Source organism: Vicugna pacos, chromosome 32 (genome assembly GCF_048564905.1).
Source record: "Vicugna pacos chromosome 32, VicPac4, whole genome shotgun sequence".
Taxonomy (NCBI): domain Eukaryota; kingdom Metazoa; phylum Chordata; class Mammalia; order Artiodactyla; family Camelidae; genus Vicugna; species Vicugna pacos.
Genome location: NC_133018.1, coordinates 22660526 through 23610297, shown reverse-complemented (window position 1 = coordinate 23610297; position 949772 = coordinate 22660526). Strand labels below are relative to the sequence as shown.

At 49.8% G+C, this 949772-nt stretch overlaps 5 protein-coding genes, 9 long non-coding RNA genes, 2 other non-coding genes and 1 pseudogene across 47 annotated transcripts; 9 read left to right on the top strand and 8 right to left on the bottom strand.

The window, feature by feature from the left end:
- Positions 1-41824: 41824 nt before the first annotated feature.
- LOC140690866 (uncharacterized) lies at positions 41825-43514 on the top strand. The gene is made up of 2 exons (XR_012066198.1): positions 41825-41999; positions 42540-43514. It is a non-coding gene; the product is annotated as an uncharacterized lncRNA (long non-coding RNA).
- Positions 43515-58349: 14835 nt separating this feature from the next.
- Positions 58350-62505, top strand: LOC140690865 (uncharacterized). Its single transcript, XR_012066197.1, has 5 exons — positions 58350-58417; positions 59575-59673; positions 61013-61345; positions 61821-61929; positions 62080-62505. It is a non-coding gene; the product is annotated as an uncharacterized lncRNA (long non-coding RNA).
- A 30088-nt stretch (positions 62506-92593) lies between these two features.
- Positions 92594-103242, bottom strand: LOC140690933 (uncharacterized). 4 transcript variants are annotated; one of them, XR_012066318.1, is made up of 4 exons: positions 103167-103242; positions 100598-100747; positions 99964-100136; positions 92594-93332 (listed from the first exon to the last, which is right to left on the bottom strand). It is a non-coding gene; the product is annotated as an uncharacterized lncRNA (long non-coding RNA). The 4 variants fall into 4 exon arrangements; XR_012066319.1 differs by lacking the exon at positions 92594-93332 and adding an exon at positions 95268-95499; XR_012066320.1 differs by lacking the exon at positions 92594-93332 and adding an exon at positions 98843-99803.
- Positions 103243-106253: 3011 nt separating this feature from the next.
- On the bottom strand, positions 106254-109643 carry FZD10 (frizzled class receptor 10). The gene has a single exon (XM_072952923.1). The coding sequence runs from the start codon at positions 109083-109085 to the stop codon at positions 107340-107342; it is 1746 nt and encodes a 581-aa protein (XP_072809024.1). The 5' UTR covers positions 109086-109643; the 3' UTR covers positions 106254-107339.
- Positions 109644-139517: 29874 nt separating this feature from the next.
- LOC140690853 (uncharacterized) lies at positions 139518-145031 on the bottom strand. The gene is made up of 3 exons (XR_012066185.1): positions 144890-145031; positions 142250-142454; positions 139518-141951 (listed from the first exon to the last, which is right to left on the bottom strand). It is a non-coding gene; the product is annotated as an uncharacterized lncRNA (long non-coding RNA).
- LOC116276602 (uncharacterized) lies at positions 143550-153458 on the top strand. Of its 16 annotated transcripts, XR_012066180.1 has the most exons (5): positions 144944-145078; positions 145169-145261; positions 146095-146287; positions 146774-147467; positions 151988-153458. XR_012066180.1 is itself a non-coding variant. In XM_072952942.1 (4 exons), exons 1-4 carry the CDS (start codon positions 144342-144344, stop codon positions 149094-149096), a joined length of 792 nt encoding a protein of 263 aa, XP_072809043.1. In that variant the 5' UTR covers positions 143550-144341; the 3' UTR covers positions 149097-150038. The 16 variants fall into 16 exon arrangements, 10 of the variants coding, with proteins under 10 accessions (XP_072809043.1, XP_072809036.1, XP_072809037.1 ...); XM_072952942.1 differs by lacking the exons at positions 144944-145078; positions 145169-145261; positions 151988-153458 and adding exons at positions 143550-144638; positions 148978-150038 and having other exon boundaries at positions 146095-146252; positions 147250-147467; XM_072952935.1 differs by lacking the exons at positions 144944-145078; positions 145169-145261 and adding an exon at positions 143556-144605 and having other exon boundaries at positions 146198-146252; positions 147250-147467.
- A 1998-nt stretch (positions 153459-155456) lies between these two features.
- LOC140690884 (uncharacterized) lies at positions 155457-180845 on the bottom strand. Of its 2 annotated transcripts, none has more exons than XR_012066225.1 (3): positions 178428-180845; positions 163834-163972; positions 155457-155688 (listed from the first exon to the last, which is right to left on the bottom strand). It is a non-coding gene; the product is annotated as an uncharacterized lncRNA (long non-coding RNA). The 2 variants fall into 2 exon arrangements; XR_012066226.1 differs by lacking the exon at positions 155457-155688 and adding an exon at positions 162160-162286.
- A 44266-nt stretch (positions 180846-225111) lies between these two features.
- On the top strand, positions 225112-225212 carry LOC116276628 (U6 spliceosomal RNA; annotated as a pseudogene).
- A 26503-nt stretch (positions 225213-251715) lies between these two features.
- Positions 251716-779063, top strand: TMEM132D (transmembrane protein 132D). 4 transcript variants are annotated; one of them, XM_072953620.1, is made up of 9 exons: positions 251716-252164; positions 410462-411359; positions 499242-499388; positions 629976-630159; positions 719167-719310; positions 768245-768450; positions 770559-770832; positions 772416-772607; positions 775868-779063. In XM_072953620.1, the coding sequence occupies exons 1-9, from the start codon at positions 252086-252088 to the stop codon at positions 777053-777055; spliced, it is 3312 nt and encodes a 1103-aa protein (XP_072809721.1). In that variant the 5' UTR covers positions 251716-252085; the 3' UTR covers positions 777056-779063. The 4 variants fall into 4 exon arrangements, 3 of the variants coding, with proteins under 3 accessions (XP_072809721.1, XP_072809722.1, XP_072809723.1); XM_072953621.1 differs by lacking the exon at positions 251716-252164 and adding an exon at positions 306368-306544; XM_072953622.1 differs by lacking the exon at positions 251716-252164 and adding an exon at positions 381005-381022.
- Positions 731293-731364, bottom strand: TRNAA-GGC (transfer RNA alanine (anticodon GGC)). Its single transcript has one exon. It is a non-coding gene; the product is annotated as a tRNA-Ala (tRNA).
- Positions 777285-885018, bottom strand: GLT1D1 (glycosyltransferase 1 domain containing 1). 7 transcript variants are annotated; one of them, XM_072953629.1, is made up of 14 exons: positions 884906-885018; positions 869523-869671; positions 865760-865865; positions 862245-862296; positions 857603-857645; positions 857380-857384; positions 854802-854838; positions 853261-853317; positions 845012-845107; positions 844202-844251; positions 834757-834800; positions 833107-833227; positions 826973-827071; positions 814450-816331 (listed from the first exon to the last, which is right to left on the bottom strand). In XM_072953629.1, the coding sequence occupies exons 1-14, from the start codon at positions 884971-884973 to the stop codon at positions 816170-816172; spliced, it is 1089 nt and encodes a 362-aa protein (XP_072809730.1). In that variant the 5' UTR covers positions 884974-885018; the 3' UTR covers positions 814450-816169. The 7 variants fall into 7 exon arrangements, with proteins under 7 accessions (XP_072809729.1, XP_072809726.1, XP_072809728.1 ...); XM_072953628.1 differs by lacking the exons at positions 814450-816331; positions 857380-857384; positions 857603-857645 and adding an exon at positions 777285-777305; XM_072953625.1 differs by lacking the exons at positions 814450-816331; positions 857380-857384; positions 857603-857645 and adding an exon at positions 794722-796087.
- On the bottom strand, positions 804780-807846 carry LOC140691014 (uncharacterized). Its single transcript, XR_012066463.1, has 2 exons — positions 805941-807846; positions 804780-804972 (listed from the first exon to the last, which is right to left on the bottom strand). It is a non-coding gene; the product is annotated as an uncharacterized lncRNA (long non-coding RNA).
- LOC140691015 (uncharacterized) lies at positions 869326-872032 on the top strand. The gene is made up of 2 exons (XR_012066464.1): positions 869326-869418; positions 871750-872032. It is a non-coding gene; the product is annotated as an uncharacterized lncRNA (long non-coding RNA).
- Positions 885019-885188: 170 nt separating the features above from the next.
- LOC140691004 (uncharacterized) lies at positions 885189-890525 on the top strand. 3 transcript variants are annotated; one of them, XR_012066446.1, is made up of 4 exons: positions 885190-885307; positions 885565-885675; positions 888073-888948; positions 889708-890525. It is a non-coding gene; the product is annotated as an uncharacterized lncRNA (long non-coding RNA). The 3 variants fall into 3 exon arrangements; XR_012066445.1 differs by having other exon boundaries at positions 885189-885675; XR_012066444.1 differs by lacking the exons at positions 885190-885307; positions 885565-885675 and having other exon boundaries at positions 885684-888948.
- Positions 890526-894239: 3714 nt separating this feature from the next.
- On the bottom strand, positions 894240-895964 carry LOC116276599 (uncharacterized). Its single transcript, XR_004186089.2, has 2 exons — positions 895071-895964; positions 894240-894551 (listed from the first exon to the last, which is right to left on the bottom strand). It is a non-coding gene; the product is annotated as an uncharacterized lncRNA (long non-coding RNA).
- Positions 895965-896014: 50 nt separating this feature from the next.
- SLC15A4 (solute carrier family 15 member 4) lies at positions 896015-916837 on the top strand. 2 transcript variants are annotated; one of them, XM_072953570.1, is made up of 8 exons: positions 896015-896621; positions 902160-902399; positions 906450-906560; positions 906999-907076; positions 907502-907670; positions 912345-912500; positions 913310-913468; positions 915803-916837. In XM_072953570.1, exons 1-8 carry the CDS (start codon positions 896097-896099, stop codon positions 915949-915951), a joined length of 1587 nt encoding a protein of 528 aa, XP_072809671.1. In that variant the 5' UTR covers positions 896015-896096; the 3' UTR covers positions 915952-916837. The 2 variants fall into 2 exon arrangements, with proteins under 2 accessions (XP_072809671.1, XP_072809670.1); XM_072953569.1 differs by having other exon boundaries at positions 902160-902455; positions 906392-906560.
- A 4165-nt stretch (positions 916838-921002) lies between these two features.
- TRNAN-AUU (transfer RNA asparagine (anticodon AUU)) lies at positions 921003-921080 on the top strand. Its single transcript is given in 2 exon segments — positions 921003-921040; positions 921045-921080. It is a non-coding gene; the product is annotated as a tRNA-Asn (tRNA).
- Positions 921081-949772: the final 28692 nt, after the last annotated feature.

Below are 949772 nucleotides of genomic sequence, written 5' to 3'. Positions count from 1 at the left end.
CCCAAAGGTTTTCACTTAAAAGAATTTTTTTTAAAAAAAAGCAGTCCTCTAGCAAGTATTACTATCAAACGCCACTCATTAGGCCAGAGACCCACGTGGTGTTCGTGAGAAACTTGGCCCTCGTGTAGCACACTACCTACACCTGTCTTGAAAGAAATTTTTTTTAAGGCGAAACTTGGAATACAATGTGAACTTTCAATATCCCAAGAAGAGTTTAAGATGTTAGTGAGAAAGATGTTCTGTGAAGTGTTGCCAGCAGATGGGGCAATAGAACCAGAAATACATCTTTACAGCCTCAATGCAGGAGAGAAAAATGTCAAGAATGGACATTAGAGAGTAGAAGTAACACTTTTCCCTCTGTGTTTATGTTCTCCATGTGCCCAATCCTTTTGTAACTGCTGAAGATACAGTGCTTGTTTGAAATGTCACCGAGCATCTCAGTGTGTGTGTGATGTATGAAATTGGTTTCTAAAGAAACCGTGATACATCAAGATGGTGTATGGCAAAACCCCTCATTCTTTTGATGGTGCAAACATCGCATCTCACAAAACTCACCTAAAATTTAAAAAGAAAAGCTACAGAGAGAGAGAGAGACTGGGGAAATGTTGGTTTTTAAAAGTTTCTATATTGACAGTGCAACCAGGACACTAGTGGCATCAGTTTGGGGGAACAACAATGTATGTGCCTGACTTGAAACTGGAAACTGAACAGATGTAGATTCTCCTCCCTGGAGCTTGGTCAAGAGGGCGTGAATCACCACTGAAAGTGAGCAGAGTGCGAAAAATGATCTGAGGGCTTGGAGGGAGGGTGGGTTGGGAGATGCTTCACAGACACGATGCTGCTGGAGTCTTGAGGGATGCATGGGTTTGCAGGGAGTCATGGCAAAGTATGGACGGAGCACTGTGGTCTGAGCAGGTGCGTGTGGCTCTGGGGCGACATGTGGTCCTGCCGGAGTGATGGTACCTGGATGGGACAGCAGGTGATGACATGGGAGGGATAGCCCAGGTTCTAGAAGTTGAATAAGGGTCAAAACTGAACGTCCAGACTGCTGACTGAGGTCCCATATTTGCCAGGTCTAATGTTATTTCATTGTGGTTGCTTGCTTTGTTTCATTGAGGGAAATTCACATAACCTAAAATTAACCATTTCACAGTGAACAATTGAACACATTCACGAGCTTGTGCAATTGCCACCTCTGTCTAGTTCCAGAACATTTTCATCAACCCCAACATAAAACCTTGTTCCTATTAAGCAGTCAGTCCCCCTGCCCCACCCCCCACTGCCCCAGCCCCTGGCCGGCACAAATCTGCTTTCTATCTCTACAGATTTATCTATTCAGTTCATTCCCTGTAAAGGGAGTCATACGTGGTCCTTTGTGTGTGGCCTCTTTCACAGAGCATCCTGTTTTCAAGGTTCTTCTGTGTCGTAGCGTGTCAGTGCCTCGTTCCTTTTGATGGCTGAGTAGTATCCCATCATATAGACAGACTACTGGGTGCCTATCCATCCACCAGAGCATGGGTCTAATGTTTTTAAAGAGAGGCGGGAACCTTGGACATTTGTGGGTGCCTATTCAGGCCACGGCCATTGGGTTCGTGCTCTGAAGAGCGTTCCCGGGGAAGGAAACACAGTGAAGGAAAAAGACAGAAAAATCCCAAGTTAGTTTAGGTGTGACTGGTAACATGGTGTTGGGGGACGGTGGCAGGCAGGACAGGAACCGCTGGCTGGGAAACAAAGTTGGTCGATCATTGTGAGCTCTAATTGCTGGAGGCAGGAATTTAGACCATAGTCTGTAACTCACACTGGACAACCATAGCTCTGAGATTCGGAGATTTTTGAAGCCCAAAACAACATAATCAGAGCACCTTTTGACCTAGTTCCTTTCATTTAAAGATTGCAAAGCCTCTTTAAAATCGTAATCCAGATTTGGTAGGTGAAGGGATAGATGAAGACTTTGAGCGAGGAAAACAAAACAAAACTTGGGCGTGTTACCATGAGTTCCTTAACTGTAATTTTCTGACGCACGTCCCTCCTCCCTTGATATTTTTCTTGTCATTCTGGTTCTGTTGAATTACAGAACTGCACAGCTTCTCACCAGCTCCTGAGATACCTGATCTAACTAGAGAAGCAGAGTGGAAAGGTGGACTGTGCCCCAAGACAGACAGACACACACACACACACACACACACACACACACACACACACACACACACACACACACACACACACACACACACAATACCTGGGAATAGTCATTGAAGGGGAGGGTGATTGGTGAGGTCAGAGTTCACCTGTTTCCTCAGTCCAAAATTGTAATTGCACTCTGAATATCACAGTCTAGCCACAGGTGGGATATTTCGGGGCGGGGGCAGGAGAGCCTGGACTGGGGTCTACGCAATCGACCGATTCTGCTGTGACAGGTGGCCCCGGGCACAGCGCCGAAACTCTCGAGTTTTCTCTGCTCTAGAAAAAGCAGAGGCCGTTGACCTAGACCAGCTCCTCTCATTGTGCCTTCCATGGACTGGTGGCAGCAGCCCCACTGCCAGTTTGTACAAAATGCAGATTCTCAGGCCCCGCACAGCCGAGCGGAACCTGGCTCTCTTGGGGCGGCGCCCAGGGCTCTGTATTAACAAGCCCTCCGTGTGACTCTGGTGACCCCCAAGGTTGAGACGTGCTGGTGCTGGAACAGCCCCCTCAGGGGTCTCATGTTTGCTTCCAGGCTCCCCCATATGGTTCAAAAAAGCCTGACTACCCAGCTTTAAAGCTCACCAAGTTTCTCAGTCAGAATCAGTACCAGTAGCCCCCCACTCGCAGGAAGCCCCCACTCACCTCTGCTATCAACCATGCCCCCCGCCACACTGGCTTTCCTGGGGGCCACGCACGGGCCAAGCTCAGTCCTGCCTGGGGCTCCAACCTGGGCTCCTCCTTCTACTGGGGCATCTGCCTCCGGGAGGGACTGGCTTCCTTTCCCACCCAGCTCTTTGCTTACATGTCCCCTCTTCAGAGGACCCTTCCCTGAGCACCCATCCCTGGGGCTCTGCTTCACACAGTCACTCTCCAGCCCATCCCTTCATCTGCTACCACAGGGCCTTTGCACTTCCTGTTTCTCTGTCTGGAAGCTGCTTCTTCTCGATCATCACTGTTTTCTACACAAATGTCAGCTCCTCCCAGGGCCCTTCCCTAAGTGTCCCTCTGCCCAAGTCCCGGCACCCGTTGCTAACCCTACATGTTAGGTCCTAGGGCTACAAAGCAAATGACCGCAGATTCAGGGGCTTAAAACAGCAGAAATGTGTCGTCTCACAGTTCTGGAGACCATAAGTCTAAAACCAAGGCTTCGGCAGGGCCATGCTCTCTGCAGACCCCAGGGGAGGATCTGTCTTTGTCTCTTCCAGCTTCTGGGGGCATCTCTCCAGTCCCTGCCTCTGTCTTCACTTGACCCCTCTGGGTGTCTCCCTGTGTCCTCTCTGCCTTTTATAAGGACACCAGTCACTGGATTTTAGCCCACCCCAAATCCAGGATGATTTCCTCTTGAGATGCCTCCCTCACTACATCTGTAAAGATCCAATTTCCTAATACGATCACATTCTGAGGTTCCCAGTGGCTGTGGGTTTTTAGAGAACACTTTCCACTCACTACACCCTGCTCTATTGGTCTTCAATGGAATTTCTGTTACCTGACGCCACATCCTTGTTTATTATCGTCTAGCCTGATAGGACCACATCTCCAGGAGGTCGGGGAACGCGTTGCAGCCACGTGGATAGCTGCAGTTTCCGCAGCAGTGCCCAGCGCCCAGCAAGCATTATAAGAATACCTGTTGAATGAATAAATGAATGAGTGAATGAATGCATTCAATCCACAGTCTCTTCCTTTGCTCCAGCTCTAGCCAGACCCTGCAGCATCACTTCTCCCCCTGCTGACCCTAGCCTTCAACATCTCTGCTCTGTGGTCCTCCCGCCAGCAGCACGAATTTCAGCTGGGCGCCAGTCCCTCTCCTGCCCGGCTGGTCCCACCTTTCTAGCCCCTCCAGGGCTATCCTGAACCTTCACCATCTCCACCAGCCCCCTTACCTGGTCCTTATCCCACCGGCCCTTCTACTGCTCCCAGGGAGGTGAGGCCGGGGGTAGAGGTGACGAATGTCCCACCTCCCGCCTGTTGTCACACTGCTGTGACAGGCTGCAGTTACGTGTGGCCTGGTCCGCAGGGGCTCGGGTTACATAATCCAACCTTCTCCGAACCAACCCTCACAAAATGCAAAAGGCAGCTTGAGAAGATTCCTGCAAGGAAACCATGGATGGAGAAAAAAAAAAAACAAGAAACAACGAAAAATGCAAACACAAGCGAACAACAAGACTGTGGTAGAGCGAACGGTTCTGTCACTGGACAAGCTTTTTGCAGCCCTACATGCTGACTTATTCAGACCTGACAGTCACATGGCTCTCCTGAAAAATATTCATGCTTAGTAATAATCATCTCGGTGATAAATGCCTTTTATCAAATACAAATTTCATCTTTAAAATGAAAGATGGTCTTTATTTTAGAATCTATTTTATCCAAATTTTAATTTTTGATCTTTATTTTGGAGTATATTTTATCATGTGCATATAATATAGTGGCATGTTATAAATATATATACTGGTATATTATAAAGAAGTACAAATATATTTGGGTGGGCCTGCTCCAAATTTTGCTGTTATGGGTGCAGAATGAAAACTGATTGGAGGCTCCTGGGCTGCACACTGAGGTCCACGTTCTACGGTGCGAGGCACCTGCCCTCTGCCTGCTTGTCCAGCTCCGCCCTGTCCCTCCTTGCTGCTCTCCTCCAACCCACGTTCCCGCAGCAGTGAACTTCCAAGTTCAGCTCCGAGGCGCCCCTCCAGGTCCTCTTTCCCTCATGTTTCTCCCCGGTGGACTAGCATCCTCCTGTCCGGAACCCTTCCCTGTGATGTACCCCTGATCACGCGCACCACGCCGTGCGGTCCACCAAGTGCGTGGACATCGGTTTCCTGCATTATTTTGAAAGCTCACTGAGGACAGAACCCCCGGCTCACGGGGATCCCGCAGGTCCCGCACGCGTAGGAGCTCAGGAAATGTTTATTGACTGAATGAGCACAGCTGATAGCGTTTGGCTTTCTTTAAAGCCTTTGTGTTGGAAACGCACTTCCGCCCTGGTGTGCCTTTCCGAAGTTGGGCAGGGGGTGTGAGTCTCTTGCTGTCGGCATCCTCAATTCCCTAACACATGTGTTTATTTCTCCTTCAAACAGTGTGTCCTCTCTGAACCATTTTTCTCTTTTGCCGATAGCTGTGGGGGTTTTGTTTTGTTTCGAAGTGGCTGTTACTCCCAAATTAGAGGGAACACTTTCCTGGTACCTGGGACCCCAAGGGCCGTTTCCCACCTCCTTGCTCTCTTAACACGTAAGTGTTTTGGTGCTAGTCGGCCCCCTCCCTCCTGGAACTTAGGGTTAGTTTTAAATGAGTCTAAACTTTTTGTGATGGCCCCCGAAACTTTGCCGGAGAAGGCTTTGAGACGTTTGCATGGGAAACCGTTCTGACCAAAGATGCGTAAGAGACTGTCGGCTGGGGTCGCTAAAATAAAGGGGGAAATAAAAAGAGAGCAGAGCAAATAGATGATCTGTCCTGTCTTCCGACTTTGAAGTAGATGATGTCCATGGTGCTGGCGTAGTTCTGTGACTCGGAACGAGGGAGCTGTTCTCCATGGCTTAAGTTAGTTGAATTAAGGATTTCAGGTTGTCATTTGCAGCGCAAGACCCCTTAAGTCAAGATACAGCGGTTCCCACCCCAGAATGTAGGTCAGAACCTCCTGAGGAACTTACTGGCTCCAAGCTTGAACAAGGGTGCTATAGACCTGAACTTGTTCGTGGATTACGGGGACCTCATGTTTTAGAAGGCTGTCTGGTTCATTCCAATGTCAGTAGACCAGGATCAAACTTTGGCATCCATGCTGTATTTTTGGAGTGAGTTTTGCAGCAGAAGCGAAATTCAGAATTTACTTGCGGACACATCCCATTTTGACAAATATGCCACCTATCTTGGTATACTTCAGGGGTAACTATTTTGAGGTAAACACCCTCAAATACATGTTCTTTTTATATTTATCCATCATTCATTAATCTCTATTCTGAACAAAGCTGAACCGCCATCTCCACCGACATCCAGGTTGTTTTGTATGTTAGTAGAAACTGTCACAAAGTTTCAGCGTCTACAGTATGGGCAGGATGCACACGAGGGAGTCCTTTGAAAAATATCACTCAGAAAAAGGTTCCCATTTTTTGAACGACAAAAATAACATCACCCACACATAATTAAGTTTGTCGGTAGAAATTTCAACTTCTCTCTATGTTAAATAAACACAATCCTTCTGCGTTTCTAATTTGTACGAATACATCTCTTTCGGAAATGGTTGAGCCTGTGAACTGACCAGTGGCAGAGGCAGAAATGATCTGGGTCACGACGGACCAACCTAATCTGTATAAATGATTTACATATTGGTACCCTTGAAACATCACCCATCTTCACTTCAATTCTTTAAACTCAAAGAGCAGAAATCAAACACTTGCAGGCGCGTTTTCTACGAAATCACAAGAAATTCTGTCGAGCGCTGTGACACGATGTGTCACCGCTGTACTGGGAAGAGCTATATGTGGATTTTCTTTCTACATCAGTCAGAAGGGTCATGGAGAATGACACTGAAAAGCTCACTTTGAAGCAACTGGTGAGCAGAGCTTGGAAAATTGAGTGTTACACAGGCCTTGGGTTGAGTATTGGAGATCGGTGGTTCTCCACCTTTGGCGATCTGGAAGCGGTGGGCCCCGTTTTAGAAACACACACATACATGAAGGTGCAATTTTCCATACATTCTCAGGATGTTCTGGAACCGAGGGAATCCCCCGTGCGAGACGCTGGCTGTGGACTAGACTGGCCACACTGGGTATTTTTGCAGCCTGAGCACCTGGTCTACACCAAGGACAAGGTTAGCAGTTCTGTTTAGGAAGGGTGGGGACCGCAGGGAGGGGAAGGGGCCTGGGACACTTGTCTGGAAACTCATTTGCACACTGCTGTGACTAAGCCTTGTTTACCTGGACTAGCTTGCGTCAGGCTGATAGGGGATGGAGGGTGGCTGGAGCCCTCCCACCCACCGCCAGTTACTGCCACCATTAGGGCCTCGCAAAAATAGTGGCTCAGTTGACGTCTGTTGACTAAGTAAATGATGGAATACACGTCTGTGACCCTGGGCAAGTCCCAGCTCTCCAGTACGCAGTGTCTTGTTATTATATTAGAACCCACAATTTTAGCCTCGTAGGATTGTCATGAAAATTAAAGGAGATAATATATGTAAGTTATGTACAGTAGGTACACAATAAATCTTAGTGTCGGGCTGAGAATGGGGGAGGATCTGGAACCCTGAGTTCCAGGTAGATAAAGTTACAGCTACTTTGGTTCTGCTTTAATGAACACAAAACCTTATTCATTTGATAAGTGATGATGCGTGGGGGAAATTTTGCTGTGTTACATTTTGTTAATGAGAACCAGGGATAATGCAATCTTAATTGGGCTGAAGCTTATCTTTGTACTTCAAGGAGGGTGTCAGATGAAAATCAACCATGTGAGCAAGATTCCAGGGACAGAGTTAACCTACTTGCGAGAGAACCCTGTTCTCCAAATGCAGAATGCTTTGCATATAAACTGCTAATCATCCATTATTTTTATCTGTTGAAGGTGAACCTCTGTTTGTAGACTCATCATTAGCAGTTTATCCTTGTTGCTATGTATGTTCAAAATTAGTCAAATTGCTTTTGAAAGAAAACATCCCAAGATTCCATTCCCCCTGCAAATTAAAACAGTTGCTCTTTCATTTAGTCCTGATTTGTAACACTTTACATCTTTTAAAAATAAAATCGTCAAAATCAATAATGAAATTATTGAGTCTAGACACGGATCTTACCCCTGCCACAAATATTAACTCAAAACAGATCACTGACCGAAGTGTAAAACACAAAAATACAACATTCCTAGAAGATAATATAGGAGAAAACCCAGACGACCTTGGTTGTAGTGATGATTTTGTTTTTATTTTAAGATACAATACCAATGGCAACATCTATGAAGGAAAAATTGGATAAGCCAGCCTTCATTAAATTAAAAACTTCTGCTCTGCAAAAGACAACGTCAAGAGAATGAGAAGACAGACCACAGACTGGGAGAAAATATTTGCAAGAAACACATCTGACAAAGGACTGTTATCCAAAATATACAAAGAACTCAACACTCAACAATAAGAAAACAAACAACATGATTTTAAAATAGGCCAAAGACAAAGCTCACCAGAGAAGATGCCCAGATGGTAAATAAGCATTTGAAAAAAAGACCCTCCTTATCACGTCATCAGGGGAGTGCAAATTAAAACAACAGTGTGATACCACCAAACACCTCTTAGAAAGGACAAAACCTGAAACACTTACACCAAATACAGGCGAGCGTGTGGAGCAAAAAGAACCCTCGTGCACTGCTGGTGGGAAGGCAAAATGGTGCAGCCACTCTGGAAAACAGTCCGGCGGTTTCTCACAAAACCAAACATACTTTTACCATATGATCCAGCAATCATGCTTCTTGGTATTTGCTCAAAGAAGCTGAAAACTTACATCCACACAAAAACCTGCACACAGGTGTTTACAGCAGCTGTATTCATAATCACCAAAACTTGGAAGCAGCCAAGATGTCCTCCAGTAGGTGAATGGATAAATAAACTGTGGTCCATGCAGGTAATGGAATATTACTCAGTGCCAAAAAGAAAGTCAGCTCTCAAGCCATGAAAAGACACGGAGGAGTCTTAAATGTATGTCGCCAAGTGAAAGAAGCCAATGTGAAAGGCTGCCGACTGCGTGATTCCAACTCCGTGATATTCTGGAAAAGTGAGATGACAGAGACAGTCGGATGAGTGGTCCGGCGAAAACCCAGGGAGGGGCGGGGGACGGGAGAGTGAACAGGCAGAGCACAGAGGGTTGTGGGCAGCGAAGCTACTCTGTCTGAGACCATGCTGATGGATATGTGTCATTATGTACTTGTCCAGGCGCAACGCATGCACAACACCAGGAGGAAACCCTGATGTAAACTACAGGCTTTGGATGATAACGTTGTGTAATGGAGATTCATCAGATATAATGAATATACTCTTTGGGTGGGAGATGTTGAAGATGGAGGAGGTGGTTCACATGCAGGGGCAGAGAGTAACTTCCTGTTACTCTCCCTGGGAACCTAAAATTGTTCTAAAAAAAATTAAGGCTTTATTAAAAAGAAAAAAGGAGAAGAAGCCCAGCCAGCTTCACTGATGAATTTCACCACACACCTAAGAAGAGTTAGTATAGTTCCTTCACAAACTTGAAAAAAATAATAGGAAGAAACATTTGCCAAGAGTTTTTTTTTTTAAATGAAGCCAGTATTACCCTGATAGCAAAACCAGTCAAAGCTATCACAAGAAAACTACAGGCCAATATTCTTTATGAAAAAGGTACGAAAATCCTCAATACTAGCAAACTGAATCCAGGGCATATAAAAAAAGATTATACACCATGACCAAGTGGGATTTATCCCAGGAATGCAAGGTAGACTTAACATCCACAAATCAATTAATGTAATATACCATGGCCATAGATTAAAGAGCTAAAACCACACAGTCATCTTAATATGTGTAGAAAAAGCACGTGACAGAATTCGACATTCTTTCATGATCGAACACTCAGCAAGCTAGCAATAGACAGGAACCTCTTCAATCTGATAAAGGGAACCTTTATAAAAAAAACCCACAGTTAATATTATATTTAGTGGTGAGAGACAGAATGCTTTCTTGCTCCGATCAGGGAGACGAGATATGGCTCTCATCACTTCTGTTCCACAATGTCGTAGACGTTCTCGTCAGGGTAATTAGCCAAGAAAATGGAACAAAAGCATCCTGGTTGGAAAGAAAGTAGTAACCCTGTCACGGTGTGCAGATGACGTGATCTTGTGTGCAGAAAATCCTAAGGAATCCAGCAAAAACTGCTAGAACTGGGAAATAAGTCTGGCACGGTAGCAGGACACAATATCAGTATAAAAATGTCGGTTGTATTTCTATACACCAGCCATGAAAAAAAACAAAAAATGAAATTAAAAAAAAGTCAATTTATACTAGCATCAAAAGGATAAAATAATTTGGGATAATTTAACAAAAGTACAAAATATATAGTCTGAGAGCTAAAAATATATATATAGTTTTTGAAAGAAGAGCTACAAAAAAATGGAAAGGCATGCAATGTTCATGAATCAGAAGACTTAATATTGTTAAGATGAAAATGCCCCCAAGATCTTGCATAATTTTTTATGGAATGTTCGCTTTGCGTCAGGCATTATGTTAAGTGGCTTAAGAGGATTATTCACCACACCACGTTCCTGCCAGGTAAGCACTGTTGTTATCTGTACAGATGAAGAACCAACTTGTCCAATGACACATACTGAGCAAATGGAGCTTCCCAAGTCCAGGTCTCTCTCAGCCTAAAATGCATGCTCCTAATTGCTCAGTGACTCATCCTTTTAAGCACAAAGAGCCTGCACATGTGTTTGTATTTATCTGCTTAAATAAATACACACACATTTCAGTGCACAGTAAATCAAGGCGTTGCAGCCATATTGACACAGCTCTCAGCGTAAGAGTGGAGGGACTTTAAGTTCTCCGTGAGCCTGTTAATGCAAAGAAATGGTATTTGTGGATTCACATAATTAATGTTGCTCGTGTTCCTTGCCTCCCAAGACAAACAGCTGGATCTGGGGTTCGGTACAGTTTAAAAAAATAAAACGCTTTCGAGTTATATGATACCGTAATGAAGAAGACGGTTGGCAACGTTACTAACACACGCAAATGCACCAGTTTTATAGCTGTAGACCCTCTATTTTCCATAGAAATGTATAGAAATCCTATTAGGGACTTCGAATGGTTCCCGAGTCTGCCCTCATTTATTCTCATCCTTTTCCTTCAGGAAGTGAGTCCTGAACACTAAGCTGATAGCAGCTGAGAACAAGACAGCTGATCATTCTGTTCAAGCCTGACTTTGATTCCTTTGCCCTAAGAGTCACTGTGAGTCAACCTCGAAGTCAGAAAGACCAACGGTTGAAATGCGGGCTGTAGAGAAACGACAGAGATGTCCGTTAGTGGCGAGTGTGCGAATAAATTATGGTATGGATAGCAGGAATTCATAGAGCTTTTATATATATATATATACACACACACACATATACACACACACACACACACACACACACACACACACATATATATATATATAAATTATGTGCTGGCCTATGTTTATTGGCATCAAAAAGTACACAATTCATTGCTACTGGTAGTTCGGTGTGCGATGAGCTCTGTTTAGTCCTCTCCTCCCTCCTTAACCCTCCTGTATCTCTTTCTCTTTGTCTCCACATATTTAGAGCTTTACCCTGTGTGTGTGTGTGCGTGTGTGTGTGTGTGCGCGCGCGCGCACGTGAGTCTATAAATCTGGACAGATAGCTACTCTGGATACTGGCGGTATTCATCATTTTTATTTTTCTACCATAGACATTTTTGTATCATTTGAGTTTTTGTGGACGTACATTCCTTTCAAAATGATAAAACAGCAGCTTATTTCCGTTCAACAAAAATCAGACAGTATATGCAGTTGCCGCTACCCTAGTGGATCAAAAGATTTCCATTGTGGTTTAGCTCTCCTTATAAAGGGCAGGAACCGATCCCACCAAATCCAGATCTCGGTGCCCTTTGAAAGGATGACATTTAACATGTCGGGACTGAGCTCACAAAGAGGTTACGGAACTTTTCAACCCTAATTTTGATTGCTTCAATATCAATACAGATGAATATTTCATCAAAACAGAGCACAGTTATGCAAGGCATGCTCCCTCCTGATTAGCTCTGAGCTTACCCTGGGCTCTTTCCCCCACAGGGGGCAGTTTTATTATATAGTAGCTTGCTGAAGCGGTCCTGCGGGTCAGGGGGTTAAAGCTACAGAAATATGATTTGTGAATCATCTGAGCTCAGCTTTGTCGCAAAGATAAACAGAAAGACTATCAAAGCCTTTTTACAATGTTATTTAAATGCCCTGCCATGGGAGAGGGGAGAGAGGTGCGGGGCTGGGACGTTTAATCAAAACCAAACCTGCAAACACCGGTATCACTTTCATGAAATATTAAGGATTTTAATCACCCCTCCCCACTCCCCAGAGTTCCATTGACAATATGGATTTTTTTTTTAAGTTTGGAATTGTTCAGGGCTGTCTTCTCCTGTCTCTCCCTAGTCTGTGAAACACTACAAATTAAAACAAATGTCTGCAAACATTCTTAAGGACTTCACTTGCCGCAGCGCTGGAGAAAACTATGACCCTCCACATTTTCCACAGGATCAGGGCTGGTCGTGTGTTTGGCTGGTCGTGTGTTTGGGAGCAGTGCGGCTGCCTCCACGCACAGCAAGCAAGCCCTTTTTGCTTCAATTTTCTGCTCATGTGGGGGTGACTTTGGTGAGGACTAACCCCTACCTCCATCATCACACCATTCATCTTTTAGCATCGCTGCTGTCTGCGTGATGTGAACACGGGTCTTCTCGTGGGACGTGGCTGCCTCCAAAGAGACCTGAAGTCAGGGGGATGTGAGGAGGCGGCCAACAGCCTGGTGTTTGGATATACCTGGTGATCGTCAGACACACAGTAGTTTTAAAGCGGACAGTTCCAGAGAGGCTTGTGTCATGCCGTTTGGTATAAAATCCCCTCTGCCTGAAAGAAGCCCACGTCTCACCACGTCCGAGTCTGCACACGGAGCAGCGGCTGTGCTTACTGGGGAAGCCTTGGATTAGAGACTTGCTTCCTCATAGCCTCGGCGTGTGTGTGTGTGTGTGTGTGTGTGTGCGTGCACACGTGTTTTCTTTTGCATAGTTTGGTTCCTTTTCCCATCACCTTCCGTTGTTGAAATAAGCCATTTCCCTTACATGTCATTTCCAAATGGAAACAGAACAAAGAAAATAGGACAAAAGAAATCAGGGAATTTTCCAAAGGCACATTTGATGTACAAGTATAAACAGGAAAAGAGATGCCTGGGGAGACGGGAATTGCGCCGGCAGACAGCTGTTAACGTGTGTAGTCCGGAGCTCTGGGGAGATGCGGCTGTCGGTGGATTTGCAGGGGGAGAACAGATAGGGGAGGCAAGGGTGAGAGGTAAACTCGCTCTTGCAACTTTAAGTGACATCTGTACCAGCAGAATCCAGCGGGTGTCTGGTGTATTTGGCTTTCCCAGGAGGAGCTAGCTCAGATACACAGAAACGGACTTTTGAAAGAGTCTGAACACTTCCTGTGGGTGTCATTTGCAAGGTGTGATGGCTTGGCGCTCACTCAGGCTGAAGGCACCGGAACAGAAGATGTTCCCAAGCTGCTCGGGGTCCGGCGGCTGTTGCTCTGGGATCTTCGCGTGCAGCCGAATCAAGCCGTGCTTTGCCACCGCCTGGTCCTATTTAAGAAAAGCTGGAACATATCACAGGGCCAGGCTGGCACTGGGATGTGAGGCGCTGTGTTTAGGAACTATAATCCTGTTACTCACTTGACTTTTATTGGGAGACTTCAGGGTCTCAGATGTTGTGTTAAATACGTTCTTGAAGATCTTGAGCAAGAAAAGAACACTTCTGGCGAGTGCACACAGGGTCAAGATGGGAAAGGAATACAGCGAGGGAAAGGGAGAGAATCCTCACGACAGCCTTGAATTTGAACTTCCTGCCTCTTTCAGCCGGTACAATGAAACCAAAGTCTGCTTACTCCCTAACCTGGATTTTTGTTGGTTGGTTGGTTGGTTTTGGTTTTGTGTGTGTGTGTCTGTGATATTGATTGATTGGTGTGTGGTTGATTTGCAATGTTGTGTTAATACTACTCAGCCATAAAAAAGAATGAACCAGTGCCATCTGCAGCAACGTGGATGGACCTGGAGACGGTCATACGAAGTGAAGAAAGTCCCTAACATAGATTTTGATGGACAGAAATAGAACAAAGGCATTTCTGTCTTTCTAAGGGGGCCTCACTATGTAAGTCTTCTTCTCTATGGCCCTTCTCAGGTGACTTTTTGCCTCAGGGACAACAGCGTTAGCAGCAGCACACTGAAGCGTGAAGCCAAGTCTACAGGTGTGATGAGCAAAATCTGAGTGCCGGGTGGTGGTGTAAGTCACTTGACCTTTCTCACCCCACTTTGTTCTCCCCGTCATCCTGCAAGGTGGCCACTCCTGGGACGGGTTTGCAGGATGGTGGCATGGGGAGCCCAGAGAGATAGAGCAACTTGCTCAAGGTCACTGGTAACTATTCAGCTATGAGTAGTAATTCAAGTCCTGTGCATGAATCCATGCTTTATGAAGAGCCTGTATTGAATGGTGAAGTATGACTTTAGCAATGCTTGTTGGACTTCCGCCCTTCCATGACAACCTCATCTTAATACAAGACGGCAAAACGAAGCCTATCTAGTTAGGTGCATTATGGAAAGCACTATAGAGATTCTGTAAAAAACTTAAAATAGACTTCTATCTAATCCAGCAGTCCCACTTCTGGGCATATATCTGGAAGAAACTCTAGTTCAAAGAGACACATGTACCCAATGTTCACAGCAGCACTGTTTACAACAGCCAAGACATGGAAGCAACCTAAGTGTCCATCCACAGATGACTGGATAAAGAAATTGTAGCATGTATATACAGCGGAACACTACTTGGTCATGAAAAAGAGTGGAATAATACCATTTGCAGCAATATGATTAGACCTGGAGATGATCATACTAAGTGAAGTTAAGTCCGAGAGAGAAAGACAAATATATGATATCACTTATACATGGAATTTAAAAAGAATGACACAAATAAACTTATTTATAAAACAGAAACAGACTCACAGATGTAGAAAACAAACTTATGGTTACCAAGTAGGGAGAAGGGTGGGGGTGGTGAGGTAAACTAGGAGTTCAGGATTTGCAGACACACACTACTGTATATAAAATAGATAAATAACAAAGTCTTACTGTACAGCACAGGGAGCTGTATTTAATACCTTGTAATAACCTATAATGAAAAAGAATATGAAAAGGAATGTGTGTGTGTGTGTGTATATATATCTGAATCACTATGCTGTACTCCAGAAATTAACACACACACACACACACACACACAAGAAACTTGAAAATAAAAAAGTGCAGAATGCTTAAAAAAAAAAAGAAACAAAAACCTAAGCCTACATAGAGTAAGACCAGTGAATGAAAACATAAACAAAAACAAACAGCTGGCTAAATCTGGAACGCCGCATAGCGAATTAAGACAAAAGTTGATGCAATTTCAAAAAACTAAGTTAGGTGCTCCTGGTATGGAAGGTGTTTTCAAAGTAAATATTTGACAAGAAGGTGATTCAATGCCACTTCTCTCTTCAGTATTTGATTTGACCTGAAGCTCTCTGAAGAGCACAAAGTTGGAGTCATGTCATTAAGTTATGTGCCCGTCAAGTGTCGGATTCTTAAATGCCATGGCTTAACCTTTTTAATGCTGTAGAACTTTGTTTCCAGTCAGCTAAGTTCTTCCTCCTTTTTTTTTCCTTTTTTTTTTTTAGTTCACAGGCAGCTGCTGGCCCGAAGCCCTTCTTATAAAGAGCAGGAAGGACCCGAAGCCACAGGCAGGATTAAAGGGCGGATCGAAACCTTAGATCTCAGCTTTAAAGTTGTAATGTACAGTGAATTTGGTTACATGGAAAAGGAAACAGTAATTGTTGAAGTATGTTTTCTTAAGCTACAGAATAATTTTTGAAATGCTTGCCTTTAATCCGCAGACAGGCTCGTGTTTGAGAAAAATATCATCTTGCTGCTCAGGATGACTCTGAGTCTTTGAACACTGGATCTTGGAGCTACATTTTGTCTTTTTTTTTCCAAAAAATAAAAAGATGACTGGTATCTTGGATAAGGTTTGAAAGGTTGCTTTTTTGAATTACCGTAATGCTAGTGATTTGGCTATGAGCTGTTGGAATGGCTCAATTCCTCTTGCTTCTTCCTTAATATTTTGAGATAGTACCTTTTTTTTTTAAGAGGCTTGTGCATTCACTGTGCCTAGACTAGGAACCTAACTGTGCGTGGGGAAGAAGGCTGGCAATGTCATCAATGCAGACCTTCTCCCTCCTCCACCCCTCCTGCCCCTCCCCTCCAACTCCCACTGAGTTCACCAGTCCCATGGCAGGAATACAGGTCTCAGGACTTGGGAGCACCACATTTGAGTTGTCTTCGCTGCTTCCCATATCTGAGCCCTCATGTGGTTTCCGCAACTTTTCAAGCGTCCATCTGGTGTTGGGAATGCTGGATGCCCAAAATGCTCCTCTATGCGTGGCGTGCGTCACACACGACGTGCACCTGGTGTGAGCGCAGCCCTGCTGGTCTTGGCTTTGTCTCAAGCGTGATCCCAGGGCTCTTGAGTTTCTGGAGAGATGATGTGTCCGGGCTCTTCCAGGCGGTCCTCTCACGCTCTCGGCAGGGAAGGACCATTGTGTGGCAGGGTTTAACTCCAACATGCGGCAGACTGCCACTTTTGTGAAATAGGATAAAAATAAATTCCCAAAAGAGAGAAATGGGAAAAACAAAGATATACATAATATGAGCTCAATTTAAAACATTAGAGTCGACACAAAATATTGTCAAACTGCAGTGGTGCTTACTCGCCATTTCAGATGGTTCATTGGAAGATGTCGTAACAAAGGAACTCCCTACGCAGGGGGGCAAGGTTACGAGAAATGGCAAGAGAGAGGGGGCCACCCAGGGGCAAGGAACAGTAAGGAGCGTTACCACCCCAGGTCTGCAGGGGCAAAGGAGGGGAGGGAGGCAGAGCCCGCTGCAGCCTGGAGCCTTCGAGGTGGGCTCAGTCAGAGGAACTCCGGGTGTCAGGGACACAGCCCCGAGTGTGCCAAGGTGGGAGGGAGTTAAGAAATACCCCACCCTGATCTCCTGCTCCCCCCCGAGTTCTAGCTGGTGCTCAGCCTACAGAATTCAACTCAGAAGCAGCAGCAAGGGGCTCTGAGTGTTGCTGTCTGACAAATCTGGCAGTATCCTCCCCCCAGTTCACATCCATACACAATCCAAGAATGTGGCCTTATTTGGAAATAGAGTCTTAGCAGATGTACTTAGTTAAGGACCTGGAGATGAAATCATCCTGGATTTGGTGGGGACAGACTAAGTCCAATGACTGGTGTCTTAGAAGAAGAGAAGACACAGAGACATACAGAGAAAAAGTCTGGGTGAAGAGAGAGGCAGAGATCGGAGGGATGTAGCCATACACCAAGGAATGCAAGGATGCTGGCAGCCCCCGGGAGGGAGTGTGGCCCTGCTGACACCTTGTTTCAGACTTCTAGCCTCCTGATCCATGAGAGAATACATTTTGAAAGAGAATTGAAAATCTATGTTCACTTAAACACTTGGACCAATTAGCCAAAAAGTGTAAACAGCCCAAGTATTCATCAATGAACAAATGCATAAATAAAATGTGGTACATCTATAAAATGGAATACTATTCAGCCATGAAAAGGAAGGGAATACAGATACTCACTGCAATATGGATGAACCTTGAAAACATCACACGAAGTGAGAGAAGCCAAGCGTAAAGGACCACATCCTATATGATTCCACTTGCCTGAAATTCTTGGATAGATCAATCCATAAAGACAGAAGGTAGGTTAGTGATGCCCACGCCTGGGGAGAAATGGTGTCAAAGTGACTGCTAGCAGTTCTACGAATTCTCTTTGTGCTGATGAAGATGTTCTACATTTAGTGGTGATGGCTGCCCAACCACATGACTATACGAAACCCCACTGCGTCGTAAACTTTAAAAGGGTGCATTTTATTGTGTGTGGGTGATGGCCCAATCAATGTATTTTAAAAATCCCAGTGCCTTGAAAATCATTTATTTTCTTGTGATCTTGCTAAGATCTTTGTAAAAAAAAATCTGTATTTTAATAAAAATCGTTTGCAGGTCTGGGAATTTCCTGTGAGAATTAACCCATATTACCATCACTGTCCCACAATTTATGTTCTTCTAAGTTGGACCACTTGTGTTTATTTTCTGGTGGGGTGTTCTCAGCAGGGGAGGTGGGGGTCTCCCTTCTTGTGTACTTAGGTCAAATTTTTTTTCATGTTAGATTTGTAAAAATGTGACAAATTCTTTTAAAATGAATGATACTGTCACTGTGGTCTTTGTTTTGTTTCTTTTTTTTCCTCTTTGAAATATGTCCTAGTATCTCAACTTTTTTTTTTCAAGTCACGTCTCAGTAATGAAATAAAGTATTTTTGTTTGTAAACATCAAAGGATCTTTTTAAAAAACGTTATGCTTCTCACATACTATGAATCTTCTTAATACCTCTGGTTTGGAATTAATCAATCAGTATAATATGATCTACAACATCGCATCCTATAAAAAGGATTTGATCTCTGAGGCTGTGTTGAAAGGGAAAGAGTATTTGCCACCATAGACAGCTATTTATCAAAGGAATAGAAATTAAAAATAAAAACTCTGCACGCTCCCATGAATTCATGACTCGTTTACGAGCGGAAAGAAATCTCTGTGATAGGATTTTTTTTCTTCAAGGCTAGAGTATTTAAAGCTGCATTTCACAATGGAGTTTCATTTACAAGGGTATTTAAATGTGCAAATATCAGTGGGTGGTTTTAGGCTAGAAAATGTCATATGTTTCTAGAACCTTGACATCGGATTTGACGCGGCAGTCACGTTTTCCGGTTGTGTGAAGAGCCGAGAAGGGCTCATCGGGGGGCCTGACTTTGATGCTGAAAGATGTCTTGGTACTGAAGCAGGCTCTCTCTGGGACCCTCCTGTTGGGGTTTATGCCTCTGACCATTTTGCAGTTCATCTTAATCGTGTAAGTCACCTATTTCAGGTGTGTTTCCAAGCTGGCTGTCCCTGCGCTCATGGCCCACGTCATGGGGTGGGGGAGGGGTGGACATGTCATTTACAGTTCAAATTGGGACCTTTTGAGAATGAAGGGGGCGTGACTCATAATTACACCAGGACAGCAGGTGTAAGCCAGGACGGTTCTGGGCAAACTGGGATGGAGAGTCACACTAGACCTGGGGGAACCTCCCCATCAGAGGAACCGTCTTCACGTAGGGTCATCGCATATGTGCCAGGCATCATGCCAACGCTTAGCATGTGTTGTGCTTCACCTTGCTGCCGTGACAACCTTATGAAGTGAGCACTGTTCCCCTCCGCTAAGATGAGGACGCTTGTGTCACTGGTTTGTACGACCCCGCCCCGCGGGTCACGCCGTCCTTTACCCGCCATACACTCTGACTCCCCTCCTCCTTGGCCGCGCTCTTCCTCTCTCCTCTGCAAGCTCAGCCTTCTCCTCAAGGTCACTCGATGCTGGGCTTCCTCCAGGCTTGGTCCTAACCACCTCACTTCGCTCTTTCCCATCTCATCCACCCGAGTGGCTTACGTAACCCCCACGCATAGGGGACTCACATCTCTGGTCAAGACCTCTCCTCTGATTGCCTGGTCAAGAATTATCTGCCTGCTTCTTTGATCTCTTTTTGGATGATTGGTAGGTGTCTCCGATTCAACAGGTTTGGAACTGAATTTACGGTCTTACCCACCAGGCCCGGGCCTCGCCTGTGGTGCCATCTCAGAGGATGGCTCCCCCCACCCCCACCTGCGTCCCTTACATGCGGGGGACACTTGGAAGCAGGGATGACACCTTTTCCCTCTCGCTCCCCAAACCAGGTCCTATCCACATAATCGTCTGCATATCTTTCAAACCCAGACATGTAGGGTTGGATCTGAAGCACTGGGGTTGGGCTGAGGGAGCAGGGGGAGTGAGGGGACTGCTCTCAGAAGGGAAGGGAGGTCCTTGGGGCTGAGTGGGGACTTTGGCTTTGAGTGACAGCAGGAGCACTGAAGGACCACCGTGTTGAGGACAGAGAGAGCGTGGCGGGGGAGAGTGGGGCAGGGAGGCTCGCTAGGAAGGAGGCCACTGCTGTCACCCAGGTGGGGGTGGGGGACGGCTTGGACCAGCGTCCAATGAGTTCATGAAACCCCCTGTGCTGACTCCACACCGCAGGCAGCGTCTACTCTGAAATCTTACAACACTGCTTTCCGTGCACTCACAGCAGCCGCTGCTCCCGATGGGGCGTTTCACACACAGCAGGTAACGCGGCTCCCAGATGCCAGGACGGTGTTTCTTGTATGTTGTCTCTGCATCAGATGCTCTGGAAATCATCGGACTGAACAGTGTCCCAGGGTCTGCGGCACTAGGGAGGCAGCTCACTCAGCCTGGATGCTGATTCTCTTGGAACCAATGACCTGGGGATTGGCACCTGACCCCTGTTCTCCTCCTTCACCTGCACACACAGCTTCTGCTGGAAAGGGAGACACAGAACTGGCTCGAGATCACCTAGGGGGAAGGGACCACAGTCTCAGTCTGTCGATGCTCCGCCACTAAGGACAGGAAAGTCAGTGAGCCAAGGGGGCGTGGGTAGAAGTCCCTGTAAAGGGACTTAACCTGCAGGGAGGGGGAGGGGGGTCACTTCTGCTAAATCAAGGGAAAAGTAGGCACCCTCTCTGCCTTGGCAGAACCTAGTGTCTAAGTGGGGAAGACGGACATCCATGAAATCATCACACTCACATATAAACACGTACACACGTGCACATACACACAGACATACACACACATCAATGCACAGGTGCATACACACGCAGACACAAGGACGCACACAGATACAGTACACGTGCATTATCCCCCATGTATACATGCATTCACGTGTGACAGACACCATGACACGTGAAGTAAAGGGACATTCTGGAAAGGAATGGGAACCAGTATGGCAGAAGCCAAACCCAGCCTGAGGGACCTGGCAGGTCTTCACTGGGAAGGGTTGCCTGGACTGCGAGACACATCTTCAGCTGCCACTTGTGACTCAGAAGGAGTCAGGAAATTGATTTCATGGGTTGCAACCAACACTTTCAAGAAAAATCAAGCAAAACAGAACAGAACAGATCAGAACATCAGGGCACACGTCCGAGTGATCTGTGTATGTGTAAAATGCTGTAAGATTGTGGTAGAACGTGCTTTTCCGACCACAGCGTGTGGACAGACACGTCTGAAAGGTGCTGACTTCAAGGGTGAACAAGAGTGGCCCGAGGGGAAGGCGGAGCACAGGGCGGGCGTCCGGCCAAGGCGCCCCGCGTGCGGAAGAGGACGTGCCACAGGCCGCAGAGGGGCGGGCGCGCGGCAGGACCACGGCGGGCGAGAGCAGCAGGCAGCCGCTGGGCGTGTGGGGTTCAGGGGAGACGCGCAGAGGAAGGGCCCTCTGTAAAGGGGGGAGGCCAGGAGGCTGCGGGGACAGACCATGGATCCACAGCCAGGGCCCCGGCCTCAGGACGGGTGGCTGAATAAACGGAGCTCCCCGCGCACACGCGAGAGAGAAGGCGTGAACGGGGGGGGGGGGGGGTGAGGGACGCAGCCGGAGGGGCTGAGCTGCGGGGGGCCCTGGCCCTGCCCTCAAGACCGAACCCCCACAGCCTCAGCACCCATGTAGCCTGCCGAGACGTTTGCGGCGCCCGTTTGGTAATTTCAGGGAACAGTGTGCCCACGGTTAGATTATTTAACCGATGCCAATACTCCCCTGCCCAGCTCTGGGGGGGATGACTGTTCCTGAAAACCTAATCTAATGGCTAGATTTTTTAAAAAACCCTCTGTCTTGGTTTCTCCTTTCTCAGTACATTTCAGATTCAGTCGGGCAACCCTCGCACGACTGCCCTTAGCGGTGCTGACGGCAGCGACCCGTCCTGAAGCGCTTGGTCTGTGTGTCATTGATTCTGAGGCACACTTGTCCCCTGTGAAACCTTCACTCCCCGTGCGCCTTAGAACCGCGGGGGGCCGAGCGTCGGTTGCGACACGGTCATTGTTATTCCTGCCGGGGGCTCAGACTTGGCCACAGCTGTTCATCTTTCTACTACTTTGTCGACTTAACGTGCGTTGCCAGCACTCCATGGGTTGAGTTCAGTGGTGGTTAGAGATGTTATTTAAAAAAAGAGAAAAAAAACACACTACACTATGATTTGGTTTTGGAAAGGGGCCTTGATAGGATATCACAAAGACAAATATTTGTCTTAAGAGGAATGAGTCCAGTTCCACATTTTTCTTCCAGAGCAACATCCAAGTGCTTTGGGGGATCCAGGAAGACACCCACACATAGATGAAGAGGAGATAGGAGCCAAAAGACTGGCTACCATGTGCCAAACGGTGCAGCTAATGGCAAAAGGGATTGCCACATCTGCCTGAGAGGATAACAGAAGCTTCACAGCCAAGAGGGGATTATACAACCATTTCATGTGTCACAAAAGACGATCGCTAAGACTGTGCCTTACTATATCTGGCACTTACTTTATTTGCTACCTAACAAACCAGCGTCAAACTTTACGAGGTTCAAACATCAGCGATCATTGGTTTTGTCAGGTAACAAGACAAGAGGTGGGGAAGCCAGGCTGATGCAGGATCTCCACGAATTCACTCGTTCCTGAGCCTCCTTCCATCTTCCTGCTCCATCATCCTTAGAGAGGGGATTTCAGCTCCATGGTTACCTCATGGTTGCAAGATGGCTGCCACTGCTCTGGACTTGCTTCTGTTCCAGGCAGGAAGAAGAAAGAAAAAAATCAAGAAACTGAGCATTGATGGCAGTACCAGTCCCTATGACCTTTTGGAATTGAAGCATGCTTCGCATCTTTAGAAGGGGTATAAAAAGTAGGTAACTAGTAATTGCTTAATGACAGCTTAGAAGGAACTCTTTAGAATGTCAGAGAGCATGAGGACTCAGTTCATTTACTCAGGGAATACAGAAGGAGATCTGGCAGTTTGTGTTTATAGCAGGCACACCTGAGCCATCATAGAGGGTGAGTAAGAAGTAGCCCCTGGTCATGTTAAGAAACGAGCCATGTTTCTTAAGAGGACCAAGTGTACCCTTCTCTCTGGGTCTTGCATGGTCTGAAACACTCTACCCCCAAGCATCAGCATGGCTCGTTCTCTCCCTTCATCTAGATCTCTGCCTGTGCCGAGGACTGAGCTAGCCTCCGTCAGTGCAAACCCTCCTTCCACATTCTGCCTGGTGACGCGGGGGCTGGGACCCTGCCCAGCCTGTTTCTCGTGTGCTGGCTGGTTCAGCCAGTGAAGGGCAGGGGGTCAGTGCCAGAGAGAGGCTGGTGGGAGGAGGAACAGCCTGCTCCTCCCTGCTTGCTGGCTGTCACTGTCACAATCCCCCAGCAATGGCACTTTGTCCTGCCGGGGACTCTCATCCCATCAGCTGCAGTTGCTTCGATCCCAGATTGCTTTAGCATTTCCGGAGGCAGCCCCCAGGTGTTCCAGCAGCAGCAGAGTCCTTCCCGCAGGACCCTGAGACACCCGCATCAACTGGGCAGCACCCCTCTTGGGAGCTTCTGGGAGCCGGTAACCCAAAGTCCAGGCGTGGCAGTGGCAGTGGCACCTGCAGTTACGATCGCTGGGTTCCCTTTGGCTTTTGTCTGCCTCTGACACCTGTTATGTCACCCACGTCCTGTATTGAATCGCACCTGTTGAAGTGCTTGGTGTGATCTCTGCGTCTATGACCGAACCTACATCGATACGGTGCCCAGGTGATACCTCCAGAGAGTGGCCCACTGAAATAACACCCCTCTGTCCTTCTCTTTCCCCGCTCAGTTTACTTTTTATAGCACTAACCTTGACTTGCCATATACATACGCGCATGCTCCCTGAGGAGGACCCTTCTTTGGTTTGTCCACGGCTACACCCCCAGTCCTTAGGGCCATACCTGGCATGATACATGTATATTGAATAGACAAATGATTTCGGCTGATGAGAAAGATGCCTCCTGCTCAGGTGATCAGAAAGGAAAGAAGTCCTTCCGACAGCTACACTCTTCTGGAGACACTCACTGGACATGAGCTAGTCTGCATATTGAGCTGACTCTTGTCCATGGTCACCAACAGTCGTGCCCAAGGTTTCAGCAGACCCACGCGTAGCACACCCTCGATGTCACACATGGCCCCCTTGGCTAGGCTTCTAATTCATTATCAGAAAAAAAAATTATAAAGGTTCTTAGTCAGCTCAAGCTGCCATAACAAAATCCTAGAGGCTAGGGATATAAAAAATAGGCATTTATTTCTCACAGTTCTGGATGCTGGAAGTCCAAGACCAGGGTCCAGGCCTGGTCAGTTTCTGGTGAGAATTCTCTTCCCGGCTTGCAGACAGCTGGCTTCTTGATGAGTTCTTTACACGGTGAGGAGAGAGAGAGAGAGTGAACAAGTTCTCTGGTGTCTCTTCTTCTTCTAAGGGCACTAATACCATCATGGGGCCCCACCCTCATGACCTCCCAAAGACCCCAGCTCTTAATATCACCATGCTGGGGGGTAGGGCTTCAGCAAATGAATTTGGGGGAACATATTTCAATCTAGAGCAAATTCTTTCTGTCTCTCTTTTTAAAGAATTTCTGTTGAACAGCATATTCAGTACCCTTCCCATTTTTTTTTCTTTAGTTGTTGGAGTGACTCTACTGGATGCGTTAACCTCTTTAAAAAAGAATGCATCTCAGATCAAATGACTTGTCCCTGCAGATTCAATTAGTTGTGCAGCCAGTGTGGAATCTGACAGCAGTAGCCAGAGTGAGGCAATACACCAGCTGCTCACACCCACATTCCTGATTATTCTGCCGAAGAGATTTATTTTTGAAGTCCCTTAAAAGCATCAATACATCACAAGGGCATGAATTCTCTATTTCTCATGTATCATCTCTTCAGACAACTGAATCCTTATTAATTGTTCACTTTGCTTTCCTTGATAAAAAAGGATTTTTCTTTTTAATCCTAGAGGCAGCTACGTGTTCAGTATTGAAGTGGATTGTTCAGCCTCCTGTTTGAGCCGCCTCATTTTGAAATGATGGGCTTCTAATCATTTCAACCGTCCAGCTCAACAATTGTCTACCAGGCAGAGAGGAGACAAACAGACGACAGGGATATAACCACTGCCCTCCAGGCACTTACCGTCAATACCAGGCAAGCTCTCCACTCTGAGCACCAGAAGCCACTTGGTGCAGAACAAGGATTTACTAAAAGGATATTGGCAAATCCATAGAGACAGAAAGTAGAAAGGTGGCTGCCAGGGGCTGGAGGAATGGAGAATGGGGAGTCGTTGCTTAACGGATACTGAGTTGCACAAGATGAAAAGAGTTCTGGAGACGGATGGTAGTAATGGTTACACAGCAACACGAATGCGCTTAATGCTACTGAGTGGTTTAAATGGTACATTCTATGTTATGAGTATTTTACTTCGATTTTTAAAAATTGAAGTTACAATGTGTCAATTTCTGGTGTACAGCACAGTGACCCAGTCATGCACAAACACACATATATTTGTTTTCATATTCTTTTTCCTTATAAGATACTGAACATAGTTCCCTGTGCCTGAGAGACCCCTCACCAAAGCAGATGAGGGCTGCTCCGCCAGGTCCAGGTGTGGCTGCTGCCAACTGCCAATGGCTTCCCAACAGGAATAAGATGTAAACTTTTGTTCTTTTATGATGCTGAGTATTGGGGCTTATTTGTTACTGAAGCATAACCCAGATCATGCTGACTGATACAGGAGCCCAAAGGAATCACAAATGAATAGAGTAAGTCTCTGGTTGTACAGACAACCACTAAAAATAAGCTTCTCCTGGTAAAGATATGTCAGTTGAGCAATAAGTTATTTCTACTTATTCCAAATGATTAATTTGGTGTCCAAGTGTTCGTAGTAGCAGTAATAAGAGTAGCATCTCAATGACCTTCCTCCCTGGTTTAGAATGCCGCAGAGTTTGAAACTGTCAAATCGTTTTCAGAAAGGACTTGCTCCGAGTTTATGTAACGCGGCCCGGCTGTCTGAACTGGGCGATGGTGTTGTTGGCTGGTCTGTGGGGAATGGCCTGGCTCTCACAGGTCCGGTCTGATTTGCTCATAGGGGAGCCCTTTTAAAAGTAAACTACAGGCTTAAGATTCATCGTTAGGGCCCCAGGAAGGTTTACAGCATTTCCTCCTTTATCCTCAAGCGGGCTGTGTTTCCTATGCCCCCGAGTCCTTCTCTCAAGAGAGAAGGGCAAAGAGAAACAATGAGAGGACGGCAGGAGGGGTCCTCGGCTGCCTGCCGGCTGCGGTGCGGCGGTGCGAACGTGGGGGTGAGAGGGCAGCCTGCAGCTGGACAGGAAATCTGCCTCTCACTTCCCATTGTCCTGACCCCAGGGCGGAGCAAACTGGGTGAAGGCGCGTTCCCACGGAGCCAGGCGTAGCGCTGTGGTCAGTTCTCCAGGAGGGACTGCGGCGCAGATTATTGTAACAACACTGGGGATACACATGCTCCTCCCATTTTACAGATGGGGAAACTGAGGCACAGAACTTCTGTCTAGAGAGCTGGAGAATGTGTGGGTTCACGTTAAAGCAGAATTTGGACCAGGCTGTCTCCTTCAGCAACCTGCAGAATATAGGGTGTACGTGTGTGTGTTAACAATAAAAAATGACTTATTTGCGACACAGCCCAGTCCCCATCGCTTCAGCACAGCACAGGAATAGGAAAGGGTCACACTGCAAGCATCATTTAGTCCAAGGCAGACTTCCATGCCGCCCAACACCGCAAGCCCAGCTTTCCCAGAGACCTGCGCCCAGAGTGCGTGTGCGTGTGGTGAAATATTTTTGGTTATCTGGATATGGTCTCACCAGCACTGTCACAAGCTCACTTTTGAATTCAAAGGACACGCTGAGGTTCACAGACACTGAGGTGAGAGATTTCGAAGCCTCTAACAGGCCATTTTATCATCAAGTTTTTCTTTGCACTATTGTCACGTTCCGTGACATTCACACTCATGTACTTCTGCGTGAGTGTATCCGCTGCTTGACAAAAGCCAGCACAGAGCGGCGTAATGGAATGCTTGTTACAGTAACGACCTGAAGAGGCAGGTCTTGTTGATGTGTTTGTTTGCTTGGCAGAGGACAAGAGATGTGAAGTGCCAGGTGGTGTGGGGCAGCGGCTAAGACCACGTGGCCTGGAGCCGGCCACCTGGGTTCACATCCCGGCTCTGCCACCCATCAGCCACGTGACCTCGGGCAAGTAACTTTCCCTCTCAGTGCCTCGGTTTCTTTATCCACAGAGTGGCAAAAAATAACAATGTCTGTCACACAGAGTTTTTCTAAGAGTCCGATAAGTTCATTGCAACCCACAGTTCTTTCTCTGCCTGAATCTAAATAGCTCTAGACTGGACAACGAGAACTGAGTCTGTCAATTGTTAAATGAATACCCTGTTATATCGAGTACAGGTTAATGCTGTGCACTGTATGCCACATATAATCTGCATTGTGTGTCTAAACCGTACATATGACCTAAAAATAATTACATATCCACAGGGAGCCTTAATGCAAAAAGACACATGCACTCCAGTATTCACAGCACTATTTACAATAGCCAAGACAAGGAAACAACTGAAATTAGATACAGAAGTTGTGGTATATGTATACAATGGAATACTACTCAGCCATATAAAGGAATAAAATAACGCCATTTGCAGCAACATGGATGGACCTGGAGATGGTCATACTAAATGAAGCAAGCCAGAAAGAAAAAGAAAAATATCACATAATATCACTTAGATGTGGAATCAAGAAAAGAAACAAAAGAAAAACAAACTTATTTATAAAACAGAAACAGACTCACAGACCATAGAGGACAAACTTACGGCTACCGGGGGGTGGGGGGCGCAGTGGGTGGGAAGGGATAAATTGAAAAAAATAAAAATAAAATAATTATAAATGAAAACACAATTTAAATATATTTAAATTATGAAAGATTTAACTGATTAACAAAATGTAAGTGAGTAAAGACCAATTAAATTTAAAATCTACTGGCTATCATGTCTGCTTCTTTGTAAAACTCAAAGCATTTGGTGTTTTCATGCCAAAACCTAATGTAATTTTACTTTTTGGGGGTGGGGAAGTTTACTTATTTATTTGTTATTTTATTTTGGTTTTTCTTAATGGAGGTGCTGGGAATCGAATATGGTCTGGACCTCGTGCCTGCTAAGCAGGTGCTCTACCACTGAGCTTTACCCCACCCCCCAAAACCCTGATTTCAATGCTCTCCATTCCACCAGCCCTATGAACATTTCTTTTAAAGAAGCCATAGTCACATGCATAAAATCCAATTTAACTCATTTCTCTTCCTACCCATCCTAAAAGATTCACACCGAAGTGTCATCCCCAGGGAGAGAGACAGAAGGGAGAAAAAGTCAGGGATGGGGGAAATTTCACTTTTTACCTTAAAAAATGTTTGATTTGATTTCTTTTAACAGAGAGCTGAGGACTGCCTTACAAATTTAACACACACTCACCCACTGAAAAAAGAAATACACCTGCTCTGTGTTGCATTGTAATTTGCCTGCCGGTATGCTTCCACAGATGTGTATGTTTAAGCGGATGCAACATCCTTTTATTAATGAAGACGCTGCCCGTTGGCTTGGGGTGAGATGGGAGTAAGACACATCACATTTTAGGAGACAACGCATGCAGGTAGGGCGTTAGTCCAAACCTTTTGTACTGAACATTTCAAAACTGAGACCCATGGGCGGGGCAGAACTAAAGCAGGCTCTCCTGCGGCGAGAATGTAGGGGGTTCTTGTCTCTCAAGTCTGACCCTATCTTTTACTCTGGATTGTCAGCTGCTTCAGGGGTTGTCTGATCTCTGCCTCCTTTTCTTACTTCTAAGAATTTTTAGCTGGGGATGTGTTTGAAAACACTTCAGAAAAAGAGTGGAAAACACGGTGTCTCCTTTGAAATGTGTTCCTTTGTTAACTCTCCCCCCAAGAGGACAGAGCCCCCCCCCAACCCTCGAGGGCAGCCTTGATGCTGTCGCTCCCACCAGTGACCTCACAGGCTCCCAGCGGCTGCAGAGCAGGGTTCTCGTCCCGACTCAGCTGTTCACGGCACAGTCGTATTGGGGAGAAGACAGTCATTCATTTCCTCCTTAATTGGCATTTTTAGGCAGGAGACGCCAGGCTTTTTTTTTTTCCAGCCAGCTGAATTTAAAAGAATGGTATATATTGCCCCCAAGTAGATATAAAAAGTCTTTTCTTGAGAAATTGCTCAACATTTGAAAAGATTTTCTTCCAGAAATCCATTTGGATACCTTGGTTTAGACTACATCCCCGAATACCCTCATTGCTAATGGTTTTGACCATGGCTAAAAACAATAACGGAGCTTTAAAATGACATTTGCTCCATTATATAACTTCTCAGGGGCTTTAGCCTGGCAGAAACAGAAAGACAAGAGGTCTGTTTTTTTCCCCAAGATTGTATGATGAAATGTTTCAAACACACAGAATAATGGGAAGAACTGCAGAGCAGACACCCCGTGCCCACCCCCCTAAATGCTACAATTAACATCGTCTCCATCTGCAGAATCCTCAGTCTCTCTGTCTAGCATCCCTCTCTTCACCCATCAATTTATCTCCGTTTTTTGAGGCCCAGAGCCCTATGTTGAGCTGTCGGCTGCTCTCTCTCAGGGAGAGGATTTGAAGATACATCTTGGAGCCTGTTTAGAAGCACAAAGGGGCAAGACAGCCCAGGGGCCAGAAGAGTGCATTTGATGTCCCCAGCAGCAGAAGTCCAGCCGCCTCGTGGGTTGAATGCTGCTGCCTGCTTTGACACTTGCTTTTTCATCATGCGGCTCTGCACCCAGCTAACCACAGTGTGGAGTGGCTCTTTTCACCTAGCCAGAAATCAGCCAGGCATTCCCTGGGTCAGACTGGGGGAAGTAGACTCAGATGCTGCACGCTCAAAAGGAGGACCTCTGTGCACCTATGACATACATCACACGCACAGATGTCAAGGGTTCGACTCAACAAATTTTACATCAGTATGCATTCATGTAACCACCACCCAGTTCCAGAGAGCAAACATTTCTGGGACCCAGATGGCTCCCTCGGGCCCCATCCTTGTCAGTACACCACCCACCCTGCAAGGAGAATCACAAATCTGACTTCTAAAACCCGAGATTACTTCTGCCTGTTCTCCAGCGTCACATAAACGGATCCAAACGTGGTCCACTTTCCATGCCCGGTTCCAGTGCTGGTGACCTCATCCATGTTGTTGCACGTAGCTCATTCTTTTAAATCAGGAAAGATTAAACCATAAAACAACCATCAGGAAGCCTTAACAGAATTCTGATTCTCCCCCATGTTGTCTACTTGGGTGCCTTTTTTCTTGTTTCAATGTCAAGTCTTTTCTTTTCAAAAAACCTCTGTGTTGGCCGATGCCCTAGGCGTGTGTTCCGTCTGCCTTCAGAGAGGGGGACCTATCCCCAGAGCACACTGGCCTACAGAATAATTAATTGCAAATATTTACTGAACGTCAGTCCAATGCTGGGTCTGCACAACAGATACCTGCTGACAGTGAGCAAGGTCTTTTGATTCAGTTCATTTTTAAAACAGTATCTAAAGTCAACGTCTGACACCCTATGAAGAGGCTCATCCCCAGAGCGAAAGCCACACGTCACCACCAGTCCTGCCCAAGTACCAGTGATCAGAGCCACTCACCTTGCAGAACTAATAATTTTGGATCTCATTTCTATTTTTGACCCTTTCCACCAAAATATGGATGGAAAGACGCTGACACTGTACAGTAGGAGGGAAACATCAAACACCATAGAATTTCTCTAAATCGGACGATCGTCTCCTGCCTTGCGCGGTTGGCTCGGAGATTTCCGAGCCTACGCTGTGGGTGTGACGGTTGCAGTGGGACCCAGTGCTTCCAGAGCGCACGTATTTGGGCTCCTAAGTGGGTGGACCAGAAGGGACCAAATTCTTCACGTTTCCTCTTATTTATCTTCAGCCTCTCAATGTAGCAGGTTGTAAAACATTTTGGCCATCCAGGAACCCCTTTCTTTAGATGATTTTAAAGATGGTAGGATGTCTTATAAGCTTGTGAGCCTCACTGGACGGGAAGGGAAACCAGGAGTGTCCCTGAGCCTCTCAGCCACAGAGCAGCTGCTCATCAGAGTCAACACCTCTTTCTTAACCCCCTGACTCAGGTCCTGCCCCCCTTGCCGCCCTATGCGGGAATCTCTCACGTAACCACCGCTGAGAGGAAGCAGGCAAGAGAATCGGCAGACGTCCGGAGTGGGAATCTCAGGTCTTTTGACTCAACGCTCTGCTCCATCCGTGGTTATGTCTGAGCCCTAAACCAGCAGTTTAAAAGAGACACGTGGTCAAGAACTCCTGTCGATTATACCCGTTCGAAACAAAAGTGCTGGGGGCGGGAGGTTGGGGTATTAAAAAGCGACCCAGTGTCCCGTCCATTCAAGCAACCCTTCTGGAGGGAGGGAGAGGGTGAGAAACTTCGTCAAAATTATTTGGGGTTGAGGGGGGTGGTGGATAAAGAGGCTTATAAAGGGAAGCTGAACTTGTGCAGCTAATCGGTAAGAAGTGAGAACGGCCCCCCTGCCGGGGAGATGATGAATTATCCTAGAGAGACTGGGCCTGGCTCCCGGCGGGCAGCGGGGGGACCCAGCCCACTGCCATCGAGGCGGGGACTCAGCCATTCTAAACGCAAATGAGGGGGCCCTTTCCACCCAGGCCTAAAGGGGGAGGATTAGAAGAGCGAGTTCAAAGCTCTAAAATGGCTCATTCGCGCTTTCTTTTTCCCTCCGCCCGCCCCGCCTTATTTTGTAAAGGGACCAGAAATATGGTGGGTTATTATCTCAAGTTATTGCTACAAAGAATTTCCAAATTAAAAGATAAGCGTGCTGAGGAAGCTCAGTCATTTTCATAAAAGAGGACTTAAAACAGATGTGCCCTCTTTCACGGAAGCACGCTGGAAAGAAAAATAGAAATGCATTTTTAACATAGCAGGGGGAGATCACGTGGCCTCACATTTGTCTCCGGAGGATCACTTTGTGCGAATCTGGAGAGAGAGTTCTAATGTGCTAACTCCGCTGCAAAAAGCCCTTTCATCTTCCCGGCCCTGGGGTGGATGACCCACGTCTGTACACCAGACCTTGGCTAACTAGATAATTTAATTTTTTTTGAAATTGTTAAATAATCTGCCATTCAGAAGTGTGTTGATGTCATACGAACCGCCGTCCGTATCTGGATGGAGAGCCAAGATGTTGCCAACCCACTTAACCCTTTTTCTCCTCTCATCGTGAGATGGGTTTTTCCGCGTTTGCTCAAGTTGGCTTCTAAAGACTGTTTTTCATTTCAGACCATTGAAACGTGAATCCTTTGGCTTTTGCCCCCATTCATTCATTCACCGCAGCCCCTGCAGCTTCACGTCAGTTCCCATCAAGCCGTGCTTCATACGCGGCTCAGTTCTTACCCGGCCGCTCTCAGCCAGGCCGACAGGACACGGGAGGACTCACCGGTGATTCCGTAAGAACATAAGCCAAACGCGAGCAGCCCCACGGCAGTGCCTCTAACCGGTAGAAGAGGCAACATTGAAACATACTCAGAAATTACAAGCCCGCCGAGCGACGGAGATTCCTGGTCCTCCGCTGTCCTTTTGCAGGCGGAGTTCTGTCCTCAAAGACTCAAATGGTCCCCCAAGCTATGGAGACCGGCGGTGGCCGGCTCTCCTTGCTGTTCCTGTAAGTGTCTCCTTTCTGTTTTCCACCAAAATAGCTTAGTGTTGTATCATTCCCCTTAGGAAGCAAGCAAACACTCAACTCACTGCCTTGGCTTCGTTCATACCCACTGATCTTTGCTGACTGGGTGCTTTCAGAGTTACTCTGTTTCCTCTTTTAATTTAGCGATTGAGCTGTCCAAGTCGGTTTCCACCACGCCTCAGCACGAGCGATCACAGTGTCTTTTAGGCTCATGGAAACGTTCCCCGACTGCTCACTCTGTTTCCCCTTTTCACTGAGCCTTCACCCAAAACAACTGAAATCCTGAACCTTGACCTTTCAGTCAGTGACTCTAAGCAGCGAATGTGTGCAAATTCGAAAGGCACCAAGGATGAGGAAGCTGGGGTTTCACCCCAGACCAGTAACTTCCTGCTTCCGCTGCCTAGAGACTTCCCCACTCTCACCGGCTTCTTCTGGGTTTTTCCAGAGATCCTCTGTGTCCACATGAGAAGATACGTCTGTCTGTCTCTGCGTGTGTGGCCTCGTGAAAAAGCACTCCGATGGGGTCACATTGTAAAGCACATCTTCGTCCTGATACTGCGCTGTGTTTTTAATTACACATAGTCTGAAATCTTAATTTTTGGAAATTGTTTCAAACACTTGAAAAAAGATTACGCAGGTAGTAGAGGAATTCAGGCTTACAGCGGAAAACAGGAGCCAAGTGCACAGTGTCAGAAGTGTCCGTCCGTCCTCGTGTCCCTCCCGCCCCCTCCCACACCCGCGTCGGAGTTCTCTCCCCAAGGCTGGCGGCGGGTGCTGCTCTGCGGTCTGTCTCCACGCTTGCTTCTGTCTATGCACCTACGTATTTGTAAACGCATCCTCCAGAGATGCTGTCTGTGACTTCTGTCTCCTTGTGCAACAGTCGTCCTGTGGCTCTTTCCCTGGGGGCACAGGTGCATGTGGCTCCTTCTTGGAACCCTCTCTGTGTAACAGGAGTTGGCTTATGTGGTCATGGGGGCTCAACGTCCCGCAGTTAGCTGTCTGCCGGCTGCAGACCCAGGAGAGCTGAGTCCAAAGGCCCTGGAACCAGAGGCGCTTCAGGTGTCTCCTCCAGTCGGAGGCTGAAGGCCTGAGAACAGGTCTGGGCGTGGGCCGAGGGACGCTGGTATGAGCCCTGGAGTCCAAAGGCCCAAGAGCCCAGAACTCCAAAGTCCAAGGGCAGAAGGTGGGCATCCCAGCTGACGCAGTGAGGGCAAGGGTTCCTCTCTCCTTCTCCTTTGTGTTTGTCCTCTTCAGGCCCCCACAGGCCAGGCTGATGCCTGCCCGTGCTGGTGAGGGACCTCTTTATGCATTCCACTGGTCTCACAGACACACACGGACATTATGTTTCACCAGCTCTCTGGGCATCCGCCAGCCCAGTCCAACTGACTGGTAGCATTAACCATCCTGTAACAGGGAAGAACCAATCTGACTCCACATTAGATCTGTTCCTCTGGCTCTGACCCTGGGCTCTGTCTCCTGGGCTGAGTCAGGCTGGTTCTGCACCTTCTGTAAAAGAATGTTGCCCAGAGCCTGAAATACACAGGAGAGCCCCTTCTCAAGGCGCTGACCTTTAAGGGTAGGACACGTTCCCATTCATGTAGACATAACAAGTTGCAGAACAGAGAATAACATGTGTGTTGTTGGAGGGTTACAGGGACATCATGACCTGACCTGCCTGGACAGGTGCAAGAGCAAAGGATTCCTACACCAAGAAGTTTGCAGTAACCAGCTACACTCCCACCCCTGTTTAGTATAAACGGAGCCTGAATTCTGACTTGGAGAAGATGGTTCTCCAGGACATGAGTCCACCGTCTTCTCAGTCGGCCAGCTTTCTGAATAGAGTCGTTACTCCTTGCCGCAGCACCACGTCTCCCGACTTACTGGCCTGTCGTGTGGCGAGCAGAATGAGTATGGACTCGGTAACAGTCTCACCATAGAAGATACTTCAAAACCTTTGAACGGTTTCCTCGCGAACACACACCACTAAGGACAAGTTTCATTGTTGGGGGGACCCATTTTTACATTATTACAAAAAAGAAATCAACTAACTAAGCTGTTTTCCCATCATCCCTGCTGCCTCAGAGATGGTAGAGGAATTTATGAGGTGGTCGGTATAGTCATTCTTATGTCCTAAGGGGCTCAATGATACATTCAATTTTGTAGCTTCCATTTCACGCAAATCGGTATGTCTTTAACGTTCTTAAACCAGTGGCATCCTGGCTTGGAGATGATTTCATGTCCAAGCACCATGTTACAGCCTCACCCGCCTCCCAGTGGAGAGGATGGAGACGCTTCGCAGGGGAGGTGGCAGCAGGCTCGGGCCAGGCAGCAACCTTCATAAGACCAGGGCGGGGCGAGGGGCTGAAGAGGTGACACCGACATACAGGTAGGGCTGAACCACTCCACTGCACACCAGGAACTAACACAACGTTGTAGATTACCTGTGCTTCAGTAATGAGTGAACAGACAGATACATGAATAAATAAATGAATGAATGAATAAACTATTTATCACTACAAGAAACAAGAATGGTTTCTGAAGCTCAGAGGGCTAGTATTTTTATGGTCAGCTTCATACCAGGTTACATCATACAGAGGATTAAATGTCTTCCGACGCTGTTTATTTGAATCTTCGGTTGCCTTATGATGATTATTTCTAAGGGACAGGAGACTCCCTGAGTCAAGCTGAGCACACAGCATAACAAACGTCAAAGGAGGAAAGATGTCGGAAAGCCGGCATTTGGCTCTAGCTCTTAGTGGCTGCCCGACCTTCAGCAAGAAAAATGTTTCTATTTTTTTCTATTTTTTAATTTAATTTTTTATTGCAGTATAGTCAGTTTATAGTGTGTCAATTTCTGGTGCACAGCACTGAACCTCAGTTTCCTTGCCTGTCAATAATATTAACGTCCGGCGAATGTCCAAGACTCTGAGGGCGAAACAGCACAGAGCACTCTGTACACGTGAAGTGTGATTATTTTGGGGGGGGTCTTTTTGGTTTTTGTTTATATATGTATTTTTTATTGACGTATAATCAGTCTACAGTGTTGCATCAATTTCTGGCGCACAGCACGATGCCTCAGTCACACATGAACATGCACATATTCACTTTCACATTCTTTTTCACTGTAAGTTACTACATCACTAAGTACTTCGAGGTATCAAACATGGTTCCCTGCGCTATACAGTGTGTGCTTGTTGTTTGTCTATTCTATCTGTATCAGTTAGTGGTACTTGTTTTTATTTATTATTAATTTTTTGGAGGGGAGGTCATTTTATTCACTTATTTATTTTTGGTGGACGTACTGGGGATGGAACCCAGGACCTCACGAGTGCTAAGCATGTGCTCTGCCACTGAGCTACACCCTCCCCCTCTAGTGGTACTTGTTTTTTTTAACGAGAGTCTCTTCGTTTTTCTAAGTATGTAATTATATCATCAGGGAAAAAAAGGTAACTTTTCTCTTGGTTTCCAGCTTGGCAGTCAAATTATGATGGTGATTTTTTTTTCCATTTTCTCTGTTTTTGCATATTTTTCCTTTTCAGTTTTATTAGGTAGAGTTATTACACTTCGACTGCACCTGCACATTATATCACACGTAAATACATGTATACAGTACACTGCACGATCTTTTAGTTTGCATATATGTACTGATCATTGTTTCCAAGAACAGGATGGAGCTTTAGGTTTTTAAACTTACATAGTTATCAAAGGAATAAAGCCAGCTACAAAATCAGGATCAACGGAACGCGGTGATCCAGTCATAACGGACCGTCATGTGTGCTCATGCATATTCAAGGAATCAATCATCTAAGTTATAAATAAGTAGTTCATCTGTGTCCTTTTTTTTTTAGATTCCACATATAAGTGATGCCGTTACGTATTATTATAATTAATGAGGAAACGTCTCTTACGTTGCTTTCCAAACCAAAATCAAATCATTTTCTTGCTGGGCCCCTGTGTGTCTCAGTAACAGTCTGCACTGCCCAGGATCACTGCCTAACCTGGCCCGTCCACACGGACGTCCACGAACAACAAACACCTAGTGTGTCGAGCCCCGAGCTGCCGCATTCTTCACTGGTTCCCGCTTGCTCTGTCCAAATGCAAGCAAGATGAATTCTGCAAAGTGTATACATTTCGCAGTCAAAACATTTTTAACTTCCCTTTGCCAAGAAGAAAATAAACTGCAAGTATCTGGTCTTTAGATTTCACATATGTAATATTTTTAAAGACCGTCTAAGAGTCATATTGATAAAAATAGACATTTGAATGGAGTGTGTACATTTTTGATTCTGAGAGGTGTTGGCCCCCCAGAAAGGTCCATTTACTATTACTGTTTGTAAATCTCTTTCCATTTGTGGGCTCTTCCCAGTGTGGTTAGCTGAGGATGAATGTTTATCTATGTGACTCAGAATCTAAGAAATTTAAGCCGCTTGGTCGATTCAGTCAAAGCTTGTGATTCTGGCACTCAGTCTTGCTTTACAATTTAGAAATTGCTTGAGTGATCAAAGACTGGTTGTTGGACGAGTTGGGTGGTTGGTTGATGAGCTGGTTAGCTGGATTCAGATCAGGTTAGTGGTCATCTACCCAGATTAATTCTGGGTTCTAGCTTTTATGGCTAAAGATACAGCAAGCTTTGCTTGTAGAGTGCTCTGGCCACCCAGAGAGAGGTGCGTGTGTGTGTGTGCGTGTGTCTTGTGAAAATGAGAATTAATGCAATCCACTCCCAGATTCCATTTCAATCAGGATAGGAGTATGTGACCTTGGTGCAACACACACTTGACCCAAAACGGCACCTTTAAAAATTCCCATTATCAACCGTCTGCAGCTGCACAAAAGGAAGAGTGTTGGAAATGTGTTGAAATAGCTTAGCATGATCAATCCACGGCTACGAACGTGCACGAAAATAAAGGCTCGGAAAAAATTTCAAGCGTGACTTTGAAAAGAAAGGAAAAAGTATGTACTAGACATCTCCCAATTCAATTAAACATTTTCTTATGAACGGGAAGGCCCATGCTGGTTGAGTGAGAATGGGCATCGTTTGAGTAGGAACCTTCACAGGCATTTCCAATGTCCAATTTCCCTTTCGGGGTAATGGCAGGCATTAAGATACTGGATCCTTACTGAGCATCACGGCTGAAGAGAAGAACCTGCATCAGGTTACGCCAATAATTGCCAGCCCCCCAGGATTCTAGCTCAGAAATTTTTGTGTGTTCCCAGGAGACAAAAATGAGTGATCATCAAAGACACTGGAGCACAGCAGGACTGTCATAAGCCTGAAGTTACAACTTAGACATGCAATAGAAAATACCATCGCCACCTCTCCAGCGCATCGCCTGTAGTAATTAAAAACTTGATCCCTGCTGTTTTATCATCTCATTAGCAATGGGGGCACAAGACTTTTATCCTTGTTTGTCAGGAATCAAACATACCAGAGGAACTCTGATTATAAATTGATGAAAGTAAAGTTAAACTTTTAAATAAGAGAAGTGACTGTTTCACAATGTTTTTTTTCAAAACTGATTAAAGAGAGCCACGTTTTTTCTCTATAAAAATATTATCTCCGTCCAGCCTCGAATGGTAGAGGTCATCGCCAGGATTGTCACATCCAACGCGTTTTGTAAAAGGGGGTTTGCTTTGGAAGCGGCTCTGATTTAAAATAAATGTCAGTCCCGAAAAACTTCCAAAATCACGGATACAAAGGGTGTCCTCCTTTTCAAGGCTTTTGATGAAGTTGAAACACCTTCTACCCTCTCAGTTATGTGTGTTCTAACATCCTTTCTGGAAGGTGGCTGGCCTCATCGTTTTAAAAGCCAGGCAAGCTTTCTGTTGATTTTAATAACTCGTCTTTGTAAATGGGGACAAGTGAAGGGACCAGGGCTTTGATAGGGCTGCTGCGAAGTTTTCCACCCTTTGTTTCCAAAATGGCACATTTCCTTTGGAACCTGTGACGTTTCCTTTGGGTCCAAAGAATTCTAGAGCTGGACCTCCTCTGTGGCACCTCAGATTCTAATCTCTGCTACAGAACCAGTGGGAATTTCAGGTCTGAAGAAAGAACAGCTGATACTACATTTTATTGACTTATTGATTTTAACGGAGGTACAAGGGTTGGAGCCCAGGACCTCGTGCATGCTAAGCACATGCTCTACCACTGAGCTACCCCCTCCCCCACCGGACATTTTGTTTTATTTTACTTTGTTTTATTTCAAGTCTCCCACCTGTAACTCATTAATCACCGGCGCATTGAAAGCACACTTACTAACGGCCATGATCCCTGCCCGGTGCTGGAGTCCAAAAACAAAATGGGGTCCCTGTCTTCCAGCCACATTAAAACTTCCTTCTCTCCACCCTCCCAGGAAAATGTGGCTAAATTCCTTGAGGAACAGTGGACAAAATAGCTTAAGAAGTAAAAGTAATAATAAATATGAAAGCTGGAGATTCTTAACGTCAGCACTGCCACCAGTGGCGGCCAGCTCATTCTTCGCTGTGGGACCGTGTGTGCATTGGTGGGGGTTGAGTTGCACCCGGGTCCCTTAGCCAGCAGATACCAGTGGCAGCCTGCCTCCAGCTTGGCAACCAGCAGTGTCTCTACCCATTGTCAGATGTCACTGGGAGGCAGACCCACCCCAGGAGAGACCCCCAGAACAACTTATCTATAGGATATTGCATTTCTGTCTCACACACACACACACACACACACACACACACACACACGATCATGAATGCAGGGGCCACCCTGGAAAGAGACACAAATTCTCATCTGCTAAAAAGTAATTTCTCCCCCAGATGAGGGGGGAACGGGGGAGGAAAGGGGTCTGTTTTCCCTGTACACCCATTAATACCTTTCAAATCACATTCCTTGTATGTCCATCTCCTCTTGTAAGCAAACGAATGAATGAATGAATAATTCAAGCCAGGAGCTTTCACAGAGATGAATACGTGAAGAACTAAATTAATCAATAAACAAGTACATGAGTGGGTAATTAAGATATTATGCCGAGGCTCCCGACAAATTCTAGATTTACAAACAGATGAGTCAATTAAGCAACTCTGATGGCGTCAAGATAGACTTAACCAGACTCACTCTGGTGAAGACAAGAGTGTGCTTATTGAAAGTGACTGAGGGAGGTGTTCCCGATTTTCATCTATCAGTCATTACAGGCAACACCAAGGGAGCACGCATACTTTGTGTCCCACCCGGCAGATGAGGGGTAATCTATCTTCCCCCGTATACATGCTAAGACCTTTAAAATCATGTGCCTTGTGCCTGCACAAGCAGAGAGACAAACGAGTGAGTGAATAATTCAAGCCAATGATTCCAAAAAGATGGACTCATTTTACAGGGGGAAGGAATTGAGAAGAGGGAGACTTCTTGGCGCGGCTGAGTCCTTGTTTTATTAGGTTCGAGGTTCTCAGGCCAGCAGTGCTCTGTCTTGGGGCGGCTGTCCCTGGTGGAGGGTGAGGGCCGGGGTCCTGGCTGCCCAGCGAGCTGACGTCTGGAGCTTTTGAAGGCTGTAATCGTTCCTGCTGCCTGTGCCCGTCGGAGAAGCTGCCTAGTGGTGACAGGGAGGTCTGGGTTTGGATAAGCTGTCGTGTTATTACAAGGATATAAAGTTGTGCAACGTGTAACTTGGAGTCAGCCTGGGGTTGGAAGAATAGCCGTGAAACTTGGCTCTGTCACTGCCCGTGAAGCTGGGCGCACTTGGCAAGACGTCTGTTTCCCAGAACCACACTGGCTCATCTCTAGAGCCAAGAGGTAGGGCTAGACGCTTCCCTCCGAGCCGTCCAGAGTCCACGGCCCTGCAGAGCTCAAGGATTTTAATAAGATTTTCAAAAAGAATTTTCTTCTCGAAGCAACATTGGAAAATAGGTAATTCAATGGATAACATTCCTGAAGCTTCATGCTTATCCTGAAAATACCTGCTCCTGCAGGAAACGCCTTTTCAATGTTCTTTTGTCAGACTATCCTCCAGCGTACAACCTCTCCCCTCGATTTACAGATTTCCAGCCTTATATTCACATCCAATTCACGCAAAACGTGAAGACTGGAAATACCAAATACCACGAAGAGCCGAATCAAGATCTAACGTATTTTAAGAGTCTCCAACACTCAGTAGAGAGAATTACAGTCAGTTCCAGTGTCATGTGTCACACGCCTGCCGAGAAATCACGGCGATGTGGAAAATCGCCTCATAAAAATCACACAGCTCATGAGAAAAACGGGGCTGAGACAGAACACTCAAAAACTTGGTCGGTGACACTTAAAACATAAAGACAGGAACAGAGTGAAAAATGCCAGTGTGGTTTTTACACATGTTGAATGGTTCAGAACTACATCCACACTGCAGGATTCTAGCACCTTCCCTGGGAAAAGCCCCGAAGTTTGCTGTGCGGGTGGGTCTGGGAAGCGCTGTCGCTGGTGCGTCACTGTGAAGCGGTGGAGAGGGTTACCTGAAGTCGGAGGAAGGGATGTCAGGGTGTCTCAGAAAACCTCAGTGAGCTGGGGCAGCTGGGGCTGTGTGTGTGTGTGTGTGTGTGTGTGTGTGCGCGCACCGTGCAGTTTGCTGCACTCACCTAGCATTTCCTCGAAGATGAGGTCGCCCTTGGGCAAATACAAGTCCGGCGTCACGTCCGAGTGGTCTCCTGCTATACCAGCTGCGGGGCACAGATTCACATTTTCTGAAACGCCCTCGGGCAGGACCACGGCATCCCCTGCACGTGGGACAGGACATGTCACACGGGCCACAGCAGCAGCTCGTGTCTGGGCCTCCCGGGCGCCCGCGCGCGGCCGGGGACGGCCTCGCGTCGGCGCGTTCCCACCTCACCGCCTCTGCGAGCTGGGCGCGGCCGCAGGGCGCCGCTTTAGGGACCGCGCGACTCGGGCTCGGGAAGGGCGCTCGGCTCACGCGGCTGCTCGGGCGGCGCCAGGACCCGCCAGTCGGGGATCCGGGCGGGCGCGGCACGAGCGCGCAGGCTCGGGGGTGTCCGTCCCCGCGCGCCCGCGCGCGCCGTCGCCACGGCAACGGAAGGCGCGAAGGGCGTCTGCGCGGCGCGCCAAGCCCGCGCCCGTGTGCTCAGGACGGAGCGCCCCGGGCGCCCCGCTCCGAGGGCAGCAGCACGCACAAACCGGCTGCAGGACGTGTGGATAAACCCACGCAGCCAGACGGCGAAGGCACGGAAAGCCGCGTCCGATGAGGAGCTGGGAAGAAGCACGATCTTCAGGAGAGACAGACACGCGGGGTTGACCGGAGTCTCCTGGAAGTATGTCAGAGGTTAGGGCGTGTCAGGGCTATGTGATTTTTAAAGTTAACATTTAAAGCCCACGTTAAACACTTACGTGTGCTCAGTTCCGGACCGTGTGCGTGTATGATCATGTCCAGCCCTCCTGGCAGCCGCCCTCGTGACATGAGCTGGTTCTGCTACTGCCGCCCATTATACAGATGGAGACATCGAGGCAACCGAGATCGGGGGTTTGCCCGAGTCGCATGGCTTGCTATTGGCAGAGCAGGGATTTGAACCTATGAAATTTGACTTCAAAATTTCTACTCATAATTCCCAAGCAGAAGGATGTTACGGGGAGCCTGGTTTGGAGTCCGCGTAATGGAGGACTTTCTGCAAGTCCTAAGTGCTCCCAGATAGACCAGGCTGCTTCTGGGAACTGTGAATATCTAGGCCCCAGAGCTTTTCAGGCTGAGGCTGAGTGACCCCTCGATGGGGACACGTAGAGAGGGTACAAGAGTAGGTTGCAGAAGACTAGCTTCCAAGATTGCTTACGAAACTTGTTTTCTGCGGTTCTAACAGGGAGCAGACGAAGCAGATTTCTAACAAAATGCAGGTAAAACACGAGACAAAAGGAAACGGCAGCCGCAGCTCAAGGGACCAGGGTGAGTGTGAAGCTGGCGTAGGTCCCTGATCTCTGCTCCTGAGTCGTCCTGTGCTCTCCCTCCTCCCCCGCCGTCCTCTCCCCGTTATCACCCGAGGGACTGCCCTCAGTCCCTGCGCTTGCTGGCCGCGCTCCCGTGTCAGAACCATCCCTTCTTTCTAGGTGCCATTCCTAGACTTCGGGTACCTTCCAAGGCTCCTTTGCTGACTCACTTTTCTTCGCCCATCTGCTAAACGTCGCCCATCTTCATGGTTCCACCCCTTTGTCTTGTCTCATTTTACAATCCCCCATCTCAGCATCTTTCCAGCCTTTAAATGATGGGGTGACAAAGGATCCTCTCTGGTTCTCGGGCTAGCAAATCGAGCAAGCTTGTCTCTCATTACATCCGCCACCGTCCCTTTGGTGATGACTTCTGACTCTCAGGTCTCTGAGCTATAGAGCCATGTGTCCCACTGGGAACAGGGTGTCTTCTCTTAGACATCTCCATGCACCTTAACTCAGCGAAACCAAAATGAAACTCATCTCCCTGCCAGCCCTCCTCCCCCGTGTTCCAGACACCTGTGAGTCATTCTCCCTTCTTCCCTCACCCCGCTCTGTCTAACCAAGCACCCAGCTCTATCTCCTCTCCCACCCAGATACCTCTCACACCAGTCCACGTTTCTCCATCCTCATGACCATCCATCTAGCTCAGGACGTGCTCAGTTCTTTATCATCTGTCCCCGGCTTGCTTCTTTAATGTCGTTCCTTGCTACCATATGCTCATGGTCCACACCCCAGCCACCCTGAATATTTTTCAGCCCCTGGAACTTGCTCTTTCTTGTGCCCCAGGTTTTGGACATGTTGTTTCCTCTGCCCAGAGCAATAAAAGTAATTTTTACTTTTAGTTTGGAAAATTTGTATAAATTCTTCTTCAGGAATCCATTTAGATGTCATTCCTTTTGTAAATCTTCCCAACATCTCCATCAAGCTACCCTCTGATGCACTCCCACGATACCCCAGGCTTTCCCCCAAAGAAAAGAATTTGATGCAGGACCCTTGTATCCTGTATGCCTGCTTATTCATTGGATGTCCCATTTGATTGTTAATTTCATGAGAACAGAGACAGGCTTATTGCTAGCACATAGCAGATTCTCAATAAGAATTTGTTGAATGAATATGAAAACATTGAGACTTTACGCCAGGTTTTTACAGCCAGCCAGCTTTCACTGATCATGTTCCTTCCTGTACTGATGTATTTGAGGACTGCAGAAGTCATAATCATCAGAGTTTGGGCAGAAAACTAGTTATTTCTAAGGATAAATTTGCCATCTGTCTTATAAACTTGGTCTTAGATTTGCAAGACTTTTTTTTTTTTTGCTTTGTTAACTTTTACTTTAGACTGGTTTTTATGGAGTAAATAGTGAGACCTTAAGATGGTCTGCTCATGGATAAACTGTCAAAAAGTAATTATAAGGCGGGAGGATGTAGCGCAGTGGTAGAGTGCATGCCTAGCATGCAGGAGGTCCCGGGTTCAATCCCCAGTGCCTCCATGAAACAAATAAATAAACAAACCTAATTACCTCCACCCTCAAAAAAAGTAAAAAAAAAAAGCATCACATTAAAAAAGTAATTACATTGCAGAAAGTTTACTTTCTAAAATCACTAATCAATTAAATTTCTTCAAAGCTTAACAAAGAGGGGGAAAAAGGCGACGTATAATTACAAAGAGCTTGCTTTTCAATTTTAGAGAAAACACTTACTCTGCAGCTTTGTTTCGATTGAAAAAGTATTTTGCAGATATTAAAAAACAGAAAAATATGCAACTAACATGAGACAAGTGGACTATTTCGGTAATGTAGTCAATGAATAGTTTCTTTAAGAAAAAAAGAAAAAGATAACGTGTATTGCCTATTCATCTGTGGGGAATACTGGTGAGATAAACTCTTCAGCAGTGGGATAGCTTTCCAGTTTAGAGCGGTTTTAGTTGAAAAGGAAAATCGAGATATGACTTCCGTGCCACAGACAGTAGCTGCGTTAAAGAGCTCCTTTGTGTATATAATAAAATAGAAGACATTCGGGCACTTACAGAGTTCCACATCTGAGGCAGCGGCCTTGGGAAGACTGGATCTAACTTACCCTCTTGTAATGGAGCAGAAATAGGCGAGACACGATTTTGTTTGAAATATTGGATCATTTTCCTTTGATTCCGTGATTTTCAAGCCCCCGCCGCGCCCCTGCGCTGCTGTAGGGCAAGATCACTTCTGTATGGAAATGCTCTGCCCAGCCAGGGAGGTGTGAGAGCGCGTCTTCACGTGTAAGTCAGCTCTCGGAGGGGACCGTTTCAAAGCAATGCTTTTTTGAGAACAGGGAAGATAATCTTCTAGATTATGATGGCCAGACCAGGAAATAAGATACATAGGATTTTCAATTTTCAGACTGAAAAAATTTGGAAACGGACAAGCATTGCAGTGAATCACGTGGGCTGTGGGGCGAAGGGAAAAACTTACAAATACACTGGTCCCGGCTTTCAGTCCCCTTGTTCTCCGTGCTGAGGGTCTTTCTCATGCAAAACCTGAGGCGAGTCAAGAAAATTAGGAGAGGGAAATCTTGTGCTGAAACTCCTGTGAGGCTGTCTTCCCCCAGATTTCAGTTTATTGCCTCTTTTTATCTTCTGCCGACATAAAGACCACAGTCTCTCGGTTGTTCCGAAAACACGTGTGCTTGGTAAAAACAGCGCTCGGCACACTCGGGGACCATGTCCACTTTCCTACCCGATGACTTCCCCCTTGGTGACCCCCCTTCTTTATCAACCGCCAGCATCAAAAGACTGTCCCCAGCTCGGTATGGCTAGACTTGGTCAGGCTGTAGGTTTAAGTGTGAGAACAAGGACCACAGGGCAGACTGGTTCAAACGAGAGATGAGAACAAAGCTTATTTCTCTCCCCATGCAGTCCAGAGAGGCGGTCCGCGGGCGGCTCTGCCATCCTGGACACACACCTGGACAACCCGGTGGCCCCAGCCTCTGGCATTCTGGAAATTGCCTGTGCCTTCTGCTCACGTTCATTGATCGGAATTTAGCCTTTGGCCACGTGGAGCTGCAGGGAGAGCGACCGCGTGGGTGGTCATGCGCCCACGTAAAACTAGGGGACGACTGGGGACAAAATCGCCCAGCAGTCCGCGCCCAGCCCCTCAGCTGCCTGCATCCCACGCTGCATGCCAGGCCCAGTCGCCTCTCCTTGCAGATTTGTCTCGTGCTACAAGCACTTGCCCTCCGTCGAGGGAATTGTGGCGAACGCCTGCTGCTTCTCAGAAGACTTAGTGGTTGGAATCCTTACTCTTAAAATGAGACCTTCAACCACCACTGAATCTAAATATTCACTCACTCATTCATTCATTCATTCATCAAATGTTTGCTGACTATCCAGTCTCGGTGGGGACACAGCACTCAGGCCGTGGAGGGAGGCCAGGCGGAGGGAACCGGACGTGCAGAGCCGCTGGGTGGACGAGCGCCTGCGGGCTCCGAGGAGGAGTCTGGCCGCGGGGAGTGAGTGCTGGGGAGCAGGCCAGGCGGTGGTGGGGTTAGGAGGTGACGGGAGACCAGAGCATGGAGGGCCTCGAAGGCCACCGTCAACTCACAACCCTTCACTCTGTTTCCACGGGAAGCCTCGGAGGGTTTGAGCAAGAGGAGCTGATCTGACTTACCTTTTAAAGGGGCCATCTCGTGGCTGTGTTGGGAGTCAGACCAAAGATTGCCAGGATGGAGACGGACAGGCTGGGAGGCTACTGCCGTGGTCTGGGGAAGAGATACCGCGGCTCGGAGCGGGGTGGTGGCCACGGAAGGGCAGACCCTGGATATTCTGAGGAGGGAGCTTAAGGGACTGGCTGACCTTTTCGATGTGGGTTTTGCAGGAAAGGGGTGTGTCGAGGACAAGTCTAGGAGTGTTGGTCTGAGCAGCTAACTAGCAGAATAGAATCACCATCAGCTGAACTGGGATCGTTGAGGGAGGAGCCTGTTTGGAGAGAAACCCCGAGGTCTGGGTTTGGGAAAGCTGCCTCTGAGGTATTTAGTAGACGTCCAAGTGGAGGCGTTGTGAGGGCAGTTGGGTATGTGTGTCTGGAGCTCACGGGAGGGGCCCCGCCTAGAGAAATGACTGGATAAGTGTGGGATGACTGCGCTTCCAGAACCCCGGCCGCTGGGCTGGGCCGTGTCTGGGTCTGACCCCTGCGTGCTGCGTAGAAACAGTGTGGGCCGCTTCCTCCTGCGTCACAGAGCCTGACGGGGATTCAGCTGCTCTGCTCGCCTGCACCCCGGCCACGGGCAGGACAAGCTGAGCCCCTAGAGATGCGCGATGGACCTGGGCCCTGAGCAAGGCAGAAACCTTGTTTCTTTCATCACTTTGGTTTTGGAGTTTTTGCTACTGCAGCTAACCTCAGCCCACCCCAACTGACGTGTGCATGTAGACACAGACTCAGTTGCTCATGGTCAAATGGCAGTGTCTGGAATCAGGAGTGGAGAATTAGGTATTCTAGCGAGTATTTTACAGACAGTTTGGGCTGAGAAATACTTTCATTTTCCAAACTGAAACGGAGAGAAGTTACCTGGAAGTTAAGAAAGTTGGTCTTTAAAAGAAAAATGCCTATTTTCCTAGCAGCGTTGGAATGGCTGATTTATAAGATTCTCGAATGCTCAGTGCCTTCTGAGTGCCTTGCTCACCAGCATCCTCCCAGGACTCATATCCACACTCACACCCATATTCACAACCACATCCGTCCGTCTACCTACCTGCCTGCCTGCCTGCCTGGTGTCGCCGTCTCCCCCCACGGAAACTGTCCTGCCGAGCCTGGTGCTGCCCAGGCCCGGAATGCCTGCAAAGGGAAGCTGGGGCTCAGCCCCGTGCAGGAAGCTAGCAGCAGGTCAGAATTCCCTGAGTCAGCGAGGCCCCGCACACCTTCCGATTCTGCCTGGAAAATCCCAAGAGCAAAGCCATACGTGGGAGGGTGTGCTGGTGGGGAACCCCAGAGGGAAGCACTGCACGAAGGAAGCCCCCCACCCGGGACTCCTCGGACTGCTGCCAATCACCCGGGCCTCCAACAAAACCCCGAAGCATGGGCGCTCTGCTGCAGGGGGCCTGAGACGGGTCCGGGCTCCCTCCCCAAAGGTGGAGACGGTGTTAATCGCTAACCTTGGGTGGGCGCACCTGTTCTCTGCTCACGCGTTCACAGGAGCCCTGTGAGAAGGCTGCCCTGCGTCACGTGGGTGCCAGGAGGCCGAGGGCTGAGACCGCCATGCTGGGATCTCCCTTTGCCCCGCCCTTCCTTCCTCCTAACCTGAGGTGCCCTGTTTGGTTCTCAACGCAGAGGTAAGCTGTTATGAAGGTTTATTTTGGCCTCTGCATACAGTATTTTAAAAAAACTAACCATAACCTCCCTCCCTTTTTCTAAAGTAAATATTTTGGGGTGAAGCTAGCATCGCCTGCCCCTTTCCCCCGTGCGTTCAGCAGATGCAGGCGGTGTTTGGGACAATGGCGGAGCCAGCCGGCACCTGCGGAACCCCGTCTCAGGGCTGGGTGTTTTCACACTGTGTCCCACCTGGTCCTCACGGTCACCCTGGGAGATAATTATTATTGCTTTTAGCAGGTGGAGGACAGGGCTGGGGTGTGGGCAGCCTGCTGCACATCTCACAACGGGCAAAGACAGAGCCAGGATCCAACCTGGCTGAATCTGACTCACAGATATACATTGTGTGGGATGATGGGGCTCGAGAAAGCAGAAATCAGGGATCCCAGAGACGTAATTCCATGTATTCTGGGACAGCCCTGGGGACACTGAGACCATTGGGTCTGGGTCTGAAAGTCTCCACACTTACTTGTCGTACACCCAGCATTACACTTAGGGAGTCCAATCTGCAGCATGTTTCTTAAAAAGCAGCAACTTGTTTCCTTCCCCGGCTCCCGGCCTATCGCGTGAAAACAAACCAAAAAACTTCCCATATGACAGGAGCCCTCTGGTGGGCTTCCAGCGATAGCGAACTCAAGCATATCATCAGAGCCTTCCCAACACCCCTTCCTTGCTCTCCCTCTGCCCCAGGGCATTTGCACTTGCCAGGTGGGACAGCCTGCTGTAACCACTCAGCCGCGGCCAACACAGAGCCCTGCCACTCACCACCAATTAGCCTTGTTTCCAGTATAAACAGCGCTACCTGGGAGAAAAAGACAGCTGCCCAAAGCAGCCAGACTGTTCACCCCTCCCCGCAGCCCCCACACAGGTGAGAGGTGCTGGGCTTCTCTGTCCTGCCGGAAGCACAGGTGGGGCTTTTTTTTTTTTTTTTTTGCCTTTCTTCCTTGCAAACTGCATCTCCATCAAGGCCACCAGGAGCCCAGAGGCCGAGTCGGGGGCTAAGCCTGACTCTCCAGAGGTCAAAAGCAGAGAGTGAACGAGGATGGGGATTCTGCTCTCTTTCTGGGCGGCCCTGCGTGTGTGCACACGTGGTGGCTTCCCCGACGGCGCGTGTTGGCAGAGGCCAGCGCGGAAGGCCTCCGACACGACACAAAGGCATCTTTGCCGTTGCGAGCCTCCTCCCACCGGAGAGTGCCCGACGCGGGTGCTTTCTTTGTTGAGAAGGAAAAAAAAATCATACTTAAGCGAAAGTAAACCACAGCCTGATACTGTGCCAACAACATTAACCAACTTCTCGTCAGGGCCTTTGAAGTCAGCGGGGGGCAACACGCTTGTGGGGTAAGGGAAGAATGATACTTTAAGCAGTTCCTTTTCATCCCTTTAACTTAATGAAAGATTAATGGCCTTGTTATTTTTGTTTCTGCTTCTTTTCTGCCCCCCAGCCTTGAATTTCCACCCCGACCCCCAGTCATGTTGAAACTGAAAATCCTGCCTCACAATGGCTTTCTGGATCACTGGGTTTTGTGAATACAGCTCCCGTCCCCTTCTCCGCCATCTGCAAACTGGACCACCTCCTCCAAACCCCAAACATCCAGGTGTCCACGGAGGCGGGGCTCGTGGGGAGCAAGCAGATGGCGGCAACCCGGGAGAACTGGGTTTTGTTCAAACAAACCTCGCCTCCTCTGAAACGGGCTGGAATGCCTTGGCGGGAGCCTGCTCTCTCTCCTTGAAGGTTCTGGGTGGTGCTTCCTGGCATCACCTTGGGAGGCCGGCCACGGGCGGATCAGAAGGTGGTTCCATGTCACCAGCCGAGTGAGTCATGCTGGTCGGGGGCAGAGGAGCATAGACACAAAATCATTCCGGGGCAAGAGGATTCCTCCGCCCTTGTCCACCCCTTCCCCAGCCTGGCTTTTCTCTGTCTTCTGCAAGCTGTTTAACAGCAAGTCTGTAAGTGCCGAAAACGTCAGTGTCCTTCCCACACCAGCCCATCCCCACCCACCCACCCGTGTCCAGCCCATCAGGGAGACCTGTTATTCCAACCTCCAAAACGTATACCAAGGGCGCCTGTTCTATTCCTGTCCGTTTCCACTCAAGTTCAAGCCGGCTCACCTCTTGCCTGGAAGACAGTCCGAGACTCGGGGTCTCTTGTCCTCTGATCCCCTAAACTCTGCCGCCAGTGGGATTGTTCTGAAATTAAGTTCGTGCCCCTGTCTTGCTTAAACCCTCAGGGGCTCTTGAATTCTCTTAAAAGAAAACCCAAACCCGTTACTGGGTGGCCGCAGACCCCGCGTGACCTGGCCCCCACCCGGCCCTCGTGGACCCCGCTCAGCCTTGGAGCTCCCGCGGGCCGCCTTGGCTGCTGTCTCACCCCTCCCCCGCGCCCTCACATGGCTGGCTCCTCTGGCCTTTCTACGGGCTCCTTTTGCAAATCTCCTTGTCCTACCTCCCGGCGTGATGTTCCTCTCCTATCTCTTCATCCCCATTTTTACCTTCTTCAAAGCATTTATCGTTACCTGAGCTAATCTGCTTGCGGATGACCCAGTTCCTGCTGGAAGGCAGCTTGCCGTCGGTCTTGCTCACTCAGTGTTCACTTGCTGAGTTCCCCGTGTGCCCGGCAGGCTTCCAGCGGTGATCAAGACGGAGTCCCTCTAATCGTGGAGAAGGACTGGTCTTTGTCTTTGGTGTGGCCTTTGTTTAAAAAAAAAAAAAAGTACGTTTCAAGAGCAGAGCGCCGTAGAGAAGGTCAGGAATGGTCCCTGTTATTGGCTGACTAAATCAGGGAAGGGTGGAGACTCGGACGCATACCCGAAGGAGATATTTAGAATGTGGTCCAAAGTCCCAAGTTCGTTCAGTTGGATATGATTATGTATTTAGTTTACACCTGACCAGTTTCTGCAAATTTAGAGGTTGATTACAAAATGAGCCCGGTAAACAATCTAGAAATTACAGTATCTGCAACAAGGGTAGCACCCACTTACTCAACGGTTCTGCCAAGGCAGTTAAATACAGTTAGAGCTCATTATTAAAGGTGATAAGCCCTCAGATTTACTTACAATATCCGTTCCAGGTGAATTCCACACAAGCCCTAAGGACAGCTGCGATGCATCTGGTCGGTGAGGCCCAGCAGACCCTTCCGGAGGGGACGGGTCCCTGGTGCCCCTCCGCGCTTCCCCACACCCGCCCCGGACAGCTTGTTTGTCACCAGACAGCTGTCTTTCCGGGCTATTTCAAAACCTCCTTGCGGGCTGAAGGATTCCAGGGTAAGAGCTTGGTCAATACTGTTTAATAACCCAGCGTGAGACCATTGCATCGGCAAGAGGCGAGGTATGGGAGGTAACAGAATGCCTTTTGCTTTCCCTGGGTTCAGATGTGCTTCACGTAATTATCCTTTTATGTCTGTGGTTGGAAGTTTTCTGAAACATCCCACGTTTACCCAAATTCTAACTCCGTGATCCTGACATTTTGGTCAATCGTTTATCATTTAAATAAAATTCTAATTCCAGTGAAAATGAGAATTCTTTGTCTCCTGTGATTCTTTGGTTTGGGGCTTATGGATACATTTTTCATTTTTTATAGCAGATCTTACCCGATGGAAGACCACTGTTACAACCAGAGTCTCGGGATCGGCTCACCTGAACGGGCTGTCCCAAGGACAGGTTTGATGTCTTGCTTCAGTCAAACAATGACCATGTTACATAAACGCTTAACCCCTGCGCTTGGAAGAATTTAGTAAAGGCAGATCCTAACGCCTAACGTTAAATACATCCCCTTCTTTTAATAACTCATGTTGATTTCAGATCAGGAATCACAGGCGTCTGATACTGTGAAAATTAAACAGAAATTTTCTGCCATTACACCAAGCAGCCTGCTTAATAAATCAGTAATGAAAAAGAATAATTTATTATGGCTTGTGAATTCTGACAGCTCTAAAAAGATGTCCTTTCTCTTCCCCCAAAGGGAGAACAGAGTTTTCTTTTTACCTTCAAGACACTGGCATTAAGCATAATTTCTCTGTCTGTAGAACTTTACTACTGAAGAGCAGACGGGATTCGATTTTTACATCACAACCTATTTTAAGCAATTATAATCCGCAAGTAATCTCTCTCGCTCATCCCCTCCTGGGGCGAGGAAGATGTAAGAGACCGTTCTGGGGCCTCAGTTTAGACCAACGTGTGCATTCCTATTAGCTGAATTCGCTGGGATTCTGGTGCGCTGAGCCCGTTTCTCTCCGACTCTGCAAGGAGGCGGCTCACAAAGGAGGCTTTGCCGACTGAGTGATGTTAGGACACACACACGGTGTATTGTGTCCACTCTGTACTCGGGCATGCCTTTCGGTATTTGCCCTTTATTGTGCCGGCCAGTGAAGACGCTTCGTGTGGTTTGGTATGAAGCCACTCGGGGGTTAACTACCTGGCTTTTCTTCAACCCACTTACATGTCTGGTAATTCTCAGCATTAAGCAGGGAGTGATGTGATGGAGATGCTTCATACCGGCTCCTGCGAACTGACGAATCATTACTTTTCAGGAATTTGGGGAGCCCGTTATTAACCATAGCTGTGACTAAATTATGTATTTTACAATTAAATAAATTTTATTAGATGGAATCTAAAAAAAAAAAGACACAAGAGAACTTATTTACAAAACAGAGACAGACTCACAGACGTAGAGAATAAACTCACGGTCACTCAGAGGGGAAGCGGTGGGGCGGGATAAACTGGGAGTGTGGGATGTGCAGATACACACTACTGAACTTAAAAGAGATAAACAACAAGTTTCTATTATATAACACTGGAAACTATATTCAGTCGCTGTGTTTTCTCACTTTAGAATTTCCATAGGCTTCTTTTGCAAATTCTTGCTTTTTTTTTTAAGGCGTCCTATTCATGTGTCATTTTCTGTTTCCTTCTTTCATTTCTTTCATCATTTGAAAGACTTCTGGGGAAAACCCAGCTTTGGCATGATGCGTGATCCTTTTAGTGTGCTGCGGACTCTGTCTGCTAACATTCACCTAGGAAAGTTGTGTTTATTTCACATGCAAGACTGGCCCATCACTCTGGGGGCGTGAGACTTTGTGGTTGTCATATTTCCTACATAATTATACCTTTGATAATCTGGTATTTTCTTCTCTGGACTCTCTCTTGGAATGTGTTTGTCTAATATCAATACTACATTCTTATTATATCCTTTTATTTTCACACTTTGACATATGTGACGTGCTGCTTCGTCGCAGCATGCAGCCAAGTTTCTCTTTTCGTCCAACTGAACAGAACTTTTCTTTTTTCAGAAAAGACGAAAATTGAGTGAATAGTATGTATATCATGATTTTTTCTACCAGCATAGGCTTATTTCTGTTTAGTTTATGTTGTTTCTTTTCCAGGCTTTCTTCCTTTTTTCCAAAAAATTTGAGCCAAACAGGTTCATTTATTCCATTTACTTTTTTTCTTTTTTTTAAGCAACGGCCCTGCTGGGCATACATCCTAGCTATATTTTTCTAGAGGTAATTAAAAATTTTAATCATCACATTCAATTTTATATTGTCTATGATATCAAATATCAATCAATGTCTTCAGGGGGCAGAGTATAGCTCAGGGGTAGAGTGTGTGCCTCCATTAAAAAATAATAATAATAAAATATAAAAGTAAATAAATAAACCTAATTACTCCTCCCACAAAAAAAAGAAAAAGAAATTTAAAAAAATTTTTTAAAAAATCAATGGGTTCACCCACGGGACAAAACAGGCACCCTGGCCCGTGTCCAGTCTCTCTCTGCCTCCAACCTGCTGCCCGTGCCCACAGTGAGGTTCGCCGGGAGGCACCTAACCTCTACCATCCTTCACAGCCAGGGTCTGCTGGTGGCGCCTGGACCTCATGCACTCAGCCTGCTTTCTCATTTTCAAGTTCTTCTGGAATGTTCTGTTCTACTGATGACACCATTCTTGGCTTCCACAATCTTAAGAGTTAAATATATATATATATATATGTATATAAATATATAATATTTTCTGGGAATTTGGAGCAAGGAGAGGCTAGTGTTAACAAACATGATATTTTGATTAAACATCCTTTTTGAAGGCATTTTTCTAGTTTTTAAAGATTTAAATAATTAACTCCTGATTTCTTAGCCGAAGTCTGGAAAAATAGGTGTTGCCACCCCTTTTTGGAAGATGAGTAAAATTAAGGCCAGAGACATGAACCGACTCGTCGCAAGTTGCCGCCCTGGGTCAGGAGAGCGGCTCGGACAGGACAGGGTTTGCAGGACACTGACGCTCTTGTTTCTTCTGCTCAGACCGGAGGGCGGCACTTCTCTTTCTCCTCCTGCTCCTCTTCCTGTGCCTGCTTCTCCCTGTCCCCCACCCCCATCACTTTGATAATTGTTCGTCTCTTCACCCCTGAGTCCCCTGGAGAGCCGGGGCTGGCCCTCGCCCCTGGGCACTCCCCGTGTCCACAGCCCGGCCCGACGCCCACATTTGCCAAGACGCCTGCGTCACCGTCTGTTTCCGCCTCTTGACTTTAAGCTTCCCGTGAGCAGCTTCACCTTGTTTTTCTAAGGTTTCCCGCGGCGTCCGGTGCACGCCTGGGGCAGGGGCGCTCACTGAGTCAAAGTACAGATACATCAGCAATGAGGAGGTGTTTAGAAATGCAGGCTGCAGGGGACCCCAGTATAAACCCAAGGGTGTAGCTTGAAGAGAGGACGCGAGAAAAAACTGGGTTAGACACCAGACTTTCAGAAACATTTAAAATACGGAGACTTAATCCCACCAGAGAAGTACCCCGACAGGATGACTTCGTGCCCTCCAAAATTATCTTTTGGTTTCGCAGGACACAGCTCAAAAGCATCTTGCTCTATTTTTACTGCTCAGTATAATGAAGCTTCTTTTTGTGTGTTTTTATTTTTCTTCAAATTGATTTTTAAAAAAATTTTTTAAAACATTATTTTTTATTGAGGTATAGTCATTTTACAATGCTGTGTTCTTTTAGTGCTTTTTGATATAAAAATCTATTGCTTGGCTTCAACTCCACTACATCATTTGATTATCCTAAGTCGTGGCTGATACCAGTCTGCATTCCCGCCACGACAAGAACTGTTACTAAGAAGCTGAGACTGAGGTTAAAGGAGCACTTGTAATCTTACCAATCGGCGCGTTCAAAAATACTCACCGAGTCTATAGGACACCAAATTCCGTGCGCAGTGTTTTCAAGACACAGAGATAAATAAAACACAGTCCCTGTTATTAATCTCTGCATTTTGCAGGTGGGGAAAATGTGGAATCCGTTATGAGTGTGTACGTCTCGTGCAGGGACAGTTCTTGGCGTCATGGAGAAGTTTGTTTGCATAACTCTTCACAGGAAAAGGATTGGACTTAAACATGACTTCGCTGGATTTTTCCCTCCAGGTTACGACTTGTGCCTGGTGGGAGTCGAGACACAAAACATGTTCATTACGTAGCCTCAGCCTACACGCATTGGCCCCCACCCTTCACACCTACACTTTTAATCTTTTCAACAAGTAATAAAAGTTGGCTTGACCTCAGACATCCTTTCCAGCAGGAGAAATGTAGAGATGATTGATTGTTACTCTCAATTACTTCTGAGTCAAGGATATGTCCTCTGAGGCGGGTAGTAAATGCTGGATGAATGAATAATGGAACGCTACAGTGGGGTTGACCAGATTTCTCTACTGTGAAGCTACCCTTTTTCCTTTGTAAGTAATTAAGTATCATGTGAGGAGGATACTTGATATAAACAATGCTGTTTCTCATCAAAATTTCACCCACTACATTTTAGCATCCATTGGTGATTCTTATCTGAAACTATTATTATTGTAGCATTTGCCAAAGGGTGATTTTGCCAGTTTCTTTTAAATATGACTATGCATTAAAAAATTTTTTTTCTCAGTGTCTCGAGCACTTTTTAGCATATGACCTTGTACATGTTACTGATTCTCCTTGAACTTAATTTCCTTCATCTGTAGGTTGGGAATAATGATAGTAGTTGACTCTCAGGTTTGTTTGAAAATTAAATTAAATAATACACATAAAGCTCTTAGAACAGGGTGTGACAACCAGTAAATATTCCACCCAAGTTAGCTGTGAGTATATCATATTTATCAATATTGCTCAACTCTCACGGGCTCTTAAAACAGAATTTAACGTTGGAGGATTCTGCACGTTAAGAAAGAAGATTTTGTCATACTCTCTTGAAATAAGCGGTCAAATCTTTCACCAGGAGAGGGAGAGCAACCCGTGCCTGAAAGAGGGAAGATATCTCAGAAAAGATTCAGAGTCCATCAGAAATGCCGAAGGGCTCCTGTTTACAAGGTCCCAGCTGTTCGAAGCAAACAGCCGTGGGCCCTGCTTGTTATTTTTCTGCAAAGATGAGAAGAGACAAGCTAGATACCACCCCTGTGGAATTACTCTGTGGAGTTAGGGACTGGACCTTGGACCAAGGGACAGATTTCCTTATGAAAGGAGAACCTCCTGAGAAATGCCGTAATTTGGGAACATCTGATCTGTGTGACTTGGAGCATGTATGGACAGGGTACCTTTTTGTATGATAGCGCATGGCATAGGTGGGTTTACGACGATGGTGCTTATTCATGCGTAAGAGGCAGGTACGGGTTTCTCAGCAACTCCTGCCTCTCTAGTGCTGCAAAAATACCCTAAATAAAATCCCTCTTGGTGCAGGGCGCACTTGTGGACTACAAGACTGCTTGGAGGGCTGCTGTCTTTAGGAGATGCAAACCATGAGTTGTGATACCTTGGTTTCATTCTGTGTGTCAGTTGGGTAGTGGGACCTCGGGGAAGCCCACCCTCCTCCAGCTCCCATCACATGGTGCTTTTGTGAGGACTGATTTGATTTCTTCTTTGATTTTATCATTGACCCATTGGTTTTTTGGTAGCATGTTGTTTAGTCTCTATGCAGTCTTTTTTTCTCGTCCCCCCCCAACTCCCCCGTAGTTAATTCCTACTTTTATGCCATTGTGGTCAGAAAAGATGCTTGAAATAATTTCTATCCTCTTAAATTTGTTGAGGCTTCTTTTGTGTTCAAGTATGTGGTCTATCCCAGAGAACACTCCATATGCACTTTAAAAGAATGTATATTCTGGTTTTTTTGGAAATGGAATGTCCTAGAAATATTAACTAAGTCTGACTGTTCTGCTGTGTCATTTAGTAGCTCTGTTGCCTTATTGACTTTCTGTCTGGAAGATCCGTCCAATGATGTTAGTGGGGTGTTAAGTTCTCCTACTATTGTTGTGTTTCCATCCATTTCTCCCTTGATGCCTGTTACTATTCGTTTCATATATTTAGGTGCTCCTACATTAGGTGCATATATGTTAACAGGTGTAGTATCTTATGAGGATTGATTTGAAAACCATGCACAAAACCACCTTAAATGTGTGACAGTTGATAGCGGTGTTTCTACGGGGCAATGGATGGGAGCATAAGTTTAAAGGCAGAGTCTGGGCCCCCCCACCCCCCCAACAGCTGAGGGGCTTCCAGTCACTTCCTTCCCTTTGGAGTCTCTGATTCCTTTTCCTCTTCCTTCCCGTGTTGTCAGGAGGATGCGATGGGAGACAGTGTGTAAAGAGCCTTGCACAACACAAGCACCTGGTCAGCAACAGCTGCTGCGGGAGTTATTATTTACGACAAGATGTCCTGTTTCCTCCCTGTATTTGTGGAAAGAGCTCGAAGAGGAGGAGAGAAGCAGGGTCACTGCTCCATGACCACATAAATCTGGGCTGCAGAGTGGAAATGTAGGATTCTGCCCAAATTGGCAGTACTCTTCCCCTGCTAAGAGTAGATCTAACATGCACCTCAGTGTCCACAGCAGCACTGTTTACAGTAGCCAAAAACATGGAAGCCACCTAAGTGTCCATCAACAGACGGCTGGATAAAGAAGATGTGGTACATTTATACAATGGACTACTACTCGGCCATAAAAAAGAACGAAATCATGCCGTCTGCAGCAACATGGATGGGCCTGGAGATGATCATACTAAGTGAAGTAAGTCAGACAGAGAGAGACAAATACCACGTGATATCACTTATATGTGGAATCTTAAAAAATGACACAAATGGACTTATTTACAAAACAGAAAGTGATTCACAGACATAGAAAACAAACTTACAGTCACCAAAGGGGAAAGGGCGTGGGGGGAGGGATTCAGAGTTTTGGGATTAGCAGATACACACTGCTATGTAAAGAGCTGATAAACAACCAGGTCCTACTGTAGAGCACAGGGAACTGTATTCAGTGACTTGTAGTGACCTGTAATGAAAAAGAGTATATGTGTGTCTATGTATAACTGAATCACTATGTTGTGTACCAGAAACGAATACATTGTAAAAAAAAGTGTAGATCTGTGTTAAGATGATGGAAACCATCTCCCACCATCAAGACTACAGAGGACTGATTCCAAAGGTAATTTAGCCAATAAGCGGGAGTGAACGGAACAGTGTGTGTGCGAGTGGGTGTGCACATCTGTGCACGTCAGCCCTAGAAGCCCTGAACTTACGTCCGCTCAGAATCCTGCATATGCTGCCATGCTGTTTCCTTCCATATGAACAAATCCCGCTCCTTGGAGGAAGCCATTGAGGTCTGCAGGATACACCTCTGTGAGCGTCCACATAGAGATCTAGGCTTTTAAAACAGAAATTAAGGTGCGAGGTCGGGGGAGCCTTGGCTTTCTAATCAGGTACATCAAACACAGTCAAAATCCCACCTAAGTTCTTCTTGAAAAATCAATGAATGGATCATGATCAAAGTGTTTGGACTTTCCAGCTTCCCCAAATAACAGTCTTCTTGAGGATACAGTAACAGAGGACAGCACATAAGGGATGAGGGCACTTCTTTATTTGGCTTTTCAGCACACCGGGGTGCTAAGCTCACCTAAGTCTATCAAATGCATCATCTTTTCTTTTATCCTAAAAAAAAAGAGATACTTCTAATCTATTATCATGACCATACATTGTCTATAAACCCAATTTATAAATCATAATTTCCATCCATTCATTCAATAAATATTTACCACGCACCTACTGTGTTCCACGCTGAGGATGACACTGAACAACACACACCAAAAAGTGATGTCTTCATGAGCTAACCTTCTAGTGGATGGACACAGGCATTAAGTAAGAGCAATAGTTAATTGACTTGGTGTGTTGATGGTGACCAGGGCATGAAAAGGATAAAGCAATGAAGGAAGGTAAGACACACTGGGGTTATAGGCTGGAAATTTGGTCAGTGATTTCAGGAGAGACGTAGTGCATTTGAGCAGAGTTTAAGGAGGAAAGGGAACAAGCTAGGTAGCTGTCAGAGGAAGGAGCATTCCAGGCTGAGGGAACAGAATATGCAAAGGCCCCGAGGTAAGGGAAGCGTGGTTTGTTGAGGACCTGTGGATACGGGAGCAGGTTACACAGTGGAAAGGAGCAGGGGATGAAGTTGAAGAGGTAAGAGGAGCAGGACCGCAAAGGGCCCCAGAGACCCCCAGGGACTTTGGCTTTTGCTCTGAGTGAGGTGGGAACTTTCTAGAAAGGTCGGAGGAGAGGGCTGACAGGCGATGGCTTTGGTTTTTATAGGGTCACTCTGGCTGCTGTGATTGCTGTGGGCAATAAACTGAGGGTGTCAGTAAGAGCAGAAGCGGTGAAACCAGCTAGGAAGCGGCTGTAATAATTCAGGTGAGAGATAAAGGGAGTCTGGACCAGGGGGTGGCAGTGGAATGAGCAGCACTGGATGCTGTGTCATTTCAGTTGGATGCACAGATGACAGATAGATAGAGAGAGAGATGATAGAGAGATAGATAAATGGATGGATGGATGGATGGATGGATGGATGGGTGGGTGGATGGATGGATGGGTGGGTGGATGGATGGGTGGATGGATGGATGGGTGGATGGGTGGGTGGATGGGTGGGTGGATGGGTGGGTGGATGGGTAGATGGATGGATGGGTGGATGGGTGGATGGATGGGTGGATGGATGGATGGGTGGATGGGTGGGTGGATGGGTGGGTGGATGGATGGATGGGTGGATGGATGGGTGGATGGATGGATGGGTGGATGGGTGGGTGGATGGGTGGGTGGATGGATGGATGGGTGGATGGATGGATGGATGGATGGATGGGTGGATGGATGGGTGGATGGGTGGGTGGATGGATGGGTGGATGGGTAGATGGATGGATGGGTGGATGGGTGGATGGATGGGTGGATGGATGGATGGGTGGATGGGTGGGTGGATGGGTGGGTGGATGGATGGGTGGATGGGTGGGTGGATGGATGGGTGGATGGATGGGTGGATGGGTGGGTGGATGGGTGGGTGGATGGGTGGGTGGATGGATGGATGGGTGGATGGATGGGCGGATGGATGGGTGGATGGGTGGATGGATGGGTGGATGGATGGATGGGTGGATGGATGGGTGGATGGATGGATGGGTGGATGGATGGGTGGATGGGTGGGTGGATGGATGGATGGATGGATGGATGGGTGGATGGATGGATGGGTGGGTGGATGGATGGGTGGATGGATGGATGGGTGGATGGGTGGGTGGATGGGTAGATGGATGGATGGGTGGATGGGTGGATGGATGGGTGGATGGATGGATGGGTGGATGGGTGGGTGGATGGGTGGGTGGATGGATGGGTGGATGGGTGGGTGGATGGATGGGTGGATGGGTGGGTGGATGGGTGGGTGGATGGGTGGGTGGATGGGTGGGTGGATGGATGGATGGGCGGATGGATGGGCGGATGGATGGGCGGATGGATGGGTGGATGGGTGGATGGATGGGTGGATGGATGGGTGGGTGGATGGATGGGTGGATGGATGGGTGGATGGGTGGGTGGATGGGTGGGTGGATGGGTGGATGGGTGGATGGGTGGGTGGATGGGTGGGTGGATGGGTGGATTGGTGGAGAGATAGATAGAGCAATAGAGAGAGAGAGATGGAGAGACAGATAGAGTTAGGGTATGGCTGAGGCCTCTGCAGCTGGTAAAAAATCATCTCTGTATCTCTGTGTATGGCTAGGGCGACATCTACATACACTACTCTTTGCCAGCTGCAGAGGACTCTGTCACGCTCTTCTCTCCTGGCTCGCTGATATCATGAGCATCAGTCTTCCGTTGCTGCTATAACAAATTTCCTCAAGCTTCGGTAATCAAGGAACACAGATCTAGTCTCTTACATTCTAGAGGCCGGAAGCTGGAAGTGGGCTTCCCTGGGCTACGTGCAGCCCCACCGTCCCCGCCAGACACACCGGGACACTCTGGGATGCTACTCTCAAGGTCCCTAAGGACCTCCACTCTCTAATCAATGGCTGAGTCTTCATGCTTCTTGACCTCTCAGTGATACGTGAGCCAGGTCAGAATTTACTTTTCCTTAAACGTGATTTTCCCTCAGCCTCCTGGGAGCCGCACTGCTGTTCCTCCCATCTAACCAGCTGTTCTCTCAGCGGGCTTGGCTGGGCTCCTCTTCCCCTGGACGATAAACAGGGGAGTAAACCCAGAGCCCAGACCCTGCCCGTCTGCGTGGTCCCATCTTTTCTCAGTGGCCCCCGCAGCCATCTCTCTGATCATGACTCCCAAGTGACTCTCATCAGCCTGTGGCTTAACCCCCAGACTTGTGTATCCAACTGGCTGCTTGACATCTCCACAGGGATGTCCAGTAGGCACGAGGGGTGACGGCTTCAAGAGTGACTTAGAGCAGGAAACTGGAGAGAGCCTGTGGGAATGGCAACTTCTAGGAGCTCTGATGAAAGGGAAGAGCAAGCAATAGGGTCATAGCTGGGGGGGAGTAGGGGGTCCATGGAGGTTTATTTTGGTTTGTTTTTCTTAAGATTGGATAAGAGCGCATCTGCAGGCTGATGGGAGAGACTGGGAAGAACCGGAAAGACTCGTGAATCCGGAGAGAGAACTGGGGACCGTCAGGAGGGGCGCCTGAGAGTGGTCAGCATCCAGGGCGTCGGCGGAAACGTTGCCTGTTTCTTGGGGGTGGGCGGAACAAGCTTAGTCATAGAGGAAAAGGCACAATGTACAGCACATATGCAGGCAGCACTTTATGATTTAAACGAATTTACTGTCTTCTTTTTCTTCTAGCCCCAAATCAGCTCTTTGGCACAGAGTTTGACAAGCATACTTCCTCTACCACGTCGGCAGAATGGGAACGTTTGAAAGGATGCAAATTTTCTTAAAACGCAAAAAGCTCCAAACAACGTGAGAGTATTTTCTTATCCTCTGAGTCTTGCAAAAACCGAGAAGACTGGCGCAGTTGATAATGCGGAAAATACACGAGGTGGGTGGGACCGTGACTGAAGGCAAGCTTTTTGTGGGGAGTTTGGTCACAAGCACCAAGGCTTTAGATGTGTGTATCTTTAGATCTAACCCTGGCATTTCCACGTTTAGGAGGTGTTCTTGGATAAGGTTGCCCAAGTCCACAAAGATACAAGTCCAAAAATGTTTGCTTGTAAGTGCAAATATCCACACTCACCCTGGATGTCCCTAGTGTAGGACTGGGAGCTACCTGTGGTACCAAGGCCCTTGCTTTCTGAACATCCGAATCCCCAGAGATGGGCAGCTGGTTTTTAAGTGAACACAGCTCATAAGAGGAAAACGTTCTCTGAGGAACCAGCCACTTACAAAAGTGATTGCTCCTCCAACACCCTGCACGGTGGGATGCTAGAGTCCACCCTTGCTCATGACGCCAAGCCTCTATCTTTGTTTAAAATGTCTAGGATACAATACAAATGCCATGCAAGTTCATTAAAAGTGAAGTCAAAGAGCACGGGAAAGGCACAGGGGTTTCAGGAAGTTGGGGTAAGTGACGTGCGCCATCATTTCATTCCTGGAGCATCTTGGTGAGCTTGGAGCGGGTACCACTGACGAAGAGAGACGGGACCCAGATGACGGCACGATGAGTGATTCTGAAGATACTAACTTCAGCTGCAAAGGGTCCTGAGAGGACCCTGGGGACTGAGATGAGACTCTGAATATTTTTGTGAAAAAAGATCCTTTTAAAGGTCCCGTTGCAATGTCAACACCAAGTGAGGCATCTCACGTCACACTAGGGTGTCATTCTCTCAGAAAATGTCCGTCCACAACAACGGACCCTCGATTCACTTTTGCTCCCTGTAACGCCTCATCCGTAATTGTAATTATAACTGATGCTTTGTCAGAGTAGAGAGTAAACCTCTTTGAACAGACTTTGGGTTCATTTCTCAGATGTTTTTCTCTGTGAGTGATAAAGCCTGGGGCTTCGTTGTCAGGGGGCTCACCTTAAGTGGGCGTTGGTTCCCATCCTAATGGGCGTCCCATTGCAAGCAGCCCCCTTACCCAATGGAAGAACGTTCACAGAAATGAAGCTGATTGCTAGCACTGGCACAAACCATGGCCAAGGTGGATTGTTAAAAACATACGCAGGTGGCAATGAGGTGTGTGTCCATGTGACTCCATTCTGTGTTTTTAAAGAAAGGATTTCTGTATTCTGTATGCGCTTGCATATGCATAGGAAATTTCTGGAAGGATATATAACAATCTGTTCAGAGGAGTTACCACTGCCGAGTAGGGAAAAAGGCCTAAAGCTGAGAACTGGCCAGGCTGGTGACTTTCACTTGATAGTTTAAGTCACCTGATTCTGCCTGATCTCCAGGTTTTTGCGGGAATATGTTAGGGGTAGAAATTCTATACAGACAAGGGAGATTAGTGCAGATGAAATGTTAAATGTGGCCGGATCACAGGCACGGACTGGAAGAGTCCTGAGTGAACGGTCTTCGGGTCCGGGCGGAAGGAGACCGTCCTTTTGCCCCCTCGGGACCGGTTTTATTAACGAGACATCTTAGGAGGTGGGTGTTGCCTGTCTAGTGCTTTTCTGCTTGATGCTCTGAATTGAAAAAGCTCACCTCCTTCACGACTCCGGTTCTGCAACTTCCTCCGCCTGCCCTATTTCGATTCCCCCACAACGTAGTGGGAGTTGGTCTCCAGCCATTAGATCCAACTGCTTTTCCAGCAGGAAAGAGTCAAAACCCAGAGTCGTCACCCGCAAGGCTGCACGATGGTGCTCCTTCCGGCTCCCTTCTCCCCTTCACGGTGAGACCTGTCCATTGCTCATCTTACTCGCTTCTTACCCTCTCTTGAGTCTTTTCTGTGCTTTCCCAGAAGAGCTTAAACACTGAAACCTGTAGGCTGCGTTGAATTTGGCTCAGAATGTGTTCCCCTTTCCTAGACACCGTAGCTGTGAAGATGTATTGAAAAGGGGAAGGCACTGCGAGCAGGACTGGACCGAAAGGCCGCTGGGATCCCTGAAGGGCGGGGAGTGGCGAGGGGAGCAGGGAGAAGGCGTGTGCTCCTCTCATTTTAGAACCTCAGGAACGTTTTATGAGCCACGTTAATGGATGAAGCAAAATGTCTAATGAATAATAAAGCTGGGCCATATGCCTTTTCTAAAGAGACAGAAGAGAGAAAAACGCGTACCCAGAGAGAGGGAGAGAGAGCTGAAGCTCACTCTTTGTTAACCCAACCACAATCCAATTAACGATGAAGGCGCTTCAGCCTTGTTCCCGGGCTCGGGGGGAAGCCGTCTCAGCTCTGTCTCTGTTACCTCTTAAGGGACCCGAAAGGAAATCCCTGCTCCAAAATATTTTCCAAATTAAAGTGTCTAACAACCAGTTCTGTCAACAAATGTGCTTTCTTTTCCCTGAGTTTAGTGCTGGCATATTTTCAGAAGGGGAATTTTCGGTTACGAGTATAAAGCTCCAAACCCCCCGAGGGCAACACGCCCGCGTGGTGCCAGCCCTTTTGCTCTAATCCTGTGTTCTCCAAAGAGGTTTTAAAAGGCATTTCCCCAGATCTGGAGGGGAAACTGGACCCCAGGAACGGTAACGTGCACCCCCATCTCCTGAGAAGGCAGGCACAGGGCTCATCTTGAAGGTGGCTTCATTACGGCACGGCTTCTCTGTGTGTTTCTGGGTGGCTGCTCCCAATTTGTACAAATTCACCGCCCACAAGATCCATGACTGCTGCCTTCCACTTCACAAGGGAAGTACCGACCATCAAGCCAGAGTGCCTCCCTACCTCCCCGCCTCTGGTTATAGAGACGTCTACGGTGGTGCCCGTCTCGGGAGCACCTCTTCCTCCCCTGCATCAGCCCCTCGCTGCTGCCCCTCGTGGTTCCTGCAGCCACGTTCCCCTTCGGGCACCCACCCCGCCTCCACCTGCCCCGAGCCAAGCAAACCCTTCCCTCCTTGCTGCTCCCCGTCAAGCTGGGACCACCCTCCCCCCGGGGAAGCCCGACGCCCATTCTCTCGTCCACCCCTCGGCCCAACCAGCCTTGTCTTCACCCCCAATTGCTCTAGTGAAACGGATGTTTGCAGGCCACTGAGGAGCTTCCGAGGACCACATGCCACGTTTACCTTCAGTTCTCACCCACTGGGGTCCTGGGAGCTTTGACACTGTGACCACCTACCTCCTGAAATTCTTCCCTTTCTGTCCCTCCGGTCCCCGGATTATTTGCCCTGAGTCTCATTCTTGGTCATCCCACTGGTTTGTTTTTTTTTTCTTTTCTGCAGACCATTCCTGAGGTTCACATCCACTCCCGGAGTTTCCAACACACGCTGAACTCCGTAGCCCAAAGCCAGCCTGTCTCCTGAGCTGATGCTCATTGCTCAAGTGTTTCTTAAACATCACGTTCTAAATATTTCGGTACCTCAAATGCAACAACTGTACGATTACATCCAGTATCCCGTGACCCACGTCGGACTCCTCCTGGGGTCATTCTTGACGTCAGTGTCTCCCGACCCCACCTCCTTGGCTGCCAGTCTTGTCTCCTTGCACCCCCTGCGTCCCGGGTCATTCTCTTGCCTGCACTAGTAAACAGCCCTTAAACTATCTCCCAGGTTGTAATTTATTTCCCTCTAGCTCCTCTTTTGTTCCAGGAAAGTCCATCAGCATCGCTTGGGAGATTTTTCAAGGGCTATTTACCAAGCATTGGGAAACGCATCATCTCATTTAATGCTGAAAATGTCCTTTCAAGGCGATTCTTTTGTATATCCCCATTTACAGCTGGGAAGGTGGTGGGGGGGACTTGCTGAAATAACATAGCTAGTCCCGGAAATGCCCTGATTAATATTCACGGCACTTACTCATTCTTACTCAGCTACATTCACAGATTTTGTTTCTATCTCCACTTCTATTCCCCAAGCTGTTTATATATTGATTTAAATAAAGAGTTCTTCTTCCAGTCAATGAAGCCACTTAAATTTTACATTTGTACTCGGTATTCACAGCGCTCGCCCTGTGCATCAGGAAACCAGGCTCATCAAATATACTCGTGTGATAACACTTCCAAAACACCGTAGATAAATAAACTGCCTCGAGGCTAGGAATACGCGCAGCACCGAAGTTAATCGTCCACTTCTCCTGGGGGCTCGCGGCAGAATGTTCCTCACGCACCCTCCTTCGCCTTTCACTGCCGCGCCTCTTCCAGCTCTGTTCACGCTGCATTTCTTAGCTTAGACTTCCTTTCTCATCATCTTCGCCTCCAAAATTCTCTCTTTTTAAACACCTTCCAATAGGTGTTTAGGGAATAGGAAATCACAGGATTTTTTTTTTAAGTGCAGCTTTAGAATTTGTGGAATAAATATGAACATGTTTGTTCTGTGGAATTTTCAAATTTTTAACGTAAACTTGTGACTTTGTATTCTACACCACACTACATTTGGTGTAACTTTGGACTGCAGACTATGCTGTAATGTACAATATGGAACAGGCACAGAAAAGTACAAAGAGAAAACATGGCCCCTAATGAAATGTTAGAGCTGGCACCCCTGCAACCACCACCCAGGACAAGAAAGAGAACTTTGTCGCCCCTCTTCCCCTGGCCCCCGCCCTCCCGGAGGGGCTGTCTGTATGCACTGGCTCCTCCTGGGGCCATAGCCCTCTCCCCCACTCTGGACATCAGCACCACCCTGATCAGGTGAGAATCGCGTCCCAGCTTCCCGTTGTGTTTCATCACTCAAGTGTGCGTCTCTAAACATCGTAGCTTGTTTTTGTCCATTGAAAAACGTCTTTTAAGACTTAAAAAAAAATCTGCAAGTTCCTTTTCTTTTTTTTCCTTTTCAATGTAACTTTTAAGAAACCAGGTTGTTTGACCTGTTTCAGTGTCACGGCCGGAATTTTCCTGAAAGCATCCCTGTGGTGTGATCTAACGTGTTCTTCTGTTCTCTGTATTTCCTGTAAATTAATAGTTGGATATATAGACGTAATCAGATTCACGTTCAATTTTTTTTTCCAGTAAGATTACTTAGTAGGCGGTGCGGTGGTTACCCATCAAGAAACATGAGAATTGATTTTTTTTTTTGATGTTAGCAGACATGAGCCCTCAATGCCTAGATCCGCTGAATGATTAAAAGCAGCACAATGATGACATTATTTTAATTATATGATTTTTTCTTTATTAGCTGGAATCATTTCATAAAAAGGCAATTTCATTCATCTATTATTTGATTATCTAGTGATACAGTTCTTACAGGACATCGCATATCATACTGTTCTTTTTCTTTTGTTACTGATTTTCAAAATAATGAGTTCATTCAACCTTCAAAGGCAACCAGTTCTATTTTTGTAGCTTCATTATGAACTTATGGATTTAAACATGCTTTATGTGTTTTTATTCATTGCATCTGTTTTTCTTAATAATGTTCAAATTCTCCCATCTTTGGTTAATGGGGATTTCTTCAAGTTGGCTTTTTTTTTTTTTAACTTGACTCTAGAAGACTTTCATAACTTCATTGCTGTTAGAATGACAAGTCCTTCCAGGCTCGTCCTTCAGACATGAAAGCAACTGTCAGTCATTTCTAAAAAAAAAAAAAAAAGTCCTATTTTGTTTATTTGTTTTCATTTGTCCATTTCAGTTGGAAATGGTATTTCAAGACCACAATCTGGACACTAGGGGTGCTCATTCTGTGAGTTTGTTCATTCATGCTAGGCCTTTTCAATGGACAAAGTTAGGAAATATGTTTCCATATCTAGATCTGTAAAGAAAAAAAAGTCTCTTGGGGGTTCATATTGGTCCTTCCAGTTCAAATTCCAGACTATAGGGTTTTGACTTAACATTTTCTATTTTACATCATCTCACTTACCTTCCACATCAGTGATCCTGGTTCTCAAGGACAGACAGAATTCCAGATGAAAAGGACCACATAATTATCCATTCACTTTACCCCACATGACACGCAGAATGGTCTCAGAATAACAAAGCAAATACTAGATCCGCTGAAGATAGTGAAAAAAAAATCCTTTTGCATCTGCTCCCCCACCCTCTTCCTAGTTTTGGATGGGTGTGTCAGAGTGTGCAGGGGTTACATATGACACTGAATTAGTCTCACCTACAAGTAAATACATAGTTACAGCTCCCGCCAGTTAGACTGGCCTCTCTCTTGTCATTCTGGTTGTCCAAAGCGCCTAATCTTACAGTCTCAAGAAGGACTCATGGGAGCAATATTCCCTGAGTCCTTACAGAGTGGTAACAATTTAAGGGCCACCTTCATTCTTGAAAGTCATGTGGGTGAGATCCAGAATCCCTGGATTACATTTTCTGTTCTTAAAGAAGGAATGTTGGCATTTAAAAGTTTGGTGACAATTTGGCTTCCTTCCCTTTCTAAGTGACTTTATCCTTTTTAAAAAAAGAATGTAGTACTTTAACTAGTCTACTTCTTATTATTGCTCGTTCTGGGCCAAATTCCTCAAATAATTGATGCGTCCTTTCAATATATCACTTCACTTTTTTTTTAATCTCACAGATACTTTTATTGAATTATAATTTTAGTATTGGTCCTCTTTTGTTGTTTGAATTTTCTTCTTGGGGGATTTTAATTTTATGTTTATTATATCTACTTTATCCTCTAAAATTGTCACTTCCTCAAAACTCTTTTTAAAAATATTCTTTCACTTCTTTCTAACTTTCAAAAATGTCCTCCCTTTCAATTTCCATATCTGTTCAGGCGTTCTGGTGTACTTTTTCACTCTATATTCCTTCTAGCACAGTTTTCGTTACTAAAATAACATCACTTTTGGCTTATAATCCTATCCTAAGCTCCACCATCTCATTTCTGAGTTCTTCTGGGTTATACTGTTCTCCTTTAAAAATCTTGCATCATTTTATTTTAAAAGAGCAACATCCTCTTCTGACTGATGGGCATGACTTTCCGGTGTGCTTTTCTGCCTCTTTTGTTTGATTTGCTATCAATTATGTACAGGATTTAATCTCAATCCCTTTTATTGCTCAGTGTCGTGGGAACAGTTTCCTTAAAATCTGATAAGGAGGTATTTTCTGGGCTCCACATTACAGAGCTCCCGTTCCGGGTTTCACATGTTGTGCTTAAAAACATGGCAGCTTATTTTCCGAGATTCGTTGTGTCCTGTTGCCCAGGGCACTTTTTTCCTGGATGCGGCTTTGTTTTCTCTCTGCTGTCTCGGTGCCCCCAGTGTGGATTCTATCTCCAGAAGTTTCTTCTTGGTGTAAAGCTTCATCCTGGAGGGAAAGCTCTGAGTTTCAAGCGTTTGTGGGGTCCCCGGGTGCTTCTGTCCCTTCAGACCTTCCTTGGCCCCCTTGAACTCACCTGTGCTTGGAGACAAATCCCCCTGGTTTGAGCTCCTTGTCTTAGTTGGTCCTCTAAGCTTTCCGGTTTCCTTGGCAACCCTCATGTTCTTTCTCTGTCTCCTGCATGACCGCTGGCTCTGCACGCACATGGTGGTTCTTGGTGGTCGGCCCCTCCCGTGCATCCCTCCCGAGTGTACTTTGAGTTTTCTCTGTATATTTTTATGAGGAACTTTTGAGGGTTAAAAACCATGTCACGCCCCTCCCAACGTTCCAGAATTCTGACGGAAATTCTTAAGCGAAAAAGAAGCATTCATCCCAACTTCTATAGGTTACTACTTACAAACAGAGCTGACATAGCCACACCCTTCGAAAGTTTTGATCTACACTGTGCTTCTTTCCGGTTTCAAGGGAGCCTCTCCCGGTTTCCCTGTGTTTCCTGTGTGCTCTTTCATTCTTGTACTCAGTCATTCAAAACGTCTCTTTGGAGGCTGCCCTCGGGTGCTTCCTTTCAGGTGACGCGCGGGCGCTTTGAGGTGCGGGACCCCGTTCTGTACGGCAGGAGACTATGCATTTATTGTTGCGACCCGCCTGTTGGATTAACATTTTCCCAAATGATGCGTTTGAGCTTCAGGTACCGTGGAGACTGAGCTCACCAGCCCCTTTGATTCTGCACGGCTCACTCGCCCTGCTCTGGGCTCTGTCTCCAGCGTCCCTCTTTGCCGGGCTGACAGGTAGCATCTTCATATTGTGCTTCACCCAGGAAAGGGTTAGGATGTGAAGCTCAGAAGAGAAATCCCAGTACAGAGAGGTCAACAGCCTTCTCTCTCGGCACAGCCGATATTTCAAAGTGGCTGTTGTTTGAAGGCTCCAACAGCTATAAATTAATCATCAGTGTCATCCCACTTTCAAAAGAAAGAAAGAAAGAAAGAAATGGCTTCATTAGCACTGGGATTTTGTTACCTTTATTTGAAAACAGCGAGGTGAGTAGTCAAACCACGACTCGGTCTTTCATTCAATGTATTTCGAGGAGCGAAGAACAGGCTTCGTGTGTTGGGACGACTGTACTTCTGATGTTCCTATTTCTAAACCCCAGGATTTAGATCTTAATCTTGAAAGCCCTCCAGACTTCAGCCAGGGCGTCTGCCCTCCGTTAAAACACAATGCAGAGTTTCTAAAATAATTGTGTAGCAGCGATGGCCGTTTTTTTCCCCTCCATAAAGCGTTTGCCACGTGAAGGGCATCCTTTGAAGTGAGGAGCCGTGAAGATGGCAGGGGCAAAGGTGAGCCGCCCGCACAGAAGTTTACATTCCTGGCAGAGGGCGGGCTGCTGCGGACTGAAGCTATTGACACTCGGCGCCTTGACCTGCTCGCCGTCTGCGGCGCATCCCCGCCTCCCACCGCAGAGCAGAGACAGACCTTATCAGTTTTCATTTGCTTTGGTGGGGGTATCAGCCGGATGTGGGCCATGTGGTCACCAGTCGCTCCCGGGGTGGGACTGGGGATGCCAAGCGCCTGGGACAGGGGCCCACTGGCGAAGGAATTCCTCCCCAATCCCGGATGCCGCGTGGCAAGCGCGCTTGAGATAATTTGCCTGGAGATGCGCAGCACTATGGGCATTTTTTTTTTTTTACACCCACATGCCCGAAGAGAAAGGAGAAAATTAATAGCATATCCTGAAGCTGGAATGTTAAAGGGACAGAGTAAGGCGACACCCCGCTGTGGCTATTTCTTTATGTTAAAAAAAAATGCCTCTCCTGACTTTGAAAGTAGCAACTGCTTTTTTTTTTTTTGACGGAAAAAAGAAAGAAAGCCCTACCAACCGTTTCTTTCTGACAACGGAGACCACTTTTTCCCTCTGGTACTCAACTCATTTGGAACAGGAGTCTACGGGCCTCAGAGAACGCGGGCGGTGCGCACCATTTCTGCTACAGAACATCTGAGACCCGGGCCAGTGAGTGGACGCGGGGGCGGGGGCGCCATCAACCTGTTTATTGCAGAAGGCGAGTCTTCCTGCCCCGCGGGCCCCAGGCTCACCGTTGCACGGGCTTTGTTCCTTCTCAGGACCTCGACCTCCACTGGAAGCCCCTCCTGATGCACACCTGAGGCCTGCCTCGCGCGGCGAGCCTGGCTGTTAGTCCGCTTCGAAGGGCAGAGAGCAGGACGCAGGACGGACGGCCGGGGCTCCCCGGGCGCCTTCCACCAAGCGGCAGGCGCTCGAAGGGCTCGGCCGGGGGAAGGGATGCTCGCTCATTTTCTCCGGGGCACCCGGGCTTGTCTCCCTCGCCTACAACGGCGAGTATTCAGAGGAAAGACGCTTGGTTCTCCGCGTTACCTGCCTGCCCCTCACCTGTCTGTCTTTATCAGGACAGGGGCCATCGTTCCTTACCCTCGGTGAATTATTAAATATCCGAACATCTTTTTCTGGCGTTTCGTCGTTCATTTGGCGGTGTGGCAGAGGGGGCCGCTTCCCCGTGAACGAAGATGCTGGGCGCGGCGGCCGTTGCCTTGGGCCGGCACAACCCCGGGGGGCGCCCGCCCTGCGCGTGCGTCGGGCCCCCTGCGCGCCCTCTGGGGGCCGCCGGCCGCTGTCCCGCCGCGCGAGGGCGGGGACCCGGGGGCCCTCCGCGCGGCCCCGGAGCAGGCGCGCCGCCGGCCTGCCGCGCCTCCGGGGGCCCATCTGGCCCTTTTCTCCGGTCCCCTCCCTGTGACTTGCATCCCAGTCCCTGCCAACGTGTCCGGCCCGCTGAGCGGGGTTTCTGATCTGCTGGAGAGTGGGACTCCTAGAGGGGACGGACTCATTTCCATGCGCAAGTCATTATCCGGATGAGAAGGGCGGGAGGAATAGACCGCGCTGGCACCAGCGCGGGGGGCCAGCCCGGGGCTCACAGCGCCCGAGGCTGACAGGCCCGCGGCCCAGAGGCCGGCTGTTCGCAGAGGACGGCGGTGGAACTGCCCCGCGATGTGGGGTGGGCCGGAGGGCCTCCTCCCCTCCCTCCTCCGGGCGCGCAGGAGGCCCACACGCACACACACGCACAGACGTGCGCACGCGTGCACGCTCACCTCTGCACACTCTTACTCATGCACACAGACACCCATCACACGTATGCGCACACACACGCACTCACACACTCACCATCTCGTTTGCAGTCACGCACGCACACGTGCCCAGCTGCACACACTCACTCCCAAATTCTCCTGCGTGCACACACTCACCCACTTGCTCATACAAACCCGCTCACACGTGCACGCACAGAGACACACACGACCGCGCCCAGGACGAAGTCTCACGCCCCGGTTTAGGAGTTCTTGCTCCCACCTCCTGCTCTGCTGGGGGTGCAGCCACGTGGGGAGAGATGTAAAGGGATCAAAGGACTTGACAGGCACATGATGTGCCTTCGTGTAGGACTTAACCAGTCCTCTGGTCAAATCGCAGACAAAATGGAAGCGGTCTAGCTGGACAAGGTGACTCCCAGAGCGAACGGCGGGCTGTCTTCCTGGATGAGTTTACACAGTTTTTCTGAAATGCAAAGGAATCAGAGCCAACTTTCCTGAAGAGCAACCTGATCAATTATTAAATAAAGGAGCGTTTTCCAACTAACACAGAATGTCCTCATCAGCCAACCTCCCTGATTTTTTTATTTCAAGATGGGAGAGAAAGAATGGTTTTCGTCTTCTCTCAGGTTACGGTTTTTTTTATTTTTAAACACCATTTGGAACCAATTCGGCTGTTTCCGCGTGGGGAGCTCTGGAGGGGAGGTTAGGACCACCGACCTCCGCCTTGGTTGTCTCTGAGTTGCTGGCCGCTCCCCAGAATCTCTCCTGCATTTTCCTTTTAATTTCTCCTCGTTGAAAGCAGTGATACCCGTGCTCAGCTGGTGTCACCGGCACCCCCAGCTGAGACCGAGTAATTATTCCCACTCGCCGGGGCTTTGATTCGGTTCTGAGGGCTGCCTTTGGCTCAGTCACACAGCCTTTGTTCCGCCGAAGTTATTTTCCTCCTTCGGAAATGAAAAAAGGTGGAAGATGACAACACCATCAAGGGAGTGGGGAAAAACCTCCGCCTTATTAACCTTTAAAAAACCGTTAATCCTGCGGCCGAAGGGCAGAGACATCAGGACGCCGAGGGCTGGATGCAGGCTTTGCGACTGTGTCTCAGGAGCAAAGGAGAACAAGGATGTACACATGCGGGATTAATTCACGCACGCCAACTTAGAGGGAGGGCTTGGATGTCCCGGACGGGCAGAGGACAGTGGGGCCACAGGGAGGCTGCTTTCGGGTGGCTTCTGGCTTCTCCGATGGCTGTTACAATTCTGCATTTCCTCCTGGAAGGTGCGAAGCTGGATTCACAAAGAGGACTTGAGAGTTAGAGACAGAAGGGGCTTTCCCTGCTGATGAGACAAGAAGTTGGGTCTCAGTGGGCGCTCTGCTGAGCAGGTGTTCTGTGCCCTGAATTCACCTGGTGGAGTCTCAGCCCCCAGTACCCTGGAACATAGCTGCATTTGGAGATGGGGGTGGGTCTTTAAGGAGGAGATTAAATTAAAAGGAGGCCGTTAGGCTCAGCCCTAATCCAGTGTGGTTGGCTTCCTATGGGAAGAGGTGAGGTGGGAGGGACGAGCGATCACATGGACCACGTGCGAGGCCCGGCCAGAGGCCTCGGAGGAAACCCTCCCTCCCGACACCTTGATCCTGGACTTCCAGCCTCAGGACCCCTGAGAAAATGCATTTCTATGGTTTGAGCCCCCGTCTGTGGCATTTGGCTGTGGCCACCCGAGCAGACTGATCCTGCAGTGACTGGAAGAATTTAACTTTAAATTCATGTGTGTTTCAAAGCATCTTTCACCCCCAAACCCTTTGGACCTTCACAACTTTAGCTGTAAGATAAACGCTATGTGATCAAAGCAACACCTAAAATTCCAACAAAAGAAATCTGTGGGCAAATAAATGGTTTGAGGGGGGCCAATGGTCAGTAGCTTGAAGCTTCCGTCTTTAGCATCCTACACTCTCTATTTTAGGGAGCTTGTTGAGTATGAGTGAGCAGGGCGTGTGTACGAACCATGGTCAGTTTAAAGGCTCAGTAACGCATAACTCGGTAGCACATTTGGGTTTATGATACGCCAGGTGAACTCAGTACCCTGGGTCAGTCCGTCTGTCTTGCTTTGGAAAATATTTTCAGTGTCATCTGTATTTGTGTTCTTGCTGCATGAAGACCCGCTTGTCCCTTCCGCCTGATTCTGATTCTGCCACGGGCGCTGTTAGAATGGGAGCACTGATAAGACCGGAAAAAAAAAATAACAAAACTGGGCCAGGAATTAAATTAATGCTTTTAGACAAATATCCGTTCCATCTCCAATTCTAATGCTAATTACATTTGCGGATCAAAGACCGTTCGTTAAAGTTTTGCTTTTGAAAAACAGGGCGAGATTTTACTTTCCTGTTTGATATTTTTATGGGACTTGATGGCTCGGTGGGGGGTGACTGTGGGGGAGACCAGAATCTGGGGATGGACCTGGGAGAGGATGAAGGTTCTGGAAATATCCTTCAGGATCAGACTCTGCAGCCCCGAGGTTCGTTCTTCACGTCTTCGTTCTGCTCGCTGGGCTGAGCGGCCCGGTGGCGCCCAAGCCGGGCTGCTGGGCTGCTCCGCTGCTGTAAGGGAGGGCGAGCAGCACGGGCGAGGAAATCAAGAAGGTCGGGTGCGTGGAAAACCGCGGGGTGGGGGACCGTACATGCAAGTCACGAAGTGAGAGAAGCCAATCAGAACAGGCTACTACGCGCTCTCCGTTCCCCCACACAACGTGCTGGAGTACTTGGACTGCGGAGACAGTGAGCAGTCCGCGCCGCCCAGGGCTGGAGGGGAGGGCTGAGCAGGCGGGGCAGAGAGGGGCTTAGGGCGGCGGGACACTCCCGGACGCTGTGACAGCTTCCACAAGTCATTGTCCATTTACCCAAGCCCACCACGTGCGCGACACCAAGAGCGAGCCCGCATGCACGCCATGGGCTCTGGGTGACGGCGATGTAGCTTCACCAGCTGTAACGGATGCGCGGCTCTGGTGGGGGTGTTTGTAATGGAGGATACTGTGCCCAGCAGGCAATCTCTGTATCCTCTCCTAAGTTTTGCTGTAAATCTGAAACTGCCCTGAACAAATTGATATTATTATAACATCAATAATAATAAAGCCTGTTAAAAAGGAAAAAAAAAGTACTGAGAATTTTTTAAACCTAAGCAAAGCCACTTTGGGTCTGAGCCCCACATCGGAGCAGCACAGAGCCCAACTTACCTGGGGAGAAAAGGAGGAAATAAAATGACTGGATAAAGAAGGTGTGGTGTATTTATACAATGGAATACTATTCAGCCATAAAAACTGACAACATAACACCATTTGCAGCAACATGGATGCTCCTGGAGAATGTCATTCTAAGTGAAGCAAGCCAGAAAGAGAAAGAAAAATGCCATATGAGATCGCCCTTACGTGGAATCTTAAAAAACACACACACACACATAAATACAAAACAGAAACAGACTCATAGACATAGAATACAAACTTACGGTTGCCAAGGGAAAGGAGGGTGGGAAGGGACAGACTGGGATTTCAAAATTGTAGAATAGATAACCAAGATTATACTGTGTAGCACAGGGAAAAACAAGCAAGATCTTATGGTAGCTCACAGTGAAAAAAATGTGACAATTAATATATGTATGTTCAAGTATAACTGAAAAATTGTGCTCTACACTGGAATTTGACACAACATTGTAAAATGACTATAACTCAATAAAAAAGTGTTTAAAAAAATAGCCAATGAGACGCGGAGGAGATGGGGAGAGATGATGCAGGCAGGGAGGGGCTTGCCAGCAGGAGGGAGCAACACAGAAAAGGGTGTCAGGCATGGTGGGAATACGCGGGTGGTGGCTATAAACCTCAAAAAGCCAGTTTCTGAAATAAAGATGTCATAGCGTTAAAAGCTAGGAAGACGGTGAAACTCTAAACAGAGGGCCTGCATTTGGAAGAGGAACTGCAAACAGGAAATGCACACACTTAAAAATACCCTCCCCCCGCCGGGACTCCGCCGGTGTTTCTGTCACTACACTTGCGGGCGGGCCTGCGTGTGCGGGGTGCCACTGGCGACACACGGAACTCGTGCTTGAGGGCTCAGGGTTCACTCTGTTCTTTCTTCCCCTCTTCCCTTCTCCTCACTTCAACACCAGCCAAAATATTATTTCTGATTTTTGTTTTCATTCATTCATTCATTGAATGAATATTCAAAGAGCTTACCTCCTAGAGGAATACAGAGACATTAAACAGGGGAACGGACACCCAAATAAAGTCCTTCCCGACAGACAGAAGACAGTGATAACCAACTGCTTTGATAAAAATCAGTCGAGGTGAGGAAGGGATGGGCGGAGACACCCAGGAGGGCTTCACACAGGAGATGGCTTATGAACTGAGACCTGGATGACAAGAATCAGGCTGCTCCTTGGAGATCGGGGGCAAGAGTGTTCTAGACACAGTGGGGAGCAACGGCCGGTGTCCCAGAAACCTGCCGAGAGCCCCAGTGTGTGGGTGCAGGGAGCACAAGGGGAGGGGGTCCCGGCTAGGGTGACTTTCCAGGTTTGGGTACTGAAGACCCCATGGTCCAGGAAACCCCTTGTCCCGGGCAAACCCTGACTGCATGGGCCAGCTCAGGTAGGAATGTGACGACCTCGGTGGAGGTCGTATTTTATTTGAAACAGGGAGTCCTTGGAGGGCAGGCACCGTGTATGACACAGGCCTGGGGTTCCCACCTTGGAAAGCATCCCTCCCAGAGAGGGTCCAACCAGCTGAATGCCTGGAGTCTGGAAGGCACACCCAATGGTGCAGGCTCTGCCTATGGAATCCTCTCCCCGTGTCCCTCTGGCAGCCACAGGCGCCCCCTGTCCAGATGCTCTGTTTACCAGCATGAGACGCTCTACTGAGGACCTTCTCCCTGGGTTCCAGCGGGAGCATCCTGGGCTCTCTCTGCTGCCCACCACTGCGCACGTGCACAGAGCGGAGACAGACGCCTCGCTCAGGACGCCTGCTTCTCTGCCTCTTGAGGTGGTGCTCTCCCCACCGGATCCAACTTGTCCTGATGCTGACAAAGCAGGACCCCACACATGGATTCCAGCCCTGAAGGAGGGCTGCGTCTGAGCACCAGGCTCCAAATAAAACACTGGTCTCTTCTATTTGTGTCGAATGGTTTCGGAGGTCTGAATGTTTGCAGCACATCACGTGCTGCAGAGTTCTGGTAATGATTTTCAGGCAGCTGGACTCTTACGCAGACCTCCCCTTCCAGTCACCCAGTGTCATCCGAGCCGTGCTGCTGGGACCATCTCCACCCTCCCCTTGTACCAGTTCTCCAACCCATCTCATCCTGCCACCACGAAAAAAACCCAGACCGGGGGGAAGGATAGAGCTCAGCGGCAGAGCGCGTGCTTAACATGCATGAGGTCTTGGGTTCAATCCCCAGCGCCTCCATTAAAAACAAATTAGATAAATAAATAAACAAGCCTAATTATCCCCCCAAATTAATTTAAAAAAACCTGCAATTAAAAAAAAAACCTCAAATCGAAAACCAGGAACATGTTTCTCCTCCACCACGACCACTCTTTTCTGGAGAATTTGCTAGAATTCAGGGATTTCCACCAAAAACCTAAGCGGACAAATGGGAGACCCTGCTTAAGCTCCCATATGTTAAACATATTTCTTCTATTAAGCTTAGTATTTTTAGCTGCAAGAATAGAAAATGTGCCTCCCCTTTCCTTGCTTCCTGAGAATCCCATCTGAGGAATTCCGAAGTGGATCTAGAAAGTGCGATGCAGACACCAATGCCGTCTGCGCAGTCTGGGGCTTCTGAGTCCGCGAAGCAAAAGGCCACCCTCTGGTGAAAACCTCGTGGTTTCTTCTGATTGACATGCGATGAAGGGGGTCCCTTTGGATCGTTCATTTGGGAGTTTGGTATCTGGGACGTCAGCAGATACCGCAGACCACCATCGTGTTCATGGACTCTTGTATCCTTACTCGCACTTTAGCTAAAGGAAAAAAAATATATATATATGGTGGTGAGGATAGAAAGTCCATAAATGGGAGAAGAAGGGGGTGATTTGGGGCTGGGCATTACCTGATCTCATCTAACCCTCATTCCGGGACCATGAGGTCCCTGTGATTATCCATTTTGCAAATGTGGAGACTGAGCGGGGGGGGGGGTGCTGGAAGTGGAACGGTAATTCCGCCCTGTTTACGTCCAGATCCCGCGTGGTCTCCCTGTGCTGCCCTCCTGCTGTTGGTTTTGCCTCGGTGGTGTGCCAACGCCTGCTACCAAATTTACCCGCCTCCCAGCACGGGAAAGGAAGACGAGAGAAACAAAAAGAACACCAGGCAGCTCGCGCAGGAAGAGTAATCACTGCCGGCTCCTCTTCCAATTTCGGGAGCTCTGTTGCGACTCCAGGGTTTTACTTAATAGCCAACTCCTTAGCGGATTACAAGCTGATACATGAAACCACAGGAAAGTCTTTGAATCATCTGAACAACATTTCCCCCACCCCCTAACTTAATATATTCTTAAGTTAAAAGAATGCTCTTAAGAGGTTTTGTCCCCAGGGTTCTGTCCTCGGCTCAAGGGGCCTCATTCCAAAGCTCCACCCAGCCGGTTCCCTGCAGCTGCGGATTCACTGCCGGGGTGTCTGCGGCAGCTCTCCACCTGGATGTCCTGCAGGCACTGCAGCTCGACAAGTCTGAATCGGAACCCCTCTTCCTCCTGGATTTTCATCTTGGGGGCTGCCTACCCAAGCACCTGGGCTGCAGACCCTGGAATCTCACCCCCTCCCTCTTCTCCACCCTCCTCCATGCAAATCACCAAACCGCCCATCCCAGGCTGGGTCCCTTGCCCCTCCCTGTGTGCGCGTGAAAATGCATGCGTCGTGAGTGACCGCGTGACCTATGTGTCCTCTTTCAGTAGCAGCACATAAGATCTCCATAAACATTTGTTGGGTTAACACTGTTGAGTGACACGTGGATGCAAAATGCTGCACAACCCTGAGATGCAACAAGGGTGCAGGGCGGAGATGTATGTATAGCTTAGATTGCTCATAAACACAGCTGTGAACGCGCTGCGCCGGGGTCACGTCCCTTCGGGCTCTGAGGGAGAATCTGTCCCTCGCCTCTGTCCCAGCTTCTGGTTTGATGGCAATCTTTGGCATTCCTTGGCTTATAGATACGTCACCCCAATCTCTGCCTTCACACCAGGTGACTCTCTTCACGTGTGTGTCTGTGTCCAAATAGCTTCTCTTCACAAGGATGACCGACATACTGGGGCAAGGCTCCCCCTGCTCCCACAGGACTCCACTGAACTGGTTACATCTGCAAGGTCCCCTGTTTCCAAATAAGGTCGTATCCTGGGGTGCTGGCTGTGAGGGCGTCAACATGTGAATTGGGGGGGAAGATGGGGAGATACTTGAACAATCCAATGTGGAAAAGTGGAGGGTTCTCAAGTGAAAGGAACTCTGGAGGCAGAGGACCCTTCAAAAGGACAGTGGTCATCCCCGTCGGCCAGAGAGGGACTACGTCCAGGAGCTCAGCCAATGACGGCGAGTGATCTGTCAAAGGACTGCGTTGGAGAGCCAGCTCTGAGTCTCCTACAGCATGGCGCCCTCAGTCCCCGGGGAGATGGCAGATCCTAAGGTGGCTGGTGATGTTTGCTCGTTAAAACACAATTCCGCAAAGGGCGGCAATTAATCACCAAATAGTCACTGAGGGGAACCTCTCTCTGCGGAGTTACTCCGCCAAACAGATGCAGAAGGAAGAACAGATGGCGAACATTTTGTCACCTCTATTGACATAATGGGCCGGACACCAGACCCCGTGTCTGCTAACATCACTCAAGGAAGGACAGCCGGACTTGTGTGCCTCCTGGTGGAACCACGCCCGCTGTGCCATTTTCTTGACAAAATTCAAATCGGAGCTGATCAAGCCAGTTGATCCAACTTTTTACAGGAAACACAGAAGACAAAGAAAATTATTAAGTGACCCACGAAGACGTAATTGGTGAAACCCAAACTAGGAAACACCGTGAGACAGAAAAAACTGGTTTTTCTATAAATAATGGGGGGGGGGGGAGGAAGGGGAGTCCAGGGATTCAAAGGGACTTTAAAGAGGTTGCAACCAATATTGATGTACGGGGCTATTTTGGCTCCTGTTTCAAACCAACACAAGTAAAATTAAAAAATAAAACCACAGAGATGTGGCTTGCCTCCACGTGATGTTGAGGAGGCAACCAGAGATCTGAACACTGATGGGATTTCTGACGCCATCAAGGGCTTGCTGTCATATTAAGACAATGGTGCCATACTTACGTCAAAGGAAGAGTCCTGATCTTTCAGAGATGCACTCTGAAGTACTTATGAATAAAATAGTATGATGTCTAGGAGTTGCTTCAAAATCACACAAGGGTGGGGGAGGGGGACGGAGGTGCAGGTGGAGTCGGACAGGTCCCGAGTGCTCACACGGGCTCGCCTGGGCCACACAGACGCCCCCCATCGTAGGTCACGTGCTTTCCACCTCCATCCCACCCGCAGCCGCAGCTCCCCTTTGTCACGTCACCCAGCACCCCCACAGGTGCCGTGGATGGAGACGTGGACCCTTTGGGAGGGGGCCATCATTTCAGTATTCTGCCCACCACCAGTGTATCCAAAACGGGCAATACTAGTGTGCAAAACAAATCGCAGAGCAGTTTAAAATGTCTGCACTCCACGAGCTGCCTTTCCTCGCTGCTAGAATTCATCAGACCCACTCACTGTCTGCAGACCGTAGGTCTGAGAGCTGCTTCCACGGGCGAGGTGAGGAACCACAGCCGTCGTGGGGCAAACACTCTCTGTGAAGAGAGACAGGGACTCAGAAAGGTCCGTCCAGTGCCTCCCTTGCCCATTCCTGTTTTTATTTTTTATTATTTTCAAATTATTTTATTGCAGTACAGTCCGTTCACAGCGCTGCGTTAGTTTCTGTGTACGGCACAGTGATTCAGTTGTGCACATTTATACACATACTCTTTTTCACGTTCTTCTCCATTATAGGCCATTACAAGGTACCAAATGCGGTTCCCCGGGCCCCGCAGCACGGCTGTACTGTTTGTTTTATGTACAGCAGTTAGGGTCTGCAAAGCTCGAACTTCCAATTTATCCCTCCAGCCCCTCCTTGCTTCTTCCAGTATCTCACACTCCTGTTTTCAAACTCAAAGAATTTTAATTATGAAGGGGCGGCCTCCTAAACCAGACTCTTGGGCTCACAGCTGAGGGAGCTGTGTCCTCAGATGAGGTCATCTGTCCCGACTCCCGGGCCAGGGACAGCTGGGAGTTAACTTTCCCCGGGTCTCCATCGCCAATTCCGGACCATTTCTCCTCTGCTCGCGTGTGAAATTTCATACTCCTTTGATGTGTGATGTTCTCGCCCAGGCAGTAAGCATGCCTGGGGCGCGGCCAGGGGATGCTGGGCTGGAGCCTGTATCCGGGCAAGGATGGTCCAGGAATCAAGGGAAGGTCAGAGGCACCAGTCCTAGCGAGTGGACAGAGAGCGAGGGCTGGAGTGGACCCAGAAGGGCGGCAGCAGAGGACCCGCCAGCACCAAGGCCCCGGAGCTCCTTGAGCTTCTCGAGATGATGGGCTGGAGGGAGCAGAGCGCTTTAACTGGATGTTCGGGCCAAGCTGGTGAGTAGCGGGACGTGTGACGTCACCAAGTCCCATGCCCCTTGGTGTCTGGCCCACCCCACCTGCGGTCCTCCTCCTTCCCCTCGCATCCCTGCCATCAACCATCATCCCGTTCAGGCCCTCCCACTCGCTGATGGCTCGGAGAATGGACTTAGTCATCCTCTCTGCCCTGAATTGAATAATGCCCTCTCCATTCATGTCCAGCCAGAACCTTAGAATACGGTCTTATTTTGGAAACACGCTTCTGCAGATATAATTTGTTAAGAATGAGTTCACACTGCACTGGGACGGGACCTAAATCCACCGTGACAGGTGCTCTTGCAAGAAGAAAACAGAGACATAGAGACACAGAAAAGAACAGCATGTGGAGAGGGAGGCAGAGGTCAGAGAGATGTGTTTACAAGCAAGGGTTGCCGGCCACACCCGAAGCCACACCCCCTCCAGCATTTATCATTTGCAGACTTACGAATGATGGCCATTCTGCCCAGTGTGAAGTGACCCCTCACTGTAGTTTTGACGTGCGTCTCTCTAATATTTAGTGATACTGAGCATCAGTTCTGTGCCTGTTGGCCACACGATAGCAGGTTTTGTTCACTCATTTATCCCCAGGGTCCACAACCGTGCATGGCCCAGAGGAGATGCTCTGTAAGGCTCTGAACAAACGTCTATGCAATGCATTTCCTCTTAGCCCGACTTAGTCCCTTCCATCTTCTGCTTCCTCCCTCAGGGATCAACTCCTTTAGGCAGCCTTCCCTGACCCCGCCCAGCCCACGCCCTCACCTGGACTCCCTCTGTGATATTCCCGTGATACCTTGCTCATGTTCCTACCATCCGCACACCTCAGTCTTTTGTAATTATCTGTTTATACGTGTGAAGTAAGTAAACGGCCACCGACGAGCCCGGGGCACGGCGGCCCTCGGGAAGAGGCAGCTGTTAGAATGAGCACCGCCAAGCATCTCGCACTCCGCTCCCGGACGGGGAGCTCCCGGACACCAGTGCCCAGCAGAGAGCTCTGCACACAGAAGGGGCTGCTTTCTTGCACTAGGAGACTGGAGATGTTACGAGTGAGTCTCATGCACCTTGGAGTATTTCCTGCCCTCTTTAAGCCTGTACTTCATAAACAGAACAAAGTATCTGAATCAAGTTAGGCGCCGGGGAGTGTTCGGCGTTCACAGGTACTAGCGTCCGTTCCCCCCAGATCCGTTCAATACCACTGCACTGACAGCCTCGCGGGCACCCTTCCCCACGCGTAAGGCGTAAGCCTGGCGGGAGTCATCCATGCTCCTCGTGGCTCTGAAAACCCTTCAGGGTTATGAATGAGCACTTCAAGAGCGCATCGTCAATTCCGACGTGTCTATCAGGCTTTCAGGTGTCTCTGCGGGAACCTCTTACTCCGGCCACCTGGGCTAAAAGCCTTCCCCACCTTCCCAAAGGGGCCCCTCCCCCAGCGTTTTCCAAGCCTGAAATTAAAAAAGAAACAGGAGGGAAAGCCACCTGCTTGAGCCTCTAAAAGGCCCTTCATTTTTCATGAGGCAGGTGTTTTCTTGCTCCAGTGTATAGGGTCCCACACTCACCGCTCATCTCAGGGCCCGTCCGTCCCAGGTACGCTGGTCTCGCCACGTTGCCCCGAACACAGCCCGATCCCTCAGCCACAGCCTTCTTCGTGCCGCAGAAAAACACGGAAGCAGGTTAGCTGAGGACGTCAAGGAGGAGGGAAATGCGTGTGGAAGCAACTAGTGAGTGAGCGGGAGGAAGGGGTGAGCACGCAGGGGCTTTCCAGGGACCCCGGCGTCCCACGTACTGCAGGACGGCTGCTCGTCGCTTGCACGGGTGCAGGTGACTTGCAGGAGGGGGACTCGGTCCAGAATTCGGGGCGGAGCACTGAAAGGCCGTTTGTGCCTCCCCCGGATCCCGGGCTCTGCGCTGAGTCCCGGGCCTCAGCCGCCAGCCTTTCCCCTTCCATGTCTCACTCTCCAAACCGGACTACCTCACTTCCCTGTGGACTTGCTTATTTTCTGCCGCCCTACTAAACTACAATCCCTGTGATAAAAAGGACCTTTTTTTTTTCTGTCTTGTTGACAGCGGCACCCTCCGCGCCGAGCACAGTGCCTGCCACGTGTGCTTGGGAAACGGTGTCTGGCCCCATGCACACCGGCCCGCTGGCCAGAATGGGCGGCGGTGTCCTCGGATCACACCCGCCTCCTCATCTCCATCCCCAGCCCAGGCCCGGAGCCCCGCCGCCCGCCTCATCCTCAGCAGTGACCTCCCACGGTCTCGCCCTCTCCATCTGTTTGAAAACTGAAGGAGCCTTTCCCCTTTGAGGTCTCTCTGTCCCTGAGGTTTATCCTGACGAGGCCGGGATGGTTCGGGTCTGAGGTGGTAGAAGAGGCAACAGAGCAAGTGTTTCAAGTGTTGGGACCACGCTCCCCGTTTAAGAAAAAAAATTTTTAAAGGCATTTATACCCCATCAGGGCGTCCAACATCAGCCACTTGGATGGGATTTATTTGATCATCTTAAACATATTTATTTAACAACTGGACATTTTATATACTATATATTATATATTTTATGTTATACATCTATTAACATGTATATATGTATATATATATATATATATATATAGTTTTTAATGCCACGTATACTATTTTGCCTGCACATATTTATGTATTTCTAACAGATGAGAATTTTCTTTTCTTTTTCTGATGAGAATTCTCTTTGAAATATCCCACGCAACCATTGTCATAGTCAGCCAAGTTATCAGTAACTCATTAATATAATATAATATCCAGACCGTGTTCAATCTCCTCAGTGGTCGCTGAGGTTCGTTTTTGCTGTTGTCCTTAAATCCTCTTGGTTTTTCCCAACAGTTGCAAATTGTATGGTTGCATCATTAAAATGATACATTAAAAAAAATATAAAAGAAAGTACAGAGAATAAGACACAAAACTCTTTTCCGCTCTCACCGCGCCCCACGCTGAATTACTCTCATCCCCTGTGCCACAAAGTAACCAAGATTAAAATTTCTCCCTGTGTGTTTCCACTGCTTCAAGTCTGAATCACCAGGCAGGTCAATGACCGTACACTTCCTTTTTTTGTGCAAATGCAGTCGTGCTTTACTTCCTTGCCTGTTCCGTGCTTTCTCCCATGAAGCATACATCTTGGAGACTTTTCTGCTCGGGTACGTGTGGCCCCGGCTGCCCTTTTAAATGCCTTTTTAGTGACTCTTCCACAATATGCAATACATTTGTTAACCACGTGTGGACATCTGATTTCTTTTTTCTTTATTTTTTTGCGATTACCAAAAATAATGCAATGAACAACTTTGTCCTTACATCTTTATGCCCCTGTGCAAGCATTTCCGGAGAACATTGTTCCGGGAATTTCTGCCAAGTGGAATGTGGTTCTGAATTAAAATTTCCAGTGTGATGACCAAAGGTGTGGACCACACAGCAGTGCGACAGTCCTTCAGATGGACTCCGGATCAGCCCTGCTAACCGCCTCACTGTGTTAGCGCCTTTGATGAGATAATGCTTACGATAATTTTGAAACCTCCAGTGCTGGCCTGAATTAACCTTTAATTTAAAATTTCTAATAAGTATCATAATATGAGATGTGACTATACTTTTCAGATTTAATAAAGGACTCATTTATCGAGAACATTCGTCTTCCCATTAATGATTATTTTTACAGCAGTGAAAGGTGGAGAAGCGTCCTTTGCTGAGCTAATGTGGCCTGTTGACTAGAAAAGTCCGAGACAGATCTAGCGAGCGGGTCTGGAGACCTAATTAACCACCTTGAGGCTGGTGAGATAACGAATTAGGTGTGATCCCTTGTTACCTTTGAAAACTATCATTGGAACAAGGGAAATATACATTTGGAAGAGCTAAACAACAACATGATCTCAAGAAATGAGCACGTGACCACGCGAAGCTACGGAGTCCTGCCTCTGGAGCGCTTCCTGAAGGCAGCTGTATTTTGAGGATGGACAGAATCCGGTCCAAGGACAGCAGTGTGGGTGGTAGAGCATCTTAAGCCTCCTTTGGTTTTCTGAGGCGCTCTTCTTTCTCTGACCTCCCAAACAATGGATTTTCTAACAGATTACTCATTTTTGTGCTGCACGCATAAGTTTCACGCTCTGAATCCCCGGAGATGGCTTCTGTTTCTAGATAACTAGCATTTTTTGAGCTGCCTTCTCTCTTTCCACGCTCTGCTCTCCTCTTCCCTCTTTCTTAATGCCTTAACTCATTGTCCAAAATTATTTTGCATCTTGCTTCCTAAAACCAGCCTTGTACCGAAGGCGTTCAGCTGGAGATGGGGATGTGAGACAGACAAATGGGATTCAGACATAAAAGGAGAAGCGTGTTTGGTGAAGCCAGCAGGGCTAACGCAACTGGGAAGTACCCGGGGACCGTACGTGGGCGGTGGCCTCCTGTTTCTCACCTTTAGGAAGACTGTCTAATAACCTGAGAGTCACACAGAAGCCAGGCAGGCAGCCTCTCCATCCTGGGCAGCCGGGGGAAGGGGAGGGGGAAGCCCGCTGGGCACGGACAGAGAACACTTTCCGAATGATCTCTTCCGGCTGTGCGCGTACCTGGGAGGGGACGAGGGAAGTGGGTCAGGATGAAGGCACCGCAGCCTCCCGCTGATTCATTGTGACAAAAACAGCTCTAGCGAGCGGTTTCATTGTGTGCGCCCGCCTGCTCATTCAGAGCCTCCGAGGAAGCCCAGGAAAGGGGACATTGGCCAGTCCACACGATAAATCAAAATGTGAGCTGACATGGGGAGCATGCTCGGGGGCTTCCAGATGGGACCGGGCAGGGGTTTTGTCATGCAGTTTTGTTTTGGTTTTGCCCTGTTTTGAGACGGCATGAGGTGTTGGTTCCCAAGAAGGGGACCACGCCAGCATTGAGATTTCGGGTACATTAGGTCAAAGATCTCAGGGACCCGTGACGGAGACCAAATGAGGAAAAAAAAAACTGATCAAAGATTCTTATTTCAGCAGGACAGTCACCTTCCCACGGGACGGTCTTGATCAAGAAAGTCATCAGAAAGTCATCAGAAAGGAAGGAAGGAAGACGCCTTAAGGGGAACGTTGCTAAATACAGTGCCCTGAGTGGTTGTGTCCCTCTCACCCCCGATGAGGTGGGGTTACGAGGCGGGGCCTCTGGAAGGGGTCAGGTCATGGGGGCTCCACCCCCATGACCTGGATTAGCGCCCTGTGAGAAGAACCAGCTCGGTTTTTTTCTGCCGAGTGGGGACACAGCGAGACGATGGCTTTCACCAAGAACCTGCCATTACTGGCCCCCTGGTCTCGGGCTCCCAGCCTCCCCCGGAACCGTGAGAAATAACTGCTTGCTGTCTAGCCTGCCCAGCCCGTGGTAATTCGCCACAGCAGCCCAAACCCATGAAGGCGCTCAGGAAGTGAGTTGCTTCTCTCAAAAACAAATGCCCGTGTTGATCAAAGCTTGCCCACCACCAGGACGGGTTCCTGGGACCGAGGGGGAAAGGTTGAGGGCAGAGCGATTACAACCGCAGAGGGCCCAGATGTGGCAGAGGCTGCCAGGAACTGGTGCTTCCCAGATTCCCTATTCCTTTGTAGAAAGAGACCCTCCTGGGTTTGAGGCGAGTGCTTAATGAGAGCCTGCACACCCAGAAGGCAGGCAGGTGGCGTGGGCTTGGATTGGGCGGCACACGCAGCTCGGGGGACATCCGGTAACGAGGAGTGGCTCTCCTGCGCAGCCTTGATGCCTCTGCCCATGTCCTGCGGCGGAATGCCCTCGGGTTCTCGTGCAATGACTAGACAGATGAGGGCAAGGCTCTGGGGACTGGAAGAGCCACAAGACGGAAGGAACCTGCGTCCCTGGGTGAACTCGTGGGGCAGAGGCACCTGCCCACCCTGGGCCCCACCCCTGCGCTTCTGCAAATAGCAGAAACAAACTTAGACGTGCACCAGTCACTGTACTTCCGCCCCTCAGAGCAGCTTTGCCTGTCTCCTCACCAAACTACAGGAGGAAAGAGCAGCCCCAGACAATCCCGCTCACTCCCCGGAGGGTCGTCAGTGGGTACTCGGCCGCTGGGCGCATAGGAGCTGGGGCCTCCCGCCACGTCTCGCTTTACTTCTGAAGCCGCGGGATGTGTTCGCGACACACACGCGGCTGACGTGACTTAAGACCTCGTTTTCTGCAAAAATCAGTTTGCATGGTTGGGTCTTCCTCTTCCTAGAACTACACCAAACTTACACCAAAAATAATTTTTGTAATTTTTTAAGTGCGAAAAATAAGAGTTTCTCAAAGAGTGATCTGGGGACCCCTGGACGTCCCCAAGTCCATCGGTGGGGGGGGGAAGCTATTCTGTTTCCTTCTGTTGATGCTCTTGTTCAAAATAGCATGTGACCGTCGCCCCCTGTGACTTCTCCAAACCTCCCAGCAAACGGTAGAAGACAGAGGAAAAGGGGAAACACGCGACACTTAAAGCTAAGCTGGACCACAACTCATCATCGTAACGCTTCACCCCCTCCCCCGAAAACAGACCCTGTACTCATCTGCTTGGAGACCAGTGAAAAAAAGGACGATTAGGCACAAGGAAACCTTAATACACTGGAAGAGTGTTGACGCCGGCCATGTTTTGTGACCACAACACGAGAGAAATTACAAAGGTTTAAATAAGAAACTCAATTTTCTAACAAGAAAAATTTACCTCATAAAAATCGTCTCTTGAGGAATAGAGGAAATGGTGTTTCCATTTCAGACATAAGAATAATGATGACAAAAACATAAAATATTAACATGTATTGACTATGTCCAAAGCTGGACTTCTGGGAAGTTCATCATTTTCAATTAGTTCAATCTTTTTTTTTTTATAAAAAAGAAAGAATGCTTAAGAGAAAAAAGAAAAAGAGTGAAAAAGAGACATGCATTTAAATCAAGAACCTAATAAAGATAGCAAATAATATATCGGAATGGTTTATATACACATACACCTTCAAGGAACATGATACTGTAAAATGAGGAATAAATGCAAATATGAAAAATAATTAAAGAAAAAGGTGAAAGAAATTGAAGTGAAAGTAACAGATGATAAAAGAAACCAAAACATTGTATAAATATACTTAACAGATACACGACACTCACACACCACCACGCATGTACTTGTAATTTTGTTCCAGGAATAATGTATCCTGCATAAATAATGTGTAAGGCCAGGAAGACACATAAGTTGTACATCCAGGAATAATGCATAAAGCCGGGGGGAAAACCAAAACATTTTTCTGAGGCTCATACAAAAAAGGACCTGAACAGATTTACATGTTCTTCAGGAAGGATAAAGTAAAACTCTCATATTATCCAAATTCATGAAGAACAAGAACACATTTTAATATAAAATTTCCATGAGATTATCATCAGATTCCTCTCTCACCGGCCCCCCTGCCAAGGCTGTCGGGAGGCTCTGGGGGGGAGTGGACGGCGTGTCTGCACCGGAGGGACGTCATCCTGGTGAGACCCAGTTGTCCGATTTCTCGCCGTGCTCTCCCCCAAGTCGGTGATTCCCAGGGCTCTGCCTCGGCGAGTCTGGAGTGAGGCTTGCCCTATGTTTTCACCCAGTTCCCAGGCGATGCCGATGCTGCCCGCCCCAGGACCACACTCTGAGAGCCAAGGGTCTAAGTCAGCGCATGGTCCCAGCTGCAGGAAAGCTACACATCACTGGGAACTTATGCCAATGAACTTTCCCCAGTGGGAGGCAAAAAGCAAGAGCAACAGCAAAGTAATCTTTTTTTAATTTTTGAGGGAGGTAATTAGGTTTATTTATTTGTTTATTAATTTATTTTGAACGGAGGTCCTGGGGCGTGCACCCAAGACCTCACGCATGCTAAGCACGTGCTCCACCACTGAGCTACACCCTCCCCCCTTAACAACGAAGTCACTTTTAATGTTGCCCCAACGAGGGGAGTACAGAAAAAGTTTGCCATCAGCTTCGAGGGTCCCACTGTGAGGGCTCACTGGCCCTTCTGCTGGTGAGACAGGCTGGATAGGCGTTCAGAGACGTTTACCACAGGAAAGCATTTCAGTCGCCTCCTGCCCCTGGAAATTGTTCAAAACAAAAGCATAAGAGAAGGCCCAGCATTTCCCATTCGGACTTGTCTTTAATGCTCCCTTTGAAATATCTGGCTCTTAAAGATGCACCTCTGGTGGCCCTGCTTTTCCGGCATCCTAGGCACGCTATTAGTCGGCATATTGGGTGTCACGGCGCCGGTCAGAGAGGAGATCTCCGCGGGGACATTTGCAGCCCCAGACAGGAACGCACACTCAGGCCCGAGCATTGTTTGCCCGGCCTGAACTTGGATCGGGTGTCTGGCGTCCGGCTTCCTGCCCTTGGGAAGACGGCGTCAAGGTCAGAGTCCCCGGCTGGGCCTTTTGCTGGGCTGCGGTCTGAGCCGATGACATGGGCAGAGGCCTCCCACCCCTTTCCTGGGGGGCTGGCTTGCCTCTCCCGAGGATGCTTGTGCCCCGAGGAGCATCTCTCCCCAGATGTGGACAACAACCCAGCCTCCCACCCCGAGCTCCAGGCTTGTCCGGCTGCTCGAACGTGGGCTGCCCTCCGCAGAGGCCCCTGAATGTAGACCAGGCGGAGGGGGAGGGGGCGGGGGGAACACCTACAGATGCACGGGCCGCACAGGGCTTCTGGACGGAGCCTGGCATCACCAAGAGGGGAAAATGCCACCCCAGCCCAGGTAGGGCCGGTACCCCCCGCTGACTACCTTCCTGAGTGTGTCCCAGAGCCTGCGGTGTCACGCTGTTGCTGCGTGCCCTCTGGCGGGGGGGTGCTGACCGTCGTCCAGACCTCTCTTCCTAAGACCTGCTTCCCTCTGCAGGAGCCCGAGGAGCTCCCTCTCTTCTCTGGTCTGGCTCAGCCTGGGGATGGCATCCCACGTAGGCTTGGCCAGCGGGGTGGTCTCCCCTGGGACTCTTGGGCAAGTGGCACAAGGAGCCGGGGACAGCTGGAGACGGCTGTTAGCCGTGGCCGTGCAGAGCGTGGGGACAAGACTGTATCTGGTTCCCAAGGCTGGACTCACCCTCCTACTGACTTGCCTTCTCCCTCGACTCCCGTTTTGTCGACGTCAGTTTCTGTTGCTTGCTGTCAGGAAACCTGTGCGCTGCAACCCCAGCGGCTGAGGAAGTGGGTTCGGGGAGGAAACTCCAGGAGACGCGAGGACGGTGAAATTCACATCCTGGGAGTTGCTCGTGGAGGGGGTTTTAAAAGTCATGACAAGTAACTGAAAGTCACTGTCCCCGGTTTCCTGGACGCAGGGTGGTCGGATGTCCACCAGCCTTTGCCTGGTGGCTGGCGTGCCAGGCATTGACCAGGGTGACCCTGGACAAGTGCCGGGGGTGGAGGGGTGGGTGTCAGGCAGCCAAGTTCCAGCAAACAGCTGTTGAAGCTTTTGAAGCCTGCGTTTCGTTCCAAGCCCAGGGGCAGTTGCTTCTGCCTGCTTGCCCCCAAACGCCTGAGCCAGCATGCGGGGCGGGTGGAGGGGGGGTGGGGGGGGTGAGAGCCCGGCTCTGTCTGCTGCACTTCTTCTGGGGTCCAGGATGCATTCCCTTCAAAGACGACGCCACTGGAGTAATGGCTGTGCGTCGCCAGTTCCGGAGTAATTCACCGTCAAGTGTTACATGCCTTCAACCAGCAAGGTTGCTCCCTGTGCTCAGAGAAAAGGGAGGCTGGAGGGGTGGACAGCAGGTGCCATCCCCTCTTTGGCCCATCCCCAACAGACTGCAGACACCCCATGTGGGTCCAGGCTGGCAGGGCCCAGTGCGATCTGTCCAGAAGATGCAGTCACGTGATTAACTAGACAGTCATTCAGGCCACACATGGCGGTCCAGGCCCTGCCCTCAAAGAGCCTAAACCCTGAAGCTCCAGGACCCCGTTGACTGCTGTGTTTGAGATGATGGGACAGACTCCACGCTCAGGTCCCAGAGGACCTGTGGCACCAGGAGCCAGAGAGATGGGGTCCAGGGTGGCGGGCCTCCAAGCACGTCCTCTTTGCCCTGGTACGTCCTGGTTCTGTCCCCCACACCTTGGTCTCAAACTTCTGGCCTCCTGAACAGCAAGAGAACAAACTTGAACACGTCAGGCTAAGTGAAGGAGGCCAGACACAAGGGCCACATGGTGTATGACCCGTGTGCGTGGACCGTCGGGGCGTGGCTGCCCCAGAGGGACAGGACGGAGGTGTGGTCGCCAGGGGCTGGGGGAGGAGGGTGGGTGGCTGCCTACTGGAGCTGGGCCTTCCTTGGTGGGGACGGAGGTGTTTTAGAGCCTGGCAGTGGTGATGGCTGTAGAGCACTGTGAGGGTCCCGAACGCCCCTGACGTGTACACTTCGAAGGCTTCATCTTGTTCTGTGAATTCCACCTTAATAACGATTTAAAGAAAAACCAACCTACAGGTGAGGCGGCAAGGGAGGCAGGCAGGGCCGAATCAGGGCGCCCAGGAGTCCCAGGAGGTGGGCCAACTCCGCCAACAGGTGAGACGGGGAGAAGGGCTCCCAGGCCAGCGGCACAGGCGTTGTTCCGGAACGCCCGGGTGGCGCTCTGCGCTGCAGAGCGGGGGGCCCGGCCTCCGCGCTCACACCCTGGGGCTCTCCGGGGCCGGCGCGGATGGCGGCAGACGCCTCTGGCAGGAGACGCACCAGGAGAAAGGCCGGCGCTCTGCTGGGAGCAGCGTCTTCACCTCCAGGGCGAAAGCCTGGGGACGATCAGGCTGCAAAACGGGAGCAGCCCCCCTGCCGCTGGCTGCCGGGCGATATTTAGGACAAGACCTGGCGGATCCGCTTACGGCCCGAACTTCTCGCTCCATCTCTCTTGACTTCTCGGAAGAGCGCCCAGTCCTCGCCACTCACCGTCCCCTCCTGTGCACTGCTGTCTCGTCCAAAAAGTCTGCTACTGACTGAGCCGATTCAGACCCACGCTGGGTGTTACTGGGGGGCCGGTCACTGCTCTGTTACACGTGTCCTTTCTTTCTCCTTCTTTACTTGAATCCTCATTTTCCCCTCCTGTAAAATGGGAATAACATGGTATTTCTGCGGGAACGGAAGGAGAGCGTGTTTATCGGACACTTTATGAGCTTTAATACACCTGCGGTTGTAAGCCTTGTCTTTTTTCTCCCACGCCGAGCCACCGATAGGTAGTCAGTGAACACTGGAATGAATTAAATCCTTATATGGCAAGGAGAAGGCATGTCTGTCAGGCCTTCTGTGGAAAATGGATGGCACGCAGAGGATGTGACGAGTGGGATGTTTGTGCCCCTCAAGGCACGCATGTTAAAGCCTCAGTCCCCAGTGTGGTGGCATTTGGGGGCAGGCCCTTTGGGAGGGGATCCAGCTGAGGTGAGGGCATGAGGGTGGGGCCCTCACGATGGGGTTAGTGCCCTTATGAGGGGAGGAAACAGACAGGTCTCTGCACACACCGAGGAGAGGCTGTGTAAGGATGCAGCAAGGAGGCGGCTGTCTGCAAACCAGGAAGAGGTCCTCACCAGCAACCGAATCTGCCAGCACCTTGATCTTGGATGTCCAGCCTCCAGCACTGTGAGAAACAGGTGTCTGTTGTTGGAGCCACCAATCTATGACATTTCATTACAGCAGCTCGAGCTGACAGAGCATTTTCCTGGGCAGAGTTTACAGGACAGACTCTTGATTGAGGTGTGGGTGCACTCAGAGGGGCCGAAAGTGGATGGTGGGACCAGGAGAAAACCGCCAAGTGGGGTGTCACGACGCCTCTGGTCGGGTGGGGCAGGGGAGGGGGAACAAGGGAGCCTGTGATGGATGGAGACTTGGAAGAGGAGCCTCAGCTGGACAGGAATGGGGCTATGGGGAGTGGACTCTCCCCACTGGCAGGACCTGGAGGGCTGGAGCCCCAGGGCGGAGGAAGCGCCCTGAACCCTGGGCACACTCCTCTCCCTCCCTCCGATCTCCCCCTCGGGCCTCCCATTGGCCCCAAATGACCAAAACAAGAGGTCAAGGAGCCTTGGAAGACACAGAGAGTAGGGGTCAGCCTCTCAGGGAGCAGAAAGGGAGGAAAGTGGATTCAAAGAGGCAAAGGGATGAGCAGAAGAGAGTGAGGGTCCCTGGAGGGACTTGGATCCTATCGAACACCTCAAATAGAGTCAGCGATGGGTCTAAGTATTGTCTGTGGTTCTGTCCATTCTTATATCTATAGCACTGAGCATAAGCCAAGGCATCCAGCTGGTGCTAAATAATTGCCTGTCATTTCAAGAAACTCAACTGCACTTGTCATTACATCTGTGCCCCCACGTCACCCACGCCAGACGTCCCTTTGAGTAAATGTCCATCAACAGATGACTGGATAAAGATGTGATACACACACACAAGGGAATACTACTCAGCCATAAAGAAGAACGAAATCATGCCATTCGCAGCAACATGGATGGACCTGGAGATTGTCACACTGAATGGAGTAAGTCAGACAAAGACAAAAACCGTGTGATACCACTTATGTGTGGAATCTTTAAAAAATGACAGAAATGAACTTATTTATGATACAGAAACAGACTCACAGACACAGAAAACAAACTGATGGTTACCAGCAGGGAAAGAGTAGGGGTGGAAGGATAAATTATGAATTCAGGATTTGCAGACACACACTACTACATATAAAATAGACAAACAACAAGGACCTACTGCAGAGCACGGGGAACTATATTCAAAACCCTGTAATAGCCTATAATGGAAAAGAATAGGAAAAGGAATATATGTGTGTGTGTGTGTGTAACTGAATCACTGTGCTGTACGCAAGAAACTAACGCAGCATTGTAAACCGACTCTACTTCAATATAAATAAATAAATAAGTACATACATAAATACATAAACAAAAAAAACTATCTCTGAAATATTAAGCCACAAGGCAAAAAAAAAAAAAAAAAGAAAAACTAGCTCTCAGAGCTGTGAGCATCTTGCTGGCTGGCACCTTGGCCGAAGATGGTTTGGAAGGACAAGTCTATGCAGTTTTTCAGGTCCCGGTGACCAGTCTTTCCAGTGTCTGCTGAGCGGAGCTGCAGGCGTGACATAATTAGCAGGCGGAGGTGCTTAGGAAAACATTCCTGCTGCCAATTTTGTTTTTTCAAGACGGGAGGGAGACGAACGCCTCAGTGCGGACCCCTTGGCGTCCTGACGTGGCTCTCAGTCTGCTCGGAGCCCATCACCCTTTTAAAATGACCCAAGAAATTATGTAAGCAGGCTGGAGGGGGACATGCTTCAAACTGCATTTTTAACAGCATGAGAGTATCCATTTTTGGGTGTCAAGGGGCAGGGAAGTAATTTGGTTTATTTATTTTTTTTTTAATGGAGGGAATGGGGATTGAACCCAGGACCTCCTGCATGCTAAGCGCGGGCTCTGCCACTGAGCTGTACCTTGCCCCACCCCCGAAAGTATCCATTTTTAATAACAGTGAGATTTCTAAAGTTTAAGAAAAAAAAATAGCGTGTTCGTGTCTTTGCAGTCCTAAGTCATTAACTATTTCCCAGGAATATTGTCTTCAGCAGAAATCCCCACACCCCTATTTTTACGTTTGGATACCCTCTCAATCTTGTGGCTTTTGCTTCTCTGCTCCTAAGCCAAGCGGGAGGATGTCCACTCGCAAGCAAATGTGAAGGCATAAATCTCCCAACAACAGGTGAAAGCAAGGCCACATAGTCATTCTCTGATACAGCCCTGAGTTTAATGAGCTTTCTACTTCCTGGAGTCTTGATCTAAATAAGAAACACACTGAAAGCTATAAAAGCAACAGTCCTTTCTTTGGAATCTCAATTAAAACCAACACAAATCAAGAACGCTTAGCGTCCCCATCCAGGACCATCTTTCAGGAAGGGGAAAAAAGAAAACAGCAACAAAAAAGACTTGGTGACTAAAATTAGAAACGCCCCCTCTGTCTGCAATTCCTCTGCCATTTTACGTAAAAATAAATAAATCTTACAAACCAGGATGTCCTGAGCTAGGACTCCGGTACCTCCACCATCTCAAAATCAATTTTCAAATGTTTTCAGGTCGGGCAAAATGCCAGAACGTGTTTTGACATGATTCTTCCCCCCTTAATTTATAACCTCTGTGTATCTGCAAGGAAATTCAACCCTTATGTTGCTGATTCCTTTACACTTAACTCATCAAGCACTGCCCTCTAAGAGGCATTTGATGTTCAGGGACTAGAGGCCCTTTTTTATGAAGCCTTTTAAACCTGTTCCCCCTTAGGAACAGGAAGCCAGAGTTTTTTTTTTTTTTTTTTCCAGAAGTAAACAAATTCAGCCCACAAAAAAATGTCCCTCGGCGGCCTGGTGACCAGACCCAGAGTCCTCAGTGGCCCCAGATCTGTCAGCACGCTTGACAGCATCACTCCTTCGCAGCCTCGTTCAAGGACAAAACCTTTGGTTAAAAGCCAGCACCCCACAAAAGATAGGGCCAGCCGAAGGCGGACAGGAAGGAGGGAACCCTTCCGCCTAGAGACGACTTGGGTTGCAATTTAGGACGTGGAAAGAAGACGGGGGAGTCCACGGCAGGAGGCGGGAGGGGGCTGTTTCTTTAAGAATGTGGCTGGTGCCCTGTCTCCCGGGTGCGGTCAAGATGGCCACAGGGTCGCTGCCCTCCTCCCACTGAGAGGCGGAGACTCCGCTCCCGGTCCTGGGACCTGGGAGGTCCCTGCCGCTTCCCCGTCAGGTGGAACACGGTGCGCAGGGTGCCCGGGCAGCCTCTGCGCCCCGTCTCAGAACGCACGCTCTGTCTAACCCACCCATCTACATTGCCTGCCTGCCTGACTGCCTACATACCTACCTACCTACCTAAAAATCTTCTATCTGCATAATACCTGTTTACTGCCAAAAACTGGAATTGAGAAGCTTTGAAGGAGAAGGTAAAGATTATCCACAAACCGTGCCAGGCATGGATAACCACTGCGGACATCTCACGCCTTTCCAGCTATGGACGCGCACTTTACGGGAAGTGAACTGTCCCTGCGCAGAACGTACCCCATAACTTGCTTTGCCAACGGACAACAGGGTTAATATGCAAAATGTTCAACAGCCGATGTGGCGTCGACATGGACCAATCGGAAGGCACGCCAGACGCGCACACCCGGAGGGCTGTCCCGGCCGGCCCCTCCCGGCTGATGGCAGCAGGCTGAGTGACACGGCTGGCCATCCCCATGTTAATAACACGGCTCTACGTAATTCCTTTAACGACTGCATAACATCCTAAGGACCTGCGTAACCGAACAGTCAGCCGGCCAGTGCACATGTAGGTTGTTCTCAACTTTCAACACATTTAGTGGAAGTCGAATTGTTGGGTCAGAGGGGGTATATATTATATAGTAAAGATGTTGGGGACCCACTGCATTTGTGCTTTAGCGAGGACGTCTAGTTACCTCCCCACCGGTGTGATATGGGGAACCCACTGCTCCCCACCCAAGCCAAATCTAGGTATTAACAGCCTCCGGGAGGGGAAAAAAAGTATCGATCTATCAGGCAAAAAAAATCATGTTTTAACACAAGTACCCTTTGATTACCATGAGTGAGGTTACATCCTTTCCACACATTTATGGCTGGTTAGTATTTCTTCTGTGTGACTTGCCCGTGCACAGACCCAGCGGGAAACAACCGTTTTTGCCTTTTAATTTTGCTTATGGAGATTGTGCGTTTTTAAAATGTTTATTAACTTATTTTTTTGCCATGCAGAATTTTTTAATTTTTATGTAGTCAAATCACGATTTTTTAACGCCTTTATTATGGAATGATTCCTGTACAGTAAACTACACGTATTTCAGACGCACACTTTGATGAATTCTGATAGATGTGCACACCCATGAAACCACCCCTACACTCAAGGCAGCGAACATTTCTATCACTCCCCCCAAGAGGTGCACTTGTCAGGTTCCCCATTTACCCCCTTCCCACTCACTTTACCCCCTCATAACCGTGATTTTAAAAAATAGCTTTGTCTTTGACGTCATGCTAAGAAGACTCTCTCTTGGTAAGTTTATGACAAGAATTCACCGACCTTTTCTTTCTGCTGAATGAAGACTTTAGAGAACGTTTTTCCCTGAGTGGTAGTATTACTTTTACATGTAAATCTTTTAACAGTCCAAATGCATTTTGATAAAAGGCGTGAGACAGACACTGTAATAGAAAAGGTTCCCCCAATCTAAACCAAGCCGCAACACCAGCGGTGCAATAATCTGTCCTGTCCTATTTATTTGAGATACAGCTCCAAGTTCATCGTCAGTTCTTCCTGGACATTAGATTTTGTCCCATTAATTTGTCTGTTGTAACATTTATCCCTGTGCTGTTTCGGTTACTGTAGATTCATCGTGCACTTTGCTATCTGATAGATTATGCCTTTCCCCACCCCTCTTACAGGGTTTTTCTCCCCTTGGGTATTTGCTCAAGTACGACGGATTTAATACCATTTTGTAGAGTTCCCCCAAAATACAGATTTAAAAGCTAGAATTGCATTGCATTTAGGAATTAATTTGGGGGACACTGACATATTACCAGGTACATGGTTTAATTTTTTCCAATTATTTATGCTCTTTAGTAACGTAGCAACGTTTTCTTCCAAAGGGCTTGCACATTCTGAACTTTATTTCTAAGCAGTTTACCTATGGTTTTTGAAGGTATTGCAAAGGTGGTTTTTTATTTTCTCTACATTTTTAACTGGTTATTGCTAAGCCATAAGGAAGCTATAGATTTTTGTAGATTTGTTTTGTCCAGGTGCCCTGATCAGTTCTAGTTGGTTCTCATCAATTGCTTTTTCTGGCTAATTCTCCTTTCCATTGCATCAGCTGCAAATAATGACATCTGCTGATACTTTTACCCTCTCTCGCTTCTTTTTGTCTTTCTGCGTCGTGTAGCACGGCCAGGTTAATGCTGAATCAGACTTAACAGCCTTGCTCTGTTCCATCTTTAATAAAAACGCTTCTAGTGTCCCACTATGATGTAGAAGGTTTGCTGTGGGCCTCTAACGTGTCCCACACCGTGACGTCCTTGTTAGACCACTCCTGGAGAATGGTATCCACCTGTGGGCACCTTCCTTAACAAGAATTTAGACCAAGGTAAGCATGCTCTGTGGACAGTCAGCAGAGGGTAACCAACTCAGGCAACAGTTCTCAGAATCAAAATAGGGGCAGTGGGCACGGAATACCCAGCCTCGAAGATGCAAGGTGTTTTCATATGGAAAATGAATCTGATGTGTTACAGGAGGACCAGGTGGTAAAAGCAGAGAGAACGGGAACTGATCATAAGGAAGCAGGGTTTAACTTGATACAAGACATGTCTGAAAATTGAGAGCTAGTCCAGGATAGGACAGCCAAGTGGTGGTACCCAAGATGGGTCCATGTATTAGTCAGGAGTAATAAACTTCAGATGGTAGCCATTCGGAGGTCGTGGTAGGGTCAGGAGAGTCAGCAGCACCTGCCTCACCTGGGAGCTTGTTACGAATGCAGAATTTCAGGTCCCGCCCAGGCCTATTGAATCAAGATCTGCTGTTGAGTGAGAGCTCCAGGTGATTTGTATGCACATGAAGGTTTGAGATGCGCTTGACTAGTTGGTTGTATGAGATATATTTTCCTACAAGTCGTGTAAGACCAAATTGCTGACACCCAGCAAACATAGGCTGTTAATTACCTGGAATAAGAAGAAGCCTGGAGGTGGAGTAGCTCAGTGAAGCCGTCACAAAAGCGGCTCGCTCTTGTTTTGCACCTGCCATCCTGGGAGTGTTGGCTTTACTAGCGAGTTTACTGCCTCGTGGTCACAAGATGGTTGCAACAGCTCCACATACGACTTTCACACTCCACATTCTGTGCGGGGAGACAACATCGACATCTGGCTTTTTATCATGAAGGAAAATCTTCCCTTGAGTCTTCCCTGAACCCCCATCTGCACAGTCCTATTCTCCTGTCTCACAGGAGAACATACCTTACATCTCACTGACTGGCCTGAGTGACAGGCACACCCGTAATCCAGTGGGATTGTTTTACCTAATTTAATAATTTTGGGTCATCCCCTGAGAATTGTGGGGACATCCTGCCTTGGCAAGTATAAACCCTTTAGAAGGGGAGAGGTGGGTTGAAAATAAAAACAATACATCTAACTTTGCTTGCTATCTCTTCCTCTCTCCATTTTTTTCTCTCTAATACCCTCAGTTTACCCAGTGTGACTTGGTACTTTGAACATGGCTGCATAACGAGTTTTATTGGTTAGTAAAAAAAATGGTTGCCTTCGGGACACCCAGCAAAGAATGGCAAATTTTATAACTGACCTTTCTCAATCCTTCACATTGTTTCTTTTTAGTCTGTGTAGACCTGTGTCACCATTACAGCAAATTAGAATCACAACTTCCTCATAATCTCTCTCATGTTCCCTTTGCTCTATGCCATGCGTGGATTTTATTTTCTGAATCCTTGAAGTCCTGTTAAGGAATTAAAAAAACAATATTCCAACCAGCCTAAACTATTTCTGAATTCAGAGCAAATGGAAGCCTCCTGCCCTGAGCCTGCAACCCGGTGAAATCTGCATGATGCTGACTCGGCTTCGGGAACGTGGCTTCAGATGAGCCGCGGGGGCGAAAGCAGCTTGCAGATGAAGACTTCTACTCAAAGCCAACAAAACGCAAGTGTTTTATGAGAGGGGCGGCCCCGGAAGGTACACAGGTGCTACTCTGCCCTGGGGTGAGCGAGGCAGGAGGGCGGCCCCAACCCCAGCGCTTGTCACTGCTGATCAAAGCCGGCACCTCCACCTCGCCACCGCCGTCTCCCACCTTTTAAAGCGGACGCTGATTTATCGTCTGTCCGGGTTGATGACTTTGTAGTTCTGCCTAAAATACTAAAACATTGTTAGGATAAGTCTTTAAGGGTGTTTTCCTTTTTTTTTTTTTTTTAGTGCAAATAGTCCAGAAAATGGGACAAAGTGCTCCCTTTGAGGACATCTGTTGCGAGAGACCCCCCGAGAGCATCCGCTCCCATCCTCACAGCAACCCGCGAAGCCCCTGACTGCAAAAGCTCCTTTGGGTGGGATGGGGGTGGGTGTGTTCCAAGCGGGGATGTTGTGAATCCCTTCCTGTAGACTGAAACCCCCCCGGATGCGAGCCTGGTACCAAAAAAAAAAAAAAAAATGTCATGATAACAAAGCGAAACTCAGTGACTTTGGAAAAGTCTGACTGGGCCGCGGCCATTGTGAAGATCTAACAGCGTCATCCTCGCAGGGGTGGGACTGTTGAAGTCCCCAATGATGGCCGCTCACCTCCGCCACTGAAACTGATTCTTTGCAGATTTCAAAAGCGTCTCCGTCCCTCCTCCCTCCAGCTTGGCCTTCACACTCTTAATAAAACATTAAAAAATACCCCACACTATGTCGCCGGAGCGTGTTCAGACAGCTTCCCTGAAGGCTGGCCCTCTCCGTCCATCTCCATATTACAGCCATCTCTGTGCATTTGCGTACAGAGGTGTCTGCGCATGAGGTCTGGTTCCCTGGGAAGGAGGCTGTGATGTGATTGTGTTCAAAGAGAAAGACAGAGAATATTTTCCACCGCAGTAGAGGCACTGGGCCTGCCTTTTAAACTTGACAGATCAGCGGGTATCCTGTGGAACCTGAACACGGTATTGGAAAAAGTGTTTCTCTAAGGAAAAAAAAAAAAAAACCTCATTCTCTTTAAAGATCATTACTCATTAGCATGCTGGGTTGAACTTTCTGGGGGAGGGGCAAAAACATAATAGTAGCTCGCATCTATTAAGCCTCGCTCAGTGCCCACAGCCTGCAAAGAGCTTTCCACGTATGGTTTCACTTCAGCTCCCGTCCCCTAGGCGGTGGTGAGGAACAGACAGATTAATCCGTACAGCGCTATTAGAACAGTCGGGCACCTAGGGAGTGACAGCCCAGTGAGGGGCGCCACTATCACCCCCGTTCGGCAGATGAAGAGATGGAGGGTGGAATAAATGTGCGGCAGCCTGCCCAAGACAAAGCAACGCCCAGGGGCCTGGGCCAGACCGGCCCCCGAGCAGCGTGGGGACGAGATGGTGCTCAGCCCTGTGCGCGGCATGCCAGCTCCCCGTCCTTCACGTGTAGGGTGCCAGTCTGCGCTCCCATCTGCTCTTCTTTCCCGTATTTCTCGCTCTCCTTTCTAAGAGAAGAATGTGGGATTTGGGATAAAATCTGTTGCCTCGAGAATATGTCTCAATTTTTTTTGTTTTCTGTTTTCAGCCTTGAAGCAGCCTCTCTGTAGGTGAGAGAATTAATGGACGCCCACCTGTGGGGCCCGGGCCCACTTTGCCTGGGTGGCCCAAGGGCTAAGTTAAGGAGACAGAGGTGTGCCCCGGGGAGAGAGAGGGGTCTCTGGCTCCCACCCCCCTGACTCCCCCTTGTCTCGGTCTGGGTCACAGATTTTGGCTCTGGATGAGCCCAGCGACGTGATCTCCTTCAGTCCTTTCACAATAAAACCGAGGCGCCTGAGTGGCTGAGTGAGCACTCAGTCAAGGTGCCCTCTGCGCCTCCTCGGAGGCCCCCACCCAACGGACCGACCAGTTCTCCAGCCGTGACCACTTCCAGACACCCACCTGTGCGCCCGCCCCCCATGGCCCCCGTCAGAGCCTGCAGACTGACCTTGACCACCGGGAGGAATCAGTGACCCCCAAACACAATCTGCCTACACTCCACCAACCCCCTCGGCTCCGCCTCCATCCTCATCTATTTCCTCCTGTCTCGGCGGCCGTCACCCGGGTCCCCCAGCCCGTGTGGTCCTCCCTGACCGTCCAGTCCCTCTCACTCCCTCTCGACATGAAGTCAACCCGCTGCCCCAACCATGGGGGGCCTCTCAGTCACCCCTGCTTTCTCACCCCCGCGGCTCTGTCCTCAGCTCACTCTCCAGGCTGTTGCAGAAGGACGGTGTGTCACACGCTCCCCGCTCCTGCTCGCCCACGCTGGCAAGCGGAGCTTTGTACTTTGCCAACATGCTCTTGTGCCTCTTTTGCTTGGAGCAAAGGCATGGAGTCCTGCTGTGAGGATGAGATGATTTCATCCACGCCGAGTCCTCAGAACCGCCGAGACAGGGAGGGGGACCTGGCGGGCAGACCGACAGGCTCGGAGCCGCATGGCCAGGGTTCACATTCTGGGCTAAGGACCCCTGTGGCCTTCGGCAAGTGGCTTGACTTCTCTGTGCTCTAATGTCCTCATCTATCATCCAAGGGTTGACACTAGTACCACCCAAACCAGTTAGACAATTGAATGAACATGTGGCAAGTGCTTCACATGCTAACTGGTTTAAAACGCTTAGCTCTCATTCACTCACTCACTCATTCACTCACTCATTCATTCAGCGCTTACTTATTGAGTGAGTGGGCCAGAAGCTGTCATCAGACTGCCGGGCTCCTAGCCCACCTCTAATTACCTGCTGTGTGACGCTGGGAGTTTATGTAACCTCTCTGTGCCTCAGGGTCTTATAAAGTGGGGCTGACAGGGGCACCTACCTGAATGGATTGTTGTGATAATTAAATCTGTCCAGCACTCAGCACCCAGGAAGTGCTCTGAAGGGCTCCCCACAAATATGACTGTTATTGTTTTAATTGTTGTCAATGTCATTGCGACTCCAAGGCGGCCTGCTGGACGCCGGGCACGGTCGGGGGTCTTCGTGGAGTTTCCTGTCCCCTGTCTGTAACTCCTGACCCAGCCATCACTACGTCCCTGCAACCTCACCACGCCGCAAAATTACACGTGTTGAATCTTCCGCCTTCTGGGAATTCTGAGCCACCTTCGGGATGCCTCCCTGACTCAGAATAGAAGCGCACAGACGCTGTGTCATGGCCAAGCCCCTGGTACACCTGCGCAGGTCTCCTGTACCAGGCTGCGACCTTCTCGAAGCCAAGGGCTGGGTGCTGCTTCTCCATTTCCCCAGCCCTGGCTTACAGTAGGTAGTGAATAGCTGGCTGCTGGCTGAATAAAGGAAGGAAGGAGGGAAGGAGGGAAGGAAGGAAGGAAGGATGGAGGGAGGGAAGGAAGGAAGGAAGGGCGGGCAATGGACAGCAGCATGACCTTGGCTAATCACCTTCTTTGAGCTTCCTCTGACTACAACCTCACTACTCAGACCTGCCACCCAATACAGGTTCCCGCGCTTCTGGAGCTAAGGCTGTGGCCTCCGCGACGCTGAGAAACCTCCACGCTGAGACAGTCAGCAATGCCTTAGGAATGAATCCGGCCTTGAGCCAGAGCATTCCGGAGCGGGCGGGCAGCTGTGGCCGCCTTCTACCTTGTGGGTCCACAGGCTGCTCCTGCAACTCACCTGTCGTAGGCGACCCGGAGTCAGCTTTGTCCCAGAGAGAGTGCAGTGTACTTAGGAATCTCAGCCGCTACCACTTAGGAGATCGGACGCCCCGGCGGAGCAGGCCCAGCCACAGGACGAATTCCACTGACCTTTGTAAACGAGGCCGCTGTAGTTTTGGGGCTGGAGCCACGCTGAAACCCATCCCCACCCATAGCAAAGGCTCTCACGTGTGCCCTTAAACTTGGGTTTCCTGGGGACCACCGTCTGAAGCCTCCGCACCGAACACAAGCAGACCCAACGCCGCTGATGGGCCCAGTGACTTCGGAACTGAGTGTTTCGGGCTGGCGCCCACCTCAGACACCCACAGCGGTGCCCTGGCAGTTACCTTTCTCGACTTTTCCAAGCTCTGTTTCAAACACATCATTTTTATTTTTTCTAAGAGTTACAAAAAGGGAGCATTACATGCATACATACACACGCACGTTAATACCTCGGTAGTCTTTTCCAGGGGCTGGGCGGGAGCAACCAACAAATAGGTTTTTATTTGGGGGCATTTTTTAAACTTTTCTCCCCCTTTTTAATGCACTGAAGGCTATTCTGGATGCTGCCTCTACTTACTTGGCCTGCCTAGTTGGTGTTTCTGGAACTTGGTGCTAAGCCATCCAAGCTCCCCGCCCGGGGATCCCACCCCTTTCCCCTCAGAAGACCTGCACCAGTGCCCAGTTCTCACGCTGCCGACGTGGGGAGGGTCTGGGTCGTCTGGCTTGGCTCCTCGACACTGTCTCTAGGAAGCAGGCCGCCCTACCTGCAGGCTTCCGCGTACCATTAGTGAGTGCGGAATAAATGCTCAAAATTAAGAGCGCCTTGTTCGGGTTGCAGTTTGGCATCAGTGTGATTCCATCCGATTCCATCCAGCCCGAGCTGGTCCATCCGATTCCCACGGCAGCAGAACCAGACTGTGCCCTTGGATCCCTCTGTGCCTCCGACCCGCTGAACCCGGGCCTACCTCAAGCCTTCACCGCTGTACCACTGCGACGGCAGACACAGGAGAAAAATCAAGTGCGGTGAAGTGCAAAGCTGATTAACTTCTCCTAATGACGCAACACCCCCACCGCCTGCCACCTTCCTCAGCAGACATTTTTATTTCGTCCAGACCTACAGTCTGTTTTGTAAACACGTCCAGGAGTTGCTGCAAGGCCAGCACACTTTGGACCGGTAGTCTGCAGTTCTATCTGGGTACCGTTTGACCTCAGCAGGTCACCTGAACCCTACTCTGATTTAATTCTCCTAATTGGCTGGGTCCACTCTCCAGAGAGATTCCCAGAGGCTTGTCCAGGCACAGGAGTGTATCCAGGCTCAGTAGCCAAGATGCTTCCTGAGGAACTGGGCTACAAGCAGGTCCTCGCATCCTGCGACTGAGAGGCAGAGACAACTTCAAACCTCACCCAATCTTGCAGGTAATTCCTCTGCAACTCGAAATTCGGTTATCCTGCCAACATTGGAATCTCTGCCCCTCTGCCATTGCATACAGATAACCAGTGATCTGTAGAGAGAGACACATAGGCGGGATTTGCTTGAAAAGCAAACAGAGGGAGAAAGTTTTCCCTATTCTGCCCCCCGCCCAGAGAAGGGGACACTCACAACATACAAGGGGCCAGCACCAAACTAAAGAACATATTTTATTTTTAATAAAATACTGGAGCATGAAAAATAGTGTATATTACAAATAGACACCAGCAGGGCGACCCTTTCCTGGCATTTCCTGGGAAGGAGGATAAACTCAGGGTTTGCAGACTGCTTCTAGGGGCCATTCAGGGAAACCATTTGTTTAATAATAGAAAGAGTCAGTAAGCCCTTTGGGCACCTTTGAATGATCCTTCTCCCCTCTCACCCCCCCTTTCCACAAATCGGTCCCAATGTGTATTGGCTTGGTTTCCATTAAAAAGCCACAAACTGTAACACTGAAGAGGTTCCGAGGGCTGGGTCTCTGAGTTCTTTTGTTAGGAGATTTCTTTTGTTGTCTTTATGTGCAGCAAAATACTTGTTTCTCTTTTTATTTTCATGGAAAGGGGGGTGGGAAATGTATTGCACACCGTTTGCGTTCACCAGCATTAGGCCTGGGGGACGTGTCTACCTTGGAGAAGGAGCATTTGTGGAGGCCAGAGGCCGGGGTCTATTCTAAGTGGCTCCGAATCCACTGGACTGTGCTGAGTTGTCACGCTGTCTCTTTCTTCCTGTTTGCACAGAAGTTGCTGTCTGGCAGGCGGCCTTCCTGAGGGCGGGCCCCTGGGACGGCTGGCTCGCTGCAAAGGGACCCATCTGCCTGCCTCTCTCTCTTTGCAGCTGAGCAGAGGCTCTCCAGTTTGCAAAGAACTTATCTCCTCTCTGATTTGTAAATGGATAGCAAAACCAACTCAAACACACAGATGTATATTTATGGAAGGTCCTAAACAAAAGTTTTCTTCACCACAAATTAGTTACACAAGAGGCTACTTAGCTGGAGAGCTCTCCTTCAGGGAAAACAGAACAAAGCAAAAACCTTTAAGTACATTTTTTTTTAACTTTCAGTGTATCACAGCATCCTGGATTTCAGGGTAAAGACTTTTTTTTTTCTTTTACGTTTATTAAAAAAAAAAAAAAACCAAAACAAGCAAGCAAGCAACCAATGAAGAGAAGCACCATGTTTTGGCTCTGGCCGCCACTGTATCCTCTCCGGGAAAGTTTTCCACCCCTACCTTCCCCGCAAGCCCCTTCACACACAGGTGGGAGGCTGGGCGGGGATTTCGTATTTCCCGAGGCGGGTTTTGGGAGGGTGCTGGGCTTTTTTGTAAATCCCGCTGTTGGTGATCACGCTGGCCGGTTTCCGTCGGCTCTTTTTCTTGAACCTGCGGCTGCAGACACTCTGCCAGGACTGCAGAGTCTTGGATGTCCAGATCCACATGCCGCTGGTGATGCCCACCACCAGCAACATGAAGATCTTCACCATGAAGATCTCCACCGCAGGGATGGAGGCGGCCATCAGACAGTCCAGGTTTTTGGTCTGGTTGTTCATTTTGCACTTGTGCTGCGTGGCCAGGACCTTCCAGTACTCCACGTTGAGGCGTTCGTAAAAGTAGCAGGCAATCACACAGGTGGCCGGCACCGTGTAGAGCACGGAGAAGACCCCGATCCTCACCATGAGCTTCTCGAGTTTGTCTGTGTTCTCCCCACCCGTCTTCATCACTCTCCGGATGTGGAAAAGGGCCACAAAGCCCGAGAGAATAAAGGAAGTGCCGATGATGAGGTAACAGGCCAGCGGGATGAGGACGAAGCCGGTGAGGGCGTTGACGTCCATGCTGCCCACGTAGCAGACGCCGGTCAGCTCGTCCCCCGCCACCCTGCGCATCACCAGGATCAGGATGGTCTTCACGGCGGGGATGGCCCAGGCCGCCAGGTGGAAGTAGCTGCTGTTGGCCTCAATGGCCTCGTGGCCCCACTTCTTGCCCGCAGCCAGGAACCAGGTGAGCGTGAGGATCACCCACCACAGGGAGCTGGCCATTCCGAAGTAGTAGAGGACCAGGAAGACCAGGGTGCAGCCCGTGCTCTCCAGGCCCTCCTGGATGACATAGAGCTGTCCGCTGTCCCGGTCGCAGGCGATGCTCTCGGCGCCCGCAAAGAGGCGGATGATGTAGCCCACGGAGTAGACGCAGTAGCACATGGAGAGGAAGATGATGGGGCGCTCGGGGTACCTGAAGCGCGCCGGGTCGATGAGGAAGGTGAGCACGGTGAAGGCGCTGGAGAAGAAGCAGAGCCCGGACCAGACGGCCAGCCAGACCACGGCGAAGCGCTTGTCGTCGCGGCTCCAGTAGACGTCCACGCCCGGCGTGCAGAGCGGCGCGCACGCCGCGCTCTTCTCCACGTGGTGGAACTTGCCCGGGTTGCCGCAGCCGGCGCGCCCCGGCGCGCCGTCCTTCAGCTGGCGCTCCTGCGCGCTGCGCGGACGCTGCGGCCTGAGGGGCGGCGGGGGCGCGCCCGAGCCGCGCGCGGGCGCGTCCGAGCCGTCGCCGGGCGCCTCCATGCACAGGTAGCGGGGGTCGCTCCTGCTGGGGAGCTCGCTGCAGTCCAGGGAGTCGGGCCACTTGAAGTTGAACTGCTCCATGATCGGGGAGCACCCGAGCCGGGCCTGCTCGCACATGACCCGGCAGGCGGGGATGGGCGTGGAGACTTGCTCGGCGCACATGGGCGCGTACAGCGAGCACAGGAAGAAGCGGAGGTGGCCGTGGCAGCCGTACTCCACCAGCGGCGCGAACTCGTGCAGCTGGATGGCGGCCTCGCGCTGGTTCTCGTGGCCCATCAGGTTGGGCATGCGGGTCATGTTGTAGCCGATGTCCTTGCACATCGGGATCTCGATGGGCTGGCACTTGCCGTCGCCCGGACGCTCCATGTCCATGGAGCTGATGGCGGCGCACGAGCCCATCACCTGCAGGACCAGCCACAGGCGGGGGCCCGGGCGCTGCATGCTGGCGTCCGAGGTGCCCTCGCGGGGAGGTCCGCTGCCCTCAGCGCCGCCGCTCCCGGGCTCGGGCTGCTGGCCCCGGCTCCTCGTCCCTGCTCGGGCCCCCGCCCATGCCCGCCCAGCCCGGCTCCAGCGGTGCGCAGAGCTCCTCCCCGGCCCTGCTCTCCGCGCGCGGCCTCCGCCGAGGTGGGGGAGCCGCGGAGGAGAGGAGCAAAGTTTGCGAACAATACCGGGAGGCGAGAGGGGCCCGGAGCTCTCGGCGCGAGGCCCGGCGCCGGCTGCAACTCACTGCCGCGGCAAACTTTGGCCTCTCGTGGGAGCGCGCGGCGGCGCGGCTGGGGAGGGCGGCGCGGCGGGCGGGCGGGCGGGCGCGCGGCGGCCTGCGGCTCGCGGCGGCTCCGCCCTCTCCGCGCCGGCCCCGGCCCGGCCCAGCCCGCAGCTGTTCCGAGGTCTGGTCCCGGGCTGAGCCGGCTCGCGGAAAGGCAAAGGGGGAAAAAGCAGCGCGCTGACAGGCCCCGCCCCCGGGCCGCGCGCCCCGCCCCGCCGCCGCTTTGCATGAGAAAGCCGAGCCCCCGGCGGCCCGCCCCGGCCCCCGGCCCCCGGCCCCCGGCCCCGCGCCGCCGCCCTCCCGCGTCCGTCCCTCCCGCCGGCCTCCAACTTGGCCTCTCGCTGCCTCCCCGCCTGCGCCCCTGTCCCTGGGGTCCCCTGGGATCGTCCCCGGCCCCCCACGGGCGCCGGGGTTACCGGGAGTTCGGAGACTGGCCGAAGGAGGGGGCGGGCTGGTCCGCCGCAGGGGCCGGGGGCGCATCTCCCCTGCTTTTTATGGTGGTCCTGGGCAGAGGGCGCTTTCAAAGCGAGGTGGGATTTGCGTTTTATGGCCTTGGCCATAAAGTGGCCCCTTAGCTTGTAAACCTGCCCGCATCTTCCCGCGGCTGCAGAGTTACCAGGCCTGCGTCGGGGCCCCGGCCCCGGGGAGGGGTGCTCTCTGAAATTTCAAAGGAAAGAGCCGAGGGCGGGTGGGATGGGGCGGGGCTCTGGGAACCCAGGTTTTAGGGCCGCTCCTCCGAGGTCTCCGCCAAGAAGGCGGGGAGGGGCAGGGGCGGGAAGCTTCCTGGGACTCTCAGGTCCCACCCCCACCCCCTCGGGAAGTGGGGACTCGGTTTGTGGGCCAGTGCCCCCCGCCCCCGGTGAAGCCGCGGAGTCGAGGGGCCTCGCGCCAGGAGGGCTGGTGATTTCTTCTAGGCGGCGGAGTTTATTTATTATAGGAAGTCATTCGCTTGTCGGGTATTTATATTATTTGGCGAGTGATTTGCCGGGCCTGCTCCCTCCTTGGCTACAGACCCTGGGATGCTGCGGAATTGGCGGTGGGAGGTGGGAGGGCGCTGAGTCAGCTGGCTCCGAGGGTCCCCAACTCCCGGGGGAGGGGGAGGCGCCCATGCCTCTCGGTTTGCATTAAAAGGGGGGAAGGAGCGTCCTGGCTCAGCGTCCTTGGATCACCCCCCTTGGATGGGGCCAGTTCGTCATAAAGTCACTTGGAACACCACGCCCCCCTCCCCCCGTGGCGGCTGTGCGCGGTGGGCGCCCACACCCACGGCTCACCTCCAAAGAGCTTGCACCGCGCTTCACCTGGCTTCCGGCATTAACCCTTCGATAAACAGTACCCCTAGGAGGTGGCCGGGTCTGTCTCCTCTTAGACGCCTTCCGAGGTCAGGATCCTTTAAAGGTTTGCTGGAACTCCCAGGATCACGCACAGAGGGGGCCCTCGGAGGACGTTCCGGGCGGGAGGAGCGGGCGCGGCGCGCAGAGGCCTCTCTTTCTCAGGCTAACACTGGAGAGGTGTGCGGTGTGCACAGACGTCCCTGGGAATCGGTGCTGGGCCCTCTCAGCCTGGCCGCCTTCCCCGGGCTTCGCAGGCGCCGCAGACGCTGCGGGCTTCCCAGCCATTTCTCGGAAGCGCCCCGGGAGGAAGCTGCTGTCAGACACTCGCCCCTGGGACGCCTTCTGTGAGCGGTGGCGGAGGTGGGGCACTTCCCCTGAGAGAGAACTCACGTACCCACTTCTTCCTCCCACCCATCCACCCACCCACCCACCCACCCAGCGGAGGACGAGAGGAGGCTAGGACGCGCCTGGCCCTGAATCAGGGTCCCTGGATCTGGGTGTGAGGCGGTGGAGGAGGTCGGGGCGAGGAAGAAAGTGGAGGGAAACGTGGTGCAGGGAGATGCCAGCGCAGCCGGAACCGCCTTCAGCTGGAATATTCCCCCAGATGCTTTTAAAAGGCTGCCTTTTTTCTTATGATAGTTCGGGATTTTTTTAGAGGGGGGTAGTTTCTGGTTTTTTGGATTTTTTTAGGTCTAGTGAGCCGTTTTCAAAACCTTTATGTGAAAAAAAAAAAGATTCAGCAGACATCCCTTGGCTTTTCTAGAATTTTCCTTGCCAAGGTCCTTCCTTGGGCATCACTTCCCCTCTTTTCCTTTCTTTCCCCCAGAAACTAGGAAAATGCCAGCGTGAAAGAGTTAGGGAGAGCGCCCAACACCAAGAGCAGGGTGCGCTATTTGAGAGAGCACTTCCTAATTGGTCTTTTATGTGCTGCTTTAATTCAGCCGCGTTCAGACCCATTATTGGAGCTATAACCACTCCAGATTGCCGCCTTCTCTCCGTGTTTTTTTTTTTATAAAAATGTCTGCAGAAGTGCTTCGCTCTGCCCAGCTGAGAGGGAAACCAACAAATAGACATTATGATAGAAAAATGAGGGCTGAGAAATCACCAACTGCAAGATAACTCTGCAACTAATAAATGAAAAGGGCCTTTTGATGGCTCCAGCTGAAAAGATATTTTATTTTATTTTTTTTTCCTGTGTGTGGGATTTGAGATGCGTGATTCTAAGAGCGCTGAGGTCCCCTGCTGCTCAGCCCTGCCTGGCAACTGGACCCCCTCTGGCAAATGTGATGGAGAACTGGGAGGAATTTTATGGCTGTCTCTCCCCTCAGCTCTTTTTTCTTTTGTCTTCTTTGAAGAATGACTTTAGACATTTTATTTACATATTTAACCATGGATGAAAGCGGGAAAAGAAAGCATTTGGGGCTGTCGTGGGAGTAGTGATATGTTTAAATTAATGGAAATCTTATTAGGCCTCTAAAATTTTGAGCAAAGGTTTTTCCTGAAACTTTATCATTAAACATGATTTCAAATAACATGCAGGGACAAGGAATATATATATATATATATATATTTTATTTTTACCCCAACCACCTAAAAAAAGAGAGGAGAGCTACTCTTCAACATTAATTACCTTCAAATTCTTGCAAATGTTTACCCAGAAAAGTATAAGGTTTTTAAACAGGAATATTTAAGAAGACAGTATTTTACCAAGAACTAAATATTTTTGGATGGAAGGGGATTGCGAGAGGCTGCAGAGTTTCAGCTCGTTCTAGTAAAGTCCAAAGCAGAAAAGACTTCCACGCTGATACTGCTAAAAATCAAAGTTGTCTCTCTCCTTGTGATGTTACAGTCAGCAGAAATTATAAGCCCTGGACGGGGTTTCCTGAAATGAGATTAGAGGAAACCCAGAGTAGGCTGTTTAAGGTGAAAAATACTGAATGTTTCAGCAACAGAAGTTAAAGCGTAGACTTAGCACCGTGCAAGCTAATTGTAAGAGCAAACTCTAGGACTATCAGCAACGCTTAGGAAAAGACACAGATGAGTGTTGGTAAAGTTGAAAGTAGAATGTGGCTCAGTTATCTGTGTTTTCCAGGAACTCTCACTTGGAACGTCTCTCTTGGCACATGGAGACTCGGCGATGCTGTGAACTGACTGTTGTGTTTCTCCTTTTATCTTCTAATGTCATCAGTGTTTGTATTTCATCAGCAGTTTTCCAGTTCTCCTTTCAAGTAAGAACGAGAGGAGATGGGATCTATTTGCCAATAATTGCCTGACACGCAGAGGGGTCTCTGATCCCAAAAGGCACTGTTTTCGCTGACCTCATCTGGTGTGACGTTTCTGCAGAAACTTATTTATCAGATTAAAAAAAAAAACCAGGCATGGAAAATTCTATTTTCTAACCAAGTAGTCATGCTTATCCCCCACGCCACCCCCCTGCCACCCCACCGCCCCGCATTTTTCCCCAAGGAAAATACCTTTAGTCATCTGAATTGACACTAACTAGAGAAACTCACAGCGTGTACCACCCGAGAAGCCGTGCAAACTGCAGCAAATTCAACAGGCACACAAGTTTTAATTACACCTAAAAACGCGCGTCGTAAGACGTGGGGGCGGGGAGGGCGGGGGCGGCGAGAAGCAAACAGAAAAGCACCCACATCATAAAACGGATGACTGGAGGGTGCTCTGTTTCTCCAGCACAATTTAGGCGGTGATTTTAAGGCCACTTCCCTTGAAATGTGGTTTGAAAAATTACCAAAGGTTCCACGGGGTGCATTAGTGTGAATTGCAAATCAGAGCATGTCTCTAATCCTCCTTTCAAGACCCGGCTTTGGATCACTGGCGTCTACCGGGCTCCCCACTGTTTCTGGCGCTGGAGGGACCATTCAAGGGGACAGCGTCTCCCTCTATTCCCACACTCCAAAAAAACAACACCGCAGACAGACACCCTCCAACTAAATTAGATTAAACTCCTTCTCCTCCACATCGCATTAGCCTTTTCACTGCCCGAGATTCACTATTCAGCGCCTCCTAATTTAAAGATACAGTATTTCTTTCTCATCTCGACAGACACACAACAAACACACCGAGAAAGGGGACAAAGCTGGCCTTCGATGTAAGTGCTTCCAAATTACAAGGACATTATCTGTTTAAAATATAGGAAGGCTTAGCGCATGCCTGCTCTGAAACACAGACAAATTGACCCTTCACCTCTGACAGAGCTGGCCCCTAGAACAAGGACTTGATGCCGTATGGAACTGCTTTGGGGGGAAGAATGATATGGGGGGAAGGAATCAGGGAATGCCAGGAAGACGGAACAAAAGCGCACTCCTGTGTGTGTGCCTGCGTGCCTGCTCTACTTGGCTCTGCGTCTGTGTTTCAAACCGCTCTAAGTAACAATCTCTGAGAAGCGAGCACAGGATAGGAGCTCAAACTTCCTTTTTGGACATAATTGCTTTGCTTCTTTGCTCCCCTCCCCTGGCGGCTGGGGAGATATTGATTTAATTACCCACCTTCCCATCTGTTTCTTTTCTGCTTTACGCGTCCGCCCTGGGACCCTTTCACTGCCTGTCCCGAGGAGCGAAGGAAGAGGTCAGCCCCTCCCGCAGCCCGCCGCCCCTGCCCAGGTGAGGGAGGGCGATTAGGCAGGGGAACCGTCCCTTCAGGGACACAGTGGAGACCCCCACAGCCTGTTCCTGCCTGGAAAAGAAGGGAGAAAGGACGCCCCCATGTTGTCCTTCTGCCGAGTCTGTAACCACTTGGCCAAAAACCACGTGGTATGACTGGGTAGGATCTGGTCTGAATCCCCCTCCACCACGTTCTAGCCCCATGACCCGGGGAGAGTGCATTCCTGTCTCTGTGCCTCAGTCTTCTCATCTGAAAAATGGGCACCAGTTGGGTTCCCACGTCACAGGGCGCAAGGAAGAGGATACTGTAATTACAGGGGAGCGTTTAGAGCAATGCGGACATGTGGCAAGTGCTGGGCTCGCGGCAGCTGCCACGAGGTTGCGTGCGATGCAGCACCCCTGGAAGGCGGGCACCATCAAGGATGCAGCAGGGCAGGACATTTGCAAACAGGGGTCCGGGGCAGTGACGGCATTAGGACCCAAAATAATAGAAGCCAGTAATTCAGATAAGTGAATCATTAAAGTGACTCATGGGAAACGGCTCAGGGAACCCCAGGAAGCAGGTGGTCGGAAGAGTCCCATTTTTGAGACGAGGAACTGAAGTTTGGGAGTCAAAGTCACCTGCCGAGGAGACATGGCTGAGGAGGGACAGAGTCAGGATTCAAAACCAGGCAGTGGGCTCTGAGCTCCCTCCGCTGCCCTGCCTGCCTGGAAACTGAGTGTGGTCCAGCCTGGAGCCTCAGGAAGGGCCCCTGTTTTGGTATCTTGCCAGCAGCCAGTAGAAGGAGAAAGGCCTGGCTTATGCTTTTTCCTTTCCTGCTGCACTGGGACCCCTCTGCCAACTTCTTATCGTCTTGATGCTCTGCTCGCTTGTGTCGGAAGGGAGGGTTTCTTTAGGGTCACAAATGGCGAGGAAAAGGGGGAGGAGACAGAAAGTGGGAGGTTCGTGTGTTGATTCACCTCTGTCCTCAGCTGCGTGACCTTGGGCAAGTGGCTTAACCTCTCTGAGCTTTGCTGTAAAATGAGGGTAACACCGACACCTCCTTTATAAGGTCTAGGGTAGGATTAAGTGAGACAACTCATGAAGTGCTTCGACCTGTGTCTGGCCCTGGGATTAACCACTGTATAAACTCTCCGTCCAGTCGCCTTTTGCCTTTTCTTTGTTAAATTCATCGTTTGTCATCCCTGGCTGGAAGGCAGGATGGTTTGCCAGCAGCATCACTTACCAGTCTTTTTCTTTCCAGTTGAACTGCTACACTTGTAGCTTCCCTGAATTTAACCAGGAATGAGCAGCTGACAAGTTGGAGGTAAAAACAGGGGTGGGCCGCTGGACCCAGCTGCGGGGTCCCTGATTTCCCGCGGGAACTGCCCTCAGCCCCTGCGGGTCCCTTTCCAGGACGTATGCTGCTGAGTTAACAGCAGATACTGTCCCGGGTCCTCCAGGCAGCCCACCCCTTTTCCTCCAGCCTGGATCTGAAATGTGGTGATGACTTTTCTGCTGGCTTTCAGAGACAGTTCAAGTTTCCGCCTCGTTATCTCACTGCAAGAAAAGAAACTCATTGAAATCGCCCCTCATTGTAAATGACAATTCAAATGCAAAAATCCCATTTTTCTCTAAGGTCCAGAATAGGGTCAGGAAGATACTTTTGCTGTCCCTGCATGCATTTCACCCCCCCTCTTTTTTTCTTTCATAAAATAACACTTGGGAAGAAGGTCTTTGTGACCGTGCTTGTAGCTGAGAACAGTAACGTGAATAAAGATTCTGCCTTCTGACGATGTCCGTCTGCCGGTGGGTCAGTCTCCCCTCCTCTCTCTTCTTCTGTCTAATACATATGTATTATACACATAATCTAATTATATAATCTAGATATAAATCTATAGATGTATATTCAAAATCTAATTTTGAAGCTGAATCTCCAAACTCGACCCTCTCTGCATTCCCAGGACCCCGATGCATGTTTTTACAATAATTCTGAAGCCCTTTTTTCCACACTGGCGTCCTAGACAGAAGGTCACGCCCTCTCGATGGCCGGGAGATGCAAGGTGTGCATTGAGGAGGGACCCAGAAAGCTGGATATATTGGCCCCGAGGTTGCAGCCCAAAGAGGCACCGCATCCTTCTTTCCCCTTAAATATTAGATAATATTATCTTTTCATCCTCACAAGACTAGATGATAATTACAAGTTGGAAGTAAGTTCAAGATGCTGAGGGACCGCCTCCTGTTCCCGCGGGCGTAGACAGCGGGAGGGACGGGTCCGCCCTGGGATGCCCTCTGTGGTGCCAGGCTCCAGGCGGCTGCATCGTGGGGTTGATGGATGGAAGGTGCTGCCTGGACCAGGAGGAAGTGATGGGCCAGAGGAGCATCCTCAGTTCCTCATCACCGTGGCGACTCCCGTTTATTGACCCCTATCCACAGGCCAGGCACTGTTCTCAGCCCTTTAGGAACTTGTCATTTTTTCATCCTGGCTACACCCCCACGTCGTGGGAACTGTCATTGTCTCTCTTTTATGGAGGAGGAAACTGAAGTCCAAAGAGGTTAAGTCACTCAGGCAGACCCTGCAGCCAAGCTCCCCGCTGCTCCCTTCCGCCAATGACAGCAGAAGCCAGAGCTTAGGAGACAAGACAGCAGGACAGATTCTGTAGGTCCCACAGGAAGGTGTAAAAGCCAGAGGGGCTTCCTTTACGCGTGATTAATGCACCATATGTCTAACCTCGCCGGGACAAAGAATGGGACCCAGGCAAGCCTGGGCCACCCCCACAGGTGGGAAGGGGTGATCGGAGACCTTTCCAGCCCAACACCTGTGATGCCGTGGGAAGGGCAGAAATCGCAGGTGGTTGGGACGGTTGGCATGACGTGCCCACTCGGCCGGGCCATCATCCCCAGCTATTCAATCAAACCTGCGCCTGGCTGTTGCTGGGAAGGCATTTTGTAGAGGTGATTAACGGCTACCATCAGCTGACTTTAAGCAGAGGCGATTGTCCTCAATAATGTGGGTGGGCCTCCTCCAAAGGGGTGAAAGTTCGTAAGAGAACTGAGGTTTCCAGAGGAGGAAGAAATTCTGCTTCAGCTCCTGTCTGAGATTTCCAGCCGGCTCTGTGGGTTTCAGATCAGCCAGCCAGCAGCCCTCATGATCATGTAGGTCAATGTCTTGCAATAAATCTCTCTCCGTATTTCGCACCGTCGGTTCTGTTTCTCGGGTTGGCCCCTAACTGATACACTGGTCAGGAGGCTCTGGGGTCAGATGGATGGAGATTCCAGGCTTGGATGCACCATGTCTGAGTGGGGGAATCAGGTGCCCCCTTCAGGTGTGCAGACGTGACTTGAACAAAGGCACTTGGCTCTGGGGACGAGGGGGCTGCCGTTCAGCCTGCACCTCACTCCTGAGCCGTGCATCCTGGCCCGGCCCGTGTCTGCCAGGAAGGATACCTCCTTCTTGAATTGGCTAAAAGATCCTGAGTGCTGGGTCCACCGAATCCAAGCCCCCTGCTGAGAGGGGTCTCCTTTTCCTACCTGACCTCAGCGCTGATGGCTGCCTGTGGGCAGCCTTAGACGGGTTATCGAATCTTCCTGAGCCTCTGCTCCTCGTCTGTAAGATGGGAGCTGCGTCCTTCAAAAGCTATGGAGAGGGTTAAACCAGACGAGTCATGAAACAAGCCTGTCCTGGCATCCAGCAAGGGACACCATAAACGCTGCTGCGGAGACAGGCTGGGTCCTGGGACCCTTTGCTGCCGGGCACGCACTGGGACTGAGCAACAGAACACGAAGAAACTGTAAGGGACTAAAAACAACTGCGTGCACGTGCTGTTGGGGCCAGTCATGAGCAATAAGCAACAAAAAGATCAAAAACCCAGCTGCCACTTCTGCGGACTGCTCAAGATCCCTGCACACAGACAGCCAAGGGGGTGGGCAGGCCCCCTCAGCCAGCCCTCGGGCCTGACCCCTGGACTGCCCCTACCCTCACGCCGGTTAAGGGACCAGCTCGCAGACCACCCCCCGGGAGTGAGCGAGGGAACCTGTTACTTGTTTTCTGTCCCTTGTGCTGCAGGATGGGTCCCGGGAAAGCCTCGCCTGAACTGCTCATCCGGCCTCTTGTCAATTTCTGTTTCCGTTGCATCAGTTAGGGCCCTCAGCAAGCGGCAAAACCCGACTCAAACGGGCTTAGGCCGGAGAGGTTCCCTCTGTCAGGGGTTTTGAAGGGTGAAGGTCTGGCCGAGGCGGGGGGGGGTGAATCAGGGCCCTGCGAGGGGTGCAGGCCACGCGGGGGCAGCCGTGGGGCCCTGCGGAGGAGGCGCCCGGGCCGAGCAGGGGCCCCCCATCAGGGAGGGGGGTGGAAGGCGCCTGACAGGCTTCTGTAGGGTCTGTGTCGGTTCCTCAGAGGCCGGCCCAGGCAGGAGGCTGAGCAGGGCCGCGTTCTGACCGCAGGGGCTGCGTCTTCCTCACGGGGCACAGTGGGACGCCATCCTTTGGGTCGCCACAGGGCTATTTGGTGAGCTGCTGGCTGGAGTCTGTTGGCTTTTGAAAGGACCCAGGATCTGAACTTTCTATGCCTTGTGCCTGTTTTTTCCAGGCACGGCACCGAGCACTTAAAATCCACGTGTCCCTGTGGCCCCGCAGCTTAAGAAGCCACATGGAAAGCACCTGGCGGAGATGGGTTTCCTCTCTGCAACCTAAAGCCGCAAGGGCGCTGCTGTTATGATGGCCATGCAGCCGCTCCCTGGGCCCCGTGCATGACGAAGCTCGTGCCTTCCTCTGTGAGGTCCTCGTGGCCCCACTCCGGGGTTCCCCACCCCGACGTCTCACTCCAACTCCAGCCAATCCTTGTTCAAGTGCGCAGAGAGGTCCCGGCACGGGAAACTCTGGATCATCACTCCTCCGGCTTCAGCCCTACCCTTTCAAAAGGCAGGAGTCGGTGAAAAGATCCATGCCTGCCTTTGTAGGCCTTTGCACATAAAGTTTTATTGAAACACACCATGCCCGCTCCTGGACATTTCTCAGACGGCTACTTGCCCGGGAGCATCAGGGCTGAGTCACCGCGACAGAGACTGTCCAGGCTGAAAGGTGAGCAGTGTTCATCTGGCCCTGCAGAGAAGTCCGTCGCTGGCTCTCTGAGCAGGGAGTTCACCGTGTGACTCCATTCGCCGTGCCTGTGGGCCCGGCCTCCCAGTCTCGCCTCGCGCTCGCTGTCCTGACTCTGTGATGCTCCGGTGCCTCTTCATCCCGCAGGTCCTCCCGCCCAGGCTGAGGGGCAGAGGCCGGGGACTGGGGAAGAGGTGGCGTCTGAGTGGGAGCCCCAGGCTCGCTCACCCACACGTTTATTCAGAGATGCGGCCGGTGTTTCCCTGTGTCTTCCCCGCGCCGGGCGCCGTGTGAGGAACTGCGGACACAGCCCAGACGAGGGGGGAAAGGCGAGGGACAGGTGTTGTAGGAGGGAGACACGTGACAAACAAACCGAGAAGGCAGTGAGTTCAGAGACCGACGTGCGCTGTGTGACGGTGGCAGAGAGGGGAATGGGATGGAGGGGGACGGGGACGGGCTCTTAAGAGGTGACATCTGCCCTGAGAGCAGAAGGCGAGCTCAAGCCAGGCAGGCAGAGGTCCGGAGTGCGCCTTCCTGGGCTTCTTACTCAGGCTGCCAGAATGTTGCGAAGTCACCATCCCTGTCACCATTCAGGAATTCGCAAGTGGCCTAACATAGTGGTTGGACCAGATTTTCTGGTCTGGATGCTGGCCCAGCCGCTTAGGAGATGTGTGACCCTGGGCAAGTTGCTTCACTTCTCTGAGTCCCGGTTTTCTTAACAGCACCACGGGGATAGTGACAGGAAGACTCGGTGAACAATGGTGACGTGTAATGGGGAACTTTGTATCAGCGCCTGATACAGAGAACACCCCATCACTTATGTGGCTTGCGTACCACCCGGCCCTCGGGGTGCAGTTTGCGTAGCCCCCGTACCAGGTACGTGGCGGCACCGTGTTGTGAGTCCTCACATAACCCAGACGAGTACTGAGAGAGAGAGGACGCACGAGAAAGTTCAGCACGGCCCAGCACGCGTTCTGACGGAGGGCCGGAAGGAAGAAGGCAAGGGTGCTCTGTTTCGCTCTGGGGGATAGGAGGGGGGTCCCAGAAAGGGCAACGTTTGAACAGTCTCAGAAGGCGGCTAGGAGCTCCCCAGACTGAGCAAGGGGGAAGGGCACACGAGGCGGGTGGAACAGCACACGCAGAGCCACGATGCCTTGGCGCTTCGTAGCACATTTGGGGAGCGGAGAGGCACGGTAAGGACGCGCGTCTGCGTGCGGGAGGTCGGATGCTGGCTTTCCAGAGGCCTTTCCGGCAGCGAAGTGAAGGAACTGGGGCCGAGGGTGCAGGCGCTGGAGGTGAGGAGGTCTAGGAGCTACCCACCCACACAGTTTAGGTCAAGGAGAGGGGAGAAATACAGAAAACGGATGCATTCATAGGACACGCGAAAACATTCTCTGCCTGGCAGATGAGACAGGGGCTGGGTGCGTGGAGCTTCCGGCCTGAGCGCTGGGAGCAAAGGGTGCTGGGGAGGGAGGTAGAGAACGCTGATCGTGCAGGGTCCGGCAGGCTCCCAAGCCCGGCTGTGCCATAGGGCAGCCCCGGGGCCCCTGTGAGCTGGTCCAAACTGCCCTCGCTTGCAAAGGCGCTGGTCCAAACCGAGATGTGCTCTGAGGGAGAAGTCAGCCAGGATGTCAAACCCTTGACCACCTCATGAGTGATCTCTATCCCGATGGCACACTGCAGGGAGAGTCGTTTGGCCGCTGGGCTAAATAAAAGATGTTACACAATTAATTGTACCTGGAATTTACCTCCATGTTTTTAAATTGTCAGCGAGAGAGCGTAGAATGACGATGGGGCTGCCATCGCATTTCCCTCAGGCTGCGCTGGTCTAGGGAAACGGCCCAGAGTTGTTTCTCAGGGGCTGGATCCACTCCACGCACGTGATGTTTTAAAGAAACTTGCACTGCTCAGTAACTTGAAAACATTGCCGTATTCTCACGTGCAAAATGAGCTTTCAGATTGTTGAGGAGTCGCCAGATCTGGGCACAGAACTGGCAGGAGACAGCAGCCCCTGTCCCCTGGGAGTCGGCGGGACTCCCGCAGTCCAGGTGTCCCCGGGCCCCGCTTTCATTTAGGGCGGGGCCTCTGGGCCCCCGGCGGGCGAAGCTGACCCAGACCCAGGGCTTGGGGACGACATCCCAGCTCATCCGGGATTATGTCCCTGCTGCCGGGCTAGACGGTGAGACCAGCTCACTCGGGCGACGGTCCAATCCCAACACAGACGGTGGCGGTCTTGCCTCAGTCTCCCTGTGTGTGAAGGGCGCATAATTATGTGTACGGACGGGAGCCGGGACGCTTGATTGCTGTTTGTGCAGCTCCACGGGGAGGCTGGCTTAGGGTTTGTGGGAAGGGTTCTCATTGGGATTTCGGCTTTAGTTCTTGCTCGAAGCTAAACCCAGGTGAGTCACCGGGCTCATGGGTGCAGGCGGCTCAGCCAACACAAGCAGGAGGCTGCTTGCCGCGGCCTCGGGGAGGCCTGGCCCCGCTCAGACAGGGCTGAGCCGCTCGTCTGAATCTCCCGAGCCGCCCCCTGTGAGGGCCGTGGGCCCAGGACTGCCGAGGGTCGGGAAAAGGATGGCCCCTAATCCTGCGGCCTCCAGCTCAGGTGCGCTGTGGAGGTGGCCCTCGCAGATGCACGGAGCCACCACGCCAAAAGCAGCGTAACTAGGACTCTGACTCCAAGCGCCCGCTCCTTGGAGGCCCCCACTCGTCAGCCAGGTCTCCCAGCACTGCCCGGGGCCGGACGGGGGTGGCCCTTGTGCCCCAGGGTCATTCAGCATCTTCTAGAAGGGAAGGGGACCCTAACCAGGTTGAAACTCTGGGCGCAAGGAGAGGGCCGCCCCCCAGGTGGGCCGGTCCAGTTCCCTGTCTGGCCCTGGGGTCCTCTCGCATTTGGACGATGAGTGGGAAGGAGTCCAGGCTCTGTGGCGGGCGTGGCCTGTTCCCTGCCACACGAAGCTGGCTGCTGGCAGGCGTGCTGGTGGTCCTGGACCTGTGGGCTGGCGAGGCCTGCGGGAGGCCCGGCGGCGGGAGAGGAAGGGGCTGCCTCGGATGGAGGGAAGGAGGTGGGTGGGCAAGGCGTGGAGGTCTTCCTGCTTCCCCACAGGGCCCAAAGGACCCATGGGCCACGCTCTGCGGGTCCCTGTGTCGAGACTGAAGCCAGAAAGGAGAAGGCAGGTCCCGGGGCCTCGGGGTGGCATTGTCAGAGCAGCGTGTAAAGGAGGTGACGAGCGGGTCCTTATTAAGTCACCGGTGGGGAAGGAGGAACAGTAACAGGGCAATGGGGACTTGTTCACTCCAGGGAAATCCATCCTGGGACAGTGGCTTGTAGAAACTACGGAGACCTCGCTGACACAGCTGAGCGCTTGGTCCTGCCCCGTCGAGACCCAGCCTTGGCTGACGGTCCCCTCCCCCATTTGTCCTCCTATCAGGGTCACACTGCTGAGTGTGCCGGAGCTGTTCTAGTCTCTTTGACTTGGACCTCTGAAGACGTTGCCTCCTTGCAGACGAGACCTCTCTCTCCATCTCTCTCTCTCTCTCTGTTTTTTTCCTCTCTCCTGACCCCATCTCTCTGTGGTGCCCAGGCCAGGGTTTGGATAGATGGACAGATGGACGTGGTGTGCAGAACCTTTGCCAGCCCTTTGGGGAAATCAGCCTCAGTTTCGATAATACCAGCACTTACCTGGCACGTCTCTTGTGTTTTGCATCCTCTGATCCTCCCTACCGCGGCCAGAGGCAGGTCCACAGTGACTGTCCCATTTTACAGCCCAGAAAACTGAGGCCAGAGAGCTTAAGCAGCCTGCTCGAGGTCACTGAGATCCACAGGGGCGGAGCCCGTGCCCCCTGCCTCCAGAGCCCGTGATCTCCATCGCAGGCTCGGCTCTGAGGGGAGAGGAAAAAGCCCCTGAAGAGACCAGTCGGAGTTTGACCTCTGAGCTGTTAGAGGTTAAAAAGGACAAGGACGATTGCGCTGATGTAGCCGTGGGAGCCGATGACCCCTGAGGCCCCGTGGCGTCCTGCGTGGCTCGGTCCACCTCTGGGACCTGAGTTCTCACTGGGGCCACGGGTGCCGGCAAAGACACAAATGCGACCCTCCCTGTCACTCAACCAGTGTGTCCTCAGCCACGCCCACCTGGTGGGCACTGACGGCGTGGGGAAGGGGTGTGGGTGGGCGAGACGCTGGATGGGGTGAGGTGCTTCTCTGTTGCCGGGAATCCAGACCCAGGGTGGCCGTGGCTGCGCCCCTGGGAGGGGGCTGGACGTTGCTGATGGAGCTACCGCCCAGCTGGCCCCGACCACGCAGCCCTCTGAAATTCGGTCCTTCCCAGGGATTTCTTCTCCTAAGCTGCCTTAATGATCATTTCAAAAACCTACTTGGTGTCTGATCACAGAATGAACACGTGTTCATAGGTAAAGTGTCTAAAACATGAAATAAGTGAAGTGATTAAAATGAAAATCACCTGGAATCCACCCCTGCGAGCATCGCCGTGTTACTCTTTACTGCACTGCTTTCCAGTCTTTCTTGGTGGGTGTTTGTTGGGAAATTTCCTACCACAACTATACATGCTTCTGTCAGTGCGAGCTTACCATGCCTCCCTGTTCATAACCTGCTTTCTTTTTCACTTAGTAATAAGATGTCATGAGAATCCTTCCCTGTCATGAAAGATCTTTGGAAAAGATCCCCGTGTTGGGAGGCGACAGTACAGCTCAGTGGTGGAGCACATACTTAGCACACACAGGGTCCTGGGTTCAATCCCCAGTGCTTCCATTAACAAAAAAATAAACAAATACATGTTTAAAAAAAAAAAGGTCGCTGTGTTGGCTGGTCCACACCCCACCGTGTGGTCATGCTTCCATGAACCACCCAGTGTTGGACGCTTAGATAATTTCCCATTGTCTACTTCCCCGTATACTTTTGTATCTTCAGTATCGTATTTCAAACAGTTTAGAAAGTCACTCTAGCTTGGGTTCTGTTCTCCCTAAAACGCAGGGAGCCGGCGGGGGTCTGACTCTTTGGACTTCCGTCGTGTGGCGCACACAAAGCAAGCTTGGTCCTGGTTTCCGTTCCCGGCGCAGAGTGGGGGCTGGCCATTCATTCAGTGTTTGGGTGGCGCTAAGAATGTGGGAGGGGGTGAGCCCCATGCCACCTCAGCCCCCTATCTGGATGGACAGGCTTCCAGGAGTGAGATGGGTGGAACCAGAGTGGTGGAGACACAGACCCAAGGGCACACAGCCAAGCGATGCCCAGAGCCCCGGGGCAGCTGCCACCACCCCGCTGGGGCTTGGCCGCTCGGGCTCCACCCATGATGAGCACCTCCGCCTCCCTTTGACAGCTCTGCGCTGAGTCTGTGTCACACTTTTGCAACCCATGACCTGCCCATCAGTCCTTCTGAAGCCGGCCCTCCCCTCCCTCCCGCTGGGTGTGTCTGGAGGATTCCCAACATTCCGTGGGCAAAACCCCCAGCCCTTCCCTCGGGAGCTGTGCCTACTAACTTGCAAAATATCTCTTTTCCTTTCCATCTTAACCTGTGCTTTTCGCTTTTTAATCTCTAGCTCAGAGGGGAAAGACATCGGTCCGGCAGAGCCACTTCCTGTGTTTCGTTTCCATCAGGAAAACGCGCTAGAAGATTTGGAAGGAGAATTTGTCTCCGAAGACTCCCTCTACCTTCCACAGCGGCTAAGGCATTTTACGGCCCGAGTTTACCATAAACACAACTGGAAACAATGTGACAGCCCACGGGGCCCCTGCGGAGGGGCTGCGGAAAACCCAGGCACAGATGCTTTCCTTCTCGCATCGCTTTTGAGAGCTAAGTGTGTGGCATGCCTGCTTTTCCAGGGGCCCCTCTTGAAAGGATTATGAGATGGCACTTCGCTGGAAACGTCTCTTTCTGTAGCTGTGCATCAGTCTGGGCTGGGTCCGGTGTGGCAGGAGGGCTCAGGACACGAGGTGGGGAGAACTTTCTGGGTGGTCTGCCGAGCTGGGACTGGGCTGGGGTACCACTGGCAGATCCTGGGGGTCACCACCCCACCCCTCCCCTTACATGGAGAAGCTTCTCAGGAGGGAAGATTGAGTTCTCAGCGGCCAGGTGTGCTGGCAGGTGGAGGCTCGGCCTTCTTGTGCGCCACTCAGGGTTGGGGTCACCCTTGCGCCCCTCATCTGGGACTCGGGTCAGCAGAAGTGAAGGTGATTGGCACTTTGCCGGTCTTAAAACACAGGCAGTGGAGACTCAAAGACCCGGCCGAACAGTCCGCCACGCCGGTCCCCAGCTCCGTGACTCCAGGCCAGGCAGGGGGCCTTTGCGCCTCTGATGCCTCATCTGACTGACGCCGAGTGTGAGGGTCGGCTGTACGTGTCAGCCTGGTGACATTGCCCAATCACTTCATCAAACCCTTAACCTAGGTGCTGCTGTGAAGGTGTCCCGTGCTGGTTATCAGCATCCGCAATCAGCTGCCTTTGAGTTAAAGAAATTACCCTTCGTAATGTGGGGTGGCCCTTATGCCGTTAGTTGAAGGCCTGAAGAGCGAACACTGAGGTTTCCTGAAGAACTTCCGCCTCAAGACTGAAACGTAGCAATCCGTAGGAATCTCTAGTCTCCTGTTGGCCTGCCCTGCGGACTTGAGACTTTGCAGATTTCACAACTGCATGAGCCAAGTCCTTCAGATAAATCTCTTTCTCTGTCAATCACATATCAGTCATCTCATCTGCCCATCCCTCCATCCATCTTTCTAGTCTACCGTCTGTGTAAATGCCTCTCTGTGTCTACGCTGGCGTCTGTCTCCTGTTGGTTCTGCTTCTCGGAGAACCCTGGCTGAGGCTCAGAACTTGTAGTTAGAATCCAGTGAGTCACTCCACCAAGATCCAGCGTTGTGTCTGGGCACACAGTAGGCCTTTGGTGAATGCCCGTGAAAGGAGGACCCTGCTAAGCCAAGTGTATTCCCCGGGCAAGTCTGGGACTTGACGTGAGACTCCCCAGAAGCTGACGTCAACACCGACCTCATTCCCCCTCCGCCTGGGGGGGCCCCCTCCGCAGCCCTGCCCCGGCTCCGTGCACCAGCTGGACGCACTGTAACTCGCTAAGCCTTCCCAGTCAAGTCTCTTCAGTTTGGGATGGGGGTGGAGGGAGGCGGGGGAGGCAGCGGGACACACACTTGACAAATGGCCACGCACAGCGTCAGCTTCCAGGGGCGCACAGACATCAGAGGCTCCGGGGGACCTTGGGTAAGGAACCCGTCTAGCTCGGTTCTGGTCTACTTGGATGCGAAAACTGTCGTGGTGACACACCCCAGGTAGAACGGAAAACGCTGTTTTCCCTTCAATGACCTCATTGGGTTCTGAGTTCACGCCCCAGGGGGCAGCGAGGAGATTTCAGAAAGACACCCCGTGTGTAGGGTCTGGGTGCACTTTTCTCGGTCGCCTCCACCACCGACGGGGGAGGATCAGTAATTCAAGCTTCCTGTTTACTTCGCTGCCTTCCCTTCCTGCCTCACTCCCAAGCCAGGCTCGTTTCAAAGCCTCGCTGACTCCCCACTGCCCGGGTTTCGGACCAGCCCCCTGCCACATCCCCATCTGCTTCCAGAACACTCCGCGGCCAGGTCCCCTCTCCCCGCCTGGTGCGTCCCTGCACGCGGGGCCCCCCTGCCCCTGCCCTCCTGCGCTTTCATCCAGGTGACTGCCGGTGGCTGATCCTGAGGACGGGCTTCCTCAGTCTGCATCTCATCCAACTGATTGCACCTGGGGCGTTTGACTCATCCACCGAAAATGCTTTCCTAACTCGATTTTTCTGAAATGCCCCAGGACCGGCAACGGGGCCAGGTTAAGCTGTTTTTCGTAGCGAGTGTGCCAAGAAGCTTTTAGAAGTGGCTCCCTGTGTGCCCAAGGCGGGCCAGGCTGAGGGAGTAAACACACAGCGTTTCTTCGAGGCTTAAACGCACCTTCTGAAATACGGAGGCTGCCCTGTTTAGTTTCATTGTCATCGCTGAGCCATTCGAGCTGCCACGAGGTCAAGACAGTGCTGGTGACCCAGAGGGGTTCCCAGACTGTTTAGCCACAGGAGCGCCGTCACGTGCTCCATGGGGACCTGGCAGGGGCCAGCGCGGGGCGTTTGCTGCAGGTGAGCTGCTTCTAGACTCGTGCCAGCCGGAGATCTAGAGCGCCCAGCGGGGGAAGGGGCCCCGAGGCTTGAACTGAAGTGAAAGAGAGCTCCTGGCTGCAGCTTGGACAGCATTTGTTTTCAGATGTCAATGAGCTGTCTCTTCTGAGCTGGCCATCATTTGGGTTCAAGTGGAGAATATGACGTGATTCTATTTCTTTACCAAATGTGTTCGTTTCGCCGGGGCTGCCAAACTGTCTACCACAAACCCGGGGGCTTAAAACAACAGATTCTTATTCACGCACAGCTCTGGAGGCCAGAGGGCCAAAGTCAAGGTGCTGGCACGGCTGGGCTCCCTCCCATGGTCCTAGGGCGCACCCTTCCTGCCTCTTCCTGGTCTCTGCTGGAGGCTGGCCGTCGGTCCTTGGCTGAGAGCTGCATCACCCCGGTTTTTCTTTCTTTCTTTTTCTAGAATGATGTGTCAGATTTTTAGTATTCCAGAATTCAGGCTTCCGTATTTACTAACCTCTTTAGGAGGAGTTCAGTTTTGTTTTCGTCCCCATCCCCCCTTTTAAATTTAATCCAAAGGAATTCTTCTAGGTATTGACTGACACCGTTTCTTCAATTCAGTGTTCCTGAGCAACGACTTTATTCAACGTTAACTGAATGTGGAGCAGGCATCTTGCTCCATGTCTTTTCTTTCTTTTTTTCAAAAATTGAAATACAGTTGATTGACAACGTTGTGGTGTTAGGTTCTGGTGCACACACAGCAAGATGATCCGTGTGTGTAAGTGTGTGTGCTTTATATACACGTATATGTATTCTTTTTCATGTTCTTTCCCATCACAGTTTATTACAAGATACTGACTATAGTAGAACCTGTTGTTTATCTATTTTGTATATAATAATGTATATCTATAAACCCCAAGCTCCTAATTTGTCCTTCCCCCACCCCCTTTCCCCTTTGGTAACCGTAAGTTTGTTTTCTATGTCTGAGTCTGTGTTTGTTTTATAAATAAGGTCATTTCTGTCATTTTTTAAAGATTGCACACATAAGTGATACCATATGGCATTTGTCTCTCTCTGTCTGACTCACTTCGCTTAGTATGATCATCTCTGGGTCCATCTATGTGGCTGCAAATGGCATTGTTTCATCTTTTTTATGGCTGAGTAGTATTCCATTGTATATATACCACATCTTCCCTATCCAGCCATCTGTCAATGGATATTTAGGTCGCTTCCATGTCTCAGCTGTTGTAAATAGCGCATCTTCCTGGCCCCAGCCCTGAGTGAGGACACCCTCTCGGGGCCAGATTCCTGGACTCTTCCCCTGCCTCCCACCTACATTCTTGTGGGCTGGTGTTGGTGTCATTACTCCTCAAAACCCCACACAATATTCCACAGTGTCTTCCCCCTCTTGAGGAAGACAGGCTGAAAATATTTCTGAGCCTGGTTGGGTTTTCTCACATGTCCCTGCCTCCGAGTGTTCAAGGAGGTGGCAGCAAGGTGATGCAACAGACACTCCCAAGTGCCCCAAGGAGGAGAAAGTCATCCTTGAGATTAGATCAAGGGAGGGCCACATCTCACATCACCTTCACAAGAACTCTTGTTTGCAAATGGCAAACAGCCCGCAAATTCTAACTTACACCCCAAGAGCGGGTGACGGGGGTGGCGGGGGGTGGACTCAGTCTATGAGCAGTGCTTCAGGCATGGTTGGATCCACAGTCTCGCTGGTTGACGTTGAGAATCCATCTTTCCTATCTCTTGGCTCTGGCGTCCTATCTGTTGGCAGCAAGCTTGTTCCTGGCAGCTACACGCTTGCGTGTTACTGGCTTTGAAACACAGTAGGCAAAGAGGGTGCTTTTTCCCCAAGGGTTCCAGCTTTTGCTGGGACCCAGTGCTTCCCGATTCTGACTGCTTAGTTCGGCTCACATGCTCATCCCTCAACCCCACTGTGTCCAGAGGGTCAAGGGCTCAGGCTGCCGTCCTGGGTCCTGTGACCCACCTTCCCACCAGCTGGGGGGGGCAGGAGGCTGGTCCCACCTGAAACACGCACTGAGGATGGGGACGTCAGGGCTGGGCGGTGGAGGCAGTGCCGTGTGGTCCCCAGGCCCCACCGCCCTCCTCTGGGCATGCAGAAAGGGCCCTTCCTGGGTCCCCGTTTAGTTAGATGTGGTCACATGACCCGGCACGGCCAATGGCATTGCACGGAAGTGACGTCACATTTCCAGGGTGGCCCCTGCAGACCGCCCAGTTCTCCTCCCGAGTCCTTACCCCTGAGCCAGACCCGGAGGACCGGGGCTGGGGGGGGGTGTCTCAGAGCGCCTAGAGGATGGCAGAGCCACTGGGTGGGAGGAGAGGTCCCCTCATACACACAGACACACATCACACACTACACGTGCTCACACAACTCAGGCGTGTGTATGCATGTACGTGTACACGCATATATCACACGCACACCTACACATATTTGCACACCTGCACACATCACACGTGTAGACCTGCATGCACGCGCGCAAGCACACACACAGCAGCCAGACCCCCCACCAGCCCTGCAGGGGAGCGGGAAGTGTCTGCGCGCGTTCAGCTGCGGCCGGGGGTGTGGCCGCGGCCCGGCCTGCCCTGACCCGTGTCTGCCGTCACCACGGGGCCGTGCAGGCACAGGCCTCGGCCGTCCACACGGGAGGCCCTGTCTCGCCGAGCGGCTTTCCCCTCAGAAGCAGGACCGCCCGGTGGTGTCTGGCCAGAGGCAGAGGGAGCTGAGCTGGGAGGGCTCTGCCCGGGCCCGCCTTCTCCTTCTCACCATCTTTGACGGCCCAGTCGAGTTCCTGTCTTGTTCATCGAGTTATTTTCTCTATCTCCTCAGGCGCCCTCTTAATGTGCTTTGAAGGGCGACTGTGCGCTTTCCACCTGGATCTAGTCAGGGCCCCCTCCTCGGGGGCGCCGGGCTGGTCCGGGGGGCGACCCGACCTCGGAGGAAGGGGCTGCAGGCGACCCGGGCTGCCGGGACACGGCCACACACCGGGGGCGTAAAGCAACGCAAATGTGTTCTCCCAGCAGTCTGGAGGCTAGACGTCTGAAACCCAGGGGCGGCAGGGGGTCCTTGCAGAGGCTGCGAGGGGATCTGGCCCTGCCTCCCGGCGCCTGGTGTGGCTGCCGTCCTTGGTGACCCTTGGCTTGTGGAACCATCATCCAGTCTCTGCCTTTGTCTTCATGTGAGTCTGTTCTCGCCTCCGCTGTTGAACTGAGGGCCCACCCTCATCTAGGTGATCTCCTTCAGCCCTACCTTGATGACATCCGCAAAGACCCTTATTGCAAATGAGGGCACGTTCTGGGGTGAACACGCGTTTTGGGGACACACCACTCCACCCACGACAAGGAGTGCCTGGGGCTGTGGGGGAGGGGCTCGCCGGTCCGGGGTGCTGGGGTCCAGGACCTGCGGGTCTTGGTTCACACGAATGCCAGGCTTCAGATTCTACCCCTGCCGCACGGGATCCAGCGGGAGCTCCACGGGGCAGGTCCAGCGTCCAGAGGGTTTAACAGGGGCCGGGAGCCACTGCCCGCCCACGCTAGTCGGACAGCGGGAGCAGACGGTGGCACCTGACCCAGGAAATCAGAAGGCTCTGGACCACAGGCTGGGGCTTCCGGGACAGGAGGGGACCCAGGAGGAGGGGCCGTCTAGTGGGGGCTGAGGGTCCAGAGCAGACGGGGGAGAGAAGGGAGGTGCTGCCTCCCCCGCGCCGCCCTCCCGACTGCCGCCTGCCGCGCGAGCCTGCCCTGAGCCAGCCGGCAGAGGGCCCGGGCGTGGAGCTCCCCCGACGGCCAGCGGGGTGGCGGCGGCGCGGACGTGACCTGAGAATAAACACGCTACTCCACTTTCTTTCAGGAGGGTCCCGAAGAGGCTTTAGAACGCCCCGCCCCCACTCTACCCCGCACAGGAAGGACGTGATGTTGACTTTTATGCTTTTTGGTCACCAGGCGTCATGTCCCTTTCTTTTGCTAACTTTATCTAGGCTTCTTCCTTGGGGAACCCGAAGCTCTTTGCATGCATCACATCATTTAATCCTCCAGAGAGCCCCAGGATGTTAGTACTCTTGTGATGCCCAATTCACAGATGAGGAAACTGAGGTCAAGGTCGCCGGCTGGGACTTAAATGCACGTGGTCTAGCTGCGGGGCCCCTGTTGCTGCCTCCCTCGGGTGGCCCTCACCTGCACGTGTGTGGCAGCCATCAGGCGAGGCTGACCCCAGCAGAGCTCCGGAGGCCGAGGTGTGGAGGGGCTGCTGTCAACACCAAGTAACATGGGTTCTGCTGGCTGCACCTGCTCTGGGCTGTCAGTGCACCTAGCACAGGGAGAAGCTCTCATCTGAGCGCATCTCCTGGCAAAAATGCAGGTGCAGGAGTTAAGATCGAGGCTCCTCCAGGGGCAGCAGGAGGCCTGGAATGCCGAGAGCCTGAGGGGCCCCCTCTGATCTGGGCAGCAGGGAGGAGCAGGCCAAGGAGAAGACGCAGCCAAAGGAAGCCGGCGTATGAACCAGCCAGCTGGCTTCCAGCCACGTTCTGCTCCACGTCCAAGCTGTGTGGCCTTAGGAGAATGGCGACCTCTCTGAGCCTCCCCAAACTCGTCTGTCAAGTGGGGGAACATCATAACAGTGCCTCATAAGCCGTTGTAAGCAGTAAATACGAGAATAGAGCCAAAGAGCTTGGCACCTCGTGAGGTCCTCCAGCTCCCAAACGTCCGTGTTCGGTTTTCCACACTCAGACCTTTCAGCACCGGGGAAGGGTCAGCACACGGGCTGCCAGTCAGGCTTATTCTGTGGGGTCCCGTGTGTCCTGACTCTCTGGCCACAGACCAGATCTTTGAAACACTTGCTGTCTTTCTTCACCCTGGCTCTTTTTACTGACGACACAGGCAGCTCCCGCAGCCAACGTCAGCTGGCCAGGAGACAACTTTCCAGCCGATGTCTGGGGCAAACACGTCGCGGTCTTTCCAGAATATTCACCAACCTTCTCTTTCTGATTGTTCGGAATATGTGTGTCGTCTCGGGTGCCCGTGGGTCCAGGGGAAAGGCGTTTTGTCCTATTCTGGGGACTCATGTGTCGTTACTGGCCCCTGGCCCCATCCTATGGGTGGGAAACCAGGCACAGAGAGATTAAGTCTTGGGTCTGCATTTGCCCAGCTGATTAGTGACCGAATCAGGATTCGAATCCTACGAGCCTGGCTTCACATTCTTCTCACTGAAATTTTTGTTGAAATAACTGGAGGATCATAAAAAAATAACACAGAGAGATCCCGTGTATCTTGACCCAGTCTCCTTAAAAATGAAGACATCTTGCAAACTGAGTCACAGTGTCATGACTGAGATGTTGACGTTGATCTGGCTTCTCTTTTAACCCACACCCTAGGACCGCCCAGACTGATATGTTGTTTTCTCCAACTCTGAATGCTTTCCGTACAGTATGACTTTGACCCTAGCTCTCCCACCAGGAGGAGAGTTCTGTGTTCCTTCCTTTGAATCGGAATGGGCTGGTGATTACAGAAGTGATGCTCCTGGACTTCTGTGAATACGACACCAACGGTGATGCCACTTCCTCCTGATTCTTCTGACGATGCTGCCGTGCTGGTAGGAAGCCCAAGCTGCCCCCGTGGAAGGGCCACGTGGAGAGGCCACACGCAGGTGTCGTGTCTGACAACCTGGCCGAGCTCCCAAGCCACAGGAAGCGAACGCCGGGCAAGCAGGCGAAGACACCGCCGGGTGAGTCCAGCATCCAGCTGTTGAATCACCCCCAGCCTTGGGTCTTCACAGCTGAGACCTCAGACGCTGCAGAGCGGAGGCAAGCCGTCCCCGCCGTGCCCTGTCCAAATTCTCAACCCGCAGCACTCGGCATAACAAAGCGGTTGTCTTCCGTCATTGGGTTTCAGGCGGCTCCCATGTAGCAATGGTGACTGGAACACCGGGGGGCAAACATTTCTTGAGCACCTACTGTGTGCCGGGGACGATGTTAGGCGCAGGATGAACGACGATGAGCAAGAGCAGGCAGGAGTCCTGCCCTCGCGGCATCTCCACCCCAGCGAGCCCGGAAGATGAAAGGCAATCTGAGTTCTGCCTCTCTCCGTGCCAGGGTTTGTTTTTGTTTCTGTTTTGTTTTATCTTTAAAAAGAGGAGAAAACTTGGACTCGATCCTCTTTGGCCCTTGATGCTCTTGCCAAATGAATTAGCCCGAAGTATTTTGGTCTGGCCGGGCCAGTTTCGTGCAGCCTGCGCAGAGCTGGCTGTGACTCACTCTCTGCGGCTGACGGGAGGACTCACGTCCTGGGGTGAATGTGTTTTGGCCTTCGGTTCCATAGTGTCTGACCTTGAAGGTGGGGCATCGCAGAGACCTGTGGGAAAGGTGAGGGGCCTCGGGCCCTGGGCTCTGAGTCCCAGCGGGGTCTCCACCTTTGGAGCCATGGCTGAGCATCTGGCAAGGCAGCCGGGTAGTTGGGAGAGGATAAACCCCCACTCACAGGAAAGAAAGATTTAGCTTAGGCAATAGACGTGGAGCCCAAGCACGGCGGGCAGGTGCCAAGGGCTGGCAAGCCGGCCTCGCCGGCTGGGAGCTTCAGCTGGGGTACCAGAAGCCCTGCCCGCAGCGTTCCCAGGGCTTTTCCGGAGGCCAGTTGGGGATGGTGGTGGGCGGATGGAAAAAGCCGATTATTTCCCTGGTTTCGGGCCAAGACTCAAGTTTGCAAACTCTGTGAAAACAAACACAAGAGTGAATGTTCCCAGTCCCAGCATGACAGAAAGCCATCCGGAGGGATTCCAAGAGGGCAGCTGCAGGATGGGAAACGGTTTGGAGAGAACCTGGAAGAGACCCCAGGGCTGCGTGCCTGTGCCCAGGCCTGGAGGTGACTTTCGCATGGGGGTGAGAAGTCCGTGCCAGTGTCCGCTCCTCAGGCTGGAGTGGCCGGGAAGGGTGGGCCTGAGGGTCACTGCAAGAATCGTCTCTGCAGCTGGTACCCCAAAGCCCCCCAGACACTGTGTCATGCAAGGGGGCACGTGGTGGCCCCGCTGACCTTCTAGTAAACAGATGAAGCCCAGTGTTCCTGCAGCATACACTCGTTTTGACACTCAATACCCCTTTCTCCATCTCTCGGTATCAGCATCCGACATTTTTCGAGGAGCTCTCTCTCCTTATTCACATACTCCATCATTTGCTGTCTGCGGGCATGGTCATGGGACCCGGACCTGGCCAATCAGAACACTGCACCTCTCTGGCCACATGACTGGTTGGGGGATAGTCATGTGACCCAGTTCTGGCCAATCACCATCAGGCTGAGAACTTCTGTTCACACAAGTCAGGGTGTGAACATTTTGTCTCCACTGGGTTTGAAGCAGAGAGGATGTCAGCTGGGGAGAGACCCTGCGGAGAAGGAGGACCGATGGCAGAGGGCAGGACTGGAGATGGTTTTGATGATAGTTATTTTAATCTAACCGTGCCCCGGACTCTTCACTTCCCATGTAAGTGAGTCAAGACATTCCTTTTTTGTTTGTTTGTTTCTTAAGCCATTTTGAGTTGGGTCTTAGGGTCTTGCAGATGAAAAAGTCCTGGCTAAAACCTATCCCATCTCCAAAGTAACAGAATGTATCTTCCAGAGGGATGTGCGTCTTGCCGCAGAGCGGAAGGAAGAGGCATGCGTTAGAATTGCTGGATGAGATTCTTTGGCTTCCACAACAAACTACCCCAAATTAGTGGCTTAAAACAACAACCGTTTTTATTTTCTGATAGTTTCAAAGGTCAGAAGTCCACAGCAGGTTTCGCTGCACTAAACTCGTGGTGTCAGTGGAGCTGCGTTCTCTCTGGAAGTTCTGTGGGAGACTCCATTTCCTTCAATTTCCCCAGCTTTGAGAGGCGCCAGCATTCCTGGGTTCATGCCCCCCTCCTCCATCTTCAAAGCCACCAGTGTCCCATCCCTCTGACCCTTCTTCTGCCATTGTGTCTCTTCGGGGCCACGGCTGGGAGAGGTTCTCCAATTTTATGTATTTCTGTGATGAGACTGGACCCACCTGGATAATCTGGGGCAATGTTCCCTCTCAAGTTCCTTGACTTTAATCACGCCTGCAGAATCCCTTTTGCCGTGGAAGGTAACGTAGCCATGGGCTGTTAGAATGTGGACGTCCTGCGGGAGTAGGGGGCAAGGAGGACCTGGCTCTGCCTCTCGCGGTCGCAGTTACGATTCAAGCATTTATTATGCATGGATTCTATACTGTACTCTCTGGGGAGGACGGAAGGGGTTATGAAAAAGTGAAAAAGAAAACAAAATCAAGGAAGCTTGGTGAAACAAGAGGTTCAGAGGGTCCCACAGTTGCAGGTTTGATGTTTTAAGAACTCCAAAACCTAACGGGCTCTCCCTGTACTTGCGGGCTCTTTGCTTACAGCCCAGACAAGAGTCACTTTTTCCTTCTTTGATTTTTTGAAAGACGTGGAGAGAGATTGGTGGGATCATTTCCAGACTGAGCTTGAGATGTTAAAAGATGTTAGGAAGCTTCTCTTGGGTGAAGCTTTTTCGTAACCAGCTTTATTCAGAGCCTTTTCCTCCCTGACTGGCTGGCCACACCCTTGCATGTGGTTTCCTGGTGTGGGTATGAGATGCGTGACCCAAGTGTGGCCAGGAGGGAGTGCCTGGGAGGAGACTGGGTGAAGCTGGCGGGCCTCACCTGTGTCCCAGTTGTGCTAAGGGCAGGCCCATCTTGCCCAAGCAGATCTCCTCTGGTCGTGCCCGGCTGGTGGCCCATCACTCAACTTACCCAGTGACTCCCATCTTGGGGACAAGTCATTGGATCAGTCCCAATGCACTTGGGATAAAGCCCACACCGTTTACCGTGGCCCCCAGCCCCCCCGGGTCTGGCCTCCCCATCTCTTAGCTGCTCCCACTGCTCACCCCTGCTCCCCATGTGCCACCCCTCACTGCCTGTCCTCTGTCCCTTGAGATCCTGAGCTCTGTTCCACCCTCCAGCCTTTGCACGTGCTGTTCCCTTCCCCCAGAATGTACTTCCTGTTCCTCATTCAGATCTGTTGTCACAGATCTCCTCAGAGAGGCCCTCCCTGATCGTCCTTTCCAGCATTTCCATCCTGTATCTATGTCCTTCTTTACAGAGATGATCCTTCCCTGCAAGCGCCTGCTGATGTTCCACCCTCTGTTTCTCTGCCTCTTCCCCACCCCACCTGCCGTTGCAGAGTCACCGCCACGAGGACAGGACCATGTACCTCTTGTTGACAACGCTCCACAGATAGTAGGTATCCAGTAACAGTCACTGGGTGAGTCCAGAATGGGTGGTGAGGGAGGCCATATTCATTCCTGGAGTGGGAGCCAGCCTCCAAGATGGCACCCAGGCCTCACCTCCCAACACTCGTGCCCTCGTGAGTGTCTCTCTCATGCAGATCAGAGTGGGGCCATGTGCTTTCCAAAGCTATCCCAACAAAGCCCTTGCAGCTCTGCTTCAGTGTCCTGGAACACCTGCTTCCAGAGATGGAAGATGTCCTTCTACCTTGAGGCCAACCTGTTGGAGAGGCCACACGTGCCCTGATCGATGCTGCTAGCACAGCCCAGCCTTCCAGCCATCCCTGTTGACTTGTGAATGACATCACTTGGGCGCTCAGGAACAGCCCTTCCGATAGCTGAATACCTCCAAGGAAACTCTGTCCATGCCAAGTGGATGAGCCTTGCTGCCTTCTGGGCCGACAAAATTGCACGATAAAATTAAATGGTTGTTGTAAGCTGGTAAATTTTGTGATTATTTGTTACACAACAGTAGATCATTTGAGCCCTGCTTTCTATGTGCATCAAATCTAGAAGTTGCTTTTTCTTTTTAATTTTTAACTCCAATGGCCACAAAAACACAATTAGTATCTCCCATAAAACAAGAAACATATTAATTCCAAGAACTTAAGCCCTCCCTTCTCACTGAGTTGAAGATGCCATTGATTCTGTTATTTTATGTCTTCTGAGACTAAATATGACACACCCAATTTCAAAGATGATAAAATATGAAAAACATGTGTCTTAGAATTAGTAAAATGCAGTGAGATGGCACACTAGAGTCCAAGAATCACATGATAATTATCCCCAGCAAAAACATGCGCCCTGCAGGAGACAGGGAGAGAACCCCAGCTTGCAGGGGGCTTAATCATTCAGCACTAAAAAGTGGCCAGATGTGGTCACAACACCCAGCTTCCACCAAATCCTGATTCCCACTACTCCCCAGCTGTCTTATCTTGGGCAAGTTGTTAACCTCTCTGAGCCTCAGTTGTCTCACCTATCAGATGGGGTAACTGTAGAACCTATAATGTAAGGCTGCTGGGAGGATTAAATACAATAATGAACATGGAGTACTTTGTGCTGTGTCTGGAACCCAGCAAATGCTCAGAAAATGATGAGGGTGATGATGGTGGTGATGGTGGTCATGATGGTGATGATGGTGATGATGATGGCAGTGATGGTGATGATGGTGGTGATGATGGCGGTGATGGTGATGATGATGGTGGGGATGGTGATGACAATGATGATGAGGATGATGTTGCTAGTGATGGTGCTGACTTTTTTTTTTTTTCACTTTTCCTGATGTATCTTTCTTGTTGATACTCCACTAATGATTCCATCCTGGTTGAGGCTGGCAAGTTCTCTGCCTTGCATCCTTTCTGTCCAGAGGGCATTTCATAACCTCAGCCAGGTCTGCGGGGGGCACAGTTTTATAGCCTTCCTGAGAGCCTTCAAACCCTCCCCTCCGCTGTGTCCTTTCAGGGGTCCCCTCCTGCTCCCTGTCCATAATCACTTCCCACACCCTCCGTTTTCTACTTTCAGTAGACAGTTTTAATTCCAGCTTGGGACAGTAATCTAAAAATGGCCTTCCCAAGACCACACTGGAAATAGACAAGATTTTTTTTTCATTAGAGCACTTTGTGCTATTTGGTTTTGTATTATCTGTTTTGTTTTGTATTATCCTGTGCACAAAGTCCAGCCTCCCGGACAGTTTTGCAAACTTCTTGAGACCGATGACTGCATCTTTACTTTGCCAAATGCAGGTGAAACTCTACAAATATCCTGCATCTTGTGAATGGAAGGATGTTTCTTTTATCAACAGCATGCACTGGACCCAGGGGATACTGTGCTTGATAACAAATGTGAGTTGAATGTTTTGTTTAAAAAAATGGAGCATTTGCCATTGAGCCCTAGTTTAATATTTATGACAGCATCGTGGGGTGAACACTGCCATTTGTCCCGTGGTACAGATGTGGACATGTGGACTCAGAAGGCTTAAGTGGGTTGCCCAACGTCATACCAGCTACTACTTAAGATAACACATATGACTGCCTGGTAAAGGGTATTGTTTTGTTAGTCTTATTATTATTGCTGCTGTCACATTATCCTCTACTTCTCTCCCAGCACCCAGAAAAATTCTGTTGTCTGAAGGCCTTCAGTAGATATGCAACAGGAAAATCTTGCACGAGTCCAGCTGCAGTTGGGAAAGGCAAATCACTCCATTTTTAGTTTTCTTCTTGATTGCTCCCAGTCCACGGATGCCTCACCCCCCGCCTCTCACACCACCACTCTGGGTGACTACACTCTTCCTTCTGTGACTCAAAACCGCTCATCAAGGTCCCACGAGGATTCCACCTTGACCTTGTAGGTTAAGAATCTGGGGCTTCACCTGCCCCCTTCAATGGAAATCGTGAGTTAGAGACTTCTGACCCTTCGCGTGTAACACATAACTAAGCTAACAGCCAAGAAGTCAGATCCAATTTTCCAAGTAAAACCAATGCCCAGCTATTTATGAGGTTTCCATTCAGGGCAGAGTTCCTGACTTCTAAGCATTCAGGCCAAACAATCAAAGGGACTTTCCCGTTGTCAAATGAGTCCTTTAGAATAATGACTAGCTTTTTGAAAGTCAGAGATCACCTTGTTTTTTTAATTGTGGTAAAATGCATGTAACAAAATGAATCATTTTAAAGTGTACAATTCAGTGGCATTTAGTCCATCCGCAACGTTGTGCAAATGCCACCTTTACCTAGTTCCAACCATCATCACCCCAAAAGAAGACCCCCGTGTCCGTACGCCATCATCGTCCCCCTCCAACCCCCCCTCCTCAGAGGCCCTGCGGACCAGCAACCTGCCTTCTGTCTCTGTGGATTTACCTCTCTGGTGCGTTTCCTATGCTGTGTCGTTTCGGTGCCCGGCTTCCTTCACTTAACCTGGCGTTTCCAAGGTCCGTCCACACAGTCCCTCGTTGCTTTTTATGTCTGGACACTATTCCATTGTATGGCCTGAACACAACTGTGTCTGGACCCCTCACCCATTGACGGGTATTTGGGCTGCTTCCACGGGGGTTGCTTTCAAGGAGGCAGCTCAGAAACAGCTCTGGGCTGGGGGCCTTCTTGGTGAAACTGCTCTGTTACCGTCCCCTCTGAAGCCCCAGGCCTTCCCTGGGGAACCTGGCTCACGGGGCTGGTGGGAGAATTGGTTCCCCACCCTCCCTCAGACCTAGGGTCTCAGGGGGGCCTCCAGTGAGGTTTGGGAGAGGCTTCCTCCACGTGGAGCCTGGAGACCTCTCCTACCCTAGGAATAGATTTGGCCTCAGGAGCAGCTGCAGAATGCCGGCCCCACCCTCGGTGACCGGCTTGTCACCGGGCTCCAGGGTTCACTTCGGTGACCCTCCAGCGGCTGTGGCCCTGGAGGTGCTGACTAGTGCAGGGCGGGAGTGGGGGTTCCGAGCAGGCCCTGTTCGCCTGCACCCATCAAGACCCTGGGGAAGGCAGCCGTGGGTGTGCAGAGGAAGCTGCTTCTAAGCTGCCACAAGGGTGCGTCTGCAGTGTGAAGGAGCATCCGCGAGACATGGCTGCAAATAGACTGGGGCCCTAAGTTGGGACTTGACACGTGGGACTGGGAAGGGCATGGGAGGAGCCCCAGGCGGCCCCAGCCAGCTGGAGCTGCACCCAGCTTTCCAGGCCAGGTGTCAGATCTGCAGGGCTGGCTCTGGGAACTTGGTGTCCCAGGGCCCCACGAAGGCTCGGGAAGGAATGGCGTCCCTGGCCCTGCCAGTGGGCAGAATCTGCTGCCTGGGGTCAGGCCACCAGGGAGGCAAGGGCAGAGTCACCTGGCCAGGAGGAGCCCGAACTTCCCTGGGCCAGGCCTCCTGCTGGGAGGAATGCTCAGCCGCCAGCTGGGACGGCCCGCCGCCTCCCCCGGCTGGGCTTGGGCGCAGCTGGAGAGGCCAGACAGCTGGTCCTGGGAAGCTGCGTGTGAGCGAGAGTGCAGACCGTGTGTGAGCGTTAACGAGCGTGAGTGAGTGAGGATGTGGGAGAGGGTGTGGATGCGTGCAGACGAGTGTTCCAGCGTGTGTACGTGGGTTGTGTACGTGTGCCGTGCATGCACACGCGCTGAGTGTGTATACATGTGCAAACAAGTGTTGGCCGTGTGCATGTGTATCTGTGTGAACAAATGTGTGAGTGTGTGGGTGCGTGTGCAAGTGAACAGATGTGTAAATGTCCGAGTGTATGTGAGTGTGGGAGCGTCAGGCGCTGGCTGATTTCAGCGAGCGGAACCAAGCGAGGATGGCGCTCTGACAGTCTAACCGTGTGGCCCACACATCAAAGGAGCGGCCCCCAGCAGCCAGGCAGCATCAAAGAAAGGAACCACTCTTAAGCACCTACTGTGCGCCAGGCTCTCGCCTGGGCCTGCGGGAGCGCTGTAAGAAGGAAGCAGACCTGCTAGTTTTCTTCGTCCTGGAGGGTGTCACGTGCGGCTGGTCCTGATGGGGAGGGCGTGATCGCAACACAGATGCCAGTCTGCCCCGCCGTTTCTGAGCCCATCCTCATACCCTCTGCTGTGTTCCATGCAGAGGCCGCCTTGAACCTGCTCTCAGCCCGCACGTGGGCGGGGTTATGGCCCCCCCACCCCGACATGTGACGATGTGATGGAGTCTGCAAAGAGCTCGGAACCGTCGCAGCTGCCAGCCTCCAGCCCAGAGCGGGCCGGCACGTGGGAGGCGGGAGCCCACAGGGCACGTAGCAGAGCCGGCAAAGATGGGCGGCTCGGGCCCCGCCAGTGCCACCCCAGCCTCCCCTCCGTTGCGAGCCTCCTGCCCCCCACGTTTCTAAACCCCAACCCCAGGCCACCCCAAGCCGCCTGGATGGCAAGTCCCGTCTTGTGACTTTTATGTGAAAATGAGAAATCCAGTTTGTCAACAGGCTGGAACTCCTTTCATCCCAGCCTCTACTCCTTAATTGGACGGGGGAGCTGGTTCCTTTGTGCATCTCTGGGGGTGGGGGGAGGGAATTGCTCAAACTTCCTCCGGCCGAATGAGAAATAAGACTTCAGTTTTTGCCAAAACTTGTTGTGTGAGCCGCCAGGGACGATGCATCCGGAAATCTGTGATGAAGAAACTTTAGGGGGGAAGAAAAGGAAAAAAAAATCAAAGGAAGGTTTGGGGAAAAGAGGCCAGGGGTTTTCCTCTGGTTTCTCCCTGCGAGCCGCACTCCTCCCGCCGGCCCGCCCTGTAATCTTCTTGATTAGTTCTGCTGGAGGGCAGCGTCCAGGAGACCGCCCACTGGAGCGGGGCGGGAGGGGCTGAAAAGTGAGCCAGACGCGGGTTTGCTGGGGGGTCGAGCGTGGCAGAGGCGGGCTTGGACGCCCTCTTGGAGACCGCCTTGTCCCCCGATCGTGATTTCCCGGGGGGCAAACCTGTGTCTGGGGTGGCTTTGGGGGTGGACAGGAGTTCCGGCTTGTGGGTCCAGAGGCTGCATCTGCCCGTTCCTTCCCAGCTGGACCTTTGTGGAGGGAGGACAGGGCCCTGGGAGCTGTCGGTCGCTGAGCAGAGTCACGGTTGGGGCGGAACGGGGCTTTGTCTGCATCACTCTGCTGTCCCGGCTGGACACAAACCTGGAGGCTTAAAACAACACAGCTTTATTCTCCTCTGGAAGAGGCCTGACCCAAGTCATGCCGGGCGGATTGCAAGGTGTCGGGGTGTCGGCAGGGCTGCACACCTCCAGAAGGCTGCCACGGGGAGAGCCAGGCCTTTCCCAGATCTAGAAGCCACGGCCCGCATTGCTAAGCTTTCGATGCCTTCCTGGAATCACTCTGACCTCCAGCAGTTGTCACCTCTGCTTCCTCCTCCGACCTTCCCGCCCATTTCATGAGCCCCCTACTCTGTGTGGCTTAATCCAGGGGACCCCCCCATCCCTAACCTGCCCCGCCAGCACCGTCGCCTTCCCCATGGCCACAGGTTCTGGGATGAGCATGCGAACATCTTTGTGGGGAATCACAGGGTCAAAACCGAGACCCAAGCAGCCCACTAGAAAGGGGACGTTCCCTGCGTCTCCCATCAGCAAGAACTTCCTCCTGACCTGCTCCCTTAGCGCCTACCGTGGCGCGTCCTGGATTTCAGGCCGGCCCTGGGCACCGGGGGCCGAGGGGCGGCGGAGAGGCTGTCTCGCAGAGTCGAGCTGTCAGGGAATAATCCCAAACAAGCTGTCAGGGAATAACCCCAAACAAACACTCTTCATCAAGGATCCCGCAAGGAAAGACTTCGGCCAAACAAGAGATGGGGCCTTAGAAATGGCGTCAGTGTGACTACCAGAGGTAAGGGCCCCCACTTTGACTGGAGCTGCCTGGAAAACAGCAGTTTTCTTGAGGATTTAAAAAAAAAAAAAAAACCTGCACACAGACCCTAGGAGCTGGGAGAGGCAGAGGGGCCGCCGCGGCAGGAGCCCCTAATATGGGAGGTTTGAAGGGCGGCTCCCTACTGGGCCTTATGCTCCGAGGTGAGCGTCCTCCCCTGCTTTTCTAGAACATTCTCCATCGTCGTGGATACCAGGGCTGGCCTGGCCCGGGGGGTTCCCGGAGCCCCCCCCCTCCTCGCCCTCCTCCTCGGCCTGGCCCGAGCTCGCTTCCGGAGCGGACCTCAGGAACACCCACAGCCAAACGGACAAGAGGACAGACAGGCCTCAGGAAGGAAGGAGGGGCACCCCACCAGCCCGCTGCCTCAGCCCGCCGGGATCCAGGGCTTCTAAATAAACCGCGAGGTTATCCTGGGCTGACACCATTGTGCCTGGGATGTGGCACACAATGGGGGTGGATGGCATTGAAGCAAAATTCATCCTTTGCATTAGAAAGAGCAAGTAGCACTTAGTAACCAATGTCAACACCGTATTTTCTTGCAGAAGTTGCCTGGGTTTTTCGGAAGAAACCCTGACATTCTGGATGGGCCCCGTTTCTTTCGGTGGTCACACACTCTGTGATCAGAGAAGTAAAAGTCAGCGTGGTCTCGAGGCTTCCTGCCTTAATAGACTGCGGTGGACTTCAGACAATGCGAGGCTCTGCTCTCCGCTGACCACCAGCCCGGGACAGGCCCCGCCCCCGCCCCCGACCCGGCATCCGGGGCCTGTTTCCAGGGGGAGAAAAGAGCAGCGCCCAGCGGAGGCCCCAGGGCCGCGCGGCCGGGCCTCCCGGGGGCTCTGCTGCGGGGCCGCCTCCCCGCGGGGCCCAGAGGCTCTGTCCGCCCCGGGGACCGGCCCGGCGGGGAGCGCGGAGCCCGCGCGGCTGAACAGGGCAGCTCTTTGAAGCCCGCGAGCCTCTCCTCATGGCGTCGCCCCTGCTGCTCACAAGAAAGGCGCCAGCGGGTCAGCCGGGGCGGAAGGGTGAGCAGCTCACGCCAGGATGGCCGCGTGAGCCCCGATGCGCAGCTCGCCGGGGTGGGAGGCCCGGGAGGGGCCGCTGACGGACAGACTTCAGGGTCAGCTGCACCCATGGGTGGACTTAGAACTGATAACTTCTCATGCTGAGCTCGCTGGCCCACGAAGAGCTGAGCCAGCCCCGAAATGCGTTGGCGATCACCCTCCTGCCACAGCTCCTGGCTTGTCTCCGGGAAGGTCTGCATCAGGAGGCGTGCCAGAGCCAGAGGTCCCTTCGCTGCTCACCCAGTGCTCACTGGGCCCCGCCCACGTGTCCCCCGGGGGTCGTGCGAGGCCCTGGGACCTGGGCCGAGCCCTCAGCTCCAGGACGGTGCCCCGCCTGCCGGCAGGAGTCTGCCTTCCGGGTGGTGAGTTCCAGCCCTGACTCTGCCCCCGACCAGGTGACTTTCTCCGAGCCCTTCATCCTCTACCTTCTAAGACTGGGGTGCAAATTAAGGAGGGAATGCTGGCAAAATGCTCGCTTCATGCCTGGCACAGAGTTGGACACTTACTAGCTATTATTTATTTTTATTATTATCATCATTAATCGCTGGTGTGGTTAAGACAGCATTTAAAGGTCATTTAGAGAGCAGGATGTTAGAATTCAACAGAGCTGTTACAGGAACTCAGAAATCATCTTGGAGAAACTCACCTACCAGCTGCCCCCAAAAGCGGATTTTAGGGGAACGTGATTACCCTCTGACTGGCCATCAAGAAACCAGGGATGACAGGATGGGCGGGCGGGCCTCCCGGGGACACACGTCCCTCCACACCTTTGCTGGTCCCAGGATTGCCTTCTCCTCCCGTTCGCTGGCTGCGCGGCCGGGAGAAGGATGAGCAGGTGAGGATGGGGTGGGAGGGAGGACGGGAGGGGTGAGCCGGACGGAGTGGGCAGGACCTGGGAAACTGAAAGACGTGATTTCTGATCCAGGCTGCTTCCTCCTCTTCTGGACGAAACGCAGAGGCAGGATCTTTCAAACCCTTCCTGCGTCTGAGTTTTTAAAATCTCAGCTGATGCACCGAAGTGAGTCACTGGTTCCAGGTTGGGACGGAAATGCCAATCTGCTCCTCCCCCACCCCCACCGGTGCATTTCCTTCTGGTCATTTGCCCAATTGTTAGACGTCTTAGCACCGAAAGCCGAGCGCTGTGTGCAGGAAACCTTTCCGGGCAGAAACTGCAGACCCATATGGTGATCCCAGTTCATGGGCAAAGGGACAAAAATACCCTCATAATTCTCAATATGATTTACTTAATATGAATCCTTAAAAATTTTCGGCTTAACTTTCTATCTTGGCTTCACTCTAAACAAAAATAACTGTAAAATAACCACGTGGAGGTAAATGCAAATGGTTTTCCTGTTAATGTTGTAAAGGCAGGAGTCCGTATGTAATAATATCTACCTGCATTCCACCTAAGATCTCTGTGTGCCAACAGAGGGACGTACCGGCACTTAGACAACTCTGGAACAGTGGAAACTGCAGTGGCTTCCAGCCGGCGGGCCTGGTGTGGCCCCTGCTAGCTGTGTGACCCTGAGTCGGTGGCTGAACCTCTCTGGGCCTCAGTTTCCTCATTTCTCAAACAGTGTGGTAGTGAGGGTGAAATTGAAGGGGTCATTGCTGGCACCGAGAAGTCCTTCTAAATGGCTTGCTGAAGTCTGACCATGGATGCACGTGGTCCAGGAAGAGGAAAAGGGGAGGAGAGAGTTAGCAATAGCCATCACTGTGAACGTGGTTCTGTGTTCACCCCGGTCCCGCTTGTCTGTTCTCACGACTTGCTTTATACGTGTTCATTATCATATCGATAACCCTCCATGGTTTTCATTTTTATGATTCCCATCGACACCTGGGCAAAAGCAGACTCAGGAAAGAAGCTGCCTTGACCAGGGTGGTACAGCTGGAAGGTGGCAGAGCCGGGTCCCGGAAGAAGCCCTGATCCCAAAGCCTGTGCTCTTCTCCGCAGCTCTGCATCCTCTGTGTGTCAGGGCGGGGCCGGCCCGGAGAGCAGCCCCCTCCAGGTGAAGCGGGAGACGAGCTGTGTGCAGGGGCCCAGGTCTGGAAGACGGGGTCTGGGTGGGGATGGCAGGGATGGGATGCGGAGAGGGAAGAGCGGACACTTCTGGGTCATGGGCTGCACACGCATCACTGAGCTGAGCATTGCCCACGTTTACCGACCACTTCACTTCCGTGCTCCATGTGGGGGCCCGGCCATCACCCCCACTTTGCAGATGAAGAAACAGAGGCCCAGAGAGGTCACGAGACATACTTGCAGTCACACAGTCAGTGAGTGGCAGAGTCGAGCTTTCAGCCCTGCATTCTGCCTTTAAGCCTTTCATTTATATATATAGTGTATGTTCTCTAAATCTATAAACATACATGATACATAAATACGTAAACATGAAATACATAATACATAAATATATAAAATATAAATGTAAAATATATAAATACAAAGTAAATATATACACATAGAGAGAGAATCCATAAACCATCACAGCTTTAAAGGTGAAAAACTTGGTGATTTTCACTCTGTTCTCAGAACTGTCCGGCCATCACCACCGTGTCTCATGTTAGACCAGTGCCATCACCCCAGAAGGGAAGGTCCCACCCGTCAACAGTCCCTCCCCAGCGTGGCCCCAGCAACCACTAACTGATCTCTGTCTCCATGGATTTGCCCGTCCTTAAACCTGAGTCCAGGTTCTCCAAGCTCATCCACGGTGTGGCGGGCGCGTGCGCCACCCCTCCTTAGGGCTGAGCCGGGCTCCGTTGCGTGCACAGGCCACGCCTTGTGCATGGACCGTCGGTGGAGGGACATTTGGGGCTGTTTCCACCGTTGAGCCAGTGGGGACGGGGCTGCCTTGCTGCTCGAGTGCCCATTTCTGGGCGGACGTGTGGTTTCCTGTCTGCGGGGCACACCTAGGAGGGGGACTGCTGGGTCACGTGGGGCCACTCTGTTTAACCTTCGCGGATGCGCCAGGCTGTTTCCGCAGCGAGGGCCCTCCGTCTCCTCACCAGGGGTCTGCATGGATCTGACAGCTACTGCGAAAAAGGCATCAGGGTCGTCCTGAGGGCCTCTGGGCCACCAGACTCCATCCTTTCTGGACTAGAGCCCTTCCTCCCCACACCAGGGATGATAGTTCGCCTCTCAGTGACGGTTCTGCGATCTCCAGGCTACAGAGAGCCCCATCCCGAGGTCACGCTGCTCCACGGGGCCCACGGGCAGCCGCTCACTGGTAAGTGCCAGGGCATGAAGACGTGTCCTGTGCCCCAGTTGGGACAACTCTGCAGGGCCATCCCAGCCTCAGGGCCCCCGAGGGGTAGGGAGGGCTCCCAGTGACCGTGCAGCCACTCAGCCTCCGCCTCTGCCCAGCCTTCTGTCCTCCTCCCCGTACCTGCCGCCCTGCTCACCTGCTGCTGTGTGATGAACTGTCACCAAGTCCAGACTCCTTCTGCTTGCCACACGACAGGCCAGCACATCGGGAGATGAGGTTTTGGGGCAAGGAATGATGACTTTATTCAGAAAGCCAGCAGACCGAGAAGATGGGGGACTAGTGTCCCAAAGGGCCATCTTGCCTGGGTTAGAATTCAGGCTCTTTTTATACTGAAAAGGGGGGGGTGTGTGGCTGGTTGTCGCAGGTCCTTGGTGTCGGAATCCTTTGTTCTTGCATCTGTCCCTGTCGGTCAGGTCACGATGTCTCTGTAAACCTCCAACAAGACACATGTGACTCTCTGTCCTGTGGCTTTTTGTCCCTATATGAATGGGAATGTGCCCTACCCTTAAGGTCAGAGCCTTGAGAACGGGCTCTCCTGTATGTTTCCGGCTCTGGGCAACATTCTTTTATAAAAGGTGCAGAACCAGCCTGCCTCAGCCCAGGAGACAGAGCCCGGGGTTGGAGCTAAAGAAATAGATCTCATAAAGAGTCAGATGTGTTCTTCCTTATTGCAGAATCGCCCCAACATTTAGCAGCTTAAAACGACAATAGTCATTTTATGACATGTCCGGGGGTTCTGGACAGTCAGGCCGGTCCCCCTTCCCGTGCAGTAGGTGGCAGAGAACTTAAGGACCAGTCTAGTTGTACCAAACACCGCTGAGGTCACCTCAGGCCTTGCAGGATTTGGCTCCCCAAACCCAGGCCCTGGTACCTGGCAGGCCCTTGGTAAGTGTGTGTCCACTGAACTGAGTGGTGAAACTTCCTGGCCTCTTCAAACTCAGAAACAGAATCAGCTTGTCCCGCAGATCGCCTGTTTCTACGACATTTATTCTGTAGAAACATTTGCATCCTAATACTCTTCATAATGCACTTTCCACGTGTGTAAAATGGGGGTAATAATAAGAGAGCATCACACAAGTCAGCTCAGACAGCGCAACGCGGTTGTGTCCAGCCAGTGCCTGGGATGGAGCAAATCCACGGTGAATCTTCTGTTCCTCTTTCCAATGCTGCGTCTATCACTAAGAGTTCATTTTTATAAAAATCCCCACATTTTGAAATTTTGGAAAATCCAAGACTTTGTGCACCCAATAGAAAAATGGTCCCTGTTCAGGTTAATTTCAGCTCACTTGGTCGGCCTCATCCCCTAAAGAGAGCTGACTGCTTGTGGTCCACTTTCCATGGAACTGTTGACAGGATGCAATATGATCGCAAGTGCAAAGATCCTGGGGTAGGGCGTGACTCCCAGTAATAGCTGAATAAATCTCAGTCCTCGTATCAATAATTACAGCTCTCCATTTTCCTCCCCCTTCAGCTTCCCCTGGCTTGGCACTGCCGGGATCCACCGGGTATCTCTCATCTCCAAAAGTTCACAACTGCTTGGAAACGGAAAACTTGCAGGGCCTGAAGCCGAGAGAAAACACACGTGGTTAACTGCCCATTAATCTCTGTCAGTCTGTAGCTGCAGACATCAGACACTGGGAGGCAGAAAGAACGAGTCACAGGACTATTTTCCCTTAAGCACATGTTTCATATTAGAGATCTGGTGACTAATAAAAGCGCTCTGCAGAGGGAGAAAAGGAGACAAGTGTGGTACAGTTGGTGGGTTGCCCGTATAATGTGGAACTGCTGAAATGTAACGGGGAAGGAAAAATCTGACTCCGCAGTCGATCTGTTCCTTTGGCTCTGACCCTGGGCGCTGTTTCCTGGGCTGAGTCAGGCTGGTTCTGCACCTTCTGTAAAAGAATGTTGCCCAGAGCCTGGAATAACCATGACAGCCCTTCTCAAGGCTCTGACCTTTGAGGGTAGGACACGTTCCCATTCATATAGGGACAACAAGTTGCAGAACAGAGAGTAACATGTGTCTCGCTGGAGGTTTACGGGGACACCATGACCTGACCTATGTGGACAGCTGCAAGGACAAAGGATTCCGGCACCAGGAAGTCTGCAACCACCAACCACACCCCCTCCCCGTTCAGTGTAAAAGGAGCCTGAATTCTGACTTGGGGAAGATGGCTCTTCAGGACATGAGTCCCCCATCTTCTCGGTCTGCTGGCTTTCTGAATACAGTCACCATTTCCTGCCCCAACACCTCATCTCCCGAATTTTGGCCTGTCCTGCAGGGAGCAGAACCGTTGGACTTGGCGACGTGTGTGTCTAATCTACGTGTATAAATGTGCTCGGTGTCCTTTGTGAGAGTAGTTATATAAGTGCCCACGTCTGTACATCTGTGTCTCTACTTAAATACATGCACACACCTTCTGCTTTCCCTCCTCAGACGGTAGCACTCTGCTCATGCAGTTCAGTGTTTTACTTCATTCACTTAACCATACGTTCTGGAGATCAGTCCTTACCCCTTGAAATGCCTTCACCTTACTGCACTGTGTAGACGGGCCCTCCCTTATGTTATCATGTGACTGGCCACGTAGGCTGCCTCCCGTCTTTGGCTATGATACATATGCCATGTGGATGTCACGTGGGCAAGCCTTCCTAAGTCCGAGTCTTATTTCAGGGTCACATCGTACGTGCGTTTCAAAATCGGATACTAGCTACCCTCCCTGTAGGTTGCCCCCTTCAGGTGCACGTCCATCGGTGACATGTGAGAGCAGGTACGGGTTGTAAGCAGCTGCCCAGGAGATTCTGGTGCGCAGGGACGTGTGAGAGCTGTGATGCTTGGGGCAAGGTGCTGCTATCAGCTTCCGAAAGCCGCGGCCGAGGAAAGGCTGAGGGAGGGCTGCTTTGCAGGTGGATGTTGAAGGAAGAGGGGTCATGGACCAGCCCAGCCGAGCAGGAGGGCCGGCTCTGTGATGGCACGTGTGAGCTGAGAAGAGAGATTCTGCTTGCTGTCCCAGGACCGGGGCTTCGCCGCGGGGGTGAGGTGGGGGTGCCCAGGGACTGGCCCGCCTGTCGGGACATCCCTCCCTTTCAGCTGAGCGTCCCGGACTGTGGTCCCCTTTCCACGCCTGGGTTGTTCCAGCCACCGTCATCACCACTCGAACAATGGCAAGGGTTCAACTCCCCGAGCAGGTTTTTTTAATGTCACGGTTGGTTACGTCCTGGGGAGAAGTGGCTGCAACTCTGTTGTCCTGCTAAAAATTATGTTTCTTATTTTCAAATGAAATGCTGTGCTGTCTGGACTTGGCTTCAAAATAACCCACAGGGTAGATGGAGTGAGCGAGGGTAAAGATAGTACCAGATCGGCCCTGAACTGATGCTCACTGACGCTGTCTGATACGTACACAGGGATTCATTACATTTTTCTTTATATATATATATATATTTCAAATTTCCTATAAGAAAATTTCCAGTAAATGTTCCTGGCCAAGATACAGAGATGGCTAAATGCGCTCTGGTTCCTTCCAGCCTAGTCTATGAAGACATTTGAGTGGCAGCTGCGAATGTAAAGGGCCCAGGTTAAAACAGAGTTGAAAGCCACTTTTCCGTGCCATGGGCCCCCCCCCAATTTCCAGAATCCTCCCCCTCTTTCATCTCCTAAAGACAAAAATTCATCAGAAACTCTCCTGACAGCACCTAGATCTCTTGAATGGGCTAGAAAAATATTTCAAGGTCTCAGAGTAATTTAATGCCCTATGAAAGTAAAATAAATTGTGTACAAATAATTGAATAAGCTCGGGGAAGTAGGGGGCAAAAAAACATTAAGCATGTCACAGATGGCACCTCCAGGCAGTTTATCAAAGCAAGTTTCATAATTTAACAAAATCATCTTGGCATCGCACACAAAAGCCCGCCTGTTTGATCCTTTAATAACACTGCTTAGCACTTTCTGGGGAGCTGGCTTCCAGCGCCCGGGCTGTTTCCAAGCATTAGCTAATCAATCATCAAAAGATACTTTCCACGCAGGCAGGCAGGACTCGGAAGGCTCTCTTGATCCCCACGGATGTGGCAATGGAAGTTAAGAGGCTTTTGCAAGGTCACAGAGGGGGCAGAGGTCACAGCTGGGGTGGCAACTAATGAGTCTCGGGTTCCGTCGGTGCTCCCGACGGCGCCCCTGCTGCCCCGGTCCCCCCGCCCGGGCAGCGCGCAGCCCCGTGCTCAGGCCCCGGGCGCTGGCGGGCAGCCTTCTGCAGCTCGGGGCTGGGGTCTCGGTCCAGAGCCTTCACCTGGGACGCCTCCGTGCTCATCGCAACACACTGGCGGCGTCCCCGAGAGCTCTCCTGCCGGCGTCGGGCAGTGGCCTGTGTGTACTTTCTTTTATGGAGAACAGAAATGCGTGCTTTTGATCAAATATCAAGGAGCCCTAGCCCTGATTTTTGTCCAGCAGTTCACATTTGGGGGACTATATATAGATTTTTTTTTAATTATAGGAGGAATATGTGCACAGATTGAAGGAGCCAATGCCTCAGAAGGGCTCCAACGTAAAAGAGAAATGGCACATACGACGTGGCAGACCGTCGCCCTCCCGGCCCCGCCCCCGGGAGAGGGGCTGCGCTTGGAGGCTCACTTCGGAGGAGAGGGCGGAAGGGACAGGCAGTGCCTCGACGGGGAGGCGCCGCGGGAGTCACGGCTGCCGCCCCCAGGGCCCCACGCGGGTGGGTGTCCGGGGTCCCGAGGTAATGCGAAGGGGAGGGCGCGCCACCTCTGCGGCAAACTCCCCCACACCCAGTCTCACCGTGAGAAAAACCATCGGCAACGCAGATGGTGGGGCGGCACCTCTAACACACCTGACCAGCACGCCTCCCACTGTCGGCAGAGGTCCTGGGAAAGGAGGAAGGACTGGACAAGAAGCGTGCGAGGGGACCCGAGGGCTGCAGGCAGTGCGGGGCGGGGCCGATGGATGCTGGGACCAGAGGGACGTCAGTGGGAACACAGGCGAGATCCAGGGAGACCGCGGAGGGCCGATGATCGCACGGTCCGGGAGCTTTGGGTGAGGAGACAGGACAGCGCTGGGGGCAGCGGAGCGGGGTGAGGGACATGCAGGAACTCTCTGCACTGCCGTTTTTCTTTCCTCCACAAAATGAAGACACTTCAATTTTTAGAGCAATTTTAGGCTCATAGCCTCTGTGTACCGTCTTCACAGATTTCCTGTAAATCAACAATGTTCCAAATAAAAACTTTGTTTACGAAGAAACGAAAGGTTAAAATCTTCTCCCATCGTGTCTTCTGTCTCCATTGACAGAGGTAATCACTGTCAACAATTTCTGGAACATTGGTCCAGAATTCTGTGATCCATATACTTAAAAAAAAAATTTTAACCAAGACTGGGTCCTATCAGTCAGAAACCTGCTTTGGTTTCTTGCCTTCCTCATTTAATTTACGTCTGGGCGATAATTTTGTGGTGCAATAGAGCTGGACTTCATTCTTTTCAAGTAACATACTGTCCTCTTGCCAGTGTGTTCCAGTAATTCACTAAGCCAGATTCCAATGGATAGACCAGCTATTTTTGTTTTTCTTTTTTTGTTTGTTTTTGTTTCTTACTATTGTAACAAGACAGCAGAAAAAGTGTCTCAGAAAAAGTCAATAAACACAAGGGGGTAGAAAAAGGCTTAGCATTATTAACAATTTTAAAAGTATAAACCACAACGGTGCTGACATACTATTTCTAATCTATGGGATGGGCAAAGATGGAAAAGTTTGGCTGTAGCCAGCCCTGGGGAAGGTGTGGGGAAACACGCTCTTGTATTCCCACTGGGAGAGTCGGAACGGGTGGGAGCACTTCGGGAGCGATTTTGACAACACCTGCCCAAAGCTTGTCACCCGTGGGGGATGTAGTTAACCAGGAGGGAGCTGGGGTCTGCAGCCTAGGGGAACTTCCGGGAAGCTGGCAAAATTCTCCTTTCTGAGCGTGGTGTTGGTGACAAAGCTGTGTTCACTTTGAGAAAATTCCTCGAGTAACACATTCATGATTTCGACACTTCCCTGTATGTTACACTTTAATAAAAAGTTAAGATTTCAGCAGATCGCCTGCCCTCCTTTCACAAGAGATGCGTAGGATGAAAAGACGGGGAGGACTTTGTCATCATCCTCTCCCTGGATTACATATCTGGTACCCACAGAAATAGTATAGATAGACAGGTAGGAAGGTAGATGGATAGATAGACAGATGGACAGACAGACGGACAGACAGATAGATGGATGGATGGATGGATGGATGGATAGACGGATAGATAGATGGATAGATGGATAGATAGAGAGAGAGAGAGAATCTTCAAAAAATCTGCTACTAAGTTTAGTGATTTCTTATTAATATGATATTATACTTATTTATTTAAAAAAAACCAGACAGAATCATCCCTTGACCTGAATTTCTGCAAGTGGGCTAATCTGATAATGTAGACAACACACTAATTGAGGTTCTTTTTGTTTCCTAACTGCAAAGATTTAAGAAAAAAAATTCTTAGAGTGTAAATAGCGTAAGCAATTGGAGGTTGGGTTGGGAAAAGGGGGAGTGAGATGGAAGTTGACGTAGTTATTGGGTTACGCTTAATAACTCCACAACTTTCAACAGAGTCAGTTAACTGACCTTTTACTTGGGGAATATCCACAGTGAAATCAGACCCTGCCACATTCGCCAAAACCAGACTCAGGATCTGGAGAAAACAGATAAATGGGCGTCTGGGGGATGCTTGTAGCCAGTGCCTGGTGTGGAGGTGGGCAACGTGCTGCTGTAAGAATAAGAAGCAAAGGCTACCTCTCCCCTCGCAGTACAAGCCCAGGGTCGTGCTTGGGCACCGAGGAAACACACTGAGACGGACGCTCTGCCCCAGAGGGGACGTCAGCAGAGCGGGATTGGAAACCCGTACCCACGAGTGTTCTCATAAGGCCCCCAGGCAGTTCCCAGGACGGCACCTGCGAACCCCGGTCCCAAAGTTACACGAGATACGCATCCTAGTGAGCGAAAGGCACTGCCCTCCTCCTCCGCGCAGACGTCACCCGCCTCCCGCCGCCCCTCCCTCCCTCCAGTCAAGACCAGCCTTTCTTCCGGCTGCTCTTTGATAAAACAAAGTCCCCTCTGATTTCCCCATAGTTTTCTAGCTTCTGTGTGCCACACGAGCCTTTTACATTATTAATAAAAGTTTTGAATTCGGTTACTTTGCTCCGGAGTATGAAAGCTTCTCTTTGGGGGACTTTGAAACTTGCAAGATGCAAACTTTCCATTAAGGCACTTAGAGGCGAGCAGGACGGTCGTCTCCCTTTGAGCATCGGGACCGCCCACGGAACCAGCAATCGTATCTGCACCAAAAGAAAAGCACCAGAGACGACGGCTCAAAGAGCTCTGTTAGTGTGCGGGATAATTAAAAGTTTGCTGCCTTCAGACCGTTGCTGTGGGAACAATGCTGGGGTGCATGAGGCCCTGGGGATCTATCCTGGGGCAAGAATGATTTGGGATGTTTTTAAGGCTGTGTGCATTGAAGAGGGGCAGATTGGTGGTGGGAAGGTGGGGAAGGGATGAGTGCTTCCAGACAGTTCCTTTGGCTCAAATCATGTGCCCAGAAGAAAATTTGCAAAGCTGTTCATAGTGGACGAGCAGACTCCTAGTGCATTGTCGCTTCAAGATGGAACCGTCCTCGTATTAAACGTTTCCTTAAGAGACTGACTTTTCTCCCTTGTCAGCTGCAAACAGCAGCGTCCAGACGCACACCGGTTTGGGATGAGCGATCAGTTTGTCTTCTGCTGGGGAGAGAGATTGCGCTGATAACCCAAAGCAACAGAATCTGGGCTTATGGCAGTTCCTCCGCCTGCAAAAATCTTTCCTGGATGTTCCGGCTCATGAGGTTTCTCTCCTTCACGGGAGACCATGTGACAGCTTGTCCCAGGGTCCACGTACCTGGTTAGAATTCTCGGTCTGGCGCTAACTGGCTGGAAGATCTTATGCAGGTCACTTGGCCTCCCAAGGTGTAAGGTCACTGGCGTTTCAGAGGACCATGATGGGGACTGCACCCGATGGGGCCCCGTCAGTGCTTGACGGCCACCGGGGGCATAGCAGGTGCCCAGGAATTAGGAATTCTCATTTATCCTTTCCTTCTCTTACTGCACTCAGAGGTCATTCCTGGGACCCTCCAGACTCCTGTGTGTTGGGAGGAAATGATCGTTAGCCCAGTGGCCTCGCTGAATTCCCACCACCCGTGGAGGCAAGTGCTACCTTTATACCCATTTCTTCAAATGGGAGACAAAGTCAGCCAGCTTGGGGAGGTCGGAGGGGGCGCTTGACCTGCTGCCTTTTGAGACTAGACCCCACGCCCTCTCCCCACCCCGTAAGCAGTCCACTAGCATGAGCTGGGCCAGTCACTGCCAGGCTCTTCCCTGCTTGTCGGTTCATTTGATTCTCATAAGAGCCTGGTGAGGCGTCATTTCCTCCACTTAACGGGGGGGAGACTCTCTGTCTGGGCTGGTCTGAGCACCACGCCAGGAAGAGGCGGCTGTCAGCTCACGGTGTGCATGCGACCCTTATCCTTTGGAACTTCCTGGACCCGGTGCCTTCAGGCAGGGCAGGGCCCACGCTGGTCGCAAAAAGCGTTTGGATTGCTTTATGGGGTGCGCTTGGGGGGCGGGGTGGGGAGGAATGAGGACCCAAATTTAGTCCAATGTTGGGGCTGCCAAAGTTCTGGACCCATTAGAGCAAACCGTAGATGTTTAGTCAATCCGGCCGTCGGAGATTCTTCCAGGAGTCATCAATTACTTTGTGAGTCACTGACAAGTCCGAGCCATTAAGAGTCCGACGACACAGGTCTGCCACGCTGGCAGCGTCGCGTGCCCTCCTCCCTGATCCCTTCACCCGTTCCCAGCTGCTACAGCCGAACGCCGTGTGTTGTGCCGTTAACACGTGCGATTTTGCTGACTTCGGCGTTTTCCCCAGAACCTACTTTGGCCTTAGAATCGATGCTTTCTCGAGCATTTCCTTCTGGCTCTCACAGCACCCCACGAGGCAGGACAGAGCCTGCGGAGACCAGCACCAGGGGGCGGGGGTTCCAGCTCTGGACACCGAGTCATTTCCTAGACCAGCGGCTGGATCGCAGACTCAGGTTTCATTGTTTACTCACGGCCTTGGCGTGAGCATGGTTCCAGGCTGGCTGGTGGAGTCGCCCCGCGGTGGGTGCTGGTGGGTGAAAAATCGTTCTCCCACAGCGAGGCCGAGCAATGCCCTCACGTGAAGCTGGGGCTCCACTGGGACAAGGTCGTGTTCTCTGGAGCGCCGCTGTCAATTCCACAGGACGCCCACCTCAACTTGTAGATCGAGGGCGGCCAACTCACATGCTCCCAGGTCCAGCCGGCTGACTTCAAGGGCTGTGGCATGGCTGGGGTGGCCAGCAGGTGCGACAGGTGAGGACTGTTGCAAACGGAGGGGACACGCGCTCTGCCCAGACGGGCAGCCAGGGCCTGGCACCACCAAACCGTCTTGACGTGGGAAGGTTGGCCTAGGAGCACATACCAGGCCAGCGGTTCATGAGAACCAGAAATGAAGGGTTGGGCCACATCTCCAGACCTTGGCAGAACCAAGAGCATCTGTTCATTAAATAACTTCCGACGCCCCAAGGAATAACCAGTAACCTTCCGTCTGCCTCAGAACCAGTCAGACCCAGCCGTTCCTCTTGCATTTCTTGTTTCTTGTGGAGCATCTCCTGGGCTCCACGGCACTGCATTAGGCTCTGGGGGAGGGATGGTGGATGAGACAGCTCAGAGGACCATCAGCCCTCGGAGCTTCAGACCCCTCGCGAGGGCAGTGCCGGCCCTTCCGGTCGGGTTCCTGTCCCTCAGCAGCACGCCCTTAGGGCTCATCCAAGCTGCAGCCTGTGTCACAGCCCCTCCCCTGCTGAGGCTGGCGACCCCTCCCTTGTGTGTCACTGCCACGTCTCCTTCATCTGCTGCCCCGCCCATGGACACTTCGCTGGCTTCCACCTCTTGGTTATTGTAAGTAACGCTGCTGTGAACACGGGCGTGCCCGTGTCTCCTCGAGACCCGTTTTCAGCTCTTTTCGGTGTATATTCAGAAGCAGGATGGCTGGATCCGATGGAGATTCTATTTACTCCTTTTAGGACCCTCCGTACTGTTTCCCGCTGTGGCTGCACAATTTTCCTACTGCCCCACTTTTGACGGAGACATGAAACAGAGTATTTGCTCCCGTGAGTGCACCCGTGTGGGAAGCGGCACAATGCCGTGGGTGACTTAAGAGCCCGGACCTGGGAGAGGACCGTCCGGGCTCAGATCCCTGCTTGCCCCCTGCGCCCGAGCTGCTGCTTAACCTCTCTCTGAGTCTGTGTCCTCAACCACGGAGCAGGGGTTTTCACAGTTTCTTGTTATAGGACCGTAAGGAGGGTTAGAAACTCAAGCACGGAAACAGTGCCTAGTGTATGGGAAGGATCTGCAGAGGTCTTTGTTCAATAGAAGATGCCCTGCTCTTGCCAAAAATGTCCATGTATTTTAAGAGAAGCTGGAAATCTGGCTTTTTTAAATGTGACATCCCCTATTTTTAAGATATTGGCAAGTAGTTCAGATTCAACACAATATAATGAGTCAGGGAGATAACTGTGAGGCAGAAACAGCCCCGGGCTGCCCATGTGGCTTTCCAGCAACAAGTGATGGGCTCCAGCTGCTTTGGGAGGAATTCCCGAAGCTTTTGGGAAGCCTTCCCGAAGGCTGCCTGGAGGAGGAGGCGTTTACACTGAGCTACAGCACAGGCAGCGTCATGCTGGGAAGAGACGGGAGTGGTGGGGCTGGTGCCCACAGGGGGCCAGGATGCGGGAGGGTGAACACACAGTCAGTCTTCAGTTCCGGCTTGAGCTGTGAGAGCGTTCAGCCACGTTCTCATTACAGAGCCTCATGGGAAAATCCGGGGAATCTTCAACAGGCTCTCATCTGCGAGGGCACCGGCTGGATGCAGCGGTCGTGGGAGCTGGAATCGGGGTCAGTGGGCCCAGGGTAAGTCAGGACCCGGCTGGGAGGGGGTCCCACCCGGGGGTCCCAGGCCCTCCACAACTCAGCTCGGGGCCTCTGTTGTCTTCCTGGCTGGGACCAGGAGCCGCTGCCCAGACCAAAGGGGCCCAGACGGGTGTGCGGGGCCGACGGGGCAGGCAGCCTTGCTGAAGGAGGAGGTGCCAGAGAAGGCGGCTGGAGGCTTTGTCTCCCTCCGCTTCCCTGTGGCGACTGGCCCCGTCGCGGGTGGAGAAAGTCAAAGCAAGAGCCTTCACGCCGAGGGCCGGGGCCGAGATGCAAACAGCCAGCGCTCTTCAGAAACCCTTACCCTCACCAGAACGAGGGGAAACACACACACACACACACACACACACACACACACACACACGCCTTTCCAGGGCCTCTGGAGCTGATGAACTCAAGACCCTCTGGAATAAGAAAACGTAGTCACTTCTATTACGGAAACCAGAGAATATTTAACTCGATCCCCCCAGGAAACAGGCAGGGGGCCAAAGGCAGCTTCCAAGGCACCGGAGGTCTTCTGAGCAGAGAGCCGAGGGCTGGTTCCACGGCTGTGTGCACCTGGGGAAAGTCTTCAAGCCGTGCAGGTACGATTCACACTGTTGGTTGCAATAAAGCCAAACCCCGCTTGGTACCCGGAGAGGCTCTGGGCTCCACCCGTCTGTCAACGGCGTGGTGTCCCGCCCCAGGTGTGCTGGTTGGTGGGTGTGAACCTAGGCAGACCTGCCCCCCTTAGGGGTTTATCTTCAGCATCCAGACCCGGGCCCCCACACTCCTTGAGCTCAGTGTTACCCCGTGAGGGCAGGAGCTGAAACCCCCCTCGCCACCCCCGCCTCTGCCCCCGGAAAGCCGGGCCAGCCTGCAGCATCCTGATAACCGTGCCTCCGCTCCGAGGGCCGGGACAGATGTTGGAAAGTTTGCTTTGTCAGAAAAAGACAAGCCGGCCTCTCGTGGACCCTTTGATCTCCCCTCGGAAGAAAGTCACAACCCGTCCCCGCGGACCTCCGAGCTCGGACACGAAGCACCAGGCCAGGAGGACGCGAGGAGCCCGGGAAGCACTCTAGGTCAAGCACACCGGTCTTTGAGAGCAAGGGCTCTGGAGGCGTGGCCTGGGGTGGCCCGGGATCTTCCTCGGGGGGCTGCCATGTTTATCTTTTTTTCTCAGACGGAGATGTGCAAAGCGGGGCTTTTGATTGGGGTGGCAGCAAACGGCCGGCGCTTCCTGAGAAGGAAGGGAGTGGAGCCACTTCTCGGCCCTTCGGGGCACGTCATAGGAACCGGACGTTCAGGGCGGGGGGCCCTCCCTGCCTTTCCCTCTCGCCTCTGGAGAGCAGATGCAGGGGAGCGTGCCTGAAGTTTGGCAGCTCCCAGACTCAGAGGCCTGGGCCAGGGTCTGCCAGGCTGCAGAGTTTCCTGGCCTTTCTTTCTGGAACATTCTAGAGGATCCAAGGGGCGGCCCTTGCTCCTGCAGCCTTCGGGTGGCAGGGAAGAATTCTTGTCCGGGGAAGCTGCCTTCGCAGGTGTGCCCCCACTGTCCCACTCTCTAAGCCGCTGACGAACCAGCAACATTTGCAGATGGTCACCTGAGGGCTCTGCTCTGGACCCAGTGGGTCACCGTTCGTCCCCACAGCTGCAAGAGACAGGGGCCACGGCTGCCCCGTCGTCCAGCTGAGAGCACTGAGGGGCTGACGGAAGGCAGAGCCACAAGCTGGGCAGTGAGCTGCCCCCGCTCAGCTGGGCCCGGAGCCCGCAGACGGAGGCGCGTGGCCGCCGGGAAGGTGACCAACAGGCCCTGCGGGTGGGCCGCTGGGCTGGGTGCCCGCCTCTGGAGGGAGAAGCTCTAGAATGTCCACGCCGAGAGTATCAGTACCGCGGACCAGCCAGGGCCCTGCCCGGTGACACCGGCTCCCTCCCTCCGACGGTCCACCGGGCATCTGAGTGCACACTGCCTAGGCTATTTTAAAAGCTGGGGAATGGCCGTCATGACAACAGGGGTCCATCCCTCAGAGCAAGGAAGGGCATGTCTGCGGGCCAGACGCCACTGGGCCAGTGTCTCGTCTCCACCAAGTCTGCAGGCACCACTTCTTGGGCGTTGGAAGCCGCTGCAGGATTGGCAGGGATCTTCCTAACTCAGCTGGCACCGGAGGGGACCCGAAACATACACAGCGCTCAGACGGTCGAAAAGCCCCTATCTCTGAAACACCTGAAACAGCTCTGATGGGCTAGGAGGCGCCCAGAGCAAGAGAGAACTGCGACTTTCCTCAAGCGTGGCCGGGAGCGTCCTCCAGCCGTGATCGTGGAAACGGCAGTTCCAACCTGCGAAGGCACCGTTCCTCCCGCTGAGCAGGGGGTCTGGGCACCTGCGGCCCAGCTGGGTGTCTCCCAGGATGAGGCGCCGACTGCTCTGAGCAACAGGGTTCTCGTTCTTGAAGCCACCCCTCCCCCCACCCCCATCACCTTAAAGAAGTGTTACTTTTTAGGGACAGAAATCAGGGGCGAAATGATGTGATGTCAGGGATTCGCTTTAAAATATTATGTCCCAAATATGGGAGGAAGGAAAGGGGGTGGGGAGAGGGGAGAAACAGGGATGGATGAAATTTTTGCGACAAAATGGTGATAATGGTTGAAGCTGGGGGCTGGGTCCCTGAGTTTTAATATCCTGTTCTCATGTGTGCACGTGTTGGAAGGCTTTATATTTGTAAAAGTCTGGAACAAGGACATTATAGACACATTGTCTGTAATTATCACACGCTAGAATTGTTCCACGTGACCAGAGATGTCCAGGAGAGTCACATGGTGGGTTATCGTGATTAAAAACCAGTCACTTAGCTCCACGTGTTAGTCCACGGACGGCCCTCCAAGACATGCTGCTGAGTCGAAAAGCCAGTCGTGTCGACATGTAGGGCGTCGTGTGAAAGCGGAAGCTCGCTAGGCAGTGTCTTGCCCGCATGTTCACGGAAACCAGTTGGAAAGGGTTTGGAAGCAAACCCGTGAAACGGCGAGGCACGGTGACCCACCGGGACGAGGTGCGCGCCGCGCTGGAGGCAGTGGTCCGGGGGGTACCTCTGAGGCCCTTCCGGTGTTAATATTTACGCCAAGGCTCTGTTCTGAGTGCATCACGGGCAGGAATTTGCTTAGCCTTCATGAGAATTCTGTGAGAGGAATGCATTTGCACAATGAGAAGCTGAAGCAAAGTGGGGGTAAGTTCTCACCAAGGACCCAGGTGGTGGCAGGAGGCGGAGTCCAGGTTTGAGCCCGGCGGGCTGGCCCTGAGCCGGTGCCCGGATGCCCTGTCTCTCTTTAGCCACAGGTTTGCTTTGGTTTTTCAAAGCATATGCAGGTAGTGTCGCTGTAAGTCGTTTAAACAGGATAGGCACACCTAAACTCCGTAATTCTGGGCTCTGCCGGATTCCGTCAGCCTCTTCCGTGTGCCGGGGGTCCTGGCACCCCACGAGCGCCAGGAGGTGCACCTGCCTTGGTGGGAAGGCTTCCCGTTGCCGGGGCCCACATTCCTTCCAGGCGCAAGTCTGACCAGCGAGGAGTATGGCTCCATCAAGGCAGGCTGCTGGGCTGGCCCGGGGCTCCCCAGATGCTCACGGCCCTGCGCCCTCCCCTGCGCGTCCCAGGTCCTTCCCCTGGAAAGAGCAGTGTGCTTCACGGTCCATCATGGGGCCTGCTGTCCTGAGCTCCTCTTTGGTCTTGGGAAAAGAGTTCCCCACCGAGACCACATCTTTCTGTGGGAAGAGACCAAGATTGGGACTGACGGCCACGGTTCCTGGGCTCTGGCCTCTTCCATCACTGAAAATGAGACAAAACCCACCCCTGGCCACAAAGCAGTCTTCCCCTGGGCCCTGCGGCACCATGTCCCGCACCTCCCTCTGGTGCCCGCCGTGGAAGGTGACCTCCCTGGAGTCTGGCTGGATGCCCTCCCGCCCCCCGGGTCCCTGCCCCCACCTCTGCTCCCTGCTTCCCCCCCGGCCCCGTTTCCAGCCACCCACCCCACTGTCTCACTCTCCCGGATGCTCTGGGTTCTCCCTATCTCTCCTTGCCAAGCCGTGCCCCCCAGGCTCTGCTCTGGCCCAGCTCCCCTCTCTCCACGAACTCCTGATCGGTCTCCTCCACCCCCGTGCCCGCAGCCGCCACTCGACTCCCAGGGCCTGGCTGCCCAACCTCCTGCCGCGTTAGCTCCCCTGCGTGTGTCACCAGCCCCGTGGTCTAAGCTGCCTTTGCCTGTGTTGCACTTTGCGACTTTGAACTTCCACCCAAGCGCTCTTTGTTCAGTGAGTAAACAGTCGTCACTAACTACTGTCGTCCTCTTGACTCTGGTGTGAGTGCAAGTATGCACACGCGCACCTGTGCACACGTGCAGGCTTGTACACACGCTAAACATGCCTTTGTACACAATGTACACCATACACACAGACACACGTGTATGCATGTATGCATGACATACACACATGTACCACATGTAAAATACATTTTACAGAGGAGAAAGCTGATTATAGATTGAATACAATGTATAAAATCATGTATACAGTGTATCGTGTTTTCTCCTCTGCAAAACAGAGAGAAAACAGAACGCACCCCTTCCAGCAGCCTCCCAGAGCCGTAACGAGAAACAGACAGAGCAATAGGTACAGGAATTCCCGAGCGCGTAGAAATAGCAACATCACACGAGGGCCGGCTGGGGTTTATTTCTTCTCTACCAGACTTTTCCAGGCCAACCGTAAAAATGTCTGTAAACGCCAAGAAGTCAATGAAGCCCCTGCAGGAAATGCAATTTAAGCTCCGTCTAAACATCCCGGCTCGTAAGAGTAATAGCTGACATTTACAAAGCTCCTACTATGTTCCAGAAACTTTGCAGTCCCTTGACATCAGCGTCTTTATCTCACAGACTGGAAACCCGAGGCACCGGGGCAGCCAGCGCTCCGCCAGGGTGAAGAGCTGGAGGGCGGGGCAGCGATGAACCTGGACCCAGAGACCCTGTTTCCCCAGGGTGGGCGTCTCCCAGGCTCTCACCTGCCTCCAGCTCAACCACGAAACGTGGGGCCAGTTTTTCTTTTGATTTGAGACTGTAAAGATTATTTTAAGTATCAATTTGCTTGCATAACCCCTTGGGAGTTCTTATTTTAAAAAGAAAGAAAGAAGGAGAGAAAACACCAACACCTCTGGATGCTGAAATGACGCTACTGGCAACATGTCACACTGCAACTTACATAACCACCCCCCCATTACCGTTCCAGACGCTCCCTTTGAATTCAGATTACACACAAACACTCACCCTTTGGGTAGCCGAAATACTCTTCCTGGCCCTTCAAATACACGGATTCCTGCTTCTGACAAGGCAGTCAGTGTGGGTCCTGGCTCCCCTCCGCTTATCTGGTCATGCCTTGTGACGGGCAGAGGTGGGAGCAAGTCATCTGAAAAAGAGGAATGGAAACTTCAGAGAACTAGGGCAGGATTTTGGCTCATCTTTGTAATGCGGTTTCCACCCCTCCGCGCCCCCATCCCTGTGGAATTCGGGGGGATTGTGTCTTTGGCAGCGAAGATTAAGTGGACTGCGTGCCCCCCACGGAGGGTTTAATTGGCAACAGAGTCAGAACCCACTGACGTGTGCGAAATTCATCATTGTGTCTGGGCTGGGAATGCTCGCCGGGGCCAGCCGTGTCTCTCTCTGGTTTTCCCACAAGCGTTCAAAATGACCTCGTGTCTCTGTGTCAGAGTGTCAGCCCCCCGGCGGGGCCGGTTTCTGAGTTATGTTTTCTTTGTAACCTCAAGGGCAAGGAAGAAGGTGGGCAAATCCGTCTGCCTCTGCGATCGCTGGATTGGGCAGAAGAGCGTGCCAGAGGGGAGGGAAGTCAGAACGCTGAGCGGTGAGAGCGGCCCTGCTAACCGGGATTGACGAGAATCCACGGTCAGCGGGGGAGCAGCGGAGGGCCCTGGGCCTCTGTATTTGGCTCCTCGGGGGGCCTCTGAGGAGTGTCAGGGGACCCAGTTACCTGGGACCCCGTGCAGATGGCGCTCCAGAGGCTGGGTGCTCTGAGTCCCCAGCCTGGCTGGACTCTTCCGAGAGTGCTGAATAGTAAAAGTGATGGTGCTTTCACAGCGAGAGCGCGAGTTTAGAGGGTTCGAAGTTCCTTCTCTGTGAACGCAGGGGATGCCTGTTGGGTCTTGGCCACCAAGGGACCGCTTGCCCTTAGCTGGGCAGTAGCATTTATTGTTTAAGGTGGGCCAAGCTGCTGTAACAAACAGACACAGAATTCACAGCTCAGCCCCCAAAAGTTTATGTCTCATGCATGCACAAGATCACATTTGCTTCATCCAGTTCATCTGTCGAAGAACATTTAAGATGTTTCCACGTCCTGGCTGTTGTAAATAGTGCTGCTGTAAATAGTGCTGCTGTGAACACTGGGGTGCATGTACCTTTTCGAATTAGAGTTTCCTCCGGATACATGCCCAGGAGTGAGACTGCTGGATCCCAGGGTAAGGCTAGTTTTAGTTTTTTTAAGGACTCTCCACACTGTCCTCCACAGTGGCTGCACCAGTTACATTCCCACCAACAGCATAAAAAGGGTCCCTGCTCTCCACCCTCCTCCAGCGTTTATCGTTTGACAATTCCACCATCTTTAACACATGTGTTAGGAGATCACCTTCAGCGTCCCCCGCACCAGTGGGCTGCACGGTGGAGAGAGTGAGATGTTCCACAGGCCAGAGCGGGTCACCTTTGCTCATGTTCCACGGGCCAGGACTGAGGAACACGACTGTCAAAGAGACTGGGAAATGCAGAATAGCTGGCTGCCAGGAAGGGCGAGGGGAGAACGGGCTTCAGAAGCCAGTCGCTTAAGACATCCTCCCCGCAGTGTGCAGTCTTGGCGGGTCTGTAAATCAGGTTGTCCTGCCTCCTGTAACCAAGGCACAAGCATGTGATCCAAACTTGGCCAACTGGATTTCTTCATCCATGGCTTTTACATTTGAGTGACATTTGCTAGGACAGAAAAAAAAAAGTGTGTGTGTGTGTTTCAATGAATTTGAGATTAATGCCAGTGGCAGCTGATGAGAACTTCAAACTCTTTCTGCAGTGGAGTCCCATTGAGCTACTTCCTTTTGCCAACTCCAGGCCATCAGCTTCCCACCGGTCACGGGAGCTCCCTTCTAGAATTCTGGTAAGTGACCCTTTGCCTTAATTAGACAGAGGTGTTAGTATAAGCAACAAGCAAGGAATGCCCACTGGCACGGGGGCTGGCCGCCAAGGGATCCGGGTGGACCCAGCCTGATAACATGACACACCGCGGTAAACACGCCGGGGAAGTCTAGTCCCATCTGTGTGCCCTTCACGAGTACTCCGGGGCCTGCTCTGGTCCTTTTCATTAGAATGAACCCTAGGAATGGAAGTCTGGCATGGAGTATCTGGCACTGGCTGAGTAGAAGGGGCCTAGAGCCCCGCGTTTGGGGATGACTTGGAAAGACGTTAGTAGGTTCCTCAGTTCTACTCTCAGGCGTGGACAGAATCCTTCGTTTTAGACCCGGGTCTTGCAATTATCAAGAGTCATAAGTGTCACTAAGGTCGCTTATAGTTTATTTGGCAGGAGGATGACCCAGTCTGCCTCCAATTTTGTGAAGACTGAATGTGATGAAAGATACTTAAAGCCTTTGAAAAGCACCACTGTGACACTTACGTAAGATGTGTCTGCTTTGAAGTAAAACCAGTAGGGACCCTATAAGGTCCGTGAGAACTTGAAATAGTAAAACAAAACAGCCAAAAGAAAACAAAAAACTTGAGCCGTGCAGCGGGAAGGCTTTCCAGGGGACGCACATCCTAAATCAGGATGCGTGTTAGGTGGGCGTTTCCTGCTGGCGTCACGAGGAACAAATTGGTCCTCACGTATTTGTTTGACTTGCACAATATTTGAATTATTTAAATTGCCATAATTGAAAACCCAGAAATTTAAAGTCAACGTTTTGATTTCCTCATTTTCTGGAAAAAAAAAAAATCCAAGATTTTGCTACTTTGCAGCTTCCCTGCCTCACGGTGACTCTTGGCCGGGGCTGGTAACAGCGCCCTCTGTAGGCAGGCCTTTCCTTCTCCCTCCAGCCCTGCCTAGTCGCTGGGCCATGTCACCAGGTCACCCGGGGAAGGCATTTAGATCTGCAGCCCCTAGAGTGGTGGGTGCACACTTGGGAATGATGGCTGAGTCCCTGCGTAGCAGGACCCAGTGTGGCCCACGGAGATGCGCCCTGAACACTTCATCACTCTCTGCCTTCTCGTCTCTACTTGATCTCCTCGCACGCATGCCGGAAGATCATAAACCTCCTGTTCAGAATTGCATCATCACTCTGGGCTTCTGCCATCATTCTCTGTCCCACCCCCCAGGGGCATCCTGGACCCCACTCCTAGAGCAGCAGGGTGAGCGCCCAGAGCAGTCTGGATGGATGGGAAGAAAGCCACACAGCTGAGGCATAATTGTTACCTGGAACCAAATTACTTTTAATGACTTTTGGTAGCCTTCCAGCCCCCTTCCGATTCCCACCACCAGTGAAGCTTAACAGCCCCGGGGCAGGTACATCTCCTACCCTGTAAGCACGAAAGCCGCTTGGCTAGTGATGGCGAGGTCTGATGTAACAGGCGTCCCCCACGATAAACATCAAGGGAGGATGCCCATTGTTCATGCCGAGCCACGGAGGCGGTGTTGGAGACAAGGGGATGAAAGGAAGGGAACCTTCAGGCTGATGGTCGAGATAATTTTCCCAAGAGTGAAATCAGTTAAGCCTCTGAAGACTTGCTTCTCGGCAGCAATATTCATCCATCCTGACTCGGACGGACATCTGTGGGAAGCAGGCCTGTGTTCCCAGCAGAGAATGGGGCGGAGGTTCCCGGGGTCTTTGCATCTCACTTCTCTAAATCCTTTAAGTGAATTTTTGAAGCAAAGTGTCTTTCTTTCGTTAGATCTATTGCAACAAATTTGACCAGAATCTGTTCCTGACTCATAAGCTGTTGAGGCCAGAAGCCCCATGGAAAGACCGGCAGGACCCGCAGGCAGGGCCACTACTCTCCTGCCGGCACCATCCGGCTCCCTGGCCCAGAGGCTCGATCTCACTTTTTGCCTCTGAAACGGCTTACTTACCCCTAAGGTTCTACTGGTTCCCTGAGCTCACTTCTGATTGGTTATTTCCTTTGCTCCTGATTTGGCCCATTTCTCTAACTTCTGATTGGTCCATTTGTAGAACTTCATTTGCATAGAGCTCACTCCTAATTGGTTATTTCTCTCACTCCTGATTGGTCCATTTCCCTCACTCCTGATTGGTCCATTTCTACAAAGCTTGTTCCTAATTAGTCAACTTTTGTTATACCTTATTTGCATATGATGTTGCAAAGTCTAGACTGGCAGCCTATAAAAACCTGTGTAAACCTACAGATGGGGTCCAGAGCTTGGCCTGCTAACTTTTCTGGGTCCACTGGTGTAATAAACCTGAGTTCTCCAACCGTCCAAGTGCTGCTTGGTCTCTCACCTGGATCCAGGTTGCTGTCACAACTGAGCTGTAACACATTTTTCTGCAACACTGTAAGAGTATTTGCTGTGTCTGCATTTGTGCTTTCTCGGCTTTTCAAGAGCTGGGAGCTTCAACCAACAGGTTAAAGAAAAGCAGGGCTTCCAGGTTTGAGGTGTCCCACCCTCCCCTCCCAACCTCACACTGTTCTTCCCAACCCCCTAACCATTAGGTCTGGCCTTGGAGACCCACAGTGTGGACTCAGTTGACAAAATGCAGCAGATATTTGTCAAGTCTCAGCTATGCGATGGACCCCCTTCTAATTCACTGGGGAGTAGAGAAGAGAGCGTAAGACTGCTGTTTCCGGGAGCAACCTAAATGTCCATCGACAGATGAGTGGATAAAGAAGATGTGGTGTGTACTACTGGGGAATGCTACTCAGCCATAAAAAGGAATCAAATAATGCCACTTGCAGCAGCATGGATGGACCTGGAGATGACCATACTAAGTGAATTCAGACAGAGAGAGACAATTGCCATATGATGTCACTCATATGTGGAATCTAAAAAATGATGCAAATGAACCTATTCACAGAACAGAAACAAACTCACAGACATAGAAAGCAAGCTTAAGGCTACCCAAGAGGAAAAAGGTGGGAGATGAATTAGAAGTGGGATTTGCAGATACAAACTACCATATACAAAATAGATAAACAACAAGGTCCTGCTGTAGAGCACAGGGAGATGCAGTCACTATCTTGTAGTCATCTATAATGAAAAAGAATATATATATATAAATGTGTAACTGAATCACCATGCTGTACACCAGAAACTAACATAACATGGTAAATCAACTACCCTTTAGTAATTAAAAAAAAAAAAAAGGATTCCTGTTTTCATGGACTGTAACCGTACTGGGATAATCCAGTGGAATAATTTGAGAGGACTGGTCGACCGCATTCTGTTTCCTCTGCTCCCTCAACCAGCAGAAACCCGGTTTGTGCTAAAGAACTCAATTTTCCAGCTTTCCTCTGGGCTAGGGGTGGTCATGTGACCAACCCTGACCAATGAGATGGAAGCAGATGTTAGCGGGTGGGGCTTCCAGGGAAACTCTTGCGAGGGGCGTAGGCTGATCTGCTGCTGCCCGTCGCCCTTAATGCTTCACCTTCTGGAATATGGTTGTGATGCTCGGCCATCTTGCAGCCATAAGGACGGACGTCCCATGGAAACATGGATTTTGGAAACTCCAAAATCCTCGTAACACTAGGATAAATAAACTCCAGTTAAGTCACCTCACTTGTTTTAACACTTAATTCTTTCTAGTGAGCATCAGACTCTGCCTTGCATTTTGCCAGGGTGGTTATTGATGCCGTGCTGATCTGCAAAGCCTGTTCTTGCTCTAAAAGAGTGAGCGGAGCTGGGCTTAGCTGGGACCGTCCATCAGAGTGTCCAATGGGACTTCTCCAGTGTGGGGGTCTCAGGGCAGCTGAGCTTCTGACGAGACGCCTGGAGGCTCCACAGTGGGTGCTCCAGGGAATGAGGGCAGAGGTGCATGGCCCCTGGGACCCAGATTCAGGGGACACTCCCTGGGGCGAAGCAGTGACAAGCCAAGCCCCAATCAGGGGAAATAGCACAGACCCATCTCTCAATGGGAGGCGTGTCAGAGAATCGTGATTCTTTTGGGACCGCTGCATCCTGCAAAGCTTGGTTCACAGCCACCGCCTCCAGGAAGCCTTTCCTCTCCGTCCCACACCCTTGCTGACCTCTCCTCCTGGCAACTTTAGCCATATATTCACTCGGCATTCGCTCATCCTCTGCCCAGTTTGGCTGTGTCACTCTTCCCTTGACCATCAAAACACAATCAGCTTTTGAGCAAAGATGAAATCTCGTGGTTTTATGGTTGTCTTGCCCAAGGGACATCCCCTCCCTGTGTGTCTCTGTTGTCTTCCCTCTATTTTCTTTGTGTTTCTCTACCTCTGTCTTTTTTCTTTATCTATCTCTTTTTCCTTTATCCCTCTGGCGGAGATATTTATCAGTGATTAGATACAACAGTTTTAGCGTCAAAGAGACTAGTGCTCAATTCTTACCAACTGTGTGACCTCAGGCCAACAGCTTAAGTCTGAGTTTCTTCATTTGAAAAATGGCAGTCCTGATAAGCGTTAATTGATTGAATGCGCGTAAACCTCTAAACACGGCAGCCGGCAAATAGTGTGTTTGCCATCATGGCTGTCATCATCACCATCACCATCATCAGTGTGGCTCCGTCTTGCCTCCCACAGATCAGCTCCTCTTTCGATAAAACCCAGAGGAAGGGGGTCCACTGAGAGCGCTGCCTGGATCCATGTAATTAAGAGAAGTGACAGTGGACAAAAAGAGTTCAGAAAACAAACAAATCTGCAGGAAGTCTGGAGACTTTCAAAACAGCCCACAACAAAGCCAAACAAAAGGGCTGAGTGGATGGTGATGTCATCTGTCTACTCGAAGAGGAAAGGAAATTGTCGCCGCTCCTCCTGGTAGCCCGGTGGGGCTGGCAGGGCAGCACTGTCACTGCGGGAGGCTCCGGACCCGTCGGGACCCTCGCATCTCATGTTTACAAGACAACTACTCTCTTCTCTAAGACATGCTTCTCCCTGGACGCGAATTCTACTACGCCCTCTGTTACACACGCACACGCGGGCATTTGGATGTGCTCGGGGTGGGAGGGGACAGACAGGAAGGAAATATATCAAACGCTCACTGGCGGGTGTCCCTCGGGCGAATGGCTCTCACTCTTAGAGCCAGGAGCAAAAGCCACCGAGGGCTTGTGGAGTGGGTTGGCCTCACCAGGGTGTGACATATTCCGAGAGAAAACAGAGCCCAGCCTCAGAAAAGCTGAGTGGGGCCTTTGAATGGGTCTCGCCCTTTACCACAGGGCACTGAGATGAGAAAGGTGGCATTTACACTGCCTTCACGCCACGGAGTGTGGGGAAGGAATGCTGCTTTACCTGTGTTGATTTTAGACAAATTGTGTCACACTTTGTTAACAAGTAGAATGGAAGCATATCTTTTAATTGTTTTTTTAAGCTTGTGTATTGTTCCCTAAGACATCCTGGCTCCACCACCTTGGGCAAGTCACTTAACCTTTCTGAGCCTTAGTTTCTTCATCTGGGAAATGGGCATGATGACAGGGCCGAGCATATAGGGTCACGAGGAGGAGGAGTGAATGAGACACCAAATGGGACAGCTCTTGTCCTATTTCCCGTCACACAACCTAAAAAGCTTAAAACAGCCTCACTTTGCCTTCCAGAAGCTTCCTTCTCTATCCGTGGTTCTGGGCCCCAGTCCCAGAATCTCTGCCTCTGAATCACAGCCCCCAGTCCTACGCCCTCCCTCTTTCCGCCACTGCCCTGCATCTCAGCCCCCATCGCCTCCTCACTGGCCCCCCCACCGTTTCCCCCCACAGGTGAAGTTCCGCCCGGAACTGGTGCAATTCTTCCAAGAGTGACTGCAGGCTTTTCCCTCTCCGCCCCTCCAGGGCTTCCCACCGCTTTTACACCAAGGCCCCGGCTCTGCCCCGGGGTCCTCTCTGCTCCTGCTCCTGCCCTAGCCCTGGATTCCTCAGCCCGAAGCTCTGTGCCCACCACACGTGGGCCTTTGCACAAGCGTCACCCCAGACACCTCCGTCCCATCCAGGGCAGCGCTTCCAGCCACTTCTGTGCTCTGCTCACTCCTGGTCCCTGGCCCTTGCTTCTTATTGCTCATGACACGTTCACAGCGCGTTTCGGGGGTGAGTGAGTGACTCCCCTTGACTCAGAAGCACCCAGGATGCGCTCGGACTTGCTCTCGGCTCCGTTTGCTGGTGTGTATCTGGGATGGAGTCTGGAGGCACCTGCATGTTCCACGTAGGACCACGCTGGTCCCTGCTGTGACCTGGGAAAGCTCCCCTGAGCTCTGCGGTGTGATCTTGTCCATTGTCGCCCGCGAGCCTCTGGGCTGCGTTCTGGGATTGTCCGGGCGTGCGTCAGGTTATGCTCATTTTGGGAAGAAGAGAAATGAGACACAGACGGCTTAAGTGGCTTTTCCAGGCCACTCAGCCAGTGAGTTGCAAATCTGGGTCTGAACTCAGAGAGCCTGATTTTCATGGGGCAACTTTCGTGCTGATCAGGCCAGGAGTTCTGTGGAACTGTCACTACATAAGCCATCCTTTCTGCAAATGTCTGCATTATGTGACTGTGGGATGCTATGGTTCCGGCTGAAAAGTGAACCAACGCAGGAAGCACCGACCATGTCAGTATCAGCCGCATGTTAGGCGTTCAAAGGGTGGCCCCGGACCCAGGCTGCCCGGGTTCAAAGCCTGGCCCTGCCACAACCTTGCTGGATCACCCGGCCAAGTGCCTCCACCCACTTTGCCTCAGTTTATACACCTGCAAAATTTCTCATAACAGCAGCACTGGGGAGAGGCTTCGTTGTGAGGGTTCCATGAGTTCATTCATGTAAACTGCTGGGACAAGACAGACACTGAATTCAGAATAACCTTCATTACTTTGTATTCACCCTTTTGAAAGTAGGAAGACCACTGGCTGTATTTTCCAGTTTTGCACTCGTATCTGGCGTAGGTGGGGACCAGGGACAGTCTGCAGGTTAAAATCTGGCCGTCACATCGCTTGGGTTATGAGCACAGGGCTTGAGAAGCCATCTTCCCCTTGCTGGAAGGTCAAAAACCGTATTATTTTTGTAATATTCACATTTAGCTTCAAAAATAACTTAGCTACACAGTGAAAAGGCAATGAACACAGCTAGCCGTGGTCCAGTTCTCCGTCAGACACCAGCCTTCTGTGCTTTGCATCACCTTTCTAAACTTTAGCTCAGTTAGGCTGCCCTTCGAGCCTGGGCCAGCCAAAGCTGCACGACCTCTGAGAGATCTTCCCCCCCATGCTTGCCTCTCTGTGGCATCTGAAGGGCCTGTTCTCCACGATTACAGCCGAGCGGCCCCCGCACGTTCCTTGTGTATTCAGGAATCAGGGTTTTCACTTCATTTGTTCTTGGCTGATCTGCCAATAAGACTGGCATCGCGGGGAAGTCATCGAATGGCCTGATTCCTCAACTGCCACCGTCCGTGAACCCTCTTGCTTCCGGTTTTTCTTTCTTTTTCTCCCTGCAGTGGGTTCTCACAGATTTAAAGAGAATCAGTCAGGGGTCCACTCTCCTGGGTCCTACTTCCTGGGACTTGGACCAACTATCGTTACTGTTTGAGCAAAGGCATCGTGGTCAAGAACAAGCGAGCACATGGAGAAAGACAGCTAACAGTTCATCGGGGTGGTGACCGGTAGGACGCAGCTGGCAGGTGCGCAGACGTCCTCGGCTGGGAGCCTGCCTTTCTGTCTGCCTCTCGGGATCTGCCCTGCGTGTGATGTCAGGGGAAGCCTTGCGCACGTGATCTTCAGTGGGGAGGCGGAAACTCACCAGGAAAACCCAAACTGCTTTTTAGTTAGGCTGGTATTCTCCCAGTTCATCAAATGTTAATTACTACGTAACCGGCAAGTGCCCTAGAGATGGGCGATGTGGGGGACACGATCCAGCCACGTGAAGTGTCTCAGTGTCCACGCACGGTTGTGGGTTTAAGGCCTGCTCCCCGAGCGCACACGCACCGATCTGCGGACACGTCCAGAAGCTGTGGGACAGGCACACACAGCCCCTGACAACCAAGTTCACAGTTACTCCGCTGTCATAGAAACCCGAGCCTGGGGCGGGGGGCACAGCCGGTCTGTGCGCCTTGCCGCCTGTGTTTGGAGCAGGGTGGGGGCGCACTGTGGATTACTGCATTGCACTTCTTTCTTGCCTTCTCATCCATGGCAACCGTGCTGAGTGAGCTCGGACTGCGCTTGAGATTAGCTCACATTCGTGAGTCTACTGGTCACGGGTGGAGAGACGCCGCGGCTGGGCTCTCAGCTTCCCCGCCTCCCTGCTAGCACAACCCAGATCACATTCTGACATGCAGGGGCCCCTCCCCAGCCCCTCCCCGGTGCATCAGGGTGCGTGGAGTTAGTCAATTGTGGCCATTCAGCTCCCTTTGCGGTGCCCGGTTTGGACACATGACATAATTCTGACCCAAGAGGGGAGGTCTGCTGGGTTGGACACCCTGGGAAGGGCTTTTCTTGCTCTTCAAGGGACCCCACGGATGGACCACGTCCCTTCAGACCTTCGGATGCTGTTGGTTGCGGTGATGATACTTGGCGCTGCCACAGCCTTGGTGCAGTCTTGACGGGGCAAATCTGAGGATAGAAGTCAACATACTAAGAAAGTCAGAGCCGACGGGTGGTGCGAAGAACCTGGTTTCCCAGGTGGTCACTGCTCCACTGAGGTGACCAACCCAGAGTCTGCCTACCCGTGGTCTTTGGAAATGAGAAATAGTAAATATCCAAATTCTTGTGCCTTTTTGAGTTGGGCATTCCTTCTCTTGCAGTCGGACTCCTGTTGCGTGTGGAAGCAAGGGCGTCGCGGCCACGGCGAGCAGCACGGTCTTGGCGCCGGGCGGACGCAGGTCCGGCTTCTTGCTCCTGTGCTCGCGTCCTGCGCGTGGCTCCTCGCTTGCAACGTGCGGATGACAGTGCTGCCTGCCTCTCGGGGTGGTTTTGAGGGTTCAGCGAGCGCTTGTAGGCCCAGCGCTGCGAGCAGTGCCTGACATCTAGTAAGTACCGTGAAGGATGTTATCGATCATGAATGTTCTTTAACGAGACTCTGAGCTCCGTGAGCACCAGCAGCAGTGGCTTTTTCTCTTCGCTGCTGCATCTCCCGTGCCCGCACCGGGGCTGGCACACACGGCCTCGGGATAATGCTTAAAAGGCTTCAGGAGGAAAGAGAGGTGGCCACCCCTTCCCCCTGGGGAGTGACCTGGGGCTTGAAGAGTGTAGACAGAAGGGCTACTAGGGCCTGGCGTGGAAGGCCAAGTACAGCTCCCCGGGGAAGGGGGTGCCTGGCGGCAGCAGTGGGACCAGAGGGCCGAGAGGAGAGAGGGGCATGGCAAGGTGGCACCCGGGCTGGGGGGCACTCGACGCTGAGCCAAGGAGGAGCCCACGCATCAAAATGCAGAGACTGCACTTGACTCTGTGAGAAGCAGGGAGCTATGGAAGACGCTTAGGGAGGGGTAGGGCATCTGGGAGGTTGAGAGCGGCTGGGGCTAATTCAGTTTAAGGAACTTCCTGTATATATTTTTTTAAAAAAGCCAACAAATGCTGAAACCGACAAAGGCTTGATCTCCAGAATATATAAGCAGCTCATACGACTCAATAAGAAAAAAATAAACAACCCAATCCAAAAATGGGCAGAAGACCTAAACAAGCAACTCTCCAAGGAAGACATACAAATGATCAAAAAGCACATGAAAAAATGTTCAATATCACTAATTATCAGAGAAATGCAAATCAAAACTACAATGAGGTATCACCTCACACCAGTCAGAATGGCCGTCATTCAAAAATCCAAAAATGACAAATGCTGGAGAGGCTGTGGAGAAAGGGGAACCCTCCTACACTGCTGGTGGGAATGCAGTTTGGTGCAGCCACTATGGAAAACAGTGTGGAGATTCCTCAAAAGACTAGGAATAGACTTACCATATGACCCAGGAATCCCACTCCTGGGCTTGTACCCAGAAGGAAATCTACTTCTGGATGACACCTGCACCCCAATGTTCATAGCAGCACTATTTACAATAGCCAAAACATGGAAACAACCTAAATGTCCATCAACAGGTGACTGGATAAAGAAGATGTGGTATATTTATACAATGGAATACTACTCAGCCATAAAAACCGACAACATAATGCCATTTGCAGCAACATGGATGATCCTAGAGAATGTCATTCTAAGTGAAGTAAGCCAGAAAGAGAAAGAAAAATACCATATGAGATCGCTCATATGTGGAATCTAAAAAACAAAAACAAACAAAAACAAAGCATAAATACAGGACAGAAATAGACTCATGGACAGAGAATACAGACTTGTGGTTACGGGGGGTGGGGTAGCGGGTGGGAAGGGATAGACTGGGATTTCAAAATTGTAGAATAGATAAACAAGATTACACTGTATAGCACAGGGAAATATACACAAAATGTTATGATAAATCACAGAGAAAAAAATGTGACAATGAGTGTGTATATGTCCATGAATGACTGAAAAATTGTGCTGAACATGCTGAACACTGGAATTTGACACAACACTGTAAAATGATTATGAATCAATAAAAAAATGTAAAAAAAAAAAAAAAGCCAACAAATGCTGAAACAAGGTTGTGTAAACCTGAGGTGTAGGGACACGTTCACCCTGCCTGGGTGTGACCCTCCTACACACCTAGGAGGCTGGCGGGCAGACACGATGGGTGACCCCACAGTGGTGTGAAATCACTCTGGTCCCCACACGAGGGTTTCTTATCTGATCCACAGAACAGAGGAAATAATCTGAGCAGACAATCCGTCCATCCTCTCCAGGGTGGAGCACTGAACACCCTTCTAGGTGCCATGGGGAAGCTGATTTTCTCTGTACGGCCGACGGCCGGGGACAGGGCTGACTTCTCTTAGAACCCTAGTTAAGATGGAAAGATCGGAAGAGAAGAGACGGGAACAGGACAGAATGAACCAGAGCCCATGACACATCAGCAGATTAGATGGTCTTGAGCGGAACAGGACTGGGTGAAATAGACCAGAACAAGATCAACAGCACAGAAGAGAGCAGATCGGCGGGTACCACCGTGTGTAACACGTGGTAAGTGCCTCAGCGGGTGAGACGCCTGCTTCACTCGATGCTCCGTGTGGACCATGATACAGAATGAATTCCCTTCTCTGCTGTGACCGTGACTGGTCTTGACTGCTGAGTCTCCCCTCCCTACAAATACGTGCAGTCCCGTCACTTCTCATTCTTCTACCTCAGACTCCTGGTAAGCGGTGGGGACGGTACCTGTGCGTACCTCAGAAGGTTCTTAGAACAACACAATGAGTTGACGCACGTTAAGCGCTTAGACGAAGCCCAGCAGGCGACAGCAAACTCCAGCCGTGGGCTTGGAGGTCAGTCGCCTCTTTAAATGTTCACGCCTTTTCAAGTTTTCTCTTCCTCAGCAACTGTGAACCCAACCAGAGGAGGGACATAATGGGGTTCTCGAGGCCTTGTCGGGGCTGGAATTAAAACGTGGGGAGCCGGAGGAAGGTCCCGCAAAAGACTGCTGTTGTGGGATTTCCAGGAAGGCTGAACACAGCTCTGCACAGGGCAGACACCATGTTCCTGGAGAAGAGGTGAAGTTGAGACCCGTGTCAGTAAGACTGAGTGGTGGGGGCAGGGAGAGGAGGCTTATCAGTTCAGATTCAGTTGCAGGAACCGGAAACCACTCCAGCTGTCCTGAGCAGGAAGGGATTGAACACAGGACTGGGCTCTTGCAAACTCATTGGAGGGCCTAGTGGGTGGGCTCCCCCAGTGCTGCGGCATTGGTCCAGCAGGAGACTGCCACCTCTCCCACAGTCAGGAGGATGGGTGTCGGAAGTGACCCCTAGTCTGGTCACATAAAGAAGGATCACTTTGTCTACCAGTCAGAGGTCAGGAGTGATTCCCCCACCATCTCACAAAGACTGGCTCTGAATTCAGGGTGTGCGTGCAAACGACAGAGGCCCCAGATTTTCCCACGATTCTACCACTTCCTAGTTGTGTGGTCTCAGGCGACTTTCTTAACCTCTGAACCTGTTTCTTCAATTTAAAAATGGAGATAAAAAAAACAGAATTTAGCTCATGAGTTCAAAGATTTTTTTGTGATGTAGTAATGTTCTCATCCCATAAAGAAATGAAACCACACATTTAGAGATGTTGTGAGAGTGCCTGGCCCTTGGCACGTGCTCAGCAATTATCATCACCACCACTGTCACCAACATCACGACCACCATCATCATCATCACCATCACCACCATCATCATCATCACCACCATCATCACCATCACCACCACCACCAACATCACCATCATCACCATCACCACCACCATCACCGTCATCACCATCATCATCACCATCATCAACTTCATGCAAGTGTGCAACCTGCTCCAGGGGTTGGGTTGAAGACCCACCAGGAGACTGCACTGGTCTGTGGTCAGTGGGGAGTTTGGACTAAACCAAGGAGCTCTGCACAGCTCTCAGGACCTGAAGAGCAGCACCCGGTACAGCAGCAGCGCCAGAGTAATGAGATAATCAAGCAACCTCTGACTTTTCAGTTTTCCCCCAAATCTTGCTCACCCGCTCCCTCTGCAGGACAACAGGGAAGCTACACACTGAGGTCGCTGCAGAGCCCTTTCTGGGTTTGAGGCTCCCAGTGGTTCCCCATCCTGGCTGAACAGTAGAACCACTTAGGGACTTCTAAAAAATACTGATGCCTGAATCTCACCGAAAACCAAGTGAAACAACCTCTGTGCGTGTGGCCTGGGTATGGCGGCGAAGGCAGCTCCACGGAGTTCTTTTCATGGGCAGCCCGGGCTGAGAACCACAGAGGCAGTGGTTTCCGCTGAGGTGTGACTCAGCCTCCACGCTGGCGTGCAGCCAGGCTGTGGGCGAGCCCTGCTGCGTGCCCCTGTGTGCCCGCGCCTGCGTCTCTCATTAGATCCGGAGAGCTGCAACCCTGGGTCAGACAGCAGGACACACTTGGAGTTTCAGTAGGTTTGCCAAGTTGCCCTGAAGTGCCTCTGCTCACTTCCACTCTCACCGATGAGAATGTCTCCCCACACGTCCCCTCACACTTGATAGTATCAAACTTTAATTTGAGGGGGCCCATCTGATGAAGAAAAAAATGGCACCAGTTAAAAAAGAACCATGTAGACTTTACGTACCAGTTTGGCGAGATCGCTGGGATAGATGGTGGAGCAAAAGAAACAAGTTGCAAGATACAGAAACACACGGGGCAGACTGATGGAAAACAAGTTGCAGAAAGACGGGCACCACCTGCGCGCAGAGGGAGGGGTCCTCTGGGGAGGGAGACGGGGCTGAAGTGGGGAGGGGGTGGTCAAGCAGGACGCTACCTGCTCCTGGAAAATTTTCTCTTTTTATAAGGAGGATGAGTTTCATTGTATCATTGAGATCCATTTTTGAAAGCTTAAGGGAAAGTTATATCCATATGGATATTGTGTATATATAGAAAGAGAGAGAGAGAGATAGTAGTAAGATGCTAAGATGTTACCATTTAGGGCATCTGAATAAAGGGTAGCCAGCAATTCTGTGCACTTTTCTCGCAATTTTTCCATAAGCCTGAAAGTACATCAAAATTCGGCATTAACAGCAGACCTTAAAGCAGCCCCAGGAAAGAGAGGCTCTGAGGGCCGGTGGGCAGCCCTGGAGGACGGAGGGCTGGCCGGGCAGATCTGCACCTCCGGCCCGCCCAGGTCTGTCCGCCCAGGTCCGTCTGCCCATCCCGCCCACAGAGGACAGACAGAGACTTCCTACTCAAAGCCCATCCTGCTTAAACCCGAATGCCTCACGGGACAGAAGTTCAAAGCAACGCTGGGGCAGGGCTGTTTGGCGTCAGTGTTTGGCCTGGGGATTTGAGGGGATTACCCAGCCCTGTGTTGCAGGCGGCGGCTGATGGGGCCTCAGGTGCGAGAGGCCTTTGATGGCCATGAGCTCTTTGGAGGCCCAAGCAAATTGAGGACAAACCAGCTGGGCTGCCCAGGAGGGGGCCGGCTGTTGACCCTTTCTTTCCAGTCTTAGGAAAACAAATACTCGATATTCCAAAGGCTGAATAAACTCATTAAAAGGATCGTGAACCTCCTGCTTCTTCACCAAGCCCTTGGAAGCTTCTCGGCCAGTTTCCAGGCAGCAGGAGGAGCAGGGAGGCTGGAGGGAGGCTGGAGTCGTCCAGGAGCCGTGGCTGTCCCTCCCAGCTGGTCCCTGGGCACGCAGACCTCGGCCACAAATCCCTGCCTGGAGACGCGTAGCTGGTGGGTGCCTCTTCCCTCCTGCCCCAAATGCTGCCTCGGTCTGGGGTCCGGGTCATTCCGCCGCTACCCTGAGGGACCCAGGCCCAGAAATCTCGGACTTCTGGCGCTGCCTGCCTCAGGCCACGGCAGGCACAAGGCAGAAAGGCGCGCGCTGGCGCCCTGCGCAGCATCCAACCTCACGCCGCTGACCTCAGGGGACACCCCTGAGCGCGTCTTTTTCTCCCAACGATTCCAGCTCCTTCATCCTCCCTGGCGCTCATCCCTCCTCCCCGCTGCATTCAACAGCCGCCCTCGGGGGCAGGCGCCCCAGCACAGACGTGAGCCCTGTGCGCTCCGGAGGCGGCCGAGGGGCAGGCCAAGATGGGGCAGCATCAGCTGTCGGGATTTGGGGTGCAGAGGTGCCGAGGACGTGAGGTCACGGCTTATGGAGAGAGAGGCGGCGGAGGCTTCCGAACCCGCGTTTCCGCGGCTGTTGGGCAAACCAGCGCCGCGTGCGCGTGTGTGCGGAGGCCTGCGTGTGCGCGCGCGCATCGCTCAGCCCCGGCGCGCCTGCAGCAGAGGGGGCGCACGGTCACGGCGGCACCGCCCCGATTAGGGCCGGGTTCCGGGGGGCTCCCACCTCCCATCTTCTCCCGCAGCTCCAGGTGCACCCTTGGTTTCCTGCAGGTGATTTTCTTAAAGTATAGGATCAGATTATGTTCTGGGTCCCCTCCTGCTGTAACATTCTCTGAGCTTCCAAGGGAAGGACAGGTTCTGAGGCACCTGGGCTCACGTTGGATGCTCCGGTTCCAGGAGAACCAGAACCGCCGTGCGTTTGTGGACTGCACGTCACACGCGAGATGAGGGTTGGGGTGGGGACCAGGGATGCAGCACAAGCCAGCCCCACCCCCAGGGTGGGGGGCCCTGGGGCCAGCTCAGAGCAGTGCTAAGACCTGACCCCTACATTTTCAGGAATTTTGCTCGCCAGTTATTAAACACGGTCCTTATTTTTTTTAATGACATAAATTTACAATTAAATAAATTATATTTATAGCAAAAAAATAAAATCCAAACTAATTAGTTCCAAATTATTTTATTATGTTTTCCTATTATGTGTGCTCTTAAGGTGATTTTCATCCATTGAACCCATGTGGTGAAATTAAAAATTGCGCTGTGCTACACGGTTCAGCGATGTCTCAGGGGTTAGGCTGAGACTGGCGGTGGTGGGAGCGTTGACACCACAGTCCTTGGTAAACACTACAGATCCGGGCTTGTTTATTGCTTTGTTGATGGTCTAGACTTGATTATCTGAGAAAAGTATTGATCATGCAGATTAAATTTACAAATACATTATAGCTGTAGCCAATACACTGTGAATAGCACAAAAAAGCTCAGGAAATGTTCTAGTATTTGAAAACCATGATCTGAATCAGCAAAAGATTTGCTCACCCCATTGACACACTAGAAAATTTCTGACAGCAGAACTTTGTTTCAGCATCTTGTTTGCTTCAGATTTTTCTTCCTCATGAGTGTAAATGAAAACATCAGTCAACGCTCATGGAGTTAAGAGTCATCCATCCATTGCAACTACACATTGGCGAAGGATTCAGGAGTTCAGCAAAACTGGGCTCAATTACACTGTGAAAGCCAGCTTGTGTGGAATCGACAACCAAGAGGACTGTACATTTAATTTTGCTTTGTAAATTGCGTTATTTAATTTGGTATTAATTTATTGTTAAATAAATATAATATAAATATAAATAAATTAGTAAAGTAATTTAATTTTTTATAAATTATATTATTCTTTGAAAATTGTATGCTTTGTAAATTGTGTTAATTTATTATTAAATATGATATAAATGTAAATAAATTAGAAATATAATTTAATTTTTTGTAAATTGTATTATTCTTTGTAAGTAGCAAAATGTATGCAATCTTTATAGCAGTAGAATTTATATGACACTTTTATGTATACATACATTTTCCCCCAGAAGACTGCTTATTATTTGCTGGCAAAGCACTGGACGAGATTCCTGCCCTTATGGAATGTTCATTCCAGTATGAAGTGCAGGGTGAGCAGCAGAGGGCAGATGGAAGGACAGCAGTCCAAAGAGAAGGGACATCTGGGCGGGGCTCTGTAGGCTATCAGCAGGAAGGTAATGTGAGTCCCTTGTGACAGGCAGGTGAGCATCACTTCCAGTGATGCCCCTGCAGGGGTGAAGAGAAACATGGGTGTGTCCCTTTCAGGCTGGGTCTTGGCATCCCAGCGGGTGTCTGGTTGTGCCAACAGGTGGGGTGACCATGAGGGGTCAGGTCCCATCAGACGACGTGGCCTGGAGAGGATGTACCCAGAGGTCCCAGAGAAGACGCAGGATGCAAGTGCTACCTGCTTCCGGGAAGGACTCGGGACAGGAGGCGTTGGAGGGCTCAAGGCGGGAGAAATGGGAGGAGGCGTTCTGAAAGGACTTGGCGCCTGGAGGCAGTCAGTACTCCGGGAATGCCCTCTGCCAGGAATGTGCCACCGTCTACTTTGCCGGGTCCTGGGAGGGGACAGAAGACGGGTAGGCAGGGACTGGCACGTAGTCCCTTTTCTGTAAAATGAAAACAAATGCAAGCAGACCTCGTTTTATTGTGCTTCACAGGTATTTTGCTGTTTGTTTTGTCCCGTTTTTTGCAAATTGAAGGTTTGCGGTGACCCTGCGTCCAGCAAGTCTGTCGGCATCATTTTTCCAACAGCATTTGCTCACTTGTCTCTGCATCACATTTTGGTCATTCTCACGATGAATGTTCATGATGGTGAGCTGTGATCTGCGATCTGCGATCTGTGATCTGTGGTGTTACTCCCACAGCTCTTTGAGGGCTCAGAGGATGGCTGGCATCTTTCAGTAATAAAGTATTTTTTTTAATTAAGGTGTGTGCATTTTGAGAGACCAAATTATTGCACACTTAATAGACTGCAGTGTGGTGTAAACCTAACTTTTATACGCACGGGGAAACCAAAAACTACGTGACTCGCTTTATTGCAATGGTCTGGAGATGAACCTGCGCTATCTCTGAGGTCTGCCTGTAGAAACCAATCTCTCTGATGGAGGGGGAAAAAAAAGATCAGCTGGAGTAGGGATTCATGGAGGGCTTCCTGGAAGAGGTGGAAGCCAAGGGCTACAAATTCAAAAGCCTGCAGGCATCACACAGGTGTTGCTGAGCGACTGATGAAGTCCAGTTGGACAGGGAGCTCTTCCCCTGCCGGAAAGGGAGGTTCCTGCCTTAGGAGAGACAGCCTCTGCTCCGCCCTGCTCCATGGCTGTTCTGTGAAACACGAGGTCATCTCACTCGGTATCTGATTCTCCAAGAGCACAGGAATTTTGCGAGTGTGTGTGAAATCTCTCAGTTTTTAAGTGTGGACAACTCACACGACTTTTTAACACTCGGCGGACCACCCTGAACACATCTGCAGGCCAGTGCGCCCTGCAGAGCCCCCGCTGTGCAGCTGGTCTAAGTAGAATTCACCAGGTGAGGAAGGAGTAAACAGGCGAGGAAACAGCAGGTTCAAAGGCCCTGGGGTGGAGAAGGTGCCCCCACCGCCATCTCCATGTGTAGCTCCTCACTCAGCAAACATTTACTCAGCCCCAGAGGTGCCGGCTGCTCTTTAGCCGGCCTTGCCTGTGTGTGCATTTATGAGTGCATGTGTGTGGTGTGTACACGTGTGTGCACATGCATGTGTGTGTGCATTCCTGTAAAGTGTGTGTATGTGTGCATTCACACGTGCATTGTGTGCAAATGCGTACGTGTGTGTGCACCTGCAAGAGTGTGTGTGCATACATGTATCTGCACGCACATACGTGCGCACCCTTGTGTGTGCGGGTCTGATCTCCATCGCGCCTAAGGACAGCCCTCCCCTTGGCCCCCGGGTCTTGCTTTCCGGCCGTGTTGGGACGTCCGGCAGACCTGCCCTCCAGCATCGGTCACCCTGGACGGCAGTCCCGAGTCGGCCTTTGGAGCTAACTGTTGGGTGAAGAGTTCTCACGGGCTGGAGTGAGCTCAGCAGGAATGTGAGTACGGAGGGGACCTCGGAGGTGGGGACAAATGGATCCACAAAGGACCAGAGGAAGTTGTCACGGGTCCCAGAGTGGGGCACGGAGCACCAGGCTCCGGTGAGCGTCTGCCGACTCCAAGTGCGGGAAACAAAGGCAAAAAGTCAAGTTTCAGCTTTGGGAACTCGCGTTCCCGCGGTGGCTCCCAGCACCGACCTTCGCGTAACTCGTGCGAACGCCGCCACCTGGTGGCACATTGGGGACACTGCCGGAGGTCCCCGCAGTGTCTGATGGGAAAATCCTCTTCCTCCTGCCGCGGGCTTTTCCAGGGGATGGCAGGCCCCTTCTTGGAAAGCTGGTGAGCCACGTTCATCTGCACTTCGGTGGATTTTAGGTTTAGGAGGCAGGTGACGGAGGCCAGAGAAAGTGAGCAGGCCTATGCTTCGGTCGGGCGAGTACTGGGTGCGGGCCTGTGAGCTGGGGGTGTTCACAGGCAGCGGAGCACAGAGAACTGGCTGGTGGGAGCTGTCTGGGGGCTCAGAGGCTAGATCCTCGCCGTAGTAGCTCTGTGCCCTGAAGACAAATTGTCCTCGCCTCTCTCTGCCTCCGTTTCCCCATTCCAAATGGACGGGTGGCCTTGAGGGGTATTGGAAGATTCAAGGGGTCAGGCTCTTAGTAACTACGCATCTGAGTGACCGTTCATCTTCATGACGACTCTGGGTGATTACGCTTATGCTCCCATTTTACAGACAAGGAAACTGAGTCTTAGGTCCAGTAAATTGCCTGAGCCCACACTGTTAGGTCAACTACAGGGTCAGGATGACAACCGAGGGGAAATTAAATGCTTTTTCTGACTTCCTCCATCAGGCTCACATCCAGATATTTTTCTTTAGACTGAAATTTCTTCCATCGTCCCTATGCTGCCACCCTGGTGTTTGGCACCCTCCTGAGAATTCCATGAGGTTAGAGGGTCTTGTCCACTACTCTTGCAACCATCACCACTCTTCATCTCCAGAATTTTTTCTGGAGCCTGTAGCATCCTCGTGGACTGAACGAGATGCCTTTGTCCTGCGTGTCCACATCAGTTACCATCTTGGATACCTCCCACCGAACTTCAGCAAGTCCTGAATCTCTTTCTTAAGCCACGACCCAAGCTCCCGCTTCCCCCCAGCCAGGGACACCCACGACAGCCCTGGTCTGTACAACGTTCCAGGGGGACAGAGAGTAGGCGATGTGGTTACTGACGACACCTACGTCTCCCTCCCCCAAGTCGGTGGGACAGCTCAGTGACGCCTTTCCTGCCGGGCTGTCATTATGATGGGTTACATTAAGCCCGTTCCCAAATGGGGAATCCAAGACTCAGGCTGCTTTGCAATGCCTTCCCATCCCAGCGGCGCTCATTAAATCATTAATACTTCTAAACGCTCCGAGACGCTTGGATGAAAGCAGGAACGTCGGGCAAGCGTGTTGTTATCTAGATTGCTACCTCCCAAGAGAGGACGCTTTCTCGTGCCTCTGCACTGGCGGGGCAGGTACGGTGAGAGGCCCCGGGTGAAGGCTGCCTTGTGTCTCGGGTTCCCAGCGAGAAAGGCTCTCTCTTGTTTGGTGGAAACCATCAAACTCTCTAACAGGACTGAGACCTGCGTGTTTGCTCCAGGTCACTCACCAGATTTCTCCTTATAATCTGCTCTCTTTGGACTCTTTTAGGCTCACCTGCCGGGCTGTTTGCTGGTCTGGTGGCTGCCTTTACGGGGGTAATAATCACACCCTCTCCTGACATAGCTGAGATGGAAATTAGTCAAGGTCCGGGTGAACGGAAATTTACTGACCCGGGAGGCAGACCCAGGAGACGGCGGCAGTGATCAGAGAGATGTGTGTGGTGCTGCCCTAATGCTTATCGTGTGTGGGGAGGAGATGGATGACAAAGGAGAAATAGGTGAATAAATTTTAAAAATTGGTATTGATGAGCCGTGAGGGACCTGGAACAGGGCAGTGTGACCTGGAACTAGGGGAGGGACCATGAGACAGAGAAATCACAGAAGAGCTCTTGGAGAAGGGAGATACTGAGGCTGGGATCAACGTGATGACAAGGGACCAGTCATGGCAATTTTGTTTCCTTCTGGAGATGAATTTATTGGTCCGAGAAAATCTCAGCTCTGGATCTGAACTTCAGCAGCGGGCGGATGCACTTGGGACGCGTACAGGAATTACCTCGAGTCAGTAGTCACACACCCCCTTTTCTGTTTTGTTTTTTTTAACACCTTTATTGCGGCACGATTCCTGCAAACTGCACATATGTCAGATGCACAGTTTGATGAATTTTGATAGATGTGCACACCCACGAAGCCACCCCCCCAGTCAGGACAGTGAACATCTCCATCACTGCCCAAAAGGTGCAGTTTTCAAATTCTCAACCTGTCCCTTCCCACCCCCTTTACCCCCGGTAACCGTAAGGTTGCTCTCTGTGTCTGGGAGTCTGTTTCTGTTTTGTGAGTAAGTTCATTTGTGTCCTCTTTTTTAGACTCCACACATAAGTGGTATCACATGGCATTTTTCTTTGTCTTTTCTGGCAGACGCGTCCTTACCTGCCCTATTCGTAGACAACGACCCACCGGAGGGCAGCTTTGGCTGGGGGGGCACCATGACCCGCCCCGAGTCTTACTCTGTTCAGCCACACTCTCAAAACCCCGGAGTGTGCTGATCAGACTTAGGGGCGACCCAGAAGCAACAGATAGGGGGCTAGTACACTTACAGTCCAGAAGCCCCTGGCAGCCTGGAGCATCAGGTCCGAGCTCGCAAGATAAAGACGTAATTAAAATAACAGGAAGCCTTGACCTCCTGTCCAGAAGAGCAGCTGTGAGGGAGGTCAGGGCAGGAAGGCCGACGCGTGTGTGACCGCGCATCCTCGTAAGCGTGACAGGCCTCCGAGCCAATCCAGGGGCCCTTGCGCGCATCAGCTCATCTATTCTGTTTCCTAAGAGGTCCGGCCGCTTCTCAGGGATCCCAGGTCTGCGACAGGCATTTGGGGGGAAACACTGCCATCTTTTCTATGCATAACTGAAGGCCGTTTTGAAGGGGATGAATAAGGAAACGTTTTCCTAAAGTGACCGTGTTAGATAGTGTAATTGAGCCGGAAATCTTACCCGCTAGTTAATCTGCTAAGCAAGGAAAGACAGTCAAATCCTGTCACGGAGAAGAGATGCATCGATTTCAGCGAATTCTGTCAGGAAGCCAGGTTATCGTGAGACATCACGATGTTAGTAGAATAGTCCAGTGTCTTCTGCGATCAGCTGTGTGCCGCGTGTTGTTCGCTTCTCTTCATTGTGGTTGGGTTAGTCACCAAACTCCTTGTCATGGAAAATCTACCCGGTTTATTGTGCTTCAGAGCGTTCTGTGAGAGCCCCTTGCTAATTTTCCTCGAAAATAACTTCATTTAAAATAAAAATGAAGAGTTCTTTCCGAGGAAGAATGCCTTAGGTATATCCCTAATTGCAACCGCATCAACATCGTTTTAATGTTGGTTGATTTTCATTGTATTAGACCAATGAGGTTAGAACTCAGGTTAATGGTCGCAAAGCTGGTGAGAAAAAAATCAAGTATCTCTGACGAAAAATGTGTCATAACCTCGTACTGTTTCATAATCAAGGACGGTTTTCTGCAAACACCCTAGGCAGTATAGCCTTCTATAATAAACTCTCCCAGATCAGGGTCTGGGGACACACTTGCTCCAGGGACAACATTTTTAATTAATGCAAAACAAAAATCCATGATGGAAAAAGACACCGAAACTGTGAATAAGGACCAGTGCGTGTGGAACCATACGGGACCTGAGGCAGGAGGGAGAATGCCGCCGCGAAGCCATCAGGAAAGCATTCAGGAGTTTCTTGTGCACCTGTCAGCGTCAGTCCAGAGGAGGGGCGCTGGCCAGCTTGAGTTTCTCCTGACCAAGTGATGACCGTCGATAGTTTTTAGTTAAACTAAACTGGAGCAAAAGGACAATGAATTCTGTTTGTATATAAATAAAGTCTTTATACTTAGATCATGTTGTAAATTGTGATATACCTGCTTTTCAGCTTTTCAGCATTTTTTAATGACTTGAATGTTCTGGGAAAAGTAATCATTAAAAAGTCATAAAATAAAAGTGAAGTGAGTCAGACAGAGAAAGACAAATATCATATGATATCACTTATGGGTGGAATCCAAAAAAAAAAAAATACAAACAAATTTATTTACAAAACAGAAACAGATTCACAGGCACAGAAAACAAACCTATGGTTACCAAAGGGGAGCGGTGGGGAGGGATAAATCAGGAGTTTGGGATTAGCAGATACACACTATATATAAAACAGACAAACAACAAGGTCCTGCTGTACAGCACAGGGAACTATATTCAATATCTTGAAATACCCTATAGTGGAAACGAATATATATATTATATACATGTATAACTGAGTCACTTTGCTGGACACCTAAAATGAATGCAGCTTTGTAAATCAACTATGTTTCGATCTAAAAAGCACAAAACAGCACGCATTAAGGGCACTTTTATTTTGCCTCATGGGAAATCACAAATGAATGCATGTTGCAGAGTGTATTCTGTTCGATTCACTAACCAGTGAGGGAACCAGACAGACACTCTCACCAGCTCAAAAGAGAATCCGAAGAACAGACACATTTATAGGGTCAAGAAGAGGGACATGCGAGCTCTCCTCAGGGGACGGGGCCCGCTGGAACCCCACCAGGCACTTCTCCGCTATAGAATTTACACCAATGATGTGATTTGCTTTAAGAGTTATTCTGGCAATGCCTCCAGTGAGAGTCACAACATAATTCAAAGACAAAGAGAAACTCAACCAGATCATCTTAGGGCTCTCATTCCAAACAAATAATAGCCTTCCACTGGAGCACAATTTTTTTTCTACACATGGAGATTAGACAGCAACTATTAAATCAATTAAGCCACGTGAGGTTCTTAGAATAGATCTGAATTCACTGTTCTGTAATAAAATTGCTGAATGCCATGCAGGCACTTGGGAAACGATGAACAAACAAATGAACAAGTGAATGAATAAGTGAATGAATGAACCGTCAGCACCCTTGACCTCCTGCCTGGAAGTTCACATCCACTTCTGGGTGGCCAGTTAGTTGTCCCCAAGACAAATGACTCCATCTTCAAGAGGTCAAGATTTCCACACGTACAAGCAGAGCGTAGGAATTCAGAGGAAGAATAAACTACACGTTTATTGGAAATACTCCAGAGATGGTTGAGACTAAGGAGCGTGGCTGGTGGGTTTCTGAAGCCCCTTCTCCTGGGCTGTCAATGTTTGCTGAACCCTGGTGCTCAGCCAAGTACGGAAATGAGCAACTCTGAAAAAACGTTTCAGGGTAACAGCTTACATGGTGACTTCACTCGCCAGGTTGTGAGTCAAATCCGATTTACTGATTTTTTTTTAATGGGCTTTATTAATGTACAATTTACCTGCAGTAAATTGCACCCATTTAAGATATACTTCCATGAGCTGAAAAAAAATTTATTTGAAGTAGAGTTGATGTAGAATATTATATGTTACAGGTGTACAATACAGTGAGTCACAATTTTTACAAGTTGTATTCCATTTATAGTTACTATCAAATGTTGGCTATATTCCCTGTGCTGTGCAACATACCCTTGTAGCATATTTTGTACACAATAGTTTGTAAATCTTAAGCCCCTACATTGCCCCGTCCCCTCCCCCCTCCCCACTGCTGACCACTAGCCTGTTCTCTGCATCTGCGAGTCCACTTCTTTTTTGTTATATTCACTAACTTGTATTTTTTAGGTTCCACATATAAATGATAACACAGATTGTTCGTCTTTCTCTGTCTGACCTATTTCATTGAGTACAATACCTTCCAAGCCCAACCATGTTGCTGCAAATGGCAGAATTCCATTCTTTTTTATGGCTGAGTAGTACTCCATTGTGTGTGTGCACGTGTGTGTGTGTGTGTGTGTATACACCACATCTTCTTTATCCATTTATCTGTTGATGGACACTTAGGCGGCTTCCATATCCTGGCAATTGTAAATGATGCCACTGTGAACATTGGGTTGCATGTTATTTTTTCAGATGAGTGTTTTTGTATTTTGCAGACATAGACCCAGGGATAGAATTGCTGGGTCAGATGGTAGTTTTAGTCTTACTTCTTGAGGAACCGCTGTACTTTTTTCCACAGTGGCTGCACCAGCTTACCTCCCCACCACCTGTGGGAGGGCTCCCTTCTCTCCACATCCTCGCCAACATTTGCTATTTGTGTTCCTTTTGCTGAGAGCCACCCTGACAGGTGTGAGGTGAGAGCCACCCTGACAGGTGTGAGGTGAGAGCTCACTGTGGTTCCAACTTGCATGTCCCTGATAATCAGCGATGCTCAGCCTCTTCCCTGTGTCAGGAGTTTTGATCAGCATACACACTCAAGGAGCTATGCTGACAACAAAGATATGGAAGAACATTTCCGTAGCCCCAGGAGTTCCCTTCTGTCCCTCCTCCATCCCCCACTCTCAGTCCGTTTCCCTCACTATAGTTTAGATTGCCGTTTTCTAGAATGTTATGTACATGGAGTCATAAAATACCGACTCTTTGGTGGTGTTATTCTGATCTCTTTTGCTCAGAACCACCTTTTGAGCTTAATCAATGTTGGTACGCCTAACTCTTTCTTCCTGTTTCAAATCCAGCCTGAAGCAGCAAACTTTGTCATAACCTGTCTCCTTATCTGTGAGGTCGCCCTGCAGGGGTAACTTAACGGGCTGCATGTTCATTTTCACGGCACCCCCGCTGCGGGCAGCATCCCTCGGCCAAGCTCAGGAACCGGAAATCTCTGGGAGTGCACGTTCTGCATAGAAACGTTCTTGCCTGGGACCTAACGTCCGTGTCCTGGGGCTCTATTATTTAGGAAAGTGTGTTCAAGGAGCCGTGAACCCAGCCGCTACTCTAATTCCGTTGCATTTTATTGCCAGGCTGAACCAACCATAAAATAGATTGACAGATACGGCGAAAACAAAACGCTATATTTTACAGGCTAACAGCATTATTTCATTTCATGTCAGTGTCAAGGGCTGATGAATCGTCCTGGCATTTCTAAAGTTAGACACCCCCCCGGGCCCCAGAGATGAAGCACTGCAGAAATCATGCTGAGTGTCCCCAGCCCTGCTCGTTTCATCTCCTAAATTACTCCCCATTCATTTCCCTCTCTGATGGCTTATTTAACGCCGGCTGTATTTTCAGGTCTCAGGCTGCGAACGGCAGAAACCTAGAGGCCAAACTGCTTGAAATGAGCGATCCAAGGTGTTGAGTTGTGGATTCAAAACCCCGACTTCTCAGGGAGTGAGGTCAGGCTCCAGGCGACCGACTCCTAAATTAACTCAGACCACAAATATTTATCGAGCGCCAGTTATACGCAAGGCACGGAGCTGAAGGCTGAGATCGCAGGGATGAGCTGCCTTTGAAGAGCTGAAAGAGTAGGAGGAGGCCTTCCTTACTTCTGCAGAAGAGACGTGTCCTGGTTCGGATGCGGTGGTTTGCATGTGACAGCAGACAGGAGTCAGCTCCTCAAAACGGCCTGCAGTTCAGTGGAATCCCAACCAAATCCCAGCTGGAGGAAATGGACAAACTTACTTTAAAATTCTCTGGAGGTCCATTTGAAGCTTATGCCCACAGGTAACTAAGAAAGAAGAAACAGAGTAAGGAGAGGGAGTCGGGAAGGGAAGAAACACGGAAGGGAGGAAGGGAGATGCCCAGGAAGGACCATCTGAAAGGATCTCTCAGCAGCGCGAGGCAAACCCCTCCCCCGGCCTCCCTCTAGCCCCCCTTAACTCACAGCTACTTTATTACACTCCTGCACCTGGCTTTGACCCTTTAGGCGGGGACGTGGGTGTGGAAGTGAGGCTCTGGCAATGTGCTACGCCTGGATTTATGGTGGTGCCTCCGAGGCAGCTTTTGATTTTTTTTTTTTTTTACCATTATACATTAAAAACAAACAAACGACAAAACCCAATGTCTTCCTTAACGTTACAAGTTCATCTTCTAAATCAGTTTGTATGCGAACCCAGCACCTTTTAACACTGTTTTCGGTAAAGATTTTGCGCCTTTATTAAGTCAATTTCACTGAACATTTCAACTTCCGTTCTCTGACTACTTAACGTACGTTGCCAAGGACTTAAATGACCCCTAAACGAGGGATGAATCTGCAGTTCTGTGAAGACACCACCGGTGGTGCAGCGCTGTGTCCCCGGCGGTGCGCCCACCCGGGTCTGCCGGGGGCGGGCGCTCGCCAGACGTTCGCGCGCTGCCGTCACCGCCGAAACGATGCCCCCCGCGGCGGGTTAAACTGAGGAACGGAGCCAAAAGCTTTCCCCTCGGGGAAGTCTTTGCGTTATCAGAGCCAGACCCCTCCCCACCAACACAGCGACACTGCCCGGCGCAGAAGCCCCCGGCCCCGCGGCCTCGGAGCCCTGGAACGTGGCTGCTCCCAACAGAGACGCGCTGTGAGCAAAAACGGAAGCTCAGATCTTGATGACCTCCCGCGAAAACAAAGATGGCAAAGACAGCAAGGATTTACTCTAGAGCGCAGGGAACTGTGTTCAGCGTCGCATAAAAATCTGTCCTGGAAAATAATGTGAAAAATATGCGTGTGTGTATGACCGAATCACTTTGCTTTACGTCTGAAAGTCACACCGAGTAGTAAGTCAGCCGTACTTCGGTCAGACAACGGCAGAGCGTCTCCAGCATTTTTATACCGAGCATGTGCTGAAATGCTGATACCCGGGGTACCCTGGCTTAGATGAAATGTCCAGTTGGGATTCATTTCCCGGGTCTCTCTGGACCTTTTTAAAGGCGGTCCCTGGAAATATGTGAACTGCACGTGTGTCTCACGTTACGGTTCTGTCGGACAAGGGCGATCAGAGGACAGGGAGCCGCAGAGAGGTTAACGACACAGCGGCCCGAGCCCCTGGCCTGTCGTCTGCGGCGGCAGCGCAACGCCCGTGGCGGCCGCCCGCGCAGGACCGCCGTGTCGACGGGGCGCTTCTGCGTCTGGGAGTCTGGGGCCGTGTGACTCTGTGCTCAGTGAGAGACAGCTGACGCCCTGGTGCAGGGGACGTCACAGTGCCAGCGTGCGCCGTCTCCTTCTCGCTGCCTGGGTGGTTGTTTAGGGCTCACGTCTTCTGGTCTGAGCTGTGTCTTTGTGCTTAGACGGTCTGGGCGGGTGGGCGGGCGGGTGGGTGGATGAACAAGCCTGATGCCTTCAGGGAACCTCCTAGCTGCAATACCGCCGACGGACACGGGGTGGCGGTGTTGCACCGCCGCTGCCGCCTCTCTGGGTCCCAGGCACCTGGGGACCCGCTCACAGGTGCCTGCTCATCCCTGACAATCCGCCTTCTTTCCCAAGTTTCTTCGCTTTGGCCCCGCCGCCCACTTGGAGTGACCCGACCTTCAAGGCACCACCTCTCCCTTCCCTCCTGCACTTTCTCTCCCAGGTCCTGCCGCCTGCCAGCCCCAGCCCAGAGCCGTCCGTTTCACAAGCACCTTTGCCCCCGTCTAGAAGGTCCGAGGAGTCCTTTCGCTGACGGATGTCCACCCAGTCCTCAGTCCCATGCAAAAGGAGGCAGATGCTTCTGGTGAGGACCCAGGCTGCCACTCATGTCCCAGCCTTGCGTGCTCGCTGGGTCCAGGCTGCAGAGGACACCCCACCACCCTGCTGATCAATTGCCACTGGGTCACACCACACTCCAAGGAGCCCACGACGCTACCAGGCCGGTTGTGATGGTGACTTCCGTGGGGCAACTTCGCTGGGCTCTGCTGCCCAGTCGTTTGGTCGAACACGATCCTCGACATGCAGGCATCTCACAGATGTGGTTGACAGTTACAGCCAGTTAACGTTAAGTCCAGGAGATGACCCTTCACCATCTGGGTGGGCCTCGCCTAGTCAGTTGAAGGCCTGACGAGTGAAAAACTGAGGTTTCCCAGAAAAGAAGAAATTCTGCCTCAAGACTGTAACACAAAAATCCTGCCTGAGCTTCCATCCTGCTCTATAGATTTTGGGTTTTATCTTCATCTCTATCTCTGTATCTTTTGTATTCTGTATATTACATATTATATCCTATATATTTCACATATAATATATACAGTATATATGTATTCTATATGTAACAAATGCACATGTATACATTTTATATTTTTTCTACGTGTAGATCGATTAGATGGATAAATAGTTATTCTATTAGCTCTGTGTCTTAGGAGACCCTTGATTAGCACAGGCATGTTGTCATATTCCCAAGGGGAAGCCCAAGTCTCGAGGACACAGCGTTTTTAAAAAATGTATTTTTCTTTTTTGGGGGGAGGTAATTAGGCTTATTTATTTATTTATTTATTTATTTATTTATTTATTTATTGTTACTGGAGGTACTGGGGATTGACCCCAGGACCTTGTGCGTGCTAAGCACTGAGCTCTGCCACTGAGCTGTACCCTCCCACCTCGAGGACCCTGAGCTTCGAGTCACTTGCCACTTCGCTTGCTTATGACAAACCTGCCCTTGAGGTCCTGAAACCGGAAGTCTCATTTTGAGCACACTTGTATGGAGCCAAGTTTTGCAGAAATTTAGGATCTCTTTTCATATATGCACATGTACTGTTAGAGATGGAGGGGAAAGTCGCTGGTGCTTGGGCCAGGAGTGTGCTGTGTGGGGAAGGGCGGCCCCTCGACTGGTTAAGGCCCCGCTCGCTGCTGCAACAAGCAGCCCCCGCAGCTCCTCCCGGTGGCGGCTGGCCTTGTAACTGCCAGCAACGGAACCGCGAGAGAAGGTGAGGAGGTGACTGGGTGTCTCCGGAGACCCTGGTCTGTGAGCAAGACCACGAGGTCAGAGGTCATCTGGGTGGGGCGGTAGCCGCGGGGCTCACATTGGCAAGGGGTGGAGAGATTTTAACACCGAGCCATTTCTTGCGCCATCTGCCCCAGGGCTTTCCTGCTTGTCTTCTGGAATCAAGTCCCCTTCTCACCTCGACCACAAACGTCCTGCCCAGGAACTCGGCTTTCGTGACTGCGCTTACTGTCCTGGGAGCCAGCTTCCCGCACAGAACAGCAGGGAGACGTCAGGTGGCGGCCTGCATGTGCAGGCGGGACGGGGGTGGCGGGTGTCAGAAGTGAGTGGAACTTCACAGGGTTTCTTTCTGTGCTTCTGCGTTGCTTGAAGTTTTTGCCAGCATTTCTTTAATAATTAAAGGGCACCAATCTGGAATAAGTGGGGGGAGACATCCTTCACGTCCTGGATCAATGCTTTGTTGATCCGTTTTAAATCCTGTAAAATAAATTATCTTAGGGAATGAACAAAAAAATAAAATAAAGCAAGTGGGTGATCTAGTTAAGGAAACGGTGCTGGAGGGGCGTCTTCTATTGTCCTAGGCGCTGACTGACTCTGTGAAGTTGGTAGAGAAGAATCACTTCTTTTCAATGATGTTCAGGCAAAAAAAAGAAAAAGTCTCCATTTTCCTTTTTTCTTGCCACTTGATACTCTGTCTTCACGAGCACCTTTTCTGTTCCACCCGTGACTCGGAGGGTTCAGGTCAACCTCGAACGTCTCTCCTTCTTCCTCCTTGAAAGAAAGCGGTTGGCCGGTGTCCTAAGCCTGTTTTGCGGGGGGAGGGAGGTGGCAGTCGGTTTGCAGCCCATTTCTGCCAGGCCTTATTTATCTCACGCAGATGCAGGAAGTTAAATTCTGATGACGCTCTTAGCTGCGAAGCGGGTGTAGGAGATGAGTTCCTTCCCACAGAAAGGGAGAAAATGAAGCATTATTACCTCAAGAAAGGGATCTGATTGGGCTGACTTTGGAAGTCAGATGCGGCTGCCAAGTTATCTCCAGCCTGGTGCTGGGGGGAGCGGGCAGGGCCGGCGGCGGGGTGAGTGGCTCAGTCCGCAGCTTCTGCTGGCAGGTGTCTGCCAGCCAGGGCAGGGGGTGGGGGCTGCAGGGACACCGAGGCGGGGGGCCACCAACCCAGAGGCTGACCGGTGGTGATGCTTGGAGAGAATGGTCACACGCTCCTGGGGTGCAGTACGTGTCACCGTGGTCCTCTGTGCGGCCATCACTCTACCGATCTCACGTGCAGAAACCCAGTCCAACCGGTGGGGCGGCTCAAATGGCACATGTAACGGAAAAGGTCAGGGGTATGTGGCTTGAGGCAATGTTGCCAAGAGGTTGGACGCCTCTGATTCTCTTGGCTCCACTTTCCTCCTTTGGCCCCCGGTCCAGGGCTGGTCCTCTTTAATCACCACCCTCGTGGCCTGGACGGCAGAAATACTTAGCAGACAGAGATTATTTCTGGAGCCAAAGACTTTACCTCCCAAATCACACTGTTAACTTGGGGCACTGCTTCCTAGAGGGGAACCCGGGGCACTGTATTCTCATACGTAAAATGGGATAATAATTAGGGTGACATACATTGTATCGTCTTTTTGTTTTAAATTAAAGTATAGTCAGTTACAATGTGTCGGTTTCTGGTGCCCAGCAGCACGTCCCAGTCATGCGTATACATACATATACTCATACATTCCTTTTCGTATTCTTTTTCATTAAAGGTTATTACAGGGTATTTATATGTATTTTTTTATTGAAGTATAGTCAGTTTACAATGTTGTGTCAGTTTCTGGTGCACAGCAGAGTGCTTCAGTCATGTAGGAACATACATGTATTTGTTTTCATATTCTTTTTTTTTAAAATATAGCTCCCTGTGCTATACAGAAGAAATTTTTTAAACCTATTTTTATATATAGTAAAGCAGAACACTTCTGAGAGCCAAAGGGAGCTCCCTTAATAACCACACCGAGACGACAGGTGTAAACTGGGACCACCAGGGCGGATGAGCGGGTACAGGCATTCCCGGTGATGCTGTTAACCAAGTCCTAGGGCTGCTGCCAAGATAGAGAAAATGGCCCACAGAGGGGGCTTAGCAAACTTCAGGAGTGAAGGAAGTGCTCAAAAATGCTTTTAAAACAGTCTTAGCAGGAATTCTGAATTTCTGAGCCTGGCAAGGGTGTAGGGGGCGTGGGGAGCAGGGAGGCCTGGTCACGTGTGAAGGTTCCCCTGGAACCGTTTGGGTGGGCTGATGGCTCACTGTCTTGGGTCCTTATACTCCGGAGAGTGTTTTCAGTCCCAGGGCATCTCTAGAAATAACGCCCCAGTGTTGCCACCTGGTCTCCAGCTCCTGACTGTCTCTGAAAACGGTCCCCTGGCCTGGCCGTGGGGCAGGTGCTCCATCTGGGCTTTTCCCAGAAGGTTCAACGTGCTGGGTTTTTGTTTCTCTCCACGCGTTTGACTGTGAGGTGGGCGAGCAGCACCCAGGGCCGGTGCACACGTTTGAGGGCTGCAGTTTGCTGACTCCGGATCTGGAGTGCTGGAGCCTCTCTCCAGGTGTGGCCCCGGACAGCCAACCCCTGCCATCCCCAACGGCAACACCACCCCTGCCCAGCCTGTCCGCGACGCACACCAGACAGTGGGAGCTTCTGCTTTTCGTCTTGCTGCCTGGGATGTGCTGGGACTTTGGGAGGAGTTTCCATCACGACCTGAGCTTAGTTCCCTTAGGATATTTTTCATAAGAACAGAAATGACTAGGTTCATTGTTATCAGATCAGGCGAGTGGAAATAAAATGTGCTTCCTCAGCTCTTTGAAAGGGGAGAGCACGTGGGGCTGTCCACTTTCCGAAACACTGCACTTAAAAGCATTTTGGTATCTCTCCAGAAGCAAGAGGCAGTCTTGAGGCAGTGGACCAGGTGCCACACTATGGGGGGTGGTTCTGTGCAAACTCGGACTCCCTCTGTGCTGCTAGCAACCCCCACCCCTGCCTGATACATCTGCCCCCCTATTTCCATTTTTATCTCCTTCCACTAATGGATGGATACACCAACTGGGATGCATCCATGCTGTGGAATACTACTCAGCTATGAAAAAGAATAAATTTCTGATATCCACAACAACACTGTGAATTTCAACTGCCTTGTGCAGGTGAAAGATGCCAGACTGGAGAAAAAGCTACATGCTGTATAATTCCATTTATGTGACATTCTGGGAAAGGTCAATATATAGCCACATTTTTTTAAAAAATCTGAGTTTGCCAAGAGCTGGAGAGGCATTGGCTTTAAATGGGGAGCCCAAGGGACACTGTGGGGTTGATAGAATGCTCATATTTTGTTTCTGGTGATTGTTACTCAACCGTGTGCATTTGTCAGAGTCTTAGAAATGGACCACAGCAAGCATGATTTCTCCTGTCTCTAAATTTTTTCATGAATACAATGCAAAAATGTATTAAAAATATTTTCCATTGTCTGAATGGAGAACATTTTTACAGAGAGGAGCTGAGAGATGCATGTGCTAAATATATTTTCCCAGAGACGAAGTCAAAGATGTGGAAGTTTGAGCCATGGACTCAAAACTGGGTCAAGACACAAATCACAATTCCTCCGCAGGGTCCACGGAGACCTCTGCCAGCCATCTCAGCGACACGGGTCGAGTGGAAGGCACAAGCTGGTAATGAACATGCTGCTTCTCCGTGATGAAGGAGAGGTGGTTAGTCCATGAAATCTTAGTCTCCTCTCTGCTCCTCATCTCTTATTTTGACATACGTAATCTTCTGGTTACACAGCACGGATAGCCAGCGAATAGATGGCTTTATCGTTTAAGATATTTCTAGAACAGAAGAAATGAAGGAAGCAGTGGGGATGCAGCCGGGCCTCAGAGAAGCTGGAATCTGGGACCTGAATCCCGCAGGGGAGATTTATTTTTGTGGCCGTTGTTTCTCGCTGCCTCTGCTCTGTGAGCTGTGGCTTAGCTTTCTGTTCCATTCTTTCTGCACACCCGACTTCTCTGCGTGGATATCAACTGTTTCTACGACTAATATCTTAAAACTTCAGTCATTCCAGGGCGAGTTAACTGGATTTTCTTCCTTCTAAGTATAAACGTTTGTGGGAGAAGCTTTCTCGGCACAGCTGCTCTGCCCAGGAGCCCACGGCTGTCGGGTCCCGTAAGAACACGTCAGCTCCCACGTGAGCCAAACTCAAGGGCGAGGTGGCAGGGAGGACATTTCCAGTAAGGGGCTTCCTTTCAAAAGGGGGTCACTGTTCTTAGACAGAGGGGACGGTTAAGGAGGCAGAGATGTGTGCCTGTGTAGCTTCCTCTGCAGGCGGGGTGTTCTGCGGAGGGTTGGTGGTAGCGGGTCCGAGTGGTGCGGCTTTCCAGCTTCGGCCTCCTCATGTCCAGACACGGGCACCTTCCTCCTTGGCCTCGCCTGCCTGGTTTTTTTTGTTTTTTTGTTTTTTTTTTTTTTTTTGGTGGGGGGAGGTAATTAGACTTATTTATTTATTCTTGGAGGAGGTGCTGGGGATGGAACCCAGGACCTCGTGCGCGCTAGGCACGCGCTCTACCACTGAGCCCCCCCTTGCCCCTCACCTGCCTAGTTTTCAGAGGAAACCCCTCGGCCTCGTTTTCCTCCGGGAGACCCAAGTCTCTGACGTCCTCGCGCTCCGCTCAAACCCACCCTGGTCGGACGAACAGGAAGAATTCTCGTTGCTCTCGACACCTGTCACCACCGCCGCTCTCTCTGAGAACAGCACTTTTGTCATTTAAAAAAAAAATTCCAAAAAATAGACTTCAAAAGAAGAGAAAGCCTCTAAGAGCGCATCTCTTCAGCTTATTTCTGCTGTGATGACCCCGCCCCGCCCAAGGCAGTGGAGGCCTTGTCCTCACTCTCTGAAAAGGCTCAGGTCGCAGGATAAACTAGGAAAAAATCAAACACTATCCTGCCACACAGACGTTTACCACTGTCCCCTTTCCCTTCATACATCACGGCCCAGCTGGGGGAGGCCTGAAAGCACACGTCCCACCTCCCTAAACGCGCTGAAGTCGGCGGATCAGAACAGGCCTAGCGCGCTGCGCGCACCGGCTCTCCTTGCGGCGGCGCATCCGGGCCGCAGGCCTCGGGGGCCCAAGCGCTTGCTCTCCGGCCCCTCCAGGACAGGCCGCTGACGCCTGTGGCCGAGGGGACTTCGCCCGCCCGAGTCCCGCCGCGGAAGCCCAGCGGACCGGGCGCCGGGGCTGCCGCCGGCCCTGCAGGCACGGGAACCCCTCCATCACCCCGTGCACAGGCGGGCCTGGGCTGCGAGAGCCGGCGCCCCTCGGCGGGCGCGCTCCGGGCTGTCCGTCCTCCCGGAGCGCTCGGATGCCCGCGGGGCTTTTCATCATCATTTGGGCGACCTTCACTGAGGTGCCTGCAGGCCCGCCTGATGCTCTGCTCGGAAGGATGATTAAAGACACTGTGGCTGCAGGAGGACTGCTGCCTCCGACTTTGTCTTTAGTAGGAGGCGGGGGTGGGGAGCAGATGAGGTAGGGGGATGCGAGCGCCGTGTGGTGGAGCCGTCGTAAGTGTTAACCAAAGTCATGTCCTCCCCTGCCATGGCCAGCCATGCCCTGCCCCCCCCCCAGCATGGCCACCCACCCCCTCCATGCCCTTCACCAGTGTGACCACCCACCCCCTCCATGCCCTTCACCAGTGTGACCACCCACCCACTCATGCCCTTCACCAACATGGATGCCCATACCCTCCACTTCACCCATAATGAAACATGGAAGAGAAACAATATGTATTTATCTTAACATCCCTTTTTAAAAATAATAATTTATAAAGTCCATTATAAATGATTAGTGAGAAACGTAACCATAAGCTCAGAAAATGTTTCACTGGGTAGCATGGAGGGAAGGAGGAGGGAGCAAAGAGTTGGGGGGGACACAGGGGGACAAGGGGGACACAGTTATGAGCCCAAACCACCCCTCAGACAGAGCTGGGACAGCATCCTCAGGCAACCTGCTCTCCATCAGGGGTCAACGCCAACGATCCCCCTCGGAGTCCTTCCTCCAATCCATCACTCGCCCACCATTCCACAGTGGTACCTGTCTGTCCCCAAGACTTGGCTCAGTTTATGCTGTGTGGGAACTTCCCCTTCACAGGCCCAGGAAGCCAGATGCACTGGGAGGAGGTGGGGTCCCAGACACTTGGAGGGGAGGTGGCATGGAGGGGAGGAGAGTCCCTGGACCTGTGTGTGGGGGCGGCTGGCTCTGAAAGTGTAAAAATGCCCCTTCTCACCCTCAGGGAGGAGGATGTCACACCGTGCAACCTCCCCTCCAGCCTAGACACTTTTCCTTTAGCTGTGTCCATACTACCCCGCATGGGGGCGACACCATCAACCCATCAGCCGTGACTTAATTCAACATAAGTCCCAAATTAATATCTTCTGGGCTGAATAGGACATGGAGAGATATTTTATTTGGCCTGCACTGGATTTTCACATTTTTAAATTCATGTTTTTGCATTTAGTAATTGTAAGGTCTTACAGAATGCTGATTGCTGGCTTCTGAAAAAAAACCCAAAAAACTGGAAGACTGGACCACGCTTGGCTCCTGTCTCCGAGCGGCAGCCGTGGGCTGGAGCTGGGCACGGTCAGTCTTCACTCATTATTATCTAAACAGTCTGGGTTCCCGCGTGTCTGGTATTTTCCTGGACCCTGAAGGTATTCCAATGTGCAGCTGGGCAGCCATGAGAGGAGGGAGAAAGCTCTGCCTTTCTTCCAGTCACTGGTGTTGAACTAATTGGCTACTTTACTAAATTCCTGCTGCCATCGGTGTAGCTAATTGCCTGTCAGCTTGGTTCCAAATAAACTGATCAGCACCCTGGACAAGACTGAAAGGAGTTCCATGAAAGTCGTCAGTCTTCCCTTCTCTTCCACAATCTTTTGCATTGGTTTGCTTCTCCCCATTCTGAAAGGTCCATCGAAAGTGTTCCTTCTCCTCTCTCAAATTTTTTTCTCCTCCATTTTTTATTTTCATCCTAAATACCGTCCATCTAGATTCAAGGACTGTCAATATTTTAGCACCTTTATTCTCTCTCTCTCTCCCTCTCTCACACACATTTTTTGCTGATAATGAGCCACTTGAAAGTAAACTGAGGACCTCAGGACACAGGCTGCTTCACCTCTTTATCCTTAAGCAGGTGTCTCCTAGAAATAATGATGCATAATCGTAACACACGGTATTACTGTCACCTTTTATCAAAGTAATTTTAACCTGATAATGTCTTCTAATGCTCAGTCCGTGTTCAAATTTCCCCTAATGTGTCAAGAATCTTTTAGAGGGTTAAGAAAGTCTTAAACCTGTCTCCTACCCTGTCCCTCCTCAGTGTTGTCTTCCTGAAGTTATAATCTACCGTCCTGAGAAGTGGGCGTATGTTACAAAGTTCTCCGAAACAGCCCCAGGCCCGCCCCTCCTGGGGTGACTCGATACCCCAGAATTCCAGGTACTAGTTCTGAGTAGCAGATTACTGCAAAGCTTGGCTGCTTCCGGAAAAACTATTTTGCCATGCTCACGGGTTCTGGGGGCCAGAGTGTGGACAAGGTGCCCTGCGGGTTCTTTTTCTCTGCTCCGTGACGCCCGGGGCCTCTGGGAGACTTCAAGGCTGGGAGCCGGGTTGTCTGAAGTCTTGTTCGCTCTTAAGTCTGGTGTCCGGGCTGGAAACACTCGGAGACGTGGACGGCTGCCTGAATGCCCGCGCCTGGCTTCCCCACAGCACGGCAGCCTTACGTCAGCTGCTTTCTTACCCAGAGGCTCAAGGCGCCAAACATGAGCGTTTCAGTGAGTTTCCCCTTGTGAAACCCGGTGTCACTTCCACGGTACAATCAGAAGCCCAGCTGAATCCAAAGGGAAAGAGGCGATTCCACCTCGTATTGGAGCGGCAAGGACGTTGTGGCCGATGACCACGTGGCAGGCAGGTGCAGCCAAGACCACGTCGGGGAGATGAAGTCTGCCGTAACTTGTACAGTGTAGCTAATTACGCCCTGAAGCTTTGCTCATCAAATTGCCACATGTCCTATTTTCCATTCTGTTTCTACCTTTTCAGGAAAGATTATGTTTCTTATTCCTCTGAAGAAATGAAGTCATCTTTCCACAGGTTCCCCTTCCCTCCCATTTCGGCTCCCCCTGAAAGCTCCTTCAAGTTCTGAATAGGCAAGCCTTCAGTGGTTTTTTTCCACCTCCATCCTCTTCCATTTAACTGGTGACGAGTCTCAGGTGTGCATCCAGTCTGTGGCACCCCAGTGTGACTGTACCCCCCTCCCCCGGCCACTGCTAACCCCCAGCTCTGATTCAGCCATGTGCATTCGTATAAACACCCGGTAGACAGTCTCCCCGCAGTGGGTCCACGGACTCCACCTCCTCTTGCCTCCGCTCCCCCTTTCTTGCAAGGCTCTCCCCTTGATAACTGGGAACCGCGGGACTTCCCACCACCATGGGAGTCGATTTGGCGTGAGCCGTCAGACCGTTTTCCTGACCGCTTAATAGGTTTCAAGACTTTGGAAGTAAACACATTAGCGAACTACAACCATCATCTGGGCAAGTGCGTCTCCCACTGGTGATCAGTAAACAACTTCCATACGTTCCTTTTCTAAAGCGTTCGTGTTCTGGAAGAGACAGCAGAGGCGAAATTAAAGGCAGCGGAGTCACAGACACGAGTAACCCGGACAGGAAGCTGCTGCGTTTCCCTTAACTGAGCATGTGGCTGCCGTCTGCGCCCCGTCTGTCTGGCAGGACTTCAGCTCATTGATTTCATGGCGTCCCCTGGTCCTGCCATTGACTTGTATGTGCTGTAGACTTTTAACCAAAAATTCCACTGTGATCACACACTTGGAGGGAGGAGTTTGTGGAGTACCTGGTGTTGCTTTGTCCAAACAAGTGAAATTTCAAAGTAACCCTCCGAAAATGGCCAGGGAAACTAGAAGGGGAGGGTTTCCTGGTCACAACTTTGAAATTGCTCAATGATTGGTAACCAGGGAACACGCGAAAAAGGCGCAGCCTCGATGGGAGACGTGAAATAATTGTTTCAGGAGTTCTCTCAAAACAATGAGAGATTTGGCAAAAACACAATGAGAAGAATAATCTGTCTTCTGTGTCCTGAATGTGACAAAAGAACAAAAGTAGCTGGAGACGCTGCTAATGAAACAAAAGTGGGATTAACCTGAACAGAAACAAGACGCATCAAGGGTGAGAGTGAAATTTATTTGTTCGAAGTTAAACATGTTTTTATTTGTGCGTTGTCTTCAGTGTTTTGGGAGGAAAGGGAACCTCTAGCCAGAGCTGGAATATTCCAGTAACTAGAAGCTGTTCGGTCAGCTAAACTCTGGTGTGTGCTGCCGTCCTGGGGGGGGGGGGGTCTCACGCCTGCCATTTTTATTAGAATATTTACAGGTAAGATTTCCCACATGACTTCCAGCTAAGTTTGGACAGCCACCTGCCTCCCCTCAAAGGAAATACATGTAAATTGAGCTTCTATCTTTAAATTGCCTTTCTCTTCAGAGCGTGGTTTCTTTAAAACTACAAAGGAAGAAGAAATAGAAAAAAGAATGAGACAAGATTTTTTTTCTCTTGGTCTCTGCCACCCTCCTTCTCCAGCCCAGACTCTTTGGAACCCCTCCCAGCCACCCTCAAACTCTTAAACGCAATTCCCAGGAAATTCTTCGTGATTGAAATTCTTCATTCTGCCTTCTGGGAACGCAACTTAGAAACGACCCTGGTTTCCTTTCCTTAATAGTGGAAGATCCAGTTCTGACACCAATTACAACGTGTGGGTTTCTCCCCATTGCCGAGCAGTCCTCTGACATCAGCTGCGTGTCGGCCGATTCAGCCCCGTTCTGACACCGTCTACCAGGAGACAGCGTCAGGCCCCACAGGCCGAGGGCTCAGTCCTGCGAGGCCTCAGAGGACAGCTGCAAGTCCAGGTGTCACCTGTGCTCCTCGCCTGCTGGTTACAGGTTAGAGGTCCCCTCCTCCTCCTCCTTGGGCTGGGCTGAGTTGCTAGAGCAGCTCACAGGACTCAGAGAAACCTTTCTACTTACTAGATTGAAAAGGTGTTGCTCAGGAGCAGCAGATGGGAGAGACGCCCGGGGCCAGGCAGGGGGAGGTGGCCCTCTTCCTGAATCTCCACCAGGTGTCACCAGCCTGGAAGCTCTGCAAAGCCCCCTGGGGATTCTTTTTTGGGATTTCATTACAGATGCATGACAGATTAAATCATTGACCATCGTGACGGATTCAGCCTCCAGCTGCTCTTCCCTTCCTGGAGGCCAGGGGGTGGGACCGAAAGTTCCAACCCTCTAGTCACAGGGGGTTCTACTGGCAACCAGCCCCCAGCCTTCTGAGCTTTCAAAAAGTCACTCCATTAACATAACAAAAGACACCTCTCCTGCTCTCAGCACAGGAATTCCTAGCGTTCCGGAGGTCTGCGCCGGGAACGGGGACGAAGACAAAGAGGGTCTGATGGAATGCGCCGGGCAAATCAGCCACCCCCGGCGAGGGGCTGTCCTTGAATCTAGAGCCAAATGTTTACCTTCCTTGGGGGATCTTGCCCCATCTCACACAAAGCTCGTGGGTCCGCTGGGAGGAGGTTTCTGGGCCTCTCTGCCCTGGCCAAGCACGATTCCTGGACGCCCCCTTTCATTTCTAGCGCGGTTTCGCCTCGTCTGCCCTTGCTGCTTCCCACCCCTTCTGCAGCAGATTCTGGCCAAGAGGGGCTTGAAAGTAAGGTGCTGTTTGGAGTCAAATGGCCGAGAGGAACATCTCACCCACTTCACACGCCCCTAGAAAAACACGGTTCTGCAAATTCCGGGCTATTCACCGAGGGCGGGTGGGGCGGGGCGAGGGGCGGGGGCTGGGTGGGGCGGGGGCGAGGGGCGGGGCGGGGCGGGGCGTGGCGTGGGGCGGGGCGGGGTTGGAGAGGGGCGTGGCGTGGGGCGGGTGGGGCGGGGCGAGGGGCGGGGGCTGGGTGGGGCGGGGGCGAGGGGCGGGACGGGGCGTGGCGTGGGGCGTGGCGGGGCGTGGGGCGTGGCGGGGCGGGGCGAGGGGCGGGGGCTGGGTGGGGCGGGGGCGAGGGGCGTGGCGTGGCGTGGCGTGGGGCGGGGCGGGGTTGGAGAGGGGCGTGGCGTGGGGCGGGGCGGGGCGGGGCGAGGGGCGGGGCGGAGAGGAAAGTGATGCTCCCGTTTGTTCTCTTCTTCCCCCGATGCGTTCCTCCCTCCTCCTGTTTTGATTCCCGGCCATTTCTCTTCTTAAATCGGCTGAGCTGGAAGGAAATTACAGGGACTGCTGTTTTGCACCACAAAAGCAGAACCTCTCCACCGAGCAAAACGACCGGCGCCGAGAGCGAAGGGGCACTGCCGCGGGCGGGGCTGCTGGTGACCGGCAAGCCCCCAGCGGGGAGCGGCCCGCGCCGGGGCAGCTGTGCGCCTTTCTAATTTCCCACCTCGTGTCCAGGCCTGACCTCAATTCCAGCTCACCTGGGAAGATGAATGGGCTCCCTCCCCCTCGGCTGATGGCTCGGCCCCACCTTCGTGGCCGTAATAGATCATTCTAGATCCAGAGGCCCAGGAACACAGGAGGGCCGGCCTGTCGGGCAGCCCCGTTCCTTAATGGCGCAGGGACTAAGCCAGTTCAGCTCGGCGGGTGTCCTCCAAGCCTCGTGACATAAATGTACGTCCAGCCACAAAGCGGTGCTTTTTGCTAATGGAGGGATTCGCTCAAGAGGGGAAAGAAAAAAATGTGAACATTGCAGCCCGGTAGGACGGTGCAGCCTGCCCAGGTGACTTCTCTGGATGTCCGCGGGGTGGGAACCGGTGTGCAATTATTTTCCGGTCCAACCCCTCATGGAGCTGCCGGTGGCTTGGTGGGAAGGACCGCGCCAGCAAGAGCCTTTGTGCCATGGGCTTCAGGGTGGGAGCCTCTTAAAAGAGCTCAAGGTTCATCAAAACAGCAAAAGGAGGGTGATTGCAAACTCAGTAATCCAGCTTGTCCGTCTGGGTCTTCATTCAGGAAATCCTTTTAAGAAATGTCTTCTGAGCTCCAGATACTATTCTAGGAGTCGGGGTTCCGCAGTGGGCGCGGACTGCCTTCTCATGGAGGTTATCCCGACCCCGTTTCCAGAAGACGGGAAATCGGAGCCGGGCAGACAGAAACCAATAGGTGTGCGTTACTGCGACTTTTGTTCCCTCCCTCTGTATCTCTCCGTCTCTTTGTCTCTCTCCATCTCTCTCTGTATCTCTCTGTCTCTCTCCATCTCTCTGTATCTCTGACTTTATCTCCGACACCATCTCTGTCTCCATCTCTCTGATACTCTGATCACGTGATACTTTGAACAGTGGAAGCGGTTACATACTTCATCTGGAAAAACCAATTGGACTTTTAACCATGGACCCTGGAAAACACTCGTCTCAGGCAAAAAGACAGCCCTGTGTTCATGGTGTTCCTTTTTCCTTTCATTGCCTTTTCTTACAGCTACACAAACTATAGAAGCCACTGAATCATATTCAACCCCTGTCCTTCCAACTGGTAAAGCTATTGAACACATCCATGTCTCGCCTACGGTTGACCTGCTGTGGGGCACTCGCCTAATGGTCACTGGTCACACTGGCATGTTTCCTGGGTTGCGTGGACAGCCCGCGTTCGCCCACCAGCATTCTAGTGCTTTTGGTAACAGCTCTCTCCCAAAGGCTGGCCTTGCTACCCCTGGGAGCTGTGGCTGTCCTGGCTCCCCAGCTGGCCTTCTCCGACGCTAGTCCAGCAGGGACACCGGGACACCTGGTTTCGGCCAGGTCAGGCTGGACCTCTAGGCTCCCCACTCAGCCTTTGCTGGCAGTGGGGACGACGAGGCCTTTGCGCTGTGTGGCTGGAGCAGCGTGGTAACCGTCTAAAGGAGCTCTGTCTTGTGAGCTGCCACTTCCTTGTTCCTTTGCTTAAAGAGAGCAGACTTTCTGGGGGTCCTTTGGTTTGCCCCCACTGGTGTTTCTGGCTGCCGACTTCTTTCGTCCCATGCAACCTGGAACACCTGAGACGCGAAGAACACCCAAGGAGCTGACCGTGCTGTTGCTCCCTGGGTCTCGAGGCCCCTGTGAAACCCGCCTTCTCTTGACCGTTCAGAGTCTCCCTGTGTCTGTTATGGGCAGAACGGCCATGGAACTTCGCTGTGCTTAGAAGGGCTGGGAGCAGGCTCACCTCATCCATCTTCTCAGAATCAGGAGTCTAGATTTCCACCCCTCCAATTCTGGCATTTTTTTTTAATTGAAATTATAGTTGATTTACAATGTTGTGTTTGTTTCTGATGAAGGGCATATATGTATATATATGTTCTTTTTCATTATCGGTTATTACAAGATATTGAATACAGTTCCCTGTGCTATAGTGTAGGGTCTTTATATCTATTTTATGTACAGTAGTTAGTATCTGCTAATCCCAGACTCCTAATTTATCCCTCCCACCCACCACCCCCCAGATTTCTAATGGTCAGAAAATACGAGGTGAGATGAACAATAATCTCTCATGTTCCCCCACGTCCTCGACCCCCTGAACTCAAAGCAGCTTATACTATTATTATGTTATTTTTTCTTCCCTGCTGTCTTTTGACTCACCTCGTATAGTTTAGGGAAAACAAAATGCATGATCTATACTTGCCTTATGGACTGTCAACCACTAGGCTCCTTTCCCAGACCTTCAGTCTAAATCTCTCCTCCCAAGTCACCCGCCTATGGGATGCTGCTATCTCCTACTCTCATCTCGTCTAGTGTGCCACTGATGGTGTTGGAATCAGAACACCACAGGTACGAAACGGAGGTCTCTGCCCTCTCCCAGGTCGCAGATGAGCTGCCAGTCCCGCCAGCCGCTCCTGCAGAAGTTGGAAAGTCTGCAAACTTCCAAAACTGCTGCCGTGGTGTTTCCGATGCTTGTAAATACGGCAGAAGGCCTCCAGCTATAGAATTTGTTGGAAGCCTTTTTATTTAGCGAGATTTATTTTAAAAGCCAAACGTGTTTCTTTGTTGTGCACTTCTGTTTGCTTCTTTAAGAAACTTCGGAAACTAGCCGCACCGAGGTGGGGAGGAGGCCTAAACCACGTCTGTGTGGCTGGACCAAACCCTGGGAAAGTGATGGACTGAGGTGCCCTTCTCGTTCCTTTCTGGGTTTAGAAAATGCATGAAATTGATGCATGACAGTTGCATTAACAGGGGTCCTAGAAGGAAACAGAAGGCACGTGAAACAGGTACTGAGGAGGCCCGGATGGATCGGATCAAGAGAAAGCAACAAGTACACGGGATGGTGTGGTGCTCTGGGACCACCGACACTGGGGGGGCTACTGCCGTCCCTACGCCTTCAGGGACAAGGGAAGGAAGCGGTGCCAGAACCCGCACTGTGTGGCTTTAGAGAGGGCCACCTGATAGGAACCGTGCTCTTTGGCAGAGGAAACAGATACACACGGTGACCAGCAGGGAGGGAGCTGTGGGCACAGATCCCTGCATTCAGTCCCCCCTCAACCCTCTGGCCAAAACCAACAGGAAGCCAGAGGCCAAGGGAATCCACTGAAACAATTCGAAAGGGTACAGAGCCAGGCAGAGAAGCGTGGAGGGTGGGCCTGGAGGGGCAAAGAGAAGACGCCCAGCACAGCGTCCGAAGAGGGGCAGCAGCAGCAGCGAATGCCATGAGCCCCTGGACGTCCCTCAGGCTCCTACATGGTGGTGTCCAGCTCCAGGCCTCTGGGCAAGGTGCCCAGCGCTGCGCGCACCCCAGTGTAAACAGAAGGGCCACTCGTCCGCTAGTGTCCATTTTTCCTGATCGTAAAAGTGACCTATGTCCATTGTTTTAAAAGGCACACGATATAAACCCAATATAAAGATGAAAACCCCTCCAGTTCCACTACTTGGGTTCAGGGAGCGCATATTTTTATAGATTTTCTGGCAGTGAGGTGCTCGGTGCTTACTTGTGTCTCTGTTGGGTGATTGCCACATTCAGGATTTTAAGTCCACCTTTCTGTGACTTGGGGTAAATCTCTCTATTTGTTGGTGGGGTTTGGGGGTGGGGAGAGGAATGCTCACCTCTGTCTCTGTCTGCTTCATCTGCCTACAGACGAAAAGATGCCTCCAGCTCAAACCTTTGCGTTTCTCCTTAAATGATGCAAGTGTCTTCCCCTCCTCCCAGCCGTCCCACCTTAGGTGCTTTTAATTTCTCTCCACTGCGCATTGCTTGAAGCGTACCTTCTGGAATCTTCCATGTATTCTGTTGTTACTGGATGTATCCCCGCATCTCTGCCTACAACAGCAAAGAGCAGAGAGAAGACAGCATTGGCCGAGGCTTCACTGGGGGCCAGTTCGTATGAACTTCAACAACTCATCAGTCCCTCGTTCCTCTGACTGTGTCTTTTTTTTTTTTCTGATAAAGGCAATTCCTTTTTATTTTGAACCACACCTGTGACTTCATCATTTTCTCTTACCCCCTCCCTTTCCCATATTCCCATAGAGAGGGCCCCCAGGGGTTCGATCTGATGAAGACAAAGGTCAGTTTCGCTTGTGGATTCCAGGGAGGGCCTCTCTTCATGAAACGTCGACTCTTCGCAAGAGAGTAGAGTGGGAAGCCTCTGTGTCTTTGACCCATGAATCCGGAAGATCAGTCTCCCCTGATCCAGAGCGATCTTTCAGAAACAGAGGGGCCCCGCCAGGAAGTCAGCACTGCATTTACGTCCGTCAGAGACCGCGGCCGGCTCTGTCTTCACACTCGGTCTGAGAATTGCCCTCCCCCCACCTCGCCCACCAGAACCACCGCGCTCCAAGCCGCCTTCGTCTCCCCTCGTGAATTTTTTCACAGCCTCCACGTGGTCTCGCTGTGTTCACTCCTTTCCACAGCAGCCTGTGTGATGCAGTTAAGACGCAACACGGCTCGGGGGGTCCTCCCCCAAAAAGCCTCCCAGTGGCTCCGCATCTGGTGACGCATGACCCCCCAGACCTCGGGTGCGAGGTCCTGCGTCGTCCCACTGACCTTGTCCCCTGGAACCCCTCTCGCTCACTCCGGGCAAACCGCCCTCCTTGCTGTTCCCGGGAAACGTCTCCACCAAGGGCGATTCCGCCGCCCAGGACACTTCGCGGGGTCGGGAGGTGCTCAGGCCCGGCGGGGGGAGACGCTGTTGGGGGGCAGCGGGCAGGAGCGCCGCTCAGCACCCACAGCGCTCAGGACGGGCTTCCCGTAACAGCGCCGAGTCTGAGGAAGCCTGCGTCTAGCTGAAGACCTGCTCCCTCACATGTCCGTGCTTGTCCTCTGCACCAGCTTAAACTTTCTGCCGGAGTGTTGTCTTCTCCGTGAGCCCTCCCCTGGCGCTCTCATCTCAAGTCCCAGTTCTTCACCGTCATCCCGACGCACCGCGCCCCCTTTCCAGTATATTTTTCTATACCGCGTGATCCCCTGCTCACAAACCCTGGCATCTTCTTATTACTACCATTCCTATCCTGTTAGGAGATAAGCTGCACGGGGTGGCAGTTTCATCCATTTTGTGCCCTGCCTCCCCCACCTCCCACCCCGTGCGGACAGCGCCCAGGGAACACAGCAGGCACTCAATACATATTTCTTGGATGGATAAAATAAAATTGCAAATCGAGTGGTTTGGCACCTCTCCCTCCACTTCTGACGTCTAGAATAAAATCTGAGCTCCACTTTTATCTGCCCCCAAAGGCTCATTAAGCAGTACTCTCAAACAAAATCAAGAAGAACGCCTTCCACAGACGAATCCTGCCGCACAGCATGGAGCGAACAGGACAAAACCGTGGGGGCTGCTTTTAGAGGACATTTTCTGTGTGTGTTCTCGTGGTATTTCTTCAGAAAACAGAACAAAATGGCAAAGGCAGAGTGCCCGTTTGTGAAGGCTACTTAACTGGACCTTTCCTGTGTTCCCAGGACCCTGGCTGGCTCTGCAAGTTCTTCTTAAAGAGCTCAGAACAGACCTACCTTTAACATTCTCAGTGGCGGCCCTCGGTTATTTTATAGACAAGAAGGGTTAATATTTTCTGTCACTGAACGCTTGAAGATTGCATCTCCTTGAGGGCACTCAACTCCCACGCTTCTGTTCAATCAGCACAACATCCTAGCCACTCATCTTTAGAGAGTGTGTGATAATCTGTTAGTGATACTGTCTTTTTTCTGTTCTCTTTTCTTCCAATTTCTAGAAAAATGCATGCAAGTTACATCCCAAGGATGCTGGAATTCCATTTATACCTGGCGCATCCATTATGGGCATAATCTATATTTCAAGGAAAGTAATTTATTGTTCCTCTGAAGGAAGTTCAATATTTGAAATCGGTTATCTCACAATGAATAAAATAAAAGTCTGAAGCCCATTTAAACTTTCCATTAGCTGCAGCCCAGCCAAGGCAATTAAGAAGCTTCTTTCAGATTAAGGTTGGACTTGCAGTAATTGAATGGATTTGATTCCGAGCCTCCGCCGCTGTGACGTTGCCCTAACGTTCAGCTTCCCATACCGGGGCTGTGGATCCAGCACGTTTCCCCGTGAGTCAGTGCGGGGCAGGCTGGTGCCCAAGAGAAGCTCCCAATTTGAGCATCTCATTCAGACAAGGAGTAACAGGAAGGGCTCGGCTTCCTTGATATTTGGTAAAAAATCACAGCGGGAATAAAAACTGGTGAACGCTGGCTTTGCCGTCAATGGTGTCGCCACCTTGGCTGTGACGGGAGGGTCCCCACTGGCACTGGTGCTTGGTTCGGGACTGAGCGCGCTTGGACCCACCTGGACACAGGAGACCAGGGAGGGCAATGATGCTGTGTGCTTTGTGTGCCTGAAAGGCTGACCAGCATTACTGAGACTGGGTGGTGATCGCAAAATGGGTTTCTTTCATTGTGTTTAAAAAATGTTGTGACCCCCCCGTTACTCTGGACACCTTGAATCTGCATGCTTAATTGCAGCACAGCAACATGAATTCACTTTTTTGCAATGATCCCTGCACCTCCCATGCTGTCCTGGGGTTGATTCTGCCCACAGGACCCACCCTCTTGGCATCGAATGATCCCAGTGACAGCTCACTTCATCCTCCTTGACGCCACGTGGAGCCATGGTCTCCTTTACTGCCACTGCTGGGATGAAACGGCCAGTGGGCTGCCCTCCGTGCCTGATGAAGGGGACTGGAAGATGTCCTTCGGGGGGAACCCAGCTCTGAGCTGTTTCACCCTTGTTGGCTGAGTTGCATCAAGTCACTCGTGTGCTTGACTGCTTGTGACATGACACAGGTGTACGTGCCCTCTGACCTCTGAGCAAGCTACCTGTGGCAGAAGAAATGGGTCTGACTGACAGTGACATCCTGCCATAAGCACCCAACCCAACTGTCCCCAGTATTGCTTAGAGGGGACCCATGTATCTTTCCACCTGCTGCAAAACCTCTGCCAAGGGCACCCATAACCCACAGGAGTGGATGCCATGCTTAATTTCGAGTTGCCCAGAATCAAAGTGTGAAAGATACTTTGCCTTTTGAAAAAGTTTAGAAAGTTGGTGAAAACGTGGTGGGTGCTTTGCTCTTGTAACATGACCAGTTTCTGGTTGGAGACACAGGGGCCACACTGGCTGTCCCACTACTGAATGTGTGCCCAAGATGCCAGCTGACCTGGCTCAGCCACTTAGTTTTTTTTAATTGAAGTGAAGTGACAATGTTTCAATTTCTCATGTACAGCACAGTGTCCCAGTCATGCACATACGTACATATGTTCGTTTTCATATTCTTTTCCATTAGAATTTATTATAAGGTATTGAACATAGTCCCCTGTGCTATATAGAAGAATTTTTTTAAATCTATTTTTATATATAGTGGCTAACATTTGCAAATCTCAGATTCCCAGATTTATCCCCTCCCAACCACTTCCCCCCATAACCATACGATTGTTTACTATGCCTGCGAGTCTGTTTCTGTTTTGTAGATGAGTTCATTAGTGTCTTCTTATTTTCTTTTTTTTCAGATTCCACATATCAGTGAAATGGCATTTTTCTTTCTGGCTTACTTCACTTAGAAGGACGATCTCCAGGTCCATTGATGTTGCTGCAAATGGCATTATTTTATTCTTTTTTCTGGCTGAGTAGTATTCCATTGTATAACTATACCACAATTTCTTTATCCAGCCATCTGTTGATGGACATTTAGGTTGTTTCCATGGCTTGGCTGTTGTAAATAGTGCTGCTGTGAACATTGGGGTCTGCGTATTTTTTCGCATTAGAGTTCCCTCGGGATGTATACCCAGAAGTGGGGTTGCTGGGTCATACGGTAAGTCTATTTTTAGTTACTTGAGGAATCTCCATACTGTTCTCCACAGTGGCTGCACCAATTTACATTCCCACCAGCAGTGTGGGGGGTTCCCTTTTCTCCACACCCTCTCTGGCATTTAATTCCACTAGCGGATTTACAAGGAGAAGTATTTCCACAGTGTGATATAATCATGTCACATGGACTCAAAGGCACATAGCTCCTGCTTCAGGGCAGGGACGCCCTGCTTTTTCTTTCATGGTACAGTGAGTAAGAAAGCTCTTTGGAAGCCATCTTCCCAAAGGGAAGCCCCTTTGAGGGACCGCCCATAGTCATGAAGGGAAAATGGTCTCAAACAATCGAGGACCCCCATGCTGGATGAATGACACGCTGGGGGAAGGCTGTCCTGCTGTCCCCGCAGAGCTGGCCCGGCGAGCCCAGTCTTCAGAGCTGAGTCTCTGAGTCAACAACTTGGAGCGGGGCGTGGGCCGGGCTGGCATCTCTCACCACGTCGGTGTTTCTGCCGTCCTCTCCGGACGCCCTCCCCCTGCTCTCTGCGCTCTGCCCGCTCCGTGTCCCCTCTGGGCTTTTAGGGGACAGTCACAGTATCACATTATGTCCTCACCTCCCCCTCCTCTGCCAGCAGCCAGCCTGGCGCTGCGGGGCTCCGGGGACCACGCCGAGCTGCTGAGCCTCCCCGCCCACCGCTCCGCGGGCGCCTGGGGCCGGGGGGCCGGGCCACCTGCGCGGGGCACGCTTCTCGCGCAGCAGAGGAGCCAGGGCAGGCCGCTGCCATCCGGCCCCGCTTTCCTCGGGGGAGGGGGACACAGGCCCTGTCCCCCGCAGCCAGCGGGCACGTTCTGCTTGCTGCCCGGGGTCGGTCTGTTTTCTGCCAAGGGAAATAAGGCTGAGCATTTCTTCTAGGTGTTTGTTAAACGTGACATTTTATTCCTCTACTTTGCACCAGCACCTCAGATTTGCAGAAATAACAAATGTTTTTGAGCTATTTTCTTGCAACTTTTGTCTCTAACACTCCTTCTCTTCCCAGCTTCTATTTCCTCCTCCAATTTTTTTTTCCTTTCTCCTCGTGGCAGACAAGGAGCTTGTCCCGTGGCCCCCGCCTCCCACCTCCTGACAGTCACACCTTGTGTGACCTCCTCCCTGGGCGCGTGTGTTGGGGCGGGGGTGGGGAGATGGCAGCTTGCTACTAACCAACAGCAGGGGGCTGAGTGACATGTTTATATGACATGATATTGTGACACTCATCCTGCGAGGATGCTTTTGTGGGCTGGATGAAACAAGTGGCCATGCTGGGACCGCACAAAGCCAAGAACCGCGGGCAGCCAGAGGGCACCTCTGTCGACACCCAGAGGGTGCCTGGAAACAGACCCTTCCCTGCCGGGCACTCAGATGAGACCGCATCCCCCAGCACACACCATGACACCTTGATTCCATTCTCAGAGGACTCAGCCCAGCCTTGCCCACGCTCCTCCCTCCCAGAAACTGGGAGACCATGAGAGCGTGTTGTTTCAAGGTGCTCAGTTCATGGCACCTGGTTACAAAGCGATTGATAAACCCACTTTGCTTCTGGCAACAGGAAAATCGGCAGCCCCGGAGACGCTTTCTTGTGACTTTATATTATGCGTGACATTTCTCTGCTGCCCTGGGCCTGTCACCTCCCTGGGCACTCCCCGTTCCCCATCGAACTGGTGTCTCCCCGTCCTGAAGGGCTGAAATAATGGCCAGATACTGATGTGGTCTCCTCCCGTCAGGGATGAATATACGAGCCTCCTTCCTGCTGACGCTGCGTTCCTCCTGAATAATCGGTTTCAGTTGAAATCGCTCGGTAATTTGTAGGCCACCTTCACTTTAAAGAGTGTTTCAAGCAGCTGCTGTCATCTGTGAAATAAGTTTGGTTTTTATAAATGAACTGTATTATAAATCAATGGGCCCAGCTCTTAAGTACACCGGGGTAATTTATGGATGTTATGTAAGGGAGCACAATCTTCTCTCAAGCTATGATTAAACACGATTCCACCTGTGACTAGAAGGCCCGTCCTTCAGACAGCTCTGTGCACGCGCGATCCCGCCGCACCTGGGGCTCAGTTGCCCCTTTCCACCGCTCAGAGCAGCACCAGTCATAACCACACCGGGATTTTTTCTGCACTTGTATTGCTTCAGCTCGCGGAGGTCACGGGCGTGCAGAGATTGAATTTCTCAAGTCTGTTCCCCGAATGTCTAAGTTATACGAAGTGTGACCAAAACTCCTTCCTGCGGAGAAGACCCTAGTGTCACCGCTTCAGATCAGAGCAGAAGCTTGACATTTGGAGCCAGACATTTCCCTTTTGTCCTCCGGAGTCTCCTCCATGGCTGCATGCCTCAGGAGACTCAATTTCAGAAATGGCATCGGTAGTTTAGTCGTCCGATGGTTGGCGTTGGCAGGAGACAGAGCAGAGTTTGGGGTAAGTGTCCCCTGGCTCTTTCCCGGCAGGGTCATCAGTGGTTCGCTGGATCCTCTCACCTCCTGTAGGGAAGCGTCCCTGTCCCTGCAGGACCTGAGGCAGCCTCGTGCTTTCCTGTTTTGGTTTGGTTTGGTTTTTTGGTGCCTGTAATCTTGCCTCCACCTTTGTCAATGGTCCCTTTACCAACCTCCCCATCCTCCCCTTCGGAGCACCATCTACGCACGGCTGGCCCTCCCCCCCAAGCAGAAAGTCAGCTCTATGTTCAGTGTCTCAGGACATGATGGAGAAGAGATCAGAAATCGCCTAGGACACATGAAAAGATACTCAACATCACTAATTATCAGAGAAATGCAAGTCAAAACTACAATGACGTAGCCAATTACACCGGTCAGAATGGCTGTCATTAAAAAGTCCACAAAAGATAAATGGCGGAGAGAGTGTGGAGAGCAGGGGACCCTCCCACACAGCTGGTGGGAATGTAGTTTGGTGCAGCCACCATGGAGGACAGTATGGAGATTCCTTAAAAAGCTGAAAATAGACTTACCCTATGATCCAGCGATCCCACTCCTGGGCATGTATCCGGAGAAAACTCTAACTCAAAAGAATACATGCACCTCAATGTTCATAGCAGCGCTATTTACAACAGCCAAGACATGGAAACAGCCTAAGTGCCATCAATGGATAAAGATGATATGGGGTGTGTGTGTGTGTGTGTGTGTGTGTATGTGTATGTGTAATACTACTCAGCCATAAAAAGAATGAAATTGTGCCATTTGCAGCAACAGAGATGGACCTAGAGATGATGCTATAAAATGAAGTAAGTCAAACAGGAGAAAGACAAATATCATGTGATATCACTTATATGTGGAATCTAAAAAAAAGGATACAAATGAACTTATTTACAAAACAGAAACAGACTCAGACATAGGAAATGAACTCTGGTTACCAAGGAGGGAAAAGGTTGAAGGGGAGGGATAAACTAGACATTTGGGGTTTCCTAGGTCATTTTTTTAACCTAGGAAACCCCTTGGACATGCTCCAGAATTAATACCTCGGGGTGAAGAGAGAACTGGGGGGTCAGTACGATCCAATTCAGAAGCAGGAGGGTCACAGAGGGGCTTCTCCACAGGCGAAGGGCCATCGGGCTCTCCTGGCCTTCATGTGGAGGTGTCGAGACCCCAGAGAAGGAAGGCACAAGGTGAGGAAGGTGGCGCCTCGGTGGACCACAGGAAGGCTCCTGGACAGCCAGCCACGTGCCAAGGGCAGACTGGGAGGGAAACGCTCGCCAACTCAGCAGTCACCTCAGAGGCAAACTTCACAGGCACAAGAAAGGGACGACCTGCCTGGCCCTGCACCCCACCACGTGCCACCCACAAGGAACCTGGACGCCATGTCGGACGTGGGGGAGACTCCCTCGCGGTGAGGACAGAGAGCGTGTATTAACTGTGTATTGTGCACCGGACATCCAGTGCCTTCCATGTTTAAGTAGCTTGCTCTCCCTAAAGCTACGGGGACTTTACAGATGGGGGAACTGAGGCCCTGAAAGGTCAAGGTCACTTGGCTGGTTAGTGACAGAGCCAGGCTTCAAACCCAGGCAGTCTGGCTTCCAAGTCTTAACTCTATTCTACCAACTCTCATGGAGATGGGAATGAGAGATCCTTACCAGATGGATAAACCCAGCGGAACACCGAGAAAGCTGTTTCTCTTGCACAGTGGTTTTCAGGGCTGCCCACAGTCAGGGCTGCCTAGGGACGCTCCAGGACACCCCCTCCCACCCCCGCTGAGCTGTCCGTGGCATTCAGACCGTGGACTCCGGGGTCCACAGAGGGAAAAGCTGAAGCTAGAGATTGGCTAATATTTTAGAAAGCTGGGGAATCCAAAGCTGAAAGGGACGTTACAAAGTCACTCCCGCCAGCCCCCTGCCTTTCCACAGGGTTGACCAGTCCTCAGCTTCCTTGAAGATGGCCAGGTGGCAGACTCTAGAACCTCGTCCCAGAATTCGATTCCTTTAAATCTTGCTAAACGGGTTTCTCATCACCAGCTGAGCTTGAACGCCCTGCCCTGTCCCTGCATCCCAGTCTCTGTCCATCAGGACGAGCCCCGTGTTTCCTCCTAGCACTCATCGCGCTGAAACTACCTGGTCGGGGCGTCACCCTGCGGGGGGACCGCCTGTCCCTGTCTCGAGCAAGGAAGTTCCGGGAGAGCAGGGGCCGCGTCCGTCTTGTTCTCTGCTCCATTCCCAACACCCAGAGCAGGGCTGGCCGATGGCAGGAAGGCCACCAAAATCTGCTGAATGAGTGAGTCATCCTGATGGTTCAGAGACCCACAGGCTCTTACAGTTGGAAAGAATTTTAAACGTCTCCCAGTCCAATCTTTCACCCAACCCATGGCTCCAAAGTGCCACCTACCACAGAATCACGTCCGTGGATGTTGCTCTGACTTATTTAAGATCCTTGAAGAAACACCGTTCTTTTGTGGACAAAGAAACAGCTGCCGTCCTGTCACGCACGTGGAACGAAGCTTCTTTGTGACACGTGGCTTGGAGTCTCAGTGCGCACCGCTTGCAGACGCAGCTTTACAGTCACGGCTAAGGTGGGCGAGTGGCTAACATCCCGCAGATATTAGGTCATTTGATTCCAAAAGTCGGCTTCTGCTAATAAAATGCTGTGCTTTGCTCAGACCGTCTTCACAGCTTCTAAGTACCCATCGACTGCCTCTAATGGACAAACCCAGTGTTCTCAGATCACATTTCAGTTTCGAAAACTGCCACTTGAGAAAATGGTCATAAAAAGATAAAAGGGTTGTTAGTAGCATGTGTTGGTGAGTATGCCGGAAACAGTTATCTTTTCGTACTACTGGTGGGAGCAGAAATTGGAATTTTAAAAGCATACACCAATTCCACATCTCAGAAGTTTCTGCCGGAGAAACCCTCCCCTCTGCACGCAAGGATGTTCATCTCAGCTTAGGTCAACAGGGGAAAACTGGGAACAAAACGTCTATTAGTAAAAAAGTGTAGTTTGATATTAGGTTGTACGCCAGGAATTGACACACTATAACTGACGGTACTTCAATTTAAAAAAAGAAGAATAAAACAAAACAGACAGGAATTCATGATTATTCCTGGGGAAGAAGGAAAAGGATCTGGGTCTGAGAGGAAAGTCGCTGACAACTTCAGTGTTATCCCTGAATTTCAGCATCAGACAAGGAGCATCTCTGTACATATTCCCGGTGTGGTTAAAATTTAATGTGAAAACTCTGCTGTTATAAATCAGGAAGCCAAATGTAAGTGTGTGGTGGGGGGAGAAACTGGCAACGCCAGCTCAAGACGTCACACTTCTGTTCTGACTTTGTACGTGAGGCTCAGACTTTCCCCCCCAAACACAAGAGATGGCCAAGGGTTTGCTGGAAACTGTTCCGTCAACACAGGCTGCTAATGCCTGTCGTTGCAGACAGTACCCCCTGCACTCTGGGGCTGAATGCACTCGGGTTCCCTGTGAGCGTAGCCTCCGGGCGCGTAGGAGCTGAAAGCTGATGAGGCGCAGAGGTGGCAGGAGGGAGCAGTGGAGAAGGCGGTCACCTGGCCTGTCCCGTGCCCTCGGGGGATGAAGCGATGCTTGGTTTCACTGTCAGCGTCTCTCCCCTAATTCTGGAAACAAGTTCCTTCTGGGACCTGCTGAACCATACGGTTCCCAGCAAAGTGGTCACCTTTTTGCACGGCCTTCCCTGCCAGCCTCCACAGTGGATCAGTCCCTGGAGGCAAGTAAGCCCAGCTGAAGCGCACCAGAGAAGGATGCTTAGAACAGAACTGGGAAACCGAGCTGGATGCCTGATGGTAGTGGAAACGCTCCCCATAAAACCTGGGGGCGCCCAGTAGCCATACTTCTCCCTGGACAAAGAATCCAGGTCCCAGGTGAGACAGAATAAAATTAATTTGCCTAAAGAGGGACGAAGCAGGGAAGAAAGATTGGAAAGACTCTGCCTTTCTTCCTCATGCCCTTCCTGCTCTTCAGTTATCCCCGCCCCCTTCCCTGGATGCCACGAGCCGATCCGCTCCCCGTCTTGTGGAAAGGAGTCCTGACGAGTGGAAGGGCCCCCACAAGCCCCAAGGCAGGAGCGTGGCTGAGGAGCATTCGTGCTGTAACAAGACCACTGCGCGTGACAGCTTCTCCTGCCACTGGAACCCGAGCCGCTGCAAAGCAGTCCCTGGTGCATCTGAGAATTCCAGCGTTTTTGGTGAGAAAGGGCCTAAGAGAAGCCAGCTGACTGCTTTAACACACTCAAGGTTACCGCGCCCGCACCGAACCCACCACCATGACTTCATCTTCATGAAATATGTACTGGATTATGCATCACTCTCAGGGAGAGAGAGGAGTGGCTCTGTGCCTGCCATCCGGTCCCCGAGTGACAGAATGTCCCAGGAGGGCACTGCCCCAGTGACGGCCTCAGCAGTGGCCACAGCCCTGGGGACTCACGGCCCTGCCACCCGCACGGGGCGCCTCCACCACGTTCTGCTTCGCAGCTTTAATCGAAATCAGCTCTTCCAGGGAGGACCTGGCTGTGTGGACACGCGTGATTCCTCACAGCCAGGCTCCAAAGACGTCAGAAAGCTCATTTGTGATGTTCTGGAACCTTCCAGAGACCCACACATGCCTGTGTGCCACTTCTCAGAGCATTTATCAGCAGAGAAGCCAGGCACACACAGACGCAGAGACAGGCGGGACAGTGGATTATCCTCAAGGCCATTTCACCCAAGCTCTGAAAAGATGCCTGAAAAATTTCTCCTGTTTCATTATAAAGAAGGCTTCCCGGTGACCAAATACGTTTACCTCCACAGTTAACACAACTCGCCCCAGAGCAGGACTGAAAAATCCTCCTATTCCTCACTGCCTCGTCTTCTCTTTCTCTGGTGCAGGGTGGTAATGAACTGTGCACACGCTGGATTCAGACAGACCTGGATTTGGTGTCGGCTGACTTTCCTGCTAGCTTATGCCTCAATTTCCTCATATGGAGATAAGACATATTGATTAGAAACACATTAATTGCTAGTAATTTATACAAGTCAGGAGTTGTGTGTTTTTTTCCACGACAGAGAAGTCCTGATGTATCAGTTCGGTGGCTCAGTCATGTCCATGTGCCTCGATGCCCCTAATCTTTACCTCATGGTCATAGCATGGCTGCTGCAGCTCTCACCATCAAACCACTGTTCAAGGCAGGAATAGATGGCAGATGGTGGTTGCTGTGCTGCTCTTTTCCTTTCCCTTCCTCCCCAATGTGTTACTTTTTACAAGAAAACACAAGCTGTACTAGACTTGCCTCCACCCTACCCTACTCTCTAAACTTCCATTCACACGTGTTATGGGTCAGTATCCTGTTATAAGTCCTCCCTTGCTATAGGAAAAAGGATATTTCATTTTCTACCCTTAGTTGAAGGCAGTAGGGGCAGGGGAATTTGGAAATGGATTTGCGAAGATTAAATAAGTAATAAACGTGGAGTACTTAGGTGTGCAAAAGTTATTGACAATCCTTTTTTTGTATTGTCCTAGCAAAGTAATCGGTTTACACTGGATATTACAGAAATGCCGCTAGTCATTTTAACAGAAATTCATAATATTTTATGGTGTGTATATACACACACACACACACACACCCCCAAATATATATATTTTTTTAATAGAATCGTAGCACTTTTTATCTGGCCCAGGTCTCAATATCGTGTTAGCTTAATGCTTCCTTGATGAAATCTCGATGGACTTCTTCATGTCTCAAGTAACTTGTGTCCAAAAATTATTACTTTTGGTGGGAGGAAGGGAGTCTCTTTTTATCCCTTTTTTAAAGTTTGAATAAAGGTTATTGTTTATTTCTCCATTACCGAGTAATATAATGCCAGGAATGTAGTAAGTGCTTAATGAACGTTGTTGCTAACTCTTCACAACCAGCCTGATAAGGTTTTCCCCGTATTTGAAAACAGTTCCTTCACAGAGAACCTGGAAGCACAGAAAACCTCCTGGAGGCGGTGTTGGCCGGCTGCCGCGTCCCCTCGGCCAGCATGCGGGCAGGTGGTCACATCTGCTGCAGGGCAGTCTGGGACACGCCGTCTAGCCGTGTGCCCGCTGTTCCGGAAAAGAGAGGCCGAGCTGGCCGGGGCCGCCGCGAGGAGGAGGCCTGCGGGAGGGTGAGGTTAGTGCTCGCAAGGGCACACCGTGCTGCTCCAATGAGAAGGGCTGAGACGGGGGCAGGTGTCCGCTCTGTGGCGGAGCAGGGCCTGCCCCCCGGCCACCACGGGCAGAGCCACGTCTGCGCAGCAGCTGGGCATACGTGTCCTCTTGCAGCTCATCACCCGCGGCACTGCGGGTGGCGCTGCTCCCTGGGTGGCTGGTGCAGACAGAGGCCCCGTGAGGTACCCGGGATGCTCTTACTAAACTCCTTTTCTGCTTCGGTCAGCCAGACTTCCTTGCTGTTGGTGGGAACTCCAAAGCCTCGTAAACCCCGCTAAGGAAGCTCAGACGTTCCCGGCACGCACAGAATGGGGCGCTTACGTGACACGACGGGCGTGTTGAGTCACTTGACCGTGGCCATCACTTCACAATGTCTTCCCAAACATCACACCATCCCACCTAAACACATACAGTTTTACTTGTCAGTTGTGCCTCAGTTGCCTGCCACAGGTGCTGAGCTGCTCTGCTCGCAGTTGACGCAACCTTTGGTGCTGAGTGGATGGTGAAGGAATCCGTGCGCCCTGAGCATCAGGGACGCAGCCAAGCACCATGTGAATGACACAGAGCTCCGATGACCCAAGCGTGAGCGAGGACCACGCCTGGCACGCAGTGTCCCTTCCTTTGTGAAGCAGGAGCTGGATGCTGGATGCGGTTACAACAGAGCTCAGGGCAGGATGTGGAAGCCGTGTTTTCCCGACGGGCGCTGTTTGCTTTCACCCCCTGCCTTACGTTTATGCGCTGCTCTCTGCCTCCCACGAACAGAGTCCCCGCCCGCCGTCTGGCTTGGGTGTGGTTTTCCCCAAGTTGGTAAATAAAGGAAGCGCGACGTGGAAGTACCACGCACGTGTTTGGCACGTACTTGCACAGACATGTGCGATCGGTCTGGTTGAATCGGCTCCCATCTGGCCTAAATATAGAGACATCGATTTCACTCCAGATGGTGCCGGGGCTTCAGCTGATTGCTCTCTTTTATATAATAAGCCCGGAACGCATGGCGCCTGGGGACGGAGCCCTGGATGTGAACATCTGGGCAGAGCGCAAGGTGCCCTGTGAGTGGACTTGGAAGGTCCCCTTGGAAGGGTTCAGTGAATCTTCACGGCGACAGATGCTCTGGCCGCTGAATGAATGATCGGGCCAGGCCCTGTGCACAGGGCACCGAGGCGGTGATTCAGGGACGCCCCTTCTCGTTCACGGAAGGGGAGCAGTGAGCCTCAGGGGCTAGGCGGTCATGGCTGGGTGGATGTGATGATGTAGGATGCTCAGTTGTCGGGGACTCAGAGACTCCTCGGCGATGCTTGGGAATGCTGGACCACTGTGCTCCGAAAACAGGAAGCACGGGAGGGAAACTGGCCATCAGCCAAGGAAGCCAAGTCAGGACGCTCAGGGGCAGGACACCGGGGACCCTGAGAGGCAGAACGTAACCCATTTTCATGGGGCCAGTTCAGGCAAAAGATGTGGAAGTCCACCTCCTCACTCATTCCTGCTTTCCAGTAGAACGGGATTAATCAGGAAGGATGCGTCAGTGAGTTATAAGTGGATTACGAACAGTTCCAACATCAGTTATTAGAAATTACAGGCCAAGATATGCAATTATGGATGCTTTAATACGCATGGTGGAGTCAGTCAAAACCCAACAGGAAACGAAACAGATAATGAGGAAGCCAAAGAGACGTTAATTTGAGATCACCAAACAAAACATTAAATTAGCGATGGAAAACCACGGCCAAGTTAAGTTCAGGCAGCAGACTTACTGGTAGGAGCACCCTCGCCCCTAGAAGGACAGACACTCTGCATCCTCTTTCACTTACCGTCTGCAAGCACCCTTTATGCACTGAAATATCGGTCCTTTGTTCTATGCGATTACGTCCCCCAGCGGTCATTTGCCTTGTTAAGTGTGTGTGTATTTCAGTGTATGTCTGTGTGTCTTGACATTCAGAAAAAGCTAGCTTTTATTCCATTTGCCGTCTTAGTACTTTTTCTTTGGTGATTTCTGTCTTTGGCATCTTGTTCAGAAAGCCCTTCCCTACCGAATATCTATGTATTAAATCCACCTACATTTTATTGCAACCTCTTATAATATTCATTTCTATTCCTGAAACATAATTGCCTACCGGAGGAAGGGTTGCCAGAAATGTTTTGGGAGATGTCAAACTACACTAAGAGTTTAATGGCTTTTTTATTTATAGAAATTGAGACTGCGAAGTAATGAGGGCTGATATCTAAATGAATGTATCAGAAATAAACGTTGTTGCCAAACAATGGATGTCCCTTTCAGAACAGTCATCTTGGGCCCCTATTTAATTTCAGTGCTCACTTCGGCAGCACATTTGCTAAAATTGGAACAGAGAAGATTAGCCTGGCCCCTGCGGAGGATGACACGCAGATTTGTGAAGTGTTCCCTGTTTTAATGTGTACCTCCGAGTCACTGCGCTGCACACCAGACGTTAATGCAACATTGTAAATCGACTGTACGTCAGTAAAAACATTTAAAGAATTCCAGTGATACTTTCAATGACAAAAATGAAATAAAAATGTAACAACTCTTTTTTTTTTTGAATGATGCTCAAAAACAGTCACTCCGTGAACCCATCACTTGAAAGTTACACCTTAATTCTCCCTTTGAAGGTTACCCCCTAAGCCTCGCCCGACTTGCCTGAGTCATGTTGGATTTAATTAATATCCCAAATCTCTCCTGTCAGTTTTTGAATCGAGCCAATGTTTGTTTGTTTGTTTTAATCTGTGTCAAAATTACTAGTGAAATTCAACCCTATTATGTAAGAGAGACCCTCCCTGCGCACGCTGAATAATGACCCCTGAAGATTACGATGTCCACATGCCAACCCCCAGCACTTGTGGACATTATCTGATGTGGACAAAGGGACTTTGCAAAGATGACTGAATTAGGGATTGTGGGACGAAGAGACTTTGCTGGGTTATCTAAACGCATCTGCAGTGTAACCGCAAGTTCCTTGGCAGGGGGAGGCAGAGGGAGGCTGACTGCAGAGGTAGGAGATGTGATCCTGGAAGCAAGAGACGGGAGTAACTCAGGGAAGGGGCCACCAGGCACAGCGTGCAGGCAACCTCCAGGGACTGGAAGAGGCTGGGAGTGGGTTCTCCCCCAGAACCTTCAGAATGAACCAGCCCTGCTGACGCCCGTTGACACCAGAGAAACAGATTTCAAACGTCTGACCTCCAGAACCATGGGAATGCGTCTGTGGTGTTTTCAGCCACTGTCTTTGTGGCCGTTGGTTACAGCCGTCACAGCAAACTAACACACAAACTTAATAAATTTTGCTGTGATTCCAGTGAGAATCTGCACTGAAAATCCACTCTAAAATCAGCAAATTTTACTTAACTTTTTTTTAGAGGAGGTACTAGGGATTGAATCCAGGATCTTGTGCATGCTGAGCACATGCTCTCCCACTTGAGCTGTACCCTCCCCTTTAAAATTGGCAAATTTTGAAATTGCTGAGTTTGAGAAGTTAAGAGGCCCTCTCAGGGTCCACTTGATGTAAACCTGTAAAATAGAAGCAATGTGCCCTCTTTCTTTCGGGCGAGACAAGGATGTTTTCATATCGCCCCTTTAAGCTTGCTTTCTTTGGCTAGAAGAAAACTTGATCTGACGTAATCTTTCTCACTGAGGTGTTAGGGAAGTAACACGTTCAATAAGTTGTCAGCTCAGAGAATTTTCATTTTAATAAAGGGCTAAAGAAGGAGGCTGCCCTTTACCCGAAGGAGGCCTTTGTGATGGTGGACTCAAACGTCCGCTTGGGAGCTGCGTGTGACGCAGGGGCTGCTCAGGCGTCCTCAAAAGGTGCGAGAGAGGCGAGCAGACCCATTAGAAAGGCCCCTGTCATGGTGAGATGCTGTTCTCAGGTCCTGGAGACGTCTTACAGAGGGTGGCATTTGATCAAAGAGTAGAAGAGGGTGAGAAAGGGTTTCAGAGCGAGGGGACCAAATGCAGGGAGGCCGGTGTGTGCAGGACAGTGAGGAAGGGGGCCAGCAGGAGAGGTGCGACCAAGACGATGGGGTCAGGTTCTGCCGGGCTGTGCGGAACACTGGGGGGGACCTGGACTTCATGCAGCGCAAGATGGAAGCCACTGGGGCCTTTTGAGCAGAGGAGGTACAGAGTCAGGCTTCTCCAGAGAAACAGACCGCTCTCTCTATAAAATACATCGTATATAGAATACATGTGGAACACGTGTGTCACAGGCAGAATGTGTGATTTATGGTATACGTTCTACACACGATGTATTTTCTGCATATGATACATGTATTCTATATGTATGATGTAATCTGCATACGACATGTGCTCCACATGTGGTATATTTTCTACACATGGTGCATATGTTCTCTGTATGACACACATACATTCTACACATGATATATAATCGATATATATTTTCTGCCTATGATAGATACACATTTATATGTATTACATACATACATACATCAGGCGTATTTTTTATCAACACAGATATAACCTGACTGAGCCACAGGATGCCCCAGATACGTAGTTGGGCATTTTTTTCTGGGTATGTTAAAGGTTCAGATGGACACAACAGAGTGTCCCCAGGGGACCCATGCCTCCTGGGAGGCGCTGAACAACGCTCGTGGCTCATCAGAGTGACTGGTCTTGGAAATGAAAGCAGTGTCCCTGTGGTCCTTGTGAGTGAGGGGGTAAACGCAGACCCCTTCCCCAAGTTCAACACGTCCCCGTCCACGAGCACTCTGGAGGGCACGGCTGCCCTGGCTACCTCGTGACTTCTCATCCATGGTGGGGGGTGCTCATTGTATGACATCCCCCCAAACACTCTTATAAAAAAAAACCTGTTACTCTACAGAAGTTTTAACTAATGACTCCATTTTGTCATTAGAAAGATGAACATACACCATTAATAGCCCGCCCACCTGCCTGAACTAGTGGGTGTTTAACACACACTTGTTGAATCCACACAGGGAAAAGAATAAATATCCTCATTCCCGATCAAGCAGTTATTTTCCCGTCGTTGGAATTGGGAAATCTAAAGTTTCCAACTGCCTTTGATCTATTATTTATCATTTAATTACTGAAGGCCGGAGCTGCAAAGAATTTTAATGATTACTTTATATAACCGCCAGTCATATTTGAAGACGTTCTTGTCTTCACCACCCGGAACTTTTCCAATCTTTTTCTCTTTCCCTCCTAAAAAATTTGAGAAAGACATTTCATAACACTGGCCATGATCAGCCAACACCAGAATCTTCCAGATGGAGAGTGAAACATTCATTTATATGAGGGTCTGTCACCCACCTGGATGTTTCGTCAGAAGCCCTCATACGTGTCTTTGCGTAGACTTGAGGTTCACGTGCATTTCATCCGTCTTTCCAACTAAGGCTGACAGGTGGGGGCTTCCAGGGATCCTGTGTTGAGAAGGATTCTGAAGTCTATTCTGGGTTCAGAGCACTGTGATCGACTATTCATGTCTGCCGTGGGGAGAGGCATCACAGACAGCATCCAACTTGCCACAAATTTGACACCTCTGGAAATTGCCTCGGGCAGCTTCAGACGGGGAGGGCCATATTTTTTTTTTTTAACTCAGATGTTTAAACTATAGGCGACAGGAGCCTTTTTCATTTATCAGCTCCAAATGCACCTCCCTTTAAAGATAACAGCCTGAATGTGTCCCCAAACCCACAGGCGAGATCTTATAACTGTACCACAGTTTTGTTTAAGGAGCTCTTGTTACTTATTTTCCTGTAACCTTTGTTGAACTATCTTCTCGTCTCTCTAAGTGGAAACCTTAGTTTCCCCAAAAGAATTTGCACAGCATTTCAATAATTCACAGACAATAGGTCCAAGGAATCAACTCCTCTGTGTTTAAGGCAGAGAAGAAGGGCGTTTGAGCGGCAAGCAGAAACAAACCCGAAACATTTGGAAAACGGTGTGTTAGTCTAAGCCCCCCCCGCCCCACGTCTTTGAGAACTGCAGGCAGGGTTGCTCTCCTCCACCTGTGAGTGTTGAAATTAACGGGGTGGGATGTGGGCATCACTTAGAAAGAACGAGAGCGCGTCCCACACGGGGCGAAAGGTAACTGAACGCAGGACGGGATGGGACAGGAAATTACGAGATGCTTTACACATAATGAAAGCAGCAGGGAAAGTCTCATTTTCTGAACCTTTATCTCAGTTGTGGGGTGTGTGTGCGCGCATCGGTGTGTTTTGGGTAGCAGCAACTCTATTTCCTACTACGGACTGCAGTCCAAAAGCATGTGGAAGGTAACTGGTGTGAATGACATCTACTATCCAGAAAGGACGCGTCCCCTGCGCCCAGCTGCATGCGGAGCCGCGCGCCGTCTGAGCGGGAGGCCGCGCGTCGGGGCTCGTCGGCCTGGCGCTGGATGCACGTGGGGGAGAGACAGCGCTGTTTCCCTTCTGATGGCACGAGAGACCCCCTCTTTGAAACGGAAAGGAAAGGAAGGCTCTGTCCACCCACCCCCGAGGCAGGAGGAAGCGAACAGGGACACACGGCATATTTCCGACAGCCACGGGGAGAACTCGCGAGGGACGATCAGACCCAAAGAGGCACACGCTGCGTTTTTTTTTTTTTGATTCTGCTGAGCCAGATGGAAGACAGTTTCCAGTACCATTCGTTCATAAGACATGGGTCCCAGAAACACTCCCAGAAACACTTCTGTTTCTGCCTGCGCAGCAGGTTTGGGAGTAATACACCTTTTACACACCTTGACGATGTCCTTTTCTTCTTTTTCTTTCTCTTTCTCTTTCTCTTTTCCTTTTCTTTTCTTTCCTTTTCCTTTTCCTTTTCCTTTTCCTTTTCCTTTTCCTTTTCCTTTTCCTTTTCCTTTTCCTTTTCCTTTCCTTTCCTTTCCTTTCCTTTCCTTTCCTTTCCTTTCCTTTCCTTTCCTTTCCTTTTCCTTTTCTCTTCTCTTTCTTGAGGACGTCTATCTCCAGCCACACCTTTCTCTTTCTGACTGGTACCTAACATACACTGAAAGCATGGTGTCCATGGACCACGTGTTTGCACGTGTGTGGCTAAAAGCCTCCCTTTCCAGTGGAGGGCTTCTCACCTGCAGACAACCGTGTTTGCTTCCTTATACGGCTCATAAAGAAAGGCCAGCGCCACTCACTCCCTCACTCACAAGTGTAATTTAAAACCAACTCTCCGGCAAGATGGGATGTTGCAGCCAATATTTAGTTTTTCCCTTTCATTAGCTAAATTGTATTAAATTGGGATCCTGGAGAAAATTGTACCGGCAGTATCGTATTTAAATGTATTTCGAGCTCAAGACTCACTCAGGCAAATTTTTATCATATGCAAATCACCATCATTATGCAAATAAGCACACCCTCATTGCCGTGCAAGTGTGAAATGGATGTTTGTTTTTATGATGATGAATTATCTTTCCCAGTTGCAGTCTGCTGTGTGCAGCTCAGAAATCTGCGTGGGGGCTCCTGTTTGTTTCTCAGACATTTTTGTTTGTTCCGACATAAATCTGTTGCCAACTTGGGCAATGGAGGTTCTTTCTTTTCTCCCAGGTGAACACTGTGCACGGAATATTTAACTTCATGGTTTCTCATTCAATCGTCATGAAGCCCTTTAAGGAAGGTACGGTTACCAGCCCCATATTCCTACATGAGGAAACGGAGCTCAGAGACGTCAAGTGACTCGTTCAGGGTCACACAGCCAGTATGGGGTAGAATCAGGACTCAGACCCAGGTTCCCGCTCCCGTGTCAGATGCTTGCATCTCTAACCAGTGAGTGAGCAAAGCAGGGAGCTTGTCCGGGAGGCTGCAGTTAAAGGGTGACACTTCAGTGTAGTTGGGGACCCATCTTGCCCCCGAGGACAGAGGGAGTCTGCAGGGATGTGCGCAGGCTGCGGCGATGGGGCAATGGGGAGGATGGAGACGGAGGAGGACCAGCCTGCAAACTAGTGTCTCTGAAGGAAGGCAGCTGAAGACTGCGGCAGAGGACACTGTGTCTGACGGTCTCCAAGGAGACGGGGAGTGAGCAGAGCGATGCGTTCAGACTCCCATGGTCGCCCCGTCCTTCGGTGCCCTTTCTTCTCTTCCCCCCAGAGGTCTGTGATCACAGTCTCGGGCATGTGGGATCACAACCTCCACCGTCTCCCTGGGCTCACAATTCCGATTCCTGGAAGAGAATCTGATGCCTTGAGCCTGGGGCCCAGGCCTGCCCAGGCCTTGAGCAGCCGGGGGGTGTGGTTCTGCCGAGGGAAACGGACGCGGTTCCCAGAGCAGATGCCAGACGGACACACACAGCAACCGTCCACTCAGATCCCCCGTGCTCGGCCCGCTCCCTACCGATGGGGACGTATTTCTCCATCTGAATCTGCTCACGTCCCTGGCAGTCTCCCTGGAGGAGAGGGTGGTTCAAATACGCTCACATTTTGAAGGCGAAAGCAACAATAGGCCACTCTAGGGTTTGTAAACATCATGAGGTTTCATTTATGCAGAAAGAGGACTGGTCTCAGCAGCAACGGGGCTGAGTCCCTGTTAGGGGCTGAGCTGTGTGCCTCCCCCCGCCCCCCGCATTCCCGGGCTGAGGTCCTGACCCTCAGCACCGCAGCAGGTGACCGCATTTGGAGATGGCAGGGTCTTTCTAGAGGGGATGAAGGTGCAATGAGGTCATACGGGTGGCCTCACCCAAGAGGACTCGTGTCGCACAAGCAGAGGAACTCTGGACGCAGAACCTGTGCACAAGAAGGACCACGGGGAGACCCGCAGAGAAGACACGGCCGAGGAGGGAGGACTTGCAAGCGATCAGCCCTGCTGCTCCTTGGTCTCGGACCCGGAGCCTGCAGAAATGTGAGAAAGTGCCTTTCTTGTGAGACTTTGGTCTGGTCGCCCTAACAAACTGAGACAGCCCCCCGAACTCCTATCGCGCAGGGCAGGGGGGCTTTCGTCTATTTTCAAGGTTATTTTTATTTGTTTTTCGAAAGTTCTCTTTCTTCACTCCTGCAAGCAGACAGACTTTTGGAAGCTGTCTATAAGACTAATTGTCCAGAAAACTGTGAATTCGCCGCTTCCATCGTTAACAGGTCGGCAGGAAGCGGGAGATACATTTTTTTAAAGGGGGTTCGCTGTGTGGGCGCCATTGGCTTCTCTGGTGTTTCACTGAGCTCGGATTTGAAGCACAAACAGCCCGTCTTCCCGACGGAAGTTCGGGGACCGTGAGCTACCCCGGAAGGGCCAGAACTGAGGACGTAGATGAGACTTCTCGTTTCATTTGTGCCTTTATTTTCGAGGTTGAGAACTTGGCCGAAGCGATAGTGAAGTTTTCCACTTTCATGCTTTTTTTTGAGGTCAAGGAGGTCACTGTGATTTCGCTCTCTAGACCCCTCCCCCCCAGCAGCCTCCCCAAATTTCCCTTCCATCAGTGTCAGTTTGAGTGGCCCAGGGCCAAGCACAGCCCTCTCCCCCCGCTCCCTGCCCCGTGCTGCCGCGCTCCGGCCTGGGCACGTGGGCGACGCGGGTCCAGTCAGAATGTGGCTCAGGGCTCGGAAACGCCCACCGGGAAAAGAAGACGCCTGACCATCTAGCCTGAGTTTGGGAGGATGTGGGCTGACTCCCCTGCAACCACTGTGCCCCCAGGAGGAGGGAACCTGGCCGAGAGTGGAGTCTGCACCCAAGGACAGCAGAGAGAGAGGCAGAGAAATCAGACTCCCGCGACATCATCTGGCCTCAGATTAGGCCACGTGGAGAGCAGATCTGAGCCTTTCCAGTTACACAGTCTAGTAAGTTCTCTCTTTTCCTGAAGCCAATTTGCGTTGGGCTGGAAAAGCTTCATTTCCAAGTGAAACCTCAAAAGGCAAACGATGATGGTTGGCTTGAGTGACTTGCTTGATACAAAGGAGAAAAGCTGGCCCATTTATTTGTTGGTTTTTTTTCCATTGAAGTCTAGTCAGTTTACAAGACTGTGTCAATTTCTGGTGCACAGCATCATGTTTCAGTCATACATGTACATACATGTATTCCTTTCCATAGTCTTTGTCATCATAGGTCACTGCAAGATATTGAATATAGTTCCCTGTGCTGTACAGTGTAATCTTGTTGTTTGCCTATTTTATGTATAGTAGTTAGTATCTGCCAATCTCGAACTCTGAATATATCCCCTCCCACCCCCTCCCCTCTTCCGGTAACCATAAGTTTGTTTTCTGTGTCTGTGAGTCTGTTTCTGTTTTGTAAATAAGTTCATTTATCTTTTTTTTTTTTTTTAGATTCCACATATGAGTGACATCATATAGTATTTTTCTTTCTCTTTCTGGCTTACTTCACTTCGAATGATGATCTCCAGGTCCATCCATGCTGCTGCAAATGACATTATTTCATTCTTTTTTTTATAGCTCAGTGGGCCTTTGTGTTAATTCTTACGAGAGAGCTTCTGCCACCTGCCCTTTGCAGTCTTGCCCTGAGTTCACCACGAGACGGAAGCGAGGACACCACTGTGCTTGAGAGCCTTCACTGCTTTGTACAGAGAGCAAGATTCAATCATCAGGCAACAAGACACAGAGCTTTCGTTTGCTTACACCCTAATAAGTGACAATAAGTTTTGAGTTTTCAAGGCCCCAGGAAGAAGATAGTGGCTTCAGGAAAAAAAAGAAAAAAATATATATATAATCTTTCTCCCCGTGATATGCTCTTATGTTTCTCCCTTGTGTTAATTATCACAATAATAATTACATCATTAGTAGCATCACAAGGAAAATTAATTATCACCGCCTCTCTCCTCTGCTAGAGTGTTAACTGCAGGAAGATACAGTTTATGTGATCTTGGTTACTGTTTCTCTTGTACACTGCAGGGCCTCAGGTTCAACTTGGTACAAGGACGGGGAAGCCAGGCCCAGAGATGCTAGGTAACTTGCTCGAGAGGACACACTCGGTAGAGCTGGGAAGGGAGTCTCCTCCTCACAGCCACTAGGGAGTGAGGATGTGAGGGACACAGGACAGAGCCTCGCAAGACTCCCAGATGGAAGTTGCCCCTGGACCAGTTCTCAGTAAATCTGCTGGATTGTCTTAAAGGTCAAAATTGAAGAGACACCAGGATGGGCAGAGAATGTACTTGGTGTGAGCTTCAGCAGGAGAGGTTTTGAGGGGGCAGCTGGAGCTCAGTGGTGGAGCATGTGCTTAGCATGCACGAGGTCCTGGGTTCCATCCCCAGTACCTCTATTTAAAAATAAATATAAACAAACCTAATTACCTCCCTCCCCCCCCCCCAAAAAAAGAAAAGAAAAAACAGAAGAAGTTTTCTGTGTGAACGCCAGGAGATGGAAGACACACTTTGAGAACCACTGGGTGGAGGTGGGGTTTGGTCTGGGGGCCCCCAGGAGGGGGTGTTTCCAGGGCAGTGCAGGTCTCATGGGAGGAAGAGGGACCATCTTCCGATCACGGGCGTCCGAGGTGTACGAGGTGGGTCTGTGCGGAGGAGGGAGGCGACGGAGAGAGGCGAGTTGGCACCTTGGCCAGCATCTGGCCGGCAGGACAGTCCGCACCAGGCACCCGAAGGGAAGGCATGGTCTGGAGCACTGGGCAGGATCGCTGGCGGGGGTGCGAAGCCCCGCAGAAGACGGGAAGGGAACCGGAAGTCCAGGGGCTGGAAGGGCACGAAGGGAGGTGACAGTCCTGAGGCCGCCTGGTGAGCACGGAGGCCTTGGGGTCACCCTTCCTGCCACCTAGGCCCCTGTGGCCAACCTCGTCAGAAGCCAGGTGGCCAGGGATCCCTGGAAAGGTGAACTCCAGGGGTCGAGTCTCACGGACACAGGAGAGCGCAGGGGAGGAGCCGGGACGGGAGCCTGGAGCCGCAGCCGCCGTCCAGGTCTCGAATTCAATCCTCTGCTTGAAAGTGGGAGGCGGGGGTGGAATGGATGCAATTAAAGAAAAATCACTTTTGCAAATCCCATTAGTGCCCAAATGTTTTGTTATTAGATAATAATTAAACAGAGAAGGGAGATGCCGTGTTTACGGCCATACATTATTAAAATATGAACCATGCCCCATGGAACCTGGGTTTCCTGCTTTCCTGCTTCGCTGAGGGTCCCTATGCATTTGGGATGCAAATGCTGTTTATTCAACACACCCGGCACCGCAATTCAAATTATTTATTAATGGTGCTTATTTAATTTGATATCTTGGGTGTTTTTCGTGCCTGTCTGATGTCATTGGGGAAACAGACCATTGTTTTCCATTTTTCATTCCTGTAAAACAGATCTGAGAGTGAATTATTCATGGAATTGTTTAATTTGGTGGGAGTCTGATCACGCCGAGCCTGTGTGTCATTTTCCCCTCTTTTATTAAGGCTGCCAGAAGTCAATTAGCCGTCCCTAAATGAAATACTCAGACATCTCGTTAGCAGCTGGCTTAATATTGATTTTTTTCTAGATTCCTTTTCATTTATGGTAACAGCTTTCGTTAAGATCAATGATTGTACAACGGATGCTTTGAAATCCATACGTGGCTTTTTTTTTTTTTTTTGGTCAACAGAATTGACTGCAATTGTTTCATACAAAAAAAAAAGTTTCCTAGACTGTAAGCTACTTGAGAGCAGGGACCACATTTTGAACTTTTTAAGAATGCTGGTTAACATTTAACAGGTGTGAGCTATGTGTCAGATGCGATGCTGTGCGGGTTACAAATATGGTCTGATTAAATTCTCACCGTAACGCTGTGACCCAGGGGGAAGAAAGGTCCGAGCCCGCAGCTGGTTCTGGCCATTCCAAATCCTGTTATTTTAACCATTTGTCATCTCCTCCAAATGCAGCAGAGTGACTGACAAATCATAAGGACCAGGTAAGGTTTTATTCAGCAAACCAGCAAAGAGACACAGCAGCAAAAACGTGTTTTGGAGCTACTTCTGCAAAAGTGTGCAGTGACCCCGGGGATTTTGCAATCCATTTTGTTTCTGTGGGCAGGTTTGTTGTTTATTAGTTAAGACTCTGGGTTACCAGTAACGGAAATGTAATTCATACTGACAGAAGCAAAAAAAGGGGATTTGGTTCCAATGACCATGAAGTTACTAGGAAGTGATGGCTTCAGGCACGGCTGGATTCAGGCGCTCAGATGATGGACTGATCCCTTTTCATCACTAAGCTCTCCACCCCGGGCAGCATACCATCCCTTGTGTTGCTGACATGCCCAAGGGAGCAGCTCAAATCCACCTCCAAAACTCTTACTGCCCTTCCGGTGGCTGCGTCAAAGGACTCAGGAGGAGGTTAGGTGCCTGATTAGGTCACGTGCCCCTCCTGCCGCCAGGCGCTGGTGCGGCCGAGTGCGAGGCTTCGATTGGCCACCCCGGGCCGTCGCCCGGCCCAGGACCAGGGCCGAGGTGTGCGCCAGCCACGCTGCTCGGCTTGACGGCGGGAGGCGCGTGGCGCTGAAGGCCCAGAGCCGGGGCAGGCGGACGCGCACAAGCGTCCCCCTGTTGAATTCTGATGAACTTGTTGCTGAGGCTTGTCGCTTCTGATTCTATCCTCCGCTCTCCGTGTTTGAGTCACTCTTCCGGAAGGTTCTGGCAGTCTCCATTGTCTTGGTGGCAGGCTCCGCGGAGGAGGCCTGGGGTGGGTGCAGAGGATCATCTTACTTCTCTGGGGCTTGGTGTGCTCTGTTCGTGATTCATCGCTGCTGCCGTTCTTAAGGTGTTTGGATGGAAGCAATGAGGAAATCCCAGACTGAGACACCTTTGTTTTTTTCTTGTTGTTTCTGCAACCATCACAGAAGGACCTGAGGAGACCTTCTGGGGAGAGCAGGAGCTGCAGGTGCAGGGCCAGGACCCACTTCTTTCCCAGACCCCTTCCTCCCCAGGGGCAGGGCGTTTCCTGGCCAGCGGATCAGAGGACACAGAAATGTCTTGGCCTCTGGTCAGTTAACAGAGAAACAGAACACGTACAGCCTCACATTTCAAGATGCTGACGGTCCTCTGACGGAGATCCCCTCGTCTTGGGTGCTCAGTCTTTTTCCTCGCTCCGTGTCTGTCTGGGTCTGGGAGAAGTTGGCTGCTTGTTCAGTGTCTCCTTTTTCTCCTACTTCCAGCTCAAGGAACCTGCCTTTTTCTGTTGCTTCACCCCTGGATTACCAAGGAAATGTGCCCCTTCTGCCTGAATCTGCCCTCTTGACTTCCAGTTTTGCCTGAATAACACTCCTGTCTTCCTCAGACACTCTCACAGAATCAGTCCATCAACAATTAGTCAATCAACAGACTCCAATTGCCTCACTCAAGCCTGGTGCCAGCGGGTACTGAACCCAAGACACATCCCCAAGGAGCTCACGCTCTGGACATCACAGAAGGTGGGCTCTCACAGGAGGGCCGTTGGCACAGCTCCTCCCGGGGGAGACCTGCAGCCAGAAGCGTCCAGAGCAGGGAGAGACCTGGGCGCCTCAGTCCATGGGGAAAGTAGCATTTGTTCTTCCTTTCTGGCTGCTTTCTTCTTCTTTTTCTATTTTGGAATTGAGATGTAATTTACATAAAATAAAGGGTAGAGCTCAGTGGTGGAGCATGTGCTTAGTATGCACAAGGTCCTGGGTTCAATTCCCCGTGTCTCCAATTAAAAAAATAGATAAATAAACCTAATTATTTCCCACCCCTAAAAAACATAATAAAACTGAACAAAATTGTTTAAAAAATTCATTATGGTAAAGTGTACAATTTGGTGCTTTTCAGTGTATTTAGAGGGTTATAACAATTATCACCACTATGTAATTCTAGCACCCTTTCATCACCCCGAAAAGAAACACCACACCCATTATCAGTCACCCCCTCCCCACCCCCCCACCCCCCAGGTCCTGGCACCCACTAACCTGTCTCCTGTGTCTGTGGATCTACCTGTTCCGGGAATTTCATGTCAGTGGAATCACACGATGTGTGGGCTTTTGTACCTGGCTTCTCTCACTCAGCATCATGTTTTCAAAGTTCATCAACAACATGGCAACAACGTGTCAGGGCCTCCTTCCTTTTTATGGCTGAAGCATCTGCACCATTTAAAAATCTTACTGTGGACATAAGTGGGTTCCAGTTGTGCTACATCCTCGTCTGGCCCCTTTGTCTTTTTCTTTAACAGATTATTTCTTGCTATTTTTAACTTTATTTGTACCTTTTAGACTTCAAATTTTATTTTTTAAATCTGTTAATTAGCTGCATGTCTCTAAGTCTCTTGAGTATAGCTTATCCAGTTCAAACGCACGCATGTGTAAACCCGCATCTGGACCACACAGCAATAAAATCTAAACCAGATACAGACTGGATGGCAATCTCCATCATTCTTTGTTTCCAATAATCCTAATATCACTGCTATAAATAAGCAAGGCAAGTTGGTCATTTTACCAGGGAAAGACTTGTGTGTGGGAATTTTGCGGGTTTGGGTGGAAGAAACAGAAACGTCACGAGAATGTATGCAAGTCTAAAAATGTACCCAGGAGCCTTCCATGCGCACAGCTGCACGGGCCCTTCTCTCCCGTGGGAGCTGGGGACCGGAGCCCACTGTGCCCACTGCGCCCACCACTCTGAGCGCGTGCGTTCCCTTCCCCTCGGTCTGTAAGGTGCCCGCCTCTGCGGCTCAGCTCACGCGGCAGATGGAAGACACCTGCCCACAGATCCTAAAACAGGGAGCCTGCCTCATAATTTGGTTCCTACTCCCAGGGGGCGCTGTCTGCTGGGTCTGACTTGTGACAGTGACCTCCCTATGGTCCAGTCAACAGCGGTCAAGGGAGAAAGTCTCCTGTCTGGCCAACATGGCCACCAGGGGCCCACCGTGCAGAGACAGCTTAAAGGAGTCTTTGGACCCACGCTGATGACTCAGAAGATGATTCCTCCTGAGTGGGAGAGGCCAGGATGAGGGGGGAAGTGGCAGAGAGAGAGGAGGGGGAGAGATGGTGCGAGAGAGGGAATCTGTGGTTCCTGGGGCTGGGAAATCGGAGGAGCGCTGTCCTCAGCGGATGCGGTAACACCGGTCCCGCAGCAGCCTGCCCGAGACAGTGCGAGTGAGAGTGAGAACCTCCCCCAAGCTATTCACAAGGTTCTTTGCACCGAACTGCGAAAGCCCGAAGCTCTCATAAACCACCTCTTTCTCAAGCTCGCTCTCCATACGCATTAAGAGCTCCCAGGGCGAAGGCCACTTTTCTCAGAAGCAAACATCTCCCCCTTCCTATTTGCCAGGGAACAAGGAATAAATAAATGCACTTGGAAACCTAAATGTGCAATAAATAAAAAAAAATGGCAACAAGACACAGTTTACCTTGCAAGTTACCTCCCTGTTGTAATGGACGCGTCTTTATTGCACCATTTAGCAGCCTTGTGTCCGATCAATACAAAACCTTAACAATGTAACGAGATTCCACAGCGCCTTCTGTAAATTCTGGTGGGGGAGGGGAGGATTACTTCTTATTGAACTAAGATTACATATGGGTATTAAAATTCTGCAGTGAGGAATCGAGAGGAAAAAGCTTTATTTCTGCCACTGCACATGGAATGGCTTTGATTAAAACTCTATGAAATACAAAAAGACGCGACTGTTACGTGTTCAAGCTGCACAGTAGCAAACCACGCATCACTTGGAACAAAGCAATGACTTTTGGTGAGTAACCTCGTACATCTGAGGATTGTGGGCTAGAAAAGCAAAACGGGTTGGTGGCTAAACAGTGACTCTTAAACATTCCCGTGAAATGCAATTTCAGATGAAACACACTCAACATGCGTCTATAATTACATTTTTTTCGCGATTAAGACGAGTTAACGCATAAGAAACATAGTGATACATTGTCTCAAAAGTCCTATGAGCTCACAAACGCTGTCTTCAGTCTCTGAAACATACTGCTTGAGCACACGGTTTCCAGTTCAGTTCCGCGTGGGAAGGACCGCTTCACCGCGGGCATTGGGACAATCGGTTATTGACACAGGAGAGGAGGATTACATTCTCATCCTGCACCGTCTACTGCGATGAATTTCAGATAAATTAAAGAATTACATCTAAGGAAATGGAACCAAGAAAACAGAGGTGGTCAGTGAGCCATTCTCAGTGCGGAGTCAGCCCTCCCAAGCCCGAGGACCAAGGAAGAAGCTGCAAAGCTGATGGTTTCAACTACGTAACAATGAAACACTAACTACTACATACAAAAGAGATGAACAACAAGGTCCTGCTGTACAGCACAGGGAACTCTATTCAATATCTTGCAGTAACTTGTGGCGAAAAAGAACATGAAAATGAACGTCTGTACGTGCATGTGTGACCGGGGCACCGTGCTGTGCACCAGAGACTGACACAACCTTGCAACCTGACTAGACCTCAATCAAATATCTATCTACAGAAAACAACCACCACCAAAAAACAAACGTCTCGATGCCCCAGAGACCACAAATAAAATCGGAGAGCTAATGAACCAAAGGGAGAAAATATTTGCTGTGTGCAACAAATCATTAACATCTCATTAAGGTCTCATACGGCCACCTTAAAGGTCTCGCAAGTTATTGCAGAAATGGGGGGGGGGAACAGTGAGTGGGCAAGTGACCAAACAGGGCTGAAAATACGTGAAAAAAAAAAAAACTTCCTACTTATTGGCAGCAAAAGCAAACAAAAAATTAAACTGAAAATGATATAAAACAATGAGAGGTGACTTTTCAACCACCAAATGGCACACCACTTTTAAGAGAGTGACGCCCTGTCATCTTTGGTGAGACGGCATTTCTCAAGCTTGGCGCTGTTAATATTTGGGGATAATTCCTTGGAGGGAAGGGTTATCCAGCACCCAGTCTTCTACTCATTAGATGCCCCCTGCACCCTCTCCCTCTGGTCCCAACAGTGAGAACTGTCTCCAGACAGTGTCAGCATCCCCTGGGGCCGAAACTGCCCACCCGGTGAGAAGACGAGGAACTTCGTGGTCTTATGCATTCCTGGCTCAGAATTTTTGGAAGACAAGTTGGAAACATTTATCAAAAGACTCAGGAATGTATGTCCCATCTTATCTAGCAATGATACTCTAAGTATTTATCCTAAGGAAAATACCAGTGCAATAAGATTTTAATCTATTTTAATATTCCAAGCCTGTTTTCAATTGCCAACGATTATCCATCACCTGATCTCCAATATCAGGCAGCGATGGTTCGGGAAAGGAAGGAAACACACCTGCGACACGGCTGGTAGTGGCTTCCACGGGCTGATGGGGAAACAGACACGTTGCCGTGGGCTGAAGAATGAAAAATCTGTTTCGTATTGGCAGACAGAAGACGTCTTCAACAAGAACCCTAGATTCTCACAAGAATGATAAATGGTTGCTTTTGCCCCCTGACCCATTAATGAACGAGTTTTCTACTCTTCAGAAAGTGTAACATTAGACACACTTACAGGATAATGACAAAATTAACCATCAGAATTAGCATGTGTCGTAGGGGGAATCACAGCTTTCAAAGCCAACAGAATGTCAATATTCCGTGGGAGAAGCTTGTTGCTGACGTGAATGGCAGGTACTTCCACGTGATCAGCACGGCAGAGCTGGCATTTACTGAGCAACTCTTATGAGCCCGAAACTTTACATGTGTTTTCTTCCTTCCATCCTTATAACTCCAGGGTCCCCGTGTCCCTGAGAAGCAGCGAGGCCGTGGACACTGATGCTCAAACGTCACTATTTTAGCTCTCCACTTACTTGTCACTGCTTCTCTTAGGAGCCACCTCTTGGGTAGAGTTAGAGAAGTGACGTTGGCCATCACTTAATGGAAATCCACCTTTCAACAGTGCAAGCAACATGGTGATTCACTGGTTCATGTTATAAAACTGCAGGCACAGATCTGCTGTCCAGAACAACTGGAAACAGGCTCTCAGATTCCCACAGGAATCCCTTTCGCTCACTAAACGTTGCCTTAATTTGCTCAGATCTGCTTTCTACCCAGTGGGGGATCCAGCTGCTGGTGGCCCTAGATCTCACAGCTTTTCATCTTTTCAGCAGGGAGAAATAAGGGGTTCTATCGCCAACATCCAGTTTGAATTTGGGGCTGTGGAGACGGCAGAGAGTAGCTTCAGGGGGTCGCCGGGAGGCGAAGGGCTGCCAGAGAGTGACGCCAACACGGCAAAGTCAAGCTTGGAGGTGGAGAGGCCTGGAGAGCCCATCTGACCACCTGGATCCAGCCACTCCTGAAGGATATACCGTCAAATTCTCAGCTCCCCAGGTCAGTGACCCACAGTCAATGTGACTTGTTTTCCTTCACTCACAAATTAATGGGCCATAAATGATGCAGGACAAAGACCATTTATGATTTGTGTATCCGCAGGGCCTGGCAGAACGTAGGTGTCTAATTGGCATTTATTGAGCTGAGCTGAAATGAACAAAGGACTACTTTGCTGTTAGCACATGTTCCAGTTACCGATACTGCTCCACAAACCACCGAAATAACAGCCCTTGTTTTCTATGGTCACGGATTTCTATGGGACCAGAAAGCACACTGTAGGGGTGGGCTGCCTCCCCTCCACGCTGCCCGGGGCCTCGTTTGGAAGCCTTGAGCAGGGGCCGACCAGCTGGCTGAGGACTGGCGCTATCTGAAGGCTCTTGGACTCAGCTAGAGAGCCTGAAGGTCAGAACAGCTCCCTGACCTCTCTGTGACCCGCCGCCCGCCACACTCCCCCAGGCAGCCAGCCTTCTCCCGGGGTGCCTCAACGCTCCGTGAGCAAGTGGCCCAGCGAGCCGGGCAACTGACCTCCCCGACCCACCTGGGAAGTCCCAGGGCCTCGCTCTTCTGTTGGTGACTTGTGATGCACAAGCCCTTGTAGGCTCAAGAGAAGCGGGCAGAGACCCTCCCTCCTGACGGAGCTGTGTGCGAAGATGTCACCGGGAAGAGCAAGCGGCTGGGGGACATCGTTGGCGATGTCCTTGGAAAATACAGTGCCACAGTCAGTGTGGGAAAGGATGTGTGTTTGGAGGGCGGTGGGGAGGGCCTGGCATTACTGGGTGAAGTGAATGTTCAGAATTAGCAATGAATTCTTTACTGTTTATTAGCATCAGTTCAATGCTTGGTTTCCCCAACCCAGCCTACAGGCAGAGCGTCACAGGCAAGGATGCTGTGGAGGAGAAAGAGGGACACCTTCACTGACCTTGGAAGAAGAGGAACAGTGTCCGTCCCCTCCACCACCGAGCCCTTTGATCATGGGGGCGGGAGGGATGCGGAGCTCCGGGAGGGGCGCCACGCCCCAGCCCAGGGGAGCGGCTCCGCCTTCTGCAGAAGTTACATAAACACCCCAGCAACACCACTTCAAAATGGTAAGTCGGACACGCAACTTGAACTTGGAGGCGCAACTGCTCAAGAGCAAAACCTGAAACTGTTACCCGACGGGAAGGTTTCCAGCCCCGTCAACACCTCCTGCAAACTGCGTACAGCGGGCTGAAAACAGCCGGCAGGGCTCACACCTGCCGGCTCTTCACCACGGAGCGTTTGCAGTCACATAAGGTGTCTTGTTGTTTTGTCGCTGTTGTTGTCTTTTCCAAAACTTGGAATTTTTTGTGCCAAAACCTTTCACACACAGAGAGCAACATTCTTAGTTTAAACTCCAAGATGAGTAAACCTGATTTGTACACATTGTTCCTCTGACTTCTTAACTGTTGATGTTTCATGAGACCTAATGTGTGCAAGGCACCAATAAGATGTTTGTTTAAGAGTTTGATTCCACGGAAACCACTTAACATCATGCTAAGAAAACTGGTTCCTGAAAAAAAAAAAAAAGAAAAAAGGGGAAAAAAAAGAAAACCTCTTCCTGGCCTTGACCCTGCAGACACCCAACAAACTATCCACCTTAATTTATAAATAAATAAATAAACACATACATAAGGAACTAGAAAAAGAAAAACACGTTTTGAAAAGTGCATTTCAAGTCCTGCAGAAAACAGTTACTGACAATAGCTCTCTCTGAAATGCTAACTGTATTCATGAATTCTCTAACAATTAATTGATTAATTCTCTAACAGTCCAACCAGTTAGGTGATCATATATTCTACACCGTTTAAGATGAGGAAACTGAGGCTCAGAGGGGTTAAGTATCGTGGCTAAGGCCACACAGCTGTTAATTCAAATTCAAGCCCAGGCTTCCACCACCCCATGGCAGAATGGCCCCGGGCGGCCAGGAGGGCCGGGAACTAGCCAGCTGTGCTGAGTTTCATATTAGCCCTCCCGTCACCCCCGCTGGAAAAAAAACACAGTCAAATCATGCTGCTTCTCTCGTGTGCTCCCCTGCCTGTGCAATGGGAGGGCTAATTCACTGAGCTCCAAGCTGGAGTTCAATGTTAAATTCAGTAAGCTGACCAGTTGTTCTGATCAAGGACAGCAGGTAAACACCGTCCAAACGCTGGACTCCTCAACTGGACGGAGAGCACAGTTTCCCTGGGACTGGGGCGCGCAGAGGGCAGGGGAGAAGAGGTCATTCATTCATCACTTGATTTTGAAACCGTCACGGAGGGGCTGCGTCATCCTGCAGTGTCCCGGGCAGCGAGGCTGGCGCGCGAGCAGAGCAGGTACTGCTTCCGCGGAGATTCCATTCCAGGTGGGGAGAGACAGTGGACCAGCAGCCCAGTCGGGGCTGGAGACGCGACGCAAGCACAGCGCAGAATCAGACAGAGGACAGAAAGCCACGCGGCTTAGTATTTACTCGGTCCAGGGGAGGCTGAGTGATACGCAGCGGAGACCAGAGGAAGCGCGGGAGCCGACCTGCCGAGAGCTGATGGAAGCGCGTTCCAGGCGGAGGGAACAGTCGGGGCGGAGGCTCTGCGCCGGGGGCGGGGCTTGCGCGTGGCGGAGGCGGCCCCTGGCTGCAGCCGCAGAGGAGGAAGAGGGGCCCCACTGTCCAGCCGTGAGGGCTTTGTGGGGACTTGAGGGAGGGTTCGACTGCAGAGTAACAAGAGCTGACTTGATTTTTCCAACCAGTGGGTCAGGGTAAAGGAGAGATGCGAGATGATCTCCTGGTAGCGAGGCAGCAGCTCCACCTCAACTAGCTTGGGGGAAAAGATGGAGATTATGTGGAAATGAAGGTGTTTCCTGGAACGCAAGAGAGGACCAGAATTAGGGACTAGAAGGGGGCGAGACTTTGTCTCTCGCATCTGTTTTCCTCCAGTTGCTTCCTCCACTTCCCAGGGTCACGCGGTGGTGGCAACGCCACCAGCAGCTTCGCAGGTTTGCATCACATATTCCAGGTATCCAAAAAGAGATGGCTTTTCCCTCTCCCTCAGCTGCAAAGGTCCTGGGGCAGGGCTGTGACGGGTCAGGTTTAGGTGCCACCTCCAGACAGTCATCGTGACCAGAGGCACCGTCTTATAGTGGAAACACAGAGCTTCCAGATACCACAACAAGGTAGATGGTTTGAGAAGCTTCCAGTTATTAAAAAGTATCCACTCGAGATACATGAATGTGTCACCAACCCTAGTTTTTCCAGCACTGAAATTCTAGCCAAACTGTAACTTTCTGAAGGCTAAGTTTGGAAAGATTTTGAACTGTTTGATAAACAGATTTGTTTGAAGCCCAGATTTCTCATAACAGATTTTTCCAGAAGTCATTACCATGGCAGTCCCAGTACAGAATAAGAGAAAAAGGAAAGAAAAAGAAACCCCAATAATTTTTGTTTATCTGAAACATGTAACTGAATAACAGCTGCAAATGGATACTCCCCAGGGGTTACTTCCAGATCCAGCTGAAAACGCTGACGAGCAGAGGCCAATTCTGACTGTCAGAACTGATTTACGCTCAGATTTCTTTCTAAATTATTGTATCCTCGTGGCAGTGTCTTTAAAAGGCAGCAGTAACTAAGTTCATGAATTCCCTCTTTCCAGTTTTCATTTTCTGAAACCCAGCGTGGGAGCGTTGCAGCAGGACATGGCCAGGATGCCCCAGCTCTCAGGTTCCCTGTTGTAAGTGGTCCCCGCCATTGTCAGCGATGCCCACAAACCCACTCGTCTCTAAATCACATGTACGGCTCTCTTCGCCATCTCACGTTCTCATGCAGCTCTTGAGAAAGTGGAGGATGTTGCCAGCAACCTCTTGTTTGGAAACGTTCATTTGCAACACCAACAGGGGTGCATATATACATTTAAAAAGGATCCCTGCAAGGCAGATTTTTAAACAGCCCACGTTCACGTGGTATTAAAACGGTGATGTTTTCATTTTTCGGTCAACCCCACGATGTTGTTATTCACATTTTTAGTAGGGTACAGGGTGCGAGGTGACCCCCGTGGACTCCCATGCCTCTCACTTCACAGGACCAGTGTCAGGATTTCCTTCATGACCATGCAGGGGCTTGGTCATCCTCTTTGTTTGATAAGATGATGTTTTCATTTTTCGGTCAACCCCACGATGTTGTTATTCACATCTTTAGCAGGGTACAGGGCGCGAGGTGACCCCCGTGGACTCCCACGCCTCTCACTTCACAGGACCAGTGTCAGGATTTCCTTCATGACCATGCAGGGGCTTGGTCATCCTCTTTGTTTGATAAGATGATGGAATAAGACACATTTCCAGTTCTTTAAAATGTAATTTGACTAATTAAGACGTGACCACTTGTGGCTGTGGGTTGCAGCGGGCGATGTCAACTCCTTTACTCCCAGGTGGGAAAACGGGTGTCTCGAGCTGCCAGCTCTTCGGCACTAGGGGTCGCTGCAGGTCCACGGATGCTGGGAGTCCCAGCAGCAGTGCACCCAGCCGCCCGGGCGCCCCGGACGCAGGTCTTGCAGGCTGTGCAGATGCTTGAGAGAGCCCCACCTCCGGGCACTGCTTTTCAGCCTTTTTTGACACATTAAAATAACAACAAAAATAACCTTTATCCAGCGTCACATATATTTTACTATTTTGGGGTAACTGTTGAAAACGATCCTTTAAACCATCCCTGCGATGAGACAACTCCTGCCACTGCATTTACTTTTAGGCCCCAAGAGCTCGCCGACGCCATTGGTCATTTTTTTGAGACGGACACCTCTCGTAGGATGAGACAGAAATCAGTGTACAAATCATCGATCATATTGAATCACACTGGGTGACTCTCGTGTTGATCCATTTAAACACCAGAGAGCTCCTGACACAGTGGAAAACTGGCATTTGAGAATTGTCAGAAATGATCTTCTTCAAGACTTTTTTGGTTGTCGGGAGGTGGGGACCCTACGTCCCGGCTGGTACCCACGCACCTGCGGAAGATAACAGGACAGGAATAAGTCACTGGAACCCCAAGCAGAGCAATCTATACGGCTGGGGAGTTAGCCGCTGGGAGGAAACTGGAGTGTGCACCTGATTTCCTCGGTCAACTTAGATTTTTATTACAAGGGAAAAACAGTTTTTTCTTTTTTAAGCCAGAAGTCTTCCCAGCCCTATTATTTCCATTTTGTTAATTCCCCAAAGCACCCTTAAGCACCTCCCAAATTGGGCCGTTGAAAATGTCCTCAGATCCCGGCTTTGAAGCTGTGGCTTGTTCGCCTGTACCAACTTGCCGCGCTGTCTCTCTCTTTGATGTTGGCAACCTCTACAAATTGCCCGATAAAGCGTTTCCCTCAGTGGCCGCTGCCAGGTCCCCAGGGCAGGATCAACACTCTCTGTGTTACTTTCATAAACATTTTTCTTTTTTTTTTGGCCAGGGACGGGGAGCCATGTTCCTCAATAGCACCCCTGGGATGTGTCTCTCTGATTCAAACGTCCACAAACGGGGTTAATTCACTCCCTGACAAAGGTGTCTGTACATGGAGGACCCAGCCTCCCCAGCCCACTGGAGACACTGATTTCAAAGGGGCCAAAGAAACCCTTTGCGGTTGAGCTCAGAAGAGTAGATGGCTCCTTTCCACGTGTCAGACTCAGCCTGGGACCGCCACTCGGGCCATGTGGACGCCAGCGTTCCCCTTTGTCTGTGATCAAGTGCTCTTGAGGGATTCGGCGGGGGCTGGATCCTTCTCTGGGAAGGATGCTCTCTGGATTAAGGCCTTCAGACGGTCACCCCCCATTGTCCTGACTGTGTGCCGACAGTCCACCCCCAACAGAGGAACGTTGTGCAAACCAGACTGAAAAGCAGCAGCCAAAGAACCAGAGGCAGGTGCTCCCAGCGGGGCAGCAGCTGGAATCTGGAGATTCCCAGCTCCGGCCTGGACTTCAGTGCCGCTCCGCCTAGCCGCTCCGTTTTCTCTGCCCCAGGGAAGACCTCAGCCGGCGCAGGACATGCATAGACGCCGCACGACGGGCACGTGTCAGACGAGGAATGAACAGAGGTATTCTCAAGCTAGAACACGGGGACTAGACATCAGACAGGAAACCAGGGACGGACTCAGCGTGCTGGGGACCAGCCCAAACCAGTTCCCCGGGGGACAGAGACCCCATCCCGGCTCGCGGCAAGGGATTCCTAGCTCACCAGCCTCCTTGGCGCCCCGGGGCAACACAGAGGCCGGGAGTTGTGAAGGCAGGAAGGCGGGGGCTCTGGAAGGGGCAGGGAAGCTGGTGTGCATGCTTTGCCCCGCCTCTTCGATGCTACGGGAACATCCGGGCATCTGGAAAGGTGACTTGGCTCCCAGTTCCTTTACACAGATGATACCAACCCCCTGGAGGCTCTGCCCCTGTCATCTCCCCGCCCCCCGCCTTCACCTCCTCCCTCGTGCTCCCTGGCTCACTCAGTGCAGACACTGTCTTCTTTCTGATCCTCCCTGCGTTTCACACCTCAGGCCCTTTGCACTTGCTGTCCCTGACGACTTCTGTGCCCACCACGTCAGAACGCTGTCCCTATTCTTGAAAAAGACAAGTTGTTGGATCTGAATTTGGGGAAGTTGAGAAGAACAGAAGTTTCAGAAAGGCCCTTGCCACGCCCACAGGAGGGACTGCTCCGGCAGCCTATGGGTCACCCCCCTACTTCCCAAACTCCAGGTCCTTCTCACCATCTTCAGGCGCTTCGTCGTGGGGAGGAGGGGAGGTGACGCAAGTCATCTTCTTCAATCAGTAGTGATTTAACGTCCTCCTTGAGATCAACCCATCCTTCGAAAAACGTTAAGTAACTTAATTGAAAAGGCAACTAAAGGGGACCCAAGACGTCCATTAATTAATAATCAGAGTAAAATAAACTGATGTTAATAAATTCTAGCTAGACGTGGTCACTCTGAGCAGAAAGAGATGCCCTCTGTTTTAAAAGTCAAGGCATTGGCAACTGTGAGGATTGTTCCAGAGGCGCTCAGGCCTGAGCCTTTCCGCTTCATGTGATCAGAAGGGTGGAGCAGGACCAATTCGGCGTTAAAGGATGCCCCATCTCTGCGGTACCCAAAAGCTTCCTCCAACCGACGGGACAGTTCCCTTCAACGCTGGAGTTCCACCTTGACCATCTTCCGGACAGAGCTGTTCTCTCCGGAGAGCGCTGTGTTCTATGGGAAGACCACAACCAAAGCTGCCTGGCGCAAAAGCCTAATGCACACGGCGCGAACAATTAGCGCTATTTAATTACTGACAAAATTAGGCTTACAAATTGATTTACGGCCTTGTAGATGAAACACATATTCTTGGAGGAAAGCAGATTTCTCACAATTAATTTGAGAGAGACAAGGCAGACGCTTCGGGTGGGAAGTCGTCCCAGAGGTATGGGACGTAACCGAAGCCCCGGCGAGCCTCAGCCTACTTCTCCCAGGATTAGCTGTGCTAATTACCCGCGGAAGATGAGATGCCCTCGCTAGAAGAGCACACGGGAGAGTGAGGAGCCAGGCTTGCTTCTTACTTCAGTCACTGTTCAGGTATCTGGAGTTGCAAGTTCCCCAAAAGCTCCCCACACCAAGCAGCAGAAGAAACTTTGTCCAGCCAACTGTGCACGGCGGGGAAATAGTTTAACACCTGTCAATTGCTTTTTGTCCTGAGGATGCAGGTAGAGAAAAATCTTCTGCAGGGACATACCCGCCACCCACTTCCCCCCAAAAGATATCTGATGATTGCAATTCTTGGGGGGGAGCCCTCAATTTGATTGAGAATATATAAAATGATTGTTTTTTATACAAGAATAAGGATTATCTGTTCCTAGTCAATACATCTGAAAAACGTTTCTAAAATGGACTCAGTTCACCTGAAAACCGATGCCAGTAGTCTGGAGTCGGCATTTGGTGCAGGCGCTGGCTCTACCATGGAGAGGCCCAGTGAGGGTGAGCCCGGGACTCAATCTCAGGGTCCCTGTCGCTGAGGTGGAGGGCACAGTGGACGAGCCCAGCGGTCCGTGGAAGGGCAGCAGCAGCGTCACGTGGAAATTGTCAGGAATGCAGATTCTTAGGCCCCACGGGCCCCACCTAGACCTGATGCCTGAGGCTCAGAAGGAAGGGGAGAGGGCTCAGGACGCCACATTTTCACAAGCATCCGAGGTGATGTGGGGACGTCGTCAACTTTCAGAAGCACTGAAATACATCATCTCTTACGTGGTTTGAGGCATCAGCTCTTTAGAACTTCATAGAAGAGCGACGCAAAGAGAAAAGGCAGAAATATTTATCTAGAAATAAAAGAAAAAGGGAAAGACGGACACATTCAGAAAAGTAAATCGCATATCTCACAGAGAATGAAACCCAGAGAGACAATCTTTTTGAAACGTTGAAGGCTACAAACTCTGAAAGCTCTGGTATATTTTTGCAACCCCGGGCATAAAGAGTAAAACACCTGTGGCTCCCTTGGCCAAATGATAATGACCCATTTTTACCTACGGAGGCACGTTCACCTCATTTGATTTGGTTGGCTGTGGTTTCCAATATTTTAAAAATATTCAGACCGTTTTCCTTCCCTCGGATTTCTGATCTGATGAATCCAAAGGCTCGCGTGGAGCAAAGGAGCCCGCGGGCAGTAATCACAGGCCGATGCCTTGTGGTCTGAGCTTCTGGGACGTCTTAATCAGGGTTTCCAGGAAGTATACCGGAAGAGCTTGTCTTTTGCCTTCTCAGGGCCAAGTTGGCCCATAAGGGATCCATTCCCAGCTCCAGATGGGCCAGCGGGGAGTCAAGACGGCATTCTTTTAGGACCACTGACTTGGTGGTCATTCCAGGATGGGGGCTGGGGGGGGGAGGGCAGCACGACCCTCGGGAGGGCACGTCTGAGGCCCTCCTACCCTGAGATGGTTGGGGGAAAGAGTGCCGGGTCAGGACCCCTCTACCGTCAGCAGTGTATTCACAGGCCGGCGGACAGAGAGCCTTAGAAACCCCTCGGCTGGAGGACGTGCCCTGAGCTTGAGTTTTGGAGAGGAAGAGGAGGCAAATGGCCTTCCTGACACCTGTTGGGAGAGCAGGCGGCGCCGGCCTCCCGGAGCCGGCGGACTGGCCGGCCCCCCGCCCGCCTCGCACAGCCCCCTCCCACGCGCGCGCGGGGAGGGGGGCCGGGGGGCGGGGGCGGCGCAGACCCGGGGAGGCGGGATCCGCTGTGCGGATTGGGGCTCACAGCTGTCACTCCGAAAGGGTGGGGCTTTTTTAAAAAAGCCAAAAATTTCAGGCAAACCCCAAGCCCGCACGGGGCAGCGTGGCGCTCGCGTCCGTGCTGGATGCGGTCTCGGCGGAGCGGGGCCGGCGCGCGGGCGGCGAGGTGCCCGGGCCGGCGGGTCCTCCTCCGCGCGCGGCTGGCCCGCCTCCCCCGGGCGCCGGGGGCAGCCCTGCGTCCCCGGAGCTGGCCGTGCGCGCCGCGCGCCTAGGGCCCCGCCGGCCGGAGCGGAGGCCGGGCCGGGCCGGGGCCGGGCCGGGCCGGGCCGGGCGGGCGGCGGGGCGCGGGTAGCGGCTGCGCCCCGCCAAACTTTGGGCGCCGGCGCGCTCGCGCGCGCCCCGGGGCGCGGCGGGCGGGATGGGGGCCGGGCGCCCGGGCGCCCCGCGCCGCTCCGGGCGCCGGGCCCCCCGGCCCCGGGCCCCCGCGCCGCCTCCGCCCGCGCCCCGGGCACCGCAGCCCCGCCGCCCCACCGCCCGCCCGCGCTAGCCCAGCCGGAGCCGCCGCCTGCGTCCCCGCGCTCCCGGAGGCGCCCTTTGGGGGCTACCTGGGGGCCAATCCTCGCTGGGTAAACCGAAAGGAACAAATCCGCGTGGAAGAAAATAAAAATATCCTGGTGGGGGTGAAAGGGAGGTGGGGTTTGCCTGCGCGCGCGTTGGACTCGGGAGAGCAACTCCGGAGCGGCGCGCGGTGTCGCCTCCAGGCCGGCCATGGACTGGCGGGAGGAGGGCGCAGGGCGCCGCGGCTGCTCGCGCCCCTAGCCCCGCGCTCCCTCGCCCGCCCGCCCCGCTCCGGCCCTCCGGGGGCTTGGCGCCCGTGTCTTCTTCGCCCAGACGGCGCCGGGGAGCAGAGGATCCGCGCTCCGGGTCTCCAGGATGTGCGCTTCTGAGATGGGGACGCTGTGGCACCACTGGTCCCCCGTGCTCATCAGCCTGGCCGCCCTCTTCTCTAAAGGTGAGGGGACGCCGCCGCCACCTCTGGCCCTGGGACTAACTTTGCTGGGAGTGAGGGTGTGGGAGGGTGTGTGTGGATGGGGGTGGCCAGGAGGAAGGGCGCGCGCGCGCGTGCCTGTGTCTGTGCGCGCGCTTGTGTGTGTGCGCGCGCGCGCGTGTACGGCAGCCAAGGTTCTCCGCGGCCCCTTGGCAGTAGGTGCCTCCTGAGAGGTATTGGGTGGGAGGCCCCAGGCGAGGCTGCTGAGGGAGGAGAGAGAGTCCTGCCCACTCAGCGGCATTTTCCATTCGGGAGGGGGCCGTGAGGAACCTTGGAGAGGGAGGTGGGCACTGGGAGGGCTGAGCAAGATGCCAGAGGAAGCGATTGAAACGACCTCCTGGAAAGCTTCTGGAATTTGGGCTTGACTTTTCCTGCTGGCTCAGACTTCTTAGGCGATAATTCCAGAGCGCGCCTGCGTGAGGGAACGCTGTTGAGTGCATTCCGGGCAGCTGGGCGTGCGGCGTGCGGCGTGCGGCCAGCCCCTGAGAGGTGGCCCCGAGCTTCTCTCAGAGAGGTCTGAGGGGCAGGTTTCTCTCTTCTTGCCGTCCGTGGCCGTCGGTCCGTGGCAGCATCCGTGCAGGTTGGACGCGGAGTTGAAACCACACTTGTGGCCTGAGTCATCGCAGCAGGGCCACTGACTTGCAGCTGTGAGGAGGGCGGGGGTTCCCCTCTGTCTGCCTTCCCTTCTGTCACCATCTCTGTCTGTCGTCGGAACAGCAAGTCTGGAAGCTCAGGACACGGGTTCGTTGAGGGGAAATTACTTGATTCCCAGAGGAGACTGTAGGAAGGACCAGCAATTCTTTCTCCTGACTGATCGGGACTCTGTTTGTGTGCTGTTCCCCCCAGGAGCCTCTTGCCTACTGAGAAATATATTAGCAGAGAAGCAGAGCGTCCTCGCCGTCTCCAGTGTGTGCCCCCAAATCCCTGTAAACAGATTTTTCTGAGAAGATTTCTGAGATGCGATCTCTCTCAGAAACTTCAAAGCCAATTATCATGCACAGAGCCTTTTAATTACAGGAATTTTCTGTTCTCTGAGCTCTTCTGGCATCGCCGAGGTTGTGTTGCTTTAGATCTGACAATAGACAGTTCACACGCTGGGGTTTTGTGCTGGCGTGATGGAGGAGGAGGGGGACAGGTGCCCACCCTGCCTGGCTGTCTCTTCAAGTGCGGTCGTAATGGGCTCACGTCTCCTAATTATGAGCTAGAATCCGTTCCGGGGACTGGAGCCTCGGGGATTTGCGATGTGCACAAGAAAACAGAAGGAAAGGTTGATGGATTCAATGAATCCACCCCAGGCAGACGTGAGGTTAGAAAAGCCCACGTCCGCAGCAGCAGCAGCAGCAGCAGCAGCAGCTGCCCAGCGGCCTTGCGTGTTGCTCCGAGGCGTGCTGTTTATCGACTGTCACTTGGTTTTATCCTAGGACCAGGCTCCGGTGCTTTTATGCCGCAGTAACAAGAAGCTACAGAATAGCTTTGCAAACACGGCCTAACTATTGTGTTTCCTCGGCTATGCACATAGTTCTTGTCCTGATTTCTTTCTTAGGCTGAGCTGTGTGGAAGAGAACTGTTTCCCGTGAGACGACTGAACTTTTCCAAGTGGAAACGCTGTGGAGGTCCTGGAAATGAGGAACTCCGACGTGGCGGTCTTAGCTTGGGAGATGGTGTTGTCAGCCCAGCCGAGGACATACTTTGTGTTAAATTCAGAGCCCTTAACTCAGCCCAGCTGCTCAGAAGCGAAGCGGTGACGGGCTGGGGATTCTGCCCAGCAGTTTGCAGACTCCCGAGCCCACGGTAGGCAAGTCAGTGACACAGTGCGCCAAAGAGCAGGAAAGGGTTCAGCGCCCCTAGAAGCCATCCGGTTGTGTCCAATTTCATGGCGCAGTTATGATTTCTAAACGCAAGGGCCATTCAGTTCTTTCTCAAATTCCTTTCCCCTCATGGACTCTCCAATCATATGAAAGTTCTAAACCAGCTTGAAAAGTCGAATATGGAGTACATTTAAGAGGGTTTTTAATTGTAAGTAAACATATACATAGACACACACAATCCAAAGTGCCTCGTTTGTCCAGGTCGGATGGAAAAATGGCGATTATTGCCAACTATTAAATATGTGCGTTTGCAGATTATTTTTACTGTAGTGGTCTCATGCTTTTCAAACACGAAGCTTCGAATGAACAGATGTGCACACTTTAATGCCAGGCTCATGTCTTGGAACCTTACCCACGTTTCAGTTTTATGAGCAGGAACTGGTGGGTCACAGAGCAAGCTCGTCGAGATCTTTTGCAAAACAAATAGAAATAAAATCTCAGTGCTTGCACTTCCATCCCTTGGGACCTAGGCACCACTGTGAAACAACAAGTGCCACCTGCCCCGTGGTCGGGCGGCCTTTCCTGGAGAGCGGCCTCGTACCGGGTTGTCAGAGAGCTTGCGTCTCATGCTGAGGGTCTGATCTTCCGTCGGGAACGGGAGGCAGGTCACAGCTGGGCACGCTTGCAGGTGTCTGTATGTGTTGCTGTTCACCTCCTGGGAGGGGGCGGGAGTATGGAAAGTGGAGGGCAGAAGACAGATGAGTGGGACTAGAGATGAGCAGAGAGCCAGGTAGATGTGACATACAGAATCGAGACGGGGGCCACATTTGGGATGCTGGTCATGACCCTTACCTGCATCCCCCAGAGCTATTTTCTCTTGCAAATGCCGGTGAGCAGCAGACAGAGGGCCTGGGAGGGGAGCTGCGGGCGCGGGGCTGTCTCCGGGCTGTGCTGCGCGCTTCCTGGGCACTGGCTGTGTTGGGGCACCTTCTTGCAGAGCGTTTCCACCGTCACTGCGTCCCCCTGAGGTCGGAAGTGAAGCACCCGGGTGGCTGAACGTCACGTCTGCTTTGGGAAATGTCCTCCCCCAGCCTTGGACTGGAGGGGCCTTTGGTTCACAGTGACACCTTGCCCAGGCTCTCAGGGGAGGAAGACATATTCAGGAGGGAGCACGTTGCTGTGTGTATTTGAGCGAGAGAGAGAGAGAGAGAGAGAGAGAGAGAGAGAGAGAGAGAGAGCGAGACAGAGGGACAGAAACAGAGTCAGAGACGAGACTTTACGGCTTACGTTTAAACACTGTCAAAGTTAAAAGGTTAGGAAGCAGGGAGACCATAAAGTTTCATTTTCTCTGAATTAAAAAGTTAAGTACTAAATACGATTTTGTAAAAAAAAAATGCTTATGTGCATAGAAAGTTAGAATTTGAAGTATTAGGATCTGTTTGATTTAGTTCAATTCTGAAAGCCAAGAGACAAAGGAAGGCAAAACAAAGGCTCCAGACCCACCTCACTGCAGAAGCCAATGCTGCTCTCTGCCTCTCTGTTTTTTCATTTGAATGTACATGGTTAGTTGGCATATAGATTACAGGATGTCTTTAAGGCCTTAAGGTCCTTTGGGTTTACTGTTCACCCTATATTTTAAATTCATAAATCCATTTATCCATTCACCCATTTATTCAACCAGTTGTCATCCCTCCGTCCCTCCATGTATCCATTCTTCTATCCATCTGTCCTTCCATCCATGCATCCATCCTTCCATCTGTGCATCCATCCACGCATCCATCCATGCATCCATCCATCCATTCATCCATCCATGCATCCATGCATCCATCCATGTATCCATCCATCCTTCCATCCGTGTATCCATCTGTTCATCCATAAAGCCATAAAATGTGTTCATTTAACACATATTGAAGGCCACAGGCTTTCAGTGAGCAGGGGACTCTGCAGGAACCGCGTGCCAGTGTTCTGAGGACACGGGGTTAGGGAGGTGCTAAAGTGTCCTTAGACCCAGGACAGTTTACAGAGTCATCCCTCTAGGTTGTGAAGTGCACAGACTGTCACTCCGTGGTGGTTTTAAGTCGTGAGCTCAAAACCCCACAGTTGCGTGTTCCGTTCCCTCTTTCTTTCCTCTTCTGGTTTCCTCGGTCCCTCCCCCTTCCGTGTTGTGTCACCGTGACTGCCTTCAGAGCACCAGCGGTACACCCCGCACCGTGCTGGCCGTAAGGAGCGCCGTAGAGAGAAAGACCCGCCCAGACCAGGTTACTGCCCTCCCAGAGCTGGCAGTTTATAGAGCAGATAGAGAAAAATGTTGATTATATAAAAATGTAATTATACGTTATGTAAGAATGTTCTATAAAGGAATGTAAACTTGCAACTGTGATGTGTTGGAGGCACAGAGCGAGCGTCTCTGGATGTGGAAACCTGGGCATTTGACTTCGAGCATCTGAGAGATGGGTTGGTGCTCACAGGGCGGGGGTGCGCGCGCGCGGGAGGGAGCAGACACGCGTACACATCCCGGGTCCACAGAGGGCCCGTGGGGCCGGCCCGAGCGGGCAGTGGACCTGCTGGTCCTGCCTGAAGGGGAGGGACAGGCAGTGGTCAGGTCGGCCGTGGCCTGGTTACGCCTGCCGTCCTGCTGCGGTTAGCATAGCCGCCTCTGCCCCTCCCAGAATCCTGCAGGCAGGCGGTGATCCTGCGGCCGCCCCTTCGCAGGCCGCCCTGGGGAGCAGAGGGAGGGCGCGGACGGATCCGCACCAGAGGGCCTGTCCGTCTCCTGTGGCTGCTGTCACGCAGCCCCACCAACGCGGGGACTTAGAACAGCAGAGCTTCACTCTTGAATGGGTCTGGAGGGTCACTGGGCCTAAATCAAGGTGGCAGCAGGTGGCTTTAGGGTGTCTCCGGGCTGTGCCGCGCGCTCCCAGCTTCTGCCCAGAGGCCTTCCCTCCCGGCAGCGTCGCTGCAGCTTCAAGGCTGGTGTCTTCCCACCTCCTCGGTTCTGTCCTCACACCTCCTCTTCTCTGTGTATAAGATCTCCTGCCACCCGCCTCTTAGAAGGGTCCACATGGCTGCGTTTAGGGACCAGCGGGTTTACCCAGACCACCTCCCAGCGTAACTTTAATCACACCTGCAAGATCCGCTCGCTTTTTCCCCAAGTAGAGTGACATTCGCGGGTTGGAGGGGTTTGGACCTGGGTATCTTTCTGGGGGGGCGGGCACTTTTCAGCTTTCCCCGGGGGTGACATTCTAAACCTACTTTCTGTCTCCTCTGCTAAATTGGCAGCACCTGTAGAGGCAGCCTCTGCGTGACTTTCTCTCCCTCTTTGATTTTGGGCATCGCGGGGCTCCGTGAATGTGTAAGGATGCTTGAGGCTGTAGACTGTTGCTGAAAGAAACTTGGTGCCGCCGTGAGATGGTTGGCTGCTGGGATATTTTTCCCCCTGTAATTCAAAGTGCTGCAGGGAATACTTTGGTCCATATTAATGGCAGGGAATTTCAGAGTGATTATGGCGTGCCCTGCGCTGGGCTGAGTGATGGATGGAAATGATTTTTGTGACTTTGCAGACTCACCCCACGGCGTCGGTTTTGTGATTAACCCCATTTGAAAAAGGCAGAAATTGAGACTCGGGGAAGTGAGGTGAACTCGTCCAAGATCTTACAGCTAAGCAGGGAGGGAGTTTGAGTTCTGATGTGGGGCCCACGCTGTCAGCGGTTGCACGTTCTGCTTGTGGTGACTGTATACACTAACCTAAAGCAAATCCACACACCAGGCAGGGACCCGCCGCGGTGCCAGGCTTGTTGAAGCCCGAATGCAGAGAGGTTTCTGGGGAGCTTCAGCTTGGATGCGTGCGGTTGGATGTGGTTTGGTGAACGAATGAATACATGAACATTCTGTTCTTTAATTTTTCCTCAGCCTTCATTTTTCCAGCAGCGATCAGAAGTGACACCTAAAAGAGACTAAGACGTAGACTTCAATTCCAGGACTGCCATCGGGGTGGAGGAGTGGATGTGAGGCTGTGAAAGTGTGTGGCTGTCTCCCAGGCCGACGAGCCGCAGAACCTGCCCTGGAGTCCAACCCACCGATCTGTGTGCCTCTCAGAACCCAACTTTCCCCTTTTAGAAACAGGAAAAATACTTGTCAGCCATTGCTCCACACGCTTCTCCCTCATTCTGTGCAATTTCACCCATCCTTTTAGTTGACGTGGAAGAGGCCACGTCAACCGTCCCCTCCCTCAGGGCCCGTGGGGAGCAGCTAAGCGGATGCATGAGGGGGTCACAGGGACAGATGAGGGGGTCACAGTTCGGCGAGCCCCAGGGCATTTCCAAGCGTGAGTGAATTAGGGAGACGGCACTGGTGGGGGCGGGTGGGGAATACTCCTCAGGCCTTTGCACCAGTGGGAAGAAAAAGCAGTGTTTATCCTGAGAAGCAGTTTGCACTGTAACCTGTGAGCACCGTACATTGTCTGAGTGAGTTTCTACGTGTCTGTCTTTGCTTTAACTCCTAGGAGTCGCCGAGCCAAACTGGCTATTTATAAAGTCTGGGAACTTGAGAGACGTCTTGTGACTCAACTTCATCCTTGGCTTTGTTTTCTTTTCCCCGTTCTGTCTCTCTCGTCGGCTTCCTGGCCTCCTTATTCTGGACCAGCGCGTTGATTTTTTTGTAAGCTACTTCAAAGTGATCCTGACGAGCAGGAGAGGTGCGGGAGAGGTAAAAATAAATCATCTCGCTACCCAGAGACGACTGCCTCCCATTCTGATGCCTTTTCGTTCTAGCTGCTTCTTCTATGAATTTTTAAACCCGTTGTGTTCGCGCTGTCTCTGGGACGCATAATTGGTTTTTGACTTTTTTGGGTTCAGATGTTTATATAAGCATTTCCTCACGATTTAAAAATGCATCACGAATTTATTTTTAATGTCTGTGTCGTAGCTTAGAAGTTTCAGCTCCTGTTGGACAATTACGTAATTTATAGTTTTCCGCCCTTACAAGGACGTAATTATCTTTGTGCGTGGTCTTTGCCTTGAGTTGCTTTCTTGGAGAGAGCCACGGTTGTTTAATTCCTGGGCCAGAGAGTACCGGCGGAGAGTTCATTGCCAAGGCCTTTTCCAAAAGGGCTGCGTCTTGTTGTCCAGGTGTTAGTGTGACTGAGTCCAAACCCGTTCTGCTCGCCACATGACAGGCCAATAAATCGGGAGACGAGCTGTTGGGGCAAGGAATAGTGACTCATTCGGAAAGCCGGCAGACGGAGAGGATGATAGACTAATGTCTTGGAGAACCATCCTGCTCCAGTCAGAGTACAGGCTCCTTTAATACTACCCACCCCGCCCTCCAACAGGGGAGGGGGTGTGGTTGGTTGGTGCAGTCTTCTCGGGGCAGGAATGCTTTGTTCCTGCAGCCGTCCCTGTGGGCCAGCTCCTGGCGCAAAGCCTCCAACAAAACAAATGTTACTCTCTATTCTGCAACTTGTTATCTTAACGTGAGTGCAGAGCCGGCAAGACTAAGCCTAGAGAACAGGGCGCGGTGGTCAAAGCCAAAGGAGCAGGCCCAGTGCGGAGTCAGGTCTCTTCTCCTCTGTTACGTCGGAGTCAGATCTCATCGCTGTTACATCGGCGATGCACGAAGCCTCTGAGCTGCGACGCTCTCGGCGACGGTGGTGCCCGTGTCCGCTGGGTCCCGCAACCTTCGCCCAGTGCCTTGGCGTCCCTGAGAAGTACTGCGAAAGCGCCGTGGAGAGAGTCACATGGAAGGTGTGGCTTCTGAGGCCCTAAAGCTGTTTCCCCCCAGGTGCGGCCCGGTGCCCGGGAGGCCTTGCCGCCCGCGGGCTGAGGGCTGGGAGCGGGCCAGCGAGGCGGAGGCGGGGCGGCTTGCAGCAGGCGGTTTCGGGGATGCTTTGTGAAGAGGACCTCGGTCAGCAGACAACGGGGAGCTAAGCAGACTGCGGCTGGAGGTTTTGAGGGAAAAAGAAAATGCACTTATAAATGGGGCGGGGAGGATGCGATTTAGTCACCTGGCAAGATGGAGTCCCTCCCGGATGAACTGTTTGGGAGTCACGGTTACAGAACAGAAGCAAAACGGCAGCCGGACGGACATTCTAACCTGGAATTTCTTGATCCTGTGTCGTCGATGGAGTTCCAGAGGTCCCCGCTGCCTAACGCAGCATAAAACATCCAAGTTCAGCCCCGCGATCGACCGAGCTCTCCTACTGTGTCTCCAGCAGGGACTGTCGCTCGTTCTGGGTATTGAGGGCTCAGATCTGTTTATCTAACTTATTTTTGAGAACAAGTTGTAAACACAGTGGGATGAGGATGTAGCAATGAAGAAGAAACCAGCTCTGCCGGATTCTAAGTGGGCGACACCGAGACGTGAGGTTCCGCTCGTCTCTGGTTAGCCCCGGAGTACAGAGACGGAAAAGAGTCTTTGATTAAGCGGGGAGAGGAAGGAACGGCAGCCTTGGTTTCCGCTTGGGACGCTTTAGAGATCTTTTCCGTGGACTGTGCTTGTTGTGTGTCGACCGAGGCTCTCAGTTGCTGACAACAGCATCTGCTGTGGCCGAGACAGGATTGCGCGAGGGGTGGGGGCACCCGCCGGGTGCTCCAGGGCCCCAGGCTTGGAGCGGGGACAGCGGTAGCGGTCGGAAACCCCCAGCCACAGTGTCCAGCTGCCACTGTTGCCTTCCGTTCAGCGCCTGTAGGGTTGGACACACCACTTCCTGACAGGACCAAGCACTCTCCTACTCCCTGTGAGTAAGAGGGGCTGTCCTCACCCGAGGCTGTGCCTCCCCTTGCTCATGGCCTCCCGCTGGGCTTCAAAGGGGTGCATCTAGTAGTCAGCAGCGCCTAAGCCGGATCTGAACCCTGAGCATCAGGAGACTCCTGCCAGCCTTGCTTCGAGGACTTCAGCTCAAGAAGGCGCACCAGAAGGGACCTGCCGTGGGTGTGAAATGTGCCAGCCTTCCATATCCAAAGACATTCTCATCTTGTGAAAATTGATTTTGGTGACACTGCAGAAAGTCAGGTTCAGAGACCATCCGTGTAACTTCTCTCTTCCCAAGAGAACCGTGGGAAGGAGGCGGGACCTTCTTGTATGTTTCTGATGTTTCTGGTCCTGATGTTGGTGAACAGGTGCTCTATTAATGGCTGATGTGATTTTGATTTCTTTCTAGACAGTCTCTCCCTTTTCTGGGATTTGTAAGTATTCCATGGGTTTCTTTGATCCGGAGGCTCTCAAGAGGAGCTACCATTTTATCACCCCCAAAGGCCCCTGGATTACTGTCCTCAGTCAGTGTTTAACAGATGCTGTGAAGGAGGAAGTCAAAGCAGGTCCTAAGCTGTGAGCATCCTTTTTTTGGAATAGGAAGCAGAGTGTGTAAGAGAACCCCTAGGAGGCCATGGATGGGATGGGAGAATTCTGCCTGAGTTTTATTTATTTAAGGAAACCCTTTCTAGTGGTGAATAACTACAGATAGATTTTGGTTGCAGGTACAGAGCAAACATGTAAAATTGCCTGAGGAATGCATTAGTGAGGACAGATAGTGTGATGGGTAGACTGTGATGTAGCGATAAGCAAATGGCCCTGTCTCTGTGGCTTCATGTGAGAAAGGCTTGTTTCTTATTCCGTTAGAGTCCAGTCTCTCTCTCTGATCTTCTAGTTATGCCATTCTGAACACGTGACAGTTGGGGCTGAGAGGGCTAGGGGATCAGGTGGAATGTGTTTAAGGTCCAGTTTGGAAATGGCTTCATTGCACCCACATCTCACTGACCAACATTAGAAACACGGCCTCCATCTGACCTCAGGGAGGACTGGGAAATGTAGAAGAGCGTGTATGTATTTGGTAAACGTGAACAGTCTCTGCCAAATGGAGAAAGGAAGTGTGCTCGTTCACACAGCTGAAATTCTAGGGGAGAAAGCCTGCGTCAGGCAAGGCTTGATCTGGGCGCTCACATGGTGCCAAAAGGACCTAACATCTTTTTGCTCCTCCTAAACTGTATTGGTTCTCTTCTAAGACACCCTGCCCTTCATTTAAGCAAGACGCCTCCCCAGCTCAGAAATTACACCTTTTTACTCTAAATTCAGTAAAGAAGCAGAGCATTTCTTGTAAGGGTTCCATCAATGTTCTGGGCCTGCCCCTTAGAAGCCCACATTGCCTCGTGGACCTTCCTGAGTCAGTCACTGAGTGCAGGGTGGGATGGACGCAGGTTGCCTGACTCAAGTTTAGCCAGTGAGCTCCCCCTTTGGAGCCTCGAGTAGGAACCCACCCAAACTGTCTGATATGAAGATCAGGGGCAGGTTATGCAAAAATAATTTGGAACACTATTGCCAAGAAGGGGGCGATGGATGCTGGATGGTCGATGAAATCGCAATATATCACTCATAGGGTCGTTTTCATTTTAAACCTAACAGGAAAATATTCGCATGTTGTCCAATATTTAACCTTAAAGCGAATTTTCTATTCTTGCCTAGACGATCAGTTCCCAGAACAGAACCGTACCCTCCCGGAGAAGTTACTTTATTCTTTGAATGTTTGTTTAAATGTAATGTATGCTTTTGTTTTCAATGATTATAATTTTTCAGAGTCCTTAATTAGATGTAAAAAGTGTGCACAATGGAAATCACTGTTGTGAATAAATATTTGCCTGGTGCACTGTTAGAAAGCAAGCATCGAAACACACAGTTGCTTGTTTTACAAGCATTCAGTGTTGTGAAATGTGGTATCAGCGAAACTACTGAGAATTCTATTGAGTGGGAGAGACAGCAGCTTAAGTAATATTATTTACATTTTCAGGGGAGCAGTGTCAACAATTGAAGGGAAAACAGTGATTTTGATGTACAGAAATGTAAAAAAAACAAAAACAAAACAAAAAGCCAGCTTACTATTGAGTCCTGCTTTATCCCTTTAAGTTCTAAGTATCTGGTTCCTGTAAAGCGAGCGTTCTGCTTGGTTTCCTTAATTAGGGAGTGCACGTTAGGGAGTTCGGCTTTGCCTGGACTCCAGATAAATGTAACCTTAAAACAGTGCAGAAGAACAGCTTCCAGGACATTCTGGTATTAGAGATAACCTAATATTTACACTTCGGGGAGAACAGAAACGTGCAGTGTGCATTTGGGCCAAATGTCACATTTTTACTATCCCAAAGTAATTTTCTCGGGATTGTTTTGGATGAGGTGAAGAGATTTTTGATAGGGAAAGGGCAGTATTACTGTTCTTTTACGATGGAAATTTAAAAGCAGGCCTTGTGAGTCTAAAGGATGTGAAAGAAAGCAATAGAGCGTAATATGCCTTCAGCGGGTGGAGAAGAAAGAAACGCTTTTAAAAACCGTCAGACATCCTCCTGCAGGCGGATGTCAGAGGCGTGGCTTTTGATTGACAGCCAGGGTCAGGTGGTTCCTCGTGGCTCTCAAGCATGTTTTGCGTGGGTTCCCAAGGGAAGGTCCTGTCCATGTTTTGAGTGCCGGAGATTTTCATAAAAATGCGGCTTCCCCTGCTGCTCCTCAGTGGTGAGCTGCCCTGGTATTTCGGCAGGTCAGCAGCGTCTCCGAGCTGGGCAGCTCCTGGCACCCCCAGGCAGGGTGGGTCCTGCCGTCTGCCCCGGTCCATCTTCCTACACTCCTTCTTCTTCATTTTCCCAATTACATCGTCCCTGGGCTTGAACTCCTAGAGAACTGGTGCTCTGGGCTTGCTTGTCTGTCAAAAGTGGGAAATTAACTGTGGACAGGACTCCCTGAGGTTCTTGAAGTTACAGAGCTTTACTCACTTATTTTGTTTTGTTACCGAGTACAACCTCGTTCTGCTCGCTGCACGACAGGCCAATAAATCAGGAGACGAGGTGTTGGGGCAAGGAATAATGGCTTTATTTGGAAAGCCAGCAGACCCGGAAGATGGGGGACTAGTGCCCCAAAGAACCATCTTCCCCAAGTCAGAGTTCAGGCTCCTTTTACACTGACAGGGGAGGGGGTGTGGTTGGTTGCTGCACACTTCCTGGTGCCGGAATCCTTTGCTCTTGCACCTGTCCTGGGAGGTCAGGTCATGGTGTCCCTGTAAACCTCCAACAAGACACATGTTATTCTCTGTTCTGCAACTTTCTGTCCCTATATGAATGAGAAAGTGCCCTACCCTTAAAGGTCAGCGCCTTGAGAAGGGGCTCTCCTGTGTATTTCGGGCTACAGGCGACATTCTTTTACAGAAGGCGCAGAACCAGCCTGACTCAGCCCGGGAAACAGCGCCCAGGGTCAGAGCCAGAGGAACAGGTCTAATGCGGAGTCGCGTTGGTTCTTCCCTGCTGCGTTTCACTGGGCCCCGATGCTGCGTGAATTGGCGTTCCCTGCTGTGTAATATTTATACTCAGTTTCAAGGAGTGGCGTGATTTTGTTTTTGCACTAGGTATTTATTTGGAGCAGTGCTCTCAAAACTAGGACATATGAGTGGAGGGGCGATGCAGAAACCTTCCGAGGGCTATGTGAGTGGAGATCTTTGCAAAGGAGTGAGTCTGCAAATACTGAGCTTCTGTGTGTGTGTTCACTCTGAGGCCGGATCTCTCTAAATTAACTTACCGTTACCCCATTCATCTTCTCTCTGTCCCTCTGTCTCCATCACACATATATACACACTGTCTTTGATTTCACAATAGCAAAGTACCTTGCACCCATCTAGCGCCTCACTACGATGCATTTCTCCCAGGTGTTCAAACTTCCACTGCCCCCCAGGTGCAGTTAGACAGTTCCTTTAATCAAGGCAGACTAACACTCCACCCCCGTCTCATTAAGAGGGACATTTATAAGGAAAGAATAATTTTTTATTTTAAAAAATTATTTATTAAAATGGGTCATATATTTATGTGGCTTTGTGCAGTCATCATAATTGTGACAGTGCCAATGTGAGAACAGTTCTGAATGCTGAGAATCTTACAGTAAGGAGAAATAGAAAAGTTTAAGTGCAATGTATACACACCTTTATCTTTGTCGTAGGAAGAGGTAATACTATGATGGGTAAATTACATTCAGGATTAGACGTGTGTTACGTCAGGATGAAATGCTCTGACGGAATTGGAATGGAAAAAGAGTTTAGGGGAAAAGGAACAATTTAACATTTCTGATTGTTAATGAAGATTTTTTTTTAAAGATTTTATAAATGGATGATGGTGGGTGTCAAGTCATTCTGTTATTTATATTCCAATGGGTGCATTTAAAAGTGATGTAACGGTTTAATTTAAATGTCAAGATTTACAATACACTAGGAACTTTATCCTTAGCAACTGTGGAAACTCTGATGAAAAATATAGATATCAGATTTTAGATATGCGAGTGGGTACACAGTTTTGAAAGTTTTCCCTCAGGACTGAGAGGGGCAATCCTCTTGGAAGACCACTGTCTTTCGGATGGCAGTTCTCAGCGTGGGTTACAGTCACCCGTCAAGCTTTCCAGTGGTCCGTTGCCCGAAGAAATCAGAATAGCCTGCGGTCACACCCAGGCGTGGATGGTTTTGAAAGCTTTCTCTGTTGATTTTGATGCGAAATCAAGGCTAAGAACCATGTAGCAAAGTCATCAAGGAAAAGCACGTGTCCCCATGGGGAAGAGAGAGAGCGGGGATTCTGAGCGCTGGCTGTGCACTGGAACCTCGTCAAAGGCATTTTTTTTTGCGGGGGGGATGTCAGGTTAATTGAAGTGAATTTGCATGGAGCACAGTTCACCGTTTTGTACAGTTCTATAAATTTTGACAAGTGCATAGTCTTGTAACCATTGCCACAGTCAAGGTACAGAACATTTCCATCACCCCCAAAGTTTCCTCCTGTCCCTTCACAGCTGGTCCCTCCCCTTACCCCCTGGCAACCATGGATCTGTTTCCTTTCCCTGAAGTTTTACTTTTTCCAGAATCTTGTATAAATGGTACTATATCATCTGTAACTTTTTGAGATAGACATATTTCACTTAGCACAATGCATTTGCTTATCCTTCTAGGTTGTCAGATACGTTCCTGAGTCCAGGCTGGGGGCAAGGAAGAGCGACTTTATTTGGAAAGCCAGCAGACTGGGAAGATAGCGTCCCAAAGAACCACCTTGCCTGAGTTAGAATTCAGGCTTCTTGTGTTCTAAAGGGGGAGGGGGTGTGGCTGGTTGTTGCAAACTTCTTGGCGCCTGCCGGACGCGGAGGGGATGCGATGATCCTGAGTTCTTACAGCTGTCCGTGTAGGTCTGGTCAAGATGTTCCTGTAAATCTCCTGCAAGACAGTTGTCATTTTCTATTGTGCAGTTTTTAATCTCTGTATGAAACATGTTGTGCCTTTCAAGGTGGAACCTGGGAGGCAGAGCCTTGAGGAAGGGCTGTTACATGTATTTCAGGCTATAGGCAACATTCTTTTACTAACGGACGAGGCAGGGGTGCAGAGCCAGGGTCGCTAAGCCCGGGAGGCAGAGCACAGGAGGTGGAACAGACCTACCAGGGAGCGGGTTTGTCGTTCTCTGTTACGGGTGAGTCAGGAGTTCATTTGGTCTGTCATTGTATGGATGTGCCAGAGTTTGCTGATCTGTTTGCCAGGTGCCAGAGTGGCTAAGAGTTTTACCTGTTACGATCAAAACCACTATGAGCTGTTGTGGACAAATTTTGGTGTGACTCTGTGTTTTCACTTCTCTGTGGGTGTATTACTGAGTCCAGACTCATTCTGCTCACTGCATGGCAGGCCAGTAAATCGGGAGACGAGGTGTTGGGGCAAGGAATAATGAGTTTGTTTGGAAAGCCAGCAGACCCAGAAGATGGGGGACTAGTGTCCCAAAGAACCATCTTCCCCAAGTCAGAATTCAGGCTCCTTTTATACTGAAAAGGGGAGGGGGTGTGGTTGGTAGCTACAGATTTCTTGGTGTCGGAATCCTTTGTTCCTGCATCTGTCCATGTAGGTCAGGTCACGATGTTCTTGTAAACCCTTGACAAGGCAAATGTTATTCTCTGTTCTGCAACTTTTTATCCCTAGTTGATGGAGAAGTGTTCTACCCTTGAAGGTCAGCGCCTTGAGAACGGGCTGTCCTGTGTATTTCGGGCTCTAGGCAACATTCTTTTACAGAAGGTGCCGAACCAGCCTGACCAAGCCCCAGAAACAGAGCCCAGGGTTAGAGCTAAAGTAACAGATCCAACATGGAGTCAGATTGGTTCTTCCTATTACAGGTGAACACCTGGGCATGAGATTGCTGGGTAGTGTGGAACCTGCATGTTTCACATCCTAATACACTGCCAAGCTGTTTTGCGAAATGATCGAACCATTTGGCATCTGTACCAGTGATGTATATACTGTTCCAGCTGTTCCACATCCTTGCCAACACTTGATGTTTTCGCGTTGTGATTTTATCTTAGCCATTCTAATACACGTGTAATGGTATCTCCTAGTGATTTTAATTTCCATTTCCCTAATTACTAATGATGTTGAGCAGCTTTTAGTGGCTTACTTGCCATCTTTATATCTTTTCTGGTAAAGTGTCTGTTCAAATCCTTTGCTGTTTTAAAATGGGCAACTAATTTGAGTTGTCTTTATTTAGTTTTGAGGATTGTTTGTGTATCTTGCATACTAGTCTCTTATATATGTGGCTTGAAAATATTTTTTCCTTAATCTATAGTGTGTCATTTCTTTCTTTTAACAGATATTTGGCAGAGAAGACTTCTTTATTTTGATGAAGCCTAATTTACCTTTTTTTAAGATATAGAATTGCTTTTGTTGTCATATCTTAGAAATCTTTGCCAAAAGAAAGGTCCCAAAGCTTTTCCCTTGTTTGTTTTTCTAATAAGTTTAAGAGTTTTAGATTTGAGGTCTCTGATTCATTTGGGGTTATTTTTTGTTTATGGTGCAATGTATAGGTTCAAGGTTTAGGTTTTTTCACATATGAATGCTCAGTTGTTCCAGCACAATGTATTGTTAAAGACTGCCATTTCTCTCTCTTAAATTGACTTTACATTTTCGTTGAGATCACTGGACTGTGTCTGGTCGGCATATTCCAGAGTCTCTGTCCTGTGCCCCTGACCTGTGTGTCTGTCCTTTCACAAATACCACTCTGTCTTGGTTACCGTCCTTTATGAGGAATCTTGAAATCAGGCAGTGTGAATCATCCAATTTTGTTCTTTTTCAGAAATGTTTTGGCTCTTCTAGTTCCTTTGATTTGCAAAGTAAGTTTTGGAATTGGCTTCTCGATTTCTAAAAAAAGAAGAAAAAGATCCTGCTGGGGTTTTCACTGGGATTGCATTGAACTTGCAGAAAATACACCTTCCTAATGATGACAACTGCCACCTTAATCATAATGAACTTTCGAATCCATGAACATGGTACACCTGACAATTTATTTAGGCTTTCGTTGTTTTTTTTTTAATTAAAAAATCGTAATACAATTTTTAAAGGTTATACTCCACTTAAAGTTAGTGCAAAATGTTGGCTGTATTCCCCATGTTGTAAATACATCCTGTGAAGCTGTGATCTTAGACCTAGTAGTCGGTACCTCTCACTCCCCCACCCCTCTACTGCCCTACGCCCCCCTCCCCACTGGAACCACAAGCTTGTTCTCTGCATCTGTGACTCTGCTTCTGTTTTGTTACAGTCACTGGTTGCTTGTATTTTTTAGATTCCACACATAAGTGATATTATACAGTATTTCTCTTTTCCTGTCTGACTTATTTCACTCAGCGTAATGCCATCCAAGTCCACGCGTGTTGCTGCAAATGGCAAAATTTTGTTCTTTTTTTTTTTATGGCTTTCTTTGATTTTTATCATCACCGTTTCAGTTTTCAGCATACAGGTGCAGCACATAAGTTTTAGATACTTACCAAAGTGTTCCAGGATTTTAGGTGCTATTTGTCAATAGTATTCTTTTTCAAATGTGAATCTATGATGTTTAATTGCAAATATACAGAATAAAGTTGATTTTTGTTCATTGACATGATATCCTAAACTTACTTACTTGTTTCAGAAGCTGTTGTTTTTGGGTAGACTCCCGGGGGCGTTTTACATGGACAGTCATGTCATTTGTGAATGTAGTTTTGTTGCCTACTTTTCAGTCTGTGTGCCTTCCCCCCCCCCACCTTTGCACTGACCAGAACCTTCCGTGTGATGTTGAATAGAAGTGGTGAGAGCTCGCATCCCTGCCCTATTGCCAGTCTTAGGAGAAAGGCATTCAGGCTTACACCATTAACTATGACGTTGTAGACTTCCTGTAGACACATATGCATGTGGTTTATGAAATGTGTATGTTTCATAAAAATACAGAGATGAAGAAGTTCTGCTCTATTCCCAACTTGTTGAGAGTTTTTATCCTAAATGGATGTTGAACCATTTTTTATTGCGTCATTTATCACAAGCATGTGATTTTTCTTAGTCTGTTGCTATTGTAGATTACATTGGTTTTCAAATATTGAGTCACCTTGCATTCCTTGTCTGAACCCAGCTGAGTCACGGTACAATTTTTAAGGCACTGCTGTATGTGATTTGCTAATATTTTGTTTTGGGGTTTTGTGTTTCCTTTTATGTACTGTCTTTGTCTAGTTTTTGCTTTAGGTTAGTGTCAGCTTCAGAAACTAAAATGTGGCGTGTTTCCTCCTGTTCTGTTTTCTGGAGGAGACTATAAATTCAGTGCTAGTACTTTTAAATTTTCTAATGAGACTGTCTCACTCTGGAAGAATTTTTTCAGAAGCTTTTAAATTGCAGACTCAATTTCAAAATGTAGAACAGATCAACAAGATTATAGTGTACAGCACAGGGAAATATATACAAGATCTTGTGGTAGCTCATAGCGGAAAAAAATGTGACAATGAATATATATGTTCCTGTATAACTGAAAAATTGTGCTCTACACTGGAATTTGACACAACATTGTAAAATGACTGTAACTCAATAGAAAATGTAAAAAAATAAAAAAATTGGCTCTACACGGGATTTGACACAACATTGTAGAATTATTATTAATAAAAAATGTTAAAAAAATAAATAAAATAAAAAATTAATAGTGTTAGAACTATTCAAATTATCTACATTGGGTGAGTTTTGGTAGTTTGTGTTTTTTTAGGAATGGGTCTGGTTTATCTAAATTGTTGAAGTTATGGAAATAATGTTCGTAACATTGCTTTATGAGCTCTTTCGTGCCTGTGAGGTCCGCAGTGATGCCATCTGTTTCATTCTGCAGTTAGCTGCAGTCTTCTCTCTTTTTTCTTGGTCGGTCTGGCTAGAGCTTTAAGAGTTTTATCTGTCTTTTCAAAGAAACAACTTTCAATTTTCATTCATTTTCATCTATTGTTTTCTTTTTTCATGTTTACTGATTTCTACTCTAACCTTTATTACTTCCTTTTGTGGCTTCACGTTTAATTTTCTCCTCTTTATCTAATCTCTTCACATGGAAGCTTGGATCATTTTTCCAGACATTTCCTCTTTTCTAATACAAGCATCCAGTGCTCTAAATTTTCCTCTGCACACTGCTTTGGCTCTGTCTCTCAAATGTTTTTATGTTATACTTTTATTTTCATGCAATTTACAATTTTTTTCTTAATTTCACTTGTGACTTCCTGTTTGGTCCGTATGTTATTTAGATGTTTGCTGTGTACTTCAAAAATATTTGAGAATTTTCTGGATGCCTTTCTATTATCGATTTCTCCTTTAATTCCATTTTGGTCAGAGAATATACTTTGTAGGATGCTAATTCATTTATATTTTGAGTATCTTTATGTTCTGGAATAGAGTCTGTCTTGCTAACTCCTCCTTGTGTTCCAGAAAAGAATGTTATATGGCTGTTGTTGAGTGGAATGCCCTGTAAACGTCCATTAGGTTACTTGGTTGACAGTGCTATCCAAATAGTCTATATTCTGTATTTTTACTGATTTTCTGTTTACAGGTTCCTTCCATGACTGAGAGAGGAGTTTACCCCTCCAACTATAATTACAGGTTTTTCTGTCTCTCCTTTAGTTATGTGAGTTTCTGCTTTCTGTATTTTGAAGTCCTGTTGTCAGGCGCATACATATTTAGGATTGTTACGTAGTGTAGGTGAATTAGCCCCTTTATAAACATGTAGTACTTCTTTTTCCTCTCACATTGTTGCTTATTTAGAAGTCTGTTTTTTCATACTAATATAGCTATTCAGTCTTTTTTAAAGTTACTGTTTATATTTTATATTTTCCCCATTTAAAAGATTTTAATCAGTTAACGTCTTTATATTTATAGTGTGTCTTACAGATAGCATATAACTGAGTGTACTTTATATCCACTCCATCAATCTCTTTCAGATGGTGTCTTTAGACAATTTACATGTCAAATAGTTTTATATATGGTTGGGTTAAAGTCTACCATCTGCCTAGTTGTATGATATTCTCTCCGTTTTTTGTGCCCACCCCCTTTGACTTTTTTTAGTTAGTGCAAGATTATTTGTAATTGTATTTTATCTCTACTATTTGGCTATTACTTACACCTTTTTAAAATCACTGCAGTGACTGCCCTAGACTTTTCAATATAGACTTTTAATGTATCGCAGTCTAATTCCTGAACAATATTACACCACTTCACATACAGTGCAAGAACTTCCAAATAATGCATTTCCTTTTCCCCTCTCCCACTTTTAGTTTCATTAATGTCATTTATTTTATTTTTATACATACTGTAAACCCACGGTATTGTTATTATTTTGCTTTATATGGTCAGTCACCTTTTAGAGCAAATGTAAATCAGAAAAAATGGATTTTTTAATCTACCTCCATTTTAGTATTTCCAGAAGTCTTCATTTCTTTGGGTAGATCCAAGTTTCTGCCTGGTTATATAGTCTTTCTGCCTGAAGAGCCTCCTTTCACACATTGTGTGTCAGAGATCTGATGGTAATGCGTTTTTGGCTTTTACTTTCCTGACAATGTCTTTATTTTTATTTCTGACAATATTTATTTAAAGACATTACTTTGCTGTCTCCTGGCCTACATAGCTTCTGACGTGAAGTCCACCGAAGTCCTTCTCTCTGTTCTTCTGTATGTAATGTCTTTTTTTTCTTGGGCGGCCCTCAAAATTTTCTCTTTATCTTTCTTTTCCAGCATGTTGGATATGATGTGTCAGGATGTACTCTTTGGAATTCATTTATCCTGCTTGGGATTCTCTGAGCTTCTTGGTCTGTGTTTTGATAGCTGTCATTGTTTGGGGAAGACAGCACTCACTCTGTTTTCAGATATTTCGCATTCCATCGTTTCTCTCTCTCTCCCTCTTGGGGTTCCACTTACGTGGTCGCTGGACTCTTTCCTGTGGTCCCATGGGTCCAGATGCTCTGATTTCTAACCCTTCTTTTTCTTTTTGTCTTAGTGTTTCAGTTTCACTGACTTCTTTTTCTCTGGTGGGGTTGGGGGGTTAATTTGTTTTTTGTTTGTTTGTTTATGGAGGACCTGGGAATTTGAACCCAGGACCTCGTGCATGCTAAGCCTGCACTCTACCACTCAGCCATACCCCCCCCTTCCTCAGCTTCACTAACTTCTATGACTTGTTTTCTTATCACTGATTCTTCCCTTAGCTGTTTTTAAGTCTATGTGTAAGACCATTGAAAATATTCTTCACCTCTGACTGTGTGGGGTTCTCATCATTATGTTATTTCTAACACTTCCATCTGACATTTTCTTAGTTTCCATCTCTTTGCCAAAATCCCCCATCTGGTCATGAGGTTGTCCACCTCTTCCACCAGAATCCACTTGTATAGCACCTGGGGGGGGGTCTCTTCTGCCCAGGCTCTCCCACAAGTGAGCCAGTGTTTCATCTCTTGTCTTTTTTTTTAAGTTTATTTTTTATGGAAGTGTAGTTGATGTGCAATGTTAGTTTCAAGCGTACAGCAAAGCCATTCAGTCATACATATACATACATACATTTATGTATTTCAGATTCTCTTCCATTATAGGTTATTATAGCAACTGAATGTAATTCCTTGTGCTATACAGTAGGACCTTGTGGGTTATTTATTTTATATATAGTAGTGTGTGTCTGTTAATCCCATACTCCTAATTTATCCATCCCCCCTACCCTCCCAGCTCTCCCCTTTGGTAACTGTAGTTTGTTTTCTATGTCCATGAGTCTATTTCTGGTTTGTAAGTAGAATCTGTATCTTTTTTGTTTTTTTAGGTTCCACATATGAGTGATATCACATGGTATTTTTCTTTCTCTTCCTGGCTTACTTCTTTTAGAATGACGAGCGCTAGATCCATCTATGTTGCTGCAAATGGCGTTATTTTATTCTTTTTTCTGGCATATATATATATATATATATATATATATATATATATATATACCACAGCTTAATTACCCAGTCATCTGTCGATGGACATTTAGGTTGTTTCCATGTCTTGGCTATTTTAAATAGTGCTGCTATGAGCACTGGGGTGCATGTGTCTTTTCAAATTGGAGTTTCCTCTGGGTATGTGCCCAGAAGTGGGATGGCTGGATCATATGGTAAGTCCATTTTTAGTATTTTAAGGCATCTCTTATCTTTCTTGTTTTCCGGTTACATTCATTTGAAATATCTTAGAAAATTTTCTATCATTTAATTAATTAATTAATTAGTTTATTGAAGTCCAGTCAGTTTACAATATTGTGTCAATTTCTGGTGTACAGCATAGTGTTTCAGTCAGACATGTACATACATGTATTCATTTTCACATTCTTTGTCATTATAGGTTACTACAAGATATTGAATGTAGTTCCCTGTGCTGTACAATATAAACTTGTTACCTGTTTTATATATAGTAGTTAGTATCTGAAAATCTTGAACTCCCAATTTATCCCTTTCTACTCCCTTACCCCCTTGGTAACCATAAGTATTTTTTCTGTGTCTGTGAGTCTGTTACTGTTTTGTAAATAAGTTCACTTGTCTTTTTTTTTTTTAAGATTCCACATATGAGTGATATCACATGGTATTTGTCTTTCTCTGTCTGACTTACTTCACTTAGAATGACTGTCTCCAGGTCCATCCATGTTGCTGCAAATGGTGTTGTTTTATTATTTTTTATGGCTGAGTAGTATTCCATAATATCAATCTACCGCATCTTCTTTTCCAGCCATCTGTCAGTGGACACTTAGGCTACTTCCGTGTCTTGGCTACTGTAAAGAGTGCTGCTATGGACACGGGGATGCATGTATCCTTCTGAATTAAAGTTCCCTCTGGGTGTATGCCCAGGAGTGGGTAACAGGAAGCAAAACAAAAAGTCTCTTGTCTTCCTGAAGGAACCTTTCTTTGCTTAGATTTCAGGCTAGCTGGTTTCTCTGCAGCCTCAGCCCTTTGTTCAAGGAACGCTATGAAGTAATCTGTAATTTACCCAGCTTTTTATGTTGCTGTTGGTGTTAGGGTTAGGAGGGGAGGGACGCTGTCTCCAGTTCTCCACGTCTTAGGCAACAACTTTGAAAGAACACAGACCCAGAGCTTCCGGTTTATGTGGCTTGCCGTGGGGCCCAGACGCAGGTCTAGCTCTGAACGCCTCCCGGGTGACTTTGATTCTGAAGCACAGACGCTGTGGGGCCGTGCTGTTGGGATGGGGTGCAAACTCTGGCGTTTGGGATTCATCTCCTGACATTTGTTACCCTGGTGGAATTCTTTCCCGGATCCCTCTTGGTCTAACCGGGGAAACAAAAAGCATGTCATATATTTTCCGCACTTAGAATTTAGTAGAAGAAATCAGCTGCATAAGGGAGGGCGAACCTGCGGAAATTCAGAGATTGGCTGCCGCAGGGACCCCCGTCATCTCTACGGGGAGGAGACAGGTTCCCGCAGTACCGCTTCCAGGACAAGCAGTTGCTGCTGGAGCTGCCAAGAAAAAAGATACAGTTGACTCCTGAGAAGCCACCCCAGGCATTGTGTTAGGGGACGGAAGCCCTGGCCTCCTGCCTCTTGCCAGTGGCTTTCACTGGTCCAGATGTGCCTACAGCCAGCCGACATGGGCGCCTGGGAGGGCAACGTGCAGGGCTCAGTCCACCTACGATGCAGAATACAACATGGACGACAGTCAGGGAAATGCCTGGAGGTGGCAGACATCCGTCACCACAAGACCTCCAGTATAACCCAGTTAAACCGTCTAACGAAGCAGAGCTAATTTTCTTGCCTGCTGCAGTAAGGGGAAGGACCTGCTGAAACACTCAGTAGTCGCCCAGAAAAGGGAGGTCACAGATGGATGTTTAGAATTTTGAGGTCTGAGCCCAGCTGGCTTAAGGTGAGTCTTCCGGGGTTGGTGTCAGGCGGACCTTTGTAAAGTGAGGGGCTTGTGGGGAGGCGGAGGATCCGCAGTGACTTCATCACTGAGCTTTGAGTCCCGGTGAACCATCCGTTGTTCTGAAAGGGGGCCTCTTTGTCCAGGTGAGCCATCAATTGCTCACATACATCAGGTTCCAGAAATTTTCTGAAACCAACAAACAAGTAATATTTATTATTTCACAGCCGTATCTTCCTGGACAGGAGTTTCCTGGAACGGAGCTGAAAGCCACGTTGGTATAGATGGTCTTCATTTTCAGTCTTGAGGGTTAAGCTCTGTGGATGCAGATGCTCCCGGTTCCCGGGGGAAATGGACAGAAATTGACCCTCATCTGGAAGGTAGATTCTAGGCTTCAGTCTTCACTCTGGGGTTGAAGATAAATTCGTGCAGCCTCACGTGTGGATGTCACAGTGAGTGGTCAATGTGAAGACGTTAGAATAACTTACCCTGGCATGCTTGGAGGAGAAGCAGCTATCTCTGTGCCAGTTTGTAGACACCCAGGAGTCAATCGGTTGTTAACAGTGCCTAACGGCTCTGCAGGGCGGTTGCGGGATGAGGCTCTAGGTTATAGCTCTGTGTGCGTGTGTGTGTTTGGTTAACAGGTAGAATTAAGCCTCTGTTCCCCAACAGCTGTGCCTACTGTTTGTAGGTCAGAATGTCTGTTTGCAGGCCGACCGTGGGAGGCAGATGCCTGACGCTCTCTGACCTTGTTTGTCAAAAGTGTTTCAGGGTGTTTCTCCGCTGAACGGATAGGGGTGTATGCCTCCCTCGGCTACCAGGCGCCTGGTAGGGGCAGGCCTGACCGGCTGGATCGCCGGGTTGACGTGCGTGCATTCGGTGGTTGGGATTGAGAAAAGGTCGCGGACCCGTCTCTGTGGTGCGTCTCGGCCGTGTGGAACAGAAGGCCTCCTGGTGCTCGCTCTGCTCCGAGTCCACTCGCTCTTTCCTCATTCGTTCGGCGTTCGGTGAGCGCCTGCAGGTGCAGGGCACCGTGTTGAACAGGACGGGAGTGTCCACCCCCGGGGAGCTCCTGCTCCGGTGGGGAGGCAGACGGTGCAGAGTGACACACACAGTGGTTTCAGAAGCGCTGTGTGCGTGGAAGGAGAGCCTACGGCGTGAGCGGCGGAGGGTGAGGTGGTCAGGGGACCCGTCCCTGTAGGGGTGATACTGAAACAGAGACCTGTGATGTTTGTTCCTCCCCCAGATCCCTGTGTTGGAACCTTCCCCCCGCTGTGATGGTCTTAGGAGGTGGGGCCTCCGGGAGGTGACTGGGATTCGGTGAGGCTGTGGAGGGGGGCCCTCATGGATGGGATGAGCGCCCTTCCTGGGGGGGCAGAGGGCTTGCTTCCGGCCTCTGCCCCCTGCCCCTTGAGGATACAGTGAGAAAACGGTCGTTTGCAGCCCGGAGGAGGGTCTTCACCGGAACCCGACCGTGCTGGTGCCCTGATCCGGGGCTTGAGCCTCCAGAACTGTCAGGAATAAGTTTACACTGTTTCCAGGCCACCCCACGTGGGGTCCTTTGTCACAGCAGCCTGAGCCAGGTAAGACAAGACCTGAGGCACTTGCAAGGGTATGCGGGACCAGAACGTTCTAGGAGCCCAGTGACGGTCCAAAAGTGGGGATCAACTTGATGGTCTGAGCCAGCTTCAGCAACCCAGCCCATGCTTCGAGGCTTCGAGGGCCATACCGTCTCCAGCATAAGCAACTCTGTCCTTGCGATGGGAAAACAGCCAGACATCATATAAGCAAAATGTCCTTGCTTCTGTTCCAATAAAACTTTATTTATAATCAATGAAATATTCGCCTTCAATTGTGTGTGTGTGTGTGTGTGTGTGTGTGTGTTTGGAGCCATTTAAAAACGTAAAGCCCACGTTCACCTTGCGGTGGGATGAAGACAGGTGGCGGTCTGGACTCGGGCCAGGAGCCCTAGTTTTCTGACCCCTGCTGTCAGCAGGCTGCTGGGGGCCGGATGGGGCAGATACAGAGGACAGTAGGTGGTGGGACCCAAGATGCAGGTAGAAAACAGGTCACGGAGGGGAAGTCGACGGGGAGTGCATGGAAGTCTTCAAAAAACAGAGCGGCATGATCCAATTTGCATTCAAAAATTTTACCGTCGTGTGAGCTCTCAGTTCCTCCTGGAATGCTTTCCTCTTGCAAATTATATGAAATTTATCCTCAGAGAGAACCTGCGGGTTTTTTTTTTTTTTGTCATCCCCCCAGATGAAAACAACGGGTGTATTTTGCTTTTGTGAAGTCAGATCTTTGTGAGCCTTATTTTTGGTGGATTTGACTCCATGTAGCTCATCTGCTCGTTTCGTCTCTTTGTAAACGAGGGGATTTGAAACAGGGTAGTAGCTTTTCAAGGAGGCGCAAAGGGTTCACGCTGGTTCAGTGTCTAACTGCTGAAATGGCTCAGCAAAGAGCTGGAGGTTTAAAAACTCGTTGCTGAAACTTCCTGCTGCTTTTGACACATCAGCTTAAACCCTTCTTGTTTGTTTTTATAATAACGCAGGCGACAGCAGGCTGGTTCTCTTTTAATTGTCTTCATGTCTGCCCGTACTGGAGTTGCGGTAAATCAGTGAAATGGTGTGATCGTGACAATCACAACAGCTTTCTTCCCTCGTGGCACGCCGTCTCCCTTCCCATTTTGTTAATCACAATCAGAATAATGCATCTGCTCGGAGGGTCCCTCTTCCATCAGATCTTAGAAGGAGAGACAAAGAGATTTGAAGATCAATAGTCTTTGTTGCATATGTTTGATGCAGTGAATTAAAGGGAAAAAAACCCTTCGGAACTGTTCAGACAGACTAGCGTCTCCCCTGCAACAGCTGCAGCACAAGGATTTTGAAGTGTTTTCCCCACTTTGTTTATGCAGTAGAGCGATCAGAGGCCAGAAGGGGACTTCCAGCAAGAGTCAGATTTGGGTATTCACCGGAGGGTCCATTCCGCAAGAAGGAACCTTTCTTTGCCTCGGTGGGCTATGCCAAAGAGAAAATAAAAATCAGAAGATTTTTTTCACTGAGAGGCACCCAGGTGTGTCTCTGTCTCTGGGTCCTGTGAAGGATGAACTACATACGTGATTTCCAAGTTCATGTTCGGGTCTCCCTGACTTGAGTGTCGCACAAAGCACATCCCATATTCATGGACTTGCTGACGGGGTGGAAATCGGCTCACCCACCCAGGCGTGGACAGTCTGCGTGTTGTTCAGCGTTTCGCTCAGAAACCTGTGTTTGAGGCTACGTCCTGGAGACTCAGAGGTGTCTGCCCCTGGTGCGCTGAAAGCTGTTTTGTTGGGCTTTTTGCCCTGAAAGTGTAGCCGTTTTGACTTTTAGTTGGACACAGAGCACCGAAGACGTGCTTCTAAACAACATTGTGTTTGTTGTCTTCCTCGGCAGGGAGCAGGCTCGACCTTTAAGGCTTTTGGGCTGGGAGGAAGAGACATTATTCTGTGGGTCTGCTGTCAAAGGAAAAGTCTTCTTGAGCAGCTGAGGAGATGACACCACAGTCGGGGGCCCCGAGCGGAGGTTATGTCATCGTGGACCGCGATGTTCAGTGTAGAGATGGAGAAGGCTGCTTGATCAGAAAGTTCATGTTCTCGATGCTGTAAACGTCTTCCACTTTTCCACTTCTGGACAATTTGGACTAGGAATTCTGTGCCTTTGACTCCTCCTGATTTCTTGGGGAGAGTTCCTCCCGGCAGGAGGAAAAGGAGACCTGGGATTCAAACAGGCTCTGCTCTCTCTCTGACAACTCAGTGGAGGGGTCTAGGCCTGTCTGTGCAGCCTGCTGTCAGCACTGAGAAGTCACTGAATTAGGAAGCGGTCTCGTGTCTGTCTTTGATGGAAGTTCCTGGGAGGAGCTTGACAGGGTGAGCCCGGGCAGCTTGGAAGAATCCGAAAACCTTCAGGAGCCCCTGTGTTTGCATCAAGACTGCAGGAAAGTGTGGGAGGGGCCAGCTCAGTGGTAGAGCGTGTGCTTAGCATGCATGAGGTTCTGGGTTCCATCCCCAGTACCTCTTCTCAGAATAAATACGTAAATAAACAAATATACCTAATTACCACCCTACACACACAGAAAGACTGTAGGAAAGGGAGGGAGCTCAACAGTGAATGTAGACTCAACAGAGTGGACGGGATGCTGCATTTTCTACTCAGCCCTCTCCTCTCCAATTCTTGGGACCTGACCCTTGAGGCTGGAAATGGGAGGGGAACACTGGGGCTGGGTTTTTTTTTTTCCACTGGGGGTTCAGAGGCTGGCTTTGAACTGTCCCGTGACCTCTGAAGACAGCTTGTTGGCTCAGCAACTAGAACCAGTAAGTAGTTTGCTGGTAAATGTGCAGCAGCTGGTTCTCACACCTGCCTGGTGAACTTTAAGCTAGTAAGGGTTTAACAGCTGACTTGCAACATTCCTGAAGATTTACCACTTGGCGCCTGAAAACCGGTGTGAGCTGCTTCCAGGATCCACCGACTGGAACCAATACTTAGAGGCATCTCATGTTGCCTCTGTTTGCTGGAAGAATTTTCGTAGGTTTCAACCTGGAGTGTTTTTTCAGGACTCAGTCAGATGTAAGTGACAGGAAACCCAAGTCAAACTGGCTAAAATAGAAAAGGGGGCGTAGTGGCTCTCATAACGAAAAGGCAGGGGGAGGTTCTCTGCATTTTGGGCACAAGACGGGATGTCGAGGGTGCAGAAGATGCCAGCAGGACTCGATGCCTTTCCGCTTTGTGACTGTTTTATTTCTCTTTGGTTTCATCCTTGGGCGCACCTGTCCTCATGGTAGCAGGAAGACTGATAAAATCTCCGGGCTTGCATGCTGTCCACTCAGCAACCTCAGCAGAAGACAAAGGGAGCCCTGCTTTGCCCAGAGATTGACAAGGGGTTTCAGACTTGACTCTCATTGGCTTTGCAGTGGATTGTGGTTCATTCCAGGATGAACTGTCTTTGGCCTAAGGCCCAAGTGGAAACTGCACGTGGATGAACAGTAGACTTCCACTTCTCCTGGGTCACAGGCTGACTCAGAACAGAAGTGGGTGTGTGTCACAGGGCCCCAGTTCTGGGGACGACTGCTTTAGTGGTAGCTGAACAACTTCCGTCTCCTCATATGGATGTTGGTGTGAGTAATGTGTCTGACTCCAGCTCTCCGACACGGGCTGGATGTCCTACAGTTCAGTTCAGCCCTGACGGTAACCCCCCAGAGTCAGTGCAGACCCCTCAGGTCAGGGGCTCAATTCCAACCAGACCGCCTTCATTTCAGACGCCAGCTGCCAGTGGGGTCCCATGTCCAACTTGGCTCCAAATTCGGAGGTTCTCGTGGCCCCCCTTGGTTTCAGAACTTGCCAGAACAACTCACAGTGCTATTTTTATTTTAAAGGCTACAACTCAGGAAGAGACAGATGGAAGGGAGGCACAGGGCAAGGTCTGGGGGCGGACGCAGAGGTTCATGATCTTAATTTGTGGGATCTGGGTGGATCACCCTCTCAGCTTTGGATGGGTTTGTCAACCAGGAAGCCCCCCTGAGAGTCGAGGTCCAGAGATTTTATATGGAGGTCCATTGGCTAGGCGTGGTTGCTTAAATCATTGGCCTACTCGCCAGCACCCCCCATCCCCACCCCCGCCGACATCCCCCAGAGACTGGGGTGTGACTGAAAGTGCCACCCCCCTCATCACCTGCTCAGTGTTTGTGGTGTGGTCAGCCCCTCCATTGACCTTATCTAAGACCCGCCCACCTCATTAGCATAACTGCCTCATTAGTCTAGTATATTGTATCAGCATATATTAGCATAATGTAATTAGCATGATAAAGATGCTACCTCATTAGCATAAACTTGTGAATAACAAAGGCTTTTATACTGAGGAAATTCCAAGCGTTTTTGAAGCTCAGTGGCAGGAACCAGATGGAGACCAGATACAGTCTTTATTGTATCAGATGTGGATGTAAATACACAGATAGAGGTACAGATAAGTATGGGTAGTCAGCTTGTGCTGCAAACCTGTTGGTGGAACAATGAATCATTAAAGCCTTTCTTAGATAAATCCCCCCTTTGGCAATGGGGAACTCAAGCAGCAAGCCATGGTAATCACTCCTAATTCACAGGAAAAAGGATCTTCGTGCCTACTTTGAAAAATAACTACGTTTTCTCGTTTACTGTCTTTAATTTGGTCCATAAAATTCAGCTGAGGAAGACAGGCTCTTCCACCCCTTGGTGCTCATTTTGAGCAGGTATCTGAGCGCCCTTGCTCCTTGGGCTTCAGTAAGAGCCTGCTTGGTCCAAAGGAAAGTTGACCCACACAGATTTTGGGGCACCAGGCGGTGTTTCATTAGGGGAATTGGCTGGGGGTAGGACAAATACAGTGGGGTGCCGTGGGGACTGGAGGCCCTGGTCCTGCCTCCTCAAGACATTTACATTCAAAAATCGGCAAGAAGCAAAGCCAAACAGAAACACTGTGATGGCTGAGAAAATGGTTTGAAAGGCTGGTTATGGGGAGGAAGCAGCCAGTTTGCAACCCACAGAGGTGAAGTGGAGTCCGGGTTCTTGGAAGTCTGCATCTTGGACGTAAAACTGGTGTCTTCTTTTAAAATTGAAGTGTAGTTAGTTTACCATGTCACGTTAATTTCCAGTGTACAGCATAGTGATTCAGTTATATTTATCTATCTATCTGTCTGTCTGTCTGTCTGTCTATCTATCTATCTATCTATCTATCTATCTATCTATCTATCTATCTATCTATCTTCCTTTTCACATCCTTTTCCATTAAAGGCTGTTACAAGATACTGAGTGTAGTTCCCTGCGCTCTGCAGTAGGTCCTTGTTGTTTGGAAGCTTCTGTCTTGCTCCCTGTCTTTTCGTGGCCAGACAGGCACCTCTGAACTCGCTCCTGGGGGACAGCCAGAGGGCTGGGGGCAGGATGTGGGGGACATCTGGTGCATCCTGAGCTGCTGGCGAAATGAACTTCTGGTTGATCACCTTGTTTCAGCCTTAGAAGGCCAGTCCTGCTGTCTGTGGTTTTGAAACATCTGCCCATGTTTGACTGGAATTAGCTGTGCACACAGCTGGCACCTGCCGACAGGTGGGCAGGGCATAGCGGTGGGGTGGGCTGGATCAGCCCGGATGCTCTTGCTGTGTGAAATCCTGCACGGATGGAATTTGCCTGGACCCCAAGGGCTGGCGGAAGCAGGCTTTTCTCATGCATGTATCTTCTGGGGGGTTCTGCTGGATGCCATAAGGTGACTTTTCATTGTGCACACAGGATATACTCATTCAAATCCAAGTAAGAAGTTATTTACTAGAAGTGAATATAGACTTTTGCCCCTTTAAAAAAAAATTGAAGTATAGTCAGTTTACCATGTTGTGTCAGTTTCTGGTGTACAGCATCATGTTTCAGTCATACATATGCATATGTTCATTTTCATATTCTTGTCAGTATAGGTTACTACAAGATACTAAATATAGTTCTCTGTGCTGTACAGTGTAGACATGTTGTTTATCTATTTTACATACAGTACCTAGTATCTGCAAATCTCAAACTCACAATTTATCCCCTCCCACCCCCTTTCCCCCCTGTAATCATAAATTTGTTTTCTGTGTCTGTGAGTCTGTTTCTGTTTTGTAAATAAATTCATTTGTTTCTTTTTTTTTTTTAAGATTCCACACATAAGTGATATCATATGGTACTTTTCTTTCTCTTTCTGGCTTACTTCACTTGGTATGATCATCTGCAGGTCCATCCATGTTGCAGCAAATGGCATTATTTTGTTCTTTTTTACGGCTGAGTAATATTCCATTGTATAAATATATCACGTCTTCTTTATCCAGTCATCTGTCAATGGACATTTAGGTTGATTCCATGTCTTGTCTATTGTAAACCATGCTGCTGTGAATATTGGGGTGCAGGTGTGTTTTCGAATTAGAATTCCCTCCTGCTGTATACCCCAGGGTGGGATTGCTGGATCATGTGGTAAGTCTATTTTTAGTTTTTTAAGGAATCTCCATACTGTTTTCATAGTGGCTGCACCTAACTACATTCCCACCAACAGTGTAGAAGGTAGACTTAACAAATTCTAAATGAATTTTTTGAGATGTCATTTGCATACAGTAAAACACACCCATTTTAAGTGTATCCTTAGTGTTTTTTTTGACAGAAGTATGCACCGTGTTAGCATTGTGACAATCAAGATAGACACATTTCTATCACCCCAGGACGTGCCTCTTCCCACTTGAAGTCAACCCAACCCCATCCCTGGCCTCTGCTACCACTACTTACCATGATAGGTTTGGTTTTTGCCTTGAACATAGAAAATTTTTAACCCCGGGTGTGTTGAATGGAACCACCACAGTGTCCTAGGAAAACCCAACCCAGCCCTTAACAGTGGCCTCTTAGTTGTTGAAGGACACAGTCTGCGACAGCCAGGTAGTAACCCCTGTCCCGTAACACAGCAAGGAAAGTGTCACACTGGGCTGGAACGCTGGGGCCACACAGCCCGGGTCCACATCAACGCGCCTCAACCCGCTAGTCATCTGACCACAGACAACACCGTACCCGCATCCCTTTGTCTGCCAAGTGCAGTCATAAAACACCCCTTCCATGGGATGGTGAGAATTAAGTGAGCTCGGCAAAGAGCTCAGAGCAGTGCTGGCTCAGAGAAAGCCCCAGTAATCCAGCCAGGTGTGATGTGTCGCCCGAGATGGATGGCCACGCCTCCTGACAGTCCATTCCGCACACGGCGGCTGGGTGCTCAGAGAGAACGTCAGTGGGACCATCACACTCACAGTAAACCCACGCTCCTCCTGTGCCCGTTCCTGGCAAGACGCGGTCATTCCTGCCTCTGGGACTCGGCCCCTGGCATCCTCTGCCCTTCTCTCTGCTCGAGCCACACCCAACACATTTTTGTCTTCATGGAATCCCCACGTCAAGTTCATTTCCTTTTTTTCCCTTTTACTGAGTTGTCTGAATTCTTTTTTTTTTTTTTTTCGGAAGTGTCATCAGTTTTCAGTTGTGTCAATTTCTGGTGTACAGCGTCATGTCTCAGTCATCCATGAACCTACATGTATTCGGTTTCGTATTCTTTTTCATCATAGGTCACTACAAGGTACTGAATACTGTTCTCTGTATGCTGAATGCAGGAGAAACTTGTAGTTTATCAAGTTCATTTCCTTCTCACGGCGTTTGCACCTGCTGTGCCCTCTGCGTGGAAAGCTTTCCTGGACTCTGCACCTTTGCATTGGGTTTCAGCCCGATGGTCACAGGGGAAGAGGGCTTTCCCGCCTGCTCTGCGCCCACCGCTCCCCGGTGCCTCACTCTCTCTCGTTCCTCTCGTGTTCATCTATACCTGGAATTATCTGGCATATGTATTTGTGTGTCTGTTTATTTTCTGGATTTCCAGCTCCTCCCACTAGGACGTGGGTTCTGTCCCAGGAGACCCCGTACTGAGCAGGCGTTCTCTGGTAGCAGGCTCCGTGATGGCTCACAGGGAGTTGGGACAGGCCTCATCTCTTTTGGACTGCCTTTCTCTAATCCTTAGTCTAATTGGCTGTGGCCAAGGTAGCATGATTGTTTTTGCTCCAAACATTTAGACCCACCCATTTTCCTCATCTATGTGTACTGTGCCAGAGGCAGCCTGCGTGTGTAGATTCAGGGGTCTGTGAACACGTGATGAGAGGACTCCAACCCAGACTGACTTCAGGTGAAAACAGACAGTGGGTAGATTTATTGGCTTAAACAACTAGAAGTTCCAGGGTGGCTTTCAGGCATAGCTTGATCCAGGGGCTCAGATGACATCCTCATCAGTCAGTGTCTCCCCATCTCTTGTTTCTGTTCTCTGGATTGGTTTTTTCTCGAGCAGTCTGCTCACCGGGTGGTGGCCTCCAGCAGCTCCTGATTTATATCCCCCAAATTTCATATTCAGCAGGAAGAACACTCCTCTTCGTGGTTATAATACAGGGTGTCTCCTTGAGTTTTACTGACCTGCCTGTGGGCGTGAGCTCAGCCCCTGTGTTAGTTATCTGTAGCAAGCAACCTCCAGATGGTGACAGGGATGTCAAGGAAGATAACTGCTTATCATTTCAATTTCTATAGCATAGAAATTCAGGCAGGGCCCAGTGGGTGTTGCTTGACTTTGCCTGGTGATTTCCAGGGCCTCAGCTGGAAGTCTCAAAGGCTGGAGTCCGGAATCATCTGAAGGCCTGGCTAGGCTGGAGCGTCATCCCAAGGTGGCTCTGTCCCCAGGCTAGCAAGTTGGCCGTGGTTCCTTGCCAGGGTGGTTGGTCTCCTTGTAAGATGGCGCGGGCTCCCCCAGCGGGGGCGAGCTTGGAACTGCAGCGTCCCTCACGACCTCCGCTGGAGTCCCCACCGTCATCTCTACCAGGCGCTGCCCTTTAGATACGAAAGTGGCCCCAGCCTGCCCTGGGGCTGCGGGTCTACAGTCAGGCTCACGCTGTAAAGGGCTGAGTCGTGGAAGAATTCGCAGGTATTTCAAAAGCGCCACAGCCGTAGACTCATCACAGCTGCTGGAAGGATGGATGCTTCTGATTGACAAGGAGAGGCCGCACCTGATCTCGGGGGCGCTGTCACCAGGCGAGGGCAGGAAAGGGTCTGTGATGCTGCCCCCTGACCCAGAGCAAAACCCAGATGTCACCACACTACTGTTTGCGTATTAGAACATGCTGGGGCTCCGGGAGACCTTATTCTCTGGGAAAAGCCACTGACTTTACACTGATCCCAAAAAACAAACCAGAACAAAATTCCATCATTGGAAAGTGGAAAAACTAAGCTGCGTGAAATAAGGATTCTTCCTTTTACAAAAGGACTGACCAACAGGTCACTTAAAATAGTAGACTCCCCAGTTTAGCGTGCAATGTCACGTGCGCTGCGCCCCGGGCTCGGCACCGGCAGCCACGCAGGAGGGAAGGCGAGCGCCTTTGAGTCCCTCGGGAGCGGGAGCGGTGCTGTTTTGCATCCGGGCAGCTGCTGGCTCCGCGCCTGGGAGCTGGTGCAGAATCAGCCCCTCCTGGTCTGTGAGGCACGGTGTTCCCTGCCAGCATTCCCGCAGAACCATCATCTCCTTTTAAACCCAGCGTCTAAGATGGGCACAAAGTTCTGTAATTCACGCTCTTGCCCGAGCTAAAAACACAGTCTGTGTTTGTCTGACGGCGAACTTGTTTTCCCGTTCCGAGCCCGGCTCCTCCACGGTTTTCCGATTTTCCGTGCCTCAGGTCTCTGGATGAATGGAGTGGCCTTGAATCCTCGTTTAAATCAGCCCTGGGATTCCTCCATCACTGCAGAGGGCGAGTCTGCATGCTTTTCTCCCATCAAGATGCAAGGTGTGTTACGAGAGGCTTCTGTTCTGTAGCTTGGATGCCCTGGCTTTTTTTTTTTTTTTTTAAGCTCATCTTCCTTCTTCTTAAAGCATCAAGCATTTAGCCTCGGCCGTGTCAACCTTCAGTGGTGTTTTTATTTCATCACAATGGAATGGTTATATGCAGCGTGTGGGTAAAAGGCTTAGCTAAGTGCTTTTGAATCCCAGACCCATTCTCTGATTGTACTTGTGCCCCTCTTGATGGAATTCAAATAAACAGTTCTCTGGCGTGAAAGGCCCTCTATCAGATTCATTTCTGAATTCTTGTAAGGATGTCAGCAGGTGGCCCCCAGGATGTGACGAGGCACCGGCGATCAACCTCGGTGGCCGCGGTGAATTAATCTGAATCTGTTCGAAATGAAAAATTCAGACAGCGCGGATGGGATAGACTGAAGGAGCCGCCCGCAGTGAACAGAAAGGGCAGGCGCGCCCTGCGCTTTTTGGGCAGAGAGATGCCCGCGCACGGAACGTGTCGTACGCGCGCGGCCCTCCGGAGACGTCGCGGCTCCTCGCTCCGTCGGGCCGGTCTGTTTCCTGACGTGTCCAGCAGGGAGATGGCCAGCAAGCCCGCGGCAAGGGAGGGTTTTCCCTGGTTGGCCGCTGAACTTGAACCTCTCCTCCCGCTGCGCGCACACCTGAACTGGGGACTCCGAGGTAGGGACGGGAGCACCTGCATTTTGTGGCTTTCCAGCTCAGTGTGTTAAAAGCAGCTCTGCCAGGCAGAGCATTCAATCCTAGGCTCGTCCCGCTGAAACAGTCAAAGGTTTGTCAGGTATAGCTGGAACTGAGCAGGACCCTGCGGGGTCTTCCCCGGACAGACCCTCCGTGTATCCTCTGCGGCAGCTCCTCTGGGAAGCACCCAGAGCATGGTGTCTCATGAACATTTCCTGAGCCTTTCAGATGCTAAAGCCACCACCAAACGACTTAATGGTCGTGAGCACGTGACCCCCAGACCTTCTGGCGCCAAGGGTTGATAGTGTTAACACCCTGGTCTCTCCACGTCGGCCCATCGGAGGGTTGTGCACAGCTGATCAAGTACCTGTGCCCCCCCACCCCCCACCTGACCTTTAAATAGGCTTTGCTGAAACCCTTCCGGGAGTTTAGGGTTTTCTTGGGTATGAGCCACTGTGTCCCCCTTGCTCGGCCCTGCAGTCAACCTTTCTCTGCTCCAAACGCGACGTTTCAACTTGTTCAGCCTCTCAATGTGTCTGGCACACGAACTTGCATTTGGTAACACAGCATTCTGAAAATGGTGATTTTTTTTCCAAAACGTTAAAACACTTCCAGAAGTTCAAGTTTCTCAAAAGGTTAGCGACATGATGTTGATGCAGGAAGAACGGACGTGGGGAGTGAGGAGGGCTGTGTCCCAGGCTTCGGCGGAGCCCCTGGGACGTGCCCTGCCAGGCGTGGGTCCTTGGCTTCGTGCAGGAGAGAATTCAAGAGCGAGCCGCAGTTGAGTGAAGGTAGATTTATTCAGAGATACATCAAAAGGTGAGAGAAAGGCCACGATGTTTGGGGGTTGGGTGCTCAGATTAGAGTACAAGTAGGTGCACACTCCGTGGACAGAGTGCGGGCTGTCTCCGAAGAGTGAGAGAGGGGGCGGCCGCAAGGCGCCATGTTGCTGGTTTTTATGGGCTTGGTGGCTTCATATGCTAATAAGTGGAAGGACCAGTCTAAGGAGAAGGGGCTGGGATTCCCAGGAAGTTGGCCCTTTCCCACTCTTTGACCTTTTGTGCCAGCCTCGGGGCTGCCATGGTGCCCGTGGGCGTGTTAGTCACCATGTTAGTGTATTACAGTGGGCGTATAATGAAGCTCAAGGTTTGCTAGACGTCACATCTCCCACCATCCTGAGCCTCAAGGCCTCCTGGGGTTGAATCTTCCGCCATCCTGGTGTTAATTGCTGCGTTACTCCTTGAGTGGCTGTGCCCTGCCCCCTTCCTGTCTCAGCGTAACAAAGGAAGCCAATAGCATTTAGTTTTTTAGAGTCAGTGACGTGGTCTAGCTCCACAAACGGTGATTGTGAGAAACTGATACGGGCGTGCACACACACATTCAGTGGACAAAGTGAACGGACGCTGGAAGAGAAGGTGGAGCTTGACTCCCTGTGGGCGGTGAGCCAGTGGCCTCCGAGGTTTTCTCCCCCACGTGGCAGAAATGGTTTGCATTTCTCCTGGACAAAAGCCCTTTGCAGCTTTTCCACCTCCTGCAAGTTCACATCTCTATTGTCGGACTCTGGGTCCTAATCAGTAGTCAGTAGTGCGTTGATGGGGTCCCCTTTCCCTGGGGGAACCCGTGATGCGCCGGCGGGGCTGCTGAATGTCCTCCAGTGACTGAAGGGCGTGCAGTCATCTTGTAGCCAGGTTTCCAAGTTGTGCCTGGCTTGTCCTAACAGGCTGCATTCTTCAGTGTCCACAGCGGCAGGTGGGGCGGTGGGGAGCGGGGAGCAGGCGGAGTGGGGCTGGTGGGTGGGGCTGGGAAGACCCTGACCCGGTCCCCACGTGCAGCGTGAGTGGCGTGTGGCCGGAACTTCAGCTGCCCACAAGGAACGGTCAACCCAGGCTTTCCTGGGAGACCTCCCAATGAAACAGCACGGCAGCTAGTTTACTGGGAAGAAGTGTCATCATGGTTCTGGTTTTGCTGTTGCCTTTGGCACAGCCACTGGACCAGCTGTGGGGCTTCTCCTGAAGGGCTGTCGGGTGTGGTGCGGAGCGCTGGCCACACTCACGGGCCCAGGCACGGCCCGCAGCTCGCGCTGCGGGTGGCGTCCCGCCCCGCCCGTTGCCGGTCCTGTGATCGGAGGCTCCCTCTGGTTCTCCCTTCTGTGAAGTGCGGTGACAGTTGTGCTTACCTCCTAGGCTGTGTTGGGGGGTGCGTGAGGTGATACCCGGATGGTGTCGGGAGCATGAAGAGCCCCACGCACGTGGACTGTGCTGTGTCACTCAGGTCCACTCTGGGAGGCTCCGGGCTCCGTGTCCCTGCGTGCCCTGCACACTCGGGCAAAGTGTGTGATGCGGCGTGGTTATGGGAGGGAAGCTGGTGGGCACTTGAATGGCCCTTAGTTGTGTGCCGCCTCGTTTTACAGATGAGGACACGAGGCCGGTCTCCCCGTGGGGACTTCCCCTCACTTTACATCATTGCTTCCTTTTCTCCTCTTTCATGACGTCACCTCCTGCCCTGCCTGTTTGACCTGATTGAATGCTATCACCTGGAAGCTGTTCTGCACAGTGTTTCTTTCTTTAAAAAAATTTTTTTTAAATTGAAGTATGGTTGATTTACAATGTTGCATCAACTTCAGGTGTGCAGCAGAGCGATTCAGTTATCTATACCTTTATATATATATATGTATTCTTTTTCAGATTCTTTTCCATTATAGTTTATTACAAGGTACTGAATTTAGTTCCCTGTGCTGTATAGTAGGTCCTTGCTGTTTATCTATTTTATATATAGTGATGTTTATCTGCTAATCCCAAACTCCTAATTTTTCCCTCTTTGATAACTATGAGTTTGTTTTCTGTGTCTGTGAAGTCTGTCACAGTTCCGTAAATAAGTTCATTTGTGTCATTTTTTTGGATTCCACACGTAAGTGACATCATATGACATTTGTCTTTCTCTGTCTGACTTCACTTAGTATGATGATCTCCAGGTCCATCCATGTTGCTGCAAATGGCATTAGTTCATTCTTTTTCATGGCTGAGTAGTATTCCATTGTATAAATACACCACAGCTTCTTCATCCAGTCATCTGTCCTTGGACATTTAGGCTGTTTCCATGTCTTGGCTGTTGTGAACAGTGCTGCTGTGAACATTGGGGTGCAGGTGTCTTTTTTCAAAGCGAAGCATAGTTAATTTCCAGCGGTCCGTGTGTTTCTTGACTCCTCATGGGCATTCATATTCTGTTTGGAGCGATGGAGTGGAGTTGCCGGTGTATTGTCCTTACTTTTCTGTGCCAAACTAAAACCATCCCCTCGCCCAGAAGACACCCCCAGCCCCAATGAGATGCAGCTCTCAGGGAGACAGTGACCAGCGACCAAGGGCACGAGCACTCAGCAGGGACTCAGCAGTGAATGCCAGGTGCGCGGGGGTGCACTTCTGTGACTCTGCAGAGGACACAGGGACAGTCTGCACTGGCACCTCGCAAACCTCAACTCCGGGAACATTACCCCAGTACCTACTGTGTGCGAAACGTGGGGCGGATGCTTCCAAGCACGTGCTCTGTGTTAAGACTCACGTTAAGAAAACAGATCTGTTAACGTGACTTCTGGTTCTACGGAAGCTTTGGGTTAAAGCAGAAAGAGGGAAACTTCCGGGCAAGCAGGCTGACTTGGGTGCTGGTCACCTGCCAGTCCCCCCAGGCAGTGACGGCCACAGAGGGACAGAAGGCTGGTTGCAGGGTGTCTGTCTGTGACCTTTCCTTTGTCTAGTTGTGTGGTTCTGGAGGCGTGAGGATTCTGCCCTGGAGTATGTACTGTGCGCTATTGGAAGCTTAAGGGAGTTTCAGAGATGATCTTGAGTGTATATAACATTTACCTTAAGCCCTCGCTTCAGAACCTCTTCTCTCTCCTCCACTTCACATGGTGAACCTTAGGGGCACTAGACGCCTAGGTGTCCTATGAAATAAATGCAGTGTTTCCTCTTTTATCTAGTGGGAAAGCTTTTTAGGAATGTTCAAGTCTCCCTATCGGAAAATCAGAAAACATCCTAAAAAAGACGGAAGTTGCACAGCAGAGGGTCGTCCGGCCGTGTTCCGGGAGCTTTCTCTGTGTCCTGCTCTAGGGCTGTGCACGGTTTGCTTCCTGCTCCTTCCAAGTTTTCTTCTGTTCCACGGACCGCTCCTTTGCTAGAGTTACAGCATGACACTCCACCTGCCCTGGGGAAGTCATCTGGTTTAATGCTGGTTCCTGTGGTGTCTGCAGCCTCGAGAGGGATGTGGGAGACTCAGAAAGAGGACGAGGAGGAGGGAGGGAGAGAGGGCGGGACTTCGCTCTCCATCAGGAGAGGGCTTTGTGTGCAGGTGCACACGCGGAGTTGTAGAGGCACGGAGGTGCATCCCTGCGGACAGAGACACAGACGCGGAGACGCAGGGCTGGAGGGTGACAGCCTGAGAGACTGGTTCATCCAGGATTCCGGAGCCCCCAGCACAGGTGTGGAGAAGTGGGTGTTCATACGGATACACACAGAATAAGGCGCCCGAATTAGAAAGAAGGAGATTTTACAGCCTCTGGAAAGAATCGGGGGTGTGTTTCTATGGAGGAAAATGGATACACTCAGCAGATAAAGTAAAACTTGCAAACTCTTTGTCAGCCCCCTCCCTCCCCGACTCCCGAAGGTTTTAGAGATAACAGTGGTGAGCACTTTGGTGGGACAGTTTTCGACTCTGTCTCTGCCTTTGCCGGAGGTGGCCACGTCCGGCAGTGCGGACTGTGTACCGCACAGCTCCCGCTGGTGACGCTCACATCGGTTGGGGTCGGTAATCCGCGGCTCTTGGGTCAGTGGTCAGTTCCAGCCTGCCTCCTGTTTTCATGTGGCCTGTGAGCTGAAAGCATTTTTCACATTTTAAAATGGTTTTAAAAAAATCAAAAGAAGAATGATATTTCACGCAATGTGAAAATTATTTGAGATTCCAGTTTTGGTGTCCAGATATAAATTTCTGTTAGAACCCAGCCACACGCATTCAGTGATGTTTCTGGCCGCTTTCTGAGTCACCGTGGCTTTGACCCTATGGCTGAAAAAACCTATAATCTTTACTCTCGGGCCTTTTATAGGAAGAGTTGCTGCCCCTGATGTAGACCATGATGTGGGGGTTCCCCTGGACTTGTGCAGTGCGCAGCATGCACAGCTGTAAGGGAGCCGTACTGCATACACAAGCACACGCACGTTTTACAAAATAAAACAGTGCTCTCATTCCGAGGTTTATTTGATCCCTGCTGACGTTTTGCTGGCCTCTGATTTTCCACTATCGCCAGTAACGCTGCAGTAAACATCCTTGTTTCATTCGGGCTCTGGCACATTCCGAGGGTTACAGGGATCCCCAGCTGAGCGTCCGTGCTGGCGCCTCATCCACAGCGTGGCCGCTGGTGCTGAATGAACAATTTTTCAATTTCACCTTCACGATGGCAGCCTGAGCGAGGAAATCTATTCGGTACTGGTTAAGAAAGAGGAAAGTCTGTAATGAGTCGGGAGGTTTTAAAATCCTAGAAGTGAAAAAACAAAGGAAGTCAACTGATCTCCAAATCCCGGGGAAACTGTTCGGCAGGGGAGACCCGGAGCACCTCACGTGCTCGGATTAGCGCCACGTGCGGACGCGGTCCTGACGCACTCCGTGCAAGTCGGTTTCCCGGTGGATCGCAGCCTCTGTCTTCGTCTACATCTGTGCTGGGGGTTTGGACACAAGGATTCCGCACGGAGGCTGTATTTTCCAATCGGAGCTGATATTTGCATGAATGTTGAGATGTTCTTCCCTCCGAAGTAAATTTTGACCCTGGTCTTCCCGTCATTTCTTTGCTGGGAGATCAACCCGCAGCAGTAACTGCTTATGAAACTGGTTTTCCTCGTGATGGAATCTGCTGGAGTCCATCAAAGGGGCAGCTGCTCTTTCTGGACGGCCCTTTTCTTTTAACAGAAACCAACGAAGAAACGTATTTATTGTGTTTCCTGCTGTGGAAACGCCCTCAGGTCATGTGGCCTGGCGTATATATCAGTAACTCGTGGTTGACAGCAATTAAAAGCGTTTGGTACCAATGATACCAAACAGCTCGCTCAGCCTGTTGGCTTGGCTTCCCTGCCTGCTCCAAGGTCTAGAAGCATCTGCAGAAAGTGTTCCCTGATGGAATGACACCAATTTCTGACTTGTCAGGCACCTGACTCATTTCTGGGAAGTGTTTGAAAAGAACATTCTGGTTCCTGCAGAGAGCAGGTTTATAAAATGTTCTGTTCGCACCTAGAGCCCCTACCAACAGACAGAAATCAAAACAACGTTTACCTCAGAATCGTGCCCCCTGCTCCCACCCCACAGAGTGTCCATCTCATTTTTATACGGAACTTGGTGCCACCTTTGTGGCTTATGACTTTCCCCTCACTCATGCCCCCTTTCCGTGTTTCACAATTTGCATGGTGGGTTTTCCCCGTAGGTTTAACAATAAGCAACTGGTACCTGTCCTGGAAAGGGCCGGCCTGGCCCATTTAAAAGGCAAGTTTATTGATGGGTTCAGCGCTGAGTTATCCTCCTCTGCCTAGAACTTCAAAGAGAACCCATCTGGCTTGCTCTCTCCTCTCTCTTTGAATCATGGTCCCCCCCATCCTGGTCCTGCCCAAAATCAGTGTGAGCGCTGGAGAGAGACCCACCCCTGCTTTCAGACTTGCACTGATACGTCTCTCAGTTCTCACGATAAAGAACCTGCAAAGGCTAAGTCAGGGGTCCGAGTTTTCAGGAGTCAGATCTCCGAGCGCGAGGGACGTCCACACGGCAGTGGAAGTGCTCGCCAAGCAGAAGGCCACTGTTGTGCGCGGGACGTTTTTCCTCCTGGCTGTTAGGGACGTTTGCAGATACCCCTCTCAGATAGGCAGGGTGGTGCACTGAAGTGGTCATTCGGCGGCAAGGTAAGATTCTACCTTTGCTGATTAACTTCCCAACCTGAAAATTCTCTGATTCAGGTCTCTGCGTGGTGGGCGTTCTGGTATCATGGTCATAAGGATGTTGCAAGATTCAAATGAGCTAAGCTGTAGGAAATCCTGAGCATGGTGCCTGGCAGGGAGGTGACCTCAGTAAAATCAGTTCCTTCCTGCTGTTTTGTCCCCAGCTTCCCTGGTCAGCAACATTCATAAAGTGACAAATAGACCAACTAGGTTTTCTGAGTGGTAAAGCATGTGTGTGTGTGTATATATATATATATATTTTTTTTTTTCTGGTCAGTATGTTATAATTTAGTAATTGTATATATATATATTCATCTATGAGTAGCTGGATCTACGTAATTCTAGTAAACTCAAACCTAATTACTATATAAATAAAGCACTCAGCTCTTTGTAAAGTCAAAGCAAACTGCAGCCCAAGGTTTTTGGTGTTAGTTTTGGTTTTATTTTGACGAGTGAAATTAAGGGAGGATGTGTCACCCTGCCCATGAAAAGCCCCCGGAAGTCCAGTTTTATGCTTATCTGGGCTTGGTGCTTAGTTCTTTTTAGAAGAGCTCATTTGTTTTCTTAAAGTAACGTTTTTAACATCGATAGGTTTATACAGAGAAATAACAAAACGAAACAGCTTTGGGTTTAGAGAATGAGAACGGACCAGACGTGGCTGTGTCACCGTGGAGGCTCTGACGTGTCCCTTTGTAAAGACGGAAAATGGAAAAGCAGAGAGGCTCACGGTCTGATCTGTTGCATCGTCAGCTCCTGTCTGTGACCGCCCAGAACATGCTTTTCTCTGAAGCATTCCCCTTTTAATTACTGAGTTCACACTCCAGCCTGGGGAGTGAGTGTTTTGCAACCTGAGAACGCTGCTTGGCCGTCAGACAAGAGGCAGAGGCGGGAAGGACGACTGGGGTGGAGACAGAACCCCGACGGGCAGGAAGAGCCTGGGGCGAAGCAGTAAGTTTCCCTGGTCAGCAACGTTCATGAAGTGTCTAATAGACCAGCTAGGTTTCCTGAGTGACAGCGCGGATATATATGCCGGGCACATGGAGCGAAGCAAGGAGGGAGACGTGTGAGGAGGACCCCTTGCTCTTGGGACGCGCGGACCCGTGGTGGGTGATGAAGGGACCGTCAAGGGCTGGTTTCATCTCCAAGTCTTCAAGGAGTCCATTGTGTCTTTGAGATTCAAATGGCCGCTCAAAATTATTTTTAATCTTCATGATTCAGAATGACACACAGGAAAAGTCGAAGTGGCTGCTCAAAGAGACGAACCCAAAACTAAAACCCGAAGGGCGGCGCTGGGCTGGGGGAGCCTGGCGGCCGGGCGTGGGGGTGTTGCGCGGGCGCGGGAGCCAGGCCGGGCACCCCAGTGGTCGCGCTGGCTTGTGTTCTCCGCCTTTAGTACTGATGAGATTAGGAGTTTTGGGGAAAAAAGCCTCCCCCATTAGGATCGTGAACCTCCCTTTGCGGCCTGCTTCATCATTTCTGCTTTATTTTCCAGACGGTTCTGTGTGTCCCAGCCCAACACCCACTGCAGCCCCTGGTGGGGGCTGGTCGGGTGGGCCAGCCTGGAAGGTGCTGAGCGAATCTGTGCAGGACATGCAGTTTTCACAGTCCCCCCCGCCATATTTTTACTATGTGTGTAGTTTTCCTGTTTTATATGGGGGAAGAAAACTTTTTTGACACATAGGATCATTCAGGGAAACTTTATAAAAAATGCACATATTGTCCTGAGCAGATTGAGATGCAGATGAAGTGAATGCAGTTTCCTTCCTTGTGAGCAGTACAGGTCCCACTGAGGGTGCCCCAGGTGTGCCTTAGCCTCACCTGGTGCCGGGAGGGGCCGGCCAGGCTGCGGGGCGCCGACACCAGCTGCTGCCGGGCCTCCGGGAGGGGCTTGCCTGCATTTGCTGTTGAAGGAGGGAGAAAAGCCCATCGAACTCTGGCGGGGACTCGGGCACAGGTGGGGCGGGGGTGGGCCTGAGGGACACCAGCAGCGTCTCAGCTTGTCTGGAGAAAGCCCCCCCTGGGTGTTAGAGAGGGTGCCCACCAGCTCCGATGCTCTGGCCGTGCCCCAGACTCTTCCTGCCCTCCCCACCCGGGGTTCTGTCCACACGTGCCACTGTGTGAATTCCCAGGGCCCACCTGCCTGTAGACAAAAGAAGGCCTGTGTGCTGAGTTGTGGCACTCCTGGCCCCGGCCTCGACTGCCCAGGTGATGGAACACAGGCAGAGCTCAAACGGGTCTGTCCCAGCAGGCCCCGGGCGAGGCCACCAACCTTGTCCTCAATTACCAGACATTTCTATTCCTGGACTGGAGCTGTACTGTATTGGAACTGTTTCTGAAGAAAACAGCAGTAAAGGACAATTTACTGCCCTGCCAGTCAGGAGGGCCTGCCACGTCTGTGTGTCTTGAGAGCCGTGCCGTCCGCCCCGTACCTCTGCTGTCCACCCCTCTGTCGGGGTGGGTGTGCCTCACTGGGGGTGCTCGGGACGCAGCCAAATGTGTGAGCGTTGATGTGGGGCTGGGGCGCCAGACTGGCCTCGCCATCTCCAGGGCCAAATCTGAGCTGAGGTTTAGAGAATTGTTAATTAAAAAAACACCCCCCCGAAAACCCCAAAAGTGCTCAGATTTTCCTAAAAGCAAACCTTTTTGTTTGCAGATGCCTGTCCCAAGCTTTTACCCAATACAGTCGTCTTTGCTAGGAGTCATATGGACTCATCTTAAGACTTTTCTTCATTTTGTCCTCATTGGAAAAAAGTCTTTTTTTTTTTTTTCAGATCTTCTTGCTCCTGGGACCAACTTATCAAAACAAGCCATTTTTATCTCAAGACTAAGCTAAAGTATTTATGTACGGGGTGACAGTTCCTTTTCATATCAAGGAACAACAATTGTCACTTCTGTGTCCCAGTTCCTCCCCGTTTCATTTAAGGGCAGATCCTTAAGGGACTGTTTGCACCTGAAGTCTTTGCAGCATGGCTGTGATCGTTTTCAAAGGAACCATTAGGAAATTATCTTTGAGTATTTTGGGTGTCAGGTACGGAGAAGGCACCTGCCGCTCAGAGGGGAAACCCCACAGGGATGGGTCGTGGGGCTCGCAGTCCATCGAAGGGCAGTCAACTTACACTGACTTACAAGTTAATTGAGTAGATTAATAATCTACTAATGATGCAAAGTCACTTCTAAGCTACAAATTACACATATGGCCTCTGATTTAGAGCTGGCACACCTCTGTTTCAGATAACACTCATTTTTTTCCTTCTTTTAAAAACATGATTATTTGAGTGAGTAAAAGTGAATGACTTGCTCTGGAGAAAATGTCATGTCTGGATTATTACTTACTTAGGAGTAAAATCTAGCAAGATGGTGGTAAACACGGGCACAGATGATTTTCTGCGAAATTCTGCTCTTAGGCTTGAAGTATATCGTGGAGAGAATTGTTTGTCACTTGTAAGACTTAGTTATGTGTTCATTACCTTGGGATGAGAATGCCTTAAATTTGTTGACCATCTTTAGACACTTCTGCATACAGCCCCGTGTACTACGGCGCTGGGCTCCGGCAGTGATCATGATACAAGAAGTGCGGCTTGGTGCAGTCAGGATGAGCTCTGATGTGCTGCAGTAACAAATAGCCCCTGAACTCCTGGTGTTTAAAACAACAGGATTTATGCCTCTTCACTCTATGCATTCATTGAGTTTCAGCTGTGGGTTCTGCCTGGCACTGTTGCCACTTGGGAACCCAGGCTGGTGGAGGGAGTGCTCACCTCCTGGAACATCGCCGTTCACGTGGCAGGGGGAAACAGAGGGTAGCAAAGTGTGCTCTGGCTCTGCAAGCTGAAGGGACATGTGTTACCTCCTCACCTTTCATTGGCTGTGGCCAACCGTGAGGCCGGGGAGGAATGCGCTCTCTGGGTAGGGAAGTGGATTCCTGGCATGTGCCCAAAAGGGAAAGAACCAGACGTTGTGAAGAGCCTTAAAGGCCGGCAGGCAGCCCTTCTGGAAAGGACTCTGCAGGGGGAGGAGGACAGACGTGAGATGCGGTGTTGTGACGAACGCTGCGAAGAACGTTAAAGATGGTGAGAGGATAGGAATTGACCCAGGATGTTGTTCAGCAGAGGATGGCTGGAAAGTGTGTCTCAGATGAGTTAACCGATGAGAGGCCTGCATGAGGGAGGAGACCAGCTCCCAGGCGCTGTCTGTGGTACTTGGATTCAGCCAGAGTTGCTGTTTGCATTTAAGGCTTAGAGAATGACTTTCTTGGTTTTAATGGGCGTGACTGCTATTTCTCGCTGGGTGATAGGCTGTCTCGAATTAGACTAGATCTTTGACCAAGGTCAAGCAGTGACATGGAATATTTTACACACACACACATGCACGCACACACACATCACCCTGGAGAGGCTACAAGGCAAGCAAAACTTGAAGGAAAGATGTGTGGTTACCTATTACAGACATGTCAACCAGTGTTTTAAAACAATAATTTATCGTCATCCTTCATGGTTCTTGGAGTTGATGGGTTCAGCTGGGTCATTCTTGCTTGGAGTCCACTGTAGGCAGATGGTGGTCAAGGCTGGTGTCATCAAAGCCTCCTGCACACTCGTGTCTGGCTCCTTGGCTGGGGGACACCATGGATGGCATCTTCCCATGTGGCTGGCTTGGGCCTCCTCACAGCATGGTGGTTTTAGGGTAGCCAGACTTTTTTTTTTTTTTTAAACATCTTTTTCCTCCAAAGCAATTATCCTAAGAGACAGGAAGTAGGACCTGCCAGTCTCTTAAGGCTTGGGCTTGGAGCATGACAGAACAGCATTTTAGCCATAATCTGTAGGTCCAGGCAGTCTCAGAACCTGCCCGGCTTCGAGGGCAGACCTCACTGTTCGTGGGAGGAGTGTCAGAGAGTGTGTGGGTATCTGTAACCCACCACAGAACAGACATGCATTCACGCGCTGGGTGTTCCTGGTACTCAGAACCACTTTTTGACTCGAGGCGTGTGCTGATTTTGAGCCAGGGCCGTGAGGGGGACAGAGTAGGTCAGAGGTGTTGAAAGTCCACCAGCTCTGGAAAGGTCAGAATTGGAGTTCAGGGTTATGCAGGCAGCAGGGACTGAGATTAAAAACCCAGAGAGGAGGGTAAAGCATGGAAGTGAGGCCAGCATTCTGCGTCACTGTTTCTCCTGTTTTCCTTGAAGTATTTCCCAACTAATCGTAGCAGTCGAAAGACTGAGGAATTGAAGAGATGGTGGCAGCGAAGAGGCTGATGAACCAGCCGACGAGGGCTCTCAGCCGTCTCACTGTGCATTTACTCAGGAGAGACAAAAATGCAGTTTTCAGGACCTGCCAAGGGAGGGACCTGGGCCCATACACACTCAGGGTTTTAGCTGCAGTTCCCAGAGGGTCAGGGGCTAAAAATAAGGGTGACCTAAAAATGGATTAACCCTCACAGAAATTCAAAAATCAGCCTTGAAATATAGTTCAGTGTCAGGCTGGATTAAGATCAGCTCCCCTTACTTCAACTGCCTACATGAAGCAAAATAAATCCTCTCTGGGGGAAGTTAACGTAATCCAGAGTCATCACAACTTTTCATGGCCATTGTCTGGCGTTCAGTCAGAAATCGCTGGACGCACCAGAAGCTGGGACCCCTGGCCAAGGGGGCAGAAATAGACCCAGGGGTGATCCAGACACTGGAATTTCCATAAGGGGTTTTAAAATAATGGTAAGACGTAGAGGCAAGAAACTGGGTGTCATGATGGATGGAAAGATCCCGCTGGGAATTAAAATGTGTACAGAATAACCAAGCGAAAGTCAAGGGCTGAATAACAGAATGACTGTAGTTAGGAATATAACAAATGGGTGGACAAGCAGATTAGGAGAGGTGAGCTGGAATATAGGTCAGTAGAAATGTTCTGATGAGCAAAGACGAGAGAGAGAGACAGAGAGAGAGAGAGAATTTTATAAATCTGGTGAACAGCATGAAGTCACGGACACAGGTTCGAGAAACACTGTGACAGTCCCCCAGCATAAATGCAGAGGACATCACTTCCAAGTGCATCGTCATAAAACTGCTAAAAAGAGAAAAAAAAGACATTCACCTTGAAAGAAGCGACAGTAAGGCTTACCGTTGACTTTCAATAGAAGTAAAATTCGGAAGACAATGAAATCCCATATTTAAAACCACAGAAGGAAAGGTAACTGTTAAAACCTAGAATTCTGTATATATATTAAAAAAAGGACTCAAACAATTAGGACACAATAAGGATGTTTGCTGACGAACAGAAACAATTTGTCACGGCAGACCTTCAGTGAAGGGGGTGCTAAACGGTATTTTTCAGACAGAAGGAACGTGACCGTAAAGGGAAGTAAGTACGCAGATGCAGGGAGCGGTAAAGAGCGATGGCAGGGGAGGGTGTAGCTCAGGGGTAGAGCGCGTGCCCAGCACGCACGCGGTCCTGGGTTCTGTCCCCAGTCCCTCCATCAGCAAGAACAAAAAAAGAGTGATGGTAAATACGTGGGTAACCTGAATGAAAACGGATCACACAAAACAGTCATTAGAAACTTTCAAAGGTGATTTACTGGCTTTCGACTAAAACCTGTCTGTGACATGGTGCGTTTGGTTGCTCTCGAGAGTCGTTTTAATTTGGGATAAATGTCACGTGAACTCGGAACTAACTTTGGAGGCGGTGAGTGGGGCAGCCGATCGGCCTTTGTGGAATAACATTTGACTATAATAGATCTAGAACTTAAATCTAGCAAGGCAGAGGCCAGTTATGGTGATTAGAGGCATGATGGTTCTGGTCTTAAATGAAAAGTTTGGCTTTCCCCAAACAGGTATAAATGCTTTTGCTTCTATTAATCTCTGATTAACGTGGGGCACGCTGGTCTTCATACCTCTGGAACAGTGACACAGGGGGAAAAGCTTCAAGTTTTCTCTGGCTTTTAGCAGCTACTGGTAGACTTGCCTATTCTTCAGCAATTTATTCTGTTTCGAAACACTCTTATAGGAAAGCAGTGTTTTGATTATCAGCCATTCCTGGAACATTAGCCACAAAACAGATTTAATTTGGATGCATGTTTGTGAAAAATACCTATGTCTACAAATACATACATATGTGTTCAGTCTCACGTTTACTTCCCTCTGGAGTTCGGATATATTTTCCTTTCAGATACTGAAAAATAATAACTAAGGCAAGTGGCTGATCTCACCAACTGTCTGTCTACCAGCGGGTGAGTTTCTTGTTTGGAGAACAGAGAGAGAAAAGGACGGCTTTAATTATCTCACCCGTTTCTTCCATGGGGATTCTGGTCGGGAGTTCGCAAGCCTTCTCACTGACCTTCTGTCAGTGGTGAAGGAGGTCAGGGCTAGCGGGCGAGAGAGCGTAACAGTGACCCAGTGTCCCCAGTGTCCCTCCTGTCTCACGGAGAAGGTGACTCCATCCTTTTTAAAGTGGATAAAACTTCATGTGACTTCCGCCTCTTAAAGCTCAAATGCAAAGTGCATTCAGACTTCACGTCCTGTTGTGATTCGTCCGTGAAGGGCTGTGAGTCCGTCCCGTGGCAGCGTGAAGGGTGAATTCTGGGGTGACAGAGAGGGGACGGACGGCATGGCTCTGTCGGGGGTGCAAGCACGATTTCACTGCCGTGGGCTGAAGACGGCTACTTAGGCTGGAGACATCTGTAAAAGTGCAGCGGTGTTTAGGGGTGGGTTAGGGCTCATGTGCCCACCCCGGGGAGTCCAGGAGAAGAAAGGTTTTCCTTCCAGGCTGGGAAGGATCTCTCGCTCTCATTGGGTGAGCCTTGGGTGAAACGCTTGGATCTTTCAATAGTGATAAATAGTACCTGTGAACACTGGGACCACACTTGTCTCAGCAAGGTGCTCGCGTTAGGGGAGGTGGAGGGGACCAGCAGTCTGAAGAAAGGGTAGATACGCGTGTCCCCCATCTTACACGCCCTCCAGGACAGGTGCTCCCGTTGGAGAGTAATTTGCAGGCGGAACCCGTATCCTTGAGATTATTCTGCCCTTCTCTCCCCTCCTCCCTCTCCCTCCCCATCTTTACAAGCACATAAAATTGAATGGGTGTAAGTTACTGTATTTCATTGAAAATAAGATGTCATCTTGTAAGATTTATCCCACTTTCGGAGACGTTAAAATGTGCATCTTAATACTGACAGGACAGAAAAGGATGCCTGTTTCCATGGAACTGGTTAAGTTCTGATCGATTCCGGACACACACTAGCTAGATGTTCTTGCAAGCATCTCTCCATATCTGTTTTATTGCTTTATCAGCAGTAATTTTTTTGTGTGTAATGGGTACGGTGTTTTCTTATTACAAAAGCAATCTATTTAATAGAGCACAGAAAGTCTAAACTACACAGAAATGATCACACGGGCTCCTCCTGTCTGTGGTCTCTGCTGCTCGGGCAATGGTCAGCTCCTCTTCATGGTGTCCGAAAAGTACCCACTCCTACCAGAAACGCAGCCTAGGTGTGAATAAATGTTTCGTGAGGATGGAAGACTGAGAGATTCAAAGCACAAAAACTGCGGCAAACTCCTCAGCTCTCAGCCTCACCTTTTCCCCTCCCAGCTCCTTGCCCGTAGACCCCAGAGCTGCTTCTCTCATTTTGAGTTTCTTCCTTTTCCTTTTTCATTGTGTAAGTTCTTTGTTGATGTCATTCATTGTAGCATCTGATGATTTTTCAGTGGATCGGTTTTTTTTGTATTGTTTTGCATTCCCTGTGTTTGATTTATAGCTTGGTTTTCCAATGAAATTATAATTACTTATGAGCTGGACTCGTGTCATGATTTTAAAATACTCCCTTATGGTAAGAATGTAATAAATGGTTGGAAAATTTGGTATTTGTAGAGTTTAGTATTTTTAATAGAGGTGTTCTTAAAAATCTACTACAGAATCATAGTTCTTTAAAAAATATATATATTTGTTGCTTATTATTACCTGAAGATGGCTTTATTTTACTTGAATTTTGAAGGATATTTTCATTGGATGTAGAATTATATCAATGTTTTTCCTGAAGCACTTTTTTTTTATTGAAGTATAGTAGATTTACAGTGGTGTGCTGGTTTCTGGTGTACAGCATAGTGGTTCAGTCATATATCAAATATATAAATACACACATACTCTTTTTCATTATATGTTGTTACAAGATATTGAATATAGTTCCCTGTGCTTACAGTAGGACCTTGTTGTTTGCCTCTTTTATGTACAGTAGTTTGTATCTATTCATCTCAAACTCCTAATTTATCCCTCCCTCTCTCTCCCCTTTGGTGACCATAAGTTTGTTTTCTACGTCTGTGAATCTGTTTCTGTTTTGTAAGTAAGTTCATTTGTCTCATTTTTTTTTTAGATTCCACATATAAGTGATATCATGTGATATTTGTCTTTCTCTGGGTTATGAGTCATCTTTTTAATTTAAAAAGTGTAATTTTTCATTTAAAAAAAATTCCGAAATGAAAGCCTTATGTAGACTGATTCGGGACACTTTAGATCAGTCTTTGGGATTCTTCTTTAGAAAGTGGGTCCTGCGGTCAAATACATTGCAGAAGTACCGTTAGAGCCAGTCTCTTGAAGACAGTCCTTTTCAGAGACTGTCCACCTGCGCGAGCATTGGCAGAGATTCTCAAACTTGAGTTAATTGTGTCTCATCTTTACAACATTTACCATATCTGGACCCCAAAGTGCTATTATTTGCTTAATGTTCTTTTTTGTTGTTGTTAAGAGACACTTTCTAAATAAAAATTTATTTTATGGTACAAATTTACATTATAACTATAAATGGGAAACCTGAATTATTTATGAAAATAAACACAGTGGCAGGAAGCAAGATGAAAATCCCCTCACTAGAGAGACCTGTTCTCTCTCCATTCAGAGGGGAGATTAGCAAGAGAAGCCTGAGATACGCCAGCGTGAGATGGAATTTCTCCTGATGCACATCAGTAGGGTGGACAAGACAGGGAAAAGAGAGTGACTTCCTCCTGGTGGGACTTAGTCCTGGCTGGTGCCAGTCTGTGAACCACCTGAAATCGCTCAGTGGCCCGTCAAGGCTGTCCGTCGAACTCAGCGGGAAACCTGGGTGTTGTGACTGTCAAGTCAAACGTAGTGATGTTAACGCAGTGAAAACACAGAGCCGCGGTGTCTGGCTCCTCCTGCGCCCTTAATGAATGTTAGGCAGTATTATCATTGTATTACCTAGTTCTCTCGTATCTGACTTTAATTTTTATTAAAGGGACCAGAGACCTTTTTATCCAATAGAATAGTCCCGAGGCTGCTGCTTTGGTGCTTTTGGGGGAATCTGCATTTCAACACAATTAATAGTTAAGTGTTGATGGATTCGTCTTTTGGCCTCTCATTGCTCCCCATTATTCTTTCTCTCTTTGCCATTCCCCGTGAATCATAACTTTACCTATTCAAAAGGAGGGAACTTAGGCCAAAAGTTGAAGAAAGGGCTTAAATGAAAATTCCAAGCGGCGTTAACATTTCCCTGCACTTCATTATTACCATAGAGGAGGGTAGGAAATACCAGAGGTAAAAATTAACACAATCTGGGCTGAAGTTCAGGGCTTTGAGGAAGAAGTTCCCTCGGAGGAGCAGGGGGACTTAAGGTTGATTAAACTGGGATTTTAGCATCTCTCAGCTCTGATGAGGGAGGTGGAAAGTCGCTCAGTCTAATTAGATCATCTTATGGGGGCTTTGGAGCACCCACCTGTAGTGGTTTTCTTCTTCTTTTTTTAATCTTAGAAATGGATTTTCAGAATCTTTTTTTCTTCCAGTTGAGATTTGAGGTTCTCTAGGGAGGAAACACATGATTCTTACCATCCTGAAAAATTTGGTGGCTACATTATTGAGACTTTTAAAACTTACGTACGTATAATATGTATGCATACACACAGAGACACACACATAAATGCATGTATGCATGCAGCTGCGCACAGCACATCTACTGTGCTGACATACATAATGTGTTACATGTGTGTTCTGTGTGTATGTGTGTATGTATTTTACTGTTTACAAATTTGTGCCTCTGCAGTGTGATAAAATGGAATAAACTTAAATTATATTATTTCTAAGGATTCCCACAGTTTTATAATCAAATAGCACCCAAACTAATAATTATTCTAAAGTTTAATGATTATATTAACAGTGACACTTTCGGATGTTTCAGCATTCAGTGCCTGTCCGCCCTGGTACGCAGGTGTCCTCTTACGTAAGTGTCAGACCCGCCCCGCGGCGGGAGGGGGCCCTGTCGCCCGTGAGGACCGGCGAGCGACAGAGGCACAGAGACTGTGGGACATCTGTCTAGGTCCCCGGGGGTGACGGGCAGACCGGGCCCGCTCCTGGCAGCTGCTTCCGAGCCTTCTGCTGCGGCTCCGGGAGGGCCCTTTGCTCAGTGCACGGACGTGCACTTTTTACTTCCAATCTGTGCGTTTTAGACCGTCTGGATTATCCTGTTTCTCCTTTCGTCCAAGTAAAATTTGCTTCCGGGGTTGAACTTGAAGGGTTTTGTTTTTTATTTCCACTTGGCCGCCACTGAGAGCTGAACGTACAGGACGCACCACGAGACATGCATCCACATGGAGGAATGCGTCCCTGGGCGCCGCTGCCCCGCCGGACCCCAGAGGCCGGTGCCGCCTGCACCCCGGAGGACAGGGCCGCCGCCCCGCGGGCAGGGCACGGGGTCACTGCCCGGGGCTGCCTGAGCGTCGCGGCCCTCCCCTCCCACCCCACTGCCTTTCCAGGCCCCAGGCGCGTTGGAGAGGAGGAGCGCGCGAGCCCCTGTGCGCGGGGGTCTCCAGAGAGGGTGGCGGGCCGGGCGGCGCGGGAGGGAAGGCTGGGCTGCCGCGTCTGCCCCATTCGTGTATCATCCTAAACGACGTTTAGAGCAAGTTCTGGGACGACAGTTACAATGAACATAATACAGTGCTTTATGATAGGGACCCTCAGTCAAGGCAAGGCGGGCCGGGGGATGACGAATTCAAACCAGAGACCTGGAGAAGACCTTGAGGCAGCCCCAGAAACCAGAAGTTCCGGGGCCCCGGGTTACACCCGCTTCTCTCTTCCTTCCCACGTGCAAACAAGGGACTGCGTGCTACGAGGGAGCATGCGCACTCGCGAGCTGGAACATTCCATCGTGGGGTGGGGTGGGGTGGGGGAGCTTAAAAAAAGCCGTTGCCGCCCCTGCACGCGCAGCTCCTTCGCGGCCCCCAGCGGTCCTGCCCCCCCGCGCTGTTTCTTTAACTGGTGAAGCCTGGCCGTGTGCTGTGACCCCAGGGTCCCCTGTGAATTCTTTCACCGAGGCCCCTGGTCACTGACTCCTTGCCGGCAACACTTTGTACCCAATTCACACGTAAGGAAAAATGGTAAGTATGTAATAGTGTATGATGTGTGCACATCTCACACAGATACACGTATATACATACATACATAGATAAGTAGTTATCACTTATGTGCGCATTATGTACTGATACACTCCTGCACTATATACGCTATATAAGATATATATTAGATGTACTCGCTTGTTTACTTACACGTGGAGAGAAGTTCCCGTGTGTATGTGGATACACGCATGTGGACACGCGCACGCACGCACATGTATGATGGGCACGCTAAGTAGTGTTTACCGCCCAGGGTGCAATCGATTCTGCAGGGAAAGCTGCAGAGCCCAGTGGGTTGCAGTCTTGCTGGCCGGGTGGGTGAGTCCAGAGCTCGGGGAAGTTCACCGGGCAGCTGGCTGGGGCTGCCCTCACCTTTGTCATTCCTGAAACCAGATGCGCCCGGGGCCGTGAGCGCCCCCTTGAGGCCCCGCTGTGTGTGTGTGTCGGAGGCGCCGGAGCTGGGCGCCCACGCTCTGGGCCCTTCAGGCTTTCCAGGTGACCTCCTGCGGTTTGGCTCCGTGTTCCTCGCGTTCCTGCAGTTGTGCTGTGATAACCCTCCTTGGATCCGTATGTTATAAAATGTGTCCTCTCTTTTTAAAATGCATTTTCCTGAAAGTGGAATTTCTGGGGCCAAGAGTAGGTATTTTAAATGCCTTTACTTAGTATTTTTGGCGGGGAGGTCATTACTTCTATTTATTTATTAGTAGTTTTTGTTTTTCTTTTTTCAGTGGAGGGACTGGGGATTGAACCAGGACCTCGTGCATGCTAAGCATGCGCTCTACCCCTTGAGCTACACCGTCCCCTCTAAGAGCCTTTAACTTTTCAAGTTGAAGAGCCCCTTTCAGCCATTTGCCTCCAAAAAGTTGTGGTCGCTTTGGCCACTTGCAGCCATAGAGTACCAGCCGCCTGCCCCCTTGGCTGCGGTCCGTGGGTGTCATGATCAGAGGGAAAAGGATCTCTCTGCGTTCTTTTAGTTTGCGTGTCTTTGGTTACTATTACGGTAAATCATTTTCCTGTTAGTTTCCACCTTTATTTCTTTGGAGAATCATCTTCGTGTATTCATACCTGTGTTGGCTTTTTAATGTTGGGGTGTTCACCTTTTTTTTTTTAATTTTTAAAAGCTTGTTTTATATTGAGGCCCTTTATCAAATGTGTCACAGATTTTTTTTTTTTTTGACACAGCTTAGCAACAGCTACAGTGCCACCTCTCTGTTAAGCTGGCCCTTTCCCGCTGCCCTCTCTTGGAATTCAGTGTGGAGGGGACTGATTGAAAATTCGAGGGACGGGTGGGGGACCAGACCTAGGAAAGATGGCAAAGCCTGCATCTGCCGTTCCTGCGGGTGGGGTTCTGCGGTGGGGTGGTGTCCCGCTCGGCAGGTGGAGGGGTTGCTCAGTTCACCCACACCGGGTCCGGATAAGATGCGCAGTCTTCCGCTTCCGATTTCTGGGAGGAAGGTTAGAAGGGCTTCCCTGTTGTAGAGGACGCCCCGGAGCAGGTTTATTTACTTATTTGTATCTGGGCTGATGAGTGATTTAGGGAAGACAGCATTGACATGTGTGAGTTAATAGCAGCTCACCCATGGCTTTCAATCCTGATTTATGGGCACGATTTAAGACCAGGAATCCAGCACAGCAATTTCTGTAATGGAGAGAGCCACTGCCCCCCCACCCCCACCCCCAACACACTGAATGATCAAATGTCACTGGTTCGTAAAAGTGTCAAAGGTGAGTATCTTTCTTTGGTAGGACCAACTGTTTAATTGCAAGTCTAGACAATTGCTTTATTTTTGTTCGAAGAGAGGGAAAAAGAGATGTTTTGGATTACATTTTGTGTGTAATTGTATATGACAGAGGTATTAAATTAGCCTTCCCCGGACTGCTGGAGTTCTGCCGCCCGACTGTAAATTTTACTTGACTTTTTCATTTGCAGGTGACACAGAACCGTTCCATGTGTATTTCATGGGCTCTGAAGAGCCCGAAAGGCCCCAGAAGTACCGTGAGGTCGCTGCCCATTCATTCTGAAGCGGACGTGGGCACGTGGTGGGGGAGTAAATTGTCTCCATTTATGTTTTGGGTGAAAAATATTAACAACAAATCAGAAAACACCGGAAGCTTTTTGTTTGGTGGAAAAATCACTATTTGTGAGGTCTGAGCAAGTTTGGAGCAGAAATACGTTTCTTTTCTCTTCCGTAAAAGCATAGACGTTTCTACTTTAGGATGTGCCTCCCTGAGGAAGAGAAAATCAAGGTGCAATTTTTTTTTTTAACCTGATTGTGCTCCAGAAGGCTTTGGAAGGCATTTTGTTCGTAAACCTAGTTAATTTAAGTAAATTCATTTGCATGTGAGAATTTTGTACTGAAATCTTCACTACTGAACTCCCTCCCTTGTAAATAATACCCGGGACTTGAATTTAGCTTGGGCATTTCCAGGTTTACTTCCCATTAAAAAGTTATATTCTTGAGAATAAATCCTTCTGGGGAGATGTCAGATGAGATAATTATCTGTAAAAGGACTTGCCGCAAATGCACATATCCCAAATGAAGCAAGCAGCGCCTGTAAAAACATAAAAATAATTATTAGATGTAGGCAGCACATCTGTTGCTGTATAAATCACACGGGTTCCCCTGGGAGGCACTCCTTTAAGTGGCGATGGCCACACGCATCGAATACCAAAGTCGTCTCCACTCCTAGCAAGTGTCTTTGAGCCAAACTCCTTTTCCCTCGGGGTTAAGAATAGACTTTTACCACCCCCCCCAATCTGCTTTTTCTTCTTCGCCTTGCAAAGTTTGGGATCAATTCGGGGGTTGGATTGGTTAATGGTTGCCTTGATTAGTGTGTTAATAGCTCTGGCCACAAAGTAATCCTTTTTACAAACTGCCCAGATCTTTAGGTTTGTAGGGATGTGGGTACTCTGATCGTCGCCTCAGACTGCTGCATCGTCGCCACGTGTGCGTGAACACCCACAGGCAGCCAGCCAGTGGCTTCACCGCAGCCGTCCATCTCCTCCTACGGTGTGGGGGAGGGGCCCCTCTTTCTGATTTTAATGATTCATGGGAAGTGTTTATGCGCGTAGAAGGAAAACAGGGGCATTATGTTGTTAGGTAAGCACTGCTTCTGCTTGATGAAGAGCTAAGCTGTACGCCTTTACAGTCAGGAAATGCAGAAGGTGCTTCTGCAGTGTTCCCTGCTCTCAGTCAGTGCCCACATGCACACACACGTACACACATGTGCACACACACAGGCACACACATACACACGCACACACGTGTACACACACATATACACATGCACACACATACATATATGCACACACACACACATACGGTCTCCAATCCTGGAGACAAGCAATCCATTCAATTAGAAGACCTCTTTAGTTCACAGAGGACAGTTCTCTGATGTTGTGGAACAATGTATAGACATTGGGAACCTGTGGAGAGGAAACTCCTCCTCTCCTGTCCCCCAGGAACTCCAGGATCACACGATCCAAGCCCGTCGGCTGCCGAGACCAGGGAGGTGACTGGGTGGTGAATTCTGCCGCGTGGAGGACGATACAAGTGGGAGACGTTTCAGGACTTGGCAGCATTCCTACTCTTAGAGGCTCCACCTCGGTTTTCTCAGTGTAGGAAGAGCGCTCGCTCCACAGTGAACACGATTAGTAGGTAAAAATAGAATACCTGGAATGCAGCTGACGCGCTGACACAGTCACAGAGGTTGGGACTCAGGTCATGCTGAGTACAGCGAAGTCTCGGAGCCGGACCCGGTTTTATTCCTCCCTCTCATCTCATGTTCCGTGCAGGACAGCAGTGTCCCTGTGGGCAGGGGGACCAGGCCGATGGGAGCCTGGACATCTGGTAGCTGCGCCCTGAAATGCTGAGCGTGAGCGGGGCAGTGCCTGTGGCCAGGGAAGGCACTTGGCCACAGCTGATCGCAGGATCTAACCGCAGAGGCGCTAGAAAACTCGAGAAAGCAGGTGCAGTCAGCGTCCTGCCACATAATTTGACAACTATAAATTTCAAGTTGTTTCCGCTTTCCAATCAAGTTTTTTTTATATTTTAATCTTTCTTGTGTGTTTTTTTTTAAATGACCTCATGTAAAATGCGTATTACAAAGAAGCCAGCCTGGAGAGGATACACACAGGATGATTCCATCTCTATGACGCTCTGGAAGAGCCAAAACTATGGAGACAGTTAGCAGCTCTGCGGTGGCCAGGGGTCAGGGTGCAGGAATGAATAAATAGGTGGCACAGAGAGGGTTTTTAGGGCAGTGAAAATACGCCGTATGAGTATATGTCATTGCACATTTGTCCAACACTCAGAATGCACAGCCCCGGGAGTGAACCCTGATGTAAACTCTGGACGCTGGGTCATGCGGGATCCTCAGTTAATAACAAATGCACCGTCTGTGGGCGATATTGACGGTGGGGGAGGCTGTCCCCGTGCAGGGGGCGTGTGGAAAATGTCTGTCCCCTCTTCTCCATTTTCCTGTGAACCTAAAACCACTCGAAAAATAGCCTTAATAAAAACCAAATGAAAACCCCAAATACAGAAAATTGAGTTAACCTAGCAGTGTGAGGTCAGGCTGTCATTAAGCCCTCCCGTGACCCCTTCTTGCTTTCTTTGCTGCTTTTCCCTTCTCTCCTCACCCTAGTCCATTTCTCTTTCCCCGGGGGTGCCCTGGCCAATGCGTTTGCTGTTGAGTTTCAAATACTATGTGTCTTTGTGAAAGAAACAGTCATGATTGTAGGGATGTGTTAGTGAATTTCCTGGGTGTTATGTTACAGCCTTGCTTCTGTGTCTTACTGGTTCAGTCCGCAGTAGGTATCTTTTAAGATGTAGCCATGTCCTTGTTCATCTAAGTTTTGCTCAGTTTTCCATCACATTCATCTACCATCCTTATTTGCTCCTGGTAGGACTTGGAAGAGCTCTCAATTCTATCCTTCTGTACCCGTAGAGTTCCAGAGGAATAAAGTGTGGTCCAGTGTGCAGCTTGTGGAGAACTAGAGAATGTAATTTTTTTGAGTCCTCCTCAAATTAATTAATTAAATTGGAGTACAGTCAGTTACAATGTGTCGGTTTCTTGTGTACAACGCAAATGTCCCAGTCAGATTATGCAATTTCCACTCGTAATGGTTGGATTCCAGTTAATTTAAAACCCTGTGCTGGTCCACAGCCCCTCTAGGGAGTGGGTACCATCTGTAGGTCTCCTGTGTGACCCCTCCATCTACTGCCATTAGTGCAGGAAACACTCTCTGACTAGGGCCCCCAAGGCCCACTGGAGCGGGGGCCTCTGGGGCCGACGCCCACGCAGTCATTCTGACGCCAGGCTGGGCCAGCAGAATCTTCTGGAGAGCGTGTTTCCCAGTGAAGAACCCTGGGCACACACCGCCCCCCACCCCTCTATGCAGCAGGCAGGAATTTTCTTTTTTTAAGCCTTCCGTTATTTTTAGGGATGCGGACATCTGGAGACAGCAGCGGAGAGCCACAGACCTAGTTTTTGTATTTGGCTGAGAATTACCTGTTTCTCGAAGACACACACCAAGTGATTTCATGTGTTGCCCGGAGGGAGAGAGCGGGAGTTAGAGCTGTGTTTAAGGAAGGAAGCTATGGGGCGGCCGTGCGGACTTCACATTTATTCTTCATTAAAAAGCACAAATTCGTATGAAAAGGCCTAAATCAGTCAAGCAAGCAGCGTGCTTTCATGGTGAGCCCAGGGAGGTAGGTTTGAGTTTGTGTGTGTGTGTGTGCGCGCGCACGTGTGGATGGTTTTCTTACGGTCTGTTATCAAAAATAATCCAGTTACAAATTTTGTAAATGAACTCTGGGACAGCTTTAATTGGAGGGAGGTCGCCGGGGTCAACGTCCACCTTCACCGAAGGACGACCGAAACCTCACGCACGAGGAATTTCAAGAACAAACCCTGGAAACCTGCGAGAGCCATTTGTAATTTGCAGGTAACATCAGTGTTGCTTGCAAATTGCTTGCAAAGAAGGCCCAGGTGTCAGGGGCAGTTCTCTGACGGTGACCAGCTGGACTCCCCGTGGAAGAGCAACAGCAGGGAGCCTCGGAGGGTTTCCCTCCTCTTTGCCGGATGGGAGCTAGGTGGACGGTTGGAACTGCGCGGAGAAAAGCTCCCTTACAGGTAAAGGCGGGATCCTTAGTGGCTTCACCTGTGACGGACTTCCCCCGACTCGGGAATGAGCCGGCTCCGTCAAGGGAGCCTTCCGCCAGAGCGCAGCAAGGTTTGGGACAGCAGAGACAGACAGACAGGAGCATGTCCTGACAGCGGACCTGGCTGCACCTGAACCTCTGTGATCAGCCCGTCGTCCCGCGGGGGACAAACACAGACAAGGTGGAGGAGAGATGAGCGTTTATCTGCTGATGGGTAGGCCACACTGCACTTCCATGCGCGTCATCTTGCTTGATTCTCCCACTGTGCTGGGAGGGCAGCTGGGCCCATAGAACCCCCGTGTCCGAAGGAGACAGGCTCCCGGTGGTCTGGTGTGGGGGTCGGACAGCTTTTCCTGTAGAGGACTCGGTAGTAAATTTTTTTTTTTTTGCAAGCCACAGATAGCCTCTGTTACATCTCCTCCTCCTCCCCTCCAAGGCCGAGGCAGCAGAGGGGCTGCTCCCAGGTGGTGCTGACTCATGGTCCGAGGCTGGGAGGAAGGAGTGGGGCAAAAATGAGGGAGGGAGGGAGAGGGAGAGAGAGAGAGAATACTGAGGCCATCTGGACACTTGACTCTTTTGCCGCTTGGAGATTTAAGTAGCAGTAAAAATCAGTCCCCTGCTTATGTCCAATTAAGTTGACTTTCCTGTCACCAGTGACCGAAAATGCTGACTTAAGCCCTCGGGTTTCTGATTCTGTGATAACCATTGTAATTACCAGTAGCCCTGGCAGAACACCTCCTGCACTGCACACGCTGATCTGGACGACGTGTGCCCAGCACCCTCCTGCCCGTCCCGTCTCTCTGTCTCTCCCTCCCCTCTCCCCCTTCGGCCCATCCAGTCGCTGAGGGGAGTAAGTACTGTTATTCTCTGGAGTTTACAGCTGGAAGTGGAGGTGCTGGTGGATCAGGTAGCCTGACCTCTGGGCCACTCTGTCCCCGAGAGGCGTGGGCTCAGGGAGGTCCCACTCCGGAGTCTGTAGCACACGTACGAAACAGAACAGAACCAGAAAGGAGGCACCCTTAGAGCCTGGGGTTTGAGCTGGAGTTTCGTTTTGTTTCTTTTCTCATTTTTTTTTTATTAAAGTAGTGTCAGCTTTTACAGTGTTGTGTCAGTTTCTGGGGCACAGCACAACAGTTCAGTCGTACACACGCGTCTACATGCTCCTCTTCATGTTCTTTTCCAGTACAGGCCACACTACAAGGTACTGAGCGTAGCTCCCTGCGCCGTACAGAAGAAACTTGCTGTTTATCTGTTTTGTATATAGTGCGTAGTGTCTGCAAATCTCGAACTCCCAGTTTATCCCTTCCCACCCCATTCCTCCCCAGGTAACCACAAGTTTGTTTTCTACGTCTGTGAGTCTTTTTGTTGTATAAGTAAGTTCGTCTTGTTTTGTTTTGTTGTGTTGGATTCCACTATGAGTGATGTATGGTATTTTTCTTTCTCTGTCTGGCTGACTTCACTGAGAATGATGATCTCCAGGTCCATCCATGTTGTGGCAAATGGTGTTGTTTCATTCTCTTTTTTTTTATGGCTGAGTATGATTCCACTGTAGAAATATACCTCAACTTCTGCACCCAGTCACCTGACAGAAGACGTTTCGGTTGCTCCCGTGTCTTGGCTGTTGTGAACATTGAGACTCTTACCGGCTTCACTGCCACTCTCTCCAACCCCCCAGCGTCCTGTTCTCTGGGGGATGCTTCCCCTGATGGCCGTGACGTTTCAGGAGAGCCACTGCACCCTCCGCTGGTTCCTTTTCTATAACCACAGTCCTGGTTTCTCCAGGGTCCTGTTCCTGCTGTGGCTTGACACCACTGCTGTGTCATAGGGACGACATCACTCAGGTGTGCTGTGGGCTGCAAGCAACAGGAAATGCAGTCAGCAGGGCCTCAAACATCTCTGGGCCCTCGCGTCTCACACGAAAGGAAGTCTGGAGGTCGGGAGATGCCAGCCTCGCTGCTTCAGAAGGCAGTGGTGTCGCAGATTCAGCCTGGACTCTCTGAGTCCCCTGGGCCTCCCCCGTGGTGGTAGACGGCCTCAGGGCCGCGCCCCGCTTTCAAAGCGAGAAGGAGAGCCTCGCGTGGGACCGGGAATCTTTGCTTCATTTTTATCAGGAAGAATTATTTTCCTTGAGGGGCGCTGGCAGATTTCCCTATAAAAGCTCCATGGACGGACACCCACTTTTCAGCCAGGTGGTGGGGGACTGCCTGTCCTGAGATTGAAGTCCCTGTCCCCAGTATCTGAACTGAAGTGGGGTCTTCCTCCCTCCCTCCTCCCTCTCTCCTTCTCTCCCTTCCCCCCTTCCCCCCTTCCGTCCTGCCTTCCTGCCTTCCTGCCTTCCTGCCTTCCTGTGAGCAAAGAGGGAGGGTACAGGTCTTTGGAGAGCTAACCAGCCAGCTCTGCTGCACGCCATCCCATGGGTTCAGTGTGAGCATCCGTATTGTCCCAACACCAGAGATGACGGTTGTGACCCTGGGAAGGGAAGCTGACGGTTGTGGATGCTAATTGATATTTTTGAGATCGATCCGCACTGGTAAATTAGAATTGTTAACATTATTTATACAGACCATTATGTAATTTCTAGATTCACAGAAATAGCGCGGCTTAATGATTTCTAAATGCGCACCATCTAACATTAGGTGGCTTTTATGAATGCTGTTTGTGGAGGGAGAAGCAAAGACGGAGAATCCTGCATCTTAAACGTGCCCAGGGAACGGGCTGGAGAAAAATCCTCGTGCCCTGTGAGATGAGTGTCTGGGCCGTCGCAGGGAGACCAAGACCATTTCACAAAGCCTCTGCTATCGGTTCTGCGCCCCCCCCCCCCACCACCGCTGGGCCATTATTTGGCTACGGTGGGTACCTTTGCGTGTGATTTGCATGTGATTTGCATATACCCATTTTCGCTGCCGTGAAAGAATCTCGTTATTAATATGCTTGCTCCAAACTCGGGTGAGCAGAAGCTTTCATTTACAGAGTCTGTCTTGAGGGCACACTTCATTTCACTTAGAATAAATTATCATACATTTATCATCAGTTAGCAACTTATTAACATTAATATAAACACATATGTGGCACGTTTCTTCGGGAAGATTACGTTTTTAATCACTTAGTGAATGTAGCAGGCGGCTTATACATATTTTATTTCTTAATGGATGTCTTTTTCTCAGTTCCCATAGTCACATTAAAAACATAATTCCAAGCACTCTGCGTCTGTTAGCTCAGAATGCGCTTAATTGAGGGGAGGAGGGTTAAAAGGGAACTTCTGTCTTCCAGCGACAAACAGAACTTCCTCAGACACCTTGTTATGCTTGAGATGCGCGCGCATTCGTCGGTTACGGGTGTCTCCGTCCACCGCAAGGAATGTTTTAAAATTTAATTAAGTGAAATGTCAGAACAGGAAGCAAAAACCGCTGGGTTATACCTTGGAGGCCCCTGGCTCAGAATGTAAGTTCCAACAACGAATAATGAGGAAGGACGGAAGTGACCGTGGACCGTCTTCAACGGACCGGAAAGCTCGAATCTCATCAAGGGGTATCTTGCGAATTTTTCTCGGCGTGTCTGCGAGGGGCAGGACTGGTCCAGCCGCTCCTGCTGTTTGCCCAGCGTTCCGCAGTTCTCAGTGATCCCTGCCCATCTGAGGACGGAAGCATGAATTTGGGGCCGAGAAAGAGCAGACCCGAGTCCTTGTTGACTGGGTGCCACTGGGCAAGGTTTATAACGTCTTCAAACTTGAACTTCTTCACCTCAGAATGGGGATGCTAGTAATAATATTTATTTCGTAGGGTTACAGTAAGGATTCCAGGAGGTCAGGCGTGCAGAGGGCTTGGCACGAGAGCGGAGGGAGGGGAAGGCCCCGTTGTTACGTGCCTGCATTAATCGTTACAGTGTCAGTGCCCGACGGCCCACCAAGTGACGCCCATACCGTGCTCATCACAAGAGTTCTGCACTTTCGTATTTCATCACATCCTCATTTTTAGCATAAAGCTGTTAGCAGAACCCTTTTTTGGTTCTTCTGTTGTTTTGTTTGTTTTTGGTTTTCCATTTCAGTTCCGGCCATAATTCATTTACTCAGCTTCTGAGAAAATCTTCCGTCTGACCTCTGCCCTCCTTGTCACGGCTGGGCCCCCAGGGGTCCCGGGGGTGGGGCGTGCTGGTCGCCGGCTCTGAAGTTGCGGCTGCGTGGGGTGGGCGAGTCTGGGGAAGAAGTGCGCGGCGTGGTGACCGTGGTCATGAGTCCATCCTGAATGCTGGACATTTCCCAAGAGTGTGGATTCCAGCTGCTCCCCGCACCCCCCCCCCCGCGTGGCACCTGGATGAGGAAAGGGCAGGTTCGTGAGCTTGACGGTGGCGGTCATTTCACCGGCACAGGTATGTCAGGTCGTCAGGTTGTACGCCTTAAATATGTACGATTTCTGTCCTTAAAAAAGGACCCCACAGTACCTCCTCTCTCGCGGCCGTGTTCTGGGGGCTGCCGGTCTCAGACTTCTCTAAGCCCCACTGGGCCTTGTTACCAGTCTCCTTCACCCTGTAAGATCAAGTCCAACCCCTGGACTTCGGCTTTTGAAATTCGCCGTGTAACGTGACCATGTGGGACACCTGGCTGGCTTTCCGTGACCCTGCGGGGTTGTCACTTTGTGCAGGGATAGGGATCCCAGCAGTTTGTTCAGCCCGAAGTGGCTACAGCGTTCTCAGAGTTGAGTTCAAAGATCTCTTTACTCCTGATAAAAGACCAGTGTTCTCCGGGGCCAGCGGGCTGAGCTCTCTGGGTCCTTTACCGTCTGGAAATAGAGAGGAGATGTAGGGGTATCCAAGGTCGGCTTCGAGGGGAGCTGGGGGCGTGGAGGGTCACACACCCCTCCCTGTCACCTTCCCACGAGGAAACGGGCTGTGTCACGCAGTATCACCAAAGAGCCACAACACCTTGATGACTTGCCCACAGGAGAGCTATTTCCCACTCATGCGGTAAGCCTAGCTTTGGCCAGCAGGAGGGCCCGCTTCTTTTTGTTTTCCGCTTTAAAAAAATTGATCGACACAACATTGTAAACCTACTATACATCAACAAAAAAACTGAAGTACAGTTGATTTATGATGTTGTGTTAGTTTCAGGTGTACAGCAAAGTGATTCAGTTATACATGTACATGTATATGTTTATGTTCTTTTAGAAATTGTTTTCCATGATGCATTATTAAAAGATATTGAATATAGTTCCCTGTGTTACGCAGTAGGACCGTGTTGTGTATCTGTTTTACATACGGCAGTGTGTGTCTGTTGATCCTGTAGTCCCAGTCTAGCCCTCCCCCCCTTCCCCTTTGGTAACCCTAAGTTTGTTTTCTGTGTCTGTGAGTCTGTTTCTGTTTTGTAAATAAGTTCATCTGTATTACTTCTTTAGATTCCACATATGAGTGACATCATATATTTGCCTTTCTCTGTCTGAGTCACTTAGTGTAATCATATCCAGGTCCATCCATGTTGCTGCAAATGGCATAATTTCATTCTTTTTTATGGCTGAGTAGTATTCCATTGTATATACGCACCACATCTTTATCCAGTCATCTGTGGATGGGCACTTAGGATGCTTCCATGTCTTGGCTGTTGTAAATAGAGGGTCCCCTTCGTACCACGCTCACTCTGGAATTCAGGCCAGCATAGGCCCCTGGCTGGCACCTGTCCCCAGGTTCACTGTGGATCACGTGCTGGCCTTTGACATTTTTATCTGGAAATGATGTGCCGAACTTCTGCTCATTTTATATGTGAAGTAGGTCCCATGGCCACGCCTGACTTTAAAGAGAAGTATTTGTGAATGTCCTGATGAGAATGACAGGGGACATTCCCTGTGCCCTGCCTGCTCCCAGATCACCCTGCCCCCCGGGCACTTGTCTGTGTTCAGAAGGTGGTGAACCCACCAGCCTAGCAGCCTGCACGATGCTCATGGGTGTGGAGAGGGAAGAGAGAGGCCCTGCGAGGCCGAGATGTTTGCATCTCCCCTGGGACGGGCGGGCAGGCGGCCAGCATGGAGGCGGCTGCAGGTGAAGCCTCCCACCAGTTATCCCATGGGTGGGGCGGCCGGTGAGCGACGAGGGTCACCAGCCACGGGAGAGACTGTGGGGCGGATCTGGAGAGACGGATGGAGGAGGGGGGAGGGGCTTGAACCCGGGCTGGAGAACCCTGGCAAGAAGGTTCCTTGGGGCATTCTGTGTTAAAGAAACAAGGCGAATAAAACAGGGCACAGTTGTCACAGATCAGCTGATCAGCCAGGCACCCTCTCTCTTCACCGAAGTACAGTTTGCTGTGCAGTATCCTGTAAGCTACAGGTGTGCAGGGCAGTGGCTCGGCTTCCGGGGGCCACACTCCATCTGTAGTGGGTGTAGCGTGCTGGCTGTGGTCCTCATGTCGGGCAGCACCTCCTTGCAGCTTGGCTTATACCTAATGGTTTGTACCTCTTGTTCCCCTGCCTCTGCATTTCTCCTCCCCTCTCCCTTCTCCCCACCAGGCTCAGCCTCCTTAAAAGGACCTTCCTCTCCCTCCTCTCTGCCCAGCAGTAGAAGAAATACTTGCTGGTAGAGGGGACATTACGAGAGAACAGCTTCCCTCACCCCATCCAGGCCACTAAGGGACTCCTCAGCCCAGAACACCAGGCTGGGGACAGGGCAGGGGGCTGCAGCCACAGACATTTATTTCTCACATAAAGGAGGCTGCAAGTCCAAGATCAAGTTCCGGGTGAGAGCGTCTCCCTGGCGTGCAGACGGCCACCTTCTCTCTGTGTGCTCACGTGGTGGAGAGAGAGGAAACAGTGTTTTCCTGTCTTATAAGGGCACTGACCCCATCCCGGGGTTCCACCCTGGCGACCCCCTCTAAATCTAATCGCCCCAAGGCCCCCCACCCTCACACCATCACACGGGAGGTGAGTGCTTCTGCATGTGAGTTTTGAGGGAGGGAGCACATTCAGTTTATAACACCATCGGACCTTTGCTGGGAGCTGACGGGCTAAAATGTGATTAAAACCTAAAAATGGACAGAACTGAGTATTCATAGCCACAATACACATTTTTTAAAATCCAAAAGTAACTGAAAAATTACGGACTTGGCCTGAGGTGTTGCTGAGGGAGCCTGCTTGCTGCAGAGGAGGGAGGGAACAGAACAGAGTCCACTCGGTTACTGGAAAAAAATTAAACAGTTTCACATCTTACTGTTGTGAATTGAGAGTCTTTAATTAAAATGGCTTCCTTTGTGCTTCTTCAGGTTCCCTGAGTTTGAATTCCCACCCAGCCCTTAATGGTTGTGTGACTTTGGGCAAAGTCCCTCAAATGCTCTGTGCCTCGGTTTTCTCACCTGTAAAATGGGAACATGGTGGACTGTACCTCACAGGGTTGCTGTGAGGACTGAATGAGTTAACGGATGAAAAGCTCTTTTTGTGCCTTAATTCATACCTGGCTCGCTGTTAGGCCTCAATTAATATCAGTTATTTTAATGGGGATGAGGTTAAATTAGCTCTCAGTAATAACAATTATCATGGATTATGTTTTTCTTATACGTAGGCCGTCTGCTTAATGCTTTACATGAAGCCTTGTAAAATGGGTGGTGTACCCATTTTGCAGATTAACACAGTGAGGTTCGGAGAAGTTAAATGTGATGTAGCTGGTGAGTGATGGAGCCTAGGATTTGCTTTCCTGTCCACCCAGGGACCTGACCCCTGCCTCCTCCTCCTCCAGGATTCTTTAGCCTGACTAAGCACCAAGCAAACTGGCCTGCTTTCCTTTGGGACTCAGGCGCTTTCTCTTCCCCAGGGCCTTTGCCCGGAGCGTCTCTGGCTGGAAGGCGCGCACGCAGAAAGTGGTTCCCACGTTGGGAACCACGTGGAAAACGCCTGACTCCGTGCCCCAGAAGAGGATGCTTGTGAAGTTGGCCTCGAGCAGGGGCTGGGAACTTGGATGTTAGGGGCGTTCCCAGCGCACTCTGATCCATGAGACGGGCGCACTGTGCCTCAATGTCTGTTCGGACGCCGTGGTTTGTGCTGACACCTGCTTTCTTTGGAGGGAGGGGTCCGTGCCAGGCAGAGGGTGCCTCCCCGAGCCCCTTCGCTGACATCTCCGGCGCTGAGCCTCCGCTGGGCGTCCCGGCAGAGCGCACTTCGCACGCGCTGCCTGGAGGAGTTAAGTGCGAACCCTCTGCGGCCCCCCTGGGACAGGGCGGCGGCGGCCCCTGCACCTGCTTCCCGGGGCTTCACCCCACGTGCCTTTTCCCTTGGCTGATTTTGCTCTGCGTCCCTCTGCTGTGACGAGCCGTAGCTGTGAGCGCGAGTCCTGGGACCCTCCTGGAGACTCGGGAGCGAACCCTGGACACATCTCTGCACTTCTGCTCGACTGGCTCCTGCTCCCCTCTGGCCACCGCTCAGCGTCCCGACCTCGGAGACGCCCTCCCCTGGCCGGCGTCCTCTCTGGAGCTGACCACCCCGCTGTGCCCTCTGTCCTCGGTCGTGCTGCGTTTTTGAGGCTCTAGCCTGTCTCTGACGTTCTCTCTGATGCTTTGTTTTCCGTCTCCCGCACTGAATTTGCCCCACGTCGTGTCTTTTTCACACGCCACCCTCAGCACCAAGCACAGTGCCTGTTATACGGTGGGGATCGAAACGAGGTCCTCAGCACACAGAACCTGGGCCTTGATCGTTCACCCGGAGTGCCCGCCCTCGCGCTCTTCCACGGTCCGCAGGTCGTGATTTCCTGAATCCTCGCAGCGCAAACTATGGCCCAGAGGCCTGCGCCAGCAGCTCTGGGGCCCCGTGTCCCCCTCCTCCGCCTCCTGGACCGCCGGCTCAGAGCCTGCATTTCAGCAAGATCCAGGCAGCGCAGCGTAGCTGCCTGCACGTTAACCTTTCAGCAGCATTTTCCAGAGTGGCCGATGCGTGTTTTAGTTTCATGGGTTTTTTTTTTCCTTTTTCTTTTCCACCCTTCCATCCTGATACAACACTGCTCCGGTGTGTTAGCATTTCTTCAGACCGTGTGGCTTGTTTAGACCTGCCTGTGCTCCAGGGTCCCCTCTGTCAAGTCCTCATTTCGGGCGGAGAAGGTTGGTGCTCACATCCTGAAGTTAAGGGGCGGCAGACCGGCTTCTGGTGCCTTCCACTGGCCCATTTCTTGATGATGGTGATTCCAGTTTGATCTGTCTTTGTCACCTGTTAAAAATTCAGTTCCTTCAGCCACCCTCTGCCTCGTTTGCTTTTGTGGGTGTGTTCCTGAGAAAACCACCCTCATGAATGTCTCCACGAAATTAAAGTCCCCTGTGGTCACATGCGTTTGAGAAGTGCAAGCTTACGACACGTACCGTTGTGTGTAAGTCACTACGCAGTCCCACAGGGAGGAAACCTGTCTCCACTCCTTGAGCCCGGTGTTTCCCAAATGATTCTGACCCCGTGGTCTGCTTTTACTATGGGATGCATGAAATTGGAAGCAGAATGGGAAAATGCCACCTTAGGGTGTTAATTTCAGGCCATTCTGGAAGAAAGTTTGGGTCGCCTCTAGGTGCGGGTGAGTGGTGGAGAGAGTTAGCTGGTGGCTAAGTCTGACTTCGAGGTGTTTATGACGCGTGGGTGGGTGTTCCGGAGTGGAAACCAGCGCCCGTCGGGCGCGCGGAGCCCTGGGGCCGTGCCCTCGCTCTGCCGCACCGTGTAAGCCCCGCAGGCTCTCCACCCTGGGCTCCTTTACCCACCAAGGGGCATCGCTGATCCCCGTGTACCAGGCAGGGTTGTTGGGAGGTGCCAGCGAAGCAGTGGATGAAAAAGGGCTTTGTAAATACTTACAATGAGATTGAGATGCATTATTTCCAACGAGGGACTCTTCAGTTCCTGGTAGAGGGAGAATGATCTGGGATAAAAAAAGAAAGAAAGAAAGAAAAAAAAAACTCCTGAAAAGAACTCAGATACTTGAGAGAGCTGGATTCTGCTGTGGCCGGGGTCTCAGAGGCTGGAGGGGTGAGGAGGAAGGAGGTGAGAGGAGAGAGGAGCCGTGGGAGGAGGCGACCCTCGGTTCTTCATGGAGGAGTCTTAAGAGGAGCCTTAGGAGGCGTCAGAAAGCTTTGAGGACCTGGGTGCCACGGGGACTTCGTGCTCTCAGTAAGCCCTGGGGTCCTCAGCCTCAGCCTTCAGACGCTGGGGCCACACTCGTGAGTGCTGCGGGTGAGCAGCACTCCCTTTTTGAGTGGATATTTCAGAAAACACACCCAGAATCAGAGGAAGATACAGAATTAAATCATACTGATGATCATGGAATTAAATTGTCGTGCTCACAGTAACAGCGTCACTGATCGCTAACACTCAGCTCTCGGAGTGCGCCAAGCACTGTTCAGAGCAGACGCCACGGACCTTCAATGACATCTGGACAGATTAAAACAGAGATTGCTGGAGGCCACATTCCACAGGTTGCAGAGTCCACGTGGTGAATCAAGGTGCACAAAACTGGGCTTGTGCCTTCATATATGGCGGACTTGGGGCTTGGATGGGTTTTATCCAGATCTCAAGACCTAGGGATTCCCCACCCCGGATCTAAGTTGGCGTGTACGTGGTGTTACGATTTTTTTTAAGCATGTTTTATTGACCCAAGTGTTTTATAATATTAAGATGAAACTAGAGGCCAGCTCTCCTTTCTGGCTCCTGACTTAAACCTTCCGTAAGTCAGCCTCCATGAGCAAAGGGTGGTGTTGGGCGCTCTGGGGGGCGGTGGTTAGAAGAAGGGTGAAGTGCCTTGTCTTTAAGCAGTTTATAGTCCAAGAAAACGCTCCTGAATTTGGTGGTGTGAGCGTGTGTTTTCATTCCATCTGGTGATTTTCTCCAGCAAGACGGGGTGTGTGCGGTTGGCAGGGGGAGAGGATGAGGGTGGGCTGTGACGTGACCTCCAGTGGCTCTTCAGGAATGAAAATGACACGCTCTCGCCTGTGCCCCGGGGGCCCAGCTGCGGTGTGTGCACGAGGGTGAACATTCGTCAGTGACGGTCTTCATGGCCAAGCCAACCCGCCATCTTGGAGAAACACATGAACGCACCTGTCTCCTTAGCTCTACTTTCTGAGCTGACTCCTTCCATTCTTCCTGTTGGCTGAAATTTAGCCTCCTTCACTTCTAGCACGTTGTTTTTGTTCTCAGTGGAAGTCCTGGGGATTGAACCCAGGACCTTACGCGTGCTAGGAGTTGTTCCCACCCCCCAACCTCCTTCACTTCTCAGACTGAGAGCAGAGGGAGACCACAGACAGAGCCTTTAGTGCAGACAGAATGCTTGGTGGTTGAGAACCGGCTTGATTACCCCAGGCTCGTCGGGGTAGAGACTGGATTTGTGAACTTCTCTCTCTCGTTACTTCTGCTTCTGGGTCCCCAGTGGAGGTTGGTTACCAAGAAGCTTGTGGTTTCCGGCTGGCTGTCTCTCCGCTGGTAAAGCACTCAGTTCCTTGTCACCTGCAGAGATGAAACATCTGTGCAGCTCTAGAAAAACCTAACAGTGCCGGACACTTAGTAGGTCTTCAATAAATACACGGTCAATGCATGGATGCGTGAATATATTAAGGTGCGGTGAAGGATTTACTGCCTGGAATTTTCATTGTATTTATAAGAAGAGAAGTTACAATGCCTCCGATTTTGTACAATATTATGCCAGTGTTTGCCATTCTTTTGCAGTCATAAACAATTTCCCATGCAATCCATTTCTGTTCTTATTCATGTCAGCTAGTTATTAAACTGACTTCTGTCTAATTAGCCAAATGCTATGCTTGCACACAATTGGATGACTGTAATAAAAGCTGATTCATTATTTGAATAGGAAAATACGGTTATCTATTTATGTTCCGGTTTGTAATTATTTTCCAGAATTTTTTTCTTCTTTTGCCTGCGATGGAACTGTCTGAGTATTTTAGAAATACTCATTCACGCGCAGGAACGTAGTCTGCATTCGCTCTGGCGAAGGCTGTCATCGTGGCCTCACTCTGGAGACGAGACATGAGCTACTGAATACAGTCTTAGGATGAGCTCACGGTGAGCCTCTCGGGCACGTGTCTTCGAAGGAAACCTTTTCCCCTAGACTTGGGAAGACTGGTGATTACAGAATAGATCCTCTCTCCCATTTCATCTTAATGGTGCTGTTCATCATTTTTATCTTCCTTTTATGGGCTCAGAGATAGACTGTGCTTCTCTTTCATTTTGACTCTTTCTATTTGTGTATGTTTTATTTTAAGCCTGTTTTGCTGTAATTAATGTTCAGTTTCCCACCGATGCAAGCAGGATGGACGGCTGAGGAGGTCTTTTGCAATAAGCTGTCCCCTTGGTGTGGAAGAAGGGAGCACTGCTTATAGCGCACGTGTGTTGTAAGTAACTCAGTTTTTCTGTCTGGAAGATGGAGCTGATTCCTCTCTATGTGGCACTTGCCTCAGTGTGGGTGTGCAGATGACACATCTTCCAACACGTTGCAAAAAAAAAAATGCAGATTAAAGTTTGCAGCAATTTTGGCCCAATGGATGGACCTGGCGATGATCATACTAAGTGAAGAAAGTCAGACAGAGAAAGACAAATACCGTATGCGATCACTCATATGTGGAATCTGAAGAATTGACACAAATGGACTTATTTACAAAACAGAAACAGACTCACAGACATAGAGAACGAACGTATGGTGACCGAAGAGGGAAGGGGGTGGGGAGGGATAAATCAAGAGTTTGGGGTCAGCAGATACGCACGACCCTTTACAAAATAGATAAACAGCATGGACCTACTGTACAGTACAAGGAACTATATTCAGTATCTTCTAATCACCTATGATGGAAAAAATCTGAAAAAGAACATATATATGTATTCTGAATCACTTGGCTGTACACCTGCAACTAACACAACACTGTAAACAAACTATTTCAATTAAAAATACACGTTTTACGGTAAAAAACAAGAAACGCAAATTCTAATTGTAAAATGGTAAAAAGTTTTTTTGTATTTATTGGATCCCAAAGCTTTACCTTCAAAGAGAGAGAGAAATACGGAACCAGGGGGAATTCTCAGGGACTGTGAATTCTCGGGCCACAAAGCAGAGGAGACAATTTCCATAATATTCCAAAAATGGTGAAGTTTTTATCTGTGGTCCCGTGGGAATAGATACTTGCATTCTGGCTGAAGTCTTTTTCTGCACTCTCTAAAAAGAGGGCCAGGGCTCTGGAAAATCTATTTGCAAGTGTCGGGTAAAACTGAGGCTGTTGTTTTGAAGCGTCTGACCCTGGCTGTCTGCGGGGCAGGTGTCCCCGTTTGAGGTCAGTGTTAGACAAGAGCTGATCGCGGGCAGAGCAAGGGTCCTGCACACTCTTCCCTTCCCCGCCGCATCTCCGCAGTACGGGGAGGGAGGAGCGAGAAAACCAAACCGAACCCGTAAATCCAGATGCCTGAAATCGTCTGGTTTGCCGTGGCCATCCGGTGCTCCTGGGTGGTCAGTAGCCTTCCTTAACGTACACTGGAGTCATGCAGCTTCTCAATCATTGCATTTTTCTCTGTTTCCAACGGAAAAGGGCTTTGCTTTCTAATTGGAATGCAAAGGAATCCTAGGCAATTCAGACAGTGCCGACAAGCCGAAAGCAGACGCCAAGTGGTACCTGAAACTCCACCACCATCCCAGAGAAAATACCACTCATGTTTGGGGGACTTTCCATCCGTCACTCCGACGGGCAGACACGCCCAATCACACACACGCACGTGCTTGATAAACAAAAAGTAAGTCCTTGACAGCTGTTGCATGTGCATCTAACTGCACAGAAACGCCTGGAACGACGTGACAGAATATTGGCCAAATGGTCTTCTGGAGATGCACCCGGGGCTCGGGAGGGTGGGGTCAGCACCTGGAACGGACAGACGTTCACCCACCAGCAGAGCTGCCAGCCCGGACTGGCCGTGATTGCCGTGTGCACATGCAGTCCGCCTGGAGAGCTGGCCGGGACTCATTTATTTATTATGTTGCTTAACGAGTCTCCCAGGCAGTGCCTGGAAGCATTGTATCATGTTCGCTATTTTGAAACCTGCCATTTTCACTCCACAATATATTCTGGCTTCTGACATGATCTTACAGAAGCCAGCCCTAAATCACTCCCTAATGGCTGCACGTTCATCCACTGCATATGTGTGCTAAGCTGTATTTAGCAAACGCCCGTGGGTTAATTACTACGCTGCAATTAGCAGCTTTGTGCACATCTCAGACTAGTTTTACAATAAATGCCCATTAGCCATCTTGTGTGTTCTGGGAAAAAATCTCCAATCTCATGGAGCTCTTAGACTGATGGGGGAGTCTGAGAACAAACAAACACGCGTATCGTTACAAAGGGAAGGAAATGAAAATACAGCTGGGTTGAGACTAACAAGTGATGGAGAGGCTTGAGATAAGCATGTCTGGAACAGCTTCGGTGACAGTTAAGTTGAAGCTGAGTGATGGAGGACGCCAAGGTGTCAATGAAATGAATAGCGGGACACAGACGTCGTAGGCTGAGAGCAGAGCCGTGGTCCCGGGTGAAGGAGGAGGGTGAGGAGCGGGGCCAAACACTGGCCAGGGTGGCTAGCGCTTAGCTAGTAAAGGGGGTGATGGCTGGGAAAGGCGCTGACCTCGGAAAAGGCATTGGGGAGCTAAGCTGGAGTTCAGATTTTATTCACAGTAAAACGGGAAGCCGGTGAAGGGTTTTAAACAGGAAGTGAGATGATCTTATTTGTGCCTTTCAGTTCACACTGACAAGTGACCGAGCATCAGTTGGAAGGAAGGGAGGGAGGGAAGACACCAGGGGCACCTCTTTGCCATGGCCCACGAGAGTGGTGAGCAGGACTCGGGGTAGGGCGATGAGTGGGTTTGAGAGAAGTGGACACTCAGGGGACACTTCGCGAGTGGGGTCAGCAGGATGTACTGACGGGTTGAGTTGAGGGGGGCAAGGGGAAAGAAGGACTCAAGAATGACTCAGCTGTTTCTGGTCTGAGCAACTATGGCCAAGATGCTGCCACTGACTGAGATGGGCAAAGTGGAATGAGCAGGATTAGGCAGCGACGCCAAACATTTGGAAAACTTGTCTGACATCTGAGTGGCTCTGTCAGGGAGGCATTGGGTACACACATCTGTGGGGGAGTGGAATTGTTAGGCCTGGGCGTGTGTGTCTGGGAGGAGACAACTTATGGATGGTGCTGAGATTCAGAAGAGGGATGGGCTGTCCTAGGGAGAGAGTGTAGAGAGAAAACAGAAGGGACCAAGTCTTGAGCAATTCCGACAGTTAATGGTTGTCTGGCAAAGGATTATCCAGGGAGAGAGATTGAGAAATGGCCAGGGAGGTAAAAGGAAACAGGGGTGAGTGGTCCCCAAGAGGGGAGGGTGCTTCAGTGCAGGGAGCAGGAGCGACGCTGTCCGATGCTGTCCGATGATGTCGACAGGTCCAGAGGGACAGAGATCCTGTCCCTTTGATTCGGAGATGGATGACCGGTGACCTTGGCTGGAGCGTTTCGGTGGGGTGGCGGCGACGGAAACCAGATTGGAAAATTCTTGTGGACTGATCTGAAGGAAAGAGACCACTCGCCCCTGAAGACAACCCTCAGAGAGGGCTGATGAAGAAGAGGATTGAACAGTGAGCGCGTGTAAGAGGGAAAAGGAGTTTTTTGAAGATGCAGGAGAGCAGAACGTGAGCGTATTAGTCAGGCTCTTTGATGCCAACGAGAGCAGCCAACGAGGCAGCTTTAAGCAGAACGGTTTTTAAAAAGGACCGTATGCAGTTCACAGAGTCTCTGGAAAGCTGAGCCAGGAATGATGCTTGGTGACACCACAGAACCTCCTTTATGGAAACACCACTGAGACAGAGAGAGAAACGGCTCCATCCAGGCAGAAGTGGGGGGCGGCAGGAGAAGGGAGGAGGGTTAGGGTAGGACCTGATGCCGGAAACTCAGGCATTTGGGGTTAAGATGGTGCAGAAGGCACAGCTTCTGCAGAGGACAGAGCTCCGTGTGTGGCTGGGAGGGAATGACAGCGGGGGGAGGGTCCTAAGCGTGTTGGCTCCCAGTCCTCCATGCCATTAGACCAGCTGGGTTTTCCACCCAGGATCTCACAGGGCTGAAAGCCGGGTGTCTGCCGGGCTGGGCTCTCAGCTTAGAGGCTTTGGGGGAGGGCGAATCTGCTTCCAGACTCCTCCAGGCCGTTGGGCAAGTCATTTCTCAGAGGTGTAGGACCGAGGTCCCCGCTGGCTCACCGGGGTCGCCCGCGTGCCTGCCTCCATCTCCAAAGCCAGCCCTGCCACGGCGGGTCCTTCTCGCTCTTCAGCCTGACGTCCGCTCCTGTGATCACGTCCAGTCCACTTGTCCACCTGGGTGACCCAGAAGGACCACCCGACTTTAAGGACAGTCGACTTGCCACCTCAGTCACATCTGCAAAGTCCATTTTGCCAGTAAGGTAGCATGTTCAGAGGTGGTGTCTCAGGATACTCATGGCCCTGGGGTTAGGGCAGGAGTCCTCTGGGGGCCCCTAATTCTAAAGGTGAAGGTGGGGTGAAGGAACTGGGACCCCGAGGTCAGAGGGTCGCCTTTGTGGATGCTGAGGCCACTGAGAACGTCCACGGGGTCTGGGTGACTTCAGGGCTCGTGGTGAAGCAGCGTTGGAGGGGAGGGACCCAGAGTGGAAGCTGGGTACCACCAGCTGGGGCTGTGAGCCTCAGAGTGGGGAGCGCGGATGCCGGGCAAAGCCGCCCCAGGCCCCGCCCCGAGGGGCACTGAGCGTAGGAGCAAGCAGATCTCTCTCCAGAAGGGGGTTCCTATCTGTCATTTTTTCCGAGACATTTTAGGTTTGTTCCCCAGTGTAGCATAAACATTTTCGTACAGCGATCGGACCAGTTTCTTGTTAATCTGCTCACTGACGCTGCAATTTCATTTGAGAACTATGAACGGAGTCTTTCTGTCGTTGCATTTGTAACTGGTTATCGGCTCTTATAAAGAGGCCTTCGATTTTGTGTTTTAATTATATTAGTAGCCTCCTCTTTGACTGCTCTTTGAATTTTCGACAGTTTTCCTTTACTGTTTCTTAATTGAACCATATATAGTTGATTTACAATATTGTATTAGTTTCAGGTGAACAGCAAAGTGATTCAGCTATATATGTGCATATATATATATGCATATAAATATGTTTCTCAGGTTATTTTCCATCATATGTTATTAGAACATATTGAAAAATAAGCAAAAGCCTTTTCCGGTAGTTTTGCCTGGATTTTCTAGGCGTGCTGTGTCGTCAGTGGTAAATGTCAATACTTTTTTTTTCCTGAAGAAAACCTATTTCTTTTATTTTCGTTGGGACTTAGTTTTTAACTTAGGGGTAATTTTGATTTTCCTGACATGGGGCTTTTGGGCAGCGCTCAAGATGGTTCTGTGGTTTTTTTTTTTTCCCCTTCACTCTATTAATGTGCTGAATAATAAATTAGCACACGTTTTAATGTTTCTCTCTGTATTCCTAGGATGATTCCACTTAGACACAGTCCTGCCAAAATGTATTTGATTTAGATTTTAAAAAATTGTATCTAAGTCCTATCTTTGATTCATTTCTACAGCGGTGTTTTTCTAGAACGCTCGTCCTTCTGTGTGCTGGGGAGCGGGTTAAACAGTGCGTGTGTGTGTATATTTTCCTCAAATATGTGAAAACAATTTACATTCGCAGCCGCCAAGGTGGCCTCATTTCCACCCCCCACCGCCTCCTTTTTGCTAAATGTTGAGCAGACACAACACACACACACACACACATACGCATATGCGCACACTTAACACACACATACACACACACACCCAGAAACAATGTAACAATCACTTGACCAACCCAGATGAAGAAATGTTACCATTTTGTAATTTTTTTTTCAGATTTTTTTGAATAAGGAAAAATAGACTCTTTCAGATTTGTGGAGTATCTTAGATTTTTAAAAGCATATGGACATGTTGCCTGAAAAATGATAATATTTTTCTTTTTTTTTTTTGAGTCCGTATGTCTCATTTATTTTCGTTTAACTCGATCTCTAGTGATACGAGTTCATGATAAAGGCCCTCCTTCCTAATGCAGATGCTGGTACTATTTCACCGTTCGGTCGCCTTCTGTTTCTTGTTGTAGGTTTCTGGTGGATTCCAGGTTGGAAAGTCACTTCCTACTACTGGTTAGCGAGGCATTCCTCCTCCTCCTCCTCTTCTAACTACGGATGTCTTTTTCCTTAGGGACGGCTCCTTGGTAACTCTTACAATTTATTGGACCCTTGTTTTTCCGTTTTAGTCTTCTCTCTTTCCCGGAGCCCATTTCTGTCGTTTTGGCTCTACCTGGAAACATCCCTTTGGTCCAGACTTTCAAATGTGTTAACACTGGATTAATTTACAGAGCGTTATAAGCATTTGTGTCTGTCTTACCTTCTCTCAATTTTTAATTTTCACCGTTTATTTTTTTCTGCTCATATTTCCTAGATGGAGTTAACTGAAGGCTTGTCGTTTTTTATTACTGGTCTTTCTACAGGATTCTTAAAAAAAAAAAAAAAAAGAATGCCCGTCAGCTACCATTGTCCCCAGAACCTCTAGTCTACTTTCTAACTGAGCTCCACGGAGGTCGGTAGATTTGTGAAAACAGAGGACGCGGTAATATTGATTATGGGCCATTAGACACGAAGTGCTGGAGAGAAACCCTGACTGCTCCTCAGCGGAGGCTGCCTTCCAGCCGGCGCAGGGCACCCTCCTTCAGTGGCTCACGGGGGCTCCCCGTCGTCTCTGCCGCAGGGTCCCGCACGCTCCCTTCTCATTGGCATGGTGGGCCCGCCAGTCCGCAGCATGCCTTTGACTTCAGCTTGACCCAGGATTTGGGTGAAGAGTTCACCAGTTTCTAAGTAGCTGGCGTGTGGCTCTTACTTTCTTCCTGTTTTAAGACGGCGTAACATCACCAGATTGTAGTCCAGATACGCAGTCTGTCTAATTTCTCCTTTGGGGAGTTACTGACATTTCTTGTGGACATTGTTTTCTAAATGATTTTGAGCATTTGAAAAAGTACAGCGTCTGTGACATTTGGGTTTATGTGTAGAGAACGCTGTTCATGAAACTCTCTTACTTGTGTGTTTCCTGTTCTCTACAGCTGCTTCCTTCCTTCCATCTTATAATTGTTTAAATTGAAGTACAATTGATTTAAAATGTTGTATTAGTTTCTGATGCACAGCGCGGTGATTCAGTTATACATGCATACATTCTTTTTCAGATTCTTTTCCATTACAGGCTATTACAAGATATTGAGTATAGTTTCCTGTGCTGTGTAGTAGGACTTTGTTGTTTATCTACTTTGTGTATAATAGTTTGTATCTGCAAATCCTGGACTCCTAATTTGTCCCTTCTCCGCCCTTTCCCACCCTCCTCATAACCATAAGTTCATTTTCTATGTCTGTGAGTCTGTTTCTGTTTTGTAGATAACTTCAGTTGTATCATATTTTAAATTCCACACATAAGTGATATCATATGATATTTGTCTTTCTCTGTCTGACTTCACTCGGTATGATCATTTCTGGGTCCATCCATGTTGCTGCAAATGGCATTATTTCATTCTTTTTTATGGCTGAGTAGTATTCCATTGTATAAACATACCACATCTTTATCCAGTCATCTGTTGACGGACACTTAGGTTGCTCCCATGTCTTGGCTATTGTAAACAGTGCTGCTATGAACATTGGGGTGCAGGTGTCTTTTCAAACGTCCTTCCATTCTTCATGCACGTGATCTGTCAGAAGTAAAAGCAGCATGTTAAATATGCCTCATTTCTGTTGTGTTCTGCCCAGTTTCTCCTTATTTCTGTCTTTATCCACTTTTGCTTTATGTATCTCAGTGTATAATTCTATTTTTAGTATTTCAGTGCTATGTGGGGAAGCCCTTGAGAGAGCACGATCTTTGTGTCTACATTGTACATCTAACTCCTAATGCTTACGAATTATCTCTGCCCCATTTCGATCTTTTGATCTTGAGTTTACCTGTTTCTCATATTGTTCTTGCAACTCTTGCTTTCTTGATTGACCTGCGCCCAATCTTTACTTTCACTCTGTCCAGTTCTCACTTCGAGGTAGATTTGGTTTTCTGACCCAGTTTGGGAGTCTTTTTCGTTTAGGAGGCGACTCATGGCCATTTGGGTTTCTGTTTTTATTCTTCATCTGTATTCTAGATCTAATAGCGTTGAATCCTGCTATTCCCATGACTTGAATAAGGAATAGAGTTCTTTAGGCAGAAAGGGTAGGAGAGGACGGTGTCGATGTCTGAGATTAAGCTGTGCTGTGCGATGTTTGCATGATTTAAATTTCTTTTATCGTCACCAGTAATATTCAACGTGCACCTACTTCCTTTCAGCTGACACGCTAAACCGTTGTTTCCTAAATAGGGTCCTGTATTCTGTAATGACAGGGTTTTAAATCAGAAGCCAAGACCGACCGGCAGAGTTTCATTAGCCAAAATAATTACATTTTTTAAGGTTTTCTTCTCATGCTAATTCCCAGGAGGTCCTGCTGCTTTGGAGTTCATTGCTGAGTCTAAATCAGCCCCTAAGTAAGCCTCCACGTACGATGCTGAATGCTAAGCCAGAGTGCTATCTCAGATGGCAGAGATTGCTTTAAAAGGAGTGATAATGGAAGGATGCTGTAAGTGAGCGGCTGTCTGCTTGTTGATCAGCTCCAGTCGGACCTCCATCAGATGGAGCTTTTTTCACCTCCATTGGTCCAGTCTAAGCAGAACTGGTTCAGCCCGCCTGCCTTTCACAGGCAGGAGCTGCTTTCAGGTACAAGACAAGGAAAAAACCAGAGACAGATCTGAACTATCAGTATTACAGCCTCTCTCGGCTTTCGCAGGAGTGAGCTCTGAAAGCCAAATGGGGCGGCTGGCGCACGAGGCTCGGGAGAGGGGAGGCGTGGACAGTGTGGCCCGCTGAGAAAGAACGTTCTGTTTTTAGTTTCCCGGGAAGTGGCGTGGACACTCTGGGTGTGGTGGGGTTGCGGATGGAGGGGTCTGTCTGTCCATCTGTCAACTTCAGTGGAAGGGTTACAGGATGAGGGCGTCCTTGGTGAACGCCCCCTTGGGGAGCCGCTGATGGCCGGTCTCCCAGACTCGCCACCCTTCCTGACCAGGCCGGTGGCAGGATGCAGAGCAGGGTTGAGCGAGGTGCTGGGAGCGGGAGGGCCCCCAGCGCTAGGAGCAGGCTGGCGCCCGGCTGCTGGAGGTGGGTAATTGGGGTCACCGTGGATGCGCCTCCAGTTGTGCTGGGATCTTTCAGTCTTGGTTGCCAAGAGAACTGAGAAAATCTGCACTTTCATGGAAAATCTCTCAACTTTTCACTCGGCAATGAGTTTAAATAAAAAGGTGGGGAAAACCCAGTGTTAGCCAGTATCCCAGGTGCTCGGACACGTCTGTAGGCCCCCTGGCCTGTGGATGTGCGCATGGAAGGCCGGGGTGTGTCGCGGCCACGCCGGGTCGCTCAGAGGGCGGTGTGCCCCGTGACTCCTCCCGTGACTCTCCAAGCAGGCTCGCCCCCTTGCAGGCTCCAGGACGCCACCGTTCCCCTGCTTGTACCACAAACAAGGCGGAATTGCTTGTTCCTTAATTAGTGTCGACTGAAAAGATGCACAGCCGAGAAGTTGAGGACTGTGTTGCATCCGGCGGACCTTCTGAGGACCCAGGAGGCGGTCTCTGCGATCGCTCTGACGGGCTGCTCCAGAGAGGCAGGGGAGGAGCCAGGAGATACAGGAGTTTTGCCCAAAGACCGGGTAGTTCCACCAAAAGATGGCTGGTGAAGAAAACCAGACGTCTCAAGTTAAGGAACTGAGCGCTTGCCGGTGTGTGGGAAGATGCAGGGGTCTGGGCTCACGGAAGTCACCCCGGTGACCTGCACCTCAGCTGTCTGGGGCCAGTGTCCTGTGCTCTCCCATCCTGAGTCCCCTCGGGGGCACCGCCGGGGGCGGCGGCAGTGGCGGCTGATGACCTGATGGCCGCAGCGTCCTTTGTTCGCTGATGTGGCGGGCAGCATCTTTCATTCACAGGAGTCAGTATCTCCATGAAGAGAGAGACCCGGGGCTCGGGGGGCCTCGGAGCCAGCTCAGGGCCTGACACCTCGCAGCCTCAACACAGACGTGCTGAAGGAGGAACGTCCTTTCGTTCGCTGCTTTCATTTTCCATTCTCTCCGTCCTTTGCACCCTTCCTGAACCCCCTCCTCCTTAATCCAGGCGTCCAGACTCTGGGTTTCAGTTCTAAACACACCCTCTTCCTTTACGTTCTCCCCACTCCCCCCGCCTTTAAAATCGTGGAAAGGTCAGTCGTGTCGACAAAAGTAGTCAATACACAATCTGTAATAAGAATAGAAAAGAGCTTTATTTGAGCCAAATCGTGGACAGTAGCCCTGAAGATGGCCTCTGAGGGGCTGCTCCCGAGAAGCAGGGTGTTCAGCACAGTTTTGTGTCTTGTCAGAACAGAGAACATCAGGCAAGTCAGGGAAGTGTCCGTTCAGGGTTCAGAAAAACAGACCGGCAGGTGCACAGCGAGTCCAGCGTGGCCTTGGCGCCTGCGGTGGGAGCCTCACCCCAGAGGAGGACCAGCACTGGGGTCCTGGGGCAGGGGCGTTCCGTCTTTACTTTTTAACATGGACGTTCTTTACTTCTGGTCCACGTGCCCTTTTCTTTAATAACGAAAACAGATGTCCGAGGCGTGTGTGCGTGTGGGCCACAAACAGGCTGTTCTAGTCCGCATCGCGTTCCAGTGGACTCGTGCATCAGCCAGGATGACCTCCCTGTATCTCAGTGTGTGAACATCTCTCTCATCACTAGCGGGATGTAGCCCCCGTGAGGCCTGTGTCTTAGCGTTTCCTGGGGATTCCTCTCAAGCTGCACATTTAATTACACGGTCACGGACTTTCTCGCTGGGGAAGTTCAGGCCAGTAGGGGTGTGTTTTGGGGGCCGGGCCCCATGCCACGTGGACAGCTTTCTTAGAGTTTGATGATTGCCTTGGACGGTTTCCATTCCAAATAACCCCACGGCCGGGCGGGTATAGCTTAATGGTAGAGCACGTGCTTGGCATGCGCAAAGTTCTGGGTTCAACCCCTGGTACCTCTGTGAAAAAATTAAGTTGGTTTCTTTAAAAAACAAGAAACAAAAACGAATAAATACATAAGCCCGAGGCCACATGTCCTGTGACCGGGGTATTTTAGGCCAGCATCTTAGGACGAAATGGGTTTTGATAGAAATATGTTGGAGACTCATACGGAAAGCCCCCAGGCTGCAGCGCTGAGCTCAGGGGACCTGCCGGGGGCGAGCGCCCCTCCCCGCGGGGTCAGCCTCACGGAGTCCGGGGGTGAGGGCTCCCTTCCTGACAGCCCCGTGCCCGTCCCCCCGAGACCGCCCAGGTGAAAACACACAAACTCAGAAGGACCAGGCAGCTCTTGAGGATGCGTGACGTGGGCCAGCGCGGGACCCGGTGGGTCACGACCCGGCTGATCACAGAACCGTCCTCAGGGAGGAGTCGGGCCGGGGAGAGGGCGCTGTGTCCCGCCAGGGCCGGAATCCCCCGTCCCCGGCGGTCGCTGACCCAGGGAAGCCGGGCCCCGCACCGCCAGAACTTCCTGCACCCAGAGGAAGCCTGAAGCCTATATTTTTATGTGGAATCTTCCAATTCTTAGAAGCTCACTTAAAAAAATGGAAGCATAGTTGGCTTCCCATGTTGGGTGAGTTTCTGGTGTCCAGCGCAGTGACTCAGTTATACATTTACATATATCTGTATTCTTTTTCATTGCAGGTTCCTACAAGCCATTGACTGTCGTTCCCTGTGCATACAGTAGGACCTTGTTGTTTACCTGTTCTGTACATAGTAGTTTGTATCTGCCAGTCCCAAACTCCCAAGTTAAGCCTCCCTCCCCTTTTCCCTCGCTGGTAACCATGCGTTTGTCTTCTGTGTCTGCATGTCTCTGTTTTGTATGTAAGTACATTTGTGCCATTTTTAAAAGATTCCACATGTAAGTGGTATCATACGGTATTTGTCTTTTCTGACTTCCTTCACTTGATATGATCATCTCTAGGTCCATCCACGTTGCTGCAAAGGGCGTTATTCTGTCTAAAAGCTTATTTTTAAAATGTTGTGCTGACCGAACAAAACCATTTGGTACCTTGGACCTGGCCTGCCAGTCGCCAGGTTGCAACTTCTGCTCCAGCCAGAAGCCAGGATTTCTGGAACAGGCAGCCCTTGGAAACCCAGTCCCCACCTTCCTTCTCGGTCTCTCCCCTGTCTCTTCATCGTCTGTCAGAGATGCTGCCACGGCAGGAGGGCCCTCCGAGTTCACAGGGGAGCCTCCCCCGCCTCCTGCTTCCTCCAGGGCGAGCCCAACTTAGAGAGGGCTGTGGTCGAGAACTGTCCTGCACTGCTTAGTTTTTCTTTTTTTCTTTTTTTGCTTTAATTTGGCTAATTCCATGCAGTTAAATGAATACGAATTAAACGAGTTTAGATGTGTTTCTGCTAATTATCTTAGCTCTTTTCATTTCTTTCCAAAACTTAAAAACACTTAACCTGTTTGGCTCTGCAGAAGGTTTGTATTAGTAAATATAACACACCTGTCTAATTGCATTCATGTCTTTTGCCAGACTGCAAAGATTTTTGGAAAATGTGTTACTCTGTTTTTCTTATACAGGATAAATGAATCCGTTGGTGTCTCTGAAATCGAACATTGTTACCCCCTTTTATTTTTTTTTAACACGAACTGTAAACTGGATATCCTTACCAAGAAGGCATGTGACCCAGAGTTCACAGCGTCTGCAGTCTTGCAGGCTCTCAAGGGCCATGTCCACCGACCCAGCTTTGGTGAGGCCCTGGGGCCCCCTGGGGTCTGCCTGGTGGGGGATGGGACGGGAGAAGGTTGGATTTCCAGAACTCGTTCATAAGGTGCTGCGCGTGTCCACGAGGCATGGGGGTCTGTGAGGCTGAGTGCGTACGCAGTAGCTGCTTTTAGGACCTTCCGAGGCGCTTCTCTTTCCCCATCGCCCCAGCTCAGGAATCCAGCGTTACCATTAGCCTGAGATGGTAACCGGCAATGTAATGAAGCATCCGTGCAGGCAGACAGAGGTTCAGGAAGCCGCGGGAAGGGGTGAGCCCAGATGGCCCATGTGAGCAAGATGCTCTGAGTGCTCTTGAGAAGGGAGTACCTGACAGTCCGTCAGATGTAGGAGAGCAGAGATGTTAACGTTTCTCAGAGAAGTTCTGCGCGGGGTGGGGTTAGGGGGTTAGTCCAGAGGGCACCAGATTCCCCACAGAACATGTAGCTGGAAACACCTGAAGTGGCTCAGCCCTTTGGCTGAAGGTGGGATGGGGCATCCTAGAAGCAAACGGGAGATGGGTGGGTAGTGTGTTTTCAGAGAGGAGCCTCCATCCCTCCGGTGGTGCCTGGGCTGGCAAAATGGTTCGGTGACCTCGCAGGTGGAGAGTAGTGTGGAAGATGCAGGGGACTGTGTGCGGTTTTGAAATAACACACGGAGCAAGTAAACGGTAGAAGGCATCTCATTAACGTTTGAGAACGACTTTATAAAGTAAGAACTGGAAGGTGAGATAAGGGCGCAGAATGAGATGAATTTGGGGGGGACGCAGGAAATAAAAGAGCTCGATTTGACAGGAAAAGTGTTTATGGAAACGAAACAGCAGAAGCAGTAAATGCGATGGTAGTGAAGTTTTTTTTAAGCCAAAAGACAAATTGAAACAAGAATGTAAGAAAAAGGAAAAAACAGGTTTATTAAATCCTTTTCTGCAGGGGGAAAAAGAAAAGGGATTGGACCTAGATGGTTTTCTATGATGTTTTCCAGTGGTTTTTAAAGGAATGTTGGTTTCCATAGGATATAAACAGAAATGAATAGAAAAGAAGTCTAAATAAGACATGGGCAAAAATGAAGCTCTTTCAGTGAGTGGTGTGAGGCCAACAGAATCTGCAGATGAAAATCTAAAAAGATGGTAAAAGAAATTTTAAAGGAAAAATCTCATCTGTAAAAATAATTGCAAAAATTTCCAGTGAGATACTAACATGTCAAATGGGGTAATATGACACATTCTTAAAATAAAAAAATTAAAACCAGCAAGAATGGTAGACTACAGAGAAAAATGTTCTTAAAGGCGAATTCTTGACACATGTCAGTAAGAAATTTGATGAAATCCAATAGGCACGTCTGACTGAAGAAAGAAGAGCAGTGTGATGGGCATGGCGTGATAGGTTATACACGGTCCCCCGTCCAGTGGCCACTTGCCCACAACGGCAACATATTAGTAACAGCAAAAGAAAGGATGCTCATTGTGGACTTAGTGACTTTGGTACAACTTATTTTATTTATTTATTTTGGGGGGAGGTAATTCGGGTTACTGACTTGATTCTTTTTTAGTGGAGGTACAGGGGGTCGAACTCAGGCCCCTGTGTGTCGTGAACGTGGGCTGTGGGCGTGCCTCCCCCTCACCCCCACGTAGTGATTTTGTGATTCTTCTGTAAGTGAGGCCAGTAGCTTTGGTTCCCTGAAATGCCGTTTTGTTAGAATCACTTGTGAGGTTGGTCAAACTTTTTTTTTTTTTATGATGGTGCGTATTTTTATCAATGTCTGTAAGTGATTTACTTCAGGGGATTCAGGAGGATTTGGCTGACTCGGTCCTTCCTACCCGGCGGTGGTCCTGCGCGCTTTCTCAGGGCAGGGGAGTGGCTCACAGCGGGAGAGTCTGCCCTCCACCGGGTGCACAGTGAGTGCTCTGGTGATTCTCTGGGCCTGAGAGCATCCTCTCCCGCTACTGCTGAGCTTACAGACAATCGAGAATCTGGATTGTAGTCAATGCAATGAGTCAGGAGACGACCAGACTAACCACTGGAAAGGGTGAGAAATGGATTATAAATTGTTGTTAATGTTTTTAAAATGGAGAAGTTTAGAACACTATAAAATTCACCTCCCTTAGGTAAGCCTACTTCATGTCAAAGAGCGAGATTACACAGACAGATGTGTGCACACCAGGGCCACACAGGAGACCCAAGCCATGTCCCGTCAGCCTCCCGCTCACGTGAAATAAAGCTGAACACCGTTCTTTAAGTCCCGTCCAGAAAGGCGTTCACTGTACGTGTGTGCATTCTTTCTCAGCTACACGAAAGGAACAGCATTATTGAGAGATGATGTGACTGTCTTTCTAGAGAAGTAAAGAAACTCAGACATCTGTGATTTTTCTCCCCAAACAGCAACAGCTACCTTGCAAATAACATGGAAAGACAGATCCCACTCAGACAACGAAAACGAAACGATCGCGGAAGAACTTAACGAAAATGCACAAAGTTGAAGGAACTGGTTAACAGACCTAAATTCTTTAAAACAGAAATGGAGACAAAGAAAGACCACTTACGTGAAATGATAAAGGGCCAGTGTTGTACAGTATAATTTTCTGGAATTCATCGATACCTTTCCAGTCAAAATAGCGGCATTTTAAGTCAAATAAAGACAAACTGATTCTGAAACCTATTTAGAGAAACAAATGACTGTGTGTAATCGGGCAGATGTTAAAAGGAATAACAATTTCAAAGATACTGCACGGTAAGGTATTAAAACCCTCAGTAAAGTAAACAAAATGCTGCGAATACAGGTTTAGGAATAAGGAATTCAATAGAATAGAACAGAGAGCCTCGTCCTAGCGTGTGCATACGTGCGCGGACATAAAAGAACCGCTTTGTGAATATCAACAACCCTGATTACTTACAGACAGGAATTATGTTTCTGTTAATAAAAAATGAAATTATATTTAAAACCTCATATTCAAAATAAAAAAGTGACCTGCCGACCGTGACAACGTTGTCAGAATACTTCACCGTACGTAGCGTGGTTTTCACAGTAACTGTAGTCCAGCAGTGACAGAAAAATGAGACAGGACGTTAACAGACAGTTCACAAAACAGTTTAATTAAATTTGAAAAATACTGTCGTCCTCACTGAAAGCCAAAGAAGCAGGAAGAGCGAAGGGGGGCGGTTTTCCCTTCCCACCCCGTTTTCGGGATCTGTCGTGTATTAATGTGGAAAGATGCTCCCATGCTCCTGGAGAGAGTGGAGCCCGGAAAATGACACAGAAAACGTGAAAGGCAGTTTAGCAACGTGGCTGGAGCGTTCAAGGGGCCCTGCCCTTTCATCCTGCACCCCAGCTGGAGAATTTCTCCTGTGGGGAAAAAAACCTGGATGCTCTGCAGAGATCCACCTTCAGATGGATTTAGTATCTGTGTTTATGAGCGAACTCTGGAGGGTTTGGGGATAAGTGCTCAAGACAGAACAGGTGAAAAGGATGCTTCTGACGCACGCACATGTTGGCAGGGCTAAGTATTCGTGTGTCGGCGGGTGTATATAGTGTCCCCTGGTTGCCAGACCAAGCGGGGATCCGCGCGCCCGCCCACGGCGAAGCCAGCCTGCCGCCGCCGGGTGCTGGTGAGGGAAGGCGCTGGCGTGCAGGTGCCAGGCAAGGCGTCTGGGTGTCCGGCGCCTAGAAGACCAGCGCTCCCTCGCGTGGCGACTGACGTGCGCGCCGCCCGTCCCTTCAGTTCATCCCGGTGTCCGCGGACCCAAGCCCGGCGGGGCGCCGGTCTCCTGTCTGTCTCCTGGTAGAACGGACCTAGTGTGCCTCTTGGCGGTGGGTGATGAGTGACATTACCTTCCTCCTTTAGACTTCTCTACGTTTTCTGTACTAAGTGAAAATGTAGTAAGTGGTAGGGAAAGGGCTGCGTGTGCACCTCCCCGACTTTCCCCTTTGGTGACACCTCGTCCTCCTGTAGTCTGCACCTTGAAGTCAGTTTCTCAAAGAGCTTCCCCCCCCCAGAAACCCCCAGGCCAAGTGAGACTCCTTTAGTAAGTCTCTTAAGGACCCGTTTCCCCTTCATAGCTCTTGCCTTAGACTTCATTTATATACTCATTGGTGCACTGAGTTTTGCACACCTGTCGCTCTCCACTGGCCCGTGAGTCTCACGTTTCTGGGAACTGTGCTGGTTCATTTCCCATACGTTGTACTTAGCATCACTCCTGGCAGCTGACAGGTCCTCGGTAAATATTTCCTGGATGAAGAATGAATGAGTGAACGCTCATTAAAACGGCTAACATTTACTGAGTGCTTCTTACGTGCTATTCATTTACCGTCTCCCGTCTCATTTGTTTCCTCGACAACCCTGTACACGTCTCCCATTTTACAGGTAAGGAAACTGAGGCTCATTGAGTTGAGAGACCCCGCTGGAGGTGACATAGACGGTGAGGGGATGGTTGGTGTTTGGAGTGAGCTCCAGCACTGGGACTTCTGACTACCCTGCCCTCCCGTATCCGACACAACGAGAGGGAAACGTTTAATGGTGCACGTACCTTAAGCAGGTGGCCGTGGGGTGGGGGTCAACTCTTACACTGAGATGTTTAGTCCATCTAGACGTCAGTAATTCAGACCTTGGCTCTGGAGTCTGGTTGGCAGCCTGAGGGGTCAGTTCAACGACCCTGGTGCTTAGCCTGGTAACAAATGGCAAATATTTTTCCAGCGTCCTGGAAAAATAAAAAAAGGGCACCTCTCCTCTCTGAGGGAGAGTGGAGCAAAGGAGGCCCGTGGCTTCCGTTGGTCTTTGCCCTAATGTGTTGCAAAATAGGGGCGGGTATGGCCCATCCTTTATAAAGAGCCTATCTGGGGATTGTCTTAATTCTGCTGATGGCTGGTAGAATATTTGCTTTTCAAATTGATTTCTTTTCAGCCCAGATTGCAGGCATCCGTGGCTAAAAAAAAAAAACCAACCTCAAAGCTGGGCTGAAACTGAGAGATTCATCTGATAATTAGATTTTGAAAAATCATAACCTTGGATCTTGGAGACGTGCAGGGAAGCAGACTGGTTAGCGTGGAGGTTAATTCGCTCTGTTCCTTCCGCGGAGTCGGGTGCCTGTGACTGGATGGGGAAAAAAATCTAAACTGTAGTACTTTCTTTTGTGTTCTCCAGTGGTCAGAGTTCAAGGCAGTGATAGTTTTAAAAGCCATTTAGAACGTTTTTCACCACCTCTCTTGCTTGACAGTGAGTCCGAATGAATAGCTTTATTTTTCTCCACTACTGAGCTCCAGAAGCAGCATTTTATTTAAAAGAAGGAGGAACAGGTTGTATAATTTTCTGTACTATTCTAGCGCGGCACCTAATTAGATGTTAAGGGGTCCGTTTCTCTTTTGCTGTCAGTCTGCAGGCGAGTGTCCACGAGTTCTCTTCCCGTTTTGGTTTTGATCGGCATGTCTCAGAACTCGTTTCCTGAAGCAACTCAGGAACGTGTGAGCCTCTGTGGTTCCAATGAGAGAGGACCGCTGAGCGCACCCCCGGTCTGCCTGCTGCCTCTGACTAGACACCGCTCATTTGACTGTGCCTTGCCGGGCCGTTTACGGGAGCCGTTGAAGTGAAAGGGACGTGTGCAATTTGCATTAAACTGAGGGCACCTCCGGTGGAGGGTGAAACGGGGCTACGTCACCGGAATATAGAGATCAGCAATGAATCACTGGTCCTTTTGACCTTTTTAGGATTGCCAGTTTTAAACCGTCTTCCCAATGAAGACAGATTCAGAAATCAAGATGATCGGAGTATCTGGGAAGTTATTAAGATGAAGTTCCACCAGCATCTGTTAGGCATTCCTCCCGTTTCAGACACCGTGCTTGCTGTGGGGGATACAGACGTTTGTTTGCAGAGAAAACAGCCTCACGGCGGTGGTACCGCAGCCAGAGCAGAGTCGTCTGTGTGCTCGTTGGTGGAGTTCGGACACTGGCCGTCCTTAAGGACCACCCGTGAGGAAGGACTACTTCTGTTTCTTGGTGGATTTCCAACGGTCATTGAGCCATTTCCATGGATACAGGCTTGTGAGTCTCCTTATTTTGCGATTATAGGGTGAAAGCGTGGGAGACAGCCATGATCCTTCTCGATACGCCCCCAGTCCACTGACCTGCCCCCGTTTCCCTGACTCCACCCGTCTGTCCCCATGCCATCCTGTTCTTGCCGGCTAGTGCCCGAGCCTCCTACGGGGTCTCCTTGCTGCTGCGAACCTGGTCCTCCCCACACCTCTCTGATCAGTCGATGGAAAGATCTGTCAATGCACAAACATCCAAAGATGGCAGATTCTTGGTTAAAACCCTTCCATGGTTTGCAATCACATTTCGAGCCAAATGCAGACTCCTTCCTGTGACTCACTGCGAGAGCTGACGCCTTCATGCCCCAGGCTCTCCTAGCATCTGCTCCGCGACCTGCCAGCGTCACCGGTCCCCAGGGAGGCCGGGCTTCTGTCTGCCTGTTTGCTCTTCTGTCCAACTGGAAAGCTCTCTCCCCTTATGTCAAAGGGGGCTCCTTGTCCCTTATGTCAAATGTCGACTCCGCGGAGGGGATGTTAGCCCCTGAGTTGGTTGGTCACTGGTGAGCTCCCCCCAAACCCAGCATAGCGCCCGGTGCAAAACACGTGCTCCGTAAATGTCCGTCCTACGGGTGGCTGAGCCAATCCGTGCTCTAGGTCATGTTTCTCCCCCTGAGTTTTTAGTCGTATTTTGGTTAAATAATTTGTGTGCTAAAGCCTCCTGGATTACTTGAGACATAAACTCTTCTGCTTGGGGTATGGTGATCTGTATGGATGTGAGTACCTCTCCGTCCTGCAGAAAAATACTGATTTTTTTTTTTCTTTTGAAAAAAAAAAAAAAAGGATGGACAGTAATCTCCCATCCTTGATCCTTGAACCTCCAGTCTTGGACCGTTCTTCCTGCTTTATACAACTACATGCAGGCTGTTAAGCTACGTGCTTTGGAAGACGGAAGTACACGAAAGACAGAATCCCCGCTCTCGCAAAGCTTCCGATCTAGTGTTTGGCACTGATCCCGGGGGCATTCATTAGAACACAGGAAACGGTAGTTTAAATCTAGAATTCTCGAGGGGTTCTGCTCTGAGCTCCCCTTCAAGAAAATCCAATTTCCAATCGTCTATGGGCCTGAAAGAAAAGAAATCCCATTTCCAAGTACATGCTGACCCTTTGTCATGGCCTTGTTTCACCAGCTAGTGACGATTCCGGGGAAGGCCGTTCGAATGCCTTGGTCTCCCCCGTCCTCACATCTGTGTGCATCTCCCTGCATCCTGAGAGCCTGGGTCAGGGAGGACGGTTACTGGGTGCTTGGGGAAGGGAGGCTGACCCAGGGGTCTGGACCAGTGTACACGTTTGAATCATCTCTCCTGTTCCCAGGAGTACAGGCTTGACCCGCCCCCCGCCCCCAGCTCCCCTGGTACCTAATGTTTCTCTGTCTGGGTCTGTCTGGGATGAGCAGGGAGCATCTGCTCTCTCCCCAGCACCGCCCCTCTCTGCAGGCATGCAGGCTGCTGAGTCCTCTGCTCTGGGAGCACAGAGTGCTTCCCCGGGAAGTCACCATCCATCTGATGCTGCCTCTCCTGCATCCTCTTTGTCCTGGTGGCCCTCCCTTCTTCCTTTAATAGGGTTTCGGGAGCCGGGGGCCGGTTTAGGGAGCAGAGGTAAATCCATGGTTTACCCCACGCTTAACCAGAAGCATTTGAGACGGTATTTCCTCTTTGGAGGAAAGTGGCCCATCTTGAAATGGGACTGAGTTTTTAGGGACAGTCAATTAAATGTTATTCCTACGTTCAGGTCCGTTTGGACAAAGGCAGCTTTACCTTTTGCAGCAGGAAGCTCGAGCGACAGAATTTTTTTAGAGCATCTGGTGCGGTGCTTCCATTTACTGGGAGGAAACCAGAGACGAGATATCCCCGAGGTCACGGAACTGGTCCTTGGCTGAGCGGGCGCTAGGATTCAAAGAGCGAATTCTAGCTCCGTCTGTAAAATTAGGAGGGGTCCTCCTGTGGAAAATGTTCTTTTTACCTCCCTCGTTCCTTCCTCCTCTTTTACCTCCTTCCCTGGGCTCTCTCTCCCTCCCTCCCTCCCTTCCTTCCTTCCTTCCTTCCTTCCTTCCATCAAGTCACTAGTAGCCAAATGGTAGTAAGTTTAGGAGCACAGCCTTAAGAAATGAAGCAATTCTGGAATCACATGTTTAACTCTTCTGGGGGAAGAGATCACAGCGAAGAGGGGAAGTGGTCTTTCCTGGGTTGAGTGCCCCCCTGATCTGGGGTAGGCAGAGGTTTTCAAAGCCTCTGCCAGTTTAGTATTCGCCCATCTGCTGTGTCTTACCTGTGCCCTTCCTTCACTGTGTCATCGGGACCCCGTGGGCCCTTGGGTCCTTGGACCGTTGGCCCAGCCAGCGTCTCATCATTCTGCAGTTTGCCCATTTACCAGGCAGTTGCACTTCGCGCTCAGGCCTTTGCTGCTTGTCTCCCGTCTCCTTTATTGTGTGTGACAACATCAAACCGTCCAGTTGGACGCAGGACATTTCATCGCCCCGGAGGGAGGAAGAAACATGGCACCAGGACAGAGAGCCGGTGGAGGTCTGTCTGCTCCGGTCAGGGGGCTGATGAGTTGCAGGTCTCATGCCCGTAGCTTTCTCTCTGGGACGTGAGGGTCCTTTCTGTGCCTTGACAGCTCTGACTGACAAGCGTCAGCAGGGGAACCTAAGACCACACGTTTCTGACCGCATAGGTAAAAGGGGGGCTGAGGCCCGCGTGGAACCAGGTAGCAAACAGAGGCAGTAAAGTCTAAAGACTCGATGCGGTGGGCTGTCAGGACGTTCAGTAACAATTCACTTCATTTCTGATTGCCGGGGGTGTCAGGTACACATCGAAGCGGGTGGAGAGCGGAGCGTGTATTTCTTGCACCCCAGGACTTCGTGCTTTGCTGAGACCGAGTAAAACGGTGTCTTGTAATCTCGGGGCCACTGGACGCCCACACTCCTGCAGTGAGCCGTTCTGGTGAGACAGGAAGATGTGCTGGGGTGGTGGTGGTACGCAAGTCACCTTCAGGCCCCAAATCTGTGTTTCTCGTGCCCCAGTCGTCCCTTAGGAACTGGTGGAAGGGCGTGGCTTCGCGAGTAGATCAGCCCCGTAATCTTGTGTTTTGCTGTTCACCACGGAGCTCCGTAGTTGTCGCCTCTCTCAGGAACTCAGACGCTCCTGGTGTGCCCATGCCTGTGTTTGCTAACATTGTTCTCTCTTCCAAACTTCGCTCAACGTGCTTTAAAACGTAAGCAGCAGTTTTTACCTTTTCATGTAAAATCTTCGTTAAGATTGTGAAGCCCCAATCCTTAATAGAAAAGTGGGTGTGCTCTGGTCCAGGTCGGGGGAGTTCGCGTTCACGCCCTCATCCTGAGGCCGCGGTTCACAAAAGCCATGAAGAACGGGGTCGCCCAGGGGAGGGCGGGCCCTCGGCTCCAGGCTTGAATGTGTGGCATCGTCCGGTGCGTTCTGTCGTGCGTGTGTCCATGCCTGCATTCAGTCGTGCATTCGTGCACCCCTGCGTGCATGTATTCCTGCATTCAGTCATGCACCCCTGTGTTCCTTTATTCTTGCAGTCATTCACAAAGTCATTCATTTATGTATTCATTTATTCCTGCCTTCAGTCATGAATTCTTTCATTCATGAATTCTTTCATTCATTCATTTAGTCCTGCATTCATTCATGCATCCCTGTGTTCATTTGTTCTTACATTCATTCACAAATTCATTCGTTTAATGTGTTCATTTAGTCTTGCATTCATTCATGAATCCATTTGTACAGTTATTTCTGCATTCATTCATGAATGTATTCTTTCCTGCATGTGTGTATTCCTGCATTCATTCATAAATTCATTTATTTGTTCGTTTCATTTACTCCTGCACTCGTTCATTGATGCACTGACTCACCCCATATCCTTTGGTGCCCACTGCACGCCAGGCACGGTTCCAACCCTGGATACCCCCCAGTGAACAACAGAGACACAAAGTCTTTGCCCTCGTGGTCCTTAGACTCCAGCGAAGGGAGACAGAAAAACAAATGAAATACAGAGGCCGTGGGAGGGGGGACAGGCAGTGGGGTGGGTTGTGAGGTGCTTACACTTGTATCTGTGTTAATGTCTGTGGATTAGATCGTGGAAGATGGGGGGTGAGCCGGGAGCCTGGGGCTTCCTGTGGCCAGAAGTGAGTGAAGATAAAGTGCGTTAAAGGGTTAGTTCATGTGCTTTTAGGCACGTGGAGGTGGAGAGGCTGGTGGGGAGGGGGAAGGTCTTGTCAGAAGCGTGTAAGCCTCGAACTTTTCCCTCCTAGCTGACAGCAGTGACGTAGAGGCTGCCGAAGGCCCTGCTGGAGCACGTGCAGCCTGGCCCCCTCCAACCCCTGCCCGGGAGGCTGGCGGCCGGGCGGAGGTCCTTTATAGAGCACCATCCCTTCTGAGCCTCCTCGTGTCCCCTGCTGGCGGGCGTGAAGCCACCTCAAGAGCCGTAGAGTGTGCGTCACTTGTCCAGGTCCATATGTGCCTCCACCTGGGATGTGGGGCTTGATGCCAGAGGTTGCAGATGATGCCCCACAGGGCCCGCCTCCTTCAGCTTGCAAAGCGTGTGCTCACGCAGTAGCTTGAAGAATTACTGAGAGTTCCCAAAACTTATAAATTGAGAGAGTTTAGGTAAAAGTCTGGATTTCTGGTTCTTTTGCAGAGGACCTGGCAACCATGACAGATAGTTCCTTCTGACCGTCACCAGCCAGAACTAAGATGCCGTGAGGCACCCCCCCGGGGGGGGGCGTCCCTTCCTTATTTTGTTTTAGAACAAGTACGCTTCACTTATCCTTGCTGCCTGCCTGGAGGAGGCGGGGTGGCACGAGGCGGGGACGGTGCCCGCCGGGTCAGCGTGGGGCCGGGCGGGCACTGGGGGGCCCAGGCTGCGATTTGAGGAGCCAGAACTTGGGGATCCCAGAGCTCGACTGTATTTTAGGAATTCTGATTTATACAGAGAGGAAGAAGGGCTGGTTAAGATTTTGTTTTAATTGTGCCAATCTTGAATTGCTCTTATTCCAAGTGGTGAGATGATTCTTTCACATGTGATGTTCACAGTGGCATTTATTTTAAAGACGCGACCTGAATGTTGGCAATAGGAAGGAGCTTGGAGCCTCCTTTCGCCAACATTTAGACCCCACAGGAGACACTGTTTGCGTCTGCTCGGGCTGCCGTAACAAAGCCCCGTAGACCGGGCATCTCAAACAACGGGTCACTTCTCTCAGTTCTGGAGGCTGGAAGTCCGAAGCCTGGGTACCAGCCCGGTGGGTTCCGGTGAGGACTCCCTTCCTGGGCTGCAGACGGCCGGCTTCTCAGTGTGCCCTCATGCGGCGGAGAGCGGGCTCTGGCGTCTCTTCCTCTTCCCGTAAGAACGCCGGTCCCAGTGTAGGGCCCCACCCCTGCGACCTCAGCTACACCTCGTTCTCTCCCAGGGGTCCCAGAACAAATGCTACAAGGGGTGGGGGTTGGGGGGAGCTTCGGCTTCATACGCATCCGGGGGACGCGATTCAGCCCCCAGCAGACGTGCAGGGAGAGGGTACATTTTGTTTTATTATTTTATTTTATCATATTTTTAGATTTAATTTTTTTTATTGAAGTATATTCAGTTTGCAGTGCTGTGTTAGTTCCTGGTGCACAGCACAGTGACACAGTTATACACATATATTTCTTTTCAGGTCCTTTTCCGTTATTGGTTGTTACAAGCTGTTGAATATAGTTCTCTGTGCTCTACAGTAGGACCTTGTGTTTACCTATTTTATACCCAGTGGTTTGTATCTGCAGGTCCCAAACTCCCAGTTTATCCCTTCATCCTCCCCTTTCCCCTCTGGTCACCGTACGTTTGTTACCCGTGTCTGTGAGTCTGTTTCTGTTTCGTAAGTGAGTTCAAGAGGTCGCACTGTAAAAGGCTGCCCACAAGCACCGCAGGAGGAGAGCTGTCTGTCTGAAAAGTCTGCGGTTCTCAGCGTCCACTCTGCTTGGTGTGTGCTGTGTTCATCGGCAGATTTAGAAATTGAGCGAGTGGAGAGCGATTGAAGTCGAGAAATACCGTTTATTGAGCACCTTATGTATGCCAGGCAGTCCTGCGTGTTGTTTTAATCCTGACTAAGTCCCCGGAGGTCGATGTTATCATTTCCCTTTTACTTGGGAGAAGGCTCAGTCCTCTTAAAGGTTGTATGCGCCCAGACATCACGCCAGCGAGCGGCAGGGTTGTCGGCAGAACCTAGAGCAGCAGGTGTCAGAGTTGGGCCCGAGCCGAGCAAGGAAGATGGTGTAGGTGATGGGTGAGGCTGCAGTCGCGTGCAGCCGCCTGGCCGGTGCTCCGGGAAGGCCTGGATGCCATCTGCTCAGCTCACCCCTCACCCTGCCCCCCTCCCACCCTGCCGCTGTATTCTCAGCACCTAGGACAGCGCCCGGCCTCAGCAGGTGCCTGATGCATCTTAACTGAAGGAGGCGCGAGGCCACCGATGCAAGGGAATTTGAACTGAACGTGAAAGCTGGTGACTTGGAAAGCTCACAGTATGCTGCTGGCAAGCAAGATACAACTTGCCACCCAGTAGGCTGATGCTACGTTATTGAAGCAGAAGCAGTGGGGAGGGGGGAGAGGGGAGGGCTCATGAAATCACCCTGCCGGGGTTTCACCTTTGTGTCACGTGGTGGCAACCAGAGATGCCTTCAGAGGCTTGGCTGGAAACGGTGGAGCACCTTTCGGAAAGTCGCTTGTGGGCGCACATGGTGTGGCGTTCTGCCTGCGGTGACTCACTGCCCGCCAGTGGTCGCTGGGGTTGAACACGCCGGCCCCCGGCTGTAGATTCTGACGAATATTCTCTGCGGGATAAGCCTCCGTTAGGAGCTGGGTAAAAGAATTAACCCTCCTCACCCAGAGCTTGTTCCCGAACGGGAAGGAATTAAATCATACACTTTTCAACTTCACTGACTTGAAGTTCAAATACGGGCTTCCGGAAGGAAGGAGAGAGGCGAAACAAAGACGAGAGAAGGAGAAAAAGAGGGGGAATTGCGTGGCCACGTGCAGCGCTGGCCGCACAGGGGCTGCATGGGGGCTTCCTTTGCCCCAGAGGACCCACTACCTTTATCTGAGAACAAGTGCTTTTGAAAAACATTAATCATAATTGAAATGGATTTTAAAGAGTTAACTTAAGAATTGAAAAAAGGAAGAGAAAGAGAAAAAATAAAAACCGCCACCGAGGGCAGTTACGCCTGGGGCACATGGATGGGGGACACTTGGCTTTTCTCTAGCTTGATGTTAAGGTCCCACGTAACATTCCTAGAATGAGTTCCTGCTACTCAGAGAGTAATTTAAGGATTTCAAGATGAGGTTTTCCTACAAAATGGGCCATGAACGCCAGCCAGTGACTTTATCTGGGGATGTTCAAAAGACACAGTTTCCTCCCCTGATTTTGGAAGAGGGAAGAGGTGGGTGAGAGTGAGCTCAAGGACTCTGGCTCTGTTGGAATTAGTGAGAGACGCTACGATCATTTATAATGCTGTGCGTTGCCAAGAGATTTCAAAGATAATGTATGACCCTTTCTTGCCTCCCGGGCCGAAGTGATCTTTGCCGATGGTGCTGGCACAGAAGACTAGCAAGCCATTTAACCCACTGTTAAATATTTCGAACATGCCTACTGTTTACCCACTGGCTTTAATGCTATCCATGGACTTCACTTTTCATAAAACTCAAACAGTGAGCTTCTGACTCCACCCAAAATATTCAAAACTGGAGTTATTCCAGCCACTGGGTTCAAATGCAGATGGCTCTCGGAACCTGAATACGGGAGAGCTGCTTTCCCAATTGCATTTGTTGACAACACGCTCCCTGCATATCCAGGTCCTGCGATGACAGTACGGAAGCCTGGACTATAATTCTGGTTTGATCACGCGTAATCCCTGTGACCGGCCATGAGAAAAAGGCGGCTCCAAGCGCTGTAACGTGTCCTGGGCGTGTTCTGAGAATAAAATACGGGTGAAGGGGAGGAAAGCCGTTTATTACCAGCTACCTTCTTGGCAGAATGAGATCGTATTTTTGACCATTTGCATCTCTGAACGTAGGACTTTTTTTCTTTTTAGCGTTTTACTAGCCCTGCTGATCCTCTGAGACAAGACCAAAGCTCACCCGTTTTCACTTCACTGGGAACCCTGAGTTGAATCCAGCCTGTTCCAGGGCTCTCAGGGTTGTCTGTCTGGGGGGCTTTGGAAAGAAAAATCCATGAATCTGACGTGGTGCTTCTTCCCAGAAAGCTCCCTTCAAATCCCAAAGTTTCAAGAAACCGGCGTTGCCATTTCAGAGAAGCTGAAAGATACTTGGTTTCCAAGTTAAGAGCCAAGACTTCACCTACCGACCACAACAACCAAGGTAACAGAAATAAACGAAAAAAGAAAAAAAAGGCACCCAGGTCTGGAAATGGGATTGGCGAGTCTTGTGAACAGGTATTGGGACGCATTGTTGGAATCTTCTGAGAACCAGCTGCGTCAGCACCACGCCACACTTCCCAGCCTCCCTTGCAGCAGGCTGAAACGGACTGGTTTCTGGCCACTAAGGTGTGAGTGGCGTAACGCGTGCCGTGTCGAGGACGCTGATTCATAAGACGCAAGCATGGATTCCCACTGTCTGGGGGACAGGCAGGATGCTGGGACTGAAGCTAGGCACGATGTTATAGCAGGGCAAGCGTTGTGCTATTTAATTCTCACCGTATCCTCCTGAGATAAACCTGCTGTGTTTATCCCATTTTCGCCAGTAAAGAACAAAGGCACAGAGAGGCTGAATCATGTGCCCAAGGTCAAACAGCAAGAAAGGAGGAGGAGCGGAATTCAAATTCACTTTGCAGGGCATTTGGTCCTGTCCAAAGGGTCTTTGAAATTTGGTCCCACCTAAAATGTCCATGGGCGTATTTGGTTCATGCCAAATGGTTTTGGACAGGACCGGATATCAAGGGCTTTTTGGCTTGGACCAAATGCTGTATGGACAGGACCAGATATCCGCTTGCCCTGACGCGGCGTCCAGCTGCAGAACCGCGGTTTGACATGCTGTGCTGCACGTGTCCACGTGCTCTAACCCTGGGGAGCTCATGACGCCTAACCGCTTCCTTAGTGCCCCTCTCGCTTTTGTTCTGAGAGTTATTGTCACATTGCATGTGATGTGTTCAGAAAGGATATGAATGTTTTGAACGTTCTGTGTTTGAAGTTCAGGAAGAGCTCCCTTCTCTAGTGTGGATGTGACTGCTTATAACTTACCAGGAGCCTTTCTCACCTTCTTCCTTTGATAGCCGAACTCCCTGGTTTTAGCTGGGCCCGGGGATATAGCTCACGGATACATTTCCTGACCTTTGTTGCAGTTTGGTGAGCCCGTGGGACTAAACTCTTGCCAGGGAGACGTGAGAAATGATTGATGCAACCCCTGGGCCTTTCCGTCAAAAAGTGCTTCCTGGATCTTTGTTTCCCACTGTCAGGGATGTAGATGTGATGGTGGGCACCGAAGCAGCCACTTTGGGCCCAGAGGTGGAAGCCATATGTTGAGAGTTTTGACCTGCCCTACTAGCTCAGGACTCCCTACATGAAGAAAAATGTAAACTTGTGTCTTGCATTAGTCATTGTATTTTGGGGTCACTTTGTAGGGGACTCGAACTAATAGACTCAGAAATCTGCCTCATATCAGACCTTCCATAGAATTTTCCCAGGCTGCTTTGCAAAGTCTGTCTCATTTCATGCTTGGAACTATTTCTGTGACATACAAGTCAGAAATATTGTGAGGTTTGCTTGGATTAAGACAGATGAACCACCCTTACGTTTATAGATAAAAGGCCAAGGAAGACAAATGTGGTGATTTCTGTGCTGTTAGTGTCTGTAGGGAGCCTCAAGAAACTTAAAACCAAACCCTGATCTTAGGATGTTACAGATTCAAAAGAGCATTTTGCAACAGAGCCTTTGACTAAATAACCCTTTATCATTCATGTGACACCCCAAAAATACGCCTTTGAGCCCACAAAGCTCAGGATGGCTTCCCTTGCCTAGAGAGAACGGCCACAGCAACCCAAAGGGCCCCCTCCTTCATACATTCACAAGCAAGCCAGAGACTCATTTATTAGGAACTTTCCTGATAACAGCTGTTCCAGGAATGCCACCAAGTTCCGTGTTAATCAGCTCTCTCCCCAGAAACGTGGTTATTAACATCCCTTTGCTATAGATCAAGGAGAGATTCCAGCCGCTGTTTCAATTTTCTCTTCAATTTAATGATGATAAAAGTTCCTGGATTAATAGCCCTGAGGTCCTTTTCAGTTATTTATCTGTGTGGCAGGTACTGGGGCTTGGGGAAGCTTGAAATTCAGTTCTTACAGTCCTTTCCTGGAGTTTAGCTCCTTGTATAATTTCCCCCCTCCCCGCAGGTCATAAGCTCCAGGGCCCACAGAGCCAGGCAGGTGGAGTACGTTTAAGTGAAGCAGGCCAGGTGCAGGTGTGGTCTCCACGGAGATGCGTCCTGGCGGAAGGAGGCAGCCGGTTCTCCGTCCTGATGGGAACGTGGGCCCAGGGTTCCCGGATCTTTCTCTTTCTTAACAGAAGACAGACACCCAGAGTTCGATGAGAAGTCTCTGATTTTTAATTTTTAAAATCTCTGATTTTAATAATTAGTTTTCACTGAAGATTTAAAAACATTTTGCCTACCCTGCGAAAAAAAACAAAAACAAAAAACTGTGAGTTGAAAGTTAAAACCCTGGCAGCCTCTTTAAGACCTGTTGGCCTGCGGATGCCCGAGGGGCAGAAGGGTTGGAGCTTACTTAGCACAAGGCCTGGCAGACAGCAGGACTGAATAATTACTTGATGGATGAATCCCATCTTTCAAGTGAGAATGGGTATGGTCCTTCATTATCATAATAACAAACCGTAAGTAGACGAGCCTTGCCAGCCCAGGGGCTGTGACTGCGAAGGGCTGGGGCCCTTACTAAGGCAGAGCCTTCTCATTGTTCTTCCCAGTATCTGTTCTCCTTCCTTAAAAACAGGATGCTGATTTAAAAGCAGCACATGGCCTCCTGGGGTAAAAACTGCATTTTCTTGTGGCTAGGTATAGCTGTTTTGCAAGAAGTGTCAAATGGAAATTTTCAGAAGTGTCCTTAATCTTTAATCTTCTGTCCTTCCTGCTGGCTGGGTTTTGGTTGTGATGGCTGGCACTGATGCAACCACTGTGTTTCATGAGGATGTCAAGGACATCGGTGGAAAAGATGGAAGGAGCCAGGTTCCCTTCTGGTCACTGAAAGCACAATTTCAGCTCTAGAATGCTTAGCACTAAATGGCATTTTATTAGAGGACAGATTAAACTTAATTTGTTGAAACCACTGTTCTTTTTTTTTTTTTTTGTCCATGTGGCCTTTATTATTGTCCTTTAATTCACAAAACCAGAGTCCATTTCCATGTGCAGTGGAATGATGGTGGTTGAAAGGGACATGTTAGAAAGTTCTCCCCCAAGTAAAAAAATGTACCAAAACGTAAGCTCCTCAGTGTTAGGATTATAGCAGCGTTCCTTCACTGGGCATCACGTCCCCAAATCAGTAAAAATAAAACCATTATCTGGCTCAAAGCTCTAGCTAGTTTTTTTGACAGTCACCCGCTCCAAACATTTATCCAGTGTAGAAGTCTCAGGTTGTCGAAAATCTTCCCAGGGCAACAACAACTTGCAAACAATTCTTTGAAGCATCTTTCATGCATTAGGATTGCTGTACCCAGCGGTGCGACTGAGTCATATTAATGTGAACTTGATGGTGCCCAGTGTTCCTGTGAGTCTTCCAGGAATAATAAACAGCTGGAAATAACTGCCAACAAATTCTCCAGGTGCTTTTTACCGGCGTGTTGGCAGCTGTGTTCATTCTCAATCAATGCAGATTATCGAGACTTTCGTAGGATGGAGCCCTGAGTCCAGCCCTGGCTGTTTGAGCACAGAGCCCGGGAGTAGTGCAATCAGATGGCTGGCTCTGCCCAGGAAATTAGGGAAACCTTATTAAAATTTAAAGAGGGCTGTTTATGATAGTCGTTCTTTTTTTTTCTGAATACTAGGAGGGGAGTTTGTTGATTTTATAGATTTGTTTTTATTGGGGGGGTGGTAATTAGGTTGATTGACTGATTGATTAAAATGGAGGACTGAACCCAGGACCTTGTGCATGCTAAGCATGCACTCTTATCACTGAGCTGTACCTTCCCCCTCTTTACAGATTCCTTTTATATCTTAGGTTTTTAAAAAGTATGCATAACTTGTCAAGTGATTTTAACTTGTTCTTAATTGGGTTTTCCAAATTGAATCAAATTTAAATTTCTTCGCATTGGAGATTTTTTTTTTGTTTGATATTTGGGGTGCTCTTGGCAACAGCTGAGGACACTCCTGTATGTCATGAAAGGGCGATAAGGAATTGGGATTTACAAGAAAAGGGGCAAGACCTTTGGATTTGCTTTTGAAAGTCCCCCAAATGGTGCTGTATTCACAGGGTACTAAGGGACACTCTCTGAGGCTCTGATGCTGGAAGGTCGGAGGTGGGAGGAGGTGGGCTCGGCGGCCGTTCTGACCCGGCAGAGAGAAATGTTCACCAGTGGTTGGAAGTGGAGACTTGCAGGCTGAACCGAGCTCACGGATGTATTTCATTTGTCCCACACGGAGTAGTTGCTGATGTTGAAAATTGGGATTAATTGCCATTTAAAAAAATCTGTCAGCGTCACCTATGGGGTAAAAAGGATGTCTGCCGTGTCTGTAATGACCAGCGGCACATCCAGCCTTCCGCTGGGGCCAGGGCGCGAGCCGCCACCCAGCTGCGTGCTCACATACACAGGCCGGGCCTACCCTGAGACCCTGGGAGTCTGGGTTCCCTGCCCCCGCGTAGCTGAAGTGTTACATGAAATAGCATTAACAAACATCACAGGTGGCACTTTGCCGTTGGGAAGGCTTACGGCGCGTGGACCCAAGTCAGCTCCTCCCTGGGGTTTTCTGAAATGACTGACTCAAACATATATATATATATATATATATATATATATATATATATATATATATATATATATAACTACCATATATATATATGGTAGTTAGTTAAAAACACCTCGGTTAATTTAAAAAAAAAAAGAGATCTCCCGTGCCTGACTCTGCTGTTGGAAATGCCGCTGTTCAGAGGCACACATTTTTTTTTCCTTCTCAAGTGTGTCGTCGAAAAACAGCGAAAGAAGCAGTGGACTTGATGATTAAACAGGATGTCTTTTTTTTTCTTCCCTGGGAAGAAGGAATTTTTTTTTTTTGAACCCTGTTATCTAAAAATGTAGCTACAGACCTGACAAGTTGTTCTTGTTATTTTTTTCCCTAGCTGAGAAGCAAGAACTTGCATAAGTGATTAAGGAGCACCGCCTTTCCCTTCTTAAGTATCCAATTTAAATGTGTTTATCACCACGCATCCTGCTGCTTGGGAAAAATGAATTGAGCAATTTTTTTGCAGAACAGCTAACAAAATGGAAGCAGCAAGGTAGGGCTGCCGTTCTTCTGTGATGGATAAGAAATGATGGATGAGTGTCCTCCCTTTCTTAATGAGCAGCTAAAGAGCCAGGCAGTGTTCCCAGCAGGGCGGGACTCACCCCGCTGTCAGTCACTGGTGCCTGAAAAAGAACCGAGAGAGAGAGAGAGAGAGAGAGAGAGAGAGAGAGAGAGAGAGAGAGAGAGAGAGAGAGAGAGAGAGGTGGGGTGGGGGTGCGGGGTCACTGGTGATTGGAAATAATGAAAGAACAAAATTGTTGGAAGGGGCTGAGCTTTTCCATCCCAGCTTCTGAAAGGACTTCCCCGACAGCGGTCCCGGAATCTCCTCAGTTGTAACCCTTTGGACTCCAGCATCCTGGGGTCGGCGTTTGCATCCTCCTCGTGATCTGGCGTCCCGAGCGGGCTTCAGACCATCCCAGCCCAGGAGCGGAATCTCTCCTTCTTTCCCAGGACTGTGCCTTTGTGCAGCAGAGGGTTTAAAGACCTATCCCTTTTTCAACCTTCCTGGAATGATTTTTTTTCCCCCCGAATCACAGCACAAATACGAAGTTCATTACAGCTCAGTTTTAAGCTCATTGGTTGTTAGATCTTGATTTCTCACCGAGACAGAAGAGGATTCTTTTTCCTTATTGTTAAAGCGAGGTAGCACTGGGTACCTAGCATCAAAAATGCACATGTGTGTGTGTGCATGGACACATAGACACGCCTGTATACGTGTGTGCATGCATGTACGTGTGTGCAGTTACCTGTGTGTGCATGTATTTTACCGTAATCATGACTGGCGTGTGCTTTGAAGCACCAGATTTAACGCCTCTAGACGCTGCTGTGAGGCAGGAGTGCAGGGGGGAGGGGGTCCTAGAGGATGAGAATGAAGTCACTTTCAACAAAGGGCCCCTTGACGTCACCTCCGTGGTTTTATTCCTCACTTCCTTGATCTTCTCTTGCGTTTTTACCTTTTGTGTTTATCTACCCTCATCCCTTCTCCCTGCCTTTCCCTTCCTTGTTGTTAATTGGCCTCCGTTGCTGTCACAGAAATGCTAACGGTGGCAGCAATGTGACAGCCCGGAGAGCCCCTCGGCGACACTCCCGGCGGGGAACAGGGGCGCTTTGTCCCCCTCTCCGGCAGCCTGAGAGCGAGCCCTGGGTCCCCCCAGTGGGTTTCAGAAGCGGGCTGCTCGGCTGTGGGGTGCGGCTGCGGTGCGGTCGGACGAGCTGAGCCCAGATGTTGGGTTTGGGGGGCGCTGCCGCTTCCCAGAGCCCCACGTGCGGAGGGGCGGGGGTGCGGGGCGGGCGGCCCGTCTCCAATAGAGGCCGGGCCTCAGTCCGAGTCAGAGCAACGCCTCTCTCTTCAGCAGCCGCGGAGTGCAAGTCTTTCCCTGGTGGGTGACTCCCTTTTACGTGAATTTAAGGTGAGGCGCTTATGGGTTCTTTTTGTTTTTAAAACCAAAAAAAGAAAAAGAACCTGAGGACAGAAAGGGAGCTGCGGTGCGCCCCCGCGGCCCTCGCGGCCTGGGCCGTGACCCAGAGCTTCCTGCGGGAACGGCCGTGCCCCCGGGGACCCGGTCCTCGCAGTTCCACCCCACCCCCCACTCCTGCGGGGGGGAAACCGAGGCACGGGGCCCACTCAGCATGCCCGAGGCCTTCCTGGGGGAAGTGGCCTGGACTGGTTGGAGTCCACACTGGCCGATGCTAGAAGCCGAACCCCCAGCGAACGCGGTGCAGCCCTGTGTCTCCTGCTTTCCGCCCCTTCCCCGCCTCTGCCCCCGGCCCGTGACTGTCGTACTGCGGCTCCAGCCACTGTGTGTGTGAGGTCGCCTTCTGCTTCTGCTCACTTCCTGTTCTATCAGGACCTCTCGTTTTCAGTGTTTCATTGAAATTTCATCGAAATTTCATCATTTCGCTGTGTAACTACAGGGATTGTATGTTCAGTGTCTTCCCAGGGCACAGTTAATGCTCGAATTTTTTTTTTGGGTTATTGATCTCCGGTTATCCTACACCCCATCAAACAATGGTTTCAGTCACAACGCGGCAAATGCAGGGACACCCCACCTGCTTGACTAAGGCAGGCCTCACCCTGGGTGATAGGATCCTTGAAAATTCGTTCCTGGCAAATATAGACTTGGAGCCAAGACCGACGGGCAGTCACTGTTCATGAGTTTGGACCCAAAATGGGTTTTCTTGAGGGCTATCGGGTTGGCCCATGACAGAGACGGACATGAGTCTATAAAAGAAGAAAAGAAGGCAGAAATCTGAGTTCCAAAGATGCAGAGATGAAAGACAGGAAACAGATCCCAAGGACACATCTACTGTGTCCCCGCACGAGCCTGGTAAACTGTCACCTCCTCAGGAAAGCCTTCCCTGATTGGATCGGTGCTCCTCTCGATGCTGTCAGGGCGCCCAGCCGTTCTCAACCACAGGACGGATGCAGTTTCCCACGGATTTGTGCGATTATTTGATTGATAGTCCTCTCCTGCGTTTTGTTCTCTGGGGCATCACCAACCTCCGGCTGGTCATGGTAGCAAGCACTTACTGCGCACTGTGTTCCCAGCACCATGTGCAACCTTTATAAACATTTAATACTCCCAGTAACTCAAGGAACTACATTAGTATCCCCATTTAACTGCTGAGAAAATGGAGGCATTAAGAACTTGCCTCAGTCCCCAGGGACTGTAAGTGGCAGAGCTGTAATTTCCACCCCATCCATCTGACGCTGGAGTCCCAGCTAACACAGAAACATTCTGTCCAGTGACATGCTGTTATTCCTGTAACCATGCTCGCGTTCAGGGACATTTAGGTTGTTTCCATGCTCCCTTGGTCTGGATGATCCTGCTCTGAGCATCTTTGGGGACGTACAGAGATGCTCTCAACTGACACACTCCAACTGCTCAAGCCTTCTTTCTGTTCTTGGGAGAAGACACAATTATGTCCATCCACCCCAGGGCCTTTGCACTTGCCGTCCCCTTGCCTGTAATAGCCTGTGACTTCCATATCTTCACTCAGCCAACTCTTTCCTTGCTAGCCAACCCTCAGGTCAGATTTCACCTCTTCAGTCCAGGCTTTCCTGAATCAATTGTCTTTTTTTTTTTTTTTTTTGGCTTTGGCGGGGAGGTAGTTAGGTTTATTTATTTTTTTATTTTAATGCAGGGACTGAGGATTGAACCCAGAACCCTGTGCATGCTAAGCATGTGCTCTACCAGTGAGCTCTACCCTCCCCACCCTGAGTCAGTCAGAATCACAGCCAGTGCCCTTATCTGCTCCAGCTCATTCATCATCTTACAGTGTCTCATAGCACTTCATCCTCTGCTCGCTGCCGTCTGCTCCTTTTCCACCCCCTCCCTCCCGCAGCACGTCTGTCTGCCCGTCCACTTCTGCAGCCATTGCGGCTGGTACGGACACGGTACACAGTAGGTCTTCCACGCTGAATGCGTGATTAGGGGATTGACTATACCTTTTAAAAATTGTATCCAGTTATTTGTCAGAAGGAAACCCCCAGCAGTGGAATTACTCTGCCTGGAGGACGCTGTGCCCGAGACCCCCAGGCACCCCGTGCGAGCCTGGCTGATGCACAGAAAAGCAGCCTGTGCTCCCCGCCGGCTCCAACAATCCCCTGCCTCTTCCCCCCGAGCCATCCTGCCCCGGAGAGATGAAGAGTTCTTTTTCCTCTTGCTCCCCTTGCTCAGCAGCACAGCAGTGAGTCTTGTGCCCTCTGTCAGCGTCTGTGTCTTCTCTGGGCCTCCGAGCTGCTAAGGAAGATAAATGACGCGGGGGAGGTCCCAGCTCCAGCCCGCTGAAGTGCAGGGCACTTCCGTCCTTGCAGGTCCGGGGATCTGGGCTCACCCCGCCCTTGGGGTTGTCAGCAGCGCGGTCACACGGTCCTGGGCCTCCGCTGGCTTAAATGGTCTCTCTGCGGGCTCTGATAGGACTTTCTGTTCCTTTCAGTAACATCTAGATTCTGTACTGCGGGAAGCGAAAACAGAAGTGGGAGGACATGACAACCCGTGGTTTATCCACACGTGTGCTGCCCTGGAGCTGAGTTTTTGAGGGTCCATTGCAGACAGTGCCGCTGGATTTAGTTCCTGCAGGAAATTGAATGCAGCTGTCATGTTGATGTGACGCCCTTTCTGCCAGCGGTGGGTGGGATTCAGGCATCTGAGCTGTAGACTGGATGGACACGTTGACTTCCTTTGGAATATTCCACTTGTCCCCTTCTTTGATCTTACGACATTTTTCAAATTAAGTGGCTCAGCTGACTCTACGTATATGGAAGTCGTGGAATTCCAAATCCACAGCATTCCAAGTATTCGGAATCCAAATCATTAAGTCGCACGGAATTCCAAATCCGCATCATTCCAAGTATTTAGAATGCAAAGCATTAAAAAAAAAAAACTTTACAGTTTGTGTGCTTATAAAAATTGTACCAGGAGTAAGAGGGTATATAGCTGAATGCCAGCTAATGAGCAGCATTTCAGATGCCACCCCAGGTCTGCTGCTGTTTCGACAATTCAGGAAGCAAGCCAGAAGTCTAGATTCTCACTTGGAATTTCTTATTTACAAGTTGAGTTCTAACACGATTTTCAAAAGTGTATTTATCTGGATCAGCCTTGGGCGTCGGGTTTACATCCTTTGGTTTGGAAACGCTGAGTCACGTGTCTTTTAAATGTAATTGTTAGAACGGGTGCCTTGGAGTTGTGAGTTCGTGGGCTGGCAATTCCATCTGCACAGAATGTATCCTTTTGTACTTTGCAGGCAAGGTGTAGGAAAAACAGCCACAGTGGCGTTCAGTGGATGTGTTTCCACCCACTCCGGTGTGTGTGCATGGGCGGCGCAAAACATACCGGATCGCTTTTTCAGCGACTTGACGGGCTGAGCTGTCAGAACTTCCAATCCGTCTCCCCAAACAGGGATGACCCAGTTGCTTTGCACAATAAATGGCTAAAGACTCCAAAAACGGGCTGCCTGGCTTCGGCGAATTGGGCCGGGCTGTGTGTCAGGAGAAGGGATTGGTGACGGGGTCCCGGGAGCCCGCAGCTCTGTTGTGGTATCTCCAGTCGTCAGCACTGCTGCCTCACCTACGTGCTTCTGAAGGCAGAACGCTAATGCCGCACTTCTAGTGTGTGCACCCGCCTGACTTAGGAGGGTGGGAAGGAGACAGAGTCAAAATATCTGCACAGAACAGGGACGCTGAGCAGCACTGGAATAATTTTCTGCACCCTGATGGAATAGTCACTGTACGACAGCCTGATTCTGAGATTAAAAAACAAACAAACAAAAAAACCTTTTTGGAGAAACTTTGACTAATTAAAAAAAAAAACAACTCAGTCTGCCCGTCTTAAGCAGGCAGAGATTGTCAGCTCATCCTTCAGTGGAAATAGGGCAGTAGATTTGAACTATTTTTGGCAATCATTTCTATCCCTACCCTCAGTGAGGATGTTTTGTTTGCAAATAATAGAGAAGACAAATCAGACTAGCTTAAGCAAGACGAAGAACTCACTGGCACATGTAATTGAAACTTTTAGGGGTAGTCGCCATCAGGTACAGGTTGATCCAGGGGTTTAACCGTAGGCTAGGGGCTTGGCTTCACCTCTCTCTGATCGTCCCAGTTCTGTGCTCATCCAGGTATCAGCTTCACCCTCAGGCTGCAGCTTCACGTGGCAGGAAGAAAGCTCTGCGCTGGCTGCGGTCCTGAGGGGAAGCCCGCACACCGGCCCAGCGTTTGAGTGGTGTATCTCGATGTTCACTCTCTTGGGCTCCACGCTGGCCAGGGGCTCACTGTGCACCTTTCACTGTTGGCAGGAAAGTGCAACAGTCTGATGACTTTGCCTCGGTCTGCAGGTTCACTTCTTGGGAGGGGATGTGGACTCAGCTTCCGGGAACCTGTCGTAGCTGCAAACAGAAGGTGTCGGCAGTTGAAAGGGGGACCTGGAGACAAATGGATGCTGAGTGGTTGTCGGCCCAGCTTCCTTAGAACGGGGACCCTGAAGCTAAGCTTGCACGGTGTCACTTTTGTGTGTGTGTGGTCCTGGGTTGGGGGGTGCAGTCCAACAGGGAGGATGGGAGTGGATCTACCTGCCAGTTGCTTAATAACTCCCAAATACCGCTAGACGAGATGCCCCTGCAATTCCAGCCTGTTGCCAGCGCTTCCGGGCGGCTGCTCGGGAAGCCAGAACCACCCTGGTGCTACACCCGACTTCGGAGGTGGTGAGGGACGCCGTCTCCTCCAGGTCCAGCCCAGGGGCTCAACCTGCGGTCTGAGACCCGAGGGGCAGCCAAGGCATTGAGCCAGGAGTTCCGGCTAGTGGATCCAGTCTGAGGAGGAGGGGAGGCGGGTACAAGAACGTGGCTTCCTGTGGGAAGCCGGCCAGCGCGAGCGTCTGCCCCGGAATGAGGCTCGCTCTTCCCGCTGACATTGCGGCAGCTGTGCACCCCGTGAAAAGCAGCGCTAGAGTTACCGTTGGATCCTCCCGCCCGTGTTTACTGAGTTACACTCTTCCTGTTCATGAGGCATTTATCTCCTGATGGACTCAAAGGGTGGCGACAACACGCAGCACGGGGTAATTAGTGTGTCCTAAGTGTCTCCCGTGTGCCGGGCACCGTCCCAGGTCTACTAAAGACACTCACACAAATGGGCTCGGGTGGGCGTGCTTGCCTCGTTACTTAAATCCCTGCATTTAAACCACGTGCCCCTTCCTCACCGCGGCATCGTAGCCACAAGCATTCCCTTGTCCTAACGCTGCAATGGTCAGGAGGAGCTAGTGCTCAGAGTGTGAACGTGGCGGTTGGATTATGTGTTGTTTATGACTTTAAAATTTATTCTGAAATCAACTCTGCTTTATGGAAGTGAACAGAGGCTAGTAAAGTCTTACAACGTAGGGAAAAATGAAGAAGGAAATAAAATTCACTTAGTATATTCAGATGCAGCAGCTGTTGAGATTTCGTTGGAAACCCTTCCTTCGTTTTCTTTTCTGTGCACATTTATGGTTTTTTTATTTATCTGGATCATACACACTTATTTACTTTCCATTTTATGTGTGCATTGTGGTGTAACCATTAGTCAAGACAGGGTAACTTGGCTGTGGTAGCAAATAGATCCTGAATATTAGCAGTTTTCATGCAGCAAATGTTTATTTCTTCATCCTGAGAAGTCTCCTTTGTAGGAAGTCCCTGGCTGACAGTTCTCTACTGAGGAAGCTCCTCCACACTCTGACCTGGGTACCCTGGCTGCTTGAATCACGCAGCGATCTTTCTGGAACCTGACGGCTTCCAGATCCACGTGAGAAGAGAGGAGCGAGCCGGGCACGATAAAGGGCCAGGCTTGGACCTGGCTTGCTCACCTCTGCCCGTTTCCTGGGCTGACTCTCGGACCTGCGACTGCGTCTGAACCTCAGGGTGGACTCCCTCTGCGTCCCGTGAGAGGAGACGTCGTGGTCCACGGCCACGTTTCAGGGTCTCCTCGGAACCTGGCTTCAGCGGTTCACCTCGTCTCCTCTCACTGGTTTAGGAACCTGACAGGGTGATGTGTCTCTCGTCAGCGGTGTCAGTTACCATGGTGATGACACGTCAATGTTTGCTTATCTGTGGTTTTTTCCCTTTGGATAAATCCCTAGATGGAGGAGTAATAAAAAATAATGGCTAACACTTAATTCTTAGAGGCGCCTGGGCCTGTAATTTTTGGCTACTCTCTCTTTTCATGAGCAAAGCGTAACAATACTGTCCATGTGTCCGGATGGGCGGGCCCGGCCTCTGAGCTCGCCTCCGCCGAGGGGCAGAGCGTCTGCTCCCGCTGCTGTCAGAGGGCCTTCGGACCCCAGAGCCACGTTCCCTTTCAGAAAGATTGTATTAATTTACACTTTTTCAACAGCATATAAAAATGACTGAAGGCTTGATGCCAACAGATTTTTTTTTCTTAAATTTTGCCCAAATTAGTAGTCTCACCGTGGGAACAGGGCGCAGCGGCTCAGAAATTAAAGTTGTGCAGGGCTGAGAATTCCCCATGACTCACGGCCTTTCTAGGGCTTCACTTTTACGTCTGTAAACACATAGATTGCAGCAACAGCTCTGAGGCTAAGGATGCTCAGAGGGTCCAAAAATGCCTTCCCAAAATAATCGTTAGAAACAGAAATTCCCAAGGCATTGAAATCCCAGTATTTCTAACTCCGGACCCCTCCAGAAAATATTCAGCTTGGAAGGATTTTTAGACAAGGACAGAAGCTGCCAAATGAATTAAGTTTCGTTATATGTTATTAGCAGACCTGGCACTGCATCGCTGACACGCGGTACAGTCGTGCATTCGCTCGCTCGCACAGCGCCGTGTCTGTTACGGCCGTCCGCTGCCGGGCAGTTGGATGTTCTGGGGATACAGAGGCGATTTAAGTCAGGGTGACCCCTCACAGGGTGTTGATTCTAGTGTAGGACCATCACATTCACCGTAAACTTCTCCTGTGGCACCATCAGGGTGAAAAGTGCGCTAAGAACTTGCAGCAGCGGGGTCTTCCCCATTCCTGAGGATAAGGAAGCATTTCTTAGAGAAATGGGTCATAAGGAAGGAGTGGGGATGACGCAGTTGAAGAGGAGGGAGGAAGATCATGGGAGGCAGCAGGAGTCACATCCCAGAGACTCTGAGGCTGGAAGGAGGCTGGTGTCATTAACACAACAATAGAGTGAAAAAGACCTGCCTGGTGGAAGGCACACAGGGCAGGGGACCGGGTGACGGGGAGGAAGAGAGGGAGACACAGGAAGGTCCTGGTGGACACATCTTGGACTTTTCCTAAACCGTGGAGTCCTGCTGAAGGCTCTTCCACAAAGCCGAGACGTGGTCCTCTGTGCGTTAAAGAGAAAGCCACCAGCAGCCTGCTCTTGCTGCGCTGGGTCGTTCCAAGAAGGACTGTGGGCTTGAATTTGGAGGTGACGTGGTTTAGGCAGCTGTGGACAGGAGTGGACAGACTCAAGAGGACTTGGCAGATGAACGACTCTGAGGGTGAAAGAAAGCGGAAGTGACAAGGAGGCACCCGAGGCTTCTACCCTCTGCTAAGAGAGCAAAGTTTGGGCCAGGGGCAGGAGGGGGCCGGAGCCACCCTGCTTCCGGCTCTGGGCGTGGAGAGCCTGGGACGCCAGCTAGACATCCAAGCGGAGCTGTTCCGTAGGCGGCCTGACACGGGTCTGGAGCTTGGTGGCAGGATTTTGGCTGAGAATACGAGTTTTTGAGTCACTGGCATATAGATGGTATTTGAAACCACACATAATGTAGTCAGAAGAGACTGAATTGGCAACCTGTAAGCAGTGACCTCTGCAAAAGCCCGAGATTAAAAGAGAAGAAGATGACATACTGGATTATCCTTAATGCCAGGGCTTTGTCAGCCCACAGGGGCTGTTCATGTCTGAAACAGCGGCACGGTCTGCGTGCTGGAAAACTGGGGCTGTAGTTAAAGCTCCTTATCGAGGCGAAAACTTGACGGGGCATCTTATGGAAACGATGAATCGGACAACACAACAGGGCAGCGAGCTCCCTTTTCCCATGACTCTGCCTTCGGTGTGTGTTCGTTGTCATAAGTGTTGCGACAGAACTTGGTGTGTGTGTGTGTGTGTTGAATGCACACATCTGTCACACTAAGTCCTAGTGAGCATTAAGGAGGAGTCATCCGTTGGAAAAGGAGGGGAGAAGGCTGAGAGAGAGAGAGAGAGAAGGCGGGAGAGGTGCCCGGGGAGGGTGGGGGACAGTGGCTCCCACCAGGGAGGGAAATGTCAGAGCCTGACCTTTCAGCCCCCGGAAGGAGGCAGGGGGTGGGGTGCCCACCACCAGGCGTGGAACCCTTGGGGGCTGTGCGCTGGGCAGCCGGGCCAGTGATAAACGAGCCAGATCCTGATTATTCGGGCACTGAATAAAACAATTCCTTGAACACTTGTTCTTTCTTGTTTTCTTCTTAAGATTAGATTTTTAATGGTGATGAGATATGCATAGCATACAATTGGCCATCTTTTTAAGTGCACCGTTCAGGGCTGTTCGGGTGGTAACCATCACCACCACCATCCCTAGGACTCCATCTTGCAGAAGTGGCTCTCTGGACCCAGCAGTCGGCAGCTCCCCGTCCCACCCTCCCCCGGCCCCAGGTGCCCATCACACTACTTTGTTTCCATGAATCAGGCTGTTGTAAGCCCCTCACGTCAGTGGAGCCGTGCAGCACGTGTCTCTCTGTGCCTGGCTTAGTCCGTGCGGCGTGATCTCCTCAAGGACCATCCCTGTTGTAGCCGGCTTCCAGAACTTCTTTCTTTCTTTTTTCTTTTGTGGAGGGGGGAGGAAATAATTAGGTTTGCATTTATTATTACTATTTTTTATTAACGGAGGCACTGGGGATGGAACCCAGGACCTCATGCTAAGCTCGTGCTCCCCTGCTGAGCTCTTCCCTCCCCCCACCCCGAATTTCTTTCCAGGACTGCAGTTCATTGCGTGGGCCTGTCGTATTGTTTTTGTTTTTATTGTGGTAAGGACACTCGGGTGAGATGTACCCACTTCGTATTTTTAAGTGTGCAGTGTGGTGTTGTTAACCTGCAGGCACCGTGTTCACAGCTCATCTCTACAACGTGTTCATCCTGCATCACTGAAACTTCATACCCATTGACGAGCCACCCCCTCCCCCCTCCCTCGGCTCCTGGAAACCATCACTCTCTCTCCGCTCCCGTTGAGTGCGACTGTTTTAGGTCCTTGGTATGCGTGGAGTCACAGTGGCCTTTGTCCCCATGAGGCTAAATGAAACCAGCCTGTTGCAGAGGGACACCTGCTCTTAATCGTATGCAGATGAGTGTATCTCTTGGCACGGGCCAGAACAACGTCCAGGCACTTGTGGACAGTGCCGGCGACATGAGGGAGTCTCCCCCCAGTGTCCCGGAGGAGGTGGCCAAGACTGGGACCTGAGGAACCCAAGCTGTTGGAGGAGGAATGGGCACTGATGAAGGGTGGGCTTGACCTGTGTTTGGGGCAGGAATGATGCAAAGCAGTGTTTTATCATCTTTTCACTTTGAGAAAGAGTACACTGCTCTGCAGTCTACCCCTTGGGGGGAGGGTGGAGCTCGGTGGGAGAGTGCGTGATTGGCATGCACGAGGCCCTGGGTTCCACTCCCAGTGCTTCCATGAAGTGGGGAAAAAAAGCCAAAAAAAAAAAAAGTCTACTCCTTAATTCTCTTCCCTTTCTTCCCAAATTCAGAGTCATAAGCCACCGTAGGTGCTGTAGGAGCAGTCTGCCTCCTTTCTCCCCTGACAGAAGGCAGAGCGGCAGGAACAGATAGCCAGTACCTGGAGGCAGACGTGAAGTTTGGTGACATTCACTTGCTTTGTTTACCCCCCAAATCGCAGTGCGTGACTGAGTGTGACTGCATCACGGGGGCTCGTGTCCCTGGACTGCACAGCGGGCTCTACGTACAAGGGACTGATCTGGAAATTGGCCCCCCTTTGTAGTGTGTAAATTTAAATTTTCCAAAAATGCAGAAACGCATCTCATGAAGATATAAGATGAACACATGTCAACATTAACATGATGACTAATGAGGGAGCCAGGCTGGCCCCCAGGATTTTGGAGGAGCTGGGGGCTCACAGGTTCGCTGCCAGACGGGCTAACGTCCTACAGGGCAAGACGCCGTAGCTCCCAGTGAAGCTGTAGCTCCCCCGTGTACCCACTCCAGTCCAGCAGCCAAGAGCCAAGGCAAACCCAGGTGCGTTTTCCCGGGTAAGTAAGCAGCCGTTGGGCGAGCCGGTGGCAATGGAAGGACGGGGTCACGCTCTTGGCCTTGTTTCCAAGTTTTGGATGCTATTTTGGAACAGAAACGTTATCGCTATAGGAAAATGCTCAGGCGTTGCCCTGGTGAACCATGCAGCAGCCTCTCCTAAGCCCACTCCTGCTGGATTTACTCAGCACATCGCTAGGCGCGTCCAGTCCCCACGTGGGTGGAAGCTGGGACGTTTTTCTATTTTAAGCGCTCCGTCTTTGGATGATAACGCTGCTGCAGGCAGAATTCCCGTCTCCTTAGTCTGTATGATAACCCCCCTCTTAATGGATGTGACTGGCCTTCATGAAGCACTGCAGTGTAGACTGAATCTTTGAAAATCTCCTGGCCACCTCTCTTTTCGCTTGGGAGACGTCTAAGTCCCAGGTCGGGGGCTCCAGCTAGATGCACCTTGTCCTGTCTGGACTTCAGCCTTTCCCACCTCTCTGTCCGTGCTGGCATCTTCCGAGATGCACCCTCTTCCTGTCTGCTCCACGGCTTGGCTGGCCCAGGTCTCATTCGACCACAGGGTCCCTTCATTCAGACCCTCGATTCCTACAGAGCGTGAACCCTTGGAGAACAGTTCCTGCCCTTCTTCTAGGTCACCGGACGCTTATGTTGCTTCAGTTTCTCAAACGTCCTGACTTAGCTGTTCCCATCAGCCCTCTGGTTTTCTTGCTGTGGGTGGTGGAGTGGCAGACCCCGGTGGGTTTGGACGCCCGAGATCCTGCAGGGAGGTTTAGGGCACAGATCGCTTCTGCTCGAGGACCTTCTGCTACATCTGGAGCGGGGGGATTCTGTCTCCCCTCACCCCAGCTCCCTGAGAGGCGGTTCTGAGGACCTGCAGAGTAAATTACCGTTTCCTGCGATCTCTTTCCCACCTCTGTTTTCTTGTCTTTTTTCCTGCATAGCTCTTCTCCTTCCTCAAACCAGAAAACCATTCTCTACGAATCTGAATAAAGCACAATATTCTTCAGAATCTATTGTATGGGGCTTGGTGTTGCAAACTCAAAAGCCGAGAGCTTGCTTGTACTGTTCGCACTCAGGCTGCAGCCTGAAGAGGGATTTGAGGCTCGGGAGGTAATCAGGTCTGGTGGAGGGCTGGTCGGGCAGGGGCGCCCGGAGCGGGAATACAGTGAAAGGTTATGACGAAGACGAGGCGAGGAAGTCAAGTAGAGGAAAACGCTCCCCCGCTACGGACAGCACAGTGCCTCACACCAGCAGAGGCTGTACCCAGTCACTGAGCGGACAGGCGGGCCTTACATAGTGGAAAACACGCAGGGAACGTGCTGCGCCAACTTGCTTTTGTTGAAGTTGACGACCAAAGCACGTGATTTCCAGTATTTGCTGAAGATCATGTGACCGTATGTGAATGTGCTTGTCTTTTTTCAATTAGCTTGTCAGTCTACCCTTATTTTTCAGGAGGAAAAAGCTTTTCAGGTTATGCTAAATTGTTGAAATAAATGTGCTTACTGACTTGTGAACGTCTAGGATTTGGTCTACAGTGGGGTTTTTTTTTTGTTTTTTTACCGGAATCTCTTTGTAATTTGGACAATGTTTGGGAAGGAACGTTCGTATTTCATAAAACAATTCTTTCTTTAATCACTTGGATGAAGTTTAGGGACAAAGATTCTTTCTGATCTCTTTCAGACCTGAATAATGCAAGAGCCATTGGCTTTCGAGGGCTTTATAGATTACACTGTGTTTTGTGAATTTTTCAATGTCACAATCCCGTTGGCACTTTCTGGACAAGAGCTGTGGGAGAGGATGCCCGTGGGATGGTCGGCCTGGGAATGCCAGGCCAGAGCAGAGAGGATTTGGGAGAATTTTATCCTTAAGGTCTGAGGATGGCTGCACTGATAGAAAAGTTTCAAGTAAATCTGGGTTTACAGAGAAGCCTGTGTTTAAACAACCGTCTCCAGCTATTTGATGCCCTCTGGTCCTGAAAGTTACACGTAACGCACGGCGCACAGGCGGGTGCACGTCTCTGTCCAGCATCCAGGGTCCTCTCCTCCAGCAGCCTCCTGCCAGAGCTGCTTTGGGTACCAGCCTTCCCCCGTTGGGTGCGGGCTTGGTGGAAGTACCAGTTAAGACACCTCAGCTTTCCTGGCCAGGACCAGGTGGTCCTGCCGCTCCTGGACCAGCCCGGCGCTATTTCAGCGGAGTGGCTAAAGACCAGAAATGGCAGGAGCTTACTGGTCGCAGCTGGGGCGTCTCGGAGAAGATCTCTCCCGGTGCTCACACCTGAGTCCCCACGGCTGCTCAGGGCTCTGTCCCTTCCAGGTGGAGTTTTGTTTCAGTGCCGACTGTTCTGGGACCGGCCCCAGTGAGTGTGTGTTGGGGGGAGATGTGCCCCCACACCAGCGGGGCGTTCTGCAGTTCAGCTCAGTGCTGTCACTGTCTGCCAGCACAGCATCAGATCCCACAGGTTAAGGGCTCCATCAGATGAGGCTGCCCCCCGGTCCCGACGCCAGTCCCACCGGCCAGTTGTCACCCGCGCTTCTGACCAACCGGCTGTAGATTGTAGGTTCCAATGACCTCCTCCTTGGGCTCCATCAATTTGCTAGAGCAGCTCACAGAACGCAGAGAAACCCTTTACTCACTAGATTATGGGTTTACTGTAAAAAGGATGTAACTCAGGAGCAGCCAGATGGACCAGAAGCACAGGGCGAGGATGGGTAAGGGCAAGCTCTCCAGACGCCCTGCGCTCCCGTCTAGTCCTCTTGGGTTTCCATGGAGGCTTCATTACACAGGCAGGACTGACTGAATCACTGAGCATGGATGCTTGACCCCACCTCCAGCCTCTCCCCCTCCCCAAGGTCCGGGAGGAGGTGGGGATGAGCTGGGGGTGGGGGCGGGACTGAAAGTTCCAACCCTCTTCACCACCAACCAGCCTCCACCCCAGAAGTCACCTCGTTAACATAACAAAAGACACCTTTATAGCTCTCGGAACAGGAAATTCCAAGGGTTTTAGCAGCCCTAAGCCAGAGGCGAGGACAGAGACCAAATCTGTTTCTTGTTATGAACAGCAACATCACAGTGACCAACCCCCGTAGCTTCCAAAGTCTCCCCGAATTGCATTTTGGCAGCACTGCTGTGCGGCTTGCAGCTGAAGTGCCCTGAGCCACGTATTAGCAAAAATATTAGGTGAGAGGATGAGTAATTCCCAACTGGTGTTTATTGACAGTCTTGAAATTCCCAGATAGCTAGAAGGGTAACTTGGTGGAGCCCGTCTGGGCACAGAGAGTTGAAGGCTGGCTCTTCCCGGTGTTCTGATGCGTGAAGATTTGGTTTGCTCTTGGCTCTTCCTTCTGAAATTCCTCCTGTCAGGGCATCGACCCAGTCAGAGCCTTTCCTTAGCGCAGAACAGCGCAGTGTGCACCGAGCGCCGTCTGACCTAAGTCTCACATTCTTGGAGCTTCCTACCTTCGGTATTCTGAGTTACCGTCCCGTGACGGGATACACACACGGGTGTGTGTGTCTGTCTGTGTGTAGGAGTGAAAAATTGTAAACATAAACATTTAAAATATCGCAGGGGGAGGGTATCGCTCAGGGGTAGAGCACATGTTTAGGACTCACAAGGTCTTAGGTTCAATCCCCAGTCCCTCCGTTAAAAAAATACATAAGTAAACCTAATTACCCCTCCTCGAAAGAAATCACAAAAAAATTTTTAAAAAAAGTGAAAAGAGAAAAAAAATTATAGCAAAACTTTAACCCCTTTTTAACATTAAAAAAAATACCTAAGTCGTCTGGTTTTTCTTCCATATCTGAGAAGGTGGGGATATAAACAACTCAAAAATGAAAAGGAAAAAAAAAGAAGAAAGCTTCACGGTAATGTGGAGGGGAGCAGAGTAGTTGCAAGTTGATCTTTCTCTCACGAACATTTTAAAGAATTAGAATTTGGTTGAGCAAGTAATAATTACAGTTTTATTACTGGGTACAAATTCGTGTGCCCAGCGCACAGTGAGGCCAAACACTGAAACGCTGCAGAGAAAGGTTGACTGCAGGGCCGAGCAAGGAGAAGGGGTGCCTTGTGCTCAAAAGACCCTGAACATGGGGTGTTCAGGGCAGAGCTTTTATAGGTAAAGCTGGGCAAGGGCTGCCGGGTGGGGCTTTCTTCCGATTGGCTGGTGGGGAGGTAGCAGGGCAGGGCTCCAGGGATCTTGTGCTCAGCCTGGAGTTACCCTCCCCCAGCCGGGTGGGGGCTTGGTTCCTAAAAAAGAACTCGGAGGTATTGCTCTGCACATCCCCTTCTGGAGGATCCAGGACTCTGCTTTAACAGCTCCACTATTGTTTCGTTTCTTTTTTTTTGGAGGGGGGGGCTATTGTCTTTTGATGGCTCCTCCTTTGTTTCTGCGGTTCAGGACTTTCCTGATTAGCTACTGCTTGCATCTGCTCTTGGGCATTCAGGAAGGTCTAGGAGGCCGAAGCCTTTATCCTGCAAATAAGAAACAGGGGGACGCGGAAAGGCTTTTAGTGCCTAGGAGGGCCCCTCAGGCTCCTGCTAGGTTTCAGTCTGGGGACGCATTATGCAAGATTAATGTTGTATGCATTAGTCTCTGATGAGATTAGTTTTAATTAAGATCACAAGCAAGAGTGAGTCTGGGGAAGAGGTCAGCAAAGTGTAAGAGTGAAATTGTACTAAAACCAGCTTTCCGTCCGAGAAAACTATAAGGAAATGCCTGCAAGCTTTCTTCAGAAAACTCTTCAACAGAACACAAAGCCACCATCCTGTTACTAGAGATGCTGCACATCCTGGTTGGTAAATGCAGACATGAGCTTGCCAGACAATCCACATTAAATGCACCAAAACAACCCCAAGCAGTTCTCTGCAGTTTTTCAGAGTGACAGTGGTGCAGTCTGTAAGCCTTGGCTAAGGTGGTCTGAGAGCAGACGACTTCCCAACTTACCTTCATGTATTAACCAGCATTTTGAAGGCGGGGTCCTGAGTCCACGTCTGTGAGGAAGCTGACGAGTGCAGAGAGGCTGAGAGAGGCAGGAAGTGATGGCACACGTGAAGGCTGGGGATACGCCCTTCAACGCAGGAAAGTGGCAGGTGTTCAGTCCTCCCTGAGTGGGGACGTGGCCCCGACGAGATTTCTTAATGCAAAACTCTTGGGTTTTGGAAGTTCGCCAGGAGACAGACAAATGGCCAACAGGCACCTGAAAAGATGGCCGACGTCACTTATCCCCAGGGAAGTGCGCATCAGAACCACCGTGAGATGCCTCCGACCCCAGCGTCCTTGCACCCTTCGTTCACCTTGACAGGCAGGGGGCGCCGCCGATGCGCCTTGCACATCTCGGCTTCCAAGCCTCTCTTCTGTTGCTTACTTTGTTCTAAACAGGGACCCATTTATTCAACAGGTATTTACTGAGCGTGTGCCACGTGCCCGGCTCTGTTCTGGGTGCTCAGGAAACAAGTTCTTGCCATCTCATGATGGGAACAGACAGTATCCAGATTAATAAATAAGTGTGTATATGTGTACACATAACCGGTTGGCCCTTGAACTACGTGGTGGAGGCGGCTGGTGTGGGGACCCTTCTCGCAGTCGAAAAATGCGTGTGTAGCTTAAACAGCCTGTAGTCGGCCGCCCTTCATGTCTGCTGGTTTGCCTCCGCGATTCAGCCAACCAGGGATCCTGCAGTGTAGCGTTCACCCCTGGGAAAACCCGCGTGTCAGCGGACGCTCACAGTCCACACTGGTGCTGAAACTCATATTTGCTGGACCTCTGTCTACGGGTGATGAGGGCTAGGTAGGAACACAAGGCAGGGAGGCGAGTTAGTGTGTGTGTGTGTGTGTGTGTGTGTGTGACTTGAAAATGTGTAGAAGTGAGAAAGCAGCCGCTGGGCGTCGCCCTGGAGGGAGTGAGGAGGTGAGCCCCATGGGAATTGGAGAATCTCGCCCCAGGCAGAGCAGAGCAGGTGCAAAGGCCCGGCTTGGGAGGGCGGCTGCTGGCCTGGGCTCCTGGGCAGAGGGCAGGGCGGCTGCGGGGCCGGTGAGAAGAGAGGGGTGGGAGCGGGAGGGGAGCGGAGGGGTTTGGGACCAGGAAGTCCGTTGTAGGGACTTTGGCGTCTACTCGGGAGGAACTGGGGGGCCTCTGGGGCTCCCTCAACTGACATACAACTTGGCGGCTCACCCTGGCTGGTAACAGGGAGGAAGGGGCAGGCGCGGGGGGCCAGCCGGGAGACCAGGGGAGAGATGCTGTGGCTCTGGCCGTGGGGAGAGGCGGTGGCGTGTGTGCATCTTTTGAAGGTGGAGCCGAGAGAACTGGGGGAGAAATGGGACCAGGAGCCCGAGACGAAGAGAGATTCCCTGAGGGTCCTGACCAAGGGCAGGGGAGGGTGCTGTCTGCGGAGACAGAGAGGCTGCAGGAGAAGAGGGGTCAGGAGAGGGAAGCCTGGGGTGCCTCCCCGACTCCCCTGCGGCTTCTTTAGGGGGTAAAGCATTTCACGCTCATCGCCAAATGCCGAAGCCTTGGGAGGGCCTCAATAAAGGATTGAATAAATGATGAAATCTCTTTCCTCCCAGCCAGAAACGCTTATGTGTATATATAAAAAATAGAGTCTCTTTGTTGTGAGAGGAAAAAATAGAACATTCTTTGTTCAGCATTACAAAGCATCCCAACCCACTGCCCACCCCCGGGCTTTGTGGTTCTTCTCAAGTCCTGAGACCCTCCTTAATGAGTTCCCATCTCCGGTTCCACTCTGCTGGTCCTCGTTGGTGTCCTCAGTGGTCCACTCAGTTCTCCTGGCTCCTCACAAGCCGTTCCCCTCACAGCAGCAAGAGTCACCTTAAGTGCCGGTGAAGTCAAATCAGCATCTGGTTTAAAATCCCTTGATAACGTGTTGTGGGAAAGGGAGTGTTATTCAGTGCAAACTCGCTCTGCTCGCTGCACAACAGGCCGATAAATTGGGAGACGAGGTGCTGGGACAGGAAGTAACGACTTTATTTGGAAATGCAGCAGACCGAGACGGTGGGGGACTAGCGTCCTGGAGAGAGAACCATCTTCCTCAAGTCAGAATTCAGGCTCCTTTTATGCTGATAAGGGGAGAGGGTGTGGCTGGTGGCCGCAGACTTCTTGGTGCCAGAATCCTGTGTCCTTGCAGCTGTCCACGTAGGTCAGGTTATGGTGTCCCCGTGAGCCTCCAACAAGACACGTGTTGCTCTCTGTTCTGCAACTTTCTATCTCTAGATGAATGGCAAAGTGTTTTGCCCTTGAAGGTCGGAGCCTTGAGAAGGGGCTGTCCTGTGCATTCCAGGCTCTGGGCAACATTCTTTTACAGAAGGCGCAGGCAGAGCCAGCCTGCCTCAGCCCAGGAAACAGAGCCCAGGGTCAGAGCCAAAGGAACAGACCCAACACGGAGTCAGGTGTGCTCTTCCCTATTGCAAATCCAACACTGGGATCTACGTTCAGAGATTGCTCATCTTCCAATAGCTCAAGAGGCATAAGAAATTGAGATTTCCAAGTAGAATATCCCAACTTCTCAGTGTTGGCAAGTAATTAGAAAGTATTAAAAGGCCATTTGGCAGAATGTGGTAGAGGATGGAGACATTTTTGGTTGTCACACCTGCCGGAGATGCTGCCAGCACCTGGGCAGAGGCTGGAGATGCTGTTAAACATCTTGCATCACACAGAGCAGCCGCCACCGTGAAGAACTGTCCAGCCCCAGATGTCGGAAGCACTGGGCGGAGAAGCCATATCCTGGGGTGATTCAGTGCAGGGACCACAAAAACACGTTAATGTTTCTCTAAATATTTATGTCTAAGATTTCCTCTCTCTTTTTAAAAAAATTTAATACATATATACTTTGTATATATATATTTATTGAAGTACAGTCAGTTTACAATGTTGTGTCAATTTCTGGTGCACAGCACAGTGCTCCAGTCACACATGAACATGCATGTATTCATTTTCATATTTTTTTCACCATAAGTTACTACAAGATCCTTTCTCTTTTCAGAAGTACAAAACCACTTTTGTCTGTCTTAGGGCACTTTTTTAATCTTAGGATGTATAGGTGGCAAATTTAAGTTTTTTCCAATATAAAAACTTACCATAGTTTTCCTATACACAGCTCCATCACCCACCACCAAGCTTCCTCCGCACTGACCGGTTATCCGGCCCCTTTCCGTGCTCTTCTCTTTGCTGTCCCTGGAACACCGTATGTTTGTTTCAGAATTATCTGTTATTTTACATAACGTGTAATGAGCTCACGAGGATACTCGGGGAGAGCAGTATTCCGGATGTGAAATACGTTTTTCTCCATCCGAGTCGTATTGTGACAGCCAGTGAAAGGATATTTATTCCTGCTTCTGGGAAACCGACATCAAGTATCATAAAAAAAGAAGGATCACGCTGCTCCTAAGGAGGAGTCTATAAAGAGGGGGACTTCTGTGGGGCGCATACCTCTTTAGAGAAACAGCAGTAAATACCGTTTGTTTTCAAGGTGGTCTGTTACCTAAATGCAGCAGAACAGTGGACGCAAAAGAAAACGTGCTTGTAAGTGGGGAACTCAGAGGAAGCCAGATAACATTGGAAGGAGAGAGGGAGAGAGAGGTGGGGGTCCCAGCTGTTCCTGAGTTTAGGGGACACAGAGAAGATGAGATTGTGAAGCAGGGCAGGGATTCCACATGGGGGCATGGTCGTGTTCTGTTTGCCGCTCCACATTCACTCCCCTGCCTTCTCCATCTGCTTAGCGTCCCAGGAGGAAGACCCTTGTGGGTTGCAGGAAGGAGGAGAAAGGGTTCAGGTGCAGTCCTCTGGGCATCACAGGGGGCTGTCTCCTGGGACGACGGTCGCTCCCTCTAGTGCCGACCTGGAGTACTGCGACGCCCCCGTTGGGTCTTGCTGTGTTAAATGCACAGCAGTAACCCCACTCCTGTGTGCAGCGGCTTCCCCGTTGCCACGGCCCATGGGGTTTTAGCAGCAATCCCCAGTGCTCTCATTAAAATAAAAATTCTTTTTAATATTATGGAAGGATTATGCTAAAAGTAATACTTGATCGCCGTAGAGAGTAGAAAATAAAAGAGGAGCGAAAATAAGATCAGTTAGTCATAAATTCTATACTCGGTGGGGACCCATATTATTATTTTAAAATAGATGTTATTTGTTGAAGTGTTACATCTCTAAACGTTACCATATCCAAGCTCGTACTGCTTGCACGATAGGCCCATAAATTGAGGGACAAGGTGCTGGGGCAAAGAATAGCGACTTTATTTGGAAAGCCTGCAGGCCGAGGAGATGGGGGACCAGTGTCCCGGAGAACCTTCTTCCTTGGGTTTGTACGCTGTTTTCTTGCAAAGAGGGTGAGGTGAGGACGTAAAGTGAAAAGAGGTGGTAAGTTGTTGATAAATATTTCCTGGTTCCAACCAGCCACCAGAGGGAATGCGTTCATTTCTTCTTCCCTGCAGCCGTTCACAGGAGGCCCTGGCCTGGACGTTTCCGGGGTATTTTAGCTTAAGCTCAGGCCTGGGAGGCAGGGTTCCCACACATGGGCCATTATGTATACTTGACGCTTATAGGCAACATCCCTTCAGTGATGAGCTTGCGGCAAAAGCAAGAGATACAAAGGTTAAAGTGAAAGAAACAGCTCCAACGTGGAGTCGGACATGTTCTCTCCTGATCCATTAAGGAAATGGAACACGTGAATGATTATAAATGCCGTGATCAAGAGATCGAAATGTGGTTGCCGGGGGCTGGGGCCGGGGGCGGGGGAGATAAGGAGAGGCTGGTAAGAGCACAGACTTTCAGCTGAAACACGGAACTGTTCTGAGGGTCTAACATACAACGGGAATCCGAGGACCCAGTGCAGTGGTGGATATGGGTGCTGACACTGTATTAGGTAACGGAAGTTTGCTTAGAGAGTGGACCTTAAATGTTCGTATGTACTTGTTTACTTACAGATAAGTAAACACGTTTATTGTTTATCTGTAAAGAAGTGGATGTGTGAAGTGGTGGGTCGGTTAATCAGCTAGATGGAGGAATCCTTTTCCAGTGTGTGTGTCTATCAAATCATCTCCGGGAACGCTTTAAATATTTTAGCATTTTATTTATGGATCATACATCCGTGAAGCTGAAAATGGATGAAAGTTGTAGAACTTCCTCGGCCCCCTAGAACCTCCTGCTGCCCTCTTGCAGCCACTGTCCCCTTTTCCCAAAGGTAGCCGTCACCCCGAGCACACCTCGGTCTCACCTGCTCTTGGATTTTCTGCAGGGACCATTGTGTTCCGTGTTGCCGTCTGTGGCTCCATCACCTCTGCGTGATGGTCATGAGTTTTCTGTGGGTTGTTATGTCCCTTCCAGTCTCTTCCTAACTCATTACTGGGCCTTCCATCTTGTTCCTTTAGCCTTGTTTCTATGCCTAAGGGTTTCCAAAAATGTAGCACCACTGTATACCTCTACATATATGTGTGATGAATATATTCCCAGCCTGTGACATGTCTTCACTCTCATGTGTCATTTAGCAGCTGCTTAATGTGTAGCCACCATTGTGCTTCACTCCACAATGACGTGCTGGGTAAGGGCTTTCTAAGTGCCAGATGCTGCGCTGAATTCTGGGCATAAGTGGTGAGCAGGATAAAGCTCCTGCCCTTCAGAGATAATTAAATAAGCAAGAATGCAGAACGTGGTGAAAACTCAAGATAGGGAACGTTAACACAGTGGCATCGACCAGCTCCTGTTGCCATGTAATTAGGCTGTGGCTAAACGATACTGTGCATTTCGAGTAGTTTTTTTCCCCTGAAGTATATTTTGAATGTTTACCTTTCAGATCCTTCTGCCATGTAACTTGTTGATGCTGTTGTCAGACTGTCAACTGGGAGACTCAGGTTTATTCTCACACGTAACGTCTTAGGGGCCGTGGAAGTGACGTTGGTTCTTGATACTTTTCATCTAAGATGCTTAGAGTCACTGCCCTTTGCACTTTCTCGGTTATTTGATTGTCCCCTGGTTTTGTTACTGAACTCAGGTCCAGGTGCTTGCTGCTCAAAAGCCAGTCACTCGAGAGGCAAGTGTCGGTAGAAAGGAAAAGTGCTTCTATCAGAAAAGCCGGCCATCTGGGGAGAAGGGGGACTCGTGTCCCGAGACCAACTCCAAAGAGTCTGCTCAGCCAGGACAGTTTAAAGGGGAAAAGGGGGGAGACCCTCAGGAAGCATCGGGGCAGGAGCTTGGTCCTGCGCCATCTCCACTGCATGCGGACCGGCTGACTCTCTTCGGATGTTACCTTGTCCCCGTGACCCGCCTGCAGGGATGCTAAGCGGGCAGTGCGGGGTGGAAAGCAAGTCATTCTTAAACTGCTTGACTCTTCATTCTTACTTCTCCTCATCCTCGCCTCAACAGGTGAGGCGAGGCATGGGCGCATTCAGGAGGGCGCAAGCCAGGAGTCCTGCTCAGTCACCTGGTCACCTCCTCCCCGTAATCAGGTTGCTTTAGGTTCGAGGGGGACAGAAATGGGCCAGCGGGAAAGGGGGAAGAGCTGCCTTCAGTCTCTGTACCGAATTATTACTGAAAAAGTAGGATATTTGTTTAGATTCAGAAATTTAAGTTATGATGTCTTCTGTGTGAGGCGACCTTTCTTTCTTTCTTTTTTCTTTTAATTTCTTTCATCGAAGAGGCTACCTTCTGTAAGTAAAGAGAGCAAAGTCTCCAGCACTTTTGAGCTTCATCCCCCTTTTAAGCCCTAAGAACACTGTGGGTGATGGGAATTAAATTGTAAATTAAACAGGATCATATCCCTTTTTTTGTTGTTGTTGTTGTTAAAGTACCGAAGTGTTTTTCTTTTGTCATAATCAGCAAGCCTGAACAATACACGATCTCATTTAGGGCAGACTTCCTTCTGAGTGAGTTTACAGGGTTCCGGATGTGATGAAGTGTTCCGTTGTTCGTAACAACGAATCATCTACACAGCATCCCCGCAGTAGTGGAAGGAGTGTCGCACGGAGCTGCACGGCTAACTGCACCGTGGCCTGAACGCACAGTAACCCTGTGGAAGTTCAGAGAAAAGTCAGATCAAAGCTGGGGGGGGGGTCAGAAAGAAGGCTACCCTGAGGGGGTGGAATTTGACTTCATTCTGAATATTCTGAATAGAATTTTGGCTAGAGGGGCAGAAGCGGCTGGAACACTCTGAACCGTTAGGTGAGGGGGCTTGGGGGGCACCGTTTGTGGCTTTTGTAAATACATTCTGTTTGTCCAGTTCATCGTGTATTTTCATTAGGTCCAAAAGCAAGGGCAGCACGAATGGAGCAAGCAGGATACCTAATTAAGGGTAATGAAGAGTCGTGGCTTTTTCCTTCTTCAGGGGGAGCTGGCACTGGGTCTCCCCTTGCCGCCCAGCATTGTCCTTTTTCAATCATGAACTTTTTCAACATCATGACCGATGTTGCTGGTGCCAGACTGTCGGAGTCATGCTCTCTGACACTGGATTGCCAGCCGCTCCACTTTATCTTCTCACACTTCCGTTGTGCCTGCTGATGGAGGAAGGTAAATGGAGGAATGGAATGGGAGGGAAAAGGGCAGGACTGGCTAAGGACGGGCACCCTGCGTCCCGCACTCCCCGTCCCGTCCATCAGCAGAACCTCGACCTTGAACCGTATCATGTTGTGGCCACTTCTCATCACTGCGCTGCCGCCACCCTGGCCCAGGTCACCATCACCCCTCACCTCTGTTACTGCCACACCCCTGTCTGGTCCTTCCTCTTCATCCTCCCCCCGACACCCCCAGCTCCGCCATCCGCACCTAGTCTCCTTGTAGTAGCCAGAGTGATCACCTGGGCGTTGTGAATGATCCCACACCATAGTGATTAAAAAAAATCAAATGCCCGCCGGGGTAAGTATGTGACGTAAATGAGGCATAAGGGCTGGGTGGGGATTGTGGCCACCTGGTGAGTTATGGCCCCACTTACAGGGCACACAGCTCTGTGACTTGCTGCAATATGGTGATGGAGTCACAGGTTTCTCACATCTTGCGATGTTTTAAAGAAAAACCAAACATCCAGGTTTTTATGTGAAATCTTCTGTTTTCTAAATATTGGCATTAAAAGCTAATTATGAATTTCGGTGGCTTGATGCAGAATCGAGTGAGACAGTCTTTGGAGCCAGATTCAGCCCAGTTTACAACATCTGCTGTGGGCAGGGTGGAGAGCTCTTAAGGAACAAGTAACAGAAAGACGTGTGAAGCTGACATTCTGCCACCGTCTACGTGGGCTCCCTCCTAAGCACGAGTTTGGGGAATGCCAGTTTTTTCTTGGAATATTCCGCCACCAGTGCCCCCGTTTCCCTATTCACAGCTCCAGCTGCCTCTTTGCCAGGTGAAAGCTACACTGGAATTTAACAAGTAGAATGTTTTTGAAAAAAAACAACTTTTCATTGAAGTAGAGTCGATTTATGATGTTGTGTTAGTTTCAGGTGAACCGCAAAGTGATTCAGTTACACATACATACATGTATGTTCTTTTTCAGGTTCTTATATGTATTTATACATATGTATTTTCTTTTTCAAATTCTTTTCCATTATAGGTTTTACAACATATTGAATAAGCTATTGAATATAGTTCCCTGTGTGATTCAGTAGGTCCTTGTTGTTCATCTATTTCATGTATAATAATTTGTATCTGTTCATCCCAAATTCCTAATTTATCCCCCTCTTCTTTTCCCCTTTGGTAACCATAAGGTTTGTTTTCTATGTTTTTGAGTCTATTTCTGGTTTGAAAATAAGTTCATTTGCATCATTTTTGTTTTAGATTCCACATATAAGTGATATCAGATGGTATTTGTCTTTCTCTGTCTGACTTACTTCACTGAGAATGATCATGTCTAGGCCCATCCATGTTACTGCAAATAGGCATTATTTCTTCCTTTTTGATGGCTGAGTAGTATTCCACTGCATATATAAACCACAACTTCTTTACCCAGTCATCTTGTTGATGGACATTCAGGTTGTTTCCATGTCTTGGCTGTTGTAAATAGTGCTCTATGAACATTGGGGCATGTGTACCTTTTTGAATTAGAGTTTTCACCTTTTCTGGTTGTATACCCAGGAATTGGATTGCTGGATCGTATGGTAAGTCTGTTTTTAGTTTTTCAGGAATCTTTATACTGTCCTCCATTCTACATTCCTGCCAGCAGTGTAGGAGGGTTCCCTGTTCTCCACAGCCTCTCCAGCATCTATCGTTTGTGGACTTTTGAATGATGGCCATTCTGGCTGATGTGAGGTGACACCTCATTGTGGTTTGGATTTGCATCTCTCTGGTAATTAGCGACGTGGAGCATCTGTTCATGTGCGTGCTGGCCATCCGCTTGTCTTCTTTGGGAAAATGTCTATTTAGGTCTTCTTCTACTTCTAATCAGTAGAATTTTAAAAACAGGACTTGAAGCTCACTCTTTTCCCTTCCAAGTGACCAGAACTTGGATGCAGGGAAACAGAATTTCCTCCAAAAAGCAAAAGTGCCTTCGCTTCTCAAGCCTCTGACCTGCTAAACGAGGACCACGTCCCGCAGGCCGTGCTGGTTCTGCTCACATTTCTCTGGTCGTCACTGCTCCTTGCTCTGTGGCGTCCTCCATCCGGAGTTCTCACTCCAGGGAAGCAGCTGGTGGCTCAAGGAGAAAGAATTTCCAGGCAAAACTGCGTGGACTGCACATGAATTACAATCACTCCTGTTAAAGAGTAAGACTCTGAGCTCTTCTCGCTCAGAAACAAAACTTGTCGGCCAGTGTGTCCAGAAACAGGAAAAAAAAACCTTATTCGATGTGCGTTTCTTTGATAATGCTTTAAAGAAAACAGAGCTGATTTTATCTCTGTGCTGGTTTGAGAGAAGCTTCTGTACTGATGGGTTTCCCCTGGCTTCTCGTCCTGTTCCAACCTTTGCATGCTGCGTCTGGAGTCGTCTTCGATGAAGGAAGGAAGTGGGGGGCTCTTTGGAGCCCCCTCTTGTGCCCCACCGACAGTACCCTCAATGGGCTGCCATCCTTCTGGTTTCTCTCTTTAAAAAACATTTTTTAAAAAAAACATACTATGCAAGAGAGATTCAGGAATAGAGGCAGCATAATGGACCCAGAAGGGAAATTCTGACCCGCTGGGTGCAGCCTGTGACCAGAAAAGAGTGTAACTTCCCGGCTGGAAGGGAGCGTGGAGGCCGCGTGGGGAACCTGCAGGAGCCCGGGCGGGGCTCCCTGTCTGCCCTGCTGGGAGGTGTCTCCGTGGTTTTTTTTTTTTTCCCATCATTTCAAATAATACGGGCAGCTTTTAGGTGGCATTTTCACGTTTTCTTCCTGTGGTACCTATTTACCCACCCACGCTTCCCAGTCCATGTTTGACTCGTTAATTTGAGTGTTAAGTCACTTTGGAAAAAAAATGGCTCATGCTGAGTAACCAGATCTTCGTGATATGCCTATCGGGGAGCTCACGTGGGGGTAGAGACGTTACCGAGTCCAGGCTCGTTCTGTTCGCTGCACAAGCCAGTAAGTCAGGAGGTGAGGTGCTGGGGCAAGGAGTAGCGACTTCATTAGGAAAGCCAGCAGACCCAGAAGATGGGGGGCTAGTGTCCCAAAGAACCATCTTCCCAAGTCAGAATTCAGGCTCCTTTTACACTGAACGGGGAGTGGGTGTGGTTGGTGGTTGCAGACTTCTTGGTGGCGGAATCCTTTGTCCTTGCAGCTGTCCACGTAGGTCAGGTCATGGTGTCCCCGTAAACCTCCAACAACACACGTGTTACTCTCTGTTCTGCAACTTGTTGTCCCTATATGAATGGGAACGTGTCCTACCCTCAAAGGTCAGAGCCTTGAGAAGGGCTGTCATGGTTATTCCAGGCTCTGGGCAACATTCTTTTACAGAAGGCGCAGAGCCAGCCTGCCTCAGCCCGGGTGACAGCGCCCAGGGTCAGAGCTGAGGGAACAGACCCAACACGGGGTCAGGCTTGCTCTTCCCCGTTGCAGAGAGACCCGCCGTGTTCTCACCAGCCCCCTGTACTCGCTCTCTGGCCTGGACACGTATATGCCCCTTGTTTTGTTTTCAGTCTTGGTCACTAAAATGGGGACAATCGTATTGTCGTAATAAGAGACCTAAAAAGGAATCTCCCAGACCGTCTGGGCGGGAGCTGCTGGTCCTGGCTGTGCTTCCCAACCGCCCTGGAAATTTTAGAAACTCTGTGTTTGGGCCACGTCCACACAAAGAAGTCAGCACGGTTGTGGGGGTGGGTTTTAGTATTTCTTTAAAATCACGTGACGTGCCGGGATGGCTGCTACTCAGGGCCAGCTCTGGGGTTGGAGTCCTGTTCTTTGGGCAAATGTGTTCCACTCGGGAAGGGTCCCAGACCTCCTCCCGGATTCTGCCGAGTTCCCCAGATTCAGTGACTTCCCACCGCCCCCGCCATCCACACCAAACCCCGGGGGCCGCTGTGACCGTGGCCGCCTTACCAGCTGCCTGCCCAGCCAGAGAGCCTTTGGGTCATAAATTCAGTCACTTCATTCTGGCTGCAGATGCTTCAAGAGATTTTCTTTTTTGGGGGGCAGGGGAGGGGAGGGAGGGAGGGGCTAGGTTTGTTTGTTGGTTGGTTTATTCAGTGGAGGTGCTGGGGATGGGACCTAGGAGCTCCTGAATGCTAAGCACGCGCTCTGCGACCCCTGAGCTGTGCCCTCCCCCATCAAGGGCTTTTAACCACTCACAGAATAAAGACCAGCGTCTTCACAATGGCCCGGAAGGCCTTCCCTGGTCTGGCCCGTGGCTGGGTCTGACCTCCTCTTCCCTGCTCTGCGCCTGTCCCTCCAGACACCCTAACTTTTATTGTGCCTTTGGCCAGCTGGGGGGGGGCGCTTCTGCCTCAGGGCCTTTGCTGTGGCTGTCCCACCCTCCCCTCCGCCTCCCCCAGTGGGAAGCATCTCCAGCGGGGTCTGCACGGCCACTTCCTAGCTGCCTCTGGGCCTCTGTTTAAATGTTCCCTGTTTGGGGAGGCTGTGTCAGGGCTGCAGTACACGCAGGTTCAGAAGCAGAGGAGCAGGCGTTTCTGAAATGGCCCATAAGACACGCAGGGCATTACCTTCTGATGGTCTGGTGTTCCGATGGTGAGAGGAGACATGGGAAAGGCTTTTGCAGAAAACAAACCAACCGGAGGAGTTTGCCACTGATGGACGGCTGTCACTGATGGGGCAGGCGGGTGTGGCCCCAGGTGCGGGAGGAGTGACGGCACCTGTCATTTCCGTTTCCAGCCAGTGGTGCTCTCTGTCTGGTCTGGATGGGTTCTGACAGCCAGTCGTGTGTTTTCAGCGGTAGCCCACCCTTCCGGGGCCCCACAGTTTCTCCCTGGAAGGGAGGAGCCAGGAAACGAGTGGCTTACTGATCTGGAAGAGGGAGAAATCTGATCCATCAACATACGTAAAGCAGCCTGGGGCGGAGAGAGATGGTGGCATCTGGGTTCTGGGGGCTCTGTTGCCTGAACACGCCCAGCAGAACTTGGTCGCAACACTGGGAAAACCTGAGGCAGGGAACTACAGGTGCGATTAAGTTGTGTTATCGACAAACTAAAAAGTCGGTTTCCGGGGAGCCCAGCTTTGTGCTGCGTGCTTTACACCTTCTGCATCAGAAGCACGGCGGCGCGGGGGCAGCAGGCAGGAGAGGCTGGGGGAAGGCCCTCACCGCCGCACCTTCTGATGGGAGGCATTTGCCTGATGGGTGTTCGCATCCGTGTCGCCTCCGGGGCTCTGCTCTGAGGGTCTGTATGTGCAGGATGCCCGGCGAGTGACAAGTTCTGCATGTCTCACCCACCCCCAACAATCATCGGTCACCAAGCTGCCCAGCTGGCAGACCGGGACCCAGTTCTCTGCCATCAGCTGGGGAAGGATTAAGGGCAGGTTCATCTCTGAGCATCAGCAGAGCCCCCTTGTCCATGGACCCCCCCTGCCCCCCACTTAGAGTCCAGTGGTTAGGCTCAAGGACCCACTGGAACGACAGGCCCTTCCCTCTCTGGCAGGACTTAATTAGGGCCTTGCTTTTAGAAACAAGAGTGACATGGATTATTTCTGGAGAAACTGACAACATCAGGGCATCCAGCTCTCCTCTTGTTTTTTATCAGATTCCGTGCAAAGCGCTACCTGCATATAACCCTCTCGTGGTTGGAATCTTCAGTGAACAGGGCAGCCCTGGGCGCTCCTATACCTGGGTTACCAGGGCCATTACGGAGTCATGTCAACATTTTATTTTAATTTAGAACATCGTTGGGATTAACCTGACGGCTGGGGAAGACGCCGTTCACGTGTGCAGTGTTTGTTTACGAAAGCCTTGTCTTCATCTGATGGTGTGTCACCCATCTAGCACAGCTGGATTCCACACTGAGGGACTCCGAAGCGCAGTCCAGTGAGAACCGCAGCCCTCAGTGTGGATCCTTCATGGCCCACTTGAGACTTTTTTTTCTGGGTGGGAAAACAGGCCCAGACCCCTGGGTATAAAATGTGATTGGCAAATTCCAGCTGCTAAATAGCTTTGAAGAGTTCACCAAACCAGCAGGTCAGTCCCCAGAGCCCTGTTCAACAGACGCACACACGTTTAGAACCAGGTATTTCCTTGTCAGGGGGAAGGAAGCTTCTCTTCGAGAGTATAACACTAAATCGAAAGTTTAAAATGATGGTGGGCACGGTTTTAGGCAAAAACTCCGTGGAAGAACCCAGGGCTTTCAAATAAGCACTTTCTGGTAGAATAAATAACTTAACAGAAGCGTGCTGAAAGCATCTCAGTGTTTAGCTACCCAACGTTTACAGAGCTCGGCGCTCGAAAAAGGGCTTCCCCTGTGGGAAACGCGGGAAGTTTCTCGAGGCTCCCAGGAATGTGTCCTATATGAAGAAACAGCTGATGGTAAAAATAGACAGTCAAGGTTTTCCCTGCATCTGTCATTCGTATGGATTCAGACCTTTTTAGAGAAAACTAGTGAAAAATAAAATATTTTGTAATCGTGGTGTAAATCATAGTATCGCTCTAGGTTTGTTTTTAGACTGGAGCATTTTTCCTATTCTAGGAAATGCATTTTTCTGTTACGGAACTGAGCTGGATCTAACCATTTTTCACCTCTTTATTTATTTATTTTTTTTTTGGCTACCTCTTGAGTATGGCAGGAGCTTTTGGTAGGTTTTTCATCAGAACGGTCAGTTTTGCCATTTCTGAAAACAGTAATGTCAATCATATACTTAGCTCGCATGTATAAAACGCTTACATGGGGTACCTCGTGGAATTCTGTCAAGAACTGTTCGAGGCGTAGCCTGTTATATTATACCCATTTTATAGATTTAAAAAACGGAGGATAAGAGTGACTCAGTGGTTTCCCAAAGTTACACAACTAGCGAGAGGGAAAGCTAGCAAATGGTTTTACTGGTCGTAAACCCAGGCTGCCTGACCTCGGGCTTTTATTTTTTATTTTTTTTAATTTTTTAATTTTTTCATTGAAGTGTTGTTGATTTGCAACAGTGTCAGGTGCACAGCACCGTGATTCAGTTATACATGTACATACAGGTGTGCACTTCCTTTTCAGATTTTTTTCCATTATATGCTGTTAGAAGAAGTGGAATATAGTTCCCTGTGCGAGACAGCAGGTCCTTGCTGTTTACCCCTTTTATATACAGTAATGTGTGTCTGTTAATCCCAACCCCTAATTTTTCCCTCTCCGCCCTTCCCCTTTGGTAACCATAGTTTGTTTTCTGTGTCTGTGGGTCTGGTTTTGTTTCATAAATAAAATTTGTGTCTCTTTTTGGATTCCACACATAAGTGATACCATGTGACATGTGTCTCTGTCTGACTTGCTTCGCTCAATGGGATAATCAGAGCCTGTTTCCTTAACTTCCCACACCGCTGCCTGGTTTTCATGTTTCCTTTTTCCCTTAAAATGGTGGTAGAAAGTGAGTTAATTATTGGCCGTTCATTCCTCGTTTTATTAAAAGCATATAAACTAAGAGGAGAATAATTCACGAATTTGTGTGTGTCGGGGCGTGGCGGTTCCTCTAACTCATTTACCCTCAGAGACACGTAGGAAGGAAACGCCTTCTCCTCTCTAATACCCTCGTTCGTACTTTTATAAGAAATCAGCTCCCGTGTGGCTGTGAAGCCCGGCGTTCCGGAGGCAGCGAGCACACGTTCGGGAATCGGACAGGCTCCTTCAAGCCCGGGCGGCGGCGCTTCCTGGCTCGGTGCGCTGAGCGTCTTCGGCTTTCTCAGACTTTGTTTTCTTAACTGCTGAACGGGGGCCACTAAACTCCTAGCCCCAGTACCGCGTGGGCACTCAACAGTGTAGTAAGTAAGCCGTGCCTGACGTCACACAGACACACAGTAGGTGTCACACCCCCAGCTCCCTTCCGCCTCTTCCTCGCTTTTCCTATAAAGCATCATTAGAAGTAGATCCACTGCCCAAGAAACCAAAATGCGGAACTGTGACCGTCAGAATAAAATAAGTGTAACAGACCCGTTCAGGTTTTATTTATTTTAACTGGGAATAAAACTTCCACAGCAACGTGATCAATCAGAAACTGCTGGGGTGTTTTTGTTTGTTTGTTTGTTTTTTGCATATAGGTTTTATTTTCCTTATTTATGTATTTATGTATGTCCGTATTTATTTTTAAAATTTTTATTGATGTGTAGTTGATTTACAGTGTTAGTTTCAGGTGTACAGCAAAGTGATTCAGTTATACATAGACACACACACATACTTTTTTTTTCTCTTCAGATTCTTTTCCATTATATGTTATTACAAGAAACGGAATATAGCTGCCTGTGCTCTACAGTAGGTCCCCGTTCTCTGACTGTTTTATATACAGTAACAAGTGTCTGTTAATCCCTAACCCCTAATTCATCCCTCGCCCGCCCTTTCCCCTTTGTTAACCATAGTGTGTTTTCTGTGCCCGTGAATGTGTTTGGTTTGTAAATAGAACTTGTATCATTTTTTTCATAGACTCCACATGTAAGTGATATCATACGATTATCTTTCTCCAGACACTACTGTTTTTATTAGCTCCGTGGCATCCTCTGGGGAACGGCCCGTGCCCCGCCCCAGCCCTCAGTCCAGGGACGTGTGTGGGCTGCATCCATCCCAGTGTCAGGGCGGAAATGTGGCCCAGGCCTGGCCCGTGAGCATATCCCACCGCCCTGGCCACTGTGACTGGCTTCTTCCTGAGCACGTGAGCCACGCTGGGCCAGCGATCATCAGACCCGGGATTCTAAATGGTTTAAGGAGGAGCAGCTGCTGTCTTCTTGGGTTTGATTTGACCCTGGGAGAAGAGAAGCCAGGAGCTGCGAGCGTGAGCAAGCCACCCCAAAAATAGACCCATTAATTTTGGAGGAAGCAGATACGAGAGAGGGTGGTGCTAGTGTACCTGGATCCTGACCTGACACCTCGGGTTCCTTTAGATTTGGGGGTAAAAGAAATTGCTTACAGTTGGATTTTCTGACGGCTTTTACTAACGTACAAGCTAGCAACCAACACTTACAAAGCGCTTGGAAGTATGGTTCCTGTCCCACTATGTGCAGACTTTTAACCTGAAGCATAAACATTCGTGTCCAAAATAGGATGAAGGTGACGAAAGTCTCCATCAGGAAGTGCGAAATGACAGGTTTCAAGCACACGAGAAACTGAGTGCACCCTCTTTTCTAGAGTGCACATGGAGCTTCTTCACGTGCATGGAGAGAAAAGGCCTTTTGTGCTGAAAGTGGGCGTGATCCCTTCTCTGGGCCACCATGTATGGCTGTTCAGGTTGTGCACTGCACAAGTGCTCCTGCGGTAGAGGACTTGGAGGAGCTAAGGCTGGTCCGTGCTGCAGCCTGAGCTGTGCTGGCTGCCATGAGACTGCACTGGCCTGGAAAGAAGGACACTCATTTCTAATTAACACAAAGATGTCTTGTATGTTAGTTTCAGTCCTGACAACACTCCCATCTAAGTGTTTCCCCACTCATTCCTACCTCCGGATGCTGAAGGTCCCTGAAAAATAGATGTTACGGTCATGCAGGTTCGTGCCCCTCTTAATTCATGGTTTGTACTTGTGTTAGTTTTTCGTGGCTTCAAATCACAAACTTAGTGACTTGAAATAACACAGAGTTGCCAGCTTTCAGTTCTGAAGCTCTGGTGTCTGACACAGGTGTCATTGAGCTTAAAAGCAAAGAGTCATCAGGGCTGCATTTCTCTCTGGGAGTTTCAAGGGAGGATCTATTTCCTTGAGTTTTCCAGCTTCTAGAAGACGCCTGCACTCCTTGGCTCCTGGCTCCATGCCTCCGTCTTTAAAGTCAATGACAACGGATTGACTCTCTCCTGTCCTGTCACTCTGACTTCCACTTCTGTCTCCCTGTTCAACTTTTTTTCGATTGAATACAGTTGTTGTGCAATATAGTTGATGTAACAAAAAGTTTCAGGTGTACAATATAGTGATTCACAATTTTTAAAGGTTACATTGCATTTACAGTTATAAAACACTGTCTCTATTCCTTGTGTTGCACAATGTATCATTGTATTCTTTTCTTTTAATACATAATATTCTGTACATCTTAATCCTCTACCTCCCTGTTACCCCTCCCCTCTCCACTGCTCACCACTAGTCTGTTCTCTGTATCTGTGAGTCTGCTGCTTTTTTGTGTTTTGTTCACTCGTTTGTTGTATTTTTAGATTCCACATATAAGTGAGATCATGAAGTATTTGTCTTCCTCTGTCTGATTTAGTTCACTTAACGTAATGCCTTCCGAGTCCATCCAGGTTGTTGCACACAGAAGAATTCCGTCCTTTCTTTACGGCTGAGTGGTGTTCCATTGTATGTCTATGTGTCTTCTTTATCCGTTCCTCTGTGGATGGACACTCAGGTTGCTTCCACACTTTGGCAGTCACCTAAATATATAAGGCAAACATTAGTGGACATAAAAGGAGGAATCGACAGTAACAAGAATAGGAGAGGACTTCCAAACACCTCGCTCCCCTCAATGGACAGATCACCCCTCATGCACTTTTAAGGGACCCCGTGACTGCCCTGGGCCCTCGCGGACATTCCAGGAAGACCTCCCATCTCTGGTCCTTCTATCACATCTGCAGAGCTCCTCTTGCTGTGTCAGGTGCACAGCCACTCACAGGTCCTGGGGTCAGGAGGTGAGCATCTTTGGGGGGATGTGGTTCTACCTACCACACGACTCTTACAAAACCTGGCCAATTATTCTAGGTCTCATTTCAGTATTTTGAATTTCTGGGCTAAATCTGATCAACCGTGTAGTCTGGCACCTTTGTCCAGACGGATGCAGCCTCTCATATCTCTAAGCGTCCAGGGAGAGTCGCCGTTATGCTCATGGGCAGCCCCGCTCGCTCACGTGACCTCTGAAGCCCTTTTCCTGTGCAGCCGGGCAGTGAGAACCTCGTCTGACGTTCCAGGTAACTGAGCTGGGACGTCCGCTGCGGAGAATCTCACTCATCACCCGCTGTCCCTTTCATCCCAGGAATGGCTCTTTTCTGAGCTGCATTGTTTTCAGTCTGTACAAGTTTCATGTTTTCACAGTTGCATCCAAATCACACTTGAGCCTGCAAATCTGAAGCTGGTTGGAACAGAGGAGCGATTCCCGAATCTTTCCGGGACCCCATCTGTCTGGGTCACCCTGCTCTGTCTCCCCTTTGGGAAGGAGGAACTCTTGTCTCTGGGAACGTGGACCTCAAACTGTGAGAAACAGTCATTTTTGGAAATACACTGGTCCAGGTCTTCAGAGGAGGTGTTCACTTCTGTTGGGGATGGTCTTGGGTGGCTTCGTAGACGGGCTGTACCCTGCGATTCTCTTTCTCTGATCCTGTGCTGAGTCTCTGCGGAGCAGCCGACGCGGTACCGGTGTGAGCACCTGGGAGAGGATGCCGGTGTGGCTGGCAGGAGTGAGCAGCGTGGGACTGAAGCTATCATACCCTCACAGGCATGGGACCTGGAAGACGCCCCCCGGCCTCTTTCCTTCTTCCCCGTTAGAAGGTAATTTTCAAGAAGAGGTAAAAATCACGACTCTCATGCAGATGTAAAATGAACATGTGTTAACATTTCTGTTGAAGTCATTAATGAAATGAGGACATCAGGCAGGTGTCACTGCTGACACAAAGAAGAAGGCAAAGAGTCACCCACGTCTGTGGAGGGAAGGGATGTGGGAATGCACGCGCGCAGACACCAAGCCGGCTCTCCCGCAGTGGGGACGGGGCGGCGCCTCCTCCGGGGAGAACTGGTTTGCGCGTCTGTAGACAAGGCTGCTTTTGAATTGCTGTCAGTTATCCTTGTAAAATGGCTCCCGTAGCATCAGAATCGGGAAGCCGAGAATGACGCGCATAGTTCGCACTGAAGCACAGATGTTTTCTCGGCTCCTTTTCCAAGGATAAACTCTCCTCTGAACAGCCTGCGCCATGTTGGCACTTCTGACTTGTGTCTGCTGGTAGGTCTGCCTGTGGGCTCTGGGGAACTCAGAGAGTTGGGGATGGCGGTTAGTGGCCGTATCTCGTTAGCATTATTTTTCTTGCCTTTCTCCTCCTCCTCCCCCCTTTCTCCTCCCCCTCCTCCCCTTTCTCCTCCCTCTCCATCCCTTTCTCCTCCCTCTCCATCCCTTTCTCCTCCCCCTCCTCCCCCTTCTCCTCTTTCTTCCTCCTCCTCCTTTTCCATCTCCTTCTCCTCCATCTCCTCCGTCTCCATCTCTATCTCCTCCATCTCCACCATCTCTATTGCCTTCTCCTCCATCTCCGTCTCCTCCATCTCCTCCATCTCCATCTCCTCCATCTCTATTGCCTTCTCCTCCATCTCCATCTCCTCCATCTCCATCTCCTCCATCTCCACCATCTCTATTGCCTTCTCCTCCATCTCCATCTCCACCATCTCCATCTCCTCCATCTCCATCTCCTCCATCTCCACCATCTCTATTGCCTTCTCCTCCATCTCTATCTCCTCCATCTCCACCATCTCTATTGCCTTCTCCTCCATCTCCATCTCCGCCATCTCCATCTCCTCCATCTCCATCTCCTCCATCTCCTTCTCCTCCATCTCCTCCGTCTCCATCTCTATCTCCTCCGTCTCCACCATCTCTATTGCCTTCTCCTCCATCTCCATCTCCTCCATCTCCATCTCCTCCATCTCCTTCTCCTCCATCTCCTCCGTCTCCATCTCTATCTCCTCCGTCTCCACCATCTCTATTGCCTTCTCCTCCATCTCCATCTCCGCCATCTCCATCTCCTCCATCTCCATCTCCTCCATCTCCTTCTCCTCCATCTCCTCCGTCTCCATCTCTATCTCCTCCGTCTCCACCATCTCTATTGCCTTCTCCTCCATCTCCATCTCCGCCATCTCCATCTCCTCCATCTCCTTCTCCTCCATCTCCATCTCCTCCATCTCCAGCTCCACCCCCCATCTCCCTCTTCCCTCCCCCTCCTCCTTTTTCTTGCCTTTTCTTTCCCTCTCTGTCTCTCACCCTCTTTCAGGGAATTCAGCATATTGATTAAATCATTCGAAGTGCCCTCAGAAAATGGAGAGGGAGAAAAAAAATTGTTTATGAGGCTTTAAAAAAAGCTGTTTAATCCCTGAGCTAATTAAACATTAATGTAAACAATTTTTAAAAATTACGAGATGTGACACTCTACCAGTTTTAATATAAGCAACTTAATGAAGTTCTCTCCCTGCATACTGAGCATGTGCTTCTTGGCTGTTGGGGGTGCTTAGACATCACTGGGTCCAAGATTAAAAATGAAATTGATGCTCTGTATTCACCCTGCGTCTTCCACACTGGATTTTATCTCAGGGCCTTCGCGACCACCGTCTCCAGGGCAGGTCTAGAGGTAATGAGCTGCTGACCTGGAGACAGAGAAATTGGCTTTGAGCTATTTGCCCAGTACCTTTTCATTTATCCATTTGTTTATCCTTTGATTCATCCATTTCCTTAATGTCCTTCTTGTCCTGGTATTGCTCTAGGTCCTGAACCTCTAGCTGTGAATAAGTCAAGTCAGATCTCTGCCTCCACAGACCCAGCAGAGAAGGAGGGGTCTTTGGGTTTAATCAAGAAAGCAAATAGAAAAGACAATTTAAGCTGGGAAGAAACTAAACAGGGCATGAGGGAGTGACCAGGCAGGGCTAATTCAGACCACTTCAAGATGTCTCTTACGCTGAGACCTGGAGGAGGAGAGTGACTTAGCCATGCAAAAGGCCTGGGGAATAGCATTCCAGGCAGAAGGGGCCAGTGCAAAGGCCCTGAGGCAGGAGTTAGCTCAGTGCATTTGAGAAAGGGCATGGGGGACCTGGGTGGGGGGGTGCTCACTTCCTGAGGAAAAGAGATCTAAGGGTGCGCTGGGTGCTGCTGGAGACGCTCTTCAAGGGGGTTTCAAACTCTGAAGCTCAGAAATCTTATGAAGTCCTAGACTTGTCTCATTTTCAACACACTCCCATGACTTTGATCCAGAGGATCATCACAACGTTTAATTATTGTCTTCATATTTTCATTAATTATGTTATATATATACACATTAATAATATATATATATATATATATATATATATGAATTCATACACACACACACACATTCTAATTGCAACAGAAACACAACAGTGAGCAAAAAAAAAATATCGTCCAGTCCCTGCCTTTCTGTAGCTGCCATGGTCCTGGGCCAGTGAGTGTATCTACAGTTCTGTGTCTAGGAATATATGTGCAAGATGTGTTATACTTTATACAGTTTATATATAAATATGTGCTAAATGATAAATACCATTTTAAATAATCCATATGGGACTTGATAAATACCATTTTAAATAATCCGTGTGTCACAGATGTAATTGCAATGAAAATGAGAGTATGTTTTGAACTGAGTAAAGTTATGACGTATAACTTGTAGGCTCCAGCGGAAGTCACGCATATATTTGAAAAGAAACCAGTGGTTTAGCTCCCATTTTAAGAAGTTAGAAAAACAACATGTGATGATCCCAGAAGAAGGTAGGAGACATCTGTCATTGATGATAGTAAAAGGCTGATGGAATACAAAAACAGAGAAATATGAAATGTCCCCAAATCAGTTAAATGGATTTTAAAACTCGTTATGGGAATTTAAAAGGCCAAGAATAAAAATGAGCAAAGCAGGAGTATGTGTCCCGGGGACATAAAGTCTTCAGTAATTGGAGTATGGAATATTGGCGCAAGGGCAGACAAACCCCTGGAGCAGACTCAACAGAACGCTTCTCTGCAGACGCGTTATTAGTGCAATACTGATTTGCTGAAGAGTGAGAAGCAGGTGGAATTTTAAATAAAATGTTCTGGGTCAAATGAATACGTACACGGAAAAAGATGAATTCTGGTATCTACAGCATATTGTGCATGCAGGCTTGGTTATGGGACATAGAAATAAATGTGAAAAAGTAAGTAAATAAATCTTCTAGAAGACTCTGTAAAAGGGCATCTTCAAAACCTTAAAATAAACAAAGATTTCATAAACTGGACCCAAGAATTAACTGTAGAGGAAAAGTTTGACAATTGGATTATAAAGAAAAGAATTCTATATCAAAAGATGGTCTTAGAGAGACAGGCTATTTGTAACCTATGTAATCAACAGAATACTTTGTGTCTCTAGTTTATAATGAAATCCTACCCGTCAGGGAGAAGTGGAAACATCCAACAGAAAAATGCACAGAAGCCTTGAAGGGCACGGCACACAAGAGGATATTCAGTATCCAGTAAGAGCTGAGAAGTTGTTCAGCCTTCTTAGTCATCCAGAAAATGTAAATTATAATCGAAAGGAGATCTCACGTTCCATACACCACAGTGTTAGAAATGAAAAAGACTGGAAATGCTAAGTGTTACGACGAGGAGCTGCTGGAACACTCTGAATCTTCTGAAAGAGGGTAAATTGATAGCAGCATTTTGTAAACTATTTGCTAGTATTGATTATAAAAATTTTTATTAAACAGACACCTGTGACCAAGTAATTCTACTCTTCGTATAGACCCCGAAGGAATGCAGGGACCTATGCACCAAAGGCATTTGAAACAATGTTTGCAGTAGCAATGTTTAAATTAACCCCAGAGCGCAACCAACCCAGACGTCCACCAACTGTAGAATCTAATGGATAAATAAGTTATAGGGTATTCATACTCTGACTTGTCAACAGTTGGGAAAATGAATGAAATGCACCTCAGCACCACCACGTGGATGAACTTTTCAAACACAATGTTGAGCTAAACAAGCCAGCCACAAAAACCACACACGTGATTTGATTTATATAAAGTTCAAAACCAGGCAGAACTATAGTGTTGGATCTCAGGAGTGGTTTGCTCAGGGGGAGTGGGTCTCTGGTGAGACAGAGGATGAATGAGGAGTGGGCTTCTAGAATGACGGTGAATGGGCCTTGTGAGAATTCATGGAGCCGTGTTCTTCCATTTCATGCGCTTTCTGTGTATCTGCTACTGTTTGGTTCAAGGTTTATTAAGAATGCTAAATTACGAACTTTCAACTTTGCCTTGAGTTCTTTGCTAATATTACTGTTTGTCCCAATTTTATATTCCTGTATGCATACTCTTTAAAAAAAAGTAGACTATTATTTTTAACAGTTTTAGGTTTATGGAAGAAATTGAGCAAAAATGTGCAGAGCTCCCATAAGCCTTTGTGTGGGGCCTTTGCTACAATCAGTGAGTAATGTGGATTCATTATTATTAATGAAAGTCCACAGTTCACGTTAGGGCTCACTCTTTGTGGCGTGCATTCTATGGATTTTGACAAATATATAATGACATGTGTCCACGATTATACTAGAGCATTGTAAAGGATTGTTTCACTGCCCTAAAAATCCTCTGTGCTCCAGCTACTCACCCCCCTCCCCCACCCCGATAACCGCTGATTTCTTTACTGTCTCCATGGTTTTGCCTTTTCCAGAAGGTCACACAGTTAGAATTACACAGCACGTAGCGTTTTCAGACTCACTTCTCTCACTTAACAACATGCATCCAAGTTACCTCCACGTCTGATCATGGCTTGGCAGCGCCTCCCTCTTTACCACTGACCAATATTCCCTTGTCTGGAGGCACCACAATTTGTTTACCCATCAATCTGCTGAAGGACATCCTGTTCAGGTCCACGTTTGGCAGTTATGAGGAAAACCCTGGTGAACATTTCTAGGCGGGCTTGTGTGTGACGTACATTTCCCAGTCCTTTGAGTGAGCGTTAAGGAGCGCGATTGCCAGATGGGATGGAAAGAGTGCGTTTTGGGTTTGTAAGAAATGGCCAGACCGTCTTTGAGTGTGGCTGGACCGCTTTGCACTTCCACCAACACTGAATGAGAGTTCCTCTTGCTCCACGTCCTCACCCTCAATCGGCGTCGTCCGTGTTTTGGATTCTGGCCGTTCTAACGGGTGTGCAGTGGTTAGATAACACTTTTTGCTGGATATTAAGTTTGTTGCTAATTTTTAAACTTTAAGCCTGATGCTGCACTGCACATTCTCATAATATAAACTTCCTTTCTATTTTTTCGTGTCTTGGAATAGATTCCAGGGCGTGCAATGAACGGGTCAGAGAGAGAGGGAATTCCAAACTTGTCTTAATGTTGTCAGCTCATCTCCCAGAAATATGACCCGTGCTATTCTTCCTGTATGAGAGTGCAGCCGTGACTGAACTCTGGACAGCACTGTTCATTGTGATGTTAAAACCTTTTTGTCAGGTCTGTAAGGAAAAATACATTGGGTTGGGTGTGACGTGAATTTTATCTCAGTTTTCAGAATCTGGTAATAACAGATCCCGAGCCCCTTGTTCTCATCTTAGTGGGTCTTCGATGCTCACTGTGTCTGAAAGGTCATTGTAGCTGTTTCTTCACAGCTTGGAGTGAAGTGGCCTTTCCGCACACACATCCCTGACTGGCACGCATGCATGTGTACACACGTACGTGGCATTCATACGTACAGTTTCCTAAACTGTAAAACTGCAGTGGTGGTTCTCTCACAGGAGCGGTTTTGCTTCCCAGTTAGAGCAAATGAAAATACAGCCCGTCCAGTTAAATTTGATTTTCAGATAAACAGTGAATGTCCCATGCAGTATTTGGGATGGACTTGCACTAAAAGCGTACCCGTTATTATTCTGAAATTCACATTTAAGCGGGTGCCCTATGTCTGTCTGTCAGCTTTCCCCTGAGGGGCACTTGGTGATGTCTGGAGACACTTATGACTGTCACAACTGGGCAGGGGACGTCGACTGGCATCCAGGTTTGAGGTCCAGGATGCTGGTAACTAGTCAGCGATGCACAAGGGAACCTCATGCAACAAAGAGTTATCCTCCGTGGTGCTGGCGTGGAGAGACCAAGCTTAAGACTGGATTTCTGCTTAATTTCCAGGCTTTGGCATTCAGCGAATGGAATCTACAGGCTGACAGGGACTAAATGTGATTAATGCATATGGGGGTGTGTGCCTCTCCTCCCAGCCGCCCCGTCTCAGGTGGCAGACCTGCCTGACTGGCCACGCTGCAGTCCTCGCACCCTGGCTTATTTTTCTTCATGGCGCTTACTGCTGCTTGAAATTACATTACACGGGTCCGTTTCTTTACTTGTGTTTTAATCTGCACCCCCTCACTAGGAGGGCAGCCCCGTGAGGACAGGGGCCGTGTCTGTCCTGTGTAAGCCTGCCTCTTCAGCACCAAGGACAGCGCCTGGCAGACACCCTCGCGCCCCCAACAGCAGGATGAGTGATTAAAGTCAGAAAGGGGGAGGGTGTAGCTCAGTGGTAGCGTGTCTGCTTACCTGCATTCAGTCCTGGGTTCAGTCCCCACTGCCTCCATTAAAAAGAAAGATGAGTAAACCTGAAAAAATTAAACCTAATTACCCCTCTCTACAAAATAAAGAAATAATTTAAAATTTTAAAAAATTAAAAAAATAAAATAAAGACAGAAAGGTATTTTGCCTTTAAGACAGCTTCACAGCCTCCGAACGCTTCTCCTAGCGCACTGCGCTTTAGGCTGGAGGGCTGCTCACACTGAAATCTGTACGGGCTTGTGTGTGGCGGGGATGCTGTATTTGCCACGGGCTACGTTCTTTAGTTGTCATGCTCCTCGGGGAAGCTGAAGTCAAATGCCAGCTTCCTGAATCATTCAAGGTTTGAAAATGTGCCTGAGAAATGAAGACAAATTTGCTTCTGGAATATTTGAAGCAACAAATCCAATGCTTTAGAAGCAAATTAAGAGCCAAGTGTATAAAGTCAACGTGGTTCGTCTCCACCTCGGGACTTTTCTCCTAAGCTGGTGTCGTGGGCTGAAGGGGGCGCACTTCTTGTCCAGGTCCTCTGAAGGTGCCCTTTTGTGGACACACGTCCCAAAGAACAACCGGCGTCTTTCCCTGGAGGTAGCATTTCCTCACTTAGAGGACACATCACAAGCTCCCCGAGTGTGTCCAGCTCTGTGCTGGGTTCTGGGGCCTCTCGCGTGTCACCTGTGGCTGCAGTAGCGTGTCCGAGAAGCCGTGGACCTGACATTCAAGCAGCTTCTGCAGACCGATCACTGCAAAGTACCGGCCTCCGTGTCAGCCTCGGCAGTACAGTCACGAATCTTGGACTTGATGTATGAGTTACATTTTTCCCCAGTATTCATTAAGAGAGACATGTGGCTCGTTACCATTTTTGAAAATACGTTTCTCTCTGCACCACTGGGAATTAATCCATCAGGGTGCCATTGGTACTCATGCCAAATTCTGGGGAAGGCACGGTTTAACATGGAAAGATGAACACGGCAGGGCTGGGTCCTTGAATCTCTCCTTGAGGGTCACACTGCTTCCTGGTGAAGGAGCCAGACGGCTGGGTTGGAATCCTGTCTCTGCCGCTTGCCTGCTGTGTGACATTAGGCTAGTCCCTTAACCCCTCTGAGTGTCAGTTTCCTCCCTGTGATGCAAGGATGATAAAAAGCACCTAACGTTGGGTTGCTGGGAGTATTACGTTCATTCATCGTTCTAGAACATACAGAACAGCGTTCACAACAAAATAAATGTAATTATTAAGTAAATGATTTGGTGGGGGAAACAAGTTGTAGTGCTAAGCAGAATTGGGCACATACCCAAGGAGAAGAGCAGAATCAAGATATTGCATAGGTGTGGGGACCCCGTCCAACTGCAGTGTATGGGGAGGGGGTCTTGGGTCTGAGGGCCCTCTTATGCAGTGTTCTAGGACAGATGGCAGTTTTCCTGCTGGAGATTTGCCTTGAGGGGGCGTGAGAGCAGCAGAGGAGGGAACCAAGGGGTTGCGTTTGGTGAGCGATCTGCAGTTGAGTCTGGTCGCAGCATAGGTGGGATGCAGCGGGTAACAAGATCCGGGAAGGGAGGACAGCGGTGAACACCTGAAGGTGTTGAGTGCTGAGCGGCAGAATGTGAATTTACAAGGGAGTCGTTGGGGAACCAAGGAAATCTTTTTAACAACAGCAGAAGAAGGGACAGGATCACAGTGGAGTGGGGTGAATTGACACCCAGGCAGCAGACCAGCCTGATGACTGTTTGCTGCCTGAGTCTGGCGGGAGGGAGGGAGGGACACCGGCTTGTCGGGCTTGTCAGTTCCCACAGTGTACGCGCTCCCACCCCGGGCTGCTGGCACCTCCCCACCTGAGGTTACTGGACGTGGGGCTGGAAGGAGGTGCGTAGATTCAGCTCTTGTGAGTCCCCGCCTGCCGGGTCCTGCACGCCACTGACCTCGACGCACCTCCTAGTCGTGTGACCTCAGTCAACCTCTCCATCCCTTTGGCTCCCTGTTTCCTTCTCTACAGAAGGAGGAAAATAATATGAAACAACAGACACAACACTTCCAGTTATTGAAACAGAAACGCACTGAGGTCGGAAGTCTGAAATTGTTCCCCAGATGGCGTTCCTTATAGACGCTCCAGGGGACCCTGTCTTTCCAGCTTCTAGGCTGTGGCCCCTTCCTTCATCCAGAGCTGGCAGGAAGCATCTTCCTCCTCTCTGAGGTCCAGCCATCCTCTTATAAAGACCTTTGTGAGGACCCCAGTCCCACTGGATGAACCAGGACCATCTGCTCATCTCAAGATGTTAAATTTCGTCACACCTGCCAAGTCCCTCTTGCCGTGAAGCTCCCGTATTCACAGGCTCCTGGGGTTCGGTTGTGGGGATCTATTTATCCCACCCCAGTGACCAGAGACAACTCTGTGTGTGTGTGTGCGTGTGTGCGTGTGTGTGCACACATGTATTTAAGAGGTTGTCTATAATCAACAAAATATAAGCCCGTCTACAAGCATATTTACAATAGTGTATGTATACACACAAATGTGTCTGAAAAGGAACAGGGAGGCGAAATGGTAGATAAAAGGAGATTTACAATCAAGGGCTGGTTTTGCTTGCTTTTTGAGTATACTGTGTTTTTAAACTGAGGGGAGCTATCCAGTTGAGCAGGAGAAACAGAAGTTGGGGAAGCTTGAGAGGGAAAAGTTGCTGGATGCTGAGGACTCGATGTTGAAGGAGAAGGAGAGTCATAGTAGGCAAAGGCAGGTAGCAAGTTGTAAGTGGCCGGCCGATCTGCTGGAGGGAGGGGAGAGAGCTCCTGTCTGGTGGCCTGTGTTTTCTCAAGGAAGCGCAAGTCCTCCACTGAGCGCGTGTTAGGGGCCGGGTGAAGGCAGGGGGGTTGGCAGTTGGCTGCCACTCTCTGTGCAGGGCAGCCTCCGGTGCCCCCGCGTAGGAGGGAGCCCGGGAGCTGAGCAGAGCCAGTGGAACTTGGAGCTGGGTCTGTGTCTTGAAGCCCCTTTAACCCAAGTTCCCAGAGGCACACCTCTCGTGCCAGTCTGCGGCTTTCAGGGACGTGGCGAGGCTCACAAAACGTCTAGCGTGTCACAGCGCGCAGTACAGCCGTCTGCTCTCCTGCACCTCGTCTCTGACACTGCGCCTGTGACCAGCGAAGGCCACAGGAAACAGGAAGTGCCTATTAAAAGGGTTTCCCCGTCAATCCCAGCTGTCGTGGGGTCTGCCACCCCTTAGGGCTTGCCATTTTAAGCACATTCGGACCCTCTGGTCCATGAAGACACCTTCGTTCTCTCCCTTGGGGAGAGCTATCCAGTTCATGTGAAGTTGGATACTCTTTGTGAATTTGAGGTTTGGGCTGCATTCTTATTCTTTTTGCATTGGGGTTGGAAAATTTCCTCTCCTTTATGTAAGGTTTTGCTGCTGTTTCCAATGACTTTGAAGGGAGAGGAATGGAGTGGAGTTAATCTTCCTTAATTTGGGTTTATTAAACAAATTCCTGAATATTTTCCTACGGTGATAATGTTATGAGTCTGTTCAAATTTGTTAATTTCCTTCTGGCTTATTAGTCAGTTTGAATGCCTATTTTTTTCCTTGATAGTAAAGAAATTTTATAGGATTTTCTAACCACTAGAAAGAAAAAAAAAAGGAGCACATAAAATCAATCTAGCAAACGAGAAGAAAATGAAAAAAAAAAACCCACAAAATTGTGGCAAATGTAAAGCATACAATAAAACAGCAGGAATAAATCCAAACAAATCATTCAAGAAAGGCTTACAATCAAAATCAATTTAGACATTGACACTAAAGAAAAGTGACACAGAATTAATGAAAACGCAAGGAGGCCAAGAGTTGTCCTGAGAAAATGCTGACAAAAACCAAAGAAAAAGTGGGGAGGGGTGGCTGTATTCATCTCCAGAAAGAAGTACAATTCAAAGCCAAAAACGCAAAGAAGGACAAAAGGAAAGTTTTTATCACCAGCAACGTAATCCGTAAGAAGATACGATGGTTGTGGTTCCTTACGTGCTGCCCAGGATACTGAAGACAAACACTGTCAGGTCTTGTTTGAGATACAAGAACCTAACCGTTTCCAAATTACTGGGAAAACCTTCAACACGTCTCTCTCAGATAGAGACCAATAAGGCAGACGAAAGTAAGATTTTGTAGAAAACTTGAGGGTACCGTTACCAGACGACCACAACAGGGGACCCGTTCAGCCCATCTGTGACGTGTCCTTTAGAATTTCACCGTCTCTCTGGCCCCTTGATCCTGTCTTTATGTTTGCTTTCCAGATTTACACGAGTTTTTTCTTTCTTTCTTTCTTTCTTTCTTTCTTTCTTTCTTTCTTTCTTTCTTTCTTTCTTTCTTTCTTTCTTTCTTTCTTTCTTTCTTTCTTCTTTCTTCCTTTCTTCCTTTCTTTCTTTCTTTCTTTCTTTCTTTCTTTCTTTCTTTCTTTCTTTCTTTCTTTCTTTTCTTTCTTTCTTTCTTTCTTTCTTTCTTTCTTAACTTAGGCTGTTCCATGAGGATTTTTGGGTGGAAGAGTATGTAAGTGCATGGTCTTAATCTGTCATCTGTAACAATCACTTTTACAAGCTTTTTTTTTTTTTTTTTGAAATTTAGCACTGCTTTGGCTTAATTCTCAGTTTTACTGTCTTTTATATCAATATTTCTTACTTTCGTTTTTTATCATTTTTTCCTTAGAATTCTTTTTGTTTTGTTATTTGTTTTGGCTTTCTCTTTTCTTCAGCAGGACGCTTCGTTTGTCAATTTCATTGTCCTGTTTAACACTGATGGTGCTGAAACCATTGAAGACTCCTGCATGGATTTGTGTTTGACTGTGTCTTTGGCTGCCTCACGGATGTTTTGATACATAATTTGTCACTATTGGTATTTTGTAAGTACGGTGTACTTTAAAGTTTTCTTTTTATTTTTTATCCAAGAACTATTTAGTACTTTGTTTTTCCCCAAGCAAGTAACAGTGTTTCTATTTTTCTGTTGTTGGTAATTTATATTTTTATTATATATGCTCATGGAATACAGTGTAAGTTATTTTTTTGTTTGTTTTCCTGTGGCTTTATATGTGATATTTTGGAAAGGTGTACAGAATATGTACAGAATAAATAGTATCCTCTGTAGAGTTTAACAACCTCATAATTTATATTATTTATATCTTCATAGCCTTACTTTTCCATCCTTTATAAGTCAGAAACTGGGAAAGGACATACATAAAATTTTCAAACAAAATTTACTTACTGTCACTTTCTACTTATAACTTTAGGAGATTTGTGATATTAATTTAGGAGATATGTTTTTGCATAAAATATTTATTACTATATATGCACTGTGAGTTGTATCTTTCCATAAAAATTAAGATCCTTTAACCCAGTTAGCTATTTTTTCTCTTGAATTTTACTTTATCCTCTGATATTAAAGTTGTAAACCCAGCTCTTTCCCCCACCTCAGTGGACTATCTATGCTCAGATTTTTTTTAAAAAAGTCTATCAGTCACTTTATTTTAGGGGTTCTCTTGCAGCCAATTTAAAACTTTTTTCCTTATAATTCTTGAGTCATTCTGGCAGTCTTTGTCTTTTAACGGGAGAGTTTAACTCATTTATATTTAGTGTCATAAGTAACAAATTTGTTCTTACTCCTTTGATCATATTTTATACTTTCTATCATTTTTCTTTTGATGGTTTATGTTCTGTATTTTCAATATATCCTGTTTGGGTTTTCTCTTTCTCTCTTTCTCCCTCACCAATATATAAGCCAAACCTGAGCCTGACTTCAAACTTATAAAAAGTATAGTTGAATACATATTTATTTGGTTACCATTGACAAAAATAAACCCATTTCACCTATGAATTTGTAAAATTTGTACACTTTTACTTCTGTTTTCTTTTCATGTTTCTTTTGACATTTTTACCAAGTTATAATTTTTAAATGATATAATGTTTGGATTATGAATCTTATTTTGGTCGATAACTATTTTGACCTTGTTGGTTTTGTCTCCATTTAAAACATTATTTGAACTTACTCTGTGCTTAAATATTTTCCTGTTTATGCCATGACTTTCCTGTTCCTCAGTATTACCGTTTGATCCACCTCCTCTCTGCCTGAATATGATTCATATTAAAAAGTATGATTTTTTAAAGGAAGGATAGATAGAGTGTAACCTTGCGTCTTGCTGTCGTCCTCACATGTTATCAGGAAAACCTCTAGGTTAGAGAATTGTTCGGTTAGAGCATTCCGCATCAGAGTTATGGAAATGTTTATTATGTTTTAATACTTAATTTTGCACCATCGACCCAACTGAGGCCAGTTTCATTTTATTTTTCTTAAAAAATTTTTGTTTTTAAATAAGCACTTAGAGAACTATTTATTTATCCCCGACATTAGGAAATGTCTTCAGGAAATATGAAATATTTATTACCCCAGGACTGTTTTCTTTTCTCTCTTGTCTTTGTCACGGTGCTTCTTCTGCAGATTCTGGTCCTTCCCTCTGAAGCCCCGTTATCTGTGCGTGTACCTAATGCGCCTCCTGTTTGCCGTCTGCCACCCATCATTTTCGCTTCTCGTCTTTTCCACTTAGCTTTAGGGAAAGCTTCCCAAATTCTCCTTCTCAGCATAAATTCAATTTTCTGCTTTCTCGTATCTGTTTTATTGCTTCTGAAACCATTTTAAATCCCTTACTGTTAATGCTACCATATCTTCTTCTGCCTTAGTCTTATTTCGTTAGAAAATAACAAAGGGCCTGCGTTTTCTTGATCATTCGGAGCTTCAAAGTTATTTTGCGTAAAATATACTTTAATGCTCTGTGGTAACCGTTCTTCAAAGCCCTGCTGTTCCTCGGACTCTTGAATGTCCTTTAAAATGACCACTGGTGTTGCAGCTTTTACTCGTGCAACAAGCATTTTATTCTTCTGCTCTTTCGCCTGTGCTCGCCTTCTCTTTGGCTGTCCTTGCACGGGGGCGGCCTCCAGTGCGCTGGGCTTCCCCCCACGGAGCGCGGTGGGCTCCTCTTCCTCCCGTGTGCGGCGTGTGCGTGCTCGCGTTACAGGTGCACACGGGCGGTGCGCCCGGAAGCCCGCCGTCCCTGCGTTCCCGGGTCGGCGAGGCGGGGTGGGGGCGCTCGGGGTGTGCCGCCTCCCCCAGGCCAGTGCTGTAAAGCCCCTTCTCTCAGTTTGCTGCAGCTGCGACCCTGGGGGCCGGGTTCCTGTAAATCATTTTGGCTTGGCCGGGCCTCGGGCCACGGGGAGGCTGCAGGAAGCCCTGACTGGGCGGTTTTCTGTGCCGCGTGGGCAGACTCACTCTTGCGTCCTTCAGCTCAGCTGATGACAGATACTGTCAGCAACTGGCCTCGGGAACATTGCCAAGTGCGGGCATCCCCGGGGGGTGTGGCCTTTGCCCTTAGAAATGCCAGCAGAGTCCTGCCGGCCAGCATCCTCTTCTTACGACGCCCGGCTTCGGGTCGCTGGAGTGAGCCAACAGGGACAGGTACATTTGGATTTCAGATAAACCGCTTTTAATCGTAAGCGCACCCCATCACCATGTCCGTTAATGAGAAACTGAAACCTAGCTGGGTTGCTGTACTTTGTCTGGCAGCCCTAACCATGCTGTGTCTTCTGCACGCGACGTTTGCATCCCCCGTGATTTCTCGGCAATTCTCCAAGTTCACGGCGTGCGTTCTGCACAGGAAGTTCAGCACAGATACGCAGGGTTTACTTATGACCATGTCCCCTTAGTTACTGCTTTGGAGCCCACTCCGGGGAAAACCTAAGGGTCTCGGCTCAAACGGCTCCCTTCCTCACGTTTCTCAAAAGCATTGTTTAGGGGAAATTATCTTTTCAAATGTTAAAATTGATATAAAATCTCTAGGAGGCCAGGGAGTTGCTTAAAGATGGGAAAACATCATCATTTTGTTTCAAATAAGCATCGAAAGCCATGGCACCAAAATCAAGTGTAATTTTTTGTTCTTAATGGGTTATTAACTGAGATTTAGCATGCGCGGCTCCTTTGTTACTTGACGCCTGGCTCGCTTTTATGTGGAACTGGTGTTCTTGACTTCATGGCCCACTCTGTACATCGTTGGAATATTTTTCTCTGAGTTTTGTTTTAGAAAAGGAAAGGCATAAATGGAAGTAACACTAGCTTTAGATCATCTTGGAGCATTTTTAAAGCAATAAACTCTTAGGTCAGATACCAGGCGAAAAGACAAATAGGCTGTTTGCAGAATAAAGCTTAGAAATTACTCCCCTTTGAATGGTACCCACGGTGACCCCCTTATGGCTTTCCCGAATAAAGCCAGAGGGCCCAGAGCCACGGCCCCGGGAACGTGTAATTAGTGGCACAATTAAGTTTGCTGTCCTCAAGTAGTAGGGGCCAGATGTTCAACTGCGAAGATCACACAGCCTCAGAGTCTGGTATTAATGCTCAGCCATCTATACCCTAGTTACTTGGCATTGGCAGCGTCGAAAATGAACGCCAAGCTGGCGTGAAGGCAACGCAAGGTAGCTGCTCTGAGTGGTGCCCAGATGTATTTTTAAGAATCAGGGGACACCGTGTGACTGATGTGGGTCTTTTACGGACCTCCCTGCATGGAGAGGCACCTGCCGTCCCTCGTGCCACGTCGCCAAGATTACATGCTGCCCTTAATGGGATAAAAGGATCTGGGATTCTAATAACAGCATGGCAGCCACAGAAAAGACCGCGTACAAAATCCTGATGTCAAAGTATAAGCTGCTTTCGGTAATGCTGAAAGCACAGTTCATTTGTGGATGCATTCGTTAATCAAGTACTTACTGAGTACCTAGTATCTGCCAGTCCCCCCCTAAGGACTGCGTCTTATTATGGAGGAAGGGCCCTTGTGTGTGTTCTCCGCACACTTGCCTGTAACCCACTGGAGCATTAAGAGAATTACAGGAGCGCAAGGGGTCCCGCGGGAGGGGAGCATGGGACGGACAGAAGGACGTCGGTGGGGCACATGGCACAGAATCGTGCAATCGAGGGGAGCATTCCAGAGGAGGGACCTTTGTGCCGCAGGCTGCGGGGTGATGGGCCGGTCACCAGCGAGGTGGGGGAGGGGAGGTGGGACCCGGGGGACGGATGGAGAAAGCTTCAGTCCGGAACCTTGGCACGAAACTCCCTGCCGTCCTTCGCTTCCAAGAAAACTCACATGTGAAAATGCAGGCTTTTTGAAAATATAAATCCTGAGTGGTTTCCAGAAAGTGAAGCAAAATGCAACCCTGCGAAGGAGGGAGGCGTCTTGTTAGGTGCGCGGTATTTTGATTTTTGAAAAAGAAATTCCTGCTTACAAAGTGGAATCAGATGGAACCACTGCTTGGGTGAATCAAAGCTGCTCAGGGACGGGCGGTTTCTGATGGTTCGGCACCGCAGAAGCCGTAGTTGATGACCTGGGGATCCGCCTGGCCTGAGTGTTGTTCGTACCTGGGCACTGGGGGCGCCCTTCCCTCGGGGCTGTTTGTCAACTCAGGGTGAATGCAGTCAGGCTGGCCTCTTGCCCAGAAGCAGGATGCACCACAGCTCCGTGCCCTGCGCCCTCAGAACCCGGGAGCGACTTCCATCCTCTGGTCAGCATCCTCCTCCGTCAGACCAGCCCAGGAGAGGAAAAGAGTTTCCATGTCTTGTCTGCTCTCTCGTGGGCTCTGTGCAGCAGAGCCGCAGGCAAGACCCCTTTCTCTGAGTTCTTTGCTTTCCCCTCTGTTCACCGACAGCTTCCAAGAGGGGTCCAGACTCATGTAGGCGTCGTGCATTGGAAAATGCGTTCACGTGGGCCTTTGAAACAGGTTGGCCCGATGACTGGCAGGGCTCGAGTTGCTTTTATTGCAAAATAACCAGAGATAATTACACGGCTTCTAATGAGAAGGGCTCCGGATGACTGTGGAGCTTTGCAAAGAAGTCAGTGTTCCCAGAGCCAATAATTTCCATTTCTAAAACCCGTTAAATTGGTTCTTGAATTATGTAATTTCTCTGTCTGTGTTTTTCTTGCAGAATATAAGGCACATTGTAAAAATAACAGTTTAGAATTTTAGTTTCCCCTGAAGGAGGGATATGTTCAGTAAGTGGGAAAAAAAATAACGCTTTCTGTGCACTGGTGTCAACACAGCTTTTGCAGAGGATGCAGGTGACCTGAAAGTGATCAAGGGCTTCCCTTGATTCTTGGGTTCGAAGGACACGCGGACCTGACGTGACACGGTCAGCTCAGCGGCCCCTTCCAGCATTCTCCCTCCAAGGTCTTTTCTCTCCACGTCTCAGCTCCACCCCGAGGAAAGCGTGCGCTGTCCAAGTGGTTTACGGTGGCCCGTCTCAATGTCCTTTATCGTTTCCCACTGGTCAGTGTGTCTGCAAGTGTAGCGTGTGTGTCTGGTGGGACAGAACACAGACACGGCATCAGACCACACTGAGACAGTCCTTCCCGTTTCCAATCCCAGCCCCTCAGGCTGAGTTAATGGGACTGCCCTTGTCTGCGGGATGCCGGCATGTTCTTAAGGCCTTTCTCACGAGGACGTCTCCTTTGAACAGAAAGGGAGTAGGTCTTAGGCATAACCCATCACTTCTTGAAGGCACCGTGACCACTACTTGAAACTGAAAGGCACTACTTTGCCTTTTTATTTGACTTACTTGCACGCTCCACCTTCTATGCGTGGCTAATGAACCTGGCGGTCCACGTAGGCCAGCGGCATCAGGTTTTTGTTTTTTTTAAATAAATATATTTAGTGTAGAATGAGTTGATTTGTAAGACATTTTGGGCAAAGAATACTGCATAGTTAGTACCGGAACGGGGCAAGCAATCATAAAGGGGGTGCAAAGACATCTGAGGTACTGGTCACGCTGCTCTTGACTTTCTAACGCCTGAACCCCGATTCCTCCCGACAGTGGCGGAGAGCCGGGGCATCCTGGAGAGCATCCAGAGGTTTTCCCTGCTGCCCACCTACCTCCCGGTGACCTACCGCATCCACAACGCGGAGGTGTCCTTCTTCCTGAAGGAAGCCAACCAGGACATCATGAGGAACTCCAGCCTGCAGTCGCGCGTGGAGTCCTTTCTGATTTACAAGTCCAGGCGGCTGCCCGTCCTCAACGCCAGCTATGGGCCTTTCACCGTCGAGCAGGTGGTGCCCCAGGACTTGCTGCTGCCCTCCAGCCCCTTTGGGTTCACCAGCAAGTTCTCCCTTAACTGGAAGCTGAAGGCGCACGTCCTGCAGGAGCGCGTCCACCTGAGCCGGCCGCGCGTGCAGGTGCTGCTGCAGCTGGCGGGCAGGGACTGGGACGACCCCGGGCCCGCGCCGCGGCTGCCCTGCCTGCGGGTCTTCGCCTTCCGGGAGACCCGGGAGGTGCGGGCCGGCTGCCGGCTGCAGGGCGACCTGGGGCTGTGCGTGGCGCAGCTGGAGCTCCCGGCCGGCTGGTTCGGGCCCCCGACGGTGGTGGCGGCGGCCGGGAGGCGGAAGGCGGCCGAGGCGCCCGCGGGCGGCCCCGCGGTGGAGCTGTACTACGCCGTGCAGCCGGCGGACGCGCGCGGGGACTGCGCCGGGGAGGATGCCCGGAGAGCCGGCTGGATGCGGACAGGCCACAACGACATCGACGAGTCGGGGCCTCCCTTGCAGAGAATCGGGAGCGTTTTCCTCTACCAGACCCACAGCCGGCCGGCCCTGAGAGAGCTGCGTTTGGATGACAACGTGGCCATCCAGTACGTGCCGAAGACGGTCAGGCAAGGAGAGGTGCTGACTTTCCCTGTTTCCGTCTCCAGAAACTCCACCGAGGACCGCTTCACGCTGAGGTGAGTTCTTTGGGAGTATCTATTTCCCAGTGGTGCCAGCTCCAAGGTCAGGCGATGCTTCTGAGACCCTCACTGTTTGATCCCCCGGGCTCCCCAGGCTAGAAACGTTATTCCAGTTCTTACAAACTCCACTGTCTCTGTCAAATACAGAGACCTGTTGGCTCTCTCCCGGTTGGTGGTGAAGATACTCTTATTAATAGATTTTCCATGCTGTCCCAGTAGAGCTGGGGGACTCAGGTGTTCGGCCTTTGCTTGCGGGGGTTCTCAGCGGATTTTAGGGTAGTCAAATGGCTTGTTGAAAGAAAAAAAAAAACAGTTGAAATGAGTCTGCAAATGGGATGGCAAAGTTGTCAGGATGGATAGCGGATACACTTTTGCCAACACAGAGTCTCTTCCAAACATGTGAATTCTAAGTGTGCTGCGGTACCAACCTCAAAGGTATCATTTTCTTTTTCTCTAGAAATAGAACATAGTGTTCAAAATATAACAGAGCAAAAAGTATGAAGGATTTATAATAGAATTTGTTGAGTGTCTTATCTAAGAATACACCAAAGACGAGGCATTTAAAATGAATGCTGTGGGCTTTAGGGGGAAAAAAATGAGTGAGTTTTCTCCTTGGAATCAAGTATGTGTGAGAAGCTACTTGCCCTGATTTGATTGGGTTTTTGTAATAGTTCTTTGTTTGTTTGGTTTAAATGCAGACAAATCTGATTATAACAGCTGTTTGGTCTAAGTGCTACCGGGTCACTAAGTATGTGTTAACACTGCTGCATAATCTAGAACCTCGATCTGATGTGCCATCTGATCAAATCTGTTATGACCCCTGAACATGGGAGTGTTGCTGAACATGGTACACACTTGTATGCGGGTTTTTAAAGTTCATCTACTGATGATCAGGCTTCTTGTCCTTCTCCATCTGGGCTCCGTATCTGTGTTTCCTCCCTCCCTCCCTCCCTTCCTTCCTTCTGTTTTTGTTAAGGGGCAGGTGAGTTTAAGAAAGGGGTCCTCCTTTTGCTTGTACTTTTGCATGTTTCAGTTTTGTTGATGGTGACCTAGTGCTGGGAATTCCCTTTTAATCTCAAGCCGAGAAGCATAAACCAGTGGGCAACATTAACTTAATGACTGAACTTGGCTGATTGTGGGCGGGTTAAACCTTTGACTGGGGCTGTGAGTACATCTGGAGATTAGCCACAGGGATTTAGGGCATGGGACTGAGCCTTCATTATCTCTCCCTTCTGTCCTTTGCAAACCAGACCTGGATTCGGCTGGTCACAGGCCCCCTGCGTGGTGTGTGAGCTCTGGGCTTGGTTTCCCCAGGTTCAACACTCCTATGGTATTTTTCTCGGAGACGGCTGCCTATACAGAGCACGATTCTGCTGATGAGAACGAAAGGTTTTGAATAAGGGGAAATCACACCATTTCATACTCTGCCATTTTTTCTGCTTGCCAATTACTGCTTGTTGATTTCCTGGACCCAGGGTTAAAACCCAGACTCTCCTGGACCATTAATTCTCCAGGAGATGATATTCACATCCAGCTTTTGGGGAAGCCGTTGTACACATAGAATTAAATTTCACAGAAAGCTATGCTTCCAGTCACAGTCTTCTGCACACGAACATGCTCCTGAGTCCAGAGGGTGGCCCTGTCACTGGAGCTGTGACAACAGCCAAGAGGAATCTGCTTGCTGGGCTGTAAAACAGTGACCCAGATCTTTGCAAATTCAGAAACAAGCACATTTGAAGCATCTACATTTGGTGGCTCCACTTATATGTCAAGAAAGATTGGAAAATTTTGGATGTATAGCCAAAGTGCATTTGTTCAGCATCCATCAATTAGAAGTGTGTTTAAAAAAAAAATCAGTTTTCCAGTGAAGACAATAGTAATGTAAATCAGTACATGTTTCATGAATGTGTGTTTAAGTTGGTACGATGGTACACTTTCTTTCTGTCTCTTTAAAAGCTGGCATGGGTGGACCTGGAGATGATCATACTAAATGCAATAAGCCAGACAGAGAAAGACAAATATCATATGAGATCACGTATATGTGGAATCTAAATAAAATGACATGAACACATTTATTTACAAAACAGAAAGAGACTCACAGACAGAAAACAAACTTATGGTTACTAAAGGGGAAAGGGGGAGGGACAAATTAGGAGTTTAGGATTAGCATGTACACACTTCTGTATATAAAACAGATAAACAACAAGGTCCTACTGTAGAGCACAGGGAAGTACATCAATACCTTGTAATGACCTATAACAAAAAAGGATATATATATATATAATTGAATCACTGTGCTGTGCACTAGAAACTAATGTAACGTTGTAAATCAACTATCCTTCAATTTAAGAAATGGGGAAAAACTATTTAAAAAAAAACAAGAAAGCTGGCATTAATGATGTGTTTGCTGGATACTTAAAATGCTGGAATTGCAAGTGAGTCCCGATCTGTTTGTGAAAACCGCTAGTGGGAAACCTGGATCTGGCAATTTCATTAGCCTTTAGTTCTCATTCTTATAATTAGAAAGTAATGGAACTGTTTATCTTTTTTTAATGAAGTCAGTTTGACGCGAATTTACCATAGCTTCCAAATATCCTGGGTCTACTCTCTCCGGCCGTCTGCTCTAAATAACCCTGAAGGAACCCAGCAAGCATCCTTGGGTGCCTGGCTCCGAAATGGGGCTTGTTTCTAGGCTCTGTGCTGACAGCGCTAACACGGGCCAGACGTGGGCTCGCGGTTTACAGGGCAGGTGCCGGCGGGACATCCGTCACCTCTCAGGGACGGCCAGGGTGTAGAGGGGACCAAATGAACTGCCACCCACAGAAGGGAGCCCGTCCGGATGCAGGACCCCTGCCGCAGCTGTGGTTTGAGTTCTTTGTCCACAGTCATTGACCACCTACTGCCACACTCCCGTCACTTCCTTGCCAGTGATCTCCCAGTGACTCCATGGCTGCACACAGGGGCTTGGCTTCCATTCTGGGAACCAAGTTTTGTCGTGCAAGTTACCCCCAAGGGCAGTTTCAAAACCAGTGGGGAGCGTGCCCAAGTGTGCATGCCCGTGCACGTGTGCGTGTGAACCGTGGCAGAGGAGAAAATCCTGGCGGGGCTGTGTGTTACCTGATCAGTTCTGTTCTCTCCCGTAGCTTGCGTCTTCCAAAGCAGACCACCACAAAGGAAGAAGAGCCAGGCGCTTTCATTCCTGCGACATCTAAGGATTCCTTTTAATTTCAGAAAATGTTTTCCTTGCAGCGCACAACGGAGGCGCCCCACAGCACTTGGGCTCTTTCTTCCCCGTTTGCACCACTCCTCCCCTCTCCTTCCCCTACAGAGAACTGACTTCAGAAGCATCCTAGGTCCCTCACCCCTGATTGTGTGTCTGGAGGAATGAAAGAACTCAAGGGCCCTTCTCTGCGCGTCCTGCCCACCTATTCTTCCGTTGCTTTTTTCCCACAGGAGGTCAATTTCAAAGCTGTTCTGGTTGTCAGATCCGAATGTCAGGCTGGAGCCAAATATTTGCATCACATTAGCTGACACTCCAGGAACCCAGATGGAAATGTCCAGGAGGGAGTCACAACGCTCCGAAGCATGGGTGACTTCCTCCCCAGTCAGCGGTGTTCTCAGATTGGTTGAATGAATGGATGGATGGGTGGGTGGACATATTGTCATGTTCATTATTAACAAATACACATACTTTGATGAAATTTCGACAGTTTCAACTGTGAAATCCTCGAGAATTTGTTAAGAACCATGTGCCCAGCACAGTAGTCTGATCTCAGGCCATCTCTGAATAAATTGTTATTACCAATTAGATATTCTTTCACAGGTGAGAGTTACAAAAGTGAGAGAGAGAATAAAACAATATTTGACAAGGGGAACACTGTGGGCCTGGGGTTGACAAGACTCCAAAGATACTCTTTGGTGGTTTGAGAAGCCGGCTTTGCAGAAGGTTTGAGCTTGTTAGAAATAATATGGAGATTTGAGATTGGTCCAGAGCTTCACTCTCTTGAATGATGCAGCCTTTCACCTGCCTTTAGCTCAGAATAAGAGCTCTTCTTAGGCTGTTCCAGGGAAAATGTGCCTTGGGGTGGCCAGTAATATTCTTAGTTATGGGTGATGAATCCCAGGCTGGCTAACTGAGTAAAAAAATAAATGAAAAGGTTAGTTGGATGAATGTTGTGGGTCTCAAGAATTCATCAGCCACCGGGGGCACTGGGCTTGGGGTGCACTGTACGGGAGGGGAGGATGCCCTGGCTGTAGACATGCCCTCAGCCCCTCTGCCCTGCTCAGCACCGTGAATTCCTCCCTTGGTTCCCCCTGTTCTTACTATGGTCACGAAAGCACAGAGACTCTCGAGGAACTCTCCATGGCTTGTGCACCTACTTGCTGTGTGTGTCCGGGGTGGGCGAGGGGCCCGGGGTGGCTTCCACAGGGAGAGCTGGGCTGTGGAGTTACCGTTGGCCATGCTGTCTTCCAGCCATGAATGTTTATCCTCTGTCACCTTGAGCTGACCTTCAGCTCTGCATCAGGACCTCACCACGTCCCCTGCATTGTCGGTCCATGTGACAGTCTCCTTTTCAACCAGACTGAGAGCAGCTGGAGGGAAAGACGTGCGGGTTCGTCTGCGTATCGCCGGTGCACCCGGTCTGGTGCCAGCACGGCGGCTGGGAATCTGGGTCCGCTGATCTGGGCCCACAGACGTAGATATGGGCTGGGTGAGAAGACTCAGTCTCAGTTGTTTCAGAGTTTCCCTGCCTGCCCCCAGCCCCGGGCACCTGGTGACGTTCTGGGGCGGCGGTGGGGGGAGACAGTGAGGATTCCACAACGCCAGGCGGGGAGGAGCCGGGGCTGGGCCTTGGTCGTTAATGTCACCTGCTCATCTGGTCTCTAGGGAGGTTCCGCTTCCCTGCGGTCTTTGTCAGCGGTCCACGGAATGGGGGCGAATTCTTCATCTCCTCCGCCCAGTAAATCCAGATGTGATTTCTCCTTTTTTCTTTCTTGTTTTTGGGGGGGGGGTGGCGGTGATTAGGTTTATTTATTTATTTCTTCGTGGAGGTGCTGGGGATTGAACCCAGGACCTTGTGCGTGCCAGGCATGTGCTCCACCCCTGGGTGTACTGCCCGGCACTGCCCCCACCCCCCTGGCTGTGATTTCTCTGTGTACCTTCTCTGGGTCACTTGTGTGAACACAGGAAAAATGTGTTGGGTCTGGGAAGTTTGGGGACATTGCTGAAAGTATTAATAATAATTAATAATAATAATAATAATAATAAAATAGCCAGTGGATTATTAAGCATCTGTGTGCGCTGGCACTAAGCGCTTAAACTACTTTTTACGCATTGATTCCTCAGAACAAGCCCACAGACTAGGTACTGTCGTCACCCACATTTTGCAGAAGAAGAAATGAAAACACCCGAGGGGAATGGCTTGTCAGACGTCCCAGGACCCATAACATTCACTTCGCGGCCCTGAGAACTTACCCGCGCTGACATCCGCCCGAGAACGCGTGTTCTGGAAAATTCATCTCATACATGCGAGGCAGGGAGCAGACGCAGATGCCCCTCGATCTCATTTCTCTTTTTTAAGCACTTAGGAGAATGAGTTACCTGGGACGTTTCCCCGATTCAGCTCGGCGCCGGGATGCAACAGCTGAGACAGCACAGGGGCCCAGCCCTGCACGGAGTGGCCGGCGCTGTGAGAGTGAGCGGGGGTCTGTTCTGGGGGGCGAGACGCCGATTCAGACACAGTGCCTTGGAGAGCAGCCCTGGTGAGGCTGTGGCCACCGTCTCCAGACTCTGCAGATGGGGGCTCTGAGGGCTTGAGGCGGGTTACCGTGGGCGCTTCCGGACCCCCCCCCAACACACGCTGGTCGTTATCACGAGGAAAGCCGTTTTCAGGTCCACGGGGCAGCGCTGACCTGGTGGAGGCCACACGGGTTCATGAGGAAGAGCAAGGGCACGGAGCCAGGGGCCTGGGCACCTGTCGTGGCCTCGTCACTGACCGTGTGCCCTCCGGAAGGTCATCGACGGTCACGGAGCCTCGGCCTCTGGGCTCTTTCCCTTCCGGCCGTCACTGCTGTAATCACAGTCAGCCAGCGAGCCTCGGGCAGACTGTGAGGCTCCGGGCCCGGCGTTCGGCAGGTAGCCCCCCACCCAGGAGCGCAGCGGGGCAGCTCCCGGGCCGCGGTAGCATCAGGCCGCTGCAGCCTGAGCAGTGTCAGTTCATCTGGAAGGGAGGTTGCCTCTGACTCCAGCTACGAAGACGGAAGACGAGAAGGAGCGTGTTCAGAGCTGCTTAGGAGGCACTTCCGTTGATAATTTAGGAGAGCAGCTGACTCGGCCGCGCTGGTGCTGGGGGCGGTGGGAGCAGGGCCAGGCGGCAGGGTCCTCCCTGATGTGAAGGTGCTAAAGGAAGCTGATCCACTGGAAAACTGCAAACACAATACCAGCGTCAACACGCAGACGAAGGGCTGGGAAGGCATCGGCTCCGGAGCGAGGCAGCCGCGTGAGCTCGGCGGGAAGCTCAGCTCGGCGCCGCCGTCCTAGCCGCGCAGCTCCTCGCCCGCCAGGGCCCCTGGGAGGAGAGGACGTGCGGTGGGCCGAGCGTGGCTTATATTTTTGGATGCGCTTCCCTCTTCTCTTGAATTTGGCCCTGGGCATCGATTTCCCGGGAGAACGTAGCAGAAGTGGGGGTCTGGAGCTCTGAGGCGCGACACAGACCTTGACCTCCCACCAGAGTCTCCAGGAGCCCTTGCCGTCGGAGCCCTGAGCCGCCCTGTAAAGGTCCAGCTCGCCTCCTGGGAGGGCATATCAGAAGCTCTGAGACCCTGTGGAGAGAGGAGGCTGGTAAGCCCAGCCTTCTGGCTGTTCCTGGTGAGGCCCCTGACACGCGCTGGACGCCGTCCTGGATGCAGGAGGCCTGCCCGCCAACAGCGCAGCCCCGCCGGGGCACCTCAGCCTGTTCCGGGGTGGGGGAGCAGCAGGCATGTCTCACCACTGAGCCCTGCTCCTGCTCCTGGAACGTAAACCCATGATGGATGACAGAAGCGCGGTGTTCTAAGCCTCTTAAGTTGTGAGGTCCTTTCTTAAGCAGCAAGCGAGAGCTGGAGGTGTGAGTGATTAAGAAGCGCGACAGTTTTCCCCGGAAGCGCCCCTTGCAAAGGGCAGAGGCGAGAAGGCGCACCAGGCTGCTTGCTCTGCACCTGGCCCCTCACCCTCCTGCTCCGCCGCGACGGGTGGTAGATCCGCCTCTGCAGCCTGTGTCCCTCAGATGCGCTGCACCACCCAGACCTGGCTCCCATGGGGTTTGGCCGACAGGGCCCGACGGCAGGAACCTGGGGGTCGGGAACATGAGGGAAGTCAGGACAGCTCTCTTTTCTCTTGCCCCATGGTCCTTACTCGGGTCAGAGAGCTTCTCCATCTGTGGTTCCAGCTCCCACCAGGCAGCCCGCGCTGTGGCTGCGGTCCCTCCAGGGAGACCTGGCTGCTGGCCTCCCGTGAGGCCACCTTCCTGCTTTGTCCTGCTGACTCCAGGAGAAGAGACTTCCTGCCGTCACTACCACACGGGCTGCTCCCCTTCGTCTAGTGGCTCCGTCGGCCGTTTCAGCCAGCCCTCGCTCTTAGAGCCTTCCGGCCAGGTGCCAGCTGTGGGCGCTGCTCCCTGATTGACCCTGTGGGTGCAGCAGTTTGAAAAAAGACTGCTTTTTATGACAGCAAGCTGTCTCTTCTGATCAGCTCCACGTTGCGCCCGGAGCAGAGACAATCGCCGGGGTTTGTCACTTGTGGCCGTCCCAGCTGGGAGCCAGGGCAGAAGGGTCGTAAGTGATGCAGAAAAGATTCACCCAAACTGAGCACGTCGTAAATAAGACGGAAGCTTCGGAAAGACCCCGAAGCAGAAGAAAGAGAACACGGAGGGGCAAGACAATAGCGTTCTCTCCAGGCTGGGAACCCCTCATGCAAAGGTGGAATCAGTGTTTGTCGTTCTCTTCCTTCTCTCATTCCAGTTTCAGATCAGTTAGGTATTCACGGGGGAAAAAGAAATCCGTGCAGACGAAAATTCTGGAGAGTAACTTCTTCAGCTCTGGGAGGAAAGGGTTCTTCAACAAGACACCAAACCACCGGCCACAGAGGGAAAATGGATACATTTCACGACATTTTAAAACAAGTACTTTTTTCTGTTAGAAAAAAAACCAGATCATAATTTTGGGGAAGGTATTTGTAATACACCAAGACCAATGAGGAATTAAGATGCAGCATATACAAAGAATGCGTGTAATTCAGTAAGAAAAATGACCAAACAGAAAAACGGGTGGCAAATGAGTGGACTTTTCTCAGAAGAGAAGGCACAGTGTAGCCAATGAGTAAAAGATACTCCATCGCATTAGAAATCAGAGAAAAACAAACTAGAACCACAATGCATTTCAATTTTATGTCTACTAGACTGCAAAAAGTCAGATGGTCTGATAACACCGAGAGCTGTGGGGAACTGTGGAATAAAGGAAACCCTCATCCGCTGCTGGTGGGCAAACCTGATACAGCCTCTTTAGAAAGCAGTTTGGAGTCAGACGGTTAAATCAAAGATGTGCATACACTGTGACCCCAGATTTCCACTTCTGAGGTACAGAACCTAGAGAAACTCTTGGCGTTCGTTCACTAGGAGGCATACATAAATATTCATAGCAGCACTGTTTTAACAGCAAAAAAAAAAAAAAATCCCAAAAGATTGTCAAGAGGATAACGGATACATTAATTTTGACATTTCCCTACAATGGAATCCCACACACCCATGATAATGGTTCAGTTACATCAATAGGGGGTGATCGCTGATCCAGAATATTAAATTTAATGGAAAGTTTCAGAAAAGTACATTTATGTAAAGATTAAAAATTAGACATCAAATTAACAACAAAGTGTGGATGTGGATACACGCATTCATTCAGATAAAACCATAAAAAAAATTAGCAAGGAAATGAACACAAGGTTTAGACCAGTAGGTCTCGGTGGAGAGGAGGACGGCATTGATGGAGAGGAGCGTACAAGGGGCTTCAGAGATAATGAGGATATTCTGCTTCCTAACCTGGGTGCCAGTGCGGGGGGCGTCTGTTACCATCTTAAAGTGCTCTTGTGTGGTGTTTACCCCTTTCTTTAGACCACATAGACCTAATTTCAGTGAATGCTTTAGATATACTGATGTGTGTGTGTGTGTGTGTGAGATGCATGCCAGACTTTAAAACGTTTTGTAAGGAAAAAGTGAGTCACTCATCACTTCCCAGGGGAAGAAATTCAGGCCGTTTTTAGACTTCTCCACGGTGACATCCACACCACTCAATGCAGAAGCGACCAGGGCAGTGTCTGTAGGTCACTGAAGTGCTCATTGCAAGGGTGTTGGTAATTTCACATTCACATAATGATACTATTCCCAGAATATTGCATGGCTTTTCTGATATGAACGTTTCCCCAAAACATTAGCTGAAAAAAGTGAAGGGCAAAAGATGGGGCCAGGATAGACGGATGGAAAGGCAGATGGACGACAGACAGATGATGGGTGGAATGGTAGACAGATACAGATGGTGGATGGATAGATGGAAAGATAGATGGATAGATAGATAGATAAAGATGATGGATAGATAGACAGGTGAAGATGATGGATGGATGGATGGATGGATGGTTGGGTGGATGGTTGAGTGGAAAGGTAGACAGACAAAGAGACAGACAGTGGATGGATGAATGATGGATGGATAGATGATGGATGATGGATGGGTAGGTAGGTAGATACACAGATACAAAGATACATAGATAAGGGGTTACATGGATGGGTGGTTGGGTGGGTGAATGGTGGCTGGCTGGATGGGTACCTAGATAGATACATAGATACTATTGCATCTCAGTTTGGGTCTCTCCCTTTCCGCCACCATCTTGCTTTAATTTTTTCTGTAACAGAGCTCATCCCTGCCTGGGATTCAGCTGTTTGGGCCATTGTGCTTCGACCGTTTTGGTCCCCTCCCTCCTTGAGCTCCAAGTGAGCAGACATCTCTCCTTTCTTGTGCATCCTCAAAACCGCAGTGCAGCGTCTGACACATAGTCGATCTCAGTATATCTCTGCGGATCGAGCACTTTGATTAATTTAAAGCCAAAGCCCACGATGGATTTAAAGGCCCTGAAAGATTCTCTGCCTGTTGATGGAGCCCAGGTTTGCTGGTGGGGACATGGGAGGACGTTTTACCTGCGGCCGTGCTTCTCAGCCTCTCTGGCTCAGTTCTCCCAGCTCTTACCCTAAGGCAGGGTGTCCTAAGGATGGGGCTGGGTAATGCATTGTTGTGTCTGTGTGTGTGGGAGGGACGGAGGGTCTAAGAATTGTGGGATTTTGAGCAGCCTCCTTGACCTCTACCCACTAGTTGCTAGTAGCCCTCCTCCTCCTTCGATTGTGTCCACAGATGTCTCCAGACATCGCCAGGTGTCCCCTCGAGGTCCACACCATCTCTCGCCAAGACCATCATCCTAAGGAAACTTTTCTTTCTTCTTATGGAATGAAGTATTAGTTGATTTCCAGATTCCCTTTCAAACCTACAATAATTTTCAAAGAGGTTTATATCCATTTTCTCACCGATTCTTTGACTCGTGATTTACATTCTGCCGTAATCTCACGGTGTTTTCTCGGCATTTCTCATTCCTTACTGGTAGCTCATTTGGCTCTAAAGACACGTGTGCTGCCACTTTCTAGATGGTGAAGGCAGAAAACAGAAGAGCCGGGAAACTGTTTGTTGAGGGACCAAAACTTCATGCTAAAAACGTCCGTGCTAAAAGCAACCAGAATAGAGGACAGTCGTATTGATTCTAGCCTCATAAAACGCAGCACCACATCCTAGGTGGGAAATTCCCCAGAACGGATCTGGGAGGCCGGATTTAAACAGGAAACAAACGCAGAGTTAGCGGCCGCTCTTGAAGCATCTTTCAAACCAGGAATTACACAAATGAGAGAACCATTTTGCTACTACGGACGTGATTTGCTGAGAAAAGGTGCCTGAGAGGGGGCATGCTTTGGTGAAATGAGATACACGTTCTCGCAAGAAAATAAAGTTTCCAACATTCCTGAAGTAAAATCGAAGAGCACGAAAAGCCACATTTTTCTGAAGGTGAATTTATCCATTTTCTCTGCCAGAAGGGACAACTACGGCCGGACTGCCCGGATTTCCAACGTGCTGCTCAGAAGACGTGCCCTTTCCAAAGCTTACGTCAATTCCTGGATGTCTCCAAAATTAGCGCCCGCTGCCCTTTTCCACTGGTTTGAGGAAGATTTATTTTAATTCTGCTTTTCAAACTCTTGACTCTATTAACGGCACAGAAAACTCAGGGGGGCTTACGTTTCAGACAGGTGCAAATGGAGAGGAGCGGGGAGCCGCAGACGTAAGCCTTCCGCTCTGCTCCGCAGTCGGCCGGCAGGCGTCTTCTCTGTGCTGGGCGATGGGGCGACTTTACTCTTGCCTAAAATTAGGTCTTTTCTCCTTACAGCCCTGTGTCACCTTGGGGCAAAATCCATTTTTTACAGCAGGTTCCTTCATGTTAAGGAAGTTTCATCTTACAGAATGCACTGGCCTACTTCTGCTCTAGTGAGACTTTGAGTCAGAAACGTAAGAGATTCTCAGGTTGGTGAAGAACACAGGTTTGATCCTGGGTTTTGCTGGAGAAATAGGACGTGGCGTCCTGGCTTCATTGGACACTGCAAACAGCCGGAACCCGCAAATACTGACTCACAGACTCAGCTGCTTACTGCCTCCCTCTTGCAAGGACACCAGCAAAATTCCGGCAGCCGTTGCCCTGGACTGAAACAGTCCAGGCTTTCACTCAGTCGGGGTCTTTGGTTTCTTTAGGTTCCTTTTAAGCCGCGGTGCTTATATCTTATTTCAAACTTCAAAAACTTTTTATTATGGAAATTTCCAACCATGCATGAGAGCCAGACAGAATGGAAGACGACTCTCCGTGTACCAGCCGCCCGGGCCCGGCAGGTACCAGCTTTCACTGCTTTCGTGTCATTTTTCCTTCTCGTCGACATTTCTTAAAAACTGACTTTAAAGGAAGTGTGTTGAGTGAAAGAAGCCAGCCACAAAAGGCTCCGTATTGTGCGCTTCCCTTTATGTGATATTCTGGAAGGGGCAAAGTGGATGGGTGGAAAACTGGTCAGTGGTTGCTAAGGACTGAGAGCGGAGATGTTCCGACCACAAAAAGGCAAACACAAGGGAGGCTCTGGGGCGATGAGACCTCTCTGTCTTGATTGTGGTGGTGGGTCCCTGGATCAGCACAGGTCTGAAAACTCACAGAAACGTACAGCAAAACACGTACATAGAGATACATACATCCAGAGACACGCACGTAGCTTGCATGTAAAAGTGTCAAGACAAACAGGTCAAAGGGATGAATTTAATTACATGGAACCGTGTTGATGTTCAACCTCCTAATTTTTTTTAATCTAACGCGGACCTTGCTGCTGTCGGTGGGGACGTAACAGGTCAGCCTCGCCCAGGTGGTCTCTTTTCGTCTCTGCTCAGGTGTACAGGCTCTGGGAAGCCTTGGTTACCAAAAGCATAGTCTTCCTCTTCGTGTTAGTTAGAGCAGGTACCTCCAGATGCTGTAACAAATGGCCTGCTCCCTCTCAGACGCCTCACACAATAAACATGTGCTTCTCGTTCACACCAAGTCCAGTGTTTGTCAGGAAGGTTCCAAGAAGGATGCGGGATCTAGGCTCGCCCGAGGCTTTGCAGCCCCGAGGACCGAGAAACCTGTTGGCAACAACCACTTCCCCAGGGGCTGGAGCACATCTCCTCCACAAAGTGAGTTCCACCAGTGACCTTTTAAGTTCCGCACAGAGTAATACAAGTTCCCAGAGACGGGAAGTGTTTCACTCGTGGCTGTAAATCCCCTCTGGCCGTAAATGTTCACTTTTCTATTTTCTTTGCTAGGAATGTTGTGAAACAATAGTTTTATATGTTTACCTTTTCTCTGTGTCCTCTCTTTTTTGCCAAAAGCAATTTTTAGTACCTCCTCATTCCAGGGAGAAGGCAACCTCAGAGGTAGTTCCAAGGTTTTGAAAGCTTCCACGTTCGTTTTTCCACTTGCTTTGGCACGTGGGGAAGAAATATGTCCAGACTCCCGCCAAACGTAGACATGTGTGTTTCCAGTATTTCCCGAGCTCTTGGCTCCCTCTGGCTCAAACCTCAGTTCACGTTTTTGGTGGCATCATCACGAGGATTTCTGAGCCATTGTTTCAGAAGTGTGCCTAAGAGAGAAATGAATTTTGTTTCTTTAAAGTTGGATCAAGAGACTTAAAATAGAATGTATGTCTTATAAGAAGAGAGAGTGATTGAAGGTCCCCCAAGGTGTCCCACGTTCAACTTGGGTGCTTCTCAAGTACAGAAGAAAGGCATCGAATATTAGTTTTCAACATGTGCAAAAACATATTAGTGCCTTGAAGTTCTTCACTATTAGGCAATAAATCAAAATGTATTTGAATGTCTACTGTATGCCCATCACTGGGTAAAAATACATATGTTATAGGTAGATGTATATAAAAGGTGGTCTAATATACATACACGTATATATATATATGATATATAGGAATATGGCAATATAAATAGTCTTTACCCATAGAGATGCTCATGTCTTATGTTAGAAAGTCTAAAAACCCTCATGAAACTATTTGCACATGACTCAGCAATTGATAAGGTCTTCAGTTATTTTGTGTAGGAAAGAGGTCAGTATTTCAAGTAGGACATTAAAATGCAACACATTTCCCTTTTTCAGTCCCTCTGCTTTCTGCATTTAGTTTTCCATGAGGAGCGCGTCTGGTTGCCTCTCGCCCTATGTCATCTTCATGTGCACTGGTTTCTTGCCTTTCTGTCGTGTTTACCGGGCAGCTCCTGAGCCCTGCTTCCGTCACTCTGAGGACTGCGAATTCCGTTAGTGACACGAGCATCTCCCAGGCTCATAGATCTAAATGTCCCTCTGGGTCTTAGTTTTCTACCTGTGGTAGATTTGGGCCAGCCCTTCTTGGAGCACCCGTCCTGTCATGTATGGGTTTTAACAAATCGCCACACCTAAGACGGCCCTTCAGCCAAGCTGGAGGTGCCACTGCCAGCGTGAAGGAGGGCAGAGTTCAGGATGAGGCTGCTGGAGTCTTTGCAGGTGGCCAGTGCGAACTGTCTTTCTGTGTGTAAAGAAGGTAACATGGCACCACAGTTAAAAGTGCAGGCTGCCTAGGTCCTCTAGGTACCAAGACCAAACTCATTCTGCTCACCGCACAACAGGCCAATAAATCGAGAGACGAGGTGTTGGGGCAAGGAATAGTGACTTCATTCAGAAAGCCAGCAGACCCAGGAGATGGGCAACTAGTGTCCCGAAGAAGCATCTTCCTCAAATCAGAATTCAGGCTCCTTTTATACTGAAAAGGGTTGGTTGGTTGGTGCAAACTTCTTGGTGTCGGAATCCTTTGTTCTTGCACCTGTCCTGGGAGGTCAGGTCATGGTGTTCCTGTAAACCTGCAAGAAGACACATGTCATTCTCTGTTCTGCAACTTTTTATCTGTATATGAATTGAAAGGTGTTCTACCCTTAAGGGTCAGTGCCTTTAGAAGGGGCTCTCCTGTGCATTTCAGGCTCTGGGCAACATTCTTTTACAGAAGGTGCAGAGCCAGCCTGCCTCAGCCCAGGCGACAGAGCCCAGGGTCAGAGCCGAAGGAACAGACCCAACACGGGGTCAGGTCTGTTCCCTATTACACTTTTTTGAGATTTTTTTTTCACATCCTTCTGGTGAAAACCCCCTAACACTGAGAGACAAAGAGCAGGTCAAGGGGTTTAGCTGCTTTGCTGTCACATTGTCTTACTCCCCCACAAACCTAGTTCCAAGCTAGTGCTAGCTGCTGATCATACAGCCCTTGCAGGTGGAATTCTCCCCTTGTCCAAAGGGCTCAGGGACCGCCGCCCTGAGCCGTGGGTGGGGAGGGGCCAGCTGGCCCCTTCCAGGCCCGCTGTGCCCCCCGGATCTTGTGTTGATTTTCTCAGAATTTCTCTAGCGAGCACTCAGTGGCATCTAATCACAGCTTTCTCAGCCCCATTTAAAGTCTGATGGAGAGGGGAGGGTGTCGCTCAGTGGTAGAGCACATGCTTAGCATGCATGAGGTTCTGGGTTCAATCCCCAGTACCGCCATTGAAAAAATAAAATAAACCTAATCCCCCCCCCCACAAATAAAGTCCGATGGCAAGCTTGTCCCTGTTTTTTTTCCCTTTGCTAGAAGCCAGAGACATCAAGCACAAAAAACTCCATGCAAGCGCTGTGTAAATAGGACATTTCCCCTCCTTTCTCTTGCCTGTGTAAGCTGACTTCGCACATACATACAGGCTACCTCACGTGTGCTGTGCGATATAGCCGGCCAGGCTATCGTTCAGATCTGAAGGAGAGATAAAGAGGTTTATAGACACGCAAATGCTGAAAAAAATTCAGCATCTCTGAGCGATTATACAAGAAGTGTTAAGGGGACTTCTCTAAGTGGAAAGGTGAATAGCACGCTAGAGAGATGAAAATTGCTTTAGGAGAAATCTAATTGATAAAGGCAAATACACAGTAAACACACTTATAAAGCTAGTGGGAAGTTTGGAGATCGCAGTAAAGCCGTCTGGATCCACAATGAGTGGTCAGCGAGTGCATAAAACAAAAAGACGTAAGGTACGAAAGCAGGAGCGTTAAACGTGGGGGAAATGGAGTGAAAATGCGGGGTTCCCAGGATGCATTCAAACTTAAGGAATTGTCAACTTAAAATAACCCCGTGTACGCATGTATTGTTACGTATAAACCTCACAGTCACCGCAAACCACAAGTCTGTAATGGATACACGCACAGCCGCGGAATCTCTGAGCCCAGAGTTGAGAAAGTAATTCCTTTCCGTGTGATTTGTGAGCCCTTTCGGGTGTATCAAGAGAAGTTCTCGATGGTTGTCAGAACGCATTCAACATTCCTCTAACTCTTGAAAATTTCCGATTTTCAGCACCGATAGGGGTCAAAGACGTGCCGCCACCCAGCGAAGCCTTTTTCTAGAGTGCTAACGGGGTTCTGCTTACAGTCATGTGATGCGAGGCTCCTTTTCAAAATAAGTGGATACTTTTCCTAAAGTGAGTTGACTTAAAGGGCGCTATTTGGTGCACAACACGATTGGTGGTGTATACATTCTGAGAAAAGGAGTGACGAAGGGCCTTCCCGAATATCTGAGACGTGACAAACACAGTTCACGTCCAGATTCTGCATTTGCTGGCAGATAATGAAAATGAAGCTGAGAGCAAAACCCCGGGGCCAGTTCGAGATGAGTCTGTCTTCAGGAGCGTGTTGGTGACCGAGCTGGGGGCTGGAGGCCGGGCCTGAGTCTGGGGAGAGGTTAGGGAACACGGCGGGAGCGGGACCCAGGGCTCCGGCGGGAGCAGCTGCGAGAGGAGATGGACCGAGGGGCCGGGCGTGTGCGGCGCAGCGATGCCAGGCCCCACGCCGTTTCCCGGCTGACGTCTGTAACAGTATTCCCTGTGCGTGAGGCCCTCTTGGCCTCTCTTGCTTGGGGTCTTGATGGGTTTGTTTTCTGCAGCCACACGAAGTGGAACTTGGGAGCGTTTTCTCTCGGTAAAGAAGGCGAACTAATGCAGTTGCTGCTGTAACTGTTCAAGGGCTGGAATGAAATCTCGCCTGTCTCCGTGTCTCTCTCCGTCACCCTCTGACAGCAGAGACCCCTTCAAGTCAGAGCTGCCCATTGAGCTCTGATCACATAGCACTGACCCTCCCGGCCAGCATCTCCTCCGTCTGCCAGCCACGCTGCCCTGCCCACACCCCAGGACCACTGGATTTTCTGCTTGGTTTGAGATGGAATGGAGCTGTAATAGCGTTCTCTGAGACATCTTCGGCTTGAACTTGGAGAAATTTCATGATGTAACACAGCTCAGTAAGCTCCAAAATGAGCTGCAATGAGACATTTGCACTGTTACAATCTGCAAAGAGGATAATGGGCCCTTAAAACGTGCCGCCGCAGGACTCGGCCCTGTGCAAGGCAGCGCGGCTTCCCAGCTCCTCCAGCACCTCCGAAAGATGAGTGCAGTGAAGTCAGCCCCAGTTTGCCCCACTCCCGTCTCGCCCGTGGTGACAATCGCTCCTCGGGCGGGTGTGGTAGGGTCACCCGGGCCCAGGCGGAGCAGGTGTGCGGAGGAGAGGGCTCTGAGAGTCCACGGCCACGTTGGGCTGGTCTGGTTGACACGAACTTGATCCAGGAAGGACTCAATGCAGCAGAGTCTCCAGTGGGCTTCGGTGGCTTCACTGGAAGTCCTGTGAAATGTGGGAGACCCCCCCCGGAATCGTTTCGAGAGTTGTATAGATGCACCTAAATAGCGTCTTGTGGTCTTCCGTGACGGCAGCCTTCTGCCGCTTGTGGGACTCACCCATTCATGCATTCATTCGTTTGGTGTTTACGGAGAACCTTTTACAGCTGAACATTGCTCCAGGCTGTAGAGGTGAAACAGAAGAAGCGGTTGCCCTCACGGAGCTTTCTCTGAGTTGAGAATGAACGAATGAGTAAGTGAAACAAATGAGTAAATGAAACGATGAGTAAATGAAAGTAAGATTGAGGCAGATTGGGACCAGAGACACTGGGCTGCAGGGCTGGCACCTGGGCAAATTCTCCTTGAGCAACAGAACACAAAGAAACTAGAAGGGACTAAAAATAACCACATGCACGGGCAGCTGGGGCACATTATGAACAACAGGATGCACAAAGACCAGAACGCCAACTGCCCCTCCTGAGGGGCTGGGGGCAGAATCAGGAGACTGAGCATGATCCCTGCACACAGACCCCCGAGGGGGCGGGCAGACCCCCTAAGCCAGCCGCCCCCGCCCTCCCCCCATTTAAGGCACCAGCTCCCCCACCTCAGGGAGCGAGCAAGGGCACCTGTCTCTTGTTCTCAGCCCCTCACTCCCTGTGTGGCCCGAGCCCCAAGGAAGCCTTGCCTGAATTTCTCGTCTGGCCTCTTACCAGTTGATTAAGGAGTCTGAGACCCCAGGTGGGTTTCACGATGAACACAGAAGTCATGAGTGTAGAACTTTATTTTAAAAAGAGTGATGGAGTAAAGCGGGGTTTCCAAGTCTTATCTCACCTTATGTGGGGGAATGTGTGTCACAGCGGGGAAAGGGACTCAGTGGGTCATGACTGATGGGGACAGGCTGGGTGTCTAGCTCTCCAGGTCTCGCCTGGACCCCAAGGGCTGGAGGTAACCTACAAAGTCAGCTTCCCGTAATTCCTTCTGCACAGCTGGCTGCGACGTTCCGGACTGGGGCTCCGGGAGGCGCTTTAGATAACAGTGTTGGGGGGAGGTGACACGTGAGCTGATGTCTGCATATTGATCAGGAGCCCCTCGGAGGGGAAGCGGGGAGACCCGTGGCGCCGGGAAGCGAGAGCAGCCAGAGAGGAGTGTGGGGCGTGTGGGCTGCGGGGGCGGCGCTCGCGTCTGGCCCCCAGACTCACTGACCTTGGCTTTGACAGAAATGAAGGTTGATTGCCGCACGGCCACACCCTGTGAACGAACCGTCCACGCTGCCGTTGCACCCAGCGGCGCAGCTGGACGGTTGCAGTGGGGACGGCGTGTTTCGCCGAGCCTAAATGTCTGCCATCTGGCCCTTTACAGAAAACAAAGGTTGTGGTCCAGGAGGCCAAGTCAAGGAGAAAGTGAAGGAGGAGCTAAGGTTAATTTGAAAGGCTTTGCTGTATATGCAGCCTAACTCTGTGTGTGTGTGTGTGTGTGTGTGTGTGAAGTTTCCACTTCATGCTAAGAGAGATGTGGCAACGTCCTGTGTTAGGTCACGACTGGAGCATTTGACACGCAGCAGTTTTCTGTCTGTTGATGCATGGTGGTTTTTTTATTTGGGGTGCGTTACAAACACAAATTACTCTCATCACTGTCTGATTCACTATTATCCTGAATCTTCATATGGTCTTCAGTTGTCAAAAAAAAAAAAAAAAAAAAAGAAAGGGAAAGACTTCACTCTGAAAAAGGCAGGTTCCAACCAGACTTTTGAGCCCCAGTTCTCCCAGTGCGCGTCACATGGTGATAGAAAATGTGTCAGGGAGCTGGGGTGTCATCAAAAGCAGGGAGAGAAGCCGCCGGAGGGTCTCGAGCAGGGTAGAGATGTGGCTTGATCTACATCATGTAAGATGTTGCCTTGCTGTTAGCCCTGTAGAGAAAGGCCTTTAGGACAGCTGGGGAGCAGATGAAGACCCCAGCTGGCGTGTTCCGCCGGCCGTGGGAGCCAGCCGAGGAAGTGAGCGGGAACTTAGAGGACATTCTGTGGGCTTATGTATGTACTGAAATAATAGAAGTAAGTGTTTCCCGATGGATGGTCCCTCTCCAAATTATTACCTTTCATACAGTATTAGAAACTGATGGACCAAATGGAAGTCCGTTTGTGGTGGGCTGTTTGCTACACAAATTCAATGATTACAATGCAGCCTTTAATGAAACAGAACATGGACACGAGTATTCGTATGTCTGCACGGCTGGGACATTGCGCCGCACGCCAGAAACTGACACACTGAAGCTGACTGTACGTCAGTGTAAAGAAAAACTGTCATAATATTTTTAAATGTGGGAGCAGCCATGTGATAAAAAGTGCCCATGATGAAAAACAAAATACATCAACTCCTGTTTTTTGAGTTTTGGGGTTTTTTTTGCCTCTGGGGTCTCCCGGCGTTCCCGTGGATCCGCACTTGGTCTAACGTGCCTGCACGCTTGCCATTCTCAATGAGGAAGCAGTGTGGACACCTTCAGTGCTAATTACCTCTTAGATACATGATTGCTGGGACCGCTTATCACACTAGGCTTACCCGGGAATGCTGTTCACAAGCATCACACCCGTGGAGTTGATAAATTCTCCTGCCAAAGCCGAGAAGACATATAAAGAGATCCCAACAGGATCCACAAGTGTTAAAGGATTTGATAGTTCCATCTTCCGCTGGCCTTCAGTGATTCAGGAATAATTTTTTGTTGTTGTTGTTAAATTTTTGGCAGCGGAAAAGGAATTGTAATTGTAAAATTCTGGGTGTGGTCTTTTCATCCGCTTTATTAACAGACTCAGTCCAAGTGGCTGGGCTGAGCCCAGAGCAATGCCCCTCCTCCCTCCAGTGCACCCCAGTATTTGTGGGTGAAGGCCGTGGGTCATTTGTCAGCCTTTAGGCGGTAAATCTGGGCTTCCCACACAGCCTGGGGTTTACTCTTATGCCTCTGCTATCATAGGAGAAATCACCCTCAAAGTCAGATGATTCACTTTCTTCTAGAACAAGGTGCAACTTCATGGAATTTATAAACAGGGGTACAGGGTGGTCTGGGGATTTCAGATAACTTTGCAATTTGGTCGAATCTCACTTGGACTGCAATCATTTCATGCAGGGCTCTCCACTGTGCTGAAATCAAGATGATGGCACAGAGATCAAATTAATAAAACAAGTGAGTAAGGACACATGGTTCCAGCTCTCTGCCATCTTCTTTTCGCTGCATTGTGTCACTTTGAAATTTCTATAGATGGATAGAGAATGTCTTCTGGTACCTGCTGGCGGGCTGACCCCTGTGTCATTTCAGATACAGGGAAGTTCTGTGAGAAGTACTGAGTGGTGTCTCACCCAGCCCTTTTCTCAAACTCTACAGAAAGCAACAGAGCTGTTTCTGGGTCTTTTCAATAGAAGCGTGGTGGGTTCATATCACATGTTAATTTTTTTTTTTACCTTGAATTTTGCAAATGAAGACAAGTGGCCATCAGTATTTATAGTGAAGGAGTTTGCTTTAGTGTGAGAATTAAGAGATTTCACCTGTAAAATCCTTCCAGGGAAACATGTCACCTTACTCTGGGGTAAGAACTACACTGTGGAATCTGAATCTCCGCCTGGATTTGAATCCCAGCAGTTACCTTCAGTGGGACCTGGGGCCTGTCAGGGCCCCTTGCCTCTAAAATGGGGAAATTATAATACTTAGATCACAATTTTGTTGTGGAAGGTAATGAACTAAGACAGGCATCAAGGCAGGGACGTTGTACCTGATGCAGTGAGACAAGGAAGCAGACTCTGTTGAAGGCTGTTGCAGCAGAGGAGAGAGGCCGGGGCCGTCTGCTCTCAGCTCCACTGAGGAAAGCTGGAGGGATTTGGAACAGCTGGGCTGGGGCGCCTGAGGCCAGCTGTGCCTGCTGGTCAACTTTACCCGAAGGACAAGTGAATTTTCTCACGTCTTCCTGGCAGGAGGGAGACTGACAGCTCAGAGCAAGGCTCCCACCCACCGGAGGCTCCTCCTTTCCTAGAAGACAGGGAGGCAGGATGCTGTCTTTCTGGACATTACTTCTCACAGGGCTGCCACCAGGTCCTTGAGAAGAACACCCCTGGGCTTCCAAGCTGGCAGAAGGCTTTTAAAAAGATTTACATCTCAAAGGGGCAGAGAAGGGACTGACTGCTGACAAGTTTTCTGAAGTAAATACTCTTAAGAAAAGGGAGGGAGGGGCTCTGCGGACAGGCTGTCTGGACTCAGCAAGGGCTGGAGGCAGGGGGAACCCGGCTAAAGTGTAGTCAAGCTCACGGGGCAGGTAGCCCTGTCGGTCTTGGGTACAGTGTTCAGAACCACGCCTGCCCCCAAATATGCAAACCTGATCCTGGAATTTTTGGATCTGTGTGAAAGTGTTACCCAACTCAGGTTTGGCTGCTTGTAGCTCAAAAGCCAGTCACTCGAGAGGCAAGTGTCGGTAGAAAGGAAAAGTGCTTCTATCAGAAAAGCCGGCCATCTGGGGAGAAGGGGGACTCATGTCCCAAGACCAACTCCAAAGAGTCTGCTCAGCCAGGACAGTTTTAAAGGGGAAAAGGGGGGAGACCCTCAGGAAGCATCGGGGCAGGAGCTTGGTCCTGCGCCATCTCCACTGCATGCGGACCGGCTGACTCTCTTCGGATGTTACCTTGTCCCCGTGACCCGCCTGCAGGGATGCTAAGCGGGCAGTGCGGGGTGGAAAGCAAGTCATTCTTAAACTGCTTGACTCTTCATTCTTACTTCTCCTCATCCAGGAAGAGGATCAACAGGTGAGGCGAGACACGGGGCGCATTCAGGAGAGCGCAAGCCAGGAGTCCTGCTCAGTCACCTGGTGACCTCCTCCCCGTAATCAGGTTGTTTTAGGTTTGAGGGGACAGAAATGGGCCAGCGGGAAAGGGGGAAGAGAGTTGCCTTCAGCGTGATTTACAGAGTGATTATCAGTTTAACCAATAAGTTCTTTATAGAACAAACAAATAAGACCTAGAAAATCTCCTAATAATAATCTTCCCAGTGTATTCAAATAATTCCCTTTATGAAAATACAACAGAAATGCAGATTTACAAACTCATTCTCCTCAGGGTGAATTTTAGGGAAAACGGATGGACTTGAGCACAGTACATCCCACTGAGAAAACTGCCGAGTCACTTGCATGGGGGAGGGAATAAGTATGATCAAAAAAGGCTATTTTAGTTTTAAAAAAACCTTCTTGGGGATAAAAAAAGCTACTGTAGGGTGATGTGGAGATTTTGTCCACAGCAGTGAGCATGGTTGTGACCACCTGAGTCACCTTGGCTTTGGCAGGTTGCTGTGTGTCTCTGTCTCACGCGGGGAAGTGCGTGTGACGGCCTCCCGCGTGTGGCGGTGTCGGCGGGCTGGGTCACAGCTGCTCTGTGTCATTCCTCACGGGGGGCACTCGTAAATGCGAGTTTATATTACAGCAGTCTGATTCCGCCTTCGTCCTCCATCTTGACGTGGTCTCCAAGTGTCAAAAAAGTGGAGGAAGGAAAACTCACTCTGAATGAAAGAAGGGGCAGACCCGACTTTGATTAAAAAGCCAAATTCAACCAAGGAAATTTGAAAAATCTAACTGACTTCACGGAGCGATTCGTGGATCGGGCTGCCCCCTCCTAGCGAGGAGAGGAGGTCCCCAGGGCTGCAGGAAGGGGGAGGATCTTAAAGGCAAGACAAGGGAGTCACAGACCAAAAAGAGGGTTTCAGGCCGCAGTAACCTGTCTCCGAGGGCAGGAGGGGCGTGCGTGACAGACGCCTCATTTTCCTGTGGAGGGCTGGGGACCCGCGTGACAGATGGCGTCCTAGGTGCTGGTCTGACAGGTTCAGACTGCACTGCTGGAGGACGCTGGCGTTCACGTGGGTTTGGTGTGAAGCCCCAGTCTGGTGGCTTCTCATGGTTTCCTTTTTCTTCTCTTTTCTTTTTTTTTTATTGAGTTTCAGTCAGTTTACAATGCTGTGTCCATTTCTGGTGCACAGCACAGGTTTTCAATCCGTACCAGAACGTGCATATGTTCGCTTTCATGTTGTTTTTCACCGTGAGCTGCTATAAGACCTTGTACGTATTTCCCTGTGCTCTGCAGTGTAAACGTGTTCATCTGTCTACTCTATACATACCTGTCAGTGTCTACTCGCATGGGTATTTTCAACATTTCTGACTTTTGAATCCAAGCCATTCCCCACCCCCTGCCCTTCCTCCTCTGTCTCTGTCTCTGACCCTCTCTCTCTCACACACACACACGCTCATCCTGCATCAGTAGAAACTCACGTGCTTGTCCCCTGGGAAGAAGCCAGGGGACAGCCAGATCAGAGATCTGGACAAGCTTGCGCCAACAGACTCCTCTAGATGCTTAATCGTTGTCTCTGCCTAACCTTAGCCAGTTAAAGCACGCTTTGGCCCCGAGAGACGTGCACACCCTTCCTTCAAATGAGGACGAAGCGCTTGTCTTCCGACCGACGGTTTCCATTTCAGCTGCTGCTCGGTGCCAAGATGCCAGAGAAGGGAAGGTGTCTGCCGAGGTGGGGACAGCTGGCTGGGAACCGAGGTCCTGGGGACGGACAGGCGACTCACCTGGTCCCCCCCCTTTCCTCTGAGGTTGCTTGTCCCATTTTCTCTCCGTGGGGGACTCTCTCTTTGCCATTCGTTTTCATTTGTTTGCGTAATTTGAGGATTTCCTGCTATAGAGATACCAGCGGAGATGAAATGACTCGAGACCTGAGCCGAAAACATTTTTAAGGCAAATAACTTTGGTGCCACAGCCAGGGATGCAGTTGCCGGGACCCTGGGGGAAGGTGCGGCTGGCTCTTACACAGAACTTAGCAACACACCTCAGAAACGTGCTCTTCTGCAGCTAAATACACAGTATGTGTATGTGAACACAACAGGACAGCTACGTTACGGGGAAGTGCTTTGTTACAGTAGTAGAGCTGGTTTGGAAACATGAAAGATTTCAATAAAGGAGCCGTTAAAAAGACGCCCAGGAGGTACAAATTCTTACCCAGACTTGGTTTCGCTCCCTGAAGCAGCATAACTATTTTTTTTTAAAAATAAGTCAATTGCAAAGCCGAGATTAGTGGCTTAAAATGATTTACGTTCGTAATCTCTTAGGTGTTAATGAAACTCTCATGCACATTCAAAAAGGAAAAACCTCTTTGCTTTCACTCCAATGTGTGAGCGCGGAAAACGCTAAGAAGGCAGGAATGGTACAGTTTTTTCTATAAAACAAAATACCTTAAATAAATTCTTAAAAATGAAAAGTATTCCAACTCTGACATGGCCCAATTTTGTCTTCCTTGCCTCTGACATTTTCATTTAGAGACAAGATGATGCCTCGCATGAACAATTTAGTGAAGTCCAAGGAAGGGATGCGATAAACGTCAGGTTTGCGCCCAAGATTTCGATAGAATTAAAGTCCTGCAGGTGATGGAATAAACTCAGAACTTTGAAAAGTTGTTTATTGTGGCCAATTTCATAGGCACCTCCCAAGTTCGAGGAGCTGCACTGAGCCCAAGGGGGCACAGCCACGGAGGCTCTCAGCGTCTGGCCAGCCGCAGGGAGGGGACGGGTGGGTGGCTGGAGTGGGGACAGGCAGTCCCGACTGTCCTGAGCGTCTTAGTAGTTCCAGCGCAAGGCCACGGCTCCCTCTGTGAGGCAGAGACAGGAGAGAAGGATTGTTTTTTTTTAAAATGTGGTCCTATTGACTTAGATGGGAACCCAAGACTCAGAAGTCACCGGCTTAAGCGCCGTTGGCCGGGCGTGTCTAAGTTTCCGAGGCGAACCCCTCCAGGCCTGCGGCGTGTACATTCCCCTTGCTCCCGAGCTCGCTCCCCGGGAGGAGCGCGGCAGCGGCTCTTTGGCAATAAGAAAATGAGCTGATTTGAAAGAGGGCTGTCAGCCCGGCGGGAAACGGGTGATAGATGGAGAGAGGGAGGGGCCCTGACGGCGTGTGAGCCGGCTCGCTGGTGGTCTCACTTCCACCGGGAGCGGGCGGTGTCCTGCGGATGCACTGAAATCCCCAGAGAGCTGGTGAAGGGGATGCAGCTGAGGAAGGCTCAGGCCTCTCGTCCCGCCCCCTGGCCTTCCGAGGCACCTGAAGAAATGCAAACCACGGGGTCTGGGGTCACCGAACCCTTCACGGCGGCGCCCTTTCCTGTGGAATTCAGATCCTTTACGCTCCTACTTGTTCTGGGATGACAGATATAAAAAAAAAGATGAAAAGCGTTTTCTTGCAGCGAAGACAGTGTCCAGCAGTTTCTCCCAGGCTGAGTTTCACAGAGCGGGTTCCCCCCGCCCCCAGCTTCCAACATTTACTTAAATCAGACAAACGTCAAGTCACTGGGTTTGTATTGTTTCTTGAATTTAAAAAGATCCAAGCTCTTTGCAAGAACTGGGTGTGATGTGGCTGTTGGAATCTTTGGGTTTGCCTGGTTTCGCAGTCCCCCCCGGACTACCTGCCCCGTCTCTGCGTGTTCGCCTTCAGCGCTTCAAATGCTTCCTTCCGGGAGTGTCCCAGGAGCCCTCGTTTCTGTGTGGCGTGGGACAAGTTCCGGCCCGTTCTGTTTACTCTAAGACAAGCCTCGTACAGAGAATGAGCGGCCTCTGGTTACCCCGTCTGATTCCCACGTGTCTTCTGAGTCTTTGCTGTGGGGTTCTGTCTTTTCTTTCTTCCTCCACGTCTGCTGCCCTGAACTCCAGACATCACCGATTGAGTCGCGCTGTTTCCATGTGTCTGTTTTTCTCCAACACACACGTGCCAACTTCATTTCTTTCCCAGGCCAGAGCACTTTTCATCTGAAAGTTGGCAGCACCCATGATTTCAGGCAAGACAGCAGGGGTAAACCAGAGCTCCCAGGCCAACGCGGACGCCTGGAAAACCTGCACACACGCAGACACGTTGTGTGTCTTTGATGAATACCCAGATCCGCCACTTTTTACAAACCGTGTAAGCAGCCACCCGGTGGAGATGCGCCCACTGCCTGCTCTGTGCAGACCTCTTTTTCAGTTTGCTGTTTAAATCCAAAGATAAGCCAGGAACAAACCTTGTTCTTCAGGGATACATTGCACTTTTTTGTAAGTTAAGAAATAGTTGATTTACAATATTAATATTGGAGGGGGGAGGGTACAGCTCAGCGGCAGAGCACGTGCTTAGCGTGCACGAGGTCCTGGGCTCAGCCCCCAGCCCCCCCATTAAAAAAATAGATAAATAAACCTAATTACCTCCCCTCCCCCTAAAAAAGAAAAAGACAGAAAAAGGAAACAGAATCTTAAAAAATACGTTAGTTTCCAGTGAACATAGTGATGCAGTGTTTTTACAGATTATGCGCCGTTAACAGTTATCACAAGATCGTGGCTGTAGCTCCCTGTGCTGGACGAGGTGGCCTTGCGGCTTCTCTGTTTCATATGTGGTAGTTTGTGCCTCTTAATCCCGTGCCCCTAACTTGCCCCTCCGCCTTGAATATATCCCACTTTTACCAAAGGAACAGTTGGTTAACTTCAGGAATCTAACTGTATGTGCTCATGTTTTTGCACAAAGCGTGACGCAAACAGAAGCCATGTGACATCATCTGGTGCAAAAACCCAACAGTCTGCCCGCTCTCCGTGCTCACATGGAGAGACAGCACGCTGTCACAGGAGTGTGCATGAAGACGTAAATACTGACCTCGTGGGTCATCTGCAGGATTTGCAAGCATGATTTTGATCGTGCAGTTTTTTTCTTTCTCCTGCGTTAACTGGAGGACCTAACGCTTAGGTAAAACACAGCGCCACAAATAAAGTAATAAGAGAAGTGAGACCTGAGCCTCCGTGGCTCTGGGGAAGAATGTGACAGGCAGACATCATGGGAGTGGCAGAGACAAACCAGGAGGGAATGAAGGCCGAGGTCTTCCCGGGGAGGGGAGGGCGTCAGGGAAGACGGGTGAGCTGAGCTTTGAGGGGCTCATGCATCAAAAACCGGTTGAGCATCACTTAACATAGCGCGCTGCTCTAGGTGCTCGGGCTAGAACGGTGAGCAGAAGTGGACGCGATGAGTAGAAATCACCATTATGACTCCAGTGAGTGCCCCCCAGGAGCATGGCCTGACACTCCTGAGAATGGGCGAGGGGGTGTGACGAGAAGACACCCGGGGTCAGAGACGCTCAAGACGGGATCTGAAAGAGAAGGAACCTGTTTAGGGGGAGAGAGGAGGAAAGGAGGTGCCAGGTGGAGGGCGTAGGCGGTGCAAAGGCCCTGTGGTGGGAGAGAGGATTGTAGGTGGACTTGAGTTTGGCTGGAGCAGAAGGAGGGAGGGACAGAGGATGTGTGTGTGTGTGTGTGTGTGAGAGAGAGAGAGAGAGACAGAGACAGAAATTGGTAAGAATAGAAATGAGTCCATGGGGACTGTTGTCCATGGTAAGGGATTCTGGCTTTATTCTAAAGACAACAGGAAGTGAGAGTGAAGAAGTTTACTGGAAGATGAGGGACGGGAGGAGGCAGGGGAGAGGGCGGCCACACCAAACACCTTCACCCTGTGTTTCCGCCAGTGACACAGGCACTTTCTGCAATGGCCTTGTTGGTTTATTCATCTACTTTTCTGTTGTATGTTTCCCCAGTTAGAGAGTAAGTTCCCGAATGTTGGAAACCAGATCCTTCTTGTTTCCTGCTGAATCCCCCAAAGCCGAGCACAGTTCCCGGCACGTAGGAGGTGCTCGATACGTACTTGTCAAATGAAGGGAAAGTGTACTCATGGCTGGCCAAGCCTTTCAACTGACGATCACTTTGTCCGTGATATAACCACCTCCACCCCCCGGTAAGACGTCCAGTGACATCCAGGCTTTCTCTGTCCATCTGCCCTTCCTGCCTGCTGCAAGAATGCACTTTGCCCTCTCTTGTCTCTGTCCTTCAGCAAAATGTTGAGCGTGATGTAACAGCAACCGCTGACTCCTTCCTGATCAAAGTTTCCTGAAACTATTGGCCATGGATGTTCTAAAATCATCTGGGGAGCTACATGTGCAGCCCATAACACAGGCTATCATTAAATAGGTTTGGAGCATCCTGTGTCTGCCTCCCAGAGCATCCTGTGTCTCCCTCCCGGAGCATCCTGTGTCTCCCTCCCGGAGCATCCTGTATCTCCCTCCCAGAGCATCCTGTGTCTCCCTCCCAGAGCATCCTGTGTCTCCCTCCTGGAGCATCCTGTATCTCCCTCCCAGAGCATCCTGTATCTCCTCCCAGAGCATCCTGTGTCTCCCTCCCAGAGCATCCTGTATCTCCCTCCCGGAGCATCCTGTGTCTCCCTTCCGGAGCATCCTGTATCTCCTCCTAGAGCACCCTGTATCTCCCTCCCGGAGCATCCTGTGTCTCCCTCCTGGAGCATCCTGTATCTCCCTCCCAGAGCATCCTGTATCTCCCGCCCAGAGCATCCTGTATCTCCCTCCCAGAGCATCCTGTATCTCCCTCCCGGAGCATCCTGTGTCTCCCTCCCGGAGCATCCTGTATCTCCTCCCAGAGCACCCTGTATCTCCCTCCCAGAGCACCCTGTGTCTCCCTCCCAGAGCATCCTGTGTCTCCCTCCCGGAGCATCCTGTATCTCCTCCCAGAGCACCCTCTATCTCCCTCCCAGAGCATCCTGTGTCTCCCTCCCAGAGCATCCTGTGTCTCCCTCCCAGAGCATCCTGTATCTCCCGCCCAGAGCATCCTATATCTCCCTCCCAGAGCATCCTGTATCTCCCTCCCAGAGCATCCTATATCTCCCTCCCAGAGCATCCTGTATCTCCCTCCCAGAGCATCCTGTATCTCCCGCCCAGAGCATCCTGTATCTCCCTCCCAGAGCATCCTGTATCTCTCTTCCAGAGCATCTCAAAGCCTTGGACCAGTAGAGCCTCTGAGAAGTCATGCAGAGAAGAAATTTGTTTAGTTTTATTTAATCTAGTGTTTCTCAAAATTAATAAGCCGTGAAGCTTTTTTGTTTTCAGCCTAATACTGATTAAAATTCCATCAGAAGCTAGTGTTCCAGGAAGCACAATTGGAAAACAACTGTAAGTTGCTAGGTTTATGATACCCGTGGACCACTTACAGCTACAGTGAATTGTATACTTTTCAACGTGAAGAGCAGTTCTCCACGTTACATTGTTTAAAGTTAGGCAGAGTTATTTATGTAATTTGCGACAACAGCAATCATCTTTAAGCATCCCAAATTGAGGCTTCAAATATCCCCTCTGAGTGGGTGTGATTTAAATGCAGCCTCCCAAGTTGAGGGGGTAAGAGATTCTGGTGGGTGCGCAGTAACTAACTGTGCTGTAGGTAATAAATCCTGTCCTTAAATTATGCAACTGCTCTGCAGGGCTTTCTTTGAAATCGTATCTCATGTTTGACTAGAGTTTCTGAAGTGTTTCAGCTCTCATCCACGGTCTAGCTGTTGGAGACACCGCGATTGCTCTGCAGGTCTGTGGGCTGGAGCAATCTGCAAAAGCTGTAAGGATCTTGTCATTCTGCAGCAGACCTGGTGCTCCTTATTGGGGAGACGAGAGTCATTTGAACGTTTTCATCCTAGGGACAGACCTGGCCTCTCTGCTTCCTCTCCTCGGGGTGTTAACATGACAACAGCAAACCTTTTGGCGTGTAGACGTCTCAGGGTGGATAAGGACAGACATCTTTTTAAAACGTGAAAACCGGTTAAAAGAAGAATGTCACTTGATTAGGGAAAATTAGAGTTTTGCACCTTTCTCTTGAAACTTTGCAGAACGTGGAATACCAGTGTCAGAGCTGGGTGATCTTGAAAAGAGAGGCTAAGCAGCCTCTGGAAAATATAAAGACATCCTCACAGTCAAAGGAGAATACACAGATGGCAAAAAGGAAAACGGGCCAAGGGTGTGAAGGGGCAACCCCAAAGAGGCTATCAGGGCCGCTCATGGGACTGCGAGAGGATGCTCAGCCTTCGGGACGGTCAGGAACACACAGACATGAAGTGCCCAAGGAGGCAGCGTGTCCTTACCTAGCAAGCTGGCCGGCACTGCGATGTTAGCCAGGACCAGCAGAGGGACCGAGTCCTGTGAGACCTGGCAGGTGCTGGTGAGAATGATGAAGTTCTCAGAAGCATCGTGTGGTCCCCCTGCCCCTCCACATCCCTTCTCCTCCCTTCTCTCGGCTCCGTCCCTGGAGAGGATGTCTGGGTGGAGCACGCCAAGGGGCTCACGTGCCCTGTGGTTTCTGGGGAGCCCAGCCGCTGGGCACGTCAGCTGGAGATCTGAGGTCAGAGAGAAGGTGAGCCCAGGTGGGTTCCCCTTGTGTTCCACGATGGGCTCGGAGGCGACAATGGCTGGTTTCCATACTGGAAGCCTGTGTGTTTCCTGTGGGCATTTCCTACTGGCCTGGATGGGTCCTGGTACCTGCCCCTCCCCTTGTCCTTTGGGCTCTGCATAGCTGCTCCCCCCAGCATGACCTGCTGTCCCTTAGTGGTTTCTCTTAGTCTCCTCCACGTCTCTGTTGTTACCTAACTCAGGTGCTCAAAAGCCAATCGTCAAGAGGCAGGTGTCGGTAGAAAGGAAAGGTGCTTTAATCAGAAAAGCGAGCAATCTGGGGAGAAGGGGGACTCATGTCCAGAGACCAGCTCTGATGATTCTGCTCTGCCCTGCCCGTTTTTAAAGGGAAGAAAAGGGGGAAGAATCTGTGTGAGCCATCAGAGCAGAAGGTGGCATCTGCGTCATCGCCACTGCGTGCAGACCGGCTGACTCTCCCGTCCCGCAGAAGGCTAGTCATATCAGGGTTGCAGAGTTGAAAAAGTATTAACAAGCTACGTGTCCGTCCAGAGAGGATGCTTAGATAAATTTCAATACATTTATATAATTGAAAATCATATATTCTTTGCAAGGTAGTTTTCCAAGAGAGCAAGGTGGATAAGCGAAGACAAGGGGACAGGATGAACTCATTCATGTGTTGGATTTTTTGACCAAATATTTAATTTAGTAACGCTCTGTAGACAGAAAGTTGTGCCGTGCACTGGGGGTGGGGTGGGGGGAGACATGCAAAAGTCTATTTTGAGTTTCGTGCCTTTTAAGAAGCCGAGAATTCAGCAAGAGAGACAACACAATCATGTAAAAATGTCACATAAAATTTGCAGTTAGGGTTTGTTGGGTGTTAAATAGGAGAGAAAACTCAAATCCAACCAGTTTGAGCAAAAAGCACGCTCTTGGCTTCAGGCACAGCTGGATCCAGTTAATCAAGTGCCATCATTAGATTTCTGTCTGTGTCTCTGTCCTTCTTACCTTCCTCTCAGCTCTGATTTCCTCTGTGTGTTCCTCTCATCTCCCGCCACCACCGGTGAACTTACATTGCATCACGTGGCCCAGGAAGATGCCTGCTCCGGCCATCACATGTATTCCCTGCTGGCCAAAGCCGGGTTTACCCCACTGGCTGTAACGAAGCGCAGAGGAGGGCTCTCACAGTCCTGGACTGGGTCATTCGTCCATCATCTGGCGGAGCCGCAGGATGACGAGGACAGGTTACTCTGCCTGGCCATCCCATGTCTCACGGCCACTCCCGTAATAGCGAGGCGAGGGATGCTGGGGAGGGGAAGCCGGCCCGGCTCCGCTTTGGAAACAGGGGACAGCCCATGACGTTTACGACCCCATTTCGTGGAGAGGTGCAGAGAAGAGACAGAGAGAGAGACCTATTAGCTGCCAGCGTTAAGGATCCTGTCCTGTCTTCAGGAGGTGGGACATTAGCTGGGTTTTTCTGTATTTTGAAAACCTGGATCTGGGCGATGGCACGGCCTGGCCTCTCTTAAGAGGATGCTCCTGGCTCCTGTGTGCAGAACAGTGGAGGCCGTCACGGTGAATCCCAACCAGAGGAGAACGTGGCTCTCCCTGGCGTGGCAGGTGGCTGGATAGCAGGTTCGCCTCAAGGGCTGAGTCACCAGAGCTTGCCAGTGGGTTGGTTGTGAGCTTGACAAAAATGAGCGTGGTCAAAGATGACCCCGGAGACTTGGCAGACGGCTCCCGTGGGAGGAGCGGTTTTGGGGACAAAAGCAGACGTGGACTTGTGTAGACTGGAGACGCTGCTGGCTTGGATTTTGGGTAACTTTGGGCCATTTTGGAGCCCTGTGCTCAAACACAACTGATTTTGGACGCCTTTGTAGAGAGGAGCTTGGTTTTCACATCCTCGGTGTCTCTCTCCTGTTAGGGCAATGCCCTCAGTTGTCAAATGAAACATTCCTTTAAAAACAAAAACTCTTTCCGGGGTTTAAATTAAGAAGAAAGTGATGACTGAGACTCCGTTTGAGTCTAGGAAAGTTGTTTAACGGTGTCCATTAACACTACTGATCGAGACCTTTAAACCAAATGTCAGATCACCCTCATGCTTAGAACACGGAGAACAGGAATCTGTAATGGGACCATTAAGAGAACTTAGCTCAGCAAATGGGATAACGGTGACACCGTTTTTCCCCCAGAAGTTAATTGGGTTCAATGAAGGCAATTTGGCTGAAGTTAAAAAATCAAATGGTGGCGGAGGAGCCGGGATAACCCAGGAGATATGAATGCTTCAGGAATACGGGCCCTCTGGGGGATCAGCTAAACATAGGCAAATGGGCTCAGTGTTTCCATGTTTAATTGGGTAATAAATCCTCCATTGGCGGGAACTTCCCTGTACCTACAGTGTGTCTCCGGGGGGGTGCGGGCTGGGGGTCCTCTGCTCCGTGTGATGTAGGGGTCACGGTACAGCAAAACACATGGCCCTTACAGGGCGCCTTGTTTGTTAGTGAATTTCAGTGGGGGCATGGGGAGATTATGTTCCTGGTGTGTGTGTGTGTGTGTGTGTGTGTGAATATTTTAAATCCATGTTGCCTTTAATTATCACTGAAGCTACACAAATGTTAAGGAATTTGTAACCCCCTCCTTAGAGGTTCTCCTCCAGTGACTGAGTTTTGCTTGAGTGGAGATGGGTAATTGCAGCAGAAACTGTGGAGGTTTCACAGCCCAAAATCCCGACTGCCCGGCCCTGTGCAGGAAGAGTTCGCCAGCCCGTGAGACAGAACGCTGACCAGTCCGGAAGGCTGCTGCACGGACCCCTCTTACGTGGATAAACGCGTCAAGAACGTGTCACAGGAGCAGAGCTCGAGTTGCCGTCGGTGCCGTCAGCATGTCTAAAACCTCACGATTACTCTCATTATTCTTGTTGTATTTACTTAAAAATATTTTTAGATATTTTTATTTCAAAGGTAATGTCCCTGTTACAGGTCCAGAGACTAGCATGTGAGCACAGCCCTTGAAAACTGAGTGGAAAAAGACCTTTGTGTCCATTTATTTTCCATTTGCAGCCTTTTTTTTTTTTTTTGTCTTATCTAATTAAAAATTTGCCACCTGCAGGCAGTCTCTCGGGCTGGCCCCCCGCGTTGTCTCTGGTCCTCGTAACGACACTGCAAAGCGGGTGCTGTGTCTGCTTTGTCACAGGCTGGGACCCCAGTGCCCAGGGAGGTACAGTGACCTGCCCGAGGCCAGGGAGCGGGGAGGTGTCAGGAAGTCTGGGCTTAGTGTGGAAACGAAGCCAGTCTGCTTCCAAAGCCACCTCCTCATGTCATAGACGGAGCACGGGGGTGCGGGACGGGGAGGGACAGTCTCAGGCCTGGTCAGACTGGGTCGGCTGTGGATAAAAGTCTTTCTGCAGATGAACCCCACCTGCCCGAGTCTGGGGCCTCGAATCTCTTTTCATGGATTCTTTTAATCGTTCCATCTTTGTTTTTTTTTAATTTTTTTTATTGAAGTGTAGTTGATTTAGAATATTAGTTTCATGTGCACAGCAAAGTGATTCAGTTATACATGTATATATATATATATTTTTTTTTTTTCGTTCTTTTCCATTATAGGTTTTTATAAGAAATGGAATATAGTTCCCTGTGCTGTACAGTAGGTCCTTACTGTTTCTCTATTTTATATACGGGAACGTGTGTCTGGATAGACCCCTAATTTATCCGTCATTCATTTTCTGTGTTAGCCTTGAAAGTGGAAGTTTCCAGAATGCACCCGCCCTGGCTTTGCCCCTTGAGTGCTCACCGGCCGGCCCGGCCTCACAAGCCTGGAGCTCAGGGCCCCACCCCTCCTCCGACAAGGTGATCCTGTGGGGTCTTTGTGAGGAGCTCCATCGCTCAGCATCAGCGCTCCCGGCCTGCGCCCTGGTTCCAGCCCTGCGTCCTTACCCTGTTCCCTGTGACGCAGCACCGTCGGCCCCATGGTCCCCTAACGGGACCTCGGTCTTGGGCCTGGGGGGTGGGGCGGGTGGGGATTCATGGCCATCAGCACTCTGAGCCTTGTCTGAATCCCAGTGGCCCCTGCTTGATCAGGTCTCCTCCGTTTGCCTCTCAGCTGTGGTTCAGGAACGCCGAACCATTCCAGGTTTTGGGGCAGAAAGGGAAAAGGAAAATGATTAGAAAGCGCCACCCTTTTAGAATCAGGCTACGTCACACGAAACCCAAACTGTGCCATCGTCTGCCGTCGCAGGAGACGTGGGACGACTTGGGTTTTGTGGCCACGCCTCGATGGCACTGAGAGTTGCCGCCGTGTTCGGTGGGACACGCCCGAGTGGATTCCAGTTTCCCCCGGCTGGTCCCCGCCCCGTCTGTTTCCCTCGCTTGTTCTACTTGGACCCTTTGGGCACTTGAGTTCGTAACCCCTCGGTTAGGCTCAGCTCTCTCCTAGCAGAATCCGGAGCCGTAGTTGACAACGGCCAAGACGTTTTAGATAGACGTGATTGGAACTGCACCTCCAGGAATAGAGTCATTCCAGCCGGGAGGGAGCGGAGCAGAGCCGTCTCATCTGACCCCGCCGGCCGTGCACCGTTCCCCTCTCTTCTTCCTCTGCATCCGAACCCTGGTTGCTCCAGACCACTCATTACGAAGCTTCCACCCGCCTTCCCGGCCCCTTTGCAGCTGGATGACTCGGTCTGGCCTTGACGTCGCCGAGCTATTGAAGCGATCATGGAAAAGGCTTGCATCTGGAAATTCTGTTACGGGAGAAAAATAAAATCCTCTGGTTAAGCCACTCTAGTTACATTTCTGTTATTTGCACCTAAGGACACTGCTAACTAATTGATTGACGTCCAAGGGTGCTGGCCCTGGGGCTGCATTGCCTGGCTATGAACGCTGAGATGACCGTGCCCACCTGCGGCCCCCCTGCTTCCCGACGTCCCAAGTCTCCCTCGTGGTCTGCGGCGGGGCCGCGGGACTGAGTTCTGGCAAACAGGGATGTGGAGAGAGGTTGCACGTCAGCTCAGACGCCAGGCACCCAAGCCCAGGGAGCGTCGGCCTCAGTGCGCCTGCCTCCTCCGTCCCTCTCCCTGCGACGGGACGACCCTGGAAGCAGCACAGGCGGGAGGGAGCCCGGGTCCCTGAAGCACTGGGTGGAGGAGAGCCCCGGTCCACACACACTGGAGCTGGCGTGTAAGTGAGAACGACAGCTGTGTTGTCTTCAGCTTGAAATAAACCTTGGGCCCCCAGGCTTCCAGGGATCAGGATCAGGCTGCGAAAGCTGTGCGACTCTCCAGCACCTCCACATTCATTTCAGATGTACGTGGAGGGTGATGGGCAGGGAAAGCCACCAAATGCAAATCCAGGACCAAGAGTCACTCCCTGTCACTGGACAGGACAGCGCCATCAGGGTGTGCGGTGTCGGGGCAGCGATGTGAATTGCCCTGAAAATACTCCAGCTGCGGGAGCTTGCCTGCGCGGGCGGTCCTACCGCCCAGCCTCAGGCTCCCCGTGAACGAAATCCAGACAGTACGTGATAGCGTCTAACTCAGGGGTGTCGCAAGGATTATCTAAAGTGCGTGTGGAGAGCCGTGGACAGTGTCTGATACGTGGGGAATGTGGTGGGGGAGAGGGATAGAGGGAGAGAGAGATGGGCGATGGGGAGAGAGGGGTCCTCTCATGCTTTGTAAATAGTCCTGCTTTGAATTCTGCCCCAGACTTTCTGACTCCTGGGGTGCCAGCCGGGGTGCAGCTGGGATCCTGAGGGAACATCGCTGCTCTTCCCGGGTCTGGGTGAACGCGAGCTTCTCCCTGGGGAGCAGTTCGGACCAGTGCCTCGTGTCCATCTGTAATTGGAGCACTGGAGCCACGTCAGGCTAATGCACTTCTGTCGGTACTTAACCTAATCACCCTGTAAATCCCTTCGATTATGTGCCGTTTACTCCCTAACTCGTCTGAGGGACACGTCTGTGATTCACTTATGGGTGCGCAGAGCTTCCCTCTCATGGTTCTGCTTTTTTTTTTTTTATTCCTGTTAACGTCACTAATTGCTTGCCTGCCTGTATGCCGAGGAATAGAGCCCCCAAACTCATCCATTTGAAATGTTAGTGATACTGGACACGCACGCGTGGACAAAAGTGATCAGAACTGTTCACTTCCTTCTGTTTAACCGGTTGATAGCTTCTCAGAGCACCTTTAACAGAATCTCCACCCCTCCAGGAAACAGCCAGACTTCTGGAAAAATAAACTCAGGTGTTTCAAGTTGTTTTAATGTTTTGTTGAACTGGGTGAAAAAGAGGAAAGTGAAAGTGAAGGCTTTGACACACAGATGGCCAACAGGCCCATGGAAAGATGCTTGATGTCACCAATTATTAGAGAAATGCAAATCAAAACTACAGTGAGGTATCACCTTATGCCAGTCAGAGTGGTCATTAAAAAATCTACAAGTAATCAATGCTGGAGAGGGTGTGGAGAAAAGAGAACCCTCCCACACTGTTGGTGAGAATGTACATTGGTGCAGCCACTATGAAGAACAGGATGGAGGCCCCTTAAAAAACTAAAAATAGACTTACCATGTGATCCAGCAATCCCACACCTGGGCACATACCTGGAAAAAAACTCTAATTCGAAAAGATGCATGCATTCCAGTGTTCACAACAGCACTGTTTACAACAGCCAAGACATGGAAGCAACCTGAGTGTCCATCCACAGATGACTGGGTAAAGAAGTTATGGTATATTTATACAATGGAATTCTACTCAGCTATAAAAAAGAATGAAATTACGCCATTTGCAGCAGCATGGATGGACCTGGAGATGATGATAGTCAGTGAAGTGAGCCAAAGACAAGACCACATGATAGCACGTGTATGTGGATTCTAAGAAAAAATGATACGAATGAACTTATTTACAAACCAGACATACACTCACAGACATAGAAGACAAACTATGGTTACCAAAGGGGAAAGGGGTTTGGGGGAGAGATAAATTAGGAGTTTGGGATTAACAGATACACACTACTGTGCATAAAATAGATAAAAAAATAAGAACTTGCTGTATAGTTCAGGGAACTAGATTCAATAGCTTGTAATAACCAATAATAGGAAAGAATCTGAAAAAGAGTATATAAATATAAATAAATTATATACGTGTATGTATAACTGAATCACTCTGGTGCACACTCCACTCTAACACAACATTGTACATCAACTCTCCTTCAATCACACACGCAAAAAAAGTGAAGACTTCATATTGGAACGGGAAACGGATCCGTGAATAGGTTAGAGAATGTCATTGCCGAAGCCCTTTTGGGGGACTGGGTTACAAGTTCTAAGACAGAGTAAAGCAGGGCGAGCGTGTCTGTTCGAGAGGGTAATGAGCTGCTTCCCCGCCCCTCTTCCTGCTTGTCCCGTTTCTGGAGGAGAGGTTGGCGCCTCTGCCTTCCTGAGCCGAGACTGGGCTCCTGTCCTGGGCAGGGGCGGAGGGATAGGTCCCCTCTGGAGAGTGTAGCCCTCGCCCTCCTGACGATGCCTCGTTCCGGTTGTGTCTTTGCTCTCAGATCCAGTGCGTAGTATGAATGCTGGTCAGCTCACAGGATGCACAGACCGTGGGCAACCCTCCTGCTCTTTTGGAGAAGTCGGCAAAGAAATCAAATGCTACCTGTTATATTTTGAGCGCTTTCCCATCACGTACGCTTTCTCATTTAATTCAACAAGTGTTTCAATTGTAGATATATATATATATAATATATATATATAACATATATATGATTATATATAATAATACAGATATATAATATGTAAAATTATATATAATATATAAAATTATATATACAATTGTGATTGTATATATAATAGAATGTGATTTTATATATGTATAAAATTGGCCATTTTAACCATTTTTAAATGTTCAGTTCGGTGGCCTTAAGTCCTTTCACATTGTTGGGCAACCATCCCTACTCTCCATTTCCAGAACATTTCCACCATCTGGACGTGAAGCTCCGGCCCCTGGCAGCCACCATTCTGCGTTGTGTTCCTGTGGATCTGACTGTTCTGAGAACCTCACATGAATGGGCCCATGCGATTGGCCCTCTGGTGCCTGGTTTATTTCGCTAGCACACTGTTTTCATGGCCCATCCATTGCTGTAGCCTGTGTGAGAATTTCCCCCCCTTTTCAGGCTGAATAGCACCCCATTGTCTGCGAATCCCCTGTCCTGTTTATCCGTTCATCCCTCCATCCATCGATGGGCACTTGATCAACAGACTCTAAATCCTGTACCGTTATCTCGTCATTCAGACTGGCAGAGGTGACCTACCGTGCTCGAGGGCAGAAACCTGAGGGTTTCTCAGCTCTGACTTGAGGGGTCTGCTTTGGTGTTTCTGTAAAACTCCTTGTGAAAAGCTCTTTTCGTGCGGATGACATTTCAAGGCTGGGTCAACACAGCCTTTCCCTCTTTGGAAAGCAGGGAGTCGGGGCGTGCAGTCCTGACCCTCGGCTCACCCCCTCTTAATTGCTCCTGAGTGAAGAGGACGGGCGCCCTGTGCCGTACCCGCCCGGCGCTCCCCTTTCCTCGGAGCAGCCGCGGTTCCTCCAGCGGAATTACGTTCATCTGTTGACACAGTCCGGGCAGATGCGGTCGAGGGCTGCCCCTTCTCCTGTACAGAGCAGGCCCACGGCCCCAACCAAGCCGACCACGTCTTCCTTCCAAGGACTGTGAATATGAAACAGAGACACTAAGAGAGGATGGCTGGGGCCCCACCCTCCTCTCCGTCTGAGGGGCAACGGTCTACCCAGACCTCTCCTGCCCACAAACCCCCATTATTACTCCTGTTTTTAGCCTCCCACCCGTCCCTGAGCCCTACCTCCTCCGGCTCTCACCAATTCTCCGGACCCCCAGTGTCCTTCAGATGGTTCTCTCTCGTTGAAATTAGCCAGAGTTGGTTTCCGTTGCTCACAACTAAGAAGTTGACCGACTCAGAAGTACAGGGCTTGTATATTCCTATTAAAGAAGTTTTTGTTTTATCAAATTTGGGGCCCATTATGTACTAATAATTCTTCTACACTCACGGGATTTCAAAACAATGTGAGCTAAGACTATGCTCACTAAGTGTGGACCACGTCACCTGGCATCTGGTCAGAAAGGTAACATTTCCGGCCCCACTGCAGACCTACAGAGTCAGAATTTGCACCTTCACCACAACACTGAGACATGCTGAGTGAGCGCACACTCCTTACTGAAAAAACAAAACAAAACAAAAACTGCAGTCTGGAGAGAGGCGTTATCGCAGTAGTAGGCGTACGAACACAAGGACCCGTGAACTTTTTCTGCCGCCTCTTACAGACGCTTTGGGATCCTACTTCCATGTTTTCCCGAAAAAGACCATCTTTTTTTTTTTTTTTCTAGTTGTCTTTAAGACAGCGGCAAATGGGCAAGAGGCACGCACGTATGCCAAACCGTAGGACACTGCTCGCTGGGGGAAAACAGCACAGAAGTAGGAGAGGTGGCGGGTGTGCGGGTCCCTGGAGCCGTGCTGTCTAGAGCAGCATGTGGGGACCCTGCAGGGTTGGAGGAGAGGGGTCCCGGCTCTTGAGCTTGGTGCAGATTGCCCTGGCTCCCCCCCCCCCCGGTGGGGTCTGGGGCCAGGGCATACACGGCAGGATGCAGCAGCAGGACCTGCCAGCCCAGCATTCGGGTCAGGGGAGCACCAGCCCCTCCCTGCTGTGACCGGAGGACCGAGCCGCAGCCTTGTCAGTGACCACGACTGACCCCCTTAAGCGCCGCACCGTGGTCAGTTTTCCGATCAGCTTGTAGGAGGACCTCGTCTTTCTTGGGAGACCGCTCACTGCCAAGGGGAGGAGGGAGAGGTGAATCTTTGACAAGACTCTTAGAGGTCACCTTATCTCCGTGTCCTAACTTACGATGCCTATAATTGTCTTTCTAGTGGTGGAATGATGACTGTCCAACACTGTGCTTCTCAAGGGGTCGTTCCCAAACCAATAGCATCAGTATCACCTGGGAACTTACTAGGAATGAAAATGTGGGGGCCCCAACCCTGACCGATTCAACTGGAAAATGGTGGGGTGGGGTCCAGGTGGTTGGGGTCTACCTGAACTGTGAGAAGCACTCCAATAGGTTTCTGTGTAGCCCAAATGGGAGGAGCGTTGCTTGGAAGCTGTGGGGTGAGAGGGAACGAGGATGATGCGGAGAGACGGAGAAAGGCCAGAACTGTTGGGTCAGTAAATTGACTTTGCGATTTGGGGTTAATTCATTAACAAGAATCCCCCGATTTTCTGTGGGGTACATCGTTCTGTTCTTACCCATAAACTCAGCACTTTTTTTTTTCTCCAGAATTAAAGTGAATTAAAAAGGAGACTCAGGTTTCAAAAAGAGAATCAATGGCTTTTCCATCCAGTGAACAAACGGGTCTCATGAGACTGTATCACTAAGTTGTCACATGTGAGCTTTGCGTGTCTGAGAGCTGTCCTGCCGCACAGCTTTCTTACCTCGTCTAGTGACCTCTGAACCTTCATCCATCATCAGCGTATTTATGCTCCATCTTTGCGGATGAAAAACAGCTCTGCATCTGGATGGAATGAAGATGGGTTTCGGAGGAGAGCTTTCGGTCGCCCCAGCTGGGCAGCACAGCCCGCTCGCTGCAGAAAAGTCGGTATTTTCTCGGCTTTTGCAAACGCCTCTGCTCTGTTGGGTGGAAAGGCAGTGCGTCTCAAGTGAATAAACATCAGAGTTCCTATTTGTGCCGCTTCAGGGTCAAGAAGGCTGAATTAAGACTCCTTAAATCCCATCTTACTGTTCCTTCACTGTGATTTTAGTTTAAAAGCCTGGGCTTTGTGGGTGATTATTCTGTTCTTCTTGCAATGTGTTGTCCACTTTCCCCGTGGTAATCAATATTGCACAGGATCGAGCAGAAGCAGCTTCTCATCTGTCAGCCCCTCCACCACGGTCAGCACGTCCACGGGAGGCTGGGTACCACTGTCGGGCACAGTACACCTAGGGCGGTGGCGATGCCAGCCTCGAAAAGTGTGTTATAAGTTGATTAGTGGAATTAAAAGTTGGATTCACGCCATGGACAACTTAGCAAGCAGCCTCTAACTCTTTGACAGATGTGGGAGAAAGCCTGTATGAAATCTCGAGTGCTCACAAATACAGAAGAAAAGGCATTTAAAACACACGTTTGGTTTATGTTGGAACTGGCCTGCATTCCCTCATTCATTCACCCGCCATTCTGTTTATTCAACAAACGCTGAATGGCGCAGTAAAGGGTTAACCTCGCGAGAAGACAGTGTTGGTCCTTGGCCCCCAGCTCCTGGCGGGTCACCTGTAAGCCCTTGGAATGCTCTGCCTGATAAAAATCCCTGCTTACCTAGGGACTGTGACCATGCCGGACAGTCTGTGCCAACAGGATGAATTGGTGGAGGTCTTGATCCAAAAGGTAATGGCTCCATCCTCGGAGCAGCTGGAGGCAAAGGCCGTCCATGCAGGTGGTCGGCCGTGTCTACAGGACCAGACTTCATAAATCCCTGGACCCCCAGCTTCAGATGAGTTTTGCTGGTCAACAGAATGCTAACCAGTATCACTGATGGGAGAAATGCGCCCTGTCTGCTTGGCTCTGCGGGGGAGGACCTTGGGAGGCTCCACACCTGCTCCCTCCCAGACCTGCCTCTGACACCCCTCTCCCTATCGCTGGTTTTAATCAATGTCCTTTCACTGTAATGAACCAAAACCGTGAGCATAAACCATAACTGTGAGCGTAACAGCTTTACTGACTTCGCTGACTTCTAGTGAGTTACTGTTCCGGCTAAACGTGGGGACACCCCGTACTTCAGTGCCTACTCAGAAAGCCAGGGAGTGTGTTAGCCCTGGAGACACAGAGACGAGATCACAGTCTCTCTCCTCATTTCCAAGAGAGACGGGGAAACTGACAGTGGGGGGAAAGCATAACACACACCCGGTGGAAATACAAGGGGACAATTGCACCTGCTGCCCTTTCTGTGGACAAATGCGCTCTTTGGAACAGGCTACATTCTGAGAGAATTACACTAGGCATTTTTGCAGAGGGTGCTAAAATCAGATGATGCACCTGGGTGTACAAGAAATGCAGTTTAATTCCTCCAAATTTCAGGTGATTTCCTTGCCTCCTACATTTTACCCAAGTGGCAGAAAACTCTTCTCCATCACAGGCAGTTCAGTGCAGGTCTTTTGGTCGATTCTGAGTTCTCTGCGCCTTCTGCTAGAAGTTGCTTCTAAGTTTTAGGCAGTTTGTAGTACGTGTCTTTGGTTGGAGTGATGGAGGGTAGTGGCGTGGTCGTGGGTCCATCTTCTCCAGCCAGGCCCTCAGCTGTCCGTCTGCTCTCATCAAAGCTACGTCCTTGCTCAGTTTCTCTCCAGGCTTCTCTGTGACTGAGCTGGTCCACAGCATCCCATGGATACAGGGGGATTTTAGTTGTTTTCCCCTGTGACTGTGGGGCTGCGGCAAACTCCGAGCCTGTCTTATGGACTCTGTGCCCTGGTGTGACAGACCTGTCTCACCCTTCTGCAGCTTCCTTGCTAATTTCTTCCGTTTCCCTAAGTTTTCCCAAGGAAGTCTGCAGAAGAGTCTACGGCTTGACTCCAACCAAACCCACTCCAACTCCCTTTCCTGCTGTATTGTGCACGGTGAAAACTGAAATGTCTTTTCCCAAAGACCTTCATAGCTAGGGTTCTATCTATAACCCATTCCGCCAAGAAGACACTGCTCACGAGACCGAGGTGGAGAAGTGAGCATCGTACAAGTGCAGATCACCCTGTGCAGAGAAACGCTCACGTGCGGCTGCTGGGGGTCTGGTCCTCCTCCCTGGCCAGCTTGGCCGGTTTGTTGGTCATCCAGTCCCTAGCATGTGCAGTTGCACGAAGGTAGCAGCATGTGCTGTGTTAGTGTTGCTACAATGGTTTTGTGGTGTGGCTGAGCCTTTTTCCTGGCTGCCTTGTTTCTGGCTTCAGAGCAACTCAGCCCGTTTATCTGGCCCTCGCAGATCCAATGTGGCTTCTGTCGACTGCACTCGAGTGCTCTGACCCATAAAATAGGGATGCACTAAAAACCCTATGGCCTGCTTACTAATTTACAATGGGAAACGTGACTACCAAGGGCTTCCAAAGGAGTGTTTGCTGATCAGCACATTTTTCCCCCTAAATACAAATACTATATATGGAGCCCTAATTGCCCATAATAACTGAAAGGCTGTGTAGGAGGCATGAAGTTATTACAAGAGGAGCTGGTGAATATTTTTTAGCCCTGAAACCCAAGTGTCAATCAAGGACATTTCAGGGGACGAGAAGAGGAGACAAGGTCGTCTTTCCCAGGTGTGAGGGAGATGACACAACCTTGCTAGAATGGGGGGCGGATTCAAAATGAGGGCCTCTGTGTTCTTCTCCCGCGGCCTCTTGCTTTGTGTGATGTGCATGCGCTTTTAGAGATGAACGGGTAGGAGAGGAAATGCTCAACGCCATGATAAAAGGTAATGGTCCCGCAAGTGCACATCATTTTTGTAATCACACCCATCATGTTTAAGCCTTCAGTGACACATTGATGTGTGTTTGTGTGCCACACAGCAGAGCACACACTACAGAATATGTGAGGGAAAAAATCTGAAAGCAGACCGAGGATGGGCACCTTTAAGAGGGAGCCCCATCAAGGTCGTCTTAGATTTACATCTCTTGTCTATTTTAAGGGTAAATGATTTGTCTTTATAAATACCTATGCTCCAAAGAGAAAAATTCTAAAATGAATGGGTTGGAAAGATCACTAAAGAGGGGGAAAATATCTTTGTTCTGAAATCGATATCCCACATCTTCATGTGTTCACCATCCCTTCTCCCCCAAGGGCAAGGCTGTTTTAATTAGAACTATTTCCTTAGGAAGGTGTGCGTTTGTACTGTTTAATATTAAGTCTGCTAACAGCATCTTAATTTTGTGCCTTGACTGGGTACCTGGAACCTGGAATTCACTTGCGGCTAGTCAAGCTTCGATGATGATAATAATTAAATCTCATGCTTCAACATCTAAGTATGATAATGCTTCAGGCCTGAGAGAGGGCGTTTTTTCCCCCTATCTGTATCATTTTCCAATTGGTTAGTTGCATCATAGTGATTTGGATGCATCTTTTCTTTCCTGATTCAACTGAAAACAGTTACCAGTGGCTAGACCGTTGGGTCAGGTCTGGAAATGACAACACCTGTGATGTTCTGAATCAAAAGTGGCACGTGCCTGTGTGACGAAAATCAGTAGGAGGCCCCAAAGAAATGCAGTAATGAGGCCGCACAGTTGATGTCGTGGGAGTCGGAGGGGGCTGGTACAAACCTCTGATGTTGCCTTGATTTCCTTCCCCCGCACCATGTTCTTTTTTTCTACTCTTCAATTACTTCTTCTTCTTTTTTTCTCATACTTTTCATTTGATCATTGTCCCTTCCCCACCTTTAAATAAACCAGTGGCATTCCAGGCATTACCGCTCTCTGCTTTTAGAAGCAAAATTTAAAGAGATTGTTGAGAGCCATGGTGACCTGTGCTGGCATCAGTATTCGTTTTTTCGGTACACTCTTTCTGGGAAGATGAGATATTGAGGATATGGGTAGATGCTTGCACGTTCTTAACCTACAGTGCGATTGGTATACTCAGGGGCAGGCTGCCCAGCCTTCACCTTCCGCCTTTCCCCCGGTGCCTTTCAATGTGGTGACCAGTTGGCCCTCAACAGCTTTGCCGGGCTCTGTCCTAGGTCCTGAAGTTAAAGCGTGCATAGACTCCACGTGGGGAGACGAATAATTATAATCCATTCAATGCAAGAGATAACGAAAACATTCACAAGAAACAGGCGGGACATTTAAAACTTGTAAAGAGTACATGAATCCTACTGATTCCTGATGTGAACTTGTTTGCAGCTCTAAGGTTAGGCTTAGCTTTGGAGCCATTATACATTCTAACTGATGGAACAAATGACAGGAGTACTCATGATTTGGTTCTCAGCCCCTTTTTATTTGACTAGAAGGGAATTTTTTTGTGTGTGTGTGAAGGTTATAAAATCACTGGTATTTCAAGCTTCCATAATTCCGAGTCATGTATTTATTACTACTTCTGCCTTAGATTATAAACAAAGGATTACAACCACACGCACCAAAATGTATCAGTTGTGAATGCGTTAATTGCAAAGGACAGGAACCCTACTGCAGCCAGATTAAGCAGAGTGAGGAATTTATTGGTTCGTAAAACTGGGAGTTCCAAGGGTGGCCCTGCTTTCACGCGTGGCCGGTTCGAGGATTTAAGCAGAGCCAATGCCAATAAATGCCCTCTCCACTCTCCACTGTCAGGCTGGCTTCCTTCCCTGATGGAAACATGGCTTCCAGAAACCCGAGCCTGCTTCTGTCCCTCAACATCCCAGGGGAAAAGAGGGAACCCCCCCGGTCCCCCTTAGAAGTCTGGGCATTTTCTGTGGTTGGTTTGATTACCTTAACCATTCATTTGTGGGTCAAATATGAAGCAATGCTATGAAATGGTGTGACTGGCCAGGCTTTGATCATGTGCCCAGCTCAGCCTGGAACAGAATCAGCCCACGGATCCGCATGGACTTTGGATGAGGAGGAGGTGGAAATTTAGCTTGTGGTGTCAGACTAAGAGGGGCCAAATTCTTGAAAAGCAGGGAAACCAATCACCAATATCCGTCACCAACATGATTTACCAACGCAATTTTTCTGCAAACCATGACTTTTCCATGTGTCTTTTTTGGGGTTTTCTTTTTCCTCTCTTGGGGGGGATTCCTTTGGCTTATGTTTACCGTGATTGTACTGTTTCCTGCTGTTTTTTTCTGCCATTATTGCCAATACAGACCCAGAACTGCAGCAGCCATAGCAAATGCAAACACACACGCAACCTACTTTTAATTCTGCAGTGGAGGTAGGAATCCTGCTGCTGAGAGGGAGAGAGTGCTGGTCCTGTTTGGGGTGAGGAAGAACCATAGACAGTCCAGGATCCGAGTACATTGCTCGGACGGCAGCCTCCTTTGATGTGTTTAGATGGCCGGGGGGTTGGCCCGCAGGACGTCTGTCTTCACAGCCCTCTTGGCGCCACCCCTCAGAGTCATTCGAGGATACACGGTGCTTCTCCTTCCCAGAAAGAAAGGAAGAGCACTTCGTAGGATGCATTCTCCTCGTGGAAGCTGAAATGTGTGAAAACACTCCGGCATTTCTTGAGAATCCATCCTAGGAATCTGGCTTACAGTGTGCTAGGGTTCCCCTCCCAAATGATTTAGCTATGGCTGAATCTCATTGTCGGCGTGTTTGCTGTTTTGTTTGTTTGTTTACTTCTTTTTTGCAAAGAATGTCGTGGCTGGGTTTCTCCTCTTGAAATTCTTCTTATATTTCTTACTGCTTTCCGTTGAATTCCGATACGCTTCTGACCTTATTCAAATGGCATTTAAAAAAAACCTCACGTTTGAGTGAACCCTCCCCCATGACAAAGCACATCTAATGTAGGACCCACTTGGAAGTCTGTGGGGAAGGCTAGGGTTGCCTGAGCTCCACAGGTGGTCCGAGCTAGATGAGACATGGCAGGCCCGCCTTCGGGGCGTGTCGTGATCTGCAGCACAGCGGCACGTTCTAAGTGCCACGTCGGGGCTGAGACGCAGGTGAAAATCTGAACCTGATGTTTGGATTTCCCAGCTATCCATTTTAATTTTTAGAAGACTTTCTCCGTATTCCTCGTAAGGGAATGACGCATTCATCCTTGGACGGCCTGAGGGATCCCGTTTATGTGACAGCCTGTGAGGTAATACCGCTTTCTCAGGGGACTCCCCTGCTTGTTCGGCGTGCATGCATTATTGCTTCTGGGGAATTCTGATGGGACGTTTCCCTTTGTAAAATCCTTCCACTTACCAGAGTGCGGCAGCTCTGTTTATGTCAATACTGGGTGTTCGTTACAGAAGACTGGGCTATCTTTTATGTCTCAGTGTACTCTTTTGAACACTTTGGGACCTGAAAAATAGTTGATGACATTCCGGTCACCGATTTCTGCAAATAAATCAGGCAGGATCACATCACTGCTCTTTTTAATATTCCCCGAGTCGGCACCCGCACGCGGGTGGTCCACTGTCTTGATGATATTACCCACCATCATGCAGACAGATACACATATAGATACATATATAATATACACACGTGTATAATGTGTGATGTGTCGCATCTATGGCAAGTCTGATTACGTGTATATGTAAGTATGGTGTATATAGCACATGCATATGTAGCATGTACGTGTGTGTGTGCTCACAGGCTCACACACACGCGCATAACACACGTATAATAAACTTCTTCACGGACATGAAGCGTGTTGTTTCACTACAACTATTGAAATAGCCTCCTTTCACCTGCCAGCTTCTGTTCTCCCCTGCCTGTATCCTGCCCTCTGCAGAGAAACCGGTTATCTATCAACAAAATCAACAGATCCCACCAGTTCCTTGCTTCTCGACTCCCCGGTGTCTTCGCAGTGCAGTCACGACCCGCTCTCCATCACGGCCCACAGGACCACCCTCCGTCTGGCCCCTTCTGCTTGTTTGGAGCCACGTTCTGCCAGCTGCCGCACATTGAATGAGCGGCTCCGTCACACGGGCCTCCTTTCTGTCCCTCAAAGCCGGATCTGTGTTCTCCTTGGAGCGTTTGAGGTTACTGTCCCGTTTGAGGGGGAGCATCTTCCCAAGGGTGCCAGTGAGCTGTGGCTGCACGTAGAGCAGACACCCCCAAAGATGGGCAGCATGAAAGGGTCAGTGTGTCCCTCGGTCCCATGTCACCGGCTGGCTGAGGGTCGGCTGGAGCTGGGTTGACGCAGGCTGGGCTCAGCTCGGGGACGCTGCTGGCCTTGACCGGGCCCCGACACATGTCTGCAACCAGCTGGCGCTTCTGGGGCTGGCTCTTGCACGTGCCTCTCGTCTTGCTCCCGGGATCAGCAGGCAGCCTGGGGATGTTCTCTTGGCAGCGAGCAAAGAGCAGGTGCAGCAGAGGAAGAACTGGCTCCAAGGCACGTCCGTCTTGTTCTGTTGACCAAAGCGTGTCCCATGGGCTGAATTCAGAGTCAAGGGGTGGAGAGGTGCCCCTACCCCGTTCATGGCAGGAGGTGTGAAGTCATGCAGCCAAGGTTGTGAATCTGGGAAAGGTGACGGATAGGGTCCGATAGTTCACACCACCGTCTTGGCTGACTCCTCATTAGCTGACTCAGGGGGCCTCACAAAGGTGACCCCTGTCCGGAAGTAGCCCTCAGCCGGCGGCATTCCTCCCACGTCACTGCACTTTGTTTCCTAAAGTGGTCTTGCTCAGACATGTAATGCCTGTGTCCCCCCCACCTCCCTCAGGATCTGAAACAGACTTAACGTTGTTGACTTAATGACAGGCTTAAATGTCAGCTTCTACTCACAGCCGTGTTTGTATATTACCTGATTTCACTGAGAATTAATTAGGAGCTCAGGTTTCTAGTCTGGGGCCTGCTTCTTAAACACGATCTGTGTCTAGGAGCAAGTTAATTCTCCCCAGCCTTTGTTTCCCCATCTGCCAAAAGAAGCTATTAACTGGCACGGATTCATACGTCGCGTTCAGCCCTCCTGGTCTCTGATTATGGACCCTGAGTCTATTGAATAAGGTAAATTTACATTGCTCTCATTCTTAGAGCCGTGGGAAGCGATATGTCCACAGCCCGAGCCGCAGTTCCAGACATTGAAAGCTTTTCAGCAAGTGTCAGTTATGTTCGCACTGTGTACACAGAGCGTGTTTGAGGTGGAAGACGGGATATGCTAGGGAGGGAGGAGCCCTGTAAGTTCTAAGGAACTTACAAGAACAGCAAATGTGAAACATCAGTATGAAAATGCAGCGTGTACGGCGCAGAGGAATAATTTCCACAGGACTTAGGCAAGCTCTGGAGATGCTGGCGCCAGGCTGAATAGGACGGCCAAACTTGCTCTGGGCTCTACCCATTCTCTGATCTTAGTGGGGAATGACTGTAGCCACTTTTCAATCAGATGTCATTCCTCCAAGTGTCCTCCGTGTTTTGGCTTCATGTATCTGTTATGTGATACGCCCCTTTTTACATTTGTTCCAGCAAAAACTGAAGGCAGCTGACTGGGCACTGCTGAGAACCCCTCTTGATCGTGTCTCCTCCTGACAGCGAGGAGGCAGCGTGTCAGTTTCCCCTGGACTCTGACATTGATGTTCGTTCAGCTGCCGGTCTGCACGATAACTGTCAAGAAAATCTCTTGACGAGCCTTAAATGCACAAATCACACAGAAGCGAATCATTGCCCCAAATGAGGCCGTGTGGCTTATGGGGTTACTAAGCCGAATCAGCTTATGAAAGCTTTTAAAATCATCTCTGAAGACCGAACAGAGGCCCTGGGAATTGCTCTGCGTTTGTGGCATTAAGCCATTTCTGTTTCCTTCACGAAGCCACGGGACACAGCGACACGATCTCATGGACTCGTGGCTTAAATAGGCACCACGGAAGCTTGCTTTTGGTAGGATGTCTTGGAAATCCGTCAAAATGGGGCCGTCACAGGGAGGAACAGATCTGACCCCACACTGGGTCTGTTTCTTTTACTTTAACCTTTGTATCCGATTGCTTGTTAATCACTAAGGAGGTGTTGTCTGTCAGCTCCAATGATACATGATGGCCCCTCTCTGGGAACCCTGCCTCCCAAGTAATGAGCGTTAAGTTAAAACACCTTTGTTTAGCTCGCAGGAAACATTGATCAGGCCCACCTGGGAATGATGACTCCCGGCAAGAAGAAATTAACACACCCCTCTCCAGAGCCTGGCTGGGACCCGGACTTTTCCTCTTCCCCTTTCAGTATGGAAGGAGCCTAAAGTCAGACTCAGGGAGGGTGCTTCTCTAGGACACGAGTCCACCGTCTTCTCGGTCTGCTGGCTTTATGAATAAGGTTGTTATTCCTTGTCCCAGCACCTTGTCTCCTGGTTTATTGTCCTGTCATGCGGTGAGCAGAAAGAGTTTGGACTCCGTAACTGGACCTCAAAGGATTTCGCTTAGTCTGACAGTAACTGGTATGTAATAGAAGATGGCTTAAGATCTCAGGGTGATGTGTGCAGAGTGGGGGAAAGAAAACCATTAGCTGAACTCATGCAAGCCTTAACGACCCTGGAAGCTTTAGGGAACTTAATATTTTAGAAAAAGCAGTACCAAGCGGAGGAGTTCCTGATGGCGTTTTATCACACCTGCACTTACCCGTACCTCCCAGTGATTTAAGGTGTCACGTATCGCCTTTAAATTCAGCATTTTGCTGATTGATTTTAGCATAAAATACTGACTATTGAGCAAGTAAAGGAAAAACATCTTTCACTCAGAAGTTGGTCTTAATTCCTTGGTGACCATTACGGGTCTTCCCCCAAAGCCAAAACCACAATTTGTTCTGTTTGGCGTCCTTTTTTTTTGTTTCTCTTAACTCGCTTTACACCTTCATTGCCTCCTGCTGTTCACTCAGTTTCCAGCACATTTAAAATCAGCCAGCGCCCTTCCTGGCTTTCGAGTGTCTGAGACCTGATTTATTTCATTGATACAGTGAAACACACTTGAATTCAGCCAACGTACGTGATCAGTTTTACGTGCCTTTCTCCCAGGCTGGTAATGGAGTTTTTACAGCGTGATAAAATATCCGGGGTCACGTGGCGTTTTCATCTTCTCTTCCCTGGAGTTGGAGTAGTTCCACCAGCGAGGCGTTAAGGTTGAAAGCTTCCCTCACTGTGACCGTGCTGCCTGGGCCCTGCCGAGCTCCTGAGGTGCAGGTCAGAACGAGAGGCTCTCCGACCACTGAACTTCCCTGACCCCAATACATACCCTTTCCTTGAACCCGTGAACCTTTTTTTCCAGAGTGACTGGTCTTATGGAATGTGTATTCTGACTGTTGGAAGGAAGTTCGGGAGACCAAAACCTCAAAGCGTTCTATATACATTTTTTTTTAATGTCGTTCAGTTGATTTACAACGGTGCGTTAGTCTCAGGCGTGCAGCAAAGGGATTCAGTTATACATATATGTATGTAGTTTTTTCATTGCAGGTTATTACAAGGTGTTGAATGTAGTTCCCTGTGCTGTACAGTAGGTCTTTGTTGTTTATGTGTTTTATACACAGTAGTTTGTATCTGCAAATCCCAGACTCTAATGTACCCCTCCCCGTATATACTTCTTGACAACTGATAGCACATGAATTTGGCGATTTATCTCACTTTCATTCTCCAGCCTGTCTTCCCCTTCCTCCTCCTCCTCCTCCTCATTACTGAGTAGGCACATGGGTGCATGAAAATAAATTACAAAGCACAAAGTGATGTACTATTAAAATAATCCTCTTTCTGATGTTTCCCAGTAACTCAGGTTCTGAGCCATGTCCTTTTCCCCGGACCTCCTTGCAGACCTCTGCTGTCACCTGTATACAATCCCTGGTGTACGTAAGGATTGTAGAGATTATACAGTTGTGTATACAGTTGGCCCTTGATCCACATGGGTTTGAACTGCATGGGTCCACTTAGACATCGGTCTTTTTCCGTCGGAAATCCTTAGAGGTTCCGTTTTGACTGACTTCCAGGGCATGCGACCCCAAACAAGAGGCTTGCGTCTTTCTGGGCCTTTGTGGCTCATGTTTAAGTCACAGGCACGTGAGGTCTGAGGTTGTGGAGAGAAGGTGGACGTGGAAGACCGGCCAAGTGAGCTACAGATTTTTGACTGCATGGAGGGTCAGCACCACAATCTCTGCTTTGTTCGAGGGTCGGCTGTGTTGTGTAATCCGTGTCCTGTCTCCACACAGATTAATAAAACACAGTTCTGCATCTTGCTTTGCGTCCACCAAGGATATCTCTTCCGTGGTATTTCCACGTAAGATCCGTATCAGAACATAAAGGGCTGGCTCATTCTTTTAAACACGTGCGTGGTGTTTTCTTGGGCAGAGGTACCATGATTCATGTACTCAGTCCCCAGCTGCTGGATATTTAGCTTGCTCCCCATCTTTATTCCATGTGATGCTGCAGAATATTCTTGCGGATATATCATTTCAGATGTGTGGAAACACAGCTGCCTGTTACGTACTTAGCAGTCGGGTCAAAGGCAAGGTATTGACAAATTCTATCGGACTGTTGGGTTATCCTGTGAAATAGGAGATTTCAAAGCAAATCTAAGTCCACAGTCCTTGGGAGAGGCGAGAATAGTATGTCAGCAGTCTGTAATTCGGGGATACCGTTCAGGTTTTCTCATGACATCTTTTTCCATCTCAAAAGCTGATCAGTAGAACCAGGGATGGAAGACCACCTAGAACAGGAAAGCAAGACATGTCACCATTTTTGGCCAGTTCCGAGTCTCTCTCTTTTCTTGCTCCCTGAAATCCAGTGGGTCCTACGCTCAGCGGTGCCTTACAGTTTGACTCAGCAGTGCTTTTGTGTTCACGGTCGTACGTGAACGGTGGCATGTCTTGAACACCAGTGGTGTCTTAGCGTCAACGAAATCTGATACTTCTTATAATGGAAAATAGAACAAATCAAGTGATTTAGGAACAATAACAACTGTCTCTTTAAATGGCAACTCTTCACCTCGGTCAGTGCACCGTCTCTGGATTAGTAACTCGATTCCTTTTGCTGGTGGTGCCGGATTCACCGTCAGGGTCGGCCCATCTTGCATTTCTTCTGGAAAGAGGTGATGTTCTTTTTATTTTTTGGTTCATCTTTTCGGTTAACTATTAAACAATCAGAATTATCCATTCAAAACACGTATCACATCATTCGCTCTCAAGCTCAAAACCCTCATGTTCTGTGTTTTCTCATTCCTCTAGGAATGAATTCCTCACAAATTTCTCTGGCAAACAATCCCTTCCCTCATTGGGGGAAATGAAAAGGCTTGAAGGCAGCATTTTTTAAAATCTAGCTCTCTGCCATCCAAGACTGTCTCATAATAGACGCTTGATAAATAGGTGTGAGTGAATGTATTTTTATGACCCCATCGTGGTTCTGAAAACACAGAAACCAAACCCCACATCAGTCCCATTCAAAATGCGGCTCGCGTGGGGGAATTCACCCTGCTCGGTGCGAGGGCAGAACGTCTCCAGCAGAGCGGAGCGGGGGCCGTGCCGCTGCTCTTTCAGCCCCTTCCAGAACATGACGTTCCAGCTGACACTGAAACATCGGTACATTCCATGCCCTGGGGGGGTTTCACCACCCTGGCTGTCCTCAGAAAGAGGAGGCCTGTCGCAGACACGTGCTGTTGCCGCTTGCCGGGGAGTCAGGAGCTTGGAGAAGGCCGCGGGGCGAGGCCCGCCTGCCGCGCCGTCACCGTATCTTCTTCCCCTCCACTTCCTCCCAGGGCCCCCCGCTCTCCAGAGCTCATCTTCCCCTTCCTCTTCTCGCTGATCTGACGGTCCTTCCTTCATCCCTCATGTGGGTTCTTGGGATTCCTGCTTGTCCTTAATATTCTTCTTTTTCCCCTCCTTCCCCCTCATCATAACACAGCCACCACCTCCTCTGGTCACCTGGCCCCCGTGATGAAGACTGGACGTTTAAACTTCCCTTTTCGCTGGGTGACCCCACCTGCCACGTGACTGAAGACCATGGTGCCATTTACGAATGAGGCCACAAAAAGAAGCCAGGCCCTCAAGACCCCCTCCCTCCTCCACGCTGGTTCAAATGGGGCTGCGGACGTCAGCCGTCCCTGGCGGAGCGGCAAGGAGGGAGATGAGAGATGCAAGGAACCCAAGCCCCACCACCCTGAGCCACCAGAGGAGCTTACCCTGAAGTGTGTCAGCCTTCATTTTATCTAAAAAAAGCAACTATTATTTTATTGAAGCCACTGTTGCTTCTGGTCTCTGTGGAAACTTTACCCTGAGTGATGCAATGCTCGTCTCTCATTCACACGGCCAGCTGAGAGGAACGGGGGTCAAATTCCAAATTCTGTCTTCTTCTTTGGACGTGTTGCCAGACCCTCGCAGGAGTTATGAGAGGTGGTGCGAGAAGTGAAACGGCATTTGAAAGAATTTGCAATTTTACGTAAAGTGCGCTTGTGAGAACAGTGGTGTGGAAGATGGGTGGGAACAGGGACCTCACCTGGTAACTGTTTTAGACTCAGAGGTGGCCGTGTGCTGACAAGATCCTTTCCCGTGGTGGCTGTGTCAGGAGAGTGACCATCCTGAGCTGGCGTTTCCTGGTGTCTCGGGAGTCCTGGCAAAGTCCTCTGTGAAAGTTTGCGCGTCTCAGCCTCCCAAATGAGATGCAACCTGGAAAAAGATGCATTTGATTCCAGGCGCCTTAGTATCAGACAGACACCAACTGGAAGGGGCTTGTAGAAGAAAGAAAAAAATAAATAAAAGGAATAGATAGACAGTACAGAGAACTATATGCAGTACCATGTAGTGACCTATGATGAAAAGGAATATGAAGAGGAATACATGCATGTACATGTATGACCGAAACATTACGGTGCGCACCAGCAATTGACACAATGGTGTAAACCGACTAGACTTCAATAAAAGAAAAAACAGCAGCATGTTAACCAAGATGCTGAGGAAATTGATTTATGAGGGAAGATTAAACCAACTAAATATGTATCTTGGGGGTAAGTGGTAACTGAAAGGGGATATAATAGAACATATTTGAAAGGGCAGAATTGAGAGAGACAAAAGGGGACTACTGAATGTAGTCTCAGGAGGAAAATGACTAGAAACAGTGAAATTCAGGAAAGAGAAACATGCTCCAAATGTCTGGGGAACAGGCGAGGTGATGAAATCTGTTTGATCTCACCAGTCTTGCAGCAGAAGATTCACTGCTTAATGGACTTAATCCTATTGGTGAGAGTGGAATAAATGGTTTTATGTTGAGACGTGGTAGTTCTCTGCTCACTGCGAAACTGTGGCAGTGAATTTAATAAACCGGCCGTGAACACCAGCCTGCTCCCCCGGCCTAGAAGATCCACGTGGAAGTCAGAGCCCGTCCTGAAGGCTGCATGTCAGCTCCTTCGACGTTCCTCCCCTGTGGTGGCAGTTAATTGTTGGAATCTGTGTAGGTTCTAGACATGGAGGAGGAAATGGCTAAAAGGACAGCTGGACAGAGATATTTATCTGCAGATTTGGAGCACCTGTTCCTGCATCTGTAGCCAGTCCCAGTTCCTCCCCTGCCCTCCCCAAAGATAAAGACCTTTTGGAGGAAATGTGAATTAAAACAGGCACATGCACCCCGAGGTTCACAGCAGCACTATTTACAACAGCAAGACGTGGAAGCAATGTAAATGTCCAGTGACAGATGACTGGATAAAGAAAATGTGGTATATTTATACAATGGAATACTACTCAGCCATAAAAAAGAATGAAATAATGCCATTGGTAGCAACATGGATGGACATGGAGATCATCATTCTACGTGAAGCAAGCCAGATAAAGACAAGTATCATCGGCTCCTCACAGACATAGAAAACAAATTTATGGTTATCAAAGGGGAAAGTTGGTGGAGGGATAAATTAGGAGTTTGAGATTAGCAGATACACACTATTATACATAAAATACATAAACAACAAGGACCTACTGTATAGCACAGGAGACTGTATTCAATACCTTGTAACAAACTATATGTATATCTGAATCACGTTGCTGTACACCAGAAGCAAACACAACATTGTAAATCAACTCTACTTCAACAAAAAATTAAATTAAAAAAGTAAATTCATCAGAAAAAATAAAGAACTTCTGGCAAGGATTGCCCCCTTCTCTAAAAAAATAAAAAGGATGAGTTTTTTGAAACCAGGTGAACTGCTGCAGGGGAGTTTCCTGTTTTAAACCGCCGATCTTTTTACAGACCACAGCTGAAGAAGGTCGTTCTGGTAATGTCTGCGTGGATACTGATGATAAGTGGTTTTGTGGCTATTTCCTATTTTTGGGTATGATTCTGGAGACATCGTTATTCGTGCATTTTACATTAAATATCATTTGTGTTTATAATATGAGTGTCACTGATCATGAACAATATGAACCTAGCGTAAAGAAGACACAGTTCATCTTTCATTCAACTATTCTGGCAGCTCCGTGGCTGTTGCTCTCAAGTGTATTTTCCTGCATTCCTTTTATTTGTCTTAAAGCATTCACATTTGCACCAGAGGAGATGCCGTAGAACTGCGAACTTCGCACTTACACTGGGGAACATTCATGGATGAGTAGATGTGGTCTCGAGAGCATGAGATTTAAAAAGAAAAAAATAAAAAGATTTCTGGAGTGCAAATGAGTCCTGCTGGTGATTTGTGAGTGAACCCAGCCCGCGGCTCGGCTGAGCCCTTGCAAACGTGGCCACATCCTAGTCTCTGCAACCTGTGAATCGGTCACCTTACCTGGTGAAAAGGACTTTGCAGATGTGGTTAAAGATCTTGGGATGGGAAGTTATCCAGATTAGCAAGTGGAAATTTATGAAGACAAGGGTCCTTGTAAGAGGGAGGCAGTGGGGGGCCAGTGTCAGAGGAAAAGATGTGATGGAAGCAGAGGTCGGGGTGATGTGGGGGCCACCAGACAAGGCGTGCAGGTGCCTCTAGATTCTGGAAGAGACAAGGAGACGGATTCTCCCCCAGGTTCTCCAAAAGAATGCAGCTGCTGACGCCTCGATTTTAACTTACGGAGACTGACTGTGGACTTCTGGCCTCCAGGGCTGTGAGATGCCCGACGCGTGTGGTTTGAAGCCACTGAGCTCGTGGTTAGTTGTTACAGCCACAGCTGGAGACGGACACACCGCTGGCCACTGTCGCCTGGCAGGTGTGCATTTCTCTTTCTAGTTGTTTTTGGTCATAACCCTTCGCAGTGATAAAAGCCATGCTTCTGTGTGGAAGCCGCCCATTGAACAGAGGGAAAATGTGATAGTGCGAGCTGAAGTGGGTCCCGAGGTGGTGTGTGGTCTTGATGGAAATGCGATCCTGGCACAGCTGGGCATCTGTCCAAATGCACATGCTTCCACATTCGCGGGTTTGCAGATGTGATTCCTGAGGTCTCTAGATTGATTCTTTGATTCAACGATAAATTTTACTCTGCTTGATATTACTCCATACATACGATTTAAAATCTGTATTTTTAATCTGATATTTAATTAGCATTTTCCAGCTTATCGCATGGCCTTGAGACCTATCTCTGACTGCCCTGGGAGAGATGACTTCGTGGTTCTTGTGCGAAGCCAACGCGACTGATTTCTGTGTTTGGTCGTTGGTATCCACCTCACAATTTCTCACTCTCAGGGTGAATGGCTAATTACCTGAACACTCTGTTGACTCCTCTGTCCTTTCTTTATTGATTGTAAACACTCTTGGGACCTTTACTGCGTGTTACATGCCTGTATTCGTTAAGAGAGGCGAGGCTGTGGGATTGTCACCCATGAGCCTTGAAGGTCACAGGGGGACCATAATAAGCTTGTGTTGGCCACATGCAGCGCAGTCTGAGCCTGGTCACGGGGACCCTTGTCTGTCCCGAGATTACACCCCCTGGGGGAGCTGGCCTTCATGGAGGAGGCTGCAGGGCAGAGCTGGGCGGGAGGAGGGAAGGCGTGATTTTAAGTGCTAAGCCTAGACGTGCCTTACGTAACATCCACCTCATTCCACAGGCAGCGCTCAGTCGCATGTTCCCAGCCTCACTGCAGGGAGGGGAGGAGAAACTTACTCATCCCGTATTTATAAGGAGAGGAGACGGTACGGGAGCACGGAGCAGGATCCCTGCCTCAGTACCAGCACGTGCGTGGCTCTGCGCCCCGAAGGTCCGTTTTGTTCCGAAGAACTATTTATCTATACTTACTTCAACACAATTCTCTTTTAATTACTATTATTATAATTTTTCAGTACATTTTGACACAAAGTAGGGAGAATCTTTTTCTTTTATGTCTTTTTTTCCTACACATTCTTGGCTTTTCTTATGCAAATTGCATTTATTTAATGAAATTATTAACGTCTTCTCTGCCTGCTCAAACACACTCACATCATTGGCATTTTGGGGCTTTTTTTAAAAAAGTGAAGTCTAGTTGATTTACAGCATTGTGACGTTGGCATTTTGATTGGAAATACATTACGTTTATACTTTCCTGTGGGAAGGGATGTCAGTATGTATATATTTTCATCCTTTCCTCTAGATGCCTCAACTTTGCAAACAAAACAAGACAAAAATATCTAAAATCTTAGTCTGAAGTCTCTTTGAAAGAAGTATGGAGGCGATTATATGTATATATATGCATGGCTGGGACATTGTGCTGTGCACTAGAAACTGACACACTGTAATTAACTGTAGTTCAATTTAAAAAAAAAAGAGAGAGAGAGAAAAGGAAGAGTTCTTGGGACATTTAACCTGTGATAATCATGATGTAATGGGATTGAAAAAAAATCAAACTTGGAAATCCCTGCCAGCATTTGAAGAGTCATTGGAGACAGATGGCGACAGGTCAGCCACCCCTGCAGGTGCGTCCCTCCCTCATGGCAGGTCACAGTCAGGGACACACGAGGTCCACTGTCCGTCCAGCACATGGCAGGGCGCACTGCCTGCTGTGTGTCTGCACCACGTTCAAATGTTCTGAAAGATTGCTCATCTTGTTTGCAGATTTCTGAATTGTGGTCCAAGACAAACTCGTAGACTTGAGCTCATGAGGATGTGCTGGGAAAACCTCATCCCCGCCGTGTGCGAGACACGGCCATGGCAGCGCGCCTACCTTTTTTTTTTTTTTTTTTTTTATTGAAGTACAGTCGGTTACAATGTGTCAGTTTCTGGTGAACAGCACCGTGTCCCAGTGATGCACATACACTTCCATATATTCGCTTCCATATTCTTTCTCATTAAAGGTTGTTACAAGACACTGAATATAGTTCCGTGTGCTTTACAGAAGAAATGTGTCTTTTAATCTATTTTTATATGTAGTGGCTAACATTTTCAAATATCAGACTCTCAAATTTATTGCTTCCCACCTCCTTCCCTCCCTAATAACCGTAACTTTGTTTCCTATGTCTGAGTCTGTTTCTGTTTTGTAAATAAGTTCATTTGTCTTTTTTTTAGATTCCACATGTGAGCAATCTCATATGGTATTTCTCTCTCTTTCTGGCTTACTTCACATAGTTTGAGGACCTCTAGGTCCATCCATGTTGCTGCGAATGGCTAAAGCGTTTCACTCTTATAAAATAACGTAGACGTCTTTTCATGCATCTCGTTCAAATCATTCTTAAACTTCTCTGCCGCGCAGATGATCACACATGCTGCTTTAGTACAGATGAAGTCCTCTTTAATTCCTTAGGAAGCCTCTATCTAATGAGTAATGAATAACAGCGAAGCTGCTGTGTCTTTGGCGTGTGCTACGTGCCAGCGCCATTCAGATTGTTTCGTTGGCATCAATGCAGTTCATCCGCAGATCCATGTATGAAGTAGGTACTGCTATTTCTTTCATTTTCGGGTGTGGAAACTGAGGCACGTGAAGTAGTCCCATCAGGTCTCCCAGACTGCAAAGCCCGGAGCCAGGATCCGGCCCCACGCTCTCCGGCTCTGTTCCCACACCCCTTCCACGCGCGGGATGAGGTTCCCTCGACGCTCTCGCTGGGCAGCTTGCACAGAGACCCAGAGCTACTCTTTCTTCTCACCGTTAGCGGTCTCATTATATAGTTACTGAATGACCCACTTTCCTGGAACGTTCCAACCTTTGGTGAACGCAGAATGTCATTTGAGTCAATGAGCGAACCCCGCCCACTGCTTGGAGCTGAGTGTCTCATGGCGCCTGGCCTAGGCTGGTTCCCTCGTGCTCCTTGGGTGGGGCTTGGAGGCAGGGGGCAAGGGAGTTGTCCTCTGTGATGGCAGAAGTGAAATAGAGGAAGTCCAGTCGTCACCGCCTACTGCAGGCTTGCTGACCTCGCACCTGCCCACATCCCATTGGCCAAAGCAAGTCACGTGACAGACCCCAAAGGCAAGGGATGGGGAGGTGACCTCCATCCACGTGAGGCCAGAGGAACGCACGTAGCCAAGGTCAAAGAGCGATCGGGGCCAAAAATGCTTCTTCCATGGAAGGAGTGGAGGATTATGAAGAATGATCGACCATCTACCCACTGCAGGAACAATGCCAAAACTCCCCCTCGGAGTTTTTAAAATATAGACGTTTCCCTAAGCTTTCCGGGTTTAGGAGTGCTGTAAAACAAAATAAACACGGGCCCAAATGCAAAGCCTGAGCGAGTTTCTGAATCGCCAGGAGCAAAATCCGACAAGGTGCCCGGTTCACTGTAGCGGGCTCACACAGAGAGAGACAAATGCAAAAGTAAGCAGCGGGGAATAAAAGTATCTTTGTCGTTTCTAATAAGGGGCTTCTCCGCCAACTCTCTTTAGGAATTATTTTTCCTGAAATTTTACTTGATGGGAGCCCTTAAAAATCACACCTTTCGAAGTTTCTTCACGCTCCTTTATGATACATTATTCTGGAAACTTCCTTAAAACCATCTCAAAATTACAATATTAAGTTGTTCACGATTCTCTTAAAAAGAGGGGTTCAAACGCTGTGACAGTCTTCCAGGATGCTGCTGTTAAGACACCACTTCCACATCACTCAGCGGCGGGGAGCAGGCTTTTTCAAAACGAGGAGAAAATGTCTTTCTCTGAGAGGAAGGGAAAACGCTAGGAGAATTTTAAAAAAGCAACATAAACCCGTTTCTCCAGGAAACCCTTCCTGTGGGTTTGCAAGGTGACACGTGTGAGAAAGCACGGAAATGATACGTTTTGCTTTCTCCTCTTCGCATGGAGCGAATGGATACAGAACAACGTCTAGATGATGATGTCAGAGTGACCAGGTGAAAACCCAAGTCTGAATATGCCCACTGGAATCCGCTGAAAGTTCACCAGTTTATACAAAGGTCTGTAACCCCACAATAAGAAAAACCTCAGAAAATACCACACGGTGAATTTGTGGCATTGTAATTACCTTTTCCCCAAACATTTGTTGAAAATACTGACAGTGTGTGTGTTTCAATGGTGGAAATTCAAAGACGGTAGATGTCATCTTGTGTCAGTGTGGACAGTTAATTTTCTGATATCGAAGGGAAAACATTATTTTGGAAAACACCCCTTCAAAAAAAAGACCCTTAGTGGCAGGTCAGGGGAGCAAACTTCCTAAATAAATAAATAAATAAATAAATAACCTGGATTTCTGAAAATGTCTTCAGGTTTTGGTGAAAAAGGCAGATTTCTTCATCACAGGTATCTTCTTAATCAAGGCCAATATTCATCTTCGGGAGTTTGGCAGTTCCTGGGATGGGAAGTTCTAGCTGAGGAAGAAAAGGGCCTAAAAGTGGGAACCTTAATTTGAAGACTCTGCACTCAAGAAGAGGTTTCCAGCAAGATTACTGGGATGTTTTCTAGGCACATTTGGGTTTGTCTCAGAACAGACTAATTTCTAACCTCCCGTGTTTGAAAATCTCTAAAAGAAACGGTGAAAAGAAAGGATGGAAGGGGTCGACCCTAGACCTGGCTGGTGGCGAGTTTTATCCCTTGGGCCAACCTTGACTAATTGGCGATGTCTGCCAGGTGACATTTAGACATTGAGTCTGTACGGAATTCCTGCTCAGCTAGAAAAAGTGCTGAGATCAGCTGGAAGCTCCCCCGTGGAGTAACTTATGCTGCAAAGGGCCAGATGGTAATATTTTAGACTTTGAGAGCCGGCGGTCTGCGGGGCAGCTGTTCGGACCCACAACTGTAGCAGCGTGTGGCCGTCTTTCCAATAAAAGCTTGTTTACAGACACTTAACTTCAAGTGACGTGCAAGTCTCATAGGTCACGAAGCATCACTCTTGTTTTGATTTTTTTCAAACGTTAAAAATGTAATAATTAAATGTTTTTAGTGTGTAGGCTGTAAAAAGAAATGGATGATTAGATATGGATTTGACGCGTGGACTCGTCTGGCCCCTGATGTAAAGGTTACAAGCTGGAAGGGGTACAGAATGGACTTGAGTCCGGTGGTAACACCCTGTAACTGTCTGCGTGCCGACGCAGTAACTGTCACGTGGGAACGTGGATGCAAGGGCTCATTTCTTTACCGTATTCAGAACCCAAAAAAATCTCTAAGAAAACCGCTAACAATTCGATGTAAAAATAGCCATAGGACAAGAACAGAAAATTTACCAGGAGGATCTACAAGTGGCTTAAAGCAATGAACAGGTACTCAGCCTCACGCAGAGAAACAGTGTGGTTTCATCCGACCGATTGAGAAGGATCTAAACTCTTGATAAAGAGACGTCTTGGCAGGGACGTGAGGTGGGGGGGGCTTTGTATGTTGCTCGTGGGAGTTTAAAATGGTACATGTTGAAAGGCAATTTGACATCCTTCACTATTTTTAAAAGAAACATCATTGGTCCCCCAGAAATTCCACATAGGGGGACGCGGTCTACAGCCCATGTGTGCAGATTCTACACAAGGACACTCTCTGTGGTGTATCATTTACACTCTCAGAGACGGGGAGCGGCTGAATGCTCACCAGAAAAGAGCCGCTTCAGTAAGTGATGGTCTGTCTACCTGGAAACGGGGATGCAGAAAAGAGCGAGCAACAGCGTACGCATCGACTGATCTGAGCCGATCTCCAAGGTCCATTTTTAAGGGGAGTAAGGAGCAGAGGGAGGAGAGAAAGCTGTCATTTGTGCTAATAACAAAGTAGAAATAGGAGCCACATCCGCAAGTGAGAACTGGGGAGACTGGCAGGAGAGAGAAGAGTTTTATTTTTCTCCTTTGCAACTTTCCGGCAATCTGAACTTCTTGCTAAGAGGCTCCTTCAGTCAAAACTTGAAAAGTTATCAGCCAATTATGTCCCAGTCCTCCCGTCTGGTTCCTACACAGTGTGAGGTTGCAGGGTCTAACCTTGGCGCCGTGCTTAGCCGAAGCTCTAAGAAGAAAGTTAAGCCCTCCGCCTTGAACAAAAGCCATTGCGTCTCAGAAGATGAGATGTTTATTTAGAAAAGAGGAGATATATAAGAACGGTCTGTCGAACTGATAACGAAGAAATGGAAGGGTGACTTAAGACAAAGACAGCTGCCTCTTTTTCCTTTGGGCGACTGAATCAGGAAACATTCAGTGGAAACCCCCAACCTGTTGGTAACCGTGTGCGGAAGCTGCCACGTTCTTCCCCAGCTCTGCACGTGGCTGGTCCCTGAAAGGGAACGGCTGTCTCCCTGCTCTCTCTAAAGCAGACACCTGCCCGCGCTGGTCCTTCTCCACCGTGTTGTCCCATTTTACTTTTATCACCCCGCAGAGTTACTTTGTTTCCTTGTTTACCGCTCTGTCCCCCCCGGAAGGTTAGTTCTTGGAGAGCACGTAGCTCGCCTCTGTGTCCGCAGTGCCTGGAACGGTGACTGCCAACAGCAACAGGATAACATTTTTTTCCAATTTGATTTTGAAAACAGTGCTGCGATATCACTGCACACCTGTCCGAATGGCTGTCATCCGAAGGCCTGCAGATAGCAGATGTTGGTGCGGATGTGGAGAGAAGGGAACCTGTCGTACGCGGTGGGTGGGAGTGTAAATGGGTGTAGCCACTGTGAAAACCAGCGTGGAGGTTTTGTCCATGCCCACGATGCTGCCAGGGGTGGGGGCCGCAGGGGTTGTTGGGGGTGGGGTGAATGCGAAGTCTGTGTTTTTCACCCCAAGCATCGTCTGAGTGCTTGGAGGAATGACCCAAACCGAGAAATCTGGACCAACCAGTTGTGCCCATTGCCTACCTGGTACCAGTTTAGAGGCAGAGGTTTTCACACGGAGCTCCCGCCCGTGGTTTGAAATGCCTGAGATCAGTGATGGACGATGTCCCTTTAAGTTACACGAGCAGGAAAAAGGTCAAGACGCACTGTGAGGTTTTCAAAGATCTTAGTGTTCGTATTTGGAGACTTGTAACGTGATGCTGAGAGGGAAGCGGACTTCGTTACTAAGTGAAGGTTGTCCTGGCTTCCCCCGCACCTCCCCCGGCGTTTTCTGTGGGGGGCGTTCTTTTATAGCACGGGCATTTCTGGGTCGGACACCTTTTGGGCGCTCCTTCCAGTCCTGTGATGTCCAGCTCTCATCGCGGGCACGGACGTGGTGGCCTGTTCCGCCCAGACCTCCGCCGGCTTGGTCCAGGCGTCACCCGACAGCTCCCCAGTTCAGGCGCGAACTGCCTGTGTGTCTCGCCTCCGACCGCGGGGTTTCCCGCATCTTGAAGGAAGCACGTGGCGCTCAGGGGTGTTCTCTGCGCTCGCCCTCTCTGTTGCCTTGCGAGCGGGTGAGATACGCCCCCTTCCAGGCGCAGAGGCTGGTCCAGTCTCAGGGATGGTCCGTGTCAGTAACTGGTTCAGCCACGGGCATGCGCCCTGAGCGGCTTTTGAGGCAGGATTTTCCCATTCATGGCACTAATCCATAACCACCACCAACACCAAGTCTAAGGCATGTGGAAGGGAACGGTCTTCCCCTCTGACGGATGTTTTAGCAGGTGCCGTGGGTGCCCGGACCCTATGTCCTTGTTCTTAGCACTTGCGTCTAGTCTGGTCCAGCTTCAACGGCTTCATCTTCACTTCTTCATCTGAGGACCGTTTTTGGCCACTGATGCTCACTGCGTCCATCCCTCCGGGGGCCAGCACTGCCATGGATGTAGCACCCCCAGGAGCAGCTGCCACCCAGCGTCCAGGGCGGTCGCACATCCTCCGGGCTGTGTGCTTCCCGCCGGCTCTCGGAGCTCCCAGCAGGATCAGCCTGAGGTCACCTGCTCCGTGGTGCGTCCCTAACGCACTGCCTGTTCCTGCAGACAGTCTTGCAGCCTTTTCTGGTGATTCCTGGAGTCGCTTCCCAAGTGGACTGTCTGCACTTGAGTCGTGCCTCAGGGACTATTTCTAGAACTAAACTAAGACAGACGTTGCCGCAGCACCACGAGGAGCTTGGAGGCGCCGTATCGAGGTTGGAACCAGGAGGAGAGGAAGCCCACAGACTCGGAGGGCGGAAGAGACGAGTCTTTACCGGGCTGCAAACACAGCCAGCCCTGGCCTGGGACGGCTCCTCCTCTGGCCCTGCCGGCGTGTGAGATGACAAACCCCTCACTTCCGCAAGCAGCCTGCGGACGGGCTTTCGTTACTTCAAGCCGGAGCGTCCTGACGGATGGAACCGCGTTCGTTTGGTCTTCGGATCCCACCGTCGCCCCTGCTAAGTCGTTTCTGGGGGGCTTTATCCAGCCACCTGGAAAATATTAAAGATTTATTCTGTCATCTGGCTCCCTTCCTAAGAGCCCCTTCCTTTAGAGATGAGGAAACAGCTGGCTTTATTTGCCATCCGGTCGAAGCCACACACCACCGGCTTTCCAGGGAGTTAGAGCCGACCTCAGATACGTCCGTGCTGGGGAAAATGCCCAGTGCACATTTCCATGCACCTGCCCCCGAGACCCACACGTGGAGTAAGAGGCTCCGTCTCCCACTACGGCGGCAGCAACGGGGTGGTGCTCGTCCTGGAGCGTTGCCGCCAGGTCCCAGTCTCCAGCAGGCCGTCGCCTCCCAGGGGAGGTGGGCGCACCGAGGCTGTCACCTGGTTAGGGCTCCTCTACGAGGCCTGCAGGGTCAGCTTTGACGGGTGTCACGTCAGCGGGCATGTGTGTGACCTCGAGCAGTGCTTTTATTTTGCGCTTACATCTTTCACATACGGCGTTTGGAAAAGTCAAATCGACTGGTATTTGAAATTTTGCATACTACAATGTTCTAGTTCTGCCGAGTGACACAGACGAGAAGCGCTTTTGCTACTTTGCACAGCCTGTGGTATCGACCCGTGGGAGGATGTCAGCGAGCACTGGGACCACAGATCAAATCCAGAAGGTGGTGACACTTCGCACAGCGGCCACGGCCGGTGACAAGGGGAGCACACGGTAATGCTGATCTGAAAACCGGGACCCATTTTTTCTGCCTGTGTCATGGAACTGTCCCCCATGTCCAAGCTGACCTTAAGTTCAGTCTCAGCCTCAGGTTTCCCTGGATGCTTTTGCACTTCGGGGGCTGCCGGCATGAGAGTTAAACTGACCAAAGTCACAAGATCTCTGTGGTTTTATAATCAGAAGACTGTCTGTGTGAAATCGCACCATCTGGTTGTCGAACGAGGGTGTCCTTCTCCCATCTCCTCCCTCCAAGCCTTCTTCTCTAGCGTTTCTGGATCTGGCTGGTAGGAGCTTCAGTATCTAACAACTACGCGGGACTTCCAGCTCTTGAGCTGCCCTGGGACAGTGCTTCTCAAAGCGTGGTTCTTGGACCAGCGGCTTCCGATCCCCGGCAGCTGAGACCTGCAAATTCTCCGGCCCTGCCGAGTCACAGGCTGGCAGGGGGACCCAGCACCTGGGGCCTGATGCCCCCAGCGTGACTCTGATGTGTGCTAGGGTTTGAGACCCACAGTTTAAGAAGTGGAGAGTGCATCCCTGATTACACTATATGTAACTTCCTGGGGATTTCCTGTGGAACCAGTTACTACAGAAGTCTGCAGGCAAATGTGCCCTTAGTTTCCATTTCGTTGCATCATCCGAACAATAAAACAAAAGGCATTCAAGGTCTCTTCAGACATACGTAGTGAATTAAAGATGCAAATCAAATGACATAATAATGTTATACTAATATAGCATTAATACTAATAATGTATTAATACAACTAATATAAAATGCAGTAAAGTAACGAAACAAACTTAGGAAGTTTCCATTGCTTAATGCATTGCATGACATGTTTCGAGGATTTTTCTTTTTTAGAAACAAATTTCTTGGGAAATGACCTGGCTCTCTACAGATGTGCACTGGGACTTCTTAGGGAGGAGAACCATTTGATTGGAGATTTTAAAACAAGACACATGCAGTCAAATAGATTGATGTCAATATGATCAAAGGTAACGTCTAAGAAAGAGTCGTAGGGAAAATTATGTCATAAAATAATGATTCTTGAGTACCCTGGGGTTGTGTCTGCTTCCAAAGAAACAAAACTCTCCTCTGATCCTGGCAGAAGGGAGTTTTTGGCATGTCGGTGCCGTGAATTATTGACGGTAGGGTGACAGGCTGTCATCCAGGAAAACTGCATAAGTTACAGCATCTTCTAAGCTTTTGTTCTGTTCAGGTCACCGGTCCATCCCTGAACCTCCCCAGGATGGCCAGACGCTGGGACACACTAATTGGCTGAAAGTTCTCCAACTTTTCAGTCTCTGGCTCTCAAAAATGATTCAGGACTCAGAAAAAAAAAGTGTTTATTTAGGTTGTACCCATCAATATTCACTGCATTAGAAATAAAAACTGAGAAATGGAAGAAAAATGTGTATTTATGAATTTGTTTAAAAAAAAACTCTACACCCATTAACATAATGATATACTTTTATGAAATACAATTCTGTTTTCCAAATTGAAGTAAAATTCATGAGAAAGGCAGAACTGTTTAACATTTTTTTATTTTAATTTTTTTTACTGTCTAGCTTAACAGATGAGAGCTGGGTTCCCACATCCACTTCTGCATTCAGTCTGTGGTGAAAACATTGTTTTTATTGAAGCATGGGCAGCGTTTGGCCTCACATATAGATGTAATTGGGAAGAGGAATATTTTAATAGCCTTTTCAGATCATTGTGCATGTGTGTGTGTATTTTTTTAATACTACAGCAAAAGCTGTCCCATAGCTTCTTCAAGGTTAGCTGCAAGGTGGATACTGAGGCTTGTGAATGGTCCCCTTCTCTATGTGTGACTGTGTAACGCCACGCATTGGGTGTCTGGAACATTCTGCCTCACTGGTCATGCACAATTTTTAAATGCTGACCCAATTCCAGACCTCACATTTTCCTCTTAAATATCAGTACCAGCCTCATCAGCAAAAGCCTGCACCCATTCAGAAGCTTCCAAAATCACAGTGGCAGCCACCAGCCTTCCAAAATCCTACTTTTTGCTTGAAAGCTGTCCTTGGATCATTGCTAACACATGCTGTTAGGCGCTTTTCGTGAAGCGGCAGGCTCGCTCTGTTCATGATTGCTTGTCAAATACCCAGACAGAATGCCCGATGTTCGCTAGTTATTTTTTTTAACTGAAGATGGTGTTCCATAAAAAAAAAAAAGTGGCCAGCTCAGCAGAATAACACGCAACACCATGAGAACTCAGTACATAGTGGTTTTTATGTATTGGTCACACAGAATATTGAAAAGACGTGTATTCAAGGACACATATTTAAGAAAAATAATCATATTTAATGTTCCAGCAAGGATGTCCTTAAGTAAAATCAGCCCTTTTTAACCATTTTTACTGTGTGAGTGTGTTACAGTGCGTCATAGCAGTCCTAGAAATACAGGTTGGTTTCATTGTCTTGATTTGTGCAAAGGTGACAACAGTTTTATCCACTGTTGCTTTGGTACCATCAGTGCAAGTGACAACATAGTAAAAAAAAAACAATGTGGATGGCATCTTGGTTTTATTATGAAAATAGTTTTGACTTTGCAGAATGGCTGGAAGTGCTCTGGGGGTTCCCTTAGGGTTCCCAGGCTGTACTTTGAGAATCACTGATGGAAGCCATCAAGAACCCTCTTGTCACTAAGAGAAGGGTCGTTTCCCCCCAAACCCACAGGGCTGGAGAGTGGGTGATGGAAATGTCCTCTTGGAGAAACCAAAATACACTGTTTTGACACAGGAAGAGCAGCAGGAAGTTGATGACAAACAACAGTGGATGCTCCAGGCGGCTGTCTGAGGGGGTTGTGGGGCAGTTTGCAGAAAAGAGGACCTTGACCCGGAGGAGTCAAGCCTTGTCCTTCCGGAAGGCAGCAGGCTGTTGCTAGGGCCCCCCCGGCTCCGTTAACTCTGTCGGATGCTCTGACAGCGTGGCAGGGTTCTCCCGCCCGCTGGGGAAGAGCCGCGTCAGGTGGCCTGTCAGAAAAACGCCTGCTTTTGTTTCCATAAGTTCAGCCGGCCTTGGAGAGATCGATTCCAAAGCCGGAGCCGCCTCGGAGCCGCCTCGGATCAGCGTTCTCCCTTTGGGTGTGTCACTCAGCCTCCCCTCACTTCTGTCTTCTCGTCTACAAAACAAGGCAGGTTGAGTGGATGGATAATCCCTGAATTGCTGCAGCCCCGGTTCCCTGGGGCGAGTAAGTGCAAACCCTGAGAAACACCTTAGGCTGTTGTGCTACGTTCCTTTTGTTCTGTTAACGGTCAGTCCACCCGAAATAACAGATACGGCCGGTGTGTAAAAGCGGCTGTGGCCATCTTCAAAAACAGAGCATTACTTCCCATCGGCCCAGGCTTTGAGGCTCTTTTGGTATCCTTTGTGTTTGCCCCCCGCACCATCCCAGGTCAGGGGCAGCCCGATGAGAATCCATGGCTACCCTGCCTGGCTTTAGTAATGTGCCAGTGGTCAAAAATAATTTGATGGCTACCCCAGGATACAAGACTCCATCTCAGGTGGGCATTCAGATAGGAGTTTCACATCTCTGTTAACCTTCTCTCCTTCCTCCCCAGCAATCCTACATCTTTTTCCAGTCAGGCTGTTCTTCCCCCACGGTCCTGAATTCATCCTGAAAGGACTTCATTTGATCTTGGATGTTCGGTGCCGGAGGAGGCTCTAGGTCCTTGAGATTTTACAGAAGGAGATCTCTACCAGAAAAATGAACATCTCTCTTGTAACCTTCCTTGGAGGTTAACCTCAGTGTTCTGTTGTGCTGACCAATTCTGTGTCTTTGTTAATGTGTCTTTCTTCTACCCCTCAGGAAGGGTGGAAAGGGGGATGAAAGAAAGAGGGAGGTAAAAATATCCATACGTATCTTCAGCTATGCACAGGTACACCCACACACAGAACAAAGCACTGAGGAGCAAATGCACATAAAAGTATCACCTCAAACCGGTCAGACTGGCCATCGTTCAAAAGTCCACAAATGATAAATGCTGGAGCCGGGGTGGAGAACAGGGAACCCTCCTACACTGCAGGTAGAAATGTAGTTTGGTGCAGCCTTTATGGGAAACAGTATGGAGATTCCTCAAAAGACTAGGAATAGACTTACCATATGACCCAGGAATTCCACTCCTGGGCATATATCCAGAAGGAGCCCTACTTCAAAAAGACACCTGCACCCCAATGTTCACAGCAGCATTATTCACAATAGCCAAGACATGGAAACAATCTAAATGTCCATCGACAGATGACTGGATAAAGAAGCTGCAGTATATCTATACAATGGAATATTACTTGGCCATAAAAATGATAAAACAGTGCCATTTGCAGCAACGTGGATGGCCCTGGAAAATGTCATTCTAAGTGAAGTAATCCAGAGAGAGAAAGAAAAATACCGTATGAGATCACTTATATGTGGAATCTTAAAAAAAAAAAAAGACAAATGAACTTATTTACAAAACAGAAACAGACTCATAGACATAGAAAGCAAACGTATGGTTACTGGGAGTGGGGGGGAGGGGTGGGAAGGGATAAAATGGGAGCTCGAGATTTGTACATACTGACTAATACATATAAAATAGGCAAGCAAGTTTATACTGTAGAGCACAGGGAATTATATTCGATATCTTGTAGTAGCTCACGGTGAAAAAGAATATGAAAATAAATATATGTATATTCATGTGTGACTGAAGAATTGGGCTGTACACCAGAGATTGACACAACACGGTAAACTATGTGTACCTCAATTAAAAAAAAACACATTAAAGAACAAACAAAAGGTGTGTGCATTCTGGAAAAGTGGACATGCTAGGAAGGTGGACATTTATGTCACCATGGTCCTTGAACAAGGTTTTGGAAGTTTTACAGAGTGGACAGAGTAGGAGAGGACAGAGGAGTATTGCGTGTTTAAACGTGACTTGGGGGAGTTGTATCTTGCAGTTACTCTCTGTTGTGTGACATTTGCACCCAGTTTTATATCTGCAGTAAATGAAAGCACTCCCTAAAAATAATTAGTACGCGTGCTCAGTCACCCTGTTCGTTGAGCACGTACGATGCACAAGGCTCTGCTGGAGGCCGGGGTGAGAGGCACACAGATGAAGGAGCTTCCTGTTTAGTGTGATAAATGACACATTGACAGCTTGTCAATTATGGGCAAGGGGGTGGGGGCCGTAACGGTAGGCACAGGGGACTGCTGGAGGACAGGGGACATTTATCTCACTTGGTTGAAGAAGAGTCAGCCGGGGGGGGGGGCTGCACAAGAGGGCTTCCTCTAAGCTGAGTCTCAAAGCAAGCATGAGGCTTACCCAGGTGAGGGGGAGGTTGAAGATCATGTTACACCGAGGAAGAGCTCGGGCACGTTAACACACACAGGGGAGCGTGGGGTGACCTGGGGAACGGCGGGGGATGCCGTGGTGAAGGTCTTGTATGCACACAGGCTTTGCTGAGTCTCAGAGAAAAACCCTGGCGTTGGATGGACATTGATATTACCATTTCTCATAAGAGGAAAGTGAGGTTCAGGGAGATTGCAGGCTCATTGTCCAAGAACAGAAAGCTAGCTAGTGCCAGATGTTAAGCTGGAACCTGCGTCTTCCTTCTGCTAGGATGAGGGTATGTCTCCCACCCCGGGAGGTTCCGGGAGGTATAGAGGACTCGGCCACTCGCTCACAATCTCTCTGTGCTGATCTGTTCCCTGTTGCCTGGTCTGTGAACCATTTCTTAAGTAATTGGATGAAAAGTGGAGTTGTTTGCTAGAAGGGAGGGCTCCTTAAACTGACTTAATTGGTCTGAAGCAGCATTATCTTCCTGAATGAGAGGGGAAGGTGCTCCCAACCCATCCCATTCTACTACGGAAAACTGCTGAATTCAATGCCACCTTTCAGACAGAGGTCTTGGGAATCCAAGAATTACCCAGACTTGGACCATCCAGTTGATAATCAAGCTGTAACAGATCATCCACATTCAGAAGGATGTACCCTTGAGCCAGATGTTTGGGACCTTTCAAGGAAATCCTTGGTTAGTTGAAGCCAAAGCCGTCCACAAATTTTATGAAGTTAGTAATAAATACCTAGAGTATTCTACCAAGGTTTCATTCAATGTTACATGGTAGAACATTTTTCAAGAAATGTGTATATATACATATATATGTGTGTATATATATACACACACATACGAAAGCCACCAAGATAAAGTGGCATTTCTATTTCTGGAGAGAAATCCTCTGGATTTAAATGCTCTGGATCATTATATATAGAAATTTTCACCCACCTTCAGTTCAAGTAGATGGCGTCGGAGAAGTCCAGCTCCAACTCATAGCACAAACCATTCAAAAGCTGAATAACAACTAGTCTTCTGCCCTTTTGATAATTAAATTCAGCTCTGAAGCCTCCTGAGATTTATATTTTTAATATCTCGATTTGAAGGAGGGTTGTCCTAGGATCTGGACAGAAGGCTTTTCTTTCTGAACCGTTCATTGGGCAGAGAACCCAGAGATAAACAAATTGATTTAATTTTAATCCACTTCCATGGTGATGCATAGTGATAGCTGGTTTCTGTCTCACAGGGTTGAAAACCACAGCCCTTAATAAGAGTTTGCGGGTATATTATGCAGCTTTAAATAGCTTATGTTGTGCTAGACTGCTCTCCATAAATCATTCCAACGCCAGCAGTATCTCGGGGACTCCCGGTTCTTGTCTGCTGCGGATTTTTAATCAGTGAAACTGTTAGTGTGGCCTGAAGAAACTCCGAGCCTTCTTCTGTGAAGAACAGCGCCGATTCCACGCCTAGTGTTCCATAAATGAGATTTGTTCCAGAGAAACCAACCTCGCGCTCTGTCGCCAGTGAATAGCAACACAGGGCGGAGAGAAGTCACAGGCTTCCGTGCCCGGGCATGGGGCAGGCTCTTCACATAGTAGGTGTTCAGACGGATTGCACGAGTGCTTCAGAGTGTTCATCCGGAATTAGGGGTGGGTATGGTCTAGTGCGAGTCAGGATGGTACGGCCACGGGCTCTCAAGGTGTGACATTATCCTACCGGCTCCTTGACATCCCACAATCAGTGTCATCCCCTCAGAAAGGCATTCTCCAGGTCCCTCCACCTCGGTTAGTCCCGTATTTACTTTCTCACGGCTCTGTAGACTTTTTCTCATTTACACTCACTGCAATCTGTCATCCTATACCCTTTTGCTTTTTGTCTGTCTCCCTTCACTGGCCATTGCCACCACCCACCAATATCCACTCTAGGAAGAGAAGTGGGGGTGTATGTTCCCCAACACCGGGAAGTTAGGCATGCTATATGATTTGCTCAGACTAAGGACAGATAAGTGAACGTGACTGTCACTCCGAGGTGGATGCAAGTTAAAACTGGCACAGGAAAGTTTCCATCTTTGCTTCTCCAGTGGAGCTCTGGCCACATTCCAGATGGCACAGCCTCTCTCAGCTCTCCCTGAGGGAGGAAGCCATGACCTTGGGTGAGCATGTACCCAAATGAGAAATCGACTTGTGCTGTTTGTTTTGTTGGTGTTATTTGTTACTGCGGCGTAACATACCCTAACCTGACTGATGCATTCCCACGTGGGTGATAAGCTCCAGGAGCGAATGAGCTAGGACTATGTCGTGCTCTGCTATACCCTTAGCAATTAACAAGTGTCAGGCACACGGATGGTGCATATTAAATGTTTATACTTTATAAATCCCTTGGATCTCTCACACCGTGCTCATCAATAAATGATCAGACCCATTCTTGGAAACCTACAGATCGCCCCACTCCATGAGTTTGCCCCCTGAAGCTTCAGTTAGCCCTGAGTGCTATGACACGCTTCATATTGAACCAAAACCCCCCTCCATTTTATGTTTATATTTTCTCTGGCCTCTACAGGTGTTCATTTCCCATCTACACCCCACTCCACTTCAAAGCCTTCATTTTACTTGAAGCCAGCCCTTCAAGTCTTTTCTTATTTTACCAGCAGATTTTCAACATGAAAACTTCCCTTATATCTTTGGATTTAGATTAGATTCACGTGACAGAAAGCCAGGTGATTCTTGTTCTTTCTACATCAAAAAATATATATATATATTACAGAGAAATTGAAGTCTTTTAAAGGTGAACTTCGTATCAAAAGAATCTGTCCAGTTGACTTTTGTTGGGTGTCTGCCCACACAGAGCCCGAGGAAGAAAGACGATTAATAAACACTTCTGATTTAGGGAGAAGAATTCTAGGTTAAATCATGCCCTCTGCATGTTGGGTGAAGAGGGGTGAAATTAAAATAGATTTCCTGTCTATCCTCTCAGGTATCACCTCCTGTAACCTCCCAAGATGTATAAAATATCACACGTGCAGGAAACTCATAATCTTTGTAGCTGCTGGGAAAAAAAAAAAGTAGCTGGAGCATTCAGTTGTGTGTCGGCGGGTTGTGCCGTGATTATTCATCTCCCAGAGCTCTACTTCCCTTTTGGACTTTTGAAGACATTTTCAGACTGTAAAGATCTCCAGACTGAGGCGTGTCTGCCTGCCACGGTGCCAGGCCGTTCAAGGGGTACACAGACATCAGTAGTTTGAAGAGAATCTGTTTTCCGGATCCTCTACTTGCGTGGATTTCTTTGCTAAAGTTGATCTGCCAGGAAAGGACCTGTCGAGGCAGTCAGCTTCACATTTGGTCTACCCCCCCCCCACCTAGGATCTCTCTATGGTCCATTGCCCCGGGCTGTCAAAGCCGACGGGCTGACAACCTGTAGACAATTTAGTGACGCTGGTGTCTCTGAGAAAGCCCGTGACTCTGATGACTAGAGAACACGCCCCTTTGTGAACCACATCATTGATTCTTTGCTTTCAACAAAGAAGAAAGGGGAACCTCGATAAACTGTCAGGTTTCCAAACATCCCTTTTGGTGATGGACCACGAGGTGAGTTTTCTCCTACAAGGAGTGCAAAGAAGTGAGTGATGTTGCTGTAACAAAGTGCCCGGGACCACGTCTGTGACACTGAGATGCAAGATTGGAGGGGACGCTGACGCTGTCTCATTCTTGCAATACGTGAAGTGCGTCCAGCGGTCCACTGCCAGGTCCTAGCTGGGGAGGGGGGGTCCTGAACTGGAGCATCTGTGATCACTTCACCATGATTGTTACCCCTTCTGTGTTCTTTCTGCATCTCACGGCAGGAACCTGCACCTACGCTTCCCAGAATCCCTTTTCCCCTGCGGTTCTGGGTTAGAGTCCACCAAAGAGAGTCCTGAGGATTTGGAAAGCAGAGAAGAATAGGCATCGTTCTCCAGTGGCTTCACGGGGATTGTTGAGATTCTGAGCAGCCGGAGAGCCAGGGCTGGAAGCCATCGCTTTCACGCAGCAGGCAGCGGAGATGGTGGGAGGGGCTCCTCAGCATTTAACTTCTGGCTCGGCAGTGTTCCCCGATTCCTCGTATGAAAAACTTCCCTCTTGGAGCGTCCTAGAGTTGCTTCAGTTTTTCCGTCCAGGGGAGACCCTACAGGCAGACTGCATTTCCCCTGGTCCCAGGAAATAAGCTGTGGTCATGCGACTTGCTTTGGCCAAAAGGATGGCCGTCACTTCTCGGCGGCAGCATGTATGAGACAGGTGGTCATAGTTCACGCTCTTTCTTCCTTCGGTTGCGAAATTCTGAAGCCCCGCGCAGTGATGGTTCCGTCAGTCTGAATTCCTGCCTGTCCACATAGGATGTCCAGTCTGAGCAAAAAGAATCAGGGTTGTTTGTTACTTTAGCATAAGAGAGGCTCTCCTGACTATATCTATAATCCTAATCGTGCTATTAATCAATGCATTTCCGATAATCCTTCACTGTCTTATGTTGAATAATTATCCTTTCAAAGTTATATATACATATTTTTTTCTTAAGTGTATACTTAATGTAATTGTAATGAATCTCAGTCTAGAATTTTAAACATCCCAGAGATTTATGGGCACAGGGAAAAAGAAGTTTGAATTTATATACACATATTGTTGCAGAGAAGTACGACAGAGATCAATAAAAGTCTTTCAGACATAAAAATGGCACGTGATAGAATAAACTTCTGTGAGAGAAATAAAGTGGATACGCAAGCGAAAGGAGAAAAAAATATAAAATTCAAGTCTGGTACAGCAGAGGATGTCTGTGTGCTTTTTTAAACAAACAATGGTGGGTATCAAATCATTACGGTATTGAGATTCCAGTGGATACTTTAAAAAGAATGACAGTTTAATTTTAAAATGTCAATAGTTAGAATACACTGAAAATTTCAACCTTTGCTGCTGAGGAGGGAGAGTTTTAAATGTCAACTTTAAAATGTGCCTGGGGAAGCAGAGGTTCGTAGAAATTATTCTAGAGCATTCCCATCCCATGAGATTTTCTGTGATGAGGGTTCTGCTCTATGCCCACCCGAGCTGTCTATCAGAGCAGCCCCTTATCTGCGCGTGGCTATTATGTTCTTGAACTGTGGCCATGCCGCTGAGGAGCTGAATTTATTTTATATCATCTTGACAATTTTAAATTTAGATGACCCAGGGATGCCTTTTCGGACAGAGCATCTTCCGGGTCTTTGTAAGCAAAGCGACTCGGTTCCTGGGCCATCACGTGTAAAACTGCGAAATGATTTCCAGTCACCGCTTTAAAAGAAGGGCTACCTATTGTAGTAGGGTTTGAGCTGATTTCTTTTATGTGTTGTATTGATTTTTCCCTCCAGAAACACAACATGAGATGCGATTGTGACGTGTGGTTGTAGGTCCGGCCACGGTGCTGTGGGATGTCGGTGGTGGGGGAGGCTGTGTGTGTGTGTGTGGTGGGGTACAAGGGGTTTGTGGGAAATCTCTGTACTTTCTGCCCAATACTGCTGAACCCCTAAAACTGCACTAGAAGTTCGTTATTCTTGAAAGTGATCTTTCAACATTGAAGTTTTAAGCAAAGACGCATTCACTGATTGACTGGATGCCTTCTAGGCAGTTTTTAGTCGGAGAGGACTGTATAGGGCCAATTTTACACATGTTTTCATTGAGGTATAGCCAGTTCACAATGTTGTGTCCATTTCTGGTGCACAGCACGGTGCTCCAGTCACACACGAACATGCGTACGTTCGCTCTCATATTCTCTTTCACCGTACGTTACTACAAGATATTTGTATAAACAATTTTAATTGTCCATCATGTTTGGGTGGAAACTGCATTAATAAAAGCCCGCCCACGATGGCTCTCAGAGAACCCGCTGGAACAACCTTGCTGTGGGCTGAATTCCATCCCCGCAAATCCCTAACTCCCGGTACCTGTGAACGCGACTTTGTTTGGAAATAGACCCTTTGCAGATGTGATGAACACAGTACGGTGTTGTGCACTGAAAAACGTGTTAGAGAAGATCTCATGTTGAGGGTTACCATATTTTTAAAAAGTAAAACTTAAAATGGGGGGTGGGGAGCGTCCAAACTCAAAATGACTGAAACAAAAATAAAAGCGTGGGGTAATGAGGGATTAGACCACTGGTAACGAACGGGGAATCAGCAGGGATCTTGCTTCAGATACAGTCGTGTCAAAGATCTAGAAACAGCAAACTAAAACCACCAGATCAATCAAACCGTCCTTGGGAAGAGCTGATCGTCAGGGTAAGAACGTCCTCAAGCTGGGAGCCTTCACATTCAAAACGGACATGAAGCTCCGAGGCAGGACGTCGCAGGATGGCTTATAAGGTGAGAACGAAGATGGTCTAACCTTCACAGCGGCTGGTTAGTACAGTGGGGGTTTCCAGACGGCAGGGGTCGGCTGCCCTACATCATTTTTAGGAAGATGACTTCAGGCTCTTTGGTGATCATCAGAGGCGTTTGCAAGAAATAACCTTAAGTTAACTTTTGCTTACTGGTGTGAAAGGAGCTGCGTTTGGCATTGCGGGCGTGGCTGAACGGCCCTGTTGGCCTGGGGAGTCTTCACGCCTGGTCTCCGTCCTGTTTTAGCTGTCGGGTTCCGGGCTCCAGGACCGCGGGCCTCCATCTCCCTCCTCCAGGTTGCCGGGCTCACGTCAGGCCCGGTGCTTTCACAGCACAACAGCTCAGGTCTCAAGCCCTCCGGGGCTCTCGCAGGCCAGGGCACGGGGACCTGGAGGGACGTGTCCTTTCCTTGTTCTTCCTGGATAATTCCTGAGCCCATCAGTCTGATTGGACCAGACCACTGTGACCCCTGATTGGCCGAGCGTCGTAGTCCCCCTGACACACGGACCTCAGGCTCTTCTCCAAGCAAGCGGAGTACATCCCTGTAAGTCTGTCATTGTCCTAAAGGACCTTGTGTGCGAAGCAGCCACTTTCAGAGAAGGCTGTTACAGGGGTGCATTTTTTTTCTTTTTTCCTGCAAAATGAAAGGCCACCTTTGAAAACGTGCGGACAGAAATGATTCTTATTGAAACAGGCATCCAAACACACCTGCAAGAAAAGGGGGAGAATGAGAAGGAAGTGGCTCCACCAGATATTAAAACGCCATAAGCGATTGTGTTTAAAACACTTGGGTGCCGGCACATGCGGTGGCAGACAGATTGATAGAAGCAAGCGGAGGGGCCACAAATAAGGCTCCGAAGAGACGGCCTTAGTGCATATTAAATGTGGCGCTTAAATCAGCAGGGACTGGGTGAATCATTTAATAAACAGGGCTGGTGAAACCCACAGGGGGAAAAAAATAAAGTGGGATCTCTCTTTGACTCGCTTCTCATGCTAAAATAAATTCCAGATGGATCAAGGGGTTAATTTCCTTACTCATCAATTTTATGATAAACAGTAAAAATGAGACCAGCAAAGCAATAGAGAAATGGACAGAGGATGTGAACAGATATTTAGTCACAAAGATTATAAGTGTCTGAAAAAACACTCACACAACATTGTGAACTGACTATAACTCAGTAAAATAAAATTAAAATAAAAAAGAAAAATAGGAAGCAGATTAAAAAAAAACTTTAAAAAACCCCCAAAACTCAGCGCCCCTTAGACTTAATGAAACACAATTTTGATTGATCAGATCCGTGGTGATCAAAGAGATACATGAAGGTGTCCTCGGGGAATGTGCAAATTGTGGGATCTCTTTGAACGACAGTTTAGCAAGTTGCCTCAGAACTGAACGCTGGGCGTCTCTTTTGACTTGGCCGTTTCTTTCTCCGGAGTTTATAGCACAGACGTGCTTGTGTGTGTTTACAAAGCTGTGAGTGTACAGAAATTCTCCGAAGCACTGATGGTCGTGGTAAAGGTGGAAAACCCACCAGTGGCCCATCGGGTGGGCCCCTGGCAGTTAGGTTCTGTTCAGATACACCCGCACACTGGAGTGGTACGTGGCTGTAAAGCAAGAATGAGGTGGGTCTACAAAGTCTGTTACAGACCTGCTGCAAGACACAGTGTTAACTATATGCATATGTTTCTCAGATGCATAAAAATGTATACAGTGTGTTACCACTGGTATATTTTTTTAAAGATTTACACTTCTAAACGCGTAGACCTCCCAGAAAACGTGCCTAAACCAGGGAGTAGTGGGGCAGAGACATCTGCAGTGAGACCAACTTTTCGTGTATCCCTATTGGTAATTCAATATTTACAAACATGCCTGTGATTTTTTTTCAATGAAAAAAATGAATGAAAAATTAAAAGTCTCTCAAAGAAGGGTCCCTGAAAATATCAGTGCGTGAATCTTACTTCTGGCTTTGATTCAGAATGTTTTCCTTAATGAAAGAAGTGCATTTAAACCATCCCTCTGAAACACGGGCAGCCTTGAAGGCTGGGGAGAACTGCAATCCAGTTCAATTCTGTGTGGCAGTGAAATTAGAGGGTTGGGGCTCATAGCAGACAATAAAATTAGGCCTTACCCCAAACCCGGCGGTGCCCTGGGAGCAGGGGAGGGAGGGAGTGTCCCCGCGGAGGGCCAGCCAGCCTTGCCTCTCTGCAGACACTCACGCTGCTTGCTCTGCTGAGTGGTTAAATCTGCAACTTGTAAGACCAGTGTGAACTTTCAGTCTATGTCTTCTGTCTCCCACGGGATGGGATTTATTTTGTTTTTGCTTTTTTTTTTTTTAGAAAAATCAGGACTTTGGTTAGTGAGTATTGTATGGTTGAGATGGAAAGAGGGTGAAAATGAGAGATTTAAGATAGTCAGTCATAGACATCGAATACAAACTTGTGGTTGCCAAGGGGGTGGGGGGTGGGAAGGGACAGACGGGATTTCAAAATTGTAGAATAGATAAACAAGATTATACTGTGTAGCACAGGGAAATATACACAAGATCTTATGGTAGCTCACGGAGGAAAAAAATGTGACAATGAATATATATGTGTTCATGTATAACTGAAAAATTGTGCTCTACACTGGAATTTGACACAACATTGTAAAATGATTATAAATCAATAAAAAAAAGATAGTCAGGTGTCCAGGTTTCTATGTAACAAGGGAAATAATAATAATAATAATAATAATAGATAAAAATGATTTTTTTGCCAGGCATGGTGGACGTGGCTCACTGTATTTCGTGGATGTCATTATGTTCGACAAAGAACAGGACTTTTTCCTCGCACGTCTGCTGATTTATCTGATGACCCCACGAGGGGAGATTCAATCACATAAAGGCTGGGGTGTCCCTGTTCTAATCAGGGACATGTGGGCAGTTCAGAGCGTGGTCACTTATCGCTCTGGGGTCAGCGAGGCTCATACTTTGGCCTGTCTTTCCAGAGGTGTGATGAGCTAGTGCAGTCTTCCGCCCTCTCTTGCCACCCCCACCGCCAGCTTAGCCCTCATTTGCTGGGAGGCTGTGTTGAGGGGCCTTGCTTATATCAAGGCTCTAGTTTCCCAGCTGAGCATCGCTGGTTTGCGTGGGGCCACGCTGATCCCCGTGGACCGTAAGCCGCGGCCTGACGTAATGAGCGGTGGAATATTTCAACTACACCCTTGACTGCTGGGTGGAGGTCCGGCTGTTTCCAGTCGGGACGAGGAGAGGAGTGCCCCCCACTCACATGCTAGGCAGAGACCAGCTCAAATCTGGGGGACGTCCGTATATGCACCTCGGGGAGGGGGAGACTTTCCTCCCCCTTCTAGGGTCTTCTGGCTGGTCCAAGAATCAAACTGACATGAGACAGATGAACAGGAGAAAATCACATGGAAGTTTAATCACGTAGGGACACGGGGGAGACCCAGGGACACCAAGTAACTTACGGACACGGCGGAAACCCTCACCTTGAACACCACCTGCAGCTAAAGACACAGGGGATGTTGGGGGTGGGGGTTTAGGGCCTCAGAAGGGAGGACGTCAACCGACATGTTCAGTGCACCAGTGTCTCCTGTGCCAGGCAGAGGCCATGGGGCACAGAGTGGCCCCTGATCGCTCAGAGCCCCCCCACCCCACACCGCATCCACATCCACATCCTTTGCAGGTGTCTCTGGTAACGGCTCTGTTCTGGGCATAGGCCCTCTATGTAAATTTTTTTAAGTAGTTAGGGGTAAGGTCAAAGTTTCTTCCCAAGCCATTTGGGCCTGGGGTTGCTTTCAGCTCGAAATCATCTGCATTCCAGAGGCATTCTGGGGTGGCACGTTGTTTCCCCGAAAGTACACACATTTCCCCTCTGCCTGCCCCCATGGTTTTACCATTTTGCAGGTGTGTGGGTGACGGAGTAAATTAAATCTTTGTGCGATAGCCACCCGCTGGGATCCCTCGGTCACGGCTCCGGAGGTGACATGACGCTTTTCCATCCCCCACTGACCCACTGATTCAGTCGCTCGTTCCGAACAGATTCCACTTACCGCGGTCCAGCTCCCGGAAGTCGCAATGCTTCCAGCCCTCAGATGGCTTCGTTTAGCCAGGATAGCATTCTGAATTTGGGGGAATTTCACATAAAACTGAGAATTGCCGGGCTCCCTCCGATGTGATGAAGGATTGGGAACAGCAGGCCTGCAGGCAGCGGGGACCGGAGGAGAGGGCAGGTGCCCTGCGGACGAAGCCTGTGCTCGCGGTTTGAGTCGTCAAACCCTAGTCCAGTTTGCACTGTGTAATGAATGACACCGTCTCCACTTCCTTTTAATGTTGTTTTTGGTGGAGGGACTGGGGATTGAACCCAGAACCTCGTGCATGCTAAGTGTGCACTCTACCACTGAGCTCTACCTTCCCGGGGGCCTTGTAATGGTCAGTGAATCAACCAGTGACTGAAAAGTGCCTGCCTCCCTCCCACCTGGTCCTGCGTCCTGGAGGCCACGCCTCCCCCTTCCTCCAATCTCGGCCCCTCCTGCTGGGGGTTCTTGGAGACGCCCCTCCCTGTGTGCTCTTTAATCTGCCCCAGATGGTGGTCCTTCGACGGCGGGAAGATGCTACACACATTTCTGTGTCCCTTTAGCCCTTGCAGTGCCCCACGATAGCAAGATATCAAAACTGGCTTGACTTGAAGTGACTGGCTTTCATTCCAGATTTAACTTGACCACGAAAAACGGCAGCGTGAGAACAGATCCCCTCATGCTTGTAAAGACAGGAACAGCCCAGCTGGCAGGAGGACTGTAAGCTCCTTGCTAACATCCCTTTACCTGCACCGTTATAACGTGACCGCTGCCCATTGTGTGTTTCCGTCCAGCACTCGGGAATTAAAGCTTCCAGTGGGTTCGAGCAAGTCCCTTTACCTGGGGTGTGTGCGCCCCGAGGGCTGTGCAAAATGGTTCATTGGGATGATGAAAAACAGGACTTCTCGACATGCTTATTTGTAATCTCATTTTTAATTTATACCTTGTGTCTGTTTTACAGCATTTAATTTATACTTTGTGTCTGTTTTATGTAGAAGCATTATTTTATTTCAATTGTCCAAGTGTAAATTTGATAATTAAATAGACCTATATCAAGGTTGAATGTTAAAAAAGAATAATTTATTGATTCGAGTGCCTGGTTTTAAGGACAGTGTTTGGAGCTTGCTGGATCAGGCTCTCTCTTTCACTAGGGCCGGTTCCCCGAACACTGCTGGCCTTTGGCTGTGTGTACGGGGATGGTCCCTAGGCCACGGCAAAGAGACTTAGCAAAGGACGTTCCAGCAATAGGGAGAGGGGCCCCGCATCACACGGAGGGGAAGGCGGGACACGATTAACCGAGAACTGCTGAGAACGTCGTCAGCAAGCACGCTGAAACGGCTGCTGGCCGGGGCAGGGCCACGATGTAAGGGCGGGGCTGAGAGTGGCTCTTAACATAAACGAGGTCTTGGTGGGACCCGGCACGCTCGTCAGCTGTTCCTGGTCATTTGGAAAGCAGGAGCCACGGGCGGTTGTGAAACGGGCACAGAGCTACTGCGTAGGAGGAAAGAGAGCGTGCTTTCTTCCCGTCTGCGGTTAACGGGAGGAAGCGAGTAAGGAGGCGGAGGGATTCGAAACAGCTCTGCTTGGACCCAAAGGGGTTTTGTTGGACTGTGAACTGATGGGAGGTACAGTTAGTCGGGAAGGGTGCCACTAGCCAAATCCACAGCACTGTGTGCTGCAGCCTCTGTACCCAGAGCGTGAGAGAGGGGATGTGGGGCACAGAAATGGCAGATGGGCGCCGCGGTTCTGGTCCAGGTGGCTGGCTGTCTAGGGGATGTCCCTGGACACTGTGCTTGGAACACACACATGCACATATGTGCATGCTACGTGTGTATATGTGTGTGTGTCTGTGTGTCTCTATGTGTGTGTGTCTGTGTATGTGTGTATGTGTATATGCCTGTATGGGCATATACATGTATGTGTCTATATGCATGTTTATGTGTATGTCTGTGTTTATATATGTGTGCACATACCTGTCCGTGTATATGTCTGTGTAAATACCTGTATGTGTGTATTTGTCTGTGTTTGTGCATGCATATGTGTTTATGAGCACATGCATGTCCTTGTGTGTTTATATCTGTGTCCATATACACGTGTGTGTGCCTGTGCATACAAGTCCACGTGTGTATGTGTGTGTGTGTGTACGTGTGCGTGTGTGGGGGTGTGTACACGATAGCACTGTGAGGTTTTAAAAGCTCAGCGCACCCCCGAGCCAGGCGGTGGTTATCTCTTCGGCCGTGGGGCGTGTGCGCTCTGGGGGAGACACGGCTTTCCCCTGTCACGACGGTAGACGTATTATTAAGTGTAAATACACAGCAAGTGCCTTGGGAAGCAAGCTCTCTGTTTGTGTCTGTGGTGAAGCTGCCGGTGTAACCTGTGTTTATTGCACCACAAGCAGGTCATAAAACTTCCACTAATGAACGTACGTAGCTCAGGTGTCGTAAATAAAGGAAGGAATTAGCATTTGGTTCAGACCCAGTGAAGCCAAATTTCACATGTTCTAAGGGTGATCTTAATGGTTCCAAAACACTGCCGCTTACAGCTCTGAGATTCGTGCTCCAAAATGACTGACCCAGCACAACCCGTGTTCAGCACAAACCGTAGGTGTAGCGCTGAGAAATACCCCCCCGGGTCCTTGCACGTGTTCATACTTGACGCACAGTCTGCTCAGGGATGTCTCTTGAGCAAGGACCCCTTGTCCAGTTCAGAACATCTCCAACACGCCGTGGAGCTGTGTCTTCCCCTATGAAAACATTCCGTGTCTACGAAAGACAATTTCCCAGGGCCCGGTACTACATTTCAGAATTTCCCCTTATAAATCATGCTGTAAATCCTAGCTTCATGTAGCTGCACCAGAATTATTAGCAACAGGCACTCCAGGGGTTAAATAAGAACTGTGTTCTTTCCTAAGAACTTAAGAGCGATTCGCTGGCGAAACGTTACCTGAATTCCAAGTGCCCTCCTTCTGAATAAAATTTAAGAAAAATATGAGCCCGTTGGATAACAGAAAAGGCCTGTGGACCGACATCGCCTATAATGAAAAGATTGCCAGATCCAGGTGAATGACCTATTTATTTAAAGCAAATTTGATTCAATAAAATTCCAGTGCACAGTAATTGGGGCCGCCCTTAGAGTTCATCCTAATGGAAGAGCAGCTGTACGTAGCGAATTGAACTGGTGTTTTCAGCACCCCACCTTGCTTGCCTGCAATCGAAACGAGTTCCTGCAAAGGTGGGAATCGCGCCACGTGGCACCCGCGTGTCCAGGTCAGACGCCCCCGCCCGATGCACGCAGTTCCCGGTCTGTAAGTGGCTACACTCCGAGTGTTGGCTTCTGCAGGGGCTATTTACAACACAGGACATTTGGGTTTTTTCTTTTCTTTTTATCTCTAGAAGCAAAGACACTCACCTTCTAAAAATGGTAGCTTCAGCCCGGAGGGCTACACATAAGTAGCGACTCCTCGTCTCCGTGTGGGGTAGTCAAAGCAGTGTGTGCCTGGGGTCTCCAAGACCACCCCTGGGAGAACTCGCTAGGAAAACTCACAGGACTCAGCATGTTGCATCACCACGGCTGAGCGATATCACAGCAAAAAGACAGAAAGCACATCCAGCAAAGGGAACGGGCACGTAGGGTGACGTCTGGGGGGGCCAGGCACCAGCTCCGCTCCCAGGGAGCCACACAGGATGGATGCCTTGAATTTTTCAGCAACAAGTTGTGATAAGACGTGTGAGCTGTTGGCTGCCGGATCCTTCCCTGAGCCTGGGGGCCTGGAGGTTTTACCGGGGGCAGGTCCCTAGGCACCCTCCGCCTGGCAGGCACCGAAACTCCAGACCCCTGGAGTGAAAGCAGGCATCTGGCATGAACTATATTGTTTGTACAAAAAAAAACTTTAGACTCAGTGAGCCCCACTCTTTTGGGAGTGGGGGAGCCCTCTTGAAACCCAAGTTCCCAGATGCAGGTTGGGGGCCAGCCCCGCCAGGAGGCGTTTCTAGGGACGGCAGTCTCACACCTGCTGGTCAACTCTTGTGCACAGTAGGTTTTCCAGTTCTTTCTGTGGGAAACAGCGTTCCTAGTGCTGGCCGGCAGGTCCTTTCCTCTCTCAGCGCCGGTCCTAAGAGCATCATTATTTCCTCCCGTCTTGCTTCTACTAGCAGGAGGTGGTCTGGCCTGTCTCCTCTGATGTACGAGTGAGGATTTTGGAGATGGAGACTCAGGGCCCAGCGCCTTGCCTCTGTGTGCGCACGGGTACCACCGCCATAAGTCTGGGGAGGCTGCCTCTCTCTGTAGCATCTTCCGCCTGGTCACCCGTCCAACGGGCCCGGAGGTCCCCTGGCATCCTTGCTGCAAAACCCTTTTTATTCTCCTCAAGGGGCTAAGAAAAGAAAACACAACAGGAAACATGACTTTTCCCAACCGTTTGTACATCTAACTGATTCCAATTTATTGTGTCGTCCTGTTACCCTCATAAGAGTCCTTTATCACTTTCCATTCCATATATGTTTTCTCACTCGAAATTGCTTCGAGAAAAAGCACGGGTGTACAAGGAAGCCGCTTCAGCTGCGGGTCCTTCGGCCTCCCTCGTCAGGCTGCTCTGATGTCCTGGAGGAGGACCTCTGAGCACGCCCTCGGCCCTTTCCCCGAATGAAGGAAGGAAGGGATGAGTGAACGGAGGACAGGGATGCTGAGTGAAGTCCGTGGTGGACGCGCACTTGCTTTGGTCAGTCTGCCTTTGTCTGAAGTCTGAGCGGATGTCAGCGCCCCTGACAGGTGCTCACCGCTGCTGGGTCAGCGAGAACATGAGTGGGGTCAGATAAGTGGCTTCAGTACCAGGAAGTTTTACGTGATGCCGAAGACAGCACCGAGCTGGTTCGACCGGCACTGCGGTCAGGAACAGTTTCAAATCCCGGGTCACCTGCTCACAGGCTGCCTGATCCCCGGGGTGCTCTGCTCTTCCATGAAAATTAAAATGGCACTGACCTCCTAGGGCGCGTGTGAGAGTTAATTCAATTGGAAGAGGGCCTGGTTTGTGGGAAGAAGTCGAGAAGTGGCAGTGATGGTGATGAGATGGGGGTCATGGTGGTGGCGTTGACAGTGATGGCCATGATGTAGTGGTAGATGTCAAGTGGACCTGTCACCTGCCTGCATCTCCGTTTCCTCTGAGCCGTCCTATTGCCAGACCTGTCTCAGCCTCCCCGCTTTGAACTTGGCACCTTGCTTGGGAAATTAGATAAAATAATGCTGACGTGGTGCCCTCAGTGCCTGGCAAGGACCAGACATCCCAGGAAAGTGCATCGTTATTATTAATCTAGTTTTGCCATTATAGTGGATTTCCTTTTCCTATTTCGTTTCAACGGTCGAAGGGTATTCAGGTAGTTTTGTTTTTAATGAAAGCCATCCACCAGTGCAGCATTATTGCCGTATGTAACCAGTGCTCGCCGAGGTCAGTATACTGTTGCCAGCTCCTCTGTTAAAGGAAGGAATCCCTGGGGAAAAAATTAGGACAGAGGGGTCGGAAGTTGATTGCAGCTGTGTGGTTAAGCTGTGTTAACCACGAGCTTGCACCTGCCAGGCAACAGTGTGACCTGGAGGCCGCCGTGCTCCCAGGAGCAGCGGGAACCTAGGGGTGCCCAGAGCCGTCTCAGCTGTCCGCTTCCTGTCTCCAACAGGGCCAAGGCCACGAAAGGCATGCGCGTCGCCGGGGTGCGAGCCAGCAGCCCCGCCGCGTGGGAGGTCAAGGAGAGCCCGGCTCACCCCGGCAAGCACGCCCCCACGGCCATCGTGTGTCAGAGGAAGTCGCCCGGCTCGGAGAACAGGTGAGTCCCCGCGGCCTGTGGCCTCGTCGCGTTCCTTGTGGCGGGGACCTCGTGGTTTCCCGAATCCGCCAAGAACCGCTTTCACCGCGCTTTGCATTTGGGGTGCGTCGTCCGTGTCATTCGTGCTTCCAGGTGAGACAAATGGAGCCTTCATTTGGAAAAGGGGGGCTATCGTTCCCAGCGGGCCGCCTTGAAACCCCAGCGTGGCTCGGCTCAGCCACGGGCCGGCTCCACGCGGCCGGAACTCACCTGCAAGCGGTGTGGCACTGCAGCGCGGCCTCTTTCTAACCCACGTGCTCGGGGAAAACGTGGGCAGCTCTGATAACAGGGCCCATTTCGCAAGTGTGGAAAACAAGAGTTCGTCGATGGCGTGGCACGCGAAGGTGCCTTTCCCGTTTGCCGCGTGGGTTTAAATATGATGCGTTGCTTGCGTTTGTGGGCAGGCCTTTTTCTGGTGGTCCTGTGCACGAGCTGCTGTGGAATGACAGGGAGCTGTGACCCAGTCTAGACACAAATGAAAAGTGGCCTCTGTGTGTGGGACCCACCGAACCAGAAACAGCTGCTTCCCGGCTGGGCCGAGACACCTGGGGACTCAGCGCTTCTTGATTTATTCCTGTTTCCCGAAACCTCATTCGTGATGCGAGAGAATTTCTAGCCTGGTCACCAGTTCTTGCCACTTTTAGGCTGGTTGCTTTTTGTTCTTTATGTCACAGGCAATTGAAAAACAACTTGAGAATAGACTTGTTCCAGGTATGTGAGTTATGTTATTTCTGGAGTCAGCTCTGTCTGTTAAGCTTCGCAGCTCAGTGTTTGGAAGAGACGTCTATTTTCCATTGTGTTTTCTGATGCAGAGGTCGTGACTCGTATTAGCTGAGGCTGTTATGCTTTCGGGGGTTTATTTCCAAAGAGCATTTGATGCCTACTTTGTGGGGAGACGTGTCATGGGTCTCCCACCGTGTTCCTCTGGTTCACGATGACGCTTCAGGGTTTGGGTCAACAACTCAGGCTCTGGCTGATGCTTTTCCCTTTGTGACCACTGTTTCAGGATTGTTTGTTTTTTTCTGAGTCGCTTTTAGAGCAAATGAGAGGATATCCTAGTTCTCCCCCAGCCCCAGTTGTTTCTGTCCTAACGGTACACTACACGGAAACCACACAAGTTTCCTGTACAAACTTCCTAAGTCAGCTCACATCCAGAGATGTCTGGGCCGGTGACCTGCTTTGGGAAATAAGATGCCGCCTCAATGAAAAGTTTCCTTTGTGTTGTGAAGTTAGCAAAAATTAGGAAGGGTAGATAAGTAGGCAGATAGGGAGGGAGGGAGATAGTGATGGGTAGGTAGACAGACAGACAGATAGACAGATAATTTTAGTCTTTACCAAAAACAGGAGTGGGGGTTGGGGGAAAAGATCTCAGCCAAGGTTCTTGTTCCTCCTCTTCTCTTCTTGTCCATTCTGTGAATTAGTAGCAATAGTAGTGGTGGTAGTTTTAGATATGAAATGCAAAGAGATTTGAACCATTTTGAAACATTTTATTACATATATGTAAATGTATCTATTATAGATATACATGCAATTCCATTGTGTACATACACCACCTGCTCTTTACCCAGTCATCTGTGGATGGGCACTTAGGTTGCTTCCATGTCTTGGCTGCTGTAAATAGTGCTGCTGTGAACATGGGGGTGTGCGTATCTTTTCAAATTGGAGTTTTCTCCAGATTTATGCCCAGGAGTAGGATTGCTGGATCATATGGTAAGTCTGTTTTTAGTTTTTTAAGGAATCTCCATATTGTTTTCCATAATGGCTGCACCAAACTGCATTCCCACCAGCAGGGTAGGAGGGCTGCCTGTTCCCGACGCCCTCCCCAGCACTTATTATTTGTAGACTTTTTCATGACGGGCATTCTGATCAGTGTGAGATGATACATCATTGTATCTTGATTTGCATTTGTCTAATAGTTAGTGAAGTTGAGCATCTTTTCATGTGCCTGTTGGCCATCTGGATACCTTCTTTGGAGAGATGTCTATTTGGGTCTTCTGCCCATTTTTGGATTGGGTGGTTTGTGTCTTGGTTATTGAGTTGTGTGAGCTGTTTATAGTTTTTTGGAAAGTAAGTCCTTTTGGTCATGTTGTTTGCAAGTATTTTATCCCAGTCTGTGGGTTGTCCTTTCATTTCATTATGGTTTCCTTTGCTGTGCAAAAGCTTACACGTTTGATTAGATCTCACTTGTCTATTTTTGCTTTTATTATTTTTGCCTTGGGAGACCGACCTAAGAAAACATTGCCAGAGTTTATGTGGGAGAAGGTTCTGCCTGTGTTCTCTTCTGGGAGATTTATGGTGTCCTGTCTTATATTTAAGTCTTTAAGCCATTTTGAGTTTATTTTTGTGTATGGTGTGAGGAAGGGTTCTTTTTTTATTAACTTTTTTTTTATTGAGTTATAGTCAATTTAAAATGTTATGTCCAATTTCAGAGTAGAGCACAATTTTTCAGTTATATATGAACACACATACATTCATTGCCACATTTTTTTTTTCGCTCTTGGGAGAGTTCTAACTTCATTGATTTACAAGCTGCTGTCCAGTTTTCCCAACACCACTTGCCGAAGAGGCTGTCTTCTCTCTATTGTATGTTCTTGCCTCCTTTGTCAAAGATTAATTGACCGCACGTCTGTGGGTTTATTTCTGGGAGCTTTATTCTGTTCCATCGACCCATATGTCTGCTTTTGTGCCAATATGGCTCTGTTTTGATGACTGTAGCTCTGTAGTATTGTCTGAAGTTGGGGAGAGTTACGCCTCCAGCTTTGTTCTTTTTCTTCAGGATTGATTTGGCAATTCTGGTGGGTCTTTTATGGTTCCATATAAATTTTAGGATTTTTTTTTTCTAGTTCTGTGAGTAATTGGACAGGGATTGCATTAAATCTGTACATTGCTTTGGGTATTATGGCCATTTTAACTATATTAATTCATTCAGTCCAGGAGAACGGATATCTTTCCATTTCTTTAAATCGTTTACAGCTTGCTTTATCAATGCTTTATCGTTTCAGCATAGAGACCTTTTACTTCCTTGGTCAGGTTCATTCCTAAGTTATTTTTTGATGCACTTTTAAAAGGGATTTTTTTTTTTACTTTTCTTTTTCTGATATTTCATTGTTAGTGTAAAGAAATGCAACATATTTCTTTGCTGAATTCATTTATCAGTTCTAATAGTTTTTCTGGGGAATCTTTAGGGTTTTCTATATGTAATATTCGGTCATCTGCATATAATGACAATTTTACCTCTTCCAGAGAAGGGTAGTTTTTGAGCAGAGGGACTAGCAACTGTGATTTCTCCTGGAGGGAGCTGGGAAGGTGGGGGATAAGGCTGAATGTAAATTACTTTTTACTGCGAACCATGTGGGCTATGATTTTTTTTTTACTATGTGCATGCATTACCATTTAATAAAATGTGTACAGTTAAAATAGACTTTTTCGGAATATGATATATTCATTTATATGCTCAACTTTTATCCTCACTTCAAAAAATTTTTTTTTACTTCTGTCTTTATGGGATGAAATAAAAGAAAAATTGTCCTCCCCTCTTTGAGCTAGCGTGTAGACTGGGAGGAGATCTATTTCTCCTTTCTTTGAAGGATAATAGGAGGATGTATTATGGAGTAGAAGTTTTAATGTTAGGAGGTTTTTCTTCAAAGCAAAAGCGATTTTGCTTGATGCAGTCTTCCCACTCTCTGAATGTTTTTCATTTATTCTTAAAAGTTGGAATCAAATCATCAGAATGCAGAAGAGGCAGTCTTCATTAGCTTGAGAGTCATGGATTTTGTATTGCTAATAATTCACCATGGATCACGAAGAGGCATTAATGATGTTAAGTCACTGTGACAGGTGTAATTTTATGGATTAAAAAGACACTTGTGCTAGTGAGGAACTCAGCAAGAGTGATGAAGATCTCTTATCTAAGTGGAAATACATCCTTCTTTTTTTGAAGAAGTTTGGTTGCTGAAAATCTTATCATCACAGTATTAGCATGTGAATGTTATCCACAGCTATCAGATCTGTTTTGACTAAGCATTGCCAGGAAATATTACAGAACAGAAGCAGAGTAACTAATTATGCTCCGTCCATCAAATTCTATTTGGTGTTTTCTTAATCTTGCTTATTATAGCGCACTGTAAGCTTAGATAAATGTGTAACAAAAGCCATGTACTTTTTATTTCTTTCCTCTTCTCTGCAAAGATGAGTGTTTTCCAGAGTTTGCTATTTAGATGATTTTAGGTGGTACATAGAAGTGGGGTCACATAAACTGGCATGAGAGGAATTTACATGCTTTCCAGTTCTCCAGCAAGACTTCTGATTGAAGAGAAATTCATCTGTTTTAGGGACTAATCCATCTTTTAAAGTCTCTATCCTTTGTTAGTAGATTACAGACAAGCAAGAGGACATAGTTAGACTTAACCCATTTTCGTAGTTATCATCTATTTACTCCATATTTACTGACGTTCCATTTATTATAGATAGTTTTGTTACTATCTAAGCTTGTACTGCTCACTGCAGGACAGATCAGTAAATCCAGAGATGAGTTTCTGGGGCAAGGAATAGTGACTTTATATACCGACATAATGACATATGGAAAGCTACCAGACCAAGAAGATGGAGGACTAGTGTCCCCCCAAAACCATCCTACCTGAGTTAGAATTCAGGCTTCTTTTATACTGAAAGGGGAAGGGGTGTGGTTGGTGTCAGAATCCTTTGCTCTTGCAGCCGTCCACGTAGGTCAGGTCATGGTGTCCCCGTGAACTTCCAACACGATGCATGTTACTCTCTGTTCTGCAACTGTTTATCACTATATGAATGGGGAAGATGTTATGCCTTTAAAGGTCAGAGCCTTGAGAATAGGCTGTCCTGTTCCTTCCGGGCTATCGGCAACATTCTTCACTTGTAGCAAAAGCAACACAACACAAAGGCTAAAGTAACAGAAACAGACCCAACGTGGAGTCAGATCTGTTCTTCCCTGTTACTGTATGTTCCATTTTAAAACAAATATAATTTAAATAATAGCATGAGGTGCCAGAAATAAAAAGTCATATTTCAAAACATACACAGATATGGTTACAATGAATGTATGAATGTACATTTGAAGTTAGAATATACTGGCATTGATAAATGCATCTCATACTATATTTGTTACGATGAGGTTTGATTGTTTAATAAGAGTGAGTTAACAAAATAAAAGTTTATTTCTCTGTCACATACCATAAGCCCTGATGTGGGCAGGCCGTGGCTGGCATGGAACTCCTCAGTGCTGTCAGGGTTCTGGGCACCTGTCTTTCTTCAGCACCATGTTAACGCATGGCTTTCACCCTTGTAGATCAAGGTGGCTGCTGAAGTGCCAGTCATCACATCTGAATTGCAGGCTAAAGAAAATTAACAGAAAAGGGTCTTCTCTACTGGATCAATTCCCTTTAAGCAACTTTCCTAGAAACTCATGCCACACCCCCCATACTCTCTTGCCTCTCATTGGTAAGGACTTAATTGCGTGGCCACACCAGACTTTGAAGGAAAGTGGGAAACTTCACTTCTTACAGGCAGCAGTGTGCTTAGCTCAGAATCAGTTTTCTGCTCCATAGACTGACGAGCCGACTGGACGGGTTGGGCAATGAGTAACCTCTGTCTCAGCAATTTATAAAGAATAAATGTTGTGGGATTTCCAATAAGATGATTCAAAGAGCATGGTACCTAACTGCCTCCTTCATCCAACCAGGTTTCCAGACATTTCCACTGAAATAAAATAGGGGTACGAAGACCCACATTAGCAATGCACTAGAGAAGTCATCACGCTCATGTTAGGAACATAGAGAAGTGTTTGTGAAAGTGCAGGACTGAGTCGAAGGAGGCTGCAAAGGTGTCCAACCTCAGCTGTGCATAAAAAAGGAAAAGGACGAGGAATGTGAGTGGAAAAGACCCAGGCATCAAAAAAAACCAGGACTCTCTTCTGATACCCGCAGCAGGCTGTGGCAGGAGTGGGAACGGATCCATCAACACCAGCAAGATTTCCTCTCTGGACTGGTAACAATAAAAGGCAGGTGCTGGGTGAGGAATGCAGGTACCCAAACCCACAGAAAACCCTCAGACAAATGAAAATATCACCATAAGAAAGAATTTAGGTGGGGGAACGCTTAAAAATCAAGGACAAAGATAGAATTTCCTGCATGAAATACAGATGGTTTTCAACACTGATCAGTGATCTCAGATTCAAACTAAGCGTTGTATCATCAAAGACAGATGAAGCCACAAGAAGCAGCGAACGTGGGAGATGAGAGAGGTGGGGGAAGAGGCGAGACACGCAGTAGCTACTGGAGTTGCTGCTGGAGCAAATAAAGCCAGTGACGCTGAGTGAAACCTTTAGGAGGAAGAGAGGCTTCGAAACAGAGAATGAGGAAGAAGTGGAAGTAAGATGGAGAAACCTCTGGAAACCCATCAAGCAAGAATATGAAGGAAAACATGACCACAGGAACAGGAAGAGATCACATGGTTGCCGTAAGGTCCGGCACTGCTGGTTCTGCACCCAAGAGGACTGAAAGCAAATGCTGGCCCAGAGGCCGTGCGTGCCCGGGCACATCGCAGCGGCGTTAGTCGTAACAGCCAAGAGACGAGCAAGGCAACACGTGTGGCCTGTCCATGCAGTGGAATATTATTCAGCAATGAAAAAGAGAGAGGTGCTGAAACATGCTACAACAGAGATGAACCTTGAGACCATTGTACTACATAAAACAAACCAGACATAAAAAAAAAACACGCACTGTATGGTTCCATTACACCCAGTGTCCAGAAGAGGCCAGTTCTTAGACACGGAACGTGGATGAATGGTGGCCTCTGGAGGGCAGAATGGAGGGTGACCCGTAATGCGAATGGAGTTTCTTTCGAAAGTAATAAAAATAGTCTCAAATTAGACAGTGATGGTGGTTGTTCGGCTCGGCAAATGAACTGAAACCCACTGATGGGTAAAATGGTGACCTTTACAGCGTATGAATTAAGTCTTCATACATCTTATAAAAATCAGTTGACTACAAAAGAGTTTACGAGAGAATACCAATTTTGTTTGTAAATGAATCTAGGACAGGGGAAGCTGAGAAAATACGTGAACAGGATGTTGACCGTGGTCCCTTCCCAGATGTGCCGTGACTCGTGGTTCACAGTGTCCCCTGCATTGTTCAGTGTGTATCTCTGAAAATCCCCACGGTGAGCATGGATCTTTTTTTTTTTTCTTTTGAGTTAGGAAACGATGAAGTTGTGATGCCCCGCCATGGGGGAAATGGTTCAATAGCGCCCTGGACATCTGTCTGCGTAATTGCCGAGTAGAACACTGACTATTTGGGAATGCTTTATTTGTCTGCTGACTTGTGCAAATTTGAAGCCGGAAAGATCTGGCCTCTTTTTGTTTGGGGCAGAAATTACTCATCATGGAGATATTATAGACTGCTTAAAAATGTTCAGTTTTGCTTTAGAAAGCAAGGTTTTAATGATTGCAATTTACTGCTGTTTTGACTGTGTCAAGATGACAGACCAAGTGATGGGGGGAGAAAAAGATACTGGGGTTTTTTTTTATTAATGTAGTAATTTGATTAGAAGTATTTTCCAGCAATCTAACTTTCGAGAGACAATTCAGCTCCACTGACATCCAGAACCTGAGTTTAACAACACCACAACCCGAGACAATGGGACAAAGTTACAAACATGTTGTGTCTGTCCCGTGGCAAGTGGAACACTGTTGACGCCTTCATGCTTTCAGTGTCCTTCCCATCAACTCTTACGAATCATAATCGTTGTCCACATTACCACTGAAATGATAATTCCCTCACAAAGAAGAGAAAGAATGTGGGTGTACGAGTCAGGAAATCTGATATTCATTTCTCATTTTTATGCTGGCCACCTTGCATTCCACCAGAGGGACGATATGACGTACAAGTTCTTACTCTGTATTATCAGCCTAACAAGGTCAGCCTTCCCTCGACTAGCGTGGGAATCTGATGTAACCCTGCGTGGGAGCAGACAGACCTGGAAATTATCAAGCGCACCGTTTAAAGAAAGCCACCTATTAGCTGTCCTTGGGTTGTTACAATGACGGTGCAGCACACACACCACCTGCCGAGACCGTGGAAGATGATGCTTTATTTCCATCGCCCAGATGAAAATGTCCCAGAGTACCGGGCGAGTTGCATTTGTTGTGCGTGGGGCCTGTGTCAAGTGTGAACCACATTCCTCCGTTATGTTTAAATGTCGGATCTGTCAGAAGCATTTCCACTTAAGTTTGTTTTAATAACTTCTGCATTAAGGATCCAGCTGACCAAGATACTGTTTCCAATACTGCGAGATATATGTTTCCTAAACATACTGGCAGAAAAAGAGATGCAGATGATAAAGTGAGTTTTTTTTCCCCCTGAGAACTGAGGAGAACACAGAAGCCTTATACACCATTGGAGGAATTGCAAAATGGTTTGCCCACCTTGGAGAGAGATTTGTGGGTATTTGGCTATTGACTTAAAATGTGCGACCGTATGACCCTGAAATCATGGTCCCGGCACCTCTACTCCAGATAAAAGCTGAGCCATGGATATGACGAGATGTGTACAAGGGCGTTCACAGCTGCATTTAAAAAAATCGCAATTTGTAGATACTGACAGGTATATATAGAATAGATAGATAATATTATACTGTATAGCACAGGGAAATGTATACAAGATCTGGTGGTAGCTCACGGTGAAAAAGAATGCGACAATGAATATACGTATGTTCATGTATAACTGAAAAATTGAGCTCTACACTGGAAATTGGCACAACTTGTAAACCGACTATAACTCAAAAATAAAATAAAATAAAAAATAACTAACTTTTGAAAACCTGAATCTCCGTGGTCATCAGAAGGTGAACTGATTTTTTAAAATGGGACATTCACATAATGGAATCTTAAGCAGCAATGGCAAGGAATTGCCAACCTGTGGTTGTTAATGTTTATCAACATTAGATTGACCTGCAGATGTCACACTGAGGGGAGCGGGGGGTTTGAATAATAACCTGCACAGCGCGACACCGTGCCAGGAGGTCTAGAAAGAGACCCGCGGGGAAAAGCTGAATTAGTAGAGACGGACCTGGGACGAGACACCGCTGCTGCTGAGAAGGCCGGCGGGAAAGGACGCTGGGCGGGCATCGCGGGGAGAGATGTGAGCTTCTCTGACTTGCCCCCTGAGGAGCTCGGAGACTGAGAAAGGCGGCAGCGATCGTTCAGGCCCGCGGCAGTGCGGTCACCGGGAACCGTGAGCCCGGGGCCCTGTGAAAGCACAGCCCGGGCTGAGCCATCTACCAGACACTCACGCAGTCCCGTCCCGAGGTGGCGCGGGGCAGCGTGGGGTTTGCCTTAACTTACCCTTGTGCTCCTTTACGTTTATTACGTCCATATATCTGGTGTTTAGCATTTCCCATTTCCAAGCAGAGCCACAGTTAGAGTTCAGCTATCTACCGCCCCCCTTCGGCGGGAGCCCGCGGGGAGTCGCTGCCCGTCCTTCCGGGGGAGACTGCCTTTGCTTCTGATGGGACCCTCACGGCGCTGTAATCCTCAAATGCCTTCTGTTACTTTGTTTTTCTGCTGGAGCTGGAGAAGTCACAAAGGCAGCACGCATAATAGCCTGATAGCGACAATAATTGCATTAGGCCACTCGCCGGTGCTCACCGAAGTACTTCATGAACACACGCCAGTGTCGGAGATGGTGGCCCGTGTTGGCTGCTGTGTGGGCTTGTGATCCCACAGAGCCCTCCCAAGCCACCGTGTATGGCTTCTTCATTGATCAGAACTGCTAAAAATGCCTGCAGGGGCAGAAACACCTGGTGTGACACGTCACACACCCTCGAGAAGACCGTGGGCTAATATTGGTCTTTATGGAAATTTCTGAGCTTGAACTTTCAATGAATGTGTGTGTGTGTGTGTGTGTGTGCTTTTACAGACATGTACGCAGACCCCTTAGCATAATTTCCAAACCTGGAAAAATCAGTAAAAGTCCCACAAGGAAAAAACACGTCTGTATATAAATCAATGTCCATGTATCTGTGTGTCTTTCTTTCTGCCTGTGTTTACATCTGTACCGTACCTATAACTTAGCTACATCGTGTCTATATTTATGTTTATATAGGCAAGCATAATGCATAAAATATATGCGTAATGCGAAATATAAAATTATTTTTTAAAGGATCATGAGCATTTGCAGGTGTATTTGGTTTGATGGGTGTTCATTGTTTAAAAAGAAAAAGGGTACACAAATGTCTGGATACTGCAGACGTTTTGAGAGTGAGGAGCAAAGAGCTTTGAGAAAGTCGGCTTTCCGACCTGAGCTGTAGAAGCTTCTGCAGTCCCTGATCTGAGCCCGCATCCTCCGTGACGATCCTTCGCTGCACGCATCCCGCCAGCGTCCTGCAATCGCCAGCTTTCCCTGGTGGGCTTAGCTTGATGGAGCAAGTGCTGTGTTTGCATGATCTGTTTCTCGAAGGCCTGGGGAGCAGTTTAGAAAGATAATAGTATTTCATGGAACATTAGAAAAAGAAACAAAAGGAAAATTGTGGGATTCATCCAAAGAAGCTTTATTTACAATCCAACTGTGAAAAGTATCACCTTGAGTCTTATGTTCTAAAAATTCCCCTCAGATTATTGTTCTCTTGGACGGAATGTCTTATTTTATATTTAAGGGTACAGGTTTTGGACTTTGTATCATTTCTAAAAGTGCCTTTCGCTCTCAGCCCTCACCGTCCATGCTGTGTGCCAGTTAGTTCCAGAAGTTTCCTGACTTCTTAGTCCTTTACCCTGGGGATTAATTTTGTCACCAGTTGGCCTGGAGCACCTTCTCCTTTTCTTAGAAATGGTACTTGAACTTAGACATTGCTGGAGAAATTAGCACTAAGGGCATGGCTCTATGTTCCTACTTAGAGCTCTTTTTATTTTTTTATAGGTTTCGAGTTATAAATTATATGCCATAAAATTCACACATTTTAAGTGTGCACTTAAACGAGTTTTGGAAAATTTATTTTGTTGTTCAGACATCGCCACCACCTAGTTTTAGAACACTTCCATCCGTGGAAAAAGTCCCTTTTTGTCCATTTGCAGTGAATCCCCACTTCGTCCCCAATTCCCGGCAACCAAGTTGTCTCTTTTCTGAACCCATAATTGTGCCTTTTCCAGAATAGCCCAAGCTGGAAATAACCCAAATATCTGTCAAATGGCAAGTGGATTAAAGTGCAACATTGTCACGATGGAATACTATGCGGCAATGAAAAAGAGATGCCTACTGATGCCTGAGAAAAGTGGACAGACCTCAGATGTATTATGCCGAGTGGGAGGACTCAGGCACAGGCGCTGACATGTTCTGTCAATCCACTTACAGTAGCTCCTCCGTATCCACAAATTCAACCAACTGCAGATCAAAAATAAATTTTTTAAATTCCAGAAAGTTCCAAAAATGAAAACTTGAATTTGCTTGCACTGTCAACTATTTACATAGCATTTACATTGTATTTACAACTCTTTACATAACATTTACATTGTATCAGGTTTCGTCAGTAATCCATAGATGATTTAACGTGTAACAGAGTGTGTGTGTAGATTATATGCAAAAGAAGGGACTTTCTTGGATTTTGGTTTTTGCAGAGGTCCAGGTGGGAACCAATCCACAGAGCGATGACTGTATATTCAATATTTAGATCTCATTTTAAATTAGTTCACTTTCAATTTCTCACTGAGATCCACTAAGTTATCTGGTACCAGGTTACTTGAATTCTTTGTGAATTTATTTTCCTTTCATTTTTACATAAACTTGCTGTTTTATAAGTTTTTAAAACTTCATCTCAAATCAGCTCTTAACTTCTGTTCAAATGCTCTGTACTCATCAGGAGAAGAAATGACCTTCTGACCAAACATTACAGGCAGCATGAAAAACTTTTTCATCTCACTGGTTTGAAGAGGTTTATTTATTTAAACAAAAGATTCCAGGCACGAAATGTGGGGGACTCTACGTCTTTCATCTTTGTCATAAAGGCAGATCCAGTGTTTACGCCATAGAAGTAAGAGGCTGTGGATGACCTCAACTCACCTTGCAAGGTCAGCCATCCGTTTCCTAGAATCTGAACTCTTAAAATATTCCAGAGCGGGGGAAATGGGTTTTTCAGTTGTGGACAGAATACCTACAGAGGCTGTAATTGTGTTAGGATCAATTTCGAGATGTGCAAAAATCACGTGGGGCTCTCAGAACGTGCAAAGGGATCGTTCCCGTTCCGTCCACATCAGTTTCAGCCGTGGGCGCTCCGTGTGTGTGCAGCCACTCAGCGTCTTCCCTGTGTAGCTCCTGAGGTCTGGGCCACTTGCTAAGTGTGGTTTTGATTACCCACTCCTGGGGCCGAATGGAACATGGGTGAGAGTAGTGTTGTGCGTGGTTTGTAGGTACTTGTTATAACAAACCCTCCTGGGGGAAACTTGTGCGAGGCTCTAGAAAAGAAACGGGACAGTGTGGGTTCCTGAGGGGGCTTCGTGGAGGGGACGACTGGATATTAAATGCCAGTGGTGTGCTGGAGAAATGGAGGTTTGTCAACATGCACGTCTTAATGGTTGTGGGCGTCAATCTTCCTTTTACACGACGTCACTAAAGAAAAAGGAGGCTTGTTCCACAAAATAAAAACCTCAAACAAGTTACCTCTCAGCTTAAACACATTCCTCTTAGGAACCTCAAGAGTCTTAGCAGGAACCCGGTAAATGGCGTGGAATTGCGTGTTGCTTACTACGTGTCAGGACATCATGGAGGGGAGGGCGCAGCTCAGTGGCAGAGCGCATGCTTAGCGTGCACGGAGTCCTGGGTCCAGTCCCAGCACCTCCTCTAAAGATCAGTAAACCCGGTTACCTCCTCTCCCCGCTAAAACAAAATAATCAAACAATAAACAAATAAAATATTTTTAAAAAGAACCTCACAATCTCAAAACGTAGAAATAAAGTTGCATCCCAGTACTTGAGGTTGCTTCCAAGACCATCATTTCAGTAAACTCGGTGTCTCCACTCGGAGTTCTCTTTTCCAACGTGAAGGCAGCAGCTCGCAGCCATCGCGGAGAGACAAGAAGACAACGTTCCGTAAATCCCCAGGTGTCTGCAAAATCCACGTCAGTCGCTGTGCCCAGATTCAAAGGCAGACACACATTCGACGTGCGCCATCTCACCTCCCACCCTGGAGTGTCAGGGTCGGACGTCCCACTTTCAAATCCCAACCCGGTTTATTTTACTGGTTCAAACCTAACTCTTCAGCTTTGCTCCCATCTCTTCCTCTCACACTGGCTGCTGCCTCCTGTCCTCCCATCATCCTTGAGGCACCAGCTCCCGCTGCTCCACAAGCCTTGATTGCCCCCGAGTTTCTTTTAACAATCGCTAAACCTTTATTACCCACCATCCACCTCGCGCTCCGGTGTCCTCTCATCAGGTTCTGGTCACTTATTGTGGTTCATACCAGCCTGTGTTCCATGTGTGTGTGTGTGTGCACATTCCACCAGTTAATTCATGGACCCATCTGCTTTTTTTTTAACCGCCCACAGCGCCTAGCAGAGTATATAGTTCGTAGTGGAAACTCAGTAAATTCCTCACTGCTCTGTAGTGTGTTCAGCTCATGTACCCAAGTTATTTTAAAAAAAAAAAGGAGAAGGAGATTTGATGGAATAAAGTTGGGTGAGGTTGGCTCAGGTTTCCTGAAGCTCTGACGCTGACCTATTTTTCACGTATTTTTACCGTCTCAACGTCTAACCTACAGGATTACCTACTTGCTCCTTGAACTCCTTTCACTCTTAAATGTAAGTAAATATATTCAAAATGGAGTTCATCTTGCTCCAGATGGGAAGCTAGGATTGTTGCTAAGTCTGAACTCATTCTGCTCACCGCAAGACAGGCCAGTAAACTGGGAGGTGAGGTGCTGGGGCAAGAAATAGCGACTGTGTTCAGAAAGCCAGCGGACTGAGAAGATGGGGGACTAGTGTCCCAAAGAGCCATTTTCCCCAAGTCAGGATTCAGGCCCCTTTTATACTCAAAGGGAGACAGTGTGCTTGGCTGTTGCAGACTTCTTGGTGTCAGAATCCTTCGTCCTTGCAACTGTCCTTGTGCAGCTGTCCTTGCCAGGACGGTTCTACAAACCTCCAACAAGACATATGTTATTCTCTGTTCTGCAACTTTCTGTCCCTATATGAATGAGAAAGTGCCCTACCCTTAAAGGTCAGCGCCTTGAGAAGGGGCTCTCCTGTGTATTTCGGGCTACAGGCAACATTCTTTTACAGAAGGCGCAGAACCAGCCTGACTCAGCCCAGGAAACAGCCCAGGGTCAGAGCCAGAGGAACAGATCTAATGTGGAGTCAGATTGGTTCTTCCCTGTTACAGAGTCACTTGGATTCAGCAGTTACCTGTAAAATTCAGATGTGAAAGAAGTCAGTACAGCTGAATTCCAGGCAGACTGCGCCCTGAGCGGGTCCTGAAGCCTGCACCTTCCGTGTTACACCAGATGGTTAGCAAACCTTCCAGGGGCACAGGCAGACCTTGTGTTACTGCACTTCGTAGACACTGCATTTCTTTTCTTTTCTTTAACAAATCGAAGGTTTGTGTCAGATGATCGTTAGCATTTAGCAAGAAAGTTAATTCTTAACAAAGGTATATATAATTTTTTAGACATATGCTAAATATAATTGCACACCTAACAGACTCCAGTTTAGTGTAAACAGAACTTTTATACGCACTGGGAAACCAGAAGCCGCATGGGAGTTGCTTTACGGCGATGCTCACTTTGTTGCGGTGTTCTGGAGCTGAACCCACGGTTCTTGATTCTTGGTGTTCTTGACCTGCAAGGTTAGGGTTCTTAGAACTCTTGATCTCCAAGGTCTGCCTGCGTGAAGGACAGCTGTGCACCACGCTGAGCCCTTCTCCTCACAGCAATCAGAAGGACTAGAGGATGATGGGCTGGCATTCATGCTTCCCTGTGTGTCGTTGAAGTCTCGTCTGGGTAAGCACTGAGGACCGTGTTAGGTGGTGCCTGACAGTCTTTTGTATGGTTACGTGGGGCACGGTGCACACGTTCCTAGAGCCCTTTACAGTTTGCACCGGGCGTGTCGCCCGGGAAACCAGTTTTATCCTGATTGTTCCACTGCCATCTTTCAAGCCGGGGTCTTTTTTTCACTTTTGGTGCCGCTGAGTCTGTTGGCAGCTCTGTGATGCCCAGGAATCTGTTCTCAGAATATTGTTCCAATTTCACAAGATAAAATCCATGGGAATACTGAGGAATGTGATTGTATCAACAGGTGGCTTTCAGAATATTTTTCATGGCCATGTAGTTTACGTGCTTCCTTAATAACCCCTGGACATGAAGCTTAGCAGCTTGTCCCATAAGCACCGTGAGTTTTAAGTAAGGTCAAGGGCAGAATGTATTTTGAAATTTCTATTACAAATGCAATGTGGCGCGAAGGCCACGGTGACTTCCATTCATGAAAAGTCACTGTCACCAGCTCTGGGTGTTGCCTGTGTTCTTGTTGAAGGATGTGCTAAATTCCAGTTCGAGGCTGGAAAATCAATTCATCATAAAAATATAAAAATAAATTGAAAATATTAAGATATTTCCCATCCGAGACCCCTGAATTCCATCTCCGTGGACACTAGGATTAATAGCCCCTTCCTTCAAAGAAGGTCGGGCTTCTTAAAACGGAGCGAGACGTAATTAATGTGCAAATATTTGTAACATGACAGAACCTAAGCTTCTTTGTGCTGCGTTTGAGAAAAGTGTATTTTAGGACAATTTCACATGAATATAATTGTAAACAACAGAAAATCTTCATAGAACTTCCCATACACAAAAGCAATATATTCTGTATGTGCCAAGATTTGTTAAAATGTTTAATAACTCTTTGGTCCTATATTCTTGGAACTTACCCTAAATAATCAGAAATTTTATGCTCAACTATGGTCGTCACACTTTAACAAGTAATAAAAAATTTGGAATTTGCTGAATAGATAAGGATGGGGGGATAATTAAATAACTTGAACATATTTGTGTAGCAGAATGTGACAGGGCCAATAAAACACTATTTTAAAGATTTACTGGTACAAGAAAAAGCTATCAATTTACTGGCATGTATACACACACACAACGTAGTCAAACAGCTAAAACAAAAATATAACAAAGTTTGAATAACAACAAGATTGTGGGTAATATTTATTTTTCTCCTGAATTCAAATCATACACTTTTTTTCTGGAGAACCCAGCATGTGCTACGTTCTGCACTGTACCCAAGGTCAGTGTTAAACGGAGTATCAGTCCTCAGGGGTCTGAAAGTCTGTCTATCTTTCGTTAACAGATTGCCAGTCTTTACAATAAGCACATATTAGTTTTATTAATTACAAAAAAAAAAAGACCCAAGGGTTTTAATTCTTTTATTGTTATTCTAAACTTGCCATGGATATACACACATTTCCTTCAAGACTGAAATCAGGGTTGGGAGCTGTCAAAGGACTTGTGAAATCGTTTACTCTCCTTGGAAAAAGAGCAGTCTTTGAAAAATGATTGCATTCCGATTACCTTAGCAATTCCATACGTTGCACATTTCTGTGTGTTTCCGTGTAGGAACAAACACATAGCTAAATCCGCTTTAGGTGGAAGTAATGAGAATTACTCCAGTGTCTGCAGTGCTTATGAGCTTCGATGTGTAAGATAAATGAGAATGGATCTCTTAGGTAATACTCTCAGGGCATATAACCAAAATCATATAAAAACAGAGGCGACCAACAAGTTCTGGTTCAACTGATGGTATCAGAAGCTGAATTTTCTTTTGAAAGCACAAATATCAAAGAAAAAGAGATTCAAGCATAGTTTCCCCCAATTCCTCATTCACCCACGCCTGCCACGGAGAAAACGGCCCCGAACTAATTTCAGAGCGACCTTGTGATGGGGTCGTGAGCCTAAGAGATTGTAGCAGAAGCCTTAGGCAGGATTTATGAGAAGATGTGAGCTGAATTTTGCCCAGGGAAGGAAAATTTCATTTAGCATTTATTGTCGAGTGCTATTTGAAAAGAGGGCAGGGGAAGGGCTTGACACCCTTGGAGATGGCCGTCAGCGCCGCCTCACGCTGGGTGGGGAATTGTGGTCCCTCCACCCGCTAATGACTCTGCTGTCTTTATCCCCCTCTCTCCTCCATCTTTAGACATTCCAAGAACCTTTTTATTACAGTATAAAGTCTACGTTCGGTCACCTCCTAACACTTATTAGCCTGCGAACATCTCACATTTAATGTATTAAGGGCTAAATATGTTCCAACATCTTCGAAGGGTTTTACCTGTAACTCCTCCACGTTTAGCTCATTTGATTCATTCTCCTAACAGTAAAGGCAAAAAAGATCACCCCCGTTTTATGGGTTGTGAAATGGGGACCCAGTACAATTTAGGTAACCTAAGTGACTCCCTGTGGTAAACTGAATGATGCCTCCCGCACCCCCCAAAAATGTTTATGTCCTAATTCCAGGAACCTGTGAGCATGTGACCTGAAGGCTAGGAAGGAATTTGCAGGCGTGGTGACGTTAGGGACCCTGAGGTGGGGAGAGCGCTCTGAGTCATCCTGGCAGATGCAACGTGATTACAGGGGTCCTCGCCTGAGGAGCAGAGGGACACGACTGCAGAAGTGGAGAGCTGACAGTGGGTTTGACAGATTCGGAAAAGGGGGTGGGAGCCAAGGAGGGCAGGCAGCCACTGAAAGCTGAACAAGCCAGGGTGGTCTCCCCAGAGGTCCCCAGAAAGAAGCAGCCCGGCTGACCCTTGATTGCAGACTCTGACCTCCAGAACTGTGTGTTGTGTAGACCACGAAGTTTGTATAATTTGTTACAGCAGCAACAGGAGTCTGATACACCTCCCCAGTTCACTCCCGCAGTAATGGCAGAACGAGGTCTCGAACCCCCCCGGGGAGGCAGGTCCCACGCTTGGTCTCCCAGCCACAGTGCTGCCCTTAAAGGTCACTGGACTCAAGTCACATCCCCTGGTGTCTTGAAAGCTTCCTGGTTAAGTGAATGATAACGTGGGTTCACAGGGTTTGGGACCCAGTCCCTGCCCTGCCACCTGTCAGCTGTGTGGAGTGGACAGAAGAGTGACCCGCGCCTCCGGAGGCCCTGGGCTGGCGGGACTCGATGCACAGAAGGCACTTGGCATGATTCTTGTCTCACTGTCAATGTCGTGGTCACATTTAGAAACAAAAAGTGCTCCGAGACTTCATAAGGCCAATAAAGCTTTCAGACGTCAAATTTCAGTCCTATTTCTCAGACTCTACATTCATTCATTCCTGTCCATGTATTTGTAACTAGTATGTGTGTGTGTGTGTTGGGGGGGTGGTTGTGTGTACAAAAATCTCTTTAAAAAATTTTTTTTATTGAGTTATAGTCGCTTTACAATGATATGTCAATGTCTGGTTTAGAGCACAATTTTTCAGTCATACATGAATATACATATATTTATTTTTGTATTTTTTTTCACCGTGAGCTACCACAAGTTCTTGTATATATTTCCCTGTGCTACACAGTGTAATCTTGTTTATCTATTCTCTATATGCCTGTCAGTATCTACAAATCTCGAACTCCCAGTCTGTCCCTTCCCACCCCTGCCCCCTGGCAACCACAAGTTTGTATCCTATGTCTGTGAGTCTGTTTCTGTTTTATATTTAAGTTCATTTGTCTTTTTTTTTGAAATGGGTTTAAAGGACTGTGAAAGGCTGAAACCCAGCTCATGGAGACTGACGAGACACAGAGTCCTGACTTCTGGGGAGAGCCGTGTGTGTGGTCGCCTGGCTTCCTACTGGGGAAATGGAGAAGCCTCTAGCTGCAGAGGGAAGCGAGATAAAACGGGTGGCGGTGCTGTGTGCGTGGTGCTTCTGGGGCACATCCTGACTTCCACACATGCTGAACTGGGCTTCTGGGGGAGACGCAAGGGTTAACGTTCTTTGGAAAGAGCCTCTCATGGCACAGAGCAGCAGCTGACGCTGGACGGCTCTGATGAACTGAGTCTCTCCGAATGACTAAAGAGCAATTCCATCACAGGCAGCCCTTGTCTTCCATCACCGGGCGTTCTGGAGCATCACTAATCACAGAGCGTGTTGTCTCACGCTGGACCGTATTTTCCCCTAAGAACAGAGTTGCAGTTGGAGGGTTGTCTTCTTGATGGGCTACAGCTTGAAACAAATCATAGCTATTCAAAGAATGTATCCTAAAAGCAGAACTCTAGCCACCTTAAACACCGACACTCGTTCCGCGCAGTGAGACTCAGTCAGGTCCGTCCTGTTCAGCAGGTGGCACAGGAAGCATTTCATTTACAGCAGACACTCTGCTGGGCGCTGGGGCGCCAAGAGAATGAAAGCCAGCCTGGCCCGGCCACGCCGCTCACGGGCACAGATAAATCACGTCATTTCACTGAGGTCAGCGAGACGAGAGGTGTGTGAGCTTACCATCATTTTTTTTTTAAGAAGCCCTTGAGGTTCTGTACACAACATAAAAGTCTAGCCCTTCAGTGTCAAAAATCAGACCGTAATCTGACAGCTGTGGTGTATCAGAAGGAAACAGTACATGGAGAGTGAGAAGATGTATTTCTGATTTCTGTATCAGGAAGGAGTCTCTCTTTCTACTGAAAGTGACAGAAAACCGAGGTCCAGCCAGTTTACGCAAAAAAAGAAGAAACTAGGAGACTTGGTGGAGATGGTGGTGGTGGTGATGGTGGACTTATTGGCTCATGAAAGAAAAAGTCTTGCAGTGGACCTTCCCGTAGAGCTGTGCGGTGGTTTTAAAATATGCCTAGATTTTCTTTGGCACGCTTCCTTTCAAAAGGCGGAGTTGAATAGCCCTCCTTTGAAGTGTGGGTGAGACTTAGCTACTTGCCTCCGAGGAGTTGAGCATAGCAGAGGGATGACGTGTGGCTTTTGACGCCAGATTGTAAATGACCCGCCACTTCTGCTTTGCTTTTCGTGGAAACATCCGCTCTGGGACTGGGCACCACCAGCTGCCGTGGCGTGTGGACATGCGAGCAGCTGGCACAGGAGCCCCCGTGGGATGAACACAGGCTTTCCCGCCACATCCAGCACCAGCTTACCACCCCTGGAACGTGAGTCCTCCAGCCCCAGCTGAGCCGTCGGATGGCCGCAGCCCTGGCTATGTCTTCACCGCCGCCTCCCGAGAGACCCTGAGCCAACACCACCCAACTGAGCTGCTCCAAGATTCCTGCCCCTCACAGAACGGGAGGAGGACAGGTGCTTACGGTCATTTTGTTACACGGCACAGCTGCATCTGAGGCTCAGAAGACGACGTCCAGACCGAATTTCTCCACCCCTTGGCTCTTCTCCCTGCCGGCTACATTCTCAGAAAGGTCACCTCTCTTCATGGCTAACTGGTTACAACGGATGCAGCATCAAATCATCCCACTTTGCGACCCAGCAGGAAAGACGTAATAAAGTGTCTCTCCAGTTAATCTTTCCAGAACTCCTGGGATTTACCCTGATGGGACCAGCCTTGGTCCTGGGCCTCTGTCTGGACCGGTCGCTGCGGCTGGGACTTAGATCAGCTGATGGGGAGAGAGGAAGAGCTGGTTACCAAAACACAGAGAGAGGCTGTGTGAGAGGCTGTGTTCCCTCCGTCAGACATGGTCTTACTATGAAAGAAAGAGGAATTTAGCCAATAATTATTTCCGTGGCTACTATGCACCAGACACTATCCTCAGCCCTGGAGATACATCAGGGAACAAAAAGAGAAAAAAGAAATTTCTTATTCATATTGCTCACATTTCGGCGAATGAATTCAGACAGGTTAGAAGCCCTGCCGCCCTGACTGGTGGCCTGATCTTTGTCGGTGAGCAGCTGTGTGGCTGAAAGTCACTTTCTTCGTCAGAAACATTAAGGCACAACATGTCTTCCCCCTCCCGGGCAAGCTTTTTCTGAGGATAAAAGAAAGTGACGGATGTGGAAACAATATATAAAATACAGAACGTTGTTTGTAATATTGAAACCAAGTTCACAGGCTGCGGGAAAATACTTGCAAATCCTGTTGCTGACAAAGGGCTGATGACCGGAAGGGAAGACAAATGACCCCATTTTTTAAAATGGACAAAACATTTGAACAGAGCTTTCACAAAAGAAGAAATACAGGTGGTAAATAAGCACATGAAAGGGGGGTCAGCACTGTTCGTTATCGAAGAGACACAGACTGAGGCGACAATGAGGTATCACCACACAGCCACGAAAACGGTGGGGTTTAAGAAGACGGATAGACTCACGCTCACATGTTCACAGCAGGTTGGTTCAGTGTCCGCCATCGGATGACCTGATGAGCGCTTTCCTATATTATCCATAAATAAAATAAGACTCAGAAATTAAAAGGAGTGAAGTCCTGGTTCACACAACATGGAAGAATCTCAAAAAAATGTTTGCTACGCAAAAGAAGCCAGAAACAAAGGACCGTTAGCGGACCGTCCCTTTTATGTGAAGTCCTCTAAATGGAAAATCTGAACAGGAATGGCGGAGAGCATGCTGGGGGTGACCAAGGGCAGTGGAGAGGTTGGAGGCTGACCACGCAGGTTCACAAGGGACTGAATCGCGTGGATGGATATGCTTGCGTTGTGACTGTGGTTCCGTGACTGTATATATTTGTCAAAGTTCCTCCAACTGAATGCTTCAAGGGGGTGCGTTTTATTCGATGCAAGTTGTACATCCATAAATCCACTGGAAAAACGAGTTAACATTTAACTGTGGCCTCATTTGACCTCCCAAAGGTTTAGAACAGCCTTCTGGCGGATGAGTAGAAGCAAGCGAGTCTCTGAAGTGGCCTCAGAGGATCTGAGCTCGCGGCTTTGTGCTTTCCTGAATCCTGCAGCTGCCTTGATTGCTCAAAATGGTAGCTTCCGTAAACAGCGCGTGTCATCCAGGGTTGCAGCACAGCGAACCGCAGGCCGGATCAGGACCACATACGTGTTGTATTTCGCCCATACTGTGCTTTGGAATTGGGGAAGCCTACATTCAAGTGTCGACTTTGGCTTCTGGTGTGAATCTCGTGCGATGCTGGGTCAGTGGGGCTGCCGTCCGGGGGGGGAGAAGCGGGCGCCCCGCATATGGGGGACTCACAGTCCGGTTTGCATCAGTACATGGGGCCCCGGGGCTCGGGACGCTTCGCTCATTTTTATTGCAGGCGGACCTTGCCGTCTTGTGTTCCACTTTCTCGCCCTTGGCAGATGTTGCGTTTTTTGACAAATTGAAGGTTTGGGGCAACCTTGCATCGAGCACATCTGCCGGCACCATTTTTCCAACAGCATTTGCTCACGCCGTGTCTCTGTGACACCTTTTAATAATCCTCGCAGTATCTCCAGCTTTTTCATTATTCTTACATTTGCCATGGTGATCTGTGATCTGTGATGTTACGATTGCAAAAAGATTGCAACTGGCTGAAGGCTCAGATGATGGTTAGCCCTTTTTAGCGATAAAGTATTTTTAAATTAAGGTATGTATGTTATTTTTTAAGACATAATGTCATTGCACACTCAATAGGCTACTGTGAAGCGTAAACGTAGCTTTTATATGCACTGGGAATCCAAGAAATGCGTGAGACTCACTTTGCCGCGATGTCTGCTTCACTGTGGCAGTTTGGATCCTGACCTGCCATATCTCCGAGTGGCACCTGCACCAGATGACTCCCCGAAGGCATTTTTCAAAACCCTTAGCTTATTCGGTGTCTGTGCATGCATTTACAGGGACTTCGACCTACGCGGCGTCTCCTTTAATTCTTAGAACAATTCCTGCAGGATGGATAGTCTTATTCCCTCTTTGCAGTGGAGGAAACATCATGTCAGTACATGGAGTAACCTTCCCGAGGTCGCAGTGCTGAGAATTTCGAGATCTAGAACTCAAAGCGTCCCTTTCTCTTAGGCAATGCTTCCTGTTAGTGGAAAGGAGGAGGAGGATGGAGAAGAGGTAGGCGGCGGGGGGAGGGAGGGAGGAGGAGAGGAATGGTTTTAAAATAAAGGCTTGCTCAGCGTCCATTCACTTTACACTTCCGTGCCTCGACCTGTCTCGTGCTCCAGCCGGCACACAGCCAGTGCCTCGTCGTCCTCACTGCCGTGGAACCGGACTGATTCTCTCCTCAGATATTCCCAGGCTCCTTCTTTTAAAATCAAACTCTTCTCTCCACGCCAGCACCTGAAACGGGTTTTTCTAAAGCATTCCCCTTCACGTATGATACGGCATTTTTTAAACTGCAAGGAAGATTGTGTAATGTAAACAGAGCCCTTGAGCACGCCACTGAGAGCCCTTCACAGGCCAGGCTCTCTCCGTCTGTTCCACGTGCTTTTGTCCACGGATTTTTATCATAACTGCTTGTCGTTCCCAAGTCAAGTGAGAGGTGCCGCGGCTGCCCCTCCTCTCAGAGGACAGGGTAGAAGTGTCCTCGCAGAGCAGATGGGCTGAATTGTCTCCGTAAGAGCACGGGGAAGAGGGACCGTGTGGAGGCCACGGCGCTGAGCTGGCAGGGGACCAAACAGAATATGCGGACGAGCCAGAGAGAAACGGGGCCATAACGGTGAGACGTTACATGTCAGAATCGATGGGCTTTTAGATGAATTTGTAGGGCGCGGGGAGACTTCGGAGCTCCAGGGGAACACGAGGACAGTCAGGCGAGGGCTCAGATTGTGAGGAAGGAAAGAGGGCAGGAGAACAAGGAGGGGGTGGGGAGGGAGGGGAACCCCGACGACCCTGTTTGAAAACAGAAGGAAAAGAAGGCGCACCTGCTAGACTCCACAACTTGGGGGAGAAGACGCGTTCCAGGAACGTGGGTCCGTCTTTTTGCCTGTTTCCCACCTTCCTTCACCCGCATCGCTGCTCCCTCCAGGGTGTGGCTGTGATTGATTAAACAGGTTTTTAAAAAAAGTTGACTTCCCAGATGACGGAGGGTATCACTCAGAGGGTGGAAGTCCTGTGTTGACTGGGTTATGGAGCCGTGAAATACAGTCCATAAAGCAACTGTAGTTTCTAGATGAAAAATCTGTGAATAAAATCTTTAAGATTAAAAAAAAAATTCTCTGCTTTTACAGGTGCTGTGTCCTTTCCCTCCCGTCTCTGCCTCTCCAAATATACACATCCTTTATTACACTGTGTTTCAGTGTCCCCGTTGGGGCGTCTCCAATCCCCAGCCCCCTGAACAAAGATAAAAGCGCCCGTCTCTCCCCTCTGCTCTGTCCCTAGGTTTGGATTCTTATCCCCCTCTCCAGACTTGGAATCTACAGTTCCTCCCTACACTCTGCATGCAACACAGAAATGTTAGGGCAACTGGGAAATACTCAACACTATGAAACGACTCTTGGCGAGTTACAGACGTGTTGACTTAACCAGATACCCCATGCTTGTTATCAAGTTAGAGAATAAGTTTCCTAGGGTACTACGCTTCTGCGGTTTTTAGTTGACCGTCATCCATTCTCCTTCTCATTCATTCCTGAAATCCTTGCTGTGCGCCTGTTAGGTGAGATTCGCTATTATGGGCACTAGGGATGCAGCAGGAAACAAGGCTGACAAGGCTCCTGCCCTCCTGGAGTTTATGTTCTAGGGGGTGAAAGACGAACTAACACATAACGGAACACAGCTGGGACCAGCCCTCCCCAGACCTCAGTTCACCTGTTTGCAGTAGAGCCAACCCATCCTCCGACTCAAGGAGACAGGATGACACGGTCCAAATCTAGCTAATTCCCCTGGACGCACGTATAGTTAACTCTGTAGATGAGTGAGAAATATATACATGGGCCCGGTGAATATCAATCCCAGACTTTTGCAGAAAATAAGCTTTATTTTTACCCTCCTTTCTGCTCTTTCTACCTAGAATGGTAGAGCTGCTGGTAATTAATTTGCCATAATGTGGCATACCTCTGCCTGAGACTACTACACGCAGATAAACACAGCCAGTTGAAGGTGACATCCACGTTCCTCATGGCCATGTTTTACACCTTGATCTAGCCCTACCTGAAGTCCATACTTCCTCTGGGCTTTCACATACGTGAGCCGATAATGTCTATTTGCTAAAACCGGTTGAAACTGGCTTTCTGCCACTTGCAGACCCGTCTTCTACACCAGGTTACAGTTCTGAGTGTATACTGTTAATTAGCATAAACATTTCACGTTTTATTTTTAATACATGTCACAGGATGGCAAAAATGGCCCAAGAGGCTTGAGATGACTAGGCCTCTAAATTTGGGTACTGCTTCTATCAAAAATTGGACGTCTCTGGGAGGCTGCCCTCCGAGTGTCTCTTCATCTGCTCTGTGACTCCAAGTGCAGAATACATTAATGTCTGTTATTCTGCGACTTCACATCCTTTGCCAGCTTGAGAAGCCGTTATCGAATACTCGATACGTCACTTCCCCAGTGGTCCCCAACATCACTTGAATTAAGAAAATCACAGAAATTGTGAGTAGAGATTGCTTGGTCCAAGACGTACATTTCCCAGATGGAGAAGTCGTTCCGAGCCTGGATCGTTAGGGTCTGGGTCTCAGCACATTCAGGAAAGACGGTTGTCGTCCGCAGCTCCCATCTTGGAGCGAGCCTGAGTCGAGTTAGAATCTGCTGAAACCTTTTGACCATTCTTTCCACGTATTGCTTTGAGGATATTCCGGAAGTCTGGAGGTCTAGGATAGTTTTTAAATGAGAAATGAGCAAGTCTCTCTGATATAATCAGATTTTTTTTTCCCCAGAAGAGAAATTGCCAGGTGATTCCCCAAGCTACTTTGCTTAGCAGCCTCAGAAATCATGAGATGGGGGATTGTATTTTAGGACTGTCCAAGTAAACCTCTGTTTCTCCTCTCCTGCCTCGTCTTTCTCATCTGAAGAGATAGATCTTGAGGCTTTCAATCTCTGCGAAACAGTTTTCACTTTGGTTGTCATTTTAACTATGGATTTCCCCTTAATCCTGGAAGCTTTATTTCATTTTGCACCTCTTCCTGTAGGCAGAAATTTAATTTTACTTTGATGCTGCAATTTCTAGGTTCTGTTCTTTATGTACGGTATTGTGCTTTGGGGTAGACGGAAGATGCTCAAGCCGTACCCTCCTTTCCAGGGGAAACTGTGGGGAGAAAACAGGAAAGAACGAAGCACTAGCGTAATTGCAATTATGATGGTTTGAAGCTAAATTCGTTTTTCCAGTTTTCTTGTAATCCATCGGAGTTGCCATAAAACACTTAATCCTGCCCCATGTGATGTTTTATCAGATGCCCACAAGGGACCGGGGTCAGCGGCGCAGGAGATGCACAGATAAGAACACAGATCCAGTTAAGCATCCAGGTCACAGGGGCCACTCAGGAGCTGAGTGTCCAGTTTCCCGTCAGAGAGGAATCCACTCGGGAGCAAGCAGGCTTGTTCCTGGGGACCTGAGATACACCCTCTCTTTGTCCATCCGGAGCAGGGAAAGAGCGGAAATGGGGCGTTGTGGCTGAAGGCAAGCGTCTGTACACACAGCAGCGTATTTTGTTCATCAGAGGTGGCGCCGGGCACCCGACTGTCTCCCTCTGTCCAGGCAGACCCCACCCCGCGTCCTCTGGGCACGTTCAGCTTTTCCAACAGCAGCAAGGATGGAGGGCGAGCAGCTGAGGATGCAGATTTCACAGACTGCTGTGGCTGAGGCAACGCACGACAGCCATCAGGAGCCTGTGGTCTCTTTCCTCCGGGGGGGGGGCTCCTCTAAGTCCTGCTGGAAAGAAGGGGGCCGATGAGGCACGAGGCCATGTGGGTTGTCTCCCTCCTCGGGCCCCCCGTGGGTTGTGACTCAGCGTGGGAGAAAGAGCAAGCTCTACTCAGACTCCTCCCCAAACACACCCTCACGATTCCCCTGCGGTGGAGGTCTCCAAACCGCATTTCCAGTAGCGCGAAGCGCCCAGTTCCCACCCGTTGGCTTCATTTTGCTTTCTTCGTGATGTCACCAGCAGGGAGGGAGCCCATCACTGGAGCATTGGGAATGATTCTTAGAGTGGATGCGTTCTGGCGGGGGTGAGGAGGAGCAACCCTGGCATCCGCTATGTCACCTGCTTCCTCGCCATTAATCTCACGGACCAGGATCAACTGGCAGCTCACTGCGTTTCTACTCCAGAAACACAGACGACGTTCGAAGCATGCTTAACCTCATCTTCACAACTTTTCATCTTGCATCCTGACGTCTGATCCTGTTCTGTTCACGCCTCTAGGACAATGCGTTTCTGTTTTGATTAGTGTCACCGGTGACCTCTCGCCAGGGTTTTTAATTTACATTGCAAAGCCATCTTCCCAAGGTCAACCTTACATATTCTATGATGTGGTTTTCTTAAAAATTGTTTTAGGTGTACAAAATACCTGGGATTTTTAAAAGTAAAGTTCATTTACAATGTTGTGTTGGTCTATGGTGCACAGCATCGTGGTTCAGTTATACTATATCTATTCTTCTTCATGTTACTTTTCACGATAGGCTGTTTCAAGATATTGAATGTAGCTCCCTGTGCTGTACAGTAGGTCCTTGTTTATCTATTTTATATATAGTCGTGTGTATCTGGTAATCCCAAACTCCTAACTGCTCCCCCCGACCCCCCCTTCGGTAACCACAAGTTTGTTTTCTATGTCGGTGAACCTTTTTCTGGTTTGTAAATAAGTTCACTTGTATTATTTTTTAATAGACTGTATTCTTTTAGAGCAGTTTCAGGTTCACAGCAGAACTGAGCAGAAAACAGAGAGACTTTGCACATAGTCCTCCCCACCCACACATTGTATCCTCCCCTACCCTCAGCATCCCTCATCAGCGTGGCATATTTGGTACAATCAATGAACCAACATGGGCACATTATTATCAACCAAAGTCCATAGTTTACATTAGGGTTCACTCTGGATGTTGTACATTCTATGGGTTTTGACAAAGATTCCGCATGTTAGTGAAATCATTTATTTGTCTTTGTCTGATCTACTTCACTTAGTATGATCATCTCTACGTCCATCCATCTTGCCACAAATGGCATGATTTCATTCTTTTTTATGGCCAAGTAATATTCTCTCTCTCTCCCTCTCTCTCTATATATATGTGTGTGTATATATATATATATATATATATATATATATATATATATACACACACACACACACACACACACACCACTCTATGGTGTAGTTTTATTATCTTATGTGCTTATATGATAGTAAGTTAGATAAAATATACAATAATATTGCTTGTCTCTCCCGCTGGAAGACAAGTGTCACAAGTCTCCCTGCAGTGCCTCCAGCTCCTAGAACAGCACGGTGCCCAGGATAAGGAATCTACAAAGACTTTAAAGGAGTGGATGGACACAGGCAAGGTGGGGCTTCACTGAATTCGGCAGGCATAGTCTTCGAAGGCAGCAAAACAGAAGCAGACGGTGGTGAAATAGAAGACTGAAGTGATGCTGGTTGGGGGAAGCAGAGGTGAGGAGAGAGAGCCCTGCCCGTAGGGGGCCCTGACTTCAGTTCCCCTCCAAGCCCCCCTGGATCCCCACCTTTAGATTCCACTGGGTGGTCCTGAATTCTCGCGTGAGGCTTCTTTCTTCTTAAACAACGTTGACTCCAACTTTCCTCCTTGCCGCCCAAGAACCTTAACTGATAAAGGCAGACGAACAGGAGGTGCTCAACAGAGACATGGCTCTAGACTGAGTAGAACATCTCATTTGCCTAAAAGTGGGCTGGGGTTGTTGTGGCCCCCAAAGCTCTGCATTCTGGCCCAAGCCAGCCAGCAGCGTTCTGGAAGGGGAAAGATGTGGGGACCTGAAGTGAGCACTGCTTCTGTTCGTCCAGAGCGTGGTGTGCTGTGTCTCGTACAGAAGCTTAGCGCGCCTCCCTGCAGTTACTCATCCTGAGATACTTCCCGCTGAGCAGCCCTGGAACATTTTATTATTGAGCTCCCTGTGAGGCTTCCTCTCTGGGTTCACGTGGGACGGGGAGCCCCAGGGGAACGGTGTTCGCATGATTTCTTTTTATCTATTTAATTTTCACTGCTCAAAGGGGAAAAACGGCAGGCATGCCTGGGAAATCTGTCAATATCGTGTGGCTAAATAGGAAAAACAGATCCTCAGATAATGGGATTTCTCCAATACTTTCCGAAAGCCAATGGGTAATTGGCTTTCTGTCTGGTAGCCACAGCCACCTGGCACGTCCAGGTCATTCTGGAATTCTCAGTGTGTTCAGATGCCTTATAAAACAATCTGAAGTATTTCGTACGAGTTAGGATTCCAGCAAGAAACTCCAGATGGTTCAAATGAAGGGGCTTTCCTGAAGAGAATACTTACTGACGTGTGGACGGAATCGAGAAATGATGGCAGTGTTGGTGCCCTCAGTGATCTCAAGAGAAAGAAGCCAAGACTATAGCTTGACCTCAGGAGACAAGGGAAGGAAAACAGAGACCCTGGGCTCAGTCAGAGGTGGAGCCTCAGAGGAGGGACCACCTCTCACAAGCTAGAGATCTGAAGGATTGCAGCCGCCGTCTGCAGTCTGGAATAAAGCAGGGAGGCGGGAAAGAGACCCCAGACCTATCCTCCCGTCTTCTGTTCTCCAGCCGGGAAATCCCACTGGCAAACCCAGCTGGAAGCTGAAGGCCGAGGGAGACCTCGGTGTCAGCCCGTGCTGTGGCCCATCTGGGTCAGCCCCGGGTACACGGGAGGCGGGGAGTGAACCCTGGGTGGGAGGGAAGGCGAACAGAAAGCAGTCAGCACACCATGATTTTCGGCAGGCTTACCTTCCAGGTTACGCCCGCGGGAGCGTTCGCCCCGAGAAAGCCATCGAAACCTCTGAGATTTTCTTCTTGCTCTTCTTCTGCTGATGGTTCATGGCTCTCCCCCTCCCCACCCGCCGACCACAAGCTGCAATAGGGACATATAGTAATATTATTACAAGATATTGAACATAGTTCCCTGTGCTGTATGGTATGAGCTTGTTCAATATCTTATAATAACTTACGGTGAAAAAGAATATGAAGATGAATACACGTATGTTCACGTATGACTGAAGCACGTGCTGTACGTCAGAAACTGACACGTCATTGTAAACTGACTACACGTCAATAAAAAATATATGCATTAAGGAAAGGAAAAGAAGAAACAAATACTGTCGCTACCAAGGATCCGCATTTGCGTTTCTTCCCATACGCATGCTCCTTGCTGGTGAGTTGTCTGTTCCCATCTTTGGAGTGTTTCCGAAATTTACCCTCTCCCCGACCACTATTCACGCCAGCCCCGTTTCCCACGTTGACTAGTGTAATTTCCTCCTTTGCGATCTGCTTAAGCCCTTACTCTTTCAACATCAGGGGGTCCGGACTGAGTCGGCCGAACCGTTTTCTTTCTTCGACAAGCCAGCCTGGTCATCGTCTGTGACGTTTCTGCCCATCTCTTGCGAAAACCAGTTCAGAATGTCTCTCCTGATTTTTAAGATTCTCTCCTCAAGGGCTTAAGAATTTTCTCTGAGGGCACGTCCACCCTAAATCTCACCCCTGCTCCCTCTTATGTGTGCTTCTGAACAGAACAGCCCTCCTTCTTAATAGCTTAGAATTTTTAAAAGTTTGCAAGTATTCGCTCAATAAATTCATGCAAGAAAATATTAATTGTGTGGGGATCCTGTACCAAATGTGAGGGGTAAGGTGATGAGTGACACAACTTAATCTCTCCACTAAACAGAGCTTCCAGACAAAGCTCTTGCCCCTGCTCTCCCAGAAAGACGTATGTGTAATGTTTGCTTTGAGTTCATATGGAATTTCCAGGCCCTTACTGTGTTTTGCTATTTATCGTATCCTATTTGTGAAAGTCAAAACATTTGCTGAGAGGCGTCATTTTTGGCCCAAGGCCAAATGAGATTCAAAGAAACCTCCTGAGACGTGGCCCTCACCTCAAGGATGGTAAACTGGTCAGACCACCGCCCTTCTCTTCCCGGGGTGATCAGAGGCAGCGCCTTAATAAAAGGCAGTCTCAGCAGGTCACCTGTCACTCCCATCTAAAGCCCGTGGAAGCTCTCCATCGGTTTTTGGGTGGTGAAGGGAAGGTGGAGCCGGCAGGTCCACAATCCTCTCTCCCAGTGTAGGAGGGAGCGGATGTCTGTGTCTCGCCTTCATTTATATCTTTGAAATTGTTAGTAAGGCTTGATACCGGCTTTGATCTGTTTTGTGTGTGAATCTGATTTGATGGTCGAAATATTCATATTATCTTACAGCTTAATTCCTTTCCCCTTTGTTAAGAGGGTGGGGCTTTTCCAAATACAGCCAAACCCACCTCTGCTCCAGATCAGGCCCGAGGACCCTGCCCCTCGGAGCCTCTCGCCTCCCACTCGCCAGGCTCCCTCCAGCGCTGGGCCTCCGGGCCTGCTCGCTGCCCTGCCTGGAAATGCTTGCCCACTCGTCAGCCCATAGTGACCAAGGCTGTACCATGTGCCAGGCACCGTTCTAGGCACAGGATGCCCACTGCTGAACGCGGGAGGCACGACTGAAGTGTGTGAGGATTAAGAGGCCAGGATGCTTGGAGCTGAGAGAAAAAGAGGGAAGAGGCCAGGGGGCAGACTTCTTTTTTAAAATGGGTCATTAATTGCTAATTTTATTTATTTTTAAAAAATTGAAATAGAGTCACTTTACAATGCTGTGTTAGTTTCTGGTGTACAGCATAGTGATTCAGTTATATATATGTGTGTGTGTGTGTATATATATATATACACATGTATTTGGTATTTTGTTACATGGTATTTTGTTATGGCTGCTTAAGCCGACTAATCTAATCTTTAAACATCTTTGAGTTGTTCTTAGGAAGAGGCGTAAGTTCTCAGAATGGTATTTATATATATATACACACACACACACATATATCCCTTTTCATGTTCTTCATTATGGGTAATTATAAGGGATTGAATATAGTTCCCTGTGCTCTGCAGTGGACTGTGTTGTTTATCTCATTTATATATAAAAGTGTGTATCTGCAAATCCCGAGCTCCCAATTTATCCCTCCCCTCCCCCTTTCCCTCTGGTAACCTTATGGTTGTTTTCTGTGTCTGTGCGTCTGTTTCTGTTTTGTCAATAAGTTCATTTGTGTCATATTTTTTCAGATTCCACATATAAGTGATATTATGTGGTATTTTTCTTGCTCTTTCTGACTTACTTCACTTAGAATGACAATCTCCAGGTCCACCCTTGTTGCCACAAATGCCGTTATTTTATTCTTTTTTATGGCTGAGTAGTATTCCAGTGTGTGTGTGTGTGTGTGTGTGTGTGTGTGTGTGTGTGTACACCACCTCTTCTTTATCCAGTCATCTGTTGATGGACATTTAGGTTGTTTCCATGTCTATTGTAAATAGTGCTGCTGTGAACATTGCAGTGTACATGTCTTTTTAAATTAGAGTTTCCTCTGGATATATGCCCAGGAGTGGGATGGTTAGATCATAGGGTAAGTCTATTTTCAGTTTTTTAAGGAATCTTCATGCTGTTTTCCATGGTGGCAGCACCAAACTGCATTCCCACCAGCAGTGTAGGAGGGCTCCCTGTTCTTCAAACCCTCTCCAGCATTGATCATTTGTGGAACCTTTAATCACGGCCATTCTGACCAGTGTGAGGTGACCCTCACTGAACTTTGGATTTGCATTTCTCAGGATATGTAATTTTGATTTTACTCAGTGATGGAAAGATATCGGAAAGGTTGAAGGAGGGATATGCCATGTTCTGTCCGTTTTTTTTTTTTTTAAAGGCAGGGAGTATTTCTTCTACAATAAAATATTATCAAAGACCAGCAGAGGCACAGGGATAGAATTCGAGGCAATGCCAGGGATTAAAGCTGAACAACTCTATTACATATAAGCCGATTTACATTGCTTTGTACCTTCCTTAATATGCAAGTGTAAACAAATTATTTGCATATTCTGTCGACATGGCAGGCAAATGCTTGCAGAGTTAAGAAAGTCAGACGCATGAATCATGTCAAAAAGGAAAGGTGCGCCTGCGGGGAGGCGGCCCCTGGGTTGCAGAGCAGTGAGCCTCTGGGAAGCAGCACGGGGCAGTGAATGCACACGTCTTGGGCCAGGGATTTTTCCAACCCTGACACTTAGCTGTGTGACCTTAACTCACCCAATAAGGATGAGAAAGAAAACACGAATAGCTTACCCTTCCTGAGTCCATACACAGGCACCAGAGAAGAGCTTCTCGCCTCTTACTTACGAGGTAGGTGACATCCACCTGATTTCCCCCCTAAATTGAAGCTTCTGTTCAATGCCTGAACCACGGGGATTTTGTCTCTTCATTTTACTTCCCTCCCCCAACAGTGTGAAGCGGGAATGTTGGGGGAGCTTGCATCTGTCGATCCCAACTTTCCAACAGGTGGTCCCCCATCAAACTCTAGACTGGCTGGTGGGAGTGGGTCAGAGAGGGAAAGAGTTCATTGCAGTGTTGTTGATTTACAACATTGGTGTGAGTTTCAGGTTACGGCATAGTGATTCAGTTATCCTTATAAATACATAAATATATATATTCTCTATATATGTATATACATTCTTTTTCAAATTTTTTTCCATTATAGGTTATTACAGGATATTGAATATAGTTCCTTGTGCTGCACAGTAGATCCTTTTAGTTTATTTTATGTATAGTAGTGTGTATCTGCTAATCCCAAACTCCTAATTTATCCCTCTCCCCCTTCCCCTTTGGTAACCCTAAGCTTGTTTTCTACATGGAGACAGTTGCTTTTAATTGTGTACCAATTTGTACTGTTGCATTTTTAAACAGTATGTATCTATTACTATGTCAACTATGACACTTAGAGCAATGCCCAGCATACAGCAAGCACCTCATAAATGTTAGCTGATGTCACCCTCAGTGTTGTTGTAGACACTCAGATGGGTTTATTCATTACCCTGTTTGGTGCCTGTCACATAATAGAATCTTTTTTTTCAATTGAAGTCTAGTCCGTGTATGATGCTGTGTCAGTTTCTGGTGCGCAGCACCATGTTTCAGTCATAGATGTACATACGTAAACTCCTTTTCATAGTATTTTGCATTTAGGTTTCTGCAAGATATTGAATATAGTTCCCTGTGTTCTACAGTAGCAACTTCTTGTTTATCTATTTTATGTATCATAGATTCTTAGTAACAGTCACTATAAGAAAATATTTTTCCAGTAAGTGTTGGATTATTTGGACTCTTTGATTGCAAGTTACAGAACTCCAACTCAGAATTAAACAAACAAAAACAAGACGGAGGAGACAGAGAGGGTGAGAGCAAGTGTTTATCGGCTCAGGGACCTGGAAGAACATGGCACGTGCAGCTTCAGTGCAGCCGGACACGTGGACGCATACGGTGTCGCGAGGGCATGGGTTTCCCAGCTGCTGGCTCAGTAGTCCTCACATCAGCTTCATTATTCTTAGGAGGCTCCGGGTAGTGGCTTAGGCCCGCCGGGAAGATATGAGTCTCAGGACAAAGGGGGGCTGCTGGCTCCCAGCAGTCCCAGCGGAAGGTCCAGGTCCACGTGCATCTCTCTGATCTGCCTTGAGCCATGTGTGCTCCGAGCCTTAGGATATGAACAAAAGCCCAACAGTCCAGGCTTGGCTCTTGGAAAACTAACACACCTGAGGGCAGGGCAGCCTCTTATGAACCTGAACGCTGGGAAACGGGTAACTCCCCCAGAAGATTTAGGGTGCCATTGCCCAAAAAATAAGGTGCTGTCATCACACGAAAGGGCACGGTCACCTTTGCACTGTGTGTACACCGCCTTTTCTCTGGACACCTGACAAAAAGACCTTCCAATGAAGCGTGACAAAAAGGAAATTATAAGATGCTTTTTTGTGTTTTGTTTTGTTTTGTGGGAGGAGGTAATTAGGTTTATTTATTATTATTATTATTATTATTATTATTATTATTATTATTATTTATTTAATGGAGGGACTGGGGATCGAACCCATGGCTTCATGCATGCTAATCACGTGCTCTACCACTGAGCTGCACCCTCCCCCCGGAAATTACAACGTGTTAAGTAAAATGAGTGGAATGTACAATGTGATTTAGGAAAAAGGGGTCCCCATCTAGTTGTATTTTGTGCACCCCTGTGATTCTATTACAGTGTGTTTAATGAGATGATATATAATTAGACGTTCTCTGCTGTGTATCTAAGTGCACTTATGTCCCATCACTCTCTGGGCAAATTTCTCCATGATTTCTTTGCTTTGTACTGAAAAGCTCTCTCATGTTTTCTTAAAATAAAAATTAATTGCTTTTCAGCGAATTCCGTGAGCAAGAAGATGTGTCTCTCAGGAAGTATTTCATAATCAGTCAGTTCCCAAGTACTGCGTTTGTAGCCAGAACTTTTCTTAATTGGCTTGAAGCTGACGTTTGCTACAGTTTCTTACTCATTTTATCTAAAAACAGAAGTAAAAAGAAAAAAGAAAGACAGAAAAAGGAAAGATGCTCACAACTAAATCCAGGAAGCTTTTCGACCTGATCACCTTTCAGGTGTTACAAACTATGGACTGAGGAAACGTTCACATGCTGGGGGATCGGGAAGTCACGCCGGCCTCTGCGTGGTCGAACCTGAACTTCAGGCAACCAGACCAGCTTGTTTGTGGCCCGTTAAACACGCACTGTACTTGCGCTTCACCCATTAAAGAAAAGAGTGCATTTAAAACAGTCTAAATGGAGTAACTGTGGTCCAGGTGTTCAGAAACAGAGCTGGGTGGCCACCGTGGATGTGGCTGTAGACCCGCTGCTGGGTTACTGAGAACTTGAGTTTTCTGGCCTGTGTCGGACTCAAGGACCCCAGCAGCCACTCTCAGAACAGTCCCCGCTCCCAGCTGCCGGCTGCACCCTTACGGTGCCAAGGTCTCCCCTTGTAACTCTGTAGCTGTCTCGGGCCCCAACCAACCCTCGTTTAACAAGCACGTGACTCCTTGCCAGCTCCAATTATAATGTAATTATGTAATTCTGAGGGTACTTTGTTTTCCTTTCTAGGCCTCCCCCGTTTTGTGGCCCAACAGGACACAATTCAAGTGCTTCTTGAATCTGTGTCCACCAGGTTATAGTCTCCGTTTGGCTCGAGGAAAATTCTTTTCTGTTCCAGCTCTAGGTTAGTTGATTATTTCCATCGACACTCTTTAAAATTAAGTAACATGCTTTTCTCTCTCTCTTTTTTTTAACACACCGAAGTTGACGATGGCTCACGTACAAGTGAAGTTCGCTTCTACCTCGTGTAAAAGTCAAACAGGTAGTGTTAGTGACAGATAGCTCACCGAGCAAAGACTTACAAACCCAGGCTCCTTCAAGCTTTGGTTCCGCTGTCGTCGTCCATGCGTGGTTTCCGTGGTGACCGAAGTCGTCAAGGTGGAGCGAAGGGAGGGAGAAGCCAGGGAGGATCACGGGAAAGGTGGTCGGGGTGGCCCTGGATGGCGCACATCGCTCCTTTCGCATGCCCTGGACCTCGGTCACGAGACCAGCGTCTCTGCAGCAGGGGAGGCTGGGACAGGCAGTCCAGCTCTGCGGTCTTAGGTGAACAGCCAGCGAGCGTTGGTGACATAAATACTGTGAATCTGGTGTTTTGTTACGCTGTAGGGTGGATCCGGTCTTGCCTTCATCTTTACAGAGCAGTCAGAGTGGTCTTACTGACAGAACAGGCAGACTGTCCCCGTGGGCGGATGATTGCCCGCACGTTTGTATTCAGACGGCTCTCAACATGCCTTATCTCATTTGATAATCAGCTTCCATGCGTGAATGAGGTGACAGAGCCAGAGGGAAGATTCAGCCCCAAGGAGGCTCAGTTGTCCGAAGTCACACATCTGGTAAATTTAGAGTTGGGACCTTATATTTTGGCTCCAGCTCCAAGGTTTGTAAGAAGGCGTAGGTTGGAGCCCTTGAATGACTAAGAAAATCTGTGGCATCCAACAGACGGCCAGACACTGAGTTGCCTGGGGCTGGGGGCAGGCAGGAAACGTACGTGTGAGTGGGGGTAACGCGGGGTGTCGTGCAAACTGAGGCACAGCCGCACGGGCCGCTGAAAGTCAGAGCCTACGGTCTCTTGCCGACAGGGCTGTGGGTCTAGGGTGGTCCGGGTTCTTTCACGAGAAAGAAGAAATTCAGAGGCTCGGGTAGAACTTTCAAACGTTGAAACGATCACCCAGAACAAACAGGATGCACCTGTGGGTCACCAGTGCACAGTTTCTGGCTGGGAGTCTGAGGGACCGATTCTTTGGCGTGTCTGAGACACGCACGTGGGCCCCCAGAGACCTAAACCAGATAGGCTGACAGACTCCGTCAAGTGCACTGAAAGGCATGTGGAAGGTTATTCATTTCTGAGTATTGCATATCGTAGATCCGTGTTAGAAAAACTTAAATACCCAGTCATTTGGGGTTGACCAAATGGGTCATAGCAGGTACGTTAAACTGAATATAATGTGGTCATTCGATGCGACGACATCGACTTGGAAAGATGTCCGTATGTATGGATAAGCCCGAAGCATTTTAAGAAAGAATGATCTTGTCTGCAGTTTCAGGAGGCACACGGATTTAGTCTGAGTCCCCGTGGGCCTCTAGTTGCCTGGAACCTTATGAATGTGTGTCTCTCTCTCTGTCTCTGTCTCTGTCTCTCTCATTCCCTCTCGCCCTCACTGACCAGATGGACAGTGGGAAGGAGGGCTCAGTCCCTGTCCCTGAGCTGATAAGTCACCCAGTCACGTGGACAACTGCTGTATCGTAGACACAAAAGACTTGACAAGAATCTGTGCATTAATGTGATTACCTCTGGATGGCAGGACTACGTAATGGTGATTTTAAAAAATCCACTTGCATATCTGTAATCACGAACTTGTCCGCTATTTGTATATTTGTATATTTTAGAAAATTGTAATAAAAGTTTTACGAGAGATAATTATATTCCACTATGATGATTTCCATTTGCCTCCAATGATCTCACAGGAATAAAACTTGTGACAATGGTGTTCCTGAAAAGGCCAAGGCCGAACAGCGTTTACAGCTGCAGCTGTCGATACCACAGGGCCCAGGGAATGCGTGTCTCACACACACGTACACGTGTTCCTTTCCATTTTATTTTAAATGAAGAAGAAAGTATCTTATACCGTTGTTTTCTTTCAGTGTCCAAACGCTGTTTGAGACCAAGTCAACGTGGATGAGACACGGACGGCGTGTGTCCCCAGGCCCCGACAGACCCTTTGGCTAGGGAGGGCGCCGTCCGCTCTGTCCATGGTTCTAACCGGGCACCGAGTCCGGAGTGAAGACCTTAGCGTTTGTTCAGCTCAAGGGACACTGAGAACAAGGAGCCTTCAAAGAGACATTTTGTCTTATTTTTCGCTTGCTTCCGGAAGAAAACCATGGCTCCTTCAAAAAATTTTTGATTTTCATAGAACAAGAAATCCTTATTTTTATTCAGTCCTCAGAAAGGCAGCAAGAAAGAAGAGGAGAAAGGAAGAGAGAAGGAAGGGTGAGATGGGAAACGGGTCAGCAAGTAGGGAGGAGGTGGGAGCCCAGTTCCGCGGTCCCGGGGTTACGGCGGCGTGGACACGCTAATCGGGCATCCACGGCGTGATTCGCAGTGTGTCTGATCCCCCGCGGTCATCGTCTCCCTGGGCCTTTGCCGCTGCCCAGCCCGTGGGTCAGGTGGACACGCCTTCTCCATCCTCCCCAGCATGCGGATGGATAGCCCGGGCATCAGATGCCGCCTGCACCAGGGTGTGCAGCGAGGAAGGGACGCAGCTGAGGTTACAAGCATCTCTAATTGTTATCTTAGGTCTCAGTTTGGGACCTTGGGCGAATGACTTCCATGCTCAAAGCCTTTTCAGATGGGGATGGCCGTCACCTTCTTCATTTGGCCGAAGGGAGACATCGGGATGAGAGGAGTGGGACAGAGTGGTCCCACCAGGCCCACCCTCCACATCCATGGGCCTGGAGCAAGGCACAGATGGAGGCCCATGCGCCATCTTGGTTTGGGTTCCGCCGGGAGCAGGTGCTGCGGCCAGCATCTGGGTGCAGAGATGTCTTGTGGCTGTGAAGGAAAACAGCAGGAAGGGAGGGGGAGTAAGACAAGGAGAGGCAGGGGGCCAATTAAAGGCATCACCAAGCACGTCACTCCCGTGGACCCCTGCGCCCTGCCCCCGATGGGGACTCCCTGAGAGCCTCCACCCAGGGTGAGGGGGCTGGGGTGCTTCTGTCCCAACGCCCATCGGTCTTTTGTTGAAAGTTGCTCCCAGGAGCTCCGTTGCTCGGCGGGCTCTGCCTGCTGTTCTGACAGCCGAGCAGACTCCAGCAGCAGCCAGAAGCCCTGAGGCGCAGAGACGCAGCTTCCGCAGTTGGAAGCCAGGCTGAGTGCACCTGAGCGGGGGCGGGGCGCCCGCCACATCTGCCGCACACAGCGTATGTCTCAGCGCGCGGGAGCTGTAAATCAGGCTAACAGCCTGATAAATAAAAGATGTTCTTTTCTCCCGCCGTGACAAATATACCTTCACAGCTGTCTGGGGTGCCAGATTAGAATCCAGAATTCTTGCACTCGAGTCCTCGGATTCTGCCTTGAATCTGCCTCCCCCGGGACAACCAGCCTGGGTCAACTGCCCGCCCTCACAGCCTCACCAACCACAGGGGGCACACACGTGCGTTGGGAGCGTCCCCTTAGCTGCCCCCTCACTAGTGTCCAGTTGGGTCGTCCTGGGGCGAGTCTGCAGGGTTTCCCAAGGGGACCCAGCCTGTTGCCCTCAGTGCTTCTCATGCCTGGCATCTTCCTTTCCCTTCTCACGTCCACACTGCTCTGCGGTCATCCTGGGGGTCACCTTCCAAATTAAACACACTCACCTACGTGCCTCATGGTCTTAATGCACCTGGGTCCCCAGACTATGGTCTGGAAGGATGTCACCAGTTCCAGGTGATCCTGCCCCTTGGTCCTGTGGGGAGAAGAGACTGAGCAGGGTCCTTTAAAAACGGGGTCATGGCCCGGGGGCACCCCCACCTGCCACTTAGCAAGAGTCTAGTTGGTGGTACTTGTAATTATTGTCACATTGGAAAAACCCCAGATCCTTTGAATCCTTATTAAGGTATTTTTTCCCACACATGCCAGCTGTTTCTAATAAATGGGAGAAAGCTATGTTTGGGGGTAATTTTAGTTCACAAACGTCCCTGAAGGCTCTGTGGAGAGCACTGGGTAAGTGAGCTGAGAAAGCTAACCAGCTTCTGACTTTCCCAGAAACTGTGGACGGGAGGCGGGGAGAGAGGGGAGTCCATTCTTTCCCCGAGTCCAGGTGCTGCGGGCCGAGTGTCTGCAACCCCCCGGAAGTCACTGCCATAGTCCCCAGAGCAGTGGTATTTGTAGTTGGGAGCCCTCGGGACAGGATCAGGTGCAGAGAGGCCGTGAGGGTGGAGCCCCCGTGAATGGGATCAGTGCCCCTGTAAGCGGAGGCCAGAGACCGCCCTCTGAGTCACGTGAGGACACAGCAAGCAGGTGGACGGCGATAACCTGGAAGGGGGCTCTTACCATCCCCGACCCCACGGGCACCCTGACCTTGGACTCCCCGGCCTCCGGGACTGTGAGAAATAAATGTCTGTTGTCCGTAAGCCACCCAGGCTGTGGTCCATTGTGATGGCGGCCTGGACCGATGAAGACCCAAGGGTCACAAGGAAACATGTTAGACCTTTTGAGAAATGCAACAGGAGGGGATCTGTCACTGCTCCTCGAGTGAGCATCCTTCTCGTCAAATCCCCGGGCAGCGGGTGACTTTTCCTCCGAGACGCCAGAATCTTTGCGACCTTTCTAGCGTGTGGCCGACACTTTATAACAAGCAAGATTCCTGAGCCAAACCGTTAGCCAGGGGAGCAGGCATTTAATCACCCTGTCACGTGCCTAGCCCTGGGAGCACCAACTTTCGGTCCCCTGCGGAAGTTTATAGTCCAGGCGAAGAGTTTAGGGACCTTGGAGGTGATCGGTCAAGTGCTGAAAACATGCTTTTAAAAATAAAAAACTGTGGGGTGGGAAGGGACTGGGATTTCAAAATGAAGAATTGATAAACAAGATTGTACTGTGTAGCACAGGGAAATAAAGACAGAATATTGTGGTGGCTCACAGAGAAGGAGAATGGAACAATGAATGTGTGTATGTTCATGTATAACTGAAACATTGTGCTCTACACTGGAATTTGACACAACTTTGTAAAATGACTATAACTCAATAAAAAATGTTTAAAAAAAAGAAACAGTGATCAGTACATAGATGTAAACTAAAAAAATGTGCAGTACGCAGTATATATTTACATGCAATATAATGTGTACTTGCAGTCAAACTGTAATAACTCTACCTAATAAAACTGAAAAAGGAAAAATAAAAACTGCAGACGGATCAATTCAGAGCAAGGTGGACAATTTTAAATGAAGCTTGTCCACCTATGTTTTGGCAGGTTCAAGTTAAATTAGAGAAAAGTTGTTGAGAAATGCCGGTATTTCCATCTGGGGTGGCCTCATGGAAGGAATTTTGTGAATGAAGCGCTACACACCTTGATGAAGTGTTACAGCAGGGCTGTGGCACGCCGCGTGCTGAGGGCGCCGCGTCCCTGGCGCTGGGTTTTGTGTCGGTGTCACGTGCTGTGTCGGCTACTGACCTGCAGACGTGGGTGCCGGCCTCCGAAAATGTCTTGCGTTCACACAGGGTTCGTGCTCTCTCTAAATGACATTCCTGGTTAGTAGAATTTTAAAATTAAATGCTATTTCTTTTACCGATTTTCAAATGACCCTACTTCCATAAAGTGCATTTCATATTAAAGCTACGGGAAGTATGATTCATTTGCCACTGATTCCAAAGAATTAAGCTAAGAATATTTTAAGTATCCATTGAGAATGGTTATTGCTCATATTCATCATAACAGCAATGGTTCTCAACGCTGGGCGCAGAGGAAAATTGTCTTTGGTTTTTTCTTTTTCCTCCCACCGAATCCTCGTGTCCAGGCTTCATCCAAATTAAATCAGAATCCTTGTGTGGGACCCAGGCATCTGTATTTTTTTTTCAGGGCCCTCTGGGAGATTCCAATGGGAGGCAAAATTGAGAACCACAGTATTAGACCAAAGAAGGAAAAAGTCAAGCATGTTGGCGTGAATTTGTCCATATTCTGTTGTACAAGCCGAAGTTGCCTTCAAAAAAAAGAAAAACAAGAAAAAGAGACACAATGACAGGTCTCTGATAGCAGCATTTTTTGGCCATTTGTTTCATGAGTATGGTATTTGGAAAAAAGGATCTTTTTTAAGCTTTCAGGTCATTTGAATTCCAGGGCAAAAAGAATTTTGAAGGTTTGATCATTTAGCGTACCTTTTCAACACACACACACACAGAGTAAATACGTTCCCAGAGATAAAACCAGAAGTGTGCGCTTTCCAGTGGAACTTGGCAGGAAAAGAGCCAAATAATCATATTAAATGAGTCTTGAAAACCCAGGCGGAAAAAGTCTGCTGAAACTTCGCAGAAGTTATCTGAATCTAAGGCTGGAAAAAAAGTGATGTTGCATTTAAAATTAGTGAGAGCACTTACATGTGGAATCTAAAAAAAAAAAAAGGTACAAATTTTAATTACAAACCAGAAATAGACTCATGGATATGGAAACAAACTACGGTTACTGAAGGGGAAAGGGGTGGAGGGAGAAATGAGGAGTTTGGGATGAACAGACACACAGGACTATCTATAAAACAGACAAACAACAAGGACCTACTGTACAGCACAGAGAACTGCATCCAATTTCTTGCAATAAGCTGTAATGCAAACGAATCCGAAAAAGATACATACATATATATGTATAACTGAATGGCTTTGCTGTACACCTGAAACTTAAATCAACTACACTTCAATAAAAGAATAAAATTAAGGGGGAGGGTGTAGCTCAAGTGGTAGAGCACATGCTCAGCGTGCACGAAGTCCTGGGTTCCATCCCCAGGATCGCCTCTTAAAAACAAAGATAAATAAATAAACCTAATTACCTCCCCCACCCATACCCCCAGTATAAAGAGGATTGTTTAAAAAAATTAAATTAAATAAAAAAAATAAAGTTGAACTTTCTATGGGTAAGAAAAAGTAAAATAAAGTAAAATAAAGTAAAATAAAATAAAATAAAATAAAATAAAATAAAATAAAATAAAATAAAATAAAATAATAAAAAAAATTAGTGAGTGCACACCTTCTTGCAGGCACCCTTAGCTTTACTCTGAGTTTGAGGCGGATTTTTTCAGATGCTGGTCTGGCTTTTTGAAGCGTTCTCCTCCGCCATTTTTCTCATTAGGTTTTTTTAAACTGCCAGAGCAGTGCCTGTGATGAGTGCATGACTTGAAAGCCACATTTAAACAGCCGCTCACCTCCACCTCCGCACGTCCCTCCCCCGGCCTCCGAGTGTCCGCACGCTGTGCAGCGCTCGCTTTTTCCTGCTCCTACGCACGTTCATTTTGCATTTACTTAAGGACTTGAACAAACTTTGACCAAACTGGGACCGTTCCCGAGGCCGCCGTTGGCGTCCTCGCTGGCGACAGCACAGGGTGCGTTCAGACGGCCAGGTGTGAGATTGGTTTCTCGCCGTGGCCCTCGCCCAGGCGTCTGTGGATGCAGCGCCGACCTCCCCATTCGCCCCCGGGGGGCGGACATCCTGGCGGTGGCCAGTTCTCACCCCTCCACTCACTGCAGTAAGGACACAGCCGGGGTGGAGATGGTCCATCTCTGCCCCGCGGCGCCTGCGGCCTCAGCTGGGGCTGCTTGAGTGGCTGGGGCTTGGCTGGGGCAGCTCTGCAGGGGCTGTGCGCCTGCGACCTCGTTCTGGCTGGTCAGCAGGGCCCCTTAGTGGTCCAACAGGCGGTCTCTCCACGTGGCTGGTTTGGAGTCTAACAGCGTGATGGTCTCAGGTTTCCAAGAGGGAGAGATCCAAGTCAGGTTTCAGCCAGAAGGATGCCGTTAAAATCAGATCATGTCACTGCGTTTCTCCAAACCTCTGGTCCCTCCTGCACGCACATGCAGGACAATGGGGGTGCTGGGACAGCCTGCTTATGAGCATCTGATCTTAGTACTTGACGCCAGTTTATATATAATTTTTTATTTTGCCGTTGTATTTATAATTTTAGTATTTTATATAAATGTATATATATTTTATTTTTTATTATAAAATATATATTTTGCATTTTATTATTTTGTTATTTTATTTTTATTTATTATTCAATTTTATTGTTTTTATATTTTTATTTTGCCATTTTCTACATAATTACATATTAAACATAGTGTATTTTGCATAGTTTTAATACACACCAGGCATGAAGGATGCGGTCACTGGGCAAATCAAGATAAGACTGCGTTTAGTTGTGTTCAAAACTTTCTCAAAAGTTGCTCCGCTTTCCAGAGAATTCTGTCACGTCGCTCGGTACTAGGGTCACGATGTCTCTCTGAACAGCGAGAGCCTTTGGCTGCTTCGCTGCGCCTTTCGGGGTAGTCACGTGGTGTGTCTTCACAGTGAGATGCATGTTATTTCATTAGAAACCACTTTCCTTTTGTTGGTTCGTTATGTGGTGGTTAAGTCATTACTCTTCTTTTGAATTATGTATGTGGATAATTCTATTATCTATGCATTTCATTTTAGAGATGAAAGAGCAAAACAAAATATTTACTCTAGAAAGAGGGCACTGAAAACCTTGTCTGGGGCAGATTAAACACAAAGGCTGTTTCTCCAGGAGGTCTGACCCCGTCATTTACCCTCTCGGGCCTCGGTGTGTCCTTTCCCGTCTCCTCTAGATCGAGGAGGCGGACTGTGGAGGAAAGCCTGTTCTTACAGGCCCTTCCTGCTGCAGGAAGGGTCGTGTGCACAGATGCGCGAACACACGGACGGGAGATGCTCCCCTGACTCCAGCATCCCACCTTCCCGTTGTCCAGGGAAGGCCAGCTGCAGTGGCCTGAAACACCCAGCCTTCACCTCTGCTGGATCCTCGCTGATTATCGGGCAGAGTCCAGCTTACTCCTTCTGTCTCAGCTAACGTCCCTTTGTTGGTCCTCTAGCTCTGGGCCCCTCTGGTTTTCTCCATCTCAAGACTCAGTCTGTTCACAGCTTTCACCCAGTTCGTAATTGTGCATGTTGGTCTTGTCTCCCTGTGTTTCCTCTTAACTCCCCCAGCGTACAAGCTTCCTTCGGTCTTTTATTCACCTTTGCACGCTCAGCAGTTACGATGGGCTGTCAGCCCAGAGCAGAGAGGGAGCAGGCAGTGAGTGAATAGATTGTGGCGAAAAACTGGGGGGTGGGGGGGCACGGTAAAACACACCACCTCAAATGTGTCTCTCTGGCTTGAGGACTAATTCATGTTGACTGTTTTTGAAAAACAGAAGACTCGGGGTCTTTTTACCTTTCCCCTTAGCTGCCTCAACAGTGCGGACGGAGGACCCGTTCCAGGAAGGGGGCACCACCAGACCACGGTGGTGTGAACTCGGCGTGTAGGCGGCGGGGGAACCTGCAAAGTCTGCTTGTTAAAACTCCCCTCTGGGTCCTGCTGTCTCTGCCTGGCCCAGCAAACACTTCTTCACCAAACACTTGCTTCCCCCTCTCCGTGTCAGTTGCCTTCCTCCCCTCTAAGGCCCCAAACCCCTACCTCAACGTCCTCCTTTGTCTTGAGCTGAGGACGGTCTTCAAGGCGCAGGTCGCAGCCACTTGGGCGACTTCCTCCGTGTCCCTGGGTCTCTCCTGGGTCTACACGTGGCGCCACTTTTGTTTGATTTTCTCCTTTTCGTCTGTCTCGTGTCAATATAATTTTTAGACCAGCCAGAAAAACCTAGAAAGGCAGAGGAAAAGCTCTTCCTCCCGGACACGGTCTCCATAGGCCGTAAGCTTTCCTTACACCTTCTCCTCTCTTTCTTTCTGTCCCAGATTTTTAGAAACTAGAATCTGGTGTCAACTTCTAGAGGTCAGTGTCACGCACTGCAGGACATCTCTCTCTGCATGATGGTCAGTTGAGTTGGACAAGAGGGGCCGGTGGACGGAGCCAGCAGGGGGCCAGCAGGGCTCTCCTGTGGTGCAGTCTTCACCTGCGAGTGTCCGAGCCCCGGCCTGTGGTTGGTGCTGATTGCCGTGAGCCGTGCCAGCTGGTGGAGTTGTCACCAGTCAGCGTGACTCAGTGGGAAGTGTATCCATCCGTCCTCCCATCACCGGCTCCCTTCTGCTCCGGACAGTGGATCCACAGGGTTCAGTCTGAGCCAAAGGACAGCGAGCCCTGCAGACCTGGGTGCCGTGGGCGTCACTTGAGCGCTGGTTACCCTGCTGTCACCTGTGAGCTTAAGCAAACTATCTCCCCCTGAGCTTCAGCTTCCACAGCCCTGGCAGGGGAGAAACCACGCCTGCTGCACCTGACTGATGGGCTGATGTGAGAATCAAACGTGATAAATTACCTGAAGCATCACTGTACCCAGGCCAGAGCAAGCGCTCAGCAGACTGATATGGAAAGTTCTGGCAGAGAACACATATGTGCACGCAAGAAGTTATTAATAGCATTTCTGCAGCTCTGCGGAGTGCTGTGTCCCAGAGGCTGTGGCTCATACCCCAGGTCGGTGGATATCTGACCACAAGGGGAAGCTCACGAATGCTCGCTCACGTCCTGAAGGATTGATGGGAAAGATCCAGATACCTGCAGATTAGTGTCAGAGGTGTGGCCAGCTCTCACGGGGCCCCCAGATTCTCGGGTAACCACTTCTCATCTCTCTCTGACTCGCTGCGTCTTCACGGTCTGTCTGTCTCTCTGCTACCTCCTTCTCCTTCCTCCGTACCCTGCAGACCTGACTTACAAGCACCCCTGGTTTCCTCCAAACTCACAACAAATGGCAACCACCCTCTGCCTTTCTAGGCACAAAAGACACTGAGACAATGTATGGGCCAGTCTTAGCCCCTTGAAGGACCAACTGGTTTAGTAAATATCCGTTTCTAGAATTGCACACATCATCGCATGTGGGCACGTGACCTGGAACCCTTCGTGTCCAATTTCCACAATGTTAGCATCTGGAGACAAACAGCCCTGTGTCCACTCTTGGCCCGCTAGCTCTGCGCCCTGGGACACATTACATCACTGCTGTGAGCAGTCATCCCCTCACCTGAAAAATAAGGACAGAAGCCCAGGTGCCCTGCGCGTAGAATTCTCAGGAGGATAAATTAACCTCGGAGTCAGAAGCAGGACCCCCATTACATGGCACAAAGTGGGGAGTCCTTAATGAGTGCTAGCTCAGGGCATTAAGCGTCCAGAGCACCTTCTGCAGGAATGACTCTCCCAGATGCGTTGGTAGGCACTTTGATCCCGTGAAATATTTCACGCTCACACGCACATAAAGATACTTGAAAACCGCCTGGTAACTTCACAAAGAAACCTGCTGCAGAGCTTTGCAAAGTTACCCAGAGAAACTGTTTTTGAAGTTAATAACCCAGATGCATTCATCTTATATGACCATTCCACAAAAACAAATTGCTTTTATAGTCAAAACTACAAATTTAGACCCCCCAATCAATACCTCCATTTTATGAGCTGTCTGTGGAGAGAGCTAAAGTCATACATTGCTCGATTGCCAGCGAATCAAGATGAATCAGTCCAGCGTCTTCCCATCTATAGATCCAGGTTGATTCACATACGAGACACGGGCCCGGCAGCCGCGCTCCATCCCTCTCCAAAATTACACACTCGGTGCCTCTTCCGCCCAGCGTCGTCTTACAGGCTGGAGGGGAGCGTGACCTCTGTGCGAAGGAGAACGGGCAATTCATCGAGGTTCACTCTGCCTCCCCCGGGGACTGGGGATTCCAGTTCCAAGTTTCCTAGCATCACCGGCAAAGCGTTTTCTGTGGTTCCCCTTGGAGGTGCTTCTGTGGTTTTGATCTTCAACAGAGACGACAGCGGATGATGAAATCGAAGTGATGTGGAGAGCCAGGCTGAAGTTTGTCCTCTCTGCTTCCCACGGGGAAGATCTTAGCTCCCTTTCCGCAGCCTTGTCCCAGCGGGAGCCCCCAGACATTTGGCTCTTTGGAACCCAGTTTCAGAACCGTGCAAGGGTCGTCCTGTTCGGCTTTGTCAGGAAGCGAGCGCTGTCCTGCCGGAGCAAGAGTGAGGGGTGCTGTTCTCGCTCTCTGCGCCCGGCGGGAGGGTCCGCGTCGTGTGTCTTGGACAGAACAGGTGATCGGTGATTCCCTGCGTGGTGAACGCAATGACCTTTCTCTCCTCTCTGAGACTGTTTCCAGCTTCTCATTCCTCAGTTACCCCGCACGAGTGCTTCTCAGTGTTGACACTTCCCAGCATCACCTGGAGGACCTGTGAAAGCACAGATCGCTCGGCCCGCTCTCAGAATTTCTGCTTCAATAGGTGTGGAGAATTCGCATTTCTAACAAGCTCCCAGGTGGCGCCGGGGACGCACTTTGAGAACTCTCGTCACATTTCATCTCCTTAACTGTTTCAAGCATCTGTAGACTCGAGAGCAAACACGTCTAGGGTGCATAGAAACCAGACAGAAAGGACATTTTTAGCCTCTTGACTTACGGCCGTGAATAAAAATCCACTGCACTCATGGAAGAGAAAAAAGTAGCAATCTTGCTAAGTCTGGGAGGAGAAGTTCTGTTTTGCGGTCGTTTTAACGCGTTAGACGACACGCAGGTCTGGAGCCGGCCGTCTCTCGGGCCTCTTCCAGAGAAGGCCCCATTAAGACAAGCAGCATCAAGAAAGCAGAACATCTGTTTCCATCTGGAAGGAGCCAGACTTCAAAGGCGTGACATTAAAATTGATTTATCCAATCATAAAGATAAAGCAAAATAAAACGCAGCCTGCACCCTCGGCTTGGAGTAATTAGGAATGTACGGCTGTCGGGGGACGAGCGGTCTGCGAAAGCATCTTACATAAAATACTGTTTTACGAAGTGTGGGGAGAGAGCAGAGACGCTGCCAGGGGTGGGGGTGGGTTCCAAAGAAAGCGTAATCCCCACGGTACCACTGGGGAAATATTTCTGGGTCTGCTTGCTTTCTTGATGAGTGCACCGCGACTTGCGCTTTGGAAATACACAGAGTGAAAAATGAAAGCCACAGCCTGTTGACTGAAGGTCTCCCGAAGCGGGGGAGATGCGTGGAGCCTCTCTGAGGCCAGAGGTGGGCACGATTTCGGTCTGTTTCATTTCTTCCCGGTGATGCAGAGACGATGCCTGGGTGACTTGCATCAGGGGCTCCCACACCGCCTTTGCAATAATGGGTGCTAACGTGCGTGCGTGTGTGTCCGGGAGGGTAACCAGGGATGTGGTTTTCCGCCTTCTGTGTCTCCGGTCATCACCGTGCAGGGGAACCAGCCACAAGTGGCCTCGCTCAGGGCCAGAGTGCCCCGGAGAGGCCACGACTCACCTCCCTGGCTCTTCGCCCCGTCTCTCCTCAAAAGAAAGAAAAAGCCACTCCTTGGAGGAGGAAGAAGCTAGAAAAAAAAACAATGCAGCTATGTGTAATGCCTAGCAATGACAGCCCCTGAAAACGTCTTCGCTTTTTCTGGTAACGGCCACCCGCAGGTGCCCGGTGGTTGGAGTGAAGGAGCCGGCCCGGGAGGGAAAACTCCATCCCGGCTGCCCCTGACTCCCACCGTCCGCCGTGCTGTCTCCGTAGAACACCAGGCCCCCGTTATCTGTTACCTGGACGATTGAAACGCTCTCTCTCCGCTCACCCAGGGCATCCACACGCAGCTGCCTGGTTAATCTCTCTAAAGCACGGATCGGGTCGCCCCCCCAAGGGTGAAAAGCTGCCGTGCTCCTCCGCTGCCTTCTGAGCAAAACCCAGCTCCTGCAGTCCAGCGCTTGAGGCCGTTTGGGAGCTGGTTCTATGGAATTTCCGAAGACTTAGCCCATGATAACTGTACAAGATCAAACCCAGACCCGTCACCCCGCCAGGGCCTACCCATAAGGGTCCCGTCTACATGTCTCAGTTCTTCCCAGTTCGACCCCGTTATTTCCAAACCCCTGTGGCGCATCTCTTTCTCTTTCTAAGGTTCGTAAGGCAGAGCGTCCCTTCCTGTTCTTCTGATGACGGCATCCCGAGTGTGTGAGGGGCGCCCGCCCCCTTCCTCGGGTGCAGGCCAGCAACCCCGCCCTGGCCAGTCGGAGCAGCCCATCCCCTGGGCCACTGTGGTTGGCTGGGGGTGGTCCTGTGACTCAAGCGTGGCTAACGGGATTCCATCCCAGGGCATCCCAGCTGGGTCCCAGCTGGCGCCGTCGGGAAAACAGCTCTCTTCCCAGGCAGGGCGTGGATCTGATGTCTCTTCAGCCGGGACCTGTTTCATCTTTGAGAACCTGCTTGGGAATAAAACTGAGGTGGAGAAAAGCAGGGCTAAATGCATGAACCCAGAGCCAGGTCTGGATCAAGACCCAACACTGAATTACCCAAGGGTGTCATCCAATAAATGATTAAACTATTATTCTCTTTTGGTCTAAGCCAGGGTTGTGTTACTGACTTTTCTACTCAGGTAACTTACACAAATAGTAGTACTGCATTTCTTGGTTGGATTATAATCGTGGATGCATATTTTAAATTTCATTCTCAATTGTTCATGTAACATACATTTTTATTAAGTATGAAGCACCCACCAGGTTCCCCATTTGGCCCTGGGGACAGTTCCTGTCTTTGAAGGGCTGTTGACCCAGCTGACGGGGGAGATGTGAATAATTACAGCAATGCCAAGTAGCTCAGTTAGACGCTTCAGAGAATCCTCCTTGTTCGTGCGACCCGGGATGTATCCGAACAGACTTCCTGGAGGTGGTGACGTTTAAGCTGAGTGTTGAAGAGTGAATAGGAGTTTCTTACAAAGGGCACCAGGGGAGAAGCGTTCCGGGCTAAGGAAATAATGTGTGAGAACAAATAAGAGCACGTGTAGTGAATTTGGGGGAAATGCACATCCTTCATCACGGCAGGAAGACTGTCCAGTGTTCCTGACTGATCTCTGAGGTGCCTACAAAACAGCACCTCAGGATTGGATTTCACAAATGTTCATTGACTGAGTTAATGAGTGAACACCTCATCAAATGCTATTATAGGCAGTAGAATGTTCGTAACAGCGCCTGCGAGAAGAAATGATTAATTGAGGCTCAGATGAATTGTTACATGAAAAGTTAAAATTCTCCTTAACCAACCACTGTTACAACCGTCCTCCCTGCCAAGCCAGCTTCCCAGTGACTTTGAATGAGAGAGCAGACGTGACAGGCTGTCATTTAATTGCATTGGGCATGTAGAAAATGATAACAATAAAAATATTCTTAATAACAATGATCTGTCATTTGTTGAGAGCTTCCTCTGTGCTGGGAATTGCACTAAGCAATTTACTGTTGACATGAATCCAGCGACTATGGATACCCCCGTTTTTAAAATGAGGGAAGTGGAGCTAAGGGATGTCATGCAACTTGACCAAGTTCACTCAGCTGTTAAATGGATGTGCTTGTTCAAAGGCTGGTAGGAGGAGAAACCAGAATTTGATCCCAGGAAGGACTGTCTACGTTCAGAACTCTTGTCTGAAATGATCTGACCGACCGTATCTGAGGAACAAGTGGTTTTGGCTGGTCTCAGTGTCCCCTTGTGTGTCCCTTAGATCGGATTTTTTCTTTTTTTTTAGAATTTTGCTTCATTTGGCTAATTATCTGAGGACTTAATCCCAGGAAGACAGCCTCTCAGATAGTTGTAAGTGACTGCTTGAAAGAGGTAAGGGAGGAGCCAGATACACAGGAGTTTTTGCAACAAAGACCGGGTAGTTGGAACACCCAAAGATGACTATGAAATAAAGAAAATCAGGTATGTCACGTTAATGAATTTAGCGCTTTTCTGTGTGTGAGAAGATGCAAAGGTCTGGGCTCACTGGAATCATTCCTTTGATCTGCACCTTAGCTAAGATTTCTTGAGGTAAGAGCTTTAAATGTTTCTCAGCTGGAGATCTTTGGGGTTTGCCATGGGCTCTGATCATTTCTGGCTTGGGTTCCCTGAATCAAAGGTGACGGAGCCTTCCCGTCAATTTTCCAAGACCTCCCTTCTCATAAAAGCAGTGAAGGACACAGGATGGACATGGTGTGGACTATGAGTCTCATTTCATAGAAGGCTTGGATCCTAATGGGTTAATTCTCTGTTGCTTTGACCTCTCTTTCTCCAAGTCCTGTTTATAATCAATTTGAAGCTGTTAATTGGGCAAAAGAATTCTTTATTACCATATCCCAAGGGTAACCAAAATTTAATTGCTGGAGCCTTGTTTGTGCAGGCAATTTCTGTTTAACAAAGAGGAATATTTAGTGCCATTGTAAAATTAATTGGGTGTGTTCTGCTTCGACCCCCGCAATAGTCCGAGGGCTGAGAGAGTGGTAATGTGAATAGTGTTTATTAACCACAGAGATTTCATAATAATTTTCTTTGCAAGGGCAGCTATAAAACCCTGTTCTAAGCACCATTTTCTTTTCATCATAGAAATGTGAAAATTACAACTCAGATTGTAGCACTTTTTTTTTTCCTGGTCTGTGATACCATTTCAATTTTTAAAACTCCTTGTCCATTTCAAGATGAAGACCAAGCCATGCTCCTTTCTTTTCGGTTTCCTCCACGTGTCCCTCTCTCTGTTCCTCTTCCTTGGCCTCCTTCCATTGGTCCCTCTGTGTCCGTGTGTCTCTGTTTCTCTCTCCTCCAATGGAACGCACCTCCTAAGCATGTCTTTAACCAGGACCTGTCACTCATCCCTCTCTTTTTAAACTCTCAGAACAAGATGCCCCTACAGGGATCTCACGCCCAAGACTCACTTCACGTCAGTTTGTGGATTTCTCGTCTCTCCCAGCTCTTCTGCCTGAGGACTTCCCTCAGGAGAAAGGCCCTGAGTTTTGATATCATCCAGATGTGCGTCACATGCCAGCCCACAACCTGTTGGCTCTGAGGCCCGGAGTGAGTTGCTTAACTCTTCCTGCTCAAAGGTTTCATCTGTAACACCAGATAGCAAGGCCTACCTCCTAGAATTTTGGAGACTCAAGTGAGACAATGTCTTGTGGTTTCCTGGAATTCCTATGCCATGATGCTTCCTTGCTCGGTCTCCCTGATCAGAACATTCCCTCTTTGAGAAGAACATGTGTGTGTCTGCCTCTCTGTGTCTGTCAGTTCCCCATCCCTTGGTTCTCCTCTCTTCTTCCCTTGGTCTCTTACACATTTGCTCAGCCCACACTCGCCTTTCCAGTTTGATGTGAAGACCCCAAAAAGACACATGAGTGACTCAGAAGAAAGATGATTCAGGGATTCAGACTGGTCCTTGCTTTCCTGGTTTCTCTTCATTTGTTTGTTTGTTTGTTTGTTTGTATGAGTCCATCTACATCTGTCTACAAACTAAACACACCTCTCACCTCTCAGGGCACTGGGCCAGCAGAGCCTTCGGGTCTGGCTTCTCAGTCCACACCTCTACACTTGCCCTTTGGCTTCTGTTTTAGTGCCTTTCCCTGCATCCACTAAAAATCTCAGGTCGGAGATCACACATTGCTCTGCTTCTGGAGTCCCATTTCTGGTTCTTGGTCTTTCTCCTGGCTTTGGCTTCCTCTTCCTCGGTGGAAACTTCCAGTAGAAGGATCCCGAACTGCAAGCCTCTGTGTTCTTTCTCGTCTTTCCCTCCTCCACCCAGCAGATTTCTCCTAAGCCTCTACTCTTTGTAAGTCCCTGTTGACTGGAGCCCCCTCCCATCACCTTCAACCTTGCTCAGCAGACTCATCTTAAAACCTCCAGCTTTGCCACACCTTGAACTCACACCGGTGAGCATGGCAGCCAGGGAGCCCATAACTTTCTGAATCACCACCTCCATTGGCATCTGCCCAGCCCGCGTTACTGCATCTCATTTATCGCACACCTGACATCTGGTGATGCACGTCACACACTTGGTTCTCAACTTCACTTCAGCTTCTCTGTTCCCTGCAGTCTGGGTTTGCCTTTATTGCCACGGGCATCTGAAAATGGGGGTGCTCACCACTGCACTGGTGGGAAGGAAGATCCTTCTGATCACCTTTGGCCTTTTTCTGTGTGGCTCTCCTGGTGTCTCTCCGCCTGATCAGGCTAGCTGGATTCTGCAGGGACTGATCACACATGTAGGCAAACATGTACATCTTCACAGGTACACCCCTCGTCATCTGTCTGTGGTCTTCAACCATCCCCACTGAAACCTTTTTAACAACAGCCAACATTTATTCAGTGCTAATTACATGCCAAATGCTGTTTTTTGCTGCTTCGTACACTTTAAAGAATTGAATCTCACTGCAGTTCCATGACATAGGTGCTAGTTATTATGCCCTGTTCAGATGAGGAAATGGAGTCCCACAGAAAGTAAGGGTATGCACCCAAAGTCACAGTGAATGGCTTCGCTGCTCCTCAGACCCAGATGGCGTGAGTTAGTGTCTCCATGCAAGAATTTCCTCCCAGCTTGTCTCGAGAAATCTATCTGTTTTCCCAAATCTTGAATCCTGAGAGATATGAGTGGAGAAATCAGGAAAAATTCTGCAATTCTCACAGGAGTATTAAAGCTTAACAAGCCACAAAGAGATGCCCTGCTTAAAAGGAATCCACCAAAGTCAAGGGGAAAACAAGAGAGGGAACCCTAAGATGGGCACTGAGGGACAAAATGGACACTTGGGGACACTGAGGTCACAGCATGTAGGAGTGAAGCCCTTGTGATCTACTGGGTCTTGCTTGTAGCTGTGTCCATTATGATGTTTGCTGGTGGCCCTGTCTTCTGCTAACAGTGAGTCATTATTTTTAATAAAAGAAGTGACAGTATGTTTATACACACAGCATACTTAATATCAACCCTTGGGATGACATATCAAGAAATAACACATCTTGGAAGCAAAATAAGTCCTTAAATTGGCAGTTTCAGCACCTGATTCTGTGACTGCTGTTAACCTTAATATGAAATCTTAATGTAAAATTATTCAGATACTATCCCAAAATGTTTGCCGGTGTTTTCCCGTGTTGGAATATTCCCTATGGACTACCGTTATTTGTAAATGCAACTGAATTTAATACGTATTAGATGCACTTTATTTGTCCGTAATAGTAAAGAATGTGAAGAATGTTGAAAGTGTTTTAAGAATAACCTGTGATTTACAGAATCCTCCGAGAATTCCTGGGAATTTGAGTTTCTCTTTTACAAATCCTAAATATTCATATTGCTCAAGAATTCAGAACACCAGCCCGGATGCAGTCTTGCTTATAACCACTCTTGCTTATAACCAGTATTCTAGAATGCCGCTAGCCATGCGATCCACGTTTTGTAAAATACATATTTCCGTCACAAATGGAGATCACTTTGCGTACAGTCTGTCTTGCCCACCATCTTGGAGGCTTCACGAGACAAAGCTCTTGTGCCTTGTCCACCTGGGTAATGCCGGCACCTAGGACAGCTCCCGCCAGCACCTAGGACAGCTCCCGGCACATGATTGGCACTCAGTAAACATTTGATCAATTGTTGACAGTGTGCAAAAACAAAATACTGCGAATGAGGAAAGAGCGTTCTGATCCTGGTCACTTGATTTCGATTGCAGAAGGGGTCCTTTTACGGACAGCAACAGGACTGCCGATCTGCAGCCTGTCCTCATTTCTGGAAGTGTCGCTGAGCTGCCCCGGGACCTCCACCCAGCAGAGAGTCACCAGGAGCCAAGATGAAGGGAAGGTCACTGGAGCTCTTCAGGGAATATGGAAGGAGGTGTTTCTAGTGTCGTTACAACCCGCTAAGTCCAGAGCCCCATTGTGCTAACTCAAGAAGCTTGTGATGTTCCAAACCTCAGACAGCAGAAGCTAGCCTTAGGCCTCTTCCTTGGTAATTGAGAAAAATGTCTTTTCCTTTTCTGTCGAAGGGGAGGGAGTGGAGACCACAGTTTCTGAGCTGCCTCCCAGGTCCCGCGTCCATGACTCAGCAGGCCTTACCCGCCAGCCCCGAGTGGGATGCCACCCCTCTCACTTCACTGGGTGAAACTGTGTCAGAAGTGGGGAGCTGGTGTACGTGGGTGTTCAGTTCCAGTCTTACGGTGGGTGGCGTCTGCTGGGTGTCGGCACCACCGCGAGCCTCTCCAGGGAATAACTTAGCACCTGCCAGGTGTTCCTTCTGCACTCCACGGTTTAGCCGGTCGCCTCTTCCCTGGGATATCTAACTCCTGGTTGGGAGGCTGTGAGTTCAAATCCCCTTAGGACCAGTTTTCATTAGTTTTCCCAGATTCACTTCTTTTCTCTGTGTGATGCCCAGAGCTCGCTGTGTAATTATCCTTATCAAATGCATCTGATTAAACCACTTCAGAAGGTCTTTTGGTAGAAAAGGCAGAAAACTGTAATGAATTTAGTTGTGTCTCATGGTATCATCATCAGTGGACTCAAACTACACCAAAAAAGGAAAAGAAAAAGAACAGAGGAGAACAGAAACCTCTTTCCACTCAGACAAAAAGGCAAATGCTAGCTTGCGAAATATGACTGTTTCACTTTTAATTTTTTAAAATGTCTTTTGCTGCAGAGAGGGGTGACGTATACCAAAAGATTAGCCAGCGTGGCTGCGTTTTGCCCCATCTATCATTACAGCTGAGGTCTCAGCAGGAAACGGAGATACACAGTGAGGGTGCGGAGGCAGAGTTACGGAGAGATTGTTTACGGAGGTGTGGGCAACGAGAAAGATCCAGTCAGTGATGCTCAGCAGCAGGAAGCTCTTGCCTCCCTGGGTCTGGAGGACAGGGGGAGGAAACAGCATTACCAGAGTGCAGGATGGGCTGGACCCCTGGAGGAAGGACCCATGGGTAAGAGCGCCCACCAGGGAAAAACACAGCATCTGTCCAAAATCGGGCAACAAATCCGGGGAGAATTGAAGATATTTTTCCCCTCTTTTCTTCTGCCCTTTGTCCAAATCCAACCAGAAGCCAGAAAGGAAGCAGTCTTGGAGGTGCAACCCCTAAGGGTCCCAGAGAAGAAGGAAGGGGGATGGATCTGGGGTGGCAGGTGGGTAGGTAGGGGGAAACTCAGCTCTGTTGATCCTTGTTTGATAAAGGGAGCAGATGAAGAGGCCTCGGTTGTCTGCAGCTAAGAAGAGAATGTTTGCTGGTCCTACCACTTAATTTTTCATGCACAAGTGCCAACTCTTTATTTTGTGCACAAAGGGCTGTGTGTGTTATATCTACAGCAGGAGGGCCATCTGGAAGGCCAGCTCCGTTTGCCCCAGGGAGAACCTGGCAAGCACTGGGGAGTCAGTGATTGGGAAGCAGAGATGCTGGGCTTGGCTTCTAAGCCAGCGAACCCCTGAGACAAGCTCACCAGGAGTGGGGAGCACTCAGAACTCTGCTCTCCCCCCAGTGTTTCTCTCCCCCCCAGTGTCGACTCGATCATTGTAACACCAGTAAAACAATCAGCCAATGTTTACTGAACACTTTCCATGTGTCTGGCTCTATGCTAATGACTGTTTAAATGTTCTTTAATCCTCGTGATGGTCCTGAAAAAGAGCCATTAGAATTCTCTCCAGTTGAGAAGATGAGGAAAGGGTGTCAGCAGGCATCATAATACATCCATGCCGAGGGGTTGGGTGGCAGCATCCAGATCTGAGACAGGCGCTCTCTGAGCCTGGAGGTTTCTGCTCTGACGTCTGCCATGTCCTTTCTGCTCATCCGCTCGGTCACGTGGTTCCGTGTGTTTCATCTACTAGCCATCTCTTGAGCGCTCCACCTCCCGCCCTCGTGTCTTGCCCGGATGATTGCAGTGGCCTCTTAAATCATTTCCCTGCTTCCACTGTCCCTTCTCATGGGTCCGTTCTCCACATGAAGAGTAGGGTTGTCCTCCCTGAAAAACTCAGCCACTGTGTCACCCTGAACTGAAAACTTCTGGCTCCCAGAGGACACATTCAATTTCCTCCTCACATCAGGCACGGTCCTTTACAAGATGGCCCAAACCCTCGTTACCAGCAGCTTTTCCCGAGGCACTGCTTGACGCTCTTTACGCTCCAGCCACGTCTCAGAGCCCTTCTAGAACGCACGATGCCTTTGCATGTGCTGTGACCTCCGCCTGCAGCTCCCTTCTTCCTTTCTCCCCGTGGAGAATTCCTAGTAATAATTCAGCACCTGGGGAAGTGCTGCCCCCCTGGGAAGCTGTCCCCAGCCTTCCCCCTGAATTGCTTTGTTTTCCCTTTCACGCCCTTTCTACCGTGTCTAATTGTCGTCGCACACGTATTGGAATTGCACTGCTGAAGGCAAATTTTTGAAAAGCAGCTCAATCATTTTGCACCTATTAGCTCCTTTAGGGCTAAAAAGAAAACCTGTGAGACAAATGCTGTGATTATCCTCGATTAAAGTTGGTGAAACAGAGACTCAGAGAGGTTGAGTGCTCTGCCCAAGGATGCACAGCACTTAAGTGCTGAGTTGGATTTGGACCCAGGATGTCGAGCACCCGTGCTTTGCTCAGTCTTACTGCTCTGTAGCACCACTCGTGCCTCGCCCGTCTGCAGGTCGCATCCCCATGGCTCTGTGTGCTTACCTTTGACAACGCGACACTTGTATGAGTCTAGAACCTGGTAGAACCCAAGTGCATGTTTACTGGATAAATGCAGTTTTCCTCCTGGAATGAGCAGCCGGAGCCCAGACACTTGCCTACATTCCTTGATGAGTTCTGAGCTTTTTGTCGCTCATTCCTCCCTCCGTCTGCGCTAGACAGCTTGCCTGCGGCTCTGCGGGATCGAGCTGGATTAGAAGTGCTCTTTGTCTTCAGACTCTCTAAAGGCCAGCTCTTATTAGCTGGGTTTCCTGCACTCAACGTCGGTTGTCATGCGTCAGAGCTGGAGGTCACTCCCCGTGTCGGCAGCCGCAGAGTCCTTGCAAGGGGACAGACAAGCAGGCTGCTGCCCTAGATTGTCATGACAGGTAGGGACAGTGGCCCGGAACTCAGTGCTGGCGAGCCGGGGAGGGGCGGTGGAGAGACAGGAAGTCGAGCCTCTGGCGGGAGACGCAGCTCCCAGACCAGATCCTCCGCGGCTAATGTAACGACCGAAGACGTGACTCCTGGGGAGAGAGCGCTTACCATTTTCAAGGGCAAACGCAGTGCTTCACGGGTTTGCCTTGTACACCAGCTGGCGGGCCGTTTGGTTGGGCCTGTCGGTAAAGACATTTTGCACTTGCCCGTGAAGTGTCATCGCGTCCGGAGTGCCTTACATCAGCATCTCACAGCGCCTTCTTCCCCCAGCTGGAAGCAAAGCGGGAGATTCTTTAAGTCGGTTACCGCCCCCATGTGACGTCCTCAGAAGGAGAGGCTTCCACAGGGACCCGCCTGAATGCTGCCCAGGTGCTCCTGCTCCTGTTGGCCTTGCTCCCCACGGCCGCCACGGGCACCCCGCCCGCCCCGTCAGTGCTGAGGGCGGCGCCTTTCGCCTGCAGCTCTGCGTCTGAAGGCTAGTCCTTTCCAGATTCCCACAGCGTATTTCCAGTAATAACAGTCATTTCACGTCTCTTACTCAGTAGTTCACGAAGAGCTGGATATTCCTGTTCCAGAGTAAGAGTGATGCCTGTAGCTGCTGAAACGCACGGGAGTCCTGCACTCTGCGTAGCCCCGGCAGGAAGCAAAGCTCAGAGGCACAGGGCGTCACCTCAGGGAACCATGTTCTGGTCTGGAGGGTAATCGAACTACACAGAGATGTCCCACACGAGGCGTAACACGCGTGGTGAGAGACGGTGACCACCGCACGGGCTGCTTAGTATGGTTTTAGAAATAGAAGTCCGGCTACCCCTCCTTCCCTGACAAGCCGTGTGGCTGAGGAGTCACTGGCAGGGCACCGGCTCCAGGGGGAGATACGGGAACAAGGTGAACCCAAGCAGAGTGTCACACACACGGATGCACGGATACACACATGGACGCACAGATACACGTAGACACACGCAGACACACACATGGATACACAGATACACATAGACACATGCATAGATACACACACGGATGCACATGGGCACACACACAGACACACATACACATACAGACACAGATACACATGCACACACAGGCACACACAGACAGACACTTAGGCACACACACAGAGACACACATGGACACAGACACACACAGATACAGACACAGCAGGGACAGTCGTTAGTTGCAGAGTGGGCGTAGGACCCACGCCCAGTCAGCGAGCTGCGTCAGGACCCAATCCTAGGACTGCTGGGTCGCGATCAAAGGAGGGACGGTTCCAACCCCCGGGTGTGAATGGCCCTGAGCACGGAAGCCTGGAGCTGCCGGGGCCTGTCCGGAGGGGTTGGGGTGAAGTCACAGAGAAGACGGCCCGGTCAGGAGCTGGGGGAGTCACCACGTGGTCACACTTGAAATGCACGGCACTTTTATTTGTCAATCACACCCAGCAAAGCCAGAAAACAACCAACCAAAGGAGCCGGGGAAGCACCTACGTCTCAGCCCGGTGTGAACCTCTGGGCCCAGCCCCTGCTGGACTTGTCTGTTGAATTTATGTGAATAAATCCCTCTTTGACCGATGATAGTTGGCCTCAGTTAGTTTTGAGGTTTCTACTACTTGCGGCCAACTGAGATGAAAACGTACTATTCTTGGAAAGGGTCCTGTCCAGTTGGACGAATCAGCTTTAACCCCTTCTTTGAACACAATTTGGGGTTCAGAAAGGATGGGACATCATGCGAGGAAATCCCGGCAAAGGAATGCCGCGCGCCGGCGCCAGCCAAGAGGCAGAAACAGACAGATGTGGACGTAGAAACAGACAGATGTGGACGTTCGTTCAGTTGGCAAAGATGTTTCAGATCCTCTACAACATGCCTGGGTTTGTGCTGAGAGCTTGGATACAAAGATAATCCTAAAATGTTGCAAAAGAATCTGTGTACTGTATCCTGGTTAAACTTTTGCACAAGGAGGAGGGGAGGCAAAAAAATAAACAAGTTTCTTCCCTTCTCCCTCCCTCCTTTCCTTCCTTTCTTCTTAAAAATACTCAGAAGCCATGGAGCAAAAAAAAAAAAAAAAGTTTAGAAAGAAACACGATCTGCTTATGGATTCCCAGGACATTTCTGTTAGGATAATGTTACCGCCAAACTGAGCACCCTTGAATTTCCCTGGACGTGGCAGACTCGGGCCCCTGGGTTGTGATGAAGACAGTAACCTTGACAAGAGTCAGGTCAACATCCACTGGAAGCAAGAAGAAGGAAGGGACCGGCCTCCCCTGGTGCATGTCGACGTGGGAAGCAGCCCCCCTCCCCTTGGAGGCGGCTCCCCTGCATTTTACTGTCAGGCAGGGAAGCTCGTTGGAAGACTTCGGTTCTCCAGCCCACATGCGCTCACGACTCACAGGGAGGTGCCTCTCTCCCCGCCGTCCCCACACGGGTGTCGCCCACCCCACCCCCCTCCGGCAGGTGCTCTTCCTCACTGCCCCATTTTCAGGCAAAATCCAATCATTCTCCTCACTGCTCTGAAAAGTGGGCCAAACGGAATGGAGCCGAGGTCTCATCCATCATGATTCCCGCGTGGTGTCTCGGAGGAAATGAGATGCTGGAAAGGGCGCGCCGGGCTGGGAGGTAGCGCTCCATCTCTGAAAACTGACCTGGAGGAAAGCGCACCCAAGATGAACGATTTGCCCCAGCCGCTGCGTCGCCGGGGCGGGCGGCTGTCTGTCTGCCGAATACCCATCCCGCCTTCCTCCCCGCTGGCAGCGTGAGAGAGCGGTGGTCTGGGCGGAACCACCCTCCTGGACTTCTTGGCCGCCGGCAGTGGGCACGTGGCCCGGTTCTCGTCCGTAAGTTCAGGTGGAATTTTCTAGGTAGAGCTTCTAGGAGAATACACTGAAGTGACTTCCGTCTTGAACCTTGACCCTTTTCCCTCCTGCCTGGGCTCCTTCTGGCATCGGAGAGCTATGCCCAGTCCTGGCTGTCCTTTATCTGAATGTCTTGCTCCCTGAGAAAAACCTCAGTTTGGACACATCACCTGGAGACAGTGGCAAACCTCTATAGCCAGGTGTCCGACTTTTGACATCTTTAACGAATTCGCTTTCCTTCCACTTCATTATTAAAATTCTTTCTTTGGCTTTATATGTTTTTGCATAATCTTTTTGCTTGGCTATCAATATGCTGGCTCTCCTGTGTCTGAACATTTCATTTATTTGCATGATTCATTACCCCCGTGGTTGCCACGCGGGCGCCTGTTTGAGTTCTGTGGGAACTGGGACCGAGGTTCACCCTGCAGGCATCAGAGATGCAGCAAAACGTGGACCCCGGGAAACAGGCTGTGGAAGCGGGTGCAGCCAGGCAGCAACGCGGACCTGAGTTCTAAGGCGGCTTCTGCCGTGATTCATGCCTGCTTGTCGGAGTTCTGGGTTGCCAGCTGGGTAAATTCCAGCAGACTTTTCCGATGTGTATTTATGAAGACCTCTTTCCCAGCATCTGTGTGTTTTATTTCCCTTGACAACACCAAGGAGCGTCGGTCCCTGTGTAGGGACCCCACGAAGTGAGCATCTGTGGAGACCAGAGCGTTTGTGCACCGCAGTATGAATTTCAGTGTGTCGGGAAGCAAAGGTCAGACCCACGCGCCGAGCCCAGGAAGGCTTGATAAGAACTTACGGAAACGTCCTGGTGCTTGGATGCCGGTCTGGAGGGCAAGCGACTTCGTCAATGAGCCCTAACGCCCGCCTGTCACAGAGAAACAGATGGCCTTGCCGGTCCCGCGTTCACTGCTGATGCGTCTACAGGCACATTATCATTAATAATTTTCAAAACGTAGCGCTGCTTGGTTTTTTTTTTTTTCTTTTCCAATAGGAGTGCACGTCACCTCTGCTTAAAATCACCCCTGGAATCTTACTTAAGGATCAGACTGAAATCAAAGCTCTTTGTAAATCATGCAGAACCGGAATCATTTTTTTAGAAACTCTCTCAGCACAAGACCAGTAAACCCACTGCCAACCGATCAGACCGCCCGTTTGTCCCCCAGCACTGAGCAGACTTTGGCTGACGTCCTGGGAGGTCTGTTTGGTTCTGCTGGAGTAGCCCAGGAGGCCGCAGGTTGACGGATACCCGAGGACCACGCTGCAGGAATACATAGTTTTCAAACCCTGGACTCATACTTGGTGTGTGGAGACGGTTCAGGCTGTGAGACACGAGGAAAGGGCACATGCAGGCCCCCCATCGCGAACCTCCCCAGGTGCCGACCAGCTGGAGGGGGGCCAGCCTGGTTGTCGACGCCATTATTTGTTTGAAGCTGCCTTTGTGTACGTGACCTCCGGTATGCTGAGATTCCACAGGACGTGCGTTGGCGTCTAGCGTGGCCAGCGGGAGGCAGAAGATCCAGATGCCAGCCCCGAGGGAGGCCTCCCACCGCGGGGAGGACAAAGATGGTGATGGCGCCCACCGCCGAAGTCGGACGCCCCCAGAACTGGGAACTCTGCATCTTCTCCAGGCTTGGAGTCGCCGAGGAAGGCGCCGCACACAAGGCACAGGTTGGCACAACGCCTTCTGCACAGGAAGGGACGGGTCCCTCCCAGCGGCCCACTCTAGGCGACGACCTGCGGGCAGCCTCTCGTGGAGCAGGTCGAGCCCTGCTTCCTCCCCGCGAGAGGCAGATACGCTGGTGGGGCTTCCAGGTGCCGTGCGGCCACGTGCTTGGCAGGGCCGTGAAGGCCACTGCGTTCCCAGAGCAGGGGAAGTGCTCCTTCTAATACGGGAGGGGAGTCTGGACCGAGCAGCACTCAGCGCCTGGCCGCCGTGTCAGGAACGCCCCCCTCAGGGCGCTGGTGGGAAGAGCAGGGTCAGGTGATGGTTGTATCGCCAGCAAACTCTGAAGGTTGAAAGATGCCTTACAGCCCCGGGTCTCCTCCCGAGACCCAGAAGCCCCCTCAGGTGTGGCGGAGACTCACACTGCAGCCTTACCTACCTTGGCACATCTATTAGCAGGTGAACCGGTCAACTCCTTACTCCTTAAACACTGGATGGTGTTAAGCATTGTCAGCAACTAGCTTATTCTGGAAGCATTTTTATGACATTGGGTTTTTTTTAAAAAACATCACCACCTAATGGATGAATGCCCAAGACTGGGGACTTGAACCTGGGATCCCCCAAGGCCAGTGGTTAGGCCCTCCCCGAATCCTCCCCCACCCTAACCACACTCCACTCCCACCGAGGACAATGAAATCTCCCTTCTCAGAAGGTGGAAGAGGAGCCGTCAGCATCCGGTTAAGAGCTGTGGACTCTCCACCACGTTTATTTGCTGCTAACAGCGAGGGGACTACGTTCTCTTTCTCTTAGCAGATTGGGAGCACACAGTATGTTTTAGCATTTTGGGTCGAACATTCAGTCTGTGATATGTCACTGGCGTTGTGTCAAATGGTGACTTAGTCTGTCTGCCCTGCTGTGGCCAAACTCCACGGGCTGGGCTGGTGTATAAAGGACAGAATTTTCGTGCTCACTGTTTTAGAATCTGGAAGTCCAAGAGCAGGGTACAGGGTGGGCGAATTCTGGTGAGAGCCCTCTTCGGGGGTGCAGACGGCCAGCTTCCTGCTGCGTCCTCACTGGCGGAAGGGGCACGGGAGCTCTCAGGGACCCCTTGTATAAGGGTGCTAACGCCATGTGTGGGGGCTCCACCCTCACCACCTGATCACCTCCCAGAGGTCCCACCTCCTAACACCATCACTTTGGGGATCGAGGTCCAAAATATGAATTTTTTTTGCAGAGGGAGAGATGACCAACGTTCAGCCTATAGCAGTAAGCGTAGTGCAGGAATTACCAACAAGCTACTATATCACTTTAAAGTGTGAGATGGAGCCAACGTGGCGAAGCGCAGACCACCGTTCACACCCAGGTGCAGGGGATGCAAACTTCCATTGCAGCGTATCCTCTGTCTTACCTGTGGGCTTGAAGCATTTCAGAATTAAAAAGTTCATATATATATATCACCATATATCGTCATGTCCTTTGAAGAAGTCATTTACCCCTCGTAAGCGTCCGTTTCTTCCATACACGGAATGAGCACTCCCTTGTGTAAGTGTCCAGAGTAAAGAGGTTAGCACCCAAAGCTCCTGGTGCACAGACACTCAACACACGCAAACTCACCGCGCACCCACAACGCACCAAGCATCGTGCTGCAAGTTCTCCCGCCCCCCTCTCTGGCCGTGCGCACCCTGGAGATGTCAGTGCCCAGGACAGAATTCCCGCCTCCCAGGAGCTCCTCGCCGATTTCCACAGCTCAGGTGAGTGGCACCCAGACGGACAAGGAGGCGAGGTAGCTTCACCGTGTTAGTCCGTGGCAGCCCACCGGGAGCTGAGGCCTCCTGATCCGGGTGCTGCTCCCCCATCCCCAGATGGACGACCGTGTGTTTACGTGCGGACGCTGCCACCTCGCCCCTGGGAGGGAGTGAGCCCTGGTGGGAACGGTCCGTGGACCCAGCCGCAGATGACAGAGCTCCCCACGGCAAGAAAGTGAACTTCTTTTCCCTCCTCCAACCACGCGGATGTTCCCTCGCAGAGAAGGGCTCTGTCTAGTACTCGGATGTCTTTAAATCCCCGTATTTGCTTCCCTCATGTTTCACGGTGAAGCACACGTCAGAGGCAGGGCCTTCGGCAGGCGATGGTGTGGAGTCAGAATTAATCCCCTTGTTTATTTTCTCCTTGGTTACGTTCACCACTGCCTTCTACTTACGGCAGACGACACCCTTTTCACTTCACGGGCGTGCAATGAAGCCTCCTTTCCAAATGAAGGTATTTAAGTCAAGAAAGTGCGTCAATTCAATAATAAAAATAAATAAATAACGAAGTTTGCATAACAGTGCCGGTTGCATGCAGGCAGACTCCAGAATGACTGATGGAGAAGATCCCTGAGCCAGACTATTTACGGAGCTAAAAATAACTCTTTAAAGAAAAGACAAACTTGGAGAAAGTGCTGGGTTTTTGAATAGTAGTTGGAAAAGCAGATGGAGCGTGCGTTCAGGGGCTTCGGTGCCACAGGGTCATTTCCCTGGTGTCAGGGAGGAGAAGAGGAAATACAGAGAGAAACCGTCGATCTGTGTCTGTGAAGGACAAACCCAGCACCTGGGATTCCGGAGGGCGCAGGTTTTTATCGCTGCGGACTAGCGCGTTTTAGATTCGAAGTGATCGTTAAATAATGCCGCGCGCCGTCCGCTTGGGGACCTGACTGGCTGCTAATCATATGCTCAAAATCGGAGGCATTTATTTCTGAAAGACAGTTAATGCCAGCCCGGCCTCAGGGCCAGACGAGCTGATTAAAACTTGGCAGGCACAATTGCCGTGTCTAATACAAAACTCATCGCCCCCTTCCCCCTGCACACACAGCATTTTTCCTTCTTAAAGTAACAGGAGGAGACATCGTGAAAAACCAAGGCCTGAAAGATACTGCGGACGGCAGCTTTTCCTTCTCGACTTTTCATCAGTTTTAGGCAGCACCTGCCTCGGCCGCAGCACTTGAAACAGGGGCGCCGTGGAGATTTTTATGGCTCGCCTCTGCTCGGAAGACAGGAGAGGGCTGAGCTCTGCAAGGGCAGAGACCTGAAAAATGCCAAGTCAGAAGTGGATATGAAGCATCAAAGAACAAATATTGGTTCATTTGCATACTGACTGGATCTCATCCCATGTACCCTCCACATCTGGGACACTGAATTCTCAACCGATAGCTCTGAATGAATAGATGAGTCGTTTCTGCATGCACACGAGCAGGGCAGCCAAGGTGCGTGGCTCTGGAGGGTGCCGTGCACAGCCCCGGGAGCTCGAGGTGCGTAAAGCTTGAGCAGCCCTGGGTACTGGGGATGGAAGGACTGACCGAGTCACACCATATTCTTTCCAAGATTTCCCCTTCTTTCTGCCCTCAAGGACTCGCTGCGCCAGCCCTGGGTGTCTCAGTGCACCACCCAGATTTTCTGCGCCAGCCCTGACGTTCTCTGCCCCCACCGGCTGCTAGAAGGGGAGGCAGGCAGCCAACACCTGGCAACGTAGTCCCTCTTCTGGGCTTGACCTGAGTGGCAACCAAGGCCCTGCTCCTTTCCTGGGAGCAGCACATGTCCGGTGACTGGGGGACGCAGCCATATAAAGGCTGAGGTCCTGAGGGGCCCCCCCAGCCCCATGCCTCCCTGGGGGTGGCTCCCTGTGACTGCATCACAGTTTGATTTTTCCCTCTGTCCCATCCTGCTTCCTTCCTCCCTCTACACATGTTCATCCCAGTAACACTCCTCAATAAGCTTTCTGCACGTAAATTCGTCTCAGAGTCCGCTTCTTGGGAAACCTGACCTGCAACGCGCAAGAATAAAAATGACCCACGTAGGTCACGCTGTGCGCTTTGTTGTGGTTGATTTATTTGGGTGAATTCCAGGGACAGACACCCAACCCATGCTGGCTTAAGCCTAAAAGGCAGTTGATTGACTGTAAGCTGGAAAAAAAATCCAAGGGGAGAGCTTCAAGTATAGCTGGATCCAGGAGTTCACAGGATGACACCATCACCCACGTTGTCTCCTCTTTCTTCTGGGTTGGCTTCAGTGCCAGGCAGATACCTCAGGCCATGAAAAGATGGCTTCCAGCAACTGGAGACTTAGATCCTAGTCCTTTGGATTCTGAAAGAAAGAAAATCTTTCTCTGGCCAATTCAGAAGAAAAAAATTAATTCTGCATTTAGATCATTGTAGTCCTTTGGGTCAAATGGTCAAGCTGAAAGCAATCCCTGTGGACAAAGGGTATGAAATATATGTATTGACCAGGCCTGGTTTAGGTGCTGAGTTCTGGAGCTGAGGGGGAGAGCGCGAGCGTCTTCTGCACCACAATGGCCAGTGGCGGAGGGAAGCTGTGAGCAGGAGAGTGGAAATGGAATGTGTTAACTTCGAGTGGGAAGGGGACGGAAGGAAGGGAGATGAGGGAGGGAGGAAACAGAGAGGGTGTCCAGAGAGAGGGAGAAAGGGAAGATGCAGCAACAGAGTGAGGACGAGAAAAGGAGGCAGAAGGAAGGGAGACACCGTGGGAGATGGTGTCCGAGGGCACCAGGGCCTCGAGTCCCCGGGGTGAGTCGTTGCTCACCGAGCGTCGCTTTTGTCTTCCTGTATTTGTCATCAGATCAGAGAGCATGTAAAGCAGCCTTTGATGATGCCAGAATGGGGCGTAACGCTTCAAATCCTGGAGTTCTGCAGCGCCCGTGGAGTTACAGAGACCTTGAGGGGCGGGAGACAGTGCAGGAGGCAGACAACCTCGAGGACCCCATTGCTGAAACGCACACTTATCTCAGACGGGGTCCCTAGGACGTGTGCCCTGAGATGGAGATTTGAGCTGTAGGGCGTGTTTGCAAGGGTGTGTCCCTGAGAGAAGCTTATGGAGGAAGCAAGATTGGACATGTCCAATGCAATTTCAGCCGAGGTCTCAGCCTATCCCAGCGTGGGTGCCAAGCTGGTTTCAACAAAGGTCTCAGTCCATCCCAAGGGGAAGCCTGGGCACCAGATCTCTGTATCTACCCTGACCAGTCCTCTGGTGGGAACTTCTACCCGGGAGGGAACATGACCCAGCAGGGGGAGGGGCTCTCTTTATCCGGGTGCAGTTCCTGAAGGTTGTCCACCCCCAGTACTCCAATCAGCTGGGGAATTGTTGGCTTCCTCCTGAATCGGGGGTCTGGGCGGCACCCCGCAGCATCCAGGAGGCTGTCTCCTGTCATGCATGAGTAAAGGTAAGGAGCTGGAAGGACTTCGGGTCACGAATGAGATGCATGTGACTCTCCCCTTGTCCCTGTTTGGGCTGTGTTCAAGGAGGGGAAGCCCCTGGTCTCATCCAGGTGCCCCTTACACTGGTTTGAGTGTGCATTTTGGCATCACCCACCATAAATGTGTGTTCAGTGTTCCGCTGTGCTTTGCGACGACAGTCATTTCTGTGCCCTGCTCCATACCTGTCTGTACCATGCAAGGGGCACCATGACAGGGTGGAAGGGGAGCTGGGTGTCTCTTCAGAAGGCCCCCCACTCCCTGGTAGCTTTGTGAGTCCTGGCTGGTTTCTCTCAGTGCACTTGGTCTGTTCAATGACTTGCCCAAGCTTACGCACTGGGGAAAGGGAAGAGTCTGGGGTCTCCTAGGTCCAGACCATCTCCACTTTAACACACAGGCATGGGGCACTCTCCCAAAAATGACCACGCTAATGATCTAGGCAGATGTGGAACCAGGCGTTTCTGGCAAGTTGCTTGCAGATCCCTTCTTCACACTTACCTTGCTCTACTCCCACGCACAAGGGGTTGATTGCTCCAAATTCCATTTTTCAGGCTCCCTTGCCCACTGGATGCTGGTAAGGTATAGTCAACGGAAGACAAGGCTAGGAGATTTGAGAGCAGGGAGAAAGGAGAATCCGGGATTTCTCTCTCAGTCTCTTTCTCTCTGTGTTGGGCAGCCTCTTACCCTGGGTTGTGCCTCCCCTGTGGCTCCATCTCACACCAAACAGACTCCGCCATGATTCTGTCTCCTATCGCGTGGCCTCAGTTCCTGGTTCTGGAAGACCTCCTCCTTGTCATCTCCATCCTTGCAGATGTGAGCTGCTTCTTGCCATCACTAACTCCTGGGTTGCCTCACTATTTCCTTTTGTAGTTTTGGGTTCTTCCAGTACCTTTTAAAGTTTACCAAAATGTAATATATTTTTGGAAAAGTTCATGTAATTTTGTACATCTTAACGAACATCCAGCATCTTCTAAACTAGTTCCCTGGATTAAATTCACTCTGTTAAAGTCCAGACAAAGACTGTGTTTTCCTGATTGGACTCTGAGTCCACAAAGTCACTCACCAAAGCTAGACAAAGGAAGACCTCAAAGATCACTGGTAAATAGAATTGGGATGGGTACAAACATCCATCTGAAACTTCATATAAGCAAGACAATATTATTTTCATACAGTTGATTTAATTAATATCCACTTCCAGCTTCCATTCTGTCAGATGAAAACCCTCAACCTCAATCAACTTAGGTTCTTTTACCCACTCTTCCTGCCAATCCAGGCTCCCGGTTTCCTTACAGAATTGCATGTAAGCTCTAGTGGTTTGCATTTGGCAAGTGTTCAAGAGGAAGGTGATGGGCGGTCTGGATTTGACCACCATTGAACTGGCTGACATCTCCTGAGATGTCTGAGGTCTGCCTGGGCTTTAGGTCTGGATCTGCCCGTGGGTCTGATACATCATGAATTTTTCCCTCTATGAGGCCCCTCCAAGTCCGCCTTGCAGGGAGATGCCTCGCAGAGAGCCCTGCACTTCTGTGGGACACGTGAGATGTGTTCTGAGCTCTTCCATCCCTGCACCTGGAGAAATCCCACCCTCTTGCTCGAGTCCTCTGCCTCATCACACCATGCAGTCATTTCCTCTGGGTTCTGGCTTCTGTATAAAGATGAGTCACAGTCTCCTGGGTGTTCACTCCCTAAATCTCTTCATGGTCCACAGCTTTCTCTCCCTGAGACTTAGGGAGGTGGACCTGGCCATTTTGCTCAGACACCCACTGTCTCTACTCATTCCTTGCTGTCCTTTCAAATCTACCTTGGGAATAGTACTCAGTATTAAAAGTAATACTACTCAGCCATAAAAAAATGAATAATACCATTTGTAGCAACATGGATGGACCTGGAGATTATCCTATGAATTCAGGTGGCTCAGAGAAAGACAAACATCGTATGATATCACTTATATGTGGACTCTAAAAAATGACATAAATGTACTTGTTTACAAAACAGAAACAGACTCACAGACGTAGAAAACAAACTACAAATGGAGGGTGGGGAGAGGGATAAATTAGGAGTTTGGGGTTAACAGATACACACTACTATATACAAAACAGATAAACACCAAGGATGTAACATATATAGCACAGGGAACTACATTCAGTAGCTTGTAATAACCCAATAAAAAGGATATGGAAAATAATAAATGTATGTATAACTGAGTCACTTTGCTGTACACCAGAAACTAATACAACATTATGGATCAACTATACCTCAGTAAAAATAAGTAAATAAATATCAACTCTAACTTGTAAATTTTTTTGAAAAAAAAAAGAATTATTTTGTCTGGAGAACAGGAAGTTTCACTCTTACATTATCACAGATGCTCCAAAATCCATGACTTCTTCTCTGTACCTGAGTCCTTCTGTTTCCTGTGATGACTCTATTTTGTGTAACTCAGTTTGGATATCAGATGACCCCAGATGATCTCTGGCTCATACCAACCAAAGCTTGCTTTTTGCTCTCGCTGCCAGCCCATCCTTGGGGGCGTTTAGCTCTGTGACACCTCCTTTCCATTCTGGGACAAGACCAAAGGAGCCGCTGCTGTCAAGTTCAGGTTTGTCTTGGGGAGAAGAGAGGTTATAATTCCTCAAGCATCCGCCCCAGGTGCCACCTCGTGTCACTTCTGCTCACATTTCATGGGTTAAAGCGAGTCACATGTCCAAGCCTGCCGTCAACAGGAGGAGAAGCAGAATCGACCAAAGGGAGGACCAGCGCATATTTGGAAACAATAGAATCATCACCACACTTTCTACAGTTTCAGTGACTGGAAGATAGGCTGTGTCTGCCCTTTTGCTGACCGTTAAGAATAGAACAGGGTTAAAAAAGAAAAAAAAAAGACTAGAAGGGACTAGCTTATGTGTAAATAGTGGAAACTGGGTGAAGAGAAAAAGGCGGGTGATGGGGGGCTAAATTGATGTTTAAAAACATGGTCTGGCCGTGAACACAGAGTACTGGCCATCAGGCGTCTGGACTGACCTTATTCTTAAAGGACTTACCTGTTACCGGATGGGGATTTTTGGTCCAAGCAAAAGGGCTTTCAGTGCTTTTCAGAAGCGCCAAAGAAAGGAAACTGTTCCCAAAGGTGAGCCTGGTTCGCTTTGTGCATTTCCCCTTTGGGGGCACGCAGTGCTCGTTCCCGTGTATTCAGCAATTCTCCAAGTCCCAAGTCCCACCTCAGTGGCCTTTCCCTCAACTCCCCACAGCACTGTTTTTAGGAGCAAAGCCTTAAAAGGGAATCATGAAAACTGTAGCTATCGATCTATTTTTAATCCTGTGCCGGGCAGAAAACCTGGGGCTTTGGAATGGGGAAAGAGTGGCCAGAAGCTATTGCAAAAGTGATTCCATTGAGAATTGCAAAAAGAAAAAAAACTTTCCAAGCAGATTCCATATGGCATACTATATATACATGGAGCTGGCAAGTACACGGATTCCGAAAACAGCCACTGTTCTGTGCAACTGTGTCTGAGTTACCCTCTAATAACAATTGATTTCTTTTCAACACCCAGTTGACTGGTGGTAATGATGGTATGTACTTTTTCAATTATCAAGTGCTAACATGTACAGTGCAAAAGTCTTAAGTGTCTGTCTTTTTTAAAAAAGAAAAGAAAGTAATTTGAGTTGCAGAGAACGGAGGCATCGATGTTTCTGGCACACCTAATTTTACGATTCATATCCAGTAACCAAGGAACAAGAGATGTGTCACCAGGAGATGTTTTGATGAAAAAACAAACTGGAACACCATCCCCGGTGCTCTTTCTAGGATGGCACAAACCTGAATCACATTCTGGGGTCTCATGTGTAGTAGACGTGAGTCACCGTAGGATGAACACATTCTTCTGAGGTCACAAGAGGAGATGCAGTGGCAGGAGGAGAGGTTGGAAGAGCGAGACTCCCTCCCGTCTAGGAGTCTTCACAGGAAAACCTGAGACAGTTAAATAAAAACACTCCAGTGCTGGTGATCAGGAACCTGAACTCTGGAGCCAGGAAACCCGAGACTAAGTCTTTATTATTGTTGTTATTCTTGTCTTAAGTTTTTTTTTTTTTTTTGAAGTAGAGTTGATTTACAATGTTGTGTTTGTTTCTGGTGTACAGCACACCGAGTTATACATATAAATACATTCTTTTTCATATTCTTTTTTGTTACAGCCTATTACAAGGTATTGAATATAGTTCCCTGTGCTCTGCAGTAGGACCTTGCTGTTTATCTATTTTATATATAGCAGTTGGCGTCTGAGAATACCGAACTCTAAATTTATCCCTCCACCCTCCCCTTCCACCTTGGTAACCGTAAGTTTGTTTTTCATGTCTGTGAGTCTGTTTCAGTTCTGTAAATAAGTTCATTTGTGTCATTATTTTTTAGATTCCACATAGAAGTGGTATCCTATGGCATTTTTCTTTCTCTTTCTGACTTACTTCACTTAGTACAATGATCTCCAGGTCCATCCATGTTGCTGCAAGTGGCATTATTTCATTCTTTTTTATGGCTGAGTAGTATTCCATTATGTGACCTATACCACAACTTCTTCATCCAGCCATCTGTCGATGGGCATTTAGGTTGCTTCCGTCCAACACTAAATCTTGACTTGGCTGCATGCTGGGTGACTGTCCTTGGCCAAGCTTGTTAAACCCTCTGTTACCCAGTTTCCTCTTCTGCACGTGAAGATAATGTTAACCACGCTTCCTCATGGGGCTGTTGTAGAGAACCAGTGATTTCTCATACGTAATGTCCTTAGCACAGTGTCGGACAGGAGACGCTGGCCATTGGTCCAGCAGGAGGAGTGAGTGCTGGGGTGGGTGCAGGAATACAGGTGCGTGCACAGGTGCCTTATTTGAGACTTGAGTGAAGGCGCCCAAGCCAGGGGGTCCCAGGAGGCTTCTGGGGAGGTGAGCCTAAGATGAAACAAGAGTTAGCTCGCCAGAGAAAACGGACAGAACATTTGAGGTGGAGAGGTGGTGTGGGCAGAGCAAGGAGGTCAGAAACCAAAGTTCAGGTTTGATTTGAGCATCAAATTCAGTGGCCTGCAGGGGCCAGGAGAGTCAGGTAAAGGGGAGAAGCCGTCCAGGTGGGGATGGCGATGAGGTGCCATGTGCGGGGCCCCAGCTGCAGCGACCTCCCAGGGGCAGGTGCCCACCCCTGGGAGCTCAGCTTTTTCTGCTTTTCAGAAACTTCACGGGTCCTCGTGTGACCTCTGCTCCCAGACGGTGAACCCTGAGCCTGGCTTCCTCCTCCGGGAGATGCCGGTGGGTGCTGCCGGCTCTTGTCAGTGGGTTTCTGTTGCTTGTACTTAAAACTTCTGACCTAGGCACTGCATTCAAAGAAGTTTAATTCCTAGTGGGTGGAAATAAAACACAGACATACAGACGTCACCTGTCAGTGATGGTAAGTGTTTGGAGATGGAGTAGGGTTGGGTGGAATTTTACGTTGAGTGGCGGGGGATGTTCTCTCTGAGGCTGGAACATCCCAGCAGAGCCCAGAAGGGGCCGTACGTGTGTGGAGGGGGACCAGGGACAGGAGTGGATGTGCACCAGGCACCAAGCATCCTTTCCCGGGTGTGGCTCTAGCAGGGCCGGCATTCTTCTGGATCCAAGAATTCTGACCGAAGCCCGCTGATGACAGCTGAAGTGTGTTCCAGGAGCCACCAGCGCGATAATGCTTCCCCAGGTCTGAGTCCTAATTCGCACAGCCTGCAGCCGCTCCGCGTGGCCCTCTTCCGCGCGGGGGTCCTGGGCGGCGTCCCTGCACCCCAGCGTGGGGCGGGCGTCGTCGGCGCTGGCGAGGACCGTGTCGTGGCGCCCTACCTTTTTACCCCGTTTCTGCTCACCATCACGACGGCGCTTCTGTGAACGGCTGCTGTTTCCCGACTCACAGACCCAGTTAGTCTTGCCTTGGAGCTCAGGGTGCGAGTCCCAAAGGCTTGGCCAAAGCAACGTGAGAGATTTCCGATGAGTGATGTTGGACGGTTTAATGCAATTAATTCCCACCACTCCAGCTGCTCCCAGGAGCCCTCCCTCCCCAAAGGAGGACGTCCAGCCACTGCTGAGGCCATTTTTCTGCCCTCCCCGCACCCCGCTCAGCAGTGAGAGGAATTCATTGTTCGCAAGTGCTTTCTTGAGGAGTGAGGACCAGGTGATGAAAAGGATTAGCATCTGCCTTGAGAAAACATCCCGCTAATCCATCTACATAAAAAGCGTAACACCTTCTGAAGCCGAATATTGTTCTTTTCATTTTTTTGTTTTGTTTTGTTTTTGCCAAATACTGTTTTCTGTCAGCCTCCACGAATATGTAAACTTGAGGACTGACCATGGCTAATACGTTCCTCTGCCGTGGAAAACCAGATTTTGTCCTAGGGCTGAACAAATAAATAAAGCGGCAGAGTTTCTGTTTGAACCCTCTCTATCATACGTAAGCAATGAAATCTCTCCTCCAAGTAATAACACATGTTAAGAATTTTTGAACATGCATCGCATTAACCACAAAGTTGCAAAAGAGAAAAATGCAAATGCGAAGGCTTCAGCTCTTTGGTCGTCATCATTTAAATTTCACACATGGGTCCTGGAGGCTTCTTTTGCTTTTGTTGTTGTTTTAAAGGAAAGGTGTTTTGATGTCCTGTTCATAAGACGCTGAATTATCCGATGTAAAAACTGGTTGATAAATTCACATAAGAGACTGATCGCTCATCCCTCGATTATTTTGTGTCCGATCCTCCGTCTTCTTGGTATTCTCTCCTTTTGCGTTTTTGGTTTTGGTTTTGCCCCTGTGTGCACTCTACTTTGTGGATTTTGTGTCTTTGTTTATCAGGTAGGAGAAAACATTCCCTAATGTATATACATTTTTATAGAGGCTTAAATGACCCAGCCAGAAATTTCCATTACTCCTGGAGAGGATTGAAACCCACCAACAGGAGTAGAGATAAGACGGGAAAGGGCACTTGGGATCAGCTCAGTGGGGCTTAATACCTGAAAAGTCTGTTAATACAGCAATTAAAGTGAACATACGCCCTTATAGTGAAATCAAAGCCTTCATGCCTGTGGCATCGCAGTATCCTAAGGTCCTCTGTTTTATTTTCCTCCTGTGGGACATATTTACAAAATTCACCTTCTTCCAGCAGTGTATTTTTTTTAAGTTACATTTTAATTTTACATTTTCGTTACACACACGGGGATGCGTCGTGAGTCAAAAATGACCAGGATCAAACTAAAAGCAGAGGATGCTTCCTTAACACGAGGCATCATCTTCTGAACAAGAGAAGCGGTGACGGGGCGTTCGCTCTCTCTGTGCCACGCCTTGCAAGTTCACCTCCTTGACCGCCTGTCTCCCCAGCTCCTACCACCCGCACGTCATTGTTTCTGTCCTTAATGAAATTCAGAGACATTTCCCCACAAGCACGGATAACGTGAGGGTCATCCAGGATGTGTGCTTCCCGTGTGCATTCTCATTTACTCTTCACAAGCGTCCTTGGAGGTCTTTTTCGTCTCCCCCCTTGCATGGGCATCGGCAGGAGGCAAGTGACCTGCCCGGGGTCGTGTATCTCTCAAGAGGTGGCAGGCCTGTAAGCTAGACTACACGTTCTGCGGTGGGAGGCAGTGGGTCAGGATGAGGTAAATGGGTGTCACAGCCACGCCGTGTTCCTGGGAGCCACTCGCCCGACTTCCGCCACTTCCCGGCTGTGCGCCATGAGGCAAATTGCTCAACCTCTCTGTGCCTCCGTTTCCCCATTTGAACAATGGCGGTGATGACAGTACTTGCCTCCCAGGATGGTTGCGGAATTTGAACTTCATATGTGTAAAGAGCTCAGAGAGTCCCTGGTCCAGAGTAAGCGCCCGGGGTCGGCAGCTACTGTTACCACTGTTGTTCCAAACTTCATGCTCCACAAACGCATCTTCCAGTATTTCGACAATCCAAGACAGACCTGGAGGGGGAGTGCGGCCAGCATGTCAGCACGACCAGAGGCGTTCCCGGGCCACTGGAGCCCGAAGGTGACCTGACGGAGGCAGTAACGGCTGCTCGTTGCCTTCCCCTGCCCCCTCTCCACCTCCCTCTTATTTCAGAATCCCAACTTTGTACAAGGGAATCATTGCCTCAGCTTGAAACTACATTTCCGGGCCTCCTCTGCTCGGAGGTGGGGGGTCACAGGAAACAACTCCCAAGAGGTTTCTGGGAAGGTTTTGCTTCTGTGCTCGGGGAGCCTCCTTTTTCCTTGTTGTTTTCATCTTCATCACCTCCCTTCCTGAGTTACTGGAAGAAGGAGGGAGGTAGTGCAGCTTTCTTGTGACCATGAGGCAGTCACAGGATGAGGGCTGTATGCTAAGAATGATAGGTGAATGCAAATGACTGGATAAAGAAGATGTGAGATAGATAGATAGATAGATAGATAGATAGATAGATAGATAGATACAAATACATACATATATATATATATATAAAATATATGTAATGGAATACTACTCTGTCATAAAAAAGAATGGAATAATGCCATTTGTAGCAACATGGTGGACCTAGAGATTATCATACTAAGTGACATGAGACAGAGAAAGACAAATATGATGTCACTTACATATACAGTCTGAAAAACAGACACAAATGAACGTATTTACAAAACAGAAACAGACTCACAGACATGGAAAATAAACTTATGGTTACCAGGGGGAAAAAGGGTGTGGATGGAGGGATAAATTGGGAGTTTGGGATTTGCAGATACTAACGACTATATATAAAATAGATAAACAAGAAGGACCCACTGTGTAGCACAGGAAACTATATTCAGTATCTTGCAATAGCCTATAATGAAAAGAATATGAAAAGGAATATATGTGTGTGTGTGTGTGTGTGTGTGTGTGTGTGTGTGTGTATAACTGAATCATTATGCTGTACACCAGAAATTCACACATTATAAGCTGACTGTACTTCATTAAAAAATGCTATTCATGATGCGCTTCATTACGCTTGAAACCCCACAGTTAGTTTGAGAAAGATGACTTGTTCTTGTGTTTATGAGTCATTGGAAAACAGGAAGCATTCTGAAGGCTGAAGAGTGTATTGTGTAAGAGGTGGAAATGCCTTTGCTGAGCCCGAGTCAGGGCCGGGCAAGGGAAAGATGATGGATGGAAGACATTCTGGGTGTTTTCCTGGAGAGTCAGCCCCAGTATTTGACACCTGTATCCTTGGTGTGAGTTCAAGAAGAAGCTACGACTTTCTCAGGAAACTTCCTGGTAAAGACAGTGGAAGTCCTGGGTGTGCAAGTTTCATCACAGACTCACCTTGGACACAAACAAAAAGACTGACAAGTAGCTTTTTGGAAAGGAAGTCATCCAGGCACAGAGATGCTTCTAAATTTCATCATCAGCATCATCATCATCCAACTGTCGTTGGTACCAAATGGATAATGCGCTCACAGAAAATAATACCTCTTTGTGGAGATGATATTTTTAAAGGCTGGAAAATTTTTAAGTTACTTCCTAAAAATGTCAAATATTTTCTCAGCCACAGTTGCCCGGGAGACCTATCCACGAGGCTGTTATAAACTGTAAGGAGCAACACTTACAATCTGTTTGGCTTTAATGAATGGAATTTCATGCCCTGAATTGCTCTGATTGGAAAGTGTATTTTTAAAAATCAGGATGCAGTGGGCTCTCCTTGTCAAACCTTGTGACATATTTCTATTTCAAGTCAGCGGTTGCTACCATAAAAGATTATCTGAAGTTAATGTTTATTTACAGAGACATTTTGTGACTCTCTGGCCGCAGTAGCGTGCTAGCTCCTTCTACTGATGGACACAGTGGCTTCTGTCTCTCATCACGGAACACCTGTCTTGAATGGCATCTGGAACGAGGGTGGTGGCGGGCAGACTCTCGCTGGCCAGTCCCCTGCCCCGCCTGTGGAAGACGTCAGTCACTAACAGCGATGCTTTTACACCGAGCCCTGGCGTGGCGTCAGGCTGCCACCGCCAATCAACCCACTTTGGCTCTTGGAAGGAAACCCACTTGCCAATCCAAGTCTAGAAGAATCAGGCCTCCCCTAATGAGGGTGTCACCACGATGTTACAGAAGGGAGTGTGCATTCTGTGACAAAACAGGGCAGGTACAGGGATGGTCACCCTTGGAAAGACTTGCTGTGCATGCATCACGTCAGACCACCGGGACTCATTTTCAGCCTTAATTCCATTCTAACCTGCAGGGCACTTTTTCAAGTTTACATGCCGAAGAGGAAAAACAAAGAACGGAAATCATCAAATAATATCATTTCTGGCTTAACATGTCAGCCACTTCTGTCTAAATGAGTGTTTGCACATATTTTTTTAACAAACTGAGATGAATTTTTATTTTTTACTTAAAGATATGTCCTATACATTTTTCCAGGTCAATGCAAATAAAATGAATTCTTTCTTTTCTGAAAATCTGCCTTATAATCAAAGAATAGCTTCACCATAATTGATTCAACCACTCACGTATAGACAGGTGAGTCTCTTCCCAATATTTTTGTCCGTATGAATAATTCCACACACATCCTCACATCCTGGTGGTTTTTATTACTGTAGATACATCCCCAAGTGAGATTTATGGGTCAAAGAATATGTGAGGATTTTCATGATAATGGACATGACCAGATTAATTTTCAGCATGTGGCGGCAATTCACTTTGTCTAACGACGTTTTGCAAAATTCCTTCTTTACCAACCTTCTCAGACTGAGCTGTTCGCGTATTTCTTGCTGGTCTGATAACGGAAGATGTTGTCCTTGTGGTTTTATTCTGCATTTACTGGACTACTGGTGCAGAGGAGAGTTTACAGGGGTTCCCTGGCCTTTGGCACCTCTTTTTTGCGACTTGCCTGTTGACCCCTCTGCTGATGGCTTTGCGTCTTGCTGTTTGCCTCTGTCTTAGCCATCGTGGGGGCTCCTGTCCTAGGAGGCGTCGGCAACATTCAGGTGCAGTGACGCGGCCGCCGGGTGCCCCTCTTCTGGCTTTGTTTATGGTGACGGTCACCAGCAAAGGCTTTAAATTGTATGGATGTTCATTTTTGTCTCTTGCACAGGGTGTCTCTTAATCCCCAAATAGGTAAATATTCCCCTAAATGGTAACATTCGTGCCAGTAGAGGGTGGGAAAGAGAGAAAAGAATTTTTAACATTGCTGTGTGGTTTCATTAATTGCAATGAGCACTAATTAATGTTGAAATTAAAAATACAGGGAGGGAAGGAAGGAAGGAAGAAAGAGAAGGAAAAGGATGGAAGGATGGAAGGAAGGAAGGGAGGGAGGGAGAGCAAATAGGAAGAAAGAAAGCAAGAAAGTCAGTTGAGGAGGGAGGGTTTGCCCATGATGGAGCAGGATAAGGGACGTATTTTGGGCTCAGGGGACGCTGATGGAACCATTCTGTATCTTTACTATTGCTGCAGTCACGTAACTGTACGTTTTGGTCCAAACTCATAGAAATGCATACCTTAAGAGGGAATTTTACTATATGCTAATGAAAAATAACAAATTTTAAGAATGTGAAAATGAATATATGCATATTTGTGTATGACTGAAAACCTGTGCTCTACACCAGACGTTGACACAACATTGTAAACTGACTGCAACTCAATAAAATCAAAGTAAAGTAAGATAAAGTAAAAATAATAAATTTTAGAAGAGAAGAGGTTCCCAACTCTTCTAAGGGTCTAGCTTTACCCTGATGACAAAATTTGACAGTAGTTGAAAAACAAAGAAAAGTGTACTTCAAATCGTTGATGAACATCGGTGCAAAAATCCTACATAAAATATTAGTAAATCAGATCCAACACTGTATTAAAAATATGACGGGGTGGAGACTGCCTTGGACTGCGCAGTGCACTGAGAATTTGCTGTGAGGACATCGGGGTCCGCGTGAGGAAGCCCACGGTGCGGGCGTGCTCCTTGCAGCCCTGGGGGCGCTCTGGAATAGAGATGCCTGGTCGGCAGGTCACAGGGTGATGTACTTACTGTAGGACATTTAATAGCATCCCTGGTCCCTGCCCACGAGAGGTCACAGCAGCCTCCTCCATCAGGCACGACCACCAAAAGTGTCTGCAGGAATGGCCAGGTGCACTCTGAGTGGCAAAAAGTCTCCCCTGGAGTAGAGCCGCCAGATGAATGACGCTGATGAGCAGAGTCAATGAAGGAACATACAATCATCTCAACGGACGTCTCATAAACGTCTGAATAAAATGTCTCAAAATGCAATGCCATTTCTTGATTTTTAAAATAGACACACAAAACGTTTAAATGGTAGGAAAGGGTGAGAACTGTCTGAACAAGATGAAGACTATGTGCCAGGAACCCGCGTCAGACATCACCATACTTGATGATTAAATACTGACGCCTAAAAACATCCCTGGACTGCTTCGCCAGGTAGAAGATTAACACTGGGTACCACAGGTCAGCACTCAAAAAAAAAAACAAAAACCGTATTGGAGGTTGCAGCTACTTTGCATTGAGTTGAATTGGAGACGGGTTCTGGAGGGAGGCAGAAAGCGAGGGTGCCCACCCGGAGGCGTTTTCCTGCGCCGGGTTGGCGGCCAGCCTCGCAGATCCCTGGCGGCGGGGATAACTGCCCGCCTTCATGACCTCCTGCAGGACGTGAGCTCCGCGAGAAAGCACACAGACAACCCGGCGGAAGGAACAGCTTTCCTTTCGGTCATTCTGGCTGTTCTGTGGGCTCGAAGTTTCCCCCACTGTTTTCTTCACTCATTTGACAGGTCTGCCGAGAGGCTGCGTGCCGGTGGCTACACTTGGCCGTTTTAGAGGCAGTTTGGAACCGGTCGGTGCTCACGTATAACCCAGTGCTGAGCCTGTCAGCCACAGGGTATGTGCAGAGATGACTGACAGTTATCCTTGCAAATGGCAGTGGCCCGGATGTGCCCCCCAAAAATGTGGAATCATTTCAGATGCGCCTCAGAGTGTTGTCCGTGGTAGTTAAATAATGTGATACATAGCATCATGGCTGTTCACTTCTTCAGCCAGAAAGCGTTAGTTATCTGTATCCATTCACATGTGTTTCTTGTCGAAGATACTTTTTCAACTCAGAAGGACAGAACTTCCTTTCCATCTTAACATTTCCCTATCACCATGGTCTCTATGTCAAGCCAGACATTCTATTTGCCAAGGAAGGAATGACTTCTTAATATAATTTTTTTTTTCAAATGACTGTCCATTCACGGCAACTCTGGAATTCACTTGCTCAGCGAACATGGTGCCCGAGTGCCCATCATGTGCTAGGTGTTAAGGGGAAGTAATGAGCCAGACACCCGTCCCCTCCCCTCATGAAGGTCATCCAAAATTGTTTGGACAACGGACGTTAAAAATAAGGGCAAAACAAACATGCACCTTCAAACTGTCGTAAACTCAAGGAAGAAAGAGTGTATGATGTCCGGAGGAAGAGTCACAAGCCATCCTTAGCCAAGTGCCCGGCGTGATGCGGGCTGAGGACGAGCCCGCCAGGCACAGGAGCGCCGTTGCGGGGGCTTGGTTTTGACTCCTTGTGATCAGCCCTCACGGTGCCAGGGCACTCGTGGACGTGCGGGGGCTGTGTTCTGGCTGGAGTTATGCTGAAATGCTATAACTCCATTTAGAAAATAGTTTGTGAGTGCTTCTTTAGTGTAAGACCTTGTTAATTCACCGCCAGCTGAGATGCTCCCTGTGCTTGATTTATGTGACTTCATGGGAGGAATGATTACTCCTTTCTTTGTGTTTCAATAGATCACCGTCCAAAAACCTCGGTTACAATGCTTACCATATTGTTTGATTGTCTGTCTCCTAGAATAAGCAGCGTGTAGTCTCTCCAAGGTCAAAGTAAGAGTTTCCTATTCATTTTGCACTTGGCAAAGTACTTGGTGTCCTGTAAACATCAGCAGAGCTTAAAACCTGTGGGTGTGTTTTCATCCTCCAAAGACTAAAGGTTCCAGGATGGTGCTCGCTGAAAAAGGAATTTATCTAGATTTTTCTAAGACAGCCTACATTTCTCTAGGGTGTGGAAATCACCCCATTCTCCCAAGTGAGTTTTATGCCCAAACTACAAGAAACAGCACTGCTTACTTTCCATAGACATTCTCAATCTCAAACTAGTAAAATTAAATATCCAGGAATGTGCATCGATGAGACAGGGTTTGAATCTGTGTCGGAAACTGGATTATTGAAATTTAATTCAATAGGGGATTATGCTTTTCTCAAAAGAAACTTAGTCCAGACAAAGCCTTGTCCAGGACGGATGCATCTCCCCTCACTACCGTCCCCTCACTTGGCTCCGTGGTTCCCCTATTCCATCGCCCAGAGCGTGGCTTTCTCCCTCCTGGTGTGTAGACAGCTCCTCCGCCTCCTTCTTTCTCTGGAGGAAGAACAAGGAGGCAGGGGTGACACTTAGAGCAGGGAAGCAAAGTGCTTTTGGAATCCCCAGCCGACTTCCGCCGTCAAAACGCTAGGCAGCACGGCGCCCCGGCCGCCCCGGATGCGAGGGGAGTCGTGGTTTGGGCTTACTGCCGGCCCAAGCAAAACTGAGGCTCTTATAATGAAGGAAGAAGGGGAAACGCATTTTGGGTAAGCGACTGGCAATGTCTTCCCCAGGGGCTCCTGGATAAACAAGTCATTGTGTTCAAGCTGTTTGTGCTTTGGAGAGAGAAGCCCGTCATATTCTATTTTCATCAAAAATAGGAATTTAGACTCTGCAAAAGCAGTGAGTGTTTTTGTGAATTTTTAGCTTATCATCTAAAACCTTTGTTACAGCATTTACCACAGTATTTGATTGTCATGTATATATAAATGTATATACACACACACACATATACACCATATATATGTATATTGCATAAGACAGTCTGTCATACATTTGTATGTTTTGTATGTTTATAAAATATATTCATATTTAAATATAAATAAATTTAAACTAATACATGTTTTATATATATATATTTATATATATATATATATATATGTATATGTATTTAGACTGTCTTTGACATGAGATTTTTCTGATATTTTGGCTAACTGTTCCAATACAGATTATGGATAAGAAACTAATTTTCAAAATAAATTAACAAAAAGAAGGTGATTGAAGAAAGTGCTATATTTTAGTTAACTTCTCATTTGTTAAATCCAGTCTGCTGAAAATAAAAGCACATGGTCCCTAAATATATTAAAATCTGCTCAATCTCGCTCCATAAAAAAAGAAATGCAGATTAAAAGTATTCTGAGATACCATGTCTCACCACCCCCCAAATTAATAAAAGACCCTAAGTTTCACAATGTTGTCTGTTGGCATGGCTGTGAGGAAATGAACACTGTCTTCCATTTCTGATGAGTAAAAACTGGTGTAACAGGGAATCACAGAAAAAAAATGTAATAATGAGTGTGCATATGTCCATGTATGACTGAAAAATTGTGCTGAACACTAGAATTTGACACAACATTGTAAAATCATTATAAATCAATAAAAAAATGTTTAAAAAAATGGTGTAACCCACCGTGTACAGAGCTCTCTCTCCAATGGATGCTACCAAATATATGAAAAAGCTGGTTATGCACAAGACTGTTTCTTGCAAGATGTGTGGGGGGCTTCACTGTTGGAAGATGAGGTCTGCTTACATTTGAGCTGCTTGGGCACCACTGCAGTGCGCTCCATTATTGGACCGGCTCTTGCTAATTACATGACAGACAAGACCGTCATAGTCAAATGGCATCAACGGTAATTAGTGACGGGGACACCTGTTTTGTAAGCTCTACCTTGGAAGAGGCATTGGGAGGAGCACTGAGAGAAGTTGAAAAAAGAAAGTTCAAGAACATGCAAAAAAGGGCTTGGGAGGTGAATAAAGGAATAGAATGAGCCTTGTGTTTGAGGGCGCCATGGGCACCAGCATCGTTCACCCCACGGGCATCGTTAAGACCAGTATTAGGATGAGCATAAATAAGCTAGGTATTTTTTAAATTTTAATCAGAAAGAAAATATGTATATATGTGTGTGTGTATATATATATATTATATATATATGTATATGTATGTATAACTGAATCACTTTGCGGTACGCCTGAAACTAACACAATATTGTGAGTCAACCAAACCAGATATTCTTCAATCCACATGGTTTTTGTTTTCTTGTTTCTCACTGTTGCTACGTGGAAGTGAACTCGTATCCTGTCCAGCATGGACACCACTGGCCACCTGTGGCTCTCTAAATTAAAATGAAATAGAATTTAAAATTCCATCTCTCAGGCGCACAGGCCACAATTCAAGCGCAGGATGGCCACATGTGGCTGGTGGCTGTGTGATTAGGAAAACAAAGTTTGGAGTCAAAATCTAGGGTTAATGTAGGCGTCTGACATTTATATAAACACATATAAGGTGAGTTTTTCCCCAAAATACCATTCTTCAGAAAAGAGGGAGGATTCTTATATTAAAGTCCTTATAAAGCTTCCTACGTTATGACACTTGATTTTTGAGCACATACCAAAATGATTTTTTGTTAATCATGTAATTTTGAGACAGCAGTAAAGGTAAAAATCAAAGATTACATTGTGCTAAATGTAATTGCTTATGGGGAAAATGCTGTAGCCCCATGCACTTGTGAAGACAAAGATTTTTCAAAGGAAATGCTGCTTAGTGGAACCATAGCGAGATTTCTGGAAAAGGGGGTGAGCAGATGAAAACCTCTTATTTAATTGCTAATAACCATTTGGGGGAGACAGGTCTGCTAAACCTCACTCAAACAATGCTGGCTCTAGAAGTTTACAAAGCTTAAAACAGAACTGATTAAAAAAAGCTGATTCTAAATGTGGTAAGAGGGACAGGAGACGGATGGAATTTAACAAATTATTATTTCTAAGGAAATGACTTCATTTGTAAGTCAAACAAGACTTAACAAGATTTAGTCTAAAAAGCAATACAGTAAGCAGTTACTTATTAAGGCTCATGAACACACATCTACAGAATTAATGAGAAAATCAGCTGTTCAAACATTACATGAATGAGCTCTCACAACTTGGAGTAAAACTTGCAGTGTTAACATCATGAGTGTTAACATTTGTTCTCGAACAATTTCTTTGGGAGTGACAATTGTGTGCTCTGAAAAACTGTGATTAAAGAATGATGTCTGTGAGACGTGGTGTATATATATTGTATGTAGCATACATATTACCTATGTATTGTGGAATACTACTCAGCCATAAAAAAGAATGGAATTTTGCCATTTGCAACAACATGGATGGACCTGGAGGGTATTTATTATGCTTAGTGAAATAGGTCAAAGACAAATGATCACTTACACGTAGATCTGAAAAATGAAACAAAGGAGTGAACATAATGAAACAGAAAGAGACTCACAGTTACAGAGAACAAATTAGTGATGACCAGTGTGGGGAGGGGAATGAGAGGAACAAACTGCTGTGCATAAAGTGGACAAGCTACAAGGACATATTGCACACACAGGAAACACAGCCAGTATTTTATAATAACTTTAAATGGAATGTAGTTTATAAAACTATAATGACATCTTTGACAGAGGTAGCTATGTTGAAGAGACATGCAGAGGGTTTGCACAAAAATTAAATTTTGGCAGGAGATACATAAATATTTCTAAATCAGTATATCATTGTATATATTGTGTAGTTTTAAAGATGTCTGTAGAGTCATTTGATTATTTGATGAGTTCATTTATATCCTTAAGGTCTTCTGTATCATATATACATCACATATACATATATGTGTCATGTACGTTGTGTATCATTTCCTCAGAAATGATAATTTGTTAAATTTCAACCCTCTCCTGCCCCTCTTACTGTGCTTAAAAATCAGTTTAAAAACAAACAGTTCTGTTTTAAGCTCTGTAAACTTCTAAAACTAGCACTGTATCATATATATGTAATATATAATACATATGATACATGTATTGATCGTATATGTTATGTGATACATATATCATACATGATATATAGAATATATCATATATTTATGTAGCTCCAAGTGGGTGAAAAATAAACCGAGGAAGTATTCTTAGTGGGAAAATGAGAGAACCAACATGTATGGGGGGTGAGTGACATAGACACCCCCTGCCTCGATATCGCCATTTGAAAAGAGGCAGAACAGGCGATCAACCAGGTGATCAAAGTTGTAGAAGATGTGGCGCCCCTGCAAAGGACCGGTCAGTCCTTGGGAATGTCGAGGCATCTTCCCTTTCATCACAGCACACCCATCACATCCTTTCTGGGAGGACCTTGCATTTCTGACAAGGTATCTGAGTGTGTGAACGGGTGATTTAAAAAGCAGCCATCTGAGCATCAGTCCTTTCCAGATGTGTCTCACCAGGCTGGATGTGGGGTTGGGCCGCTGTGCCCCCTTTAAGGCTGTCACTCGGTTCCCAGGGGGACAGCCTAGAATTATGTCGAGAACCCGCCGCACTCACTTAGCTGGTGAGCTGGCTCGCCACGTGGCTGGTAGGTGACCTCCTTCAGTGAAGGGCTGTGTCCTAGGAAGACAATAGTGACGCTGTTTCATCTGGTCCTCTTCATATTAGGTTGGCCAATGATCTAATTATATACCGATTTTTTTTTCCCCTAGGATTAATCTAGCCCATTCAAATGCATTTTTGTATTTTATTGTGAGAGTGGGCCTTTGTCTCTCCAAGTGGAAATAACTTTATTGCTTGTTATGATTACGACTTGTATTATTTGGATGTGCATGATAAAAGTATTTAAAAATAACATTGTAGGAAAGAAGCAAAGATTTATTCTAAAAGCATGTCAGCCTCCCAGAACATTACCGAGCTTCACAGATTTTACAGCACTCTAGTTTTTGCCTAGGCATTTGTAAATATGCTCAACTTGCCGGGCCATTTGGGTTGTGTTTTTGTGCGTGGATCAAATCGAGCGAACAATGTTTACTATTTTATATGCATTATTAAGCTCCGTAGTCTGAGTTCTGTAACATATAAATACGCAATAACATAATGTTCAAATATGTGTACTTACTACTTATAGGCACCCTGGTGTTTCACATCCCATGCGTAAATAAACGTTTCTGTTTATTTTGCAGAAGTTAGAACCACATAGGGGAGTTTCAGAATGTTGGTGACAAATTAGCTTTCCCAAAATTGCTGGGCTTGGCCCTTCACAATTCACACAAGTGACTCAGCCACCAGGTTCTCAGTATCCCCTGGTGAAACATTTTCTCACATGGTATTTTGTGGCTGGAACAGAAGTGATTACAGACACAGAGAGCATTTACGTCTTCTCCAAGAGGATCCAGTAAAATGTCCGTGTTGCCTTTCTTGTCCGTGTTGAAGCTCGTGTGAATATGTGTGTGTGTGTGTATGCGTTAGTGGTATTGTGAAGTGTGAATGAGAGTTAAACAGACTTCCTGCCTTAATTCACCCCTGTTCTTTCCTGTTCCTTTTTCCCAAAAGAGACATAGGTAAGTTGGACTACAGGCATATGTTTATAATGATCGTGTTGAATAAAAGAGGATTTCTACTTAAAAAGTTAGGTTTACCTGACTGTGGTCAACCCATGGTCATGGGACCCAGGAAACTCAGACACCGCATGATATGTGGGCCTGTGTGGATATCTCTGTGCACACACGTACACACATTTATATGCACAGAGAGCTCCTGAGTGTCCTAAACTTCATCCTGTTCTCAAAGAGGTTCACCACCGACCCAGAGCACACTTCATTATTTTTCCTCTGAACGTCTCTCAATGGTATTAAACTGCCTCGTGTGAAAATGTACAGTACCCCAAGATAAACTCCAGAAAAATTATTTGAGAACGATATGGAGAGACTCCCCAACCTGGAGAGGTAAGGGGTGAGAAACAAGACGTACATAATTGGAATAGCATCCCGTATTCCTGGATGATAAGAGAAAAGCTAATATCAAACAGTGGTTGATCCACTGCAAGTTCATTTATAAGCGCTGCATTACGCTCATTAAAATCCTAACAGGGCGTTCAGAAATATAACAGAATGGCTCTCAAATTCATCTAGAAGAACAAATGCTTAAAAGAGCCAAAATATTTTGCCAAAGAGAAGTAACGAAGGAAGACATATCCTATAAATAAATTGTAAAGCTACATGCTCGTAACGACATGCGCTGATGCAGGAACGGGAAGATGCATATTTGGTGAGTGTAGACCATGTCAGGCACTGTCTTAGTGCTGACAGCGAGCAGGAAAGGCAAAGTCCCTACGTTCTAATACGTGGGGACAGAGGGAAGTATGCGTGTCTGATAGCTGAGAGGGATGGATGGTGCAAATCAAACAGCGCCGAGAGGGGTAATGGCCTGGGGCAGAGGATGCTGTGTCAGGTTGGGTTGCTAAGAAAGACTTCCTCTGAGCACATTAGGTCATTGCCACTTAAAAATCCAGAAACCGACTTGTGTGTTTTAACAAATTGGTGTCTATTAATGGTGACACTTCAAATCATCGTCCTGTGGTTGTTTAGATATTTTTATATTCGTTTCTAGTAAAATAAATATATGAAGTTCAACCTTACACCTTTTTCTCTGAGCTTCTCAGAGACTGATGGGAACTAGGACCACTTCCCGCTTTCGCAGAGTCCCTGGTTCTTACCGATGAAGAAGTGGCGGAGTGTGACGTGCGTGTTGCATTTTAAAGGCTGACATTTAACGAGTTAACATTTTCAATCTCTGTATAAATTGTGAATTAGAGAATGGCTTGGCTTGCATTCTTTGTTCTTCCTAAGAATCAGTCCGTACTTGTGATTAGGTCCTCTTAAATCTTGTTAAAGTGGTAAGAAGCAGACTTGATCATTTTAGCTTCCTAAATCAAGTCTTAAACCTAAAAAAAAATCTTTCTCATTGTTGATTTTGAAATGTTGGACCCCAGTTTAAGAAGATTCATTTCAAGTTGCCTTTCCTGCAGCCGTCTTTCTTTGATCAAGGGGACCTTTGCTTTATCTAATAGGGACCATTGTTAAAAGAAAATTAATCTGTCGTTAATATGCAGGGTGCGTCGGAGACAGAGAGAAACAAGGCAAGGAGAAAACTTAGTAGGCTGGAAACTGAACTCGCATATTCTGTGTCTGTTTCCGAGAGCGCTATTCCTGAGCAGATCAGTTGCATATCACACAATTCGGGGCAGGTGGGGTGCAGGCTGGTAACACACTAGAGTCTAATTACACAGCACACAACCTGTGGGGCACATGAGACACCCCAATCTCTGTCATCTCATTACTGAAAGTTCATATGCACGCCCAGTGTGTGGCGTGTGTGTCTGCTGTGTGCACACTTGTGTATGTGTCCTTAAGCATAAAATTGCATGTGTGCTTGAACACATACAAAACATGCATGCTTATAGGCACATGCATGTGTATACGTGTTTCTAGTGTATGTATAAATACTTCTGTGTGTGTGTATGTATATATATGTGCATTTTTGGTAAAAACAGGTATTGAAGTCTGCTTACAATTTTTTCTTTGTTCCTAATTCACTTTCAGTTGAAGTATATAAACAGGCAGCATTTTCAAAAAGTGCAAGTTGTAAAGCTAAAGCTGAATCACTATAATACAAAACATCTGACTAAAGTCTTAATGCGTCTCAAATTTCATTTTTATATAAACATCATGAGAATGTACATATATTTGTGAAGAAGGATGCTTCTTTTTTTAATGGGGTTTCTGAGTGAATCAGCAAATTGGGTTTGGGCATTTTAATTAATTTGTCTAATTTATCTAAAAAAATGGGAGTGAGAACGTGATTAATAATTTCCCTCCAGGAGAAAAGAAAACTCAAGAAATATATCTGGCATCTTTCATAACCTCTTGTCTCCCCTCGTTTTTAAGATTCAAAGGATGTCATCTACATCCTGCATGTCCCTCCAGTATGGGGAGGGAGGGGGCGCATCTTAAAGAAATACGGCAGTCTTAGAGCCATCCTTGACTTCCTTCTTTCGTCCAAGACCCACCCTGAATCCATCAGCAAATGCTGGTGGGTCTACTCTTCAAAAGAAATCCTGAATCTGGCCACTTTGTGGCGCCTTCCCAGATCACTCCCTACTTCTGCCCTGGGCCCCACAGGCGACTCCCTCCCCCCACCCCCCAGCAGCCAGAAGGACAGTCTCTTATTTATGGTTTCCTTCAGGAACTAACATTTCAGGTTTTCAAAAACCAAAATGACATGGAGGAGTAGACACTGAGAAGACTTGACCCTGTTTCATTCACACCACACCATGGCCCCACATGAGATGGTGATACATTTATTCTTATATTACGTCCATTTTTACATTAAAAAAAATATGAGTGCTCTTATAAACATGCAAAGCAGATAGCCTCTCTGTTAAGGAACTTCCAGTGACTTCCTACGTCGCTCAGAATAAAATCCAAAGTCTTTATCAAGGCCAAAGGCCATGCGGTTTCTGGCCCAGTTTCCCTCTGAGCTCACTGCATCCTTGCCATTCCTCAAACATGCCCAGCACACGCCAGCCTCAGGGCCTTTGCTCTTGCCTCCCGCCTGCCTGGAGCACACTTCTCTTTGATACCCCTTGAGTGGCTCTCCTACTTCATGCAGATCTTTTCTTGAACGTGGCCTCTGCAGCCAGCCTTTCCTGACCAACCTTTCTCATGAATGTCTTCATTACACTCCATCCACTTTACGGCATGTCATGAATTTAGGATTTTCAAAAAAAAAGAGAAAAAACGTGTGACCCCAAGACACTCAACAGAATGCCTCTAGCAGAGACCTCATCTTTCTCATGTTCCTCTGTCTCTGCGGTTGCTACCGCCTTGCCTGACACTCAGTAGAGCCCCAAGAGATGGTAACTAGACACAAAAATGAACGATGACAAACTGTCTGGGAGGGGTCCTTGCTTTTGTCTGATTTTTTTCCCCATTGCAGGTGCTTTGCACTTCCCACAACAGATGTGTTCCTCAAAAGTTACGTGTGAGCCGAATGTCTGCAGGTCAAAATCTATTTCAAATGCATGAATGCAGTTTTCTATCTGAGATCGCTTGCTTCACGGGAACGCTTTGCAGACACTCCTAGCATCTGTTCTGTGAGCTTGGTCCCTGCTACGCGGTCTTTTTCTCAGGGAGATATTTGTGTGTCGTAAAAGATGTGTCTAAAGTCTCCTAAGAGAGGCATGCCTGGGAGCGTTTTCTCAAGCCACTGTCTGCTTTTCAGCATTCTGGATGGATCTTCCACTCTTGCTGAGACCCACTATAACAGTCGCCGTGCTTGACAAATCTTTGATAACAAGCAGTAGGATTGCTCAAGCCGTGGGAACTTTATCCTTTGGGTATTGAGTTGGCTTGGAAGGACCGACTAAGTGAAGACTATTATTTATTTATAACCAAGTCCCTTAATAATTTGTATTTAGCGCTGAGTTGGGACCTTTAAGGGGCCTACAGCAAGCCTGGGAAGCGATTCTATTGGATAGGTCTTCCTTGATATCATGCGGCTGGAACCACACTCCAACCAGCAAAACAAAGGAGAGTTCGTTGGTGTACATGGGTGATGTTCAGAAACAAGGGTGACTCTGGGTGCTGCGAGGAATACCCCCAGGACTAGACCCTCAGGCTCTCCGTGTGTCACCAGCTGTCCCACCTGACTCCCCACCCATCCTCTCAGCATCATGGCCATGGGAAAGAAACACTTTCTCTTCCCCATCACTTAAAAAATGAAACAGATGGGTCCCATGTCCCATCCTTGAACTGAAGGGGTGAGGCGTGTTGATTAGTTGGGACTGAACGTTCCTGGCGAGTACCCACGGGAGGACATCTCAAGGGCTTTTGTGTTAGGGAGTGACCCCTACCTCCCTGGCGTCTTCTCGGAGAAACTCAGAAGGACTCTTACAGCCTGCCTTCCATTGGGTCCCCAGTGAACATGTCATGAAGCCGGAGCTGTCCAGGCTCGAATGAATGTAGGAGTCTAGATACCATGTGGCTTTGATTTCTTTTATGAAGCCTTAGGGGCGTGCTTCTAGGAAAGCTGCTAAAAGTTAGTCATCAGGAGTCCCCAAAGACATTCCCATCTTTCTCTCTTTGTCACCCTCCAGACAGACAACAACAATTTCCAAAAGTAGTTGGTAAATATAGACATGGGAAACCTGACCAGTCAAGAAGCACACTTCCCTCCAGGCAGCCTGGGGTGGTTGCTTTCTGTCCTTGGAGACGTTGGGTCTTGGAAATGGATGGAGTTGGAGCCTCCGTGGCTGGGCGGGGCTTCACCATGAACTCATTCCCCTCCGCCCTCTTCCCCCGTGGTACTGCGACTCTGGCATCCACCGTCACAGAGCCAGTGGAGAGAAGAGGAAGTGTGTCTTCCCCAGGCCGACCTCGCTGGGCCAGTTCACATCCTGAAACACGATCTCGTGTCTAGAGAGTGCAAGACTCTGTGCTGGACACTGAGGGTGAGGAGGCGGGAGAAGAGAGGAGGTTGAGGGGTGGAGGGAAGGGCTCCAGTGTGTCCTGGAGGGGGTTGCTTAACTTCTCTATGCCTCCCCACTTGCTCATCTGTGGAGTAGAGAATAGCGTCCCTTCTTCATGTGGTCAAGATGAGGATTAAATGACTGAGTGGCTGTGAAGCAGACCTTATAACACCAGCCCACTGGTGGTCCCATGACCATCACTTTCGTATGCGCACCTCCTTCTAGGGGCTCTGTGAATCCCAACCCCTTTCACTGTTTCCGCGTAAGTAGACTGTGGTGATGGAGTGGTCCCAGGGTCAGAAGGAGATGCATTCATCCTACAACCCCAAGTCACGCAGCTTCATCCACGCCAGGCTCGGTGCAGCAAAATTAAACCGACAGTTGGGGTTCAGTGAAAACTTCAGGGGTGCAGTGGAAATAGGAGAAGCATCACCCCAGGTCTGTAACTGGAGAAGTGCTGTGAGAGGACTTCCCGTGTGCGCCAAACTTTCTTCACATTGGGGAAGTCAGGCCAGGATAAATTCGGCTGTATTTTTTTCATTGAATAGCTTCTAAATGACCAACATGCTATGACTCACATTTCCCCCACAAAGATCTTGGTAGTTTTCCCACTCAAACAGAACAACTGAGTTAATGCAGAAAAGACTATATATTTAACTTGGCATCAGGATTATATATACTCCGCAAGAATTTTCCTTCCAGAAAGTGCAAATTATACAACTTTCTTTCCATCATAATAATTTGAAAACATCGATGTTGAGTAGATTGGACCCTGAGGTTCAGTTATTGGATCTTGGAGGTGCAGAATGAACCAGTTTCACTGCCCACAGAGCCCAGGTGCCTCTCCCAGAGAGAGGAGTGTGGACCGTGTTCACCCAGCCGCAGGAGTTGAAGTCCTAGCATTGGTTACAAGTTCAAACTGAAAGGATGCTCTGTTGACTAATGGACCTGCATCTGGGTAATAATTTTGGAGATTTGTCCTTGTGTGTTTGTTCCCACCAACCCTGAACTTGGCCTTCTCACCTTGTCTGCATTGTGGGCCTTCCATGTAGGTCCTGGGGTATGTCTCCCCAGTTCTCTTCCTCTCTTCCCCCGTGACTTCCAGGGATTATGTGCACCTGATTCTCCAAAACGTTCCCACGTAGGAAGCAAAGCTTTCACCCTAAGCACAAGACCCACGTTGCAGGGATTTGTTGGGTCAGCAAAGCTCTTTTGGCAGATTTCTGGTTCTGGAGATGGACCCAAGTAGAGCTCCGTGTGGCCAGAGCAGATGTGAATTTTCAAGACTGAACGCCACTATCCAGCTCTGCTTTCCATTCTAGGTCGTTTAGGGAGAAAGAAAAGTGTTGGCAGAGACAGAAGAATAGAACTATTTGTTGATTGGAAAAATCCTTCAACCAACCCATAACGACCTCTGATTACATCAGACACATTCCCCGACATCAAGAAAGGCCCACAAAAACATTGTCACTGTGGTTTTCCTGCATCTCACTGCCCAGATCCCTCTCTGTGCTTCTCCTCAGTCTCAGGATAGGCCTAATGGAGCCATTTGGACTGAAACGGAAACGGGTTTGATCAAGTTTCTGATGGACATCACTCTAATTGCCTCCTAGGGCTGTGTTTCATTAAGTTTTATAGTCTTCGTTGGAAAGGTCAAGCGCGTGCCGCAGTTAAGGGTCGGTGCCCTTGTAAGGACCCCAGGTCACCGAGGGCACAATTAACTCACACACTTGGTGAGCGATGGCCATGGGCAGACCCCACCTCCCAGACAGGCAAGGCTCCTCCGAAAGCTTACAGGCAGGGCAATGAGGAATTTAGAAAAGGCCACCTGGAAAGGTGGATAAGCACCCACTGCGTTTTCTGTGCTGAGATGCACGGCGAGAGCTGAGACACTGAAAGTGGAACGTGGGCTCGGCACTGACCTTGGTGCTGAAAACCCAGGCGCCTGTTGTCAGATTTTCTCTTAAGGGCTTATTTCTCTGCTCAGGGCTCCGGAGAAGCTAGGAGACATGAAATAAATAAATCCAGCTGCAAACCGAATAAGTGTGTTTATGTGATAGGTCTCTCGTGGAAACAGATCTTAAATCTCAATTTCAGGTGCACAAGCGGCGTGACTGTCTTTATACTTTCTGAGACAAATTTATCACTGAGTTTATTTTTTGAGTATAGACACATATACACACATAAATATGCCGCACATATAGGCGCCAGGTTATTTTAACCACTAAATCGTATTTTCTCTATAAATATATCCTTTTTTGCACATTTGCTTATTTTTTATTGAAGTATAGTTGATTTACAATGCTGTGTTAACTTCTGCAGTACAGCAGTGATTCAGTTACACATAGACATACACATATTTATTTTCTTTTCAGATTCTTTTCCGTGATACGTTATTACAAGAAATTAAATGCAGTTCCCTGTGCTGTACAGTAGGACCTTGTTGTTTATCTATTTTATGTATAGTGGTGTGTGTCTGCTAACCCTAGATTCTTTATTTATCTCTACCCCCTCTTTTCTCCTTTGGTAACCGTGAGTTTTTCTATGCCTGGGAGTCTCTTTCTGTTTTGTAAATCAATTCATTTGTGTCATTTTTTTAGATTCCACATATAAGTGATATCATGTGACATTTGTCTTTCTCTTTCTGACTTACTTCACTTAGTGTGACCATCTCTAGGTCCGTCTATGTTGCTGCAAATGGTGTTATTCCATCATCCTTTTTTAAAAAATCACATTTGTTTATTTCGACGCTTTTGTTGTTTTCTGTTACTCACCAGGATAAACGTTACTTCAGTGAACGTGGCTGTGTGCATCTCCGTGAGCACAGGGAAAAGAGTTTCTCGCAGGTGTATCCCAGAGAGTTATTGGACTCCAGGTTATGAATATTTTCTGTTTTACCAAAGACAGCCAGATTCCTCCCCAAAGTGGCTTTGGCGACTCACCACCCATCGGCCTTACACTAGAATACTGTTCCCTCGTTCTTTCTCCCTTTTCTGTTGTCAAACGTCACCGTCTGCACTCACCGAATGGATGAAAAATGATACCTCTGATATTTCATAATAAAAGTTCATTTCTATTTTGAGTCTCCGGGTCTGCTTGGTGGTAGAAACTGCTAGCTGATTCGGGAGACTCAGATACCCTTGGAGGGGAGCTCACGTCGAGCATGGTGGTTGGATGACAGTCATCAGTGTCACTGTTTTTGAAGAGCTTTACAGACGCGTCATTTACCTTTCATAAAGTTCCCCTGTTTTGAGTGTTCAGTTCAATGGCTTTGGCGTATTGACAGAGTTGTGTAACCATCACTTCAGTCCAGTTTTAAAAACACTTCCATCACCCTCAAAAAGATCACTGGGAGTCCTTGCAGTCCATCTCCAGTCCTGCCACCAGCACTTAACTTCTGCCTAGAGATCTGCCTTTTCTGGACATTTCACACCAATGGAATCATACCGCATGTGGTCTTTTCAGCCTCCTTGTTTCCACTGATGGGATGTGACATGGCATTGAGAGTATCTGCGGGCATCCTGTGTGCACAGCTTAGCACATCAGAGCCACCAAGCCTGGGCTGTCATCAGAGTTGCACCGCTGTGCCCCCTTCTTAAATCCTTCCCTCAGGATATCCCTGCTGACTTCTCCCAAATCCCGGGTGGCCCAGATCGGAGAGTCCTTCATCACAAGAACCTCCCACAAGTCTCCAAGAAATAACATGGGCCCGGAAAGATCCACCTGTTTCCCTAGTCGGGGATTGGTGAGAAAGAAACGTATTGTCATTTCTAAGACAACTGATCTCAGTAATTTTATTGACCAACTGGGGCCCATCCTTGAGTTTTGGGGTGGTATTTCAGCCTAGCAGGCAATCGTAATCACCTCCTTTCATGTTTAGAGTTTGTGTTCCCAGTTCTGACAAAAATGTATTGAGGGAAGCCGCAGCCAGCCAGGATAAAATCTCTTCATGTTTCTCGGCAGAAGCCGTAATTGCCAGTAACAGCTACCAGTCCCAGCTCAGAGGCCAGTTTCATTTCCTCCCCGCCCATTGTTCGGAGAACGCAGAGTCTGATCCACGGCTTAGCGTTCTCGCCTGGCTACTGAAAAAAAAATGCGCAACGCCACAAAACCGTTGTGAGGTTTGAAGCCATTTAACCCAGTCTGCAGTTCTGCCTTGTTGACGAGGACGTGGTGATGATGCAAAGCCTTGTTGCTTATTTCACTATTAATTTCAAGTGAGGAGCCTGTCAAGAAAATTATTTCTGTTTGGTTGTGAGGGGGATGTCTTGCCAGAGATGTGATGGATCAGCGACTGAGTTCTGGGATGGGTTTTATGTTCGCCTGGGAAGAGCCCGACTGTGCGAGCATGTGGAGAGCATGGCTTTGCTCTTTCTGGGTGCAGGCGTCTGTGTGGGTTGTGGTGGGTAACTCTGAGCGATGCATGTTGCCTGCAAGAGGGAAAGAAACCACTTCAGTTTGCCATGAGTTGCTGGCTAAGGTCTTCGAGCTGCCTGGAGTCTGTCTATCTTCATGAGAGCACAGCCACTCAAGACTCTTCCAGAGGAGCTTTTGAAAAGTTTTTCAGGGCAGCTGAAAGAGAGTGGTTTTCAACTTGACCAAGTTTCTGAGAAGCAGCCTAAGGCAATTATGGGAACTTTGCTGCCCTGAAAAATAGAACATGCAGGCGGCAGTCTGGCCGGTGCCACCCAAACTGAAGAAGGTTAAGTGTGTCTTCAGCAAACCCCGCCACATGCTCTCAGCCACTGCCTCAGACACACAGCCACTGCTATCCTGGAAAGACACTGAAAGAAATCCCCAGACATCACTGCATCTGAGTTTTGACCACTCAACCAAGTGGGCACACCAGGCTTGATGGATGTTTTTAACAAACAGCTGGAGCGTGCCCGTGTTGGTTCACTCATCCATTCACTCACTCACCCATTTATTCAGTGAACACCTTCTGTGCCACTGCAGCCACACAAAAGTGGGCAAAGATGATCCAAACGGCACAGCCCTTCCTTCCAGGCGCTCTCGCAGTCTAGGTCAGACATCCGGAACTCACAGCCCCCAGCTGAGTCTGTCCCACAGAGGGCTCTTCAGTTGTCTCACAGGATGTGGTGTGACCTGTGTTTAAAATAATTACAGGCCTTGTTCGAACACCAAGGGCTTTCATGTGAGGAGCCAGGCTTCTAGCATCTTGAAAAATCAGACACGTCTGTCACATAGACGGGAGATGAGTAGAGGTGGCTGTCTTCGGTCAGGATTCACCACCCAGTAATCACATCCCGCCCCCCTGAGAAATGCTTATATCGACATGGAGTTAGTATTTTATTGATATTAGTGTTGAGCTATTAGTATGTTATTATCGCTGTTACAAGTAATACTAGTGTTGAGGTCACAGTCAGGTCACAGTCACTTTTTGCTATTAATGTTAGTATTAGTGTTACAATTAGTGTAAGTGTTGAGGTTAGAGTCAGGGCTAGTACTTTTTTACTATTAATGTTAGTATGGTGTTACCATTAGTATTAGTTAGTGTCGGGGCCGGGGCCGGGGTTGGTGTTAGCATCGGCGTGGGTGTTAGCATTAGTGTCCCCAGCCCTAAAAGCAGATCGCCTCTCCGTGCTTTTGTTACCGTTTCCATAACTGGGCAGGAGCTCAGTCCATTCCAAGTGTCCGCTGTCCTGAAGTAACAGAGGACTCGGGCTGTGTGCATCCCATGAACCAGCTGGTTACGCAGGACTGAGCCACCCTGAATGATCAAGGCAGTGCTGTCCTCTCTGGCCACTTTGTAAGGAGAGCCTCAGAGACGGGACTGGCAGTATCGCCTGGGACCTGTGCGCACCGCAGAGTGGCCTGTCTCCGGTGGAGATTAATTAAGAGGCTCTAAAACTCGCTCTGGCATGTTGATCCCCTCCGAGCCTCCGAGCCAGCATTTCAGGGTTGATCCAGCCTCTTCCTCTGCTTCCCTGATACAGCTCCTCTCTCCGGGGAGGCCGTTGAATATGCACCAACGGTTTGGCTGCCGGCTCGCTGTGCATACAGAGTCTTAAAATATGCAACAGAAAATATTGTTTGCCTTCTGAGCAAACAATTCAAGCTCTAAATTATTCAACCTGAAGATAAGTCGGAGAGACATTTTTCACAGTTAATCTTGTCTCCTCACTCTCCCGTCCGGCCATGGGAGATTCGATTTGTGTTTCCGACTATTTCTTGCTGCCCATTTATAGACGGGGGAAATTTCAGTCTTATTCTCTGAAAAACCAGCCAGGCAGTCAGAGATCAACCACTGAGCCAGGTGGTGGGTGGGAGGTGGATGAAAAGCTTGTTTATTTTCAGGTCACTGGGAGTAACCAAGATGCAAAACTTTTCCCCCCAAATGTCCTAGTAAATCTGTAGCCCGGGATGTTTAAGAAGCACTTTGACCATTTAAAACGCTCACTGGGATGCAGGGACCGACAACCCTGTTGCCTCAGAGGATGTGTGTACGTTAGAGACAGTCTGAGGTGAGTGGAATGGTTTCACTCTACGGGTCCTACCAACACGTCCTGTCCTGAGAGGGCTGGCTGGCTTCCTTTTTTATATTTTTCCAAAAATCTAAAATAGAACGTGACACTTTAAAATGGAAGCTTAAAGACTTGGAGTCTAGCGTGGTAGGGAAGAGAGGGAGACTTTTCCCCCAGCGCTTCTGAGACTGCCATGAACACAGGAATCACCTGGAGAGTGTGTGAAAATGCAGATTCCGATCAGGAGGCCTGGGGTGGGCGTGAGAGTGTTCCTTTCGACCAGTTCGAGAGCCGCTGGTCCATGGACCACACACGTTGAGTAGCCAGAGGAAGAAACGGAGGGACAGCCTGGTGCAGACCCTCTACCCGTAAATAGAGCCAGAAAGCAAACTGTTGTCCTTCCATTTGCTTTCTAGGAACCTGTGCCTAATCTTCACTTTTTAGATCTTTTTATATCTGGAGAGAAGATGAACGCGTGGCTTAAGTCCCTGGAGTCCTGCCGAATGTTAATTCCTTGGGGAGTCACCCCCAGACAGCTTTGTGGGGCGCCTCCTATTGTGATGGTTTGTTGGCAGCTGTCTTTTGCCTACTTCCCATTGTTTTGCTCCGTTTTGTTTTCTTTAATTCGCTCTTAAAGTTTCAATAAGCCCCTTTCCGTTTCCGCAGTTGACTTGGCAGCTGAATCTTGCATGTTTGCCTTTTTAAAAAAAATACACATAAGGTTTTGCTTATCAAACTGTCCCCCAGATACTCCGTGGCACTCTGTCTGCACCTTCTCCCGGAGTGTGACGGGTGTGTGCTGTCCTAATGTGTGGGAGCCTGTTCTTGAATCTCTGTTTCCATGTGTCATCTCTACTCACCACGTGGTCCTCAGCTTGCAGAGAGCCATCTGCATTCTGCGAAATTCTGTGGTTCTCAGAAGGTAGCTGACAGTGAGTGATCACATCCCCTTCTAACCCAGCATTCCTCACCTCTGGCTGCACATGAGAATTATCTAGGGATGCTGTGGGTCAGCGAGAGGGAGTGAATCGGGGTCTCTGGGCTCTCCGGGAGTTGGGACCCAGCCCTCTGCGTTTTCTCACTTGTCTTTGTGAAGCTGGCTCAGTGAAGGCTGAGAACGGCTGCTCCAATTAACAGAAATCTCAGCTTCAACAAAGGTTGTCTATAGAGTTGATGTAATATTTGTAAGTATAGGGTGATAAGATGGTCGTGTTGGTGTTTCTGTTGATAGCGTTCCTAAATGCTACATGATGGGGCTCGGGGGGCTGGATGTGTGTTCTGCCCTTCTCGGGAGCAGCTAACATAACTGCTTTTCCAGATGGCCTTGCAGGGAGGATTTCTGGGTGTGATTTAAGTTTCTCCAGTCAGATGCACACAGACAAGTTTGGATCTGGAACTGAATCTTATCTGGAGAGAGGCAGTGCATGGGGCTCCTTCTGTGGCTGGTGCAGACTGGAGCCGGCAGCTCAAGGTGACACTGGTGATCTGGTGGGCAGCCTGCTGACTTGACAGCTCTCTGCTTGGGGCAGGTCGGTAGCCCCGTGCAGGTTCAGTCATGTGGTGCGGCTTTGGCAATGACTCCCAGGAGCTAGGAACTCAGTCTAAACTGTCTCTCAGGCATCCACCAATCCTATATGTCATTAATACCCCACAATAAAAAGAGTGAGTCTATCCTAGGAAATTAACCCAGCCCTACAGAAGCCACCGACAAGAAATTGTAGATGTAATGACAAATCTGCCAAAAGGCTAGAAGAGGAAACTGACTACAACAGCCATAAAAGAAAACCAAGATTTCTTCTGTCCTCGGACACCTGGCTCTCAGGAGAATGGACTGAGGTCTACGCACATCTTCATCCCAATTCTCATTTTTAGCTCTTTCAGAAAAACTATATATTATGAAAAGAGGCCAGTTTTCTAAGTTCCATGCAAGGTTGACAAACTCAAGACACCATGGTGTAAAAATTGACCTTGGCTAGCATTTTCACCTATGATGAAAATGAGGCATGCAATCGTGAAAAAGGAATGATTTCCAGTTACTTGCATTTCCTAGGGTTAATACTTAGGGTCTCTGTCTTCTTTTTGCTGGTGCAGTTGGATCAATATTTTCTTTAACATTTGAGATTTTAGGACCTTATGTTTTCTGCTATCAAATGGTCAGAACTGCACCAGTGGGTAGGCTGCACTTCCCCACTTCACAGATCACCTTACCTGCTCATTGCTAGAGGGGTCTCGGGTCCAGCACTCTCTTTCAGTATGATAGACAATTATCATTTTGCTGGAGTAAGTCTCTATACTGTAAGTATTGCCTAGAGATGGTTTTCCAGGGATGATTACAGTCATACTTGGTAATTGAACGCTCTTTGTCAGCTTAATGGACTGGAAGGAATTAAAGTGCTCAAAAAACTGTGATCAGATGTTCTAATCTTGATTAAAATGACTATGGCTTGAAAGGTGGTAAATGTCAAAGAAAGAGTCTTGTAAACTGACTTCTGAGTTGATGTCTGATTACCTGATAGAAATGGGAAGGTTTGATATTTAAATTGACTCCTGAATATTTCAGCACTTAAGTTCTGCTTTTTCGGTAGCGGAATGGAACTTCCAATTGCTATTAAAGTTTCACAGGCTTTCATGGCACTTGAACCACCAAGTTTTTCCAAGAACATGGCGGTGTTTAAGAGTATAGATTCTAACCCAGTCATTACACTCCTGGGTGAATTATACTCCAGAAGAAATGGGTGCATATATGTTGCCAAAACATATGTACTAGGATGGTCATAGAACATGGCCCAAAATGGTGAACCACTCCAACGCACTTCAAGAGTAGAATGAAAAAATAAATTCCAACTCATTCACACAGCTGAATACTCTTCTGCTGTGAGAATAAGTGGTCTGCAGTTGTACACAGCAATATGGATGAGCTCATGTTAAATGAAGGGAGTCAGACGTAGGAGAATCCACTCTCTGTAATTCCATTTACATCAAGTACCAAAACAGGAAGAACTAATCTATGCTTTTAGAAGCCAGATAAATGGTTACTGTTGGGCAAAAGGGCAGTAATTGGAGAGGAACTTCTAGGATGTTGTTAATTCCCTGTTACTTGACCCGATAGCTGATTACATAACAAATTCATTTTGTCCAAATTTGTCAAACTCTGCACGTATGACGTGTAGATGTTCCTGTAGGTAATGCATAGTTCAATGAAAAGTTTAATGAATTAAAAGGGAACAGAGGCAATGGTAGAAACAGACCTGGACTCAGATACTGGCTTTCCATTTACAAGCCACAGAACCTGGGGAAACTCTTGTAACCATGCTGGGTTTGAATTTCCTCATGTGCAAAATGGGAATCATCAAAAAATCTGCTTGAGAGATGGCAGCAGGCACTTGAGAAGCGTTTGTTAAATAAATTCTAAAAGAAAACCCAAATGGATGATTCAAATCTAATTGCAATGAAAAGCTGTAATTCCATGTCAGTTGATTATTTGAAAGGAAAGAAGTGATTTCCAGTATTCTCAAAGGCAGATAATCCTTTTGTGAGTCATTGAGAGCCTAATCTCCCTCTTTTGCTAGGTTCTCTTGGCAATTTGATCACTGTTTACTTGTATATCTATGAGTTGGTAGGAAGAAAGAAACAAGAAATCAAATACCAAGAGGCATGGTTGCTCTCAGAAATAACTTTGTCGTGTAGGAAGAAAGAAACAAGAAATGAAATACCAAGGGGCATAGTTGCTCTTAGAAATAACTTTGCCATGAAAAGAAAATATGGGTGTTGAAAGGCTGGTTTCGAATACAGTAAGCTTCTGGGATTACCTATGAGTTTCAGCTGTATTGTCCACCACTCTCTCACTTTACAGAAGCAATGAATGGCTGGGGTGATTTATGTAAATCTTTTTAATTTACATACTGGAGATTGAACCCAGGACCTTGTGGCCAGTCATGATTTATATCAAAGTTGCTACTACTACTAGGCTGGAAGAATCACTTCTATCTTTTACGAAGACCACACAGATGACATTCTTTTACACATATATCTAAACAGCCACTCAAAATAATTCTCAAATGACTCAGTATCCATTTTCTTTCTTAAAAAATCAATTTAGCAATGAAAAAGGAATGAACTATTAATATATGCCATAAAATGAAAGAATCTTCATAAACTTATGCTGGGTAAAAAAAAATCCAGTCATAAAAGATTACATGCTTTATGATTCCATTTAGATAACATTTTAGATATGGGAAATACCATAGTGGTTACTAGGGATTAAGGATGGGGGTACAGAGGCAGGAGGGAGATGGGTGCAGCCATAAAAGGGCAGCAAGAAGGAATCCTTGTGGTGATGCACTGCTCAGAGTTCTGATTGCCGAGATGGGTACATGTGATTGTAGAGAATTAAATTCACACACACACACACACACACACACACACAAACACACAAACACACACACAAACACACACACACACACACACACACAAACACACACAAATGAGCATGAGTAAAACCAGGGAAACTGAATAAGATCAGTGGATTATATCCATGCCAGTATCCTTATTGCCAAAACTCAGCCTCCAAGTTGAGACTCGAGGACAGAGTTTTGTGTGAAGTAGAAAAGGAAGCTCTGTTTCTTTGCCAAGCAAAGGAGGTCACAGTGGGTTAGTGCCTCCAAGACTGTGAGCCTCCTGGGGAGAGAAGGTGGGGGGTTTATAGTAAAAGTTCAAGAATTCAACGGGCAGTACTAGTTTCCATAGAGATCGCATACAGGGTAGCAAATTGTTGCAAAGCTGTTCTTGTCTTTGCAGATGCAATGGTTCTCTTCTTCTGCTGAGTATGATGTTTTCCTCTGGCTTTGAGAATCTCTGAATATTCTTGTGCCTAGAACAAAAGGGTGCTTGGGAAGGGAGTCTGTGGAAAAGAGCTCTAGAGAAAAACTTGTGCAGTTTAAAGTCAGATTGGTAAATGCTTCTAGCATTTAAGGCAGGCTGAGGCTTGGGATCTCTTGCTGCAGTGTTTGCACGGGCTAGGACCTGCACCTTAAACAACAGAATACAAAGAAACCACAAGGGACTAAAAATGACTGCATGCATGCAGCTGGGGCAAGTTATGAACAACAAGATACAGTAAACAGAAACCCAACTGCCATTTCTGAGGTACTGGGAGCAAGAGCAGGGCACTGAGCATGATCTCTGCACGCAGCCCCATGAGGGGGTTGGATGGCCCCCCTAAGCCTCGCTCCTCTCCAGCCTAATGGTGGTCAGCAAGAGCATAAGAAAAGTCATCTAAACTGTTACACAGTTAAGCAGTTACAAATACCATATGGTCCCTGATGACAGTAGGGTCCTACTTGGTTACATCCTGACTGGTATTACACAGATGTTACCAGTGGGAGAAACTGGGTAAAGGGGGTCTTTCTCTATTATTTCTTATAAGTGTAGACGAAACTACAATTATCTCAATATAAATGTAAATTTAAAATACTTAATTATCAGCACCATAAATGTGGCATCTTGGAGTATTGATCATTTTAAAATATTTCCTGTAAGAAATGAGACATTTTCGCTTTTGCTTTGTGTTGTTTGCCTGCTAAGTGAATCCTGAGAATCATTAGCAGTTTATTACATATTCATCTAGTGTTTTTTTAAATGTACCTATTAATTGCATTCTCACATAAATGGAGGTTGTTATTACCATAATCTCTTGGAGCTAAAGTGTCACAGGTTATAAAATGTACTAATATGTTGATTGGTGTAAGAAAAAATGCCATTTAAATTATGACAGCATCTTTCTTCTTCAGAAATTTTTTTATGCTAAGTGGAAGATCTCACCTTTTATGAAAAAGTATATATATATGACTGAATCACTGTGCTGTACAGAAATTAACACAACACTATAAATCGACTATATTTTGATTTTTAAAAATTAAAAAATTAAAAAGAAACTAAATGAAAGATCTCTTTCAGACGTAGGTTTTTATCACATAAAGTAAGATAAAGCAAAGTAAATTGGTTGTGGCACTTCTAACCCTCTCATATTGAGTCTGACTTCTTTGAATCACATCAACCCTGAGTTATCCATGACCCCATTTTTCGAGAGTATCACCCTCTCACCTTCAAGAGGCAAGCACTTCTTATAAGGATTCTCAGCTATCGTCCTCAGAATTTCCTTTCCAAACCACTGCCTCCCCTTCTGGTGGCAAAACTAGATTTTGACACTCTTGATATTCCCAGACGATGTTGATGAAAGGTTTCGGACCACAACCAGGACTCACATTCTCAAGTGTCCCTCAGAGTGGATCGCTGACTAAAAAATATCGAAGGGTAGCATTTGTCAAGGGACATTACCCGTGGAACAACCAAGTTCACGCGTTCACAAAGACAACGCCATTATGCCAATGTCAAAGGGGTTAAATGTGAAAGGAAAAAAGCCATCCTAGAACTGCTGAAGTGAAGAAATACTGGGGCATCTCTTCAAGGAGCCTGCCATTCTGAGGGCCTAGGGAATACCGTAAAGATGGAGAGATTATAACGCAATCTAAGGCCAACTTCAGTTTGTCGCTTGCACTGCAAGGAAATAAACTCTACGGCTCAGCAGGGTCTGTGGATTGTGTCTGCAGGCAAATACATCTCCCTTTGTAACAACTCCATGTACGTGTGAAACCTTATCAACTACCTTTCATGAAACGTATTTTTGCAGCGTGTTTTCTTCTGTCAAAACTCAGCTGTGCCAGGAGGGGAATCCCGGCAACTGGGCATATTTTATTGCTACTGCAAGTGTTTCTGATCATGTAGGTTTGTGACGAATTCTCGGGTCCGGCAGTTGTATTTCCCACTTAACCAATCCAAATATCTTGTGGAAAGAGACATCTTTATCACAGTTTCATTCATTCATTCATTCACGGATCTTTAAGGATTACTGCCTCCTAGCCAACAAGTACAGCTCTCAATACGGAACAGTGTGTTCTCTTCTTTTTCTTTCTATACAAACTTTAAGTCTGTAAATTAATGACCTGTGCTTGTGTGTGTGTGTGTGTGTGTGTGTGCGTGTGTAACTGACAATAGAGCTGTGACCAAATTCACCTATGGGCTGAACAGGACTGAAAGAGCATTTCCACGCCATTAAATCACGTGTTAGAGTGGAAGCCCTCCCCAGGATAACACATTTGCAACGTTTATTACCCATAATCAGGCTCATTAAACGCAGTCCGTTGATTGAATTAAAGGCGCGATCTCAAGAGCCCTGTCTGATGAAGTGCACCAGTGCTCCCGGGCAACCAAAGGCACGTCGTGATTGAAAATAACACTCCGGGCTTATATTTGTTTCTGTCTCTGAAGCTGCTTAAGACGTTTATTTCAAAATCTACTCCATCGACCTCTGTCTGCCATTTGTGTTGACTGAACTTTCCGAAGGCATCCAAGTCTCTGCTGAAAAAAGCACAGCGAGCCATGATGGTGCTGATGGCTACGCTTTACAGTCGCTCGGCACTGCCACAGTTCACCAAGCCTCTGTAGCTAGGAGGTAGGATTCTGTAAGAAGTTGAATGGGAAACGGGGGTGGCATTCTCCCATTTAGAGCTGGCCTGTTCTGCTGCAGGGCAGACAGCCCTAAGAAGGAGCCAGCAAAACGTGGAGAGACCCCATTATTTAATTTTCTGTTTCAGCCAAGGCTCCTTAGCTTTCAGCTGCCTTTGAAATTACTTGTCTCAGGTCTCCCCCAAAACCTTTGATTAGCTCTGGGGAAATCTCCTCCTGGCTACTGAGAGCTGTAAAAGTGTCCATGTTTCAGAACACAGCCTGACCGCAGCTTTCAATTAGCATCAAGAGCAGAACTCCCAAAGTGCTGGGGAACCGAAAGTAACGTGGCTTTGATTGACTTCGGAACATCCTCGTTAGACGTGGAAGGTGGCCTCAAAGGCTGGTCTCGCCTGCTTCCACAAACCCGGACCTACATGCACGTTCTCACCTTAAAAACGCCCTCCCAGCTTTTAATGAGAACACCCTTTGAGGTGTGGGGCATCTAATTGTTCTCCATCCATTTTGAAGTTTCACTCTGAGGAAGTGATTGTTTTGATGTGACCTTAAACAAGAAAAGAGGCTGCAGGGATTAATAAATTTAAAAGAGGTGAGTGCAGACATTTCAGAAGATGGCCCGGAAAACAGCGGGAACTGACAAGATTACAAAATCATGTGAGGTGTTGGCTTTGCCTGAAGGCGGTGACTAGCGTTCAAGGGTGCTAACGCTACGGATCCTTGATACTTCACATATTTATTACCTTCTTCATCCCACACATGACTTACAGTGTCTTGATCACCTTGGTTAACCATAGAGAAGATTTTTAAAAAGTGATTAGGGAGTCCATGTGAAGGGACAGTCCATGGATGGAAACAGAAAAGTCAAGTGAGGATTCAGAATGGAAATACACACCGTGTAGTTCTGTGCAGTTGCAGGAGGCAGACCAGATGTTTCTTCCTAAAAGTCCTGGTGGCAAACAGACTGAAGAATGCAATCAGGTGAGGAGTCAGAGTAACCACAAAATGCATCCAAACCAGGTGCCCAGGAGACACACACGTCTTCTTGGTAACAAGACCTGAAAGGAATGTCTTTTGTTGGTCCTCAGAGAAGGGACACCGTGGAATTTGGTGGACCACGCCCTTGGCAATATCTCAACACCTGGGAAGAATATTTAACTTTTATTCTACTGTTTCTTCTCACAGTGCTCAATGTAGGTTGGGAGCTTAATGATTTATTCTTCTCTCAGACCTCTCTCAAGTTACAACTTGTTTGAAATGACCGATTCCCAGCGACGCCTTCTGTGTCAGTGTGCTGGGACTCTCAGAGCCAAGGACCGCAGACCGGGTGGCTTGCACAACAGGAATTTACTGCCTCACGGAGGCTGGATATCTGAGCTGTAGGGCTGATTTCTTCTGAGGCCTCTTTTCCTGGTTTGTAGCTGGCCGTGTTCTCTCTCTGTCTTCACATGGTCCTTCTTCTGTGTGTGTCTGTTTCCTAATCTTCTCTTTTTATAAGGACACCAGTCATTTTGGACTAAGGCCCACCCTAATGACCTCATTTAAGCTTAATTACGTTTTTAAAGGTCATATCTCCCTAAAGCATCACATTGTGAAGTACTGGATGTAGGACTTCAGTAGATTAATGCTGTTGGGATATAATTCATCCCATAACATCTTCTGTGCTTGCCATATCAAAAGGAGAACCTCTGTTCCTTCCCTTTTGTTTTTTATTGAAGGACAGTCAGTGACAATGTGTCAGTTTCTGGTGCACAGCACAATGTCCCAGTCCTGCATAGACATACATATATTTGTTTTCATATTCTTTTTCATTAAAGGTTATTACACAATATTCCCTGTGCTATACAGCAGAAACTTCATTTAAAATCTATTTTTATATATAGTAGCTAGCATTTGTAACTCTCAAACTCCCACATTTATCCCTTCCCACCCCCTCTCCCCAGTAACCATAAGATTGTTTACTATGTCTGCGAGTCTGTTTCTGTTTTGTAGGTGAGTTCATAGTGTCCTTTTTTCTTTTTAGATTCCACATATGAGTGATACAGTATTTTTCTTTCTCTTTCTGGCTTACTTCACTTAGAAGGATGATTTCTAGGGCCATCCATGTTGTTGCAAATGGCGTTATTTTATTTTGTATGGCTGAGTAGTATTCCATTGTATAACTATACCACAGCTTCTTTATCCAGTCATCTGTTGATGGACATTTAGGTTGTTCCCATGTCTTAGCTGTTGTATATAGTGCTGCTGTGAACACTGAGGTGCATGTATCTTTTTGAATTAAAGTTCCCTCTGGATATGTGCCCAGGAGTGGGATGGCTGGGTCACATGTTAAGTCTAGTTTAGTCTTTTAAGGCACCTGCTGCTGTTTTCCACAGTGGCTGCACCAAACTGCATTCCCACCAGCAGTGTAGGAGGGCTCCCTTTTCTCCACACCCTCTCCAGCGTTTATCATTCATGGACTTGTGAATGATGGTCATTCTGACAGGTGTGAGGAGATACCTAATACCACTTCCCTCCGTGATGTATTTTCAGAGCTCTTCTCTTAGATTGGGTTCCCTAGACATGGACTCCAAGGGGAAGAGTTGGGTGCAGAAATTTTACTGGGGAGGCTCAGGGGCAGATACACATCTTAAGTAGGGGAGGAAGTCATTGACCTCCAATTCAGCAGAGGTTCGACTGATCCAGGTGATTCTAATATGCTGCCCAGGTTGAGGACATTGATTTAAATGGTCTCATCTCCAGACTTTGTCCCCAAATCTGATAGGGTTAACCGTCCCCAAAGTTTAATTTCCTTGCACACAAACATGGTGGTTCTCGGTCATGGCTTTATACCTGAATCATGCAAGGAAATGTTTTAAAATCCATGCCCTGTGCACACACCAGACAAACTGAACTGGACTCCATGGGAGGTGGGCTCTCAGCATCCGTCTTACCTGGCAATGCAGGTGGTCCCCAGCATGCAGCCAGCGCCATGACCTTCTGTTTCAGAACGACACCGATTTTGAATCTGCGGCGTAGACACAACTGCAGGTGCTTTGCCTGAATCATAACCTCTCGTGATTGGGCTCTTTGTAAATTGCTCTGTGTTTGCTGACTGCGGTACTGAATAATTTATCAAATTATTATAAGGCGGAGCATAATAGATTGGGTGTGGATTTATCATCTCCTTTGCAAATGACTGTTGAATCTGTTGTGGCAGAAGAGATGAGCGATCAGGGAGCCGCAGCCCACCCAGGCTCCCTGGGCACTGGGCTGTGGCCAACATTTATGTCACTCTGAGAATTCCTCCGGTTGGCTGTGCAAGGGCATGGCTATTTTAAGAGGCTGGGGTGGGGTGGGTCTCCCCAGGTAGGGAGAGTGCCAAGTAGGGGTTGTTGTGCTATTTCCTGGAGCTGGGGTACATTTTAGTGGCTCCCCAAGGGATGGTCTGAAGCCCCGCCCACGTAGAGCTTTAGAAGCATCCACCCCATCCACTGCTCTCCCACCAGCTCTGTCCTCCCTCTCTGACCTTCTGGCAATATTGATGGGTCAACGGGCTGTTTACAAACTACATGAAGCAGTCTTGGGACAAAAATTCATGTCGCTCTTGCTGTCACTCCCCAGGTCTCCAAAAGGAAAGGCTCACGGGCAACCCGAAAATGCCCAGCACAGCTCTTGGGTCCTGGTGATGCCCTGGCTTTCTTGAAACCGGGCTGAGGGTCTGTTCCACGGCTCTGTTCTCCTCAGCCCTGGTCCTCACTTCTCGCCCAGAGACCACCTCTTCCTTCCGTCTCTGGATCCCCTTCCCCTCCCAGCCCAAGGCATCTGCTCTGGACAGGACCGTGTTCCCCTTGCCAAAATGCATGTTGAACTCAGAAAGCATGCTGGACAATTCTCTGGGGAGTAGGGGAAGTGCCTTCTTACACATCCTTTTTTATTCTTTGAGATTTTCATTTCTTTCTTTTACTGATTTATTATGATTATTTTTATTTCCCTAAGACCCCAGGCTTTTGGAAGTTAAAAGCCAGGAAGAATATACTTCAGTTTTTTCTTGTTTCCCAAAAGCGCCGAGTAGCTTCTCAGCCTGAATGGGGTGAAAGGAAGAAAAGGGAAAAGTCAGGGAAATAACTGGTTAAGTTTTCAAAAATGTTACCTTAGTCCTGAATCCTCGGGTGTTTTGGCTTCATTTTATACTTTAAACTCCTTAAGGATGAACTGAATCTTTGCCTTCTAGAGTTAACGTAAATGTGACCCAGGTGTCACCAGTAGGCATGAGGAAGTGACTGTTCACCTGCCGGGGAGCTTCCTACCCGCTGCTTTGTTTAAAAAAAAACAAAACAAAACAAATTTATGATGCTCAGAGTGAGATTCCACTCTGTTTCGCTCTTTTTATGTGGCCCAAGCTTTTGTCCCTTAAATAGAATTATTATTGGAATGGGGCTTGAAAGGTGGGGTGGTGAAGGAGTAACACATTAAGCTGGAAGGATTTGTGCACATAAGCGATGGCGTGAAGTCACTTTCCACAACGCCTGTTTCAGACGCTTAGCATTCAGATGCACGTATCCACATTAAAAAACAAAAACACTTGGTGTCCTAGTCCGCTCAGGCTGCAATAAGAAAATGCCGGGAGCAGGGCGGCTTAAACAACAAACATTCATTTCTCACAGTTGAGAAGATAGGAAGTCCAAGATCAAGGCGCCAGGATCTTCAGGGTCTGATGAGGACCCTCTTCTTGGCTCACGAAGGCTCCCCCCGCTGTGCCCTCACCTCCTGGGAGGGGCCCAGAGCGCTCTTCCTTCACAAGGGCACTGATCCCTTTCATGGGGGCTCCACCTCATGACCTAACCACCTCCCGACGTTCCCACCTCCTAACACCGTCACTTTAAAGATTAGGTTTTGGAGGCTCAAGTGGTGGAGCGCATGCATAGCATGTATGAGGTCCTGGGTTCAATCCCCAGTGCCTCCTCTAAAAAAATACATAAGTAAACCTAATTACCTCCCCCCTAAACAAACAAACAAACAGGGTTAGGTTTTAACATATGAATCCTGATAGGTGGCCGGGAAGGACACAGACATTCAGTCCACAGCACTTGGCATCCGACCTTCTAGATATTTGAAATAGCATGTTTCCTTAGTGGACTGGCCTTTCCAACAAGGAGGGGGCCCCGGCTGTATTTGTTTCCCACGACCTCTGTAACCAGTTACCACAGATGTGTGGCTTTATTCTCTCCTTGTTCTGGAAGCCAGAAGTCTGAGATCAGTTTCACTGGGGTGCGGGCAGTGTGAGGCCCTTCCGGTGGGTCTGATGGAGAATCTGTTTCCTTGTCTTTTCCAGCTTCTGGAGGCCATCTGTGTTCCTGGGGTTGCCACCCGTCCTTCAAAGCCTGCCTGTCTCGTTACTGTTTGTCGTTGTCACATGGCCTCTCTCATCTCCCTCTTATGAGGACACTTGTAATGACATTTAGGGCCCAGCTGGAGAATCCAGGACAATCTCTTCATCTCAAGAGCCTTAACTTCATCACAGCCGCCAAGTCCTTTTTGCCATAGAAGGTAGCGCTTGCAGGCTCTGTGGACGAGGAGGCGGATGTCCGTGGGGGGCTTTATTCAGCTGACCACACTGGCTCTCAGTTGGCAGGGAATACTGGGCGTGTGCAGTAAGGCACCCTTTTCTCCACGCTCTACCGTCTTCACTTCTGCCTCTGACATCCATCCAATGGCAGCAGCCAATAGCAAACCTTGCCTGCTCCCAAGCCCAGCCGGGGACTGACTCCAGCAGCCCCTTCTACCTTGTGGACAACTGAGGGATCCATTGTATTACGCGCTCGGACTGACCTGACCCATGAATATGGCCCGTACGTTAACTGCCACCGTGGCAAACATGTAGGTGTCGTCAGGACCCAGGCTGCAGAGCGTATGTTGGCCCAACTGCTCATGACCATGACGTGGCGAGGAAATGTGGGGGCAGATGGGCTGTTAAATGTCTTTTGATATCCCCACCACATTGAGGTATGTTTAGCAGATAAGTATAGACATGAAAGACTTCAGTACTCTTCTTTCTAATCAGTGCCTGCTATCATCACCACCACCATCACCATTGTCACCATCACCACCAGCAGAATCACCATCAGCACCATTGTCACCATCAACACCATCACCATTATCACCATAGCATTCATCACCCCCATCACCATCACCACCATCATAATCACCATCGTCACCACCATTGTCACCATCAACACCACCACCATTATCACCACCACCATCATCATCAAAATTATCCTTATTAAAGTTCAGATGGTCAGTGCCATTTTATTTTGTGAAATCTTTACAAAGAAAAGTGAACTCATTAAACCTGGAGGGAGGAAAATACACCCTATATACTAAGACTAGGACCTAACGGAAGCCCCTCGTGGTTCAGGCTGATGATTTCAGTTGCTCTGTGCGCAAAGGTCTTGGAACCCCAATTTCATACCCCTTGAAGGGGCAGTGAACTAATTCCCTTCAGAAGCATACAGGCAGCCCTGCTCAGAAACCGTGGATGCCAAGCTCAAGTCACTTCTCCAGAAACCTTTATCCCACTCCCAGCTTCATGGCAACAAAGGATGAAAAGTCCAGTGTGTAAGTTTCCTTGAAGAGGATTTCAAACCATTTGTGCTCAACCTGGCCTGACATACTTGTTTGGGCTGCATAGTGGTTTTAAGAAATTTTGAACTAGTTGTAAATATTTAATTATAAGGAGCTTTCCATTTTAAAAAATAGACTATAGATTTTTATTTTTTTAAAATCAGAAGACCTGCCAAGACTGCACTTCTTTCCAGAAACTTCTCCGATTGGTGATGCCCCCCCCCCCGCCCACTGCTGTTTTCCTTCGGCTGTGCCCCTCCCTGTGTGACCCGCTTGGTCTTTGCAGTGTTTGAAATCGTAGATTTCCTTCCCAATGCTTTACCCTTACACATGTCACAGATAAAGAGGGCTCACAAGCGTGCTGAAATTACTTGATCTCACCTGGCTCTGATCTCTTCTTCCGTGAAACTTGTCCCCTCCCTTTCCCTGTTTGTCACTTAAGACGACTGATCATGCCTTCGGCTATTCTCATTGCTGCAGGCGAATTCAGTTGTCACATCTCCCGTCGCGTTCATCAGGCAGTGATCTTTGCAAATTAGCCTTCTGGCAGATCGGGCCCCAACTGTTTAGAGCTGCCCCAAGTTGCCTCTCAACCGCTAAGCGTGGCATTTAAAGAATGAATGACAGGGATGTTGGCTCCGGCGGATCAGATCCAGCTACCTGGAAGCACTTAGACAATGGCGGCATAATCTTGCAATTGTGTTTTCAAGCATTCTGGCAGAAACTTTTTCCTGCCTAGTTCACCTGACGACACGCAGATAGAGAACTGCTAATACAGCAGGACTGACATCTGAATTGAGGGGAAAAAAGCAGCCTGAGGAACAGATAATTTTTATCAAGGTAGAATTTTTAAAGAAGGATCATTGATTAAGGAGACGGGCAATCAGCACTCAGTTTGTCACGTTCTGCCCAGAAAAGCGAACGTTCCGTTTCCTGGCTTTGTTTTCTGTATCCCAGCACGCAGACACCACAGATACACACAGCAAGAATTGTACACCCTCTCTGTACTGCCAAGATGGCATTCAGCTGCATGTGACCAAAGGCCAAATGTAATTCCCTTTAAGACGCTGTGGTTTGTGTATCCCAAACGATGAAAAGATGTCAGGAGGTATCCCATGGCTGGTATAATGGCTACATGATACAGTGAGATCTCCTTCTTCTGTCTTCCTGCTCTGACTCACCATCACAAGGTGGCAGCTGCACCTCCAGACATCACATCAGTGTTCCAGGCAGGAAAGAGAAAGGAGGGAGGGTAAAAAGCATATGCCCTCTGAAACTACAACTTGCTGTCAGGGTAGAGGGCGGGAACCTGTTTCCTGGAAGCTCCACAGAATAGATTTCTGCTTACGTCTCATTGGTCAGAAATACACGTATGACCTAACTTCCCAGTCAGTCATTTCATGTGGCTGGGGTGGGGCGGGCACAGGTATTTCCAACTTGAACACGTTGGGTTCTGCTGACAAAGAGGAAGAGGAGAACGGATTTTGAGCACAGCCAGCATCGTTCACACAACTATTGAACCACTGCATTATTGAATACTCATCTGCTGAGAATCTAGAACGCATGGGGGTCTGTAAGGTTTGAGTAAAAGAAAGGAAGGGTTGAAAGGGAGGGAAGGAGGGAAGAAAGACGGAATGAGGGAAGGAAAAGAGAGAAAGGGGAAGGACTACTTCCCATCCTCAAAGCATTCGCTCGCTGCTAAGAGAAGCAGATGTGTAAATAGGTAACTTATCAATAGTTGCATCTGTCTCTCTGCATGGTGGTCAGCCCTCTGAGTACGGTGCGCAGGCGGTGCACTGAACCATTCTCGGGGCATATCGTTAAGGTGGGCAATGCAGAACCTGCACGGGTGTATGAGGCAGGCCTAGCCCTGGGGATGCTGACTAAACGGGACCCTCTGTGTAGAGATAGTTGTGATGATCGACTGCTTCACAGTTGAGAAAGCTGAGGCGTAATGAAATAGTAGGCAACAAAACTAGTAATATAACCGGAGCCTATTCCGGGTGAAATTCACTCCCAGGTTCCTTCCCTGAAACACTACGTTTCCCTGCCCGTAGCTGCTCTGTCTTCCAGAGAGTGTTCGCAATGGCCAGATGAACTTCCAGGCTGTAAAATCTCTCCGGGAGTGACGTGAGCCATTAAGGTTAATAGGGGGGTGCTTGAAGCCTTAGATAAAATAACGTGCGGTGAGTTCTATTCCTCACACGGACCTGGTGACAAACACACCTAGGTGCTTCTATGAGGAAAAACAGGCTTCTTGGTGAAACTCTCCTCCCCAGCAGCTCTGTGAGATTTCAGCAAGTCACCCATCGGGCCCGAAAGCAGAAAGGCAGCATTGACTTAAAGTTTACCTTTAATTATATTTAAATCATGAAGCTTAACTGAATGTATTGACATTTATACCAAGAAATTCATTGACATCCTATTAACCTCAACCAGCAAATTAATTCTTCAGCCTCAGACCTGGAGCACTTGAGGACTGGAGCACAATTACGTATCCATCATGGGACGTGGTGTGGCTTGTTCACGTGGGAGTTTAACGGCTAAGCCTAAAGAAACAGGAATTAACTAGATACATATTTGAATTTTTTTTTTTATTGCAAAAGGATGAAACATCTGAGCCTCGCAGCGCTCCCGTTTGTCACGTCAGGCGGGAGTTGAGAAGACCGCTGGGAGAGTTAGCCCTGATCCTGATCGGCACTGTCCTGTTTGCATTTTCTCATGAGCGTAGACTCTTTATTTCTACCCCAGCTGCATGCTTCAAGAGACCACAGCTAGATAAAGAAAATTCGTCTTTGCTCACCGTTTATTCCAACATCACGCTGACAGTGTTAGAGTTTTGCGCTTAAGGTTTTGCGTGCAATTTAGCGGTCAGGGGTGGACGTTCAAGGATGCAACCTCACTTTCCTGATGGAGACAGTCCTTTGGCCGTTCCCAGTGAGCTATAGCGCTTCCTCTAAGACTAGGTACTAAAAACCCTTGTCAAGACACGAAGAATTTCCTCCCAAACTGTCTTCCTTCTGCTGACATAGCCAGCTTGTAATAAAAAAGAACAAATCTGACTCCATATTCAATCTGCTCCTTGGGCTTTAACCCTGCGCCCTGTTTTCTAGGCTTAGTCTTGCCAGCTCTGCACCCACGTAAAGATAACAAGTTGCAGAATAGAGAACAACAGTTTTCTTTGTTGGAGGTTTTGCAGGACCACCATGAGCTGGCCCACGGGGACAGCTGCAGAACAAAGAATTCCTGCACCAAGAAGTTTGCAACAACCAACCACATCCCCTCCCTTGTTTTTTTGTATAAAAGGAGCCTATATTCTGACTGAGGGGAGGATGGTTCTCCAAGACATTAGTCTGCCATTCTCCCGGTCGGCCGGCTTTCCAAATAAAGTCGCTATTCCTTGCCCCAACACCTCGTCTCCCGGTTTACTGGCCTGTCCTGTGGCGAGCAGAACGGGTTTGGACTCGGTAACAAGCTGAGATGGAGTCTTAATAGAGAGTTCCCTCTCAGTGTGTTCGCTCTTAAAAAAATAAATACGTAGAAGTGGAGGGTTTGGTGGGAGAAGCACTGAGTGCCCAGAAGGAGCAGAGGAAATATTTCTAATTAAAAATGATGGAGAGTAAGTCTAGGCAGAAATGCTATGTCATGTACAATTACCCATTGAAGCTGGAAGGGGAAAAGGCACCTGCATGCAGAGCTGGTACTTCAAAGACAGACTCTCTTCCCAATCCCTGAAGAGGAGAGACTTAGATGCTCAGGAGCTAATTGTACACCACCGGTTGGCTCACCGCCCTTGCCAGTTCCACCGCATTCTGATTTTGTGTGTTCTGCCCAAGCAGCATCTAGGGTTTCATTGGAGACACTGGGCAAGAAGGGTTGACAATATCCATGTTACCTGGTTGTGCAGACAAGTGTGATCTCGGACAGTCTGTAGCCCTGGCAAGGATGCTAATGTGTCTGTGGCATACGAATTGTATTTTTCTTTAAGTTAAAAAAAAAAACCTCCCAACAAAAAGAAACATATAAAATAAAATATCTCTCTGTCTCCAAGTGAATAAGAAAAATGTCATGATGTGGAGATGAAAGAATTAGCTTTATTTTTCTTTGGCAGAAGTTCCAACTCACATGTGGAAAACACTTTCTGATTGGGGGCCGGGTGGGAGGGGGCAACTCCTGGATCACTCCAAGAGCATTTCACTTTTATTTTATTTTAATTTTTAATTTTGGGGAGGAGGAGGTAATTAGGTTTATTTGTTTATTTATTTTAATGGAGAGACTGGGGATTGAACCCAGGACCACATACATATGCTAACCATGTGCCCTACCACTGAGCTCTACCCTCCCCTCTGATTTCACTTTTAAATAGAATTTTGCCTTTCTTCCCTGTTACTGAGGGAAGACCTTTCGTGGCTTCTCCATCCCTCCCACTTCAGCTCCGTGTCTCTCTTACTGTGAATGTTGGAAGCCCTCTTCAGCTGAGGATAATACACTCTTTAAAAAAAATCATTTAAAGTCAATCTCTTTAAAACAGAGGCTAAAATGCCACAATAAAAGTAGTTTAAAATGAGGTTTGATTAGGAAATTACTATTTATAAATGAAACTTAAGACAGAGAAGACCCAGTTATTTCACCTTAAATAAGCAAAAGTTATAGTTAGAATTATGGCTTTCAATATCTTGTAATAGCCTAGAGTGAAAAAGAATATGAAAGGAATACGTATGTATATAGTATAACTGAATCACCATGCTGTACACCAGAAACTAACACAATATTGTCAATCAACTATACTTTAATTAAAAAAAAGCTAAAAACAGAAAAAAGGAAAGAAAAGAATTATGGCCTTAGTCACAGATAAAGACTGAAATCAGCATTGATTGGGTAGGAGAGGTAATCTTTTAGGAGGAAAAAAAAACTCTTTCAGTTTTGATCAATTTTGAAAAAGCAATCTAGGTCTTCATCAACGTTTCTCAGAGGCTTATCTTGTGCTTTTGTCAGCCACATCCTGTGTTTTCAGAGTTCCTAAATTGCCATCACCCTTGTTGATTTTCTCTTTTTCAGACACTGGTGTGTTTAACTCTGCCGTGTCTTCGTTTGGCAGTCATTCTGTGTGTGAATCAAGTGACTCAAGCAATTCTCTCTGAGAGTTCTGTGGTGGATTTTATTAAACACGACATCTTTTAAAAGATTAGGAATACGTCTTTGCAGTAGGTTTGCGTGGTATTTGCATGCTACTGTGTTCTGTATGCCGTGTGATGGACGTTTAGGGTGCAGATGCTGAGTGAGGTGAGAGCTGAGTGAGGTCTAAGTTTCTGTCAAGGGCATGTCGCATAACCCTTGTTCAGACACAAGGAGCCCTTGAAATTCGTCAGGTATCCTCCCTGCTTTCTGCCTCTTCATCTGCCCTTCCTTGCTGCAGGGAAGGCTGGTCTACCTGCTTCAGTGTCCTCGTGGCTGTCAGGAGGACCGAATACTGTTGTGATGTGTCTGTGTCCCTGCAAATTCGGTGATAACCGGCGGAGATAGTCATGGCACCAGAAGATGGTGACTCTACCAACAGGAACGTAAAGAATTCAAAACAGAAGCTCATCTATAGACACCGTCAGTCCTGCAACTTCCTACAAATTGCCCCGCCGCCCACCCAGGCTCAAGCGTGTCTCTCCTACAGCCTTATTTCTTTAGAATTTCTGCCTGGTCTGCCCACGTCTGCTCTGGTCCACCTCTGATCCGTTCTCAGTGCTGCAGCCATAGGGATGTTTTCAAGCCCTTCACCCTTTGCTGCAGATGATTTGATGGACTCGCATTCAGATGTGTAGGGCTGCTTTTGCAGGTGGCAGTGCCCGGGTGGCCCCCAGGATGCCCTGAATACAGGAAAACTCCATTTGTGTTTCTAGACAAGAACAAACCCATTCATGGGCTGGCTGACTGAGCCCTGGGCTCCTCTACTGCAGACCCCAGCAGTGGGCCTTTCCAGGAAGGAACTGTATGCTGAAATGCAAGCTCGAAGAGCCACCTTTGTCATCAGAAAGGGAAGGCAAAAGGCACACTGTGCAGTGGGAGACGTCCAGGGGAGGGTCAGGAATTGCTCAGCCGAGAAGGTGGCGGCTGTGTTTCCAGGGGAGACCTCACCCCTTCTTGGATTGACTTCCTAAAGGCAGCCCTTACCGACCCCCCACTCATCCGTGGACTGATCGAGAGAGCCCTCCTTCAGTGTTTCCACTGCAGAACCACTCAGGAACCTTCACTGAGTGGTCAGATAGAGGGTGGGTGTGGCCACAAGTTTCAGGGGGGCCTGTCCCACCTCCCCGCTGGGAAAAGAGCAAGTAATCATGGTCTGGCCGCTCCTCCATGCAGAGGGTCCCGCAGGAATCCCCACCTTCATCCCCAGCGACCCTACACTCACGCTTTTAGAGGACCTTGGGGCTGAAAACAGGGTATGTGGTGGAAGGAAAGGAAGTAAATGGCCAGTTCTGAACCTCACCTGGTTCAGAGACGGACCTGGGAGGGCAGATAAATGAGACTAAGGAGCCGAGATTCGCAGCACGTCTGAGCTTCCCTTTGCAGATCGCCGGGCTGTCGTAATAGTTGGGGCCTGCTGTCAGCACCTGTAGGGCAGGGCCTGAGATGACACACGTTTCCACACGATGAGGGATGCCTCTCACTCCATCTGAAATTCTAATGTTCTGCTGACATTTTCGCGAGACTCATAACTCATCTGAAGGACTATCACTCTTTCTTCATTTTTTTCCCCATTACAACGATCTGTAGTTTGGCTTGACCTATTATTGCTAGTTCAATCACGATCATTCTGTAAGTTTTTATTGTCTTATACAAATCAGCCTGGTCTATGAATTCTTCTCCCAGTTGCAGGTTTTATTCGACCACCTCATAATGCCTTCTAGTGATGGTATTTCCAAACATTTGCTTATTGAAATGGACGTGAGTTTATTATTTTTAGAGGTTTAGTAATTTCCCGTTTCTCTTATGACATAGAGCAGAGATTTGCAAACTTTTCCTGTAAGGGGTGAGGTAGTAAATATTTGTGGCTTTGTGAGCCATATGCTGTGTAGCCTGCATATTCTTTTTTTTCCTGTTAATATATATGTTTTTATTGAAGTCTAGTCAGTTTTACAAAGTTGTGTCAATTTCTGGTGCACAGCACAGTGCCCCAGTCATGCATGAACATTTGTTTTCATGTTCTTTTTCACCATAAGTTATTACAAGATATTGAATATAGTCTCCTGTGCTCTACAGTATGAACTTGTTTATTGATCAGCAGCCAGTCCTGTCTTTTCCCTGCTGGCTCACGTCTAGGGCTGGGGATCGCGGGGACCCTCTGTGTCAGTTTCCCTCAGTTCTGCCTGCCAAGCAGGTGCCACTTTCTCCTCCGAGCCTCCTCGGAAGCTCCACTTCTGTCCCCACTGACCTTCTGGCTGGAGAGAGGGCATCCCAGGGTGAGGGTACCTTTCTTCCTATGCCGCTCCCTCCCTGCAGGACCAGTCCTGCACCAATTTTTCCTTTTTTCTTTTTTTCTTACTGGATTTTGTGAGAATCCTGTATTTTGAAGCAAGAGACACTGTGCAGTTCGATGGGTTTGTAGATGTAATTCTTGGTGTATTTGTGGGAGAGAGCAAGCTGTGAGTCTCTCTACTCTGCCATCTTAGCTCAACTCCCCCTCTTTTTTCTTTTTTAAGAACGTTTTAAAAAAATGTAAAAGCTGCTTTTAGCCTATGATCTGTGATTTGACGAGCCATGGCCAGGTTCAACCCACTGACCATGGTTTGCTGATTCTGAAAAAGCCAGCTCTGAATGTGGCTACAAGCACTGTGCACCCACCGTTCAGCTCCTGCAGCTCGTCCCTCCATTCCAGGCCCTCTGGGTGTTCCAGCCACACTGGTTTCTCTTATTTTCTTTAACCCATCCCACTCTCTCCAAGCACAGGGCATTTGCACATACAATTCCTTCTGCCTGGAACCTTTGAATTCTTATCCGTCCCGTATAGAGACCACAGCCCGAGCCTTGCTGCCCCCGGAAACTTAGCCTTACCGCCCTGTCCTCTACCACAGTTCTCACCTCACCTGCTACCTCTGCTTCTCACCTCTTTTTACAGTCACCACTTTACGTTAGCTGATGTGATTCCTCTTTTATTTAGTGTCTGTCTTCCCCACTAGACCATACGCTCTAGAAGAGCAAAGGTCTTCAGCCGTCTGCTCTGGGGGAGTTTGGCGGGAACCTTGAGTTACGGCTGTTGCCAATTTCCGTGGTGTAAATATTCCTGCCCTCGCCAATGTCAAGTTACCAAAAGGATGTCCCTGCTTGTGGAGGTGAAACGAGATGCTCAGGATCAGCTCGCTCTGGGGCACTGCTGCATCTCCATCTTTTTAGACTAACCTTCATATTTGCATCCCCATCGCCCAGAAGAGTACTCAGTAAACAGCAAGAATTCCAGAAACATCATTTGGATAAATGAATGAATGATGTACATATTGGGGTGGACAGTGATGAGGCACAGAAATAAAAGGCAGAAATGCAGTGTGACTCAGGTCAAGCTGCAACCTTTCCATTTTGCTTCTCTGGAATAACTCTGGTTACCAGACCTCAGAGTATTATGGCAAGGTAGGGACCAGAGGATGGGAGAAGACAAATTTTTGGTGACAGAAATCTCACTGTAAAGTACATAGGTTAAAGGGGTCATGTATATTTTACTCCATAAGGGAAGGCTTTTATTCTGCAAATGCTAATGAAGAAAGTTAGAAAATATATGTCAATAGTAGGAACCATGAAGACGGTGATAATGTCTGAGAAGGAACAATTTGTTTGAGTAATATCTTTATTTTAATCTTGAAAATGAGACATGAGGGAAGGGAGGAAAGGAGGACATGGCTCCTCCATTTGGGAGAATCTGGTAGCCTGTGTCTGGGTCTGATGCAAATTCCCAAAACGCCATCACAGACAAATACTGGCTTAGTCAGGAGGATTCCTCCCAGCGGAGCTGGAAATTCTTAGTACCGGGGATAATGGCCCCTCCACCCCGTCGCTCATTCCTCATTTCTCTTCCATTGCCAGCATCTTCCACATAGCATTTGTCAATTGTTTTGGGTGTCCGCCTGACTTTAAAAATTCCTTCCATTTCCCAAGAAGCAGATCCTGAGACAGGAATCTGTGTGCAAGTGGTTTATGAAGGAAGAGTCCCCCAGGAAACCAATCAGAGATCAGGGAGAGTAAACGCGGGAAGGAAGAACCCAAGCAGCGGTACCGTTTCAGAAGGCACGTGCAGGGTGGTGCAGCCTGGTCCCCTGCGGAGGCTCTGGAGCGTGAGCAGCGCCCTTGACTGGCCCCACTGAGGCAAGGGGGCTGAGCTTTCCCCTTCGCCACCATCAGACTCTGCCCCAGGGCCACCTCCGAGGGAAGTAAACTCTGAGGCATGCGTGCGTTTTTGCCCTTGTGGGCAAAGTGGCTTCAGAAACTCCGGAAGAGCCATCCAAGGAAGGTCACAGGTAGATAATGCTAAAAACAAGAGCGCTTAGATGTGGTGAAAAGGGAGCCCTCGAACATTGCTGGTGGGGACTTAAATCAGCACAGCCACTATGGAAAACAGTATGGCGGCTTCTCAGAAAACTAAAAACAGAGCTACCTTGTAAGCCAGCAACCCCACTCCTGGGTGTATATCCAAGGGAAATGAAAACACTAATTTGAAAAGATGCACGCACCCCAGTGTTCATCACAGCACTATTTACAACAGCCAAGACATGGAAGCAACCTAAGTGTCCATCCACAGATGAATAAGTAAATAAGATGTGGTATATATACGCACGATGGAATACTACTTGGCCATAAAAAGGAATGAACATTTTGCCATTTGCAACCACGTGGAAGCACTCAGAGGATATTATGCTAAGTGATGTAAGTCAGACAGAGAAAGACAAATCCTGTATGATATTACTTATATGTGGAATCTGAAGAATATGACAAACTAGGGAATATAACAAAGAAGCAGCAGACTCACAGACATAGAGACCAGATTAGTGGTGACCCGCAGGGAGAGGACAGGGGTGAGCCGCAATATAGGGGTGGGGATGTGGGAGGTACAAACTGCTGGGGGTAAGACAGGCTCAAGGTTGAATTGCAGAATGCTGGGAATATAGCTGATATTTTGTAATAATTATAAATGGAAAGTAACCTTTGAAGATTGTATACAGAATTTTAAAAATTAAAATTAAAAAGAGAAAAAGCACTTAGAAGCCAGAGGTAAGGCATGTGGAAATGCTAGAGGGATATGAGGAAGCCTGGGCGGAACACTGACACCGCCCACCGTAATTTGCCACCCAGTAACACGTGGCCCTCACTCATCACATGACCTCTAGAAAGTGTCCTCGGTTTCTTGGAGCACATCTCACGCTACTGTCTAAGGGCAAGGTCATTCTGATGCTGAATTCGCTCTTGCTCTGGCTTGACTTCTGTTTCCAGAAATTCTACCCAATTATCTTTTAGAGTACCATCTGGAAAAATCTAAGTTGGAAACGGAATTTCACTCTCTGCTTTCCCCCACCCACCCTGCCAGCTTCCCCACGACACTCACTCTCACAGTGGAAGCCAGTTGCCCACGTGGGTGGTTGCAGAATGTAGTCTGATCATTGGCATGCTTTTTAAGGACCTACCATAATATGCTGGTTCTCTAATCTGAAGGAAAAAAAAAATACAGGTAGCTTTAAGATGCATGGACTCGCATCTGAAATACTTAGCTCCAAGTTGTTCTGACGCCAGCAGGTCAGTGTCTATATGGTCCAACGGGACGGTAGGCTTCTGTATTGAATGCTTTAGTTTCCACGTCTCTACTTTGACTTAGAGACACATCATGGAACTTGAAGAGTTGGCAGAACACCCTAAAGGCAAGCTAAGCTCAAAGCATCTCGTTACAGAAATGTCCCAGCTTTGCTTGTGCAGCTTTCATTGGAAGCATCCAGTTTCGGGGTCTTGAGGAAGCCCTGTGTAATGTGCTGACCTGTGTCTCTAGTGGGGGATGAGAAGTTGCTTTCGTGCAACTAGTCGGCGTGCCTGTCCTTGCACTGGAAAAAGAGGTGGGGGCATAGAACCCCGTGACCAGGAGTGGGCATCCTGCGGTCAGATCTCCTGTCTCCTTCACTCAGGAGCTGGGTGGCCCTGCACAAATGTGTCACCCTCGTCTACAAAACTGGCAGGAAGTAACTTATTTATAGGAAGACCGTGAGGACGGCATAAGACAAGCAAGCCTTCGAAACAGCGCTTGGCACATTGGAAGTACTCAGTGAAGTTTAATTGTTCCGTCACTTTGGAAAAAGAGGCGTGAGGCTCGCAAAGTAAGACTTTTCTCTTTGTCTGAAAATGATGCGCTTTTCTGGCCTTGACTTAGGGTGAGGCGGTCCTGCAAAGCCTCAAGTTCAGTCCTCTCCCCTGGGTGTCCGAGCCACGGCCCTGGAGGGTGTGGTCCCTGCCTGTGCCTGTGCTGACCTGACCCACAGCCTTGTTTCCTGAACGGGCACTCACATTTGGGGAAGCCTCTGGCTGTGTCACGAGCAGTTGTGTCCTTATTTAAAGGAAGCTCTTCCCACTGAAAAAAGGCTTTGATTTTTTTTAAATTAAGATATGGTTGATTTACAGTATTATGTTAGTCTCAGGTGCAGAGCGTAGTGACTCAGTATTTGTGCAGATGGATACCATTATGTTATTAGAACATAATGGGTATAATTCCCTGTGCTGCACAGTATGTCTTTGTTGCTCATCTGAAAGGCTTGCATTTTGAACCCAGCACACAAAGGAGAAGCTTACTGGGAAATGAGACGACCTGTTTGGATCCAGGAGGTGTTATTCATCTCCTCCATGAAAGAGGACAGACCACTGGGAGATGTCTCCAGACTCACATGTGTGGAGCCAGTCAGTAAGGATTCGAGGTGCCTGTGAGAGGCTGCGTCCCCTCCTCCGCTTGCATTTTGTTCGTCTTCCATGCAGAGGACAGCTGCCAGCCAGACAGGGCGGGAAGACGGCTCCTTGTCTCACCTACGCTGGTAGCGGCCACACCAGCGGGAGACACTAAAACCGCAGGCAGCTCCTGGGTCTGTAAGTGTGACCCAGCACTGGGCCTCTCCCTGGGGGACCGCACTGTGTCCCACGCAAACCCTGCCCAGGCTCAACAGACTTGATGTGGAGCTCACACATCAAGTGTTGCCCGTCCGTATGGCTCATTATTTGACTTGCCTATGAGGGGAGGAGGGGAGGCTGGGTGGGCGGGGCTGTGTGTCTAAGGCCACCAGAAGCAGCATCTGAACACTTTATGCTTATGCAGACCCCAGGCCCCCTTGGCTGGAGCACTGTCCCTGTCCTCCCTCACTCTTGTAATCAGGGACGTCGAAAACCCTGAATTCTTCTTCTTCTTGGTGCATCTGTGTCCTCCCAGATTCTACTGATCATATTTCCCAAATCCACTAACTTAGTACATTCTATGTCTAATACCATTACATACGGAATACTTCCAAGAGCACAGGTATCTACATTATTAAACTTTGTAAACCTCTAATGAAGCTGTTCACGATCCTGCTGGCATGGTAGAGTCACCTGGATGAAAAAGAAAGGAAGATGGAAGGAAGGAGGGAGGGAGGGAGGGAGATTAGATGAGAGAGAGAGAAAGGAAGGAAGGAAGGCAGGAAGAAAGAAAAAGAAAGAAAGGAAGGAAGGAAGGGGAGAAAGAAGGAACGGATGGAGGAAAGAGGGAAAGAAAGAAAGAAAATCAGTGCCTGGCTCCACTCAAGAACCATCAGAAATGTGAAGGGGGTGGTGCCTGGACTTCGGTTTATTTGTAAAGTTCTCCCAGGCAATTCCAATGCCTTGGCGGCAGTGGAGAACCCCTGCCTATAAAATATGCAGACGTATTTTACATACTTCTACCTGTGCCTCTGTATTTATCTCCTATAACATAGCAGCTTCCTTCTGATGACTACCAGGCATTATCCTCTGCACCAGACACACTTGGAACAGGACAAGCATGGCTACGCTTTTCAGTCTAACACCCCAACACTCAAACTGCAAAGGTACAGTCCTTGGCTTTACAGTTAAACAGGAAGAAGGGATAAATATTGCCAAATATGCAAGAGTTCTGGAAGCTCTCAAGTGCTAAATATTTACAAAAAAGGTATTAAAATTCATATTTCCACTGGTTTGCCAAGACACACATGATGAGATATTCCAAAGCTAGATCACCATGTGCAGAATTTACAGAGGAAATTGTCAGGAAGCTGGGGCACGCCCTGCTGCATCAGAAATATTGAGAAGCCCAGGCAAGCTATGGACTCAGTCAAGAAAAACACTATTTCAGGACACACGATCTTCCTAAAGTTTGCTGTGGCCCCCGGGTTAAGAATTCCCAACTTAGGGTGTTTTCATCAGCGCCTCAAAAGAAGAAAGCTAGCTCAAAACAGACTGCGTTTCCTTTACATCTTGGCCAGGCAAGGGGCCTAAGGGAAGGAAAGGGAAACCAGACTTGGCAGGATAGCCAGGCAAGGTTCCTGAAGGAGTAAAATTAGATGAAGTACATAGAGCACTTTAAAAATGATTGATCCACTATGGAGGACAGTATGGGGGGTCCTTAAAAAGCTAAAGATAGATTTACCCTGTGATCCAGCAATCCCACTCCTGGGCAGGTATCTGGAGAAAACTGTAATTCAAAAAGACACATGCACCCCAATGTTCACTGCAGTGCTATTTACAACAGCCAAGACAGGGAAGCAACCTAAATGTCCATCCACAGATGACTGGATAAAAAAGATGTGGTACATTTATACAGTGGAATACTACTCGGCCATAAAAAAGAATAAAATAATGCCATTTGCAGCAACATAAATGGACCTAGAGATGATCACACTAAGTGAAGTAAATCAGACAGAAAAAGACAAATAGCATATGATATCACTTATATGTGAAATCTTAAAAAAATGATACAAACTCTGTTTACAAACCAAAAACAGACTCATGGACATAGAAAACAAACTATGGTTACCAAAGGGGAAAGTGTGGGGAGGGATAAATTAAGGGTTGTGAATTAACAGACACACACTACTATATATAAAATAGATAAATAACAAGGACCTACTGTAGAGCACAGAGAACTATATTCAATCCTTTATAGCAACCTATAATGGAAAAGAATCTGAAAAGAAAAAATATATATATATATATGTATGTATGTATCTGTATAACTGAATCACTTTGCAGTATACCTGAAACTAACATTGTAAATCAACTACACTTCAATAAAAGTTTTTAAAAATTGTAACCTCAAAAAAATTTTTTTTCAAAAAAGATAAAAAATTAAAAAATAAAAATTGTTGCGGATGTTGGAGAATGGGAAGGATTTGAATACATGAAGCTTATAAATGTTTTGTTGGTAAAGTGAACTCCATAAGAAAAATGTGCAGATAAGAACAGCCCCGTATTCCGATGGAGGCCAAGATCGCTCAGCTTCCTCGAGGTTCTGGCACCTGGGAGGAGACAGGGGCAGAGAATGGGGAAAGGTCACATGACTGTGTGCCGGCGTCACCGCGTACGAGTCCCCATACACCTCAGTGGTGGAGCCCAGCTCCTGAACTCAACAAGTCAACTTCTGCTGATTCTGTTCTGTGGATCTCTCTTTACCCTGTGACCAGAGATGGCAAATCCCAAAAGAAGGATGGCCCCATTTCATGAATGGGGAAGTCAGACCCACATTCGTGGGATTTCCAGATACAAAACGCACAAATGCCTTCCGGCACCCCGATCTCAAGGTTCCTGTCCTTGCAGAACCCTCATCAGACGTTCCAGACAGACGGCAGCGTACATCTTAAGAAAAGCAAGCTGGAGAGGGGATAAATCCACACCGGCTGACGCAGTCTGTCTCTAATTCTTATCGCAGCCACTGTTTCTCCGAGAGTTAAGCATCCTTCTTTCAGAAACTGAGAGTAAATCTTGCAGGATTTAAAAACCAGGGGCCATTTTTCTCTAATCGCTGCTCACAGCCCAGGGTCGCTACTCCTGTTCCGGCTGCGAGATCACTGCTTCAGACGAAAGCTAACCTGCGCAACGGGGCTCTCATCGCAGGTCTTCTGATGTCCTGTCTCTGTTCCTCCTCCCCCTGGAGTTCCCCCTCCTTGTCTTCTCGGCCTTCCCCTCCCTCCCTCCTTTTATTCTGCCCCCCCCCCATACTCTGGTCCATCCCATCCCTCCCTTTAAGCAGGAAGCTCCCTGGAGCCCCTGCCATTCACCTCCGAGCTTCTTCCCGATAAATCTGCGTGGCTTGATGGTGTGATAAAGATGCTTCAGAGCTCTGCCTTTTACAAAAGGCCAAGCCTCGTCGTCCTAAAGGTCGGAGTCAACGACCGTTTTGCAAGTACGTGAGATTCAGCACCTCTAGAGGCAGAGCTGATGGGGGAAGTTGCTTTGGTCACGAAGGGTTCAAAAGCGTCTGTCCTCGCTGCCTCCTGGGTTCGTTGCCACCTGTGCTCCTCTTCCCTCAGGGAGTGGCTGGTACCACACCTGCCCTGCTTTTCACCTGTCACTTAGTAGAGCCAGTGATTTAGAAAAGCTGACTCTAAAGAGGCAGAAGAGATAGCCAGTGAATGAAATGAACCAAAATAACTGTAAAAATCGTCCTGATCGTCCAACTGGTATTCCTTGCCAGATACGTGTTTGTGGAAAACCTAGAACGTCTAAAAACGAATCCTAGTCATAATCACTCCTATTTCCAAGTAACATCTGGCCGCTTCTCCCGGCTCATCCGTCTGGATCCCTTGGCCCCGCCCTCCTGTTCACGCCTCACCTCTGATTCTCTGCAATTCTGTCTCAGCCCCGCTGGGTAGCAAAGCCAGATCACCCTCAGACGCCCTTAAAATTCTGTGCCCCCGGCTTGAGTGGACTGCAGCTTTGGGAAATGCAATCTAGGCAGCTCAGAGGTTTCGGGGAGAGAGGGAAAGAACCCTGTCCTCTCAGATGGGGCGTGAGGAAGAAAGCATGTGGGAAATTCAATCACCATTTTCCGCAGTTACCCACACGCACCTGTCCTGGGGACTCCGAGCAGCTCACCCAGAGCAGAGCTGCGAAGCTGGAGTGACGTTGACCGAGGCCAGGCCAAGGCCATGGGTCTTGTTAAAGGCGGTTTGTTCTTCTGGGGATCACATTTCTTTCCTTTTTCTCCCTCTTTTTTTTTTCATTGAAGTAGAGTTGATTTACAATGTTGCGTTAGTTTCAGGTGAACAGCAAAGAGGTTCAGTTATACACACATATACACATTCTTTTTCAGATTCTTTTCCATTGTAGGTTATTATAAGATACTGAATATAGTTCCCTGTGCTGTATAGTGGGACCTGGTGGTTTTTCTATTTATATGTAATAGTTTGTGTCTGTTAATCCCAAACTCCTAATTTATCCCTCCCCCCTTTCCCTCTGATAATCATAAGTTTGTCTTCTACGTCTGTGAGTCTGTTTCTGTTTTGTAAGTAAGTTCATTTGTGTCATTTTTTTAGATTCCACATGTAAGTGATATCATATAATATTTGTCTTTCTCTGCCTGGCTGACTTCACTTAGTGTGACCATCTCCAGGTCCATCCATGTTGCTGCAAATGGCATTATTTCATTCATTTTTATGGCTGAGTAATAACCCGTTTTGTGTGTATATATACACACATATATATCCTTATCACAACTTCTTTATCTCATCACCTGCCGGTGGACACTGGGGATCCTGTCTCTGCCAAGCTCTTCGCAGGGATGCTGTGAACTCACGTGTGAAATAGTTGCCCGCCAAGCACGCCCACCCCAGTCCTCAAAGTTGTTTTCTCCTCCCTCTAGTGTGGACGGCGCCTCCTATGAAGTCATGCAGATCGACGTGGAAATCGAAGAGCCCAGTGACCTGCCGGCCACGCAGCTCATCACGTGGCAGGTCGACTACCCAGGAGGCATCACATCCGACCTGGGGGTGTCCAAGATCTACGTGAGCCAGAAGGACTTGATCGGCATCGTCCCGCTGGCCATGGTAAGAATGGCCCTGCCTTGGGCTCTTAACACAGACCGTGGGGAAAGACACAATCGGGGAGTGTCAGTGAGCCCAGAACCGGAGGCGGGGCGGGGAGGGGAGGAACCGAACCACGAAGTCGACTGCAAATCGCCAATTCTCAAAAATTCTTTTCTGGATAGTATCTTTAGAATATTATTTAGAAAATAATCAAAATCCAGGCATCAGGTTTGGGTCTTCCATTATGTGAAAAGGTGACAATTTAATCAGTCTTTGTATGATATGCTGTAGACTGAGGATTTCAAACACGTAACACTTGCAAGGACCAAACAGACCATGTATGTGGGTGAAGCTGTGGCAGGAGGGAGACTTGACAAACACCTGCTCGGTAAAACGGCCCCAGCCAATGTTTGCCATGCAGGAAAGCCAAACCAGGTTCTGGATTCTTCAGATCTGCTGATTTTAATGTGAAACACCAACTTGTTCATGGTAGAACCAATTTTTCCTTTGGAAAATCAAAGTTATCCAAGAAAGGGTTAACTCGAAGCCATTCACAGGCCATCTATGTATGCAACTTGTAATTTTAAAGACTTAGGGCTCCACGTCTTGCCCCTATATTTCCTAGGATTTGTGGGAAACGAGATGGCTTTCATCCCTGAAAGGACCCGCCCCCTGGTTTCTAGGCAACAGAATACATTGCCTGCGGGAAGACGGATCACCCGGGTTCACCTAAGCCAAACCCCCCCAGCACCCTGTGTAGCCCCACCTTTCCCCAGGGCCGCTCTGCAAAGGAGTCACCCATTTTCTGAATGTGGATTTTCCCAGTGCCAGTGCCTGGGTCTGCTAGCCCAGTGACAGCAGTTTGAGATTTCTGTTACAAAAGTCCTTTTACTGTCAGAGGCGAAGGATGGCTTGACCTCTCCGGTGTCGCCATGGTGTCTCCCCCTCACCGTGTATTAGGGACCAGTGACAAGTGTCATTATGTGGTGGTGAAGGGACGTCAGGAATCCATCTTTCAACCCAAAGTGACATGGACAGTCACCTTGTGACAGTAAGTTAGTTATTGGGGTGTTCATCAGGAAACATAGAGGTGTTAGGGTCCTTCCATTGAGAAAGGCTCTGATTAACTATTTATTTCATTTTAAAGGCACTGAATCTCCCCTGGTCCCTCACTTCATGTCTGACAGCAGCGTTCCTTTGTTTAGGCTGTTGGTGGTCCTATTGCTAGGGGATGGCAAGACCATTTGTCTCAAATAAGTAATTCTTTGAATTTGTTCCTTTTCGGCACCTTTGGTCTGATGAGCTTTCGGCGATGCTCTGAGGGGCTTCCCTCGCTTGGCTCGGCGTAGACCAGCGGGCTTGGTTTCCTGCACTCAGCACTCCTCCCGCCTAGGCTGTCCCTGTGATGCTCCTGGTGCCTGTTCCACACCCACCCAAATCTCCACTCTCACAAGAGCCCCTCTCTCTGTCCTCCACTGGCCTCTGAAACCATCCTCACCTTCTGTCCCCCTTTTTGGCTGTGATGTGTGCAATGCAGAAGAGCGTACAATGGCAGAGCTAGAAAGAACCTCAGCTAAGGCCTAGTGGACCCTTTCATCAGTTAGAAGTTTTATTTGGCTGAAAGCAGGGGAGCTCCCTGCCCGCTCACTCCACTCTACCCCGGCCAATAGTGGCTCTCATACAAACGTGTTTCTTCTTTGATGTGAAGGAGGTCCTAAGGTTAGTGGTGTTGGGCTGGTCTGGTGCCGCATGCGATCTGGACTCAAGTGCCATCTTTATTTCTGCTTCAGCTTGGATTCCATCCTCATGGTTACCTCAGGGTCCAAGATGGCTGCTGGAATGCCAGCCAGCACGTCCACATTCTGCAGAGCAGAAAAAGTAAGAAATGTCGATGATCAAACTGGGTCAGCTCCTTTTCCCTTTCAAAGAGTCTTCACAAGAATCCAACATAATATTTCTGGTTATATCCACATGGCAAGAACTTGGCCCTGTGGCCACACTTAGCTGGAAGGAAGGCTGGTAAATCTCTTTTATAGCATGGTGCATTGTGTAGGCTTGATTACAAGGAAACAAGGGATTAGATATTGCAAAGCAAAGAGCAGGGTTTGCAATAATCCTTCTCTTTTTCCACTTGAGAGAACTGAAGCTCAGAGAGGTCGCTCATCCTGGCACTGGAGGGTTTTCTATTCTCGGTTAGTCCTAGGAGCCACGTAGGAAGCAAAATCACATGCTTACAGCTTAGGCTCACCCCTTACCTGCCATGCAATCATGCTTAATTTCACTGAGCCTCAGTTTCCTCATCTCTAAAGGGGGGAGGGATAATATCTACTCATAAGGTTGCTGCAAGGGTAAAAGGATGGTTCAGGAATGCTTGGAAAAATGCCCAGGGCACTCAGCCATGCAGTAAACGTTAGCTACTCTTGTGACGTATTTGCTGAATGCAAAGGATAAGTGATACCCTGGCCACGATGTACATTGTTTCAGGGAAGGGAATAGTCCCAGCCCCCGTGTTTCCCAATATAAGGAGCGTGTGAGGTGGAGGGCAGGCACTCACTGATTCTCAAAAGGAAGTGAATGACTTGGATGAAAACACGTTTGATCTGATGCGTTTTAACTGACACTCCCTGAGCGTCTTCCTCGGGAACTGACCTCCCGTCTCTTGTACGCAGAGTGTTCTGAGTTCCATTCCCAGAGAAAGGTGTTCCTTTCACCTTTGACTTGATGGGTGAAAGAACTTTCGCCATTTTCAGGGGAGTTACTTCCATTAAATAGACCTGTTGCCTCTTCGTGTTTCGTGCTCACTCCGTGTTTATTGAGAGACGTTTGGAAGAAATCTGATATCATTGCATCCATGAATCTACTCGTTGGTGTTGCACATTCTTGAAGTGGTCAAGGGACAGAAGGATGGCCAGCTTCACCTGGACCACGATGAGTCCAGGAGGAGAAGATACTCTGAGTAGCACTCAGGGCCACACGGGGCTTGTAAGCTAGAGTCGGGAGCTGGATCTTTAAAGGTGACGGGGGCTGCTGGAAGGTTTTCAGCCTGGGGCTGCTCACTGCTGAGTGTCTGTTAAGTGGAGAACCGATTTGGGGGGCCTGGCAGTGGGGGCGTCAGAGAGGCTTGGGGGTGGTACTCTGGCTCCTGGAAGATAACCCTGACCTAAGATGCTTGGCAATTCCTTGTCCCCACCTTTCCTGCCTGATGTGAGCAGCCTGCTCAGGTGGCCCCGTGGCATAGGACATAGCACCCTTCTATCCTGTGGCTGAGTGACCTCAAACATATTGACCTCATCCCCATGGCCCCAAACTAATAGCAACTGTGTGTCCACAAGGCAGCCGCAGGCATAGGACAATGACACAGGAGATGATTTTGCCCCTCTCCATGCAGGACATGACCTTTTTCTGAATGCACCACCTCTGCTCCCGTCCCATCAGCCCATGAACTCCACCGAGGGACCACATCTAGCTGCAAGGGAGGCTGGGAGAACACGCTTTGTCCCAGGAGGCCACGTGTCCGGCTACAGCTACATTACAGTAGAAGGAGGAAGGAGTGCATGTGGGAAACACTCAGGCTGTCCTGGACCACCACCGTGGACCACGGTGATAGCAGTGGAGAGATGGAGAGGCAGAGCACTTTAGGATACAGCCTAGTGGGTGGGTGGATGGTAAGACTTTGTGATGCATTGGATGTAGGCGTGACGGAAGGGTGGGAAAAAAGATGCATCTTAGTTTTAGACCAAACCCCAAAGTTCCCATGTATCCCCATGACAGCACCACACAAACTTAAAATGCTTCAAAGATTTTTCTATACAAAATATCCTGTGGTTGAATTTTCGCCTCCAAATCCTTGCACACGTCTCTGATTCATTCCCTGAGATAAACCTTTAGAAATGAACTTAAATCAAAGGGTGTGAATCAAAGACTTTGCAGTGCGATCATATTTTTTTGATAACACTCCCCAAACTGCCTTCCAGAAAGCTTAACCAATTTACTATTCCACCTGCTGTGTATAATGACGCCCATTTCCCTGCAACTTCACCAACACAGACTACAAAAGTGAAAAAAGCTATGTGTTAAGCAAAAAACGATCTCAGTGTTGCTTTGCCCTTTTGTGTGTACATTTTTAAAAATTTTCCTTATTAAACATTCGTTCTTAGCCCACTTCTGTTTCCTGTTGGAAACTCAACTTCTTACGTTGTCATCAAAAATCTTTTCTTTTTAAATTGTGGTTAAAACACACATAGCATTAAATGTACCGTCTTGGCCACTTTTAACTGTTCAGGCCATTAGTGTTGAATCTGTTCATGTGTTTGTGCAGCAGACCTCGGGAACGTTTCATTTTGCAAGCGTGAAACTCAGCGTCCACGGAGCACGAGTGCCTGCCCCCTCCTCCCAGCCGTCTGTAACCACCTTGCGTTTTTTGCGTTCATGGATTAGCGATAGTGGCCTTCTGTAGGACACTCTGCAAGTACGCCCCCCAGCTTAACCATCTGCCTTGCCGTCTCCCAGATCATGCGTTTCAGCGTGCGGAAGTTTGGGGGGTATTTGTGTAATGTTTACATTGTCAGATCTACTCATCATTTCCATCACGGAGATCCCTCCTCTGCCCCTAATTGTAACCAAGAGGAGCAAACATGCCTGTTTTCTGCATTCTTGTAGAACCTCCAAGTATTAAAATACCCGCACACGGCACATCTGAATGGGTTAGAACGATAACCTTCAGGAAATGGTGCTGCAAGTCAGTGCAGCCGTGACTGCTGACACTCTGACTAAGGACTTGAGGTCAACTTGGGGTGAGCATATGGCCCCCATTCGTTGTGTGAAGAGTAAAAACCCCACCTCCGGGGAAGCTTTGAAATGAGGTGCAGTCACGTGCTTCCACTCAAAGCTGATTTTCCAGGAGACGCTTATCCCTTCTGCAATATTTTGTCTATTTTTCTCTCCCTGATGTCTAGGGCCTTAAAAGCCTTTATTTCCTTTTCTATTTTTATCCATTCATGTATCTCTATGACTTTTATTACATTATAAATGATCTCTTACTATCTCGTAGGTAATTACATTTTTTGTTCTTAGAAAATTCTAAGGAAAAGGTCATTAGATGAGCGTGAACATGGATCTAATTGGCGCATGTCTGTAACTGCGTGTCAGCGTCGGGTTCCGGGGAGCGCTCTTTGCGCTTCTTAGAGGAGATGGAGCACATCCTTCTGGGGGCGGGGGGAGGACCCAGTTTCTCAAGGCTTTTCAACATCCTTCTCTCCTATTTGCCACCTGAGTTTTGGCAAAAAAAAGAAAAAGAAAGAAAGAAAAGAAAACGTTTTGAGCTTCTGCTGGGATTCAGAGACAATGACCCTGATATTTGAGTGCCCTTCCGGCTAGTCCTTCCAAAGCTGTTAACACGTGCTCTTTTTCTCTAAATAAAACAAACACTATGTTCATTCCTGCTGGGCACTGGCTGTGTGGGGACTGTCACCGGGGCTGCTGTCCCAAGTGTGGGCTGCAGGAGGATGGGGGCTCTCCTCTGGATCGTGAGGACGCGTCCTCCTCCCACACGGGGCTTCTAGTGAGGTCCCCGCTTTGCCCTGCCTCAGCCCTGACCACTACGTTTCAGTTATTAGAGTTGAGTTGGGACTTTACTTTTTTTATATTTTTTATACAGTATACTGCACATTTTTTTAGTTTTCATATATGGAGTCATTATTGTTCCTAAGAGGAGATTAGATCTTTAGCAGTTTAAACTTACATAGTGATCAAAGGAAGAAAGCCAACTACAAAATGAGAATTGGCAGAATGCAGTAATCCAGGATTTGACACAACATTGTAAACTGACTATCACTCGATAAAAAAAAAAAAAAGAATGCGTTGATCCGGTCGTAAAGGGCAGTCAGATGTCCTTACACATATTCAAGAAACCAACGTGATAATTAGTCCATTTGTGGCCTTATATTATTGTTACTGTTTTTCAGGTTCCTCATATAAATGATGTCCTAGGGCATTTTTCGTTCCCTTCCTGGCCCACTTCACTTACAATGACGATCTTCAGGTCCATCCATGTTGCCGCAAATGGCATTAGTTTATTCCTGTTTTATGGCTGAGTAGTGTTCCATTGCATATAGACACCACATCCTCTTTATCCAGTCATCCGTTGATGGACACTTGGGTTGTTTCCATGTCTCGGCCATGGTAAATAGTGCTGCTGTGAGCATTGGAGTGCATGTGGCTCTTTGAATTTTCTTTTCCTCTGGATCCATGCCCAGGAGTGGGGTTGCTGGATCACGTGGTAAGTCTATTTTCAGTTTTTTAAGGACACTCCGTACTGCCCTCCATAGTGGCTGCACCAGTCTACACTCCCACCTGCAGTGCAGGCGGGTTGGGACTTTAGATGAAACTTAGTCAGGAGGTGCAGTCTGCACAGACAGTTATTCTTGAAAATAACCAAAGGAGAACCCTAAGGTGACTTGGCCACCGTGACAGTTCGTGGTATTTATATAATGCAGAACTAGAGTCCCCATGTCTGCCAGACCTGGCCCTGCAGTCTCGGGGACAGGCAGCCGAACTTTTAAGCAAAAACAAAGAGCTGAGCCACGTGATATATTCCAAGCTTCTCCCCAAACGTGACATTGGTGGCAGCCCAGATGCCTCTCAGAATTCTCTGCACAGCCCGCCTTCCACGCCCCCTCCTCCAGGGGGTCTCCCTTGATCTGCACAGCCAGCCGGGATTCTTGCTGGCCCTTCCTCTCTGTCCATCTCATGATCTCCTTGCTCACAGCGAGCACAGTAGTTGAGTTGGGGGATTCAGACACTCTTGAGGTGTTTTTGCTGGTTGAGATCGGACCATGGGGAGCCCAGATGGGCAAGAGTCAAACCTGAGAGGCTTGGGCAGACCTAAGCTGAGGGTGTCCCTTTGGGTTCCTTCTGAGTCCCTCCTGTGTCACCTTACTGTTTGAACCCCACCCAACCCCTTCTAACCTCCAACCACGTCTTCCAAAGCAAAAGCAGCTGGACTTCCCTGCACCACCCCTGACTTGCCCTTTATGTCAGACTGAAATGCCTTCTTCTCATCGGCTCGAGCTGAGGGTCTCTGTAACCCAGACAGTGACAGGTGGGAGCCACGCAGTGTAGACGTCGCCTGACCCTTCACCTCCTTCAGTCCCGAGTTCCTTCTGATGCGATTCTCGCCACTTCCAGACAGCAGCCATCACATAACCTCTTCCCTCCCCGTCCCGTCTGCGTCTTCTGAAACCTTACCGATCAAGGCGTGTCCTCATGAATCGAGACGTCAATAGCAAGTCCATTTCTGTAAAACCAGCAGGCGAAACTCACCCGCATTTTGGTAACCATGCAATGTACTCTTGCAAAGCTTCGGAGGACATCAGTGCATCTTAAATAAGCTCTCCCGAATTGAACACCTTTCTCTTCTTGCACAAAATGAACTTCCTTTCCATCCCCTGCGCCCTCCCCTAATCTTCAGAACCCTGAGGGCTCAGTCTGCCTGGATTTATCTCCTCCCAGCACTGTGATTGCCATCACCCCGTGCCTCCTCCACGTCTGTGTACCTGGCTGAAGGCGTGGCGACTCCCTGAGAACCCCAGAGGACAGTCTTCTCACCCACTGGCCCACATGCGGGCCTGTGGCGATGGGGTCACACTGACCGCTTCATCCATCAGTTGTGTTTTAAAACGTATAGTCACTTTACAGTGTGTGTCAATTCCTGGCGTCCTGCATTAGTTTCCTTTTTAATGTTCTTTTCCATTGTCGGTGCCACGATACTGAAGGTAGCGCCTGTGCTGTGCAGTAGGACCTGGCTGTTCATCTGTCATATATCCGGTAGTTGGTGTCCGTTCCCATCAGGTTGAAGTTAGCGCAGATCGTATGCGCCGCGACAGTCACTGTCTGCGGTCAGAACTTCCGAAAAGGCCCCCAGGTTGGGGAGGAAGCCCTCTTTCCTGGCTCCCATAATGAAATGCCTGCCTGCTGTTGGCCTAAAAGCAGATCCTTGGCTCTTTCTGGTTTGACTTTTCACGCTCTCCGGTTTCCTGCGTCAGCCGGGAATTGGTGCCCTGGACGCCCTCCGCCGTCTCACCCAGACTTTGTGCAAACGCAGTCACGCGGGAGGGCTCAGCCCTGCTTTCATTTCTGTGCTTGCTCCACCGAGTGCAGGTTAAGATGTTGTGACAGCCCTTGAGAAAAACCTCTGCTCCGAGACGCATTCTTGCTTCATGGCTTCACGCGCCTGCTGAGTCACCGCGGCTCCCCCGGGCTGGGGGGCCGCAATGACATCACGTGCTCACTGTGGGCTACGTACCAGGTGCGCCTCTGCGTAGCCCCGCGGGGGTCCTCTCAGAGACCCGCTGATGTCGGCCCCGCGCCTATCCCCATTCCACAGACGGATGGAAGCACGTGGAGTTGGAAGAGTGGCCCCAAGCAATCCAGCTGAGAAGCTGAGCTGGAATTAAGATTCTGGGGAGAGGGGCCCAGAATCCGTGCTCACAGCCAGGGCACGTGAAAACAGAAGTAAGGCTGTTGATCGGTTCAATATGCAAAGAGATCTTCGGAAAATGCAAATGCAGGAGAGCACACTGGTGGCAAATGCGCAGTTGAGAAGTCTCCCTGAGATAGGAAAAGTCATCCGGAAATGAATTATTTATCACGCGCACAAAGCCTCTGCCTCTTCCCTTCAGCCCACTCTGCTGTCTTTCATGCTCCCTAATGAGCCGTCCTCTCCAGAGGTGATTTATAATGAGACAGCAGCGGCAGACCTCGTGCTTTTAAAGGGGCCCAGAACAAAGCAAACCCGGGGACGCACTGCTATCGTGGGGTGTCGTGTGGTTATCACGGCCCCGGCGACGTTACAGGCAGCTGCTCCCCGTGAGCCAATGCCTGGGATGCAGTTCATCTTGTAGACACAACAGAAGGGCGGCCCATTCAGGGAACGCCTACCTAGTTCCCACTGTGTGCCAGGCACTGGCCTGCGCGTGCAGGGAGGCAACACAGCCCGCCTCCCACTCAGGGCAGGTGGCTGACAAATAAGAAAAAAAATCGTTGAGCCAGATGAGTTCAGAACTGACCCGTGCTTGGAAGGAAACACGGCAGGATGTTGAGAAGGAGAAAGGTTGGCTGGGCGAGCCCTTGGAGACCAGGTCGTCTCTGCAGAGGTGACATTTGGGCTGAGACGGAAAGCCAAGAAGGAGTGAAGGCGGGGAGATCTGAGTCTAGCTGGCGGTCTGGATGGAGGGAAGGAAGAGTGGGTGCCGGAGCCCAGAGCAGGGCAGCTCGGTGTGCTTCCGGACGGAGACCGTCTGGTGATGCTGGGGGAGGTCAGGGCAGGCGGGCCCTGGGCGGCGTACCTCACCACCCACGACGCGCGTGGTAGGACTTCTCATTCACTGTGTTTAAATCACCTAACCCGTCATCTGTTTTTAAAATCTCGCTCTGAATGCCGGAGGAGAGCAAACTGGGAGGGTGGGCATGGGACCACCATCGAAATGGAAAGACCACATCGGGGGCTACTTTAATGGTCCAGGGGGAAAGGAATGAGAATTTGGACTGGGATGATGGTGACATTGAGGACAAATGGGAAGTCTCGGGGTGTCCTTTCTAAGTCTGACCGTCAGAACCTGCTCAGAGACAAGACGAGGAGTGTGTTTGCCTGGGAGACAGAAAAGCGCCTAGATTAGACCCAGTGGTCCCACAGGACTCTCTGAGATGATGCAAACGCTCTTTGACCTGAGCCATCCAATAAGGGCCACCGCCACGTGTGGTCACCGAGCTCTGGAAAGGCGGCCGGTATCACGGAGCTGCTGAGTTTTTTATGTCACTGAATGAACTGAAATTGAAATAACCATCTGATCTAGTGGCTGCCAGACTAGACAGGACGCTGCCTTGGGCGGGTGCGGGGGCGGCCGTGCTGTTTCCTGAGCTGGTGTCTGGACGTTCTCCACATGCTCTGTGGAACCCCCGCTCCGCTCTTCTGCGCCCTGAGCTACGCCCTTGGAGCCTCTCCTGTACAGAGGGCCTCAAAGGGGCCGCATGGTCCACTGGATTCTGGTTGGGTCCGGTCAGTGGAAGAAGATCAGACAAGAGTGAAGAGAAAGGTCGGGCTTTGCGTCCCCTCCTTCCTTCCCCGATGGGCCACAGGTTCCCGATGGCCGTGTTGCTCTGTCAGTGTCACCAGGTCCTGTCAGTCAACATTCTCGTTGAGTAACAGCAGAAGTACCAGACATGGGGGTTGTGTTGCAAGTCCAAGCATTGGTGTCCATCTGCATGGATGGGTGTCTCGTTGAGGTGCCTGCTGTAGACAGCTGGAAGTATCTAAATGCAGCGTTCTGTCTTATTGTATAGCTCCTGCCCTAAAATGTATTCACTGAAATGTGTACTATTTTATGAAAGCACGGTCAATTACAATGTGTCAGTTTCTGGTGCACAGCACAGTGTCCCAGTCATGCATAGACATATATACTTTTGTTTTCATATTCTTTTTCATTAAGGGTTACTACCAGATAATTGAATCTAGTTCCCTGTGCTATACAGAAGAAATTGGTTTTTTTAATTTATTTCTATGTATAGTGGCTAACATTTGCAAATCTCAAACTCCCAAATTTATCCCTTCCCACCCCGTTCTCCCCCCGGTAAAGGTTGTTTACTATGTCTGTGAGTCTGTTCCTGTTTTGTAGATGAGTTCATTAGTGTCTAGTTTTTTTTTTTTTTAGATTCCAAATATAAGTAAGAGCATATGGTATTTTTCATTCTCTTTCTGGCTTACTTCACTTAGAATGATGATCTCTAGGTCCATCCATGTTGCTGCAAATGACATTATTTTGTTCTTTTTTATGGCTGACTAATATTCCATTTTATAAATGGGCATTTAGGTTGCTTCCATGTGTTGGCTATTGTAAATAGTACTACTATGAACATTGGGGTGCAGATGTCTTTTCAAATTAAAGTTCTCTCTGTATATATGCCCAGGAGTGGGATTGCTGGATCATATGGTAAGTCTATTTTTAGTTTTTTGACGAATCTCCATACTGTTTTCCATAGTGGCTGCACCGACCTACATTCCCACCAACCATATTATTTTATTATAAATGATTTGCTTTTATTTCTCCTTTATAATTCACTTAAGACATTATATTGATTTTTTAAAGCACGTGTGTTGGTAGATTATATTCATTATGGTTCTAATTTAGGGCTAATAAAGTCAGCACTACATAATTTGTCATATAAAAAGAGCAGTAGCTCAAATGGGGCTGAAAACAACAGGGTTGGCAAATATTTTCTGCAAGGACACAGATAGTAAATATTTTCAGGTTTGCAGGCCAGGCACGCTCTGCTGCAACCATCCAGCTCAGGTCTTGTAGCTTAAAAGCAACCAAAACGCGTAAGCACATGGGCGTGGCTGAGTTCCAGTAGAACTATTTATGGGCACTGAAATTCGAATTTTATATAAGGTGCATGTGTCACCAAAAAAAGGATGCTTCTTTTGATTTCTTTTTCCAAATGTAGAAACTATTTTTTTCTCCTAAACATAAAAGCTGTTCTTAGCTGCAGGCTGTACAAAAACTACACTTGCCCGTCCCTGTTCTGATGTAGACACAGTCTTTCCTTACCATTGTCTTAGTCACTCGTTCTGGCAGCTGAGAACATCCCTGCCGTGTGGTCCAGTCATGATGTAAAGCTTGACCCCCTTGAGTGAAGGCTTCCCTGAAAATAAGAGCAAACTTAAAAAGTAACATTGTCCTGAGAAACGTGTGTTTTCTGCACCAAACGGGGATGCCTTTCCCACTACAGTCCACTCCATGCAGGGTTTCCGTAAGATTCGAGTTAAGCAGAGCAGGGCGTCGGAGCCTGGATCACACCCTTGGCATCTCAGGTTTGACAGCTCAGCCCTGCGCTTGCTGGTGCCACTCCTGAGCGGACCCTTCTGACGGTTTGATCATTACAGTCAAATGAATGCCTTCTGTCTTTTCGGAGTCCTGGGAGATCCCCACACTGGTGATGTTTCTTCTTAAATCTGCCTTGCTGTCCCTCACTTTCTTTGATTAACTTGATCGTCTTCCTCTTTGTCGACATCCACTGGACAATATCAAAATTGGTTGACTTTACAGCTGCCATTAGCCTTTCAATTAACCTCATTATCAAAGAGTTGAAGATGCTCCGGAAAGAGAGCTGGTAACTGCTCTGAGAGCATGCTCGTCACTCAGTCCTGGGTGCCACGTGCTCAGAGCCAGCATTTCCTCGCCTCTTGAGTTGTTATCTAAAGGTTGCCTCACGCCAAGACCTCCGAAGTCTTGGTAGCAATTATCAAAAGGTGAAAACACCGCTCAGAAAAAGCAGGATTGCCTGGAGGAGCACCAACTGCCAAGCCCACGATTGTCTTGCTTACATGAGAAATTTGTTATTCTTCTCTCAAGGGAGAGCACCCAAACCCAACGCAAAGTTTTGGAAGATCTCAGGATCCATGTAATTTTGAGAGTCCATCCAGCACTGGCTTATCTGTCAGGGTCAGCTTGGCGTCCTATAGCACGTGGTCAAGATCGTGGTCCACAAAATCCAACTTCGTCAGACACAACCATCCTACCCAAAGGGTATGCTCTGTCGCTCTGACCCCCTCATCTCCGTTTCCTCCTTCTCCGCTGTGTTTCTTGGTACCTACCGTGCCAAGTATTGATTTGGTTCAGCCTACAAGCCCAGAGGGAATCTGGGCTTTGCCTGTGGGGTTCATGCCAGGCCCACAGCGGAAGCGCTATCCACCTGCTGGTGGTGTAGCATGAATCAGACGAGGCCGAATTAACGTCCCTGGCCTGAGAATTCAGAACTGCGTCAGCCTTGCGCAAGTTGAATTGCTTCTCTGCACCTCCTTCTTCTTGTCTGGAAAATGGGGATAATGATGGTTTTTTACCTCCTAGGGTGATGTGAAATCCACTGAGTCCAAGTGAATCACTCGGCACCACAGGGTCTGGGACTTGGGGGCTGTGCAGTAAACACTTCTTGCTGCAATTAGCAACTACAACAAGAGGGACAGTGTGTTTGGCGATGTTAGAACAAAATACTGAAGTGGCTGTTATTTCCCCCATATTCTTCTTGTACAAATTTTCCAAGAAATTAAGGAAAAAATAAGCCTCGAATGTCCTATAGGGATAAAGGGACTCAAGAAACCTATAACATTTTAAATACTGGGTAATAATGACTGTGCTCTGTTATGGGAGCCATAGTTGACCAGTTAATCGGGCACAGAATGACAATAGTGACTTTGTGAGGACATTTTCAAACTCGGTCCAAACTGGTTTATGCAGAAATCAGAATTTATTGGCTCCCTATGTAAAACTGGATTCATTTGGCTACAAAAAAGAGACCCCCCAAATACAACAGCTGTAACCACAGAGGGAGTTTGTCTCTTTTGCCTGAGAACGAAGTCCAGAGGCAGACACCGGACTGTTTTATTTGAGACGGATACAGTGGCTTCCTGGTCGTCAGGGACCCGGGATCCACCTGGGTGTGTCTTTCTACCGGGGGACTCTTTTCTCAAGTCACCTCATGATCCAAAATGGTTACTGAAGCTCCAGCCATCAAGTCTGAGTTCCAGACTTAAAAAGGAGGGAGGAAAAGCACCCCAAAGTCATCTAATATCAGAATCCGCCTCCCGTGCAGAGCTTTCCTGGGAGCCTCCCACCACGTTGCTGCTTAGAGCTGCAGAGCCCAGTCCCACAGTCATTCTTGGGACTGCTGGGACACGAGGTCTCTGGGCTGAGCACAGAGAAGGCTGCATCACTGTGCAACTCCAGGGGAGTGCAGTATGGCAGGTCCACGCCTAGATAGAACTGGGGCTCTCCTACCAAGGAGGCGGGTAGACCAGATGCTGCATGGCAGCCAGCCACGTCTCCCAGACACACATAATCTCCAGGTCTGCAGGCTGGCTTCTGACCAGTTCTACTCCAGAAGGTTCCATGGCACCCCCGGGAGCCAAGTCCGCCCCCCTGAAATCCTCTCACCCCTGCTCTCACCCCGGAACCAGCTTCACCCTCAGGCCGGTCCCCTCTTGACGGCAAGCTGCTGAAGACAGTGCCAATCTCACACCCTCATTTTCCCAAATCCAGGGGGAAATAAATCCAGGGCTCATTCCTTAAAGAAGTATCTGTGGCCGTTAAAGGGAGAAGAAAGAAATGAATACGGAAGGGGCACCGGGGGATTCCACTGTGCCTCTTCGTTTTGCCCAGGAAAGGTGAACTTCCACGCGACAATTCAGGTGTCCGATGACGCAGCTTCTACACACCTGGTGACTCCACCGTCCAGATGTGTTGCCAGCTCATGAATGAAGCGTTTGCTGTCTTTTTAATAAGAACTCAGGACTTCTAAAATGCAGGTGTCATGTAATAGAAGAACACAGGAAGAAAAGCCCCAAGTAACAGTCCCCAGGGAGCCTTAGCTTCCTTCCTTCTGAGCAGGAGCCGCCTTCAGCATTCACCAGGGTTGGCTGTAAATAAAGTGCGTGGAAAAGCGGAGAATTCCCACTTCAATACAAACCATGAAGGACCGAAGTATAAACGTGTTGGTCATAATGAGAAAAAAAATTATTATTAAAACTTTTGAAAACATTTTTCAAACAGCACATTAAAATATGCCTTTTCACAAAGTGATGGTTTTCTCACGTGGGACTTGGAACTAGTTTCCCTGTGTTCTTTAACTCAGAAGTTATCAATAAAAAAAATTATTTTCTTGACAGCTGCTAAGAAAACTGGAAATTTCAAAAGGTGCTGAAGTTTGAGTTGGTGTAGAATTAAAGAAAACTCCATTGTAAGTAACAATTCCACAAGCTCTTTACGCTGCTAATCTTTGTGTAATGGGTGGTAAATGATAAGCCATGCAATGCGGGCAAATTAAGGGGGAAAAAATGTCTGTCTTTTCAGTTTGTATGAACGAGCCTTTTCGGTTGTGTGCCTAAATTGTCTATTAAATTTAGACCAAATTGCCTAAGCAAAAAAAAAAAAAAAAAAGCACTGATTTATCCTAAAATGCAATTTCTCTTTTGCTTCAAAGAGGAGATTATGAAGGCAAAGGTTGAAGACATCCCTTCCTTACCCTTCCTTTGGTGACAGAGACCCTCTTTTCCTCCCTTCCTCTCCTTCTGTTCTCTCTCAGCCCTCACCCCTCCTCTTTCCTATCCTCCCGTACTGGTCAGGATTCTGCAGAGAAGCACAACCAATAGGAGAGACAGATACATGCTGAAAAATATATATATATATATATATATATATACACACACACACACATATATATATGAAATAATATTATTCCTTCTTTTCTCAAAATATAGTATAATATATGATTTAGGCTGAGTAAAGGACGAAATTGCCCCTTTCTCGCTGGGACGTCTCATCTCACCTGTCCCATCTCACCTATCCCACTCTTGGGCTCGGACTTACACCAGCTCCCCTCGTTCTCAGACCCTGGGACTCAGACTGGACTTACACCACTGCCTTTCCTGGGCCTCCAGCTTGTGGACAGCACTCAGGGGACCCCGAGGACCTTGTTAGTGCATTTATCAGGTAGCAGCATGTCGTCAGTTGAGGCGCTTCCAGAATGCAAGGAACCGGGGCCCCACGTTCAGCATGTTGACCCAGCAAGCCAGCGTCTCACGTCACAGCCTGAGGACCAGAAGGGCGGTCTCTGAGTGGCCAGCCCAGGATGCCAACGCTGCTTCCCTGTACCTGTCTCAGCCCTGCTCTGGTCTTGCCCTCCACACTTGCTTCGTGGTTGTCATTAACCACTGGAGCAAAGGCTCCTTGTTCACATCCAGCCGGAGAAAGAACAGCTCTCCTCCACTTTCCAGATGGAGTCCTTCCTCTTCCTTAGACCGTACCACTGCCTCCCCCTAGATAATCACCAGATGCTCTGATTAATCTAAGGCAGGCTTCCTAAGCTCATCACGGCCAAGGGGAGAGCATCGCCAGGCTTGGCTAAGATGGCAGACGGCGTCAGCTTTCTCTGAATCCACAGGCTATAAGTAGGGATGGAAACTTGAACAGAACCAGGTTTCTGAGAGGATGCAGAGAAGGAAGAATGGAAGCTTGATACTATGTGGACGCTGACTGGAAAATTCCCCCAAATTACTGGGCAAATATGATTGCATGGGATTTGGGGAGGGAAAAGATAACTGCCTTTCCATATCATTTACAACACAAATCTTAAAACCTTCAACAAGAACAATGAACAACTTCCTATAGAAAAGGTGCTTGGAAAATCAGAATAATAGGGCGTGTGACGAAAGAACGTCCACACCATTCCTCATGGGTAGAGCCCAGCTGGGTGTGGCAGGAAACAGTCACCCCCACCTGCAGGGCACCACCACTGCCACCGTGGTCCGTACAGAAGCAAATATGTCAGTCCTGCTGCAGCTCGTCGTCGATGGCTAATCTAAAGTGCGTGGTTGGTGATATTAAAAGTTGGAGGTTGAAACACTCAGCCATAAAAAGGAACGAAATAACACCATTTGCAGCAACATGCATGGACCTGGAGATGATCACAGCGAGTGAAGTAAGTCCGACAGGGAAAGACAAATATCATACAATACCACTTCTAAAAAAAAAATGCTGCAAATGAACTTATTTACAAAACAGAAACAGACTCACAGACGTAGAAAACAAACTGATGGTCACCAAAGGAGAAAGGGGGTGGGGAGGGATAAGTTAGGAGTTTGGGATTAGCAGACACACACTACTGTATATAAAACAGGTAAACGACAAGGTCCTAATGTAGAACACAGGGAACTATATTCAATATCTCCTAATAACCTATAATGGAAAAGAATCTGAAAAAGAATACATAGGGATATGTGAAATTGAATCCCTGTGCTGGACACCAGGAACCAGCACAATATTGTAAATCAACTGCACCTCAGTAAAGAAAATTAAAAATGAGAAAAAGCTGAAGATGGAGTTTCAGCCCAGGCTCAGAGCTTTGAAAGGCATTTATTTGTAACCTAAGAACTTCCCATTGAAAGGGATTTTAACAGAGATGTAACAAAGCAATCTGATAATCTCGAGCTCAAGTCGAAACTACCTCTAAACACATTTTCCTAAAGAATCAGCACTTTTCTCCAGAATCCGTTTACTTCTCTGTGGCTCGCCGGTAGTGAGCCTTGGGTTTAGTGATTCACCTAACGCTGGGTTTTGCTCTTCTGTTTATGTCCCTGTTTGGAATATATCTACCAAGCTGGGTGTTAGTCCCCACGGCCAAAGCAAGTCGATGTGTACCCATTCTTTCTACTGAATGATCGTATGTGTCAGGGATCAGAAAAGATGGGAGAAGTTACTATTTAAGCTTCTTTAGTTGTAAAAACATGAGAAGCATTAACAGCAATCAGAAAAAGGGACTTTTTCATGCCTCGTATAAAGCGGTGGCTGGACTGTCGTAACACAGCAGAATGACTGCCCTGCAGTGGAATTCTTCAAAATTACTGCCTGAGGGATGTGGTGCTTACAGTTCAAAGTGACTTTTTTTTTTTTTCACAGAACTCATTTTTCTTAAACCTGTCAGCAGCAAACTGTGGGGGAGGAAGGATTTAAACTGCTCGGTGCTGTTCATGCAGATCCGTTTTCCTGACAATTTTAAAATGGAAATAAGGGCTATCAGTCCTTATGAATTTGTAGTTATATGCAAGTATAACAAGATGACATATGGAAAGCAATGGGATGATTAAGAAAAGGGGTGTGCTGAGCATGTTACCAGAGATCTGAGCGTTCGATCCGCAAATCTTGCATTTCCATTTTGAAAACGTGTGTGACTAGACAGTTAATTCTTTTTAGCTAATATAAGAGGGTTTGGTATTACCTACCTCTTACTATGTCTAACAGAGTCATCTTTAAAAAAATAGGAAAGGTGGAACTCAGCTCTGAGCTATGAGGGAGGTGGCAAATTTAACCTTCCCGTGTATGACTCCAGGTGTTGTGATGGAACCCAGGTCCCCTGTCTTTCTAGAAAACTCTGTCCTTGATTGAAAGAAATTCCCTTGTGGTAATGACATCAGGGGCTAGTAATGAGCGTACAATTCAATTACTGAGAAAGGACTCAATCCTGCAAAAAAAAAAAAAAAATAGACTGTCTCGTTTACTGAGTACCCAGGTAGTTTGTTACCGGACTCCACTGATAGGCTCTTTACGGAATTTTTTCCCCACATTTTAATTTTTAGTACCTGAAACAACTTTTAATACATAGTGAGTATTCAAAAATGTTTCAGATGAATAAATTAATGAATAAATAAATGATAAATAAATACAGATTCATATAACTTTTCATTGTCCGCAACGAGGTATTTTGTCTCTGACCAATGTCCCGAATATAGCATGTCTGCCATACTCTGAAAATTCATAAATTCTCTTTTTCCCCCAAACCGTTTCTTCCCATGGGTTCAGCATCTCAATAAATTGCACGTCTGCCCACCCTGTTCTCAAATCAATAACCTAGGAGTTCTCCGAGGTACTGCTTGCTCCTACCCAACAAGCCAACTGGTAACCCCATCTGGTAGTTTTGTCACCAAAGTGTATGCGTGAGTTTAATCTCTTCCGCTCGCCCCTAAGTTCGAGACACTTTCATTTCTTCCCCTAACCACGTGGTCTCCCTTCCTCCACTTCTGCCACCCCAACACCCACCTGGTCCGTTTTCCGTGCAGCAGCTGGAAGACCTTTCCACAACAACACGAGGCGCTTACCCATCTTCTCTGCTGAAGACCATCACATGCGCTTCCATCCACACTTAGAGGTCAGAGTTCTTTCTAAGTCTCAAAGACCCCTTCATTGTCTGGTCCCTGCTTCCCTCTTCGACCCCATTTCCTAAAACTGACTCCCTTCCTGGTAGGTTTCACATCCCAGTCCTTTGGTGCTCCTGAAACTTACCCCGACCTCAGGATGTTTGCACCGGCTGTTCCCCTGCCCGCGAGTCTCTTCCACAAGCGTTTCTCACAGCTGATTCATCACTCAGCCTATCCTTTGTGTGTAAGCTTTCTTCAGTCAGCGAATCAACGCGGCCCCCACCGCCAAGATGTGTTTATCCCATCACATGGCTTGTTTGCTTTCCTTTCCTTTAATTATCTGAAATTATCCTGCTCATTTTTATGTTTCCTTGTGAATATTTCTCCCCCACTAGTTGTTAAACTTCTTGAGCACAAGGAGATGGTCCACCTTCACCGACGCAGCATTCACACACCGAGAACGTTAACTGGCAGAGTAGAGGCTCAAAATATTTGTTGAATGAATCAGGGATGGTGCATACAGGATCCAACCAACTGATAACTGAGGATTTTCAGGCATGACACGTCCTTATGAAGCCATAGTATCTCCCAGTGATCGTCAGGTCTCTATTAAATTACTCACAATATTTTAAGAAGCTACTCTGTACCCACGTCTACCTTAATTTCAGGCTCACTGGTCTGCAGTTTTCATCACTAACTTTCAGTCTTGGGCCATTTTTGTTCATTGAAAATTATTTAGGGCCTTTCTGTGTCTATATAGTTCTCACAGGTTCAGTAAAAACAACTACGAAGTCCATCTGTCTGTCCCACGGAGTAGTACGCACAATTCTGGAGGGCTGATTCCACTTAAAAAGGCTCGGTGATGGCTTGCAAGCTGCTCACCCAACCTGGGTCCAGTTCCTTCTTACTCACTCTCACTTCTGGTCTGATGACTCTCCATCAGCGGAATCGAAGCAGAGATGGGATCGAGGAGTTTGGGCAGCTGACGCCATTTCTGAGAGCCTTCCTTCTCCTGGTATCTTCCTTTTGCTGCCGCGGGTCCGGGGATTCCATCATCCTCTAGTGTATTCTGCATTACAGGGCTTCGGGACGCTCTGGACTGCAGCCAGCTTTGGCCAGAGAGAGGTGCTCGGACCCCAGCAGAGCTCCGAGGGCGGGCGTGGAGGGAGGCTGGTGTATTTGCCCTTCCGCCTGCCTCTCTGCAGGTTCCCTGGGTGGGGGGCGCTGGGCGGGCCCCTCTCCCAAACACCCCTGCTCTCCCCACATCACCTGCTCCCCCCGGCCGCTCAGCCGGCGCTAGCTCCGGAGGGCGATGCCTTCCCCCTGGTCCCCCTGTGTCACCGCCTTTCTAAGTTCGCCCTCCTCAACCTGCCCTCCTGCTTTCTGTTGGGACCCCTGACGGGTTCCCCAGATATCCTCCCTCCAAACCCAGTCCGGTTGTGGGGGCGGGGGTGTAGCTCAAATGGTAGAGCGCATGCTTAGCATGCACGAGGTCCTGGGTTCCATCCCCAGTACCTCCATCAAAAAAAAAAAAAAACTAATAGTAAATAAACAGACCTAAAGGCCTCCCCCTCTAAACAAACAACCAAAAAACAGTCCTTACTGCCTGCCTCCCGGCCAGCCCTTCCCCAGTCTAACCTTTCGACATTTTTGACTTTTCTGCCCCTGGCAATCACTTGGCGTTGTGAAATCAGAATTTCCATCTTCCCACCTGGCCAGACCCCATCTCGATTTTCTGCCTATAGAACATTTTTCTTTTCTTTTCCTGAAACTTTTAGGAGTCTGGCTTCCTTCTGTCACCCTGCTTGGTGACAAGTGACTTTTCCACACCGGCCACGTCCGGCTCCGCCAGGTGTCTCGTGGGAACGTTCCGGGCGTAACGAGACTCGGTTCTACCCTTTATGAGCTGCTCTCTTAGAGTGTTTTGAGAGCTAGCTTCACTTTTCTTTTTTCTTTTTTTCCCTGGGATTCCTTGGTTATCTGGTTTGATGGCCTATTAACCGCCAGGGAGTTTGAAATGCCCCGTGTTTCTGTTTTCCCGGGAGCGTCACTGAGCACGTCTGAACTGTTCAGTCCGTAAGACTCCTCGTCCTCCTGGGGCGTGTGGGCCAACTAAACAGCACAGACCAGGGCGAAGGTCCGATCACACAGGCCCTGCGTGAAGCCCGGCTCTCCCCTGGGTGGTCAGGCCGCGGCTGCTTCTGGAACTGGACGGGTCACCATCTACATAGCATCTTGAAGCCAGTAGCTCCCCAGTCACAACCCTACTTACATCCCTAAGGGCTCCACCCTCCCAGGGTATGCTGACGTGGGGAAAGAGATGGGGCCGGACGTGCATTAGAGAGACGAACCCAAGGGGACTGTCAATCCCGGAACGTAAGCTGTTTAGATAATTTGGTGCCTAAGTAGTGATAAACTAATTACTGAGCTAGTAATTAAGTAGGTAATTAGACGGTTTATTTCCTCTGCATTTAACAACAACAGCAAAATGCCCCCAGCAGCCATAGGAGAACTCTAGAAATCAACTGAACTTTCAGAAAGAGCCAGAGGGAACGAGTAATGGGGACCCAGGAGGAGACCCGTCTTCAGAGAAGGTGCCGATGGCGTGTGTTGCTCTCGACGGCCCTTCGGCACCGCTGGCTTCTGAATGTGTCTGTTCAGAGGGTACACAGGTGACAGGGGCAGAGGGAGGGTGCACGACCCCCCAGTGGGTGGGTGAGGAGGCTGCGGAGAGTGTCCCGTGTGCCCTGAGTCTCTTGGCACCTCCGCGAGCAACGTAAGCGGCCTGTCGCCGGGTACTTCTTGCCAGTGTTGACTGAAGGCGACAGCTTCCTGCCTCCCTAACGGTAGCAGCTTTAAGAACGTCATTTAGGTCAACGTGTAAAATGGTCTGGAGTCTGCTACTTACCTCTCCCCGGCAGACGGACACCTCTGTCCTAGGACATCTTCATTCCATCGGACACCCTTTCCGTGTGTGTGTCTGGGACCCGCCCGGAGAGAGTGGCTGAATTAGGCTGGCTCTTTCCTTCCCCGAACTCTAGTTAAGTCCATCCGACATCTGAGTGGCGTGGGCTGTTTACTGTGCCTTATCATTCACTTGACAGTTAACTAAGGGGTATTCTGCTCTCCCTGAAGAATCCCTTTGTTTCGCTGCTACAGTCAGTTTAGGGATTCTCAACAAGGTCACTGCTCATTTCCAAGGGAAGGGGTGGTCCGTAAGCCCTGCTTGTATTCTGATACGCCAGCCCAAGTGGTTTCGTGGCAGAGAAGCGGAAGGGGATTAATTAATGAATCGCCTTTCCATGGACGTCTTGCAGATTATTTACATCATATAACACGCATTTAAATTATACTCCTTTTCCACAAAGAATCCTTTGTGAAGTTTCCCTCATCCGTTCGATCATGCATGTATGCTACAAATATGTACATATATTTATATACTTATAGGTGTGTGTCTGTGTGTGTATATATGCCTTGAATGGAGCAGGTAAAGTGCAAAGTTTGGGAAATAAAACAGACACAGATCCCGCTCCTGTGAAGTCAGCAGTAAAGATGTGGGAGACAGATAATGAACGGGTAAGGGAATAAACAAGTAAACACTGCACATATCAAACAGCGTGCGGTAACACGTCAAACAGCACATTGTGACAGAGAATTAATTTAGGGGAGGGGGGACATTTAGTCTGGAAGATCGGAAGGTCAGCCTTAAGGAGGTGGCGTTGGAGCTGAGGCTTGAAGGGTGAAGCGGTGTCAGTCCTGCAAAGTGCAGGTCACGCGGGCCCTGCGGACAGAGGGGGCCTTCTGTAGGCAGGCTCTAAGGCCGGAGAGGACTCAAGGCGGCCACCGGGCGACCAGAAGGCAAGCAGTCAGGGAAGAGGGTCTCAAGATGAGTTTGTACAGGGTGTTTGGATTTTATTCCAAGTGCGATGGTTAGAACCTGGGGAGTGTCAACTAGAAAATTAAACATATATGTATTTTATGGTTTTTAAAACACTTTGCAAGTGGAGATGGTATTGGAGGAGAGCGGAGATGCGAGCAGCAAGACCGCTGGTGGGTGGGTTTGCGGCATCCAGGGGAGACCTGGTGGAAGGGGGAGGGGCGGGGAGAAGTGGGCGGAGCCAAGAGAGCTGAGATGCCGAGTGAGGAAGAGCTCCTGAGACTTGCTGGTGCGTGGTCGTGGGCACATCCAGACCAAGAAGAGGGTCCTGTAAGTCTGCAGAACGAACAGGTAGAAATGGAGAGGCGCCTGCCAGGAACTGAAGAGGCGAAGATGGTGATGGAACGGTTTCGAGGGGAAACCAAAAATTTGGTTTTGCATATGTGAATTTTGGGATGCGTGGGAAGTAGGCAGACGAATTAAGGCTCTGGCCATCATATAAATCATATGTTCATCGCCAGAAAGGCTCCCTAGGCTCAAATTACCAACTAGGCACAATGTTGAAGCTTAAGTTACAGTGTTTCCACTTTTTATTTTTTAAATGCCATAATAATAATATAAGGGAGTTATTTGCTAAATGCCTGCTCCGTTAGGTGTGCTGTTAGGCGCACAGTAGGTGCCTTATAGTTGCTGTCATTTATATAAATTACATCCTTTCCATGGTGTTTTCAAGTTGTTTCTCTAATTCTCCTAGAAACTCTGAAATCTTTCTGCATTAACATACCCTCCCATGTTCAAGCGAGTAGCACTAATTTTAAAACAAGTTTAAATAGTACCTCTATGAATGTCACGAGTTGCATTTGGAATTGCTAAATTTGCCTAGGGAGGAAAAAAAAAATCCAGGGTAGTCTTTGCTCGTTGTCCTGTGTTGCTTCTTCATTTCAAAGCTTAAAATAGTCGAAGAAGAAGCTTGAGTTAGAGGCTCCCCAAATGCCCCCCAAACTACCTGTTTCCCAGATTCACCTGTTGCTCACTGGCTGATCCTCGGAGCTGCTGGTACCCCTCCCTCTGCCTTGGCCGTTAGGGTGCTGACGGCCACGTTTGCTGCCTGCCTTTAGCAACTGGGTGCAAAGAGTACGGTGGTCTGGACGCATATGCTCTCGCCCGACCCTGGGTTTCTCATCTTTATCTTAATTTTTCTCTGCACCACGATGTCCTCAAGTCAGCGTTTCCCAAATAAATGATCCATGGAACATGGACGGTCTGAGGATTGTTGGTTTTGTATTTTAAAGAGGCTTTGCCAGGCATGAGAAGTGCTGGGTTAGCCAAAGTGAGCAGGCGTCTCTGCAGTAGGGGCCCCTCAGAACGGTGCGCAACGATCCTTTTCTGCATGAAGAGGATTAAAAGACTGTGTTCTGCAGGTTCTCTTCACCCTGGAATCCTGTTGGCCAATGGATTTTTCCCCCAAGCCACAGTGACCAGTAACTGTCCTCATTCCATGGAATGGGGTTTGGGATAGAGATAATAAACAAGTAAACAAATTAAAAGATGTAAAGCAGCAAGGTCCTCCTGCAGAGCTCAGGGAACTGTGTTCACTGTCTTGTCGTAACCTGGGATGGAGAAGAACGTGACAATGAACAGATGTGTGTGCAGGTAGGACTGAAACTTGTGCTGTACAGCAGAAGTGGACACAATGTTGTAAACTGACTACACTTCAATAAAAGAAAGAGAAAGAGAGAGAGAGAAAGAGAAAGAAGGAAAGAAAGAAAGAAAGAAAGAAAGAAAGAAAGAAAGAAAGAAAGAAAGAAAAAAAGAAAGAAAGGAAGGAAGGAAGGAAGGAATGAAGGAAGGAAGGAAGGAAGAAAGAAGGAAAGAAAGAAAGAAAGAAAGAAAGAAAGAGAGAAAGAAAGAGAGAAAGAAAAGGAAAGAAAGAAAGAGAGAGAGAGAGAAAGAGAGAGAAAGAGAGAAAGAGAGAAAGAAAGAAAGAAAGAAAGAAAGAAAGAAAGAAAGAAAGAAAGAAAGAAAGAAAGAAAGAAATGGAAGGAAGGAAGGAATGAAGGAAGGAAGGAAGGAAGGAAGAAGGAAAGAAAGAAAGAAAGAAAGAAAGAAAGAAAGAAAGAAAGAAAGAGAGAAAGAAAGAGAGAAAGAAAAGGAAAGAAAGAAAGAGAGAGAGAGAGAAAGAGAGAGAAAGAGAGAAAGAGAGAAAGAAAGAAAGAAAGAAAGAGAAAGAAAGAGAGAAAGAAAGAAAGAGAGAGAAAGAAAGAAAGAAAGGAAAGAAAGAAAGAAAGGAAAGAAGGAAGGAAGGAAGGAAGAAAGAAAGAGAGAGAGAAAGAGAGAAAGAAAGAAAGAGAGAAAGAGAGAAAGAAAGAAAGAAAGAAAGGAAAGAAAGAAAGAAAGGAAAGAAGGAAGGAAGGAAGGAAGGAAGAAAGAGAGAGAGAAAGAGAGAAAGAAAGAAAGAGAGAAAGAGAGAAAGAAAGAAAGAGAAAGAAAGAAAGAAAGAGAGAAAGAAAGAAAGAGAGAAAGAGAGAAAGAAAGAAAGAGAGAAAGAAAGAAAAGGAAAGAAAGAAAGAAAGAAACAGGAAGGAAGGAAGGAAAGGGGGAGAGATGTAAAGAGAGGTAAGTCATGAAGGCTGGTCACACTAACATTAGTTTCTGGACCCCTTTTCTGCTGTGGAGCTTCTCCGCCGGGCCAGCCTAAAGAAGCTATTTGATTTCTTGTTAATCTCTTTATCTGCTAATGGGACAACATTATCAAACTCTCTTAATTTGGCCGGAATGTCGTGCAAATAGACATAACCGGGCAACACTCAGATGCGCTTTTCAGCTTCTGGGAAGCGAGGTGTTATGTAAATCCCAGGCCTTGTTTGTACTGTGGTGATAATAGTCTAACTTTTCTACCGGGTAACCCAGAGGTAATGCTGTCAGAACACAGAAAAGAAAGGGTTGAGCAGAACCACTTGGACGCGTCCAGCCCACGCCCTGACAGCTGGCTGGTGGGTGAGCTGCTGAGCGCAGAAATCTGAAGTGGCATTTACAGAAGACCTTATTTTGAGAAAGCACCGCGGGGAAATTATAACAAGTGTTATTTAACAGCTCTAATTATGATTTCCCCCCCACTCTGCTTTCATATCTACAATTGGACCCAAATTAATATTTATTTTTACTAATGATAGCAAACCCAGATGGATTGCTTACTATGTACTAGGCACTACCCACAGGGTCTTTGCATGAACTGACCCATTGAATCTTCACGATCACCTCGGGGGTAGGTCCTACGATTACCCCCATTTAAATGACGGCAAGACTGAGGTTAAGCGAGGTCAAGAAACTTGACCAAATTCTACGAGCAGAAAAGGTCTGGAATGACAAATACTGAATAGATAACGGGGTTACCTCAGGCCAAGGGCTGGAAGGAGGGAGACATTTTATCATGACAGTTTAAATTGTTTATTATCTATTAGGCGTATAAGCGAAAACTTAATTAATTAATTGCCTAGAAAAAAAAGAAACTTGACCAAATTCTAACTCAGGCAGTCTAGCTCCAGACCTCAGACTCAGATCACGCTGCCTCCCATCACTCAAGCTGTGTGCCGTCAGGCATAGATTCCTGCCCGATCACTTGGCTTTGTGACTGACACGTAAGTTGATGTCCTGCCCTTTGGGGGGGTTACACAAGACCTTTGGCCAAGCCTCAGGAGAGACGGTGGCACGTGGACTCCGTGCAACTCGGCGAATCTTTGATTTCCCCCGTGTCAGAGACGTGTGTGGGCGTGTGCTGAGGTTGACGGACAGCTCCTGCTTGGAGCAGTGTTTCTACAAGGCGTCGCTTTCCCCGGCTTTCTGGAGCATGTGTGAGTTTCTCGTGCAGATATTTCTGATCATTTTTTAATTTCAGCACAGTATTTAGGGAGCACGGTGGCACTGTGAGATACAGTGCCGAATCGGGCTGACCGAGTCCCTGCTCTCACACTCCTCTCTAAGGAAGGTTCTGGCCCGGCCCACTAATTTGAAAAACAAGGACAGTTTAGTTCGTGGCCAGTGTTGGGAGGACATGAGTGTCTACAGGTAGGGCGGTGAGCCTAGGGCTTCGAGACACCAAGAAAGCCCAGCAGTGTGATGATCGGGGGCTCCCAGTGCACCAGACAAAGGGAACAGCAAGTTCTAACAGCCAATTAGACCCAGCTGTGCTTGGGCCAGGAGGGCAGGGCAGGGGACTGTTGCAAGATGACTTGACATGTGTTGGCGGGGACTTGGAGAAGGTGGGGTCTTTTAGGGCATGATCTGGAATTTGAATTTTATCGTAAGGGCAGAGTTAGCTGTACAGTAGGGAGCTGACACTTTAACAGATCACCTCAGCCACCATGTGCAGACGGGAGGGAACGTATTGAGTCAATGGCACTGCTTCGAGGCTCCGAGGATCCATGCACATGATGATGGAGGTGCAGGGAGACGGTGGGGAGGGGAGGGGGGACTGGGTAGCGTTGAGATGGAGACGTCAATGCTCAGTGATGGAGTCAGTGTGGGGGTGGGGAGTGGAGTTAAAGGCAAGTGTTTGTAATCCAGGTAGAAGATGCTGGATTTTATTTCTTGTGTCTTCCTCCGTCAAAGCAGGTGTAGAGGTGAGGGAATCTCCGTCAGGAAAACAAAGCTGGAAATGATCAGCTGGTGGGAGACGATGCTGGGACCCCAGCCCTCCATCCCTTCTTTCATACCAGCACCCCTGCCTGCTGGGGGGCGGAGTTCACTTCCTCCCCCGTTGACCTTGAGCGTAGCCCTGTGACTTGCTCTGGGCAAGGCAACGTTTGCGGATGTGAATGGAGCAGGTGCCGAGAATGTGCTTCCGTGGCCGGGTTTGCCCTCCTGTAGCTCCACCGTCATTATCAGAGGAGCATGCCCTGTAGTCTGGTGGTCCCAGAAGAATGAGAGATGTGTGGAGCAGAACTGAACCCCATCTGGACTTGGAGCCAAAGTCTGTGGACCCTCTGAGCCCAGCGGACCTGCAGACCCACAGCCTGAAGCAGACCATCACCAGCTGACCCACAGATCAGGGAGGGTGAGGATAAATGCTCCGTGTGGTCAGCCAGCAGTTAACTGAGGCAGTGCACCCAGCCCCAGCCATCAGAAGTGTGGGAGACAAGGCTTATGAATATGGATGAGCCCTGTCCTGCCTTTTTTTAAGCAAAGTCTTTGAAGTCTGGACATCTCCTAGGATTCACAACAGCTACAGTTTATGTCCTTTAGATAAATGCTGTAGACACAAGGTGAAAAAGAGAGAGAGAGAGCACTGATAGCTCTCCAGGTCTACTGGTCCTGTGAAGGTCTTTAAACAATGGACCTGCCTAAAATATTAGGTTCCCTCCCAGGGACATCATTATCTGAGACAATAGAATGTGGTGTTTAACCCCAATGTTCACAGCAGCCCTATTTACAACAACCAAGACATGGAAGCCAAGTGTCCGTCGACAGATGACTGAACAAAGAAGATGTGGTATATTTGTACAGTGGAATATTACTCAGCCATAAAAAAGAATGAAATAATGCCATTTGCAGCAGCACAAATGGACCTAGATATGATCATACCGAGTGAAGTAAGTCAGACAGAGAAAGACAAGTATCATATGACATCACTTATAAGTGGAATCTAGAAAAAAAAAAGATCCAAATGAGCTTATTTACAAACCAGAAAGAGACTCACAGACATAGAAAACAAAGTGATGGTTATCAGAGGGTAAAGGGGAGGGGGAGGGATAAATTAGGAGTCTGGGATTAGCAGATACAAACTACTGTATATAAAATAGGTAAACAACAAGGACCTACTACATAGCCCAGGGAACTATATTCAGTAGCTTATGATAACCTATAATGATAGAGAATATGAAAAAGGATATATATGTATGTATGTGTAACTGAATTGCTATGCTGCATGCCTGAAACTAACACAACAGTGTACATCAGTTTTTTAAAAGGCGAGGGAACAGGTACTCCCGTGAAGCCTCCAGAAGGAATACACCTGCCGACACCTTGCTGTCTACTTCTGACCTGCAGAAGGGAGATGGAATCCTGTCTGCATTGTTTTCTGGAGCCACTAGGCTTGCGGGACTATGTTACCACAGCAACAAGGAAACTAACCCAAGGACCTTGAGCGGTAACTGTGTGTGTTCGGCGGGTGCCCAGTAATTGTCTGTAGCCCTGTTCGACCATCCCTCGCCCTGGCTGCCGAGCAACGTGGAGTGTCTTTCACTTTAACCGGTCCACGACATTCCCGTCTCTGTGACTCTCAGAATTCCCTCCTTCCGTAGGGTAACTGTCGGGCGGCGTGTTTCGCCGTGCAGGTTAATAGCGTCTCTGAGCATTGACTGGCCTTGGGAGTACTGGATTCACACCACACACGCCTGCATCTTTATTAAGGGGCTGCTCGAGTGCTCTCCGTCGCCTGTGAGATTAGTTGGCTCCCCTGTACATTTTGAAAGGCCCATTAAAGGAGTCATTATTCTATGAATGTTCTTTGTGCCCCAAACTCCAAACGTACAGAGACTCGCGAAAAGAAAAGGTGCGAGGTTTTATTTTTTTTCCCTTCGCCTTTGCACCTTTTTTTTTTTTTTTGGTTAACCTTGAAAGCACTAGAGTTATCTTTGTGTCTTTGACTAATTTCAGATTTTGAAAGCACAAAGGAAGTGCCTGAGGTTTGGAGCTTGCCTGTGAGAACGATTAAGTGCGACTGGGAAAGCGTCAGTCCGGGATGGTTCATTGAAGAAACCTGTTTAACGTTACAGCACAAAGAGTGCATAGCAATGATAGCTTCCTCTTCTTTAGTGCCCCTGAGAGACCATCCTGAAGGACGCCTGAGAAGGATGCAGTGCCAGCTTCCCCTCTGTCTCAGCAGTGAATTAAATCTGGTGCCAACGAAGAAGTGAAAATGATACTCAATTATCAATAGTGTCCACATGTTCCAAGAGTCTAAAAAAAATGTTGATTGTTCAATAAGTCCAGTTTGAGAGGTGGGATGGGGGAGACTGTCATGCGTTATCATATATAAAACATTTTCTGAGCTGCCCTGGCTTTCTGTAAATGATTCTTTATATGGTTTTGGACCAAAATGTGCTTTGGAAAAACATCAGTCCAATGTGAAACTGTTCAGACTCTTGGTTGCAAGTTGACAGAAAAACCAATCCAACTGGGTGAAACAGAAAAGGGATATCTGTTGGCTTCCATAAGAAAAGTCTGCATATCGATTTCAGGTATGGCTTGATCCAGGAGCTTAGACAGTATCATCAGGACCAGTTTTGCTCTCGTTAGCACTGAGCTCTGGATTCCTCTGTGTTTGTCAACCTTCACAGGCTCATCTCCGAGTTCACATTATTCTTGCCACTCCCAGCCCCTGCAGAGCCATCTCCCAAGGGCCCCAGGCCACATCTCATGGCCTTTTATTGGTTCTTATTGACTCATTCAGATGTCATATCTTCACCACATGGCTCTGGTGGGCCACACTGGAGTCAACATATCTACACCTGGAACTTGTTTCTGAAATATTTGACCTGGAAGCAGAGTGAAGTTGGCTCTCTGAAGGAAAGTTGAGGTTCTGATGTCAAAGTTAGAAGAAATGGTTTGAATGGCAAAAAGTCAGCCAATTACCTTGACGATGAAGCCTGTGCTAAAACTAGGTACTTGGGAGCTGGGGATAATGGGTGCTGATAAAGAAGAGCGTCTCCCTGGCAGTTACCAGGGATCTGGTCCCAGCTCTGCCACGGATTGAAAGTAGAGATGTAACTGGGTAAGCTACAGGTCTACTTGAGTTCTAAACCTCCGAGGGACGCTGCTCTCCCTCCAGCCTCTTGTGGCATGTGATACCCGTGGATCCTGTGGTCCTTTCATCTTCCATGGGGAATGATCCTATCCCACCCACGCAGGTGTTTGTGGAATTAATTGATGCTGTTTGCCAGGGGCTTCCGTTACTCGCTCCTTCTGGGAACATCGTGGACCAGTTTTTCCCTTTTCCCCTGGAGTCTGGGTAGAGCCAAATGACTCGTTCTCGCTAAGGAACCTTGAATTGCCAGTCCCGAATCCCGCAGTGCCATCTTTCCCTCTGGCTTGGTGTCTGAGGTGCTCCCCACGCCGGCTGCGCCCATAGTCTGGGTCCCAGAATGAGGCGAGTCCAGCGCCAACCCGTGACGGGTAGGGAGCCTGAGAGAGGAGCACGGCTTTGTTTAAGCAGGCGACGAGGGGACTGCTTGTTACTTCGGCCCGTCCGAGCTCATCCAGACTGATGCAGGGTTCCAACGGGAACGTGTTCCCTCCGCCGTGATCTGCGCCTTGGCCTCACCACAGCGACTGAAGCAAGAGAACACGGCAGGCAAGATGGATCCATCAGATTCTCTCCCCAGGACTTTCAACTTGGAAGGACAACCTCACAATGGCAGAGTCAAGAGTCCTGCTGCCATGAATTCCCTGGACACCTGCGTCCTTCAGATTGTGGTGTCCACCCCAGTACCTTTCCTATCAGTGCCCGACATGGTTCAGTGACCAAAGTCACTCTCTGCTGCCTGCACTGAAGGTCCCGCCCTGCACCCACTGCGACGTTTAGCCAGGCCAGCGTCAGAGATTCACCCCGCGTGGCCTTAGGAGGGCAGGCTGAGACAGCTGGAGTGAGGAACGTGTGCCAGACCCGCCTCTCTGGGCCGTGTCAGATCTCCTCAGCCCTCCCTGGCTCCAGGACATCGGGCTGTTTTTTTGTCCAGCTGCCGTAGCTACGGTCTCCGCAGTGATGCTGGCGACCTTGCGCAGGCGCAGAGGACAGCGTCTGACCTTAGATCTGCCCTGCTCTGCCCCTGTAGCGCTTGGTAACATCATCTTGTCCACCAAGCTCTCCTCTAAGACTGCAGGTTGGCCGTGTGGGCAGCGTTCGTGGGAAAGGCTCCGGCACTGCTGGGAGGCAGAGCCGGGGAGCTCTGCCAAGCGTCTGCTAGATGTCCGCACACGCTCTGCTGAGACGCCTCCCCGCGGCCGCGTCCTTGCTCGGGCCCCGGATCACTGACACGGGGCAGGCGGTGGTGGATTTTATAAGCTTCATTGCACTGTCTCACTGTTCACTAACATATTTCCTCTAATGACCTTGTTTTACAGATTAGGAAATGGACATAAAGATCTAGCAGCCATTGAGTCCATATTCCCATCATTTTTTAAATTTAAGTACAGTCAGTTACAGTGTGTTAATTTCTGGTGTACAGCACAGCGTCACGCATCTACAGACCTATATTTGTGTATAGGAATTCCAGGCATTAAAAATAGTCCTGAAGTGTGTTCCGAATCACGGTAGAAACGTTGAACGTTAGTCCATATAATTCACGGTATTCTGATTACATAAATGCTCATGATCCTTCCGTGGAAACAGTGTTCTGAGTCATCAACTTAAAGATGTGAGATAAATATTTTTACTGCTCTTCAGTAGGTCACGTTTATTCATGCTTCCTAGTTCTGCTAGGCTAGTCGTCCGAAAGCAAATCCCAGTCATGGTGACTCCCCACCTCCCCCTTTCCTTCTTGGGGCTGTTTACCTACTGGGAAGTCCCAGAATCTATTTCCAAAGGCCTGTGGAGATGGGAGCGTCTGACTGCGTGTAACTTGATCATGCAGGCATCTTCTGGGACGCCACCTCTCCCACCTGGCTTCTGCACATTGGTGCATGGAAATTCCAGTGCACACAAGCCACCGGGAACAGCCCCATCCACAGGGTAAAGCAGCTTTGCAGATCCAGGAGCTCTCCGGGCCACTTTGGAGCCACCCCCGGGCACACAAGAACAATCCTCCTGCTTCCCTGCAACCCAGGGCGTGGTACACCTCCAAGATGCTCTGTCAGCCTAGTGAAGTCTCAGGCAGTTTCTCTCTCTGGAGAGGCTCCACGCCCCTGCGATCTCACCTCAGGAAGCAAGCGACAGGACAGCCTCTCTGCTCTCGGACCCCATCTCGCCTTAGCTCAGGGTCCAAGACTCTATGTGAAACTCAGCAACCCCACTTCTTCCCCGCCTCCCTTCCCTTCCTTTCAGGTTGAGGAAGCAAAATCAGGCACTTCCAGGAGCCTTGCTGTTGTTTACTAAGGAGTCCCTCGTATCTTATCACTGGCGGTATTTTTCTCTTCTATTCCAGCGTAGACTTTTAGAAATCAAAGCCCAGGAGAAGATTTTTCCCTCCTTCCTTTGCTTTTCTTCTCTGCTTTTTATTCGCACATCTCATCCCACACAGTGGCATTGTTAGCCGCGTATATGTCTGTATTATTATAATCACAAAGCGTATTGTTAAAAATAGTGTTTTTAGTAATCCCCGGTCACATCAGCTGGGCTCTCTGGTCAGTTCTGCTTGGATTTCTCTCTGTCTGTCCAGGACAGCTGGTGGCAGGATCTAAGGAACCGGAGGTAAAGTTTATAAATGTGCGGCTGGAACTGAGATGCTCAAGGTTAGGGTTGAGGTGTGCAGGTCTGTTTCTTTTGGTAATTCACCCAGGCCCTTGTCTAGCCAAAGGAGCCTGTGTAAAGGATGGCTCCATCTCACCCGCTCTGGTGCGTGTGATTTGACAGGCGATGAAGAGCGGGTGAAGGTGGCTCCCTCTTCGTTATGTGGCACTTTGGCTGCTTGGGTGTTAGTATCCGCTCCATGCAGGCAAGCTGATGGGGAGAAGGAGGATGGAGTCCTTCCACTGTTGCTCTGCTGACCACATTAGGGCCACGTTCGGGAAAGGGGAGAGGACGCATCTTTACCAGGACTGATACCTCTTCTCTGGATGAGGACGAATTTATTTTCGCTGAGTCATATGTAGAATGTGAATAGTGACGACAGGCAGAAATGCCATTCATCCCTTATTAATGCTCTTCTGCCTCTTCATTATAAACCTCACCCTGATGTGACAAGGCACGCTCTGCTCACGTCAACCTGCAGTACTTCCTCCCCACCACAGGTGGTGCTGTGGACTCGTATTCTAAACCTTCCTCCGCCATCTCCCCTGACCACATGCCTTCTCAGTGGGTTCCTCCAAACCCGTCGCTTTGTCTTTCTGATCCCCCGCCCAGACATTTTTGCTTCTTCCCTTGGATGTGATGCTTACTTGGACTTTCCCCAGCTCAGGCCAGGAGTCACGGCTCTGAGGTGACCTCACAGTCATTTCTCAGCCCTTCTCCCAAACATCTCCTCTTCCCTCCAGCTCCACGCTTTCCATGGTCCAAGACCCAAGAGGGAACCAGGGAGCCCATGGGAGGCTGGAGGGAACGCTGCAGCCCGGGGGGCTGTCTTAGTAGTCAAGTCGAAATCAACCCTGCAGAGACCTCAGACTCCAACTTCATAGCCCCGGTTTTTTACTGAGCTCCTTTTCCCATTGCCTATGTGCCATTGTAAGAGTGTTAAATCTGTTTCTTACAAGTTGGCCCATCCAGGTTGGTGGGGTGGGTGGGGAGAGATGAGGGACTGAATCTCAGTTTAGTAGCTCAGATTAAGACAAAAAGTCATCTAGAACAAGAAAGAAAAAAAACCCCAAGAGAATCGTAATTATTCAACATCGTTGTAAGAAAGGATGAAATGGAAAGACCACAGACAAGATGTGTTCCCCGTTAAGAAAGCCCAGTAAAGTGAAGTTGTGCTATAATTTACCTTAACCTATGAACTCTCTTTGGAAACGAACTTCATCAAGATGAAACTTCATTATTCTAGTTAATTCTCCAACAGTGGACACATCTATTAGCTTACCTTAAACTAGAGACACGAAATATGAAAACAAAATAGAAGAAATCCTGCAGGGATGTTTTTCCAGTCACGTCCCATTGACTGATAGGATTGTAGACTTAACATCAGAGAGGGTTTGCCCAGACACCTGCAGCCAGAATTCTCTCTGGCTTCTCTCTTTAGCCCAGTGATCCCTTAAGATTCACGTCCATGAAAATCACTGTGCTGCACTGGAAACATGACACCCGCTATGCGGTACTCAAGGGACAATTTCAGGAAAATTTTCAGAGTAATGAATTTGATGCTGCTTCTGCGTTTAGCTCTGACTCTGAGACTTAATCCTCTGGGAAAATTCAACTTCATCGTACAGTAAATAGTAAAATTCAACTTCATCTGGCCCTACTGAACTAATGATGTCTGTCATGAAAATGTGTCTTTGCCATGGGTTTGCAGATCACTTCTTTGAAGTCAACAGCTCAGCAGACTGCCCGCCTTTACTGTGAATGTTACTTACAAGACTGATTTCTGAAAATATTCCCATAATTAAAATGCTGCATATGAGGTTACCATCCCACGTTCTGACACCACCTCCCCTCATCAGAAGTGACCACTGTTCCAACTATGTGTCTTTCTTGACCTTTTCTGAGGCTTCTGTCTACACATTCATGCACATAGAGCTTTTGAGATTTTGTTTCAACATGTAAGGTGTCATTTGAAGTTATTGTCTGACCACTTCCTTCTTCCTCAGTCAACAATATTTCTAGACATCTACCCATGTCTCTACACGTAGGACCGGCTATTCCCATGAACTGCCACATAGCCATGTTAATCAGAATAATGTAGATTACATAACAGTGACAAATGTTTCTTGAAACCGCAAGTTCCTAGCACAACAAAACACGCGTTTCTCCCTCGTGGAAAGTTAACATCAGGTTGGCAAGGAGCTTTTTCATGCAGTGACTCAGGGATCCAGGCTTTTCCCACTTCGTGCAGCTCCCACCTCAATGCATGGTTTCCAAGAAAAACAGGGAAAGGAAAGAGACCAGTGGAGGAAACACATGGACTTGGTTCACTTTCCATTTTGAGATAAGTTTAGGTTGAAAAGTATGTTGCAAAATCGAAAGTAGTCCCACGGTCCCTTTACGGAGCCTCCCAACGTACGAACATGTTACATAACCACCGTGCAGTGATCACAACCAGGAAACAACCCTGCGATGGAACCGTGATGAAATTCAGACCTACATGAATTCCGCCGGTTCTCCCATTTAATACCCTTTTCTGACATGAGGGCTTTTACTCTGGGATAATTCCTTAGACCGTCTTGGTTTTTTCATGACCTTGCCGTTTTTGATGAGGATTGGCCAGTTATTTTGGGTTTGCCTAATGTTCCCTTGTGAGTAAATTCAGGCTGCGCTTTCTGGACGTGAATACCATGGAGATCACGCTACGCCTTTCTCGGTGCGTTGTCCTGGCAGGTCGGTGACGTGATTATGTCCTGTTACAGGTGAGGTTGGCTTGCAGCCTTCGGTTAGGGTGGCATCTGCCAGGTTTATCACCTGGGACACTTCTATTTCTGTTTTCCCCTGTGTATTAAACAACAGTAGTGTTACAGAAACCTGAATCCTGTCAAGAGACCAAGTGACACTTGGCGGGCTGGAGAACTCAGGTTTATTACACCAGCGGGCCCAGAGGAGTTAACACTCCAAGCTCTGGACCCCGTCTGTAGGTTTACACAGGCTTTTATAGGGTTTTAGGCTTCGATTAAGTTTGCATCATATGCAAATGAGGCATTAGAAATGGACCAATCAGGAGTGAACTTTCAGGAACCAATGGAATTTTAGGGGTAAATGCAAATAAGGTGTTAGAAATGGACCAATCAGGGGTGAGCTTTCGAGAACCAATGGAATTTTAGGGGTAAATGCAAATAAGGTGTTAGAAATGGACCAATCAGGGGTGAGCTTTTGGGAACCAATGGAATTTTAGGGATAAGTTTCGTTTTCCTAGAAGCAAGCCGTTTTACAGGAGCGCAAAAGCGAGAAGGCAATGGCTCTGCCTGGGAGGTCTGGCTGGTCCCTTTGAGGGTTTTGCCCCTTCAGTTGAGATACCTTGAAACTATGCAAATATCCTATCAGTTGTCATATTTTGCCCACAAACTGTAGCCTCCCTTGATGATTCTAGCCTGAAACAGTCATCCCCATGGTGTTTGCCCCTGGTGACCTTCTATTTCCATCATTCCTTCTATGTGTAGTAGCTGGAATTTATTTATTTATTCAATTTGTATTTGTATCAGCTTCAGGCACGTGGGTATTTGTTTTATTCTGAGGAATACAAGCCATCACTCTCATTATTTACCTTCTTGCTCAAATTATCCTAGATTCATCCATTGAAAATGCTTCAAGTTGGTAATTCAGAGAAAGACCAAGATCATATGATATCTTTTATATGTGGAATCTTTAAAAAAATGATACAAATGAACTCACAAAACAGAAATAGAAGCACAAACATAGAAAACAAACTTATGGTTACCAAAGGGGAAAGAGGGAGGGGTAGATTAGGAATTTGAGACGAACAGATAAATACTATTATTAAAAAAAAGAGCAATTACCTACTGTAGCCCAGGGAACCACATTCAATATCTTGTAATAACTTTTTTCAGAAAAGAATCTGAAAAAGAATATATATGTGTGTATAACTGAATTACTTTGCTTTACACCTGAAACACTGTAAATCAACCATACTTCAACTTAAAAAAACTATAAAAATTAAATAAGTAAAATAAAATGCTTCTAATTGGCTCCTGTGTCCTTTCAGGATGCCAATAGCCTTTTTTTTTTTCTTTCTTCTTGAGCCCTTTTAAAATTTTCTGCCACCCTAAGAGGGCACAGGCTCGTCTTGTACTTTTCAGGTCACAGATGGTCCCCAAGGATCTTCGGTTCCTTTTATCAGAGACGTTATTTTCGCTCCAAGCTCTGGGTCCCAGGGGCACACGCTTGCTTGTGCCTGCTTTTGAACAGAAGCAGTGCATCAGCCCTGCTCTCATTCCTGACTGCCAGCCCTTTGCCACGTGCTCCCAGCCTAAGGATAAGGGAGACGGAGAAATCTCACTTCCTTGGTGCCCAGGAAGAGGATGCAGCATGGTGACCACGTAGCGTGGCTGCCGCCACTGTAGCGTTGCCACATGTGCTCAGCCCTCGGTGCATTTCACCTCCTCCCGTGCTCCCAACTTTTCACTCTTAAAAATAACCCTGCGATGTCTTCCTTTAAGCCTGTCTCCTTGGTCACATTCCCAGTAGATTCTCCATGCTCCCTCTCTCTCAAAAATATCTCAGCTGATCAGGACAGCTGCAGAGACAACAACGGTGATGTGTTGTCTGAATTTTATTAACCACGACAAGTGAACCTCCAGTGTCCACGTATATTTTCGGTTCCGCACTCTTTCTGGGTTTGACATCAGCTGTTGTCCCTGCATAAGGTTCTAAAGTGGATGGTGGCAAGCTGGTGCCTCTGAAACTCGGATTCCAGTCAGCATATTTTTAGTTCGACTTTCTTCCTAATGAACCCAAAACTAGAGAAACCTTCTCTCCATAATTGGACTCAGGGGTTGGTGGCCACAGCCTTCTATAAACTATTCATTTAAAATAAACCTTTCTCGTTAGCAAGAAGAAAATTGGAGACTTTAACATCATTGCTTCAAAAAAGCATCTTATCTGGATATAAGTAGAAATATGAAACTGCGAGATAGAGTCAGTAAATTTACATCATCCCTACAACAAATTATAGCTGAAGGAGGATCTAGATTAGAATCCTTCTCTCTGACAGGCAGAGCCTGGTTGACAAGCAGGAGAAGCAGAAGGGAGGGTATTGCTGGTCTGTAAGAAGATCTGTAGGAAGAGAGAAGTGAGGTGGACTGACATTCTGGGGTTTTTTTAGAGATGAAAGAAGAAAGAAGGGACTTTTCACACCTATATTTGAGGCAACTTGATTTCAATGTAAGTTGGCTACACTGTATCAAGACAGAAACTTATTTGAGAAAATAAAGACAAGTAAATTGAAATCATTTCAGTTTTGGGATGACAGCTTTTTCTCTGCTTACGTAAGTTACTGGTAGAAGTCACCCTGGGAGTGGTTTTCCAGTTTCTGGAATCCGAATGGTACCTTTCCTCCGGTTGGCTGTTGATCTGTTTCTGCATCATGATCTCCACCTGAGATTGTAACAGGTCCCTCTTTGCAAAGGACCATGTCGCCACTGAAGGATACTGCCCCAGTGGCATGAAGATAACTGCTTTTAAAAAACAGTTGGTTAGTGAACAGTTCAGTTGTGGTCACCATGTTGTGCCACCACCACTTCTATGGAGGTCCAGAACCTCCCCATTGTTCCAAAGGGAAACCCTGTACCCATGAAGTGGTTTCTCCCCACTTCCTTCCCTCTGCCCCCAACAACTGCCATCTCTGTGGATTTGTCTCTCCTGGTTTTTCATAGAAACAGAATCGTACAATAGGTGGCCTTTTGTGTTTTACTTCTTTCACTTAGTACAATATTTCTGAGGTCCATCCATCTCATAGCACATGTTAGCACTTCATTCCTTTTTCATGGCTGAATCATATTCCACTGTATGGGTGGATGAACATCTTGCCAATCCATTCAATAGCTGCTGAGCACTTGGGTAGTTTCCACGTTCTGGCTGTTGTGAATTATGCTGCCGTGAACATGTCTGTGCATCTATTTGCTTGATTGCCTGTTTTCAGTTCTTTGGGGTATGCACACAGAGGTGGAATTGTGGGGTGAGTTCTGTGTCCCGTTCCCTTCCGTCCTGCACACTGGCATCATGGAAGCCTTGAGTTTTGTGCTCAAAGAACCCTCAACCTTCAGGGTTCACATCACAACATTTGACATGAAGGAGCTGTTGTAGCTACCGACTGCTGGAAGCCTGAAAACAACAGCTGTTTTATTAGCTCTCACGGTCCTGTGAGTTGACTGGGTCAAACAGGGCAGTTTCCTGCTTTAAGTGAGATAGGTGAAGGCTTTGATCATCTGGGTGATGGATTAGACTGAAATGTCCCAGAGGGTCCCATGGCCTCCCTCACACGCCCAGGTGTGGCCGTCTGTCCACTGTGAGCTGAGCACAGCCCCCATGGAGAGCCTGCATTCTCCTTCACGTCACCTTCCTCTGACGGGGGCTCCTTACGGCATGGTGACTGGGCTCTGGGCAGGAGCACCTAGGAGTGAGTTTCAAGAAAAAAGACGCAGAAGCTGCCTGTCTGCTTCCAGCCTCACGTGTCATTTCAACACCTTCTATTGGTCAAACCATCACAGGGCAAGTTCATATTCAAGGCCGGGGTGGGGGGTGAATTAGCTTCTCCTCCATGACGTGCATGCACACAGAGATGAGCTATTGTTAGGGGCTGCCTTGGAGACTCACCACCTCCCCAAGACATGATGTCACTGAATGAGAGAATAGAAGTTGGCTGGACAGCTTGGTCTCTGTCATGGGGCACCTACTCTTCTCATCTTGTGAGGTGGCCCGAGAGTTTCAGAGCACAGAAGCCCCTGTGGCCACTTTCCTTATCTCTCCATCAGGTGGATTGGAGGACAATTCCACTTCCAAAGAGAGATTTTGAAAATCATCCATTACGTTAGAAAAGAACGTTTCTAGCCAAAGGTATTTTTATATGTGTGCAAACGTTAAGAATCCCATTTTAAAAGCAAAAGGCAAAAATGGATCACATAATTTGGAAGGCTCTCTACTCCCTCGTCAGCTCCCAGTTTGTGCTGTGGGATGGAAGTAGGGGGAGGGATGTGTTCCCTCCGCCCTCATCGTCCCAGCCTCACCCGAAGGTGCTTCTGGAATTCAGACCGAGATGCAGTCAGCTTGGAGCTGCCTTCTCAGGAACGCTCAGCCCTCTGTTCACTCTTTGCTTCTCTTTTTTGTTCACTCTTACCTCATCCCTGGGCTATGGCTATCACGGCTGTGACTCTGTCTTCGGTTGAGTTTTCTAGAAGTAGGATGAAGTTTCTTGCCCAAGCGATTCCTTGGGGGTAGCATGCTCAGGAGAAGCCTCTAAGGGGAGAGGGAAGGGAGCGCTTAGCTGGACAAGAAGCTGGGCAGAGGTTCACGGAAGTCCATACTCGGCCTGACCCCGTGGGGAGCTCTGGGGTGCGAATGCATCCCTGAGTGGAGCCCCCCCGAGGCAAGGAAGACTGTCTTTTGTCTTCCCTATCAGTCAGGCGTGGGCAGTGGTTTGGGCTAGTTTTCGGGGAGAGCAGAACCTCCCAGACACCACCAGGAGAGGCAGGTCCCATTGCATAGAGAGTTCTCGGGGATCCCTGAGCTGTGAGCTGTTAGCATCTGACCCCCACAGTGGGTTCAGAGTCAGGGTAGGGGTTTAATGGTCCTGTTTATCTAGAAGTAGAAGATAATTGAGTGCACACGAGCAGGACGGCTACCACTGGGGCATCAGGAAGATTCTTTTTGTCCTCCATGAGTTTCCAGTCTAGTGTAGCCACGTTCTTGCAAATTTTGCAAAAGAAATGCCTCTCCATTGACAAAATTCAGGGTCGCTCCCTCAGGGAGTCAGTACGAACCCACCTGCAGCCCCACCATGAACGCTTCTCAGCTGACTTCTCAAGTTCCATGTCACAGTAGGGGGTTGGACTTAGGGAAACACCTAAAGAAGCGCCCGTTTGTGGTAAAAACCAATAATTTGATTTTCTTTCTTTTTTGGGGGGTGAGGGTTTGGAAAAAACAAATACCATATCACAACTTCATTGTAGACACAATTATATTGATCTTAATTTTATCTGCAGTAGAACACTAGCTTCATGTGTTCGCAGGATACACGTGTGTGTGTGATGGACATGACTGTGCTCTCAGCACCCGTCTTGAAAGCCTTTTATGAAATAGCTCCTTACAGATTAGAGGGATGGTGAGGGTGTTAAGGGAACGCACCGCGACGGCACCCCACGTCTGTGTCTCCGGTATGCGACGTGCGTTTCACTTCTCTCTTCTCCCGACACGGCTGCGTAGTTAGCCTTCGCGAGAACGTTAAACGCTACGATTTCCCGTTATGAAGCCAGTGGGGTTTTCTTTGCTGAGAGATGAGTCGTTCAGTTCCCTTCCTCCTAATGGATAGAGTGTAATTAACATTGTCTTGAGGCTAATTTTCATTTACGCTGCCGTTGCTCATAAGCCACACATTACTCTCTGCAAAAGTCAACGTGTCACTTTTATGAGTCCAGTTTGCACTTTAGCACCAGGAAGATTAATTCAGGCTCCATTAACGTCCCCGACTTCAGATACGATGGAATCATCGGGCCCTGTCCTTTATGAAGTCCTGTCATTTACCGGTGAATTGACGTAGCTACGTAAAAAATGAGGCCATCATCTGATGCTCGTACGGTTATTGATTTTCCAAGTCCTGTGACAGAGCCGTGGGGAAGGGTGAACAGAAAATTTTCTTTCACGATTTCTCACTTTTCACTCATGAGGCAAACGTCTCCTCCTTTAAATACGGTCGGATTTCCTTTATGCCCTTAAAGGATTGGCCCAAATTCATTATTTGATCTCTTGCTAAAATTTTTCTAAGTTTTGGGCTTTGCTACCAAAAAAAAAAAAATCAAGTAAAAGAAATCAAATATTAAAGACTTGAGCCATTAGGGACTTCTCAGACCTTCTGTTTTCAACCAGCGCGAAGCGTCGTCACGATTTCTGCTGCAGGTTTGCAGGCGCGGGGTGATGTTTCACAGATTGCTGGAACTCTCGGCCAGCTCTCTCCTAAGTGAGTAAAAAGTCCTGCTTCCTAAAAATGTCCTGGGGAAGCAAAGGAAGTGGAACAAAGAATCCTTTACCACAACATTTTTCACTCTGCCAACATCCATTAGACTTACACGGACTTAATGTGCTCACGCTGCACTGAGTTTTAGGTCCTGACCGGTATCCTGCGACAGAAAGACCTACTTCCTTAAGCATTTTTGTTCTGTTTTGTTTTTTTGGTGGTGAGAGATAATCAGGTTTATTTATTTATTCTTAGAGGAGGTCCTGGGGATTGAACCCAGAACCTCACGCATGCTAAGCACGTGCTCTACCACCTGAGCTACACCCTCCCCCACACCTGAGTGTCTTTCTCAAAGGCTAGTTCAATGGTGGTCCCTTCTCCATTTGAGGCAAAAACTGCAAATCCGTGTCCCATGAGTCAGATGTGTTGTGCTTGGGGTGCACAGGGCCCCTTACTTATGACTTTTTGTTTTTATTTTTTGAGGGGGAGGTAATTAGGTTAATCTATTTATTTATTCGTTTTAGCGGAGGTGCCCGGGGTGGGACCTGGGACCTTGTGCGCGCCAGGCCTGCACTCCCCCACTGAGCCATTCCTCCCTCGTTTATGGCTTTTCATTTTAGAGCAGTTTTATGTTCAGGGCAAAACTGAGGAGAAGGTACAGAGATTTCCCCTACGTGCCGCTGCCTCCCCCGTCAACATCCCCCACCCGTGAGATACGTTTCTTAGAACTGATGGCCCTACGCTGACATCCGTTATCGCCCCAAGTCCATAGTTTACGTGAAGGCGTACTCTTACGCTGTGGGTTTGGACAAACGTATAGTGTGACATGTATCCACCATTACGGTCTCGGGGAGCAGTTCACTGCCCGACGTCCCCCCTGGGCTGCACCTGTTCGGCTCCCCCACCCGCCCCCACCCCTGGCAACCACTCATCTTCCTATTCCCTCCACAGTTTTGCCTTTTCCACATCATGTAGTTGGAGTCGTGCCATATGGAGCCTTTTCCGATGAGATTCTGTCACTAGAAGTATGCATCTAAGGTTCCTCCATGTCTTGCCCTGATAGCTCATTTCTTTTTTGTGCTGAATAATATTCCATTGTTAACCACAGCTTATGTATCCACTCGCCGATGGACGGGCATCTTGATTCCTCACAGGGCTTTTTTCTGAAGGAAAGTAAAAAAAAAAATTAAGTTTCGTCGCTAAGCTTAACGTCAGCAAGTTTTACGTAAATTCTGGATTTCTGAGTTCTCTTGTAAAAGCGAGAAACTGACGTGCAGGTGGGTACCCAGCTTGGGGACGGCCAGCTGAAGCTTCTCCGTCCGGTTCCGACACAACACATTTTCCTGTTGGCCTCAGGACTGACCCAGTCCCCTCCGTTTTGGGCCCCATCCCGGCATTTCTGGGAGACCTCCGCTGTACACAGCAAAAACAACCAGATGATGTTGAAATAAACATTGTCCCAAAGTGAGCAGGGTGTTAATGCTCAGGAAGCGCACCCTGTCGTCTGCTCATCTCTCTGCACTTCTTTTAGCCTCTGGACCGTTCCAGGCTGACAATCTGCACTACAGAGCAGACTTCTTCGAAGGAAGGAAATCGTGATCCTTTGTAATGGGAAATTCTCTTTACTCCTCCCAAAGTCCAGAGAAGCCCTTCCTGCTACAGGTGCCCTTTCCAAATAGCAGGCATTCTCCCGTTTCCTAAAAAGGCATCCAAATGCCACTGAATGGCCGCTTGACCCCAGGAAGAAGCCTCTGGAGCAAGCGTGGCTGCGACCCAGGTGAAAGGCTGAGGTTAAGACGGAGTCTCAGCGGGCGGGGTCTGGAATGAAATCACGCTCACTCCCTTCTGAACGAGTCCCTCCCCTTCGCTGAAGGCTTCCTCCCACGGTGTTTCATCCCCCTTCTAGACCCTCCCCCCCGGCTCCCACCTGGCAGCAGGACCCGGGAGCGTTCAGGGCTGTGGGTGCTGAGCTGCTGCCACTGGGTCATTCCCAGGAGTGACAGCCCCTGAATCTCCCGTCCCAGCTCCGAGTCCATCACTGTGACCTCAAGTCTGCTGCCAGCGGCCAGAGGGAATGTGAAGAAATGTGCTATAACAGTGTTCACTGCAGTTGGGGGCTTGGGTGGGCGTGGGGGCGGCATGGACTATGTAAAGGGTGAGCCGTTTAGACTCACGCTGGACTGAGACCAGGTCTGTCTTGAGGAGAACGCACGGTCGGTCCAGCCCTCCCTGCTGCCCTCGCCTTGTGCCTGAGTTCCCTGACCTCCCACTCCGGCTTGAGTCCTCTCATTGCAAAAGGAAGAGGGTCGACCAGAGAACTGATACTCTGCTAAGATCTGGACATCTTCCCCTCTATGTAGACATGGGAGTTTTCCAAGATGAAACGCAGGGAAGGGAGCTCCTACCCCTTTGGAATCCACCTCGGGGTCAGCACGTCCTAAGCTTTAGCATCCTCACAAAGTTGAGAGGCCCCGGAGGGGGACCGAGAGGGTCTTCAGAGCATCAGCAGTGGTCCTGGAAAAGGGCTGTATCTCCCCTTTGGTAACTATAGTTTGTTTTCTATGCCCATGAGTCTGCTTTTTGTTTGTAAATAGAATTTATATCTTTTTTTTTTTTAGATTCCACATTTAAGTGATACCATATGATATTTATCTTTCTCTGTCTGACTTCACTCAATAAAGGGATAAAGTAGGGCTGAGGATTAAAAGACACACTTTACGATGATCTGTAGATAAACAAATTTGTTTATAAAATAGATAAACAACAAGGACTTACTGTATCGCACAGGGAACTATATTCAATTTCCATAGAATGGAAAAGAATCTGAAAAGAGAAAATGTGTATGTGTGTGTGTAACTGAACCACTTTGCTGTATGCCTGAAACTAACATTGTAAATCAACTACCCTTCCGTGAGAGATTTTTTTTTAAAACTGGTGTATTTCTTATGATTAGATGATCACGACAAGGAAAACACAAGGCAAACAATTAAGAAAAATGTTAGATCCTAAATTTGTTGATAACTTCCAGATACAACCTTTTAAATTTCTGAATGAGAAACTTTCGCCTGCATGCCTGAGCATAACTTTTAAATATCTGGTTTTATTCTTGAAATGGCTGTATCAAGTCTTTTTAAATGAGCCTTTCAGATTCTGGACAGTCAGCCTTGATGATAAAGACAAAAAAAAATTTTTTTAATCATTATTTTTACAACCATGCAAAAATTTACAGCAGTTGAAGCTACATCCTTTTTTCTTCCTTGACAAATTTAATGTTGAAATTTCTTGTGATAAGTTGAGCAGATTGCTAATCAGATAGGATTTTTTTATATCACACATCTCATCACAAAGTAATGATGAAGCCCTAATCTGACGTGGATACTACTAAGATTCGGGTCTAGCGGTTGAGAAGAATAAATCTCTTTTTTAAAATGGACTCACAGACACACAAGACTAGATCCCTCTAGCCAGAAAAAGGAAGGGAGAAAGCCAGGCTTGTTTCTAAAGGTTTTGTTTAATACATGCCCACCAGTTCCTCTCCCACCTGAAGTCCACTTTTTTATTATTAAGCATTGTCTGTGCTGCGCCATTCATGCTGGTTTTGGGACCCTGGCCTTTGGTCCAAATTAGCATCTCCCCCCATGAGACTCTGCACTTGCATCCCGGTCCTGCCCTGAATTCTTCGGCAGTTGGCCGCTGTCACACGCTGCCACCAATCACGGCGGGCACCTGGCAGTGACGCGCTGAGACTCATTCAAGTGAGCAGCAATGGCTTCGATTTTGCATCATGAGGCATGATCCGCCCAGGGCACTTTGCATAATGTAAGAATAATAAATCCTGTTAGCCTTGTCAGGAATTCTCAGGGCTGTGTGTTAGGCAAACCAACTGGGTGTCGTTAGCCCTACAAAGTTTGTAGGAAACCGGGAGACTGCAATTCGGTTATTGTACTTTTTGAACAATGAGCGCTGAATGATTGTTGAAAACTATTGGTGTCCGTGGGTTGTGATTCATCCCTTGTTCCCCGCTTTGTCTGGTGCCCAAAGAAGTCACAAACAGCCCCCTTGGTGGACTGGCCGTGTGCCTGGCGCTGATAAGTGTATCGCACGCCTGCATGACTTTATCTGAGAAACGGGTTTTGATAGCTTGCTGGGATTTGGGTCGGTGGATAATTCCACACAAACAGCAAACCAGAGTGTCATTGGCAAAAGAAAAGACACAAATAACCAGCGAATTCCATAAACCCCTGGCTTGCAAGTAGCGCTCTTTTCATAGATTGATCGTAGGTGTCCTTGAAAGCTGTCTCTTAAAAAAAAAGAAAAATTGCACGCTCCCCACAGATTGACGGTAGAGTTTTCAGAGCTACCAGTGACTGAGTTCCCCGTGAAAGCTGCGATTCAATGACGTGGTGCTCTGGGTGGCAAACATTGTATCTTTGGGTAACAACGCAAAGAGAAGTTTTGCGTGGAAGAATGATCAGTGAGTTATGTGGACGTGATTTTCCTAAATGAACAGATTGTGCAAAACCCCTTTAGTGGTCAGGCTCGCACCCTTGTAGACGTTACTCCTCTTCTGGGGCAGGAAAGTTCCTGGATCTCAGAAACAGTTTTGGGAGGGGCCTGAGAATGTTTGCAGAGTGAACAAAGGTGGAACACAAGTCCTCTGACCGCGGTCTCTGGGTCCTCCCAGCCCCCTGGGGCACGTGGTGTTTGCGCTGTCCTGGGTCATTCTTGAACGATTACGTTTGGTAACTCAACTTTACTTGGGGTTAGAGTTTTCTGAGCCCATGGTTTGGGTTTTTTAGCTTCTTTTCCAAGCTGGCAAGTGGTGCAGAAATAAACCGACACTAAATAATGAGTAAACACGTTTTTGCTTAAATCAGCATTGCCCCAAGGTCAGTCCATGAAGTACGACCTTCATGATTCCAGGTGGTCCTGTGTTCCTTCTGCTAAAAGCTGGACACTCTTCTTCAAATAGACTTAACTTTTCCTTTAAGAAATGTTTCTGAAGATACTTTATATATATACTTTATATATACATGTAACGTTTGTTACACGTATCGTGTACAGCCGGGTAACTGTAAAAATAGGTAGATTACAAAGCAAGCCATCCCATACATCTCCTTGCTCTTTGTTAAAAGAAGGGAAAAAAAGTGGGGAAGGAGTTGGCCCCGTTGGAAGGATGGTGAAGTCACACCAGCATCAAACTGACATCGACTTTATAAAGTTCTGAGAACCACGGGTGGAGGACTCAAGAGGGGACCTGCATCTCACTTTGTGTTTTTCTCATGCCATTTGCATGCGTTAACTGAAACCAACCTCCATGCCGTCTTCGGGAAATCCAGACCCAAGAACTCCACTGCTGGGGCGTTTTTTGCTGGAACATTCTCTGTCCTGCTTTCTGTAAGCTTGAAGAGCCTGCAGTTCTGTGTGTGCCCATCGGGTGGAGAGGCTAGGGGAGCCAAGAAGCCCCAATTCCTTTAATGTTCATGCCCAGCTCCCCATTTTTAGGGGACAACCGTTCATTTAAAGTTCATCCTCTCTCTTCCACGGCGCTGCTACTCACATCAAAGAGAATGTATCTTCTTTTCTCAGCCAAGTGCAGGATGTGTCAAAATTATGTGTGCTTTTCATACATCCAGAACTAGCAAAATAAAGACATTGTGAATTCAGGATTAGAAGTCAGATGAACGACAGATGCTTGGGTAAAGAAGATGTGGTATATATATACAATGGAATACTCCTCAGCCATGAAAAAGAATGAAATCATGCCATTTGCAGCAACACGGGTGGACCTAGAGATGATCATACTAAGTAAAGTAAGTCAGACAGAGAAAGACGAATATCATATCATATCACTTCTATGTGGAATCTAAAAAAAATGACAAAAATGAACTTATTTGTAAAACAGAAATAAACTTGCAGACAGAGAAAACAAATTTTGGTTACCAAAGGGGAAAGGTGGGAGAAGAAGTAAATTAGGAGTTTGGAATTAGCAGATACACCCCACTGTGTATAAAACAGATAAACAGCAAGATCCTACTGTATCACATGGGGAACTATATTCAATATCTTGTAAAAACCTATAATGGAAAAGAATCTGAAAAAGAATACATATGTATAACTGAATCACTCTGCTGTACACCAGAAACTCACACAGCATCGTAAATCAACTCTACTTCAATTTAAAAAAAAGCAAAGTCAGATGCAAACACTCTTAAGGGCAGGACTGTGTCTCAATAGTAAAGAACTATCCAATTTGTGAAGAACTTTATGGGACCCCATTATTAAAATTTATGGAATTTCAAATGACGACTTTGGTAAATTAATCGTGTTTCCAAGTTGATTCATCTAATGAAACTGGTGGATGATCGTCCAGTGTTACAGGTAAGGGTTATTATGACCCGGTTCCCGGACTCCCTGGAGAAGTACTTCTCAGGTCTGCTGGGCACACAGACCACCTGGCCCTCGGGTCACAGTGAAGACTCTGAGCCGGTCTAGCGCGAGCCTGGGACTCTGCGTTTCCGGCAAGCTCCCGGGTGACGTCACCTCTGGTGCCCCTTACCTGGAAGAGCAAAGTCCTGTGTGCCTTGAGCATCCTTTCCTTCCTGGCCCTGTCACCTCTGAGATGATTTAGTGCCTGGCGTTCAAACACCCCGACTTTGGAGAAGAAAAGCCTTCCAGAGGTCTCTCCTCCCACAAAGAGATACAGTTTTTTGAGTCACATCATAATGAGAAAGCTCTCCGTGCCTGCTCCTGGCTTCTCTGTTACAAAGCTGAGAATAACAGTCCTCTTGAAAACTCACAAAAAGGACCACGTTAGTCTTCCAAGAGCCGATTCTCTGCTTTTTTTTTTTTTTTGCCTTGTTTTCCCTGACAACATCACTCCATCCCAGCAAAAGCATGGTCTTTTTTTTTTTTTTAATCAGCTTCACAAACATGACTTAAAAGCTACAGCTCTAGGGGAAAATACACTTCAAAAAAAAAACAACAGCAAAAAACATGGTGGGCACGTCTGCGGCATTATAAAACCCAAACATTATTCCTTCACTTGCTCTTAACAGTGAGGCCTTTGAGGCAGCTGTCACGGGGAGCCACAGTCGATGGCAAAAACATCGCTGCCTCGCAGAAAGCAAGGCCCACGGTTGCCACAGCGAGATACTCAACAGCAACCCGTTCTCGCGTGCACGCCGAACCTCGTCGCACGGGAATTATCTGGGAGGAACTCCAAAGGGACGCTAATGTTATGACAAGTGACCGACCTGGAGGATGAGGGCTCATTGGAAAGCAGCTCAGCCCTTCATGCACGGAACACTCTAGAACCTCACTTGCGCAGGGAAACAAAAAGTATTTTTCCGACTTCACGTGAGCCGCAAGCTGCAGCGTGCGCCCATTCTCCGGACGCGCACTCTCACACTCGAGCCAGCGATGTGGGGTTTTGACGGTGAAGGATGTGCGGCGCTTCCAGAGATCAGAAGGAAACCCTCTAAACATGCAGCTGCGTCGCACTCTGTCGCCTGATAAGAGATTTGTCTAGACGCGAGTCTAACCGCGTGTAAGTCGGTCCATGGCCGGGCATTGTCTTCAGCAGGAAATTGCGAGTGAGATCACGCGTGGGGGCTAACGTCACCCTGCCCGACGATGCAGGCAGTTCTTCAGCAGATGATCTAAATGCCTTCATTTCCCGGGAGTCCTCCTGGACTCTTCAGTCTGAGGGTTTAAACTCAGGTGGTACCCTCTGTTCTAGGCGGTTTCCACGGGAACCAGGCCGGCCGGCAGGGGCTGGGTTTCCGGTCCTGATGTATCCACTTGGCTTTGGTGACGGGAGCCTGCTCTTGACAGCACTTAACCTTTCTGGTGGAGATGCAGGTGATGAATCACAGCTGGAAGGAAAATGAGAGAGCAAAGGAAGGACCAGAATAACCTTGCCTGCCACCAAGACCCCGGCACCGAGACTTAACACATCGCGACTCTGAAAAGCCAGAACGCGTCAGATTCCTGCCAGACCCTCTCCTTTCTTCTGCCGCTCCCTCCAGCTGGCTCGCTGGGTTTTCCCTTTTGGTCTGTCTGTGAGTGTCACTCGCGCATCAGATGGCATCCCCTGACCCCACACCTCTACCATCCCTTGCGGAGCACTTCGGCCACCCCCATCCACCACCAAGTGGTTCTGGCACTGTCACTAACAAGATGCTGGGTTCTGCATGCAGCCTGAAAATTAGACAGAGTCTCTGCTCGGAGGAAGCCCTGTCTAACTCTGACCCCATCATGAGACACGAAGGGCCAGGCTGCCAGTGGGACTGAGAGGGTGGGAGCCAAAGAAAAGGGTCCCCGGGGGGATTCTGTTAAGTGCAAAGCCACCGGGCTTAGCCCTTTTCCCCTTGCAGTCACCCTGTCCTGATAACCCACCTCCCAGTTCTGTCCGCCCTGCTGTCCGCGAGCACCTCACTCACGCATTCACTCAACAAATACTTACTGAGTACCCGGTGTCCATGAAGCACCGTTTTAGTCCTGGGGATGGAACAGAGCACAAGGCTGGTAAAATCCCTGCTCTCGTGTAACTGACAGTCTGGTGGGGCAGACGTTAGGGAGGAGGAGGGAGGGAGGACAAAAAGGAACGGGAGGAAATATTAGAATAACTACGGCACAAGAAAGCCCATACACGAAGGCCGTAGGAAGGGCCCCCTTAGACTGGGTGGGGGGCCTGGAAGTTTCCCCTGGAGAATCACGGCAGAGACGGAGGCCTGCGTGAGATGGACCAGTTGGTTATGCAAAGATCGGGGGGAGAAAAAAGGTCATTAGAAGAAGGAATAGTGGGAAAACCCGAATGGGAACCAGGTTGTCCTGTCTGAAGAATGGAAGGCAGTTGTGGCCGGAGTGTGACGATTAGAGACAGAATGGAACGGGGGTGCCCAGAGGGTTGGGCGGGTGCCACACCTCAGGACTCCCGAGAAGCTGGATTTGATTCTAGGGTGCGCTCAGAAGCCACTGGAGGTTTTGTTTTAAACCAGGGAGGGGTAGCCGTTTGAAGCTCCTTCTGCTGCTGGGTAAAGAATTGAGGAGGTGTGGATGGCCAAGAACGAGACGTCTTTGAGACTTCTGCTTATCTCGGCGAGACAAGATGGTTCCCTGAGTTTGGGTGTTCAGGGCGGAGGTGGGGGCAGGTGGACAAGGAAGGAGGGAGAGCCATGTCCCAGTTTGGCTCTGACAGATGGGCCAGAGCAGGCAGTCACTCAAGGAGACGGAGCAGGAAGCGCTGGGTGGTGGTCAGACACTCATTAGCCGGGACGAGAAAGCGTCTCAGGGAGGCAGGAGACATCCCTGCTGAGTGTTGCTTCTCCAAAGAGAAGGCGTGGAATAACCGGTCAGCGAGGCAGCACAGAGGCCGTCGGTCGCCTTGCAAGAGGAGTCTCAGCAGAGGAGCCAAGACAGAAGCCCCCAGTGGAGCAGGTGCAGGTGGGATTCACTCAGTCCCTCAGCACATTTATGTATCAGGCACCTGCTGGGTGCCAAGGTAGGCTGTGAACGAAACAAACACAAAATCTTTGTTTTACCTTGCTGTTGCGAGGGGATAACAAATGAGACAGGTGACCTGCGTGCTCAGCCAGTGCTGTGTGCCCGCCAGACAGGATCAAACCAAGCGCGTAAGGCGGGACGGAGGGTCTGGGAGGGGAGGGGTTAGAAATTTCACTTCGGGCGGGTGGTCCCAGAAGACCTGGTGGCGTTGGGAGGAAGACGGGGGCTGAGCACGTGGATTCCTGGGGGGAGAGCCTGGCAAGCAGGGAGGGTAGCAAATGGGAAAGCCTAGCGGGGGAGAGTGATGCAGCCCCACGGAGGGGGCCGGGGGCTGGAGGCTGGGTCGAGGGGCGAAGGGCGGCGCTGGGGGCGGGGAGCGCCCGAGCCGAGGCAGCGCGCCCAGCTGCTTTAGACAGCGCTGTATGTGGATTGTTGGCCACATGCACAGCTCGACACGCCACGTGCAGAGCAAGAGCGTCTTTCTCAGTCAGGTCCCCCACGTCATCTCAGCTTTCAGGAACTTCCTGTGTCTCTCCATCTGTCTACAATGGACGTTTGCTCTTTAGTTACCCGGCCTTCAACCCAGTTTTTCTTTGTTGAGCCACCCCCAGGCCCTGTGGTTCAATGGGGCTGACCCCCGCTGCCCAGGTCCAGGGGTGGTCGCCTGACCCTGGAATGGCCACTGAGAGCGTGTCAGCCCTTTGGCCCTGGTGGCTGGTCCAAGGATGACCAGAGGCCCCCGCCAGGCGTCTCCGAGAGAATTCCTGGATTCTGTCGCAACTATTAGACTCTCTTCCCACCAAGACTGCACCGTGTAGGAGAATGTCAGCCTGGAATTTAGGGGAGGGGGCCCCCGTGGGGAGGGGCTGCCCGAAAGTGACCGCCAGCACGGAGGCAGGCGGAGCCGAGAGAGCGGGTGCAGACTGGTGGCCTCCCTTACGCCCCAGACTCCAGCGCCCCGGAAAGCTGCGTCCACTCCTGGACTTTCAGCTTCATGAGTCCACAGGCTCCTTTTTCTTTTGCTTGGTCTGTGTTCAGTTGCTTTCCTGCTGCTGGAATCTGAAGCAGTTCTGACTATGCACACTCATTGTCTCCTGTTCAGGCTCTTCTTTTTAATTCGGAAGCGCCTTCAAGTCGTGACCTTCTCCTTTCCACCTTCCTTCCACCTCCCTCCGCTTTGTTCCAGGACGCGTGCTTCACCCTCGTTAGCATCTCCCCGCGTCCGCGGAAACCCTTCTGCTCACAGCGTCATAGACCCTGTGTGTCCTTCCTTCCTTTGTCCCTTCCTCCTCTCTGCCTGTGTCCGCCTCTCAAGACGTGGCTAAAATGGCCGATCTTTAAGATTTTCCTGACCTGCTCCTGTCTTGCAGTAAGAGAACAGAATCTGGAGGCAGATGGCCTGGGTTCAAAGCCCACCTCCACCATTTACTGTCCGTGGGACCTGGAGCAAGTCCACGCCCCAGTCTTACCGGAACAAATTCCCTGAGACCTTGGCACGGCCACTTCTTCTCCTTCCGGCGGCATCTCCTCACCTGAAGCCAAGGCAAGGGTGCCACCCAGACGCGCTTGGGGCTCTCATTGTGTGGGGGCTGCTGGCGCAGAGCCTAGGCCCCCCCCACCCCGTCCGTGCTGGCTGCCCGCCTGCTCTGGAACACAACCCTCGGGGGTCAGGAGCCGCCTAACCACAGCCAGGGCTCCCCTGGTGTCAGGGTCCCAGGCGTGGACTCTCACCTGTGGGCTTTCTGCCCAGGAGCCCGCGAGGCTCTCCCAGGGCTGGGCTCCACCTGAGACGCGTTCTTGCTCATCTGTTTCCAGGAGAGTCCCACCCCCCGCCCCATAAGTCACACCCTCCCCCCAAATCTTCATCTCAGACTCTGCCTCTAGGAGCCTGGACCGGAGACACGCATCCTCTCAGCCTCCTGGTCACTTACTTACCGCCCTACCCATCCTCTGATGTAGCCACTTGATTCCTTTGTTTGCCTACTTTCCGTCCTTTTTTTCTCACTTAGAAGTTCTCTGAATGTCAGTGAGCCATGTCCAGTGCCATTCAAGCCTAGAACAGTGCTTGGCGGAGAACGGATGCCCGGATATATTACACAAGGAGATGAAAAATTCAACAAAGGAATGCATGCAAAGCAGGCAGCCTGTCTTCCATGACTGAATGGCAAATTGATTGTCTTTTGGCACAAAGGCAAAAGTGAACACATGGCCTGGGTCATTATCCTTCCCCTTGCAGATGTCATTTGGAATTCATTTAGGACAGTCACATAACTTCACCATTCAGAAATGATTTCTCCCAGCGGCCATCTATAAGCCAATATATATTAGGAATGATTTATTCCTTAATTTAGGGATAAGCAACTTGTAGGCATGGAATGTGCCTTTTCCATCTTTGCAGAAAAGATGCAGGATCGTGTCACCCTGCATCCAGGCATGCTCAGTGCTCCAGTTACTTTAATAATGATGCTAATCACAGTAATAATAATTAGCTTTGATAGAGTGTTCTGACTATGGTCATATAGGTACTGTCTGATCTGCATAGATAACTTAATTTAATTCTTAAAACATAACCCTGTAAATTCGGTGGGATCTAGCCCAGCTGTATAAAAGAGGCTATTGAATCTCAGAGAGTTTACATGACTCGCCCAAGATCAGCCATCCAGAAGGGACTGGAATATAACTCAAACACAAGTGTCTAGTTTTATGGGAAAGTGTCCTATTTAAACAGTGGGGTATGAGGGTCGTGTATCCTCCCTTAAATGTGCATCAGTTAGGACTCTGTTAGTTGCAAGAGATAGACAGCCTAACCCAAATGGCTTAGGCAGAAAAGGCTCATGTAAGTCTATGCTCATGGAAATAACATGTAATAGGACACTCGGGGAGGGAGCACTGACTTCAGGTGTGGCTGGATCAAGGAGCTCAAACAATGTCAGTAGGATCTGCTTTCTCTCCATCCCTTGAGCTGGCTCCATTCTCAGGTGGCTTCATGCCATGTGGTGTCAGGGTGTTCAAGTTCCAGCTCAGTCCCCCTAGATTCAAATCCAGTGGCACCTCTTGGAAACCCCAGTGAAATTCTTGTCCTTCACTGTCTCTGCATGAACCACATTCCCATCTGTAGACCCACTGCTGTGCCCAGGATAGACAGCTCTGATGGCCCAGACCTGAATCACATGCTCACCCCTGGCCTGGGCTGAGGTGGGAAGAGGGTGCTCTGGCTCGGCACTAAAACACCAGAGTGGGCGTGAAATTGCCAGTGGATGGCACCTGAGATCCTGATGAGCGTCAAAGCTAGGATCCCTGCTGATAATTCAATGAGAAAAACAAGCCTTGTGAAATCACCGAAGAGCTACTCAGGAAATGGACATGTCTTCCTTGACACCCAGCACCTCTCTGTCCTCCTGAAAAAATCCTTCAAGTCGTGCCATCTTCCCTTATCAGCCACATGACGTAGGTGGGATTAACTCCACTCCCAGCTGCAGGGGTGGTCCTGGACCTACATGAACCACTCCACACGCTCCACCCTGCAGGATGTAGGGATTGGCTGATGAGCAAAAAGGAGATATTTGCTAGGGCTTCTGAAACAAGAGAAGCCACCTCTCTTTTAAAAGTGTTTCCATCCCCGTCTTAAGTGCATCATTTGAAGATGTGAAATCTGGAAACACTCTCAAGAGTGCTGAGGTCAGAGGACACAGGATACAATTAGAGGGTGAGAGACAGGTGGAAATTGGGGATTTATAAAGCCATAGGATTGCCAGATAAAGATACAGATAAACAACAATATATTTTTAATGTAAGTACTTCCTTGAACATGCTTTTATTTTTAAAAAATTGTTGCTTATCTGAAATTCAGTGTTTTTATTTGCAAGACCTTGAAACCCTTTAAGGCTGACCTGTGCAAGGCAGAACCATGAAATGGAGAGAAATCAGGTCCCTACAGTGTGACACAGTTTGAGCCCCTGGATCAAGCCTTACCTGAACACATTAGTTGCAAAAACAATAAATTTCATTTTTAGGTTAGGCTTAAGTTCCGTCTTCCGTGGCTTGTAACCAGAGTCATGACCACTGCCTATGGACAGGGTAGAGTGAGAGGTGAGAATTAAAACCTAGGAAGGCTGGATTGCAACCTGGTTACATAAAGATACACGTTAACCAGAGAGACTGAGAAAGGAGATGCAGAGAAGTGTCCCTTGGCAGCGCCCTCGGCAGAGGTGGCCAAAAGAGCGTTGTCCTCGACAGGGAGGTGTGCCCCTCTTAGGAAACACAAAACTCCATAACATTCACTGAGTCCTTTGAATGCGCCCCCAGCACAGCAATAAGCTCTTTACAAACGTGACCTCATTGAATCCTCCCTGCAACTCTACCGTTTAGATACACCTGCGTATCCCCATTTGACTGTGGGGGGATCTGAGAGAGTAATCGCAGACAGAGATTAATTTGCCCGAGTCCCAGATCCAGCAAAGTGGCAGAGGGTAAAGCTGGGGACTGAAGAAAGGCCGCCTAACCCCACGCTCCTACTTCAATTCTCCGCCCTTCTGAGGGATGCTCTGAAGCACAGGCACCATTGAAAAAAACCCTTGTCAGTGTCGAGTCCCCCTGCATCACGCAGCGCTCTCATCCTGGAGGAGGGGGGTACCCGCCAATCCCCGCAGGAGCAGAGCGCCCTGGACGAGGGCTTTGTGCCTCCAGTTCTTGTCGACGCGGCCCCTCCCCCAGTAAAGAGTGGCTGGGCTTCTTCCTGCTGCGTCGGTCCCTCCACTTCAGCCAAGAAAGTGAAGCCAGCACCCCGAGACCCGTGGCTTCCGGGAGACTGCGCGCTCGGGTTTTGTTCTGAGCTTTTTATATGCGACCGACCCCCAGTTTCTTTCCAAGAGCTTTTTCGATTCAGGTGGCTTTAGTAAGGAATTAATTTTTCACAACTGTGCCTCTATTCCCCCCCCCCCCCCCCCGATTATTGCCGTGGGAAGAATAACCAGATCCCGTCTCACCTGGAAGTGTGTCCGCTCAGCTGGGCATCTCTGAGTTTGCGGGAAAGTGGGTCCCTCCCGCTCCCACAGAAAGAAGAGAAAACGAAAAACAGCAGCCCCCAGACAGCACCCCGAAGATGCCAGCTGAACCTGCACTTCCCTTGCGTGAGTTCTCCTTGCTTTGCGACGCCCACCCTTTGCAAGAGGCTGAGTTCGCCTGAGACCTGACAGAGGGAACACTCCCGGCCAGTAGACCTGAGCTCTCCGTCTTGCTCAACATCAAAAGCCTGGCTGTAGTGGATATAAATCTCAGTGGACAGGCTCAGTTAATCAAGAAATGTTTATTTTTTTGTTTTGCTGTAACTCAGCTTAATCACTTTTCCAAGACCCCATTATTTATGGCTTGGCAGGAAAATTAACCCTGGTGTCATTTGTTTGTTTCCGAGGTCGTTTAAAGGTTGTGCTGAATGAGATCAGGGTACTTGGACATTGGACGGGGTGAGTCCATCAGTCTGGTCGCTGCTGGGAGGTCGCTGCCTCAGTCATCTTGGCCACGTGAATTGGGGGGGCTCTCTGAGGCTTCAAAGCAATGCTTAGGAACCTGGGGTCTTTCTAGGAGGCATCCGCGGGTCTTCTCTGCCTGGTTTCACCACCAGTCGCTTCTGTGGGTTCCCAGCAGTGTCAGCAAAAAGCCCGAGGTCAAAAGTCACCCTCTCTCTTCTTCTCCCCGCCCCACCCCGCCCCACCCCCACTGCCACCTGCCCATCCTGGGATACAGCTTCCATCTCAGGGGGAGGAGCAAGTCCCACACCCAGTCCTCTACTTCTGGACAAAACACTCTGTCCATGATCTGAGTCTTCACTTTCTTTATTGGGCTGAAATCTCATGCCTCTGTCCCAAGTCCTTTTCATTATTTTTCTAAACAATCTGCTCATCTTCTAAGATTTTGTAAATTTCAAATAAAGGAGTCAGGGAGGCTCTGGACTACCCATCACGTGGATGGAGACACACACATATTTGTTAAATACGTGAAGGATTTGATTGCATTTTATCAGTTAGGGAGACTAAACTGCTGTAACAAATAAGCCCCCAAATGCAACGGCTCCACCATGAGAGAAGTATTTCCCACTTGCATAAAAGTACAGAGTGACAGTTTCAGTTTCCAAGGAGCTCCCATCCAGGTAGTGATTTAGGACTTCCGTGGCTCTGCCACCTCCCTGGGGTCATCACCTCCAAGGTCCAGCCACACAAGTAAAGACCATGGGGAGGACACACTTGTTCTCTGCAAGATGCTGGTCCAAGTAGCATCCATTCATTCATCCGTCCGTGCATCACAAGCCATTGGCAGTTCTGAGTCACATGACCACACCCTGCAGCAAGGGAAGCTGGGAAATGTAGTCTAGCCTTGAGTCCCAGGAGCCTGAAGGCAGATGATAGCCAATGTCTGTGCCCAAACCACTGACCTTGACACTTTAATACCACATGCAGCCCCTCCATCTCACTCAGTCTCCGAAAAACTGTGAACATGTGAAGTTTAGAGGCTTGCTGTCAGGTGAAATGAAGGACGTCCTGCAGACAAGCGGGAACACTTGAGGGTTGTTTATCCATCCCTCATTTGTGCAAGGGACTTAATGGCTAACCTCAAGGCACAGGAGTTGCAATTACCAAGAGTCCACACGGGCATGTCTTTCCACGCCTTCCTTTCGTCCTGTTCAGTGCTACCAAACTTCAGCGGGGCTGCACACATTAAACCATCGAAGTTGAAATTTATGTGCAATTAAGCAGATTTTCAAAACTAATTTTGACGATACACAGTTTTACCTTATGCACTTCTGACATAAACTACCTGTTATGTAAAATGCAACTCCTCTGCACAAGGAAATCTGGGGCGGAAATACTATGAGTCAGTATCTCCTGCTCTCCTCCCACCTGATGAGCATGGGAGCATTAAGGACTGCCCCCAAAGGACCAGAGCCTGGCTCCAGTGGGGCTTGTATTCTTGTCTTCAGAGGTCTGGTCACCCTCTGCCATCAGCCATGAGCGCCAGCCCATGCATGTCCCAGACACCCTGGGGAAATGTGGGAGGCTCTGTCATTAAATCGTTTTAAATCACCCATAAAGAAAGTGAATGAATCACTCACTGCATTAAGCATGAACAAACATTTGATCTAAGAGGGATCGTTGGTCTACGAGCAGCTCAGGGACCTCATGGCTCTCTTATCCACCCCGTGCAAAAGGGCTCTATCTGTCCCAGACCCTCAGAGGGGCAAGAGGATTGGAGTTGAGAAGGATTCAGGCGATTGTGCAAATTGAAATAAACACTTGCCTCCATGCAATTTACACAAATAATGAACTATCTGACTCTAAAGTTAATTCCAAAAGGAGAGTTTCCAAGAATATTTTGAGCAGTGAAACTGATGACTTTCCAGGGGAACAACTTGGAAGTCCCCATCATGTGTCACATATAATTGTAACATATGTCAAAATATCAGTCTTCTTTCACTAGCTGCACTCATTCAGTCATTCAACAAACACACACTGAGTTCCTGCTACATGCCAGTCTCCCCATATCAGGTGCAGGTAAAATGGGCCAGGGTCCTGCCCACATGGAGTGACCAGTCACTGTGTCCGTCAGGGCTCTTGGTTGCAATAACAGACATTTAGCTTGGCTGATGGAGACAGAAAATAGGTGAAAAGATCCTGAATGGCTCAAAGAATCATGGGGGAAATACTAGAATCAGAATTAGAAAATGGACAGTGGATTATGCAGGGTCCCATTAAGAGCGAACTTTCCTGAGAACTAGTGACTATTTTAATTATTCCAGACAGTATTCCGCCCGCCTGGTTGTTCTGAATAGTGTCACGGCTGGTTATTGTAGGTAGTTATTCGGCGTCTCGTTACTATGTCTAGTTATTTTTGGTAGTATTGTGCCCATCCTCCGTGCCGCGTGCCTGTGAATCTTACCAGGACAATTTACAGTAAGGTTTTGTTTCCTGTCTGTGGAAAAGAGCGAGAAGTCACAGAGCAGTATTACAGGAGAGAAAGTGGTTTAGGATTTGGTTTTTGTGGTCTTCTAAATACTGGAAAATGTCAGTTAGTTGCCAAGTTCAGAACATGACCTATTTTAGTTATATTTTAGGAGGCTGACTGCTTAACGGGTGTTGAACGTTCTGAAAGCCAGAGGAGGAGAAACTGGCAGTGTGGTCTAGACATCCCTTGTAAATGTCACTTTATCCATCGATCCCAGTCCTTGTCCTCCACAAACAGGAGGCCTGCCCGTTCATGCTCTGAGGCCTGAAATGCAGAAAAACATCTCTGACTAACAGCCCGTCTGAAGAGTTAGTGAGATACAAATTGATGACCATTTGCCTGCTTCTCAAAGAAAATCTGTACATTGACTTCCAGGTTTTTCGCCGTAGCACTTTGCTGCTGTGCATTTTTAGAGAAAATGAAACGAGCAACTTAGACAGCTTTTGGAACACCTTTTCAGTTAAGGAATCAGAGACATTAACAGGAAAATCCATATTACAGTGTGTACAGTTTTCACCCTTTGGATACTAATTTAATGAGCAGAAGAAAACTGGTTGGGTGAGTAAAACGTATAGAATTTATCCTGGACCATAAAGGATCCTTCAGTTCCAGTAAAGGAACAGAACTGGCCGATCACTAGATAACAAAGTGTTTGGCAGGTGTTGAGCATGAGAACTTTTCAGTCTCATTGTGTGGTCTTGCTGGGCTACTCTCCCAACTCTTTCCATTGGCTTCCATCTCTCTTCTTCTACCAGCTCGGTCGTATGTGGAAAAGAAAAAGCAGCCACAATGCTCCTCTCTGGTGTTGCCATGCCAGAACCCGTCTCCTCCTCTTTCTCTTCCTGTGGTCCTTGCTCTAAAAGAACTTAAATTGCTTTACAACCTTGGCGTTAGGGTGCCTTCTCTAGGAACATGGTGACCTGCTGTGTGAGATGAGAAACTTGAACACCTGTAGGAGCTGGTGGATGCTATGAAAGGGACCAGGCAGGAACGAAGATGAGTCAGTCAGTACCCACTCTAGCTAACGGGGAGCAGCTGCCTCTCAGCTCAGTCAAATGAGGTCACCCGAGAATTGCACCTTGGTTTGGCAGATGTTCTGGTTTTTCCAATAAAAGCCATCGTTCTGTATTTTTACGCAAAACTTCCTGGTTTTTAAAGGCTGGCAAATAACTCTTTTTTGTAGGGGGGGAAAAAAAAGCACCAGGCAGGCTGGATAGAACCCTATTCTGTTGGGACAGAGGTGGCCAGGTCTGCCTTCCAGGATGCCATTTCTCATGTTTTGTGTTATATTTTATCACTTTTCTCCTCCGTCTCTCACTTTACCTGCTGCTTGCTTTGTAGCGTGAAGCAATGCCATGTCCACCACCTCCATCCCCTGTCACTGCCCCTTACAAACACACCACAGCCCCATAAAAACACAGGGAGTGAAAGTGATTCATTTATCAGCCGATATCAGAAATCGACCGAGGGCGAGATGTGTATAGCAGTTTTATTCATAATTGACCCCTGGTTGGAAGCAACCAAGATGCTCTCCAGCAGGTGAATGAACAGCGGCCCACACAGGCCAGGGAATGTTATTCCGGGATTAAGATAGAGAAGCTAAGGAGTTGCCCCTTAGATTTTGATTTTTTGATATAATAAACCAACCTCCCTAATAAGTTTGCCCTCTTTATGTTTTTTTTTGAGTTTCCAGTTTGTTTCTTGCCATTTTCTAATTTCTCCACGTTAGACTCAAGACTCAAGATGTGAAATGTTTATCCCTTGTTTTGTGGTCAGTGGAAATCACTTCCCTTGCCCTGCCGCAATGCTCACACCTGTCCCTGTCCCTGTAGGAACAAGTGACCATGAACACAGGAGCCCCCAGCACTTCCTCCCCTGAGGGGTGTTAAGATTTCAGACGTCAGCCCAAACCAGGTGCCTGCTTCCCTGACTTAAGAAAACGCAATCGATCAAAATGAGAACGTTTCAACAGTTAATTAAAATTCCAAGATGAAGTAGTCATAGAAGTAATTATCTAAGATGTATTCAATCAGTTGTTAGTGAAATCCACAAAAAAAATTAATCAAGGATAATTTGCTATTTGATATTGCCACTTTATACTCCTTATTCATGCTGAAAGAAAATCCCATTAGGGAATCTAATTTGCTTTGCGTTAAACTCACCTTTACAAGAATCGAAATCAAATCTCACCCAGTGATCATGAGACTCACAAAATACCTGGAGATGAAGCCCTGTGTTGGCAAAGAAATAAGCCAAAGGCCAGACTCTTCCCAGCCGTGCTAATCTGGTGGGTAAAGCTGGCCGTGTGTGTGCCGGAGCAGGACCAGTGTGAGCTGGCGTACGTGCACACTTTCACAACCTACAAACAGCGAGGCAGAGGTCACCTACGTATGTCAAATTACGCATAGCGTGTAGCAGGGCGTGCTGGCTTTGTTTGTAAATCTTGGGTTCGACTCTCCTGAATACGTTGCACGTCTTCATCTGTAAAACTCAACCGGGAGTACCTACGACCAGGAAAAGCTGTGAGTGAGTAACAGTGCTTTTAACTGCAGCTCCTGGGAGGCGCCCTGTGCTTATGGCGCATCTGGGAAAGCAGTGAGTGATTTGTATTACGGTTTATCTATGACCGGAGGTGGCAAAAAAGCACGTGTGTAAGCACGTGCGCGTGTGCATGTGTGCGTGTGTGTGCTTGCTTTCCTCTGCCTTGCTGTGTCGGAAAGCTAAATCCAGCCGTGCGTTTTGAACAGGATCGTGAAGCTAAGACTAGATTTTGTGGCCCAAATGGGCTGCGTTAACATTGTTGTCCACAGACCAGACACGGGACAGCCAGTCCTCGGGTCATACTTGTAGACCCTAGTTTAAAACGATTGTCTTTCTCACCAGACTATAGTTCCTCAAAGATTCTTGATTCATTTCCACAGCCCCTCTGTCTGGCATTTTGTCACAGCTCAAGAGCAATTAAATGATTAAAGAACTAATCAATGAACAGTTAAAAAATAAAATCTCTGGGCTAATTACTGAAAATAGGGGAAAAATAAGGTTGTAACTTCTGAAAATAGAAGAGGGAGAAAAATTGAAAGAAGGGAGAAAAATAACAGCCAAAAAAAAAAAAACACCAAACAAAACCAGAAAAAGGCAAGAAGAGACGAAATAAGAAATCAAACAAATTTTTAAAGCCTAGGCAAATACAAAGCACGAAATACAGAAAGCACAAAAGAAATGGATTCAAATATATAGGCAATGATAATGAATGAAAGTGAATTACACTCTGCAATTAAAAGACCAAGGTTGCCAGGCTAAACTTAAAAAATGTGATACTCCAGTTGTATGTCTGTATCAAACACACAAACACATACACACACCTGAAAAACAAGGGCACAAAAAGAAAGCAGAAGGTTGGAAAATTATACACTAAGCAAATCCTAAGCCGAAGAAAGCATGGCTGTGTAACTATCATGTGAAGTAGACTTTGAGGCACAATATAGAAGTAGACATAAAAACGGTTCTTATCTGTCTGTCTCTCTATCCATCCATCCATCCATCATCTTTATCTAAATATCCATCTATCTATCTACTTATCTATCTGTCTACCCATCCATCCATTCATCTCTCTGTATCGGTACGTTTTGTACACTTTCTGCATGCATAAATATTTCACCAAAAATAATAGGCTTCTGAAACCTCACTCCTCTCCTAGGATGAAAAGCAAATTTATTAGCCATAAGGAAACCTTTCTTGAATGGAGAAGGATTAAACTCCAGAACTGGTCAGTGGGAGAAGCTGTTAAAACCCTGTCTCCAATGACAGAGAAGAACAGAGCTGACAGCTATTTTTGGAATGACATTTTGATGGATGGACTCTAGTCTCCCAACTGAGATGCTTTCGAATGCCAACCCGTTGGCCAAATGTGGGATCAGTGGCTCGGTTTCCAAGGTCTCTCTTTCTCTGTCTCTGTCTCTGTCTCCCACTTTCTGAATAGTGAGATCCAAGAAGATCATGCATTTTTTCTCTCCTTAGATAAGTTTGGTCTTCATTCATCTTTATAATTAAGCATCTTCTTTGCATCATCCATTCAGGAAGTATTTTTCATCATCTGAGCTTTTCCAAGCACTTCGTTAGCTGCTGAAGATAAAATGAAAACAAACCATGCCTGGTCCCTGCCCCAGGGAGCACAGAAATCGGGTGAGGAAGACAGATCGTAATCAAATAATTACACAAATAAATATAAAATTTATCTCTGACAAGTGCTCTGAAGGTAGACAGGACACGCTGGAGGAGCTACAATAGAGGATGGCTTACTGAGAGAAGTTGGAGGGGCTTTGCCCAAGGAAGGGCTGTGCAGCCAGAGACCAAAAGAGTGAATGGGAGGGAACGGGGTCCCGGGCAATGGGACCATGTCTCAGGTCAAGGAAACAGCACATGTAGAGAATCCGTGGGAGGAGGCAGCATCATACAGGACTCTGACTGCAGAAAGGAGAGCGAGAAGAGGGTCATAAATGGTGTAGGAAGAGGGAGCAGGTGGCTGTATCACTAAGGACCTTGTCAAGGAAGGTTTGCTGTTCCAAGAGCAATGGAAAGTATTGAAGTTGGTCTGGGGCAAAGGATGGGGAAGGGCAGGGCAATGGGGTACCAGGAGATGGAGACAACTTCAGGACTTTTCTGGCTGGAGTATGTTTGCAGGTGGCTGGGCCAATGAGGGAGTTCTTTCTACTGGCAAAACCCAGGCAGGAGACAGTGGCAGCTTGGATGAGGGGGAGTGTGGAATGGGATGGGTAGGATGGGTATGGAGGGAAGGGGATGGACTGAGGGAGGTTCAGAAGGTTGAATGGAGACAGGACACAGTGATGGATGGACGGGAGGTGAAAAGAAGTCTGGGACCTTCCTGGCTGAACACCTGGGGAGAAGTAGTGTCCTTCTCTGAGATGAGAAAACAAGTGGCCCAAGTGGCTGGGAGAGGTCATCGTGCATCTATTGACCTTGAGGTGCTCCCTTAGAAACTGGGTATTCATGCAAATGTAAACAAGGCTCAGTACCTCGGCCATGAAGAGTTCAGTCTGGGGGAGAAAACACTCATCTAAATATACCGACGCCACAGGTGAAGTCAACACTCGAAGTCAACACTCAAAGTCACAAAGCTTTCTTTTCATTAAATCACAAATCAAGAGGTCATTCTGCGTGAGATCCTGCTCACTCCTCGCCTTCTTCTGCCTTATGATGTCACTGTTTAGAGACGGGATATTGTTGAGGTAGACACAGTCTCTTTTGGGACAATTCTCAAGTTCTTCTTCACTCAGCACAGATCTGCTGAGAACTGACGACGTCTCAGCTCCGCAAGCTTGTGTCCGCCTCACTTCATGACCTACTCTAAAGATCGGTACTAAGCACAGAATGTGGGCACAAAGACAGAGCAGAACAAACAGACCAGAAGTAAACTTACACATATGTGGTCAACTGACTTTGACAAAAGAGCCAGGTAACTTACTGGGGAAAGAGAGTATTTTTTTTAAAAATGGTGCTAAAACAATTGGTCATCCTTAGGCCTACTCTCTCAGAACACTCAACCCGTATTTTAAGCCATGCACAAAAACTTAATTCAAGATGGAGCATAAATATAAATGGAAGAGTTCAGGCTATGAACATTCCTGAAAAGGATAGAAGATAAAGCTTTTGTGGCTTGGGCTGTTTAAATGTTTCTTAGCTAGGATGCAAAAATCATGAACCATAAAAAAAAAGTACAAGTCGACCTTGACATTAAAAACTTTTTCTCCTCAAAAGGCACATATTTTAAAAAGCAAAAAGGAAGCCACAGACTCTGAAAAAAACATGTCTCTTCCAAAGGACTTGTATCCAGTATGTATTGGAAAAAGACATTTACAATTGAACGTCAATCCTATAAATCAGGACGGAGGACCAACAAGCCTACAAAAATAGCTAAGTTATTTGAATAAACACTTCATGAAAGTAAACACACAAATGGCAAATAAGCACATAAAAATATATTCAACAACATTAGTTATTAGGTAAATGCACAGTGAAGTCACAATGAGATACAACTACACACTCACTAAAATAGCTAAAATTTGAAAGATTGACACTATCAAGTGCTGGAAAGGACATGGAGAAACTGGAACCCACATATTTTGCTGATGAGAATGTTTTGCTTTCCAGCCGTATCAGAAAACGGTTGGCAGATTTTTAAGGTTACACAAACTTGCCCATGACCCAGCATTTCCACCCTCCAAAAGGAATGAAAACATATGACTTCTATGTGAATATTCAAATCAGCATTATTTATCATAACCAAAATGAGGCAGCCCCAAATCTCTTTTAACTGGCAAATGTGTGAACAAATGGTGATATATCATCATAATGGAATATTACTCTGCACTGAAAAAGCAATGACACCCCCCCCCCCGATACACATAGCAACACAGAGTCATCTCAGAAACACCGTGCTGAGTGGAAGAAATTAGTCACAAAAGACGGTATACTGTATGAGAATACATGAAATTTCCAGAAAACTCAAAACTAGTGGAAAATCAGAGTCATGGATTGGGAGTCAGAATTGACTGCAAACAGTTATAAAGGAGCTTTTCAGGGAGTGATGGAATGTTCTAAATCTGAATGGTAATGGTAGTTAAAAATGGTATACATTTACTAAAATATCAAAAAATTTACACTGGTCAAATTTATTGTATGCAAATTATACCTAAATACAGCAGTTGTAAAATACATAACACAGCCGGGGCTGGTCCTCCTGGAGGAAAAAAAGTGGAATTCAAGGCAGCATTCCGTTCTTAAAGAAAAAGAAAGTGTGACCATAAATTCAAGCCTTAATTTGATCAGAATTTTTATGAAAGTTAGGCACTAAAGCTTACCGTGTCACTCTTAATGAAGTGTCTCAAATATGCCTTAAATACACATTTAATGTACCTCGAATGAGATTCTTTGGCCAACTAATTATTAAGCATGTTTAATGGAGTTTAACAATTGCAGACGAGATGCATGGTCCTTTCCACATGCGTTTATCCTTATCAAAATACTTTCAAGATAATGGATTTCACTCATGGAGATTGCCTTTGTGAATAAAAATCTTTCTACTTGCCCACAGTGAGAGTACTTATATTTCTATCAGTTACTAAAAACCTACCCAATTAACACAAGAAGTCATCACTATCGGCATTCTTTATAGATTTGTGATTCTGTGTGCCCGTGGTAATTTAAAGAGATTTCGATAAAACAGGAAAGTTCATAAAATGTGCTTCATTCTGGTCAAGAAGCAGAGAAGAAATGCTGGTTCCGTGTTTGGGGCAGGTGAGAACCAGCGTGCAGGTCATCATGAATCAGGCTGTGGAGACATGCAGATTTTTCAAAGCACGAGCTCTGAAAGCCGAAGTCGAGCCTGGATTTATTTTCCTGAGCACAGGGCGAGCATGAGCATTAATTCTCTGGGAACCAGTCGGAGAAGATTAGGTACTTAACGGTTGCTGCAGAGTCTACAGTGAGAAAGGACTGGAAGCTTTATTTGCACGTCTTCCTAAGATGCTATTACAAGACCCGCCATGTCTCTTCATAGTGGCTTCTCCGATTCTCCATTTCCAAACCGCCCTAGCTTTGCGGATGACCAGCACCAGAGTCCTCATGCTTCTTCCTTATTTTAATCCCCAGTCCTTAATTTCCTGGCATCCTTCCTGCATTGCAGTAAACTAGGGAGTCGATTTATTTATTTATTTTTTCTACAGTCACTTTTACGAATTCTTCTCAATGGCCAGACTCCTAAAGTCATGTATCGCCACAGGGCTGAGCAGAATTTACCTCTGAAAACCTTCGTTGATGCATGCATCTGACTCCAGGGTCGGGAAAACAAAGAAATCTTCACAGCCCTCATCTGGTTTGAAAGTCACCGGCTGCACTGACATTCATTCGATGTCATCTTCTTTCTTTTTGTTTGCCTTGGAATATTCATTCCACAAATTAGCCAGGTGGTGATTTTTTTTAAAAAAAATACACACTTTGCTGTTTTTATTTTAATCTGCTGACCTTTGGAAACAGAGAGACCCGATCACATTTTTAAAAACTGAACAGTATCAGTTTGTGACTGCAGTCTGTTCTCTCAAGTTGTATTAGTATGTATCACCTTGTTTGCTCCAGAGTTTCTCCAATGCACTGGGAAGCATATTTCATAGAATCATTTCTGCCCTCACCAAAAATATATCCTGTAATGAAGTAGGATATAAGAGCTTTCAAAACCGCTATAGCAGGGCATAATTTTAAAAAGATAAATTGCCGTTTGGGGGGTTTAAGTGTGAAAAAGAAGAATGGCTCTAGGAAAGAGAGGCATCTTTTTTCTAAAACCTATGGCAACGTTCTTCCATCCATTCATTTAAGAACGACTGAACACGCTCCCTACCTAACAGGACGGATCAGAGCAGCAAACAAAACAGGGTCCCGACAGTCTAGAGGAGGAGGCGGAGTTTTAAAAGTTTAAGTAATTAATCTGGATTAATTTTTTGATCATTTGTAAAATTTTATTTTTAAGGCATTAAATAATCTTTCATCGAATGAATGACATTTTAAAACGAAATCGATGTAAACATAAGTCACTTCCAGCTGAATATGAAAAAGGAGGCCTCGTCCTGGGCGAGGGGTGGGGAGGTGGCTGTGAGCTGGGGGCGGGGGGCAAACATTAGAAAAATCAGCTCGAGAAGAACACCCTTGGAGGCGATGCTCCTGGTGTGGAAACGTGAACGAGGACCTGGGGCAAGGAGGCCGTGTCGCGCCCGCTGGCTTCCCACCTCCCGCGAATGCAGCTTGGGATCTCTGGACCAGATGGATCGCCGTCTGACAGGCAGGTCAGAGCCCGCGTGGTGCCTCCTGAATTTAGCGCTGTGCCCAGCCGGCTTCCCTTGCTTCTGGGTTTACTCTGTGGCTCCATCATTCTCTTTTAATATTCCTTAAACACAGAGCAGTAAACCTTGTGCCTCACGCTGGTTTGCCGACTGCCCTCTCTGTCAAGCCATTTGCCATGGGACCCGTGTTTTATGGGTCCAGTAGGGTGGAGGGCGCTCCTGAATCCCTAAGGAAAGTGACCATCCTTCGTGGACAAAGACGACTGCCGGTGGTTCTCAGACTTTGCTGCCTGAAGAGAGACACCTGGGGAGATCTGAAACCCCCCGCGGTCCCGGCTGCAGCCCCCACAGGTAAATCAGCACCCAGGGCCCGGCATCAGTGCTGTCTGATCCCCCCCAGGTGACTCTAAGGGCTGCAAGTCTGAGGTCCACTGGGCTGGAACCCGCAGGGAAGATACTAAAAACTTGCGGATACCTGGGTCTCACTCCCCAGAGATGCTGTTGTAGCTGGTTTGCGGCGGGGTCCTGGCACTGGGATTTGCAGCGGTCCCTGCCGAATGACCCTCGCTAGCCTTGGCTGAGAGCCAGTGCTCCGGGCCGAAGCCCGGATGCCCCGGGCCGCGGGAAGACGAGACGTTTTGGCCCTGGAGGTCTCACGCTGTCGGCCAGAGTGCAGGTTGCTGTCTCTCTCAGCCTGCCGATTGAGCAAAGCTGCCCGCAGCCCCGGACGCACCGACCCCGTGCCCCGGACAGCCGAACGGGGCCCCGGCAGGTGCCTCCTGGACCTCCCGGCAGCTGGGACGCGTCTGCCGAAGTCCAGCTTAATTCAGTACAAAGCAGCGGCCACAGTGGCGACACGAGGTGGGGATAGCGCGGCGATCCCAGCAAAGGACGCAGCCCCGCCGTGCGTCCTTGCTCCGAATTAGACGAAGTCCGGGGAAGTCTGGTCACTGAAGGCCCGCGACTGCCTTGCCCGTCGAGCCGTGTGGGTGTGGCGGGACTTCCCAGTTCCAGCCGGGCAGTGTGGAGGGCAAGGGTATTTCTACCAGGATCCGGCAAGGATGTGGTTAGCCTTCACCGTGGGACAGAATGTGGAAGAGAAGGCAGAGTGTCTGCTGAAGGCAGCCACTGAGGGAAAGGACTTCAGCGCGGACTCCAGGGGTGCTGGTGAGCCCCGCCCGAAGCACGGGTCACTCACGTCTGACAGTCGCCCCGGGAGCCGCTGGGCGGAGTGGGGAGCCGCAGAGAAGCCCAGGTGGGGTCAGAGGCAATACACTTATAGGGAAAAAATGACATCTGAGAGCGACAAGGACTCTCTTACGGAGGAAAATAAACAAGAGGGGTGATTTCCAAGGCTTTTCCCGGGCACACGTCACAGAGGCTTGATTTAAGTGACCGCAGTGGAGGTGGAAGTTGGGGGCTGGGTCTGCAGAACACATTGGGACAGTGCCAACAGGAGTGTTTCGGCGGCCAGTCCACCAGGGTTGGACCTGGTATGGGGGATGAGCTAAAGGGGAAAATGGATGACGACTCCTGAGGTTCTGGCTGGAGCAGCCGGGTGCCCGGTAGCACGGTTGACCATTCAGAACATAGAAAGAGAAGCAGGTTTGAGGGGGGACCTCACGAGCTCTGTCTTGGACCCAGAGAGTTCGAGACGCCCTGGCAGAGAGGTCACATGTGAGTCGGGAGCTCATGGGAGTGGGCAGGGCTGGAGAACGATCTGGGAACGCACAGGACGTGAAGATCCCAGGGCATGTCCTAGAAGACGGTCTTGCCTGGCAAGGTGGCCTCCCCAACCACTGAAGACGGAGTGCTTCTCTCCAGCACACATTTCTCTGGATTTTCAGCCAGGCTGAGTAAGATCAGCATCTCTGAGCTTTGATCACAGATTTTGAAGGAGGGTCTGTAATCATTTTCATCCTCATCAAGTGACTGACCCTCGTGTGTCTTTCCGATCTGAGGACAGCCGCACCCAGGAGGCACTGAATCAGAGGCTTATGTACCGAAAAGACACTGGGTGATGTAAAGGCTCAGGCTGGGGGAGCAGCAAAGAATACTGATTTTGTTCCTCTCAAAGGTTGCAGCCACCACCGCCACCACCAGGAAAGGGCAGGAGAGGCCAGGACGTCACGGGGCTGAAGTCAGTGCATGGGTGACTGTGGCCAATTTAAATTCCCAAATGGCCTTTCCCCTGCCCCCCAGAATAATCTTCGCCGCATCCTCCCTCATCCTAACTAGCCGGGGCTCGAATGCAAAGACGTGCAAATCCACTGTCACATTGCGTGAAGAGAAACATAGGTAAGAAGTTTTCTGGTGAAAGAAAGAAAAAGTACATAGTGTATTCCGGGGCCAAACCGCCGATGACTTTTGCACTTTTGCACCGTTTCAAACTAGCCCCACCACCGAATCCTCCCTGGCATGCATAATTAACACTGGGCTCTGAGCCCCACCAATGGGCTTTGCTGAAATCCCTGTGGCTTGCAGGTCAGTGAAAGCACTGAGAACCACTTCCAGGCCCCCTGGAGGGCTGAGATTCTAAACAAGACGCACTTCTAGGTGCATCCATTTAGTTCAGGGAAGTCTCGGAGCAGCCCTTTCATGTTTCTTAATTTTGTCTGTCCCTTCCACACCAACTGAGCTCCATTCCTTGTCTCCTAAAACCAGCAGGCTTCAGCCTATGGAGAACTCCGTCGCCTTTGACAATCTGACATGCGTTTTTTTTCTGTGGTGCTAGAGAAAAGGGTCTGACGACTGATTTAGTGAAAGGCCACAGGCAAAAACTCCCCCCAGTTTCAAAGAGCAAATACTTGGCAACCGTGAGAGGATTCTACCAACAGACGTAAATTAAATATTCATGCCCAGTTTCACGGAATTGCTCTTTGGAGGCTATGAAGGAAGTCTGAGTTTCTTACAAGAACCCTGATCGACATCCCGAGTTGTCACTCTTTGATCTGTGTTGAGTGCATGCAACAACATTTTTGTTACGTGTCGGACTTTCCTTATCAGGGAAGGCTATGAATCACCAGGTCTATCATTTCTGACAGACTACCGTGCTTTAAAGAAAATGTTGTAAGTGAGGTTGAGCGCTCACCCCTGTGTCTTCCACGTTTTCATCCACGTTTTTGTCCACGTTTTCGCTTTAGTGGGTGGGGCTGGGCTCCTGAATTATGTATACGTCTCCAGTCTCAAACATTTAGCGTTTAAACAAGGGACCCCAGATTCAAAGCCTCCCGTGGCCAGGCACGTTGTACAAAGGACAAGTGGACGTTGGTGAGACAGAGGGAGGTCACTACACCGTGTCCACTGAATGAGGCCCCAGGACTGCCTGAACTTCTGCTTTTTTCAAGACAAAAGCAGAAATCCAGATTTCTGCCTGTCTCCCAATTTTTTAATGTTGTGCCTCAATCAGTGAAAAAGAATTACATCTATACAGTCCAAGCAACACGCATCCGTGACTGGGTCCAGTCCAGAGAGCCCTAATTTGAACAGCTTCAGAGGTAAGTTTTGCAAAATGGAAGGCATGAAAACCTCAGGCCTTGAGGAATATTACTCAGCCATGAAAAGAAGGGGGGACTGATACATGCTACACCGTGGGTGAACCTTGGTGCTTTGCAAAGAAGCTGGCCACAAAAGATCACATGTTGCACAATTGAATTCCTGTGCAGGGAAATGCAGAGAGACAGACAGGAGGTGGATGAGTAATCACTCAGAGTTGGGGACGGGAGCTACAGGAATCAGGGTTCCCAACCAAAATCTCTTTGCCTTGAGCACGGAGCAGAACCGGCCCACAGAATGTGGATGTCACACCGCTCCTCCCCAGCCTTCTAGAACTTTCTCCAAGATTCAGCTCAGAAGTGAAACTTCCGTTCTATTTCTAAACAATTTGGATGTATTCTAGTTTATTGTCTTCGCCTCCCTCTCTGCCTGCAAGATCTTTGACCTTCTTTTCACCCCATGTTTGTTGCCATCTGTTCTCTTGCCCAGAGAAGGATTCGAAAGCGGGGCAAAGCAAAACAAAAAATGCATCACTTGGAGCCCTTTTTCCAGTCCTGGGATGTCCAGCCACATTAACATCACTCAGACTCACATTAAAATCAGGCAAAAATTGTGCGTTTTGTGTCTTCCTTGGATATTCCTCTTTAAAAAACACAAATCTTAAGGATAAAATTGGCTTAAAGTCTTAGACGTGTTAATAGGCCTACGTCTTATTTATCAAGAGAAGGATACACAGCCCATGATGTGAGGACCAAGAGTTAATCCAAACCCCTCTCTCAGAACAACACGACTAAAGACCTTGTTGTTTATCTCTTTTATGTGCAGTAGTGTGTATCACAGTGTGCTTTCTGAGAAACCTCCGACTGGTTTCTTTTTCATTCTTTTTTTTTTTTTAATGCAGGACGTGTTTGCTTAGCACAGCTAAAGAAATTTATTGTTATTGTTATCATTTGAAGTCTTCTGAAGCAGTTAACCTAATAAGTAAAAATCCATATTTGACCACATTCTTGAAGATGTCAAGAATGATGGGTCGATTACAGAATTTAAACAGTGGCAGCCACAAGGTCCTGGGGCCTCCCTACAGTTATACATCCCTCCTTGAGGAGATGTCAACAGTGCTGTCTAATCAGCTTAAGGAGTTAGTTAAGCAGCTGTCACTTAGCTTCTTAATTCTGAAACTTGATGCTAAATAAGATTTGAAATTAGTGATGCAGAACCAAGCAGTCCTTCGGTGAAACCAGGGGAGTTCTTCAGGTGGCTCCCGATAAAGGAGACCTTATTCCCAGACAGGAGGGGGAGTGGGGTGACCCGCAGAGACGTACCAGGGTCTTGGGAAAGCCCTCACCTCGCTGGTGAGTGCACACAAGTGGAGTTCAAAATCTCCCCCTTTTCACCCAAAAGGGACCTCCCTCTCAGGGATGATTATCCTCTAGGACAGAAGTCACCAATGGGAGCCCACAGGTCAACACAACCTGTAAATGTGTTTTGTTGGGGCTTCCCAGTGGTTTTCACCAAAGGTGAGCCAAACGTAAAAATCAGGAGATTTCACATAAAAATATTGATTCTTGGCTTTTCTTGAAAAAGATCAGGAAAAGTAGAAACCCAAGCCCACATTTTCACAAAGCAATAATTAGCTGGAGCTAGAACTGCCCACTTTTTTTTAAAATTGAAGTATAGCCGATTCACAACGTCGTGTTAATTCCTGGTTTACAGCATAGTGATTCACTTCAACGTATACATACATATCATATTTTTATTACAGGTTATTACAAGCTGTTGAATATAGTTCCCTGTGCTGTACAGTAGGACCTTGTTGTTTATCTCTTTTATATACAGTAGTGTGTTTCTGCACATCCCAAACGCCCAGTTTATCCCTCCCCATTCCTTTCCCCCCTGGTAACCACAAGTTTGTTTTCTGTGTCTGTGAGTCTGCCTCTGTTTTGTCAATAAGTTCATTTGTGTCATTTCTTTTAGACTCCACATATAAGTGATATCATACGGTATTTGTCTTTCTCTGTCTGACCCACTTAGCATGATCATCTCCAGGTACATCCATCCATGTTGCTGCAGATTAGAACTGTGCACTTTTGAACAGGTGTGAGGCCCTGGTTCACCAAGTTACCGTCATCACCTCCCAGGCTCCAGGTGGAAATGAGAGCTTTGATAGACACCCCCAGGACATTTGTCTGGGCCAAGATGCATTGCCACTGTAGACAGGCGTAAACTGCCTGAGAATTACCCTGTCCCTTGAGATGCCTTGTGAGCCCAATCCTGGAGGCTGTGAAAAACCCTGCAGGGGAGACGGAGATGAATAGAAACGCTCAAGGTCCGAGCTCCTTTCCCTGCGGTTCTGCTCAGATGTTTCCTCCAGAGATAAACCTGATGTGAATTTGCATGAAGAATGAAGGTGGTCAACCTGTGATTTTAGGTTTCATTCAACCATTTCTCATTGCGAGGCCTGAATGGGAACTTACTGCCGCAGACAGTGGAGGCCCACCTTACATGGGATTTCAGGCTCCAGAGTGAGCACACGATGTGAAAATACCACGCAATCAACATCACCCTGCTCATGAATACAGTCTATAAGCCTCAAAGCCTCCAGTTTTTTTCCTTCAGTGTTGAAACAGGTTTTTGTTCCTTGGTTGAGTACCAAGTGAAGTTGCTGGCTTATGCTCGGGGAGCCTGTGTGTGAAAAATAGATCTTTAACCCAAAAGTGACTGTCGGTGGGTATGATGCTCATGCTGCGAGTGGCTGTGGGTGCTGAGAGCGATCGAGGGACCAGGGAATTCCCACCTCCCGTCTCAGCCTCCTCCAGGACAGAGCGGGCATCCACTGAAGGGCACAGCCGTTTGTCTCCCGCCCTGTCTTGCTTCATCAGTTGCAAAGGACATACTGAATACGAGTAAGTCATGGCATGTTTCATCACGTGGTTCTGCTAGTGATAAGCACCCTTACTGAAGGATGAGTGATGCCGCGCACTGGTTCTCACGTCACGCGCATTAACTCCTTTGCTCCTCCAAGACCTCTCTGAGATAGGTGCTATTTAAACCCTGCTCCTGGTTGAGAGAGTTTAAGTAACTTGCAGAGTCACACAACTAGGAGGTAACAAAGCCGGGGTTTGAAGCCAGGCAGCCTGCGTCCAGAGCCCGAGCAGGGAGCACCAAAGCAGGCTTCTGACGTGTCTCATTTACATCTTCTTTGAAGATGAGAAAACGTGGCCCCCCGAGAGCATACATGATGTGGCCAAGGTCGCCCGTCTCTGCAAGACTGGGGCTCACATCCTTCAGAATGGGCTCCCTTCCTCCTGCTCCCAGGGCGTGAGGCATGGCTGGAGGGGGTCTTGAGGTCAGACGAGGTTGGCTGTGTTTTTGCTTGTGACACGTCGATCATGGCTCTGAGGACATTTCACACGGGCAGCCCTCACGCCGACAATCCCCATTGTACAGATGAGGAAACCGAGGCTCGGTGCAGGCACTCGTTTGCCTAGAGTCACAGAGCCAGTAGGGACAGAACGTCAGGTGCAAAGCCAGGCTGTCTGGCTCCAGCACCGACACTCTGCACTCTGTGCTCTGCTGCCTCCACACAGTTTATTTCCTGTAACCTCTGCAACGAACTATAGACAGTAACACTGGAGAGATTAAGAAAGACGTGGCCTTTGAGTGGGGCCTCGCACTTAACCATGTTAGGATCATCTTTAATAACAGGCTCTGCAGGTACAAAAATAGTGATTTTTAAAATGTATTTATATTCCGATTTCAAGGGCACATCTACTGCACACAGCCGGCCCTAGCCACACAAAACCCTGTGCACTGTGGAGTCTGTACTTGCTGCGGGCATGAAGAAGACCAAGGATTCTCCTCCCCCTGCCTCTGCATTTAAAAAATTCCTCCCATCCCTTGATGCATACATATATTTATCAAAACAGCCCTGGAATCTAATAAAGGAAAGTCCCCAGGTTACATGTACGCAGCATGCTTGGAGAAGGTACCAGCTGGAGCACGGACAGTTCTGCTGAGAAGAAACCCAGGGGAATAGAGAGGTCAGTAAAGAGCTTGATGATAATTAAGGTTCTGATACAGGTAAATTGCGAAAGACAGCAGGAGAGACAAGCGGTCGGTAACATCAGGATACGTAAGTATCAGAATAAAAGGAAAGGGCCCCCCGGGTACTGGTCAGCCCTTCCGTGCTGGTTCTCCCCTGGGGCGGCACTGGGTGACGTCTGGAGACATTTTTGGTTGTCACAATAGGGGACGATGCTGCCATTGCCTGTGCTGAGTCCAGGGATGTGGCTAAATATATAAAGTGCAGAGAATTGTCTGGGAACAAAGAATTTTCTGGCCCCAAACATCAGTCGTGTCCAGACAGAGACTCCCTGCTCTGCAGTGAACGATATTTGTGAAAGTGTAACAGCTCCGCCCCCGGTTTCCAGCTTTCACGTTCAGCCTTTGTACCGAGCACGGGGGGCTCCATTGTATTTCAGGACACAATGCAGGCACTATGCCCACCTTGCGAGGATGAAAGTGGAAGTTAGAAATGGGAAATGTTGGGAGGTCAACGTGGGAGAAAGAGCAGAGGGGCGTGTAAGCTGTGCTAACAGTCTCACTTTGTAACGTGCGTGTGGGAGCTTGGTTACCTCCCGCTGGGGAAGGAAACATATGTTGTGTTGTAATACAACCATGATTGTTGTGTGTATCAGTTTTCTGTCCTGGTTCTGGGAGTCGACTGGCTCCAGCTCAGGTGGGAGGGCAGCGCTCAGTGGCAGAGCACATGCTTCACTGTACAAGGTCCTGGCTTCGAGCTCCAGTCCCTCCGGTAAAAAAAGAAAGTAAATGTAGTGTAGTATTTAGATATTTAAATATATGAAAAAAAAGCCTTCAGTACGCAGTAGAAGAGTTAGAAGTGGTCGCCAGAGAGGAACAGAAATAGGGGTAGGGAAGGGTGGGATGGCCTTTCATGGCATTTTATGGTATTTTAACAATGAGGTGTACCCTCCGTAAGGTTTTTAAATTCACATAAAAGAGTAAGCCCACCATGCATGGGGTTCGTGTCTCAGAAGCTTCCAGAAGATGATGTACCCGGGAGAAGACATGAGCAGATCGCCAGCCTCCTGTGCGCTCTGCAGTGTGACCTGGCCCCCCCTCCCCACGGGAGGAAGAATAGCTTTATTTTACCCAATATGGCTGGCAAAATAACTCTCTATACCACGCCATGGCCTTTAAACCCAAAGGCTGATGTACCTTTAAGAAAAACAGTGATTTGTAAATGTGTTTGCGACGCAGGTGCCAAACTGATGGATGCCTCCGCTGATTAAAAGAAGCAGAGAGGTTATTTATAGTGATGCAGCCTTATTGCTAATGAGGAGTATTTCTGTGGTCATCTAATGGCTCTTCTGTTTAATGTGGTGTGAATGAGAAATTCGTTCGTTGTTGGCGTGTTTGGTATTCCTCAGGGCTGCAGGCGTGCGAGGCTGGAATAACAGATCTTGGCCAAACAAGCAAAAGTCAAAGACAGGGTGATGAGCCATTATTCTATTCATTAGGTCATTGGTCTTTGTTGAGAAGTGAATTGAAAAGATTTAAGAAATGAACCACAGTGAAGGAATCACGTGGAGGAAGAGCTGCAGAGATGTACGGTCCTCACACTGACGTGGGCTGGGTCTGCCCAAGCTCATTTCATCAGAAATCAGGGAAGTCAACCAGGAGTGTCGAGTTTCCAAACCTGAGTCATCTACTTTGGCTTGGGGCAGAGTCTAGAACTCAGTGAATATATATATTTTTGGAAACTGAAGTTGGACAGTGTTGTGTATTAGTCAGGGTGGATTAGGTAACATGCAGTAACAAACAGCTCCAACATCTCTCATTGCCTTAAGACAAGGAAAGCATTTTTACCGCTCCTGCTTCATGTCCTATGTGAGCCAGCAGGAAGCTCTTCTCCATACACTGATTTGGGTCTAACAGGCTCTACCATCTTGGTGCTGCTCCATATGGAACATACAGGCTCCTCAGTGACCAAGGAAGGTGGTGAGGAAGGATGGATAACGGTGAGTGAAAACTTTACCTCCTCAGCCCAGAAGTAGCACACAACGTTGACCTTCACATTGCAGTGGCTGGAAGTGTTCACACGGCTCTACTGATCTGCAAGGGTAGAAAAGACGAAAAATGTGGAGAAGCAAATGGCGTATTTGCTGAGCCTGCCTTTTCCTGGCATAAGCTGGATTTGCCTGTGTGGCATACCCACCAATGTCCAGCCAGGCTGGCCAGGCCTCTCTTCTGATTGGCTGGTACCCATGCCACGCCGGTGTTTTAGGGTTTCCTCCTCTCTCATATTTTAAACGTCACTTTTGAATAGGATATATTTTCGCAGGAGGGGTAAAAATCACTTTTATCCCTAATGTGGGCATCCATCTTTAACTCAGCTGTGTATTTATTTTAGTATGAAACCTAAATTTTAGCTTCTTATACCCCTTTGCCGTTTAATGTCCTAGAATTTAGTCTGCAATTTGTTTGTGTCATTGGAGGGGGCATTAAGAGCAGAGGGTGAATAATGCCGTTGCTATAAAATTTTAATATAAGAGCTTTAACAGACTTAACAGAACATGCTCGCTTTTAACATCAGGGTAATAACAGCACACGCAGAGCTGATCTGTGTAGTGGAAAGCTGTCATTGGCAGCTGCCCCAGAGGGGTCCTGTCCTCATTCCTATAGCTCCCCACAGTGTAAATCTCACCTTCTCCAAGTAAATTCCAAAACTCTACTTCATGCCGCCCCCCCCCAAGAGAGCGCAGTGTGCCTGTGAGGGTTCAGGCTTGTGACGTGGTCTCTGCCAGCGGGATGCACCTGTGAGGGTTTCTTCCCACGCGGGGAAGAGGAAGGATGTGGGCGTCGGTTTGGCTGCCTGAGATCTGGGGAGAGGCTGCGAGATTCTAGAGCAGTCGCCTGATGTATCAGCTTCCTAGTCATGGCAGAAGCAGCGAGTCCATGGTGGGCCCGCTCTGTGGCTCCAGGCATAGAGCTTGGGAGGCGGGCTGGGGTCTCTTCCTTCGGCTCTGTCGGCAGTGCGGGGCTCGGTCCGTGCTCGACAGATCCCTTTCGGCTGAAATGAGCTTCAGTGGATTCTGTTGTCTGCAGCAAAGCTCCTTGCCTCACACGGTGTTTCTCAAAACTGAACATTATTTCCAAAGTATTTTGAAGAATGGGTAAATATGGTAAGAAATGGAGTACATTTTTTTTTCGTTTCCACATTCTTTTTCATTAACGATTATTACAAGATATTGAATATAGTTCCCTGTGCTCTACGGAAGAAACTTGTTTATTTATCTATTTTTATGTAAAGTGGTTAACTTTTGCAAATCTCAAACTCCCGATTTATCCCTCCCCAGCCCCTTTCCCCTGGTAACCATAAGATTGTTTACTAAGTCTGCAATGAGTTCATTAGTGTCTTCTTTTCTCTTTTTCTTTTCTTTTCCTTTTTTTTCTTTAGATTCCACATTTGAATGATATCGTATGGTATCTTTCTTTTTTTTTTTCTGGCTTACTCCTATTTTTTTAAAAAACAAATTTATTAGCAATACAGGAAGTTGCAGAAGTATCAGGAAAAGAGTGGGAATGTTGCAAACTGTAGGTAGATGTTAACTGTGTTCCCAAACGTGCAGTGTTAGCTTCCCAAGTAGCATCTGAGCTGTCAGCGTGGGTCCTTGATTCAGGGTGTGCGAACCCTTCGTCTCCTCGAGCGCTGTAGGGATGCCGCCATGTTTGTGTCTTCGATTCAACGAAGCATTTGATGAGGAATTATAAAGTGAGCATTTTAGTCTCTCCAAGGGTTATAAGCAGACAAATGAAGAAGCATTACCTCTGAAACCTGCTGTTTAAATTAGTGCGATTTCTGGCCACACATTTCTGTGCAAATGAGAATGTCCAGGTGTGTTTCATTTTTAAAAAATTAAGGAAAATGCTTGTCCAGAGTTTATCGTGGGAAATTTCTCTCCTGACATGGGAGCAACTTTGTAACACCTGAGTCCCTCTCTGGAACTCTGTCTCTGGTGCCCTGTCGCGTGCCCTCAGCCCTCCTCTGGGCAGTCCCCTGACCCGGACCCCCTCGAGTCATTCGGACAACTCCCTGGAGATTGGCGCAGGGCTTCCCTGGCATCCCGGGAGCCTGTCCCCAAGCGTGGAGTTCACAGCCCCGGGGGACGCGTGCTTCCAGCCTGCAGCCAGCCAGCTGTGGGAGGCCGGGCCTCTGCGGAATCCCGCGCCCCTGCCCGCAGCTGGCTGGCCAGCACGCCCGGCTGTTAGCTTCTCCTCCTGCGCCGCCTCCCACACCTCCCTCCCCAACTCCCACTTGCTGCGGATCAGTCAGCTCCACCCAGAGCCCTGTCTCCGGCCCCTCCTGGGGGCGAATTCAGACCAATGCAATATGCAGTTTGCAAACTGGCCAGCTGAGAGTGATCATTGTTCGAGAAATCCAAACGCTGCTTCTCAAGGAATACTGGAAGGAAACCCTGTAAAGCAACGTGCTTCGTCTAACTACTCCCTGGGCAGCTTTATTAATTAGGAATCTCTGTAAGCAAAAGACGCGGATTCTGTTTAGTGGTTTTTTTTCAAACTACTTTTGAGGGATGGCCGGCGTATGAAACAGGGCACGTATTTAATGTGTGCGACTGGACGGGTGCACATCGATGAGGCCGGCGCCGCCGGCAAGGCCATGGACGCGTCCGTCACCCCCCAGAGCCGCCTCTATCACGACGGTCACTGTTGTTATTACTAGCGTGTGTGGTGAGGACCCTGGACATAAGCTCTACCCTCTAAAAAGGATTTCATTGAATGAATACAGACCCGCTGAGAGACGGGCTAAAGTAGGGCAGAACCAGGAGCTCAGTGCAAATGAGAGTGTCGGGGAAGAGGACAGGCTTTTCCGGGCGCCACCAGGGGGACGAACGAAACCCAAGCCGTTGTGGCTCCTGCCTCACCGTCCTTGAATTCAAATCCCAGGTAAGAGAGCCTGACTGTCCTAAGCACCGGAGACGCCTGGCTGCTCTGACCGGGGAGACGGCTCCTGGGACTTTCGGTCCTAAGGAGGGCGGGGGGCCGGTTTCCCCAAAGGCAGACTGATGTCCCGTTTTGCAGAGGGAGCTGGGACAGGCGAAAACAAAAGCTGTCCGTCCCAGTAACTCTTTGTCTTCCTTTAAAAACATTAGCATGAAATCCAGTTCATTTCACCCAAGTCCTGTGTGTTGGAGCATTCATGCCCTCGTCTTTTGTCCTCACAAGCCCCCGCAGGAAGTACTGGCTTTGTGCAAATTTGGGTGAAATCAAGCTTAGTGCGCCAGCGAACTTGCACATCCACCTCCTCGTAACGCCCGTCTTTCAAATTGTCGCACTGAGTTAAGAGATGGGAAACGCCCTGCCTGGACGGTAAGGGCACTGGACCTTGTGCCACCGTGGTGAGGCCCACCTCCAGGTTCTCGAGGGCCGCCCCAGCCCCGGCCTCCCGCGTCGCGGCCGGGGGCTGTGCTTTGTTTTATCTGTCTTGCAGGAGATTTGCCCTTCTGCCCGCCTCCGGCGGTGGGCTGCTCGAAGCTTCATCCGCGAGGCTTTTGTCTAGAGAGGAACCAGGGGATGCAGCGGACTCTCTCTTTATTCTGTTTTTTTCCACTCTTATCATCAAGTTTAACTTCCGTGGAATCATCTCAGAACCACATATTAAAATGATCTCCAAAGAAGCCACAGTGATGTTTAAGGCCAAAAACTGGGTTTTTTTCCCTCATTAGGGGCAATAAGTAATTTAGCTTACTCCTTTCAGTCTCAGACCTGTGAAAAATGATGAGGGTTTTTTTCCTTCCAGGTCGTGTCAGATAAGATTGTGATTATCTGTGAGTAACAGCTTGTAAAGAAAGAAGGGAAGAAGGAAGGAAGGAAGGAAGGAAGGAAGGAAGGAAGGAAGGAAGGAAGGGAGAGAGAGAGAAAAAGAAAGAAAGAAAGGAAAGAAGGAAGGAAGGAAGGAAGGAAGGAAGAAAGAAAAGAAAGAAAGAAAGAAAGAAAGAAAGAAAGAAAGAAAGAAAGAAAGAAAGAAAGAAAGAAAGAAAGAAAGAAAGAAAGAAAGAAAAGAAGGAAGGAAGGAAGGAAGGAAAGAAAAAGGAAGGAAGGAAAGAAGGAAGAAAGAGAGGCAGGGGAAAGGGATTAAATAGGCAGGATCTTTTTTTAAATTTGTTGAGGTTTAGTTGATTTGCCAGTTTCTGGTATTCAGCACAGTGACTCAGTCATACATTTATATATGTTCTTTTTCAGTATACATTATTACAAGCTACTGAATAGAGTTCTCTGTGCTCTACGGTAGGACCTTGTTGTTTATCTGTTTTATATTCATAGTAGTTTCTATCTGCAAATCCCAAACTCCTAATTTGTCCCTCCCACGCTTCCCCCTTTGGTAACCATACGTTTGTTTTCTATGTCTGTGAGTCTCTTTCTGTTTTATAAATAAGTTCATTTGTCTCATATTTTAGATTCTTCATGTAAGTGACATCATGTGATATTTGTGTTTCTCTGTCTGACTCACTTCACTTAGTATGATCATCTCTAGGTCCATCCACGTGGCTGCAAATGGCAGTACTCCATTCTTTTTCATGGCTGAGTAGTATTCCGTTGTATAAATATACCACATCTTCTTTATCCAGTCATCTGTTGATGCACATTTAGGTTGTTTCCATGTCTTGGCTGTTGTAAATAGTGCTGCAGTGAACACTGGGGTGCAGGTATCTTTTCAAATTGGAGTTTTCTCCAGATATATGCCCAAGAGTGGGGTTGCTGGGTGATATGGTAAGTCTATTTTTAGCTTTTTGAGGCCCCTCCACACTGTTTTCCACAGTGGCTGCACCAGTTTGCATTCCCACCAGCAGTGTAGGAGGGCTCCCTTTTCTCCACACCGTCTCCAGCATTTATTAGTTGTGGGCTTTTTGAGGATGGCCATTCTGACCGGAGTGAGGTGCTACCTCATTGCAGTTTTGATTTGCGTCTCCCTAATAGTTGGCAACGTCAGGCATCTTTTCACATGTAAGTGGGCAGGGCCTTAGTCTTCTCTCCAGCCGTGTGCAGAGGGAGCAGTCCAAGGCTAGCGCTGCGGTGCACCCAGCATGCAGGCGCCTTCTCTCTGGGGCTCAGTCCTTGCACTCGTCTCCTGGCCTAACTGTAGCAAAGTCTCTTGGCATGTGGTGGCTTAAAACAACAAGTTTCTTCTCTCAAATCAGGAATCCCCAAGTCCACAGTCAAGGTGTCGAGAGGACCAGGCTCCCTCTGCAGGCTCCCGGGGAGCAGCCTTCCCGCCTCGTCCAGCTCCTGCTGGTGTTGGCAGCCTTGATGTGCCCATCTCTGCATCCATCCTCACGGGGCCATCCTTCTTGTGCCTCTGGCTGCGTTTTCTCTTCCTATGAGGACATAGGATAAAGGCCCGCCCTATCCTGGAACTACCTCATTTCAACCTGTTGTATCTGCACATAAGGTCACATTCTGAGGTTCCAGGTGGACAGGCATTCAGGGGGACGCTGTTTACTCCCTCACAGTCATCATTCTCCTTTGTGCATTTGTCACACACTCGGGGGGAGCTTTCTAGGCATCAGACACTGTTGTAGACCCACCTAAACCTAGAGCAAACGCAAGAGGCCGGTGCTTATCCTCATGGTATGGCTGAGAAAATTTGGGCACCAAGGGTTAAGTGAATGGCTTGAGGTCACCCAGTAGGTAGTGGTAGAAGTGGGGTTGGAACCCGGCAGTCCCAGGAGAGCATTCCTGCTCTCAGCCATGGTACTACACTGAACCGTGTGGCCCTTCACAGCATCCTCCAGCTCTGGGGGTGCAAGATGCAGCCCCAACTCCCAGATCATCTGTGCAGAGTGGGCAGAAAGAAAGGAAAATGCAAAACAAGCTTCAGAATTAGTTTTTTTAAAAAACAGACTTCTTTGGAAGCTTCACCCAGTGACTTCCATTTATATCTCCTGGACCAGAACTGTGTTACAGATTAAGGGGCGTCAAAAAATATATATAATAATTTTAGCGGGGCATTTTACAGCCTCATACAAAATTGGCGTTTTGTTAGGTAGGCAGGAAGGCAGAATGGCACTGCACACATCCATCTCCGGACGTGTTTTCGAAGGTCTCCTGATGTCATGTTTTCCTGTACCCATCTTCTTCCCCTCCCCTCTTTTAAAATTAAGTTTCAAGAGTGCATTTGAATAAATGACTGTGCTCGTACCCAAAGGGAACATCGGAACTTGGGAAGCATGAGGAAATTCTTTTAAAAAACAAACAAACACTCTGATTTTTGGTTCCAACCCGCCAGACCTCCGTCATGACAAGTTGTTTCACAGTTACGTCGCGGCAGACTGTCAGTGCTCTGTGCGTTTCCTGACACCATTCCACAGCAGAGGGCTCCAGACCAGCTCCAGGCGCCACTGTCTGCCAGGAGCTCTCGCTGAGACCGTAGAAGGTTGCCTGGCCTGCACGCGCGGCAGGCTGGCTGTGCCAGGGAGTGGCCAGCCCCCAAAAGCCGCCCACAGGAATTGATGTATAAATACCCCAGCTCCCTCACCCCTCGGTGGAATTATTTTCAGGGGTGCATGTGGGATAATTTCCCTGCAAGGAAATATATGAGGATACATTGCAATATATTGAAATACACAAAATGCATGATACATTTCATAATATAGACCAGTCCCCGCAGGAGGGGACTGGTGGTCACTGGCATGACACGCACTCTCCCTGGCTGCCTCTTCTTCCCTGAACCACTTCCCCACTCTCTTACTGAAGTTGGCTGGACCTCGCAAATCAATTGCCCTTGACTCCTTGTCCCCGCATCTATTTCTAGGGGCCTCCAAACTAAGACGCGGGCCATCATTCCTCCAGCAAAATGAGGACAGTTGTTGTTTCCTTGAAATAGACAGTGATGCGTTAGGGCCCAAGAAAAGGCTCTGTGGCCTCACTGACGAGGTCGTCCCTTTTCCCCGAGACACAGTCAGCGTCTCCTCCCCGCCTTCGCCTCCTCCCACCCTCTCACGGGCCTGAAGTCACACGGCTGTGTTGTCAGGTCTCCAGGAAGGCCGTACTGGCAAGAACAGAGTTTCCAGGTGGCCGAAGGGGAGCATGGAGCTACCAGTAAAAACCGAGACAGAACTTTGTAAAGAGATGTCTGTCTTCATTTCCTAGGCTCAGGGGCTGTGATGAGGTGAGCTCATGGCAGTGTTAGCAAACTCAGGTTCTGCTGCTCACCGCTCAAAAGCCAGTAACTGAGAGGCAAGTGTTGATGGAAAGGAAAGGTGCTTCCATCAGAAAAGCCAGCGATCTGGGGAGAAGGGGGACTGATGTCCCAAGACCAACTCCAAAGTGTCTGCTCAGCCAGGACAGTTTAAAGGGGAAAAGGGGGGAGACTCTCAGGAAGCATCGGGGCAGGAGCTTGGTCCTGCGCCATCTCCACTGCGTGCAGACCGGCTGACTCTCTTCAGATGTTACCTTGTCCCTGTGACCCACCTGCAGAGATGCTAAGGGGGCAGTGTAGGGTGGAGAGTAAGTCATTCTTAAATGGCTTGACTCCTCATTCTTACTTCTTCTCACCCAGGAAGAGGATCAGCAGGTGAGGCGAGGCATGGGCGCATTCAGGAGAGCGCAAGCCAGGAGTCAGGTTCAGTCGCCTGGTGACCTCCTCCCTGTAACTAGGTCCTCTGCAGGTTCGAGGGGGACAGAAATGGGCCAACAGGAAAAGGGGAAAGAGCTGCCTTCAGCAACAAGGCAGCTGAGCCTTCAAGGGTTTTATAGGATCACATTTCAACCCAAGCCAACGCTCTGGTCTGGAGACGTGTGACCCGTCCACATACCCCTCAGCTCCTGGAGAAAGCAAACCAGGCACAAGAGAGGGTTCTCGATGTCAACGAACTGGAAATGCACAGAGGAAGCAGGGCAATGCCTGGAAGTCCATCCCCCCCGCCCCAGTCAGAAGCTGCCAGCAGAACGAGGCGTTCAGTTCGGAGGGCAAAGCCCCAGACACACGGGCGCACGGCGGCTCCCCACTTACCCCAGGGCCGCCTCCCACGACGCTGACCTGACAGTGCGTGTGTCTTAGAGCCTTCTGACTTACGTTGTTGGAGCAGACGTGCTCGCTACTTTTCCACCATTGATGTGCAAAATTATTTTCTCTGAAACTGGTGTCAGAAGTCATCATAATGCTCCCCTGGACTGTTTTGTTTGGGGTTTTTCCCCTTTGAGATGGGCCAGTTTGGACCTGAGACTTAAAATGCGTTTTCCCATTTCTTCCCAAAACGTGGATAGTTCCTTTTGATCCCTGCCCTTCAGAGCAGAAAAGGCTGCCTGGCCTTTTTCCTCCCCAGCGGCAGCAGGAAGTAACACCACATTCTGACTTGGAACCTTCACTCTTTTACTATGTTTGTACCCAAAATCAAACCAAATCAGGCTGGGAGCCCGCAGAGGAGAAAAAAAAGTGCATCAGCAATGGGACATTCGAGTTGCCGGTGGGTGCAACCGGTGTCCCAGGTGCTTGTCCCGTCCCAGAAAGAACTCATAGACAAGACGCAGTGGTTAAAAAAAGTAAAGTGAGGATTTATTTAAGGATGGACAGGACACTCTCAGGGGAGAGCGGACAGCTCAGGTGGGCGGCTGCCCTGAGTTTCTTTGGCAAGTTGGTTACACAGGGTGTAAAAATGAATGGGCGGAATGTTCACTGGGGAGGGAAGGGTCTGGGGTCGTGTTCCCTGATTATCATCCCAACTGCACCTTCCCAAAGGGAGGAGGGACTTTCGTCCTCATTTAGTCTGGATCAGAAGTGTCCTGGCGTCGGTGCGTGATGGGTACTTCCGACCTGCGAGGCTAATTTTATTGAAATGAGGGCATAATGAGCAAAAGGTTGCATTTGGACACAAAATTCCTGCCTTTTCTCACCTCTCTTTTTTCCTCTCCAGGCCACTCACCACCCCAAAAGGTGTGGCCCCTTATCAGCCCAGAGGGTCCTGCTTTTCTTTCTCTGCCCAGGGACCCCTGCTGCTCACATGGTGTGTGGTTCCCTGCATCCGGCCCGTGCCCTCCTTTCTGCCCCATTCCTGCCATGTGGTCTGCGTCCCCCTTTGCCTGCTCACATCTAGCTGCCTGCCTGCTCTGACATTTGGGCGTCTGTGTGTATTCAGACAGCATGAGATTTTGAAATTCAGAAACATTAAACTGTAGAGTGTTGTCTTTTAGAATTAAAATAATGGAACAAGAAATATATATAATATATAAAATAATATCACATGTATTTATATAATATCATTATATAAAAATGAATATTATTGTGTATATAACATATAATCATATCCAAAGGCTAAAACCAAATGAGCTCTTTATAAAATGGACCTCATCCTGCAAAATAAAAGTAAGATCTTACATAAGAAATGGAAAGTTAACGTAAGGCAAATGGTTATGTAATCTGAAGGTGGTACACGTCCGTGCCTTCTCCTGGCGTGTGGCTAAACGGGCGTGTGTGATTTCGCACAAAACTCAGATCAACGAGGGTCCTCGCAAGCCCATCCCTAAGAGGTGTCAGTGCCTCCGTGACCAGCTCCGAGCGTCCACCCGGACATGTTGTCGCTGCCCCAAGGCTGGGCCAGACAGGCCCCCACGTCCAGGAGAAGCGCAGCGTGCAGGCCGGCACCGCACCTCCTAGGAACCCGGCCGGCACGTGACGGGTGGGGGCTGAGCCAAGACCGCTGCGGGCTGGGGCCCGCGGTCTCGTTATACAGAGGTTGTGGGTTATACGGGGACTTTGACCTTCACGGGGTGGGGGGAGTCAGTCCCTCGGAGAGGAATGAGGTGGAATGAGAGTCCTGCTTCCTGGGGCTCCGTGTTCTCCTCTGAGAAGCGGGCTCATGTGGTCTCCCAGGACCCCGGCCGTTCACAAACTGCAGGCTCTGAGAGGAACTGACGGGAGGGTGTAGCTCGGAGGTTGAGCGCGCGCTTGGCACGTACGAGGTCCTGGGTTCACAACAAACAGAAACAAAGAGTAACTGAAGAAGGCACAGGGTACTGGGGAGAGGGGTGCAGAGAAAGGATTATTGCTCACGTCCACGAAAAGTCCCCTGAGGCACCCAGTGTCAAGGAGGGACTCATGCCCAGAGGACCGAGCGACACAGAGCAAGGGGATGACGGTGGTGATGACAGATCCCAGGTCCCTCCCTGCCGAGTCCTTCCCCGCGCCTTCCACAGGCTGTGCGCGGGGCTCTGGGGGGCAGAGCAGAGCTTCCGGGGACAAAGGGGCCGAATAACTGAGTAAAAACAGAAGAGCAACCATGTCAGGGACCACGAGGGAGCGGCCGTGCCTCCTCCCCCAGGCTCTCAGGGGCTGTCACGGTCTCTGCAGGGACGTCCCGAGGGACGCAGGTGTTGCGCTGAGCAAAAGGCATGTGTGCGCATATGTGTGTTGTGCACGCATGTATCACATGGATGGGGCCGTGGGAACATCACAGGGGTCATCACAGCATCCAGACTTGTACAGAGGCCAGGACCAAGCCTGGAAAATTGACAGGAAGTGAAAGAAAGCCAGGGTGACCGAGTGCAGAGTGAGGGGTCTCACAGCCTCCACCCCCCTGCCCACATTATTATACGAATCTCCTTATGGAACACCTTGCTCCTCTGACCAGCAGCTGACTGCTTACGTTGGAATCGTCTTGCTTGAATTCAGACCAGTTGGGGTGGCTAACACAGGGCCTCAGGAGCTGTGTGACCTTGGGCAAGTTACAAAACCTCTCTGTGCCAGGCACAGAATAGAGCGAATATGAACACACACTGGGATGCTGTGAGAATTTACAGGTCCATATTTATTAAGTGCTTAGGACAGCTCCTGGCACGTGGTGTGGCTTGTCAAACACGGGACCAACGACTTGCCCCTCTGCCCCCCTCCGACGACGCCCCTCCCCCATCATGCTCCCCCTGCGGGAGTCTGGGTGAGGGCAGAGCACTCCCCCTCGGCCGCCGTGCTGAACCCCAGGCTCGCTGAGCCTGAGTGAGGGTGGGCTCTTTGCACACGTGGAGGGATGTGACGGAAAGGTGTGCTTGCTCTTCCAGGAGGCAGAAATCCTGAACACAGCCATCCTCACTGGGAAGACGGTGGCCGTGCCCGTGAAGGTGGTCTCTGTGGAGGAGGACGGCACGGTGACGGAGCTGCTGAAGTCCGTGGAGTGCCAGTCGTCTGATGAAGATGTAATTAAGGCAAGTTGACACCCCTCTGTCATGTCAGCATCCGTGTTCATCGACCGGCTGGGACCTCGGGGTCCCCCCGCTCCCCCCACCCCTCTCTGGTTGCCGGCCAGTGACATTCCGTGCACTGGAGTAGAGCACGCTGAGAAACTGCTCTGGGAGGAGTCCTGGGCTGGGGGGCTCTCACCTTCCGTGCTTCCAAGTGCTTTTGGCCTCTTCCCCGCCCCTGGAGGGGGCTGTGGAGGGATGACCGACCGCCACCCTGATGGAGGGTACTGTCCCTCCACCGCCAGGCGGGGGATGGGCGTCAGACGCTAGATGGCCAGGATGCAGCCAAGGCTGTGAGATGGTGCCACAGCACAAAGCATTTGTGGGAGATCGAGGGGCGGACAGAGCGTGCAATTACGCCCAGCTTTGCTTGGAAACACCGGCGCCGGGGGAGGAGGAGACACCGTCCTGCATCCCCTGGCCGACCGTGGAATTCTCCTCCACGACAGGGGGAGGGCGTGACCAGCTCTAGCTGTTTAAGTGCTGAGGACTTCTCCCTTCCCTCCGGCTTCTTCCTTCTTGTTTTAAATTGAATGCAAACATCAGCCAGGACAGAGGCGCTCTGAGGTATGCGCTGGGCGGGGACTCTGAGCTTCCTCTGCCAGGCAGCCTGGCACACTTCCAGTCCGCAGGGGACAGGGGCTGCCACACGGCAGAGCTGCGGTGACAGAGGCACCCTGGCACCTCCTCCGAGCCGGCCCCCCCAGCAGACGCCGCAGGTTGGCCAGAGGTGGGTGGGACTTCCCCCGCCAACATGGTCCTGGAACAAGCCAGAGCCCAGTCTCTCTGCCTGTCATGCGCAGGGGCCCCCGGACCCCTCTGCCCCCACCCCGTGAAGCCCAGGGAGTGGTTCCACCCTTGAGAAGGGCATGGACAAAACGCAGATCGAATCTCCGCTGAGCGCTGGGTCCTGGGTCCTGTTTCAGATGTTAGGACCATGTGTTAGAGGCACATCCCTGTCCTTAGTTGCCCGGGGAGAAGGCAGAGATGTGAGAAGCAACAGAGCCGTGTGACACACGACGGAGCGCCCCACCGCCCGCTTACTCCAGAAGCTCGTTCACATCAGCCCGCGGCACATCCATCCCCCCAGCCGCCCAGACCGCTATCTCGGCACCTCCTTGATTTGTCTCTGCCCACATCCAGTCCTGCAGCAGATCCCACTGGCAGTGCCTTCTGGACACGCCCGGGGGCCCAGCCTCCTCCAAGGCGCCCCCGCCCCCCAGCCCAAGCCTCCCTCCCCTCCCCCTGGCTTCCCGGTGGCCGCCTTTCCCCTCAGCTCTCCTCTCAGTTTCCAGTGCCGCCGTTGGGGTGATCAAAACATCAGCCTGAAGATGTCATTCCTCGGCTCAAAACCACCCGCTGGCTCCCCTCCCATCCCGAGGGAAAAGCCGAAGTGTTTCCCAGGAAGCCCCGCCCCGCCCGCCCACCTGCCCCAGGTCTCCCCTCGCCCTTGTCGGGTCCCCTCTCGCTCTCTCTGTTCCAGCCACCCCGGACTCTCGCCTTTCCGGGAACAGTTCGGACACCCTCCCCTCCCACCCCCAGCCCGCTTCCTCTCGTGGACTCTGGCCCACAGCAGCAGCCGGGCCCCCTCCCTGCTCGCTCTCCGCGCCAGGGCCTCGCCTGGGCCTCGGCTGTAAGAGTGCCTCCGGGCACCGCCCCCCTGCCTGCCGCGACCGCTGACCCTCCACCCTTCACGTGTGTGCACCCGTGTTATCTATTTATAGGATATGCTAGACATTTATACACTAGACACATTGATAGGATTTTCAAATGCATTATGTACTGGACATTTTAATTTTGTTTATTGTCTGTCTCACCGGGACCGGAGCTCGGTGACAGCAGGGCGGCCTCGGTCCCCTTCATCCCCTGCTGTTCCCCCGTCGCCTACAACAAGGCGAGGCATGTGGAGGGTACACAGCAAATGTTCATTGAGTGAATGAATGAACAGTGCAGGAACGAACAGGGAACCCTGAAGACAAAGCGTATAACTGAATGGCGAGCGGGTTCTCGGGGGAAATACTGAAATCAAGACCCGAAGTTCAGCTAGATTAGAAAGACGTGAAAGGCCACCGCGGGCAGAGGGCACAGCGCGAGGGAGGGCGGTCGGAGGGATTCCCCCGGCCGTGGGGCCGCCTTCGCTTGGCCGTGCTGTGCGTCCAGCTAGAACCGAAGCAGAGGGTCGCTGCACACGCTCCTGGCAGAGCCCCACCTCTCCTGCCTCGGGCGTCACTCGGCTGCTCTGCCCCGGGGATCTGTGCAAACCCGGAGAGCTTTCTCAGCCCTGCGGGGAGTGAGCCTCCCAGGCGCAGCCCAGGCTCCTTCCTCCTGAAAGCGTGTCTTCCACATGCCCCCCCCCAGGCTGAGGCCCCCGGCAGGGCTGAGCCCCAGGTGCCCCAGGGGCAGCCAGGTCAACAGCCACACCTTCTACTGTTGTTTCCTCCCTTCCTCGCCTTCCTTGCTTTCCTTCCACCTGCCTCCAACAATCAGCCTCATGCCCGCACCTAACCCTTGTCTCAGGCTCTGCTTTTGAGCAGATGTGAGACGGCGGGACGGCAGTGAGAGAGAGCACGGGGTGCCCGGGAAACCGCTGGGGCTGGTCACGGCTCGACTCCGGGAGGGCTGCTGCTCGTGGTCATGATAAAACCCCCTCCCTCTGTGAAGCGTTTGCCACGTGCCAGGCACAGCGGCGGTCTTGACTTTCGGAGACGGGCAAGATCCTCCTTCGAAAAATGAGGAAACTGGGGCTCAGTTCAGTAGGCAGACATCACAGGCTGATATGCAAAGAGGCATCCTTGGAGAGGAGAGTCTAACTCAGGTGCTGGAGAGCCTTGAAAGCCGTGTTCTGGGGCTGACCTTAGTCCGGCGGATGGAGCATAATTGTTGCGCGGGTTTCAGCAGAGGGGTGGTTCGCTTGATTGCATCATCATTTAACCGAACAAGCATTTGTTGACCATGGTCAGGAAGTTCAACCATGATCATCGACCAGCTCGCTCTGGCCCATCCGACTTGCTTCTGCTTTTAAGATTCGGTCGAAGGTGTGCTTCCTCCATGAAGTCCTCTGTGATGATTCTGCCCCGAGTAGCTACTTCTTATCACTGAAATCATATGCAGTTTGATCCAGATGATCATTTATTGAGGACCCTTGACGTCATGGCCCCAGGAAAGCACTAAGGAAAGTAAGAAGGTGAGCGTGCCAACGAGGAAGACCTCAAACCACACATCCCACTGGGAGCTCTGTTACTTAACCCTGCAGTAGCTTCAGGTTTGCGGAGTTGTGCGTGTCATTTTATTTGGTTAATTATTACGCATGAGGTCGATTCCTGTTTTTGTGGGTTTATTCCCGATTGTGCAGCTTTTAGGAAGCTCTGCTGACTCCCGTACTGGACACTTACGCTTTCTCTCTCCAGCTTTCATTTGCCCTTTTTCTGGTAACAATAACCTGGTTTTCTCTAGAAAATTCCTCCACGTCTTTGCAGTAAATGCAGGCAAATTTTTTTTCCTTTTTCTTTCCAAAAATCTTTTTTCAATTTGTAAAATTTATTTTTATTGAGTTTTTATTGAGAGACAGTTGACTGACAGCCCTGTAGACGTTCAAGGCGAACAGCCTAATTATTGGGCTGACGTCACACAATGAGTGTCACTATAAGGTCTGTGGGCTTCCGTCACCTCGAATATGCACACCATTAAAGAAACAGAAAAAAATTTTTCCTTGTGATGCAAACTCCGAGGATTTAATCTCTCAACAACTTTCAAATAAAATACACAGCAGTGTTATTACATTTATTATCCATATTTATATTTTACTTGTATCTATTATATATTCATTATATTTATTGTGTTGGACATGGCCTCCCTAGTACCAGTTTATCTTATAACCAGGACTTTGTGCTGTTTGTCTGCCTTCATCCACTTTGACCTCTCACCCGCCACCCCAGCGCCCCCCAGGAACCACAGATCTGATCTCTTTTTTCTATGAATTTGTTTGTTTGTTTGGTTGGCTGGTTGGCTGTGAAATACAGTTCACCTGCAATGCTATGTTCGTTCCTGTTACACAGCACAGGGATTTGGTATTTTTATACCTCTCAAAATCATCACGCTAAGTCACCATACAAACATGGCACCCCGCTGTTCCCACACGGTGTCCATGCAATTTAAATGATGTTGTGCCCACCCCGGCTTCCAGGGGCCATGGGTCTAGCATGGCCAGCCCAGGCACAGCACAGCGTCCATCAGGGCGCTGGCCTTGGCTCAGCGGGAGACACAGTCTCCAATCCCAGCCTTGGGGGTGCGGTCTGGAGACTTGGGCTGGCAGTCCTGCAAGAGCAGTGCTTTCTCCCCTCCTGTTCTAACTCCCTGCCCTTGGGAGGATGTGCTGGAGTTGCGCGGTACCGTCTCAAGAAAGGAGCCTGCCAGGGAGTTAAAAGCAACGGAGAAAGCCAGAGCCAGTGTGCAGACGACTCGAGCCCTGACAGCGCCGCTCCAGGCCCCGACCCCCCGCACCACCCCCTAACCGTGAGCCAGCAGAGTCCTTTGCTGCGAAGCGACTTGTCTTCGTCCTGTCATTCCCGGTTCCTATTTGTGCCCTAAATGACTTGAGTCATCTTGGGAGTCATGAATTCACCCTCAGAAACTCAGAGGCTCAAGGAGAGCGCTGGAGAACCTCCCCACGTTCGGCTGCACAACTTAAAACTCAGAACCCGCAGCCTGCACCGCTGTCACCACTGTCACCGCGCGGCGCTGTGACTCCCAGATGCTGAGAGAGAATCACCGGGTGCAGACGCTGCTGAGAAAGCAGGCCAGGGGCTGGGAGAAGGCTCTCTGCCACCCGTTCAGGCCCCCGGGAGACCGCCGAGCAGCCGGTCTGCCCTGGAAGCCCGTCTCCCCCGCCCCCGTCTTTCCCATTTGATTTGCTTTCTCTTCCTTTCCCAGCCAGGGACCCAGGAAGCTCGGTCCATGGACAAGCTCCCCTCAGGAAGTTCACCGGGAGACTCATCCTCACCGAGTCGTAAATCACCCGAAGGCACCTTACCTCCTGCCTCCCAAGGGCGGGGGGTTTTAAGAAGGCGACAGGTCCCTAGTGGACACATGTCAGATGTTGGTGGGTGGGCATGTGCACTGGGACCCTTAGGGGCTGGGGATAACAGGAAATCCCACCCACGCTGACTTAGGTTTATTAAAAAAAAAAGTGAGGCTGAAGCAATGGAAAACTTCAACTGGGGCGAGCTGACGGGGATTTTATTCAGGACCTCAAAAGATACCAGGGCTCTCTCTCTCCCTCCCCCCTCCTCCCTCTCTCCATCTCTCTCCCTCCCTCCCTCTCTCCCTCTCTCGCCGTCTCTCTCTCCCCATCTCTCCCTCCCCTCTCCCCTTTCTTCCGCACGACCGTCATTCTCACGGAGGCGGCCCTCGTGGGAGCAAGATGGAGACCTTAGAACCGGCTCAAATGCAGCTGAAAAGAGTAAATGCCTCTAGGCGAGTCCTGTGGAGATCCTGGGATCTGCTCTGATGGGACCGATTTCGGTCACCTCCTCATCCTGGAAGCCCAGACACCCTAACACACTGCTTGCCCAACGCCTACATCACCCCAACGCACGTGAACTAAAACAGAGGGAGGGTGGTGGGGAGGGGGGCTGGGGCGCCCCCAGGGGAGGTCTTTGTGTTCTTGGCACGCAGTCTGGTGGGGGGGTTCCCAGCAGTGGAAACAGCATCCTCCACCCCCCAGCCACTTAGGGCTGGCCGAGCTGTGGGAGTTCAGGACCCCGTGGGCAGCTGCTCTACTGCAAAGCCAGCTGCCCGTCACCCACGGCGAGGACGTCGGATTTGGGCTGGAGCATCCGTCGCCGAAGGCTTGCTGAGCTGTGTTGAAAGTGCTCATGCAGCTCCTAGACACACAAGCGTCTCCCCCAAACAGCAGAAATGTCCTCCGGTGACCGCGAAGGGAGGGCAGCCCTGCTCCTCACAGCCAGACTCAGCGGACCCGCTTCATCCTCTTGCAAGATTCCGACGGCGTCAGGGCCCACGCCGCTTCTCCAACAGAGACGCGCGCCGGTTAGAGACCGGGCTTGACAGAGCCTGGCACGTTCCCCCAAGGCCGATCCGGGCGACGGGAACAGACCCCCATCAGGGGAGGGGTGCGATCTCGGGAGGGAGAGACCGCATTAGTCCCTTTTTTGTTTGTTTTTCTTTTCTCAGTCTGCTGATCCTGTACTGCGGGCCAGCATTTTTGCCCCCTCCCCATGAGGTTAGCCAAGTGGCTTCTTACACACCCGGCCAAGGAATCAGGCAGTTGCAATGGGGTCGCCTTCTCTCTCATGCTCGCCGCCTCCGCTGGGGCTTTCCCTGCGCCACCTGCAGGGGAACAGGTCCCGGGAAGCAGTTCAGCCGCGAGACAGCGTCTCCCCCCACCTGTGAGCACATGGCGCCTTTCAGATGCTCATATGGGAGACGCACGTTTTATTCGGTGAACAGGTATCTCTTGAGCTGTTTTGTTCAGCGGGGATGTTGGATGAGAGTAACCTCTCCAGAGACCCCTTCTTCCATCCGTCTTATGGTTCTGTTTAAAAATAAATCTCTCATATTGGAGTAGAATCTGCAGCTACAGAGTAGGGTGAAAATCCCCACTGGATGCAGGGGCTGGACCCAGCTTTGTCTCCCTGCCATCAGTGGAGGCCCCGCTGGATGCAGATGGAGCAGCAGAGGCGGAAGCAGAGCCTGTGGGCTGTAACAGCATCAATTCTGCACGCACACCTGGAGCTCTTTCTTCTTATCACAGCATCCTGTTTGGACGCCAAATAATGGCGTTCCTTCCCTGAAATGGACTTCCTAGTGGCAGACTTTTTTATTGCTTGATTGAGAATAAATATTTTCACTTATAGGAAACTATTTCTCTTCCTCAAATGTAGACCCAACTTTCAGATTCCAGTTCTCTTCCTCGCTACCCGCCCATCAGTTTCTGACACATGATGTATCTCTTCAGAATTGTTATAGTTCTTCACTCCAGATGCAGGTTAGATGTAAAGATAAGGATTATGCCCATAATAACAATCATTGCATAGTGGAGTTTCCCTGAACCTTCACGTGAAAAAGCAAGGTCATTCCAAGGATGGCGAGTGGGACGTCTTACAGGACCAAAGGAAGTTTGGACAAGCAGGAGTGCCAGCTGATGATGGATATTGAACTAGTGGTTAATATTCAGAACGGTATTAAACTATAAAGAACTGTATTCTGACCGGGTTAGTCCTGGTCAGAAGAGAGTGAAGATGTGAGGAGAGGGGCTACAGAGATAATATCTTGGACGGAAAGGCAAGGTCGGGAGGAAGGAGAGCCAGCCCCATTGCTACTCCTCCGTATTCTGTCTCCTTCATGAAGGAAGAGCTGTGACAGTTAATTAGGGCTCTTTGGCAGCTGCACTGGTAACAAGAAGCCACGGGCTGTGTGTCCCTTGCACAGACACCGGGCAGGCAATTAGACTGTGCAGGCGGGTTGTACCCTGTTACTTCCGAGACGCGAAAGATCAAAATGACAAAAGTCAGACTTCAGAAGTCAAACAATACATTCGTGGCCCCCCAAAGCCCCAGTTTAAACGATTTCCAAGAGTAATTTTCACTCCAGGTCAATGAACCTTCCTGTAGACCTTCACTCTCAGGGACCGTGCTGGGAACATGGTTATCTTCGGTCATTTATGTGTGGGCATGACTGATAGATTTGGAGAAGTTCTGGACTAGGGACCAGTCTAACTCGTGTCTGTATTCCTGGACTTAACTGAGGTCCTGGCACAGAGTAGTCACTTAATACATCGTTGTTTGTTGAATGAATCAATGGTAAAATAAACCCGGGGCTGTGTTAAACATTGATAAGCATCCAGTGAGGTATAAAATATATGCTTCTCCATTCCCTTCCGATGGTATTTTCCTTTAAATTGACTTTTTGTTAACACGCGTACTTTGTGTAAATTTGGATTTTGGATGTATTATTCTCAGGGTGCCAGGAAGCATCACCTCGGCACACCTGGAGCCAGGTGCACATCGTGAGCCAAAGGCCTTCTGGTGGGCACCACCTGGTGGCAGAAGCCCAAATTGCAGGCATAGTGGCTTCCAGGATTCTAATGCCCGTAAGGGGAAGCCTCTTGAATTCTCTTCCATTTCTGTGATGGAAATTATTTCTTTGATTTATGACATATAAACACATTGGTTTTTTCCCCTCTATATAGTTTTTTTATTTTATTTTATTGAGTTATAGTCAGTTTACAATGTTGTGTCAATTTCCAATGTAGCACACAAATACATTGTTATATGAAGAAGGAAAATGTGTTGACAACAGGTGCATTAAGGCACGAGTCATAGGCCATAAGCCCTTTTAAATCCCCTAACCCGATGTGCACAGTTAGTATGCGTGTCATTGGCGCAAAGCCGTGGCACTGTTCTTTTGAAACCCAACATAAGGATCGCAGTGTTTTGCATGATGATTTAGGACTCAAACCTCCATTGGTGGTAAAGTGAGGCCTGCAGCAAGCAACCAGCTCCAGCATCCAATCTAAAATGTACCCGAGTGCACAGCACACCTGCTGTGATTCGAACCCCAGTGTTTGTCAGAAACTCGCATTAATGAAGACAGCAGTGGATAATTAGTGCCAACCCAGCCGCGCAGCCCTGCCTGCCGCTTCTGCGGAGTAACATTAACAGGGGGAGAAAGGATGGCAAAAACGTACATGTAGAATCCAAAATCTGAGATTCTACTTAGCCCAAAGGGTTGCTTTTGCCGCCTTCACTATTTGTCTTTCAGGGCCCGGCAGAGGGACTCTGACTTAGCAGAGATTGACACAGAGTCTTGGCTTTAATTTTAGGGTGAGTTACAGAAGCTCCTGCTGGCCTTCCCCCAAGGGAAGGGTCTTTGAGCCAAGAAGAGAGAGACAGAGAGAGAAAGTTCCGGGAGGCATGATAAGTGTTTGAGACCCAGACAGACACCCAGCTTAGGGCCCTTCCACGTAAAGCCAGTGACTCGGCTTTCTGACTCTGGAGGCAGTGGCCACAGTCAAGGAAGAGAGGCAGCGTGGCTTCAGATCCCAGATACAGACCCTCTCTGGGCCCTCGAATCTCCGAGCGGCATTTCTCACGACTCATTAACTAGACGGAGGGTCCAGAGATCCATCCCTGTTAAGACCTCCCCAGGGGCCTAGACACAGGTCAGGCTGTAGGGACAGTGACGTCCAGCCCGGGTCGTGCTCAGGTGCTGGAGGACCAGAGGTGAGCACTTCAGCCACCACTGGACACAGAAATACTTTTTTCTTTTTACGGAACCAGATGAAGACTTTCGAGACCCAAAGTCCAGAAGACTTGATGGAGGCTCCCATATAATACTCAAAATTAAACAATGCTGAAATCTTTGTAGCCAGTCCAACGAAGAGCTTAATCATAAACCTAAATCATTCAGCAAATACTGACTGCATTTTCGTTGCATAAAAGGCACAGTCCAGGGCCTGGCGATTCAGCAGAGGGCACAATGAAGTCCCCGTCCACGCAATGCAAGGAACGAACGGGGGCCCTGCTTCCACACACGCACACACTCCTTGCGTCCTGTGTGCCTTCTTCACAAAGGCACTTTCTGTATGTACTTTTCCCGACAGGGGAGGAAAGTAGGAGATACTTTCTCATACCCTGTACGACCTGTAACGTACAGACAGATACACATTCTACGTATACATGCTTTTATACATGTAGCTTCATGTATGTAGTTCCCTCCGTGGAGGTGAAAAATACAATCTGTATTTTATCCTATTTCTAATGCAATATCCTATTTGCATATTACTTATTTACATAATAATATACACATTGCATGTAAATAAGTATATTACCTCTATATAAACTTCCTATAGGCTATAAATATTTATCTATAAATATATATAAATAGACCAGTAAATACATTTATAGATAAATACAGACATTTATCATCTGTGCATCCTTTATAGTGGAGGAAAACAAGACATCCTTCTCCTTTTCTGTGTATCCTTCACATGTATTTTTTTCATATATAGTATGTGTATCCTGTTACTATGTAACAGTTTCACATACGTGAGAATCCTATTTATATATGTGTGTTCTGTGGCCTACATACGTGTAGTATACATGTCCTACATCCTACAGAACAGCTCCAGGGTATAAATGCCTCATTTCCATATATGTATTCTATATATCCCATATGTGTGCAGTCAATATGACCTACCTCCCCTACAATAACTCCACATATAGAAGAACCCTAGTTGTATATATTGTTTGTATGTGTCCCATATGTCCTATATCCCATGTAACATTTTCCCATGTGCATGCCACGTGCCTCCTCTGTGCCTGTGCAGCAGGGTGCACGTGTGTGCACACACGTGTGTATGCACATATAAAATCAGCACGCCTCCTGAAGGGGTGACGCCGGGTCCAGATCCAGAGGCTGAGCGAGCAGGTGCAGAGGTCGCAGAGGGGGACCATTGCGGCGAGGATGGGCCTGGGGAGGCAGCGCCTGGGGATCTGGGGAGCAGTGAACGGAGGCGGGGCCAGGAGCCGGGAGCGAGCGGTGGTGAGCAGGGCAGACCCCGGAGAGTCTGTCGGGAGGGAGGGAGACCCGGACCGTGCCCTCGCTGTGAACGGGGCCTGGACAAGAGCAGGGGCGCGATCCGTCTCAGGGTGGCTGGAGCTCTTTGGCTGTTTGGCCAGCAGACGGCTAATGACCGGGCTGGCTTGAACCCCCTCGAAATCTGTGTGAGCTTCCCACTGCTGTCGTGAAGAAACACACCAACGCACTGACTTAAAAGAGCACGTATCAGTTACCTTACAGCTGCGTGGGTGCGGCCGGCACGGCTGATGTTTCTCTGGGGGAAAACCTCTTTCCTTGACTTTTCCACCTTCTAAAGATGTTGGTCCAAGGATACCAACTTCCAGTTATAAGATGAGGCAGCTCTGCGGAGCTGATGGACAGCCTGGTGATCACGGTTAATGACAGGGTAGCGTCTCCTTGACAGCCACTAACTGGACAGGTCTTACATGTCTTCACTACGAAAGGAAAGCACGGTCATCACGTGCGGTGATGGAGGTGCTAACTACCTTCTTATGGCCATCATCTCACAATGTAAAGTGTGTCAGATCATCACGGCGCACACCTTAAACTTACACAGCGGTACGTAATCACATGTATCTCAATAGAGCAAAGTGATAAAAAAAGAAAAGAGAAAAACTAGCCAAAAGCAGGCTTAAGATGGAAACCAGAGGTTATTCCAGTTTGGTCTCTCAGTGAAAGCAAAACGTGTGAAAACAAAAAGGGCTAAGGACCCCTGGAAAAACGAAATAATAAAACAGAACACAATTAAACAGGAAAGTCAATAGTACTTATAGATGTGAAAGACGAAGTCGATTTTCATAGCTCATCCAATGCATCCTTCATTGGTTTCCACGTTGATTTCAAATAACCGCTAACAGAACAAAATGCTGCTGCAATGTGACCCAGGACTGACGCTGTTGATTGCAAAGCGCATCCTGGCTTCAGAGACGTCACAACTGGGAAGGAGGAGAGAGCAGTCCTAGGACTGAGGACATTCAGTCGTCCGTCCCGGGGCAGAGTCCTCGGCTCATAAAGTCTGCGTTAGCGGAATGCCTTTAAAAAGGTCGGTTTGGTTTTTGTTTTGTTTTCCAGTAAAAAGGTGCGTCTAAATGGGCAAGGGAGGAGGCGTATTGGCTAAAGCCTCAAAGATGATCCCATTTAAAAATTAAAATCTGCCTTTAAAAAGGCCAATAAATGAAAGCCGCCCACAGCCCTGATCCGCCCCCCCCCGCAGGGTCCGCGGAGTCGCGTTTCTGACTCGTCTGTCATTCCAGGTCTCATCTCTCTCTGACGCTTTTTCTATAACAGTGTTTTCTGGGGAGGTAATTAGATTTATTTATTGTATTATTACTGTTATTATCTTAATAGAGGCACTGGGGATTGAACCCAGGACCTCGTGCATGCCAGGCATGTGCTCTACCACTGAGCCATACCTCCCCCACCCCCATTCTCTTTCTCTGCCTCCGTCTTCCACTTCGAAGGGCCCTCTGGCGATGCAGGGCCACCTGAGTAACCCAGGATGAGCTCCGGGTCTCACGCTCAGCTCATCCCAGAGCTGATCCCACCTGCAACCTCCATTGCCCTTTGCTGTGTAACCCAGCACAGGCAGAGCTTCCGGGGACCAGGACGTTGACCTCCTTGGAGGGTCACGTACACCCTTGGCTCCTGGCTTGGAGGTGATGCAACAGGAGAGAGAAAAACCAGACGTGGCCTCCCGTGGGTCTCCCTGGCCCTGCACAGGCTTCCTCCACATTGAACAGCACACGATTTTAGCCATCACTGGGGATGGCCGGGCTGGTCTCCGGGCCAGCACAATCCTCCACATCGAGCAGCACTTTGCAAGAACCCCTGTGGTGGCCGCCTTCCGCGTTCCTCCCCGTGTCCCTCTTGCCTCGCGGCCCGCTGGTCTCCAGCAAGCCGGCCTTGCCCCACCACATCGTCGCATCTCCCGGCCCTAATTCCGAAGCCTGAGCAGGAACCCTCTTCCTTGCTCCTCGGCAGTGGGAAACTTGAGAGTTTTTACAGCAAACCATCCTTTGATTTTCACTTTCATTATCTGCAAGCAGGACTGGGCCCTTTGGCTGGTCCAAGGGCTCTCCAGCTTTCAGATTACGGGTCACCAGGCTCTGACTTTGTGAGTCTGGACACCTCCAGATGCTATCGGCGGCCCTTTGGGGGCTTCCTTCTGACGGCTTGACAGAGAGTAAACTCCCAGCCGCCTCCTCCCCTCCCTCATGTGGGACCGAGGCCCAGAGAGCGCCCCTCTCGCGAACCCTGCCCTCCCCCCCCAGGGCAGCCTCTTATCCTGCCATCTTGACCCCTTGGTTGACCAGCCATGGGTGGCTTGAGTGTGTCTGGGGACAGTGGTTCCCTCCACCAAAATACTAAAGTTCAACTGAAGAAGCGGTTTCGTGGAGGAGGGGAGAAGGAAGGAAGCTCAGACAGCACCGACGCGCCGTGTCTGAGATTTCAGGCGCTGAGGGAGTCACGTGGTGGGGGCTGCCATTGAGTAGATTCCTCACGCTGGGCCACTTTTGAGAACAAAAGGAGGCACGCTTCATGCGGGCGGGTATAGAGCTGACCTGTCCTGGGCCAACCAGGACGTGCGATCACCCTAACTGTGGGCCAGGAGGGTCTGCTTCCCTGGGAGGGAGGGGTCTGGCCTTTAGGGGGAAAGCGCTGAGTTCAGAGAAACTGAACAGTGAGCGCTCGTGGGTCGGAACTGGGACATGGCGTCTCACTCAGTGGCAACCGACAACTTAATGCCATTTTCAAAAGGAGAGTCACCCCCAAAGTAAGACTTAGAAGGAACACAATGGTGGTTTTGGAAAACGTCCGGGGCTCACGCAGTGAACCACACAGTTTTAAGGAACATTCTTGCCCTGGATATTTTTATGCGGCGTTTTCTAAGGTAGAATACAGTGTTTTTCTCTAGGTGGTGAGAACATTTCCTATAGCAGTAGGTTTACATCTACTTTAATGTTTACTAGAAGAGCATATGGCTGGGACGTCCAACTGTGATTTCTTGTGTAGTCTTCCTTGGGATCAGACTAAATTTAAAAAGTTGTTAGTATAAAGAAGACACCCATCAGTAGATGGTGACACAGGTGGCGCGTGGGTAGAGGAAGCAGTGAAGGTTGTACCAAGGTGACCTGACCTGGTGCTCTGACGTATGACTTCATTCAAGTGGAGGAATGGCTTCCTTTCTCAGCAAGCCCCGGGCACCCTCTTCGTGGAAGCTCGAGGGCGCTCAGTTTTGTGCTCGCTGGAAGCAGGACGCTGACGAAGAGAAGGCAGGGAAGTCCCAGCGCCCCCAGAAGGCGGGGCGTCACCGGCCACACTTCTAGCTGCCGGGGTGCGGTGCTTCCAGGCGGTGCCACTCGGCACAGCTGGGTGGGTGAGTCTTTTAAAAAGTAAAGGTTCTGGTTGAATGATTGTGCTCGTTTTTAAATCGCTTTGAGGTTGTGCTGTTCCAGACTCCAGTCCTGCTCTGCCTGCCTCCTCCATCACCACCGCCACATCCCCGACACCCTCACCTAAGTCCCTCCAGCCTCCTTCTTCGTCCAAGACCCTGAAGCTCCTTCCTTGGTGTTCTCCCTTCTCCCCTCCTCCCTGTTACCTGTTAGGGCCAGGCTTCCTCCGCTGCAAGGGGCCTGGCACAATCAGAGTTCGCCTGCATTTTGCACGACAGCCCAACGTTGGCGTTCGTTGTCACCCTCCACGTGGTGATCCCGGGCCCAGGCTCCTTCCATCTTGTGGCTCCTCCACCCCTGGGGCTCCTCTGGCACCACCTTCTGGAACCCCGGCAGGCGTGCAGAGCCATGCGTGGCGGTTAGTGGCGGGACTTGAAAGTGACACAGCTCTGCTCGCCACCCAGCAGCTGGAGCACCGTCACGGGTCCTCCCTGACCGCGGAGGGGGGGGGGGCAAGCTGTGCGCCCACCAAGAAGCGGAACAAACCTGTGGGGTGGAGGGGACTCAGATCGAAAGACTGAGAACCCGCAGCAGTTAATTATCTATATTAACTGTTCCACGTGAGAAATGTGATTTACTTCAGCTTTTCACAATCTGTAAAAATATTGCACTGAAAATGTCTTAAATACTTAGTTTTAATTTAGTGTGTTCTGAACCTGCATAAGATACGCATTATGCAAAATCAATCCTGAAAAAAAGCGAAACTGCCATCTTTGCAGTGTATTTGCAGTGGCTGTTACGGTTTAGCAAAGGACGATGAGTGTGCTAGCCCTCAGGGGTCGTGCGGTCCCGGGACCGTGCTGAGCACGTACACCCGTGGGCTCGCTTCATCATCATAAGGTAGGTCCCAGGTCACCAGTGAAGAATCTCGGGCATGTGCCCAAGCTTGGACGCAGACCGTCTGGCTGCGGCATTCACCAGGGTGCCCCTCACAGATGAACACAACTCGTGATGAACCAGGAGCCGAAAGAAGGGGGAGACAGGAAGTGGGGCCCTGTGAAAGGGCAGACTGCCCGGAGGGATGGAGTGGGCGGTCATGCGGAGGGGAGGTGCAGAGGGGCAGCCCAGCGCCCTTTGCTCCACGGAGGGTTCCAAAAAGATGAACAAATCAAGCCGCCCCTGCTTGGACCGACTCCCCATGGGACTCCCAGGGGCTCCTGAAGGAAGGGTCTGGCATTTTGCAGACTTCAAGCCTCTCTGAGCTCTGCTGTCAGTAGGAGTCAAGGAACTCAACGCCAGATCTTGACTTTTTAATGCAACCCTTGACAGGCCTGAGGATTTCTTGTGGGAACTGCAGTTAGAGGTTCCCGTGGTGTCATCGGAGTAAAATCACTTCATTAAAGCAAGACACGTCTCCGGGACCTCCGGACTGCTTCAGAAGCTCTGCATGCAGTACATTCCAGAGCAAAGCTGCCTGAATTCAGTGATACGGGGATGGATAGATAGATAGATGGATAAGTGGATAGATAGATGGATGGATAAATGGATAGAGAGATGGATGGATAAATGAATAGAGAGATGGTTGGATAAATGGATAGAGAGATGGTTGGATAAATGGATAGAGAGATGGATGGATGGATGGGTGGAGAAGTAGATGATAGATAGACAGATAGATACATAGATACATAGATAGATTAGATGGATAGATGATAGATAAAATAGACAGACAGATGACGATGATGGGTGGATGGATGGATGGATGGATATAAACATTACGCATTCCTATGAGAAATCTTAAATCAACTGATTCTGAGACGCAAACTTAGAATGTCGGACATGTTACCAATTGTCGATATGTTTGGAAACACCTGGGAAAAAGCATTCGCTTCCTAGGTGGGCAAATTAGTCAAGAAACTGCCATGTGAAAGCTTGTTTTCATCAGTTTTTTGTTTTCTTTTGTCTTGTTCCAAAAGCTCTTTTAAACTGGAAATGCAATTCTTTTTCCTGTTCTGCCACACCCTTAGTCTTAGTGCTGATGGATAACAGAAATTGCCTTTTCTTGAAACCTTGAGAAGGCTGTTTCATATATAAGGGATCCTTTGTGCCGCCGGGTACCTGGGTACCATCTGGTCCACGTCTGTGGGTTACATGAGCTCCCACATCTTCTGTTCCTGGAGGTAGAACCGGGAATTTTAACCTTTGAGGTCAGCTTCAAGTTCAAGTCCAAGACTACTCTGTAAGTTTGGAAAACAAACAGGGTCAGCCCAGGTTCAACCCAGCTCCTGTTAATTAGTTTTAGCCTTGGGATTGTGTGAAATAATTTCCATCTAGGTTCTGTTTTCGCTTTGCTTAGTGAACTTGTTCCCTCTCCCATCGTGTGGGGCTCAGCTGCAGGTCAGCTCAGGTGGCCTGAAGCAGGAACACAACCCCCCTTTCCCTGCCTTCGCCCAGACACCTGTCCTGCTTTCCCCTGGAACCTCGTGCATCACCTTTCTGACGAAACGGGCAAAGATGGTTTTGCAGGAAAGAGGAAGCATATGAGGGGAGCGGCACGAAGTCCCCTCTGAGTCAGACTCAGCACCTTAGCTGGATTAACTATCGATGGACAATATGGGGCCAAAGAGAATAGGCCACTGGAAAAAAAAATAATCCCCCAAGGTCATGATCACAAGCGTATCTTCTTAGAGTGGATTGTGCCTGAGGCTGGGTGGTCTTGGGCGTCACATTATAAAAGCCGTGAAGAGACTAAACCATTGTAGTTACCTGCATCCCCCAAGCCCTTCCGTAGGTTATGGGAACCCCGTAAGTGTGCCCAGCAGTGACACATTCCCTGCACCCCCAAATCCTGTAAGAATTTTTGCCCTACAGAATCCCACAAGCAGATACCCTTCTCTTTTCCTTCTAAACCTTCTAATACAGATGAACAGATACACACTGCTATATATAAAATAGATAAACAACAAAGACATACTGGATATTAGAGGGAGCTATATTCAATAGCTTGTAATAAACTATAATGGAAAAGAATCTGAAAAAGACTAGATAGATAGATAGATAGATAGATAGATAGATAGATAGACAGATAGACAGACAGACAGACAGTCTGTGGGTGGGCCTCATCTCATCAGGTGAAGGCCTGCATAGAAACGAGGCTGACGTTTCCCGAGGAAGAGGGAATTCCGCAGACTGCCTCTGGACCCAGACTCCAGCATCAGCTCTCCCTTGGGTCTCTAGCCTGATGATCTGCCCTGCAGACTTTGGTCCTACCAGTCTCATCAATTTCATGAGCCAATTCCTTAAAATCTCCCTAGGTAGAGAGATACATAGGAAGGTAGACAGACAGACAGATAGGTTGAATGACTGACAGACTGACATTGCTATCAATAGATGCCAGCAGACATATGTTTGTACCTACGTCAGTTACGTGTGTCTGGGAGAGTACCCGTATCGGATACTTCACCCATTTGTCTGTATACATAATATCTCTATCTATGGACCCATATCTTTGCCAAATATATATTTAGATGTGTAAAGATACAGATCTGTTGAGAGAGATACAGATACACAGATCTACAGACAGACAGAGAAAAGTGTCTCATGCAGACGCCACCCCAGGATCGACGTCTGGCACAGACATCTACGGATGTCTACAGATACAGATGTGAATGTGTGTGCACGGACACACACGGACACACACACCCTCCCACATCCCACTGATCCCGTTTCCCTGGAGAGCCCTGGCAGTTTCGCCTCCCCGCCACGCCCCATGTGGAGGGTCTGGGTCGTGTCCATGCTCTGGTTGCTCGGCACCCCACCCAGCAGGGAGGTGCATCACTTCGGCTCCACACTCCACTCACACTGGTCGCAGACGCGTCCTTCAGACCCCCGCTCGTGCCTTCGGCCGCCTGTGTTCTGTGTTTGATGCATCAGATGCCTTGCTAGGTGCTGGGGACACTGAGATGAGTAAAACACATGGTGGCAGTAAGAAGCAGAGGAATTTGTCTCCACTGAAAGAAAACTGATTTTCCAAATCAGTGCGATAAAGTGCTTCACGGGAGATGATAGAAAAATGGGCTGGGGGTAGCAGGCACACACGGGATGGGGCAGTCACATGACACGCAGGGGGAGGGTGGGCAGAGGGTGGCTCTGAAGCTGAACCATTTGAGACTAAACAGGGTCTCATCCAGGATGTGGTTTGTCCCTCTGCCTAGGGTGCCTTTAGAAGAACTACATCCCAGGCAAAGGAAACGGCTCCTACCGAGGCAGAGAGGGGGAAACAGCCAGGACGGCTTTGCCTAGAGTCAGGGCTGGGACCTCGATCGGAAAAAAGGCAGGAGAGGTGGGAGGGGGCCATCGAAGGAGCAGTACGTTGTGCTTCGAGACGCTGTGGTTTCTCCAAGCCGAATTGCTTAACGGCGGTGGGAGCATGGACATAAAGGAGGTGGTACCAATGTCCCTCTGCACCTCTGGGTCCTGGAACAGCTGGGGAGGATCGTGCCAGAGTCCCTTGGTCTTGGCAACCAACCCCGAGAGAATCTGAGAACTTCCAGCCACCCCTGTGCACTCGGAGAAGCCAGCTCCTTTGTCTTCCCACCCCCAGGGGACCAGCCTTCCCCCAACTGGAAAATCAGAGGCTGGACTTAGACATTCTCAGTGTGGTTACTGGGACTGACTACGCACTGGACGGTCGCCCCTTGTGTTGGCTCTTCATCTGTCCCGCTCCTCCTGCGAACAGCTTCTCCATCCTCCTCCAGAGGCCACGTTTTGCCCACCCCCACCCGTGTGTCACCAAGCAGCGCTTCCCTGAGTCCCCCGGGCCAGCTCAGCAGAGGGGCTGCCGGCACCTGGCCGCTCCCCTGGGGCAGGACGGCAGCCTGCGGTCTGGGCTTCCTTCCGCTCAGGTGTGGCAGTGACACGTGGACGTGTCTTCATCTTCGGACGGGCTGCCTCGGGCCACTGCCCCCACTCCCCGGGCTCCCGCAGGGAGAACGCCTCCCTGCACACATGCTTTTGAAACCTCTGCCTGTTGCACGTTGCTAACGTTCCCCGGGTCAAAGCGGCCGCCCGAGCAAAGCCAGGCCCAGCGGGCGAGGACACAGCCGGCAGGACGGCAGGAGCATCAGCGAAGCCCGGATGCCGGTGCTCGCGTGCGGAGGCGCGTGCAGCCCCGTTGGCGTTGCACGGGAGCTCGTGGCCTATGATTTCTCAAAAAGCAATTTAAGGCTTTCAGCAGACATTTTGACCACTCTCACTTCCCCACCCTCTTCGAGTCTCTGCTCAAACACCACCCAAGGAAGCCTGCACTACTCACGTACAATCAGGTGTGCCCTCCAGCCCCCTTACTCTGCTCTGCTTTTCCATGTCCTTTATCACTTCTCAACTTACCGTGCAATGTACTTGTTTGTCATACTGACTGTTTAGTGTCTCTCGACCCTCAGCACGTGCCCTGAGGATCGGGGATTTTTGCTTGTTTTATTAACTGACGGAGCCCAAGTGGGGCTATTTCTTATCAGACACTCATCAGACGCTCAAGAAATGTATTTTTTTTAATGAATGAATTCATTGACTTTAGAACCTAACTTACAAGGGAGAGTCACCATTCCTCGTGATTCCATTTATAAATATGTCGTGTCGTTTCCCCCCACCTTCGTCCCATGAATTCCCCACTTCCTGAGAATTAAATCTCGCCAACGTGTGGTTTTGCCAGCATGACACTTACCGGGACGACGGGCACCTTTGTGGATAAGGAGTAGCCAAACCAGGCCCGTGTTGAAGAGAAGGCTGCAGCCGTGACGTTCAGCAGAGCTACCGGGGCCGGTCCCTGGCCGCACGGGGTTGTGTCCCTTCCGGTGTCCGGTGTGTTTGCTAGAATGATCCCAGTCTGCGGCTTTTGTTCTCAGGCTAACACACCGCCACGCCTGGCACTTTGCTGCGTAACAGCTGCGAGTGGGCGACGCCCGAGACGTGTGCCGAGGGAGGCCGTTTTATTTCTTAGAAGCGCATCGCTGAGCCTGGTCCTCACACCTGCGACGCAGCGCCAGGCCTGCCGCCGTCGAAGCTAACCCCCGACAGTGAGCCGTTTCACGTTCTCCCCGGGGGCCACGGCCTGGGGCTCAAAATGGCTTTCAATGCACGTAGTTGAAAAGAAAATTGTTAGAGAGGTTCTCCCAAGCCAAGTGGGTGGGGGTGGCTAAGCCCCAGAAGGCCAGAAGTCGTCCCTGCAGCACAGAGAACAAAAGACTGTGTTTTGGATACCAGACTGTCCTCCGTGGTTTTGGCCAGGTGGTGGGGAGATTTTCTGAAGTTCAGGAGTTACAGTTTTACGTCCCAAAGAGTGCCTGTGTGGCCCCGCGGTGGCTGCCTCTGAGCGGCGCCACGGGGCCCGTGGTGTGGGAATTTGTCGAGGAAATCCGGGTACCGCCATGAGCTTAGCCAGAGAAAGCACAGTCAGTCCACAAGGGAGACTTCACTACCTTCCATGCCCCAAGGGCCTCCCTTGCGGCGGGGCTGGGGCAGGCAACCAGAGTCTGCTCCTCCCCTGACGATCGTCCGCCCCGGATGCGACTCAGGACGTGAGGATCCTCCTGCACCAGCCTTTGAAGACACCCTGTGCCACACAGGTGACCCCGGACACAAGCCCCCGCCCCGGATGCAGCGCCCAACGAAAGGACTGAGCAGCTCGAGGGCGGAATCACTGAGACAGCCTCCAGGTTCAGCGTGATGCTGCTGTAAGAGGTCTGCGGGGGGAAATGTGGGCTCTGCACAATATTTTGCCTTACATCCTAACCCTTACGTGGGATTCAGTCTGCTAGACCCCAGAAAGAGCGTGGATGTGACAGAAGCAAGCTTGAAGTCTGAGGATGCTATTTCCACAAAGTGAGGTGGACAAAGTGCCACTGCGCTGGCAACAGTGACAAACTGTGCGAACGGAGGAGGCTGGGGAGGGAAAGCGGGAAGGGGCCGCTGCCTGGTTAGGGTGGTTCCATGTATACGAAACTCCCCGTGTTTCTGAATCATGTTCTCATATACTCTCCCCGCTTACAAAAACTTGTAAGACAGATAAGGAAACTGAAATACATCCCGTTCAATGACATTCTTGATAATCTGATGGGCAAGGAAGTGGTGACATCAAATCCGGCTCCGGGTGTCACGCCCTGGGGTCATCTCAGTCCACCGCGCCGCGTCTCCCTTGGAAACACAGAGCACCACTTCTTCAGATGGCCTAATTAGGACTTCGGGTGCGTATTTATAGAGCCAGGCGAAGTTCATGCCGGTCCAATTTTTATTAAAATAGACGTGCATTTCCGTCTTCTCTTGAACCGCCATTTAAAACTACTCCGAAATTCAACCAACTTGGAGGGAGGTTTGCTTTTTTTCAAAACATCCGAAAACCCGGAAAAAGAAGGACGGGTCAGCGTCACCTTGTCGCACAGGCAGCTTGTTAAAAAGCTGAGCATTTGGTGAGATGGGGCGGGGAGAACCCCTAAGTAGAATTGGAAGCCCCTTCCTAGAGATTCGAGCCGTGCGCTACTCACTATGGACATTCGTAAAAGTAACCACGCACATTTATATCTTGGTTCATAGATGCAAAGTGACAGCCTATGGCTGAGTGACAAAAAAAAAAGGATATTATCTGGACAAAAAGAGTCGGAGCGGAAAGTGAGGCTGCGGGAAAGAGAAGCTGATAGGATTGAACACGGGCATAAATATAAATCACAAAAGAAGATTGGTTTAATGCAATATGAGAGTTGGAACCTGCAGGCACTGAAATGATCACTCGTGTCCCCTGGGCTGGAAAGCTTTGGTGAGAAATAAGCAGGGTTTTGGACAGAAAGAGCCAGCTCAAAAAAGGCTGTTTCAGCTGGTAGGAGAAATTGCGTCTCATTAGGGAACATCCTGTTTTACAATTTCTTGATACAATGTAAGAGAAATGTCCGGGGGCACAAAGTATCATATCCTTCATCTCAACAGTAGCTTTTCTTAAAACAGAGTCGGTTTTAGAGACTTTCGGAGGAGGCAAGGTTTATCCATCTTTATAAAAACAAATACGTAGTGTTTATTTGCTTGCTCTCCACCCTTTCATCCATGTCCCAAAGCTGTTGGTGCATTAGTTACTGCCTCGGGGATCTTCTTTACCAGCCTCAGAAGTCATCACCTTTTATTTATTCAGTTTGCACACGGTAAGAGCGCGTTTGGGAACAGCCTCCCCGCGCTGCCTCACCCCTGACCTAGAAGGAGCAGCTCTAAATGAGAAAAGGATTTGGAGACTTCTTGACTATTCACGAGAAAGTCAGACCGCCCTGGACCCAATTAAGCACTGGCTGTGGTCCAGCAGGGCATCCTGAAGTGTGGACGTGGCTTCAGCCCAAAGCAAGAACAAGGCTTCGAGGTGGTACGGAGATGGATGCTGTGACAGGCCATATCTGTGCATTTCACTTAACCTATTAGAAAAATATAAGTAACACATCAAAACTGGAATTGAACATATTTTACTTGGAAGAAGGTTAAGGATATTGTTGTTTAAAAAAGATGATTTAATAGAGTGGTTAGATACATGGCAAAAATCATGGAAATGTCTGAGAAGGGTGGCAGCAGGAAATTCCTTCATTCTCTCATTTATTCATCCCTTAAGTACATCTCGAACCCCCTCTGTGTGTCAGACCCACTTCTAGATGATAGAAATATAAACAAAAAATTGATGCAGTAACAGTTTATTTACATTCTAAGATGGTACTGTATCTTTCAGGTTGCTGTCAGATAAAAATAACAGAGCAACAGACTAAAAGCAGTTAATAATGGGAGTTATAATCCACTCTACAAAACAGCAAGCTCAGCACTTACTGGTTCCAGATGTGGCTGTGTCAGCGGCCTGATAGCAGGGCTTCAACCTGGTTTCCAGTGATTCTCTTGACTTTACACTCACTATCCCAGAATGGCTGCCACAGCTCCAGCCACCACATCCTCACACCACCATGTCTCATAATTATGTTTCCTGCCTAGCCACAGCAGATACTTGTGTTTGACAGTCTTAGTCCATAATAAAGGATAGGGTGAGCTTGCTCTCAGATGATGCTTCTCAAAGTGGGATTCCCCAGGATAGCAACCATCAGTATCACCTGGGAACTGGATGGGCCCCGCCTCAGACCTACCAAATCAAAAACTCTGAAGGTGGTGACTGATGTGCTGTATTTTCAGAAGCCCTTCGGATGACATGGTTGCAGGACAACGTTTAAAAACCCTACCTTAGGAAAATGCTATTTGGGTACAAAGCAGCCTGATGCCAGTAAAATTGCGTTTGAAAGAGAGACTGCTGAAAAGACGTGAAGTAGGAATTAAGTGCTAGGGTTCTGGTTCCTCTCTTGGCCACTAGCTAACTGTGTGACCTCAGGAAGCAAATTAACCACCCGGACTGTGTTTATTTAAGTGGTGATGGGTGTGGAAGACCGCTTTGAGAAGAGGCTTGGTTAGATCAGTGGTTCTCAACCAGGGGTGGTTCTCCCCACCAGGCAATGTCTGGAGACATTCTTGGTTGGCACCGAAGTGGGAGGGGATGCAGCTAACAGCTAGTGGGTGGAAGACAGGGATATTGCCAAACAGCCTGCAACACAGAGGACAGTGCCGCCACACGAAGAGTTACCCAGTCCCAGACGGCAGCAGTGCCAAGGCCGGGGAGCCCTGAGACGCCTCTAGGAACGTCGGGACGTCCATGTATGTGAAGCATCTAGAACGGGCGAATCTCCAGAGATGGGAAGGAGATTACCGGTCGCCCAGGGCTGGCGGGTAGCGACTGCTGATGGGCCTGGGGTTTCCACCTGGGGTGATGAAGACTGCAGTTCACGACTCTGTGAGATGCTCCAGACCACTCAACTGCACACTTTAAAAGGGTTGTTCTTATGGTGTATGAACTGTATCTCAATCAAGCTGTTATTGGCGGGAGAAACGGGGGGTGGGGGGAGGGAAGATGAAATGGGAAGCCTGATGAAAGAGAAGCCTCTTCAGTAAAACCATTACCTGTGGCGGGAACTTTGCTTTCTGCTGAGAAACCACAGTTACGTCTCGTAGGAAACGCTGCAATTTTTCCACGGCTAATACCGTAAATTTTTTTTTTCAAAAGAGAATACATTTTCCCAAGAAGCATTAAGACTCGGTACTTTTCCTTCCATTAGCTCTGAATTCGTCATTTCATCTCCGTGAATATGGTTATCATCTCTACCTTCTGCAAAAAGCTTGATTGTTTTGGGAACCAGAGGGAAGAGGGCTTATTTCTCGACAGCTTCCTTCTTCCGGAGGGTTCTCTCCATCTATCCACACGCGTCCCTCGTGCAATTACAGCGCCCTGGCCCTTGTGCGCACGGCTGCCTCTGGGTAAAGGTAATCTTTGCACTTCCCCGAGTTCCCGTATCTCAGAAGCTGAGTGTGGGGCGTGAGCTGGCTCCCAGTGGGCCAACTGCCATTCGAATTCTAAACTGGATTATTTTAATGTCACAGAGACGTCCGTCCTGTACACCTAAGTTATGTCCACTGCCGTGCAGAGTGAGTAAAGGCAGAGTCCCTGCTGTCACACAGTATGTGTTAGGGGATGGCCCTTCGTGGGGGGAAATTACAAATCAAAAGGTAGCAAGACGAGGCAAGTTCCCCTGATCTTCCATGGGGAGATGCGCTGGGGCCGAGGGCAGCTGGTACCCGCTGGCCCTCCTGCTGTCTCTGTGGCTTTATGCCTGATAGGTGTGAAGCAGCCTAGCCGGTTGGTAGACCAGCAGACTACCTGGGACCCCCGCCGTCTGATTTCAGATGCCAGCTATTTATAGGAGTCGTCAGGAAAGCCAGCTGCCTGGAAGCTGGTGGCTCGGCCACCCCTCCCGCTGGGGAGAGCAAGCCCTTGATCTCATAAGATGCTGCAACTACTGTCTCCTTCCCACTGTGTGATGGTGAGGCCGCCGGCCCCAGCGAGGCTGATGACCGAGTAACACACTGAGCTCCTGAGGTCACTTTGAGGATGTTCTGCTTGCTATCCATCTCGGCGCGGGCGTGGATCCTCAGATGCTGTGCAGTCCCGGGAAGCGGCCCGGTGTCCCTCTGCGAGTGCAGAGCGGGGCGGTTTCCAGTTTGCCGCCATCCCCACCAGCCCCTATTCAGCCCCGACACGAAATGCGACAAGACCCATTTACACAAAGCCCCACGGTGCTGCCTTGCCCTGCCTGAGCCCCGCAGGCATTCGAGCGTGGGGTGCCTGGTTTAAAGTCCTAAAGCCTCGTTGCCGAGGCCCGGCCCCCTAGTGATTCCCTGTGGAACCGGGCTACTTACGTGACCCCACCCAACCTGTTGTCATCGCCCGTGAAATAGTGGTAATGCTCGCTCCTGGTTCAGACGGTGGCGTGAGAATTAAAACACGGTGGTGCCTGCACGCAGGACAACTCCGCGCCCAGCACAGAGCTGTAAGAGTAACGCTCGCTGTAACGCTATCCTGAGAGTCTTAGGCAGCTGCGATAACAGAATGCCGCGCACCGGGGGCTTAAGACGACAGACATCTATTTCCCACCATTCCGGAGGCTGGGGAGTCCCAGATCGGAGCCCCGGTGGCGGCGGGGAGGGACCCTCCTCCTGGCTGGAAGATGATCTGTCTTGCTTTGTCTTCATAGCGAGGGGGTGAGGCTTCAGTGTGTGGATTTGGGAAGGATGCAGAAACTCAGTCCATCGTTTGGCTTTAGATGTTGGCCTTAGCTGTTGTCAAGGCACCAGGACTCTGCAGGGTGACTCTTCTAACGGAACCAGGTCATGAATTATGAATTCCAGAGCGGTGCCTGCCTCCGCCGGTGGTCCTGCCGGCGAGGGTTTGGTGATTTATTTTTTTCCTGTACTTGCACCAAGAGACACAACCTAAGTGCAGCCGGAAGATTCTATTCAAGGCTCCCGGGGGCGGCGCTCCTGGTGCCACTATTTAATTTTCTGCAGTGCTCTGTTTTTAACATGCATATCTTCTGTAGGAAAAAAAAAAAGTGGAAAGGTGTGACACTGCCCTGCCCCATGGCCAAACCTGTATCTGTGACACCAGCCTCCATTTCGGGGGTCGGAGGAAGTACCTTTAGAGACGAGTGTTGGAGGAACCAGCTCAGGAAAGGTCTGGTTTTTTGGCAATTAATGTTTTGCTAAACTTACTTTATCACACTTCTGTCTGTCCATGCCCACAACCGCCGACCTATTTCTTCATCTATTTCGAGACTGCTTGCAGACACCAGTCCTCCTCACCGGCCAACACGTCAGTATGTCTGTCCGTAACCAGAGTTCCATGCTTGTTTCCATTCACTTATTTCACTGAAATTTATACAGCATGAAATGGTACCAAATGATGGGCTTTGAGAAATGCATGTAACACCTGTCAACACGTTACTGTTGTTCGAGAAGTTCCTTCATCTCCCTTTCCAGCCAACCCCAGCCCTCCTCTGAGGCAGCCACTATGTTGAGATTTTTTTTCCCCAACAGGTTATAGTTTGCCTGTCTTAAAATTTCACACACATGGAATCATTCCTTCATTTAATGCAGTATTTCTGAGACGCGTTCATGTTAACATATGAATCGGTAGTTCTCCCCTTCTAATTGCTGCGTCATTTTTCACTGTATGAATATTTTCCTGTGGACGCTTCCGTCGTTCTGCTCGTGTGAACGCTGGTATGAACGTCCATACGTACGTCTTTATGTGGACATATATTTTTATTGGTCTCCAGTAAACACAAGTAAGATTTCTGGGTCACAAGCTGGGTATAGGGTTCATATCATTAGAAACAGCCAGACGCCCCAGCCACCAAGTCTGAGTTCCAGTTGCTCCATGTTCTTTCCAACATTCAAGCAATATTTAAACGGCGCTTTTAGTCCTTTGAATGGCAGCCACTCCTGTGATGGAGGAGTCACCAGGCCAGTGCAGGGGTGTCGACGCTCAAGCTGGTTCAGAGCAAACGCATCGTGTACCCAGTTCTTGCTCCTCGTCGACCAGGGAGCGTGGTCCTGGCGAGCACGGCGCCAGGAGCTGAGACGATCTCCCGCCGTCCTCCAGACCCCAAGCACACGCTGTGGGTTTTTCCTGAAGATTCCGCACATCCATCAGGCTGCCGGCGGGGACACTTGCTGAGTTGCTGCAGAAGGTCACAGGATTGGGGTCCTCGGTCTCGGCCAGGGAAGGTGCAAGAGCCACATGGTGTCACAGAAGCCACACGCTTGGACAAAGAACAGTCACTTGGTGCCCATTGCCATCCAGCCGGTGCACCTGAATGTTTCTCTTTCCTGCAGAGTAGATTGCAGCTTCAGGTGAGGAGGATTAAGGACCAAAGACAGTGGAACTGGACTGGAGTGAGGAGTCGATTATCCCTGACCCCTCAGAGTGAGCAGGAAGGGAACTGGGTGAAGGGCATTTTCACAGGGGTGGCCGGGAGCGAGGAAGAGCCAGGATACAGTAACGGCGGGACACTGTTAACTCCCTTGCACCTGGGGGCCGGGCGCAGGGAGGGGGAGCTGGCGCTGGACCCCAGACAAAGTCCTAGCAGGAGACACCTGCCCAGGAGCAGCGCGGGGTGCAGACACAGGAGCCAGAGGCACCAGCCGCCAGCCAGCAGCCCGGCGGGGAGTAAACACCCCAACCTTTCTCCGCCCCTAGTCTGATTTCCTGTCGATTTGCTCGGTCACACCCAGCCCAGGTGCTAGCAGGAAAAGGAAATGCATTGATTTAATCAGCTTCCTAGGGGAGGACGGGGCAGGGAAGAGCCCAGAATGTATCTGGGGAGGCAGCAAGAGAGGAAAAAAAAACATACACGGTACAATCCCAGAGCTCATTTAATTCATAGCCGCGGCAGCCTGGACGTAGGAAGAAATTAAAATGCTGTGTGAAACAATGATGGCTGCAGCTGCACGAGCCTTGCAATCTCATGAAATGCTTCACCAGTTGGGACAGAAATACAATTAATTACCTGTTGTATCGTTGCAAACTAATTTCTCAAGAACGCACCTGCCTTATTCTCAGGACGTCTAGAAGCTTCCTTCCAGAGGCCACCCACTCAGTGCATCGTGCAGGAACCACAGGGGCTGGAACAGAACAAGTGAGGATGGGGGGAGGAGGAAGCGAGGGCCGTGGTTTCCAGCACCGCTGAGCACAGCGCCAGGTGGCCGGTCCGTGCCTCGTGCCCTGCAGCCGCGGCCCGTCACCATGGAGGACCAGACGGGCAGCGCCCAGCGGCCACGTGGCTGATGTCGGGGCGGGGGCCTTGCTAGCCCAGGTCCGAGTTAGGCTCCTCGTGGACGCCAGGATTAACACTCACCTGCTTCATTGTCCCACGTTCACCGCTTTAGCCGACCTGGGCGGTCCAAGTACCCAGCCTGGGCAGCTGAAGCAGCAGAAATTCATTTTCTCACCCTTCTGAAGGCTGAAAGTCAGGAGCCAGGAGGGCGGGTCCACAGTGTCCTCTTCCTGGATGGCAGATGGCCCCCTTCCTGCTGTGTCCTCGGGGCCTTTCCTCGGGGAATGCAGGGAGGCACGGGGGAGGAGAGAGAGAGAGAGCCCTGCTGTCTCTCCCTTCTCTTATAAGGACACCAGTTTTACTGGATTAGGGCCCCACCCTAGTGACCTTAATTACTCCCTTAAAGGACCCATCTTCAAATGCATGGAGGGTTAGGGCTTCAACGTATCAATTGGGGTCAAGGGGGAGAGACACACAATTTAAAAACCATTCTTCTCCGTGGCTGCTCCTCTGAGACACAGGAGAGGCTGGCCTAATGGGACGACCGTTCCAGTGGCCTCCAGCCTCCTCTCTGCCTGGCAGAGGGATGGAGAGAGAGACAAAGACAAGATGGGTCGGGAAACTGCTGGCAGATTTAGGAGGCCACTGTAATAAGCTGTCGGAGGCTGGAAAGTCAGCTGGCACCCCCTCCACCGTGCACTCTCCCCACCCCTCGCCCCCATCTTCCACTCCAACGGCAAGGCATGGCCTGGAAGGAGAGGACGAACGTGCAGAGAGAGCTATTACTGCGTGGGTTAAGAAGCAACAGTTTGGAGGCTGGAGGCGACATTTGAACGGAGGAGAAAAGTCTGGGGAGAGACGGAGACCAGTGGATGCCCCGCAGGGCCACACATGGAACCACGCCTTCCGGGCGGGTGGGTCCGGGATGCAAGGATGCAAGAGATGTGTGTCCTCCTCAGCCCCACAGGCCCCTCCCTCACTCTGAAACAATCGGCAAAAGTCTGGTGTCTTTGCTACACCTTGGAGGTGCTCTGGGGGAGGATGAGGGAATTTGACGTGGTCAACGCGGCGGTGACAGGGACGCGGAAAGAGAGCCCCGGTGCCATGACCAAGCGGCGAAGAGGAGGTGGGCTCGGAGCTAAGCTGACCGGAGGAGTGAGAAGGTCTTGATGTTGTCAGGTTCTCAGGCCAAGAAAGGTCTCCCCAGGGAGGCCGGGATGGAGGCTCTGCCCAGTTCGTGTGGCTTTTCAAGTCAGCCTTGACGCCTGGGGCCCCCAACCTGAGACCCTCTGGGGGCCACCTCCTTTGACCTGCATCTGGACGCCACCATTCGGGCATTTGCTCAGCGCAGCCTGGGCTCCTCTGTGCTTTCATCTTTGCTTCTGCTAGAAGCTGCGGGGACAGGCAGCGAAGAGAAAAGACCGCTCATTTCCTGCGCTCGACGAGAGGTCCTTCGTGGCCCCCTGAGAGCCTGTGTGTGGAATGTCTTCCTTTGTACCTTCATCAGTTCTGCGCACATTCTCCCCTCCTTTTCCAAAGGCTTTACCTGGCCACGGACAAGCATCCAGACAGGGGAGAAAGTAATCGTTAACACTCATAGGGCACTTAGGGTGAGTCCACTAGTAATCATGTTAATTCATATGACCTTTGTAACAGCCATATAGGTAAGAGATGAAACAGCTGAGGCACAGGGAGGGCAAATGGCTCGTGGTAGGCGGAGCAGGCGGGACCAGCGCCCCGGCAGCCTGCGTATAGGACCCAGGTGTTGACTTTCATGCCCCCCGGCAGTGAAGTGATGCAAAGACACCCTTGAACCTGGTGCCCGGCTCATCCATCGGAGGCACGCATCCTATTTAGCATCCAGTGCAAGGGCCCAGGGAGATTCTCGCCCTCTGTGTATACACCGCCCCCCCTTAGTTTTGATACACAGGAGGTGCCACACTCCCTTTAGGGTCCTGCACCCTGTCTTTTCCATTTAACCCTGAAACTCAGAGGTCATTCCAGCTGAGCGCAGAAACGTATCTCAGTGTGTGTGTGTGTGTGTGTGTGTGTGTCGGGGGTGGGGGGCTCCCGCCACAAGCAGTTCACCTCCAGCTCTGTGCCCGACAGGTCAGTTCTGACACTACCCACCCGCAATTAGCTTCAGATCCCCTGGGTTAAGGACTCAGTCCACAGGGCCGCCCTCCAGCACCCCCACCCCACCCGCCTTCAGGCGCCAGCTCTGCAAGCCTGGCTTGTCGCCGGGGCTTCTGACTGACTGGCTGTCAATCAGAGGTTCCCACACCCCTCCTCGGCTTTGATTAACCTGCTAGAACAGCTCACGGAACTCAGGAAATCAGTTTACTCACTGGATTACTGGTTTATTACAAAGGAGATTAAAGAATATGAATCCATAGGCAGAGGCAGAGAGACACAGGGCGAGGGTCCACGCAAAGGAGCTTCTCTGTCCTACCAGAGTTTGGGGTCCGGCATGGTGACGCACAGATGTGCGCTGGCTCCCCAGCCCGGAAGCCCTCTGAAGCCCCTCCTTTCGGGGTTTTGCATGGAAGCCCCATTCCACAGGCATAACTGATTAAATCCTTGGCTGCTGGCGACTGACTCAGCCTGCAGCTCCCCTCCCTTCCCAGGACACCGGCGGGTGAGACTGGAAGTTTCAACCCTCTCTTCTAGGTTGGTTCCCCTGGCAACCAGCTCCCGCATCTTCAGGGGAATCTCCAGAAGTCACCCCATTAACATAGACCCCGTGGGGGTTGAAAGGGGCTTGTTGTGAATAACAAGACTCATACTTCATCTTTATGGCTCCGAAGCAGTTTTCAGGAACTGAGGATGAGAGACCACATTCTAAAGCAAAAGATGCCCCATCTCCTTAGAGCTGAGGGAATTCCAAGGGCTCGGAGAGCTGGGATCCAAGTATGTACTTCTCATTATGGCTCCCAGCATCGCAAATGCATGGAACTGCCTCGCTCTGCGTTAACTGCCCTGAAGAACTCCATGATGCGTCATGATTTATTTCGTCAGTTTCTTAATGAGGGGCATTTCGGTGTTTCCTGTCTGCTCCAACTGGTTTTCAAGAAGGGAGTGTAAGTTCCTAGCTCCAGTGCCTGAGGGGAGAGAAGAGGGCAGAGGGGTCCGGGAGTTGTTTAGCTCCCGCGGGAGAGAAGCTATTCATGGCTCAGAACGGCCAGGGTACCCCACCACCGGCACAGAGCCCAGCCAGCGCGTTAACAGTGTCCGGTGGGTGAGAATCCGTCCAAGCTGCAGAGCGAAGCGAAGAGAAATTTACGAATCAGGGATGCAGGATGCAAACAACAAAAAAAAGGACGTGGGGGTGAGCACGTGGAGGAAGAAGAAGGTTTCCTGTCGGAATCTGCTCAAAGCTTAGCTTCCTAAACAAAATCCTAACGAAAAAGTCTTGGCTTCTGCTGGGGCTCTGAAAAATCGAAAGTCAGGGGGAAAAAAGTGGAATTGTCCAAAAGGAAAAGGTAGCTGTCGGGAGAACTGGGTCATTCTACAGAAGCCCAGTGAGCTCCGGGAAGTGGACAGGAAAGACTGAGATTGCCCTCTCCCTTCCGACACGTCCGCAGTTCCAGAAGAGACTCCACACGGCGGGAAACACGTCAAGGAACGGTTTAGAAATGAGCTCTCATACGCTCGCCTCTGTTTTGTTAACGCAAAAGGACTCTTTTATGTAATTTGTCCCCAGCCCGCGACAATAGCTCCTTGCGATAGATCCGTTACCATCCCGAATGTCCCCAGGAAGCTGCGCTCCCCCGAAAGTCATGGATTTTGACATTTTGAAGCTTATTCAAAAAGTCTAAGGTATCTAGTTAAATGCTTCGCTCAGATTTTTTTGCTGTTGTTGTTTTCAGAATTATTTTAAGCGTAAGGATTAAAGGCGCATTTTACAACGCGTTCAGGAAATGAATGCAGTGTCCTCCAGACGTACCTGCAACCACGTGGTCGCAGTAACACTACGTGTAGTAGCCAAGACGGGCCCCCACACCCTCGGGGCCCAAGGGTGGACGAACAGCTGAAGAAATGGAATGAAATATTCTTCGGTCGTAAGAAGGAAATCCTGCCATCTGGGGCAATATGGATGAATTTTTTTATCCTAGTCTGTGGTAGAGAGCTTTCTTTTTTTTTTTTCTTTTTAGTTTCTGGTTTCTAATTTTTTTTAATTTTTTATTTTTGTGGGGGAGGTAATCAGGTTTACTTATTTATTTTTGTAGAAGGGTTGCTGGGGGTTGAACCCAGGACCTTGTATGTGCTAAGCAGACGCTCTACCACTTGAGCTACACCCTCCCCCCTAATATGGATGAATCTTGGAGGCATTATCCTGAGTGAGATAAATCAGGTAAAGACAAATACTGTATGACATCACTTGTATGTGGAATTGCCAAAAAATGAACCCAGAGAAACTTAGAGTAGAATGGTGTTGGCCAGGAGCCGTGGGGCAGGGGGTGGATGGGGCAACGTTACACCAAGGGTCCAAACTCCTAATTGTAAGATGAGTGCGTTCTGGGGCCCTAATGTACAGCATGGTGACTGTGACAGTTGTTACTCATGACATATTGTGTACTTTTGAGTGGCTGAGAGCTTCTCTGTTCTTACAGTCCTCACTACAAAAAAGAAGGAAGGAAGGAAGGAGAGAGAGGGAGGGAGGGAAGGAAGGAAGGAAGGAAGGAAGGAAGGAAAGAAAGAAAGAAAGAAAGAAAGAAAGAAAGAAAGAAAGAAAGAAAGAAAGAAAGAAAGAAAGAGGAAAAGAAAGAGAAAGAAAGAAAAGAAAGAGGGAAGAAAGGAAGGAAGGAAGGAAAGGAGGGAAGGAAGGGAGGGAAGGAAAGAAGGAAGGAAGAAAGGAAGAAAGAGGAAAGAAAGAGAGAAAATCGTGTGAGGTGATGGCGATGCCACGTAACCTTACTGTGGTAATTATTTCACAGCATAAACATTTATTGCTCCATCTCGTTGGAGACATTAGACCTACACAGTGTTGTCCATTATATCTCAATAAAGCTGGGAAAGAGAGGGCGCAGCAGGTGGCCGCTACACATGCTGAATTTGCTGTTCAGTCGTTCTGAGTGTCGTCGGTGAAACATTTGTTCTCACGACATCTGCCTGCGCCCACGTGCCTTGGCTCCCCAGGACCCCTGGTTCCCACCCACCTCGGTGGTGACACTCTACATCCATCCGCTCACCCCCCACACCGGACTCCTCACGGGGTCCTATCTCCAGCCTTGTTGTCTCTCTCTCTTTCTCCCTCGGATTCCTGATCCATCCCCACAGCTCCGCCCCCATTTTGGAGAGAGATGAGCCTACTTCTTCCATTAAACGCTACAGCCTCTGAGCTCTCAAAGCCGTGTCTCTCTGCTTACTGTCACCAACTGCATTTCAGATCGTCTCACCTAAAGCCAAACCCGGCTCCCTCAGCGCGTGGCCGGCATTCCCCCCTGCGCACTGTCACTGTCTTTCCCTCGCATTCTACCCGCCGCGGAGCTCTGCTGCACTCTTCCCTTCAGTAGTTTCTGAGAACTTTCCTTGCCGTGGTGCCCACATCCATCCGGCCGTCTCCTCTGGTGGTGGCCAGGATGCTTCCTGTGGAAGGTCGGAAAACTTAATCCCGAAGGGGATTGTAGCTTCTGATCTGGGGGCCAGGGGTCCAAACGCCGTCATCAGGACCAGCTTCTCCCCGAGTGTCCGCGGATGGCTCCGTTCTCAAGCACGAGGGATGTCGGCAGGCTGATTACCTGATCCGCCCGGTCAGCATCACGCCAGAAAGAGACGTTCTCTTCTCCAGTACCTCAGATGCCCTGGAGCTGCGTCTGGTTGGTGCGCTGGGGGCTGTCTGCCCATCTCTGAGCCAACCAGGATGGAACGGATTGGCTGGCTAGACCCAGCTGCTCGCCGCTTCTGAAGAGGGCGCTTGGAACCACATGGCCTGGGAGTGGGAGCGAGGTGACTCCCCAAGGGAAGAGGAGCTCCGCGACGGGCAGCGGGAGCGGACGCGGTGCAGACAAGGCAGCAGGTGCCCCGCCAGGGCTTACTTCCCAGGATGCTGCAGCGAAGCCCGGATTCCCTCACAAACACAGCCAGCTGTGATCCACTGTTTAACAGGTTAAGGTCCCGGATTCCTCCGATCAGCGCTCGTCTCTGCTCAGCAAGTGTTCCACTGCCCTTTCGGCGGTGGGGGTTGTACACCTGCCCCGGGCTCATCGAGCCTGACTCTCCCACCTCGCCCCTCTCGGGCGGGCAGCGTCTCAGTCCCTCCTCCACAGAGAAGTTAGAGGTCAGACCCCTGCGTCCACGACCATCCCAGCTTCCTCCCCGCTTGTCAGGGTGGGTGAGTGTCCTGGTGCTTTTCAAAGTACGGGAAGATGCAAGCATCCAGGTTCATAAAAGATTTCTTCTGAAAAGTCTCTATCTGAAGGTCTGTTCTGCCAGTTTTCCCAGAGCACAGGGCGCCCCATTCCTGATCTCCGCCCTTCCAGGGCGTGCTGAAGGCCAGTGTCCGCAGGGGCTAACGACTCAGTCCTTGTAGAGCCGGATGGCCAGCGTCAGTCTCCAGTTGGCAACTTCAAGATGGATGTTCCACCCTCTGCCCCTCACTTCTCCTGATGCCCCTCACTCTGAGGACTTCCCCCCAGTCCCGTGGGTTCACTTCACCTCTGGACACGATTGTACACCAACTGATGATCCCCAGATATGAATATGTCCCGAGGGCCCACATCTGTGCCACGTGCTGGCGCCCTTGTCCCGTGGACCCCCTTGAACTCAAAACCCTCCTCATCCGTCCCATCCGCACTTTCTAGTTGAGAAGCAGAGTCATTCCTGACGCCTCCCCCTTCTTCCTGCTGCCTCTTCACTCCCGAAAAACAGACGCACGTGCTTACGCACTGGAGTCAACCTCGGAGTCCACTCGGCATCGGAGCCCACGCTCCTCAGCCAGGCCGCCATCACCTCTCAGCTGAATTTCTACAGCAACTGCCTTTGTCACCTCTGGGTCCCCGGTTTGACCCCCTCCAAGCCACTAAGATACCAACCTGACCCGTCCCCCTCCAGCACCAGGACGCCTCATTGCCTGGCCACCGGTTGACTCTCCAGCCTCTCCCCGTCCCCACTCACCGGTCAGAGTGTGTCTCTCCAGCCAAACTGGACAGCATGTCCACAGACACGCCGGGCTGTCCATCTCACCCCCCGCCTTCCCTGACAGGTGACATCCGGCCGCCTAACAAGTGCCTTGACAGCTGTGGAGGGAAAACGATGGAATCATGTGTGTCATAAACCTTTAAATACAAGATGAATTATGATGATCAAAGAAGCCACATTATGTCCTCAATGAAGTTCTGTGGGCACTGCACAGACCAGATGGTCTGGGGTTTTATTTTCGGCGAACAGTCAGTGATCAGGGCAGGGCTGACCACGGCTGATGTGTTTTTATGTAGTTTGTGCGCTTCATTGCATTTGTGAAGCTGGCAAGGGGTGTGGCTTCTACTGTGTTGGCATCATATTCCGAATTCATTAAAAATAGGTCAGTGACTCCACACGGGTTAACCAAGTGTCAAACGTAGTGATTAAAACAGTAATACGAGTATTTTATCCAGAAGGACGATTTTAACGTAAAGAATGGACAGATCTGAAGTGTCGATCTGAGTGTACGAAGGCAAGTGACTCTGAAAATAAGATGAGCTTTCACGAAAAGACAAGACTAACTTGTAAGAATGATCATGACTGCCTGGAAATTGGATTTTATTAAACTGACAAGAAGCCCCGGAAATGCTTGCGACATTTCGAAAGAAGTGCGTCTCCAGTAACCTTATTAGAAGAGCACCGTAATCCTTCTTATACCAAACTGGCATTCTTGTGGTTAAAGGCGAAGAAAACCAAACCGCAGAATCCCCATCAAAGATGTGTGTGTTCCTTGTCGCATAAAATGAGTACAAATCACTGTTGCTCTCGGAAGCTTGCAAAGCCAGGTGCAAATCCAGTGCCAGGTGTGCCTGGAGAGAGAGCTGGGTGCAGCCTTGGTTAAGTTCCTCTATCAGGCGGCTTTCTGTGTCGGAAGAGCAAATGCACGTATCTGCGCATTCTCGCAAATATTTTATTTTACAAACATAAGGAATTGTCGGTCTGGGCTTCACAACGCCAGCCCTCGGTGCCTGCGCTCTTCTCCGTGTCTTGGGTGACTTCCTGTTCTGCCCATTATTCTGTGGTCAGACACGTGCTTCCTGATCCTGACGCTGTAATGCTGCTGACGCGTAAGTGTGGTCCGAGACGCCGGGGACGGTGCCCTTTCCGCGGGCTTGGTGGGGGGAGGATGCGGTCAGGTGGGCAGGAATCATGTAGCTGTCAGGAAGCCGTAGGCAGTTAAAAGCCGCACCAGATGCCCTGGCTCTGTGGTCATTTCAAACATCCAGAAGTGTTGGAACCAACAAATTCTCTCTCTTTTTTTTTTTTAATTGAAGCAGAGCACGTAGGAGGGAATGCTTCTCAGCAATGAAAAGGGTTAGGGTTAGGGTCAGGATGAAAAGCAGTGAGCTGTATTGTTACCTGCAGCGGTACAGATGAACCTCCAGAACGTTACCCTGCATGAAAGAAGTAAACATAAAAGATGCTACGCTGTAAGATTCCATTCGTATGAAATCCGGCAGAGGAAAAAAACCACAACGAGAGAAATGAAATGTGTAGCCGCCAGGGGTGGGAGCAGAGAATCACATTTAAGGAACCCCAGGAAACTGAGGGTGGAGGATGGTTCTCTATCTTGATTGTGATGGTGGTCTCGTGATTGCACGCAAATACCAAAATCCATCAGACCGAAAGCTTCGTACTGGTGGCTTTTCTGGTATGTGAATAACACCCTGATAAACAAAAGAGAGGGGAAAGTTCACGGCAGGCTTGAAAATGCATGGATCTCCGCAGACTTTTAAATGTATTAAATCAGGGGCATGCAGCCTGCGGGGTAACCAGCCGTGTGTTGCACCAGGCAGCAGTTCGCCGCAGAGACAAGATTTGAAATGTGGTTTTTGGTGTGTCATGATCCACCAGCGGCCGGCGGAATGGTCGGGTCAGTGAGCCTCCTTTCTCTCCCGCTGTCCTTATCTCTTTGGGTCTGCCTTGTGACCAGCGTGGACACTCGGCAGGATTGCTGCTCTGATGGTGTATGTCTAGCGTCTGATTGGTTAGGTGGCCGTTCTAACCGGGGTGGTTGAAAAGTCTGAAAATCAGCATTGCACGTAATAGCAACTAAAAAATCTCCCAACACACACACACACACCTTCTTGGAGCCAGAAATTCAACCGGAAGAGAAAGAATTTGAGAGTCATGCTCCCCATCATTTGCGCCAGGAAACATCAAACTTCCATCTGCAGGACCTTGGAGAATTGATATATTTTTCCCTTCCCTGTTTTCCTAACTGTCCATTTGGACCCATCTTTCTTGCTCCCTGCAGGTTTCAGGTAATATTGCAAAACAAACAAACAAACAAACAAAAAAACATTTCAGTGTTTGAGCAAAGAGAGGGTTTTAATGTGCTCTTACTAAAACAGTCAGGACTGCGGCTTCCAGCCCCGGAAGCCAGCATCCAAGGTTAAGTCTGGGGACCGCCTTTTGTCATCAGAGTGAAGGTGGGGTCGTTGGTGTGGGCGCTGCAATTAGAGACACAACAGAGGCTGAAGAATGGGTTTCCTGTCACCATGCGTCATGGTCTCCAGCCTCTGTGTTGAGGAGCTATGGCAACATGAGAACGTTCTGTTTGTCAACTGGTTTCTGCTCTTTGTTTTCATTGCTGGTTCAGAGATCAAAAACTTCCAGCCTGCTTTCTTGCCACATTTACTTTCTTTTAGGAGGGGATTCACATATTTTTTTAAAATTTAAAAAAATTATTCTTTAAAATTTAAAAAAATTGTTTTGGTTGAAGCCTAGTCAGTTTACAATGTTGTGTCAATTTCTGGTGAACAGCACAGTGTTTCAGTCATACATGTACATATGTATGCTGTCTGCCAACATCAACGTACCCCAAACCAAATCAAAATCCTAGTTTTGCTGTTGAACTTGTGACAAGGGACCCAGAGGTAAGAGGCCAGAGCCGGTGCTGCTGTTCAGCGATGATAACAGGGTACCAGCCTCTTTCCTTCTTTTGACAGTGCCGTCTTGAGCAGGTTGGAGTTCTTGGTCCTGCCGTTCTAAACTCCTTTGAAGTGCCAGTGGCTCTGTGACACCCTTTGGACAATAGGAGACAACCTGATGGGTTCTGGGACTGTTTGCTTCCCTGGTACAGGCTGCACCCCTTCCTGCATCATTCTTTTTCCTGCTTGGAGTGCAGACCTGCGGCTGGAGGTGATGCAGCCATTTTGTGACCATGAGGCTCTGCTTCTCTAGGTACCTGCTCCTTTCTCAGGCAGGCTCTCCTTTGAGGTGGCAAAGATGGTTTCCAATAGCTCCAAGTTTGCCTTCTTCCAGCATAATAGCCCTATAGGAAAGAGCATGCCTGTGTGCCCACAGCTCCATCAACTGTCCTGGACATAACTTTTATCAGCCAGTTGCTCTTCCAACGAACTGAAGACTGCAAGGAAATGAGCTGCTCTACTCTGTGAGTCCTGAGCCATGTGCCCATGTGGAGACAGAGGATGCACCTCACTTCAAAGCCACTGTCTGTGTGGGGTAAAGAGGAGGGTCTGAAAAGAGGAGTAGGGATAAATCCTGGAGAGACAGAAACACCTGATTTCCACCACCATCATTGTAACCAGACCCAGCCTATGTGGCTGTTTGGGTCCCTGGGAAAGCTGATGTCATGACAGAATTGAACATTGATGTGATTTACCAGGAGAATTGCCCATGGAGATGAAGGGCAGGGGGCTGGACAAAGGCAGAGAAGTTTTCAGATCAAGACAGAGGTCTGCCTGTGCCCTCCCATCCACCCCTGTCCTTGCATATGGCATGACTCCTTTTTCAAGGCTGAATAATACTCCATCGTTTGTATATACCACCTTTTCTTTATCCTTTCATCCACCGATGGATATTTGAGGACACGGAAGTGTTGTTCACAGATGTAAAGTTCCAGTAATCCAAGATGAATACATTCTAGAGATCTGTAAACTCCATCCCTGCAGCTAACAAGACTGTTCTGTGCACTGGAGAATTTAAGAAAGTAGGTCTCGGGTTACACATTCTTACTACAAAGAAAGAAAGATGTAGGTTGGCCATCTGTGAAAGGAGAGTGGGGAGCAAGGCAGACAGGGTAGGAGGCACCTCTGAGTTTAGCACAGTTCATGGAGTCTCAGCAAAGGCACGGGGGTCCCCAGAGCAAAGGCTGCCCCAGGCGCGCTCAGCCAGGCAGCACCTCTGCGCTCAGCCGCCGGGTAGAAACCACAGAGGGAGAGGCAGGTCCCGGCTTGAACACTGAGCATCAGATCCCAAGTTGCAGCACCTGGAGGCTGTCGCCGGCCATGCACCCTGTGGTCACCTCCCCAGAAGGACCACGGCAGCCTGGGACAGCCAGCTAGCCTAGGACCAGTGACGTCCCACTCCAGTTCCCAGTGCTGTTGGTCTGTCTGCAGCCTCCAGACGTGCTCGGGACAAACCTCTTCTCTACAGGAAAGTCTATGAAAATAGAAGCCATTGCTTTTAATTAACCAGAGACACAATCACTCATTTACTTAAAAATCGTACCAGTATGAGGACGTATTCTTATTTGCTCAGGACAGAATCTTACAAGTTTAGGAACTTAAGGTGTCTCTATAGATAGATCTTGTGTATTCTATACATATAGGATATGTTGTGATTGTATTGTAATTACACAATGATATATTTATAACATTTATATTTAATATAATTTATATATTTAAGTATATTGAATTTACATATGCATTTTATATATATTCTTATAATTATATAATTATGAATATAATTATGATAATTATTCTTATATATGTATACAATATGTTACATATTATATACGTACATATATCTGCATATATGTAAATTTTTTTCTGCTATTTTACAAGCAGATTCCAGGCAAACATAGTTAAAGGAAAACGTTTAAGAGCAATTGATCGCACCAGCTTTTCTCTCCCTTAAAAATGCTTTTTAAATCACCCACTGCAAATAAAAATGGCAGTGAGGGGGAGTATAAAACCAAGAATTCAACTCTTTTGTAAACAGAGGATAATTACTTTGTGCCCATGAATCTTGGCAGCCTGGATTTCGATAACTTGGGGTGGCTAAATTTGAAATCGTTCGAGCGAAGCCTGGCTAAACGTTTGGTGTTTGTCCTCCCGCAAAAAGTTTGGAAATATTAAGAAAATATTTGCTTTTAATTTGGGTTATTTCATTGAAAGTGTCCAAGAGCAAAGACTGTGCACCCTCTGTAGGAATTTAATTATTAGAAAGAATTATTGGGGTCTAACGGGCTCCACACACGTTCAGGGAAATAGAGCTGGATGGTATTTAAGCGTAACATCGTCACCATTGCTTGATGAACCCTTTTTCATGAGTTTGCCACTAAATATGTTTTGGGTATGTTGGATTCTGATCCATGCTTGTGATCTGCAAATTTTTTGGAGAATCTCTTGTAGATGGGTGCTTGTTTTTTTCTTAAAGCAGTCACTTTTCAACCCCCAAATCAGGAAAATGCACCAGAGTCTGGAACCCTCTCTTACGTGCTCCGTACAAGAACATGTACGTGCTTACTCAGCCACGTGTGCGATACGCATGACTGTCTTCATATGGAATTGCATGTATAAGACACCGTTTGTGTTTTAGTTTTTTCGTTAGTGTCTTCTGTTATCTGTGTGTCACGATCTTCCACGTGGATCCGCTGCATGGATGTTTGGGTGGCTGGAGTCGACCCAACCGCACATGAAAACACCTCAGGGGCAGTTAAAATGCTGATTTGATGCCTTCCCCACCACTGCCCCACTGAATCAGGACCTCTGGGCGTGGGTCCTGGGGGCCGGCATTTGGAAAGTCCCTTGGATGACTCTGATGGGTGGCGAACCCTGCTGTGTGCTCAGCCCCACGGTCTTAGCTCCAGCCGGCATCTAAGCGCCCATCTGGGATAACCCGCAGGTGTGACGCTCTTGCTAACTTCCGCAGTGTGCTGTGCGGTGGTTTGCGACAGTCAGCACTTGCTGATCGCTCTGAATCTGTTTGTTCCTTTGGCTCCTATCTGTAGCCCTTCCTAGAATAAAGTTCCATGAAGATGGGACTTTTTAACTGTTGTACCTCAAGCATCCAGAACACTCTAGAAAGTGCTTGTAGCACGTTGGGCCCCCCTGAAGCAGACCCCAAGATGGAGCTTAGCCTGCAGGATGTTCCTTAGGGACCTACACTTGTAGGAGGGAGGGGACAGAAGCACAGTGGGGCGGAGGGAGAGGCTGAGTGCAATGCAGCCCCCAGGGGGCTCAGCGGACCCCACAGGGGCCCTGGGGCTGGGATGGCCCCTGGGAGCTGTCCTGGGTTGGAGCGAGGAGGCTGGACCTCTGTGCCCCCCACCGATCAGTCACCAGGTGTAGACATCCCTGGAAAGACAGCCACCTTGGGTGAGGTGGCTTTCTTCAGTGGGAGCCACCCCCCAGAGGACTGACACCTGAGGGCCACCCTCCAGCAGCTCTCTTGGCAGCTGGAGGAACTCACACTTCCTTCCTAGAGACCGAAGTGTGGCGGGAAGGGGCACACCACAGCAAAGCACCACAGTGCTCAGAAATACTGCAGAAAGTGTGTTTTTCCAGTTCTCCCCGCCGCTGCAAAAAAAAAAGCGCTTTGATTTTTGAATGTGCATGCATGTACCTCACCTTGGAGAGTAAACTCAAGAAACAGGCTTTGGGAAGCACCCGTGAGGATCTATACATCCGTAAGATGTGCACGACGGGGCTGAGTCCTGCTCAGGACCCTGGGATGGGGCAGGCGGAAGGCACCTGAGAACTGCCTGCCCAGGAAGAGGAGTATTTCCCCACCACCAGCTCCTGCCCCGCACTGGTCAACGGGCGTCCAGGGTTCTTAGCGCCCGTCCACTTCCACGTGTGCCTGTGCGTCCACAGGGCCGAGCAGAAGGTGACCAGCTGTCCTGGTCTGCCCAGGGCTGCCCCAGTTTGAGTGCCAAAAGTCCCACATCCCAGGAAGCTCCTCTGTCCTGGGCTACCCCAGCACAGGTTCCTCCAGGTGCTCATGAAGCCAGAGAGAAGCCTCCAGGCAGAGAGGAAGTGATGGTCAGAGCCAGGCGGGGCGCTGGCAGCCACACCTGCAGGACGCTGGATCCAGCAGCGACCACGGAGGTTAAAACCCAGGCGAGAGCATGTGCGACAGGGCTCAAGAGGTGTCTGGCCTGACATGCCAGCTGGCCTTGCTCCCCGACATGCTCAGCCTCACATCTTCATTCAGACACCTGGGTGCCCCACTCAGGCCCAGATCTGTCCCGCTGCAGTGGAATTCGCTTCTTCCTTGGCTTGAGAAAGCTCCTGCTTTCAACCCGGCCAAAAATCTGAGGTAAAGGAGAGAGAAGTGCTTCCAAAAGCCCCAATGCTTAGCAGACGCCTGAAGCGCAGGTTGTTGAGGTCTCCTTAAACGGCCAATATTCCCGTGCAGTCGGCTTATTTGCTTTCATTTGTAGACGAGGAAGGACCAAAATTTGGCTCTTGGGGAACCTTCCGGACCTGCGGGAAGCCACGGGCGCTGGCCAGGTCTCCCCATATCTGCTGCTTTGCTGGGTCTCAGCTGCTGTCAAGTAATTCGCGTCCACTGCTCCGGGGAGGTCTGGCCCGGGGGCCAGGGAGGCATTTGGCAGGAGGAGGCAGGACGCGTTGGTCAGTGCAGTGCCCCACTCCAGGCCCTGGTCTTTTTTTAGAAGATCACAAGGTGAGGAGAAAAAGCCCTCTTTGGGTGTGAGTGATTGGAAACAGCAAAACCTTAATGAAGGAAATGTGTGCTTTGGTACATGTGGTGAGCTATCGTGATAGGACCGCCTCGATGCAAATGTGTTAATTCGTTTTAGGAGAGCCCCCACCCCCGGCCTCCACGATTGATGCACAGATGCTTTCGGCACCAGATGCTTTTCCTCTGAATGTTTCTCTGAAGCCATCGAGGTAGTTCAAATGCATCCCCTGTGTCTCTTCGATGTCCTCCCCCATTGCAGGGTGCCACACGCCCCCGAATCACCACTGATGAGACATCCTCCCAGCGGCTCTCGGCATCCCGCGTTCCAGTGACAGATCTGTTAGCACTTGTGCCCCCCCCCTTCATGTAGGACTTGGCCCTCTCTGGTAATTCCCTGATGCTCATAATGAAGAGAAAAGCTCTTTGTTAAATGTACAGTTTTAGTGCTAGTAAGGCAGAGGGGAGCGCTCTGCTCTGGCTCATCTTATCGGACCCTTGAAGCACGGATTGAAGGAGAACCCCACGGGGATTCAAGGAATGTTAATTCAGTCCCTAATACGAGTTCCTGCCGAACGCGGACGTGTCGTGCTGCAGTCATTCCCGCAGCACCCCAATCGTGCGGGCGTATTTTTGTTCTCCCGTCGGCCCAGTGCCTGCCTGGAGGAGGGGATGCCCGCAGCCGTGAATGGGGCCTGGACACGAGATGTTATCTGCAGTAACTGAACGGGGACAGAACGGTATCACTGTAGCATCCTTCTCACTGCTGCGTACACGTCTGTCCTTCCCTCATATCCGTCCAAGTGCTCCAGGAACTCTGCGGGACGAGAGGTCTGGGGGCTGGAAACTGCAGACAGGATCGGGCTGGAAAAGGGGAGACACAGAGACAACAGAGAGGAAGCCATGTCCCCAGCGTCTCAGAACCGCCCACAGATTTTTTTCAGTTGGCTCTGGAATGCCACCGAAATAGAGGTCACAGATATTTATGTGAATAAGGGTACATGGATGTAAGTATGGAGAAAAATGATAGGTACTGATATCAGTGCACTGAAATCCTCTGTCTGTCTGGCCTGGGCTGATTTTATTCTATTATTTTATTTATTTATCTTTGTATTAACATAGTCGCTTCACAGTGTCGTGTTAGTTTCAAGTGTACAGCAAAGTGGTTCAGTCATGCACATACATACATGTTCTTTTCCAGATTCTTTTCCTCCATAGGTTATTACAAGATATTGAATATGTTCCCTGTGCTGGACAGCAGGTCCTTGTTTATCTGCTTTATATAGTGTGTGTCTGCTAATCTCGAACCCCTCATTTATCCCTCCCCCTCCCCCCTTGCCCCTTTGGTCACCATAGTGTGTCTTCTATGCCTGTGAGTCTAATTTTGGTTTATAGGTAAGTTCGTTTGAATCATGTTTTTAGACTTGGCCGGGCCACGGCGCTGTGAGTAGGTGCACAGGGTGGTCCCCGTAGGTGCTCAGGTCCACAAGCCGTCTGCTCCCCGCCCTCAGCGAGACCTGTGCGAACTCAAGCATAAGCATCGAGGAAGGCTTCTAGCCACTCAGTGTGATCGCATCCTCCAAACTCACCTTTATTGAATTTCACAAAACTTCATCTGGGCTGGATTGGAAATTAAAGGAGAAAAAATTAACTTTCTTTATCACAGCAAGACTAAGAAGCCCGAGCTGGAAGAACTCTATTCTTCTGTTGGCAAAACGCAGACCCACTGAGCTGGTCTCCCGCTAAGTTCTGGGAGGATGGAAGGAGCGAGTTCCCAGGATGTGGCCCTCACCTTGTCTGGTCACATACAGCTTCTGTTCAGAGATGGTGTCTCAGAGGGGTGTTAAATAGAGGGTCTGGCATTTTCAAATGTCAGCTTACGTCATCCCTCTAGAAACGAGCACAGTTCCAGGAACCGGTCCCATTATTTCTGAACCAGGTCGTGTTATCGCTCCCTGGGAACCAACAGAAAAGCAGGAAGCGTCATGAATAAACGCCAGCCGTCCCCGCCTCTCCGCCAGCCTGGTCGGGATGTGCTTCATCCCAAAGATAAACGGCCCATCCTCTCGTCGGCCTCTTAGGATGACTTACAGCCGCAGCCACTCCACAGTAACGGGATGGGGACATCCAATTACACCAGTAGCCGGCACCAGCGTTCCTCCTGGGGCAGAAATTGCATTTACCGGCCAAGAGAGAAAGGGAGGTGCCGGCGCTGAAACTTAGGTTTGTCCAACACTGAGCAAATCCACCGAGAAAAATGAAGGTGTGGAGCATCAAAAGTTGCGTACAAGAACGTTCGTGGCTGCATCACGTGATCCCCAGAGGCTGGAAAGGAGCCAGACGCCCACCCACAGGAGAGGGAATCACACAGTGAAGCGCTGCTCGTCGGGGACCATGAGTGTGGACACAGCCTGCAGAGCTGAGAGGTGACAGCAAAGCTGGAAAGCGGCGAGGACAAGTGGTACCGTGTCTTTTCTGCAGAGCTCTGGAATGAGCGCAACTGCTCCGTGGGGAGAAAAGCCAAAACCATGGCTAACGGGCGGCGGGTGATGGAGAGGAGGGGCGAGGGAGACTCTGGGAGGCTGCGCGTGGCTGCGCATGGCTGGGGCTCAGAGGGGTGTCCAGGTGTCGACAGGTGTTAAGCATGTGCTGAGCTGCGCGGGTAAGATGCGTGCCCATCCGGGTCGTAAGTTATTACTCAGCTTTTAGAGAAAGAGAAGTCCCTGTGTGTCCGGGTGAGACACGGAGGTCGGGGCTGTGGGTGGAACCGGTTCTCCTGGAGCCAGGTGAGCACGAAGCTTGTGATGGAGCTGGGGGGGGTGAGGAGGGGGGTGGTGAGGACACAGATGCGAGGGCGTGTGAAGGGCGACGGGAGCCCCTCCCCCGGCACCTGAGAATCTGCAGGAAATTTAACAGTTTCTGGGAAACCTCCTGTGAGGGGATCCTTTGTGGAAACCAGCAAAGGACCTCTTGGCTTGGACTTCAGTGAACCTGAAAGAGCCCAGGGGGTGGTCCCGGAGCATCTGAGCAGCAGAAACGGACATGCTGGGAGCCCTCCTGAGGTCCCTTCCTCCCCGGCACCCTCGGACGTGAGCTGTCGCACCCGGCCACGTCCAGAGCGCTTAGGGCAGGGGCGACGAGCTCGGTGACCCGGAGTGGCCAGGACATGCAACACGCTCCATGGCCTGTCCCATTCCAGGGCATTGCACCAATGATCTTTTGATGTCAAAAGTCTGTTTTGTTCTTGTGTTAACTGGCAGCAGCACTGTTTCACTCCGGGGTTGGTCCCTGAATGCAGAGGGTATCAGAGAACACGAGCAGGTCCAGCGGGCCGCGGGCCAGCCTAGCTCCCGCGCCCCTGGGACCCAGAGCAGTCAGGGCGCCGTCCTGGGGGAGCGGCAGGCGGTGACAGGGGTGCACGGCCCTCCCCCGGGGGGGCCGTGAGATTCGGGGCGGGGGCTGAGAGCACGCGTCCCAGGGCCGCCGGGCCCTCCCGCTGCACGGGACGCTTCCTGATTCCAAATACCTTTCCTGTGTCTCCCCTGTGCTTACAGGAACGCCGGTGTCTGCTTTCCATTTACCCCCCATCTTCAAAAGAACGGCTTTCATTCTTACACTTCTGAGTGTTAGAAACCTGAAGTTTACTGAGAAGGATTTAGAACCTCCCACAAGCTCTACTTTTAAGGGAAAAGCACAGAACAGTGGCCACCCTCTTTTTTTAAAGAAAAATAAGAAAATATGTACTCAAACGCTTGTATATACACGGACTCTTCTGGGAGGCTGCACAGGACTGGGCATGATGGTCACCTTCAGGGTGGGGAGCGGGGGGCAGGGGAGCCGCAGCTGGAAGGGCGAGGGGCTTAATTCTCACCGCACTTTCTTCCTCCTGTGCTGTTTGGCCTTCGAACCATGAGTCTGTACCAACTTTCCATTCTTTTATACCAAAACAAAATTTAAAGATTTAAAAGAAAATCTCCAATGAGGTATGTACTCAGACTCGAAAAGCCAATGTGAAACATTCGTGATGTGTGACAAAGCTCTAGGAATTTTTTAAAAACCGCTGAGAGGAGACCCATCCTTATGGATAGAAGTGTTTCTCCCCTTGGCAACGGAGTCTGAGATCAGACCGTCACTTCGGAGCTAACCTGAGCGTTCTGGGTGGGAATTCGGGGGCCAGTGCCTGACATACAGCCCCAGGAGCTGGGGTGCTGGGGTTCCTCCCAGCTGTGACCCCAGACCACCCGCCGGATCTCTCGATGCCCTCTCGACTTCCTCTCTCACAACGTAGGCACAACAGTCCTTACCTCCGGCAGTTGCTGGAAGATTAAATACAACATGGAAGGCCCAGAGCAGTGCCTGGGGTGCAGTAACTACTGTCATAAACACTGGAGGAGGAGGGGATTTGAGCCAGTTTTGATACTTAATTAATAACGACAGAGCATAGCTTCCACGCTTGGGTTCACTTTTGGTGAAACTTCTGTGTTGAAATTTTGGTGGTTTTTGGCCAAAGCCCAGTGACATGGATCCGCCATTGTAGCATCACACGGGGACAGTGTCCCTGCCCTGAAAATGCTCCGTGCCCTGCCCTTCATCCCCCCGTCCCCCTTGACCCCTCATTGCTCGACTGTCTCCAGAGTTTTGTCTCTCCCAGGAGGTCGCAGGGCTGGGACCACACAGCAGGCAGCCTTTTCAGGTGGGCCCCTCTCACTGAGCAGGACGCCCACACCGCCAGCAACGCCACTTGCGGAGGCGGGGAATCAGGGCGTCGAGTCGGTGATGCCGAGTCAGCACCGGCACCGCAGGGCTGCGTCTGAGAGGCGTGTGTTCAAGAGCACTCACGTCAGCCTTGTCAGGGCTACTGCGCGGCATCGCCGGGTGTGGAGCGGAGAATCCTCGAGCCCAAAGCCGCCGGGAAAGCTGGGCTTTTGTTGAGGGGTTGCGAGGGAGGGAGGGTCTCCATAATCGGCTCGCATTCACCTTAGAAGATGAAATCAAAGCCGGAGACTCTGAGAACAGATGGGGGCGGATTTCATGTTCGTGAGAAGCTCCTCGGATCAGCCGGGCCTTTGTGCAGCGAGAGGGTAACAGAACTCCTCCTGCCCTGGGCCCCGAGAGCCCTCCGCCCGTGGCTCCCAGCTGTCCGTCTAAGTGAGAGTCAGCCGGGGCGTCCGTCAGAATGCAGACTCACCGGCCCAGCCGGGGCCTCGGCGGGGAGGTCTGTTAGCTCTCCGGGGCTGTCCTCGCAGGTCGCCGCTGGCTGGGTCACTTCCTTCCTCCTCTCACAGATCTGGGGGCCGGAATCCCAAAACCAAGAATAGCAGCAGTGCAGCCCCCTGCTTTGGTGACACATGGCCTTCCTCTGCCTGAGCCCCGGGGGAGCTCTGGGTAGCAACACACACGCACGGTTTATCCTTCCTTGAGGCAAGCCAGGAAGTCACGGGGCGGAGAGGGGCGGTGCGAGGTGCGTGGCACCCAGGTAAGTCTGCGGGTGCAGCTCCAGCGCCTAAGGGCGGCCTCCCAGGGCAGACCCAGCATAAATCGTCAGCAGAGCCCCTGCAGCACGTGGGGATGAGTGCCCCCAACCAGTGCAAGAGACCCCCGGGGAGGGGGCGGTCCCCACAGCATCCGTCCTTACAGCGTCTGCAATATCGGAAAGCAAACACCAGCGCGCACCTTCAGACCCACCCCTCACCGTCCGGACCTCGAAACAGCCACGGAAAAGGGAAAGAAATACTTCTCTTTCCTACTCCGTGCTCTCGCTTTTCCTTTCTCCATGGTTTACGATAAAAACGCCTGCGTCCCCCACCCTCTCTCGCCTCTTCACAGGTTTCGGACAGGTGTGACTACGTCTTTGTCAATGGGAAGGAAATGAGGGGCAAGGTGAACGTGGTGGTGAACTTCACCTACCAGCACCTGCACAGCCCCCTGGAGATGACGGTGTGGGTCCCCCGGCTGCCCCTGCAGATCGAGGTCTCGGACACCGAGCTCAACCAGATCAAGGGCTGGCGGGTCCCCATCGTCTCCAACAAGAGGTGAGTGTGCTGGTCAAGACTTCCGATCAGAAACCCACGGCAGGTGCGCTTAGGCTAAAAGTGGAAACTTACAGGGTAGCTCATTTCAGGCGTGAACTGATGCGGGGGGTTCGGTGGTACCCTTGAGACGGGGTTTCTCTCCACCTCTCGGCTCTGGTTTCCTTTGCGTTGGCTTCATTCTCTATCAGGCTTCTCTCACCGGGTTCCAGACTTGGACTCTGTCTTCTCTGCAACTCTGCAGAAAGGACATCCTCGCTCCCCCAGTAATTCCAACAAAAGCCCTGGAGTTAAGTCTTACCCTCACTCGGCTTGTGGGCCCCATCCCTGATCTAATCACCATAACCGAGGAGATAGAATGCGCTGGTCGGCCGAGGAGGCTTCAGCCACAGTCCCCTGGCTGGAGCCAGAGGAGCTCAGAGAAAGAGGTCAAGCCTGCCTGAACCGACTCAGAGGGGAGGATTGACTCTGGGAGGGCGTGAGCAACAGTCGTCCACCAGAGAGACAACTGAACAGGTGCTGCCTGACCCGGGCCGTCTCTTGGTGCCCCCCGCCCAGAAGCCCTGAGATCGTCTGAGGCTGGTCACCTGTGTGCCTGGCATCACTCTGACGGTGTTTGATGGAGCGATGTCTCCACCATCCACATTAAGCGACAAAATGGACATCGGGTACAAAGACAACTGTAAAAGCTCAGGCTCTTTGGTCAGAGGTTTTGTCACCTCAGAGAAACCTGTGCTTAATTAAGGAACCATATAAAAGTCAGCCCTAGGAGGTCAAAGGTGAGCGTGTGCAGAATTAGATGAGGAGATATTCCTGGAGTCTGGGTACTCAGCAGGGAGCAGAGAAGTGGCATTTACCTGAGGGCTAATTTTATATTCCCCTCCTTGGGTGTCCACCCCGTTTCGTCCCTGCTGCCCCTGGCAGAGGGGACGGCTTCAGGAATGATGGCTTGGGTCCCTTGTGCAGCTGGAAGACGGTTTCAGCCATGATCCTTTTCTTACCCACCGGGGTTCCTGATGTTGAGTTGGGAGAAGGGATGAGTTAAGAGTGAAGAGCGATGCTGCCGAGGGCAGGCAGCTGCAGGGGAAGCCTCGCCCGGGAGCCGGCCGCGTCCGGTGCCGTCACCACTGCCCAGCCCAGACGCGGCGACGGAGCTACCGCGGGAGGTGGGCGGCTCTCCAGCCCGAGACTGTGACGGAGCTGAGGGGCGCCACCTGCGCGGAAGGCATCCGGTGTTGAGGGCGCAACGAGCATCCGCCTCCGGGCCAAGCCATCCCCGCCCTTCCTACGGTGACTCCCACGTAGCACCTCGCTGAGTTACGCACTCCCCGCCCTCGTGTGCTGGTCTGCAGGGCCGTACCGGCCATCCGTAGCCTATCGTGTCAGTGATCCCTTCTACATAACTTAATACTTATCCCCAAACCAACTGGCTTAAAAGAAAAATCTGTATGACCTCATTGTTTCTCTGCATCAGAAAATCCAGGCAGGGCTTAGCCGCGTCCCTTCCAGGCTGCAATCCAGTTGTCAGCTGCAGCTGTGGTCTCATCTCGAGGCTCATGTGGGGAAGGATCTGTGTCCAAGCTCATGAGGTTGTTGGCCGACCTCAGCTGCTCCCATTGAGCTGACGGCCCCAGTTCCCCGTCGGTTGTTGGCCAGAGGCCACTGACAGTTTCTAGCCACGGGATGTCTCCACAGGGCCGCCCACCACATGGCAGCTGGCTTCCTCAGGGCTCAAGGAGAGGGTGCCGAGCAAGCAGAAGTCATAGTCTTTTCAAACCTAACCTTGAAAGAGACATCCCGTGACTTTTGGTGTAATCTTTTGTTGGAAGAAAGTGACTAGGTCCAGCTCAGGTGCAAAAAGGAAGGGGATCTCATTCAGTGAAAACCAGGAGGTGGGGACCACGGGGGACACCTTCGACCTCTGCTGACCACACCCGCCCACTCGGACTCGCCAGCACGCGGGCTGTACCAGTGGTCAAGTACTCTGAGTATCACCCCAGGCTGTGATCGCCCTGAGGACAAGTGTCCTGCCCTCTCTCCTTTCCACCCCCAGCCTCCCACCTTTGACCCAACAAATTGGCATCTGTTAAACTGAACCAACCCTTTGACAGGCCAGCTCGGGACAGCGAGGAAGAGGATGAAGACGAGAGGAGGGGCCGAGGCTGCACCCTCCAGTACCAGCACGCCATGGTGCGGGTCTTGACTCAGTTTGTGGCTGAGGCAGCGGGCCCTGCAGGCCACCTGGCCCACCTGCTGGGCTCAGACTGGCAGGTGGACATCACGGAGCTGGTGAACGACTTCATGCAGGTGGAGGGGCCCCAGATCGCCAGGCTGCACGGGGGACAAGTCCTGATCGGCCAGGAGCTTGGGATGACCACCATCCAGGTAAGAGAGCCCCAGAGGCGAGGACTCTCGCTAGCCTCACATCTGCCCGGAGTCTGCGTGCCTCGAGTGAGGGGCAGGGAGAAGGAGAGGTGACTCTGTCTCCAAACTCAGGTCCAGCTACTCGCTGCTCAAAAGCCAGTGCTCGAGAGACAAGGGTTGGTAGGAAAGGAAAGGTTGTTTGTCCTAGAGGCTGGCAGCCTGGGGAGAAGGTGGACTCATGTCCAAAAGCCAACCCCCCACTGCCCATCGGGGGCAAGAGATTTTAAAGGGGAGTTTCAGGGGTACAAAGGCGAGGGAGGGGATAATGTGCAGAACCGCATAGTCAGCTCTGACAGTCATCTTGAAATAGGTCATGCAGTGGTGTGAACAGCGTCCTCTTGAATTTTTTAAGTACAGTTAATCTTCACCTCCAGAGTGGGCTCGTCCCCACTTCCTTGAGGCCAGTTCTCAGAACGGTGGCAGCTGAAGCAGCCTATGTGATGGCTGTAGTCTGGTCATCATGCGGGTCACGTCTTCCACTGGTGGGGGTTTTAGTACCTACAAAACAGCTCGAAGGATGTGGCTCAGAATAATTTCCCCAGCCCCTGGCGAGGAAGTAAAGGTCCTTGACTTTGTGTAATGGCTGAACTGTTATTCTGTGTTGCCTGACTGTTAACCTTTGTTTCTGCATTTTCTCCTTTCTCTGATTAAATTTATTCTTTGGCTAAAGTTTTTCTACAGACAGGAGGCAGGCAGAGGACACTGGGAGGGGGGGAATCTGTCCCATTGGGTCCTGCTCAGTTAGTTACACAGATGCTCTTCCGAAGCAGGGTCTCCTCTTCAGGGTCCACACTGAATGTGAGCCTCAGCCCCTAAGTCATCACCGGTGTCCAGAGACAAAGGAGACTCTGGGACATTGGCACCTGGGGTCGGGCTCGCAGCTGAGTTTATCGGAGGAGGCAAGCTGATATTCCAAAATGCAACTGAGTGTCACAGTTCGTGGCTCCCCGAAGTGTGGACCGTGAGCTCCTGGGGCACACAAGGCGACTTAGGTGGTACACGGACCCATCGTCTCTTCTTTGAGTGCACCTGGTAATTGGTGATGGTGCATATAAGGGAGAAACGCCATGTCAAACTGGCGTGTCAAAACCATTTTTCTTTGACACTATGAAGTTTTTTAAAACAACTCTTTTAAGTAAAATATTTTTAAACAACACATAAGGAACAGCAGAGTCAGCAAGAGCGCTAAGTGACAGCAGGAATGGTCCACGCTGAGGAAGAATCAAAGTCAGTCCTCGGGCGAATGCAAACGTCCGTTCTGTGCACGGTGCGTGGTGGAGTTTATTTGCACGCGGGGTCCGGGCTGCCGAGTCCCATGCCGTTCTCTCCTTGACACCCTCATGCTGTTACTTAAAAAAAATGCATTGCACTTTCCCAAGCCTGCATCTGCTAGAAGCAGGTGTAGTGGGAAAGACTCGTCTTTGCTCTCTCTGCCTCTTCCGTCGGCCCCCACCCCTGGCTGGCACGGAGCAGCGTCTGTGCCGTGGGAGGGACTTCGGGACCGGCAGGGAGCCTTTCCTCGCTATGTCGGTTCTGCCTTTCAGATCCTGTCGCCTCTGTCGGACGCCATCCTGGCGGAGAAGACCATCTCCGTGCTGGACGAGAAGGTGGCAATCACGGACCTCGGGGTGCAGCTGGTGACAGGGCTGTCCGTCTCCCTGCAGCTCAGCCCGGGGAGCAACAGGGCCATCTTCGCCACAGCGGTGGCCCAGGAGCTGCTGCAGCGGCCCAAACAGGTGTGGGGGTGGGGCCTGGGGCACCGCAGGCGGGGCCGCACACCGGGGGGGTCACACGGCTCTCGAGGGGTCACATGGTGCAGCTGAATTACACGTCAGTGGGGCTGTTGACTGGGTGGAGTCCTGCCTTAAGCGGGTCACACATCAGGAGAGGTCGCACAGTGGGCTGAGGTCACACGTGAGATCAGGTGTCACTAATTTGGGATCTTGCAAAAGGGGGAGGGGTCGCTCATTGAGTGTTTCTGTTTTGAAAGGGGTTGTGAAGGGGTGACTGTTCTGCCTCAGGCTTCCTAGCCCCCCAAACAGAGATGCCCCCCAAAAACAGTTTGCAATGAATGAATGATTGCAGATGGGAGACCCGGGCCCCACCCCCCACGAAGTGTCACCTGGCTGTGTCACGTTCCTCCACCGTCCAAACATCCCGGCTCCAGACACCGCTGACCTCCTGGAGCAGTGAGGTGGATGTGAGGGCAGGAACGGACTCCCAGGAAGGGTCTGCAGCCTTCTGCTAAGTCCCTGCCCAAAAAAATGGGGTCACAGGTCTGGGGGGTCAGAAGGAGACGGGAGGAGATGGCTGCCACGTGTGCTGTTAAGCTCAGAGCATGAGTAACAACCAGCCATGGTGTCAGTCGTAGTCCCATTTCTCTTTATTCGAACCAGCGTGTGCTAATGGAGGGGTCTGCGTGCGCGCGCCGCGTATGCACGTGGGTGTGTGTTGTGCGGGTGCGTGTGTGCTGTGTGCACTCTGTGTGTGTGTGTTGTGCATGCTGTGTACACTACACATTGCGTGTGGTGAAAATTGTCTGTGTTGTGGGTGTGTGCCTGTTGGGGTGCATACCGTGTGCTGTGTCTTTGTGCCTTGATACAGTGATTTTCAAACACAGGGGACTGTTCGAAGGGCACTTGGAAATGTCATCCGATCGCCTCCCATCAGAGGGGGATAAACATTATTTCTGAGAAAGAACCTGGGTGAACTTTGATTAGCAACCAAGACAGCAGTCTCGAGCCGTCAATTCCCTGCTTCCCGTGAATGGGGACGGTCCCCCCGTGGGGGGCTGGAAGGCCTCCAGCCCACGTCCGGGATTTGCGGGCGGCTTCCTTCATCGGCCAGGAGCGCCCCCTGGAAGCCGCCCCTGGGCGGGCACGCTGGCACCTGGAGCCCTCTTGCACCCGCGGAGGCTGGGACTGTAGCCGAGCGGGAAGCGGCCCGAGCAGGGCCTGCCGCTGGACGCCGGGAGCCGAGTCGTTTCCCAGCCTGTGCCCGTCCCCGAATGTGCCCCTGTCGGGTCCCAGCTGGCCCCTCGCCCCTCCACGCTGCTCTTTGTGTGCAGGGGTCTGGGTTAAAAAGCACTTGAAAGTGCATGGTCTCCATCCCGGAGGCGAATCCTTCCAGAGGCAAGCCTCCCTCGTCTAGGGGCAGGAGGATGGCAGCCTGAATGCATGTGACAGGTAGCGAAGGAGAAGTAGCCCCAGGCCCCCTCCTGTCTTCCTGGGGCCATCAAATCAGGTGGTGCCGAGACACAGGACCCGGCCACCGAGCTAGCGCATGCCGGACGTGCTGAGCCACACGCGTGCCCCTGAGGTTCACTCTGCGCCTGGTTTGGGCAGAGCTTAGTCCCTGCCTGCAGCTGGGCTCTGACACTCCAGTTTCAAGACCTCCAGGGTGCGTCTGAAGTGCCTCCTGTGATTTCGTGGCAGGGTGGGAGAACCTGGCAGCCCAGGGTCACGGCCAGTGGCTTTGCGCCATCTTGGCGGTGGTCTCCGCTTAGCAGCCAGTCCAAGCCAAGGTCGCACAAGGTCAGTGTTCACGGGCTGAGCTGAAGGAGGCGCCGAGGCCACCAGTCATGTTGCAGAAGCCTTTCTTCTCTCTTCCAAAGGCTGGATGCCATCGGGAAAACATCGCTGTTGCGGTCAGGGGCTCTTTGGTTGCAAGAAACGCAAAGCAAGTTAAAAGTACATGGGATAATAAATATTATTGTTTGTTATGAGAAACCAGGATAGAGAGACTCTCACGGGCCCAGCTGTAAGAACTTGGGAGGCCTGGGGGGCAGTGGGCTCACTCACTCCCCTGCTGTCATCAGAGCAGCACTGTGCCCAGGCCCTGCGGGTCCACTGTGGTTGCTCCACAGCGGGGCTTCGCTCCTGAGCTTTGCAGGAGCTCGCACTCCTCTTCCCACCACTAAGACCTTCAGTCCTGTCTCTCCTGTTTCAGACTGGAGCGGGAGGGACCAGCTGGCTCAGAGCTGCTGGGGTCAGGGTCCCCGGCAGCAGCCGTCCTCCGGGTGCCACCAGCCATAGCTGGGTGGGCGGGGCACGGGCCTCTTAGGGCTGGGTGCCCTTCGGGGCTTGGGGTCGTGCAGGTCCTCCAGGGGGCAGGAGCAGCGGCGGTGGGGGGGGGGAGCAACGGGCTGTCAACCACAGTGACATCATCACTGGAATTAAAGGCTTGGAGGTCACCTGGTCTGTGACCTCCATCTCTCTGGTCAGACGAGCCCCAGGGCAAGTTGGTCTCAAGCAACCGATAGAAAGGCAAGAGAGGGTGATGGGAGCGCACCCTGGCCCCGTCCAGTCAGTCTCCCAATTACCCCGAGCTGGCTGGGCTGGAAGATGGGAGAGGAGACGCTCCCAGCGGAGCGCTTCCTCCCTCCGGGCGGCGGGTTGTGCTCCTTGCCGCCAGGCCGACAGCGCGTCCGCAGGCCGGTGGGAGCCTGTTCCCAGATGCCCAGATGCAGCCGGTACAGATCGCGCACACCCCAAGGCAGCGGCTCCTTGGGGCTGCCCCACCTGCACTGCGGGCTCTCGTCTGGGCTGCGAGTGACGAACGGAGACCCCGTATTGAAGCAACTTAAAAAACTAGCATCACAAATATTTCCCCTTTAAACGTGTGACGCCTGCTAACCAGCACGTCTCCCCTGACATGCGGCGTGTGACCGCGCAGACGGAGACCGTGCCCCGTGGAAGGGACCCATCTTCCTTTCAACACCTCGGGGGAGAAGGCAGACCTTATGAGCGGGTATTTGGGACTGGTTCCGTTTCATCATCGCCCTTTTACTGTTGTTTTCCTCTGGGTTCCACATCCTCACAAGAACTCATTTTCTTTCATGCCTTCGATGTGTCTAACGTCCTGTCTCTCTGCTGCCTACAGGGGTTCCCTTCGTCCTGGTGGTATTAATTTGCTACGGGCTGCTTGCTTGACTAAGACTGAGTTCCATGAGCTTTGGGGCCCCCGTTTTGATCAATGTCCTTATGTTCTTCGACAGGAGGCAGCCATCAGTTGCTGGGTGCAGTTCAGTGACGGCTCCGTCACTCCCTTGGACGTTTACGACGTGAAGGACTTCTCTCTGACGGCCACGTCCCTGGATGAGAAGGTGGTGTCCGTCCACCAAGACCCCAGATTCAGGTGGCCGGTAATCATTGCTGAGTCCGAAGGCCAGGGGGCTCTGGTCAAGGTCGAAATGGTCATCTGTGAATCGTGCCAGAAATCCAAGCGGAAGAGCGTGCTGGCCGTGGGGACGGCCAACATCAAGGTTAAGTTTGGCCAGGACGGTGCCAACCACAACAGCAGCGACAGCAGACACCCGGGGCGGGCAGGAGTGCACCTGGACAATGACGGCAGGGACAGAAGGCCCGCCAAACCCTTGCAAGAGTGGGGGGGTCGAGACGGACAGGACTACAGCAGCCCTTCCGTGGGCCGCATGGAAGGAAGGGGCTCCACCACGGAGAAGCCCACCTTCCGGAGGAGCGATGGCCGGGACAGCCTCTCGGAAGGCGACGGCCACCTGCAGACCACCCCCGTGGACCTCACCAGCTTCCCGGCCCAGGTTGACCTGCCCAGAAGCCACGGGGAGATGGACGAGAGTGACCCCGCCCAGGCGTCCAAGGGGCTGAGCGACCTGGAAATCGGCATGTATGCTCTGCTGGGCGTCTTCGGCCTGGCCATCCTGGTCTTCCTCATAAACTGCGCCACCTTCGCCCTGAAGTACAGGCACAAGCAGGTCCCCTTCGAGGAGCCGGAAGGGCTGAGCCACTCCCATGACTGGGTGGGGCTGAGCCACCGGACAGAGCTGCTGGAGAGTCACGTCACCTTCGCCTCCTCCCAGGAGGAGCAGATCACCGCCATCGACAGGGGCGTGGATTTCGAAGAGAGTAAGTTCCTCCTCGGCGCAGACGCCCCAACGGGCATCAACGGACAGCTGCTCAGACCCTCAGGGCCCATGGCCGCCGACGGCACGGATCAGCGCAGCGAGCCCCCCGCATCCCCTACCTCAAAGCGGAAAAGGGTGAAATTTACCACCTTCACCGCCATCGCCCCGGACGCCGGGGGCCCCGCCGTGAGCTCCGTGGCGACGCGCAGGGGGGACGCGGCGAACTGGCTCGGCCAGGACCCGGCCCCTGGGGAGCACGCCGGGTCACACGACTACACGGACAGCTTCCAGGGGGATGCGTAAGCCGGACGTTGGCTGACGTTGGTTCTCACTCACCTTTCGGCCTTTAATTTGGGGACATGTGGCTTACGGGGCCCCCAGCAGAGAAATAAGGCGGCAGGACAAGGTCAGGAGGACACCACCCACGGGGCCCCGGAAAGCGACCCTGGCTCCCCGGGGAGGCCCCGAGGCGGATTCGATGTACACGTTCCGCGGCACGACATCTTGGCCGACACCGAGAGGCCTCTCCCGCGTGCGAAGGTTTTCTTTAAACCTGGAAGACAAACAAGTTGTGAATCACTGAGCTTCTGGGAGCGTCCGGGAGAGGCCAGTCCTCCTCTCTCCATCTCTCTCTCTTTAATAAAAGCAGTTTGGGTATCGCGACACCCACAAGGCTGCCATATGCACTGTTGCAGATGACGGGGGGCAAAGCGAGACTCAGGCCGGGCTGAAGGGGACGGAGGGGAGGACGGTGTCACTGGGACCGGGGCAGCGCCGCCCGCCGGGCGCGCGGGCAGGGCGGAGTCTGGGGCTGCAGGCGGCACTCGGGAGCCGTGCTTTGCAGTCATTCTCTCCCAAAGGCGGGGTTATTGACAGACCAAGGCGACTGCTGACAAGGACTGAAAGGGAGCAAGCCAGCAAGCAGGCCACCGACCTCTCCGTAACCAGCTGCCAGGAACACAGACTCACATAGGGAAACCCTCTGAGCAGTTCCGAGCATCCCTTGATTTGTAAACTAACGCATCCTGAGTGCAGAGCTTCATTCGGGTTCAAAGAACATTCTTCTTTTTTTTTAGCCAGTTGTCTATTCTCATTTGTACTCCTCCCCGACATCGCCCCCTTTCTGAAAGTCGTTGGTCACTTGTGGGCACTGGGTGGGGGGGCAGTGTAAGCCCCCACCGAGTGGCCCAGGTGACACTCGACACTGAAACCCCGTTGGGCGAACTTCGCACGTGTCCTTCTTCGAAGAGGCTGGTCTTTGCGGGTGAGCGCCGCGCGCAGGGAATCCAGCCCCTCCCTCCCCTTGCTGTTCTAGAAAGAAGAGGGGGCTGTCCTGTGATGGGTCTGTCGACAGTCCCGTCCGATCTGCTGCCCAAGGCTGCTGAGATGAATCCGGGTGTCCACGCGGAGGGCGCAGGGTGGGGCTCGGGACTCGGGATGTGTTACGAGGTGGGTCGGGCAGGACACCTGTCCCCAGTAGCAGCCGGGCAGAACGTAAGGCTGCTTCTCCTCCGTGGAGAGCAAGAGGGACCCGGGTACCAGCGCGCAGGGCAGAGGGCTGGACGAGGCCGGCGTTTGGTCCTAAGGTCAGTCCTCAAGGGGTTAACGCCGCCTGAGATCCGGAGGACCCTCCAGACCCTTGAATAGCTCCCGAACCCCTCAGGTGCCGCGCCTGTAAAAGGAAGTGCAGAGAGGCTAGCTGGTTCTTACGCCCTTGTCATGCTCACGCCGAGGCAGAGATGATGGTGGAAAGCTGGCCAAGCAGGCGCGGTCCTGAGCATCACAGTGGAGGAAGGAGCTGCCCGGAGAGGCCCTGCTGTGGCATCAGAGTGTGTGTGTGTGTGTGTGTGTGTCCTTTGCATCATTTTCTCTCTCTCTCTGCTCTTTAGATCCTTCATCTTCCAATTCCTCTTGCTCTGTGTGTCTCTCTGAACCTCTCCCGCTGCCCCCGTCTCTGTCTCTCTCTGTACACACATGTAACTGAATTCTCCTTAGATGGTGCATGTAAACCCCAGCATTTACCTCCTCAACCTTCGCGCTCTCCCCAGAACGAAGGTGCTGTCCGCTGGCTCTAAGACTGGGACTCCAACCGCCATAAGCCACCTGCTCCTGTCCCCACGCTGACTTTTGTGGTCTGGTGGGGCGATGAGCCTGTCACCCCTTTCCAGGGCTAATCCTTTGCTTTCAGTCGCCTCCTCCCGTCTCTTTCATCCTTCCCCGCGTGATGTTCCGTTGAACAGCGCCTCCGCGGCCCCCTCTCGAGTCCGTCCACGTGCAGAATGTACTGTAGATTGTAAGAATGTAATACTTATATTTATAAACTTACCGACTGTAAATATAAAGTTTGCATTCCGCGGCTTCCTGGCTGTCCTTCGTCTCTCTGCGCCCTGACCCCCTCGGAAAGGCTCGTGTCAGTTGCAAATGGCTCCCCAAAGCTGCGGGCTTTGGGTAAATGAAAATGCAGATTTAAGGATCCCAGCACAATCCAATTACACTCCTACATCGTGTAATGGCGCTCTCCGCGTGGAGGCGAGGTTGACACATGATGACAAAGTACGCTGTGTACTAAGTATCTCTCCTTCAGGACCTGAAAGGACTTGCAAATAAATCGCACGTGCAATTCTCTGCTAAAAGCCTGCTGACTGATGGCGGTTAAGTGAGAACCAGGGCAGGCAAGCATCGATTCCAGCCTCCCTTTGGGCTGGAGCGACGGAAAGGGCTCTGTGCTTTCTTTGCAGCTCACACACACATTCACAGATTCAATTCCTGAGGCATGGATGTGCCCATGGTGACTCTGGGCTGGGTTTTAAAAAAAAATTAAAAGGCTGGTTTTTAGATGCCTCTGATGATCAAACGCAGTCCCGAGATGATTCCACCGAAAAAGAAGTTGCATGAAATCCTTGTATTTTTGCAAACAGTATCCAGTGATGGACGATTCACGGATTCAGCTGGCATTCACTGAGCACCTACTATGTGCTAAGAACCATTGCAGACGCTGGAGATGAGCGCTAAACGTGGCAGCCCCATGCCTGCTCTCGGAGACCTCACCTCTAGCAGGGGGGTGGCGGGGTGAACAGCAGACAAAATGATGTTCCGGTGGTCATAAGCCATGTGAAGGGTAATAGAACAGGTTACAGATTAGAAAAAGATGGAGGCAGCGTGGAACACTTCGGCCGTTCCACCTAAAAAAATCAGGACTTCTATCTTCTCTCGAAATTTCAGACACTCTCCCCAAATGGGGCTTGCGATCCAACTGGGCCCTAAGGGGACTTGCTGCTGCCACCTCCAGGTGGGGATGTGAGTCCCCGCCATGTCCCTGCAGGCACCTGCACGCCGAGTGTCTCCCAGACCCAGAGTGCAAATTTCACTTGCCATCTGTCTTACCATTTTTAAAAAAGTTTTATTGAAGTGTAGTTGATTTACAACGCTGTGTTAGTTCCTGGTGTACAGCACAGTGATTCAGTTATATATATATATATTCCTTGTCAGGTTCTTTTCCATTATGGGTTATTACAAGGTGTTGAATATAGCTCCCCGTGCTCTACGGTAGGTCCCTATTGTTTATCTATTTTATGTACAGTAGTGTGTCTGTTAATCCCGAACTCCCAATTTATCCCTCCCCACCCCCAGCTTTTCTTATAATAGGGAAATACTTCTCCCCGGCCATGTCTCTACCCAGAGATGCAGAAAGCAAAGACAGGTGGAGGCCGCTGTGTGTTCTCCAGACACCATCAGGGAACGCATACCGTTATGGAAAAGACGGAGCAGCCCTCTGCGTCTCCTGGGAAGTGCAGGGCGAGGCGTCTAAGGGCCGCAGCGTCAGACGCCCTCATCCCACGGCCGTCACGGGGCCTGTGCGCCCAGAACTCGGGAAAGGAGTGGCAGGAGCGTCTTAGCAATCTGACTTCTTCACGAGGCATCTCCTTGAATGTGAATCAGATCAGTGCTGTTGCCAGGGTTCTCCTGGCCTGGCCCGCCTCCTCGTTTCCACCACTTCATGGCCCCGGAGGCACTGAGTCCGCATCCTTGGCCAAGACAAGAGCTCCCAAGCCAATGGGCACCGGGATCGCCAGCGCCCCCAGCGGAGGCCGCGGCTTCCGGCGGCGTCTCAGGGCCCCAGCCGTGAGCTCCCCGCCATCCCTCACCCGCTGCCTTCCTTCCCTCGCCGCCTTATCAAAGCCACACTCTGGGTGGCCTGAGCCACAGAAATCTGCTGTCCCACAGTCTTCAGGCGGGAGTGCGAGGTGCGGTGCCAGCAGTGCTGGTTCCTTCCAGCCCCTCTCCAGCTCCCGGTGGTGCTCCCGGTCCTACTGCTTCACCCCATCTCTGCCTCCACGTTCATTCCCCGGGATGTCTGCATGTGTGTCCCCTTTTTCATAGGAGCACCAGGCAAGTTGGATTAGGGTCCACCCTGCTCCAGTAGGACCTCGTCTTCACTAATCACGTCTGCAAAGACCCTCCTTCCAAACGAGGTCACGTCTGGCACTCAGGGCAGGTGGTGGGGGTTAGGACTTCAATGCATGAATTTGGGGGGAGCAGTTAAAGCCATAACACCGGCCTCTGGCCAGAGATCTTGGGCAGCTGAACTTGGGAGCAGACCGAGGGCAGCTGAATGCTCCGTGGACCAACCCAGGCTGGGCTTCCAGGAACACCTGGAAAAGCCTGGACTTACCCTCCCCCGTTTCACACCCACTTTGCAAATGAGGCTGCTCTCGGACACCTGGGAGTGCAAGACAAACATTTATCTGTTTCCCTCTGGGGAATTTCACCACCATGAATGAATTACCCGGTGTCACTTCCCAAGATGCAGTCACTTGCTCCCGGCCGGGGGACCCCCACTTTGGTTCTGGCAGGGATGAAGGTGAACCAGGTTGGCTGCTCCCCCCGTCCAGTGGCCACTGACACCTGGAGGAGCACCGGGGGTGACTGAGGGGTGATGGACAGGAACGTAGAGGTCAAAGGATGAAGGATGCTGTGGCCAGGGGTCCAGGTGTACATTTGACTACGATCAGTGGACCCCTGCCTGGTCCAAAAGGCCTCCCCCTCAAGGTCTCTGCCACACACGGCCCGTACGTCTGGCCCCAGCTGATGCGTATATGGGGGGAAATGCCAGCTTGTGTACCCAAAAGTTGCAGGTAGGAGAATTAAGAGCGCCAAGGCCACCTGTCTTTTGGCAGGTGTACTCGTCTCCTGGGGAGGTTGTCCAAAGCGTCACAGGCTGGGGGACCAGCAGCACGGGAGCTGATTCTCTCGGCGCCCTGGAGGCCAGAAGCCCAGACTCCAGGCGTTAGCAGAGCTGTTTCCTCCCTCGGCCGGGAAGGAGCATCCGTTCCGGGCTTTTTCCCTGGCCTCTGCTGGTTGCCAGCAGTCCCGGACATTTCTTGGCCCTTCACTCTGATCTCTGCCTCTCCCTGTGCATCTCTGTGCCCCTGTTTTCCTGTTTTTATAAGGACACCAGTCATTGGATTAGGGCCCACCCTACTCCAGCGTGGCCTCATCTCAAGCCAATGACGTCCGCAGAGACCCCTTTTCCAAAGAAGGTCACTATCACCGTCAGGGTTAGGTCTGCAATGTGGGGGACACGGGTCTGCCCACTGCAGCAAGAAAGTAGTCGCCTTGGAGGGAGGAATCCCTGTCTCGGTGTGTTTGCTTTGGAGAAAATCTTTTTCCTTGCAAGTGATTTTTAGAGGCATTTGTTTAACTGGACTTCCGGGAAAACCATCAAGAGGTGGACAGAATGTAGCACATCACAGGCCTGACCGGTGGGGGGGCATCGGGCTTCGGAGCGGTTGGACCCAGTTCTGTCTCTTCCCCCTCCTTCTCTGGCTCAGCGTTTGCCTGTTTGACTTTAGGCTCAGGCAAAGCTCTTGCATATGGTGGCTCCTAGAAGCTCTGGCCTTGCAGTTTCACAGCAGAGAATCTCAGAGTAAAGACGGTGTCCTGACACTTTCAGAGCAAGTCCCTCCGTGGACCCCCTCTTGGCCAGCTTACGTCACAAGCCGAACATAAGCCGTCTGTCACCTGCAGGATATGACGGCGCAGGGCTTGACCTCAGGCGCCTCCCTCCACCCCCAGGGCCTAGAGAGAGGGCAGTGCACACTTGAACCCCGGGGACGCAGAAGGAGAAGGGACGGACTTCAGAGGGAACATCAGCACACTTTGGCCATAAGAATGGATGTCGGTCCTGCAGGGAAATCCATCCCACGGCTCCCTCACGTTGCCTCCCCCTGACTTCCCCACCTCCCCCGGTCCCAATTCCACTCCCGTGAGCTGTGCTTTCTGGACATTGGAGAAGACTCTGGAGCCGCACATACGGGGCCCCAGAACATGGAGGGCCGTGCTGCGGAGGGGAGGCCAGGCCACCCGGGTGGGTCCGCCATCACTCGCTGGCTGGGGCCAACACTCCCTCTTTCCAGAACAGACTTTGAATCTCCCTCAGCTGTTTTCCCCTGATGTTTAGTCGGGTCGGATCGGCCATTTATGCTAAAGGACTCGAAGCACTATGGCCCACGTTTGCTTTATGACTTTAGAAGCCTCCGTCTCGCTCCCTTCTGTTCCGCCTGCCTCCAGAGCATGTTCATGGCTCTTAGAAGAATCCACTAAGCAGACGGTCAATGTTTGCTAAATGAAAATTAACAGGGTGACCTTTTAAAAGCATAATTCAAATCATGTCAACTCCCGGCTTAAAACCCGCTCAGAGGTGCCCGTAAATCCTAGGGTGAGACCTGGACCCCGTCCCATGGCCCAGGGTCCGGAGTGACGCCACCGCCGCCCGTCACCCCGCCCACCTCATTTCCACCACTGCCCCTCGTGCTCCCTGGACCCCAGCCTCACTGGTTTCCTTCTCTCTGTTCTTCTAACCAGACAAGCTCATCCCCACCTCCGAGCTTTCGCCCTTGTGGCCTCTCCTTTCTGGGACTCTGTTCCTCCGTATGGTCACGGGTTTGACTTCTCCTCATCACTCAGGTCTCAGCTCATCCGTCTCCTCCTCAGGGAGGCTGTCTCTGGCCGCTGCCGGGTAGCCACACAGCCCCTCTTATTCCAGTCCCTCCCACTCCTATCACCCCGTCGTGTGTTCTTCGTGGCTCCTAGAGAGCTCTGGAGTCGTCCTTTCTAAGGAGTTGCTTTCTTGTTTCTTGTGAGCCTTCCCTAGTGGAATATGAGTTCCAGAAGAGTAAGGACCCAGCCTGACCTCTCCTCTGCTGTCTGCCCCTTGACTAGGACCATGCCTAGCAAGGGTCAGAGATCAATAAACTTTTCTTTGGATGGATGGATGGTTGAGTGGCTGGATGTTTGGATGAATGGACAGATGAATATATGGATGATTAGATGCTTGGATGGATGGATGAACTTTTTTTGGATGGATGGATGGTTGAGTGGCTGGAGGTTTGGATGGATAGACAGATGGATATATGAATGATTAGATGATTGAAAACATGGACAAATGTTTGGATGGGTGCATGGATGTTTGGATGGGTGGATGGATGGGCAGACAGACAGACAATGACTGGTCTACACAGCATGAGTGATGAAGGCATAGTCTGATAAACTAAGCTGGCACCTAGGAAGACCCAGGAAACTGGACCGTTGACAGAGGGGGCTTTTTTAACCTAACCTAGCCACGCTGCCTCATGGACGTGCCCCGAGCCTCTTCCCCGAGGCCAGTAGACAAGCCTCCAGATTTGGTCACTTCAGGGGCAACAAAAATAGCTAGCTGCAACTCCTGCCCTTAGGAGGGACGTGGAAGACAAAAGCTCGTCTCGTCTCTTTCTGTGGAGACCTTGCTGGCCCAGCCCTGCGCGGGCGAAGGGTGGCAGGAGTTAAATACCCACCTCTTCCCAGGTTGACCTCGTTGTGTGGAGGTCTCCACTTCAGCGGGAGTCCTGCAGGCTGTGCTCCACACAGTCGGTATCCCCGGATCTCCCCGCCTTCTCTGTGTCCCCAGGAAAGAGGGGGGCGCCCTTCCCCTCTCCTACAGCCCCAAATACACAGGGTGCGTTTGCACACGCAGGATTTACGGCCGACACAGATGTGCTCAGGACATCCCCCAGGTTGCCTTGCAGCTCTGTTGGGGCCACGTGACTATTCTGGCCACGACCATGAACATAATGACAGGTGACACCCCTGATGGGGGCGGTCAAGGGCACGTTCCCCGCCCACCCTCTTATCTGCCTCGGGGACAGGGAAGCCACACCACAGGCTGGAGGGAGCCTGGGTCCCCGAGTCGCCGCGGAAGGCTCGTGGCCCTGGAGAGGAGCGGCCCCTCGCGGACCCTTCTGGACGAGACGCAGGCCTTCGCTCTGTCTGACCACCTGCTGCCTCGGTCTGTTTGTCACCAAGCGTCACCCCCTCCCCGCGGATTAACACGGCGGTCGTTCAGCAGAGGCTGCTTGGCTCCTTGGGTGGCAGATGCCTGAGGGCAGTTTCCCGTGAAGTGGGAGCTGGGGGGGCGTGGGGGGCCGGGCCCATGCCGAACTGGTTCTTCTTTCCCTTTGAGGATCCGCATGACTCGGCTGCCAATGTAGGTTTGTGCCAGGAGGAGCCAAACAAACGCGCCATCCGGAGAGCGACGCGGTCTCTCGAGGCCTAATTGTGACTCATTACCAGCTTGAGGAAAATGACTGAGGACCTTGCCCGGGCCTCGGAGCTGGTGAGAGCCAATTAGCCGGCCAGGACCTGACTCGGCTTCACTCTGTGACAGGGCCGCCCAAGAGGTGCCCTGGGCCCCCAAGGCTGTGCGCTGGCGGGGCCCCCCCGGCTCCGCTGCCGGCCCTTCCCCCAGCCCGCCCTGCTGTGCCCCCCGCTCCCGTCCCAGCCTCCTAGCCCTGCCAGGAGACGGCAGGACGGAGCCCCGTGCCAAATCCCACTCCTGTGAGCGGCAGGTGCCGGCCCTCCCGGCTCCGACCTCAGGGCGGCCCCAGCTGCTCGGAGGACAGAGGGCGACAAGGACCGGCCAGTGTCAGCCACGGGCCCCTGTTACTCATTCAGCCTCAGAGCCTCTCCACAAGGAGGAAGGTTAGGTGCTACGCCCTGTAGGAGATGAACTAGCAGATCAGCCCGCCCGCTGCCGGCCCGGCTCCCCGCACCCCCGCCAGACACGGGAGCATCGGGGGTCCAAATTCGGGACGTTCGGAGTGAGATGAGCAGGATGATGAGACCCCCCTCACTGCCCCCTGTGGCCAGACGGGTTACTCACGGCACACGTGGATGGCGCGGCGTGGGCCACACCGGTGGGCCCCGTTGGCAGTTCCTGAAACGCCCTTGGCGACCTTTGACCAAGTGTGGCCCAAAAGCCGCCCCCCACCCACCCCGAGAAGTCTCAGGTCACCTGGTCTCGGGCAGGGCTTGGGCGTCTGTGTCTTTGCAAAGCTCCCCCTGCTGACGCTGAGGGACAGCCAGGTTTGGGAGCCGGCCTTCCCAACGCTGAGCTTTTACGTTCTAATTCTTAACCTTTGGTCTCGGCCCTTTTATCTTCCTGCCAGAAATCCCAGCATCGGTCCCTTCCTCGGCCATTAATAAGCATTTATGACTCTCTGTCGTCCTTCCCCCCTCCCGATCAATAGCTTCCCTCTTAGCATTTGGCGTTCACCTGCGAGCGCTGGATGGCTTCCCAAGGTCAGGAACGAGCCAAGGATGCCGTCCTGGAGCAACAGCGCCAGCCTGCGGGGTTGGATTCCAGATGCTCTGCGCTACCGAGCCATTCAGCAGGGGTCTTGGCTAACGCGGCCCTTGGCTCTGTGTGCCTGCCCGGCAGAGGGGGGCCCAGGGAAGCACTTAGGGGAATGCTACTGCCGGATGCTGGGGAGGGGTGGCGAGTAGAGAGGCAGGGTGCAAAGGGTGCCTGCTGGCCCCGGACACCGATGCCTGCGATGATGGGTAAGCCTCTAGGACCAGGTGGCAGGGAGCCCTGTTCTTGCATGGAGGCTACATGGCATCATTTATGTACCTCACCAAGAGCTCCCCACCAAAAGGAAGCCCTTCAAAGACCACCAGGGGACTTGCCCTGCAGCTGGAGCTGCACACTGGACAAGGACAGGTGGAAGCATACGGGTATTTCTCGCAGAGCTCTCGGGAGGGACAGAACACTGGATACACTCTCAGTGCCCATCGGCAGGGAGCTGGCTACAGACTCCGTGGGGCCCTTCGGGCTCCCTGGGTTATGATCAGGGTCTATGGGCTTATGCAGAGGCAGGACGTGTTCCCGGAGAAAGCATGCAGGTGGCCAGCAGACACGTGACGACGTGTGTAACCACCCGGGAAACACAAGTCAAAGCCACAGTGAGGTACCACCTCGCACCACCAGAGTCACTGCTGTAAACGGCAAGCGATAACAAGCGTGGGAGAGGGGGTGGAGAAAAGGGAGCCCTCGTTCACCGCGGGTGGGGACGTGCGCTGGTGCAGCCCCTGCGGAAAGTGGTGCGGAGGTGCCTTCAAAAATTAAAAACACAACTGCCGCGTGATCCAGCAGTTTCACTCCTGCATATTTACCCCAAGAAAATGAAAGGACCAATTCAGAAAGATACCTGCACCCCTGTGTTCACAGCAGCACTGCCTACAATTGCCAAAACACAGAAGCAACCTAAGTCGGCATCGACGGATAACTAGATGAAGATGTCGTCTGTGTGTATATATATACATACACACACACACACACACACACACACACACACACACACTGGAATATTACTCAGCCATAAGAAAGGATGAAATCTTGCCATCTGTGCCAACATGGATGACCCTAGTGAGATAAGTCAGAGAAAGACAAATACCACAGCCTCACTTACAGGTGGAATCTAAAAAACCAACCAACCAAACACACGAAACACAACGAAACCCAGATGTACAGATGCAGAGAACCAGCGGGTAGGTTCCCGGGGGGGGGGCAAAACAGGTGAGGAGGATTGAGAGGGACGAACGTCCAGTTAAATATTACGTAAGTCGTGGGGATGCAACACACAGTGTAGGGAACACGGCCAATCATGTTGGAGTAACTTCGCGTGGGGACAGACGGTCACCGGACTTACTGTGGGGTCACTTCATAATTATTCAAATGTCAAAGCATTCTGCAGTACACCTGAAGCTATATTTCAATTAAAAAATAAAGACAATAATACATTGTTTTAAACTGGAAACTGGTAACTATGTTTGATCTGGAAAGAATCAGAGGATGGAACAAAGGTGGGGTGGGACGGACCCTGGTTTTGTCTGTCTGACTTGTCACTCGCGCTCATGCTGGAGAAGCCGTGTGAAGCCGTGGCCTGCGCTCCAGTTCTCAGCCCCGTGGTCCTCGCCCAAGGTCACACAGCGCACACGTAGCAGCCCCCGGAAGACGAAGTCAGACAGGTGCTTTCAGAGCCTGTGTTCTCTTTTTTTAATTTATTTTTTTCCTTTTCAGTCTTATTAGGTGGAATTTTACTATAGTTATACTGCACATAGACAATACATTGCCTGTAAATACATATGTACAAAGCACTGCACATTTTTTAGTTTACATACACGTACACATTGTTTCTAAGAACAGGTTGGAGCTTTAGGTTTTTAAACTTACATAGTTATCAAAGGAATAAAGCCAGCTACAAAATCAGGATCAACAGAACGCCATGATCCAGTCATAAAGGACCGTCATGTGTGCTCACGCATATTCGAGAAATCAGTCATCTAAGTTATAAATAATAAGTAGTTCATTTGTGTCCTTTTTTTAAAGATTCCACAGATAAGCAATACCATATGGCATTTTTCTTTCTCCTTCTAAGAGCCTGCATTCTTAACCCTTGTTCTACAGACACGTGTGGCGTGTAAGCACATATGTGCACGCACACACGCACACGCCCTCCAGGTGACAACCCGGCTGACAACTACTACAGAGAAGACTGGCTTTGACGTCTTTGTGTCCTACTGTTGTTTCCCAAGCGTTCCGCTGCCCCAGGGCGGCCTCCCCTCTCAGTGGTCCAGCTGAGCTCGCCTTCGCTGAAAACGGTGCACGCGCCCTGTGCTTTACAGCTGCGGGCGAAGTGTCCGGGGCGAAGAGCTCCCGCAGTGACTGCGGCTTCTCGGCCTCAGCTGGGCCGGCTGGTGATCACGCGCCGGCGAGGCCAAGGCTGAGCCCAGAGCTCGCTCGGCTTGGTCAGGCAGAAGCAGGCGGGCTTACGAGCCCCCTGGAGAACGCAAGAGGGTCTGCGGGCCCCTCCGGGGCAGGGCCTGCTGTTTCCCCTTGCTCTGCAGAGGAGGACTTCGAGGTCGAGGTCACTTGAGAGGAACGGGGTCGTGTTTCCAAATCTGCAGGTATTAGAGCGGGGTTGGCCGAGGACAAGGCAGCTGGGCAAAGCGTGAGCCATCCCGTGAGGAACGGCGGCCGGAGCTTGGGCGGGGACTTGACGTGCGCACCTCGCACGCGCTTCAGACTCTGCAGGAAACGCGAGGGGCGTCTCTTTGCTCGTGGATCCCGGCGGTCTGGGCAGGGTGGTATTCAATAAAGGCTCCTGCTCCCCCAAAGGACACGGTGACAGTGGCCTTCTGCCTGCCTAGCATTGCAGGAGCCTTGAGGAAAGCTCGCTGGGCCTCTTGCATCCCCGGCTATGCTGCTCTGAAACCGCCTCCCAAAACACCTTCCCTGGTCTCAGAATCAACTTCCGGCGAGCCGCGGCTCCCAAACCCCACATGCCGTTTGTGGTCAAAATTTTAGGCATTTTGCTTTGTACGCCGTCCGTCAACTGTGTAAAAAGGACACAGTCATACTGCGCAAAGAGCTGATGTGAGTACAGCACGGTGCCCTTGGACGGAGGAGTCTTAATTCTCCAAGGCTGGGGAGGCACGAGGGGCGGCAGGCTTAGCCAGGGAACACAGCTGCTGGATAATCGCTCAAAGCAGCCAACGCTTCCTCCAGTGTTTCCAAATGCACAGTATTTCTAGCCTGCTGCGCTGTCTATGTGATATAAGAACGTGGAAGAGGATGCACTGCTCCCCGGTACCTCGTTTGGAGAGGATGCCGAGGGAACGCAGCCACAGGGAGCGTCAAATCAACCTCGCCCACCAAAGAGACCACCGCACCCGTGGCCACACGGCAAGAGGCTCTCCCGATCTGCAGGCACAGTTGGGCCGTTTTATTGTTCGAGAGACCGTGGAACTCGGTCCTTAAAAAGCAAGAGCTGGCGGGGAGGGGAGGGCTCAGTGGCAGAGCACGAAGCCCTGGGTTCCATCCCCTGAACCCTCCACTAAAAAATAAAGAAATAAACTTTTTCAAAAAGCAAGAACTAGACCCAGACCCTCTGGGTCCCATTTCTGGTCCTTCTGCTTTTTACTTCTACGCACTTAAGTAATTTATTTATCGTCTCTCTGCTTCAGTCTTCTAACCTGTAAAATGAGAAAGACCGTGAACTACCTTAAAATAACAATTCCTGGCGCACAGCCGGAGTTTCATGAATTTTTTGAACATTATCTTTCTTATCTTCAACCCCAGGATTAAGGCTTTTCCCTCGAGGCAACAACAACACAAAAAATGGCATTTTCTTCTGAGAAGCTTACTGGAGATGGTCGGTCTTCTTGGTTGCAAGCAATAGAAATTGACCCATTATTGGAAAGCTGTCAGGACTCAGAGACTCGACGGGGATAAAAGTCCGGGGTGGGGTGGAGAACAAAGCGGGAAACAAAGGAAGTACAGACAGACAGATGCTGCATCCCGAGCTATTAAAAGGTAAAAAGGTACAGAAGCCATTGACGTCCCCACCATCAGTATGACTTTCGACAGCCTCCGCCGCCGTGCACCTCTTACTCAAGAATCAAGAATTCTTGGAGAAAGAATCCGGTTGACCAAGACCAGGCCACGTGCTGACCCCCAGCTGCCAGAGGCAGAATCTCACTCTTCCGTGAGGGCTGCCCTAAAGGGGTCACTGGCACTGGACAGTCAAAAAAACGACCAAGGTCCGCCCCCACGGGAGCCGCGAACTTCTGAGCAGTGTTCCCCCGGACGACACAGGGAGTCCCACCAGCAGATCCGGAGGAGCGAAACCCCAGGAACCTGTCTGCTGCCATCCGACGAAACCAGAAGCAAAAACCTGGGCTTGAAAAGGCTGCAATTCTCGCTCTCCTCTCCACCCTATTTCTTCCCAGTTTCCGGCTGCAAAGAATTACTGGAATTAAACGTAACGATTGAAGCTGCCTGTTGTGTCCTGGTATGCAATACATCACAGAGGCGCCTTCGAACTCCGCCGTGCATCTGAATCGCCCCTGGTGTGTGGTTCGCACAGCGGTTATTGTTGCAAGAAAAGAGAGAGAGGGACCCAGGAATGAGCTCTTGCCTTCATTCACTTCATTTATTTTGATACAATGTTCGGAGCTACTTCATTAAACGTGCTCAGAGTGTCCTGTCACTGCTGCCTCTGCCAGCCTGTTTCACGCAGATAATACTACACACGGAGGGTGAAAAAGGACTCCTTCGAAAAGAACAGGAATGATTTAGCGTGATTTATCGATGGGGGCGAGCACTTTTCTTTTCTCCCCTCAAAGGCTCCAAATAGCGTGAAACATTTCATTAGGGAACACACCAGTGATTTTGCCTCTAAACGCTGAGGCAATTAAACTGTTTTTCAAGAAGACAAGGCACCCTGTTTTGGCACTGTTTTGGGTGGGGGGGTGTTTTTGGTTTTGTCTCTTTGTTTTGGAAGGGACGGCTTCTCCAGACAAAGCCAGCCCTGACAGCAGGATGCTAACCAGGCAGCAGGATGTGGGCTCTCAGCTGGCATCCCTGAAAGCGACAGCAATCTTGCTGTTCAGTCTGAGGAAACAGCCGCAGGCGGAGTGGCTGTCTCATTCAGGGAGTGGGCGGGTTTTTTTACACTTAATGACTTTGTCACTTGTCGAGAGATGGGGGCGAACAAAACCTTAAGAAACTAGGTTGAGCTCAGGTGGATTTAAAGGCCCATTGCCCCAGTTTTCCGGTGGGAACCCTGAGACCCCCGGGTAAAACACGACCCCACTGAAGATGCTGAGTGGAAATGACAAGGTCACAGTCCCTCCCCCAGTTAGACACCCTGGCTCCAAACCACCCAGAGACGAATCCACAGAGAGAAGGAAGAGATGCAAACAAGAAACCAGTGTGTCTGTTTTTACCTCTGCAACGTCCAGGACGAGGGGAAAGTTCTGCAAGAGCGGAAAGGCTTGGACCTGCCATGGGGCGGGCGCTCGCGGGCGGCCCCGGGCTGGCCCAGGTGTGTGCGGCCAGGTCCCGTCTGGCTGGCCAGTGTCCGGGCTGGTTGCTGCACACTCGGAACACAGCCTCTGCGTCCAGCAAGAGAGGGTCCGCTAAGGGAGGGCGTGGTGGTCGTGTGTCGTCTGGACATTTCGGGGGTCACCCTTCCTCTGGGGACAGCATCACAAGTTTGCTTTGGGGGAGCCCTGTGTCCCCTGTCGGGTGCAGGCTGGCCGAGCCATCAACAGACACGCCCCGATGTCCTCCGCTCAGAGGATGTCGGCGGCCGTGCCCTCAGCTTCTGCCGCCCACGCCTGTACTGATGCTCGGTCCCTTCCTGTCCATTTTAAGTCTAGTTCTTCAGCCTACTTTCCTGTTTCGGAAGATACCCCATCACCTTCTAATCAAGGCCGTTCCTCTTGAAATTCGTCTAAATCAGTTTCTGTCACTGGCAACCAAAGACTGTTGACTGCACCCAGAAAGGCGAGTTCCCGAGTCTCCTAGAGATGATGTAAGCCGAGCCGTGAGGGCGTAACGAGAAGTGGGGGGCAGGGCACAGCCCAGCGGGAGAGCGTGTGCCTAGCGTGCCCGAGGTCCTGGGTTCCATCCCCGGGACCTCCCCTCAAAATAAAATAAAATAAATAAACCTGATTGTCTCCCCCTCAAAGGAAAACAGCGACGACAACAAAACGTCCACGAGGTTGTAACACAAAGCCACACGCCACGGACGGAGGAGCCGTCGGCAGGAATGCTCCCCCGAAGCAAACCTTCCTGAAAATGTAGCTTGGAGACAAGTCATCGACGAGATTCACGTGCCTCTCTGTGTGTCCCCAGGGAGCGTCAACCAGGGAGGGAATTCTGTAACTGTGAGACTCTTAGGATGGCATAAAAAGTCTTCTGAAAATACGGTATTTACTCTGACCGGTGGCAGCCTCAGAGGAGTTGATCTTAGACCGAATTAGGTCTGGGAAGAGTCTAATGGATTTTTTTCCAGAGTGGCACAGGGAAACTACTGCTCGTCTATCAGTTATTTTCCAAAGGCGTGTGTGAATGTCCTCGGAGGCATTCTGTCCATCCACCTGTACTCTGCGTCCTGGTGACAACAGTCCGCTGATGACCGTAATGACAGGCGTGATTCTTAAATCTGCAGCGACTCTCCGGGTTGTAAACGACAGAGACCCCAGCTCTGACTGTGCTGAGCAGAACAGGGAATCCACAAGCACATGCAAACCAAAGTGGCACCAGGAGGCTCGGTGGATCGCGCTGCGGAATTGCTGACTGTGCAAAATGCCCTTTCGCTCCATTTCAGGGTAATGTACACGCGTATCTTTCCCAAGAAAGCCCCTTACCCGTCAGCTCTCTGTCTGGGGGGATCTGAAAGGACACACCCTCATGCTGGTGAATGACAACAAGGAGCCCTTAATGAGAGGGCAGGCCGGCTTGGGGCCATTCCTCCTGTCCCCTTGTCACGGAATGGCTCCACCACATTCAAAGAGCCACCAGTGTGCCCCAGCACCAGGCATCTGAGTGCGGCATCCTGCAGCAACGTGAACGTCCAGGGTGACAGAGTCGGAAGCTTCCCAGCCACCAGCGGCCGGGCCACTGCTTCATTCTAACCGCTCCGAGGACCACTCCTGCGTCCGAAGGGCCCCCTGCTGACTTACCGCAGGGACCTAAGTGTCAGGTGCACCAAAAGGCCACAGGGATCACGTGGCTGTCTGCAGCTGGCTCACCCCCCGTGTGCAGAGCATGCAGGGGAGTCGGGGGGCTGGGGACTGGGCATTAGGGGTGGGGACTCCTGGTCATTCGATAATTTGAGGCAGTGGTGGGTCCTGCCCAGAGCAACAGTGCCCCTCCCAGAGCATCTCGTTACTCATTCCGTCCAGCAGCCAGTCCCACACGTGCCCCCTCCCTCCTCCTGCTCCTGGCGGGAGCCCGCGGAGCGAGGCGGCCGCCTGGGGCGCTGCTCCGCTCCCGGCAGGGGGACTTCTGGGCGTCAGGGAGCAGGAGGAAGCCCGGGGTTTACAAGCAGAGGGGACTCGCTCTCCCGGACAGCACAGGTGCAGAGCGCTGCTGGCGTCAGCTTCCCGGAGGGGAAGCGTGTGGCCAATGTCACCCCCAGACACATCAGCCAGATCCGTGACCCCCGTGGGCCTGCGTCAGGCGGAGGGAAACCCAGACACTGCACTTTGCAGCCCAGACCACCCCGCCACCAGGGGCCCCAGTACATCTGTGGCTTCGGAGGTCAGGAAAGGGGGATTTACGCGGTTCCCCCGCCTCAACCCGGACCTTGCTTCAGACAGACCCTCAGAAATCACGGCTCTTACTATGATCACCAGGCCCCCATCCGTCCTACGAACTCGGATGCTCCCGCGGCCGGGCGAACAGTCATCAGAGCGGGGGGCCTGCAGCAAGCTGTGAAACCGGCACACGCCGCCCAGACCCATCCAGCCGCGGCCACGTGGACGTGAACCTGGTGTTGCCAGAGTTTCTGATTTGGGGGGCCGACAACAGGAAGGGAAAAAGAACCTAGAAAGAAGGATTTAATGGAAACCCCCCAGCATCTTATGAATGGCTCAGTTTTAAAAAACATTCTGAAAACCCCACCCAGTCGGCCTGTGGCCCAGATGAAACCTGTCACTCGCAATAATGACAGTAGCATTAATGCGGCACCGACTGCACGCCCAGCCCGGGGCTAAGAGCTTCAAACACCTCACGTCATTTACTTTTCTGGCAGCTCCACGGGGTGCTTATTCATTCATTCAGTCTTTTTTTAAAAATTGGATTCATATTCACAGTTTTATTTATTCTTAACCTTATTTTTCCAATTAAATATTGAGGCTTAAGCGAATAAGCTATTTGACTGAAGCACAGTTGATGGACAGTATTAAGTAAGTTACAGGTGTTCAACGTCCCCGCCCTCGAGCCCCCTCTGCCGGCCGGGATCCAGCTCCGTCAGGGTGACCCCTCTTAAAGGGGTGGGGGCGGGGGCGGACACGCAGCCAGGAGAGCAGCAAATGGACCAGGTCGTTTCAGTGGCAAGCGCCAAGAAGATGATAAAACTGGGTGATACGGCAGAGACGTCCTGGAGTAGACGGCTCTCTGGGGAAGGTGGACAATGAGGCCTCTGTGCAGGATGTGACTTTAGAGTCCCCCTTCTGAGCACGGGGTTGGGGGAGGAGCTGGTTATCACAGGAGAGGGGACCACCAGGGCCAAGGAGCAGCGAGCCTGGGGCCGGGGGAGGGCAGAGGGGCTTCAGGGGAGGGGGCAGGGAGGAGGTGCGGGAGAGGCTGCCGGGGCCGGGGGCAGGGATACGGCAGGAGCCTGGTGGCCGTGACAGGAGGTGGGAGTTTAGTCTCCGTGCAGTGAGGAGCTCTTGGTTGGGCCAGAAACTCGTTTGCAAGTTGGACAAGACGGCTCTGTGTGCGGCGTGGCCTGTGCAGGGGCACACCAGGGGAGACCAGCTGGGAGAAGGGGGCAGTCCCACTTCTGCCCCTTGCAGGTGAGGAATGCCAGCACTGCTTCTGGAGTGCTCTGCTGTCCATACAAGGCACAAAGAAGACCTGAGACCAACTTCTGGAGGAAAGCAAAACACCCACCCGTGCATCGGGAGCCATGGGACAAAAGGACCACCCAGCACCGGGGTGCTGCCAGCTGTGACCCACGGCGGCCAGCCGGGGAGCGGCGTGTGTGCAGGACCAGGTCCCCACTCAGTCACCCAGCTCCTGGAGTTCAATACGAGCCCTGTGTCTTCCCCTGACCTGCGCATCACAGACCGACACGCTTCAACCCCCCAGTTTGTCATGAACGGACTGAAAAGAAATGTCACATCTCTCAAAAACCAGAATGACCTTTGGGTGGATTTTCTGGCTGCTCATGGGAGAGAGGGGCTGTTTTTCACACGATCCACAGGGTTCCCTGGCAAAGCAGTTGTAGGCAGCTGTGCAGGGCTGGGGCCGCGGGCAGGCTCTGCGACTGACGGTACATCTTTCTTGGTGCAAAGCTGACAGCCCGATGGATGGTCAGATGGTGTGACGAGGTGGCTTCCTCACCCAGAAAAGTCCTCCAGCTCAAATTACTCTTCTCTCCATCCAGGCAGCTAGATGCCAGAAATCCCTGCATCTGACGTTGCTTTACGATGCTGTAGGTCCTAGGGGGATACAGATGTGTTCCCAGGGAAGAGTGATTTTAATCCATTATTTTCGACATGATTCAGTAAAATTGGCTGTTATTACTCAGCAAACCTCAGAGAGGTGGCTACAGGACTGGTTAAGTCTTCCCAGGGGGTGGGGAAACATGGCAGGAAGGGAATGCCTTTGCTGGGGTCCCTGGTTACAAATGAGCATAGAATTTTCTGGAAATAATGACAGGGCTTTGCTGAAAATCTAATGATTTAGCAGAACCCCAACGTAAAGTGGAGACAGTTCAAATTTAGCAGATTCATCAACACTTGTTCAGTATGAGAAAGAAGAGGGGAAAGTGTGTGAGCTGATTGTCCCACAGAGAGAGAGACAGAGGGACAGCGTTACGAGGGTCTCCAGCACTATGCCCTCGTAAAGGATCAACAAGAGTGATTTTGAAGAATTGGAAGCAGAGTTACCCATTTACCCACATTCCTAGAAGCACTATTCACAGCGGCCAAAAGATGGAAACACCCCAAGTGTCCATCAAGAAATGAATGAATAGCAAACGGGGTATGTACCCACAGTGGAACATTACTCAGCCATTAAAAGGAATGGAAATTTGATATTATTCTATGACATCCGTGGACCTCGAAAACACTGTGCTTGGTAGAATAAGCCAGATACAGAAGGACAAATATTGTATGATTACACTTAAACAAGGTCCCTGGAATAGGCAAATTCACAGAGACAGGAAGTAGGTCAGAAGTCACCGGGGGATGCAGGGAGGGAGGGATGGAGACACTGTCTAGTGGGGATGGAGTTTTTGTTGAGGATAATTTTGGGTGTAGACAGAGGTGACGGTTACACCATGTCATGAATGTATTTAATGCCATGGAGTTGTGCACTTACGAATGGTTACGTGATAAATGCTATGTATATTTTATCACTGATTTCTTTAAAAATTAAGAGTGAGATGAGATGAAATTTTTTTAAAAGAATGGATTTTGACACTTTTTTTTTTTTTTTTTTTTTTTTGGTCAGAGTCCTTTAGTGCAAGCAACAGAAACTAACTGGGGCTGCTCTCTTTTTCTTTCTTTTTCTTTTTCTTTTTCTTCTTTTTCTTTTGCTTTTGCTTTTGCTTTTGCTTTTGCTTTTGCTTTTGCTTTTGCTTTCTTTTTTTTGTAATGGAGAGGCAATCAGGTCCACAGACTGGATGGTCAAATATATTTCTCTGCACAGCCCACCACAGCTCCACAGTCCCTCATGCAGATCCTCGGTGCTCGGCTGGGCTTCAAAATTTAGAAATGTCCTGGTTCCACACGCACACACGCGCATGCACACACACACACACACACGTGCACACACACACACAGTCTGTCTTCATATCTATCTGCCTACCTATCTGTATATACATATATACTACACACTCTGTCTGATGTATAATACAGGTATGCAATATATAATATGAAACAATATATTATTATAATATAACATGAAACAATATGTTATGATAATATAGTATGAAACAATATATTATAATGTGAAGCAATAGTTATTATGTTAGAATATGAAGCAATATATTATTATAATATAATATAAAATAATGTATCATTTATAATATGTAAAATTTTACATGCAAATAATATTAATATGTATTGTATTTATAATATATGTTATATATTATAAACTTAATATCTGTATATTTGCTACATACATACTTTTTCTCTCTCCCCTAATATAACATATATAATATGCTCTCTCTCTAGAGTACACATTCTCTTTATCCCTTTGTCTATGGACATATCTATATACAGATAGAATTTGTACTGTGTGTGTGTGTATAGAGAGAGAGACAGAGAGAGAATGTGTATGTATAAATGCAGACAGACAGGCATGTGTACAGTCACACACCCAGTGCTGCCCACCAGCAGCATCTGCCAGTCACTGAACTAAACAGCACAAAACCGTGGACAGGAAAAAAGCCGGGCTGCTTTTTCGGAAGCAGGGTGAAAGGAGAATGCCCAGGGCTGCTCATGTCTTCGGTTCATCCGGTCCTAACTTTGCTGGTGCAGCAGGTGAATCCTGGTTTACTTAAGCTGTCCTCTTCGGTACGGTGTTAATTGAACTTCCACGTGCATTTAGCACCCCTGTCACTATTACGGAAGCGTTTACTGGGGGAGGGCATAGCTCAGGGCAGTGTGTGTGCTTAGCACCCAGAGGTCCTGGGTTCCATCCGCAGCAACTCCATTAAATAAAGAAACCTAACTCCCTACCCCCAAAAACACATTTTTTAAAAAACCCTCACAATCTGCCATTTTGCACATTTACTACTCTGCACCTTCGCCCAAATTTATCTCCACTTTATGCATTCTATAATTGACTTGAAAAGCTTCATAGTCGGTCATTTAAAATTGTACTTTTGGTTCAATTAACCAAGAGGTAACAGCTCACTGAAAATTTAAGTATGGTTTAAAGCTCAAAAAAAAAAAAAAGGGGTTTATCTCCTTGCTAGTCCCTCCCTGTTGGGTAGGACTGAGCTCACCTAAACCTGCTAGTGTCCGAAGCGGGGGTGTGAGGTCGAGGAGGACTGGATACAGGAGGAATGAGGGCACCTCAAAGAGGGAGACAGGCAGCCAGGAGGGCCCCCACCAATCAGCACGTGCTGGCTCCGAATCGCCCCTGGATCACCTACCTGTAAGTGCCTCCCCGCCGCGCAAACTGTCGCCGGGTATTTTTAGCAAGGCCAAAAGTTCCCTGAAGCACCGTAATTATCTCGGTTGGAGATGTCGGGACAGTTTACAGTTAAAGCAGGGGCCGGCCGGCCGCAAGCGGGATAATGAGGTGCACTCTGCCGTTTTCATAGCTTTGGAACAGACCGTTCCTGCAGCCGCTGCTGCAGGGGGACTGGGGACTCCACCGTCCTTCCGCCAGCCACGGGCACATCATTTCTCCTCCGCAGAGCCGGGTGAGCTGTTCTGACCTCCCAGCTCCCAGCAGGGGAGGGAAGACGACAAATCAGGACGCTGCGGAGCATCTCCCCTCATTAGACCCAGCGCTGATGAGACCCCGCGGGTCTTGCTGGTCCCAGAGTGCCACACGGGCAGGCTTCCGGAGAAATAAAAGACACCTGCGGTTACCCAAGGGGGTCTTCTTGGAATCTGGGGGCTGTCTGGAGAGAAATAAAACCTCCAAGGCATTTAGATTCCCCCAGGACAGGTGTCATCTGTCGGAATAAATGGGCTGAGAGAGAGAAGGTTGATTGTGACCATCAAGAGAGCGTGTCTGGGGGCCAGACCCCCCGGGTTTGAGGTCAGGCACCGCCAGTGACCAGCTGTGACTGTGGGCAGGTTTCTCCATCACCTCTCTGTACCTCTGTTAACATAAAGTGGAGATTTGCTGGAAGTCCTTGACCGGTCAGCTGAGGCCACCTGTTTTCCAGTGGCAACTGACCCCCAGATCTCAGAGACTTACAAGCAGTGGGGTTTTTCCAGGCCCTCCTTGTCCGTCCGTCCACCACGAGAGATGACTATCTGAGACGCTGCCGCCCTTGCGGCAGAAGAAACCGAAGGAGAGAGGGGAAAGCTTAGGTGAACGCCATCCGACCCAACCATGACGGTGGCAGGTGTTGCTGGGGGGGTCACCAAACCCCAGTTCCCCTGGGGACACAGCTAAGCGGAATTTCCCAGTGTGCCTTGCAGCTGAGTAAAGCAAGCGCCTGAGATTCGATCAATGGAACGTGGGTGGAAGGCACACGTGCCGAGTCAGGTCTGGACCAGAGAAACCCTTTAGATTTGATCTCTTTCCCCACCCACCAGCCGAGTGAAGGGGCCCCAGGGGAGGGCGGAGCCACAAGAGGGAAAGGACCTGGGTCCCTGAGTCTCCACGTGGAAGGACGGCGCCGCTCACATGCCCCCAGCTATTACGGGAGCAAGAAACGAACCGTGTCACCGCTGTCTGCCTCCGCTCACGGGCTGACTCACGCCACAGCCCTGACCCTGTGTTCCTGCCACTCAAATTCCGGGCGTCTTCAACCGGGTCATCGAGGAATCCCCTGGAGAGCCTTCGCTGAAGCGCTGCTCCTCTGAGCTGAGCCAGCTCACACCCCGCGTGTCCCTCGTTTATTATTGTCATTCACCTATTATCTTCCTTACACACGGCTTCCACCTGCTAATTCCAGCTTGTGCCCCACTGTAATAAACTGCACCCGCGAGTGTAACAGCTTCGCTGTGTCCTGAGAGTGCTTCCGGGGAATCGCGAGCTGGGGGGCGGTCTTGGGGAACCTCCAAACTGCCGTGAAGTCATGGCGTTCCAGCGAAAGGCCTGGCGTGGGGAAACACGGAGGCTTGAAAGTGCCGTCTCAAGTCAGTTCACGGAAAGGGGAAAAAAATCACTCTCAAACACATGGAAAGAGGTTCAGCTTGACTCCACAGTAGCACCAGCACAGATCAGGAGCAGCCTGAAGCGTCACGTGCTGACCTGGCAGCTTGGCGCGCATCCCAGAGCACAGCTGCGCGCCGTGTTGGGGCAGCCGCGGGGAGCGGACTCCCGCACGGAGGCGGGGGGATCGTAAACGGCTACAAGCTCCGTACGGACGCATTTGGCAACATTCCCCAGAGCCACAAGTGCGCACACCTCTGACCCACCTACTCTGCCCTGTGGCTGCGCCCCGCCTGCGTGTGCAGATGCGGGAATGCAGGAATCTTCACCGCCGCACCGTTTCTGTAACAGCGAAAGACTGAAAACAACCACAGGTCCATCACGAAGGGACTGGCTGGGTACATTAAATTAGACTGTCCAACAGAATTTATAACTGAACACTGTGCATCTAAAAAAAGGGGGGAAGAGAAAAATGTGCACTGATGCAGACAGATACAGTTCAGTGAAAAAAAGCAAGTTATAAAACGGTATGTATACTTTTGCATCATTAAAAATATTGAGAGGCCGTCTCAGAAGGTTACACGATGTAGGTACGATGCCATTTCCGTGATATGTTCAAAGAAAGCTGGGCTGATGGAGACGAGACCGTGGCTGCCAGAGGGAAGGGCCCGGGGGGGCGGGAGGCGCGACGCTAAGGGGAGGCACGAGGAGTGTTCTGTCCCCGGATCGTGGCGCAGGTCCCACGAGCCCACACACGGCTGGCGTTCACAGAACTCCACACGGAAAGGAGGCCGGCTTTCTTGTTTTGTTACCTTAAAAACATTAAATTAATTTTAAAAACTATCACTCTTGTACAAATGCTGCTCTGACTCTCCCCTTGCCAAGAGAGGGATGCGAGAGTGGCCTTTAAGGAGAGGAACTCCCCAGTCACAGGCACCACAGCTTCCCTTTTAATGGTTTCTGCCAAGCTGCCCTTCAGAGTGGCCACACCCGTGGGGGCTTCTTAAAGGCAACGGAGCCTCAGGGAGGTTTCCTGCCACGGAGTCGATGGAAAATCTCCACCGGGAACTGAAAATCTCTATATTAGGAATCCTACAGTGTCCCAGATCGATACGCCAAACCACTCTTTCCTTGTCTCTGGGGTAGATTCATGGCGCGGGAACAGGGTCGGAAGCAAAGCAGGAGACGGAAGTCGAGCCCAAGTTAAAGACTCGCCTGCCTGCAGGTCCCAGCAGGCAACTGAGAGCAGGATAATGCGCGCCAGGGTGGCAGGCGCCAGCACTCCCACGGGGGTGCCGGGCAGACCACCGCGCGCGCCGTCGGTGACCGGATTCTCACAGCAAACCTGTAAAGCCGGGTGCCTTCACTTCCCCGTTTGACAGATGAGGAAACCGACGCACAGAGAGGCTGCGCTGCGCACCTGACACGACAGCTGGAAAAAGGCGGATCTGGGGCTCAGGCCAGAGCAGTCTGGCTGCAGAATGCACGACCTTCAGTGAGCGAAGCCGGCCAGGAGCTAGAACCTGCCATTCCAGCGCGACCCGATTTCACTTCCACCCCCGCGGCTGACAGCGGGCGGCAGAACCAGGCAGCCAGGCAGCAGGCGAGCGTCTCTGTGACCCACTTAGATCCGGCACGAGCTCACCCAGGTTTACTCTCCATTTTGTGTATCTGTTATTGCATCAAAAATAAAAACACCCACACCAAATGTCAGTGACACAGAATGAAAATGGTTTATTTTTTATCAAGGATTATTATGATTAATTACATGATACGGTTTATGGACTGTAATTTATTACAATGATTACTTATTATAATTATTGTACAGGAGTCCGTGGTGTCGCTGACGTCGGCCACGCTCGGTGGTTAATCAAGGCTGCGCTCGCCCGCGTGCGTGCGGTCCGCCGTCTGGTCAGCTGTGGGCCGAGGGCGCGGGGGCGGCCGCGGCTCCTCCCTGCCCCGCAAGCCTCTCAGCCTCCGCCAGGCTCGCCGGGGCTTACTTATGCTGCAGTTCAGCAGGTTTCTAAGAAGATCGGAAGCATGCAACATTCCTGCGTCCAGACTCAGAACTCAGAAGACGCTGGTTCCGCTGCATCCTGTTTGCTAAAGGCAGTCGAGAGGCCAGGCCGCGCTTCCCACCCAGAGGCAGGAAAATCATTTCTTGATGAGCTAGTTTTCTGGTGAGACCCTCGGTCTAGGCTCCTCTCCTAAACCACTGCCGATTGTTTTAATGAAAGACAGAGAGGTGGAGAAAACCCACAATTAGATTTTCAGAGAGCTATTAAGTGAAACAGTTCATGGGCACCTGATAAATTCCAACTGCTCAGGCTCAATTTTCATCTTTGCTCCTGTTCCCAGGGAGTCAAGTAAGAAAGCTGAAATTAGGACCCCAGCACCACTGGGAGTGAGTTCTAGGGACTGCATTCCTTGCAAATGATGAAAAAAGGGAACAGGTTTAGCTAAAATGGAAGTTCGGTAACATATGAACCCAGTAGCCCTCCAAAGAGAGCTCTGCCTGCCTTGTGCCTGGAACGCGCAGATGCACAGTGACGTGACAGAGCCGGTGCTGGAACAACAGAAGTGTGAGCTATGCCGTCATCGCTCATACATTCTGCAAAGTCCTCCTACGGACCCGCTTCGTGCAGGATGTCACGAGGGTGCGTTGACACATTCAGCAGATGTTCACTGCGCAGACGGGCTGATGACTTTGCCACTCAGTTCTCAAAATGACACATTCACAGTGCGGACCTAGAATGAACGGATTTGCAGAAGCCAGGAACGTGGGTGGATCAGCCTGGACTCGGCTCCACGCCTCTCACCGCTGGCTCCTGACTTAGCTGCTGCGGTCAACAATCGGCGTGAACCTCGAGCCACACGGTGGGTGGGACAGAGGACACACACGAGAGCCCGCAGGGATGGGCAGACTGCGCACGGTGGAGACGTGGCGGGTTCGGCTCCAGACCTTGCAATAAACCAGCTATCGCAATCACGCAATTCGCGCGCGTTTTCCGGCCTCCCAGTGCACATAAAGGTTATGTTCACCCTATGATGTCGTCTATGAAGTGTGCAACGGCATTACGTCTAAAAAAATGTATTATTGTATTGGTAAAAAATGCTTCATTGCTAATGAAATAACGCCATTTGCAGCAACATGGATAGACCTAGAAATTATTATATTGAATGAAGTAAGTCAAAGACAAATATATGGTATCACTTATATGTGAAATCTAAAAAAAAAAGTACAAATTCTAGTTACAAACCAAAAACAGATTCACAAACTTAGAGAACAAACGATGGTTATCAAAAGGGAGGGGGTATAAATTAGGGGTTTCGGATTAACAGACACACGCTACTATATATAAAATACATAAACAACAAGGACCTACTGTACAGCACAGGGAACTGTATTCAATTTTCTATAATAACCTATAATGGAAAAGAATCTGAAAGGAAAAAATATATGTGTGTGTGTGTATAACTGAGTCACTTTGCCGTGCACCTGAAACTAACATTGTAAATCAACGACACTTCAATACAATTTTTTTTTAAGCTTTATTGCTAAAAAATGCTAACCATCACCTGACGACATAGGTTTGCCGCAAATCTTCAACTTGGGGAGAGCGCAGGAGAGCAAAGCACCGTTAAACGAGGTCAGCCGGCGCCGCCCTCTCCCCAGTGGTGATGTCCCGGCTGAAACCTCTCTCTGAGGAAGCCCAGCCTGGAGAGCCGCGGTGTGGATGATGGGCGGCCGGCCTGCGGCCCGTCCTCCTTGGTCACAATGACCTCGCAGCAGAGCTCGCTGCCTTCCACTCATTAACCCAAACACCTCCCAGCACCGAAAACCTGGGGCGGGGCACAGCGGGGGTGGTCGGCAGAATCCCCACCCCTGGCTCCCCACAGCCCAGACTGTGCCCCCACCCCGCCACAGAAGTCACTGGGGGCAGCCCGCCCTGGCCTCAAGGGCAGACGGGACTCTTAGGGGAAACGGGACCTACTTACTGTGGGCCTGGGGCATCTCTTGAAGGACAGTCCTTGTTCCTGGATCTTGCAAAGCTGATGAGGACAGGGATTTTTCTGGTGGGACAGGACAAGACTTACCTCCTACTGTGCAGAATCGGGATGCTTAATTAACTAATTAATTAACCCTTGGCCCCAGTCATATGTGCATCTAAATCTGAACTTGGCATCTCTGGATGGATGTGTAAAAGGCACTTCTGACTCATCCAGACCAGACAGACTTGGCGCTTCTTAGCCGCCTCCCTCCCTCCCTTCATCACGTGCAGAAGACAAAGTAAAACCAAACCAACAGCCACACGGACACAGCAGACTCTAATCTCTCACATCAGACAAGCTGAGAGGCAGGCAGCCGGGGCCTGACATGCCAACCCAGAGTCATCAGGGACCCAGGTTCCTTCTCCCTCAAGGTCACAAAGTGAGCTCTGGAGCTCCGACGGTCACACAGTCACTCCACATAGCAGGAAGGAGGAGGTGGGCGTGTAGCACAGGGAGCTGTATTCAATACCTTGTAATAACCCTTAATGAAAAAGGAGATGAAAATGGACATACGTAAGTCTCTGCACGACGGGGACGTTGTGCTGCGCACCAGAAAGGGACACATTGTAACTGACTGTACTTCCATAAAAATAAATGTTTCAAAAAAGGAGGAAGTGGGGAAAGGTAAAAGGTGCCACCAATACATCCACCTGTTAAGCCAGAGTCACAGAAAGCACCCCGATTCCTCACTTCCCTGCACCCTCCACATCTATTTTAACAGCGCATCCCATCAGCTCTACCCCCCAGATACATCCTAAATTTGTCCCCCTTGCTTCTGAGGGCTGAATTATCTTTTAGCCCCTGAGTCAACTTACAGCGTTGTGTTAGCTGCTGGTGTAGTGATTCAGTTACCCATGCATATACTCTTTTTCAGATCTTTACCGTCATGGGCTGTTACAAGATACTGAATATAGTTCCCTGGGCTACACAGCATGTCCTCTTGTCTGTCCCTCTTCCTTTGCCTCCTCCACCACATCCTGCTCAAACCACCATCACTGCTCACCTGCCTCCGGCATCTGTCTGCTCCCCTCTTGTCCACTTTCTGCACAGAAGCAAGATCTGACATGCCACTCCCCTCCTTAAAACTCTCATTTTGAGTTAAAAATTCATTGCCATCAGGGTCCTCCATGACCTGAACCCAGCACGAGATCCCAGCGCAGCTCCTGCCTGTCCGCGCTTTACTCGTCAGCCCCACCCGCCTCCTTTCCCTCCTGTTCCCCACACGCCCCGTCCCCTTCCACCAGGCTTTGGCGTCCCTGCTCCCCCTGTCCCGGCAGCTCCGTCTCTAGCCGTTGACCTGTGTCCTTCTCAGCATCCCCACCTCAGTGTGAGTGCCTCTGCATCAGGACCGCCTTCCCTGATCACCTGATCCCTACGAATCGCACCCCCTCATCCACGTCCCGGTCACTCTCAAGCCTGGTCTTATCTCTTTGCCACATTTGTCACTACCTGGAATTGTCTTTTAAGGCCTTGATTTGTTGACTGGCGTAGAGTCTGACTTCTGCCCGCTGGAGCACAGCCCCTGTGAGTGGAGGATGCTTACCGCTCTCAGTTCATGACCGTCTCCCCCGATATTTAAAACAATGTCCGACCCGTCATAAATGGTCAAAGGTTACTTGCTGAGTGGACAGATGATGGGTAAGTGAGTGGACCGACCCCATTCGAGGCAAGCCTGGATGAGATCAGAGTGGATCACAGTTGGAGGCATGGTGATGGTAACCAAGTGTCCACTGTGGAAGGACAAATCATGAAAAGGCATCCTTGCAAACCGATTCAGAGCAAAGTGGTAAATAAGGGATCTTGGGGGCACGCATCAAGAATTTTGCCCTGACCATGCAGTAGGGCACCTAGATAAAGTGTCAAGTTTCCGGCGACTGGCTTCTGTCCATCCCAGAAGAACAGAAGAAAGAGGAGTACTTCCCAGAATGATGAAGCGACACTGGACAACTTAATGAAAAGTTCTTGGTTCCCGCTGAGGCATTAAATAGTCGGCTTCCACGTGGAAGCCTCCATGGCTTGTGACAAGCCCTTGACAATTTTTTTTTCCATGGAAACGTTATGGGTGAAAAAGATTAACCGAAAAGGTTTTCCCCAACTGCAGCCTTGTTGTTTGAGCTTCACTGCTCACCCGTGAAGACTCTGCCAGCGGCAGGACAAGAAAGTCCGAAGATGGATGATTCTCTCGCATCCAGTTATAATGAGGTATTAATTCTGTGTTGTTGGGTTGACCTGAGTTACAAATTGCTCGTCTAGAAGGAGGGCTGTTTTCTTCCCCCCGTGTGGTTCACCACCGCTGCCCTTCTACCAGGAAGAATGAAGCCTCCTCTTCGGAGATTTTCAAATTCTAATGACTGAGGTTATGAGATAATGAGAGATCAGCTCTGGGAACGCAGGAATCATCCTGGGCCGGCCATTCAATTTCTAGGTTACTCTGGCCGCCTCGGAATTGGAGCTGGCACCCCAGATGCCTGCAAGGACTCCACCGAGCATGGCTGCTACCAAGATGTCACGGGGTAAGGTCTCACGGGGACTTGCCACAGCTGACAAGCGGACCGTCACACGGAGGCTGATTCCACCTGGTACGCTGGCCATCTTGGTCCTCTTCGCACCTGCCGTCTCTGACCGGAGTGCAACCCCAAACCTCCCCCTGGAACCCCGCGCTGGTTAAAGCCAGGTGCTGGTCTGGGTCGGACATAAACTCAGTTCCCAGGCCTCCGGCTCTGTGTTTGAAGTGAGCCCTAGTTCTGTGTCCAACTCCTGCTCTGCTCGCATTTTATTAACTGCTTCCAAGAAGACCAAAGCACAGCCTGAAGCCAGAAAGAAGCCCACGGAACACTTAAACAAGACACGGTCTTAGCTCCTGATGAAGGTTGTAAGCTTCCTTTTCGAAGAGACAGCGCCAGTGGGACCTCCAGGGAAAAGAGGGGAAGGCGCCCTCCACTTCTCCGCTCTATGTCGTGCCCTCCGCGACTTTGTTCCCGAGTAACATCACTGCATCTCCTCGTTGTAGCCGGGCCTCGTGGGAACGCGAGAAAACTGTCACTGAAGGACGGAGATGTCGCGGCTTAGTGATTATTCCTCCTGCTTCATTTCCTTAATTGTTTTTTAAAAATATCATTTTTAACCCACAAAAAAAATGATCTATGTTCACTTTGGGAAACTTGAAAGCCACAGGGGAAAAAAACACATAAGAAAATGAATGTCAGGCGTAACCATCCCCCAAATACATGTGTGCGCACCGTGACAGGTTCTCATTCACACACGTGTGCATGTTTTAGGAAAACTGAGATCGTAGTCCACATACTATGGTGACTGTGTTTCCTTGTCAAGCCTGCCATTTACACTGTAATTTCTAAAGGCCGCCCACTGTTCCATGTTAAACCTACACAACTACTTAATGAACGACTCGGTGACTTCTGAATATTGACGTTGTTTGAAATCTTTGGCCGTTAAAATTAACGCTATGATAAGCTTTTAATCATCTTCGATTATGTCCTTTGGATAAATTTCTGAAAGTGAAATGGCTCACTCAAAGGTGCTGTTTGTGTGTTTGGCTTTATATATATATATATTTAAATATATAATACAGATTTTATAAATAAAATATATATTTTATATATCACCGTAGATAATTTTTTAAATTTTTAACTGCAGATAATTTTTATCATAATTAATAAAATACATAAGTAATTATTTACATCTGTATATTTGATTATACATAAATAATTCCAGACACAATTTTTCTCTCCAATTACAGATAATTTAAAATTATAGTTAGTAAAATCAGTAAGCTAATTCTATTTTAAACTATAATTTTCACTTTCATTTTTTGTTAGACATTAATGAATACATATTTATACTTTCATAGTTATAAATTTATAAAATACTTAACTTACAAGGCAAAATAAATTCATGACATATATATTTGTAGATGGATTTAAATATACATATATTAATAGATACAGTGCTAGATGCATGAATGAAGCAGCACAGTGCTGTTTCGGGGAGACGCCTCTGTGCTCTGTGCGGCATTATATATGTACGTATGTGTATGTATGTGTATAAAGCTAAACAGTTCTAAAGAAAATGGGCACTAATTACATTGCCAGGAGTAGACATGAGAGTCTGCTGGTTTTAAAGTGCTCGCATCTTCCACAGGTGCTTCTCTGATGCCCCTCCTCCTTCCGCGGGACCTGTCCTCCGTGTGCATGGGGAGAAAAAGAGGCCGCTGGTATCTCTTCGTCTCCTTATAAGGACACCGGTGCTACGGAGCAGGGCCCACGCTGACGATTTTATTTCTTCTCAATTATCTCCCTAAAGGTCTCATCTTTAAAACAGCCACATTCGGAGTTAAGGCTTCAACACATGAATCTGGGGGCAGATACGTTTCGGTTCGTAACAGTACAGAGACGCAGAGAAAGCCGTGAGATGAGGCCGGAGGCTGGCGTGAGTGGCTAACCAGCCGAGGAGGGTCGGGAGTCACCACAGGCTGGACTCAAGCTTAGAGCGTTGAAACGTGGGCTCCTGGTACCAAGGCTGTTGCCCCAGAATCACACCCCTGCTCCTCCCAGAAGGGAAAGGGAGCTGTGACTTCCAGGAGACCTGAGCCTCATTATGCGCTCGTTGTAATAAATTAGCATGCTCACGACACACCCACCAGCGCCAGGGCAGTTGCCGGTCGCCATGACAACCACCAGAAAGGCTCCTCCAAGGACTGATAAGCAGAGGTGCGTCAGTCCCGGGTCCAGCCCTCCACGCCTGTTCCCGGTACCTCGTGAATATTCCTCCTGCTCCTCCCAGTTCCCTCCCTCTCACCTCGACCCTCCTGTATGTACAGTGTCCCCACCTGAGTCAGGTTAAGCTGACTTGCAAACTGGGTTCCCACCTCCCCATTCTTTGGCCGCTGAATGAACCCTGTGCTGCGTGGCTCTCAGTACCGGTGTCACTCCTGGCTGCGCGACTCTGATCAGAGAAAGAACCTCGCCGGCCGAGACGGGGGTCTCAGCCCGGACTGGGACCCCAGCGCGGGTCCGTCGGCCACTTCAGTGTCACTGATTTCCAAACTGATGATTAAAGCGCAGACATTGCGCCTCGGGCCCTTCAGGACTGGGCCCTGACACACTGTCTAGACGCTGTGTTCTGACCGCGGAGTCTTTCTCTCTCTCTCTGGAAAGCTCCTGCTTTGCAATTCAGAGCTTTGGTTTTCCAGACGGTTGTTTTCTCTCTCACGAAATTCAAAAGGCTCCTTAGGAATCAGAACACAGGACTGACTCTCTCTTATCTGAACTCGGTCTGGCGACGTCCATCTCCACCCTCCGACTGCAATCGTCTCAGAAAGGCCCGGTTTTCAGAGGAACTGCAGGAGTGCGCATCTGGGAGACGGGAGGGCAGGGGGCAGGGCGCAGCCGGGAAAAGAGTGACACGGTGATTAGCCCCGCCACGGAGGAAGACTCGACTCCCAGTGGACCTTGCGCTTCAACATACGCGCCTTGAAATACAGAAGCTGCAAAGTGGCCCTCCCACAGGGGCCAGGACGGTCCCCAGGCTGACCATAAAAGGCCCGAAAGTGGGCGATGGGTCCCAGCCCCTCCCCCAGAGTAGCTGGAATAATCCCCACACGTGTTGGCATTTGAAGTTGCTGAGCCCATAGAACTAGCCCCGGCCTCGCGGCCGCGCCCCCGTCTGGGTGAGATGGCCCGCCCTCCGCCCGGAGTGCGCGTCCCTGAATAAAGCTGCCTCGACTCAACTACGACTCGCTCTCGAATTCTCTTCTGTGCGAAGCTAAGGACCCTCACTTGGCGGGGTGCGTCCCAGGGACTCATCCTCTTGCTTCTCATTTTTCCTGTATCCTCTGTATGTGCATGTGCAAATATATATATATACATATAAATAAAATTAATATATCGATAAATTATTCTGCTACCCCCCAAAATTTTCTATTTTTTTTGGCAGTATTATAGCTTATGAGGTTATCCAAAGAACATTTGTTTCCAGGCTGCTAAAAAAAAAAAAATTCCAGAAACAAGAAAGCCTTACTGTACTTAAAACCAACTGATCAAAATTCCACCTGGGTAATACTCATCAACAAAGAACAATTCTCCTGACTCAGCAATTCACTCAAAATAAATGTGCTGGTGTTCAACCTCAGACGAGCAAAAAACCCGTCTCCTCTTTTCCCGCTGGTTGGGTGACTGGGGCACTGCAAATCTGACAGGAGACGGACGAGCAGGAGAAGGTTTATGCCAGGTCCGCATGGAACCTCGCAGGCATGAAAGGAAAACCTGACAGACGTGGGCAGACCTGGAGCTCACCTGCCCTTTTAACAAAGGGCAAGACATCCGCGGAGAAGAGAGAAGACAGAGGAAGGGGGCTTTGAGATTCCAGGGGTGATAAGCCGTGGGAAGGTAAACATGCAAAGCAACCAACAGAAGGTAAGCTTCCTTTAGGAAAGCTTGTTCACGCAGGCCCACCTTGGCACTGACCTCCGCTCAAAATGACCCTTATGCCAAAGGGGCATATTTGGGGCTCACGTGTTCTGACCCCTTTCCCAGAGTTCCCTCTGACTTGGGTTGGACATTGTGCAGGTGCAGCTAAACTCCTTGGCGTGTAGCTGACGACTCCCTGGGTGGGAGATGGGGACAGTCACACGCGGGGCCGGGGAGGGAGAGAGAAGATGTTCCAAGCAGCCCAGCGGAGCATCCGTCCTGGCTCCGTCCCCTCCCAGCCCCCTGGCTCCGGACCCGTTTCAGAGCCTCAGAGTTGTAGAATCACGGGGCTGTGGCGAGGAGTCGTGGAGACCCTGCAGATAACACACTGGCAAGTAAGAAGCAAATCCTCACTCAGTACAGAGAGGTTTTTATCAGAAAGGATTTTTGAGGCCCGACAGAGAGGACCGTCCGACAATAGGATCTGTGAGCGTCCCATGCGTTTAGGTAAAGTGGGTTCTTGTTTCACAGCGAGGAGTAAGGAAGGCTAGAAAGAGCCGGCTGTGGGGAAGCGGGGTGAGTGGGAGCGACGGGGCCGCGTGGCCGGCGGGCGGATGCGGTGTCCCGAGGCCAGCCTGTTGGGGGTGGGGGGCTGTCACGGACGAGCTGTCCACTGGCTCGGGCTGAGGCCGGACCAGAGCCTGGGGAAGCCAAGGTACCCACAGGGGCGTCCATGAGTTCACCCAAGTCACGTGAGGAAGGGTGGTCCTTTGCAGTGGACAAACGCAGCGCAGGGGACGGGGTGACAACCCTTGGACGTCATAAACGCAGCTGCTTTTTCAGCGTGCCATCTGGTCTGTGTGCCCGCTGGGCCTCCAAGGGCACTGAAGCAGCAGGAGAGAGGGGACGGAGTCCCGAGACGGAAGCAGCCCTGTAAACTCGGTGAGCTGGGGTTTCTCCCCAGCCATTTCTAAAATGGAGAAATTTGCACCAAATACATTGGAGAGCTAGTCTCCCAGGACTGCTTGGCTCCTCGGCTCGCCAGCTTCTTGTAAACATCTGGTTGTTAACCTTTCTGATTTGGGGAAATATGTCGCGTATTTTTATACTAGATGCCAAAGAAGGAAATCCACTTTAAATGAAGCGTGACTCTCCTAACAGCAGAGGCTTTCGGCAGCGCATAGAGCAATTTCCACGGCTCCTACTGAGACGGCATCGCGGTGCTCTTTTTTTCCCCCACCCCGAAGGAGAAAGCTTTTGTAATTCAGCAGAATTGTGCAATTTGTGGGGGGAAGACATTTCTCTCGGCCTGGATTTTTAAGGACTTGTTTATGAGTTTGAAGGAAGAAGGAAGTTGTAAAATATTCCTTTAAAATAGATTGTGGCCACAGATAAAGATGAAGTCGGTATTTTTTTAATTGACACCCTCCCCCTCACCACACACATACCTTTTTTTTTTTCGTGTGTTCATTTTTAGTACAAGTCCCTTTAGAATCTAATAAGATTCTCTTGGAAATTACCTGTCACGCTTCGGAGGTGGTTTTCATTCTGACTGTTGGGGTGCAACTGCCCTGCGGATCCTGTTCTTAACTGACTTTTGTTCCGGACCCCATCCTGAGGGTCCACCCCACTCTTTCTCTGAATGCTTTGCAGCGGGCATCCACCCAGGTCCACGCTAACGGTCAAGCCCACTGGGGAGGGAGCCCCCCGGGACGGGGAGCGTCCCCTGCTGTAGCCTCGGCCAGAGCGCAGCGCCTGCCTCCACGACCGCAGGAGACGCTGGCTGAACGGAGGGACGGACGCCCGACTTGTGGGGAGTCCTTGCAGGTAACTGGGACCATGCAAGGTCTTTGTTCTAAATACTATTTTTAATTTTTTTTTTTGGTGGGGGAGGGAATTAGGTCTATTTATTTATTTTTAGAGGAGGTGCTGGGGATGGAGCCCAGGACCTCGTGTGTGCCAGGCACGTGCTCTGCCGTGTGAGCGACAGCCTCCCCTTCAGCACTGTCTTTAGGACCTAAACACTGTGCAGGTTAGAACTTCGCGGCATCTGGTTTTTAACATAAATCCGTGCCGTGTGGCAGTCAGGCTCTGGCTCATGGACCCCTTCTTCAGAAACAATTTCTACTTCCCAAGACCTCCCAGCAGGAGCAGAGCCCGGCCCACACGCACTCGGGCGACCAGGGAGACTCTCGGGGCACCGGGATCACGCACGGAGTCAGCACACCCCGTTTGACTGTGCCCTCGGGGGCAGTGTCTCACCTGGCACGGACACTCTCGGGGCTTCGGGCGGAGCCCCGCGGACGCTTTGACTCTTGAGCTTTTAATTTAGGAGCCGCAGGGCTGGAGGTTCTGATTGATAAGGGGGCGCTGGCTGGGGGCTTGTATACGGATGAGACCTTGGGGAGAAAACGTGGTCTGTGTAGGGATGGCCTTCAAAGCTAAACGAAAACCTTGCGGAAAGCACTTCTCTTGGCATCAGAAGGTATTCGGTAATTAGCAAGCAGTACGGCTGTAACCACTACAGAATTAGAAACCAGTTTATCCCAATGGCTGCCGCACTGCCAGCTCTTCCCCGCAGGCGTCCTTCCCCTCTCTTTTGGTAGGAGACCCCGGTTTTTAATGGGGCGCGTGGCCGCTGGGAGAAAAGCCTGCATTCCTAAGCAACTGGGTGAAGGCACAGTATGTAACCAGAAACAGGAATTGTTCTGAAACGAGGAGACAAGTCTTCCTCCCGCCTCCCACCTGGCTGCAGCCCGGAATCCAGGCGTGATGGCGGAGCCAGGGGAGCGACCTCACACCACGAGGTAGAGACGGCCAAATACTGAGGATGCAGGGGTCCTAGTCCCCCCCACCCGTCCCCCATCCCTGGAGAACATCATACGTGCCTTGTTAAATCTCTTTACACGATGGGAAAAGAACTGTGTTTCTCTTCTGCTTCAGCCACTGCCACTTTGGAATCTCCGTCAGTCGTAACCAAATTTGATCCTGATCGACACCCTCCCACTCACCAAGTCCAGTGTTAAGTTGGCCCCTCGTGACGACTGCTGTCCTCTTGAACTTTCTTGCGGAGTGTGGGAAGGGCGTGAGGACTGCCGTTATTCTGGCAGACGCCATCAGCGCCGCCTGTCACAGCGACCGGCAGCCCAGTGTGCGCCATGCCTCTCTGCTCCATCCCCCTGTGCCCCCTTAAACGCACTTCCCCTCCGTATCTGAAGGTTCCAGTGTCTCAGTTCTATCTGGAAACCGACTCTTCCAGTGACCCAAACCTGTGCATCAGCAAATTGGAAACTCCACGCAAAATGTTTCAGCATAAAGTTAACCGAGTATGAAACTGAGGGCGGCCAGAACATTTATAGAAAAGCATTTTTTTTAACCTACTTTGGTATTAAAAACAGCAATTGCATTTAAACCCCTCTTAATGCGATGCTCCAGTGTCAGTATCTCCTTTCAAGGTGCAGGGACGGGAGGGAGGGGCGGGGCCTGCTCCTTGCAGAACCAGGCTCACAACAGGAACAAACACACAGAAGCTATTTTTTTGTGCAGAGGGTGGTGGCACTTTATTCATTTAAAAACAGGCCATTCCCCAAAGGGCCAGAGGCCGGTGTGGTGCTTCTCTGACGACGTGAATGAATGGCGGTGAAGTGCAGTGGGGCCCAGCACGCACACCGGCCTTCACCGGGGCGAGCGGCGCTCCCCGGCGGCCAGCGTTCCCTGCACGGCAGCACCCCTGGCTGGTACCCAGGGCAAAGTGGGGCCTTTTCTCAGGTTGATTTCGCTGACTCCAGACTCAGACGAAGCCGCCTGCCCGGGGCTTGGCCCCTGTTTCTCCCTCCCCCTCCTCCCTGGCCACAGGGGACCCCGGACCCTCGTGACTCTCAGATACCACAAAGGAGGCGGGGTGGGCTGAAGGGGGCCGCTCGCAGGGCTGTGGATCTGGGGCGCGAGGAGCGCCTGCGGGTTCCGGGTGCCTGCCTTTGGGAAGGGACCCTGTTCTGAGACTGAGGCGCAGAACGGAACGGGAAAGGACATGGTTCGCAATCTGTAAATGTGCTATTCTCATCCTCAAGTCGCTGGAGTTTAAGTCGTTCAAACTGAGTCTTATCCCTTTAAAAACAGGATGTAGGTTTGGCTGTTTATGAAAAAATGATGATTAGGGGGAAAAATGTCCAAGGCACCCTCGAGGCAAGGATGACGTGGGTTTTCCTCCTCCCTCCAGGGTCTGGCGGCATTGGAACAAACCCCAACGAGACGCCTCCTGCGATGGGCTCTGAGCCGGCTTCAGCCCTCCTTCCGGACGCCCACGGCTTCCCACCTCGCACGAGAAATGGAGCACCTCACACCCAGCTGTTGCCACGGGATGTTCGCCGGACAGCAGGGATTTTAGGATCCAACAGAGGCAAACACCGCCACCAAAGGCAAACGAGCACGGGGTGTGGGGCCGTGGCGCCGGCACGGTCAGGACCTCCTCCCAGTGATGGGTTCGCTTGGCTAAACTCGCCTCATGTTGGACAGGGTCGTGGGGATCCGGTGCCAGTTCTGGGATGGTCTGGAAGCTGGTGACCAGACCGACACTCAGCCCTGGGTGCTGAACCCCAAAACCCAGGCTATGTGGCCCCTGTTCCAACCGGTTTTTGACTCAAATTCGGCCAGGAGGTGGGGGGAGCCTGTGGGGGGTTGGGTTGGGGGTGGGGTCTGCCTGTTTATCTAGAGGGGGTCAAAAGCAAACTTGCAGAGCCCGGAGGCCCATCTGCAAGTCTGTCGGGGCCCCGCTTTTGCTGCAGAGTCTGCACCACGGCAGAAACGCCACCAGGACCCCTCAGCCGACGTGTCTGATTTTTGCTTTTGCTCTTTGAACAATGATGGGTTACAGGTCATCCGAAGATGGGAGAGGTGCCTGCGCTATGACGGCTTACCAGCAGGCCCCTGCTGTCCTCAGGAAGTCCTAAAGCAGCCCGTCCAGCTCTCTCCCTAGATCCGCTCAAAACCAGCTCCCCCGCCACAGGGAGCCATTGAGCTTCTGTGCATCCATGAGGACCGATCTGAAAACACAACTGGGACGTTCTCTGGGGGCACAGCGAGGTCTGGGCTGCACTGTCTTAACAGCCGACTAATCTCTGATTCCAATGAACTGGGCTTGGTTTGGACCAGACGGCCGGGTCCCGCCGGCCCAGGGCCCCGGCTCTGGGTATCTGCCCAGGGCTGTGCCTCGGACTGACGCCGACCGGCACCGCCGACACCCGGCAGGCGCCCTCAGTCCTCAGGGCTTCCCTCCAGCGTCCTGACGAGGTGCCCGTAGGTGTCTCTCTCTGCCTGCCACGAATGGTACATCCTCACGTAGTCCCTTCCGTTGGCCACAACTTCCTTTTCTAACGCAGGATCGCTAACCAGCCTCTTTGCCAGCTGAACAAACTCCTGCGAAGAAGGAGATGGAGGAGAGATGGAGGTGAGCAAAGGGGCGAAGGGGGATGGCAAGCACAGCCGGAAGCCCGTGCCCTTCCTTGGTCCACCTCCCTGATTCAGGAGAAAATGGCCTTTGGGAGAGATGGGAGTTAATGCGAACCCTGGGACTGAGTAAACAATTATGCATGTGCCGGGGTGAACGTGTGAGCAAAACACGAGAGTCAGCGATCACGCCCCCTCCCGCCCTCTGCCCTGGACGGCCAAACCCGCGGCTCCTCACAGGGACTAAGAGCCCTTCTGGTGACCCTGAGATGCACAATTTCTCCCCGTTTCCAAGTATCAGCTGAGACAGACACAAGTGTCTGACTGCAGGATCTGAGCCCCCATCCTCGAGACAACACAACCCCCGTGGCCCTGGGCAAGCTGGTTGACCTCTCCAAGCCCCACACTGCTCGTCTCCAAAGGGGCAGTGGGCGCCGAGGGGTGAGCCCAGCGCTGCCCCTGACTCCACGGGCGAGGGAGGGGAGGGGATCGCCTGTCTGGCCTTGACTTTCTAGACTTTTCTTCTGTCTGCCTTGCTCAATATTGATTGATGAGAATTATTTTCATTGTTAGAGGGTGTTCAGAGGGAGGAGGGGAACGTGCACTATTTACCATGCTTGCATGTAAGTCAAAGCAGGGTTCACCAGCCGGGACGCCCGCATTTAAATTCACATCCCACCCCTCGCGGGAGTGATGCTGGGTCCGTTTCGTAACCTCCCTGAGCCTCCGTTTCCTCATCTTCAAATTAGGGACAATAACAGGACCTGCTTCGTGGAGTGCTGAGCGGATGCACCGAGCTAACACAGAGACGTCAGGGCACGGCCCAGCACGGGCCTAGTTCTCGCCACCACCCTGCTTCCACACCCCGTGCACATTCCACAGCAGCGGTGCCCGGGACTAACACACGGTGTTTTGCTGTTTAAAAGGAACGTCCGTGTAGCCTCAAAGTTATTGTTAGTTAAAAGTTGGGTGATTTTTACAGCTAGCAACATAAACAGCAATGTTTATGACAAAGTGGAATTATATTTTTATGTATTACGTATACACTACAGCAAACTGGTGTTCCATTTATAATAAAAACATATTTATTCCCACCTCACAGGAGAGCCACCTTCTTATTAAAATTATCCGAGAGACGCGGAGCTGTGGCACGTTATTTTCGGACGCTGGCCGTATCTTTGATTTATCTGACGCGGACTTCGGCTACAACCCAACCCCCCGGCTTAGGTCCCTGCAGAATGCACGACCGACCGTCTTAGAACAGAATCCTGGATGACAGGGTTTCTAGGAACAGAGTGTGACAAAATGTACTTCTTGCTTCTCTGCCTACATGGAAGACGGAGCAAAAACCACAGACTTAGATAAAGCAAGCGACATCTGCGTGAGGTGTAAGGCGCATCGTGGCTGTCGGCATACAGCCCTGGGGTGAGGGACTGAAAGAAAATAAAGAAAACAGAAAGGACAGCCTCACCCTTGAATTGTCAGGGCCCCTCCCCTAGGCTCCTGGGCTCACACAGCGCCTGCACGACAGCCACGGCAGCTCTGAGCACACGCCGGGGACAGGGAGGGAAGCGTGCTGACACAGACCGCCGTGTGTGCACAGACGGCACCGCAGCCCCTCCCCGCTCCCAGGCCTGTCTCCTTGCCGCAGGACTTGCCCACCCCTCCCATGAAGGGGGAAGGGGGTCTACTTCCCCAGCTCCTGAGTCGGGGCTGGTCCTGGAACCTGCTTTGACCCGCAGAAGAGGTTAGAAGTGATGCAGCTGGGCCTCCAAGCAAAGCTTCCGAAGGTCTCCCGCTCTGCAGCCTCTCGGAGCCCTGAGGCCACCACCTAAAGGGGCCCGAGTTCCCGGAGGCTGGAAGTCCACGGTCAAGGTGCCGGCAGATTCCGTGTCTGGTGAGGACCCGCTTCCTGGCGTCACGGAAGGTCGTCTTTTCACGATAATCTCACAGGGCGGAAGGAACAGGGGAGCTTTGTGGGGTCCCTTTTATTCAGGCTTCAGTCCCACTCGTGAGGGCCCCACCTCCAGGGCGAACAGACTTCGGGGCCCACCGCCTAACACCATCACACCAGAGGCTTGAGCTGCGACGTGGGAATTTGCGGGGTGGGTGGAGGCACTCTCAGTCCACGCCGCCTGCGTGTCTTCCAGCAGGTGGTTCTGGGGGGTCAGACCATGGGAAGCACTGGTCTAAGACGGACCACCGTGCCTACCTGATTATTTGGCCACAGAAAAACTGCATCTCACTGAAAACTGTAAGTTGTGAGAATCTTGCTCCGAGGTCCATCTGCAGAAGTGACAGACACGTGTCTGTCCTATTCATCTCGCACACAACCCCATTCAGGGTCAAGTTTCAAGTCCTATCCAGATGCCACGGTTCACAACGCTGCGTATGGAAACACGGCCACATGGCATCCCACAGGCCGGTGTGCATGGCGGCGACGTCGTGGGGACCCCGCAGAAGAACGTACAGTCTCGGCACGACTCAGCCGGAGCGTTTGACCCATCTTTTAAATTTGCAGCGGCAATAATAACCAATTGGTGTGGGGGAGGCTGCCGCGTGTTCACAAGACAACGTGATGGCGAAAGACGGGCTCACTCGAAAACAAACAGCAGAAACAGTGAGCAGGCCCACGCGCAGCTGTTGGGGCAGGAGAAGCCAACCTGGGTGGGTTTAGAAGCAACCGCTCAGGAGACAATCCCCGTCCACACCGACGGCTCCAAGCAGAGCCAGAGAAGGTGGGCGGGGCTCGCCCCTGACCGTGGCCATGGCTGTGGCCGAGAACAGCGGTAGCTGGAAGTCTGGTCTGTCTGCTTCCCAGTGGTCCGGTCCAGGACTGGTCACTGCACAATCTAGCAGTGGGTCCTGTTCGCACACTCCGTGAGCTCCGGCCCTTTTGTAGGACAATTCCTGAGCTCGTGTCTGGCTCGTGTCTCATCCCCAGAGCCAGCGAGACCCAGGGGTGATGGGGTGGAGCCCTGGACGCTCTGGCGTGTGTTCTAGACCACAGTTCTCGGGGGGCACATGCGAGGGAGCAGGAAAAGGGCGGTGAATGAGCACGGACCACTTGGTGACAAAGTGAACTCCCTCTCAACTCCCTCCCGCCCCTGTCTGAGTCAAGGAGACAGCCTCCATGAGGGGTCCCCTGTCCTTTAACTTCTCAACATGACACCTGGGTCTCTGGCCAAGAGCCTCCCGTGGGGGCCAGAATCTGCCGAATTTAATAATAACCACAGCCCACACTTATCAAGAGCTTGCCACCAGGTAACAGATCGTGTTTCAAATAATGTGGTTTATGTACACTTCTACTAACATAGGCCCTCCTGAGGCAGCGCCCCATAGACGACACATCAGAATTTTGGAATCAGACAGACGAACAGTCTCGCTCAGCAGGGCAGACAAAGCCACAGAGCGCCACATCCAGCTGAGAGACGAGTTTGCTGCCAGCTGAGTTTTGGCACCCAACTTACTAAAAATAAAACTGCTTTTCAAGAGCTTTTCTTGGATTTCAGAATTGCAAGAAAGGGACTAGGACTCTTGCGATCACTATGACTCCTTTCACAGAGAGACACAAACGGGGGCACAGAGAGGTCCAGGAACCTGCCCGACGTCACACAGGAGAAAGTGGCAGAAATGGGAATTAAACTCAGGCAGCCCCAGAGCCCAGGTCCTTCTCCTCCGGGCTCAACAGCTTCCCAGGGCGATGGAGCAAAACCCACAAAGCCACCGCACGGATCGGTGAGCTCTGGGGACGGTTGGTTAAGCTGGAAGCGAGGCTGGTGAATGTTCGCTTGTGTTTCTCACTCTCTTGCTTCCCAGATTCCTATCAGGGCACCATTTCAAACAGACAAGCTGGCAGAAAACCGCTCTTGCTACTACAGCGTGCTTCAGAGGCAGGGGAGAGGAAGGCATCAGGGAGGAGAGGGAGGAGAGTGAGGGGAAGCTCTAGGAGAAGAGGGCGGCCCAGGAGATGAGCACGGAACAGGGATGCCAGCGGCAGGACGTCAGAGGGAAAGAGAAAAACCCGAAAATGAGTCTGCAATTAAGTCCCTCTGGTCGTGCTCTGGGAGGAGGCGTGAACGCGACGCTCACAGGCAGCATCACCCAAGGAAAGCCGACTTCAGCGAGGCCGTGGGAAGAAGGGTGTAGAGAGGGACACCACTGGGCAGAGCTCAGGGGCGAAGGCCACTCCAGCTGCTGCAAAGGCTCCCAATCGGAATTCTCCTGCCGAGGCCACCGCGGCTGCCACATCCCCCAAAACCCACAGTCGGCTCCCACACGCCACCTGCATGAGTTTTTGTGAGCTGGACCTCGGCTGGTGGCCACTGTCCTTGTGCATGTGAATGTCCTCATGCCCGCCCGATGCCTGGTGGACACAACTCTTTCTCCTGCAGACCACAGCCACCAAGCATGCCTTCTGGTCACGTTAACTCCACGTCCTGCATTTCTTGAACCAGCAAGCTCCGGGAATGGCAGGAATCAAACAGGACATGAGTTCCTGAGGGACAAACAACTCAGTCATCATGATGAAGACACTCTGTCTCTTGTGCGTAAATGCTGGAGGGAGGGACAGGTTGGACCGTCTCTACACTTACGAGACCAGGAACAAGGATGGCTTTCCCAGGTGTGTTTAGGCTAAGACCTGCGACAGCTGATACAAAAGAGCTGATGGCGTGTGTTATGAGACCAAGAGGCTGTTAATTCCCAGTACGGGAGGGATAAATCAGTCCTGTACTTTCCATGTACGTGTCTGAAAAGGAGTTCTCAAAAAACATGAGGCTGTCTGCAAACTGTAAATTATGGGTATCTTTGAACTGCATGTTATGTGGTCCATTTTTCTGGCCCACCCAAGTCATCCCTCTCCACGTGTGTCCCCTGCCATCTGTGTCATCCTGACCCAGGGGCCAGGCCAGATTCCACGAGGATCATGTGTCTCTGCACTGAGCCCGATTCCAGGGCTTAAACCCAGGAGCTCTGCGTGTTCTCCAGCCCCCAAGGGGCCGCCGCCGACTCCACCCCACAGTCAGCACCATGAAGACAGTTAACTCCGTGGACTTGTAACTTTCCTCTGAGGAAAAAGGACGGGGCGCCACCCCACATGCTTTCTGATGAGCTTCAATATCTCCATCTTGCAGAGGAAGAAACATGTCCAGGATCACACAGATTCCAAGGGGCAAACTCAGGATCCAAGCACAGCTCTGCCTGATCAAAAGTTTGGACGCTGATCTTTCTCCAAAACGCTTGCTTCTTCCAAACACTAAATTGCTGATTGACTATCAAAGTTGTAAAACAAAACAGTCTTAATCAAAGTGTAAGTCCATGGTGAAAGCAAAGAGCATCGGTCGGAACGTAACACTCACTCGATAAACATGAGCTGTCATCATCATCATTCCCAAAGTTACCATTATTTTAATAGTTGCCTGAAAAACAAACAGAACCTCCCAGCCAAATTAGTTTGGGCCACACTTAAAAAGTCTGTCCTTGAGAGAGAATATAGATTCGCGGGGTTTCTATTAAATGTCAAGTGGATTTTAATTTTGAAGCTATAAAACGTAGTCATGAAATAGCTCCGGTTTTTTCTTCTTAAAAACAAAAAGAACGGGATTGTTGCGGTAACAACAACAGCAAAAAGTCAATGTTTAGCAGGTTTGGAAAGTTCACATAAATTACGGTTTCCTGGGGGTGAGGTGTCTGAAAATAGAGGTTATTTTGTTCCAACCACAGCTGAAGGTTTTTAATCATCGTTTTGTTAAAAATCCAAAATACACGTTTTTGCCTGCGGTTCAGAAGGCTTTCCTGATAAGCTCCCCAAAGCAAACTTCCCTCCCTTCCAAATTCCCTATTATCTTTATGCAAATAGTTGTCAGGCCAGGTTCTTGCCTCCCCCTTCATCTGTCAACCGACGCTCAGTGCCAGGCGCTGTCCGAGGTGCTGGGGCCGCGGGGTGAGGAACACAGAATCCTGCCGGTGAGGCACCCGTCCCGGTCTAGAGGGGACGGCACCGCTCCACTCGTGTGGACGTTGTCAGGGGGTGGGGGCGGGGCTGGGGAAATAAGGGTGGCCACAAAGGACCCAACCAACACCTGAGCACCTGAGCGAGCCGGCACAGCAGTGATCAAAGCCGGGAAAGGAGTAAAATGCACAGAGGTGGCGAAGGGGGTGGGTCTCTGGGCCAGGTGGTCCGGACGGAGCAGGTCCCACTGGAGAGGCCCACGGGGGGCAGAAGCACCCAGCCCGAGGAAGATCACGGGGAAGACACTCCGACGGAGGAGATGGAGGAGCAGAGATGGTCCGTGAGGTGCGAAGCAGGGAGGGCAGGGTGGGGGACAGAGGCGAGGTCGGGCCAGCTTGGTGACTACTGTGAAAAGTCTGGGCTTCATCCCAAGTGCTCCCCTGGGGCACTTCAGCAGGGATGTCTGCACTCCCTCCCTGATTTAATCAGTGGGTTCCCAAGGGCTTGTCTCTAACTGCCCCCACCCAACTGCAAGGTGAGTTCGTCTTTCCGGCTGCTCACGGAGCACTGGAACAGAGCAGGGAATTCAGGGGAAAGAGACACATGGCCCTCCGGCATTCCCTTGGATGGGCTTCCGTCTCCTCAGATGTGAGGCATCGTGACCTCAGCCGTTCTTCAGAGATCCCGCCTGCATCAGCAGTTCTCTATCATCTGCTCCAGCAACGTGGGTGCCACTTAAAGATCTTCCCTGGGGGGAGGGCAGAGCTCAGTGGTGGGGCACCTGCTCAGCATGCACGAGTCCTGGATTCAATCCCCAGTGCCTCCACTGAGAGATAAATAAATGAACCTAACTACTCCCTTCTGCCCAAAGTCTCCCCTCGCCTTCCTCCCAGTGCTAGTCTTCTCCTGGTGCAGAACAAACGCTGTCTATTACGTCCTGGTTCCTGGAGGCCCAAAGCCCTGGCCTGGGTAGTTCCTCAGGTCTGCAACTCACGAGATGAGCTCCTATCTGGAGCTCGGGTTCCTCTTTGAGTCGCACATGGTTGTTGGCAAAATTCAGTTCCTTGTAGTCCTGGGACCAAAGCCACTGTTCTCTTCCCAGCTGTTGGCAGTGTGGGGGACGAGGGGGCTGCTCTCAGCTCTTAGAGGGGACCCCAGTTCCAGCGAGGGGCACTCAGCCGGGCCACTCCTCCCCTGGGGCAGGTGGTCGCCAGGCAGCCATAACCCACTGGGGACTCCATGTCTTGCCTCAGACACCAGAGCTTCCACCACCTGTCCTGGCACAAGCCAGTTCCAGTCGGCTCCTCCTTCTCTATTCCATCCACCCAACCCTCGGTCACACCCGTTTATCTGCCTCGGGTCTGTTCCCTGAAGACCTCACTTCTGCCGTCCAGGCTGATTGGCGCATTCAGGTCGTCCCTGCTGGCGCATCTTTTACCTTCCAAGGCCAGATCCGCGCTGACACAGGGGTCCTGGGGGCCTTCACCGTGCCCAGAACCCACCGCGGTCCCCCTCTGGGCGCCCCACGTGCTGCAGCCTTCTCCACCTTCAGGGGTGCCGGATGGGGAGGCCCTAACGGGAGCACACAGACAGGGCACCTGGAAGGAGGAAGCAGGAGGCCAGGGTCCTGGTGACTGGAAAACACTCCCCGCCCGGGACGCCCACCGAGTCCCAGCTACACGGTCAGGGAGAAAGTCACGCGTCGGCTCCCACGGTTGGCTCTGTTTTAAAAACAGGTTCACAAAAGGAACAAAGGGATACAGGGTGTCCTGTAACAACCATTCCTACCCTTCAGGCAAAGCATCTGTGAAGTTCCTTTTCCGTTGCGACAAGGAGATGAGCGGGGTATGAAATGTACAGTCTACCACGTAGCATCTCAGTTCAGGAATAAAAACAAAAGCAGAACCACTAACTCCAGATTTAGCAAGGATGTGAACAGCATTTATGGGAAAAAAAACTATATATATAGTTATAGATACAGATACTTAGATAACTTTATCTATTCTATATATACACATAAAACCTTTACAAGTGTCAACTGAAATGAACGCACAGCCTAAAAGTTAAGTGTTAGGTTTTATCTGGCGGGAGGACACGGGCCCGGATGACAGTGCCTCAGATGGCTCTGCCGGACGGCTCTGAAGAGGTGGGGGAGGAGCTAGGACATATAGGAGCTTTACAAGAGACCAGGGAGTTGGAACATTAAAAGATGACTTGTTAACTAAAGAAAACCAGGCACCTCGAGTTAAAGAATTCACCACTTTTCTGTGTATGGGAGGGAGCAAGCATTTGGGCTCATTGAAGTCATTCCTTTGACAAGCACCCAGCTATCGAGGGCCAGTGTCCTGCCCTGTCTTGTTCTGAGCCCCCTCAGAGGGCACCACTGGGAGTGGCTGCAGAGGCCGGGCTGCAGGCCTGTCCTCGCTGGGGGGTGGCGGCAGCCGCTGAGGACTTGACGGCTTCAGCACTCTTTGTGTACTGATCTGGTTCGCAGTGTTTTTGTTCACACGAGGCTGGCACTCTGGCCGGAATCTCTTCCTAATCAGTGAGGCGCCGCTTCTCACACAAACCTGGATGCACGTCTGAAAATCACAAACCCTGGCAACCAACCAGCGGCCAATTGCATCTCAACACCTGAGCCCGGACGACCAGAAACACAGCCACGGACGTCTCCAACACGCATATTTGTTTCTGAAGCGCGGCTCCCGCCCTGCGCGAGGTCCAAGCCTGAGTCCAACGGTAAAGCAAAGCTGTGTGTGGCATCCGTGTCTAGCGCACTTTTTCAAAATGTGTTAAAAAAATTGCAGCCTCCCCCGTGTGAAACCTACAGCGTTTCGGGGTTTTTTGTTGTTGTTGTTTTTTGGGCTTTTTAAAAAAAATAACATCCTCTGTAAAACGAACGTTAAAGCGCTGGAACCAAAAATCAGCCCGGGCCTTGACTCTGGGAAGGCCGCGGGGCCGTGTCTGGGGGCTCTCAGGAAGCCAGCAGCCGGCGGACGGGACTCGGCGTTGCCAGAGACAGGACAGTTATTTGCAAATATCAAAAGGAAGATCTTACAAAAACCGTGACGTGAAATCAGGACAGCCTGACTGCCGTTGCCCTGGTGTCCAGCCCGACACACGCCTTTATAAACCATCAGCTGTTCACACACTCGCTGATAAAGTTCCAGAGCTCTGAAATTGAGCTACAAAATAAACAGACATTGTGTTTGGGGAGACGAAAACAAAACCTCTCTGCCAACGTGGAGACAACATTCTATGACCTACAGCTTGGCCGGCGCTGATTTTGAGGGATGCAAAACGTGGTAAGAAGCAACGTGCCTTTGTCTGGAGAGTCAGCGAGTAACCGCTACACGCTCCTCGGGCCCCGGCATCGTTTTGGCGCTTAGGGGCTACTATTTAAAGAAGAGGCGTTAACGTTAGGTGTGCCTTTTGCGGGGGGGGGGTGACAGACAAGCCCTGGGCCCGACCTGTGCTCCTTCCCGTTGGCTTCCCAGGTGAGCGGCCGTGGCCGCCCAGCACCGGGTGACGCGCAACGACCTCCAGTCCCCACCCCCACGCCGCCCGGCGGGAAGCTGCCGTCTTGTTTGCGTGACTCGGTGATCAGCAGGCAGTGAAATGAAGGGGTGATAGGAAGGGAGGGGGAAACCATCCAGCATTAAGCATTCGCTGTAGGAAAGCCTGAAAAATGGAACTTCCAAATATTTGAGCCGACCCCAGCTTTTAAGTATAAATCCCCACATCTCGGCATAGAACATGTGCTGATTTTCAAATCTAGCGCCTCAAGGAACAAAGGAGGCGCCCGAGATCCCTCTCTGCTGCTGCAGCGCCCTCCTTTGAGGGTAACGGTGCCCGAGGCTCCGACCGCCCGGCCCAGTGCATCAGCCGCCTCAGCCCCCGTCATGCCTCTGAGAGCGAGAGTTACCACTGGAGCCGAGGGTGCAGCTCAGCGGTAGAGAGCGTGCTCACCATGCATAGGATCCTGGGTTCCATCCCCAGCACCTCCAGTAAAAAATAAATTAAGCAAATAAAGAGACTCAGGCCAAGGCCACCCCCACGCCCTGCACACGGTCCCGAGGGCTTCAAGTGCAGCTACATCCCGGGAGCCTCAGCTCCTGGTGAACGGGACCCCGTCACATGAGTCCCGGGAGGTCCGGGCACCCACGTGTGCCCCAAATGACCCTTAGGCCCGCCAGCTGACCCCACTGCCAGCTGCACCGGCCTTTGTTTTCATTTCAGACACACACCTGCCTACGGACAAGTGTTGACACGACCACCCTGCCTCTTCCACGCACTGTCTCGAGGGGCTGCACGTGACCAGCCCCGTGCCCTCTCCTGAACACCAGGAGGCGTTCTCGGGGCACAGGGCCGTATCTGAAGAGCCCCCACTCCAGACGCGTCTGAGAGGGGACGTGACTTGCTCAAGGTCACGGTCTCCACCAGCAGCATCGGAAAACAGAACCCAGGAACTTCCGTCCTAGGTGTCTTCCGGGCACACGCCCAGGTGGCTGCCCGCGTGACAACAGGGACACTGTGCCTCTCCTGGTTATGAAAGGAGGACCGAGAGCTCCTCACAAGGGCGTGCATCACAGACTCCCTGAGCGGCTCGCGGACGAAGATGACTCAGACCAGCCGAGCACCCGGGACCCCCCTCTTACCTGCGGGTCCGAGAACAGCAGTCCTGTGACCTCGTGTGTCACCACGGCCGCGTTCCCGGGGATGTTCCGCGCCAGCACCGGGACTTCCAGATCCATTGCCTAAAAGGATGTTCAGAGAGGGAAGGAGTCAGGAGTGGGGGCCAGGGGGCGGGGGGAGGTGGCAACCATTTTAAGAGCTTCTCTGGCGAGATGAGCCAATTTGTGGGGGAATAACTCCTTCTGTTAAGTGGACCCCTGGCACCGCACAGAAAGCACCGCCTGACAAAATGCTTTCTCGACCCAAAGCCCGCGTCTTCAAACTACGCACAGAATCTTCGTGGCTTCCTGCGCCTGCCAGTCCTGGAAAGCTCTGCACTGTCACGGTTCGTCTGCCCTAATGGCTGCAGCGTCACAAAGAAACCCCTCTCTCCAGATGCCCAGCGGACACCTCTTCAGAGGCAGCGTGGAGCACACATCACTAGTGACTGTCTACTTTCCCTGATGAGGGCCGCTCTTCCAGCTCACGCAGCGGTCCCCCGGCACGCACCCCACGGGCAGGAGGAACACGACTTACCGTCCCGATGATTCTCTAAGCGGCCTTTTCATTCCCAAAGGGCTGGGTTGCTGCCCAGAGGCAGCCCTGGCTGGTGGGGGGCAGGGGGGCCGTGTCACCAGCACTCTGGCTCTGACGATACACAAGCACGTTTAAAGTGCTGTGGATCTGCAGGTGGTGCCTACCTTGAGGTCATAAATCCCTGGCCCTGAAGGGGTGACATGTGGCTTTCAAAAGCATCAAGTTACCCGATCTCGGCTGCTTTGTACATGGCGGTGGGAATCTCTGTGACACCAGGGGCCACCAAGTGGCCCACGTGCCCGGAGCCGGGCGGGACACACGGTCAGTGCCCATCAGACACTTGTGGGGAGAATGACCCAGAAGCTTCCGGACGTCAGCTGTAAGTCCGGGGTTCGCTCCGTGGGCATCAGCACGCTTCCTGGTGGGCTCACCTGGGTTTCGGTTCTGTGTCACCCAGGACAGTCTGCGTTTGAGACCCTGGCCCTAGCTGGGGGAGGGGGAGAGTGGGACACACTTCTGTCCCGGCCCCCGAGGTTATTCTGTCCCCACCACCGGGGGGGGGGCAGCGCTGGCACGCCACTCGGAGGGGCCTCCCTGCTCGTCCCGGGCCGCACCCCTGCCTTCCCGGGACAGCGACGGGCCCCTGCCAGGCTCTCCTGTCGGCGTTTCACAATCACAGGTCTCCAAGTCATGATTTTTCACTTCCGTCTCGCAGGGTGATGGCAGGGACCCTCCGTGGCCGTTATGCTCAGGAACACAGAAGCCCAGCAGCACAGGGGAGGAGTAACCGGAACGGCCACATCTCAGCACGAGGGTCCAGATCGTCTCATCCCAGCCCACAAGCTCCTCTGAGGGCAGGGGCTCGGGAGAGGCTGAGCGCACACACCAGGGCAGAGCTGGCCCCATTTCCACCATCCCCTATCCCAGGCAGCCCCCGGAGCACTTTCAAATTCAAACCGTACAGTTGTCCACTGATTCAGGGTTAATACCGGTACGTTTCAGACGCCCTGGCAGACACACAGACCGAGAGGGGAGTCTACAGACGGAGATGCAGAGGCAGAGGTGTAGGTCGGCAACACCGGCCACCGGAGGGTCTCGGACCCGAAGGATGACAGAGTTCACACCCCCGTTTCGGGCAAAGGAGACCCCATCACACCTCCTGCTGCAGAGACTTAACTTCCACATCGACTCAGCCAGCGCGCACCAAGCACCCGACACACCCGCAGGGCCCTGTGCCACCGAGCCCGCCCGTTCCTTGTCCCGCACTCAGCAAACAGTCATTGTCAGCCTGCAGGTGGCAGGACGCGGGAGGCTTGGGCAATGAGGCTAGCGGGTGAAAGGCGGGTCAGAGAGGGGACGCTGCGCGGGGCTCGGCCTGCTCGGTCCAGTTGGTGCTTGGTGGTCACGGACGGCGCTGGGCTGGACTCCGGGGGAGGGTCCGAGACGGCAGAGGATGCGCTCCTTGCCTCTGAGGGAGGCTGCGTTTCAGCAGAAGAGATGAACTGCCACCTGGAAATCCTGCCATTGGCAGCAACATGGACGGACCTGGAGGGCACTGTGCTAAGCGAAGTGACTCAGACAGAGAGAGACAGGGACTCTGTGATGTCACGTATGTGTGGAATCCAAAAACACAGCACACTGTTGGATAGAAGAGCAGCAGACTCGCAGAGACAGGCGAAACTAGCGGCCACCAGCGGGGCGGGGGCAGGGACGCAGGGGTGCGAACCAGCACGCACAGAGTAAGCAGCAAGGAGGCGCTGTCCAGCACAGGGGACGGGGCCGGTGCTTTGTAACTACTAACGGGGTATAACCTTTAAAAACGGTTTAAAAAAAAAAAAGAAATTCAACCTGGGCCGCGACCCTGTGAGTTGGGAGGAGACACTTAAATGCACTGCGAAGGCCAGAAGCTCCCAGAAAACCAACTGTGACGTCATCTCTCAGCAAACAAACCGTCTTTAAGAAAAGAGGCGCCTCACGAACGAGTAAGCACGTCGCAATGGCATTTTCGCCTCCAAGACGCGGCGTGAAGAAGCTGAGGGCTGAGTCTCAAATCCCTTTCCTCAGGTGTGAAGCCACCTCCTTTGAAAGTAACTGTGTCTTCGGGGGAAAGCAGGCCCCAGGACACGCCGGGGCGGGAAGGCGGCCCTGCTGGGGGCCGGGCCGTGAGGTCTCGTGCCAGACGGTGCCTGGAGACGCGTGAACAGAGAAAGGAGGAGGGGCGGGAGCGGGGCGCCCGGAGCAGGGAGCCCTTCAAACCGGAGCCGGGAAGAGGGAAGGCGCGGCGCCAGGGCGACCCAGCGTCTGGTCCGGCCTGTAGTCCCTGGGCTCCTTTCGCCCCCGATGAGCCCTCAGCCTTCCGCTGGGAGGATGGGGGTGTCACCCTCAGCCTTCCTGCACACCTCTGTCTCTGGGCCACCGCCTCCAGCAGGGCTGACAGAGCTTTCCAGAGGCACGGCCCCAGTCCACGCTGCGGAACAGCCTTGAGAAGCCCAGCCGCCAGGGCTCCACGCCAACGCGGTACAGTGGGCTTTTGAAGGATGCCGTCACCTGTATTTACGGTTTTTCAAGCTTCGGGGGAATTCTGATGCACGTTGAAAGCTCCGTGGTCCAGGTTTTCTTGCAGAGACGTCTGCCCACATTTCACTGGCCTCGACTGAGAGTGTGGGCAGGACAAAGATCCCTGCTGGCCAGGTGGGGACATGCCTGGTCCCAGTGCCCTCCAACATGCAGGCACAGGGCAGGTGGGGGCGCGGCTGTTCCCAGTGTTCCCGACGTGCAGACACAGTGCACTTAAGTCATTGGGTTGGAGCCCTTCTTCACCGAGACGCCAAGGGCATGGCAGGTGCGGCTGTCGGATGCAAGGACTATCTTGCACCTTGAAAAACACTGCCCTCCCCTGCAGCCAAGCTCAAAGCCAGTAGCACCCTTCCCATTGTGACAAGTCAAAAGGCCCTTCACGTTCTAAAGTGGGAAGGGCCCCGTCTGCCATGCACACCTTGACACTAGCCAAGGTCACACGATGGTCACAGCTGCCCTCGAGAAGCCCTGAAATGAATCTTTAGTCCCTAGGACCTGGGCTTGGACGCTGAGAGCCCAGGAATTATCTCCTTGTGACTCTGCTTTAGACGATGGCCTTCCTTTCTCCTGCGCAGTGAGAGCTTTGATCTGGAGGGTAGTGTGTGTGTGTGCGTGTGTTCCATGGCAGGGAGGAGACACTAGCGAGGAAGACTAGGATAAAAAAAAAATAATGATGTTTTGTATTCTTTTAACTTAATTCTATGCAGAATTCAACTTCGTAACAAGCCCACAGTGGAGACAACAGATTCGCGTGGGAACGTTCACGCCACGGCCCACGTGTCCAGCTAGAGCTCGATCTTTGGATTTTACCAGCAAGAAACGGGTTTAATCAAATGGGCTTTTTACACACTTCCGTGACAAAACAAAGCTCATCCCGCGAGGTCAAAAGACGTTTCCTCCAGAAGTGGTAACGCGTTTATTCCGGGAGGAACCGCTCTGGTCCCCCGAGCGGATTCTAACGAAACACACCCTTTACGACGCCTCTGAAGTCAGCTTCTTTCGGAAGCCCTCAGCCCGAAGGTTACTTTGGAGGTTTCGAAGGGAACTCCGCGTCGGTGCTCCGAGACGGTCAGAACTGCCAACAGCTGCCTCTCCTCCTTCCCTTGGAAGCCGAGGGGACTTGACAGCGAGTCGCCTGCAGTGAAATGCTGGGTGTGCTGGTTTGAAAAAGCATTCCCGAATTCAACTTCACCTTTTCTTAAGAAGCAGGGGGAGGGGGGTCAATTTACATACAAAGGAACGATTCAGCAACAGCCCAGGGACGGGTGCTGCAAGGTCCCTCCTTTTTAAAGCCTATATACAGAGAGCACAAGGCCGCTCCGACACCTGCCGTCCCAGGCCGATTTTAACCCACAGTGGGGCTGACGCTCAGCATTACGCTTAGATTGAGACGCTGAGGTGCAGACGTCTGCGGAGGTGGGACACGCCACAAACCCACGCTCTGTGCTCTGAAAGCTTCCGAGCCCTGGAACTGCAGGCGCAGGTGGAGTCTGTCTCTCCCGGCCCACGTATTCTGCTTTGGGCTCTTTTTGGCTTTTGAAAGGAGGCCACGGGAACAGAAAGCTCGAGGCGTATGACATCGGTCCTTCCTCAAATTTAGGGAAGATTCCTCTTTTTTTCCTGCTTTAATTACTTACCATAATCTCCGGAACACTGAGGTCCACAAATTGCACCAGTGAATTCAACGAGCCCCAAAGGTGTAAATGGATATTAGAAATACGGTAAAAACAAAAGCGTGTCTCTAAGCAGACACTGACGTGAGGAACCAGTGCCGTGAGAAGGGGAACGTGGGATGTGACTCAAAGACCTGGAGGACCGACAGCCACACGTCTCCTTTGCTGCAGCAGGTTTTGGGACCTGCTGAAGACTAGGGCGCAAACCGCGTCTGCTGTGCTGAGAGCTGGAGGGGATTCCGTCCACGCGACGAACAAAATCCAGCACTGAAGGCTGGCGATGGCAGGAGGGCAAGACGCCTCTTGGCTAAGGTCGCCCTGCAGGAGGAGCCCAGCGCGCCGTGAACTGACAGCAACGCAGGGGAAAGGAGAGGAGCCTTTCGCGTGGGCCGCCCGCTGGTGACCACCGCAAGTCGCCAGCGCAAAGCGGTTCACACGTCCCAGTGGCACACCGGGCACGTCAGGCGCGCAGCGAGAAGCTGAAGCTGCAAAGGGCTGCGAGGTTGGACTGAGTCCCCCTTCCCAAGAGTGGACGCGGCCAAGCCAGAGCCTGCCAGGATTTCAAGACCAGGGGCTTCTCATCTCAGCCTCTCCCTGCGAAGCACAGGTACCTCGGGCAGCGGACTGCGTGGGACTGCGGGCTGGGACTGCGGGCTGGGACTGCAAGGTGGGACTGCAGGCTGGGACTGCAAGGTGGGACTGCAGGCTGGGACTGCGGGCTGGGACTGCGGGCTGGGACTGCGGGCTGGGACTGCGGAGTGGCGCTGGGATGTGCGTGCACACTTAGCCCGAGCAGGTTTAGCCGTTTTCCTGAGCTGAATGCTAGACAGACAGACTGCATCTGACCCTGTCCCCACCCCCGGGTGCATCTACACCGACCCCCCCTCCAAGCTGTTGTTATCTCCCACCCCTGCCATGTGCAGGAGCCCAACCCGTTCCCATCCCCGCAGTTCTGGGATCACAGAACACACTGCAAACAGGGAGCAGCAATCAAGGCAAGAGGAGGCTTCCCACAAAACCCACCCCCACCCCGTGCCCTGCCCCAGCCCTTCACCACCTCGCCGCCTTCCCGCTGAAGACAAACGGCCAGTCGGGGCGGCGCCACCTGAGTTTTATTTCCCTCTGGGGCTGGCCAGGAGAATGGCCATGGGAAACACAGTGGCATTTTGAAGTCCCAGCTAGCACTGAACAGCCACTTCCGAGCTCCCAAGGAAATGCCGTTTTGCTTTTTTTTTTTTTTAACTTCGAGGTGGGCACAACCTCCATAAATGCGAACAGGGCTGGCGGACAATCTCACACCTCCACCTTCAGGACGCACGCTGCGTCCTTACCTCCAGAATCGCGGCGGACATGCCCTCAGACACGGAGCTGTTCACCACCGCGAAGCAGTTCTTCACAACCGCGTGCAGGTCCTCCTGAGCCATCTCTCCCATCAGCCGAACCCCAGGGGTCCTGCAACAACACGGGCAGAGAGGGAGTCTATGGCTGGCGTCTAACAGGGAGGGGCGGGTAGAAGGGGAGGCAACAATTTGGGACGAAGACCCTACATCACAAGGGAAGCACTGCTGACAAAGGGTTCGACACCATCCTGGGCTGAGAATCTATTTTCCCCCTCGATGTGGGGGCGGGAGCCGGTTAAACACGCCTGCCTTCACCCTGAACACGCATGACAAGGGACACACCTGCCTCTCAGACAGCGGGAGGCAGAGAACGACTGAGAAAACAAACCTTTTCTAATAATTCAAATTTTTTTCCCAATGATTTTTTTAAAGACACTGAAAGATAATAATAGATGTGTAACATACAGAGAGAAAGAGAAATTGTAAAATAGTAAAATAGTCAAAAAAAAAAAAAACTCAACCAGTACTCATGTTCCCACCACTTCTACAGGTTTTTACCTTGTTTTCCATCCAACAAAAGTGACATTTTTCCCCAAGCGTCCACCCCCCCCACCAGCCTCGTGATTCTGACAACACGCCCTCTGGCCTACGTGGTTGTACTTCACCCCGTGTGCGTTGTGCACGTCTGAGCAACGTGAGACATCTGCTTGCCGTGGGGGTAAAGTCAGTGTTTGCCAGGCCCCCTGGCTGATGGGTAGCCCGTGGGAGGGGCGTGGGACTGTGCGGCTGTGACGAGATCACATCAAGGGGCGGCTGACCCAAATGGGAGGTGACCCTTTTGGCTCTTGCTCTTCCCCACCTCCCCCACTGGAAATTCCGGATGCACGGGGTGGAATTCTGCAGCCACTGTCACCTGGAGGACAGAAGCCACGGGGAGGGACAGCAGGACAGAGAGACAGGAGCCAGCGTCTCTGAGGTCTTACTTGGTCCTGGACCAAAGACATGAGGCTTTTTTTTTTCTCCCCAGTTTTTGGAATTTTTTTTGGTGGGGGGAGGTAATCAGGTTTATGTTTTTCTTTCCTTCTTTATGTTTACCGGGGGGACTGGGGATGGAACCCGGACCGTGCGCGTGCTCAGCACGGGCCCTACCACTGAGCTGCACCCTCCCCCCGACCCGACGTCACTTTTCTACGTGGGCGGTTCAGCCCCAGTGTGTGTCAGGCCGGCGTTGCTGGGTCTCTGTTACTGGCAGACAGATGCCACTTATGACAAACAGGCTGACAGGCCGCTCTCCGGAGGGGCGGCGGCCATCTTCACCTTCACCAGCGGGCATTTCTTTGCAGTGTTGGCCAAAGTGATTAGTGAGAATTAGCACCTCCACGCGGGTTGCAGGGGTGGTCTCCACGCGTGTGGCCCCTCGGCCGCTCCCCCGGGAACAGCTTATGCTCCCGGTATATCAGCGTCCTGACTGCAAATGGGAAAAGCGAAGAAGTCCCGGGACCCTTCAGAGATTAAAGGTGGGATCGCCTGCAGTGTGCTGGGGACACAGCCTGGGACACGGCGAATGCTGGGGGCGGGGATCACTTCCTGGTCACGAGGCTCCGTCTCCTGCAGAGCGCCTGTCAAGTGCCCTTCCCTTACCTCTTCACTTTGGCTTCCACTTCCCTGGTGAACACTGGGTCAACCTGAAAAGAGACCAGGATAAACCTTAGGAAGCGCTGGAAGTGAATCTACGTCTTAAGAGGGTTGCGTATCGTGGCCACAGACGCAGTCGTTTCAGAAAGGGAAAAAAAAGAAAACAAATGAAATAGGAAACAGTGCCCCTGAGTCCAGACACCACAAAGCAATAGGGAGGCAAGAGGACTTAAGGGAAAGTGTGAAGAAATCTGCAAATACAGTCGTCCCTCTGTGCAGAGTGGGGCTCCGCAGACAGACCACCGAGGCCAACACCCGTCCCCAAGCCATGCACTAGCCCATGTGGTTGTTCAGACGTTAATGGACCTCTCTGGGCCTCGGTTTCCTCATCTGTAAAATGGGAATTATAGCCACACTTTGGGACCATTGGGAGGATCAAATGAGCTCAGACACACTCAGTGCTTCCAACTATTTCTGACACATAGTAACTACTATATCAACAGTAGAAGGAAACAGTTAAATATCAAAGCCGTTCTAGAAGGAATAAGAATGACAGCTGCAGATTACATCACGAACACAAAAATATCTATACACCTAACGCAGACGTGTACTTTCCCAGTGACGGCGCCACAGTCCCAGGAAGGAAAAGCCACCGCACCCTGAAGGCGATCGCAGCATCCACAGATGAACGCACCTCGTGCCCGACCATCAGAAACCAAACCGGAACACTCTGCGCACCGTGACCTCTTCTGGGGTTTTCACTTACAGAGGGACCAGGAGCCCCTTAAAGGATTCTTTCCCACCCGTCACGGGGTTCCTGTAAACCCACTGAGGGTGAAGTGGCAGTAGACATTTGTCCCATCTAGTTACTCTGCCTGCAAACTCTCTACGGAAACAACCGACAGACTGGCTTTGTCCCGCCCCATCCCTCCACTGGTTTTATTAACAATGAATACAGATAACTTCCAAAATGTTCTTAAGCTTATGCAAATGTAACACAGAAGTCGAAGCATTTCTTCAACAGCAGAGGCAGATGCAGGTGTGAACACATTTTTCTCGCGCGGTGTCTGTCGGCTTGTCCTGGTACAGCCGATGAGCTCAGAAGTGAAAGCAGGTTCAATTTCTCTTCTCATTCACACTTTACCAGCAGGTATCAGGCTTACAAACCAAGTTGGTTTAATGACTAGGATGGTACCCCTAGAGTTTATCATACTAACTGAAATAATTCTGTGTCTTCCAGAAATTTCGTTCCAGTTTGGTCTGGCAAGGAAATGTTGTGTGCGTCTGTGTGTGTGTGTGTGTGTGCATGCCACAGATGTGTGCTGAACCCCAAATCCTTCAAACTACTCAAATGACTGAGATACATCCCCAGGAACCAGTAATGCAAAGCTCACTTACATCCCTGACATCACCACATCACTCTGGAGGCCAACATTGTGAATGTGGATGGATAAGGAATTTGAAATGATTCCTGGATTTTTTTCCCTATAGTTTAATGTATTTTAACAGCAAACTTGCAGGAACAGCGCAGAAGGAAAAAGAAAATATTAAACACATGTACTTGCACATAGGGCAACTCAGAACTAAGACTGGCGAAAGGATGGAGTCTACTGTGTGATGAAAATGCACCAGACACGATTCAGTGGCCGCCGATGAGAAATCCACTCGTTTAAAGAAAACCCAAATGCTGGCGTTATCCAGAAAAATGCAACAGGTTTGTTTCTAATGGTTAGCAAACTCAGCTGCCAAAACTTGTTTGCCGAAACATTCTGACCTGCGTTAATGTCTCTGCTTTCCCATCAGAAATTCACATTCCAGTGAAACTGCCGAGCCCCGACTCTGCGCCCTATTTTCCACTCACACTCGGACACTTAGGTACCTTTTGACTCCAAGAGGGGTGGGGTGGGGGGGATAGAACATTCAGACCTATCAAATGAGGTTTTTTTTTTTTTTTCGGAAGAATGAAATCTTTCCCACCTTGAGCGCATCGTCTGTGTGCGCCTCCTGCTGGCAGGGCATCCCCTGGCGTCATGGTCACACACGCAGCGCGGGTGGCATGCAGGCTGGGGTCTTGTCTGGGGACAACCAGACCCTGACAGCTGCGCTCTGGAGGTGCAGCCCTGTTTGGGAGCCCTGAGCAACGTCTCGCGCCGGATGCTGGCAGGAACGCCTGCCAACCAGAAGTTCAGGGGGCTTCTGACAATGTCCTATTTCCGGGAGCCCCTCCAGGCCTGAAATGATGCCTGTAACAATGGGTTTCTTCACCCCTCCGGTAGAGGGCCCACTCTCTTTTTAAAAAATTCTTATTTTTTTTAATTGAAATGTAGTCAATTCACAGCGTTAGTTTTGGGTGTACAGCAAAGCGATTCAGTTACACATACACATACGTACACACGTTTTTTTCAGATTCTTTTCCATTACAGCTCATTACGAGAAAGGGAATACAGTTCCCCCGTGCTATACAGCAGGGCCTTGCTGTTTGTCTATTTTAATATGGTAGTGTGTGTCTATTGATCCCAAACTCCTAATCTATTCCTTTGCCAGCGGCATTTTGATCGGTTTCTCCCTGGGCGCGTCACCGCCGTGGACTTGCGGGCGGTCATCTTCCCAGGACGCACCGGATGGAGACCTCCTCACTCCGGCCCCTAGCCCTCCGGCAGGAGCCCCAGGGTCAGAGGGGGACAGGAGGAGGCCGCACAATTCTACTCCACGAAAGATTTTTTAAAGAAAAAACTCACAGCCGGGCACACATTACTACTGGTGGCAGCTGTTAACATCGGCATCCACCGGGCGCTTACTCTGGGCCTAATCCCCGCTGAGTCCTACGCACGCATTGCTTCTTGCCCACGATGCTGTCAGCGTCGTCCCCACGTTAGGCGAGAGGACAGCGCAGCTCAGAGAGCTGGTGTAGCTCAGCCAGGATCACACAGCAGGGAGGGTGCCGGGCCAGGATCGAGCCCGGGCAGCCTGACGCTGGAGACTGCATTCTTGGCCACGCTCTGCTTTTCATGCAAAGCCTTTTTATGGAATAGTTCATATAAAGTGAATGTGCCCCCCAGAACCCCTCCCTGCCTGCCTGTTCACTCATCCACGGATGCCACCTGTACGTCCCCACTTCTCGCCTCTCTCCTAATGGCATGTCACTCTCTCCACCAGGAATGCCACCTTCTACCCCTAAACCCATCTATCCCCAAGGCACAGGCAAAAGGGACCTGAGAAACTCTGCCCCAAGATCCAAACCAGAGGTGGCATCTCCCCCCGAACTTTTCTACCATCTCCTACCAGACATTCTTTTTCTCACACTAAGCTTTCAAAACCCAGTGTATATTTCAACTCACAACACCTCTCAATTAGCACACTAAATTTTCACTGGGTGTAGTTGATCTGTATTTATATTTCATAAAATGTCCAGTTGGAAAAAAAAAGATTTATATATATCCAGGTTATTCAAAACTAATTAAAAAATTTTTTTTGCATTGGTCAAAAAAAAAAGTAGTTTGGGATTCTTGTCCATCTCGCCTCCATTCTCCCCCCAAGGTCATGCGAGTTCTGTGGTGGACAGTGTTTGCTGAATGAATGATCTCCAGCCGGCTCCACCCTTCCACTTCCCACGTCTGATTCTTTTCGTTCAAATTACCTTAAACCCCTGAATTCCCTGATAGCCCTGACCTCCTATCATGAAAGAGAAATCAGCCTAACGAAAGCTTCCTGTTGGCGCGACATGTTAATTTTGACATGCATGTTTTACTTATGATAATTTTTAGTTAAAAATTCCTCCTGTTTTGCGGGGAGATGGGTGTAGCTCAGTGGCAGAGCATGCACGAGGTCCTGGGCTCCAGTCCCAGTCCCTCCTCTAAAATTAAATAAACGAAATAAACCTGATAACCTCCCCCTGTCCTTCCCATTTCAAAAAAAAATCTCTTGTTTTTTTAATTTTATGAGCACGTGTCTGCTCTTTTGATTAACTATTTAAAGGAAAATGATTCATCAAGGGGAAAAAAATTGTACGAGACAGCTGAAACACCTCACCCTTTAATAAACTGACATTTCACTGAAGGTGTAACAGCGACCTCCCCGCTCAAAGCACAAACGGCATCAAGGGTTTATCCTCCGCATCAGCTCATTGTCATATCTCTTAGCGAAGCCAAGGGGATCAAGACACCAGATAAAGGAGAAAAGAAGGGAAGATATTTTCTGTTGAACGAAAGCTCACGTTCTGAAATTTTGAAAAGCAAACCTGCCGTAAGCAACAGAGAAAAGTCTCATCTGCTCCTTCTAAGCTCATTTATTTTCTAGCAAAATGCACTGTCTCAACGCCCAGGCTTGAGGAAAATCATCTCCGATACAAGAAATTATCGTGGAGAGTGTACACTGCCCCGGCTCCTTATCAGACAGGACCAGAAAACGCCCCGGCTGCAGACCCCCTGCCAGCGGGAGCCACGCGCTTGGCTGACACGGGCGGATTGGGAAGATCAAAGGAGCTTTAATAGAAAACCAACGCCCAGCGCGAGCCACCCTGAAGCTCAAACAAGGTCCTCATGTGTCATCATGGAAAGGGGACACCAGCAGGGGGTGCCCTTGCATTTCACGCCCACAGGGCGCTGCCTGCCAACCAGGCGCTGTGCAGGAGGCCTCTCATTTCAGCCTCAGGAGAAACTGTGGGGCAGGTAGCATGTTCTTAGTCTTGCCCACTTTACAGACGGGGAAACTGAGGCACGGAGAGGCGAACAGAGCACCCAGCTCGCATGCAGCCACAACCACGCTACTATGCGGCCACGCAGAACCACACTCCGAGGATCCAGGGGATGCAGTCGTGGCCCAAAGGTGTTAATGAACTCGCCAGCAGTAAGCAGCGCTGAAAGACGCGGGAGATGGCCCGTGGAGCTGAGGTCTAGCTGTCTGAAATGCTCTTGCTAAGGATGACCACAGACGTAAAACGAGGTACGGCGTCTGAAGAATAACCCTCGCCCAGCAGCACCAATTCTGAGCACCTTCACTCCACCCTCTTAAATGGCTGGAAGGGCAGGGAAGTGCCAATCTCAAAGCAGAGTCGTAAGCTTCAAAAGAGGGTGGTATCTGCCTGCTGGGCTGGGTCACAGGACGCGGTGGGAGCGAAGGTGAATGACAGACACACCCCTGCCGGCAATTATTTGTTCCCTTCTGTCTTCCCACCCGGACTGCACGCGCCTCGAGGGCAGGGCCACGTCTGCTCTGCTCACTGCGCTGTGTCCCCGTGCCTGCCACACAGCGTTCCCTGGAGGGATGAGTAACGAGGGGAATGAACCCACCTACACAATAAAAGTGGGAGAGCGAAACCTACCGCCCCAAAATGTCTCTTTGGCACGTGGATTATTATTGATTATTATTTCCAGCTGCAAACAATCAAGAGCCAAGAGACCCAGGAAGAACCTTCGACCTTCTCCTTAACCGCCTAAAAGAGTGTGGACGGAGGACCCGTTCCAGGAAGGGAGCACCACCAGAGACCACGGTGGTGTGAACTCGGCGTGTAGACGGCGGGGAGCCTGCAAAGTCTGCTTGTTAAAACTCCCCTCTGGGTCCCACTGTCTCTGCCTGACCCAGCTAACATTTATTCACCAAACTTTTGCTTTCCCGTCTCTGTGTCAATTGCCTTCCTCCCCTTTAAGGCCCCAAACTCCTCCCTCAACATCCTCTTTTGTCTGGAGCTGAGGATGGTGTTTAAGGCGAAGGTTTCGACTCAGCGTCCCTGGGTCTCTCCCATGCCTATGTGTAATTAAACTTTTGTGTGGTTTTTCTCCTGTTCATCTGTCTCATGTCAATCTAATTCTCAGACCGGCCAGAAGGACCTGGAAGGGGACAGGAAAGTCTCTTCCTCCTTGACAACCTGCACATGTACATGTATATATGCACATATATATACACACGTGCATTGACACACACATATGAGTGCACAGATATGTAACAATATACATTTTGTTCACGTAAATGAACAGGAAAGTGAACAAAGATATCCAAGCCTCCTATTGGATTTGTGCTCACGAACGTCAACATACCTGTGAAGGGTGATGCAATAACGGGGTAATCACTGCGTTCAACTGCAGCTGAGCACCGTTCTCACCGCTAAGAGCATCCTCTCCATTTCCCTGACGGAAAAGCACTGAACAAATGCCGGGGACCAAACACAACGGGCCACACGTATTTCCACGGTGACCTCTAAACGTGTTCAGTTCTTGCTTGATGGTTCATAGAAACAAACAGGTGACCTGCATTTTCCACCACGATCATCAGTTTTTTTCTCTTTGACTATCTGGTGTCCGTTTCACCCCTCCGGCTTCCTCTGGGGGGGGGCTTCCTCACTTCCTCCCACTGACGTGGCCTGGGGGAAGTGGGGTCAGGTGCCTGGTCCTCTCCTTACGGGATGCAGGTGTAACCCACACTGGACCGTGGGCCTCGGAGGGAATGACCCAGGGACAGAGAGAGGAATGCCGTCCGAACCTGGCCTTCAGCCTCTCCAACGGGTCCCTCGACGGCTCTCATAATCTCCTGGTAGATTCCCTGTGGCTGAAGCTGGGCTGAGGCTGCGGCCGAGGGGCACTGGCTGAGCTGTGCCGTTTCTTCATCGGCGTCTCCTGTCTGACCGGGCTCCGTGGACAGACGGTCGGGAGGGAATCAGTGCTGTGCGCACCGTGGTTATTCCCAAACAGCAGACCAAGCCTCTCTTCCAAGACATATCAATGCGGTGAGGCAATGCAATTTCGTGCTGAGAGGCCCTGCACATGGCCCTCCAGAAGCGGGTCATTTATGCTCACAGGGTCTATTCCGTCTCCGAGCTCAGCAGTTAACCAAGAAGGGAATGAACGGAGGAAGAGTGTACCCACACCGGACGTCAAAAATAATTGTAACGCTCTATGTGGAGTATGCGCTTCATCCGTTCCCGGAGATAATGGCTAAAGGGAGAATTTCAGTGTGTCCCAAGATCTGACCTCTGGCCACGTCTCAAGTCCGTTTCCAAATCATCAGCACGTTAACCCATAGCACTGCAGCAGATACTCAAATTCAAGGGCAAATCGTCTCAGCCACCGCCTAGTTCTGTATGCAGAAGTGATGCTAAATTGAATTCCTGACACTGAAAGGGCACGGACGTTTGGGAATCTTACAGTCCTGAGCCAGGCCTAGACCCGGGGAGGGGCTTCCACCGAGGAAGCAGCCAAGAGGAAATACGTTTGGGGGTCTCACTCTCTCTCTCACACACACACACACACCCCATCCAGTGAGGCCCGAGTCAGTGTTTCTAGATTATGGAGCAAATCATGAAATCAATTTGGGGGTAAAAATTAGCCTTTTTCTAAAATGACACGGAATAGCAGACGACAGACCCGTTCAGGCTTTTGGTTTTTTGTTTTTTGTTTAAAAACAGATTGTTTAATGCAGCTTGTTTCTGGTGTGTGTTTGTGTGGCATTTGGTCTTATCTGCTCACGAGAGCTGACTGTGCATAAAGAAATCCTGACTCCGTCGGGTGACGTCTGCCTGGTAACTTGGAACTGGCCATGGCTAAAGCTTTGCCACCAGGGAAATAGGCAAATAGAGCTTTTAGAACATAGGGCTTCCTTCCCCACCCTCCCCGACAGAACCAGCGGCTGAACACTCACCAGCCACCGGCTGTGGAGAAAAAGCCAAACAAACACAAAACTTAAGAGACACTAACCAGCCTTGGCTGAAGGATCGGAGGACCTGAAATGCGTATCTGGGTATTTTGGTTTTAAAATCTGTCATCGGGGGGAGGGAATCAATACTGAAACCAGTTATTGGAAGGGCTGTGTGACTCACTGGATTCAGCACTGCCTTAGAATTCCAGAAATTCAAATTACTGCGTCTGCTAAGATGACACTGAGGTTTTTGTGCTAGGGGCTCCTGTTGCCCTGCAGATTGGATAAAGACCTTTTACAAGGCAGGGGTATTGTGTGGCTCGAATGTCTGTGCCCACCCAGATGCGTATGCTGGGATCGTAACCCCCGAGGTGACGTGAGGGGTGAGGTTTCGGCAGCGCTTGGGTCCCAAGGGTGGGGCCTCATGAATGAGATTAGCGTTCTTACAAAAGAACCCAGAGAGCTCCCCGCCCTCCCATCACGTGAGGTCACAGCAAGAGAGTGTGACTAAGAACGGGGAAGTGGCCCGCCCCAGAACACGACCAGGCTGGCGCGTTCCTCTCGGACGCGCGGCCTCCGGACTGCGGGAAGTCAGTTTCTGCTGTCTGTCGGCACCCCGTCTGCGGCACTTGGTGACAGCAGCCCGGACGGACCACAGCAGGTAGAAACGAGTCAGGTCCAAAGCCCCGGCGCCGGCATCCAGGTCCGGACAAGCTGAGAAGACGGCCCAGGGTGGCAGGCAGACCTAGGTCTGGGAGATGCGGCTCCCTCGTCAGCGGAGGGGAAGCGAGCCGACCCCAGGACCGCCCCGGGCTGAGTGCGCGCGCGGCGCGGTGCCAGGTGCTCACCAGCAAACCTGCAACCGAGGGACGTCTTTCCCCGTTTCCTAGAGGGGTTTTAATGATAGATAGCGGAGTGCCTCGCGGAAGAAGTGCTTGAGAACTGTCAATCACTCGCGGCCATGAGCCTGAGGCCCAGCGACTCGCTGTCATCATGACCCTTCACAGCCCTTCACTCAAGAGCTCCCTGTCCTGGCTCTGCTTTCTCTCATTCATTCTCTGGTCGCTCCGCCCAAGCAAACTAACTCGTGGGCTGTAGGTGCAGCTCGGGTCAGTCCCACGGGGGCCTCGGGGGTGACTTTCGGTGCACCTGCTTGGAGCAAATCACTTTCATGAGATGAGCGGTCCTGCACCCAGACGCTGGGTCCTGAGCGCTGAGCCCAACGGAGGGACAGCCCACGCACCTGCTCCGGCTTTGCGGAGGGGGAGCGGCTGTCCCGGAGTCCCAGGGAAGGAGAGGCGGCACCGCCAAGCCCTCCCCGGGCCTCCGTTCCCCGGCCGACGGCCACCATCAGGCACGGACATCCCTGTGCACAGGCTGCATTTCTCGTGCTTACAGATACTTATTTTCCACCCCATGTGGCTCCTAAGCGCAAGTGCATTACAGAATCCAGCGATCGGGCAACCAAACAGCTCTGGGTTTGTCTGCGGAGCGCTTCCAGGGAGTTTCAGAGACAACCTGGGCCACACGGAACATCTGCCTCATGCGCGGACTTAGACTGGCTTTTGTTCCATGACTCTGCATTCTCTGAAAAGCTCATTTGTTATCCTTTGCAGCAATAAATTAACAGCAAAGGCTTATTATAGAGCCTCATAATCTTTAACCTTGGTCAAGAGTTCAATTTTTAAAAGGCAAACAGACTTACTGTATTTAAGAAAGACATAAAATTCTGGTCAGAAGAGTAGCATTAACTAATTTTTTAAAATACGTAAAAGGAGTAAAGAGGAAAACAGATAAAAACAATGCTTATGGCAAATCAACTTACTTCCGGACCTACGATCATCATGTAAACGCTGGGCTCTTCTTGATGCCATTCTTGGGGAGAAAAAAGAAAAAAAAAACCTTTAAAATCGTTCTCAGTCACAGCTGAAAACATAATTCAGTTTAGTGTTCATTACTCCATAATGTAAGTTATTCCATATCATTTTGCTCTTGTTCCTATGAGTCCATTTAAATTATCTTTATTTAAAATGTAAATATTGAGTATTTTAGGCTATTAAGGAAATTTTTTTCTAGAACATTCTGCATTATTCAGACACCTAATTTATCAGGTAATTAGGACAGATACGCCAACTTAATATGAACTTTAGAATATAGTGAAGGTGGGGTGAGTACAGCTCAGTGGCAGAGCACGTGCTTAGCATCCACAAGGTCCTGGGTTCAATCCCCAGTGCCTGCATGAAAATAAATAAATGATAAATAAATACACCTAATTACCAACCCCCAAAAGAGAATATACTGAAGAATCTAGAGATTAGCTTAAGCAATGCAACAAAATTCCAAACATAACATACAAGTCGACAGGTGTAAAATCTTTCCAGACAACGCTAGTTTAGTCTTACAATTATAGGCTGTTTTTTTACAATTTCCTCTGAAGCCGAGGGCACCGGAAAGTAAGACACCACTGAACCAACCAGACAGCGCTGCTGTTTTCCTGGTTGTTCCCCAAGTAACAAGCCAGGAACAGTTCTGCTAACGTGCAAAAAACAGGAAACCCAGAGTCCTAAAGAGAGACGCGTGGAGACGGGGACCCACGGGGAGCCCCGCAAGCAAAGGGCCCCGGTAGGAAGCGTACCCGAGAACGCGTCCACCAGGTAGAGCGGGTCTTTGACGCGCCTCAGTCCGCAGATCAGGAGAAACACGTGCAGGTGATCGGCACTTTGGTTTATCTCTGCAACAGAAGAGAAAGTTCAGGGTGTTTTCAGCAACGAGGACTCGGCTTACCATCGCGGCAGCAACGAGCCCTCCGCCAGCGCTTCCCACGCCCGACCTTCGCCTTCATCCTCATTCCGCTGCGTGAACTAGCTGCCCCTCCGGGCTGGGGAAGCCGAAGCCGAGCTCAGCCCAACAAACGCGCTGCAGTACAGAAGGTCGGGGCGCCCGAGACCTGTGAGCCACCGGTCCTACAGGTATCTCGATGCAATTCCACTTAGGAAAAATATTTTCTTTATGAGACTAAAAAGGTGGTTTATATATGAATGCAATGTATGTATATTTTGAGTCCGTATGTGTATATACGAGGACACGGGCTTAATGTATACACGCCCGTGGATCTATAAAACAGAAGGTTTAGGTTTGCCGGAAAGCCGTCAGGTAAGGTAGCTGAAGAAGGCCACATTCACGGTGGTCCTTCTCATCAAGAGGTGGAGCCGATTCCCTCGCCCCTAGACTCTGGGCTGGCCTGGTGACTCGCACCACGAACAGCGCGCAGGGCAAGGTGAGCGGTGACCTCCAAGCCTCGTGTCCAGCACCCTCACCCGCTGGGACACTGCCGCCTCATAATGAGACGTGGTGGAGAGAGACCCAGGCCCCCAGGCTGGAGGCGGCCACGCGGGGACCGCCACGCCTCGGCCGAACGTACGAGTGAGCCCAGCAGACACAGGGAAGTCCGGGATGAGAGCTCCCACAGAGCCGAGTCCAAACTGCCAACCCACAAAATCATCAGAAAATACACGGTGCTGGTTGTAAGCCACCCTATATGTTCAGGGGGGTTTGTCAGGCAGCAGTAGGCCAGGGAGTCAACAGAAATGATTAATATCATAAACCCAAGCTAACCTAAAACTTCATCATTTCCAAGTGTATGTCACTGGACATAAAAGCATGCAAGGAGAAGGTTTTCACTCGTTCCTTCTACTGGTCCCATCCTCAGTGCAATTTCATTTCCTCTGTGCTTTTTCATGACTTGAGTAGTAACAAAGGCAGAATGAATACAAGGAGATATATTATCAACACCCTACCACGATAATAATAGTAATAATAATACAGAACCAGCTCTGGAGAAAATCTTTACCGAAATGTTAAGACTCAGATGTCCCCTTAGAAAACTCTAGAGCAATGATGACTGTCTCCGAACAACTGTTGACAATTCCATGGAGATATGTTGAGTTTTTGTTTGGAATATGTTCCCAGTATTCTCAGGATCCTGAAACTAACCTTCAAAATACAAACCTTAGTGAGAATTTCTTGGATCAAAAGTTTAAGAAGCTATGTCTGGAATTAGAATCTGTGATGGGAAGAATTTGAGGTCAGGCGTTTGAACCTGGGGGCAAGAGACAAGCTATTCTCTTTAATAAATGATACAAGTTGAAGAATTATCTTTAAGGGGGTGGGGGGTACAGCTCAGTGATAAAGCGCATGCTTGGCATGCACAAGGTCCTGGGTTCAATCCCTAGTGCCTCCATTAAGGGGAAAATATTTTTTTAAATAAATAAAAATGCTTAAAAAAACAAGAATATCTTTGAGGATAGGAAGGTCAGGTGTGAAAAACAGCCAAAACCTACATAGTTAGGCAAGAACCATAATGAATGCAAAACCCAGTGAGGGCAAGTTGGACCAGGACAGAAATTACAAGTGCCGTGTCAAAAATCACTTACTAATGACAAAGGAATATAACACCTGGACATGGGGGACGTGAGGAAACTGAGAAAGACTCACGTAACTGACAGGAAGCCTTACCCCAGTGCACATGCCTTTATTTACACACACAGAGAGATTTGATACATTTTTTAAAGAATCACCAGTGATGGGAGAAGCTGAAGTTCCGTGTCTCCAGATGTGACACAGTGAGAAGGACACAGCACCCGTCACATCATCCTGATGTACATGGCGTATCGACTCAACCATAGAAGAGAAGAAGGAAGGAAGGAGGAGCGCCGTGAAATTACCAAAAGGGGGAAATCGGAGAATATCACCAAATTTAAAAAAAAAAAAAAAGGAAGTAAATACAAAAACACACACACACACAAAGATGGCATCCTCAAAAAAAGCACTGTTTTAAGAACCTCTTTGATGCCTCAGTGAGAAGGTAGCACTGAGTTCTTCATTCTCGCTTTGTGACAAGCACGGATGTTGGAGACCAACACTGCCCCCTTTTCTTCAGTTTGACTCGCGTCAGCTACTCAGAACAGATGGTTCGGAAGAGCCGCTGGGTGAGGTGAAGCCCTCGGGTCAGGGAAAGTCCGAGAAAAGTGGCCTTCAAGGCACCGCCCCACCCCCCACCCCAACCCGGCTTCCCTAGGAAAGCCACCCTTGAGAAAGAAGGATGCACAATCTACAGAAGCTTCAGGATGTTCTACTACTTGCAGGAATGCAACCCCGTACGCATGAGATGAATGTGTTTGCACACACGGACACATAGACAGAGTAGTTTCAAAGGATAATTTAGGCTTATTACATACAAGACACTCTGATATTTCCTATTTCATTTCACTTCAGTTTTAAAGCTGCTGGTGCCCGACTCACTACGCTGACTTTGAGACCCCCTGAGCCACCAGACCCTGGGGGGAGACAGAGTTAATCCCACATCGCCTTGCCTCTCTCCCCTCCTTCTTCCCGGGCTGAATTCAATGTCACGGGAATTTGGAAAACTGCATGAGACCATGATCAAACAGAGCCCTCAATCCTTTGTCTTATTCTAGGATCTTTTTTTTTTTTAAGATTTTTCTAAAAATTAAATGCAGAGACAGCATTTGGGTTTGAGAGCTTATGTGCACTTCCCACAGACACCAAGATTGTTTTCAGGAAATTAAGACAATAGTTCAAAACTCCTCATCAAACAGCCAAGATCTCAGGCCTGCCTCCCTGAGGCATCAATTCTGAGCTAATTCCACTCCGGGCTCCCCGGGGCCCGGAGCAGCTTTCAGGAAATGCACTGTTTTCATTCTCAGATTTAAAAAAAAGAACGAAAACAGGCTGGCCCGTAGGGGTTTGGAGGTGAGGCAGGTATTTACATAATTTTTCTTTTAGTGGATTTCATTTCCTCGTTCTATTTTTTATTTTTATTCAGTGGAGGGACTGGGGATGGAACCCAGGACCTTGCGCACGCTGAGCACCCGCGCTACCACTGAGCCCGTTACCCTCCCCCTTTTCCTCCTTTTAACCCGACACTTACTTTTCTTCTCTTTACTTTTCCTCTACTATCCAGGATTAACAAGTCAAGGTTTGAACTCATCCCTTACAAACACACCCCTTCACGTGTCTTTCCGACGGGACCACTTCCTGGAGAATGGTATTTTTATCTTCAAAACAAAATGTGTCGTTTTCACAGTCTGGCACCACATCGGTCCAAACAGACGAAGCAGCACATTCCTGAATCCTGTGAGTGACTCAGGAGCTGGTTCTGGAATAGAAACCCAATCCACATTTAATCCACTTTCTTCGCCGTGTTCTATTCCAGGAGCTCTGTTTATTTAAATTTTTTTTCAACGTGTTGTTACAAGGACTGAAGGATTCAAGAACTTCTGTCGAGTGGTGAGAGTTAGCGAATTTTAGCTGAAAAGTCTGAGTTTTCCATCTGGAAAACAGGTGAGTTTTCCTAGGAACAGCCTGAGCAAGGAAAATAGTCCCAGCTGAGTTTTGCCTATGAGAGTTTCCATTTAGAAAAATAAATAACGTTTTAAAAAACAGAGGGAGAAAATTCAATAGACAATGAAAACCGAAAAAGAGCGAAAGTGGGGGGGGGAGAAAAAGAAGGGGCAGCGGGGGAAGTGTAAGCCTTCTCGGTGGGCTTGGGGATGGGACGGCCCGGGAGCCTTCATCTCTTTAGGTGCGTTATTCACCGGCATTTAAAAGCAAAAATCATGGATCACTGAACCGTGACAACCTTCAAGATGTGCATGGAAACTCAAAAGACCAGGTGACTGACTTGATGCCCAAACGCCTATCTTCTCATCAGAAGAGCTGCTGTAAGCACCACGTGGAGTTACAACAATGCCACTTGGTGCCTTCAATCTACTTTACCCCGTATTTGGTCCTGGCTGGTCTGTTTGAACGTGGAATCCGGCGAGCTCAAGACTGACTTAACGTTTTAAATGAAGCTAGCGAGGGCTTCGAGATAAAACTCTACGGTCTCAGAATTCCTGCGACACCCAATGCCTCATAAAACTGACATCAGATACTTGAGAAGGAGGCTATAAACCCTGGGAACTGATCACCCCCCACCTATTGATACAGTGTTAAATGAGGCCCTTCCCCGCCCACCCCCCTGGATTTCAAGGTTAATCGTTCCTAAGAATCCAGAGGGTGAGCGTTTGATCGCTAACAGTCTGTATCAGGCTCACCGCGTCTGCCGTGTTCCCGGTCTGCAGCTCAAACTGGAAGTGACAAATCACAATCCCAGGCTGCTCCAGAGGCCAGGGAAAGGCAGAGGACGGGCGAGGAAGACGGCCCATCTCTGGGGTCTGACATGCAACAAAGATGAACGACCGCACAAATGAGAACAGACGCCCGATCATAAAACGTGGAGACGCCGACTGAGCCCGCATCGTCCCCGAAAGCCATTATCTCCCAGAGTCCGCTCCCGCAGCGCCAGCCGGGGCTCCCCTCAGCCCACGCGTTCTGAATACACTTCTGGCGCCTAACTGCTCACGTCACGAAGAAACGGCAGCCAAGTCGGTCCCCAGGGGGAATGTTATCTAAGGAGTCTTTTAACTCTCTTGGCTGGTCCGTTCATCGCTCAACAGTAAGACTCATGAAACGATCAACTGTGAGGCTACAGACCTCGGTGACAAATCACCCGCTTTTTGGAAATCATGAATGTTAGTGACACCGCAGGAGTGACCTGGGATACACAGAAGACAGAATAGCCTCACAACTGGTTCTGAGCAACGGCGCCCACTTCCTGACGTGAAGAAGCAATTCGACAGCATGTGTGTGCATGTGTAACGTTGTTGCCGAGATGGTAACGTTGTTGCCGAGACGGATGTGCAACACTTGGAAAGTTATTTCTAACCAGATGCTTGGAAACGTTTTCTTTTCAAGGGAACCTATCGCTGACATAGAGTATGTGGCGGAGATTCTGTTCGAAGTTTTTGGCGCCGAAACAGGCTTGGGGTGGTCCTCGTGCCTGCTGAGGGCAGGGCATGGTTTCGCATCTTCGGTCTCCTCTCTGAAGTTTAGAGCAGGGCCCGCGGCATCAGCTCCCCTAATGGTACCTCTGTGTTGCTGTCTCGAGGGAGAAACGTCTCAGGTTTGCACAGATGGGTTCTTAGGCTTCAGACGGCATCCAGTGAGCCGATTTTAGCTGCTCTGGTGCTTTTCCAGAATTACTGGGTCCATAAGCCTGTAAGGCAATTATGACCTCAAACAGCTTTCAACTTATGGGCCTCACGTGTGGACAACTAAACGTTCTATGCTTACAGATACCGTACAGCCAAATTGTGCTTAAACGCCATGACCCTGCTTGGATCGTACCATGCACATAAAACACAACGTAGGCGCTACATGTGGGGAAAACGGTACCCTCACTGCATCGCTGACGCACACGCACACCGATGCGGCTTTCCAAGGGACCCTCACGGCAGACGTATGCAAGCCCTGGTTAAATGCAGAATCTAACCCAGTAATTCTGGTTTTAGGAACTGCCCTAGAAAAACAATCAGGTGAAAAATGTGAAGAACTGAAACCCTAGCACCTTCATCGCTGCATATCAAAAAGTGCTTGAAAACTCTGAACGCCTGACAAAAGGGACTGCTTGAACACGTTTATAGAATTTTAAATACAATAAAGGAGTTAAAAACACGAGGTCATTAGATCTAATAAACTTAGAAGATTTCAGGACATAATGTCAATGTGTAAAAATCAAATGTATCTCCATCTACTAGCAACAACTGAAATTCAAAAGTGAAACTTAAAAAAACCTTTACAGCATATCAAAAAGAATACAGTCCTTAAGAATATTTTTTAAACAACACAAAAGACCTGTACAAGTCATTATGAAGATAAATAAGACTTAAACAAATGGACAGATATATCAGATTCAGAGATTTTAAGACAAATTATTGTCACGATATCAGGTCCTCTTTAAAATGATCTACAGAGTCAATGCAACGAGATTTTATAAAAACCTGACAAGATGATTCTCAATTTTTACACCTGCAAAGCACCTAGAAGAGCTACAACAATTCGGAAGCAAAGGTGTCGACTAGTGTTGATTTCTAAACACAGCATAAATCTATGGCAAACACAGCACGATACTGGCGTTAAGGGTGGATATAAAACATGTACATACAGAGGAACACGTACAGTAGATGATTTTTAGCAAAGTAACCAGAGCAATTCAACAGAGAAAGAAAAGCGCCTTCGATGACGCTAAAACCTAGAGAAAAAAAACTGAATTTTGATCTCCACTGCCAACCACACATAAAAATTAATTTCAGATGGTTTACAACCCTAATGAAAAAGTGTCACCAGAATCCTTGCACAAGCACGTGGAAAGCAGTTCTATTCACAACAGCTAAGAAAGGAAAGCAACCCAAAGCCCACCGGTGGGAGGACGGAGAGCTATGCATGCAGTGGAGTACGACTTGGCAATGAAAAAGAAAGAACAACAGTTACACACAGCAGTGTGCATGCACGAACCTCAAAAACGTTATGTGGAGAAAAAAAGAAAGCCAGACACAAAAAGTGCTTACTGTATGAATCCACTCAGACGAAGTTCGGGAACAGGCAAAAACTAATGGATGATGACAGAACTGGGGACGGGGGGGCCCTTACGGAGCGATGGGAACTAAATGCGGGAAAGCACAAGAATGAACTGTCCTGAGCGGTGGGAAGGCAATCAGTCCACTTGTCAGAACTCATCTAATTTTACATCTCAAGCCTCTGCATTTCTCTCGATGTACATTTTACTTTGACTTAGAAAAATTTTTCAGTCGGCTCATTTTGTTACTAACATGATGAATAAATAAAGCAGGTTGAGCAGAAAGCACAGCTTGACTACTTTTGTCTTTTTTTGTAAACTAAAAAAAAAATGGTGAGTACACTGTATATGTGTATTTTCGTGCAATAAAATGTCTATGTGCAGTTGAACTGTAATAATTCCACCTAGTAAAACTGAAAAAAGAAAAACATAAAAATAAAATAAAAATAATTTTATATGATGATTTATACACCTGTATTATTTAAACATAAAAAAATCAGATCTATATTATATATATTTTATGTATAATTTATAGATAATGTAAATAATGTAGATCAAATACCTAGCTATGTATTTATAATAAATCTATGAATATTACATATATATAGATTTAATATATACGGTGATTTTAAGAGCCAAAAATACGTAACAGAATTATGCAGCTATAATATTGATATGATCTATAAGTACATAAAAAGCATCAATACATATGCAAAGTTGTTCTGAAAGATCACATGGAGACACTTAATAGCAGTCCCTTTGTGATGCTGAGATTTCAAGTGGTTTAAAACTTTGTTTCTTGGGGAGGGTACCACTCAGCGGTAGAGCGTGCGCCGAGCATGCCCGAGGTCCTGGGTTCAGTCTCCAGGATCTCCATCAATATAAATCAATAAACAGATACCTAATTACCTCCTCCCCCCCCCAAAAAAAATTAAAAAGACAAAAAGAATAATAAATAAACATAAAATTTTGTTTCTTACTCTGATCCCCATTTTCTTATTTTTTCAAACCATGGGCACTTGTTACGTGTGCAGCTAATGAAGTCACACAAATTGAACACAGGAGTTTGACATCTTTAATAGGAACAGACACCGCATGATGCCAAACGTTTGGGATGTCTGTCCGAGGAGCAACATCAGAAAGGCCGGCGCTGCTGCCCCTCCCGCGCCCCTCCCGCGCCCCTCCCGCATCCCAGCCAGGGCTCCTCACGGGGGATGAGCCCACCGACGAGGTCTCGGAGGATGGGAAGAGACGAGTTTTGTTCTGGTCTTGCCCGGGCCCCTCCCCTTCTCCTACTTAGACCCTGACAGACTCTTCTTCAAAACAGTGTGACCCTAGCAAGTAACTGAGCCTCGCTGACAAGACGCACTTCAGCGAAAATCCTACCGGAAGATTTCACCTCCTACCTGAACGCCGAAGGAAGCTGTTCCAGTTAAAGGCGGCGTTCGGCACTGTTGAAATTCCTGGGGAAAGAGGAAAAGAGAAGGCTCATGCCCGCTTCTTAGAAAGACCCCAGCGTCCTGAGGGCGTCACTGAGTTCCCGTTAACCCCTCCAAGCCCGCGAGGCTTAAAGTCAGCCCCCGGGTCCCAAGGAGAAAAACATCCACCACGTTCACCCTACTACCCCCGGTACAGGGCCAAACTGTCTCCAGGACACAGAACGCTTGAGTTCTGAAAAAACCAGGTATCTAAACCATTACCAACTAAACTCTAATAGAAACCACGTAGAAATTATGTCTGCATTTAAAATTCCTCACCCCACCCCTCTCCAAATCAGACATGAATGCCTGCTATCCGGGCCGCTTTCCCAAACAGACTTCACGTTAAAATCCTCTGAAAAGGTGAACAAAGATTTCAAAGATCCAGAGGCAACATTTAACAGATTGTCTTGAGAGCAGAAAAGATCTGAAATGTTACAGAATGTGACTTCGGTCTCAGTGCCCTCCTGAGCTGGTCCCTCACACTGACCGGTGCCAACGGCAGCTAGTTAAGGAGGGCCCACCCCGCCCAGACTGGCACAGACTCTGGGCAGGTGTGGTCCCCACCATCCTGGAAACCTTCAAGTCCTGTTAAGCAGGCTGACGCCTCCGGTTTATGGGGCTGGAAACTGAGCTTCCCTGAGGTTAATCGGGGTCCACAATGACCCAGTGTGTAGGTGGTAAGAGGCTGCGTCGAAACCACGTGTGGCATCAAAGCCCGTTTTTCCGGCTGCACCGGCCTCCTCCCTGACTGTAAACCAGGCCGTGCAAAGGAATGCGAGACGCAGCCCCAGGCCTGCCCTGACACGCACACCACCCTCACTTTGATATATGCTGAGTCAGTGCGTCTTTTTTTAAACGGGGGCTCCAAGAAACAGTTTACTTGATGAGTGATTCTGCTGCTCAAAGGATCCCTGAAACCATCAGGGCATTTAAACCGTGACGATGTGACGTGTAAGGTGGACCTGAACTTGTGACCCTGGCCTCAGCACCGGCTCTGACCTAAGCCTGGAACCAGCTACGTGTTCCGTGGAGCTCCTGCTCCCCCGATTTCTATAGCGGTTTACTAGCTATGTTGGGGAGACCCCAAGGGTCCGAGGAAAGGGACCACCACCAGGGTAGAACAGGGGGAGGGCAGGAAGGGCTACAGAGGGAGGCAGGGGGTTCCGGGTGCCCCCAGCTCAACTCAACTCAACTCAAAGAGGCCCATCCGTCTTTTTCCATCTTTACTGACAGTATCTGTACCTCCTGTTAAGTGATCTGCATTTTTAATTATTCTTTTATAATGTTTTCCTATTTATCTTTTACTTTAATGTCAGAAAATAATACAAGTGTATCTGTTCTATTTCTAAATAAATCCCAGACATCATGTTCATAAACATTTCATAAATGTTTCAGTATGTGTCTTTAAAAAGATAAAGGACTCATTTTTTTTTCAAATAAATATATATATATTTAAAAAGTCTTACCTTGACTTTGGACAAAGATCTTACCCTTAGCATGCGGCTTTTGAAAAGAAGGGAGAAAAAAAAAAAGTAAATTTGATGATTCATTACCTTTGCTTTTTAGAAATGAAATGAAAGCCATAAAAAAAGATTCTCTTGGAAAATATCGCAAAGAATCATCTACACAGCCGCTCAGAGACTAGTTACTTTATAAGAGCAAAGCGTTACCTCCGCTTTTAATGGGGGTTCGCCCATTAAAAAGTACCACGCATCTATAAAGTAAGAAGCACAAAGAAAGACGTCTCTTAAATCAGCCGTGTTGCAATGTTACAAATTTACAGTTACTATGTTAGAAGAAAAGTTACGAAGCTCAGACAGAGAACGTGCCAGGGACAGAGCCCAGCAGATGCACATCAGGTGCTGAAGCTGGAAGTGGAAGTTTGGAGAAACGTGGTTTGGGTTACAAATCCTTGAATAGAGAGCGCCTACTCCCTCCCTTTGGAGGAGAAAGGAGGAAGGAGAGGAGGAGGAGATGAAGATGAAAAAGGAAGGGGAGAGAGAAGAAGAGGGGGAGGAGGGGGCGATGGAGGGGGAGGAGGGGGAGATGGAGGGGAGGAGGGGAAGATGGAGGGGAGGAGGGGGAGATGGAGGGGGAGGAGGGGGAGATGGAGGGGAGGAGGGGGCGATGGAGGGGGAGGAGGGGGAGATGGAGGGGAGGAGGGGAAGATGGAGGGAAGGAGGGGGAGATGGAGGGGAAGGAGGGGGAGATGGAGGGGGAGGAGGGGGAGATGGAGGGGGAGGAGGGGGAGGAGAAGAAACCCCCTTCTTTATAACAGCCCAAAGTCTAAAACATTGGCTCAGAAAGCATCTATAAGGACACTGAAGCCCTGTCAAAGACACACCCAGATGGCATTTTCACTCTGAAGGTAACACGAGTATTGGACAAAAACAGACTCAACATAATTCTATGTAAACTGGATTTGTGAAGGCAAAGCAAAACAGCATTCGCAGTCTCACCACTGTTTTCACTAGAAACACGTGAACTCAAATGCGCCTCCCAAGAAAATCCCTTTGGGCACAGACAAAAACTAATTAAGTGAGTATCTCAGCTCTACAAACAGAGTAAATTGACTCCATGTGGAAACGTCTGGATTTATCTGCGGATCTTTACACATCTCTGAGCACGACTGCCCCAAAATCTGTGGCAACCCTGGAAAAAATAAGTACCACATCCTATATAGACTTTCGAAACACATCACGAATGACATGTGATGCTCTTTTCCCAGCAAATCAAGGAAAGAGGCACAGTAACAAAAAATCTGCAGCTGGGTTATTTTTAATCATTGTAAAAAGAAAAAAAATAATCTAGCAAAAGCCAGCAGGCCTCTATTGACTTGGAAAATCATTTTCTATATTAAACTGTTCTAAATACAAATTAGCTTTCTTTGCTCAACATTTATTGTTGTTTCACTTGCCTTGAAATAGCATGAGTCAAAGACCTTATATATATATATATATTTATCTCATATCCCTTGCAAGACATGCTCATTGACCCATTAAATGAAAAAGACTCTGCGTGTGTGTGGGTGTGCGTGTGCAGGCTTGTGTGTGTGTGTTTGTAGGAAAGCTGGAGAGGGAGGATTCTCCACTTTCAACGTCTTTGTGAGACCGTTACTTAATTTGACCTAAAAAGCATGTGCATCTGTTGCACAGATGAGTATAAATGTACGTGACTTTGTAACAGACCCCAAAGCTCATTTATGCCTTTTTTTTTATAGTGGAATAACAGACAGACAGCAATAACAAAAAGGTTTCCCATTTTTTGATTAATATAACTTTCCGAAATTAAACTTGCCGCAAGGGGAAGCTATAATATATTTTACTTTTGAAATCTATGCACAACTCCATCCCCTACAGGTGGCAAAAACATTCATCCTTGCTTTGAAGTCACAATACAGCTTCTGATGATGTCTTTGTTAAGTCCTTTTAAAACAGTTACAAATTACTTAAAAGAAAATCACGGCCCGCAAGTGTAAAGCTCTCAAAGAACATTACAAAACACAGAGAAATGAGGCCCTTTTCGGGACGATACAGATCTATTTTCTCCCTCTTCTTAAGAAATGTGTTTTTTAAGCCAGGGAAGAAAATAACTTTCAAAAATAAAAAGGAGGGGGCACAACCCTGTCACCGAATTCCTGCAACTGAACCAAAGAAAGATTTTTCAAGGAAAAAGAAAAAATCCACGAACAAGAGGAGGAGGAGGTCTGAAAACTGAACTGGGATCCAGTTCTGACGTGGAGCAGGCCATCAGAATGAAACTGTTAGAACCTCCCTGGCCAAAACCGAGGGCTCAATGTGTAACATCTAACCTGATCGAGTCCAGGGACTCAGGAAACAGGAACGCCGATGGGAGAACTGCTGGGAGGAATTAAAAATATGCTCACAGTTAAATCTATGGAGTAAATAACATGGAATGATCGCTGATTTTATTCAAAAGCGTCCCCTACTGTTCTTGGTCTTAGCGCTCTGACGGATTAGAAGCAATGTTTCTGATCCTTCCAACAGCCTGTGCCCCAGGTCGTGGGAGAGGCTAACTTGCAACCTGTGCTCTGGGACTGAGGAATTTCACATCCTTTGGGTTCCTTTAAAACTCCTGCGGCTGGCAAGGTGATTTTCAGAGATGATCAGACACGAAGCAAGGGACCGTGCGGCAAGAAGGAGAGACAAGGAGCAGTTCAGAGGGCAGCGCGCTGCAGCGACCAGGCAGCAGGCAGCTCACCGAGCCGAGCGCTGGCACCGACGGCGGCCTTCCGGCTGGCCCGCACCGCGAGCCGCGCCCGTGACAGCCGGTGAGCTCTGTCTTGCCTTCTGTATGTCAGTTTCCCAAAAAAAAGATGCTGGTGAGTAAATGTACACAATGAAAGTAAAATTACACTCTAAAAGGTCCTGCCTCCCGCAACTGCTTCCAGAAGGTTATTTTTCTTGAACAGGCGCCAAAGCGAGGCAGGTAAATTCGGCCCCGGAAGGCAGTGACTCAAACTTTCCAAAGTTCCGAAACAAACAAACAAAATCAGGATAAAATATCACCGCCAGGAAGCCTGGCCTGGCACTCACCTCGGCGAAGAGCCCTCATGGGCTTTGCTGGTTCTCACTATGCTTTTCTTTTTCTTATTCTCTTTTTTTGGCAGGAAGAGGCAATTATGTATTTATTTTATTTTTGGAAGAGGTACTGCGGGGGGCTGAACCCAGGTAAGCATGCACTCTGTGCCCCTGTCCCCCTCATTGTGCTTTTCTGATTGATAACTGAGCCACGCAACGGTTACTCAAACTCAGGAGTTTTTTTTTAAACAGTTCATAAACAAATATTTGAATTTAGAGAAAGTCCTCTTAGCTGGGTACTTATTAGGAAAAGCATGTGAACAGTGCAGTTTGATTTTCCTCCATAGGCCTGTGGGGTTTGGAACCCAGCGGAGACAAATTAAACCTCAGTCATTGCCTCTGCAGAGAGGAAAGCCTTCAGTTAAGAAAAATGTATACCCAATTCGCTTCTTAATTATTTTGGTGACACAGTTACATTTTCTAGTAAAAGTCTGGTGAATCTAGAGACCACATTCTAAACTAGCATTAGAAGTGCCCGGATTTGCATTCTGCATGTCTATTACAAACCCTAGGAAGAAATCAAAATTCTCTTTAGACTAATTTTCCATTTCCACCGTGCATATATCACAGTTAGACACGTGGGGGTGAATCAAATTCCTAAAAACACCGAATCAAGGTTCTGATATCAAAAACCAACAAACTGGTGCTATCCCCAAACACGACGGATGTTGAACTCGAGTGATAAATGCTAACGACGTAGCAGGCAGACCTGACTGAAAAGCCCTCTGGGCTGGTGTCCTCGACAAAGTAGGCATCAAATTAAGGACATCAAGTTGAGGCTGATATAAACAACACTAAAAAAAAAAAAAATGATATGGGTCCAAACAAAGGCGCTTCAAATTAAGGAATAAAATAAAGCCATCGTTGTCGAAATCCAACCAAACTAATTTGTGGAGAGTCAGCCAGAGAAGCTGGATGACGGGAAACAGCCTCCAAAACAAGGTTTCTAAAGGAGCATCCTGGCTTCCCCAGAGGCTGAAAGTAGCCCACGGCTTGCAAAATAAGCCCTCCCTCGTTTCCTTTTCGTTCACACGTCTTCCACCCCTGGAGAGCAGAGGAGCACGGGGGTCAGGAATCTGGCGACAGGGCTCTCCCCCTTGCTTGCCGGGGGTGTCTGCAGAGCTGCGCTGCCGAGTCCCCGAAACGGGGCCGGTCTGGACGGGCGTGTGCCCCCCACTGAGTGTAAAATGTACGCTCGATTTCAAAGACGTGGCACCAAGGAACCTCCGGGAGGCAGGCTAAATAAAGCCTGTTATTAAAACTGATTTTCCTGGTTTCCATTTAGTTTAAAATGCGGCCACCAGAAAATTTTTAGTCGCATGCGCAGCTCACCCTTGGAGGTTGCAGTTATTTCTGTTAACAGCGCTGGTACCCAGAGCCTGCCTGCGCGTGTCTGTGTTCTGACGCAGGCTGAGTTTGAAAAAAACACAAGTTTTAGGCCAGGTTTTATGCTCAAAACTGTACTTACCTACACAGAAATCACAAAAGCCGTTAAGAAGCAAAGGTCATAAATCCTCCTAATCTGGGGATTACCGGAATTTGGTTCTGGTTTGATAATCATTAGGAAGACTTAACTACGCTTCTGCCTGAGCCAAGCCTGCTCCCCGAAATAAAGGATACAGAATTCAAAGCAAAAGCTGGAAGTTTGCTAACAAATAGCGAAGCTTAATTACTCAAAAAACTGTATCACTGCTCAGAACATGTAAATGAAAGTAGTCTCTCTGCAAAAGAGCCATCTGAAAGAATTACATAAATGTGGCTCAACAATGAACCTTTATGCTCCTCATTACATAGTTTTTATTTGCAAAAATTAAATAAAGGCATGATGCTGAACTTTACCGAAAAATCATCCACCCCCCAAAAAAGTACAAAAATCTGTATTTAGTAACAGGTTCATCGTCACGTTTAACAACCAGTTCCCATCACTTTAAACTATAAAAACAAATTCATCTCAGGGGGAGGGTGTAGCTCAGTGGCGGGGTGGTCCTGGGTTCCATCCCCAGCCCCTCCATTTAAATACATAAGCAAATAAATCTGACTACCTCTCCCCAAAATAAATTCCTTTACTCAAGTTCTCCCAAAATTTACTTATAAAAAAAATTAGCCTACTAAACATAAAATAAACAGCAAAGTCCTACTGTAGAGCATAAGGAACTATATTTAATATCTTGCAGTAACCTATAATGAAAAAGAATATGAAAAGGAATACATATATATAATTGAATCACTATGCTGTACACCAGAAACTAACACGACATTGTGAATCAACTATACTTCAATTTTTAAAAAAGAATAAATGGTAAATGTCAGTCTATGACACTGTGTTTCCTGTGATTCGTTATGCAGCAAAAAATGACTGATACAGTAAGTGAACACATCTCTACCAATTTTGGAGGGACAAAGGATTTACGGACAAAGGTGACAGTAATAAGACTGAGACGTTAGGGAAAGGGGAGAAAAATCATGGAGGAGAAACACGCTTCAACAGGTAAAAGCCTTCTTTTACGCCTGGCGTAACAGAAGACAGCAGAACACTGCCACATTTGCGGCCCCAGTCAGTGTGCTTCCATAGGCTGTTCCGACTGAGGTTCATAAAGGAAGAGTCACCTCTCGCTGAGTAGTTGGACAGAGGAGGGGTATTAATCAGCTTTTTTATTTACATAGATTTGGGAGGGTGGTAATTAGGTTTATTTATTTATTTTTAAATGGAAGTACCGGGGATGGAACCCAGGACCTCATGCACGCTAAGCACGTGCTCTACCACGGAGCTATATACCCTCCCCCTTGTATTTCCTGTTTCGTCACACAGAACGTTTAAAAAAAAAGGTATTCAAAGGTTAATATTTAATAAAATGAATAATTTGTATGCTTCATCGCAGACATTCTGACGTGAAACTGGCTTTTTTTTTTAACTACAAGTGGGTGGTGGTGAATAGCCCGGGACTGCTTGCACACATGGTGCCACCACCTTCGCCAGGATTAAGGAACCAGCCGTCTTCCTCCCCGTTGCTCTTCACACGGTGAAAAAGGCAAAACTGGTTGGACGTTATTATGAAAATAGGTTTGACTTTGTGGAGGCCCTGACAGAGTCCCGGGGACCCCTGCTTTGAGAATCACTGGTGTACGTGACTGCCTGCCTGAAGGCAGATGGACAGATGGTACAAACGTGAACCTGGGAGCCAGGAAGCTCGCCATGGTTCATTCATTCAATTGCGCTGATTTAAAATATATATGAGAGTGTGAAAAATAAAGCGAACAAAGCCTAAAAAATGCAAAAAATAAAGGGAATGAAGCCTAAAAAATGCAAAAATTAAAGCAGATAATGCCTTAAATATGTGTGTGTGTGTGTGTGTATGAAAAATAGATTGCACTGAAAAATGTAACCTCAATTCTCTTCTGGGTTAGTCTGATATGAGGAATAAGCGTGGACACTCTCTGGCCACAGTGCACCTTCACGTTCACATGCACACAGGACTCCGAGCTTTGGTAAAGTCCCAGAAAAGCCCTCCCCAAAACTGCATCTGCCCTTGTCCCAGTGCAGCCGTTTCCAGGCATCAGATTTTACAAATTGAAAGCCTATATATAAAAAATGTGTAGAGCCTGTCAGATGCACCAAGACGAATGACGCCCACAGATGCCACGGCCATCAGTGCCGTGCATGACGCTGGGCTGGCGCACCCCAGGGCCCAGCACCGGCGGCAGTCCACCCAGGCCACCTGCAGGGCTCCCCGCCACGGCAAACAGCCTTCTCCACAGGCTGTTTCTCTAGTTCTGCGGATGCCGGCTCTGCCATGCTTTAGAGAACTCCCCACGGAGCTCTCAGGCCCCCACCAGCTCATTCCACCTGCCCTCTAAGCTGCAATAAATTTGTTTTAAGTCAATAACTGCATTCACTTGCAGAGCTACGAAGTCCTCTACTGGTTACAGCTCTTCAAATAAACAGCCCAACCCAGGAAACTGCACCTGCCACCTGCCGTTCAGTGTGTGCGGGCGGCTGCACCGCGCACGGCGTCGTCTGCAAAGCATCCCATCTGGGCACTTAGAAGGAAAACAGACAAAACATGGAAAGAGGTGGCCACGGGCTACTTTTTCTGCTCAATAAGAACATCAAAAAAAAAAAAATCAGTGACGTTTTAAAAGCATCTACACAAATAAAAACCAGCCACGTGTGGGAGACGCTGTGCGCCCCCGCGGCCGCAGCGGGCAGGGCCGCCGGGAACGCTGTGGGTTCTAACAGAGCCCCTTCCATCCCCCGACCCCGCGACCTGCTCAGCAGGGCCAAAATCACGCCATGGAGGGAACACGTACCCACTGCGTCTGCGCCGTTTCCTTCATCGACTCCGTGAAAGCGACAGCGAACCTGGTAAAGGGAACAAAAATGACGGAAACAATCAGGGCAGAATTCAGCGACCGTGACCGTGAAGCAGCTCTTGCGAACGAACCGCGAGAGACAGGCTAAGACGCTGAAGGTGCCGCGAGTCACTGGCCATTAGACTTCATCTCCGCTCACATCCACGACAACAGGTTCACCAAAGGAAGGCAAGGCTGAAGTATCCAAGATTTCCTGAATGTCCGTGGATAAGGAACGTTAATGCCCCCGCTCACCAAGAAGCGGCTGTTCCCCAGAAGCAGGGCTGGATACACACAGAATGAACCGAGGACACCTTATGGCTCCAGAAAGTAAGAAAGAGCTCCAAGAACGGTGAGGGCTTGTCAAGAGGATGCAGGACTCAACTCAAAACCTCTCCCACGGCCATCGCTGGGGTGACCTGGGCGCCGAAATAAACAATAGGAGTGATGGGTAACCCAGAGAGTTGAATAAACATCCTTGGGTCTATGGTGATGTACGCAGATAACTGAATGAGTAAGTGGGGTCAAACAGACAACTCGTCCCTATAGCAGAATTCCAACTAATGAACTCCTTCTAGGAGTGGCAGAAACAGAAAATCACCATTACACAAACAGCGGAGTGACAACTGTTGTAGCAAAGAACCATCTGTAGGTGACTGCTCCCCCCGGCGTGACCCCTGCCTGTGTCTTCTCCAAGCTTCCCTCTTCCCCTCCTCCCTCTCCCACAACTGGCCACCATCCCAGACACAGCCACTCACACGCCCCCGGCTTAGGGGACAAGTGAGGGGCCCTCCCCTAGGGGTAGAGTAAACGTGGGCGAGGAGGACAGACCACATCGGGCCTTCCGTCCGAGCCCAGCCAGGGTCTGACTCCTGGCACCGGTTATGAGATGCTCTCCACGACCCCAGAACATTGGCGAGAAATGCAAACGCTGTCATCAGAGGGCGTCGACCTTATGTCGAGAAATGAGGATTACAAGGAATGAAAAGCGACTAAATAGCAAGTCCAAGGATGGAGTAGAAACCTTCCTTCGTGCAAAACTGCAAAAGCGAGAAACTTAAGAATCAAACCAGTAACACCATGCATGTAAATCGCCTGCCACGGTTCTCGGTCCCTAGTTCATCTAACACCTGATCGACACCGTTAAGTATTACTTTTCTCCAGCACTAACACAGCGACCAGGACTTCTGCAAGACATCAGGGCTCCCCACGTGGCCAGTGAACAAACCAGCTGACAGCCCCAAACTCTCAGGGGGCAAAAAAAAAAAGCAAGACCCCAAAAGCAGGAAGAGCTGCTGAGCAGGGAATCAGGCCAGCGACACAGACACTGCGTTTTCCCCTCCAGCGGCGTTCACGGACAAATGCACAAGTACAACCGCCCGGACGGCTTCTGTGGCACGTTAAATCCGCCCGTTTGGCAAGCGTCATGATCCGTCTTCCCGTGAGAATGTCAGCCCCGCGTGAGCTGTCACATCAATCTGTCACAGCCACCGCCCAGCCCCTGCGGTGTCTGGCACCCAGGAGGCGGGCAAAAATGTCTGCTAAATATGATTAAATAAGAGAACGAGGGAGTGAGGGAGCAGCTCCACCTGCAATTCCAACAGGAAGCAGGGGAGGGCGAGGCAAGTTTCAGGGAGAGAGGGGGAGAGGGCGGGAAAATGTCCCAGGTGCAGGGACCTGACCATGTGCGTCGGAGCCCAGCGGCTGGCTGGGACTGTCCGCCACCCACATAACTGTCCCCACCATCACGTCCTGCTCACTCCGGACCCGAGATGAGGCATCCGCAGGAGCGACAGCGTCGGCTTAAGGCTGCAGGGAAGAATGAGAGTCTCAGGAAGGTTTCCATTCCACAGCGCAAGTGTGAACGGTCCGGGAGTCAGGAGGGTGAACTGGGGGTCATGCTGTTAGCCACGTCACTTCTGTCAGACACATCATTTATTCCGGAGCGGCAGATACCCCGGTCTTTATGGTGGCTCCGCACGATAGAAACACTGGCCCTGACTTCGCACCCACCTAACGGATCACCCTGAGGGGAGTTCCCAGCCCAAAGACTCAGGGAAAATAAAGACGTTTAAAATACATTTCTTATGGAAAATATCAAGTGGCCACTTCCGCACTTTTGCTTGAATGTTGCCATTTCAAAACATGCTCCCCTTGACACAGTTCTGTTCAACAGAAACATCTTTAGTAACACCACAGCTCAAAAACCATATGAAATTACCAACATTCAACCATTTCTGACCTACAAAATAGTCATTTCACAGGGCTTCACCTGTCGCAGGCTACAGATTTCATAATTGTGAGAGCACCTGTCAGTCAATTTCATTTCCTACAAACCCCCTTTTGCTCATTCGTTTGGCAATACTGTTTTTCTCATATGCACTTCGATGAGGCTTCACTAAACAATTTCCACATATTTCAAGAACTCCTTACTTAATTCTGGTATTTATAGTTACCAAATGCTTATTATAATATTCATCAGCCAAAAAAGCTGATGCTAACGTTAAGTTTGCACGCTGTATACCATGTAGGAAAAAGAGTTTTAAGTACTAAAAAGGCTGAAAGATACACCTCACAGGGAAAAGCACACCTCTTTAAAATCATCTGATTAAAAATGAAACACTCATTAGAAAGCTAGACGAAGGTCAATAATTTGTCTTCTAGAAAAGTGGGCTGAATTGTGTTGGGCGAGAAATCGGATTCATGCAACTTGTCCTGCCCGCTGACTTCAATCAATCCCCACCCCCAACTAAAAATCAATGTGTGTTTTAATAACAACGCAGTAAGTAATGCTAGTGATATCATATGATGAATTCATCCAATATTGGTTCTCCCGAGCAGAATTATTTTTCCTTCTGTAAGACAGTGCATTACAAATTGCAGAAATCTAAAGGCAGTACATTTGTACAATATAACAACAGCCAGAAGAAAACGTAATATGACAGATGACCTTTCAAGGGAAGCTCACGCTGTTTGAATACCTTTATTTATTGTAAAACACACACACACACACACACACACACGGAGTACGCCCTATTGTAAAAAGACTGTATTGCCACATTTATGTTCGGGAAGTCCTCAGGCAGAAGTAGGGTCCTGAAATGCAATGACATCCTAGCCTAGTTTTAAGGCACAAGACCAACACCTATCTTGTGAGCTAATAAAACTTGGGTTTATATTAACTCTTAACAAGAATTCTGTCTCCTCCACCACGCAGAACCTTCTAAGGTTATGTGCGTCCAATATTAACCGTGGTCCAAGAATTATCCAAGTGCAGTAACTGGTCTACAATGACTATGTGCAGCAAAATAAAAATGTACCAAATGAAAGAAACAAATGAAACAGAAAGAAACCGACTTTATACGGTGAGACGTAAAGCACCCCAACTACTGGTTTCCTCATCTTTTGGTTTCAAGGAACTCCATCCAAAAGGGTTAAATGCCTAACTCCTGTGAAATTCTCTGAAGTATTACCTGGCTTCCTCAAGGACTTTCCCCATCACTTTGTTTTTTTCTCCCTGGTTAACATCTTCGTTTAAATCAGTTCCACCAAAGATGACTCCAAATGGAATTCCATGACCTGCAAAATTAGGGGAAGTAACAAAGCAGAATTTAACTTTGAAAACCACTCTTGCTTAACATCCCAAAGCAATGACATCGAAAACCGAAGTTCCCAGAACATAGGGACCGTGTTTTGTTGTTTGTTTCATTGTATCCAACTCTCCTGAACAGACTAGGTGCCACTATGATGAACACGACCTGGAGTTAATCACGTGAAACAGGACAATTTTCAAACAATTTGCTTTCAGTTTTAACACATGAAAAACCAGCTATCAAAGCCAAGCTCATCATTTCTAGGAAATGGGTTGATCTTGAACTACTGGTATTTATGACAGTAAAAGAGTTCATGTTATATCATATTATATTACATTATATTATATTATGCTAGGTTATGTTACATATTGACTTTAGACCTGCTGTTGATCATAATAACAGACATCGTGCCGGCGAGGAACTGTAACAGGGAGAGGAAAGAGATCTTTCCTGCATCTTCAAGGAACGCGCAGTACACAACGCAGCAGTGATAAATCCTGGAGGGCACAGATACACGGAACCAAAAATACTAGAGATGCTGAGCTTGTCAAGTGCAGAAGGACTTCCCACCGGAGTGCGTCTACGCTGAGCGGAGGGCCCTGTGCTGATGGACGGCTCGGTCGCGGGCTCGGTCATCTGAGGCTCCGACCGTGCACAGATCAAGCCGTGTGCTCATCAGACACAGCTCCCCAGAAGGACATCCAAGGTCAACTGAAAATTTCAAAAGAGACGAAAGCCCTCGCAAACCACTAAACAGACCAGATCTCACTTGAGTTCATCCTGGGGTTGGTTTCCCAAACAAGCCACCTCCACTGAGATTTCAGTGCTTACGTGAAAAGGCACTGATCTTTTATTTACCTTAGAAATGTTCTATCGTGCAAGGAGAGCCGTTCTATCTTTTTCCTAAGAATTGAGCCACAAGGTACCAAGCACACCAGTAACACATAAGAGATACAGAGAGGCTGTAAGTAAAAAACTCAGATGAAAACTTTAGAAAAAAATTTTTAACGTGAGAAGATCGAGTGCATTTTGATTGACACAATGTGTGTATGAAAGCCATCAGCATGCATTTCTGTGGACACAGAACACCTGTGGAAGGATTCGGGAGGCAAAAACCTGGCTACCATGGTCTCTGGGGAAGAAACCCAGGAGATGACATATCTGGGATGGGAGAGAAACTTCACTTTTCGCTCTGTAACATTTTATATTGTTCGTGTTTCTTACTATGGAAAGGCATGACCTTGCCCAAAAATACAGACAGACAGACAGCCAGACACAGACAAGCACACCTAGTAGAGATGAGTCACTTTCTACAACGGCTTTAGACTCAGGGGCGGGGGGTGCTGAGATGGGAGAGTGATTTTAGCACGTGGGACAGACATGAATCTTTGGGTACCGGAGAAAGGTCCGTGGCTCCCAAAGACGTCCATCCATAATTCCCACAAAACTCTGAATATGTTCCAGGAGAAAGGGCGATTAAGGTAGATGGAATTGAGGTTGCAAATCAGCTAACCCTAAAACGGGAGAGATGATCCCAGATTATCCAGGTGGGCCCAGCGTCATCACGGACTCCTTATACGGGAGGAAGGCAGGGGACGAACGTGAGCAGGGCTGGACCAGCCATCGCTGATTCTGAGGATGAAAGGGGACCTGAGACAAGGAGAGTGGGTGTTTCTAGACAGTGGAAAAGGCAAGGAGGTGGATTCACCACATGAACCCCCTAAAAAGGAACGCAGCCCGGCGAACGTCTTGATTTCAGCCCGGTGAGGCCCATTTCAGCTCTCTGACACCTCAACTGAAGGATCGTACACGGGTGTTATTCTAAGCCACTGGCTTGGTGGTAGCCTGCGGTAACTTGTTACAGAAGCCCCAGAGCAAATAACCCCACGGCCTTTGCCACAGAGGGAAGCTTCCCCTAATAGAAGCTGAAGGGGGCTAAGAAAACAGCAGAAAGTCTTCTGGTGAAACCACCAAAGACAAAGAAACAGACACCTGAAGGATGTAGGCTGGGGCGGGGGGTGTAGCTCAGTGGCAGAGCACATACTAGCGTGCACGAGGTCATGGGTTCAATCCCCAGCACCTCCTCCAAAAATAAATAAATAAACCTAATTACCTCCTCCCACTAAAAAAATTTTTTTAATTAAAAAAAAAAGAAATATGCAGACTGGATATCAAAGTAGGTGCTTAAAAGCTCTGAGAAAACAATAATTGAGATGATCAGCCCTCAAGTTCATTAAGTCAATCAGCAAACATTCAAATACGTCCAGTCTAATGTAGCGGGGGAGAACGCAGGACTCCGACGCCGCCCAGCCTTGGCTTAGAGTCTGTTCTCCACCCGGAAAACGGGTGACTTGGCGCTGGTTACTCAGTGTCTCTGAGCCGCGGCCGCGCTGGTCTGCGGAGCGGAGGCCCCAGCAGCGAGCCGAGCTACGTGGGAGGGTAAACGACGCGCCGCGCGCGCCGGGGGACGTGGAAGCGACTCCGGCTTCGCTGGGCTTTGTCCGGAAACCGGCTGAACGGACAGTGCGCGCGGCAGCGATCGCAGCGCCACCAAGGTAAAGCGGCGCGCGCGTCTGCGCGCTGAAGGCCGCCGGCAGGGGGCGCTCCCCACGCGCCCCGGCGGGAGACGGCAGCGGGGCGGCGCCCGCCCCCTCCCGCCTCCGGCGGCGGCGCCCCGGTTCTAGGCTCCCGGACTCACACTGGGACTTACACCCCCCCCACCCCCAATTCTCAGGCCTTCAGACTCGGGCTGAATGAAGCCAGCGGCCTTCCTGGCGCCCCGCGTGCAGGCGGGAGGCCGCGGGGCTCGCCAGTCTCACATGCGCGACGCATAACCGTGCGTGTGGGAAGATCTATCACAGGCACTGGCTGCGCCACGACGCATGCGCAGACAGCACGGATGTATGCTAAGGGACACACAGATACGCACTGACATCCGTGTGTTGTTCCGTTTCTCCAGCAACCCCCGAATAATACATCAGGAGGAAGAAAGTCACCCCAAAGCTCATAGCTGAGCGCCCTGCTGAACGCTAGCCAGTTCTGCAGCCAACCCAGCCACCCCACCCTAGCATTCCTATTCTGGGTTTGTTTCGTTTGCGGCGGTAACTAGTTTATTTATTTACTTACGTATTTTTCAATGGAGGGACCGGGGATTGAACCCAGGACCGCGTGCACGCTAGGCACACGCTCTACCGCTGAGCTCTGCCCTCTCCCACCGTCATGCTCTTTATTAAATCTCCTATTCGACGCCCAGTCCCTCAGAAGCTCTTTAAACTGGCTCTAGCATCTCAGTGGTTCCCTCATTAATAAACCAGTGGAACGTGCCCACATCGACATTGTGTTAAAGAGCCTAATGTTCTTAACTTCTGAAAAGTGTACTTGGAGTGAAGGAGCACGCGTGGAAAACATGCAGAACGAGGCTGTCGAGGCAGGAGAAACGGCTCCACTCTCAGCGGGCACGAGTTGCAGCCTTTCAGAAAATGCCGCCGCAAGGAGAGCACGCCCGCAGGAAGGCTGTGCTCCCCCCGCGTCTGAACCAGGTAGACGGCGCACACGGCTTCATGCACGCGTTAAGCTGACATCATCGGCGCTTCTGGTGTTGCTCATTTCCAGGCCTTGGCCTCTGGAGGGAAACGGGGTTTACCTCGCAAGAGCCTCCCTCCTCTGTAGAGATGAAGAGCCAGGGCCGCCTCCAAGCTCTCAGCCTTGATGAAGTTTGCGATTTCGGATGGGCTTTCAAAGTCAAAGGCGTCTCTCAAAATACACTCGTGACCTGCAGCTTCCAGATGGTCCCTTTATCAAAAAAATAAACAGAAAAAGAAAAAAAAAAGATGGGAGAAAAAATATTAACAAGGCACAGGCTTCTGCTGCGGTTAAAATGTTTAATCGGATCAGAAGACGATTTAAACCGGAAGTTAACGGTAACTATGCTCTGAATTGCCCTTTGGAGGGGATCCACCTGAAAGTCTCCAATCCCAGGACCGCGGCTCGGACCGTGGCTGGGACCAAGGCTGGGGGAGGAAGGGCCAATTCAGGGAGGCGTGGCAGTCTTGAGAGACACCGGCACACACTGCCACTTGCAATGGCGTTTGCTGCACCAAAAGGCACCTTCTTTATTTCTTTGATTCCACTTTCTCCTCCTGCCCTTAATTACGGTCAATGTCCAAAGTTTGTTTCCAGGCATCTGTTAGTCAGTTTTTAATAAAGAATTCAAAAATGGCCCCTTATCATAGCTTAAAAAAAATACTCCATGGCTTTCCCATTCTACCACCAAAATGTCTTTCAAATATGTCTCTTCTTTCTCTTCTCTTCCTGGTTCACTTCCTTGCAACATAAATCTAAAATACAAACCTGGTTGAAAAAAAAAACTTTTTTCTTGGCAACAAAAATGTGAGCAAAACCAAAGGGCAAGTGAGAAACTGGGAGGAAAAAAAAAACCTACAACATGTACCAAAGAAAAGAAACTAATTCCTTAATACATAAAGAGCTCTTACAAATCAACAAGAAAAAAACGAAACAACCCACTAGAAAAACAGAGATCAGCATAAAATTACAGTCCATATGTACACACACACACACACACACATATATATGTATATATACAGTTGGGCTTTTAAATACAAGAAATGGTGATCAAAAAAGAAAAAAGAAATGGTGATCAACTTCAGTCATCTTTTTAACATAGACTATTTGCAAAGACCAAAAGCCTGCCCAAGGCTTCATGCAATAAATACTCCTATACTGGGGAAACCAGCACAATGTCTTTGATGGACAAGAGCCAGCATATGTAAACTGCACAAACTCTGTGACCAAACAACTTTGCTTCTAGGAACTGATTCCAAAGACACACCTGGGCATGAGTGCAAAGCCATGTACCCGAGTGTAAGCACTGACGCTGTGTTTGAAGTAGCAGAAAGAGTAATGACCTCAGTGTGCACCTGCAGGGGATGAGTTTTACACCCAGGTGAAGCAATCCAGCTCTGCCACCAGGAAAGAATGCAGATAGCTGTGACGTGATTTAGAATGAACCCCAAGACACGTTGTCAATGAAAAGAGAACAAAGGGAAGCCTGCTTTGTGTACATGCAGTGTGTGCGCCCAGAACAGCTCTAGAAGGGCATGTAAGGAACTGATAACAATGATTCTGTCTAAAGAGGACCAGGGACCAGGGACCAGGGTCGGGGAGAGCTTATCTTCTTGTCACACACCCTTTCGCACTGCTGGATAACTTTACCATGTGCACACATTGTCTTTGATAACTGTTTGAGGTGCGTGAGTGTGTGCGTATGTGAATACACAACCAATCCAAGCACGTCTCTTCCTCCATCAAAACCCTCAAACTGGCTTGGGCTCGGGGCAGCCAGCTCAACTGTCAACCCCGTGCGAATGGAGCCGAATCCGCCCTGCGTACCGAATAGACTAACGGCGGAACGCGTCTCTGGGATCAAGTCCAAACGCCTGAGCCTCGCACACGGTGCCCTTCACAACCTGCACCACCCCCCTCCTACCACCCTCAGCTCCAGCCCCACTCTTTTTTGCCTGCAGGATGCCCAAGGCATCATGCCTTCTGAGCCTCGAGACCAAGCCCCAACATTCCCCAGTGCCAGCTCCTTTCAGTGACATCCACAGCGCCTGCCCTGTTGTAAGCAGCTCTTTGCCCTCTTCTGTTTGTTCCTCCCCATGTTCCTCAGACTTCAGTCACCAAGATGAGGTCACCAGGCAACACTTAACCCGACTTCCAATTTTTGGCTTCACTGAATGTTCACAACACCTTGCCTAACCTCCTGATGTCTATCCTGGATCAGAAAGAGTAAGAACGAAGAAGGAAGGCGTTAAAGAATGACTGGCTCTCTCCTCCTCGTTTCTCCTTAGCAAATGTGCAGGTGAACCACGCAGCCAAGAGAGCTTCCAACTGCAGGCGGGCCACTCGGGCAAGAGAGCAGCCAAAGGAAGATGGGGAGAAGTCAGCTGGTGTGCATGCAATGGAAAAACGGTGGAGTTTGACCTCTTACCCTAATGATTAACTGAGATAGTTTCCCCTTTTCCCCTTTAAAAACCATCATGGCTGAGCAGAATCTTCAGAATCTGGGACACGAGTCCACCTTCTCCCTAGACTGCCAGCTTTTCTGAATAAAGCACCTTTCCTTTCCACTGACACTTGCCTCTCAATTACTGGCTTTTGAGCGGCGAGCAGGCAAACCCGAGTTTGATAACACTCTCACTATTTCCGCTGTGCTCTGAGTCTCTCCCTACCACAACCCCTCTGTGTTCAACTATATGAACATGGGAGTCACATCGTCCATACAGCATCTGTTACAAATCAGCACAGAGGCAACAATCAAGTACACTTGAAAACACACTTGAAATTCTTAAATCACCCAGAGGTACTAGAGGATACAGTTCAAACCCATCACAGCCATTTTTTCCCCCTAACTCCAGTAACAATAAAGATTATTCTTCTTCAGCTAAGCACACTAGATGAATTAGCTGGCTTGCAGTCAGGGGCATCACTGTACAAAATAATAAGAGTTAAAACAGAAGAATGAAGGATCTGGAGTCTTAAAATAAATCATAAAATGACCAACTTGTTTACATCATAGGAGCCACATGGGAACTCAGGACCTCTGAAGAAACATTAGATTCAAATCTTCAAGCTGCATCACCGACACTGCCACGTGAATGATGCATTCTTCTCTCTCACTCTGTTTCCTCTTTTGTGCTGTAAATTAAACATACGATGTTGCAGCTGTTGCTGCAAAGAAAGAAAAACTAAGGTCCTGAGCCTTCAGTTGGCTTATGCCATTGAAGTATCTTGAGTATATCTTGATCTTATCATTTCTACTGTTAATGTTGATCCACTCAGTCAGTCCAAAACACCGCCCCACCCACCGCCAACTCCTTCGCAAATGCTAGTGGCAACTGCTAAGCAGAACCAGGAACGAAGCCTGAAGGCAGTCTAGCTATCAGCTCACTTCAACCTAAAAATACACATCACACAAAAATAAGCACTCAACGTGCTTCTGAGCATAGGTGAGTAACTGTTATTCCATCTTCTTAACACTCTAGGAATGAGGAGCCACACACAAATGGGTTGATAAATGAACAAGAAGGAGTTTGAATTCTCCTTAGGGAATCCATACCTGTGGGATCTCTGGCAGGTGCGGAGACGGACACGGTAGGGCATGTGGGATGTGGCTGGTTCGGTACAGATGCCGGCTTGTTCTACATCTTGAAACATACTTTGAAACAGCATTTCAACACTAGCTTTATAATCTAATACATATTCCAAAATAGTCGTTGTTTTTAATCTTAATCCTCTCTATGGACTGAGAATCTAGCCTTGTTTCTGGTTGATGGGTCACGCCTTTAAATTGCTCTGTCCCTATTCCTTCTGCAAGCAATCCCTTGATACAACTAATAAATTCCCTGAGCGCCTATTATGTCCACGGAGTTCCGGCTTCTGTGACTTAAGGCAGGCTTCATTTGAGAAAGACAGCATCTCTGATAAATGGAGAGATTTTGAGTGTTTATGTGGCAGTTCTAGGAACCGGCTGAACCTGTACATTCCTGACTCCAGATTCAGAGACCCAGTGGAACTCTACCTGCTTCCATCTGGCTGAGGACCATCCTCTTTAACTGAGTGACAGAAAAGCTTAATCAACCCAACTTACGTGGATTTCCACAAACTGTGATGTCTTGACTTTTTAAAAAAGACAGCAAGATGAGGGGAGGGTATAGCTCAAGTGGCAGACTGCATGCTTAGCATGCATGAGGTTCGGGGTTCAATCCCCAGTACCTCCTCTAAAAGTAATGATAATTATAATTAATAAACCTCATTACCTCCCCCACCCCAGGGGGAAAAAAGATAGCAAGATGAAATCTTTAGATTAAAAAAATAAAGACACAAATGAACTTATTTACAAAACAGAGACAGACTCACAGACATAGAAAACATACTTATGGTTACCAGAGGAGGAAAAGGGCTTGTGAAGCAATAAACTGGGAGTTCGAGTTTTGCAGATACTAACCACTGTATATAAAATAGATAAACAACAAGTTCCTTCTGCATAGACCAGGGAACTATATTCAATATCTTGTAGTCCCTATAATGGAAAAGAATATGAGAATATATATATGTATGTCTATATATGACTGAAACATTGTGTTGTCCACCAGAAATTAACACAACATCATAAACTGCCTATACTTCAATAAAAATAAACAAACAAACAAATAAATAAAAAGATGGGACAAGAAACCAACACAAGGCAGGCAACACGAAGTCCACTCTGTATCTATGAGCTCCTACACAATCTTGAGATGGGAAACGAGAGGCTAATATTCCTTAAGGCCATCCCGCTGGTGGGCCCAGCGCCTCTCACAGCCCAAGCGCCCCTGGCAGCCCAGTGACTGCAACCACAGCTCACCCGGGGGAACCAGGGCTGCGTCACCGGCAGGGCCAAGTCACCGGTGTTGAACTGTAAAATGTTACCCTCTGGTGATATTTTAAGAATTTCTGGTACCTTAAAGAAAAAAAGAAAGAAAAGAAAAGACGATGGTCTTGAAATGATGACGGAATTCAGAAGATGAAGGCCTTGCAGTGAAGGCCCGCACAAACCCTCAAGCCCCAGCTGCGGAAGGTAAACTGGAGAGGACACTGCCCCGCCTGTCTGTCCGTGAATTAACTGACATGATGATAACACATCTGCGGGACCTGGTGTTAACCTCGAATTTTCCCTCTGCGGGGGCGTCTTGTAAACTGTGAAGTGTGTCTACTGTTCTAATGCAATTCTAACAGGACGCCTGTACTCAAGAGATTATGGTTACGAAATATGAATGCAATATGAATATAAAACAGACTGTAAAAATGACAAGTTTTGAAAGAACAGAAAAAATACAACGACAAAACAGGCAAGGCGTCTAGACCAGGAGGTGCCTCCAACCCAAATACCGGCTGAGGGCAGACTGATGAAGCAGGTGAACTTGGGGGGAGCGGCCGGTGGGGGAGGGAAATGAGACAGGAGGAGCCCTACGCCAAACGGGAGACAAAGGTCCCCCCTGCAGGGGTGAGTCCTGTGTTGTCTATTAAGGCAAAGTGTGCCTGCTGAGCACCGGAAATGTGGAAGTCTGAACAGAGATGCGCCGAGTGTGACACACACACACAGCTCATTTAGTAACTTTTGGATTGACGGCGTGTCGAAATGGTATTTGGATGGACTGACTTCATGAGAATAAATTACGAAAATTAATTTGATCTGCTTCTTCCTACTTTGTCTAAAGTGACTACGAGACAATTTTAAATGACACCCGCGGCTCCCTTTCAGTCCGCACTGGACATGCTGGATTAGATCCTCTGTGGCTCCAGACGGTGGGTACCACGCAGACATGTTCTCACGGTTGTGGGTTCTGCCAATTCACCGAGAGAAGCCAGGTATTAGAAATTCTAGGAAAAACTTCCCAGTTTTAACCAGCTCCCCACCAAGTTATTTCTTCTTCTTCTTCTTTTTCAGTTGAGGTGTAGCTGATTTACAAGGTTGTGTTAGTTTCTGGTGTACAGCAAAGTGACTCACTCACACATTTTTTTTTTCTTTTTTCTATGGAGGTGATGAGGATTGAACCCAGGACCTCGTGCATGCCAAGCCTGTGCTCTACCACTGAGCTATAGCCATCCCCATTTTTATATGTTCTTTTATCATATTCTTTTCCACTATAGGTCATTACAAGCTATTGAATATATCTCCCTGTGCTCTACAGCAGGACCTTGTTATTTATCTATTTTATATATAGTGATGTGTATCTGTTGATCCCAAACTCCTAATTTATCCCTCCCTTCCTTCCCCCTTTGGTAACCATAAGTTTGTTTTCTATGTCTGTGAGTCTGTTTCTGTTTTGTAAATTAGTTCATTTGTGTCATTTTTTTTAGATTCCACATGTGAGATCATATGACATTTGTCTTTCTCTGTGATTTACTTCACTTAGTATGATCATCTCTAGGTCCATCCATGTTGCTGCAAATGGCATTATTTCATCCTTTTTTATGGCTGAGTAGTATTTCATTGTGTACAACTTCTTTATTTGTAGATGGACATTTAGATTGCTTCCATGTCTTGACCACTGTAAACAGTGTTGCTATAGACATTGCGGTGTATGTACCTTTTCGAATCAGAGCTTTCTCTGGGTACATGCCCAGGAGTGGGACTGCTGGATCACAGGGTAAGTCTACCTTTAGTTTTTTGAGGAACCTCCATACTGTCCTCCATAGTGGGTGCACCAATTTACATTCCCACAAACATTACAGGAGAGTTTCCTCTTCTCCATACCCTCTCCAGCATGTATTGTCCCAGCATGTATTGTCCCCCTAATTATTTCTTGATCCTTCGACGCCAACATTTGTTATCCCCTTAAATCTTCAAAAGTTCACGGAGGTTTGCTTCTCCCCTTCCCTTTATTTAAAAAAATTGGTACAGCTTTTGCTCTGAAATGCATTGCCCACATCGCATTCTTTCCCACGCTTCCCCCTCCTGCAGCCTTGAATGTCCTCATCACCGACGTGACCGGGAAGTGCCCACCCTCCAGATCCAGGGTGTTCCCACCGGCTTCCACCGACCAGAGCACCGCAGCTCACACGCTCCCACGCCCCCTCGCCGGGTGTGCAGCTCTGGGGCCCGGGGCTGCGCTTTCAGAGACGCCGACTTGCTCTTTCCTGCTGGGCCTGAACCGGGTGCGTGTACGTAGGTGCCAGGCAAGCAGACCTGACAAGAATGGGAAGCGGACCCAAGAGCCAGAGAGCAGCTGACTCCGGTCCGCGCCATCTTAGCTGCAAAGCCATGCCTGAAGCCGGCCCCACCTCCAGACTTTTTATCGGATAAGCAGCTAAGTCGTCTTCATTGTCCAGACCGAGCAGGGCTGGGTTTTCAGTTACGCGAGGCTGAGAAGTCTCTGCTAGGATTATAGGCCAGCGGCTTAGAGCCTTTTTGGTTAATTTATATAAAATCTTTTGTTGTCGCATCAAGCTCTCTGTAAGCCACAGCTGTTACCTTTCCTCCAGGCGCCTCCATCACGTCAACTGTCCAGTGACATCCCAGGTCTCCCACACCCCTGACCTCTGCACCTGCAACCCACAGCCCCTCCTGTCTCTTCTCCCAACTCTGCAAAGATTCCTTGTGTGGTCACATCAATGGTTTATCAATACCATAGACTCTCCTTTCTCGGTCTTTTGTGCGACCGTGGATGCATCTGGCAACACATCAGCCTCCCCCTCAAATCCCAACCATCCAGATGGCTGCATGCCCTCCAGTCTTCACCCCACCTGCAATCTGCCTGGACATTCCCACTGGTCAGAGTGAGGCCACGCCCCTCCTCCCTGCCCCTCCCATTTGCTCCCCTCTTCAAGAACAAGACAGGATAAGATCACGGAGGCCCTCCTAGCACCAACTCCTCCTGCACATTAAACTGTGATTTCACAGACCCTCATGGCATCCGGCATCCCTTCCACGCCTTTTAATTGAAACCTTCCCTTCCCTTGGGGTACCTGGAGCTGCCTGCCTCACGGTCCTGCATCTCCTTTTTGTCCTACCCTCTCCCTAGCAGCTCACCCACCTCCCAGGCAAACGCCCTGTCCCACTCTCAAACACACGCCCCCAGGAGCCCAGGCCCCTCTCTGAATGCCCCCGTGGACGTGTGGCCACTGACCCTTTCCAATGTGCCTTCACCGGCTGCCTCTCATCCAACAAGAACACGTCGTGCGTTGTCTGACAGGGTCACTCAGTGTGCTGAGACCCTCCATGCTACCCAAGCTGCCATCTTCCCAACACAGGTAGAAACGAGCCCCCCAAACTGAGTTTAACCTCTCTGTCCAAAACTTGACCCTCTTTCTGATCTCACCCCTCTGTTCCCCTCAGGATTGAGGGGCATCAAAGAAAAGGGGGGACTGAAACCAAGCATGACCCTCTGGGTACAAAAGCCCCTCTGTGTCCTGTGTTTCTCTTTCTGTAGAGAAAGGCTTTTTAGTCTCTTAGACCTTCCCTGAGTTCCAAAGAGCAGATCTAAACAGTGACCAGTTAGGGATGGGAGGGAACCAGAAACAAAGGGAAAGCCGTCAAGAAACAACAGGTCAGCAATAAAGCAAAGTCCTAGATCCTCTTGAAGGGATGTAGGTAACAATTTGATACAGATCTTTGAGCCCCTACCCAGGTCTAACCACAAGCACGCAGACCCCAGACTGGCTGGAACCAGAGGGTGGGTGATAAATTCCTAGAACATCACCCTATTACCACCAATCAGAAGAAGGGCATGCCTTCTGCAGTCCTCACCCCAAATGCTGCTTTTAAAAATGCTTCCCTGAAAACCACTGGGGAGTTCGCGTCTTTGGAACACAAGATGCCTGTTCTCCTTGCTGGGCGCCCTGCAAATAAACGCTGTACCTCCCTCCACCACAACCTGGTGTCAGTACATTGACTTGCTGTGTGGCAGGTGAGCGACCCACATTTAGTCTGGTAACACAGGGAACATCCCCACTGCTCACTCAGCAGCACACGGCAGAGCCTTCAAAGGACCGCTTACGTCTTCTCTCTCCTCGGCTACATCATCCCAGGTCCTTCCAAGTCATTTCCAAGTCTGTCTTCTCTCTTCATTGCTCTGTGGGCCACCTCAGCCCCCCGCCTGAAATCCTGTTAGCCTTCAATCCAGAACCTGTGCTGTGGCAACGACGGGGCTCTGCTCCCACCTGCCAGGCCAGCTGCTCTCTCTGGCTGACTCTCAACACTTTGCCTGCCTCTGCTTCTCAATCCCACCAGCCCCTTCCTGCCTCAGGGCCTCCGCACATTCAGGTCCCTTGGCCAGGAATGCTGTTCCCAGCTTCTCTCCCTCCTCACGCTGCTAACCCAGAGGTTTAAGCCCCAGCTTAAAAAGTTAATTCCTCCTACGCAAATGTTCACAGCAGCACTATTCATTGTAGCCAGTAAGTGGAAGCAACCCAGATGTCCTTCAGCTGAGGGATGGACAAGCAAAATGTGCCACGTCCATCAATGGAATATATTATTCAGCTATAGAATTAAATACTGATGAATCATGCAAACTCCTCCAAAAGAACCACACAGTGTATGATTCCATTTATGTGACATGTCCAGAATAGGCAAATCCCTGGGGACAGAAAGTAGACTAATGGTTGGCCAGAGCTGGGGGAAGGGGAGGGGGGTGACTGCTAATGAGTCCGCAGCGTCTTTTGAGACAGCTGAAGATGTCCTGAAATCACATAGTGGCGATGGTTGTGTGACTTTATGAATATACTAAAAACCACTGGGTTGTATGCGTTAAAAGGGCGAATTTTATGGTATGTAAATTACATCACAATAAAAAAAAGAACTGCATGAGAAAGAAAAAGCTATTTCTCCGGGGAGCCTCCCAGACCCCCTGGAACCAGGTCTGTCCCCTGAACATACTCTCACCGCCCTGCACTTTTTCCTAGAGCCGATCATATCGTAATTAAGTGCTCTGTGTAACTGTACGTTCATGCTCGAATGCTGGAACCTTCTTTCGAATGACAGGGCTTCGCACTGAGCTGATGTGCTAGAAATCCGACAGCTGACTGGCGACTGGCTTCCGCAGGGCTCCCCTGTCTTAGCCCAGCTCCACGCTCAGCGCCTGCCCAGCGCCGTGTCCATTTGGAGATGCTCAACTGTACATATTTGCTGAATGAAAACAGTAACTGACAGTAATTACTTTAGGGCGAAAAAAGGAAACAGCCTTGTCCCGCTGACTTCACGTACACCCGCCGTTTCCTTGGCATCCTCTAAAAGAAAAACTAGAAAGCCTGACAACTGTCTCTCAGGCTGTTTTCCTCCCCAGACGCTTGGCGCTCACAGAATCCAGTAGACAGCAGCTGGGCGGTAAGGTCAGGGCTGCATTTGACGTGATGATGTTTGCTTTTCTCCCTCCCCCCGCCGCAACCAGTGAGTTTCCACGAGGTCTTCCGTTTGCCCCCGTTATCTAAAGTGCTTCTCGTTCAAATAAAACCACTTGTGCTCACACCGTGTTCCGGACGGAGTAAGAAGAGAAGACGCAGTCGCAGCCACTGCACAAAGTCCAGCTCTCAACGCAGGGGCGTCGGCGTTCACTCCGGTGCCAGGACGCCCGCCCGAGGACTGGGCTGGCCCTCGGAGCCGCCTGCTCTGGACGTCGGAAGCCTAAATCCTTCACCTCTTCTCCTCCATCCCTCTTCCTGCATTTCTCTGAATCCTCAGGAGCACTGCAGACAAAACTCAAGGGTGGGACCCAGTAATCTGGTGAGTCTGATGGCTTGGTTTAGAGCAGGGCTCAGAAAACCCGCCCTGGGGTATGCACCACTGTATATAAAATACATAAACAACAAGGACCTACCGTGCAGCACAGGGAACTACATTCAACATCTTGTGATAACCTATCATGGAAAAGAATACGAAAAAGAATGCATGTGTATAACTGAGCCACCATGCTGTACGCCAGAAACAATCAAGCACTGTCACTCAACTGTCCTTCATAAGTGAACAGATAGATAGACAAATAAGTAAATAGAGCCCTGCCCTGGAAATGGCCAGCGAGTAAATACGTTTGGGCTTGCAGGTGGACGGGCCGTCCAACCATTCAGCCCTACTTATTTCAGCATAACCTATTTGGTGCCCTCGGAAACCATAATCTCCAACTGCTTCATCCTTAAAGCCGTGGTGCGAACATTTTTTTTACATCCATGACTTGCGCCATTCGAATTTTGACCTTTAGTGTTCAGAACTGACCTGAACCCATTTGCCTGATTCAGAGGACCCTCGGGATGGTCAGGTCAATTGTCAACAGCCCCGGAGGATCAGAGGCGGGTGGGGGGAGCCATGGATCCCCTCCGCTGGACCAGACTCTGACAGCCACACCTGGCTTCGAGCTGAGCCAGGGGACCCAGTGGGGACAGGGACCAAATGAAGCGGCAGATGACAGAGTCGTGCAGGCCAGGCTTCCTGATTCACGTCGCACACAAGGGCCCAGGTAACCGCGCCTGCAAATCACACACCCCAGAGCCTGCTGCTTCTTTCTGAAATGCTGTGTGCTGGCGGACAAAACCTCTGATACGGACTGCTAACATTTACGGTGCTTGGGAGCCACTCCCAGAGAGCAGGCCCTGCTCAGGTAACGTGCTAGCTCACGGCCCCGGGTGAGAACATCTCACACACACACAGCACACCGTTTACACCGAAGGACAAGCAAAGGGCTGCAAAGACAATAAAACAGTCACTCCCTAGTTACTGGTCCCAATTTTCCCCCCAAACACTTTTTCCTTTCCTGTCACTTACACCTTCTAAAAAACGTCAACACAGCAGAGGTCCAAGCGTACCACAAAGACCCAAATATACTCAGATTTACCTGGTTTTCAATATTTCCCCTCTAGGATGAAGGAAGTCGTGGATTTTTTTTTCTCCCTTGTTCCTGATGAAGTTAATTCGGAGGTCAGGACTCACAAAGTGGGGGCCACCCCGCGGGCCGGCCGACGTCACAGATCAAAACCTCAGTCAGCCCTGGCCGCAGGCGTGCACCTCCCACTGTCACGGAGACTGACCACACGCCTGTGACAGTCCTCCAGCTCAGCTCCAGCCAGGCCTGGACCCGAGAGAACAGGGCCTGTGAGCCTGTAAGGACATCCCCGATGGCCCAGCCAATCATGCCCTGTTTTTAAGGTGTGGCCTCTAAGACTCTGTAAAACTCACCTCAACTCAAAAGCCCCTGGAGGGGCACGAGGCTCTTGGGAGTGCTGTACCCCCCAGTCCGTGGCCTGTTTCTCCTTGAATGGAGAATAAAGCGTTTTGCCTTAACAGGGGACATTAGAGTCGTTACCAAATTGTGTTTGTTTCTATCATCTGACACTCCCCACGTTCCATCCCCGAGTCCTGTGCATTTTCCTTCTTAAATAAGTCAGGCCCAGATGCCCTATTCTCTGCTCCCATCCTAGCTGACCCTTCATGCTGCAGCGAAAGCCATCTTCAGCGGCACGTAAATCGGACAGCGGTTCATGGTTTCTTTCCCTTCCTGGCACCAAACCGCAGGTCCTGAGTGACGTGGGTCCTGTCTGCCTCTCCAGCCGCCACATCTACCGACTCCAGCCAGAGCAGGGCTTCTCAGCCTCGTCAGCAGTTCTGACATCTGGAGCTGTCCCGGGGCTGCCTGAGCACTGGAGGGCGTGGCACAGCATCCTCGGCCTCCACCGGCTGGATGCCAGTAACCGCCGCCCAACCCCGAGGTGCGACAACCAAAGAAAGTCTGCAGGCATGGCTCCCTGTCCCCGAGGCGGCAAAACCACTCCCCTGTCCCCTGCACATCCTCTTAGACTTTGCTCCCATTGAGAGTCACTGGCCTGGAATATTCCACGCCGCTGAGTGCCTACGACCCAGTTCTGGAATGGATAAGCTCTGGCCCACATCCCACGTGGCTGCCTCTCTGCCCGAGACCCCCTCGCCCCCAGGCTGCCCCTTCCCCATCTCGCCAACTCAGCTAAGCACCACGCCCTGTTGTAAAACATCGAAATGCACTGACTCAGAGTTGAGCCTCCTGACAGGTCTATGCGGCGGGTCTGGGGGCCTCGATCTTAGGGATTTTAAGCAGGGGGGCGGGCTGGCGTGTGAAGGCAGGAAGTGAGCCCCAGAGCTGGTGTTTCTCCATCGATGCCCGAAAGGCTCTCCCACCTCCAGCCTGGGGTGGCCCGCCCGCCTACATGCTTCCGGAGCGCCCGACCCTTCCCCACGGGTGACCCCACCACCGGGCAGCATGGCCGCTGACGCACTGGGTGTTAATGGACCACGACAAACGTCAGTGGGCAAGAATGGACCCATTTCTTCTCTTCTTTAAATCCAATTTTCTCCCACTCAGACCACCTTCCTCTGGTAGACTGATGGGAACCCCCGTCTTATTCATTTGGGGGGCTCCCTCCCCCTCTGCCCACGCTCACTCAAGGGTCTCAGCGGTCTCCTGCAGAGAAAGTGTGAGGACATACACTGCTTCTCACTGCTTCCTGGTAACTGGCTCCCAGGAAGGTCTGTCACCAGACGAACCCCCCTCCCCTCCTGTTTGTGTACACCCAGCATCATTTCCTCAAGGAACTGAAGCTTTCACAAGACAGAAGGTGTCTTCCAGCAACTTCTGCTTTCTCCTTTTTCTGCCCCCAGCAATCCTTCCTGAGTGAAGTGGAGACAAAGGCTGGCTCTGAAGAGAGGCCAAAGTACAAAGAACAATGTTTTATTCTGTTTCATGCGTAGGAAAAAAACAAAAATATAGTAAGTAAATGGCCCTGCGCCCCTGCTTACCCGGACATGAGTCCACGGACGTGCCGGCCTGTCCCCTGAGGGGCCCTGACGGGGGCTGTGGGCGCACCTCTGGAAGATGGGCTCACGTGTACAGCTCAAGCGAGGAGCAGAACGGTAAATCATAGAAGCTCTCTCCGGTTTCCTCAGCACGACCTCTGGGTCCCACCTGGGTCCAGCGTCTCTCTGACCTCCTCTTGTCACCAGATCCAGAGAGCACGGCCTTCTTTCTGCTTCTCCAGCCGTCAAGCTTGCTCTGGCCCCAGGGCCTGCATTCTCGCTATTACCGGTCCCTGGGACCATCCCTCCATCCAGTTCTCCGAGTGGCCACCTCCTTCTGTCACTGAAGTCTTGGCTTGAATGTCACCTCCTCAGACAGCCCTGTTCTAATTCCACGGCTGCCATCACTGTCTGAATCACCTCCTTTATTTCTGGTCACTCCCCCAGTGTCTCTCCCCAGCACTGGAATGTGCTTCACTGAGGGTGGACAGTGTGCTTCCTGGCTGCAGAGTGACCTGACTCAGAGAAGATAAACCTGTACAGTGCAAATCCCCATCGTAAACAGCTGACTGGAAACGTCAGAAGACTGCTGTGGCCTCCGTGGGTCGCTTCCACGGGGGACCTTTAGGAGAGCATGTTTGAGTAGAAACGGATATTAAAGGGCTGGAGTAGCCCCAGTCACACATTTCAAGGACGAGGAAGGAGATCCACAGAGGGGAAGTAAATTGAGAAATTTCATGACGCAAGTCAGGTTGTTTAAAAAAAAAAGAAAGAAAAGAAAAAAAAAACCTATGAAACTTCAGGCATTAATCAGTTTCCTCCCTGCCATGAGAACTTACATTCCAGCGAGGAGAAGAGAAAAAGTAGAACAGGAAACCCAGAAAACGAGGTAACTGCAGAAAAAAGACGCGTTAAGAAAATAACCAGGCAGTAAGACCGGGAGGATGGGGATGGGAATGGCCGCGACGAGGAGCGAAGGCTACTTTGAACAGCAGGACCCTCTGTGCACGTGTGCCGGGAAACCCTGGTGCCCCTACCCCACCCCCGACTCCCGCCGCGCCGCCCTGGCTCCAAGGGACCGGCTACGCACCCAGGATTCTGCGCAAATGTGACTGCAGCCGGGAGGCCTCCCCGGAGCATCCTGCCTAAAACAGCAAAACGCACACAAGCAGCCTTGGCCTCCATGTGCATACAATACGGCCATGTGTACACAAGTCTCTACGTACATCCCTACATATGCACCACTACATACATGTGTACCACTCTGTGTGTGTGTGTCCATGTGTTTTTATTCTCTCTCTCCCGTCCCCACTGAAATGTCGCGTCCTGAAGCCCCGACTGCGGGTCCGTCGCTGCATCCCCCACCTAGGGCGCTCGCAATAAACAGAAAGCACCCGTGAAGCCAGCCGCGCGGAGACCCCGCGGAGAGCGCCGAGCAGCCTCCGCAGCGCCGCCCGCGGTGCTGCCTCCCCGCCGCGGCACCAGCGGGGGCCCCAGGCCGCGCGGCCCGGGGTGGAGGGGGGACCCGGCTGGGGTGGGGCCCGCGCGCGCCCCGCGCCGCCCCGCGCGCCTCCGGGCCCCGCGCCCGCCGGCCGGTCCGTTTAGCGCACGCGGCCCGGGGAGGCCGGGCCGACCCCCCGCGCCCGCGCCCGCGCCCGCGCCGCCGCGTCCCCGCCGGGTCCCCGCGCCGAGGCCCGGGCCGCCGCCGCACCTACCGGACGCGCTGGGCCGTGACTGCGTTGCCCGTGTGCCGCCGCAGCACCGCCAGGAACAGGAGCCGCATGCCGCCGCCCGGCCATCCGCCGCCCCGCCGCGGCCGGGCCCGGGGTGGGGGCGGGGGCGGGACGCGGACCCGGCGCCGGGGCGACGGGCGGCGGGGGGGGGGCTCGGTCTGTCCGCCCGCCGCTCCCCAGGCCGCGCCCGGCGGTTCCGGCGCCGGGGTCCGGGGCGCGCGTGCCCGGATGGGGGGGCGGGGGTGGGCACGGGGCCCCTCCCACGGGTCCAGCGCCCGGGGTTCCTCGGGTCCCCTCCCTTGGGGACCAGAAGAGACCACAGGTGGGCCCCCCTGGGGTCTCAGGGTGGGCACACGTCTGCTCCCATGGGGACTAGAACCAGAGGTAATTTCGGGTCCCTTCCCACGGAGATGAGGGGATGACCACAGGTCTCCCCCGCCCCCCCCCCACAGGGCCGCAGGTTCCCCATCACAAACACAGAGGGACCAGGGTGGCTGCAAGTTGTTCCCACGGGGACCAAGGGGCCAGCACGGGGCGGAGGGGATTGCCAGTTTCCAACCACAGGAACCAGAGGAGGCCATGGGTGGACTCCCAAGGGGACCAGGGTGCCCAGGGTCCACTCCCACGGGTACCACCACCAGGGGTTCCTGACATCACTTGGAAGATGAGAGATCTGGCACCTGTTAAGCTGTCATTCCAACAGCTGACCGACCTAAGTAAAGCCGCTGCCCTCTTCAGAGGTTTGTTAAAAGGTAAACTGAGGCATGTTTACAATTTTTAGTGTATTTGAGCAAATCTTCCAATGGGGCAGCGCCAAGCCGGAAGTGGCTAGGAGGGCCCCACCCACAGGAGCTGGAGAGAGACTTTTACACTGAAAAGGTGAAAGCAAAGCAGGGAAATTATTGATTGGTTATTGCTTAAGGCATACTTGGCTCTGTGTGGTTGGTTGTCCCCAGGCATCAATTCTGTAACCCGGAGGCATTTAAGGCTTGCTTACATTTTTTGGTTTGCTTAAGGAAGCACCAAGGCATTTAAAAGCTCCCTCAGTCAAGAGGCCTCCTTTCTTAACAGATGGGACCTGAGGTCTCCAGTTCACCAAGGTGGGTGTAGGCATATTTCAGCATCTTTGTGAGTTCAGTCTGTATTTCTGTTTTTAGAAGTTGAAGTTTATACGTTGACTCCACTCTGTCACCAGGGACGGGGACTTCTCTTTCTACTCCAGCATCATCAAGTATGGCCTTTATTCCTTAGATGGCCTCTAGGTGCAATGTGACTGCTGGAGCTCCACCCATCACATTCACATTCCAGGTAGCCTGAAGGAAAGGGTGAAAGAGTGCATTTCATTTTAAGGGCTCCTGCCTTTATCTTATTCTGCACACGACCATGTCTTCTATCCAAGGCAGCTGGGAAATGTTAGCTAGGTTTATGCCACCCTGAAAACGGGTGGACTATTATGTGGACATTATCTTTTTCCGGACCATCATGCAACCCACCTCAGAGGCCTATTTCACCAATGGCTGCGTGTATGAAGGCCCCCCAATGACTCATCTGGGGCTGATCTGCACCACCCCCGTCCCTCCGTGCTCTGTCCCTTCTGTATCTATCCGGTTCTACTTTACGGCCAGGGAGCCATCAGCCCCTCCCCTCCCCTGGGTCCTGAGCTCACTCTAGGCTCTAACCTCCGCCTGCCAGGGACAAGGTCAAGCACAGGGTAGGCACTCAATAGATTTTGGTTGAATTAAGTAAAATCATTGAACTTGCTCCGTTGTGAGATCTTATTCCCATGAGAATGCACTACTGATTTTTTTTAATGAAAGTGGATGCTACAATAGGATTTGCTAGGCTGCAACTCACTTAATATTTGATTTTTCTGAAATGCACCTGTTCCAGGAGGTAAGAGATTCTGACCTATCTTTTGGGGCCCATTTCTTTACCCTTTCATGACTTCAGTTTACCCATTTGTAAAGGGAGAAAAACTATAAACAGTATCATCATTAACTAGTTCATTTTGATGCAGTCTTTTATGATTCTCCCAGGTAGGTAATATAAAAGGGTACAAAGACAAATGTGTTGTTACTGAATAATGTAGAAATTATTACTGGGTGGGGGAGGAAGAACAGAAAAGGTTGTGGGCATCTCTTAGGAGATTTCTCCAGATGCTTCTAACATAAGGCTCTTAAAATATATGTAAAAAGCAAAGTGTGTTTTTTCTTTGAACACAGGGTTTGCTCAGACTGTTTCTCTAGTTCCTAGCACCAGGGAAAATGAAACTTTATTATCTACCCCGTAGAAAAGTGATAGCGTTTTCAAGGGAGGGCACCGTGCGCATTATTGACTTTAGAAATGGCTCTGTGATGAGAATCGGAACTTGCAGGGGGTGCTCTGCATGCACGAGGTCCTGGGTTCAGTCCCCAGTCCCTCCATTAATATAAATAAATAAACCTAATTACCCACCCCCCATTAAATACATACATACATACATACATACATACATACATACATACATACAGAAATCGAAAAAAAGCAACACTGGACATCTTTTTCCCCCTTCACATTAATAAGTGAGGCACTGTCCTTCACTGTTACCATCAGTTTTCCTTTTTATTACCATCATCCTCCCCATGGCACTGTGAGAACTACGAATGCTGTGTGTGTGAGAAAGAGAGAAGATGAGAAATCTGCATTAAAAAAGACAGCGCGGAGCTGTGGCTTTTACGTGTACTGGTTAGGTTTCCTTTTCCTGGCTTTCACTGACAGCACTTGAAAGTGACCAAATACGAAAAGAAAAAGAAAGAAAAAAAGAGCTGTTGGTCTGAAAGTAACTCGTTTGTCCTAGTGTTGTCTGATGAACACGAGGAAGTCAGCCAGGGCTGCGTGATTTTCTCCTGAAGCCTCGGGCAAGAAAGCAGGGCTGTGGTTCCCACCGCTGTGCTGACGGCTGACAGACTCGTTTCTTAACGTTTCAGCACAAGGACGCTCACCCCAACGATTCTCACTGCTGCTGAAGGAGTGATGAGACAGGGAGTTTGACAGCATTTGGTGCAGTTATAAGGTTCTGGGTTCAATCCCCAGTACCTGCATTAAAAAAAAAAAAGCACAGAGAACCCCACTGCCTTAAGATAACTGCTAATTAACCCTTTGGTTTCAAGCTTTTCCAGACTTCACAAATGATCATCATAGCAGTGGGTGCTCACCCTGTGCTTGGCAATGATCGCAGCTCTCAGCAGTGCTTCTCCATCAGTCCTCCCCCGCGTCCTAGATGGTAGGTACTGGTGTTCTCACCACTTTGCAGATGAGGAAACTGAGACACAGACGGTACGACACGTCCCAAAGTCGCGGGGCAGTGCCAGTTCTTCACTCCGACTCTTCGGCTCTGCTAGATGGACGCAGTACTTTGTGGTACTTGTTGCTTTTTATGCTGTCTTGGTTTGCCTTTGTGATGGTCACAGAAACCAGGAACCCTCTACACTCTTCTTTTTCTTTTGGTAAGTGCGCTTTTTTACAATTGTGATAGGCAAGATTCTAACTCGGCCCCCAAGGTTTCCCACCTCCCATTTTATGCCTTCTCCCAGTTCAGTCAAACATCTATCCAGGTGATGCTGTGAACAGAATTCAGGAATGTGATTAAATTCCCAAATCAGGTGCCCTTAAGATATGGCGATGATGCAGGGTGAGTCAGACCCAGTAACTGTCTCTTGAAAGGGACTGGGCATTTCCTGATGTTGGAGAGATTCAAAGTACTAGAGAGGATTTGAGGTCAGAGAGATTTTCTCCTGCTGGCTTTGAGGGTAACTGGGGCTTCGTGGCAGAGAATGCTGGCAGGTGTTGGGGGCTGAGAAGAGCCAGGAGGAAATGGGCACCTCCCACCTCAAAGAACTAGACTCTTGACAGGCACAGGAGCTGGAAAGAGCTCTGGAGGAGATCTCAGCCCCACCCACACCTTGATGTCTGCCTTGTGAGACCCTGAGCTGAGAACCCCGGCAGCCACGCCCAGCCTCCTGACCTGCCAAGCTGCCGGATAATAGGTGGGTGTTGTCTGAGCCGCTAAAGTTGTGGTCATTTGTTACACGGCACAGAAAACTAATGCAGTAATTACCAGCAACACCTCTCAGAACCTACTGCCACAGTATCGCGTGAGTAACTACATAATATTCCAGCCTGTGCACGCACTGTAATTTATTTAATCAATGCCTTCTTGTTGTACATCTTTGCTGTTTCTTTCTGCTATTTTAAGCAACAATACAATGAGCATTTATTTTATAGCTGTCTCTGTACACACTCTTAGCAAGTGGAATTGCACATTTGAAGTGCAGGCGAATGTGGATTCGATACAAATGACTGTCCTCCAGAAAAGTTGCACGATATAACTTTGCACCAGTCATTTGCAAGCACACTCATCTCCCAAAACATTGCCAGCACTGGGTGCTTTTCCATTCAAGTGACAAAATGGCCTCTCTTTTTGCATTTTTCAATTGTTGGTGAAATTTGATTTTTTTTTCATGAAAGGCAATTGCATTTTTTCTTTTCTCTCACGTGTGTGCCTGCATATGTATGGACTGCCTATATGAGTTGAAATGTTTTTCACTTGCAAATGACAGAAAGTCACACTTGCTTAACCAAAATGAGAATTTACGGGTTCATGATTGAAATGTCCAGAAAAAAATTTTAAAAACCTACTTTAAGCCACAATCAGAACTAAGACCTAGAAAATGCCATTTTGAAACAAGGTCTTTCTCTCCTCATCTCTCTCTTCTTCTGGGTTGCTTCATTCTTGGTTTCCAAAGATGGATCCTGGCAACTCCAAGCTTTCATCTTTATAAAAAAAATTTCCAAATCCAACAGAAAGAGGAATGTTTCTTCCTGGTCACTCCAGAATAAGACATGGGATTAGCTGATTGGACAGGCTTATGTCGCATGACTACCTCACCTAGGGGACCAGCCAGTCCTGCACCACATGGAGCGTTGATTTCCCTGGAAAATGCAGGTGCAGCTACCAGAGGAGGCATAGTCGCTGAGGAGGCCCGAGGACAGCTATTCTCCACAGCTCTGCCCATTATATCCACTGGATGCTTATCCAGTAAATCTCATAAGATTCTCAAGAAGCTCTACAAAATAAGGACAGTAACTTTGTCATATGTTATTTCAGGGTGGTTTTTTTTTTTCATTTTGTTTGCTGTTAACTGCAATAATTCTTTTCTCTACAAATAAGTTTGATGTCTTTCTGCAGCAAAATCAATCCACTTTTCCTTTATGGCTCTAGTGTTAGGCTTAGAAAAATACTCCCCTCCCTAAGATTTTATATTTGTCCATATTTTCTCTTAATGCTATTATCTTTTCGATTTGTCCATGGTAATATTTTATCCATCTGGAATTTATGTTTGTACAATATGTGAGGACTATTTTCTCTACATGCCTGGTCTCTTATTCCAACAGAATTTATCGAATAATCCAGTCTTTCCCCCGCGTGGATTGGAAATGCCCTTACTATCATGTGCTGAATTATTTTATGTTATGTGCTTCAAATTTTATCCTTCGTGTTCCTCTCCGTCGATCTTTCCTACCGGGCCTAATTTAAAAAATAAATACACTTTTAACTACCAATTATCTATTTTATGGTTGCAATGTAAATTAAGACATTTGTAAAGAATTTTAAAAAGTGATAGTTAAAAGAGAATGCTTCGTGGGAGAGGGTCTAGCTCAGTGGCAGAGCACATGCTCAGCATGCATGGAGTCCTGGCTTTCAATCCCCAATACTTCCATTTAAAAAAAAAAAAAAAAGAAGAGGAAGAAAAAGTGGGGCTTAGGTGTGGCCCTACATTTGTGGCACTTCTCCAAACTTTCTTTCACTTACTCTGTCACCCACCTCCCCCTTTCTATTGGTGAATGCCTGGCTTTTGCAGATGTTTTGTGGGTTTTTAAAACCTGGGAGGGAAAGAACCCAAGAAGTGGAGGGTGCTAAATAAAGTGGGTACTACAAAACAGTCAAATCAAAACTCATCTTCCTGGCTACATCCTTTCACGTCCTCGGTAGAAATAAAACAGGAGTCATTCTGAGAGCTGAATGAATTCCCCACAAGGGCAGGTTAGGACAGCTTTGGTCTGGGCTCAAGAAAATAAGGACTTGCTTCCATTGTGTTCGCTGGTTCTGTCTTTAGTCCTACAGTTTTCTGCTTCTACCTAAATTATTTGCAGCCAGGTAGAACTGTTCCGACAGTGACTTCCTGGAACCAACAGAATTTCTGACAACTCTCTGTACTCAAAAGATCTGACATGGCCTGTGATTCTAATAAAGCTAATGACACGCCGTGGCCTGCTGCACGAAGGTGAGCTGGGCCCGAACCCCTCTGTAGGGAACTGGGAGACCAGAAAAGCAGAAGCACCAGCCACGAGTGCAGACACTGAACTGTCGTGACATGTGGGGACAGTGCCCAGCAGTTTGCTGACTGAATAGTGATGTATGGAGGGGCCAGAACGCTCCTGGTGATTCTTTGTAAACCAGCGTTTTGAGGAAGCTGAAACTGTGAGTAAGCACATGCAACTGTCTGGCCGCTGGGAGGGGAGTGATGCAGATGTGAAATGAGAAGCAGAAACGTTGGAGAAGAAGTCAGAGACACTTGGCAGTCCCCGAAATGTCCCCGGTTCCGGGTGGTTTCTAAATACCTTCCATCGGAGAGCGTCTTCTCCGAGCTCCATGCTGAGCAGGGCCCAGGGGACAGGGCGGTGGCAGAGAAGGCAAGGCCCTGCATTTCAGAGCGAGCAATGCACTGGCAACCCCAGGCCACACCACAAGCGTCCTTGCAGTCGGGTCCCCTTTCGCAGAGGGCCCTCGAGGGGGAGAGGCTACCCACAGAAGTCAGTAAGATGCCTCTGCCTGTCCCTTGGGTGCCTGCTCTATGAGTTAGGTCATTGATTTGATTATTTAAGGTGCATGGGAGAGACTCATGCCATCACTTTCAGGAACGGGGGTGTATTCCACGTAGACCCAGCAAAGCGGTGAGTGACGTCACACCGACTCTTCAGCTACGGGATCAGAGGGGCTCAGTACACGGGCTGCAGGCTCACGATGCCGGGGCCCAGGCGGAAAGCTCTAAGGGCGAACTGTACCAGGGTAGGGGGTCAGGTTGTCCTCCCTTATTCTATTTTTTAATTTTCCCACTTTTTGGTCGAATCCCAGTAGGTGCTCTGGGGCCACAAGTAACAGAAAATCCAACAGAGTGTCTTAAATGAGGTCAGATTAGCTCTTCTGCTACGTGACATCTCCCTGATCCTCTGCTGAGCCATCCGTGAACTTGGCTCCATCCTACGCTGCTCCATCTCGTGGCCGTGAAACAGCCACTCGGGCCAGTGAGGGATGCGGCCGTCCTGACTCACGCTGGGCCTGGAAGGGCTCTGCGGTCGCTGAGCCAGTCCTCTCCTTTAGCCAGACTGGGCCCCTCGACATCCCTGGTCTCCTCCTGGACCTGGGGGAATTTCACATCCTGAAGAGCAGGGTCTGAGCTGAACCAGGTGCTGTGAGAGGCGTGAGAGCCGAGCACTGCGGTTGACCAATCAGATCCAGAGCCAAAGATGGATCAGTTCCTCCGGAGCTCCAGGAGGAGGGGTCAGGATTGTTTGGAAGGAGAAAGTGTGCGTGCGGAGGCTAAAGAACCAAGCGTGCCCACTGCACGTTAACAGAGAGCCGGGTTGGCTGTCTGACAGAACCTCGGGCAACGGCGGAGTGAGGTCTACTCCGCCGTCTGGCATGGTGGCCACCAGTCACCTGGGGCTATTCGGCACTTGAAATGCGGCTGTTGTGACTGAGGAACAGAACGTCTCATTTGATTAAGTTTGAACTAGTTGAAGTTCAAGCAGCCACAGTGGCTGCTGGCCACAGCATTGGGCAGTGCGGGTCTAGGGAGGAACTTCTCCACTGCAAGAGAAGTCAGACCACAGAGAGGAGAGAGGATTTGTGGACGCCAGACAGTGGAGCCCCATCTCAAGGCAGGGGCGGCCACCTGGCATCAGCAGATCATGGCCATGGGGGGAGGCAGCTGCGTTTTCACCCTCTGATGCTGCCTAACACGGCTCCCCAGGGCTGAGTGGTTTAAAATAACAACTATTCCATTTGCTCAGGACCTGCCGTGGGGGCTGAGGCTCAGCCGGGCAGTTCCTCCTGCTGGTCGTGCTGGTGGTTACTTGTGCGTTTCCCTCCAGCTGGCAGGTTGGCTGGGAGGCGAGGGCGCCAGGACCCCCTCTCCATGCCTTTTCAGACTCCCCCCCAACACCTGGTCTCTCCAGCAAGGTGGCTGGTTCCGGGCTCCCAAGGCACAAATACCAGAGAGGGCAGGGAGGTTCTGGCGGGGGCAGGGAGGTGCTCAGGAATGTAACCGGCAGCCACAAGTCCCAGTGTTACCAGGGCTGGCCTCTTTTTTCAAGAGCAGCAGGGCATCCAAATTTACCTGTGAAACCTCCTGATTTTTAACTATTAGCTCACCTTTTTTGTTTTTTGGTAACGGCTTTATTGAGAAGGAATTCACATACTACTCCTCAGTTCATCCATTTAAAGTGTACCATTCAAAGGTTTTTAGTGTATCACAGACACGTGCGACAATCACCCCAATTTTAGAATATTTGCATCACCACAAAAAGAAGTGCCACACCTTTAGCGGTCACTCCCATCTTCCCATCCCCCCAGCACCTGGCAGCCACCACCAGCCTGCACTCTGTCTCTACAGAGATGCCTCTTCTGGACATCTCTCTCTCTCTCTCTCTCTCTCTCTCTCTCTCTCTCTCTCTCTCTCTCTCTCTCTCTCTCTCTCTCTCTCTCTCTCTCTCTCACACACACACACACACACACACACACACACACACACACACACACACACACACACACACACACGGGATCCTGCAACATGTGGTCCCGGCTCCTTTTAAGCACCACAACCAAACAAAAACACTTCAGCCTGCTGGATTTGTTTTGCCACCTCCGGGTGTCAAAGATGGCGGTGTGACCAAACACAAGTGCTCAAGTGTCCTGGGAAGACATCCTGAGCTGTGTAACTGCCTTCCTCCCACCCTCATCCCCCATTTCACCTGGCTTTATACTTCTTTATTTTTTAAGTTTTAAGGTAATTAGGATTGTTTATTTATTTATTTATTGGGGGGCAGTACTGGGGCTTGAACCCAGGACCTTGTGCATGCTAAGCACACGCTCTACCACTGAGCTACACCTTCCCCCACCCATATACTTCTTAAATGAGACCATCCAGTATGGTTAGTTTGCTGTCATCCGAAATGGCCTATCTGATTTGGGCTGAACTTCAGCACTAAGTCATCATATGGTAACAAGGCATTCAATGGCTTTATTTTCATTCCATGGTTAATGCTAATGTTATTCCGCCCTTTGCCTGAGTGTATCATCTCATCAGTCTTACGACAAATACTCTTAGGTACGACAAACACTCGTAGGTTTTTGACAGCTGGAGTGCGGGGCAAGCTCTGGACTAGGAATCAGTTATGAGCCTTTTACTCAGGTCTGATTTCCAAAGCTTACTAGATGTGAGGTCCTGGACAGGAAACCTGAAGGGCTCTGTTTTTTCCCCTGGTGAAATGTGGATACGGATTATCCGCTGTAGAACATCACAGGAGTCTCAAAAAAAAAAAAAAAAAGGTGAATGTAAGATGTTCCTCCGGCACTGTTTACAATTCAACAAATATTCAGTTATTCATTTATTCAGTTAATTCCGCACATAACTATTGTTGGCAGGCGCTGTGCTAGATTTTAGGAATACAGCTGTGAGCAAACCAAACAAAATCTCAGCCCTCCTCGCTTTGAAGACAGCTACTAAAGAGTTTCACAAAATTAATATCTATAAACTGTAACCGGTATTAAAAAGTACAGTGTGCTCTAACAACATACAGAAAGGGGACATGCTCTTACGTGGGAAGATCAGGAAAGTGACATTTGAGCTGACAGCTGCAGAGGAGAGCCCTAATGGAGGGGGCGGGGCAAGTCCTACTTTGGCATCCAGTTCTTCTCTCATTAAATATTCATCTACTGCCTGGAGTAGCCCAGCACCCCGCTAGGCGCCGGTCAAGGTGTCACACACTTAGATAAATTAAAAAGTTAATACGTGCTACTTCGAGACTTTTAGGAAGGACTACTTACCCCGGCAATCCCACTTCCTAGGTAACTGCTTCCTCCGCGTTTTGGCTGCAGTTAAGGATCGGGAAGAAGCCCCGGGTCCCAAACTTCCGAAGCCACGTCGTTTCTGGGGGGCACTCTTCCACGCCACCACGTGCCACGCACCGGTGCAGGTGCAGGGAGGGGGCGTGGTGAGGACCGAAACACACAACCAGCTCCGTGAGATCATGGAGCTCATAACTGTGGGGACCACGGACGTGGTGGGGACAAAGGAACAAACAAACAAAAAAACGTGGCGGACACTGTGGAGAAACCGAAACAGAACAGCGGGATGGGCGAGGATCCCCTCCAGACGGGCTGGTGAAGAAACGCTCACAAGGAGTCAGCACTCGAGTTGAGGGCTGAAGGCAAACAGGACGCCGGCCCCTGACGCGGAAACGGGCGCCGAGCTCGTCTCGTTCTCGGGCCGCGGTTCTCAGCGCGGGCGACCTGGCTCCCGGGGGCTATTTGGAGACGGCTGCGGCTGCCATCATGGGGAGCGGGGCGGGCCGGGATCCAGCGGCGACAGGAGGTCAGGGATGCCCCGGAGCATCCTCGGTGCACAGGAGCCCCCACGAGGAGCGCTCGGCTCGCAGAGTCAGCGGACGGAGAGCCCCGGTCCGCGGCAGGAAGGCCAGGGGCCGGGGCAGGACCAGCGGCCGGCCCGAGCCCACCAGCCGAGGGGCCCGCAGAGGCCGCGGCGCGGAGGAAGCCGGGCTCAGTGCCCGGCTCCGATTTCGCTTTCAAAATATTTTCTGCGGCCACACCCCGGCCCTGGCGCACCGCCGCGGCTGGAAGCGAGCCCACCGCCCCGGCTGGAAGCGAGCCCACCGCCCGACAAGCTTCCGGGGCGGAACCGGAAGTCCTTGGCGGGCATGGGGGCGGGCCCGCCCAATGGGGACGCTCGGGAGGCGGGCCCACGCGGCCGGCAGGGCGAGTGCAGTCTCGCGAGAAGGGCGGCGGCGGCGGCAGAACCCCGCAGATCCCAGCGGAGCGGCGCGCGGCGGGCGCATGGCGAGCGCGGGCGGCGAGCGGGCGCCGCTGCTGGGCGCGCGGCGGGCGGCGTTCGCGGGCCGGCGCGCGGCGTGCGCGGCCGTGCTGCTGACGGAGCTGCTGGAGCGCGCCGCCTTCTACGGCGTCACGGCCAACCTGGTGCTGTTCCTCAACGGCACGCGCTTCGGCTGGGAGGGGGCGCAGGCCAGCCAGGCGCTGCTGCTCTTCATGGGCCTCACCTACCTGGTGTCGCCGTTCGGCGGCTGGCTGGCCGACGCGCGGCTCGGCCGGGCGCGCGCCATCCTGCTCAGCCTGGCGCTCTACCTGTTGGGCATGCTGGCCTTCCCGCTGCTGGCCGCGCCCGCCACGCGCACCGCGCTCTGCGGGGCCCCGCGCCCCACGCGCGTCGGCAACTGCTCGGCGCCGCCCTGCCCGGACGCGCCCGAGCGCTACTGCGCGCCCGCCGCGCTGTCCGCGCTCGCGCTCGTGGGCCTGGGCGTGGGCGCGGTCAAGGCCAACATCACGCCCTTCGGCGCGGACCAGGTGAGGGCCGCGAGGGGGCGGGGTCGCTGGCAGCCTCCGCAGCCCCGAAGCGACAGGGGCCAGCTTGCGGTGGGCCCTGGCGGGGGCGGCTGCAAAGACGGGACCTCAGTCCTACGGAGGGGCCTTCGGAGTTGAGACCTGGAAACACAGCAAGGGAGCTTCCGGACTGGGCATCCGCAAGTGCAAAGGCCCGGGGGCCCCGCGAGAGAGGGGACACCCTAGTCTCGTTGCTGTAGCGGCTGCAGTGGCAGCGTGTTGCAGTGCATAACACAGAAATATGTCGGGTCAGCATGTACTGGACACGCTAAACTTACAGAAGGTTGAGTGACGAGTACATTTCAAACAGAAAAGAGGAAGTGGGAAGAGGTGGCAGGCAGGGGCTCCGTGATGGGAGGCTTGGTAAAGAGTCTGAGGTCTGTTTTGAATACAGTAAGAAGCCTTTATGGGTTGTGAGCAGCCGGGGTAATGGCAATGTGATCTAATTTATGTTTCTAAAATTTCAGCCTCTGTAGCGCGGGGGCCTGGCAGGTGTGTCCTGCGAGCCAAATCTGGTCTACTTCCTGTTTTTGGCGGGCCCACAGGCTAAGAATAGGACTGGTGGTAGGTTTTTAAATGATAAGAAAAAAGTGAGAAGAAGGACTGGTGGTAGGTTTTTAAGTGATAAGAAAAAAGTGAGAAGAATGATAAGAAAAAAGTGAGAAGAATATTTTTTAAATGATAAGAAAAAAGAGAGAAGAAATTAGGTAAAGCAAATTCCAGTACCCATAAAAACTTCATTGGAACCCCGCCCTGCGTGTTCCTGATCACATCGGCTATGATGTGGCTGCTTTTACAGTACGGTAGCAGAACTGAGTAGTTGTGACAGATTGAATGTCACCCAAAATTTAAAATAAGTACACCCTGCCCCTTCACAGAAAAAGGTGTGGACATCTCATGGAAACTAAGTTGGTTGTGTGGGAAGTGCTAACAGCAGACATATCAGGTAGGAATCAGTTACACAGGCCAGGTGAGAGATTATAGAGATTTGGACCAGGATGGAGGCAGTGGCCATGCAGTGAAGTGAGTGAATTTAGAATAAGTCATGGAGGTAGAGGGGGCAGGAATTGCTGGCGGGTTTTAGGTGAGCAATAGGGAAGGTAACTCGTAGGTTTTTGTGCTAGAATAGCTATGTGATTGCAGGCATTCAGTGAGGGCTTACATGCATCAGCCCGTGCTCACTACTTTGTCAGTCCACATGACACCTCTGCCGTTCCTGTGCCCATTTTACAGATGAGGAAACAGAGGCTTGAGAGGTTCACTCATTTGGCCAAAGTTACAGAGCTGGTTTGTGATGGAGCCAGGATGGAAGAGCCTGGCCTTTGAACTTGAATCATACCTGTGTAAGGCAACACCTTATAATGATGTAGGAAATAATAGTTGCCCAATGTCCTGGATTCTCAGTTTCCTTCTCCGCACTGGGGAATGTGCTTCGTATAGTTGAACTCATCTGAACCTCATGTGAATCTTATACCCATTTTTTTAAACGAGGAAATGGAGGTGCAAAAAGAAATTATTCCTTTTGTTGGTGGTGGGTGGTCAAGCCAGGGTGTTAATCTGGATCTAATTTCTTAGTGTTTCTTAATTCTAATTTCTTAAAGGCATCCTGTGATGGTGGCTTTGGCTTTGGGATGCCATCAGCTCACGGGCCAACCCTGAAGGCACAGCACTGGGAGCACAGTTCTCCGTCTTTGAAAAACTCAGCCACAGGACTGAAGTGCCCTGAGTGTTTGGTCGATGCCCCTCACCACCCTGAGTGCTTTTCCAGCACTGTGTTATCTAAGCTTCCCAACAATTTCTACCCCGTAATTGTCCCTGTTTTATAATAAACAGAGGCTTAGAGAATTTGACCTGCTCAGGACCACAGGAAGTGAGTAGGGGAGCTGGGTCTGGACCCAGGAAGTCTGGCTTAAAAGCTAGTACTGTCCAGTAGTCAATAGGAGAGTAATTTAATATTCCTTAAAAGAACTGAGTGGTCCTGAAGAGGTTTTCTAGAATGCATGACATAATTTGCACTCTTCTGATAAGTAATTAAATGTGGACATTAAAAAGGAATGTCCTTTTCTGCAAGAGAGCTGGCCTAATCTCTTCTAACAGGTCACCTTCATGGAAAAAGGAGGACCACTCCAGATTCAAGGACATCAGAGAGACTTGACAACCAAACGCATCATGTGCTTCATGACTGGAGCCCAGATTTTCAAAAAACCGTTTCTTGAGAAAGTGGGAATAATTTGGTTACAGACCACATGTTAGGTAAAATTGCAATGATGTTAATTTTTTTAGGTGTGATGGGGTCTGTGGTCATGTAGATGAACAGCCTTATTTTTAGGAGATTCATGATGAAATCTTTGGGGTAAAATGTGTGCAACTTATTTTTAAATAGTTAAACCTAAAAGTGTGTCATAATATGTATATGTATGTATACATACACACACATATAGAAAAACAGGAGTAGGGGTGTAAATGAAGGGTAGAGAAGTATATGTTTTACTATTCTTTCAACTTTATTTTACCTTTAAGTTTGTTTAACATGAGAAGTTGAGGTGTCTGCACCGTGGACAGAGCAGCTGTGGTCTGTCCATGTCGTGGAGTGTCCTTCAGTGAGAAGGACTCAAGTGCCTGCCACAGTGCGGATGGATCTTGGAAACATCCCCACTGATTGAAAGACGCCAGGCACGGAACACCACGTTCTCTAATTCCATTTATATGGAATGTCCGGAATAGACAGGTGCATTAAAGGCCAGAGGAAGATGCGTGGTTGCCAGGGGTCAGGAGATGGGGACAGAGAAGGGACAGTAAAGGGCATGGGTTTCCTGTTGGTGTGATGAAAATGTGGGACTGGATGGTGGAGGTTGCATGTCTGTGAATAGACTAGGGGACCACTGAGTTGTACAGAAGGGTAGCTTTGTTGGTATGAAGTTTATTTTAGTGAAAAATACATTTAGAAGGGAAATGACAGTACCCTTAAGCCAGGGTGCTTGCTCTGTGCCAGGGGCTGGCTGGTCCTCGAAGGGACTTTGGAGGCCGACCGCGAGGTCCCTGCTGCCGGGTGCAGTGGTGTGGCTCCAAGCCCGGAGACCAGGCACGAAGCCTGCCAGCCTGTCTCTTTGGCATCTCCTGGCCCTTCTCAGCGTGAGGAAATCTGGTTTTTTAGTGTACTTTTGTGCGTCTCCCTCACTCATGCCGCCATTGTCTGCAATATGGTGCCTCCGGGAAACATCCTGAGTGAGAGATGAGTGGGGTCAGGCTGTGCAGCTCTGAGAAGGCGCTCGAGATTCCAAGGGTGATGCGTTTTGATGTAAATCACTGTAGCCCCATCTTCTCCCCCAGGGCTTACGCTTTCGCAGAGGTCATGTCATTCTTAGTGCGTGGATCCTGTGTTTGAAATGGCGAACTGAAAGAAGAACTTAGTTACAGACAGAGAACAAAGATACTTCTTTTTTTCTAGAGGGAAAAAATGTTGCACTGTTGTGCGTTGAAAGGAATATTTCCGAATCTGCCAACTGTGTGACTCACTTCGCAGAATTCTGTTCTTTTATCTGTGCTTCTCTGAATTAACAGCGGTGGTGCCTTTGGACCCGTCACAAGACACTCTTGTTTACCCCGGGGAGGGTGGGGCGTGGGGCCGCGGACAGAGGGTCAAGTACTGTGACTAATATGAAGTGAAGGCTGCTGGCCGGCCGGTCCCGGGCACCGGGGGAGGCGTGTGATGTGCCGCGTATAGGAGCCAGCTTCCCACTTGTTCCAAAAAATGACTGTTAGTTACGTGGTTATTTGGGGCCTTGGGAGGAGTCTTCAGGTTCTAAAGCGAGTTTGGTGAATTACGCTGGGAAGTTTGAGGAAGCGGCCCGCCAGGTTTCCACAGTTCACACCGTGCGGTGCCGCTGGGGAGGATGGGCCCGCTGCGAGCTCTTTCAGTTCAGACATAAATTGTCTGCATTCTTTTTAAGTGTCACGTTTACTGGCCTTCTTCCCCTTTAAGCTTACTCCCCCCCACCCTAAATACTTGTCTTTATATCTTTAATTATATTTTCTCTGTAACCGGTTCCCTGCTTACACTTTTTTCTTCCCTCTGGTCTGCGTCCAGGACAGCATGAACCTTTTGAGTCCCTTTTAGTAACATCTGAACATGTTGTGTCCTCGTGAAGAGCCATCAGTCTTAGAGATCAAAGGCCCTTCTCCACACAGATCATTTATTTAGCAGGCAGGCCAGCATTTGATCTAGGACTTTGGTTCAGTCCTGATGTGGGTGGGAGTCAAGTTTAACATCCTGCTGAGAATGCAGTTTATTTAAAACTCAGATTTTCAGTTTGAGATGGTGGTTACCAGATAATTCAAGCGTATTTCTTGACATCGCAGTTACCATGTTTAATCATTTTGGAGTAAAAATTTTTGGAAGGGCACGTGATTTTGCTCTATACTTTAACCTTAAAAAATAGAGGTTAAAATGTCCTATCATGTAACATGACTGCTAAAAAGATGCGGAGGGTGGTTTGTGCATCGGAATTGGTTGTTCAGGCCCCCATGGAAAACCTCCTTTGTTACTTAGAAGAGGAGATTGCTCTGTGGATCAGAATGCAGATCTGTTTCTGCAACAGAACTTGTCTAACCTTTCTGTAACCTGTAACTTAAGGGTGAGGCAACAGAACTTTCCAGTCAAGCGGCAGCCCGCTGTCCTTGTACCCAATGCCGCAGCAGCCTTTAGCTTGCAAGTCCGTGTAGAAATTTTATGAGATGAAACTGGCCAGAAATGACTCAGGCCAATGCACAGCTCATGCTGGTGTCCACGTGGCCAGAAAATCCATCTTCAGGGAGGGAGGTTAAGGGGTGCCCACCCCACATGGACTGTCACCAACAGGATGGGCTCCGACTGAGAAAGTCTTGGGGAGGGGCTACACCGAGAATCACTCGTTACCTGGTGCTTCTGTTTGTCTGAGTTCAGGAAATCAGTGATTTTTTTTAGCCTTTCAGGAATCTCGGTCCTTATCAGAGTTTCTGCTGATTCCACTGATAGCCTTCCTGGTCTAAAGACAGCATGTGGTTTTAGCTTTGGTCTGTAATTTTCTCTTTGCACCAGATTTATCAAGGCGTGAAGCTGTGTGGCTGTCAGCACAAGTGCCCTGGAAAGTTGTTTGACCCCAGAGATGGGGAGTGGGCAGGCCTGGAGTGTGGGTCCCGCGAATATGCATTTTTAAGGAACATTCCAGGCGTTTCCGAAGCAAGAGGTCCGCGGGCGATACTTTGAGAAACTCAAGGATTTATTGGATGTAAGTGCAGTTAAGAGAAGGACTCCTCAGAATCTGTAGTAATTAAACGCGTAAGATACATTTTTTTTTTGGCAGGATGTATCGTTAAACACCATTCTGATTACGCTGCACTTCTGAAGGCAGTGAGGGCACCAGCAGTATCTGTATATATAGTGATAAATTAAAGCATCGCATGTGTTTTTTGTCCTTGAAGATTATCACAGGTTTTTAAGTCTCTTTCCTCTTGTCATTTTAGGTTAAAGATCGAGGTCCAGAGGCCACGAGGAGGTTTTTCAACTGGTTTTACTGGAGCATCAACCTGGGAGCCATCGTCTCGCTGGGCGGCATCGCCTACATCCAGCAGAACGTGAGCTTCGTCACCGGCTACATCATCCCCACCGTCTGCATCGGCGTGGCGTTCGTGGTCTTCCTCTGCGGCCAGACCTCCTTCGTCAGCAGGCCCCCCGACGGCAGCGCCTTCACCGACGTGGCCAAGGTCCTGGCGTACTCGTGCCGCCTGCAGCGGTGGCCCAGGGCCCGGCGGCCCAGCGGGTGAGCGCGCCGGCCTGCTCACGGCCCGGGCTGTTTCTCGAGGCTCAGCCGTCACCCTCTGTCCTGTGCTTACTGGGCAGGGGCGGTGGGGGGCCGCTGGGCTGAGGTCAGCCAGCCCGGCCCGTGGCCTCGGCTGGGCCCCGGAGGCGAGGGTGGTGCTGCCCCTCCGTCCTGCAGACGGGCCCGCAGGCCCGCCCCTGCGTGTCTCTGACCTGCGCCTGACCTGCCCCTCGCTGCTGGCGGGGAGGGGAACTCCCGGCTGCCTGGTGTGGGAAGGTGATACATAGGCTCGTGGGGCGCGTCGAGGAGACAGGATGGTACTCCGCACGTTTCGCTTTTCACCGTAAAAAGCTTTGCCGTTCATTTGAGTGGAAAACCGAGCTGGTGGTTACTTTGTGGCCCCTCTCTGTGCTCCTTAAGCAGCAGGCCGCGGCCTCTCGCCTCGGGTCAGCGGCTGAGCAGTCCGCCTGGGCCCGTCCTCCAGTGCTCGCCCTGGCTGCGCTCTGACAGGGGACTGACTGCAGAGGTCTGAGACGCAGGCAGCAGGGGACTTACCAGCTTTAGCGCCGAGTGCCCACGAGCTGAGGTTTTACCGCTGGGAGTCCCAGAGTCCTGGGCAAACTGTGACCGACGGTCGGTCCCCCTGGACGCAGATGAATCAGGGAAAGTCCAGGTCTTAGCTCACAAAGAGACCTCGGGATTTTCTTGTCACGTGTTGAAGTACCAGTTATGTGCAGTAAACCCACCCCGTTTAGCTGTTCGGTTCTGGGAATTGCGGCAGGTTCATTCCGCCATGCAGCCACGGTGCAGTCAGGATACGGGGCTCATCCGTCACCCCAGGAAGGTCCCAGGGACCGTTTGGAGTTGAGCCTCTCAGGGAATGCTGCGATCAAGGCAGGCACTGAGGGGGCCGGTCAGTCCCTGGGCTGGAAGCCGCCTGCTCGGCCACAGTGGGGACAGCACCCGTTGCAGGAACGTCCTGCACGCCAGCTCCAGACCTGCCCCCTCGCGGCTCATCTGCAGGTGCCACATTTATGTCCTTGGAGCCATGGTGAAGGTCTCGTGTTCCTCCCACGTGGTCGATTTGAAGCTGTCCCCAAATAGCTTCACGGCCCTGCCCCTGTGCCCCAGGCTGACCGTGTCTGGTTTCTGCAGCTGTCCCCGTGTGGAATTCCAGCACAGCTCCTCACCAGCCTGGTGACCTGGAATTCCAGGGGTCGGCGTGGCTTTCAGACTTCCTCATTCAGAGCTGCACGTGGTGGGACCACACTATGGAATTTTTAGAGACTGGAGCCTCGTTGCCTCTGTAGCAAGCACGAGTGCTGGGCCAGGGCCTCATTCTGATTGGGCCGAAGCAGGGTTTCAGATCCTACGTGTTTATCCTGTAGACTGAATGCCCATTAGCAAAGTGCACCGTGCTTTGTGTGTGTCCGTGGGTGGCACCCGGCGGGTGTTTCTGCAGGGGCGCACCACTGCTTTGTGGACACTGGCATTCTCGGGCACAGGTGGAGCGGTGAGGACGATTTGGACTTAGGAGTCTGGTTTCCCTTAAGGTTTGTTTTTGGAAGTCTTTGGCCCTATTACAGAAGGACTAACTCGCGGAAGAGCTGGTGGTCTCGAGAATTCTCCAGCCGTGCTCTCCTCACGCACACGCTGGGGCTCTGTGACCTCGGGCAGGTGCGTGACCTTGTGAGGCCTTTTCCTTTTTGCACAGCGGAAGGAGTCTCCTCCTGTAGGACCCTCACGAGGCCTCCGCGAGCTGGTCAGAGCCCGGTGGAGGGTCCTGGCTGACAAGGGTGCCTGGGCGGAAGGCCGGCTCCCGCAGCTTAGGGGAGGAAGCACGGCACGGCGCCGCGCGGGCCCTGCCTCGCTCCTGGCTCTGATCTCCTGGCCCGACCCCGGTTCCTTTCTGGTCTAGGTGGGTCTGTGCTTTGAAGATGGTGTAATGCTGATTTTAGATGTGAAATCTGCACACCATCTGTTCAGTTCATCAGAGTGAGTGGAAACAGTTCTGAGCCCTCTCTGAGCTGAGAATCTGGGGGCCGAGGGCCCGTTCTCCCGGGAGAAGCACACGCGTGTGCACGCGGCCCCCGTGGGCGGGCCCTGGGGGAGCGCGGCCGCCTCCTGGGTCCTCGTCTTGTGCCTCGTCGTCTGTGACTGTGGCTCCGTGCTGGACCCTTGTCTGTTGCAGACTAATTCACTAATAATGTGTGTGAACTAGACCGAGTTACAGGTGCGTGTTCACTTAGCAGTTTCTGAAAACATTGTAATGATATGACATGTAAGTAATATAGCCGGGTACCCTTGTGCAAGGTTCTGTGTGTGAAACGAAGTTGTGATTTGACATTTGGTTGTATTTAGAGAAACACGGGTGGTTTGAGGACGTGCGTCACGGAGAGGAGCGGTACTAGGTGCACAGGAGCTTTACGGTTACGTTTCTGGCCAAAGGGAAAAAGAAACGGGAAGCTCGGAGTGTTTTCAAACGGAAGCATGAGTGTTGTCTTTGGAATTTAGGTTTTCGCCTGGAGTGTTTTTCTGATTATTTTCCTCACTTTCCAGACTAGCTGCGTAGGGACAGAACATGAATCTTTTTTTTTTAACTTATTTCTGTATCCTCAGCACCCAGTTAGAACAGAACTAGGCAAACAGTCGGTGCTCAGTAAATGTGTGTAGAATTGAATTTAGTTCTCTGTCCAAAATTTGGCTAAAATATTGTTACAGTTTTCAGTTTTTTGGTTTTCCGTACTCTGAAAGTTCAGATTTAAAATGTCAGTGTTAAAAGACAAAAATGGTTTGCAGTAGTGGTAGCTCAGTAAGATGGGACAGGACTTTACAAACCAGAAAGCAGACGACCACCATTCGTATCCAAGTCCCAGAACGGGAAGAATTCTCAGTGGTAATTAATTATCTCCCGGGATTTGGGGTTTTAGAGATTGGTGTGCAGTGAGAACTTTTTTTTCTATTTTACCTGTAAGAGCCAAGAGCATGTTTCTCTGCTAGAGTGTTCTGGGCTAGAAAAGGCCTTGGAGTCACCCCGTAGGACCTGTTCATTTTACAAGTAGTGAAAGTGGCCCAGGGTAAAGCGAGTGGGGACGGGAGGCCCGGGTTCCGCACCGTGACCAGCGGCCCTGAGTGCGGGAGGATGCCCGTGGTGGAGCAGCGGGGCAGGTGGCGTCCTGCAGTGGTCAGGGCCTCAGGACCATCTAGGGTCAGGACCTGCCCCAGCTCTCGGGCTCTGTGACCAGGAGCACGTTCCTTACCCTCTCTGTGCCCTGACTTCCTCCTCCGTGCCGGGGGCCAGGCCAGGTGTCCTGGTGCCTGGGAGGGCTGTGGTCAGGGCTGACTGCCCCCGGGTGATGCTGCCCAGGTCCCCTAATCTGAGAGCCGGTAGCCTTCCCTGCTGGCGCAGCGCCTCCCGCCGTCTCACCCCTGGGACAGCAGGGCACTAAACCCGCACAGTTTTGTAACAGGGTCAACGTTGGGCGTCCAGTCTCGACGTTATAAATTACCTAACTGAAAATCCAGACAAATCAATACGGCACAGTATTTTTTTTTCAAATAACACCCCAGTGATGGAGCTGATGTCATCGTCACCAGCTTCAGATGAAGCTGCAGGCTGTCCCCAATCAGCGGGGCGGGGACAAGGCCTCCCACCTTTCAGGCATGATCGGTGGTCACATGTCTTCCAGCCTCGTGGAAGAATGGTGGTGGCTGCCGTCACACTCTGACCGGAAGGTCCTGGGCAGCTGTCTCAGTACCTCCGGCCGCGTTCAGGAGCCTCGGGGGCTGTGTTTGGTGGGTGCAGTTAGGAGGCATTGGAATGACGTTTAGGCAAATTCGGTACAGTTTCCGACTCCAAACTGAATTTGTTACCAGATAATTGGTTTCTGGGGGAGGGGTGGAAGAAAACTAATTCCTTGATTTTATCTCCCCAAGTGAAGGCATTGGAGTCTTTCAGCAATCTTCTAAACACAGTCTGTTTGATTCATGTAAGATGTCTCGAGGAGGGCCCTTCCCGGAAGACAAAGTGGAAGACATGAAAGCTCTTGTCAAGACTGTCCCTGTTTTCTTGGCTCTGATACCTTACTGGACAGTGTATTTCCAAGTGAGTGCCGCCAGCAGGGTCCGTGTCCCCCTCCCCGGGAATGCCGCCCGGCACTCCTTCAGCCGTCTCCGCGGTGCGCAGGGCTCCCTGCCTTCTCCGCCATGAGTGTCAAGGATCCTGGAGTCTTCTTTTTAATTACAGACTCATTTTTGCCGATATAAATGCTTTGAGACCTTTTCCAGAAAGAGGCCAAGAGTGGGGATGTTTTTCCCAGCCCCCCCCCGCCCCCTTTGACTTGGCTTCTCACTGGGATGACTTCTTATTTCTTTTTCCGAGTTGGTCCGCAGGCGACTTTTATGATGACCGAGCCACTGACCTGTCTGTTTTCCACCCCCCTGACCCTTGCGAGCCTCGTCTGGATGTAGCCCGGGGGAGGGGCGACCCGCTCAGGTGTGTGTGTGACGGCCCACATGTAATGACACTGCTTTTTACACCCAGATGCAGACAACGTACGTTTTACAGAGTCTTCATTTGAAGATTCCAGAAATTCCCAGTATTGCAACCGCCCATCATACGGTGAGAGCAGCGCGGTGGTCTGCAAACTGCCGCTGGGGGTTCCAGGCCGGGTGATTCCCCGCCCCCCGCCAGAGGTGCCCTGAATGACCGCGCTCAGCACGCACTGAACGCGCTCCTGATGAGAGGAATGTTTCCTTCTTCCAGACGCTGTTTTCCGCCAGTCACGTCATTTACTAGATTCAGTAGAGAACTGGCAGTTAAACAGTAATTAGTATTTCTCCTGATTCTTTTTTCTCCCCAATAAAGCACAGAAACCCAAGTGCAAATCCCCATAGAAATCAGAGTCTTTTCTCGGTTCCAGTGTCTCCAGACAGACTTTTTTCCCAGGAGGTTCTTGAAATAAGCTTTTCCGGGTGTAGACGTTAGCCGTCGAGTAAGTGACCGCGGGAAAGTCAGCCCATGCCTCACGCGATTTACAATTCCAGTTTCCGGCGGCCTGGCTGACCATGTTCGACGCCGTGCTCATCCTGCTGTTGATCCCCCTCAAAGACAAAGTGGTGGACCCCGTGCTGAGGCGGCACGGCCTGCTGCCCTCGTCCCTGAAGAGGATCGCGGTCGGGATGTTCTTTGTGATGTGCTCGGCCTTCGCCGCAGGTAAGAGGCCCTTTCTGCCTGAGCGGGCGCGGCGGCTCGGTTGACATGCCATGCGCCACCCAGAGTGTGTGCGCTCTAACAGAGAACACGTACGGGTTGTTTTAAACCTGAGTGGTGTTCATTTTCTGGTTTTTTGTGATATGAAGTTTAAGATTTTTTCCCCAGAGATTTGTCTTTTGTTTTAAAAGAGCTCTAACCAGTGAAGTACTGTGGAAAGTGACTTTTGGGTTGAATCAGAGGAGGCCTGTTGTCTCCTACTGACGTAGATTTTAGACGACTGTGGATTGCTGGATAGATGAATTTTTGTAAATTAAAGGTGTCACATAATCCTCAAAGCTGTAATTCTTAATGTCAGGTCCATTAATCGGCTTCCTACGCCCCAGACCCTTTGCATTTTTATGTAAAATTTCATGTGCATTTTCCTGGGGAGAAAGGCTTTTTGGGTTTTTTTGGTTTGGGGTTTTTTTTTCTTTTAAGTCAAATACAAGTTTGTGACCAGCTTCCATCCCCCAGAAAAAAAGAAAGAGGTTAAGAACCAGTGCCTCAGTATTCCAGCACCGCTGAGGGGAGCTGTCCTCTGGGGGGCGCTACATTCTGTTTTCGCAAGTCCCAGATTCTGAAGCATAAGCTGAAATGTCTTGTGCCAAGAAAGCTGAGGTGTCGCTGACTGTCTCGCTTGCTTTGGAGTTACTCCTTCGTTAGTACTTGAAAATTATCGAGCCGCAAAATAGGTTAGGAATGACAAGACACAAAGAGCTGATGCTCCTGAATCACCTATAAACCATCTCTGTTACGAGGAGTTGACTGTTGAGCACTGCGGAGATGGAATTTAATATTCTCCAGCAGCGCTTCCCAGCAGCCCGCATCTGCCGTCACCAGCGCGAGCACACTGATACAGCACTTAATAGATTAAAAGAAACGAGTCTCAAGGCTTGAGAAATCTGTATTCCAGACGCAGGACATCTTAGAAGACAGTTACGTTTCCTCTTGATCAAATAGGAAATTAAAGGAGGTCGTGGCTGAAAGCAGCTCTCGCTGGTGCTTTCTGTGTAATTCCCTTCCTCTTCAGTCCTGCGGCCCCCAAGGGGGCGGTGGGGAGTCAGCCGGAGCAAACAACACTCTGATCGCAGGTTTGGAGATGCAGCAACAGTGACGGGCAGAGTAGCTGTGCTGGAGGTGGTGTCCGGCCGTCTGTCTGTCTGTCTTGCCTCCCCGAGCGCCTGCTCTGTTCCTGGAGTGGGGAGCCCCCTCGGTACCCCGGCCGCGCCGGTCGCACTCCAGGAAGGGAGTCCTCGTTCTCCCCTGGGGAAGGGGAGGCCCTTAGTTTCCCGGGCATTTTCTAGCAGACTCTGGATTTGGATTCCTTTAATAAAGCCAGCTCCTCTTTCTGTTTCTTTAAGGGCTGACTCGCTCCTGCGGGCTGCCCTGAGATCCACAGGGTTGTTCCGGTGGTTTCTGTGCTGTTTGTGCAGGAAACGACGGGTGACTGGGGGTGGCCCATCAGGCAGGCAGTGCTGCCTTTTAAAAGAGCTGGCCATACAGGGCGGCTCCCTTCCAGAGCCGGGCAGAGGCAGACAGCCTTCAGGTGGCCGCTGGCCCCCCAGGAGCTTTGCATTGCGGTGGCCGTGGCCACTTAACTTCAGCATCCGAATCGGCGACTTGGAAGTGGACAACGCCCGCTATGCTGGTATCTTAAAAAGGCTTGCTTTGCCGACTGACCAGGCACTGACGTTAACTGTCACTGGTCCAGAATTTGAATGTCGTGTAACTTGACTGAGGCACAGTTCATGAAATCTGATGCAAACAGTGCCAGGTGTTCCATGCAGCTTCATTGCCAGCTCTGGTGAATATTATTTAACCAGAACATTAATGAGGCTTGAAGTATTATAATTGAAAGTGAAATTATTATAGCACACCGAAACTTTGATTGGAAAGAAACCTGATTTGAGCCTGATTAAGAAAAACTAAGTGAAGAAGACCATAAAAGTCGGGGAGGGCACAGCTCAAGTGGTAGAGCACGTGCTTAGCAAGCACGAGGTCCGGGGTTCAGTCCCCAGGACCTCCTCCAAAAATCAATCAATCAATCAACCTAGTTATACCCTGCCCCCCCAAAAAAAAACCCAAGAAAAAAAATTTTAATTAAAAAAAAAGAAAGACCATAAAAGCATATCATAGAAGCTGTGCTTGTTACACAGAGGGAGGAAAAAATGCCCCAACTGCAGATGAGCCGTCCCCCCTTCCACACACACACACATACACACACACACACATACACAAACACACATATACACACACATATGTACACGCACTACGTACACACACACACACACACACACATACTCAAAGGGCTGAGTTTACGGTGCGATTAAAACCTGCAGCCATATTGTCAGCATGCCCGCACGCCTGTCCGCGGTGGGCGTGTTTGGCTTGGTGTCAGGGTTACACGGTGTCATCACCTTTTCCTCAATTTCTTACACGTTCTGTTTTCTCTTAAATCACTTAAGCTTTTAATTTTTTTTATGTCCCTAGTAAATCATTTACTGAGTTTTAGAAAAATGGTTAGAGATAAAAATAGTCTTTCAAATAAATCTGTTTGTTTCCTTCCTCATTTCTGGTTTCCTGAGTTTGTGTGCTCTTGTTTTTAAAATTAGGCTTGTGCAAATTGTGTGTACTTTGTAACTTTTCCATGGATGTGTCTCTTGAATGTATCATGTGATTGTTTCTATGTTTTCTACCTGAAGAGTAAGAAACTAATTTCTACTACCTTGGGTTTGTCTTGAGATTTTTCTTTCCTCCTTTCTTGAGTTAAATGCTTCATTTTCTGTCTGTTCCTCCGCGTTCGGTGGTGAGAACCGTGCGGTGTGTGAGTCTGTCTCCTGTTACTGCTGCTGTGCTGGGGGCTCGTGTGTTTTGATTTGTTGTGGTGGCTTGGTTTTTTTCCCCCTAAGAATATTGAAACTGGGGGTTTGATCCAAGAGTAATTTCAGAGAATTTGTTTTCATTTCACGACGTCAGTGTTTCTGTCTGTGTGTTAGTGAGGAGCCAGGAGAGAGTGTGGCTTCCTGATACCCGCATCTGGATTTTAGGCTTCCTTTTTGGCTGATACTACTTTTCTCAAACCTTTTGTGGGGCGCTGCCTGGGCGGGGTCGTTGCTGTCTGCTGTCAGCTGTGTCAGTTGGGGTCCCTGTAACAGGAGCCCTCAGCCCCGGTGCTGCCCAGGGTCACAGGTACGCTGGTCTGGGCGGGGCCTGGTGACCGAAGGCACGGGTCCTGTCTGGACTCTCCAAAGCAGCATGAAGGTCCTGAAGTTCAGGACCTGGGTCTGCCCGGGAGGCTGCACTTGACCTTATCCAAACGGCCGAGAAGTGATTGCCCTTGGGTCTCTGGTTTGCAACCCTCGCTCCAAGCAAAGCCGCGTTGTTCCGTCTGCAGCTCTGCTGAGGACCGAGGGGCTTGTGTGTCTCAGGTTCCCGCTGCGTCTCCAGCAGATGACGGTGTTGCACTCACTGTGAAGATGAACGACTTAGGTCTTTCCCGAGGACCACATGCGCCACCCACGGGAAGTGGCCCTGTGGTGGGAGGTGCGAGGGCCCGTTATTTCATTTGCAATTAGACGTCTTTAAAAGCAAAACTTAGTGACATCTGTACCCTGAGAACTGGGTCCTACAGATTGCTGCTTTAAACTTTATTTTGATCGGCTTATTTTTTGTTTTGTAAAGAGTAGCTCTTTCCTCTTATTTTCCCACGCCTTTCTCTCCTCCGTGACAGAGGACTGACTGTCCAGTGAGGTCTTGGTGCTGCTGAGAGCAGAAGTTGGTTTGCAAAGTCCAGTTTACAGTACTCGCCTTATCCTTGGTTTTGCTCTCCGTGGCTTCAGTGACCCCCCCCCCTCCCCGGTCAGCCGCAGTTCAAAAACACCTGCGGTACATAAGACATCCAGAGAGAGAGACCACGTTCACATGCCTCCTATTGGGTGCTGTATAATACTGTGATTGTTCTGTTCCACTGTTAGTTACTGCTGTTAGTAACTCACTGTGCCTGGTTTACGGAGTGAATGTTCCCATGGGCTCGTGTGCGGGGGGACCTGGTGTAATAGTGTGCGGCACTGACCTCGTTTCAGGCACCCACTGCGGGCCTTGGAACGTGCCCCCCGCAGGTGGGGGACCACTGCACCGTGCTGCTGAGGGTAAGCCGCCCGTACAAGGAAGCTAGTGTTACAATGAGCAGTGGCAGCTGTGACAGTGAGGACAGCGAGTCAGTGCGTCAGCCTAAATCTGTTACCACAAAGGGGGAAACATCTCAAAACGTGTTACCTTCTGGGAAGTAAACAGCATGGCTAGCTTTCCCCTACTCCTTCTCTGAGAAGAAACAGAAGGAGTTGAGGTGAGCGGTCCGGGCGTCTGAGGGTTGCGTTAAGCGGGAGAACACGGGTCTTACGGGCACCGCAGAGGCCCCATGACACGTGCGTGTGGGGCCTGCTGTTCAGACGCCTGCTCAGGGAGCCGAAAGCGGGATACCCTTCGGTGGGGGCTCTGGGGGAGCTGGCGCTGGGCGTCAGCGTCCTTCCGTGCACTTCTCAGAGCGGCCGGCCGACGCCTTGTACCGCGCGTCTTGCCACCTGGTTTCACGGCAAGTGTCAATGACGGCTCCACTGACCTACTTCTGAACTCTAGGGATTTTGGAAAGCAAAAGGCTGGACCTCGTTAAGGAGAAGACCATCAACCAGACCATCGGGAACGTGGTTTACTATGCGGCCGACCTGCCCATCTGGTGGCAGCTCCCCCAGTACGTGCTGATCGGCGTCAGCGAGATATTCGCCAGCATCGCGGGTGAGGCTCCGCCCCCGCAGGGCGCGGGCGGCCGGAGGGCCCCGGGGGAGCGGGCGGGCGGCGGCGTCTCCGAACGCGCCCGGGGAGGAGATGGGACACCTCGGCCGGAAGGGCGCTCCCTTCCCGGCGTGCAGACAGGAGCACCCCCGCGACAGTCGCCTGCCGCCGCGGAGGCCCCCGGGGGAGGAAGGAAGAGCCCCGCGGGGGGCGGCTCCCGGCTGGCGCTTCCACGGGGGCCCTGCCTCGGGGATCCGCCCCGCCGGGCGCTCGGCCTCTTCCTCCGGATTTATCTCCAAAACGCGCGCACACAGGCCTCTTTCCCGTGCGGAGGAGCCGCGCTGCCGCGGGCCGGGCCAGCTCTGCGCAGGCCTGTTCGCGGGCGCCGCAGGGTGGGGGTGAGTTAGTGACGCCCCCCCACCCTCCGCCCCTCACCAGCCGGCCGACGGGTCCGACGGGGCGCCCTGCACCTGGAGCAGGTGCACGCCTGCAGCCTGCTTAATGTAACGGCCGTAACTGAGCTTACACACGCCCCTGTCGAGGCTGTTCTAAACGACACCGCCTCTGAGATGCAAGTCGCAGGTGGATCTCCCCACTTGGGCCTCGTTTTAACCCCCGTCCGTGGAGAACGCGGGAAGCTTGCTTCTTCAGCCCCTTTTCTCCAGAAGGAGCAAGACAAGGCAGGGCTGCCGTCGGCTGTGAGCCGGGCATCGACTTAAGGCCCGTGGAGTTCTGGGGCAGGTGTGGCGAGGGGGCTCCGCGCACACGTGCGCGCCGGGCTCCCCTCCGACGCCGGCCCCCCCTCCCCGCAGGCCTGGAGTTCGCGTACGCGGCCGCCCCCAGGGCCATGCAGAGCGCCGTCATGGGCTTGTTCTTCTTCTTCTCCGGCGTCGGCTCGTTCGTGGGCTCCGGGCTGCTGGCGCTCGTGTCCCTCAAGGCCATCGGCTGGATGAGCAGCCACACGGACTTCGGTAAGGCCCCGGCCCCGCCTCGCCCGGGCACTGGCCGTCCTGGGGGCGCTGGGCCCCGGCCCGGGTGGGCCTCCGCCCCCGCCCCCGCCCCGCGCAGTTCCTGCGGAGCGCGTGGTTCACGGAGGCCTCCTCCACCTTCCTGTCTGGCACTAAGGTTTTTTTTTTGATGGAAGGACTGGGGATGGCGCCCAGGACCTCGTGCATGCTAGGCACACGCTCTGCCGCTGAGCTGTGCCCTCCTCCCGCCCACGTCTAGCGCTGTTCTTAGGAGGTGAATGAAATCTCTCACCGATTTCCCTTCATTGACCGTGGTTCCATATTCTGTTTCTTTTCTTCAGGCAGTACCTTTTAATTCTCAGCTATTGAAAAGAACAGAGGTGTATAATAAGTTACCTGTTTATAAACAAGTAGTGCTCCTGATCGGTCATACTGGGGCTTTACAGCTGATTCCAGCAGGTGGCGTCTTGGTGAGGGTCTTGCTGTTTCTGGATTCCTGATCGCCTTTAATCAGACCCAGGGGACGGGGATTTCTTCTTTGTTTTATGTTTTACTCGTGAAAACCCCCATATTGGGATTCCTTGTATGGTCGTGTGGCATTTGCTGTCCTGGCACTTAGCTGCTTTTAGGTTATAAATCCCCTTGAAAACCTGATGAATTTTTGTCTGGGAGAGACTTCTTTAAAGACAGGCTTGTTACAAAGGCCAGACCTCTGTGGTTCTTAAGATGTGGGTTCTCTGTTTTCTGTTCTGCTTTTCAGTGTATCGTGAAGGTTTGGTTGAGCTTTGTCATTCTTCCCCCTCGTTACTAAGCTGACACCACATAGCTTCCCTGTCATTCGTCCTCTGCTTCTGCCGGGTAATCGGGGACGTCTGTGTGAGGCTTGTCTCCGGGGCGAGTGCATGTGCGCTGGCACGCACATGCTGGGCCTGGGCGCGGGCACTTCCGCGAGAGGGAGACGCTGTGCGGTGGGTTCTGAAGCGGCCGCCTCCCCTGGGAGCGCACGGCCGGGTCTCCTGGCCCCACACCAGTGACGGGAGGCTGAGTCCCTTGTGTCCACTGCCCCGTGTCCTGGGGGGGGGGGTGCAGGCGGTAGCGTGGAGGCACACTACGGGTGGCTGTCCAGTGGTGGATTTGGGGAGAAAATGATACCATGTGACACCCCCCCCCCCAGAATAATTCTTGCTGCTGTGGGAAGAGCAGCAGGTGTCTTTCCGGAGTCCACCTGCCTCCCCGCCATCCCTGCTTCTTCCAGCACCGCCCCCACCCCTAGGTCACCGTGGCCGCGCCTTCAGGGAGGCCGCAGGGCTGGCTGGTGACTTGGGGGGTGACTTCCTGTCCAGCTCCGGGGCTGTGGCTGGAGGAAAGGGCCCTGGAGGCTCCCCCATTGCCTCCTCCTCTCCCCGCCCCCCCCCCCCGTGGGCCTGCCTGTCGTCGGGGTTTAGATCGGGGGCTCAGTCCCTACTGTAGGGGGCACTGCTCCTCGTGCTTCTAAGTGGTCCAGCCGCAGACCGCCGGGAGGGCTTCCTCGGGGCCTCTCAGTGACCCCCACCCCTCTGTTCCGATGTCTGGCAGTGCTGGCTCCTGGCGGCCCTGCCCTCTGCTGCCCTCTCCCACCTGGCGCTCCTGCGTCGTCCCGGTGACCGCTTCGTCATCACTTCTGCGGAGCCTCCACTGTGCGAGGAAGTCACGGTGCCTTTGCTGGGTGTGCTGTGGATGGTGGTGTGTTCGTGGGGCTCCAGTTGGAGGCCGTCACGAATAAGGCGGCTGGAATGTTCCTGTGCGTGTGTTTGGTGGACACGGGACCTGAGGGTCTGTCTTATCACATGTGGAAGACCCAGAGGTTACCGTGTCTGTGTGCAGTTACCTGCTGTCTGGGAAGAGGCCTGGGAGGTTCTCTGAGAGCGTGGCGGGGGAACGGCCCGAGAGGAGACTGGCCACACTGTCCCACCTTTGCTTCTGGGGCAGGAGCTCAGTCGGGTGACTTCCCCCCTCCCCCCGGCCTTCTGGGGGGAAGATTCTCACATGAAAAAGGCTGACTGGGCCTCTCCCTGGCGGCCACGCCCTCCCCGGGGCGACTTGGGAGCCGCGTCCTTTCACAGGAGAGGTCATGGAGTTTGAGGACCCGGCCCAGGGCCCGGGTCGAGATGCAGCTGACTTCACGGTGGCTTTGAAAACAAAGTGCTTGTGTGTTTTGAATCAGAAATAGGATTCTTTTTCTTTTTTTTTTTTTAATAACCTCAGTTAAAAGTCACCCTGACCTTAGCAGGACCCAGAGTTCAGTAAGTCAAACCTCTTCCGACCCCGAGCGCAGCTGACACCATCTCTTGCCCCCAGGCAACATCAACGGCTGCCACCTGAACTACTACTTCTTCCTGTTGGCCGCCGTTCAGGGAGCCACCCTCCTGCTCTTCCTCATCGTCTCCGTGAAGTACGACCAGCAGCGGGCCAGAGCCGGCGGCACACCGGCCCCCAGGAGGGCCTGACGCCCCGCGCCCCCCGGGTCCGCCGGACGTCAGGCCCGTCGGCGGGGGCGCTGGGGAGCGGCGAGGTGACGTCCCCGCCGTGGCGGGCTCCCTGCTAAGACTTGCATGGTACTAGATTGGTGTCTTTCCTTCCAGCCGGTGACCTAGGTAAGTGCCTTCCGTGGAGTGTCTCCTGTCACCCTACGCCTTCCTGGAGCAGAAACGCAGACGCAGCCTCAGCTCTGAAGAGCCCTGCTCGCCCCGCGGCGGCTCCCTCCCCGCCGATCACCCGCTGACTCGGGTCCCGGGGCCTTGGGACGCGACACCCTGAATTGTAAACATGTTTCATCTCCTTCCCATGAAGCGTGGTCTCGCTTTCTTCTTCTTTTTGATGAATAAACGTCTATTTATATCGCGGAACAGGGGGACTTGCTAAGAAATTTAAGAGTGTGGACAGGTGCTGCAGGGGTTCCGTGGGAGAGCCGCCCTGATGGCCGCAAGCCCTGCCAGCGCCCGGCTCCTTGGTGTGGGCCGGTAGAGTGCAGTTCACCTGCTGCTTCAAACAATACTTGTCTAAACCACTGACGTTGCTTTTTTGTCGTTTCCTTAACATGCTCCCTCGTTAAGGAACATTAAGGAGCGCGGCTCCCACCGCAGTCTGCAGAGTAACTTACCGCGTGTTTTAACCTCGCGGGTCAGCCCTCGTGTACGCTTTTGCTAGTTTGCCGCTGAGATCAGAGACCGTGGGGGGTGGAAGGGAAACCTGAGCGGCACGGGTGGCGTTAAGGATGACCGGACGTGTGAAACGTGACGCCAGCTGTCGACGGTCACCGACTTGGGTGGCGTTGGTTTACGTGTATGCAGGGATCTAATTTTGTTAATAAACTGTTCTTTGTTCGTTGCTGTATTTTTTGGGTATAACTTTACTATAAAGCGCACCTCCAGTTTGGGACCCAGCAGCTACTTCCTGCCTGGCCTGTCCCCGGTCACCGTCTGCTTGGCGTTTCCGTGTGGCGGTCACGCAGATCCCCGAGCTGCCACCTAGAAGGTGTGACGTCTCCTGGGTCAGGAGCTGATGGAAGGTCGCAGTAGAGACCCCTGTCCCTGACACAGCTCTTTGATTTTCTAAGCGAGTGACTGTTGAGCCTTCTCTGTAGTAAAATATAGTTTTATGTGTGGAGGAAAAGAGTGGAGACACACAGAGACCCCGCTCTTTGTAATACGAAGTACAGGAAAACTAGAAAAATACAAGGAAATCTTACCGGGTGGGGTCCAGGCAGGGTGAAGGCAGGACTTAGTGTAGCACCAGTTCTCGGAGGCGCTGAAGTTGTGGGTTTGGGTTTAAAAATAAACGAAAAAGGTTGAAGAGCACCACTCAATGCATTATCCTCCAGAGACCCAGCTCTGTCCTCAGGACGTACTGCGCACGGACACCGTTAGCGCATGCCGGCAAGAAATAGCTCTTCCCTGTGAGGAACTAGCCGCGAAGGGAAAGGGCAGGGCGGCCCCTCCCCGGGCTCCGTGCGGTGCGGCCGTCCGGGGCGTCCAGCCTGCAGCCCGGGCTGGGGGCCGGGGGTCAGCCCAGGACAGAGCCAGGGCCACCCTCCTGCCAAGGGGAGTCTCTCCAGAGGGTCAGCTGGGTGAAGGACAGACATCCTCTTAATTTTTCAACTGAACTGAAGAGCGTGTGCGGCTGGGTTCACCACGCGGCATGATCGCTGCCTGTGCAAAGCCGGCGTGCTGCCGTGGGAGGCTGTGTGAGGCTGCACGCCCGCCCCGCACGCCGTGATGTGTGTTAGCCGGTTTCAGCAAACGTCTGTGCGCCCCACTTGCAGACATGGGTCCCTGCTGTCCCTTCCCCGAGGATGGATGGGGCGGCACCACACTTTTGCTTAGTGTCCCGGGCGGCTTGTGAGGGACTCGCACAGGACCTCACAGTCCTCATTTCAGACCGGGACCTGGCGGGCCGGCTGCATCCTTACATCCGTCCTACTTCTACTGCGGGGGTCCCGCCTCCGAGCGGCCGTGCTGGGGTGGCAGGCGGGGGGAACCACAGCTCCGCGTGTGCGGCACCACAGAGCGCCATGGCGGCGAGTCCTTTCAAAGCTGCACTGGGCATCGTACGACCCTCCGACCACTTCTAAATGCCAGGTAATAAGAAAACAGGTGGGCGTCAGAATTACCACCTTGTGCCACGCGGTGCCAGGCAGCCCCATCACTTGAAAGTCAAAGCACGTCAGAGGGGAGCCGGGTCCTGTGGGCATCAGAAACCGCCGCCCCCCACGGCGTCTGCTGTTACAACCGGCCCGAGGGCTCCCGGGCGTTTCCAAGGGGAGTGACGTCACTTGAGCGGATTTGTGTAAATGCTCGTTGGAACTCCTTGCCCTTTTGGAAACAAGGCTTTTTTAGAGGAAATAACACATAAAACGTGCTTTGTGGCGCTGGGACACATTACCTAAGTGAACAGCACAGAACGCAAAGGAGAAGACGAAACAGCGCAAGGCCGCGTAACGCCATGAGAAGTCGGCCTCGGCTGGTTTCCGAATCGGCCGAAAGAGGCGCGCGCTCGGGAAGGAGGCCAGCGCCCGGGAGCCGCGTCTGCTGTCTGACCCCCTCGGTGACCCCCGGACCAGGGCAGCGGGCTGGCGCAGGTGGGCACACCCAGACGTAGGTGACCACGCCGTCCCGGTGAAGACCCTCCCCAGTCTCGGAAACTGCACTCTCTCGGTGCCGGGCTGATTTTCCAGGGGCTCCGGGTCCCAGCAGAACGGGCTGGACAAGGTGGGGTGGGGCAGCAGACCCTGTGTGGGTTTCTGAGAATCGCACTGTCAAGTCCCCGACCCGTGGGACTGCGGCGGCAGAGGTGCAGGTGGACAGGGGGTAACGATTCTGCAAACCCTCCCCTAACTCCCCGAGGGCTCAGAGCTGTGGCCGTTAGTCCTTAAAAGTAGGTCCGTGTCTTAACCGAAGGGGTTTCCACTTGACCCGTGGCAGTATCTGGGGACGGGGTTCAGGTTTGGATGGGCGATGCTTGAAGCCTGGGCTTGTGAGGGCAGGAGTGTCCTTTGGGGAAGGCGTGTGGCCCGGCTGCTCCCACGTTCCGAGGTCAGAGGGAGAGGGGTGGGGGAGCCCCCGCAGAGGGGAGCAGAAACCAGTCTGTCCTGCTGCGCAGGGTGAGTGAGACTTGGGGGCCCAGGTGGGCTGGACGGCGGAGCCTGCAGGCCGATGAGAGGGGCGGTAGCCGGGGGCCGTGCGGGCCACGGGAGGTCTGCACCCCTTCCTTTAAGAAGGGGGAAGCGACGAAGCTTTCCGAGTTCCCAGCGTCTGTATGAAGTGAACGTTAACGGTCGTGGGACGGTGGTGGAGTCCCAGCGCGGCGTTCTCGGGGCCTGGGCTGGGGTGGGCGGCCGCGCTCGGTTCTGGTGTTTGCCAAGGAGCCCGACCCTGCCAGGAGGGGCCCCCAGGGTGCGGGGACACCACCTCTATCCTTACACTGTTACCAAAGCCTGGGGGAGAAATGCGGGGGCCACACAAACTGGGGGAGGGAGAAAGGCACAGGACAAGCTACGCACCCCCCACAAGTCTGCACAGTGTGGCCAGATGCGACCCCAGACGCGCCCCCAGACGCGCCCCCAGACGCAGCTGTGAGGGCACGAGGGGCCGGACCCTCCTGTAACAGATCTGTCTCTTAGGAGCCGTCCTGTCAGAGAGAGAGGTGGCTCTGTGCCGGGTGGAAGGGTGCCCACCCCGAACCCGTGAATGCGACCTCATTTGGAAAAAGGATCTTTGCAGATAGAAGCAAGTGAAGGTCAAAGATGGGCCCTAAATCCAGTACCGCGATGTTCTTGTGAACGGGGGGGAATTGACGCAGAGACACCCAGGGGGACGGTCACACACGACGGAGGCAGAGGGCGGAGGGGCGCTTCCACAAGCCGAGGACCCCGCGGTGCCAAGAGGCCAGAGGCGGCGGGAGGCGCTCTGCCCCTGGCCCTTCAGAGGCGCGCCCCGCCGACACCTCGAGGCCACACCTCTGGCCTCAGAGAAGGCCTGCCATGGTAACCCATCCAACTTGAGGACCGCTTGTCACGGTGGCCGCTGAGAGCCCACCCAGCGCCCCGTTCGCGGCCGTCACAGTGCTGGTAGCCGGGGGGCCGACAGCAGAAGCCATGTATCCTCGGTTCTGCAGGGGAGAAATCTAGCTCGGGTCTTGCTGGACCTGAATCAAGTTCTTGGCGGGGCTGCCTTCCTTTCTGGAGGCGGAAGAGCCCAGGGTGACACTTTTTGCCTTTTCCAGCCGGGGGTGGGGGGCCTGCCCGCAGCCCTCGGCCGGGGTCCTCCCCTCCAACTGCAAAGCCAGCAACAGCACGGAGACTCACCCCCATCACCCTGCCCTTCTCTTCTGCCTCCTCCTTCCACTTCTAAGGATTCTTGTGGTGACACCGAGCCCACGTGGATAACCCAGGGTGACCTTCTCAGAGCTGGCTGATACGCACTCGGAGCTGCCTCTGCCAGGTGAGGGGACGTTCACAGGTCCCGAGGGTTCGGACGTGGACACCGCTGGAGGCTGTTCCTCTGCCTGTCCCGGGCTGACAGAATTCAGGAGCTCTGAAGCCTCTGGATGGGACCTGGCGTGTTATCCCAGGGGAAGTTCGTAATAACTCAGAATTATCTTCCACACACATTCGGTACAAATGCTAGAATCGTCCCCTCTCATTCTGTCAGTGCTGATAGCCAACAAGATTAATAAGTCATTTGGACAGATCCAGACATGAATTTTTATACTCGGTGTCGAAATTAAATTCACCGATGGGTGCAAATGTGGACTTGAGCAGAAGTAGCGTCTGATCTTGAAAACAGAATTAGGAAGAGGACGAAGTCCCCTTCCACCCCGACCGCCGGGCCGGCCACACCGCCGGGCCCGGCTCACCGGCCCGAAACAGGGGTGGCCCTGTTCCCTGGCTTCCTTTCCAGGTTTGGTCCAGGATTTTAATTTCTCTAGGTTCCAAACATAGAAGTAATGTGTTCCTGAAGTCCAGGAAATTCCAGCCAGCCATTTGTATCAGTTGAAAGGGGGAGGGGTGTGGCTCAGTGGCAGAGCGCATGCTTATTAGCTATGCATGAGGTCCTGGGTTCAATCCCCAGTGCCTCCTCTAAGATAAATAAACCGAATTACCTCCCCACGCACAAAAGAAAATAATACAATAATAAATAAATAAAATATTTTACCCTTCATCTTAACCAAAACGCCGAGAAGCGATAAAAAAAAAATACTTTAAAAATGGGGGGAAAAAAGTTAAACAGGAGCTGCTCATTACAGCAAATTGAGCACCACTTGATCACACCCACGTGGCTCTGAAGCCCAAAAACCCAGAGGTGAGGGAGGGGTGAATCCTGCTTGTCCTAATTTATCCCTGCCCCACCCCCGAGTTTATGATTTGATTTTTCAGGTCCAGCGGATCATCACGAGGCACACTTTAGATATCTTACAGTTTTGTTGCTCGGTTAGACCCTTGAATGTTGATAAGCCCCTTCTCCTGCCCAGAGCTACAAAGGGCAGCTCCTGGGACCCAGGCCACCGAAACCTCCGAACCCCACGCGCGCTTCCTTGGGGAGTCACACTATCGGCGGGGCCGCACCTCGGACTTAACATCCGTCATCCCCTTATGCTCTTCACGGGTGTGACTGTTGGTGAGTCTGGAAACCAAAAGGAAGTAGCCACACCCTGGGAGCCACTCTTGTCCCCAGTCTCAAACCCGGGCCAGCCTTCCTGGGCCTGGCGGCCTCTGAGAACACAGTCCCCCGGGGATTCCTGGATGATGCCGTCCGTGTTCAGTCTGGGAGACTCTGTCGCCCACGGAGCGCCCATCACTTGAAATGAATGCATGGAGCGGCCATCCTGTGGCTGGAACAGAGCAGTCAGTGTTGTCCCCACCCTTACAAGCGGGGCAGGTCGCCCTTCACTTAAGGGGGCCTCTTCAACAAAGCTAAGTGGGAGCCGGCCCTGGACCACGAGTGTTTCCTCCACTCTGTTAGCTGCAGGTTAAAACTCAGATCGGCCTTGTGTTCGGCTGAATACTGGCTCACCCCCAAAGACGGCCACGTCCAGACCCCTGGAACCTGTGAACATGTTCCCTCACGTGGCAAGAGAGGAAGCTGTGAAGACGGAGAACATCCTGAGTCACCTGGGGGAGCCTTTGGAATCACAAGGCTTCCTTAGACATGAAAGGAGGAGGCAGGAGATTCAGGGTCAGACGTGAGGACAGGAAGGGACAGAGGGATGCGGTTGTCGGCTTTGAAGACGGAGGAAGGGGCCACGAGCCCCTTGGCTCTTGCACGACTCAGCTCACTGCCCTCCCCCTTCATCCTGGCCCCGCAGTGTCTCCCCTCCACCTCTCAGCCCAGGGCTTGTTCATTTCTGGGGTGAGGCCCCCACCGGGCTCCCCACGAGCCCAGCAGAATCTCTGACGGCTTTTGACTAATTGCAGGTGGGCGATGTATCTCAAGCCACCTCAGTGTGCCGGAATTTACAGCTTCAGTCCTGTCTGAGCCATTCACCATTCCTGGAGCTGAAAGCGAATGCGCACACTTCAGGGATGATCGGAGAAGCCTCCGGGTGGATTTATGCTTGCCATTTGAAATTTTAAACCCAAACCAAGCTAGTTGGACCCAGAGGACTTCTTGCCTACTGCTCTTCAGGGCTCAGATATTTCAAAGACATAAACCAAACCCCGGAATTCAGCAGCTTCCTAATGTCCTGGACACCATGTGAAGCGCAAACCATCCATCACTCACAGCTGAGCCATGATGCCGCCAGAAACAGGAAAGTCAGAGAAGGAGAATCAGGCTGGTTCCCGTGGATCAGCGGTCACGTTCATTCAGTCACTCAACAAACACCCCTTAGCCACCTACTGTGTGCTAGCTCTTTAAACCTGGGGTGGGGGGTGTGCAGCAATGAACGAAACAGTGTCGGGTCTCCTGGAACTCAGGTCTTAGGGAGGCAGACAATAAACATGAGAGCAAACAGCGTTGCAGAAAGCGTAAGGATTTTGTCCAGAAACAGTATAAGATGATCAGATAGCACGCTCAAGCGTGGTGAGGCAGCTGGACGCAGGGCAAGGCTTGGGGCAAATCGCTTCCCGGACTGGGCCAGCAGGTGATAAGCCCGTCAGTTACCATTTCTTACTTGCCCTGCCCTCTAGTGGCTTAAAACAGAACTACAGGCTATTTTCCAAAACTGCTAGGACAGTTTTCGAAAGCCCCTGATACCAAAGTCACATTGTTGAAGGGTACAAACTGGGAACGAGTGGATAAATAAGTCCTGGAGATCTGTCACACGGCATAGTGATTACAGTCAACAATACTGTATTATCAACTTCAAAGCTGGAGAGAGAGTAGCTCTTAAGTCGCTCCCAGCCACAAGAAGGAAATGATACATATGTAACGAGATCGAGGTCTTAACGAGATAGAGCCTTGCAGCTTATAAATGTGTCAAGTCAACATGTGCACCTTAAACCTACACAATTTTATATGCTAATTATCCTTTAATTTAAAAGAAATGTTTAAAAAATGGGTAGAGAAGAAAAATAGTTAGAATCCACCAAAATGTCTATAAGAAACTTGGTCACTCAAGTCATTTTTTCCCCCCAAACCTCAGGATCAACATAAGTATTGAGAACTACTTAGAGTGTATTAGTGCTAACATAATAAGTTACATTTATCTTTAGTTTTATTTCACTTTCTCGCGCAGGGGGGCCCCTCTTGGAAGATGAGCCAGTACGTTTCCCCGTGGCCGAGGAGATCACACACAGGTGTACAGTTTCCTAGCCTTGCAGGGACGGACATGCTGGCTCTGAGAGCGCAGCCGCGTCCGTGAGCCCGCATCTCCCCGGAGGAGAGCCTGCAGGGTGATCTCACAGCAGGAAAGGGGGACGGGGATGAGAGACCGGAGATAGGAGAGCAGGTAACAGAGATGTCCCCGAGCTGGCCGCTGCCTGGCGCTGGGCTCCGTGGGGCCTTCTGACATGCGTCTCGGAGTCTTCTGCCTGGGGGCACAGGAGGACAGCCCATCCATCCATCAGTCCCGTCCCCCACTGCCCAGTGAGGCATTCACCCCCGATGGTTTCTGGGCTGCTGAGGGTGAGTCCTGGGCGGGTCCCCGAGCATCCCACCCCAGGAGTCAGGAAAACCCAAGGATAAGAAGCCAGAGGCCCCCTGGCCCAGCCAGTGGGGCCGAGAGGTTCTGAAGCAGGGAGAGTGTGTCTGGGACACTGAGGTGACGGCAGCTCACCGGGAGGCTTCTAGGAAGACATCTCGGGGGCCGAGGGCACCCCCACAGGAGAAAAAGCAGAGGCCGTCGCTCGCGGGCTTTGAGGCAGACAAGCCCTCCGGACTACACCTGGACCCCTCCCGAGATGGAAAGTGCCTGGCAACGAGGAGCAGCGGCTTCCCCGAGCATCCCGTGCGGGCATCCTCCCCTCCTTCAGCCGCGGAAACACTTCCTCAGGAAGGAGGTCCCTGAGGGGCCCGTGTTGACACCTGCAGGATGTGGGAGCCGTGCGTCCAGACCCGCTGGCCGGCCTGGTGGAGCTGGTGCTCCCTGAGGGCTGGAGGGAGGCGCCTGCGTGGTGTTCCGCCAGGAGAGCGTCTGTACAGGTTCACCCAGTAGGTCAGTTTCTTGAGGCTGCTGTAACAGATGGCTACAAACTCTGTGGCTTAAAACAGATAAAATTGATCCTCTCACTGTCCTGGGGGCCACAAGGCCGGCGTGAGGCGTGGGCAGGGCCGTGTTTCTTCCAAAGACGCCCGGGGAGGCCCCTTCCTGCCTCCCGCACCTGCCGGGGCTCTGGGCTCTCTTTCCCTGGCTTGTGCAAGGCCCGCCCTGCCTTCCTAAGCTGCTCCTGTGCGTCTCTGCGTCCTTCTGTGTCTCTTATGAGGACACCCGTTGGACTGAGGGCCACCTTTATCCAGTGTGACCTCATCTCCATCCTTACCTCGCTGACATCTGCAAACCCCTATTTCCAAACGAGGTCACACTGTGTGGTTCTGAGTAGATGTGAATTTGTGTGTGTGTGGGGGGGTACCATTCAAACCACTGCGCCTAACGTCGAAAAATGAGATTTTTATATTTAAAGAATCCGTACTTCTGGAAATAGGTCAGGATGGGATCCCGGCCCCTGGGGCAGAAGCTGGAGCCGCCTCCTCTGGAAGGGACGTCTTTCTGATTTGTCGCAGCACCTGCCTCTCAGAGGAGGCCGGCGCACACCTCACCAGGCCGGCTAATGCGTGTCTCTCACCTGCTGGGGCCGGATAAGCTCCAAGTGTCTGGCCCTTCATGTGAGAGGATTCAGTAGTCAGCAGAGACGGCTGGATACGTAGCTGGTTTATTACGGCCACAATGAAACCAAACTGCCTTTTCTTGAAACGTTCGTCAGCATAAAAAATATACAGTTCACACTCCAGTCCTGAGAACCTTCATAATGGGGTCACAGGTTGGAACACACCACCTGGGTGCATTTCTCTGTTTGGGGCAGACGATTCACATTATGGCAATGTACATCATTGAATGGAGTAGAGCCATTGCTCCCCACACTCATCAGCCCAGATCGCTCTTACCTCCTGGAGAGGGAATGTTTATCCAGGAGACAGACCCTATGTGGTCTTACTTTTCTGCCCTTGGTAGGAAGGAATCTGACTCATGTCACCTCTTGCCCCACAAAGGTCCAGTCTTGGAGAAATATGTTACTGTCATAAAGTTATGGGTGACAGAACTCATTGGCTTAAATCAGTGAAAAGCCCAGACAGAGAGTTCAGGTACGGCTGGATCCAGCAGCTCACCTCAGTTTTACCTGTGTCGGCTTTACTCTCAGCCTGTCTTTCCCCATAAGATTAGAAGAGTTCCTGATCTCCAGGAGCTGCATGCTTTCACTCGTCCAGCTCTGAGCCCAATGAACACAGGGTTTCCGTTTCCCAGAAGTTCCACCAGAAGTCTTCGAGTTGCTCTCACCGGCTCTCCTGGCAGGATTACCGACACCCGCCCGCCGTCGTGGCCAGGAGGGAGCAATGCTCTGATCACCCAGGACAGGGTCTCAAGCTGCCGTGGAGACTGGGTCAGACTCAGCTCCCACAAGTGAGTCCCAAGGGAAGCCTGGGAGATGGTCCCCACAGGAGAGGGACTGACACGTGTTACATACGCTGGCACCCAGTCCACCTGCCGGCCTCTCTCAGGACTTCAACCCTTCGTGCAAGTTCAGGGCCCTCAATGGTCAGTCTCCCTGTGCTTGTCAGAGGGGTTTACCCATTTAACTAGTGGATAATCTTGCCTGAGTTGCTTTATCTTAGTCTCTAAGCAAGATGCCCCAAAATACCTGAAGTTCTCATCCATCTCACAAGTTGCCGTCAGAACTAGATGAGATCTTTTCATTAAAATGGAAAAACACAGAGGCTGAACCTAGGAGACGTTTGCCCAGCCTCATCCAGTAAGACCTCACCTGAACTTGAGTCCATCTGCAAAGACCCTGTTTCCAAGCAGAGTCCCACTCGCAGGTCCCGGGCTGAGGACTGGGGCATCTTCTGCGGGATGCAGTCCAGCCCACAAGACTGGGTATTATTTATTTACTATTTTTCTTTAAACCAACTCTTTTTTTTCCTGCTTAAATGAGAGCAAGCAGAGTTGGGAGTAGATTTTCAAACAGACTCCCTGTTTGAAAGCCACTTTCTAGCTGTGGGAGGAGGACCATCATTTTGTGTGTCTCCTTGTTGAGAATGATCAGATCTGCCTCATAAGCCGGTCGTGAGAATTAAATCCACACACACGTCCCCTCCAGTGCCTGGCGCGCAGGAGCGGGGAGCCGTGGTCGTCACAGGGTTTGCTGCAACGGAGCAGCAGCGTCTCCGCGCGTGGAGGACCACGACCACCCACCAGCCACAGAAGGGAGGCATCAAATTAAACACCACGAACCCAGCTCCACACAGTGCTGCCAGCGGCTCAGGTCTTCAAGCAGGGCTGTGGGTCCAAGCCAACCCCGCGTCTGGGGTGTCCAGGGGGATCTGAGGAGGCAGCGCCTTTTGGGGGCTTCGGGTCGATGTCACTGCACGCCATGCGCCGTCCTCCGTCTGCAAGCTGAGCTCGTGTCCCCGAGCAGCGGGATTCCTGCTTCCTTCACCTTCCAGTTGTCACCCACCGGTGGTGGTGGAGGGGCGGGGTGGAGAGCGGGGGCTGGCCGCGGCTTGTCCGTGAGGGGTTCCGAGGGTGGGGGCGGGCCACCTCGCTGCCGCCAAGCCAGGCCAGCGCATCTGCAGGCAGGCCCGCTCAGCCAGCTCGGGGGGCTGGTTTGGCTGCTGCGGGAGGAGCCGCCTTTGCTCACCCCAGAGGGGTTTGGACCACAGTCCCCCCAGAGCAGCCCTTGCTGTATCAGCTGCTGGAGCGGGGACGAGGGGGAACACAGCCGTTCCCACCGCGGCATCCCTGAGCTCCCAGCGGTGGCCCAGCCTGCCCCCTGGACCTGGCAGTGACTCACGGCCCTGAGAGACCTGCCCAGGCCAGTGTGGCGGGAGCACAGGGTGTCAGGGAGACGGGTCGGGTGCGGCTGGATGGAGCAGGGACTTAGGACCCGGAGTTTTCCTCCGAGCGAGCCGGCGGGGGGCCATGGGGTGGCTTTGAGCCGGAGAGCAACGTGATCTGATTGAGGTTTGAAAAGACTCACTCTGTTCACTGGAGAGAGAACAGGTCCTGGGGACCGAGCACAGACATACAGGAGAACTGGGGAGGGGGCGTTTTGGGGGGGGGCAGCGCTCAGAGGTAGAGCACGCTCCGCACGCACAGGGTCCGGGGTTCAACCCCCAGCACCACCACTAAAATAAACAAAAATAAACGATGACCCTAGTTACCGCCCCCCAACAACAAAAACATGAAAGAAAATCGTAAAATAATAATTTGAAAAAAGAGGGAGCATTTCCACTGTGACGCGCTAGGAAGGAGGCTCCTCTCACGCCCTGCCTGCCCCGCACACCTGAAGCCGTCCTGACCACGCTCCCACGCCCCGCGGCTTGGCCTTACAGGATGAGGGCGTTTCCATCGGCGGAGATGTGCTGGGAAAAGAGAGGAAGCAGCGCGTTGCTGATGGAGGCAACACCACCAGCCAGCAAAGCCGCAGACGCTGGAGAGTGTCTGGGAAAGGTATTACACGGACCAGTGAAGCCCGCCCCCCAGGCAGGACGCCTACGCCTCGCCCCTCCTGTTCCTGCAGAGGAAATTTCCACTCCTCGCCCCAGGGAGGATGGCAGAACGATGGATCATCCAAACCAAGACACCTCTGGGAGAGAGCGCTTTAAACGTGATTAACACCCTGTGCCTTTAAAGGTATGTTTATGGGCTGAAAATTCAGCGCCATGGTGTTGGTGGACCTACACCATCTATTCAAAAATTACTTTAAAGAATGCAACGCTGTCTACGACATATGTGCTGGATAATTGTGCATGTTCCAGGAAAAACGTGACATTCTTTACATTAATTGGAACAATTTATACGACGCCATCTTGTGTAAATATTTCATATGAATTTTAAAATAACATAAACCGGCCAATTAGCGTTGGTGTCTGTATTGATCAGGGTTCTCCAGGGAATGAAACTAATGATCGATCGACTGATTGACTGAATGAGGACCTGGCTCACGTGATTCTGGAGGCTGAGAAGTCCCACCGTTTGCCATCTGTTGGAAGGAGACCCAGGAAAGCAGGTGGCGCCATTCGGTCCAAGTGCAAAGGTCTGGGGACCAGGAGAACAGATGGTGTGAGTCCCGTCCTGAGCGCAGAAGAAGATGGATGTTGCAGGTCAGCAGTCAGGCAGAGAGAGAGACAGAGGGACAGAGGGACAGAGGGACAGGCAGAGAGACAGAGACAGAGGGACAGAGGGACAGAGCCAGCGTTCTCCCTCCCTGTGTATTGTTGTTCTATTCAGTCCACCCGTGGAATGGGTGGTGCTTAGTCACACTGGGGAGGGCCACCTGCTCTGCTCAGTTCATCAGTTCACATGTCAGTCTTGTCCAGACACACCGACACCCCCAGAAACAGACTTCCAGGAAGCCCAGCCAAGTGGACCCGCGGGACGTTAACCATCACAGGACGTGCGCCCATCCCTTCTTCACTTTCTCAGTCGTGCATGTCTCTAGCATGACACCACAGTTATTTTTCTAAAGAGGAAAAAGAAATTTAACCTAATCTAATCTAAGCTGAGAAGCAAAGTTTCTACATAAAATATATATATATATATATATATTTTTTTTTTTTACTAAGACCTTGAACATTGTAATTAATAATAAAATATTCAGCCTGAATATTTTCACAGGCAACGTCCCTTTTCCCCTCCGTTCGGAAGACCTTTCTTTGACAACATATTTTTACGACACAGAAGCCTATCAAATAAGTGGCCTCCACTTAAGGTTTCTTTTAATATTTTACCACATTTAGATCCTGCAAAATTGCAGGCTTCCTCAGTGGTCCTCCCTTCTGACACAGAATATGAATTCATCTCATTAAACAGAAGACCTCGATCCCAAGGCCCCTCTCCCAGGCCAGGATATTTCAGAGCACAATCCCACGGTTTTGAAACTGAATCCTGCCTGTTGGGCTGTGCCCTCGTGGTTTAACTTGCTCCGTTGATCCCATGCTTCCACAGGGATAAACTTCAACATCTTCCTGTTTTCCAGCCCCCCCCCGCCCCCTCCCTGCTCCAGTGACTGCAGTTTGCTAAAAGCTTGAAAAGCTAAGTTTTGTGATGCCCCATTGTTCAAATACTCTGATTGAAGAGTTGCGTCTGGTTTTGAACAGAGTCTCAGATCTTTTTACAGAGCAGCTCAGCACCAGTGTGGGGCACGCAGGTGAACGTGCAAAGCAGTTCTCCAGCGGCTCAGACAGCCGATCGTCGGGCGGGAGAGACAGCGCACCCTGCTTGGGTGCCTTGTGCTTCCTCAGACCTACGTCGTGGGGGCACTCCGAGGTCCACTTCCTCTGAATGTGTAGAAGTACAGCTAAACGCTTACAGCTAGAGCTTTGCATGAGTTATTAGGGCTGCGTCACAGGTCCGCCCTCCCACACACCCACCCCAAACCGAACGGCTTAACACAACACACAGTTGTTATGTGACAGTTTGGATCCAGGCAGAGCTTGGCCGGGTCCCCCCATAAGGTGGGAATCCAAGTGTCAGCCCAGATCACTAGCATCTCAAGGTTTGATGGGCCCGGGGGGTGGGTGGGGGGTGACCCGCTTCTAAGCTCACTCATGCAGCTCATGGCGGGTTCTCCCCAGCCATTGACTGAAGACCTGGGATGTCTGCCACATGGCTTCTCCACAGGATGTCCACAGCGTGGCAGCTTGCCTCTCCCAGAGTGAGATAGAGATCAGGAAGAGATGGAGCGAGAAACAGGGAAGCCGAAGGCAGACCTTTCCTGGAAGAGTCACAGGGGGGAGTCCCTTCCCTTTTGCTGCATACATTCTGTTCATTAGAAGCAAGTCGCTCCGTCCGGCCCAGACTCCCGGGGACGGAATTACCAGGGCGCTGAGGACCAGGTGGTGGGGCTCCTCGGGGTCCACTTGAAGGCAGCCCGCCACGGCTTTTACTTCTCCTGGTAGACGGTCAGAACTGACTGGGTTACCTATGCCCTGTTATCAGGTTCTGCTCCCTAAGGTTTCTTAATTTAGTGCACTGTTGCTTTTTTTTAAGTCATGATTTTGTACCACACTAAAATCTGCATTCATATTATTCCTATGAAAACAAATACCTATTTCGTCTTCAGCGCTGATCTTTTCGCTGAATCTACAACAGCGTTCACAGTCATATCAGATATTTCATTCTTTCTTCAACTGAACAAACTTCCAAAAACTTTGCTTTGAGTTCATGAATTGGATGAAAAAATCTGAACTGTTGTTGTAACAAATTTTTTTCTTTACTAACTTTTTTTTTGAGGGGGGCAGGTAATTGGGTTTATTATTTATTTGTTTTTATTTCTATTTTTTATTTTTTGTTTTTGGGGGATTTTAGGGGGAGGGTAGGTAATTAGGTTTATTTCTTTATTTTTAGAGAAAGGACTGGGGGTTGAACCCAGGACCTCGTGCATGCTGAGCACATGCTCTACCTCTGAGCTGTACCACCCCCTCCATAACAACTGATTTTTCTTCAGAGCATCTGATACAAAAGTCAGCATCGCTCATCTGCTCACAGAGTCCATACCTTTTGGTTCACTGTTTGACCACATGCAAGAAATTAAGGAATCAAAAGTGAGCAAGATTCATGGAGAAGCGCGGTTACTTGATCTAACAGAAAAGTCACACCACCCAGTGAAACAGCTCCGTCTTGGGAAGAGAGCTTTGAAGGAAGCACTAATTGTTCAAACTCTTTATCACGGAAAATCCCCAGGATCCTCCTATTTAAAATAAAACCCCGAAGACTCCAAACCCAGCATCAACAATGATCATCTCGCGGTTAATATTGTTTCATTTGTAACCTCACCCACCTCCTTCATACATGGTTTTATTTTGTAGCAAATCCCAGACATTTGGTCATGGTGTCCACGAAAATGTTATTTGTATCTCTCAAAGATCGGAGCTGGTACAGACTCCACCATACCGTGATCACACCTTAGAAAATCAACAGTAACTTCACACCATCAAAGCCTCAGGTGCTACGCAGGTTTCCAGCTGACTCCTGCAATGCTGTACGTACGTTTTCATTTTCACGGTTTGTTTCGGTCAGGATTCATGTGAGGCTGCGTTGCCGCTGAGTGATGCAGCGATCCTTACTTCATTTCTAGCTTTCTCCTCTCCTGCACCTTCCTTTCAGGTCCCGCAAAACCTGGATCCGCTCAAGCGTAGCTGCGTTTGTGGTCTGCGTGACGTCACTGGGGGGGGCTGGTTTCTCATCCAGCTCTTCCCTGTCCTCCCGGCACCACGGCAGCAGGGAGGGGGTGTCTTTCTTTCAGGTGTTCCTGCCGGAGTTCCGAGGTCCCCGGGCAGGAGACCCCAGTCAGGCCGCAGGCTGACCCGTGGCCCAAGCCCAGAGGCCAGGACGAGGCCTAAGCGTGGACGTGGACGCCACGCTGCGCCCTGTGAAGGTGGGGCAGGTAGGGGCGGGCCCTGCAAAGCACGGGGGCCGAGAGTGGGCAGAGGTGGGTCCCCAGACAACACAGCGCCCTTTCCTGGCAAGAGGGGGAGAGGAAAGACACAGATACTCTCCTCAGCCCCCTTCTGCTGGCTTTGGAACCAGATTGTCGCCTTGATCCTATTTTAAGTGATAACGTCACAGCGTTCGCCGTGGCCCTTGACTGCAGGGCCTGGCCTGTCTCAGAGCCTGAGGGCCCTGCCAGCGGCCTGCTGCTCCCCACGGCGGGCGGTTTGCGAGCCCAGCAGTGGGAAGCCCCCCACCGTCCCCCTGCCTTCTCTCCAGAGCATCCTGTGCATTGCTGCTGGGTTTTTCTTGTTTAGTTTTGGTGTTATCTAAATATTGACTCTCTCTGGAAGCAGCCAGCGCTGGAACAACCTTCAGAGTTTTGTTTTGTTTTGTTTTTTATGACTCCTGGAAGGAGAGAGTAAATATTTTGTTGAAGTACGTAGAGGGTGAAAACACAAAAGAGAGATGTGCGTCAGCTGAAGGGTTCTTTTATCAGCCTGGCAGCTCCGGTGTCTTCCCAAGCCTGGGAGAGCTGAAGCTGCAAAACCCTCCTGGGGGCCTGCGTGATGTGCCCTGTTACCTCTCCTATTCCGTCTGCCCCTCACCCCCACCCCCACCAACTTGCTCTGGTCAAGTCACTCTGGCCTCCTGGCGGCTCCTAGAACACCCAGGCATGGTCCTGCCTCAGGGCCTTTGCACGTGCTGTGGTTCCTTCCGGGCGAAATGCTCTGCCTTCAGAACAAGTTGCATGGCTTGTTCACTTGCTTTCTTCAAGGCTTTGCTCAGATGTTACCTTGTGAGGAAGACGTTCCTTAAAGCGCTGGATTTAAAACTGCAGTCTCTCCCTCGCTGCCTAGGAGCTGGCCGTCGTCCTTGCCTGATTTGTTTTTCTCCGAGGACAAGTGAGATGCCCCGTTCAGAGCACTTACCACCTCTGAACATAAGTTATATGATTTAGTAGTAACCTTGTTTACCAACCGTGTCTCCCCACTGGTGGGGCTGAGAACGCAGTCGAGTGAGATGCCCGCCTCTTCCCTGAGGGGTCTGACCCTCGGGAAGACCCTCCTTAGGAACACCGGGGCCTGCGAGGAGGAGACCCCCGGGCAGGGCGTGGCGGAGGGGAGTCTGTTCCTTCCAGCACATTCCAGAGTCAGACGTTTTCCCATCGGCTGCCCAGGAAGAAACTCGGAAACGGAGGGGAGAACGGTCCACCCTTCAAACAGCACGCAGTGTGTCAATTGCCAAGAAACATCAGACACGCAAGCACGGAGAGGCACCTCGCTCTTTTCCCTTCGAGGTCTGATTCTTCGTGGGGCTCGGACGGGCTCCGCCTCCCGCGCTGAGCTCTGGGTGCAGCCCCCCGGGACACAGACAGCTGCGTGCGAGCCTCTCTCCAGCGGACAGGCTCTGCCTCCACCCATCAGGGTTTTCCTCCCAAACAAAGCCGTTTCGCAAGCACAGCTGTTGGTTGCAGACTCTCCAGCTTGAGGAGACGGCCAGAGAAATGCGGTCGGACTGACCTGAGGCTACACGATGCCGACGGAGGGAGCCCGGAACCTTCCCTCTGCATCATGTGGCTGCTGCCCGGGCTGCGGGGCTTGTCACAGAGGGTCACCGCTCTGCAACGAGTCCAGAGCTGCAGGCTACACACGGATTCCAGGCGAGCAGAAGAGAGCTTTGTGGCCTCAGCCTACAGACAGATGTCCCCAGGCTAAGAACGGGGACTCTGGAGCAGGTTGAACTTTTAGTCTGAGACCTGCCTGCAAACCCGTTTCTCTCCTGAGCCCCATTCGGAATTCCACGGACGCCCGTGCCTCCGCTGTGAAGCGACTGCTTCCTTTTCTTTCTCTCCCCTCCACCTGCCCTCCCTCCCCCACCTGGCTGTCCTCCTGGCTCACGTCTGTCTTCCCCGCTAGAAACCACCTCCCTGAGGCCCGGCTGCCTTGATCTCCGCTCTCGCCGCCCTCCCCACGACACAGCGGCCGCCACGCACGTACCCGTTAAGTCAACGAGTGAGCCGGCTGGTGGGAGCAGAGGTGGGATGCCCGGGTGGGTGGAGCCGGGAGGCTGGGTCCTCCTGGGGAGCCCGGGGAGGGCCTGGAAGCGCCTTGGAGACAGGGCGGTGGTGACGAGGGCAGTGACACACTGAGTCCCGAGATGTTTCTGGCCCCGTTCACAGCACTTAACGCGCATCGCCTCATCCAGTCCTCACAGCAGCTCTGTGGGGAAGGACCGGGCGTGCTCCCATTTTACAGATGGAAAAGCTGCGGCGTGGGAAAACCAAGCAGCTTTCGTGACGTGATGGGGCCTGGTGTGAACGGCAGTTCCCCTCAACCAGCAGAGCACGTGATGGAGAGCACGTGTCGCCCCGGGGTCTCCAGGGGACAGATTCCAGCCTTGCCGTGGGTCCGCGGGGACGCTGTTCTTCTCTGTGTGTTTGTGTGTCGTGTATTTAAAAATAAACCTTATCGAGGTATAATTTACATAAGACCCACTCTTGGTGTCCAGGTCAATGAATGTGGCAACTCTAGTCACCCACGCAGCCGCCTACGTTTTGTGTGGTTTCATGTGTACTCATGTCGTCACAAGAGTTGGGCGTTATCGGCTCCACCTTGAAGATGGGGAGACGGGTTCTGAGAATCCAGGCGACTTGACTCAAGGGCGGTTCCGCTGCTTAGAAGAGCGAGGGTCCAAACCCAGTTCCTTCTGGATGTAGAATCCATTCCTGTCTGTGTGAGTCACCACTTGTCCACCACAGCCGGGAGGGAGGAATCCACGCCCTGGGGTGATGGGGTGGCTGAACACGTGACAGCGGGTATCGGAGAGACGAGATGGACAGCGGTCCCTTAGTCTCGATCCTCTCAGCCTGAGCAGGACACTGGCCGCCGGGCAGGGGCCCCTGGGGGCAGCTCGGGGCGCAGAGTGACCAGCCGGGGCTGTGGGAGGCAGGCTTGGTCATGACAAGAGGGTGGGGCGCCCCGGCTCCCTTGGGAAGATGCGATCGGCTTGTTTGAACGATGCCACAGGCCTGCAGGGAAGAAAACCCAGCTCTCAGGGGAGGCAGGAACGGGTCCCGGTGACGAGGGGGTTCAGCGGGGGAACCTTGTCTGTGGGAGTCCCCCAGGCTCCTAATTTATCCCCACCCCTTTTCCCTTCGGTAAGGGTGAGTTTGCTTTTTTTTAACGTCTGTGAGTCTATTTCTGGCTTGTAAATAAGTTCATTTGTATCTTTCTTTATAGATTCCCCATATGAGTGATGCCGCACGACATTTGTCTTTCTCTCACTCAGCACGAACATCTCTGGATCCACCCACGTTGCTGCCGACGGCGCGATTTCCGACAGGAGCTTTCCACCAGGCCACATGAGACCCTCCGCAGCTTCTCCCCGGCGTGGGGGCACCACACAGTCTGGGCCTTACCCGGTGTCGTCCCGTTGCTTCCGGCCCGCTTCTGAGTACTCAGCCACGACCCCCTCCCTTGACAGTTGGAACCACTGCGATGATTCTCTGTGATGTTTGCACAGCAACAAGCACGCTGAGGAGTCTGGCCCTGGCGCCGGCACCCTTCGGATCTCTTACAACAGGCACCCAGAATAGGTCCTACTAGTGGCGATGATTTACAGGAGAGGAAACTGAGTCTCAGGGCGTTTAAATGGGCCGCCCGTGGGCACCGGTCTCGCCGCGGGCAGAGGTGAGCCTGGGGCTCGGGTGTGCGGGCAGCTCACTGCGCTCGGCTCACCGGCCCTTCTCTCTCCTTCCCCTGCGGCTCCACCTGTCACTCAGGGGCCAGCCCACCGAGCAGCACCCCATTAGTTACCGCCTCTGCCATGTTCAGAGGCTGAATCCCAAAGGTCCTTGAAATGGAGATGTTTCCATTCAAATCAGATTCCTCGGGCTGGGTGAGCGCCGGGGACGGGCGAAATGAGTTTAGCTAAAGTGGAAGATGATTGAAGCCATCACTCAGGCTTCAGAGTGAACCTCAGCCCTGCCTGGGCTCATCTGACTGTCTCCCCGGGGTCGGGGCTCTCATTTCTACGGAGCGTGCCGCATGCGGGCGCTGGCCTGGGTGCAAGCCGGGCGTGTGCAGCATTGTGGGGGCTCATAACCCTCTCTCCCCACCCCGGGGGTGAGCAGCGGGGCAGGGTCTGCACCCCAGCACCCAGCTCCACATCAGGCACCAAGCAGGTGCTTCGAATGATGCAGGACCCAGTGAACGATGGTAGCCCGTGTGTGTGTATTTTAGCTTCTATAAAGATAGGTAACTTCTGATTACAGAGGTTTTAAGTATGTCCAGAGTCCAAATACAGCCCAAAATTCAGGATTAAAGGATTAAAGGATTAAAGTGTCTTTATGATAGAATCTGAGCTCATTCAAAATCGCAAAACCCCACGAGGAACGGATCAGGATGTCTGACAAACTCCAACAGCAGCGTGACGTTTACCCACGTGGTCAGGACCTCCCTGTAACTCAGCAGCTTCCTTCCGGCCTCCGTGGCTTGGCTGGCTTGGTCTCCAAGCGCCCGGAACTCTTGTTGGCAAAGCTCTTGTCACCAGACCAAACTCGGGTCCACCGGCCCACGTGAGCAAAGCCAGTCTACAGGCGCAGGGGACGGCGAAGGAAGGGGCGCCATTTATCACAGGTGCCCAGCAACTGGTCCTGGTAGCTGGCGCTGAAAAGAGCCCAGCTCCCTGGTGGGCTTCAGGGGAAGGTTTTGATGACAGGATGGGGGGTGTGGAGGGGGAGGACCAGCTCGTGGACCCTCTTCTGATGGGTTGGTGGTGATGTCACTGGCAGTCACCATCATCAACCTTCTGGCTCCAGCCAGCCTGGGGGTCTGTGTACTTGTGGGAGGCACACCGTTTACTCCTTCCACCCGGTGGACTTTCCAGTATTTGCAAAACAGCTCAAAGGACACGGCTCAGAATATTACCCAGAGCCCTTGAGGGGTAACTAAAGGTCCTTGATTTTGTTTCACGGCTAAACTAGTACCATGTTGTCTTGTTTGACTGTTTTCCTTTCTTTCTGCATTTTCTCACTTCTCGGATGAAATGCACTCTTTGGAAGTTGGGGGAGCCTGGGAGACTAAAGTTTTTCTATAGATCAGAGGCAGGAGGGGGTCATGGCGGCGGGGGTCTGTTCTAGGGGGTGCCCCAGGGGGTCCTGCTCTGTCTCGCTCTCATTTGTTGAATGCCCACCCCGCGCCAGACTCGGATCTGAACCTTCAGCCATGCATTAAGTCACTGAATCTCCGTAACAGCCCTGGGCGGCACCTGCTCTGGTTAGACACGCCTTCAGACGGGGAAGCTGAGGCACGGGGTCCAGACCCTGCCCCTCCCCGGGTCTGAATCATACGTCTCCTCCAGGTGGGACTTCTGGGCCTGGAGCCCCGCTGTGCTGAGCCACCGAGAGCTGGGTGTTCGCTACCATGATGGTCAGTCATTTGTTGAGACATGGATGGAATCCAACAGTCAAATCTTCTCTCGTGAAGGACCAGAGCTGCGTGTCTAGGGTATCGGGGGCTGATAGATGAGCAACTTACTGAAATGATGGATAAACTCTTACGATTATAGAAGAGGATCTGGGTCAAAGTTACCCTTCGTTCTGGAGGACGATGGGTGGGGCTCAGCTGCTCCCTGGGTTCCGTGTGAAACATGCTTAGCACGTAGTAAAGTGTTTTCTATTAGTGTTTGGTATCACATCCCACCCCACGCTGTCATTCTTACTGCAGGCGAAGCCACGAGATTTCCTGCACGCCTTCGGTGAAGAAGGGTGGTTTCTTTCCTTTAATAGTGACACCTCCATCGCCACGTCTAATTCCTTCGATCACCACGCTGAGACCCGTTTCTTCCTTCCCACAAAGGAATCTGCATGTCTTTGTTTGCGGATGGCTTGCCTGGCAAGACGCAACTTCTCAGACCTACTGTCTGGGCCCCCCACCCACCGCGGTAATTATTTCCCTGATAGTACATGATCCTTAATTACCTCTCCATCGATTTCTCTCCCCGGGAGCCGGTCGCTGCTAAGGAGAAGCTCGAGGCTGATGGAAAATTCAATCTGGTCCCCGCACGCCCCAGCCCTGCTGAGGGCTCTCACAGATAAGCAAGAGTCTCTCTCTGGGCACTGACGTCTGCGGCCATCTGATCAAAGTGGTAAAAGGCTGAGCACGGACAAACACGGCAAAGCACTGGGCAGGGAGAAGGGTTGGTGATGAGATGTCTGCAAGGAAGGTTTAGCAGCTTTTAGCCTCAGAAAGTCCCAGGGGAAGCCAGTCCGCCGCATCGTTCTAGAATGTTTTCTTTTCTCCATCACGTTCCACACCTCCTTCAAAGCCCAGCTTGGCCGCTGCCCGCACACAGCCTGCCCTCCCGCCTGCGCCACCCGGCAGGTTCTGAAGGGGCCTCCGAGAGCCCCACCTTGCACCTCAGGGTTGGCTTGGCAGCTGGTGTGCGAGTCCATTCTAGCCAGAGGGAGGCTGGGCCGGGCCCCGTGAGAGTCTCTCCAAGTGGGAGTGCTGTGTGGCCTCTCCGTCCTGGGTCTGTCCACGAGCCGCCATCTGGGCTTCCTCACAGCGGGGTGAAGCGACCGGCTCCCGGGGAGAGAGCCGGGCAGGCGCTGTGTTCTTTGTACGACCTGGCTGGGGAGTCACGGAGCCTCGCTCCCGCCGTGCGCTACTGGCGCGCAGGCACCGGGCCCCACGGAGAGAGGAGACGAGGGGCACTCAGACCGCCTCCCGAGGAGGGAGCGCCTGGCACGTTCCGAGAGCAGGTGGGGAGGGAAGACCGGTGGTTACCTAGGGAAGTGCAGCTTGCCGCTCGGACGGAGCGAGGTGCTGCCCGGCTCGGCTCAGCTCCACGCGCCCGCCCGGGACACCCAGGTTCTGCCGGCCAGGGTCCAGCAGCTCCTTTCACGTGGGGATTGTCGCCCCGCCGCTCATTTTATAGCAGAGGAGCCAAGGATCTTAGAGGGACGTGGAGCTGTCTGGTGGTCAGAGCAGAGCGCTGGAGGCAGTCCGCACATTCAAGGACACTGGTTAGACAAACCACAGCTCATCCACACGGGCTAACGTCAGGCAGCTACCAAGTGGAATAAACTTTATGTTCAAGACGGAAAAGATCACCGTGCTATAGTGTTCATTTACTTAGAAAAAAAAAAGGGTGTAGAAATGTCAAGAAAGTGGCTACTTGTAAGGAACAGGTGGAATTAAAATTGGGGGGTGGTGGGCATGCACACAGGGCTTCTGGGTTGGATGGTAGAGGAGCTAGGTCCCAGGGTGTTCACATTTGATCTATTGGTTATTTATTAATACAGTAAGTTATATACATTATTATTTAATAAGAATAAATTGAAAATGTATTGTTTTTCTAGCTTTCTGCATTTATATTTAATTATTTTAAAAGTTTAAACTGAAAAAAACAAAGCCAAGAGGGGCGGCGGGAGGGTGTAGCTCAGTGGTAGAGCACATGCTTAGCACGCATGTGGTCCTGGGTTCAGTCCCCAGTCCCTCCATTTAAAAAATAAATAAATAAATAAATAAACCCAATTGTCTTCCCCCAAAACTGTTTAAAAATTTTTTTTTTAATTTAAAAAAAAAGAGGAGTTTTTTTTTAAAGGCCAAAACAGTTTGGCAGACCCTCAAAAAGTTAAAAAGGATTACCATACGACCCAGCCATTCCTTTTGTAGGTTTCCACCTGAAAGAATGGAAAACAGGTGTTTAGACAAAAACTTTCATGTAAATATTCAGTGTAGTACAAGGACTGAAAGGTGAAGACAGCCCAAATGTCCATCCGTGGGTGATGGGGAAACATTGTGGTAGGTCCATTCACAGGAATAGTATTCAGCCATAAAAAGGAACGAAGTAGTGATACAAACTTCGACATGGGTGAACCTCAAAAATACGATGTAAAGCAGAGGAAGCCAGACATGAAAGGCCATCTGTCACGTGATCCCTTCCCTGTGAAACGTCTGCAACGGGGACAGAATGCTGCCTGGTGGGGCCCAGGGCTGGGAGGGGAGGCCTGGGGAGTGAGGGCTGATGGGCACACGGTTTCTCTTTTAGGGGATGAAGCCGTTCTGGAATTCCATGGAGATGGTGGTGGCACAGCAGTGTGGAAGTGTGACCCATCACTGAGTGGTTCACATTGCTGTGCGGAGTCACCTCCACCAAAGAAAGGTGGTGTCTTGAGCGCCCCCTCGTGGTACGAAAAGGTAATGACGGAGATGGCAGCATTCATCATACCGCAAGGCCAGAGGGCGCTGTCTCCCGGACCCACTCCACTGCGGGCTGGACCGGGTACCTCGACACCAACGGGCCGTGGCTGCAGGCCTGCTAATTCCTTTCTTCCTCATGACCCCAGCCACACAGACAGGGTCCCTGCCTGCTGCGTGTCCCTGGGGGACCGGGCTCCAGGGAGGAGGGTCAGGAGGGACAGAATCCACGCTATTTGTCAGGTCCTAGGTAGTTCATCTCGTGTGATCCTCCCCTAAGAGGGGGTCCACCCAGTCCACAGGGAAGCAGCAGGGCCCTGAAGTCCATGCGTTCCCCGCAGTCCCCAGTGACAGACCCCAAGTGGAGGGCCATGCCCCAGCAGGCTGGACACGCCTCCTGGGAGTGAGACCAGGAGCTTGTGGTCGGGCAGGGAGTGCTCTGTGTGCGTGAGTGCACGCCCACCTGCAAATGTGCACACGGTCGACCCAGTGGCAACCTTGGGGACACAGTCTCAGGGCATCCTAGGGTAACAGTGATACACCAGTATCAGTCCCTGGACTGTCCAAACTCATCCAAGTTCTTATCTGAGAGTCCGTCCAAAGCCTCGATCATAATGAAATGACCTCCTAGAGACCAACCGCTGTCCTTGACGAGAGGAAAAACGCCAGCCCTCCCAAATATTAACAGCGTTTTTTGTCACCTGAAGCCAAACTGCTTTATAATAAAAAATAAAATGACTTTATCGTATGCAGACCTCAAGTTATTCACTTTCATCGCTCAAACATTTTTATAGGCTCCTAACATGCAGAAAGCGGGCATCCATGGCCCATAATCCTTTAAAATGAGAAACCGTATATTTTCTTTCCTACGATAAAAAAGGCTCTGTTCTGGGAGGAGGGTGGAACGAGCCGGTGGCTTTTGCTTGAGTCATCACGATGAAGGTCACCCGTTTGCCGGCAGAGACACACGCCGCCCCGTGGCCGTGAGCCGAGCCTGGGAGAGGGCGGGCTGGGCTCCGGGCGACGAGGGCCGGGGCAGAGCTGGGGGTGGGTGGGGTGCGAAACCTCCTCCCAAGCCCTGTGTGCCGACCTCCCCTCTCCTGCCCACCGCCTGCCTCCACCTCCAGTCCCCGGGCAGGCTCCCGTTTCCTGTCCCTGTGCTTTGCTGGAAGGGACTTGACACTTTTTGAAAAAATTCCAGAATGCGTGGTGTATGAGTTTCCGAGGGCTGACATGACCGAGTACCACAACCGAGTGGCTGAAAGCAGCAGAAATGGACTCCCTCACAGTGTGAACGCCCAAGGCGACGGCGGCGCCGGCTCCTAGCAGCCAGATGCTGGCAATCCCTGGATGGTGGACGCATCACTCCAATCCCTGCTTCCCTCCCCCGTGGGGTGTTCTCCATGCCTCTCTGTGTCTGAATTTCCCTCTTCTCATCAGGACATCTGTCACTGGATCCGAGCTCACCCCAACCCAGTGTGACCACACCCTAACGTGATGACCTCTCCGAAGACCCCATTTCCAGATAAGGTCCCACGCGGAGGTTCCAGGTGGACAGGAGTTTGGGAGGAGGGCACGATGTCTGACCTGGTCCACAGGACGAGGGTTCAACAATCGTGCACGGTCAAAATGTCCCTTAAAAGCCTTTTGGGACACAGACAAAGAGGTCTTGTGCAGAGTTCTCTCTTGATGAGGGAAGAAACTCTTTCTCTGAGAACCCCCCTCAGCGGACTCCCTTTAACTGTCTTTGGCCAGAACTGCGCCACACGTCCGTGTGGCTGGCACCGCATCGTGACGTTTTAGTAAGAGAACTGCTTATCTGCTTCCTGATGACCTATCTTTCTCCAGGAAAATGTAAGGTCATGACTTCGGGGAGTTTGCTGGTCTTGTTAACTGTGGAGAAATGAGCTTTGCCTGCAGGACACTTCTTGAATGAATGAATGAATAGAAAACATGTTGAAATGCGGAGAGAATATTTAAAGGCCTGGAGGGGGCACTGAGGGATAGGCTGGTCTGGTCCAGGCACGTCTCAGGCCACCGCTGTCCCGCGGGGGCCGAGGAAGGACCGCGACCCCCATCAGGCCACCTCTGCACGTCCCACCAAACCCGAGTTTCCTTCTCAAGACTCACATCTTCTGGTTCCAGTCTTGAACAGAACAACGTGGTTTCTGCTGTGGAATCACAACAAAAACATTTTCCTCTTTTGCTCCCGGCAACCTTGACAAATTTGACAGCGGAAGACAAGGGAAATTTCCTTACCTGGTAATGAGACCGCTTCTGCCTCGGGTACCAAGTGTTCCTGGACCCCGCTTAGCACTTTCCATCTAAACGCATGTTCACCGGAGTGATGGAGGCCCCGTCCCTCCCCGGCTGCCCACGCATTTACTTTAATTCCAGGGCCCTGGTGGGAATGAATTACAAGGTTATTTAGATCTGCTGCCCCATAAACCTTGACAAAGCCTTTCATTTAAAGGGAAAAAAAATGTCCTTCATTTTCAAAACTCGCTGTTGGTGGCGGGGGTCGAGCTGGGATCTGTTTTCCTCCATGAGATTGGAAAAGACTTTATTGGCATCGTCTTATGAGACCGGGGAAGAGCAGGAGGTCCCGCCACAGATCACCTGGACAAGACCCCCAGCGCCAGCTGCAAGCACGTCTGAGCCCCGCAGGGCCCCGGCCCGCGGACCGTGCCGACCCTCCCAGCACTCCGCCGGCTTGTGAAGGTCGCAGCCTGTCTGCTCGGGACGGCAGTTTGGTGAAGGGCGGGCAGGTGGGGAGAGCCATAATTTTCAGACCCTGGAGAACCATTTGGTGTCCCGCCGCTGACATGTCCCTGGTGCGGTGACTTGCCAGGTGAATTAGTAGCGGTGGCACCTGGCGCACACGTGTAAGAAGGATGCTCAGGGGCTAGGGCAGAAAGGACACATCGCAGAGAAGACAGACGGCGGTGCGGTATCTGGGCGCATCGGGGACAGCGCACCAGAATCGACCTTCTGCTCAGGACTGACGCCTCTGGGCAGGACGGGAGGGGAGGCGGAGGGGCTGAGCGCCACCCTCGCCACCCTGCTGGCCCCGTGAAACCTCGCCACGGCTGTTCTTCAGGGACGCGTGGGCCTGCTGAGGACGGGGGCCCAGGGGGACCCAGGGCTGGGGCCCTCCTGGGCTTATCTGTGGCTTCAGAAACATCACCTCCCTCTGTTTTTTGTTCTTAGACGATCCCTGCTTGCTGTGAGCATTCAAACAATGAAAAAACAGATAAAGGGGAGAAACAGTGCTGGCCGCGCCCCAGCCCAGCCCACCAGGAGACCCCACGGGTACCGAGGACAGCCTTCCGTGCTTGCTTCGGCTGTACGTGGGCTCTCATGATTGCTTTAGCTAAGATGAACTCTTCCAAATTTTTAAAAATTTAAAAATTTACATTAAAAATTTTTTTAAATTTATTTTTGGAGGGAGGGAGGTAATTAAGTTTATTTACTTACTTACTTATTTTTAATGGAGGGACTGGGGATGGAACCCAGGACCTCGGGAGTGCTAAGCACACGCTCTACCGCTGAGCTCTGCCCTCGCCTCCTTACAGTTTTTTTTTTTAATTGAAGTGTACTTGATTTACAATGTTGTGTTCATTTCTGGCGCACAGCACGGTGATTCGGTTTTCCATGTACATACATATTCTTTTTCATCATAGATCGTTACAAGGTATTGAATGTAGTTCCCTGTGCTGCACAGTAGGTCCTTGCTGTTTATCTGTTTCTGTAGATAGCAGTGTGTATCTGCACATCCCAAACTCCTAATTTATCCCTCCCCTTCCCTTCCCCTGCCAGTGACCATAAACTTGTTTCCTATGTCTGTGAGTCTCTTTCCGTTTTGTAAATAAGCTCATTGGTATCTTTTTTTTTTAAGATTCAACATATAAATGATCTCATATGGTATTTTTCTTTCTCTTTCTGGCTGACTTCACTTAGTATGATCATCTCCAGGTCCATCCATGTTGCTGCAAATGGCATTATTTTATTTTTTATGGCTGAGTGGTATTCCATTGTGTGTATATATGTGTGTACACACACACACACACACACACACACACACAGTATACCACATCGCATATACATACATATACCACATCTTCTTTATCCAGTCATCTGTACAACAGCTATTCTTAAATTATTCCTTTTGGCTGTTGGACTGTTTTCTTTTGCTACTTTGTTTTTGTGTGGCACTGTAGAGGGTGTGTTATCTGGGACCCTGGAGGGGGTGTGTGCGTGTGTACAGATTTAGCAAAGGAGAACCCTGAAAAGTTAGCCTGATTTTATACCCTTTGGATGCCTCCAGAAGCATGGTGTAAAATGTGTCTCAGGATCCTGCTGGTTCAGTAATTGAAAACATCCCCTTAAACACACTCATCTCCACAGGGCAGGTGGACTGTGCTCCGAGTGCACCATTTCCCCTGCTAACTCCGCCACACCGGTGTCTGCAGAGATGAAAAAAGGACTCAGAGAGGAGAGCGTTATTAACATTTTCTGTCTCTCAACCAGGAAAACCCAGCTCTCAACTGCTATCGATTTACTTTCTGTTTGGAGAGGCTGTTATTTGCTCTGATGAAGGCTGAAGGCAACTTTATCAGCAGTTGCAGGATTGCCCCAGTGAGGGGAAAGCAGAACTTCCACCTGACTGGCCCTGCAGCATCCCAGAGCTGTCCACCCCCAGGCCCCGTGGATTTATATAATAGCCAAGATCTTGTGATCTTTCTCAAGCACCTTTGGCTAGCAGGGTGGTGGGGGTGAAGAGAAAAAAAGGGAAAAGAGGGGTTTGCCATTTTCTTAAAGACAAGATGTCAAAACCACAAAAATACTAAGGCAGAAAGACATGAGAAAAGATACTCTCACTTCTGTTTAGTAACCTCTGAATCTTCTCTCCAGACACACACGAGCATTTGCTCAATGCCTGTGTGCTGAGAGTGGGGCCGGGAGCCAATGAGATGCGGACGTTCAGAACTGCACTCTTTGTCCAGGTGCTGGCTGCGCCGAGGAAGCAAACACTGCAGGAATCGTCCATGACCAGAGCTGGGCTCAAGGCCGAGAGCTGTCATGGCCCCTGGAAGGCACTGGTGCTCTGAGCGCTGAGCTGTTTGGTAAAGCTGTGCCGTCTTCATCTTGTCTCTAATCGATCCTGCATCCATTCTCTCCTCTTCCGGTAACAAAACCATATAATCTGGGGGGGGGACTGAGCCCACTTCCAGTCTATGAGTTTTCCTTGGGTCTGGATGGAGGCACGTGACCTAGGCAATTAGAGCATCTAATACGCTTAAACACCGTGTGGGCTTGATAAATAGACACACAATGCAATGGTCTAAAGGGATTCAATTCTGAGTATTTTGTTTGAATGGTTAGTGAAAAGAATGGTTCTTTTCGCTGGAGGTACTGAGAGGTCACAGAGCAAGTCTGATGCTCCTGGTGGCCATCTCCCTGCCTGCCAGGGCACGGAATTAACACAGATAAAGGCAGAACTGAGAGCTCGAGAGTGTGACAACCATCAGGATCTCATAGGAGCACCTGGATCCAGCTATACCTGAAGCTTCCTGGATTTTTAATTTCATCTAGCCACACCCCTCCTTTTCTTTCTTAAACCATTTCGAGTTGGATTTCTTACTGCTCGGAACCAAAAGAGTCTCCCCTGCTGTGGAAACCATGCCATACATTCCATTCTTTTTTCCCCTCCTTGTCTCTCTTTTTTTAAATCTTATTTTACCCTCAAAATTTGAAATTCTGTTGTCTTATTTGTTTTCCTTCCCACTCAATTTTCCAGCTCTCTGCTAGTGACTTTGTAATGGTTCTTTCAGACTATAGTGAATGCATCAGGCACTGGCGTCATTCAACTGCATCTAAATGAAGACATTCCTGGGGTTGACCCTAGGCAAGGCTGTTCCTGGTCCAACGTTGCCTCCCAAGCTGCCAAGTCTGGCTTCGTTTCTTAAGCTCAGACATCTCCTTTGAAAGCTGACTTTCCACACACAGGAGAATGGACCGAAGGGCCCTGTGAGATCTGGGAACTCATGTTATTTTTGCCAATTCACTGAAGGTTTAATATTTATAGACACAAGTTTGTGTTTCCAGAGGAGACTCATTGTTCCCCCTCTCTAGGTTTCTATGATTGTTACGAAACTGAAGTCTGCACTTGTGATTGAATGGATTCCGGAATTATCCCTAGTGTCTGTGCAGTAAATATTTCTACTGGGAAAAAAAAATAAAGCTCATTTTATAATCTCTCCTCCCGTCTCACTCAAGGAAACCTTTAATGAAGCCCACAGAAGCCTTGGCGTAACTTCAGAGAACCCCCTTTTCTTATTCCCAGAAGTACAGGGAAAAGGAGTTTTGACTCTCCGTTTTGGGGCCATGTCTATGAACATGTGGGTGGACTTGTTCCTAAGAAAGGCAGAGTTAACGCTTTGAACGGGAAACCTGTGCTCTTTTGTGAGGACAACAAGTCTGAAACTTCAGAATAATTAGAACACATTAAAATTTCCATGAAATAAAAATGTGGACATCGTGGGTGACGAGGCCCTGAACCCGGGCCCCAGGGCCTGAAAGGGGTTTCCATGGCAACCCGGCGCCGACCGCCGACAGGCACAAATTCGAGGCCGGCTCTTTCCATGGAGACCCACCTCCTTGCCTGAAATCCTGCTCTTTGCCCCACTCCTGAACCGGCCATCCCCGATTCGTGCTTTCAACAGGCCTTCCGTAAATACAACTTGTTCGTCCCCAGGGTGGGACAGACCACACTACCTTTCTGTTGAAGAGCTTGGGGGAGGCCGCTGGAGAGAACCCACACCCTGTCTTCCGGCCCCACTTGTCCTCAGTGAGTATCAGAAGGGTGAGAAAGCTCCGCCCAAGGCCCCAGGGGTCCCCGATGCTGCTCTCCTGTTGGCTGGATGCTGTTGGTCCCACCCCCAACATCTGTGGGGGGCCCCAAAGTGATGCTGATAGAGGCCCCCATACCACGAATACATGTTTGAATGTTGCTGGTCAGGTTAAGTAGTAACTGTGACGTGAGCCATCCCCTGGCCTTGAGACTGCCGTCTTAGCCACCCAGACAGCCAGGCTCGATGGAGTAGCTTTAAGGTTCCTGGGAGTTACGTGCAGCTGTCCCAACAGGGGAAGCCAGCCCCCCGTGCCTGGCCCCGTGGTGAGCCCATGGTCCTCCCCGCCTCTGCCTTCCCTTCTCTTTCTGCCGAAATTTCAGAGGCCTTACCTGCACACATGTGGACTCCTGTCCCGCAGACGCCTCCTCAGGGCAGACCCCTTGCAGACAGCTGTGCCCTGGGCCAGGGCTGGGCACACAGGCCTCACCGTGGTCCTCCCTTAGGAGGCTGGCCTCAAGTCGAGGCCTTGCTGGCCTGGAGGTAGATGGGGGCCATCCTGCAGGGGACCCTGGGGTCCAGATTTCTGGAATGTATTCTAGAATGGGAGCCAGATTTCCTAGTGGGCACATCTCATTGGCCTCTGCATTAGCTCCCTGGGGCTGCCATCGCAAAATACCAAGGGCTGGCTGCTGTGAGCAACGCAGCTGAATTTATTCACAGTTCTGGAGGCCAGAAGGCCGAGGCTAAGGTCTTGGCCGGTTTGGTTTCTTCGGAGGCCTCGCTCCTGGGTTTGCAGATGGCCACTGTCTTGCTGGTCTTTCTTCTGGGAGCGCACATCCCCGGTGTGGGCTTGTGTGGCCAGACTGTCTCTCCCCATAAGGACACCAGTCACCTGGGATTCAGGCCCACCCTAATAGCTTCATTCAGCTGAATCATCTCCTTAAAGGTCCTGTCTCTAAATACAGTCACTTTCGGAGAGACTGGGGGTTCGGGCTTCAACACATGGATTTGGGGGGGGGGGACGGATAAAACTCATCACACAGCGGCCTCCCCCCCAGCGGGGGACAGAGGTCTGCAGTGACATTCCGGTGGCGAGGAGGCGGGGCAGGGCCTTCTGAGGTGTGGGGCCCAGGGAGGCGCACGGCCTTTCTGTTTGCTCCCCACTAAGGCTAATGTCCGGACCCCTGGTTTTGGTGACCTCGTCTCACAGCTGGACCATTTAAAAGCTGTTCTCAGATCCTCTTGGCGCAGAACACGATTAGACCTGCCTGTCATTCACTCCGTGACAGGCATGGCTGGAATGCAGGGACATTCGGTCAATGTTAAAGGGCCATCAGACCCACAACACTGAGGACACTTCAATAAATATAAAATTTTTAAAAAAGGGCTATGGGTCTAATGGAAGGTGGTCAGCGCGGAGGGAATCAGCACCTCTGCTGATGGGTTAATCACGCTCAGAACTGAAGGTGGGGGGATTGGCCTGTGATCCTGCTGGGAAAAGCAGATTTCCAGCGGTTTCTAAAAGACAGAGTCGCTCTCTTCGCAAGGAGTTGCAGAAAACCGTCATGTCTCCTGGAATAAAAGCTCTTTTGATCGATCAAAAGATGCAGAGTTTACAGTGTGGGCCGGGGTGCCCTGAACTGACGGTGATTTTTCTCCTCTCAAGAGAGAGAGCTGAGTTTGATCATTTGCAAAAAAAATGGAAAGATGAGCAAACAGTCGATTTCCCCGTGCGGGCGCCCAGCAAAGTGGAAGTGCGCCCCGCAGACACGCACTCGTCAGTCTGTGCCAGCCAGGTACCCTTGTCTGACAAATCCCGCGGGAGGCACCTCTCCTTCCGTCTTTCTTCCCGGGAACAAAGGCAACACGGCAGAATTTGCTGAGCACAGATCCTCAAAGAAATTCCTCAGTCTGTAGCCATGCCTCCATTCCCGGGACCCACCTTAGGGTCTTCTGATCTAGTCTCAACACAATGAAAAAGAACACACTAGTGATTCCTCGGGGGAGTGAGGAGTTCTACTGACAACATCACTCTCCACCGAGTCGTTTAGAGGAGCCAGGCGCTGGGCTGAGTGTTCTGTCTGCATGAAGTGAGAACATCTTCCCAGGCATACTGACGTCAGGCATCCACCCATTTTACAGCTGAGCAAACTGAGGATGAAAGCCATTGTGTGATTTGATAATAGCCACTCAGCTAGAATATGCCCCAAGCCAGTTTCTTTTTCTTTTTTTGTGTTTAATTTTTTTTTTTTTGGTGGGGGAAGGTAATTAGGTTTTATTTATTTCTCTGAAGGAGGTACCAGGAATGGAACCCAGGACCTCGTGCAAGCTGGGCATGAACTCTACCACGGAGCTTCTTTTTTTTTTTTTTGAAGTAGACAATTCGGGAGGTTTCCAGTCTATCCACAGAGTTGTCCAACCAACACCGCCATCCATTCTAGAATATTTTCATCATCTCCCCAAAGAAACCCCACCAGCGTTGGCTTTCTCTTCCCGTTTTTTTTTTTTTTTTCAGCCCTAAGCAATAGCTGTGCACTTTCTGTCTCCAGGCCTTTGCCTCGAATGAGCATTTCATCTAAATGGAACCATACACTATAGGTCCTTTTCAATCTGCCTCCTTCTCAT

Bases quoted from the DNA above. Each gene is read 5' to 3' on its own strand.
- FZD10 (XM_072952923.1), bottom strand. From the start codon at position 109,085: ATGCAGCGCCCGGGCCCCCGCCTGTGGCTGGTCCTGCAGGTGATGGGC.
- LOC116276602 (XM_072952932.1), top strand. From the start codon at position 144,342: ATGCTGAGCTCGCTGGCCCACGAAGAGCTGAGCCAGCCCCGAAATGCG. The intron at 144,606-146,091 runs GTGAGTTCCAGC...CCTGGGCAAAAG, and splicing joins AGGAGTCTGCCTTCCGGGTG to CAGACTCAGGAAAGAAGCTG. The intron at 147,468-151,987 runs GTAAGTGCCAGG...TTTTAATTATAG, and splicing joins CCACGGGCAGCCGCTCACTG to GAGGAATATGTGCACAGATT.
- TMEM132D (XM_072953620.1), top strand. From the start codon at position 252,086: ATGTGCGCTTCTGAGATGGGGACGCTGTGGCACCACTGGTCCCCCGTG. The intron at 630,160-719,166 runs GTAAGAATGGCC...TTGCTCTTCCAG, and splicing joins GCATCGTCCCGCTGGCCATG to GAGGCAGAAATCCTGAACAC. The intron at 768,451-770,558 runs GTGAGTGTGCTG...ACCCTTTGACAG, and splicing joins CCCATCGTCTCCAACAAGAG to GCCAGCTCGGGACAGCGAGG.
- GLT1D1 (XM_072953629.1), bottom strand. From the start codon at position 884,973: ATGCGGCTCCTGTTCCTGGCGGTGCTGCGGCGGCACACGGGCAACGCA. The intron at 844,252-845,011 runs GTACGCTTCCTA...TTTCTCCCCAAG, and splicing joins CCTGGTGGACGCGTTCTCGG to AATGGCATCAAGAAGAGCCC. The intron at 827,072-833,106 runs GTAAGGACGCAG...ACATCCTTTTAG, and splicing joins TGTCCGCCGCGATTCTGGAG to GCAATGGATCTGGAAGTCCC.
- SLC15A4 (XM_072953569.1), top strand. From the start codon at position 896,097: ATGGCGAGCGCGGGCGGCGAGCGGGCGCCGCTGCTGGGCGCGCGGCGG. The intron at 907,671-912,344 runs GTAAGAGGCCCT...TCTGAACTCTAG, and splicing joins GTGCTCGGCCTTCGCCGCAG to GGATTTTGGAAAGCAAAAGG. The intron at 912,501-913,309 runs GTGAGGCTCCGC...CCCTCCCCGCAG, and splicing joins GATATTCGCCAGCATCGCGG to GCCTGGAGTTCGCGTACGCG.